Raw genomic sequence first — 1,147,378 nt, 5'->3', positions numbered from 1 at the left:
AATGTGCGTATGTTGAGTTTAATCAAAGTTTAAGATGGGATATAACACAATCACTGTTCAGCAAATGCAAACAACTGTGACAATAATGAGTACTATTCAGATCAGGTAGCACAGCTGGCCTGTGCAAAGATATCTTCCTTTCTCTTTTCTTTTCAGCGTCTCACATTTTCACGACTTTTTGAACTGCCCAAGAGTGTTGAGGTGTTTCCACTGTTCCCAATTTGTTCCACTGTCTACTACAATTGCTTTCTTCAAAAACTTATCCTTTATACCCTTTCTCAGAGATGGACCTGGGGTTATTTGATAGGACTTAATTGTTCTTTGGAACATGAAATGTCCAATGTTGTTTAAACCATGGAGCAAATGTTGGCAGCAAGCAGGAGGAGGGAGTGGGACAGGAGAGGGAAGAGTGAGCAGGAGGAGGGAGTGGGACAGGAGAGGGAAGAGCGAGCAGGAGGAGGGAGTGGGACAGGAGAGGGAAGAGCAAGCAGGAGGAGGGAGTGGGACAGGAGAGGGAAGAGTGAGTAATTAAAGAAAGTGGGATGGGAGAGGGAAGAGTGAGCAGAAGAGAGTGGGACAGAACAGGGAAGAGCGAGCAGGAGGAGGGAGTGATACAGGAGAGGGAAGCTTAGAATGGGAGGCTTCAAGAGGAAAGGTTGGAAAGGAAAATGACAAGGGGAAGAGGGGGAGATGGATGGTGAGAGGAAGGTAAGAAACAGTGAGTGGGAACAGTGAGAGTAAGTAAGAATAATAAGAGGTAATTTTTGAACTAGTTAGGTTAAAGACAGCCAATTGCTTTTTTAAAGTGTGTGAATTACAGGTTAGGAACATCACCCACCCCTATTACCTGCTTTATTAAAGTGGTTTAATTTGGCATGCCATTTTGTATGAATACATTAGCAGGGCTAAATGAAGACAGCTGTATCTGTTCAACTACAGGGACCTCATCTGACCACAACACCTGTCCAGGTCAGAGTCAGTTATAATCACCTCAGAATCCCATGGCTTTATTTCTAGAGAAACAAAACTTGTAGTTTCCAGTAAAACAAAACTTATAGAACTAACCTATTCATCAAAGGACTCAAAACATTAACTCTTTTTCTCTCCTGATAGATACCACCAGGTCTGCTGAGTTCTCCCAGGGTCATCTGTACTTGTTTCAGAGCCCATCATCTGCAATTTTATGCCTGATTTAACAGTTTCTTATACCTGTTTCAAGCATCTTGCTAATTTTCAATACATTGTGCACGAGAGATGATTCATTCAACCTCTCACATAGGGTTTTCTGGTAACCATGCCAGTTCTCGGTTGTTAGTCCGATTGTTCAGTTGCTGTATGGACATGGAAATAATACAACATTGAAGTTAAGACTATCAGAACTGAACACTGAGCAATTACTATTACAATAGTAATTATTACATTTACCATTGTATCTGGAATTAAGAATCTAATAACCACCATGAAACCACTGTCGATTGATGGAAAAACCCATGTGATTCACTAATGTCCTTTAGGGAAGGAATTCTGCCGTTCTTACTGATCTGGCCTATATATGACTCCAGAACCACAGCAATGTGGTTGACTCTCCAAAATAGCCAAGCAAGACACTTAGTTAAAGATCAACCAGGAAAATGGGCAATAAATGCTGGCCAGCCAGCGATGCCTGTGTCCCACAAATGAATAAAAACAAGTTACTATTACAATCTGACTGTGGTTGCCACCCAATGCAAGTTCTAGTCAACATGAATTGTTCTATTCATCCCCAAAGGAAGTGTGTCTGAGATCTCACCATTTAGCCACAGGTACAATCCATGCATGCACGCTTAGCATGTCCAAAAATGGGCAAGTCCAATTTCTAGGGCACTGAATTGGGAAATCATATTTTAGAAAAGCTCTCATTGTGAAAAGAATAGTGCCAGATGTTTATAGCAAGCTTTACATTACAAAAGATTAAAATTACTAAACACAGTTTCTCATTAATCTTTTACATTCATATATAGCACCTGTTCAGGCATTTAGAGTGGTAAGTGCTGAAAATTTTATGGTGGCTGACATGTTAGCGCATGCATTTTGGCATCTGTCCCGCAAAAAGGTTTTTGGCAATATTTTGATCAGTAGAATTTGAATCACATGTTTATCTGATACACATTGATTTAAAAATACTTTTTTCAGGCCTCTCACCAGGAAGCTGCTAATATTGTTATTGTTCCAGGGAGAATATGTCAACTAATTACATTAGCTCATAACACAAAGAAGATTTTAAAATGAACTTTAAACCTTGACTTTATAATCTTTCTATAATCGGAGATGAAGGACAATGATGCTAATCTTATTTTGATTTATGTTAATCACCAAATGCATCATCTTTCTCTTCCTACATATCCAACATTGCATTTGTCAGGATGTTCACCACATGTTCTGTTATAGCTTTTGTATCAGTTATTAAATATTGTGTATAACGATTGATGATTTATTTGAACTATTCAAAATGCTTTCCAAAAGATTCATTTAGCAAGAAGGACAAAGCAATAAATTAACAATAAATGCTGGCTTAGCCAGTGATGTCCACATCGTGTGAAAAACTAAATTTAAAGAAAGACCTTCATTATGCCTGATCAGTTACAGGATTGCTACATACAGCCTGCAATAAGCACATTATTGAGTATCTGAATGTATCAGCCAGAGGCCTAAAACTGATACCTGTGAACATAGCTTAAAGCAATGCATCTCAAATTATCTTCCAACTTGACCCTATTTTAACACTTGAAAATGAACCTGACCCAGATAGCAGCAAAAATAAAACAGCAATAAATACAGCAATACCATAATAACATTAAGTATATGTAATTATTAAGTTCAAGTATTATAGATCAACAAATTATAATAGCTCATACAAATGTGAAAACTTGAGCTTTTACAGTGCTTTGTAAAAATGTTGTTATTTTGTGCACTAACGCATGTTTCAGCTAAGCTCTCCATATTCCCTAATGCCAGGGGACTCAGTGAAGTCCCTCTGCAGTCCTCATACACACAGATACCTCTTCCCAGCTACCCGCCCCCATTCACTCACTCAGTAGCCTCTCTCCTCAACTCCTTTTTACCCAGTCACTCTTCCAGCAATCCCTCTCTCCTTCATTGCCAGTGCCTCCTGGAGGAGAGTTAGCAGCTTGTGGTAAGGCACCTGTGCAACATAAGCAGAACCACAGTAAAATATGAAGCTGTGTTGGGAAATAGAGATAGTCTAAACAATTTATATGTGTTGGGGGTATTAGAAGTGAGGTATAAGTTTACACTTAAGCTGAATTAATGTTTCAGCATTTGTGTGCCAAGAAAGGATTAAAACTTTAGTTTAGCTTCATGTTAAATGCAAGTGCCTGCATGTCTATAGTTTCGTTTCACTTTAAACTTTGCCATTGCAATTGAGGTTCATTATAAGCTTTAAAAAAATAAGCTGTTGTCTTTTTAAAAAAATCATTCATGGGATGTAAGCATTGCTGGCTAGGCCAGCATTTACTGCATACCTCTAGTTGAGCCATTTAATTGAACCCAATTAAAGGCCGCTTCCTACCCTGTGGGCATTTTCCCCCCATACAGATGGCACAATGGCAGCAGGTGGCACAGTGGCACAACGGTTAGCACTGCTGTCTCACAGCACCAGGGACCTGGGTTCAGTTAAGGCCTTGATTGACTGTGTGGTGTTTGTACATTCTCCCAGTGTCTGTGTAGGTCGTGCTCCTATTTCCTCCCACAGTCCACAGATAGGTGCGTCAGGAGGATTAACGAGATAACTATGGGGTTAAGGGGATAGGTAAAATGCTCTGTCGAAGAGCTGGTTCAGAGTCAGTGGGTCGAATGGTCTCCTTCTATCAATTAGTCTCTTGAGAATCCACTGCCATGAGGAAAGATTACCAGGTCTCCTTAACCTACAGAAGGGCCTCCTGGCAGCAATGGCCATCTCTACATGCTGCCACCAGAATAACTGCACTAGCACTCAGGATTCACACCAAACAGCCAGACAGAGCACCTCATCCTCAGACACCTACCAATGATGCCAGCCTCACATTCATCACTCAGTGCCTCCACACACCTTCAGCAATTCAGATACGACAGACACATCACCCAAGCTCAGTACCAACAATTATTGATGTTCTGCCCTCTATCTTGTAAGTCAAGATGGCCCATAACCAGAGTATGAACAGCAAGCTAGCAAGACTCCATCCACTGAGCCCAATGGAGGACATGGTGCTCTGAAGCATGGGGCCGGCTGAGATAGAGTTGGCACCTGGTGTCACAGAAACCTTTGATGCTGCCAAGTTACTGCCTTGTGCTCTGTCTCAGTTGCCACCTCATCCTCCTCCTGCTCCCAGGTATGATATTCAAACTTCAGATGATGTGGCCATGGACTCCCGATTCCCCCCGACCCTCATCTCAACCATCCCCCTCTGATTACTGCTTTCAGATACCCATGCACTCCCACCCAGCCAGCTAAGTTAACCCAGGAAGAAGAAATAGAACAAGTCCTCAGCAGTGATGAGAAAGCACCATCACTTAACCTGACACTTGCCACCCACCATCAGCTCAGATACTGGCACAGCGCACCTTACAGGCTCTCATAGTGCCAAAAACTGCATGTGATAAATCATTGGGCATGAGCGGGCTGCAACTAAACCAGGAAGGAAGGGAAGTTCATGTGCCAACTGACTGGAAGGCAAGATTGCACATTTGCTTTTCTACAGGGATGTCAGATAAGAATTGTGGCAGGGTGGCATATAGAATGGTGATGTACGTGTAGATTGAAATGCTTGGTGCATTGGGATCCTTGCTGGAAAGCCATGTGTCAATATCATGGAGATTGAGGAACCCAGCTCCAATGGGCACAGGGCATCTTGCGGAGGTTGGAGCCTATCCTTTCCAGTATGAAAATGGAAGTCAAAATAACAAGAACCAACAAATCCAACAGAAGCGAGATTGGGGGCTGAGGTCTCACCTTCCGTGCAAAACAGGCTGAACCAAACGACGTCTCAATAGAAGCTACAGTGGAAGCTTAGATGGAGGTCATGAGATCCATGCCTTATCGGTCCAGGCTGCTCCTGGCATGGCTGCAGATATTAATACCCAAGGGGTTCATAGACCCAGTTCCGAAATCAGTCATCCAACTGATGATTGGGATTGTTGAGGCAGCACCCCGATGGAAAGTGGCAATGGTTCTGTGGAGCACTAATCTGCTAACTTCTCTCAGGATTCTCTCTGCATTTGTACCGCCACCAGTGTCTCTGTTGATGCCTCTTAGCCAGCCAGTCAGTCGAGACACAGGAGATGGTGAAAGCAGGCACATTAGCAACCTTTAAGAGGCATCTTGATTGGTAAATGAATAGGGAAGGGAATAGAGGGGTATGGACTGGGTAAGGATAGAAAGTTTTCTTAAGCTTAGTTAGGGTATCATGATCAGCAAGAGCTTGGAGAACCAAAGGGCCTAATTCTCTGCTGTACTTTGTTCTTTGAGACAGTTGCCACGCATGCCAAGATGGTGCAGTCTGAAGCAGGGCCTTCGAGAACCAATGCTGCTTCAGGGAATCCCACAAGGGATTTTGCAGTCTCCTAGAAGGATAGTCAACATTTGCACTGAGCAGGAATACCAGGTCAGGCAAAGACGTCCACAAGACAGACACTAATGCAATTGCTAGTGTGTATACTTCATCCTGTTTGTACAATTGTGCAGTTCAATAAAGATGCACATGAGAATGGTGGCTTTTATTGTTGGATGATGACTGATGGGATGTTGTGATGGGGTGTCTGAGATGGACATGATGATGGGGAATTGGGGGTGTGTGGAGGGGTGGGGAGTAATTTAATTGAAATTGGTGTCTGGTTATGTGCCGTCTGGTAGTTTTTCCAGTCAGAGGACACACATGCAGGGATGTCCACATGGACATTGTTTCCAGCATTGCTACCAGTGTGAGCCATGTCAAAAACAATTGAAAGTGTGGTATACCCCACTGGAAATGTTTCTGGCTTCCTTAGCATTGTTCCCAGAAGTGCTACACACCAGAATTCCATGGCCTTTTAATTGCTTTTGTAAAAATAGAATAATTCAAAATAGATTAAAGAGTTGAGATTACTACAGACAATAAATCTATGAAACTTTATTAAAATTTTACTCAGGGTATGTACTCATTCATAATAAATCAAAATATATTTGAATATTTAACAGATTCTGCAGAGACTGATACTCTTCAATTATTTGAATATAGATTTAGGCCATTCTTTGTAACTTTACTGATCTTTCTAGCTTCTACTGATGAAAAATTCTTTGTGCCTTTGATCAAAACATAAAAACTTTAAAATAGAAAGATGATTTCCGACTCAATGATCAAAGTCCTCCAGTTAGAATAGACATCTTTGTATTAGATATTTGGTGCTTATATCTGAATGGGTTGGAAGCTGGTTCTACAGTTCCTGGGGGGCAGTCTACTGTAGAATTGTAACTTTACAATAAAGACCATCCGAGTCTATATTTCCAGCATGACCAGGCTGACACACCGGATGAAAGGGTGATGTTTCCCCTGGTTGGAGGGTCTAGAACAAGGGATCATGGTCTCAGGATATGGGGTATACCATTCAAGACTGAGATGAGATGAAATTTCTTCACACAGGGGGTGGGGTACCTGTGGAATTCTATGATGTGGAGATGCCATCATGAGACTGGGGTTGGCACAGTTAAAAGTCTCTCACACCGGGTTAAAGTCCAATAGATTTATTTGAAATCACTAGCTTTTGGAGCACTGCTCCTTCATCAGATGAGTCACTCAGAGCACCCAGAGGAAACCCATGCAGACACAGGGAGAATGTGCAGACTCCACACAAACAGTGACCCGAGGCCGGAATTAAACCCGGGTGCCTGGCACTGTGAGGCAGCAGTGCTAACCCCCGCCGTGCCACCGTGCCATCCCAATCTACCTGACAATAGGAGAAATTACCCAAAAACACAAGGCAAATCCAACCTAACCAATTACCGTGTGATCAGCTCACTCCCAAGCATTAGCAAAGTAATGGAAGGGGCTTTAACACTTATGCAGGAATAACCCACTCACTGATGCTCCAATTGTGCTTCTTCATGACCAATCAGTTGCAGAGCTCATGGCAGCCAGGGTCCAACCATGGACATGAGGACTGAATTCCAGAGGTGAGATAAGATTTACTGGTCTTGATAACAAAACTACAAAGATACAAAGGATGCCTAGTGAACCTCAAGTCAATGCAGATCAATTTACGAAAATCTTCACTGGCCAGACCTAGCACAAGTTTTCCTCCGGGTGCTCCAGTTTCCTCCCACAGTCCAAAGATGTACGTGTTAGGATAATTGGCCATGCTAAAAAATTGACCCTTAGTGTCCTGAGATGTGTAGGTTAGAGGGATTAGTGGGTAAAATATGTAGAGATATGGGGGTAGGGCTTGGGTGGGATTGTGGTCGGTACAGACTCGATGGGCCGAATGGCCTCTTTCTGTACTGTAGGGTTTCTATGATTCTATGAATTGAAGATGGTTGTGCTAATTGGAGGCCAATCATCTCAGCCCCAGGACACTGCTGCAGCAGTTCTTTGGGACAGTGTTCTAGGCCCCATCGCTTTCGACTGCTTTACCAATGAATTTCTGTTTATCATGAAGCCGAATTTAGGGAGTTTTGTGGATGGTTTTGGTTCGGTTCCATTTGTTCCTCCTCGAATAGCGATAGCCTTTTCCCACGTGCACTTGGATATTTGCTGCTTTGTAACGTGTAATACCATGCAGGTGTCCAATAAAAGAGAATCTAACCATCTCTCTTTTGGTATTCCATTAATAAATATCCCACTGTCAACATCCATGGAACCCTGTTGGCCAGAATGGCAACTGGATCAACCATGGCAACTTAAGCAGGTCAAAGGCTGGGAATTCTGAAAGACTTTCTACAATCTACTAAGCAAAAGTCAAGAGTGTAATGAAATCTCCTAATTTGCGTGTTACGCTGAAGCTGCGAAAACACTCAGGAAACCTAACCCCATTCAGAACACAACATCTGCATCTTGACCTGCACCTCATTCATGAACATAAGCAGTGTGTAATAATTGCATGATGCTTAGTAGTAACTCTCCAAGACTTCTTCCAACAGAACTTTTCAAACCTGGAATCTCCACTACTCAGAAGAACAAGAGCAGCAGTTTCATAAGAACACTACCATCTCCAACTTCTGCTCCAAGTCACAGCCATCTGATTCAGACATAGATTATCATTCCTTCACCTTTTGCAGAACAAGATTCTGGAACCCCTGAACTAACAGGATTGTGGAGCACCCTCACCCTATGGATATTGTGGTTTAATACTGATTACCTCCCCCTTATCTATTGGTAAGGCCAGCAATTATTGTCCATCTCTAGTTGTCCTGGGATGTTAACTTCACAAGAATGGAAAATAATTACTGTCATCCTGCAAACATTTTCCTTTAATGGTTTAATCATCAGGGTAGAAGAATGAGGGGAGATCTCATTGAGACGTATAAGATGATGAATGGGATGGATAGGATAGAGGTGGAGAGACTCTTCCCGCTCAGAAAGGACAGTAGGACTAGGGGGCACAGCCTCAAGATAAAGGGGGGGTGGTTTAGAATGGAGTTGAGGAAGAACTTCTTCACTCAAAGGGTGGTGAATCTCTGGAATTCTCTGCCCGTTGAAGTGGTGGAGGCTGCCTCACTAAATATTTTTAAGACGCGGGTTGATGGGTTTTTGATAAGAGAGGGGATTAAGGGTTATGGGGAGAGGGCGGGAATGTGGAACTGAGCCACAACAGATCAGCCATGATCTTATTGAATGGCGGGGCAGGCTCGAAGGGCTAGATGGCCTACTCCTGCTCCTATTTCTTATGTTCTTATGTTAATTGAATTTAACTACCTCACAGTATGTTAGTTGAAGTAAATTAACATCATAATTAGATTGCTGCAGTCATCTAATTATTCTTGGCTTAATTAATTTACTTAGCATCTAAGACAAAGGATTTGTGTCCTTATTCACAAAACAAATAAACTATTCTGATTTGCATAAACAGCTGGGCTCCAGTCTCCATTTTCAAATTTGAAATATGAGTATAATGTTATGCTACTGGACTAAGATTCGGAACATGGCAACATAGGATTTAAGAGCAGGAGTTGGTCATTTGGCCCTTCAATCCTGTTCTACCATTTGATAAGGTCGTGTCACATCTGGCTGTAGTTTCAACCCCACTTCCCTTGACCCCTTGCCTACCAAAAAGTCTTTCTAATGCTGTCTGGAATAAATTTGATGACCCAGCCTCTGCTGCTTTTTGAGGAAGAGCATTCCATACACTATCAAAAAACAATTTCCCCTCTTCTCTGTCTTAAAAGTGAGACCCCTTATCTTAAACTGTGTCCCTCAATTTTAATCTCCCCCACAAGAGGAAACACCGTCCCAGCATCCACCTTATCAAATCCCTTCTGCATCTTACATCTTTCAATAAGATCACCCTCTCATTCTTCTAAACTCCAATGGATATAGACCCAATCTGTTCATCCTTTCTTCATAAGATAAGCTCCTCACTGCAGGAATGAGTCAAATAAAACTTCTCTCAATTGCTTTGAATGCAATTATATCTTTTTACAAATAAGGAGATCACAACTGTATACAGTATTCCAGATGTGATCTCACCAAGGCCTTGTAAACTTGCAATACAAGCTCATTACTTTTATGTTTCGATTCCCTTGCAATAAATGCCAACATTCTGTTTGATTTCCTTATCATTTGCTGTACCTGCAAACAAGCTTTATGCAATTCACATACAAGTTCATCCAGCTCCCTCTGTACCACCAAGTTCTGCAATCTCCCCCCATTTAAATTGTACACTGCTTTTCTATTCTTCCTGCCAGAGTGAACAAGTTCTCATTTTCCCACCTTATGCTCTATCTGCCAAACTTCTGTCCACTCGCTTAACCTATCCTATCCTTGTTTTATGAAAGTCAAATTTACCTAAACATCGACAGCAGAGGTCAGGAATTTTAAATGCTGATGGACTTTTAGCAGACTGGGAGTAGTCTCCACATGAGCAGATCAGCATTTTTATCATCTTTGGCCCCTGCACCCCTAAGTAAGAAGGAAAAGATGGCGTGAAAATGCATCAAGTGACCGTGGGCAGTCAAGTGTCCCAGGCAGGGAGCAGGGAGACATTCCAAAAAAAAGTCCTAGATGGAGGACATTTACAAGAAGATGTGTCAATTCAGTTAAAAGAGAGAGGGATAAAGAAACTGCCATCAAACAGGAAAAGAACTGAGGGGAGTAGACTTTAAGTAAGGAACGCAACTGAAGGTTGGCGACTCAGTACTGAGGAACACTGGGGCAAAAGTACCGATGAAACGGAATCCCGGGAGATGTGATTCAAACTCTGCGAGGTGGGTCATCATTGAAATCACCTGAGTGATTTCCAAGGCGAGACCTTCAAATATGAAGACAGAAATACCTTGAGAAAGACAGATTTTCAGTGAGATTTGTTAACTCTGTATTTACTAACATGTGGGTGGGTTGTTGAGAAAGCCATGGACTTTGTCTTGGTGACACCTGCCATTTATTATGCAGTGCGGTATGTTTAACAATAGTTGCCTGTTAAATCACATGTACCCATTACTTACCACAAATGTTCGAGTATAAGCCAGGTATTGTGAGTTGCTTTATCCCCCGGCCTTGCGTAGTGACGTTTTTGTTTGTTCAAAACTTATGCTATCTTTTGGCTTTCTTCAGAGAGCAAGTGTCTTAAATCTCAAACTTGCTGTAATTTAAACAAAACATTATTTGTCCCTAATCAATCTTACCAAAAAAGTGGGGGTCCGGCCTAGGATCATAAATGTTTGTAGCCTCTTTCCCCAGAATTTTACTGGCACCCCTGCCCTGATTTCAGGGGCAGACAAAGTTTGCAGAAGGGCATTCTCCCTGGCCTTGGTTGGGATCATACAAGCCTTAGGCAGAATGTCAGTAAAATTCCACCCTTTATGTCCTCTTGACAATTTACTTTCCCATTTATTTTGATGCCATTGGTAAATTATGTCCTCTTGACAATTTACTTTCCCATTTATTTTGATGCCATTGGTAAATATATTTGGTCTCTCCATCTAAGTCAATGACATAGATTGTAAGTAGTTGAGACCCCAGAACTCATCATTATGGCACTCCACCATTTACAGCTTGCCAGTACAAAAATTACCCATTTATCCTTACTCTGCTTCCTGTTGGCTAACTAATCCTTTTCTATGTTATAACATATAATATGTTATCTCCTACACAATGTGTTCTTATTGCTTGTAATAATTTTTGATGTGGCACCATATCAAATGTCCTTTGGAAATCCAAGTACTCCACATCTACAGGTTCCTTTTTTTCCACTTTTCATTTACTTTCTCAAAGAGCTCTAATAAATTAGCGAAACAGTTTCTGGTTCACAAAAGCATATTGATTCTGCCTGATCTCATTATGATTTTCTCAGTGTCCTGCTATACCTTCCTTAATAATGGAATCTAGCAACTTCACCAATGATGGGTGTTAAGCTAAATAGCTTAATGTTTTCTTGCTGTCTCAATAAAGATGTTGCATTAGCTATTTTCCGATCCACTGAGACCCATCCAGAACCTAAGGAATTTTGAATTTTTATAATCAATGCCTCAATATCTCTGACGCCAATACCCTAAGATGCAGGCCATCTGGTCCTGGAGACTTATTAGCCTCTAGGACAAATATTTTTCCCAGCACCTTTTCCTTGCTGATTGTTTTAAGCCCCTTCCTCCCTTTCACTATTTGATTTTCAATCTCTAGTTTTCTAAGTCTTCTATGGTCATAAAATACCTCTTCAATGTCTCCCTTACTCCTTTGTTTCCCACAATCAATTCCCCAGACCCAGTCTCTTGAGGACCAATATTGACTTTAGTTGCTGTTTTCCTATTTAAATGTGTGTAGAAACTTTTATTACCTGTTTTTATATGACTAGATAACTTTATCTCTGACTCTGCTTTCCCCCTCTACTTGTTTAATCATTCTTTTGCTGGTTCTTAATCTGTCCGATCTTCTCACCCAGCACTAATCTTTATAGATTTGTGTGTGTTTCTTTCAAGCTGATGCTAGCCTTAACTTTTTAATTTAGTCACGGATGCTGCATCCTTCTTAAAAACTCTTTCTTTCTCACTAGGGATAAATCTTTACTGAGTTATTAAAGAGTTCCTTAAAATTCTGCCACTGCACTTCTAAATTCTTGTATTTTAATGTTGTTTCCTTTCGCCGGTTCTGCCTTTATGCCCTTAAAATGACCTTTATTTAAGCTTAAAGTTAGTCTTAGACTTGCACTTCTCCCCTTCAAACTGAATGTGAAATTCTATCATGTTATTGCTATCACCTATTGTCTCTTACAATGGCTAGCACTGCTGCCTCACAGTGCCAGGTATCCGGGTTCAATTCCAGGCTTGGGTTACTGTCTGTGTGAAGTCTGCACATTCTCCTCGTGTCTGCGTGAGTTTCCTCCAGGTGCTGCGGTTTCTTCTCAAAGTCTGAAAGATGTGCTGGTTAGGTGCATTGGCCATGCTAAATTTTTCTTCAGTGTAACTGAACAGGCGCCGGAGTGTGGCGACTCAGGTATTTTCACAGTAACTTGATTGCAGCGTTAATGTAAGCCTATTTGTGACACCAGCAAATGAACTTTATAAACTTTATATTGATTAATTCTGCCTTACTGTCTATTAACAGGTCTAGAATAGTCTACTTCTAGGTTGGCTCTGGAATGTGCTTTTCCAAGAAAAGTCCTGAGTGCACCCTACAAGCTTATTTTCCAGGCTACCATTGTGAGTTTAAATCCCAAATGACTGAAATCTGGTATTTTTGAGCCAGCACCAGAAAATGATCATTATATTTGCTGAATTATATTCACAGTCTGACCTACGCGCGACTCCACATCGCACAGCTGACTCTTCAATGTCCTCAGGCTGATCAAGAATGGCAATAAACAATGTGCTCCCGGTGACAGCCACATCACAAAAAGACAGCTTAAGGAAAGAAATGCCCACACTTATTCTAATTTTATTTTTATTTTTAAAAAACTGTGTGAAATAAAGGTCAGCATTTCCCAACTTGTCATGAGATGACAAATCTGCTTTCATCACCTTTACTTTTTTGTGTAATAATGTGATAAATCATCCTTTGCCTTATCATATTTGTTTTCATCTGTAGGACAAAATAATCCTTTCGGTGTGAAACCCGATTGCGTGGTATGACTCTGAACTCACCAAAATGAAAAGCTGCTCTTCAGATAAAGTAGTTAACACCTTGATGTTATCACATCTCAAAAGATGAGACATGGAACAGACTAAACTGAAGGAGGACATAAATGGTCCGAGAATAAATCGACTTACAGACCAGGAGTGCAAAAAGCTGCTTAACAACAAAGTAAGCACAACTGCTATTCATTTTTTTTTGCGTATTATGGAAAAAGAAGATAGCTACCAAAATTTTTTGTCTTGTACTCATCACAACAGTGACACAAAGTAACACAGCAGTAAAGGGAACAACAATTTAAACTGCATGAGAAGAAGGTGCTGATAGGTTGGCAAGTGGAACCTAATTGGTAGAGACAATGCCATACAGAATGTAGCAGAGGGCAGTTTTTTTTATTTCTTCATTCTTGGGATGTGAGCATCACTGCCAAGACTGGCATTTATTGGCTATTCCTTATTTCATTTGAGAATTTATTAGTCAGCAGTTATCTTGAATTCCTGCACTCCATCTGGTGTAAGTCAGAGAGGGATTTTCAGGATTTTGGCCCTGGGACAACGGAAAAACAATGATATAACACCAAGGCAGGATGATGAGTTACTTGGTGGTAGTGTTCCACTGCATTGGCTACCCCTGTTCTCCTTGGTAACACAGGATATGTGTTTGGAAGGTCTTGTTGTAGCAGCTTGGTGAATTGCTGCAATGCATCTTGTAAATGGTACGCACTGCTGCCACTGTCAGTCAATGATGGAGGGTGTGAATGTTTAAAGTGGTAGTTGGATACAAGATGAGAACCAGGTTGAATATAGGAAGTTCAGAGCAAAAGTGCAAAAATAAGTAAAAGTAGCTAAAAGAGAGTTTGAGATGAGACTCGTAACCAATTATAAGAGATAGTCTAAAAGTCTTCTGCAAACTGAAAAATAGCCAAGGAGAATTAAAAAGATGAATATGGCCATTAGACAACAAATGGGATGGGGGAGGGTTATGCATGGAGGCAAGGGACATATCTGTGGTGCTAAATTAATAATTTGCATGTACCTTTACCAAGAAAAAGTCATAGTGAGAGAGGAGACATGGGTGGCACAATGGGAAGCATGGTGGCACAATAGTTAGCATTGTTGCCTCACAGTACCAGGGACTCGGGTTCAATTCTGGCCTTGGGTGACTGTCTGTTTGCACATTCTCCCCATGTTTGCATGGGTTTCCTCTGGGTGCTCCTGTTTCCTCCCACAATCCAAAGATATATAGGTTAGGTTGATTGGCTATACTGATTTGTCCCTGCGTTTCAGGAGGGATAGTAGGATAAATATGTGGAGTTATGGGGATATAGCCTGGGTGGGATTGTTGATAATGCAGGCTTGATGGGCCAAATGGCCTCTTTCTGCGGTGTAGGGATTCTATAATTCTATGATATTTGGGAAACTGGATGGGTTAAAAATTGAAAAAGAGGAAGTGTTAGAATAGATGGCTGTACTTAAAGTTGATAAGTCACAGGACTGGATCAGATGCATCCCAGGATACTGAGGGAAGTAAAGATGGAAATTGCATTAGTATTAGCCACAATCTTTGAATCCTTCATAGATATGGAGTGGTGCCAGAAGACTGGAGAACTGCAAATGTTACACCCTTGTTCAATAAAAAGACATAAAGGTAAACTCAGCAACTACAGACCAATCAATTTAACCACAATGATAATCCAGCACAAAATTAATCACTTGGACAAATATGAATTAATTATTGAAAGCTAACGCAGATCAGTTAAAGACAAATTATGTTTAACTAATTTAATTAAGTTTTTGATGAGCTCAATGCAAGTGTGATGATGATAATGTGAAACATCCATAGGGACTCCCAGAAAGTGTTGTTGAAGTGTCTGTCATGGTCAGGTGAGAAGTGGGAGGTAGATTGGCTTCCATCATCTCCAAGTCTTCAGGTAGAATCTTCCATTGGTGCCAAGTTCCTGTCTACTGACTGGGGAACTGGTGAAAGGCTGGCACTGACTCTCTTCTGTTGATGGCTTGTCACATCTCACAATTAATTCACAGGACCAGGAGAAAGATAAGTTATGAAGTGGAGGAAGAAGGGATTTTCAGTGAGGGGGCTGTAGGGAGAGTGGAGGATGGGCACCATGCATTCTTTCACCAGTCCTGGGAGCTCACCTGGAGTTAGGTAAATCCCAAAAGCAGCAAGAAGAGGGCCTTAATTGGTAATTATTTGGACACTTAAGGGTTTTAATTGGATACAGCGGGGAATGTGGGGGAGGGAAGGTGAGGATATGGATTACCCGCCCAGAACTTAATTCCAGTGGAGGCAGGAAGGCAGCTGGGCTTAGGTGTGCCATCACCCCACCCACCCCACCCTTCATGCTTCCAAGTTCATTACCTCTGGAAGCGGAAGGCTCCACTCTGTATTGACCACAACAGGGTTTTTGTATTCAAGAGTATACCTGCTAATTCAGTGAGTGTTTATCTGTTTAAGTGCTGTGACTGTAAAAGACGCACACAGGCTAATTTCCCTCTAAGTTTTGAAAAAGAAAAGGAAATTGTGTTTATTGCACTTAACATCCAATCTAGATGAGACTAACAAGAACACTCCAACTGACACACATACACTCAAGAGCTCTCACACACTCAAGTAAGTTACAAAGGGGAGGATAGTTTAAGCAGTTTCAAAGTCCAATCAAAAGTTATGTAAAGATAGAGTAGATTGGTGATTTCAGATTGGTTTCAGTGGCCTTTCCGAATTCTGTGATGACTTAAGGTGGTTATGGATGATTTTTATTTGGTTTCCTAAGGTCAGCAGTTGCTGGGTTGATTTTAGGTGCTCCCCATGATGTATAGCTGACCAAACAACAGGTAGGATAGTAGGATGGATAGAAAGAGAGAGAGCCCAGCTAGAGATGATTGAGGTGATTGTCTCTGCTGGATTCTTCTAGGCAGTCTGGCTTGGTTACAATAGCTTTGTAATTTGCAGGGTACAGCAATGTTAATATTTGGCCATCTTAGAAGCTACTTTTGGAAGACATTGAAATGCTGTTGTTCAATATGCTAAACGTCAAGCATCAATTCCAGCCCAATAAATGTAAAAGTCATTTTTGATATAAATCATATATAACATGCCACAGTACAGGCTTGTCAATTACATTGAACCCCATGGAATAAAGGGGGTATCAGCAGCATGAACATAAATTTGGCTGAATGACAAGAAACAGAGAGTAGTGGTAAATGATATAGAAATAAGAGCATAGAGCACAAAATCAAGGAGGTAACATCGAGCCTTGATTAAACACTGGTTCAACCTCAACTGGAATATTATGTCCAATTCTGGGCACCACCCTTTTTAGCAAAGATGTGAAGGCAATTGGATGTAGTGCTGTATAGATTGACGAAAATAGTTCCAAGGATGAATTTCAGTTATGCGGTTCGACTGGGAAATCTCGCACTGTTCTATTTGGAGCGATGAAAATTGAGAGACAATCTGACAGAGGTGCAAAATCGTAAGGGGTCTGGACAGAGTAAATGGGGAAAATCTTCCTATTTGTGGAAGGATCAAGAAACAGAGGACACCAATTCAAAATGATCGAAAAAGGAACAGAAGATAACAAGAGAAAAAGATTTTTTTCCCAGAAAGTGGCGAGGATACGGAATAGAATGCCGAAAAATTTTGTGGAGGCAGATTCAAACATGGCTTTTAAAAAAGAATTGGATAATTATCTGAAATGATTTGCAGGGCTACAGGGAGAAGGTAAGAAGGTGGATTTAGCTGAGCTGCTGACAGCAGAGAGCTAGTATGAACAAGATGGGCAAACTGTAACCATTGCATATCTCTAATCTACTCTATGAAATTATGCAACAGAAGTTTGCTCTATTTAATATAATTAATGGCATATAACACAAATATAAAGCTAATTTCTAATTGTTTTAAAAGAAATTTGATGGTATTTGTGTTACTAATGGCCCTGGGAAACTGTGCTACATTAATTGATATGGCAGACTAACACATTGTTGGACTTGTGCTTTATAGTCTGTGAAAGGAAATATTTGAATGCCTCTTCTTTGCAAAGTAGATGCAGAAGCCATAAAACATCAGACTGTAACACTGATCATGTAGCCCACTAATTGAATGCAGCCAATTTACCTTCAACCTTTGTCAGATATGAGCTGTGTAATTGTTGTAGTGCAAGATATGCAGGCAAATAATTTTACATTTACCATATAGACAACTAAGACTTATGAAAATCGGGTTTGGTTTTATATGGAGTCTGCAGCATAATTATCAGCAGGAAGATCCTATTAAGTCATTGAAGCCAATGTTGTTAACTCAAGGAATCCTTTCTCACATACTTGAATTGAGCTGTTTAATTAATTTCTCATTCTAACTGATAATTTCAACCTTCATTAAGCTGCTGATGAAATGACATTTGGAGATGGTAACATGGTTTCTAATGTACAATATTCCTAATAGATTCTAATGCAAATTTATGTCTGTATTCAGTCCTGTGGATTGTAGATGTTGTGCTGCATGTTAGTGATGTGGGGAAAGCAAAATCATCATTTATGTTTCTCATGATGATGACATTTGGACAAAAATGAATCTCTCCTGTATCATCACAATGTATTTTTTATAAATGTTTTTTCAAAAGCGAAGTATACTTCAATGACAAACTACTTCAGGGCTGCTTTAGCATTTTTAGGCAGCAACATTGAGCAGAAAGTGTATCTATTGCATTTCTGCCCCCAAAATCAATCCTTTCACAGAAATCTGACTGACAAAAGAGCTCCAACTTTTGGAGTCAACTAGCTTTCTCTATGCCAAAGATACAAAATTACAGCAAAAATCCTGGCCCGGATTTGCCCAAGAAAAAGTTAAATGCCCAATGGGTGGGAAATCAAGAGAATTTCCTGCCCGTTTTTTGGGCATACTTACCTGAATGAATCTCTGACACCGCATTAGAGTGTCTCAGAGGGAATTCACGCTGACATGTAGGGCAAAGAAGAATATCTCATTTTTTTATGTCCTTTCCCACGATAGCTTCACCAACTCAAAGCTTAAGTAAATCATAATGAGGACCATTTGCATTGTGGCCCTGTTTTTATTATAGTAAACGTTTATGCAATCCTTTCTTTATACCAAACTGTTACTAATTAAAACACAATGAGGGTAAAACCTCAAGAGTCATAAAATAAGAAGAACGTTGTCCCTAGTTTTTGTTAATGATGTTCATCTGCATTTCCTTGTAATTTGCAAAATCTCAGATAAGGGCCAGGATTCTCCTAGCCCAATGCGCTGCTCAAGTAGCACAGCGAGTCTGGGGACATCAGCCTTTTGCGGGATTTGCAATTGGCACCTGACCAGTTGCGAATTCCCCAGACCCTTTTATTATAGTCAGCATCGTCAACTCCGCGCTGAAAATTGGCGTGGAGGTCAGCAATCAGAGATAGGGGTCAGGAAGGTCAGCGAGGGGGGAGCGGTGGTGTCAGGAGGCCAGCGATCAGGAGGGGGGGTGTTCAGAGATGAGCAGGAGGCCAGCGATCCAGGTGGGAGTTTGGAGATAAACAGGAGGCAAACAATCGGGAGGCCTTCAATGTGGGGTTGGAAGGGGTGGACAGCAGTGGTCAGAGCGCATGTACTGATCTCCCTCCTGACAGATTGGCACATGGCCCACTCAGCACCATGCTGCTGACCTCTTAGACGAGAATAGGCCCCACCTCCTATTTGTCAGCGTGAATTCCCTCTGAGACACTCTAATGCGGTGTCAGAGATTCATTCAGGTAAGTATGCCCAAAAAACGGGCAGGAAATTCTCTTGATTTCCCACCCATTGGGCATTTAATTTTTTCTTGGGCAAAACCGGGCCAGGATTTTTGCTGTAATTTTGTATCTTTGGCATAGAGAAAGCTAGTTGACTCCAAAAGTTGGAGCTCTTTTGTCAGTCAGAATTCTGTGAAAGTCAAATTTGATCATCTTTAATCTTGAGGCAGAAAATAATTGTATAAATTGCTTGTCATTTAATGTAACATTTTAGCAGTCATATGAAAACAATACTATCAATGGTGCTGGTGTGTTATAAGTCAGTCTAGCAGTCCATGTTGCTGTGGCAACATGTACTTTAACATGCAGTCTGGAATTATTTAGAGGCTCCAACTTTCTTTCCATCAGATGGCTGACCAAGAGCCGCTCCACATCTCTCCTATTACCTGCCACTGTTGTGTGTTGGAAAAATTTGTAGGCTGACTGTCCATCTGTTTGGCCAAGTTACACATACACCTTCTTCGGCCATCAGGTCCAAGGGGAGGGACTCAAACTCAGAGCTTCTGGGACACAACTCACTGTGCCACAAGACCCCTTAATGCTCTTAGTGGTCCAAGTATTGGCTTGTTGATTAAAACCAGTCAGGTCAGAATCACATGGGAGTTCACCTTGGAATAACGAAGATTGAGGAGAGATGAGAGGCATTCAAGATGATGATAGGTTTCGAAAAAAATTGACAAAGAATTTTTCTTTTCATTAACTGATAGTGCAAGGACTTAAGGCTTTAAGAACTTAAGAACCTAAGATTTTAGGAAAGAGATGCAGGGGACTGTGAGGGTGATCTTTGACCTGGAACTCACTGCCTACAAAGATGGTGGAAGTAGTGATGATAAGTGATTTCAAAAGGAAATTGGTTGCACACTTGTGGAAAATCAATGTACAATGCTACGGAGATGGGCTTAAATGACCGAGACAGCATGCATCTGATGGGTTGAATGGCTTCCTTCTGTTCTGTAGTAATTCAATGACTCTAAGTTACTGCTGCAAGCCTAAAAATACTTTGGTGAAACTATAAGGAGGAGAAATTGGCTTGCATTTGTTCACTGAGTGAACTTGAGTTAAAGCACTGACACCCTGTCAGGCTGGGAGGTGGGGGTGGGGAAGCTTATATGACATGATAAATGTGATATGAAGCAGAAGAATGAAGCATCAGAGATTGTGAGAACTGCCCTTGGGGTTGGTTCCTCCAGATCTGAAACTCATCATTATCTTCACCAGAGAACATGTCCCACAGTGCCCATTAGAGGATGAGGACAGGTGAAATAGTTCCAGACATAGCCACCCTGACAAAGATGGAGGATGACATCCTCTCAATCTGACCACTCAGGAGGGAGGCATGTCAGCTGGCTGAGGAGAGATTGGAGTAGCTGCCATTGGTAATGATCATAGGAGGAACCCTCTCTCAAGACAGTGGGGTGTAACAGACTGTAGTTTGGATGGGGGAAGGGATGGGTGTGTATATGTGGGCAACTGCTGGAGATGAATGCTGCTATGACATGTGCCATTAGTGGAACTTCTCTATCCAAGATGCAGCAAAATTTGCAAAATTTTATCTGCCGTGCTGAGTGCAACTCGTGCTTATGATTTCCTCATCAGGCAGTCATTGATCCCAATAGTTCATAAAATCCTATAGTGCAGAAGGGGGCCATTTGGCCCATTGAGTCTGCGCTGATCACAATCCCACCCAGCCCAATCCCCATAACCCCAGGCATTTACCCTAACTAGTCCCCCTGACACTAAAGGGCAATTTAGCATGGGCAATCCACCTAACTTGCACATCTTTGGAGTGCATGACGAAACCCACACAGACATGGGGAGAATGTACAAACTCCACACAAACAGTGACCCAAGCTGTGAATTGAGCCCAAGTCCCTGGCACTGTGAGGCAGCAGTGCTAACCACTGTGCCACCCTACCAGCTACCATTAACATCTGAGGAAGAGGAAAAGTCTTCACTGTCTCACTCTCGCTGTGCACCTTCCAGCAGCTCAGATTCTTACACCTCGATGGGTGTCTGTGTATTGGCTGAAATGGTAACACCAATTGGTTCAATCACCGCACAAGTGCCAGAGCAGTTGTTGGAGGCTGTGATAGTCCATGTCTTTGAGACTTGGAGCAGTGTGGGAGTCCAAAGAAAACCAGAAAATGCTGGAAAATCTCAGCAGGTCTGACAGCATCTGTGTTTCAGATTCCAGCATCTGTAGTATTTTGCCTTTATCAGTGTGGGAGTCCATCTCAATGCTGAGCCTTAGGCAGATCATCATATTGACATTGCTTGATTGAGCTCAGTGTTAATCTCAGTAGGGCAAAAGGTGCCTGGAGCCGCTGTCAGATACTCATCCCTTTCGGGTGAGCAGGGAGGTATAAGTGCACCTCTCGACGGCCGAAGAGCATTGCTGTCTGTATCTGGGAGCTCCTCTCAGAGAGTGCCAGATGGTGATAACCTCTCCTCCATCCCTCTGCCAGTGATAACAGCACCACTGGATGCTTTGGCAGCACATGAGTGTCCTACTTCCAGGCAGGACTGCCTCAAAATTCTGGGACCCTCACGGCTTCAGGTGACCAGAGGACACCTGCCAAGTTCTGCCAGGTCAGTGGGGCATCATGTCAGCATTGCCTCCAGTACAGCTGGCAGTGAACGGGCCGCACCACAGCACAGCACAAATGAAGAAACCACTGCACACAGATATGGGTCATCATGGTTTGATGTGTTAGGACGTGTGTTATGTTGTTTGAATCCATTTTATTAAATGATTATTAACTGTTATGATTATACTATCTTTGTGAAGGGTCTTTTAGCTGAAGGATAGCGATAAGGGCAGCAAGTCCATGGCTACTTCCAAATGTGTTAATGTGGGCCTCAGGGATGCTGGCAGTGTCTTGTTAATCAGAGTTAATAGATGATGGATAGCTGGTGGGGTTAGGCCTCCAGAAGTTTAAGTGAATTGTTTAATTATTGAGGCCACCTGCATAATTCTAGCACTCACTCTGTACTGGCCCTTGTGAGGTGAGGCATGCTGGCCTGGATCCTACTGTTCTTCATGAAAGCCAGTGTTGGATTCTGCATCTGAGGATGCTGGCTGATGAAAGATGTCCTTATCTTCTTCCCCTCTGCAGCACATAACAAACACCAGTGATCAAGGTGACTCAAACTGATGCATACTCCAGGGAGCCAGCGGATCAATCCAGACTTTGCAACCTCATTTTAGAAGGACAAAAGTCCTTTCTATATTTGTGCTAGTGGGTGCACAACTCCTGTTATACTGTTTATCTGCCTCAGAAGGTGAATGCCTGATTGGCATCGTGAGCCACCTCTTCAACGGATGGCTCTTGTCTCCAAGTAATCAGCTACCCAGTTGTGCTGTTCATGCAAGGAACTGTGACCCCTGGGAGTGCCCCAAGTGCCCAAGGATATATGTATATACCCATTGAAGTGGATGGTCAGCCATTGAATGGAGTGGCAAGTTTGATAAGCTGTGTAGAATGTGTATTGATGTATATATTGTCATCGCCTGTACACTGGAAGTGACATGTTGGTAGTGCAGGAGTTCTCACTAGTGTGGCTACAGGCATGGTGTATAAGAGCTGCTGAACATCTTATAGTAAACTGTTTCAGTTGTAGTCCTTTGCCATCATTCCTACACAACGCAGCAACTTTAAAGGCTGAATGACCTACTCCTGCTCCTATGATCCAAAACCCTGTAAATCCTTCCTGTCTGCCTGATCTGTCAATGTCCCTCTTCTCACCTTCAGAAGTCAGCACAAAGTGATCAGAGACCAATTCTCTCACCTCTCAAGCTGTTTTACTTGCAATCTCCAACTTTTCACTGTCCTTTTCTCATTAGCTCTTACAGGACAGCTCAGTGGCACAGTTGTTAGTACTGCTGCCTCGCAGCGCCAGAGATACTGGTTCAATTCCAGCCTCGGGTGACTGTGCGGAGTCTACACATCCTCCTTGTTTCTGTACAGGTTTCTTCCACACTCCAGATGTGCTGATTATTTTAACAGGCTATGCTAAATTACCCCTTAGTGTCAGGGGAGTAGCAGGGTAAATGCGCAGGGTTACAGAGTTAGGTCCTGTTGTCAGTATAGGCTAGATGGGTTGAATGCCTTCGCTCTGCACTGTAGGGATTCTATGATTGAACATCTTGCATTTATATTGTCCTGAGTGTCTTTGCCTCCCATAGAGCCTGTGTAACCAATGCAGACTCGCACGGCAGTGAAGGATCACAGTCCTCCGCAGATCTGATTAACTCAAAAATACTTAAATTGACCTTCACTGGAAGGCAGGCAAGTTTCCAACTTTGGGTCCCTCTCACCTTCCATGTTATGGCAGTTGGGGGAACAACATCGAAAACGCAATATCACGTCATCCGATTTTACAGAGGAGCAGGAGAGACAGCTGTCGGAATGCAATTCTGCCCGATTCTTTCATAACTCGCAACTCTTTGTTGCCATATTAAGCACAGGAAATCTGCTTTCACTCTGCACAATATAAGTGCAAAGTCCTTTAGATGGCAGCAAGGAGTACTTATTTTCATGGCAAATATATATTGGTGCTCAACATATACAATCTAATAATTGTAGTAGGGATATTTTCATGAGCCAAATTTCTCTCTGCAAAGCGCACATTTTAACGATTAGGAGTTATGCAGCGCGTTCATTCTTATTACAGTGTGGCTTTTGTGATTTAATTTTATACAGTAATTCTGTTTCTTTGCAACAGCATCATTATTGTTAGCAACACATCCCATGAGACTGAGTAGTAAAAGGGTGCAATGTTCCGACAGTGAGGAATCTGGCTGGCTTTCAAACCCATTTGAAATCTACGATTCCCATGGTATATGAGAAGTCAGAACTATCGCTGGCTTTCCCAGTAACACCTGCTTTGCAAGGAATTTTAACATCAGGTGTGTGATGAAGTTTTCACCCATTGGGTTTGATCTTAATTTTGTGTATGAATCAATTGAGTGAATCGTTAGCCTATTTGATCTTGTGTTACCAACCCTTTTAAACTATCAAGAGGTATAAGACCTCGAGTTCTAACCCTTTACAGGAAACATGGTGAGGAGACTACCTCAAAATACAGAAGAGACACAAAGTGAACCATGTCACAATTACATGATTTCTGACCTCAGCTCATAGAATCCCTGTAGTGCAGGAGGCCATTCGAATCTGCACTGACCACAATCTCATCCAGGCCCTATTCCGGTAACCCCACATATTTAACTGCTAATCGCCTGGCACAAGAGTCAATTTAGCATGGCAAATCAACCAAATTGGCACATCCTTGGACTGTAGGAGATAATAGAGCAAGCTCATACAGACACAGGGAGGAAGTGCCTGGCACTGTGAGGTAGCAATGCTAATCACTGTGCCACCATGCCACCTGGTAGGATTCCCACAGGCAAAACACTGGTAGTAATAAATAGCAATTTCCTAAATATATACACTTTTTGTGCAAATATAGCAATTTAATACCTGAAGAGAGAAGCAATAAATTCTTATAACACACAGAGATGTCAAACTTATACTTAATACTGTACTGCATTTGTTTATTTTAGAAAAAGCTAGTTAGAGATTATAAGATTGGAGAAGATGGTGTCGTATTGGAGATCACTAATGAAGGATCAATGAAGGAGTTTGAAAGACACCTCCCCAGCATCAGTGCGGTTAGTATTTTTTGATTTCTTCCTGGGCAATAAATAACTGCACATCTCCTCAAACATTTCACCAGGATCCTAATGCAATTCTAGCAAGAGTTTAGCAGAACAATAGGTATCTGGAATGAGCAGGTTGTCTTAGGGGGAAAGATTGAACAGACTGGGCTTGTTTCTACTGCAATTTAGAAGAATGAAGAATGATTGAAGTGTGTAAGGCCCTGAATAGTTTTGACAAGGTGGGCATGAAAAGGATGTTTCCATTTTTGGGTGAGTCCAGAACGAGGGGGCACTGTTTTAAAATTAAGGGTTGTCTTTATAGGACAGAAGTGAGGAGATTTTTTTTTCCTCACAGAGCGACTTGGAACTCTCTGACTCACTAGGCAGTGGAGGTGGGAGTCATTGAATATCTTTAAGGTGGAGGTAGATAGATTCTTGACAGGCAAGGGAATCAAAGATTATCGGGATAGATGGGAATGTGGAAGTCAAAACACAAACAGATTAGCCATGATTTAATGAATGGCGAATGATGCTCAAGGGGCCTCTTGACCTACCCCTGCTCCTATTTCATATATTCATATGAAGGCTTAAAAAGGAAGGTCCCCCCACCATGTATCCCAATGGGAACTAAATTTTGCTGGACCGACTCCTTTTGCGGTTGCTGTTTCCTTGAACATGGGCAAAATGCCTGTGGAGGTTGCAAGAGATTCTTAATTGGCCAACTAAATGACTGAGGGCAGCTGACATGACATCTCAAGTCATGTGAGAAGTTGACGTCAAAAATGAAATTAATAAATCTACACAGCAGTGGCAGAGGGTAAGAAACTCAGTTGAAATTGAGGTTTTTTTTGTTGCTGCTGTTTTCTGTATCTCTTCCCATTCTCACTTCCAATGATTGCACATTGAAGCAGTGAGAAGACATGGGCAGAATTTGAATTTATTGATCTCCTCTGCTCATAGCCAACTCATAAACCCAGAGTCTGTGTGTGCCACACCCCTGGGTTCAGTGTCTCCCAGAACATGCCCAGTCAGAGTAGCAATCTGAGTGATGAAGGTAAATTAAAAATCAAATCAGGTACAGGAAGAGAACTATAGAAGAGAAAGAAACATTAAGAGAGTGAGAAAAGAGAGACAGAAAAGAAAAAATGTTACATTTTGAAAAAAATGTAAAATTTAGAATTTGAACTGTAGAATCCTCAACAATTTCCCTTCTGTAAGACGCAGCATTTCAAATGTTCCCTTTGTTGGCCAAAAAGGTTGATTAGCAGTCATTACCGTGTACACCTACATCATATACCCACAAATGTATTGGAAGGTAGATGGAATATGAACAATTTATGGAGTCCAAAATGGACTCTGGTGATATCAGTGACCTTCTTTTGTATTTTCTGTACAGGCAGAGACTGACCCATGTTGGGGCAGATCTCTGGGAAGTCAGTAAAATGTAAGCCCCCTTCCCAGATGCTGGTGACTGCCTCTCTCCATTTCAATCCAAGTGACTCAGAGTAATGCCACCCAATAGACCTAGCTTCATGGAGATGGAAATGCAAATCAAGATATTCAGAGGCCATTCATAACTGGAATGTGGATGGGGATATCAGCATTCCCTATTATATAACAATTGCTGAGCCCATGGCCATTGGGAACATCAGCACTGTAGTCACAAGAAACTGATTTATGACAGAAAATACCTTATTAATTCAGAAGGATGGCACACAGAGGGAAAGACTCCCACCCAGCTAAGGAAGAACCCTGTATTATTCCACATCTCCCCCATGTCTGTAACAACCAATTATCATATTGTTAAAAGGATACTTACCCCATGAATTAATAGATTTCATTTTCTATGGTGAATTTAATGTGAAAATCCAGCAACTTCTTAAAAAGGAGAGGGATAGATGAAGGGTAAGATACTGTTTATGTGAAGTAAATAGTGATGCAATGTAAATCAATCAACAAATTCTGGAGATTCATGATTTATGCTATCTTAATCTGAATTTGCTGGCCAATTTGTACATAAATAGCAGTGTGTGCATCATTCACAGGCCGTTATCTTTTCAGCAAATATCTTATTACATTTTGAATAGTAGCCAGTGATAAAAATGACCAAATCACCATAGCCTGAATGCAGTATTGTACTTTAATTTGATAATTAGAAGTGAAAATCACAATGTACTGTACTTTTAACAACCAAAATAATTCTATGCAGTCACAATGAACATCAAACAATGATATTGTTGCTTTACACTAATATTAAAACTTCAGAGAACATTCAGACAAGTACACAATTCAGCAAATACCATTTTAGAAAATATATGCAGAGCGTTTGATTGGCACAATACAGAAACATTCACTTACATTTATGTATTAATTTGTAAATTACTTCATTCAAAAAAAACTTCACTCAGCCAAATGCTTTTTGTTTTATCAGATTACTGAATAATTATCTTGATTAAAAACTGAAAAACAGATAAAATCCTGATTTATTTTAGGCAACTTTGGTCTGGGCAGTCTGGCCTGGTTCAAAAGAAAGCTTCCTCTAATGCAAAAAGTCATGTTAAAATAGTTGGACTTAGCAAACAGAAAATAGTGGACCATAATCTGCTTTAGCAGGACACATAATGGCATCTGCCATTAGTTAGCCTTACATGTTAGCTTTTTACAACTTTCAGGTGGCAATTTGCTGAAGGGCATCGTAGACCTGAGTGAACAGGACAACCAACTGTTTACCTCCTTAGGCAAGTAGATTGAAGGAATGCAAAAGTAACATTGTGAGGACTGAGAAAGAAGTATACATTAGAGTGGATGCATTCAATGTTAAATCAGTTAGAGGAAGGAAAATAAAGAGAGGGAGTGAAAGATTAGACTGAGAGACACAAGGGGAAAAAAACACAGACTGAAAGAGAAAGCAAAAATAAATGAGCATTTTTACATATTTAAGATCTGTAACAGTTAAAGACTAAAGAAATGAAACTCAATACTTGTAATAATTTTCAGTGTCAGATTGGATGACTAATAATTAACATTTATCACATCGTTAAGAGGAAACTTAGATTGAAATGGATTTAACGTTCTGTGGTGAGTTTAGCATGTTCTAATACTCAAGTACAGTAACTTCATGCCATTTACTACATTTCAATGGTGAACCAGACATTGAAATACTGCTTTTGTGAAGTTAACAATGGGATAGTACACCTTGGACAGCAACTTCTGCATTTTGAGTTTCTGCCCCTCACCTGAATTTGCTGTACTATTTATACATAAGTAACAGTGAGCACCATCAGCCTCACCATTTTTCTGCCAGCAAATTATGGCCCACTGGGTGCTGGTCATCTAAGAAAAATATTTTGAATGTTGTAATGCTAACATATGGATCATCATGTTTGTATTTTGGAAAATCTGCAACTAATTTCAAGTTCATCAACTGGATTACATTGGCTGGTTAATGGTTTTGATTAAGGATGCTAAAGATTACTTTGAATACATTCACACACTCACTTTGCAATCATTACCACAACACCATAGCACTTTAAACAGACAGGAAGGAATCATAGTTGCTTTGTGCTTTGATAACTACGTCTTACGCCAAAAGATTGAGCATAATACATTAACCGTTTTATACAGATACAGATTCAGTATTTCTACGATTACTATTTCATTCATGTGACAACACAGTGAGACTGCACTGCAGGCAGGCACATAACTTACTGTGCCAAGGAATAACAGGGATAAATAGCTGTGGCAAGTTGTAGAAGCTGGTTGTATTTACGTTCATAAAAAGTTAAACATTTTCCATGGTAAAGACCGTTTCAGTACATCAGGGTTATCCATTGCAGCATTTCACTGCGATAGTAAATTCAAAGGTGTATTACAAAAACACACTTGCATGCTGAAAAAAGTCACATTTACACCTCGACTAATAACATATATAAAGTAAACAAAATATCTTTTACATTTAACAAATAAGGTTTTTTTGTAAAGAAAATGCTTTCTTTTAAAATGAACATAGAAATATAAATTCCATCTGACTGTAATACCTGTAGCTACAGCATAAAAAACATTTTTGTTTCACTAACCATAAGGGTGAGATCTTAGTGCGCTTTGGTAATACCACACTAAGTAGGCCATAGTGTATAAGCAATAACAACATCATGCATAAGCCATTTTTAAGTACACATAATGCAATATTTAGTCATCACAAAAGGGCCACTTGTTTATTCTTTGCCAAGTTCCAAAAAGGTTAATTCAATTCTAATACTATTTGCTCAGACAAAATCTACCACAGGTGGGAGGAACAAACATCATACGAGCAAAACATGTTTTGTGCATTTCAACAATTTTACAGGTTTTACCATTTCAATACAACATAAAAAAACGCTAACCATAGAGGTATTTAATAAAGTGATATTTACTTATGGTAACCATCAATATTTACGTCACCATGCTAATATTTGAACATCTGGACATTATTATTAACAAGTGATTGAAACCACTGCCACTCTCTACTGATATTTCTCATTATCAATAACACAGGAACACTCAATGCCATATTATTGACTCTAACTGAAAGCTTAATGTTTGCAAATCTCAGATAAAAGATACACAAATATTAGATCTAGTACACATTACATTTGATTGGTAAAAGAAGTTGGAGGATTCTGGCCATAGCCACCCTGACTGTATCCTCCGATCTGGCCATAGGAAGCTTGTTGCCCATAACCTGGTTGCTGTCCATAGCCTTGTTGATTGTATCCAGCTGTTTGACCAAAGCTTTCTTGATCACCTGCCCGCTGGTTGTAGGGTTGGTTGAAACCACTTGGTGCTGGCTGCTTTTCCATGGTGCTTTGAGAGTGTCGCTGACCTGAAGTGTGCCAGCCAGTCTCCTTGAACACAAACCAAATATTCCCGGCCCACAGAATAAAGTTAAGGAATCCAAAGACCTAAGGATGTGAAAAAACATATAATTTGTAAATGTTTTATTTTCATTGTGTGTTTATAGCTTCCGTAATCTCAATCTAATCATCATTGTGGCTTTGAGGAAGGCTGATCTGAACAAATTGAACCGGAGAAGCAAAGCTGTTTGGGAGATTTAGAACTGGTAGCTCTATATGAATAGTCAACTCTTGATAGGTATAGGCTGCCACTGTGAATGTAGCACTAACAATATTGACATTGAAACTGCAAACAAGTTGCCTAAGTTGCTCTCAAGTGTCATAAGTATCATTTTTTGACCTGCTCCACCAAATAAAATCCCTAAAATGCCACTGATGTGAATTAGAAGGTGTTGATTTGTATTTTGACCATACTTGGTACTCCTAATTGTTAGTTAATTCAAAAATAAGAAATTCTTTCATGCAAGAATTAAAAAAAAACAGCACTACAGGAAGTTATAGGGCACAGTTCACACAAATCAGCTCTAAGTCCCCATGCCAACAGGAAAACTGGAGTGTTCCCCACTGGTGTTAGGAGTGGCTGTGAGGTGGGATTCACCCACCTTAACCATTTATATTTATGCAGAGCATGAAATGCTCCTGCCAGCTTGGATGTTCAGAGATTGGGGCACCCTTTAGAAGACGTCCCACAATGGAAATTATGATCCCCTCCCTCCATTGACCAGGGGAGCACTCCCAATCTCTCATCAACGAGAGGCATCCTGCTACCCACCGCTAAAATAACAGGTTAGGCAACACAGACAAGTTTCAAAACAGCTGAGTGCTCTCAGGTTTTCCTTTGTACAAACATTGTGGATAAGAAGAATAGGGGCAGGGCGTGTGGGGGTATGCGTAAGATGCTTTCAGCTGTCAAGGGAAAGATCAAGAAACAAAGCTGACTGCATGCTGTCTAAAAACCATTAAGCTATCAATCAAAGGAAAGTTAAAAGGACTAGACTGAAAGGACTAGTGAAAGTGACTGACTTCTTTCAGTCAGAGGATTTGAAAGGGGTCTTCCCACAGCTGCAGCTTCTGAACCAGAGAAAGGGGAATCCTTTCAGCTGAATGGAGTGCTGCTGGGATTTGGAAGCCTACCATAAAATGGGATTAAATAGATGCCTGATAGCCAGTGCAGAGATGATGAGCCAAAGGGCCTCTTGATGTGCTGTAAAACTCTATGACTTATAACTCTAAGACAAGAATGAAAACTTTGATCAGAGAAATGCCTGAAATCACCATGCCAATTGTGATCTTCAGGTTTCCCAGAGCTATAGTAGGGATAGTCCACCCACAAGGCCCCTATTCTGGGCGAGAGTGCCAAAGTCAGCCCCAATCCAAACCTATCCAACCCCCAGGATGCGTGAGGGGTCCTCCCTCTGTAGTCTGACAGTGGCAGAGGGGCATATGAACATTGGACTTATCTCCATGACCACCCCCCTGTGTCCAATGTGCCATGACCATGCTATTAATGACCAGCACTAAAGTCCACCTGTACAGTTCCCACTAGGGAGATGGGTGAAAGACAGGAGTGCTTTAAATCAGGCATCAAGCTCAATAATCACATTTGAAATGGAAGCTTTGAATAACTATCATGTTCCTACCAGCTCTGGAGTGAATTGGAGGGGCGGGCCAGGAGTATTGCAATGGCAATCCTGTTTTATCCCTGATGTCCTATTCAGTGGGTTACTGGGATTCCCGTTAGCAGTAAACGGGGCTGATGAACCCTCTCTGTAGTGGGCAACTGAACTGCTACAGAAAGCCGTGTGTCAATACACATGCATTTTATGAATATATAAAAACTATCTATTTTAGTTTTTTAAAACAGTAGATCTTCTCTCAAACTCCAATCCTAAAATATGTTTCAGAAATTAAAGTCTATAAAATGTAGATAATTATTTGGGAGAAAGAACTAGTTTTTGTTCACAGTGTACATTCATGATTCCAAGTGAGTCTGAGTAGCTCCACCACCTGTAATTGCTATTATTATGCCATCAACAAAATCAGACCTTGCGAGACAGCCAAAAAAATGCAGGACGGCTGGAAAACAGTAATGTCTTTAGAAAATCACTCCCAATATGAACATACTGTAGGTGTTATGCGACCTTTAAAACCATTTATCATACTACTTAACAAGTAGAAATGACAAATACAATTTTAGTTCTCAGAGTAATTATCTTTAGGAATTGAATTAACATATAATTAATCATTTTCATTTCTACCACATCCCTACACCAAATTCCAATTGTTGTGTTATTCAATCAAGAACGTAAGGAGAAATCTGATTAAAATTGATTTCTGGTGTGTAGCTGCAGAAGATATTGGAATTATTGTAAACTATGCTCTCAAGGGGGCCATGGGTTAGGATATTATTCCATTGTTGACGATCTTTATTTCAATGTAAAAGCAACACAATTCATGAAACCCACAGGCCTGAGTCTTACTTTCCCATAACCTGAAAACACCACATCCTGCATTCCTGTCATATTACATAGTATTACATTCTGTGTATATTAGAAGAAGAAAACATTAGAACAAAAATTAGTACATTGAGACTTCCCATAAACGCCATGGCGTGTGTATATAATGTGTAAGAAACAAGTTGTGGTTTGTTTCTATGAAATCATCAGCTATGTGCAAGAGATCATTTTCAGCAGTGTGAGCACTGATTGTACAACAATCCACCAGTCACCCAGTGAAACAAAAGCTCAAACAAAATGGGACTATTTGCTGCTCCAATTCCCTGCCACCATAGACTTAAGTCTTTTTTTTGATAGCAGTTGAGCCAGTTTACTCAGACAGGAACTTAATTGATTTATGCTAATTAGGGTTCATTGCCATATATGTCTGATATCCATACTGGATGAACAGAAATTTACTCCAACTGAGAAGGCCAAAGCCATTGGCTTCCATCCCTGCTACAAACTGTTCTCTGGCCACCAAATCCATCCCTCTCTGTGGTCACTGTCAGAGGTTGGACCAAAGCATCCGATTTGACCATAAAATTAGATCCTAATCCCATATCCACTAGTATTACTAGCATTAGTAATTACCTACTTCAACCTCCCTAACATCACCTATCGCCGCTAATGTGTAAATTCATCTGCTGCTGAGCTCCTCAGCCATGCTTTTGTTACCTCTGGACTTGTCTATTTCAATGCTTTCCTGGCCTGCCTAAATTTCAATGGCCTATAACCTTGCTTTCATCCAAAACTCTGCTATCTGCATCCTAAGTCACACTACCATTACCACAATGTTCGCTGACTTACATTGCCTGGCAAGTCTCAATTTTTAAAAGTTTCATTCTTTTTCAACTTCTTCCATGACCTCACCGCTCCCTGCCTCTGAAAGCTCTGTAAAAAGTCTGACAACACCAGGTTTAAGTCCAACCTATTTATTTGATAGTAAACTCACTAGCTTTTGAGGTTTCCCTCTTCTTCAGGTGAATGGAGAGTTCTGGCCTCAGACAGAGCACATAAAGCACAGACATTTTACAGATTACTGATTAGAATGCGTATCTTTACACCTAACTTGCTGTTCAAGTCCTAAAGTGGCCAACAATGTGAGTGGAAGGAGCACTGATCACAGGTTAAAGAGATGTGTATTGTCTCCAGACAGTACAGTAAGTGAGGTTTTGCAAACCCAGGCAAGTCACGGGGGTTACAGATAGTGCGACATGAACCCAAGATTCCTGTTGAGACCGTCCTCATGTGTGCGGAACTTGGCTATCAGTGCTCCTTCCACTCACATTGCTGGCCACTTTAGGACTTGAACAGCAGGTTAGGTGTAAAGATTCGCATTCTAATCAGTAATCTGTAAACTGTCTGTGTTTTATATGCTCTGTCTGAGGCCAGAACTCGCCAATCACCTGAAGAAGAGGGAAATCTCGAAAGCTAGTGAGTTTACCATCAAATAAATCGGTTGGACTTAAACCTGGTGTTGTCCGATTTTTCACTGTGTTTACCCCAGTCCAACGCTGGCATATCCACATCTGAAAGCTCTCACAGCCTGGCAATCTAAGTCTCTCCATCTTGCTCTCTGCCTTTAAGGTGGCCCTTAAGACTTAACTCTTTGACCAAGCTTTTGACCACTAGTGCTGATATCTCCCAATAAGGCTTAGTTCCACTCCTTTGAAAGACCTTGGAATGTTTTACTACTATAAATGTGCTAAAGAAATGCAAACTGTGTTGATCTAAATGAGACTCCAATGGTTATGGCCATTTCACTTGGTAAAGCCAGTCATGGCAAAATTGTAAAGGTGAAACATAAAAAGTAAGTCTTAAACTTGCCTTTATGGGGCTAAGATAAACAATACTGAGGGTCAGGCCTCTGCTACCCAGGCTTCCAATCCACCCCATCCACAAGACTCTGCTGAGCTCCCTCCCATGATTTCCCTGAATGCTATAGATGGGTAATTGCCTCTTGGTCTTGCATCAGGTGGGTGGTTGGCCAGCAGATGCAAAGGAAATTCACTGTTAATATTGGCTGGCTTCCCACGGACACTCTTGAACAGGCATCCTGTAGGCTTCCTGCCTGTGTGTTTATTCCCCTTGTGCATTTCCATTATTTGCATTTGACTTATCATAACTTGGCACCATAGAAGGTAAAGAAAAGCCACAGAGAGACTGAGAAATGCATAATGTGATTAAAATCTACTTATAACAGTGCATGTTAATGTGGCCTCTGACACTTCAGTCTCTTAAGTCTTCTTCCTCTGAGCTTCTCCCTTTTCCCTCCTGAATATTTCCTCATCAGTTTTTCACTCCATTGCATTCTCTCTCTTTTGTTTATATTTCTTCATTTTTCTCCATTTTCCAGGCTGCCACTTTAAATCACCTATCAAAGCAAACTGCTGGCCTCCTTCATTTCAAGGAAAAACTGTTAGATGACAATGGAAAATTGTACTCAGAAAAAATTGGTTTCAATTAGTGCAGCATACTCTGCTTTTGCTCATTAAAAAAATTTTATGGGTCCATTGTAACATACATTGAGCCTCATCATTTTTTGACTGTAGAGTATTCCATTAGAGTAATAGAGTTTTACAAAACAGAAAGAGGTCCTTTGGCCCATCATGTCCGTGCTGGTCATCAAATACCTATCTAGCCTTGACAACAGTTAAAAGCAATTTTCCCAGTAATTTGCAACCATATACTTTGGGAACTATCTGAAGTTGAATTTGGAATGAAGACAATGCAGCTGCTTTGTGTTGGGTTCTTCCATTATCCTTATTCCACCGGGACTATAGGGCGCGATCTTACTGACTGTTCACGCCATGCACTTGCACTGAGGTTGGAGAATTTGGTGTTCAATCAAATCTCCGCTTGCTGCAGCAGGATGGGGAAATCCTGCCGGCATGAGCGACCGTCACATTCCAGCTACAACTTTTCAAATAATAGCTTTCGTGGAAATATAACCTGAGTTAATTAATACAGCAAGCGATTTCCTCTTCCATATTACTCCATAAGACAATCCAGCACATATAATAGTGTAAAGATTTGAGCTCACTAAATCAGCATTGGTGCTTAATAAGTTCTGTGGCTACACTGCTTTGTGATGGTGTCCTGACTGGTACATAATTTACTGAAGCTGCATTCAAGATTAGCTGCTGTAACCAGACAAGCATATTCTTCTCAAGAAAATGGGTGTTTGACCGAATTGAATGAATAAGGCATCATGCTTTGGATATTTCCATCCCTCTTTTTTCTGAGTGTTGAACAATGAAGTTGAGAGGGTTGGCATATGAAGACAGACTGCATAGACTGTGCCTATATTCACTGGAATTCAGAAGAATGAGGGGAGATCTTATAGAAACATATAAGATAATGAAGGGAATAGATAAGATAGAAGCAGGGAAGTTGTTTCCACTGGCAGGTGAAACTAGAACTGCGGGGCATGGCTGCAAAATAAGACGAAGCAGATTTAGGACTGAGTTGAGGAGGAGCTTCAAAGTGAGCCCAAACCATACTGCATCATTCAGGCCTCATAGTCACCGAAACTCATGGTTTGGCCTCACCTCGATACATGTTTGTTCCCTGACAGAGTCTTGAATCATGAAGCAAGGGTGAGAATATAAAGGCAGGCCCAGTTTTCTCAGGCCTTTGGCCACAGGACTGCTGCTGTCCTTGAGACCCTCTAACTGGTCCAGCTGTTCTTACTGCAGCTAGAAGACGCCCAGGTCCAATGATCTGCTGCAGGTGCAGCCCCAGAGGTAGCAAGCACAATGTAAAGGGTGTGGAGGTCTGATATAACTATCCACCACCCCCTTTCCTTTCTGCAGCACCTGGGATCTGAGTGTATTCAGACATCCAGCTTATTTAAGTAGTTGAACAAAAACTGCCAATCATTAAGAAAATTGGCCCAAACTTTTTTGGGTATTCCACTGATCCTATCCACAGATTGGTCAGTTGAGAGTCTTGGCCCACAGCTCTGTATTAGTAATTTCAGAAATTCAGTTGTGCCATTAGCGAAGGAAAAAACAAAGGGTCACTTTAACTCCAGTGGAAGACCAGCAGAATTTCCACCCATCTCTTACAAGACAAATGATAACCAGGAAATGGAGTCAGGAATGATCTGTGAAAAGCTAAGCATTGGTATGCCTCAATTCCGTTAGATCCCTGCATATAGCGATGGTGAGTATCCTGAGTGAAGGCTCAACAGGGGCACTACTGGTGAAGAATCTGCACCCTGAGAAAACAAAAGGCCAGTTTCAGCCCCAATGTTTAATTGGCCAAGGGGACATAGCGAGATCTGTAGGTCCAGGCACAGCCCATCACCTCGCTTCAATGGGCATGGAGCACGTGTTCCAGAGAAAGTCTCTAAGTGATGCTGTGCCCTCTTAACCCTTGCAAAGGAGATATATTCCCACTAACTCCATAACCATGATGGTGTCCCCCAGTACACAGTCATTGCTGGAGCACTCAACTGGGTACAATCTGGACATAATTGCTGGGAACACAATCTCTAGAGTTAGGGACATATCACTAAATAATCTTAACACTAAAATGATAAATGTTCAACTGAGGCTTATTTTTTCTGATGTTTTGTATTGCCATCTCTCACATTATTTTGATGCTTATTAAATCATCCAACAATCCACTACCCAGTTTATTGTTATTCCCTTTTATCCACACTGACCCACTCACACATACACATGTGATTTCTTGATCGTTATTTCCCAAGACTTTGCCAGTATTTCTCCTTGCACAGTCACTAAGAGTTGTGAACAAATTACTTCTAATTACTCTTAGAATAAGAGTAATCTTTCCTGCTCCAATGATCCAGCTCAGTTTGGGAAGTTACCTTAAAGGTCTGCAGGCATGTACCTGCATCTTACCTCTCTACGTTGGGATACCAAAACATTGCATCTCAGAACCCACCAGCTTTTCAAATATATACAGGTATTAGTTTTCAACTTACAACAGATGTATTTAATCCGGACATTGCAGGGTTTCTGACAGGCAAGCATTTATTGCCCTGCTGTTTGCATGCTGACATTAGCAAAAGCACTTCTTCAGGATCAGTAGCAACCTTGACATCGGAGAGTCCTTTTGCCCAGGCTGATGATCCCACAAGCCACATGAATGAGAAGACCACAGTCACAATGAAATCCTGAAAAAGATTGTTAAAATAAATAATTTTAAACATTAGATAAGGCATGTTTTAAAAACATACAAGAATATGCATATGGTCCAACTTGGTTTCATGGTCCAATTTACATTTTAAATATAGCGATATTAATAACTGTATAAATGTAAGACTTTGAATCCTTGTACATCCATCATCTTCCCATGCTTAAGGGAGAAAAATTAGTCCATAATCTCCTCCAGTTACTTTATCCTCGACTGTTCAGTTTGCTTCTCTCCAGTTGCTATGGTGACTGTGGAAGTTTCAAATTTGACCATTAAAATTGTGATAGCAGTGGAAACAGGGAATCTGAAAAAGCTAAACTTGGAGTGGTGGTTGAACAAGAGAGACGTGGAAAGTGCAACTGGAATTACCAAGCAGTGAATGAAAACCTGGCTAAACAGCATATCACAATTAATGCAATCTAAATATTGGCATCGGTTACTTCTGCTCTATGCTTACGGTAAGTGACACAAGATTTATTTAATTGTATTCTATTCACCCAATCAGTACCTTTTTTTATTGATATATTGGAACACTGCTGGATGATAAACCTAAACATTTGCTCTTGATAGTTGACAGGGTGGCTGTTGGAAATGGAGGAGAAGGGTGGGAGCTTTGATTGGGAAACTGAGATGTCCAAAGTTCCCTCTATGCCATGAAAGCAGCAATTTTTTTTTACAAAAACAGGATCCCCACCTGATTGATAAGTTTGTCTTCCAGGTGGGCAGGAGCACTCTAGAACAGTTAACAGCCATATGGAAGAAGCCTCCAGTTGCTAGTGGGAACTTCGGTGGGTAGTCTGAGCGCTGACACGGAGAATGGGGAGTCTGATCCCAGGGAAGGAGGCAAGCTCGAGGAAGGCCTGGGGAAGCACTCCTGCTCCTATTGGCCCACAAGCAGTGCTGCAAAGGCCTGATCCATTCTTGCCTTCTGTGGAGCTGCCAGGTTTCCTGAAGCCTGGGAACCAGGACGAACATGTAAAGCAAAGAGGCTGGGAGCCTCATATCTAAATATTTAAATAAATAACTCTTTTCTGGAAGTGAATTGGCTACCTTCCTCTCTGTCCAGCCTCTGTTAAATGTGGAAATGAGTGGGTTAGAGTTGAGTTTGTGATTTAAAAAAAAATTAACATTTAACCTGACCCCAACAACACATCTTTTGAGGGTTAAAATTACCACACTACTTTCACACAAATCTTGGAAAGAATTGTAGTTAACTTTGGAAAAAAATCAGTGTGACCCTGAAATTAGGCATTCTGAGTTATCTCTCACAGTAGCCCTGGCAGCAGATCAGCAGAAACTAGAAATGTTAACTGCTAAAAGCGGAAATGAGTGGCCTATCTAAGCAAATAATTCAACTTCAGAACTGTAAGGCTACAGCACACCCATGGCTCAATGATAGTTGTTAGTAATCTTTCAGAAGCTAGGAAACACAGTATGTTATTTCAGTCAGAAACAGAAAGATGACTCCTCAGGCTGTAAAATACCAACAGCAAAGTTGTGCAATGATTGGAAATACTTTAGACTGCTCTGATCTTGCAAACAGTCACCTCCATTTCCAACTTTCATTCAACCATAGAATCCCTATACTGCAGAAAGAGGCCATTCAGCCATCAAGTCTCTGCACTGACTCTCTGAAAGAGCATCCCACCCAGGTCCTTTCCTCTGCCCTATCCTCATAATCCCGAGCATTTACCATGACTAATCCACTTAACCTACACATCTTTGGGCACAATGGGGCAATTAAGCATGGCCAATCCACCTGACCTGCACATCTTTGAACTGTGGGAGGAAACTGGAACACCCGGAGGAAATCCATGCAGACACTGAGAGAATGTGCAAACTCCACACAGTCACCCAAGATCAGAATTGAGCTCAGATCCCTGGAGCTCTGTGGTTGCAGTACTAATCACTATGCCACCCCTATTCAACATTCTTGAACATATTGCCGCTTCTCAACCGTGTCAAACTTTCCAACAACTCCATGTTTGAAATAGACCATTACTATTACAACACTGACATGGCCCTAATCAAAGTCACAAAAGACATCCTATATGATTGTGAGAAAGGTAAACTATTCCTCCTCATTCTTTTCAACCTCTCTGCAGCCTTTGACAGAATTGACCCTATAATCCCCATCCATTGTTCTACTACTTTTGCCTGGTTCCATTCTTACCTGTCCACTTGCAGACAGAGAATCACTGGCAATGACTACTCTTCCACCCCTATAATGTAAATTCTGGTAGTCCCCAAGGATCTATTGCATGGCCTCCTCCTGTTTCATGTCTGCATGCTTCCCCTATTTGACAGCATCCAAAACACACAATGTAAACTTCCACATTCATGTTTCCAGCTCTACCTCATTGCCATTTCTCTCAACAATCCCACTACCTCTACTATGTCACACTGTTTGTATGACATGCCCCCACAAGAGGTCCACAGAAGACACCATTTCCCTGGCCTTGCATTCAACCCTGGAACACCTGGATAACAAGGACACTGATGTTAGACTCCTATTTATTGACTACAGCTCAACATTCAACACTATAATTACCACAAAACTCATCTCCAAACTCCATGGCCTCAGCACCTCCCTCTGCGATTGGATCCTGAACTTCCTAACTCACAGGCCACAATCAGTAAGGATAGGCAACAATACCTCCTCCACAATCATCCTCAACACTGGTGCCCCATAAAGCTGTGTTCTCCGCCCCCTAATATACTCCTTATATACCTATGACTGTGTGGCCAAATTCCCCACCAATTCGATTTTCAAGTTTGCTGACAACACCACCATAGTGAGTCAGATCTCAAACAATGACGAGACAGAGCACAGAAATGAGACAAAGAATCTGGTGGACTGGTGAGGCAAAAATAAGCTCTCCCCCAATGTCAACAAAATGATGGAGATTGTCATTGACTTCAGGAAACGTAAAGGAGAACATGTCCCTGTCTACATCAATGGGGATGAAGTAGAAAGAGTCAAGAGCTTCAGATTTTTAGGGGTCCAGATCACCAGCAACCTGTCCTGGTTCCCCCCAAGCCGACACTATAGTTAAGAAAGCCCATCAATGCCTCTACTTTCTCAGAAGACTAAGCAATTTTGGCATGTCTGCTACAACTCTCACCAACTTCTACACATGCACCATAGAAAGCATTCTTTCTGGTTGTATCACAGCTTGATATGGCTCCTGCTCTGTCCAAGACCGCAATAAACTACAAAATGCAGTGAACATAGCCTAATCCATCATGCAAAGCAGCCTCCCATCCATTGACTCTGTCTATACTTCCTACTACCTCGGCAAAGCAGCCAGCATAATTAAGGACCCCACGCACCCTGGACATTCTCTCTTCCACCTTCTTCCTTTGGGAAAAAGATACAAAAGTCTGAGGTCATGTACCAACCGACTCAAGGACTGCCATCAGACTTTTGAATGGACCTTGCATTAATCTGATCTTTCTCTACACTCTAGCTATGACTGTAACATTACATTCTGCACTCTCTCCTTTCCTTCTCTATGAATGGTATGCTTTGTCTGTCTCGTGCGCAAGAAACAATACTTTTCACTGTACGTTAATATATGTGAGAATAATAAATCAAATCAAATCAAATCAAATGCAGTATTAGGTAAGCAGAAATTGTCTTCAGATAAATATTGGGAATACAGAACCTATTGTCTTTACTGTCAATAATTGATTACCAAGCCACCAACTCCATTCCTTTCCTTGGCACTGCCTGAGCCTGAACCAGATGGTTCTCAACTTTGCTGTTGCATTTGCCATGAGATGAGTTTCTGACATCATCGCTGCTCCATCACCAGGACTACTTCCAACTCCATATCATCTGTCTTTACATATGCTTCAGCTCATCTGCTGTTGAAACCCTCATCAATGCCAATTTTCTATCAACTAGACTATTTTAATGCCTGCCCATCCAGCCTGCCATCTTGCACCCTCTGCAAACTATAACTCATTCAAATTTCTGCTGCCAGTATCCTAATTCACACTTATTTTACCCCTGCACTCGCTGGTATACTTGGCTCTCTGTCTAGAACTATCTCAACTTTAAAATTCTCATCTTTACTTTTAAATCCTTCCATGATCTTATCCCTTTCCTATCTCTGGAACCTCCTTCAGCCCTACAATCCTTCAAGGTCTTATCACTTCACAAGAGCATACGAGGCACCATATGGCCTATTAAGCCTGCTCCGCCATTCAATTGTTGTCAGGCCCATGGAATGAATATGACATCTGGCTGGCTTTATGATCATGCATTGTATGCAGACTCAGCAGGTTAATCCTGGAGCCACAGATCTTTAAGCAAAAAAGACAGTATTTCTCTTGAAGGAGCAACATTCTCAAGCCAGGCTTCTGCTCCCCTCCATTTTGTTGCTTCTCCGCAGCACAGTTTATGTGGTCAGCATTCAACTGCACTGTGACTTGCCAGTTGAGGTACCACCAAGTGGTAATTGTGTCAAGTTCCTCCCATGCCCCAATGTCAATATGCCCCTTTTTCACTGCAGCATTCAGTTATCTTAAAACATTTTCTCCATCCTCCTTGAGATTGGATGCCATCCTTAAGTTGTGAAAAGAGGAGCTGCTTCAGATGCTGATAATTTGGCATATCTCTGCACTCTATCTCTCTCTCTCCCTCTTTAAGGCACTCCTCAACACCTACTTCTTTGACCAAATTTTTGGCCACTTGTCCTACTCTTTCTTTAAATGACTTAGCATCTCATATTGCTTGATAATGTTCCTACAAAGCACCTTGGGACATTTCACTAGGTTACATTTGCTAAATTAGGTGAAAGTTGTTGTCAAAATAGATCAGGTACTGGATGTTGAGGTGGGGAGTAGGGCAACACTGGCTGACAACACTGCCAGTTGTAATTTATGCCACTGTCACTGATGCATAATAATTCAAATTTCCTTAAATCAATATAGAAAATGTGACTGGGTGGTTTGAGAATTGTGACAAATTGGGGCTCAGTTAGAATTCAAACTATAGAAAAGTTTATATGCACACAATATTTATCTATTCTATATAATTGGTCCATTGAAGTTTAGTCACCATTTGCTTCTTCTGACAGATGACAGTACATAACATACATTCTGGAATGCAAATCATAATTTCAGTGGCATTCAACTTATGCAAACACACTTTTATTGCAGAGTGAGACAAACTACTTGGAATAAGCTACTTGCCTTGGGTTGTGAAGCAATCAAATTAAGGTAAAGTGCTTGGTAACAGATGCAGTGAAGTGTTTGGTGTTAGGAAATCATGATACAATGGAAAAGAAATCCAATAATTGGGAATGTGTTGTGGTGGTTGTATGTTTAAAGGAAAACAAACTATTTTGAAATGGAAATGGTAGAAAACACAGATTGGCTGCGATGGTGGAACTAGTGTTTTGGCATGCTGATTAGTTTAGCACCAGTTGAACAAATGTTTACCTAAGGCAAATTGGTAACAATGGAAGAAAGAAGGTTAAAAAGTTAAAGTAAAGATGATAAAAGTTCAAAAGAGATGTGGGTGAATTTGATATTTACGTTCTAAAAGGTGAACTCGGGTAATGAAGGTGATCAAGAGTGACTTCTGATAAGGTTAGTTCAGATAAGGGACAATCAAAATGAAAAAAGTACATCAGAAGCAAGTTCATCTTACGCAAGGGAGCTGTTTTGAGACTGCAGCCCACAGTAGTAAGCTGCATCCACTCCCAACAAGCTGGAGAGAGCCCATTGTCTCTATCCTAAATCAGAAGCAACCCCAAAAAGATACAATGGCCTGGTGTGGTAACTATTGTTGGATGTCACTTATAGTTTTAAAACCCATGTGATGTTGTTTTGGAGGTTTAGCTCTGAGGTTAGGAAAATAGAAGGATTTGGAAGTGCACAACTTTGAAGATATTGTGTACAGCCATTAATGTAGATAAGTGTGTTTCTAGTTTATTTTCTTGTTATGTGTTTTACTGGCCTTCCCACCTTTCCTCACATTATGCCAAGCTGTAAAATACGATTGAGCGCAGGCATTCTAAGTTTCCCTTCTGGAATTTGCAGTACCCTAGTATTCAACATCAGCTGTGCTCTGAACAGTTGCTAATACATGCAAATATCCTAGGCTCTTGGATGAAGTTTCAGAAGCCATTATGTTCAATTAATGAACTTTTTTGAACTATGTGAGATATATTTTGTTCTCTTGTAACCCAGTTTGCAGTTTCAAAGGACACAAAGGGGCAACATGCTCCTACTTGGTACTAAGATATACTTGTTCACAACAAACATTAGATAACTTCAAAACTCTAATTAAAATCAGTAGAAAATAGGCTTTCATACACAAATTAAAAAAGATGTATATGTTAAACACTGACTGTACTTTTATCATATGGTTATTCTCATTGCAAGGAAAGTGAAACAGGTAAATGTGACTCAGTTACCATTTTATTAAAGTATGCAACAAAAAAAAATTCATATAACTGAAGAACAAGTCACTCATAAATACTCTGCACAAAACCAACCAGTGTTATGAACAGATTGTTCTACATGGATTTTAATCACTTGCAATTAGAGAAAATAGCGCAACTTTGACATAACACCATTCACTTACTGATAAATGGTGACTTCTTGCCAATTAGAGGAACTTACATGCACAATATTCGAACCTGATCATATCTCATGAAGCAACTTTTGATGCAGATTATGGTTGACCAGAATCGGTTTCTCATCTATCCTCTAGATTTAAGTGTCAGATTCAATTATGTATAAATGGCTCTTGCCTGAATATTCATTTACATATTTTGCAGTATCCATGACGTCAGATAAGTGCATGCCAGCCTTGGCTCCAAGGTAGCATTCTTGCCTCTCAATCAAAAACATTGCAAGTTCAAGTTTCATTCCAGAAATTTGAGCATATAATCCAGGCTGACAGAGTGCAGTACTGAAGGAGTACTGCACTGCTGGAAATGCCATCTCGGAAAGGAGATGTTAAACCAAAGCGTGGTCTGCCCCCTCAGGTGAACGTAAAACATCCTATAGAACTGAACAGTGACTCACAAGGCAATGCATTAGAGTGGTGATGTTGCGGATTTTGTGAAAATCAGAAAATGAATGAAAAGCAAAAGATTTCAGGCATGAGCTTAGGCTCTGACCTCACTCTGGTCATATTGCCTTCATGCCAGAATCTCTTCATAAGGATTGAGTGGCAGCTTCGGTGGCCCTAAATGATCCTCTTTGCAAGGACTCCATATAATCCTGTATATGCGGCCTTTTATTTTATTTATTAGTATCACAAGTAGGCTTGCATTAACATTGCAATGAAGTTACAGTGAAATTCTTCTAGTCACCACATTTCAGCGCCTGTTCAGGTACACGGAGGCAGAATTTAGCGTGGCCAATGTTTCTACTGCAAGCAACTAAAAGAATATAGTTTGGAAAAAAGATACAAGAGCTTTAAGTACTACACGTGATCTAATTCACTAGTATCTCACTCATCATGTATTGACATACAGCATTCAGAATTCCTTGGGCTGGCAGTGTACTTGGTGCTTTTGCTTGTTTCATTTAATAGCTCATACTGCTATGGCAACATTGCACAGTGAGTAGGAACAACATGACCTTCGCATTTAAAACTTTGTTTGCTTATTTTCTAATATGTCCACAGTGATGGAAGAGATTAAATCTATCTTATTCATATATATTGGTGGTCAGAACACATTCAGGGATGGTGATGGAGAAGTCTGGGATACAGGCTGATATATAAGAGAATATATAGGAGAATATAGGAGAAGTCTGGGATACAGACAGGAAACAATGTGAGTATGGCTATGTCAGGTTGTTGCTTTAGTTGTCTGTGGATCAGCTCTGTGGCATCATTGCCAGATATTAGTGAGGATCGATGGTTGGGTGTGCCTTTGTCATTTCTAATTTCTAAATTGCACTAACGGTAGGCAAGATTCTCCGGCCTCCCAGCCGCATGTTTCTTGCTGGCGGGAGATGGCATGTTGTTTGCTAGTGGAGGGATTCTCTAGTCCCATCGCTGTCAAAGAGAATTCCCATTGACGTCACCCCGCGCTAGAGTGAAACCCACAGGTGGGGATGCACTATTGGCAGGACTGGAGAATCCCGCCAGTTTGAACAGCCAGTGAATTCTGGCCAGTATCTCAATCATGACCCTTCAATTTCTATCTTGGTTTCTCCCAAGCTCATTCGAAGGATTTTTGCAGTGTAATTCAGGTGACCAGAACTGAATCAAGGTGGGGAGTAAGTGCTTTATTCAACAAGACTATTATTTTCAGAACATTCACCATTCGATAGTAGCAGTAAGTGATGGCTACACAACCCTAATGCATTTTGAGGTTTCCATGACTCGAAATGATAATTGAATCCATGCAGCTGCTTAAACTTTTACCCACAATTACTGTGACCTATACAAACCTACAATGTCCAGGTGTGACCACCAGAATAAAATACCTCAATGTTTATTTTAATCCGGGGCAGCTCCGACAATGCATTTATTTACGTTAACCATCTGCACTAGCCTGATTTGAAAAGGAAGGCAGAGAACATGGATGGCTCCTTGAGGGCCATGTCTACATCCTTCAGCCTAGCAAACAGTAGTCATGAACAAAAAAAATGACCACACAATCACCAGGATAATTTCTGAAATGTTTGCAGTAAAGCCTCAACATAATGCCTCCAGGATCAATATAGTATGCTGCAGAGCATTGTTCAGCAGAGCTACCCGGCACTGAAGAGGAGCAGGAGGGTTAAAGATGGTAGGCAACGAAAATGGGGAAGAAGCTAATGAATTCTGGTGATTCAAATGCCAAGTGCTGGATGGTATTCTGTTGACTGTCTTGGTTTCCCTCAAATGTGTAGCTCAAGAGCCTGGCATCTTTAAGATTTTAATGGGATTGACTGGTCAGCCATCCCATATCCAGCCATCAGGTACGGCTAACAGATATGCGATCACCAATCCTATAGAGTCTGTTTCCAATTCTTAGTCCATAAAACTGGCTTTCCTCACTCTTTAACATTCAATACAGTGGCAACTTTGCTGAATAAACACATGCCTTTGCTTAAGGTTGCATTCACATCACAATTGTAGCATCAGAATCAGAATGACAGTGCAGTTACATTGCAGTTGAGGTATGAACACAGAGGTAGGCCCCTGATAACACCAGTGTGAAGCAGAGTTTGGATTCTAATCCCTTTTACATGCAGCAAATTTGGGATCAGTATTATTCCTCTCATAATTGATTCCAAGCATGTAGTGTGATTGCCCTGTTAACACACCTATCTGTAGTTGACATTTTAAGGATTGGGCTTTTCCTTTTACATTGCCTCTCCGAAGATACAGGAAGATACAGCCTACAATTAAGCCCACAGACTGAAAACTACAAAACCTCCAGCAAGTCAACACATTTAAAGATTATTCATATCACAAGTTTATCTTGAATAATACATGAACAGTGGTTTTTCCATTTTAATGACCTTCTCATTTGCTTTCCTTTCTGTTAATTTGTTGAATGTTTGTTTCAACAATAAGTACTGACACCATCGGTATTATTGACTTGGAGATGTTACTTCCTCACAGGGAGCTCAATCAACATACACAGTGGAACTATAAAATCACCATGACCTAATGACTGTATTTACTGACATTACTTTAGCTTCTTTACACTGCAGTTCCAACACCCACTTGTCAAATAAAAGCATTTTAAAAATCCACATACATAAAAAGGAGGTGAAAGGATGTAGGCTTATCTCCTAACGTATTCAGCTGAGCTAGGCTGCACTGGACCTGACAGAAGGAATTGAAATCTTCCAGCATAAAACAGAGGTGCACAAAAGTTAAGAGGAATATATTCAACAGTAAAATCTTTCACAGGCTGAGAAAAGCCAAAACATCTGAAAGAATACAGTTGTTATTCTTTTCTCCCAAAGCCCCATGACATACAGAAACGAATGGAAGACATGGTGGCAGGGGTGTTGGGATGATGGGGGGAGTCCAACCACCAGCTGTCCATTGCTTGCCAGTTATAGGACACCAGTTGCATGCTTAATACAAGAATGGGCATAAGCAAACGCCATACATGCGTTTACTGTACAGGACTGTAAGTAGTGCAACTGGAGGCCACTTAGGAAATGAGATTATATTTATTTAAGAAGACTTTGAGCATGATCTTACCAGCCAGTCACACCATGCTCCTGCTGCAGTGAGGTCAGAGAATTTGATGCATGATCAAATCTGCGTTCACAGCAGCAGGATAGGAAAATCCTGTTACCACTGGAAAGGTGGTAACATTCTGGCCTTTATGGATTCAAGAAGTATGGTCAAAAATCTTCTGGACAACTAATGGCCCATTCTCAATGTCACGCCACCGCTTTCCCCCCCCCACCCCCCTGGACCTCCATCCCATTTGATGCATAAATTAGTCACTTGTCCACTATCCAAAGCTGCTGAAGCAGAATATTCATTTGATGCCTGCAGCTTACCAGCAAAATTCAAATGAAGCCCAAACCTACAAGTTTAAAAAAAATTAATTTACAAGATGAGTATGTCATTGGCTAGGCTAACATTTATTACCCCATTGTTAAATTTCAGGCTTCATCGGGAGCTGCTGACATTGTGCCAACTTTGGGTGAAGATTGAAGATCCCATGGCCTCAAGGTACAGGAAATTATGGATTCCATCCAGATTGGAATACTAATTGAATGGTGCCTATACATAAGGGCAGCATGCTGGCACAGTGGTTAACACTTCTGCCTCATAGCGCCAGGGACCTAGGTTCAATTCCTGGCTTGGGCCACTGTCTGTGTGCAGTTTGCACTTTCTCCCTGTGTCTACGTGGGTTTCCTCCAAATGCTGCAGTTTCCTCCCACAGTCCAAAGATGTGCAGGTTAGATGCATTGGCCATGCTAAACTCTCCCTCAGTGTGCCCAAACAGGAATGTAGCAACTAGGGGATTTCCACAGTAACTTCATTGCAGTGTGAATGTAAGTCTACTTGTGACTAATAAATAAACTTTAACTTTATCACAGTTGGAATTTTCCCCTCCTGGGACGGGAATGGCGGTGAGGAGGGAGAATCCAATTGGAGACCCCAAACAGCTCTTCTGCCATCGGGATTTCCAGTTCCTATTGTCCCAGCACCCGCCAATGATGTAATAAGATTCCTGCCATGAAAGGTCAGGAACCCATTTAGCATACATTTAAATGTCATTAGTGGGCTTCCCTGTTCCATTATCCTCCCACATTTGGATTTCCGTGTCATGTTGGCAGCTTTTGACAAACAGTGAAGTACAGCCCCCAAGGAGGGGGGAGTGGAAGGCCATGGCCAGGCAGGATGGGGGAGGGGTGGGGACTGCGGTAATACCCTGGTGGGGGTTGAGGTGTGTGAGTTGGAGGCATTCCTATGTCCATGGGGGATACCTCTCTAACTTTTATTAAATTTAGGTAAGGTGACCTTTCAAAATAGTGCCCTGATCTCTTGTCGTCCGAGTGTGACATCGTGGGGCCTGCCTCCAGGGTTTCTTTTGACCAAGTTTCAAAAAATATGGCAGAAAAAGCCAGCAGTGGAGCTGATGGGTTTTCCCACATAGTTGACAGTCAGGAAAATTTCACCCCACACCTACAGATGACTAAATGCAGTTAGCCAAACAAATTGGCTGTGCAGAGAATCTACTTATACTGATCATAAATCAATCCCTCTCCTCCACATAACATGGTGATACTGCCAGTCAGAGCTCACTGAGCTACTGTTATGATCAGCATTGTGAAATATTTACAATTGTGGAATGCCATTTCACTCAGACTCTCTGGGGGTGACTTCAAATTAATATAGATAACAATGTCATATTTCTATTAATGGCTGAAGGAAAGAAGATTTGTAAATGTCATGAAAAACAATCAATTGATTTATTCGCTTTTTCCATTAAGAGCCTTAGTTTCTCTTTCTTGATACTAAAAATTCAGTTACAATTTCAGAATTTAAAATAAATACAAACCTTAGGTACTGGAAAGCATCCCTGAATTCAAAGGGCAGGATTTTCCACCTGTGCTTGCCCCAAGACTGGAAATTCCTGTCCGAGGTCAATGGACCTTTGCATGATCCGTGTCCCATCCACCTACGAAGGTGGGCAGGATGGGATAATTCCGCCCTAAGTATTCAGTTTCTGGGGTATTCTGATTACCTTAATTAAAGTAAAAAGCGATTTTATATGTTGGGGCTTTTACTCTCGATATTTTCCTCAGGTTCAGCACTGTAGATCACCCAGATAAATGTTTGCTCCCCGTGACCTGGAGTGGGAGATTGCCTTCTCAGAATCAAAGTCATATACAGAAATCCCGGAGGTGGGACAGAAAGCTTTTGCTAAATCACAGGTTGTCCTGAAAGCAGATCCCAAACCTGTGCCGGCAGATGGTGGGACTCCAGGCAAGGTATTCCCAGTGGCAGCAAATTTAGAGCCTCCACATGGACTGTCACCCAATGGAGAATGGTGGCCTGCCTCTCAGAGTGTCTGACTAATCAGAGGACTGGCAGCACTAATGATTGAGGTGGCCACTGTAGAGGCTGCAGGATGAAGAGAGCACCTCCATGTTGAGATGCCTTCAACGGGCAGGTAGGTCTTTACCATGTCTGGACCTGGTGATTGGAGGGGTGAACACTCCAGTAGCAACACTGGAGCAACGAAGGAGGCCTCTGTCATCAGGGGTCCCTCCATGGGCCATGGAGTGGCCATTAAGGAGGGTTAATTCCCAGGAACATGCTGGAAGATGACAGTAGTTTTCCCAGAAGTCTCACCATGTGGTAGGAGTTCATCCCAAGAAGGTAAAATGGAAACTGGGGTGAGAAGTGGCCTTTAATTGTCCATGTCATTGGTTTAAATGACTGACTGTCTCTCATTGTGTTCTCAGTTGAAAATATTCCGAGACACCGACATTTACTCGGCTTTCTGCCTCCCCGTCCACTTTCAGGGGACTGGTACAATCCATCTGCACGATTGTTCTTTGACTCCAGAAATAGTAGAATAAACACTTTAATAGATCTTGGCTTAGGCTACAAATTGTTAATTTCATCTCTTTAAAAGATAATGGGTAAGTGAACACAATTAGAATGGCTTATTGATTAATAGCACTTGCGGGTTTATAATAATAATCAGAGTGATTCTATCTGTCTAATGTGGTTTCCAGTTCTTCAACACATTTCTCCTTTGCTGTGGAGTGAGTTCCATCTTGCTGATGATGGTCTTGCTGGGTCCCCACACCCCGCAGATGACTACCAAACTAAATTAGGGGATATCTATGCAGAAGTCTTGCTCAGTTTGGAACCTCACCACTGGATGTAGAAATCTTCTTGATTTCTGTAATCATATTAAGTGGGCCCATCTCTGTCAGGAAGAAGTCATAGAGTCATAGAGTCATCATTGCTTTTGAAGCAGAAGCTCTGGGTTTGAGCCCCACAGTAAAAAGTCTGACAACATCTGTGTTTACCCCAGTCCAACGCCGGCATATCCACATCATGACTACTATTTGAGCCCCACTCCAGGACTTGATGGTCAAGGAAGATGCAGCCAAACAGGTTCAGTAACCACCTGCAAAATCCTTCCAAGTAACTGGCAGGCAGTAAGAGTGGTAGAGATTCCTCATTAGCCATGCTTGATGTGGAGTGGCACAACCTTTGGTGACAGGCTAATGACCTGTTCCAAGGAAAAAACAGCTATGGAAACAGATATATAGCTGCCTTGTGCACCACAGGAAGAGGAATGAACTTTCTGAAAATAAATCTTGTTTTTAGCCACATAAGCGCTGTTGACATAAAGAAAGGATCCAATATCATGATACATCATGAACAAAAATGCTTCATTTTGTCACAAGTGGCTTACCTTGTGCCAATTCACACACTAAAGTATTTTGAAGTCAGCATAATGTAATTTATCTAGATCTAATTGTAATCCATTAAATTGAATCTTTAATTCAAAGTAATCAGAATTAATTGATTAGAATTCATGTAATATAAGCAATTACACTTAAATCAGTTGGTAATTTTAGAATATTATGCAATATTTATATAATCTAGAATACATCATAAGTGTATCAAAATGGATAGCTAATCATAACACTGCATAGTTTAAAGCTGATTTACAGTTGTCTGAAAACATAATCAAATATATATCTGAAAAAAGATTGCGTTTCCGAATACAGGTAACACATTTCAAATGAAATTTATAGCCTTGCATGCATGTTAAACAGCTGAAAAAATGCCAACAAAAAATACCAGCCTAGATTCTGCCAGTCAGCTCTGTCCTTGATAATTGGCACTTCAGTTGTTATGTGCTAATCCATTACAGCTGGGTTTAATAGCTTGTAGAAAATGCAGATGTGTGATAATTACTGTCAATGATGTATTGCCATCCATCAGTGGGAGTATATGGTAAATATTCATCTGATAACCTTTGACCCCACAACTGGTCTTGCTTTTGGGGATGTGAACAGCTACTTCTGTGTTTTTGGCTTGTATATAGTTGTTTACAAAGCAGAGTGGTGCAGGTGAATTGTGTTAGAGCTAATAAATCAACACAATTTTTCATGTAGATTTCTTTCAAAGTGACTTCCTGCAAAGCAGGGATTTCATTATACATGTGCATGCTGGCAAGATTATCTGCATTAGAGATTCAATGGGAGAAATTTGTTCACATGCTGCCTCTTTGAGTGGCACTACACAGACAATGTCAATTGAGAAAATGCTGTAAAATTTCAGCAGGTCTGGCAGCAACTGTAAGTCATGATGTGGGTATGCCGGCGTTGGACTGGGGTAAACTAGTAATCAGTAATCTGTAAACTGTCTGTGCTTTATATGCTCTGTCTGAGGCCAGAACTCTCCATTCACCTGACGAAGGGGGTAACCCCGAAAGCTAGTGAGTATATTATCAAATAAATAGGTTGGACTAAAACCTGGTGTTGTCAGACTTTTTACTGTAGCAACTGTAAGGACAGAAAAGAGCTGATGTTTCAAGTCCAGATGACTCTTAGGACAAAGGGTCATCTGGACTTGAAACATCAGCTCTTTTCTCTCCTCACAAGTGCTGCTGGACCTGCTGAGATTTTTCAGCATTTTCTCTTTTGATTTCAGATCCCAGCATCCACAGTAATTTGCTTTTATTTTAGATAATGTCAATTCCCCAGCAGGTTGAGTCCCATGGTGTTGCTTATCTGGGGGAAATCAATCTGAGTTTGCACAATCCTGCCAATCCCATTTAAAGTGGTACTATGCAATTGGATTTCTCCCCCTTAAAATTTTGCCATCTGCATGTTTTCTGAACCAACTTCTAACATTTTCCACTTTCTTGATTTACCTCAATTTTTACAATGCTTTCTTTCCACAATGACCAGTGGTCCTTTAATTAGGTTTCTCAGTAAGAGAGTATTGTGACATGTTTTAATCTTTAGCGTGGCTTTCTTGCTTTTCTTTCTCGAGTGCTTTCATATCCCCATGAGCCGGAAGGCAGGGCCTCTGATTATAAAATGTATCATATCTGATTAAAATCACCCTAGCAACATAGCATTCCTTCAGTGTTCCAGTAAGTATTGCTGAAAAATAGACATGCTGTTGAAACTTTTCATCTTGTGCTCATCAGGACAGACACAAGAAAGGGCACAACAGTTTATACTGTGTGAGATTTATTTTTAGTCATTATTTCTCATAAATCAGCTAAGTTCAAGGAGTTTCATTTTATAAGTAAATTATTTAAGTGGATATTGAGTCAAATTGCATCAAACTCACATACTTCTCAGCTGGTTTAATGTAGCCCTGAGAATAAACACTCTGAGGTAGATTTTCAACCTGCCACCCAAGCATTAAACTAGTGATGTGGGTCAGCTAGCAGGAATCATCCAAAAACCTCCAAGTGGTACATGGTGTGGTGGGCCTTCCTGGAAAGAGATGATGCAGGACTCCCACTGTCTCTTCAGCCAGCAGCCAAGAACCACCCCCACCCCCAACACCCCTTCCCCCCTCCACCCCCTCCATCACGTCTATGCGGTTTTAGCCTAGGAAAGTGTATGAACATGGGTCAGCAACATAAAAAATGGGGGTAAAATTAAATGCAAAAATTGTCAGTTTGATACTGGTAAAAAGCCTTTGTCTGATCATCATAACACAACCAAACCCTCCTGCCATTACTATTTGCTTTTCATCTCCTTCATGGTCAGGTCAACAGTATCAGCAGAATCATCATCGGATGTTTTGGAATCCTCTGGGACATCCGCCCACTGTCTGTTCTTCATTGCAAAGCCATGAAGCACACATGTTCATGAGATCCCGATGATGAGATGCTGCTGGGCTCTTCCAGACTTACCTCAACAATGAAAGCTTTCTTTAAGCAACCCAGTTGCTCAGTCAATTTTGGTTCTCACCTTTACACAAGAATCATTGTAGCATTCCTATGCAGCACTGCTGGTCCTAACAAGAAATGTCATTGCTGATGGGTGTTGGGTGCAGTGGGTGTCCTTCATCAGCAGGCTGTCACTGTTGTGTCTTTTTTCTCTGTTCTTTAAATAAATCTGTGACATTAGACTGCTAAAGTATAAATGCATCATGACAGCTCCCAGCTTATCATAAATTCATGTGCAAGAAGGCGGTGCCTGTCATAACACATGAGCTGCACATACAGTGAATGGGAACCTAATTTAAATGTGTGGGAATACATTCAGGGATTGCTACATGGATTAAATTAAAAGCCTGATAACCCTGAAAATCCAGTAATTTGGAAATATTATGGTTCTCTCAGTCATCTGTGTGGGAACACAGGTGACTTGTATAAATTGAGCTGCACTGGAATCAGGGCATAGTGCCTTGCCTGATACAGGAGCACTCAACAAGCCGGCTTAATTGCTGAATATTCCCTGTGGCTCCCAGGAATGATCCTGCAATATGAAATCTGTTGAGTGTGGTTATTTTTGTTGCCACAGTGAGAATCAATTCTGCTATGAACTTAGGTGGCAGATCAGATTGCACGAGCGAACATAGCTACTCCAAAGTCTCAAGACTGAATATAACCTCCTGAGATAGAGTTGCTGGAAAAATGCACATTCAAAGAACATGATCTGCTGCTGGCGATCACCACCCTGTGTCCCTGCCCCCAGTCACCACCCCCATTCCCCAATTGCCATTACTCGCTTCCATTTGTGAGTATAAAGTAAATCCAAGCAAACATTGCACCTCAGACCAAACTGCCTCTGGTCAAGTCACATCAATCCTATAAGGCAGCACTCAAGCTTGAAGTCGTGAAATATGCAGATGAAAATGGCGGTAACATGGCTGCTCATTGTAAACACAGAGTCAGTGAGAAAATTTTTTAGAATTGGCGCAAGATGGACGGATGTTTGTAGTGGGGAATTCAGTTTCAGTGGCCAGATTACTTTAGGAAGTTCTAAAGAGCAACTTTGATAAGTAAACCCTTGCAAAGGTAAATGAAACTCTGTTTTTAAAGCGTGATCAAATTTTATTTCTAAAACTAGTGTTATTAAAACATAGAAAATACAAAATGAAAACATACAATAGACAGACAAACAAAAACTTTGGCCAAAGTGGGGATCCAAGATTCGCTCAATGACACAACAGTACCACTGAGCTTTCTCTGCAGATCATAGCAATCATAGAAACCCTACAGTGCAGAAAGAGGCCATTTGGCCCATAGAGTCTGCACCAACCACAATCCCACCCAGGCTCTACCCCCATATCGCGACATATTTACTCGCTAAACCATCTAACCTATGCATCTCGGGACACTAAGGGGCAATTTTAGCATGGCCAATCAACCTAACCTGCACATCTTTGGAGGAAACAGGAGTACCCAGAGGAAACCCACGCAGACACAAGGAGAACATGCAAAGTCCACACAGACAGTGACCCAAGCTGGGAATCGAACCCAGGTCCCTGGAGCTGTGAAGTAACTGTGCTACCGTGCCGTCCAAAATAATATTCCCTGACCGGGAATCGAACCCAAGCCACGGCGATGAACGCACCGATTGCTAACCACTAGACTGCCAGGAAGAAAATGATCTCCACTTTTGTGCCGGAAACTTGAGCAATTATACAATTTAGATATCTTAGATACAACCCAGCAATTAACTTAACATGATCTAATTTAATATTCAACTTGTCAATCTATTCATGACAACATTCTTAAATCGAATTACAATCTGACACCTTAAATAGTAGTTTGCCATTTGTTCATTCAACTGTCGGAAGCATACTCCTCAAACAAAATGGTTTCCTGGTTGCTTAGCAATACAAAACTATAATTTTAATTTATTCAGCATTTGTGGGGTGGTCAAACTGACTTTTCTGCTGGATGAGGGCCCAGTTATCTGGCAGAATTCCCAGGTTGGACTCCCTGTTCTCAGAAACAAAATTATATTATTTGTTCCTCTAAACAGTGCATGATTTCATAACTGTACCATATTCAAGTTACATTGTAGCTGAGCGTCATGTTTTTAGCTAATTTACTAACTACAATCAGTCCTTGAGTTCTACAATTTAATATTGGCAGGCTTATTAGTTTTAAATTTATTTTGAAAATATGATTTAAATGCTCATTTTACTCTAAAACCGTATATTGAAATATTAGATGTTAGATATCCTTATGTTGGGTTTTATATGATTAAATGTTTCCTTCATCAATGTGTTTCTGTGCAACAGACCAGAGAAACCCAAGACTCAGCTAAAGGAACACTATGACATGGAGGACAAAAAGAACATCAGTCCTGTCCTCAGCCCAAAGCTAGCGGCAAATTTCCACTTGGACACAGAGGATGAAAATTTCGCAAGCTTCTCTGAGTACACTGTGTTGAAATTGTTCATAGTTACATTTGCTACAAATTTATCATTTTTAGTGAATCTGATTTGCATTTGCTTAAAATGTGTTGTACGATTATTTTCTTCTTCATTGATAGATGTACTAATAAAAGAGATTTGAAATAAACTTGATTTTCAGGTCTGGTCTCATCTCGACTTATATATGAATTTGGAGTTCAGAAAATCAAAAGTTTTTTGTTTAAATGTGGAGACCACAACTGCACATAGTACTACAAATGTAGTCTCACCAATACCCTGTACAACTCCAGCAAGATTTCTTTATGCCTGTACTTCAATCCCCTTGCAATAAAGCCAACATGCCATTTGTCTTCCTAATTGCTTGCTGTAACTGCTTTGCATTCCTTATATAAGCACACCCAGGACTCTTTGAACATCAACACTTACAAGTTTCTACCTTTTAAAAATATTCAGCTTTTCTATTCTTGCAACGAAAATGAATAATGTGACACTTCCCTACTTTATAATCATCCGCCATCTTGTTGTCCACTGACTTAACCTGTCTATATCTCTGCGGCCTCGATGTTCTCCCACAACTTACTTTTCCACCTAGTTGGTGACATTAGCAAACCTAGATATTTTCTCTCTGTCTCAAGTAAAGTTTATTTATTAGTCACAAGTAAGGCTTACATTAACACTGCAATGAAGTCACTGTGAAATTCCCTTAGTCGCCACACTATGGCGCCTGTTCAGGTCAATGCGCCCAACCAGCACGTCTTTCAGACTTTGGGAGAAAGCCACAGTATCTGGAAGAAATCCATGCAGACACAGGGAGAATGTGCAAACGCCACACAAAGTCAGTGACCCAAGCCGGGAATCAAACCCAGGTATCTGGAACTGTGAGGCAGCAGTGCTAAACACTGTGCCACCGTATTGCCCCATCTCTTCATTTAAGTCATTAATATAGATTGTAAATAACTGAGGCCACAGTATGGATCCTTGTGGTACTCCACTATACACTACCTGTGAACTTGAAAATATGTGTATTTATGCTCACTCTCTGCTGTTTGCCTGTTAACCAATCATTTATCCATACAAATATGTTATCTCTAGCTCTATATGCACTTATCTTTCCTGTAAACCTTTTGTGGGGTGCCTTATTGAATGCTCTTTGGAAATCCAGGTATTTTACATCGACTGCCTCCCCTTTATCTACCTTACTTAGTACATCCTGAAAACACTCCTAATAAATGTGTTAAAAAGGACTTTCCTTTAGTAAACCATGTCAACTTATTCTAATCATGCTGTTCTTTTCTAAGTACATTGTTAATACTTCCTTAATAATAGATTCCATCATTTTCCCAACAACTGATGCTAGGCTAACTGGTTGTAGTTCTGTGTTATCTCTCTTCCTTCTTTCTTGAAAAACTGAGCAACATTTATCAACTTCTAATTTGAAGGGACCATTACCAAATCTAATACATTCTGGAAAATCACAACAAGAGTATCTACTATCTCTGCAGCTGTCTCCTTTAGAACCCTAGGGTGTACGCAATTAGGCCCTAGGGATTTGTTGTATTTTAGTCCCTTTGGTTTCTCCAATACTTTTTCTCTATTGATATTCATTTTGCTAATTTCTCCCACAATTATTGCTATTATCTTTGTTATAAGCTCCAATGATTTCTTGTTTAACCCTCTGTTCAACAGTAGAACTACTGTTATGGGGCCTATAAACTACTCCCACCAGTTTTTCTGACTCTTGCTTTTTCTACTTTCTACATTCTACTTATTCTACATTGTGACTTTCTGGGGTCAGATTTTTTTAGTAAGGTCCTTTTTTATCCTTTACTATCAGGGCTGCCTCTCCTCCTTTGCCATTCTCTCTGCCTCTCTGAAATATTGTGGAATATTTATTTCCTGGATCACATGGGTAGGATTTTTCTCCCACTCAGTGGCACGCGCTTACTCGTGGAGGGATCTTATGGTCCTGCTGTTGTCAACAGGATTTCCGATTCAGCGCACCTCTCACTGCTGGGAAACCCATGGCAGGATGTGTCATTGGTGGGACCGTAAGATTCCATTGGCATGAATGGGAGCAAGATTTTGGCCCATGCCTCTGTAATGGTCATTCGATCTAAATCATTTAGCTCTAATTGTGCCACTAGTTCACCTATCTTATTGCAGATGCTTTAATGCATCCAGATAAAGAATATTAATTTCACTTTTTTATTTCTGTTCCCCATAATGACCTTATTCACTAATATCTCTGTTCTTATCTGTCCCACGCTTCTTGTCTTACTCTGCTCCAATGTCTCAAACTTTCTCTTTGGATTTCTAAGTCTGCCTTCACCCTAACAACCACCTCCCCAGTTAGTTTAAAGTCCACAGCCCTAGTTATGCAATTCGCCATGACACTGGTTAAGGTCCAGGTCCCAGTTCAAGTGTAGCCTATCACTTTTCCCTGCGTACTCATGTCAGAGCCCATGAATTGAAATCCTTCTTCCCACACCACTCCTCGAGCTATGCACTTATTTCCCTAATCTGTTTGACCCAATACCATTTGTTACATGATTTAGTTAACAATCCAGAGATTATTACCTTCAATGTTCTGTGTTTTAATTTGGATTCTAACTCTTCAAGTTCCCTTAGCAGACCATTTTTCCTGGTTCTACCTATATCATTCGTTCCCATGTGGATGATCCCTGTCCTCTTAAAATTTCTCTCCAGCTTGCAACGAGGACAATCTTTGGTGCTTCTGATTATGTTTGTAGAGAACTGTATCCATCCCCCTGACTATACTGTTTCTGATCACCACTATATTCCTCTTTACTCCACCCACATGAATGGCATTCTTCACCATGGTGCCATGGCCAGTATGCTCTTCCATCCTGCAGTCCTCCTTCTCATCCTCACTGGTTTCTCATTTGTACCTTTTGGACAAAATCATGGACTGAGGCTCCTCTAACACTACCTGCCGGAGTCACCCTGCCTGACTCAATGTTACACACTCCTGTCCCTGATCAGTGACCAGTTCCAAAGGTCTGTCTAGCCCAAGGAGGTATGGTTGCCCCCTGGATCAATGTGTTCAGATAATCTTCCTCTCTGCATCGTGGTGTCTGGTTCAAAGACTGTGAGCCAAAACTCCTCAAGTTGCTGACGTGCTTGCCCTGAATCACACCAATGCCCAGGAGTTCTCACATTCTGCAGTTGCAACACATCACCCATCCTACCATCTTTATTATGTGTTCATTAATTAATTACCTTTTAATCAATTTATTTTAATGAATGAACCCTACTGCTCCCAATAAGCTTTACTACTGTCACTACAAAACTTTACTACTAATAAAACCTTACAGTTATCAATAAATTGCACCAGTTCTTAAAAGGTAAATTAGCAAAATACTCACTAACCTATCACTTACCTAGTTCCCTGTGACATTGCACTTTAATTTTCTCTAAGTGTGGTTGCTCCACAGGCTAAGCCCCACCACCATTTAGTTCTCTGAAGGTTCTGGATTTTCTATCTCTCTTGTCCTCTCTTGCGCTCTTTGCCTACAGGTCCAAGCCTGTCTTGCCCAGTCTCATTCATTGAAACCTTGGAGTCTGCCTTTGGTCTTGTCTTGCCACACATTCTATACCTCAGAGTCCACTCTCTGACTCAACCCTCTTGCACTCTAAAGCCTCTGGTTTTCTCAGAGTACTGACTGTGATTTGCCTACTAATTCATGTTTAACTGACATGGATTCTGATTTGTGTTCAAGTAAAAGTTACAAAAGAAGGAATTTTATCTGTAATTTCTTGGTAATTGGAAGGTCATTCTGTAAATTTGATTATTTTGGTATATAGAACTCCCACAGGATCTGTAACAAGTCAGCCATTTCTAACTGGCAACTCTGAAGCTGAAAAGAGAACATCTCCTCTTGTTTGACCAGTGATTCTCAGAGCAAAATACAATATATTTTATACACATTACTCATTAATTACATACTTGTATGATCTTTGTTGTATTAGAACATTAAATTTCCTTTCACCACACAGGCTCTGCTTGGAACTGAATATAGAAAAAGACTGTACGGGCACCAGCCTTAGAGGAAATGTGTTAACTGTAATCAAGCAATGAACATTGGTTTATGTTGTATCAATTCTATCGATTGTCCAGGAGTAGGTATTTACCTGTGTGGACTGCATTAATTTCTTCAATGGATGACCTCTTGATCTGATTTATTCTTGCCATCACAATAGTCTTCTGCAATAATTAACTAATAACGCTGTCCCTTTCCAAGTAAGCAAGTTCCAATCTCTTTTCATTTCTAAATTCCGCTTTTTTAAAAAACTTATATTCCCTGGTGTTTGGATTCATTTTCCTATTTGCCAATTTGCTTCAAATAGCTTTGTCAATCCTCATTGTAATTGGAAACTATCAATTACAACATTGTGAGGACATTTTTCCATTGAGAACAAGCAATCTATCATAATCTCTTCTTACAATTTGGATTCTTGATACCCAGAATCATGTTTGCTGTCCCAATCTAATCTGCTTCACGGGATTTACAAATGGTGAGTCTGAATAATGTAAACTTCAATTAGGCTGGAATCAATCCCAAAATCTAATTGTCAAATGTCAAAAAACCATCTCACAATCCCCACCAAAACCACCAGCCACAGCTCTTGTCCTCAATGGCAGCAATTCCTATTCCTTCCCAACAGCAGCAATTCCCATTCCTCCTCATTGCTCATTGGCAGCAATTCCCATTCTTCCCCAATGGCAGCAATTGCAATTCCACCCCCCCTCCAGTGGCAGCAATTCCCATTCTTCCCCAATGGCAGCAATTCCCATTCTTCCCCATTGGCAGCAATTCCCATTCTTCCCCAATGGCAGCAATTGCAATTCCACCCCCCCTCCAGTGGCAGCAATTCCCATTCTTCCCCATTGGCAGCAATTCCCATTCTTCCCCAATGGCAGCAATTGCAATTCCACCCCCCCTCCAGCGGCAGCAATTCCCATTCTTCCCCAATGGCAGCAATTGCAATTCCACCCCCCCTCCAGCGGCAGCAATTCCCATTCTTCCCCAATGGCAGCAATTGCAATTCCACCCCCCCTCCAGTGGCAGCAATTCCCATTCTTCCCCATTGGCAGCAATTCCCATTCTTCCCCAATGGCAGCAATTGCAATTCCACCCCCCCTCCAGCGGCAGCAATTCCCATTCTTCCCCAATGGCAGCAATTGCAATTCCACCCCCCCTCCAGTGGCAGCAATTCCCATTCTTCCCCAATGGCAGCAATTCCCATTCTTCCCCATTGGCAGCAATTCCCATTCTTCCCCAATGGCAGCAATTGCAATTCCACCCCCCCTCCAGTGGCAGCAATTCCCATTCTTCCCCAATGGCAGCAATTGCAATTCCACCCCCCCTCCAGCGGCAGCAATTCCCATTCTTCCCCAATGGCAGCAATTGCAATTCCACCCCCCCTCCAGCGGCAGCAATTCCCATTCTTCCCCAATGGCAGCAATTCCCATTTCCCCCCCAATGGCAGCAATTCCCATCCCGCCCCCCCCTAATGGCAGCAATTCCCATCCCGCCCCCCCTAATGGCAGCAATTCCCATCTCGCCCCCCCTAATGGCAGCAATTCCCATCCCCACCCCCTCTAATGGCAGCAATTCCCATTCCCCCCAATGGCAGCAATTCCCATTCCCCTCCATTGGCAGCAACTTCCATTCCCCCCCAATGGCAGCAATTCCCATTCCTCCTCGGTGGCAGCAAGTCCCAGTTCTTGGATCTCCCTTGCTGGTACTATTATCTTGTCTTTGCTCTCCCTTCCACCTCTCTCTTTGTTCCATTTTCTATTTCAGCTGCACTTTCCTTCACTCTTCTCTCTTCTTCCCTTCCTCCCCCTGTTGTTCCTCTTCCCTTTCTTACTCCATCTTCTTTCTGCACTTCAACCCTTTCCTCCTCTCCTTTCTTCTTCCTCCCCGCTCTTACCATTTTCTCACCTCCTCTTGCCCTCAATTCCTTTCCTCTTCCCCTTCTCTTTTTCTCCTTCCCTTTTTCTCTTAATTGTCACCCTGCTTTCCCCACCTTGGTCTGATTATGCTCTATCCTCTAGTCTAACTCTTCTTGACGTGAATACTATACTTGGTTGATTTCCCAAGTGTAAAGCCAAGATCAGTTGGTGAATAATAGAAAAACTGCTTTAACATTTGCCTATTACAATCGATCTGACCAAATCTGTACTAGATTGGATACTTGACGATGATATATGTTTCTAAGTGGTTCTCTATGTTAGTAACACTATAAAAGTACTCGTTAAGTCGAGCAGTGATGTTGCACAAGGGAAAGAGTATTCCACCTAAATTTATGAACATTAAGACAAGCTAATCCATTCTTCAGTGACACAGCTCAGATATTTCTGCTTTGGAGATTGCAGATTATGCTGAAGCATTTCATTCTCTATTGATTACATTAAGATTCCCCTAACTCATCTGGTTTGTTAGCTTCAAAGGCCACCACTAACAAGCAACCTTCAATATTTATGTTTAAACTGGATTAAAAGCATGCTCTCTGTGGATGTTGCTACCTCAGGCACATTGTCAAACAGTTCTCAAAAATGGTAAAAATGAAAGAAATAAACCCTCAGTAACAGGAAGTAATGTTTAATTAAATTGTTAAATTTATGTAAAAATCAGCTTATCAGCAAACGCTAAACCATGGTTTAGATCTAAATCTGTAACGTACCACCAGTTTTATTTTGATAGCTGGCATGGCAGTCATCTCCATATTAAGATCGTAATATTTATTAAAAAAAATCTTTTTGCATGTCTGATTCAACAAGAAGAATTTATTTTTATAATGCCCCTTAACATAGTAAAGTATTAGAAGGTGTTTGATAGGAGTGTTATAAAACCAAGTATGACAATGTGCCACATAGGGAGATATTAGGTCAGCTGACCAAAGGCGTGGCCAGTGAGATAGGTTTTTAGGAGAAAAGCAAGGTGAGAGGTGCGGGGAGAGAATTCCAGAGTCAAATTAACCTATTCCTACAACTTACTTTTTGCTGCTACGTGATATTGTAAGCAGACTGCATTGTTTCCACCACCCCCCATCACACACACACACACACACACACACACACATTTTTGTCATTATTTTCTCATCCTCAGGGCAATACTGGGAAAGAATTCTCGAAGCTGAGACACCCCTGTGCTACCTCCCTGGATACAGGGGTGATACCAGAGGACTGGAGGATTGCTAATGTTACATTCCTACTTAAAAAAACAGGGACAGCAATGAACCTGGTAGCCACAAGAAAGTGAGAGACAATAACTTGGGACAAACGTAATTGACATCTGGAACAGTATGGAAATAACAAATCTGTATGGACTTCCATTTATTAAGTTCCTTGAATAAAGATTGATATGGATATTGCACTTGATGTTATGCAAGTGGACTTTCAGAAGGTGTAGATAAAGTGCCACATGGTACACTAATTGGCAAGATTAAAGGAACCACGTCAGCATACTGATAAAATTGGATTTGGTATAGGAGGTATAGTGGGAAATGGATCTTTTTTCAAACTCAAGGAAAGTTTACATCCGTGTTTCCCAGGAGTTAGTATTAGGACTATGCTCTTTTTGATATATATGACCTGGACTAAAAAGTTTACAGCATCATAGCAAAGTCAGCAAATAATACAAAACTCAAAAATGTAGCAAACATTGTAGAAGATAATAATAGGCTTTAACAGGGCACAGACAGACTGATGAATTGGGCAGGTACAAGATAGATGGAATTTAATAAAGAGAAGTGTGAAGGAATACATTCTGGCCGGAAAAATGAGAAGAAGTTAAATGGGACAACTTTAAAGTATATGCAATAAGATGGCAGGACAAGTTGACAAACGCTGTTAAGAATGCATATAGTATCCCTGGCTTAATTCATGGACGCATAGAGTATGAAAGCAAGGAAGATATGCTTCATAAACCTTTGGTAGTCTTTAATGTGGAACATTGTATTCAATTTTTGTCATCACACTTTAAAAAGGATGTCATGGCCTTGGGGAGAATGCAGAAGAAATTTGTTAAAATGGTTCTGAGATAATGGACTTCAGTTATGTGGAGAGACTGGAGAAATTGAGTTGTTCTTCTTATGGCATCACAGTTAAGAGGAGACTTCTTAGAGGTGTTCAAATTCATAAACGGTTCAGTGGAATAAGTAAGGATAGTCTGTTTTTAGTGGTAGAAGAGTTTTAAGGTGATTGGCAAAAGAATCAGAAGTGACATAGCTGTGATCTGGAATTCATTGCCTGAAAGAGTGATCGAAATGGATTCAATAGTAATAGTCAAAAGAGAATTGGATAAAAACATGATGGGGAAACAAATAGAAGGCAATGTGGAATTGTAGAGCTCAATAAAGAGTCAGCATGATGAGCTGCATGGTCTCCTATGCAATATTTTATCTTTCTAAATATCTTTCTGCATTTGGGAAGCTAGACAGGATATCTTTTCTTCTTCTTATTGAGTTATCTGCCCAAATCTAGGTCCTTGGCAATTATTTGCCTAACCATGGCAAAATGTCATGCTCCTTTATAATGAGTCTAGCAAAGAGGCAGGCCCCAGCCAGAGTGGGGACCAAACCCCATGCTGTTGCTATTAAGCTGGTCCATGTACAAAAGCTGTCTAGCCATCTGAGCTAAACGCTCCCCAGACAGTGAATATAAGCTTTAATTCTCTTCACCATGAAGAGAATTAAGCTTCAATCTGATCCCAGTCTCATAAAGTGTGCAACGACACACACCCTAAAGCAGGGGTTGGTAGGTACTTACTAGATAAGAGCCAAGAGCCACTGTGGCCAAGTGTGGGCACTCCACCCCCTCCTCGAGGTCAGCCAGCTCTGCACAGGCAGGGCTTGAACTTGGAACCTTTTTGGCTCAATCCTCAATAAGATGAATTATTCCATTGACTAATAAAGACAAATGCACAAAAACAGCTTATGAAATACAGTGATAAATATGTGTTGATTTGCCAAGGCAAATATAGCACAGTCATATGTTGTTTCAGGAAATGTTTCTTGTGCAGATAATGACTGTGCAATATTTCAGTAAAAACAGTCTCTGATTTTATTGAAATCCCTTTGCCATCTTTATAAAGCAACGGATTGCGCTAAACTGTATGATAAAGATTACCAGTGAGGCAAAAGGGATGGGGATTGATGAAAATTAAATGAAAGACAGTAACACTAATAAACAGACATGCTCCATGCAGACACACCTCACAGCCATAAAGTGCTGTTGGGGGGCTATATAAGAAGTGGCTGGGCTATGGTTGATGCCATAAGGAGAACAACTCAATTTTTCCTTGCCTCTCACAGGGAAGGAAGTTGCACCCTCTGGAATTGCTGGCCAATTGTGTTGGCTGCTAGATCCAACAGGCCCACAGCCCCAAAAGCACAACAGTGGTCACTGCCGGGAGTGCAAGAGAAGGAAGGAAAAAAGACCCATGGATCGCCAGAGCAGGTAAGTCCAGGGAGTTGGGCAGGGATGGTTTGGACAAGCCAAGGAATGAGGGGCGGCGGGGGGAGGTGAGGGGATTGCTTTCAGACTGTGTTAAGCTGGAAGGCGAGGGGGTCAAGCTGATGGAAGCCATCCTCTCAATCTGCAAACGGCAGGCCCAAAGATGGAATTCCCCCACCTTTCATTCCTTTGAGGAACTGTGATAAAAATGCAGGTTTCCCACTCCCACGCAACTGTTCACGACAAACGTTTTGTGGCTTGGCAGCATATAATCAGGGTCAACTGGCTCAACAACGAGTCTAATTGACTCTTGATTACTTACTGGAATATGGGGGGGCAGACAGCTGATTTAAGCACCCACCTAACCTCCTGGCTCGAGCTCGGGGGGGACACGAATGTTGTGGAATGAGCACCCACCCCATTTTACACACATCCTTCACCCAAAACAGCAGGGGCACTTAAAATACAGCCCATGGTATCACAATTAAAGCACAAAAGGGTTATTATTATTAAAACACTAACAGGCTGATTTTAACCCTACCTATTTGCAGCAATCTGATAGGTAAGCAGTGAAACATCACCAGGCGATTTAAGTCATTTTTGGATTGAACAATCTTCAGTTTTGACTTGTTCTTAGGAGGAGGTGCAAAAGGCTCAAACCAACATGATCCTTCCTTAAATAAACGGGTTGGGTTCCCATCTTGTGATCATGTTCCAACCATGATTTTAAGTATGTAAAAGTAAAGTTTATTTATTAGTCACAAATAAGACTTACATTAACACTGCAACAAAGTTACGGTGAAATTCCCCTAGTTGCCACACTCCAGCGCCTCCTTGGGTCAATGCACCTAACCAGCATGCCTTTCAAATCTTGTAAGTCTTGACCTGAGTCTGGAATCCTCTACAACCTTTCTGCGAGGCAAAGTAAAGTGCTGAGCATTGGAATCAGAAGAGACCAATTAAGGTAAGATTTTACTTTAAGTCCAGGAAGTTGAGAGGTGAACTAACTGAGATGTTTCAAGTGATGAAAAGTTCAGTGGAATAGATACAGAAAGGCTATTTCCTCCGATGGGAGAATCTACAACAATCTTAAAATGAAGGGTGACATGGCAAGACAGTGATTAGCACTGCTGCCTCAGCGCCAGGTACTTAGGTTTGATTCCTGGCATGGGTTACTGTCTGTGCAGAGTCTGCACGTTCTCCAAATCTGCATGGGTTTCCTCGGATTCCTCCAGTTTCCTCCCACAGTCCAAAAGGCGTGCTGGTTAGGTTCAGTAGACGTCTTAAATTCTCCATCAGTGTGCCTAAACAGGCGTCGGACTAGGGGATTTTCACAGTAACCTCATTGCAGTGTTAATGTAAGGCTACTTGTGGCACCAATAAATAAAGGTAAACTTAATTAGTACTTGGTCAATTAGGAGTGAAATCAGGAAGCACTATTTCACTAAAAGGGTAGTGGAAATCTGGAATTATTCCCTGAAGAATCTGGAAATGTTGAGCCAATGGACATGTTTAAGACTGAGAGCAATAGAATTCATCCAAGTTGCATGGATCAATGACAGGCAAATGGGGTTAAGCTACGGATCAGTAATAACCTGATTAAATGATGGAATAGGTTTGTTGCACGGCCTGAATGTTCCTAATTCTTCAATAAGATTATGGAAAGGTTTTACCCCTTAATGGCCAATCCCATGGAGATTAAGACAATGACAATCAATCAGACACCACTTTCTGTTGTTATATGGCAAATATTCTTGCAGACAACTTAACTTTCTGTAAAGAGTCTCCAAAGTTAATTTGGCAGCCAGCTAATGCTGAGTAATGCTGATATACATTTTTAATGTGGTTGGTAAGCTTTATTCATGCTACAAACAATTTAATGCCTTTGCACAGTGGGGGAAAGACAAAAAAAACTATAAATTCACTAATTAGGAAGAAGTTTGCAAAAATGTGAGTAATTATAGGACAAGAGATGACAGGTGATTGAAATGAGTACTGTACTCCTTTACATTCTGCAATATTATCTTTTACATAATTACAACATTTACTGTAGTTTTAAGGCAGCTGATGGGAGAGAGAATACCACTCAGAGTTACCGCTGACAGAAAGTGTAGGCTTGTTCTGTGTAATTATTTTTAATGTCTGTCATATAATCAAATTATATGTTAATTCTGCACAATTTAGGAACAAGAGTTTCGAAGAGCATTCTGCAGCACTCTTTGCAAAGTCTGATGTTAATGTCTTCTATACTGCCATAAAATGTTGTGGATTTTGAGGTCTTATGGTTGGCAGATGCAGCCAATAATGCACCTGGAAATAATGGAAATAACATGATTCCTCATTCTGTTCATCACTGTGACCCTGTCAATCCTTCCCCCAGGCCTATCACCGTTTACGTGGACAGAAAGCTGAGTTAGCCAATTTAAAATCAAAATATGAAGTCCTACAAAGAACACTGATGGTCATTTTAGGAGAGCACTTTGGGTGGATCATGCACCACACATGTTCTATCCAGTATAAGTTGGTACAGCAGTGGAAGATGATTTCACAGTTAAGTGTGTGGATTTTTGCAAGACAAGGGAAAAAGGATCTGCTGTTCCAGGTTCCACAGAAGCACTGTGGCATGTTGCCAGCCTCCCTCACTTTGTCTCACCACTTCACTACAGCCACTGAGGTCGCAACAACCTAACATTCTTGTGGCCCAAAATCCTGTTTCAGCTCATCCATCAAAACTCACCTACAGATCTCTATTATAGTATCACGCTTGTAAGATCTGCAAACTCCTTGAGAACATTAATGTTTTTTCTCATGCTTTGTGATCAAACTGGACTGGGTATTCGAGATGATGTGGAGATGCCGGCGTTGGACTGGAATAAGCACAGTAAGAAGTCTCACAACACCAGGGTAAAGTCCAATAGGTTTATTTGATAGCACAAGCCACAAGCTTTTGGAGCACCACCCCTTCATCAGGTGAGTGAGAACTCTGTTCACAAACAGGGCATATATAGATACAAACTCAATTTATAAGATAATGGTTGGAATGTGTGTCTTTACAGGTAATCAACTCTTAAAGGTACAGACAATGTGAGTGGAGAGAAGGTTAAGCACAGGTTAAAGAGATGTGTACTGTCTCCAGCCAAAACAGTTACTGAGATTTTGCAAGCCCAGGCAAGTCATGGGGATTATAGATATTGTGACATGATATTTGTGAACAGAACTCCCACTCACCTGATAAAGGGGCAGTGCTCCGAAAGCTGTGGATTGTGCTAACAAATAAACCTGTTGGACTTTAACCTGGTGTTGTGAGACTTCTTGCTGTGCAAGATGAAGCCAACTGATGCGCTCAAAGTCCTCTATTTTCTTTTTTTCCATGTATAATTCATAGATCCCCGTCTAAAAAACTCAAAATAGTGCAATTCAAAATTGAATACAGACCTATGATTCAGGCCACTGATTCAAGGTACCGTTATTTATTTTTATTGTGATAGATTTCAGGATATTTATTATGCTTTTATGATCACATTCTGCAACACAGCATTTTTCTGTGAAAAGTTACAATGGGAGTGCAGTGGGACATTAACTTATCATGACTTAAATTGCAGCAATAACCAATATTCCATTATTATATGTTGGGGAGATATAAAACTTTAGTACTGGTGTATTAACACATTTCTGAAGAGAGGTCAGTTGTCATGGTGACCTAGGAAATTTTGATTTTTGATATGTTTTGCTATGTTTTCCATTATTTTTAAGTGTGTTGTGGTTTAGTATTTGAAGCCAAAGTAATCTATTCTGAATTGGCTTTTATAAATAAAATGTCAAATAGAATGCACTTGTTATGAGTCACAACTGACCATTGACCTTTGCACATCAGAACTGAATGCAACAAAGAGGTCCTACAAATGAACGAGTGTCACAACTGAAGGAGGTGATCATTTAAATAATAATGAAAATGTAAATGATCACAGTCCATAGCCTTATCTACAAAATCATTTAATTATTGAAACAGACATAAGTAATTTTACATTTTAACACAAAAACCATTGATGGAAAGAACACAACAACTTCTATTTCTCAGCACACTTCAATTGTGAGAAGATGTCTCAATGAAATTTAAATGAAGAAAATATAATAACTATTCAATAAATGATTGTACAAGACTTTAAGCAAACTTTTAAATACTCTTATGAATCTGCTCTTCCCTATTCAACCTGCCATTCTTCAGTTTGCAAAGACACTTTGTTGTGACCGTGGAAATATTAATATATAACAAAAGGAACGTAAGCAACATGGCATGGCTGCAGAGAAGTGTAGGGAAGACAAGCAGACCTGGAACTTGATGCAATGGTACCCCTTACCTCAACATTCACACATGTAACATTAACTTGCAATGTTGTCCTTATTCTATCATGGGATGTGAGCATTTATTGTCCAACCCTAACTGCCATTGAAAAAATAGTGGTGAGCCATCTTCCTGCAGCCCGTGCAGTGCTCCAACCCACAGGGTTGTAAGGGAAGAAGCTTCAGAATTTTCACCTAACAACAGTGAAAATACAGTGATATAGTTTCAAGTCAGGATGGTGCTTGAATTGGAGAGGAATTTGCTGATGGTGACATACCCATATGTCTACTATCTTTGATTTTTTAGGTGGTACAGTTCATGGATTTAGAAGGTGCTGTTGTAGGGGCCTTGGCAAGTTGCTCCAGTGCATCCAGTAGCTGATACAGGCTGATGCCATCTTGTCCGAGTGTTTAAGATCATGGACGGGGTGCCGATCAAGCAAGCTGTTTTGTCCTGCATGGTGTCGAGTTTCTTGAATGTTGTTGGAGCTGCACTCATCCAGGCAAGTGGAGAGTATAAAACAAATTATAATAGATGTACATTACAAGTGGAAAATTATTGACTTGTGCCTTGTAGATGGTGGACAGACTTTGGGAATTCAGTAGGTGAATTATGTGCTGCAGAATTGCCAGCCTTTGACCTATTCAGTATTTATATGGCTAGTTAGTTGTGGTCAATGGTTAACCCCCAAGATGTTAATGGTGAAAGATGCAGCAATGGCAATGCCATTGAATGTCAAGGAAAATGTTTAAATTCTCTCTTGTTAGAAATGCTCCTTGTCCTGCATTTGTGTGGTACAAATGTTACTTGCCATTTATCAGCCCAAATGCCAACGTTATCCACATCTTGCTGCATGTGGGTGTGGACTGCTTCAGTATGTGAGGAGTTGCAAATTTTACTGAACACCAAGGGCAACAACTAAGAAAAAAGAAAAGTACAGCACTGGAACAGGCCCTCCAAGCCTGTGCCAATCACGATGCCCTAGCTAAAAAAAATCTTCTGCCCTTACTTAGTCTGTATCCCTCTATTCCTTCCCTATTCATGTAGCCATCCAGATGCCTCTTAAATGTTGCTAATGTACCTGCTTCCACCACCTCCTCTGGCACCGTGTTCCAAACACTCACCATTCTCGGTGTAAAAAACTTCCCCTGCACATCTCACCTTGAACTTATGCTCCCTTGTAATTCACACTTCCACCCTTGGAAAAAGCCTCTGATCATCCACACTGTCTATGTCTCTCATTATTTTATAGACCTCTATCAGGTTACGTAACATCCTGCAATCATCAGCAAACACCTCCAATTCTGACCTTATGTTGAATAGAATTCTATTGTTGAAGCAGCTGAAGATGGTTTGGCTAGCACACTGCCCTCAAGAACTCCTGTGGTGATGTCTTGGTGCTAAAACGATAGGTATCCAACAACCACAACTATCTTCCTTTGTGCTATGTACCAGGCAGTGGACAGTTTTTCCACTGGCTCCCATTGACTTCAGTGTTGCTTGATGCTGCACCAGGCAAAATGCTACCTTGATGTCAAGTGCAGTCACTCTTACCACACCTTTGAAATTCAACACTTTATTTGTTTTTTATGAACAAGGCCATGAATGAGAATGAGAACAGGAGCCCATGGGCGTGGGAGCAAGCAAGTGATTGGGGAGCAAATGTGATTTCATAGCACCATTGCCAACACCTTCCATGACTTGCTGGTGATTCAGAGCAGATTGATGGGGTGGTAAATTTCTCCAGCTTTTTTGTAGACTGAACATACTTGGATTAGTGTATCAAACTGATTTTCCCCAGAACACTGTTTGTATTGTGCTGCAAGTAAAGGAATTTGGTTCAGCTCTTGCAGTGCACCTCCAACAGAATAAAACATTTTTCTCATGATGCAGAGATTCTCTGTTCCTTCAAGGATGAGAATTAAACTGAAAAGGAAAATTTACACTTGCAATCACAGCTGATCTATACACACTGTGTCAGAAATGCACCCAGATGCCTTGAAGTTTCTAATTGGGTAGCACCATAAGCATCAAAGGCCCCTCCAGCTGAAGCCTGTGAGCCGCAGCGGGACTTCCTGAAAGATGTTAATAAAGCAGCAGATAAAGATCTGCAGCACAAAAGCTGTTAAATATAATGTGTCTTAACTATTGAAAATGACGGGTTTTAAAAATACGGGTTTAGCTCTTACTTCATTTCTGTAACCTTCAATGGCTTTTTGGGCCAGTTCTTAGTTTGCTGCTGATTTTTGTTATTCACTTGCTTACACCATTCTAGGGATTTGCTTTGACTTGAATTAACAAAAAAAGTAAATCTCCCATTTTAGAAAACCAAAGTCTAGAATGTAAGCGTGGGAAATGTTTTCTATTATTTTGTGTGATATGGATGACATTGGCAACGCCAGCATTTGTTGACCATTCCTCATTGCCCTCAAACTGAGTAACTTGCTGAGCCATTCCCGATGGCTGTAAAGGTTAAACACTGATGTGGGTTTGGAGTCACATTTAGGCCAGATTGCGTAAGGATGGCAGATTTCCTTCCCTAGGAGACATCAGTGAAGCAGATGGATTTTTATAACAGTAAGGAGTCTCACAACACCAGGTTAAAGTCCAACAGGTTTATTTGGTATCACATGCTTTTGAAGTGCTGCTGTTTCATCAGGTGAGTCACTTGATTCCGTGGCAGGCAAAGTGGTAGATTTCCAACCACAGTGTCCAAAGTGCTGGAAATGCACCCACTGGAACATAGCCCAATTTGGCAAAATTAGTGTGTGATCGAATGGCTAGGATGGACAAGCAACAAAAGAGAAGGAAAAAATGGGAATGCAAATAATAGAGTTAAAAACACAACAAAGTCTCCAGTGTAAATGCAGCAGGGGAGAGGGCGAAGAGAAGCAATTACACAAAGGAGTTGAACAAGGACTTCTCTTAATTTCCTGGTTGCTTCTCATTCATAATACTGTGGATGACTTGTCATCCTAAAGCATATTTCCCAAAGGCAACTTGCCAAGTGAAAGGTCCGAAATCAGTTCCCTCCTGTACATTATGAATCTGCACCAGTTTGAAGTGACTGGAGATGAACATCACCTTGAGATTTTAAATTTAAGTCATCCAAAATTCTGCTGCCAAGCCTTGCATGCCTATCACCCCTGTGCTCACTGATGTACATTGACTCCCGGTCAAGCAATCCCTCAACATTATGATTTTTATCCTTGTCTTCAAATCCCTCTTGGGAACTACCCTTCTCTATCTCTTTAATCATTGCAACATTGACAAAAGCAATCAAAGAAAGAACTACTTACAATCACATAAAGATGTCAATCAAGCAAGTCAACAGTTCTCTCCAGGATTCAAAACAGAATTCCATTGAGATAATCCTTTTATGAATCTGGGCTCTCAGCCAAGCATGCATATTGAGGCTTATCCTTCACCCCATGCCAGCAAAAATTGGGTTGATGGGAAAGGTGGGTGGGAACACTGGAATTAGGTCCTACCCACCATTTTTAAATAGCTCCATGAAAATTGCACCTTCATTTTCAGTTTTACTGTCAAGTCTTTGAGAGGAAATGGGGTAATAGTAAGACAAAGATTGCCCCAAAAATCCATCAAACGATCCTTCATATGCATCCTTATTGAATGCAAGTAAACTAAATATTTGAACACTTTTATCTCAAATACATTGTGAAACAATATGACACAGTCATAGTTAAAATATATTCCCAAAGGCCTAAGAAATTAGCCATCTTTAGAAACAGGAATATATGAATGACTGTCAACTTAATCATTTGGCTCCCTGCATAGTTTCAGTTTGAATAGACGCAACACAAGGATAGCAGAAGGAGAGATTTTTAACAGCAAAGATGTATATTACTTACAATCAAAGGACCCCTGTTGTTTTCACGATATTTATTCTGAAAGAAGATATAAACAACTGTAGCTGCGAGCGAGTAGAGGAATGCAAAGACAGCGATGGTGACAAAGAATTCAGCAGATGAAGAGTAGTCGCCTATCAGGAACAGCCTCTCTTGCTTTTTTCCTTCACAGGTGGGTGCATCAAAGTACACCTGGTGCAACCTGGAAGCACACATAAGTATTATCATTAGGTACAGTATCATTATGTTTCTCAATCTTTACCTGAGGGTATTTTTTAGTTCCCTTATAAAATCTGCTAGCAATTTTTCACAGCATATATAACTCAATCACAGCATTATTTTAGTTAGAATATCTTACTCACATCATTGTGTCAGCCAGAGAATTGGACGCAGGGCAGGATTTGCAGCAAACAGGTGGATTTACAGAAACCAATGCAGCAAAGTCTATTCACATAGCTTATTTAAGAAGAGTCTTGATGAATTGCAGCAAACAGAACTCGTGCATGATCAAAACTGCTATTCTCCCAACAAATTTCTTCAGAAAAATGCAATGAATTGAGGATATGTAGATTTAAATTATGCAGGTAAAATTAATCCCAATTGTTTAGAGTAATGAGATCTCCAGTGTGTAATTAAGTGGGGAAATACACAAGTATCTCCATTCTGGCCAGGGATGGTGGTGTTACTATATTAGCCACTTTACTCCCAAATAATTAATAATTGCTGACTGTTAAATTATAATCTTAAAATTGACTCCAAATGTGAAAATATGAATAAAATTTCAAACTCATATTGTTGTCGCAAATAGACAAATAGAGAGGATAAGGTTGTCTTTGTACAAGCAATCTTGTTTCTCATAAAAGAGAACTGCCCCCACGTATAGGCCCTGGATCTTGGAGGGAAATTGCCATGAGCGAGTTTACGAAAGGTATACAGGATAACTCCGTGGAATTGTATCCATGAAGAAGCTCATTGCTGTGAGCGATTTAGTTTAGGCAAGAAGCTGGTTCATGAGAACTGCCTGGTACTTAATTCTGTCTTTCCTTGAAGATTAGGGGCTGAATTTTACAGAGGGGCAGATTGCGAAATGCAACCTCCTCCTGTAAGGAATGTCAGTGTTGCTCTAGTTAACACTGCAGCAATAACATGCTGTTGGCTCATGAATGTGGTGAGTGGGATTCCATTCCCATTGGCAGCAAATCCCATCTTGAGAACAGCTGGTGAATCGGATTGGCCAGCAGCTCGAGCAGTCCCAGCAGCACCAGAACTCAGCAGTGGGCGCTACTGGGACTGAAAGTAGGTGCTGGGATGAAAACAATATGGGTCCTACAGTGAAGGAAGATGGGCGCAGTGGGCAGGAGGGTCAGGTAACCTAGGCAGTTGGGTGGGTAGCTGGGTGTCTTTTGGAAACCGGGGTTGGGGGGTGCGGTTATATTATGGTGGGGGAGGGGGTACGGTAGATATAGGGCATCCCCAAAGGACACATTTCCACTTCCTCCTCATTTTTTGAGCAGTTTGCTTAAAAAAATGACTTACCCACTTCTGCCAATGCCAAATGTTTTATAGTGTGGGCAATATAATACTCAGATCACAAAAACAGAAAAATGCTGGAAAATCTCGGCAGGTCTGACAGCAACTGCCATCCGCAATATTTTGCATTTATTGTAATACTCAGGTCATTTGGTTTGGTAACAAGCTCAATTGCCTGTAAATAATTTATTAAAAAGGGAAGGTAGGCAGCCTATTTCAGCACTCACTCACCCACTGAATTATAGGGGTGGGCAGGAATAAGATGGGCTAGCCACCTGTCATATTGTACATGCCATCTACTGAATACATGCCTGGCAGAGGGCCGTGGAATCTAGCCCAAGGTGCTAGTTATAACACTAAATTTGACATGCTTTTATCTCTCTTTTTTTAGTCTTTTCAATGGAATAGCTATAATCATTAATTAAATGTTAGAGATTCTGCACTGTGGGATTCTATGGTTCTATGATTAGGAAGACCAGGCTTGGGGAATGACAAAACAGTCCTCAGTTGAAGGCGCTAAGTTCTGATCTGGAGAATGGATGAAGTCGATGTAAGTTGAGAATGACAGTAGGTTATGCATACAATTTGATCTGGCATACAAGACAACACCATTATTCCAGTTCCAAAAACCATGTTTTTGCATGTACATGACGCTTATGTTGAATCCCCTTTTTTAGCCACGCCATGCTATTTTCGCATTCCTAGACAGCCTCGATTTTTTTCAACCAAAAATGTAGGTTTTGCCTACTCTCTAACTGGGTACAAGGAATTGAACTGGCAAGTGTTGCAAAAGTGTGGGAGAGTTTCATATGTACCCACACAGAGTGGAGCCTGTGTGGAAAACAATGAAACAAAATGAGAATTCCAACAAAACGAGTGAAGTTTTAAGCTGATTTCAAGCTTAAAACTCATAACATTTACTAATAATAATTAGTAAATAACCGTGCTGCAGTGAGAAAACTTAGTGTTAGAGAAAACTGATGTGGGAACTGATGAAGAAGGTGCCCAAGATCACGTGACAGGGACCAGTCACTGGCCTGGTCTTGAGAAACACGTGTGGAAATGGGTCCACGTAAATCGCCAGAATGGTTTCAACGTTGCCGGAAATACAATGTGGGTGTAGACATTTAAGTGATGTAGGAGTAGAAGTAGGCCATGTGGCACATTGGGTCTGCTCCACCACTGAATGAGATCATGACTGACCCGATAGGATAATCCTCAACTCCACTTTCATGCTTTATCTTCATAACTCTTGATTCCTTACTGATTAGAAATCTGTTTTTCTCAGCCTTGAACATATTCAATGACTCAGCCTCTACACTCTCTGTGTTAAAGAATTCCACAGATTCGCTACCCTTTGAGAGAAGAAATTCCTCCACATCCCTGTCTTAAATGGGCAACATCATATTTTGAGATTATGCCCACTGATTCTAGATTCTCCCACAAAGGGAATCAACCTGTCAGTATCTACTTGTCAAGCCACTTGAGAAGCCTATATGTCTTCATAAGGCTGTTTTGCATTCTTCTAAACTCCAATGAGTACACACCCAATCTATCTAACTTCTCCACATAAGAAAATCTGTCAATTCCTGGGATTAACCTAGTGAACCATCTCTCTGCTGCCAAAGCTAGTATATCTTTCCTTAGATAAGGGAACCAAAACTGTTCACAGTATTCCAGGTCTGGTCTAGCTAGCATCTTGCATAGTTTTGGAAAGACTTTCTTATTTTTATATTCCATTCTCTTTGAAATAAAGCCCAACATTCCATTTGCCTTCTCTATTACCTGTAGAACTTGCATGCTAGTTTTTTGTGATTTATGCAAAAGGAATCCCCCTCATCCCTCTGTGCTTTCTGCAATTTTTTTCTAATTAAATAATATTCACTCCTTTATTCTTCTTACCAAATTGCATAACTTCACATTTTCCTACATTATATTCCATCTGTCTAGTTTTTGCCCACTCACCTAACCTGTCTGTATCCCTTGTTGGCTCTTTGTGTCATCCTCACCACTTGCCTTCCCACCTATTTTTGTGTCAACCACAAACTTGGCAATAGTACATTCACTTCCCTTGTCCAAGTCATTAATATATATTGTAAAAATCATGGCAGCAGCACTGATCCCATTGGCGCTCCATAGGGAAGTGGGCCAGATCAAACTCTGAGCCCAGCAAAGATTTCAGACCAACAGTTAGTTGATGTGTTCAGTTTATTTAATGAAAATGTCCAGTGTTGTGACAGAAGACCAAAACTAAAATTGCTCAGACCTTTTACTAAGAAAATACAGTTTGCAGCAATTCATTATCAGTAATCCATATGATGATGCTACAGCCAAAAATGACTCAGAATTAATTTGATGAACTCTTTGGCAGGCTAGATTGCTTATTCCTGGCTACAAATATGGCAAAATCTCAAAAAATGGCAGACATGGGCACATCTAGGATTCTGCTAGCCTCCTGGACTTCAGGTAAGAGTTGAACAGATTGCCAGAGGTGGAAACGATTGTGGTATCTGTTTCTGCCTGAGAGCACTGGAGGAACGTCGTTTGATGTCGGTTGGCCAATAAGGGACAGAAAACATAGCCAGCCACATGTTCCACAATGACAACTGGAGTGGGAACTTTGCAGACATCAGGCTGACTGGTGACCCAGAGGGGCAGAATAAAAGGTCAGCCAGCTGCAAGAAGGCTGCCAGGAGGAAAGCACACAGAGCTGTTCAAGGAACCCATGAAAATTAGACGTCATAATGAATGGCCTCAGCACCACATGGGAATGGCAGGAGGGCTGCCAATGTTGGTGGGCACTCAGCATGTGAGTTTTGGCACAAGCGGTAAGTGCCCAGCCTGATGCCCACATGTTCCAAAATGGAAGGAGGAGGAAGTGGAGGGCACCTCCCCAGACAAAGACGGCATGGACAGAAGTGACAGCACTGGTGAGTGGGCATGGTGTGCTGCGAAACACCTGGATGCAGTGCCAGAAATGCTTCAGTGATCTCTTCTCCACAAGGGCGTACCAACATTGTATAGCACCAGTATGGATGGCTTGGAGGGTAGACATCAGTGGTCAGAAATGCATCCAGACAAATGGCACATATCTCTGTGCATGCCTTGGTGGAAGATAGAGCCATGCACCTTGATTATGTGGAAGGTTGAGGAGTCCCAGTGTGGTGGACATTTGAAGTGGGTTCTACAGGTGGGAGGTTCATGAGGCTGGAATGATGTAGCAGAAGAAGACTTGACTAATTGGAACACTTGTTCATGTTCAGGAGAATAGAAGTCATTACATGCAAGAGTGCACACGTACAGGTGGTGGTGTGCCCAACATTCTCATTCTCTCACCATTCAAGATGGATGCCCTGAACCTCGAAGGCAAACGAGGAGCAAGGTCCTTAAGTGTCAGTGAGGCAGGGGTGTCGGAGGACAGTAAGAGTTCAATGGGCAGAAGAGAGACTGGGGGGATGTGCAGGGAAGGCTGGGTACTGCCATCTCCAGTGAGAGGGGCAAAACCAGAGATTAACCACTCTGAAAGCTTAATTGAGGCAAACTGCCATTGAATAAAGGCACTGGTGAACTTGCACTGGCACTTGGTGTCGATGTTCTTAACAGCATAATCTGTTTCTCCAAAGGATCAAGACTCAATACTTCTAAAAGTTAATTTTCAGTGCCAGAGTGGTTGATATCATTTGTTAAAACTTCACTTACACTTGTATGGACAATACATCATCTGGTACAATTAATGTTTATCCATCACATTCGCACTCAAACTTCATACCATTCCATGTGTTTCAATGTGGAGTTTCTTGGCAAGATAACAGTGCAGCACAGATACAGAGATGCTGGACAATTGGGGCAGCAAATTCCCAATTTCTATGTTTAACTGCATGTGTGTAGCCACTGAAAGTTGCTTTCTGATTTACTCCTTAATAGTGCTGAGGGCCTCACTGTTATTTCTACTACAAAATCTAGCCATCATTATTTCTCCCAGCTTTCCATTTTAAATGGAACACCATTGTGAACAGATGTTGCAATAGTTCTATGTACGATGACTAATCTTTTGAGCAGTTAAGTTAATTAGGCACTCTGAGATCCAATTTTATACTGGAATCATTTCTCTGCTCCAGAGAGGAAATTTCATAAAACGGGGGATAATAATTAAATACAATAATCTCATTACATAGTGTGCCTTTATTAACTTGCAAAATATGATGTAAAATATGTTTCATACAAAACCACAACTTGAAACAATTCATTGGTAACAGAATGTGTGAAAAGCTGAAGTGGAAGCCAGAGATTTCTCAGGCCGAGCTTGTATTGGAAAGAGAGAAGCCTGAATTCGGAGTTACTCCTGGAATTGTTACTGGTTCCACCTCCTTGTATCCCATAGATGGCCAAGCACATTATTATGCTGCACAATTGAGAAAAAGCCATTACATAATATACTTGCTCAATTGTGGTTTTAACGTTACACCAGGGGCATCTGCTAAAATTCTCAGCAGAAGGAAATTGAGGGATTTTAAAATGTTGATCTATTTCCAAAACTCCATAAGGCTGTTGTAAAGTGCTGCACTGAACTACATGCCTCCTCCTTGCCTGACTGGAACTGGAAATGAATGGCTACTTGCCAAAAATGCTCAAATGATCTTGCCCCCAGGAACTTGGATATGGTCAGACCCACAGGGACACATGGGCATACATTCTGCTCCATATCCAATATCTGATGACACCAAATATAACTCCAGCCTCAGGTTGCTTTCCCACAGTTCAATTGTGGTGTGGAGCCAGTGCTTCATACTAATTGTATGACAGAAATACATCCAGATGACCATAGAACAGAACAGAATCATAGAGGTCATAGAATCCTACAGTGCAGAAGGAGGTCATTCAGCCCATTGAGTCTGCACTGACAACAAATCCACCCAGGCCCTATCCCCATATATTTACCCTGCCACTCTCCCTAACCTAAGCATCCCAAGACACTAAGGGTTAATTTAGCATGGCCACTCAACCTATCCAGCATATCTTTGGACGGTGGGAGGAAACTGAGCACCCAGAGGAAACACATGCAGACACGGGGATAATGCACAAACTCCACACAGATAGTGACCTGAGCCAGGAGTTGAACTCTGGTCCCTGGCGCTGTGAAGAAGCAGTGCTAACCACTGTAACACCCTGCTGCCCTTATGATGATGATGTCTCTCAGGAGAAATATGGGCAGCAGGGTTGCACAGTGGTTAGCAGTGTTGCCTCACAGTGCGAGGGACATGGGTTCGATTCCAGCCTCAGGTGACTGTGTGGAATTTGCATGCTCTCCCTGTGTCTTTGTGGGTTTCCTCCGGATGGTCTGGTTTCCTCCCACGATCCAAAGATGTGCAGGTTAGGTGGATTGGCCATGCTAAGCTGCCCCTTAGTGTCCAAAGAGGACACTAAGTTAGATGGATTAGCCAAGGTAAATGTGCAAGGTTACAGGATAGGGTCGGGGGGGGGGGGGGTGGGTTAGATATCAGAGTGTCCATGCAGACATGATGTACTGAATATCCTCCCTCTGCCCTGTAGGGATTCTATGATAGCAACATCCTCGTGTCTATCTGCCTGCCACCTCCTTCACTCTTGCACATGTGGCTGTAAGGAGTCGGGTTCAGGCCCATGCGGCAGCAAAGGTTCATTGCACAACATGCCCATCTCAAAGTGGCAATGAGATGAGGGACATCTTAGTCATGCGAGGCTCTTTGAGACACACAGCAGTTAGTCACCTCACTCATTCCTGATCCTCAAGCAGAAGCTCGGAAAAGCGCGAGATTAGGATCAGGTTTCTAATGGCAGCAATAGGATTTAACATGGTGGGAGGCACAAGGCATGCATATTATAAATATTATTACATTAAAAGTGTTCTGCATGTGACTTTGCGTTTGGAAATATCCGGAAGTTACATACATTGGATAGCTCGAGTGGGATCTTTGTGAATCGCTCGAAGCTAACAACATCCTTGTGGAAGGAAGGTGAATAGGTGTAGACAGGATTGTAGGCTGGTTGGGGGGGGTGGGGGGGGTGTGATTCTCCCATCCCACTGCAATAATTTTTTAATCACAACGGACTGGACAATCCCATGGCGGGCAATTCGCGGGGTTCGCGCACACTGTTCACCCCCCATTAGTGTTTCCTCACGCCGGATTTCCGGCAGCATCTGCTCTGTGCCAGGAATTAGTGGGGAGGTGCAAAGACCATTCAAATAGTTATTTGAATATAATTTAAATGAGACTAGGGGCCCAGGATTGAAGTCTCTGGGCTCACGAGCATCTCCCCCGCTCTCTGCCAGGTGGTTCACTCTAGCTCCCCACTAACAGGGAACCAGCGACCTGACCCCACTGAAGTGAAGGTGTGTGTCGGGAGGGGGGGGAGGGGGGAGGGGGGAGCGGTGGTGGTGGTGGTGGTGGCGCAATCAGGGCCACCAGAGGATTGGGAGCCTGGGTCAAAGTGCCAATGCTGGGGGGCACCTTGGCAGTCTACATCAGGCATGGGGTAGTGCCAAGGGTCAGGGAATATGGGGGCAGGGCCTCAGGGGTGGGGCCTGATGAGGGCAATCAGTGAGAGTGGAGCGTCCTGCTACCACTGTGCAGCCAGGATCAGCGGAGGAAGGGGAGAGGAGGCTAGCAATCAGGGTGGGTTGGGGGGCAGGGGGAGGGGGTAAACCGGAGGCAGGGCGTTCAGCTTGCTGGATAGGGATCGACACTACAGGGGTGGGGAGAAATCGGTGGGGGGGGGGGGGTGGTGCTGGAGATCAAGGTGGGCTGGGAGGGGATGTTTGGGGCTGGGCCCGGCGATGGCCAGGGAGCCAGCGAGTGGGCCATGGAGGAGCAGAGAGCTGTCATTGCGGGGGCCCCGAGACTGACCAAGGATCGAGCTGGCCAGCAATCAGGAGGCCAGCAGTGCGGGGCCACTGCGTATGCACCAACCTTGGCACTGACAGATCGGTGCACGTGCAATGGCCTGGCCAGTGCACTGATTTCAGCCTCTCCAGCGGGGATAAGCCCCGACCCCTGAAATTTAATAATATTCACTCTGGTGGTGTCAGCAGTGCACAGAGTGTGGGAGATTCTCCTCTGAACTCCCATTGAAAAAAAAACAGCATGAATTGCTCCAGTTTTCATGCAAATTCGACAGAATTATTTTGGGAGAATTCGGCCCTGTATGGTAATGTGTGCATTGTGATGATCTGTACACTGGAAGTGATGTGTCAGCAGCATTGGAACTCTCCCCAGTGTGGCCAAGCAGGTAAGAGCTGTTAAAGAACTCTTAGTAAACCACTTAAATTATTAGTCCTTTATTATTGTTTCCATACAGCCCAGCAACTTTACATGGTGCCAGGAAGTGGCTGAGTTGGCACAGGGACTTGGGTCGCATCGACCCGCTCTTCTTTGACAAACACATCACTGATAATTGGAAGATATTTGAAAGAGAATGTTGTGTTAACAGTTATACTGGTCTCTCTGACAAATTGAACCTAGCAGGCCAGGAGGCAATCGAAAAATCTGAATCTGTTGTCTTCCAAGGGGATGAAGACTAACTGGATGTTAAGTTACTGTTAAAAAGAGTTAAACACATATGCATGCCAGTAAAAGATGGCATCTTGGACAGGCATGTTTTTAACACCACTAACCATCTGTACTCTCATCAGTATATACCTCTCAGCACATTCACTGACACTGAAACTCATTATGCTCAGATCGCAAAGGGCTCTTTGCATGTCAGAAATTTCATGACTTCATCATTGGCTGCCCTGCCAACATTGAAACTCATCACCAGCCACTCATTGCTATCCTAAAAAAGTCTCTTAATTCTGTATCACCATTTGTGCAGTGCATGATGCTCAAGCTGCAATGCTACAATCTCAGTGTCATTTTATAAGCACGGTAAGGAGCCATACCTTGCTGGTGTCCTCTCCACAGTTTACTTACCTACCAGTAACCAGGCAGGTCCTGAGAAGGACATTGGTATCATGACAATTCAAGAATTGTCGTCCTGCAGAATTCGCTCATTCAAAGCTGCCCTTCAAATGGATCACACATGTTAGCAGCTCCATGTCATTATCATGAAAGGATGGCCCGTGATGTCAAAGGAGCTGCTCCACGAGCTCCACATTTTCTACATCATGAAAAAGGGGTTAATTGTGCAGGACAGACTGATATTTCATGGCTAGAGGTTCATTATCTCCACTTCTCTGAAGAGGTAATGCACCCAGCAACTCCACCAAGGACATCCAGTAGTGGAACAACAAAGTGCAGGGCAAAGGAAACCAGGTACTGGCCCTCAATGTACGCAGACATAGAGGGGGAAGTGTCTAGAGGTACACATAAACATGCAATGCACACAATTCTCATCAAAGCGAAGAGCCACTGCACCTCCAAGTGTTCTAAAGCTTCCATGGTCACTCATGGCAGCAAATATATTACAATGGGATGGGAAACAGTATCTGGTCCTTGTTAACTCATATTTAGTCTGGTATGAAGTTGACTAACTGCCAGACATGAAGAGCAACACAGTAATTGGAAGAGACATTTCACTGCACATAGTGGAGGGTGCTGACAGACAATGTCCAGCAATTTGTCTCCAGGGAGTTCAAGGACTTTGAGTGCACATGGGACTTTGAACACATTACATGCTCTCTATCCACTATGCGCAATGAACTGGTTTGACAGAGTGCGTAATACACTTAGCAAAGCATCTCCTCTAAAAATGCTTCTATGCTGCAATACTCAATCTGTGAAATTTGCCAAAATAGAGCTTGCCTTCATCAGCACACATTGTTCTCCAGATGAACCAGAAAAATGACCGCTACCAAGCTCCTTCTGCGACCTGAAGTGGAAGCAAATGTGGCTGGAACCCTCATGAAATGCCAACAAAGCGGGAAAAGGTAGTGTAACCATAACGCCCGCAGACTCGGCACTCTAGAACCCGGCCAAACAGTCAGAATGCTGACCATATGTGGCCATGACAAAGTGGCAGCTATGCCAACCATGCCCCCCCAACAAACAGCTGTGTGGTTGTCTCAGATGGTTGTCTTTACATTGGGAACGGGTGTCATTTGTACCTGAGTCAGCACCACCAACTGTCACAGAGCGTGAAGGAATGAGCAGACCTAAGAGTCTAAATCATCACACTGCCATACTTTATTGCAAGAGAAGAGGGTCCACAATGCCAGGGAGAGGAGCAGGACTAGTGACCATGTTGACCCTGCTGGAGGAGGTTCCACAGCAAATGACTGGAGCCACTCAATTGGCAGAGGCAGGGTAGTAAGATTATGAGGCATTTTCTACGGTTGAAAGAGAGAAGTGTTAGGGAGGATGAGGGGAGGGTGCAAGATGCCTGGCATGCTCTTATAAATACTCCGCTGGATATTTTGTGTGTGCAAAGGTTTTAATGGGATCAGAGAGAAAAGCATTGGTATTCTAAAATGTGTTCAATGCTGATTAATAATATCTCTTCTGAATATAGTGCTACCATAGTTGAAGGTTGTGTCTTTGCACACACCACAAAGCTAAAGAATGGCCATAACCTCCCCTTTCTTTTCCATCACCTGCACAGATGAGCAATCAACTGGTGGTACTGGCAGTCCTGAGGGAACACACTAGCCTCTGAGGAAGAAGAGAAAGCCTTAGAGAGTGCAGCATCACATCCACTCCCCACACCAAGCAGCACTGCAAAAACTGGTGCCTCGGAATAAGGGAAAGCACATGCTGGTGAAGGCATTTCAAAATCTCACATGCAACTGCCAGACAGTGTGGTGGAGCAGGCAATGGAAGGAGGTGATCCAGAGTCCCAGGCCAGATGATGAGTCTCAGGAGTTTTCTGTAAGGTGGCAAATACCAGGTGTCCAGTGCAAGGTGCATAGAGATTTGGCAGGGAATTTTATATTCTGGCATGGACTCTGGAGGTATCTATCCAGGCCATGTGCACTGCAATAACCAACTCTTTAGAGCACCATGCTTCCTCCATGGACAGACTAGCAATAGTCTTGGAGGGGAAGACCCAGCAGAAGAAATTGTTGCTATCTGCACTACAGGGTGACACAACCTGCTCCTCTGCTCCTAGCCCCTCTCTGGAAGGCAAGGAGGCCTAATTGGTCCTCATGGTGGAAGTTGAGCAATACTTCTCAGGGCACTTCTGATGGGGGGTAGCCTCTCATCCATACCCACCCCTTACCCCCATCAGCAGAGTCACTGAGTGCCATGCAACAGAAGAGCCTGCTGGTACTCTGCAGAAGACTTTGAACATAGCTGGACCCTCAAAGCCTCACCCACAGAGAGAACGCCCCAAAAAAGGCACCCAAAGCAAGAGGGAAAATGGATAATCAGCCTTTCTCCTCTGCAGCTGAATGCAAGGAGGGAACATAATTACACAGCACGCAGAAGAGATTGAGAAAGACATCACTGTCAGCACATATTGTTTCACATGGATGTGTTTAGATTTTATTTCCTTGACAAGGGCCCATTGGCCCAATGTAAATAAACTCTTAGCCATCACACAGACGTCACTTCCAGTTTAAGAAAATGATGGGAGATGTGGTTCATGCAGAATGTTATCGGAAGGGGTATCAAATTGTAACAATGGTCAATGGATGGTTCTGATAATTTGCTGAAGTGACTTTTAGAATGAGTTTTTTGTGGCGGTGGGATGAAAGAAATGCTCCGTGAGTGTAAGCAGTTCAGAGGTTTCAACTGCATGACCTACTGGAATTCTGCATTAAGGCCTCTCATGTGTCATAATTGTCCATATGCTCCTTTGCTTGCATTGTACTTCACCATCTGGTGGTTCCCCATATCCTCATCGAACGCATCATCAGAGGATTGACTGCTTTCTTGTGGCTCCTCTTTCTGGAGGGCATCCATCCCCTCCCTCAGCTGTGAGGTTGTGCAGAGCACAATATGCAACAACTGTCAGTGAGTCCCAGGCCGCATGTAGCTGATCTTCTTCGGTAGTCCCTCCAGGAGTGGGTTCTGTCATGGCTGAATAGTCCAATCCTGGAGCCATAGACACTGCCTCAGATTTGGCAGGTGGTGTTTGATGAGGTGGATGGGTGGGATACTCTGGATTCTGCTCCACTTTCCATAAATCTTGCTGTTTATGCTTGACCATTGCACGCTCTACCCCGTGACGCTCAAGATAATTGGTGCCATTACAATGCTTCTTCTCCAGTTTGTGCCTTCTAAAGCAAACAATTCCCATGCATCAATGGGGATGTTATATTTATTTAGTGAAGTTTTCAGCGTGTCCTTGCTGCATTTCCTCTGCCATCTGGAGCATATTATTCAGCCAAATGAGCGTGGGTTAATGAATGAGTGAAGTGAATGGAGAGGCGGATAGGTAGGTGAATGGGTAGTGCAGGTTGGGTGTAATCGGGTGATGGGGGGGTTGTTTGTCTAATGGTCAGTGTGTGTGGGGGTGTGGGGTGCTGGTGACTCGGTCTGGTTTAATCTTGTCAGGAAGATAGCAGTCAAATGGCTGTGTGGATTGTTGAATCTGGTCGAGGGTTAGTCGAGCAGTCGGGGGGCAGATGGGAGGTTGGTGATGGGATGATTAGTGTGTTGGTTTTGATGCTCAGTTGAGTTACAAGCTGTTAGCACAAGTGCTAAACGGTCTAACATTTCCTGGATGAATATCCAGTTAAGAACCACGTATTTGGCCAAAGTCTCTGCCCTAAGCTGTGGATCAGAGGCATTTGCGCAGGTTTGGAGACATTTGCGGAGGCTCCAAGGCAGCAGGGAATCAGCTCATTGGAAGTTTAGACTTCACAAGCAATTCCCAGGTATGTATTTGGGTCAGGACTTTGCAGGAAATTTTAGGCCACTGGGTTTTGAAAAATAAAACAATTGTATAAAGAATATATGATTCTTTTGAATGATGACTAGATACATTCACTAATTACAAGAGGAGGGCATTAATCTGTTGATTTAAGATTTGTCTAATGGAAAATACATTTAATAAACACAAAATATCACAAGAAACACATTTATTTGGTACCTATTATGTTTAACATTTTTCTGCAATTACATTCCTCACATTGACAAACTGTTCCTTGTCTTCCTTTCTCTCCAAATTTGAGAAAAAATAACATATATTACATCAATTCATATTCTTGTACCCTCTATCTATGCCTAATGTCATACAAAATATTGCCTCAAGGTGTTGTTTATGACTGCATTTCATGAACCTTTGAGGAAAGGATGATTTAAAAAATACAGCAGTAAAAATAAATTGGGAATGGAAGCTGCATTATGAGAAAGATTCTTTTACTTTTGGCATCTTTTGAATATTTTAGAGCAATTCTAACCATTAAAGAATGTTACTTTATTTCAGTTGATTTTATTTTTCTTCCTTTTATTGTTGATGTTTTCTGGATATTTGGGTAGTGATGACAACCGACTACAAGAATTGGCTTGAAGAGATTTTGTAGGTGGGAACTTAGAGGGAATTGAATGTACACTGGTGGAGAAGGTAGTCAAGAAGGCATATGGCATGCTTGCCTTCATCTGCCAGAGCATTGAGTTTAAAAATTGGCAAGTCATGTTGCAGCTTCATAGAACCTTAGTTAGGCCACACTTGGAATATGGTGTTCAATTCTGGTCGCCACACTATGAGAAGGTTGTGGAGGCTTTAAAGAGGCTACAGAAAAGATTTATTAGAATGTTGCCTGATATGGAGGGCTTTAGCTATGAGGAGAGGTTGGAGAAACTTGGAACAACAGAGGTTGAGGGACGATCTGATAGAAGGCTATAAGATTATGAGGGGCGTGGACAGAATGGGTAGTCAGAAGCTTTTTCTTAGGGTGGAAGAGTCAATTACCAGGGGCATAGGTTGAAGGTGCAAGGGGCAAGGTTTAAAGGAGATGTACAAGGCAAGTATTTTTTACACAGAGGGTGGTGGGTGCCTTTAACTCATTGCTGAGGGAGGTGGAGGCAAATACAATATTGATTTTTCAGAGGCATCTTGATAAATACATGAACAGGATGGGAATAGAGGGATATGGTCCCAGGAAGGGTAGGGGGTTTTAGTTCAGTTGGGCAGCATGGTCGGTGCAGGCTTGGAGGGCCGAAGGGTCTGTTCCTGTGCTGTAATTTTCTTTGTTCCTTGTACACCAGCAGATACTATCATTAGCCCTGGTATTCAAGCCTCTGTTCCATCTGTGTTTATAAAGAACATGTTAACATATACAATGTTATTATTATAATGGGATGGGATAAACAGAACAATACGAGGTGAGATTCCCAGTACTGAGTTTGCTGAACGTGAGGATTGTTGCTGCAGTATTAAGTCACCTCCCTGTAATATACATTTCTGTCCAGCGAGGCTGTACATTTTGCCTTTGCCACAACGGCAGTAACCTGGCAGAGCAAATCGCCCAGTAACAAAGACTGCCCAATTTTAAGCTTGTTCTAATCTATGGGATGGAAATCAGATGATTTCAATAATACGCGTGTAATCCATTCCTCCAAATTGTCGTCCATGCAGTGAAGATGAAAAATTACCCCCCAGGAATCCTGCCTTCAAAGCATATTCCTCCATTTTAATTCCTCCCAGTGGGGTTTAGTTGGTTCTCATGTACCAGCTCTACATCCCACTAGCAAGTATCAAAAAAAACTGTGTTGCTGCCAGCAGTTTTTGCTTTTATCTTAAATGTATTTCCTGTTTCTAGTATTTCAGTAACAGTTCCTTATATTAACAACTTAAATATTCATGTTTTATGTGCAACAGTTATCATGGATCACATTAAAGTAAAACAACAACACATTAAATGAAGGCTTCTGCCTTCTGTTAAATAAATAAACACTGTGAATGCACCAGCTGGCTTTTCCATCTAAGTGGCAAATCATAGGCGGTTACAGATCATCTTCTAAATGTGGCATGCCTCATAACAGGATAGATATTTTAGTGGAGCAGTCTGCTTTGGGCACTGATACAGGTTACTATCTTAATGCAAATTCAATTCAGTGATGGTTCTGTGAAACTAAATAATATTCTATCCCTTGGTCAGATTTGAACTGACTTGTGCAGTTTGGTCTTTTAGCTAGAACTGTAAAACTTGATTGTCAGAGTTTGCTAAATCAGCTGCAAAATGAATCTATTTCCAAAAGATTCATCAAATATAAAGAAGCGAATAATATATGGAAACCATGACTTAAGGTTATCTGCACATTATCACTACTAGTCCAATGATATGTCCAACAGATTAATGTGAAGCATATAGTGAAGAAAGTTAGCGTACTTTCTGTTTTTGTCTAATTTCTGGTCCACACGGCAGTAATTAAAAGACAGTCAAATGTCTGTATACTGTCAATGTATAATCAAATGTCTGTCCCTATCTGTATGCGGCCTCTCCATCAGCAACTCCTCAGATGAGCCTCCACGTGGTGACATATGGAAACTGGGGCCCTTGCAGAGAAACTCAAAGGAGGACATGCAGCGTGTAGGCTCACTGACATCTGGACATGTCCTGGCACCCATAAACCAAACTCTCAACTATGCCCATATAACTCTACTGTCTTGTAGATACCATGGAAAGATTGAAGGCTAAGCAAGTAAACACTGACAAAAGAAACCAGGAGTTGACAAAAGAAACCAGGAGTTCTAAAGTTTAAATATGTCACCTCTCCAACAACAAAGCCAGTGCCAAATGTAATGCTTTGCATTCTTTTGGACTCAATCGAGGGGTGAACTCTGACATTTGGACAGCTGAGGATCTCCAGAAATGTTGCCCTGACTCGCCCCCTGGAGGAGACACTGCAGTTTCTCTGCAGAGCATTAACACAGTAAAAAGTCTGACAACACCAGGTTTTAGTCCAACCTATTTATTTCATTCACCTGACGAAGAGGGTGTCCCTCGAAAGCTTGTGAGTATATTATCAAATAAATAGGTTGGACTAAAACCTGGTGTTGTCAGACTTTTTACTGTGTTTACGCCAGTCCAACGCCGGCATACCCACATCATGAGCATTAACACAACAGGGAGATAGCAGGTACGAGTTATAAGCTAACTCAATTGTCAGAGCATGAACTATGGGCTGTCTCGGACGGTGGGAGGGATGATTGTGAAAGCCACCAGCCACCTCAATTGAGGCATCCTCCTGCTAGTAAGAATACAACCTACCACTGTCCATCTGCTTCAGTGGGTGTTTGGAGCTTACAGTGTCTGCTCAACAAGTCAACAGAATCCATCCACCAGGCAAACAAATGATAAAAGCATAAAGGAAGATGGTGGCAACTCTTGGATTGGAACATCAGGACCATGTGCTCAGGACTGACAGATGACTTGCAGCTGGTCGATAACGCATGTAAGACCATGATGGTCAACATGGATCTTGATATGCTGAAGATTGACATAGTCTCCCTATAAGAGAATAGGTCACTGGAAGAAACATTTATCTAATGGGGAAGAGTTCAGAGGAAATATGTGAGCAAAGTAGAGGCTTTGTTTTCAGGAACTTGCTACTCTCTTTAGTCCAATAAATTAACAGAATAGTTATGGTAATAAGTAACGAGATCATGATACGACAGCAACATCAACAGTCAGGTGCAAGACACTCAGCACTGACTGTGATACCTTTCCTTAAGGTAGCTTTTGGCTGCTCTGCCCAGGTAGTCATAGAGGCCTTGTAAGCCTTCCTGGTGTGTTGGTTCCCTGGTCTGTTGCTGGAAGCCTCTTCCAGGCACCTAAACCAGTCTCCACTTCCTGCAGGAGCCCTGGAGGCTATCTGAAAAATTCCAGTAGGCCTCCTTTTAATTGTCCTTGATAATTTTTTAATAAGCCACACTTGCCACCAGGTCAGTAGCTCTGCCACTCACCCACCTCCCACCCCATCTCATCTCCACAAAAATGGCCTGAAGTGGGATGAAGCTGGGAAACCAGCATGTTGGCTATTCTGAGCTTCTGTTTGTTTCCATTTCCAGCCCACCAAGGGCCCAGCTACTGATGTTACAGAGAACATAACAGGGTGTGTGGAAGCTAAGTACTGACATTCCTACATTTGAACTCCTACAAGGAATGTTTACATGACAGTTTTCAATAGATCATGTGACCCATGATGGTATAATGGTCAAGTGAAGAGTAGTTAGATAGAAGGTTATAATTTGACAAAGATGTGCAAATATAACTTCCTCCTCATTTTAGAACCATTTATTCTGTCCATCTTGCCATACCACTATGATTTTTATTTCTTATAACACTTAACCTGTATCATCCTGTTCAGCAAGTGTATGCTAATTCCAGACAACTAATAGGAAAACAGTGATGAGAAAATGCATCAAGGAAAGTTGGGAAAATATAGTTTATTCTGTGATTCTTATTTATATGTATCATTGCCTGTTTGTCTGGCCTAAAATTTCTCTGCAGTCCATCTTCCTGTGCAGCTTTAGCACTTAATCTCAATCCCAGAAACTATTAATGTGATTTGAACTCACATAAGCTTAACAAATCTGGGCAATGAGCCTGGGGAAATTATTTCTAACACTGTTGTCTTGGCTGCAATTTTTCATTGGTATTTGAAGGTCTACACTGATGATTCATTCTTGACGGATCTTGTTCATACAGCAATAGATTATGACAAGCTGTTTGACTTTCTTCAGAATAATAGAACCAAAGGACCTGGCCTATTTTGCGGCAACAGGGAGCAGATAGTCAAGCTATTGAACAGCCTCCCTGAGGAAATGGTGGAAGGAGTTTGCATTGATTAAGTCAGATGGTACTTAGATGGGTTTCTTTCAGAAAAAATAATATTTTGGGATATAGCAGAAGAATAATTTGAGGCATGTTCAAGTTTAGCATGGAAAGACAGGTGATTTTGAATTTAAGATTCCCAAATGTTTCCACCAATGTGTCACTGCCCTATTTTCCTCCAGAGATCTTCCATTCATAGTTTCCAACCTCATAGTCTCTCAACCCAGAACAGACCGCTTCTACCTCCTTCCCAAAATCCACTGCCCCTGTAGGCCCATCGTCAGCTCTCACCCGCTATTCTCTCTCCCAGAACCAGGATAGGATCACTTTTGTCCTCACTTTTTAACTTTATCAGGCTCCACACACAAAGAATAATTTCTTTCAATCTCAGCCATTTCCACCACCTCTAACATGATGCCACTAGCAAACTCACCTTCCCCTCAGTCCCCCTGTCAGCAAGCCACAGGGGCCATCCCCTCTCGGAAACCCACACTCAACATCTCACACCCTTCCCACAGCATCTGCCATGCAATCGCAGAAGGTGCAATACCTGCCCCTTTACCTACTCCCTGCTCATCATTGAAGGACTTTAACACTTATTTCAGGTGAAGCAGTGCTTCACGTGGAGCTCCTTTAATCTGGTCTGTTGCATTCACTGCTTCCAACATCAGACAGACCAAGCACAGATTGGGTGAGCACTTTGCAGAACCCCTTTGGTCTGTCCGCATGTGGGACTCAGACCTTCCCATTGCTTGTCATTTCAACAGACCATCCAGTTTTCTGGTCCACATGCCCATCCTTGGCCTTTTGCAATGTTCCAGTGAAGCCCAGTGTAAACTGGAGGATCAGCATATCATCCTCCAATTAGGCACTTTACAGCCTTCTGGACTGAACACTGAGTTCAACAACTTCTGAGCATTAACTCTCTCCTCCACCTTCATCCCACTTCCATTCATTTTATTTCATTTTATCTTATTTATAGATATATATCTATCTCAGGTTGTCCTTTGACACTCTGCTTACCCTTGCTCTGCCATTTACACATTCAGGTCTGTTAAAGGCCACTATCAGCACCCTTCTTAGCCATGATCACCACGTTTTAGATTCCCTTTGTCTTTTTTATCCATGACATCTTTGTCAATCCTCCTCCATCCCCGACCCCAATTATAAATTTCACCCTATTTTTTATTGTCTTCAGCTCCAACGAAGGATTATCCAGACTCAAAATGTTAGCTCTATTCTCTCTCCACAGATGCTGTTATACCTACGAGACTTCCAACATTTTCTGTTTTTGTTGTAACTAAATACATACTTTGATTCTATCTTCACAAAGAAGGACACAAATAATGTATCAGAAATGTTGGAGAACACAGGATTTTGTGAAAGGGAGGAACTGAAGGAAATCAGTATTGGTAGGGAAATGTTGTTGGGGAAATTGATGGGATTGAAGGCTGATAAATCCCCAGAACTTGATAACTTACCTCCCAGAATACTTAAGGGAGTGGCCATAGAAATAATGAATGCATTGGTGGGCATCTTCCAAGATTCTATAGATCTTTAGCAGTTCCTACAGATTGGAAGGTTGCTCATGTAACCTCACCATTTAAAAAGAGAGGTATAGAGAAGACAGGGAATTATAGACCAGTCAGCTGGATGTCGAAAATGCTAGAGTCCATTATAAATGAGTTAATAAAGTACAAAGAAAGCTGGCAGGATCGGACAGAGTCAGCATGGGTTTATGAAAGGCTTGACACATCCACTGGAATTCTTCAAGGATGCAACTAATGGACTTGATGAGGAGGAGCCAGTGGACATGGTTTAATTGGAGTTTCAGAAGGTTTTCAACAAAGTCCCGCATAAGAGATTAACATGTAAAATGAAAGCTCATTGGATTGGGGATACTGTCTTGAGATGGATAGAAAACTGGTTGGCAGACATGAAACAAACAGGTCTTTTTCCTAACAGCAGACTGAGACTACTGGGGCACCGCAGGGATCAGTGCCAGGATCTCAGCTTTTCACAATGTATATTAATATTTTGGATAAGAAACTAAATGTAATTTCCACAAAGCCGAGCGGAAGGATGAGCTGCGAGGAGGTTGTTGCAATGCTTAAGTGTGACCTGGACAGGTTGAGTGAGTGGGCAAAAGTATGGCAGGTGCAGTATAACATGGATAAATGTGAAGTTATTCACTTTGGTAGCAAAAAACAGGAAGGCAGATTATTATGTGAATGGCTATGGACTGGGAGAGGGGAATGTGCAATGAGACCTGGGTATTCTTGTATATCAGTCGCTGAAGGTCAGCATGGAGGTGCAGCAGATGATGAAAAGGGCAAATGATATGTTGTCCTTCATAGCGAGGGGGTTTGAGTACAGGAGCAGGGATGTCTTGCTCCAGTTGTACAGGACCTTGGTAAGACCACACCTGGAATACTCTGTGTAGTTTTGTTTTCCTCACCTGAGGAAGAATGTTCTTGCTATGGTTGGAGTACAGCAAAGATTTACCAGATTGATGCCTGGGATGGCGGGACTGACATATAAGGAGAGTTTGAGTCATTTAGGATTATATTCGCTGAAATCTGGAAGAATAATGAGGGATCTCATAGAAACCAATAAAATTTTAACAGGACTGGCCAGGATAAAAGGAGAAAGAATGTTCCTGATGGTGGGGGGTTCCAGAACCAGGATACGAGGTAAACCAGTTAGGACAGAAATGAGAAATTCCATCAGACAGATAGCAGTAATCAGTGGAATTCTCCACCACAGAAAGCAGTTGAGGCCAAACGTTTTCAAGAAGGAGTTAGACAAAGCTCTTGGGATTAAAGGGATCAAAGGAAATGGGGGAAAGCAGAACAGGCTCGAAGGATTGGATGGCCTACTCCTATTTTCTACGTTTCCATGTTAACTGGTTTTCTCATATGAATGTATGAGTAGATGTAGGCAGTTAGCCCTTGGGTCTGTACCATTATTCAAAGAGATGATGCAGCCTGATTCCATAAACATTCCTTTACCCCATATTCCTCAGTACCTTTGGTAAACAAAAAGTCCATCAAACTCAGATGTAAATATAAAAATGGATCTAGTATTAATTGCCATCATGGCAGAGAAGATCTTAACATTCTTTCATGGGGTATGGTATTGCTGGCCAGGCCAGTATTTATAGCTCTAATTGTCTTTGAAAAGGTAATGGTGAGCTGTGTTCTTGAATTGCTGGAGTCTATGTGATGTAGGTACACCCACAGTGCTGTTAGGAAGAGCGCTCCAAGATTTTGATCAGTGACAGTGGAGGGGGGTGGTATAGTTCCAAGTCAGGATGATGTGTAACTTGGAGGGAAACTCGAAGGCGGTGGTGTTACTTTGGATCTACAGCCCTTGGGGAATCCTTATCTTTCTTACTGGTAGAGGTCCTGGGTTTGAAAGGTGCTATCGAAGTGAGTTTCATGCTCACACACATGCACGGTCACTCTCTCACACACACACACTCTCATTCACACACACATGCACTCTCTTACTCACACACGTGCACTCTCTTACTCACACACATGTGCACTCTCTTACTCACACGCATATGCACTTTCACACACACTCACACACACGCATGCACTCTCACACACACATGCCTGCACTCACACACACACATGCGTTCTCACACACATACATACATGCGTACTCTCACACACACATGTGCACTCACACACAAGGATATTAGTGAACCAGATGTTTTTTTGATAATGGTTTCATGGTCATCAGATTCTTAATTCCAGATATTATTTTACGGAATTCAGATTCTACCATCTGCCATGATGAGATTCAAATCTGGGCCCCCAGACCATTCGCTGAGTTTCTGGATGTGCAAATCCAGCAATTACCTACTAGGCCATTGCCTCCCCTAAAATATTGGTTCATGTGAGTTTGAGTCCAGAATCAGCATCAATGAGGCATTCCTTCAGTGAGGTCAGTGAGGTCAGCGGGCTTTAAACTGATGCATGCAGAGATGAGTAGCCTTATAGGCAATACTCCATCTTTCCAGCAGAAGCAGATGGGGCCAGGTGTCCAACCTGGGCCAGGGCTCCTGGCCTGAGACTTCCAGTCAGATGATTTTTTAAAAAAAAAGCATTCTGAGAGTTTGCAGTTTAGCAGTGTAATATTACTGGTTCCACAAGCTGCAGACGTATCTCACATAGCTCCCAGCTCCCCACACTGTCTTTGATAAAGAACATGTCTCCCTTGTCTGAGTCCTCAAGATTTTTAAATGTCTCAACCATTTAAGAATTAAAAGGAACGTTTCAGGGCCTTATCAGATTCCTGTTGGCCAATCTGGCTTATGCATTGCAGATTGCCTTTTGAGTTCGTTCAGTGCAACCCTTAGGGCTTATTAATGGCTTTTTAAGGCTAACAATATGTAAGTTTTACCAATGGTGTCAGGTTGCTTCTTTTGTTCGGGAAGGAAATCTGCTGCCCTTTTCTGGTCTGGTCTACATGTGACTCGAGCCACAGCAATGTTTTTGACTCTCAACTGCCCTTGGGCAATGAGAGATGGGCAATAAATGCTGGCCCAGCCAGCGATGCCCAAGTCCTATGGATGAATTAACATAGATTGTCATTTTTGATCTTTGTCCTGTTTGCAATTTTTAGAGGTAGCAATGAGCTTATCAAATATGAGGTCTTAATCCCTCACACAAATCAACTCTCCTTGAAAAATAATCTCTGTTTTCCCCTGGTGCCCTGCTCATCTCGTCACTTTATCCCACTAATGATGGCTGTACCTTCAGTTGCTCAGGCCTCGCACTTTGCAGATTGCTTCTCCTAAACACTGCTACCACCCCCTCCCATTCTTCAGCATAAGTGGATTTATATATATTTTTAGGAAAACCTTTTATAATGTCCCACAAAGGAGACTGAGAAATTTGTAGAAAATGATGAGAAGGATCCAAAACTGGCTTAGTAGTAGGACATAGGGTGGTGGTAGAAGGCTGATTGAGTGATTGGAGACCAGTATCCACAAGCTTAAGTACTGGGTACTTTATTGTTTGTTATCTACATCATTTGTGTATTTAATGTGCGAGGAATGATGAGCAAGTTTTCAGATGATACCAAGATTCAATAAGATCATGGCTGATCTATTCGTGGCCTCAACTCCACTTTCCTGACTGCTGTGGTACTCCAGTCCTCTAGATATAAGTACCCCACGAGTGTTTTTGATTATTTTCTGTACCTGTTCGTGATACTTTAATGATCAGTCTATCTGGTTCCCCAAAATTTCTTTGGACCTCCACTGTTTCTAGCTTTTCCCCAGTTAGAAAGTATTCCATCCTATTTGTTTTAGGTCCAAAGAAGATGGCTTTACATTTGGTTACATGCTTGCCTAGCAGTCGATCAAGCATAACATACTTTAGTAATTTTATGCTTCCATCTACCCTATTGACAATGGCACCTATCTTTGTATCATTGGCAAACTTGGATGTGTGAATTTCTAGTCCTTCAGTTAAGTGTTAAGAATTGAGGAAAATCAAAATCTAAAAATGAAATTGGGATAAAATAAAGAATTGGGACAAAAGGGAATCTGATAAATACAGCTGTTTGAGGGGGTTATTTTGATATGGGAATTAGTGTAGCAGTAAGAAAACAAGTGTTTACTGAAGTGATGGGGGAAAACAATGGTGTATAGAGGAGATGACCTTCAAAGTGGAGAGACAAGGGAATAATTTGCACCTGTATGCTAAAAGCCTGGTCCATGGGTAACATCAAAGGGAAAAATGATATATCCATAGCAAGATAACTGGAGAAATCAGTAGAGAAGCAGCTACCATCACAACCACACCCAGCTGTAGCAAACAGGCTCTCCTGAAACCAAGTTGTTGCTGAAAGGCTGCTGTTGAAAACAAAACTCAAACTGAAATGAATTTCTATGCTGAAATGAAGACAGTTTTCCCAAACCTGGAAAATAACCTGTGGGGTGGTGATTATCTGCTGGATTCAGCTCATGGAGTTATTTAATATTGGACATTGTTTTTAGAAAAGGGTCTTTTCTCAGTTCAGGAAACATAGGTAGTTGGGAAATTATGAGAAACATGAGAAACTGGGTGTATGTAGTTAAGTGAACTGTTACTGTGTATTATAGTTGTGTGTCTTCTAAGTTAATAAATAATCTTTATTAATTGATCACAACAAGAAAGTACTATTCCTCCCTGGTTCGCACCTCTTCTCTCACATTGTACCAAATCGAAAATATAAAAAGCAATGTTCCAAGTTACCCTTCTGGGTTTTGGAATAACCTCACATATGTTCTCAACATAAGTCATCATTAATTAGGATGGACAGTTGAGTTCCCAACACCGATCTTTATGGGACATCATTGTTGTGTGTAGTATTTTAGTGATTCCTTACCAGTAGCATTGCAACTGAACACGGGCACTTTAGGAGAACGTATGTGTGATATCCAAATGACATAATTGACCATTTGCACTGGTAACTGCGCAGTCTTAAGATTGCAGCCTGTAGTGTTAGCATCTCCTAAATCAAGCTATTAGTTTTGTCAAACCTCCATGGCCTCCTAAAGTCATTTCTGCAAATACCACCATCACTAGTCACAACCCAACAATAAGGATACCTTCCCATAATGCCTATTCTCTGTCTCCTATCAGTCAGCCAATTTCTAAACCAGGCCAAGAATTTCCTTCAACTTCACACAACAGTCCTTTATGCAGATTTTATCAAATGACTTTTGGATGTTCAAACAAACAGCATCCACAGATAATCCCCTGATATCTACTTTAATCACCTCTTCAAAAAATTAAATCGGTTCATCTGGCATGACCTACACTTTGCAAATCCACACCGGCTGTCTCTGATCAGCTGAAAATTTTCAAGGTGTTCAGTCACTCTATCCTTAATTATAAATTCTGTTAATTTCTCAACAACAGATGTTCAGCTAACAGGTCTATAATTCCCTGGTTTCCCTTTCTTAGCTTTCTTAAATAGCTGAGTAACAATTATTCAAACCCAAGCCAAAATTTTTAACTCAAGAAAAATTGCACATTTATAGCTATGCTGCCTACAATGTTCTCACCTACTTTCTTTAAATCCTGAGATGGAAACCATCTGGTCCTGGGAATCAGCATTTTGTATTGCCATTATTTTCTTCAAAATTTACCTACACAATGCAATTCACACGGAACAGAGAAGTATCTGGGCAATTTCCTCCTGTCCTTGATCAAACCACATGGAGAGTTAGGTTCCTAACTGGGCTGGTGTGATTGGTAATGCATAGGGTAAGTGAGATGCGGCAAAACAGGCCTGTGAAGCTAAATAACCTACTGCTGCTCCTATGTTTCTATGAAATAGAGAATGCTGATCCTAGCTAAAAAGTACACTTGTTACTACCTGCTTGGATAAGGACAGAGACTGTCAGAAGGGGAAAGTCACCCGGAATGCTGACCATGGTGCCATGGAGCAGGAGTGTGTCCAAAGAAAAGAGAGGAGGACAGTGAGTAAGGGAAGTATATTGTGGTACTTGTAGAGAATTCAATAATTAGGGGGAAATTGGCAATGAAAATAATGATTTGGGGGACATGTTGCATCTTTTTTTTTTGTAATGGATAGTTCCCATCCTAGAAATGTTTCACATGCTAACCTCTTCCATTCCTATAAATACGAATGAAAAATAAATAGGCACTAACTTGCCTATTGTGGTTGTGGTTGGGCACAGGTTGTGATTGGGCATAAGGCCGTAGCAGCAGAGTTAAAATAGGCACTAACTTGCCTATTGTGGTTGTGGTTGGGCACAGGTTGTGATTGGGCATAAGGCCGTAGCAGCAGAGTTAAAATAGGCACTAACTTGCACTAAAACACTAGATCAAAGTTTGAAATACTAACTCAGGCTTACATGAGATAAAAAGTAGGACCACCTCTCCCCCACACCAAACATCTACTTTTACCAAATTCCCAGCTTTTACACTGTTATTCTACACTCTTTTCACAACCATTCCCTCCAATGATGTTGTCTGAGTTTTGGCATATTTCCAGTATTACCTGTTTTTATTTAAGCTTTTTGAGCTTTTGTAGCTTAAACTGCAAATAAATCCAACCTGCATCCATTTGTGGCCATTTAAGGAGAGAATAAAGCTAACATTTCAACTCTGGATAACCCTTTGGACAAAGGCTAACTTTGCTTCAAAATGTTGCTTCTGACCTGTCACTAGAAGCTGCCAGATCTGCTGAGATTTTCCAGCATTTTCTGTCTTTGTTTCAGATTCCAGCATTCACAGTGATTTTCTTTTATGCATTCATTTGTATCGAGAAAACAAGAGTCTGAAGAATAAATTCAAATCCTGAAGGTGATGCACATTGAAGAGAGAGGAAATATTGTTGAATTTTTACATGAACAATGGAAATGGAAATTATATTTGGGCCTTCAAGAATCATTTATCAAAAAGTAATTTCTGATATCACTCACACCCAACTTTCCAAATCTTTGATTTGATGCATTATTGTCACATGTATTGGTATACAGTGAAAAGTATTGTTTCTTGCGCGCTATACAAAGCATCCCATACATAGAGAAGGAAACAAGAGAGCGCAGAATGTAGTTTTACAATTATAGCCACGGTGCAGGGAAAGAGCAACTTAATGCAAGATAGATCCATTCAAAAGTCTGACAGCAGCAGGGAATAAGCTGTTCTTGAGTTGGTTGGTATGTGACCTCAGACTTTTGTCTCTTTTTCCTGATGGAAGAAGATGGAAGAGAGAATGTCCAAGGTGTGTGGGGTCCTTAATTATGCTGGCTGCTTTGCTGAGGCAGTGGGAAGTGTAGACAGAGTCAATGGATCAGAGGTTGGTTTATGTGATTGATTGGGCTACATTCATAACCTTTAGTAGCTCCTTGCGGTATTGGGCAGAGCAGAAGCTATACCAAGCTGTGATATAACCAGAAAGAATGCTTTCTATGGTGCATTTGTTGGTGAGAGTCGAATCTGACATGCCAAATTTCCTATGCCTTCTGAGAAAGAAGACTAATAAAGAAGGCTTACACTGAGAAGACATACTGAGAAAAAAAACTTATAAAGGCACGTTCATTCCAACCCCTGAAACCCCTGAATATTGGCCTCAATACAAGGAGGATGCAAAGGAGGAGTTCTGATGAGGAAACCAGAATTATGAGTTTCCTGGATGTTCATCAGCAAGATGGGGGTGGGGACAGATTGTGGTTGGGCACAAGGCCGTAGCAGCAGAGTTAAAAGGAAAGAAAAAGGGCTCGGAGGTTGGGCCTCGAGGTCAGACAGTAGAGATCATAGTTGGAGGGGAAAATCATGGTCAGTGGGTGGAAACCTTGTCAGGGGGAAAAGAGATCATGGCCAGGATAGAGAGGGATCACGGTGAGAAGAGAGAGATTGTGGTCAGGGAAAGAGGGATTGTGGTTGGGGAGGAAGAGATTGTGGTTGGGGAGCATACAGATGTTAATGAGTTGGAGAGAGCAGGAAGGATTTGGGTGGGAGATTTGGGAGGGAGTCAGAGATCTCAGGATGTAATGGGGAAATGGGGAGGGGCATGGAGGGGTCAGGATTGGCTAGTTGTGGGGAGAGAAGATAAGCATGTCTGATCATGATACACAAGCAGTGCAGTAATAGCTCTTACTTTATAGGTCTGACCCTTCCTGCCTTCTTTAACCTGCTGGATATTAGACTGGGAAAGCCTAGTTGAAATGCAGAAAAAGACAGTCTGCTGTGGAAAAATGGAGGCACACAACCTCCTCAGAAGCTTTTGCAGATTGACCTGTAACCAGAAAGTGGATTGGTCTCCAAGGTCCTGACCTGTTTTCACTAGAACCAGAAGTTTTTTTTAAATTCATTCTTGGGACATTGGCGTCATTGGCTGGCCAGCATTTATTGCCCATCTTAGTTGCCCTTGAGAAGGTGGTGATGAGCTGCCTTCTTGAATCGCCACAGTCCGCGTGCTATAGGTTGACCTACAATGCCATTAAGGAGGGAATTCCAGGATTTTGACACAGCGGTTGCGAAGGAACGGCAATAAATTTCCAAGTCAGAATGGTGAGTGGCTTGGAGGGGAACTTGCAGGTGGTGGTGTTCCCATGTATCTGCTGCCCTCATCCTTCTGGATGGAAGTGGTCATCGGGTTTGGAATGTGCTGTCTAAGGATCTTTGGTGAATTGCTGCAGTGCATCTTGTAGACAGTAAACACTGTTACTACTGAGTGTCAGTGGTGGAGAGAGTGAATTTTGTAGATGTGGTGCCAATCAAGCGGGCTGCTTTGTCCTGGATGGTGTCAAGCTTATTGATTATTGTTGGAGCTGCATCCATCCAGGCAAGTGGGGACTATTCCATCAAACTCCTGACTTATGCATTGTAGATGGTGGACAGGCTTAGGGGGAATCAGAAGGTGAGTTATTAACCACAGTATTCCTAGCCACTGATCTGCTCTTGTAGCCACTGTGTTTATGTCGTGAGTCCAGTTGAGTTTCTGATCAATGGTAACCCGAAGGATATTGATAGTTGAGGATTCAGTAATGGTAACACCACTGAATATCAAGGCGCAGTGGTTAGACCGTTTCTTATTGGTGACATTCATTACCTGGCGGTTGTGTGGTGTGAATATTAGTTGCCACTTGTTGGCCAAGCCAGGATATTGTCCAGATCTTGTTGTATTTGAACATGGACTGCTTCAGTATCTGAGGAGTTGCGAATAGTGCTGAACATTGTGCAATCATCAGCAAACACCCCCACTTTTGACCTTATGATGGAGGGAAGGTCATTGATGAAGCAGTGGAAGATGGTTGGGCTGAGGACAGTATCCTGAGGGACTCTGCAGCGATGTCCTGGAGCTGAGATGAATGACCCTTCACAACCATAACCATCTTCCTATGTGCCTGTCCACTCTAACCAGTGGACAGTTTGCCCCCTGATATCCATTGATTCCAGTTTTGCTAGGGCTCCTTGATGCTACTTGGTCGAATGCAGCCTTGATGTCAAAGGCTGTCACTCTCACCTCATCTTTGGAACTCAGTTCTTTCATCCATGCTTGAACCAAGACAGTAACGAGGTCAAGAGTTGCGTGACCCTGGCCAAAACCCAAGCTGGGCGTCACTGAGCAGGTTATTACTGAGCAGGTGCTGCTTTATAGCACTGTTGATGACCCCTTCCATCACTTTACTGGTGATTAAGAGTAGACTGACTGGGCAGTAATTGGCTGGGTTGGATTTGTCCTTTTTTTTGTGTACAGAACATACCTGGGTAATTTTCCACATTGTCTGGTAGATGCCAGTGTTGTAACTGTACTGGAAGAGCTTGGCTAGGGGAGCGACAAGTTCTGGAGCACACATCTTCAGACCTATTGCTGGAATGTTATCATGGCCCATTACCTTTGCTGTATCCAGTGCCTCCGACCATTTCTTGATATCATGTGGAGTGAACTGAATTGGCTGGAGACTGGCATCTGAGATGCTGGGGACCACTGGGGGAAGGCCAAGATGGATCATCCACTCGGCCCTTCAGACTGAAGATTGCTGTGAATACTTCAGTCTTATCTTTTGCACTGATGTGCTGGGCTTCTCCATCATTGAGGATGGGGAGATCTGTGGAGCTTCCCCCTCCATTCATGATTGGATGTGGCAGGACTGCAGAGTTTAGATCCAATCCATGGGTTGTGGAATTGCTTAGTTCTATCACTTGCTGCTTATGCTGTTTAGCATGCAACTAGTCCTGTTTGGTAGCTTCACTAGATTAGAATCGCAGAATCCCTACAGTGTTGAAGGAGGCCATTCAGTTTATCAAGTCTGCACTGACCACAATCCCACCGAGGCCCTATTCCTGTAACCCCACATATTTACCCTGCTAATCCCCTGACACTAGGGTCAATTCACCATGGCCAATCAACCTAACCAACACATCTTTGCACTGTGGAAGGAAACCGGAGCACCCTGAGGAAACCCACACAGACACGGGGAGAATGTGCAAACTCATCAGAGACAGTGACCCAAGGCTGAAGTTGAACCCAGGTCCCTGGTGCTGTGAGGCAGCAGTGCTAACCACCCTGCCACCCGTACGAGGTTAACACTTCATTTTTAGATATGCTTGGTGCTGCTTCTGGCATGCCCTCCTACACTCTACATTGAACCAGGGTTGATTAGATTACAGTCAGACTGGGGTCAGGTTGTCCTTTTAAAAATATTAACTTCTCATCTGTACCAACCCACCTGATTTTGGAGGTTAAAATTATGTTGCTGATGTCACTAAGCAAGTGTGGAAAGTTCTTGGAGCTTGAGAATCACCAGCAATGCCATCCTCTGGAGGAGTTACATTGCATTTTGGATTGACTAGTACACAGTGACACAACATCCTTTGTATCCTTAAAGGCACTGGTCCTCTGAGAGAGGAAGGAACATACAATCTATCTGATGATTCCGGATCTTATATGTGGTTATATGTAGCCTACTCTGAACGACGTTCTTCTGTTGCTACTTTATTTCTTCTTGAAAAAAGCATTGATGAGAAAGAAAGAGGGGAGGTTTTTCTTGGGAAATCCACTGTGGCATCATTGGCTTTGCACCTCAAGAACATAACAGCTGGTATTTGTATAGCACCTTTAATGTACTAAAATGTCAGAGGTGAATCATAAACAAAATACTTAGGTGACCCAAAGTCAAAAGTTTGATCATGGAGAAGATTTTAAGGAGCACCTTGAAGGGAGAAATCAAGATGGAGAAGCAGAGTGGTGTGGAGGGAATTCCAGAGCTATTTTGCGAGTGGATTTTGGAAACTCTCATATGACAATCATTTGGAGGGATTCAGAGGAGAAATCTGCAAAAAATAACATTGGGCCAGCAGATATGCAGTGACCACTGGAGCTGGCTGGGACTGTAGTTTTCTGCCTCCAAGGTCCCGATTTTCATTTGAAGGGTAAGTATTTTCTTATTTCTTCTTGGGTCCATTATACCTTTCCCCTTGAAAGATAGCAAACTTCACAACAGTGAAGGCTTCCTTAAAATGTCCTTACACCTTCCTTACAAGAATCTGACAGCATAAACTTCTAACAAATGACTGATTACATACGCATTCTATAAATAAACTTCTCATTGCGTTTCACAGTTGCATGTTGTGTCATATTGTGCAATTACAAAGATGTAACCAAAACAAAGTCAACCAATGTAACAAGTAAGATTGACAGAATTTATATATCACAGAATTATTATGGTGCTGAGCCCAAAATAAAATTGGTCATTTGAAATTGAAGAATTGGGCACTCTAAATTAAAGTCAGCACCAGTAAATAGCCTGCGGAAAATTGGACCAAAGTTTGAACATACAGAACTCAGACAGGTTGCTGAGGCATGTCTAAATCAGCCGTATCGATAACCCATCAACAGATCATCGCTCCTATTTGACATGCACCAGCCTATTGTCCACATGTCCACAGCCTAGTTGGGGCCTAGGCACCCAGGGTATGTTCAAGTGTCCTGTCAACAAGTCATCAACTGGACCATTGAGTGCTGAGCCCCCACCCCTGCTTTCCTGAGGCCAATGGCAGATGGGAAAAAGCACGAGGTCACAGGGGGATAAAATAAGCATTCCGGACACTTGGGAGCGAAGTCTCGGGATGGGAGAGAACCAAGGCCAGACCAAACCAAAGAAGGAAGGAAGAAAGAAAGGAAGAAACAGCCAGCGAGAATCACCTTCGCAAAGGCAAATCAGAGGGACTCACAGAGTGGCTCTACAGCTTATCAAGCATCTTTATGGGTAGTATAGCCAAATCCTGGGTGTTCCTTGTATACATTGTGGGTAATTTATGGGTTAACGATATTTAATAAAGTTTGTTAAATTATATATCTCCATCCATACTTTGTTCTTCTTATAAATAAAGGCACCTGGGTAAAACTTTGATTAAGAAGATGATTGAAGTATCTGAATTGGACAGACACAATATTATCATAATGTAACCCGTAAGTTTCTTCTGTCTCTTTTTCACAGTCTGTAACTCAACAAAGGACACTTTATTTAAGTCCACAACTCAATCATGTTTTTTGTTAGCTGTAGGCATAATCCCATCTTCAAGTTCATTTCCCAAACACAATATGTAAATTTTCACTTTGAGATAACAGGGTCATTATGGCATCCCTGTAATTCATTTTTCCTCTGATCAAAATCTCTTTTAGCTATTTCATGAGATGCTTTTTATGTTCACACAAAAGGTTTCATACTTCTGCTTGGTATGATCTTTGAACAAATTTACTTCTACAAGTTTATTATTTAGACATTTCAAGTCTTCAGTCAAGTGTTCTACTTTCTATGACTGATTTTGTCATCAATTCTAGCTTTTCATTAGTAATCTCCTCTTCCGTACATGAAAGTTGGCTCTCTACATTGATCAAATTTTCCTTCAATTGTGTGTTATGAGCAATAAGCATCTCAATTACAGCCACAGTAATTTTTAGAAGTTGGTTAACATCAGCATAATCAAACTGTCTGATGCAATACATCATCACCATGCTGTTGTCTCAGCCAGCCAAATCATTATCAGAATAAAATCTGTCTTTACAATGTCTGGAAAACAAATTGCATCATCAGTCACATCAAGGACTGATCTGTCTCAGAGTTTCTCAACATCATAAGTCATTTTCATATTTTGTTGTAGAATTAAGGGAATACTTCTCCCTTTGTGATAAAACATTCAGAAACTCTCACAGCCTGACCCTTGAAAGAACAATTCTCTGGACTACCCTGAACCATATTGCCCTTTTTTGTAGATTATGAGGGAACACATTTTACCTATACCCCTGCTACAGTTTCAGTGACCATTCCTTCTTCTGATATAACCTTTGCTGAGGATTCCACAGGTATTCCTATCACTGCATTAGGTCTCATATTTAGTTTCCAGCAATTAGTTTTATTACGTCCAGCTTTATTACAATAGAAGCATACTATTTTCTTTACATCACTTTTACGTTCTAGCCTATCTCCTCTATTATTTTGGCATCCTTCTGTTTGCTCTCTACAACTTATTACTTTGTACATCACTAGATTTTTCATTCCTCCAATTTTCCTGTTGACTTTCAAATGACCATTTCCTCCCATGTAACTGTCCATGTGTGATTTCATAGGTATTAGTCAAAAATGTTGGATACAGGAGGGAAAATCTAGCCCATCATGGCTTCCCACATCTTAATTTAGTTTTTAAAAATCCAATAAGTCGAATTTGAGAAACATTCAAATGATCTTCGAGGGAAATAGATGGTGGAGTAAAAGAAAATATGTTGAAGGTAAGTGGACTTCCAGCCTTTGCCCACCTGCCCTTAGTGAAATAGAAGTAGTATGCGTGAGAAAGGAACAGAGGAAGTGAATGAAGAGTGAGTAACAGTAAAGGGAAGAGGTAGGTAAACAATGGGAGTGAGTGGTTAAATGGAAAGCATGTAACAGTGGGAAGGCAAAGGTATAAGATATAAAGGAATAATAATGGTACGAAGAGCTTAAAGGGCTGTGTGAGGGAATTAAGACATCACACCCTTTTTAATAAAATATAATAGATGTTCTCATTACCATTTCTAAAATTTATAAGTTAGACAAAAATTTTTTTCAATGCTGAATCAATATTTGTCCATGATACCTGGCAGTTTCAAAGAAAGTTGAACCTTGTTATCTCTGTTGAGAAACTAACAACCCCCTATAGGCTGTACAAACCAAGTTCAAACAGAACTATATGAAAGTCATCTGCATTTCATGACCTAGGTTGGCCAACTGGAGTATACACTTCTCCCAGGACAAAGGGCCCCGCAAACTTCCTTTCAATTCTTAATGGTTGGGAACTTTAACAATCTTGGGGACCCAGATGAGGAATGCACATCCTTGTCAAAGACAATGTGGAGAGGTGGAAGTCATGTGACATATTTGTGAAATGAGTAATATTGGATTGTGGAACTTGAGCTCAGTCTGCTGTCAAATATCCTATAAGCAGCATCACAGAAAATGGGCTCTGAGGAGGTTTAGACACCAGGTCCCCATCCACTACTGGGAATTTAGTATCGTCATTGACAAGACTGAATCATCTCTCCATGCTCATCACGTTGTGTGAAATAAAGTGAATTATACAGTATAGATTTTCGGCCAGTCCACCTCCATGAAGAGATATCTCATTGGACTGTGATTGTGGCTCTGGAACCCATGTGAAGCTCTATTTCCTTCCTGTCTGGTCGCACTGTAAATTTTTCTTTTCTCTATCCCTCTTTTACAGTACAGATGCAAAGGGGGCAATGTTGTACTACCCCTCCTCCCTCGAGTTTTTGAGGTTTGTGCAAATAAACTAAGTTCATTCTATCTCAAATTTAACAGGAAACTCAATCACATCAAAACCAAGGGGTTGGGAATACACCACTACTTAAACCGAAGCAAATCAAAAACACCTTTCTATTTATGGACAGGTAGCTAGAGAAGAAATTAGTGCAATTTAAATTAACACCACCCCTCCTGTCCAGAACTGGTGTTACCAAAAAAGTAGCCTGCAGCCAGTTCTGGGTCATCTCCCTGCACACCATCCTATACCAAGCCATCCAACATTTCTCATCTGAAAGGGAAGAAGAAAAAAGGACAAGACTGGAAGAAATAAAAGGAAAAAGGGAGGAGTGGGAAGCCAAAGGTGAGGGGTTTGTCGTATGAAGAGAGATTGAACAATTTAGGCCTATACGCTCTGGAATTTAGAAGAATGAGCAGAGATTAAATTGAGGTATATAAGATGGGGTGGCACGGTAGCACAGTGGTTAACACTGCTGCCTCACAGCACCAGGGACCCAGGTTCAATTCCTGGCTTGGGTCACTGTCTGTGTGGAGCTTGCATATTTTCCCTGTGTCTGTGTGGGTTTCCTCTGAGTACTCCAGTTTCCTCCCACATTCTGAAAGACGTGCTAGTTAGGTGCATTGACCCGAACAGGTGCCATAGTGTGGCAGCTAGGGAAATTTCGCAGTACCTTCATTGCCTTACTTGTGATTAATAAATAAACTTTAGTGATAAAAAGTATGGATAAAGTAGATATGGAGTGGAAGCTTCCTCTTATGGGGCATTTCTAGGACAAGACATCACAGTTTTAGGATAAGAAATAGCAAATTTAAAACAGTGTTGAGGAGAAACTACTTCTCCCAAAAGATTGTGAATCTGTGGAATTCACTACCCCAAAGTGTGGTGGATGCTGGGACAGTGAATAAGTTTAAGGAGGAGTTAGATTTTTAATTAAAAATGGGTTGAAGGGTTATGGGAGAAGGCAAGAAAATGGGGATGAGGAACACACCAGCTACAATGGAATCGCAGAGTGGACTCAATGGGCTGAATGGTCTAATTCTGTTCCTGTATCTTATGAATTTATAAGGAGAGAAAGGGTGAGAAATTATTACAGATAGACATTGGGAAGTGGGAAGAGAGAGATTTTCCAACTTACTGGCTGCAACCCGATAGAAGTCCAGTATTATCTGAATAGTTCATAATTTCCAATGCAGTAAGGGAATGATTTCACAGATTAAATAACAGATGTAATTAAATTGTGATGGGTTTGATGTTAATCGCATTCAGGAAATTGTCATACAGTGTGAACTGTTAACTGATAATTAGCTATTGTTAATTCTATTTTTATTATAGTTAATTGTCATGTTTCTTGGCTAAAGAAATCTTAGAAACAGCAACTAAATGAATAGTATTTCTTAGGATTGTTTATTTTAGGTCATACAATTGCTGTCAACTAGCAGTGACCTAATACAGTATAACAGCCTCCTGAATGCAATGATCATTAGAAGTACTTAAGTGTGCAAAAATTACATATGTTTAATATTCTGGTTTTAAAACAATGTGAGCTGACAAATAAACAAGCAGGCATATTTTTCTCTCAAAGAGGACAAATTGTGTTCTTTGTGTACTTTAATGACTATCAATCAAACTGACAGCTGTGGGCAATTTCACAAAACCCTCTCTCATTAGAGACAAATGTAGCACCAGTCACTTATTGGTCTTTTATTTTTCTCTGGCACATCAACACCTCTTTTATTTATTGGTGGCACAATCAACACTGCAATGAAGTTACTGTGAAAATCCCCTACTCACCATACTCTGCCACCTGTTTGGGAACACTGAGCATCGCCAATGTACCTAACCAGCATGCGTTTCGGACTGTGGGAGGAAACCGGAGCACCCGGATGAAACCCGCGTAGACACGGGGACAATGTGCAGACTCCATACAGACAGTGACACAAGCTGGAAATTGAACCCAGGTCCCTGGCGCTGTGAGATAGCACTGCCAACCACTGTGCCACACTGGTGCCCATTTATAAATAATGCACTTTTAACAAATAGGAGCATTTTGTGTGTATAAATGTATATATATTTAAAAATAATCAAAGAGTGATTAGATAAGGAAGATCAGTTGTCAAAATGAAATGGGAGAGCTGGATTTGAAGGAACATTACATTGAAACCTACTGTTAAACCTTCATCCATGCCTTTGTTACTTCCAGATTCAATCACTCCAACAATCTCCTGCCAGCCTCTCATCTTTCACCTTCTGTAAACTTGAGCACACCAAAAATTCTTCTGCCCGAATCCTAACTTGCACCAATAATTCCATAAGTTTTAAGATGTTTGTGGATAAGGACAAAGGTGGTCCTCGGGCAAAGGTGTTAAATTGGGGGAAGGCTAACTACAACAACATTAGGCAGGATCTGGGGGGCATGGATTGGGGGAGGCTGTTTGAGGGTAAATCAATATCTGACAAGTGTTGTAAACCTCTATGATTCTAAGTGTTAGTCTTTCAAATGCCAGTTGATTGGAATTCAAGACCTGCATAAACCTGGGAGGATGAAGGATAAGTGTGGCAAGTATCAGGAACTCTGGATAATGAAGGATATTATGAGCTTTGTCAAAAAGAAAAAGGAAGCATTCATAAGCTCTAAAAGGCTCAGGACAGATGAAGCTCTTGAAGAATATAAAGAACAAGATCCCCCCTCATCCTTCTAAACTCCAACGAGTACAAACCCAGTCTATTCAGCCTCTCTTCATAGTTCAACCCCCTCATCTCCGGTATCAGCCTAGTGAACCTCCTCTGCACTCCTTCCAAGGCCAAAATATCCTTGCACAAGTGCAGCGACCAAAACTGCACACAGTACTCCAGCTGCGTCCTCACCAGTGCCCTGTACAGTTGCAGCAAGACCTCCCTCCTTTTATATTCTATCCCCCTCACTATAAAGGCCAGCATCCCATTTGCCTTCCTGATCACCTGCTGCACCTGCAGACTGGATTTTTGCGACTCATGCACAAGGACCCCCAGGTCCCTTTGCACCATAGCATGCTGCAGCTTTTCGGCCTTTAAATAGTAATCCCTCCTACTATTATTCCTGCCAAAGTGGATAACCTCACAGTTGCTAACATTGTACTCCATCTGCCAGGTCCTCACCCACTCGCTCAGCCTCAGCCTATCTAGATCCCTCTGCAGACTTTCCACACCCTCCGCACAATTTGCTTTTCCACTTATCTTTGTGTCATCAGCAAATTTCGACACCCTACACTCAGCCCCCTCCTCCAGATCATCTATATAAATGGTAAATAGTTGAGGCCCTAGCACCGATCCCTGCGGCACTCCACTAGTCACCAACCGCCAATCAGAATAGCACCCACTGATACCAACTCTCTGCCTCCTATTAGACAACCAATCCTCTATCCACACTAACACCTTACCCCCAACTCCATGCCCCCTAACCTTCTGATACCGGAGATGAGGGGGTTGAACTATGAAGAGAGGCTGAATAGACTGGGTTTGTACTCGTTGGAGTTTAGAAGGATGAGGGGGGATCTTATAGAGATGTATAAGATAATGAAGGGGATGGATAGGGTAGAGGTAGAGAGATTCTTCCCGCTCAGAGAGGACAGCAGGACTAGAGGGCACAACCTCAAGATAAGGGGGGGGGGCAGTTTAGAACAGAGTTGAGGAGGAACTTCTTCACTCAAAGGGGGGTGAATCTCTGGAATTCTCTGCCCATTGAAGTGGTGGAGGCTACCTCGCTAAATATATTTAAGACACGGATAGATAGGTTTTTGGTAGGCAAGGGAATTAAGGGTTATGGGGAGAAAGCGGGAAAGTGGAACTGAGCCACTTCAGATCAGCCATGATCTTATTGAATGGTGGGGCAGGCTCGAAGGGCTAGATGGCCTACTCCTGTTCCTATTTCTTATGTTCTTATGTTCATATTAACGTAGGAAAGAACTTAAGGAAGGAGTTTGGAGGGCTAAAAGTGGTCATGAAAAGTCCTTGGCAAACAGGGTTAAGGAAAATCCTCAGGTATTTTATATGTATGTAAAGAGCCAGAGGGTAGCCAGGGAAATAGTTGGTCCACTTAAGGATAATGAAGGAAATCTATGCATGGAACCAGAGGAAAGGGGTGAGATACTGAATGAAGAGTTTGCCTCAATATTCACCAAAGAGAAGGACTTATGGATGAGGAGCCCAGGGTAGGGTGTATAGATATTCTGGGTCATGTTGATATCAAAAAGGAGGAGGTATTGTGTGTCTTAAAAAGCATTAAAGTAGATAAGTCCCCAGGTCTGATGGGTTCTACCCCAGAATACTGAGGGAGGTAAGAATGGAAATTGCTGAGGGCCTTGACAGAAATCTTTACATTTTCATTGGCTACAGGTGAAGTTCCAGAGGACTGGAGGGTAGCCAATGTTGTTCCATTATTTAAGAAGGGCAGCAGAGATAATCCAGGAAATTATAGGCTGGTGAGCATTACGTCAGTGGTAAGGAAATAATTGGAAAAGACTTTTAGGGACAGGATTTACTCAGATTTGGAAACACATGGATTTATTAGTGATAGACAGCATGGTTTTGTGAAGGGGAGATGTGCCTCACTAACTTGATCGAGTTTTTTGAGGAAGTGAAAAAGATGATAGATGAGGGAAAGGCAGTGGATGTTGCAGACATGAACTGCAGTAAAGCTTCTGACAAAGTACCCCATGGTAAACTGGTATGAAATGTGAAGTCACATGGGATCAGAGGAGAGCTGGCAAGACTGATACAGAACTGGCTTGGCCATAGAAGACATACGGTTGCAGTAGAGGGGTGCTTTTTTGACTGGAAGGCTGTGACTAGGGGTGTTCCACAGGAATCAGTTCTGGGACGTTATAGTATATATAAATGACTTGGAGGAAAATGTAGTTGGTTTGATTAGTAAGTTCGCAGACGACACAAAAATTGGTGGAGTTGCGGATAATGAAGAGGATTGTCAGACGATACAGCAAAATATAGACTGGTTGGAGACTTGGCCGGACAAATGGCAGATGGGGTTTAATCCGGACAAATGTGAGATAATACATTTTGGAAGGTCCAATGCATGCAGGAATTATATAGTAAATGGTAGTACATGTCCACTGCTCGCTGAAAGTGGCAACGCAGGTGGATGAGATTGTCAAGAAAGCATACGGCATGCTTGCCTTCATTGGTTGGGGCATTGAGTATAAAAATTGGCAGGTCATGCTGCAGCTGCACAGAACATTAGTTAGGCCTCATTTAGAATATTGTGCACAATTCTGTTTGCCACACTACCAGAAGGATGTGGAGGATTTGGAGACGGTACAGAAGAGGTTTACCAGGATGTTGCCTGGTTTGGTGAGTATTAGCTATGAGGAAAGGTTGGATAATCTTGGTTTGTTCTCACTGGAACGATGGAGATTGAGGGGTGACCTGATAGAGAGAGGTTTACAAGATTATAACTGGCACGGACAGAGTGGATAGTCAGATTTTCTTTCCTAGGGTCGAAAAATCAAGTACCGGGGGAATAGGTTTAAGGTGTGTGGGGAAAAGTTTAGAGGAGCTGTGTGAGACAAGTTTTTTTTACACAGAGGGTGGTGAATGTCTGGAACATGCTGCCTGTGGAGTGGTGGAAGCAGGTACGATAGTAGCATTTAAGGGGCAACAAATACATGAATAGGACAGGAATGGAAGGATATAGATTCTGTAAGTGCATACAGTTTTAGTTTAGGCAGGCATCATGATCAGTGCAGGTTTGGAAGGCTGAAGGGCCTGTTCCTGTGCTGCACTTTTCTTTGCTCATTAAGTCCCGTTCTCCCATTATCCTGTATTGACCGACCTCCTAATCCAGCAAAGACTCTAATTTAAAGTTCTCACCTCTCTCAATCTCGTCTCATTGTACAATTGCCCAAGAACTCTGTGCTCCACCAATTCTAGCATCTTGTGCATTTGTAATTCTCTTCCACACATCACTGGCAGCCATACAGTCAGCTGCCTAGGCCTGAAGCACCGGAAATGCCTTCCTAAAGCCTCTCGTTCCTCCATTAAGACATTCCTTCAATTTTTTCCATTTGACCAAGCATCTGATAACATGTCTGTAAAGTGCCGAAGGAAATGTACTGTATTAAAGGGTGTTATACATATGCAAGTTTTTGTTATTTTTGCGTTGAGAAAGAAAGTAATAAAAGAAGAAAAATGAAGAAAGAAACGCTAACTGACAAACTAGAATTCAGATTGTCTTAGGCGCAGCACTTGTCAAGTCTCATCTTCCAGTTGGTCTTATTTTTGTCCATTTCCACTCTTTAACCAATAGTTAAACTGAAATATACAGTTGTTCGTGTGCAATGGGGAGCGTTTGCTGCATGGATTGTCTGTGTGGATTATAATCAGCATGCAAATGTCATGTAAAAATGATAAACACAGATAATTAAGGGCAAAGCCTACACTCTGTTGATCTACATGTACAGTGTTGCAAATTCACTCATGGAAAAGCTACAAAACTGTCCTTACATGCAATATTTGGGAAAAGACAATAGCAGTTGTCATAGTAACAGCTGTGACAATCATTTTCTTTTGCAATAGGCAGACTAACATGAATTTCTAATTAAGCTCTGATGTATAATATATATACATAAAATATATCAAAGATTTGGATGTTTTAATTAAGGCAATAATTGGATTATTTTTAAAAGCAGGTTTTGTAACTTGTGCTAAGATTAACCTGACATTTGTAGATCAATATTTCATATGTTTTATATGATGCATTTTTCAATTACACAAGAGGCTTGAAAGCAAACAGCCTTTAACTTTGATGGAATGGAACTGATTTTAACTTCATGCCAAAATCAGTTAGAATTGCTTGGTTAGCACTGGTGAACGGCCCATTGCCACTTTCTCAGGGGTCTATTCTTGGCTGGCTGAAGTGCCTACTTGTTTCAAGTGTTAGATCTCTTTTTAATGTACAAATTTTAAGGCTTAGAATCCCCAGTAGTCAGTTTAGACTAGAACTGTTTGGTGTGTGCAAATAGCTGCGCTGACAAAAGAACTCAAGAGGCAAAACAAAGGTGAATTTAAAATGATTTTTGTAGAAACAGGAGGTGAGTACCACTCTTTCAGTTCGAGAAACAATCTGGGTTCAACCACTCTGCTTCCCCTTCCTCTTTGACTCTGATCCTCCAAGGTTTGAGACTTAGGAGGATCAGTGAGTCTCAGTGAGTCATACAGCGTGTTTGAATCAGGACTATGGATAAACATGGTATATCAGCATAAGCAGGAACTGATGTGTAGAGTTCATTTCACGGAGAATAGGAATCAGCTTAGCTCATAAAGAGAGTCAAGTTGGCCCTATTTTACCATTTTGATTCTAAGTGCTGGGCGGATTTGAATCTGGGAGTGTTTCAGATCTGACTTTTAGACCTGTTCTCCAGTGCCCCCAGACGTATTCTGCCTGAAGAAATATCAGCAAGTCCGAATCATACTGCACAATCCTGTGGGCGGGACTGAACACGCCCGAAACCCTGCAGCTCTGATTGGTGCCTCCAATCATGGCAAAGGGGGTTGCAGAAGGCACTTGCTGCAGCCATTGAGAGCTGGCCCCCTGACTCAAATGGCCATCACAGGGGCTCAACGACCATGAATAGGACGTAGGTGGTCCTCCAGCACTGGCAGTGCCAGAGTTTCTGGAATTCACTGCAGAAGTACCGCCATCCCATGGACTGACCCAGGGGCCCACAGGAACCCCAAGGGAGGAGGAAGGGCTCGAGCCCATGCCAGAGCCTTCCAGCCAGGAGATGTGGCTTGGTTACACCTTCTGACTCCCCGCTTCCTGACACGGTGGCATCTCAGGGGCAGCAGGATGAAGAGGGTGGCATGGAAACATCCCAGACACCTGGAAGTAGGCCAAGGCACTCAAGGTCCAGGGCCTCCAGAGGACATCCACCATGTGCATCACAGGTAAGCAACTGACCCCCTACACCTCTAATGTCCATTCTGGGGAGTCACATAGCGGTAGGCTACGTAAGGTTAGGAAATTGTAATTGCACTGACATGGCATGGGTGAAGGGCTGTCCTAGTTAGAAAGATATTTAAGCACCTTAACATTTTCTGTTCACAAGTTTTTATGTTAGAATATCTTATTTAAACACCTTTATTGCAATTAAATGCTTTTTCATCACTTACCTGTGACTGATTTATCTTGAATTGGAATCCTCTTCCATTGATGATCGCCGGAACCATGTTTCATGTTGTTGTCAGTTGGGGAGGCCCCTCAATCACTGAAAAAAGGAAGCCATTGTTTCCCCAGACCCTCCTATCCCTACCCCACCTACCCCAGAGCCTTGTATGGGGGTTTCAGGTCCCTTACCCACTACACAGTCATCAGCCCAGGGGCCAGCGTGCATGCGGAGCTCTGATTAGAGTCAGGCTAGTTTGCACCAGGGCATCATTATAATGGTGCCTAGCGAGTCGTCATCACCCTCCCGCCTGCCAAAAAGCTCACTAACAGAGTCCCAGGCCCACCACTCTGCTTTGACAATGTGAGAATATAGAAGGAATTTGGGGTGAGAATGATGGAACCCACAGACACAAACCCCTAGTGAGTGAACCGCCTGGTCATCACGGCCTCCCTTGCCACCCTTGCGTGCCTCATTGGGCTGCCAGCCCTCCAGCACCTGGTTATTGTTCCTCGGCATGCACTTCCTCTTCTTCCTCTTCCTGTGGTTATCCTCTCCAGTGACGCCTGGCTGGTCATCCTCCACATCCTCCTCCAATAGGTCACCTCACTGTAGTGCCGGATTGTGCAGGGCACAGCACACGACCACTATGCGGGAAGAGATCACAGGGCTGTATTGGAGGGCCCCACCAGATTGATCCAGGAATCTGAATTGCATTTTGAAGAGCCCAATGCACCTCTCCACCATCACATAGGTGGCTACATGGGCCTCATTATAGCGGGTCTCCGCCTAGACACAGGCCTCCGCACAGGTGTCATCAGGTATGTCCGAAGCAGGTAACCCATATCATCCAGGAGCCACTCCCGCAGCCTGGGGTCCTCCTCAGATGCCTCCAGGATGTCCAAGCTCCTGACAATGAAGCTGTCATGCACCCTGCCTGGGTGTCTTGTGCAGACATGCATAATATTCATGTTGTGGTCACATACTACTTGAACATTCAAGGAATGGAACCCCTTTCTGTTGATGAATCTTTGCGGATTCTGTGGGGGGGCCTCAAGGGCGACATGGGTGCAGTCGATGGCCCCCTGAACTTCAGGCATCCCCACAATGGTTGCAAACCCTGCAGCCTGGTCTCCCTGATGGGCCTGGTCCAATTAAATTTGATGTACTCCCCTGCCCGGGCATACAGGGCTTCTGTGACCTGCTTGACACAGGTGTGCACGGCTGAATGGGAGACGCCACAGACATCTCCGCTCGGGGTCTGGAAGGAGCCAGTCGCATAAAAGTTCAGAGCAGCTGTCAATTTGACAGCCACCAAGAGTGGGTGCCACCGCCGCCGCCGCCCCCCACCACCACCCCACCTACCCCCCCGGCCACTAGGTCTTCCAGCAGGTTGCACAGGTGTTGCACTGTCTGCTTTCGGAGGCAGAGACGTCGACGGCACAGGGTGTCCACTTTTCAAATGACATTCGTGCACGGAACTGCCGGGGTCTCTGCTCCCTCCTTCTCTTTCACCCCACCCCCTCTGGGTGAATGGTGGCCACCGCCTACCTCTCGTGGTCGTCTCCTTCTACTCCTGCAAGTGATAAGGCCTGGGCCTCCTGGGCCCACAGTTTTTCCTCCAGCTCTTCCTCCTCAGCTCCAGCAGCAACCAAAAGAACAGCAAGATCAATTGGTTGCATCACAATCATAGAAATCCCACAGTACACAGGGAGGCCATTCAGCCCATCGAGTCTGCACCGACCACAATCCTACCCAGGTCCTACCCCCATATCCCTACATATTTACCCGCTAATCCCTCTAACCTGTGCATATCAGGACACCAAGGGTAATTTTAGCACGGCCAATCAACTTAACCCGGACATCTTTGGACTGTGGGAGGAAACCGAAGCACCCAGAGGAAACCCACATAGACACGAGGAGAATGTGCAAACTCCACACAGACAATGACCCAAGCCGGGATTCGAACCCAGGTCCCTGGAGCTGTGAAGCAGCAGCGCTAACCACTGTGCTACCATGCCGCCACAAAAACCATCTCGTCACTCTGAAGAGGGGACACGGGGAGGGGAAACTGGAGAGGAACACATGTGGAGATTAAGGAATGCTGTTTGCCCCTCACACATCAACGGTCATTGTCCATACCCCCAATTCCCCCAGCCATATGTTCCCCACAATCACAGCCCCCCCAATTCCCCCAGCCACACGCTCCCTACAATCACAGCCCCCCAATTCCCCCAGCCACATGCTCACCACAATCACAGCCCCCCAATTCCCCCAGCCACATGCTCACCACAATCACAGCCCCCCCAATTCCCCCAGCCACATGCTCACCACAATCACAGCCCCCCAATTCCCCCAGCCACACACTCCCTACAATCACAGCCCCCCAATTCCCCCAGCCACATGTTTCCCACAATCACAGCCCCCCCAATTCCCCCAGCCACATGTTTCCCACAATCCCAGCTCCCCAATTCCCACAGCCACATGTTTCCCACAATCACAGCCCCCCAATTCCCCCAGCCACACGTTCCCACAATCACAGCTCCCCAATTCCCACAGCCACGTGTTCCCTACAATCCCAGCTCCCCCAATTCCCCCAGCCACATGCTCCCCACAATTACAGCTCCTTGAAAAGTTGAGAAGCTGCAACAATGCAATTTTCAAAGGCTTTGTGCACATCCTTCAGCTGGAAGTGAGCTGAGTGCACTAGGACCCAGCAGCACCGCGAGACGCGAGGTCAGTGCTGAGTCCCGGGTTCGTGCTGCAAGTTGGACATCAGAGAGCCTGCTGAGCAACAGCCCCCTACCTCCCACACACTTGCAGAGCTGTCACTGACCTGAGAAAGAAAATGGCTGCAATAAAAGGACATCCATGAGCAGCAGAGAGCTGTCTGAAGCTAAGGACTTACCTCCTCACTAAGCCTCATTGATGGGGCGTCTGAATCGGGTTTTTATGGAGCATGTCTGTTCCGCGTTGATTCCGGATTGGTGAACGCAGTGGTAAAGCGGGTAGTGTCGGCAAAGTTGGGCGTGCAGCCCATTAATTCAGTTTAAATGCACTTAAATGGCCATTGCACCCGTTTTGCGCACAGTCCCAATCATGGCCATTTTCAGGCCTTGGTAAAGGGGGAACTGTTGTAGAGGCGGACGCAGATCATACTACTCGCCTCAGGCACGACTGTACCAAATTATCATGCCCAAAAACGGGCACAACTTGATGGTTAAATCAAGCCCAGAATTTCCTTATATGTTGTTAATAAGTTATAAAATTTACATGTGTAATATCATGAGTTTTACATAAATTCCAGTCATGTATTTGTTGCAATTGTTGGTTATAATTTCATAATTAGTGTGACACATTGATTTAACTAATTGATTTCTGCCATTAAAAAAAAATTTAGAATGCATTAGGCATAAAAAGCTGCATTGAATGACAATGGAGTCATTGCAGCACAGAAGGAGGCTGTTCAGCCCATCAAGCCCATACTGGCTCTCTGTAGAGCAATCCAATAAGTCCTATTCCCTTGCACTTTCCACGTGGCACTGCAGGTATTTCCCTCAAGTATTCATTCAATTTCCTTTCCGCCTCCACCTCTTAAAGTTGTGATACCTGGTCATCACAATTAGCTGCTTAAAAATAGTTGTTCCTCACATATCACCAACCCAAAAATTTTAGTCTGTGCTTTCTATTCCTTGTATGGGCAGTGAACGAGAACAGGTTTTTTTTTAATTGCCTTATCCAAACCTGTCAAACTCTTGTACAGTTCTTTCAAATTTCTCCTCCTTTGTCCATCTCAACTTTCCCAAGCTAAACTTGGAACTAAAATCCCCCATTCCTGGAACCATTTTGGTAACCTCCTCTGCACCCCTTTCAAGGATCCTCACATCCTTCTTCAAATATGGTGACCAGATGCTCTAGTTGTGAACTTACCAGAGCTTTATACAGAGTTTCAGCATAACATTCCTGCTTTTGTGCTCTGTGCCTTTATCTCAATATGTCTTGCCATCTTTAAAGATTTATGTTCACAAATGCCAGGTCCCTTTGCCTCTGCACACTCTTTAGAACAGTGCCACTTACTCAATATTGTCTCTCTCTCCCTATCTCTTCTGCCAAAATGCATCGCCTCACTCATCTTTATTGAGTTCCATCTCCCGCTTTTTGCCAGCGCATTCTGCTAACCTAACTAAGTCCTGTTGCAGTCAATTAGTATCACCTTCACTCTTTGTCATTCATCCAAGTTTAGTATCATCGGCAAATTTTTAGAAGTTCACTCTGTACTCCATTATCTGACTCATTTATTTATATCAAAAAAAGAGTGGTCTTAGCACCGGCACTTGGCAAAACATCATTGCCTACCACTCTCCAGGCTGAAAAGTAACCATTTACCACAAATAAAAAAAGAAAATGTTGGAAAATCTCAGCAGGTCTGACATCATCTGTGGAGAGAGAATAGAGCCAACATTTCGAGTCTGGATGACCCTTCATCAGGGCCCCCTCCCATTCCCCTGATCTCCTGATTCCTCCCCCCCCAAGCCCTCACCAGCAGCCCTGACCCACCCTCCCATCCCCCTGCAGTCCAGTTCATCTCCCACCACCGCAGCCCTGATGCCCCCAGCAGGCTGCCCCACCCTCCACCCCAATGGCCAGCCCTGACACTGGCTTCCCTTCCTCTGTCACTAAGCCCAAAGTGCAGAGAGGCAGCAGGACCCTCCCCCACCCCACCCATCGAACGACCACCACCCCCCCCCCCCCCCCCAACCCCAGTAGCCGTGTCCCACTATCAGGCCCCATCGCCCCATCAGGCCTGTCCCCACTGTCCCCTAAGCTTGGTGGACAGTGCCAAGATGCCCCCTGGGCATTGGCACTTTGCCCCTTTAGCAGTCTCAGGGAGTCCTGACTGGCACGGTCAAGATGGCAATGACCAGAGGGCAACCCCCTGCCGGTGCCTGACACTTTAGGGGGGGCTTCGATTGCCACCCTACTCCCCCCACCCCAACTTCACTCCACCTTGGTCGGACCACCAGCGTTTTGCAAGTGGGGAACTATAGTAAACCTCTGGAGTGAACCACTCCTGGCTGGGAGTGGGGGTGGCGGGAAAGGCTGGCGAACCTGGAGACTTCAGTTCCAGGTGCACTAATGATATTCAAATACATTAAAGTCCCCATTTGAATAATTTATTTGGCACTGGAGATCCAGCTGCCAGAGATGCGGGGATGCTGTGGTGCCCAGTAGGGAGTCTGCAAAACGGCCTCCGTTAATCTCCTGGCCCACACCACTAGAAAAGCAGCGCAGCAGGCTGGGAGGATCACCCTCATAATTGCAATTTATAAAACACACTATAATTATTCATAACATTACTGTTATTGGATATTTGCATTGTTTTGAAACGATGTGGGGAAAATTTTAATTTTCACTGTCATAGCAGTAAATTTAGATTTCAAGGAAATCAGTCCAGTTCTGCAACAAACAGATGATATCCTTTGCCAGCTTAACAAAGAGGTGATGGACCTTTGTGTAATTGCTCCTGGATGGAAGTTGGAGTAGAAAGGCTGAGCTCCCTGGTGAAATGTGAATAATTTATATAAATCTACTGGCAGCATTTTCTGTCCACCTCACCAGCAATCTCTCACGCTGCTGAATGCAGCACACCACCATTACTCACCCCAGCGTCACTGCCTGGCACACAGGACTCACATACTGTGTCCAGATGTTCCACCTTATCTTCACACACTCCCTAGGGAGACAGTCAGCAATACAAAAGCTGCCCGGCCTGATGCTACTAGCAGGTAAAGTGGGTGGCAGCACCAAATTTACATGCTGCCTACATCCACAAGAACTGGTGTGGGCAGGTCACAAATTATAACCCTTGATTAAAGTCAGTTAGCACCAATTTTTCGCCCATGATGTACATTAGTTGAAAAAAATAGTCATGCTCATTTAAATTGTAGTTATGCCATTACAGGTTGGTAAAAGAATGAGATCTATCAATTTTAATTTTTAGAAAACTCATTCACGGGATGTGGGCATCACTAGTAGGTCAGCATTTACCACCCATCTCCAATTGCCCTTGATTGAGTGGAATGCCTTTAAGAGTTAACTATATTGCTGTGGATCTAGAATCACATGTAGGCCAGACCAGGTAAGGATGGCAGATTTCCTTCCCCAAAGGAATTAATGAACCAGATGGTAATCAACAATGGTTTCATGGTCATCATCACTTTTAATTCCAGATTTTTTTTAAATTCAAATTTTATCAAATGTACACTCACCTAACTGCATCAGGACAGAATAATTCATTAACTCACTTGAAGATTATGAAGGAGGTAACCCATAAAAATTCAGAAATATAGTGAATTTACAGTGTAGATCTCTGATAGTTTATGAACTCATAAATGAAGGATTAAAGCTTTCAGCCATAAATCATGGTATACACAGGATGAATTGAAAAGCATACCTGAAAGGATAAGAGAATCCTATCTCAATGTTCAGGTTACTTTCTGACTTGTTCACACAGTCCACACTGACTTTCAGTGCTCCAGAGTAGCCACCACATGTTGCAAATGCAAAGATTGCAAAAATCTGTCAAGAAACAAAATTTAGATATAGACATAGTTTGGTATTTTAAATGTAAATCTCGCACAGTACAATACTCTTTTCTATTGATAAGCTTGAATGGAGAATCTAAGTTGTAAATATTATACTGGCAACATGGTTCATTTGGAAAATTTGTGGACGTTGGTACAGTGATCAGAGTAGTTTGTGTTGTGTACTTATGGAAGTCAGTGATTAGCACGGCTGCCTCACAGCGTCAGGGACCTAGGTTCGATTCCCATTTTGGGTGACTGTGTGGAGTTCACACATTCTCCCTGTGTCTGCGTGGGTTTCGTCCACGTGCTCCGGTTTCCTCCCACACTCCAAAGATGTGCGAGTTAGGTGGATTGGCCACGATAAATTGTCCATTAGTGTCAGGGGGATTAACAGGATAAATATATGGAGTTACAGGCCTGTGGGGTCGCTGTCGGTGCAGGCTCGATGGTTCGAATGGCCTCCTTCTGCACTGCAGGGATTCTACGCTTCTATGAACTGACTGATATTCCTGACCATATTCAAGTGTGAAGTGAAGAAGAAATCACTGTATTAAGCAGCTGGCCCACATATTTCCTGCTCTGAGCAATGTAAATGGAAATCTGCTTAACAAGTCATTTCAAAAATATAGCTTCTTTTTCAGAATGAAATACTTAAGAGTGCACCACAGTTACAATAGACATTAGTCAAAGATTTAGTCTGTGAAAATATTTCTTTCATCCCCACCGAAGTCCTAATGTGAATTACAAAACACATACATTAATTCTCAGGGGTTAGTGTGGAGAACATCAAAAAATCCAAAATTAAATGTGTATTGAGACAAATAATAGAGACAAATAAATCCAAAATACATTCTGATTCCATTGTGTATTCAGAAAGTGATAAAGTACACTTCAATGAAGGGCAATATGACCAACCTCATTTCTTCCTTCACTTTCTCCCATGCCTATTTTCAGAAATAATTTGCCATGTTATGTTCCATTGACCAAGCTATTGATTGCAATAGTTTGCGTGCAGTGTTGACTTCCAAGCTGCATTGGTTCAAAAGACAGGAAGCTGTCAAAGATGTGCAGTGCTGTGGAAAACACAAACTGAAAACTAACTGAAAGTGATGTATTCTGGTATCTTTTGAAGTTTTGACCTTTGTTGATCATTTAAGAAATATTAACCCTGGAGGACTGAATGAATCTGGCAGAATAATAACTAAAGAATAGATGAATATCAGTATAGGCTTTCTTCCCTGTTTATTTGGGCTTGTGACATAAAAGCTGTAGAAAACCAGGATTTCCTATAGTCATAGGTTTTTATGGCATATAGTACAAAACAATTAAGCTTTAACCCTGATAATAAGCGGGTGAGATGCCTATCAGTTCAAATGAAAAACAGAAAAACTTCACATTGTCAGATCAACTAGTTCAAGCCAACGTGAGGAGTCAAATTCATTTTGCAAGAATTCTAATTACAAGCGTTAAGAATGTGACAATACAATTCTTCATTTACATATGTTTTCAACTAAATGGAAAACAAGTAAAAATCTAAAATCTTGGTGAACTTTCCAGAATCTTTTCACTGAGCATCTGATGATGATCTGGGATGGAGTTGATGGACCAAGTGGCCTCCAGTGTTATAAATAACATGGAGGAGGCCACTTCTGAACAGCAATGGAGAACAGAGAAAGTAGGCAGCTTCAACACCCCAAATGAAAACCTTTCCCCACTGGACACACAATCATATTATTAATGAATTCAGGTTGAGTAGGCTCTGGATGTTCTTGTGGGTGTCAGTTGCTTTTGATACCTGATTTGCATGCCAAACAGTTTAACTTTGATAAAAACATCACTGCGTTTGACAGGTGTCTGTAAGATTCACATATATTAAATAGCTCAAAGACATGATGGAATTTCTATTCCAATTACCTTGTGAATATATGGAACCAATTTTCTCTGGGACACCTGCTAGCTTAGATAGAAATGTAGGTATCCTTATGAAGTATTTACATTTTGGCCTAGAAATGTATTAGTGCTGTACTCATTTATCGGGTGCAAAACAGGTGCTCAAGTGTCCAGTCTGGTTGTCAGCATTCTGGAAGGATTATGATGCCAGCCATACTGGATTCGGTTATGCCTGCTCAGAGTGCACACTGGAAGTGTTAAAGGCTGATTACAAGATCTACCTCTAAATATCCTATGCTTGTTGCAGCAGCTTTTTTGACTTCCACCTGTCCCAGGGCCTGACTTACACATGGTATATAAACATGTACAGCAGGCCTTTGACACCAAAAGGCAGGAACACAGGAACCAGAATAGATCAGTCCTTCAAGCTTGTTTGCCAACTAATTAGACCATGGTTAATCTGTACTTTAAGTTTACATGCTTGATTTTGTTTCATATCACTTAAAACACTTGCCAAACAAGAAATGATCAATCTCAGTTTTGACATTTTCAACTGACCTAACCTCAACAGTTGCGAGATTCCAAATGTCCACTACCTTTTGTCTGAATAATTACCTCTTGAGCAGCTCAGTTATGATCTTAAACTAATACTCCTTTGTTCTGGACCTCTTATCACCAGAGAAAATTGTTTTTCCTATCCTATCAATCCAAAATCACTTTAAAACCTAAATTATATCGTGCCTTAATCTATACGTGGTAGGAATACAATTCAACTCTCTAAGCACTGATCTAATTGTGGTAAATCTGTGCTGCATATCCTCCAAGTTTTCCTGAACTGCAGTGCCCAAAACTGAAAGCAATACTCCAGTTGAGGCCTGAATAAATATCTAAATAACTGGGACTAGGGTTTCCAGGCAATTGTAATGTTTCCTGCAGCAGACTTCAGCCAAAATCAGTGCAACAACTGGAAAAGATCACAAAATCTTAACTGCAAATTGGGCTCAGGTCAACTCAAGTTTACACGATCTTCTTTGCTCATTTTGAAAGTACTATGTTAGAATCAGGTCCCTCCCACAAAACAGCAAAATACAAATTAATAATTTCACTGTGAGTTTCTGCTATTTTCTTCATTCTTTCATGGAATCTGAGTGCTATAGTAAAGCCAGCATTTGTCACCCATCCATAATTACTGTTGAGAAAATGGTGGTGATCCACGTTCTTGAAGTGCTGCAGTCCAAGTGGTATAGATACACCCATGGTGCCACTTGGAAGGAAGTTCCAGGTTTTGATCCAGCGACAATAGAGGAACAACAATATAGTTCCAAGTTAGGATGGTGCATGACTTGGAGAGGAACCTACAGGTGGTGTTTTTCCATATATCTGTCACTCTTGTCCTTTTAGGTGGTGGAGGTCATAGGTTTAGACGGTGCTGGTTTATAGATGGCACAACGGACCAATCGTGGAGGGACTGAATGTTTGAAGTTATGAATGTTGATGGTGGGGATAGTGTCATTGATGGTAACGTTGTTGAATGTCAAGGGGAGATGGCTAGATTAACTCTTGTTGGAGATAATCGTTGCCAGGCACTTGCGTGGTGCGTATATTACTGTCACTCGGCAGCCCAAGCCTGAATGCTGTCCTGATCATGCTAAATGCAGCAGATAGCTCCAGTATCAGAGAAGTTGCAACTGATATTGAATACTGTACAATCAAGAGTGAACCTCCCTCCTCTGACAGGAAAGTCATTGATGAACTAGCTGAAGATGGTTGAGCCTAGGAGACTACCGTTAGAAACTTCTGCAGTGATATCCAAGGACTAGGATGATTGGTCTCCAAAAACCACAATCATCCTCCTTTGTGGAGGGATTTCCCCCTGATTCCCACTGTCTTCAATTTTGCTAGGAATCCTTGATGCAACATTCAGACAAATGCAGTCTTGACATGAAGAGCAGTCACTCTCATCTCACCTCTGGAATTCAGCCCTCATGTCCATGTTTGAATGAAAACTATAATGAATTCCAGGGCTGAATGGCCCCAGCAGAATGCGCACACAGCATTTTTTCCTGTCTTCAGTCAGATGCCAGTATTGTAGCTTTAATTGTGTTTGTTTAAAAGTCTTTGAGGAGGCTTTGAAAACTAATATGGTTCTTTTGTGCACCAGACACTACTGGGTGCATTTTAAATGTTTTGAATGCAATTTGTTTCTAAAAATTTATGAAGGAAGCCTCTAATATACCCCAATCGAACCAGAAAATTGTATATTTTTAAGGGTCAGTTCCAGTCATTTAAGATAAGGTTATATATAGCAATGGATTGATGCTGTAATTAAAAATTAATCTTTGGGACAAGACATTCTCAGCTGCAATTGTCAAAGTGCGCTAAATTAATACCCTAAAATATATCAGGAATATTTTTAATGCAATTTTACTTTTTTAAATTACATTTTAATGTATCGACATATTGCCCAGCTGCGTGGCAGATTTTGCATTGCTGCTCTTCAAATGAGTTTAAGCGAAAACCCAATGGAACAAGTACATTTCAAACTGGCACGATTCTGGGCACATTACGAATTGGCAAGACCATTCATGCCCAAAGTGAAAACTCTACCCCAAGGAGCATTATTTTCTCCCCTTAGGATTCAACCCATCTTGAGAAAAAAATAACACTGCCTCAGTCTCTTTAGTCTGGCAGATCACTGACGTTCTATCCTTGGACTAACAGCTACATTCTTTTTCTCATGCATAGAAGGAGAAAACATTGGGTTTTGCTCACATTATACTCCAGCCAACAGAGATTTTGTGCTTATGTTATAACGGGCTAAAGTTCAGCCCAATGATTTTGAGGGCCAAGGGAACTGTGGAAGTGCCAAATGAAGCTCTGAGCAAGAGTTTTCAAAGAATAATTATTCTAGGAGTTTGCATAAAGAAAAAGCTCAGAAATCTCAGAAATGTCTTCCATAAATGTATTACAAAGTGATTATACCTGTCATCTTTGACAACGTAATTTGCCATAATAAGATCCTTTCCTATGCTATTGAATCACTCATGTATAGATACAGTGGGCTACATTTTCTGCCCATTAACTATGAATAGATGACAATTTGTTGCCATCGATCTAAATATAATTGGAAAATCATCTTTCGAAAGGCTTCAATCATTAAATCAAAATGTTCTAATTATCTTACCCATAGAAGAATTCATCAATCTTAATTTGTAATTCCTTAAAAAATATTGTCTGATGTAATGGAATGCCTGATGAAGTGTATCCCAGGACGTTGTGGGAGGCTAGGGAGGAAATTGCCGACGTGCTTGAATCATCGATAGTTACGGGTGAGGTCCCTGAAGATTGGAGAGTGGCAAATGTTGTGCCTTTGTTTAAAAAGGGCTACAGGGAAAAGCCAGGGAACTACAGGCCAATGAGCCTCACATCTATGGTGGGTAAATTGTTGGAAGGTATTTTGAGAGACAGGATCTACAGGCATTTAGAGATGTAAGGACTGATTAAGAACAGTCAGCATGGCTTTGTGAGTGGAAAATCGTGTCTCACAAATTTAACTGAGTTTTTTGAAGAAGTAAGCAAGAAGGTGGATGAGGGCAGTGCAGTCGATGTTGTCTAAATGGACGTTAGCAAGGCCTTTGACAAGGTACCGCATGGAAAGTTGTTGCATAAAATTAAATCTCACAGGAACCAGGGTGAGGTATCTAAATGGATACAAAATTGGCTTCTTGATAGAAGCCAGAGAGTGGTTGTAGAGAGTTGTTTTTCAAACTGGAGGTCTGTGACCAGTGGTATGCCTCAGGGATCAGTGCTAGGCACACTGTTATTTGCCATTTATACTGATGATTTGAATGAGAATATAGGGGGCATGGTTAGTAAGTTTGCAGATGACACCAAGATTGGTGGCATAGTGGACAGTGAAGAAGGTTATCTCCAATTGCAGTAGGATCTTGATCAATTGGACCAGTGGGCTGACAAATGGCAGATGGAGTTTAATTTAGGCAAATGCGAGATGATGCATTTTGATAGATTCAACCAGAGCAGGGCTTAGTTAATGGTAGAGCGTTGGGGGGTTACAGAACAAAGAAATCAAGGGGTACATGTTCATGGCTCCTTGAAAGCGGAATCACAGGTGGACAGAGTGGTGAAGAAGGCATTCGGCATGCTTGATTTCATCGGTCAGAACATTGAATATAGGAGTTGTAATGTCTTGTTGAAGTTATACAATACAGTGGTAAGGCCGCACTTGGAATGCTGTGTGCAATTCTGGTCACCCTATTATAGAAAGGATATTATTATACTCGAAAGAATGCAGAAAAAAATTTACTAGGATGCTACCGGGACTTGATGGATTGAGTTGTAAAGAGAGGCTGGATAGACTGGGCCTTTTTTCTCTGGAGCGTAGGAGGCGCTCTTACAGAGGGGTGATCTTATAGAGGTCTATAAAATAATGAGGGGCATAGATAAGGTCAATATCTTTTCCCAAAGGTAGGGGAGTCTAAAATTAGAGGGGTTAGGTTTAAGGTGAGAGGGGAGAGATTGTCCAGAGAGGAAATTTTTTTCACACAGAGGGTGGTGAGTGTCTGGAACAAGCTGCCAGAGGTAGTAGGAGAGGTGGGTACAATTTTATCTTTTAAAAAGCATTTAGATAGTTACATGGGTACGACGGGTATAGAGGGATATGGGCCAATGCGGGCAATTAGGACTAGCTTAGGGGTTTTAAGAAAAAAGGGCGGTGGCATGGACAAGTTGGGCCGAAGGGCCTGTTTCCATGCTGTAAGCTCTATGACTCTATAATCTCATTTTTTTATGCAATAAAAAATTATTTTGCATTTCTTATGCTACTCATGTTAATTAGTTGCTTTTCATCCCCCAATGCATTATTTGTCTTGTGATGCTTCTTAAAGTCGCTTCCAATGTAGCCTTATTTATTCAGCGCCCAGATTGATTTCTTCCAACGACGTTAATAGCAGCTTTCAGCTTTCATAAAATAGAGTTTCACTGGGGCATTTCACAAACAAATATTATAGACCTGTATATGAAACATCTGAGCTACAAAGGGAGAGATGAGGATTAGAGTCATAGATTCACAGAGGTTTACAGCATGGAAACAGGCCCTTCGGCCCAACTTGTCCATGCCGCCCTTTCTTTTATAAAACCGCTAAACTAATCCCAATTGCCCGCATTTGCCCCATAACTCTCTATACCTATCGTACCCATATAACTACCTAAATGCTTTTTTAAAAGACAAAATTGTACCACTACCTCTGGCAGTTTGTTCCAGAACTCACCACCCTCTGTGTGAAAAAATTGCACTCTGGGCACTTTTGTATCTCTCCCTTCTCACCTTAAACCTATACCCTCAAGTTTTAGACTCCCCTACATTTTGGAAAAGATATTGACTATCTAGCTAATCTGTGTCCCTCATTATTTTACAGACCTCTCTAAGATCACCCCTCAGCCTCCTACGCTCCAGAGAAAAAAGTCCCAGTCTATCCAGCCTTTCCTTATAACTCAATCCATCAAGTCCTGGTAACATCCTAGTAAATTTTTTTGCACTCTTTCTAGTTTAATAATGCCCTTTCTATAATAGGGTGACCAGAATTGCACACAGTATTCCAAGTGTGGCCTTACCAATGTCTTGTACAACTTCAACACGACATTCCAACTCCTGTATTACAGGAGGTGTCTAAATCAATGACTTCTCTGTGCTTGCCATCAATCTCACTTCCATAGCTGAGGGCTGGATCTGTAAGTAGAAAAGCCCTGACTATTTTTTCTGTCTTGAAATGGAGTGATCAATGAGACACTTTCCACTCAGTGATCTTTCTAAATGTCAGCTGAGGCTTGGTCAATGCCACTCATTATTATATGGCCCACTGGATAAACATTTAACTCACTGTGAGGCACCAATCAATCATTTCTATCATCAACTTCTAGGAGTATCCATGAGAGTTGCTATTTTCCCTCACACCCAATGGGAAACTTTTAAGCTTTTGCTTCAAAAGCTCTAAAATTTTGCCTCAAAAATCATCATAAACTTGTAATGTGGGAAATTCAGATGCAACCCCAGAGAAACAAAAATAACTGACACTGGAAACACATTCCTAAAGATACTTGGCACAGATGCTGGCCAAGTTGGTGTGTGTTCCTCATTTGGTTTAGACTGACACATTGCCAGCACTATTCATATTGTTTATTGGTAACTCATCAAATGTGGGATCAAATGTGGGGGAGGCTGAGCAATCAGGTTGCCAATGACACCATTTAAAGGCAACCTGCATCTTTTAGGAGAGGTATAATTTGCCTTCATTTAATTGAATCAGTGTAAACGGCAGGGAGGTCTACTTGATTCCTGGTGCTGCACTGGAGAATGTGGTGGAATTGGTGATTAGGAAGAAGAATGTGATGTTGCCTATGAGAAACAGAAGAACTTCCAGGTAAGTTACCTGGAGCCAGTGGGCAGAGATGACTGAAATATTTCTTATAACCTTGCTACTAACAGCTAATTCTTTGCCCTCTCTGCTCTTCCCTGGTTCATCAGAACCAGAAGAGCCAGATACGTGCACTGTCACAAAACTGTACTCTTCCAGGCACCAACTCTTCCTGCTGTTAAGAAGGCATGTAAAGTCACCACCACCAATGCACCTTGTCCGTTTGTAGCCGAGGTCACCATTGCAGATGTCAGAGCAGCCTTCTCGAACGTCAGTCCACAGAAAGCGACTGGCCCAGACTGGGTACTCAGACGAGCACTCATATCCTGCACGTACCAGCTGGTGGGAGTATTCGCAGACATTGTCAACCCCTCTTTACAACAATCTGAGGTCTCTATCCACTTCAAGAAAATGACCATCATCCATGTACCAAAGAAAAGCCAGGCAGTGTGCCTTAATGAATATCATCTGGAGGCTCTGACATCCATTGTTGTGAAATGCTTTGAATGGTTAGTCATGGCACAAATCAATTCTGGCCTCCCAGATTGCCTAGATCCACTACAGTTCATCTGCTGATACAACAGTCCACAGCAAACACTATCTTCCTGGCCCTGCACTCAACCCTGGAACACCTAGATAACGAAGACACCTAGGTCAGATTCCTATTTATTGACTACAGCTCAGCCTTCAACACCAGTATTCCTACAAACCCATCTCCAAACTCCGTGGCCTGGTCCTCTGCTCCTCCCTCTGTGACCAGGTCCTGAACTTCCTAACCCATAGACTGCAATCAGCAAGGATAGGCAATAACACCTCCTCCATGATCATCCATAACACTGGTACCCCAAAAAGCTGTGTGCTCAGCCCCTTACTATACTCCTTATACACCTGTAACTGTATGGCCAAATTCCCCTCCAATTTGATTTTCAAGTTTGCTGATGACATCACTGTAGTTGGTCAGATCTCAAACAATGACAAGACGGAGTATAAGAAAGAGACAGAGAATCTGGTGAACCGTTGTAACGACAATAATCTCTCCCTCAGTGTCAACAAAATGAAGGAGACAGTCATTGACTTCAGGAAGCATAGTGGAGAACATGCCCCTGTCTACATCAATGGGGACGAAATAGAAATGGTCGAGAGCTTCAAGTTTTTAGGTGTCCTGGTGACCAACAAACTGTCTTGGTCCCTTCATGCCAACACTATCGTTAAGAAAGCCCACCAATGCCTCATAAGTCTAAGGAAATTTGGCATGTCCACTATGACTCCCACCAATTTTTACGGATGCACCATAGAACACATTCTTTCTGGTTGTATCACAGCTTGATACAGCTTCTGCCACCCTAAAAACACTACAAAGGGTCGTGAACAAAGTCCAGTTGACCTCTCAAACCAGCCTTCCACCCACTGATACTGTCTACAGTTCCCATTGCCTCAGAGAAGTAGCCAGCATTATCAAGACTCTCATGCACCCCAGACGTTCTCTCTTCCACCTTCTTCCGTCGGGAAGAAGATACAAAAATCTGAGGGCACACAACAACCCACTCAAGAACAGCTTCTTCCCTGCTGCCATTGATTTTTGAATGGACATACGTTATACGAAATTGATCTTTCTCTACACTCTAACTATGACTGCGACACTACATTCTTCACTCTTTGCTTTTCTTTTCTATGTAAAATATGCCTTGTCTGTCTAGCATACAAGAAACAATACTTTTCATTATATGTTAATACATGTGACAATAATAAATCAAAACAAACGTTAAAGATCCAACTGTCAGCAGGATCAGTGAACCTTCCTCTGCCTTACAGGGCCCCCTGCTGATTTTTTCCTTCCTGTACTTTCATAGAATTACAAGAGTTCCTTACTTCCCAGGGAAAAATGATGAAGCATGCAGCACACCACTATCAACCTGGAAACACATTCAGGCCTATATTGCAAAATGCCTTCAGGCCTATTCAGACAATGGAAATTCTGCTTGCAAATGTCAATTGTTTGCTCAGTTACAGCTCTGGTAGGGGCTTCACTATCAGTACACATGCTCTAAGAGCTGTCATAAACTATGTGCCCAAGGGATACCATTGTCCTCAAACAAAAGGTCCAACATTCAATGGTTTGGGCAAAGCATGATGTGGATATGCCGGCGTTGGACTGGGGTAAACACAGTAAAAAGTCTGACAACACTGGGTTTTAGTCCAACCGATTGGGCAAAGCAAACAGCAGATTTCTGGTGCAGGAGAAATGTATCTTAAGAACTGCCAGAAAACTGGGCCAAAAACAAGAGGGTGAAAGTTTATCAAGGGTAGGCAGGAATGAAGGGCTGAAGTTACAATCAGATCAGTCATAATCTTATTGAATGGCGGAGCAGGCTAGAGGGGCTGAATGGCTTACTCCTGCTCCTAATTCATCCGTTCATATGATGTACCTGCAAGATGTGGCTGGCTGCCTGCCTATCATCACACATCAGCTGCACCTTGAGAGAAAGCCTTCCTATCGATGTATATTATGTTATTGGACCATATGTGTGGGTACTTTCAATAACACCTCTAATTTGTGGGAAGCCTACTATTCTCGTGGAGCCCAGAACATTTTTTTCTTTATTTTTCTGTCTCCATGGGGAACCAGATGAACTTTTGTACTTGCAAGGGCATCCATCATTTGCTCGATGCAGCAATGCACTGCCAATTAAATCTTGTGGCTAATGCCATCCATTGCAATCTGGAATGACTATGAGCAATGTTCCTTCTAAACCATGTATTCCTGCATCAACCTGAAACTTTTTATGCCAATTACACACATTTGTCCCCTTTGAGTTGCTGTACTTATGCAGTTGTGCAAAAATGTTTTAAGGGCCCACACAATTAAACAAATTGTTCATGTGCTACAAAAGCAATCGAGATTATATGACTATAAAGGTGTGGAAATTCAAGGCTACAGTTGCCTTTAGAGTCACGGGCATTGAAATGTGTGAACTCAAGCTGGGCTGCAGTTGCTACTGCAACACATAACATTGTTGAGTATGGCCTTCCTAGTGAAGTGAACGTACCAGGCATGCTGCTTCTCAATTAAATATAAATATGATAATCTGTTTCTGCAGACACACATACTGTAATGTCTCCTTTGTCCTCCCTGCTTCTCAAAGTAGGTGTAAGTCTCTGCGTCCTGACTTGCTGCTCCTGCTCGTTAGTGTCCACCAGCCCTAATAGCAAACAAACTGGCATGGTCATTTTGGCAGATCATTCGTCCTTGAGGAAGCCTCTGCTCAGAAGTTGTCCTACAGCCTCAACAGGCCAGTGTCAACAACATTTTAAACTCAGCTGGAGTAACCAACACAACCGAGAGACTGAATGTAGCCGAGTACTCTTCCAAACAGCACTGAACGGTCTCCTTCCACTGAGTTGGCACTAAAGATTACTGGCTGAGTTTAAAGTATACAGTACATCCTCAGTTCAATTTTGCAAGAGGATCATCCAGCAGCAGCAAAAGTGGCAACAATTCTGAAGGTATTAAATTTAGGATTCTCAGTTTAATACAATCAGAAATTAATTTTGGGTGACCACATTGGATGAGCAAAAACCACCTTATCTGATGTAGCAACTGTGCACTTCTGGGGTAGATAGTACGTGGAGATCACTACTTGTAATTTGCAGGCCCATCAATGACTATACCTCTGCAATCTTATGCAGCCCTGCAACACCTCCACCCCTCAACCCTTCACCAAATCTCCATTCCTTTGAATCTAGCAATTTTTGGGTTCCCTTCTCCTTCCACCCAACCAATAGCATTGCATGCTTTCAGGCCCATGTTCTGGAGATATCTTCTTGATTATTGCTACCTCTTCACATCTCTCTCCTTGTTTCAAATCATTTTGTAAAATTCATCCATGTGACTAAGCTTTTGTTCACAATTCCTAAACTGCTTTTCTTTGGCCTGGCATCTGCTTTCCCTTATGCTTCTACAAAGCACCTGTGGTGATTTTCAATGTTAAAGGCGCTACGTATATTCAAGTTGTTGTTGTTCTTGGTTTACTGTCCATAAACTAAAAGGTGTGTTCAATTGCTTTTAGAACAAAGTGAGACTGGTTGCAACTTCCAAGAAATGGGGTTTAGTAAGTGAAAAATTAATTCTGAGGTGATAGAAGAAAATTTTGATTTACAGAATCTCCATTTTTTTAATCCAGAGGGCTTCCAAACAAAATTATCCCACACATCATACGGCATGAATGAACTAATGATCCAGTAGGTTTTGTTAAATATATAAAATATCATATAAATTTTAAAACATGTTTAACAATATTAAATGCCAATGGTCCAGTAAATGAAACATTTAAGAAACATTTAAAAATGTCGTAACATGTCAGCTATGATTTTGTAACAGGAAATACAAAGGAATCAGCAGCTAGTTCTTTGAGCTATTTTCTTGATGTGCAGTGAGGTGACTATTCCACAGGGGCCAGTCAGAAGTGACAACTCAATTAATGGCCATCTTGTTACAAAACATGATGGGCTTTACAGAATACAATCCAACAGTACAGGCAAATTGAAAAATGAACAGAAACTATGTAAGTCAATCAAGAGGTGCAAGAAAAAGATGGATTGTGCAGTTGGCATAATGCTTCTTTAGTAGCAGTTCTGATTTTTCACTGTTAAATGCTAATCGATCCGCTGAATTTCCAATATTTCATGTTTTATTTCTGATCTCCAGTGATTATGGTTTCTCTTTTTATCTGTAGTGCAGCTCTTCTGCATAATATGTAGGAAATTATACATCAAAATGACTACCAAGTTAAAAGATTTAATTTATAGAGAAAAAACGATTACATTTTATCAAATTAAATTGGAAAATTAATGTTTTATTGAAATTCACAGTATTCCAGTTCCCTACTGAGCTATAACAATATTGGAAAGTATATTATAATCTTCCTATCAATCAATGTCGACCCTAATAAATTAATAATTAACTGTGACTCTGTGGAATCTGTGATAAGCAAAATCAAAAATTGAAGATTTCTCATTTACAGATGTAGAAGTTGAAATCACTTCATTGCAGGATCCACATAGCAACAGAATTGTAAAGGGAGGGAAGGGGGAATAAACTGATGGCAATGAAGGGTAATGGAGAGAGAGGTACAGGCAGTAGATAGCATCTGGTCGTGACACAATGCTTCGGGGTGAGGGGAGGAGAAGACTGGCGATAATAATGATGGGAAGAGAATGCCAGTAGGAACTAAGGAAAAGATAAAAGAATACCAGTTTGAGGGAAGGAGAGTGAAGGGGAGAGCGGCAGATCACATTGCTTCATGTAATCAATCACAGTGGGTCTGGTTTTTGTGTAAGTATTGTGTTTTAGTCAGTATTTTGAATGAATTAAAGTTGGGTCTTGGGTAGGGAGGATTTGGGAAGATTAGGGAAAGGATGGGACTTGGGGGGTATAAGGGAGGGAGTCAGTCGAATGAAAACCAGGGTTAAACCTAAGGCGGGGGCAGGGGGGGGGTGCTCCATTGCATTCAGCTGCTTTAAAGTCACAGGGAAACCAGAGAATTCTGGTGCACATCTCAAAAACTAACGAACAGATTTCAACAAAACTTGGTACACTGATAGGGTATTACCCAAGGAAAAACTAATTACTTTCTGGTGAAGAGCAGATCCAGATCCTGGAATTTTTCAGAGGATTGGGTGATAGGACAAATTTATTATTTGTAAAAAAGAATGTTGTGTGTTGTTTGATTTCTAATTCTACTGTTTTAGAACATTGTGGATTGTCCCAGTTATCATGGTGGAATCACTAACGCTCAGTTTGGCTTCCACCAATGTCTCTTAGCTTCTGACCTCATTACAGCCTTGAGTTCAATCATGGACAAAACAGCTGAACTCCAGAGGTGAGGCCAGGGTGACTACCCTTGGCATCAAGGCAATATTTGATTGTGTGTGGAATCAAGGAGTCCTTGCAAAACTGGAGTCAATGGGAATCAGGGGGAAAACTCTCCACTGGTTGGAGTCACACATGACATAAAGGGAGACGGTTGTGGTGATTGTGGGTCAATCATCTCAGTTCCAGGACATCACTGCAAGAATTCCTCAGGGTAGTGTCCTTCATCTATGACTTTCCTTTCATCATAAGGTCAGAAGTGGGGCTGTTTGCTGACAACTGCACAATGTTCAGTAGCATTAGTGTCTCCTCAAGTTCTGAAGCAGTTCACGTCCAAATGCAGCAAGACATGAGTAATATTGCTGAATCCCTCATTATCACCATCCTGAGGGTTACCATTGACCAGAAATTGAACTGGATTAGCCATATAAATACAGTGTCTACCAGAGCACATGAAAGGCTAGGAATGCTGTGGCGAGTAACTTGCCTCCTGATTCACCAAAGCCTGTCTACCACCTAAAAGGCACAATTCAGTGTTGTGATGGAAAACTCTCCACCACCCGGGATGAGTGTGGCTCCAAAAGCATTCAAGAAGCTTGAACACCGTCCTGAACAAAGCAGCCTAAGAACATAAGAAATAGGAGCAGGAGTAGGCCATCTAGCCCTTCGAGCCTGCCCCGCCATTCAATAAGATCATGGCTGATCTGTCGTGGCTCAGTTCCACTTTCCCGCCTTCTCCCCATAACCCTTAATCCCCTCGCCTATCAAAAACCCATCAACCCGTGTCTTAAAAATATTTAGCGAGGCAGCCTCCACCACTTCAACGGGCAGAGAATTCCAGAGATTCACCACCCTTTGAGTGAAGAAGTTCCTCCTCAACTCCGTACTTTATTGGATACCCCTTCCACAAATATTCAATCCCTCCACCCCTGACAAACAGTGGCAGCAGTGTGTACCATCTACAAGATGCACTGCGGGGACTCACCAAGGTTCCTATGGTAGTACCTTCCAAACCCATGACTGCTACCATCTAGAAGGACAAGAGCAGCAGACACCTGGGAACACCACCACCAGGAGGTTCCCCTCCAAGTCACTCAGAATCCTGACCTGGCAATATTTCACCGTTCTTTCACTGGTACCAGATCAAAATCCTCAAATCCCCTCTTTAACAGCACTATGGATGTACCTACACCTCAGGGATTGCAGCAGCTCAAGAAGGCAGCTCACCACCACCTTCTTAAGATAAACTTGGGATGGATTTAAAAGATAGGTGAATTTTAAAAAAAACTCCTGCCAAAATGTGAGCAATGTTTTCAAAGTGGATTGTTGGACGTGGACTGGCCTGAAGTCTCCCGAGTGAGATGGAAGTTCTTTATAAAAATATTTCATTTTTTAACTTTGTAGCTAAAGGTCATCAAGATGCCAAGGAAAGGTCTCTTGTAAGTAATCGTCATAACATCGAGTTAATGCAGCGTAGTGGAGGTGTGCATTCAATTGAATGCTCTCATCATTTATTTTAGCATGTGCTTTCATCTTATAATCAGCATATTATCATGCTAGTTAGTGAATAATAAGTCATTATGCATTTGAACCCAAGGTACCTGTCCATTGTATGCTGTAATAGACAGTGGGTGCAATTTTCCTAGCCCATCCATTGTGCGAATTGTCACAGGCGGAATGGAAAGTTGCCATAGGATTGGAAAATCCAGCATATGTTATTAGTTCAGGAATGTAAGCTATAATATACCATTCTGGTCATACTAATGTCAATTCTTGCAAGCTTTTAGGGTGCATGCTTTTCATTGATCAAACATCCAAGGGTCAAAATCTTTCCTATTTGAAAAGATGGCAATTTTTTTAATATATCAATGAACTAGTAGCGGATTCACGGAAGTGCAGGAATGAATGTTAACTTGTAGGAGTACATGGAATTTGGTGTGGGTAAGGAGTTAAACTCATGGAAATTGATGTGTTGGGATGCTGACTCTCGTCTGCCAACAACATTCGCATTTAACTGCAGTGGATTAGGTTGCAACCCCATTGAAAGTGAGATGGGTTATCAATTTCAATACCTTAACTGCTGAGTTCAAGTGAATGCTATTGCAAATCCTTGGATTTCCCAGGTTTCCTGGAACACAGCTGTGCAAATAATATTGTTACTGCTACTGAGAGGCCTGAAGTCATGACAGGGAAAGATGCCAACAGTACTGGAAACTTAGCTGATCTTGTGCCTTTTTAAAAATTTGTTAATGGCATGTGGGCATTGCTGGCTGGGCCAGCATTTATTGTCCAGTCCTAATTGTCTTAAACTGTGTGGTTTGCTTGGCCATTTCAGGATACATTTACAAATCACCCACATTGCTGTGGATCTGCAGTCACATGTAGGCTAGACAAGGTAAGGACAGCTGGTTTCTTTCTCTAAAGAAATTTAGTGAACCAGGTGGGTTCTTAGAAAAATGGACAATGGTTTTATGGTCACATCAGATTTTTTAATTCCAGATGTTTTAGTGAATTCAAATTTCACCATCTCCCACAGTGGGATTTGAACCAGGTCCCCAAAGCATTATCCTGGATGTCTGGATTTCAATCCAGTCCAGTTACAATATCACTACATCACCGTGAATGGACAAAAGGTTTTGTTCATGGTACGTATGCGTGTCTGCCCCATTTTGGTAATATGATCTATTAGATCAGCACTGATTCTGTTTCACTTTGGATGTCAGATAAGGACCATAAAAACATTAACAGTGCCAGCCCCAGCAGCAGTGACAGCACCAGCAGAGGGAATAACAGCCTGCTCCTCACTGACCTATTCCTCACTCAGGAAAGAGGGATGAGCAGAGGTACAGTTCACAGGAAGTCACACCCACAACATGGCTTTCTTGACATGTCAGAACACTGGTGCCTAAGGTGGTTCAGATCCTCCTGCAAGGTGGGAGCAGACATTTTTAGCGTGCTGAAGCTCCCACTGTTGTCAAACCTTATGACCTCACTTTAACAGCTGTGATAGTCACCACCACCCTCAACTTCTAATTCTTTGATTCCTTCCAGGATCTAACAGAGGCCTTTGCAAGGTTAAACTGTCAGCAGTCCAAAAATACAATCAAAAGGTAACTGATATCTTATTTGCCAAGGCTGACAATTATATCAGTATTGCCACTGGTGATATCAATCAGAATGCTACAGGTATTTGGGTTAGTGGCTCCAGCTGGCTCCACATCTACCTTCAGCTGCAGTGCAACTGCAAAGATCCATATGTAGGTATCCTCAACATTCCAGAGTAGCTGCCACCATTCGGTGGCAATCCATCCTCTCTGATCTCTTCACATCTGAAAGCAGACTTGCCAGCTGCCTATTTGGGGTCATGAGACACTCACTCAGTTGCCATCCACAAGGAACCCAATAATTGAGGTCCAGGAGTGATTCAATGAAAGCCATATGACAACCATATGTGCCATTAAGCAAACTGTTAGCATGTTGTAGATGTTCATCACGGATGGATTTGGAGATGCCCATCAATTTGAACATTCAGGGCTCTCTAAAAGATGGTTGTGTGCTACACTATTCACAACACTGCACAGCTGCAAGAGTTGGATCTGCAGAGGTCCCAGAGCATCTTCATGTGATTCTGAGAAGGAGGAAGGGAAGGAAGTAATGCAGCTAAGGTACCAGCAGAAGCATCCACTGCAACCCAGAATTGTGAGATTTACGAAGGTTCCACCAATCATCCATCTTATTGGTGATTATACCCATCTCCATGTAGCCCTCCCGTCCCCAAGACAAAACAATCCTGAAACAACCAAGCATCCCTTTCATAGCATCCTCATTGCTCAGCATCAATTATTGTCTTACTATTCATCATGTAGAAACACAGAAAAAGAAATAGGCCATTTGGCCCCTAAAGCCTGTTCAATCATTCAATGAGATTGTGGCTGATCCATGACCTAACTAATATCAACCTTTGCTCCATATTCCTTAACATGTTTGACCAACACAAATCCATCAATTTCAGTTTCAAAATTAACAACTGTCAGCTGTGGAAGAGTTCCACTCTTTGCGCACCCTTTGCATGAAGAAGTCAACCTGTCTGGCTTGAATTTTAAACAAGGGCTTGGCAGTAATCCCACTGCAGTCTCTATCTTCTACCAATCAGAGTCCAATCAACATTATTTTCTCATGCAGTATAAATTGTCCCTCCCCTTATTGTTGAGTTATCTTGTGTATATGTTCAGATAAGTGCAAGATGAAAAACTTTGAAAGCATGAGTCTTTTTCAGCAATACTGAAGAAGTATTTCTTGATTTCAGTCCTGAAAAGTTAAGCTCTAATTTCTAGACCATGCTCCCATGTTCTGAACTTCCCAACTAGCAAAAATAGTTTTTCCCAGTCTACTTCTTAATATCTTGAAAACTTTGACTAAATCTCATTTGATTTGATTTATTATTGTCACCTGTATTAGTATACAGTGAAAAGTATTGTTTCTTGTGCATTATACAGAGAAAACATTCTAGGGAAGGAAAGGAGCGAGTGGAGAATGTAATATTACACGCATAGCTAGGGTGTAGAGAAAATCAACTTAATGCGAGGTAGGTCCATTCAAAAGTCTGATGGCAGCAGGGAAGAATCATCCCTTCTGAATTTCAGGCAATACAACCCCAGTATATGTAATCTTTCCTCTTACCTTAACTCTTGGAGACGGGGTATTATTCCAGTATATGCTACACTCCATCCAAAGCCAAAATATCCTTCTTAAAGTGTGGCGCCCAAAACTGTTCAGTACTTGAGGTGTGTTCCAAACAGGGCTTTTAACATTTATAGAATAACTTCTACCCTTACTTTCTAGCTGTAAGCATCAGCAATCCACTAACCTTTTCGATTTATTCTCTGTACCTGACAGTTATATTTTAATGATCTGTGTCCCTGGATATGCGCCTGTCTGGATTCAAAAAGGATTGAACATCTTTGAAATGTTGGAATTTGAGAAACAATAGAGATCCAAAGGGGCTGACCTCACATTTGCCTACACTGAAGTTTGTTTGGCATAGTATTGCCTATTCACTTTATCAATAACTCTTTTTTAATTGGATATTTTTATTCACACCAATATTGTATATAATTGCGTCATCAGCAAATTTAAATGTGTGGCTTTTTATTGCATTATCAGATCATCTAAGTCAATAATGAATACAGCGAATAGTTAAGGCCCCAAAAGAACCCTTGCAGGACACCAAAAGTTACATCCTGCCAATAAATACCTGTCTATTACCCCTACATTCTGTATCCTTCTATTCAGCTGATTTCCCAGCCAAGTTGATAATGTGCCTTCAATTCTGTGGCTTCACAAGAGACTTTATCAAATGTCTTCTGGAAGACCATATTAATAACATTGGTGTTCCCTTCTCCACTACTTTAGACACCTCTTCAAAAATTCTACCAGCATTGTCAGATATGGCTTCCCATTTGTAAATCCATGCTAGCCCTCTGAAAAATTTCAAGGTATGCCATTATCCTATCAAGGTGTCAGTTAGCCTATCCTTATTTACAGGCTTCAGTGATGCTCCTGGCCACAGGTTATATATGCATCTACATCTGACCATTCACAATACTGTGCTAATGTCTCACAATAATGCCTGGCCTCCAATCAGCTTGCAAACCCCTTGTCATTGGACTATGGCCCTGCTTTGCTGAGATTTTGTGGAATAACCACCCGAAAGACACCTGGGCACTTTCTGCTCAACAAAATGAAGTTTGGAACTGGAATGTTAGGATTCTCATGGAGAACCCCAACAGTGACAGGCCTGAGTGCAGCACTGCCATCATAGGCTCAGGCACCCTGACATCGGCATTGCTGCCCTAAGTGAGACAGAGCATGTAGAGGAAGACCACCTGAAGGACCACAATGGCAGATGTACCTTTTTATGGAGCAGCCTTCCCTGAAGAGGAACAATACCTTCACAGGGTTGACTTTGCCATTAAAATCAAGCTCGTCTAGTACCTCAGCATACCCCAAAGTATCATTGTATCAACTCTATCCTCCATTTTCCTTACTGCAATACTGCACCTCACCTCCAGCAAATTACCCACTGATGTGGGAGATAATCTACAAAACAGACAGGAAACTACACCGCCTTCAATACAAAACCAAAACCATTCCAATCTCAACCACTGAGCTTCAGTATGCAGATGACACATGTGCATGTGCGCATGCGTGTGCATGCATGCATGTGCATACGTATGTATGCACACGTGTGTGTATGTGCCTGCATGCATGTCTCCTTCTTCAAAGTCAATGAGAAAAAGGTCCTCTTCCCCAACTCCATGAAGGTATTGTTCCTCTTCTGGGAAGGCTGCTCCATAAAAAGGTGAATCTGCCATCGTGGTCCTTCAGGTGGCCTTCCTGTGTATGCTGTGTCTCACTTAGGGCAGCAATGCTGATGTCAAGGTGCCTGAGCCCATGAGTTACGATGGCAGTGCTGCACTCAGGCCTGTCACTGTCATTCTCATAATCCAACACTCCCACTAATTACGATTAACAACAAAATCCTGGGAGATAAGGAACATTTTCCATATCTTCAAAGTCTTCTCTTGATGAAGATGGATGTAGATGACAAAATTCATCATCACCTTCCATCTGCTGACTGAGGAAAACAGCATTTGAGGACCGAGATCTTAAGCATGAGAACAAGGTCGTCATTTACCAAGAAGCAGTGATCCCAGCATTCCTATATGCTTCAATGACTTGGAATCTCCAGCAGGCAGCTCAAATTATTGGAGAAGGACCACCGGTGGTACTTTCAGAAGATCCTCCAGAGCCAGTGCCAACAAAGATGGTCCAACAGCAGTGTCCTCTCCCAAGCCAACCTCCCTGGCAGTGATATGTTAATCACTCAAATCCAACTCTGCTGGGCAGGACACAATTTGTAAGCCTGACACCAGACTCCCTCAGTTTGGTTCGTGGTAGGAAACTCCTAGGAGGGCAGCATCCCTTAAGTGGTCAAACATTCCTGCCGAGTCATGGGAGTCCCTGCCTTGTGACAGACTGAAATGGAGAAAGCTCACCTGAGGAGACACCAAACGTGTCAAGAGACATTGTCGGGAACGGGGGTGAAGTCAAGCTATAGATGCAGCCCATAAATCTTCAAACAATCCATCTGCCCAACCCTTCAAACACCACCTGCCCCGCACATAGCAGCCTGCAGATCAGGCATTGGACTTACTAGCCATCTCAGAAGCCCTGACACCAAAGTGGAAGTAAATCATCCTTGATCCAGACAGACTGCTTCAGAAGCATTAAAGATGCCAGCAATTTCACAACAACAGATGTCAGGCTAACGGGTCCATATTTCCCTGGGTTCCCTCTGTCACCTTTCTCAAACAGAATCGTAGAAAATAAGAGCAGGAGTGGGCCATTTGGCCCTTCGAACTTGCTCTACCATTCACTATAATCATGGCTGATCCTTAGCTCAATGCCATGCTCCTATGCTCATCCCATACCCTTTGATGCCTTTAAAGTCTAGAAATCTATCTATTTCTAAATGGAGAGGCAAGGGTAATTTTCTAATTCTACAAGTGAAAAGGTCACTTTCTAAGTACAGCCAAAACTGGGCAACAGGAAACTAATGGAAATGAATACTGTTTAAATGGCTCAAAAAACTGAACAGAAACTTACATTCTAAAACAATGCAGCACATCCATGCACACATCTTTGTGTAACTACATATCTTTACTTACTCTTCCTAGCACTTGAATGCCAGCACTCCAGTGACACTTCAGTAGACACAGAGGCAGGCAACTCAGATTGCTGCCCTGACTGCTAGAATGTTCTTACCCACACAATGTAACTGAAAGGCCTGCACAATGTGGCTGGAAAGCCCGCCAGCACATCATTCATTTTTTGCTCTGTTCCTTAAGTATTCTCTTCATCACCAGCCCCTGAAGTGCAGCATCCAGCTGAGCAGAGCTTGGAGCATCCCATGGCCTCTGCTGGAGACTCTTCATTGACGTTCTTGACTCCACTACCCTGTCTTGTTCACTTGTGTTATGTGAGTTACTCTGAAACACAACTAGCGTCTTTTCTAGTCCCACTCAAGTGTGCGTATGAGTTGGTGCATGGTCTACACAAATCCCATGAATCTGGTGACTCCGACAAAAAGTCATGAAACTTTGTGAAGGTAAGTGTCAGTGGTGGATGGGCATATGGGGACGTGGCGGTGCATGGACAGGGAAGGGATGGTTCACCTGTAATTGATGTGAGCAGTGACGTTTTGGAGTAGACTTAACAAGGGGAAGTTTAAGGTTTATTTATTAGTGTCACATTAACACTGCAATGAAGTCACTGTGAAAATCCCCCAGTCGCCACACTCTGGTACCTGCTCGGGTACACTGAGGGAGAATTTAGCATGGCCAATGCACCTAACCAGCACATCTTTTGGACTATGGGAGGAAACCGGAACACCCAGAGGAAACCCATGCAGCCCCAGAGAGAACGTGTAGACTCCACACAGACAGTGAGCAAAGTCAGGAGTTGAACATGGGTCCCTGGTGCTCTGAGGCAGCAGTGCTAACCACTGTGCCAATGAGGGGGTTGGACCACACATCAGGATGTAGTTGGATGCACCACTGAACTCACTTACCTGCCCTACTTAGATCATTGAACTGCTTTCAGCAATGAAAGCAGGAGCGAGTAGCACACTCTTGCTGTTGAACTGTTGATTTCATTAGCAGATTCTTACTGCTCTCAGTCAAATACAGTACCTTAATGTGTGCCCTTAGAACCTTCAGCATTATGTACAGCGAGGCATCAAACAAACCAAGGCACAACCTTCCAGCTTGTGCAAGGCATTCTGTCACTTCTTTCTGTTCTGCTTCCAACTCCAGAATCTATAAAATTTCATGAATATAATGTCTCTCTAAATAATGGAATTGAAACCACCTTAAAAGGGTTTTTATCATTCCCACTCAAGTTAATTCATTTTGAATCACAGAATTTGTTACTGCAGTAGCCGGATTAAAATGTCACAGGCACAAGGTGCCTTATTTCTGGGTTCCTCAACACTACAGGACCCCTTCAACTCCCAGGGCATCAGGAATTTAAAATCCACTTAAATTCAAAATATTTTTCAGTTCTCAGTTTTTTAGTGGGAACTAAAAGCCAGTAGCTCATAACAATTGTTATTTCTCTTATCACACCGAGCGATGCACAAGGCAGATCTTTATCTATTTCCACAGTGAGCTCAATCTCGAAAAGGTCGCCAGAGACTTATAGCTTGAGGGGCACCACTTCACATCAAGCATGTGTCACAGTTGAGAATGAAAGTGCTGGACTACTTTATAAAGTCTTCTTTTGTAATTTTCAAAATTGACAATTGTCGAGCTGACAAGGTGTCTCCAGCTGGCCATGCTGGCATCCAGCAGTTTCAAAGTGAACAAAAGCTAACACTTCAGACATCTGGAAAAAGCACTCCTGGCCCAGCATAAACATTCCAAACCAGCCAACACAATGGCTCCGCAAACCCTGGACCTGCTCCAGCCAACTTTGAACAAAGGCAAGCCTTCACTGGTCTTAATTTTCAGTTATGTTGCTAATGGCTTAAACATGAACTGTTCTAGCACAAGTTTTGATAAATGGGCTTAATTTAATTAACCCAAAACCAGTGTCTCCAAGAACAAAAGGAATCCTGACCCCAATTAAACACCTCAAGATTTCAGCCATCCTTTGTCCAACATTGAGGAGGAACATCACATGACCTCCCCCAAGCTGCACTGTAATATTGTCCAGAAGAACTGAACTTCAGCAGTTCCAGCAGTTACTGTTTGATCTCCAAAATGGACAGAACTCCAGACAATGGCCTGTGCTGTCTATCATCAAGCCGGTGGCAAGAGAAAGTACTCTGCTGCTATTCCTTTTCTGGCCCTCATTAAATCTAGTAAGAAGCGTCACAATACTAGGTTAAAGTCCAACAGGTTCCAACGCCGGCATCTCCACCTCATTAAACCTGCCAACAGCAGGAACCTAGGAACTTGTGCGTCCAGACTAACTCACTCTACCTGCCTTTCCTATTGTGGAAGTCTCACTCTGGAAAGAGTGATCACTCTACAATTAGTCAACCTCCCCTCCTCTCTGCAGAATGAACATTCCAGTTGACTTCTGATTCCGGACTCTGGACACATGTAAAACCTCAACTTGTATTATATTGAGGTTGTGTCCTGAACCCTCTTCGGTTTATCTTCTCCCCCATTTATTGTGTGAATGAAAAAGGGATGGATGTTGCAAAACTCCTCTCATATGTTTGTGTATGTAAAAATAAACCAACCCCTTTTATTTAATCTTATCTTGAGTTCATAATTATGAATAGAGTATTGGAACATTTCATGTTAAAAAGTAGGGGAAAATATGCCATCATTTATAAAGGGGGAAATCCAAATTTAAAAAAGTACCTTTCTGTTTGCAGACAGGTAGAGAGCAGGAAAATTAGGGCAGTTTGAATAGACCCTACTCCCTGACCATGACACGTGGCTGAAAAGGAGTATCTCCCACTCTTACTGCTTGCCATTGGCATGTTGGAAGAATTCTGCAGGTTTATATTCAACCTGTTGGCCATGTTATGTATGCACTTTCCTTGGCCATCAAATCCTGAGGTGTGACTCAAATTAGGAGCTTCTATCTCAAGGTAGGGAACGCCACCTATTGTGCCACAAGACCTCTCAGCTTATAAGAATGCCCCAGTGATGCTAAACTTTGATTCCTCTCAAGCTGCTAATAACCCAATAACTGATACAAATAAAATGGTGTGCTATTTGGTGAGGACAAATACAATATAAATCAAAGCAAATTATGCTCAAACTGCGTAGTACTCTTATCAAAGTTGATGTAAGTATTGCGTTCAGTTCTGATCAGTAAGATGCAAGGAAGATATTCAAGTGGGGGATGATGAACAACAAAAAGCCATGAGGCTGCTTCATAGTTAGACAGTAGAGGAAAGATAAAGGGGACATGGTTTCTTAGCTTTAAAAGCATATATCTGATGGTATATCAAAAATATCTCCAAGTAAATCCAAAGATGTGCGGGTTAGGTTGTTTGGCCTTGCTAAAAATTGCCGCTTAGAGTCCTGAGACGCATAGGTTAGAGGGATTAGTGGATAAATGTGTAGGGACCCGGACTTGGGTCACTGTCTGTGTGGAGTTTGCACATTCTCCTTGTGTCTGTGTGGGTTTCCTCCGGGTGCTCCGGTTTCCTCCCACAGTCCAAAGATATGCGGGTTAGGTTGATTGGCCATGCTAAAAATTGCCCCTTAGCGTCCTGAGATGTGTAGGTTAGCGGGATTAGCGGGTAAATGTGTAGGGATATGAGAGTAGGGCCTGGGTGGGATCGTGGTTTGTGCAGACTCAATGGGCCAGATGACCTCTTTCTGCATTCTAGGGTTTCTATGATACTGAAAAGGGAACTTAATACTTAATACATTGAGATTTTGTCCTTGGCTGTACAGAGATGAATAAGATATTTGAAGAGATGCAATTTTCAAAGGAGAGCAGATACTTGGTACCTGAAACTCTTTGCCGGGACATATTGTCACAGTTACAACAGGGGCATGTTGGCATGGAGTGGACGAGGCACCTGGCAAAAGAAACTGTGCATTGGTGAGAGATTAGTAACCATATTGAAAAGGTAGTGAGGATATGTGAAGTACGCCAGAGTCACCAACCACACCAACACAAAGAATGTTCCTTACAATGAAGGATCAATAAATGAAACAGACACCCAGGTACAATATCTGGATGGTTCAATGGATGGACATCAAGATATTTTGGACAGATTAATTAAGATAGGCTGAATGATCTTCCTTGACCGTAATTATCTTGTGGTCTTTTGAAATGCAAGAAGTTTGTTCGTCCAATTTGCACTGTGAAATTGCAGCAGAGAATGGTTTATATCATGCAGAGATTAAGTGATGATGTGTTGCACATATCTCATGAAATCAAGTAATGTGGACTGATAGGGTAGGCATATTTTGGAATGGAAGTTGGTATAGCAGCAAGAAACAACTCAGGAGTCATTTGATGCACTGCACACAACAACGAAACACCTGAGCTTGGAGTCCAAATTTGCACTGACATTTCTCACATGAATGATGCCTGGTATAAAATTCACCCATTCACTGAGGTCATTAACTTCTGGTCTGACCTAGATAAAGATATTAATTTTAGGTATAAGTGTACAATTGTGGAATTCTAAAGGCAATCCTTTAAACAACAAACTCGTTACAAGCTCAAACATTGTAGTTCTGGTAAAGTTAATTAAACCATCAGCTGTCTTTTACATTTGGAACATAAAAGATGGGAGCGAGTTTTGAGCTTTCTGTGGCTGTTATGTGGCTTAAAGCAGGAAAAAGGTATCGTTTTCCAAAGGGTGGCAGGAGAAGCCACCCTCTCAATCAAGCAGGTATTAGTCGATGTTCTAAGATGAAGTATGGTGAAGAGGAACGGAGTCTTGTGCCAGAAAAGGTTCAATGGCTTCCTTTGCTCTGGTACATCGAATGCAACCTCAAACCTTAATGACAGGCCTCTTGTTAAATTTCTGACTGCTTTACATAAACACTAATCTTACACACTGGATTGGTGAAACTATAAAGTAGGATATGCTTGCTTAAAGACCAGAACCTATAGGGTTCAACAAACAAGTCTATTTTAGGGGATCAACAAAGACACCTGCAATTATCAAAACTAACAGCAATGATAATCTGCTGGTCACATCCTGGTTTATTGATGACATGTAAATAATTTGAATATTGTCATAAAGTCACATTGCAACATCCCCTTTTTCTCCAAAGAAAGCATTACAATAATCAGTGATAGGAGAAAGTCAGTGCCTTGGACAATGAATAAATCTGTTCCAGTTTTAGATCAAAGATGCAATGGAACATCGGAACATTCTTTGTGTTGGTGTGGTTGGTGACTCTGGCGTACTTCACATATCCTCACTACCTTTTCAATATGGTTACTAATCTCTCACCAATGCACAGTTTCTTTTGCCAGATGCCTCGTCCACTCCATGCCAACATGCCCCTGTTGTAACTGTGACAATATGTCCTGGCAAAGAGTTTCAGGTACCAAGGATCTGCTCTCCTTTGAAAATTGCACCTCTTCAAATATCTTATTCATCTCTGTACAGCCAAAAACATCTTCAGTTGTCTGGTCCTTATTGTATCATAACAGGTCAACCTTCTACAATAACTGTCCTTAACACCTTCAATTCTGGATCCTTCACTGCTTCCTCCTTAAGTTGAGTAACTCATTAAACATTGAATACATCTTTTACTTCAATATCCATGTTGTCTACTTATAGGTCTAGCAGTTTTTTCGGATTTGGTAATCTACTCAGCATTTAAAGTAATCATTGTGTTATCTATCGAGTTTGTTACATACTTCAAGGTAGATCTTTGTATTTTTATAAGAGGTCGCTGCAGTCTGGGTGGTGCACTGATCATTTGCTCATGACAAATAATTGCTAATGGTTTGTGGTCAGTTTCCACATGAACCGCTTTATCAAATTGGTCCATGAGGAGATTGTGATACTGAATATCTGAGTGAGTGACTTGCACTCCATTATTTGAATAATTGGATTGCATGTGAAATACATATTTGGAGCCAAATGCGATTGGTTTCCTGTATTGCATAATACATAAGATGCAGCAGCCTCTAAAATCATCTCCTTTCTTTGGTCAAAGTATTGTAAAACATTTCTCACTTCCCATAATACCTGCTTAAGTGACTTGAATATGTACTAATAGTTCTCCTGCCATATGGAACATCATTTCCTAACATCCACCTAAGTGATGATGCTCTATCAGAGAAGTTGGGTATGTATGGTGCTAAGAAGGTGAATGATCTGGGGCATCTCTGCAACTCCTCTGTACTGTGGACTAGGCATACATTACACATCTTCAAATTTGCCTTGGTCAGGCTGGATCCTGGAACTTGACGGTGTCTGTGTTGGAGCGACTTTTAGAAAAAATTTTAAAGTGAGACCTTCGCACGTGAATACAGTGACAGACGAAAATCAGTGCCTTGAACAATAAATAAATCAGTTGCAATTTTAGATCAAAGATGCAACGGAACATCGGAACATTCTTTGTGTTGGTGTTGTTGGTGACTCTGACATACTTCACATATCCTCACTACCTTTTCAATATGGTTACTGATCTCTCACCAATGCACAGTTTCTCTTGCCAGGTGCCTCGTCTACTCCATGCCGACATGCCCCTGTTGTAACTTGACAATATGTCCTGGCAAAGAGTTTCAGGTACTAAGTTGAGAGAGACAGAGGCCAGGATTTTCCAGTCTCACCATGGCAGGACCCATTGCATCATAGAGTCATAGAGGTTTACAGCATGGAAACAGGCCCTTCAGCCCAACTTGTCCATGCTGCCTTTTTTTTTAATCCGCTAAGCTAATCACAATTGCCCGCATTTGGCCTATATCCCTCTATACCCATCTTACCCATGTAACAGTCTAAACGCTTTTTAAAAGACAAAATTATACTTGCCTCTACTACTACCTCTGGCAGCTTGTTCCAGACACTCACCATCCTGTGTGTGAAAAAATTACCTTTTGTTTCTCTCCCCCCTCACCTTAAAAATCTACTGACTTTTGACAGGACCAAAAGATCCCAGCAACAGGCAGGGCTGGAAAATGTTGGTCAGAGTTTCAATGAAGTTGGTTGAGTTACAGTGTCTACTGACATCTGGATGGGTTACTGAGAAATCCGTGGACTCTGTTATTGTCTCATCTGTCATTTATTGTGCAATATAGTCTGTTTGAACACAGTTTGTTTGTTAATTCACATGTACCTCATAGTATCCCTGAGTATTACTACTAACACCTCATCTGAGGGGAGAAAGTACTATAGGATCACTGGAGTTTGCCTCACAAGTAAACTGTGCACTTCTCTTTTTCAACATAATATATACATTAGCAGATGGTGCCGTATGTGTGAGTTTCCATTTTTTAACAATGAGACACATAAAGAGGGAAGCGCTGGTAAGGGGTAGCAAGGATCCTTAAAGGATTGCCAATGTACATGATAGGAAGATGATAGAAGATGGTTGTGGTGTGGAGAGTCAGTCATCTCAGCTCCAAGGCATCAGGGCAGTGTCCTAGGCCAAACCATCTTCAGTTGCTTCATCAATGAGCTTCCCTCCATCATAAGGTCAAAAGTGGGGACGTTTGTCGATGATTGCACATGTTCAGCACTATTTGCCACTCCTCAGATACCGAAGCAATCCATGTTCAAATGCAATAAGATTGGGACATCATGCAGGCTGGGACTGACAAGTAACAACTGGCACCACACAAATGCCAGGCAATGACCATCACCAGTAAGAGACACTCTAACCACCACCCCTTGGCATTCAATCGTGTTACCATTACTAAATCTCCCATTGTCAATATCCTTGGGGTTACTATTGACCAGAAACTCAAATCACTTACCATCCTAACTTGGGAATATATCAGTGTTCCTTTTCAGTTACTGAGTTAACATCCCAGAATTCCCTCCCTAATGGCACTATGGGTCAACCCACAACACATGGACTGCAGCGTTTCAAAAAGGCAGTTCACCACCACCTTCTCAAGGACTACTAGGGATGGGCAATAAATGCTGCCTAGCCAGCGACGTCCACATCCCATGAATGAATAAAAAAAATTATTGGCAGTCAGAGCGTATCTATTCCAGTCGCATCTTCAATAGAAGTGTTCTCACAGGCAGTTCAAAATGAGTTCACTGCTATTTTCCAGGGTTAGAGGGCTCAGTAGTAAATAATCCCTCATATTGCTGGCATCCTGACAAAATTCTTGAGTCCTTTGCCGGTCTCGACCTCCTCCATTTGTAGCCAGAATATTTGTCTGTTTTCCATCTTCCCTTTCTCCTTCTCTTCCTCCAATGAGCTGTGTTATTCCAGGATCAGACCCTCTCTGGAGGGCCCTGTTCTGGGAGCATAGCGGACTACCACAATGCACAGGAGTGTACTGCACCTGACTAGTCCAGACACCAGGAATGTTTCTTCAGAAGCTTAATGTCCTGTTTGATGATAGTCCTTGTGATGGCTCCAGTGATTGCACCTCTGCAGCTCTGTCTCAGTGTCTCATAAAGGATGAGTAGCTATCTCTTCTAGGGATAGCCCTTGTTTTCTATAATCTATCCCATGGAGGTTGGAGGGTGGAAGAGGAGCTGCTGCACCCTGGACAACTAGAGGATACAATTGTTGTGTTTGCAGGATATATGAATGCTGAGGGAGTGGTAGCCCTTCTTGTTCATGTACCTCACTGGCTGGTCACTGCATATCTGGATGACCACATAGCTGCAGCTGATGACATCCTATGTCTGGGCGAATTCAATTAATGCTGCTGCCCTCTGTGCCTATGAACCTTAGTCTGTCTGGAATTGGATGAACTGTTCAACTCTTGCATAAAGGGCATCAGTGACCTGCGAATTGCACTAGTCTTGCAGTCACTTATGCTACACAATCACTGTTGATCCAGTGAAGGGGCCAGTGACCACAGTGATCTTGACAGGCACTGGCAGGGCATGGCCAGCCATGCTGCAAATACAAAGACTTCCACCACGAGGGCACAGATCTTTGTGACCAACTGCCTGGAGAGCATCAGTCTTGTGTAGCACTGATTGTGACACATCAAGGGTAGTTTCGTTTTTGGGAATAGAATATGCTGTCCCTAACTTAACGCTAATTCCACGTCCACTCCACAATCCCTTTGCCGCCAGTCATTTGAGAGGCAAATATCAGGACTAGAGAATCAGGTGACATAAAAGGATGCCATTTGGGCCATCTAGTTTATGCTGGCTTTTTAAAAGAGCTATCCAATTAGTCCTACTCCCCTCACGCAACATCTCTGATGAACAGTCATCCAAATCTGAAACGTTAGTTCCGTACTCTTTCCATAGATGCTGTCAGAACTGCTGAGATTTTCCACCATTTTTTGTGTTTGTCCTACTGCCCTGCTCTTACCCCATTATCTTGAATTATTTTTCCTTTACAATTCTCTTCTGGAAGTTACAACTGAATCTGTTTCTACTATCCTTCCAGGCAAGATTAGAGTAATGCAATGCACAAAAATATATTCAAAATTCCTCTGGTTCATTTGCCAATCATCTTAACTCTGTACCCTCTGGCCCCCATTGCCTGTGGAAACAGATTCTCCATATCTACTTTATCATTATCTTTCAGTATTCTGAACTCCTCTTTTAAATCTCCCATTACCTTCTTTGTTCTAAAGAGAACAATCTCAGCATTTTGATTCTCTCAGCATAACCGGTGGAGTAAAAGTTAAAGTCCATTGTGATAAAAAAGGATGGAGACATAAATGGTATTGTGTAATCTGGCAAAATCTACAATGTTTCATTCTCTTCTTGTAATTAATACTTTTGGTTGGGATAACCAAAGAAATGTACAACATTGACACTTTAAAGCATTAGTCTGTTTAAAATATAAGTGAATGGAGGGAACACCACAACTCAAGTAGGTATGCAAGCCATTGGGAATCTACAGGATTTTACTGTTCACGAATCTGCTGGGTTGGTCTCTATATGCAATGATATTTTTTCCAGATTTCCCTGTTCTTTGTAGAACCAGCAACTCTTGTTGAGTTGTTCCATGAACTGAACCACTACAGTATGCTGCAGTGAGAGACACAGACTTTTTGGTTATCAGTACGTCACAGCCAAGCCCCATTCTGTCATCAACTCATAATGCATTTATCAGCAAAGGCCACTGGACAACAGGAACCTTGCACTATTTTTCCCCTCCCTTACTCAAAAATTCTTGAGGTCAATTTTTAAACTCCTACTGGCACTTAGCTCAGATAAGTTCCGAGAATATTCCTAGTTACATAAGGCCATTACCAACCAGACCATTTTGATTTTTATCAGCCTTATTATTTGAGTGCTGCAGAGCTACAAGCCAATATTACATAACCACTCAGGATTTACCGCTGCTGAAATGATAAATGCTGTGAAAAGTCATAGGAAAACTTGTTGCATTTTGCAAAAGTTGTTTCACTTATGATAATTATTACAGCAATGCAATTACAATTTTATCATACAGTTGCCAAATTGAGAAGCTTGTGTTGGTTAATCAGATATTCAATAACTCCAGGTTAAATCCATGCACTTAGCGTGAATAGGATGAATGACTATTTCAGCATTATCGTATTAATATTGATAAATTGTATGATAAATACAAACTAGTTAAAGAGCTTGGTAACCCAGAAAGTAGCATCCAAAATTGTTACACACCTACCACTGTTCCTGTAGTGTTGGGTGGCTGGAGGTATATGGGCATAGCATTCAAACACAAATAAAGAATGTAACATTATTTTAATCAAATCCATTCCCAAGGAAAGGTTTTGCAGTTTTTGCCTGTTATCCAACTGCAAATCAAACTATATTCTCAAATATCCATATAACCTTCCACACATTGAACATCTTTTACCATTTGCTTACACTAATATGACTTTCGAAAGACTCAACAGCTCAACAATTGACTAGATCCTCATAGGATTTAATTATATCTAAGATCTCTCCTTAAAAGAGATCTACTTTAAGGTCTCTCAATGCTATTACCAGTTAGGTATTCATATCAATACAGCATAAGCTGAGTTTTCTAACTATCTGTTATGATGACCACAAAGGCTTGGAGGATCATCAATAGATCTACCCATGGGCTTCATGCAGCACGAGCTGACTGACTGAGTGAGTGAAGACCCGCTCAATGAGAAGCCAGCAGAAATTTTAAACCTGTAACTTTACCCAAACCAGAGTTTTAAGCCCCTTGGTGAAGGCTACCTGACTGTTAATCACAGGAGTGGCTTTTTCCTCTGGTGTACAATAATCAGTATTGGTGATGGGAAACTGGCATTTGGTTGAGTTACTATATTGGCGATGAGAAAAAATCCTTTTCTCCTCCATCTTTCTCAGCTGACAACCTTTGAATGTCAAGAATTTCTTCGGTATTGTGCTTTTTTTCAGGAAATTGAAGCCCTATGACACCAATGGGAAGACTAGGTCCAAGATACTGACTGCATACATTCTGTCTTCTGTGCTAACAACACTGAAGGAGATGGAAAGCAAAAAGTGATAGTACAAACAACATGCAGCGCCCAACTTTCTGCATGCTAAAAAGACTGACCTATCCAGATGGCCCTGACTCAAAAACGTTTCATGAACTGATAGACCTGGTGAAAAACCGCTTCAATCTGAAGCCCTTTGTAACTCTCCAGTGATATCACTTCAACATGGCTGAGAGAATCCCTGGGGAACCTGTGTTCTTGGCTAGGTGGTGAAATCTAGCTGAACACTGCGAATATGTGAGGCACCACGGAAATCCAAGGAACACCATGGAGCTAAAGTCCTTCTTGGGGTCAGTCAACTATGGTAAAAAGTCTGACAACACCAGGTTTTAGTGCAACTGATTTATTTGATAGTAAACGCACAAGCTTTCGGGTTAGTCCCTTCGTCAGGTGAATGGAGAGTTCTGGCCTCAGACAGAGCATAGGAAGCACAGACAGTTTACAGAAAGCTTGTGCGTTTACTATCAAATAAATCAGTTGGACTAAAACCTGGTGTTGTCAGACTTTTTACTGTGTTTACCCCAGTCCAACGCCGGCACATCCACATCAGTCAACTATCCCAGAAAATTTATGCCAAAATTAGCTTCCATGTTGGCATCCTTACATGTCCTACTATGAAAATACCACAGATGGTCTTGGGGAGTTCTACAGGTAGCAGCTTTTTTTAAGGTCAAGCTTCACTTACAGTCATCCAGCCTACTCGGCCATTTCAACTCCAAGAAAGAATTTATTTTAACCTGTGACACATCCCTGTAAGGGATTGGTGCAGTGCTATCACATCTCTGGAAATACAGGATGGAGAAACCCATTGCATGTGCCTCCAGGACCTTTTTGGATGCAGAGTGAAGCTATTCTCAAATTGAGAAGGAAGAGTTGGTGGTCATATTTGGTGTGAAGAAGATCCATCAATAACTCTACAGTTTTTTATATTGTTATCAACCATAAACCCTTATTGGGAATTTTCAAAGAGGATGTAGCAATCCTTCCTTTGCCTCCACTCAAATACAGTGCTGGGCCTTGTTATTGGCGGCCTATGAATATATTCTGGAATACCGCCTTGGGACCCGAATAGCCAAGCAGATGTACTGAGTTGCCTCTTATTATGCACAAGCCTGGCTCCTTTACCAGCAGTAGAAGAGGTTGTGGTGACCTTGAACTTTCTGGAGATCTTGCCATTGTCAGCAAGGCAGATTAGAGCCTGGAACCAAAAAGGCCCAACCTTATTCAAAATAAGATACATGATTTTACACAGTGGACTCCAAGGATGACCTTCCAAAGAAATGAGACTCTACCTCATTAAGAGATCTGAACATACTGTTTTAAAGTTTATTTATTAGTGTCACAAGTAGGCTTACATTAACACTGTAATGAAGCTACAGTGAAAATCCCCAAGTTGCCACAGTCTGGTACCTGTTTGCGTACACTGAGAGAAAATTTAACATGCCCAATGCACATTTTCCAGACTGTGGGAAGAAACCGGAGAACCCGGAGAAACCCATGCAGACATGGGGAGAATGTGCAGACTCCATACAGACAGTAACCCAAGTCAGGAATCGAACCCGATTCTCTGACACTGGGAGGCAAAAGTGCTAACCAATGTATCGTTGAAGATAGGATCATTTTTTGGGGATCACAAGTAACTGGTCTTTCCCAAGGACCACATCCAATATTAATGGAATGACATAACATCTACCTATAAATATCAAAATAAAGATGCTGACTGAGTTTTATGTCAGATGCCCAGTGTTGATTCCTACTTACAGACTTGGCAGAGCAATGTGACCTGCACCAGGAAAATCAACAATCCCCACCTTCAGCCTCTGTACACACATGGCAGTGGCCTAGCAGGCCATGGGTCCATATGGACTTTGTAGGTCACGTTATGGGTGCTATGTTTCCAATCATGATCAATGCACAGTGGCTGGAGGTGGGCCCCATGACTACTCAGGTTATGATCAAGAAAAATTGCAACTAAATTTCAGCACATATGGAATGCTAGAAGTTCTGGTTTCTAATAATGGCACATCCTATAGTAATGATGATTTCCAGAACTTGTGCTCTCTAATGATATCTGACACATTTGGACTGCACCTTATCATCCATTGTCAAATGGACTGGAGAACAAGCAAACCTTCAGAAATTGACAGCATCCATGGAAAATAAACTGGCATGGTTTGGTAAGATTAGAGGACCAGACCGCTCACACCAACAGGTGTTGCTCCAGGTGAGCTGTTGATGGGACAACAGTTTCATACCAGATTCAGCCTGCTATTTTCCGAAACTTGTCGGGGAAGGTGGGTCACCAAAAGGAAAATTAAAAGAGAAACTATGATTCTGTAAGGACAAAAGGAACTTTTGCAATGAATGATCTGGTTCATGTAAGGAACTTCAGGGAAGGTCCTACGTGGGTTCCTGGGATCATGATGGAAAAAAACATAACAAGTATTTTACAAGATCAAAGTTCAGGCCAATGGGCTGTAGCGGAGCCTGAAGGGAACCTGCTTTGGTGACCCTGCAATACTCCCTTTGGAAAAAGGTCCCTTGTTCAGTTTACACCGCCTGACCCAGCCCTGTCTTCAACAGACCTCTGCCAAGCGCCAAGTGATGGAAAGGACCTCTTCATACTGGGGGCGCTGGAAAAGACATGTGGGCTTCATGGTGTACAAACTGCCTTATTTAGAGAGTAGAGGCTCACCCAAAGGGAAGAGGCTAGTAGGGGTTTTTAAGCCTGTAACTTTACCTGGACCGGAGTTACAGGTCCTGTGGTGAAGACTACTTGACTGTTAGCTGCAGCAGTGGTCTTTTCCTCTGGTGCACATTAAAGGGTGTTGATGTTGGGAAATTGGCGTTTGGCTGAACTGCTACGCTATCCCATATCACCACTACTTTTGGCAAGTAAAATAATTTCCCCAAATCTTATTCTAAAGCATTTTCATTTTATATTGCGCTCTCAGTTTAAAATAAATTGTTTGTTTCGAGTATTTCTCTATCAGTTTGGTATAACTTGAACAAAGTCTTCTCAACCTTTTCCCATTTAATCAACATATTACATCTAGATATGGCAATCACTTCCTCCTAAAAGTATAAATGTAGCTAAGTCTAATGACAAACAGTGACCATCTGTTTATTGAGTAGCCTGCACAGTGCTAACATGCAATGTGAGTGCAACAGGACTCAACCAATAATTTTCCAATAGCAATACAACTGTCAGGATTCTGTAGTACACCTGAAACCGTTATTGATGCACCTGAGCACAAATTTCTGAATGTGCTGTCTCACGTTTTCCCTTCTGTTACAAGCCAAATGTGGGAGTGTGGAAAATCACCCCTTTAATGTAATTACAAAAGATGTGTGTGGGCAGGTAGTTGTCGGCACTGGTATTAGAGTTGAGAATTGTTGAATCTCTCTACATTCGGTTCTGCACTGGTAATCAAAATAATGGTTGTTTTAACAGGTAGACGGAGTACATGTGGATGTAACTTTAAATGAAACTGCAAACTCGTGCAATGAAAAAGCAGTTCTGGATGCAGCTTGTAGTATAATAATGGAGAGGTTTAAAAATTATTTTTTGTTGTGGAACTCTGAGATAAGCCTGGAAAAAGATTAATGAGAGAAATTACACTTTTTGAAATCGGAGGCAAATCATTGTTTTAGAGAAGACATGCTGAGGAGTCCTGATTGGAGCCGAGCTGCTCTGGCAGAACCCAAACTGAACATTAGTAATCAGGTTATTGCTGAGTAAGTGCCACTTGATAGTGCTTTTGACTATCCCTTCAATCATTTTGCTGATCATTAGGAATATACAGACTGAGGGGCTGTAACTGGCAAAGTTGGATTTGTCCTGCTTTTCCTGGACAGCAAATACCTGGACAATTTTCCAGATTGCTGGGATTGTCAGTGTTGTAGCCTATTGACCCTCAACAGCAGCAAATATTCCTGCATTCATCACTATTGGCACTTGAAGAACCAGGCCAATGATTTCCAATTCAAATTCAGTTTCTTAAGTGGCTCTGCAGTGTCACTTAAGGGGAGGCCTCACTAAATTTACCATTCTGACTAGTCACGCTTACCTTCTGTTTCGCTCCAAACACAAGTTTCTAATTCCATCATGGTTAAAATGTAAAGCTTAGCAATAATTCACCTCCAGTCAGTTTGTTATGCTTGACTGCATCAGCATGGAGGAAGCAGCAAGCCAAGCACAATAAGAAGCATAGAGGTGGAAGAAGTGTTGACAGCATGAGGATACAGAGGCCATCAAAAAGGAACCCATAGAGCATGCCCGAGAGTCACCACCTAGCATACTGCCTCAGGGTCAGCTATCCTGGGCTTTGAGATGATGAATTCCTGAGAAGCTTCAAGCTAAGGAAGGAGACTAGCACTGATATATGCTAACTGATAGACATTGTCAAGTTATGGCAGCATAAATTTCTATCAGAAAACTATCCATCAGGTGATACATTTGGCCTGAAGCAACATGTAGACCACATTGTTATCAGGGATGTGATTGATACCTTATTTTCCTATTCAGCCACCTACATGCAATTCCCTGAGCAGTCGCTGCAGTAAAAAGGCCCAAAATATTTTTTTCTCAATTATAGCTTTTTTCAAGGTGCAAAGTTTGGATCTATGAAAATCAAACTGTGGTAATAATGAACAGAAAAGGATATTTTCCATGAATACTCAAATGGTATGTCATGCTCATTTGACAACCAGTCATATTAATTGTTATTAAGGCAGAAAGTTGGTGTTTGCACATAAATCCAAGGGATGTGTCATTACTGTTTGTCACTCCCAGGAGACTTCAAGGCTGTTGGTGAATGGAGATCTTGCTGTCTAATTGCAACAGAGCTGAGTGGAATTGAGCCTTTGAGCAAGCTGGTCTTTTTCTGTTTTTCTTATTATGTTCATACATTCTCATGTCTTAATCAAGTATACAATCTAGCAGTGCCTTTAATTTACTTGGAACATTGTCACACATGAAATGTGCTCAGCAGCTTTCAATCCCAAATTAAAACAACTATTCAACTTTGCTCGCTACTTGTCACTTAAACTAATCCGCCCCATTTTGAAGAGCATTGTCTGTTCTCAACAAGTCTGATGGAAAGAATGCCACCTGGATGTGAAACGTGCAGGAAAGGAAAATATCATTCTATAACTCATCCTCTCAGATCTGTTTGTGCTGGTTGATCAGGGCATGGATTGAGAGTGAGTCGGAAGAAAAGCATTGCATGCATTGTTTAGTCCTACCACCTGAAGAAGCTGTGTCAAACAACAAACAGAAGGACAACTGTGAGAAAGAACAATGAGCTTTATCCAAAAATCCTTTGAACCAGATAACAAGATTAGAAAGCAAGGAATGGTTGATGCAAAGAGAATTTAAAGCTTGGCTACAATTCTTGTCAAGTTGCTAACTTATCCCATAGACTGTCACCTAGCACAACTAATATGAAGTTGCTCTTAACTAAACATAATTTAGAACTTGTCAATGTCAGTGATTCAATTGTTGAGATATGTGTATTGGATATCCATGGAATAATCACAAAAGAAAAGCTTGGTTTTCACTATGTGAGAAAAATACAGGGGAGGTGGTGACTTTATACAAGATTGAGGAATATTATAAACTTCAATGAATATCATGTAGATTATTTTCATCAATTTTCTTAAGGCTTTTGATACATGAGTCTCATGAAGGAGGACAGAAGCTATTGGAGTACAATTTGTTTATAAATTAATTTATGGGATGTTGGCATCACTAGCTAGGCTGACTACAACCAGTATTTATTACCTTTCCATAATTGCCCTTGAGAAAGTTGTGGTGAGCTGTCCTCTTGAACCACTGGAGTCCTTGTGGTGTAGATACACACACAGTGCTAGTGAATTTGTAGTGGGTTGTAATGGCTTGCTAGGCTATTTCAGAGGGCCACAAAAAGTCAATCATATTGCTGTGGGCCAGTCCACGTAAATCCAGGCAGATTGCCCTCTCTGAAGGACATTAGTGAAACAAATAGGTTTTTACGACAATCAACAGTAGTTTCATGGTCATCATTAGACTTTAATGAATTCTAATTCCACTATTTTTCAACTTGCTCTGAGTCAATCCAGATGGCCAGAACATTACCCTGGGTCTCTGGATTCTTGTCCAGTGACAATACTTCTACACCACCTCTCCATGAGTTGTTGAACCTGTTCCAAGGTCTGTGCAAGGATAGATGGGAGATGTATTTTATCTCTCTCTTAGCTGAGAAGTAGGGAACTACCCCCTCTCTATTTGATGTTCTCACCAATGATATGTTGGAAAATATATGAACATAAGAACATAGGAACTAGGAGCAGGAGTAAGCCATCTGGCCCCTGGAGCCTGCTCCACCATTCAATAAGATTATAAGAACATAAGAACACAAGAACATAAGAAATAGGAGCAGGAGTAGGCCATCTAGCCCTTTGAGCCTGCCCCGTCATTCAATAAGATCATGGCTGATCTGAAGTGGATCAGTTCCACTTTCCCGCTTTCTCCCCATAACCCTTAATTCCCCTGTCTATCAGAAACCTATCCACCACTTCAACGGGCAGAGAATTCCAGAGATTCACCACCCTTTGAGTGAAGAAGCTCCTCCACAACTCCGATCTAAACTGCCCCCCCCCTTATCTTGAGGCTGTGCCCTCTAGTCCTGCTATCCTTTCTAAGCAGGAAGAATCTCTCTACCTCTACCCTATCTATCCCCTTCATTATCTTATACGTCTCTATAAGATCCCCCCTCAGCCTTCTAAATTCCAATGAGTACAGACCCAGTCTATTTAGTCTCTCTTATGCCTGATCTTTCCATGGACTCATCTCCACTTACCTGTCCACTTACCATAACCCTTAATTCCTGTTCAAAAACTATCTTTGCCTTAAAAGCATTCAACAAGGTAGCCTCCCTGCTTCACAGGGCAGGGAATTCCACAGATTCAAAACCCTTTATCAAGATGTTCTGTAAGTCACAAACTATCTTGATTTCTTGTTATCTTTTTGTGCTATCTATATGTAACATAAATCTGGTATATGCACCTCCGTTCCTTGAGGATTTTGATGGGGTTTATTTGCAGCTGAAGTAGTACAAACAATGGAGCAATCTCTAGTCACATCCAGTTGTCTAGGGTACTACACTGCAGAGAGAGACGAAAGCCATTAATCTCTTGCCCTTCATGTTGGTGGGATTTTTCTGGGGGACTGGAAAATTACAGTCCATGGCTCCTGGCCACATGATCGCACCCAGTACCAGGCTCATCTGCATGTTGAGTTTCTCTCTGACAGCGAATGCAAGCTGAAAATCGCCCCAAGGTGTTTTGTTCCCCTCCCCTTTTTGAAGTATGCAGAATAAACATTTTATTTGCACTGATAAGCAAATCTCTGCGCTAACTAGAGAACTGGAAGAATAATGTTATTAGCTCAAACCATGTAAAACATTTATTAATTTCTGGCATTGATATTTGTGATGCCTGATTAATTATAGCCATGAAAAATAACATAAATTCTTCTCATTTATGCTGGGAGGGAGACCTCAAAGGCATGACAAATTATTTGGAATGCCTTCTAATTTCACAGTAAGAAGTCTCACAACATCAGGTTAAAGTCCAACAGGTTTATCTGGAATCATGAGCTTTTGGAGCGCTGCTCCTTCATCAGGTAAGTCACTCAAGCAGCAGTACTCTGAAAGCTTGTGACTGCAGATAAACCTATTGGACTTTTATCTAGTGTTGTGAGACTTCTTACTCTGCTCACCCCAGTCCAATACCAGCATCTCCACATCATTTAATTTCACAGCAATAAAAAAGAAAGGTGGTGTGTTTTAACTTCTAACGTACAAGCTAGCACATTGAGTTGTCCAACCACAATCAAATACATGATGACATTCCCAAATAAAAGTAAATCATCGCACAATTTGCCACCATCTTCAGAATGCATGGCAAAAAAACCAGGAGGAGGCAAAGGCTAGAAAAATAAATGTTAAATAGAGCAGTTTTAAAAGAGATGAATTATCTTTGATAGAGTAAATTTAAAGTTAAAGTAACAAAATGACAGAATAGGAAAAGGAAGGAAGTGTGTACAAGAAGAGATATAGATTCATTTTTCACATCACATTATGTAAGCTAAGGATTTGTCAAAGTAGCTTAGCCATGGATGGGGAGAGATCTCTCAGGTGTTTTGAGAATATACCCAATTGTGAATATACCCAAGGTGAATAAGTTTGAGTCAATGACATTGCATCAACTTGTTTTTTGTTTTGACCTTTTTGATAACAGAAGTAGAGAATCATCATTCAGTTGCCCACTCACATCACTGTTCAATCAGAGAATGCAAAATCCCTAGCATGATACAAAAACAGGAATGACAGATATACTCAGCAGATGTTGGAGCATCTGTAGAGAGAGAACAGAGTTAACATTTCAGGTCGATGTCCTATCATCAGCACTGTTCTGACAGTAGGTCATCAACTCATCAATCTAGAATGCTGAGCAGCATTCTCTGGCCCCACGGAAATTCTTGCCCGAGATCAACTGACCTTTGAATGGTCAGCCGAATTTTCTGTCTTGCTTGCTACAATTCCCACGGCAGATTAGACAGGAAAATTTTGGCCATTATCTTTGATTCTATCTCCATAGATGCAGTATGACCAGCGAAGTATTTCCAGCGTTTTCTGGTTTAATATCTTATTTGCAACACCCACAGTATTTTGCCTTCATAATGCGTAAACTCCTTTGTTAACCTCTGTTTACTGGCCTGTGAAGTTTTGCGGTTTCTAAGGAGTAAAAGGAATTGATGGAATATTTAACCAACTTTAGTTGCGAGGATTTAAAGCTATTGCAAATGATACTGATGCTTGCTGACTAGAAAGGCGAAATATCAGTCAGGTTTTCTGCTGCTGATTGTCTTCATGAACCTGGTATTGCAGTTTGCCTTTGTAGATCTCACCAAAAGTTGCAGTAGGCCAAAAGTCTACTGAATTAGAGTATTATAGAGTATAAAACATTTGTGAATGATCAGAATGTCTTCTGCTGCCTAATCCAGGCAATGGATATTCAGTTGTTTAATACTATATGCCCACGACTTTATCTGTACTTTAGGGTAAACGTTGGCCAATTGGCTTTCCTGTGCCTTGGGAAACCAGGCAGCTAAAAGGAGGCGACGACTGCTAAGGTGGAAGGGGAGTGGTTCTTCCCATTCCTCCAAGCAAACCTTTAAACTTCCCTATCAATTTAAAACCCATTATTCATCCCCATTCCTCCCTATCATCACAACTCTTGTTCACAAGAATGATCCCAGGAATGAAGGGTTTGTTATGTGCAGAGTGGTTGAAGTGTCTGGAACTATACTCACTGGAGTTAAGAAGGATGAGGCAGGATCTAATTGAAACTTACAGAATACTAAGAGGCTTAATAGAGTGGATGTGGTGAGGATGTTTCCACTCATGGGAGAGACTAAAACTTGAGGGCACAACCTCTGAGTGAAGAGATGCTCCTTTAAAATCGAGATGAGGAGGAATTTCTTCAGTGAAAGGGTGGTGAATCTGTGGAACTCATTGACACAGAGGGCTGTGGAAGCCAGATTATTGAGTGTCTTTTAGACAGACATAGATAGGCTCTTGATCAATAAGGGGATCAAGGATTAAGGGTAGAAGGCAGGAGAATAGGGATGAGAATCATATCAGCCATGATTGAATGGCAAAGCAGACCCGATGGGCCAAATGGCCCAATTCTCCTTTGTATCTTATGGTCTTCCCCTGAACGCAATTTTTCTCACTCTTATTTCTCTCTGACACTTCCATTTCTCATCTGGTCCTCCATTTCGCAGTCCAATCTCTACCTCCAATACAGCTATGGCATGCATGACCAAGTAGCCAACTATCATGCCCTCTCTTAGTCTCTATCCTGAGCAATAAGAGACTTAACGCCCTTCTGCAGCATTCCTTACCCAAAAGGGAGTCAAGCCTATCAGTCAGGCTGACTTCTAAGGCAGGGAATCTGCTGAATAAAAAAAACACACATGCATAGATGTTCAAACTCCACAGTGTCTTGGAAACAGATATTCCCTCCTCCCAGTTTAGAAATCCCATTCCCTAAATATCAAGCCCTTTCACGAGCATAAAGCACCTGATTTAGTGGATGAGCAGTTAAAATTGTCAGATGAGGAAAGGAACAGCCCTCTAACTTGGGAGACTTGAAACTTTTAAAAGTAAAGTATATTAATTGCGTTGCTTAGAAACTGAAGAGGTGCGGCTTGAATGATGTATGATTATCTAGTGATTTTAGCATCTTTAATGTGCAGCAGAACAGGGACAGAAGATAGCACATTGTAATAAAGGAACTTATGTGCATCAAAGGCATTGATTATAAAATTGATATTCAAAATTAGTGGGGAAATAGCTACTGATGCATTTTCCTAACAAGCAGACACCCTTAGAAAAAAAGAGCAAGTGGATTCATTTTACCTTCATTTACTGTACTGTCTCTCTGTGGATGGATATTCTGAGGCTTTTGGAAGAGACATTGCACAAATCTGGGTGCCTCATTTCCAATATGACCAGCTGATCTTTGCCTGTCCACCAACTTTGAATGTTTGTAAATGTAGAACTGATGTAAAAAATATCTAAGTCTTGACCGTCATGCTAAATTGTCTGGACAGTTTTCTTATTGCAATAGAAGACCACCAACATGGATGTATGTAAATCTTTAACTTAAATAGCAAAATGGTATATATATATATATAGTACATGTGTGGTGTGAATCTCTCTAAATTAGCCAAATCAAGTTATCTGGATTTGGTTGTTTTATCTTAGTGCACTAATGTCTATTCTCATGCACCTGTTGCACTGATAAAGGAATGGCATTTCCCTCTCACGATGCCTACAGCTGTCCCACAGAACTTTTCAGGGGTTTTGTATTGCAACCTGCCAATGCTGGGCACCTGATCCAGGATGGAATCCTCTGTAAAGGGTATGTGGCATGTGTGAGCAGGCAACCAATCAAACTGAAAAATCCTCATTGAGATAAGAAAAGTCTAAAACCAGGAAGTTCGAATCACAGAGGTTTTGGGTGACTCATCCATCCTCACCCCATCGGACGTGTTGGCCACTTAAGGGCCATTTCCAACCTGTCCTCAATTTTGAGGCTAATAAGAGGAGTCAATCTTCCTGGTAGCTTAATTAATTAAGAAGAATAAGTGTTGATAAAGAGTAATTTCAAGAAACCCCTTCCAAGTTTTTTTGTAGAGCATTTCTAATTAACTATTTCTCAGGTAATGCTTCCAAGATGCAATATTTATGATGGATTATCATTTCCATGGTATATTAAATCTACCACCCAAAACTCTTGCTAAGTGTGATGCAAAACACACAGAGAAGCCTCTGCTAAAGAACTGACACCTTCTGTTAGGCTGGAAAGCATGCATTTCAGTCACAAGCTTCCTTATAAAGTCACTCCTTCCAATAATACAGCCTTAAAAATCAAGTTCAAAATAAAACTGATGGCAAGTGAACATTTTTGTTATTTTTATTTCAAGAGTGTTACTGTGTTTTTTTCCAGCCTTCCTTATTGTCCTCTGGCAAACTAGTTCCAAACGGTGTAGCTTTATGCAAACCACATCAAAGAACAAATTGAAATCAATAAATACTGATTGCAACAGGTTCTAACACTTATTTTTCACTTCTCGTTTGTTTACACAGAGTCTACATCGTCCGCTGCTGAAAGTCAGCGTATAAAGCTAGGCTCTATCTCATAATTGCAAATATCCCTCATTCTGGAGACGGAACGCCATCTAGACACATTTGCCAGCTATGTCATTGTTTCATCCATAAATTAAAATGCACTTAGGAAAAGATTGAGAGCACTTCTAAAATGATTAACTGTTGCGAAACCAATGATTCCGAGGGAAAAACACAATCCCTATATTTTTTCCTTTATAGTTTTTAGATGCTCAACCTGAAGGGATTCTATGTTTCTTTCTGTATCGAAAGAAGCTCTGTATAGCAGTGCTGACTATGGGCAAAGAGACGAAAGAACATTCTAAATGAAACAATACACAGAGCATATTTTAACAAGTCTCAGTTAAGAATTAGCAATCATTAATGTAATAATGAAATATATAGAACAGAAGTAGCTGCCAAGGAGATGTGGGAACAGTTACTGAAGTAAAAAGAAGAGAAAACAACAAAAGTATCATGATAACTACAGTACCAATTACTTGCTTCTATACAAGAATACACAAAGCACTATTTCTCTAACAGATCACAACATATTTCACTAAAGCTACATTACTTACATTCTTTTCAGATGTTAAAAGATTTGATCTTTACTTACCGGAGCAAATATCACCATACACATTTACAGAAAAAAATATAATCCAATTTCACGCCACAAACAAACAGGGTCTGGCACATACTAAAATTAATGGTTTTAAAATCTTTCTGCTGGACAGTAGCTCTTGGATCCAATTTAGGAATGTATGTGGAGCAACAAAAAAAATCAACGTGAGACAAAGAAAGATATTATACCAAATCAGGCAGCTGCCTCAATTGTATTTGTTGAGGGCAGAACAGTCACATTACAGAAGAAATGCTGCAATCTTACTGGAGGAATCTGAGTCTGCAAAAAAATGGGCAGACTTTTCAGAAACCACAAAGCTCATGACAGCTTATAAAGTTGATCAAACGCAGAAAGGTGCTCAATTCAGCTAGGAAGTTTGCTTGTATCGAGGCAAAAATAAATTTGGCATGCAATTGCGTATAAATGAATCTTTATTTAACAGTACAGTATACCATGTTTCAGTTTATTCTGAAGACCCATTGTAATTGAAGGTAATTAATTCGGCATAAAATATTTGTGTTCACATCTGAAAGCCTCTGCACAGCGTTATACTGTCAAATAGGCTTACTGCTGTTTAAAAATGTTACAGAATAGAGGCAAAGGAGAAACAGAATACTTCAAAATAGGCTAGTAACATTGTGCGACACAGAGCCTGTCAGACATGTACATCTGTGCCAAATAGTTTATGTATGTACATTACAGCATGTGTTTAGTGAGAAGATTTAAGGATTTTTTTATTAATTATGGTGAAGTGCACACTAGCTTTCAACAATGGTATACAATTATTTCGTGTCAGTGGTAAGTGAAATTTTGACTGTGATAATTATCTCATAATTATTTAATGTTGAATCTCAGCACAGATGGTAAACATGTGTATATTAAAAATGTTGATGATGCTATCCATCAATGTCACCAGTGAAGAATGAACAACAATAGAACTAAGAGAAAAAGATCAATTAATAAAACCGGCTCTACAAATGCAATAGATCACCCAATTGAAAATTGGCCTGAACTAATCAACTGGAGCCTCCAGCCCCTCTTTCTCTCCATGTAGCTCATCCTTATTTATTATTTTAACCAACACAATAGCCCAGCTGCCCATTGCTCTGTCACTTAATGTACTCAAATTAATATTCTAATTCTTTCTTCTGATTATACATTGCATTCTTATTCAAGGGTTCAGCTGGTGTGCTGCACTACATGAGTGAAAATAGATTAGAAAGATTCATTGGACCAATCTGTAGATCATGGCCACTGGTACATCTACAAATCGTCTGACCAATCGATTTCTACGCAGTAAACATATTAATGAACTATCTTCTAAAATCAATAATAGTTTGACTCAAAACATTATCTACTATTATGGGTGGAAAAAAAATACAGTGTTTCTATTTTCCTGACAAAAAAAATGTTTATATCACATTATGAGGATCCAGACAACCAAACAAACTGTAATCAATAAACAAGTATTTGCATAATTTATTTAACAGTGGGCACTGTGACATTGTATGCTCTCTTGGTTGCCATAGCTACCATGAAAGCAGATCTAGACCTACTTATATTTGAATAGCTTTTCAATGAAACAAATTTCAATTTCTATCCCTGTGACTTTGGAGTTTTTTTTATTCTTTCATGGGATGTGGGCATCAATAGCAAGGCCAGCATTTGTTGCTCATCCCTTATTGCCCTGAACTAAGTGGCTTCTTAGGCCATTTCAGAGGGCAGGTACAAGCCAATCACATTACTGTGGATCTAGGGTCACTTACGAGCCAGACCAGGTAAGGACGGCAGATTTACTTCTCTGAAGGACATTAGTGAACCAGAATGCTTGTTATGAAAATTGATGATAGTTTTATGGTGACCATTCCTGTGACTAGCATTTATTAAGTGAATTCATTTCCATCAGCTGCTTTGGTCGGAATTGAACCCGTGTTCCCAGAGGATCAGCCTAGGTCTCTGGATTACTAGCCCAGCAACAGTATCACTATGCCACTATCTCCCCATTTTACACATATTCTAACTTTATATATAATAATTTTATGTTTTATTTTTGGTGAATGTTTAATTAATAGTCTAATATTTGAATCATTTATTTGTGAATCTAACTTGAATTCACTTCCTGCTTAAGTTTCATGTCCTGGAGCTGTCCCCAAGCTGTCAATTAAAGAACTCACACAGCATGTGTGATGCTATTACTAGCACTCACTTGATAACTCTGTCATTAACATTTACTTAAATTGTAAGGTTGCAGACGTGAGTCAAGAGGTTGTTGAAGAGTAAGCCAGTCCAACTTCAAGGCATTTAATAGCCTGCTACTTTATGTGTTGACTGTCAGTTCATCAACAGCTTCAGATTTCCTGGCCCCTAGCTTTCTCTCCACAAACATTATTCGCTTTAGTCTGCAGGAAGGAACATTGAATATATAGTCAAAATTTCAATTGTGTGATCAGAAAATGTAAATTAGAAGATAGTGCAGGCAGGTTAAAATTAATTCTGAGATTATGGCAGAGTGCTAGATTACTATCTTGCATTAGTCTGTACTCCTGTAGCTGACGTTTATTTTCCATATTCGGAATTCTTTGTATTCAATAGCATTATTAATACTAAAATAGATAACAATGTTAAATAGCAATGTCTTTCCTGCATTACAACTGTAACTATTCTTCAAACATACTTCATTGATTGTAAAGTATATTAGGATATCCTGAGGTCTGAAAGGTGCAATGTCAATTCCACACTTTGTTTCCTCTTGGAATGATTACTGAATCACGGAATCAGCAATGTGTTGTGGCATAGAAAGAGGCCATTTGGCCCATTATGCCCACACTAGCTCTCCAAATGAGCATTATGACTTAATGCCATTCTCCCGCCTTTTCCACACACCCTTGCGTATTGTTAGGAAAGCTCAAAACTAAGAGGGTTCCAGGTCTGGATAATATGCATCCAAACATGATTAAGGAGATAGTAAACAATGAGGCGAATAGTATCAGAGTTCAGGAGGATTAGTAGAAATGTGGCACAGGAAATATAATGCCAAAAAATGTGATGTGTTTTAGTAGGAAGGAGGATATCTGGCAACATAAACTAAATGGTACACCTCAAAAAGGGGTGCAGCAACAGACAGACTTGGGGGTGTCAGAAGTTAAAATTCAAGAAACCTGGAACAAGAACACAAACTGCCTCAAACCTGCCCACTTTTGGTTTTAATGGAGGCAATCTGAGGGCTGGGTGACCATTGATGAGAAATGCGCTGATCATTTAAGTATTCTGGCTATTATAATGTCCTTATTTTAAAATTCAAGCTATTTTTAACACAGTTTAAAGAGGTGAAAGAGAATTAATTCATGAAGAAAGTGCCATGATGTAACTGCTTGTGGGAAGGGGCAGGCAGGATTATCTCCCAGGCCCAAAAAGCAGTGCAGTAAATGACCCATAGCCGTGTAATCTATCCACTTCCTAGCATGAACTTCCCAAATCCCGTCACTGACTAACAACAGCCCTAAACCAGCAATTGCTCTCCCCAAGTGCTCGTCCAGCTACCAATACACTAGCAACCATCAACTGTCTCCCGTGACCACTAATTGTTCCATCTGACCACCAAATGTTCCCCTCAATTATCAAATCCTCCCATGACCAACAAATGTTCCTCGCAACTATTGTGGTCTACATATACCTTTGAGGAAGTCTAGTTTGAAGTGTTGCCCATCACTTCTCACAACAAGACAGGCTGCGCTGTATAATGCCATGACTCTGCAGATAGAACACAGCAGCAGTCCTACAAGTCAGATGTGCCTACTGAGACTCTCTGGTTACCTTTGTATGTATATAGTCATATCTTCAAATAAAGAACCTACATTATTGTTTAATCAATTTTTGTTGTACGATTGGTACCTTAGCAAAGAATGCAATGTGGTGGCAGTGGTGCTAGCAAGCAATATGATTGAGAAATATATAAGTCTCCACCCCCTTACATGCAACAGAAGAATTGATATCAAAGTGAAACAACTGTCAAGCACTCACAACGTTGAAGTGTGTAAGTAATTCTGCACTATTGTAGGAGTTCCACACACAGTCCAGCCCTCCTGAGGCAGTGGCAACTTTCTCCAACCAGCAAGCACCAAGTCCCAGCAAGATCAAAGGCATGGGAAAGAGTGAGTAAATCTACCTACTAATAAGATTTCTGCAAGAGTAGTTGTCAAATAGATGATTCCAGAGGCAGGAGACAGGAAATAGCCTAAGACATAGAACTCTATAGACAGGGGACTCCATTACTGTTGCAGGCCATCTCCTTAGGAAGTATGGGGGAGGGCCATGATTAAACACTTCAGACTGGGCCAAGAAAGAAGAGTCTAGTCAGGAACAGCTCCCAACAGCTTGCAGCAAGCGGTGACACATCTTTCTCACTTTTAAATGTATCTTTTCAAACTTGCAATTAATTTTCTCCCCCAAATTGCAGCTTTATGTTTGGAGCTGCTGTAAAGCTTTGGAAGGTAGCAACTGCAGCAGTGTCATTGTAGTCAAACAATTAACTGTGGCCAGATACTACAATTCAGGGAGACACAATAAAAAGTCTGTGAAAATGCTGAACATTTGTTCATGATCCAGGTAGAATCATAGAATCTCTGCAGAGCAGGAGGAGGCCATTCGGCCCATCAAACCTGCACTGACAACAATCCCAACCAGACCCTATCCTTATTCCTACTAATCCTGCAAAAAGGCCACAGGATGACCACACAACTTTTAACACTCAACTGGAAGACTGCAGTCTCCTTCTCAATCTATCAATTCAATCTCAAGATCTCTATTTCCTAGGCCAAGATATTTCTGAACCAGATAAACAAGCTATAAAGACTAAAATTGCTACAGGAAATGAAGGCTGAACACTGACTGAAAACTTCAGGTCTATCAGACGATGATGTTAAAAATGTTTTTCAAATAGTCAACACTCGAAGGTCAGTTATGAGTGGAGCTCAACTTCCGGATTTCTTTTTATATCTGTTCGCTCACAGGATGTAAGCATTGCTGGATAGGCCAGCATTTATTGTCCATTCTTGATTGCCCCTGAGGAAGGGTGGTGAGCTGCTGCTGTTCATGTGGCGTTGGTGCATCCATAATGTTGTTAAGGGAGTTCCAGGACTTTGACCCAGCAAAAATGAAGGAATGGTGATATATTTCCAAGTCAGAATGGTGTGTAGCTCGGAGGGGAGCTTGCCACTTGTCTTGTCCTCCTAAGTGGCAGAGGTGCTGTTGAAAGATCCTTGGTGAGTTGCTGCACCACATCTGTGGATGGTACACACTGTAACTACTGAGTGATGGTGGCGAGGGGTGCTAATCAAGTGCGCTTCCTTGTCCTGGATGATGCTGAGTTTCTTGAGTGCTGCTGTTGCTGCACACTCATCCAGGCAAGAAGATGATATTCTGTCATACTTGTGCCCTATAAATTGTGGACAGGCTTTAGAGTATCAGGAGCTACATTACTTGCAGCAGAATTCTTGTCTCTGACCTGATCTTGTAGCCACAGTATTTTTATGGTTGATTCAGTTCAGTTTCTGGTCAATGGTAACCCCATGGACTTTGATAGTAAGGGAATCAGTGATGGTAATGCCATTGAATGTCAAGAAAATATAATTGGATGCTGTTTTGTTGGAGAAGGTCATTGCCCACATAAAATTCCCATGCTTGAGGAGCTGAACTCAAAGTTTGTGAATACCAATTTTTTCGCCAAATGTGATACTAAAAATGGCTTCTAAATAGTGTTTTTGGAAAAATCATCCCAGAAGGTAATGATATTCCTTACCCAATATGAGAGATACCATTTCCAAAGGTTACAATTTGGAATTTCCATAAGCCAAGATATTTTTCAACACAATATGTGCAGGATCACCTATAGATCCTAGGGTGCATGTGTCTAGCATACAACATTGCCATTTCTGACACAACGAATCAGGAGCATGATCAGAATTTGCACCTTCTGATGGAATCTGTGCAGAGCAGCGTTGTGTATAACTATCAGAAGTGCATCATTAACCGAACACAGTTCAACCTCTGCTAGAAAATGTGAACGCAATGCCCATTCTGCAAGACAAAACTATCGGCAACATTGCTTTAATTTGATTAAAAAAGATTCTATGTGTTGTCTGGAGTCCTAAAAATGGAGGTTGATCTACTTCCAGCCATTTCTAGCACAACACGCCATTTTGTAAAGGTGCTAGTTTAGGGGTGCCATGTCTGGTCTGGAAGTTACAGAATAGGTGGATCATGGTGTCAGTCAGCACCTAACATTGAATGACGAAGCATCTTCTGGACTGACATCGGGTGGCTGTTGCTTGCACTGCAATAGAAGTTGAGTTATCCCCCACTAGACACTGCAGAACAGCTGAGTAAGTGCTATCATGGATTTGGCCATCCATGTTTAAAAACATGAAACTCTGCATGAAGCCCTGTGCCAAACTGTACAAAACTCTATTGGTACACATGGATACCTGATTCCTTCCCCTTCTCACTGTGTGCCCATAAAGCCTCCCAATCCCCTTCAGTAATCTCTTTCTCCCTTTCCACCTCCTGGACTAAGTCCTTCAATGTCATAGAGAACCCAGATGCCCTCTCTCTGGCCTGCTACTCCATCAGTAGTCATATTCCTTCTCAGAAACATATTTGGAAATAGTTCCACCAGCTGCTGCTACCTGAAAGCATCTCTAGGCAGACTGCCTTTAAGAAGTGTCGGCTAGCCACACGTGCACCTAGGCTACCTGATGAGTGTGCTGTGGGGTCAGTAAATACCACAATCATTCAAATGAATAGAAACATGAAGTTTGCCGGCTGCCTGTATCACCTTGACTGGGTATAGGGTAATCACACAACATGACCCTTTTACCATATATAATGGCCAAATCAAATTTTTATCCCAAATGATTCACTCATGTTTATGCCTGTGGCATAAACAGAATAATTAATACTTAGAGGCATAATTTATTTCACAGATGTCAATGAACATAAGTCACATGACCTACCCAGTCATCAGATGCCTCATTCTCATTTTTGAAGTAATGTTGATATTTCACAATCACAAAATCTTACAGTACAGGAAGTCATTCAGCTCATTGTGTTTGCGACGGCTCTTTAGTTTTTGCTCATTTTGCTTGGTAATGTTATTGATTTAGGTACTTCAAAAAAAATTGAATGGTGCTGTATGACTTGTGACAAGTCATTGTGAAATATGAAGAAAATACAGAGAGTGAAAAAAAATCTGATCAAGTTCATTTGAGTTAAGAATTTATCGAGATGCATACTACAACTTTCTCAAAGTGAGCATTTCCACCTCATTAAGTACAGATTTATTTTCTGATCAGAACTGTTACTGTATCCACATCATTAAATAAAAGATATTGGGTAAGAGGTGAGAAGTTGCAGCAGATAATGGAAGGCAATCTAACTCACAGGAGCATCTTCATGCAATCTTAATGGTGGCACATTCAGGTAGCACCTTACTATGGAAATGCAACTCCCTTCTTTTATGTCAATTGATGTCTATTTTCCATAACTCCTTGTTGAAAACTACATCTCATTAATTGTTAGTTTTATAAATTTTCAAAGTCTTTGGATGTGTTCTTTGTTTTAGTCTCTCACTTCAAATTTCTCCACCGCATACTTCACTACTTAATAAAGGGAACACCAGGCCACCCAATTCCAATTAAAAAGCTCCATTAAGGAGAAAGCAGGAACAATGTGAAAGAGGCCAAGAGATTGATGACAAGGCAGCCAGAGAGAAAGAGATTGCTAAGAATGAGAACTAAACTGTGGAGCAACATGAAGTGGCACATTAACAAGTAGTTGATGACAGATGAGAGACAGAGCAGATCATGCAATTAAAAGAGAGTAGAAATTAGAAACAGCATGAGTCAGTGTGAGAAGTGTTCAAAGATAGTTCCAACAACTGTATTTGAGATTCTGATCCAGCCATTAAAGCTGCAGATGTAGACAGCATCATTTGAGTATCACACTAAGCCTAATACACTGACTTTTCATTAGGTGTAGCATGAAAATCTGAGTAGAACAGCCAAGACAGTTACTTCCTCCAAATAGATCATGTAAGTAGATGGCTCCATGCTAAAATAATGTTGTCCCAGCTGCAATATAATAATTGAAGTCAGCATGATAGAAAGCAGTCTGGCACTTAATCATGTAACTCTAGCCAGTACAAAACTGGTGGAGTCAGGCTCACAAGTAATTCATTCTATGCTGCTGCTTGAAGTGGGCTGCATATACTTATGTATGAACATGTATTCTGCCAATATGCCTGCAAGTATCTCAAATGCTATTGATTACCATTGTTTAATACATAAGTACATTAGACATACTGAAGACATTTTAAATAGCCACTTTGTCCACCACCCCATCTTTTGAGAAACTAGTATAATTGGGTGTAAACCAATTACATTCCATTGAAAATGGGGTGAATAACCAGCATTTCACCTGATCCTGTGGGTTTCTCATCCGGCAATTTAAATTAAAACTAATCCCCATCAAACTTCCAACTGTGCTTCATTAATGAGCTTATTAAAATTCATTGATCCAACTGATTGTGGAGCCTCTAGTCATTCTCATTTCCGTCCTGAATCTTAAGAAAGTGTTTCAATATGAGCAATTAGCATGTACCTTATGCACCATTCACCTTGAATGCTTTTGCAGGGCTCTCTCTACTTCCTATCCCAGTGTAGAAAAAAATCATAATTTGACTGTAATCGCAGTCCCTCAGGAAATTCTGTGGATAAGCATTGAGGAAAGGCCTGAGTTCCATTCGCAAAGTCAAGAATGGTGGTACTGGCTGGTCACTTTGAAGCACTTAGTTAAGGAAAAGTGTTCTCCATTTTATTGTCCTTGAAAGCATCTATTTGCTACAAATCACAATGAAAAAAATTGCCATTCAGTTTAATGCTCAAGATTAAGAATTGTGCATTTAATGTACATTAAAATGCTATTGCATGTTCAAAGAGTTAAGCTAGCACAGGAAACCACGAAAGGGAATAGTGAGCACCAGTAATGTATTTGGAAAGGGTATGTAATATACCTCATGTAACATTCAGGCGACTGGAATCCAATATGACAATTGTTCAAATAGCATTTTATAATGTTTAATTCAAATGATATAGTACACCACTTCAGTTTTAACTAGAAATGCACAAGTGTACTATCAACTAGAAATGCACAAGTGTACTATCCATTGCCACATGTTGGAAAATTTGCCACATGCAAAATCCAATTGCAAAGTGCCATTCCGGTAGCCAGATCTTTCTCTCTTCTGCAACACGTCACTGTGGCTATGATGTGATGTGTGTAGATGTTAATATATATGTAGAGATCTTCCACGATGAGGAAGCTAGCACTAAAAAGGAGTAGAGAGGAGCCCAGCAACTCAGCTCATGTCAAGTACTCCCAAACATCTACTTCTTGACATGTAAATGGAAATAGTCAAGAAGAACCAAGGTTAACCTCTTAACATCAGTAAGCAGGGGTAAGTTCTAGTAGCATCAAAAGAGGAGCAACATGACCAAGAAAGGGTAATGATCAGATAAGTAACTGCTGCGCGACATACAGTTACTGTAGAGGGCCTGTATGCAAAGCTACAGAGTAAACTAGTAGAATGTCTTCCTGTGTGTTCGAAGCAGATTAAAGGGCATGGCAAAGTCATTACTGCAGAGACCTCGCTAAGAGCTTGGCATGATTAGGGACTGAATCTTCCAGGTAAAGGATCTTTAGAAAGGATATCGAAATTAGAAAAGAAGGCAAAATGTTGATAAAAGCCTACATCAGTTCAAGGAAGGAATTTTTTTGGTAGGGTAATTAGGAAATGGAAACACTATGGCATAGAATTTTTGTCCCCTGATGTTACCAAACTGGGCACAGGGACTGATCCATCCACCTGAATGGGTAAACTTTAGATGCACACAAATTGGATCTTAGAATTCATTTAGATTGGACTGATGAGTTGCAGACGCTGTTTCTATAAACTTACTCAATGGAATTGTAGGATGAGCAAACCCAGTATCATTAAGAACATAAGAACATAAGAAATAGGAGCAGGAGTAGGCCATCCAGCCCTTCGAGCCTGCCCCGCCATTCAATAAGATCATGGCTGATCTGTCGTGGCTCAGTTCCACATTCCCGCCCTCTCCCCATAACCCTTAATCCCCTCTCCTATCAAAAACCCATCAACCCGCGTCTTAAAAATATTTAGCGAGGCAGCCTCCACCACTTCAACGGGCAGAGAATTCCAGAGATTCACCACCCTTTGAGTGAAGAAGTTCCTCCTCAACTCCGTTCTAAACCGCCCCCCTTTTATCTTGAGGCTGTGCCCCCTAGTCCTATTGTCTTTTTTGAGCGGGAAGAGTCTTTCCACCTCTATCCTATCCATCCCATTCATCATCTTATACGTCTCAGTGAGATCTCCCCTCATTCTTCTAAACTCTAACGAGTACAAGCCCAGTTTATTCAGCCTCTCCTCATAGCTCAACCCCCTCAACTCCGGTATCAGCCTAGTAAACCTCCTCTGCACTCCCTCCAAGGCCAAAATATCTTTGCGCAGGTGCGGCGCCCAAAAATGCACACAGTACTCCAGTTGCGGCCTCACCAATGCCCTATACAGCCGCAGCAAGACCTCCCTACTTTTATATTCAATCCCCCTCGCTATGAAGGCCAGCATCCCATTCGCCTTCCTGACCACCTGCTGCACCTGCAAGCTGGGATTTTGCGACTCATGCACAAGGACCCCGAGGTCCCTCTGCACCGTCGCCTGCTACAGTTTTTCGCCTCGTAAGTAATAGTCCTTACTACCATTTTTCCTACCAAAGTGGACCACCTCACACTTGCCAACATTAAATTCCATTTGCCATTTCCTGGCCCATTCGCCCAGCCTATCTAGATCCTTCTGCAGACTCTCAACACCCTCCGCACAATTTGCCGTTCCCCCAATCTTGGTGTCATCAGCAAATTTCGACACCCTACACTCGGTTCCCTCCTCCAGATCATCTATATAAATGGTAAAAAGCTGAGGCCCCAGCACCGACCCCTGGGGCACTCCACTAGTCACCATCCGCCAATCCGAATAGCACCCGTTGACCCCCACTCTCTGCCTCCTATTTGACAACCAATCCTTTATCCACGCTAACACCCTACCCCCAACTCCATGTCCCTCGACCTTCTGCAATAACCTCTTGTGAGGCACTTTGTCAAACGCCTTCTGAAAATCTAGAAAGACCACATTAAAGGGACTGCTGGAAGCCACTCCAATAAGAAAAAAGTAATCCTTTTGAATAGTGTTCCATTCTTGCTGGTCTCTTCAGGGGTTCCCCTTGCCACTTTCATCTGACATTCTCTCATTAAAGGAACTTAGTCAACTTAGCATCAGAAAAGCAGGAACATGACTTGCCTTGCTGTGGTTCTGTGCAAACATTTAATTCAGGGACATGGTCAGCTTGGGCCCCTGACTGTTTAATTATATGGGTTGCACTGTCCCTGACTTTGCAGATGATCATAAAAACCCACAGTAACCAGCTGTGCAGAAATGGAGTACATTAGGTTGAGAGTTAGCATGGCTGGACTGGTTGATGTTGACAGTGGCAGGTCAGTTGCATGGGCCAGATAGCTCAGATTTGCTGACTGTCTTGGGGCTCCTGTATGTTCATGGGCAGAACATTTCTAAGGCTGCCCCTATGGGCTACAAACCCATTTTGTTATAACTCAATAAGTGGTCCAATCTGTTGATAAAGAGCTGCCAGCTCATGGATCCAAAGATAAATCTGTTTATATTACTGGTTATTTGATTCCGCTGTACAGGGCAAATATTTCCCGAAAATTGCAGGCTTATAAAATGAGTAAAATGTTCCTCAATTAATTATATTTACGCTTTGGCCAATATTAGAGTAGTCTCAAAAATCCATAGGCTGTAATCCCAGCATCTAGACTGAGAGTGCCCCACTGGAACCCAACAGCACTAACTCTATTTCAATTTGTGGGGTTCAAGAGGAATTTTTGGTGGAGGTTGTGGTATACTTCCATTCCCCCATCAGCATGGTCCGAGGGCGCTTCGCCTCTTCTTTGAGCAGAGACCCAAGCAAATCCCCTCCACCACCATTCTTCTCCAACTGGCTGAATTCATTCTGTAAGTAAATAATTTCTCCTTTAACATGTTTCACTCCCTGCAAATAAAAGGTTTTGCTATGGGTGCAAGCATGGGCCCCAGTTATATCTGCCTATTTGTGGGTTACGTGGAATACTCCTTGTTCCAGTCCTGCTCAGGACTGCTCTCGTAACTCTTTTTCCATTACAGTGATGACTTCATCAGTGCTGCTTATTGCTCTCATTTGGACCTGGAACAATTTATCACTTTTGCTTCCAATTTCCAATCTCTCTCACCTGAATATTGCCAGGAAGTGTTAGCCAGAGAAAATTGCGACCAACTCATGAGTAACTCCACAACTGAAATCCCAATCATTCATATTGAGCCCACAATTCTTTCCTCAACCCATAGAATAACTCCATCTAACTACTCGACTACCCTTCCGGACCCCTTGATCCCTCAAATACCCCCAACATCTCAACTACCGCCCTGAGACAACCAGATCACCTTACCCAACTACACTAATCCTCCCCACCATCTGAGTACCCCTTTGACCAGCCCTGACTAACCGTAACCTGATTGTTCCTCTAGACTTGACCCAGCTATCCCAATCCACTTCCCACTTAGCCACCCTACCAATGTACCACCTTACCTACCTGCCACTTCATCCACCTCCTACCTCAACAACCTACCATCCTACCCACTATTGCCTTACTCACCAGCCACCCTACTCATCTGCCACTTCACCCAGCTACCTTCACTTACCATTTCCACCTCACTACCAACCCACTCACATCCTATATCCTACCTGCTTAACCATTTACCTCAACCACTTACCCACCCTGCCTCCTTACCCATTCACTCAATCATTCAATCACCCACTCACTAGCATTCAAACTTTACTTTTAAACTTACCATATGGCAGCTAGTTCCCTAAAATTTGGGTGTGTCAGATTTTCCCCTCAACTCTGCATTACTGGATAGAATTCGCTGGGAGACACTGTCTTCCACATTTCTGGTAAAGCCAGCTTGGAAAGCTGGCAATGGAGTTGGAGGAGTTGGTTTGGCAATAGTTCGAGAGGAGCAGGCAATCCAGTGATGATTGCTGCTCCTTGCAAGATCTGAGCCCTTGATTACAGAGAAACAGGCATCCAGACTGACAAACAGGGCAAAAACATTCCCACTGCCCACCTCCAGTGACAGAGGTAATAAAGCTCCTTCTACACCTCAAGTAGCTAAAAATCAGCTTAACTGGCATCAATGAATTTTTTTTTAATGGAGAAGTGCAGTGCTATAAATCTTGTACATTAGCACTCAAGAAAATGGGGCAAATTCTAATAAAACTGCTGTAGTCTTTTTCCAAAATACATTTCCCTCCATTCATAGGACACAAGGTAAATTATGAATTAATTTGATAGATTTATGAACTGAGCTTAAATTATAAAAATGCAGCTAAAAATAAAACTAATAATTTGAAAAGAAATTAGTGTAAAATCTGTTCCCTGCCACTTTCCCACCTCTGCCCTCATTAAGTTTGGGGAGTAAAGCTCTTGAGTGCCTTCTCAACTCACCATGATTGGTATTCACCACACAAGAGGGCTTCTTGGGGAAGAGCGGGCATTTGGTGCCTGATTGAGGGATGCAACATTGTGAATGAGGGGTCATGGAAATGCAAATCACTCCTCTGTCCTCCCCCGCCAACACACATCCCACCCTCACTTTTATTCTCAGGTTCATTGGCAATCCAGGACCTTTAATAGGTGCCTTGCCGGCAGCTGCCGCCTCTTCTGGCTTGCTGACAAAGTGGCCCAGATCCTCCATTTCCCAGAAGATCATACCCTGGACGTACCCCAAAAGATGTGCTGGGAGATTGCTTGGAAGTCCCCATGCAATGGGGAAACTACCCAGGAATTTTCCACTTCCATTAGGCAATTACCCTCCAAAATTCTGATTTGAAATCAGAGGCTTTGAATGGTTCTGACTTACTTAGCAGAATAGTTACAAGGAAAAGTTAGAAGGATCAAAATGATTTCTAACTCCTGCGTATCTATACTACTGAAGGAAACTCCCTTCAAACACCCCCCCAACTCCACTGGAACCCTGACTACACCTATTGATCCCCCAACTAGCTCTCCACTCATTGGCCCACCCCCTCATCTTTTAGCTACCCTCCTGACACTCCCTATCCCCGACAATCTGACTTTCCCTCAACCCAACTCCAACCAAACAATGCCCCCGATCACCTGAGCCCATCTCCCACCACCTGACAATGCCGTCCTCCACCCCCCCTCTGCCCCCCACTACCCAACTCATCCTAACCGCTGACTCACTTAGCTTATACACTTATCTTCTCTCCTAGCTTGTCAACGTTGGTTTGAAACATGTAAGCCTATCGGAATAGACTAGCTGGTATCGTAAGGGGTGGTGCTTGGCTTTCCCTCCCTCAGTGTTCTTGTACTCTGAGGGAAGAAGTCCAAAAGCTCCTCATTGCTCAGCAGGCCCAGGTTGAAAATTGGGCAATCAACGTGGAGCTCCAGTCTAACGTAAGAAAACAGGAGCAGAGTTGCAATCCACTCCATGGAGAATTCAGATCAATACTCACAACTGCTTTTAAAGTTGACATTCAGAGGACAGCAGAGCACTGAGGTTTTAGAATACCCAACAATAGAATAGAATCTGGGAAAATGTTGTGCTATCAGCAGTCTTAAAGAAAATGGGGCATCTGCCCAGCAATAAGGACACTGCTTCTCCTGGCAAAGATATGGATTTGGCTTCATCGCTAAGCTGATTTTGTTTTTGTGAAACATTTCAACTTTATGATAAAATTATGCTAAATACCTTATGAAAGCCTTCATAAGTAGGTTATTGTGAGACTAATTTTAAGAGGTTGTGCATTTAAAGAATGGTTGCTTCAAAATATAAAATGCACTGTTACTTTGACAGTAGAGTGGAGAGCTCAAAACGTCATCTTGTCTCCGCTGTAGTGTCTTAGCACCACTACTAAAGCCCCAAACAGAAAGTCATTAACCTATTTCCACAAGTTGGTGATGGAAAATTATTTATGTCCCAATTTTTAACAACAGCAAAAGTCGATTTAACAATGACACCAAAATATCAAGATGAATCTAAAAATTGAGACGGAAGGATATTTACCTTTCGTGGTTGTTCAGTTGCCCCTTTCATGATAAGATCATAATAAACACTGATTCCAATTGTGTGGCATGAGATGTAAATACATCTGTGTCATCATGCACAAAAAAACGGAGTCAATAGGCTATAGGATTTAAAACTCGATCAAAGAGGTAAATTTTAGGCAAAGTTACAGGGGATGAAATACAGGAAAGGTTTAAAGAGGGTATTCCAGAGGTTGGGTCCATGGTGGCTCATCCAACGTGAGATAATAGTTCATGTGAGCGTTGGGATTTTGGGCTTCAGAGCTTTGGATAAACTCAAGTTTATAGGAGAGTCAGATGGCAAGATAGCCATGGGAATACTGTAAGTAATTCAGCTTGCAGGTGACACTGGATTGAATGGGCATTTTGATCACAGGATGACTGAGCTGGACTACTATCCTTCATGGACAGGCAGTCTCAGCTAAAACCATTGCTAAAATCCCCTCTGGGGTCTTGTCATTCACCACATTTGGTGCAGGTGGCTGAACCAATGGCTTGCTGATGGAATTCTAGCCAATGTTCCAGGTTTATGACCTTTCATAGAATCCCTACAGTGCAGAAGGAAGCCATGCGGCTCATTGAGTCGGCACCAGCTCTTCAACAGACCAGAGCATCTTACCCAGGCCTTATCCTTTGCCCTATGAAAATGCAGTTAAATATAAGGGAGGGTTGTTTCCCAGGTTCAGGCACAAAAAAAAGTTGTGTTGGAAAGGAATGGTGAATGTGAGTGTGGGGGATACAAGGAAGTGATCAGGGTTGGCCATGTCTGTGATTAAGGTAGTAGTAGTAAAGAAGCTATGAGCTGTCAAGGTCAATGCAGTAGCCATGACAATGGGTAGTAAAATTTAGATGGAGGGATGGGTTATGAGAGAACAGTGAAATCAGAGAGAGAAAAAGGCAGGATGAGTTGGAATTAGAAATCACCTAGGATGAGGTGATTCAGAGACTGAAAAAAAGAAATGCAGGTAACTCAGCAAAAAAAACTTACAGTGCATCTTGGGGATGAGATAGTGGAGAATGAGGATTTTGAAGGAGCAATGACAGCAGTGAGATGCTTGATGGAGAATTGAGAAACCAACTGTAATTTGGGGGCTATTATTTCTTTCTATGATTGCATTATGTCCTGATCAGAGAGTAATAACCATTTTCATTTCCCCCCACCAGACAGATGCAAACTGAATCTTACAGCTGTCTCTCATTCAAATCCCAATTGCTAAATCATGAACAATTTGTCATTTTTTAAAGCTCTATTATTGGATAAAGCAACATCCAGTCAGGAATATTCTAGCACCGGTCACAGTAACCCCAGAGATAACATGACTCAACTTTCAGGCATACTTTCTGTTGGCCACCACACCGCAGCATTGCTGTCATCAGGAAATTCAACCAGACTTGCTCTTTCTATTTTCTGCATGCACAGTGAAAGCAAGGCACAAGTTTGAAAGCATTGCAATCAAATTGAAGAAGATTGATTTTTTAAATGTCACTTTGTGATAAAACGTATTTTATCTATTCTTTATGAATTTTACATTACTGGCACAAATTCCGAAAGATAAAACCTCTTATCACATCTATGGTTCAAAGCTATACGAATTCCCTATGGCCATTAAAAAGTCATAATCATGATAATTAGTTTTGACATCTAATTATCATTCAGCTGTTCACCCTGTTCCTTTCTGGGCTATGGCATCTGCAGCTGGACAACCCATTTCATGGTGGAAAACATTATGTAATTGCACACTAAAAACAAAACTGCCTCAATGGTAAGCAGCTTCCTGTTACCCTGTGATGATATATACATGTGCACTCAGTTGAAACTTTGTATTCTTCTGTAAAAAAAAACCCAGAGAACCCTGAAAAATACTCAGCAGGTCAAGCAGCATTTGTGGAGACAGAAAACGAGTTGGTGTTGTAGGTCAATGACCTTTCCTCAGTTTCCACTGAGCTTCATCCACACAGTCAAGGAGGCTGTGGAGATGGAGATTTCAATGGGAATTGAAAGGCAAGAAACTGAGAGCTCAGGTCACATTCATAGACTGAGTGGAGATGTTCAAGTAAAGGGATCAATCAATCTGCAACACGTTTCCCCAATGTAAACTCCCATGTGAGTAGCATATACTAGAGTGGAAGAGTAAAGGTAAGTCACTGTTGCACCTGGAAGGAATGTTTGGGGGTCCTGGACAATGCGATTATGCTACTTTCCACACTAGTACCACCTCTATGTTGTCCTTTTTCCATCAAATAAGAATTCCTCTCCAATACGATCAAATGGCTTCTTGATTGTGTCCATTCCATTACTCACATTTCTGCTTTCACTCTGTCCCCTTCTTCCCAGAACCATGATAGGGTATCCTTTGTCTTCACCTTCCACTCCACATTCAACAGATTATTCTCTGCCACATCCTTGGTCAAGACTTGGCTGTTGACCCTCATGGAAAATCGCACAACCGCACAGGAACAATATAACTGCTGCTAATCTCAGCATACGGATCACCATTGTACAGAGCATTAGCCTTTTAAAGATATGGTTCCAATGCTTTGACGTCATATTAAAGTGTATGGATTTAACAAATGCTTCATAACATGTTACCAGGCAAATCACCTTTTGATGTTAATGCTGCTTCTCTGCCTTCTAATGAAATCTCCTGCCTGGTGTTTCCACTGTGGCTAGAGCAGATGTAGAGACAGGCAGCTGGAGAGGATCTCCCGAAGGCCTGGATGCTTGGGATGCCCTTCCTTAGGGTTGCTGTGCAAATAATGGCACCGCAACAGGCTGCTCCAGCTATGCAGGGACAAAATCAGTCTGGGGGGCCATGAGGCTTATTCTGTGTCTGAGGCATGTGTTTTCAAAAAAATGGGGCCTCCTTTGCTGGTGGCATCATTGTCAACATCTCTTCCTGCCTCAGCCCTCTAATGGTCCTGCTACAGATCCACACTTACCAGGTGTATGAGAATACATGATTGACCTCCTCATTTGCCTGTGATCCTATATCAGAGTTGAAGCCTGTAATTGCATTTACTCAGGATTTACATTACCATCCTTCCAACATCCACTACATTCCCTTCTCTTGAATGTGGCTAATAATCTCCCCAGTGTACCTAATCAATGACTGTCTTGAGACCTTCCAAATCAGTGGCGTGCCATTCGCGTAAACTTGGATTTGTGTCACACTAATTTTGCTGGAATGCAGAAGACTGTTCAAGTGCTTCCTGCACTGGATTGGGCTCCTGTTCTCCATGCTGAAGCTGCTGACTTATGTTACGGCTTCCAGCCTGGCTTCTTTTGGTTGCCTGTCAGGCTTCCACCTGTTCATCTCTAGTAATAAAATGTTCCTAGAGGTCTGAACTGGGTTTGTCATGACTGCAAGGAGATGCTGAGGCTGCCCTACCATGACAGATGGCCGTATGGTATTGCTCTGAAAGCCTATTCCCTTAGGCTAAATCTCTCTGGCTGCTTGCAATTTCGAGTCCAGACAGCTGCCATTTAAATGCAGCCTGCTACTTTCATCTTCTGCCTCCTGTTCACAGCCGCCAGCTGAAATTGGATAGGTATTGCAACTTACTAATTGGTTCTTCCCACAAAACTCTGATGATCATCGCTTTCCGACCTCCAGCAGGGTTAGGACACAGAAATGGTCTCAACGTTGGAGTACTGAAGGATGGAGAATTTCCAGCTCATTAATTCTGTTTTTCTCTCCACAGATGCTGCCTGACCAGCTGAATATTTTGTAACATTTTCTGTTATGATTTCAGATTTCCAACATTCACGGTATTTTGCTTTGCAGCCCTGCTTGGTTGGAGGATGAAAAGAATAAGCAAAGCTGTTTGAAATCTTTTTTTTCAGCTTCTCATCACTGAGATAGGCACAGCTAGAACACTTCAGCGATTTTACCAAACAAGAGGTAAAGTGACTCCCACAGGAATGGAGGACAAGTTGAGTTACAGATTTGAGTCACAGAGGTATGTGATCTGTACGTATTTATCAGAATGAGAACACTCCTTGGTTTGAAGCTGCTGCTAGAAATTTTTTTTGATGAAAAGGGAATAATAAATTTGTGAACCCACGCATCTTGATGGTTAGACAGTGAAAAGATATTTGGAGAAGAATTGTAAGAGCCTCAGCATGACAGAATTTAGCATACAAAAGAACATTACAGCATGGCTACTGGTGCCATAGGGTGTGATTTTATACAATAGGCTTATACTCACAGTAAAAGTTGAATCAGTTTTGTTTTTAACTGAGTTCTGTATAATTTCCCTCTCCTTTATGACTCCCCTCAATAGCTCCTAATTTAATTCAGCATCAAATTATTTTTGTCACACTCCTGTGAAGCATATTGGAATCTCTCGCAATGTTAAAGGCATCATATAAAGGCAAGTTGTTGTTGGTATTCTAACGCTAGATTATCAGTCCCATTTTGGTTAATAAAATCCCTTTTTGGCTGAAATATACAATGAGTACTTTGCACCTGTCTTTACCAAGGAAGAAGATGCTGCCAGAATCATAGTAAAAGAAGAGATAGTTGAGGCACTAGATGAGGCTAAAGGTTGACAAAGAGGAGACTGGCATACTTAAAATTAATAAATCACCAGGACCAGATGAGATACATTCAAGGGTACTGAGAGAAATAAGAAATTTCAGTGCACTGGCCATAACCTTCCAATTTGCTTTAGGTCCAGAGGATGGTGTCAGAAGACTGAATAATTGGAAATCACAGAACTGTTCCAACACAGAAAGAGGCCATTTGGCCCAAGTATTCACCTTGTGCCATTCCACTATTTTCTCCTCATCTCCCTGCACATTCTTCTTACTTTTCAGAGAGCAGTCTAATTTTCTTCTGAATGTTTCAATTGAACCTGCCTCCACCACACTCTCAAACAATGCATTCCAGAATTTAACCACTTTCTGCGTGAAATAAGTTTGTCCTCAAGTTGCTTTTGTTTCTCTAATTGCTTTGAATCTGTGCCTTCTCATTCTTGATCCTGTCACAAGTGGGGACAGTTTCTCCCTATCTACGCTGTCCAGACCTCTCATGACTTTGAATACCTCTATGAGATCTCCTCTCAGCCTTCTTGTTTCCAAGGAAAACAGTTCCAACTTCTCCAATCTAACTTCATAACTGAAGTTCCTTATATCTGGGACCTTTCTTGTGAACCTTTTCTGCAGTCTCTCCAAAGCCTTCACATCTTTCCCAAATTGTGGTGCCCAGAACTGGAGGCAACACTCCAGCTGAGGCCAAACAAGTGTCTCATACAAATGCAACATAACCTTCTTGCTCTTGTACTCTATGTCCTATTAAGAAAGCCCAGGGTACTGAATGCTTTATTAATTGCTCTCTCAATTTGCTCTGCCGTGTTCAATGACTTATGCGCATAAACACCTAGCTTTCTCTGTTGCTTTACCTCTTTGGAACTTTATTTTTATTTTACATTGTTTCTCTATGTTTTTCTTACCAAAATGAATCACTTCACATCTCTCCTCATTGAATTTCATCTTCCACTTGTCTGCCTATTACAACAATTTGTCTGTGTCCTTTTGATGTTGTGCACTATCTTCCTTGGAGTTCACAATGTATCCAAGTTTCATATCACCAGCAAATGCTTTGCTCTAAGAAGGATGTAAGGATAAGCCCAGCAACTACAGATGAGTTAGTTTAAACTTAGCAATGGGAAAAGTTTTAGGGATATTATTCCTGAATAAAGTAACAGCCATGGATTGTTCAAGAATATTAGAAATATGAACAGGCATCTGTTCATGTTATTCAATGTGATCATGGCTGATCTTTTATTTCAACTGAAATTTTCGGTCTGTTCCCAAACCCCGTGAATCACTGAGGGATCGAAAATCTATCAATCTAGTCTCAATGATCCAGTATCCACACCCACCGGGGTAGCCAATTCCAAAGATTCAAAATACTCAGAGTGAAGAAATTTCTTCTCATTTCAGTCTGAAATGATCGATCCCTTTGCCTGAAGTTGTGCCTGATGTTTCAGATTCCCCAGCTAGACAAAACAACCTATCACAGTTTAGTCTCTCAAGCCCCTTCAGAATGTTGTATGTTACAATGAGATCACCTGTCATTCTACACTCTTCGAAAATAACCATGTAGACATCTTCTCATAACCCTATCCTATGAAACAACTTACTAATCCTTTGTTGATCCTTTGCTGTACCACTTCCATGGCAAATATATCCTTTCTTAGATATGGAAACTAAAGCTGCACAGTGTTCCAGGTGTGGTCTCATCAAAGCCTTATACAATTGCAGCTAAACTTCCTTATTCTCATTGTCCGATTCCCTTACAATAAAAGCTAATATTAAGGAAAGTCAGAACAGATTTGTTAAGGCAAACCATTTTGAATTAACATGACTAAGTTTTCTAATGATGTAATAGAGATTGTTGATGAGGGCAACGCAGATGATGTGGCTTCTAAAACAGACTTATATAGATTTACGTAGATTTCCAAAATGCATTTGATAGCATGCCACGTAACAGGCTCATCAGTCAAATAAAAGGCAATGGAATAAAAGGACAGTGACAGTGTGGATCAGTATCCTGCTTGAGTGACAGGAACCAGACAGTTGGTTAGTGGTTATTTTTCAGACTGCAGAAGGTAGAAAGTGGCATTTCCCAGCAATCTGTACTAGGACCACTGCTTTTCTTGATCCCTGTTAATGACTCTGCCTTCCAAACCACGAATTTTGTTTTCTGGGTTCTGTGGCTGGAAGTGGCTACCAATTGATGCCAACATTGTTTATGGTGGAACTTCTACCGGATGTTTCCAAACAGTAATATCACCGAGGAGGAAAACCCCCTTCTGTACCTGTCACCAGCTTAGAAAATCAATATGATCATGAAAGACAATTTTTTTTCTCATTGCACTTGAACTGTTTCAGCATGTGTTTTCATTTGCAAATTTGCCAATGCAAGTGATTTTCTTTTACAACAGGCAAGATCTTACCCTCAATAACAAATGAATGGCACTATTCCTGTATTTGCTCATGGATTTTCTATGTGATTTTGCATTAATAATGATTGTAAATGAGTAAAAAAGCATTCCTCAACAGCGGATTTGGAACCTGTGTGAATTGGGAGAGTAAATCTCCTTAGTCAATCACATTGAAGAATCATTGAACAGTGCAGAGTGTCAACCAGGAATGTTTAATTTTCAGTTAGAATGTTTAGTTTTTTTAAAATTCGTTTGTGGGACACAAACGTCGCTGGTTGGCCAGCATTTTATTGTCCATCCCTAGTTGCCCTGGAGAAGGTGGTGGTGAGATGCCTTATTGAATCGCTGCAGTCCATGTGCTGTGGGTTGACTCTCAATATCGTTGGGAAGGGAATTCCAGGAATTTGACCCAGTGACTGCGACGGTGATATATTTCCACGTCAGGATGGTGAGTGGCTTGGAGGGGAACTTGCAGGTGGTGGTGCTCCTATACATCTGCTGCTCTTGTCCTTCTAGATGGAAGAGGCTGTGGGTTTGGAAGGTGCTGTTTAAGGATCTTTGGTGAATTGCTGCAGTGCATTTTGTAGCCAATACACAGTGCTGCTACTAAGCTTCTGAGATGGAGAGATTGGATGCTTGTAGATGTGGTGCCAATTAAGCAGGCTGCTTTTCCTTGGATGGTGTCAAGCTTGTTGAGTGCTGTTGGAGCTGCACCCATCCAGACAAGTGGAGGGGGATTCCATCACATTCCTGACTTGTGCTTTGTAGATGGTGGTCAGGCTTTGGGAAGTCAGGAGGTGAGTTACTCGCCACAGTATTCCTAGCCTCTGACCTGCTCTTGTAGCCATTGTATTTTTGTAGTGAGTCCAGTTGAGTTTCTGGTCAATGGTAACCCACTTTAATGTTAAATCACATACGAAAGGCAAATCAAAGGGAGTGAAATAAAGTTGTGATTAAGAGAGAGATAAAAGAGGAGGAAAAAGGATTTTCTTTATTTTTGTTAATTTTCAGCAATAATTAAAATCAGAAGGAATGAGATTCTACTTATAAAATAATAACCCTTTGGCTAAGGTCTAATTTTTTTCTGACTGGTTTCACTTATGAAATAATCTATTTATAAAGGTCAAATCATTTCACTTAACCCAGTTTTTTCTCCCTTTCTATGTATGTATCAATCTATATGTAGGCCAAGGAAATGGGATTCAGAGAATTCTAATTGAATAGTTAACACCAGTAGTGGACATTCTGCATCTGTGCTGTAATTTCGACATTTCATATGTGTGTGCACATCTTAGTTCCAGAAAACATCTGTGAGTTGGTAGACTGCAAAGAGCTATAGACAGGTTAACTGAGCGGGCAACAGGTGGCAAATGAATAAAATGTGGAGAAATGTGAGGTTATTCATTTTCCGCAAAGCAGAAAACTTTTAAATGGTGTGAAACTTGTAAATTCTGATGTTCAGAAAGACTTGGGTCTACTCAGAAAAGGAACTCAAATACTTAGCAGGCACGTACAGCATTTGGATTTTTTGATTTGATTTATTGTTGTCACATGTATTAGTATACAGTGAAAAGTATTGTTTCTTGCACACAATACAGACATAGCATACCATTTGTACAGTACATAGGGGAGAAGGAAAGGAGAGGGTGTAGAATGTACTGTTACAGTCATAGCGAGAGTGTGGAGAAAGATCACCTCAATAAAGGTGGGTCCTTTCAAAAGTCTAATGGCAGCAGAGAAGAAGCTGTCCTGGAGTCAGATGGTATGTGACCTCAGACTTCAGTGTCTTATTCCTGACAGAAGAAGGTGGAAGAGAATCCGGGGTGCATAGGGTCTTGATTATGCTGGCTGCTTTTCTGAGGCAGTGGGAGGTGTTGACAGAGCAAGCAATTAGGAAAATAAATGGCATGTTAACTTTTACTGCAAGGGGATTGGAGTATATGAATAAAGAAACCTTGCTAAAGGGCTTTCGTGAGACCACACTTGGAATACTGTGTACAATTTTTGTCTCCATATTTAAGGAAGGATACACACGTCATGAAGGCAGTACAATGAAGGTTCACTAGATTGGTCCCTGGGTTGAGAGAGTTTTGTGATGATGAGAAGCTGAGTACATTGGCCCTATATTATCCAGACTTCAGATAATGAGAGTTGGTTTCAGTAAAACACTCAAGATTATTAAGGAGCTTGACAGGGATGGAGACTTGCTTGTTTCCCCTGACTGGAGAACCTAAAAATAGGGGGACATAATTCAGGATAAGAGACTGATCCTTCAGAACTGAGATGAGAAGAAATTGCTTCACTCAAAGGATTTGGAATTTTTGGAATTTTCTATACCTCCCCCAATCCCCCATCTCCCATCACCAACATCAACGTGCACCCCCTCACCCATCAGCACTACCCCCCACCACCCCACCCCTTCCCGCAGAGAGGTGTGGATGTGCCATATTTAAGTCTGAGATAGACGGAACTGTAGTCTCTCAGGAATTACGGAATATGGGGTACAGGCGGGCAAATGGAGTTGAAGCCATGATCATACTGAATGACAGAGTAGGCTTGACAGACTGTTTGGTGTTTTTCTCCTATGTTCTTATAGCGAGACATAGAGGGGATGAAGGCTCAGACACACATAGATAGTATATCTGCTGAAAATCATAAGTAAGACAGAGATGTTTGTAAGTGTTCCCCAGACTGAATTAGGTGCAGCACTCAATGGAAGCAAAAATTGTACAGAAGTGCAACTGCAGTTCATTTATACCTCAGAAATATGGACATAAATGCATCAATAGCCTGGACATTTCAGATTATATTAAATTGAAAATGTATAGATAAATATTGGCTTGTATCTACATTATATATCACAACTCTTCCTCCCTCGAGTAATTTTCTGACAGGAATACTGTGCTTATTCAACTAAGCTGCCAGTGTAGTCTATATTTGAAGATAATATTCACACTTGAAATAATTGAAAATACCTGGCTGGAACAATGATTATTTTGTCTATCGTAAGGTCACATATATGTGTCTCAAATTCAATTACTTTGCTGCTGAATGATACTTTTATTGAACATTTATTCTTTCTGGCAATAGTACCGAAGACTTGTGCTCCAAAACACTTTCTCCCTTAGCCAAGTTGTTCCAGTACAGCTACAGCATTGACAGCTGCCTGGCATTGTGGAAAACTGCACAGGTGTGTCCTGTCCACAAAAAAGCAGAACAGACCTGACCCAGCCAATTGCCGTTGTATCAATCTACTCTCGATCATCAGCAAAGTGATGGAAGCTGTTATTGACAGTGCCAGCAAGCAGTATTTACTCAGCAACCAACTGCTCACTGTCACTTACTCACTGAGAGTAACTGCCTTTGACATCAAGGTAACATTTGACCTAGTGTAGCACCAAGGAGACCTGGAAAAATTAGCATCAATAGGAATCGGGGGAAGCTCTCCACTGCTGGAGTCATACCTATTACAAAGGAAGATGAATGTGGTTGTTGGAGGTCAATCCCCCTTGTCCAGGACCATCACTGCAGGAGATCCTCAGGATAGTTTCCTTTGCGCAGTCACCTTTAGTTACTTCAGCTATAACCTCTCTCCATCATAAGGTCAGAAGTATAGATGTTTGCTGATGATTATGCAATATTTAATATCATTCATGATTCCTCAGGCACTGACGCAGCTTGTGTCCATATGCGCCAAGACCTGGACAATACTGAGGCTTGGACTGATAAGTGGCAAGTAGCATTCACACCACACAAATTCCAGGCAATGCCCATCTCCAGAGAAAACCTAATCATGATCATCACTGGCAACAATCATCCACACCACCATCCCACATTTATCGATGGCATCCCCCTCCAGTAGTACCAACCTGGCAGCGCTTAGCGGTGCTGGAGGGAAGTGCCAAAGTACATTGCAGGGCATTGTTTGGACATATGCCTTTTCCATGAAGCTATACTCACCTTTGCACTCCTAGATGGATCTCCTTGATCGGTTTACATTTGGGTGACATAGTGTCATGTCAGCAAGGTATGAAAATTTATTGAGAGGGGATAATTTGACAAAGGGAGTGGATTAATGCAAATTTATTAAAATCAGTTTCTCACCCATCGTAAGCATGAACCAAGTTATGTCACTGGCAAGGGATGGTAAATTGAAAATTGTGATCTTGCCAGAGAGATTTGTGATTTCCAGGTTTCGCTGGATTTTGAGCCAGCTCTGACGACCTCGCACACAGAGAGTGCAGACTCAAGATCAAACTCTGTAGCTTTAAAAGCAGGTCAGAGTCAGAGAATTCTGTGGTCAATTCCTGACCCCTACCCCCCAAAGCTTGTCCACCATCTGAAGCTCAAGTGTGATGGAATGCTCCCCACTTGCCTGAATGTGGGAAGTTCCAACAACAATCAAGAAGGTTGACACCCTCCAGGAAAACAACACCCAATTAATCAGCACCACATTTGCCACCTTAAAAACACTCACTCCCTCCACCACTGACACTGTAGTAACAGTGTGCACCACCTACAAGGTGCAGTGCAGCAACTTATCAACATTGCGCTGGTAGCACCTTCGAAATCTCCAACCTCTACTACCTTAGAGGGCAAGGGAAGCAGTTTTATGGAACGCTGTAACCTGCAAATTTTCCTTATAGTCACACACATGTCATTCCTTCATTGTCACTAGGTCGAAATTCTGAAACTCCCTCTCAAACAACACTGTGGCTGTACCTACTCCACACGTCCAAAGATGTGTGGTTAGGTGGATTGGCTATGCTAAATTGACCCTTAGTGTTAGGGGGATCAGCTAGGGTAAATGCATGGAGATATGTACATGTATAGGGCTGTATAGGGATAGGGCCTGGGTGGGATTATGGTTGATGCAGACTCGATGGACCAAATGGCCTCCTTCTGCACAGTTGAATTCTATAATATGGCCTTGATTCAAGAAGGAAGCTCTCCACTGTCTTCTCAAGGACAATTGGCAACAATAAACAATAAAACAATAAATAAAAATAGCAAATGCTAGAGAAACTCAGCAGGTCTGACAGCTGAGTTTCGAGTCTTGCTGACCCTACATCAGAAAAACGTTGGCTCTATTCTCTCTCCACAGATGCTGTCAGATCTGCTGTGTTTCTCCAGCATTTTCTGTTTTTGTTTGAGGTTCCAGTATCTGCATTATTTTGCCTTTATTAGAGGAACAATAAATACTGGCCGAACCAGCAATGCTCTTGAAAGAATAAAAATTACCAACAGTGTATCATTAACCACCCTGTGAAATTTTAATATCAGCAGATGCTCACGGTGGTATTTTACAGCCAGACATGAGGGAATATAGTCAGAGTACAGTGCTTTCTCTTTTATTATTTAAAATAAATCATTGCAGTGATTCTGCAAAATACATACATTCTTTTCAGGATACTTATCTTTAAATATAGCTCTTTAAAACGGCATCCATAAGACAGATACATCCTCAGCCCAGATATATCTTGAAGCTTTCGTGGTAATCCTTTAAAATGAACCAGCATATTGTGCAGACTGTGTTTAGGTCTGATATATATGCAATTTAATTGAACTCTGCATTGTGCCTCAAGCAGGATGGAAATATTTTTTCACTGATCATGTGTTCATCAACACTTCATCCAATTTAATGATAGATATGTTTGTTTATACAATGACAATCATGATTTCACTGAAACCAGAGTATTGAAAGTATTTCGATGACAAATCCATAATAATGTTAACATATAAGTACATATATGCCATTACTACTAAATTATATATTATACTATTAATTAAAAACAGATGGTAAGTATTACTACTCAAGTAGAAAATAAGCAATTAAGTCAATAATTAAAGGGTGGAGTAAGGAGCAGGCAATATAATTATCTTTTTCTGAGTTTGAAAACTCTACAGTGAATCAAAAATGCAGATAGTGGCCCAGATTCTCTAGTCCCGTATGCCTCGCCGACGCTACTAGGGGGATTGGAAAATTTGGGGTCCAGCCAAATCTCCATTAACACTCTGAACCAGAGAACCCCAACCACGAAATCCAGCCAGTGTCAGCCAGTTTAAACTCAGAGTCTTCAAAAGTTGTCTTGCAGAGGGCCATCCTTCAGGTTAAACTGCAGCCCTGTCTGTCCTCTTGGGTGGTATAAAAGATCCTTGGCGCCGGACGGGAGTTTTCATAGAAGTCTCGTCAAATATTTATCCCTGAACCCACATCACAAAAAAAAATGTGGTCACTGAATTTTTGTGGGTTCATGCTGTCTGTAAATTGAATGCCATCTTTCCCTACATAAAATAGCAATACAGTGAAAAGTGTCTACATTAGCAATTCAGTAATTTGGGACATACTGAGATTGTGAAAAGCAAAATACAAATGTAAACCTTCCTTCTTTTCTTTCTGCAACATGGAATAATCACTTGAGAACATTTCACTTTCTCTCATCATTGGCTTCTGCCAGCCTCAACATCTGGTTGCTGGAGAAAGACCTTTAGATTATGAAATGGAGTCATGGAGATGAACAATATCTCACCAGTTCTGAAAAAAGTGGAATCAAATTGCCATTTCAGAGCATAACCATTCGGCCCCTTAAGCCTGTTCTGCTGTTCAATCAGATCATAGTTAATCTGTATTTCAATGTCATTTACCATGTAGTGACTCATAGAATGAACTATGAAAGCTTAGAAAATGGATCATGTGTGCCCATTTTACAGGTTTAAGTCAGGCATTTAAGTAAGCAATATGGTGGATGGTGTATGCATTTTCGTTCCACACTGAGTTTAGCCATGAGAGTACAAGATGTATGGGTGATTGCTGTTGTTGCAAGATTGTTTGATGTTTTACAAGGAGGTCTAAGAAGCTTGTAAGACTGCTTGAACTTCCTTATGCGACACCTTCCCCAGATCCTTACCTAAATATATTTACAATATAATCTTCTTGACTTGCTACCACTTGTACACCGTGCTCCCAAATCTATGACTTCACAAATTCAGACAGTCTGGACAAATTTTCCCGATCTTATTCTTGTCACGTTTAGAGGAATGGTAGTTTCAGTTCTTCGGTTGACTTAGTTGGTTTGGTGTTCAAATTGTCATGCTTGGTGTTTCAGTACTTGGTTGTCTCCATCTGATTTGATTTGCGACCTCCTTTGTATCCTTTTTATCAACAACTTCTCTGTTTTTTTCAGACATCCTGGGTTCTTACTGTTCTTTCCAAAGAGAACGTTCACCTCATTCATTCCTAGAGTGGACTCGGCCTTCCTTCTTCTGTGGGATCCACCATATTCTTCCTGGGTGTTGATGTTTAAAGAATGGAAACTTAACTTTCACTTGTTTCACAATTTCAGCCAAATATTTGTTTATTCTCTTCCTTTCCAATCCTTGTTCAAGCTTATGAATCTTTTCATTCAGCCCTGCAACTGCTGCTGCCGGGGGAGGTAGTGGATACAGATACGACTGCGACTTTTCAGGGACATCTGGACAAATATATGAAGAGGATGCAAATAGAAAAGTGTGTTCCCCAAAAGGGTAGGGGGTTTCAGTTCATACGAGCAGCATGGTCAGTGAAGGCCAAAGGGCCTGTTCCTGTGTTGTAATTTTCTTTCTTCTTTGTATTCTGTTTAGTTCACTTACCCTTGTTTCAGAGTAATCTGTGAAACCCTTACAGAAGTTTAAGACCTTCAGCTGGCTATTTAGTTCCTTTTGGGATCCTCTTTCCCTCATCACTGACAGCTCCTTAGATTCACCAGTTCACGACTTAGATCCTCAATCAGTTCCTTGAACTGTTCCCATTCTGCTTTTAAAGTCTGGGTTTCATTTTCATTCTACGCAGTTTATTTGCCATGTTCTTCAGGTGGGATCAAAGTTCAAAAATGTCATCAGTTTTGGTTGTTAATTCTGTATTTAACCAACTGTTCTGATTTACCAGCAATTCCTTTTCCTGTGCCAGGCATTTTTTCACGATACTGAACTGATACTTCTAATGCTGGATGGGAGAAATTCTCCCATCCCGCTGCATTGATTTTTTAGTGCAGGGGCCCGGAAGATTTAAGCAGTCCCCAATCCGTGGGATTCGCGTTGGGCATCTAGCCCTGAGCACGAGTCACAGCGCTGGATTTGTTCTGGCACTGAGCTGTATTAGATATGCACAGGACAATTTGAGTGTAATTTAATAGCCTCCTCCTCCATGCTCCCCCCCCCCACCCCGGGATCTCCCCCCCCCCCCCCCCCCCCCCCCCCCCCGCCACCCAGCTTCCCTCCCACCACCACCAGGAGTATTTCACTCCAGCGGGGTTTACAGTAGTTCCCCACTTGCAGTGAGCTGGTGTCCCAACCCCTTTGGAGAGAATGGGTGTTAATAGAGGCCCCCCATAAGGTCAAGCGCTAGGAGATGCCTCCTGGGCATTGGCACTTTGGCAGTGCCAGCCTGGAAACCCAGCACTGCCTAAGAGGCAAAGTGCCAATGCCCAGGGGCACATTGGCACTGCCCATCATGCATTGGCAGTGTCAAGGGGGCAGGTCTAATGGGGGTGGGGCCTGATGGGGATGGGGGGTGTTTCCACTGCCACTTTGCTGTCAGGATCAATGGGGCTGGGGCGGCCAATGATGTCCGGGTCACTGGGGGATGAGAGGCTAGCGATGCCTGGGCCACTGATAGATGGGAAGGCCAGTAACATCCATGAGGTGCGGGGTTGTGGGAGGCTAGCAATCAGGCCAGCGATGTCCGAGGGAGAGGGTGAAAGGCGAGCAATATGTGTGGGGGGAGTAAGAGGCCAGCAATGTAGACAGCAATGCCCGTGAGGGGTTGAGGCCAGCAATTTCAAGGCTAGGGGGCTTGTTTAGAGATCTCCTAGGAACATGCGCATGTGCAGTAACCTGCTCAGCATGCTGATTTCAGCCTCTGCAGCAAGAAAAGGCCCCGCCACTGGATTTCTGAACCATTTCTAGCCAGTAGATAGAGTGGGTGATGCTTAACTCTCCAGTAAGGATGCTTCAGCAGTAGAGACAGCCATTGCACATGTGCAATGATGTGAAAGATCTGTCAGCTCTGCTGTTGTAGCCAGCCTTATATATTTTATTTATAGGCCTCTCCCCATCTCTGTTGGGGTCCTACGGCCGATAGTCAGTGCCTCCACCCCCGTCACCCAGCACAATTATCCCCTCTCGCTTCCCCACTGATCATTTGCAGAGTGGAAGAGGGCCCTCCTGCCCCCCACCAATTGTCTACAGAATGGTAGCCAGTCCCCCCTCCCTACATGATCAGGCCACCCCTGTATGCCCCATCCGCTGTAGGCCCCAACCCTGTCCTGACCTGCCCCTTCGGGCCCTGCCCCCTGTAGCCCTCACCCCTGGTACTGCCCAGGGTGACCAGTGGGCAATGCCATCGTGTCAGGCTGGGGCAGACACCCACCCTTGCCCTTGATGTCCCAAAGGCCTCAATGGCCTTTGGTTCTACCGACGAGACCAACATGACTGTTCCCCATACATGGGGACCATACTTGATCCTTGCCAGAGAGAACCTCTCCTGGGGAGGCCACAAAGGCAAGTGAACCCAGATGATTGAGGCCCAAGCTCACTAATCATGTTAATACTGTTTTAAATATATTTAAACCATTTATTCAGCTTCTTGCCCATTTCTGGTGAGAGACTGAACGTGCTGGAAATCCGGTGCCAGTAAGATTGCTCATACAATTTTACTGGCTCACCTCGCCCCACCCCAATCACAGCCTTCATGTTTAGGGCTTGGTTGTTTCTGCTTCATTTATGGGTAATAGTCTCCATCATGTGAGTTTAGCAAATCAGGGTTTTATGATTGGCTGTGGCACAGACTAGCCCATCCTTTTCAAATCCTGTCTCTACATGGACAACACACACAGTGAAACAGCCTGAATGGTAGTTGACTGGGAGGTGAACACTGGTCAAGCCAAGAGTTTGTAAAGAATCATGGCTGACATTAAAAACAATGGAATTTGCATTTGTATTGTACATTTATGATCCCAATGTCTAACTGATCTTGACCTTCCAACCCTTCATCCTTTTCATGCAATGACTGCTTACTATCACCTTTGCAGTATCACCCTCCTCCCTGCCTGCTTCAACCCATCTATGCTGGAACACTCATCCATGCCTTAATTGTCACATCTAGACTGAATCATTCCAATGTTCTCCTGCCTGACCTCTCTTCATCTACCCTTAATAAACCTCTTCTCATATAATACTCTGTTGTCTACCTGATCCTATCCTACCCTAAGTCCCACTTACCCATTACTTGTGCCCAATAACCTACATTGGCTCCAGGACCCTTGGCTCCAGGATCCCCAGTGTTTGAAATTTTACCCTTCCCTTCTCCCTAACTCTATAATTGTGTTCAGCCTGCTAGCCATCGAGAGCTCTTCATTCTACCATCTCTGGCTTCTTATTCAACTTGAAGCCAGTGAGGTGATATTTCCAGGTGGTGTAGGGCTCATGATCAGCTTTGGGCCCCCATGATTGCAGGAGGAAGGGGGTTGTGTTCAGGCTACCTGCAGCAGCAGAGGCCTGACACCTGTCTCTCTGTCAGACTCTGCCAATGATTCAGCATATGCATAATTCAAGAGGTCAGCACATGTGCAATTGGTCTGAGCATGTGCAATAGTTCCCACTGCAGGCTGGCTGGTAAATTAAGCCTGTAGCTATTAGAAATGGTCCAGCCCATATTTTCAATGTCTAAGTCTGTAAGATTGGGCATGAAAACCTTACCAAAAAAAATCAGGAATTCTCCCATTTTCATGCTAGCTGGACACTTAGAATCATTCTTGTAAAACTCCATCCACTAAGTCACAGATTACTTGACACACAAGTCTAATCTAAAGATTCCACACACAGACAGCATGCTGGTCACAAACTGTTTTACTTCCCAGTGAACTATACACACATTCTGTTAAAACAATGGCGCAGCAATGTCCTGCAATGAAATTGACTTGCAGTCAAAATCTGCTTGTCTCCTCAGCCTCTTATAGCTGTAATCAGCTGAGGAAAAAAAATTAGAAATATGCCAACTTCACAAACATGTGTCCTCTCTCTCCATAAAAACTGTATCCTGATGTCAAAAAGTATTAAAGAAAAATAGTGGGGAATATACCAATGACATCCCCATAAATGAGGCTTCATACCAAGAATACATGTTAGCAAAATCGGTCCTAATTTTGACAGCAGGTCTTGCAATATTACCGTGAACTTTCATTATCATGCCACAGTTGACATTTACTTTATGACTATTGAGAATTGCACCTTCAGTTCGATAATGTATGACCAGATTTCCCTGCCACCATCATGAATTGACTTACTTGTATTTTTGGCACAAAAAATATAGTGAACAGCTGAAATGAGGTATGCCAATGCCAAGATTGTAAAAATCATATCAAAAATTTGTCCATCTGTCTCCATTGACAACTGATGGCATTCATGCCAAGCGTAGCAAGCAAACATGACTATCAACCAATCCTGAGACTGCAGCTTAGGGCTATTTGCTTGAAAGACAGCAAATTACCACTTATAGAATTACATGCTTATGTTTTCATTGCCATGTTTTTTTTTAGTAGAACAAAATATAATTGAATAAATTTAAATATTTAGCCCAGAGTCAACAGAACGAAAATATTTATATGAAATGGTTTTCAATCAGTTAATAATTCAGCAAGGATATCACTGCCATGGAATTGTTAACAGTGGAAGAAAAATTGGAACTATCACTGACATTTTCTTAATCACATCCTGTCAATTAGAAGCACAGCCTGACAGATGCTAAACGGGTGTTCAAAATACTTTAGTTCTTCATTTAGGAGTACAATGACTAACCAGGGAAATCATAGCTCTTTTGAAAAACAATTTTGAATATGGTTTAACACTAAATTATCATCCTGGTAGTTTGTCAGAAACTGTAATATCCTCCGCTTTGCTACAATCACCAGACACAAGACACACTCGGGCCAACCTATACCAATTTAAGAGATTCCCTTGGAACTGTTCAATACTTGGATAGTACTGTATTATTATGCAAAGCAGAAAGATTTTCACTTTCCTATTGGTCTTTGTTCCATTAATATATTCCCTTTCATCCCTTTTAACGTTTTCCTGGCCCTGCCACATTGCTCTCTGATGTACATAAATTGTATTATGCTTGGCTCTTTCTCCAGCAACAAAACTGTCTCAGATACAGAGAATTTAAATGGTACTATGTGACATTAATAACAAATGTTTCATTCTATTTAGATTTCAAAAGATTACTTTCAATAATGTAACATCTTCATTAAAAAAGCAAGGGGAAATTGATAGAGGTATAACAATAAGGGATAAAGGTATAAAGTTCTATCAAAGAAAATAAAGGACAAGCAATAAAAATCAGGCAAGGAGAGAAAAACATGTCCAAATTATTTTGGTTTATACCACAACATTTAATGGACCTATTGAGGAGCACTGACCTGCCCATGTTTGACAGGTCTTTTGTGTAATCTGAAGTGAAAGAAAGAGCTACATTTGTATGCTATCTTGTCACACTTTGCCAAGTGCATCACATCCAGTGAACTTGTTTGAAATCTAAACGCTGATGTTATGCAAATACAGCAGTTTTACATAAAAGGTTTCACAAATGAGCTGAATACCTAATGGTGTTGTTTCAGGGACAAATATTGGCTAGGCAATTTCCTACTCTTCATTGTACAGTTAAGGCCATTTATATCCACTGCCACCAAGTGGAGCATCTGTTTAACAGCTGAATGAAACAGTAATCCCTCAGTAATGCACTCTGGAGTGAACCTCGATTATGGTCAAGTTGTGGAGAGTGTCTAAATCAGCAGCCATCTGCCTCAGAATAGAGAATACAGCCAATTGAACCAAGCACACATGCCTGCAGACAAGGCTGTCATTGGGTGGATTTCTGGTAGTTTTATCATCCACCCCCAGCTTAGCCAAACGATTTCTTCCGCATTCAAAAAAGAATGAAAATAAAAACATGATTTTTTTTTAAATGCTCCAGGATATTTTTCTTGCACTGCTTGTAAGTTGTTAGTGGCTGGTGATTATTCTTAAATTCTTGGAGACTCCAGGTTAAATCTGGACGTTTGTACATCCAAACTATTATATGGCTGGCAATCCCAGCACCATGCAGTGCCAGCGAACAGTGGCATAAAATCTGACCTCATAAGACTTGTGTTGGAACAATATGCGCAGTTTTTGGATTCAACAACAGAAATGATAAGGGGCATAATCCAGATAAACAGTATTACTGCCTGGTATGAGAAAGTACAATGTGAAGAAACAATTCAAAAATGGGAAATGTTTTCATTGTAACAGGGGATATTACAAAATAATTTGACAAGAGTTTTTAAAATCACAAATAGTTATGATAGAAAAAAACTGTTTACATTGATTAAAGGGTGGAGTTTGAGGGTACAACGATATAAGATTAAATATAAGGGATTTAGGGTGACAAGCAGCAGAAATATTTTTGCATAGAGAGTTGTGAGGCTGTGAAATGCATTGTCAAAGTCAGTGACTGGAGTAAAAACTGGCCTGAATTTTTACTGATGATGCAAGAGCTCTTTAAAAATGGCAGACAAATCCCAATTCCAGGATTCCTGACAACATTTCCAGATTTTCAGAAAAACTTGAAAAAGGGAAGGGCTGGTTCCTGTCAAAAGCCTGATACGCCTAATCTGGCTGGCACCATTGCGGAGACAGGTATGCCCTTCTCCTCTGAAACCTTCATGGAGTTGGGTCAAGTTTTTAAAGAGTTCAGGGTCTCTCAGATGAGTGGTGAACCCTAGTTTGCATAAGGGGATCTTTTAAATGTGAATTCAAAAGGACCCCCTCAAGTCCCTTATGCCAAGCTGTGCCTCCTCACCCACCCCCATCGCCTCTCATGCTCCCTGTGCCAAACTCTGCCCTTTCACCAACAACCAATGTCTCCTCAAGCTCTCTATACAAAGCTTTACCCTTCCATCCATCCCTATGACCCCTCATGCCACATATGCCAAACTCAACATTTCCACTCAGCCTCCATTCATTCCTCACACCCCTTATGCCAAGCTCTGCCATTTCACCCACCCCCTTTTTGCTGCATATGTCCTATAGGCCAAATGCTGCCTATCTCCCAAATCTCCAAGGCCTTTGCCAATAATGGCATGCCCATGTCCATTGACCCACCATAAACTCTCTAGAGCCAATTAACCCTGTATAAAATAGTAGAATGCATAGAAACAACTTTGAAAAAGGTAATAAATTCATAACTTTCTCCTATATTGAAAACTTTCACTACAAACTATTAAAAGTGTCAATCATATAGACCCTTTAGAGTATCAATAACAAGACCCACAAACCCTTGAAACCAATTTGTGCTTGCAAACGTTATAAAATTGGCAACAGAAATCAGATAGCCTGAGCTGTCAATCAAGCAAGGTTTTCTCTGGGGTGCAGTTGTTTCAACAAGAGTAATAGTTGTCTGGGCTCTCAGCCAAGTATACATAATGAGCAATGGGCATGGAAGAACCATAACTTTGCATGGGGGCATGAGGGAACATAGGAGTGGGTGAAGGGCAGAGCTTGGCTTGGGGTCATGGGGACCACAGTGTTGGGTGGAAGGCACGAAGTGGCGTGAATGAGGCGCAGGCAGTGTTTGCATGGTGAGGATTATGGGGAGTGGTGAAGGCTGGAGGGCTTTTGTGTCTTTATTTTAACTAGGGGACAAAGTCCTGCAGCACCAAGTTGAGTCTTTAAAACAGCCCATCTCCTCAGTTGGCAATCATCGTGGCTATCTCAAAACCTCTTTCCAGGTCAGATAACCCAATTCCAGCCTGCATCCTCCCACTGGCAATGAAGATTCCACTTTTGCAAGCACTTTCTCCTAAAGCTGGCATGGTGAGCTGTGAATTTTCCCATATTCTCAAGAATGAAAGTCTAGACTTCCTGGCCCACTTTAAACTCTGTGCAATGGATTAGTTTTTAAAATAAAGTTAAAGTTTATTTATTTATCACAAGAAGGCTTACATTAACTCTGCAGTGAAGTTACTGTGAAAATCCCCTAATCGCCACATTATGGCACCTATTTGGGTACACTGAGGGAGAATTTAGCATGAATGGGTTAAAACAAAATAAAAACAAAACAAAATCCTACACAAACAATTGAAAATAAGTTAAGCCAATCACTGAAGAAATAAGGATAAGAGGTATGAGAGCAGGGTGGACACAGGGTTGGTATAACATTTCACGTGCAGGTTAAACAGCAACACATGCTTTCATAGCGTAATTTCTAAGTGGAATCAAAAAGGTAGGACTGATGTTTTTTAGGCAATACAGGACAAGCAGCAGGACTCTAATCACCATGCAGCAAAAAGAAAAACATTTTTAAAAACATCTCGCCTATGTAGATTGTACTGGATTAGAAGGCAGATAACAAAGATTGACAGGGTATCCCAACCCCAAGAGAAAGCAAAGACAATTTATATTCACTTCACAACATCATCACAACATCCGGACAGTTTAAAACTGCTCTTATAATTGTGTTACTGCTGTGCTAATGCCATCAGCTTTTGATACACTGGTTTTCACACCAGCTGGCAACAGCACCAAAAATAAACCTACCAAACTGATTAAGTTTTAGGTGCAAGACAATGCATGATGTGGAACTAGGTCAAGCCTAAAAATATCACACTCACAATTTGGCAAGTCTGCCAGTTGGATATGAGGCAATGAATCGTAAAGAAGATCCAACAACAGTTTAATTTCTTAAAAGATTACAACCAGAAGTAACAGCTAAAAGTACCCAATTACATTTATTAAAATATGGGCATTGAATCTTCACAGTAAAAGATGAAAAATTTTCAAAATAATAAACTTAGCACTAATCTTTCACTGATATTCTAGAAGGCTTTTAACTCCAGGGCAGGGAGCCAACCATCCGCTGTTAGGATGCCAGACCTGAACCCTAAGGTACATTATGAAGCCAGATGAGACTCCAACAATTTTCTTATTTTGGCATTAATGTGAAGAAAGGATACTTCGCATTCTACTGAGAAATTAGAGATCTTCTCATATAAGTTTCATTCATAACACAGTTTAAGTATAACTCTAACAAATAACAAAATGAAATAGTTGACCTCAACTGTTAAAGGATCTTTAAACATAATCTTTAAACAACAACTCTTAACTTCTAAATTATCACTATTTCAGTCTCAATTAAACCATATTTCTCTTATGGACTTAGCTCCCACTTTAAATATAGTTAGCAAACAGAGATATTCTTGCTCTGAGTTGGGTAACAGCTTTAGAGTTTTCAAAGAGACTTTATGGAGAGAAAGCCTTTTCTTTTTGACAGCCCCAGTCACCAAATACGCTTCTAAAGTTGGAACTATTTTCCTGCTATAAGCCTAACCCCTCCCATTAACCTAATATCACATGACTGTCAACCACTCCAGTCTGAAATCCCAGGGGAACTTAAGCAAACAAAAATGCATTAAGCCTCCTAGCTAAAATGAGTTATTATCCTGCCCTCCTGACAAACTGACTGCTTGTAGAAAAACACAGCATCTTCCAGCATTCTCCCTCAAACATAAAATATATCAGTAACACAGAATCATCACACTGTCAGAAGCTGCCGTAGGAGGACCAGCCAATTTTAATGACCAGGCTCTTTATCATTCCAGCCAGCATTCTGGGACAGGTTTATCGCCCCGGTTGGACAATCTGGAGATCGTCTGGCTACCAGAAAGTTGCAATGGGATAGAAATGTTCAGGGACTGGCTGGCATTGGAAGGGCAGGTGGCAGCTCAGGGTGACAGTGGACCAGACAATTGCTGCTGCTTCACTGGAGTTAAAATAATCGTGGAGCAAAAGTGAATGCCTGAGTTATAACTGCTCAGCTTTCAGTAAGTGCGAAGAATTAAAATTTCCTCTTTAGTGATAGGGGTTGATTATTTTGGGAGGGAAAATAGGCTAGCTTAAATTGTTTCACAGTTTGCAAATCACTGACTTTCTCACTGCTCCCAATGATTTGACTTTGGCAACACAACAAAATATGTTGATGCTCTATTATCAACTGCAAAAGCATTACTGATATTGGAAATCACCATGTTAAATGTTAGCAATGAAAGGAGACTTCAGAGACGGACAACAACAAAAAGTAGACTAAAAACAATGTCAAAAGACAAAGCATGAAACAAGGCAAAAATTTGAAAAGAAACAAAAATGAATAGAATTTAAAGGATTAAGGAAGAAGAAACAACCACAGATTGAGGGAGAATGAAAACTGTTTTCTTGATGATTTCCTTCATTCAGTTTCCTCGATTATTTTCTTTCTGCTTTTCCTCACTGTCTGTTGGTTTGCTAATTATGACTGAAGTCCTAATTAGCAGGAACTCTTTTAGGCTGCATCTGCTTTTTTCACTTGTCAGTTGATACACTAGAAAGTCAGCAGATGCTCTGCCCTGTAGGTGCTGGTATCAAGACATTAAAATACATATATTGCCAATAATTGCTGAATCAGCAAGTTACTTCATGCTTCTCACTGCTATTCAGTATCATCAGGTGGAAAGTATATATGTGGTTCAATGAGTAATGATGTTTCCTAATGTTAAATACCTCAACAACACTCATTCTATAGACATACATATGAAAAGATAACCACTTGGGCGTGGTCCCAGAGAACTGCCACAGTCCAGCAGGAACAAGATCTTGTTGGGATTGTGGGGAGGACAAATGGAACAAAACCAGGGAAATAATAAAATATTTATAAAACATTGGTTATCCATCTTTCATTTTCAACTGTAATCATGCGGGTAAGATTATCAATCTCACACTCCCAGCAAGGAGTCAGATTCAAAGAAAGAACAGGCCAGAGGATCAATGTTACCCTACTGTGGTTCTATTTCCAACCAGTGTTTCCTCTGAGCAAGGCTCCCTATGGGAAGGTGGGATTATTGCACTTGCTGTGGAGTGAATATTTCTTCTGAATTAAACCAAATGCTCTTTTCACCCATTAGGAAAACGAGACATGATGGAAACCATATGAGCTTAACAGCAACTTTAACAGTTTCCCTCTGCCCATGGATATAAGAGAAGCAGTTTCCCTAATCGGAGAAAACACATCTGAAAGCTCAAAGACCTTTCAGCTCAGCTATGAACATTAATGAGGTCTTATTATCAAACACATTTTGGCAGCCAAGTTTTCACTAGCAGAATGAAAGAAAATGCAGTCTGCAAAAGGTAAAAGATGCGAAAAAATTAGAGAAATATTTTATAAAATAATTCAACATTAATGCATTCATGAGATTGATGTGGAAACTTCTGCTCAGGCATGAAATTAGGTTTGGATGTGTTTGTTTATCAAATATAATTGGGCTGTTCTTCTGAGCTCTGTAGCGTTAATGCTATTGAACACACACACAACTGGCAGTCATAGCTGAGTACAGAATTCAGCCTGTAACGTTCTTCCCTTTGACCTAAGTGTGCTAATAATACATAAGGCTCAGTGAAACAGTAATGTGTGCTCTATTTGAAGATAAAACTATATAGATGCTATTCATTGGGACACTGTGAGAAATATGTCTCACCTCAACCATTGCCACTTACTGATCGCCTAAAGATGATACATCATATCCTGTCAAGGTAATAATGATTGACAGCAGTTTGAGATATAACTCCTGAAAGGCACATGCACATCTCACAACATCCCCTTGCTTCCAATCTAAAGGTTCATCTTCAAAAAAATCAAACTATTTACATGACAGCACAACAAAATAACACTGTGTTTAGAGGTATTTTAACACAGTAATAAGTTTATGAATCTCAGAAAATATTGACGGTTTGTTTATTCACAGAGATTTGGTTATGGTGATCTTTTCTACTAGCTGTTGTATGTTTTCAGAATCTTTGTATTGCATCTTAGACTATGTTTCAATTACAGTAGGGTTATTTGCTGTTTCTGCTTGTGGTATTTTTCTGATTTAGCATCCGGTCAATTGCACTGTCATGCCATTTGGTGTCCATGCTTAATGATTTCTTGGTTCTGGGCATTTCTGCTGGATTCTAGGTGCAATCAATTGGGTGTTGTACTCAGACCTTCTGTCAGATCATAGAATCACAGAGTCATAGAATCACCATAATGCATATATTGGCCATCGACAACAATCCCACGCAGGCCCTATCTCCATAACCCCACATATTTACCCTGTCAATAAGGGGCAATTTCGCATGGCCAATCCACCTAACCCACACATCTTTGGACTGTTCAGATAGGGTAATTCATTACTCATATGCCAGTCATGGGCAACTTCTACCTTCCCTTGTTTTTCCAATAGCACGTCAAGGACTCCTGGGCGTATTGATGAGTGATGACAGAAGAATTTTCCACACCTGTCTGCTGAACTGTAATTTCTCTTTGGTTCTTCAGTGCAATATTTGCAGGTTTAGAATGGGTAAATGTATTCAATTCAAAAAGTGTCATGTACCTCGTTGTCTGATGATCTGGGATGCAGATGATGATCCCCCAGTCTAAGCACATAGTTTCTGACGGTGCTTTTTATTTTTCTTCATTCATTTATGGGATCTGGGAATTGCTGGCTAGGCCAGCATTTATTGCCTATCACTAATTGAACTTGAGAAGATGTGGTGAACTGCCTTCTTGAACCACTTCAGCCCCTGTGGTGTAGGTACACCCACTGTGCTATTCTGGAGGCAGCTCCAGGATTTTGACCCAGTGACACTTAAGAAGCAGCAATATATTTCCAAGTCAGGCTGGTGACTAACTTGGAGTGGAACTTCTTGTTGGTGGTCTTTCTACAGGTCTGCTAGCCTTGTGCTTCTGGATAATAGTAGCCATGGGTTTGGGAGGTATTGGCCAAGGAGCCTTGGGATATACCTGCAGTGCATTTTGTAGATGATACACAGTGTTTTTGGTGTTGGAGAAGGAAGTGGATGTTTGTGAATGCATTGTCAATCAAGAAGGCTGTGTTGTCCTGAGTGATGTCTTGAGTGTTGTTGGAATTGCACTCATCCAGGAAAGTGGAGAGTGTTCCATTACACTCCTGATTTATACTTCGTAGATTGTGGACAGGTTTTGGGAAATCAGGTGGTGAGTTACTCACCTTGTTCTGTGATCCATACCATGGTCTTGACAACATATGAAGGGTGACCAAGGACAGATCCTTGCATATTGATATGTCTCTGATCACTGGTCCCATGGTAGTAGTGTGTAGTAATATTGTCTGGCATGTACAGGGTTAATGTGAGACTGAGGACAGTATCACCTACATAGTGATGTAAGAAGGCACGTGGCTCTGTGCCAGGGTCAGTATAGAACAAAGAAAATTACAGGACAGCAACAGGCTCTTCGGCCCTCCAAGCCTGCACTGACCATGCTGCCTGACTTAACTAAAACCCCCTACCCTTCCGAAAACCATATCCCTCTAATCCCATCCTATTCATACACTTGTCAACACACCCCTTAAAAGTTACTATCGTATCTGCTTCCACTTTCTTCCCTGGCAACGAGTTCCAAGCACCCACTACTCTCTGTGTAAAAAATCTGCCTCGTACATTTGTTTTAAACCTTGCCCCTCGCACCTTAAACCTATGCCCCCTAGTATCTTCCACCCTGGGAAAAAGCTTCTGACTATCCACTCTGTCCATGCCTCTCAATCTTGTAGACTTCTATCAGGTCTCCCCTCAACCTCCGTCGCTCCAGTGAGAACAAACCAAGTTTCTCCAACATCTCCTCACAGTTAATGCCCTTTATACCTGGTACCCTCTCCAAAGCCTCCACATCCTTCTGGTAGTGTGGCGATCAGAATTGAACACGAGATTCTAAGTGCAAACTAACTAAAATTCGATAAAGCTGCAATATGACTTGCCAATTTTTTAAACTTAATACCCCAGCCAATGAAGGCAAGCATGCTCTATGCCTTCTTGACTACCTTCTCCATCTGTATTGCCACTTTCAGTGACTTGTGTACTGGTACACCCAGATTCCTTTGTCTATCAATACCCTTAAGGGTTCTACCATTTACTCTATATTTTCTATCTGTGCTAGACCTTCTAAAATGCATTACCTCACATTTATCTGGATTAAACTCCATCTGCCATCTCTCCGCCCAAGCCTCCAACTGATCTATATCCTGATGAATCCTCTGATGGTCCTCATTGCTATCTGCAAATCCAATCTTTGTGTCGTCCACAAACTTATTAATCAATCCAGTTACATTTTCCTCCAAATTATTTATATATATTACAAACAGCAAAGGTCCTAACACTGATCCTTGAGGAACACCACTTGTCACAGCCCTCCATTCAGAAATGCACCCTTCCACTACTACCCTCTGTCTTCTTTGACCAAGCCAGTTTTGTATCCATCTTGCCAGCTCACTTCTGATCCCATGCAACTTCACCTTCTGCACCAGTCTGTCATGAGGGACCTTGTCAAAGGCCCTAGCGAAGTCCATGTAGACAACATCCATTGCTCTACCATCACCAATTATTTTCGTCACTTCCTCGAAAAACTCGATCAAGTTTGTGAGACATTACCTCCCCTTCACAAAACCATGTTGTCTCTCACTAATACGCCCACTTATTTCAAAGCAAGAATAAATCCTGTCTCGAAGAATCCTCTCCAATAATTTCCCTACCAATGATGTAAGGCTCACTGGCCTGAAATTACCTGGATTGTTTTTGCTACCCTTCTTAAACAAAGGAACAATGTTGGCTTCTCCAATCCTCTGGGACCTTCCCTGTAGCCATTGAGAATACAAAGATTTCTCTCAAGGCCCCAGCAGTTTCCTCCCTTGCCTCTCTCAGTATTCTGGGTATATCCCATCAGGCCCTGGGGACTTGTCTACCTTAATGTTTCTCAAGAACCACAATACCTCCTCCTTTTTGATCTCAATTTGACTCAAACTATCTACACATCCTTTCCCAGGCTCATCCACCAAGTCATTCTCTTTGGTGAATACTGATGCAAAGTACTCATTTAATACCTCACCCACTTCCTCTGGCTCCATAGATTCCCTGCCTTGTCCTTGAGTGGGCCAACTCTCTTCCTGGCTACCCTCTTGCTCTTTCAAAAAGCTTTGGGATTTTCCTTAATCAGCTGGCCAATGCTTTTTCATGGCCCCTTTTAGCCCTTCTTACTCCTTGCTTAAGCTTATTTCTATTTTCTTTGTATTCCAAACCTGCTCTGTGGTTCTCAGCCTCTTAGCTTTAACATTTGCTTTCTTTTTCTCTTTGACTAGACTCACAATATTTCTCATTATCCAACATTCCCAAAACTTGCCAAACTTATCCTTCATCCTTATAGGAATGTGTTGATCCTGAATCCCTATCAACTTACGCTTGAAAGCCTCCCACATGCCAGATGTTGATTTGCCCTCAAACATCTGCCCCAAATCTACATTCTTCAGTTCCTGCTTAATATTGTTGTAATTAGTCTTCCCCCAGTTTAGCACCTTAACTTGAGGACTATACTGATCTTTATCGATCAGTACCTCAAAGCTTACTGAATTGTGGTCACTGTTCCCGAACTGCTCCCCTACTGAAACATTGATCACCTGGCCAGGCTTATTCCCCAACACCAGGCCCCTTCCCTAATTGGACTATCTACACACTATTTTAAGAAGCCCTCCTGGATGCTCCTTACAAACTCTGCCCCATCCATGCCCCTGGCACTAAGTGAGTCCCAGTCAATATTGGGGAAGTTAAAATCTCCCACCACAACAAACCGGTTACTTTTACACCTTGCCAAAATCTGCCTGCATATCTGTTCCTCAATCCCCCACTGGCAGTTGGGTGGCCTATAGTAAACCCCCAACATTGTGACTACATCGTTCCTATTCCTGAGCTCTACCCATATTGCTTCACTGTGTGAGCCCTCCAAGGTGTCTTCCCGATGTACAGCTGTGGTATTCTCCTTAACCAATAGTGCAAACTCCCCCACCCCTTTTACATCCCCTTCTATCCCACTGAGATGGATAGAAATATGTAAAGACCTAAGATGGATTCAACTCCGTACCTGTACCCTCTACTGTATGTATGCATACAGTTGAGTTGTTAATAAAGACTTGTGTCATGGCAATGGATCATGGCCCCGAATTACATAGGGGCATATAAATTAGATCTGTGTTTTTAAAAATGAAGGACATGCAGGCCAAAAGTAGCTGAGACTATAAAATAACCACTGCTAGAATTCCTATATGGATCATACTCAGTCATGAGAGACAGAGAATGGAATCTCACATCCCCTTTACAGACAGAGACATTTCAAAGGATGGAAAAAAACAGAAACTGAACTGTAATCTCCTCTGGAGACAATGGAAGCTGATTACCATCTCAGTTGAAACTACTACCATCCTGTAAATTATATCATTGATCTGTTTGTAGCTTTCCCCTTGCAGGAATACACAGGCACCGGGATAAAAAGCCAGCTGCAGATGTGATCAGTGTGTACTGATGCTGAGGTGTCAGAGTAGGTGACACAGAAACAGGGGATAGCAGTCAGCCATCCCTATAAAGGTAGCTTGAATGAAAAGATATTTCTCTCTCTCTCTCTGTTAAGGGATGAGAGCTCAGCAAAAGCCACTAGCAAAAGACATCTATCCAGCAACCCTGCAGAATCCACATCAACTGTAACTCTGGTCTCTAGGTGCTATCCTGGTCTTCTAGTTCCACTGTATTAGTGGGTACTGTGAGGATCACAGCTGTAGAATGTTGGTCCTGCTAAAGGCTGGATACCACTCTGCTGCTTGTAGGTAAAATCTCTTTCTCTCTCTGGTTGCTAGAAGCAAGTCAGGTCAGCAAAGTCACAGTTGAAAAGGAAGCAGGGCAACAATGTACTCACTGCTAGTTATCTGGTTTCTGAATCCACATTTGTATCCTTTCATTAGCTCTGGTGGCTTAGGATTGAAATGTTTCTCTAATTAATGATGATTATCTTGAATGGCACATATTTTACCTTATTGGGAGTAAAGATGCTTGTTGGCATTCCATACACTTCTGATCCAATCAGCAAGTTTGTTCCCTTGCACTCAAGAACTGCCTTATTCTGAGTGGAAGTTTTCACTTTCACTTCTGAGTTTTAAAATAAAGTTTAAAGTTTATTTATTATAAGCGTCATAAGTAGGCTTACATTAACACTGCAGTGAAATTACTGTGAAAATCCCTTAGTTGTCACACTCCAGTGCTTGTTTGGAATACACTGAGGGAGAATTTAGCACGGCCAATGCACCTAACCATCACATCTTTCGGACTTTGGAAGGAAACTGGAGCACCTGGAGGAAACCCAGGCAGCAAGGGAGAACGTGCAAACTCCGCACCAACAGTGACCCAAGCCGGCAATCATAACCCCCCAGTATAAGGGTGCAGCCATCATGTCCCTTTTCAATTGCCACAGTAACACAGTATCCTTCACTGTAACTGTCCATAATGGTGACACAGAGGGTAAGTCAGAATAGATAGACCACAATCATCAATTTCTTCAGTCATTGAACCAGATGGACACCAGGACTCTGTAGCAGCTGCCTACTTAACTCAAAGTGGGGCCACAATGTCAGGGATAGTGAGGCCCCACAGTATCCACCTGGGTAGGTCACCAGGAGCCACATCATCTTGTTCATCAGTCCCTATTGCTGTTTGCTGCCAATGTTTTTGTACTTTGATCCCATCCTCATCATATTTGGGATGCACATGTAAAGAAAGACAGACACCAAGATGGACCGTTCATGTGTTAAATGACATCATTGTGCACTGCTTGTAACATATGAATACATTACACTATCAGTCACCTTGCTGCAAGTGAGGACTTGGGAAACATAGTCTGCAGGACTTCTGCACACCTAATTAATATTTAAACAAAGTTCTGACTTGTTTTAGGTAACAGTTTCCTCTACCATAAGGTTATACATGACTCAAAGTGGGGAGAGGTGTGATTCAACAGATCTCTGCCTGGTTTGCAATTCCATTTTAAATGGATGCCCAGTTTGCAAAAGAGGAGGTGAAGCCATAGGTTGTCAATCAAATTAGACTCTGTTTACATTGCATTCAAGAACAATGGAGTACTTGAGGTGAGTCAACCATGAAGGGAAATCAAAATAAACACAGGTGGCTGAAGGATTATAGAACTCCACTGAACTGGCAGCTGAATCTTTGACAAGGCATTGCAAGTTGAACTTGTTACAAATCAAAGGTTGCAAATGGAATTGAGAGGGTTTCAGCAACATCCACTTGCTGGGAAACCTCAGCAACTTCAATTCAAGAGTGTGTGTGTACACTGAGGCTGAGTGTCCAACCATACCATCCCCCCATGAAACTGACACTCCTCTCTATCAGAGAGGACTTCAAATGGGTCCGTTCACATCTGCAGCTTCTGACAGGTAGAAAGGAAAATCTCTCCTGCAGAATGGAGTGCTGCAATGATTTAAAATCCTGCCAAGTGACCTGGAGGGGCATAGAGATTAAAGTGATCTGGCCACTTCAGGATTTGCATAGCTGACAGGCAGTTCATGACAGGACTGTCTGAAATGACTGTGCCAAGATCTTCAGGTCTGTCAGGACTAGAAAGGGGCAGTCCAGCCATGACACCTCCATCCCATAGAGACTGATAAAGTCAACCCCTTGTGCCCAACCCATGCCCACCCAAATCCCAGGATCCTTGAGGGAGCTTTCCTTTGCAGCCTAGTAGCAACAGAGGGGCAAACGACCACAGGACCCACATTCTCGAGCCTGCTCGGGGCCCATGTCAGCAGGCCAAGGTATCAGTGCCAGAGTGCCAGAGAACAGTGCACAGTTGGCACTGCCAAAGTTGTTGGCCTGAAACAGGGCTAACTGGGGGAAATCTAGAAGGGGGGAGGGCTGACTGGGTGGCCTGAGGGTGAGTGGGCTAGGGGTTCAGGTCAGGTTGCCTGCATGGTGTGTGTGGGGGGTGGGGCACAGTTACCCTTGATTTGAATGGTGGGAATGGGGAGGATGCCCCTCTTTCCTGAGGGATTGGTGGTGCTTCCCAGGACCCTTGAGTTTCAACACACCATGTCCCCCACTTGTGGGTAGCAACTGTAAAGCCCATCCAGTGCTGTTCCTATTGGCGGGCCAGGTGAATGGTGAGAGACTAGTGAATTGGCTGTCAAACCTGCTAACGATAATCTAATTTGCACAATTATCAGATTTGCATAATTATTAGGTTGCCACTCGCTCTGACCGGGAACCTGATCGGGGCCAGTGAGGCAGGCCAAGTGGATCCCGAGAGCCCTCACATCTGGCGGGAATCCAAATTTTCAGCCAATGCCTCATTCAACGGGACATTGGGATTCCCCTCAGCCATCTGAAGGGGTCGGAGAATGGGGCTCATAAGCTAGTAAAAAGTCTGAGAACACCAGGTTTTAGTCCAACCTATTTATTTGATAATATACTCACAAGCTTTCGGGGTTAGTCCCTTCGTCAGGTGAATGGAGAGTTCTCCATTCACCTGACGAAGGGACTAACCCCGAAAGCTTGTGAGTATATTATCAAATAAATAGGTTGGACTAAAACCTGGTGTTGTCAGACTTTTTACTGTGTTTACGCCAGTCCAACGCCGGCATACCCACATCATGGCTCATAAGCTAGGCAGACCTGACTGAAAAATCCAGGTGAATCTGTCTTCAGCTAGCTTGACCTCCCAACTCCAGTGAAGCAGTGAGCCAGGCTACCTGTGCTAGGTGCTGCGGTTCAGCAAAAAAAATTTATACTCCAGAACTGAGCCTCAAAGTGACAGCCATGATTAGAATACCAGATACTGTGCAATGAAATTAAGCATTATTATTCAAAATGGATTGTGTAGGGACAACATGTTTTCTTTCCTAGGAATATTTGAGGGCATAGCTGTTCTCAGGATTTTGCCTATGAAATTCCTTTGAGGAATAAAAAAATTCCGAATGTTTTTACAAATAAACTTCATTTATGATTCAAACCATGCGGCAAAGGCACTGCAGCAAGAAACTGCCACAATGTCGTAGCATGGCAACAAATTCTGTTACCCTGGCAACCAGCAGCAAAAAACATATACCATTTTGCCCAGCTCTTTAATCGATATATACTTCTGTTTTCATTTCAGTTAAAATATGATATGGTTAATCTTAACATGGCAAAACTGGCATTAAGGTGGTGGTGGCAGTTTCAAAATGGCCGACCTACTACCCTGTTATTGGCTGCAATTAACTTCACTTGACTTTCAGAACAGTTTCTCATATAGAAACCTACAAAATACTTACAAGAATAGAAGGGTCGATGCAGGTAAGATGTTTTCCCTAGTCGGGAAGTCTAGAACCAGGGACACAATTTTAAAATAAGGGGGAGTCACTTAGGACCATGATAAGGAGAAATTTCTTGACACAGATGGGTTGTGAATCTTTGGAATTCTCTACCCCAGAGGGCTATGGAAGTTCAGTTGCTGAGTATGTGTAAGGTGCAGATGGATAGATTTCTGATAAACGATAACATAAAGAATTATACGTATAGTGTGTGCAAAAGGAACTGAAGCCATGATCGTACTAAATGGTGCAGCAGGCTGGATGAGCTAAGTGGCCTATTCCTGTACCTATTTTCACTAATGGGTGGCTAAAGTGCCTGTCTATTTAGATGGTGGGCCTCTTATAATATGTAAATTTGAGTTGACATGCACAGTAATTTTAGGATAGAACCGCATGTACTGTGCACACTCCAACGAGTTAAAGCATTAATCGTAGCAAATAAACAAATCAATTCCAGTGTCCCATGTTGCCTATCACCTCAGCAAGCCCACAGTAGACACCATCTCCCTGGCCCTGCATTCAATCCTAGACTTCCTAACCCACAGAACGCAATCAGTAAGAATGGGCAACAATGCTTCCTCCATGATCACCCTCAACATTGGTGCCCCACAAGGCTGTGTCAGCCACTTACTATACTCCTTGTACACTTATAACTGTGTGACCAAATTCCCTCCAACTTGATTTTCAAGTTTGCTGATGACACCGCCAATGTGGGTCAGATCTCAAGCAATGATGAGACCGAGTACAGGAAAGAGATAGAGAATCTGGTAAACTGGTGCGATGACAATAATTTCTCCTCAATGGAAATAAAATGAAGGAGATAATCATCAACTTCAGGAAGTGTGGTGGAGGACATGCCCCTGTCTACCTCAATGGAGGTGAAGTAGAAATGGTTGAGATCCTCACGTTTCTAGGTCACCAACAACCTGTCCTGGTTCCTCCATGCCAACGCCATCATTAAGGAAGCCCACCAATGCCCCTACTTTCTCAGGAGGCGAAGGAAATTTGGCAAGTCTGCTACAACTCTCACTAACTTGACAAATGCATCATAGAAAGCATTCTTTCTGGTTGTATCACAGCTTGGAATAGCTCGTACTCTGTCCAAGACCACAAAAAACTATGAAGGGTCATGAACGAAGCCAGTCCATTCCGCAAACCAGCCTCCCACCTGTTAACACTGTCTACACTTTTCACCGCCTCGGAAAAGCAGCCAGCATAATCAAGGACCCCACGCACCCCAGATATTCTCTCTTCCAACTTCTTCCATTAGGAAAAAAATACAAAAGTTGGAGGAAATGTACCAATCGATTCAGGAATAGCTTCTTCACTGCTGCCACCTGATTTTTGAATGAACCTATCTTGCATTAAGTTGACCTTTCTTTATAGCCTAGCTATGACTGTAAAACTACATTCTGCACTCTCTTCTTTCCTTCTCTATGAACGGTATGCTTTGTCTGTATAGCGTGTAAGTAACAATACTTTTCACTGTCTCCTAATACATGTGATAATAATAAATCAGATCAAATAAACTCTGGAAAACTGAGTTTTGCACTTCTTTGTGGGATGAAGCAAAGCAGGGCAGCTGAAAAGTATTCTGGATTTCTGCCTTTTTATTCCTGATTGGGACCCTCCTTATTAAATGAATATGCTATTTTTGGCCAGGACTCTTCCCCCTCACAATTACCTCCCCTTCTTGGACTCCAGTGAACGCCTGGATATTTTCTTTTGTATCATTTATTTATGACTCTTGTTCTGATCTCTGCAAGTTCCATAAATTCATTCTCAGGATGTGGGCATTACTGGCAAGGCTAATATTTATTGCACATTCCCAGTTGCCCTGAGGAAGATGGTAGTGGGCTGCCAGGTTGAACGACTGGAGGCCGTTCTGTAAAGAAAGAGCCAGAGTGGTGTAGGTTGGGAATTCAAAGGTTTTGACCCAGACCAGCTTATTAATATCAATTTTCCCTTGTGATGTTAAAATCTCATTCCTACACAACCTGTTCTTAGCATAACTTAATCACTTTTACTTCTTCAGAGTCATTCCAGTTTCTCCTGTCTGCTTCCTTTCTGGTTTTCTAGAACATTTAGACATTTTCCATGCAAATTATACGTATATTCTTACTGAAATACTGTGGAAGTGTGTTACTGCATGGCTTGTTGGTACGATGAATTCTAAATTTGTACTTTTCCTCGTACTTGAATTACTTTGCAGGTAAAATTTTAAATATATATTGAAAATACAATACGCATAAATACACTCACATAGAACATTGAAGTTATTTAAATACTCTGCTTTGTACTTTGATTTAATACGTCTTTTCATTCCAGATACAAGAAAATTTTGGCCCAGATTTTGCTGACAAAGACAAAAGAAAGTTGTTAGCCATTGATATGCTCAAAGTTGCCCACAGGAATTCTGTGGTTTTTATATTGTAACTAACAGCCCTCAGACAGTGCAGCACCCTCTACAGGGGACCTTTGAACTATGTGAACATTCTAACAACAGCCTGTCTCTTCACCCAATCAAATTTAAGGGTACTCACAAAGGCACATCGGGCTGAAGATTTGTTCTGAGGGTGGGATCCTGGCTTCAAGGGAATTTTCAGGTTACCACTCCATGTCACATCAGCGCTGGACATCCAACTTGCTTTTTGAAGAATGGGCCTCTTAGTGGCCAGGATGTGCACACTCTATACAATTAAAGATAGTGGGTAGTGGAAGGTTGATTGGTCAATAGGAGGCCCTCCAGGAATGACACTAACATTTAGCACCACCAGCCAAAGTGGAGCCGGCAATGCAGGGTGAAAAACAGGAGGGAGCTTCGAGATAGAGGTGTCCTCTCAAGACGTTTTAAAAACTTTGAATCATTAAACGACCACCGATGCCAGGCCATCATTATGGAGGAGCAACTAACTCCTCCATACAGCCAGCATCTGCAACTGTGACTTGACATCTATGGCAGATGCTGGGGAGGATGTGCCCTGGGTGGAAGGAACCAAGCCACTCACATGTCTCTCACTACACGGCCACCACCATCCCTTCCACATGCCTCAATAAGGGTCTGCAGACTGTTACGATGACAGGAAATTGTGACTGAGTGAGACCTATGTATAACTCCAACAACTAACAAAATTGGATTGTTTAAACAGGATTGTTTTTAGAAAATTGCAAGAAAAGACACTGACCAAGGTGATTAACACCAGTCATCCTATGTCTTGTAAATTGACTTTTTCTGGAAAGCTACTGGATGGATTGCATTACTAACATGATGCTCATGAAACTTCACACCTCGGGATGTCAAGGTCCACTTCACAAAGGGACTCTTCAACGTAAAGCTTTACAAATGCAAAATGCTGGACTTTCATAAACTGGAATTCTGCTGAGAAAATAGGAACTGCTAACCAGCCAGACACCCAACAAATATTCAAGACCCCCTCTGAAGGACAAAATAACCCCATTACCTATTGATTCTTAATTTCTTGAAATTTGTCAAAAGCTTCTGGAGTATAAGATCAAAAATGTGATTCCTTGTGTTATAAAGTGAAGTTTTATCCCCCCTCTGAGAACTAACACCAAAACACCCAAAGTGGAGTACCTCACCTTATAAGTGGCGTGACTTGCTCTTCAGCAACTTCTAGTGGCTAAATACAAAATAAATCTCTGACACTTACTCTAAAATCAACACATAACAATTTATTTATCTAACTAACAGTGAACCAACTAACTAAACTATTAACAAACCAAATAATCCCTTCTAACTATTAACTATTCCTGAATAAAACAAGATTCTAATGGAATGCTGTTCCAATAAATACAATTCCCACTCATTAACAAAAACTCTTTAAATTACAACCAGGTTTTGTGTTTTCTGGAATATTCTGGGCCTTCTCTGCTGATTCTTCTATCTGGAACTTCTTTTCTCTTTAGTACCTTTGCCATCCAGATGATACTTTCTTGAAGACATAGATGAAGCTATGAGAGCCAGCGATTCTGAGAGAGAGAGTTGAGAGCTGCTGCTTGGCCTTTTAATACAAATGTTTCAGTTTGGGCTCCCCATGTACTTGCATTATTTTTAAATCTCTAACTACAGAAAAAGCACTACCTTTTAACTTCCTACTTCTACAATTACTCTACCCAATTTCGCAACAATTGTTCAACAAGACTGCAAAATATGTTAATCAAATTCCTTCTTGTATGCTTTACATTCAAGAGTTCCTTTGTGAAGTGGACTTTGATACCCCGCCAGGAGTGGAATTCCATAAGTAACATGTCAGCCGTGCAATCCATATAATAACTTTCCAGAGAAGGTCAACTTACAATTCTTCTTGTAATATACGGATAAGAGGTGTAAAAGGAGCAGCACATTAACACAGTGGTTAGTACTGCTGCTTCACAGCGCCAGGGACCTGGGTTCAATTCCTGGCTTGAGTCACTGTCTGTGTGGAGTCTGCATGTTCTCCCCATGTCTGAGTGGGTTTCCTTTGGGTGCTCCAGTTACCTCCCACATTCTGAAAGACATGCTAGTTAGTTGTATTGACCCGAACAGGCACCGGATTGTGGTGACTAGGGGAATTTCACAGTAACTTCATTGCGGTGTTAATGTAAATCTTACTTGTGACTAATAAACTTTTAACTTTAATTGGTTGTTGCCAATTGGTTGAAACAGAGAGATGCATCTAGAGAAAAAAACATTAAGAAAAGCTCTCTGATGCTAAAATTTACTCCAGCAAGGTGCAGTTACCTGAACGTCAATTCAACGTCAGGATTTTAAAGAACACCAGCTAACTTCAAACAGCAACAACATTCAACAATCTACACATCAAGGATAAACAAGGAACTTAATCGTTTATTATTTTGTTTTTATTTGGACTCAAACTTTTCTTATTTCTGAGATCCGTGTGTGCATGCTGTCACATGTTTTATTAATATTTCTCTGATTGAGTGATAAATAAACTTTCCTCCTTATTTGACTCAAGAAAACCTGGTTTGATTGTCATCATATTAAAAAAAAACATCTAGATTGAAAAAGTCATTTACGGGAAAATAAATTTTTAAGAACCTTTGTTGTAATCAACCGACAGGAATGAATAAAGGGAAGCAAGTGCACTCCTCATTACCTGGGCGTTACAACATTGACTGGAACATTTCCATTGACTAATGTTGAGTGTCTTCAAAAGCCCATTTAATTGGTTTAATGGCTACTTGCCACTTCAAGGGCTGCCATGCCACCGCCCGCCCTCCCCACCCTCTCTTCAATCACCCCAACACAAATGATGTTCATGCCATAATTGTATGTTGGGAAATAATGAGTCTGAAGCTATCCTTTACCTTATTTGCAAGGCAACAAAGCAAAGTCACAGACTCTCCCTGTTCATCCTAGACATGCAGGCTGGAATTTTTCTGCCCTGCCCTTCATGGGAATCGGAGTGGACAAAGGATGGACAATAGGTAAGGTCCATTGATCTTGGGCACGATTTTATGGTTTCAGGACAAGCACGGCTGTAAAATCCCGTTTCCCCAACACCTCCCCCCCCTCCCCTTCGCTGAGTTAATTGGCTAAGATATGTTTCCAATTAGTCCTTAATCCTGCCCGAACTGGGGAACAGCTGAGCTTAATTTAAAGCATACATTCAATTACAACACAAATCCAACATTAACACCGGAGGGAGACCAGAATGATGCCAAGTGGCAGGAAATTACAGACCTATTCACCTCCAGTTGTGCCTCTGTGGCCAACTGAAAATTCAGTCCACAGAATCTAAACCAAGAAATATAAATTTGAATATCAAATTAAGTGCAAAATCATGCAGATTTCTGTATTTAGTTGTACTTTTGTTGATAATGGAGCCTGCAATCTGATTTACTCCTTAATGCAAATAGCTACACTGTTATTGTTATCTCAAAATCTACACCATTGTATTTATCTATTCTCAAGGTCATAAACCAATTTTCTATCCTAGCATTAGATTTTCTGAAGACATTTGCAAAATAATAATTATACTTCTGACTTATTGAACCTTTCCAATCAATTTTGTGTCACATAGAACCTTGGAAATCTCACTAATTTATTTAAAGTTGTGTAGTCACAATCAGTAAGGATAAGCAATAATACCTCCCCCATGATCATCCTCAACACTGGTGTCCCACAAGGCTGTGTTCTCAGCCCCCCACTATACTCCTTATACACCTATGGCTGTGTGGCCAAATTCCCCTCCAATTCAATTTTCAAGTTTGCTGACGACACCACCGAAGTGGGTCAGATCTTAAACAATGATGAGACAGAATACAGGAATCAGACAGAGAATCTGGTGAACTGGTGCTGTGGCAATAACCTCTCCCTCAACGTCAACAAAATGAAAGAGATTGTCATCGATTTCAGGAAGCATAAAGGAGAACATGCCCCTGTCTACATCAACGGGACAAAGTAGAAAGGGTTGAGAGCTTCAAGTTTTTAGGTGTCCAGATCACTAACAACATGTCTTGGTCTCCCCATGCTGACACACCAATGCCTCTACTTCCTCAGAAGACAAAGGAAATTTGGTATGTCAGCTATGACTCTCGCCAACATTTACAGATGCACCATAGAAAGCATTTTTTGTGGTTGTGTCAGAGCTTGGTATGGTTCTGCCATACAACAAAGGGTCACCAGAACTCTTTTCAACTCTTTTCTCTCCTTACGGATGCTGCCAGACCTGCTGAGATTTTCTAGCATTTTCTCTTTGGGTTCAAGAACAACTTCTTCCCTGCTGCTGTCAGACTTTTGAATGGACTTACCTTGCATTAAGTTGATTTTTCTCTACACCCTAGCTATGACTGTAACAGTATATTCTGCACTCTCTCATTTCCTTCTCAATGAACGGTATGTTTTGTCTGCATAGCGCACAAGAAACAATACTTTTCACTGTATGTTAATGCATGTGACAATAATAAATTAAATGAAATCAAATGATGTTTCTACGCGTGGGCACTGTTTCTCTTTCAACACCATTTCCCCAATATCGTGTAAAAACTTTCAGAAATTTCAAGCACAAATTGATGCAAATTGTGTTTTCACGATCCTTTGCTCTAGTTATGAAATCATTACATTGAAGAAGGTCCTGCCTGGTCTCGAAATGGGCCAAGGCCCCAGGGTGAACTCATCACCATTGGTAGTTTCTGCTAATTGTACTTGTTTACAGTCCTTCGTGCAGTCTTTAAACTTTAAGCTGGAACATTTCAGCACAAAGACACTGTTCAATACATTTTCAAAAATTAAAGATTTTTAAATGTAATTTTAAAAAAATATAAAGGAACTCATTACTGCCCGAAAATAATAAGAAAATAGTTTTGTATGTTTTTAAAAAGTAGTTTCTAATAATATAAAATCAAGTTAGTGGTGGACTGACACTGTCTGAAATTTTTCGTATTTTGGTGATGCACTTTTTTCCACTGCATTAATTAAACTATACAAAACACTGTTAAGTACATCAGGAACATTTGTTGAGGTGTTTTTTTTTACATTGCATTTTAAAACACCTATGCTCATTCCTGGCAGATTTTGCATTCAGGTGATGTTCCAAATTGAGCTTGAGCAGAAACCTGAAAGAAACCACTTTGCAAAATGGGAGAAATTTTGGAAACAAGTTATGCTAGGATAGTTGAATTCCCCCAAAGCAGAAACACTCCCTCATTATCTTTAATGATAACCAGTTAATTATGCAATTGTTTACATTCTCATAAGGCTTTGTGTTGACATAAATATGGAGGTTAATCGAGAGTGGTCTAGTGTTCTACGCAAATATGGCTTAAGTTTTATATTGTAATTCAATATTATGATAATACGAAGTTTTTATTGCTCAGACTCAGAAGAGCTGGTACAACATAGAGGAAGGAGACAGATAGGGATTAAGAGTTTGACCAACCTGTAAATGAGAAGATCTGCTAAAATTGTCACAGAGAAGACTGATTATCTGTCAAATCTAATCAGGCCAGATATAAAAATCCCAGATTCTAATAATAGACAGGAGAAAACTTTGCATGGTTATAATTATAATTAGACTCATCATATTAGATGAGGAAAGGTGCTCACAACACCAGTGTCTTGAACTGACAGACATAAGAACATAAGAAATAGGAGCAGGAGTAGGCCATCCAGCCCTTCGAGCCTGCCCCGCCATTCAATAAGATCATGGCTGATCTGTCGTGGCTCAGTTCCACTTTCCCGCCCTCTCCCCATAACCCTTAATCCCCTCTCTTATCAAAAACCCATCAACCCGCGTCTTAAAAATATTTAGCGAGGCAGCCTCCACCACTTCAATGGGCAGAGAATTCCAGAGATTCACCACCCTTTGAGTGAAGAAGTTCCTCCTCAACTCCATTCTAAACCATCCCCCTTTTATCTTGAGGCTGTGCTCCCTAGTCCTACTGTCTTTTTTGAGCGGGAAGAGTCTCTCCACCTCTATCCTATCCATCCCATTCATCATCTTATACGTCTCAATGAGATCTCCCCTCATTCTTCTAAACTTGAACGAGTACAAGCCTAGTTTATTCAGCCTCTCCTCATAGCTCAACCCCCTCAACTCCGGTATCAGCCTAGTAAACCTCCTCTGCACTCCCTCCAAGGCCAAAATATCTTTGCGCAGGTGCGGCGCCCAAAACTGCACACAGTACTCCAGCTGCGGCCTCACCAATGCCCTATACAGCTGCAGCAAGACCTCCCTACTTTTATATTCAATCCCCCTCGCTATGAAGGCCAGCATCCCATTTGCCTTCCTGACCACCTGCTGCACCTGCAAGCTGGGTTTTTGCGACTCATGCACAAGGACCCCGAGGTCCCTCTGCACCGCCGCCTGCTGCAGTTTTTCACCCCGTAAGTAATAGTCCTTCCTACCATTCTTCCTACCAAAGTGGACCACCTCACACTTGCCAACATTAAATTCCATTTGCCATTTCCTGGCCCATTCGCCCAGCCTATCTAGATCCTTCTGCAGACTCTCCACACCCTCCGCACAATTTGCCGTTCCCCCAATCTTGGTGTCATCAGCAAATTTCGACACCCTACACTCGGTTCCCTCCTCCAGATCATCTATATAAATGGTAAAAAGCTGAGGCCCCAGCACTGACCCCTGGGGCACTCCACTAGTCACCATCCGCCAATCCGAATAGCACCCGTTGACCCCCACTCTCTGCCTCCTATTTGACAACCAATCCTCTATCCACGCTAACACCCTACCCCCAACTCCATGTCCCTCGACCTTCTGCAATAACCTCTTGTGAGGTACTTTGTCAAACGCCTTCTGAAAATCTAGAAAGACCACATCCACCGGCTCTCCTCTATCCACCGCCCTAGACACATCCTCATAGAACTCCAGTAAATTTGTCAGACATGACTTCCCTTTAATGAAACCGTGCTGCGTCTGCTCTATCAAGCAATTCCCTTCAAGATGCCTCGCAATTTCCTCCTTAATGACAGATTCTAACATTTTACCTACCACAAACGTTAAACTAACCGGCCTATAATTCCCCGCCTTTTGCCTGGCACCCTTCTTAAACAACGGCGTAACATTAGCCGTTTTCCAATCATCCGGCACTTCCCCGGAATCCAGCGACGTCTGGAAAATAACCACCAAGGCATCCACTATCACCTCCGCCATTTCTTTCAGAACCCTCGGATGCATTCCATCCGGTCCTGGGGACTTGTCCACAATCAGCCCCTCCAGTCTGTCGAGCATGACCATAATACCACCAACCTTTTCTGCCGAATGGATGAAAAACTTTGGTAACTTTCAAGATTAGCAATGAACACATCGCTACCAATTTTCCAATATTTGATGAGTGAGGCTTCATTTACATTAAAGTATACAAGAATATATCCCAATCCTTGTGGCAAGAGGAGCAACATTATAATAATAATTTATCACTGACTATGGTCAACAAACCACAGTGTTTCGCAAGGTCTTATCCACAAGTTCAAGACAAACACAATGCAGACCATAAGACTCAGCCCATCGAGTCTGCTCCGTCAATAATTAAATAACTAATAACTAAATTGGGTAAGCTTTGCATGTTGGACACAAAGAAACTTAAAAACTTGACTGCGATTTTTAAAACCATCAGGATAATTTCAACTCTTCTCTCATATTGAGAAGTGCAAGATAGTGAGCTGGACTTGTTCTGGAAATCATTTTGTCCAAAGGCACAGCAAATTCAGCAATCTTCGCTACACAAGTGAAGTAATTTACCTGTGATACCAATTGAGCCAACATGTTATCCCCAACCTGCAATTCAATCCAGTACATTGTCACCTTTTTCCAATCCAATTGACTTCAATATCTCCTATTATTTTTACCTGATATCAATCATGCTGACTGTCACAAATAACAAAAGTTGCTGGCCAAATATAATCATCTACTTTTCACACCAATCAGACACTGAGGTGTCTGTCAATGAACAATGTGATCAAAGTTTTAAGAAAAACATAATAGCAAGTCAGTCACTGGAAGAAAAAAGTGATAGATTTTTATTACTCAGGTTATTAAAATGGTTTATCTTGCACATTTCGTTCAGGAATCACATCATATGGCAGTAAAGCCTTGTCATTTCACAATTAGTCACATTTCTGGCTGGCAAAATGCCTATAGCTTGATTCAATTGTATAGTTTTCAAAGTTATAAGGATAACATTGCTAAAGATTGTGAAGATCCCAGAATTAAAGGTGTGCGAGCATGTTTTCCTCTGGCCAATGGATTCAGTAAAGCTTGACGGCGAAACCTGGGTGGGGTTGGGGAGGAAAACAGGATAGGGAGCACCCTGCTAGCAAACATTGCATCAGGGATTTTTCAATGACTCTGATACAAGTATCAAATATGGGCAGGTATAATAATGGGAAGCAAATGACAAGATGGCAAATGATGCATTTTGCATAAAGTGTGCTATGGCCATACTGGGTGCAAAGGATTAAGCAAAGCATGATTCTAAAAAGACCCTGTCGACTATATCTGCTGACCCTGATACACCCGATGCATCTGGCAATGACCTGTCATTTGCATTGCTCTGTCACTTGCGTGCACCAAGAGTTACTTTTCCCTTAATTTTTCCCGTCTCTTTGCAGTCCCTTGTTCTTCAGCTTTGGCAGAGAAAGTGGGTTGAGGTGCCTTTTGACATTTAAAAGCTTTCAGATATTAAGGCACTCCCTTTACTCGTCCCCGTCCTTTTAAAGTCCCTTAATTTTCAATTACATGCAATTTTCCACTCACACCACAATTCTAACATTTGTCTAAAACTGTGCCTGAAGCTACGCTAATAAGTTGACAAGGGTAAATTCTCACACTTCCACTTACAGCTATCTGAAATCCAGCATTATGCCGAAAGCAGGATAGCTAGCTCATAGAATCTAAAGCAATGGAGCAGCAGTCAGTTCTATCTCGACATTAATATGTTTCTTTGTTGGAAGGATTATTAAACAGACATTTTTGATTGTGTCTATCACAAACATATCAGTGACAGGACATAAAAGGAGAGCTAAACGTGACATCTTGTGGAAGTGAGGTAACCAAGTGTAACAGGAAATAGGATTTCTCTGTGCCTTAAAGGAAATGTATAAAGAGGCACATATGTATTGTCCATAGGTAGAGCTAAATACAGTAAAAATCCTATTGTGTCTTGACAAAGCAATAAGATATGAAGCATAAGCAATTACCAAGTGATGCTAAAGGCCATGGTTCCCGACTGGAATTCATGTGGAATAAATAAATTAAATGACACAGAATCAGAACAATAATAACTTGCAGTTATAAATTGCATCTAACATAGCATGATGTCCTAAGATATGTCACAGAAGCATAATCAGTCAAGGATGGATGTCAAGCCAAAGGAACAAATATTAGGAGCAGCAACAGAAGGCTTGGCAAGAGACATGGGTTTTAAGAGAGGTCTTAAAGGGGCAGAGGAAAGTGAAGGAAGTGGCGAGACTGAGGCAAATAGAGACTAAGTAGCTGAAGGCGTGCCATCAAAACTGAAAGAGTGAAGAGATCAGGGAGAGATGAAGCTGATTGCTGGGATGAGGGGATTTGGGGTGGGGTGCAAGACAATGAAGGAATTTAAACTTAAGGATGTAAATTTTGTCATTTGAAATATTTGGGGATCAGGTAATATAAATCAGCAAGAAGGGAGGGTGAGGTGAGGAGGGTTTGATCCTGGGTTGGGGATGCTGGCAGAATTTTGGACGAGCTAAATTTACAGGGGTGAAGGATAGAAAAGTAGCCAGGAGATAGCTGAAATGGTTAAATCTAGAGGTGACAAAGATGTGCATGAGAGTTTCAGTTGCAGGTGAGCTAAAACAGGATGAAGACAAATATATTACAAATGTGATCATTGGTTTAATGTGAAAAACGCAAACACTGAGTATATTAAATACAGTCCATATTGTACTGGGTTATTTAGCAAATAGAAAAGGAAACAGTCTTCTGCACAGTAGCTATGGGTGGGATTCTGTTGGGTGACCGAGCATTTCATTCGCTGGTCAGAGAACAAGTAAGAAAGCCTCATTAATTCCATGGGAGGTGCGTGACAGAATCAAGCGTCCTTCAGGCACTTAAGCAACCACCATTCGACCCTGTTCCAATTGTGGTCCCCAGCAGTGAATGTTCTGCTGGTTGAAAGCTTCTAACCGATCAGAGAGAAGGAGTTCCTTATATCACTAGTGCCAACAGTGGTGGCAGCTGGTGCTATAAGTCCAAGAACATCGTGGACACCGTAAGTCCAAGATCATCGTGGGAGCCCAGAGCAAAGGTGAGTGAAGGCGGGATGGGGATTGGGAGCTGGGATTTGCAGGGGAGCGTGGGGGTGGGACGTTGTAGGGGGCTATCCCACTCCTGCCTTCCCAACTTGAGGGGATTTGCAAGATGGCCCACAGAAGGCACAGGAAAGCTATGCAACCCCCATTTAATCTCTGAGGCACCACTAAACTGCAGTGGACTCAAAGATAATGATAGTCAATTAGCTCAGACATTCCGATGTCAGCAATCAGAATCCTGCGGCAGCACCTTCCACCCTGCAACTTAGTGACGGGAGGTTTTACTGCCATCCTAGACTGACCCAGAGACTCTCCCACCATTAATAAACTATTGTTTGTTATTACAAACGCAGGCCTTTGGGAATCCAGCATATCTAGATTGCTGTGTCCCACTGAGAGGTCTGGTGGTTTGCATTGCTGAACAATAAATACTTATTAACAACTCATATACCTTATATACATCTCCAAGATCTAGCCCTACATGACTGCTGTCTTCATGCTGACTGCTTCCACAATCTTCAACACACAGTCTACTATCATGTGACTCTCCACATCATTCCATGTGTGGTACTGTTTCCCCAGTCTCATATTAACCCTTGCTCTGTCCAAAAACCTATACACTAAAATTAGTGTTTTGGACGGTACTTGCTAGAGCTGCAGAAACTGCTTTTGCCGCACCTACAATCACAGGGTTAGACGGCAGCAGCAAACAGCGATGTTCTTGCGTCTACAAACCATGGAATAATGATCCTCACCTCTACTATTGAAACCTTTCAAAAACTTTCATGTAAATGTAGAATTTCCTTGTTTCTTTTGAAGCGACGATTATGTGTAACATCTGCCTGTAACTGAAATTGGCTACTAAGCAACTGTGGGCCGGTGCAACTTCAAATAATTCCTAAAAGCCATTGTGTAGCCTACATCATCCGTTGGAGACATAAACATAGCACTTTATATAGCCTCCCATCCACTGACTCTGTCTACACTTCCCACTGCCTTGGAAAAGCAGACAACATAATCAAGGATCCCATGCATCCCGGAGATACTCTCTTTCAATTGGAGAAAACATATGAAAGTCTGAGATCACACACCGATAGACTCAAGAACAGCTTCTTCCCTTCTGCCATCAGACTTTTTCATGAAACTAGCATATATTAAGCTGATCTTTCTCTACACCCTAGCCATGACTGTAACACTACATTCTGCATTCTCTCCTTTCATTCTCTCCTATGTACTCAATGAACATTGTCTTTTGTCTGCATAGCGCACAAGAAACAATACTTTCCACTGTATCCCAAGACATGTGACAATAATAAATCAAATCATAATCAAACTATGTTTGTTTTAAACATTTCAGGTATCCTGTAATCTTAGCTGATAGAGATTTATTAAATCAGGAAATGAAGCGGTGCTTTGAGTCAGGATTGCTGTATGAATGAATGCTTTCTAATTGACTGGAAGTTACAAAACATGACGGAAGCTTTTATGGTGCAGTGGGTAACATCCCTGCCTCTTAGCCAGGAGCTCTGGCTTCGAGCCCAGGACTTGATGGTCAAGGATGATGCATTCATAATGGCCAAACAGGTCAAGTGTCAACCTGCAAAGTTCTTCCAACACATGCAGGGGTTAAGAGCGGGAGAGACTCCTGGTCAGCCATGCTTGATGTGGAGTGATGCCCCTCAAGCTATAGGCCCCTGATGAACAGAAAAATGTTCCAAGAAAAATCTTGCTATGGAAACAGATGAAAATCTGCTTTGTGCACCATTAATTGCAGGAAGAGAAACAACAAGAGGCAGCAATTTCGTACTCTGGATTAGACAGCAGGACCTGGTCGGTGGTTGGAGTGTAGTGGCTGGCATTAATTTGAAAGGTGGAATGCCCCACCTAGTGGTTTACCCATGAAATAAACATGAAAAGTATTGCTATTATTAAACTTCCAAAATTCAAAGTCACAATCAGAGAGAAATAGAACGCAAGTGGCATCGATACTACTAAGTCAAAAATCACTAAAATTAAAATCATAGATCATTTTCTCTTTCAGAAAACAGCCCTTTGTATATAGTTAAGTACAAATGCACCCTCTGCTGATCTAAGTTGGAATGACACTACAAGTGCTCTTTACAAAAGGGATCTTGTATACTGTATTAAAAATCTGGGACGAAAGCAGAATGGTTTAGCAAGACAATGCCTGTAATTTCCACTCATTATTTTAGCACAACATTGATAAAGAACTTGGCAGTGTGTTTCTGTAATAATGACATACACAGTCCAGTTTGGTGGAAGGAAAAATTACAAAGGTAGTTTTCTGATTACACATTCTTGGAGTACTTTAGAGATTTTGGGCATTAACAACTTAAGTACTGAGGAAACACGTGCTGCATATACCAAAAATTTCAAGAGCTGCTCCTAGCAGTCAGGGTTGTAGACGCTGCAGTGCACAGCATTTGATAAAGGAATACTTTCTTTTTCATTGTAACTTTTCATTAGGCTGCAGACCACCCCTGCTATGCCCCACCTCCATCCTTTCCACTAACTTTGTGCAGAGTCACAGTCTGAGCTGAGTGTCATATTGAGTGACTCTATTTCTTTTTTACGGCTCTCTCTTGCCCTTACACCACCACCCGTTCAGGTGCCGATGCTCGGGAACATGAAAGGAGAAAGGCACCAAGGTAGGGTTGTGATGAAGGGAAAAGAGGAAAGTCAGAGTTTCCTGCTTACATCAAATGCAGCTTGCCGATATGAAATAATTGTGGGACGAGGAAAAGTGGGATACGGGAAGGAGGGTTAAATGTTAGAATACCGTCACCCTCTATTGGTTTCAACTCCACTACTGGTCTCAGCAATGGCTGCTCCAGTTATGGTGAGCATCATCTTCTCCATGGGGTGATGGACATATAGCCATGTCTGTCCCTCACCTGTGAGAACTGCTACTATTTTGTCTGAAGTATGCCATGTGCATGGCGCAATGTCGTGGTTGAATAGCTGTCAGTGTGCACAAGTTGAGAGATGTGTGTGTTTGTGTGTGTGTGAGAGATTTACAGCAGAGGTAAGTGTGTGAGGGTGAGGTGAAGCAATGAATGTTAGGCATGAAATGTGATTGAGAATGATGGTTACAAGGTGAGTGATGGGTGTGGTGCACTGAGCATTGTGTGAGGCTGGTGGTGCAGTGGGGGAAATATGGCATTTGGATACATTCACTGATCCTGACCACTTATGTCAGAACCTGTTACTGCAGTGGTCCTTGGGGTTTGATTTTTGGCAGTGATTGCCACAGGTCCCATTGCCCTTGCATGTTTGTCTGGAGGGCCTCCTGGCTCACTGAGGATAGATCACACCTCTCCACTCTCCATCCACCTCTGCCCTCTCCATCTCCTGCATCAAAGCCTCCGGTACAACAGTGGGAAATCTTGGAGCCCAGTCTCTGCCATGTTGTACTATTATTTTGTGTTCCCTACAACAAGATCATTTTAGAATAACTTCCAGCACCTTCTCAGGCCAGAATGTTCCTCCCACTTATTACCATCACTAAAGCTATGTCCCCTCATGCTAGCCATCACCATCTGAGGAAAAAGGCTCTCACTGTCCATCCTATCTAATCTTCTGATCATCTTGTATGCCTCTATTAAGTCACCGCTTAATCTTCTCTCTAATGAAGGCAGCCTCAAGTCCCTCACCCTTTCCTCATAAGACCTTCCCACCATACCAGGCAACATCCTGGTAAATCTCCTTTGCACCCTTTCCAATGCTTCCACATCCTTCCTATAATGCGGAACTGTACGCAATACTCTTAAGTGCAGCCACACCAGAGTTTTGTACAGCTGCAATATGACCTCATAGCTCCAAAATGCAATCCCTCTACCAATAAAAGCTAACACACTGTACACCTTCTTAACAACCCTATCAACCTGGGTGCCAACTTTCAGGGATCTATGCACATGAACACCAAGATCTCTCTCTCATCTACACTACCAAGTGTCTTACCATTAGCCCAGTACTCTATATTCCTGTTACTCCTTCCAAAGTGAATCACCTCACACTTTTCCACATTAAACTCAATTTGCCACCTCTCAGTTCACCTCTGTAGCTTAGCTATGTCCCTCTATAACCTACAACATCCGTCCGCACTATCCACAACTCCATCAACTTTAGTGTCATTTGCAAATTTACTTACGCATTCTTCTACGCCCTCATCCAGATCATTTATAAAAATGACAAACAGCAGTGGCCCCAAAACAGATCCTTGCGGTACACCACCAGTAACTGAACTCCAGGATGAACATTTCACCACCACCCTCTGTCTTCTTCCAGCTAGCCAATTTCTGATCCAAACCGTTAAATCACCCTCAATCCCATGCCTCTGTATTTTTTGCAATAGCCGACCGTGGGGAACCTTATCAAATGCTTTACTGAAATCCATATATACCACATCAACTGCTTTACCCTCATCCACCTCTTTGGTCACCTTCTTAAATAACTCAATAAGGTTTGTGAGGCATGACATACCCTCGCAAAACCGTGTTGATTATCCCTCAACAAATTATTCCTTTCTAGATGATTATAAATCCTATCTCTTATAATCCTTTCCAAAACTTTGCCATAACAGAAGTAAGGCTCACTGGCCTATAATTACCAGGGTTGTCTCTACTCCCCTTCTTGAACAAGAGGACAACATTTTCTATCCTCCAGTCTTCTGGCACTATTCCTGTAGATAATGACGACATAAAGATCAAAGCCAAAGCAATTTCCTCCCTAGCTTCCCGAAGAATCCTAGGATGAATCCCATCTGGTCCAGGGGACTTATCTATTTTCACACTTTCCAGAATTGCTAACACCTCCTCCTCGTGAACCTCAATCCTGTCTAATCTAATAGGCTATATCTCAGTATTCTCCCCGAAAACATTGTCTTTTTCCTGTGTGAACACTGACGAAAAATATTCATTTAGTGCCTCGCCTATCCCTTCGGACTCCACGCACAACTTCCCACTACTGTCCTTGACTGGCCCTAATCTTACCCTAGTCATTCTTTTATTCCTGACATACCTATAGAAAGCTTTAGGGTTTTTCTTGAGCCTAATTGCCAAAGACTTCTCATGTCCCCTCCTGGCTCTTCTTAGCTCTCTCTTTAGGTCCTTCCTGGCTAACTTGTAACTCTCAAGCACCTTAACCGAGCCTTCACGTCTCATCTTTACATAAGACTCCTTCTTTCTCTTCACAAGAGATTCAACTTCTTTAGTAAACCATGGTTCCCTCGCTCGATCACTTCCTCCCTGCCTGACAGGTACATACTTATCAAGGACACGCAGTAGCTGTTCCTTGAACAAGCTTCACATTTAAATTGTGCCCAGCCCCTGCAGTTTCCTTCTACATCCTAAATCTCGCCTAATTGCATCATAATTTTCTTTCCCTCAGCTATAATTCTTGCCTTGCGTATATACCTATTTCCTTTCATCGCTAATGTAAACGCAACCGAATTGTGGTCACCATCACCAAAGTGCTCACTTATTCCAAATCTAACACCGGGCCTGGTTCATTACCTAGTACCAAATGCAATGTGGCCTCGCCTCTTGTTGGCCTATGTACATACTGGGTCAGGAAACCCTCTTGCACACTTGGACAAAAACTGACCCATCTAAAGTACTAGTTTCCAGTCAATATTTGTAAAGTTAAAGTCCCCCATAACAACTACCCTGTTACTTTCGCTCCTATTCAGAATCGTCTCTGCAATCCTTCCCTCTACATCCCTGGAACTTTTCGGAGGCCTATAGAAAACTCCCAACAGTGTGACCTCTCCTTTCCTGTTTCTAACCTCAGCCCATACTACCTCAATAGACGAGTCCTCATCAAACGTCCTTTCTGCCACCGTAATACTGTCCTTGACTAACAATGCCACACCTCCCCTTCTTTTACTACCTTCCCTGATTTTACTGAAACATCTAAACTCTGGAACATGCTACAACCATTCCTGTCCCTGCTCTATCCATGACTCCGAAATGGCCACAACATCGAAGTCCCGGTACCAACCCATACTGCAAGTTGACCCACCTTATTCAGGATGCTCCTGGCATTGAAGTAGACACACATCAAAACACCTTCCTGCCTGTCAGTACACTTCTGCGACCTTGAAACCTATTGACCTCACTACTCTCAACCTCCTCTACACTGGAGCTACAAATCAGGTTCCCACCCTCCTGCTGAGTTAGTTTAAACCCTCCCGAAGAGCATTAGCAAATTTCCTCCCCCCCCCAGGATATTGGTACCCCTTTGGTTCAGGTGTAGACCATCCCTTTTGAAGAGGTCACACCTACCCCAGAATGAACCCCAATTATCCAGGCATTTGAATCCCTCCCTCCTGCACCATCCCTATAGCCACATGATCAACTGCTCTCGCTCCCTATTCCTCGCCTCCCTAGCACATGGCACAGGTAACAAACCAGAGATAGCAACTCTGTTTGAAACATATAAGATGATCAGAGATTTGGATAGGGTGGACAGTGATAGCCTTTTTCCTCGGATGGAGAAAGCTAGCACGAGGGGGCATAGCTTTAAATTAAGGGGTGGTAGTTATAGGACGGATATCAGGGGTAGTTTCTTTACCCAGAGGGTGGTGAGGGATTGGAATGCCCTGCCTGCTGCAGTTGTGGATGCGCCTAGTTTGGGGGAGTTTAAGAGATCCGTGGATAGGTTTATGGATGGAAAGGGTTTGGTTTAGGTTAGAGGGTCATTGTTTTTTAACTGGTCGGCGCAACATCGTGGGCCAAAGGGCCTGTTCTGCGCTGTAATGTTCTATGTTCTATGTTTGTTCTAGCTCTAAGCTTCCACCCTAACTCCCTGAATTTCTGCCTTACATCCCCATCCCTTTTCCTACCAATGTCGTTAGTGCCTATGTGGACCACAAATTGGGGCTGGTCCCTCTCCCCCTTAATGACGCTGAAAACACATTAAGAGTGTAAATGAGATAGAGCAGCGAAGGGATGTAAGGTAATGATACGGTAGTGACACATATTAACAAGACCATAAAAAAAAGCAAACAGAGTTCATTTTTGGTGGCATGTAACTGAAAAGGATAGAAGTTTTGTGGAAACTGTCTCAAATGTTGTTTAGGCCACATTTGGAGTACAGCACATATTTCTGACTTTGGAGAAAATACAACAAACCCTCAAGAATGATGCCAAGAACAGACAGGATGCAACTTGTTGGAAAGACCAAGGAGTCTTTTCTTTCAAACAGGCTGAGGATAGATTAGACAGAGAGAAAACATTTTCCCTTCACTAAATCCAAGACTAGGGATCATAAAAACAAGATTGTCACTAATAAGTCTAATAAGGAATTAAGGCAAAATTCATTTACCCAGAGAGAAGGTGGAACATGGAATATGCTACCACAAAGATGGTGGAGGCAAACAGCAGAGAATCTGAGGCAAATTAAAGGGAAAAGAAGGATATGGTGAAAGGGCTAGGCAAAGAAAGGTGGGAGGAGACTCCTATAGAACTTAAATGCTGATATAAACCAAATGGGTCAAATGGCCTGTTTCTGGGTATAGACTCAGTGGAACTTGATGTAAATATTAATAAGTGATGACGGATAGAATGAATAAATATTTATCTGAAATCCAGTGTATGGGACACAAGGGCTATATTCCATTATATGCTTAGGCATCATGTAGAAAAGGGTGAGTGCCATAGTCTCAGGCAAGACAGTAGAAGCTTCCTGGTGTCCTGTAAGCAACATATTTATAGCAATAGAGCTTAATTATCCTTTACCATCTGGTGATCACTGTCTGTTGCGAACAGATAACTCTCTACTGACATGGAGTCAAAATACTGCATGGTTTACTCCATTGCTTTTTCTTCAGCCAATATTATTTTTAATACAGAGAATGCAGCCCAGTGTTCTGTTTATTCATTCATGGATATAGGCATTTCTGACAAGGTTGGCATTTATTGCCCATCACTCCTCAACTACTGCAGTCCACGTGGTATAGGCAAACCTATTGTGCTGTTAAGAAAGGGGTTCAATGGTTTTGAAGGAATGGTGATACATTTCCAATGTCAGGATGAAATGCAACAAGGTGGGGAATGTTCCCATGTGTCTGCTGCCCTGGTTCTTCTTGGTAGAAGGTAGAAGTGATGAGTTTGGAAAGCGCTATTGAAGAGGCCTTTTGCAAGTTATTAAGGCATAGCTTGTGGCTGGTATAGAATCATAGAAACATAGAACATAGAACATAGAACATTACAGCGCAGAACAGGCCCTTCGGCCCACGATGTTGCGCCGACCAGTTACAAAAACAATGACCCACTAGCCTATACCAATCCCTTTTCGTCCATAAACCTATCCAGAGATCTCTTAAACGCCCCCAAACTAGACGCATTTACAACTGCAGCAGGCAGAGCATTCCAATCCCTCACCACCCGCTGGGTAAAGAACCTACCCCTGACATCCGTCCTGTAGCTACCCCCCCTTAATTTAAAGCCATGCCCCCTCGTGCTAGCTTTCTCCATCCGAGGAAAAAGGCTATCACTATCCACCCTATCTAAACCTCTAATCATCTTATATGTTTCAATAAGATCCCCTCTTAGCCGCCTTCTTTCCAACGAAAACAACCCTAAATCCCTCAGTCTCTCCTCATAGGACCTCCCCACCATACCAGGCAACATCCTAGTAAACCTCCTCTGCACCCTCTCCAACGCCTCCACATCCTTCTTGTAATGCGGGGACCAGAACTGCACACAGTACTCCAAGTGCGGCCGCACTAGAGCAGTGTACAGTTGCAACATGACGCTGCGACTCCTAAATTCAATCCCTCTACCAATAAACGCCAAGACACCGTACGCCTTCTTAACAACCTTATCTACTTGATTCCCAACTTTCAGGGATCTATGTACACATACACCTAGATCCCTCTGTTCATCCACACTATTCAAAGTCCTCCCGTTAGCCCTATACTCAACACATCTGTTGCTCCTACCAAAGTGAATTACCTCACACTTCTCCGCATTAAGTTCCATCCGCCACCTCTCGGCCCAGCTCTGCAACCTATCTAAGTCTCCCTGCAGACTATGACACCCTTCCTCACAATCTACCACACCTCCGACTTTGGTGTCATCAGCAAATTTACTAATCCACCCAACTATACCCTCATCCAGATCATTAATAAAAATTACAAACAACAGTGGCCCCAAAACAGATCCCTGAGGCACACCACTCGTAACCGAACTCCATGATGAATATTTACCATCAACCACCACCCTCTGTCTCCTATCTGATAGCCAATTCCTGATCCAACTTCCTAGATTACCCACAATCCCATACATCTGCATTTTGTGCAGAAGCCTACCATGGTGAACCTTATCGAACGCCTTACTAAAATCCATATATACCACGTCAACTGCCTTGCCCCCATCCACCTCTTTGGTCACCTTCTCAAAAAACTCAACAAGGTTAGTAAGGCACGACCTACCCGCTACAAAACCATGCTGACTATTTCTAATCAATTCATTACACTCCAAATAACTATAAATCCTATCCCTAATAATTTTTTCTAAAACCTTGCCCACAACAGAAGTAAGACTCACCGGTCTATAATTCCTGGCAAAGTCTCTGTTCCCCTTCTTAAACAATGAGACAACATTCACTATCCTCCAATCCTCCGGGACTACACCAGAGACCAATGACGACCTGAAGATCAGAGCCAGAGGCTCTGCAATCACCTCTCTAGCCTCCCAGAGAATCCTAGGGTAGATCCCATCCAGACCAGGGGACTTATCTATTTTCAGCCCCTCAAGAATTTCCAGCACATCCCCCTTATCAACCGTAATACTGTCTATACAGTGCAGAAGGAGGCCATTCGGCCCATCAAGTCTTCACCAACTCTCTGACAGAACATCTTACCTAGGTCTTATCCCCGTAATCCCACATATTTAACTCTGACACATATTGGGACACTAAGGGGCAATTTAGCATGGCTGATCTACCTAACCTGCACATCTTTGGACCGTAGGAGGAAATTGGAGCACCTGGAGGAAACCCATGCAGGCATGGAGAGAATATGCAACCTCCACACAAAGAGTCACTCAAGGTCTGAATTGTACCCAGATCCCTGGTGCTGTGAGGCAGCAGTGCTAACCACTGTATCACCGTGCCATCCGGTATACACTTCTGCCACTGCAGTAGAGGAATTCAGATCCAGGTTTATGCCACAACAGAGACTCTTCATCATGCTGAAAATGATGGAAGTGGCCAAAAAATGGAAGTCCCAACTCAAAAAAAAAGCCATTTTCCATTTTCCAGAGGCGGCAGTTCAGGTTTCACACTCATGCAGTTCAGAAAGATGGCTGACAATTTAGAACTGTCTCCATTGAAATCAGGTATTGATAGCTCAGGGGAGTGAAACCAGAAGTGTTCAGAATAAACCTGTTAAGAGCAGCTCTCAAATAGAGTCATAGAGTCACAGAGGTTTACAGCATAGAAACAGGCCCTTCTGCCCAACTTGTCCATGCTGCCCTTTTTTTTAAACGCCTATGCTAATCCCAGTTATGTGTATTTGGCCCATGTCCGTCTATACCCATCCTACCCATGTAGCTGTCTAACTGTTTTTTGAAAGACAAAATTGTACCTGCCTCTACTACTACCTCAGTCAGCTTGTTCCAGACACTCATCATCCTCTGTGTGAAAAAATTGCCCTTCTGGACACTTTTGTATCTCTCCCCTCTCACCTTAAACCTATGCCCTCTAGTTTTAGACTCCCCTACTTTGGGAAAAGATATTGACATCTAGCTGATCTGTGCCCCAAATTTGTGGATTCATTTGGATAGCTGGTTAGGTTTCTGGTCAATGGTAGCCCTCAGAATGTCGATGGCAGGGATTCGGTGAAGGTAATCCAATGTCAGGGGGAGATGATTAACTTCTCATTTTTTGGAGATTGTCATTGCCGAGCACTTGAGTGGCAACAACGATCATTTCCAACAAGAGGTAAATCATAACAAGAACAGAGGATGTTGGAAAAACTCAGCAGCGCGAGCAGCATCTGTTTCGAGTCCTTTTGGCTGTTCATCAGAACTGAAGAGAGAGAAAATGTGTTAGATATTAAAGTGTAGATATGAGAAATCGCAACAAAAAGTAGAACAAAAGATAGTTGGGGCTGGATTTTCCAGCCGTGCTCACCCCAAAACTGGAAAATCCCACCTGAGGTTAACAGACCTTTTCATGGCCCATTCCTTGCCATCTTCAATTCCTGTGGCGGGCGGAAGAGGAAATTTCGCCCCATGGTCTGGCATGAAAGGGGTAAGGCGGGGGTTTACAATGAAGCAATACATGTATGGGATAGTTTTAAAAAGGGGTTTAAGTTGGGGGAGAAAGGTCACAATCTAAACTATTCAAAACTCAATGTCGGGTCTCAAGGGCTGCAACTGCCCAAACAGAAGATGAGACTTTGCTCCTCCAGTTTGCGCTGGGCTTCACTGGAGCATTACAAGAGGCCAAGGACTGACATGTGAGCATGAGAACAAGGTGCTGAGTTAAAATGGCAAAGAACAGGAAGGTGGGAGTCACACTTGCAGACTGAATGAAGGTGTTCTGCAAAGTCGTCATCCAGTCTGTGTTTAGTCTCCTCAATGTAGAGGAGATTGCATTACGAGCAGCAAATATTATAAACTAAATTGAAGGAAGTACAAGTGAAATGTTGTTTAACCTGAAAGGAATGTTTGGGGCCTTGAATGATGAGGAGGGAGGAGGTAAAGGGGCAGGTGTTACACCTTCTGTGATTGCAAGTGAAGGTGTGGTGTGAAGGGGATGGGGAGTTAAGAGTAATGAAGGAGTGGACCAGGGTGTCACAGAAGGAGTGGCTCAAGTGGAACGCTGATTGATGGGGAGTGGGTGTTGTGGGGGCAGTGAGGGAAAAATGTGCTTCGTGGTAGCATCATGCTGGAGTTGGTGGAAATAGCAGAGAATGATCCTTTGAATGCAGGGCTGGTGGGGTGGGAAGTGAGGACAAGGAGAAGCCTATCATGGTTCTGAGAGAGCGGGGAAAGAGTGAGGGCAAAGGCGCAGGAAATGGGTCGAACTTGGTGGGGGGAAGCTTTGGTTAAGGAAATAAACAGACATGTCAGAAGCACCATTTCCAAAGGTGGAACAGGTGTGATGGAGGTGGAGAAGCAGTGAGAAGGGGATGGAGTCCTTACTGGGAGCAGTGTGAGAGCAGCTGTAGGAGTCGGGAGTGATGATCAATCTATCACTGGAAGTAGAGACAGAGGGGTCAAGGAAGGGAACTACTGGAGGTGGACCATGTGAAGGTGAGGTGGGGGAGGGTGGAAACTGTAAGAAAAGTCGATAAATTGGTCCACGTCTGGACAATAGCATGAAGCAGTCATCAATGTAATGGAAAAAGAGTTACGGGAGTAGGCCTAAGTAGGACTGGAACAAGGAATGTTCCCTACAAAAGACAGACTTAACTGGGGCTTATGTGGGTACCTATAGCTATAGATAAATTATAACTTTGCACAGAAATTGGATGGAGGTATTATGCTACCAGAATAGAGATATATTTATCAGGGATGAAAATGTCATTTCACTATACTATGTTTTTCATTGCCCTTCTCCAAATATAAAAATATATAAAATATAAATGTCTAATCAAAAATGACTAAAGATGTAGATAAAGAGCTAATAGGTAGTTAATAAAACATTCAAAATACAGCAGGAGAAGCATTGTAATGTGGGACATCCGTAGGCAACACCTTGTCGATCCTCATCAGAACCCCATCTAAATCATAGGGAGCTGATTAGTTGAATGTAAGAGGAAGGTACCCATGCCAGTGCCCACAGACCCAGCGAGATTTCAGATGGATGAGCGGTTCCGCCAGTGTGGGTGAATACAAGTTAAAGTCCGAACCAGTTTGACGGGAAGAAATTTCTCGAAAGGCATCTCTTCACATATCTCATCAAATCCAAATGGTAACCAATGTCTTTTAGATTGATTGCTATTGGAAAATGGCACATGCAGTCCTGTACAGCAAATACAACTGCTGTATATTAGTTTGTACATACCGTACAATATTAACAAAGCACTCTCATAACCACTGGTTTCATCTTTTTTATTTTAGTTCAACAATGGCCTCTTTCTGCACTGTACGGATCTTAAGATTAACACACAAAGTAATTTCCAATATAAAAATAATTTTCCTGTCATTACAATAAAGTCAATACCTTTTTGAATCACCAGAGGGCACTGTCACCTTTGTTACTGTATGGAAAGGTCAAGTGAATAAACAATCTGGTGGTAATAGAGCCAAGAAATTGTACTGCAGATATATCAAGGGCAAGGATCCAGAACACAGAAATCTACAGCAGCAGAAAAACAACTTACTTCTCTGCAAATCATTTAATTTGATGGTATGTTAAATTCCTTGCTGTTTCTCAGAATTGGAAACAGAGTAAAATGAAGGGGACAGGAGCAACTGGTGACTTGCTTCTCTTCCAGCAACGCTGAAGCTACCTTCTTGTTTCTGTTTCTGCTCTCGGCTCATCATCCTGCCAGAATTTGGATTGTCCCTGGCCTGTGCTAATGTTCCACTATATCAAATGTGGATGATCCTGTAATCTTTAACTGAGGAAGAAAGGCACAGCAGATTGCCTGAGTCAATAGCATGTTCACAAGGGATTGGTTGCAGATACCCTGAGTGATCAGACATTGAGAATTTCCTCAGTGTTCCTCCTATTCATTCACACCATTTCTCCATGCTGCCACTTTTGCTTTATTGACAGCAGACGAATAGGTGAAAACCATTAATGTTCACTCCCATTGTTAACTAATTTGTTGAAATCTTTGTGTTTCTGTATACAGAAGAATCATGTGCACATCCAGCATTGTAATGTTACCAACAGTGAGGAGCGGCTAGCACTCGATTTGAAGGCCTGTTGTTACTGTTCAGTTTTTCTAATTCACAAGTTGGAAAGCATCCTCCTGAAATTAATATCCTTTGTGTCTCTTGCAGGTGCTGAACATTTACAGAAAGAAGCAACGAAAATTCGACTGACATGTTGCAGAGGGTCCCTTCATCGAATGATTCACTTACTCTGAGTCTCGTGTTTTTTTTTCATCCAATTCAATCAAACCAAGTCCAATTCAGAGTCTCAACAAGTGAGTCATTCCTGATCCAAGCTGACAAGACAGGGCTCTCACCCCCTGTCTTGGGCTTGATCTACATGAACCAAGCTGATTGGAGTAGGCATTGCACCTCCTTCAAGGCTTGATCTCATTTGCATCTTAAAAGGCTGAGATTCCGCTTTTAAAAATTGCTTCAAATGAAGCTAAAATGACTTCCATCAAGTACAGCATGTCGATACTACACTTGATCTTAGCCAAAAGGCGAAAAGCGATAGTCTCCTGTGGTGTAAATCTTGAGGGAATCCACAATCCAGATTGAGGGTAAATGTAGCTGGTATAACATAATGTGAGGAACATCTCGGTGACTGTGGCTGTCCAGATCAATGCAGGCTCAAAATGTCAGGAAATGGCTCTGAAGGAGCATTTTTTGTTTCTGGGGTGACTGAATCTACTGTTTCCACACAAAGTCTGAAGAGCCCCTTAGCTTAAGGTATTCAAGGCTTAATTGAGGTGATGCAGCTGATCATATGCAGAGCATTAAACAAAGTGAGCCTGTGCCCAGTACTGGTGGTCACAGGAAGTGAGTGCAGATGTGGCTTCTCCTAACAATGCTAGTAAATTCTGCATCAATACAGAACCCCCGTCCGACACAAACAAATTTATTTGAATGTGCGAGTGTCATGACACCAGCAGATCCTCAAGGGCACCAGCTTCACTGAAACAAGTGCAACTTAGGTCTTTTAAGAGCTCCATTGGTACAATCATACCATAGACTCCAAAATCTGTTGCCACTAATGTGGGGGTGAAAAGGTTAAAATGATTTTGGTTAAATGCTCTTTAGCAAAATAAAGTACCAAGCAGGGAGAAGACAGAAGTGATAGTAGGAGATGTGGACAGGGTAAGAAATGGGACAGAACACAAGATCAGGGTGAGATATGGGATCTACATGGGTGTGAACAATGCCCATTGCATATACTCATGGGAAGTAAGTAATCAGAGACTGAGACATATGTTTTGCACATGACTTTAAGTGACAAGGTTAGAAGTGGATAATGAAAGGTGCATGTGACGAGCTGTGCATAGAGATATGACTTTGTTATAAGCCTTCAAAGTCAGTCTTGGAGGGCCTAACTGTCTCTCCCTTCATATGATTGGAATAAAGCTTTGAAACCTGTTCCTGAGTTTTCTCTAATGGCGATTGAGCTGTCTCAAAACAAGGGGGTTATCGGGCACAACGAAGGGATAAGATGGTAATACACATACTGAATTGGACCTCACAAAAGCAACTCACAAAGATCCAGCTGTCTCTTTCACATGGATTTCCCTGTGTTAGCTTAAATCCAAAGTCAAGCCAAGGGGATCGCAAGCGAGACATCCAGAAACACTGACGACATAAAATGCATTGAAACCCCTCACTTTTAATTAAAATTTACAGAAATCAAAATTAATGACTGAGATACATAGCTGGAATTATGGGGAAAGCTGAAAAAGCACAAACAAACTTTAAGAATGTTTGCTCATAAATTGTGGATGTTTGAATTATAAGAGAAATATAACATTCAAGAAACATAAAATAGTTTTCCAGGAGATGTGAAGATGTTTAGGAGTCATTATGAACTTAGTACACCTTATTCAAAAGATGTAACTTTTAGAAATGTGCTTATACCAAGAGCATAAAAGAACACATCCTCATCAATTTCCTGACTTCTAATTTTTAAAAAATCTTTCATGGGATGTGGGCATTGCTGGCTGGGCCAGCATTTCTTGCCCATCACTAAATGCCCTTGAGAATGTGGTGGTGAGCTGCCTTCTTGAACCTCTGCAATCATGTGGTGTAAGTGCACCCTCAGTTGATTGATTGGTTGATTGTGGTCAGGGTAACTTCAAAAATGTACCCTGAGGATTAACATGGAATTACTAACCACAACTACAAGATTGCCACCTTTAATTGCATACGCGCAGATACCAGAAGGAGAAGCTGATGGTGAAATACTGTGTGATCACACATTCTGCTGGTGGGCAGAACTGAGCGCATTGCTCTCATTGTCCCTGTGGGTGGTGGGCCTCTATTAAGCCCACTGCTGCTAATCGTCTTCTATAAGATACATTGAGTGCCATTGCCAATATATAATGCCTTTCAGTTTGCAGTAACATCTGTGTGCTGTTTATTTTCAGTAAAACATCAATTTAATGTAAAAGATAATTTAAAAGTGTAAATGTAATTGGGGAAAATATTAAAATGCTATGAAAGTAAGTGTAATAAAATACTGAAATACTAGCAGACACCAGCAAAACATTTGTGGTGTAATTAGTATCTTTATTGAACAGTGTCTTAAATTCCATCCTGCCTTTGCCACCATCCCTCTCAAGCTATGCTCATCCCATTATTTTCGTTCTTTTCATCATCCTCATCTCAACCCTTCTTTCTATGGCATTTTCAGCCTCATCCATACCTTCCATGCCATGCTGTCCCCTCCCCTATGCCATTACCCCAACTCCATGCCCTCCTGTCTGGCCACAGCAGCTACGCTGTTGGGATCACCCTATCTTCCACATTTCATTTTAGTTCTTTTTCTCCACCCACACCTTCTAGCCCATCTCTACCTGCACACGCTCCAGTCAGCAACACATAAAACAGCTATGCTTTAAGGGCAGTATGTTGGCACAGTGGTTAGCCTGAGCTGCTTCAAAGTACCAGGGACCCAAGTTCAATTCCAGCCTTGGGTGACTGTCTGTACGGACTTTGCACATTCTCTCCATGTCTGCGTGGGTTTCTTCCAGGAAACCAGGCTCTGGTTTCCACCCACAGTCCAAAGATGTGTAATTAGGTGGATTCATGCTAAATTGTCGCTTCATGTCTCAAGACGTGTAGGTTAGGTGAATTTGTGGGGTAAATACATGGGGTAATGGGGATAGGACCTGGGTAAGATGTTCTGTTGGTGTATCAGTGTAGAATGGCCTCCTTCAGCACTGTAGGAATTCTATGATTTAATGCAGCAATTACTGATGAGAACACACCAAGAAATAAAGCTCCAGGGTGGGGGAGTGTAGCAGGTGTCAAAGAGTATTGGACAAACACATTTACAAGTCCTATTTGTTCTAATTTCTCAGTTTACATTCATCAGACACAGTTGAAATGTCTCCCATGTATTGTTACATTCATTATATACAGTACTTTTGTGTTGCACTAAAATGTTACAATTTCTATTCAGCCAACTTTTACCCCATGAATGTAAAGTTTAATTGGATCAATCTACAACCAATCCATAGAACCATAGAATATTACAGCACAGAAACAGGCCTTTTGGCTCTTCTTGGCTGTGCCGAACCATTTTTCTGCCTAGTCCTACTGACCTGCATCTGGACCATATCCCTCCACACCCCTCTCATCTATGTACCTCTCAAAGTTTTTCTTAAATGTTAAAAGTGTGCCCGCATTTACCACTTCATCTGACAGCTCATTCCACACTCCCACCACTCTCTGTGAACACCCCCCCCAATATTCCCTTTAAACTTTCCCCACTTCACCCTTAACCCATGTCTTCTAGTTTTTTTCTCCCCGAGCCGCAGTGGAAAAAGCCTGCTTGCATTCACTCTATCTATACCCATCACAATTTTATACACCTGTATCAAATCTCCCCTCATTCCTCTACGCTCCAGGGAATAAAGTCCTCAACTATTCAACCTTTCTCTGTAACTCAGTTTCTCAAGTCCCAGCAACATCCTTGTAAACCTTCTCCGCACCCTTTCAACCTTATTAATATCCTTCCTGTAATTAGGTGACCAAAACTGCACACAATACTCTAAATTCAGCCTCACCAATATCTTATACAACCTCACCATAACATTCCAACTCTTATATTCAATACTTTGATAAAGGCCAATGTTCCAAAAGCACTCTTTACGACCCTAACCTAATCACAACTACTAGATTTCCACCTTTAATTATGTATGTGCAGATTCCAGAAGGAGAAATTGATAGTGAATTCCTGTGTGATGGCACATTCTGCTGGTGGGCAAAACTGAGCACATTGCTCTCATTGTCCCTGTGGGTGGTGGGCCTCTATTAAGCCCATTCAGCTGCTGCTAATGGTCTTTTATAAAATACATTGAGTGCCATTGCCAAGATCAGTAGTTGCTGCAGTGACGCCACTGTTAGGGAATTATGTATCTGTATTCCCAGATCCCTCTGTTCTACTACTCTTCAGTGTCTTACATTTACCTTGTATGTTCTACCTCAGTTTGTCCTTCCACGGTGCAATACCTCGCACTTGTCTGCATTAAACTCCATCTGCCATTTTTCAGCCCATTTTTCTAGCTGGTCCAAACCCCTCTGCAAGCTTTGAAAACCTTCCTCACTCTCCACTATACCTCCAATCTTTGTATCATCAGCAAATTTGCTGATCCAATTTACCACATTATCATCCAGATCATTGATATAGATGACAAGCAACAATGGACCCAGCACTGATCCCTAGTCACACACCACTAGTCACAGGCGTCCACTCAGAGAAGCAATCCTGCACTACGACTCTCTGGCTTCTTCCATTGAGCCAATGTCTAATCCAATTTATTACCTCTCCATGTATACTTAGCGACTGAACCTTCCTAACTAACCTCCCATGTGGCACCTTGTCAAAGGCCTTACTGAAGTCCATGTAGACAACATCCACTGCCTTCCCTTCATCCATATTCCTGGTAATTAAAACAGTCCAGATAGCCAAAAAGTGCAAGTTATTAATAGAGATTCTGCAAAAGAGGAAATATCATGTCTTCATAAGCGCAGTAGAGCGATAAACTGGAGAAAAGCAGGACAAACTGGAAGTGAAATTAAACTTTGATGAGTGCACAGGTCTTGTGGGTCAGCCACCCATTATACACTCTTGCCTGCTCTTTTCCCCACCCCAATGTTCTTCCTGGTGTCTTTGCTGTCTTAAGACAACAGCTGCATGTTTTAAAGAGTACAAAAAGGTGGCAGGGAAGAGTGAGAGGATGGGAAGGTTACATTTCAGGTTTTACAGTCGGTGGCAGTGTGTTTTTGGGGAATGGAAGAAACGGACCAGGAGATTCAGTAGATATATAGCGTCAACATGTCAGGGGCAGAAGAAGAGCAGTTGTACTTGGCAACTTAACCGAGAACAACGTGGAGAACACAGTGTGAAGAGAAGGAAATTAAAAGTACATTTGGATAGGAGCCACAATCTTGGCTGTAAGTATATTAATTTAAGATTAAAAAGCTCAATTATCCATAATTCAGACCCAATTCTCCACCCCCTCTAAACCCCTCCCCTGTGAATGGAGCCCACATCACCATCACCAACACTGCAAATGTTCAGCAAACCCAGTCTCAGGAAAGCACAAATACTCCACAGCATTAGATGGTAGTTAGTTACAATATTTTAACTAACTTTAAGAAAAGACAGGCCATACATCTGTACACATGGCACTTGCCATGTGGTACAGCGGGTGGACAAAGCTATGATAGATGTAAAATGGAAAATTTCTGTCACAATTGCACCGCCAGGTATAAGATTCTACAAATATCTGAATGGGTTCCAATAAGGTCGAGCCTTACATGATTTTTGGGGGAAAAAAAGCATTCATCCCACATATCAAATTTAATATATACTCAACAGATATGCAATTTTATCTGAGGATTACATTACTAGGTACATTTACCATTTATTGCTACCAGTGAGTGTTAGGATTGTTTCACAGCCTGGCACAAAGAAAGAAAATCTAATAATACTTTTTAATTTGAAGCACCGCAAAATAATAAACATCCTCTGTTGGAAACAAAATCAGAAAAGCCGATGACCTAAAATCTCTATGTGAGGCACATATATCTGGTTCAATGCTTGCTCAGTGATGCAGACTGATGAAAATTACTATCCATGAAGCTGTCACTTACATCAATGCAATTGTGACATTTAACTGACATTTTAGAAATCATAAAATATAGTTAAAAGTCAAAAATTGCATTCTAACTGTTGATTGTGGCTAGTTAAAGAATGATTTCTGAGACGTATATTTGTCAGAATAATAACTTCTGTTTATTGGATAAACATAACTATACTGATATACTTGACTAAGTGTTACTTAGTCCAAGCCATAAGCATTCTCCCTCTTGGTTACGTGTCTAAACATAGAAAATAGAAGCAGGAGCAAGCCTTTCGATCCCTCTCCACCATTCACTTTGATCATGGCTGATCATTAAATTCAATATCCTGAAACCACCTCCCCCCCCATGTCCCTTGATCCATTTAGCCCAAAGAGCTATATGTAATTTCTTCTTGAAATCACACAACGTTTTGGCCTCAGCTACATTCTGTGGTAGTGAATTCCATACATTCACCACTCTCAGGGTGAAGAAATTTCTCCTCACCTCAGTCCTAAAAGGTTCATCCCCTCATCCTCAAACTATGACCCCTAGTTCTGGGCTCCCCCACCATTGGGAGCATTCTTTCTGAATCCAGCCTGTCTAATCCTGTTAGAATTTTGTAAGTTTCTATGAAATCCTCTCTCACCCTTCTAAACTTCAATATGTACAATCCTAATCAACTCAGACTGTCCTCATATGACAGACCTGCCATCCCAGGAATCAGCCTGGTAAACCTTCGCTGTCTCCCCTCTATAGCAAGGACATCCTTCCTCAGGTAAGGATACCAAAACTGCACACATACTCCAGGTGTGACCTCACCAACGCCCAATACAATTGCAGTAAAACATCCCTATTCCTATACTCAAATTCTCTCGCTATGAAGGCCAACATACTATTTGCCTTCCTTGCTGCCTGCTTGACCTGTTCGCTTACTTTCAGCGACTGAATATTCACCTCTCTTAATTTACATCCATTCAAATAATAATCTGCTTTCCTATTGTTGCTATCAAAGAGGATAACCTCACATTTATCCACATTATACTGGATCTGCCACGCATGCGCCCACACATTTAACCTGTCCAAATCATGTTGAAGCATCTCTGCATCCTCCTTACAGCTCACCCTTTCACCCAACTTTGTATCATTGGCAAATTTGGAGATAATAAATTTAGTTCTCTCTTCCAAATCATTAATGTATAATGTGAACAGTTGGAGTCCTAGCACAGATCCCTGAGGTACCTCACTAGTCACTGCCTGCCAATCATGTCTCTTACATTACCTTGAGGGTGGTCCTCTTTCCACAGTCCTACAGATTAACTGTTCTTCAATCATTGCTAGGTTCTCTGACTCCATCGCTGCATTCAGATTTTTCCCTCACCCTACCACGTGTTGTGGTGCAGATCTTACCGAGTTGAGCAGTTGATCTTCTGACTATACTTGCCTCCACTTTTTCCATGAAGCAGCTTTTGAAGTTCTTCAACCATTTTCAGGTTCCGCTGCAAGCCCCCCAAACTCTACCTTGCGTCTGGCTCCTGGCTCTCCTTTGCTGGATGTAGTTCCAGCAGTTTTGGGCGCCGCACCTGAGCAAAGATATTTTGGCCTTGGAGGGAGTGCAGAGGAGGTTTACTAGGCTGATACCGGAGTTGAGGGGGTTGAGCTATGAGGAGAGGCTGAATAAACTAGGCTTGTATTCGTTAGAGTTTAGAAGAATGAGGGGAGATCTCATTGAGACGTATAAGATGATGAATGGGGTGGATAGGATAGAGGTGGAGAGACTCTTCCCGCTCAGAAAAGACAGTAGGACTAGGGGGCACAGCCTCAAGATAAAAGGGGGGCGGTTTAGAACGGAGTTGAGGAGGAACTTCTTCACTCAAAGGGTGGTGAATCTCTGGAATTCTCTGCCCGTTGAAGTGGTGGAGGCTGCCTCGCTAAATATTTTTAAGACGCGGGTTGATGGGTTTTTGATAAGAGAGGGGATTAAGGGTTATGGGGAGAGGGCGGGAAAGTGGAACTGAGCAGCGACAGATCAGCCGTGATCTTATTGAATGGCGGGGCAGGCTCGAAGGGCTAGATGGCCTACTCCTGCTCCTATTTCTTATGTTCTTATGTCACTCAATTCCAGTGGTGCTGCTCAGACCAGAGAGCCTCTGGCCAATCATATGACCACAGTAAGAAGTCTGACAACACCAGGTTTAAGTCCAACCGATTTATTTGATAGTAAACTTGCAAGCTTTCGGGGTTTGCCCCTTCGTCAGGCGAATGGAGAGTTCATATGTCCAGCAGCTCTCAAAGATGAGCCTTCCCGGCCAGGTAGGGATGGAGACCCCACTTCCAGCTAATCACATTCTTCAGAGTATTGAAGCAGCCATCAGCAGCGTGCAAGAGTTCCTCATTTTTTTCAGCAGGAAGTCCCACAACAACAGTCCTTAGATGCCAGTACCACTCTTCACCCTTCACAAATCTCATCTATTGGCATGTCTTTACCACCCCCTCTGAGCATCTCCTTTCTGACCTGAAACAACTGCCCCTTAGCAATGGCCTCAGCTTCATCCCTGTACACAACCCCCTCAATAAGCAAGGCACACGTTGAACTCTTCCTCTGTTGCCTTCCCCTATACAGTCTGCACCACTGTGCCCACTTCTTTAAGTAGAAAACTTGTTGAAGGGGTTAAAAATCATTGAATATAGCCGAGTTTCCCTGTGAATTAAGTATAGCACAATTCCCCAGGAAGCTGCTGTGAAGATGTTTCAATGCAGTTCCCACACTTGCAGATTGGCAGCAGAAACAAGCTGACCAAGGGACTGAGGGTGAGAACTCTGATAACCACAAGCCATAACAACTGATGTGGATGTTTGGATGGCGTAGCCTTGTAAGTGCACCTCTTTAGTAATTAATCATTATAATTAGACAAGCACGCAGAGGCTGTGTTAATTATATTCACCTGACATAACTCAAGTAATCAAAACTATTAGTTGTGATTGGATACCAAGGACTTCAGAACATGTGATTGGTATTACTTGTAAGATAATTGTTCATGCCATGAATCTCTCAACCAGTCTGTATGCCACCTTCTGGAAGGCAGACTTCCCACTATAGCTTGAATAAAAGACCGATTTAAAACTCTGAAAGCTTTGCCTGGTCTATTGAGCGTGTAACGTATGTGGTCGCCAGACAGCAGAAACATTCCAGTCCACTTGCCCCCCCCATCATCAGAAATCTTATTTCACCTGGATCCACTTCTTTGGGTCCGTCCGTTGGGCACCGCAGGGGCTGGGGTGCATTATTGACCTTAATAATCACATTTTAATTTGACGTTTTTAAGTTTCCTTTGTACTTTGATTTTGTTCGGGATGTTCTGCTTCCTTTTGGGGAGCTGCCCCTTTTACTTTGTCCTAATTTAGTTTGAGTTTGTTTATTTGGTTTGACCTTAAAAGAGGCCACTTCTTTGTGTCTCTTCGCCACTCCAGATTTTGTGATTGGGAACTGCTAGTGTAACATTGGCAGTCTTAATTTTTCTACTCTGCTCATTCACTTTAGCCTATTTCCCTCTGAACTTGCTGCTCTCCATTTCCTCAAGTCCAACCCTAACATTGTCATTAAACTAACTGACAAGGGATTCTGCTGGTGAATGAACCTTCATTTTGCACAGGCCAAATGCCAACTACCTAATACCTCCTTCCACCACCCTCAGACCATGACCCCTCCATAGAATACAGTCATCATTTTCACCTCATCTTCTTTGAAGATCTTCCCTCCATGGCCTTTAACATCAGTTTCCAAATCCTACAAAGCCAAGCTCTTTCCCAAGAATTACAAACAGGACTACTCATTTGACTTAATTCTTCCCACCCCACTTGTCATTCCCATGGATGGGATGGAGAATTTGACGAACAAGCAAAAGGTCTGTTGACATCGGGTGGGAATTTCTGGACCCGGAACAGATGGGACTATAAAATCTCTCCCACAGTTTCAGCTAGATCTTGACCCCATACTTCTTTCTTTCTCAACTCTACTTTTCTCTCCTTGTACAGTCTTTCCATTCACAGCTCTTAAACTTTAAAAATGTCTGGTTTTCTAGCCTTAACCATGTATGTCAAATCACACTATCCCTCCAACCTCTATCAGGATGGAGTAATGTCCTACCTGACTCAGCTACACCCCACCTCTCCAGGGACTGCTAAGGGTCTAGAGCTGACAGCATAGGGAGTCTGCCTGACATCCTGAATAATTTGGAAATGAGGAGGGGATGGAGGCAAACAGCTGACGGTCTTCCCTGTTGTGAATTGGGGGAAAGAATTTTGGTCATTGAGAATGCTCCTCACCTATCTTTTTCCAGTTTCCAACAATATGCAGTCCAACCTATAGTGAGCTACAGCAGCGGAACATCCAGACCATACAATTAAATTACTAAATGAGAAGGTGTCCCTGTCACAGCAACAATAGAGTGCTTTCATTATCTAAAATTGAATCCTGAAAGATGGTCCCTTGCAGTTTAAAATTGCCAGTGTGAGGAGGATCTCTTAAACTGCTCATTAACAAGGATTTGCTCTATAGTTTAATGCTTAATATCCAGCCTTTTATGTATCCTAATAAGCAAAAGACATCAAAAAATGGAAATGAATTATTAAAGAAAAGGCGAGGATACAAGTGGATATCTTCACTAATTAATCTGCATTGACTAATGTCTTATCAAAATAAAGCTGACAGTCCAACCATTACTTTCTTTGATCACTTTAAGTAATTTATGATTAATGAACGTTCAAGCATTTTTAAGATGAATTCCAGTAAAATGGTAATCTTTTGCAAACAGGATTTTTTTTAGCATTAACGTTGAGTTTTGAGGGCATACGATTATCATCAGCTTTGAGATGCTCATTATCACTCATCGGGATATCGGGACAGGTACGGTTGGGACCTGAGAAGTTCTGTCTCGAGTACCTCTGTTCTGACAGATATTCCTGGGTCTGGCAGGGTTATGGGTCAGGAGAAATGACTTAGGTTCAAATATGGCAAACCACACCATTAGACCAACTAGTTTACATAAGTCATTGTTTAGTTAGTATCAGGTTGTACACACGCAAACCTCATTTCAACCCAAAAGAAGCACAAACCTCAGGAGTAGGTGGGCAGGCATATGACAGAACAGTTTCAATACAACAGCAGTAAAATGGACAAAAATATATCAGCTCACCTATAGTCAATCTATAGGTCTACAGCACTGCGGTACTCACTACCCTCCTGTATGCCTGTGAAATGTGGACTGTGTATCGAAGGCATGCAAGACAGCTCAATCACTTCCATATGACTTGTCTTCTCAGAATATTACACATCAGATGGCAAGACAAAGTACCAGACACTGAAATTCTCTCTGGAGCAAGTCTACCATCAGTCCCCACACTGCTGATGAGAGTGCAGACTCAGTGGGCAGATCATGTCATCCGTATGTCAGACGAGCGCATACCCAAGCAGCTCCTTTTTGGTGAACTCGCTGCTGGAAGATGCTCGCATGGAGGACAGAAGAAACGTTTCAAAGACACACTCAAGGCCTCCCTGAAGTTGTCTGACATTGACACGACCACCTGGGAAACACTGGCACAAAACCGCCCTACCTGGCGCTGCTTCAGCCACAAAGGCTGTCAAGCTCACAAAGCAAGGTGTATTGCTGAAGCACAACTTAAGCGCGAGCTGTGCAAGTCCAGAGCCATGAGCGCAAGAACTACAGTGTCTACACAAGTCTGTCCAATATGTGCCAGGACATTCCATGCCCGAATCGGCCTGATCAGTCATCTTTGGACACACCTCAACCAGCCTCAAAATGACTAATGCTGTCGAGGTCCTCATCAATGACGATGGAAGAACAACATAGTCTGCCCTCAAACAGCTACAAATCATCAACCCGGCTTCATTAACAGCTCACACTGATCAGCAGCTAAGGGTTATTGATCTCAGTCTGTTTGATATCCCATCCTAATTTGCAGCCTGCAAAGCAACCTCAGAATTTAATATGCCCAATCTCCTCTAAATAAGCTGAGGTTTTGTTCACTTCTTATTATCTCTATTTTCTTCCTGTTAATGTGGTTTTGTCCATTTCATTGGCACCAGGCTAGTTCGGAGCAGAGATCCCATTATGATGATAACAGCTTTCAGTTTCAAGAAGAAATGGCCCTTAAGAAGAAAGGAGCATTCATTCCCTTGATAACGTTCTAAGAAAATGGTAAAGATAGTGCTTGTGTCCAATGAGTGATCTGAAATACCCTCATCATTCCAACCCATCCGGTGATCACGTGGAGTTTTACAAACCCTGGACTGGTATATATGAAGGTGGGAGAGGGTCAAGTAAAGTGGGTGGCTAGCCCAGCACCTTCCTGCCCACTCCTGACCCACCCTCCATATTATGGTGAGTGGGTAAGATGTCAGCCAGCCAGCATGCCAATTAAAGCCCACTTAAAGGGCCAATCCATCTTAAAAAGTCAGCAAGCTTCCAACTGTCTTTCCTACCAGGAGAATGAGTATTAAGCTCCCCCCCCCCCCCCCGTAAAATTCACCCCATGAATGAAACATCCGTATTTGTAGATTTACACTGTGGGGCAAATGTGCCTTTCTTGATTGGCAGGGAGAAGGAAGCTTGTAGAGTGGGAAAGCATGGAAGCCAGTTCCCTGCATGGTGCTGTGTGTGTGTTACATCACCAAAGGTTCCCTGCCTTAACGCCAGATTGACAGATAGGCTAGGCTTCCAGCCACAATGGTGCAGAGGTGCAGTGAGTGAGGTTGTCCAGTTCAGGGAATCCAATCCCAGGTGTGGAGGTGGATTTGATTCTGGGGTGATGGGGATCAGAGATTAAACTTGGGGGAATCACGGGGTGGTGGTGGGGGAGCTAGTCAGGCAGTTAAGTGGAGAGGCAGTTACTTACTGAAATAATTGTCCCTTGTCTTGGCTCAGCTGACAGGTTTCACCAGGACGTGGAAAACACAGACAGCCAAGGCTACATTTCAGATGGTGAATTAAAAGAAGGCACGCAGCCTCACTATAATGTTTAAAATACAAAACTACTTTCTTGGAGCAATTTGGTCATCTGTCCTCCCACCTTACCCCCTTCCCTAGATATCCTTCCTGCCTCTGTTCAATGCAAAGTTGGCAAGTTGGGTCAGGATTCAAATTTATAATACAGAAACTGCGCCCTCACCCTCCCAACAAAACCCATCATTTTGGAGGTTAAAATTCCACTGCCCCTCCCCCCATTTAAAATGCAGCAATGTATAGAAGCCACTAGTGAAAATGTAAGCGCTTACTGATTACTTAAGTTAACAGAACAAGTTGTGGGATTTACTTTCATGAGTGCTAAGTTCCCAGTATTTCTTGTCCATCCTGCACAATGTGTTCTACAGAATAAGCAAGTTAACTTCTGATCAATCAAGAATCAAGTGCTGACGAAAGGTCATCGATTTGAAACATGAGGCATGAAGTGCAATTATGCCTTTTTGGAGTATAGGGTGATGCTTCAAAATTACTTAGCATTCCAGCCTGTTGAAACAGACAGCATATAAATTTCATGCACCCTCCTCATTCGAATGATTTCAATATTCAGCCATATGTTGTATGAGCTACTGACTGGTTGCAAGCTCATGATGTGGCGATGCCGGCGTTGGACTGGGGTAAACACAGTAAGAAGTCTGACAACACCAGGTTTAAGTCCAACCGATTTATTTGATATTCAACTCACAAGCTTTCGAGGTTCCCCTCTTCGTCAGGTGAAAGAAGAGTTCTGGCCTCAGACACAGCATATAAAGCACAGTTTACAGATTACTGATTAGCATGCGAATCTTTACACCTAACCTGCTATTCAAGTCTTGAAGTGGCTTGCTCAGTGCTCCTTGCACTCACATTGTTAGCCACTTTAAGACTTCAATAGCAGGTTAGGATTCACATTCTAATCAGTAATCTGTAAACTGTCTGTACTTTATATGCTCTGTCTGAGGCCAGAACTCTCCATTCACCTGATGAAGAAGGGAACCTTGAAAGCTTGTGAGCTGAATATCAAATAAATCGGTTGGACTTAAACCTGTTGTCAGACTTCTTACTGTGGTTGCAAGCTCAACAGGGAATGAAACAGCAAACCGGGCTAGCACATGTTTCAGCTCACTTGCAATCTTCAAGGCACCTACACCTCTTAAAGGACAGGTCACACATTCTGCAGAAGATGCTGCTGACTGGCTACGTAGAGTTTGGCTGCAAGGAGAAGCGCAGGAAATAAGGCAACAGGCTCTCAATTTTCTAACTCAATAATGAAGGGGATGGAAAGGAGGAGAGCAGCAATGTTGCTGCAGGGAACCAGAAATCCCTCAAAGTGTACCCAGGAAAGTATGGGAGCAAGTATAAGTCACATAAACAGATTGCAACACAGTTGCTGACTTTCTTCCAAGACAACGTTGCCCAGAACAAGAGGGAACAGAAATAATCTAGAAGAGGACAGACACATCTGCATCACCAGAGTACACTGGAGGAAGGGGGTTCCAACTGTTTGACCCAGTGACAATGAAGGAAAGGTGGCGATCGGTTCCACGTCAGGATGGTGAGTGGACTGGAGTAGATCTTGGCACTGCTGTTGAATAGTGAAAGAATTTAGATAGATTTTCGCCTCTTGAAGATGGTCATTGCCTGGCACTTGTGTGGTGCAAATGTTACTTGCCACATAACAGCCTAAGCCTGGATATTGTGCCAGTCTGGCTGCATATGGATGTAGGCTTCTTCAGTATCTGAGGGGTTACAAATGATGCAGAACATTGTTCACTGATGATTGCACATCACTCTTCTGACCTAATGATGGAGAAAAGGTCACTGATGAAGCAGCTGAAGATGGTTGGGCCTATGACACTGAGGAATGCCTACAGTAATATCCTGGGGCTGAAATGATTGGTCTCCCATACCCATAACCATATTCATTTGTACTAAGTATGACTCGAACCAGTGCAGAGATATTTCCCTGATTCCCATTAACTTCAATGTTGCTAATGCTTCTTCATGCTACAGTTAGTCAAATCCTATCTTGATATCAATGGCAGTCTTCTCGCCTATGGAATTCAGCTCATCTGCCCATGTTTGGATGAAGGCTCAAATGAGACCTGGAACTGAATAGCCCTGTTGGAACACAAATTGTAGTAAGAAGTCTACAAACCAGGTTTAAGTCCAACCAGTTTATTTGGTAGTAATCCCACAAGCTTTCGGAAACGTCAGGTGTGTGGAAGGTCCTGATCAGAGAAAGACATATAAAGACACACACAGTGAGCAGTGGTGCTTAGTTACTTGCTTAGTTAAGTGCCAGATGATTGTATTGTCAATCACAGCTTCCGTCACTTAGCTAATGATTGAGACAGGTTCATGGGTGGTAATTGCCTGAACCGGATTTGTCATGATCTTAGAGGACAAAAATGCTTGAGTAATTTTCCATAGTGCCAGGTGTTGTAGCTGTACAGGAGTATCTTGGCTTGGGGAGGCAACGGCCTAGTGGTATTATCATAGAAACATAGAAAAACTACAGCACAATACAGGCCCTTCAGCCCACAAAGTTGTGCCGAACATATCCCGACCTTAGAGATTACTAGGCTTACCTATAACCTTCTATCTTACTAAGTTCCATGTACTTATCTAAAAATCTCTGAAAAGACCCTATCGAATCCATCTCTACCACCGTTGCTGGCAGCCCATTCCACGCACCCGCCACTCTGAGTAAAAAACTTATCCCTGACATCTCCTCTGTACCTACTCCCCAGCACCTTAAACCTATGTCCTCTTGTGGCAACCATTTCAGCCCTGGGAAAAGACCTCTGACTATCCACTCGATCAATTAGGGATGGGCAATAAATACTGGCCAGCCAGAACGGCCCATATCCCACGAATGAGTAAAATAAAACTAGTTCTGGAGTATAGGCCTTCGATACTGCAGCCCGAATGTTATCAGGGCCCATGGCCTTTGCTGCACAGCCTTCAGCTATTTCTTGATAACACGTGGAGTGAATTGAATTGGCTAAACACTGGTATCTGTGATGTTGAAGACCTCGGGGTGGGGGGATGGGAAGGCTAAGATGGTTCATCCACTTTGCACTTCTGAATGAAGCTGTTTGCAAAAACTTCAGCCTTGTCTTTCGCACTGAGGTGTTGGATTCTGATGATCAACATGTTTGTGAAACATGCTCCTGGTTAATTGCTTAACTGTCCACTATCATTCAAAATTGGATGTGGCAAGACTGCAAAGCTTTGATTTGTTCCATTGGTTGTGGGATTGCTTATCTGTCTATAGCATGTTGCTTCTGCTTGTTACCATTTCTTGTGTTATAGCTTCACCAGGTTAGCATCTTATTTTTATGTATGCCTGGTGCTATCTCTGACAGGCCCTCCTTTAAATCATTGAACCAAGATTGGTCTCTTGGATTGACTGCCATGGTGGAGTGAGGGGTATGGTGGACCATGAGATTACAAATATGTGGCGATAAAATTCTGCTGCTGATGGCCCACATCACCTCATGGATGCCCAGTTTTAAACTGTTTGATCTGTCCTGGATCCATTCAATTCAGCATAGTGCTTAGGCCACCTCTCATGATAGAGTGTGTAAAATAAATTGGAGCTTCACCTCCACAAGAATTATGTGGTTTGTCACTCCTACCAATCATGTCACGTTCATTTCAGATGCATCTGCAACAGGTAAATTGGTGAGGATGAAGTCAGATTTTCCCCTTGTTGGTTCCTCACTACCTGCCACAGGCCCAGTGTGATAGATGTATCCTTCAAGACTTTGTCAGATCAATCCATAGTGGTGCTACAGAGCCATTCTTCATGCTGGATATTAAAGTTCCCATCCAGTGTAACTGCTGTGCCCTTCTATCTCACGGCCATTTCTAGATGGTGTTCAACATGCAGGAACACTGATTCATCAACCGAAGGAAGATGGTAGGTGATAATCAACAGGAGGTTTCCTTGCCCATATTTGACCCAATGTCATAAAATGTCATTGGGGATAGAGTCGATACTGAGGATTCCCAAGGCAACTTATTCCTGGCATTATACCACTGTGCCTCCAACACTGAGGTGGATCTGTCCTAATAGTGTTAGGACAGTGATGGAGAAGACTTGGACTCTGGCTGTAAGTTATGATCTGGTGAGTATAACTATATAAGGCTATTGCTTGACTACTCTGTGGGACAGTTCTCCTAATTTTGGCACAAGTCCCTAGATGTTAGTGAGGAGAACATTGCAAGGTCAACAAGGCAGGATGCAGCTCTAATATCTAAGGATGACATCAGGGTGGTAGTGAGAGATGATATAGGTTCAATGGAGAAAAAGCTTGAATCCATTGGGTGGAAATTAGAAATAATAAGGAGAAAAAGTCACAGATAGGTGTCGTTTATAGGTCACCAAATAATATTACTGTGGGGTGAGCAGTAAGCAAAAAAAACTGTTGCACGTAAAAACGATATGGCAATTACCATGGGGTATTTTAACCAACATGTTGATTTGTCAAATCAGGTTTGCCAAGGCAGCCTTGAGGAGTTCATAGAATGTATCCATGATAGTTTCCTCGAACAACATGTAATGGCTCCTGAAAGGGAGCATACTATTCCTAGATCTGGTCCTGTCTAATGAAATAGGAATAATTAATGATCTCATAGTTAGGGATCCTCTCGGAAGGAGCAAACACAGGTTGAATTTAAAATATAGATGGAGAGTGAGAAGGTAAAATCCAATTCCAGCAACTTGTGCTTAAAGAAAGGAGACTACAAAGGGATGAAGGAGAAGTTAGCTAAGGTAGACTGGGAGCAAAAACTTTGTGGAGGGAAAATTGAGGAACAGTGGAGGACTTTCAAAGCAATTTTTCAGTGCTCAGCGAAAGTATATACCAGTAAAAAGCAAGGACTGTTGGAAAAGGATAATCAGCCATGGATATCTAAGGAAATAAAAGGAGGGTATCAAATTGAAAGAACAAAGAACAAAAACAGCCCAGGAAACGGGCCCTTCGGCCCAACGAGCCCACGCCACCATCTTAACAGCAGTCCCCCCCTCCACCCATGACCCTTATCTAATGTTTTATGGCCATCCAATTGAGGGAAACTAATTTAGGGACAATTTATTACTGCCAATCAGTCGAATAGCACATCTTTGGGGTGTGGGAGGAAACCGGAGCACCCGGAGAAAACCCATGCAAGCACAGGGAGAATGCGCAAACTCCCACAGACACTGGCCCAAATCCATGTGTCTGCACAGCAATCAGTAATAGTCACTGAGCTGTCGTCTTGCCCAGTATCTGGTCCAGTTTAAAGAAAATGCATACAAAGTGGCAAAGATTCATGGGAAACTAGAGGATTGGAAAATCTTTAAAAGTCAACAGAAAGCCATGAGCAAAACTATAAAAAAAAAGATTATGAGATAAATTAACTCAGAATATGAAAATAGATAGCAAAAGTTTCTACAAGTATATAAAACAAAAAAGAATGGCTAAGGTAAACAATGGTCCTTTAAAGGACGAGAAGGAGGACTTAATAATGGGAAATGAGGAAATGGCCAAGGCATTGAACAGATATTTTGTGTCGGTCTTCACAGTGGAAGACATAAAAAACATGCGAAACATTGATGACAAGAAAGTTATGGCAGGTGAGGACTTAGAAAAATCACTAAAGAGATAGTGTTAGGCAAGCTAATGGAGCTAAAGGTAGACAAGTATCCTGGCCCTGATGGAATGCATCCCAGGATACTAAAAGAGATGGTGGGAAATTGCAAATGTACTCATGGTAATTTACCAAAATTTGCTGGACTCTGAAGCGGTTTCAACAGATTGGAAAACAGTAAATATGACTTCACTGTTTAAAAAAGATGGGCAAAAGGTTATAGGCCAGTTAGTTAACTTCTGTAGTGGGAAAAATGCTTGAATCTATCATCAAGGAAGAAATAGCGATACATCTAGATAGAAATTGTCTCATTGGGCAGACGCAGCATGAGTTCATGAAAGGCAGGTCACGTTCAACTAATTTACTGGAATTCTTTGAAGACATTCTCAGCACGGTTGACAACAGGGAGCCGGTGGATATGATGTATCTGGATTTCCAGAAGGCATTTGACAAGGTGTCGTACAAAAGGCTGCTGCACAAGATAAAGATACACGGCATTACAGGTAATACATTAGCAAAGATAACGGATTTGTTAACTAACAGAACTTCCGAATTCCAATGAGTATAGTCCCAGTCTACTCAGTCTCTCCTCATAAAGCAACCCTCTCAACTCCAGAATCAACCTAGTGAATATCCTCTGCATTTGCTCTAGTGCCAGAAAGTGTGACTGTAGCTTAAGAACGCAGAAAAGATTTACTAGGATGCTACCCGGACTTGATGGTTTGAGCTATAAGGAGAGGCTGGATAGGGTGGGATATTTTCCCTGGAGCATAGGAAGCTTGGGGTGAGTTTATAGAGATCTATAAAATAAAGGGCACAGATAAGGTAGATAATTCACATTTGTTCCCAAAGGTAGGAGAGTCTAAAACTGAAGGGCATAGGTTTAAGATGAACGAGGAGCTGCACAAAAGGGTCCAGAGAGGCAACTTTTACACTCAGAGGGTGGTGAGTGTCTAGAACGAGCTGCCAGAAGCAGTAGTGGAGACAGGTATAATTTTGTCTTTTAAAAAGCGTTTAGACAGTTACATGGGTAAAATGGTCATAGAGTGATATGGGCCAAATGCAGGCAATTTGGTCTAGCTTTGTGGTAAAAACTGGGTGGCATGGATAAGTTGGGCTGAAAGGCCTATTTCCATATTGTAAACCTCTATTACTCTCCAACAGAAAGCAGAGTGGTGATAAATGGGTGTTTTTCTGATTGGTGATCACTGACTTGTGGCATGTCTCTGGGATCAGTGTTGGACCTGCAATTGCAAGTGTAGTGTGTCAAAGTTTGCAGATGGCACTAAGATGAGTGGTAGAGCAAAGTGTGCAGAAGGCATTGAAAGTCTACAGCGGGATATAGATAATTTAAGTGAGTGGACATGAGTCTGGCAGATAGAGTTCAATGTTGGTAAATGTGAGATCATCCATTTTGGTAGGAATAACAGTAAAATGGACTATTACTTAAATGGTAAAAGATGGCAGCATGCTGCTGTGCAAAGGGACCTGGGTGTCCTTGTGCCTGAATAAAAAAAAGTTGATTTGCAGATGCAACAAGCAATTAAGAAGGTAAATGGAATTTTGTCCTTCATTGTTAGAAGGATGGAGTTTAAAAACAGAGAGAACATAAGAACATAAGAACATAAGAAATAGGAGCAGGAGTAGGCCATCTAGCCCTTCGAGCCTGCCCCGCCATTCAATAAGATCATGGCTGATCTGTTGTGGCTCAGTTCCACCTTCCCGCCCTCTCCCCATAACCCTTAATCCCCTCTCTTATCAAGAACCCATCAACCCGCTTCTTAAAAATATTTAGCGAGGCAGCCTCCACCACTTCAACGGGCAGAGAATTCCAGAGATTCACCACCCTTTGAGTGAAGAAGTTCCTCCTCAACTCCGTTCTAAACCGCCTCCCCTTTATCTTGAGGCTGTGCCCCCTAGTCCTACTGTCTTTTTTGAGCGGGAAGAGTCTCTCCACCTCTATCCTATCCATCCCATTCATCATCTTATACGTCTCAATGAGATCTCCCCTCATTCTTCTAAACTCTAACGAGTACAAGCCTAGTTTATTCAGCCTCTCCTCATAGCTCAATCCCCTCAACTCCGGTATCAGCCTAGTAAACCTCCTCTGCACTCCCTCCAGGGCCAAAATATCCTTGCGCAGGTGCGGCGCCCAAAACTGCACACAGTACTCCAGCTGCAGCAAGACCTCCCTACTTTTATATTCAATCTGTATAAGATGCTGATGAGGCCACACCTGGAGTACTGTGTACAGTTTTGGTCTCCTTACTGGAGAAAGGATAGACTGGCACTGGAAGGGGTATAGAGGAGATTCATTAGGTCAATTCTGGAGTTGAGAGGGTTGGCTTATGAGGGCAGAGTGACTAGACTGGGACTATATTCATTGCAATTTAGAAGAATGAGGGGAGATGTTATAGAAACATATAAAATTATGAAAGGAATAGATAAGATAGAAGCAGAGAGATTGTTTCTACTGGCAGGTAAAACTAGATCTAAGGGGCATAGCCTCAAAATAAGGGAGAACAGATTTAGGACTGAGCTAAGGAGGAACCTCTTCACCCAAAGGGTTGTGAGTCTGTGGAATTCCCTGCCTAGTGAAGGAGTTGAGGCTACCTCATTGAATATTTTTAAGGTAAAGATAAATAGATTTTTGAACAGTAAAGGAATTAAGGGTTATGGTGAGCAGATGGGTAAGTGGAGCAGAATCCACAAAAACATCAGCCATAATCTTATTGAATGGCGCAGCAGGCTCGAGGGGCCAGATGGCTTACTCCTGCTCCTAGTTCTTATGTTGTTGTTTTTGTTACCTTGGACAATGCCAGATGGTTTGTCCAGTTTTTTTTCTTATTTAACTGTGGCTGTTGGTCAATCCAGAGGGCAGTTAGGAGTCAGTCGTGTCACTGGGGGAAACTGTAGGCCAGACTGGGTCACATCAACAGATTTCCTTCTCTAAAGGACTTAATGTTTTTTGTGACAATCTAGTAATTTACTAATGACTTGCTTTTTATTCTAGATTTATTAATTGATTAAATTTAAATCCCCCCACCCCCGCCCCCCTTGTGGTCTTGGGATTCCAACACATGTACCCACAGCACAGCTACTGTCAATGTAAACAACCAAAATCTGCTCTTAAAACAAATCACCTCAAATTGGACACAGATTGTGATTAACCAGCAATTATGATTATCAGGAATCCCAATGCGCCTGCAACATTTGAAATAATTTTTACAACAAGCACCTTAATGGTCTGTGATGTGCAGCAATGTCTTTCTCATTAAATAATGATCCAGATTATAGCCCAATAAAGCATAGTATATTCAAAATTACTTCTGTTTGCTCTGCCACAACAAAAACAGAAAATGCTGAAAAATCTCAGTAGGTCTGACAGCATCTGTGCAGAGAGGACAGAGCCAGTGTTGAGAGCCTGGATGACCCTTCATCAGAATCTTGTTCTCTCTCCACAGATGCTGTCAGACCTGCTGAGATTTTCCAGCATTTTTATTTCTGTTTCAGATTCCAGCATCCGCAGTAATTTGCCTTTATCAGATCTTTTCATTGCTCATTCATCTTTTCTGACCATCCAATGACAAAAGTGTCAGTTAAATATAGATATGATGCTGCTAGCAACTCATTTGAATTGAAGCTGACAAATATTCTGTAATGACATGTGCTATAATCTTGGTAGCTATTTATATTTCCAAGCAGAGATCCCAATCAATTTACACATTTTCAGCCTATTGCTATTTTTGTGTCAGTATGACTAATTGGTTGCTCGATGAATTGTTTTATCACAAATTCAATGTTAATCTTCCTACAACACGATTTTTCTAGACAGCTCAAATCATCCAAAGACAGGCCTGAAGTACACAGAAAACAATATTTCTATTTTAGTCTTTCATAGGATATGGGCATCATTGGCTGGGCCAGTATTTATGGTCCACCCATATTTGTCCTTGAGAAGGTGATGGTGAGTCACCTTCCCAAACTGCTGCAATCCATGTGGTATAGGTACACCTACAGTGCTGTTAGGGAGGGAGTTTCAGAATTTGTGAAGGAATGGTGATATGGTGCCAAGTCAGGATGGTGAGTGGCTTGGAAGTGAACTTGCAGCTGGCGGTGTTGCCATGCACATGCTGCTTATGGCCCTCGAGGTGGTAGAGGTTGTGGGTTTGGAGGGTCAAAGAAATCTTGTTGAGTTGCTACAGTACATCTTGTAGATAGCACACACTGCAGCCAATGAGTGGTGGCAGTGTAAGAACTGAATGTTTAGAGTGGTGCATGAGAAGCCAATCAAGTGGGTTGCTTTGTTCTGGATGATGTCAAGCTTCTTGAATGTTATAGTGGAGCTGAACTCTTCCAGGTAAGTGGCAAGTATTCCATTACACTCCTGATTTGTGCCATGTAGATGGTGGACAGGCTTTGGGGAGTTAGATGGTGAATTAATCTCCATAGAATTGCCAACTTCTGACCTGCCTGCTCTTGTTATTTAATACGGCTGGTCCAGTTCAGTTTCTGGTCAATGGTAACCCATTGTTACAGGATGTTGATAGTGGGATTCAGTGACAGTAATGCCATTGAATGTCAAGGGGAGGTGGTTGGATTTTCTCTTTTTGGAGATGGTCATTGCCTGCCATTTGTGTGGTAAGAATGTAAATTTTTACTTGTCAGCTCAAGCCTGAATGTTGTCCAGTCTTGATGCATATGGACAAAGACTGTTTCAGTATCAGAGGAGTTGCAAGTGGTACTGAACATTATGCATTCATTAGCGAGCATTTCCACTTCTGACCAAATGTCGAAGGGAAGATCATTAATGAAGCAGCTGAAAATGGTTGGGCCTAGGACACTACCCTGAGGAACTCTTGCAGTGACGTCCTGGGACTGAGATACTTGACCTCCAATAATCACAACCATCTCCCTTTGTGCTAGGTATGACTCCAGCCAATGCAGAGTTTTGCCCCTGATTTCCATGGAGTCCAATTTAGCTAGGGCTCTTTAATGCCATAATTGAACAGATCATGCATTGATATTAAGGGCAATCACTCTCACCTCACCTCTGCATATCAATATTTGGATCAAAGCTGCAAAGAGATCAGGAACTGTGACCCTGGCTGGGCCATGTGACTACACAGAATGTGGTTGAGTACAATTTGCTGCCACTAATGACCCACCACTTCATGGATGCTCAGTTTTGAGTTGCTGCATCTGTTTGAAATGTACTCCATTTAGCAGAATGGTAATGCCCCACAACTCAATGAAGGGTATCCTCAATGTGAAGTCAGGACTTTGTTTCCACAAAGACTGTGCTGTGGTCATTCCTGTCAACACCATCATGGACAGATGCATCTGTAACATGTAGGTCAGTGACAATGAGACCAAATAGTTTCTCCTTCTGTTTGTTCCATCACCACTTGCCATAGACAGAGGCTAGTAGCTATGACTCAATCAATAGTGGCACTACCAAGCCACTCATGGTGAAGGAGCCCCCACTCAGAGTGCATTTTGTGTCCTTGCTGCAAAAAAAATCAGGGATAACACCAAACTGAGAGACTGTACCTACCAGGAAATATTGAATAGAGACAGAGGATAACCTGATAGAAGTCTTTGAGATTCTAAAAATGCATTGATTTGATTGGTTAGATGTAGTGAAGATAGATCCACTTATCGGAGACCACAACTAGGAGCAATAAATATAAAATTGTAACTAATAAATCCAACAGAGAATTCAGAAGAAACTTCTTCACTCTGAATAGTCAGAATGCGGAACTTGCATGTATGCTGGGGTGAATGGAATGGATGTATGTCAGAGGACGTGAGATAAACTCATGAAAGAGAAAGGAGCAGGAGAATATGTTGAGATTGTTAAATGAAGTAAAGCGGAAGGGGATTGAGCAGTTGAACTGATATCCTATGTTACAAGAATAAATAAAATATTAGTGTTAACTTATTAATAAGCCCTGGATAATAGGATATTTATTATCCATGCCAAGTATTCAAAACACTTATTAATGAATAAACTCTTGTAAAGCTATGGCAGTTCACAAGATTATATAGTAAAAATAACAAGTATGATAGATACATTATTCTTGGAGCTTTCTGCACTATCGGTACATTTTGTTTGTATTACTATTGCAATGAATCATAAACATTTTATTCATGTGATATAACATTGAGCTAATAAACTAAAATTACATTCCTAACAGAGGCAATGAAAATATAATCCAATTTTTAAAAATACATTTGATCAAATGGTTATAAGGTATCTTTATTGTAAATCCCTACTTACTTTGAGTGGTTCACTGCTCACTTTCAAAATGTTATGGTATAATTTCCTCAATATAATTTATACCTTTAAAAAGGGTTGTTTCTGCCAGTGGTAGCTTCGGGAAGATAAACATGGGTTTCCTATGCCTGATTATTTGAATAACCAATGGTACAGACTTTTGATGAAAAAATAGTGTAAGCAGCTGAACTATCCTGAAATTTCTGTGCAGCTTTTAAAGAGAAAGCTTAGGTTACATTCCTAACTAATAATGTGGCAAATAAGTGAGAGAGATGTGTGTGTGTGTGTGTGTGTGTGTGTGTGTGTGTGTGTGTGTGTGTGTGTGTGTGTGTGTGTGTGTGTGTGTGTGTTGGGGGGGGGGGGAGGTGGGGGAAGAGAGAGAAAGAGAGAGACGGCAACATTACAGGGAGATGGTGATGCAGAGGTAACATCTCTGAGCTAGTAATCCAGAGGTCCAGATTAATACTCTGGTAGCTGATGGAATTTAAGTTCAATTAATAAGATCTGGAATCAAAACTAGTGTCAGAAGAAGGTGACCATGAAACTATCATTGACTGTTATAATAACCCATCTGGTTCATTAATATCCTTCAGGGAGGAAATCTGCTATTTTAACCTGCACGGATGACTCCAAACCCACACAATGAATTGGGAATTCTCCCAAGCCTCTGCCAGTGGGTTCAATGGTGGGCTTTTGGGATAATTCAGTGGGAGGCCCAAAAATCAGTTTTACGCTGGCCTGAATGTTTTTTAGGATCTTTCGCTAGCAGCCACCATGATGGATCAGGAAACACAGTGGTAGCCAGCATGAAATTGATTTGCACCAGCTAATGGGTTGGGTTTTTATGACAATTGACAATGCTTTCATGGTCATTGTTGTGATAAAACATAAGAACATAAGAACATAAGAAATAGGAGCAGGAGTAGGCCATCCAGCCCTTCGAGCCTGCCCCGCCATTCAGTAAGATCATGGCTGATCTGTCGCTGCTCCGTTCCACTTTCCCGCCCTCTCCCCATAACCCTTAATCCCCTCTCCTATCAAAAACCCATCAACCCACGTCTTAAAAATATTTAGCGAGGCAGCCTCCACCACTTCAATGGGCAGAGAATTCCAGAGATTCACCACCCTTTGAGTGAAGAAGTTCCTCCTCAACTCCGTTCTAAACTGCCCCCCCTTTATCTTGAGGCTGTGCCCCCTAGTCCTACTGTCTTTTTTGAGCGGGAAGAGTCTTTCCACCTCTATCCTATCCATCCCATTCATCATCTTATACGTCTCAATGAGATCTCCCCTCATTCTTCTAAACTCTAACGAGTACAAGCCCAGTTTATTCAGCCTCTCCTCATAGCTCAACCCCCTCAACTCCAGTATCAGCCTAGTAAATGTGATGGCCACAAAGGTCACAGGGGATCATCGACAGACTTCCCCACGGGCTTCGTGGACTACGAGCTTCTTTGTTGAGTGAGTGGAGATTCATCCAATGAGAAACTATTATGGGGATTTTTAAATTTGCTGCTGAATCCAGACTGGTGTTGCAGGTTCCAGGGTGTAGATCGCCAGAGCTCTAAGCTGCGGATGCTGCCCTTCTCTTTGTTGCACACTAAAGGGTGTTTGGTGTTGGAAAACTGGTACTTGGCTAAATTACTACAGTCACCATTCAACTTTTAAATCTAGATGTTTTTTCTATTCAAATTTTACCTAGAGCATTACTTTGGCTCTTTAGATTGCTCACCAAATAAATAGCCTTTGCCCCCCACCCACTCTATCAAGATATTTCCACCTCTGTAACTTTACAGATTTCCACTCTTGCCTCAGTTCATCTGCTGCTAAAACACTCATCCATGCCTTTGGCACAGCCTAACAATTTCTTCCTCTCCTGGTCATCTTCTTATCCTTTGCCTTGCATGAAATTCAACTCATCCAAACTGCTCCTGCCCATATCCTGACTCCAATCATGTGTCGTCATCCATTACCCCACGTTTGTTGATCTATGCTCTCACTCTAGCAACACCCCAATTTCAAAACTCTCGTCTTGTTTTCAAATTGCTCTACGGCCTCACCTTCCACCCGCCCCACATCTCTAACCTTCCCCCACACCCCCTCCCCATCTCTAACCTCCTCCAGTTTTACAATCTTTCGAAATCTAAGTGCTCCCCCGATTCTAGTCTTTTGAGCGTCATTGATTTTAATCCCTCCAATATTGCTTTTTGTGTCTTCAGGTACCTAGGCCCTAAGCTCCAGAAATCCTTCCCAGCACCTCCCTCTCTTCCTTTAAAATGCTCCACGAACCTACCTTTTTTGACATTTTTATATGGTTTGGTATGAATGTTTTAAGATGTTTTGCTACTTCAATTGCACTATATAAAAGTGCAAACATTCTTGTTGTAAAATATATGAATCTGGATCGTTACTGACTGGTTTTAAACCAGGTTGGTGCAAATACTGCATTTTTTCCCATCAGTGCAAACAGAATTTTGATAAAAGGAATGTGTTTGTCAAGAACAGAATGAAAGGAGGAGTTGGGATGTCAAATCCTAACTATTATGCTCGAACTATTAAATTATGGTTTCTAGCAAGACAGACTGCTTGAAATTAGACAGGAAGATAATATCAGAGAATGGGACCCTGAAGATTGTGTCTTATGCTCCCACTGAAATGCAGGAATGAAATAATACATTTTCCGTGTCAGTACTCAAGAGTGTTAAAATACTTACCTTGCTCAGAAGGAATGCACACATTTCAAATGCCCAGAAACTTGTTAGATTTAATAAGTGAATGGAAACTAGCATTAACATTGCAGGTGATGTGGAAGAACCAGAGGTAACCCTCATATATCAATTTAGAAATGTTTTAGGAATCTGAACAACTTCATAATCTATGTGATCAATATCCAAAGATTACAGAAGCAGAGTGTTTGCTTTGGATTTACAGTCTTTTTTACATTTTATAATCATATAAATACGATGTAACAGGATGTAACAATACTAAATTAAAAATTTTGCAATTTCCTTTTAATTTTGAGTTCACAAGCACAAATAAAGACAACTTACATACACATTCTACTTGCAAATTATCTTACTGACTGAGACCTATAATATTAGTGCAAGTTTATTTTAGAGAAGTGCTCTTGTGCAGAGGGTCAGATCTTTTGGCACAATGAGCAGCGTCCGTGCCTCTGAGCCGGAAGCTCCCTGTTCAAGTCCCACTCAGAAAGGTGCATTCATAACGTGGGTACATAGTTTAATTAGTGTCACAAGTAGGCTTACATTAACACTGCATTGAAGTTACTGTGAAAATCCCCTAGTTACCACACTCCGGCACTTGTTTTGGTACACTGAGAGAAAATTTAGCATGACTAGCACACCTTTCAGACTGTGGGCGAAATCCGGAGCACCCAGAGGGAACCCACAAAGACACAAGGAGAACGTGCAGACTCCACACAGTGACCCAAGCTAGGAATTAAACCCAGATGAGGCAGCAATGCTAACCACATTAAAACTATAACAGGGGTAAGCACAATCAATAACAATCCAGATTCATATATTTTATAAGAAGAATATTTGCACTTTTATATAGTGCCATTATAGAAGTAATACATCTGAAAACTCTTCACACTAGTATAATGTTTTGATACCAAACCACAAAAATATATTGGGTCTAAACAGGGAGGTTTATGGAGCATTTTAAAGGAGGAGTGAGAGGTGCTGGGAAGGATTTCTAGAGCTTAGGGCCTAGGTACCTGAAGAGACAACCAGCAATATTGGAGGGATTAAGGTCAGTGATGCACAAGAGACTAGAATTGGGGGAGCATTTAGCTTCCAGGAGATTGTAAAACTGGATGAGGTTCGAGATGGGGAGAGTGCGGGGTGGTGATGGAAGGTTAGAGATGGGGGGCAGGTGGTCAGCCCAGTCACCAGCATGTCAGCCTCAAGCCGTTGGTGACAGGCTGGTAACTAGTTCCACAAAAATCTCACTATGGAAGCAGACAGAAGTACCTGCTTTGCCTGCTTTAATTGCCATTAGGCACAGGAATGCTCTTAATCTAAGTCTTAAACATAATACTAAATTCAAACTACTTACTTTATTCTTAAAACAATTACTCAGGCATTAAAAAAAAGTGGACATCCTACACCCTATCTACATCATTGGTTCCAGCAGTAAATTTGTCAGGACCATATCATGAATGGCCCAATGCCTATTAAATGACTTCTGTCTGATGGTTGATGGAAGTAAGTTTTCATTAATAAAAATTAACCATCTGAGTCAAAAGGCTGGATTTTAAGGTTCAGGAGCACATGGGTTTGGGACTGGTCAAAACTAACAGAGAACTAGTTTCAAACCACTGATTTCCACATTTCATATTTACCTTTCTGAGGATCATCACCTTGCAGTGGTGGAGAGGTTTGAGTGTTCCAAAGAATCCTAGTGATGCCATCCGGAGCACATGGGCTCCCCATGGTTGTCAGTCAAGGGGGAAGTTCCAGACAAAGAATGATCCAAGAAGTCCTCAACAGCACAGCAGACAGAGGACGATAATCCCAATAGCTGCAAAGGCGGTAGAAAGCTGCAATGGGCAGGGGCCCCAGTCACCAAGGTTAGCTATGCTACTGAACCTGGCCAATAACACCAAGGCCTTGTGGAACTCGGAGGTGCATCAGGGTCCCCACACTAAATAATGTCAGGCACAGACCTCTATCCGACAAAAGCTCTGTGGTGAAGGAAAATGAGTGACATAAGCAGGGCGGTGATAGCAGGTGATTCCACACACAGTCAGCTGATGCTTGGTGGTTTTCGGTGGTACCATTTATCCTGGCTGGAAATAAACCCTTAGCAGAATCACCACCCCTGCAGTTGAAACAAGAAGCTAAACTTCAGAATCTGGAATGTGAGAATGCTCATTGACAACCCTGAGTGATTGCTCAGAAAGACAAACTGCCATTGTGGTCAGGAACTTAAGGTATATTGTTGGTACAATGCTGCTCTTACAGGAGGATACACCTTCTTCTGGAAAGGGAAGCCAGACTGTAAACCAAGCATCCATGGAATCAGTTTGCCAGAGTACCATCAACTGAAGTCTGTCATTAAGCATTGCATTTGTGACATGAAGAATAACTAGTGGTTGGAGAAGGCGCATGAGATTCAGGCCACGCCAACCAGCATGACATGCATAACTTCTTCAAGGCAACTAAAATGATCTACAGATCCTGCTCGACTGGACAAAACCCTCTTCAATCATAGGATAGCTCTCAGCTCAAGGACAATGACACCATCCAGCAGCATGGAAACAGCACTTCAAACTGTTCTTCAACTGGGAATCCATTATGTTGGAGGAGACCATTGAAGCCATCTGACATCAGCCTGCGGCGCATTGCCTTGGCAAGCACCAACCATTGTTGAGCTTAAGTAGGCTACCCAACAGATGAAAGTTGACAAAGCTTGGAGCCAGATGTTTACCATGCCAGTGGCAATGAGGTCATGTCACAACTTCACAAGGTCACCCTCCACCTCTTGAATGAAGAGAACTTCTCTCAAGTTCTCAAGAATGCGACCATCATTACTACCCACAGGAAGGGGAATAAATCTAATTGTGAAAACTACAGGACATGGATTTCCCTTCTATCCATCGCAGATAAGATCCTGGCCCACGTCCACCTAAACCACCTTCGTCCTGTTGTTGAAGGATTCCTTCTGGAAACCCAGTGTGACTTCCAATCCTCTTAGTGTATCGCAGACATGGTCTTTCTGGCTAGACAGATCCAGGAAAAATGTCACGGGCAAACCAAGAATTGTTGTTTGCTTTCACCGACCTGATAAAGGCACTTGATTATTTAAATCATGAAGGTCTTTGGATTGTTCTCCAATACTTTGGTTGCGCGGTGAAATTTGTCACCAGCCTGAGACTTCTGCATTACAGTATCAGCGCCACTGTCCTGAGTGGAGGATCTGAAACTGAATCCTTTCACATCCAGACAGGGGTTAAAAGTTTTCCCCCACCTTTATCATAGATATCATAGAACCCTACAGTGCAGAAGGAGGCCATTCGGCCCATCGGGTCTGTACCAACCACAATCCCACCCAGGGCCTACCTCCTTAACCCTACATATTTTATCCACTAATCCCTCTAACTTACACATCTCAAGACCGCAAGGGGCAATTTTATCATGGCCAATCAACCTAACCTGCACATCTTTGGACTGTGGGAGGAAACCGGAGCACCCGGAGGAAACCCATGCAGACACGGGGAGAATGCGCAAACTCCACACAGATAGTGACCCAAGCCAGGAATCGAACCCAGGTCCCTGGAGCTGTGAAGCAGCAGTGCTAACCACTGTGCTACCGTGCCGCCCCCTTGTTTGTTATTTTCCCGACCATCATCGTCCACCTCATCCAAGATGATCTACCAGCCAGTGTTAGCATCCAGTTTCATTTGGACGGGATGCTTTTCAACTACGGTCACTTTCAGACAAAAACTAAATTGGACACCATGGACATCTATGACCTTCAGTTTGTGGATGACAGATACGTGATGGCTCACTCTGTAAGGACATGGAAAGGAAGCTTGACTTCTTCAACACTTCCTATAAGAGATTTGGCCTTTCATTAAACATCGCCAACATGAAGGTTCTTTACAAATCTTCCTCAATCCAGATGAGCATCTCCTGTAGAATGTGGATGAAGTGGCTTTATAAATTCAGCAAGCCTGACACAAATTATCCTCAATTTCAAGTGACTATAACTGATGATGATGTTAGGCTACATGCGAGCAACCCCCTTGGGAGAGGTACGTTCCCAAATGCCATATGTTAATCACAACTGGAGAAATATTAAAATTGGTTTTTAAATTTAGATCCCTGGGTTTCCTTGGATTCCTGGAAGTCAGTGGAAACAGTAAAAAGAGGGCACAATGCTAATTGAGGGGGCTGAAGCCAGGGCTCAGAAAAATGTCAATAAATACTTGTTACTCACAACTTTTCCCTTAATTGCTATTCAGAAAGGATTTGTTCATAGCACTTGTGCTGCGAGGTGATTTAATAATCTTTGGAGGTTTCTTCGGCACTTTGGAGGTGTCATCTACAATTTGGTCTGATCTGCAGTTTGCAATCTAATCTATCAAATCAGCTTTCTTAGACCAGATCTCAGATGAAAAGTAAAACCATCATCATAATCAGCAGCAGAAGCAAGTCTGTGGCTTTAACTCCATAGGAGCGAGGGGAACATCAGAGAGCTACAGCTCACAGGAGACAATACCCAGTAACAGGGTCTTCAGGCAGAGGATAAGCTTTCCTGACATGTCTGAATACAGTGTGTCAGGAAGCTAAAGGCCTTGAATCATTTGGTGTCAATCACTTGAAGCCTTCTGGAACAAGACCCACTGCTAGCTGGGCCTATTGGCCACAACCAGCAGTGTTCATCAGCAAGGGGTTTTCCTTCCATCAATTCGCAGTTAGCGTATAATCACAAAAAGCTACTTATGCAGGTGTGAATAGGACTCAAAGACCGAACCCCTGGGCGCATGTGATGGCGCACCATCAGAGTAAGTTCCTCTAAAAAGTCATTATTGCCATTGGTGACTTGACATCACTTCATGGGTGTGTGAAGGCTGTAGGAGACTGTGTACGTTTAAGTTATCAAAATGTCCATGATTCTATTTTATGTTGCTAACATCAAGTCAATATGATCTTGTGTTGTATGCCAAGTGACTGTCTATTGTTTAATTCTATTACCACGCAGCTACCAAGCCCCACCTTCCCATTTCTGCTGGCTTCGTATGCTGAGATTACATTGAGCTGCAGAGCTAACCCATCTGTAGCTGTTATTTGTGAGATCTGTGAAAAGTAATCTCTGGTTCTATGCCTCTCCCTGGTTCGGTGTTTTTTTCTCATAGAAAGAAAGAAGTGAATGAGTAAGAGTAATAACGTGTGTCCATTCAATGGATAGACAGCATTTGCTGAGGTAACTATGAGGGAAAGGCATGACATAGCAGAAGGATGAAGATAAATGTCAGTGATGGATGGATAGATGGAAATGTGAGTAAGTGCATATATATTTGCAAGGTAAATTGGTATGACGAGAAGGTAGAGTTAAGAGATTGAGGTGATACACACATCAGAATGTGGCCTTATTTTTGACTTAGATAACTTGTCTGAGGTAAAGAAAACACATGCTTACATCTATTTTGTGCAGCTTGTTTTTCCTGGAACAGGTTGCTAGCCCTGAAACTAGAGGCTATAGCTCCACATCAAGCATGACTGATCCAAAAGCCTCTGCCACTCTTATTACATGCCATTGACACTTTGGAAGGACTTTTAGATTGGTAATCAATCTGTTTGGCTGCATTATGAACACACCTTCTGTGGTCATCAGGCCCTGGAGTGGAGCTTAAACCCAGATGTTCTGGCTTAGAGCCAGGGATACTACCCACTGTGGCACAATACCTCCATTGTCACCTTTGCTGCCCTGCTTAATTTATTAAAGTTCTTCCTGCATTAAATCCAGAAGCATAGCACTGTGCTCCTGCTGCTCAGCTACTCCATTCATTCCTACTTTGTCACAGCAACAGACTTCTTCCAGCCATTGTGAGTGAACAGGGTCTTTCTCCAGGTCCTCAAAGTCAGGGAAGCATCATTGAAGCAGAGTCCAGACATTGCTTGCCTTGGCTCCCTTTCACTACTTCTTTATCCAAGACACTACCCACTAGTTCAAATTGCCTGTTTGGGGTTTTCTTTTCAATACTGGAGTTAAGATAGCCTCCTGTGGGTTGTCATCACGTTGGCTGAAGCTAATTGGATGGGAAACCCAAATGTTAATGATGTGGCTACTGACAGGCTGCACAGATTTCCAGGTTTACCATATGCATATCTAAGTTGAGAACTACGTTTGCAATATTCCTCACCAACTAAAATTGTGACTTCTCATACTTTCATAATGGGATTTTTTGTTTGGGAGTCTGCATAATTTCAGCTAGTTTTTTGTAGTTGGATTAAGTTAATGTTCAGCTACAGATGTTAATTTTTTTAAATTAAACTGGATTGTCACCTTACTCATGATTTCAGAGATATGTTCCACACATTTATAAATTTGATTGTTATTGTAAAGTACTGTATTTTTAATCAAGATTTTATTTAAAGAGAATTAATTCTTTAGTATAATTCATCAAAATTATCATCATATAGGATAAACTGATTTTGAGGGTGAAACTGCCCCACATATTAAGTCCCTGGGATCTGATGGCATACATGCTGGAGTGCAGAGATAATGGGTGCATTGGTGAACATCTTCCAAACTTCAATAGAATGCGGAATGGTTCCTGCAGATTAGTAGATAGCAATTGTCATTCCACAATTTTTAAGAAGGGAGGGAGAGAAAAACAGGGAATGACGGACACGATAATCTTACATCAGTTTTAGGGAAGATGCTAGAAGTTATTATAAAGGATGTCATAAATGGACATTTGGATAATAATGAGATGATTGAGCATAATCAACATGGAATTATGAATGGGAACTCATGTTTGATGAACCTACAAAATATTTGAAGGGATAGACAGGGTGGATACAGGTAAGATGTTTCCCCTGGTTGAGGAATCTAAAAACAAGGGACACAATTTCAAATTAGGGGTAAAGGCACTTAGAAACAAGATGAAAGGAAATTTATTTACTCAAAGGGTTGTGAACTTTTGGAATAGTCTACCTTAGAGTGCTTATATGGAAACTTAATCATTAAGTATGTGTAAAGCAGAGATTGACAGATTTCTAAATGTTAATGGCATAAAAGGAAATGGAGATAGTTTGGGAAAAAGACATTGAAATAGATAATCAGCCATGAACAAACTGAATGGCAGGGAAGGCTCGATGGGCTGAATGGCCTACTCCTGCTCTTATATACCTACATTAGAAGAGAATTTGCTGTCAGCAGGAATATTATCAATGAGAATGGAGATTGAGAAATCTTTTGATTGCAAGCCCACTCAGAAGCCACTCTGAAAAAACACAAGCAATTTTCCAACCAATATTTAATGTCAGTTTGTTAATCAGTTAATTCCTCAATCAGGCACTCCCTGGGTGCAGCTGTGCTCTGAGGGTGTGCTGCTCAAGAAATCCTTGTCACACAAGCCACTGATTTTCTGTCCATTAATTTAAATATATATAAAATCAAGTTTGGCTCACAGAGTGTAAAAAAGCAATTTATGCAACCAAAATTGTGCAAATGAAGACATTAATATGCATGTTTGATCTTTCTGAGATTCTGACAAAAGCCTGCACAACACTAATCCTACTCAAAGTGCACATTAAAGACAAACAAAATTTCCATACATGCAGAAGAAGCTTCTCAAGATCATTTACTATTGATGATGGAATTTGCTAATAAAGTGTTAAATGATAGAGCTCAGAAATATGCATCTCACATACATAAGAAATAGGAGCAGGAGTAGGCCATCTAGCCCTTCGAGCCTGCCCCGCCATTCAATAAGATCATGGCTGATCTTTCGTGGCTCAGTTCCACGTTCCCACCCTCTCCCCATAACCCTTAATCCCCTCTCTTATCAAAAACCCATCAACACCCATCTTAAAAATATTTAGCGAGGTAGCCTCCACCACTTCAACAGGCAGAGAATTCCAGAGATTCACCACCCTTTGAGTGAAGAAGTTCTTCCTCAACTCCGTTCTAAACCGCCCTCCCTTTATCTTGAGGCTGTGCCCCCTCGTCCTACTGTCCTTTCTGAGCGGGAAGAGTCTCTCCACCTCTATCCTATCCATCCCATTCATCATCTTATACGTCTCAATGAGGTCTCCCCTCATTCTTCTAAACTCTAACGAATACAAGCCTAGTTTATTCAGCCTCTCCTCATAGCTCAACCCCCTCAACTCCGGCATCAGCCTAGTAAACCTCCTCTGCACTCCCTCCAAGGCCAAAATATCCTTGCGTAAGTACGGCGCCCAAAACTGCACACAGTACTCCAGCTGCGGCCTCACCAATGCCCTGTATAGCCGCAGCAAGACCTCCCTACTTTTATATTCAATCCCCCTCGCTATGAAGGCCAGCATCCCATTTGCCTTCCTGACCACCTGCTGCACCTGCAAGCTGGGTTTTTGCGACTCATGCACAAGGACCCCGAGGTCCCTCTGCACCGTCGCCTGCTGCAGTTTTTCGCCACGTAAGTAATAATCCTTCCTACCATTATTCCTATCTAAGTGGACCACAAATGTGCAAAACTCAGAAAATCTGAAATCTTAAAGAAAAAGTATTATGTTTGGATTTAAAATGTTTTAGGCTGTTCTCTTGAATGTCTCCTGTGGTCCTTTCAATGCATTATATAAGTTAAAAAGTCGAATGTACCATTGATGGGTTTTGACAATTCTATTTGCATCCTCAATAAATCGGTTTTGCCTTTTTTGAAAACATTTTCAGAAAATGATTTTTTAAACATGAGTTACAGCTATTCTAATCTTATCCTTATAATCTACCTTTTTATTCCAAATCCCCAATCCTTGAACAACTTGTCAATGACTACGAGTAGAAATATGTAATGCAGCAGAACATTTCTCAAGCATTTCATGCCCCTTAAGCATGTGAACTGGATTGCAGACATATTCTTGCATCATTACAATTCTTGCTGGCTTTTTGCATATTAGTGAAGAACTCTTTCTGAAAGATTTATTGTCTAACAGAATTGACACAAACACCTTCATGAGGCCCAATTTTACTTCACCCAAGTGTCACATTTTACAATCAGTTTTCTTTGAAATGTAGGAGGAAATTAATATCTATAGCCCTTCCTGCTACCACTATAATAAGAGTATGCCTCCCTATGAATGGAGTAGGATAGCTTTCAATACAATACTCAACCCTTGACGGATTGATATCAGCGTGAGAAATGTTTGTGTGATTGAGAGTTTGAAAATGCTGACTCAAATGGATGTGGTCGGTTAACCTAATGAAATCTAGCAGACTTTTATCTAAGATCTCCTCCAGCAAGGCAAAAATTTAAAATATAAGAACCAAGACGAGTAGGCCATTTAGTATATTGAGCTTGCTATGGCATTCAATGAGATGATGGCTAACCTGATTTAGCCTTAATTCCAGTTTACTGCCTGCCATCAATAAGAATCTCATTGTTCTGAAGTCCAGTCAGCACAGGCCCAACCTGCACAACCTTTCCTCATAATGTAATCCCTTCATCCCAGGAATCAAGTTATCTGAACTATCTCTAATTCAAGTATATCCCTCCTTCATTGAGACCAAAATTACACAGCCCTTGAGTTGCAATTTACCAATGTTCTGCATAATTATAGTAAGACTTCCCTACTTTTAAACCCAATGCCTCTTGCAATTAAAGACAATATTGCAATTGCCTTTCTAACTGCTAAATCTATATGCTAACCCTTTCATGTACGAAGACTCTTGGGACCCCTTTTACTACCCCATTCTGAAGTCTCTCTCCATTTAATTGATATTCTTCTTTTCCATTCTTCCTTCTAAAGTGGACAACCTCACATTTTCTCACATTATATTTCATCTATCAATCTTTTTACCTACTCACTTAATCTATCTATATTCCTTTGCAATCTTTATATTACCAGCAAATTCTCAACATCCAAATAAATAATGTAGATTTTAAACAGTTGAGATCCCAACATTGATCTCTGTGGCCTCCACTACTTACAGTTTGCCAATCTGAAAATGGCCCATTTATCCCAACTCTCTGTTTCCTATTTATTAGCTGATCTTCTGCAAATACAAATATCTTATCTCTAATGCCACAAACTCTGGCGGTATCATATCAAATACTTTTTTGGAAATACAAACACACCATATCAACTGATTCCCATCAATCAATTCTACTTATTTCATCCTCAAAGAACTCTAATAAAATTGTCAAGCACAATTTCCATTTCATAAAACCATGCTGACTCAGTTTGATTGTATAATGATTTTTTAAATAATTATGAAAGTCCTTTATAACCTTCATAGCAAGCTGAAACATTTGAAGCCCTTTCTATTGCTTTGAAAACCTTTGGTCTCTTTCAATTTCATAGTGCAATGCTTTGAAATAGGCTTTCACTCCCAACTTAATGAATTTCTACTCAGTCTCCAGTCAACTATGTTTATTGACCTTTCCCTTCATGCTTGAATGCATCTCAAGTCCCCCACTGTTCCTAACTGAAATGGTTACAAAGACTCTAAACCTGATTGACAGCTGTGGTTTTTCAAAGGGAATAAGCGGTCTGCAAAAGAGGAAGTAAAAAAAACTACTTGGTTTAAAGGTCTCTTTACAATCCTATATTCACAATAGTGAATAAAATAGAATGTTACCACTGCCTTACAATAGAATTGGACAGAAAAAATTAGTTGAGAGAGACTCAGAAAAATGGAACAGAAGAAAGTGGTCAGTATGCAAATCAGACTGAAATGTACCTACCTCTCATTGACAAATGTAGGGCCCGCATACAGTTGAAGGTCAGACTAAGGAACCTTGAAGACGTCCAACAATTTATTTATGGGGTTTATTTACAAAGAGGCTAATAGCTGAATTTTTTGTAGGCAACTGCTTGCCTCGGCATTCAGGTAGCATCTTTCAGACTCTGGATATCAAGCAAGATGTTCTCCTAGTACACTATCATCTGCATAAAGATGAAGTAAACTCCACATACTCCAGTCAGAGGTTGCCAGAAGAATATCCAGATCTCAGCCTAGAGAAATCTCAGGACCGTAATAGTCTATCAAACTGTAGCATAAAGCACAATGAATAATTTGTGGTTATAACATATTTTTTAATAAGAAGCATGCATCTTTGGGACATTTGGAGGAAATTTCAAGGTACTACTTTGTCAGAAGTAAACAGAAAGTCTAAGAAATCTCAATCTATATATGTATTGTTGACACAGTACTCAAACTAAGCAGTTAATCTTCCATGTTTTGGTAGGAAGCAGACTTGAGAGTTTTGGGATGCAAGTCAATGGGTCAAAGAAAGTGCAGTGAAGATATTCGATTTGGAACATAAGTAATTATATTTATTCTATTTTTATAATCTTTAATATAGCTGCCTATTTCAGTTTTTTTTATTCAATCATAGGTTATGGGCATCGCTGGCTGGCTAGCATTTATTACCCATCCCTGTTGCTCTTAAACTGAGTGGCTTGCTAGGCCATTTTAGAGGGCACCTGAGAGTCAACCACATTGCTGTAGCTCTAAAGTCATATGTAGGCCAGACCAGGTAAGGGCAGCAAATTCCCTTCCCTGAAGGACATTAGTGAAACAGGTGGATTTATCTGACAATTGACAATGGTTCCATGGTCATCAGTGGATTCTTAATTCAAGATAGTGCAGTTATTTGTGTTCTTTGATTTTCGTGGTGAAAAATTCTTTTGTTTGAACGGTGAACCTCTTGTTGCTTCATTTTTAACTAAGTACCTGATTCTTCAGATTCTTAAAAACAAAATTAAAAACATGACTGCTGTCTACTGAGATCACAACACTTGCTAAAATGAATCCAAAGCTTCAAGTCACAACAATAACTGAAACTGCAACTAGAGCAATTCAACAGTGGATACATGCAGAAAACAATAATGGAACAAACGCTTCAATTAGTGATTTATTTTTTGGAAATCATCTAAACCCAGAAGGCCTGTTCTTGCTTCCAAGATAACCAACATTTCGGCACCCACTGTAACATACGAACAACAGTATGTGATGCCAAATTTGAAAAGCAGAAAACTATGAATGCTGGAAATATGAAACAAGAACAGGAAATTCTGGGAATACTGGTGCTTGATCTGTTGACTTAATTTGACTTTGTCTTGATTAGTTTTTGATTATGTTCTGAGTACAATGTTGTAACTGGATCACAAAAAGTCCAAAGACTGGCAAAAGTATTTTTAAAGTCAAATTATTTTTGCTGTTAAATATGTGTATGGAAGTTTTCTTTAGGTTTCTATCACGATCCATTGGGAGCACTCTGGCTTTGGAGTCAAAGGTTGGATGTTCGTGAAGCACCTGAGACTTGAACATAACATCTAATTTGCAGTCAGGTGCACCATGGGACTAAATTCAGCAAGCTCTATTAGCGAGCACAGGGATGGGAATGTGGTATTAACCCAAGTTCATTGCTTCCAATGTAGGCAACATGCCAACTTTGTGCTGCATGCTAATTGGTATCACTGCTGCGCACAGCCAATGCTAAACATGCTATTGAATGCTTGCACACCTTATCAGGGTGCAAGTTTGTAAAGGTTAGTATCGCTTAACGCTAGCCCGCACTGCTTAAAGGCAGGATGCAATCTGACTGGAGCAGGTGCTGGAAATGTTTGTGGAATACTATCTGAGCAGGAAGATGATTGAATTATGGGAGACAGCATACTTCAGGGTGCTGATTCTCCTCTTGATGTCCTGGTGCAGGAGACGGAAAGGTAAAGAGAGATCCTGTATTCCCTCCAAACAAACAATGCAAAGACAATAGAACGAGATTGCTGTCATGCATCACATGCTATAAGTTGCTCAACCATGACAAGCACATCACCCAATTAGACACTAACCCTACGTTAATATTCTCAGGATTACCATTGACCAGAAACTTAATGGAAGTAGAAGTTTAAAAACTGTGGCTGCAGGAACAAGTCAGAGGCTGGGAATTATGCAGCGAGTAGCTCAGCTTCTGAATTTCAAAGCCTGGACATCATCTACAAGGCTCAAGTCAGGCGTGTAATGGAATGCTCTCCACTTATCTGTATAAGAGTAGTTCCAGCAACACTCAAGCATCTCAACACCATCCAGGACAAAGCAGACTGATTTATTGGCACCCCATCATTCACTCGCTCCACCCCCGACACATACTGGCAATAGTGTGCAACATATACAAGATGCACTTCAGCAACTCATCAAGCCTCTGTTGAAAGCATCTTCAAGACCTGCAACCTCTATCACCTAGAAGGACAAGGGCAGCAAACACATAGGAACACCACCGTGTGCAAATTTTTTTAATGGCAAGCACCATCCTGACTTGGAATTATATTGTCATTCCTTCACTGCCACTGGATCAAAATCCTGGAATTCTCTTTCTAACAGCACTGCGAGTGTACCTGCACCACACCGACTGCAGCAATTTAAGAACCATAGAATCCCTACATATTCTAGGCTTTCAGCCTATCAAGTCTATACCGACTTTTTGAAAGAGCTTCCCACCCAGGCTCTCCCTTCTGCTATTGTCCCTGTAACCCCACACATTTACCGTGGTTAATCCTACATATTGTTGGACACTAAGGGGCAATTTAGGATGGCTGGTCTACCTTCACATCTTTGGACTGTGGGAGGAAACTGGTACATTGGAAGAAACTCATGCAGATGGAGAGAGAATGTGCAAACTCCAAGGTTAGAATTGAATCTGGGTCCCTGGCGCTATGAGACAGCAGTGCTAACCATTGTGTCACCATGACAAATATTGCCTAGCTGGCGACACTAACATTCTATTAGAATATAAAAATAAACTTTTTCTTGGCAGGGTACGGAGGTGCATAACCTGAGGTAGCAGGAGCTAAGTCACTGAGGATGAGATGGCTGCATATCCTTAACCTGATGGATGGAATACTAGTCTCTATCCTGGAGTGGCCACTACTGAAACCTGAAAGGGGGCTAGTAGCCATTCTGATAATCATACTCATTGAAAGGGTGAAAAGATTCAGTTTAATAGAAAAGTTATACACATTGCTAGCTGTGAGTAAGCACCCAAGGCAAAAATTGCAAACCATTAGTTCTGAGGCAGAAACATCGTACGTGTCAACTCTCACAGACTGTAAAACAATGGGAAATTGCTCTACCATTTTCCCTGACAACCAAATGATCTAAAGATAACATAGGGAGACAATATTATCCACAGCTTGCATGGAAGAGTTTGTTTGTCTATTGAACATCCCCAGCTTGAGAGAATTCATTAAGCACCAGGGGCTTTGGACACAGAGTAATATCCATTGGACAGATACAAGATATGTAAAAAACAAATTGTAGCTGGTGGTAAATCAGACTAGATAACTAATACAATACTTTACGCTGATTGGATATTATAATCAAGTAGACTTGCACATGTTGCGATTGGTTACTTGTATTCATGCCTTATGCATTATGTGAACTTAATCAATAAGTTCAACATAATCAATAGTTGTGAGCGGATATAGATAACTTCTGTGCAAATGTACATCTAATTTTTTTTGCTAATTATTTCTAGTCAAATCTGGAAGTATATCTGTCTGTGTGATGTTAAGTGCTCTCTACTGCACAATTACCTGGCATACCAGATCCCATGAAGCCTGTAGAAAATTCCAAAATTTGGTCTCTTGAATGGGACAAAAATCTGAGAGCAGCTGGATAGCTAATTTTGTCCCACAACAAAGCCAGGCCAGTTGAAGGATTGAAACCATTGAAGATGATATAATCCTCATACTTCCTGCTCATATCCCACTTCTCCTTCATCCTACAATTTCTTCTGATCTATATGTTCCAGATGGTATAAGCATGCACTTTGAGTATGGGTACTGTTGCAGTAATTTGCTTTTTATAAAGGACATGCTTTATAAATCATGTTGTGAATCTGAATCACATTAATTCAGGGGGTGGCACAGTGGTTAGCACTGTTGTCTCACAACACCAAGCCAGGAATCAAACCCGGATCCCTGACACTGTGTGGAGACTGCACGTTCTCCCCTTGTCTGCATGGGTTTCCTCCAGGTGCTCCAGTTTCTTCCCGCACTCCAAAGATGTGCAGGTTAGATGGATTGGCCATACTAAATTGCCCCTAAGCATCAGGGGGATTAGAAGGGTAAATATGTGGGGATAGGGCCTGGGTGGGATTGTTGTCAGTGTTGGCTCGATGGCCTTATTCTACACTTTAGGGCTTCTGTGATTCTATGAATTCCCAGTTGAAGTGAGGTGCAACAAGATGAATGCCAGGCCTAACCTCCTGCTACATAGGTAACTGGAGTGGTTACCTGTAGATGACTAAACAACTCCAGCACAATCAGTGTCTGGATAGGGGGAGGCACAGCCTGTAACACAGTGCAGATCCACGTGGGGCAGGATGCAGTCAGGACTGACATGCAAGTGGTCTGGTTAACCATCAATATTCACCCCCCCCCAAGAGGAAATGTGATTTACCTAAACGTCACAGCCTTACTACCTGCAAATGAATTGTTTAGACTATCCCCATGATGTCACTGTCTATTTCTTCACCTCCATGCACAGTTTTATAATGATATGCCCTTTTCAATCATCATGCTGCTGCTGATAGCTTCCAATCATTCTCCGCTTTCTGGTAACCTCACCGTACCATATGCTCATCGAGGGGCTGTGCTAATTTGAGAATTGTTGTCATCTTATTCTAGGGCAAAAAAAGTATTACCTTTGTCTACACACTATTGGACCACACAAAACCTCCTCACCCAATCTGTAAGTGTGCGGAGCCCCAGTACTTAATTTAGAGGTTAGCATATGGTGGAATAATCTGAGCAAGTCTAGTTTTCAACTAGGACAGGAGGCAAGAATAAACTGGACCAGTCTGCTGGAGGGACAGAAGAGTCAAATAAGGACTTCACTGGGTCAGGCAACAGAAGACGGCTGAGTGATATGCTAAATTAAATGTTTCAAGCATTGGCAAACTCCATCAGAAGGTCTGCATGCAATGACAGGAAGCATGGAAGATTCTGGCATCCATGGCACAGGGCTTTGAATAGAGCTTGGAGCCCATCCTTTCCACAGTGGAACTGATAGCCTGTTCCATTAACACACTTGGAAAATCAATACTATCTGATGGTCAATGTTGCAGTTTCCTTTTTGGCACAAACAGCAACCCTCAAAGTCTGGCTGTTGCAGTGGAAGCCAAACTGAATTCAGCTTGTTACCATCCAAGTTCAGACTGCTCTAAGTGACACACGCTCTGACTGTTGCTAAAAATATTACAGATGCCAGGGTCAAAGGGGCATGCAGGGTTTTAATGTAGTTCAGCAACTTATACTTGAACAGAATACATGGATGACTTGGGTGCTATCCTGGGAGAAAGGCAATAGATCTGTAGATCATGACCCTACTGTCCCCTCTCAGGATGACAAGATTTGTTTCCTCACTCCTGCTCCTTCACCACTGTCCCTATTGATGCCTGTTAGCCAGCCTATTCAGAATGCTGCCACTCATGCCAAGATAGTATATTTCAATGTTAGGCCTAATGGGACTTGGGATAATTGTGGTTCTCCTACAAGGCTATCTGCGTTCTCCCCATTAAAAGACAGCAGCCATGCTGCAGTCACTGTGGTCGTGCTATGTTGGAACATTAAAACAGGCAAAGGCACACAAAAGAAATGCAGAAGGGAACACAGTGATTAGTTGACATCTATATGCCATATGGCAAGGTTTGATTTTTAAACTTCATTTGGAATGTTTATTTTATTTCAGACTTGTAGGCAAGCAAATGGTGTGATGGTCGGTGACAAAGGAAAGGTGAAGTTTGGCATTGTTGGTGAATGGGGAAATAGGGTTTACTCTAAAATCACAGTTGGAAGAGTTAATAATGGACAACTAACCAGAAAGGGGCTTTCTTAATTGTCTTCTTCCTTCACTTTCCTCCTTGCTTCCCCCCATCCTTCTCTTCCTTCTGCTGGTCACTTAATAGCTGGTGGCAAGAGCTGTGCCTCTATAACAAAGTTGTGTAGCATTCAGCAGACCACCTCAAATCTGGCCTCATGCTTTGCTAGGTGCTACATGACACCCCCAGAGCAGTCCAGACATTGTTTCAACATTGCAATGGTCTGCTCTATCATATTTATTGTGGCAGCATGGCTTTCATTGTATGCATGGTAAGATGGTGGTATAAGATTGGTAATGTTGCTAGATTAGTAACCTAGAGAGATGGGTACATGGGTTCAAATCCCACCAGAGCAGATCACGGAATTCAAATTCAATTAAAAAATCTGGACTTTAAAGCATGTCCCAGTAATGCTGATCATGAATCTATCATTGATTGTCATAAAATACACATTTGGTTCACTAATGCCCTTTAGGAAAGGAAATCTGCCATCCTTACCTGGTCTGGCCTACATGTGGCTCCAGATACACAGCAATGTTGTTGACTCTTAACAGCCTTCTGATGTGGCCTAGTAAGCCACTCAGGTCAATGGTCAAGGACAATTAAGGATGAGCAACAAATGCTGATCTTGCCAGCGATGCCTACATCTCACGAAATGATAAAGAAAAAAAGTGCTGTCCATATGGGCACGGACAGGGTGAATACGGAGCAGCTGGTCCTCTTAATTTAAGGATCAGTTACAAGGGGACACAAGTTAAATGTGAGGGGTGGGAGGTTTAGGGGAGATTTGAGGAAAAACCTTTTTTGCACAGAGGATGGTGACCATCTGGAATGCACTGCCTGGGAGGATGGTAGAGGTGGGTGCCTCACATCCTTTAAAAAGCATCTGGATGAGTACTTGGCATGCCATAACTTTCAAGGGTATGGGCCCGTTGCTGGCAAGTGGAATTAGGTGAGCAGATCAGGGCCTTTCATGTGTTGATACAGATTCAATGGGCCAAAGGGCCTCTTCTGCACTGTAGTATTCTGTGATCCTGTGACTCACATATACCAGAGTCATGAGCCAAGTGATGCCTGTGGAGTGAGAAATCAATGAACATCCTGCACCACGGGAAAACCTCCAATCCTCACAAAGCAACATTATGACAAAAGAGAGTGAAATACATTATTTTGGAATGCAGAGCTTCGTGTAATAGAGGATGGCAAAATGGCAAATGCTGCTAATTCCAGCCTAGAAGGAGGCCACCGCATAAAAGTTCATGGCCCTGTTCACCTTCACAGCCACTGACAATGTCATCCTTAGCCTGGTCTATGTTTCAGTTGCGGCTGCAGCAGGTGGCAAATTTCAGTTGGAATGTTCTTACTGAAGCACTGAGTACCCTAGCAAGGATATCCAGTATTTACACTGGGGACCACCAGGATTTTCAGCCTCTTGTTTTCCTTGCTCATTACTAATAGATGTTCAAAGAAACAAGGTTTGTTCTTTGTGAGCCATTTGCATATATCTGTGGTTGATGTCTGGGATTGTTCTCATGAACTGGACAGAGGCCCATGAAGTTGCATTAACCTTCACAGTGCTGAATTATCTTCTAAGCTTTAAAAAGGCAACGGCCATATTTTGATATATGTAATACAAAATAAATATATTTCATTACCACCAGAATATAGATGAAGAGCTAATGATTTTAATTTCTCTCGCTGACGGCCACGATGAAAAATAATGCAATATTGCGACAAGCATTATACAACGATGCATCTCCTGAATCCTGAGGCACGGTGAAAATACTGAAAAGCTGAAATCATTAAATGAACATTGCGGAGAATTAAATCCAGGCCGTTTGACCAGCTTCCCACTGCTGGTGAGTTGAGCTATTTACCACTCCTACAAAACAATATGTGTATAAGTAAACTCTTAACTATTTGCAAATGTTGCTCATTAAAATAATTTATAAAGCATACAGAACAAAATACACGGTGCTCAGTTTACAGCAATAAATAAACTTAACTATTTTAAAATTCTAATGTAAAACATACTGACAGTTCTGATTATGTTCTAAAATGTAAATACTACACTTAAGAATGAGTAGAGAAGGAGAGAGAATAATCATCAAAGTCTGCTAAGTATTGTTACATACAATTTGCATCTAATGTTCTTGCTTGTAGGGCAGAAGGACCAAAATGAAACACTGAAGCTGTCAAAACATCTGAACCCAACGTAGCATTAACATGCTTCCACATTACTATTTATCTCCCACTCTACTAAAGCTCACTTTTGATCACCAGAGACAATGCCCATTATGCATTGACATTTAGCTATTGTTGATAAAGATTAGACATAAATAATTTGCACAAAAACATTAAGCAAAACAGCTCACTTAAATACCATAAAAATTGAACAACTACAACAAAGCTTATGCATGAAAGTAAAAGGCCAAGGAAAAATTAAAATTTTGGTTAAAAATTGTCAGCATTGTCTTTGAAGTTAGGAAGGAAGCCAATCACCTGTGATAATTCAGCCTTGTAAACTAAAGATTAGAAACAAAACATTTTCCTCACTCAAATTAATGGGATACGTTTATGATTCTGAAAGAGACTTGCTTTGAACAAACATGTATATATGTTGTATGTCTCAGGATGAAGCATCAGCAGACAAAGACCTGGCTTCAAGCACAGCACTCAGAGTCATAGAGGTTTACAGCTTGGAACAAGGCCCCTCAGCCCAACTTGTCCATGCTGCCTAGTTTTTACTACTAAGCTAATTCCAATTGCCCACATTTGGCCCATATCCTTTTATATCCATCTTACCCATTTAATCATCTAAGTGCTTTCTAAAGAACAATATTGTACTGGCCTCTACTGCTGCCTTTTGCAGTTCATTCCAGACATTCATCACCCTCTGAGTGAAAAAGTTGCCCCTCTGGATTCTTTTGTATCTCTCCCCTCTTACCTTAAACCTATGCCCTCGAGTTTTAGATTTCCCTACTTTTGAGAAAAGATGTTGCACTTCATTATTTTGTAGACCTCTGTAAGATCACCCTTAAGCCTCCTGCATTGCAGGGAAAAAAGTTTCAGTCCCTCCTTATAGCTCAAACCATCAAGGCCCAGTAGCATCCTAGTTAAATCTTTTATGCACTCTTTCTAGTTTAATAATATCCTTTCTTAGTTAGGATGACAAGAACTGTACACAGTATTCCAAGTGTGGCCTTGTACAATTTCAGCAAAACATCCCAACTCCTATATTCAATGTTCTGACAATGAAACCAAGCATGCCAAATGCCTTCTTCGCCACCCTGTCCACCTGTGACTCCACTTTCAAGGAACTATGATCCTGTACTCCTAGATCTCTTTGTTCTATAACTCTCCCCAATGCCCTACCATTAACTCCTGTTCCGATTCGATCTATCAAATTGCATCTCCCACATTTACCTAAATTAAGCTCTGTCTGTTATTCATGGCCCACTGGCCCAATGGATCAGGATCCCATTGCAAACCTAGATAACCTTCTTCACTGTCCACTATGCCACCAATCTTGGCAAAATCACTCATGGAATGAAATGAAATATATGTTGTAATATTTGTGATATTCAGTGAGGCCACTTTCCATTAAGTTTATAGCTCTATTATAGTAATTTGAATTGCAATGTATTTCAGGGCCATATTTTTGATAAAATTTTAATCTTATGGTGTAGCACCCCAAACCTACATAAGGTCATTGTATCATGGCAAATGGATTGAAATCCAAAATTATCATTATATTTTTAAACCAAAGTAGTTTTTTTAAATAGCTTTTTGTTATTAATTTTAAATGTTCCACACCCTCCATTACTGATCAATGATAAACTTCAGCAGATCCACAGAAGGTACCAATAAAACAGTTCAGCAGATTTGTATAGGAAGATTCTCAAGCAGCTCACATCTGCAAGGGCAGAGAGATAGTAAAAGCAGAAAACAAGAAAATCAACCAATGTCACTACTCCTCACTGTCCGTATACCTCAGAATGAGAACATCATTGGGTCTAACTATAAACCCTTTGAGCCATAGTTCATACATAAAGGATGACCAGTTAATCAAGGCACTAGAAGATTGTCAGAGCTATTGAACCATATGGCATTATTATTCACTACCTTCAGAGCAGAAGGGAAGAAAAATGGCACCAATTGTCATTACCAAAATCATCAATTATAAATGTATGGCTTTAACTGTATCCCTATCCCTTGTCACAAATTCCAAGCCCTTTTTCATAAATCAGGTTCAAAGGTGACACATTACTGATTTTTCTGTTACCAGTGACACAGATGTAAGTAAGGACTTGGCCTGATTGATTTAACATGAGTATAGTTGGAGCTGCTTGTATTCATTCAAATATGCAATAATGACCCACCTCTTCCAATGCCCCCACAAAATGCCTAAAATACCTTATCAGCTTGATAAGCCCCGCATCATTGCAGGGGTGATGCCTTAACTTCTTCTTCTCCATTAGTTCTGGGATTAGCTCAGTCAAAGTTCCGCACACATGAGGACAGCCTCAACCGGGATCTTGGGTTCATGTCACACTATTTGTAACCCCCACGACTTGCCTGGGCTTGCAAAATCTCATTAACTGTCCTGGCTGGAGACAATACTCATCTCTTTAACCTGTGCTTAACTCTGTCTCTGCTCACATTGTCGTACCTTTAAGACTTGAATACCTCTAAAGACTCACATTCCAACCATTATTTTGTAAATTGAGTTGTGTCTTTATATGCCCTGTTCGTGAATAGAATTCCCACTCACCTGATGAAGGAGCAGCACTCCGAAAGCTAGTGGCGTGTGGTACCAAATAAACCTGTTGGACTTTAACCTGGTGTTGTGAGACTTCTTACTGTATTAGCTTGGTCATCAGGATCCTGGTTCCAAAGCTTTTTGCAAGGAGGGGAGCAGTCTTTTGCATCAAAGTGCACTTTTTAAATTTCTTGATTACAGTGCCCATCCAGTACAGCAGTCAAATTGCATCCATACCTGTTATAAGCGATAGGGACTGTATTCTCTTTAACTATATCCAGCTATACTTGAAAATATGGCTACCAAGCTTATGTCTGCAATAGAGATTTGAGGTATATCTTCTTCTTATGTTGTATTTTGAAAATGATAATGTAGCCACCTAAAACCCTATTTTTCATTAAACAGTCATGTGTTTTACTTTTTGGGCCAACGTTAAATTCCCATCTTGAATCACCCTTGTACTTAGCAAGCCACTCAGAAGGCATTTAAGAGTCAACTATGTTGCTGTGGTCAGATAAGATAAAGGCTGGGTAAATTTGGTAGATTTCCTTTCCAAAGAGACATTAGTGAACAAAATGGGTTTTTATGACAATGGTTTTATGGTTGTTATTAGATTTTTAATTCCAGATTTTTTTTAAACTTATATACCCCCACGCATTACCCCTGCTCTCTGGATTACTAGACTAGTGTCAATAACATGAGGCCACAACCTCTCTTTCACTAAAGGTATTTTTGTTTTATTCAGTAATGGAATTTGGGCTTCACTGGCTAGGCCAGCATTTATTGCCCATCCCAATTTACCCCTAAACTGAGTGGCTTGATAGGCCATTTGGCACTTTGGCTGAGGTGGTGAAAGAAGTGAGGTGAAGATGGTGGCATCCTGGAGGCAGGACAGCCTGAGTTATATCCAGCATCCTCGAATCCTTGCACAAGCAGTGAAGGCTATCCTAAAAACCCAGTGCAGAGGCCAAAAAAGCAGCAGATGTAAATGTCAAAGTCAACAAGCTGGAAGGCTAATTTGACCCAAGCAGTTTCCACAGTCCTGAGCTTTTCAATATGAGAACTCCTGAGAGATGGAACTGCAAACCCATTTAAAGGCTGTATCTGCAAAAATGACCAAACACTAATTAAAAATTCAGATCTTATTTGAATAAAAGAGAGATGTTCCTCATGTTGCCTTTGGTTCATTCAGGCATGGAGTTGGGGGTAGGGTGTTAGCGTGGATAGAGGATTGGCTGTCTAATAGGAGGCAGAGAGTGGGGGTCAATGGGTGCTATTCGGATTGGCGGTTGGTGACTAGTGGAGTGCCCCAGGGGTCGGTGCTGGGGCCTCAGCTATTTACCATTTATATAGATGATCTGGAGGAGGGAACCGAGTGTATGGTGTCGAAATTTGCTGATGACACCAAGATTGGTGGAACGGCAAATTGCGCGGAGGGTGTGGAGAGTCTGCAGAAGGATCTAGATAGGCTGGGAGAATGGGCCAGGAAATGGCAAATGGGATTTAATGTTGGCAAGTGTGAGGTGGTCCACTTTGGTAGGAAGGACTATTACTTACGTGGCGAAAAACTGCAGCATGCGACGGTGCAGAGGGACTTCGGGGTCCTTGTGCATGAGTCGCAAAAACCCAGCCTGCAGGTGCAGCAGGTGGTCAGGAAGGCTAATGGGATGCTGGCCTTCATAGCGAGGGGGATTGAATATAAAAGTAGGGAGGTCTTGCTGCAGCTGTATAGGGCACTGGTGAGGCCGCAGCTGGAGTACTGTGTGCAGTTTTGGTCGCCGCACTTACGCAAGGATATTTTGGCCTTGGAGGGAGTGCAGAGGAGGTTTACTAGGCTGATACTGGAGTTGAGGGGGTTGAGCTATGAGGAGAGGCTGAATAAACTAGGCTTGTACTCATTAGAGTTTAGAAGAATGAGGGGAGATCTCATTGAGACATATAAGATGATGAATGGGATGGATAGGATAGAGGTGGAGAGACTCTTCCCGCTCAGAAAGGACAGTAGGACTACGGGGCATAGCCTCAAGATAAAGGGGGGGCGGTTTAGAACGGAGTTGAGGAGGAACTTCTTCACTCAAAGGGTGGTGAATCTCTGGAATTCTCTGCCCGTTGAAGTGGTGGAGGCTGCCTCGCTAAATATTTTTAAGACGCGGGTTGATGGGTTTTTGATAAGCGAGGGGATTAAGGGTTATGGGGAGAGGGCAGGAATGTGGAACTGAGCCACGACAGATCAGCCATGATCTTATTGAATGGCGGGGCAGGCTCGAAGGGCTAGATGGCCTACTCCTGCTCCTATTTCTTATGTTCTTATGTTCAATCACTTTAAATCTGTATGGTCTGATTCTCATCGCTTTCTTCAGTGGCAATTGCTTCACTGGGGGGAATCTTACTAAAAACTGGCAGTGTTGGTTCCAATGAGGAAAACAGCTTACTTCTCGCTGGAGAAACAGGCTAGTTTTCTCTCCAGATTTCCCCACATTCTATGCAAAAAACAAATGAGCGTATTTCACATTGTCATGTAGGGGACAAAGATTCAATACACCTTCAAAACCCAGTTGCACTGAGATTGGGGTGCCATGTTTAAGGGGTGTCATAATCAAAGCAAAAAGTAACCTCCCCTCTCCAATCGCACCACAGGGGCCTGAAGGACAGCTCCCCATCCCTCTCAATTGGACAGGCATTTATCCTACCAACCCCTCAGGTCAAAAGTGTCATTTACCCCCAACACCCACAATCGGAGCCGGCATTTGTCCTCCAGCACCCACTATGCCCTCCAGCAGTGAGTGTCGGGGGTGATGGGTATGGGGGACAAATTCCCCTTCCCCTCCACTTCACTCCTTTCCCTCCATTTCACATCTTTTGCCAACCACATTCTCTAGCCCACACAAATTCTGTTATTTGCTTTGCAGATTCTCCAAAAAGGGACACATACTTTTCCTGGGTCATTGCCCATGAATCAAATGTGTCAGAACATATGCAGTAAAGGATTTCAGCACTTTTTCAATGTTTTCTTAATTCAGGGATTTCTGTGTGTGACAACCAGTGCTTGAGTTAATAAAGAGCTCTTCATCTAGCTAAACATTACAAGGCGCTTAAAGTGTACCTACGCACATGTCACAGGGAGATCTCCCCTTGTGTACTATTAGCAAATGCCAAAAGAGTATTTGAACATCAGCCTCAATCTCAACATTGGCTTTACTTTTACACGTTAAAATTAATTTTTAAAATATGTTAATGTATAATTTCAAAAACATAGAGTTTTTTTTAATTATACAAATATAAAGCAGATATACCGTCCTGCACGGGGGAGTAAGGAACTGTAGTAGGCCGTCCTGGGTTGCTGACACACCGGCCGGCTAATGATTTATCCCATTGTATTGGAAACTGCAGGTTCCTATCACAAGGCCTTTAATTAGCTTCATGGGGGCAGGCAGCCCTGCCAGCCCCAAATCTACCTCGGCCACACTGGGACGGGATCGGGAAACTGGTATGTAAGCCAGTTGCAATACTTTCGAGATCTCTGGGCCTCCAATCCCAACCTGAGAATCCTGCCTCCACTGTCTTCCCATTACATTCCTCCTAGCTAGCCAGTTCTTTAATCTGTTGAACATTCTGGTCTAAACTATCTTTCCTGGCAATTTCTATGTGAATGAATATTTCCCAACTTCTATCCTGACATTTGGCCTTTGCAGAACCAAACCTATGCAGATACGCCTGAGGATGAAAAGTCCAAGTTTGTCAAGCCATTCCACAGAACTCTTCCCTCTAACACCGAAGATTGTTGCTGACTGTAGCATTGCCTGTGGGAATTGGATGCTTCTTTGATGTCACAATGATCAAAACTATACACAATAACCCATTTTGCAGGCTGATCAAGGCACTCCATAGCTTTCACATGATCTGTTAGAATCAGAACACAATTGATATAACCCAGAAACCCGTTTTCTTTGTTGCCTTTCTGGTTCTATGCATAATGCAAAAATGTTCACAAAAAGGCTGTCAGTGAAGAGAAGGAACAATGAGCTCTCTGCATGCTTTTACTTCCTTGCACGTGCTGTTCAGCTAAGGTCAACAGATTAAAGGTGGTGTATTGGTAAATCTGCAATTTCTTTCATCTGATTATTTTACATTTCATTCTGTATTATGCTATAAATGTTATTTTTAGAGGTAGATATTGAATTAGTTAAGAAATTGATATGGCAACTATCGATCAGAGAAACTGTTTTTGTTTTTAATTTTGGGAGAAGAAAATTTGGGACATAGGTTTTATATACATTAAATAAATTAAAAATCATAGAAAACGTGCAATCAGAGGGCTGATGATCACAAATGCTACACAGAAAAAATATAAATTCCCTATCAAAAGAGGTAGAAAATGCACACACGTAACCAGAGAAGAAATTGGCATAGTCATGACAATTTGTGTAAGATGTTCATGATGTTACTGAAGATTAGGGGAATTTTATTATATAGTAAGTATATGTTACTGATCTTTAACTTTGTTTAATTACTAAGTCACTTAATATTAGCAAAATTAATTCATTTTTGTTCCCTATATATATTCTTTTAATAAGTTCTAAAGAAATGGAGTGTATCAAACATGGAATGTAATGAAGGACATTATAAAAATGACATTGTTTTGTGTTCCTTGTTTCAGTGCATGTCTTATTTTTAAATTGAATAGATTCATTCATGCTTCTCATCATCAGGCGCAGCAGCAACCAATATCGCAACCAACTTCACCAATCATCAGATGGCATAAAATTCAATTTATTTTGATATCAGAGATTGTAGCTCCAAGGGTTGTTATGGTTACTTGATCAGGTGACATATCATACAGCTTTCCCTGTCCTGTAGTCATTGTCACTGTGGTGTTTCAGCCAAGTCACCCACTGAGATTTAATTGGGTAAAAACACTGACTATCCTTTACATGCTGCATTATGAGCTCTGTAGCTCTGGAATTGAGAAACTAATTAGAAAATGCCTCAGAAACAGCACTTAAATCTAAAAAAAACGGCAAAAATCTTCAGACGAGTTGAAAACAGTGATGCCAAATTACAATCCTTTATGAGGTGTGTAAAAAAAATCAAAATTCAATGAATTCTATTTTGGTGCTTTATCTGTAACTGATACTGCAAAATAATTCTTCCACAAGTAGATCTTTATCTTGATCATTCAGTAAAGTACTACACTTGAGTACAATGTTGGTGTATAGGCAAGTTAGCTCTCAATGGCTTTCAAAAAACTTCTAGAAAACTTAGTACAGAAATGAGATTACAGCAGAACTTGTGTCATTACACGTGGTAACAGACAAAAAAAATTCCAAGAATGCTTTGTATTCAATTACTTAATAAAAGATTTGGATCTGTAAAACATAATGTGTTAAAAATTTGCAGCTTCTGAACATGCATGGGGCACTATGGGTGAATCTATGCCCATACAAAGTAAAACAGGAAGCAAGAGCGTTTAATATGAATGTGGATTGGAAGCTCAAACCAAGGTCACAGAATCTCAGCTGGGTGCCATGCGGGCTCAGACAGCTACCACCATGGCTACTTAAAGGGGCTTTCAGCGTCTCACAGCTGTTCAACAATCTGTACCCCAACAGATGACTCAGATTGTTGAGACACTGTGCAGGGATAGTGTAAGTGGCTCCTTGAAGCACAAACCTGTTGCCCTCCTTCATTATTTGTTCTACCACATCTGCCACTCCACCACTGTGCTTGATGATGTCTGTAAGTCAGCCAGCACTGATTACAGCTGCCCATGCTCAGGTGCTGTAGTCCAAAGACAAACCTTTTAGGCTCAGGGCTATTCGAGAACATCCTGCAAAGCCATCAGCAATCTCCCTAACTGAAATTCAGCAGTTTTTTAGCAGCCATGCTGGAGTGTAGGGAATGCCTCATAAGTGTATTATGAGTGCATTGGGGCAACTGCAAGATAAGCTCTAAGAAAATGTACATTGATAATTAGTTACGTCTTGTATGGACCCTTGAATGCTTTGTTAGATAACGCTTTTACGGAATGATTGTTTTGTGGTTGTGTTTATGTGTCATTATGACATTTATGGTACAGAAGGGAAGCCATTCAGCCAATCAAGTCCATGTCAATTCCCCATGGAGCAATCTGGACAGCTCCACTCCTCTGCTAGATCCCCTTGGCTCTGCAAATTTATTTCCTTCAAGTGTCCATCTATTTTCTTTTGAAATTATTGTTTCTGTTTTCACCATCCTTACACTCATGGCTGGTAAGGTAACGACAACTCACTGCATAACAATGTTCTTCCTTACATCCCCTCTGCTTCTCTTACCCAAAACTTTAAACCTGTGCCCCCTTAGCCTAGTAGCATCAGCTAATGGTGAGAGCATTTTCATGCTTGCCTTATTTAAGCCTGGTAGACCGCTATCAAATCTGTCCTCAATTTCTGTGTGTCAGAAATTCACCTTCAAAGGGAATCTGACTTTAAGTTTTGGATTTTCCTGGAAGTGAGCCCTTAATGGGACTGAGATGAATTTCCTGTCCAAGGAAGTGAATATAATGGTTGGTGCCTTCCTCCTCCTGATCCTCCTCTTGTTTTACCTCTTCCTCCTCCTGAGGGGGCAGGAATGGAGATAAGTTTCAAAATTCTACAGCAGCCATCATCGAAGCTGTTACTTGTCCTAAGGGAGGGAATTTGTGGAAAAGTCTGCCACTGCACCACAGGGATGGCACAGTAGAATCAGAGACTTAGCATTCATGATGGAGAGAAGGGAGGCCCTTTATTTCAGCACTGTGGCAAAAAGGATGTTATCCATCCATAAGGAATGATTAAAGAGTGGAACTGTTGTATAATAGGGATTTCAGATTTAGTTCACTCAAATCAATATCAAATAAGCCAAATTACACAACCTGATCAGAAAATGGATATTATGGTTGCTGTCTTCCACCTCCTAATCCTCTTCTTGTTCCTCCTCCTTTTCCTTCTCCTCCTTCTCCAGCGGTGCTACCTGGTGGCACAATGGTCAGTTCGTGGAAGATAATGGCCCATCTGCTCCAGTGGGTATTGGCTAGTTCCTTGAGAATTGTTCATGCTACAGAACTGCCGCTTCAGTACCCAAATGGTTTGCTCTGTGGTGTTTGTTGTGGCATTAAAGCTCTCATTACATGCAAGCTGGCCACATGTGGCTAGATTGTGGAGTGAAGTCATGCGTCAGGTATAAAGCCCTTGTTGCCTAGCATTCAACACCTAGTTTAACATACTGGCTGAAAGGTTGGTGGAATAGTTGACTGGCACAGAATGAAAACATCATGACTGCTGCCAAACTAGTGGGCATTCACCAACGAGATGTGCTGAGTAATAGGCACACACCAATTGCTGCACATTTAGTGAATGGTAGCCTTTGTGTTTAGAGTATCTCTGAACCTAAAGATACTGCTGCCAAAATATTTTGGCCATTCACTCCAGCTGAATTCTCTGGTCCTGTTGTAGTGAACCAAGATTTAGCTGAGCGCCAAATTCTCCATCCTTGTAACAGTGATGGTGTGTGAATGGCCAGAAAATTCTAGTCTGTGTCCACACAGCCCAATGTGTGGAGTCAATGTTATCACAACATGGGGAGGCTTACTAATATGACAAAACCACACTCACAATCTATCTGCTTCTCTCTGTTCAGAGGGAATACAGTGACATGTTCTTCCCTGGCCAGAATCTATCATCTTTCTGATTCATCATTGGATGGTAAACTAGGAGTTGCCAGATATGTTGTTGCTCCAGACTGGAAGGATATTGATATGAAACAGGTACATGGTCACCTCCACAGCCACTAACAGCAGCTTCTCTGCCCTGCTCTGTGGTTGCAACTCTTGTTACAGAGGTGGTAGAGTTCATTATACACCTCCTCTGTTTAGTGCACACAACATGCACTGGGTTCCTGGCTTAGGTGTAACGAAGAGACAAGCTCCCAGAAGACCCTATGTGGAAAAGATCTTGTGCTGAAAACTAGTCTTCCCCTCCTTCTCCTTCTCCCTCTGAGTGGTTTGTCCTATATTTTCTTGCCTCTGCTCCATCTCCCTCTCCTGCTTGGAGCGATGGGGAATGAAAATGATAGAACCATGACTGAGAACAAGTGAAATTAAACAAAAAATTCTGGAAATACCCATCGATCAGGCAGCATCTATGAAAAGGGAAAACATGTGGACTGGAAACAGGGAGGTCTGGGAAATATGTGCCGTGTTGTGATTTAGAGTCATATCATGACATCTCCCTGATACATTCCTGCTGTTGGGAAATATTCCCCAGGATGGGCAAGAAAATTCATAGAAATAATATTCATAGAATCCCTGCGATGCAGAAGGAGGCCATTTGGCCCATCTGCACCAACTCTCTGACAGATTATCTTATCCAGGTCCTCTCCTCTGTCCTATCCTCATAACCCCACACATTCACCATAGCTAATCCATCTGACCTACACATCTTTTGGGCACCAAGGAGCAATTTAGCATGGCCAATCCACTTAACTTGCACATCTGTGGTCTGTGGAAGGAAACAGAAGCACCTGGAGAATGTGTAAACTCCACACAGTCACCGAAGACTGAATTGGGCACGAGTCCCTGAAGCTTGAGGCAGAAATGCTAACCACTGTGCCACTGTGCTGCCTACATGGATTACTTCAAAGGCTTGGAGCCAATTAACATTGTTAGCACAGCAATTAGAGGCAATTTTGCAGCTTCATTAGCATTTTATTGCCAGTGGAAAAGCCCATCACCGCATGTGGAGGCTGTCAGCTCAATGGAGGCAACCTCCCTGCAGCAGTCTGAGACCATCAGTCAAGATTCCTACGTTCCAATAATGGAACAACACATCTGTCTGAGGAATTTCCCCACTGCTTCTAGGGCCCTGATCACTTTTATTTGCATCTTTATGCCCAAGAGTGCCTCTGTTTTGAGGCACCCTCATGGTCCCTGACCTGCCTCAGCAGTACCCTCCTCTCCCAATGATGTTGCCAAGGTTCCAGAGCTGCTGGCACTTTGGACCAATTTTGAGCATTTTGAGTCTTAATAGACGAACAAACTCAGAGGTGGCTAATTAGCATATGAGAAATTGTATGTGCAGATTCGCTTCCAGCAAGCAGAGGCTTGGAACAACCCCACCCATTTGGTCCCAATGTCAGGGTCACAAAGCCTACAAGAAAATCAGACTTAGCTTCATTAACATTTACTCTATTTTGCTCTCAACAGATGTTACCTGACCTGTTGGGTATTTCCAGCATTTTCTGTTGTATTTCAGATTTCAAACATCCACACAGTATTTCTCTTTTGTACTGGAGGAAGTGACCTGGTAAGTACAAAAACAGAAAATACTAGAACATTTCAACAGGTCTGACAGCATCTGCGGGGAGAGAATAGAGCCAACATTTCAGGTCTAGATGATTCTTCGTCAAAGCTGAGAGCAAAGAGAATCAGCAGAGATTTATACTCTGAGGGTGTGTGGGTGGGGGAGGTGGATTGGGAGAAAAGGAATGTAAATGAGGATTTTCTGTTTTTGTTTCAGATTCCAGCATCTGCAGTATTTTGCTTTTATGACCAGATAAATATCCTTGCAGTCTGAACCAAGATCTTCTCCACATGCAGCAACACCATTCCCTGTCAACTTTACCAACTTAAACTAACTCCTTAAAACACCCAGCACTTACATAAAGTCAAAACGAGCCAGTGGAGATCCATCAGCAATAACCCAGACATTGTTAATGACCCCTATAAATAACCCCAGAAGGAGGTCCTTCCTGCTGCTGAATGCATTTTCAGCTGTGCATGTTTAAGGAATGGTGTTAACTCAAGCGGCTAAGTCCAAAATTGCAGGATTGACATCAAATCAATTATGTACTGACTGACTGTTTGAGTCTGGTAGAGTTCTTCATTAAATATATTTATTGGGGTCCAATGATATCACCAGACTGTGACGACAATTTTAGCTCTGCCTGGTGAAGAAACAGGAAGAGAGTCTGAGATGAGAACAGGCCACTTAAGCTAAGTTGCTTTGATGTTCTTCATGCATGTGGAGGAGCAGGTATGGTTCTGTGGGCTCCACAAGGAATATTTACTTATACATTCTCTGACTTATTTTTCCATAAAACCCTCTGAAATCCTCTCCCATGACCTACCTTTCTGCTGGCAAATCTCCCTTTGTTGCCAGACATTGGCCTCCTATCATCCAAGTTTCCACTCACATACAACAGTGAACTGTCATTTCAACAAAGTAGTTAACCAGTAACATTCAGTGGGATCTGGGAGTTAAAATCATCTAGCCTTATAATGAGGAGTTTGAAAGTTTTGCCACTTGCCTCCATCCCTGGCCACTTAGATCTCACTTCCAGTCAAAACTCTCCCTAATATTTGTCTTAAAATTTCTGCTTATTTTATTGCAAGAACAGAGAACACAAAATTACAGAAATTGAAAGATACAGTTGTAATGGGCATTCATAATACAAGCCAAAAAAGGCCTTTTACAGATAATTCTCGTAAGCTAAATGAATATATTTACAAGCTACTGAGCATGTAGAAATTTTAAAGATGACATATGAAGATCAACTTTGATTTTATCAGCAGCATTTTCGCCCTTCAACCGTTCTGGAATGTTGCCAGCATATCAATTCGTAAATCGTGTTTGAGTTTGCGTTCAATCTGTTTGTTCACCATTGAGCCTAGTGGCTGGAGAAGATCTGTACACAAAAAGGGAAAGGATATCAGTACTGCACCTCCATTTTTGAGAATCTGGAGAACATTTTTAGTCATGTGTACTGAAATTGGCTCAGAATGAGGGTGGTGCTGTTCACGTGGTTAAGACCTTCTAAATTTAATGTCTAGGATTGCTAGAAGTAAAATGGTGTTAATGTATTACTTCCTACCATCATGGTTGGCTCATGTATGATAGCCCATTCTAGAGGGATCTGAAAGATTGCATGGTACTGCAATGCATTCCCCTCAGAAATGATTTGGGAAGATAAGTGCTCATCTAGCAATGTGCATGATAACATAAACAAGCAAAGGAAACTCCAGATTTTTAATACAGGAGGTAACACTTTAACTCCTCCCTCCTCATTGTACAAAGCCCTAAATACACCTTCCAGGTGAAGCAGCGACATATCTGTACTTCTTTCAACCTTAGTCTATTGTATTTGCTGGTCACAATGCGGTGTCCTATACACTGGGGAGGCCAAATGCAGACTGGGTGACTGCTTTGCAGAACACCTCCATTCAGTGCACAAACATGACCCTGACTTTCTACTCATTTGTTATTTCAATTCACTATCCTGCTGTCATGCTTACACTTCTGCCCTCAGCCTGCTGCAACATTGCAGCAAAGAATAATGTAAGTTTGAGGAACATAAGGACCAGGAGGAGTAGGCCATCTGGCTCCTTGAGCCTGCTCCGCCATTCAATAAAATCATAAAATCCTATAGCACCATTCGGCCCATTGAGACTACACTGACCACAATCCCACACAGGCCCTATTCCCATATCCCATAACCTCATGTATTTACCCTAGCTAGTCCCCCTGACACTAAGCAGCAATTTATCATGGCCACTCCACTTAACCTGCACACCTTTAGATTGTGGGAGGAAACCGAAGCACCCAGAGGAAACCCACGCAGGAAACCCACCCCACTGTGCCAGCGTGCCGCCCTCCAAGATCATGGCTGATCTTTTTGTGAACTCAGCTCTACTTACCCACCCGCTCACCATAAGAACATAAGAAATAGGAGCAGGAGTAGGCCATCTAGCCCTTCGAGCCTACCCCGCCATTCAATAAGATTATGGCTGATCTGAAGTGGCTCAGTTCCACTTTCCCACTTTCTCCCCATAACCCTTAATCCCCTTGCCTACCAAAAACCTATCTACCCGCATCTTAAATATATTTAGCGAGGTAGCCTCCACCACTTCAACGGGCAGAGAATTCCAGAGATTCACCACCCTTTGAGTGAAGAAGTTCTTCCTCAACTCCGTTCTAAACTGCACCCCCCTTATCTTGAGGCTGTGCCCTCTAGTCCTGCTATCCTTTCTGAGAGGGAAGAATCTCTCAACCTCTACCCTATCCATCCCCTTCATCATCTTATACGTCTCAATAAGATCCCCCCTCATCCTTCTAAACTCCAACGAGTACAAGCCTAGTCTATTCAGCCTCTCTTCATAGTTCAACCCCCTCAACTCCGGTATCAGCCTAGTAAACCTCCTCTGCACTCCCTCCAAGGCCAAAATATCCTTGCGTAAGTGCGGCGACCAAAACTGCACACAGTACTCCAGCTGCGGCCTCACCAGTGCCCTGTACAGTTGCAGCAAGACCTCCCTACTTTTATATTCAATCCCCCTCGCAATGAAGGCCAGCATCCCATTTGCCTTCCTGATCACCTGTTGCACCTGTAGGCTGGGTTTATGCGACTCATGCACAAGGACCCCCAGGTCCCTCTGCACTGTAGCATGCTGCAGCTTTTCGCCCTTTAAATAACAGTCCCTCCTGCTATTATTCCTGCCAAAGTGGATAACCTCACACTTGCCAACATTGTATTCTATCTGCCAGGTCCTCGCCCACTCGCTTAGCCTATCTAGATCCCTCTGCAGACTTTCTACACCCTCCACACAATTTGCTTTTCCACTTATCTTTGTGTCATCAGCAAATTTTGACACCTACACTCAGCTCCCTCCTCCAGGTCATCTATATAAATGGTAAAAAGCTGAGGCCCCAGCACCGATTCCTGGGGCACTCCACTAGTCACCAACCGCCAATCCGAATAGCACCCATTGACACCTACTCTCTGCCTCCTATTTGACAGCCAATCCTCTATCCACGTTAACACCTTACCCCCAACTCCATGCCCCCTAACCTTCTGTAACAACCTTTTGTGCGGCACCTTATCAAATGCCTTCTGAAAATCGAGAAACACCACATCCACCGGTTCCCTTCCGTCCACCGCACTACATACATCCTCATAGAATTCCAATAAATTCGTCAGACACGACTTCCCCTTAATGAATCCGTGCTGTGTTTGCTCTATCAAACAATTCTTCTCAAGGTGCCTCGCTATTTCTTCTTTGATGACGGATTCAAGCATTTTTCCTACAACAGACATTAAACTAACCGGCCTATAATTCCCTGCCTTTTGCCTGCTACCCTTTTTAAACAGCGGCGTAACATTAGCCATTTTCCAATCTTCCGGCACTTCCCCAGAATCCAGCAAGGTTTGGAAAATAATCACTAAGGCATCCACTATCACCTCCGCCATTTCCTTCAGAACCCTGGCATGCATTCCATCCGGTCCTGGGGACTTGTCCACCATCAGTCCCGCTAGTCTACCGAGCACTACCTCTCTAGTGACAGTGATCGCATTCAGGCCCACAACTCCTACCATCCTTCTATCTTTAATACCCGGCAAACTATTCGCGTCCTCCTCCGTGAAGACCGAAGCAAAAAACCTATTTAAGGCCTCAGCCATTTCCTCATCCCCACCACTAAATACCCCCTCTCATCCTCTAAGGGTCCAACATTCACCCTAGCCAGCCTCCTCCTCTTTATATATTTATAAAAACTCTTACTATCCTTTTTTATATTTAGCGCTAGTTTAGCTTCATAGTCTATCCTTCCTTTCTTTATCAACTTCTTTGTCATTCTTTGTTGATTTTTAAACCTCTCCCAATCCTCTACTCGCCCACTACTTTTAGCCACTCTAAACGCATCAGCTTTTAATTTAATACTCTCCTTTATTTCCCTCGTTAACCACGGCTGATTATCCCTTCTCCTACAATCCTTCTTTACCATCGGAATAAATTTCTGCTGAGCACCAAGAAAGATCTCCTTAAAGATCCTCCACTGCTCCTCAGCAGTCCTACCGACCAATCTGCGCCCCCAATCTACACCATAACCCTTAATTCATTTACTGTTCAAAAGTTTATCTACCTTTACCTTAAAAACATTCCTATGGATTGGAGTGTACAAATGTAACCTCAATATTTAAAAAGGGAGGTAAAGAGAAAACAGGGAATTATAGACTTGTCAGCCTGATTTCAGCCGTGGGGGAAATGGTGCAGTCCATTATCAATGATTTTATAACAGAGCACTTGTGGCAACTTCAGACAGAGTCAGCATGAATTTACGAAAGGTAAATCATGCTTGACACTTCTACTGACATTCTTTGAGGATGTAACTAGTAAAGTTGATGAGGGGGAGCCAGTGGACATGGTTTACTTGGACTTTCAGACGATTTTCAAAAAGGTACCACATAAGAGATTAGCGTGTAAAATTAACTCACATAGGATTAAAAGTTGTGAATTGAGACAGATAGAAAGCTGGTTGGCAGACAAGAAACAAAGACTGGAATTTTACCGGCACACCGCCCCAATTCCGGGGTCAGGTGAGGCTCGGAGAACGATATTCTCCGTTGGCCTCAGGTGAAATCGTAGAAACCTTAGACGGACGTGCCAGTAAAATTGCACCCAAAGAGTAGGAATAAATGGATCTTTACCCAACTGACAGGAGCGACTGGTGTGGTTTGGCAGGGATCAGTGCTAGGACCCCACTTGATTTAGACAAGTTGAGTGAGTGGGAAAGTTTATGGCAGATGTACTATAATGTGGATAAATGTGAGATTATCCACTTTGGTAGCAAAAACAGGAAGTCAGATTATTATCTGGATGGCTATAAATTGAGGGAGGGGAATGTGCAATGAGACCTGGGTCTCCTTGTACGCCTGTTCTTGAAAGTAAGCATGCGGGCGCAACAGGCAGTGAAGAACGACAATGATATGTTGGCCTTCATAGCAAGAAGTGTTGAGTACAGCAGCAGGAATGTCTTGTTGCGTTATATAGGGCCTTAGTGAGACTATGCCTAGAATAATGTTTGCAATTTTGTTCTCCTTATTTGAGGAAGAATGTTCTTGCTGTGGAGGGAGTGTGGCGAAGGTTTACTAGACTGATTCCTGGAATGGCCGTACTAATGTACGAGGAGAGATTGGTTGAGTTAGGATTATTTTCGCTGGAGTTTAGGAAAATGAGTTGGGGGGGAGAGGGATATCATAAAAACCTATAAAATTCTATCAGGACTAGACAGGGTAGATGCAGGAAGAACGTTCCTGATAGAGGGCAAATCCAGAACCAGGGTTCACAGTCTAAGGACATGGGATAAACCATCTAGAATTTCACCCAGAGTGTGGTGATCCTGTGGAATTCTTTACCACTGAAAGCAGTTGAAGCTCAAACATTGTATGTTACCAATAAGGAATTAGATACAGCTCTTTGGGCTAAATGGATCAAAGGATATAGGGAAAGCGGGAACAGGTTACTGAGTTAGATGATCAGCCATGACCATAATAAATGGTGCAGCAGGCTCGAAGGGTTGATTGGCATACTCCTGCTCCTATTTTCTATGTTTCTGTTGTGTATGTGGTGTCTGTCTCTTTAAGACACTGCAGCAGAAGTGGGCCACCTGACTTGAGTGTAAAATTGGAATTGAGAGTGAGTGATCACCTCAGAGGATGGAGTCCTCCTCAGACAGAATGATCTAGTAGCCATGTAGTTAACATCATAAAGACTGGAGCGCAACTCCAGGGCATTCTCGAGCTGCAAATCTTGTACCTAGTTTCTCTGATTAATAAATACCCCTTTTTGCTGACAAAGTCCAAAATCTCTGGGCAATGATAATGTGCCACAGCAATACAGTTTCAATGCAGCAAGTTAATATAGAGAGAAACCTCCATTATTAATCAATGAGAAACTATTTTGTATAAATTTGCACTTTCTGATAACTCATATGGAGAATATGGTTGATATGAATTTAATAAGATTGATTCAATGATTCTGAGAATCATGGTTGCTGGATGTTGTAAACCAGCACAGTAAATGGACCGGGCATTAATCTCAACAGATTCAACGGAATTAGTTTATTAACTTAATTTTGAGCTCTCCCCATGTTTAGTAACAGGCTCGTGGTGCACATTGGCTACACATAGGTAAGAAACATGAAGATAAACAGCTCTTCAAAGGGGGTTGTTCTTTTGGAATTATGCTGCTTATTGCTTTGGTATCTCAATAGAAGACAGATGTCAGAATAATCCTTTCAATCAGGTGCAAAAAGGATCACTGATCTGAGTGTAAAATTGTAGGCATCTATGAAATGTCAGAATCCTCAGGATTGAGGTTGCCTTTAGCTAACGTTCAACTGAGTCTGTATTTCAATGCTTCTGTCTCTTCTGCTAATAGAAGCAGCAATGCCAAGAAGCCTCCAATGCGAAGGGCACAGCTGTTGCCATGTGCCATGTAGACTGCAAACAACCATCCTTGTATGACAGCACGTATTGAGATGTAGCAATTTTTCACATGACCTAAATCACTTCTCACCATCAAGCTAACATTGTCAAAAAGTGGATTCACCTTCACACCAGGCTTCCCAGGAATCATCCTAGGACCATCAGAAGTGAACACTGTCCGCAAAATTATTAGCTACTTAAATAATAACAAACACACAATATCATTCTTCCATGTTTAAATGCAATGCACATTAAATTTTTGGCCTGCCCTGCACAGATTTGAAATTGGCCAGAGCCAGCATCCCTTAAAGGGATCACTGAAAACAGCTTTGCGAACAACTAACAATAAATGTTATTCATTTGATACTTACAGATTTGTAGGGTAAGCAGCATTGTCATTGCTGCACCTTGCTACAAATCCTCTTCCTGCATCAATAAACTTCTCTAGCTCTCTCTATCCCATTGCCAATCCCTCTTCTTGAATCATATGCTTCGAGCCAGGTGGACCTGCTCATCAAATAACCTGTTGCTAATGTCAGCTGAGCAATATTGTTAATTATAAAATGCTTATTTCCACAAAAGCTACTGAAATCATATCAGATGATAAAAATGGACTCAAAACGGATAAAAATGTTCCTCCCAGTATCTACAGTGGCAAAATATCAATACTTACCTATGTATGTGCCACTAACTTTGGCTGGAATCAAGCTAATTAGACTCTATTGGTTCTCCCATCTCAGAGAGAAGAAAGTTCTTAGCAGCAGGCTATGGGTATCTGTTGAATATTAGCATGGGGAATTGCTGAAATGGTGGAGGAATTGAAAGAGGCGCTGGTGAGGTAGAGCTGGATGTCATCAGTTTACATGCAAAATATAACACTTTCGAATGATGTCACCAAGAAGCTGCATGTAAATGTGAAATAGGAGGAACCAAGAGTAGATTTGCCATGAATACCAGAGGTAACAATGTGGGAACTTAAGAGAAGCCATTTCAAGTGATACTCTGGCTATGGCTACATAGATAAGAATGGAACCAGGTGAGAGTACAAAGAACAAAGAGCAAAGCACATTACAGCAGAGGAACAGGCCCTTCTGCCCTCCAAGCCTGCACCGATCACATGTTCCCAACTAGGCCATCCGTTCGTATTCCTCTCTTCCCAATCTGTTCATGTCTTAAATGATCCTAGTGTGCCTGCCTCAACCACCTTGCTTGGTAATGCATTCCAGGCCCCCACCACCCTCTGTGTAAAATACATCCCCTGCATATCTGTATTGAACCTTGTCCCCCTTACGTTGAACTTGTGACCCCTTGTGTTTGTCATTTCCGACCTGGGAAAAAGCTCCCAACTGTTCACCCTATCTATGCCCTTCATAATTTTATAAACTTCTATTAGGTCACCCCTCAACCGTCGTCTCTCCAGGGAGAACAACCCTAGTTTACTCAATCTCACCTCATAGCTAAGACCCTCCATACCAGGCAACATCCTGCACTCTCTCTAAAGCCTCCATGTCCTTCCAGTAGTGTGGCGACCAGAACTGGATGCAGTATTCCAAATGTGGCCTAACCAATGTTCTATATAACTGCAACATCATATGCCAACTTTTATATTCTATGCCCCATCCAATAAAGACAAGCATGCCATATGCCTTCTTCACCACCTTTTCCACTCGTGTTGCCACCTTTAAGGATCTGTGGACTTGCACACCCAGGTCCCTTTGTGTGTCTATACTCCTGATGGTTCTGCCATTTATTGTATAACTTCCCCTTGCATTAGATCTGCCAATATGCATCACTTCGCATTGATGTAGTTTCATTCAGCCCGACAGCAGTGGAGTATTAGAGGAAGATGGAAAGGTCAGCTATGGCAAAGACAGCAGACAGAACAAGAAGAAAATGAGAAGGGATAGTTTATCTTTTTCATAGTCATATAGGAGGATGGCTGAGATGTGGGGAGGTGGGGAGGGAGGCAGTGGGGAGGGAGGTGGTTGAAGGCTGACTGAAATGATTTAAACATGGAGTTCAGGGAAAGATGACATTTGTCGGTGTTATTTAAGAGGTGACAACATATTAAAGGAATTTGAAGAGAAAGGTAGATTGGAGGTTGGCCAATAGTTTGTATGGACAATGAGAACAAGAGTAGGCCTTTTGAGGAGTGATAACTGCATACTTAAAGGAGAGAAAAACATGGCTTGAAGAGAGAGAGCCATTCATAATTTCAGCTAACATTGGGACCAGCAAAGGAAGTTGGGTACCCAGCAGCTTAGTGGAACAAAATTGAGTGGGGTTTCATGAGCATTAGAAGGCATGAGGGAGAATAGGAGAGAAACTAGAGAAAGATGCAAGGATAAGCCAGGACATGGCAGAGCATTATAAGAGGGTTGGCCAGATGGGCTACTTTAGGGGAGAGGCATGACAGAGACAGTTGATTGGATGGTATCAATCTAATCTTACACAGGTCCATGAACTCCTTGTTCATATTTTTGGAGAGGGGGGTGACCAGAACAGGGGAGAGTGGTTTAAGGTAGTCTGCAGTAGGGCAAAGAAGCCGGGTTATCTTTGCACACTAGAATGCCATTAAGTGTCAGCTGAATAGAAAAGTAACATATTTAAAGTATTTTTTCTGTTTAATGGCATTCAAATTACCCTCACTATCAAAAATCAATGCCAATGGTATCTGCCACAGAAAATAGATCTGGCAAATATTTTCCTGCGTAAGTAAGAAACAGAGGGTCACAAAAAGTATCCAAGACAATCATGCTCTTGGCAACTTTCCACCAAAGGCACACTATGAAAATCAAACTTCCGAGACCTGGTTCCGATTTTAACTCTAGTTGGATGGGGGAAAGGTGAGTTGGAAACATCCCCCCTGTTGTAGAGCCAAGAATATCAAAATATTTTAAATCTAGCTCCACATTAACATGTCCCCAGTTCATTCCCAACATGCCAGCAGTCTATGAAGAATTATATAGGCCATGGATGGACCAGAGGACCCATCGTAGGTGTTGGCAAGGCATGATGTCATTAGACAACATGCAGCAGATTTCAAGAAGTTTGCTTTGGTTAGGCAGCTTGGCTGCTGGTCCAAGAGACTGCATTAAAGTTACAGTTGGCTAAATTTGTGCAGCTCAAGATTTGAGTAAATAATTTGATTTAAATGCCCATCCAATTACTGAGGGGTAGATCAGCATTATTCATACCCCTCACGCATGTATTTTACCTTCAAATATCTTCAATGCAATTGCATAAATGGAAATTTAAGATGAAGCATAGAGCAGCCAATCTATTTTCACCATCAGTATGTTCTGCTAAAATAAATTAAGCTAAATCATTTAAGTATCTTTGAGATTCATGGCGAACAGGAGACAGGAAACACAGTAACGTCCATTTCCACTCACATTATGCACATTAAAATATCCTGCAAATAAACTTTGGAAAACAGGAACATTATTCTAATATTAAATCTAGCTGACTTCAGTTTTTACAATTTAACCTTTGCACAAGTGTGTGCCTAGAATCATTATGATTAAGAACATGTGTTTCCTTGGTGATATGTCTTCCATTTGCTAGGCAACACTTGAAATAGAATGTGCAAAGCTGAATTCTCCCCTGGGATGTAACGGTGCACTTGCTAAATCTCTTGCATTTTGATTCAGTAATTAGTTTTGAAGACATTTTACTTTGTACGGTAGAATGTTTTGTAATCAGTAGAACAGCTTCTTAATGTAGGATGCAACATCTTATAGAATTTGATTCATAACCAGGATAGAAAAAGCTGCATAAACCATAGTCCTTAAACTATATTGAATAAAGAACATGTATACAAATGGTCCCTGTGATATTCCATTATTAACAAATGCAATATAGGATTTAGAAAGTGTATCTAAATCACATAAAATATCTCTCCCAGGTATTTGAAAAGTAACTTTGGAAAATCTGTGTAGTTTGATATTCACATTATGTCACCTGATCTTTACTGATACCACAGTGGAACTTTAAATGGTCAGCACTATAAGTCACAGTCCCACCACTTCTGTGTATTAGCCAGCTGATATCACCTTTTGCCATTCACCTACCATCCTAATGTGACAGAATGCAAAGCTTCACCCATCGCTTTTGCATTATATCTCAATCCATGATGATATGAAAGTTGGATACTGTGTAAAAATTAGGTATTCTCCATGGAGAGGCATGTTTAAAAGCTTACCTTGGAAAAGGTTCTTCCAACACGTGGGTGCCACTACTCGGCCCATGGAGCATGTGTTTACAATGGCAGTCAGTCAATTTGAAGTTTCTCCAAAGAACTGCTCCTCCACAGGCCATCCCCCTCGTATGTTTGCTGTTGCTAGGATCACTATGAGCCAATCAGCAGCAAAGATGGGCGAGAATTCGGTTCTAATTGGAGCAGCTGCTTTCTTCAGCCTGATGCCTTGAAATATCGCGCAATGGCAGCAGTGAGTGTGCTGAGTGTGAGTGAGGAGGGAGAGAGGTTTTTAGGGTGAAGGGAAGAGCAAAAGTGGCTTCTGAGCAGGGAGGAGGATAGTGGCTGCCGAGCAGGGACGGAGTAGCTGCTGGGTGGGGATGGATTGACTACCGAATGGGGTAAGTGGCTGTCGAGCAGGACTTATTAAAGGAAGTCATTACAGAGATAGCGGATGCACTGGTAGTAATCTTCCTGGATTCCTTAGATTCTGGAAAATCCCCAGAGGATTGAAAAACTTCCAATGTAACCCTTATTCAAAAACAAAGGGAGACAAAATATAGGTAACTATGGACCAGTTAGTTTAACATTTGTCATTGGGAAAATGTTACGAGTTCGTTATAAAGAATGTAAAAGCAGAGCACATTCACGTACATAATATAATCCAGCAAAGTCAGTGTGGGATCCTGAAGGAAAAATCACGCCTGTAAAAATTTATTAGTATTATATGAAGTGGTAACGAGCAGGATAAATAAAAGGGAACCAGTAGATGTAATTAAATGGATTTTCAAAAAACATTCAATAAAGTGCCACACAAAAGGCTACTTAATAAAATAAGTGCTCATTGGGTAGCATATTAGTAAAGATAGAGGACTGGCTAATAGAACACAGAGTTGGGATAAGAGGGGCATTTTCAGGATGGCAACCTGTGGAGTGCCAATGACATCAGTGCTGGGGCCACAATTATTTACAACATGTTTTAGTGGTTTGGACGAGGGAAGTGAATATATTCTTGTGAAGTTTGCAGATGACACAAAAATAAGTGGGAAGGCAAGTGGTGAGGATCACACAAAGAACCTACAGAGGAATGCTGACAGGTTAAGTGAGTGGGCAAAAACTTGACAAATGGAATATAGTGTAGGCAAATGTGAAGTTATACACTTTCGTGGGAAGAATGAAAGAGCCCAATAGTATTTGATACAGAAAGTTTCAGCACAGGAGAACTTGGAGGTACTTGTGCATAAATCCCAAAAAACTAGCATGCAAATTCAGCAGGAAATAGGGAAGGCAAATGGAATGTTCAAAGGGAATTGAGCATAAAAATAGGTAAATATTCCTAAAACAACACTAGTTAGACCACACTTGGAATACTGTGAACAGTTTTGGTCCCCTTATCCAAGGAAAGATATACTGGCATTGGAGGCAGTCTAGAGTAGGTTCAGTAGTTGATCCCAGGTATGGAGGATTTTCTTATGAGAAGAGGTTGAGTAGACTGGGCCTGTACTCTTTGGACTTTAGAAGAATGTCAAGCGAGCTTATTGAGACATATAGGATTCTCAGGTGGCTTGAAGGGGTAGATACTAAGTATTGTTTTCTCTTATGAGTCAGGACCAAAGGGCTTAATGTCAGAGTAAGGGGGTCACTCATTTCAGTCAGAGATGAGGAGGATGGTGAATCTGTGGAATTCTTTAACACAGAGATCTATAGAGGATGCGTCATTAAGTATGTTTGGGTGAGATAGATTTTTAATCAGTAAGAGGATCAAGGGTTATGGAGATAAAGCGGGAAAGTGGAGTTGATGATTATATCAGATCAGTCATGATCTCTGAATGGCAGGGCAGATTCGGCGGACTGTATGGCCAACTTCTGTTCTCAGGCCTTATGGTCCATGGAATTAGAACTAGAGTATGCATGAGTAAAATTAGTGTGTGAGCGAGAGACTAGGGACACAATCTTACCCGTCATTCATGCCACACTTCCATTGTCATGATCAGAGAATTTCATGTCAAGCCAAACCTCCATTCACTGCAGTGAGCTGGAAAAATCCAGCTGGCGTGAACGATCAGACAATTCTGGTGTGTGTGTGTGACAGAGTTTGTGTGTGTGTGTAACAACAGAATGTGTGTATTTGAGCAAAAGAGTATGTGTGAGAGAGTCAGGCTCACTTCCAGGTTCAGGGTTCGCACTCACCTTCACCCCTAAGCCAACACACTCACACCAACTTACATCCTGGTAGTGGAATTTTCCTGTTTCACCCACCACGAGAATCATAGTGGGCAGAACCCAGACCATGCAAAGGTCCACTAACCTTGGGTGGGAATTTCCAGCCTTGGGGTGAGCACAGCCAGAAAATCCTGTCTTGGATGTGGATGAGTGTGTAAGTATCTTGAGACTGACAGTGAAAAACACAACTTGACCCTCTCAAACTCTTAATCAGTTAATCATTATTATTGCTTTGACATTGCTTTACTTTCGCTCAGCAAGATTGTTTCTTTTTTGCATACCTGAACATTTTATTGAAATTTTTGTTTAATTTTGCCCAAAACTTTACCTTTTCAAAATTTACTTATAGGCCACTTGAATCAGAAAAAAATTTTCAGGTGGCCTCTCACACAAAAAGGTTGAACACGCCTGCCTTAGGCATTCCCATTCATCTAAAGTTGGCAATTCAAGAAATGCACTTTTGGTTAGGGATTAATGGAGCCTAAAACCTACAAGTGGATATAGTTTTGAAACCAACTCGGAAACTTAGCACATTTTTTTGTTTCATATGAGGTTATTACTGTACATTTGTCCTAAAAGGGATAAAATCGCAGCCGTGACACAGTTTTCCAATAGGAACTGCTCAAATGATGGTTTTAGTTTAGATCTACAAAAGAATGAAATCTATAGGGAAAATTTCCCAAGATACTGCCTGAATTGAACAATATCACAGCAAACTATGATTGATGTTGGCGCCCAGACAAATTTAAAATGCTCATCCTCATGTTTAAATCCCCCAATGATCTTGTGTCTCCCTATCTGGATATCCTCCGAACCTCACCACCCGACTCCAAAGATCTCTATTCCACCATCCTGTTTCTTGTTTTATCTCCTACTTCCTTATGGTATATCATTGGTGGCCATGCTTTTGACCAACCAGACCTTATTCTCATCTCTGCATTCCTGACACCAAATATCCTTGTAAATAATTTACTCATATTTCAATAATTCTACATTTGTTAATTTTAACAAACATCAAGTTATACTCACATTTAACATATAAAATTTTAATTTAAAATGAGAAGCAATAATAAATGCAAAAAGCAGTCATTCAAGCCATGCCTTGTGGACCAGTCACATTAACAGCAAATCTAATCATGAAAGTACTCTCCAAGATCAAAGCTCATCTTCCTTTTACCACTGATTGTCTAATTAATGCTAGTGGGAAAAGTTGCTTGTAGAAAAAGATGCTTTAATCATAAAGCTAACTTGCTTTATGCATGGAGCATCTTTTTTGCAAACAAAAAGGGAAGGAAAGTGTAGTCTAGTCTTTTCAAGCCATACTGATTTGAGCTGTATAACTGCAGCTCATTGATAACTGGTTACATTCCATTTAATAGAAACTTTTACTTCATTTAAAATATTATTAGATTTTTATGATATGACTAAAGATCATGACATGCTGTCTGAGTAATAACGCAGGGATCAGTAGATGGCACATCAGCGTCACTTGACAGTGCAATCATCTATGACATGCATCTAAAACGCGAAATGCACCTTCAGCCTCACCTTCACAAGATTCTGCTCTTTGAGTTATCACATCTAGCTCTTCTCTTTCACACTTTCTCTATTGTGCCCTCTCCTAGTTGTCAGCATCCTTCTCGTTTTGTCATTGCTTGATGTTCTCCTTCACACAGATCTTCATCAAGTCTCCTCCTGTCTGTCTTTGTTACAATGCTTTCTACGACATCCTGCCCTCTGTTAGCCTGCAGCTTATGATGCTCATTGTTATGTTGTCTACAGCTCACATCATTTGGCAGTTATATTATCACTGAGGTTTCAGCTTCAAAAAAGCCTCAAGAGGCCTAAAAGCCAATTTTCCTGCCACCATAATCTCATGCCTTCCCTTTGGAGCAAAGTGTGCTATTTTTTCTGATCCTTACTGGAATGTCCTGACACTTAAAATCCTCGGGAAAATAAGAAACATCTACAAATTTCTCAGGCTGTAGCTGAAAATCAAGGGATGGTGATAAGAACATTTTGTAGATTCGATTTGATTTCAGCGGTGGAGATATTGTGAGCCTAGTCAAAGAAGAAAAGGAAGCATTTGTCAATGGTAGGAGGCTGGGAAAACACGAAGCAAGTGTGGAACATAGAGAAAGTGGAAAGAAACTTAAGCAAGGAGTAAGAAGGCCTAAAAGGGGCCACAAAAAGTCATTGGCCAGCAGGATTAAGGACAATCCCAAGGCTTTTTATACATATATAAAGAGCAAGAGAGTAGCCAGGGAGAGGGTTGGCCTACTCAAGAACAGGGGACAGAATCTATGCGTGGAGCCAGAAGAAATGGGTAAGGTAGTATATGAGTAGTTTGCTTCAGTGTTCACCAAAAAGAAGAACTTAGAACATAAGAACATAAGAAATAGGAGCAGGAGTAGGCCATCTAGCCCTTCGAGCCTGCCCCGCCACTCAATAAGATCATGGCTGATCTGTCGTGGCTCAGTTCCACTTTCCCGCCCTCTCCCCATAACCTTTAATCTCCTTGCCTATCAAAAACCTATCTACCCGCGTCTTAAATATATTTAGCGAGGCAGCCTCCACCACTTCAACGGGCAGAGAATTCCAGAGATTCACCACCCTTTGAGTGAAGGAGTTCCTCCTCAACTCCGTTCTAAACTGTCCCCCCCCTTATCTTGAGGTTGTGCCCTCTAGTCCTACTGTCCTTTCTGAGCGGGAAGAACCTCTCCACCTCTATCCTATCCATCCCATTCATCAACTTGGTGGATGCTGAGTCTGGGGAAGGGTGTGTCGATTGTTTAGATCATGTTGAGATCAAAAAGGAGGAGGTATCTGGTGTCTTGAGAAACATTATGGTTGACAATATCCCCTGATGGAATATACCCCAGAATACTGAGAGAGGCAAGGGAGGAAATTGCTGGCATCTTGAGAGAAATCTTTGTATCCTCACTGGCTACAGGGCTGGTCCCAGAGGATTGGAGAATAGCCAATGTTGTTCCTTTCTTTAAGAAGGGTAGCAAGGATAATCCAGGTAATTACAGGCCGGTGAGTCTTAAGTCAATGGTAGGGAAATTATTGGAAAGGATTCTTTGAGACAGGATTTACTCCCACTTGGAAATAAATGGACATATTAGCAAGAGGCAACATGGTTTTGTGAAGGGGAGTCGTGTCTCACTAACTTGATTGAGTTTTTCGAGGAAGTGACCAGGATGATTGATAAGGGTGAGGCAGTTGGTGTTGTCTACACGGACATCAGTAAGGCCTTTGATAAGGTCCCTTGTGGCAGACTGGTGCAGAAGATGAAGTCACATGGGATCAAGGTGAGCTGGCAAGATGGATACTGAACTGGCTCAGTCATAGAAGACAGAAGGTAGCAGTGGAAGGGTGTGTTTCAGAATGGAAGGCTGTGACTAGTGCGCTCCTCAGGGATCAGTGCTGGGACCTTTGCTGTTTGTAATAAATATATAAATGATTTAGAGGAAAATGTAACTGGTTTGATAAGTAAGTTTGTGGGTGACACAAAGATTGGTGGATTTGTGGATAGTGATGAGGACCATCAAAGGATACAACAGAATATAGATCAGTTGGAGACTTGGGCGGAGAGATGGCAGATGGAGTTTAATCTGGACAACTGTGAGATAATGCATTTTGCAAGGTCTAATAAAGATAGGAAATATGTAGTAAATGGCAGAACCCTTAAGAGTGTTGATAGGCAGAGGGATCTAGATGTACAGGTACACAGGTCACTGAAAGTGGCAACACATGTGGAGAAGGTAGTCAAGAAGGCATACGGCATGTTGTCTTCATTGGCCATAGCACTGAGTTTAAAAATTAGCAAGTCATGTTGCAGCTTTATAGAACCTTAGTTAGACTGCACTTGGAATATAGTGTTCAATTCTGGTCACCACACTACCAGAAGGATGTGGAGGCTTTCCAGAAGGTACAGAAAAGATTTACCAGGACGTTGCCTGGTATCGAGTGAATTAGCTGTGAGGAGAGGTTGGAGAAACTTGGTTTGTTCTCACTGGAATGACAGAGGTCGAGGGGCGACCTGATAGATGTCTACAAGATTATGAAGGGCATTGACAAAGTGGATAGTCAGAAGCTTTTTCCCAGGGTGGAAGAGTCAATTATTTGGGGGCATAGGTTTAAGGTGCGAGGGGCAAGATTTAAAGGAGATGTTCGAGGCAAGTTTTTTTATACAGAGGATGGTGGGTGTCTGGAACTCACTGCTGGGGGTGGTATTGGAAGTGGGTACAATAGTGAGTTTTAAGGGATGTCCCGACAAATAAATGAATAGGATGGGAATAGAGGGATATGATCCCTGGAAGGGGAGGGGGTTTTTGTTCAGTCGGGCAGCATGGTCGGTGTAGCCTTGGAGGGCCAAAGGGCCTGTTCCTGGGCTGTATTTTTTTTATTCTTTGTTTTTTGTTTAACCCTAAACAACAGGTGGGTTTGGAGTTGTGTTGGGAGTTAAAATTTAAAAACATTCATACCTAAATACAACACCAGCTTCCGGTTTTAACTGTGCTGGGATGATTGAGGATCAGGGGTTGGGGAGGCAAATGACCAATGTCCTTTTAGGAAACAGGTTGATCATTGAAAGCTTACTGTCAGCTGGGCTCTCTGGCCTGGCAAAACCTGGCAAGTAAAAGTAGACGAAAACAGATGGATCATATGTGCATTTACAGCATTTTTTGTGGGCCAGGAGGAGGAGGTGTGTTTTTCTCCAGGCCCAACAAGCTTGCCTGTAAAGTCCTTCCCAGTCTGTCCACCACACCCCAACCTCCACAATCTCTTGACCTCTGAACGTCCCTGACCCTGCTACAATTTGTCCACTGTGTTGGTGACCTCTGATCGCTCTCATGACATGTCAAACAATCTGGTTCTCAGATAGCAAATGAAAACAATGCAGGACATTCAGAGAAATCTATTCTTCTGGATTTCCTTTCCATGACACGTACCTCCACTCTGAGCACTGCATGGCGCTAGATTTTGGCAAAAGAGGGTCGGTCAAATGAATTGGCCTGTCCTGGTACCTTTGGGTCACCCAGGATCCTCTATGATCCTTTGGATTGTTAAAATTCAGGACAGGTCATAACACCACACTTAGAGTCAATTCGTGCTGGAGCATCCAGCAAGCTTAAGGCAGTCAGAAATTGAAAGACCTGGCCAGGAAACACCTCTTTTTACTCTTGTAACATGTCTGTCAAGTCAACACCTAGTTGAGGCACAGGTCAAAGTGTGTCTTCTGCTACCCTCTCCTACCTATCATTCTAAAATCCTCCTGATTCCTCATGACCAAAGGAAAGCTTCAGAAATGCAAGTACAGCAATAAAGGGCAAAATCATGGGGATGCAGTTCTTCATCTTTTTTTCAGACGTTTATGCCAGGGCAACACAGTGGCACACTGATGCTGCTGCCTCATAGCACCAGGGACCCAAGTTCAATTCCAACCTTGGGTGACTATCTGTGTGGAGTTTGTATGTTGTCCCCATGCCTGCGTGGGTTTCCTCTGGGTGCTCTGGTTTCCTTCCACAGTCCAAAGACGTGCAGCTTAGGTGGGTTGGCCATGCAAATTGCTCCTTAGTGTCCAACGATGTGAGGTTAGGGCGATTAGCATGAATGAATGGGGTTATGGGGATAGGGAAAGCCTGAGTGGAATGCTCTTTTGGATTCTATGAAATGATTGTTTCCATGGACATCAGAAAAATCAGTCATATTGAGAGCAGCCCATGCAAATAATAACGCCATTGCAGAATCCTTTCACTGAGACTAGCTTATGCAACACTTCTGCAATTTCAAAGCTACCAACAATCCATAGAGCAAAACAAGTTCAACAAATTTGCTTTAAAACATTATTGCGCAAAGCAAAATTTTAAAATCCAAATTGGAATAAATGAGATATACAACAGTTTTGAGTTATATTTTACAAAGTCATTTATCTCCATCATGTAAATATTAATTTGAGTGAAAGAAAGCGACTGAAGCAAGGATTCCCATCATGGTTGAAAATAGGCTGTAATGCCTAAAGCATAACGCTGAGGAAATTACTAAATAGTTGCGATCATTCAGTCAACCAAAACTTTACCTTGGAACCTGGGAATGGAAGTCTGCATTTGTTTCATTATACCCTTAAATTAAGCTGATTTTAAAAATAAGAAACATTTTCACTCTGTAATTTCCAGCAGCTGCTTGGACATCATCTATTATTTTAAAGCAATCACAACTGTAAATTATTAGTGTGAAAATTACCTACTGTAGCTATCTATTAAATTGTAATTGTACAACAGCTGCTTAGACATTAGGTATTACGTTAAGCACCACATTGCATACCATCACAGCTTAGAGCTGTCAATCAGAACTAACATCGATTTTTGGTTTGTTAGTTGGTAGCAGTAAAATTGGAGGATAGAAAATCTTGTTGGGGACAAAATCACACTGTAATCCTAGTGAAACCAACTTGAGGTGAAACCCAAATATGGGTGCAAAGATGCCCATTCACCAGTTTAGGGAAAACACAACTCATTTATTTAAAGGTTAAAACCGTACAGAGGGTTATAACCTCATGACTGCAATCACTTCTGAGATGACAGTACAGAAGCCCATCCTAACCAGGATGATTGCCCCGACACAGCAGCCTGATTGGTTCCCTGGGTCAAGTGACCCTTACTCTCCAGATTAATCTTTAAAGAGACAATCACCACAACCCATCCCCATCTAAGTCCCATTATATAATGCCAATACTCAATTTACACAGTTACAGAAAATTAAATAGCGAAAAACTGCAGCATGTGACGGTGCAGAGGGACCTCGGGGTCCATCTGCATGAGTCGCAAAAACCCAGCCTGCAGGTGCAGCAGGTGGTCAGGAAGGCAAATGGGATGCTGGCCTTCATAGCGAGGGGGATTGAATATAAAAGTAGGGAGGTCTTGCTGCAGCTGTATAGGGCACTGGTGAGGCCGCAGCTGGAGTACTGTGTGCAGCTTTGGTCGCCGCACTTACGCAAGGATATTTTGGTCTTGGAGGGAGTGCAGAGGAGGTTTACTAGGCTGATACCGGAGTTGAGGGGGTTGAGCTATGAGGAGAGGCTGAATAAACTAGGCTTCTACTCGTTAGAGTTTAGAAGAATGAGGGGAGATCTCATTGAGACATATAAGATGATGAATGGGTTGGATAGGATAGAGGTGGAGAGGCTCTTCCTGCTCAAAAAGGACAGTAGGACTAGAGGGCACAGCCTCAAGATAAAGGGGGGCGGTTTAGAACGGAGTTGAGGAGGAACTTTTTCACTGAAAGGGTGGTGAATCTCTGGAATTCTCTGCCCATTGAAGGTGGAGGCTGCCTCGCTAAATATTTTTAAGACGCGGGTTGATAGGTTTTCGATAGGCAAGGGGATTAAGGGTTATGGGGAGAGGGCAGGAATGTGGAACTGAGACACGACAGATCAGCCATGATCTTACTGAATGGCGGGGCAGGCTCGAGGGGCTAGATGGCCTACTCCTGCTCCTATTTCTTATGTTCTTATAATTCAGTTGATTATAAATTAAGAGTGTGATTCTCTGGAAAAAAAATGCTGCGCCAGCAAGAAAATTGATACATTTCCTGTTGGCCCTGGCACTGCTTATGAGGTGCTATTTAAGGGAACTTGGATTTTTTTTTGGAGAGGATCAAGTTTTGCGCTGGCCTTGAGACAGGCAGTGCCTAAACTCATCCTGTGACAGGTCCTGATCCTCAGAGATCGGGTGCCCTTTTTAAAGGGAGCCACAATCTCAAACAGTGACATACCCCCTACTCCAACACTTATCATGGCCCCCACACCTCTTCATCCAGCAGTCAAAGGGAACACCCCCAACCCTTCAACATACAGCAGCAAACTCCCCAGGCAACAACCCCCACACAACACAGGCGACAGGGTGATTTGAACCCAGCCCCAATCCTCGCCGGCCTCATTTACACGCCCCCACTCCCCTCCCCCTCCAATCCACTCCCCCCAAGTATATGACATTCTGCTATGGGGTCACCAAAAGGTCCTACCCCCATTCAGGCCTCTCCTTCAGGTCCTGCCTTGGCAGGGCCAAATTGGTACTTCCCTTTCACACCCTGACATTTCCAACCTAGCAGTGCCAACCTTCCACTGCCAAGTTGGCAATGCCAGCAAGGTGCCAGGGGGCAATGCCTGCAAATTGTACAGCTTTGTTCCAGACCACCCAGGGGACACAAAGGCCCTGAAGTGATTCTATAAACCAACAGAGTTAATGGCTTTGAAATGGACTAGAGCTATCAAACCAAAGGTTTTTAAATGTTCGTGGGCATGAAAGTTTATTTGATTTAAGGACTTCAAAGCAATTCAAAGCAAGAGGGAGATAAGTCTCCAGATCAATCCAAAAGCTGCTTTCAGCTCACATGCAGAGGATTTTCATGGCTACATGGAGATGACTGGCCATGCAAACCCATTCCTGGGAGGAGACCACTGATGTCCAACCCTTCCCCCAGCTCAAGCATTCTGGTCCCCCAGGTCTTTTGAGGGACTCCCTTCTGCAGCCTGGCAATGGCTACATAGCCCATTGGCAGCATGGCTGTATGTTAAAACTGGTATTAACCTCCTGCTCCCCAGAGTCCGTGGCGTCTAGTCCCTGCTTTTCAGGCCTAGTAATGATTAATGCCAGCAGGACTTCCAGCTGGGGAGCTGGAGGGCATCTCAGGAGACTGCAGCATTGCATTTCAATCTTGTTAATGACACTGAAATGGATGCTAATGAGTTCTGAAGCCAAGAAAGAAGCATGAGATTCTGGTCTCGAATTCCTGCTGACTGATTCTTTAGGTCAGATTTAAAAGTTTGGACAGCTCACTCAACTAATTCATTGGGTGACAAAGTACAATTCTAATGTGCTTTATACCACTGAGTGCAGTGAAGTTTTGAAACTCAGCACTTGTGAATACTGTTCCACTGTCAGACACTATTGCTTCAGGTACTCCATGGGTGGAAAAACATTGGTGTAATCTTTCAAGGGTAGAGTGCAATATACTTGACCTCAGAAACATCTATCCATTTAGAGTTTGCATCAACAATGAGCAGATACATTATGCCCATGAATGGACTAACATCATCAAAATAAACTCATACCCAGGGCCAGGTTATTCTCAAGGTGTGGTGGGGGCTGCAACAGGCAACCTTTATTGTAATTGGCACTGTTCACAGTGCTTGACTAGGTTCTTGATGTAGGCATCAATGCCAAGCCATAACATTTGGTGAGCATGTTCACCTTTGAGATGCCTGGATGAACACTGTGTAGAAGCAGTACTCTGCTTAGCACAGCAATGACTACTCTTGCTCCCCAGAGTATAATGCGATCCTAGCAACTCAGTTCATCTTTGTGGGTAAAAAATGGTTTCATTTCTGCAGAATCGTGCTCACTGGCCCAACCTGTAGGTATCTTATGACTCACTTTGGATAGAAATGTATCCTGACTGATGCAGTATTGATTTGCTTCTCCAAGACTGGCAACATATCCAAAAATTCAACAACATGACAATTTCCTGTGGTACTGGAGCAGCTGTAATACTTTCTTGTAAAAGTAAGTGACTAAATATATCTGCATTTGCTATGTGTGTTTTAGGTCAGTGCTTGAATGCATATTCATAAGCGGTCATAATTAACACCCATGTTGAATTCTTGCCAATGCAACTGGCAGAATAGCCTTGTCTTCTTTAAAAAGACCCAAGCACGGTTTGTGGTCAGAAGTGATGGTAATGTGCCAACCATATACGTATTGGTGGAACTTCTTAACACCAAAAACTGTTGATAATTTTTCTTTCTCAATTTGAGAATCCCTTTTCGGCTTTTGAGAGGGTTCTTGAGACAAGGCCTATTCGCCTTTCAGATCTGTCATCTATCCTATGGAAAACATTGCACTTATGCCATATGGAGAGTCTTCATAGGTCAACACCAGTTCCTTGGATGGGTGAAAATATATTTGATTTGATTTATTATTGCCATATGTATTGGTATATAATGAAAAATATTGTTGCTTGCGCACTATACAGACTTGGCATGCCATTCATAAGGGAGAAGGAATGGAGAGCATGCAGAATGTAGTGTTACAGTCATGGCTAGGGTGTAGACAAAGATCAACTTAATCTAGGGTTAGGGGGAATAGCCATAGTAAATGCCCAGGATTTTGGGGATAGGGTCTGGGTAAGACACTCTGTGGAGAGTTGGTGTAGACTCAAATGGCTAAATGGCCTCCTTCTAGGGATTCTATGGTTCTCATCTGGATAATAAAGTTTATCTTTGTGATTATTGCTGCTATTCTTTCACCACCCATCCTAGAGCATCACATTAGATCCCATTTGGCCTACGTGACTCTGAGTCTTAATTGTTGTGTATTTTATATCCCAGATCCATGCAGGGATGACATTAATTTCTGTGTGACAGTTTTGATTCATGGTACTTTTAAAATGTTTATTCTACACTTAGATCTCTGGCTTACAGTTTGTTTAATTTTCCCTGAGTCCACACTCAGGCTTAATCAACCAAGCACAGTGAGCATAGATCAACTACCAGACGTGCAGAATCAAAAATAGTACATTTTTTCCCCCTTATAAAATTAACGGCCTGATTTTAAATTTAACCACTCTAAACAACAAACAATGCACATCTTACTGAAGCAGTCTGTGCTAATATGCAGCAAGACCACAAGGCCTGGATAATATTCAGGTAAGTGACATTCGCTCTACACAAGTGCCAGGCAATCACCATCTGCAGCAAGAGAGAATCCAACCATCTCTCCATACACTCAATGGCATTACCTTTGTAGAATTCCCTACTATCAACATCCTGTTGACCAGAAACTCAATTGGACCAGTCACATAAATACTGTGGCTACAAGAGCTACCTTCCACACATCTGACGAAGGAACAGCATTTCCGAAAGCTTGTGGGATTACTATCAAATAAACTGGTTGGACTTTAAACTGATGTTGTGAGACTTCTTACTGTGTTTACCCCAGTCCAACGCCAGCATCTCCACATCATTGCTACAAGAGCAAGTCAGAGGAATTAGGCAGCAAGTAACTCATCTCCTGACTCTCCAAAGCCTGTCCAGCATCTGTAAAGCTCAAGTCAAGCATGTGATAGAATATTCTTCACTTGTCTGAATGAGTGCAGCTGCAACAATATTCAAAAGCCTCAACACCATCCAGGACAAAGCAGTGTCTTTAATTGGCACCCCATCATTACCTTCAACATCCATTTGCTCCACCACCAATGCACTATAGCAGCAATGTGTAGCCTCCACAAGATGCACTGGAGCAACTCACCATTCAAAACCCACAACATCTTCAGCAGCACCTTCAAAACCCACGACCTCTACCACCAAGAAGGAGAAGGGCAGCAGATGCTTGGTAACACCACAAACCAGTAGGTTCCCCTCCAAGCCACACACTATCCTGACTTGGAACTATACTGTCATTCCTTCATTACTGCTGGTCAAAATCTTGGAACTCCCTCCCTACCAGTACTGTGGTTATATCAACACAAAATAGACTGCAGCAGTTCAAGAAGGGAGCTCACCACTACCTTCTCATGGGCAATTAGAGATAGGCAATAAATGTTGGTCTAGTCAGCGATGCCACATCCCATGAAAGAATGAAAAAAAACACAATTTCTTAAAAGTTCACCTTTCCATTTTCTCTAAGTACAGAAACAACTTTGAAATACAAAAGTTTCAGATGCTATAATCTACAAATTTGATGTTGTAGTTCCTTCTGTGTGATCAACTCAATTGTATAAAATACTCAACCTCAAATTTATACTGATGAAGATAATTTGAACATTTGTAGATACGTAGAGTCATTGACGAGATCCTAACATGGTGAACAATTGTTTGGTGATCAGTGCAGAGAGTGAAATTTTTACCATAGTGATACATGTGCAAATGTTCACAAGCATAGATGCAGGATGGTTCCACCTGCTCTCCAGTAGGTATTTATCTTCAGTTTTGGACAATGCCATCATTCCTAAGCAGGATGATGTGTTACCTCCCCAGTGTCGGGGTCAAGGATATCACAGAATGGCTGGAAGGGGGAGGGTGAACAGCCAGAGGCCGGGGTCCACGTTGGGATCACTGACATAGGGGAAGAAAAAGAAATTAAGTCCTGCAAGCAGACTTTAGGGAGTTAGATAGGAAATTAAAAAGCAGGACCTTGAAGATAGTAATCTTTGGATTACACCTGGTGCAAAGCGCAACAGAAGCATAGAGCAGATGAAGGTGTGTCTGGAGAGTTGCTGCAGCAGAGCTTTAGATTCCTGGGTCATTGGAACCATTTCTTGGGGAGGTAAGACCTGTACAAGTTGGACGGGTCACATCTGAATGGGACCAATATCCTCACAGAAAGGATTGCTAGTGGGATCCTGACAAGTAGTTCAGAGGGGAGAAAAGCTGACATGGAATTAGAAGTTAAAATGCCATTGAGTGAGTATGAAAGGCAGAGGGAACATAAGCTTGATGAGAAAGAAATGAGTCTGGAAAGGCTAAATAGAATATATTTTAACGAAAGGAGCCTGAAGAATAAGGCAGATGAGCTGAGGGCACAGGCAGGCACATGAGAGTATGATATCACCGCTATGACTAATTCTTGGCTGAAAGATGGGCAGGATTCGCAGCTCAACATTCCTGGTTCTAGGAAATTCAGAAGAGATAGGGAGGATGATAGATGGAGGGGTGGCAGGGGTGGGGGGAGAGGGATGGAGTCGCAGTATTGATTAAGGAATCAGACGTCGCTGGATTCCGGGGAAGTGCCAGAAGATTGGAAAACGGCTAATGTTACGCCGTTGTTTAAGAAGGGTGCCAGGCAAAAGGCGGGGAATTATAGGCCTGTTAGTTTAACGTCTGTTGTAGGTAAAATGTCAGAATCCGTCATCAAGGAGGAAATAGCGAGGCATCTTGAGGGGAACTGCTTGATAGAGCAGACGCAGCACAGTTTCATTAAAGGGAAGTCGTGTCTGACAAATTTACTGGAGTTCTATGAGGATGTGTCTAGGGCGGTGGATAGAGGAGAGCCGGTGGATGTGGTCTTCCTTGACTTTCAGAAGGCGTTTGACAAGGTACCTCACAAGAGGTTATTGCAGAAGGTCAGGGGGCATGGAGTTGGGGGTAGGGTGTTAGCGTGGATAGAGGACTGGTTGTCAAATAGGAGGCAGAGAGTGGGGGTCAATGGGTTCTATTCGGATTGGCGGATGGTGACTAGTGGAGTGCCCTAGGGGTCGGTGCTGGGGCCTCAGCTATTTACCATTTATATAGATGATCTGGAGGAGGGAACCGAGTGTAGGGTATCGAAATTTGCTGATGACACCAAAATTGGTGGAAAGGCAAATTGTGCGGAGGGTGGTGAGAGTCTACAGAAGGATCTAGATAGGCTGGGCGAATGGGCCAGGAAATGGCAAATGGAATTTAATGTTGGCAAGTGCGAGGTGGTCCACTTTGGTAGGAATAATGGTAGGAAGGATTATTACTTATGTGGAGAAAAACTGCAGCAGGCGACGGTGCAGAGGGACCTCGGGGTCCTTGTGCATGAGTCGCAAAAACCCAGCTTGCAGGTGCAGCAGGTGGCCAGGAAGGCGAATGGGATGCTGGCCTTCATCGCGAGGGGGATTGAATATAAAAGTAGGGAGGTCTTGCTGCGGCTGTATAGGGCATTGGTGAGGCCGCAGCTGGAGTACTGTGTGCAGTTTTGGGTGCCGTACTTACGCAAGGATATTTTGGCCTTGGAGGGAGTGCAGAGGAGGTTTACTAGGCTGATGCCGGAGTTGAGGGGGTTGAGCTATGAGGAGAGGCTGAATAAATTAGGCTTGTACTCGTTAGAGTCTAGAAGAATGAGGGGAGATCTCATTGAGACGTATAAGATGATGAATGGGATGGATAGGATAGAGGTGGAGAGACTCTTCCCGCTCAGAAAGGATAGTAGGACTAGGGGGCACAGCCTCAAGATAAAGGGGGGGCGGTTTAGAACGGAGTTGAGGAGGAACTTCTTCACTCAAAGGGTGGTGAATCTCTGGAATTCTCTGCCCGTTGAAGTGGTGGAGGCTACCTCGCTAAATATTTTTAAGATGCGGGTTGATGGGTTTTTGATAAGAGAGGGGATTAAGGGTTATGGGGAGAAGACGGGAATGTGGAACTGAGCCAAGACAGATCAGCCATGATCTTATTGACTGGCGGGGCAGGCTCGAAGGGCTAGTTGGCCTACTCCTGCTCCTATTTCTTATGTTCTTATATCCTGGAAGGATAATCAAATGAGGCCATATGGATAGAAATAAAAATTAGTAAAGGGGCAAGCATGCTGTTGGGTCTATACTGTAGGCCCCCAAATAATCAGGGTGAGATAGGGGATCGAATATGTAATCAAATTTCAGAAATGTGTAGGAATAATAAGGCAGTATTGGTAGGGGATTTTAATTACCCAAATATTAACTGGAATAGTTTTAGTGTGAAAGGTAGGAAGGTAGGGAGGGAGCAAAATTCTTAAAATGAGCATGGGCAGGTGGAAGGCACATCAGTAGACGAGCTTATTGGAGATAGTGACCAGAATTCAGCTAGATTTAGGAAAGTTATGCAAAAGGATAAAGATAGACTGGGAATAAAAGTTCCTAAATGGGGAAAGGCTAACTTTACTAAGACAAGATACAATTTGGCCTGGGACTGGACTGGGAGAAGCTACTTTCAGAAAAAATTGTGTCAGGGCAGTGGGAGGCTTTCAAGGAAGAGATAACAAGAGAACAGGGCAAATATGTTCATTTAAAGACAAAGAGTGGAACCAAGACCAAAAAAACCCTGGGTGCCAAGGGACATTAAGGTCAAGATTAAGAAAAAAGGAGAAGCTTATGGCAGATACCAAGGGTTCAATATAGCAGAGAGTACAGTCCCTACAAAAATATAAATAGTGCAGGAAAGATATGAGAGTCCATGACAAAGCTTTGGTGGGTAGAATTTAAAAACCCAGAAGGAATCTATGAAGCAGTTGCTTGTTCAGATTCTCCAATTGCATTTCCTGGCAGATCAGTGGTGACATATGTTTCTGCATGTGGGTTGAAATGTGCAACGACTGGTATTTTCAACTTCAGTATAAATACTATTTACTGTGTGATTGTCCATTGCCATTATGCATCTTTGTGCAGTACCTTCTGAAGAACCTCCACAATCCCTGCATACTTCGAATGAATTTATCATAAAAGTTGGTAGTACTGTTGAATGATGCTAATTCCTTCATTTTTGACAGGAATTTTTCAATGCATTTACCACCATATGAAGCATAGACATGTCTTCCTTAAGCTGCTTGAATATTTGCTGGCTTTCTGATCTAAAATAATGTATGAGTATCACCTTCTTGAGGACTGCTGCTACATTTGGGCTGTCCATCACTTTAGGGAGAAGGCAAGTCCTCAATACCAAAATCCATTCATTCCAGAGCATGAATGGTTCTTCCACTAAAGAAAGCACAGGTGCAGGAGTTGTTAGATCTGTTACCATTTTATTCTATGTTTTTATATCTCAAATCTGTGAAGAGATTGTTAAAATACTCTGCTCATTCACTAAGTAAAAGAAGAATTCTTTAACATACGTGTCTTCACAAAGCTCAGAGAACAGAGAGTTCCTCTTCCTTCCCCAGGTGGAAACCAGTTCTTGAATATACTTAAGAATAATGCACAAGCCTTTCCAAAATTACTAACAGTTATTTCACTTACAATTAGAGCATGCACTTCATTGCATAGAATTCAACATTAGCACAGATTACATTAGTTTCTATGTGTGTGAAAGATTTTATTTGCAATGCTTTTTAAACGTCTACCCCCTGTTTACAGCTCTAGCTTTCAGCTCTTTCCACAGTTTGTTTACTTTTTTCTGAATCCACACACAGGGTTAACCAATTAATCATAGTGAACATAAATCAGATATCATACTCACATGATCAAACACAGAACAATTGAACACTACAATAATCATCTAATAGAATATCAGCATAAAATAAGCACACCTTTTCTGTGTATGACAATAACCTCCATCAGCAACTGAACACAACAGAAGTAATACACAGCAATTTAAAACAATCTCCTCTTTGGTTATATCATTCTTTCTCCTTGGTGGCCAAAGGTACATTACTTCTCCTAGTGCTTCTCCTGTGTGCCAGTTGAGCACCAGTATTGCAAAATATGGCTGGTAACTGTCATACAAAAGGCTCCTGTAACTCATTTCATGGCAAGCTGCACTTGAAACGGAACTGGACTTCCAAAGTTGTTGTTTTGACTGTCTAGTTTTGCCCCTTACATGTCACTTGTGTGGTGCTCTGAGGGGCAAAGTCAAATCATAGAATCCTACAGTACAGAAGGAAGCCATTTGACCCATTGAGTCTGCACTCACTCAGGCTGTATGCCTAGAATGCTATGCATTTACCCTAGTTAGTTGCCCTGACACTAAGGGACAATTTACATGGCCAATCCACCTAACCCGCACATCTTCAGATTGTGGGAGGAAACCAAAGGAAACCTATGTAGACACGGGGAGAATATGCAAATTCCACACAGACAGCGACTCAGACATATGCTGTTTCTATGAGAATTCTGCCCACACTTATTAGCAGGCTAGCTGCTCCAATGATAGCTATTAAAACTTGAGAAACAGCAACCTATCTCCAGGCTCCCAATGCATGAAAGCTGGTATGAAGGTTGTTGTCTACTCTATCACCTACTGATACCAGAGCTGCCACAAGCATTTCCATAGAGGTGGAGGCAGGAGTGATTGGTCTCAGTCCACTGCTGAGGACTCCTTTCCTGCATCACATCTAGCACTGCCTGAAGGTCATGTCCTCCAGTTAAAAATGCTTTACAAGTACCACATATTACACAAGAACCATTCTTCATTGCCTTCTGTCAGTCAGATCACTGTGCCAAACATTCTCCTGTGTTTCCTGAGCCTGTTGCCACAATATTAAGCCATTCTTGTTTTTTAACAGATTATGCTTCCGATTTTCCAAGCCTCTCCCACAGAACTATTCTCTTCACTCAGAGGGTGGTGAGAATCTGAAATGCACTGCCAGGGAGGGTAGAGGAGGCCAGAAATCTTACAACCTTTAAAAAGTATTTGGATGATCATTTGAATTATCACAACATTTAAGGACATGGGACAAGTGCTGTAAAATGGGATTAGCGCGATTTTAGTGGTAGTTATTGTTGGAGCAGACTCTTGGGCCAAAGGGTCTTTACTGTGCTTCAGAACTGACTTTATGTTACACTGAAGTTACATGACTGAAGCACTATTAATAGCAAGGTCAGCACAGATTATGTCAGTAGATGTAAATCCTGGTTTGGGAACAAAACATGGAATAATGGGGTCAATATCTCATTGTTGTCAAATATTAATTCTAATTTTAATCTACAAATTTGAATTGGAAGGTGCAAAGGCGAATAATCAGAATAGTGGTTACTTTTGCTTGTTCTATGATCCAGTTAAAAATCCAGCCATCCTCAGTGTAAATCATACATACTGCCAAACATTTCTGAAAGTGCCTAGTCAATAGCCTAAACACTGACTAAGAATATCAATGTGCTCTTTACATTGAATTACTTTCACAGTGTTGAGCATTTCAACATCTCCAGAATCTATGAGCCAATTTTCAAATGCTTAAAAACTATATTGTGAATAATATTATTATTATACATCAAGCAGTAATTTCAATGGAAAGAAGATCAGGTGAGATGTAAAATGGGCTGTGGATTTGCTATCGCTCATTTTACATTATCACACAAAGTCAATATTACCTCCAGTTTGTTTATAGTGCTCCCTATTCTGTTAATGCCAACATTACCATGGGATCAAAATGGCTAAATGACAGGTGCTAGTTATTTTAGCTTTGGCTTACACTGCTCATTTTCATGTCAAGTATGTCACATGCTAAGAGAAATACTGAGATACCTGGGGAATATAGTTTCTCGCAGTAAAATAACGTCAGCGCTAGTATATTTTTCTGAGATTGTTTTCCTTATGCTATTTTGTTTGCATCGAAGCTTTTTCAATGAGATGCTATCCTAACTCAACCTTAGACTCATTCTAACACATCTCATTGCAATGTCTGTCAAACTGGAGTAGGTTTTTCTATCTGATCAAATAGGCTGGAACTGCCAGAATTCACTAATCTTTCCTGCCATATGGAGATAGATTTACTGTGATCTGTCCGAGGGTGAATTTGTTTGCAGGCAAAACATAACCTTTCCCACCTGTTGGTTGACATTTCCAACAACTAAGAGATAAATCTGTTGGAAACTGTTTTTAAACTGTATCTGTCCCAGATTTTATAAAGAATTGCTATTTTTCACATGCATAAGGAACTTGTAAGAGATGCTGAAAAATATAGACCATGATTTTAACCCAGAGCAGGTTTTGGGCCAGTGGGAGGCATGCTGTGTTTTAGACTCACCAGCTGCACCAGAAACAGGCCAGGGTTATTTTAAATGTCAGGCTCCTGTGAAATCTCACAGGTGAGTTTCCTACCTGATGCGTCAGCACCAGGTGGAATTTTAATTTGGCTGGGTACTGGAAGCAGAGGAGATATTTCTGATGATCCAATGATCATATGAGCCCAGTAATGTGCAGCGAACCTGGAGGTTCCTGCAGCATGTTTATTTAACAAAGTACAATAGCATCTGATTATAGGATTTTCTCACCAACCAGCGCAGATGAGTCTCTCTATCAGCTAAATTTTGTAAAAGGGCAACCATGACAATTGGAGAATTATTCAGATGTTTGAACAGAAGAAGAAATTGTGCCAGTGGATTTCCCATGTGAAAAGGCTGCATTGTCAATTCATAGCTGCCTCCCTAAAGCCGATGTTGCATTCTGCAAGGGCCCACAGGGACAATCTCCTCCCTGCCATCTGAAGTGAGAAGCCTGCCATAAAGAACAAGAAGGCATTGTGGTGGTGGTTAGCAGTAGGAGTGTCGTGCCACTTCTTGGATGCAAAGTTAGAAAAGTTTAACAACCTAATTACGTCAGGAAGTGTGAATGCTAATTGAAGGTTCTGAAAAACATCTAACTCCAACTGCTCCTTACTCTGCCTTCGTAAGCCTAGTCCTGCAAATCTCACACATGACAAGTGAACAAGAGCAGGTGGTGGAGACTGGGACTGAAGTCGAGACTTCCCATTTGAGGGCACAAGATGCTCCAAGCTCTGCTCAGCTGGACACAGATGCTAAGCCTTAGGAGCCATCAATGAAAAGGATAAATCTGGAGCAGCAGCAGAAAATGTGTGAAATGTTGGCAGTCTTTCCAGCTACACTCTTCACACTTGGAGAGAGAGATTAAAGGAGTCTGTCTCAAATGAGAACACCATGATGTTGCAGGCTTTGCTGAATTTGCCTTTGTCCATGGAACAAGTAGCTACCTGAAAGGAGATCAAACACAGCAGTCTAATGAGTGCACACTGGCTTTACAATGAATTATACACTAATTGCTACCTTGATAGAAGAAACAGAAAAAGAGTATTTCTTAAATGGTGAGAGTCACGGAATGCTAGTCTGCAGATGCAAAAATATTTTATGAAGACAAAGGGTATATTGTCCTTCATTGCAAGGGGATTTGACCACATAGGGAGGTGGTGGCGCAGTGTATTGTCACTGGACAAGTAACCATTGGACCCAGGGTAATGCTTTGAATCCCACCATGGCAGATGGTGGAGTTTAAATTCAATAAAAACATCTGGAATTAAAAGTCTACTGATGACCATGAAACCATTGCCAATCGTTGTAAAATCCCATCTGGTTCACTAAGGTCCTTTGAGAGAAGGAGACCTGACTCCATACCCACAGTTATGTGGCTGACTCTTAAATGCCCTCTGAAATGGCCTAGCAAGCCACTTTGCGCTGTTAAATCTCTAAAAAGAAAGCAAAAAGAAATGAAACCAGATGAACCACCCAACATCAATCTAGGCACCAGAAAAGACAATATTGACCCTGTAAAGTCCTTCTGGGGGACTGTGCCAAAATTGGGAGTGTTGTCCCACAAACTTGTCAACAATAACCTGACAGATTCATGCTCACAGAATTATAACTTACAGATAATGTCCTAGACAATACCATCACCATTTCTATCCTGCCAGTGGGACAAGGCAAACCCAGCAGAGGTGGTGGCGGCACAGTTGTATGCAGGTGAGGGGAGCTGCCCTAGGAATCCTGAAAACCCAATGAATTCTCATGGCTCCAGATCAGACATGGGCAAGGAAATCTCCTGCTGTATTCCTCGCAGAAGCACTTGTATCACTTCCCAGAAGCGCTTAGTGTGGCAAAGGCACTCTGAGTGGGGAACTTCAATGCCCATTACAAAGAGTGGCTTGGTAGTACCACCATAGACCAAGCTGGACAGGTTCTAGTGAGGCACTGTGGCCCAGAAAACGATGGACATTGAGCTATGGGTCATTGGACTGAATTCCCAGCGACCATCAGCATTTCGTGTATATTTTTGGTTAGGCATGTGGCAGGTGGTAAGGGAGCCAACAAGAAGGAAAAACCTCACCCTCATCAAACTGCCTGACAGTATTAGTAGGAGTAAACACCACAAGTCCTAGTGGAGACAAAGTTCCATCTCAGCCTCTTTGGGAAGTCCCCAGCATAACAGATGTCAATCTTCACCCAACTCAATTCACACATGATATCAAGAAATGTTTGAAGGCACTGAATACAAGACCCTGACAGTATTCCAGCAATGGTACTGAATGTTTGTGCTCCAGAACTTGCCACACCCTAGCCAAGCTGTTCTAGTACAGCTACAACACTGGCTTCTGCCAGGGAATGTGGCCATATCCTGTACACAAGAAATAAGACAAGTCCAACCTGGCAATTACTGCCTCATAGTCTATTCTTGATCATCGATAAAATGATGGAGGGGGCCATCAACAGTACTCTTAAGTGGCACTTACTCAGCAATAACCTGTTCACTGATGCTCAGTATGGTTTCCAGTTGTGGTGGTTGGAGGTCAATCACTTCAGCTCCAGGACATCACTGCAGGAGTTCTTCAGGGTAATATCCTAAGCCCAGCACATGCAGCAGCTTCATCAATGACCTTCTTTCCATTATACACTTAGCAGTGGGGATGTTTACTGATGACTGCACCATTCATGACTCCTGACATACTGGAAGCAGTCCATGTCCAAATGTAGAGAGAATCTAACTGTTGCCTCTTGACATTACCATTACCGTTGGTCAAATCCCCACTATCAACATCCTGGGGGTTACCATTGCTCAGAAACTGAACTGGACATGCCATATAAATACTATGACTACAAGAGCAGGTAAAAGGACCAGGAATTCTATATCCTGATTCACCAAAGCCTGACAACCAGCTACAAGCACAAGTCAGGTATGTGACAGAATATTCTCCAATTGTATTGATGTGGTTAGTAGCAACCATGGCAATCGTAGCATTTAAATTTCATCTCAGACTGTGAAGTTGGTTGACATGACCTGGATCTTGCTGAAGTCTAGTGGACCCCTCTGCTGGCCTAGGAAAATAACTCTCTTCCAATTTGCAACTATCTCTTTCTGTAATTCCCATAGCTGTTGCCTCATTGCAGGTCTCCCTCCATGTCAGCTTATTGCCTTTACTCAAAAACCTGGCTCGGATTTTATTGTTGTTTAGGCCTCCTATGGACGTGTCTCAAATATATCTGTGTCTAAGTTTGCCCCATACCTATAGTGACAGAGAGAGTTTCTCTAATTCAAGAATGTAATCTCCAACAGTTTCACTTAGCAACAGCTTCCTTTCACATAATACAGCTCTCAGAACAAATCCATTCTTAGTGTTATTAATGCTGGAATTACATGGAGGATGGCATCACAGTAACCTGTTGTTCCAACACACAACAACACTGGCACTAACCATCAACTGGAAAATTGTCTTGACTACAGGACAAATCCAATCTAGCCAATTACTGTCCAATCAGTCTATTCTCCATCATTAGTTAAGGTATCATTGATGTGCTATCAAGCAGCAATTACACATCAATCATCTGTTCTCCAATGGTCAGTCTGGGTTCTGCCAGAGCTACTCAGCTATTGACCTAATTCCAGTCTTGATCCAAACCTGGTCTAAAACAGCTGAAGTCAGTCAGATTCAAGATACCATTTGACTGAGTCTGGAATCAAGGAATCCTGGCAAAATTTAAGCCAATTGGAATTGGGGGGAAACTTGCCACTGGTTAGGAGTCATATCTAACACAAAACAACTTGCTCATGGTTTTTGAATACCTATCACCTCAGTCACCAATACCACTGCAGCAGTTCCTCAGGGCAGTGTCCTAAGCTCAATGTCTTCAGCTACTTCATCAATGAACTCCCGTCCATCATAAAGTCAGAAGTGGGTATGTTTACTGAGAATTGCACAGTGTCCAGTATCATTCACAGCTCATACATACATACACATTAGGAGCAGCAGTAGGCCTCTTAGCCCTCGACTTGCTCTACAATTCACTATGATCATGGTTGATCTGACTGTAATCTCAAAATATTCCCTTTTACTCCTGATAACCTTTCACATTCCCCCTCAATTATCAATAATTTATCTACTCCTGCCTTAAAAAATATTCAAAGACCCTGCTTCCAGCTGTTGAAGAAGTGACTCACAACACTCTACTCATCTTTGTCTTAAATGGATAACTCTTTATTCTTAAACAGTGACACGTAGTTCTAGATTCTCCCACCAGAGAAAATATGCTTTTCACATCCACTCTGTTAGCACCACTCAGGGTCTTATATGCTTGGATCAAGTCACCTTGCACTCTTCTAAACTTTCAGTGGATACAAACCAAGCTTAACCAACCTTTCCTCATAAGACAACTGCCAATTTTGAGTATTTGTCTATTACCAATGCATTTCTCTCCTTCCTTAAATAAGGAAATAAATACTGTACACAGAAAATGCTGGAAAAATTCAGCAGGACTGTGGAAAGAGGAACAGAGTTAATGTGCTCTCACTAATACACCAACTCCGCAGATACTGAAACAGTTCATGTAAAAATGCAGCAAAACCTAGTCAATATCAAGGCTTGGGCTGAAAAATGGCAAGAAATATTTGCACCATCACCATACAAGTGGCAAGAAATGATAAATTTCCAACAAAATATTCTCCATCTCCCTTTGATATTCAATGACATTACCAAAGCTGAATTCCCCCACCATCAACTGGGGTTATCATTGACCAGATATTTAACTTGACCAGCCAGTTGATACTGTGGGTACAAGAGCAGGTCAGAAACTGGGAATTCTGAAGAGAGTAACTCATTTTCTGACTGCATAGAGACTGTTCCCCATCTACAAGGTGCAAGCCAAGACGATGATTGAATACTCTTTATTTGTCTTAATGAGTTCAACAATATTCAAGATGTTTGACACCATCCAGGAGAAAGCAATCTGCTTTATCAGCGTCCCATCCATCAGCTTAAATAATCACTAATAAAGGTCATCTCTGTCTGAAAGCAAAAACATGAAAACAAGACACTCTGCTTTAATGTCAACTTTGGACTAATGCTTTGCTCCTTTACTACCACCACAACAATTTTATTTTTCTTTTGTCTCATGTCATCTTTAGTTACTAATCTCTCCTGCACTCTAACCTATTCCTGACCTGTCTTTTTTTCGACCTGATCCCTTGTGCCAGGGTGCTGTGCAAGTGAGGTAGACTTTCAAAGGGGAGGTCTGGGCGTGGGCAAGATATTGGTGGTAGTGGGACGGTGGTGTGTATGCGTAGTGGCATAGCGGGGTTCACTTTGTCCACTGGGAGGAGTCTTCCCTAGGGGAGAGGGAGAATGCATGTGGTGGGGAAATGTTGGGATGTTCCCCGTGTCCATGGGGGTGAGTGTATCCATGTGCATTGGATGGTGTAAGAGGAAGAACCCTAATAGGTCAGTAAGATTTTTAAACATTAGATGTTTAGGCACAGACAGAACTACCAGCATTATATTAAATGACTTTTAAAAGGCTTATGACCTAACAAGAAAGCAGTTTGCATTCATTAAAGATGCAGTAAGAGATTTAAATAAGTGATTATGATTTTAAAACATATGCTGATATTTTGAACATGTTAATATACTTTTAAGGTATATTGTTTTGGCTGTGAAGTATCATGGTAAATGGCATTAGGGCAAAGCCGTACTCTAAGAAAATGTTAAGGCCTTGAGAATATACAAGATTTATCAGTAGAGTTTTGGATGGAGGAAATTTTTATTCATTCGTGGGACATGGGTGTCTCTGGCTGGCCAGCATTTATTGCTTATCCCTAGTTGCCCTTGAGAAGGTGGTGGTGAACTGCCTTCTCAAATTGCTATAGTCCACGTGTGTGGCTTGACCCGCAATGCCCTTAGGGAGGGAATTCCAGGATTTTGACCCAGTGACTGCAAAGGAATGGCGATATATTTCCAAGTCAGGACAGTGAGTGGCTTGGAGGGGAATTGCAGGTGGTGGTGCTCCCATGCATCTGCTGCGCTTGTTCTTCTAGATGTAAGTGGTTGTGGGTTTGTAAGGTGCTTTCTGATGATCTTTGATGAATTGCTACAGTGCACCTTGTAGATAATACACACTGCTGCTAATGAGCATCAGTGGTGGAGTAGTGGATGTTTGGAGGTGTGATGCCAATCAAGCGGGCTGCTGTGTCCTGGATGATTTAGAACACTTAATTGTATTTCATGAATAGGATTTATTCACTGTCCAGATAAGATGGCTACATGCCCAGACATGGAGTCATGTGTAAATCTGATTTGGCAGTGGCCTATAGGGGAACTATGGAAACGTTCATTGGAACTTTGGGCTAGCCTCTGAGGTTGCTAGGCGACACGAGATGTGGGGTCAGCCAAGACAGGAGTTAGCTTCTGGATTCTATAGACTAATAAAATGCCATTATGGCAGAGGGTAAGATGTGATTGATTAAGGTAGATGACAAGTATTATTGTTGATTTATGTATATTGAAGATGATTGATTTAAAGCTAATGAAAGGCGAGACTAATTAATAGAAAACTTAATAATTAATCTGTTTTGAATTGTAAATGCCAGATTTTCATTAGAGATGTTTAGCTGCTCAATCTCAGAGCTGCCCTGACCCTTTGATAGTTTCTCCTAGCGGCTGATGGTCTAAATAAAAGCTATGTCTTTAAACTGCGACATTAGCTTCGTGAGTGTTGTACTGTATGAAGTTTAAGTCGTACCAGCCACAACGGAAACTCCCCATAGGTGGCTTCCCCATGCCCATGAATGGGTGGGAGGATCCCCTGGAAGTTTCCCATGTCTGTGCAGGAAATCTTTTTCTTATCTTTTATTTTTCTTCAGATCGGGGCACCCTCTTTAAAGGAAGCCCTGATCTTTTGAATCTCAATGTTGCTAGCAGGGCAGGCTCATTCCACCATGATGTTATGGCACCACATGTCAAAAAATATGATGCTGAAAGCAGGCTACACCACTCTTCCTGACTAAGTTGACACTTAATCAAAAAAAAGGAAAATTCCGCCCATTAACTCTGTTTCTTGCTCCGCTGATGCTGTTGGACCTGCTGAGCTTTTCCAGCACTTTCTGGTTTTATTCCATATTTAACAGCCCACTTCAGGTCCATTCCTCTGGTCATTCTACCAGCAGTGGAGCAGTCCCTCACATAGTGGGTGACCACCACCTTCATGGAGGCGGCCTTTCTGTGGCAGCCCAGGAGAACATCAGAGCTGAAGAATCCATGGCCCAAAGAGAGAGCTGCGGGCAAGGCTGCTAATGTGATCCCTTCAATCTTTAATATTTAATCTATCTCTTCATCTTTATGTTCTCCTAACTGCCTCAGTAGTGCCCATCATATTCGGTGAGGGTGCTGAGGTTCTAACGCTGCCAATCCTCTGATTGGGCTGACAGCGTCAACGCCTTAGCTGCCATCCTACAGGCAGCCAATTAGGAAACAACTTCTGGGAAAATAGCTAAATCGGCCTCACTGTGGGCAAGTATAGGATTGGAACCCACATTTTTGCATGAAGTCTATGGTACAATTGTACGTTTTATTATAAGGATTTTGTAAACAGCTTGTTTTGGAAGGATAACATGAAATATACACCACTTCTGTTTTCCTGCTTTTTCCCATTTCCCACACGATTACAATTAACATTTAAAGTGCTGGTGCTCATCATTTCTCACTCTTATGGTTCCATAAAACTCCCTCCATATTTGTTTTTTTTCAGAACTTTAATGAGAAGCTCACAGAAAAGGGAAACATTTTTCTCACAAGCACACTCCTCTGTCAGAAATCCTGAACCAAGACATCACTTGTTAAGAAAATCAAGATTGCATTTCTAGGTAACAATTCACATGGAGAAAAACTGCAGCAGGCGACGGTGCAGAGGGACCTCGGGGTCCTTGTGCATGAGTCGCAAAAACCCAGCTTGCAGGTGCAGCAGGTGGTCAGGAAGGCGAATGGGATGCTGGCCTTCATAGCGAGGGGGATTGAATATAAAAGTAGGGAGGTCTTGCTGCGGCTATATAGGGCATTGGTGAGGCCGCAGCTGGAGTACTGTGTGCAGTTTTGGGTGCCGTACTTACGCAAGGATATTTTGGCCTTGGAGGGAGTGCAGAGGAGGTTTACTAGGCTGATGCCGGAGTTGAGGGGGTTGAGCTATGAGGAGAGGCTGAATAAACTAGGCTTGTACTCGTTAGAGTTTAGAAGAATGAGGGGAGATCTCATTGAGACGTATAAGATGATGAATGGGATGGATAGGATAGAGGTGGAAAGACTCTTCCCGCTCAGAAAGGACAGTAGGACTAGGGGGCACAGCCTCAAAATAAAGGGGGGGGGCGGTTTAGAACGGAGTTGAGGAAGAACTTCTTCACTCAAAGGGTGGTGAATCTCTGGAATTCTCTGCCCGTTGAAGTGGCGGAGGCTACCTCGCTAAATATTTTTAAGAAGCGGGTTGATGGGTTTTTGATAAGAGAGGGGATTAAGGGTTATGGGGAGAGGGCGGGAATATGGAACTGAGCCACGACAGATCAGCCATGTTCTTATTGAATGGCGGGGCAGGCTCGAGGGGCCAGATGGCCTACTCCTGCTCCTATTTCTTATGTTCTTATGTTCACAAACGATCTCAATAATGGGGTTCCACATGAATATAGAATCTGCAGTGAATGAAAGTTATCATTCATGCTATAGAAGCTTAACTAAATGACAGGAATATAAGATAGACTAGAAAACACAATTGTACTTTAAAAGTGATATGAAGCTACTGCTATAATTAGACAACAAAACACGTACCATTGAATATGGAAAAAGTTAATGAACTTGCAGAAAATTTGATCTGAAAATAAATATCCAAAATCTGCTGTCATGAATCCATCAAAGCACAACTGAAACCTCAACATGGCACCAAACAAAAATCAGAAGATAATGCTGATTGGACGATTGCAACTAATACATGACTAAACTTGCTTCAACAATATGAATACATTATAGTATAGAATATGGAAAAGATAAGACTATTTGTCAATCTCAAGATTCATATATGCAGCATGTTTGATCTATAACTTTTTAAATGAACCAGGATTGTAGTGATTATTAGTGTTACCGAACCAATCATAATGCTAATTATAAATGACTGTAGATGTCGTCATTTTTTTCTGCCTCCCCATATACAAAAAGACTAAGGCCAGAATTCTCCAGCCATTCACACCCCACAGCCACTGCCAGTAAGAATGGAGAATTTTACCCAGAGAGTGGTGATGGTCTGGAATGTACTGCTTGGGAAAGTCGTAATGGCAAGTTGCCTCGCTTAAAAAAATACCTGGATAAGCATTTGGCTCTTCATAACATTGAAGACTATGGGCCAAGTGCTGGTAAATGGGATTAGGTGGGAGGTCAGGTGTTTCGCATATGTTGGTGCAGACTCGATAGGGCAAAGGGCGTCTTTTGCAATATATGATTCAATGAGAATTTGGTGTTCCGCCAAATCTCCATTCACTGCAGTGGGACCAGAAATCACAGCTGCAGGCGAGGTCGGAGAATCCAGCTCTAAATATCATCTTCAAAGTGAGCATGTTCATTGTTACTGTAAGAAAATGGGTTTATGAAGGTACTTTGAGGGATTAGATATTGAAGAGTTAAATGACCTAAACTTTTTGGTAGAATAATTAATTGTCTGCAAAGTTTACAGCTTTTGGACTCTCAGGATAATGAAGAATCAGAACTGCCCTTGTTATCGTAAAATCTCATTACTATTGCAAAATCTTTTATTTCTCCTGTCTGCAGGAAAGCTCTGAGACCTTTTGATGTTTGTTGAAATACAATCATTTATAATTCCCTTTTACTAATTATCAACACTATGCTTTAGCAGATTGCAGCTTAATATTAAAGTTGATAGTCTGTTAATTTATTACTTTACTTGTATTTTATATCTGTCAAAGTTAGGGAAAAGAATGTTAAAAGCCAGATTTTATTTACAATAAGAATGCTTGTTATCTCCAAGTTCTTGGGTCGGTGTGGTGATTTGTGATGGTTGTCTTGTTTAAGGGCAACACAGCAGATCATTTAGCTTGGGTAACCAACTGGGGTGGTAATCAACCTTGGAGTGGAGTCATCTCTTAGGCAGAAGATACATAGGGAACCAGGGGTAGCCATATGGCTGCTGTTTTCTTATTAATAAATATTCTGTGTGTCCATAAATGAAGTCTGTGAAAGTGCATCATTACAGTTGAGTCATCTACATAGAAACAAAATACAAAATAGCTTGTGGTAAAGTTTAAAAGGGTGAAATCTGAGCCCTGTGTTTGACTACACAACTTGCTGTGCCTACAATTAGAAAGATTTCATGGCGATTCCCAATTTTGAGTGTTTCACTGAAGGTTTGCATTATTCTCGGTGTAGAAGGGCCACAATGAGCACCAGGCAGGTGTAGACAAATATATGAGCAGAGGGGATTGGGAATGTACCACACCTTTTATCCCAGGGGCAATAACTGGTAATTCTCAATTCCTTTTAGTAATCTGTTGTTGGAATATTGTAGTGTCCGAGTCTCACTAATGCTTAAATAAAATCATAACTGTTACCAATATGAAGTCAGTTTTAAATTGTTGAATAAACAGTGTAAAGAACTTCAAATTTATTGCATTTCATATTTGAAAATGTTCTCCCATATGATTTTAACAAGTTAACTTATGCTACAAAGCCATTGCTCATCTCAGAAACACATACAATAAATAATCTTTTGCAACCAATTAAATATTCAAAAATGGGTAATTTTGTTTTGTTATTTTAATTAGTCTTTTTTCTAATACAGCAAACCGTTTCTTTGACAGTCTTAGACAAAAATTATTAGTCAATTTATTATTTTTAATAAATAGAAATATTGCATTGTTATTGAATGTAATGGTTATCATAAACTGCTAACTGCTTACTGACAACTGAACTGACGAGATATAAGCACAGCATCCAAAAAATAGGCAAATAGGCCGGAATTTTCCCCCCAAAAAATTCTGAGTGTTGAATTTGTGGGGAAATTGGAGTAATTCATGCTGTTTTTTTCAGTGGGAGTTCACACTAGAATTTCCCACATTGTGCACTGCAGAGGCTGACATCATGAATATCATTGGATTTCAGGGGAGCAGGGCCTATTCCCACCCAGGAGGCTGAAACCAGCGGGCCTCTGTGCATGCACAGTGGGTCCAAACTACCATCCTCCTATTTGCTGACCAGCTCAATATCAACAATGTGCTTTGCACATGGTCAGTTCAAAAGTGGATCACACAGGCCCACTTTTCACTTGCTCCACTATGTAGCCAAAACTGTCTCAGCAGCTGAGGATTAATGAAGTTTTAATGTTCATAAAGTGCATCAACTTCAGGCTTTCAATGTGGTGGCTTGGATTTTCCAGTTTTTCCAGCATAGGTCAGGTCGAATATATATTCTTTGGAAACATTCTGCTGGCTCCCTAGTCATCCATCTTACTCCATTATTTTCCATGGTAAGTGTATTATAGAGAGCCTAGATCTGGATGGGTGCACTACAATTAGAGGTAACTGACAAGACTACATAAAATGTTGTGGTTGCAGTTGTTTGTGCCATAAATCATATATGTTCACTGCACAGAAGGAGCCCATTTGGCTCATTGTGCTTGTGCCAATTCCAAAGTATTCCAAATTTTTCCAAATATTTTATTCTAGCTCCTCAGTTTCATGTCCTCCTCTGCTTCAAATGTTTTCCCACTTTCCTAAATAAATGCAATGATCTCTGCTTCAACAGCTCCCAATGACAAAGGCTTCAATTCTACAATACCTCTTTGCATAAAGGAATTTTCTGTAACTTCTTACCTTGCTCTAAGCGACAGTTTTAAATTGATGACCCCCACACCACCAGTTTCCTAACTAGAGGATATAATTTCCCTGGTCAATTCAACAAACTACTTCATAATCTTACAAAACCCTATTAAGTCTTCACTTAGGCTTTTCTTTTCCAAGCGAAATAGTTCTGGTATCTCAATTCTCTCCTGGTGGCATTTTTCACAGCTGAGCAACACAGCTAAAATGTCCACTGAAGCCAACATGTTACTATGACAATAGGCACATCCTGTAGAATCCCATTACTACTGTTACAAGTTGTATATGATCTTTTGTTATTCATCATTGCGTTTTTCAGCATTGTTTTCTGTTTTGTTAAAAAAAAAATGACTATACTGTTTTGCAAAATCTTGCCGCTCTAACTTCCCTAAAGTTCAGTGAGGATTATAAATCAGTGGCAAGTTTTTTCAAATTTCTGAAGTTTCAGTGAGTATCTATTATATTTATATGAAGTAGCTCCATCCTAGAACTCCAATGTGTGGCAATAAAGTTCAATTCCACATAAATTAAAATAATACAGGTTATTTTCCTATATTCTGGTACTGAGGTGATATCAGGGTTAAATAATCTATGTGAAAAGCAGAATGTGAACTCTGTTTAATATATATGGAACTGATGAATTAATTTCCTGTAAGATTGCTATTCCAACCTCATTTGAGACTCATTAACAATCACCACCCACACACTCAAATCCGTTAGCTGGGCGCTAGAAGCTTGCATCGCAAGAGGTAATAACAGCAGCTAGAGAGAGGAGGAGGTGACAATGACACCTGGAAGGAGGGAAAGAAAATGGGTTGGAACAGTTGAGTAATCGGCCTCAACTAGAGAAATTTGTTACTGAGTGAAGATTATGCAATCCGCTAGGAGCCGCCCATGGCTCTGTCAACTCCCCACTCAGGCACAAAAGATGAGGTGAATCAGTGCCTCATTTGACACCTCTGAATCTCTTTTAATAATAGTTTTGCATCCTCAGCATAAGAACATAAGAACATAAGTACTAGGAGTAGGAGTAGGCCATTTGGTCCCTCGAGCCTGCTCTGCCATTCAATAAGATCATGGCTGACCTTTTCATGGACTCTGCTTGCTCACCATAAACCTTAATTCCTTTACTGTTCAAAAACGTATCTACCTTTGCCTTAAAAACATTCAACGAGATAGCCTCAACTGCTCCATGGGCAGGGAATTTCACAGATTAACAACCCTTCCTCCTCAATTCAGTCCTAAATTTGCTTTTGAAGCTATGTCCCCGGTTCTGGTTTCACCTGCCAGTAGAAACAGCCTCCCTGCTTCTATTTTATCTATTCCCTTCATAACTTTATACGTTTCTGTAAGATCCCCCTTCATTCTTCTAAATTCCAATGAATATAGTCCCAATCTACTCAGTCTTCCCTCATAAGCCAACCTTTCAAGTCTGGAATCAATCTAGTGAATCTCCTCTGCCTCCCCCCAACCCCCTCCAGTGCCAGTACATCCTTTCTCAAGTAAGGAGACCAAAACTGCACAGTACTCCATGTGGGGACCCACAAGCACCTAATACAGCTGCAACATAACCACCCTGTTTTTAAACTCCATCCCCCTAGCAATGAAGGATAACATTCCATTTGCCTTTTTAATTACTTGCTGCACCTGCAAACTAATTTTTTGTGATTCATGCACAAGGGGGCCAAAGTCCCTGTGCACAGCAGCACGCTGCAACTTTTTACCATTTAAATAATAGTCCATTTTGCTGTTATTCCTACCAAAATGGATGACCTCACATTTACAGACATTGAATTCCATGTGCCAGACCCTCACCCACTCAGTCTTTTCATTCTATTGTCCTTTAATGTCCTTCCTATAATGGTATAATACTAAAATTGTGGCCCAAATAATGTTTTCTATCAATTCATCAGTACATTGTCACTCTTGTGGTCAATACCCTATTTGTAAAACCCAAAGCCTTTTTCTTGTAGTTGTGTCAACCTGCATTTGGCTTTTCAGTTAATTATGTACATGAACTTCTAAGTCGCTCTATGCCTCAGTGTCTTTTCATTTGTTATATACTCCCATTCTTGTTTTTTTTTCTTTAAAGACACATTCATTCTTCCACATTAAACTATGGCTGTATTTGGTCTGCCCAATCTGCTAATATGCCTTAGTAATGTTAATGCAAAGTTTTTCTCCTTAGTTAGTATGGGCAATGATGGGAAAATTTCAATTACAAATGCTTTTGAAAGGCGTTTGAACTGACCATGCACAATGATTGAACTCCCCCAAAAGATCAGTCTAATATGAAGTTAAATTTAAGTTTCATTCATATTAGTAACTTAATTTACAAACAACCAAAACATATGGACTCCATTGAAAAAAGGGACTTATTTTAGGTCGTCTTTAATATGTACTTGTTCTTAAAATAGTTAAATGATTGAACAAAGTTTTAATAGTAAACTGGATTTGGATTTTTTGAAAATTCTACTTTTCTTCAGCGTCTCCCAAGATCAACACTTATTCTACACTATGACAAGATCCTGCCGCATCCAAGTGCCATATACCAACAAATCTCCCCAAATTATTTAAATAACTTTGAGCCTGCAAGCCTAAAGAGAATTGGGGCACATCTTTGCACTGCCAGAATTTTTACCATGCTGCATTTCTGTTACAAATGAGCAAAAGATCTAGGTTTGTGTATACAAGCCACTAGGTTGATCTATTTCACAGCTTGTGGCCAAACCCAACAACACAAGAATGATGACATTCTATGTGCCACATCTAGTCATTTTACAAGAAAAATATATTTATTATTCTTTGAAAAACCCATTATGTGTTTCTTTGTATCATTACTGTAATGGAATATATATAAGTAATTAGGAAAATAAATGTAAATACATTGTATCATTGTTAGAAATTATTGTTAACATTATAAATGAATGACTGCACTCATCTTTCTTTTCTGTTCACTATTTTGTTGCAGATGTTAACTTGTTTAAGTGGGTTAATATCTCTACTCTCAAGAACAAAAACAATAGGAGCATGAGTAGACAGTACAGCCTATTGAGGTCTTTCATTTAACATGATCATGGCTGACCTTGGGATTCAACTCCACCTCCCCACCCACTCCCCATACCCCCTGAAAGGCATAAGAACATAGGAGCAGGAGTCGGCAATTCAGTCCCTCGGGCCTGTGCCACCATCCAATATAATCATAGCTGATCTCACCTCAGCCCCAAATCCACTTTCCCGCCCATTGTCCATAACCCTTCAATCTATTACTAGTTAAAAATCTAATCTCCTCCTTAAAGTTACTCAATGTCCCAGCATTGGCCACGCTGTGGGGTAATGATTGACAGATTCACAACCTTTTAAGAGAAACAGTTTCTCCTCATCTCTGTTTTAAATCTGCTCCCCCTTATTCTAAAACTGTGACCCACTTGTTCTTGATTGCCACAAGAGGAAGCATCCACTTTACATTTACTTTGTCAATACCTTTTATCATCTCATATACATCAGTTAGAACTCCTCACATGCTTCAACTCTGAAGAAAATAAGGCCAAAACTGCTCAATCTCTCTTCATAAGACAAACCCCTCATCTCTAGAATCAATCTAATGAACCTCTTCTGAACTGCTTCTAATGTCACTTCACCCTGCCTCAAATAAGGGAACCAAAAGTGTATGTAGCGCTCCCAGTGCAATTTCACCAATGCCTTGTATAGCTGCAGCAACATGTCCTTACTTTTACACTCTATTCCTTTAGCTATAAATGCCAAAATTCTATTTCTTTTTCTTATTACTTACTGTACCTGTATTTTGTGATTCATGCACAAAGACACCCAGATTCCTCTGCACCAAAGCACCCCACAGTCTCTCTCTCTATTTAGATAAAAGTTGCCTTTCCATTTTTTTGAGCAAAACGAATAACCTCATACTTATCCACGTTAAACTCCATCTGCCACAATTTGGCCCATTCACCTAACCTATCTATATCCATTTGTAAATGTTGTATTTCCTCTTCGCAACTTACTATCCCATCTATTTTAGCATCATCTGCAAATTTAGCTGAAGTACTTTTTATCCATGTATCCAAGCCATTAATACAGATTGTAATAGTTGAGGCATGAGGACCAAATCCATTAATTACATCTTGCCAATCAAAAAAGACCCATTTATCCTTACTCTCTTGTTTCTGTCAGGTACTCAGTCTTCTTTCCAAGCCAATAATAAATTACCCCTCACCTCATGTGATCTGAACTTGCGTATGAACCTTCTGTGCGGCACCTTATCAAACATCTTCCTGAAGTCCAAATATACTACATCACAGGATCCCCGTTATCCACTTGGCTTGTTACATCTTCAAAGAACTCTAACAAATTAGTCAAACATGACTTGCCCTTCATAAAACTATGCTGACTCTGATGGATTGCGTTTTAGCTTTCTAAATGTCCTGTTATTATTTTCTTAATAATGATTTTAACAATTTCCCAACAACTGATGTTAAAGTAATTGGTCTATAGTTTCCTACTTTCTGCCTCCTTCCCTTTTTGAATAAGGGTGTTACATGAACATCTTTCCAATCCAATAGAACTTTTCCCACATCCCACAACCAATCAATCCACCATCTCAGCTGTCACTTCCTTTAATATCCTTGAATGTAGGCCATTAGGCCTTAGGGACTTGTCTGCCTTCAATCCCAACAGCTTGTTGAGTACTATTTCCCTAGTGATGTTGATTTTTCCTCCCTTTCTATTTCCTCTGCATCACCTGTTATTATTGGGATGGTGCTCGTGTCTTTCACTATAAAAACTGAGGCAAAATATTGATTTAACGTCTCCATCATTTCTGTGTTCCCCACTATTAACTCCCCAGTCTCATCCTCCAAGGGACCAACATTCACTTTAGCTACACTCTCCCCTTTTATATACTTATAGAAACTTTTGCTATCCTTGCTTACATTTTTTGCTAGTTTTCGTTCATGATTTACCTTTGCTCTTTTTATTACATTTTTAGTTACTCTTTGATATTGATCTTTAAAAGTTCCCAATCTTTCGGCCTGCCACTGGCCTTTGCAATATGGTATGCCTTAGTTTTTGTCTTTATGCTATCTTTAATTTCCTTGTTCAGCCATGGATCTTTTCTCTCTCTTGTAGTCTTTCTTGCTCTCTGGTATACATTTTAGTTGGGAGGAATAGAAAGTATTCTTTCTGTTTGCATCACAGCTTGGTATGGCTCCTGCTCTGCCCAAGACAGCAAGGAACTACAAAAGGTCATGAATGTAGCCCAATCCATCACGCAAACCAGCCTCCCATCCATTGACTCTATCTACACTTCCCACTGCCTCGGCAAAGCAGCCAGCATAATTAAGGACCCCGTGCGCCCTGGACATTCTCTCTTCCACCTTCTTCCTTCGGGAAAAAGATACAAAAGTCTGAAGTCACGTGCCAACCAACTCAAGAACAACTTCTTCCCTGCTGCTGTCAGATTTTTAAATAGACTTATCTTGCATTGAGTTAATCTTTCAGAATGCAAATGTTGCACTCCAGTTTCTTGCCCTCATCAAACAGAACTTCGAATTCTACATACGATGATCACTCTTTCCTAGAGGATCCTTAACTATGAGGTAATTAATTAATTCCTGCTCATTACACAATACCAAATCTAGAACAGTCTGCTTTTTGGTTGGTTCCACAACACACTGCTCCAAGGAACAATCTCTTAACAAATCCAATTAACTTTCCCTTGAGGCTACCCTTGCCGGTTTGATTAATCCAGTCTATGTGTATATTAAAATCATCCATGATTATTGCTGTGCCTTTCTTAAAAACCCCTGGTCTATACTGTACCCCACTGCACAGCTACTGTTTGAGGACTTATAGATTACCCCCACCAGATACTTCTTTCTTCTGCTATTTCTTATTCCTACCGATACTGATTCCACATTTTGATGTCCAATGCTTATATCATTTCTTAATTCAGCACTAATCTCTTCCTTCACTGGCAAAGCTATACCACCTCCTTTTTCCTTTCTGTCCATCCTTCTGAAATACTGAGTACCCTTTCATATTCAATTCCCAGACGTAGTCTTCTTGTAACCATGTTTCAATAACCGCCACCAAATCATCCCCCATTTGACTCCAATTGCTATTGACTCATTAATTTTGAGGCCAAAAGCTTCTCCATCCCAACCTAAACTATAATCAACCACAACCCTCTGGGGTCAAAAATTCCAAAGATTCACAACACTTTAAGTGAAGAAATTTCCCCTCAGCTCAGTCCTAAATGGTTGACCTTAATCCTGAGTATGTGCCTGCATTCTAGATTCCTCAGCCAGAGGAAATAACTTTTCAGACACCATCCAGCCAAGGCCATCCAAAATCTTGTATGTTTCAATGAGACCACCTCTCAGGGTGGTAAGTGGCTTAGAGAAGAAAATTGAGGTTAGATGTTCTTGTGTATCTTTCCTGATGATAAAGTTTTTCTTCCAAACTCCAGAGAATATAGGCCCAATTTTCTGTTAAAATGGCAAAGGAAATAAAGTGCATTCCTTTTTAATATCAACAACAGTAAATTTGAAGCTCTTGAGTATATTTTTAAAGCATAATTCACCCAATTGTGGATGATTCATAATCAAGTAACGGCAATGGGTTGCTGTGATAATTTTTTTAGCTATAAAACCACAAATCTCTGAGACCATATCAATCGACTTTTTAAAGCATTTATCTTTGTCAGTTCTTCCACAGTTCTAGTTGGATTGTTTCCTTATGTTCTATTCTTTTATTCTTGAAATATTTGAATATTGGGATTAAAATTGTGCATTTCCATGCAATGCAAGCATTACTAAATAATATGAACAGCAACTAAACAGCAGCAAGTTAAAATCAAAGCTGTTGAAGGAAACTGGGGACAACCTCTAAAGCTCCATATAATTTCCTTGATGTAAAAGCAACAAAACTCAGAAATATAATGCATTACTTAATATTTCAAATCAAATATGCTTAGAAGCTTTTAACATATGGGAAGAACATTATGGTAAGTATGCAGGGTGAGTAGATATGTGAAAATTGCTTACTTGTAACAAGTACAAGGAGTATATAGCCCATTTCAGTACACAACCTGTTAACTATAACTAAATATGAATTTCCCATCTGAACTTAAACCTTACCAATTGTTATGTTTTCACTATGCAATTCTTACACTAATCACCTGCTGATGTCCAGTAAATTAATCAATTTAAAGTTTTACTGCGTGGATGACTCATCTTTGAATATTCACTTGGAAAGGGTATCATTGAGCAGCTTTTTCATAGGTGTCATTGCTAAAAATGTGGCCAATATAATGATATCTGAAGAAGGTAATGCTTTGAAATTTTCTGATTTCTCTTTAACTCAACTTTCCCTTCTCTGTCATTGGCCACCACATATCGCCTCTAGCTGAATGAATAGGATCTGGACTCAATCCTGTTCTGTGAATAGCAACTGGGAGGAATTATTCGGGCAGCGTGAATTCAACATTATCAATTTTTCCTGTCTCAAAGACAGAACAGCTAGCACTGGCGAACATGAAAAGGGTCAGCCAAGTAAAGCAAACAATTTGAGATCCTGATATAAAATCAGAAAATGCTAGAAATACTCAGCAGGCCTGGCAGCATCTGTGGAAAGTAACAAATTTAACACTTCAGGGTTTTTTAATTATCCATCCCTAATTGACCTTGAGCTAGTGGTAATGAGCTGCCTTCTTGAATCGCTGTAATCCACACAGTTGAGGTACACCCAAAGTCCTGTTAAGGAGGGAGATCCAGGATTTTGACATGACAGTGAAGGGACAGCAATATATTTCCAAGTCAGGATGATAACTGGCTTGGAAAAGAAAACCGAAGTATTGTATTCTCATGTATCTGCTGCCTTTGCCCTTCCAGATGATAATAGTTATGGTTTGAAGGAGCTTTGATAAGATCCTGCAATGCATCTTGTGGATGGTACATAGTGCTGTTACTGTGCATTGGTAGGGGAGGGGGTGAATTCTTACAGATGGGATGCCAAACATTTGGGCTGCTTTGTCCTGGTGTTGAGCTTCTTGAATGTTGTTACAGTTACATTCATCCAGGCAAGATTTCCATCACACTCCTGACCTGTACCTTGTAGGTGGACAGGCTTTGGTCAGTTAGGAGATGAGTTACTCACTGCAGGATTCCTAGCTTCTGGCCTGTTTTTATAGCCAGAGTATTTATGTAGCTGGTCCAGTTCAGTCTCTGGTTAATGGTAACTCCCATGATGTTAATAGTGGGGACTTCAGCAATGACAATGCCATTGAATGTCATGGGATAATGGTTAGATTCCCTCTTACTGGAGATGGTCATTGCCTGGCACTTGTTTGACACAAATTTTACTCACCACTTGTCTTCCCAAGCCTGGATATTGACCAGGTCTTGCTACTTTTGGACTTGGATTGATTCAGCATTTGAAGAGACACGAAGGACACTGAATGTTGTCAGTCATCAGTGAACATCCCTACTTCTGATCTTATGATTGAAGGAAGATCATGGATGAAACAGCTGGAGGGGGTTGATTCTAAGGCATTACCCTGAAAGTCAATAACCTTTTATCAGAAAGGTCACTGGATGAAAAGTCAATGACCTGAAAAGTTAATATTACTTCTCACTCAGCAGATGCTGCCAAACCTGCTGAATGTTTCCAGCATTTTATGTTTTTTTATTATTTCAGATGTCTAGCTTCCATCACATTTTGCTTTTGAGTTCCAAATAGATGTGGAGTTAAAACTTCAAAAATTTTAGTTATTAAACAAACAAGCAGTTTTTTCAGGGAGTTTACTTTGTACTTATTTGTGTATCTTTAAAGAATTGTTCCCTTATCAAATTCAGCTGCTGGAATATTTCACTTTCCAGATTAGTTGGTGATGCAGTACAAATATTCACATTTCCATTTTCAAAAACGTATATTGTGTGCTAAGCATAAATCAATAATACGATATTTTATTTTGTTGTCAATCAAGAGATTGTATTGTTATTTGTGTATAAACATGATAAAATACCTTGTAGGATACTTCACAATAATGATGCTGGTCTTGTATCTAAAATTCAATTGTGTATCATTATATGCTTATTTCACAGGATTATGGGCGGAGATTTCACAATTGGATGTAGCTAATGAATCAATTTGCTGACAAAATGTGTGATTCAAAATAACAGGAGGCTAAATAATAAATAAAGAAAAAATATGTACGGTCATTGCCAATTTTAAAACATATATCATATTTATTGCTCTGTTTAGAAAACTGTGATCAGAAATAATTTTTTTTTACAAATCCTTTAAGATGAATAAGAACATTAAATGGCTTTAATATGTTACCCATAATAGTCATAATATACACCTTTAATAGCCATTCTGAAACACCACTTAGAAAGGATTTATCTTAGAAAAAAGACTTAACATATAATTACATTTTATTATTTGTGTCAAGTAAATTAGATTTAGAAGTTAAGTAGTAAATTCAGGTCTTGTCTGAACTGCAGATCCTACCTCAATTACTAGCATTAGTGATACAGCACGACATGACCAGAAGATACCACCACAAATAAACACATACATTATTCACGCACCAATTAAAGAAGCTAAATGAACTTTGTTTTTTTTAAACTTATTCAATTTTTGTCAGAATAATACAATTGCTATTTGTATCGCGTTCTGAAGGTGGCAATTATTCCTCTATATTTTGAGGTCTACAAATGCAGTCAATTTTTTTTCATTACAAAATCCTATCGCACTTTAATAGCATTAGTACATTTTGGTACAAATCATAAAAACTCGAAGGATAGCTAAGTACACTGTAAATACCCTATTGCTCACTGTCTTCTAAACAAACACCATTCCCTCCGGGTTTCTTCTAAGCCAATTATATTTACCATCTGGAAAGGAAACAATTTACGGTAAATTATTTTTTTTTAACTTATCAGTCATAAATGAAATTACCAGGTTTTATAAACAAAGAAATAATCCGCTCTGGTAATATGATTTTAGAAACAACAAAATTAGATTCCAAGTTCCTTTCCATACAATTGCTTTGAACGTTTGTATCTCAGAAATGTAGAGGAAAAGGAAATCGTGAAAGGATAACGCGAGCGTCTCAAAAACGACTGATTCTTCAGTCAGTGTGTGCAACACAAAATGTTAATAAAGTCAAACAAGTCGTAAGATGGGGTAACGCAAGTATATCGATTGGCAAATGATAATGTTTAATGTGTGCCATATGTTTGGATACAAGAACTGCTCTAACGCCATCCTTTTTCCCATCATCGAACTCCAACGTTTCTTGTCATCAGTTACTCGCTGCCAAATATATAACTGGATCTCATTCCTTTTTTGTAAGAAAATATACATGGCTAGAAAACAAAACGTTTCAAACGCACTAGTTTGCACAGCTATTCATGCGAAACAGCCCCTTGCCTGAAGGTATAAACAACTGGTAAGAGGAAAGGGGCGGCATCACGTTCTCTGGAGAAAACCTTTGTATCAGATTTTTGTTGGGAACCAAATAGATGGTGACTTCGAACGAGCAGCATGCACAAACCACCTACTGAAATCAGTAAAATCCATCCAACTGTTCGTTCCTGAGACAAAAACACCATCCAGCATTGTCTTCCACTTCCAAATCCAGCCAATGGTGAATAAGTCTCTCGAGTCAAAAAGCAATATTTTAAAATTCACTCTCCCTTCAGAAATATCACAAGTGGGACATTCTTTATTTCCCGCAAAACTTACCCATTCGAGGAGGCGCACAAACCCCAGAGGCTCCTTGGCGATGCGAAATGTACCAGATGCTACAAGCTGGCGGAATAAAGTGCAGACAGAAAAAAAACATTATTTTGTTTTCTTCGGATGAAATGACTCCGGACAATTTTGCCGTCACTTTATTTCGCCGAATGCCGCTCGAAAACTTGTGTCTCTTTCCTACCTGGTTGATAATGTCCATCGCTGCAGCTGGTGTGAGTGTGGCGGTTGGTGCTGGGCACTCACAAGGAGCCGCTTGTTGACAGCTCCCGGTCCAACTCGCCCAAGGTCGGCACCTGCCGGAAAATGCCGAAGGCTGACGAAGCCCCCAGACGCAAGGCCCCCTCCGATTGGACACGCCGAGCTTTGCTCAGGCGACTCGAGCCGGAAGGGAGCGTTGCTCTCATTGGCTGGTGGCTCCGCCCCTCCCTCCCCCCGCAATTTCTATTGGACAGTCACTGTCAGCGCCCGTGTTGCCTTGGAGACGCTAGGTGCGCGTGAATCAGAGCTAGGCGCGGGACGGCATGGGCGCGCTGAAGTTGTTATCCTACAACAGGTGGTGCTGACGCTTTACCGCTTGATGTGGAGCTGCCTGGACAGAGTAAGAAGTCTCATAACGCCAGGTTAGAGTCCAAAGGGGTTTATTTGGTAGCAAACGCCACTAGCATTCGGAGCGCTGCTCCTTCGTCTGACGAAGGAACAGTCAGTTCCGAAAGGTGATGGCTTTTGCTACCAAATAAACCCGTTGGACTTTAACCTGGTTTTGTGAGACTTCATACTGATTTTACCACTTGACATGAAAAAAAACTTCTTAATGTTTACAAAGTGTGATGTGTTAATTTGAATATTTGTTTTGCTTTATTATTGTATTAGTATACTGTGAAAAGTATTGTTTCTTGCACATTATACAGGTAACGCATACTGTTTATGGAGAAGGAACATGGGGTGGCACAGTAGTTGGCATTGCTGCCTCACAGCTCCAGGGACCTGGGTTCAATTCCTGGCTCAGGATCACTGTCTGTGTGGAGTTTGCACATTTTCCTTGTGTCTGTAAGGGTTTCCTCCGGATGCTCTGGTTTCCTCCCATAGTCCAAAGGTGCGCAGGTTAGGTTGATTTGCCATGTTAAAAATTGTCCTTAGTGTCCTGAGATGCATAGGTTAGAGGGATTAGTGGGTAAATATGGAGGGATATGGGGGTACGGCCTGGGTGGGATTATGGTTGGTGCAGACTTGATGGGCCAAATGGCCTCTTTCTGTACTGCAGGTTTTCTATGAAAGGAGAGAGTGCAGGATGTAGTGTTACATTCAAAGCTAAGGTGTGAAGAAAGATCGACTTAATATGAGGTAGCTGGGGTGTGGAGAAAGATAAACTTAACATGAGACAGGTCCATTCAAAAGTCTGATGGCAGCAGGGAAGAAGCTATTCTTGAGCCAGCTGATGTATGATCTCAAACATTTGTATTTTTTTCCCAACAGAAGAAGGTGGAAGAGAGAATGTTTGGAGTGCGTGGGGTCCTTGATTATGGTGGCTGCAGTTTCAGCACCTGGATTTTGAAAATGGAGGAAGGTTTGTAGTGAAATTCCTCAATTGTTGGTGTTCGCACCCCTGTTCTGTCTGATGTGTAAACAACCCAGACTTTGGTGTAAAAGACACAATTTCAAAATTTGCAGATGGTAGAAAACTTGGAAATATTGTGAACCACGAGAAGAAGTGTATGACTTCAAAAGGACTTACAAGAGTGGTGGAATGGGAGGACAAGTGGTGAATGATATTTAATGCAGATAATTGAGAAGTTATTTTAGTAGAAGCACACAGTGATTATATAAAATACAGGGTACAATTCTAAAGGGGGTGCCATAACAGAGGGACAAGGGTATATTCATGCAGAAATCATTAAAGATAGCCAGACAGGTTGAGAGTGCATTTAATGAAATATGTATTATCCTGAGTTTTAATATTAGTAACATAGAGTTCAAGAGCAAGAAACATTTCCTTGCCCATTTTGACCTGAGCAGTGAGACTTAATGGGGTCTAGAGCCAGTGTTGAGGATTTCTTAGCAACCAACATTGCCCATCTTTCCCATTCCCCCCCATAGCAGTATACCAATGTAGCCTCACTGTGTTTTCCTGCCAATGGGCCAGGACTTATACAGCAATGAGTTTTGGAGAAATCTGGAAGGTTGATTAATAGGGAGTATGAATGACAGTGTCAGGTACTCCTTCACTAGGCTGGCACCAGACCCAAAATGTTAGTACGGAAAACTGCGCAGAGCTGACTGAGCAGAGCATGACTTTGTCACATCCTGATTCAATACTTAGGGTGTAGCTAAGTAGTCAGTCATTTTTTTCTGTTTCTTTCAAATAGTTTGATAGAGCTGATTGGCTTGCTAGGCCAATTCAGAGAACAATTAAGAGTCAACCATGTTGGTGCGGGACTGGAGTCACATTGAAGACAGACCAGGTAAAGTTTAGAGCTTTCCTTCCCTAAAAGGCAGTAGTGAACAAATTCTTGGGGCCAGTGCTGTATATGGAAATCAGTATTAAGAAACGATGAGATTGCAAAATTATCAGATTTATTGCTGAAGTTTCTTTTTTTCCATTGCCACTGAAATGTTTAAAATATTTTTGTGGCAAGTACTTTCCGGTTGTTTGATTTTCTACCGCAGCTGCCTTGGTTCCACAATTGAAACTGCACAACATCTGTGCATTGTTTTGAAAGAAGAATAACAGTGGAATGATAGGTAGGCCAGCTTGCATCCCTACAGTGAAAATACACAGGCAGAACTGTACATACATTCAGTGTACAAGGAATAGTGCCAGTGCAGGTTTCGGTTCACCAGGTAAAATATTACAAAGTTATACTATGTACTGGTCAAGATAGTTGTGTCTAAACCAAGTGTTTATGCACTGGGAATATTTCAGGCTGGGGATGTTATGAATGTTAACCAATCAGCTGTGCGTAGATGTGTGAAGCAGGTCACAGTTGAATTGTTTGCTTGAGCATCACATCTAATTTCCCTCATGGAAAATAGACAGTTACACAATCAGACACTGCAGTGTTACAGACTGGCCAGATTCCTAAAGGTTCAGGGAATTGTGGTTCACAAGGATTCTATTTTTACAACATTCCTCATTTCGACAACCATCAGTACCAGATTGTGGAAGCAAATTTTTGCTTTCTGGACAGCCATCACATTGCCTTTCATTTTAGGTTAATCGTTTCACTGATATTGATCATGAAAAACAAATCTCAGAAATGTTCCTTAGGGATAAGGCTATCCTCCACAACCACAGCCTTTGATATCTCTGTGTCAATTCTGGATTCCAGCTGATTGCAATAATGACAAGATTATCAAGCACAATTGAGCTTTGACCTCCCCGGAGAGACTTACAATGAAACATACAGTGCCTGGGAACAAGACCCCAGCCATTGGGGAGCCCCATGCTAGCCGGTGACTTAGGGGCACCAATCTGAGCTTGAGAGCTCTGAAATTGCTGATAGGCTCATTTGTAGTTCTTGAACCACCAGTGGCAAAGCAACATAGGACTTTGGTGGAGTCCCTTTAGGACAGGAAAACACTGTGCAAGATCATTGACAGACTGGTGAATTTGGAGGAGAAAGGATCTCTGAAAATATTTTTTAAAAAGCAGCAATCCAGATAGCCAGGCAGGTACAAGCTTGCAATGGCCAAGCGAGAACAACAGCACAGGCTGCCAGTCTTTGAGGGGAGCCGTGGGGCGACTTGACCAGACCAGAAGCAAGGCTGAGAGGGCTTGTAGGCAACAAACTGAGGGTGAAGGCAAGATGAGGAGGCCAGCCAGGCAGTCAGTGAGTGATCCAGCACATTTCCCAAGTTCTTTGTTTTTGAGCAGAGGTGAGGTGTGAGGGCCGAGGACGCAACTGTGCTTGTTGAGGGGAGCAACAGGGTGACTTGGCAAGGTTAGAAAGGCTGAGGATGGCTGGTGGGCAATAAAGCAAGAATAAAAGCGAGGTGACTTGAGGCCAGACAGGAGGCGAAGCAGTCTGTGGGTGAGCAAGCACATTTCTCAAAGTTGTTGTTGAGCAGACATGAGGTGCAAGGGCCAAGGAGGTGCCAGAGGTTGTTGAGGAGAGCAGCGGGGTGGCTCAACCAGGCCAATAGGGCTGAGGAGGGCTAGGCAATGAGCCAAGGGCAAGGTGAGAAGGCCAGATAGTCACAGAATTAGCTAGTGAGCAAGCAGAACATCTAAGCCATTGAGTGAGCAGGGGCAACTTGAACCCCAGCCAGGATTGAGGAGGGCTGGGCTACTGAGAGCAAGGCCAAGGCCATACCACAACCAGGCAGCCAGTGGGCCACTCAACAGTGCGGTCATCAAGTGAACAGGAGCAACTTGAACCCCAGGGCTGACAAAGACAAAACAAAGCCTGCTCTTTCAGAAAATGCATTCATTAAAATCAAGAAAGATCAGTCAATATGAAGGGACACTATCAATCTGGCAGTCAAAAGTACAGAAAATTGAAGGAGAGGCAAGAGGATGAAGCTCGGCAAAAACACTAATTTTTCATTTACTTTAGAAATTTTGAAGCATTGAGCAGTGCACATACCGCGCATTCATCCTCATCCACCGAAGGTATGGGTGAATTATCTGATGACTTTGACTTGCCAACATACAGAATTTGAGCTTATTTAGATTTGTTTACTAGAAACGCAAGTAGGCTCACATTAACGCTGCAATGAAGTTACTGTGAAAACCCCCTAATCACCACACTCTGGCAACTGTTCGGGTACATCACATCACCCGAAAAATTTGAACAAGAAGTTCAGGAATAAGAAGAAGTGAACTCTGAAATGGGAATGGAAATATAAGATACTGCTGATTCTTCTGCTGCTAAAGTGAGGGAAGAAACCTACCCTGAAGACATTGTCTGATGGCCAAAATCTGTTTCATTGGGTATGATAGGATATTTTGTAGTAAATAAACCAGAAAATGTAGGTAATAATTGAGAAACAAGTTTGAGGTTGGAGGCTGAGATCAGGTTTATAAATCCCATTTTCTCAGGGTGAAGAGAAATGGGATGACAGTAATTAGAAGTTTTTTTTTAGAAACGTCTGAGGCAGTCTACTGTTCTGTTTGCAAATTATTCCCTGACCCTAGTAAAGGGAAACAAGCATTTCTGTGGTTTATAGTTTGAAAAGGTTATATTCGGTAGTGACAAGGAGCAAGAAAGAAGGGCCCTAGAAGGTTGGATATAATCTAAAACAAAACATCTTTTAAAAGTTTAATTTAAAGGGGTAAAACATGACAGGAGAACTCTAAGCCATAGTTTGCTTCTCTTACTTCATGTGGCAGGCTGGGGACAGTTCCAGTCCCCTGGGTCAGTATATGTGCAGGAAGTGTCTCCAGCTACAGCTGCTGGAAGCTTGAGTTTCAGAGCTGGGGCAGCGGCTGAAGACACTGTGGAGCATCTGTGAGTCAGAGAGTATTGTGGATAGCATGTATAGCGAGGTGGTCACACTGCAGGCTCAGACTTTGCAGGTGGAAGGGAATGGGTGACCACCCAACAGAACAAGGGAGATAAGCAGGTAGTGGAGAATCTCCTGCGGCCGTTCCCCTGCAAAGCAGATATACGGCTTTGGATACTGATGAAGGGAATGACCTCTCTAGGGAAAGCAGCAGCAGCCAAATTCATTGCATTATGGTTGATTCTGCTGCAGAGAGAAGGGGTAAAAAGTGTGCTGGTGCAATAGTTATAGGGGATTCATCTGTAAGGGGAATAGACAGGTGTTTCTGTGGCTGCAAACGAGACTCCAGGATGGTACATTACCTCCCTGATGCTATGGCCAAGAATGTCTGAGAGTGGCTGCAGAACATTCTAAAGGGGGAGAGCGAACAGCCAGAGGTCGTAGTACATGTTGATACAAACGACATAGGTAAAAAAAAGGGATGCGGTCCTGAAAGCAGAATACAGTGAGCTAAGAAGAAAGTTAAGAAATCGGACTTCAAAATTAGCAACGTCAGGATTACTACCAGTGCCACATGCTAGTCAGAGTAGAAATGACAGGACATATCAGATAAATAAATGGCTGAAGAGCTGGTGTAAGGGGAGGGTTTCAGATTCCTGAGGCATTGGGACCAGCTCTAGGGAAGGTGGGATCTGTATAAATTGGACAGGTTATACCTGGGCAGGTCTGGGACTGATTTCCCTGGGGGTAGTGTTTGCTAGTGTGATGGGAACCTATGTAAGGAGTCCGAGAAGGAGGGAGCAAGGACAAAATGTGGGGAGAAGATTCCAACTACATCAAAAATCAGGAAAAAAATTAAAAGGAAGGAGAACTCAGGAGATGTTATTAATGGAAGTGCTAAAATTCAAAAAGGTACAAAAATTAGCATAAGGGCACTTTATCTGAATGCTCGTAGCATTCAAAAGAAGGTAAATGAGTTGAAGGCACAAATCGTTGCGAATGAGTATGATTTGGTGGCCATTACAGAGACATGGCTGCAGGATGGTCATGACTGGGAATTAAATATCCAGGGGTATCAGACTGTTTGGAGGGACCGACAGAAAGGTAAGGGAGGTTGCCCAACTCTGATATTTAAGCTGACTTCAGGGCGGTAGTGAGAGATGATATAGGTTCTATGGAAAAAATAGGTTGAATCCATTTGGGGGAAAATTAGAAATAATAAGGAGAAAAAGTCACTGATAGGCTTGGTCTATAGGCCATCAAATAATAACATCGTATGGAGCGAGAAATAAACAAAAAAAAGCTCATTCATGTAAAAATGGTACAGCAATTATCATGGGGGATTTTAATCTACATAATCAGTTGATCAAACCAAATCAGTTAAGGCAGCCTTGAGGAGGAGTTCATAGACTGTATCCACAATAGCTTCCTTGAACAGTATGTAATGGAACCTATGAAGAAGCAAGCTATCCTAGATCTGGTCCTGTGTAATGAAACAGGAATAATTAATGATCTTACAGTTAGGGATCCTTTCAGAAGAAGCAATCACAGGATGGTTGAATTTAAAATATAGGTGGAGTGTGAGAAGGTAAAATCCAATACCAGTGTCATGTGCTTAAACGAAGGAGACTACAAAAGCATGAGGGAGGCATTGGTTAAGGTAGACTGGGAGCAAAAACTTTATTGTGGGACAATTGAGGAATAGTGGAGGACTTTCAAAGCGATCTTTCACAGTGTTCAGCAAAAGTATATACCAGTGATAAGGAAGGACTGTAGAAAAAGAGAAAATCAGCCACGGATATCTCAGGAAATAAAGGAGGGTATCAAATTGAAAGAAAATGCTTACAAAGTGGCAAAGATTAGTGGGAAACTGGAGGATTGGGAAATCTTTAAAGGTCAACAGAAAGCCACAAGAAAAGCTATTAAAAAAATGATGGAATATGAGAGTAAATTAGCTCAACATATAAAAATAGCAAAAGTTTCTACAAATATATAACATGAAAAAGAGTGACTAAAATAAATATTGGTCCTTTAGAGGATGAGAAGGGGGATATAATAACTGGAAATGAGAAAATGGCTGAGGCATTGAACAGGTATTTTATGTCGATCTTCGCAGTGGAAGACACAAATAACATGCCAAAATTGATGATAGAAAGGCTATGGCAGGTGAGGACCGAGAAACTATCATCACAAAAGAGGTAGTGTTGGGCAAGCTAATGGGGCTAAAGGTAAACAAGTCTCCTGGCCCTAATGGAATGCATCCTAGGATATTAAAAGAGATGGCGGAGGAAATAACAAATGCAACAGTGGTAATTTACCAAAATTCACTGGACTCTGGGGTGGTTCCCGCAGATTGAAAAACAGAAAATGTGACGCCACTGTTTAAAAAAGAAGGTAGACAAAAGGCAGGTAACTATAGGCTGGTTAGCTTAACTTCTGTAGTAGGGAAAATGCTTGAATCAAGGAAGAAATAACGAGACATTTGGATATAAATTGTCCCATTGGTAAGATGCGACATGGGTTCATGAAAGGCAGGTCATGTTTGACTAATTTGGTGGAATTCTTTGAGAATATTACATGTGCAGTAGACAATGGGGAACCTGTGGATGTGGTGTATCCAAATTTCCAGAAGGCATTTGACAAGATACTGCACCAAAGACTGCTGCATAAGATAAAGGTGCATCGTGTTACGGGTAGTAGCATGGATAGATGATTAGTTAACTAACAGAAAGCAAAGAGTGAAGGTAAATGGGTGTTTTTCTGGTTGGCAATCAGTGACTAGTGGTGTGCCTCAGGGATCTGTGTGGGGACCACAATTGTTTTTGATTTACATAGATGATTTGGAGTTGGGGACCAAGTGTACTGCATCAAAATTCATTGATGACAGTAAGATAAGTGGCAGAGCAAAGTGTGCAGAGGACGCTGAAAGTCTGCAAAGGGATATAGATAGTCTAAGTGAGTGGGTGAGGATCTGTCAGATGGACTACAATGTTGGTAATCCATTTTGTTAGGGATAGCAGCAAAATGGACTATTATTTAAATGGTAAAAAATTGCAGCATGCCGCTGTGCAGAGGGACCTGGGTGTCCTTGTATAGGAATCTCAAGGAGTTGGTTTGCAGGTGCAGCAAGTAATTAAGATAGCAAATGGAATTTTATCCGTCATTGCTAGAGGAATGGAGATTAGAAGCAGTGAGGTTATGTTGCAGCTTTATAACGTGCTGGTGAGGCTACACCTGGAGTACTGTGTACAGTTTTGGTCTCCTTACTTGAGAAAGGATATACTGGCACTGGAGGGGGTGCTGAATAGATTCTCTAGGTTGATTCTGGAGTTGAGAGAGTTGGCTTATGAGGAGAGCCTGAGAAGACTGGGACTATACTCACTGGAATTCAGAAGAATGATGGGAGATTTTATAGGAACATATATGACTATGAAGGGAGTAGATAAGATAGAAGCAGGGAAGTTGTTTCCACTGGCAGGTGAAATTAGAATGAGGGGGTATGGCCTCAAAATAAGGGGAAGCAGATTTAAGACTAAGTTGAGGAGGAACTTTTTCACACAAAGCGTTGTGAATCTGTGGAATTTCCTGCCCAGTGAAGCAATTGAGTCAATCTCACTGAATGTTTTTAAGGCAATGATAGATCAATTTTTGAACAGCGAAAGAATTAAGGGTTATGGTGAGCGGGCAGGCAAATGAGCTGAGTCCACAAAAAGATCAGCTGTGATCTTATTGAATGGTGCAGCAGGCTCAAGGGGCCAGATGGTCTACTCCTGCCCCTAGTTCTTGTGTTCTTGTGTTCTTATTTGTCAATGGGTATCTTAACAGGAGAAATGTTGCAAGACATCTTGCTGATCATGAAACTTCTAAAGCTCATGCTAAAACTAATTGTGTTTTCATTCAAAGATGAAATTATCTGGAAGAATTGATTCTGTGTTATTGGCTCAGTTTGAAAAGGAGTCCTCTGACTGGAGGAAAGTGCTGAGATGTGTTGTTGCCACAGTCAAACTGCTGTCTTCTTTGGGACTACCTCTAAGGGGACATGCTGAGTCATCATTGTCAACTTGAAGAAGTCGTTTTTTAGCCTGCCTTGAACATCTCAGTGAATTTGATGAGCTTCTCAAAGAGCAATTGAAACTTTTAACAGACAGAACCTACAATAACTTCATCAGTTTCATGGCAGAGTGGTTCAGAAACCAATTCACTAATGAAGTAAAAGATGCAAGATACTATTCCATAATAATTGATTCAACGCCAGATGTGAGTCATGTGGACAAATTAACATTAATTTTAAGATGTGACCAGAGATGGTGAAATTTGCGAGCAAATTTTCTGTTTTGTTTAGCTACAATCCCATACTTCTGAGTATCTGGGAACAACGATTTTAGAATTCATTGCAAATTTATGTTTGGACATCATGGACAGAGTTTTGATAATGCCACAAATATGGGAGGAAAATATTCAGGTCGACAAGCAAGACTAAACAATGCAAGCCCTTGTGCATTATTCACTCCATATTACAGGCACTCCCTGAATTTAATCCGCAATGCTGCGCTGAATCCTATGTAACCATACATTTTTTTGACTTTGTTCAAGACTTGTATGTCTTCTCTTCAGTTTCCCTGCTTTGGTGAAATATATATATATATGGTCCGTTTGTGCAGATGCTGTTTTGGCTTTGAAACTTTTGACACTCAGATATAGCTGCATCAAATACAGAAAAACCGTATGTGAAATCTGAAGCAAAATCCTTAACAGAGAAGTTTGAAAAGTACGATATTTTTGTTTTTACTGTTTTGTGCAGCTGTTTACTTCAAAGAATTAATGTCATCAGCAAATCATTGCAAAATGCTGATTCAGCTTTATTGATGTTAGCCTTGGTTAAATTTTTTGTCATGGAAGTTTCACTTGACCATAGTTTGATGGAAGCAGAGGCAATAAGATTAACAAACAAAAAAGGTCCCTCTCATGATGAGAAGCATACAAGACTTAGGAAATTTTTTTTTGATAAACTAAAGACAATTAAGTCACTTCAAAAGGGAAAGAGAAGATCATCGTTGAAACTATCAATGTTATTCATGACAATAATGGTGCAATTGTGGAGTAGATGTGAATCTCTAAAGAAAACTGTTGATTTATTTTACTTGCTTTTCAACAAAAGTTTGGATGAGAATGCTAAAAGCCACTACAGTAAAAATTAAGTGCATTTTACCATGAGGAGATAGACATACATCTTTTTGTAGATGAAGTGAAACAATTCGTTCATTTCATTGATTATGATGAGTTCTGTGCTTTGAGATCACCAGCTGATTTGTGCAGACTTGTAGATGATGGTTTGCAGGCCATCTTTCCAAAGGTGGAAAGCATTCTAAAAGTATTTCTAACAAAACTGGTCATAAATGCTTCCAGTGAATGTTATTTCTCTGTATTGAAAAGAGTGAAAATTATTTGTGAAATACGATGAGTCAGGAACATTTGTCAAGTTCAGTAATACTGATGATTAAAAGTACTTATGATGACGTCATTGTTGATTTTGTGAAGAAAAGGTGTAGAAAAGCTATTTAAATTGCCATGCCAACAAGGGCTAAAGCAAGAACATTTTTAAAATATGTCCCTCTTTCAAATTCTTTCGTTTAAATTCTGTTTTTCAAAAGGGACTATTATTTGCTGGTATGATATAAGTCTGCTGATCCCACGCAAACACCTCTAACTATCATCCCAAATTGCTCTCAAGACAAGCCTTCAGAAAGTCTTTTCTGGGACGAAGAACGGATCCTGCCAGAGACAAAGCCACACACTGATCATGGACTTGGACTGACTGGAATCCACTTGATTGGAGTATTTGCTCCCGCACTGGACTGGCTCATTCTGTCCTGCACTGACCTGTGCTGCAGTCATGTCATCGGCTGATTTTTCCATCTCATTGATCATCGAGATGGAAAAATCAGCCTCAAGACATACATTGCAATATTGACCATCTTTACCATGATTCTGAGAACAGGTAGGCTTGGGTTTCAATTCAGCATTTACAGCAGGTTTTTATAAGTTAAAAAGCAATAAAGCAGTGATCAATTTGAACATTTCCATGGCTTGCACCTTTGCATTCTGTGGGGTGAGGGTGGGCAGTCAGGGGGAAGTGACATCATGGGGCAGGGTGTTATGTCATTGGGGCAGGGCATAACATCACTGGGGAACAGGACATGACCTCATTGGGGTCCCAGAAATGAGGACGAGCACTGGGCTCCAAAAATGTAACTCCGCCAGCTGCTGGACCTTCTATGCGGTGAATAGATCAAATGGAACAGGTTTTGCATTGGAGTTTGGACCCTGTCATAGCGAGCTCTCTAGTTACAGACAGCCTGACACATTCCTGTGCAACTGTACAAAGCACACACCATGATACATGTAACCGACAAATGTCTGACCTGTGTTATAGTGGCAGTCTCACTGCCCTACATCAGGCTGATGAGGAAACTACCTACTGGCTGAAGAATTTCAGATTTGATATCTAGCTATTCGTCAGTGCTTACGATAGTAATATCAAGTACAATAATTGCATGCTGAAGCTTGGATCAATCTACTAATGACCTGCAGTAATGCTCAGCAAGAGATTCTAAGATTGTTGCTGCCCACTGCATAGTTTTGCAAACCACAGAAAAAATAAACCTCATTAGCAGCATGGAAACCAGAAGTTTGGAACAAAAGAGAAACATTGGCCACAATTTTATTATTTTATTTCTAAGTGCCGGGCTGGGTGTGGAGAGTTTCAGATCCATTTTTTGGGTGCGTTTTCAGCCCCACTCTCCCCGCAAAGCACTCTGGCTACAAAATTTTGATCAATTCTCTTGCTAGCTGCAGAAGCTTGTGGGCAGGGCTTAATACACTTGAAAGCCTGCAGAGGAAGGTAGTGCGCGTGTGTAGACCTTTGATGCTGCACATGTGCATAGCAGTAGCAGGGGTCTGACAGACAAAGAGAGACCTGTCAGGCCCCTGCTTTTGCGGGCAGCCTGAAGCAGCTACCCCTGTGCAATCACGGGGGCTTGTGGTCTGAGAAACCGATCGCGGTTCCGCAGCCCTCCCCACACCGATCGTGGTCCTGGTGCCCTCTCCCCACCAATCGCTGCAGAGTGGCAGCAAGCCCCCTCTCCCCATTAGCCATGCCCCTATTGGCTCCACCTGGCACTGCCTAATGGGCATTGCCCAGGTGCCAGGCTGGCATTGCCAAGTTACCAGGGTGGCACTGCCCAAGAGCACCCCTTCCTTGCCTTTGGCCTCCCTGGGGGGCCTCAATGGCCTCCGGTTCCACCAGTGAGGTCAAGATGACTGCTCCTTGTTCATGGGGAGCATGTTTATTCCTCACTGAGAATTGCCTCTCCCGGCAAGGCCATAAAAGCAGGTGAGCCTGGACGATGGAGCGCTGGACTCACTAAACACATTCAAAAGGAGATTTGCATGTATTTAAGTAAATTAATCAGCGTCTCATCCATTTCCAGCGAAAGGCTGGCTGCACTGAAAATCCTGCACTTGTCATGAAAACTGGCACCAATTGCATTATTCGCTTTATGTCCCACTTTATGACTGCATCGTGTCCAAAAATGGGCACAATGTGACCATAAAATATCGCACATTATCTTGCATTGGTACACGATTTGTGCATTGCTTCCCCCAACCAGTGAGAGTCCAATTAGGAACATTTCTAATGCTTGTGCTTCATCTAGTATAATGAGATTGACCCCAGACATTGTCAGCCCCAGCATGCTTTGCTGGTACAAATGACAGGTTAGGCTCACAATCGATCAGAAAACCTAAACTCCACTCACAGATGCACCATTCCCAATTTTAATTGCTTCACCATGCCTTTAGTTGCCCAGGCCAAAAGCTCAAAAGTGCTTGCTAAAACTATCCAACTCTCTACTTCTCTTTCTTCCTTTAAGGCTCTCCTTAAAACGTACCCCTATGACCAAACATTTGGCATATTCCCTAATATCTGCTTATGTGGTTCGGTATCATACGCAGTTTCAAAATGCTCCTGCGAAGGACCTAGGGGTTTTTAGTGTGGCAATGTTGCTACATAAATGAAAGTTGTTCATAAATAGTTCAGCAAATATAAATATTCAACCCATCTACACCATGGTATATCAGTTTGCAAGTGTTCATATTCCACTTAAATGGATTTATCCACAACAACATTTTGGAATTAATCGAGTTTTCAACAAGACATAGATAAAAACAAAGTCCATCCAAATAGCCTCTTTCAACATGTTAGATCCAACACTTAGGTGTACTGGTTAACACTGACACAGGAAGAAGTCTTCATCGAGATACATATGGCTGAAGCTTTTTAGCTACCCAAAATTATGAAAGCTAAATTCTGAAGTAACAAAGCTTTACTTGTTAAACAGTAAGTTTTATATTGCACCCTTTATTTTTGATGGCGCCACTAGAAATTAAACTTTCTAGATAATGTTAACCTACTTAAACACTGTTCTAATAAATTTCAGGCTAATTATCTAACTGTTACATCATAATGTTCTTCATGCCAGGTATTTCTTTATAGATTTAAATAATCAACATATATGCAGTCAGTGGACCATTTAATCCATTAAAAAGATGCACAAATATCTTGGCTTTAAACTCTAGAACATACTTGGTAAAATGCTTTGAAGCGTTTTTATTTAAATTTGCTGAGAAGTCACTCATTTTTTTGTTCAGTGCTGCAGTAGGTAGCTATCAGATTTGTTATGGCTCATGGGTCAAATCAGATTTGAGAAAAGACAAAGATGATCAAAATCCATTTGGCCCTGTTACGAGGTGAAATATAATTTTGCAAATATGATTTTATAGCTTCCAACTGACTAGAAATTTTGAAATTTGAATTGAGACAGAGTGAACTGCTTAAAAAAGCAAGGCCACATTCTAAAGTGAAGGTGAGAAACCAACGAATCACCCTTAGGGGAGTATGAGGAGAGAGACATTTTGTATCATCCAGACATCCACTGAAATTCATAACTCTCTCAGGAAGAGGCATTGAAAATGCAAAGTCCTGTACATTGAAACAATGGCTATCACAGACAAGCCTATCAAAAGCTCTTGGAAATACACAATGGGTGAAGTATTTCAAAGGCAAGGCTACTGGCCACTAGAGAGAGATCAAAAGTGACATAGGTCATGTAGAAAGTCTACAGCAGGGGGAAAAGATTGGGAGCTGTTTTCTCTCTCCTTCTCTCTCTCTTTTTGAATAAGTGTTTCACCTGGTTCAAGAAGCTAACTTTCCCAGAAACTCACCAGTGAACTGAGATCTCACAATAAGTGCAACATCTCCGGCACCTGACCACCTCCATGAAATCATCTAAACAAAATTGGCCACAACGTTTAAAGTCCACACCTCAAGAGCAAAGGACACTTAAGCATATATTATTTTATCTTGTTTGTGTGTCTTTGATTTAATGGCTAATAAATTTGCTCTTTCTTTGACTCCAAAAGCTTTGTGTGATTGGCTCCTTGTTAAACAGTTAAATACATTTGGATTTGGAAAATGAATATCCTCATGAAGAATAAAATTAAACCTTTGTAGCTACCAACCAAGGAGATTGAATAGAGAGGAGCCAGTTCACCCCTTTTCACCTGGTCATTACAGGCACATTGATGCTCATTCCTCTATTATCTCAACTTACATCACAACATCTAAGCATATCTTGAACAACCTCAATATTTTTTGCCTCTATTCCAAATATTTGTCACACTTTGCGTAATGACATTCTTCTTTATATTCTTTAAAAATTACTTTTCATTAACTTCCATTTACATTCCCTGGTACTACTTTCTGGGCTTGCTTTGAAGCTAATGCTGTGCCATAGTTTATGTTATTTCCATTATGTCAGAAAAGACCATATCTGATAATTCCTTGTATTGCTCTCCACCGATATTGTTTTTCATCCTCAAAATCACTGTGTCCACTTTTCCACCAAGTCACTACAATGCACCTACAAATTCTCAACCATCTTCTCTTTGCACTTCCATTCATTGCTACATTTCCGCAGCTATTTAGATTTACTAGATTCCCTTTAACGCCTCAGTAAAGATATGGCTATTAGAGCAAGAAATAATGATCCTCCCCTTAACTGGGTCATAGCATCTCATTAACTCTATAGACTCGTACTGACTTGGGATTTAGACTAAATGTTATTTTAATAATTGATGATATCCTATTTAAACATTTTACGAATAATATTTGGATTTAAAAATTGGATTTTCCACCAGAAAATTATTTTCTTAAGAATTGTCAATGTTGCGATTAATGTTCTCACCATGCAACTGTGAAGCATGTTTTTTTTTAATAAATCTCAATCATAAATCTTATCTCCATGCACTCTTTGATGAAGAGATACATTATTACTGAGGAGAGTTCCCTGGACTTTTACAATTTTCAGGATGTTATATTCTGGTTGAAAATTGTTAAAAAGCTGTTTGGAAAATAGTAATATCCTCAGTTTGTTCCTTTCCTTTGGGGAGAGTTAGACCAGACCTTCAAACTTATTCAGTGTCTTTAGTATTTGGCTTCCTTAACTCGAGAGAGAACATCTGAGAAGTACACTTGATCCGGGATAGTCCCAAAGGGACTGGAATTATACTGCACCACAAGACAATCACTTACAGTGGCTTCTCCTACACCTTCAATGCTGGAATCCCCCAAGGATCTACCTATGGCCTCCTTTTATTTTATTTTTCATCTACAGGTTTGGCCCTCTATGACACAATTCAGAAACACTACATCTGTTTCCAGACGTATGCTGATGACATCCAGTTCCACCTCACCACCACCTCTTTCAAGCCATCCATTGTCTTTGATTTGTCACATTACTTTTTGGACATCCAATACTGGATTAGCAAAAACTTCCTTCAATTTACTGTGAGGAAGACCACAATCTTTGCCTATCACACCACATAAAATAAAAAAAAGGAGCTAAAGTAGGCCATTTGGCTCTTCAAGCCTGCTCCTCCAAAAAGATTCCAGTTGATCTTCTATCTCAACTCCATCTTCCCACACTATTCCCATATTCCTTAATTCCCTTAGCACCCAAGCATCTATCGGCTTCTGTTTCGAACACACTCAATGACTGAGCTGCCACAGTTCTCAGGGGTAGAGAATTCCACATGTTTACAGCCTTATTGAATTAAGAAATTTATCCTCATCGTAGCCTTAAATGATGTAGCCTTATTCTGATGTGGTGATCCATGTTCTAGATTTCCTAGCTTGGGGAAATAGTTTCCTGTTGAGGTGTTGGGCTTCTCACCTGCCAGCTAGAGAACTGAGCTGTCTTTTTTTTGAGAAACCCGTCGACCAGAAGCCGATTAGGAAGTTCGAAGGCCAGTGGCAAACCTCCCCATAGAATCCCTATGGAGCACAAGTCCTGCCTACCAAATGCTGATGACCAGTCAGAGGCAGGCAGCTCTTGTGCTCGGCAGCACCACAGGGAGGGTAACGCAGTGGACAAAGATTGTGATCCTCCTGATATTTAGTTGGAGGAAATGTCTGCTTATCCAAGATGTCCAACAACCTTTATTCTTTCATGGAATGTGGGCATCATTTGCAAGAACAGCATTTGTTGCCCATCCCTAATTGCCCTTTAATTGAGTGGCTACCTAGATTATTTCAGGGGAGCAGTTGACAGTCAACCATATCGATGTGGATTTTGAGTCATGTGTAGGCCAGATTGTAGGCCAGAAACTATCATTGATTGTTGTAAAAACCCAACTCATTCACTAATGTTTTTTAGGGACGGAAATCTGCCATCTTTACCCAATGATAGTTTCATGGCCATGATTAGCTTTATATCCCAGACCTTTGAATTTAAATTCCACTAACTGCCATGGTAGGATTTGAACCCATGTTGCCAAAGTGTTAGCTCAGGCCTCTAGCTTACCAATCTGATGACATTCCCACTACACCACCATCTCCCCCCACCACCCCAATAAGTAGCATGACAAATCAGTGACAATGGAAAGAGGAGGTGGTGAGGTAGAGCTGGGTCAGATAGTGGCTGCTGTAGGAGAAAGACCTACTGGAGTCCCAGATTCGTAGAATGACCTAGATTACAGGTAAGTAACATTGGGGAGGCAGGGGTTTTGTGGGGTGAGAGTCACTGGGAAGGGCTGGGTAAGTAGTAAGGGCAAAGGATGACTCTCAGAAGCCTGCCTGCAGTTTATTATGGCTGTGGGGCAGGCTTGCATGCAGCATGTTGGCTTAGAGCTGACTTTCACACCCCCCCACCCCCCACACTCCCACAATACAGTGCAGCCCAACATTTTTAAGTTTTTTTAAGTTTATTTATTAGTCATAAGTAGGCTTACATTAATACTGCAATGAAGTTACTGTGAAAAATGCCTAGTTGCCACATTCTGGCACCTGTTCAGGTACTCTGAGGGAGAATTTAACATGGCCAATTCACCTAGCCAACATGTCTTTTGGATTGTGGAAGGAAACCAGAGCGCCCGGAGGAAACCCATGCAGACATGGGGAGAAAATGCAGACTCCACACAGACAGTGACCCAAGGCTGGAATTGAACCCAAGTCCCTGGCACTGTGTGGCAGCAGTGCTAACCACAATGCCACTATGCCATACCGTGATGTTGGTGAATTTTAATCAGAACCAGAAGGTATCAGAGATAACAGTTTTTAAGTTTATATAGACCTAAGGAATCGGAAGAGGGTAATGAACAAAATGGGATCTGTGTGATAGGAAAGCTGAAGATTCTGATCCAGTGACAATACAAAATATATTCTACTTGCAGCAGCCACTATGGATTGGTGGTAGAGAGATACATTTCAATCCTAGTGAAAGGGGTCTCAATCAAGTATTATGAATGGTGTTGAGTTTCTTGTTTATTGTTGTAACTGCACATATTCTACCTGACTGAATACACTGTCACACTCATGACAAGCCTTGTTGATGGTGAGAGAGATTTGAGAGGTCAACAGGTATTCTATTGATTAAGAATACCCAGGCCTGAATATTCAACACATCAGAATAGCTCAATGCCTCAGTCAAAATGGCCATGGAACCCAGAATCTGGAAATCCTACCCCCATTTTTGCTCCACTTACTGAACAAGTGGAGGCTCACCCAATGAGAAGCAGTTAGCAGGGTTTTTTAGCCTGTTACTTTACCTGGACTGGAGTTATAGGTCCCAAGGTGAAGACTAACTGACTATAAGTCACAGGAGCAGTCTTTCCCTTTTGTGCACATTAGAGTGTTGATTTCAGGAAACCAGTGTTTGGTTGAATTACTACAAAAAGTGAATCTGTCTTCAAACATAAGCAATTTTGTTCATTGAAATTTCATAAAAATGATCTGTGGGCTATAGATACTTGAGGAGAAGGCCTCTGGAGAGGTAGGGTCAGGTGTCTCTTTAGAAGTGGTCTGGATGCCTTTATAAGTAGTCAGGTACCTCTTTCGGATTGTGAAGAGTAGACATGAATGTATAGTTCAAAAAATTCAGTGCTTGCAATCTCACCAGATGTTTGTTGACAAAACCTGGGTGCTATAATTATGTATTATTTTGCTTGCTTGATTCCACTGCCTATCATTAATACAGTGGGGACTCTTTAAATTCATGGTTTGATTGATATTCCCAAAGGATTACAGAGATTGGCTAGTGATATAAATATAAATGTTTGTTTTATAAGGGATTAAGTAGTCGAATAAATGTTGGTTGTTATTAGGGATTAAGTGCTTGATGGGATTTAAATGTACTAAATGGGATTTTATCTATGAAGGTGTTTGTTTTAAATAGAAGTTTGTAATTGGTACTTAGAACTCTATTTTATTTCATCTAACCATTGGTCCTAATATCTGTCCATGGTGGATACTGGGTGAATTGACATGCAGGTTATAAGGGCAATGAATAGTAGGTGGGGTCATGAGTTGGCACAAAGTTGGCATCAGGATTGTAAAAAGACATGGGCTAAGTGGGGGGTCAGGAGTTGGTTTTTGGGCACTAAGTTAGCATGGGGCATGGAAATGGATAGAGGGGCATTGGTTGACATGGAGAATAAGACAGGCCATGGGGAATGGTTGGAGGACATGAGTTGGTATGAGTTTGTATGGGTGGGGCAGAGTGAATGTGTGGGGCTGGGACAGTATAAGAGGTGAAGGCTTTAGATTTTTTGGTTTGACATTTTGTACACAACTGGGACAACATCTCCCAGCACCAAAGTAGGCCTTTTAACAAGCCCACCATGGCACTCAGTACGCCCTGTTGCTGTTTCTGAACTATTTCCCAGGGGCGGTGGGCCCAATTCTAGTTACCACCCATCCTTCTGATCCCCCACCACACCATTCCCCGGAAGGAATATCTAGAATTCAATTCTGCACTTCCGATTCCGGAGCGCAAAAATGGGCCCCAATCTCGAGCTTGATCTTCTAACCATATTTTTATATAGTTTATACAGTTTAGCTTCAGATTGGTAGTAGTTAGCTGCTTGCTCTATTCCCTACCCACACCCCCAACTAAATTCAGGCTGTTAGGTCCTATCCGTAAATTAGTGTTAAATAATTACAGTGCAAAAAAGAACCCACCCTTGCAAGTTAAGGCCTCCATATATCATACATGACTCAGAAAAAAGCAAAGTAAGTGCTAATAACATGGTTTATCATTTCTTTCATCAGTATTTTGTAGGGATTCCAAATTATTAATTTACTTCTGAGTGACACTATTGTGATTTATACTCAGTAAGAAGAATTTACTGAATAAAATGAAAATTCCTGCTAAAGTGTTGGAAATAAATCTTCATTTATCCTTTAGCACACGCTCAGCCTTACATTTCCTGCATGTATTTCCTATATTTACAATAATGCTCTGTAATTTAAAATTGAGCCTGTAATCTAACATCTGTGTTGCTGATTGCCAGGATAATGTTTCAGTTTCAGTCTCCAATGTTGGCTAATTTGAATTAGTGACCGGTAATTCAGAATGGAGACCATTGCTGTAAGATCTTTCATCCAATTCTATATGTATGGTGATCTTACTGATAGTTGGAGAAATATCAATAAACCTAATTTTCATTGGACTGGCTGTAAAATTGCATGTAAAATCCTAAGATTTCATCCATAGCTATAATAAAAATTGACATATAACAACGTAATTATAATGGAATCACCAGATCTATCAAGTGAATGAATTTGAATCAAGAAAATAGTTTAATAATTTATTCGGTGATATCAAATCCTAATTCACATTCACAATAAAAGGATGTTATAAGGATATTTTATACATGTGGAGTAAAAGATGTTATTGGTAGTTCCGTTAGAAAAGATTAATTAAAGTCAGTGCTGTAGCTTGATAGAATCTCTACAGTGCAGAAAGAGACCATTTGGCCCATCAAGTCTGCACTGACTCTTCAACAGAACATCTTGCCCAGACTCTATCCTCATAGTCCCATGTATTCACCCCCCTCCCCATGCCCCTAACCGACATATCTTGGGACACTAAGAGGCAATTTAGCATGGCCAATCAACCTAACCTGCATATCTTTGGACTGTGGGAGGAAACTCGAGCACCTGGAGGAAACGCTGACACAGAGACAAACAATGTGCAAACTCTACACAGATGGTCACACAAGGCTGGAATTGAATCTGGGTCCCTGGTGCTGTGAGGCAGCAGTGCTATCCACTGTGCCATCATGTATGCAAGTCAGTGGCTATTGATCTTTAATTTTGCAACATTTTAATATTATCATATGACATTTGTCCACTTAATATTTATAAATAGGCACTTTACCAATTGCAATTGAGAATGAAGTATGTAACTTTGAAAAGTTGCTTAAATCTGGGATGAATTAAAATGTGAGAGTAACAATTAATGAAAATGATAATCCGTAGTACCTTCTTTATTCATATACATCATGAGGTCATCATGCAGTGTGAAAATTAGTTTTGTAAAACGTGAATTACAGTACACAATACTTAATTTGAAATGCACCGGCTTAATAATGTCACATTCAGAGTAAATGTATATAAGTCATATATGCAAATGAGACATGATTAGTGATCAAGTTTATTCAATAAGAGATCAATTAAAGTAACTCCATAGTTTAAGTAAACCCTCAAGATGGCTCCTGTTTAGAAATGCTGGAACTGAAAACTTGCCCCAAGGAAATTCACATGATGTTCTCTGAAGCATGAAAGATAATTTTCCTTTTGATAATATTTTCTTGCCTCCACGTGATGCATTCACAGCATTACAAAAATAATCGCTGATGGAGCCTCGAGTGTTTCACCCAATAAATAATGAACAAAGAAAATATGCATACAAATGGAGATAAATACCAGAGAAACACTAGAGGGCTTACTCACCCCATTACAGCGAAGACATGCTGCACTATTTTTGAAGCTGGGTCAATAATTCTAATCCAAGTCATTTGTCACAGTGAAGGCCACAGTGTGGTAATGCCTATTAAAATGTGTGAGTTGATATGCTGACAGGTCTAATTTCCAGCTAATTTAAGAATTTTTAGAAACAGTGGTTACTGCAGGATTCTTTGAGAGAATGTTTGGCTCAAACAACTCAGTTAGAATCACAAATATCCTAAAAGTTGCATAAAGTTAATTTACTGCACTTAGATTGATGTAGCATTCATAAATGCATTTCTAATGGTTGCAAAATACCATTTTTTAATTATAAATGAATAAGATATGCATATTTTATAGTCAGTGAACAGTTTGGCTTGTCATCTTGTCTTTTTTGATTCATTTTCTTCAGATTGTGCATGTCACAAGTGAGCCTAACTACCTCTGTTCATTTGCAAACTAAGCAAGTGTCAACTTACATAAATATTTTTGATTCTGAATACCCTGCTTATTCTTTATTGTGTAAGGAATAAAAGCGCAACATATTTATTCAAAACTCTTTGCTAACTTTTGAATCTCTTAGGTGGATTCAGTTTGCTTTCATTTAGCACCAGTGACAGTGCTGCTGGGTGAAGCACATTTTTAGTTAACTTATTAAAATTCTTGTTAATTCTGACAGTCTCAATTTTATGTACTGGAAAATAATCTAATGCATTTGCTGTTTTAACTTGGTAGAAATGAATCCAAGCTGAAAAAATGCACAGTCCGTATGTGTTTGAACAAACATCTTACAAGGTCAAGTTAGAGCTGTGTGTAATTGAGCCATCAGCCTAATTGCAGTAAAGCAAATGTTCATATCCTGAGATTGATTAGGAGGCATTTGTCCCTCAAGATTAGCAGTTCCCCATAGTTAAACAGCCAGAAATGACTGGTCTTTTCATCTCTTTATACTTATAACATGTTCAAGTGTGATGTCTGATTGCATATCAATGCATAAATATATATATTTCATCATATCCTTTTCAGCACAACAGAGAGAGGTCGGTTATCTCAGTTGACAAGATGGCTAGAGTGTCCGGAGTAACGTCAACAACGTAGGGTTTGATTCCCATTTCAGCTAAGGTAAACTTAGGGGTGGCCTCATCATAAGCCTTGGTTTGGTAGTCCTGGAATAATTGGAAATGCTACCTTGAGAAGAAGGATGACTGAGAAGTCAATTTAACAGTTATTATTTATTATTACTGGCTGAAATTTTCCCAAAAACCAACTAAGTGTCATAACAGCGAGAAAGCCAGAGTAATCCATGCCAGTCTGTTCTACGCAGGCCAGACCACTATCATCCCAGATGTGAATTGCGCACAGATCCTGGGGGAAGGGATGGTGTGGCTTATACACACCGATGACCCCAGCTGCAAAGCAGCCAGGCGCCATTTTGAAAGGGTTGCCCAATCTCACAGTGCTCTGCAAGACCCCCTCTCTCCCACCATGGACATCAGAATCCCTCCCACCATTGGCAGCATGTTTCCCCACCCTATCCCTGACATAGATCACTAGCATGGGACATTGGGCCCCAGGTTATCACTGCCAGGGTGCCAGGCTGGCACTGCTAGGGTGCCAGATAGGGCCTGCTGCAGTGCTAAATGGGCACTGCCACAATCCCAGGTGGGCACTGCCAGATGGGCACTGCCAGGTGAGGACTACCAACCATATTTCCAACTACCCAAGGGCTTTGATAGCCCCTGAGCACCCCCTGGTGTGGTCATTGCACCTAGTCTCCATGAGTAGAGACCAGAAGTGATTCTCGCCGGTCTTGCGCCATGCCTGAAGGTTGAAGGTCCTGGGAGCTAGGAGAATCCAGTGTCAAACAAGCTATGTAAATTTAAGTGCTACTTTAAATATGCTAATTTATCTCATGCACATTTTGGGCACGATCCTGTTTGCACCATTAGAAACGGATTGGACACTCAAATCAATTTTTAGCCCTGCACATTATTTTCTGGGATTGGCGCAATCTGTGCCAGGTGCAGTGACACAAGAAAATGGCTCCCCTTAATCCTGTTTCTCTCTCCATCAATGCTGACAGACCTACTCCATTTTTGTAGATTTTCTATTTTAATTTCAGATTTCCAGCACCTGCACTACTTTGCTTTTATTACCTCACATGAGGTAATCAGCAAATAATTTGATTGCTTTTTTAAGTAATTTTGGTCGAGAGATAAATATTGGCCAAAGTTGGAAAAACCATTTCTTCACCTTGGATCAGCGCCAGCTGTGGTTGTCTCCTGCATGTACACACTCAGTTTTGATGGTTGAGCAGCCTTTTCCTGCAGGGACATGCAAGACATTCAGATAATAAAAATTGTCAGAACACCCAGCCAGCCAGCCCTATGGCTAGTAAATATCTCTTCTTGTGTGAGTATAATCAACTGCAGCATGCAAGATAATGGCAAAAGCTCAAAGCTCTAATTTCAGCTTTTGGATGCCACAGTGCACATTGATTCTGCACTGTGCAAACATTGTGAGTCTGCAGCTTTTCTTCTGTTGTTTAAAACAAGGAGAGTTTTCCCCGATTCTCATTGACTGCAATTTTGCTAAGGCCCCTTGATGCCATACTCAGTCAAATGTTGCCTCAATGTCAAGGCCACACTCTCACCTCCTCTTCAATTTTTTGCCTGTGTTTGGACCGGGGTTATATTGAGATAGGGAGCTGAATGAATTTGGCTGACCCCAAATTAAGCATCAGTCAGCAGATTATTACTGAATGAATTTCACTTCATAGCACTTTTGATGAGGACCATACTAGTGATCGACAGTAGATTGAAAGGGCGATAATTGGGTGGGCTGGATTTATCCTGCTATTTATGGTTGGGATCTGAGTTGCCCTATTGTATCTAGTGGCTGATCCTAGAAATACTGCTGTAATAAATATGACTACCCATCCCAAGAGCTGCCAGCCCAATTAGGGGTCCAGCAACTCAGCAGCATTGGCATTCATGGTGGCATTAAGGGTTGCACCTGGAGAATGAGGTTGCACTGATAACTGTGCACTCTCAAAATCAAGTAATTGGATATCTGGAGCATTGACCAGACAAGCAGGTTCTGTTGTCTGAGCATGGGATGGGACCTCTTCATGAAACATGGTGGCACCACAACAACACAAAAAACCCTTAGAGTGAAATAGTAAAGAAACTGCAGTCTGACCTGAAAAAAGTGCACCTAACTTGAAGACCTCAAATACACAGTTGGAGATTGCCTAAGAAGCTCCATTACAGGCATGAAGGCTGAAAAGCAAAAGAAAAATCCACTGCACAGCATAGTAGGACTCCAACGGTGCACATGAAGATTTGTTGCAAGACATAACCAAAAGCAGAGTCAAAGGACCTAACCAGGTCGCCAAATTCCAAAAAAAACTGGTGATTGTCTTAACAAGTGTGGCTTGAAGAACACTGCTGCCCAGATCCAGAGTCAGTGCCAAAACATGCAAATGAAAAGTAAAATTTAAAAATATCAGTGTGAAAAGTCAACTTCAATTCCATTCGTAAAACCTCAGAAAGCAATTAGATGGTCAAAATGATTCACTCAAAAGAACTTCCACAGAATAACTAAAATATAACATGGCTCCATAACCGTGATAGATGCCTGCCAAATCTTGACAAATGCGGGGGAGGTTGGGGGACAATCACTGCATTGCCATTTAATAAGAAATTAAACTATCTCACTCTGTGCTGAAAACAGCCATGGATGGTAAAGTTATCTGACTAAATAAGACAAACATTAGGGCCCGGTCCAAACTAGGAATTCTGGGAAAGAAGAGTTTTAAGATATATAAAAGCATCTGGCTTGACTAAGAAAACAAAGGCTGGGGAGGAGGTGGCACATTGGTTTTGTTGCTTGACTAGTAATCCAGAGACTCAGGGTAATGTTCTGGGGACATGGGTTTGAATCACCAAGGCAGATGGTGGAATTTAAAAAGTATTTCAATAAAGTATCTGGGATTAAAAGTCTAACGATGACCATTAAACCGTTGTTAATTGTTGTAAAAACCTATCTAGTTTATTAATGCCCTTGAGGGGAGGAAATCTACTGTCCTGACCTGGTCTGGCCTACATGTGACTCCAGTCCCACAGCAATGTGGTTGACTCAAATGTCCTCTGAAATGGGCCTTTCATTTGTATACAACAGTAAAAAATGAAACCAAAAGGAATGAAACTGACAGACCACCTGGCATTTACCTAGGCGGCAAAAACAATAATGGCAAATCCATCACTGTTGACCCTGCAAAGTCCTCCTTACTAACGTCTTGAGGATTGTGACAAAATTGGAAGAGCTGTCTCACAGTCTAGTCAGGCAATAGATTGACGTAGTCATACTCATGGAATCATTCCTTACAAATAATGTCCGAGACACTGCCATCATTATTCCTGGGTATGCCCTCTCTCACCAGCAAAAGAGACCCAGCAAAGGTGACAGGTGGCACAGTGGTATACAGTTGGGGAAAGTCCTGAACATTGAATCTGGATCCCATGAGTTCTCATAGCACCAGGTGAAACATGGATAAGGAAACCTCATGTTGATTGCCACATACCATCCACCCTCAGCTGATGAAACAGTATTCCTCCATGTTAAACACCATGTGGAAGCAGCACAGAGAGTGGCAAGGACACAGAATGTACCCTGGATGGAGGACTTTAATGTCCACCACCAAGAGTGACTCAGAAGTACAACCACAGACCAAGATGCTCAAGTCTCAAGATAAAGGAGGGGCGGTTTAGAACGGAGTTGAGGAGGAACTTCTTCACTCAAAGGGTGGTGAATCTCTGGAATTCTCTGCCCGTTGAGGTGGTAGAGGCTGCCTCGCTAAATATTTTTAAGACGCAGGTTGATGGGTTTTTGATAAGCAAGGGGATTAAGGGTTATGGGGAGAGGGCGGGAATGTGGAACTGAGCCACGACAGATCAGCCATGATCTTATTGAATGGCGGGGCAGGCTCGAAGGGCTAGATGGCCTACTCCTGCTCCTATTTCTTATGTTCTTATGTCCCAAAGGACATAACACCTAGACTGGGACTGTGGCAGGTGGTGAGGGAACCAACGAGAGGGAAAAACATACTTGTGCTCATCCTCACCAACTTACCTGCTGCAGATGCATCTGTTCATGACAATATCAGTAGGAGTGACCAACAGTCCTTGTTGAGATGAAATCCCAACTTCATATTGATGATACCTTCCACCATGCTAAATGGGATAGACTTCAAACTGATCCAGCAGCTCAAAAGTGGGCATCCATGAGGTGCTGTGGACCATCAGCAGCAGTAGAATTGTACTCATGTAAACTCATGGCCTAACATATCATACACTCTATCATTTCCACCAAGCCAGGGGATTAATCTTTGTTCAATGTAGGGGAGCCAGGAGCAAAGCCAGGCTTACCTAAAAATCAGGTGTCAACCTGGTGAACATATAAAAAGGACTATTTGCATGCCAAACAGCATTGGCAGCAATTCATAGACAGAGCTAAGTGATCTTACAACCAATGGATTAGATCTAATTTCTGCAGTCCTGCCACATCCAGCCATGAATGGTGGCAGACAATTAAACAATTCACTGGAAGAGGAGGCTTCACAAATATCCCCATCCACAATGATAGAGAAGTCCTGCACACCAATGCAAAAGACTCAATGCATCCGAAACAATCTTCAGCCAGAATTGTCGAGTGGATGATTCATCTTGGCCTATTTTGGAGGTCCCCAGCATCATCAATCTCAGTCTTCAGCCAATTTGATTCACCCCCTATGGTATTAAGAAATTGCTGAAGGCAATGAATACTGCAAAGGCTATGGGTTCTAACAAAATTCCAGCAATAGTACTGTAGTCCAGAACTTGTGGTGCCCCTAGCCAAGCTGTTCCATGCAGCTACAGCACTGGAATCTACCCAGCAATGTGGAATATTGCCCAGGTACATCCTCTGCATAAGAAAAAGAACAAATCCAACCCAGCCAATTACCACCCCATTAGTCTATTCTTGGTCATCAGTAGAGTGATGAAAGTGATCACCAACAGTGCTCTCAAACAGCGCTTACTCAGCAAAAACGTGCTTACAGATGCTCAGTTTGATTTCCGCCAGAGTCATTCAGCTCCTACACTCATTCCAACTTTGGATCGAACATGAACAAAAGTGCGAAATGTCAGAGGTGAGGTGAAAGTGACTGCCCTTGACATCAAGATAGCAGTTGACTGAGTTTGGCATCAAAGAGCACGAGCAAAACTGGAGTCAATGGGAATCAAGGGGAAAACCGTTCGCTGGTTGGCCCAAACAAAGATTGTTGTGGTGGTTGGAGGTCAATCATCTCAGCTCCAGGACATCAATGCAATAGTTCCTCAGGCTGATGTCCTAGCCCAAGCATCTTCAGCTGCTTTATCAATGACCTTCCTTCCATCATAACGTCAAAACTGGGGATGTTAGCAGATAACGACACGATATTCAGTTTTATTCATGGCTGCTCAGAAACTGAAGCAATCCACGTCCAAATTCAGCAGGACCAGGAGAATATTTAGCCTTGGGCTGGCAAATGCCAGGCAATGATCATCTCCAATAACAGAGGATATAAACAATATCCCTTGACATTCAATAGCATCACTGAATCTCACACTATCAACATTCTGGGGATTGCCATTGACCAGAAATTGAACTGGACTAACCATATAAATACTGTGGCTACAAGAGCAGGTCAAAGGCTAGGAATCCTGTGGTGAGAAACTCACTTCCTCACTCTACAAAGCCCGTCCACAAGGCATAAAGTCAGGAGTGTAATGTAATACTCTCCATTTGCCTGGATAAGTGCAGTTCCAACAACATTCAAGAAGTTTAACACCATCCAGGACAAAGAAATGCAATTGATTACTACCCCTTTCACAAACATTCAATCCTTCCACCACCAACAAACAGTGGCAGCTGTGTGCACCACGCACAAGATGCACTGCAGGAATTCAAGGTTCCCCGTCAACATCAAACCCAAAATCACTACCATCTAGAAGAACAAAAGTTTCCCCTCCAAGTCACTCACCATCCTGGCTTGGAAATATATCATCGTTCCTTCATTGTTACTGGGCCAAAATCCTGGAACTCCATCCCTAACAGCATTCTGGGTGTACCTACACCTCACAGACCACCACTTTCTCTAGGGCAACTAGGGATGAGCAATGAAATTAACTTTTAAAAAAGAACAAATAAATATACTATTATATTCTGTAGATTCAATAGCTGATGAGATAATTGCCAGAGCAGGAGTAAATTAACCTTCTGATAACTTTGAAGAGCTCATGAAGTTCCTTGGTTCCTACTTTAAGCTAATAAGCAATAAAATTTTGAAGCAAGCAAAATTTTAAAAACTCCAAAGCCTCGGAACCCATAGACTCTTTCATAAATGAGTGAGACAAATTAGCTGAATGTGGAGATGCCGACGTTGAACGAGGATGGGCACAGTAAGAGGTTTCACAACACCAGGTTAAAGTCCAACAGATTTATTTGGAATCATGACCCATAGCAGCATTGTGTTACCAAAGGACCTGTCAGTTGTGGGCAGTGTAGCAATCACTGTGCATTCTTTCACTATAGTCGCCTGGGTCACTTTAAGGTGGAAGACCAAAATCTCATCATATGCAGAGGAACCTAAACGAGTCCATGAGTTAGATGAGCCATTTCAAGAAGAAGTTCAAAATTGCTGCTTGGGAGAAATTAAGGATACCAGATTCATAGTTTAGAATGCTGATCTGTAAATGGTCACCTCAGGGATTTCGAGTTAGGCACAGGAGTGCGATGGTCCTGTCAGATCGGGAACTGTGGCTAAAAAACTTCTGGCTATGGATGACAGACACAGCACTATATGTCCCTAGAGGAATACAACCACCAATCATAGGTATAATTAAAGAGCTGCTCCAGTGTGGCAACAAGCAAATTAGCAAAATTCTATGGCCATGATTTTACTGGCTCACTCCACCCATCGATTTTTTGGCTCTCGCAATCTTAGCGGCACCAGATATACGGCACGATCAGCCTCTTGGCCGTTTCTGATGAGGGACTGAATAATTTATTCAAATCCATTTAAATTCTAATTTTGCATTGCATTAGCGAGTCCGGGACTCGATCATCCGGGATCACTTGCTTTTGTAGGCTCACTGGGAGAGGTTCTCTCCGGTGAGGAAAACATCTGGTCCCCAGCAGCAGAGACCGGTCACAAGAGTCTCACTGGTAGAACTGAAGGCCATTGAGGTCCCCCCCGGGGAAGTTGAGGGCAAGATGGGGTGCCCCTTGGGCAGTGCTAGTCTGGCACCTTGGCAATGCCGGGGGCAGGACCTGATGGGGTGGTGCATGAAGGGGCAGGGCCAGGTCGGGGTGACTCAGTCAGGGGGCACCACTGAACACCCTGCAGCTGTGATCAGTGGGGGAAGAAGGGGGCTTCCACTGCATGTGATCACACTCTGCATGTAATCAATGGGGGAGAGGGCTCCCGCTATCACTCTGCAAGTGATTGGTTGGGGGGGATGTGATTGGTCAAGGCAGCAGGGGGGACAGCAATTTTTCCAGGCGCTGTGGGGCTTGTGATTGCCTGCGGGCCCCCATGATAGCTCAGGGGAAAGGTTCAATGAAGCTGGCTACAACAGCAGAGACCTGACAGATCTCTCTCCCTCTCTTTCTGTCAGACGTCTGCTGTTGTAATTGTATATCTGTAGCCACAGAGGTCTGCATGTGCGCAATAGCCCCCTCTGCTGCTAGAGCCGGCTGGTGAATTAAGCTCCACCCACTGCCTCTAATGGTTGGAAACAGTCTAGCCCATTTTTTCATGCACTAGATGCATAAGATTGGGAGTAAAGACTTACCCAAAACATGCATCTGAAACTCTCCCATTTTCACACTAGCTGAACACTTACAATTTTTCTTATTATATGTCATCCACATTCAACCATTTTCTTTCCTGAACAGAGGTGCTGTGCTGCCCTCAGCTTCCTCAAAACAGGAGGAGGTGTCAAAACAACCACTGTGTTCAACTATACTGAACTGGAGATTCCTGAGAGATTTACTCATGCTGATGATCTTCACTGGGAGTTCAGTTTTTAATTGCCCTCACTCTTTCCAGAAGTACTTATTCCAGTTCTTTTGCAGACAGCAGAAAATGCTCTTCTTCGGCCAGAGCAGCCAAACTGCCAGATACGTTCCAACCTATTTACAACAGAGGATACGGAGGAGAAGGAACAGCAGCAGAAGGTTGATGCCAAACTTCAGAGTCAAACAGTTGCTATCACTGAACAAGGAAAAACTGCAGCAACAAAGCTTCAAGCCCACATACACAATGTTAGAAATCCACTTGATGTCACTACAGGACAATGAGATTACAAAGCTCATTGTAATGGTGAAGTTATGGTCACTAGGCCATAATTTTAATTTTTTTGAGTTGTGGATGAAAAGAGAGTCACAGGACTGCCGACTAACTTTTAACAAAAGAATAAAAAATTTGTTCAACAAGAAGAGGTTAATTATAATGCACTACTCCTTCACTCACTTTATAGATATATACAGATTTATTAGGATTATACAAGTTACACATGTTTTACATGGTAATGTTCTCAGTAAGTACATAGTCCATGTAAACCAAGAGGCAAAATACGATCATACTTAATACACTCTGAAACCAAGTGACAGATGCCACCCAATCCAACTTCTGTGGATTTTGCATCAAATCCCTCCAAATGGTTGTCACACTGTGAATCAATTGGCCTCATTTGTTCTCTGGCTTCCACACGAGTTTTCCAAACTGCACTCTCGAAGAACACACTTTGAAATCCTCTCCCACACAATGTTTTCTCTCAGATGCCTTTACCAAGAATTCACTTCCAGGATTTTAATCTCTCCACTCAGTATTCCTTTGCCTTGGATAGCCACGTACATCCAAGCTACCAAACAACCTCTCAGGTACCCAGCAATGCCAATAGAGCATTACCACTGCACAGGCTGCAGTAAGGGTGCCAACAACCATAGGATTTCCTCAGACGTATGGCTTCTCACTAGCCAATGTTTTCAGGTCTGCATCTTGCAGCTCTGTCTTCCATTGGGAGCCTCTCTTTTTCCTCCTTTCTTTAACTCTAGTGAATAGTGCCCTGCTCAAATTCCAGTTCTTTGTTCCTTTAACTTAGCTGTCTTTTTGTGACATACTGGCCAGGATTCTCCCCAAAAAAATCCAAGTGCCTAACAGGCAGGAAAATGGGAGATTTTCCCACCCGTTTTTTGGGTATACTTAGTTTCATAAATCTCTGGCATTCTGTGCTCCAGGGGGATTCACACCAGTAAGTGGAAGGTTTGGGGGGCCTCATCCTGCTGGAGAGGCCGGCATCAGCACGCTGAGTGGGCTATTGCGGATGTGCCAATCTATCAGTGGGGAGAGCTGCGCATGTACATTGCCCTGCCCCTCGATCATTGTCACCCCTCCATCATCGTCTCCCCTCCATCGTCAACCTCCTAATTGCTAGCCTGCCCGAAGTGCAACCCACCCCCCAATTGCTAGCCTACCTGACTGCCCCCACCCCCACCCCCAGCTGGGTCAGCCCCAATCAGCAGCCCCAATGGCCAGCCCCGACACCGCCCCCCCCCCCCCCACCCGCCATGGCCAGCCCCAATTGCCCATTCATTCCCAACCCCAATTCCATTGCAGAGTACACATGGGACCCACCCACCATCACTGATCACCTTCCAAATAGGCTCCAACTCAGTAAGCCCCATCCTCTGGTGGGCAGTGCCAGCGTGCTGAGGGACACACCCCCACCCCCGACCTCCTGGAATGGGCATCAAAGGCCTCTGTCCCCACCAGCAGGGTGAGCATATCTAGTCCCCATTGTTGGGGAGCAGTTCTAAACCTCACCAGTGGGAGCCTCTCCCAGAAGATTGCGAGACACTAGTGGGCCTAGAGACCACCATACCAGGCCCACTAATCATCCAGAAATCTAAACTTCCATTTGGTAATCAGCCCCATGCCAATTTCTGGTGCAGAACTGATTACATCAGAAAAAAGAGATTGGGAGACACGTGACCAGCTGACATCTCCTGGCCCTCTGCACTACTTGAGCAGCGCAGCAGGCTGGGAGAATCCTGGCCACTTTTTTTCTCAACTCCCTGGTTTCTGGACTTTCTTTTGTTCCTAAGGGAAGTCTGCCTCCTGCAACTGTCTTGTCCTTTCCAGCTTAAAACTAAACTCAAAGTTATTTCTAGAGTGACTCCTGGTCGCTAAGCAGCAATTCGGTTTTTCCTTTAAACTCTGTTGTTTTCATGTCATAAACCCTTGGATTACAATGTCGGCACAGTTTAAAGCGACCAAAACCCACAGACATGCAGACACTTTTGTTTAACAAGAAGGTAACTGAGGTCTTGGCCCTTTCTAATACAGAACCACAAAATTAAACTTATTGAAAGCTATACCTTGTTTCTAATACCCTCAAACACAAATATAGATTACTTAAAGCTATCTCTGGTTCCCGACAACCACATGAAGTTGATCCTGGAACAGGAGAAAAGCGACCACCAATTCACCAAAACAAAACTCAGGAAGACACAAGTGCACATGAACAAACAAAATGCAGCATTAGAAGCCAAACCCCAGGTTCAGTTCAAGGATGAGGAACATAAGGGAGGTAAACCTTCAGTTTTTATAAAGACTGTTTCCATGACTCTACGAGATGTATTCACTGTGGGTAAGTATCGTTGAAATAGGATGGGATGGTGTTTACTGTGTGAGCAGATGCCATGGAAAGGGAGATGTTCACTAATGGCAGTTCTCATTGAGAGGCATTTTGTACTAAGGGCAGGCTGTGTCCTTTCCACCAGGGCTCCCCTATGGGCCGCTGAGTTCCTAAAAAGGTAGGCCTCCCTATCACCCCTCTCCCGGAGCCCTGCCCTGCACCATTGGAGATAGGAAAAGGTCCTTAATTGGCTACTTAAATGGCTCAAGTGTGCTCCCAGTGGGCCGCTCGTCTGCCACCTTTCCCACCACTGACAAAATGGCACTACCTCCCCCTGCAATATTGGCAGCCTTCCCACTTCCCAGCCCATACTCAAAGGATTGATAAAATTCAGCCTATCAGGTATTAGGGCTTATTTACATTTATACTGTGTAAGTCTTTTGAACTTTAATAATAGTTTTCAGATGATTAACAAAACTTCAAATATTTTATCAACTTTTTATTGGTTGTTTCAAGCCGTCCAGAAACTCTGCTTAGAGAATTTCTTGTAAACATTACTGAGATTGTAATTTCTCCAAAATGAATGCCAGTAATGATATTTATGCTCCAATTGGCATTGTTTATAAGGCACAGACTTTGAGATTTCTACATTGCAACATTGGCTGCACTTAAAAAGTACATCATTGTCTGGAAAGCTCTGTGGACTGTCTAAGGGTTGTGAAAGGCACTATTTAAATGCAAGCCTTTCATTCTTGAATAAAGGCAATGTACTGCGGGTGCTGGAATCTGAAACAATCCGTTGGATTTCACTTACTATTAATGAAATATTAGCTGGCCAATTATTTCCAGGTCTATATCTTTTTAGAGATATATGGGCATAATTTTTGAACATAGGTATAAAGATCTTCTGGATTTTTGCCTAATCTCTTTTAAAAGGATAAATGTGTAGTTGTCCATTTTGGCAGGTCCAGTGGGATGAAGGAGTATAATATCAAGGGTAAGACTCTTAGCAGTGTAGAGGATCAGAAGGACCTTGGAGTCCGGGTCCACAGTATTCTTAAATCGGCCTTGCAGGTGGAGGATGTGATCAAGAAGGCATATGGTGTACTAGCCTTCATTAATCGAGGGATTGAGTTTAGGAGTCGGGAGATGATGCTGCAGCTTTGTAAGACCCTAGTCAGACCCCATTTGGAGTACTGTGTGCAGTTCTGGTCGCCTCATTACAGGAAGGATGTAGAAGCTATTGAAAGGGATTCAGAGGAGATTTACAAAGATGTTGCCTGGATTGGGTGGCATGCCTTATAAGGATAGGTTGAGGGAGCTAGGCCTTTTCTCCCTGGAGAGACAAAGGACGAGAGGTGACCTGATAGAGGTTTTTAAGATGTTGAGAGGTATAGATAGGGTGGATTCTCAGAGGCTGTTTCCCAGGGCTGAAATGGTTGCTATGAGAGGACACAGGTTTAAGGTGCTGGGGAGTAGGTACAGAGGAGATGTCAGGGGTAGGTTTTTCACTCAGAGGATGGTGGGTGAGTGGAATCGGCTGCCTTCGGTGGTGGTAGAGGCGAACACGTTGGGGTCCTTTAAGAGATTTCTGGATGAGTACATGGAATTTAATGGGATTGAGGGTTTTAGATAGGCCTAGTAGGTGGGGATATGATCAGCGCAACTTGTGGGCCGGAGGGCCTGTTTGTGCTGTAGTTTTCTATGTTCTATGTTCTGTGTTCTAAAATTGTCACCAATGTCTTTGCTACCTTCTTTCCAACTTTTCTCAGTACACCTGAATTCTTTCTTACTTCCAATTCTATCATTTTATTCATGCAGATTCCACATCCTCATCAGTATTCGTCCTTTCACTTTCCTCTGAAAGAATGAAGACAAAATACTTGTTAACATCTCTAAATATTTTGAGATGATTCCATCCCTTATTTAACTAATCCATTTACTGCTTTTATGTTTATAAAAAGCCCCTGTTTTTGCCTTTACATTGACTGTTATTTTTCACATTCATAATGTTCCCTTTCAGTTACTTTCTATACTTTTTATATTTTGCACAGTTTTCTTCTCTAGGATCTTCCCTATATTTATCATACATCTCTTATTAGAACATCAGTTTTGCTCTAATTTCTCTTAATTATCCATGGAACCCTAGCCTTTGACACATTTTTTAAATACCAGTCAAATTATATTTAACCAGTATCATAATGATCCTCTATTTAAATATTTCCCATGGCTGGTCTGCTGTTTGAAACGCCATTTGATCCAACCAATTAATCTGCATTGGGCTTCCTTTCATTCAAATTAGCTAATTTATAGTTCAACCCCTTTATCTTTAATTCACACTGTCTTTATCAATTTTCAATGTAAACCTAATTAAATTATAGTCTCTATATCTCTTGTCCTTCCATCAAGTGACTTACATGGCTCGCTTTCTTACCCAGGGCCATATCCAGCACTGCGATCTTCCTTGTTGAACATGTACAGTTCTGCAAAGGAACCTGTCCACTATACCACATTGTATTTAGCAATCTAAATATCAACATAAAAAAAATTAGAGTCATTTACTGACATTCAAATGTCTAACTTTACCTTTAGAAACTAGTAAACAAAAAATCAAACAGCTTGCGAGGTTTAGACTTCTGTTAACTTTGTTTTATTTGGGACATCATACTGTTCATTTGGGAGGACCAAAGATAATCACATTTTTTGAAAGAAACACATTTTTAGAAACATCACCACTCACACAGAAGGATCTCACAATGTATGAATATCCACCCTTGGTGCCACATTAATTATTAATTATCCTTCGATTTGGATGGGGTTTGGGGTTCTTTTTCTTTCATCTTTTTCTACCATCCCGGGATTTTGAACATCAAGTTTGCATAATTACCATGTTTTAGGTTGAATTTCCCCTGTGATCTAATTAGTATGCACAGAAATTGCCATGCACATTTTTCACATATTGCATGTGATGTGTCCTATTTACAGTTTCAAAATCCACATGCACCAAAATCTGTAGATATGGACAGAAAAGGAAATGTTGAAGTTTAACCTCTGGCTTATCAAGTCTGCAACATTAAAAATCTATCTCTGGTGAAAAAGAATCTTAGTTTGCTTCATTACAGCAGTAAAAGTGCAGAATATTATGATAGTTGGATGTCTTTATTGTACAGGTGTATTTCATACTATAAGTTATGAAACAAAAGTTCCAGGTGAGATTGAACGGTGTTGATTAAACTCATATATTGTACTTTAAAATTAATTAAATACTAAAACTACACTGGTTAGTTCATTTCCAAATGGATGCTTTCATGTCTATCTGAATTTTGCTTCTGCAGACGATGGAATGAGAGACCTGGTTTCAATTCCAGCTTCAGCTGTCATTCATACTTAAACTTCCTCCAGATGGCAAGTTGTTGATCTCAGCTGTTACACTGAGAAGAGGCAAGGTAGCTAGCTGACAAAAGAGGGAAAAATCAGCAGGGGTGCAACCTTGGCTTATACTTCAACATCCCCACTGACTAGCCACAGAGTGACACTGGCAGATGTCATGTAAATGATGGTAGTTGCCTGTGATCATCTCAAAGAAATGCATGTGTATGTCCATGGAGATCATGAAGTAAAAGATTCTAGGAACTAAATCATATTCAAGTAGAGGTATATGTTCATTTAGACAAGCTTAACATGACTGAATCACCATATTTATTTTGTACACAACCAGAAATGTGTCACCAACCATGTAAAAGTAATGGGTTATTCATAGTTATTGCATGATATTAAAAAAGGTGAGAACATAAGAGGATAGATTTCGATTCTGCTTGCCCTGAATAAGATGGTGGATAGGCAGTTAAAATAGCCCTTGGGGCTTAGCAATACTGATTCAGTCGCTTCTTAACCTCCTCTGAGCAAATGAGTGCGACACCCATGAATAGTTGCGAGCTTGGCTTTTAAATGCACAGATTGCCTTTCGTTGATATTATCAGAGCCTAACAGCATTGCAAATGCAGGCCTGGTTGGGGAATCTGTTGGATTTTGTTAATATTGTGGGGTCCCGCCTGAAAGTAAGGGGCAACCCTGCTCTGGCAGGCTTGTGATCCAAGGTCCACGTTTTGTCTGTCTCAGTGAGGGGGTGAAGAACATTGATGAGGGCAGGCAGTGCTATTGTGGGCAGCCAATGGCTGCAAGGGTCCCACTCCATAGGATAAAGAGTGTCAGAACAGGTGGATCCCCACCTGCGGAGCTTGCTGGAAGGCCACCACGGTTTACTGAATGGTTTGCAATATCAGGAGGACGCAATGAGCTGTATTTTATGGAGGAGGGGGGATGATGACGAAGGATGGGGCTGAGGGATTGAAATGCCCGTCATCTTTCCACAGCTATGCTATCTTACCAATGGGGTGGGCATGGAGAGGGTGGTAGCAGATCATCCTCCACCCAAAGGCCAATTGAGCCATGTTGGTAGCCAAGTAAGGGCATCTTCCCATCACATATGGCATTTTATCATTGGCAGGGTGAGGCCCTCCTGATGTTGGAAACCACTCAGTAAACCCTTGGTGGCCTCCCAGCAAGCTCTGCAGGAGGGGATCCACCTGTTTTGACACTCTTTATCCCATGGAGTTGGACCCTTGCGGCCATTGGCTGCCCACAACAGCACTGCTTGCCCTCACCAATGTCCTTCATTCCCTCACTGAGACAGACAGACCTTTATGTCCTCAGCGCCCTCCATCTATCCATGGCATTTTCTTCATCCAGTTCCATTCCCAGGTGGCAGTGCTGAGCTGCCACCCTCTGACTAGTTAGCTCTCTTTGTGGGACCAGGCAGAGCAGGAGAGTTCCTTTGGGTCCAACAATAAAACTTTAAGCTTCCAGTACCCTGACCTTTCCCCTCACCAATTTCCTGTCAGCCCTTAGTACCCTGATCTCTCCACTGCACTGATCTCCTGTCAGCCTTTTGCCTCTGGACAACCCACTCCGGCCCAACAGCAAAATGCAATTTCCTGACGGAATACTGACAGGGTCTTTACGGATGTGGCTGAAGAGTTAAATCTCCAAATCCGCTGCACTGGAAAAAGTATGGAGAATTTCCCCTACACCTCTGCTTCCGCCCACATGACATTTGCCCCAAATTTAAATCAGCCTATGATATTCACCTATGTGCTGTTTCAAAGAATCCTTACAGTGCAGAAGGAGGCCATTCAGTCTGCAACGACTAGACTCCCACCCAGGCCCTATTCCCGTAATCCCACATATTTACTCTGCTAATCCCCTGACACTAGATTCAATTTAGCATGGCCAATCAATGTAACCCACACATCTTTGGACTGTGGGAGGAAACCAGAGCACCCAGAGGAAACCCACACAGACACGGGGAGAACATGCAGACTCCCCACAGACAGTGACCAAGGCTGGAATTGAATCCACGTTCCTGGCGCTGTGAGGCAGCAGTGCTAACCATTGTGCCACTGTGCCGCCCCATTCATTGCAGAATTGATTTTATGTCAAATTGCATTTGTTTGAAAACCTTATCCAGAAGGTGGTGCCACAGGCTTTTCACTGACTGGAGGGCTGCATCATTCATGGAAGCTTGCACATCATTTCCAGGCTCTGGACGGAATAAACATCAAGCCTATAAAACAAGAAATACATTTTATATTAAAACAATGTCCCAGCTGATGAATATTTGATTATAATGGATAACTGAAGCCCGAGGGTCTGTAATCTGTCTGTGGTAAATAAGAAGTTATAAATGTGCTGATCTAGTTATGAATGTGATTGGGTATTGTGTTTTCTTGCCAGTGTCCTGCTAACGTAGAAAGGAACACTGATCCCGATTGACTTAGCTATCATTCTGTAATGTATTTTTTGCTGTGTTGAGAGGAATCTATTTTCAGGCTGACTACAGTGTTCACATGAATGGTTTTGTTCTTTCTGAGTTTCATTGTATCGTGACATTTTGGAACCTCGGTTCAAAACATACTTTCACAGCATTGTTGTCTGAAATACTCAGCGCAAGAATTTCATTAATTCAGTTAATTTATTGCAGTGTGGCTGTTCTAAAGGCTCCACCCAATTTCTCTTCCGTCCTTGTCCATAGTCCCTTTTCTGCTGATTAACTGGACAGAGACTGAGCAATTTGTCATTAATTAGCCTGATGAAGCACAAAGAAGTGAGTTGGACGGCAAATTTCTCTTCAGGCAAAAGACAAAAATTGCAAATAAGAACAGCTTCCTGTGCCTGCCAAAGTGATGACACTGTGAATGCAAATTAGCATAAGCTATGCTGACAACTAAGCTATTTCTGTCTCTACACTATGGCTGCTAGGCACACCAGCTTTAGGATGGCTACAGCTGTACTGTGAAGATCTGATATTAATCCTGAAGTAATAAGGGGAAAATAGAGCATGCAGGTAGAAAGTGTTTTAATGACAAAGCAGTAAAAAGAAATATTGATATTTACTAGAGCAAATGTAATATCAATTCCTCAAATAAAAAAGCATTTTAGATCATCACCCTCAATATCACCATATACACTGATTGCTAATTGAATGAATTGTGTGGGCTTTTCACACAAGTAAGAGAACCATCATATCCTCTGACCTTAGTTCAGTTACACAGTTAATTATATAAGCTGAATGCTTTTGTGAACATTCACTCTCTGGTGCTCATTGCATAGCACCTCCTTACCCAGATCAGGCTAGCTTAGGTGCCTGCACACAATTATCCCCATCTGTTCGCAGTTTTCCCTTGTGATGTAGGCTGATAGCATCATCTGTCATTCTCTGAGTTTGGTGCCCTCCAACTAGTCACAAAGCAATACAACTGGCAAACGTACCACTCTCATTGCCAAAGACTATGATCTCCTTGTTGCCAAGTCTTGTCTTTCACACTGTTCTCCAAGTTTTTCCACACATGATCTCAATTATTGAATCACTTTGTCAATTCGTGATTTTTTATAGAGCTTTAAATTTTTGAAAAGAGTTTGATACCAACCTTCTCACCCTTTGAACTTTTTGCTATAGTGGCTTACACAAGTGCAGGCATTCAACATTAAACACTGGCCAGACTCCTATGATTTCTGAAAATCAATAAGGTTTGCACTTGTATCAAAAGTAATTACATCAACTTTTGATTTGCCCTGCTGGATATGATACACATGTCTGGCTCTTTATCAGGTTTCAATGCTTGCCTGATGGGTCACTAAGAGAATATATCACTGCCCTCTTTTGGGAGGAGATACTGCTACAATCTGAATTTGTTCCTAGCATCTTTCTCAATCTCATCCCTATAGGCACCTTCCATAGGTGAATTCATGCTTCCTACAATCAAAAGTTCAGATACTTTGCTGTAAGCATTCAATTTATGAAACAGTATTTTGCATGGAAAATAACTGTACATTTATTTAAAAGCAAAATCCTGCAGATGCTGGAATCTGAGACAAAAACAGAAGATGCTGGAAAATCTCAGCAGGTCTGACAGAATCTGTGGAGAGAGAATAGAGCCAACATTTTGAGTCTGGATGCATTTATTGTTGACTATCTACTGGGATAATAAATACAGAAGAATTTTGTGACTGGAAGTATATTGATAGCTTTTGAAGTGGCAGTTAATAATGTTTCAATATATACTTTGATGTGTATATAGTCTGATGTGAAAGAATGCAGTATACTGTAAGGAATTTGGCAAGATAACACACCTTGTATTAGGTAGCTTGCTCAGGATTGCATATCTCATCAACAGATTACTCAGGTCACGTCCTCACATAGCTTTGCAATACTTTCAGTACATCAAATGTAAGACTTTATTTCAGTAAATATATGTTTATGTGCAACATAGAAACTTGACATACCTACTCCATTAAAAGACATATTGCAATGCAATCAAACTGCATAGGTGTGGTCAATACCTCACAATCAAGTGCTGTTATCATGAACACTGAACTTTGAAATGCTTCCAGTAACACTAGGTAGTACTAACCCTTCCAGGGAGGCAATGGCCTAGTGGTATTATTGCTAGACTATTAATCTAGAAACTCAGCTAATGTTCTAGGGATCTGGGTTTGAATCCCACCATGGCAGATGGTGGAATTTGAATTCAATTTTAAACAATCTGGAATTAAAAATCTAATGATGACCATGAAACCATTGTTGAAAAGACCCATCTGGTTCACTAATGTCCTTTCAGGAAAGAAATCTGCTATCCTTGCCTGGTCTAGCCTACAAGTGACTCCAGAGCCACAACAATGCGGTTGACTCTCAGCTGCCCTCGGGCAACTAGAGATGGACAATAAATGCTGGCCAGCCAGCAACACCCATGTCCCACGAATAAATAACAAAAAAAAGATTTTTCCTATTTGTAGGAAACAACGGGCAAGCAGATATAAAACTCTCAATGGGAAAAAACTGTTTTACCAGCAGGGCGGCACGGTAGCACAGTGCCACAGTGTTTCACAGCACTAGGGACCTGGGTTTGATTCCCGGCTTAGGTCACTGTCTGTGTGGAGTTTGTGCATTCTCCTTGTGTCAGTGTGCATTTCCTCCCGGTGCTCCGGTTTCCTCCCACAGTCCAAAGATGTGTGAGTTAGGTTAATTGGCCATGCTTAGTGTCTGAAAATCAATAAGGTTTGCACTTATGTCCTTAGTGTCCTGAGATGCATAGTTAGAGGGATTAGCAAGTAAATATGTAGGGATATGGAGGTAGGTAGGGCCTGGGTGGGGTTGTGGTTGATGCAGACTCGATGGGCCAAATGGCCTCTTTCTGCACTGTAGGGTTTCTATGATTTCAATGATTCAGAGCTGATTGAAATGTTTTACAGGGTTGGATATTCAAATTTGTGGAATTTTGGATCAATAGGACTGTTGTGACTTGAGGGAAAGGGGAAATCATTGAGATGTGCTTTGCTGGTGATAACCCTATCTGGGAAACCTTGAATTGAGTGGAAAGTTTGTCGAAGAACACTGGAAGTTTCGACTGGCGTGGCTGGGAGAAGTGAACCTCTGCTGGAGAGCTAGGAATGACTTTGTGACTGTCCCTTTATTGCTATATAGTTGTCAAAAGTAGAATAAAGGCATTTTGTAAGGCACCTTTTGGTTGTTAGAAAAAACTTTTTTCTTAAATTTGATGTATCATTTGCTTGTCAATTAATGTTTGATCTCTGTTCATTTTAATTTGCTTGCTATACAAAAAGTCTTGAGAAGTGAAATCTTGTCATTTGGTTATTTCTGCTGACGTTGTGGTGATTCCAATCTTTTTTGAAAATTATCAGTCACTAAGAGGATTGTAACATTGTTTAAGTTACAATATGTGAAAAATACTTCTCTGCGTAATAAAATGTTATATAATGCTAATGGAGCAGAACTCAGAAATCAAAACTCTCAATTTCCCTGAAGGCAGAATGTAACTGCCTGGTGTGTAAAGGCCAGAAAAGGTGGAGAAATTTGAAACAACAGGCTTTTTACAAGCTTAGATAATACCATCCTTACACCTTACATTTCCCTCCTCACTCACTCCCACTCAAAAGTACATACATCTGCAGAAACACGTACAGTTATGTGTCTTACATTGCAAGGTCTATTTGAAGATAGATTTTGGAAGCCGGCCTGTAACATTCTTTCCTTTCCTTTCATTTTAGGCTTATAAATGGCCAGTTATGTAAGAAGAATACAGCAAAGCACATGGCATCATCCTTGCCAAAATTAACAAAGTACACATTTCCCAAAGGCTAAAATTAGTGACTTTAAGGATATCGCAGCAGGTGTATCAGAATGCACAAGGGAAGAGGAACAAACACACTTGAGGCATATCCAAATTTGCCCTCTTCATTAGCTATACCTTTACCAATCAACTATCATGGGACACTACACCCTTGCACTTAACTGCCTGGTGGCTCCTTGAGCACTGTGAAAGTTGACAATGAAAGAAATTATCTTCATGAATCCTAGCTTCTCCTATTCTCTCACTTGGAAATCCAGGAAATGTTTAATTTATTTTCTAACTGTGGGCGGCATGGTAGCACAGTGGTTAGCACTGCTGCTTCACAGCTCAAGGGTTCTGGGTTTGATTCCTGGCTCGGGTCACTGTCTGTGTGGAAATTGCACATTCCCACTCGTGTCTGTGTGGGTTTCCTCCGGGTACTCCGGTTTCCTCCCACAGTCCAAAGATGTGCAGGTTAGGTTGATTGGCCATGCTAAGAAATTGCCCCTTAGTGTCCAGGGATGCTTAGGTTAGAGGGATTAGTGGGTATAATGTGTGGGGATATGGGGGTGGGGCCTGGGTGGGATGGTGTTCGGTGCAGACTCGATGGGCCGAAGGGCCTCTTTCTGCACTGTAGGGTTCTATGTTTCTATAACATTTAGACATGTTCATTCTTATGAATACATAAAATATGGTTGCTCTAAAAACAATCCAAAATTACTTACTTTTAATGATCATAGAAACATTGAAAATTATAGAAAATAACATACACCTAAAAGACATTGTTAAATTGGAACAGAATAAATCCTGTTGACCTTTGAGAGCTCTGTTGTACATGAAGTTCCCATTCTAAATGAAATTTGAAAGCAAACAGTGCAACTCGAGTGTAAAAGCCAGGCAATTGTGGCAGGTATGCATTTTAATGTTTTTAGATGAATTCTGAGAACTTAATGAGTCTTTGACATAAAATATACAATAATACATTGACAAACAAATACAGCTGTCTAAGCTGCTTAGAAAATTGAAGGCTTAAGGAATTAGATGTAAAACGTGCCGAAGACTCATTTGTTCAAATTTACAATCCCTTAATGTCAATTTTGAATCTGCATAACTGCATAATAAATCTATGTTCTTGTGTCTGAGCCAACAAGTTGACATTTAACTAACATACAACTTCCATTCTGAGTGCGGTATGTTTCTTAAAACCACTAAATTAAAAGAGAAAAAGGAAAAAAAAAATCAATTGGTATAATTCTATTTTGGCACAACTTTATCATGCCAACTCGTAGGAAGAAGCAAATCATACAAGAACACTAAGGCATCCGCACATGTCTGAGGAGATTTGTACATGGAGATTATGATTTATCAGGGATGTTGTGACAGTACTATGCAGTTAATGCAACAAGATCTTGAAACCATACTGGGGACAGGGACAGTTCCATCACTGGCTATTAGGGTGACAGTTATAACATATTTTATGCCAAAACGTTATTCCAAGCTTCAACAGAAGATCCGTGATGAGTTTCCAAAGCTACAATGCAAGCGGCATCATCAGATGACAAATGTATTATTTAGTCAGCTAGAGATTTTCTTCGTTTGGACTAAGATTATCCATGGAACAGCTGATTTATTGCTACTTTGGTGTACTCAGATACAAGGAGAGAATAGAGTTGCATGAAGCTATACACAACTATCAAAATCTTGATGCAGCAGACCATTTGATGTTAAAACAAATGTTCAGATGATTCATTGCTGTCAGGGAAATTCTAATGTGCAACTCAAATATTCCCTATTAATATAGTCAGCCTTGCTTTATTAGATCAGGCCCATGAAAGGTTTATTTTGCCATGGACCAATGAGAGAAAGAGGAGTAACCTCAAACCAATGGCAGAAGAGCACCCCAACCAAGAGTCAAAATAGATTGCAGCTGGACCAACAAACTACCCAAAAGGAGTCTTATAGTAGGTTTGACGAGGCAACTTTACTTAAGAGCCAACACTGTCCAATACACAGCAGCAAATTTATACAAATGCATACTACCTTCATACAAGGAAATCCCCCCATTGCTTTTCACTTCATTTCAAGACTGATGGACAGTTCTCTTTTTCTCCACAACAAAACAAAAATTGACTAATTAATGAAATTGGTTAGATCATCCTGCATAGGCCTAAGAAATAAAAACAAATTTGATCCTGAAAAGACCTTCTCACTAACAGACCCTCACTGGGGACCTGTGCCAAAACTTGGAGAGATACAAATGGACACAGACTGCTTCAGTATCTACAAAGTTGTGAATGCTGCTGAGCACTGAACAGCCACTCTTCTGACCTTATGGCAGGAAGATCCTTGGTGAAGTAGTTGAAAATGATTGGACCAGTAAGATAGTTAGAAATAAGAGGTCATTCAATTCATTAAGTCTACTCCACCATCAATAAGATCATAACTGATCTCCACATTCACACCTGTCCCCATAACTTTGACTCTCTTTGTCAATCAAAACTCTGCCCATTACAGCCTTGAATATATTCAATCACCCAGCCTCAACCGCTTTCTGTAAAAGAGAATTCCAAAGGTTCGCGACTCTCTGAGAGAAGAAATTCCTTCTCATCTCTGGCTTAAATGGAAGACCTCTCATTTTTAACATGTACCCCCTAATTCTAGATTTCCCCATGAGGTGAAACATCCACTCAGCATCTACCCTATCAAGCATCCTCAGAGACTTACATGTTTCAATAAGATCACTTCTTATTTTTCTAAACTCCAATGAGTAGAGGCCAAGGGTAAGGAGGGTGCCCCTTGGGCAGTGCCAGCTTGGAAGTGCAACCCTGACACCTTGGCATGGCACCTGGGTAATGCCCACTGGGCACCTTGGCACTGTGCCAGGAGGAGGGGCCTATGGGGGCAGGGCCTGAAGGGATGGTCCTGAAGGGGATGGGGGCTCGCTGCCACTCTGCAATGTGTCTGAATCGGGGTGGGGGAGGAGTGGTTAGCCACTGCCACTCTGCAACACAATTGGACCGGGGGGGAGTGGAGTGCAATCGGTCTGGGCAGTGAGTGGTGGCGAGAGTTGAAACTCGGGCAGCATGGGGCTTGCGGCCGGCCGTGGGCTCCCACGAGTGTGGTGGGGGTGGAGAGTTTGTGATGTTGCCTGCGGCAGCAGGGGCCTGACAATTCTCTCACTGTCTTTCAGACCCTAGGACACGAGTTTACCATGGCATTGCACCCATTTTCAGGCACAAAATCTTGGTAAAGTCGGGCATGAGCGAGTAGTGCAATCCACACCCACCTCTGCACCTGTTCCCCTTTTCCCTGTGACCAAGCCTGAAATGGTCATTACAGCCATTTGCATGCATTTAAATTGACTTAATTGGCTGCATGCCCAACTTTACCAACACTTCCCCCTTTACTACCATGTTCACCCATCCACAATCAGCACAAAACAGACATGCTCCAGGTAGGTGCCTGGTATCCAACGGCTCTCTGCTTGAGATCGATGGAAGCGGAGGAAGAGAGGTCTGCTGTCACTCTGCCTGAGATCAGTGGGGGGCAAGACGGGTCCGCTGCCATTCTGCCTGAGATCACTAGGGGAGGCGGAAGGGGGGGTTCGCTGCCACTCTGCCTAAGATCAGTGGAGGGAAAGGAGGGTCCACTGCCACTGTGCCTGAGATCAGTGGGGGGAGAGGGAGTGAGGGGCCCGTTTTTGGTCTGGGTGGCAGGGGGGTGGGGAGATAAGGGGGTCAGTAATGCTGGGGGGTGGGGCAATGTCTGGGGGGGCCAGGGGGGAGGCATTAGCCAGTCCAGGCGGGATATGTCAGGGGAGCCACAGTCTATCATTTTCTTTCTGCTCAAGCGCAGTTGGAGGTGCCATTCGAAGCTACAAGGTTTCGGGCATGTTAATCCCCACCCACAGGCTTCTGCAGCACAATTCGGAGTTGCTGCTTTTTTTCAAGCAGAGTGCGTATGGGGGCCACCTGAGAACGGGTCTAAAAGTCGGATCTAAAACACTCCCAGGTTCAAGTCTGCTCAGCACTTGAAATCAAAATGGTAAAACAGGGCCTACACTTGCCCAATAGCTCCTCAACCGTTGCTATTGCACATGTGCAGACATAGAGGTCTGAGGACTCGCAATGGTTTCCTCTGCAGACTGGCTGGTAAATTAAGCCTAGCCCACTGCCTGCAACAGTTAGAAACAGTCTAGACCATATTTTCAATGACTAAGTGTATAAGATTTGGCATGAAAACTCACCCAAAAAACAAATTAATACTCTCCCATTTTTATGCTAGCTGAGCATTTACACCAAAATTCTACCGCCCTGTCTGCTATGGCATTGGAACAGGCAAGGGAGGACAATGGAAATGTCCATTCATCTCAGGCAAGATTTCTAGTCTTGCTCGAACAAGGCTAAAAAATCCCGCCCATAGAATCATTCTCATTAAATTCTGCCCGTTAGCTCTGCAGCCAACTCATTTAAGACCATAGGATTCAGGCCTTCAGGTCCACAGGACTAGTCAGCCTTTAGTCCCATTAGTTTTCTAAGTACTTTTTCTCTTGTAATTGTGTTTACTTTAAATTCCTTCCTCCCTTTTGCCTCTTGATTTGTTTTTACCATTCTTGGGATCCTTTTGGTGTCTTCTACTTTGAAGATAGATAAGTACATCTGTCTTGTGTGATAATATTCCTGCAGCAATGCCCTGGGTCTGAGATGCTTGGGCCTCCAACAACCACAATCATTTTCCTTTGCGCTAGGCATGACTGTCTTAGTGAAGGTCCAGGTAGGAGAACTGCTTCCTAAATACCCTGGTTTGATATGGTCACCTGTGGAAAGCATTCCTCTTCCTCTTCCAGCAACCTATCTTTTTTGTGTTGTTTTTGCTCATTTTCCCTGTCATGTGGTGTAAGAGGAATGTAAACTACTGCACCTTTGTGCATAGGCATTGATGGCAGAATAAGACTTTCAACACTTGCTACACATTGTAGAACAGTAGAAACCACCAAACACTGTCTAATCATCACAAGAATCTGTGGTAATCAATCAGCAACTAACCTGTTTAAGTCTTTTTGTTGCACTTATGGGGCAGGGGACTTTACTGCTGCTAAATGCATATTTTGCTGAATGTGTTTAAAAAACAGCATTAGCTGAAACAATGAGCTTTTGAATAGCAGTTAAATGCTGACTGACAGCACTATGGCTACTCTGCATATTTCCAGCAGACACTCCCTGCACCAGCACTAATGGCCTCACCAAATGGTATTGTGACTCACACCAGAAGTGGCTGAGGTGGATGGCACAGTGGCACAGCGGTTAGCATTGCTGCCTCACAGCGCCAGGGACTTGGGTTTGATTCCCAACTTGAGTCAGTGTCTGTATAGAGTTTGCACGTTCTCCCCATGTCTGCGTGGGTTTCCACCGGGTGTTCTGGTTTCTTCCCACAGTCCAATGATTTGCAGGTTAGGTTGATTTGCCATACTAAATTGTCACTTGGTGTCAGGGGGACTAGCAGGGTCAATATGTGGGGTTATGGGGATAAAGGAAATGGCAGAGGTGATAATGGATGCCTTAGTAATTATTTACCAAAATTCACTGGATTCCGGGGAAGTGCCTGAAGATTGGATATCAGCTAATGTTACGCCGCTGTTTAAAAAAGGTAGCAGACAAAAGACAGGGAATTATAGGCTGGTTAGTTTAAAGTCTGTAGTTGGAAAAATGCTTGAATCCATCATCAAAGAAGAAATGGCGAGGCACCTAGAAAAGAATGGTTTGATGGAGCAGTTGCAGCACGGATTCATTAAGGGGAAGTCGTGTTTGACGAATTTATTGGATTTCTATGAGGATGTGACTAGTGTGGTAGACAGAGGGGAACCGGTGGATGTGGTGTTTTTAGATTTTCAAAAGGCGTTTAATAAGGTGCCTCATAAAAGGTTGCAACAGATGGTTAGGGTGCACGGAGTTGGGGGTAAGGTGTTAGCGTGGATAGAGGATTGGTTGTCTAATAGGAAACAGAGAGTTAGTATCAATGGGTGCTATTCTGATTGGCGGTTGGTGACCAGTGGAGTGCTGCAGGGATCGGTGCTGGGGCCTCAGCTATTTACCATTTATATAGATGATCTGGAGGAGGGGGCTGAGTGTAGGGTGACGAAATTTGCTGATGACACGAAAATGAGTGGAAAAGCAAATTGCGTGGAGGGTGTGGAAAGTCTGCAGAGGGATCTGGATAGGCTAAGTGAGTGGGCGAGGACCTGGCAGATGGAGTATAATGATAGCAAGTGTGAGGTTATCCACTTTGGCAGAAATAATAGTAGGAGGGATTACTATTTAAAGGGCGAAAAGCTGCAGCATGCTATGGTGCAGAGGGACCTGGGGGTCCTTGTGCATGAGTCACAAAAACCCAGTCTGCAGGTGCAGCAGGTGATCAAGAAGGCGAATGGAATGCTAGCCTTTATAGCCAGGGGGATAGAATACAAAAGTAGGGAGGTCTTGCTGCAACTGTACAGGGTACTGGTGAGGCCGCAGGTGGAGTACTGTGTGCAGTTTTGGTCGCCGCACTTGCACAAGGATACATTGGCCTTGGAGGGAGTGCAGAGGAGGTTCACCAGGCTGATACCGGAGATGAGGGGGTTGGACTATGAAGAGAGACAAAATAGACTGGGTCTGTGCTCGTTGGAGTTTAGAAGGATGAGGGGGGATCTTATAGAGATGTATAAGATAATGAAAGGGATGGATAGGGTAGAGGTAGAGAGATTCTTCCCGCTTAGAAAGGATAGCAGGACTAGAGGGCACAGCCTCAAGATAAGGGGGGGGTGCAGTTTAGATCAGAGTTGAGGAGGAACTTCTTCACTCAAAGGGTGGTGAATCTCTGGAATTCTCTGCCCGTTGAAGTGGTGGAGGCTACCTCGCTAAATATATTTGAGTCACGGGTAGATAGGTTTTTGATAGACAAGGGAATTAAGGTTTATGGGGAGAAATCAGGAAAGTGGAACTGATCCACTTCAGATCAGCCATGATCTTATTGAATGGCAGGGCAGGCTCGAAGGGCTAGATTGCCGACTCCTGCTCCTATTTCTTATGTTTTTATGTTCTTATAGGGGCTGGGTGGGATTATGGTAGGTGCAGACTCGATGTGCCTATTGGCCTCCTTCTGCACTGAAGGGATTCTATGAATTCTATGAAGTGGCTGTACGAGACATGCATGTCATTCTGCTGCTGAAATGCACTAATTGCATGGAAAAAACAGCACTGAGGAGCGGAATTATGTGATCAGAAAGGGCAAAGTGGACCTTAATTTGAGATCTAATCTGAATGACAACACATTCATCATTATACTCTAAAGTGTCAGCCTGGATCTGGCTTATCTAACATGCAGCCCAAGAGCCAAACGGAAAACTAGCCAGTGCCAGTTTTCAAAATGGCGGACAAACAGCCAAGTTTGAATGGAAGATTCTGCATGAAGCGGTTCCTCCAATCACAGGCCATTTCTTTCCAATGTTTCAAAGGGGAGCCGAGGAGCAAGGCCAGGGAGCCAAGGGTCACGCTCCAAAGAGCAGGACCTGGGGAGCCAAGTGCGGGAAAACTGAGCCTGGGGAGCGATGTCCACAGAGAAGTGTCAGGGAGCACAACCCTAGCATTCAGAATGTTAGCCGCTTGTCCAAAATTGAGGCCAGGAGTTCAGAGCGAGGCCCAGGCAGGCAAAGCAGGGTTCAGACAAGTGGAGCAGTGTTTGTGCATGCTGAATGGGGCTCAGATGTACAGAGCGGGCCCCTGCAGGCTGGTGCAAGACCCAGGCTGTCTGGAGTGGGACCCTGGCGTAAGGGATGGGACAATGACATCCAGAGTCAGACCCAGGCAGACCAAATCAGGGCAAGAGGTAGACAGATCAGGGCATGAGGCAGCAGGAGTGAAGGCCACTGGTGTCTGAGGAAGTGAATCACTCGAGACTAGGGAAGAGAGAGAGTGGGAGGGGGAAGAGAGAGTGGGCGGGGAAGAGAGAGAGAGTGGGAGCGGAAAGAGTGAGAGAGTGGGAGGGGGAAGAGTGAAAGAGTGGGGGGGGGGGAAGAGAGAGAAAGAGTGGGGGGAAGAGAGAGTGGGGGAAGAGAGAGAGAGGGAGAGGAAAGAGAGAATGGGAGGGGAAAGAGAGTGGGGGGAAGAGACAGTGTGAGAGAGAGACAGAGAGAGTGACTGTGATTGTGAGGGAGAAGAACATGGGAAATAGAGTATGAGGAGTATAGCGTGTGAGCAGAAGGTAGAGTGGAATGTGAACAGGATAGAGATTGTGGGGGAAAGTGAGCATGGAGGGGGAGGTTGAGCGCGGAGGGGGGAGAGTGAGCACAAAGTGGGTATGTAAGTGTGACAGGATAACTGTGATAGAGAGAGAGTGAGGAGGGGGGCAAAATCTGTCTTAAATCTGGCTCATTCCCAGTATCATTAACCCTCAGCCACACACACACTCATGTATTTTCATCCACTCTCACAGGGAGTGAAGGTGAATGAGTGAGACTGGGACTGATTCCGAAACACACACTTTCACCCTGTTACACTCATTCATTGTATCATATGCTCCTGGCCCTCCAGCATCACCACTCTTCCCATAGTCCGAACCCTCAACCTCCCTGATGTCCGTACACGACTCCTACCCTCATGTCCCGATCCCTCCCGTCGATGTCTGAATCCCATATCCCATTCACTTCGAGAAGTGACAATAGGATCTTCAAACTCACCTGCTTTATGGCAGCTAGTGTCATAAAAAGGGACACATCATGTTCTGCTTGCTCCTTTTGCACTGGAGCCGGGGATGCGCTTTGACCCTTTAATCTCGCCCGGCCTGAGTCAGGAAAGTCGGGCTGTTTACATTTTAAGTGCCGGTAAATCACTCCTGAGTGGCTATCCACGGCTGATTCCCACTGAGGAAGTTACGGGCAATATTGTTTTTCTCTTGCTAAATTGTTTCTTTCCGTTGTTGTGAAATTCATGTTCAATATTGTGCAAACTTTATCTTTCTGAAATTTGCTCGTCGGCCCCTTGAGTGAGCAAAAGTTTGAAATATGCCCCCTTCCATACTCCCACCCCCATGCGGGAAGGTTCGAAAGTCTGGCTTAGATAATATGCGTCCTAATTCAGATGCAACAGCTACCACTGGGTCAACGCTAATACCTTTCAATTTATGCTTTCTATAATGATAGCATGCCTAAACATCAAAATGTTGTTATTGACTAGTTTCACACTGTTAGACTTGGTATATACTTCAAGCCAGTTTCAGTAAGCATGAGATTTATGCAGATATTGAGGTGGCAGTTTGTTAGTTGCTTGCAAGTTTTACATGAAAACATACGTAGAAAATAGGAGTCAGCCATTTGGCCCTTTGAGTCGGCTCCGCCATTCATTATGATCGAGGTTGATCATCAAATTCAATACCTTGATCTCACCTTCCCCAATATCCCTCAATCCCTTTTAGCCCCAAGAGCTACATCTAACTTGGTTGGTGGTGTTGTAGATAGTTTGGAGGGATGTCAGAGGTTGCAGCGTGACATAGATAGGATGCAAGGCTGGGCGGAGAAGTGGCAGATGGACTTCAACCCGGACAAATGTGTAGTGGTCCATTTTGGCAGGTCCAATGGGATGAAGGAGTATAATATCAATGGTAAGACTTTTGGCAGTGTACAGCATCAGAAGGACCTTGGGGTCCGGGTCCATAGGACTCTTAAATTGGCCTCATAGGTAGAGGATGTGGTTAAGAAGGCGTATGGTGTACTGGCCTTCATCAATCAATGGATTGAGTTAGGAGTCGGGAGATAATGTTGCAGCTTTATAAGACCCTAGTCAGACCTCTTTTGGAATATTGTGCTCAGTTCTGGTCGCCTCATTACAGGAGGGATGTGGAAGCTATTGAAAGGGTGCAGAGGAGATTTACAAGGATGTTGCCTGGATTGGGTGGCATGCCTTATGAGGATAGGTTGAGGGAGCTTGGTCTCCTTGGAGAGACGAAGGATGAGAGGTGACCTGATGGAAGTGTATAAGATGTTGAGAGGTATAGATCGGGTGGATTCTCAGAGGCTTTTTCCCAGGGCTGAAGTGGTTGCTACGAGAGGACACAGGTTTAAGGTGCTGGGGATTAGGTACAGAGGAGATATCAGGTGTACGTTTTTCACTCAGAGGGTAGTGGGGGAGTGGAATCGGCTGCCTTCGGTGGTGGTGGAGGCAAATTCAATAGGGTCTTTCAAGAAACTTCTGGATGAGGACGTGGGACTTAATAGAATTGAGGTAAGCCTAGTAGGTAGGGATATTGTCAGCGCAACTTGTGGGCTGAAGGGCCTGTTTGTGCCGTAGTTTTTCTATATTCTATGTTCTAACTTCTTGAAATTTTGATTAAGTTTTAATCACTTTTTGTAAGCATACATCTAATTCTTTTCAATGTAATTTTCCTGTCTCCTTGACAGTGACCCTGACTGTGAGCATACACATCATGTGTTTCCAGGTCATCACCAAGGTTTCTTGAAGCCTGCTGGAATCAGTATGACAGTTGCTGTCTAATTCTCCTTGGAGAAGTGAATGGCATTTATTTGCCTGGCAACAGACCTGTATTAATGAAGATTGCAGAATGGTAAATCAACGGCACAATCGCATGTCTCATAATTCTGCTGTGATGCCTATTGGAGTTTTATCAGTGTGCCAGCCTGTGCATCATTATTGTTGAGATGGTTAGCTATTCGTAGGGCTGGAGTAAAACATTAGGTCTACCCTGTTTCATATTTTGTTTGACTGTCCCCAAAACACCTTGCTTTTAGCCATGGGCAGTAAACACTGCCATTCATATATTGCTGTCTTCACTGCCAAAGACAGAAACTATATAAACTGATACATATACAATAGTAAGGAAACATATGCCTCAAAATTATACAGGTTGCACTTACAGACGGTGCAAATGGACCCATCTGTCTTGTATAGAAAAAAAACTTACATTTAGGTAAAGCCATTAGAAACTTCAGGACATCCCCAAGACAATTAAATACTTTTGTAGTAGAGTTCCCATTTCCATTGTGATGCAATCACAAGCTAATTTCCCAGAAAGGATTTACTTTATTTGTTTTAGAAGGTGTCCATATCATTGTTTTTGTTTAGTTATGTGATGGGTGATTCTTTCTCTATCTTAGATGTCTCCTTTTTGATTTGATTTTTATTTATTATTGTCACATGTATTTGCATACAGTGAAAAGTATTGTTTCTTGCGCTGTACAGACAAAGCAAATCGTACATAGAGAAGGAAAGGAGAGAGTGCAAAATGTAATGTTACACTCATAGTTAGAGTGTAGAGAAAGATCAATTTAATAAGGGGTAGATCCATTCAAAAGTTGATGGCAGCAGGGAAGAACCTGTCCTTGAATCAGTTGGTGCATGTCCTCAGACTTTTGTATCTTTTCCCTGATGGAAGAAGGTGGAAGAGAGTATGTCCAGTATGAGTGGAGTCCTTAACTATGTTGGCTGCTTTTTCAAGGCAGCGGGAAGTGTAGACAGTGTCAGTGGGTGGGAGGCTGATTTGAGTGATGGACTGACTGGGCTTCGTTCATGACCCTTTGTAGTTTCTTGCGGTCTCAGACAGAGCAGGAGCCATACCAAGCTGTGATATAATCAGAAAAAATGCTTTCTATGGTGCATCTGTAAATATCAGTGAGAGTCATAGTGAACATGTCAAATTTCCTTAGTCTTCTGAGAAAGTCGAGGCATTGGTGGGCTTTCTTAACTGTAGCATCGGCATGGAGGGACCAGGGAAGTTTGTTGGTGATCTGGACACCAAATTCTTGAAGCTTTTGACCATTTCTCCTTCATCCCTAATGATGTAGACAGGGGCATATCCTCCACTATGCTTCCTGAAGTCAATGACTATCTCCTTTGTTTTTGCTGACATTGAAGGAGAGATTATTGTCGTTGCACCAGTTCATCAGATTCTCTATCTCTTTCCTGTGCTCCAACTTGCCATTGTTTGTAATCCGATCCACTACGGTGATGTCAGCAAACTTGAAAGTTGAGTTGGAGGGGAATTTGGCCACACACTCATAGGTGTTCAAGAAATATAGTAAGGGGCTGACAACACAGCCTTGTGGGGCACCGGTCTTGAGGATGGTAATGGGGGAGGTGTTGTTGCCTATCCTTACTGATTGCAATCTGTGGGTTAGGAAGTCCAAGGTCCAGTCACAGAGGGAGGAGGCAAGCCCCAGGCCACAGAGTTTGGAGATGGGTGTCTTAGGAATAATGGGTATTGAATGCTGGGCTGTAGTCAATAAATAGATGTCTAACATATGTTTCTTTGTTATTTAGAAGTTCCAGGGTTGAGTGCAGGGCCAGGAAAATGATGTCAGCTGTGGACCTGTTGCAGTGATAGGCAACTGTAATGGATTCAAGCTATCCGGGAGGCTAGAATTGATTCATGCCATGACTAACCTTTCGAAGCACTTCACAATGATGGATATCAGAGCCACTGGACGATAGTCATTAAGGCATGCTGCCTGGTTTTTTTTTGGTACTGGGATGATGGTCATCTTCTTGAAGCAGATGGGGATCTCAGATTAGTGTAAAAAGACATTGAAGATGTCTGCAAACACCCTGCCAGCTGGTCCATGCAGGAACTGAGTGCTTGTGTGGATACCCCATCCGGGCCAGTCACTTTCCGTGGGTTGACCTTTGAGAAGGTTACTCTGATGTTTGCAATGATGATCCCAGACACAGGTTCATCTGAGGCTTCTGGGGTGGAGGGCATGCTCTCATTGGCCTCTTGCTCAAAGTGGGCATTGAATGCATTGAGCTCATTGGTGCCAGTGATTTTATATGCCTTTATCATGCCCTTTTCTTTTCTGTAGAAGCATTCTGTGTATTCAGTTCATAGTGATGATATACCACTAGTGTAATTAGTAAATCCACTTGGTTTATTCAATTGATATCATGAATATTAATTTTATAATTCAAGGTCTTGCTAAATCAAGATGCTTTTGCAATAAAACTTTAGAAAATATTAAAATGACTGCACCACTAAATGTAGAGTTCTTCAGTATCTTTAGCCGCTATACAGTTCGCCATCCTGTTTTCTATTGCTAGCAAGTGTTGTTTCTAACAGAGCTCCCAGATAGGAAGTGTTATTGTGCTGTAGGTGTTGAAATAAAGCTCAAACTAATCAGTCTGAGGAAGGTAAGTGATAACTTTCCCAACCTGGCACCCATACAAGTGGATAAATTGACAGTAGTTTCTGCAGATAATCTTTCAAAATTCTTCCTCAGGCTGTGGACATACATCACTGGCAAGGTGGCATGCATTGCCCAAGGTTCTGGTGGGTCACCTTCTTCTTGCAGTCTGTGGATGTAATTGTTTCGAAACAACTGACTCGCTCACCAGACCAGTTGTGAGGACAGCTAAGAGTGAACCACTTCATTATGGGATTGGAGTCACATTAAAGCCAGACCAGATAAAGCCAACATTCCCTTCAACTAGTTGGGTTTTGTCAACAACACAACAACTTTTACTGTTTCAGCAGCTTTTTACATTTTCAGATTTTTTAAAAAACTGAAATCAAATTCTCATCTCAGGTGAGATTTTACTCTACTGGATGACTCACTAAAGTTTCCAGATTATAAATCCAGTGAAACAACTACACTATCACACCTTGAATATCAGTCAGCAAGGGGATGGGAGGGAGTGGTGAGACAATGAGAGACCTGTAAATAAATTAAATTATTGTCATGGTGAGACCATGGAGAACACTTTTGTTTCAATTTTATTAACCTCATCTTTTACATAAACATTATAGGAATTATTTTGGCCAAGAAATGAAACAGGTATTAAATGGTGCTGTGCTAATACACAAGCCTGTTTGAAAGTCTGTACCTAGCAGACAATTTTGGGCCCAATTGCTTATTACCATAACTTGAACCTGCCTGGAAGTGCTAACTAAAAACTTGCAGGTTTAGCAGTTTGAATGCGAATGAGATGCATTTTTTCTGAAGCACTAGACCCGGGGTACTCAAACTGATTTCCGCTGAAAGGGGCAATGCTCTCTGGCAGACAGTAGTATGTTGCAGGATTACACAAGGACCAAAGTGGTGTTAAGCTCATAGGTTATTAGATATGGCACTGGAGGCACTGGTGGAGGAGATCCAGGGAAAGAGGAATGCTTTGTACTCTCAATGAAGTAGGACACCTCCTCACTCAGTGTGCCATCCTGTGCCTCTCTCTCGCAGTAGCTGGTACTGCTCTATCTTGCCTCATGTCTTCTTCTCATTCTTCAGCTAGACCAAGGGAACCCCTACCAAGATGCTTGTGACCAAACACTGCCTATAACTCCCATAAGATGTCCAATAAGGTAGTGTGGCACTGTACTTACCCTTTCCAGGCAAAATCTTCAAAGAATTTCTATATCAAATGTTGTTCAGCTCTTCTAAGACTTTGTTATGAATATGATGTTTTATAAATTGGTTATGTTTTGGACTGTCTCTTTTAATTTAAGGTAGAGAAATGATCTAGAAACTCCATTGACCCACTTTTGCTCCTCATCCCTTAATACCCTTGCTCAATGGGTGGCAGTTTGTCAGAGGGTGAGGTTCCACATGGGTTTTGCCACAGAGGGCTCAGAAGAACACTTTGATGGGTTTATAGGTGTGCACAATAAAATGCTTAGTGCATTGGCAGTCTGCCAGAAAGCTGTGGTCAATTAAATGAGTTAAAATGTCTGTACAGCGATGCATAGGGTACCTGTAATGAAATAGGAGTGCTGCACACAATCATGCACTGCGAGAAATCTATCGGTAAAGATTACTGAGACATGGCTTCAGAAGAATCAGGACTGGGAATTAGTTATTGCATGGTGTATTTAGGAAAAAGAAATGCTGTAATTATTAAGGACAACATAATGGCAGTAGGAAAAAAGGGACACAGGTAACAATAAAAGAAAGATAGAATCCATATGGGCAGGGATAAAACATTATAGAGGATCAACCATACCAATAGGTGTAGTCTAACTATCCCCAAATAATGGAAGGGAGTGGAGGAAGAAATATACAGACAGATTAGGAAATTGTGTAGAAACATTGATTAATAACCAAGGGGATTTCAGCGACCCCCAATACTAATTGGAAAGAAGAAGTATGTAAGTGGATAAGCGAAAAAGAGTTCCTACAATAGATGCAGGAATCCTTTCTAACTTGGTACGTAAAAAGCCCAATCAAGCAAAATTCACTTTTGGATCTAGAATGAACCAGAGCAGAGAAGTGAAGTAAAGGTAGGGAAACATCTTGGCAATAATAACCATAATAAACTTGAATATGAAGATAGAGAAGAACATCGATATGATGTAAAACGGTTTAATAGATTGGAGAAAAGCTGAGAGATTGAAAATAGAACTTGGAAAAATAAAATGCAACAATATTGGTAAACATTGCGGAACATTGGAAAGCATTTAAAATGCTCAGGAGAGCTGGAAAAATATATTCCACTAAAAGGAAACAACAAATTAACATTAGTGCAATATGGATAAACTAAGGCATAACAAAATAAGGAGAAAGACATTTATGAGATACGTAGGGAATGACCAGGGAGAATATGAAGAGATTAGGAAAAAAAAACAAACAAATTAGGGAGGCAAAGAGGAACAATAAAATTAAATTATCAATGAACGTAAAATAAAAATAAAGTATTTTACAGGTACAGCAATAAAAAAGGAAGGCAATGATGGAAATGGGATCATTAAGGGGTAGATTGGGTAATGTCACAATGTACAATAGAGAATAGAAGAAATATTAAATAATTCATTTGCTTCAGTGTTAACCAGGGAGATAGGACATATAGACATGACATTGATGAGATGAGCAATGTAATAGTCGCACTTCAAATTAAAAAGGGGAAACATGGGATATACTAATCAAATTCAAGGTCCTGGTTCGGATTGATTGCAACAATGTCTTTTAAGATAATCCAGGGAAGATCTAGCAGAGGCATTACTACACATATTTAATAATTCATTAGAAAAAGGTACAGTGTTAAAAGACCAGAGGATAGCCAATCTAATTCATATATTTAATAAGAACATGTCCAGGAAATTAAAGATCACAAAGCTTAACTTTTTGTGCTAGGAAATATAGTGAAATCCCCACAAAGGGCGAGAATAGAAACAAATCTTAAAACTAAAAATATAAAAATGAAAATTGATCTCACAAAGGGAAAACTTTGCTTGACCACCCTTTTGGTTTCTCTGAGAATATAACAAAGAGAGTAGACATTAGTAATGTAGTGGATGTGTTTTATCTGGATTGTCAAAAGGGCTTCATTAAGAAGCTCTACAAGAGAATAATTAATAAGGTCAGAGACAATGAAGTTAAAGGACAAGTGGCAGATTGGATTGCTAGTATGTTTCAAGGCAAAAAGTAATGGGTGCAATATTCTGGCTGTTCAAGCAGTAGGGCCTTTCTAATTCCACCAACAGCACACCCCTGCCCCATGTTTCCCAGCGGCAAAGGGTGGAATCAATGGGAAATCCCATTGACAGAGGCAGATCCAGAAATCTCACCACCAGCCAACAATGCACTGTTCCCTGCTGCTGAGAAAAATACATCAGGGAGGCCAGAGAATCCCAGCCAATGAGTGAAAATAAAGGGTAGTTATTCAGAGTAGCAGAAGGTGGGAAGTGATTTTCCATAAGATCCATGCTGGGACCACTGCCAGTCACAATTTACATTCATGATTTAGATTATGGAATCAAAAACAACATTTCTAAATTTGTGAATGACATCAAATTGGGCTTGATAGTCCATACTAAGGAGAACTGTAAGAAATAAGAAAAGGACATTAATGAACTTGCAGAATCGGAAAATTATCAGCAAAGGAAGCTCAATGCATGTAAATGTGAGGTACTGAATTTTGATAGGAAGTATAGGGTGGTCACTTATTTCTCTCAAGTTGCAAGGTGGGAATAAAGGGATCGTCTACTCAAAATCTGAGCTCAGACTAATGTCATTAGGGCTGCGGAAGACTTATCAGGTTGTCACACCAGTCCAGTCATCTTTCCTCCAACAGACTGGCAAAGTTAGCCTGAAGAATGAATTCATGGACTGTATTCAGACAGTTTCTTTGAACCAACCAGGGAGCAAGTTATATTAGACCTGGTAATGTGTAATGAGACAGGAATAATGAATGACTTCATAGAAAAAGGTGCTCTGGCAAGAGCAATCACAACAGATTTCACATTCAGCTTGAGAATTGTGAATCTAAAACTCATGTCTTAAACTTAAATAAAGCCAATTACAAAGGTACAAAGACAGATTGGACTGGGAAAATTGGTTGGAAAAATATGAGACCAGAGAAGCAGTGCAAGATATTTAAAGAGATCATTCATAACTGGAAGGGTTAATAATCACATAAGTTTAAAAATCACACAAGCTGCTATGAAAAGGAAAGTCTTCTCATAGGAATCTTCACAGATAAGCACCAAGGTCATTAGTTTGGACAAAGCTCACTTAATCAGACATCTGTAACTAGGAAATAGAGAGTGATCCATAGATACAGGAATGAGCTCTACCATGATAGCTTGTAAAACAAAACAATGATGTATTAAGTCTTCACACTGATTAGATATTATATTGAAGAAAGCTAAAAGTGATTGCGATTGGTATATGGTAATTGCTTGTAATAGAATTTGAAAACTATCATTGCTTATGCATTTTGGAATACACCACTCTGGCTGGCTACAGAATATGAACTGTAGCTTTCCAGAATCCTTGCTATAGCTTGCAATTAAAAAAAACTGTTTAAAAGAACTCCATGACTCAATTTGGTTATTGAAGGGTAAAATTGTGGTCAATTAAAAGGCTGACATCAAAGCCTGCAACAATAACTCTCAAAAAGATATATTCCATTGAGAAATGAAAATGAGAAAACTAGCCTGGGGGTGATGCATCCAAGGAAATTAAGGATGGTACAAAATTGAAAAAAAGGTTTGCAACGCTGCAAAGATTAGCAGTAGACAGAAGGTTGGGAAATATTTAGAAATCAGGAAAGGATGACTAAAATATAATTAAAAATGGAAAAATAACCATGTGGGAGAAAACTAATAAGAAATATTAAAACAGTCAGTAACAGCTTCTGCAATATATTAAAAGAAAAAGCGTCATCAAAGTGAGCATTGGTCCCTGAGAGGATAAAAATGAGGAGTTAATAACAAGAAATAAAGAAATGGCAAAAACTTTGAACCAATATTTTGTATCTGTCTTCACGGTAGAGAACAATAGAAACATCCCAAGAATAATGGAAAAATCAAGATGCAAAAGGGAGGAACTTAAAACAATCACAATTACTAGAGAAAGAGTGCAGGTTGTTTGATATGTTCCCTGGATCTGATGATTTGAATCCTAGGGTCTTATAGGAAGTGCATGCCTGCAAAGATAGTGGAAGTATTTAGTTGTAAACTTCCAAATCTTTTAGATTCTGGAAAGGTCCCAGTGGACTGGAAAACTGAAATTGTAATATCCCTATGTCAGAAAAAAAGAGAGACTGAAAGCAAGAAACTATAGGTCAATTAGCTTAACATCTGTCATTGGGAAAAGTAACTAGGTGCATTTTAGAAACTAATAGAATTAGGACATCATAATTCCATCAGGCAGAATAGCATGGTTTTGTGAAATGGAAATTATTGAAGCTGTTTGAGGATGTGACAAGCAAGGTGGATAAAGGGAAACAAAAACAGAAAACACTAAACAAAGGGTCATCTAGACTCAGAACATTGGCTCTGTTCTCTCTCCACAGATGCTGACAGACCTGCTAAGATTTTCCAACATTTTCTGTTTTTGTTTCAGATTCCAGCATCCACAGTATTTTGCTTTTATCTTGGATAGAGGGAAACCTGTAGATGTAGTTTATTTAGATTTCTAAAGCCATTTGATCAGATATGATGTTGGGGGTAATATGTGAATGGAGGAGTAGTTAACTAACACAAAACAGAGTCAGGATAAATTGGTCATTTTCAACTTGATAAACAGTAACTAGTAGAATGCCACAGGAAATAGTTGGGACCTCAAGTATTTACAATCTATATTAATGAAGGGATCAACCATATTGTGGACAAATTTGCTGATGATATAAAGATAGGTAGAAAAGCAATTTGTGAGGAAGATTCAGTGATACAGATACATTAAGGGAGTGGGCAAAAATTTGTAGTATTGATCAAAAATTGATGCAGTTTAAATGTGGGAAAATGTGAGATTGTCCATTTTGGTGGGAAGATTAGGAAAGCAACTTATTACTTAAAAATGGAGAGAGACTGCAGAATGCTGTGACACAGAGATACCTGAGAACCTTTGCACCTGAATCACAACAAGTTGACATGCGGGCACAGCAAGTAAGTAGGAAGTCAGCTAGAATGTTGGCCTTAATTGCAAGGGGAATGGAGAATAAAAATAGGGAAATCTAGTGACAATTGCATAGGGCATTGGAAAGACCACATTTTTCTCACCAGTTGTGCATTGAGCAATGTGTGCAATGTTCCTTATTTAAGGAGGAATATACTTGCAGTGGAAGCTATTCAGAGAAGGCTCACTAGGCTGATTTATGGAATCAACAGTTTTGTCTTCTGAGGGAAGTCTGAACAGGTGGGGCCTTTACTCATTGGAATTTAGAAGAAAGAGATATAGACAGGATTTTAGGCCCTGTTCATCCCAAAGCCATAAAATCCCATCCTAGGTCAAAGGACCTTTTTTTGCTCCACTCCTCAACCACTTTGATTCCTGTGGTGGATAGGACAGTAGAATTCTGGCCATGGTCTTATTGAAACATGTATAATTCTGAGGGGCCATGATAGGGTTGATGCGAGGAGGTGTGGTCCCAATGGGAAATCAAGAACAAAGGGGGCACAGTTTATAAATAACAGGTCTCCTGTTGAAGATTGACAGGAGGAGAATTCTTCTTCTCTCAGATGGCTGTTAATCTTTGAAATTCTCTTCCACAAAGAGCAATGGAAGCTGGATCATTGAATATATTCAAGGGTGAGATAGAAAGACTCTTTATTAACAAGGGATTTTAGGGTTATGGGGGAGCAGGAAGGAAAGTCGAGTTAAGGTTACAATCAGGCTGGTGGAACAGGCTGAAGGAGCTAAAACGTCCTATGCACTACTGCTCCTATTTTTAGTTACAACACGTAAGCATTCCTCAAATCAAAAACCCATCCTATTCTTTGATTACTGGTGAAAGCTATATGAATTTGTGCAGGCACAAGCAATTTTGACAACAATACACCATTATTTGTTTGCTTTAGGACTTCAAAAATTGAAGTTATGCAGTTTTTACAAAATGCACTCCCTATGTTCCCATTTCATTCCAATCAATTGCCATCTTTGTTCAACAAAACTAGTCACAGCAGCAGTGAACTGCAATAAGATAGAACAGCCAAAGCAAATGTTTTGCCACAGGCACTCATCACTGAAATGAAACAAAGCAGATTAACCTTTTTGAGTACAAAATGTCTTTTGAAGCTTGCATGTTCATCAACTGCTGAAAATGTTTTCCCATTTGCCATTCCTATCATGCAATTCTGGTTACCACACCACAGAGGGATGTAATTGCTCTGGACAGAATGCAAAGGCTTATAAGAATGCTCCCAGGGCTAGAAAGGTGTAGCTATGAGGAGAGATTGGTTAGGTTAGGGTTATTTTCCTCGGAACAAAGAAGGCTGAAGAGTGACTTGGTAGAGATGTACAAAATTATGAGGGGAAGAGACAGATTGTTCTCTTGGTGGAGAATTCTAAAACCAGGGGACATAGATTCAAGACAAGTGGTAGTAGATGCAGAGGGGACATGAGGAAAAACTTCTTTCTGCAAAGAGTAGTAGGTGTCTGCAGTTTGCTGCCTTGGTTAGTGATGGAGGCAGAGACCCTCAACTCTTTCAAAAACTACCTGGATTTGACCTTAGGTACTGTGTGATACAGGGCTATGGGCCGGGTGCAGGAAAGTGGGATTAGAAAGGGCTTCTGAGTATCCTCAGGCTATCATGGACAAGATAGACCAAATGGCCTCTTTCTGTGCTGTAACTTTTTGATGGTTCTATGGCTTCTTTGGTTCTAATGTACACCCGGTCAATCCAAAGGCTGCTTTAGCTTATATTGGCACACTGCTGCCTCACAGTGCCAGGGATTCTAATTCAATTCCCGGCTTGGGTCACTGTCTGGGTGGAGTTTGCACATTCTCCCCACTTCTGCATGGATTTCTTCCAGGTGTTCTGGTTTCCTCCCACAGTCCGAAAGACCTGCTGGTTAGCTGCATTGACTCGAACAGGCGCCGGACTATGGCAACTGGGGAAATTTCACAGTAACTTCATTGTAGTATTAATGTAAGCCTTACTTGTAACAAATAAATAAAATTTTAACTTAAAAAAAAGTTGATCAAAATATGTGGAATTCAGTAACACTGTACATATGGAGCAGCGTGATAAAACTTTTATTCAAGTCTAAAGTGAAAAACTTTCACCATGACAGATATTCTTATTGATAATAAATAAGCAAATATCAGACCACTGGTTTCTTATATCACTCACATTCTTTATGCAGATTAAGAACTTGCCATTTTATTGAGCTTTAACATCACAAAATATATCAGCCTCTTTAATATTTCTCCAACATTCATAAAATTTATGATCCCAATATTAGCTATTGCACTAAAACCCTCCTTTATTAAAAGTTCTTTCTAAAGAATTCAGAGTCCAGAGACTTGTCCTTTTCATCACATACTGAATCTACAAATGTTGAAAGCAAATTCCCTGGTTTCATTTGCTGCAGCTTTTAAATTTATTTAACCAACCAATTCTGTGAGCAGAAGCACATCAATTAGAATATGAAAATCTAATCATACTGCTCTTGGAGAGTTGGCATGATATTAAGGATGATTTTCATTAGTTACATTTTAATATGGAATATAATGTGCAGTTGACTTGGAAAAGGTATTATTTTTAATAGGGAAAGTGGAGTTCTCATGCCTGATGAACAAAAGATAAAATATTAATTAAATTGAACAAGTGAAAAACGCCTTAAAAATTGATGAAGTATTCCTAGATGATTTGAAACCAAAGTTAGCCTGAAGTATCATGTAACTTTGTCCAATCATCAAAGCAAGTATCTGTAGCCCATACAGGAGTAGGAAGCATAGAATCATAGGGCGGGATTTTTTGGCCACGCTCGCCGTAAGGCTGGAAATCCTCAACCGAAGTCAAGGAGCTTTTCATGATCTGCCCTCGCGTACTATGGGAATCATGGGAAAGTTCAGCCCATTGAATTCCTACAGTGCAGAAGGAGGCCATTTGGCCTACTGAGCCTGCACCAAAATCACTTTCACCCAGGCCTTTTCCATATAATCCCACATATTTACCCTACTAATCCCCCTGAGAGAAAGGGGCAATTTAGCATGGCCAATTCTCCTACCTACACATCTTTGGAATATGGGAGGAAACCATAGCACCTGAAGGAAACTCATGCAGACATAGGGAGAACGTGCAAACTCCACACCTGAGGCTGGAATTCGAACCCAGGTCCCTAGCACTGTGAGGCAGCAGTGCTAACCACTATGCTATTGTGTCACCCAAGTATCTGGATCCTATTCCAGGAGAACAAATGGTGGACCCCATTTATGAGCAGAAAATAATAAGAAAGAATTAGCTTGAATTTTTATAAACTGCCTTTCACATCTTCAGGATATTCTTTAAAAATAACTTATTGGCCAGTAAATTTGTTTTTGACTCATCATAAGAAGCATGGCTTGGTTGTACCATTTTGAGTCAGGAGGTTGTGTTCAAGTCTCATTTTGGACACTTGCTGAGACAATGCTGAGGGATTGCTTGACATCATTTGAAAGAGGTGTTAAAATGAAGACTCTTCGCCCTTTCAGGTGGGTGCAAAAGTTGCCACAGCATTATTTCAAAGAAAAGCAGGCCCTCAATCACCATAATTTAAAGACAGGTTATATGGACATTATCTCATTGCTGTCTATGGGAGTTGTTTGTGTACAAATTAGCTGCCTACGTCACAGAAAGTGATTACATTAAAAAAAAGTATATAAATGCCACAAAACATTTGGAACATTGAGAGTTGGTGATCCAACCCTATAAGTGCAAGTTAGTTATTTATTTATGGCAAATGCAATAGCCTAATGGTTTGCAGAAATTTCACAATTACCAAAATAGAAAAGTGACAGCAGAATACTCCTTACTGTTCTTGTGCCCACCAGAACAGGAAGATTTAATACTGGATAAAATTGGACTGCCATTAACACCTCTTAGCCTTTCCCCTTGTTTTTGTGGCCATGACTCATCTTTCATTCTCTCACCCTACAATATAAATATCTCCCATTTTCTATCCTTTTAGCTTTGACAAAGGGTCATCTGGACTCGAAACATTAGCTCTTTTCTCTCTTTATATGTGTGGCCAGACCTTCTGAGATTTTCCAGAATTTTCTCTTTTGGTAGGAAGATTTAATAGTTTATTATCTGATCCTACCACAATCCAGCAACATATTATGTAAATATGTACCTGCAAACCATATACGACTAGTCAATATTTAGATTTGATGCAGGAGTAGCAAGTATAGTCCCTACCACTTATTGTTATAAAAGCAATTTATCTGCTAAGCAGATCAGAGTAAAGCTACTCTCTGATTCAAATTAACAACCAATCACCAGAATTCCATATTTGAGACCAACCAAGCCTGAAATATTAACAGAGTTTCATCTTTCTGCAACCAATTATAGTCAGATCATGGCTTAGAGTTTACACTCTGGTCTACACTCACTAGTTCTCATCTCTTATAACACATGAGGTTCCAATGATTCTTTTAGATATTTTTAATCCCCTAGATCTTTGCTTCTACAACCATGAATTCTAATTTAACTTGAAACAGTTTATCACAGACATTCCCATGCAGTACATACAACTGAATATCATACAGAGGAGCAGGGCCGTGTGAAGCTGACTGTAAATTAGCAACTCAAGGGGAATAACAAGGTACAAAGAACTTATTGAATTGTTCAAAATAGCCAGACCACTTATGACATTCAAAGCGCTACCTGTTTAATTGATTGCTGAGGTAATGGGACATGGTGAAAGGTCCAACATATGTGGTAAGGATGGGTAGTGTTCCTAAATTACACGTAAAAGCAGTAACAATCTCTAATGTTTCAATTAATAATAGTTCTTCTTCCAGTAATGATCTGTTGTTTGGGAGTGCACACAGCTTCAATCTCAATTTCAAATGTTATTGAAAAAGATAGTCACCTTTCGCTCTGCATTGCTGCTGGAACTGTGAAGAGGGTCTCTGAGACATACAGCAGAGTGTCTGGAAATTTCTGAATATTTCACCAATATTTCAGCAACATTTATTCCAGAAAATATCTGTGGACTTTGCCTTAAAGTGCTGTGCCACTCCTTACGATACACAGTCCACAAAGAGAAGTCCACAAGAGAAGCCAAGTGCTTTATCCTGAGCATCTTGCAAAGGGGTTGCTCATGTCTGCACAATAAAAGGGAGGAAGACTTGAGGCAGGTAGTTCACCACCAACAACTGTTGCAGCGGAGAGGGACAGGGATTGAGGCAGACGAGATGTTGTCCCTCCATCCTCAGGGTACAAAAATTCCTCTTCCATCCACTGGGATATACAATGCCAAAAATGAGAACTTTTGCCATCTCTCCCTCGATTTCTGAGCCATCTTGTAATCGGCCAGCCAGAATATCTACATCTTCAGTAGAAATAGTTTGAGATGGCCATGTATACAGTAAGCACTTGAGTGCTAAATCTCCTGGTTTAGTGCCTCCTAGAGGTTTAAATTATGTTAACCAGCAACTAGGATCAAAATTGTCTGCTGCATTAGAACTTTCAAACAGGAATGTTGTATTAGCAAGGAACCTATTTAATTTTGATCACAACTAACCTGTTCTCCATTGTGGAACAAAGAGTACATACAGTGAATCCCTGTTTGGCATTGTTTCACTTTAACATCAGTTAAGGGAGCCTATATTCTCGTTTAGCATCGCAAGTTTTGTTCCAATCTTGTTTTGGGCCGTTCTAATATGGTGCTGTGCCACCCAATTGGCGCTATTTTGCAGCGGCCTCTCCAGTTCTCTGATCCACCCTCTTGCTGTCAACCCTCTCCCAATCTATCATCAACGCTCTTGCCCTCCCTCACCAACCCTCTTCTCTGACTCTCCCACCCGCCACTTGTTTCTCCTGTGTCCTCACTGTGAACAAGAATGTGATCGGCAAGGGGCAGAAAGAGCACGTAGTCTTGCCAAACCTACCTCGGGCAATGAGTTTGGGAACTTGCTGAAGGGAATGAAACCTCTGGTGGATTATAGTTGACAGAAACACCGAAATAAAGAAGGAATAGCATCGACACAGAAGGTTGATAAATTGCTTCTGTAAACAAACTGGCTTCTCCAGAGTTGGAGGCTGGAGTTAGTTGGCTGCTGGCTAATTGTGGCTGTGATGTTCTGGGCTGTAGCTTCCTGAGGGGGTGGGAAGGTATCATTGTTGCCAGCCCTGCTTCACTGGCACTCGACACTGTTGTTATTGGCGGGTCAGTGCCCGCAGCTGCTGCTCCTGGGCTTCTCCCCAGCTCAGCTTCTTTCTTTCTCTCAGAGTCAAAACAGCTCTCAGTTTCCATCCCCTCCTAGCTTTAAAGCAAATGAGTGGCTCCCATGTCCACAGTGTGGCTGGAGTTGGAGTGAGTGAGGCTGCTGTCCTGCTGAATTTACTGTGGCGAAGAGCAGGTGTATTCTGACCTAGTCCAACTCGGCGTACCAACCCAGCATCCATTGATGAGTACATTTTCTTATTGTGGGGAATCAGGGATGTGTTGTCAAGAGATTTTTAATTAAAAGGGGGTGAAACACAAACCTACTTGAAGACAACTTGCTTCAGACAAGTTAAAACCGCTCCTTCTGCCTCTCGCTGCTCACCTACTGAGCCCGCGCTCATAGCCATTGTTTAGGAGAGGGAAGCAGCAAGGGGGAGAATTGGAGAGTAACACATCTGGTGGGAGGAAGGATCAGTGAGAGGGTGGGTCAGTCAGTGGAAGAGGCTGCAAGTCAGAGGGATGGCGAGCGGGAGGGTACACAGTGACCAAGGGGGCCAGAGAGCAGGATGCGCTCCAAAGAGGTAGGCTTTGCAAGGAATCAGTTGCAATCGAGAAAACAGTGGACAAAAGCAGATTACTGTGGATGCTAGCATCTGCAACAAAAACAGAAAATGCTGGGAAATCTCAGCAGGCCTGACAGTATCTGTAGAGAGAGGACAGAGCTAACATTTTGCGTCTGGATGACCCTTTGTTAGACCAGGGATTTGGAACAAAAGAACATCTTAAAATGATTGAAGATAGCATAATAATTCAATGATGAGTAAACAAAGTGTCCTGAGTTAAAGAGACAATTGTAGCAACTAGATTTAAAGTGGGAAAGCAGACTTCGGAGGTAAATCAAAGGTTCAATGCCATTTTAATAGTGTCTGGAAATCAAGAGTTAAAGCAATAGTGAGTGAACAGTTTATACAGCAGTCAAGACAAAGGAATTGTAACGGGTTAGTGTAAAACCTGAATACTGGATCCACTATTAAAAATGAGGTTGAAACTTTGTTTAAATGAGACATTTGGAAAACCTGGAGCAGATTTCTGAATGCGAACTGCCAAGAGAAAACATTATTGTAAAAGATTTTAAAGTGTGCTTTTGGGAGTGGATTTTGGAAACTCTCATGTGACAATCATTTGAGAGGATTCTGAAGAAAGATCCACAGACACTCACTTGGGTTCAGAATGAAGCGAATGTATTTGACCACATCCAATCTGTGTGCTTAAAGGGACTTTGTGTTAATAAAACTATTACAATTTAAGAATGTACTTTGTAATCCATGTTAATCTTAAAATCACAGTAACTGTTACAATGAGGTTGAAGTAAAGGAGCATTGCATCATAATCCAATTGTTTCATGTTTAATAAATTTTTTTTCTTATTGTTAAAACTAATTAACAGACCTCTGACTCTGTTCCTCCACATTTTATAAAAAAAAGGTTACGATGTTTTGAGCCAGCGTTCTATTCTGGAATCTTCCTGTCTAGTTTTAACGTCAACTAGGATCATAACATTTGCAAAGTACAATTTCCCTTTCACCAGACTATGTTGACTCCACCTGAAAGCATTATGATTTTCTAAATGTCTGCCTCCTCCTTTATAATAATGGATTCTAGCATTTGACAATTTTTTGACTAACTGGTCTATAGTTTCTTATTCTCTGTCTCCCTCCTTTCTCAAACATTGATGTTACATTTGTAGTTTTCCCAATCTGTTGAAACCCTTCTAGAATCTAGGGGATTATTGAAGATTACAACCAATGCATTGTCTCTGTAGCCACTTTGTTTAAGAGCCTAGGATGGAGGCCATCACATCCAAGGGACTTGTCAGCCTTAAGTTCCATTAGGCTTCCCATTACTTTTTCTCAAATAATCATGATTGCTTGAAGTTTCTCCCTCCCTTTGTCCCATGCTTTTCTACTATTCTTGGTATTTGTTTGTGTCTTCTACTTCTTCATTTCCTATTATTAATTTCCCAGTCTTACCCTCCAACAGCCATATCGGCTTCTCTTTCTTTAGGATTGTGGAGATATTGATTTTGAAGATTTTGGAGAGAGTATTGAATGACCATGAGAAGAAAGGGTTGAGCAAACATTGTCAGAAAACACAATATCAGTAATGTCCAGAAATTATAAGATCACAGTGAGGAATGAAAAGGTCATTCAGGTAGACAAATTTTGTTACCTGGGAGGTAGGTTAACATCAGATGGAAAGTGTAACCAATAAATAAGATGAAGGATCTGAATGGTGAAAGAGGCATTACAAGAAATGTAAACAATGATTAACTCAAAATTCACCATGAAAGCAAAACAGAGAATCCTGGAATGCTACATCACCCTGTAGTGACATGGTGGCACAGTGGTTAGCAATGCTGCCTCGCAACACCAGGAACCTGGGTTCAATTTTGGCCTTGGGTGACTGTGTCGAGTTTGCATGTGTCAATGTGGGTTTCCTCCCTCAGTCCAAAGATGTGCAGATTAGATTGATTGGCCATATCAAATTGCCCCTTGCAGATGTAAGTTGTAGGGTAAGCTGGGTAATAGACAGTGCAGACTTGATGGGCTGCATGGCTTCCTTCTGCACTGTAGGGATTCTATGATTCAATATTGACATATGGAAATGAATGCTGGATGATTATTAGAGAGGTGTGGCGGTACAGTGGTTAACACTGCTGCCTCACAGCATCAAGAACTTGGGTTCGATTCCCGGCTTAGGTCACTGTCTGTGTGGAGTTTGCATGTTCTCCCTGTTGTCTGCGCGGGTTTCTTCCAGGTGCTCAGGTTTCCTCCCACACTCCAAAGATGTGCAGGTTAGGTGGATTGGCCTTGGTGAGATAGTGGTCAGTGTGGACTTAAGGGGCCAAATGGCACTGTAAGATTCTATGATTCTATGAAGCAATGTGGAGAAGAATGCAATGCTTCAAGATGGCGACTCCTTCTCAAGAATAAGTAGGGATGACTAAGAAAAATGCTGACCTAGCCAGTGATGTCACGTGAAAGGGTCACAAAAAGAATTGAGGCCAAAGAATTCTGAGCTGAATAATAGAGATATCTTGGACAAGTCACACGACAAATGAAAAGTTGCCAATAAAACCTAAGACCAAATAATTAGGAAGATTTGGGCACCTAATTTTTAAAAAAATCATGATTTCGGAAGTCTGATGCTGATGGGAAAGTTCGATGGTAAAAGAGATTGAGGTAGACGAAGAATAAATCATTTAAAAAAGCTTCACAAACATAAGAAGTAGGAGCAGGAGTAGGCCATCTAGCCCTTCGAGCCTGAAAGGGCTCGAAGGACACCAACGAAGATGATCCACACCTCTAGAGCAAGATTAGCATGGAAGTCTGTGGTTGTTAATGTCCTCTCAGGGCGCAGTACCTGAAGAAAGAACAGAGTAGCTTTTACTGTTTGGTTTTATATTTCTTACTCCTTTTCTCTCACTCCAGTTCTTCTCTCTTTATTCATGTTGCCCTAGAATACATTAAAGTGGTATTTGCATGGAGAATGCCAAGTCTTTGTGATAAGCTACCCTTAGCAGCCTGAAAATTCAGCACAGTTCCTTTGAAGGTCACTGTACTCTCATAATCAAAGGACTGTCGTTAATTGTTGTAAGCTTTCAGTTCAAAATGCATTAGACATAAAGAGCATCAATTTTACCTGGTGCAACCCCATTTGTTGTGGGTTAGTCCTTGAGTCATGTATTGGATTTATCAAAAGTTGTTGAATAAAAGCTCTCAGCTGTCTTGTTGATCCAAAATACCCCAGGATTGATTTTAGCACAGTGCATTAATGAGGAGTTTTCTACACCTTACCTGAGAGTGCATCATTCACACAAGGTGCAAATATGTACAGAACTGTGATATGAAGTGCTTAGTGTAAGAACCAACACTGCAGTAATGAAATTTCCATCATTCCCCAGGTACACTTCGTCCAGATGCATAATTTTTCACAAAAAGCTTCACAAACACAGACTCCTGCAAATTTCTCAGTTGCAGAATCAAGTTTATTTTGAAGTCTCTGTATAGCTGAGAACAATTTACTGTTAGAGTTTGCATCATTGGAAGGAAAGCTACTTGCAGAGTTCAACTGTTTTTCTTCAGGAAGTAACTAGCCTGCCTATATTTAAACAAAGTAGAAGTGAAAAGGTCTTCATACCAGCCCATCCTTCTCTTGACAGTATGAATCTTAAAATAAAAATATTGGAGATAAAAGTGCCCGGTATTGAACAGTTGAAGATTAGCTATAACTGCACTGTCTGGTCTAAAACAGGGTGGATGGCGATCCTAACTACATAAGACACTGGAGCAGCAAGTAATTACATTCTATCTTCTATTATCATTCTGGATCTAGATGAGGTTGTCATTAGTCAGGACTTATAGATATTGCTGGAGATAAGGCTGATGGTAAGCATTAACTTTTATTAAACATTCTACTATGTACAGTACAAGGCTTAGCATGAGTCTATACATAGAATCATCTCCGGGAGTGGCCTAGTACTTCGTGTCGGTGTGTGTGCTTGATCCTGGACCGGTAGACGGGCGCCACAACAGCTCGGTGACTAGCACTGCTAGCTGTGCAGATACATGGATTTGGGCCTGCGTCTGTGGGAGTTTGTGCATTCTCCCTGTGGATGCGTGGGTTTCCTCCGGGCGCTCCGGTTTCCTCCCACACCCCAAAGATGTGCTCTTAGGCTGATTGGTTTTATCAAATTGACACTATTCTCCCCTGAATCTGGCTAAGTCAGGGGTTCTATTCGTAGACACGCAGGGTAGAATAGGTGTAGGGTGATGCGGCGGCGCGGGCTTGTTGGGCCGAAGGGCCTGTTTCCCGTGCTGGGTTGTTCTTTGTTCTTTGTTCTTTTTTAAAGCAGAAGCCAGTTAAAAACTTTTACTGTTATGGGTGGTTTCTTTTCAGTTACAGTGTTAACTTTCAGCTAAACTTACTAGACACATGTATGCTATATGTGTGATGATACTGCATCTTTAATGAACATATTTCAATCATGTGCTGAATGTGTTTACTAGTGCCCTCCATTTTTTTGGACATATTCTATCTGGATGCAGCAGCACTCTAATGCTTCTGCAGCAGCATAATTGATCTTAATTTTTGCCATGTTTGTTTTGACCTGAATTAATGCAGGGTTCTGTTGTTTTGTGTTTTCCCCTGGGGTATTGCAGAGTGGGGCTTGATTGGTTTGGATTGACAGGTAGGGTCATGTGACTGGGCACTGATCATGCAGGCCAGTTTGTGTGCGACACCACAGGTCACAAGATTGTTCTGAGTCTGCGGTGTCCCAACATCAGTGTCTGATTGCCCAATCCGCCAAAAAACTCTGTCCCTGACAGGAAGCAAGCTCCAAATGCTGCCTGGCAAGTACTGTTAAGCCCTGGGACAGGTGCTGGCACAAGCAATGCTCTTGCTGCCACTGACCAAACCCCAGCTGCATGTCACCCTTCCCACATATCTTCAGCTGTAACCTCCAACCAATTGACTCAAGCCAATTCCACATAATAACATCGGACATTATCACCATATACTATTTAAACTCTTGCCTTGATCATATATTTTGAAGAAGTTTCTTTCATAATGGTGTAAATGCTCAATGACATCTACTCAACGGGAGACTTAGCTATCTATACTTCATTGCAATGGGACCATGTATTCTACTAATTTCTAAGGATCAATTGGATAATAATTTGATTAATTGTTCTTCCTCAAGTTCTACATTTGCACATGTTGGGTATATATGGTACATGCAACATCAATGCCAAAGGAGTTGTCAATAATTACTCCCTGCAGGAATACAGAAATGTTGACTGAACATAACTTTCGGGGTCCCCAGTGCTAGATCCTTTGTGGGGGGGGTACCTCAACGATGCACCAAGGAATCCCCCTCAAAACTTTACGGGAAAGTGTTTGCACAATAGTTTCCCAGAAGGTCCCTGCATTGAGAACCATCCAAAAGTATGATTTAAATCACGAACTTTGGAATGTTCCGCCAGGCTTATATCAATTGTTATTCTGGCTAAGTATTGTAAACACCCAGACTGATCCCACTATGAGACTCCCCTCACATCTCGATTAACCCCCTTCTCCCCAGAGATCCTTGCCCATGGGCCTGCACTGTCCACCTTGACACATTTCCCTGACCCAAATCCCTACAGATCTCGATACTTCCACCCCCAACCCACCAACCACCCAAATTCCATGCTCTTACCTTAGACACTGACCTTTTCCCTCACCTGTCAATTTCACTGGGCCCTTTAAACTTAGCCGCTTTAAGGCGACTAGTGCAGTAAAAAGGGGGCATCACTGTAGCTGGACTGTGCTGGGGTCGGTGAGGACTCTTTTAATGCAGGCCCCAAGCAGCTCCAGCCATCAGAAGTTTCAGCATACCTTTCAAGAGCTGGTAAGTGTGCACTTAATTCTCCTAATTCCTGTGGGCCATTGATTTCTGACACTAATCAGAAGTCGTGGACCCATGTGACTAAGCTAGTTGTTGGCTGAAACACTTAGAATCACAGAATCCCTACAGTGCAGAAGGAGGCCATTTGGCCCATCAAGTCTGCACTCACCACAATCCCACCCAGCCCCTATTCCCATAACCCCTCATACTTACCCTGCTAATCCCCCTGACACAAGGGTTAATTTAGCATGGTAAAAAGTCTGACAACACCAGGTTTTAGTCCAACCGATTTATTTGATAGTAAACTCACTAGCTTTCGAGGGGATTCCCTCTTCTTCAGGTGAATGGAGAATTACCTGTGAGTCCACTTGCAAGGAGATATGAATCTGTACCCTAAGATCTCTTTATTCTGTAACTCTCCCCAGTGCCCTACCATTAACTCAGCAAGTTCTGCCCTGGTTCAATCTACCAAAATGCATCACCTCGCATTTATCTAAATTAAGCTCCATCTGCCATTCATCAGCCCACTGGCCCAATTGATCAAGATCCTGTTGCAATCCGAGTTAATCTTCTTCACTGTCCACTCTGCTACCAATCTTAGTGTCGTCTGCAAACTTATGAACCATTCCTCCTATATTCTCATCCAAATCATTAATGTAAATAACAAATAACAGTGGATCCAGCACTGATCCTTGAGGCACACCATTGGTCACAGACCTTTAGTTTGAGAAATAACTCTCTACAACCACCCTCTGGCTTCTCTTATCTAGCCAATTTTGTATCATTTAGCTACCTCACCCTAGATCCCATGAGATTTAACCTTATGCAACAATCTACCAAGTAGTATTTTGTCAAAGGCCTTGCTAAAGTCCAGGTAGACAACATCGACTCCACTTTCCTCCTCTGCCTTCTTGGTTACCCCTTCAAAAAACTCAATCAAATTTGAATGCAACTAAGGTTCATCAGATTAATTATTGGGATGAGGGGCTGTCCTTTAAGGAGGGAACAAGTAGAATGGCTATATACTCTGGCATTTAGAAGAATGAGAGATGATATCATTGAAATGTATAAGATTCTGAGAAGGGTTGGCAGAATAGATGCTGGGTGCCTGTTTCCCTTGGTGTGAGAGTTTAGAAGGTATACTCTCAGGATAACCGATTGGCCATTTAGGATAGATGAGGAGAAATTTCTTCACATCGTAAACTGTAAATCTCTACCTGAGAAGGTTATAAGTATGGAATCAATGAATATCTCCAATTTTAGATTAATAGATTTTTGATCGCTATAGGGATTGGAGGATAGATTGGAAAGTAGAATTAATGGAAAAGTTTAGCCATGATTTTACGGAATGACAAATGACAAAGACGTGGTGGGTTATATGGTCTACTACTGCTCCTATTTATTGCCAAGAATTCCCTTTAATTACACCATATATGAATTAGCATTAGTTTTGGTACCATCTTCTTTGGTCAGACTGTTTGGATCATGAGTTCCATGCAGGACAAGAGGAGCATTTGCCTCCTTGGACTACTTATTGAAAATGAAATGAAATCCAAAAATAGGGGAGGCACAGTAAAAACGTAATTACAGTGTCACTCTTTCCACTTCAGTTAAAAACTGGCTGGTAATTTCTTATTGTAGAAAATATTAGCCTGGCATTTTCCAGATATTTCTAACAATGCCTTTGGAGCCCAATATCAGCCAGGTTGATCTGGCATCAGTTTCTGCTGGATCTTCTATCACATAATGAAGAAACCTGCTTCAAAGATATCCCGCAAGAACTCTCATTTATTAAAGTGGATTTACGTTGCTGTAGTTTAAGGAAGTCTCCTACCTCTGGTAGGCACTTTTGGGAGCTGATATAAAATCATGTGGAAAAAAGAATGTTCTCATGCATTGACTGTCAAATCACTTAGGCTATGAGGTCTTTGGCCACTGGCCCGCTTCTTAATCACATTGGTTTGGGGATATTGATGTGAGGGGCTAGATAGAGGCTGCAACTATCAGAAGGTTTCCTTGAGGGATAGGTGAGGAGCACTCCAGCTCCTTCTGGCCCATGTAATCGAAGGCACTTCACTTCTGGGGTCAATGGCTTCCACTACCACATTGCTACTTCCCTTTCCAAGGGGGAAGTCCAGTCAGCAACTGATCAGTTCAAATCAGGCTCACAATTGCACTGTAGGACCCTGATTTAAATTTTAATAATTTGTCCATCTTGGAAAGGCCAGCTGCCCCTTCACCACATAAATGGCAGCAGATAGGTATTATGCATAAATGTTAGAGTTGAATTTCCTTTTATTTAGGATTGACCCGCCTCAGTGGTGGCACGGTGGCACAGTGGTTAGCACTGCTGCCTCACATCACCAGGGACCCAGGTTCAATTCCAGCCTTGGGTCACTGTCTGTGTGGAGTTTGCACATTCTCCCCGTGTTTGCATGGATTTCCTCCAGACACTCCGGTTTCCTCCCACAGTCCAAAGATGTATGGGTTAGGTTGATTGGCCATGCAAAATTGCCCCTTAGTGTCAGGGGGACTAGCAGGGTAAATATTAGGGGAAATGGGGCTAAGGCCTGGGTGCGATTGTTGTCAGTGCAGGCTCAATGGGCTGAGTAGCCTCCTTCTGCACTATTATAATTCTATCTCTGGCCTTTTCCTACCTGTTGTGGCAGAGTTTGAGCCGTTCATTTTTCCCAGTTTTGGTAGTGGGATTTGACTTTTATAACTTCTAACTTCTATAACTTAAATAAAGCACTTCACTATAACTCATTCCCGAATCCTTCCCATTGAAATGTGGCCAAAATGTTTTTAAATCTGATCTGAATATTCACATTTCCTTTTTGGTAAGCATGATAAGTCTGGAATAAACAATATTCCAATTTATTCCGTTCTATCCCATTATTTGTCAATTTTCAAAGTTCACTCTGCTGCTTCTGTTGATAAGATAGAGAGCTCAATAAATGATTGGTCTCTGATACTTCAAAAATAAATCACAGATTAACCCCTGTTTTACAAATAGACTATCTACAATACGACCAAGTTTACTTTTCTGGCATCTTGTAGTGTCGTAGAGCAATACAGCATGGAAACAGGTCCTTCAGCCCAACCGGCCCATATTAACCATGATGCCCTCCCAACTAATCCCAATAGCCTGTGTTTGGCCCATGTCTCTGTAATCCTTTCTCATCCATGTACTTATCCAAACACTTTTTAAATGTTGCTATTGTATCTGCCTCAACCAGTTTCTCTGGCAGCTCAATCCATATACACACCACCCTCTTTGTGAAGAAGTTGCCTCTCAGGTTCCCTTTAAATCTTTCCCTTCTCACCTTAAACCTAAGCCCTTTAGTTCACCCTATTTATGCCCCTCATGATTTTATACATCTCAATAAGGTCTCATTCTCCTACATTCCAAAGCATAAAGTCCCAGCCTGGCCAACCTCTCCCTATAATTCAGGATCGCTAGTCCTGGCAATATTCTCGTAAATCTTCTTGGCACTCTTTCAGTTTATGAATATCTATAATAGGGTGACCAAAACTGTATGTAATACCCCAAAATTGGCCTCACAAACAACTTATACAACTGCAACAGATACAATCTGACAGACTGAAAAACTTGAGTCTTGAAATTCTGATGTATTAATAGGAAAAATTAGGCCCTCTGGGAAGTGTCAGGCAGGGTTTTGGGAGGAGAGAGAATCTGCCTGTTTTATGCCCCATTTGAGTTCTGCCCCAAATTTGGTCAGAGATGAGGTGAGGCAGGCTAGGCGTGTGCTCACTAGCAAGAGAGCTGTCACGCAAAAGATGGGTTTTGGCTAAGATGACATAACCTGTCCTACATTCTGGAATTATTGCTCCAACAACCACTCATCTGTCTATAAAACAGATCGCCTAGAATATAAATGGATGAAGGTTGATGCTGGAATATTAAAAATGAATTTTTGCCATAATTCAAGATGCTGTTGGACAGGTCTTTTGTCAAAAAGATTTTGCCTTTCGTTGCTGAGGTTTTTAGCTTTATTTAAAAGTCTTACTAGAAAATGTTTCCTGTTTGGGGAAATGTCTTAAAATGAAACAGAATGCCCCAGTACGGTTGTTAACAGATTCCACCTTTGCGGCATATATGTTAAAGAAAGCACAACAGGGAAGTCAGGCTCATACAGCAAAACCACAGGAGATTAGACCAAACACAGATATTTCGTTCCAGAGTGTTTAAGCTCTCCCTTCAATATAACACTGCAGTAAAACATAAAGAGGCTGTAGATCAACCTAGAAGACCCAGAAGAGCTTTGCTGCATCCTACAGGGAGATCTTCAAATTTCACCACGAACTAACTCCATGTCAAAATGAAAACTTGGAATAATTTGGAATAAAGTTGAAACACATTTGCACAACCATTCCTCCCTAGATGGACATGTCAGGTTAAATTGCCTGTTTTTGTGTGCTGCAAATTCCATGTAACGCTCAGTTGATGTGGAATCACATCAATTAAAATAATCTTTACTTCTATGTTTAACTGATAAAGGCTTTCAAAGCAGTGCTACAGTTTATTTCGTTTAATCCAGATGGACAGGACAACAAAGATGTGAGCCCTAAATGCTATAGTGTACTTGAGAGTACTGAACAATTTGTTGGGTGGGAACATGGTTTCCAATGAGATGGTGTAACTGTAAGTGGGCTGCACTGAAACAGAGACAGCAGCTAAGTCTTTGCACAGCTATTTTAATGATGCAGCCACCCCACGTTGAGGGGGTAGCGAGGGCTAACGTTCTCCCAAAATGTTTCTATTTCCGTTGGCAAGCGTCATATATAATTGTTACATCTTTTGGCAATTATTCAAAAGTTGTTGCTATTTTTAAAGAAAAATACTGTGGAGGCACCATTAAAAATACAAAGTGACAGAAAACATGCCAAACACCAGGCATCAAGGATATAAAATTAGAATTAAATGCTGCTGTGTGTACGAAAGCGTGTATCTAAGCTTTTTGAGAAACTTAAAACCAACTGTGAAACCAGCAGCAGACTGTATTTCTATAATGTATTTAACATAGAACATAAAACAGTCCAAGATATTTCACTGTAAGCAGAGGACTCCAACCCCTGGGGTGATTACCCACTCTCGGTTCAATTGGTCCTTCAGCCAAGTGACATTCTTTAGCTGTGTTGCTCTTAAAGGGGCAGTAAAGCATACGCAAAGGCAAAGAGAAACAATGTATAAGGTAATCAATAGCTTGATTTTGAGGAAGTTTAGAGGAGAGATGAGTAGGGAGGTTTAGGGAGGGAATTTCAGAGCATTGGGCCTCAGCATCCAAAAGGTGCGGCCACAGATGATAGATTGGTGGGGGAAGTGGTGGGGGGGAGGAAGTAGTGGAATGCACAATCAATTAATAAACATGGTGAGTTTAGTTGAGTACTTCTGCTTCTGAAAGGTTTACTGTCAGTGGGAAACAGGGAAGTCAGCTTTATTCCAGCCTTTGAAATTGCTGAGCAATAGGAAGAACAACAGACAGGCGATGGCCTAGTGGTATTATTGCTTGAATATTAATCCAGAAATTCTACCAATATTCATAGAATCATACAGAGCAAGAAGAGGCAATTCGCCCCATCAAGTCTGCACCAACCACAATCCCACCCAGGCCCTATCCCCATATCCCTAAACATTTACCCACTAATCCCTCCAACCTACGCATCTCAGGACACTAAAGGCAATTCTTAGCATGGCCAATCAACTTAACCTGCGCATCTTTGGACTGTGGGAGGAAACCGGAGCACCCTTAGGAAACTCACGCAGACACGAGGAAAATGTGCAGACTCCACACAGAGACAGTGACCCAAGCCGAAAATTGTACCCAGGTCCCGCTAACCCCTCTAATCCCTTTAACCTATGCATCCTGGGACACTAAGGGGCAATTTAGAATGGCCAATCAACCTAGCCTGCACATCTTTGGACTGTGAGAGGAAACCGGGGCACCCGGAGGAAATCCACGCACACATGAGGAGAGTGTGCAAACTCCACACAGTGACCCGAGCCGGGATTCAAACCCAGGTCCCTGGAGCTGTGAAGCAGCAATATTAACCACTGTGCCACTGTGCCGCCGATTTGGGGACCCTGATTCAAATCCCACCACAGCAGATGGTGGAATTTGAATTGAATGAAAAAATATTTGGAATTAAGAATCTACTGATGACCATGAAACCATTGTCGATTGTCGGGAAAACCTGTCTGGTTCACTCATGTCCTTTAGGGAAGGAAATCAGCCACCCTTAACTGGTCTGGCCTATATGTGACTCCAGATCTACAGCAATGTGGGGCTGACTCTCAACTGCTCTCTTAAATGGCCTGGCAAGCCACTCAGTTCAAGGGCAATGAGGGATGGGTAATAAATGGCCAACCAGCGACACCCATGTCCCACGAACGAATGAAAAAAAGGAATATTTGAAGCCAGGGATGGCGCAGCAGGGTTCCCAGATTCTCAGATGGGTTTTCAGAGGTGTTGCTTGCTGAAATGAGGACCAAATCGTTCCTCATTACAGATTTTGCATTTCTGACCCCACAGACAAGAGAAAGGCCATCTGTTACACTCAAAGTAGTGACAATCTCCGTCAAATGTTTTGTACAAAGATTTTCTTCTGCACAAACAGAGCTAATTAAATCAATCAAGATGTGAATTAATTAATTATTGAAAACCCAATTTTAGAAAACTTAAGTCAAATTCACTTTCAGAAAATGGAATAATATTTGACAATCTGAATTCTTTGATCCAAGAGCAAAGTAAAACTTATTGCATCAATAATTGATCATGCTTTTTCTTTAAAAAAAGGGTAACGTGCTCTATATTTTCTGTTTAAGATAAACTTCTGTGCAAAGTTTTGTAGTTTGGGTAGCACGGTGGCACAGAAGTTAGCACTGCTGCCTCACAGTGCCAAAGACGTAAGTTTGATGGGCCGAATGGCCTCCTTCTCCACTGTAGGATTCTATGATTCTAAAAGCGATTAACATGGAATCAGGAGAACATAGCAACATTACACAATTCACTGGATTAAAGGACCAATAATACTGTTGCAAGCTGAGTCTCACCTCAAACCACAGTAGACTTGGCTTGGAACATCTTCGGTGAACAGATATGGGGAAAATAATAATTTGTTTTTAAACGGGGTTGAGTATTCTTGTTAAAAGAAATATGTTGCATTTATATTTATTGTCTCAGGATGTCTCAAGTGCTTTACAACCAGTGACATACTTTTTTTGATGTATAGTCATTGCTGGAATTATGGCAGTAATTTGTGCACAATTAGGTTCCACAAACAGAAAGAAAAGAAAATGACCAGATTATCAGCTGTAGAGATGTTGGTTGAGGGTTATGTGATGGTCAGCAGTCCTTGAATTTTTTTTAATACATTCCACTGGGTGGGTAGACAAATCCTTGGGTTAATATTTCACCTTAAAGATAGCATCCTTGACAGTGTAGCACATTCCTTTGGTGTTCATATCCCTGGAATAGAGGTTGAAACCACAACTCCTGACTCAATTCCTAGGCAAGAAACCAAGACTAACACTAAAAAATACTCCTGGCAATATGCAATATTCCGTCAATAAAACGTGCAATCACTATTATACTTCAAACCGGAGTGGCACAGTGACACACTGGTTGGTACTGCTGACTCACAGTGCGAGGGACCCTAATTCAATTCTGGCCTCGGGTCACTGAGTGCGTGGAGTTTGCACGTTCTCTCCATGTCTGCGTGGGTTTCCTCCATGTGCTCCAGTTTCCTCCCATACTCCAAAGGTGTGCGGGTTAGGTTGATTGGCCATAGAAACTTGCCCCTTAGTGTCAGGGAGGCTAGCTTGGGTAGATATACAGGGTTATAGGGATAGGATCTGGGTGAGATTATGATCGGTGCAGACTCGATGGACCTCCTTCTGCACTGTATGAATTCTATAATTCTATTTCCAGCCTCCTCCTCCTACCTGTTGTGACAGAGCTTGAGCTGTTCGTTTTCCCAGTTCTAGTAAGTGGGATTTGACATTTTGTAACTTATATAACTTAAATAAAGCCCTTCACTACAACTCATTCTCAAATCCTTCCCATTGAAATGCAGCCAAAATGTTCTTAAATCTGATCTAAATATTCACGTTTCCTTTTTGGTGAGTATGATAAGTCTGGAATCCTAATATTTATGTATCAATTTTTAATGTTAACTCTGCTGCTTCTAAGATAGTTAGCCCAGTAAGTAATGAGTCTCTGGTGTTTCATAAATACATTACAGATTAACCTGATTTATCACACAAGGGGTAACTTTGCAGCATGCAGGTCCAGTTAATGCTCTCTCACATTCACTTCCAGCTGAACGTGCATTTAGCTGCACAGCATTATTTAAAAGGACCGAACATCCAATTTCTCGGGGAGGTGTTTTTGCTTACTTTAGCTGTTGCAGACACAGTTGAAGAATTGTGATGTGCTAGTGAAAGGGTTTTGCTGACATTTTGGATTTTCAAGGGACTGCTGCTAGATTCCGAGACAGAAGTCAGAGGAGATGCTTCGTCTGTTAAGAAGGAAAAGGTGGTTTCAGTAATGGGGACGCTGGTTACAATTCCTCTTGAGCTGCAGCACTGTACAGAAATGGGGCAACAGGAAGAGGAAGCAGTGTGTAGAGGGAAAAGGAGGTCTCTCAATAGAAGGCAGCTCCATCTAGGGTCTTGTTAGAGCACTTCTCCTTCCTCCACCTCAGCCAGAAGCAGAACATGAGGTGCATTTATTTCAGCAAGGAAGTGGTGGTGAACTGTGCCACCCCTGACCAACTGACCTACAGCTGCACAGCACATTGAGATGGCAATGGCAGCCAAGAAATTTAGCACAACATGCCCTTATTTTAACACCAATCAGTTCTTCCAGGCAGGAGCAGGGGACATCACGCCATCTCAGTTTGTTGTCCTTCACTACGTCAAGCAGGTGACAGAGACCCTATAGAAGAGGAGGCTTTAACATCTACTCAGTGACCAGAGTAAAGCAGGGGAAAAGAGCATGTGGGTTTGACAGGCTGACTAGAATCTCAATGGTTCAGGGTGCAATCAACAGTACATAAGTGGCTTTGAAGGCCCCACATCAGCGGGAAGATGCATCATTACTGCATCGTCCAGTTGGTCTGCGACAGTATCCAGTAGATACTCTCAGTGAATGCCTGCGATTCTGGCAGAAGTCACAATGCCATTATTCTGTGGCAGTCAATCATATCCAACATATTGAAGCTACCACAAGGAACCAGAGGATGGCTGTTGGGTGATACGCGATCTCAGCTTTACAAATGGCTAATGACTCCCCTCTGTCACCTGACCATGCAAAAACACCAGATCTACAAAGAGAGCTTTGCAGGAATGTTGAGGAGAAAACTGTGGGTATCCTGAAACAATATTCCTACTGCCTGGACTATTCAGGTGACAACATTAAGTATTCACCAGAGCATGTCATCAAGTTCATGCTGGTTTGTTGAGTCTTCCACAATTTCACTCTCACCAGGATGCAGCTCTTGCTACCAGGCCTTTAGAAGGTACTTGAGGAGGAGAAAGGGGGGCATGAGGACAAGATAGTGAAAACAGACAGGGGACTTTGGGAACCCATAGCTGTAGACTGGCTATCTCAGGTAACTGCAGATATCATTCCAACATTACAGTGGCTTCAAAATTCTCCACCTTTCAATCCATCTGCTACAGGCTACCAGGGTCCTTTTGGCCAGGATCCCGAAACAAAAGCCACACCAATATAACATTGTATAACAAATTTATCCAACAGCAACCACCACCCCCCCAACAACCGAATCCGCTCCGGTAATATGGAGCTTTTGGCTGGCTTAGTGCTCTGAGGCTGCCCTACATTAGTGTCTGTGGAATGGCTCCTCACTTTCACTGGGGGAGACTGCCAGCTGGCCTTGAAGATGACTGAGCAACTCTGAGCCCTGTTGGCTGGGCCTCAAGGCAGAATGTGTGCCAATAGTCGAGCCTGGCTGGCTGCAAGACAACAGCAAGAACATTGGTGCCCTGATGGTGGTGGGTGCAGGACTGCTGACAGCCTGAGCTAGGATGGAGTCACTACTTCTCTCAACCCTCCGTCAGCACACACTACCTCACCCCTAACATCGCCTACAATCAGTGCAGCCTCAGCACTCTCAGTAATTTGCTGCAGTACAAATTGCTGGAATGTTGTGAGAGTCTTTCAATATGGAGATCCAGAACCATGATGAAGGCAGTCTGAGCCTGCACGGCAACCTCAGGCTGAGCGAAATGGCCCGCTGAGAGATTTTGGGCATTTTCTGCCAATGCTGCAATGAAAGCTGAGACATTGGCCAGCAGATGCTGCACCACAGGTGGATCAGCAAGTGCTATCGATGATTGCTTCCATGCTAGAATGAATAGTCTCCAGGCCCTGTATGAAACTCTATGCCCAGTTGGAGACAGATAGCTCAATGATCCGATGTTTGCAGTGTCAGCAAGCTGTCTGGAAGACCAGCCAATGCAGCAAGCACTCTGCAGGTCCAAAATTCTCTTCTACGCCACCCCATTACAGTCCTTGCTTGAGTCCTTTGCTACAGAATTCTATCCTTTCGCCCTGAAGTTCACAGACAGCCAGTGCCTCCCCACATGCTGATCCCACCTCAATACTACCCTCCATCTGAGCTGTTGGCTGTGACTGTCAGATCAAGTGTCGCTGTTTCTTCATTAGAGCTCAGCTGTAGCTGTGACCCTCCACAATGGAGCTACACTGTGGCCAAGTGATAATTCTTGGGTACCTGAAAACATAAATGCAGAAGGGAAGGGATAGAGTGAGGAAGAAGGGTGGGGAGGAAAGCAGAAGGCCCATGGTCATACCACCTGCAGCTTGCATGTCATTCCAGATAGCAGTATGAGGGTGAGCTGGGTATTTATGAGAGTGAAAATACAAGATCAGACCATGTCTTGAGCATTCATTGATGCTGGTGCAATGGCCTTGGTCCCGATAATCAGAATACTAGCTTTTCCAGAGGGCTGAAGTGATGCATGTGTGCCTGTCCCCCATTAGCCACGTGCCAGCCTTGCAGTTATGGCTACCTGGTCCTGGAAAGGGAGGGGGAAGAATGTCAGTGAGTGTGTTACACTGTGCTTGGGTGATGTGCCTATCGTAGTTGAATAGCTGGGAGGTACATGGAAGCCAGGAGAGATGGGTGTGAAGTTGAGAGCTTTGGTAGGTGTGTGAGGATGACGATGAGTACCTAAGCCTTGATAGTGGGAGGCTGATAGGTCAGTGACGGTGGGTTGGGGGGGTCGGGGGGGGGGGGGGGGGGTGGGGGGGGAGCTGGTGGGAGCTGGGGGTGGTGTTGCAGTGAGCAGCTGGTGGAGCCATGGGTAGGCAATGTCTTTCGAATGAGTGATCATTGATCTTGACTATCTATGTAGGGTCACTGTACTTCTACCAGCACCACACCCAACATCTTGGGCCACATTGCTGGAATTGACCTCCCTGGCCACTTGTATCCATCACTTCCTCAGGGTTGTGCCTTGAGGGTCTCCTAGATGCTATTAAACTGTGCCATTGCTCCTTCTTTCTGGCTCTTGAATTAATACCTCCAGTGCCACATCAGAAAATCTGGGACCCCTCTCTTTTGATTGCTACTCCATTTTCTGCACTTTTGTTTCTATCCAAGTCTTCCAGTCTGAAGCAGCTCCTCTACAATGCGTGCAAACTTCTCTTTAAGAAGTACAGGGTAACAGAAGCACGTGCTAGCCACACATGCTACCAGAGCCCCTTTTAAGCATGCACTCTGTCAATGGCACGTTCTGCACTGGGCTGTATACTGAATTCATTTAGATGAGGAGAAATGCAGAGTTTACGTGCTGCCTGCTTCAATGTAATGGGAAGCCAGATAATTGTACATCTCCACCCACACAAAATGGGCCAGGATGAATTTTTTCTCCCCAAGTGATTAATTTCTTTGGAAACTCATAATTTTGGGACATTATTCTCCAGAAAGTACCTGCAGAGAAATCAATTCATTGTCAGGAATATTTAAACATTACAAAGCTGTATTATTGAAATGACATTAAAAACATGTTCCATTTTGATGCTCTTATAGAATATTTTTACTGATGAAGTCTGAGAGCCTTTTTTTCTGACGGATGGATCACAATGGCAAGCTGAAGCCTGATGGTTTCAGCCTGTGTATTTTTGGGTGCTTTAACCAAATCACCTAGCCATGTATTTTGCTCTAATGCTATGAATTTCCTTTTAACAAACTTTCATGCAGCAACTCTACACTTGGCTTGAAGCACTGAGGGTCATCAGCTTGCAGCTTTGCATTTGATCGGACCTCAGCAAGGGTGTATTCTTGGAGAATATTTCCATTCTCAAAAACAGCAACCAGGAGGTCCTAAAGACAAGTAAAAGAATCATGTAAGACTGCAATCACATTTTCTCTACAATTTAAAACGTATATCCTAACTCTAAGACAAATTCTAGCAATTTTAACTTGTCTTATAATCGAAGAACAAAGAACAGTGCAGCACAGGAACAGGCTCTTCGGCCCACCAAGCCCATCGACACATGAAGCCTTTCTAAACTAAAGACCCATTGCTTCTATGCAGTCTGTATCCCTCTATTCCCTGTCTATTCATGTATCTGTCAAGATGCCTCTTAAACGTTGCTATTGTTTCTCCTTCTACCATCTTCTCTGGCAGCACATTCCAGAGACTTATCACCCTGAGTAAAACACTTGCCTCTCACGGCTTGGGATTATTCCATTGCTTTGTAGTTAAAGAGAGTTCAGCTTCCAATGTGGAGTTTAGATGCCACTCAGACACAAGTAACTCATCTGCATTCCAGAAGTACTTAAAGTGAAGCTTTTCAAGGAAGTAAGGAATGTGCCAAATCCAGGAAGTGGATACATCTATCGCCAAGCAATCCTAACGGTGCAGCAAGTGTTTCAATGACACTTACAACTGAATATGCTTAGAGAGCCAAACAGATTAAAGGGATGAATGTATTTCTCTGATAAGAGTTTTTAAAAGTTCAAAGAAGTTTATTTATTAATGTCACAAGTAGGCTTACTTACACAACTGCAATGAAATTGCTGTGAAAATCTCCGAGTCACCACACTCCGGTACCTGTTCGGGTACGCTGAGGGAGAATTTAGCATGACCAATGCACCTAGTCAGCACATCTTTCAGACTGTGGGAGGAAACTGGAGCACCCGGAGAAAACATGGGCAAATTCCACATAGTCAATGACCCAAGCTAGGAATTGAGCCTGGGTTCCTGGCAAAAGCACTGCTTTTTACCAGCTCACCAGTATGTTGTTTCAGTATATTGACTTCTACAGACAAAACACATTTGTTTTCTTTTGGGTGGCTTGATACTATCTTTTAAAACTTAGGGCGGAGGTCTGCTTAAGTCCAAAGTTGAACGGAGCACCCCAAACAGAAAAGTTTGAAAGTCATTCCTACATAAGGTTGAACTTTGTATATATTGTGCTGCACTTGACCCTGAATGTTGACCCTTTTTGTTTTCACGAATGCTTCATTAGATTTCAGCTATCCAGGCAGATAATCAGATTAATCTAAAACGTGCTGCCAAATGTCACTGCCAGAGTTGCAGCTGTTAATCTTGGATATAGTCAGATGAACCTTGTCCTTTCCCTTCACTCAGTCTATCCTTCCCCTCAATGAAAGAAAGGAAACAAGGACTAAAGTCATTGGCTGCCATACCTCCTCTGGGTTCCCCTTCCCTTCTTCTACTGTTTCAATGCTTCCATCCGGACTTCTCCTCAGAGTTAGCATGCCCCTCTTTGAACCTTTGATAGGATCTGTCACGGGCTGTTTATAGACATCCAGCTAATGGTAACACACACAAGTCGTTAAATGCTGACCTAATAGTAGGTGCTGCTGATTGTCACTTTTGCAAAGCGCACATGATCAGTGAATAAGCAAAACATTCAAAATTGCTGCCCTCACAATTGTTCTATAAAAACAGAAAAGTTCACAAATAGCAAATATGGCTCATTAAAATAATATCTGCTAACGGATTATTTACATGTGCAGACATTGTAATTAACATTGGCCTTCTGACCCATGACATCTTTCACTGCCAGAATTCAGGGGACTGGGAAAGGAAAACTGAGCAGAGGTATTTGTGCCTAGATCCTGTTGAACTGGTACTCTATAGCAGTTACATTCTGGCTGTACCCTGTGTAACACAGTGGTTAGCACTGCTGCCTCACAGCACCAGGGACCTGGGTTCAATTCTGGCCTTGCGTGACTGTGTGGAGTATGTACATTCTTCCTGTGTCTGTGTGGTTTTCCTCTGGGTGTTGCAGTTTCCTCCTACAGTCCAAAGATGTGCAGGTTAGATTGATTAGCCATGATAAATTAACCCTTATTGTCAAGGAGATTAGCAGGGCAAGATATGGGATTATGGGGATAGGGCCTGGGTGGGATTGTTGTTGGTGCAGATTCAATGGGTTGAATGGCCTCCTTCTGCACTGTGCTCTCTATGAATAACACTTGAGCACTAGCTTGAAACAGCACTCAGAGCATTCTAAAGGTCGTTTGTGTTTCTTTTTCCCCTGTTTGGACAGACCTCCTTCCCCACAGTACTTTGACTCAGGAAAGGCAGAATTTAAAGGGGGATGTGCAACACCCATTTTAAATAATCTTCCAACATGCCAAGCTACACATTATTCTCTAATGAAAATGCATGCGTGCTAACAAACATATGATCAGCTTTGCCATACTGTGATTTAACACAATTGATGGTAAGATACTGAAAAATGTAGAGGAACAGAGGGATCTCAGAGTGCACATTGACAGATCCCTGAAGGTAGGACATAAGTAGAAAAGGTGGTCAAGAAGGCACATAGGATATTGCTGTTATTAGCTGAGTTACAGAATCAGAGAATCAAAGCATCATAAAATCACATGAAGAACAGGGAGATTATGCTGGAACTGCACAAGATACTGGGCAGGATTTTCCCGTCCCACCACCAGAGGAATTGTAGCGGACAGGAGCTCATGCTCAAGTGTTATTCATAGAGATTGCAGTGCAGAAGGAGGCCATTCAGCAGTTTGCACCAACAACAATCCCACCCAGGCCCTCTCACCATAATCCCACACATTGCCCTGCTAATCTCCTTGACAATAACGATTAATTTAGCATGGCCAATCAATCTAACCTGCACATTGTCCATTGATCTCAGGCAGGATTTTCTGGTCTTGGGATGAGCGCGGCCAGAAAATCCCACCCACTAGCTGGGCCATAGCCAAAGTGCAGTTCTGGACACATGTAGTTCTGGTCACTGCAGTTTCAAAAAGATATGATTGCACAGAGAATGTACAGAGGAGATTTATATTCCCTGGACTGGAGAATTCCAATTATGAGGAAAGAGTAGATAAGCTATGGTTGTTTTCATTGGTGTGGAGATGTCAGCGTTGGACTGGGGTAAACACAGTAAGTAAGTTTAAATTGGTTGGACTTTAACCCAGTGTTGTGAGATTTCTTACTGTGTTTTCATTGGAACAGACGAGGCATAAGGGTGATTTCTGAAGTGTATAAAATTCAGGGATCTGAATAGACTGGATGGGCCCTCTTGGCTGAGAGATCCATCACCAGAAGGCATGGATTTAGAGATAGAGTTAGGAATGTTAGAGGCAATCCAAAAGAAATTTCTTTACAGCCAGGGGATAGTGGTGAACTGGAACTCTCTGCTTGGAAAGGATGGTGGAGGCGTGAACCCTTGTAACAGTTGAAAAGATACTTGGTTATGCACTTGAAGCAATCAACAAGGCTACAGATCAAGAGCCTAAGAGTGGAATTAAGCTAGACAGGGGTTGTGGGTAGAGAGGTGGACTGGTGGTGTTGAGATGGTGGCACGGGCTCGTTGGGCCGAAGGGCCTGTTTCCCAGGCTGGTTTTGTTCTTTGTTCTTTGTTCTTAGTGCGGCCATGGTGTGTCAAATGGTCTCTTTCTATCCTGTTAATTTTGAGTCTATAATTCTAAGTCTATTCCAGGTATTTATAGACGGCTTTGAAATTATTTAAGACAGTCAAAATGCCTTTATAGCAAGTATATGCAAATATAATTTTTCAACTATCTTTGGTTCAGTCAGTTGACACCATCTTAAAACACAGAGGGGTGATTCTCCCAGCCCGCTGCACTGCTCAAACAGCCCCAAGAGGCTGGGAAACATCAGTAGAGGCCATTTAGCAGGCTGCCTGCTGGACCTTAACACATCTCCCAGATGAAGATTTTCACATGATCAGCTCCACGTCAAAAATCAGATCAGAGCTAATTTCCGTATTAAAATTTGAATCTGAATGTGATTATCGGACTGGGGACTGAACTCTCTGGCCACCCCTGCCGCCACGGGGGGTTTACAACAATGGGCCACTAATGAGGAACTGGCAACCTGACCCCGCTGGAGGGAATAGAGGCCTTTGAGGCCCCTAAGGAGGTTGGGGATGGGGGGTGTGTGTGCCCACTGGATACTGCCAGCCTGGCCCCAGGCATCACCCAAGAGGCAAAGTGGCAATGCCCAAGGGGCACCTTTGCACTGCCCACCAGGCATCAGGCAGTACCAAGGGGTTGGGAATGGGGCGAGTGGCCGGGGTGAGGAGGAGTCCCGCTGCCACTCTGCATAGGGATTGCGGATGGAGGGCAGGATGGGGGTGATCAGGGCTAATCATTGAGGTGGGGGTGGGGGGGGGAGGAGTTGGAACTGTGCAAGGGGTAGAGAGCAGTGGGACATTGGGGCTTGTCGGGAGGCCAGCCATCAGGGGGTTTGGAGGTGAGGGGATTTGTCGAGGGTCAGTGATTTGCGGGTTTGCATGGCTGGCCAGCAATTAGGAGGCCAGCAGTGCGGGGTTACTGCACACAAGCCAATCCCAGCACTGACAGGTCAGCACATGCGCAGTGGCCTGCTCAGCAATACGCTGCCGACCTCTCCAGCGGAATTAGGCCCTACCCACTGATTTCAATATGGATCGTGCTAGGGCAATCTGCAGTGCACAGAGTGTGGGAGATACATTTTGAAAATCCCACTAAAAAATAATTGACGGGAATTACTCCAGTTTTCACACAAATTTGGCACTTAGAATTTTTTTGGGAGAATGCCGGCCCCACTCTGTGACAGTGGAATGGTACTGTGGAATCCACCACGGTTTGAAAGTTGTTTATGAGAGGCTGTTGAAAAGGGAACGTGGCCTGCCAGAAGGGAAGCTTTGGCCAGTGGAAATGCAGAATTAAAATTTAAAATACACCTGCATGTTATCCACAACTTTCTGGTCATAAAACCGAATGGTTGGACAGCAGCGCAGGCCCAATTATCCATCTTTATTGTATCGCCTTATAAAATTATATGTGCGAAACCCAATATATTTTAAACATACTAGTGAACTGGGATACATACCCACGCATCTTAGGTGATAAAAACCTGGTGAGATGTTTGAGAGTTATTGAAATGACAGATGTGTGAGACAGCATCATTTGTGGGGGCTGTAAAAAGTGCGGCATAATTTTTTTGTTCCTCTGCGCTGTAAAATCAGAGGTCAGTTGAGATGATATTTTATGTGATACCCATTCACATTCTCAAAGCTTTGGTGTGTCATCAGCCCTAGCCCTTATCTAAGATTTTCTTATTATTTGTAACTCAAGACGGTAAGCATCTTTACCCCTTTTCCATTTCGTTCCACATAACTACATTTGAAAGAGCAATTCAGCGTATCTCTGTTGAGCTTCTGCAGAAGGGCACCGCCACATCCAAAAACAATATTCTCTGCACTCCAGTCTTCATTTTTAAGAGTGTTTAGGATCTGGAAGACAGAATAAAAATCCAGATTTTACAGTATACTTTGCTGGATGAAGTACATTTATGACTCCAATCAAATATCAAAAAGAAAATTCCACGTACTTTTTCTATGGAATGTAGATTTATTGCATCTCCTTGAAAGATGCGGATGAAAGATGGTAGTAACTTATAGCCCTGACAGTTCAAGGTACTCCCAAAGACTCCTTCCAGAATTCTGATGACCTGCAGGTTATGAGAAAATGCTCATTGCTTATTCTTCACTGAACAATATCTTAAGATATCAAACTTTGGCCTTTTAACTCTAATGATCTACATAAAACCTGCGCACCACCTCTGCTACGTGGTCATTGGGGCTCATAAATGTTAATGAAGTTAATAATTTAAGCATGATAACAGCAGCAGCTGGCTCAATAAAAAGCTTGGCATTGTTTGCAGGGTTTTACAAAAGTCTGCGGACAATGATTTATATTAAGCTGTTCATCATACTTAGGTGCATGGACCACACAAGAATAAAATAACCTGCTCTGTCCACATGACTTATAGGATCCCCTAATTAAAGGATCAATTCCTGCATAGATGGAGCATGTTTTGTGGGGATTGATTGATTCTTATGTGCTTGGGTTCAAATTCAGTCCAGAAAAAGGGAAATAGTGTCAGCTTTGGACACCTTGAATTTTTGTGTAAAAAAGAATCATCGAAATATAGACTCTTGGCAAAGCTGACATACGGCAGGATTTTCCATTCCCTCCACAGTGTCTTTTGTGACAGTGAAGGCTGCCCGCTATTGGCCAGCAGCAGGATTTTCCAGTCTCGCCGCTGGCAATGAAATTTCTTGTTGTTTGTACCCTCCACCACCAAGTAACCCGAAGATCCTGCCAGCTTGGACGACCAAAACATTTCATCCATAGGGCGGGGTTTTACGACCTCACTCGTATCAAAACTGATCAATTAAGGAATTAAGGGTTATGGGGAGCAGGTGGATAAGTGGAACTGAACCACAACAAAATCAGTCACGATCTTATTGAATGGCAGGGCAGGCTCGAGGGGCTAGGTGGCCTACTCCTGCTCCTATTTCTTATGTTCTTACAAAACTGTAAAATAACATCTGAGGTCTTTCTATGGTCTGCTCCTCACCCGCTCCAATTCCCGTGGCAAGCAGGATGGTAAAATTCCGGCCATAGTATCTATCCCTAAAGGTACCGGAGAGGTAGCTACATCAGTATGGGACTGGTATACATATAGTCCAGATCAAAACAGAACAAAAGGATTGCTTTTCGCAAGTACATTTATGAGCTGGTTGGATTTTTAGCACAATCCCACCAGTTTCACTGTCCCTGAAACAGAATATTTAAATTTCAGATTTTTTTTGATTGGTAATTTAAATTTTCAAATTACCATGGCAGGGTTTGAACCTTATATTCTGTAGATTATGAGACCAGTCTTCAGGGTTACCAATCCAGTGACATAACCATGATGCTCTATTACCCCCAAAATGAAGGCTGAATAGTCTACACCCAATTCCTGGACAGTATGAGGCTGGATCATAAAAATGCTGCCAATTGGCCATAAACTGCTCACCTAAAGGAATTCAGAGGTCTGGAATAAAAGTCACATTATGGAGTAAACATGCTTCTTCTGTGATTGAATCTGAGATATATTGTTGAGGTAGAGTTGAGGGAACTTTATAGCTTGATGTCCAAGATTGAAAATGTTCTATTCCCCAGCACTAACTCTACCCAGGCAACCATTAACGAGGTGATGAATAGAATAATTCCACTGCAAAAAATTCCATTGCAAAAAAGTATTTAAAATCTCTCTTGCCTTGCAGAGGATCATGTAAAGCTATATCCCAAATCCTGCCTTTCGGGCTGTATAAGTAACAAAGAAGCATGCAGGCTTTAAAGTTAAAGTTTACTTATTAATCACAAGTAAGGCTTACAATAACAATACAATGAAGTTACTGTGAAATTTCCCTAGTCACCTGTTCGGGTCAATGCACCTAACCAGCACATTTTTCAGAATGTGGAGGGAAACCGGAGCACACAGAGGAAACCCACGCAGACAAGGGGAGAACGTGCAGACTCCACACAAACAATGAGCTGGGAATCGAACCCAGGTTCCTGGCACTGTGAAGCAACAGTGCTAACCACTGTGCCACTATGCCACCCAAGATGACACTGATGTAACACTGTAGTGTGACATTATTATCTAGCGTACAGGTGACTCTGTAGTGTGAATATCTCAATAAATGCAACAGTGTTTTGCATCCTTTTTGATCAGGAGCTGCTAACCTAGTAGCAGAGAAGCTGTAACTGTGTTCATACCAACATTACTGAAGGGTTTAGTCAGATAGTATATCTATTTGTTGAAAAAGCACAGCATACAACAATACAATGGAATATATGCAGCTATGAAATGGAGGAGACCTGTTTTAAAAAATCAGCAACACAGCAAGAAGAAAAATGGAATACTTGCATAACAATACAACAAATTTTATTTGTTTAGCCAGTTGCTGAAACACATGGCCCGTAACTTCCCACATGACCTGCAATTATAATAATTTTTAATGATGTAAACAGGGTGGCATAACGGCATAGTGGTTAGAACTGCTGCCTCACAGCACCAGGAACCCATATTCATTTTCCAACCTGGGTCACTGTCTGTGTGGAGTCAGCACATTCTTCTCGTGTCTGCGTGGGTTTCCTCCGGGTGCACCAGTTTCCTCTCAAAGTCCGAAAGACGTGCTGGTTCAGTGCACTGGCCATGTTAAATTCTCCCTCAGTGACCCGAACAGGTGCCAGAGTGTGGCGACTAGAGGACTTTCACAGTAACTGCATTGCAGTGTTAATGTAAGCATACTTGTTACACTAATAAATAAACTTAAATTTAAAATCATAGTGTTGGTTAAATGCCTCTTCATGTTGTACAGAGAGTCACTGTTTTACTAAAAAAACATTTCCCTTCTTTCCCAGCTCCTGCAACATTATTTCCTCAGTCAGCATTACAGAATCTAGAATGTGGACACCTCCACAGACTCTGCCAAATTTTGAGTGACATTCCAGGATAGGATTTGCCAGCCCATCCCGTTGCTGGCATTTTCCAGTCCCTCTGAAGTCAATGGCTTGCTGTGTTTTTACAGACCCTCCCCCCTTCACGACAGGGCTGTAAAATTCCACCCCAAGTCATGTACCAACTGTCTCTCACCCGAACTAGCTTTCTGCCCCTCTATACAGTGTCTGTGTCCTGTCCAGACCAAGGTCAGTAGACATTTGGTGCAGTCCATAAAAATCTGCTATGGTCTCCAAGCTCTTTGAAGTCAATTTAATAAATACAAATCTTTCCAAGAAAAATGTAGTCAAAATGATAAATATATATGTAGTTAGATGTAATAATCTAAATGATTCAAAACAACTTCTAAGTGTACCAAATGGGAAATCTCTTTGTGCTAGACTTTAACATATGTTTTATATCCAGTTCTGCATTTCCCTAATTAGAATAAGTGACACGCTAAATAATGCCATCTAATTGATGCTATCAAGAGGTAATTTCATACTGTAAACATGCAATAATATGTTTACTTGTTATGCAGTCACTGACAACTCAATATAACTGTAGTTCATAGAATCATAGAGTGTCTACAGTGAGGCCATTCAGCCCATTAAGTTTTCAATGACAACAATCCCACCCAGGCCTCATCCCCATAACCCCATGTATTAACCCTACTAATTTTCCTAACACTAAGGGGCAATGTAGCATGGCCAATCAACCTGACCCACATATCTTTGGAACGTGGGAAGAAAGTGGAGCATCCGGAGGAAACCCACGCATACACAGACAGGATGTATAAACTTCACACAGGCGGTCACTCAAGGCCGGATCCCTGGCGCTGTGAGGCAGCAGTGCTCACCAGTGTGTCAAGAGGTTATATCTATCTACAACAGGAGTTTACTGGCATGAAAGGTTGAGCTTGTAACAGGAGGGAGGTAAACAGCATGTTCAATACACATGCTGATCTACACTGGAATCTGGGCTGTAACTTCCAGAATTTGCATGGGAACACTATTCCACATGTAGAAGCATAAATCTGGCCCAAAAGCCACAGTCAGAATACAAACAACTGTACAAAGAACAGTACAGAACAGGATCAGGCCCTTCAGCCTTCCAAGCCTGCGCCAATCACATTGTCCTATCTACACCAACCACTTATATCTCTCTATTCCCCGTCTGTTCATGCGTCTATCCAGATAAGTCTTAAATGTCACTAATAATGGCATAAATTTCTTAATATTAGGCTCTAAAGTACCTCTATAATGGTCTCTACAGGATCCCCTGAATCAGGTCGAATAACCACCATTGAATCCTTGTTCCTCTGCTCAACACAATCTTTAAGATCATCTCCCCAGATTTGCTTACAGGCGTTGAAAATGTCGTAACTGTCACTGACTATTGAAATGGGGGTGGATGGAAACTGCTTGAGCAGATATTCAAATGCATCCTTTTCCTGACTCCTCCCCCAAGAGATGATTGTGCTGCGCAAGTAAAAAATTGAATGTAAATGTTTCAAAAGTACAAAACATAAATTTTAAACACAAACATAAATTATTTAAAGCAGGTAAAGTAAACAAGGTCTGACCTCCCCAAACCAAAATGGTTATCTTAAAAACAGCAGACGTGTGTTTGCTGTTAGGAAATGATTATCTTGGTCAACTGAAAAGCTAACTTTCCCAAAATTATATAACTTCACAGTAACAATCACAGAATTCAAAAATACAAAATCAAAGCCAGTGAAACATTCTTTATGCCCCTGCACAAAGGCACGTGGGAGCCTCATGAATACATGCAAAGTAGGGCCCTCCCACACAATTTTAAACAGAAAATTGTGGAATTCTTAATTCACTATTGAAATGTAACCAAACTGGTCTTTCAGAGCTACTGAAGCAATACTTAAAGGGGCACTTAATGATCAGGGTACGCATGTGCCATTGTGCTCTTTGCATTGCCAGGAAGATTATTAGCTTCTAGAATCCCATAAAGGTCTGAAGGTGGATAAACCACCTGGACCAGATGGACTACACATAGCTGAGGAAATTGTGGAGGCATTGGTGGTGATCTTTCAGGAATCACTCAAGGCAGGAAGGGTCTGAGAGGACTGGAAAGTAGCTAATTTAACACTGCTGTTTAACGGAGGGAGGCAGCAGACAGGAAATTATGGTCCAGTTAGCCTGACTTCAGTCATTGGCAAGATTTTAGAGTCCATTATTAAAGATGAAATCACAGATACTTGGAAGTGCATGATAATAGGACTGAGTCAGCACAACTTCATTCAAGAGAGATCATGTGTGACCAATCTGTTAGAGTTCTTTGAGCAGGTAACAAGGAAGTTAGATAAAGGAGAACCCCCACTGGATGTGATTTATTTAGATTTCCAGAAGGCTTTTGACAAGGTGTTGCATAGGAGACTGTTAAATAAGTTAAGTGCCCATGGTGTTAATGGTAAGATCCTGGCATGGATAGAGGATTGGCTGACTGACAGAAGGCAGAGAATGGGGACAAAGGGGTCTTTTTCAGGATGGCAACTGGTGTGCCTCAGGGGTCAGCGCTGGGACCACAACTTTTCATAATATACATTAATGATTTGGAAGAAGGAACTGAAAGCACTGTTGCTAAGTTTGCAGATGATACAAAGATATGTAGAGGGACAGGTAGTATTGAGAAAACGGCAGGGGGGGCGGATGGTGGTGGCTGCAGAAGGACTTGGACAGTTTAGGAGAGTGGGCAAAGAAGTGACAGATGGAATACAATGTGGAAAAGTGCGAGGTTATGCACTTTGGAAGGAGGAATGGAGGCATAGACTATCTTCTAAATGGGGAAATGCTTAGAAAATCAAAAACACAAAGGGCCTTGGGAGTCTTTATTCAAGATTCTCTTAAGGTTAACATGCAGGTTCAGTCGGTGGTTAGGAAGACAAATGCAGTGTTAGTATTCATGTCGAGAGGTCTAGGATACAAGAGCAGGGATGTACTTTTGAGACTATATAAGGATCTGGTCAGACCCCATTTGGAGTACTGTGAGCAGTTTTGGGTTTCACATTTAAAGAAGGATGTGCTGGCCTTGGAAAGGGTCCAGTGGTGGTTCACAAAAATGATCTCTGGAATGAAGAGCTTGTCATATGAGGAACAGTTGAGGACTCTGCGTCTGAACTGATCGGAGTTTAGAAGGATGAGGGGGGATCTTATTGAAACTTACAAGATATTGCGAGACCTGGATAGAGTGGATGTGGAGATGATGTTCCCACCAGTAGGAAATACCAGAACCAGAGAGCACAACTGAGACGAGGAGGAATTTCTTAAGCCAGAGAGTGGTGAATCTTTGGAACTCTTTGCCACAGAAGGCTGTGGAGGCCAGGTCATTGAGTGTCTTTAAGACAGAGATAGATAGGTTCTTGATTAATAAGGGGATCAGGAGTTATGGAGAAAAGGCAGGAAAATGGAGATGAGAAAAATACCAGCCATGATTGAACGGCAGAGCAGACTCGATGGGCCGAGTGGCTTAATTATGCTCCTATATCTTATGGTCTAGTGATTCTTTCCGATTTGTGTTTTGCCCCATTTCTCATAGGATCTTTAGAGTACAGAGGGAGGCTATTTGGCTCATCCAGTCTGCATCGACTCTTCACAAGAGTATCTTACTTAGAACCACCCATCCCTATGACCCTGTGCATTTACCACGGCTAATCCATCTATTTAAACACCTTTGCATACTAAGGGACAGTTTACCCTCAGTAAGATCCGCCTGCTCATCACGGTTACTATTGTTGCCAGATTGATTTGGAAGATCGAATTGGTTGGACAAGGTGAGCAGCAGGCACCACAGTGACCATGGCCAATAGCAGTTGTGCCCATCACAAGATGACAGGTAAGGACGACTGCACATGGGAGGCCATACTGAGCACACAGGCTGGTTGATCTGAACTGTCACTTCAACTCAGACTTGTTCCCCACGACCTTTGACCCGCCCATAATTCAAGAATCTGTCTATCACAGCATCAAATATATTCAATGGCCAGAATTTTACTGCCCCACCCACCACGAGAATCAAAGCTGGCAAGGGGTAGACAATGGAAAGGTCTGTTGATCTCGGGCGGGATTTTACCCTGCCATATCTAGTGTGAATGGTGGCGGAGAATTACACAAATAATTGGAGGGTGCAGTTCCATGAACATTTCATTCTAAATGATGGTGAAGCCCAGCACATCAGTGCCTAGGCCAAGGTTGATGCATTCACAATTACCTTCAGCCAGGGGTGTTGTGTGAGTAATCCATTTTAGCCTCCTCCTCATACCTCAAACATCACAAGTATCAGTCTTCAGCCAATTTTAATGTGCTTCACTTCAAACCAAGAAACATTGGACATAGAACATAGAAAATCTACAGCATAAACAGGCCCTTTGGCCCATAAGTTGCGCTGATGATATTCATATCTACTTGGTTTACCTATAACTCTCATTTCTATTAAGTTCCATGTACTCATCCAGAAGTCTCTTGAAAGACATTATCGAATTTGCCTCCACCACCATCGCCGGCAGCTGATTCCACTTGCCCACCACCCTCTGAGTGAAAAACTTACCCCTGACATCTCCTCTGTACCTACTCCCCAGCACCTTAAACCTGTGTCCTCTTGTAGCAACCATTCCAGCCCTTGGAAAAAGCCTCTGAGAATCCACCCGATCAAAATCTCTCAACATCTTATAAACTTCTATCAGGTCACCTCTCATCCTTCGGCTCACTAAGGAGAAAAGACTGAGCTCCCGCAACCTATCCTCATAAGGCATGCCACCCAATCTGGGCAACATCCTTGTAAATCTCCTTTGCACCCTTTCAATAGCCTCCACATCCTTCCTGTAATGAGGCAACCAGAACTGAGGACAGTACTCCAAGTGAGGTCTGACTAGGGTCTTATAAAGCTGCAACATAATCTCCTGACTCCTAAACTCAATTCCTCAATTGATGAAGGCCAGTGCACCATCCACCTTCTTAACCGCACCCTCTACCTGCTGAGAATATTTGATACTGCAGAGGCCATGGCCCTGACAACATGTCAGCAGTAGCACTGCTCTAGAACTAGCTGGACCCCTAGCCAAGCTGTTTTGGTACAGCACTGACATCTACCCAACAACGTGGGAAATGTCTCAGGTATATCCTGTCCGCAAAAAGCAGGATAAATCCAATGCAGCCAATTACTGACTCTACTTTCAATCTTCAGCAAAGTAATGGAAGGTGCTGTTGAGTGTGCTGTCATGCACTGTTCATCAATGTTCAGTTTGGGTTCCACCACGTTCACTCTGTTCCTGACCTCATTGCAACCTTCATCCAAAAATGGGCAAAAGAGCTAAATTCAAGAGTTGAGGTGAGAGTGACTGCCATTGATATTAATGCAGCATTTCACTGAGGATTAAGGAGCCCTAGCGAAATTGAAATCAATGGGGATCAAGAATAAAGCTATCCACTGGCTGGAGTCATTCCTAGCACAAAGGAAGACGGTTGCATTTGTTGGGGCTACATTATGTCAGCGAAGAATATCACTGCAGGATCTCCTCAAGGCAGTGGCTAAGATCCAACCATCTTCAACTGCTTGACTAATAACCTTCCACCTTTACACGAGGTTAGAAGCGGGGATGTTCTTTTATAATTGCCCAGTGTTTGGTATCTTTTATAACTTCTCAAACAGTGAAGAATCTGTGCCAGCGTGCGGCAATAGCAGGTGAATATTTAGGTTTGGGCTGATAAGTAGCAAGTATTGCTCACGTCACACAGTGCCAGGCAATGACCATGTCGAACAGGAAAGAATCTAACCACCTCTCTTTGATATTCAACTGCATTACCATCAATATCCTGGAGTTTACCATTCTGCTGGAAATTCTGTACCACCATCACCAACAGGACTGATTCATATCTGTGTGTTTATCTCATCGTGCAAAGCCAATGCCACCAGAAAATTGAATTATCACATCTTGGGTTTTCAGCCCACTGACCTTTAGCAAGGAATGCCTCATTGGACTTTGATTCTGGACTCTTGATCCCACATGAAACAACACGTATGTGGCTTTGTACTATAGAACTTTCTCTCTAAACCATGCTTTATTGTATGAATGTGAGGGGTGACATTGCAACCTCCTTTCTGCATTTTGAGTGTGTGCAAATAAACTAACCCTTTGAGTTTATCCTATCTCAAATTTGCTGTGGGGTTATTAATGGAAGATTGGATCACACCCAAAGCAGCGGGGTTGCGATATCTACTTACAAAGTAGGAAATCAATCAAAAAAATGCTTTCTCTGAGGAGAAAATACTATTGTTTAAATTAACCCTCACCCACTGCTGTCCGTAACAAATTTTAATATTTGTAGGGCTAAGAAGAAGCATGTATCCCTCTTGGACCCACAAAACAATTCTGGCTCAGAGCCACCCCTCTGAGCTAGTAGTTCCCCACATGGAAACCTGACTTGCTGCACAACACAGTGTGGGAATCAGCCAATGTCTCACCAGCAGGCTGCTCCAGGACATTAATTTGCCAGCTGAATCTTGCTGCCGACATTGCTAGGAAGCCCAAACATCAAAATGCAAGTCACCTTTGTGCACAGAAATGACCCACAAAGAGGATCCATTAAATGAATGGGGTGGAAAATGTATCTTTTGCCAGTACTGATTCAGGGAAGAATGTTCATCAGGGCTGCAGGAAAGAACTTCAAATAATATCATGGGACGTTTATTGTACACGGAACCATCAGAACAGGCAACTGGCTATCATCTTATTAACCAGTTAGCAGCACCAACAGTCAGCACCATTAAATTATATACTTAAATCCATGACAAGCTTGAACCTACAATCATTTCGCTCAAAAGCAAGAGTACTACCAACTAAACCAGGCTCAAGACTGCAATAATTTCAAGATTAAACAACTGTTTGCAATAACTGAATTTTCAGCAAATTCCCGCAGTGATAATTTATGGAACGACTTTCACTTTTAAAGACCAATTGATTTTGCACAGCAGTGTTACATTCAGTACAACAGCCAATAGTGCCATGGGTGAGCCAAGCAAAACGCCACAGACATCGGTGAGACGGGAAGATCCCTCTGGCGGTTAATGGCGAGCTGCTTCCACTGCCAGAAGACACGCATGGGGAGTAGGGTTGGGGGGAGGAGGCAATGATTTGGGGGATATGGCAAATAATCTCAATGCAGATGTAAATTCCAATAATATTATAAGAAAATATACTTTAAAAAAGCAAACCAAAGTTATTGGTTTATTGATTAAAATCATGGGCCCTTCCTTAAAACAGAGGGGTGTGAGGTTTGGGGTAAAAAGGTACATATTTCAACTGTTATTGTAATCGGGTTCCTTGGGAAGAGTCACTGGGACAATGTTCGGTTGATACGTACAAACACAAATTACAGATAAATTAAAGACCTAACTAGGCACATCAAATGTCATGCAGTTGAGCTCATTGCCAACGTTTTAATTGCTGTGATTTGTAAGGTATAATAAAATTGCATTAAAAAGATTATCAGTTTTATCTGCAACCTGTAATGAACTGATGAAATTAATTAATGGCTCAAACTCATACTTTATTTACAGTAAAACAATTTGAAAATAGTTTACAGTAACAGAAGTCAGGCATGTCAGGTAATGTTATGTTCCTGCACCAGAACCCCGATTAACTGGCACCACCTAATGAGGAACCAATAGTTTTTTGTTAAAGTAGACAAAGTTTCAGGTCCAAGACACTTGCAAAGAGAATAAAGCCACAAGATTCCACGGATTTTAAACAATAAAATAAACTTTACCATATCAGCTCAGAGAGGTAGTAATGGTAAATTGTTATGTTATAACATTCAGGATTAATATGAGGTACATGTTAATTAACAGGAAAACTGTGGTTGAACACACCACAGTTCACAATAAATAGCAGATGCAACCAAGACCCTGGATTTCTCAGCAACAGATTTCAATAAACAGTTGGTCAGCTTATCCTGTTGAAATTCTATGTTGCTCACGAGGGATTTCAGCTTTTAACTATCAAAAGTCTTGCATTAGAATTTTCCTATCAGAATTCCTCCAACTTCATAGCCTGAATGATAGCTCAGCTTGCGATCTCAATTCTAAAAACTGTTTCCCTCTGGATTCCCAAATCTGCACTCCAGCACCGACTTACAAGCACAACTTCACTTCAATCCTGGGACACTGCTGTAGGAGTTTCTCAGGGGTGATGTCCTAGGCCCAACCATCTTCAGCTATTTCATCAATGACTTTCCCTCCACCAGAAGATCAAAAGTGAAGGCGTTTGTGGATGATTGCACAAGTTCAACAACATTTGTGACTCTCCAAATACTGTCCATATGCAACAAGATCTGGACAATATTCAGGCTTGGACTGATAAGTGACACGTAACATTCAAGTCATACAAGTGCCAGGCATTCTCCAACAACAGGGAATTTAACCATCTTCCCATAGCATTACCATCACTCAGCCCCCTACTATCGACATCCTGGGAGTTACCATTGAACAGAAGCTGAACTGAATGAACCATATAAACACTGTGGCTATAAGAGCAGATCAGAGACAAGAATTCTGCAGAGAGTAAAATACCAGAACCTTCTTTCTAAAGGTACTGCGAGTGATCCTATCACACTTGTACTGCAGTGGTCCAAGAAAACACACCATCACCTTCTGAAGGGAATTATATATGGGCAATAAATTTTGGCCTAGCCAGCGATGTCCAAATCCCATGAATGAATAAAAAAAGAGCTCTTGGACTGAGCCAAGTGAAAAACTACCACTCCAAAGGGGTACCTATGCCCCAACTGCCTACAGCACGGAATCACCAAACTGTGGTGTCTTCTCAGATCTCCAGGACTTCTAGAGAGGTTCCATTAGTTAAACTGTGCCAACTGCAGCCCTTTACCTGATCAGAACCTCTTACTCTGTTTCTCTCTCTTCCTTCTCAATTAAGACTTTGCTCAGTCCCCTGTCTGGAATGCCATTTGGGACCTCATGATGACCCCTCTCCCTGACCTCTTATGGCGCTCTGTTCCCAGTCAATTGACCCTGTTTTCATACCGTTTCTTTTACTTTCCTTCACACCGGCGCACTGCTTTCAGGATGGCTGAGCCCTCTAACTGCTGGAATGTGTGTGCACCGCCTGCTCCCGATCTGTACAGGCTCAGAATCTCCCCAAGCCTGTCGGGGTTGCAGTTCCTGGATGGCAAGTTGAGTTTGATTGTCGTAACAATACACACCCAAGCAGGTGAATGCATAATGCGTGTGAAGGGAATTAATTATTTGCAAGCACTTGATTAGAACATATTTTTCCATCATACGCTTACAGCAGATTCATCGGTTTCATATTGCAAAAGTGCATAAGTAATTTCAATTTCAGATGCTGCCAGACAGGCTGCTCTGTAACGCTCCTTACCTGTGCTCTGCTGCTGGGATTGAAAATCCAGCCATTTGGCAGTCATAGAATTGTTGAGCCATCAAGAGCCCTGCCACTGTGTCAGTGCTTTGGAAATTCACCAGATGAGCTGCACCTCCGAGAGCTGCAGACTGGGAGGAAAGTCAAACAACTAATCAAAAATAATAGTAACAACCAATCCGAACCTGCAGAGTCAGAGACACTCATACAGTCTTTCCAAACCTTTACTCTTCAAATATTTTTCAACTAGAATCCCAGGGTTGAAACTCAGCCTCTTAAAAATCTCAAACCTGGAGGTGGGGTTGGTCATTTAAATATCACAATGTTTAAAAGTTTTTTTTTCAAAGTTTTAAGGTTTATTTATTAGTGCCATAAGGAGGCTTACATTAACACCACAGGGAAGTCACTGTGAAAACCCCCTAGTCGCCACACTCCAGTGCCTGTTCGGGTACACTGAGGGAGAATTTAACATGGCCTATGCACCTAACCAGCACATATTTTGGCCAGTGGGGGGAAACCAGAGCACCTGGAGGAAACCCATGCAGACATGTGGGGAACATGCAGACTCCACACAGACAGTGACCCAAGCCAGGGATCAAACCTGGGTCCCTGGCACTGTGAGGCAGCAGTGCTAACCACTGTGCCACCATGACTGGGAGCTTCACATTCAACTTGTTTATGTGATGTTACAGAATCGAATCATAAAATACATTACAGCACAGAAAAAGGCCATTCAGGCAGTTGTGTCCATGCTGGGCAAATCAGCTCTTCTTAGTCCCCCACTCTTTCCTCATAACCTAACAGTTTTCCCCATTTCAGGTTCTTATCCAATTCCCTTTTGAAAGCTATGACTGAATCTGCCCCCAGCACCCTCTCCAAATGCACCACTCATTGCATAGATATGTTTTTCCTCATGTCTTCATTGTTTCTTTTGCCAACCACCTTAATTCAATCAAGGGGAATAGTTTCTCTCTATCTGCTCCATCGAGACTCATGATTTAGAAAACCTCTATCAAAACTCCTCCCAACTGTTATCACCCCGGCTGATGTTACCTGAATGAAACTCTGGCTCAACAGACTGCAACTTTTATTTTTTTGTTTAAAGACACGGATGAACAGAGTTACAGGACTGCTTATTAATTTTTAACAAAGGAAGAAAACATTTATCAGACAATAAAAGCTTAATGATAATAGAATACTCCTTCACCCCACTTACATTTTCATGAATGCACAGAGATTTCTAAAGATAACACAATTTACAGAATATATCTTATACTATATTGTTCTCAGTAAATATATAGTTCCTATAAATCAACAGACACACACCAGTCTGAAAACAAGTGACAGACACCACTCAATGCAACTCCTACGGATTTCTCATCAAATCTCCCCAGATGCTTATTACACCATGAACCAAGTGATCGCACTAGAACTTTGGCTTCCACACGAGGGTTTCCAAACTCCACTCACAAAAAGACATGCCTTTGATTCTTTTCCCAAATAATGCTTTCTCTCACCAAGTCTTCACCAAGGGTCCACTTCCAGGATTTCAATTTCTCCTTTCAGTATTCCTCTGCCTTGAATTGTCAAAAATTACACACAATCTCTCAGGGACCCAGCCATGCCAAAAGAACACGACTGCTTCAAAGGCAGTGAAGTCACCAGCAATAGGATGACTTTTGATGTCTGGCTTTTCACTAGCCAACTTCACCAGGTCTGCAACTTTCAGGTCCGTCTTAAATTGGGAGTCTCTCTCTGTCCATTTCTTTAACTTTAGTGAAACAGTACCTTATTCAATTTCCAGTTTATTTATCCCTTTGATTCCAGTCTTCCTGAAACTTTTCTTTCATTCCCTTGTTCTAGAACTATCTGTTCTTTAACTTCTGGGATTTGCTTTTTTGGCCGTACTCCAGTGTCCTGCTTCTCTTCTGGCAGTTTCTGAGAGAGCTGCTTCCCTCCAGCTACCTAGTTCCAATTGGTATTGAGTCCAGTTTAAAGCTAAACTCAATAATTATTTCTAACCTAAAGTGGCCCCTAATTTCTAAGCAACAGTCTAGTCTTTCTTTAACACTGTTTGTTTTCATGTCATAAACTCTCTTATTACAATGCAGGCACATTACAAAATGAAACTAAAACCCACAGATGTGCAATCACCTTTGTTTAACATGAACCTAACTAAAGTTTTAACCCTTTCTCAGCACACAATTACAGAAACAAATTTAAATGCACTTAAAGCTATGCCCGCTTTCTAATACCCAAAAATACAAACTACCTGTGTCCTGATACAAATCCTCTCTTCTCTATGGAGAAAAAACCCTGCTTCTCCAATCTACTCCTGTAACTTAAGCCTCTCCATTTTCAGAAATAATTTCTGCATCCTCTTGAATGCCTTCATATCCTTCCTAAACTGTAGTGATGAGAATTGAACACAATGTTCTGGTTGAAGCTGAACCTTTTTTTTAAACAGAAGTTCACGATAACCTTTGTGTTTGTGATGTCGATATCGCACTTTCTTAAGCTCAGGATCCTGTGTGTCTCTTTCACTACTTTCTAAACCTGCCCTTTCACCTTCAATGATTTGTGTGTATATACCCCCAGGTGTGTCTGTCCCTGCACCTCCGTTAGTATTGAACCTTTTAAATTATATTATCTCATCTCTTTCTTCTGACCAAAATACATTACTTCACCCTTTTCTGCATTAAATTTCATTTGCCATGTGTCCTCCCATTCCACCTACCTGTCTATATCTTCTTGAAGTCCATCACTACCCTCCCCACAATTTCCAATGCTTTCAATCTTTGCGCCATCTGCAAATTTTGAAATTGTGCTCTGTACACCCAAGGCTAAATCATTGATACAGATCAAGAAGAACAATGGTTCCAGCCCTGACTCTGGGGACTCCACTGCCTATAGTCTGAAAAAACAAGCCACTACTATTTCATGTCACTCAGCCAACTTCTATTTCATAACTGAATGCTGCTTGGAGAGTGAGATGCACAGAGGGAACTTCAGCATTATTTTCCTGATCTTCTTTGACAGTTATCCATTCCTTCACTGCTTGAATGGGATGGCCACATCTAGATACGTGCTATCTGCATCTATCCACATTATTCAAGTGCAGACACATGCTATCCACATGACTCTCAGTTCCACAGAGGCACCAACATGATACCAGCTGCTGCACAAGATTGAAAATAGCTGAGGACACTCCTGCTTACTGAACTGAGGTCTTGTTAAAATGAAAGTCACACATTTTGGAGTTAAAACTCCACATCATGCAGGGAAACTCAAAGGTTGTGGTTTACTAATCGAAATTTTGCCCCTTGCTCACCAAATCAGCCCGTGTCAATATACGGGCCACAGAATCACTGAATCTTACTGAACAGAAAGGAGTCCATTTGATCAACCTACCATCGTTGCTGGCTCCTGGAAAAAGCTGTCCAATTTAGTGCCACACCTTGATACCTGCCTATAACCCTGCAAATTAAATCTTTTCAAGTACATGCCCAATTGTCTCTTTAAAGTGACTGTGGAATCTTATTCCTCCACACTGTTAGGTGATGTGTTCCAGATCTGAACAACCTTAACACCTTCCACCTCATTCACCCTGCCATTTGTTTTAAATCTATGATATTTGGTTACAGAACCACTTGTTACAAATTAGGGAGAATCTACCTACATTTCTTATAATTTTTAATACCTCCATGAAGTTGTCCCTTAATCCTCTCTGCTTTAAGGAGAACAATCCCAACTTCTCCAATTTTTTCACATAACTGATCTTTGGTTATCAGATTTCATACATTTACAGTTTTTGAGTTTAATCAGATGCAAGATATTTTCATTGTTAAAAAAATATTGTTGGGCATACTGAGCAATAAATGGTTAATGCATTTTCATGGTATTTTTTTCCATCTACAACTTTAGCACAGGTATCAATCCATTAAATTTCCCTCTGTTAAAATAGCAAGGCTTATTCAGTATTCGGCACTTATCATTCATACGTTCAGACTGGTTAAATGGCCCAGCTAATTTGGTTCGCGTATAATGTGGGAAAATGTGAACTTGTTTACTTTGGCAGGAAGAAGAGAAAAGCAGTATATTATTTGAATGGAGAGAGATGGCAGGGTTCTATGATACAGAGGGATCTGCGTGTTCCAGAGCACAATTCACAAAAGGTTGGTATGTAGGGATAGCGTTTGGATGTGATGAGGAAGTCAGATGGAACATTGGTGTTTACTGCAAGGGGAGTCAGTGGCAAGACAGGAAACCCCACCATCCAACTGCCCCTGCCCTCAATGTAACAATTCCATTTAATGCCCCCAACTGCCCTTATGGGACTTAAACTCCTCTCCAGTGCATTATTCCAGGCCTTTGAGTTACTAGTCCAGTAACATTACCACTTTGCTAGGTTTTGTTACCTTGCTGATTTGAGCCTACTTGACCCAAGCTAACACTGTGTTACAGTTTGCTCCAGAATAGAACTTTTGTTGCTGACAAAAGAGTAAACTAAGGTATTGCTTTCAATACTTTAAGCTAAACTTTCAATGGAGCTCATCTTACGATTGTAGTAAACGTTCAGATGCACAATTTCCATTTTCTTTCTTCTCTTTTCCCGCCAGACACCTCCGCTCCCCCACTGTCCCCTCTGATCTATTAAGATCTTGTGCATGCAGCACAGTCTAACCAATGTAACCAGATCATGCTGAGTGACGTGCAGCACCTTTAGTTGATCAATGGATATTGATGTAAAGAGAACTAAGCTGCATCAGCGGTGACCTTTTCATTGACATGCTAAATGACTTGGCCACTTACATTTACCATCCCCACAGGTGCTAATCTGGCTGAAGGACACAGGCATAGCATTATACACCAGGGTAAGTAACAGTTTCTCATCTACTTACTGACAGTTTCATTAATCCTGAATTAAAGTGAAATAACTCCAAGTCGATCAACACCATATTCACACATAACTAATTCCAACAACAGTTACCCTGATACTGGATTATGAGTGGAGCTAAAACAATATGAATCTGCAATTAATAAACTGATCCTTCTCACTCTACTCCATCATCTGGAAAGTTCAGGGTACAGGCCTGGGTACAAGGCTTATTATCCAGGTCTCCACTCTTGGGCGGGGAAGAAACAAACTCCAGCAGAGATTAATCTTCGGACATACACTGAATAGTCTATGCCTTTGCTTGGGCATTGGAAGTCCATATTGCATATTATAGTCAAGGAGGACACACCTCCTTCTGGTCAAAAGAAAGGACTGAGTTTGCTAGGACATGACTGGCTCAGCAAAATTCCATTGAATTGGGGCTAGATCAAGCACGCAAAGGTGACCGAGGATGTTACAAATTATCCGGATATGTTCAAGGAAGAACTGGGTACATTATGTGATACTATTTGTATGAAGATCTGCAAGACACCCCTCCTTTCAAGGCCAGAGCAGTACCCCATGCTATGAAAAGGAAAGCGGAGGGGGAGTTGGAATGGATGCAAAGGCTTGAAATCATTGAGCTTATGCAGTTTTCTCACTAGGCAGCTCCGATCATTCCTATCCTTAAAAATGATGGAATTGTGCGCATATGTGGTGACTACAAGCTCACCATTAACCAGGTTTCCAAACTACATGCTTACCCATTACCTAAGGTGGAAGACTTGTTTTCAATTTGTTTTCAAGATGTTTTCAAAACTGGACATGAGCCAGGCATATCGACAACTCTTGCTAGAGGAAAATCCGAAGCAGTGCGTGACCATCAACACACATAGAGGGTTGTTCAGATACAATCATTGGATTTATGGTCTATCCTCCAGTTTGGTGATTTTTCACAGGATGATGGCCAACCTGTTCAATGCATTCCTTAGGTTGCCATCTACTTGGATGATATCTTAAACACAGGGAAGACTCACAACTCCAGGTTAAAGTCCAACAGGTTTATTTGGAATCACCAGTTTCTGGAGCACTGCTCCTTTATCAGGTGAGCCTGATGAAGGAGCAGCACTCCTGTTGGACTTTAACCTGGTATGGTGAGACTTCTTACTATGCTTACCCCATTTCAACGCTGGTATCTCCACATCACAGGGAAGATGGAAGAGGAGCACTTCAGCAATCTGGATCAAGTTTTAAAAAGGTTTTCAGAGGCAGGACTGCATGTGAAGAGGAGCAAATGCATTTTCCAGATGCATAGTGCAGAGTATCTCAGCCCCAGAATCACTGCACAAGACTCATCTCCTGTGGAGAGGAAAATTCAAGCCATTAAGGAAGCTCCGGAGCCCAGGAATGTGGCTGAGCTCAGGTCATTTTTGGGTTTGATAAACTATCATGGAAAGTTCTTGGCTGACCTGTCGACATTGTTGGCTCTACTACTGCACCTACTTCTGCACAAGGAAACCAAATGGAAGTGTGAGTCCATACAGTAGATTTTTAAAAATTGAAAACTCTATTGGCTAATTTGCTAATCCATTTTCACCAAGACAGGGAACATGTCCTGTCATGCGGTGCTCCATCCTACGCTGTGGGGGCAGTACTCTCTCATCTCATGGAGGACAGATCCGAAAACCCACCCATTTTATATCTTGAACACTGACAAAAGCTGAAAGCGGATATTCACAGTTGGACAAAGAGGATCCAGCCTGAAAGTTGAGGGTGGGAGGGGGGTTGCTGGTTGGGGGGAAGAAGAAATATTGTAGAATGTCATTTTAAAAAGTGTGTTCTTATAAGCCTGCCTTCTATGTGATAGTTTTACTGGTATCCATTGAGGGTTCTGTGTGGGTTGTGGAGGGCTTTTCAGTCTTGTGTTCAGCAAGCAAGACCTGTTTTACTCATGCTTCTGTTTTCATAGTTATTACTGTTCTGCTGAGTTACTGTTAAATTTTGTTATTTATTTACATAAAGGAGATTGCATTGTAATCTCACATTCCCACAATTAATGATAAACTGAAAATTATTAGTGCATGTAATTACATTAAATTGAAAAGCATCTGGGAAGGAGCCAAACACCTAGGATGGAATTTTACCGGCAAGTCCATTTCAGAATCGGGCAGGCGTGGCACGCAGAACGACATTCTCGTTAGCGTCAAGCAGGAATCTTAAAAACCTTGGGTGGGCAAGATGGTAAAATTCCGGTTCTAGGGTTTAATCGCCGAGGGGAAGCTGAAGCCAAATGTCAATAGCGAGAGGAGCACTTGGCAACCCAGGTACCTCATCTACCTACTCCTCCAACCAGCGTCTAGCCCAACCGGGACAGAGACTGTAGGTGGTGCATGGGATTCTTCAATCAGAACTCATTTTTAATGTGGAAATACTCATCCTCGACCCCAAGGAGTTGCCTAAGGAGAAGATGACAAAACTTTCTTTTCTTTAAAAAGATATTTTAATGAAAGTTTTCTGTGTTGTATTTACCACAAGACACAACAAATTCCCAAAATCCAGGACAATATAGATTAATCATTATTCCACATAAACATACAGAAATGACAGCAAATATTCATGCAAATAATTCAAATTATCAACCATTGCAATTGTTATGGTCAGTGTCTCCTTTGATATGGATAGAGAAAGGATACCAGAGAGAGTAAGGGATCTCAGGATAACAGGACACAATCATGGGCACGTGGCCCCATGGTGCACATTGTCCTCCATTGGATAACAGAGAGAGAATTACACAGTATACGGCTTTCTTTTTGGGGAAATATACAACCAGTTGGGGCCTAACTCAGCATCCCAGGATCTCCCAGCAATAAAAGGACAACCCGGGAAAAGGGGGACATCAAGATACTGCCATTGGTATAAGATGTGACATGTCAGAGTATGTGCTCATGTACAGGAACCAGTAAGCAAAGGAGTCATAAACCTCTCTTAGTCTCACGACATTACAGACCTCCCTCCTCTTCAGCCATATCAGAAGCAATAACCAGGCTCCCCATCACTGGAAAAGTTCATCCATTTTCCACCAAGGAAACCCGACTGACAAAGAGAAGAAGAATCGTCAAGAGATCCAGCAACAGAGTATCTCTGGGAGAGATATAGCTCTCCTTCTCCTGACAAGATAAGGCAAACCCTCCAGGATTAACTGTAACAAATCCGAGCCTATATCAACACTCCACCTATCCGGACAGATAAAGAAAGTTCCAGAGAGACAGGAACACCAGGATCATCCAATAGAAGCCAGACATAGTTTTTTCCGAAACCAAAAGAGAAAATGCTGGAAAATCTCAGCAGGTCTGGCAGCACCTGTAAGGAGAGAGAACAGCTGACATTTTGAGTCCAGATGACCCTTTGTCAAAGCTAAAAGGCATAGAAAGTAGGAATATTTATACTGTAGGGTGAGGGGATGAAGTATGAGGTTATAGCTACAAAAGCAAGAGGACAGGCTAAAAGGTGCTAATGACAGCCCACAGAAAGAGTAGAACAGGGTATTAGTTACAGACTTAATGCAGTGACATGCTGCTGACTGTGGGCTGAAGTATACACCAAATAGGTTTCCTAATGATCCCTGGAAGGAGCTTGAGACAAAAGAAAGGAACTGAGAGCAATTACATTAGCGACGCAGAATTCTCTCATTACATACACAGGCACAGCATGCGTGTCGATGGAGTGCGGCACAAGCTTTTCCTGGAATATGTTTGTCACCACCTTACAGCTTAACCGAGGTAACATTCAACACTGATTCTCTGTCAGATTGAGGTATGATGTCCCCAGGTCTGTGCAATCCTTCCCACAGAGTGGTACCTGCTTGGCCTGTTGGTGGATGTATGAGTGTTCAGTAGGGAACCCTACTGTTTTGCAGATACCATGTGGTGCCCCCAGCCTGCTCTTCTTAAAGGCAACCATGCCCTTCAATAAGTGAACTATCCTTTATGCCCCCAGCCTGGTCACAGTCTATTCATGCCCACATATCTTATCAGCTCTATACCACCCTTCAAGCAGAGTAGTAGCAGTATCTGACTGGTGGCTGAGTGTGTCAGATTAAGGAGCAGAACCTCTTCACTCGTGCTATGCTGAACAGCCAGTTATTCTTGTATGTCAAAAGCAACAACTGAAAACGTAGAGGTAAGGGGAAGGTGAGAAGCACAAGGTCATGTTCACACAACCTGTAGCTTTCTCATCCTGCTGGATAGCAGGATGACAGTGAGCTGGGAAGGAGCATAAAGTAGGAACATGCTATCATCCTCAATGTGTCAGCAGATGACATGAGTTCTGTCACTGTGCCTCCATGATGCTGACAATTCCACCAATTCAATTCTGCTATTTTCTACCACGCACCACTTCGTCCTGCAAAAGAGTCAGCAGAATGTCAGTGCTTGTGTAGTGCTGCCATAGCTTAATAGCTGAAGGTGTGTGGAGTCAGTGATACATGAGATTGGCAACACTGACGGGGCGTATGGGGAGAATATCTGAAAGTGAGTCCTGTGTGCCAGTGATTACTGATGGCTGAGTGATGGGGTGCATTGAGCAGTATGAGAGGTTAGTGGTTTGGAGGATATGAGATGTCATGTGAAGATAGATTCACTGACCTTGAACACCCACAGAAAGGTCATTAGACTTCTTGTGGTGCTGCTGTTAGGTATTTGGTTCCAAATGCCTTCCCAGCCACTGCATCCACTCCTTTTACAGGAAGTCACCGGTCTTCCATGGAACTACACTATTTCTCCTTCTGCCCAACTCCTTGACTAATGCCTCCAGCATTGCAAATATCATCGTGAAATCCTCGTCTATGCCCTGGTGTTCCGTTTTTCATCATTTAAATTCTAATGTTATGCTTTTCTTTAAGATGGACAGCCTGCCTTTAAGAAGAGCTCATTGGCTGCATCACATGGTATCTGCAAAACAATGCTTGGCTCCCCTACCGAGCATAGATACATCCACCAACACAAAGGAGGAGAAAACAATGCAGGACCTTCTTGGTTATATGCTTTGATTATGCAGAGGAAGTGAACACATCAAATTTTCCTGCTGTCCATTTCAAACGGAACCAGCATGAGAGGGCCAAAAGCCTAAAATCTGAGGCACACAAATGTCCAGCCAGTTATTTTTATAACCCTCAGGTAGTTGAAAGGAACAACTTGCAAGAACGAGTTAATACTAAAGGACAGTAGGCAGTGTTTATGACAGGCAGGTATCTGATATTACCACTTAACTCCAAATCTCAAATACTGGTATGGGGCACCCAATTTCTACTAGAAAGCCAAATCTCAGTGAATTGTTACAATGCCCTTGCCAAGTGTCACAGTAACATCAATAAAAAGTAAATCTTTGAAATACTAATATGTCAAAACTGACATTTTTGGAAAACAGATCTATAAATTGTTTAAATGAAGGTCTGGATTGCTTCACCCAGTTGTCTTACAGAGATTTGACGCATTTTTTATTGGCTACAAGGTGGAATAGAGTTTAACTTCATCTGACAGCTGTTGACCCACTAACTGCTACAAAAATTCTACTAGCCCAACATTAGCTTGCTGTGAAATAAGTTTGTTCGCCTGCAGTGAATTCAGTATTTGACTTCGAAGGGATAAAACAGCAGATACGTAATCTCAAGGGAGAGGTGAATGTCATAACAAATCAGAAATTTCAGATAGAATGAAGGAATAGACCAAACAAAATATCATAAAAGCAAATGCCGGATCTTCTGCAACAAAAAATTAAGTTAATGTATTTGGTATATTAAAAATAGAGATCATGGTTCTACAGGAGAAAAACAAGGTCACCTTTGAACTATGATTAGCTGAGAATAGCATAAACATATGCAGTAGCTGGGTTATTCCCTCAGTAAATGAAAAACCCTTAGTTGGTTAAAGATATCTGAAGAACACACCTATCAATTGACCTTTTTAAGTGAGGTTCACAAACCAACACCAGCAAATGATTTCCAACTTCCTTACCCACAGAGAGATGGCTATGTTGAAAGTGCTGCCAAATGAGGCTATGAACAAGGATGTAACATTTGCAACCTCCAATCCTCTGCTACCACCCGGCTATCTAAGGAGGGTCAGAGGATTATGGCCAATATCTCAATAATTTCAACCCTTACTTCCCTCACTATCCTTGGATACATCTGAACCAGTCCTGGTGATTTATTCACTTTAAGTACAGCCAGCCTTTCTAATAGCTCCACTGTATCAATGTTTGTCAACGCAATGGTAGTGTCTTGTTCTTTTGTAAAGGCAGATGCAAAGTAGGTATTTAGTACCTCAGCTATGCCCTCTGTCTCCATTCATAAATCTCTCTTTTTGGTCCTATAGAAGACTTCTGGATTCATTTTTACGTTAGCTGCCAGTCTCTTCTCATACTCTCTTTTTGCTTTTTTGATATATTTTCCCACTTGCTCTCTTAACTTTCTACAGCCTAGTTCTCACGTATTTTCAATCTGACTTCTATCAAACTGATCTTTTTTTCAGATATAAATTACTTTCTATGATTTTGGACATCTAAGGAGTTATTCTATATTAGAAAAAGACTTGCATTTATACATCCATTTTCTCAAGCACTAGTTATCTTAAAGCTTTATACCTATTAAATGCTTTTTTGAAGTGTAGTCAATATTGTAGTGTAGGAAATGGATTAGGGTGATTGAGGTTCCCCCATTATAAGTACCCTTTAACTTGCACATCTCTGATTTCCTTGCAAATTTGTTCTGCTGAACCTTTCCTATTGTTGATAGTCTATATACTATACTCAACAGTATAATGGTACCTAAACCAAATAGGTTCAGTCCTTCCGCCCTCTAGAACACGTATTCTCTCCAGCACTGTAATATTCTCCTTAATCAATACTACTACTACTTCTCCTTTCTCTCTTTTCTGAACACTTTATATCCAAAAATGTGTCTGTCTGTGGAAACCTTTTAAGCTTTAACAGAACCAAGTACAGAGCTATTGTCAGCTAGCATATAATTACATTACCCAATAACATTGTTCCATTGTGAACATCCAAGAACATTTTTTCTAACACTTTGATCTGAATAGTATTAATTTATGGATAGACAGTTATGGGGTCTGAATGAACAGTCTACTCAGAAGAACTTTAGCAGGAACTTAGCTCCCTCAAATACAAAAATTAGGATAATCAAAGCTTGTGATAGAGTGATTGTGGAACACTCTGTCTTGTGGAACTAGTGATATTAGAATCATAGAATCCCTACAGTGGAGGAGAAGACCATTCAGTCCATCAAGCCTGTGCCAACAACAATCCCATCCTATCCCTGTATCTCCACACATTTATCCAGCTAGTCCCCTTGATGCTTAGGGACAATTTAGTATGGCTAATCAACCTAACTCACACACCTTTGGAGTTTGGAAGGAAACTGGAGCAGCTGGCGGAAACCTACGTAGACACGGGTAGAACATGCAAACTCCACACAGACAGTCACCCAAGAGCGGAATTGAACCCAAGTCCCTGGTGCTGTGAGGCAGCAGTGCTAACCACTGTGCCATCTATTGCTTTGCTGAACTGCAAAGTTCAGTCTGCTGTTCACCATATTACCATATGAAGGAGTTCTGCCCAGGTTGAACACCTGGCCCCATGTGCCATTGCTTACAAGACTGATCTATCTCTACATGCCTATACCATGCTACCAGAAAAATGAATTTTACAACACTGGTTTTTCAGCCCACAATCCTCCATGAATGAATACTTCACAGATTCTGGAACCCATGTGACCGAATATTTACTTTCTTTATTGTTAGGGGTACGGAGGTGGTATTAGAACCTTTGTCCCACATTTGAGTGTGTGCAAATAAACTAACCCTTTGAGTTCATCCTATCTTGAATTTGCTGCAGGGTTACTAATAGAAAATTAATAGCAAATTGGATTGGGAAATATTTATAAAGAGGGAAACAAATCAAAATGTCTTTCTGTTTACAGATAGGTGGTAAGAGATGAAATTAGCACTGTTTACATTAATCCCCTTCCTCCACCATAATAACACATACATTTCCAAGAAGGATTTCATCAAATTGTTCTTCAGTGACTTTAAAATAGAGGAAAAGTCAGGTTGATTTGCCCCAGAAATCCCATTTTTAAATATTCTGTGCATTTTCTTTCTCCAGGGCATTCAATACAAATCAAGGAATCACCCTTCATGTGTAAGCACAACAGATTCTCAATTTCATTGGAATGTTTTATTTAATAAGCTCAATTTCGACAATGCAGAAGGAAATCCTTTGAATCACGTGAATAGAAGAAGATGTCAAAGTAATTACAGTCTGACGTATTTAGGTAGCAGCATGAATTCCCTTGCATATGGAAACATGGGGCCGAGTTTAACTGGGGAAAGCAGGGCGAGAGTGGAACTCTTCTCCATCCTGCCCCACCCCTCCCTCAGCGGCAGGAAATCCTGCACGCCGTCCCCGCCTTGAGAAGTACCAGTTAATCTGATTGGGCTACTCGCCCTGATACTGCTGGGACTACTAGCCCTAGTAGTCCCAGCAGTATCAGAGCGCAGGGTGCTGCTGGAACTACAGAGAGAAGCAGGAAGCTGCCAGGGATAGGCAAGTCCCAGGCTTTTAGGGTGGGATGGGCCCAAGAACCCCAGGAGGTCGAGGGCAAAGTCTTGGAGGGAAGGTAGAGAGGAGTGAAGGGGTCCCCCTGATGCACATAGGGTACTATCCCTCCCCTCCCCCACACCTCACTCTTCCTTCCTACCCCTTTTTAATTCGGCCACACACAGCCCATTCCCACCTGATATTGTCAACTGTATTATTGTACGGACTGGGTAGTATCTCAGTCAATCAGCTGAAAGCTCAAGTTACCTTTAATTATTTAATTGTGACAGATGGGCTGCCGATATCAGTACCTGTCCATCCTGTGTAATATGGGGACAGCACAGAGGTGGACAAAAATATGCCTGGCGGGAGTTGTAAAATCCAGTCCATGGAAAGAGTGAAACCCAACAAATGTGACGAAGTTATCTGAACAAAACCTACCAAGACTTGTCTCATTGGATGGAAACACCTCCGTAGTTCATGCTTCCTATTTTTATCGCCCAGGTGTGATTTTAAACATGTGCATCAGAATGGTTTATTTATCATCTCAAATCAAAATTACATCATAAAGCACCAAAGATTATCACATCCAATGTTGAAATAAAATGTAAAATAATAGTACCTCTTGAGAAGAAACTCCCCTGTAACCAAAGTCATGTAATCTGAATTCCAGAGTATCCAGACTTCCTGATGTTTTGTGTAAGTACTGAGCGAGAATCTTCTTAAATTCCCTAGATATGGTAGCGACAGTGATAGGATACCAGACCTGTACCAGAATGGTCTGTTGAGAGAAAGCATATAGATTCATTTTTGTCTGATTATTACTGGAGAAAGATTTAATGCCGTCTATATAGCTTATTTTAATTTACAAATTCTCAACAGCAGAGCTTCATTTCTTGTTTCAGGGCCAGTGCTGGCTTTAATTTTCAAAATTCCTGCGATTCTGGGAAGATTCCATTAGATTGGAAAACAGCAGATTTATTCAAAAAGAGTAGGAGACAGAAGAAATTACAGGCCAGTTAGCTTAATATCTGTCACTGGGAAAATGCTAGAAGCCATTATTAAAGACATTATAGCAGGACATGTAGATAAATTCAAGATAATCAGGCAGAGTCAACATGGTATTGTTTGGCCATATTTAACAAATTTATTGGAATTCTTTGAGGAAGTAGCAGGTGCTGGGGATAAAGGGGAAGTGATGGGTATACTGTACTGTATTTAGATTTCCAGAAGGCATTTGATAAGATGCCCCATCAAAGCTTATTATGGAAACATATTGACATGGATAGATGATTGGCTTACTAACAGAAAACATGAGAGTGGAGCTTAAATGGGTAATTTTCTCAGGCCATTGTTTAAAAATAAAGGGTCACTCATTTTTTAGAGAGATGAAGAGGTATTTTTGTAGCTCTTCCTCAAAAGGTGGTCGAAATCAAATCTTCAAATATTTTTAAGGCTTTGGCGTTAACCACTGGACTTCCTCCTACTCTCATCTCTCATGCTCCCAATATACAGCATACCTAAGAGAGCCTGAAATTAGGTCCACAAAAATAACTTAGGTCAATTTTATGACCTGGGATACTGAAGAGAAGCAGATTCTGCCACTTGTGAAACAGATTTCCATTCTTCACTAAAATATCTAACTTATGTGATTGTCTCCAGGAGCTTGTCCACCACCATATTTTATCAAACATCATCCCCACTAAGTTGTGAGGGGTGCACAACAGCTGTACCAATCCTGGTGCTGGCAGCTGCTAATGTTACTCTGCTGACCTAGCCCTTGGAATTCTGATAAGTTCAGGCATCAAGATTTAATGATAAGCAGTGAAAACAAACCTCAATGTAGTTTGTCAACCAAAAACACTTGGGATCCGTATTCTCCACTGTGAAAAGGACATTTCCACGAGGAATGATGTTTCCTTCAGGAATGGCTTTAATACGAATTGGTAAATGTCCATTGTGTTGCTGAAATAAAAAGATTTCAAGGCACTTTCAGATCCCATGTTTCAATTAAAAACAGATCGTACTGTCCAGCTCTGAAGAGACATACAAACTCAAAACATTAACTGTTTCTCTCTCCATAGATGCTGTCAGATCTGCTGAGTTTTTCCAGCATACGCTGTTCCTATTTCAAATTTCCAGTATCCGCAGTATTTTGCTTTTAGTTTTGAGCCATACTTCATTGTATTTTCTTGTAATAAAAAAACGCTAAGGTCCATTTTACTCAATAGGACATTAAAAACCATCTTAACAGACTGTGCTTAAGTGCACTGCGGGAACAAACAGTAGCCTATAATTTCAGATATAGATTAAAGCAAGATTGAAGAAAGACAAGAAGTCAATCTAAATGAATTTTACAAACAATAATGAAAAAAAGTTTCACAGATTTTTGTAAACTTTAGGAATCAAATGGATTTTTCTTTCAAGCACTGAAAATTTCCACCTGACTTTGGCATTTGTGGAGGCCATCAAGCTGCTATGGAACATTAAAGTGTTTCAGTGCATGGGTAAAATATCTTTAAATCAAGTCCCAAAACTACATTGAGCAGTGTAATTGTTAGCTCCCAGGATGCATTTTTAACAGAGTGGAAAAAGTTCAGCACAAGTTCTGCCTTACAGGGAATAAAAGCACCGTGGTTACTGCTGCGAGAGATTATTTAAATCCCAAAACAATAATACCCTATTTAACAGGCGCAACTCAAGTTCAAGGTGTGTGTGTACTGATTGATATTCAAGCATGAAATCACATTACTGAAAGTGGCATAGCTGTATTTACAGTTTAACTGTGAAACTAATACATAATTAAAATGATAACAGAAAACCATTCTGAATTGAATATACTCATGAGATTGATCTAAATAGAACTACTTGTACATTCTAATAATTTAGCAAAGAGATAGTTTTCTACCGTTATAATGTATCGCCATCCTTCCTCGTGAAAAACAGACTGCTTGAAATGAAGCTCATAGATTTGTTTGGCCTGTTGAATCTTTTCCTCTGTCACAACTGAACCTATATAAGGTTTATTAACAAGACAAAATGGTAATGCGTCAAGGCAAGACTCAAATGGTGGAAGGTCTTCCAGGAAGCAGATACCCTCAATACAAAAATTATTTATTTGTCACAAGTAGGCTTACATTAACACTGCAATGAAATTACTGTGAAAATCCCCTAGTTGCCATAGTCTGGCATCAGTTCAGATGCACTGAGGGAGAATTTAGCATAGTCAATGCAACTAACCAGCACATATTTTGGATTGTGCGAGGAAACTGGAGCTCCTGATGGAAACCCACACAGATACAGAGAGAACGTCCAGGATTCTGAACAGACAGTGACCCAAGCTGGGCATCAAACCCGGGCCCCTGGTGTGAGGCAGCAGGCTAATGTCTATGCCCTCATGCCACCCTCAATGCTTGGAGTTGTAAATGTAACATAATGGAAGCATGTGGTTTGGAGAAAAGCTGGTAAAAAGGCATCAGAGAATTGACATCCAAAGAACAGTCTACATTGATTTAAAGAGGTCAGGAGTGGAAGTATGAATACACTCAGCTATGGGTCACCCCTTTCTGGGTTTCTTCCTAGCTTTAAAATGTCTATAGTTGTCTCCCTAACTAAATTATTCATGTGGGTCCCAGAATCAAAGAAAGGTATTAAAGCAGTGGGTAAACAGAGGTCTTAAAGTAATCATATACTTTTCAGATTAAAGGACATGTTTGAAATCAGAGCTATTGGGTTTAAATTTCTATCTAAAACTCAAGATATACCACATTACTGTAAGATTAGATTGCAGGGAAGTACGTTTTCTAATAGAATATGTTAGTCAGCATGGGACAGGCTTTGAAACTGGCATTTTATGCCTGGAGTTAGAACAGCCTGGAAACAGACTCTTGAAGCTTGGGAGCATTTTTGAGAAGCAGAATGAGAGAGAATCAAACAAGCCATCAGAAATCAGGGATATCGTAGTTAAAGTCACTATGCAAAAGAGCGGTGAAGCCTATATTTGAGTTGCTGTGTCCACAATTATGAGGTACTCAAGAAGAATTGGAGGGCCATTAGTTGGATGCTACTGTAAGGACCCCAAGAATTCCATACCTTGCAGAATATCAGGCACACAGAGGAGAATCAAAGTGAATTCCTGAGGGGTATGGCACACCTTGGGTTTGATCCCAGAAGAGGAACCCTCAAGATCCTATAACAAACAGGGATACGCTTATATGGAAATGAAAATAGAACTGGGAATGTCCTGTTGAGATTTACAGACTTAAAGAAAAAGCATTTACCAAATATAGTCTCAAATTAGAAGTCTTTGCTAGAGGGCATAGGTTTAAGGTGAGAGGGGAGAGATACAAAAGTGTCTGGAGGGGCAGTTTTTTCACACAGAGGGTGGTGAGTGTCTGGAACAAACAGTCAGAGGTAGTAGTAGAGGCAAGTACAATTTTATCTTTTTAAAAAGCATTTAGATAGTTATATGGGTATGATGAGTATAGAGGGATATGGGCCAAATGCAGGCAATTGGGATTAGCTTAAGAGTTTTTAAAAGAAAGGGTGGCATGGACAAGTTGGGCTGAAGGGCCTATTTCCGTGCTGTAAACCTCTACCTCTATGCTTCGCTTAACTTGTGTAAGGTAACATGTTTTGTTCAAAACATGAAATCTTTCAGTTAATAATTAAAAAGTTTAAATTTATTTTTAAATTGCTGTCCCTCAAGATTGTAACATCTGAAAAAAAGATGTCCTAGACCCACTGGGAACTGGAGTCGGGGAGCAGGATGAACAAGAGTACAACAAATAAGTAGAAGGAATAAGACTCAGAAAAAAAAATTAAATTCAAAAAATAATCTTACAATGGTAGCAAACATTTTACAAAAGAAAATCCAGAAAACTTGTGATTTTTATCAATGACTTGGAAGGGGTGGGGGAGAGTTGAAGAGTGGGTTAGTAAATTTGCTGCCGACACCAAGATTGGTGGAGTAGTGCATGAGGTGGAGGGCTCTTGCAGGCTGCAAAGCGACATTGATAGGATGCAGAGCTGGGCCGAAAAGTGGCAGATGGAGTTTAATCCTGATAAGTGCGAGGTGATTCACTTTAGTAGGACAAACTTGAATGTGGATTACAGGGTCAATGGCAGGGTTCTGAGGAATGTGGAGGAACAGAGAGATCTTGGGGATCGTATCCACAGTTCTCTGAAGGTTGCCACCCAAGTGGATAGAGCTGTAAAGAAGGCTCCTAGTATGTTAGCGTTTATTAACAGGGGGTTTGAGTTTAAGAGCCGTGGGGTTATTCTGCAACAAAACTGGATGTTGATCAGACCACATTTGGAATATTGTGTTCAGTTCTGGTCACCTCACTATAAGAAGAATGTGGAAGCATTGGAGAGAGTGCAGAGGAGATTTACCAGGATGCTGCCTGGTTTGGAGGATAGGTCTTATGAGGAAAGGTTAAGGGAGCTGGGGCTTTTCTCTTTAGAGCAGAGGAGGATGAGAGGCGACTTAATAAATGTTTATAAGATGATGAGGGGGATAGATAGAATGGACATGCAGAGATTATTTCATCAGGAGGATGTAGCTGTTACTAGGGGGCATAACTATAAGGTTCATGGTGGAAGATATAGGAGGGATGTCCAAGGTAGATTCTTCACTCAGAGTGGTTGGGGTGTGGAATAGACTGCCTGCTGTGATAGTGGAGTTGGATACTTTAGGAACTTTCAAGCAGTCATTGGATAGGCACATGGAACACACCAGAATGATAAGGAGTGGAATAGCTTGATCTTGGGTTTGGACATAGCTCGGCACAACATTGAGGGCCAAAGGGCCTGTACTGTGCTGTACTGTTCCATGTTGCTATGTTTCTAAAATGTTGGAAATATTTAGCAGCATATGTAGAGGAAAAAGTAAGTTAATCAGCAGGATTTAATCCGGCCCATTGTGTTGGGAAACATGGTGGCCAGGCCCACTTAATCATCGCCTAGCAGCAGCAGAAATTCCCGCAATTAAGATGGAAGTGAAACGTGGCCATTGTGGGAAAGTGGGCTGCTGGTGATAGAATGCCGATTAGGTTCATCATTGAGTCAACTGACACCAATTATCCCCAAACACCCACCAGGATTTATTGGTAGCTTCGGGGTGTGGCATGGCCTTCCCATCCCCAACGCTGTCATTCAAAGATTTTGCCTGCAGCTTTCTTGGATGGTTGGGTGTATGGGGAGGGGTGTCTCTTTTTTAAAAAGACTTGGTGCCCAATCGAGTGACCTGGCATTGGAAAGGGCGAAGGCTGCAGAAAGCCACCCCTTATCCTTGCCTCCATCTATGACTGGCTGGCAGCTTGAGAGGTTAAATTTCTGTCGCCAGGGCTCCTGTACTCTGCAGTATGCCAGACACTCTCCAGTTGAGCCTTCCCCACAGTGGCAACATGGTTTCCCCTCAATTTTCCCAACCAGGAACCCGCACCAGGAACATTAAATTCTGCTCAGCATTTCAGATCTGTGACCTTTCATCAGAACTCTCAGATTTAAAATATTAACTCAGTCTCTCTCCCTATAGATGTCAACATTTTCTATTTATATTTCAGATTTCCAACACCAATCGTATTTTGCTTTAGCATGTTGTGGCAGCAAAGAGGTTTGACTAGAGCTCTTGCTGCTATAGCATAGGGCCTTTTAAAAGGAATCTGCAGCATAGCTAAAACTATGGGATGATTTTCATTGAACTCTAGTTAAGGATGTGTTACTGTGCATCCCACCTCCCAGATAGCATATAAAAATACAAATAAAATCAGAAGTTCTATTAAATTGTGATTGATCTGCTCAATGGTGTACAGTACTTTTTTTTTAAATCCCTGGTCAACAAATATTTTACCTGATAGATATTTTTTCAGGATATACTGTAATCCAAAAAACACAGTTTCTTTGAATTCGTCAGATTTTCCTTTACGACATTCAAAATATGAGTAGATTTTGCAGGTGTCCGGTGGATATTGTTTGAAATGAGTAACCTGAGAAAACAAAATAAATCTTTGTAGTTTCAAAGAGTTAATCAATAGTTTTAAATCTCAAAGTAAAATTTTCCCACCTCAGTAGTAAACATTGGAAAGGCAGCATAGTCACATTTACGAGCTTTTAAAAGATCAAACTGTCAAGAGTTAGGACAGCACCATGGCACAGTGGTTAGCACTGCTACCTCATTGCTCCAGGGACTGGGTTCAATTCCAATCTTGGATGAATGGCTGTGTGGAGTTTGCATGTCCTCCCCATGTCTGCATGAGTTTCCTCCATAGTCCAAAGATGTGCAGGTTAGGTGGATTGGATATGTTAAATTGCCCCTTAGTTTCCCAAGGTGTGTAGGTCAAGGGTAAGTATGTGGGGTGACAGAGATAGGACCTGGATAAGGTGCTCTGTCGGAAAGTTGGTGCAGACTCGAAGGGTTGAACGGCCTCCTTCTGCACTGTAGGGATTCTATGAATCAAAGATGGAGAGAAGAGAAAGAGAGGAAAGGAGAAATGGAGCGTGAAAGAGGGCAGAAGAAAAGGCAAGGGAGAGTGTGAGTGGAGCAAGGGAATATAAAAAAAAGTATTTGTGTAGAAGAGCTACACCACACAGTTAGACAGAATTAGGAAAGATCAATATATCAGATCTTGTCAATGATAAAACTACAACCCCCCCACGGTTATCTAGTTCTGACTACAAAGAATCATTTAATAGGCAGACACAATGTCATGGCATTAGTATAATCCAACTGTTAAAATCAAGACTGTGATTCTGTTAGCTACATGACTGAACAATTCCAGTCACTGCCATTCTCAAAGGGAACTTCCACTGACCACGAAACTGACCACTGTTTCAGGCAATAGAGCCTTCTAATATTAATTAAACTTTCAATCACTCAGCTTCCTAACTCATTCTCCCCCATGTATTGTGAGATTTCTGTAGAAATTGACTTGTTCAAACACCTCCTTCATTTCCACCTTTGATGCCCATTTGATATTTTGATTCCTTCATTCTCTTCTATTCTGCTCCTGTCCCCTCTGGTCCCTTCCTCAAGTCTAACGGGTACAGATGAGCAAATCTGGACCACAACTGACTGACCTTGATTGAAATTTTGCTGGACAACCAGGAAAAGTCAGACAAGGCACCAGAAATCATTTCTAAAGATTATTTTTATGTGACCAGGAAAAGCAAGAATGCTTTTCCAGGCTACATAAGATTAATGCAGAGCACACCATTTCTCAGAGCTATTCTGGACAGCAGTTCTCATCCAAGGCAGATATGATCACTACTTGGACAAATATTCCCATTCCTGTAACACTGTTGGTCAAACTCCTGGATCTCCCTATCTCACAGCATTGTGAAAGTGTGTTCATATGGACGAGAGTAGTTTAAGAAGGAAAAAAAAGACACTCCATCACTTTCTCAGGAACAACTAGGGATGGGCAATAAATATCAGTGTTGTCAGAAATACCCATATTCTGAGAATGAATTAAATACTACTGCTATATTTTAAAAATAACATTAAAATACTTCCAGATTAATAAAATGTTGCAGTAAAAAATGCAACTGGGAAAACACAATGGCAGAGTGGTTAGCACTGCTGCCTCACAGCATCAGGGACCTGGGTTCGATTCCCAGCTTGGGTCACTGTGCAGAATTTGCACATCCTGTCGTGTCTGAGTGGGTTTCTTCCAGGTGCTCTGGTTTCTTCCCGAAGTTCTAAAGATGTACTGGTTAGGTGCATTGGCCATGCTAAATTCTCCCTCAGTGTACCCAAGCGCCGCAGTGTAGTGACTAGGGGATTTTCACAGTAACTTCATTGCAGTATTAATGTAAGCCTACTTGTGACACTGAGAAATACACTTCAAAACTTTGAAAAAAAAGATAGAAAATAAAATGTCAAGGTGGTTGTAAATATATTCAAGCAACAATAGTACAAATTTACAACTTTGATTGCTATTGGGTACAATCTCTGCTCTCAGGATTTTAAGTCATAGTTACACTGTTTTCCAAACTAGTCAAGTGTGGCATAGCTTTTTAATAATCACCTGCTTTTCTTTGTCTGATCAAGAGTGAAAATTGACTGTGAGAAGGATGATAACCTTTCATCTAAGATGACCTGCACACTGCAAATGAAGCAATGTGGCAAAGGGATTTTGCTTCACAACACTAAAAAGTGATAGTTAAATTTGACGTTATGGCTCAGCTTGACTCCAGAGAAATAAGGGGGAAGGCTATCTCCTTTATTACACTTTTCTCTAGTCAGGTTGGTGGGCTGACTGTAGATTCCCATTACCACTGCAGTTTTGTTTTGATTTTGGAGTGTGGATTGGCAAAGCCACACTTATTTTGCATGCAAACACAGTTGGAACCTACATGGTGCAGCTTATTTCTCCAGTGAAAATGTAATGAAATGATCCTACATCAGGCATACGTGGGCAGTAAATTTACACTAACAATTAAACAGCTGCTCTCCAGACCATGTCACTCTAAATTATATATTTGAGGAATTTGTTACAAAAGAACAATCACAGTGCGCAGTAATCCTTTTAACTTTGACGCTCAATATATTTCAAACACGGAGGAACCTCAGAACATGGTGCTATTGCTTCAAATAAACAAACAATTTGGCTTCAGAATTTCAATATCAGGTAGTTAAATTTGAAAACAGTATCCATAACTTTTAGAATGGAAAGCAAAATCAGTTCTCAAATGAAATTTTCCAGTAACAAATGTAATTTTCTTTAAACCAATAATTATTTGAATGAAAAGGAAATATTTCTGTAAAGTAAAAGGAAAGCATGTAATTATAAAGAAGAACAAAAAAATTTCCAGCACAGGAACACGCCCTTCAGCCCTCCAAGCCTGCACTGACTGAACTAAAGCCCTTCCGGGGACCATATCCCTCTATTCGCACATCCTGTTCATATTTTTGTCCAGATGCCCCTTAAAACTCACTGTCTTATCTGCTTCCACAACCTCCCTGGCAGCAGGTTCCAGGCACCCACCACTTGCCTCGTACATCTCCTTTAAACCTTGCCCCTTGCACCTTAAACCTATGCGCCCTAGTAATTGACTCTTCCACCTGCGAAAAAGCTTCTGACTATCCACTCTGTCCATGCCCCTCATAATGTTGAAGACTTTTTTGTGTTGTCCTTTAATGTCCCTCGTTCCAGTGAGAACAAACCAAGTTTCTCCAACCTCTCCTCATACTAATGTCCTCCATGCCAGGCAACATCCTGGTAAATCTTTTCTGTACCCTCTCCAAAGCTTCCACATCTTTCTGGTAATGTGGCGACCAGAATTGAACACTATATTCCAAGTGTGGCCTAACTAAGGTTCTATAAAGCTACAACAAGACTTGCCAATTTTTAAACTCAATGCTCTGGTCGATGAAGGCAAACATGTTGTATACCTTCTCCATCTGTGATGCCACTTTCAGTGACCTGTGTACCTGTACACCCAGATCCCTCTGCCTATCAATATTCTTAAGGGTTCTGCCATTTACTGTATATTTCCTATCTGTATTAGACCTTCCAAAATGCATTACCTCACATTTGTCCAGATTAAACTTCATCTGCCATCTCTCCGCCCAAGTCTCCAACCGATCTATATCCTGCAATATCCTCTGATGATCCTTGTCGCTATCCGCAAATCCACCAGTCTTTGTGTCATCCGCAAACTTACTAGTCCAGTTATATTTTCCTCCACATCATTTATATATTAAAATCAGCAAAGATCCCAGCATTGATCCCTGAGGAATGCCACTTGTTACAGCCTTCCATTCAGAAATGCACCCTTCCACTGCTACCCTCTGTTTCCTATGACTGAGCCAGTTCAGTATCCATCTTGCCAGCTCACCTTTGATCCCATGCAACTTCACTTTCTGCACCAGTCTGCCATGAGGGACGTTATCAAAGGCCTTGCTGAAGTCCATGTAGAGAATATCCACTGCCCTACCCTCATCAATCATCTTTGTCACTTTCTCAAAAAATTCAATCAAGTTACTGAGACATGAACTTCCCTTCACAAAACCATGTTGCTGCTTGCTAATACGTCCACTTATTTCCAAGTGGGAGTCAATCCTGTCTTGAAGAATCCTCTCCAATAAAATTATATAATGCTTTACACAAACACCAGGTATCTGAGTACTTTACAACCAATTAAGTAGATAGGACTGCTTTTCTTTCTTCAGCATTAACAAACGCTTTTTAAAAAATCCTTATTATGGAATCACAGAATCCCTACAGTACTGAAGGAGGCCATTTGGCCCATTAAGCCTGCATTGTCATCTATCCCCATAACCTTGCTAATCCCCCTAATACTAAGGGGCAATTTAACATGGCTAATATGCCTAACCCACACATCTTTGGACTGTAGGAGGAAACACAGTAAGAAATCTCACAACACCAGGTTAAAGTCCAACAGGTTTATTTGGTAGCAAACACCACTAGCTTTCGGAGCGCTGCTCCTTCGTCAGGTGAGTGGGGAGTTCTGATCACAAACAGGGCATATAAAGGCACCCACAGTTTACAGAATACTGATTAGAATGCAAGTCTTTACAGCCAATCGAGTCTTAAAGGTGCAGACAAAATGAGTGGAGATAGCATTAAGCATAGGTTAAGGAGATGTATATTGTCTCCAGACAGGTCAATAAGTGAGATGTTGCATGTCATGGGGGTTACAAATAGTGTGACATGAACCCAAGATCCCGGTTGAGGCCGTCCTCATGTGTGCGGAACTTGGCTATCAGTTTCTGTTCAGTGACTCTGCGCTGTTGTGAAGACCGCCTTGGGGAACGTTTACCCGAAGATCAGAGGCTGAATGCCCGTGACTGCTGAAGTGTTCGCCAACAGGAAGAGTTCAGTCTTGCCTGGTGATTGTCGAGTGGTGTTCATTCATCTGTTGTCATAGCGTCTGCATGATCTGCCCAATGTACCATGCCTTGAGACATCCTTTCCTGCAGCGTATCAGGTCGACAACATTGGCCGGGTTGCAAGAGTATGTACCGTGTACCTAGTGGATGGTGTTCTCACATGAGATGAGCGGACAAGCTACGACATCTTGTCCGGAGTCTTCAACATGTCATTGATGAAGGCGGACATCTCGCCAAGGCCATCCCCACATCCCCACTTCTTGCCTCCAAACAACCGCACAACCTCAAACAGACCATTGTCTGCAACAAACTACCCAGCCTTCAGGAGAACAGTGACCATGACACTACACAACACTGCCACAGCAACCTCTGCAAGACACACCGGATCATCAATACGGATGCCATCATCTCACGTGAGAACACCATCCACCAGATACACAGTACATATTCTTGCAATTCGGCCAACGTTGTCTACCTGATGCTGCTGATACACTGCAGGAAAAGATGTCCCAAGGCATGGTACATTGGGGAGGCCATGCAGACGCTATGACAACAGATGAATGAACACTGCTTGACAATCACCAGGTAAGACTGCTCTCTTCCTGTTGGCGAACACTTCAGCAGTCATGGGCATTCGGCCTCTGATCTTTAGGTAAACATTCTCCAAGGTGGCCTTCACGACATACAACAGCGCAGAGTCGCTGAGCAGAAACTGATAGCCAAATTCCGCACACATGAGGATGGCCTCAACCGGGATCTTGGGTTCATGTCACACTATTTGCAACCCCCATGACTTGCCTGGGCTTGCAACATCTCACATTGTCCTGCCTGGAGACAATACACATCTCTTTAACCTATGCTTAATGCTATCTCCACTCACATTGTCTGCACCTTTAAGACTCGATTAGCTGTAAAGACTCACATTCTAATCAGTATTCTGTGAACTGAATATGCCCCTTTATATGCCTTGTTTGTGATCAGAACTCCCCACTCAATTGACGAAGGAGCAGTGCTCCAAAAGCTAGTGGTGTTTGCTACCAAATAAACCTGTTGGACTTTAACCTGATGTTGTGAAACTTCTTACTGTGTTTACCCCATTCCAACACTGGCACCTCCACATCATGATTGTAGGAGGAAACCAGAGCACCCAGAGGAAACCCACACAGACACAGGAAGAATGTGTAAACTCCACACAGTCACCCAAGGTTGGAATTGAACCTGGGTCCCTGGCACTGTAACCACTGTGCCACCATGCCACCCATATATTTATGTATATAAGCAATTAATGCTAAATTGGCTTTCATCAGTACTTACAATGTGCAAACACTTTTAAACAACTGCAAACAGACTTTTTCACTTATCTGAGATTGTTTCAAAAGCCCGCTCGAACGGCAAGAATGGTTATATTCCAAACTGACAAAATGGTACTGACCATACTCTGAACCATCACTCTGAACAATGCTCCAGATAAGAGATGAGCACTGTCCTATTCACTTGTCCATTGGGCCTTGCGTTGGAGCAACAGATGCTTCAAGGCACAAGTGTGTTCCATAGCTATTTTTCACTTTCTCATTCCAGCTCAACAGGAGTGAAACAAGACTGGCTGTGTTTGGGAATTTAAACGTGTGCACTTCAAAACAAATCTTGCATCCCAGTGAAGAAACGTGGGTTTAAAAAGCGTCAGCTAGTGCTGCCAAATAAAGCTGTTGGACTTTAATCTGGTGTTGTGAGACTTCTTACTATGCTTACCCCAGTCCAACGCTGGCATCTCCACATCATAAAAAGTGTCAGTCAGAATTCAAAAGTGTTTGGATCCAGCATTTTGTGCTCCCACTTAAAAGAGTTAGTGGCCATAAAATGTAGAACTTGTATAATAGAAGCTGGAAGCATTCTCCCAGCTGTTCTACTGCAGCTGCAGTCACTGTCAGTGGTGGGTGTCAGTGGGACCATTGCTCATTGCAAGGCTGAAGTTGCTCAGCCAGCCGCTCACAGCCCGGCGGACAGGTAACAAAGAGGATGACAATGAGCAACCTGACGCTTGGCTCCGTACCCAGTGCCTGCTCCCCGGCAGCGGCCCTTAACTTTCACTCTACCTTGTAGGAATCGGTGGCCAACAAGATGTTGAAGTCGAAGGAAGCAACGTCGGGGGCTTTAGCCATGGCCCCGCAGCTCTGAACCCTGCCTCTAAGCATCAGCCCGGAGCCAGAGCAAATCTAACGTCAAGCCTCACACAGCGTCACAGCCCAGGGCGGTGCAACACAGAAATCAGCGTAATCCCAGAGTGATCCTGGAGTAATCCCGGAGTAATGTCAGAGTGATCCTGGAGTAATCCCGGAGTATTCCAGGATTAATCCCAGAGTAATTACGGAGTAATCCAGGGTTAATCCCAGAGTAATTGCAGAGTAAACCCAGAGTGATGGCAAAGTGATCCCAGAGTGATCCACAAATGATCCAGTAGTAATCCCAGTGTGAACCAAGAATAATCCCAGTGTAATTCTGGGGTGATCCCGAAGTAATCCAGAGTAATCCAGGAGTGATCCCAGAGCGATTCCAGACTAATCCTGGCTTTATGCCAGAGTCATCCAAAAATGATCCCGGAATGCTGACTTGCGAGGAAACCGGGAGTAATCCTGGAATAAACCTGTTGTGCTAACTCCCAGGGGAGACCTAGAGTGATCCCGGATTGCCCTCCCCAGAGGAAAACTGGAGTGGTCCCAGAATAAACCCAGCACAATCCAGAAGTGATCCTGGATTGCTCTCTCCCGAGGAAACCTGGAGTGATCCCAGAATAGACCCAGCATTATACAGAAGTGATCTCAGATTGCCCTCTCCTGAGGAAACATGGACAGGTTTATTTGGTAGCACAAGACCCAAACTTTCGAAACATTGCCCCTTCATCAGGTGAGTGGGTGTTGTGTTCACAAAAAAGGCATATAAAGACACAAACTCAATTTACAAGATAATAGTCGGAATGCGAGTCTTTACAGGTAATCAAGTGTTAAAGGTGCAGACAATGTGAGTGGAGAGAGGGTTAAGCATAGGTTAAAGAGATGTGTATTGTCTCCAGCCAGGACAGTTAGTGAGATTTTGCAAGTCCAGGCAAGTCGTGGTGGTTACAGATAGTGTGACATGCCATCACCCAGGTCAGAGATAGTAGAACCTGTCCCAGTTCACTGTATCAAAATGATAGATTCTGCCTTGACAAAGCTGAAATATGTCTCATATTTCAGTGGCACAATGGTTAGCACTGCTGCTTCACCATGCCAGAGACCTAGGTTTGATTCTCAGCTTGGCTCACTGTCTGCGGAGAATCTGTACGTTCTCCCTGTGTCTGCATGAGTTTCCTCCGAGTGCTCCGGTTTCCTCCCACAGTCTGAAAGACATGCTGGTTAGGTGCACTGGCCATGCTAAATTCTCCCTCAGTGCCTAAACAGATGCTGGAATGTAGCGACTAGGGGATTTTCACAGTAAACTTTATTGTAGTGTTAATGTAAGCTTACTTGTGAGAATAATAAATAAACTTTAACTTTAAACTTGTGTTTATAGTTTATGGTCTGCAAAAAGCTAATGAGGCTCTCAACACAAAATGCTGTCACTATCAAGTTGCATCTGTTTACTACTTGGCCGGATTCTCTGGTCCTGCCGCTGTCAATGTGAATTCCCACTGACATTATCCCCCCACTGGTGAGAAACTTGTGGGCAGGGCTGCACTGTCAGCGAAACTGGAGAATCCCAATAGTGTGAACGGCCAGAGGTTCCGAACCAGAGGTCCCAGTGTGCTTCAAAGTGAATTAAACTCCTTGTTCCAATCTTGCTTTCTGCATTGGCACATCCAGTGTCTCCTTGCGCCGCATACTTTGCACACATTGCTAAAAGCTGGCCAATTTCTGGGTGCATGCATGAGGTTGCACTGCCTTTGTTTATTTCTTCGTGGGACAGTACAGCGCAGTACAGGCCCTTCGGCCCTTGATGACATGGGCGTCGCTGGCTGGCCAGCATTTATTGCCCATCCCCAGTTCCCCGAGAGTTGAGAGGCAACCACACATTGCTGTGTCTCTGGAGTCATATGTAGGCCAGACCAGGTATGGATGGCAGATTTCCTTCCCTAAAGGACATTAGTGAACCAGTTGGGTCTTTCTGACAATCGACAATGGTTTCACGGTCATCATTAGATTCTTAATTCCAGATTTTTCTTTATTGAATTCACATTCCACCATCTGCCATGGCAGGATTCGAACCCGTGTCCCCAAAACATTAGCTGAGTTTCTGGATTAATAGTCTAGCGATAATACCACTAGGTCATCGCCTGTATTGTTGACCAGCATTGGCTACTGTGCCAATGGTGAATTAATTACACACAGCCTGTAGACTGTCTATCCAGTGTTTGTATGGTTTTCATGTGTTATCTGCTTTGTAGTGGTGCTTCGACTCAAACATTTGGGCTTGTCTAAAAGTTTGTTTTGGAATACTTCTATGGAAGTAGCTGTTATCATGAATTCAATTCTTCTGTTGGCCAGCCTGGCTGCCGTAAAGTCACAATCATGTCCCTTGTCTCCACGTCAACATAGGGTCAATTTTGATTGTATTTCAAAAGACGTGAATTCCAAATATATATTTTGAGGTTGAGCTTCATTCACAATTGATCTTTGACTGTAATCATATCATATTAGGACGTTTAAGGTTATTATCTGACAGACCTGAAGTGTTAAGTCTGTGAAAGCCTTAAATGCTTTGAGCAAAGCAATGGTAGAACAGCAGGACAAACACAAGGAGACTCTGTTAAATTACAAAACACAAGATGAAGTACTTGAACCTTATAATAAAAAGGAAAAACTGTTAAAGGATCTTCAAATGCCACAAAGATCCCTCAGGCTAGTGTCTGTCCCACTGGAACATTATAAATTTAAGCAAAATGAATTTAATGCCACTCTGAAAGAACCAGCGAACCAGATTTCAGAGAAGTCTCAGGAATGTTCAATATTCCAGGAAGAAGCTGAAAGCTACAAGAAGTGCTTGAAAGAAACTATTGCCTATTTGGAAGGAACTTTGGGAAAACGTTACAGCTGGAATTATACCGCCCTGCCCATCACGGGAATTGGAGTGGGCAAAGGGCGGACAATGGAAAGGTCTATTGACCTCGGATGGGATTTTACAGTTTCTGGATCAGCAAACATGTAAAATCTCACCCTGCATTCTAAAAGATAGAAATCAAGAACATAAAATGGTAAGCAAAGATTGGAGTTCTCACGAAAGAGCGTGAGGCCTTTCAAAAACAATTGGAAGAAGCGCGAATGTGAGCCTGAAAGATAGTACAGAAGAAGTAAAATCTGCCAGGGAAAAATCCATCACTGAAGAGTACAACATGTGGCAATAAACAAATCTTGAGCTGATACATGCTATCCGTAACCAGCCTTTCTCTCACCTGAGCAGCCCTGAATCTCCTCCAGAAGTGAAGGATGTCAAGATTACTATTGTTGTTAGCAGCCAGAGCAGCACAGTCCTGAGTAATCAAACATGAAAGAGTATTCAGGCTCGGATTTCACCTTCGTTCTTTTTTCAGTTTTTCAGAGTGGATTTGTCCATTATCATTCAAAGTCCCAGAAAGTCCCTAGTGGTCAGATCAACCTATCACCCTTGAGATTACCATGATGCATCCAGTGGAAGCGGGACCAGGGAACAATCAGCAGTCTGAGAAGCCTATATTTCCAAAGATGTCAATGGTACAGCTGGTCAACATAGCAACAACTGTGTAAACTCTGGAACCAAGCCAGCATGTCACAGCTACAGGAATGCTGGAACCTGGTACCAGTCTCTTACCATTGACATCAAAACACAGGGGTGACTGTACCACTAAACATTCTTCTCACCAATGGAATATTCTTCCTCCACCTTGGAGGGCATTAAGATGGCCCACTTAATGAAAGAAGAAGGAAAAGCAGTATCAAAAAGGCAAATATCATGTTCATCCACCCCACAAGAAATGATTGAGAATACCAGCAACCAAAAAGGCATGGATCAACATAAAGCAATGGAAGAAATGAGTGAACAGGATTTTCACAGTAACTTCATTGCGGTGTTAATGTAAGCCTACTTGTGACATTAATAAATGAACTTAAAACTTTCAACTTTAAAAACTTTAATCGGATATAAACTAGAAAGAGTGTAGAAAAGATTTACTAGGATGCTACTAGAATGATAGTTTAAGTTATAAGAAGAGGTTGGATAAACTGGGACCTTTTCCCCTGGAGCGATGGAGGCTTAGGGGGTGGTCTTATCGAGGTCTATAAATAATGAGGGGCATAGATAAGATGGTTAGTCAACGTCTTTTGCCAAAGATAGGGGACCCTATAACTAGAGGGCATAGGTTTAAAGTGAGGGAGGTGAGATACAAAAGGATCGAGAGGGACAGTTCTTTCATTCAGGGGGTGGTGAGTGTCTGGACTGAGCTGCCAGAGGCAGCAGTAGAGGCGGGTACAATTTTGTAATTTAAGAAGCAGTTAAACATTTACATGAATAAGGTGGGTATAGAGGGATATGGGTCAAATGCAGTCAATTGGGACTAGCTTAGTGGTAAAAACTGGGCAGCATGGACAAGTTGGGCTGAAAGGCTTGTTTCCATGCTGTAAACCTCTATGACTCTATGACTCTATCCAAATGCCAGTCCAACCTCCTAGCCAACAACAAGAACAAAAACCAACAGAGCCCACCACTCTCAAGACAGAATAGCAAACAAGATGTGGAAGGGTAATAAGACCTCCAGACCTTCGGAATTACTAACTTCCAGGACTTGAAGGGGAGAGATTGGTTAGAGAGAACGTTGTAATAATGCTAATACAGTAATAGCAATGATGTTAGAATAACATTAAAGTTGTAACAATAAGAACAAAGAACAAAGAACAACACAGCACGAGAAACAGGCCCTTCGGCCCAACGAGCCCGCGCCGCCATCCCACTGTCTCAGTGACCTATTCATGATTTTAGTCTACGCCTAATGTGCAAGGATCAGGGAGGTCCAATATAGGGACAATTTAGTACCCAATCAATCAGCCTAAAAGCACATCTTTGGGATGTGGGAGGAAACCGGAGTACCCGGAGGAAACCCACGCAACCACGGGGAGAACGTGCAAACTCCCAATAAGGTGAATGCATTTGACTTATAACAGTGTAAGAGTTGAAGGAATTTAGTTTAACTATATTCATGGAATGTGACTTGGGAGGAGGTGTAGAATAAGACTTTGGAATTACAGGATTAATGTACACAGTCCTATATAGTGATATAAGAAGGCACATGAATCAGACCTGGAGTTGAACAGAGATATGTTACTGCCTGAACCCTTTACTGTATATGTGTATATAGTTACAAGTAGGTAATAAAGACCTGCTGTCAATATATGGAAGACCAAGGAGATTCTCATAAGAGACAGTCCTGTAACCAACATCATTACGGCAATAAAGGCAATCAATTCAATTCCCAGTTTATACTAAATCAGCTGATCCCTGAAGGCTTTGCTATGGGAATGATAAATAGGCCTCAGGTCCCTAAATGTAGAACATAGAATTTGGTGGAATTTCTCTTCCAGCCTTGGTATACATACGTTGCAGTTCCAGAGAGATTCGTTAGCGGAATGAACTGACTGCTTCTATGGCGAGAAGTAAAAGCTTTAAAATTTATTTATTAGTCACAAGTAAGACTTACATTAACACTGCAATAAAGTTACTGTGAAATTCCCCTAGTCACCACAGTTGGGTCAATGCACCTAATTATAAATATCTAATGTGTGATTTTCATATCATGAGAAAACAAAGAGCCAGAGCTAATCGCCTTTTCACAAAACAAACATAATGCAAGTCCCTTTCTTCTATAACACAGTCTGTCTGATAAACTACCTGACAGTGCATCCACACATTTCTCCAAGTTTCCAGAATGAGAAAATGGAGATTTGAGTGATTAGAATAATGGTTACATCCTTTCAGTTTTTAACAATATTTTCCACGTAACAATACTACAATAAGATGAGAGAGGCAAGTAAATCATACACAAGAAGCTGCCTGTTATACTGGTGGGTAATCCAAAATCCGGAAAAATCCGGCATGGGTGGGTACTAGTCTTGGATATTGGACCTGTGTTTGATTATTTTATATTGCCCAGACAGCTGGGAGATAAAGCTTTGTTTAGAATTTACATTTATGTCTGTGGGAGTGACAGTTTGTTTTTTTCACTATAAAATCGTCCACTCCCCTCACGTCTCTCTTGATGGACAGCCATTTTTTCAATTTGCCATGACTGACTTCCCAAAGTTGATATTTCTGGAACAAGTGTTCACGATTGAATGTAAACACTATTTGAATTCACAGTGTTGTGACAAAAGCTCGTTGACCTGAAATGTGGTGCGGAATTCTCCTAACCTGCCCGTGGTGGGTTTGGTGACAGGCGAGAATGGAAAATGTAACGGGAGCCAAAAAGTCATTAACTCACCACCACCACCACCACCACCGCGCCCCCCCCCCCCCCCCCCCCCCCCACCCGCCCCCCCCAGTGTAAAATCACATTGCAATTCTCCCGGTGGTGGCAGATTCCTGGTGAGTCAGTCTTTCTACTGGCAGTTGGCGAGAATGCCATTCGCATTTATTTGCATCTCGTGAATGCTCATTGAAATAGCTGCCCGCTGGTATCCCATCAGGATTTCTAACATTGTGTGATGCCAGCATGACATTATGTCGGTCTAAAATCCAATTGCTAAAGAATGGCATACAAAAGGTAGTTCTCAGTTCACATGACATTTTGAAGTTGGTGTAACAAAATCTTTCTACCGTAGGGCTGCGCTGTTCCTGATGCACTATTCAGGTCTGACCGCTTCCTGCTATCTCCATGCCAAGCTGGTCTTCATGGACAGCAGCATGCTGATGGACCCAGGCACCCTCCTTTGGCACCGTCTCAGTTCAGAACTGTGCTTGCGATTGAGGAGTACAGGGATCTCGTTTCCCCTCCGGTGGACAACACTGTGATGCGGGATTCATGCAGCCACCATAACGAAAATCCAAAGTTCAACTGGGGTTGGAGTGCAAGGAGAGGACGGGGTGGGAGGTCAGCTTGACAAAGTCAAGCAGGGCACTCAATATGGGCAGAGGGACGGGGAGGTGGCTAAAGAAGATGAGTAATAGAAGGCAAAGGGAAGATCAAGAGAAGGAAAGCTGGTTCCCAACACAGCTGTATGAAAAGCTCATAAACAAGGGAGTCAAAAGTGTATCACTATTTATTGAAAAGAGGTGCACAAAGATTCCTGATGCAGCCAGTGAGGCCCAAATGGGGCATGGTCTAAGTGATGGGCTCAGACGGAGGGTGGTCAAATCGAGGAACAGACCTTTTCTTCAAGTTGCTAGCCTTTTCCCTCTGGGTTGCTGACACTCTGCGCAGTCTGGTGAATGCAGGTGGGTCAGAGAGAGTGATTTCAGTGTGCTGAACTAATATTTAAATATGGTGTTGGAACACACAAATCCATCAGCTCAGGGCAGACAGACAAATCAGCTGCTGGTCCACCCAGTGACTCAGAGGGGAACCCGCCTGTGCATAATTAATAAGATTTCAAGTGCAGAATCTGGCACAGGATCCTGCCATTCTAGCCAGCGGGAAAGGCACCTGCACCACCAAAGCCACCCGCTACTGCAATTAGCCTCAAAAATGGGGAATTTACTCTATTTCGCTCTCCACAGATGTTGTCTGGCTTGTTGAGAATTTCCAGTCTTTTCTGTTTTATTCCAGATTTATAGCATTTGCTGTTCTTTGCTTTTGTTTTTCACTATTGAAAATTTATGTACGAAGATAATACACTCGGTCTTACGTCTCACCTTGTTATAATGATTAACTGCTTCCAATCAATATCATCTATCTGCTAATAGGATGACCACCCCTGAAAATATACATTCTAGATGCACCCTCTGTGTGTGATAGATTATGGCCAGAATTTTACAACCTCATTCAGGCAAGGCTCATAAAATCCCACCTGAGGCCAACGGAGAATTCCATTCTGTAACCTCACTGGCGCCAATGCCAGTAAAATTCCAGCCAATCTCCTGCTGTCCCTCAAGTTTAGTTACTTTTAATAGAGTGAATAACTCTAGACAACTTCTGCAAAGATGCAGAGCTCCCATCCAATAAGTGTTAATTCCATACCAAATTGGGTCAACTCCTCCCTTTTAAATGTCTCATATTTTGTATTCCAATTAAAAGTAAAAAGTAGTTAGAATTTCTGTTTAATTGTGCAGAGAGGTTAGTTGAGAAGTAAAATTGTCTTAACTTCTTACCCTTAGGTAACCTGTCAATTTAATTCAGGACAGGAAATCATCATTCTGCCATTTTATCTCAGGCTCCACATCAGGATTTACAGCATGAACTACATTCCATAGATACCTGCTAGGGTTGCATGCCAAATAAAGAAACAGTTTTGCAAATTTTTACAAGCAGTTATTTCCTGTGGAACAAGATCTTAGGTAAACCATTAAGCAATTAAAGGTTAAATAAATAAAACATACTCACCATGGCTACTATCTTACTGGTAAGAAGCTCTTGACCGCACCCTGGGCTTTTCACATTGAGATCAGGTTGCTACGGATGCAGGAATCTGAAATGAAAAACAGAAAATGCTGGAAAATTTCAGCAGGTCTGAGAGTCTCAGCGGAGAGAGAACAGAGCCAACAGTTTGAGTCTGGAAGTTTCTTCGCTAGAGCGGTTCATCAGAACTCTAACCAAGAACCACCCAGACTCAAAACGTTGGCTGTATTCTCTCTCCACAGATGCTGTCAGACCTGCTGAGGCTTTCCATCATATTCAGTTTTTGATTCAAATCAGAATCCATGTGTTCTAATTGTCTGTCATGTGAAGCACTTCTCTAGCCTTAATGGTTTGGGTTTTGTGATTACTAATGAAGGGATAGTGCCTCTCTGTTCATTACAATTTCAGCTGCCCACAGATAATATTTTGTCTTTCATGTAGCATTTCGCAATAATTAGAGAAGCATTTCAGTACAGCACCTTCCACAAAGCATCTGGGACCTATGTTAACAGGACAATCAACAGGATTTCAGTTCAACCATGGAGATTGAAGAATCCTCACAGGCCTATGCAGAGTCTAAACCAGGAACTATAAATAAAGTATTTAATTCAATGCAAAATTATGTGCAGAAAACAAATTAATGAGAGGGAAAGAATGATGGGATTGAGAGGCGGCCCGGTGGCAGGGGTGACACAATGGCACAGTGCTTCGCACTGCTGCCTCACAGCGGCAGGGCTCAAGGTTCAATTCCTGGCTTGGGTGACTGTCTATGTGGAACTTGCATGTTCTCCCTGTGTCTGTGTGGGTTTCCTCTGGGTGCTCCAGTTTCCTTCCACACTCCAAAAATGCACGGGTTGGATTGATTGGCCATGATAAATTGCCCCTTAGTGACCAAAGTTGTGTAGGTTAGGTGGATTAGCCATGATAAATGCACAAGGTTACAGGGATAGGATGGAAGGGAGGGTTTGGATGGGATGAACTTTCAGACAGTCGGCACAGATCTGATGGACCATATGGCCTCTTTCAGCACTGTAGGGATTCTATGGAGAGAAAATTAAAAGAAATAATATTTAATTTTCAAAAATCTCCAACAATAATTGAAATTTGAACAAATGAGAACCAAAGGTTATACACATCAATGTTCAGGGCAAAGAAGGTGATTTGACATAATTAAGACATATTACCAATGTTCTCATCAACTGCATGGCTGATGCACCCTGTAGAAATCTGAAAGTTGCCATAAGGATCATAAATTGCTCATAAATTGGCTCCTTTTCATTACCAGGACTGTACTCTTAAAGAAATTGTACCTGCACTCAAGAGGAAGAATTACAAGGAATGATGCTTATTACACAATTAAAAATTAATTTACACTTGAATGAATGAACCCTAACTTTTATGGCGTGTTATAGAGGTTTACAGCTTTGAAACAGGCCCTTCAGCCCAACTTGTCCATACTGCCCTTATATATTTTTTAAACCCCCTAAGCTAATCTCAATTGCCTGCATTTGGCCCATATCCCTCTATACCCATCATACCCATGTAACTATCTAAATGCTTTTTTAAAGATAGAATTGTACCCGCCTCTACTACTACATCTGGCAGCTTGTTCCAGACTCTCACCCCCTCTGTATGAAAAAGTTGCCCCTCTGGACACTTTCGTATCTCTTCCCCTCACCTTAAACCTATGCCCTCTAGATTTATACTCCCCTACCTTTGGGAAAAGGTATCGACTATCTACTTTGTCTATGCCCCACATTATTTTTTAGACTTCTATAAGGTCACCCCTCAGCCTCCTACGCTCCAGAGAAAAAAGTCCCAGTCTATTCAGCCTGTCCTTTTAACTCAATCCAACAAGTCCTGGTAGCATCCTAGTAAATCTTTTCTACACTCTTTCTAGTTTAATAATATTCTTTCTATAATAGGGTGACCAGAATTGCACACAGTATTCCAAGTGTGGCCTTACCAATGTCTCGTACAACTTCAACAAGATATCCCAACTCCTGTATTCAATGTTCTGACCAATGAAACCAAGCATGCCAAATGCCTTCTTCACCAATCTATCCACCTGTGACCCCACTTTTGAGGAGCTATGAACCTGTACCCCTAGATCTCTTTGTTCTGTAATTCTCCCCAGCATCCTACCATTAACTGAGTAAGTCCTGCCCTGGTTCAATCTACCAAAATGCATTACCTTGCATTTGTCTAAATTAAACTCCATTTGCCATTCGTCAGCCCAGTGACCCAATTGATCAAGATCCCGTTGCAATTGGAGATAACCTTCCTCACTGTCCACCATGCCACCAATATCTTGGTGTCATCTGCAAACATACTAACCATGCCCCCTATATTCTCATCCAAATCATTAATATAAATGACAAATAACAGTGGGCCCAGCACTGATCCCTGAGGCACACCACTGGTCACAGGCCTCCAGTTTGAAAAACAACCCTCTACAACCACCCCCTGGCTTCTGTTAAGAAACAAATTTTGTATCCATTTAGGAATCTCACCTGGATCCTGTGAGATTTAAAGTGTTAGTGGGTCCCTAGTGAGGAAGTATTGCAACTACATGGCCTTTCACATATCCCAATGTTGATGGCCTCAGTGAGATACCAGTGTACAGAAACATGTGAAGGAACATGGAAATTTAGACAGTAATTTCCTGATTTTCGCATTTCGTTGCACATGTGTGGATTCTGGAAGTTGCTATCTGACACATGGCATAGTGATGATAGTGATAGTGGGGACGATTGTCCCAAAAAACTTCCAATTGTCGAATTTGAGTAAAAACTGGAGTAAATCCCACTGTTTCTTTCAGCAGGGTTTTCAAAATGAATCTCCCCCACTCTGTGCACTGCAGAGGACAGGAGCGAGAATCACATGAAAATCAGGTGGAAGGGCCTATTCCCACTGAAGAAGCTGAAATCACCTCACATACATCAATCTCTGAGAGATCGTGACAGAAGTCTTCACAGCATTGAGATCATTAGCCTCTCACCAGTTCCACCATGCCCCCTCCCCTCTCCAAATCACTGGCCTCTCCATCACCCACTGACCCAGACATCACTGGTCTCCCCATCCCCCACTGACCCAGACATTGCTGGCCTCCCCATCCCCCATTGACCCAGTCATCACTGCCCTCCCCATTCCCACTGACCCAGATATCACTGGCTTCCTCATCCCCACTGACCCAGATATCACTGGCTTCCTCATCCCTCACTGACCCAGACACCACTGGCCTCCCCATCACCCACTGACCCAGACATCACTGGCCTCCCCATCACCCACTAACCCAGACATCACTGGCCTCCCCATCCCCCAATGACCCAGACATTGCTGGCCTCCCCATTCCCCACTGACCCAGACATCACTGGCCTCTCCCTCCCTCACTGACCCAGACATTGCTTGCCGCCCTATCCCTCACTAATCCAGACATCGTTAGCTTCCCCATCCCTCACTGACCCAGACATTGCTCGCTTCCTCATCCCACCACCCCCATCTTCATGCACAGAGCCCTCCCTGAGTGAGATCCTTGAGCATTGCACCCCTGAACACAGCAACTTGTTGAGTGCGAGCCTTGACATTGCATCCTGTAACCACCCCCCACTGTTGAATTCACCCAATCAGCACCTTTGGAGATGGCTCACCCTCAATTGAAACCAAGTTGTCTGTGCATTTTTCACAATGAAATTCTAATGGGTCCATGAGTGGCCCAAACTTAACAAGGCAGAGCAGTAGAAAGCTGTAATTATGGGTACGTAGATAGTCACACCAGGCACCCAAGAGAAGTGGCCCCAGATTTTCTGAGGGTGAGTAGGCCTGGCTGCTGAACACAGTGGAGGAGAGGCGCCAGCTGCTGTATCCTACACAGCGCCATCACTCAAGTGGTTGCACAGCAAGAATGTTATGGAAGGCAGTGGCTGCAGTTGTAAGCGCCCAGACACTGACTCCTCAGTCCGGAGATCAGTGCTGGAAGAAGATGAACAACCTTCTTTGGGCAGCAAGGATGAATGTGCATCCCATTCTAAAACCTGTACATGTGCTGTGCTTACAATGTCAAACCATCCCCACACATCTCAAGGGCAGTCACCAACTGCCATCTGCTTCCCACCCCCCCCCACCTCCCCTCTCCCCACCACCAGGACAACTTCCCCCAATCATTACCCACCCCCCCACCAATGGAGACCCACTTCCCCCCACAGAGATGAGTGTGCCCCAATCCCACACATTGAGGCCCAGACTGCTGTGCCGCGTGATATCAGCCCTTGGCCAAAAGCTATAACAACCTACCCCTCAGAGACTACATGGGGACAGCACTTCCAGCTCTCCAGGAACTTGCCCATACCAGGCAGAAAGTTTTCAGCCCCTGCCTCCACCCTACCCTGCACTCCAGGGGCTGCAGCCCCATAACACATATCTCCTTACTGCTGTTCAACGCTGCCACGCCATGTCCTGACTTTTATAGAGCAGTTGTAAACTCTGCCAGCATAATGTCACGCCAGGAGGATGGGGGTATTTAGTTACGGACCTGCTAATGATATCATATGCTATGATAAAGCATGCAAATTGCCGCCATGCTAATTTTCAGCGCGAGTCGGTTGATGCTGAAAAACTTAGGCTGGGAGACACGCAGAGGCCTGGCCACCCTGCAGAAATCCAGCTGCTCGATTAGTACAGCGGGATGACAGAATCGCCCCCCAGTGTCGCCATTCCTCTTGCCACAGAATTCAGGCCATTAAATCTGGTTTCTTCTGAAAACCTGCTTTTTTGGTATATCTCTCTGCTCAATCAGTGCTAAAATACAGTGGCAGGAATGTCTGACCTCCTAAATGTTACTGCTGCTGTGTGTGGAGATTGGAAAATGAAGAGCGACAACATATTAGTTACCATCTTATGATCTTAATTTCTCAGTGCATTCTCCATTCAATGCACTCCCACCTTTCATCCCTGCAGGCTTTGATAAAGGTTTCTATCTAGGATTCAAGGCACATTGTCGAGTAAGATAATGTAGCCATAAGTCAAAGTGAACAGACAGGCACATGGCTTTTATAGAGGACAAACCCGTCAGTCATATGTTAACAATGAGGCCTGTGACATGACATTTTCCATGGTTAGAATATGACTCTTCCATCAAAGGTTCCTGCAGTATGCAGAGAATACTTGCAATCAAAGAATGAACGTACACAACTGTTAAATATGATATGATGGAAGGGAAAAACCCTGTTGTCCAAATAGTTTTCAAAATAAACAGAATAGATCTGGAAGTCCATTAGTATTGGAAATCACTGATTTGGATGGAATTGCACTCAACTGGTTTCATTCTTATCGATCTAATCGGAGCCAGAGGAGGTCTTGTGACACAATGGATTACATCCCTGCCTCTGAACCAGAAGCTCCGGATTTGTGTCCCACCCCAGGACTAGACAGCCATGTGAGGTGCACTCATAACGTGGGCAAACAGATTAATTATCAACCTGCAAATATTTTCAAAACACTGTCAGCAAGCAGTAATAATGGGAGAGACTCCTGGTCAGCCATGTTTGATGTGGAGATGCCAGCATTGGACTGGGGTAAAAACTGAAAGAAGTCTCACAACACCAGGTTAAAGTTCAACAGGTTTATTTGTAGCAAATGTTACTAGCTTTCGGAACAGGCTGTCCCTTCATCAGGTGGGTGGGAGTTCTGTTTGATGCAAAGTAGCATCCCTCAACCTCTATCCTCTTGATTCAGGCTATCAGCTACAAGAAAAAACAAGATAAGAACATAAGAACATAAGAAATAGGAGCAGGAGTAGGCCATCTAGCCCCTCGAGCCTGCCCCGCCATTCAATAAGATCATGGCTGATCTGTCGTGTCTCAGTTCCACATTCCCACCCTCTCCCCATAACCCTTAATCCCCTTGCCTATCAAAAACCTATCAACCCGCGTCTTAAAAATATTTAGCGAGGCAGCCTCCACCACTTCAACGGGCAGAGAATTCCAGAGATTCACCACCATTTGAGTGAAGAAGTTCCTCCTCAACTCTGTTCTAAACCGCCCCCCCCCCTTTATCTTGAGGCTGTGCCCTCTAGTCCTAACTGAGGACACAAAACAAGCTTAAGAATGAACATTTTCTGCCTCATGGGAGGTTTTCCAAATCTAACCTAATTATAGCCAGGAAATTACCTGAAAATGCTTTGCTGACAATATGCTTAACTAGCAGACTGATTTTCAATCATTTAATAAGATCTGATGATGAAAACAATAAGAAATCATACAGGGGAAAAATCCATTTGGTTGCTGGGAATATTTCTACACAGTGTACCCATTTACCAGGGTCATGGCCTCCAACTGACTAAATCCAAACTTCCTGAGAAAGGAACATATACAATTGAATATATAGATATATAGGTTACAGTACAAAAGGAGGCCGTTCAACCCTTCATGTTTGTAACAGCTCTCTTCAAGGGCTAGACCCCCTCCCTTCCCCTTCTCCCATAGCTGTGCAATTTGTTCTTTTCAAATAATAATCCAATTTCGTCTTGAAAGCCACTTTAGAATCTGCCTCGACTCAGACAATGGGCGGAACTTGGAGTCCACATTAGCCATCAGTGTAAACGGCAGCACAGGCCCAAAATCTTATGAGTGTCAGGAAACCCAATTCTTAGCGGTGAGAACTCATTACCTGATTTTCCATGCCCCTTGCCATGGCTTAACAAGTTTCCCACCCAGGAAGGTCAAGAACCTCACTTAATAAATAACAATATCATTAAGCATGCCATCCTGCCAACACTTCTCCCTCATTGAATGTTCAATCCGCGCCGGGGTGATGTGTGTGGTTTATAACAGCTCTATAAAATCCTGATCCTGGTGACCTCACCTCTGAAGGTGATTGGGAAGATTGCCACTATCCACCAGGGACTCCAATGGAGAGGGAGCACTGAGAAGACATGGGGGGACCAGCTAAGGCTTTCTTGAGGACAGGGTTGGCGGGGCAGGGTGGGGTATGGTGGAGGGGAGGGGGGTGTTTGGGTGGAGGTTGCTGCTCGCACGCCTTTTTGCAACTCCAAATTGTACTCAGCCACAATCTGTAATCTTGTGGCATCCAGTTCAGATCAGCCATGATCTTATTGAATGGCGGGGCAGGCTCGAAGGGCTAGATGGCCTACTCCTGCTTCTATTTCTTATGTTCTTATGTAACTGCTGTGTATCTTAGTGCACAGGTTTGGATGTACAACTTGATTTCTTCATTAATGTATATATACCATCATTAATATATATAGTGAAAAGGTGAAGCCCCATTACAGTTTCAAAGAAACCTCATCTTACCAATCAGAGAATTAACCCTTCATCCCTACCCATTGTCTCCTATCTCCCAAATAACCAATAGCCAAGGTTAACCCCAAGTCTATAAGTTTTCAAATGTGCTACTTTAAATGGGATCTTGTTAAATGCCTTCTGTAGGATCCTATGGCCAACATCTATGAACAATCCCTAATTCATTATGCTAGTGACCTCATGTAAAAACTTAACCGGATTATTCCGAAATGGCTTAGCCCTCACAAGTTCATGCTGTTTGCTTTCATCAGTTGACATTTGGAAAGTGATCGATCATTCTGTCTCTAATGATAGATGCTGGTAACCTCCTCATAATTGGTGCTGAACCAAATCTTTTACCACTCATACTGCCATCTTACTTTGCACTTAACCACTTTGTCAATTCACATAGTTTATGGCAAATTTCTCTGCCAATCTTTAAGGAAAATTCACATAAAGGTCAATGCACCTGTCTTCATTATTTTTGAATGCTCATGTTGGGTTAAGATTCACATCATTCACATGCTTTTAACATTTACTTCCTTCCCTCCAATGGAGAAGCTAGTCCATATTAATTAAATGAAACACATAGCCGTGGGCAAGGCGTGCCATTTCCCAAAACTCCTGAGACTACAGGGCTTGAGACAATATCAGCTGGCAGACAATAGGTCTGTGGGAAATGGTGATGTTAGAGATGAAGTGGCAACAAACATTGACGAAAGCTGGGAACTGTTTCTGTAGTTGCAGGTTTTTGAATTTATTCTCTAGATATGGGTAACATTTGTAAGGTTGCCATTTATTCTAATAGCACATTGTCATTAGGTACATAGATACAGCATAAGAATGTTCTGCAATACTACAAAGGAACTGACTTATTTGGGAATAATAAGCAGCCTAGGTTCAGGGACTTCAGGGATTCAGACACTCAAGAGCTCCCTCAATTATTATGCTCTTGGGCTCAATTATTGCTTTCTTTAGAACATGGCAAAATGAGTTATAAAGTCCTTTGATAATACTTTAATAATAAGGCACAAACTTATTTTCAGCTTTTACAATCCTAGTCTTAACCTGGTAAAGAGTCAATTGTATCCAAGTGCTGAGGAAATCCCAAATTAATGTGAAAATTGATTCTATTGGAATGTCATATCAAACTAGAATTAAAAAAAATTAAAACAATGTTGTAAGCTGTATCATGGAATAGATGTCTAATTATGAAATATGCATTTTTTTACAGTCTTCAGATATATGCATCATTGTTTCACTTGAGCTATGGGTACTGATGTGACAATGTAAGGTAGAACATGATTACAAAAGTAAACTTTTTTTCACCATTACTTGGAGCATTCGTCAGAACTGTAAAGTTTGGGATTAACTTTGACATTATACCCTTAATTCACCAATGGCAAGATCTTTCAAAATGGTATTTGACATATTAATACATTTCTCTCTTCTTTTGTTTTCCTGGCTGTCTGCACTATCAGGCGATCTATAACAAAACCAGAAAATGCTGGACAAATCCAGCAAGTCTCACAGCAACTGTGGAGAGAGGAGCAGAGTCAATGGCTGCAATTCTCCCATTCCGACCTGCACCTTTTCTGGCGGGTCAGGGTGGGAGATGCGCATTACTGACCTTGTTCCAGATTTGGACATGCACCGGAAATGCATGCGCACCTCCCAGACCTGGTGAACAGTTGTAGCCACGCTGAAAACCGACAGGAAGGCAGGTAAGTAATTTGAGTCTTTTTTTTTAATATGCTTTAAATGGAGTTTGAATGTATCATCGCGAACTTACCAGTTCCAATTGAACCTCCCACCCTGCCAGGGGTACTTCGTTCCGGCAGGGTTTAGAGTAGCTTCCCACATTCGGGGAACTAGTGGGAGGCCCCGCCAGAATGAAGGGAGAGCAAGCGGGGATCCCCAGGAGGTCAGGCACCGGGGATGGTGCCCCCTGGTCATCCGCACCCTGACAGTGCCGGCCTGTGTCCCTGGCACTGTCCAGGGAGCAAAGTGCCCATGCTCAGGGAGCACCTTGGAACTGCCTATCAGGCATTGGGGTGACAAGGGGTGAGGCCTATTGTGGACGGGGCCTAGGGGTGATCGGTGGAGTTGGGGGGGGGTCCTGCTGCCACTCTGCATTGGGATCAGTCTGGAATGGAGGGAGGGCAGCGATTGGGGTGGGCTGGGGGAGCATAGGGTGGTCTGCTGGTGGGAGGAGGGAGGTGAGCTGGACATCAGGGCGCTCCGGTACGGGAGGTTCAGGGCTGGCCTAGGAATTGTGCAGGCCACGATTGAGCTGGGGGGAAGCTGGATGGGCAGCACTGCAGGGGTCCCGGGCTGGCCAGCAAATGGGGAGACTGACAGAGCAGGGTCACAGCGCATGTGCAGAGTTCCAGAATTATCAGACTCTGGTGCGAATAGGCCATGCCCCCTGGGTTTTTAATGAGATTCATGAAAGGGACCTTCGACAGAGTGGAGAGACTTGAGTGAGAAGTTGAACTGACAAAACAGTTGGGATCTAGGTTTTCCTGCCAATTCAGCACTTTTGGGAGAATCGCGGTCAATGTTCCAAGTCTGTATAACTCTGGAGTTGAAGAGGGATAGAAGCATAATGATTTATGTAGTTGGAGAGGGGGTGGAGTAGAATAGAAGGCCAGAGATAGATTAGAATAAAACGAGATTGTCAAAGATGACATGGACACAAGACAAAGGGAATGTTAATTGTAGCATTAATGCCTAAAGAAGCGCTGATAGTGGCACAAAGTAAGAGAGCAGAATGTGTGAACAGAAGAACAAAGGTCAGTGCTCAGTGAAAGCAAAATGATGCTGAGTTAGGGAGATTAAACTCAAACTGGGTGACTGCTTCATTCAGTCTGCAATCTTCCTGCCCTTTGCCTTTTCAACTCAGCATCTTGCTCTCATGGCCACGTCTGTCCTTGGCCCCTGGTAATGCCCGACAACACCAGGTTTAAGTCCAACCGATTTATTTGATAGTAGTTTACTATCAAATAAATCGGTTGGACTTAAACCTGGTGTTGTCAGACTTGTTACTGTGTTTACCCCAGTCCAACACTGGCATCTCCACGTCATCTCTGGTAATGCATCAGTGAAGCCCAACACAAGCTGGAGAAGCAACTCCTCATCTTCCAATTAGGCACATTACAGCCTGCTGGGCTCAACATTGAGTTCAACAACTTTAGACAGTGAACATTTCCCTCCATCTTTTTTTTTGGAACATTGGTTTGTCCCAGTTCAAACACCGCACCCCCCCCCCCCCCCCCCCCCCCCCCCTTTACAGGGCCATCTGTCACTTGTTCTATCCATGCTATGTTTCTATGCATCACTGCTTTACAAAGATGTTTCATATCTGCCCAATTGATACCTACATCTTTTAGCATTTTGATCTTATAAGTATATACCATAGTATATCTTAGGTCTTAACATGTTGTTATAGACCATGTATAATTACTGTTAGTCATACAGCTAGATCTTCCACTTGGGATCCTTGAATATAATCGCTAATACAGGTCAACGTTGAAGTAATTGAATTTCTCCCATTTTAGCTGTTGACAATGATAAAGTTCATCAGATCATATCATACAGGCAAGAACATAAGAGTGTAAAATCATAATGTCCGGTTTTTGCAAGTGTGCATTGTTGGCAATCAAACTGACAGGCGCAAGAACTTCCTCTCTGAAGCAGGTGGAAGTGTTTAAGTCAAATGAAAATTGCTGCGCTGCCTAAATCCCAAAGGGAAATTTGGACAGGTGATCACAATTGTTTACAATTTGTATTTTATTATGAGAAGGTACGTGCACTGAAGTTAGGAATGAGAATTCTAATACAACTCTTGGAGATCTTAATTATTAAATAAAAACATGTATTAATAAAAAGAAAACTTAAGTACACAAAATATATCTACACAAACATTTCCCAAAATATTTCTGCTTAGTTAAAAGCACAACTAAACTGCCCATTTCAAGCAACTGTCCATATAGATTCTTCATCTATAACAAATCTGACAATATTACCACAAGACATCCACTGTTACTTCGGGGGAGGTATTTCACAAGGCTTCTCCCTCTCTCACTAGATAAAAGAAATTCAAGGCTTGTAAAAAAAATGCTTTCCTTTCTGGGACAGGCACACACTTTTCTGAGTGTGGCTGGAGCTCACTTTGCTTTTTCACAGTTCTGTCTAAACATTCTGCACATTCTTCAGGATATCATATACCCAGTCTCCTCACTCAAGTTTCAACCTTTCTTTAAATGTGTTTTTTTTCTCTCATTTTTAACCCCATTATTCTTAACTTCCTTTCTCAGAATATTAAAATATATCATGTTGTTTTTATGGCTACTACTTTCAGGTAAAAATATATTTAATACTTTGCTTTACGCATTTATGAAATTTGCCAGTTGTACTTTTTCCTTTTGAAACACAACAGCTAAACTTAAGTTTATCCCCTAATGCAAATTTCTATTCCTGTTGTTTATTGGTATTCCAACTTAACTTTGCTCTTTTCTTCAAATGCCTGCCTTGAAACCGAACCTCTTTTAATAACCTGTCAGCAGTACTAATAAAGACAGGTACAATTATTTCTTTTAAAAGGTATTTAGGCAGTTACATAAATAAAATTGGTGTACAGGGATATGGGCCAAATGTGGGCAACTGGGACTAGCTTAATGGTAAAAACTGGGCGGCATGGACAAGTTGGGCCGAAGGGCCTGATTCCATGCTGTAAATTGCTATGGCTCCATAATTTAAACCTTACAATCTAACTAAATTGGTTGCAAAGACACACACACACACACACACACACACACACATTACAATGTGATATTTCTTTACAATGCAAAAAAGACAGAATAACATCTGCTAGATCACTTTTTTACAGTAGGTTGAGCATATTACAATTTTGAAGAGTAACTATAAATTGGCTATACCTTGAAGTGAAAAGATTACAGTTTGATGATGATGCAATGTTAGGAAATGCTGTCTGATACTTGGACGTTTTTGAATCACTTGAGCAACAGTGAATTCTTAGGTTAGCTGTGTGGTTGTAGTTTTCAGCTGCCAGCACACTTATTATTGGGGTTTAGTTCCATATTTTGTTTTGTTAATACCATTTTGAAGACCAACAAATACCAAAATGTCTGACCAAATCATTAATATAATCCATTGCACAGAGCATCAATGAGATTGAAACCTAATAATACAACAGACTCATCAAGTCCTGTAAACATAACGGTTGACTGCTTACACTAATCATGGCAACACGAAGCAAAAAGGGATCCATCAGTGCTATGTCTTTGTACGGTTAACTGCATCTACCTAACCTGACATTACTATACAAACATGTCCCATCTCAGTGCAATTATTACATAAATAAAGTTACCTGATACCATTGTGGCAATGGCATTTCTGCCCCCCTCCTGCATTTGCAAATATGTATTATTAATATCCTTTGTTCATTGTTTTCTCTACATGAATGATCACGGAAGTCAGGCAAGGCCATTACTCATCTATTTATTAGAGAGGGAGAGGTCTATTTATTTCTTACATGTTCTTTTATGTCCAAACCAGTTGACACCATTCCTGCTCATTGATATTCCTTTCCTTACAATTTCCCATATTACAAGAGTTGACTCCTGTCAATCTTTTTGAAACTGACCATGCCCTTATTCATACCAACTACTCAAAGTTAGTTGAATTATATGTGTATTGCCTTTCTAGTTAGTATGTTTACTTTCACCCTGCTTGGCACAGAGGGGACCCACTTTGCAATCTTATTGTAAATTCTATTTGGAGGGAGGAAGACGGTGAGGAAGAATATTTGAACACCAAGGAAAAGAAGTACTGTCTTAGCAGACTATGATGGAGAATGGAGGTTACATTGGAGCATGTTGCATAATTTCTTTTGTTATATATAGTTGAGGAATTGGATCAGCTGAAGGTAGCAGTGTGCCTATCTAGAAAATGGGATGTGAGGGTATCAGTGAGTGAATGCTGTGTGTTTCTGGCACTGCCTGGCTATTCTCCATTCCTGCACTTCAACTGCTTCCAAACGATAATGGGAATTGCTGATGAAGATTCACTGTTGCCATTTTAGAATGGACGGTGAAAACCCCACAGCAGAAGGCATGACAATAGATGGTAAATCAATTTTCTGTGGATAAAAAGCAGCCAGATTTGTGAATTTCTGCAAATTCCTTTAATGTTTCCACAGGGCTTTTAACCAGGGTGCCACAGCGGTTAGCACAGCTTCCTCAGTGCCAAGGACTCAGGTTCGATTCCCAGCTTGGGTCACTGTCTGTGCGGAGTCTGCACATTCTCCCTGTGTCTGTGTGGGTTTCCTCCGGTTTCTTTCCACAGTCCGAAAGACGCGCTGGTTAGGTGCATTGGCCACGCTAAATTCTCCCTCAGTGTACTCAAACAGGTGCTGGAGTGTGGCGACAAGGGGGATTTTCACACTAACTTCATTGCGGTATTCATGTAATGTGACACATAAATGAATAAATAACACTACTTCTGCCGTTTCTGCAATTTCTAGCGATGGAACATGATTAGGACTGATCTAAAATAATAACATTACCAGTAATGCAACACTGATTTCGAAGGAAGCAGTCTCGAAGGCCCTGTGGTATGGATTTCACCTTTCCCAATGTTAGTTTGATTGGTCCAAATTTTGTGATTATAATAACAGTGAAACAGTCCATTCATTATTACTCAGTTTTCACAATTGAGTACATTTACCTATATCTTACCTTTCTCGGCTCTTCAACTGCCTTTAAATGAGAAGACAACATGCTGTACAGAAATTATCTCCAATTATACATTTGGAAGATCAAAACCATTGTCTTTGGTCCAAATAATCTCAATTTCATAGTCACAGACTCCATCACTTTCCCTTGCAACTCTCTAAGGCTGAAGTAGAATATTTACAATCTTGATGTCGTATCTGACCCTGAGATGAGCTTTCAATCACATATTTGTTCATCACTAAGGCCAGCTGTTTCCATCTCCATAACATTGCCTGACTGCACTTTCCCCAGTCATCTGCTGCTAAAACCTTCATTCATGCCTTCGTTACCTAGACGTGACTATTTCAATATGTTTCTGACCTGCTTCCTACAATCTATCTTGCATGAACTTGAAGTCATCAAAATCTGCTGCCTATGTTCATTACTCATGGAAAATCCTGATTACCTATTACCTCTGTGCTCACTGACCTACACTCACCTACCAGCTCTGTGTACATTGATCTACACTCAACTATCATCTCCGTGTACACTGACCTACACTCACCTATCAGCTCTATGCTCACTGACCTACACTCACTTATCAGCTCTGTTCTCACAGACCTACACTCACCTATCATCTCCAAGCTCATTCACTAAACTCATCTACCATCTCTGTGTACACTACCTACACTCACCTATCAGCTCTGTGCTCACTGACCTACACTCACCTACCATCTCTGTGCCCATTGACCTATGTTCACCTATCAACTCTATGTACGCTGACCACACTCACCTATCAGCTCTGTGTACGCTGTCGTACACTCACCTATCAGCCCTGTGCTCACTGACCTGCACTCACCTATCAGCTCTGTGCTCACTGACTTACAATGACTTCCGATCAAGCAACATCTTGACTTTAAAATTCTCATTCAATTGTTTTCACATCCTTGACCCTTTTCATTTTTGTAATTTCCTCCAGCCCCAGAACCATCCAAGATACCTACGCTCCTTTCATTTCAGACTCTTGAACATCCCCGATTTTAATTGTCCTGCCATTGGTGGCTGTGCCTTCAGGTCCCTCATCCCTAAGTGCTTGACTCTATCTCTCTCCACACCTCTCTGCCCCTCTGCTTTTATTTCCTTGGCAACGACACTCCCAAGAACCTACTGCCTTTGCCAAGTCCGTGGCCTGCTATCCCAATATCTCCTTATCTGGCTCAATGTAAAATTCTGCTTCATAACATCCCTGCCTTGGATGTTCTATAACCTTTGAGCTGCTGAATGATACAAATTATTGTTCTTCTTACACGGTGTTACTGACTGCATCTTCTGGATTTTGATGTTTTGTTGGGCTGTTGCTGGGTTTTTTTCTTCATTTGTGGGATGTGGACGTTGCTGGCTGGCCAACATTTATTGCCCCATCCCTAGTTTCCCATGAGAAGCTGGTGGTGAGCTGCCTTCTTGAATTGCTGCAGTCTCTTTTCTATGGGTTGACCCACAATGCCTTTAGGGAGGAAATTCCAGGATTTTGACCCAACAACTGCAAAGGAACGACAATATATTTCCAACACTATAGATAAGACACTCTGGTTAAGAAAGCCCACCAACGCCTCTGCTTTCTCAGAAGACTAAGGAAATTTGGCACGTCAGCTATGACTCTCACCAAATTTTACAGATGCACCATAGAAAGCATTCTTTCTAGTTGTGTCACAGCTTGGTATGGCTCCTGCTCTGTTCAAGATCACAAGGAACTACAAAAGGTTGTGAACGTAGCCCAATCCATCATGCAAACCAGCCTCCCATCCATTGAGTCTGTCTACACTTCTCGCTGCTTTGGCAAAGCAGCCAGCATAATTAAGGACCCATGTATACTGGACATTCTTTCTTCTACCTTCTTCTATGGGGAAAAAGATACAAAAGTCTGAAGACATGTACCAACCGACTCAAGAACTGCTGCCTTCAGACTTTTGAATGGGCCTACCTTGCATTAAGTTGGTCTTTGTCTACACCCTAGCCATGGCTATAGCACTACATTCTGCACTCTCATTTCCATCTCTATGAACGGTATGCTTCATCTGTACAGTGCGCAAGAAACAATACTTTTCACTGTAATTACATGTGAATAATAAATCAAATCAAATCAAAGTCAGAATGGTGAGTGGCTTAGAGGGGGATTTGCAGGTGGGGTTGTTCCCATTTCTCTGCTGCCCTTATCCTTCTAAATGGAAGTGGGTGTGGGTTTGGAAGGTGCTGTATAAGGATCTTCGGTGAACTGCTGCAGTGCATCTTGTAGATAGTACACACTGCAGCTACTGAAGGTAGGTGGTGAAGGGATTGAGTATTTGTAGATGTGGTGCCAATCAAGCAGGCTGCTTTGTCCTGGATGGTGTCAAGCTTCTTGAGAGCCAGATAACTTCTGTAGCTGGTGACCAAATGAAGGGTGCTATGCATACCATAAGCTGGCTAGATCTTTGTGGTTGGCAGTTTTCTTGGAGGGAAGCAGTGAGCCTCTTCACTCCACTGTTGACTGCAAATCCGAGGGCCATTATTTCCTGATGGTAATACTCCCTTATTTCAAGGTACCTGAACGTTTCAAAGTGGGCACTTCCACCGTCCGCAAGGCGGAAAATCGGGCAAGGGCTAATACCAATCGTGATCTGCCATAACTCCCTTGCTCTCCCCTCCTGCCAGAATACAACCTGAAAAGTATGCAGGAAATCAAGTCTGAGGTGTGCAAAGCTGTGAACACTATATTGAAACACACGTTAGGATGGCTGCTCCATATCATAACACGCTATGGAAATTGATTTCACATTTTATGAATGGGTTGGAAAATGCTCTGCACCGCCTGTCGTATTGTTCCTCTGCAGCAGGGGGAGTAGAGAGTAGAACTCCGTTGAGAGCTGCTTTCAGAGTGAGCAAGTGATCCATCCACTCCACTGTTGGGTTCGTTTATGTGAAACCGTTAACAATTGTGTCTCTAAGCACGTAGAGGACGCAGGGGATTTAAACGACATGAAAAAGGGTTTTGTGAAGAGACAGCCCGTGATTTGAATGAAGAATCCAACTGAAAATTTACCTGCGGTGCACATTGACAGAGCCAATCCTATATGAAGTCTAACAAGTGCTGTGCATGTGTGTTGTGGACTGTCATATTGTGTGTTAGATGGAGAGTGGAATGCTCCAAACTTCTTGGACATGGGAATTTTGCTTCTAATGACTGAACACACAATCTAGTTTCACCCTCTGCTTGCCAGATTATAGATTTTAAAAATGAATTATCTTAATTTTCAGGAAATTTTTTTTAAAAAAGTATCGCGTTTATAAATACACCGTTTAAATAAATTGGGGATTGAACTTCAGTTGCACAAATAAATGAACATTTCCGATTAAACCACTCTATCAGTTCAATACTTTTGACAGTAGATATGCCAATGAAACCTCCCTCCTACAATGCGTGTGAAATATTGCTACATATTGCCCAGTCGAATCAGATTCCGAGTGAATTATCTCGGCAGCTAATAGGTGCTCTGTTCTGTGAGCGTCCTCATCATTTTCTTTCCGCTGTTAAGCTGCGCTGCAGACCTAAAGCAGGAAGTGCTGGCCATCGATCACATTTTATTGACAGAATCCGGCAAGCAGAAAGGGATTGTGGATGGATGAAGCCTCGATCCTGAGCTGTGCACGTCCCTCTTAATACCTTGTGTCGGTGAGAGCAGAGTTAAATCACAGAAACGTAAGCAATCGGCTTCCTGCCCTTGCTGACAATCCGTGCAAAGCACAGGAGAAGCTCGGTTCCTCTCTCTCTCTCACTGTCTATATTTACTCGCACAGGGTACCTGCGGCTCCTGTGTTTTCAGAGTGTCAAGAGGTGTGGGAAGAGGGGTGAGCGTGCAGGCAGCGGACCACAATGTTGGACCCGTCGTCAAGCGAGGAGGAATCGGAGGAGATAGTCGAGGAAGAGAGCAAGGAGGTGCAGGCTCCGGCCCCGGGCAGCCGCTTGTCCCCGAGCAGGACGAGCGAGAGCAGCGGGGGTCTGCAGCCCAGCAGCCGGAGCAGCAGCATCCGACCGTCCAGCCCCAGCCCGTCGGTGGTGAGCGAGAAGGAGAAAGAGGAGCTAGAGAGGCTGCAGAAGGAGGAGGAGGAGAGGAAGAGAAAGCTCCAGTTGTACGTTTTCGTGATGAGATGCATCGCCTACCCCTTCAATGCCAAGCAGCCCACAGACATGGCGAGGAGGCAGCAAAAGGTAAGGACGGGGGGTGGCGGGGGGGGGGGGGGGGTGGTGGTAAATCCCTGCCTCCAAAAGCATTTCTACATACACCAGGGCACCACATCATCTGGCAACAGCCTCAACCCCCGTCTCGTGTTAATCAGCTGATGGACCAAAATATATATGATTAAAAATCCCTGCCGCTTTTTGACATTGCTGAGCGATCTGCCTTCTGAGATGTTGGACACGGATCGATCTGGGTGCTTATTTTTTGCTCCTCACTGCGGTACCAGTCCTCATCCAGTTACAGGGCGCCCGGAGGAGCCAGTCTGCAGACCAGCACTTTATTGCACTCGCGTCCTTTAAATAGAACCAATAATTAGCACTTCAAGGTGACTTCTTAATCAGGGCGAGCCAGGCTGAGACAACTTTGCGGCTTGCTCTTGGCTTTGTGGGCCCGCTTTCGGGATTTGCAATCAAGCCAAAAACTCTTGGCCCAGACAATCTACCCCTCCCCTCCACCCCTCTCCAAAAAAAAATAAAACTTGATTTCCAAACGCATCGTTCTGAAAAAGGATGTGTGTGAATTTCTCTTTGTTCTCTGGAGCTGTGCACATTCTAGCATTGCCCCACAGCACACACTGAGCTGTCCACTGTTACGGTGCCATTCAATGAAGCCCAGATCGATTTTCGACGTGGTTTACCTTGCCCTTTTTTTTTAGGGACTCTTATCCTAATAGACAAATAATCCTACCTGCACTCAGAATATGGAACATGGGGCGTCATCATTCTCATGTATCGATCAGTGTCACCGCCAAGTGGCGCTCACAATGGTTATTACTTCACAGCGTCGGTGCTGACACATTTCAACATTGACACAATAGCTTGTATCCAATCTCAAACATTACTTTCAGCTCCAATCTATAGATTAAAGATTAATGCATTTAGCACACTCCTGCCCTGGCCTGTCATCCACACGTAATTTCACCCTACTCTGGCGGGACTATCCTTTTTTTTGTCCTGCAGACAGTATGTGCTGTCCTTGCAGACACAGTTGTCATCTGAAACTGTCTGAATATTTTGGGACACATTTTGCTTGATTCTTTGCAATTTGGGTTAGACCCTTGCCTCAGAAAGCGAATAATTGGAAAAGCTTTTCTCCTGGCTGGATGAATTCCAGCGTTCCATACTATCTTTAGGTATGAGTATTAATTGTAAACAGTTATTTTTAATTTTTTTTAGGGTATGCTTCATTTTTCTGCAGTATGTGGTGAATTATTTTGCAAGAAAATAACTTGCATGTAAAACTTCACTAGCCTAGAAGGCTTGAACAATAATCTGAACATTTAAAGTCACTGTCAATCCCAAACTCTGAGAAAATAATGTGCCAGTTTACTGCTGTTTGGGTTTAAAAAATAATATTGATACACTTGATATTTACCTAAATATTTCTTTAAATTAGATTGCTGTGAATCTGCATGACAAAATAGTTACAGACTTGTTAATGCATCAAACAATGGAATACCACTTGAAGATCAAGGAGAGCTTGGTCTGCTTTGGCAGAGAATTTCATCAATTTAAACATTCCAATAGTTAGAAACCAAGATCATGAATAGTTTTTGCAGACAATCACGATTGCCACTGTAACAATAAGTAATAATTAAAGAATTCTGCAGTTCAATATCTTTAATGGAGGGAGCCAGATTTTTAGTAGGAATCATGGTTAATAATTTAATCTGTGAATTACCTGGCCTTTCCATTTGTAGCAAGGACATGATGATCATTGTGTCCTGCATAATTTGAAATAAAAGACAAATCTTTGGCATAACAGAAGCATTTCATATGCTGCCACATTAAATGCATGTTTGTATTCTAGCAGTTATGTCCAAAATATAACCACGACTTATTCAACTTCACAAATTGCAGTGTGTCACTGAAGAGTTATAGCTTTGCTAGGAAGAACAGAAAAATCAGTCATAAGCATATATTAGGTTATGCACACATAATAGCACCCAAATTCCTTTCAATAAAGGAAAATCCATGGTTATCGGATAAGATGAAGGATGACTGCTACAGAGTTTCTGTCCATCAAACACCTTCATCTCGGCTTGTATTCTGGTGTTCACAAATATATTTTCTTGTTCTTTCTCATTTCCAACAAGCATATTTGTCCACTGTTGCTCAACTCCCCCAGTGCCCATTGTAGCTAAATGTCAACTTCCTCCCATTTTTCAGTCAAATAAATAAAATGACTTCTTCCTTATCTATCCTCAAAGGTTATTTCTGATTTGAAATCAGTGGCAGAAGCTTGAGTTTAATTTGGGAGGGGGAAGTATTAGAAATACCCAATATTAGCAGCTGGTAGCATTGCAGTGGTAAAACATTGCTGCTGGGAGTGTCACCTTTTGCTGGGGGAGAAGTTGGAGAGAGAAAATGACTTTGTATAACACACACCACTGCCTCCGCACCACCCCCCCCCCTCACTCATTTACCCACTTCTCACTCCAAATTGCATCAAAAAGCTTTCAACTTAATCTACAAATACATTTTTGAAATGTATTATTTGATTTGGTAATGAGTGGGGAGAGTTCTGTTCTTTCAAGGCTTGTAGCATAAGTATGAGCCAGTTTGAGTTGAATGATGCAGAAATTCAATTTTAATTCTGCAGGACCCCCAGAATTACTAAGAGCACAGAAACATAGTTTATACCCTTGGTGGTTGAAGCTGTTGGGGCAGTCAGTATGTTTGGTATCAATCTCTAGTTTCGTTTGCTTCCTGGATATCAAATTTATTTTAATAAATTGCTGATTACTTATTGATAGACTATAATGATGACATCAAAGATGTCTTAATCAAAATTATGACGGCGCATTTGACAATTATCATTGATAATAAGGGGTGATTCGGGTCCAAAGTGATATAGCATAGCTTGGATTCTTGCATTATGCAGAAGTAAATGGCCATAACATGTGGAAAATACCTTCTCTAGGTACTAGTTTTTAAAGTTCATTTTTGAGGGTTGTGGGTATCACTGGCGAGTCTAACTGCCCATCCCTGATTGTTCTTGAGAAGATGGAATTGAGTTGCCTTTTTGAACTACTGCAGTCCATGTGGTGTAGGCACATCCATGGTGCTGTGAGAGAGGGAGTTCCAAGATTTTACCCAACAAAAATGAAAGAATGGCAATATATTTTCAAGTCAGGATGTTGCGTGACTTGGAGGGGAATGTATAGACAGTAGTGTTCTCATGTGTCTGCTGCCCTTGTCCTTCGAGATGGTAGCTGTCGTGGGTTTGGAAGGTGATACCTAAGGAGCCTTGGTGAGCCACTGTAGTGCATTTTGTAGATGGTACACACTGTTGCCATGGTTTGTTGGCGCTGGAGGGAGTGAATGTTGGTGGAAGAGGTGCCACTCAAGCAGGATGATTTGTCCTGGATGGTGCTAATACTGGGCAATATTTGAAGACAGATCGATGAAATCACTCACTTTTATTCCATTTTTCTGGTTTTAAAGTGTTATCCCTGGGCCATAATCTGGCATCAGCAAGTTAAAATTAAGATTCTCTTTTGCAGGGTTGGTAAGAGTATGGTAGCGTGTGGTTATGTTGCTGGATTAGCAATCTGGAGCTGGATCTGTAGACAAGAGTTCAAATCTCTCCATAACAGCCTAAGAATTTGTGTTCAGTTATTTTAGAAAGCTAGTGACCAAATTAGAGGTGTCATCCACACCCCTATAAGATTGCTAGATATTTGTAGAGAGCTTAATTTGATGTTAGCAGAGTGAGTTACCATCAGCAATTTTCCCACTAAGCAACACGTGTGTGTTTGAACAACCCGGAAAGTACCACATAGAACATGTTCCTTAGTTAAATACCACGTGCAAATAAAATTAAAGGACCACGCAGTGAAAAAATTGACTGGTTGCTCACAAGAACATTTTAGAGGAAACATTGAGTACCAGTAATGAAACTACTAGATTGTAATTTTTTAAAAAAATTATGATGGCCTTTCAGAAAGAAAATCTGGTATCCATACCCAAGCTACTCTACACACAACTCCAGACTCTCAACAGTTTTACTAGATTTTTATATGTCCTCTGAAATAGCTAGAAAACCACTTAGTTACATAGGGATGTGCAATAGATACAGGCCATGCCAATGACGTAGACACATCCCTGATTGAATTTACAAGAAGTTGTCTCCAATCCTCTACAACAGTAGAAACCACTTCTATTTATATAACATCTTCAACAAACTGAAAGAAAAGTCCCAACGTCCATCACTGGCACAAAAACAAAGTGCGAGTGGGATCCTAGGGAGCTGAACACATGGGCATCAATGATGGGTTAGAATTTGGGGGAAGTTTAAAAGAGGGCAGCATCAGAGGAGCGTGTAGTTTAAGGTGGTGAATTGGAGGGATGGGAAAAGCTGGACGGGAACTTAAATTTTGGACAAAGAGTAAAATTTTAGATGCCAATGGATTGGCAGCCATTGCAGTTTTGTTAGGGACTTGATGAGGGATAAAATACATTCCACAGAATTTTGGATGAGCTGAAGTTTACAGAAGGTGGAGGATGGGAGGCTGGCCATAAGAATATTGGAATAGTCACAAAGAAATAGCTGAGGGTTTCTACAACATATGAACTGATGTGAGTGTGGAGTGTAACAGAAAGGGCTGGAAGTTCAGCTGAATAAGACGCTAAGGTTACAATCTGGTTCAACCAAAGACTGTGGCCAGAAGGAGGGTGAAATTGCAGTTGATGTTGAGGGTTCAGACTGTTGCCAGAATTTACTTTCAATTATTTTAGTCCCTTTGAGCAATCTGGACTTTTCTGAGACTGCAAAGGGAAAAAAAAGATATGATCCTTAGCTTTTCTGAGAGCCACATTTATCTGTGAAATATTTCCTCTATTAAAAGGCATGGCGATAAAGACCACCAAATGTCGCAGTGCAGAATGATGGACAACAAAACTACATGAACATTAAACTGTTTACCACATACTTTTGATGGATTGTAGTTTTCTGTGTTAACTATTTCTAGCAGAAAGGATACTTTTGCTTACAAAATTGCCTACTTTTCCCTTAAAAATAGTAATTTGAAGAAAATATAACTATTTTAAAACTGCAAAAAACATTTAATAGTGAGTAGTTACCTTCTGATATGCCAAGACTAATTATTTTAGTAACTGCCGTAACTGTTATATGTTTAAGTGAAATGGGCACATTTGTACAATTTAGGATATGGATTATTAGCTATATGATCTTTTAACCTGATAAATTTTATTTCAATATTTTCAGTTACCATTATATTTGCTTACAGAATAAGGGTGACTGCATTTTAGCGGTAATCAATTGGTTCTAAAATCCTTAGGACTTCATGAGAAAGTGAAAAGCTGTATATGGTGCTCACACTATCCTTTGTTTGTCAACTTGCATCATATAATTATGTGTTTAAAATCTGTAGATATAACAACAGCAACTTGCATTTTATAGTATCTTTTAACACAATAAAACGTCCAAAGATGCTTCACAGTAGCATTGTAAAATATGACACTAAATCACTTAACACAGGAACACAAGAAATAGAAGAAGGAGGTGTAGACTACCGGGTCCTTCAAGCCTGCCCCAGTATTCAGTATGATCATGGCTGATCTATACTATTTCCCCATAGCCTTTTATTCCTTGATTTATTGAATATTTATCCATCTCCATTTTTAAATGATCCAGCCTTCACTACCCTTTTGGGGTGGTGAATTCCAGTGATTTACCATCCTCTCTGAGAAGAAATCCTTATGCACTTCTGCTTTAAGTAACTGACCCTTTATCTTGTGGCTATGTCCCCTTGTTTGAGACAAAGGGTCTCGGAAATATCTCTCTATCTACCTTGCCAAGCACCCTTACGATCTTCAGTGCTTGAATAAGGTCAACCCTCACTGTTTAAACTACAAGGGATACAGACCCAGACTGTTTAGTCTCTCTTGACGGGACAACCCCCTCATCCCAGTAATTAGCCTGGTGAATCTCCTTTGGACTGGTCCAGTGTTACTATATCCATTTTTGGGTGAGGGGACCATAAGATGTGCAGATTAAGTTGATTAGCCATGCTAAATTGACCTTAGTGTCAGGGGAATTAGCAGGGTAAATGTTTAGGGTTGTGTAAATAGGGCCTGGTTGGAATTGTAGTTGGTACAAACACGATGGGCCGAATGGCCTCCTATAGACTGTAGAGATTCTACGATAACTATATGCAATATTCCAGGTGAAGCCTCAGTCACACCCTATACAATTGCAACAAAACCTCTCTATTTTTAAACTCCAAACTCTTTGCGATAAAGGCCAAAATGCTGTTTGCCTTCTCAACTGCTTGTTGGACCTGCTTGCTTTCTTTTTGTGATTCATGCACTTAGAACACTTAGTTTCCTCTGTACTTCACTCACCTGTAGTCTCTCTCCATTTAACAACCTGCCTTTTGATTCCTCCTACCAATGTGCATGACCTCACAGGTCCCCACATTAAACTCCCTTTGCCAGGTTTTCACCCAGCCACCCAGATTATCTATATCCCATTGTAGAATCACAATATCCTCATCTCAACCTGACCCTCCAACCATCTTTGTATCATTGGCAAATTTGGAAACCGTACATTCTTTTCTTCCTCTAGGTCACTAATGTAAATAATGAACAATTGTGGGCCAAAAATGGATCCCTGCAGTATTCCACTAGTCACACCCTTCCCTTTGAAAGGGCTTATTTATTCCAACACTATAGGGTTTATAACACCAACATAAGGTGTTACAATTCCTGAGATGATCAATATCGTTTAAAAAAGTATTTGGATTTCCAGTGATTAACTTGAGTGATTACATGAAAATATTTCAAGTTTTAAGACTTTTACTGTAATAGACTGAAAGCACCATTTTCTAAACGGTATTCCAGTAAGCAATTTATACTCTAAGCTAAAAAAATGCCCTATTTAATTTTTAAAATGACCAAAACTTGCTCTCCTTCCCTTAAGTGGAAATTTCCTTCTTCCAAGAACCAGCCCAAAGCTATAATCTACTCTTGGTGGCTTGTTTCCTTTTCCCATTTCTAGCCAATGAATTCCACAATGAGGGCTATCATATTAAATGCAAAATAAAGCAAAATTTATAAAATGGCCGGACAAAAATGTGTTAAAAAGTAGACTACGTTGAACTTTAGAAAAACCACAGGAGGTTTTACCAACATTACTGTTGGTGGCACAGTGGTTAGCACTGTTGCCTTACAGCACCAAGAGACCCAGATTCAATTCCTGGCTTGGGTCATTGTGTGTGTGGAATCTGCATGGTCTTCCCATGCCTACATGAATTTTCTCCCATAGTCCAAAAGACATGTTGGTTAGGTGCATTGGCCACGCTAAATTTGCCCTCAGTGTACCCGAACAGGTGCTGGAGTGTGGCGACCAGGGAATGTTCACAATAACTTCATTGCAATGTTCATGTAAACCTACTTATGACAATAATAAATAAACTTTAAACCATGGTTATTGTGAGCACAGCGCTCCCACAAAAGCTCTGAAAAAGAGCAAGAAAAATCCATGCTTCTGGCAAATTGTTTACGATTTACATAGATGATTTGGAGTTGGGGACTAAGTGTAGTGTGTCAAAATTCGCAGATGACACTAAGATGGGTGGAAGAGCCAAGTGTGCAGAGGGCACTGAAAGTCTGCAGAGGGTTTAGATAATTTAAGTGAGTGGGCATGGGTCTGGCATATAGAGTACAATGTTGGTAAATGTGAGGTCATCCATTTTGGTGTGAATAACAGCAAAATGGACTATTATTTAAATGGTAAAAAATTGCAACATGCTGCTGTGCAGAGGGACCTGGGTATCCTTGTGCAGGAATCTCAAGGAGTTGGTTTGCAGGTGTAGCAGGTAATTAAGAAAGCAAATGGCATTTTGTCCTTTATTGCTAGAGGAATGGAGTTTAAAAACAGTGAGATTATGTTGCAGCTTTATAAGGTGCTGGTGAAGCCATACTTGGAGTACTGTGTACAGTTTTGGCCTCCTTACTGGAGAAAGGATATACTGGCTCTGGTGGGGGTGCAGAGGAAATTCACTAGTTTAATTCCTGAGTTCAGAGGGTTGGCTTATGATTAGGCTGGGGCTATACTCATTGGAATTCAGAAGAATGAGGGGATATCTTATAGAAACATAAGATTATGAACGGAATAGTTAACATAGAAGTTGGGAAGTTGTTTCCACTGGTGGGTGAGACTACAACTAGGGGGCATGCTCTCAAAATAAAGGGGAGCAAATTTAGGACTGAGTTGAGGAGGAACTCAAGGTTTGTGAATCTGTGGAATTCCCTGCCCAGTGAAGCAGTTGAGGCTACCTCATTGAATGTTTTTAAGGCAAGGATAGATACATTTTTGAACAGTGGGCGGGTGAGTGGAGCTGAGTCCACAAAAAGATCAGCCATGATCTCATTGAATGGCGGAGCAAGCTCAAGAGGCCAGATGGCCTACTTCTGCTCCTAGTTCTTATGTTCTTTAAACTACAATTTGCATACTCTTTTTTTTGATCCTTAAGACTGTTGTTATTTTACATCTGCCAGTAGCCTAGCTCCCCACCGTTCACAGTTTCTTCCCATCATGCATAGCAATCAAAAATATCAGCTCTACATTTTGTCAACATAGTTTACATAAAACTATTATTAGAAAACCTAAACAGAAAATGCTGGAAAAACTCAGCAGGTCTGACAGCTCGAAACATTGGTTCTATTCTCTCTCCACAGATGCTGTCAGATCTGTAGAGATTTTGAAAACATTTTCTGTTTTAGTTTCAGATTCCTGCATCTGCAGTGTTTTGCTTTTATATAAGAAAACCAACTCGGACAATACTCTTTTCCCAATTCATCTGTTTGTTGTGATTTAAAAATGGAGTTAAAATTAAATTGATTCTTTTTGAAGATTCACTATCATTTTTATTGAAAAGCACAGATGAAAGGCTAAGCCCAGTAGTAGGGTTATACCAAAGTTAAAAAGTGTGAAGTGGAAGAGTTTCTGAACTTATTGAAAATAATTCCTGAGGCAAGCAGAATGAGGCTTTTTATTAAACATTTTTATTTCATTTTTACTTGTTCCCTAGTGCTTAACAATGTTACTATTTTGGTATTGCTTCATAGAATTTCTGCAGTGCCAAAGGAGGCCACCTGGCCCATCGAGCCACCACAGACATCAATCCCACTAGGCCCTATCCCCTTAATTCCACAAATTTACCCTGTCCGTAATACTAAGGGGCAATTTAGCATGGCTAATCAACCTAACCTGCACATCTTTGGACTGTGGGAGGAAACCGGAGCACCTGGAGCAGACCCACTCAGACATGGGGCGAACGTGCAAACTCCACACAGTCACCCAAGTCGGGAATCGAACCTGGGTCCCTGATGCTGTAAGGCAGCAGTGCTAACCATTATGCTGCCATGCTGCCATTCATGCAAAGCATATCAGAAATAAAAGCTGGATTAGAAATAACCATGTTTGTAGTTAGCTTGCTTTATTGACGTGTACATTCTTATGAATCTGATTGAGACTAGTAACTTTAAACCAAATTCCAGTTATTTACTGAAAGAATGAAATCACAAGAAACCACTGTTTAAAACTAAATAATTTTTAATATACAAGATTCAAACAAAGCAAACACTAAATGCTATCTTGGGTAACTACCTATATTCTAAAAACCCCAAATCAACAGAAGTGAAACATGAATTAACTGACAAATTATGGTCAGTTATAAATTACACATTAAATGGCAGATTCAACTGAGACAGATCTTCAGAATTGGCTTGGCAGTCCTTTCAGTTGATATGTCATGAATGTCAGTCACAAAGTCCTTAAAACTCGTGACTTTCTCACCAAGAATCTTACTTTCCTTTTGTAGGATTTAGCCTAATCCCCAGCTGACAATATCACACAACCAATCCAAGTTCCATGGTCTTCACCAAAAATGGTACACCTTCGGCAGATGCCCAACTTGACTTAAGATTGGTGTGTCTACACTGTCATATCTGCAAGTAACAGAAACAGCTGCAGCTACTGTTATTTGCCTATTCAGTTTCTGGACCTAGTCTCTGGCTCCGTCAGCCTGTCTGTGTTGCATCACTGGGAGCATGATTTCAACTTTGATGACTCAATGCCGTTTATATGGTTTCAGCCAGTCTTCGGCTGGAATGTTACAGTGATTCACACCGCTGGGATTTTGCCATCTTGCAGCAGTGAATGGAGATTTGGCTGGGCACCCAATTCTTCAATCTTGCTGCATGGCAAGAATAGCCAGCAAGACCGCACCCTTAGTCTCCCAGGAATTTTGGTTTCCAATCTCAGTTTCAGTTTTAGTTTCCTTCAGAATTGGAAGGCTTTGTTTCTTTTCTCAGTTACACTTTTCGGTTTCTACTTCAAATTCGAAGATTTTTTGAAATATCATTTGAATGTGCCTGGTAGTACTGTCTATCCGTTCAGTTTAACAGTGACTCATTGTGGCTAGGTACCGCGGCGAGAATGGCTTGGTTGATGTCTAAACATCTGTCATCAAGTAGTATTTAATTAATCTTGCACATTGAATAGGTGTGTCACTGATAAATGAATTGTAAACAAGCTATGGGGAGCATGATATTTCTGGTAACTTGACTATTATTGCGTGTAAAAATGTTAACGAAGAGTCAGGAAACAACTGACATCAAAATAAATGTATTGAATTTGTGTAATTACCAAAACTCATGATTTACCTGTCCCCAATCCCCCAATTTGACTATAAAAGAAGTGGCAATTAATTTGTCTCCATAGTTAATTCAGATGGAGTTGCTTTTGAAGGTCTCTTCCTTATAGGTTTTGCCATATGTTTATACCATAGTTTCCAATATGCTTCTAAAATATTCAAAGTGGTACACTTCCTGATGTAAGGCAAATATCCCATAATGCACATATTTGATGCAGTGTTGAGAGAGGGTTGGATTTTGCATAGGGTAGCGAAGCAACTGCACTTGCTGACTTTGGAGAAAGGTATCCACAAACAAAGTCTCCTTTTTATATATGCGCCTCCCAGATGGGATACATCCTAGGATACTTTGGGAGGCAAGGGATGAGATTGTGGAGCCTGTGGCTTTGACCTTTGGGTCCTCACTGTCCATGGGTATTGTGCTGGAGGACTGGGGAGTGGCAAATGTTGTTCCTGTCTTCACGAAAGGAAATAGGAATGACCCTGGTAATTATAAGCCAGTTAGTCTTACTTCAGTAGTTCATGGAAAGGGTCCTGAGAGATAGGATTTATGACCATTTGGAAAGGTGCAGTTTAATCTGGGATAGTCAGCATGGTTTCATGAGGGGTAAGTCCTGCCTCACAAATTTGATTGAATTCTTTGAGGAGGTAACTAAATGTGTGGACGAAGGTAGAGCAGTTGATGTTGTATACATGGATTTTAGTAAGGCATTTGATAAGGTTCCCCATGAAGAAAGTAAGGGGGTATAGGATAGAAGGAGATTTAGCTGATTGGATAAGTAACTGGCTGTCTCATAGAAGACAGAGGGTGGTGGTGGAGGGAAAATTTTCAGACTGGAGGCCAGGTACCAGCGGTGTACCACAGAGATCAGTGCTGGGTCCTCTGCTATTTGTGATTTTTATCAATGACTTGGAAGAGGGAGCTGAAGGGTGGGTTGGTAAATTTGCTGATGACACCAAGATTGGTGGAGTTTGGATGAGGTGGAGGGCTCTTGTCGGCTGCAAAGAGACATTGATAGGATGCAGAGCTCGGCAGAAAAGTGGCAGATGGAGTTTAACCCTGATAAGTGCGAGGTGTTTCATTTTGGTAGGACAAACTTGAAGGCCGTTTACTGAGTCAACAGCAGGGTTCTGAGGAATGTGGAGGAACAGAGAGAACTTGGGGTTCGTATCTACAGATCTCTGAAGGTTGCCACTCAAGTGGACAGAGCCATGAAGAAGGCTTATAGTGTGTTAGTGCTTATTAACAGGGGGTTTGAGTTTAAGAGCCGTGGGATTATGCTGCAGTTATACCAGACGTTGGTGAGACCACATTTGGAATATTGTGTTCAGTTCTGATCACCTCACTATAAGAAGGATGTGGAAGCATTGGAGAGAGTGCAGAGGAGATTTACCAGGGTGCTGTCTGGCTTGGAGGGTAGGACTTATGAGGAAAGGTTGAGGGAACTGCGGTTTTTCTCTTTAGAGTGGAGGAGGACGAGAGGCAACTTAATAGAAGTTTATAAGATGATGAGAGGGACAGATAGAGTGGATGTGCAGAGACTATTTCCTTGGGTGAATATAGCTGTTACTCGGGGGCATAACCATAAGGTTCATGGTGGGAGATATGGGAGGGATGTCCAAGGTAGGTTCTTTACTCAGAGTGGTTGGGGTGTGGAATACACTGCCTGCTGTGATAGTGGAGTCGGACACTTTAGGAACTTTCAAGCAGTTATTGGATAGGCACGTGGAGCACACCAGAATGATAGGGAGTGGGATAGCTTGATCTTGGGTTTGGACGTAGCTCGGCACAACATTGAGGGCTGAACAGCCTGTACTGTGCTGTACTGTTCTATGTTTTTATGGCCCCTTTAATTTTTTCACGTGGTCATGCGCCTATGATACCTTGGAAGCTGATTCATGCATGGCCTACATGAGAGCCTTCGATTTGCTGTGTAACGGCACAGTTTATGGGAAATGTTGCACGCAATGATCTAGCTAACTATGTGGCGGAGACTTCCACTTTCCTGATAGCAGTTAAAACAGTCAAGTCAAGGGGATGTCCAGTGATGATCGGAAGCAGAGTGAATAGCCAGTAACATTGAGGTATTCTCACGGGCAGCAAATTAGGAAGTTAAATATGCTGCATCCCTTCACCTTTGACAAATGGATGAAATTTTCCATCATGGAAAGAACTGACATTCCGTAAACATAAAATCGGATTTTCAGGTGCAGGAGTATTTAGCAGTAATTAGGGAATTAGATGCCACTAAAACTCTATGTAATAAGTCCTCGGAGGCAGAAGACCCTTCACCAAAATTTCTTTATTTACCAGTCTGACAACAGCCTACAGAGTGCTTTCAGCTAGCATTCTACACTAGGAGTCCCAGAGGAACTGACACTTCTTCTGGTTAAATACAAAGCAAGAGGCTTCCTGATTGGCCCATCAATTTGGCCCTTAATCAGGGAGTTCATATTCTAACAGGCCCACCTCAATTGCCTGATTAAAGTCATTACACTCTGTTGCACCTCATTCAGCAATTGCAACATTTTTACAGTGAGACCAGGTGGAATGTTATGGTGCATCCTGCCAGTGGGATTTTCTGGTCCTGGACTTCCGAACAGCTTGCTGCATTTTTCAGACCACCGCCCCCCCCCCCCCCCCCCCCCCCCCCCCGCCACCCCTGCATTGGGGCTATAAAACCCTGCCCACCAAACATATAACGTTGAAATATTTCATCAATTTGCTTTGGGGGCACCTCAGTACGTATTCCCAGATGAAGGGTAGAAACACTGGCAGCAACTTCTTGATTCTCACATTACTCTGTACATGTGGACTCCCATCAATCTCAGTGCAGTAGTGATGGTGAATGCTGACAGTGTCACCACCATGAAATCCAGGCCATAGAATTTACAACATAGAAATGAGTCATGGAAACATAACGATTGACAGTTTGAGGTTTTAATTTCTTACCCTGTAACTAATGCAATATTTAATGTATTACATTATTGTGTCTTCCAAGCTCCTTCTAATATATATTGTTTTCATCGATTTTTGAAAAACAAGAATTAAAACACACTTTTAGCTTTGGGTATAATAAACTGCTGTTATTCTGCAGCGTGCTTTGAGTAATGATACACGGACCATGTTTATTTTGTATTTATTTGTGCAATGTGGGAGTTGCTGGCAAGGCCAATATTTATTGCCCATCCATAATTGCCTTTGAGAAGGTGATGGTGAGCACCGCCCCCCCCCTCCCCGCCCTCTAGAATACAACTGAGTGGCTTGCAGACCATGTAGCTCAAGAGTTAACCACACTGCTATGGTTCTGGAGTCATAAGTAGAATCATAGAAACCCTACAGTGCAGAAAGAGGCCATCTGGTCCATTGAGTCTGCACTGACCACAATCCCACCCAGGCCCCATTCCCATATCCCTACACATTTACCCGCTAATCCCTCTAACCCTCTCAGGGCATTAAGGAGCAATTTTAGCATGGCCAATCAATCTAACCCACACATCTTTGCACTGTGGGAGGAAACCAGAACACCCGGAGGAAACCTATGCAGACATGAGGAGGATGTGCAAACTCCACACAGACAGTGACCCAAGCCGGGAATCGAACCCAGGTCCCTGGAGCTGTAAAACAGCAGTGCTAACCACTGTGCTACCGTGCTGCCCAAAGTAGGCCAGATATATTTCTATAAATATCTGCTAGTTTTTGTTATTTGTAATATATATAAATGATCTGGAGGAAAATGTAGGTGGCCTGATTAGTAAGTTTGCAGATGACACAAAAATTGGAGGAGTTGAAGATAATGACAAGGATCATCAAAAGATACAGAAGGATCTAACTAGATTGCAGACTTGGGCAGAGAAATGGCAGATGGAGTTTAATCCTGTCAAATGCGAGGTGATGCATTTTGGAAGATCACGTTCAGGTGCAAATTATATAGTAAATGGCAGAATCCTTTGGAACATTAACATACAGAGGGCGTACAGATCCTTGAGAGTTGCAACAGAAGTGGATAAGATGGCTATCTTCATTGTCCAAGGCATTGAGTATAAAAGTTGGCAAGTTATGTTAATGCTGTATAAAACTTTAGTCAGGCCACATTTGGAATATTGCATGCGGTTCTGATTGCCACAGTACCAGAAGGACGTGGATGCTTTGGAGAGGGTACTAAGAAACTTTACCAGGATGTTGCTTGGCCTGGAGGGTTTTAGGTACGAGGAGAGTTTGTACAAACTCGGATTGTTTTACTGGAAAGACAGAAGCTTGATAAAAGTCTACAAAATTATAAGAGGCATAAGTAGGGTGGATAGTTAGAGGCTTTTTCTTAGGATGAAAAGGTCAACTACAAGAGAGCACAGGTTAAAGGTGAAAGGGTGTAAATTTAAAAGAGACATGCAGGAAAAGTTTTTCACACAGTGTGGTGGGTGCCTGGAACAAACTGCCAATGGAGGTGGTGAAAGCAGGCACGTTAGCAACATCCAAAACATATCTTGATAGACACATGAATGGGACGCATACCAAAGGATAGAAAATGCAAAACGGTGCAGGCTTGGTGGACCGAAGGGCCTGTTCCTGTGCTGCATTATCCTTAGGCGGCACGGTGGCACAGTGATTGGCACTGCTGCCTAACAGTGCTAGGGACCCGGTTCGATTCCCCACTTGTCTGTGTGGAATTTGCACATTCTCACCGTGTCTGCATGGGTTTCCTTCGGGTACACCCCTTTCCTCCCACAGTCCAAAAGACTTGCTGGTTAGGTGCATTGACCCGAACAGGCGTCGGACTGTGGCAACTAGGGGATTTTCACAGTAACTTCATTGCAGTGTAGTGTAAGTCCTCGTTGTGACTAATAAATAAACTTTACTTTTTTGTTCTTTCTTGGACGCCATTACTGATGCCACCTCCTTATTGCAGATTAATTAATTACCTTGCTGTCATTGTAGGATTTGAACTTGTATTTCCAGATCAGTAGCCTTTGTTTTGGAACTTTTTATCCATTAACATAAGTGGTGTGCTATCGTACTCCATGTGACAGACAGTCTACTTTTTTTATGCATGGGCACAGTCTTACAGGACTGCATATATTAAGTGACAGTATTTTCCACCTTTCTGTAGTGTAGCCAGCAGAGAGTGTATGCCTGTAAGTGTTTTCTTGTGGATTAGTTACAGCTGTTTCCTTTTGTTATCAGACAGCTAATTCAGGCTTGCATTATTCATGACTACAAGGTGTTTGCACTTGATGATAAAAGAAACTGATGTTTAATTTACACAGCTTCGTGCAGGATTTATTGGGCTCCCCATATACACAAATAGCTATGTTAATTGAGAGCTACAGCACCCATGTAACTCCATTGCCACTGTGCCATGACTTTAAGAAGTTGTTTGTCTTTTGAAATATTACAGTCTGTTAGAAATGGAATTTGCATTGAAGTCATGTGTGTCGGTGTTTCTCTCGAGTAGATTGGCCTGAACCTGCAAAGGATGGTTCTGTTACGCAAAAACTGTTCTGTAGAGAAGCAAGCAAGACATGTCTTTTGTTTCTATGTTTGAACATGACAGCTATTTTGTCCGTTAATGAATTGACATGATTGTCCAGGCACGCACAACATATTTGTGTATGACACATATTACTATACAAAGCAGCCTGATTTGACTTGGTGCGCTGAATTTAGGTAACTATTTAAAAATTGAAATTTTCTACTTAGTTCATAGAATCATAGAATCCCTGCAGTGCAGAAGGGGCCATTCGGCCCATTGAGCTCACACTGACAATAATCCCACTCAGGCCCTATCCCTGTGATGCCACGCATTTACCATGATAATCCCCCTAACACTAAGGGACAATCTAGCATGGCCAATCCACCTAACCCTCACATCTTTCAGACTGTGGGAGAAAACTGGAGCACCCGGAGGAAACCCACGCAGACACAGGGAGAGCATTACAACTTCCACACAGGCAGTGACCCGAGGCTGGAATTGAACCTGGGCCCCTGGCACTGTGAGATGACAGTGTGAACTGTGCCACCCACAGTATGCTAAAGTAACAGATGTCTTCCCTGATAACTGTAATCAGGATTTGAGATCCTAGGCCATGCCTGCATTGACATCAATAAAACCTCAACGTCAGTTAAGACATTTTCTAGGTTGTATAGAAAATTTGGTTTGCATAGTTGAGGAGATTAAAAGATTTGAAAGAATTTCCATGATTTTGCATACTGCTTAATATCAGACAGAATTATCACAAAAGTGAAATCTAGCGCAGCTGCATAGTAGACTTCAATGCTGGCTGTGTCAAGTGGCACTGGTGAACTGACTCCAATTCTTTATCTGTATAAAACTAGAATAATAAATGCAGTGGAATTTGTTTTCAAAGGAAGAATGTTTAAATTTGGTGCAACTAAATTGAGAACTCCTATCCGAAATTAGGCCTTCTTGTTTAACATTGGAAATTACATCAAATGTTTTGAAAGGAAATATAGCTAGTGAAACTTGGGGCTAAAGTGGGGATTGCTCTAAAAATTTAGGAGCTGTTTGAGTTTTTAAATGATAATACATTAAAAATGACCAAACTGTTAAAAGCAAGAAAAAGAAATTGTATACAGACTAAATTATAGAAATCTTAAACATAATGGGCTAGATACCTTGTGAATATTCCCAGTGCAGTTATAAATACACCATGCAAGTAATTTCAAAACTCAATCCATCAAAGTAACTTTTGATGTGCTTTGTATCTCCTTGATATCTGGATTGCATACTCAATTTTGTGATTTTCTTGTTTTATTTATCCTTCTCCCAAATGCCTTTCACATTCCTTCCACATCTGTACCCTTTCTTGCTTCTTCTCAGTCCCTTAATCATGCTTCATTCCCTCTGTTCTTTCCTTTTCATTCTCTCTGTACTTGTCTCACTTAGTATTATTGTTTATAAGATGTAGTTTTAGGTGCAGATCCCATAATATGCACCTGAGAAATCATAATCCATCATTTCTTATTACAGATATTGATACATTTTCATCTTTTACTTTTAAAGTTTTGTTTCTGGAAATATGGCATTGAATTTAGGACCCTAACTTCATTAGGATATTGTGCCGTATCTGAAAATGGTATGAAGCCTCCAGCATTAAGCAGTTAGTATATACAGTTACTTCAATTACACTGGTTTCGTGGCCTAGAAATGCAGAAAATCCCAAGGCTGGAAGAGACTGAATTCATATAATCTCTTTTCCTACTGTCTTATGTCATCTTCAACAATGGCCTAGATTCTGCAGTAAAATTAATAGGGAGGCTAATCAGCAACCCCAATTGCTGTAGAGTAAACCAGACGGCAACTTCCAGTGTCCTCACACATCCAATTAAACACAAAAATAGGGAATTTGTTGTGCAAGTGGCCATACTTCTCTCAGAAGCTGTTCAGTAACAATATCTCACTGGGAGACTCAGCATTCAAATACGTGGAATGGCTGAATTTGCAGATCTTGCAGGACAGACATGCACTAAACTATACCAGAAAATGTTAAAAGCTTGCTCACTCAACTGTAAATTCATTTTTACCTGCACAAAAAGTCTCAGTTTCTAACAAGCAACCTCTAGGGCACAGAAAAACAACTTTTTACAAGTGTGAATTCTCTTTCTTCTGATTTGCGAATCATAGAAATGTCACAGCACAGAAAGAGATCACTCAACCCACCATGTCAAAAAAGAGCAAAAAGAGACTAGCTGCTCATTATAATCCCACTTTCCTGGACCAGGCCCATAGCCTTACAGGTTACAACACTTCAGATGCAGATCTAAGTTCCTTTTTTTTTAAAAAGAATTGAGCATTTCAGCCTCAACCAACAATTTGGGCAGTGAATGCCAGATGCCCACCACCCTGTGGGTGAAAAGGATTTTCCTCATGCCCTCTCTAATCCTTCTACCAGTCACCTTAAATCTATGCCCCCAGTAAGTGACCTCAGCTAGGGGGAACAAGCCTTTTCTGTTTACCCAATCTAGGCCCCTCATAATTTTGTGCATCTCAATTCGGTCACCCCTTTCCCTCCTCTGTTCAAAGGAAAACAACTCAAGCCTATCCAATCTCACTTCATTGCTATAATTTTCAAGCCCTGGCAATTTTCTAGTAAAGCTCCTCTACCCTCCTGAGCAATTAAGTCCTTCCTGTAATATGGTGACCAGAAGTGTACACAAAATTCCAGCTGTGGCCTGCTTTTGTATTCAATATTTCACCCAATAAAGGAAAGAATTCCACAAGCTTTCTGGACCTCCTTGTCCACCTGCCCTGCAATTTTCAAGGACCTGGGGACATGCACTCCATGGTCTATCACTTCCTCCACCCCCTGCAATATTTTCCCACTTACTGAGTAATCCTTTGCTTCAGTCTTTGCGATTTCAATAAAAAAAAATGTACTTTGCATTCTGTTTTAATTTATATTTCTCTGATCTGCTTTTTGTACATGATTTAACATTGGATTTGACATTCTAACTTGGACTTTGGTTTAGACTCTGCATGTTGCAGTAAAGGTTCTTCAATCTGGTTGGTAAAGGAGAAACGTGGGATGCATCACCAGTCATTCATGCCACGCTCCCCCTGCAGCGAGCTTGGAGAATTTGGTGGCCAGCCAAATCCCTGTTCACTGTGGCAGGTTGGGATAATCCTGCCAGCATGAACAGTGGTAAGATTCCAGCTGTCGTTACATAACTTGTTCATGTAAGCCTCAGATCTTCTGTTTAGAATGCTATCCTCTTAAGTCCCAGCGCAATAGTCCACAGAAAATCTGTGGACAAGCATAAGTGTAATGAATGATTGGTACCATTGTCTGTAAAATCTGGACCATTATATTTCTCTACGAGCTACCAGTTTGATTTTACTTGGAGATTTGAACTACTTGCTCCTATAACCACCATTGGTAGACTCTAGTAATCACCCTTTCTCTTTTCAAACTTGAGATCATCCAAAATTCTGCAGTCCATATTTTGATCATTCCAAATCCTGTTCACCCACATTGACTCGCAGTTTGGCAGTTCCTTAATTTTAAAATTTGTAACCTGGATTTCAAAACCTCTGTGACCTTGCCCCTCCCTATCTCTGTAAGCTCCTTGAGTCCTACAGCCCACTAGGGTGTCTGCACACCCCCAGTGCTCCATGTGTAATACTGATTATAATCGCTTGACCATTGGTGGCTGTGCCTTCAGTTGCCTAGGCCTAAACTTTGGAAGTTCCTCTCTAAATTTCTCTATCCCTCTCCTTGCCTTTAAGATGTTCCAGAAAATGTTTAATCCCTGACCAAGTTTTTGGATACCTGTCCTAAAACTATCTTATCAAATTGTATTTGATATTGCTCCTGTGAAGTGCATTTGAATGTTTTACTACATTAAAGGCATTATATAAGGGCACGTGATTGTTGTCCTGCCAGAACCGCCCTCTGCCTGCATATTTTCAGCGGTGGAGATGGCGTACCATTGGCCGCCAGCAGAATCTTACGGTCCTGCCTGTGTCATATGGGGTTTGTGTGCTCCACAGCCCCCACTACTGGAGAGCATGTGATGGAGAAGGTGGTGGGAGGGTTTGTCATCAGTGGGACCGGAGGATTCTGCTGGTGGGGAGGCCTGGAAAATTTCAGCTCTGTAATTTTAATTAGTAATTAAAGTAATTACTTAGTAATTTTAAAATCTTGAACTTATCTCTCTTTAATCTTCTGTTTTTCAATATAGGAAATATTGTTATGACCAATGACAGATTTTCTCATTCTGTATTTTTTAACATCAGGAGTAAGTGCATCGCTAGGAGAGCACATCAAACATTGAGTCAAACTTGAGTCATGGAAAAGACACACAAAGGTCACAAGGTACCATTTGCCAGGGCAAATAAAGATTTAACAAGGCACATGCAGCCTTCTTTGGCTTAAAAAAAAGCCGTTTTCATTCAGTGCAAAGCTCTGTGTTAACAAGATGTATCGTGCAAAGTGAACACAGACCTTGTACAATCATACAGCACAGAAAGATGATAGTCAGCCCATTATGTCTGTATCTCTTTGTAAAGCTATCCAATTAGTACTACTCCCCCGCTCTTCACCACAGCCCTGAGAATTTCTTCTTTTCAATTTATCCAATTCCCTTCAGCAAATTCAGAACTGTGCTAAACACAAATGCCTGTGTATCTGAAGGTGAAGCACGTCAAAATCTTCTGGGAACAGAATCACTTTCTAAGTTCAAAATACTTATTATCAATCAGTTTAACTGAGCTATACCTATTCAAAGTTGTTGAGCATTGATCAGAATTAGTGCCTTGGGCATTTCTGTATCCATATTTTGAAATGTTAATTATAAGCCACAGGAAATCAAAAGCAATTTATTGACTATACATCATGGTGGCACACTGGTTCGCACTGCTGCCTCACAGTGCCAGAGACCCAGGTTCAACTCCAGCCTCGAGTGACTATCCAGAGTCTGTATGTTCCCCTGTGTCTGCGTGGGTTTCCTCTGGGTGCTCCGGTTTCCTCCCATAGACCAAAGATGTGCAGTTTAAATGGATCGGCCATGCTAAGTTCTCCCTCAGTGTCCCAAGATGTGTGGGTTGGGGGATTAGCAGGGTGAATACATGGGGGTTATGGGGATTGGGTCTGGGTGCATGCTTGGTCAGGCAGTCGGTGCAGACTCTCTGGGCCGAATGGCCTCCTTCTGCACTGCAGCGACTTTGAGTTTGTGATTCTATGATCAGGAACATACAGAACCGTACTGCTGCCCTGTTCAAAGCCTTTCAAAACTATTATTTGAGCAATAGTTCTCAGTTGCTGAGTGTATCCAGGTTTGAGCTGACAAGTGTCAAGTGACCTTTGTGCTGCAGAAATGCCAGGCAATGAACATCTCCAACAAGGGAGAATCTAATCAATGGCATCCCAATCACCAAATCCTCCACTACCAACCTCCTGGGGGTTACCATTGACCAGGAACTGAACTGGACTAGCCATATACATACTGTGGCAACAAGAGCAGGTCAGAGGTTGGGAAATCAGAGGCAAGTATCTCACCTCCTGAATCTCCAAAGCATGCCTATTATCAGGAATGCAGTGGAATATTCTTTACTTGCCTGAAGCTCCAACAACACTCAAGAAGCTTGATATCATCCAGCATAAAGCAGCCCGCTTGATTGGCAGCCAGTTCACTCCCTGCACCACAATGTCACAGTAGCAGCAGTGTGTACATCTATAAGATGAACTACAGCAATTCACCAAGGCTCCTTGGACAAACACTTTCTAAACCCACAACCTCTATCAACTTGAAGGGCAGCAGATGCTTGGGAACACCATCACCTGCAAATTCCACTCCAAGCCACACACCTTCCTGAGTTGGAAACATATCGCCATTCCTTCACTGCTGCTGAATCAAAATCCTGGAATTCCCTTCCCAACAGCACTGTGGGTGTACCAACATCACCTGGACTACAGGGGTTCAAGAAGGCAGCTCAGTACCACCTTCTCAAAGGCCAATTAGGGACGGGCAATAAATGCTGGCCTAGCCAATGAAGACCACATCCCGTGAAAAAGTAAAAAATCTTTCGAGGTGGAAACCTGATTGTAGGGCTTCAAAATCTGAGTTGGGGAAAGCTGAACACAGGTTTGCAGGGTGTTCAGCGACTTGAGGAAAGGGAGGTTAGACACTTGTTAACAAGGATGGTGAGGATCAAAGGTAGCTTCTTTGAGGAGGAGGTTAACTTTAAAGCGAGAGAGACAACACCTCAAGAAAGAGAACCATTAACCATATCAGCTACTCTGTGAAACAGGAGGGGAGTTGCTGATCAGTTTAGAGGATACAGGGTTGAGGGAGTAGGAGCTGAGTCTCATGGAGGTCGGGGAGGGCGTTAGGAGAAAAACTAGAGACAGATGGAAGTTCAGAGCTAGAGCAAAGGAAGCCTGAAAGAAGTTTGACTGAGTGGTTTCATTGAAGGGAGGGAAGTAGCAGAGTCAGCTGATTGGATGGTCTCAATCATATTGACAAAAAAAAATCCACAAATAATCCATTATAGAATCCATGCATTGCAGGAAGAGGCCATTCAGCCCTTTGAGTCTGCACTGACCCTCTGAAAGTACACTCCGGCCCACACCCCTGCCTTATCTCCGTAATCCTGCACATTGTTCGTGGCCAATCCACCTAACCTGCACACTTTGGATGGTGGGAGGAAACTGGAGTACCCAGAGAAAACCCACACAGACACAGGGAGACACCGCATGGACAGTGAGCCAAGGCTGGAGTCAAAGAGTTTGCACTTATTGTTGGAGTTGAGGTGGAGGAAACAGGATAAGATTTTAAGTGATTAGTTTGAGAACAGAAGCTGGGGCTATCTTTGCTTTCCCAGATGATCCTGGAATAGTGAGCAGTTTTAACAGATGGGAGCAGGACCCGATAGTGCTTTATGTGGCCCAGGCAGATCTGACGTTTAATGGCTAAAACAGGCATCTGCCTTATTCTTTCAAGTCTGTATCCCCTGGACATAAGCGAGCAGTGATGAGGGCTGTACCAGAGAGGATTGGCTGAGTGGTAACCCAAGTATGCATTATTATGAGTGACTGGATGAAATATGCACCATTCATGTTGTATCCAATTGGACTCGGCGATGAAAAGGAAGACATCCTAAAGACATTTGTAAATATTTTTTGAGGCCAGGACAAGTTGGATATATTTACCTGAACAATATCTGTCCATCCTGCACTGGTTGCCCCCCCCGGCCTCCTCCCCGTTGCAAACACCACCCTCGTAACTGCCTGCTATTGCAGTGATTAGCAGCAGCAAATGCCTGATTGAGGTATGAAGATAGCCAGGGAGGTCAGCTCCCAGAATTTGGACCCAAAGACCTGGCAGCAGTGCCACAAGAAGATTAATGACCTCACCCAGATGGTTAAGGTCGGTGAATGCATCTTGATGTGCTGTTTACAATTGGCCAGACCACCAACCTCTCATGCTGCTCAATGCATCACTTAGCCAGCAACGTGCTGCACTAACTGCTAATAATTAGATACTCCATCTCCCCCCGCAAGCATCCATCAATACTGCCAACCTCGCATTCACCTCTTACAGCCTCCATGAATCTCGAGTTATTCAGCACTGGCAGAGACAGCACCCAAACAAAGGGCAATGCAATCACTGACATTCAGCCTTTTATCTTGCAGGACAGGGTGAATGACAATAGAAGGGAGAAGGACTGAGTCTGTGGGAGACAAGAATGTCCTGAGGTCAATGGAGAAGATGGTTCTCTGCATCATGAGGCTGGCTATGACAAAGATTGTGGTATCTGCTGTGGTAGTGTACTAGATAAGAACTCCAAGTTATCTTAGGATACCAGACTAGACCCCAACAACTTTTTATTTTGGCATGAATGTGAGGATAAAATGCTTCACTCCAGGACTAATTCTACTGACAAATTAGGGATCCTTTATGGTAAAACAAACTTTATTTAATAACACAGTTTAAATATAACTCTACCAAATGAAGCTGCTTAACTATTAATAGTTGAGCGATATTTTAAAAACAAAAGAAAGCAACTTTAGTTTCTAGCTCATGGCATCATCACATGACATCACTCTAATCAGAAAGCCCAGGGAATTTGAGGAAACAAAAGTCCATTCACTCAACCACTTGCAAGGCTAAAATTAGTAATTATCCTGCTCTCACAGCATCTGAGTTGCATTCCCTCCGACGTACTGACTGGTTGCAGCATACAGCTAAATTTTTAAACATTCCCCTTAAATATTTATATCAATTGCACTACTGTCATCACAGATGTTCTTGAGAAAGCTGAGGATGACAGTATGTTCCTGCCTTCTGTCCCTTCTCAACTGCCAGCTCACTCTCATGCTGCTTGGCATGATGAGCAAGCTGCAGTTGATATGATCAAGGGAGGTTTTGCTTTCAATTCCAACCACCTCCCTCACCCCAACTCTTCCTTTCTGATTTCCTGATTTCAGCCATCCGAGAATTGCCATATTCCCAGCCACAACAGCCTTGGAGGGAACGAGAGAGCAACAGCAGTGCACTAATGAAGAGACCATGTCACTTTATCTGACACAAGCAGCTCAGATATTGGCACTGTACTTATCCTGGAAGTTAACATTGAATGTAAAGCACCCATGGTGAGTCACTGGGCATATGGACTACAGGCAGGCGAGGATTTAAAGGATGGTTCCTTTGTCAGTTCACCAAAGGGCAAAGTGACAGACAAGTACTAGTGCAAAACACTCAGATGAGGGCTTCAATGGGGCAACTTGCAGGAGAATACTGTAAGGGCACGTGCACTGTGGTGCCAGATACTTTTGCTGGCCCACCATGCCAAGAATGGAGGAGTCTGGACCCAAGCTGGCAGGGGGCATCCTGCCTTTTATGAAACATCTTCATGTTCACCTGGTGACCCAGAGGCACTGCCACTGCTCTGCTGCAACCTCTGGTGTGCATGGGTCAGCAAATGCCCTGTCCACCCTGTGAAGGTACAGCAACGCTCTCTGCCAAATTCAAGTACAGACAATACCTCCAGAAATATTTGAGAATACTTTTAACACTTTGCAGTGGCAGACATTCTTCAAATTCATTTGACTTGCAAGTTGGGTGCCTGGCCCTTACATAGGAACACAGGAATTAGGAGTAGAAGTAGGCTAATTCAGTCCTTCAAGTCTGCTCCGCCATTCAGTCAGATCATGGCTGATGTCTTTCTGGTCTCAAATCTACCTCCCCAATTGTTCCCCATATCTCTCCTTTTTTTTGAATTAGAAATGTATTTATCTCTTTCTTGAAAGCACTAAATGATTCAGATGCCACTGCACTATGGGGTAATGCTTTCCACAAATGCTTTCCTCTGCGAGTAGTTCCTCCTCATCTTAGTTTTAAATCTATTGCCTCTCCACCTATATCTGTGACCTCCTGTTCTAGATTGCCCTATATGAGGAGACATTAGATTGACATTTACTTGATCAATCCCTTCTAAAATTTTACCTCCCCAATCAGATCCCCTCTCATCCTTCTAAACTCTAGCGAGTAGTAGCCCAAATTGTTTAATCTATCTTCATTCCCAGAATCAATCCGGTGAACCTTCTCTGAACAGCCTCCAATGCCACCATATCCTTCCTCAAATAAGAAGACCAAAACTAGACACAGTACTCCAGATGTGGTCTCACCAACCTCTGTACAATTGCAACAACACTTCTCTACTTTTGTACTTCAATCCTTTTGCAATAAATGCCAATATCCCATTTGCCTTTTTTATTTATGGTGCACCTGCATATTGACTATTATATTATTATACATTAGAATGTCTTTGGTGCTGGATCTATCTTCTGCAGTGTAATCATTGACCTTTGGTGAATGATATGCATGTGTTGAATAAATCTGTGGTGTTTGAATTACGACGACATATGTCACATCACCCAGTAAGACTGTGAAAGCAGGATAGCACCAACTCAGCTACTTCCGGTGCATGTGGGGAATGTGTGGGAATGCCCTTCATATAGATGGCTCGCTGAGCAGGCCATGCCCAAAATGGCACACGTCCCCAGGATGGGATGGGCTTTTGTATCGCTGCTGGAGATGACACTATGGAAATGAGTTCCATCCCCTAAAGTAGCCGAGGCAAATATCTTATTAACGTTGATCTGTTTAGCCCATCCGTTAAATTTGGATTTCTTTGTACACAAACACAGTGTACTGACTTGACGTTTCGGTGAACATTCATTCAGGCTGAAATGGACTAACTGGAGGGAAATTGAATTGTTAGGTAAGATTAGTATTCCAATCCAGTAGTGAATACCGTGTAGTCATTTTGGGAAGGTATAGTTTCCTTCTTCCTTTTGTTGGCATGATGGAGGCAGTGGAATTTGTGCTATTGTTATGGATCATTAACTGGTGAATATAACCATGATAAAGTGACAGCTTTAGATACATGTCATCATACTGCAGAATTAACACGCTCTCTGCTTTATAGTTGGCACAGTGGGGGAATCTTGCCACCTATAGTCGATGAAGAGAAAACAAAACATGCGTCAGTGAGAAGATGAGAAACAGCTGGAAATTGGAGACTGAGATTGCTGCTGTCATGACTATGACTACATTGTTAATGACAGCTGTCAAATTTAGCCCCATATGCCTTAACTTGCAGCTGCTTTTGACAAAAGAAAAGCATTTAGTGACCAGCTTAATAATGTTGATAATGCCATTACCACCTAGGCATCAACCCTGGTTCTGTGAAGAGTGCAGGAGGGCATACCAGGAGCAGCATCAGGCGTACCTAAGAATGAGATGTCAACCTGGTGAAGCTACAGCACAAGAGTATTTGTGTTCCAAACATGTAAGCAGCAACTTGTACAGAGAGCTAAGCAATCCCACAACCAACAGATCAGACTTAAATTTGCAGCCCTGCCATATCCAGCATGAATGGTGGTGGATAGTTAAGGAACTCACTGGAGCAAGAGGCTCCACAAATATCTCAATCCTCAATGATGGAGCAGCCCAGCTCATCAGTGCAAAAGGTAAGATTGAAGCATTCGCAACATACCCACGAGTGCCGAGTGCATGATTCATCTTGACTTCCTCCAGAGGTCCCCAGCATCACAGATGCCAGTCTCCAGCCAATTCGATTCATTTCACGTGATCTGTGCTAAAGGCACAGATTACTGCAAAGACTATGGGCCCTGACACTATTTCAGCAATGCTACTGAAGATTGGTCTTGTAGGACTAGTCACATCTCTAGCCAAGCTGTTCAATACAGCTACAACATCAACCCACACTGTGAAAAATTGCCCAGGTATGTCCTGTACACAAGAAACAGGGCACATCCAAACTGGCCAATTACTTCCCCATCAGCCTACTGTCAACTTGTCAAAACGATGGAAGGTGTCATCAGCGATTTTATAATGGGGCACTTACTCAGCAAAAGTCTGCTCACTAATGCTTAGTTTGGGTTCTGCCAGGGTCACTCAGCTCCTGACCTCGTTTCAGCCTTGGTTCAAACATGGACAAAAGAGCTGAACCCTAGAGATGAGGTGATGGTGACATTCACTCCCACTACCACCAATGCACAGCGACAGCAGTGTATACAAGATGCAGAGCATCAGCTCAGCAAGGTTCCTTAGCACCTCACTGCAATGTAGAAGGACAAGAGCAGCAGACACATCGGAATATCACCACCTAGAAGATCCCCTCCAGGCCACTCAACATCTCGACCTGGAAATATTCTGCCATTCCTGCATGTCGCTGGATCAAAATCCTGGAACTCCCTCCGTACCGGCACTGTGGGTGTACCTACACTGCATGGACTGCAGCAGCTCACCACCATCTCAAGGGAAATTAAGGATGGGCGATGAATGCTGGCCTAGCCAGCAAAGGCAAACCCCTTGAATGAATTTTTAAAAAATGTATATGGTGCGGACTTAATGATCTACATTTTATCAGATTCTGAGCTTGATCCATTTGTTTGATAGTCAGAAACTTTTTCCCAGTCAATTGACTCAATTACTCAGGAGCTTTGCTTTAAGGTGCAAGGGACAAGGTTTAAAGGAGATGTATGAGGCAAGTCTTTTACACAGAGGATGGCGAGTGCCTGGAACTTGTGCTGGGGGAGGTAGTGGAAGCGAGCAGATACGATAGTAACTTTAAGGGGTGTCTTGACAAATACATGAATAGGATGGGAATGGAGAGATACAGTCCCCAGAAGAGTAGGGGGGTTTTAGTTCAGTTGGGTAGCATGGTCGGAGGGCCGAAGGGCCTGTTCCTATGCTGTAATTTTCTTTATTCTTTGTTTCACTTTACTTGGAACTCCCCTTTCATTAGGTAGGCAAAATTAATAAAGTTTTATCTACACTATAGTGCATTATAGCTTCTATCATATATTCAGATGTTGAAACTATTTTCATAATTGATAGACTAACATTGGTGTTCACAATGTTTCACAGTTTAGATGTGATATTGTTAATTTTGTGACATACTACCAGGGCGGCATGGTAGCACAGTGGTTAGCACTGCTACCTCACAGCACCAGGGACCCGGGTTTGATTCCTGGCTTGGGTCACTGCCTGTATGAAGCTCACAATTCTCCCCGTGTCTGTGTGGATTTTCTCCGGGTGCTCTGGTTTTCTCCCACAGTCCAAAGATGTGCAGGTTAGGTTGATTGGCAATGCTAAATTGACCCTAGTATGAGGTAGTTAGTAGGGTAAATAAATAGGGTTATGGGGATTGTGGTTGGTGCAGACTCAACGGGCCAAATGGCTTCCTTCTGCACTGTAGGATCCTATGACTACCATTGGCGTGCTTTTGTATAGTGTGGTTTTCTTTGGATAATATCACCTTTTTGTTCTTTAATGAGAGAACTTGGCCATACAAAAGTGGCAAGTTGTATGGCTCTGAAACAAATCTGTTTTGAAAATAAAATGAGTGATATTTGGCAACAGAGTTATAGCAATTTGTCTCGAAGATGGAGTGCCGTGTAATATGTGTGCTAGTTTTATATAATTATAAAATAGGCATATGCATAGTGTTTATTTGAATGTTTATCTTTACGATTCTAATTGTTTCTGAATCCATGCAGCATTGCTGCTTTGTTTGAATTGTTCCATGCAAAACAGTTTTGTTGACTGGGTACTCTTAGATGAATAGACTTGTTCTACCAGAGCTCACAGATCTGAGTAATGAGCTGGTGGAAGACCTCTGCAAAAGCATTACCAAATTAATGTGCGGTGAAAGCTGCTAATGGATGAGGCAGTTTGCCAGTATTTTGTAATTTCGGCCTCTGTCCTTCGTTAAAGCATACATTAACCTTCTCTAAACGCTCCTATTTCTTTTTTCTTGCTGATATGCAAGGTTAGGACAATTCAATAATCACCCTATTGTGAAGTACTGTAGTTTGATCTGTATGGCATAGAATTAACTTCCTATTTGTATGTTTTGATCCTATTTCTAAAAATAGAAATAACTGCAGGCAGTACATTTAATTACCTCAGCACCAGTAATTACAGTAACTGGATCTGTTTCAATACAGTATTAGTTACCTTTTGACAGTCTTCACAAAGATCTAATGGGGCAGCATAATGCATGATGATTTGTAACAGTTCCTGTTCATTTCAAGTGCGTCAGCATGAGTTGTATCTATTCATAGTGTATTGAATTAACAGTATATACCTACCGTGTTACAGTTATGAGGTTTACGAGATAGTTATGTTTTGAGACTGTCTTAAGTAAAACAAAGGGGGTTATTTGACTTGCTTTGAAGTCTGCCTGACAATAAGCCTGGGTTGTTTCTTTATTAGAGATTAAAAGGAATCCAAACTGTTTTACTGGAAAGAAGAGACAAGGTTTTTATGCAGCAACCTGTGCGCTAACAGCAGGATAGACCATGAGCCTCCAAAGCCCCAGAATTGTGTCCAGATGTTGGCTTGCAAACAATTATGTGTTAAACTGTCCATTTAGTTTCGAGATGAAAGGGAGTTGGGCTGTTAAGGTTAGCTAATTGGATACAAGGCCCTTGTGATCCATGTTGCCATGATAGTACATTTTGAGATGGAAATTGTGCAGAGGAAGTCATTGTGATACTGGATTACAGACTTTCCTAAAATACCACTGGACATCACAGACATGATCCAGGTGAGAGAGGGAGATGGACGCCGATAGCCTCAAGTTCACCACATCAAACTGCAGTTGGCAGCTAATGCTTGGATTGAAAAGATCAAAGGAGGACTTAACTGGAAGATTTGCCCAGCTTTAGCTAGAGTAGGACATCATCAGTAGTACACTGAATGAGATTAGAAGTTACCAGGCTGAGAAAGGTGAAAAACAGAAGTAAACTAAGAATCATTTTGGGCTGATTTTGGGATAATTGAATGACTTCCTAAAGGGCAGTAGCTAAAATTCTCCTGTCTCGCTCACCATGGGAATCGTAGCGGGTGAGACAGAACGTTTGGTGTATCATTTAAAGGTCCGTTGAGCTCAGGTAGAAATTTCTGGTCCTGGGGCACACACATTTGGAGAATTCCGCACAGAACGACATATACCTGTGAACAGTGTCTTTTTAATTGCAGTATAAATAGGAAGGGAAGGAGGGGATATATTATATTCGGTGCTTTAAATCCAAGTTTCCTATAAAGATAATATTTGATTGATTGTTTTGTACCATCTTAGATGTCTTAAAATATGAAACAAAAACAGTAAATGCTGGGAAATCTCAGGTCTTGCAACATCTGTGGAATGAGAATAGAGTTAATGTTTCAAGTCTGGATGACCCTTGGCTCAACAAAGGAAAAATGAGAATGTACTGTAAATGGCCTCTTCTGCTTCTGAATTCTTTTAACAAGCTATCACTTGACACGTGCTGCTGAAGCTGGCCACTGAGGCTGGTGTTAGTGTCAATATTGATTCCCCAGTCTGCATATTTAAATAAGGACTCCATTGGTTTTAAGTAACGGATTAGCCATCCATCTAGAAATCCAGGTAAAATTTGACAGCAGCAGGATCCAGATAGGACATAGTCACCCAGTGGATTTTAAGCACTCATCCACCCAGATTTTGTCTGATAGGGATGGTCAAAATCTACCACTGACTCCTCCTGCCCTCCAACACTTCACTACTTTTCCTTTCTCTGAGTTAAACAGCAATAAGGTGGAACTGTTTTCTTCTACATTGAAAACATTCTAATATTTCTGTTGTCCTGTTAAATATTATTTGAATGCAGACTGATCTGATCTTTGAGACATCATTCACCATTAGTAAATGGTCCAAACCCAACAGTCATTCTATATGCTAACCTTTGACTATATTTATATAAGACACTTTGATATAGAGGCTTAATCACCTGAGAGAAGATGTAACTTGGGGAAGGAAAATCAATTACCATTTAATTTTCAAACTAGATGACTTTCCAGCTATCTATTTATCAGCAATGGAGGATGATGTCAAGACCGCTGGTCCATATTTCGGATATTGATGAATTCTGTGTCCAGCCAGAATTGAGAAACATAAGCTGTCTTTTTTTCAGTGCAAGTCCAACAAATTAAAAGTGTCTCCGCCAGATGTTACACAAGAAACGAGAACAGCATAAAAATAATCCAAGATTAAAAGGATTGTAAAAACGACTGGCGAGGTAGCTTTTTGCTACAAACAACTGCATGTTTCAATAAGGTCAATGCTGGACTGTAAGCATGTGAGCATCAATCTTGCATTCTGTGCTTAATTTTTCAATTAGTTAGCTAATGGTTCCCAACACATGTTCATCATATTTAAATAACTGTCAAATGGATATCATTCCAACGCATGTTACAAACACCAGATTCACGGTGGCCAAGTTGGACAGCCTGTCAACATTAAGAAAAAATACCTATGTCAGATGTCAGTGGGATGCTTCTCATCTCTAATGCATCCCTGACAAGTTTTATAGTTTAGTTGCAGTTAGGTTGTAAGCATCATAGATGAGATATTCAGATGTAGCATTGTGGAATTACCACTAGAAATTACTAAAGAAGATCAGTTTATCAAAGCAGCCTCATACACATTCCTATACATAGAAGTTTGTTAACTTGCTATCAAGCAAAACTAGATGTGCCTCATGCAACCAAAGGATTTCACCATCCAATTGTTACGATCCATTTAGGTATCAGTAATTTTTTGTTTAAAGTAGCTAAAGTCTGAAATCCCTGTTATCCACCAAGAGAATAAAGCCACAAGATTGCACGGTATTAAAGAAATAAAACAGACATTTCTAAAGTCAGGAAAGTAAAACAATTTATAATATCTGTCATATTCTGAATTGACATGACTTAAATATGAATTAATGGGCAAATTATGGTGGAACACACCACATTGCACAATGAGTGGAAGATGTGATCAAGAGGATGTCCCAGGAATTTCTCAGGAATCCACCGAAACATCAGTGAACACTATGAGTCACAATACTGTGCTAAAACTCTGCCTCTCTCATAAGGGATTTTAACCATTCACTTTCAAAGATCTAGCCTTCAAATTTCCTCAAAAGTTGCTCCAACCCAGGCTGCTTCAATGACTGCTCAGGCCCTGAAGATTCAATCTCTCCTCTTGGGATTGTGTTACATGGGATTTGCAAAGCCGTACGCATGGTTCTAATTATGTGGGGGTTACAGATAGTGTGACATGAACCCAAGATCCCGGTTAAGGCTGTCCTCGTGTGCAGAACTTGGCTATCAGTTGGCTATCGGGATCTTGGATTCATGTCTCACTATCTGTAACCCCCACGACTTGCCTGGGCTTGTAAAATCTCACTAACTGTCCAGGCTGGAGATAATACATATCTCTTTAACTTGTGCTTAACCCTGTCTCCACTCACATTATCTGTATCTTTAAGACTTGATTACCTATAAAGACTCACATTCCACCCATTATTTTGTAAACTGAGTTTGTGTCTTTATATACCCTGTTTGTGAACTGAAATCCCACTCACCTGACAAAGGAGCAGCAAGTGCTCTGAAAGCTAGTGGCTTTTGCTACCAAATAAACCTGTTGGACTTTAACCTGGTGTTGTGAGACTTCTTACCAAGATTACAAACAGTCTGGTTCAGTCTCAGTCAGTTGCCAGGGAGAGGGATGGGAGATGGTAGCTATGGATTGGAGTTGGAGAGGGTGTCAAAAACAATGAGTTCAATCTTCTGAATCTTTAATTGCAGGAAATGTCTACTCATCTGGTCCTGGATGTCAGACCAGGAGTCTGATAGTTTAGCAATAATGGAGAAGTTGAGAGAGGTGGTGGTGAAGTAGAACTAGGTGTTGCAAGTGTAACCGTGCAACTGATGCTGTGCTTTCTGATGGTGCATTTAAGGTGCAGCCTGGGGACACCGTAGATAATGGTGTCCCTGCAGGAAGCGATACTATTGTCAGTGAGACTCTGGCTCCAATTGGATAAAATTAAAATGTGATTAAATTGAAGGGAGAGCACATTAATTAGTGTTTCGGCTGGAAGGAGAGATTGGAGACCTGTACAGATGAGTGATGTAAAAGAACCATGATCGTATCATCTTACCATGCACCCACAAGGGTTACAGGTAAAAGGGTTATTTACTACTGTCACAAGTAGCAATTTCGTTGTAGTGTTAATGTAAGTCTGTGAAAATCCCCTAGTCACCACACTCCAGTGCCTATTTGGCTACACTGAGGAATAATTTAGCATGGCCGATGCACCTAACCAGTGCATTTTTCAAACTGTAGGAGGAAACTGGTATAGCTGGAGAAAACCCATGCAGACATGGGGAGAATGTGCAAACTCCACACAGACTGTGACCCAAGCCAGGAATCAAACCCGGATCCCTGGCACTGTGAGACAGCAGTGCTAACTACTGTGCCACCGTGCCGCCCCTCAGGGAGGGGATGTTGAGGTGTGGACTGGGATGTCAGGGAAAGAATGGTTCTTTTGGAATGCTGAAAGGGACGGGATGGGGAGATGTGTTTGGAGGTGGCAGAAATGGCAGTGGATGATCCATTGAATACAGAGGCTGGTGGGGAATTCACTTCCATCTGCCATCCATTATTGAGATAGTCTGGTAACTCCATAGTCTATTGTGTTGGCCCATCTTTAAACAAAGGGGTGTATGAATTTCTTGGATGGCTGTGGATTTCCATATTTAATTAGGCATTCAGCTGTAACCTGCTGTGTCTGTAGCTCAAATGCCAAGGTCACATGATTTGTAGCAGCCATTTTAATAGCTTGCTTGTGTCCAGTTTTCAAGAGTAGTCCACTAAAAGGTCACAATGTACTGGGCATGACGCAGTTCAACCAGGCAGCTCACCGCCACCTTCTCAGAGCAGTTTTGGAATGAATGTCATTGCCATGGAACGTTAACTTTGTTTCTCTCAGTACATGGATGCTGCCAAATCTGCTGAGTATTTCTGGCATTCGCTATTTTTCATGTCAGCTTTCCAGCATCCACAGTGTTTTGTTTTGTAAAGCCAGTGATACTGACATTTTGGAAAAACAAAACTCCACACAAAATATTTGCGGGTCCTGGAAATCTGAAACACAGACAGAAAATACTGAAACCACATAGCAAGTGCGTCAGAAACTGAAGAAAGGGAGACCTTATTCTGATGTCTATAACAATCTCCTCTTTCATTGCAGAAACTGTGTGGCTTACTGGGTGTTTTTGATTTGATTTCTATTCAAATTTGAGATTCCTATTGTTGTTCCAGCACATAATGTTTTTTGCAGAGATATTGCTGTCACCTTGTGCATCTTTCCTCTGTTCCACGTGAGTGCGTTTCTCCTGTAGTATTCACATGGTTTCCTGTATGGTGTTGGTGCTGAGACCACTGTTACTTTCCTGTCTGTGGGTGGCACACCTTCAGCGATTTATATCTGCACTCACTATTTCCTCATTTGCTCAAGGTATTGTTTCGTCCAAAGGGGAAAAACACTGGGGTGAAAGGTTTGACAGGAACTAACAGAATAATTGATGCTGGGTCACTTCTGCCTTTTTGCACTGGCTGCCTTTAATGCCATCTGACTCATCCACCAAAAGCAGTACTTTGATGCATCAAAGTGATTGTTGTGTAAGGGCAGATAAATAATGAATAAATCACGTTGCTGTATTACTAACCATGTAGTTGTTTACAGAAATTACTTAGGATTATTAGTAAGTGATGAAAGCTACTTGAGGTTCCTTTTTTTTGGAGGTGCAGGGGGAAGAGCAGTGCGAGTTGAAATTAAGAGAATTCAGTAAAATAAATAACCACAGGAAAATCAATGAGTCCAATTTGTTTTAGAGGAAATGGTACAACTGAATTCTTCTACTTTCAAATAGGGGCATGAACAGGGAATGTTTTCACCTGTGTGTAGAAAAAGTGACAACATAAAGAAAAATGCAGGGAAGGAGTGTCCAGTGGCAGTCCAAGTGGATGTAGAGGAAGAGAAATGTTATTTGGAGCATGATGTGATGGTAGCTCTGAAGAAAGGAGAACCTTCTGATGGTCTGTAACAACATCTTTTTTTTTGCAGATACTGTGTGGCTAACTGATTTTGATTTTTCCTCGTTCCCTGCTGAAATTACCTCCAGTCACTCTTTACAAACCTTGTGACCTGCGAATTTGCAGGATTTATTAGTTCTGATGTGAGTGTTCCCTTTTGAGTTTCTTTGTTCATCCTGTGAGGGATAGAAGTGAAACATTTCTCATTTAGATTAAGCAGCGAATGTGGAGTTTTGTTGTATTTGCCTTTGAAGTAGAGAGGGAAAACCCTGAAGAGTTTTGTGTAAAGAAAATAAAGACTAGAAATTGTGATGGGCAATTAAATGGTAACTTGAAAGAATGGTAACATGAAAGATGTCTCCAGGTATTAAGTGGAAAAATGAATAGAAGAAAGATGACATGTGTGGGATTTGAATGAAAAAGAAATTGATTTTGAGAAAGTAGAAGAGATTTGGCAGTTCAGGAGAGGTGTTTCAAACAGTAGAACCAAGACAATTGATGATTCTCCCTCTAATGATGAAACAAGGAATGAGTGAGATAAAGAAAAGCTCCAAGTTGGAGGACCTTGAAAGGATATAACAGCCAACTGGTTTTGCCATCCACTACCAGATCTGATTGGACCACATAAAGCACTATCAGCTCCCGTTCTCATCTGGTAAGGCTGCTCACTATTCCAGGATCAAATGGTTTGAGACTTTGATGTTCTCTTTTACTCTGAGATGGACTTTTGACCACATTTGCACCATTGTTAAGACTACCTATTTCCACTTTTGTAACATTTCCCCACTTCATCCTTGCCTGAGCTCATCTACTACTGAAATGTTCATTCATGCCTTTATTATCTCAAAACCATTATGCATCCCATTGCAAATGTTTGACATTTTTACCAAATTGGGTGGGTTATTATCTCCTTGAGCAGGGCTAAAGGGATTGGCACTGCAGATGTGTTGTGATTAATACTTTACATTACCATGAACAGTATTTAAATTATGTGCATTGCCCATAATCTTGGAGAAATTTACCAATTTCAACAAAATACAACCATTTAGCCCAAATGTTGAGGAAACATGAGGTTTCATCTTTAAATGTAATAACAATGGGAGAGGGAAATATGAGAAATCTGCCGGAGAGTCAAAGGCTCCTGTAGCCCAAGAATGTAGCAGAAAGATAGATTAACCTGAGGGGCATGAAGCACCTCACTAATTGTATACCTTTAGGGACTTCCCATTCTAAGCTCCAGCCTATACCTCCTCCACTCCCAATAGCTTTGGGCAATTAATCTCCATTATCACCACCTGCCTGAGGGAAAATGGGTGTAGTAGTTAAGATCCAAAGTTGGCAAACTCAATGTTGCTCCCTGAAGGTTGTAAAATGGTGTCTCAAGCAATGAGATGCTGTTCCTTGTGCTTGCATTGAGTTTCAGTAGAGCAGGCTAAGATCATAGAATCATAGAATCCCGACAGTGCAGAGGGAGGCCATTCAGCCCATCGAGCCTGCACTGACAATAGTACCACCCAGGCCCTATCCCCATAGTCTCAAGTATTTATGCTACTAGTCCCCCTGACACCAAGGGGTAACTTTGCATGGCCAATCCGCCTAACCCACACATTGTCAGAGGAGACCAAGAATAATGTGGAATTCGGGTCGAGAATTGAAGAGGCAAGCAACTGAAAGCTCAGGGTCATGTTTGTGGACAGAACAAAGAAGTCCAGCAAAGAAATAATTCAACCTGCATTTGATCTCAACAGTGAACAGTGAAGCATTGTGAGCAATGTATACAGTATGTTAAGTTAAAAGATGTACAAACAAATCACTGTTTCCTCTAGGAGGAGTATTTGGGGTGTGACACTCTGGGAAGGGAGGAAGGAAGTGAAAAGCAGGTTCCTGTACTTGCATGGGCAGGCGGCGGAGGAAGTGGAGCTGGTGTTAGAGGTTGTGGAATCAGGATATCATAAGAGGAAACAGTCCCCCAGATGGGAAGAGGAGAGCAGTGGTATAATTCCATTGTCAGTGGTGGAGGATGGTCTGTTAAAGGCGAAGGCTGGCTAGATGGACGAATAGTGAGAGGGGGATCCTATCAAAGTTCTGGGAGGGAAAGTAGTGAGAGCACAATCCTGGGAAATAGGATGGACGCAGTCAAAGGCCCTGTCAGCCATAATGGAGGGGAAAAAGGAAGACATTTCAGAAACTTGCTGTGTGAAGCAACATTGTTTCTACTCTGACAATGAAAGAATTAGAAAAATGGAAAAGTTCTGTTGGGAAGTGGGATGGGAGGAATTAAATTGAAGTAGCTGTGGGATTGGTTGGGTTGTTAACAACATTGGTAGACAGCCTATTCCCAGAAATTGAGGTAAAGTCTGGGAAGGAATCTCGCCTTGAGTAAAGTAGCAACCATGGCACAAACGGTACCTGCCATTGTACTAAATACAGAATGGATTATAAAGGCGGTGTGGTACCACATTGGGGCCAGAGGTAACAGCCTTATTCTACCATTTCTAATAATTTGTACTATGTCTTAATTTGACTCTTCAGATGTGCACATACCACAAAGTATGATGAAAAGCCTGTGTCATTCGGAGCTTCCAATATCATTCACTTTCCTACCCCCTCCATTAGCCTTCTTAACATTATGCACCAAGAAAGTTACCCTACAGCCATAATATTGTGTTGTTTAGCTATTAGAAGATTTTCATTACTTAATGGCACTGCGCAAGCAAAAGAAAGTGATGGGTGTGCAAATGTGCAAAACCAAATGACCTGACATACGCAGAGTGAGTCGAGCCAAATTGTGTTTCAAATCTAATTTGGAAATTACAATCAATTTGTCAGAATTCATTATACAATTAAAATGTCTGTCACATGCTTAAAGCTTGTACACTCCTCAGTCAAAAGACACTTTATTGGCTTGCTTCTGATTTTCTATACATATTCCTATGTGAACGTTAAAAATAATTCTTTATACCTGTTACTTGTCCTTGTGTGAAGTATTTGATGATTGAAAAGGATATTAAATAGGGAATAATGAATAGCCAGAAGTGATTACAAAACAACAATGTCATTGAAGGACTCAGTTGATGTTGTAAACCCACAGATGAAATTACAGCTTTGAATTCATGCCCACGTCTCCATTATTTTCTAATGCACAGCCAGATCATCCATGACATTGCACGCAATGAGTGAGAGGATGTGATGGTGGATTTTAACTGTCTTATCAGTCAGCTGGGGCCAGCAGAGTAAGTGGGCCAGCTCCCAGGTTTCTTCAGGTGGTAGGTCTGGTATGTTTCAAGGACCACTTTTCATTCAAGTGGTGCTGCGAGCTATGAAGAGGCAACCTGATACAGTTGTGGTGGAGCCCAGTGTAGAGGTGCCCCATGTTGTTCTTGCATCGTTTCTGAGCAGAGCTCAGTGGGTCTTCACATTACATCTAGACGCTATATATATCACAGGATGATGATTTGCATTGTTTAATAAAGCTCTCGCCTAGTCCAGCTGCCCAACCCAAACTGACATTTATGCAACAATCAGGTGATAAATTCATGACTTCCATTTTAATTGCCCAATATCCACTTTTGTTGAGCGAAGGAGAGATGCTAGCCTTCTCTTTTAATATACTGGAAGCATTATATAAGGTGGATACATTTCTCCAACAGCATGTCAGTATATAATCAGATAAATTACTTTATTTTCATAGCAAAATAGGTCAAAAGCTATTTGTTCCCTAAAGTTGGTCTTCCGATATTGGTGCAGCCCATGGTTGAAACCTGGATGAGCTCGTCATGTAGGCTAGTAACACTGTAGTTCCACGTGACCAGCCTTTGTATCCGCAATACACTTGCTGAGGCAAAATAAGAATTATTAATTGCAGGCGTTGCCAGGATTAAATTAGAGAGATGGTATTGAGAAGTTTGTGAGCCTGAAGAATGTGAAAAATTTCAATAATGCATCTGGGACATTACACAGTGATTCTGATATCTGCCTTAATGTAATTGAACTTGCTTTGGAGACTGTAAAACCACTGGGAGATCTTGGTCTTTCAATCACTCATCCTTCTCGGGATCAGGTATACAATATTTTACGGGCATGTATTTGTATGATAACACAGGGTCAGTGCAGGAGTAGAAACTGCACAGAAAAGTAAGGTACTCCACCTGCAAAACAATATATAGACAACACAGGTCATGAGAGAATCTTGATGGGGAGGTAGGTATACAAAGAGTGCACCATCAAAGAGGAAATAGGAATAGGTGGCACAATGGTTAGCACTGCTACCTCACAGTGCCAGGGACCCAGGTTCAAACCCGGCCTCAGATGACAGTCTGTGTGGAGCTTGCATGTTCTCCCCCCTGTCTGCATGGGTTTCCTCCAGATGCTCTGGTTTCATCCCACAATCCAAAGATATGCAGGTTAGGTTGATTACCATGCCAAATAACCCCTTAGTGTGAGGGGGTTGTGTGGAGTTACAGGGATAGGGCCTGGGGGGATTGTTGTCAGTGTAGACTTGATGGGCTGAATGGCCTCCTTCTGCGCTGTAGCGATTCTATGATTTCTGTTGTCTGCAGCATGGAAACCTGAAGCCACAGTCATCTGTAAAGCCCTCTCTCCAGGTTACAAAGGTGATGCTTTATTTTTCAATTTTATGCTGCAGGGACATTTCATGCAAGCACAGTCAGATGACTGATGTATCTCGCAGGAGAGCTTAGGGAATTCATCACCTTTGACATTCTAGCAAAGCAGCAAGACAAGGTCTACAAGTTTCATTGTATTGTTGGTGTTCTTGCTGTTCAGGATGCAACAGTTGGCCCTGACAGAAAGTTCCTTCAATCAGAAGGGTTTCCACTCTCTGTACAGGCTGTGTGCAATAATAGGCAAAGGACCCTGCACATCATCATCAGATGCGTTGGAAGTTATCACAATGTATTCATCCTTTAAAATCATATAATTGGATAGCTTGTGGGTAACTAATCCTGCTGCCTGCTTTTGTGGATAATGACCCAACTAAAAATAGCCTAAGTAACTTCAGGGAAACACCACAACAAGTCATTTACCTTGTGTGACCCATGTGAGTTCAAAGAGGACTTTCATTGACACAGTGGGGTGAGAGGCTCTCTACAATATGCTTCAGCTTGTGTGTCATGCCTAGTTGTAGCCCGTACAGCCCAGTACAACTTTTGCCATACAAAATGTCCTGGACTTAGGTCGCTAGGATGGCAGCCTTGGTTCTTCGGAGGCAGAAGCACATGGAGGAGAGAATATCATCGACCTTCTTAGCAACTGTTACAAGTAGCATCCAAACACATTTCGGCACTGAAAACTTCTCTTCTATTTTTAACTCAGTCTACCATTGAGACCATTACTTTGTCTTCATTCTCCAAATTGAAATAAAAGACCAAACCTTCAATGTATTATCCGCCTTGGACATGGCAACAAATCAACCTTCTTTGTTCCATGTGAGTAACAAATATGCCTTCAAATTTTGCTTTAATATAACAAAGCCTAAAATGAATACAAGCAAACCTATTCTTTCCTGCAAGATGCAAGAGATTGTTGGTTGGTCGTGTTCTACAAAGTGTTATGAAATGGAGGTTAATTTCTCCTCATGGCAGCTTGCTTCTGTTAGCAAGCCATGCTGGGCTGCATCTCCACAGCTTGTTACTGTGCTGCCATTATTCTCGGAGGGTGAAGAGTCAGCTGGTGCTTTGGTCCAGTCATTAAAAATTTTCTCATACTCGTATACTGTGGTTAGCACAAGAATCTGTATCGACACCCAAAACCCAGTCTCTCCTGCGCGCTATTTCATTCTGCACAATTTGCAGTTTTGACACAATGAAATTGTGATTACTTTCCCTTCCATTGTGTCTTCTTTGCCTCCTTCTGCTCTTAGTCAGACAGTCATAAGAAATTTAGTCAACCTTAGTTGATCATCAGCTCTGCAGGATTCCTTATGATTCTGTTGTCACCCCAGCCCCACCGTTGCTGCTACAAACTTCAGCACGAACAGGCTTTTTAAATGTTGCACTCCAATTTCCATCTACACCAAATTAGTACTTCAATTTGACTTTGCACTAATTAATATTCCAAAGTCTGTCCAAGTATACCTAAAGTAAAATAAAAGAAAAATTCATTTGTTAGTCACAAGTAGGCTTACATTAACACTGCAATGAAGTTACTGTGAAAATTCCCTAGTCGCCACACTCCGGCACCTATTTGGGTACATTGAGGAGAATTTAGCATGGCCAATGCACCTAACCTGCACATCTTTGGACTGTGGGAGGAAACTGGAGTACCCGGAGGAAACCCATGCAGACACAGGGAGAATGTGCAAACTCCACACAAACAGTGACCTGAGCCAGAAATCGAACCTGGGTCCCTGGCACTGTGAGGCAGAAGTGCTAACCACTGTGCCACCATGCCGCCCAAAACTTGTTTGGAAAGTTCACCTGCAACCCATGTGGGATTTATTTTCTAATGGCAGTGCAATTCATAGCGTATGTATACACACACACACACACACACACATGCAGATGTGGACTAAAGTTCTTATTTCAGAATCATTGTGATTTTAAGTAACTTCTTCATAGATATTTTCGTTGTTAAACATTGATACGTAAACTCCTTCTAAAGATATTTTCTTAAGCATCAAGTTCTGTTAATGAAGGAATGAAATTACAGGACGTTACTTGTGGATAATCAAATTTGTTTGCAAATGTTTTTCCCAGTCCACATTCAAACGCTAAACATTTTAGTTTCACAATAGTTTATCAAAATGTACTTACTTAAATGTTTGCATCCTTTAATAGCTTCATTAAAATGCATACCTGAAAGAATAGGCTTGTCTCAAAATTTTAGGATATGATTGGATATATTCAATTCAGTCTCTGATATTCCAAAGTCTTGTAACAAAGCATGTGACCTGGATTGTGCAGCTGGTGATGAAGCAAGGACACCCACCACTGACCTTTAAGAAAGCTTGAGAGATTTCTGTGGCTGGGTGAGTTGGTGGTTTTGAGGTAACGCCACTGGACTTGTAATCCAGGTGCCTAGCCTAATGCTCTGGGGACATGGGTTCAAACCTGAACATGGCAGCTGGTGGAATTAAAATTAATTTAAATTAATTCCAGAAATCTTCTGGAATTAAAAAAAAATCTAGTGCCAGTAATAGTAACCGGGAACTGATTGGAATATTATAAAAATCCATCTGGTTCACTAATGTCCTTTCTGAAAGGAAATCTGCCTAGTCTAGCCTATGTCTGACTCCAGACCCACAGCAATATGATTAACTCTTAACCACCCTCTCAAATGGCCTAGCAAGCCAATTTGTTCAAGGGCTATTAGGGATTGGCAACAAATGCTGCTCTTGCCAACGGCACCCATCTGTGAAAGAATACATTTGAAATGGGAGCGGGTCCTATGATGGTGCAGTGGTTAGTATTGCTGCCTCACAGCACCAGGCACCCGGGTTCAATTCCTGCCTTGGGTCACGTGTCTGCGTGAGTTTCCTCCCGAGTGCTCTGGCTTCCTCCCCCAGTCCAAAGATGTGTAGGTTAGATTGATTGGCCATGCTAAATTGACCCCTGGTGTCAGGGGGATTAGCAGGATAAATTTGTGAGATTATGGGGATAGGGCTTGGGTGGGATTGTGGTTGGTACAAACTCGATGGGTCGAATGGTTTCCTTGCAATGTAGGGATTCTATAATTCACTGAAATTTCTCCTTTTGTAAAAGCTATTTAAACTTGCACAAGGTCAAAGGATGTCTTGACATGTAGTTTTAGTGATGGCCATTTACCCTGCTTGGTGATAACATTCTCACAGAGAGCAAACTAGGAAATTAAAAGCGCTCATTCTTCGCTTTTGTCATTTAATTTATCAGATGGCAAAATAAATGTGGAACTATTTAAAGTTAGAAGCTTAAAGAAGAGGTAAATGGACTTTTGGAAAGAAGAAAAATTCTAAAATTGTGATTTATTTTTAAAATATGCTGAAGAGGTTTGACTTTCCATACATATAAAATCAGTTTTTCTGGGTCAGTCAGGGTGTTTAACAGTAATCATGAAGTCAGTAGGTGGAATCTTACCATGTTTATTTGAAGTGTTGGCTCTGGTAAGAAAGCCAGTGTGAATCATGCCGATCGCAGGAAATCTCACAGAGTATTGACCCCCTTTAAGAAATGTTCATTTTACCCACATGAATCACATCGCATTCATTGCAGCCTGCCACTAATTCATTCACTCCGAGACAACTTAATCTCTGCATCAGTGAGACGCTCCACATAAATATCTTTGCAGCATTCCCCAACACTTGTTCTGGATCCAGTTGGGAGGATGGTAATCAGGAAGCCAGTGCCAAGATTCTCCCAGGGAGCAGTGTCCAAACTCTCGGATGGTGTGGGGCAGAGGTGGAATGTCCTGTACTCGCTATCCCACAAATGTCCATCCACCAAGCTCACCACCCCCACCCAGGAGGCAATGGCAGCCTTAGTGAGTGCCAGCCCACTGAGAAGAGGACAGAACAACTGTCCGGAAAGAAGCTGAATGACTTTCTTCATATAGCCAGGCTATGTCTATCTCCTTGAGTCTTCCACTGCACCCCTTCACACAGCCTTCACACCTCTCCATGGTGAACTCTTATCCAGCCATCTCATTCCCAACACCTATCATGCAACCCTCCCCACCCCCTACCCCATTCCCCAAGTTCCCCCCAATAGCTAATGTGCTCTTCACATCCCTACTCAAGACACTCGCATGCCAGACTTCATCACTATCTGAACTGGCAGGACTCCCGCATGCACTCTCCACATATGATTCTCTGCAGGACAATGTTGAGCTCAACCACCATGAGCAGGCATAGCCAGCTGGAGTCATGTGCAAGCTGAGATGCCTTGTATTCTTCAAATAAAGAGCCCTTGAGTTGCCCGCTGAGATGCAGGACTGCACCTGCATAGAGAACAAATTGGTGGCAACAGACAGAAATGAGAACACTCAAGACATTCAATCATAGTTCAAGCTTCGCTGGAGTAATCTTCATCCCATCAGTTATCCTTATGTTGTATTCATTCCATCGCCCTTTCTTGGAGGGCTATCAGTCGACCAACCCAAACCATCCTCGCACCATCTATGGACAATGAACCCAAGCAGCTACGAGGGCAGGAAAATTGATGTGAGAAATGTTGGATCAGCCATGATCCTATTGAAGGCGGAACAGGCTCAATGGACTTCTTCTGTTCCTATTTCTTATCATCTTCTTGGAGACCAGAATAGAAGAGGCTTTACAGTTGTCACCTGCACCCTCTACCAGTACAGATACTCTCACTTCAGTGGGATTAGTTAGAAGGCAAGTTTCTGGGCCCCTCGAAAAATTAAAGATCTACGGTAGTCGGAGGCAGGGACGTACCAGGAACCAGCACTTGGAGCGATGCTGGGGCCCAGGACTCTGCTGAGCCTCTGGCCGACGATGTGCCCCAGTCATCCCGAGCTACTGAAACTACAGATTCAGAGTCGCAACCATCAGGAAGAAGTGAAGGCATTTCTCTTTGCACTGGAAGGCAGACTGGTGGAGTTCCGTTGCCTTCTGTCTGAGAACATGGCGCCGTCATCCCTACGCAGCGAGGCCAACACCCTTGAGGGTGGCATTTGCAGTGGCGACATAGGTGATGGATGACCACTCCATGGCTGGAGATGTCTGCTCCATTGTTCACTGGTGAGCTCCATGATGCAGGGCTTCAAATGCACAGTGCATTTACTGGTGGGAATCCAAGATGTAACTGCCATCGATGCTTCCCAGGAAATGAGTACGCATCGTGTGGTCACAGATAATTTGGACATTGAGGGAGTGGTATCCATTGCTGTTTATGAATGGTACCGTGGAGAGCACAGAGCCATGCGAGGGCAGTTGATTACACCCTGAACCTGGGGATTGCCTGCTAAGTGGACAAAACATGTCATGGACCAGAACCAGGCAAGCCAAGTTATTATACATATGTGCCCTCGAAAATAGCACATCTGTGACCTTCCTTATGCGCTTGTGTGTGGCTGACTGAGAAATGCTGCACAGGTTCCCCCAAGCAACCTTGAAACGAGAGGCTTGGGTAGAAGTTCAGAGTGGTGGTAACTGTAAGGGCCATAGGCAATGATGACTTCCCAGTGCATGTGATGTCAGCTCTTCCATAACCTGGCAAAGGTGGTCCCTTGTCCCCAGGACAGATGGAGTCTTCTCTGGTACTGCAGCTCTGGAGATAGGATGTTTGACAGCAGAAGACCCTTTGCCAGTCGCTCCCCTGCAGGGGTCCACCATCTGTGGTTCTGCTCTGGGTAGAGCAGTGGGTCCAGCCACCCCCTCCTCAGTGGGGCGCTGGGCTTGGCCATTGCAGCAGCCAGTCGGTGTCACTGCTGCTGCTTGATGGCAATCAGAAGAATAGCCAACCTGACTGACTCCATGATCTCAACAGCAAAGAGAACAGCAAAGTGAGCGATGAGAATTCCTGCCCGCACCCTGAGCCTCAGCCTTCTACACTGCTGGGACTTTGCCCAAGCTCTAGCACCTAAGTGAGTGCTTCTGCATTCTGCCGCAGTCCCTCCCCCTTCAGATAGCCACACCCACAACTGACCCCCTTAACTCTACCTGGATGAAGTAAGTTGACCCTCGAGAGTCTGTGGTAAGTAACCGTCCTCTACCTCCCCCCAACAGACAGTTGAATGCCTGCTTCGTACCAGTGTTTTAACCTCACAGGACCTCAATGGTGCCCCCTCCCCCACCCCGTTATGACCTTGAATGAGCTCCAATCAGTGGCACACTCTTATATTGATGTGCTGACTTCATTGGCACAATTGACTTGTCAAGGAAGGGTCAGGGAGCTGATCAGGTGACTGGCTTCCACCTTAGCAGGTGAGGCACACCTAATTTGTGTGAAGACTACAATCAGAATGTGAACCTCATCCTTCGCAGGCACCCACATTCCCCCAGCTCACAAAGGCTGCAGATTAAATGAGCCACCCACCTGTCACAGCCTGCCACCCTGACACTAATCACTGATAGTCAAACCTCAATAACCGGCGGATTATCCCCAATGTCCTCACACTGCTGCCGGAGTGTGGGGCTTAAATCTCATAGCATTCATCCTCCCCACAGTGAGAGACTCTACATGCCTCATGACTCAGGGAAGCACCCCTTTCCTTTCCTGGGTCCCCCACTCTGCCCTTGCAGCCTGGCATCTCATGGAACCCCACCCAAAGGTGTCACAATTGCGCCCAGTGCTGATCCTCTGCATTCACCCGCTCCCCACTTCCCAGTTCCCACTCTGGAAGGACAATTCTACAGCAGTGATATCAACACAAGTCCTGCAAGGAGGACTTGGGAAGCGCAGCCTGTATGCCAGCTGCCAGACCCCTTTAAACCAGGGGCACCCAAATGCGAAGGAAAAGTAAGATCTGTGAGTGCCCCCTTTCCCCCCCCTCCCCAACCCCAACTTGAACATACCTGGGTCCACCCCCACACCTCGGGTCCTTTCCATTGCCTCCACTGTGACTGGCACTAAGAAGGTGAGGATGACCTGAGCACTCACCTATGATATCCCCTTTGGAGGTGAGGTCACCAGGTTTTTATAAAATGGTTGTAAACGGCTGCAGCATAACGTCACACCGGTGCTTGCTGAATATTCAGTGGGGGGGGGGGGAGTTCCAGACTGAGTGCTGGCTAATGACATGTTATTGTATTAAAATGGGTTTCCTGGGTTATCAGGACATGTTTCACGTTACTCTACTGACGAGAGGCAGGGCGGCGGCGGGTGGGGGGGGGGTTGAATTTGGAAATAGTGATCTTACTAATTTGTTGTCCCCATGTCTCATTGTTTTTACACAAAAACTAGCAATGTAGAAGTGAAATTTGTAGCCAAATCATGATTGCAATATGTGGAAGTCCCTACTGTACCTTGTGTGAAAGAACATAGATACACTGACAGCAACATCTGGATTTCTGCATTGTTCTCTGAATGTCCCAAATAAGCTGATGTTAGTTTCAGTGGAGTAATGATGGCAAACCATTGACAATTTTCCCATTATTACTACAACAAAATCTAAACTTGTATGTTGATTAGCGTTACTTACAAGTGTTGTAAGGGAAGTTACAATTCAAAAAATGAAGTTAAAGAACAAAATTTATACTTGTAGCAATAAATTGAGAAACAACCTGTTAACAATACAAGGTTCTGAGGTGATTAAACTTGCAGTGATCTCAGCGTGTCCAGTTCTATTTTTGAGAAATGTTCTCATATTTTATACTTCAGATCCACACTTTGTATATACAAATCACACATTGATTCATGTCAGTTCCTCCAAACCAGTCACCAAACAACTCTCTCATTTCCACTATTAGTAGAAAATGTTAAGTATTGGCTCCAATACTTTGATCCCATAAGCACAGGTTAATTGCAGGAGACAATGGCCAGAATTTTACCACCCCGTCTGCTACAGGAATTGGGGCGGACAACGGAAAGATCCATTGACCTCTGACAGAATTTTACAGTTTCGAGATGAGTGAGGCCATAAAATCCCACCCAATATGTCTGGAAATGTATTAAAATTCACAAACTGATGCAATAACATCTGTGTATCTAAAAGCCCTATTCCAAAGAAAAGCCAGCATAAAATACTAATCACACACACTCGTTAGTTTTCCTCCACGTATGTGCCTTCTGAGTGAGTATACATTTTAAACATATCTGTCAAGTTATAAAATCAGAAGAAGAAAAATCTTTAGTTCAAAATGGGAATTTTGATTGAAAGTTAAATCTGGGAGGGAAATTAAAATGATTGCTGCAGCTGATATCGTAGTGTGTTGCAACACTAGCGCTATTAAACAGGCAAAAACCTTCTCTTGTGATTTTAATTTGTATTATACCCCCTTTCTGGATCCCTTGCCGTGCATACTATCTGGATTCTCTGCTATGCCTCATTGTCTGGTTCCACTGCTGTGCTGCACTCTTTATCTTCCTTTATCCTGGATCTTATATGTTCTATGGAACTTATATGTTCCATACCGTTTTTGCTTCTCAGCTCAATATTTGCTATTATTCCAAGTTGCTTCATCTATGCTACTACTTGCTACTTAGCTCCCCTGGTATAACTATTTCCATCGTTGAATGACATCAAGTTGAACATAACCATCTCTAGAACTCAGGCTATGCATGATATGGGAGATCATCCACTTTGTAAATAAAAATGTAATTTAAGAATTAGATTGTTAACTTCTAAAAACCAACTTCATCATTTTATGTGTTAAGAACACCGTGTCCTCAATGTTCGATTCGATTTGCAAAAGTAAGTGCAGTGAATGTGACATAAATTTATGTTGACAGGACCATCCAAAGCAAAAGTGAGGATCCTTTTAAGAATACACCAAATACCTTTTTTTAAAAGAAATCAAGATGCTGAACCCAGAAAAATAATTAAAATGTCAGTTAAAGATGAGATGGAAAGCACTTGCTCTTGATTGCAGCTGAACGCAGTCTGCAAAGAGGTGGCACTCTGAACTCATCAATTAATGTCAAAACTGGGAAGAAGATTGCCAAAAAAGATTTCCTTTTGAACAATCTCTGCCTCTATAAATTATAAAATGTCTACTGTAAATTCTCATCCACTAAAGCATTATTAATCTCTCACTGGTTGACCTCAATGGCAGTAAAAACCAGGAGAGATGTGAAACGAGTGATTCACTCACTTCCATGTTTCCATGATTGCATAACATCAGTCTTTCCCCCTCTGTTTTTTTGCCCAACCTTGTTTGACGCAAAGTGTTCTTGGCTTTCTCTCATGTGACATCACAGGAGATCAACTAATATCTTAACAATTTATCCAGCTCAATGACATTTTGTCATATAAAGGCAGACCCCAACCCCCAGCCCAGCACTGCTCCCTCTAGGATTAGCTCAGTTGACTAGATGGCTAGCCTGTGGTTAAGTATAATGCCAACAAGTTTGATTCCTATTCTGGTTAAGTGAAAAGCAATGTAAGCTACCGCTGACAAAAACAGTCAAGAAAGACAGCTCAGGATGTAGCATCAGCAGAAAGTGAGACAGGGAGCTGCCCTCAGACAGAACACACATGAATGAATAAATTAAAGTTTTTTTTAAAGCTTATTTATTAGTGTCACAAATAGGCTTACATTAATACTGCAGTGAAGTTACTGTGAAAGTCTTCTAGTCACTAAACTCTGGTGCCTGTTTGGGTGCACTGAGGGAGAATTTAGCATGGCCAATTCACCTAACCAACACATCTTTCGGACTGTGGGAGGAAACCAGAGCACCCAGAGGAAACCCGCGCTGACACAGAGAATGTGCAGACTCCACACAGATAGTGACTCGAGGCCAGAATTGAACCCAGGTCCCTGGCACTGTGAGGCAGCAGTGCTAACCACTTGCCAGCATGCTGCCCTCTGCCTCTCCTGATGGTAATTAGCTGTATGGAGTGGGCTATATTGTTGTAGTGTTGTATTCAACTTCTCCATGATGTACATATTCCCTCCATCATTCTAACATGCATATTCTAATTGATTTTATGGGCAGCACAGTGGTCAGCACTGCTGCCTCACAGCACCAGGGACTCGGGCTCAATTCTGGCCTCATGTCACTGTCTTTGTGGAGTTTGCTCATCCTTCCCTTGTCTGCATGTGTTTCTTCCCACAGTCCAAAGATGTGCAGGTTAGATGGATTGGCCATGATAAATTGCTCCTTAGTATCAGGGAATTAGCAGGATAAGTACGTGGAGTTATGGGGATTGGGCCTGGGTGGGATTGTTGTTGGGCCAAATGGCCTCCTTCTGCACTGTAGGGATTCAATGATGCTGTTCAGGATCTGATCATGTTATTAAGGCTCGGTTTGACATTGTGATGCAGGTGTATCCTTGCCTTGCTGTATATCTGGTGTAGCAAACTGTCATTTATATGGACATAGAAAGTTATACATGTTGAAGAGAATTGGTTCAGTTGCTTCACTAGTGAAGGATCAGGGCAGCGTTTGAAGTCAAAATAAGGAGAAAACCCACCAAAAGCACTGATTCATCAGAACTGTTTCCTCTAATACCTTTGTGCAGGTCTAAAATGTGGTTACAGCTTAAGCAAGACATCAGGAGATTAGCTATGCCTTGTTACAGGAAGCCGCTGAGAATTAAATAGCAGGACTTTAACTGCAACACAAGATGTAACACCGAGAAGTGGACTTAAGAAGATTGATTTTGTCATTGAGCGCATCGCCCATCTCAAAGACAAAATTCCTGGAAAGCAGCAGCTGAGGGTTGGAATTGATCTCAGGATGAGATACCAATCTGCCTGAGGGACAAAAATAGAGAGGCAAGAAGAGGAAAAACAACAGCATGAACCAATAGTGCTCCTAGCTGCCAGAGCTCTTAGACAGAAATTTATACAGGAACACGTCACCTGAATCAGTCCTCTAGTCTTTAATCCATCAAAAGTCCCACAATCCTTATCATCACTGTCCTTAATGCCAGTTCCCTCTTTTCAGTCTAGTTGTTTAGGCCTTTCTTTTACTTTACTGCAAATAATAACACCAAATTCCAGATGTTTCTTAAAATTTAAGGATGTCCTTTTATTTGTGTCAAATATTTAACAGTAGTGGCTAAGAATTGGCCTCTGCAACCCCTAATTACTTGCCTTCTGTGCTCACTTCTATTCCAGTGAACTATTCTGGAATTTCCCCAGTGACTGTAGCTTGGGAGATGGAAAGTTGCTGAGCTTCCATTTTGGGCATTTCAAGGTCCTTATTCGGTGACGCAGACTAGCCTTGAAAGCTTGGCTATAGACTGCAGCATCTCTGCATAGACAAGCCCATTTGTCTTGGCTGGCTCTGTCGCACTACTAAGAGCTCTGACAGAGTGATTTGGTGTAACCCATCCTGAGAGACGGCAGGAGGAAGCTATGGGGACTCTCCTAGGGCTGCAACTCAGCTCTGTGAGAGAGCAGCAGACAGGAGGAATGTGATGCTCTGGAACACCCTGCCAACACAGCCCCCCAAATCCAACATAGCAGCGACCTGAGCTTGCATGCCAGTATTGTGTATCACAGCTCTGACAGCTAAGGAGTGAAGGGTGGAACTAGATCTTAGTCTTTACCCATTTACAAGCTTTCATTTACAAGATACCTCTTATCACTGCATCTTTTATCTAACCATCACTGTTTCAGCCTGCTTCTATGCGCTCAAGTGAATCTCCTGTTAATGACCACAAGTTGAGTATAATTAACCACCCAATAAATATCCAGTTAACAGAGTGAGCTGTTATGAGAGCTGTCAAAGCAGGCTAATGGGTGGGTGCTACTGCCATATTCACAGGGCAGATCACTTCACCCCATGTTGTAGAAAATGATTGCCATGCTAGGTTCAAAGCCCCAACACAAATTGAACTCGCTGACAGGCACCTAGTAATTACTGATGTGTTTCTATCAGCCTTTTTTTAGGAAACTGAGCCCTCAAAGTCAATGTCCTTAGCAGTAGAGCTGATTTCTGATTTCACCCATCCAGGAAAATAGCACCATTTAGAATGCAATCCCCTGTTCTAACTCGTGCGCACTTGCAGCAGCTAATTCACCTCAAACCTATCTTAAAATACTCATGATGCCAGTCTCTTTGCAACTCCCTGTTGGGAGCACAGCATTATTGGACTTACCAACATGTTTAGTATTTATGGTTTGTTCAGTGGTGCCTGGTTCTGGTCAGTATGCCATAATATTTCTTATGTATTGCTTAAAAAAGAGACTCATTGTTGAAGCTTTTCATCTTGCATCCATCAGGCCAGATTCAAGATTACCAATGTTGTTTGTTAAAATATTATTGCAATTATTATATTTTTCCCATCAGTAGACATTAATTGCAGAAAAACATACAAAATGTCGAGTTAAACTGAGTGGCTTGCTAGGTCATTTCAGAGGGCAGTAGAGAGCCAACCCCATTGCTGTGACTCACATTGGTCAGACCAGGTAAGAATGGCAGATTTCCTTCCCTAAAGTACATTGGTGAACCAACTAGCCAGATTTGCATTGTGGCAATACAGGTATGGGATATTTAAGAAAATATCCCATTCAATATTTAAGATGGAGGAGAAAGGTCACAATCTAAAGCTGCCACATTTAATGTTGAGTCTTAAGGGCTGCAACATACCCAACCCAAAGATAAGGTGCTTGTGCTCCAGCTTGTGCCCGTCTTCATTGCAGCAGGCCAAGGATGGACATGAGTATGAGAACAAGGTGCTCAGTTAAAATGGCAAGCAACAGGAAGATTGGGTGATGATTATGGACTCAGCGGACAAAGCAGTTACCCAGTCTGCGTTTAGTCTCCCCATTGTAGAGGAGACCAACTATTTCTATTTATAGTGCGTAGCCTAGTATGAACTGGCATGTGTTTCAAAAACATAACACATTTCAGGATGGAGAAATCATATTTGTGACATCTGTTCAAATCTTTGATGTGTTGACATCTTATCACATCCCACAGCTCCTATCTCCTGTGGCCCATTGTGTTTGAGTATTTTTATTCCTCTATTTGGATTAAAATAGACCAGGACAATCATGCCATATCAGTGGGAAAATGCTCAAGGCACTGTAATGTCTTTTTTTGCTTGTATATGAAAAGATTTTAACATATCAATCGCCTGCCTTGAATCGTTGTAAATGTTGCTATCGAAGTTTACAGCATGGAAACAGGCCCTTTAGCCCAACTTGTCCATGCCACCCAGTTCTTACCATTAAGCTAGTCCAAATTGCTTGCATTTGGCCCATATCCCTCTATACCAATCTTACCCATGGAACTGTCTAAATGTTTTTTAAAAGACAGGATTGTACCTCTACCTCTGGCAGCTTGTTCCAGAGAGTCACCGCCCTCTGTGTGAAAAAATTGTCCTGCTGGACACTTCTGTAACTCTCCCCTCTCACCTTAGACCTATGCCCTCTAGTTTTAGAGTCCCCTACCTTTGGGAAAAGATGTTGACTACCTACTTTATCTATGCCCCTTATTATTTTGTAGACCTCCATAAGATCACCCTAAGCCTTCTATGCTCCAGGAGGAAAAAGTCTCAGTCTATCCATCCTCTCCTTATAATTCAAACCATCAAATCCTGATAGCATCCTAGTGAATCTTTTCTGCACTCTTTCTAGTTTAATAATATTCTTTCTCTCATAGAGTGATCAGAACTGCACACAGTATTCCAAATGTGGCCTTACCAATGTCCTGTATAACTTCAAAAAGACATCCCAATCCTGTACTCAATGTTCTGACCAATGAAACCAAGCATCCGAATGCCGCCTTCATCACCCTGTCCACCTGTACAGCTATGAATCTGTACTTTTAGATCTCTTTGCTCTATAACTCTCTCCAGTGTCCTCCCATTAACTGAATAGCTCCTGCCCTAATTTGATCTACCAAAATGCATCAAATTTTTTCCAAATTAAACTCCAGCTGCCATTCATCAGCCCACTGGCCTAATCGATCAAGATGCCATTGAAATCCTAGGTAACCTTCTCCACTGTCCACTATACCACCAATCTTGATGTCATCTTATTAACTTACTAACCATGCCCCATAAATTCTCATCCAAATCACTAATATAAATAAGTGGACCCAGCACGAATCCTTGCGGCTGGTCACAGGCCTCCAGTTTGAAAATCAGCCCTCAGTAACCACCCTTGGTCTTCTGTTGTTAAGCCAATTTTGTATCCAGTTGGCTACCTCACCCTGGATCCTGTGAGATTTAACCTTATGCAACAACCTGCCGTGCAGTACCTTGTCACAGGCCTTGATAAAATCCATGTGGACAACGCCAACTGCACTGCCCTTTTCTACCTTCTTGGTCACCCCTCCAAAAACACGGTTAAATTCGAGACATTGATTTTCCACTCAAAAAGCCATGTTGACTGTCCCTAATTAATCCTTGCTAAATGCCTGTAGATCCTGTTTCTTAGAATACCTCCTAACAACTTACCAAATACAGACATTAGGCTTATCAGCCTGTAGATTCAGGCTTTTTCCCTGCAGCCCTTTCTAAACAAAGGCACAATATTTGCCACCTTCCAATCTTCAGGGACCTCGCCTGTGGCTGTTGATGATTCAAATATCTCTATTAGAGGACTTGCATTTTCCTCCCTAGCCTCCCTCAACATCTTGGGATACATTTCATCACGTCCCAGGGATTTATCTACCTTGATGCGCTTTAAGACTTGCAGCACCTCCTTCTCTGTAATATGTACACTTCTCAAGATATCACTGTTTATTTCCCCAGCTTCCCTAATGTCCATGCCTTTCTTCAAAGTAAATATCAAAGAGAAATATTCATTTAGGGTCTCACCCATCTCTTGTGGATCCACATATAGATGAGCTATTGATCCATAAGAGGCCCTACTCTCTCCTTAGTTACCCTTTAGCCCTTTATGGATTTGTAGAAGCTCTTGTCCTCTTTTTTACCCTCCTGATTTCTCTCTTAACTCTACTCTGACAACCTCTAAATTCTTAAAGGGATCCACTTGATCCCAGCTGCCTATGCATGTCATATGCCTCTTTCTTCTTTTTGATTAGGACTTCAATATCCTGAGTCATCCAGCGTTCCCTACTTCTACCAGCCTTGCCCTTCATTCTAAAAGGAATGTGCTTACCCTGAACCCTGGTTTACACACTTTTGAAAGCCTTCCAGTTACCAGATGTTTCTTTGCCTTACTGCAAATTCTCCTAATCAACTTTTAAAGTTCCTGTTTAATACCATCAAAATTGGCCTTACCTCGATTTAGAATTGTAACTTTTGGGCCAGACCTGTCATTCTGCGTAGCTATCTTAAAATAAATGAAATTGTGGTCACTGGTCCCAAAGTGAACCCTCACTAACACTTCTGTCACTTGCCTTTCCTTATTTCCCAAGAGGAGTCAAGTTTTGCCTCTTCTCTAGTGAGGCCATCCACATACTGAATGAGAAATTCCTTCTGAATACACTCAACAAATTTCTCTCCATTCAAGCCTCTAATACTATGGCTGTCCCAGTCAATGTGGCAAAAGTTAAAATCCCTGACTATTCACACCCTATTTTTCTTGCAGCCATCTGTAATCTCCTTACACATTTGCTCCTCAATTTCCCGCTATTTGGGGGCCTGTAGTTCAATCCTATCAAAGTGAATCCCCTTTCTTATTTCATAGTTCTACCCATATAGACTTGGTAGACAAAGTCTCAGATATATTTCCTCTCAGTACTGCTGTGATGTTCTCCCTAATCAAGAATACAACTCCACCTCCTCTCTTATCTCCTGGAGGCCTGTGACCATGTAACATTTTTGATGGATTTCCTGTAGCATCTGTACCCTGGAACATTGAGCTGCCAGTCCTGCCCCTCCCTTAGCCATGTTTCAGTAATTGCTATAATATCCCAGTCCCATGTACCCATCTATGCCCAGAGTTCATCTGCCTTGCCTATCAGGCCCTTGTATTGAAATAAATGCAGTTTAATCTAGGCTACAGTATCCATAAACGCCGTACATTGTGATACCCTCAGTAAAATGTATCACTTTGTGCTTATTCAGATTGTCTGTTTCCTTCCATATGTTCCTTTGTTTTATGGAAAATTAACGGATGGATTGACGAAAGGTTTCCTTTGAAGATCTGACTTTTAAAAAAGCCATTCTGGATTTTGTTGCTAATGTTGCCAGCATGTGTTTTGTTTGAGCTAAATTGGTCTGTTTTATAAAGAGATCTGTGAACAATGCATTGGAAATACTGAGCAGGTCTGGTGGCATCTGTGGAGAAACATAATTAGTGGGCCAGATTTTCAGAGTTGGACTGACTCTGGAGTTCTTTGAAATGTCAGACAGGACCCGAATCCAGAAGTCCTGCCCTCATTTCCAGCAGATCTCATTATTGCCAGAAGAGGGAAGGGTATGGGCATGAATCACATGGACAGGAAACCCAAACTCAACAGGGTCATTTGAAACTAGCACAGACTTCAAACCAATGCTACTTCCGTTGTTCCAACGGTCTTCCTTAGACTGTGGAAGTCATGAGTTTATGGAAGAGGCACGAAAGCTATTAAAGGTGGATAAAGTCTATTTAATTGTCATTATGTTGTTATTTAAATCCTCAGCTGTTTAAAAATGAATAAAAGAACAGGCTGCAGTTACACTTGGGAGTAAGAAGAGAAGAACATTTCTGTTTTAGTGCATTTCATGAAAGGCCATCTGGTGTGGCTTAGAAATAAAACATTAGCTATCTCTTACTGCAGTTTCAGTAGATTTCTTTGTTGACATTTCATAGGTTGTTATTATAGCTGTGTCCATTATGCATGTTTGGCTCTGTTTTTTAATAGCACAAAAACCACTTATCTCATCAGGGAAGTTTGTATTTTGCTTAACTGTTTGAAAAGCGTCATTAAAGGGTTAATTGTCTGAAGTGGTTACTGGAGAATTGTTTGTTTTTATACCAGATTGAGTATGTAAGGGCACGTAACATTTTTGAATGGATTTCATGTTTGAGTTTCTAAAATATCAAATATGTATGAGAAGGAACTCTCTTAGATTGTTAAAAGTTTAAATTTTTCATCTTCACATGGCTTCTGAGGTCTTCCCATGGCTGATGCTGTGTAAATATGTAGATGGCATGGGGGCTTGGAAGTGGCATGGAGAATGTGGGGCGGGGAATGGGATGGGTACTTGGAGTTGCATGGGGTGCTGAGATTTGAAGGCCAGATTGGCTTAACACCCTTTAATACAATTGGTCTGATGTCTCAGCGAACCAAGGTGGGTCTTCTTACCATCCCACATTGGCACTTGTCTGCCTAAGTGGCTGCCTCCAAAGTATCTTTGGAGGTGATGGCTGTAATTTGATCATGCCCACCCCACCTAGAGTAAAAACTGTCCGTGTGGGATTTGTTTTCATGGAGGCGGGACTTCCAACTCACCAGATTTCCTGACTTGAGCTTCATTTGTACGTAAAAGAACCTGCGTAATCTGGAAACAGATCTCAAACACAGTCACAAGATGGACTCATTATTCAGTTTCCATGCTACTATGTGACTGAAGCTGTTCTTTGTTAAACTTGCAGCACCTATTCATTAATGGTTGCAACCAGTAACCATGCATGTCAGCTCACAATCTGTTGAATAAATTGTTCAATGGTCAACTGTGTTGGGAATAAATATTTTGCCCACAAAACTGTCAGAATTACAGTAACTTCCTCACTGGCTGTTTCATAATACATGCATCTGGTTATCTGGTGCTTAATTATAGAAATAATTATTTGCTAATTGGCAGCATTAGATTAGATGGTGCAGTATGAAATGTGGTGCAAATGTTCCACCTTTGTGAGAACTTGTACAGGTTGTGAGACAGGGGAAGGAAGGGGTCCGGGTCAGAGATGACTTGATCAGCAACCGAATTTAGTGATAATTGTCACATATTAAGATTTTTTAAATGTTTGGTACTGATCAAGATTGCTAAGTGCATTCAAAAAGTGTTTACCAAGTCGCTGCATGTAGTGACTAGAGTGATTTTTACCCCTTCTGCCCCCTCTATTGTTTTTGTTGCCCTGTGGTATGATAATGGTAAACCATGATAATTCTGTTAAATGGGTTAAACAATCGCAATAGAGATGTTTTAATGCACAGAGAAGACTATTCCTGGAAGAAGATAGGGTTCATGCAATGCGAAAATATTTCACGAATAGCGATGTACGGAAATACTTTTAAACATGATTCCAGTTGTGTGCTAAAATTAAACTGCTGTGTGCCTTTTTCTATTTAATCAAATTTCTCATCAGCTTTCTTGCTGCACTTTATTCTGGGAGGAAGAGAAGGTTTGCACAGTATTATTATATTTTTCTCTTAGATTATTTGACACTTGATAACTGAAGTACGGCTCTCAGCCGGAGTAACTCATTGTGGACTGTCGGGTGTTAGAATGTAACCGGTGATCATGTTGGATCTGTTGTCATGTGACCAATGGTAACAAGTAGTAAAGATCAGCTGACCCAGTAAACCATGTAACCAATGACAGAATGATGTGATGATCAGCTGACTCAGTATAAGTTAGAACATGTTGGGGATTTTGGAATGGCCCAGGGTGAGACCTCAAGTTTGGAGTAATGAAGTTTCTTTATTAAAACTTTTCTTTGATAAAACTTTGGAATGGCCCAGGGTGAGACCTCAAGTTTGGAGTAATGAAGTTTCTTTATTAAAACTTTTCTTTATTAAAACTTTCCTTTGATAAGTTTTTTGTTATATTGTCTGCACCGGAAGAGTTCCTTCCAGATCAACATCAGGAAACCAAATTTATAACACAAGCAGTGAATGGGTATACTTGGTGCTGGTATTCCGATATCACACTTTTATGGTTAGGATAAGGTAGGCATCCATTCGTGGTTCTCACCATTAAAAATCAATATCGCTTCTTTCTTTGGTGCTGAGAAAATAAACAAACTTTTTTTTGGGATTCAATAGCTAACAGGTTTTAACTATAGCCTTTCATCCTTGGTCTCTGCACTGGAGGCTGCTGGGATAAGAATCCTCCTTCCCTGTCACTTGGACCAGTCCTGTGTGAAATCAATTTGGGAACACTCAACACAGTTCCCAAGGAGCACACAAAACTAACTAATAATTAGGGGAATAGACAGGAATTCTGCACTAATTCCAGGTTGGTATGTTACCTCCTTAGTGCCAAGATCAATGACGCCATCAAGTGGCTGCAGAGAAGAGCCAGAGGTCAATATCCATTTTGGTATAAATCACATGGGCAGAAAGAGGGAATGAGATTCTGCAGGCAGATTTAGAGCTAGGAACAAAGCAGGGCCAAAAGAGTGGCAATTTCTGAATTACTCTGGGGGTCACATGTTAGTTAGTAATTAAATATTAGGATAGTGCAGCTAAATGCATGGTTGGAGAGGTGGTAAAGGCAGGAAGGGCTTTAGATCCTGGGTCATTGGAACCAATCCTGAAGGAGGTGCAGTGTGGAGATTAATATCATTGTGGGATGATTGGCTAGAGTTGATAGAGAGAATTCAAATAGCTTAACCGGGGCGGGGGATGGGAATTTTGTTTTTTGCCCCAAACATGAAGAAACTGGAATCACGGGGCAGAAATCTCCCAACCTGAGTTTGATGACAGGCAGGTGCAGAAAATCTGATGGGAGCAAAAATGTCAGATATTCGCTAATGTAAAATCACCTTGGAATGGTGGGTTGGTCTTCCCATTGGCTGGTGGTGTGAATTCTATTTGCATTAATTTGCATCTCATAAATGCTCATTAACACAGCTGCCCGCCGGATTTCCTTCAGGCCTTCCAATCTTGTATCACACTGGCAGGAAAGCACATCATTGTTAATTCTGATAAAATTTCCAGGTGACTGGAGCAAAGCCTTGCTGCTGTAGTGTTGCACTGCTACTAATGCTCTGAATGCCACTCTGCTGGACAGCTATCTCCATGCTGAGGTGCACTCACAGGACCTCCTGTGTTACCATCTTGGATCAATTCTGTACCTGGGGTTGGTGAGTACAGGGGTCTCCATCCCCTGATGCCACACACCTATATGTATCTGGACAGCAGTGTGCTACAGTACTCATGCAGCCACCAATGGAAGACAGAGGGAGAATCAAGGGCAGGGAAGCTTTACCCTGACAAGGCTGTACAAAAAGCAGACAAACAAGGGAGTCAAATGGATAACACTTGTGTTACTGGAAGGGGATGAATGTAGACTCCAGATTATGGGGTGGTGACCTGTTAGTCTGGCACATCAGATAAGGTTCTCACACACATTGAACAGGCCTGGGCTGCGGTCGTTTGTGAAGACTACCCTTGCCCATAACGCTCTTTGCAAATGGGAACTATGTCAAAGCTCCCGTTTAGGTTCAGGTGCTGGCAGACAGCAGTCACAGTGCAGACATTCCTGCTGTGAAATGGAAAGGAGTCACAGATGATCGACATTCACAGTCAGAACTGGGGGAGGACCACTGAGCTCCTAACAGGGTCCAGGTCAATTATACTGGATGCACACCCACTTATCCTGGAAGCAACATCAAGCCAGTTTTCTAAATTTTGATTTTTAAAAAGATAGGCCCAACTGAATAGCCTCACATCAAAACTGGAAAGACGAAGGTGAAAGCTACAGTGAAGGTTGCACAGTTGCATCAATTGTGCTGCCTCATCAGTGAAAGGGAGTTATAGGTTAACAATTAGGGCCATTCATCTGTGGCCATGTAGATTCCATTTGTTCACCATGAGCAAACGAGTTACACTCATAGTTAACGAATGGAAATCTGTGGCACATTAGTTCAATGATATAAGTCACAAGATCTCACTCCCCACAGGACTCCAGATGTCCCATCAGTGGAATGGAATGATGCTAACCTCTGTGTGCTAGAGTCCCAGGGCAAGGTTGCATGGGGAACAATGCAACCTGTGAGGAATAATGCAGCCAAAGCTTAGTGGCCCAACATCTCCCATAGGTCTATCATTCACAGATTTGTACTTAGCAGCCTTTAAGCATTCTGGTCTTCAGTATGTATTTCCAAAGAGGAGGCAAAAGTGAGAATGGATTCAGTGGTCCAGGGAATGTTTATATAAATCCTCAGTTGAGGCAGGAGGGAAAGGTGTCTATGCATGCAATTCTAGTAGGAAGTACTGCGTGTGGGACAAGGCCAGGGGGAGCGTGAGAACAACAGGAGGCTGAGGAGCAGAGACCCAGATAGTGGAGATGACTTGTCACACTGAGTATCAATCATGCACAAGTCTTCTTTCTACAAATAAGTGAGAGCCAATGCAGAGCAAGACTGTGACTACCCAGAGATCTGGGCCACCAAATATGCCATGTGAGAAGACCTGACTCCACGTGGATTTGGGAGCTTCCTTCTGCCAGTGGCTCTGAAGGTGATGTCAACACTCAATTTCTTTGCCTCTGGTCTTTCCAGGGAGCAACTGGGAATCTGTGTGACATTTCACATTGGTGCTTCCAAGAGGTGATAATGCCCTTTACAGGAGGGCCCATCATTTTGTAAATTTCTAAATTGTTCCAGACAAGGATCACCAGGCTCAGAGGTTCACAGGCTTTGCAGCTACGTCAGGGTTCCCTCGGGTGCAGGGGGCAATAGATTGCACCCAGGTGGCTCTACAGGCTCCCTGGCAACAGCCCCTGATGTTCTTCAGCTGCAAGGGCTTCCATTCTGTCAATGTGCAGTTGGTGTGCGGCCATTGAAAATACATCCTGCACATGTATGCATGGTTCCTAGGAGTTGCCATGATTCCTACATCGGTTGCTGCCGGGTGCTGGCAGTCTTCAAGAAACCAGAAATTCTGAAAGGATGGTTGAAGGGGGATAAAGACTCCCCACTCAGACACTGGCTAATGACTCTGGTGCATCACCATCAGACTCCAGCCGAGGAAAGATCCACTACACGCTCCCACATAGAGCAGACCATAGAACTGCTGACAAATGTGATCTAGGTGCCTGGAGCACTCAGATGGCTCTATGCAATACACACCAGAGACAGATTGCTGCATGATTGCAGTTTGCTGTGTCCTTCACAATCTGGCTATTCAGAGAGGTGAAGCCCTGCCAGAGGGTGAACTGGAGGAGGAGGCACCCCCCTCGGAAGATGGTGATGAGGAGTGTAGGAAGCCCAGGGGGATGCTGAGAGACAACATATGCACCATGATGTCATGGAGAAGGGAAGAAGTTGGAAGTGTGCCCATGATTCCCTCATGCTAAGTCCAATCATCAGGAGACATCCCCTTGAGCCCTCTGAGGCATTTCCTGACTTCTGAAGGAATTGTTGTACCATCGCTGAGAGAACAGGGTCCTGCATTCACACTTGGGCCTTAAGAGCTCACCACTCACGGTCAGGTTTTGGCTGTGGTCAACGGTGTGCTGGTAATGTGCTCAGTCTGTCAACCTAAAGCCCAGCAAGGAAGAACAGTGCTGTGAGTTGAGTCTAGATATTTCCTATGCCTTGTAAGAATGTAAATGCTGCTGCGAAGGAAGTTGGGCCTCAAAGGGCACTCATCCTGCAGTGCATGTCTTGGTTTGGGACACTTCAGGCAGGAGGCTCAGATGCATAGAGTGTCACAAACTAGAACTAGGGGGTATGGCCTCAAAATGAGGGAGAGCAGATTTAGGACTGAGTTGAGGAGGAAATTCTTCACACCAAGGGTTGTGAATCTGTGGAATTCCCTGCCCAGTGAAGCAGTTGAGGCTACCTCATTGAATGTTTTTGTCAAAGATAGATAAATTTTAAAACAATAAAGGAATTAAGGGTTATGGTGAGTGGGCGGGTAACTGGAGCTGAATCCACAAAAAGATCAGCCATGATCTTATTGAATGGCGGAGAAGGCTTGAGGAGCCAGATAGCTCACTCCTGCTCCTAGTTCTTATGTTCTTATTTTCAACGAGCTCTCCTCCACCATTGATATCCCTTGAGGACTAATATTGGGAATTCGCCCTTCACACAAATCTCACTGACAATATATGAGGGTCAAGTACCAAATGGCACTGAGATTGGCATCACGTGAATATCTCAAAAGGAGAGACTCTGATTGTGAGAAAAGCTAAACATCAGAATAAGAGGATTGCAAAAATCCAAATCAAAGTGCTTTTATCTGACCATAACATTTACATTCACATACCCGTGGAATCATTTTCAGAAAGTTAATTTTAATCACAGTGATAGGACACCCATGACCCAGAAGTGATTTCCAAACTTTCCTAACCCCAACACCACACTTTGGTGCAGCTCCGACATCCACAGCAGAGATGCAAGTGGCCTGCTGACTACTTCATCCTGATAACTGTGATTAACTTGGCAAACGTCTTTAGGAGGCTGGTGCCTTGGAGTGCCTGAGTGGAGGTCCCCGGGGTGTCTGGCTGATGCTCAAGCTCCCTGTGGGTGCCCTGGCTTGACTCCCCAGAGACAATGGAGTACCTGGAGGGAGATACCTCATCTCCATGAGGCCTAATCCTGATGGTGCTACCAGTGAACTGACAGCCACTTCCAGAGGCTCATCATCTGACTGGGACTGAGCAGATGGCTAGTCTCCAGCAGCTCTCCAAGTGCCGGAGTTCTGGGCTGGCCCTACCTCTGATTGCTGTGGGGATCTGTCTGTGCAGTGTTCTCCGTGAGTCTCACCGTAAACTGCAACTGCTGGGATGTGTGATTCTGTGCTGAAGGATGTGGGTAGCACTGCGATGGTTCTTCTGAAGCCCCCTCATCCTCAGATCCTCAGATCCTCAGGTGCAGCAGGTGGTCAGGAAGGCGAATGGGATGCTGGCCTTCATAGCGAGGGGGATTGAATATAAAAGTAGGGAGGTCTTGCTGCAGCTGTATAGGGCATTGGTGAGGCCGCAGCTGGAGTACTGTGTGCAGTTTTGGTCGCCGCACTTACGCAAGGATATTTTGGCCTTGAAGGGAGTGCAGAGGAGGTTTACTAGGCTGATACCGGAGTTGAGGGGGTTGAGCTATGAGGAGAGGCTGAATAAACTAGGCTTGTACTTGTTAGAGTTTAGAAGAATGAGGGGAGATCTCATTGAGACATGTAAGATGATGAATGGGATGGATAGGATAGAGGTGGAGAGACTCTTCCTGCTCAGAAAGGACAGTAGGTCTAGGGGGCACAGCCTCAAGATAAAGGGGGGAGCGGTTTAGAACGGAGTTGAGGAGGAACTTCTTCACTCAAAGGGTGGTGAATCTCTGGAATTCTCTACCCGTTGAAGTGGTGGAGGCTGCCTCACTAAATATTTTTAAGACGTGGGTTGATGGGTTCTTGATAAGCGAGGGGATTAAGGGTTATGGGGAGAGGGTGGGAATGTGGAACTGAGCCACGACAGATCAGCCATGATCTTATTGAATGACGGGGCAGGCTCGAAGGGCTAGATGGCCTACTCCTGCTCCTATTTCTTATGTTCTTATGTTATGTTCTCGTGTGCTCTGGGGTCCCGGAGAGCCACCAGGCTTTCACTCTGGCATTCACGCTGGATAGCAATGATGGCTGAAGAATGGTCAGAGATGTGTAAATATTACAGCCAATCATAAGTTCAGCCAGTGTCTGACTGGTCAGAGAGTGTGGGGTGGACTGATGCGTGCGGAGTAGGATGTGAATGGATTTTTCAAAATCTTTCATTCCTGATATGCTCATCCTCAGACTGCCCTTGATCACTCTGTTGAGTTATTGGATGCCATCATTCATGGTGTGAATTATGTAGCTTGCTAGAAACCCTGTAAACTGACTGGAAACAGACTGCAGTCCATTGTCCATAGTGATAATTTCCAGCAAACCCGACTTTGTGAACAACTGCTCTAAAATATCAATGATCAAAGTGGCGGTTATTGAATTTATTGTAATCATTTGCTCATCAACAATAGGCAAAGAACCTTGATCACTAGGGACTGTTAGCACTCCTCTGAAAATAGCAACTTGGAGCCATTGTGATGGTTTTGTTGGCCTTAGGTTCAGTTGTAAAGGTGACGGAAAGTGGTTTAACAGGCTTTCCACTGAGTGCACAAAGCTACTCGGCTTCTACAGAACTCTTCTACGTGATGTTCTGTTGCTGGCCACCAGACTGCTTCATGGTATTGTTGTTTTGTCTTAACAACACCCAGATGTCCTTTGTGACCAAGATGCTGCAGCACTTTCAGGATGACCACTTGAATTCTGCATGCAATACAACTGTTATTGCACAATGTGAGTTCAGTGCACACTCTGGAATGTGGGACCAGTCTTTTTTTTATTTTGCAGGGCCTGTCGGTTTTGAAGTGCTGAATAACTTTCTGCACGATGTTATCAGCCAATGGCTCTGCCTTCAATTCCTCTCATCACAAGATTCACAGTCATTTGTGAATTCACCGCCATTACATTAGCTTCAATGTCACAAGTAGCTTGACCACCATTAATACTAACTGTGATAGCTGTGTGGCTATAGTAGTGTGGTTAAGCGTGTCATATACTCCGTTGCATGAACCTGTGAGATACCCAATCTCCAATGTTTAACTAATGAAGATGTGTCAAGGTTGATGACCAGATGCAGGCATGCTAACAGTGTAGTCAGCATTTGGTGAGTGATGCAAAGAGTGAACTTTCTAGTGTATGAATACGTGTGTCAGTGTTCACAAGCATGGGTACAGCTAGTGCTTCCCACTTTTCAGTGGAGTATTTACATTCATTTTCTAACAGGTATGGCACAAATGTGATAAATCATTTGATTCTGTCAATGTAGTGTGAGGCTATAGCTCCTAACATACATTTCTGCACACAGGTTGAAATGTGCCAGGGTTGGCTGGGATTCTATCTTCACTTTTAACATGCTGGTTATAAAATTGTCCATTTACATCACGTATCTTTGCGCAGGAGCTTTTGAAGAGGTTCCACGATCTTCGCGTACTGAGTCACAAATTTTGACAGAAGTTGGTAGTACTGAGAAATGATGCCAACTCTTTCATGTGAGGCAGGGTCAGAAATGCATGAATGGCTTTGACGTTGTCTTGTGTAGTTTTTACTCCAGCTGCTGTCACTTTGAACTCATCAGATTGCATAAATGTGCATTTGTCCTTATTTAGTGACAGACAATGAGTCATTGGAAGTGCTGCTGGTGACCGCCAAATGTGTTCTGCTTTATCCCTGCCATGGCCAATGATATAATCAAGAAGGCTGACGAGACCGAAGTTGATCTTCTGCAACACACTAGATGCTAAATTTAGTCTTTGGGCATTCCGTGATACTGAAATGCACTTTCCTGAGTAACAAAACTGTAAAATATCAGCTGGAGCAGCACAGTAGCACAGTGGTTAGCATGGCTGCCCCATGGCGTCAGGGACCCGAGTTCGATTCCCGGTTTGGGTCACTGTCTGTGTGCAGTTTGCACATTCTCCCCATGTCTGTGTGGGTTTCTTCTGGGTGCTCTGGTTTCTGCCCACTGTGCAAAGATGTGCTGATTGGGTGCAATGACCATTCTAAATTGCTCCTTAGTGTCAGGGGGACTAGCTAGGGTAAAATGCATGGGGTTATGGGGATAGCGCCTGGGTGGGATTGTGGACAGTGCAGACTCGATGGGCTGAATGGGCGCCTCCTGCACTGCAGGGATTCTGTGATTCACTGATACATGAAGGTTGCTTCATCATGTGTTGAGCTTTGTAAAGAGTAGAGTTCTGAAGTGAGGCCAGTAGCCCTTGGATTGTAGGGAGCAGGTATTTGTCCAGAATGGTTGCTTTATTGACCAACTTAATGCACAGTCTCTGTTTGCCATTTTTGCATTGCATGAGGCTTGCTTTGATATCCACTGGGATGAACTGATTGACTCTGCTTCTGCTTCAAGTCGTTTCAGCTCCTGTGATACTTGGGTGTGGACTGCAAAATGGCAGCCAATTCAAACTTTGCAAAACTGGTGGAATTGGTGTATTGATTTAAGAAACATGACATCCCAATCACAATATCACGCCAAATTCGGTGAATAAGGAAGGATACTGTTGTTCTTAGTCCATGCCTTCAAACATATTAATGTGTCTTCCAGTGGAGTCTGCAAGTTTGAACCCAAGATTAACATACACATTTACCCCCATAATGTGAACTTGTGAAGGTTGACATTTTTGTTGTGCACTGGAACTATGATCTTTCCCAAAATTGGAATAATCGAGCCATCATAAGCTTGAAAAGTGTCTATTGCAATAATAAGAGAAAGTTGTCAAAAATAACAGCAGGAACTTTACCTCCCCGCCTGCCACGGGAATCGGAGCATGCGAGGGACAGACAGCAGGAAGGTCCTTTGACCTCGGGCAGGATTTTACGGTTTCGGGACAAGCGAGGCTGTAAAATCCTGTCCAGCAATGGCAGAGTTGATTGCTCAGTCTGGATACTCCTGCACAACATCACTGTGACACTGAAAAGCCCAGAATCCCGACTGTGCAAACTATAAATTGCCTGTGTGAGGACTGGGCAAATCACTGTCTGAAGTAGCAAACACTTAGCACATTCTGCTCTCAGGAATAGATTCCTCCATGGAACAAACTGACAGAGTCATTGGCTTTGATTGCATGCCTTTGTGAAGTGATTCATCTGCTTTTGCCCAGTATTAGATGTGGTGTTGTAAATCCATGGTAGGCTCCATACTTGGGATATATTTTTGAGGGGATTTGACCTTGGGGCACCCGTTAATGAGACTGCTGAGGTATCTTTGTCTATCACGCATATATTTGAGCGAGTTGGGAAAGCTGCGTCTGTGACCCCAACCTTGAGGATTCATTTTTGTGCAACATCTTCAAATCTAACATGATTTTAAATGGATTTTATTTGGATGGCCAAGGTCACAGCCCTTTCCAAAGTCAAACCACTGCCCTCCACGATTGGGTATTCACTCATACATGAGATCGAAATCTTTTTAATTTATTGGTCATGGATTAATTCATTATTTAGGGTGCCAAACTTGCGTGTAGAAGCCAACTGACAAAACGCTGCCATGTATGGTTTAATGGGTTCATCACTTTCTTGGCATAGAGTGAGCATAGAATCCTACAGTGCAGAAGGAGGCCATTTGGCCTATCGAGTCTGCACCAACCACAATCCCACCCAGGCCCTATCCGCGTAACCCAATGCATTTACCCTAGCTAATTCCCCCTGACACTAAGGGGCAATTTAGCATGGCCAATCCATCTAACCTGCACATCTTTGGACTCTGGAAGGAAACCGGAGCACCATGCAAATATGGGGAGAACGTGCAAACTCCACACACATGACTCAAGCTGGGAATTGAACCCAGGTCCCTGGCGCTGTGAGACAGCAGTGCTAATCACTTTGCCATTGCGCTGCATGCCTGGCAAACGTGTATAGCTGAACTATCCCATTTTCTCCAGTCTTACTGTCTTATTGAATAAAAACATGTCATGTGTTAGCTGTTTGAATATACACTAGTCCTCTGCTGTAAGGTAGTGCATGCGCACGTCGCCTCGAGGGCCACTGCTAAATCCACACCCATAGCAATCAAGTAGCTTTCAGTCCCAGAAATCCATCTGTCTCACGAAATGGGGAGATCCCCCAATTCTGACGGTGAAGGCACAGGTAGATTTAAATTACTCGCCATCCTCATTGCCAGATGTTTTGTACCCCAAAAACGTGACAAAGCTACACTTATGATTTCTGTATGTGAAAGTGTTTATTCAAGATGGTAGAACACTGACTGAATATCAGCTCCTTCCTCTTTATATTCTAAGTGCCTGTATCTTCTGGGTTCACTGGCAGCATAGTGGGCCGTCTCACAAACATAATGGTAAGCATCGATTTAGAAGGGACAGTAGCAAAGCTGGAAATTAAAGGCAGAAAATTAGTAAGCCAGTGTAGAAAGCAGACAAGACAAAGGCTTGAAATAGCCAACAAATACATCTGGCAGTGTTTAAAAAGCATCCACTCCAATGCAGTAAGTCTGGTGAGGAAGCCAGATGAGCTGAGGACATTGGCACATTGTTGTAAGTATGATATCATTGCTATTACTGGAACATGACTTTAAAAAGGGAAGGAATGGCAGCTCACTGTCCACCTTACAGGATTTTTAGACAAGGAAATTAAAAATTTTAAATGATAGTGATCAAAATTCAGTTAGATTTGGCGTGGAAAAGAAGGAAGATAGGCCTGGAGTAAGACTTCTCAATTGAAGAAAGACCAATTTTACTAAGCCAGGGTGTGATGTTTCCATAACTACTTTCAATCTAACTGAATTATGATCACATCATTACCAATTTTAATTCCCTTCTCCATCTAAGCAGGAGTGTTGAGCTGAGATAAGATTCAGCGAAAGTGGATTGAAAACTGCTAAGTGAAGGTACATCAGTGTCAAAACAGAGGGAGGCACTCAGACAGGAAGTGGTGAGGATTCAGAACAAATATGTTCCCACGAGGAGTAAGGGTGGCCTCCCAAATCTAGACCCCACCCCAGATGCCAAGGAACACACACAGTAGGATAAGAGGAAAAAGGGGAAGTTTATATCAGGTACTGGAGTCACATGTAGGCCAGATGAGGTAAGGATGGCAGATTTCCTTCCCTAAAGGACATTAATGAACGAGATGGTTTGGTAGATTCTTAATACCAGATTTTTTAAGTCAAATTCAAATTCCATCATCTGCTGTGACAAGATTTGAACACGGGTCTCCAGAACATTAGCTGAGTTTCTGGCTTAATAGTCCAACAATAATACCACGAGGCCATTGCCTCCCCAATGGAATAGAAGAGGCAAGAGGGTTACGCTTGAACCGTATATAATGGATTAGGCAATGTAAGAATACTGATCACAGCTCTAGTCACTGTAATACAGGAAGGATCTGATTGTACTAGAGAGAGCACAGAGCAGATCTATGAGATTTTGTCAAGAAAGGGGAATATTAGCTATGAGAAAAGATTGGATAACTGGGGTTGTTTTCTTTGGAACAGAGAGGAGGCTTGGCAGAGATTTATTTGAGGTGAATGAACTTGAGGGGGCTAGAAAGAGCGAATAAGAAGGACCTACAACCTTTACCTGGCAGATCAACAAGTCAGAGTTACTAATTTATAGAAGGATTAAGGGGTAGTTGAGAAGAATTTTTGTTCAAACAGAGAGTAGTGAACATCTAGAAATCACTGCCTGAAAGGGTGGTGAAAGCAGAAAACCTAATCACATTTAAAACACCTTGGAAATGCGTTGGAAGTGCAGTGACCCACAAGAACTGGAAAGTGGATAGATTAAATTCTTGATGCACCATCCCAATGGGCCAGAAAATATCCTTTTGTGCAATAAATTTCTATGATTGTATAAGATTATGGATAAAGCAACTTCTTACAACAAAGTAGGATAAATCCAACAATTGTTATGATCCCCGTAGAGATTGCTAACTTTTAATTTGAATTCCCACCGAATTTCTCAAAGGATTACATGACAGGATTTCATGTTTTAGGACTTTTACTGTAACAAATACGCTGAAAGCAACATCAATTAAACATTAGCCTATTTGTTGGCTATTGTGTAAATGACAGAAAAGATATCCCCCCTTAACTTCCTAACACCACCAAAACACAGGTTCATACAAAGAACTGTACTCCCCACAGAACTGTAGGGGGCAGGTTTCTGACTTTGCTGCCTCTTTAGCAGCTCATGCCTATCCCAGTCCAATGTTGTGGATAGCTTCCATCAAATATTATAAATGAAGCAAATATAAGCAGAAGCTAGACAACATATGAAGGTGAGGGGGATAGAGGGTTATTATAGATTTGGATGAGGAAACAACAGGAGACTTAAGTGGAGCACAAACAGTAGCATGGATTGAATGGGCTGAGTAGCCTTTTCTGCCATGAACAAATGATATAACTGATTTCATATCAGCTGGGAATTGTCTTATGTCAATACCTTATTGCAAAAATAGTAAATGATATATCCCCAGAATTGACATTCATTTTCTGATGAAAAGAAACCACAAACCAAAGAAAAACAACTTACCAAGATATCTTCCCATTGGCAGCCTGGGATAAACTTTACCAGGGTTGTTTGTTAAGTTAGCCACTAACTACAGGTAACTAATTACAAATCCAGGTTAAAAATATTGCACTACTAATTAGTATATAAAGCGTAATAGATGCCAAATTTGGATGTGTGATCACTACCCATTCACATAATCTGTGCCCATGAAGGAAAAGGACATAATACCTGAGTTAAAAGTGGACCTACAATAAGTTAAGAGAGGAACTTAATGGATTTAATGTAAGTTTAAAAATAGTAATAGAGAAAGCAGTGAGACTGAAGATAGACAAATCTCTGGAACCTGATGGTTTCCACAAATTGATACAAAAAGAAATAGGTGGGGAACCAGCCAGCATGTTGGCCATCAATTTTCAAAACTCCCTAGGTTCAGGAACTGTGCCTGAGGGTTGAAAAAACACTCTTTGTGTTTTACAGAAGGAGGGATAGGGAGGCCGGTAAATAATGGAGCTGCCTGCTTGGCATCAATTATGAGGAAATTGCTAGAATCGAATATGAGGAAGTTACCAGAATCTATCACCAAAAAGCATCAGCTGATCAAAGAAAGTGACATGGACTTGTGCAGGATAGATCATGTCAGACAAATGCAGTTGACTTTTTTGAGAAGGTTACAACGTATTGTGAAAGATTATGGTTGTTGTGCAGATGGACTTCGAGAAGAGATTTGATTAGGCTTCACAAAGGAGAAGCTTTTCCCCAGCACTTATTGCAAGTGTTTTAGTATTAACAAAATTAGTTCAATAAAAGCAGTGGACAGCAAAACCAAAAATGATTGAATAAAAACATTATCAGTAATCACTTTGGTTTCTGACTACCTTGTTCGTGTAGGAGTCATCAACACTCTTAAGACAAAAATCTTGCAGGCCAAGTTATGACTGGCATCCGAATGTGATGCCAGCACTCTGTGGCTATTTCACTACACTACACTTCTGACAGAAACAATGGCACTGCAGAATTCATGCGTTCAGTGCTTTAAGTAAGTAGTTACAGTACAAACTTAAAAGTCTTTTAAGAAATAATTCAATTTGCCTGAAATCAGTGAAGCTTGGTGGATTAAATAATTATGGCAATTATGTTTTAATGAGGTGAGGAAAGTTTATTGAGTTGCCCAAAATAGGCATTGCACTTAACAAGCAGAGCCTTTGCAATTGATTTCAGTGGAAATGGAAAATGGATCACACCATTTTCTCAAAGTTACCTGTAATAAACCTATGTTTGCAGAAATGAGAACTCAGATTTGGAAGTGTAGCATTAATTGCTAATTGGTTATCAACCGAGAGCCACAGGGTTGAATTTTCGCCAGGACGTGGAGACGTGTATGGGTGTGCGAAAGGCCACACTTGAGGTTGTTTTACAGGAAATCTGCGTTTCCTCCACATTCTGAACCCATTGCATTTTCCTTTGCCTCCTATGTGGGTCACAAATGCCGAGTGTGCAAAATGCACACCCACCCTCTACTGAGGGATGGGTTCCCCATTTTAAATGGAGGACAAAAGCCTGATTTCTTCCTGCGCACAATTTTTATTTGTGGTGTGTGGTTTTGGAAGCCCATTAAAATATGTCAGATTTGAGAGTTTCTGAAGAAAATGGAAAGCCTGATGAGGACGCTGGAACATTTTAAAGGTTCAAGTGTTTTCCCATTTTCAAGTGTCACTGTTAGGTGCTTTGTGTGGATGCGTTTTAATGCAATAATTCATTGTAGAGATCTGTCCTTTAAAGGTAAATTGATGTTTACAATGACCAGTTTTTTCTTCACATGCATTACAGTGCTATTCCAATGGAGGAAGCAGCATACTTCAGTGAAAAATGTTATTTAGTGCCCTGTCAGCCTGAGTTTTTAAAAAATTGTTTCACAGAATATGGGCATTGCTAGCTAGGGCAGCATTTATTGCCTATGCTGCCCTTGCTGTCATCTCTTCTACTGTGATTTAAATATCCTGTTTGATTTTTAAAAACCAGGCTCTGACTATTGAAAAAACTCTGCACTTGAAACAAATATAAACACTTGCTCCCTTTCATTGACTGATAGACACACTACTTTGAAACTGAAAGGAACACGTGTTGTATTTTTTTCCCTTCTCAGCGATTAGGCCATTGTTTGGACAGCTGTGGCCATTATCAATGCTTGACTGACTTTCAAGTGCTAATGGATTTCAGCACTGTTAAGTGTTCCATTCATCTGAATGAATACACTTTCAAAAAGTTGTAAGATTGTCCAGTTGATGTGTTTTCTGCTTTGTTGACAGTAGGTAATATAATTACAAATATTATGTTCACGTGGCCGAATGCAATTTTTCTCCATCAATGATATGAAGGCTTTTATTAGTTGGCCAGAAATTTATTTTTTCCCCAAGAAATGTATTTTCCATTGATATTGCATGAAGACTATACATAGTGCTTACTGGGTGAGTGGCAATGGAGATTAATAGGGCTTAGCGGTGGCAGAGAACAGCCTGGATGATTTGAGGGGGCATGGGCTGGCATTATGGTGGATGGGAGAAGGGGGAGGTGCAATGTTTAGGGGGCTTTTAAACAGTGTTGAAGCTAGGAAACTGTGTTAGAGAATGAAGGCGGGCCTTTTAACCGGCTTGTCTCTGGGCCCACGTTCTTCATGGGCTTCAGTCTAGTTCGCAAACCGCACTGCGGTCCCGACCCCTGTATGAGAGGACAAAAATTACATTTGAAGTCAAATAGGTCGGTTATGCAGTTCGTGAGTCGCAAATGTGCGCAGGTCAGGAGTTCCCAAGCCCAGTGGAAGATTTGGCCCATAGTATAGTGATGAAGAGTTACTGCTCTGGTGGGGTGTGACAAGTGGGATCTGTGCTCAGGATCTATACTGGTGTGGGATCTCAGCTTTTCGTTACAAACATGTGGGTGAAGAGATGGTGTGTTGTAAACCCGAGTTTGTAGAATTCCCCCTCCTGGGACATGTATTCCGGTGATGGAATCAACCTGCATTGGTTGCTGTTGGGGTCTTCCAGTGTTGTTAGTGTCTACAGTGTTTTGCGTAGCTCTTACTCTCTGCTGTCAGGGACCTGCCACGTTCAGCCCTAGGTTAGGAGGTACAATAAGTTGCGTGGACGGGAGGAGGAAGTGCGAAGGGGTCAAAGTCAGACTAAATGAACTGGCAGAACTGTGGTAGCTGGGATGCAATGTTGGGGTGTAAGGCATTCACATTGAGTGTGAAAAAGGCACCTAAATATTTTATCAGAGGAGACTGGGAGCAGTGGAGTACCCAAGAAATATAGGTATCCCGTACAAAAATCATTAAAACTCTACGCGCAGAGCGCTTTAAGTAATCAAAAAAGGTTAATGGAATGTTGGCCTTTATCTTGAGAAGATTGGAATTCAAAAGTGTGAAAATCATGCTTCAGTGATATAAAGGCTCACGTGGACCGCATCTAGAGTGCTGAGTTCAGTTTTGGATCTTGAAACTCAGGATGGATAGATTGGTCTTGGAAGCTGTAGACTTAGATTCACCAAAATGTAACCATAAGGGCATAAGCGTTTAAATTACAAGGGCAGATTGCATAAACCCGGCTGCGTTCCTTTGTGAGATTGAGAACTGACCCACTTCAGACATCTAAAACCATCAAATGTACATATTGGGGAAGAAATGCTTTCAAGCAGAACATTTGAAATGATCATGGTTACAAAATCCCTCTAGTCAATAAAGCTGTTTCTCATTTTTAAATACTTTTTGTCTCCCCCTCGTGATGCACAGCTAAATGATGTCATCACAATAGGTCGCAGGGGTCAAATGTGGGTCAGTCTACAATGTTTAACTGGCTGGTGAGGCCAGTGAAGCATGTGCTGACAGAATCTTTCAACTTCACAAGGCTAATTTTCTATCGCAAGATGTTTGTGTCGCTGTTTTGAAATAGTGGGTTCCTCGGTAGTTGAATACTGCTGCATCTATAATTCTTCTGATTAATGTGCAGCATTGTTTATCTGCCTCGACCTCAATTAGAAAATGCAACAATCTGAAGCAACTGGCAGCATCACAAATAACCAAGTACAACAGACATACCGCACCTGTGATGCTTTGACTGTGGTAACAGTGAGAGACTGAATGTAGAAAGTGAGGGAGAAACAGAAGGGCCTGTTTACAAGGCCTGTTTAAGGGAATCACATTTTCGACCAGTTCTGTCCAGTACAGAACTGTGTGGCATAGCGAAATATCAGACAGAGAGAAATAGGGTTTCTATGTATGAGATCCCCATTGAAATATGTCCAGTTGCTGTGGGAGTGATTGTTACTGCAGTGCTGCATCACTCGAGCATGAAGGAGAAACTGAAAACATTACACTATATTTATGCTGATGAACCATGGGGATATTAACACTCCAGTTTAATGTTTAGTTCCAATTATTTAGTTGAGGCAGGCAAACACCCTACCTCGTGGGAAGAGTGACTGAAAACACAAGGCAAGGTTGGGATTTGATTCAGGTAAGATTGATATCAGAGACAACAACCTGCATTTATATTGCATCTTTTTGCGTGTAACATTACTGATGACTTTGAATCCTTAAGTAAAAGGAATACCTGATTTCACCTAAGGAAAAGTTGGAAGCTTCTTCCTTTATTTTGATGGTGGTGATTAGTTAGGGACACTCTGGCCTTCTCAAATATAATTTCATTCCACATGCTGCCTTACATTGAATAGGAAAACCACAGAATAACTATGCTGTAAAAATTGCAGCCATTGACAGAATACATTAGACCTAACAGTGATTTGAGAGGCTTGGAGCATTACAGGTTTGAATGAAAGGGCCCAGTGGATTGCCAACATGATTTCTTTAGAGAGAAGGCCACCAAACTAGATTTAAACTGAAACGTTTTACATAGCAGTATTGATGCAGCTCTTTCCTGTCCTTTCAACCTGAATGGCTCTTAAATATTTCATTGTTTTTATAGTTATTTACTATTCCTCTTTGTCTTTTCTAGATAAATAAGCAGCAGCTGCAGACAGTGAAAGATCGTTTCCAGGCATTCCTGAATGGAGAAACACAGATTGTGGCAGACGAGGCCTTTATCAACGCTGTGCAAAGTTATTTTGAGGTAAGGCCATTTTTTGTGTAATATTTTGAATGCAAGTTAATTGCCTGAATCTTCCAACATGAGAAGAGTTCTCTGACTTATATAGCAAATGCATATCAAAACTCTGAGGAAGCCCTGGTATGTGCACATCCATGGGAAAGCTACCTGCTGACACTGATTCCAACTACAGAGGGATCAGATGGCTGGAACCCTGGGGATTTGGGCTGTTTGTGCTCCACCTTCCCTGTTTTTGATACGGATTTACTCAGAGCTTTTCATAGCAGGCATAACACCAGCAAAATCTTAAGTAAATCAGCTGGAGTGTCAGTGCATTTAAGCCCACAACAATGTTCAGTGTTCAGCTCCAAACATAGAAATTTTCATTCCGCCCTGTGCACACACACACACACCATCCACCCCCATTTCCACCCGAATAATGTTCATCCTGCATCCCCCGGCCTGACAATGATCACCTACCTCCCGGCAATGTGGCCACCACACCATCGCTCATGCTTCCCCCTCCCATCCCTCAGAGGGCACAGGTTTGTTTGAACTGTACATGGTAAGAGGAAGGACTGATTGTGTTTTAAACTCTGTTCACTCTCAGTTAGTGTGCAGAGTGCCTGTGAGCAAGAACTTCACTGGGCACTCACCTGAGAAAGCAGTACCCAGATTGCCTGCAAAAAAAAACCATATGGTTCAAGTCATCTTGTGGTGGTAAGAGGGATCCCACTATCTTTCTATTGATGCATTTGGCATGTTGGGGCATTTGACAGTGTGGGGCGTGAGCCAAAGCAGAGGGGCGAGTATAACTCATATAGGCAGGAAACTGAACTGATTCAGCCATCCGTCTGGATTCTACATTACCCTCCCAACAATGCTGACATCCCCCATCCCCGCCCCCAGTGTTCAGACTCTCCCTCCTGGAAATCTACAGACCCCAAGCCCAGGACACTGTTTGCCTCCCCTCCACTGCCCCCTATCCTGGCACTGCTCACCCACACCTGTGCCCTTTCTCCCAATCCACATTCCACAATTCTTAGCTACTGTCCAGCCAGTGTTAGACGAGGCAGCTTTGTCGGTGAGTGGGCAGGTTTCAGAGGCTGATAAACTTAGGAGGGTGAGGATGGGGACAAATACTATCTGGGTTAGAAAAGCAGTGAGCACTGGGCGGGGGGGGTTGGTGACTAAAGGAGGGGTGAATATGGTCTGAGGCCAAGAGAAAGGCGTATGAACATTGGCATAGATGAGAGGAGTGGGTTAAATGTTTGGTTATAAGAGAGGAGGGAGGGGGTGAACGCTGCTGTGGTGGGGGAGGGGGAGAACGCTGTCGTGGTGGGGGACGGGGTGAATGCTGCCATTTTGGGGGAGGGGGCGAGGGAGGGGATGTGGTGAATGCAGTCGGGGGGAGGGGGTGAACACTGTCAGGGTGGGGGAGGGGGTGAACACTGTCAGGGTGGGGGAGGGGGTGAACACTGTCGAGGTGGGGGAGGGGGTGAACACTGTCAGGGTGGGGGAGGGGGTGAACACTGTCGAGGTGGGGGAGGGAGTGAACACTACCAGGAGAGGGAGGTGCATTGTCGCAGTGAGGCGGGGGAATGAACACTGTGTCGGAGGGAGGGAATGAGTGAGGGAGAGAGTGAACAGTCCTGGGCTGAGGGGGGTACATTGTCGTGGTGATGGAAGGGTGAGCGCTGTTATGGTGGGGAAGGGGAGATGAACATTTTAGAGGGAGGTGAGGAAAGGTTTGGCACTGTCAATGAGTGAGGCTGTGTAGCATTGGGGTTGACATCTCCATTGAAAATAGTGTAAGCCAGTTCATGCAATGAAAAAGGGGCACGGCTTCAGTGGAATTATGTATGCGCTTTGCTTCCAACTGGGATTGGCCCTGCATCCCTGCTGGAGCTGGCATCAGGAGCTGGATAGACCCCAACGTAAAATGGTTCACAGGCAGTTTAGGTTGCAGTCAGCGTTGGATAGACCCTCGCCAATGGTGACTGGAAAATCTAAGCTGATGTTTCTTGCAGCTCAGTTATCACGCACTTGTTTTAAGGAGCAATAATTAGATATTGCTGGGTGCCACAATTTGGACATTTTTCTCAGAAATATAACCTCCAGATATGAAGATCCTTGAGAGGAATCCCTCAATTATTCATTGTTTTGTTAGAATGTCACTGATGCAATTGGGAACACACAGTAAAATCTTTATTATCCAGCACCATGGGAATGGGTGTTGTGAATGAATCAGAAAGTCAGTTAACGGCAAATGGTTTACAGCACAACACTTGGAGCATGAAGTAATATGCAAGTCTTCAGTAAGTAAAGAAACTGTATTATTTCTACTTATAATCTTCAATGATACAATAAAATTTAATAACACAGTATACAGGTATAGGTTATGGATAACTTTGGAATTGCTTCCAGTCAATAAAGTGACGATTCCTGTCAGGGAAACATCAGAAATTCCAGTTAATAGAGAATTCTCGCATATTTCTTGCATATCATTTTAACCGTTGCAATGTTCACTGTTGCATCATTTGCCATAGGGCCACAACAAAGAGAATTTAAATGTGTTGCTGAAATCAGCCTCCCCCTTTATTGAATTCATCAGACACAAGATTTTAAAACAAATAATTTAAATAGTGAATCACTGTCAGTGAGCAAGTGTTTCTAATATGTATCTTATTAATTAAGGAAGAGGAACTTTCTCCAAAGCATAGAACATAGGAGCAGGAGTAAGTCATTCGACCTATCGACCCTACTCTGCCAGTTAGTATCATCATGGCTTATCCTCTCTGTCAGTACCATATGTACACTCGCTCCCCATACTCCACACACTGTCAGAATTTTATACATTTTAATGATGATCCTCTCTTGTTCTTCTAAACTTCCGAGAATACAGACCTAGTCAACCTAGCCTCTCCTCAAATGACAATCCTGCCATCCCAGGAATCAGTTTTGTGAACCTTCCCTGCACTCCCACCACAGCAACTATATCCTTTCCTAGGTAAGGAGGCCAAAACTGCACACAATACTCTAGGTATGGTCTCACCAAGGCCCTGTACAGCTGTAGTAAGACATCTTTGCTCTTGTACTCAAATGTTCTTGCAATGAAGGGCAACTTACCAATTGCCTTTCTAACTGCGTGTTGCAGGCTAAGGGCCGAACAGGGGGAAATGCACAGGCAGCAAGTCAAACAATAAAACTCGCCAAACTGCCAACTAATGAATTCAACTCTCAGTTTCTCTCACTAATTACTGTTTAACAGTTTATCCTTGTAAATTATTCATGTTGCTTCACACTCTCTCTTAGAACATAGCATCCTACAGTGCAGAAGGAGGCCATTTGGTCCATCAAGTCTCTACCAACCACAATTGCACACAGGACCTATCCCCATAATCCCATGCATTTACCCGAGCTAGTCCACCTGATACAAATGGGGCAATTTAGCAAAGCCAATCCACCTAACCCACACATCTTTAGACTGTGGGAAGAAATCTCAACAACCGGAGGAAACCCAACCAGACACAGGGAGAATGTGCAAACTCCACACATACAGTGACCCAAGCCATCGAACCCAGGTCCCTGGCACTGTGAGGTAGCAGTGCTAACCCACTCTGCCACCCGTGCCGCCACTGTGCCTCCCCTTTCTCTGTCTCTCTCTCTCTTTTCCTCTCTCTCTCTGTCTTTCTTTCTTTCTGTCTCTTTTTATTAGTGTCATAAGTAGGCTTACATTAACACTGCAGTGAAGTTGCTGTGAAAGTCCCCTAGTCACCACACTCTGCCACCTCTTCGGGTACACTGAGGGAGAATTTAGTATACCAATGCATCTAATCAGCACGTCTTCCGGACTTTTTCTCCATTCTTCTCCCTGATTTTTCCATTCTTTTCTTTCTTTTTTTGTTTGGAATTATCATTTTCTGCAATAACTTTCTCAAGGATCCTTTTCGCATCCGATTTTATCCTGACGTCCTGTGCCTGCATAACCACGTGTTGAATGATTTTACTCACCCTGTCTGTACAGTGGTGAACTCTCTGTGGATAATCCACATGTCCATTTCTTTTGTATTTCGAAACTTATTTTATCATAGGATCATAGAATCCCTACAGTGCAGAAGGAGGCTACTTAGCCCATTGAGTCTGCACTGACAACAATCCCACCCAGACCCTATCCCCATAACCCCACATATTTACCCTGCTAGTCCCCCTGACATTAATGGGCAATTTAGCATGGCCAATCAACCTAATCTGCACATCTTTGGAGTGTGGGAGGAAACCCACGCAGACACTGGGAGAATTTGCAAGCCCCACACAGACAGTGACCTGCAGCCAGAATTGAACCCAGGTCCCTGGCGCTGTGAGGCAGTAGTGCTAACCACTGTGCCACTGTACCTCCCTCTATTTTAAAGGTTACTTCATTTCATAATGGATTGTACATGTACAGTATTTCAACTTATCTGACCAATAACGTTCAAAAGAACCCAAATCCAGTTTATACATTGGTTCTTAACAGGAAAATCAGATTTGCTAAACGTAGTTTTGTTTAAAGTTGCATTATTCAGGAACTCAACCACGGTAAGTGAGGAAATACTAGAAAAGGTGTCATTAACAATTCTGTTACATTACAATTACTATGCTCTGATTATCTACTTACAGTGTACAATTTTACTATATCCAGGTGTTTCTCCACTATTGGTATCTAAATTTATTGTCAGAAATTTCTAATTGCGCTTTTAACTCATCACTTTTTTTTTCTCTCTCAATGCTTCATAGAGAATACTTTCATTGATGTTTTTATATTTCTTTGTCTCTTGTTCTTACTCTCGTACTCCCTCTTTGAGTCTTTGGTAAATCATCCTATTGTTTTGTTCCTGAAATGCTCTCTTTTTAATTCATTGTTTTCTGCACCTTGTGTCTTTCCTGTGTTTTGTGTCACCCACTTTCCTCTCACAGAGCTCTGGAATTGAAGGATTCAATCCTACGATACTTGTAGAAGTGATCTTGTCTTTACCTGGTACTGTGGGCTACCATGCTTGTTTTGTTGATCTTGCTGATATATTTCAGCCTCGGGCACAGACCTGTGGTTCCAGCTTCCAGAGAGCTGGCTTTCACCCCGTCTTCCCCCTCCATCAGGACAGAATGAACAGGAAGGCTGGAGCTAGGATTAGCCGCTGGGGAGATGGGGCTCACTTGAGCAGAGTCAGGAAGATGTGAAAGGAGACAACGGTCTGCTTGGGGCTGAGAGGGAGCAGTTAGGAATGCAGTGAGCTGGAGTGAGGCTGAATCCTGCTTTGTTCCTGGAAGAAGCAGTTTGCTAGAGCGATTTTAGTGTTAAGACATAGTAACAACGTATAAAGCTGCGTACTACTGAAATGAATACTTCCAATATTAAGTTCCAATGCAGGTGTCATTGAAAAAATGACAGCAGTTGGTTTGTTTTTAATCTGACTGATTCATAAAATCACTGCAGTACAGAAGGAGGCCATTTGGCTTATCAAGTCTGCACTGACCACTATCTCACCTGTAACCCTACATATTTACCCGCTCTAATTTCCCTGACGCTCGGGTCAATTTATCACGAACAATTAACCTAACCATTTTGAATGTGGGAGAAAAGCGGGGCACCCAGACGAAACTCTTGCAGACAAGTGCAAACTCCACAAGGACAGTGACCCGAGGTGAGAATTGAACGTGGGTCCCTGGCGCTGTGAGGCAGCAGTGCTAACCATTGTGCCAACATGTCGCCCACATTCCTCCAGCGTGCATGAAATAGATTTCGTGAAAGTATTTTTCTGTGATATTTGTAACAGATCTCCTATCTGTATTTAAATTAAAGTCCGGTCTTGGGGCTCCAGTACCCAACCCTGTCCTGTCTGCTCACTCCAAGGGTTGCTGCACTGAGAAGTTGGCAGCAAGAAAGTGCGAACAGCAGTGGATAAAGATTGGGAGAGCCCTGAATGTAGAGCTGAGGAATGGCAGCAGTCAGGCAGAGAGTGAGGGAAGAGGACCTGGAGCTGTTAAGAACACAAAGGAACTGGAATCCAGAGCTGCAGGAGTAGAGGCTGCAGCAGTGAGGAACAATGAAAATGGGAACCATATGGTACAGGTTAGCTCAAGAAGGAAAGGAGAACATGACAGCCACTTCAAACAAAGTATCTGGGCATTTATCTCATTGCTGTGTATGAGAACATGTGTGAACAAATGCCTGTTTCATGTGTTGCCATAGAATCATAGAAGAACATAGCACTGAGAAAGGCCATTTATCCCACTCCCATGCTCTTTTCTATACACCCTGATTTTTTTAAATTCTATTTTATCCAATTCCATTTTGAAGGTTCTTATTGAATTTGTGTCCATTGCCCTATCAGACAAAGCATTCCAAATCCTTGCCACTCATTGTATATACATTTTTCCTCACATCATCTCAGGTTCTTATGCCAATCATCTTAAATATGTGGCTTCTGGTTATCAATACTTCAGCTAATGGAAACAATTTATCCACCCCCTCTAATCCCTTCATGACTTTAAACGCCTCAACTAAATCTGCTCAGAGGACAACAATGCCACCTTCTCCAGTCCATCTATATACATGTTCACCACATCCTTGGAACCATTCTAGTCAATCCCTTCTATCCTCTCTTCAAAGCCCTCATACCCTTCCAGAATTTTCATCTTATTTATCTGCTATTCATCCATCAATCAGTACTTTGTTGTGAAACATTTCAGGATTTAATTTGAAGCATTGTTTTTATAAAAGTTTTTTTTTCCTTTTAGTAACATTTAAAAAGATGAATGGTGGTAACTGTTGTTTTATCTACTTCATGTATTCTAGGTGTTTCTGAAAAGTGACCGCGTGTCCAGAATGGTGCAAAGTGGTGGATGCTCCGCCAATGATTCTCGAGAGGTGTTTAAGAAACACATTGAAAAGCGAGTTCGAAGTTTGCCAGAAATTGATGGCCTCAGCAAGGAGACAGTCCTGAGCTCCTGGATGGCAAAGTTTGATGCTATATATCGTGGTGAAGAAGATCCACGCAAGCAACAGGCCAGGATGACAGCGAGTGCAGCGTCAGAGCTGATCCTCAGCAAGGAGCAGCTGTACGAAATGTTCCAGCAAATCCTGGGGATCAAAAAATTCGAGCATCAACTACTATACAATGCATGTCAGGTGAAGAAACTTTCTTTTGCTTTCTGTTGTGGCCCATCTCATTGACTCAGTGCACTGAAGAAAAGCAGGTTGTGTGGAAATTAAGTTGACGACAGTTGTTCTTACTATTAGGTTCAGTTACTTAATGATTTCTGTTGGTGTTTCAACTTGTAGAGCAGCCAGAGGCAACGGTTTTTAAAGACAATGAGCATAAGGTCTCATCTAGTTGCAAACAGGAATAAGGAAGTAAAAAATCAATATCTAAAAGATGCGAGCTGTTGTTATTGGAGTAATGCCACAAGGATGTTCCAATTGTTAAAGACATTGAAGTTCTTGAGGGTCAGTTGTGTTTGTTGCTGAATGTGCTGTCACTTTTTTTTAATCTGGTAGCTAAAACAAAACATTAGTCAGTCACATTACTCATTCCATTTGCTGAAGTAAAAAATTTAAGTTGTGTGGATGGACGAGTATTTCAGAATTGGTGCATGTATGTCAACACATTGTTTGTGTGCATTGGAGTTATAAATTTGGGTGCATGTGTAATGAATGATAGTGAATAGGCAGCTTTTAAGAGTAGTAACGTTTAGGATAATGGTAAGAATTTGCCTTATAATCTGGACATTTGAGGAAGAAGGATAATTATAATGAAGGGATGCACATATTGTATCTTGTCCACAGTGGAGAGTGGCGGTTACTGGCTGAGAATTGTTTGTTCAGGCCACTTAAAGCATCACGTTATTAAAAATATTCATGACCATAAACGTTTGAAATGAAGTAAAAATGTATTTTATATTTCAAGTGATTTCTCCTGACCCAAAGCCCAGTTTTTCAGAGGGTAATTCTAAAGTAAAACAGTACAAGTTTTTCACTTGAACAGGCAGAAGCTAAGAAAAAGATCAGTATTAATTTTATAAGTTGGGCTATTTAAATTTGTCAGGTATGTTATCTTGTATCCTCTATCATATACACAGGCACATTGATAAGTGAGATTCTCTTGTGTGATTTGAGTTTTTAATTCGTGACGAAGTTTTGAAACACATGCAGAAAACCATTGTTATTCTGATTGTACATGTGTGTATACAGATAATATGTTTTTGTCAGAATAATAGTTCTTTAAATACCTGTCAAATACCAGTACAAATTCCTGTCAAAATACTGGGTTCCTCTTAGTGACAGCTGCTCTATTTGGACTGACTCTGCCAATACATTCTTTTAGGATTAGTATCTAACTTCATGTTTTTGATAGTTGAAAATTACTCCAAGCCAGGAAACTTGCATCAAAAAAATTCTGTGTTTAGTGCTTGTCAATTGAAGGAAATTTCCTTTCAAATAAAAGAGAGACTGCAAATCCTGGAAATTCTCAGTAGAATAAAAATTGCTGGGAATATGAAGCAGATCTGTCAGTATTTATGAGACAGTAGGGCAGATTAATGCTTTGCTGTGTACCCTTATCAGTTCTGATGAAGGGCATGCACTTGAAAAATCATAACCTATCTTCTTTCTGCTGACTAACCTGTTCTACATCTCCAATACTTTTTGTTTTTATTTGAAAGTTCCTGTCAACTGCTTTCAACATTTATAAGTTACAAGCCAGTTCCAGTTTTGAGAAGTAATTTTGCCCAGAGATTTATACCCAAGTGTTGCAGTTGCTTATGGATTGCACGGCAATTTTTTTAAAGAGCATTTTGACCTCTTGACACAGACGTTTGCATTGCTGTGATTTACTGGCAAAGTTTGATCAGTGCTTAAAAAGAGGAAATAAGAAAAAAAAGCATGCTTCTTTTCCTGTAATACGTTTTCTTGAAGCCATTGTTTTTAGCGATATTGGTGCAGGAGTAGATAAGGGCCTGGAGAGCTGCCCTGCTTTTTTACGAGAGCCACAGAATCCCCATTTAACATCCCATTCAAAAGGCAGATGCAGGCCAAAGGATCATAATTTAGATTCACGGGTCAGTCATTCTAGACCAGGAGCTCAAAATGTTAAATGGATATTCAGACATTGAAGTTTGCAGGTGTAAATGTGATGCTGCCCTTAACTCACTGATACCTACTTTCACATTGTGGCTGTGTAGAGATTAGGGCCCTGAAATTACATTGTCGGCAACAACATATGAATCCTAGAAATCAATTGGTGTTATGTTCCTCCACAATAGAGGACAAACTTTTTAAGTGTTCATAATATTCTATCTTGTAATTTCAAAGCCCAATGCTTTTGATTCTGAGGAAGCAGCCTGAATGCAATCTTAAAGAATGCAGACGGATTCTGCTCCACCCGTGCAAAAATGTTTGAGTGTATATTAATGATCACTGAAATTTATGATCTGGTAATTCCAAACCTTCTTGTCTTGTACTCCCATGTTCTGACTGCTTGGGAATATTGGGACAGGAGTAGACTTTTCAGTTCCTTGAATCTGTTTCACTACCAGACATGTACCTACCGTACAACTCAATTTTTCTTCCTGTTTGCTGTCTGTTTCAGAAGACAGCAACAGAAGTCTTCCACACTTTTATGGCCAGGGTAACAAAATCTTGCAGCTGTAGCCCTGATTTTAACTTGGGTTGGGTGTCAGGTCATGGCCGAGGGCCACGCCTATCATCAGGAGGGGAAACACTCCTAGAATTGTACCTTGAACAAAAGTGAGCTGATCAGAAATGGCCAGTGTAACATTTTGAATATGTCCTTGGAATATCAGTGAAGGATATGGCAAGACCAGAATTTTCTGTCCATCAGTATTTGCCCTTGAGAAGGTGGTGGAGAGCACCTTCCTGAATGGTGACTGTCCTTGTGGTGAAAGTCAAACTGTGCTGTTAGGGAGGGAGTTCCAGGATTTTGACCCGGTGATAGTGAAGGAACATCAACATAGTCCCAAGTCATGACGTTGTGATAGAAAGAACTTGTAGGTGGTGGTGTTGTTCCCATGCATCTGCTGTTTTTGTCCTCCTAGGTAGTAGGTGTCACAGGTTTGGTAGGAGCTGTCAAAGATGTCTTGATGAGTTGCCATAGTGCACCTTATAGACAGCACACACTGTCACTGGTGGAGAAAAATCAATCTGCAAGGTGGTAGGGTGTTGATCAAGCAAGCTACTTTGTCCTGGATCGTGTCAAGATTCTGGATTGTTGGATGAGCTGCACTCCTCCAGGTATTCCATAACATTCCTGACTTGTGCCTTTTAGATGGTGGCTAGGGTTTGGGGAGTCAAGAAATGAGTTACTTAGTGCAGAATTTCTAGCTTCTGACTTGTTCTTGCAGCCACAGTATTTATATGGCTGGTTCAGTTCATTTTCTGGTCAATGATGACCCCCAGAATGTTGATGGGGAAGGTGGGATTCAGTGATGATGACATGGTTAAGTGTCAAGGGGCAATGGTTGGTTTCTGTCCTACAAATGGTCATTACCTGTTATTTGTGTGGAGCAAATATCACTTGGCGCTTATTAGCTCATGCATATTGTCCAGGGCTTGTTGCATGTGAACACAACTTCTTCAGGATCTGAGGAGTAGCAAATGGTACTGAACACCTGTGCAATTATCAGCTAACATCCCCAATTCTGACCTGATGTAAGAGGGAAGGTCATTGATGAAACAGCTTGAAGTGGTTGGGCCTAGGACAATGAGGAACTCCTGTAGTGATGCTAAAGGTAAGTCATGGCTGATTCACCTAGTTATACTTTTTGAGGAGGTCCTAATAAGACAGACAAGGGCTTGTTATCTATGTAGACTTCCAACAGGCATTCAATAAAGCTCCACTTGAAAGATAATTGGAAAAAATAGAGCACATAGAATCAGAGGTAGCCTTTTGACTTGGGTTAAAAATTTATTGAGAGGTAGGAAACTAAGTGACTTAGAGGATATGTGTCAAAATTAACAAGATGTTCTAAGTGATGTTCCCGAGGAATCTGTTTTGGGCATCAATGATCAGTTGTAGATCCAAGTTTGCAGATCACATTAAGTTAGAAGGGACAAATAGTGCATGTAGGAGTAAGAGGCTAGTGTGAGGCTACAGTCTTTAAGCTGAAAACTAAATCTGAATACTTGGTGGAATGATTGGAAATAAGGAACAGCACAAAGGCAAAGAAATTTGTGAGTCCAAGTATACAAATCATTAACACTAGTAGATAAGTAAACAAAGTTCTGAATTCCATTTGTTTTTATTGGTATGAAGAATTAAACTTTAGTTATATATATTAAACCTCAGTTAGACCCTGCCTGGAATACTATGCTCTGTTTCAGGCATCAGACTTAGGGAGGATACATTTTTATTCTTTTGGCCTCAAAAGCATATTCGGCAGCATATCAAGATGTCAAGGATTAATGGGTTAAATAATGTTTGGTTCATACTCTTTAGAATGTAGAAGGTTACAGGTATTTAAGATGTGAAAAAGCTTTGATTTGGTACATGCAGCAAAACAATCTCCTCTGGCAAGAATCAGGAACAAAGGGACATAATCTTAAAATTAGAGCTTGCCCATTTCCAAGGGAAGTTGAGAAACACTTTTTTTCCACATAAGAGTCAGTAGGGTTTGAAAACCTTTCCCCTAGAAGAGTCAGAATTTTGAAGACTTGATGGACTTTCGTTAGGCGAAAGTTTCATGAGATATTGAGCTGTGGTGGGTAAATGGGACTGAGGTACAGATAAGCGATGATCGAATTGAATGGTTGAGCATTTTCAGAGCTAATCCATCTCGTGCCAGCATGAGATACTGGTAAAGCACAGGCACCTGATCCAGCAGGCAGCAGGTTGCAGGAGCCTGCCCAGAAAAGCGCAGACTCCAAATAAACTTCCCTTTAGATAGAGCCAAGAAAGTGGCTCCTAGCATGTATACACCCACAGTTCTGGTATGGACTCCTCTGAACAGCCCCCTCACCTGCTGTCTTTTGAAGCCCCTGCTGTTGCTCGTGTTAGTTGTACAGTTTGCTACTGATTCTGCTACCCATGCCATTTCCTATTGAAACTGGTGGTAATAGCAAGTAAAGCTTGCTGAGGGAATGATAGAGGGAGAAATGCCAGAAAGAAGCAGCCTACAAGTTGAAAACTCCTCTGGCAATCCTAACAGCACAACAGTATTCAAATTGTATGATCACTTATGGATAAGTCCTAGTTTAGACCAGGGGTCTCCAAACTACAGCCTGTGAGCCACATCTGGCCTGCAGTGGGCCACATCCAGATCGGGGTTTGGAGACCGCTGGTTTAGACCATACGATTTGGAGCAGAATTATGCCATTCGGTCCATCAAGTTTAGTGACTCTGAGAGACCAACCCTGCCACTTTTCACTGCTAATTTTTACTAAAACAAATATCCATTTAGCCCCTAACACAAAACAGGATAAGGTGATACATAGAGGTATTGTTATAAATCTGGAGCAACTGTGGAATAGTTTATCATATTTAATCTTTTTCCTTCAAATTTCTGTTGCTCAAGATGTGTACAAGTCATTGAATGTCTCAGGACAGGTGGAGAGGGCAGTCATTGAAGGGCAGAGTGTACAAGAGTAATGAGGTTTTGCTGAACTTGTATAGGATACCTACTTACAGCACAGCTGGAGTATTGTATACAATTCTGGGAAGGGTACACCATAGGAAAGATGTGAACACATTGGTAAGAGTACAGAAGAGATTTTCAAAATGATTCCAGAGATGAGAAATTTCAGTTATACTTTAGTTATGGGGATAAATAGGAGAGGTTGGGACTGCCCTCCTTAGAGAGGAAAGGGCTAAGAGGAGATTTTATAGAGGTGCTCAAAATCATGAGAGGCTTGGACACAGTAGATAGGGAAAAACTATTACTGATTATAAAAGGATTGAGAACAGGAGGGCACACGTGAAAGTGATTTGAAAAAGAAACAAATGCAATGTGAGAAAAAGAGTGGTTTGAGGCCAGAAACTGCTTGGAAGTGTGGTGGAGGGAGGCACAGTTGATGCATTCAAGACAGCATTAGTTGATTATTTGAATCAGAACAGTCTGCAGGGGAATGACATTAAATCATAATGTTCATTTGGAGAGCTGGTGCAGATGTGATAGGCTAAATGGCCTCCTTCTGCACTGTATCAATTCTGTGATTCCATGAAGAATATATAGTCAAATTAGGCACATCCATATTTGAAATATGACCCAAACAAATGGTAATGCTTCATTGATCAAATGTTTCAGTAGTATTGCCATTGCTGTCCTTTCATTATGAAAACATTTTATGCATTAATATTTTACCCTGTCATCTTGAGAGAGATTGGGAAATTACTGAAGATTCCCTTGAGGTTGCCAGTTCTCTTCATTCCCACTCTGCTTTAATGAAAAACTTCCTAAAACATTTGCTGAGAATTGTTGTAGAATGTATCACGAGAAAGGCATCAATCACCAATATATTTCATAAACTTGACGATTTCAAAAATTGCCATCTGCTGGATAATATTCAATTCATTTTCCAAACTGGCATTGTCTGACACCCATTCTACTCCGTGGGTCACCATCATAGTCACCGTTTAAAAGCCCTGAATTTGTCCCTTGGTTCCTTAAGAACAAGATGAATATTAAAATAGACAGTTCAAGGAAATAGCTGTAACTAATGTAGATCAGTTATTTTGCAATTAAATAACTTCTTGTTCAGAAAAAGCTGTTAGAATGTACATAACTACAACTTTAGTGTTATCTTTTGTGAGGCAAACCTGTGTGAGACAAGATCATATTTTTGTATTTTCTGCAAGACAGATGTTTCTCAAATGTTTATTCCTTTATCACATTTTAGATTGCAATTAATTAATTTCATAGTTTTATCTATATCTAGTCATTAGCTGTTTGTGGCTGTTTGCTGTACTCAGATTGACTATCATTCAAAAATGTTTGATTTGATTTATTATTGTCACATGTATTAACGTAGTGAAAAGTATTGTTTCTTGCACGCTACGCAAAGTATATCTTTCATAGAGAAAGAAAAGGGAGAGCGTGCGGAAGGTAGTGTTATAGTCATAGCTAGGGTGTAAAGAAAGATCAACTTAATGCAAGGTAGGTCTGTTCAAAAGTCTGAAGGCAGCGGGGAAGAAGCTGTTCTTGAGCCGATTGGTACATGACCTCAGACTTTTGTATCTTTTTCCTGACGGAAAAAGGTGGAAGACAGTCTGTCTGGGGTGCATAGGTCCTTAGTAATGCTTGCTGCTATTCCAGTGCAGCGGGAAGTGTAGACTGTGTCAATGGACGGGAGGCTGGTTTGCACTGGACTGGGCTTCGTTCACGATCCTTTGTAGTTCCGTGCGGTGTTGGGCAGAGAAGGAGCTGTGATACAACCAGAAAGGATGCTTTCTATGGTGCATCTCTAAAAGTAGCAGACGTGCCAAATTTCCTTAGTCTGAGAAAGTAGAGGCATTGGTGGACTTTCTTAACTATAGTGTTGGCATGGTGGGGGGCCAGAACAGGTTGTTGGTGATCAGGAAACCTAAAAACTTAAAGCTGTCGACCATTTCTACTTCATTCCCTTTGATATAGACAGGGGCGTGTTCTCCACTACCCTTCTTGAAACCGATGACAATCTCCTCCATTTTGTTGATATTGAGGGAGAAACTATTGTCGTTGCAACAGTTTATCAGATTCTCTATCTCATTCCTATATTCTGTCTCATCATTGTTTGAGATCTATTGTTGAAGGTGAGGCATCTGGTGGTGTCATCAGCAAACTTGAAAATTGAATTGCAGGGGAATTTGGCTACACAGTCATAAGTGTATAAGGAGTATCGTAGGGGGCTGAGAACACAGCCTTGTGGGGCACCAGTGTTGAAGATGATCATGGAGGAAGTGTTATTGCCTATCCTTCCTGATTGTGGTCTGTGAGTGAGGAAGTTCAGGATCTAATCGCAGAGGGAAGAGCCAAGCCCTAGGCCACGGAGTTTGGAGATGTGTTTCATGGGAATAATGGTGTTGAAGGCTGAGCTGTAGTCAATAAATAGGAGTCTGACATAAATGTCTTTATTATCTAGGTGCTCCAGGGTGTAAAGTATTTGGGATGTTCTAATTTCATGAAAGGTACTCAACAAATATAAATTCTTCTTTCTATTCTTTCAATTAACATCACTAAACAGATTATCATGTGATTGTTGCCCCTTTCTGTTTCAAATCTGACTCAAAGCTTGGTGTTAGAATACCTACATGGGCCGAAGGAACTCCTTCTGTTTCATGCCTACAGCATTGTCAAAAGCCACTGACATCATGCTCCTTCATTTTTGTAAACTCATTTTTCAAGTCCACAGAAACAGTTGTTCAGTAGCAGTTGTCACTTATTAAGCTGTTCAAAGCTCACATTGCTGAATGCACTTGCCTTAACTTTCCACCTATCTTTAACGTGGGATTAATGGAGAATTATCCCAAGTCTATGCCACTGCAGTGATTTCAGTGCTGAATCTATCTGCAAAGACTGCAACAGTGGTGCGCCTTATGCAGGAGTGTGGCATTTCTGAGAGCAGCTTCTGGATTTCCATGTTTAACTGCACAGGTAGAGATGCCAGAAGTTGCTGTCTGACATATCCCATAATAACAGATGGAACTGATATCCTCAGCTTTAAGATTCCAGGGAAATCTTAAAGGAACTTCAAATTTGTGCTTTAAAGACACTGGTAGCCAGTGTAATTCAACAAGAACGGGAGTTGGTGTGGAACAGGATATGAGCAGGAGTGTTTTGAATGGGCTACAGTTTATGAATGGTGGAGAACAGAAGGCCAGCAAGGAAAGCATTGAAATATTTGAGTACGCAGAAGATGAGGCATTGATGAGGGTGATAATGGAGGGTGGAAGTGGCCAATAATATTGAATTGGAAGTAGGTAGTAGGTAGTATTGGAGGGTGTAATACGTGTAGCACACTTTGAATGTCGTCAAGAGGTTTCAGACTTTGTCAGGAACAAAAAGTGTTTTTTGATAACTAGAAACTATATACAAGCTGTGGCAGCTGATGGCTGCTTGGAGCAGAGCTCCAACCTTTACATGTTGTCTACGTGACTGCTCGATGTATTCTAATCAGGAGAGGACTTCACCCTCTGGGGTAATCTCTTGCTTCCGGTTCCTGTATATGGCACAGTGGTCAGCACTGCTGGCTCGATGCCAGGGACCTGGGCTCGATTCCCGGCTTGGGTCACTGTCTGTGTGGAGTCTGCATGTTCTCCCCATTTCTTCCGGGTGCTACAGTTTCCTCCCACAATCCAAAAGAAGTGCTGGTTAGGTGAATTGGCCATGCAAAATTCTCCCTCCGTGTACCTGAACAGGTGGCAGAATGTGGCAATTAAGGGATTTTCACAGTAACTTCATTGCAGTGTTAATGTAAGCCTACTTGTGACACTAATAAATAAACTTAAACTATTGGTTCCTCAAGCCAGGTGATGCTCTCCTGCATTGCTGTCTTAAAGAGACAGACACCATAACCACTACGAGAAGAGAAAATGCTGGGAAATCTCAGCAGGTCTAGCAGCATCTGTAAGGAGTGAAAAGAGCTGATATTTCGAGAGCAGATGACCCTTTGTCATCCTCCCTTCTGTAACGACTACAGAAGGGAAGCTGAGCTGAGGATCAGATAGTATTTCTGGGTTATGAATTGTCTCATTCAACCTGAAACAGCGGCATTGGAGGGGAGATTGTTGTTGGGGAGATGATTATGGAGAGGGGTGTGCATGGTGATGGAATCAGTGACAACAAGGCTTTGCAGTTTGCAACAGAGGCCAAAGGTGATGGCTTTAATGTTCACAGTGTATAAATGGAGGAAATTACTGCTTATCCAAGACTATGTATTGAGCAAGCAGTTGGCCAGTACAGCACTTTTTGAGAGATGGAACTGTGAGTCAACAAGTGCAACATGTCGAAATGGTCGTGTAGGTGTGGTATTGGAGGAATTTAAGGACAAATCCTTGGGGCATACTGGGTTTAAGAGCAGAATAGAATGAGAAACCATTGCTCGATATGTTCTAGCTACATTAGAGTAGGGAACCATAAGAAGTCAATTCCACTGAATTGAACAAAGGACAAAAGATGTTAAGTGAACTTTCTAACTAGCGTTACTGCTTAATTATGGCATGGTTTATGATGCAGATCCACAATTACTAAGAACTGAGTTCAGATTAGGCGGCAATTCAGACTCAGCATGGTGGCACAGTGGTTCGCATTGCTGCCTCACAGTGCCAGGGACTCAGATTCGATTCCCGGTTTGGGTCACTGACTGTATGGAGTTTGCACGTTCTCCCTATCTCTGCGTGGATTTCCTCTGGGTTCTCCAGTTTCCTCCCACAGTCCAAAACGTGTGCTGGTTAGATGAATTGGCCATGCTAAATACCCGAACAGGCGACTAGGGTATTTTCACAGTAATTTCATTGTAGTGTGAATGTAAGCCTACTTGTGACTAATAAATAATCTTTAAGAAAATAAACTTTACTACATTACCTCAGTTTCAGAGTTCTTATGGTCACCAAAACAAGGACATGCCGTTCATATTGCCTTGGACTTAGTATTGTATGCAGCGAACTGAGCTGAAAAGATATGTGTTCTGTCCCACTGTCAGCTCAGCATTTCTTCATGAAAATAATAACCTGTAATTTTAAGAAATTAAGTTCATTCTTCTATAAACACTTTATTTAATGGGTGTGCACCATGAAGTTGTCAGTTCGAGTCGAACTGGGAAGCTTCCTGGGCCAAATGCATTGACAGATGGTGCGCTGAGCTAATATGTGGCCACGTGTTCAGACAGAAAGCATGCAGGTACAGTTGATTTGTGCTGGCATGATATCAAGCTAATATGCCTTTATGAATGAACAGGAATTTTCTTTTACTTTTGCTTTAGGGGAGTGGGGAAAATAACCTTTAAAAATAAAATGTTAGGTTTGTGCGGTGCATGGTATAGAAAACAGTTATGATAACCTGAGTTAACACATTAATGGCAATGTTTATTTAAAATGACAATGTACATTTCTGCATGTATTTTAATAGAACGCCAATCGTTGACAGCAACAATGCCAACATATGCAATTTTATTAATGATGTATCAATTTTGCACAATTGCTGTATGTGATTTACTGAGATTGAATCTGCATGGGTTCCATGCATTCAAACAGAATTGCAAAAACCAATGAATCATTATTGAAATTCTAAATATTAGGCAATACTGTGACTGGATTGTGTTCAGTACTTTGTTATGTTTTAAGTCATTGCTTTAAATAATCCATTATTGCGCTGTATTTAAAGCACAGAAGGTCAGTTTGTGCGGAATACAATGTCTTGTGATTTTTGGTAGGAATGATTACATTTAAAATTTACTAATTATTTGTTGTCCTTCACTTGCTAATACATTTTGCTTCATTTATCATACTGAAGGAATGCAACCAAAACAACAAGGAAATTCTGTTATACCTGTCCTTCAAGAGACTTGAGATTAGAATTGCTTACCTTTGTCCAATGTAAGAGTGACTCTTTCTTCACCACTGGCAGCAGATTGCCCTTGCTATTGACAGCCATTGCCAATGCTTCCACTCATTGTCTGTAAGCGACCAAACCGTTAAAAAACTTGGGATTTTAGATGCAGGAGCTTCTGTGATTGTTAACGGTGGTTTAAAAAACATGCTGCTGGAAGCTGGTCCTATCCACCAAACTGGCCACATCCACAAACCAAAATAATTAGCTTGGCAAGTTTCCACTGCTTGTGTCCTATTGCGAGTGTTCTGGAAGGCTTGTCAAATAAAATGTTTTGTTTAGGTGCAAAGGCATGTAGGAAGGCACATTTTAAAAGTTTTAAACATTGAAACGATTTACTAAGAAGCTGACTACCGCGTATGAGTGGAATTAATAAATGGTTACCGTCATCTTCCGTAATTTAAAATCCAGTTACTCACAGCTGGAGGCACTGACTGAAAGTGCTTATTTTTGTGGAATACCCATTTTCAGCTGTATTAGTAAAGCTACACCACTTAAACATATCAATTATTAAATACAAGGAAAACAAAATAAATATGTTCTGATCAACTGAATAATTCGCTCTGCATTTGTGACTGTATAAATAGGTTTCACTGGAAATTTGAACCATTATTCCAAGTACCGTTGGCACCCAGGTTGCTGCATTTACCCAAAGCAGAGACTCTGCCCTCATGTTTATTAATTAACTTTCAGTTTTCTGTTCTCTAATAGGGTGTTTTGCATTGAAATAGTTCATGGGAATAAATTGTGAGTTACTGCATTTAACAAGATATTACGCAATAAATGGTAGCATACTGGAAAACGCAGAGGGACCAAGGAGCACAAGTCCTGGAAGACAGCAGGACAGTGGATAAGGTGGTCAAGAAGGCATACGGGGCACTTTATGGGCAAAGGTATTTCTCTGCATAAATTTGTCCATGAGGGATAGGTGCTATTGCAAGAAGCAACTATTTGGAGTATTCTACAGCAGCATGGCCACATCCATTCTTCACAACACTGGGGACAGGTAGAACCTCAACACATAGTGACAGTGGGCCAGGATTTTCCGGCCACACTTGCCCTAAGACTGGAACATCCTGCCCGCGTTAAATGGACCTTTGCATGGTCCGTCCTGTCAGTTACGATTCCCGTGGCAGGCAGAACAGGAGAATTCGGCCCCTTGTGTTTGTATGCTGAGGATCTATGCACACAGGTGGCCATCTGGATTAGGGCAATGTTGGGCAGATGTTTCCCCCCCCCCTTTACCAGAGATTTGTACATCTCATCCATGTGAATACTGTTCATTTTTGACCTCCAGTTCAAGTGAGAAATGGCTCGGGTGATTGCCACAGCGCAGGGGTGAGGAATGGGGTTCAGACCTGCACCATGTACAGCAACCCCTAGAATGATTCTTAGCTGCAATGGAGAGGGAGCATCGCTCCTACGTGGTCAGTTTTTGTTCCAGTTTTTGTTTCATTATAGCTTCTTGCACCCTTCAGTTTCCTAGTCATGCCCCGATCCCTCCGAATCATCTTCAGTTGCAAATATCTGCTTCCTTTTAAGGTCCCATCCCTCCGGCTCTTGAATTCCGTTTCTCCTGTTTATGGCTAATCAACGCCCTCTTCCTGTTTGTTTTCAGTTGGCAGCATATGGAATAAACACATTAAATTCTATTTGGAGAGCCAGTGATTAAACATCATTCAGTTTTGTTTTAGTCAGAATGTATAACATCCAAATTTATCTGGTGAGATTCTGATTTCACCTCATAAATTATATGAGGTAGCACAGTGGTTAGCACTACTGCCTCACAGCACCAGGGACTCAGTGACTGTCAGTGTGGAGTTTTGCTTGCTCTCCCCATGTCTGCCTGGGTTTCCTCCGGGTGCTCCAGTTTCCTCCTACGAAGATGTGCAGGCTAGAATGATTGGCCATGCAAAATTGCCCCTTAGTATCAGGGGGGCTAGAAGAGTAAATATGTGGGTTATGGGGATTGGGGATTGTTGTCAGTGCAGACTCAATGGGCCAAAGAGCCGCCTCCTCTACTGTAGGGATTCTAGGATTCTACAAACGGAACATATAATTCTGTTACTGAAATAAAAAAGCAATCCTGAACTCAAGTCAGATTGTTAATTGAATCAGTCTTCACAAGGTGAGTATGACAGGGAAGTTCCATTTAAGTCAATGAAACCATCTCAAATTAAATAAATGAGCCAATTGGATCTAATCTTTGAACATCATGGTCTGGATAATACACAGATTTTGTCACACCTACAATGTGTGTTTGTGCATTCTTACTATATGTAAAATAGTACAGAAAGCAAACAAAAGTACAATTTTATATTGGTTTTAAGAATACTCACATATGAATTGGTGATAAAAAAGTGTTTAAGAGTGGGAAAATGTGAATTTAAGGTACTTTGAGTCCCCTGTACAGAAGATAATCACTGATCTACATACACTCTATGCAGATGTCGCACTGATTTTTCATAATTAAATTTAAAGCAAACATGCTGTTCCATTGAACAAACTAAATTAAATTCATCATTGTAATGTATTCTCTAGCGAGAGCTGATACATATCTTCTCAAAGAATTTCAGATAGATTTTGATGGATTACATCTGAGAATGGTCAATTAAATTCAAGAGCAATGTTACAATTTTATTAGGGCTGATTTTACACCACTTTACCTGTTAACTTTAAAATAAAGACAATGTGGTTGGTTTAGATTAATATTCAGTCATTATTTGATACCTTTACTTTTCTTATTTTGGGGATAGATTGCTTATAAAGCCACCCACATAAATATGAAATTAAAAAAAACTGAGACCTGCACAGACCACATACGTTATTCCCTTTCAGCTTGATTATTGCTGAGGGAAAACTCTGCATCTTGCATTGCTTCACAAGATGATGAAACAAAGCATGAGTCTATTGTCACACCTATATTATTGAACCATGATTTTCTACCCTTTGCTGTTATCAGCTGCTCCCTCCTACCCCATTCTGACTAGAATCATTGGTCCCAGTGTCGTTTCACCTTTTCTTAAATTAAGTTAAACTCTGCCAACATCTTCACATGACTGAAATCCCATGTCCAAGAATTCATCACATCCTGTGACATCAAAGGCTATTTGCCTCATTTTGACTATGTCGACTCTTTGAAAGAGCTACACAATTAGTTGCTCTCTCACTTTTTTGCTGCCTTTAGCTCTGCAAACTTCACCTTCTCAAGTAGATATCCAAATCCATAATAAATCAAATAAATATCTATAATAAATCAAATCATTCATTCTTGATGTTCTTTTCTGTATTCTCTCCAATACACATCTGAGCCGCTATGACTCAATTGATGGGAACAGAGCAGGCAAGTGGATCATTATGATGATCAGACATTGCCCTCGCTGGTTCTGGCATGCTCCCACTTGTTGCCATTGTGACTGCCTTACAGCCACCTGCTGCTCCTACAAGCCTCACAAGGAAATCTTGGCCCAGACTTACTGAGCATTTACAACGGTGAGCATTTTATCAGGCACTCGGCAGTCTGACGCCCAAGGTCTTTTTCCTATGTGACAGACAGTTGTAATTCCCATCAGATTTGGCGGGAGAGCCACTTTCCCAGCTGGATTGGAGGCCCAGTAATTAAAAACTCTCCGTGTGGCACAGTCAAAGTCATATACACTTGGCATTTGCTCAAGCTCCTACATACCACACTCATGCTCTGCATCAACATTGGGCTCGCAATGGTATTTGCAACAGAATATCCAGATTTGCATACAACATTCCATACATTGTGGCACACCAGTTCTTTGTAGATGCATTGCTTCTATCAACTTCCAGCTTCTATACTAAATTCTTAACTGACGACCGTATGAGGATTTGTAGTGAAAATAATGAGAGTTGTATGTTTGTAGGCTTGAGCAGAGTCCTGGGATGCCAGCAAAATATTAATATTTTATGTTGACTTAAAGGAATAGTTTAAATATCATGGGATTTTGTAGAGCCTCACAGATTTTGTACTACCGTTGCAAAATGTAGAATACCTATAATTTTAACAACAATATACAGGAGGAGCTATTAGGAATTGTGGTTAATTATGTGCTGTTGCATGTTTACTCTAATCAGCAATGTCTTTAAACTAAAACTAAAAGGCATGGGCTCTAACTTTGGTCATTATTAGATTATTTCATCCTAGTTCCTGGTCTTTAAGTTATGTTTTAAAATGAGTAAATGGGCGGCACAGTAACATAATAGTGATCACTGCTGCCTCACAGCACTAGGGACCCGAGTTCGATAATGGTCTTGGGTCACTGTCTGTTTGGAGTTTTGCACATTCTCCCTGTGTCTGTGTGGGTTTCCTTTGGGTGCTCCAGTTTCCTCCCACACTCTAAAGATGCGTGGGTTAGGTTGATTGGCCATGCTAAGTTGCCCCTTAGTTTCAGGGGGACTAGCAGGGTTACGGGGATAGGGCCTGCATGCGATTGTTATCGGTGCAGGCTCAATGGTCCAAATGGCCCCCTTCTACACTGTAGGGATTCTATGATTCTAAGAAGTGGTTCCTCATAAATGGAACATATTAAAATTGTGCCCTATCTGTGTCAAAATAAGACTATATTATTACAGAAGGGTGACTCACAGGGATCAAGACCATAGGGAGTGCTGTCCATATGTTTATAACTAGCTGACAATCTACTTGTTATTTTATCTTTGAATGCTTTATTGTAGTAGGGAAGCAGTCTGGTCAAGTTAACAACTCTGCATGTGAAATAATAGCAGCATTTATAATTAGTGCTGGATTGAGTCAGAGGCTGAAGTCCACCTTATCAGTAATTAAAACCTCTCCTGGGACAATTAATAAATTACAAGGTCTCCAGTCCTAGTCAGCATCATAGCAGAGTGGCTCTGAGACTTTGCCAGCAGCTCCTCTGAAAGTGTTAGTGAGACTCCACCTTGTGCATGGAACAGATTTTTCTCGGTTTATTCGATAGATTGGAAGAGGACCGGCATTTCCTTTATGTCGGTGCCCAGGACAGAATTCCCAAGGTGAACAATTGCTGTTGAGTGGTCATGTGATAGATGCTGTGCCGAACCAATGTCCGCTATTTGGGTAAAATACTTTTGGAAAGACGGGAAGAGTTAATTTGATCAAATCACACAATAACAGCCTGGGACACAACAACAACTGGCATCTTTCTAGCACCCTTAATGTAATAAAATCTCCAAAGGCACTTCACAGGAGCTTTGTAAAGAGGAATTGCTTGTGGATATCTGTGTAGCACCAGTGCATATGTTTTCATAAGCCTTAACTTAAACAATGTTGCTCAGATTTGATCAAGACTGTGCATTAGATTTTCACCCTGTTTTGCTATCAGTTTTGAGGCAAAAGATGGAGCAAATTGATTCAGAAAGTCTTACTGCCAGGTCCTGGGGAGGTGAAAAAGCAATTGTATCCATTTTTATTCTTTCATGGGCTGTGTGTGTCACTGGCAAGCCCAGCATTTGTTGTCCATCCCTACTTGAGAAGATTGAGATGAGCCACGTTCTTTTTAACCATTGCAGTCCATCTGGTGTACGTACACCTAGAGTGCTGTTCGGGAGTGGGTCCTGGATTTGACTCAAAGATTGTGAAGGAACGACAATATGGTTTCAAGTCAGGATGGTGTGTGGCTTGGAGGGAAACTTGTAGGTGGTGGTGTTCCCATTTATCACATCCTTCCAGGTGGTAGAGATTGTGGGTTTGGGTGGTAATGTTAAAAGGGCCTTGGCAAGTTACTGCAATGCTGCTAACACAGTAGCAGCAGTAAATACTATATACATCAATGGTGGCAGGTAGTGGATGGGGTGCCATTCAAATAAAGTTCTTTCTCCTGGATAGGACCAAGCTTCTTGAGTGTGTTGGAGCTGCACTCATCAAGGCAAGTGGGGAGTATCCCATTACACCCCTGACTTATGCCGTGTAGATGTCTTAATGGAATCGGGAGATGAGTTACTCACGACAGAATTCCTAGCCTCTGACCTAGTCTTGTAACTATAGCATTTATGTGGCTACCCCAGGTACGTTTTTGATCATTGGTAATCCCCAGGATGTTGATGTGAGATTCAGTGATGGTAATGCCATTAAATGTCAAGGGGCAATGGTTAAATTCTCTGTTTTCTTTGTTGTTGGAGAGGGTAATTGCCAATTATGAAATAAAAACAGAAAATGCTGGAAAAACTGAGCATGTCTGGTGGAGAGAAACCAAATTAGCATTTTCAAGTCTGTATAGCTCTTCTTCAGAGCTGAAGATGGCGAAGGTTTTATACTGTTGATGAGGGACGGGGCATGTGGAGCAAAATCAAAGGTCACGGATAGATGCGAGCTCAGAAGAGATGTCATGGACACAACAGAGTGTAGAGTTAAAGACTAGGGAAGGTGCTAATAGTAGCATACAGGTCAGATAACAGAATGTGTTAAGAACAAAACAGGGTTCAAGCGCTCTGTGAAAGCAAAATATAGACTGGCTGTGTAGGGGAGGGGTTTGGGGAAAAATATACATATCAAAATGGAGTACAGAATTCATGGTCTGACATTGTTGAACTCAATGTTAAGTCCGGAAGCCTAGAGAGTGCCTCATCGGAAGATAAGGTGCTGTTCCTCAAGCTTGCATTGGGCTTCACTGGAACATTGTCACATGTTGAGGTCAGAAATTTTATCATGAGGTGGTGAATTGAAATGACAGGAAAGTCGTGATCATGATTGCAGACTGAACGAATGTTTTTCGCAAAGTGAACACTCAATCTATGTTTAATTTCCCCATTGTAGAGGAGATTGCATTGTGAGCAGCAAATGCAATAGACTAAATTGAAAGAAGTGCAAGTGAATCATTGCTGCAGCTGAAAGAAGTGATTGGGGCCTTGGGCACTGTGAAGGGAGGAGATAAAGGGGCAGATGTTACACCTCCTGCAATTGCATGGAAAGGTGTCATGGGAAAGGGATGAAGAATCGGGGATGATGGAGAAGTGGATTACAATGTCACAGAGGGAACAATGCCTAATGGACTGCCGATGAGAGGGTGAGGGAAGATGTGTTTAATGGTGGCATCATGCTGGAGTTGGCAGAAGTGGTGGAGGATGATCCTTTTATAATGGAGGCTGGCGTGGTGAGAAGTGGGGGCATAGGGAACTCTATTGTGGTTCTGGGAGGGGGGAGAAAGATCGAACATGGTTAGGTACCACAATTGGATATAAATTTGTCTTGGGCATTGATAAATTGGCATCCCCTTTCTACACTACCTGATTTGCTTTTCCATTAAGGTTTCCTAATAACAATCATTGATGTACCTGAAAAAGAATTGTGGGAGGGGGCTTGAATAGGACAGGAAGATAGAATGTTCCACACACCCCACAAAAAGACAGGCTTAACTGGGGCCCTGTGGGTATCCATAGCCACAGCATTTATTTGGAGGAAGTGAGACAAGTTAAAGGAGAAATTGTTCAATGAGAGAACAAGTTCAGCCAGGTGGAGATGGTGGACAAGGATTGTTCGGGCCCCCATTCAAAGAAGAAGTGGAGAGGGATGTACATCCATCTTGAAGAGAAGATAGTTAGGGTTGGGAAAGTGGAAATTGTTAAAATGTCATAGGGCATCAGAAAAATCACAAATGTAGGTGGAATGAGACTGAACAAAAGGAGAAAGAATAGGGTCAGTAGAGTCATTTCATGGCATGAATGTTTGGCATGAATGTTACTTTCCACTTATAAGCCCAAGCCTGAATTGTTGTCCAGGTTATGCTGACTATAGGCGTGGACTGTGCCTATTTGGGAGGAGTTGCAAGTGGCAATCATCAGCAAATGTCCACATTTCTGACCTTGTGATAGGGGAAAGGCCATTGTTGAAGTTGCTGAAAATGGCTGGGCCTCAGACACTCCCCTGAGGAACTTCTGTAGCAATGTCTGGGTTGGTAGGCCTCCAACAACCAGGAATATCTTCCTTTTTGCTCAGTAACCAAACAGCAAATTCCAGTTGAATCAGTTTTGCTGGTTTTTGCTGAGTAAGTGCGGTTTGATTATTCTGTCAGCAACATTTTTCATCACTTAGCTGATAATTGAGAGCAGACTGATGGGGCAGTAATTGACCAGATTGGATTTGTTTTGCTTCTTGTGGACAGAATATACTTGGGCAATTTTCCACTTTATATGGCGGATGCCAGTGTTGTGGCTAAGTGGACCAGCTTGACTAGGGGTGCACTTAGTTTAGGAACACATGTCTTCAGTACCACTGCTGGAATTTTGTCAGGGGTCCATAGTCTTTGATATATTAGTCAGTTCTAGATAATTGAATTGGCTGAAGAATGGCACCTATGATACTGGGACCTTGGGAGGAGGCCAAGGTGGATCATCCACTGGGCACTTCTTACTAAATTTTTTCATCACCTTGAGATGTGGACATCTCACAGCATCTGCTATATTGCATGCTTATCGGATGTAAAGTTTGTGCTGCTGCTAACATGGAATGCCATTTCCTTCTGCCTCCAGCCTGCCTCAAAACATCAGCACTTGCATGAAAGAGGCCTTCTTGTTTGCCAAGTGGCATTGGTACTGTTATTGACCATCTTATTGGTTAGTGTACTTGGTGAAATCTTGATGTAAATAACAGCAACAGCTTCTATTCATATAGCACCTTTGACATAATGAAATATCCCAAGGTGCTTCACAGAAGCATTATCAACCAAAGTTTGATGCTGGTGTCTTTGTAGAAGAAAGAGAGTGAGAGGTGAGAGGTTTAGGATGGAGTTCCAGAGGTTAAGAGCCTGGCAATTAAAGGCACTGTACCACCAGTGGTACAGTGAAAAAATGGAGGACATTCAAATGGCCAGGGTTGGTGGACCACAGATACCGCAGAAGGTTATAGACTGAAGAAATGATGGAGATTGGGAGGAAAAAAAACACAGATTTGAAGGCAAGGGTAAGAATTTCAAAATCAAAGAGTTGCTTAACTAGAAGCCAGTGTGGGTCAGTGAGCACTGGGCTGTTGTTTGGACAGGACTTCAATGTGAGTTCGGACACAGGCATCAGAGTTTTCGCTGAGTCAGGTTTAGGGAGGGGTAAACATGGGAGGTCACCCAGGAACACATTGGAATACTCAAGTCTAGAAGTAACAAGGAATATTTTATTATTGTCTTTCAGGGCTGCTTCTCTCTCTGCTTCACTTTACTATGACTTTCAACATTGACTTGATACAGTGGGCGTTCAGCTATGAAAGTATTTCCATTAGGGATTCCTCTCTACCTATGTTACGATGAGCAATGAAAGGATTGTGAAGAAGGGCTGTGTGCTAAGCAGGCAGCTGATGAGCTGTTTCAGGAAGAATTGGCCTCAGAGAATTGATTGCCAGCTTCAATACAGCTGGGCACAGGTCAGAGGGGACATCTTTGCCTGAACAAACTCGATGCTCACTACCCAACTGGCCTTGCTTTATGGTTCCCTTTGGGTGAATATATCAGCCCATTCATTTGCTGATGGATAGCTCATTTTCAAGGCTTTTGCTTGGAAATGATTCTCTTGCACTTTCTCACAGGTAATCCCCTCATCTTGCTCCACATCTTTCTGATTGTATCCCTTTAGATATTAAAAGCATTTAATAAACAGAAACCTACATGTCTTTCTGTTTTTTTTAATGCGTAGAAATTTAGTGTTGGCCTGTATTTCTTAGAGTTGATGATGTGGAGATGTCGGCATTGGACTGGGATAAGCAAAGTAAGAAATTTCTGTGTCGATATGCAATATTTCTTACCTTCTTAGAGTTTGCAAAGGTGAGAGGTGACCTCACTGAACCATATAAAATTCTTAAGTGAGCTCAACAGAATAGATGCTGAGAGAACATTTCTTCTGACTGGGGAATCTATAACGAAGGATCACACTCTCAAAATACGGGGTCAGTCATTAGGGCTGAGATAACCGGCAACAATTGGATGTTAAGCCAATCTGTCCACAACCTTGGTGGCACATTTTATCCCAAGATGAACTTCAGATCTCAAATCATGCCATCACTATGATCGCCTGTTTCCATCTGCATAACATCACCTGACTTCACCCTGTCTCATCCCTTTTACTGCTGAAACTCTCATTCATGCCTTTTTTTACATCTAGGCTTGAATACTCAAGTGTTCCAGTGCATTCCTGGCTGCTCTCCCATATTCCAACCTTCATCAACTTGAAATCATCCAAATCTCTGTCTGTGTCTTAACTTGCCCCTTGGTGGGATTGTTGTTGGTGCAGGCTTGATGGGATGAATAGCCTCCTTCTGCACTGTAGGGATTCTATGATTATCTTGACTTGAACTTTTAAAAAATTTATGACCAAATATGCAAAAAAAGTCATGTTATGAAATGGGAAAATACTAAATGTTGGAGAAGTAGGGGGTCAAACTTCCCAGTTGGCTTTGGTGATGTTTAAGGATATTTATTATATGGTAATATTTAAATGAACATTCATTACGTGGAGAAGAGGTTCGTTTAAAGGCCTACTGCTCCCATTGTGAGCAATTTCATTATCTATTTATAGTTACTAGTTGAGAAATGTGTGAAATGGGTCACCCACGTCGTGTTCATGCTGATTGCAATTACCTGAAAATTAGATTTTTGCACCATTTATAATCGTTGATTAGCATAAAAATTGTAAGTGCGACCTCAGTGCACTGGATTAACATGGTAAAGGAAAGTTACAAGCAGAGGAACTGTCACTTATAATGAACACCAGAAATGTACAGTTCCATCTGATTTTTTTCTTTGCTTGGTTTTAAGTATTAGAAAACATATTCATGATGTTCAAAACCTTTATTTTGGCTCATATTATTGCTCTGACAGTTTGCTTTGCAAAATATCTGAACATGTGGATCTACTGAATTTAACATTGGCCCTTGCAGCAGCACACTCTTGTGTATTCATTTCAAACCAAAAGCCCGAGTTGAAACCTTGTGGCTGATATTAAATTTCCTTCCTGAGGGCTGTTAGATTGTGTGCTCTTGAGTTGATTCATATAAATAGATTGGGCAAAACAGCCACCTTTTAATGTTGCGTATCATGAACAATTGGACATAAATTCGTCGACACCATCTAATTTGCTTTTTCCATTAAAATTCACTGCTCAGACAAATTTATACCACATTGTGCACTTTCATGAGCTTGAAAAGGGCACCTGGTTGAAATGCTAAACAGAAGATGTTTTCTGCTGAGCTGAAACAGTAAGTAATTAATTAGCATAACTGGGCATTGAAAAACACTTCATGTGTTTGGTAACGGAAAACCCTTTGATCTTTGTCTGCCTGTGGAAAAAGAGATAAGGACAGAAAAGCTTTTGGAACATGTAGTCTGTGTGAGCAGTGAAGCATGGCAAAGGGAAAGTTGTGAGGGCCTTCTTTTAGCTAAAAGAGGTAATGTAATGCTAGGAGATAGGAGACATAAGTTAAAAAATGCCATTCACCAACATGGGTAACAATGGCAAATTTTTAATTTGGCGTTATTACACAAAGTGAAGCCTGCAGGTGGGATTTTCCAGTCCCGTCAGTAGCAGATATCATGGTGGATTGAACTGGAAAAATTCAGAATGTGGCCAAAAGTTGGTTTCCTGCTGATGTGAAAATGGTCCACAATTTTCCGCTCCTGCGTTTCATGGCAGGTTGGGCTGCCCGCTGTGCCATGTCAGGCATCGCGTTCACTTGCCTTTGCATCTTATGAATACTGATTGAAAAGCCAGCTTGCCAGAATCCTGTTTGTACTCCCATTCAAATGGTCACGCCCACAGCTAATTGGATCTCCGTGAATCACTAGATATAACAAGATATTGTGAGATGGTCACTCATGATTTGGAGGTTTGTGTGTGTAGTGCTCATGTACCTTTCACTGCGTTGTGTTCATGGCTGCTCTGAATCTGTGCCAAGGCTGTTCAGGCAAGACTAGCGAGGAGGCAAGGAGGGTGTTTGTAAGGCCCAAGTTGACTTGGGCTAGGTGGTTGAGACGACACAGAGACAAGGGAAGGGTGGGCAGAGTAGTGGGGGTGGGAAGGTTATGGTTAACAGAGTCTGGGAAGGAAGGGTGGATAGTGACACATGTCTTGGGGGGGCGGGGGGGGGGGGGCGGCGGTGGGGGGAGCGGAAATGAAGGCAGGGCATAACTCTGCAGCAATCCTGGGGCTGTGCACACTGTATCATTGTGACCAGAAAGCAGAGACAGCGCCAGGGCTGTGTGTGATATGCTACAAGACTGTGCCTGGCATGCATGTCCTTTTCCCAGTCCAAGGAGGGGGAGAGCCTGTCTGTGCTGTGATGCTTGTGCATGGCATGGTGCGCAGAGCGTGGCCAATCTCTCACGCATCTCAAACCTAGGGGTTGGTGGCTTGTTGAAGTTGCAGATGGCATGGTCGCAGTCAGGGTGACATCTGCAGCTTGTAAATGGGGACCTGGTCACTAAGGGGGAGCATTCAATGGTCTCAAGGAGGGAGTGTCTTTGTTCGTCACTTTGTGCAGGGACTCAAGATGGGGGGGGGATCAGGTTGACGTGAGGCATCGGAACAGCAACAGAAAACAGTTTGGGAAGGAGGGAATTGTTGGGCAGGGATTTCCACTATGAGCTGCAGGATTAGACAGGGAGGCAGGAGAGTGATCAGAGGGAGGGAAACTTGCACATAATGATTTTCGAGGATAATAAGAACATAAGAAATAGGAGCTGGAGTAGGCCATCTAGCCCTTCGAGCCTGCTATCTTCAATAAGATCTATCTTCAATAAGATCTTGGCTGATTTGAAGTGGATCAGTTCCACTTTCCAGCTTTCTCCCCATTACCCTTAATTCCCCTGTCTATCAGAAACCTATCTACCTAATGTCAGGGATTTGGATAGTCACGGGAGGGGCAGTGGGAAAGCACTGATAACAGAACTGTAGCAGCACCATTTCCCCAGCTCATGGGATGAAAAAAGTCATCAGGGAGAAAAAGTCACCAGGGGAGGGGCCTGAGGGCTTGGTGGGAGGAGTCACCTACAATCTTGGACCAATTTGTGGGGCACCTCAGTAACTTCCATTTCAGGACATGGAGAGCCAGGTTCCGCTGAGATATGTTAGGAAAACTAAAATTCCAATTGATGCATTTGCATACCTTAACTCATGGCGTGCATTCTTGCGAGAATTGATAGCCCACTTCCAGTGATCAGTAAGATTGTGCGATAGCTGCAAGGGAAGACCTGGGAAAGGGATGCCCAGAATAAGGGCACCAAAAGGGCTTCACAATGACACCTTAGCTTGGTGATGGAAGGTGTCATTGCAGGGTTATATTCAATCATGTATCAGTTCAATTTTCCCACAGAAATGGAGTGGGGGGGTGTTGGTGGGGAATGCACAATGGAGGCAGCAAGCATTGTTGCTTTTTTTCATGTGTTACAGGAAGGTGAATCTCCTCTCATTATCCATTCATAAACAGAAAGGTGCTTTGATTTTGGTTTTCCTCTTCATAAATTGTGTCCCCAACCCTTAGATTTGGAGTATCCCAATCCTCCTCAAGTAACTCAAACAGCAAATCCCAGGTAAGATAAGATGAAAGGAGTTGGTTTGTTTCACAAAATGTGGAGAGGAATTTTGCAATATCTGCCCCTTTTTACACTCCAGTACAAAGGAGGATAAGGGAAAGGAAGGAGGTCCAGTGCCTGACCGTAATAAAGTACAAATTAGGGTTTTATGTGTGGGTTTGGAATTAAAAGTCTAATGGAATATTTCTTCAGAGGGGAGATTGACTATTGCAGGGTGTTCCACCTTTCCAGAAAGATAAAACTGTCTCAGCTGTACCTTGCTCTCCATGTCCTGAAATGGAAACTACTGGGGTGCCCCACAAATTGGCCCAAAACTGCAGGTGACTCCTCCCACAGCCCCCAGGCCCGTCCCCTGGTGACATTTTTTTCCTTGGTTTATTTTTTCATCCCATGAGCTGGGAAAATAGTGCTGCTCCAGTTCTGTTACCAGACCAGCTTTCAAACTCACTGCCCCTCCCGTGACTGTCCAGAAACCAGACTTCCACCAGGAGAGAAGGCATGTAGAGTTGAATTGGTCTTGAAGGCTCAAGATCCAGGAGTTGTGTTTTTGATGAGGGCCAGAGTTCTTTCTGCTACCGTCTGCCTTCTGTTTATGCTGGCAGGACCTCTGTGAGGGCTGAAGATGCAACTTATGCAGAATGTGACAAGCGATGAAGATGTAAAAGTGTGTGTAAGAGAATCTGTGACAATGTCCCTTGTGCTGGAAGCTTGTGAGATCCCTGTGGACTATGCCCCTGCGAATGTCTGATGATCTTGAGAATGTGATCTGACAGAGAGGAGATAGTTGCCTGTTTATTTGTTCATGGGATGTGAGTGTCGCTGACTGGGCCAGCATTTACGGAAACTCTAAATTCTGCTTGTATTTCAGATCTTTTCTTCTCATTCACTCTCCTTCTCCAGTGCTATTTACATTTTTTAACTCTTCAAGCTTTTTCACGTCACTTATCTTTTCTCTTTAATACGGTTCTAAAATAAACTTTATTTTTCTTTAAAAAATCTTTCTGTTGAATCTACCCGCAGACTTTATAGATAAGAATAGCTTTCAAAACACAATTTTAACTTGGACTTATAAAAAAGTTAGAAAGGGTTTTTATTGAACCAAGAGTCTCATGCGCTGCAGGTGTCAAAATCAATGTTTGGCATTTGTTTATTAATTAAAACAGGGGCCACCAACATATAAATAACTTGTGTTTTGACTGAAGGCATTTAATAAACAATAGATTTATGCTACATATGTGATGAGTTAAACACACATGTAACATGGCTAAATATGAATGACAGAGCAAGTACTTTCACATCATTGTGTAACTCCCTGCCCTTGTATCCAAACTCCAAAACCATTGCCGATATTTGCATTTAGCAAAAATGACCAGACCCTTGACATAGCAACGTATACCTTCCATTTCCGAGCAGTATTTCCCATGAAGGTCTCAGATCCAGTATTCATGTTGACCGGTGCCCATTAGTCCAACATTCGAGTAGATCACAGCATCACATGAGTTAATGGGGAAGAACTGCTAAGTGATGACCCCTACTGGATTTTTACATGTTTGGACATTGCGTGAGCACAGAATCCCACTTGGCTGCAGTGTCCCTCTGGCCCTGTAAGACTGACATATAAATAGTGGCCATGTGAGAGTTACTGGCTCATAGAACTAGATCTCAGTCATTGCCTTCACTAGAGAAGGAAATTGGAAGAAAAATCAATATGACAGTCTGTTCCTGCATTTAAGACTGACATTAGCTGCAAAAAGATCTCAAACACAGAGAGAACACAATACATTTTGAGGATATGTATGCGTTTCCATAGTAATATGTGACACAGCTTCCAAAACTGCCCTTCTCCTGCTACAACTACTACTTCATCACAAATACCATAAAAATCCTCAGTGAGAACTCCAATTCTAGAAAAGTCAAGAGGCTTATCTGTTATTTGTTGTAAAATGTTATTTAAATATGTAATAATTAAGTTTTAATGAGGCTCCTGCAGCTCCAATGCATAACAGGAATCTTTCTCAATTGTTATATCACAGATGCAAGACAGTTAAGTTCATAGGTTCATTGCCCTGGGGCATTTTGAAGGATTTTTTTGAACAACATGAAGGAATAACAGTTTAGATGTGATCATGATTATGTTAACAGAACTGTTTTCTTCTGATTAAAAGGAAATTACAGGTTGTAAAATTGTATTTCCACTTGGCCGTCAGGGACCTGACGTGTGTTGCCACTGAAAATGTGGTCCACCCAACAGTTTAAATAGTCTCCATGGCAATTGTAAAGCCCAGCAAGTGAAGAAAATTCCCTAAATTTCTAACAAGTGTTGCAGTGCATTTGCACTGTGTTGGATGATAAATGCCCAGTTCGGATATCATAAGAAATATCAAAGCAGAGACCAAACCTATGAATATATTTATAGAAGAGAAAGATTAAAACTTACTGATAAAATATATTATAGGATACTTTTCCCCTGAAATCATGCTTTTGGAGATCACGATAGTAAACGGGGGCTATCAAGCAACCTAGTAAGTAACAAAGTTATTCGTAAGACCAGAACAGATAATGTGAACTTGTGTATATTGTGCTTTATATCTAGTGGTGGACGTTTTCTCAGAATCCAGTTCATTTCACACTAAGATTGGTTGGTTCACATTTTGGAATGCAGCAAGGTTAACCACCTTCCTCATACCAGTAGAATCCTTCTCATTTTCACCCAAAATGATTGGAATGATCCACGTGACGTTTGGCTTTGATATTTACAAGAAAGCGGGGAGGGGGTGCATGATGCTAGAAATGGCTGCAGAATCTTGTGAGGCCGGGCACATGACAGAACCTCTTTACGGGCAGCACAGTTGCACAGGGATTAGCACTGCTGCCTCACAGCACCTTGGGCCTGGGGTCGATTCTCGGCTTGGGTACTGTCTGCGTGGAGTTTGCACTTTCTCCCTGTGTCTGCATGGGTTTCCTCTGGGTTCATTGGCTATGCTAAATTGCCCCTTAGTGTCAGGGAGTTAGCAGGGTAAGTGAGTGGGGTTATGATGATAGGGATTGTGATCTTTGCAGACATGATGAGCCAAATAGCTTCTTTCTGCAGAGATTCTATGGTTCAAACATTTTATAGATCAATGTCCTGTCCTGCAACTGGTCAAGTGGACACCACTGGCAAGTGGGAGTGCCAATGGCAAGAGGCTACATGGGTGAGCAAGCGGTTTTGGGGGTGCACATTGAGAGGCCAGGGGCTTCCTTGAATAGTCTTGGGGAGCACTCCTGAGTAGCAGGAGGCTACATGGGTGAGGAAGAGGTTTTGGGGTGCAGGTTGAGAACATAGAAAACCATAGCACACATAGGCCCTTCGGCCCACAAGTTGCGCTGATCATATCCTTACCTACTAGGCCTACCTATAATCCTCAATCCCATTAAATCCCATGTACTCATGCAGAAGTCTCTTAAAAGACCCCAATGAGTTCATCTCCACCACCACCGAAGGCAGCCAATTCCACTCACCCACCACCCTCTGAGTGAAAAACTTACCCTTGACATCTCCTCTGTACCTACTCCCCAGCGCCTTAAACCTGCATCCTCTCGTAGCGACCATTTCAGCCCTGGGAAAAAGCGTCTGAGAATCCACCTGATCAAAACCTCTCAACATCTTATAAACCTCTATCAGGTCACCTCTCATCCTTCGTCTCTCCAGGGAGAAAAGACGTACCTCCCTCAACCTATCCTCATTAGGCATGCCACCCAATCCAGGCAACATCCCTGTAAATCTGCACCCTTTCAATAGCTTCCACATCTTTCTTGTAATGAGGCGACCAGAACTGCACACAGTACTCCAAGTGGGGTCTGACAAGGCTGTTATAAAGTTGCAGCATTATCTCCCGACTCCTAAACTCAATCCCTCGATTGATGAAGGCTAGTACACCATACGCCTTCTTGACCACATCCTCCACCTGCATGGCCGATTTAAGAGTCCTTTGGACCCGGACCCCAAGGTCCTTCTGATCCTCTACAGTGCTAAGAGTCTTACCCTTGATGTTATACTCATTCATCCTATTTGACCTGCCAAAATGGGCCACTACACATTTATCCTGTTGAAGTCCATCTGCCACTTCTCCGCCCAGTCTTGCATCCTATCTATGTCATGCTGCAACTTCCTTGTTGGCTCCTTTGAATGGTCTTGGGGAACACTCCTCAAGGGCTTAGCAGAGCAGGAGTGTTCCCCAAGACCATTCAAGAAAGCCCTCAGCCTTTCAGCCTGCACCCCAAAACCCTGTCCTCAGCCATGTCGCCTCCTGACACTCTGGACAGGCAGTTACAGTGAGGAACTGGCAGTCTGTTCTCTTTCGTTGCCAGGTTTCCCAAGCTCTGGGGAGCATGCACAATCAGCAGTAAATTTCAAATTGGGATCCCAATTTAAATTGCTTAATTGTGTCCAATCTGCACTGCCACCACTGCCCCTTCATCCTGTCCCCACTGCTAATATCTGCTATATATATGTTGAGGTTATATAGAGTATTTCACCATTTAACTACCCTTACTGACCCACTGTCACTCATTACGGGCGGAGAAAGGGTTCTGTGTGGTTAATATTGAGGCCTTAGAATCAAGGAGTGAAGTAAGTTTTGAATCTAAAAGAGTGAGGATGAGGCAGCAGGATGTAGGTAGTTGTACTCAGGCTTCAGCAGAGGTAAGGTAGAAAATTCACAGTGATAATAGTATTGATCAAAATAGAGAATAGGTTACAAAAAAAACAGGGGCAAAGCTGGGAAAATTTTCATCCATCAGACAACAAGTGTGTATCCTTTTCAGGAGTACAAATGAGATAAATTTCAGAAAAAGGTTCTCGGATATGGAAGTAGTGTTAAAGTCTTGGATTTCTGTGCTACCATGTGGGGCGGCATGGTAGCACAGTACTTAGCAATGCTGCTTCACAGCGCCAGGGACCTGAGTTCGATTCCTGGCTTGGCTCACTATCTGTCTGGAGTCTGCACATTCTCCCCATGTCTGCTTGGGTTTCCTCCAAGTGCTCCGGTTTCCTCCAACATTCTGAAAACTGTGCTGGTTAGGTGCATTGACTGGAACAGGTGGTTGGAGTATGGTGACTAGGGGAAATTTCACAGTAACTTCATTGCAGTGTTAATGTAAGTCTTACTTGTGACTAATAAATAAACTTTAATTTGTAACGTATAAAAATGAACAGTATAATTTTCTGTAAGTCTAATGATGCAGGCTACAGATTTGTTCAGGAACACAAAGGGTATTTATTAACAAGGGAAAACTGTACAGAAGCCTACAGGCCTTCACCACCCCCGCCCCCCCCAACATCCATCCACCCCCACCCCCCCACGCCTCCTGCTCAGTTGCCCTAGAAGCAACCCATTTGTTGCTCCAGTCCCTGTGGGTCTCCTAAAAGTCTTCTGCTTAAGAGAGAGCTCCCACTCTCATCCTAAGCGGTCCCTCAGCTGAATGACCCTCTGCTGCTATGCTTAAACAGGAATATTGTCCCATTGGAATGTCCTACTATGTTGAGATAGCATTTAATCTCTTTATTTTTATCATTTATCAAATGGTGATAAATATATTTCATTTATAAGGGTGAAATTATTGTGATTATGCCCCCAGTTGAACCCATTTACACTATAATGGTGCTGGATAGCAACCACATACAGTGCATGAGCAGAATGTTCTCCCCAAATAATTTGGAGTTGAAAATTTGCTTGCAAATGGAAAATGTGAGAATTATTAGAGACCAACCAGAAAATGCAAGCGCAGAGATTGAAAATATTCAAGTTTGATGTGGTGAGAATCAACTGTAAATGGCCAGAAAATAGCATGAAATGTATATAGATTGTGTGGCTCAGAAACAGGTCATTCACCCCTGTGAGTGTGTGTTAATGTCTGTGTTGTACACCAGTTTCCTCTCGACCTGCTTCAACCAACTCTATCAGCATAACCTGTCATTTGCTCCCTCCTGATATATAAAGCTTCCCTTTAAATGCATTCCATGCAGTGCATTGCACCTGATTCATGAATAATATATTGTGGTCAGAGCAGTGTATTCCTGAAGTGTATTACTATATTTATGATTAATCCACAAAACAGCATTGCAGCAATGAGTACTTGTAGCTATAATACAATAACCAAGATGTCTGGCATTACTGCTCTCAGGGGTTTGAAATGTGTCCCAATCTGTTTGAACAAAGCAGCAGGGTAATTGTGGCTTATCGCTACTTCAGCTCTTTGATATTTATGATGCTTGTCACTCAGTCAGACCCAGTATTTAGTCTTGTTCATTTTTGCTTCCTGCCTGGGCAGGGGGGGTTTTTGAGTGCTGGGCATTCTAATCTCCCTTGCCTCATGGGTCTTTTCTAATGGCTCACAGCTGGTCTGTGCTTTTCTTTTCATCTATCTGATAATTTTAGATAAGGGTTTTAAGGGAAAGCAAGAGCACACCTTTAGTTGGTTTATTACCTTTGATTGTAAAGGATCATTGCTTGATTTTGATTAACAATAAATCAGTTTGGGCTGGTTATTGAGCAAAAACACCTTTGTAGTTTTCTAACATTCAAAATGATATCAATAGATATCATTAGGGTTATTCAAGTTGAACAAAAATGATTTTCAGCTGACCCACAGTGCAGACTGGCAGCTCAGTGGGTGGATCATGTTCATATGTCACATAGCTTTAAATTAAGGGGTGATAATTATAGGACAGATGTCAGAGGTAGGTTCTTTACTCAGAGGGTAGTAAGGGCGTGGAATGCCCTGTCTGCAGCAGTTGTGGACTCACCAACTTTAAGGGCGTTCAAATGGTCAGTGGACCATATGGATAACATTGGAATAGTTTAGGTTAGAGGGTCATTAGATTGGTTCCACTGGTCGGCGCAACACCAAGGGCCGAAGGGCCTGTACTGCGCTGTAATGTTCTATGTTCTGATTGGCGTTCCTTTCCCTAATTTGAAGAGTCCATTGATGCCATGGGAAACAATTGTTCTGGAAGCTTGGTCTGTAACAAACTGAACAAATTCTGGAATAACAGCAACATTTCAAAGAGCTGTAACGCGACATTAAAGGACAGGGTGTGGTGGTGACGGAAGCATGGATTAATTGCTCACAGTGGCATGTTGGAAATGCCAACAGCAGTACCATTTTTGCAGTGTGAAATTGGGATTTGTTGTTTGGGTGCTATGGATGCTGTTGGGGTCCAAAATAGCATCTGCATTTAGGGCAGTTCAGAATGATGCTAGATTTAAGAGGGTGTTAGCATGCATGTAGTGAACAGCTATTGAAGTATGCAGGGCAAGTGGACCATGATGTCAGTCAACTTGCAGCATTGATTTGAAGCCATCTTGGAGCTCATTTAACCTCCCACAATTGTACCCAGAGCTATTTAAAGAGATCATCCACTGCTTATACCTTCATTTCTCATTTTCTACGGGTTGTTGCTTCACTTCTGTAAGCGTTGGATATGTTTTATCATAGTTTCAAGTTGCAAAGTCTACAGAAAGTGGTGTGGCATGTGCTGTGAAGGGTTTTGTGCTAACTTCATTGCTGCTTTGCAATTCTATTGCCTCCACACCCAGGTGCAATAGTAGGTATGCCCCTTGGGGGAAAGGAAACTTGGGGAAGGAGCAGAAACATACAGAGCAGGACAAGCTCCAAGAAGAGGGAGGAGGAATGGCTCTCACCAGGAGGTCATAACTGGCCAAGTTGTTCAGGGAGATATTCTCTTTGCTGAATCTGGCAAGGAATATTGTGTGAGAATCTTTGCTTCAGCAAGATGTCTTCAGTGAAAGTTGCCATACGCTGCAACCACTACAGCTCCTACAAGATAGGGACTGCACGCCAGTGGCAGAAGGTGAATGCTATGATGGACATGTTGGGGGTGGGGTGGTGGAAATCATCAGAAGATCTCCCCATGGACCTTGTGAGATATGAGCCCCTCTATTAGACAGGGGGAAGCTCGCCCTATAGGGAAGGAGCAGCAGGGAGATTAAAACCAGCTGGTTCCATAAGAACATAAGAAATAGGAGCAGAAGTAGGCCGTCTAGCCCTTTGAGCCTGCCCAGCCATCCAATAAGATCATGGCTGATGTGAAGTGGATCAGTTCCACTTTCCCACTTTCTCCCCATAACCCTTAATTCCCCTGTCTATCAGAAACCTATCTACCCGTGACTTAAATATATTATCGAGGTAGCCTCCACCACTTCAACGGGCAGAGAATTCCAGAGATTCACCACCCTTTGAGTGAAGAAGTTCCTCCTCAACTCTGATCTATACTGCCCCCCCCCCTTACCTTGAGGCTGTGTCTTCTAGTCCTGCTATCCTCTCTAAGTGGGAAGAATCTCTCCACCTCTACCCTATCCATCCCCTTCATTATCTTATACGTCTCTATAAGATAATGAAGTCCACTCGGGACTAACCTGCATCCTGTAGCTTCTGGATGGCACTTTGATCACGTTGTACACTAAGGGTGATTGGTGAAGGAAAATACCATCACCTTCATTAGTTTCAGCCACTCACTAGCCATAGTCTCAGCAAAGGCTCTCCCAGTAATGGTCAGCACTACTTTGCCGATACAGGTCAGGAAATGCAGAAGCACTTGTTTCTCACAGTTAGTTCCTCCGTCTTCAGTTACGTGTTCCCTTCTCCTGCAAGAGAGGGAACTGTGCCACTGCATGGCTTGCAACCTGTTTGTTTGGTGAGGCTGTCATGGTTGAATAGCTGGCCGTGCATTCAAACTAATGGGAAGACAGAATAAGAGCTAGTTACAGCTATTTCACAGCACTGGCATGGAGCTCACAGTTCGCCATGTGGACCTGACCTTAAAATGGCTCCAGCCTCACTAGTAGCAATGGATGGCTACTTCATATTAAAATCAGCTGACTTAATATATGTTTTTCAGTAGATCAATCATGATTCAATCCTATTAGTTGCAAAGCATTTTGATATAATAACATCTGTAGTTCCTCCCATAATCTTCCGCATGTTGTAGAAAAGGTCTTGAAATCGGTCTGTGTTTAGCACTATATTAATTTTTAAATTAGATACTTAATTTCACCAATTAATAGGTTACCTTTATCCTTCAATGTGTGAATCACAGACTGAAATAAGCAGTAAGTGAGCGATACATAAGAAGACTGACTGCAGTCTTTTACTTCTTGCTGTCATGGGATTATTTATTTACACTTCGGATAGTGTGCTGATGAATATTTTACATAAATTACATTTCTGACATATTTACTTACAAGATTTATTGGTAGAATCTATGGACTTCTAGTGCCTAATTTAAAAATGACATTTTTAGGTTTGCAAATATAAATTATTGGTGTTTAAAGGAGGCCATTCGACCCATCGAGCCTGCACCGACAACAATCCCATCCTATCCCTATAACCCCGCATATTAACCCTGCTAATTCCCCTCCGAAATTAGGGTCAATTTTGCATGGCCAATCAACGTAACCTGCACATCTTTAGAGTGTTGGAGAAAACCCACGCAGACACAGAAGAATGTGCAAACTCCACACAGACAGCTGGGAATCGAACCCGGGTCCCTGCCAATGTGAAGCAGCAGTGCTAACCACTGTGCTATCGTGCCACCCTTTCACAATGTAATTTTTATATTAATATTATGACAAACTATATATAGAAACAAAATGAAGTTGTTAATAAATAATGATCTGAAAAATGCTAGGCTTTCCGAAGGTTTCAGATTGGACCAAAAGAGAGAAATTTGCAATGTTTTGGTCATAGCCAAATAATGAAAGGTGGCAGAAAATGATAGCATAGAAATTGTTCTGTCTTAATTATAATTACATTGAAAGTTAAATATTTGGTTATGATTGACCCTAGTTTTGGGGGAACTTGCAGGGTTAATATATGGGGTTATGGGGATAGATCTTTTAAACTAAGTTTCAGCTTTTAGATATCATTCAAAGATGCTTCAATCAATAACTTGTTTGAATATGTAGTTTAAAAAGCCAGGGTATGCTTGAATGTATAACTGGTAAATAATAATGTTTGACCCTTTATACAAAAAGATCATATATAACTATGATTAAGTTTACATAGTGGTTTCATCTTTGCACCCAAGTGAACTGTATAGTGTAGTGCAACCATCATCTTTTCCATAAATGTATATGTTAATCAAGTTCTATCAAACAATTGGAGATGGCTTTTTAACTAGTGCAGCTGGTACAAAACTAAATTGAAAAGGAAAGTTTAAATCTTTCTAATATTAACTGAGGGCTAAAGGACATTGGTTTAAATAGAAATTACCTGGTATTTAGATGCTAGTAATCATGCATTTTGTTCCTTCGTAACAACAAACGTAAAACAAATGTTTTCTAATTAAAGGTAGAAGTGATTATGATGGGGTCTATTACCTTGAGGGCAATGTTTTCAAATAACCTACTTATGATAGAACCACCTAACTGCAATATTACAACACGTTCACTGCATTTTAATTGATGAGTTTTTTTTTCCCAGCCATCTGCACATCTGTTGGGACACAAACTTTTGAGAAAGAAAAACTGAAAATGTCATTGCTTTGCCTCAAAAGTTTCTAACGCAGAATCACAGAGGCTTGATCATGGCTTTCTGGCACTATGATCCATCAAACTCTGCCCAGTTTACAGAGTGAGGAAAAAATAAAGATGTGGAACTTAAAGCCTTCATCTGTTAAGATAAATTAACAACAAATGGAGAGCAGACCAGAGGGAAACCATCCAAGGAAGCTGAGCTTTTGAGTACCATTTCCATCGTGTCAAAAGAAGGTTATTGAATCCCACACCTTACCTGATCATATGTTACCCATAAAAACAATCAAAAGCTTAATATCTTCTCATTGTAAAATGTAATCAATATCCTAATTTGTTAACATTCTATCTAGATTTATATTTGTAATGAGACTGGAAATTTGCCAAAGAATAATTAAAAGATTCAAAGAATTATAGATTTTGTTTACTGCAGAAGCAGATGGCTAGTGCAGTGTCAGGAGGCAAAGAATTAGCAACCATCAGTAATTCACCATCGTCTAGACATCCAATCAGGAGGACCAGTGAACTAAATATGATCAATGGATATATTAATTGCTTTGAAAGGATTATTATTTTTGATAAAATAATATTACAATGTAAACATATCGTTTTGCTTTGTTTCATTTTCTCTAGGGTATAGTTATTTGGTTTCCGTTAGAAACTGTGCACTTTACTCTCTGATTCCTTCATCTCAGGATGAATCCCACAGTGTATAACTTTGGGGGTTCAGTTCGACCTGAGCTAAACTTTAAATCCCACAGCTGAGGCATCTCAATGAAAGCTTATTTTACCCATCCTATACATGCTGCAATTATTTTACTACTTCACCATTTTATTGTGTACTGAACCCTACTCACCTATTCTCCTTGTCTTACAAACCTTCACAAGTTCCCTTTTGCAAAAACAGCAATTTCAAAATCCTGGAACTCTTTTTCTATATTAATCTTTTGCAGATCCTTCCAGCTCTATTGGCAACCTCTGATTTTCTGATACTCTACATCTTCAATCACAGAACCAGCCACCATTACAGTCTCTGCATTTTGAACCCTATTTCCTCAACTTTCTACCTCTAACATATAAACCTATAAGTAAAAACCACCCTGAAACCTCCTGTCCTGCCCACCACAGGAATCATAGGAGGGGGGATGGACCATGCAAATGTCCATTGACCTCTGATGGGATTTTCTGGTTTTGGGGTGAGCGCGGCCGTAAAGTTCCACCCCATAACTTCAGTTGCCTTCCATAATTCTGAACTTCTGCTTGGTATCTGTTTTCTAGACCATGATATTTTACTATTGTTATCCTTGTAGTCACTGCCTTCACCATGGGTGATAGTTACTGTACTAGTAGCAAAGTCCATCACGGTTACAGAGAATAACAACAATAACCCCTTTACACTGTGCTTTTAATAAGAAGTCCCAAGGCTCTTCACTGGAGTCTTGTAAAAGGGGTGGCATGGTGGCACAGGGGTTAGCACTGATGCCTCACAGCACCAGAACCCAGGTTCGATTCCCAGCTTGAGTCACTGTCTGTGTGGAGTTTGCACATTCTCCCTGTGTCTGCGTGGGTTTCCTCCATGTGCTCCTGTTTCCTCTCTCAGTCCAAAGATATGCAGGTTAGGTGGATTGGCCATGCTAAATTGCCCCTTAGTGTCAGAGAGACCAGCTAGGTTAAATGCAGGGGGTTATGCGGATAGGATCTGGGTGGGATTGTAGTCAATACAGATTCAATGGACCGAATGGCCTCTTTCTGCACTGTAGGATTCTATGATTTTATAAAACAAAATTAAATCCAGGCCATACTGAATGACATTGGAGCAAGTGGTCAAAGAGGTATTACAGAAGCAGAGAGTCTGAGATGTTTAAGGATGGAATGGGAAGCTGAGACATGGCCAACAACATTTGGACCATTTAAAATTGGGAAGGCTCAAAGCTCTGGAATTAGAGGAGCACAGATATTGAGGAGAGCTTTGGGCCTGGAGTGGATTACAGCTATTGGAGAGAACAAGGCCAAGGTGGGATATGTTCTTATGTTCTTAAAATCATTGTTTCTTGACTGGAAGCTGGGGTGGATCAGCGACGTCAGGGGAGATGTATGAATGGGACTTGGTGCTTGTAAGGCCACCAGCAGCAGAGTTTTGGATGACCCAAGATTGTGAGGCATAGAATGTGGAAGGCCAGGCAGGAATGAGTTAGAAATAGTCCAGTCATGTAAAGAAGCTAGCAATTGTTTATCTACTAATGACAAACATCAGATTTTAACTAAAAAGAAGTTTAGATGGAATGGTCCCCAAATGAACATTTACAGTTGCATTTGATTTGAAAATATTTTCAGCTAATGCCATTATCACTAATATACTTCACTTTGAAAGTTCAGAAACCCAAAAAAGTTAGACTGGAAATTCCACTATTCTTTGTAATTTTCTTGGTTAATTGATATAATCTATTTGATTCTCTTGGGTGAAGATGTGACATGTGCTGCAAAATAGCCTCCTTAGCTATAAAGCTGTCATGTTGGAAATTTCCATTGCTGCTGTGGACCATTCCTGTTCTGGGATAAGCAGACACTTGCTTTGAAAGGAGTTAAATTTCATATAAAGCAACCTATTATATGTGCAGAATGTTAATATGGATCTTTGAAAATTACAATGGGTTTGGTGCATTAGCCATAAATCAAAGGGACAAAATAACAATAGTATACTAAAATAACAAAGAACAAACAACAAAGAAAATTACAGCACAGGAACAGACCCTTTGGCCCTCCGAGCCGACACAGAACATGCTGCCCAACTGAACTAAAACCCCTACCCTTCCAGGGATCATATCCCCCATTCCCATCCTATTCATGTATTTGTCCAGACGCCCCTTAAAACTAACTATCGTATCTGCTTCCACTACCTCCCCCGGTAGCAAGTTCTAGGCATCCACCACCCTCTATGTGAAATAAACTTGCCTCAACATCTTCTTTAAACCTTGCCCCCTCGCACCCTAAACCTATGCCCCCTAGTAATTGACTCTTCCATCCGGGGAAAAGCTTTTGACTATCCACTCTGTCCATGCCCCTCATAATCTTGTAGATTTCTATCAGATCACCCCTCAACCTCCGTTGTTCCAGTAAGAACAAACCGAGTTTCTCTAACCTCTCCTCATAGCTAATGCCCTCCATACCAGACAACAGACTGGTAAATCTTTTCTGTACCTCTCCAAAGCCTCCACATGCTCCTGATAGTGTGGCAACCAGAATTGAACGCTATGTTCCAAGTATGGCCTAACTAAGGTTTTATAAAGCTGCAACATGACTTGCCAATTTTTAAACTCAGTGCCCCGGTCGATAACATTTAGAATTTGTCCAAACCAAGGATGAAAAGCAGCAGTTTACTCATCAGAAAATGTCACAAAAGTCAAATTCACATACACAAATGCCCTGATTGTAATCCTGCCCCTGCAGGTTTCGGAGTTATCTGAGACAGGTGCCAAAGGCAGGGAGGGTCTTTTTGAATACATGTAAGTTGGCTTCTATGATGTAATTCCGACACCCACATAATTTTAACTACAAAACATACGAGTCTCACTCAGTGCTCAACCCACCAGTAAAGTGTGCTGTGACACAGTATAGAGACACGCACCTATAGCTAATAGGATAACTTGCCATTCTGCTGTTTGGATCGCCAGGAGAATTTTCAGCTTACAGATTACATTGTTTTTAATGCTTTCTTATACTCAGTTAGCTTTATTTATTTATCTTGCCAATTTCATGTCATTGAAGGAATAGAATCCCTACAGTGCAGAAGGAGACCATTCAGTCCATCAAGTCTGCACCAACCTTAATCCCCCCCCCCCCCCCCCCCACCCCCAGGGCCTATCGCCATAACCTACATATCTTTGGGCTGTAGGAGGAAACCGGAACAGCCGGAGGAAACCCATGCAGACACGGGGAGAATGTGCAAACTCCACACAGATAGTGACCCAAGCCGGGAATTGAACAACTGTCCCTGGTGCTGTCAGGCAGCAGTGCTAACCACTGTGTCACGCAGCCGCTCCTACTTATAGGAGGAAGCAGCAAGGTCTACCAAAAGATAGCAGATAAGGGAGGCCGTAGGAGACTGTACCCCACACATATGGTGCACAAACCAAGAGTCACTTTTTTGGATTGATCTAAAGAATAGGGCATCAGGAATCTAATCTCCTCCAGACTAACTGTTGCTGACCTCTGGAGCCCCCTACAATAAGACCTGCTGCCTGCTTGCTGGACCAGGGGGCTCATCCTTTTCCGCAGGCTATCAAAGCCCTTAAATTCCTTGCCATTAGCTCCTTCCAACCCTCTGCACACAGCTGTGTGAAGCAGGTCCCCACATCTGTGCAACAATGGTATATGCAAAGCCAGGTGTCCACAAGGATTATTATTCTGCACCCACCATAAATAAGCTGAAAGTGTGTTTGAGGTATCCCAATAGATCTGGAGTGCCCTATAACATATATCACAAAGTAGTATTGTGGTGGTGTGCTGAACCCGCAACATACTCACATTGTAGAGAGACTTGTGTTTGGAGGAGACTCAGCAGCACTGACTAATTGAGAGGAGATGGTGAAGTAACAAAAGGAGAGGAGCCACCTCAGTGCTTTGTGGCAAGAGGTATAAGGAATAGAGTAAGTTCACACTAATTTATTGTAACCTGCTGATTCCCTTGTCCTCACAGGTTATCCAGAGCCTGTCTGCATTAATAGCCCTTGTTGCATCTTTAACTAAACCTTTAGTCCTTTAATGAACCATTCAGCCAAGTTACCAATAAGCTACTCACAATACTGACTCTCAAAGCTGAAATTTAACCATGCTACCCACCAAAGTGCCAAATTTGATATATCGTGGTTCATTTACTATAATAACTAATATCACATCTATTGTCAGTTCCTTTCTTGAGCCGACAATCTTACTTCGGCTATTTAAAATCAAACACGTAAAACTTCCATCGAGGAAGGAATGGAAATTTCATTTAAAAGTTCAAGTTATCTTTACAATTAATAATAGTACAAATAAGACTATCTTTAGTCTTGTTGTTAGTGGTCCTATTTGGAAACTCCTCCAGAATAACATCTGTAGCTGAAATACCTTTGGAATGCATTACGGAATTCTACCTCCTTCCTTCACACAGACTTCTCTCCTCCAACAAACATGATTCCACTCACAACCAGTTACAACTGTACCAAGCATGAAAATACCCAACCAACAAATCAAATACTGTAATAAACTTGTGCATACATTTTTGTATTCTTCATGCAAGAGAGCACAAAAACATTGAAGAGGTATTATCACATGTTGCCACCATGGGGGAAGTAGCCAGTTCCCTATATTAATGATAAATCCATTACTTTATGATTGATATTGTGTTCATATGCATAGTTGACAGAATGTACCATTATGCCTTTAGATCTCTATCAATAATATTGAAAACCTTTTGTGGTGTATTACAATAGATCCATATTCTAAATCAAAAGAAATTTCCAATTCTACCTTAATTGTTTCAGTTCTTTACTCTCTGTCAATGCTAGCCTTCTGAGCAAACAGCTGGGTGGAAAATCTTCCTCTGCTGATACTGATCTTCTACGTGACTTTGGCAACCCTACAACTGGCACTGGCGAGATCACAAAGTGGTAGCGCTGCTAATATAAGCCTTGCAATCTGTGCAGTGGTATCAGGGTTAGCACATCACCTTACATTTAACACTCGTACATGTTTAGATTTGTTTTGGTTGTGTTGCTCTAATTCTAATGAATTAAAGTTGAGAATGATGAACTGGATTGCGTACGGTCAATTGTCAATGAAATTTGTGGATTTTATTTAACAAATGCACTTTCCCTTGTTGATGAATTCAGGCTACAATTAACCTACAAATGAATTGAGTGCTTTTCGACAGGTTTTAACTATCCCTAAAATGTTCATTATATGTCTTTCTAATACAGATTTTAAAAATTGATTTTTTTATGAAGTTAAAAAAATGAAAATGTGGACCAGTTCTAACAATATCTGAAAAGAAAAAGGACAAATGTCTTAGATGCAAACCCGATGTTTGAACCGACAAGACAAAAGGTCTGGCACCAGAATGTTAATCTGTCTTTCCTCTCTTTGGATGTTGACAGATATGCAGTGTATTCCCAGCATTTTCTATTTCGATTTTAGTTATAGGAGTATAGTTCTCGAAAAGAACTAAAATGAGCACAAAATAAATGCTGGCACTTCATTGTATTCAACTTAAAATTAGAAGGCTAATATTGATTTACATTAATTAATTTCAGATTTACATTTTCCTTTACTGGAGCTATAGGAAATTAAAAACATGGCTATGTTGAAAATGCATTGATTTTAGATTGTAGGTTCAGTGACGTGAGGAGACTACTGAGAATCGCTCAAATAAAACGTCTTATCTATAATCAAATAAAATGCCAAAGTATGTTTCCATTAATCATTCTTTGGTGATTAATCTCTGTTGTGGAAGTTACAATTGATATCCATCTTTCCTGAAGTAATTGTAAATAAGTGATATCTTCTCCATGTACCTTTTGTGGTCAACTCAAATGATTTCTGATTTTGTTAGCAGATAGCAGTTAATATTCTACCTTTCTGACATGGTCAACAGGGAGTTAGAATCATCGATAATAACAGATTTGTGATTTGAGCTTTGATTGTTGTAGCATTGTTACCAACAATTCTTCTCTTTGTGTGCTGGAGGGCCAGATCACAAATTTAACCCATGTATTTATTTCATTGTATATATTATTACTGTCACATGTATCGGCATTGTTGATTGCGCACTCTACAGACAAAACCGTTCATAGACTACATAGGGGAGGTGGAATGGATAGGGTGCAAAATGTTTGATTAAGGTCAAATGCCTATTTTAAATTTACTAAACCTGAAAATTATTTCCTTGCAACCACCAATTGTTCTCTTGGTCCCTTGTGTTAGAAGATTTTTTTTAATTGTGTGGATACTGTTGGAGCTTCCAGAAAAAACTCAAGGAAATGTTAGGGGAAGATGTTTGTGTGCCAGCTCACTGGTGCACAAATTACTTGTGTGTTCTGCTCAGAAGACTTGGCTAAGGACTTTGATAGGGCAGCAAGTAGGAGAATGCTGATGGGCATGCACACTGAGATGTTTGGTGTCATGGAGCCTGGAGGATTCTGTTTCCAACTTGAGCTTCACGCAGAGCTCGGATCCCATCCTTTGCAACACGGAAGATGGCAGCCCCATGACAGCACTTTCGAATCTAGCTATGATGCAGTGTCTGGTGGCTCCATTTCCACTGCAGCACAAGCCGAAGCCACTCAACATCCTAATCCACGAGGATGCTACTGGGACTTGATGCTTTGAGTTATAAGGAGAGGCTGGATAGACTGGGACTTTTTTCCCTAGAGAGTAGGAGACTTAGAGGTGATCATATAAAGGTCTATAAAATAATGAGGGGCATAGATAAGTAAATAGTCAACATCTTTTCCCAAAAGTAGGGGAGTGTAAAGCCATAGGCATAAGTTTAGGATGAGAGGGGAGAGATTCAATAGGGTCCAGAGGGGCATTTTTTTCACAGAGGGTGGGGAGTGTCTGGAACGAGCTGCCGGAGATAGTAATTGAGGCGGGTACAATTTTGTCTTTTAAAAAGTATTTAGACAGTTACGTGGGTAAAACAGTTATAGAGGGATATGGACCAAACCCAGGCATGTGGGATTAGCTTAGTGGTTAAAAACTGGGCTGCGTGCATAGGTTGGGCTGAAGAGTTTGTTTCTATGCTGTAAATATCTTTGACTCTATGGCCGGAATTTTACCAGCACGCCCATCCCAGAATTGGGGCTCGCAGAATGGAATCCTCCATTGACCTCGGGCGGGATTTTACAAGCCTCGCCCGAGTGAAGTCGTAAAATACTGCACTGGAAACTTAGTCTAAGGTCAGAATAAGATTTTTGCTTGTTAACATGCAAGCCCAGCTAGGTGCAGTACAGGCTTAAGATGGTGCCATCATGGTTGTGGACTTCAGGAGCGTGCAGGCTCTTACAATAGTCCAGCAAGCTGTTTTCCAGCAGATTGATAGGATTGCTGAACCTGCAGCCTGGTGAATAGCAGTGGATCTGGGGTGCACAAACCTTCTTCCCTCTTTCAGAATGACAGCATTCGTGCTCCCACCACTACCGCTCCACTAGCCCTTTTCCTGTGGCCCCTCGATACGAGGGACAACAGTGTTAGTCAAAGAATTCTCTAGAATAAACTCCTACAGTGGCCTTATCTGAAAGGACAGCCATATATGTCATCATTTAAAAATACATTTTAAACCATTCATTACTTTCAGTAGAAGAGCAAGAGTATTATAGGATTTAATGCTAAGCCACAAAGCAAAGTTTCAATTCCTGTTTTTGAAATAGGGGCTCTAATCAGGACGGCAGCCAATATCTAAGAATTTGTTTAAAAAATTAATTTTTATCTTGCAAATAATTTTGAATCCCAAGAATAAATCCATTCTAAGGATCAAACCTGGAGTACTTCAAAATTCCTGTCTGTATTGCACAGTATTCTAATTCACAGTAATCTCCTACACATAACTGATAAGGCATTTTTCATTCATTCTTGTGTAATCCTCAGTTTAAAAAAAATGGGGCAACAATCGAGTTAAGCAATTGGAAGGAAATAGATTCCTTTGGATGCCAGTACTCTGCAATATTAAGAGTAGCTTTTTGAAAAGTAGATGACAATGGCAGTATCGATAAGGAGGAGGTTAGTATATGTGGAGAAGAAAGTAAGTTGCAGTGTCAGCTAGTAGAGAAACCACTCAGGGAAGTTAGGCGATCAGCATTTAATGGAAATAGGGAGAAGGAGGTAGGTCGTGTGGTTGGGGAAGGGGAGGCAGTGGCGTAGTGACATTGTCGCTGGACTTGTAATCCAGAGACTCAAGTTAAAGCGGACTTGGGTTTGAATCCCACCAAGGCAGATGGTGGAATTCAAATTCAATTTAAAAAACTGGAATTAAAAAGACTATGAAACCATTGTCGTAAAAACCCATCTGATTCACTAATGTCCTTTACGAAAGGAAATTTACCATCCTTGCCTGATCTGGCCTACATGTGACTCCAGCCTCACAGCAATGTGGTTGACTCTAACTCTCCTCTGAAATGGAGCCACTCAGTTCAAGGGGCAATTAGGGATGGGCAACAAATGCTGGCCAGCCAGTGATACCCACATCCCATGGTAAAAAAAAAAGCTTATGGAAAGATAGAGAAACAAGAAAGAGACATGGATGGGGAGAATGGGGGTAGGTTGCTTGGGTGGGAAAGAGGAAGAGAGAAAGCAGCAGAAACAGCTAAGTGGGTGATGTCAATCTCAGAAGAAGTCTGTAAGCTTGTTGGAAGTGAGACTGGAGTTGGTAGAATTGGGGATTTAACAAGATGATTGATGTTGGGGGGAAAAAAGAAGCTAAGCTTATCTTTCCTGTTCAAAATGACCCTGGAGTAGTGTGTGGTTTTGGGTGAAGTGAGGCACCACACCACTGTTGCGATATGATGTACAGGAATCTTAGCTATCAGTGGCGACCACTGATGCAGAATATATTAACCTCATGACTCTGAACACAGTCTGTAGCAGCAGCTCGGAGAAGTTAGACACGCGTACTCATTCAGCATCCCTCCCGACATTGTATGTCAGTTGTCTTCTCTTTAAATAAAGAACCCACATTATTGTTTTACTAATCTGTACCGTATGACTGATATGTTTTTATTGAATGCAGCAACCACTTAGGCCTGGATTTCGGCCTCTCTGTTGTTGTGAAAATGCAGGAGAGGCCTATATTTGGAGACCCTGTCTCTGAACACAGCACCTCCCATTTGGAGGGGCAACAATGGGCTGGAGTGGGATTCACATCAGTACATTTTGCAGACGCAGCTGCTTATTGAAATTTGCTGTTGTCTCCAGTTATGTGATTCTGGTGTGAGAGATGTCTGACATCCAATGGGTACTGGTTGGACAGGGTAGGACCAGATATGAACTTTGTGGACTTGTTTGGATAGCCGGTGTACACTTGTGGACAGATAAGTATCCCTTTAGATATAGTCCCGGGACACCTTTTGGAGAGGTCATGTGCCCTTTGGGGAGGACCAGATATGAACTTTGTGGATTTGTTTGGATAGCCGGTGTACACTTGTGGACAGATAAGTATCCCTTTAGATATAGTCCCGGGACACCTTTTGGAGAGGTCATGTGCCCTTTGGGGTTACTAAAAGGAGGGATTGTGTGCAAAAGTGCATAAACTTATTGGAACTGTGAAGCTCATTTGAACTGTTAAAAGTGTCAAGATGAAATGCCAAAAAGAATTTGCAGAAACAATTGGCAGAAGCATAAGGATGAACTATTAAAGGGAGCTGACACGATGTCAAGGTATTTTAAACTCCTGCACTTTAAATCTTTGAGATAAATGGTCCTGTGTATTAAATAAATGCTCGTTATTTCACTCTGTTATCATAAGCCTTAGGGTTACTATTACTGGATTAATAGTACATGACTGATTGCTGATCCATTCATTATCAAAGCATGGTTCCTGAGGTCTGCCCATGGTGCATACTGGGTGAGTAAGTGGAAGGGAAAAGAGTGGTGGGTCAAGGGCCTTGGTTGGCATGAGTTGCTACTATGTTGATGTGGGGATATAATGGGCAATGGTGTTGGCAAAGCAGTATAATTCACATGGATGACATGAGAGGCCTTGGGGGAGACAGAAGGACACAGAATGGAATGGAAGTTATGAGAGAGCAGGGGGTGGGAGGCATGAAGTGGCATTGAGTGTCATGGATTTGTGGGGTGTGTAGGAGGAGGTGAAGGTCTGTGAGGGCTGGAAGACTGTTTTATGTTTATCTGCTTTTTACGAACTTTGATACAGTGCCAGTGCACTGAGGCAGACCTTCCACCCAGCCCACTTCCACTTCTGGGATCCTCCACATTCCTATCAGGGCCTCTCACCCGAACCTAGGCCTGACGTCCTCCACAAAATGAAAATCTAACGTTCAGGCAGATGTTTCTAGAAGTTGGTTCATAGAGTTGGGAGTTTTCTTAACTCAGCACACTCATAGAACATAGAACATAACAACGGAATACAGGCCCTTTGGCCCTCGATGTTGCACCGACCAGTGGAACAAATCTAATGACCTCCTAACCTAAACTATTCCAATGTTATCCATATGCCTATCCACTGACCATTTAAATGCCCTTAAAGTTGGCGAGTCCACAACTGCTGCAGGCGGGGCATTCCACACCTTTACTACCCTCTGAGTAAAGAACCTACCTCTGACATCCATCCTATAATTATCACCCCTCAATTTAAAGCTATGTCCCCTCGTGTTAGCCATCACCATCCGAGGAAAAAGGCTCTCACTGTCCACCCTATCTAACCCTCTGATCATCTTGTATGCCTCAATTAGGTCACCTCTTAACTTTCTTCTCTCTAACGAAAATAACCTCAAGTCCCTCAGCCTTTCCTCATAAGACCTTCCCACCATACCAGGCAACATCCTGGTAAACCTCCTCTGCACCCTTTCCAGTGCTTCCACATCTTTCTTATAATGCGGCGACCAGAACTGTAGACAATACTCCAAGTGCGGCTGCACCAGAGTTTTGTACAGTTGCAACGTGATCTCACGGCTCCGAAATTCAATCCCTCTGCCAATAAAAGCTAACACACCGTATGCCTTCTTAACAACCTTTATCAACCTGGGTGCCAACTTTCAGGGATCTATGCACATGTACACCGAGATCTCTCTGCTCGTCGACACTACCAAGAGTCCTTCCGTTAGCCTTATATTCTGTACTCCTGTTACTCTTTCCAGAGTGAATCACCTCACACTTTTCCGCATTAAACTCCATTTGCCACCTCTCAGCCCAGCTCTGCAGCTTATCTATGTCCCTCTGCAAACTGTAACATCCATCCTCACTGTCCACAACTCCTCCGACTTTGGTGTCATCAGCAAATTTACTTACCTATCCTTCTACACCCTCATCCAGGTCATTTATAAAAATGACAAACAGCAGTGGCCCCAAAACAGATCCCTGAGGCACACCACTATTAACTGAACTCCAGGTTGACTATTTCCCATCAACCACCCCTCTCTGTTTTCTATCAGCTAGCCAATTCCTGATCCAAACTGCTAAATCACCCTCAATCCCATGCATCTGCATTTTCTGCAATAGCCTACCATGGGGAACCTTATCAAACGCTTTGCTAAAATCCATATACACCACGTCAACTGCTTTACCCTTATCCACCTCTTTGGAACTCGATAAGGTTTGTGAGGCATGACCTACCCTTCACAAAACCGTGTTGACTATCCCTAATCAATTTATTTCTCTCTAGATGATTATAAATCCTATTTCTTATCATTCTTTCCAAAAACTTTGCCCACAGCAAAAGTAAGGCTCACCGGTCTATAATTCCCAGGATGGTCTCTACTCCCCTTCTTGAACAAGGGAACAACATTTGCTATCCTCCAGTCTTCTGGCACTATACCTGTAGCCAATGATGACATGAAGATCAAAGCCAAAGGCTCTGCAATCTCCTCCCTAGCCTCCCAGAGAATCCTAGGATAAATCCCATCCAGCCCAGGGGACTTATCTATTTTCATACTCTCAAGAATTGCTAACACCTCCTCCTTATGTACCTCAATCCTGTCTAGTCTAAAGCCTGTATCTCAGTATTCTCCTCGACTACATTGACTTGCTCCTGCGTGAATACTGACGAAAAATATTCATTTAGTGCCTCTCCTATCTCTTCAGGCTCCACACACAACTTTCCACTGCTGTCTCTGACTGGCCCTAATCTTGCCCTAACCAATCTTTTATTCTTGACATACCTATAGAAAGCTTTAGGGTCCTTCTTGATCCTACCTGCCAAAGTCTTCTCATGTCCTCTTCTAGCTCTTCTTAACTCTCTCTTTAGCTCCATCCTGGCTAATTTGTAACCCTCCAGCGCCCTAACTGAGCCTTCACGGCTCATCTTTACATAATTCTTCTTCTTCGTCTTTACCAGAGATTCAACTTCCTTAGTACACCAAGGTTCCCTCGCTTGACGACTTCCTCCCTGCCTGACAGGTACATATTTATCAAGGACTCACAGTAGCTTCTCCTTGAACAAGCTCCACATTTCAGTTGTTCCCAGCCCCTGCAGTTTCCTACTCCAACCTATGTATCCTAAATCTCACCTAATCGCCTCATTATTACCTTTCCCCCAGCTATAACTTCTGCCCTTCAGTATATACCTATCCCTTTCCATCACTAAGGTAAATGTAAATGAATTGTGGTCACTATCACCAAAGTGCTCACCTACCTCCAAGTCTAACACCTGGTCTGGTTCATTACACAGTACCAAATCCAATGTGGCCTCACCTCTTGTTGGCCTATCTACATACTGTGTCAGGAAACCTTCCTGCACACATTGGACAAAAACTGACCCCGCTAACGTGCTTGAACTATAGCTTTTCCAATCGTTATTTGTAAAGTTAAAGTCCCCTATAACAACTACCCTGTTACTTTCGCTCCTATCCAGGATCATCTTTGCAGTCCTTTCCTCTACATCTCTGGAACTTTTTGGAGGCCTATAAAAAAACTCGCAGCAGGGTGACCTCCTTTCCTATTTCTAATCTCAGCCCATACTACCTCAATAGACAAGTGCACATCAAACATCCTTTCTGCCACCGTAATACAGTCCTTAACTAACAATGCCATGCCTCCCCCTCTTCTACCACCTTCTCTGCTCTGACTGAAACATCTAAACCCCGGAACCTGCAACAACCATTCCTGTCCCTAATCACTCAAATCACATATAAAAATCTAGGTAGGATCTAGTTAGATCTGGTAGGGGTAATCTAGTTGAACATCAGATTGTGACCCTCAGACTTGAGCAGATGTTTATTAAATACCTTTTTAAAAGTTATTCCAGATTATAGAATCCTTACAGTGCAGGAGGCAGCCATATATCCCATCGAGTCTGCAGTGACCACAATCCCACCCAAACGCTATTCCTGCAACCATACATATTTACCCTTCTAATCGTGCAACATTAGGGTCAATTTAGCATGTCCAATCAACCTAACCCACACAGTTTTGAACTGTGGGAGGAAACATTCGAGGAAGTCTTCTGGCACAGTGGGGAATGTCTCTGCCTCTGAGACAGGAGCTCTGGGTTCAAGTTCCACCTCAGGACTTGATGGCCAAGGAAGGTGTATTTATAATGTGGTCAAATAGGTTGAGTATCGACCTGCAAATCCTTCCAAACACACCAATGGCAGGCGATAAGTGTCGGAGAGACTGGATAAAGAGTAAGGGAGACTCCTGGTCAACCACACTTGATGCAGAGTGGTGCCTCTCAAACTATAAGCCCTTGGTGACTGTCTGCCTTAGTGCATCACTAGGTGTGGGAAGAGAATTGGAAAAATTCCAGGTTCTCCTTCCACTTCTGTTCTTAGGGCTGCATCTATGTCCTAACAAATCTCTACATAAATCCTCTTAGCTTCTCTTTTAGTTGATAGTCTGCTCTAGTTATCAAGTTCATGACAACTTGAATTTTTTTCCTCCTATTTATCTTATCAAAACTCTTAATTTTGAATTTCGATCCTCTTTTTAACTATCTGTTCTAATGAAAAGAAACTTAATTTCTTTATTCTTTCGCCATATTCAGGGTCTCTCATCCCTGATATTAATGAAATTAATTTACCTCCTCTACACCCTCAAATCATAGAACAGAATCATAGAATCCCCACAATGTGGAAGGAGACCATTTGGCTCATTGAGCATGCACTGACAACAGTCCCACCCAGGCCCTATCCCCGTATCCCCATGTATTTACCCCGTTAGTCCCCATGAGACCAAGGGGCAAATTAGCATGGCCAAATCAACCTAACCTGCACATCTTTGGACTGTGGGAGGAAACCGGAGCACCTGGAGGAAACCCACACAGACACCTGCAGAATCCACACAGACAGTGACCCAAAGCTGGAATTGAACCCCGGTCCCTGATCCTCTCTATGATATGATGTTCTTTCCGAAATGCAGACCTGTTCTAACTATGGCCTAACCACTGATTTGTGCCATTGTTTTGTCAATCCTTTGCTTTGTTACCTGATTTTAGAAAAACCCAGGATTCTGTTTTTTCACAAGCCTCTCAATTTGTCTTCCCACCACTTTTTCAAAGGTCTGTGAACCTGACTTCCTGAATGTTTCTGCTCCCTTATTGCTTTTAAAGTTTTCCCATTTGTGTAAATTAACGCTCCTATCCTCTTCAAAAAAAATCACCACACATTTTTGAACAGTAAACTTTACCTACCATTTATATTCAAGCCTTTATCTATATCCTCTTTACATGTACTCATGATGTGGAGATGCTGGTGTTGGACTGGGGTAAACACAGTAAGAAGTCTGACAACATAATGTACACAGTCCTCTTTACAGTTAATCAGATTCTTGGCAGGATGGTGCATGTTTAAAAACCAGTTGGGCTGTGCATCGCTACAGACCCATTAGTCACACCAGCTACCTTTTGTTTAATGTCTGTACTGTACCTTTAATATCTGTCTGTACAAACACTGTGATTTGATTACCAGCAGTTCATATGGTTGTGAGCTTCTTGAGTAATTTATTCAAGAGGCTCTTTCCTGAGGTTAATCTGCAGGTTTGGTAAAGAAGACAGGGAGAGAGCATTAGTTTGGCTTCAACAGATTAAACTAAACTGAAAGTCAATAGACATTCACAAGATTAAATTACAGGTCCCTGTACATCAGTTACAATGGTACATTGTACCCATTTGTTTTTAGACAGTACAATGCATTTATACCTCTGCTGTTTCTATCTCCAATTTATCAATAAAAAGCAAACTTCTACAATCTGTATTTAACCTATACTCTTACTACCCTTTATTGTAACTTATTCACAGAGTAGCTGAGAAAAGTTAATTTCAAAATCAGTAAATTAAAAATCAAGAATAATTATTTAATTACAGCATTCATTAATAATGAGCACATATAATCAACAACTGAATTTATGAAATGGATTATTTAATTACATTCCCTCTGTCAGTAGTAGTTACTGTGGCTTTAATCTAATATTTACACATACAATTGGTCACTCTGATTCAACAGTTCCTGCAGGAAAACTGGCCTCCTTCGTACTCACAGTAACTCTTAATTTAGTGTCAATTGTCCTGTAAACTCTGGTGCCTCATCAAAATTGCAGTTCTTTATGTGTAAACTCAGACGGGGATTGGAGACAAGTAATTCAATCATGTGAGATATTACAGATGAACACAATTCTGATCCCTCGATAATGCACTCACTCAGTTTTCATCCATGGAGGTTGCAATCACAGGTTGGAACTATACAACTCCTCCTTCCCTAGATAGCAGTACTGATTTGAATCATAGAATCCCTACAGTGCCATTGAGTCTGTACCAACCACAATCCCACCCTATTCCTGTAACCCCACATTTACCCTGCTAATCCTCCAACACAAGGGTCAATTTATCATGGCCAATCAACGTAACCCGCACATCTTTGGACTGTGGGAGGAAACTGGAGCACCCAGAGGAAAACCATGCAGACACGGGGTGAATGTGCAAACTCCACACAGACAGTGACTGACCCGAGGCCGGAATTGAACCTGGTCCCTGGCACTGTGAGACAGCAGTGCTAACCACTGTGCCACTATGCTGCCATGATTTGATTTATTAATGTTGCATGTATTGGGATACGGAGAAAAATATTGTTTCTTGTGCGTTATACAGACTAAACATGCCATTCACAGAGTACATGGGGAGAAGGAAAGGATAGGGTGCAGAATCTAATGTTGCAGTTACAGATAGGGTGAAGAGGAAGATCAGTTTGATATACGATAGGACCATTAAAAACAGCATTGTTAGGACTTTAGAAGAGTTGGGGTTCAATTTTAGAGGAATGGGAGTAAAAGATGGAATTAGAGGCTGTACTGGAGACAGCTAGCAAGAAGTTGCCTCACTCTAGCGTCATTTTGTTTTTATACATAGTATCCTCTCAATAACCCCAGCTCAGACCAGCTAGTTTAGAACAAAATAGGGATCAAATCCAAACTTGAATTATGGCATAACAATAGGTGTTTGGTATATGATTTTTGTATATATTGTATATATATTCCCCACTTAGCCATCTGGGGAACAAAAATATTCACAAATTTAACAACTCTACATGCATTTTCTCTTCTAGTTACTGTATATTCTAGAGTAAATTGCAGCTGATGAGGATTGCCCACTTCATAAAATAATGTACAATAGAACACTTTTCCTTCATTTGATAGTCATGGAGCACTCTGAGGTAAAGTGTGGTGGGGGATCACTGTATCATCTGGACGTGGCAGGATACAGTTTGTATTTGCTTGTTTTTTGATATGGAATAGAAGTTATTGCAAAAATGCCAGTTGGATCTTCTGGTGCTTCTCCCTCCCACAAAGTGGCTTGTTAGCTATTTTCATAAAGGCGCACCACATTGCAGCCAATTTTTAACATACGTCACCTCACTTGACTGCCCACTTCTTATGAGAGACCCATTATAAATTATAGCCCAATCTTCAGAGGGACTGCAACATTCCTTTTCTCAGATCTCGCTAATAAGTGCCAACTTACTCTTCATTTATGCCCCAGTGGATCCACTCAGTCTGATCCCTATAGGTATAGATAGGCATAACTACATCCACACTGTGGGACTTAGGTAGTGCATTCTATAAATACTAGTTCAGATTTCTAGCACTCAAATTCAAGAGAATTGAACCCATATACCAGGGACATTAAGAGCCAGAATATTGATAAAACCTAAACCAAAATCCTATTATAAAAGACAACATTTCGCTCCATTAGCCAAATTAATTCTTATATAAGCCACCTACTCCCTGCAGGCCAAACACTTCAGTCTCTTCCGTTTGATGTAACAATGCCTTCTAACACAGTGAAAAGCAGCATTCATACTTCTTTGCAATTTCCTAACATTCAATCTTTCAGCTGATTAAAATCAATTAACACTCATTTTATCTGAATTTGTGGGGCATCAGCTGACCATATTTGCCAAGAATGTCCTCTCAGCAGAATGTAACAGTTTACCCCTGATTTTTCTACCTTTACCAGAATCTGCCCACAATATACTTGATTTATTATTGTCACGTGTATTGGTATACAGTGAAAAATATTATTACATGTGCACTCTATAGACACAACATACTGTTCATAGAGGACATAGAGGATAAAAGAAGGAGCGGGTCCAGAATATAGTGTACAGTCATAGTTAGGGTGTGGAGAAAGATCAACTTTCAAAGGTCCTTGATATAAGGTAGGTCCTTTCAAAAGTTTGATGGCAGCAGGGAAGAAGCTGTTCTCAAGTCAGCTGTAATGTGATCTCAGACTTTTGTATCGTTTTCCTGACAGAAGAAGATGGAAGAGAGTATGTCTGGGGTGTGTGGGGTCTAATTATGCTGGCTGCTTTCCCAAGGCAGGAAATGCAGACAGAGCCAATGGATGAGAGGTCGGTTTGTGTGATGGACGGGGCTACAGTCACAACTGTTTTTAGTTTCTTGCAGTTTTGGGCAGAGCAGGAGCCATACCAAACTGTGATACAACCAGAAAGAATATCTATCCGTAATCTATTTATTTTGTTAGTTTTAATTATTAAACAGTTATTCCATCCGCCAGCCTAAAAATTAAGTTTGCGAATTTTCTAAAATGTGAATCCTTTACTGGAAGTCTCTCAGTTGGTAGATGTGGAAATGAAAAGCTGCCATCTCTGCAGTCTTGTCTGTTCAAATGCAACATCAAGACCCTGGTGGGATTTGCATGGGGAGATCTCAGAATTGGCCCAGTCAGGGCATGAACTTTGAATTGATTTAAATATTCTTGGCTGGCTTAATGCTTCCGGGGGGCGTCAGATCTCGAGGTGACCATGCCAGGAGCACGGATGCCAGTGTAGCCCCCAGATGGTCAGGGATATGGCTGGACATTGCTCTGGTGCTGCCCATTGATACCCTAGCAGTCCCAACCTGGCAATGGTAGTGGGAGAGGGGATTATGTTGCATTGCGGGTGGGAGGGGGAATCTGATGTCTCAATGCCGGCGATGATGGGGAGAGGGAGTTCTTTAATTTGAGATCGCGGCACCCTTTGCAGCCGCTTTGCTGGGTCTTTAGGCCCTGTCTCTCAAGAATGATGGTGCAAAACAGGCCCACTGTGCTTCCTTTTTTGACAATATGTTAGAAGATCTGGAGAAAACCTGTCTGTCTCTCTGGGGAGAAATAGGCCAGATTTCAGTCAGAACTTGACACTTTTGCCATTTTGTAGGAAGCTTTGGCCCTCTGTGAATATTTGGTACTTTCCAGCAAATATATTACAACTTGTTGTCTTTTTTTTCATCAGCCCCCTCACTTCAGTTTTATAGACAGATCCCATGAATCATGTAAGTTTTGTTAGTGAACATCTTGTCTGGAAAAAGCAAAATACTGCTGGCATCTGGAGCAAAAGCAGAGAATGCTGGAAATACCTACAGGTCTGGCAGCACCTGTAGAGAGAGAAAAAAAAGTTAACATTTCAAGTTCATTTGACCCTTCATCAGAATCTCATCCTGAAATCCTTGACTGGAATCACCCAACTTTGAGAGTTTCAACCTTTGAAAATACTTTTTCCAAAATGTGGCATGGTGGCACAGTGGTTAGCACTGCTGCCTCATAGCGCCAGGGACCCGGGTTCAATTCCGGCCTTGGATCACCATGTCGACTACATGGGTTTCTTCTGGGTGCTCTGGTTTCCTCCCACACTCCAAAGATGTGTAGGTTAGGTTGACTGGCCATGATAAATTGCCCCTTAGTGTCAGGGGGATTAGTAGGGTTAATAGGTAGGGTTATGGGGATAGAGCCTCGCTGGGATTGTTGTCAATGCAGACTTGGGCTGATTGGCCTCCTTCTGCACAGTAGGGATTCTATGAAAACTGTTTAAAAAAAAAAGACTTTTTTTGTGAAGAGTTCACTGAAAGCCTAAAATGAAATAATAGTTATTTTCAGTGTGCCTTTGGAAGTTTATGGAGTTTTACTGACCAATACACCATCTGCTTTTGTATTAAAATGAAATATAATTTCAGCTTGCAGTTGTTCTTACCAAAACTGTACAGGTAAAGTGCCCAATTGTGATCATGGTGAGTGCTGTCCTAATGATCATATCTGTGATGCACAGTTATTCAAAAACTGAAACTTTATTTATCTTCCTATGGATCCTGGAGTACTTTGGTCTGAGATGTGTAATTACTGCTACTGAACTTAAATAGGGATTGAGTATGGCACAGTTGAAAAATAAAAAAGAAAGTTGAGTGGCATAGTTAGTATTGAGAAAGTTAGTAATAAAACACAAGACAGCAGTGACAAATGTGCGTGATTGTTGTTTAAATGGCAAATTAATTGCAGTGTAGATAATGAGATGGTGCATTGTGGTTGAAGTAATAAGGAGACCTGTTTTTTCCTGGGAAAATAGAAGTTTAAATGTGGTAGTGACATTTCAGGATCTCGTGTGTAGATTCACAAAAAACAAAGCTTTGGAAGGAAAAACAAGGCAAAGAAGATCATTTCTGGCCAAAGATCGTTCACAGGTAGGGAAATTATAGTGAATGTTCAGAAACCTTGATTAGACCACACTTGGATACCATAACCATACACAGTATTCCATGTTACAAGAAAAAGGGACCAGGATAGTAACAGAATTGAGAGAATGTGTCTTTTATAATTGAGTGAACAAGGTGGGTCTCTTCTCTATAGATAACATAGAATCACAGAATCCCTACAGCACAGAAAGAGGCCATTTGGCCCATCGAGTCTGCACCGCCCACAATCCCACCCAGGCCCTACATATTTACCCACTAATCCCTCTAACCTACACATCCTGGGATACCAACAGCAATTTTAGCATGGCCAATAAAACTAACCTGCACATTTTTGGACTGTGGGAGGAAACCCATGCAGACACGAGGAAAATGTGCAAACTCCACACAAACAGTAAGCCAAGCCAGGAATCGAACCCAGGTCCCTGGAGCTGTGAAGCAGCAGTGCTAACCACTGTGCTACCGTGCCGCACAAGGTATAAATATAACCTGATAGAGATCTTTATAGGATGAAAGAGTTGGATAGGTTAGATGTAGAGAAGATGTCTTTACTTGTGAAAGAGTCCAAAACTAGGGATCATAGATATAAGATAGTCATTAATAAATCCAGTGGTGTTAGCTGTGGCTCAGTTTGTGGCACATTTCCAAATCACAAAAATATAGTTGTTGGAGTAGTGGATGATGAAGTGTCATGTAATTTGCACTCCTGGGCAGCTTGATACTGGTGAAGGTGACTCAATGAAGTAGCTGAGCCAAGATCAGGAAGCATCCCAATTGGTGGTCAAAGGTGAGAGTGAACTTGAATCCCAAAATAGCATGCACTTGAATCTTCGGACGTAAAAAAGGGAAAATAGAGCGAAAGAGATAGGTGCGACGTGAAACGCAACTAATGGCAGCAGCCCAGATTAGCTGTTTCTAGTGCAGAAGGGAAATGCACAATGTGAAAATTGTCCTGCCAAACATGCACAGTACTAATGGTGCAGAAAGACCGAGCATGTTCTGGTAGTGTGTTGCAGTAAGGGAAAAAACAGGCAGAACACGCAAAGAAAGCATTCTTAAATAAAAGAGTCCGTGAAGTTGCAAGTTCACAAAACATGCGGATTCCCTTAATAGAGAATAAAGAAGCAAGTGGGAACTGTTAGGAGAGCAGAAATCCTGACAGGAAGTCACAGGACACTGGAGCAGCAGTTTCAATTCTTTCAGATGTTAAATCTGGTGTGGTAAGTGCCTGCACTGTAATGCAAAGCTACTCCAGTAGAATGGCCATTTCCACTGCATGATGTATAGAGTCACATGGTAAGAGATTCTGAGAACAGTCCAGAACTGTTAAGTTAGCAGCCTATCTACATGGAACAGCACCATACCCAACCATACCTTGGATTGTTAAATAGTTAAAAACCAGAAATAAATGGTTTGTGTTAAAAATACATGTCTCCACAGCAGTGAAACACAATTCTACAGCATGGTGTGCAGTGGAGGAATCAGCAGCGATGACCAAAGGCAGTAAGAACAGTGACAGCTAAATGCTTGAACAAAGAGCAGTATCTTTGGTATGAAGGTATAAAGTATGAAACTGGGCTAGCGATGTGGACCTAAGAAGAAACATTGTAAGACCCCTTATTGAGAGACCAGAAGATGGGTGAGCAAAGCTACAGTAAGATTGCGAGACTAAATGACACGGTCCACAACAACGGTGTGCAAAAGTACAAAGAAAGAGTATGTATTTGTATTATTGAATAGGTGGGGGCCAAGGCAGAGAGGGCCACTGAAAGGGAGCTGTAATTAAAACATAAAGATTTAAAAATAAACTTGCTGCATATAGGATGGCAAGAGTTAAATGCAGAAACCTGCAGTGCACAGGAAGAAACGAGACAAAGCCTACAGAGTTTTAGAAAAATAGAATGATTGATGTCCTGATGATTAACAAAATAGGCACTAAAGTTTAAAAACAAAACTGCAGAGTCTGGAAAAGGAATCCTTTCCAGTTGGGTCCCTGGGCTTCTTGTTAAAGAAAAGGGCTTCTTCAGAGTTGACATCTCATTTAAAATAAAAAACAAAAGACATGAGACCGCCAAGTCTCTGAGTGTGGAAAGGAGAAGGGAAAGCCTGCAGAATTAAAAAGACAAGATTGCTGCAGTGTCATTTTCTAAGGAAGAAAATATTTGAAAATTTTATTGAAAGCTTCAGGAGAAAACAAAGTGGCTCAATTCGCCAAACGTTCTGACAAACACACAGAACACCAACAACAAAGGAACCAACAGCTCACAGCTATAACAAAAAAAATGCGCCTACTGAAGCTCCCAAAAGCGAGACATTCAAACAACAAGGACGCCTGCAGAGGAAAAATGAAAAAGGATCGCCCTGAAAAGAAACGCTGCCATTTTAAAGTTTTAAAAAGAAACACAGCAGCCACTTTTACCAGGGAGTCCACCCAGATCATGAAAAGTGCGGGAAACTTAAAGTGAAAAACTGGCAGCTGCAGTTTTTAAAAATAGGTCACTGTCTTGAAGTGGCAAGACATTTAAAGGGACAAATAAGAAAAAGCAAACATGGACAGAAAATGAGAAAAGCCTGACATATTTGTGATAGGGAAATGGCTACACCTAACACACTCCAGTACAATGCAAAGGGCAACAAGCAAACGAGTGAGGGCAGCTCCGTCCAGGGCGATGCACAACCTGGTAGAGAGGGCAGTCTGCCAAAAGGGGCTAAAAGACCTCAGAGACAGGACAACAAGAAAATAAACAGGTGAAAGAACAGTTGATTCCCCTTCAGCATCAAATGCAAAAGGACAGAGTGATTATTCAGTGAGATTAAGAAATGAACACTGTCTCAAACAGCAGAATGAAAGCACACGGAAGATACTAGAAATGTCACTTCTGAATTACAGGGAAGCTCAACGTGAAGCAAGCGAGCGTTGCAAAGAAAAGGAACATCTGTTGAAAGGCCTTCACATGCTGCAAGAATTTCTTAGGTCAAGGTTTATTCCTGTAGAAGATTATGAAGAGGAGCAAAATGGTTTGACATCACTCTGAACAAACTAATTGAGGAATAAGCACTGATCTGTGGCAATTTTGCTCCCACATTCACTGCAAATGTGAACGGTTACATGGATGCAAAATATTGTGAGAATGGGAAACAAGAATCTCACCGGCAACGTCTAATTTTCTAATTCCCCCTGCCGCTGACATAATGAGGTCCTCACCAGGAAGATCGGGAACCTCATTTAAATACATCTAAATATAATTAGCGGGTTTTGCCACATTAGGAATGTCCGCCTTACTGACCTGACATCACATCGACAAAGTTTAGAACAGGATTTTAAAAATGGCAACTAAGCTAAGGGAACCCGCCAGGGATGAGGTGCATGCCAGTGCAGTACCCAGGCACTTCCCCCTTGCACTGCCTTGGCACCCTGACACTGCCCCCTGGCATTGCTCCCCTGCTGGGGAGTACCATTGTTCTTCTTATCTGTAAGGGAGGAGTTTCCCTTGTGCGGTATAGTGGTCGTCCTGTGTATTCTAAGTCTGTTGAAGTCATTGGAAAAATGATAGTCAGACGTACAATTCACAAACATGAATTAAAAGTACTATTAATGTCATCCTTACGCCGTTGTTTAAGAAGGGTGCCAGGCAAAAGGCGGGGAATTATAGGCCCGTTAGTTTAACGTCTGTTGTAGGTAAAATGTTAGAATCCGTCATCAAGGAGGAAATAGCGAGGCATCTTGAGGGGAACTGCTTGATAGAGCAGACACAGCACGGTTTCGTTAAAGGGAAGTCGTGTCTGACAAATTTACTGGAGTTCTATGAGGATGTGTCTAGGGCGGTGGATAGAGGAGAGCCGGTGGATGTGGTCTTTCTTGATTTTCAGAAGGCCTTTGGCAAGGTACCTCACAAGAGGTTATTGCAGAAGGTCAGGGGGCATGGAGTTGGGGGTAGGGTGTTAGCGTGGATAGAGGACTGGTTGTCAAATAGGAGGCAGAGAGTGGGGGTCAATGGATGCTATTCGGATTGGCGGATGGTGACTAGTGGAGTGCCCCGGGGGTCGGTGCTGGGGCCTCAGCTATTTACCATTTATATAGATGATCTGGAGGAGGGAACCGAATGTAGGGTGTCGAAATTTGCTGATGACACCAAAATTGGTGGAAAGGCAAATTGTGCGGAGGGTGGGGAGAGTCTACAGAAGGATCTAGATAGGCTGGGCAAATGGGCCAGGAAATGGCAAATGGAATTTAATGTTGGCAAGTGCGAGGTGGTCCACTTTGGTAGGAATAATGGTAGGAAGGATTATTACTTACGTGGAGAAAAACTGCAGCAGGCGACGGTGCAGAGGGACCTCGGGGTCCTTGTGCATGAGTCGCAAAAACCCAGCTTGCAGGTGCAGCAGGTGGTCAGGAAGGCGAATGGGATGCTGGCCTTCATCGCGAGGGGGATTGAATATAAAAGTAGGGAGGTCTTGCTGCAGCTGTATAGGGCATTGGTGAGGCCGCAGCTGGAGTACTGTGTGCAGTTTTGGGCGCCGTACTTACGCAAGGATATTTTGGCCTTGGAGGGAGTGCAGAGGAGGTTTACTAGGCTGATGCTGGAGTTGAGGGGGTTGAGCTATGAGGAGAGGCTGAATAAACTAGGCTTGTACTCGTTAGAGTTTAGAAGAATGAGGGGAGATCTCATTGAGACGTATAAGATGATGAATGGGATGGATAGGATAGAGGTGGAAAGACTCTTCCCGCTCAGAAAGGACAGTAGGACTAGGGGGCACAGCCTCAAGATAAAGGGGGGGCGGTTTAGAACAGAGTTGAGGAGGAACTTCTTCACTCAAAGGATGGTGAATCTCTGGAATTCTCTGCCCGTTGAAGTGGTGGAGGCTACCTCGCTAAATATTTTTAAGACGTGGGTTGATGGGTTTTTGATGAGAGAGGGGATTAAGGGTTATGGGGAGAGGGCGGGAATGTGGAACTGAGCCACGACAGATCAGCCATGATCTTATTGAATGGCGGGGCAGGCTCGAAGGGCTAGTTGGCTTACTCCTGCTCCTATTTCTTATGTTCTTATGTTCTTGGGGATGCCATGCCAGATTTGAGCACAAAGATGAAATATTCATAATAATAAATCACTGCTCGAGATGGATTGAAGTGAAAGGTACATGGGCACACACCAGAAGTAGTGATTACATCATGAAAAAACATTTTGCAGTCCATTGGATTTCTGATATTGGGACATCAACTAATGGTCCACAATTCATGAACATAGAGTTTCAGCAGTTTACAGAATTATTTGAATTTGTCACATAAATTCACCAAGGTTATCTCAGGCTAATGGAGAGGCTGAGAGAAGTGTCAGAACGGTAAAGACATTACTGGAAAGCATTGAAAACTAGCAGCCTTGTATTATAGTTCCTCAACCTTGCAGAACAGATTGGCTCCATGAGGGTGATTTGTGGGTAGAAGATTGTGAACACTGATTCCTACCTTTCCACATACATTGATACCACAGGTCAGACTTGAAGAAAATCTGAGTGAGATGAAACACTCTGATAGTCATCACAAGAGCAAGATCACTATCAGATCTTCATCAGGGAGGACGGGTTTGGATCAGAAATCAATTGTAATTTTTCAATACTGCATCCGAGATCTTACATCTTCCAGATAGAACAGAAAGAAGAAATCAAAGAGTCAGAAATGAAGAGCAGGCTGAAGCAGGTGATCCCAAACCAACTACTAGTTCAAATTCTGTTTAACAGCATTTAGGGGACCATTCATAGAAAGAGAATGTCTTATTCCCAACAAATGATACTTGATAGTAAGAAGTCTCACAACACCAGGTTAAAGTCCAACAGGTTTATTTGAAATCACAAGCTTTTGGAGATGAAGGAACAGCAGTCTGAAAGCTCGTGGTTCCAAGTAAACCTGTTGGACTTTAACCTGGTGTTGTAAGACTTCTTACTGTGCCCATCTCAGTCCAATGCCAGCATCTCTACCTCATGGATGTATGATAGACCAGTGAAGGCTTATCAATAAGAGGTGAGAATCTCAAAAAAATGGAAGAAGTTGGAAGGGATAGAAAGAAAGAAATTTATATATACCTTTAGAGAACAAAAAGAGGCCCCATTTCCTACAAGATTTCAAAATATTGTTTGAATGATTAGGAAACTGAAGAATTGGGTTTCCAGGAATGTCAGTGAACAATGAAGTCTGAATAGAGACTTGGGGGAGATGTAGCAAAATAGAATATATTAGCTAAAGTACCATAAAGGGTTAATTGTAACAGGCCGTGATATTGTTGAAGGAAGTGACAGATTGATATGATTTGAGACCCTAGGACAGACTAACATGAAAGTAAAGCAGAAAGCAAGCATGGTCAGAGGCTTGTTAGAGAGTTCTCCATAATCGGTAAATATGTCAAATAAACATTAGTGTTTAGAGCTCACAGTCTTCAGAAATAATGGAAACTACTCCAAACCAACAACACAATATTATAATCAATAGATTGTTAACCATTAAGGAGTATTGGGGGTAGGCAGGAAGGTGGAGTTAAGACCACAAGGGCCACAGTCAGATCGAGTATGATCTTGAACGGTGCAGCAGGCCCGAGGGGCTGAATGGACTACTCCTGCTCCTAATTCATATGTTTGTGTTTAAAGGGAGGTGAATTAATTTGAAGGAGAAACCTTTCCAGTGCATGAGAGGTAAAGGAATACAAAGATGTGTTGATAGGGTGATGTAAAGTAACTTTGGAGCCGGCATTGAGCCTAAACACCAGCATAGGCATGCTAGGCTGCACACTCTGTTTCTGTGCTGTCAGTTCAACATAAAATTAACAAATAGATGGTCTCAGATCCATTAAATCCATAAATGTAACAAACTGCCTATCATCTGAAGGATGCACCTCCACATTGCTAATGTCTGCGGCAAGAACTCTTTTTCTCTCCAGTTTGCAGCTGCAGATTTAAAATCTGTCAACTGTGAAATGGTATTTAAAATATTCACGACAATGAACTCCACCTTAAATTGCTCAGATTATCCTTTTGTTCTAGTTTTTGGTACACAGTAGGAAGAATTTGATAGAAAAGCTAGCTGCTAGTATGACAGAAGTGAACAATAAAGTGTATCGACTAATCTGCTAGCTAGGAGAATCTATTTGCTACTACAGTAACAGGCAAGGTTAATGGTTTAAATTAATCTGCCAGAGTACAATGACATGTCTGTTCACGTCTAGGTAATAACACAGTAAAATTAACTAGTTGGTGGTTACATTGTACTGGAAATTTAAAATGTAAGGAGTGAAAATCTTACATTAACATTTGGACATCCATCAAACAAAGATGTGTGAGAATGGCACAGATTTACAGAACTATGCAACTGTTTTTTTTTAACGACATTTTTCTTGTACCATTTGCAGAGTTTGCCTGTGATTTTCCACTATGCAGTGATAGTGGGTGAAGTTCTTCACTAACTGTATGGACCCTGAGGAATTAAACATGTAGGAACTGGACCTGACACAAAAATCTGGAAGTTTTTTCCTTGGATATCTTTTAAAAGGCACAAGGGAGAGGGTGAGCTTGTGATGCACAAGAACATAAAGAATACTGAATGAGGAAAAGGTCAACCAGCCCATACCATCCATTGGATATTTAAACATTATCCAGTCATGCACTCTGCACTGCCCAATTAATCTCCTGAGAGAAAGTCTCTAACACCGCTGCTTCTTCCAGATAATTAACTAAAACATTAGAACATTTATATCTACATTAATTACCCTGACATGCTGAATGCCACAGATATTCACCGCCCCCCCCCCCAGACCAATGCTTTAGTTCTGAAGCAGACAGTCACTTAATCTTTATAGTATGTCTCATGGGTGGCAAATTGTGGTAAAAGGACCAAGTCCAAAAGACGTGCTGGTTAGGCACATTGGCGCCTAAATTCTCCGTCAGCGTACTTGAACAGGCTCTGGAGTGTGGTGACTCAGGGATTTTCACAGTAACTTCATTGCAGTGCTAATGTAGTGTGACACCTATAAGTAAGCATTAAACTTGAAATAAAAGGACTAATCCTACTCCCAAGAAATGTCTGAAATGTGTCCAAAACCATCGTTGTTTGCCATCACATTCAAGTGTGATCTTTGATCTAAATGTGTTAGGTCCCTTGAATATATTAATGAAGGAACTAATATCTGTTTAAGGACCCTTTTTTGTGAAATTAGTCACGGCTTTGCTTAGTTTTTAATTCCTAAAGCACCCTGAAGGTAAGAAGATTTTAGTGGATTTTTTAGCAGAGGCATTCAAGAGGGCATTAAATGATTACCTGAAAAGAAACAATGTGCAGGGGTATGGGGAAAGACTGGGGAATGTCACTAAGTCAGAATGCTCATTTGGAGAGCCAGTGTAGACACGTGCCAGAACAATTCTGTGATTTAGGGACCGCTCTGTCTAGCTCTCCAGAAATTGATTGCTGGTCCATTCATTACTCCCACTTCGGCTGCCCTGTCTTTTCCTCCAGACAACATTGTCCTTATCAAACCAATAATTTGTCTCTGAATGCCTGACTGGCAGCCACAGTTCACCAGAAATCAGCTGATGGGCTCCAAGGCTCAATGTTGGGTGACCCCAAAAACAGAAGCAACTCAGAGCTCCATTATCTCCCAGGTTTCATCAGTGAATCTATTTCTTTTAATACCTCTCCTTGTGTCTTGTCATAAAAGCCCATCTCTATTATTCGTGGCACTGTTCCCTTGCAGATACATGCCATATTCCCTTTCCTTTTCAGAGGCACATCATATTTACCCTGAGACACCTGTTGTGGTTCAGGTTAGAAACTCCAAAGTGTTTTCTGAAGCCTACCTGAATCATAAGTTTTGAATTTGGCGAGGATAAACATGATATGTTTCACTTCAGATGTCATTTAAAAGACACACTTGGAGCTTTTATCAAATAAAGTTTATTTAAGAGTACAGTTAACATGTGTAGTAAGAAAATTAGTAAGAACATTTATTAACTACAAACAAGAAACAAAACCACTATAATGTATAACCCTAACCAATATATATCAGATGTTCCAATCGAAACCTATATCCAATCAACAAAACCCTTTAAACAGATTTATCACTGCACAGGTTGAAACTCACATCATACTGGAATCCAGTATCCCTGGGTTGAATGCTGATTTCAAATGATCTTGAGAACTCAGCAGTTTTGTAGTCAGATCAGCTTTGCAAAACACCAAACTGCAGGTTCTTTACTTTGGAATGCAAGAAGCCTACCTTTCAGCCAACAGGTAAAAACTGTCAAAGCAAAACAGACAGAGAAAGACATTACTTCCAATTTACTTCAAAGACTGCCTCCAACACTGCAGCCTAAACAAAACTAAATGCTGAAAAACTTCAGTCACCTGACCTACCCACAGCCTTTTTTCCCCTTCTTCCAGCAATGATATCACCCAAGGCTGTGACCATGATTTGTAAAACCTCTTAAAGGTACACTAACATCACACATGCATGTGTGCTGTCCCCGTTCTATTTCTTTTTGACTTGACAACTGAGAAAATAAGGACAAAGTGAAAGGTAAAATACAGGAAAAGTAAGGAAAAAAATGCTTGCAGAGATAATTGAGGAAGAATGCAGTTCTTCATGTGAATCTTGAAGGATAGCCACTGATTTAATGGGAGCAAACTTTTGTGACAAACAGGGAGAGGCTTTGTGATGATGGAGACAACTGAATAACTTGTAAACACAGGAATTCCTGTGCTGTTTTGTTTATTGAGAAGTGTCCCATTGAATTTTATGTAATTCTAAAGTGAAAGTGAAACACCTGTGCATTTAAGGCACATAGATACACCTGTGTATCTATGTGCCTCCCTTCGCACCACATTATGCTCACAACAGCTGGTTAGAGGCTTCAAAATACTTTTGGTTAACTTGTTCCTGATGTGAAATGATGAATATCCTCGGAGGGGTGTGACGTCCACAAATCGCCATTCCAGTTGTCAGTGCAGTTGAAGTTAGCAAGAATTTTCTCCTTCTCACTTGATTAATAGTTTTAAATCATAAAACAAAAGGAAACTTGCTGCTAAGACTTCTTTAAATTAAAATTAAAATTTTAGAACTTCTGCTGGGGTGTGGGACCAGTGAAACCTGGGGATATGTATTCACAAACTTGACAGTACCAGGGCAAATTGTGAAAGCAATTTAGTAAAGGTTTACTGGATCCTGGATTTTATAGGGATATAGAGTGTGAAAGCAAGAGGATATAAAATTACTATAGAACAATACTTTGGCTGCATTAAAGTTTATTTATTAGTGTTCATCAACATTGCAGTGAAGATACTGTGAAAATCCCCTAGTCGCCACATTCCAGTGTCTGTTCGGGTACACTGAGGGAGAATTTAACATGGCCAATGGACCTAACCAGCACGTCTTTCAGGCTGTGGGAGGAAACCAGAACACCTGGGGGAAACCCACGCAGACACGGGGAGAATGTACAAACTCTGACAGACAGTCATCCAAGCCGGGAATCGAACCCGGGTCCCTGGCATTGTGAGGCAGCAATGGGCCATTGCTGCACTTTGCTGTCCCACTCCCATAAGGGGTGTTAAAGTCTTAGAGTCACACAGAGCAGAAAAGGCCTTTGGCCCATCGAGTCTGCACTGACAACTGCCACTAAGGTCATGCTAATCCCATTTTCCTGCACTTATCACAGCATTCAAGGAAATGGGACAGTTCACGTGCCCATTCAGATATATTTTAAAAATGTTCTAAGGTTTTTGGCCTCCACCACCTTCCCAGGCAATGCATTCCAGATTCTGAGTGAAAAGATTTCTTCTCAAATCCCCTCTGAATCTCCTGCCCCTTAACCTAAAACAATGCCCCTTTGGTGATTGACCCCTCAAGAAGGGGAACAGCTGTTCCCTAGTCACCCTGTGCATACCCTCAGGAATTTTTCAGGCCTCAGGACGATAGGCTGGGAGACAGTAAAATAGCAAGGAATGGAATCAGGACAGCTTCCCAAAACAGTCCTGCCACTAGGGAAGTTTCCCAGTGATGGAAATAGATGTGGAGCAGCTGCCTATCAAATGGAGTTGAGCCAATGCAGCTCTTTGGGCCTGCTGGAATTTTCCTGGTGGTGGAGTGGCCTCCTACTGCTTGGGGAGATACCAGCTTTATGGATATAGCCTCCCTGGGGTGGTCTGAAGGCCATTAGAACTGGAAGCACCACTGCAAGGAAGAGGCCAGGGGTAAGCAAGGCTGCTTCTCTGATCCAGTGGGCCATCTGGAGAGGTCTAGCTGCTTGTCTCTCTTTCTAATAGTTTACTTGCCTCTCAGTCCCTGACTAACAGCAGTACACACATACAAACTCTCCCAGTGGAGCTGCCTAGAGTTGCTGGCCGTCTGATTATGCCATCAGCATCAAGAACCCACACATCGACCTTATTCAGATGGTGAAACTCTGATAAAATTACTGCCAGCAAGTATAAGACCCGGTAATCTCATTCCACCCCAACATCGGGATCCAAACCCGATCCTGCCCGTTATGTTCAATTGTGGGTGCCACCTTTTAGAAAGGAAGTGAAGGCCTTGGGAAGGGATTTACAAGAATGGCTCCCGGTAGAAGGGAATTCAATTACATTGATAGATTGAAGAAGTTTGAATTGGTCACCTTCATTAGCTTGAATATCTGCGATTGAGGAATAAGTGACCAAGCTTCCCATTTCTGATCGCTATCAAGAGTCGCCTGCTGGAAAGCTCACATGTTTTAGGATCAATCAGGCTTAGTTATGATGCTGTGAAAACTTGAAAAAAATCATCAGTATTGGTGCAAGGTTACAGTAAGATACATTGGCTAGAATTTTACTGCCTCGCCCACCCCAGAGTCGGGGCGGGCTTGGCTCATAGAATGGAAATCTCCGTTGGCCTCAGGTGGGATATTACAATCTCGCCTGAACGAGGTTGTAATTTCTGCCCATTGTATTTTCAAAGATTTGAAGGAATTTCTAATGGAACAGTGAAGATCAAGTCCCTCATGTACACGTGAATGTGAATTCATTTCCCAAGATCTGATCCAACACTTCAAATCACTTAGAGTAGCAAACGTGCTTTCACTTCAGCCATTAATATCAATTATTAACGAGTGGTTAAAGATAAAATCTTACCTCATTCAACATTACTGTCTTTGCCATTCCGTTTTGCCCTACAGTTGGAAATCTTTGTTTGATACATGACACTCAGTGATTGTTTTTAACAGGCAGCACACAGGCAAGTTATTCAATTCGGCTTCACTTTTTCTGACCATTATGTTGTTTGCTCAGGAAAATGGTTTGTGCCCATACACGAGAGAAGCAAACTAACACACAACAAAGTTCATTTTCAATGCACACCGCTCGCTCGCAGCAAATGCGAAACAGAGTGCCAAATGCGTTAAGTTTCTCCCTGCCAGTGCACAACATCTCTCTTCAGCTGTGCCTCTTCGTGGCATTCATGAAAACTGGGCCCCTCACGGCCCTGAGTTTCAGAGAGTGTCAAAGGAGGTTTGGCCCTCAGACATGCAATGTGCCCATCCACAGACATGTGGACAGGCCCTGGCATCCACATTTTCCAATTTATAGCAATAATTGGGGTGAAGAGAGCAAAGGCGTGATAGCTAAATTTGCAGATGGCACAAAGGTAGGTAGAAAAGAATGTTGTGAAGAGGACATAAGAAGGGTGCAGATGGATGTAGATAAACTGAGTGTACGGACAAAGGTTTGGCAGATGGAATATAATGTGGGAAAACGTGAAGTTGTTTTCTTTGGCAGGAAGAATCAAAAAGCAGAAGATTGCTTAAATGAAGAATGGCTGGAGAATTCTGCCAGAATATCCAGATATATTTTGACATGGGGAACGTTAGGGGCGTGTATGAAGGGATCAAAAAACCAACAGGTCTATTAGCAAAGAAAAAATCTCCATTGAAATCAGGGGCGGGAAGGTTATCCCTGACTGCCATAAACAGTGGGATCACAACTTCCTGGGAATCCATACCTCCGCCACAAGGATACCTGCAAGTAAGATATGAAGATGGCAGATATTGATACTGACAGTTGGGTGACAGTCACTGATACCATGAGCTCCAGAGGCTGTTTGGAAAAGCATTGCAAGCGGTGAGCAGAAACAAAGAAAAGGCTCAGCTGGCCAAGAGAAAACAAATCCCATCCCTTCTTGGTCCACTGTCCTCCTCCACAGCAGATATGGCAGAGACTCCATGCCAGAGTGGGATTAATCACACTCTGATGTTTGATGTTTAACACAGAGAAAGTCTTTGTCCATTAGATTGAAAGCGCATGTCTCAGCATCCTGCTACACAGCCCATGTTTTGGCATCGTTGTGATCAGTTCCATAATCTATGTACCTGAATTAATTAGAAAATAATCTGTCTCCATCTTTATAAATTGAAAACTGATGTATCGTGCTGCTTCATTTTGTTCCAGACGCATGTGGACATAGCTCAGTATAATGTTTGAGAACAGTCTGTGAGAAAATGTGAAAGGTCACAATTGAAATGCATTCCAAGGTGGGCGTGTCACTGAAAACCTCTGAAATGATAGATTTCTGTGATTTTTTTCTCTAACTAAAGTAGCCCAAATGATATAATGTGTAAAGGAAGAAATACAATATTGAATTTGAAATACAATATCAAATTCATTGCTAATTTTTGCAGGTGGAAAGACCAAACAGGAACTTTCTGCTCAAAGCTGGGGTTTTACTATTTGCTTGCTGCAGATTGCTGCAAGCTCTTGACTTCAATTGCTTTGATAATGCTACCCATAGAATCTTGCTTTACTTCTGAGACTTTTGTTCCGATAAATCTACATGTTGTTGTGCGAGAATGCGTATTTATCTTGTTAATCTGCACCTTTATGTATTTTTAATGTTTGCCAGCTCACATCTATTTATCTTGGTTTTTTATTTGTCAAGGTATTGGCTTTGTTGGCAAGGCCAGCATTTAATACTCTTCTTTTGTTGCCCTGAAAAGGTGATAGTGAGTTCACTGTTTGAACCCTTGGGGAAAGCAGATTGATACAAAAGGGTGGCTTTCTATGCAGGTGGCACAAGAACAACCACTTTGGTGTGTGAGCAGAAATATATACAGGCTAGACCTAAGGGTATTGGGTAGATTATAGGACATGAGGCAACAAAACAATGAAGCAACTTATTAAATGAGATGGAATTCTGAATTTGGTGTGAGGTGGATTGGGAGTCAGTGAAGATCTCTGAGCATGAGAGTAAATCGTGAGTGGGGTTTAATGTGGAGCATGATGGAGATTCTGAAGATTTGGCCAGGTTAGAGATTACCGAGGGAGGACATTGAAGAAATTGGATCTGAAGGTTACATAAATGTGAGTATTAGTTCCACTGATACTGAGGACTATAAGATGGTTGAAGTAGAGTTAGAAATAAGCAGGTTTGATGATGAGTAAGATGTGGGCCTGGGTTCACCCTCACCCCTCCCTCCCCAACCTTTTTTGGAGTCCACAAATGAATGGATGGATTTCCTGTTCTGATTGCCCCTGCCAATGACATTTTTGGGGTTCCCACAGTGAAAGGTCAGGAATCCTTAACCACACATTTACATCTAATTAGCAGGTTTCCTCTTGCTCTATTATCCCCCGCATTAGATAATCTCCATGTCAGTGGGGTTTACCACAGATGCTGACAAACAGGGACCTGATGAAGAGAGCCTGCTGGGTGCACACAGGTAAGTACACTCCCTAATTTTCCATTAGGGAGGTCTGTGGAGAGGGTGTTCCCTGTGTCCATGGGGAAGCTCCTCGTGTCTGCGGGGAGGAGTCCCCATATCTGTCAGGGAGGTTCCCTATGTCTGTGGGTGGGGAAGTTTCCATGTCTGCTGGAGGGGGTCCCCAAGTCTGCTGGGGGTGGGGGAGGCATGTGCAGGTTCCCAGTGTCCGTTGGGGGGAGAGCTGGTACCTTCATCCGTATGTTGGGAAAGTGTCCCCATGTCCACAGGGTGAGTTGGGGTGATTTCCCATATCTGTGGAGGGGGGGGGGTCATTTGTTATTTTTAAGTTTTTGTTTAAAGGCTCTTTAAATCTCTTGAAAGCTGAAGATACTGTCAAGGCAGGCTCATAGTGTGATGTCGTGGAACCCGCCTCCTGAATAGTTATGTGGAAGATAGGAGCAAGAGAAGGCCATGTGGCCCTTCTAGCCTGCTCTACCATTCGTTACTATCATAGCTGATTGTCCTAAGCCATAGCCTAATCCTACTTTTTCCCCATAATCTTTGACCTCATTCGCCCTTAGTGCTATGTCCAGTCACCTCTTGAATACATTTAGTTTTTAACTAAATGTCAAAAAATATGGGGGAAAAGCCAGCGATGGAGCTGGTGGCAGCGCACAGCTTTTCCCAACTGTTTTAATACATTGTTAAAATATGATTAAATTCCACCCCTCAGGTTTGAAGTTCAGCTCAAGGTAACCAAGACATTGAAATTGTTCACCATCTGGTTAACCTGAATAAAAAGCTGGTAAGAGGAATAAAGTTGAGATAACAGCCATGGAAGGTTTTGTGGTAAAACAGATGGCTTGGCTTTAATCTGTAACTTGAGGTCTGAAAAAAAATGAGTTATTGTGGAGTGGATGGTGGTAACAAAGAGGTAGAACTAAGTTTCATCAGATTGCAGGCACAGAATTCCATAATGTTGCAAACCCTGTGGGGGAACAGTAAACAAAATGAGCAAACTTACTGAATAAGCACACCCCTCCCCCCCCCGCACCCCGAGTAAAGAAATTATTAGAAATTCCACTGTTGGTAACGTGCGCTTTAATATGAATCAGAACCAACACACATTAAGCACAAATTTACAAAGATAAATTTCACTTTCAATCGTGATATAAAAGATATGTCTTATGCAAACAGTGAGCAAAGTTGGCATTTTGTAGCTATATAGTTTGACAACATGTAATTTACACAGGGTGGGTCAGAAGTCCTATCCAACATCAGCTTTTACCTTTGAGTTTCATAGTTTGATTATCATCATCAACAAGGCACACTTCTATGAACCCACTCTCCCTTTGAGTCACAATCCGGATGGTGTAGCTTTCCAGCGTTCCTTAGCAACCAGAAAATCCATAACACCCCAGCTTATGGTTTGGCAACTTGTGGAAAAACATTCACCTCGTTAGCATCTCCAATCTATTCACACAGCTTTTCAGGTTTTAGACCTTATTAGCTAGCTCACACAGTACTTCCATGAGCTCCTGCCTCAATTTCTGAAAAAAAAACAGAAAAACTGACCTCTCCCTGAGAATAATTTCTTCTTCTCCTCACATGGATTCTCTGTGTTCCTCTTTTTGCCCCTGTCTGCTTTCTTTTTGTGCTATCATCTGTGTGCTGATTGGTGTCTGTATCTTAAATTCATCCTTGTTAATATTGTTTCCAGGTCAAAGCATGTCAAGTTACCTTAAGAAAGGTACAATTTGATTCCTTTACAATTTGACGCAAACTCTGAAAGTCAATTTTCATACATTTTTAAAAACATTTACAAATTCCACAGACATTATGAGATTACTGATTTTCCTTATTGTACTACTTCTGGGTCAAAGGTTGCCACGATAGCTGCTGATGAATTGGCTATTTTGGAATATGTGGCAGTGACCTGTTAAATGGTTCTGGTTGATTTCACTTGAGTGCCTTTCAATTCTTGCTGGCGAGTTTGCATCTCTTCCCCATCACTACTTCAATTCCTAATGCGCACTAGGTTATTCAGATGCTTCTCCTCCTATGTTGCTGTGCCATTGCAGATTTCCTTCCAAGTCATCAGCTGTTTTGCTGGTGGATTGTGATTGATTTTGTTAATTAGGTATTTTTCCAGGTTATATGAGAATTGATCTCTTCATTTTCATTTTAAATGGCGAGTTAAGCCTAGCAGTTTTATTGAAGGCATGTCAGGAGTGGAATAAGACTCAAGATAGTGAGCTAAGGGTGTGTTGGAACAATTTTAACACAGAGCAGCATTCACAGATAAAGAAATATAATGAATCACATGTAATCCTTGATGCACCAAGAAATGCTCTTTGAATTTACTCTAGATGTGGTTAATTTCACATGCATTATAAAAATATTGACTACCACTAACCCAATAACAAAAAAATCTATCCACTCGAGTCACAGAAGTGACTGAATGTCTATTCTAATCGCTGAACCTGAAAATGAAGCACGGTTAAGGGTCATTTCTCTAACCTGAGGGGCAGCAGTTTATTTTATAACACAATGAATATTTTATAATCCCTGTCAACTGAGATTCATTTTGTAAATAGAAACCCTCTTATACATGTACATTTTGTTGCTTTTGACGTTAGTGGTAGTTTTGACGTCATTGTGTTATCATTCACTGTTATCAATCAACAAGCAGCAACTAAATACGTTTTCTGCTTCCAAAGGCAATGGAGTCTCCTGTTGCAGTCTAAGAAAGTAATGACTATGTATTTCAGTTTTATTATTCACTTCTTTTCTGCCTGGACTCCCATTCCTTTTACTTTCCTCAGCTTGAACCATTTGACACATCATTCTGCAAAATCCTTCATAGATTTCCTGCATGCTTTTCCCAGTTAGTCCATGTATACTTGTATTTAAATAGAGCAACAATTGCAAAATGTGTGCATTTATTTCCTAGCTTTAACCTGATAAAACATCCCGAAGCCCTTCACAGTTATAAAGCAAAGCTTGACGCTGAGCCCCTGGTTGGGGGAGATGTGATTTATCTCGACAAATCCGGATGATTCTGAAATTGTGAGCAGTTTTCACAGATGAGAGGAGGACCTTATAGTGCCTGTGTGGTCCAGTGAGATATGGCAGTGAATGGCTAAACCAGTTTACCCTATCCATTCATGTTGCATCTCTTGGGCAGCACAGTGCCACAGTGGTTAGCACTGCTGCCTCACAGCACCAGGGACTGGGTTCGAGAACAAAGAAAATTACAGCACAGGAACAGGCCCTTTGGCCCTCCAAGCCTGCACTGACGATGCTGCCCGACTTAACTAAAACGCCGACATTACCGGGGACCATATCCTTCTACTCCCATCCTATTCATATATTTGTCAAGATGCCCCTTAAAAGTCACTACTGTATAGCTTCCACTGCCTTCCTCGGCAACTTATTCCAGGCACCCACTACTCTCTGTGTAAAAAATCTGCCTCGTGCATCTCTTTTAAACCTTGCCCCTCGCATCTTAAACCTGTGCCCCCTGGTAATTGAGTCTTCCACCCTGGGAAAAAGCTTCTGACTGTCCACTCTGTCCATGCCTCGTAGTCTTGTAGACTTCTATCACGTCGCCCCTCAACCTCCGTCATTCCAGTGAGAACAAACCCAAGTTTCTCCAACCTCCCCTCATAGCTAATGCCCTCCATACCAGGCAACATCCTGGTAAATCTTTTCTGCACCCTCTCCAAAGCCTCCACATCCTTCTGGTAGTGTGGCAACCAGAATTGAACACAATATTCCAATTGCAGCCTAACTAAGGTTCTATAAAGCTGCAACATGACTTGCCAATTTTTAAACTCAAAGCCCCAGCCAATGAAGGCAAGCTTGCCGTATGCCTTCTTGACTACCTTCTCCACCTGCATTTCTACTCTCAGTGACCTGTGTACCTGTACACCCAGATCCTTTTGCCTATCAATACTCTTAAGGGTTCTGCCATTTACTATGTATTTCCTATTTGTATTTGACCTTCCAAAATGGATTATCTCATATTTGTCCAGATTAAACTCCATCTGCCATCTCTCCACCCAATTCTGGGCTCAGGTGACTGTGCGGAGTTTGCACCTTCTCCCTGTATCTGTGTGAGTTTCCTCCCAGAGTCCAAAGATGTGTGGGTTAGGTTGATTGGCCATGTTAAATTACCCCATAGTATCAGGGGGACTAGCACGGTAAATACTTGAGGTTACTGGGATAGGGCCTGGGCCGGATTGTTGTCAGTGGAGACTTGATGGGCCAAATGGCCTCCTTCTACACTGTATGGATTCTATAATATCTTCTCTTTTATAAGGGAGTGGGAATGAGAGCAATGCTAGGGTGAGCAAGACTAATAGTTTTATTGGTGATTAGGGCATTCATGGTGTGGAGGCAAGGGGTACAGCTGAAGAGATCAGTAATCAAGAGGGAAAATGGAGCAGCCAAGCTCATTGGTTGGGATATTGAAAGTGTAAATTGAAAATGATTTGGGGATAATTGCTTTCCAAGGATGGACACAGAAAGAGGTAGGGCCTGGATGCTGATGCAAGATGTTGGTGAAGAATGATGCAAGGAGGTAATCAGACATTGATGTGAAGGGATTCGCAAGACCACATGAGCTAACAAGGTAAAGGGAGCAGCTGTGAAGATGAAATAGAAACAGCAAGTGCTGTAAAACCTCAGCAGGTCTGACAACATCTGTATAGAGAGAAACAAAGGTAATATTTCAAGTCCAATATGAGTCTGTTTGGAACTGAAGAGAGGTAGAAACGTGATGGGCTTTATGCCATTGCAAAAGGGGAGAGCGGGGTAAGCGGACAAAAGGTCAGGAATAGGTTGGAGGGTGGGGAGAATAAATACTGAAGATGTCAGGAAACAAAAGGGAAAGGGAATGGTAGAAGTAAAGAAACGAAGCATTGGTCCAGAGCTGGTGTTAATAGAATAAAACAAATCACATCAGCCTCATAAGAGTTTCTCTTATTCTGGCCATGAAGGTGAGTTAGGGAACTTGCGTGAAGGGAAAGATTAAGGGAGCACAAGAGAGCAACAAACTCGAAGGAGGGAGAACATGAATTGAGGTAAAGTTTGGAATCATCAAGGATGTGAGACTAAAGAAGGAAAGATCACTCAGTGAGAAAGGCACTTGGGTGATTCCACCAGCTAACCTCTCAGCAGAGAGCCCCAAACTAGAAATGGTGAATCATTGTTGAATGTACTGTGCATTATAATGGAAGCTGTATTTGCTTTTAATTGCTCCCAAAACAAAGTGCTCATTCAAAATAATTTTAAAAACTTTTCTTTAAAGACAACACTTTGAAAACAAATGATAATTAAGTGAAATTGCTTTTAATTATGGGCAAAGTGATCGCTCCTGGCTGTATACTGGTTGTAAGTGAAAATATCCACAGAGAAATGAGGACTTGGATTTTGCAATCAGTGGTATAGGGACAACGCTGATCTCAAATCTTTCAACTTCTACACAAAGCTCTGAGGTTTTGATTTCCCTTATTACAGAGTCAAACTCATGCTGACACCATCAATAGGAGATCTCTGGTATCCAGGAACAGCCAAGTCATCAAGCAGGCTGAGCAACCAGACAGATTGGGGGAACTCTCAAAGACAGTAAGCCAGAAAGCACAGATTGTTGTTATTCACTCCTTAACCATTTTACAGAGAGGCAAATAGAGATTGGGACATTCACCTGTGATTAAGGTCGATGCTGAAATCTAATAAAGCTTGAAAAAAATATTTTAAATGCTATTTATTTCAAAAATCTGAGTTTTTCTATCATGGAATGGAAGGAATGGTACTTCTGGCTTAAAAAAAAAGTTCTTCAGGAATAGAGAGGTTATTCAACAGTCATTATGTCTTACTATTAATTTTAAAAACAGTTGTACATGGAGACTTTGAGCAGGATCTTGAACTCACGCTTTGTGTGTGTGGGCTCAAAATCTGGCGAAAACTAGAAATCACAAAACTTGTGATTTCCCATTTTCCTGCCCTTAACCAGCTGCATAAAAAAATATAATTATATATTCCCAAATTATCTCCAGTCACGAAATTTTCACATCTCATCAAATCCCTCTGGTGGCATAAAGGTAATTATGGATTGAGGGATGTGGCCAGATGCTTAACTTATCTGCATTTCTCCAAATGGCTATTCATTTTGTCCTGGATATTCTTTTCTAAAAATTTACCCATTGTCCAAGTTAAGCTGACTGGCCTGCAATTTCTGGCTTTATCTTTACAGTCTTTTTTGAATAAAGTTGTAACGTGAATAATTCTATCGGTCTCGTCTTCCTTATTGGCAGCCAGGGACAGGTTGACTGCAATGACTTAGTTGACCATGCAGTGGCATCTGTACTTTTTTACTGGAGGGTGGATTTTAGCCCCAAATAGGGCTGACCCCCTTTTGACGCACCTAACTCTACAACATCAAAGTGTGTGCCATTGTCCACAGCTCACCCTAACATTGTGAGCAATATTTCTTTGTGAAGCAAATAATTTGCTTTTTAATACTGAGGTATGGCTGTTTAAAAGCTGCTCCCTCATCAGATTTTCCACTCCCAGACAAGTTACAAGTGGCTAATCTCTCCAGCAACTTTTCTCTGCAACAAATTGCAGTGAGGGACTCCCAATACAATGTAAAAGCAAATTACTGCAGATGCTGGAATCTGAAACAAAAACAGAAAGTTCTGGAAAATCACAGTAGGCCTGACAGTGTCTGTGGAGAGAGAATAGAGCCAATGTTTTGAATCTGAATGATTCTTCATCAGAGGTTGGATTAACATTAGCTCTATTTTCCAGAGATTTTCCAGCATTTTCTGCTTTTGCTTTGACTCGTAAATCAAAATTGATGCAAGCTACACCTGAACTGCTGCTTGGAGGTATTTGTATCATCATCAGAAAAATCCATCTTTGTCTGTCTCACAAAACTTGGGCTAATGGGCCAGATTTTGGTGTAGCAGGGTACTGATGCCACCTGCATTAGTTAGACTTTGTTTAGTTAAATGAAGTGTGGTTTCCACGATAAGTTGTTGAAATGAAAGCTGATAGCTTTGCAATGAGGGCAATCAGACATCTGAGGCCTGAGTGAACAGGGCAAGCGATTGTGTTCCTCCTTCACCAATTAGACCGAAGGTTTGTGAAATTAACAGTGCAAAGGCCATGAAGGAAATATAAATTACGTTGGACGGATTCAATGTCCTACCAGGTACAGTAAGGAGTCTTACAACATCAGGTTAAAGTCCAGTGGGTTTATTTGGAATCATGAGCTTTGTGAGAGCTGCTCCTTTGTCAGGTGAGTGGAGAGGTAGATTTCACAAACACGGTATATATAGACAAAGACACAATTGCAAGATAATGGTTGGAATGTGTCTTTGAGGGTAATCATTGTGTCTTTGTATCTGTGAAACCTACCTCTTCACTCACCTGATGAAGGTGCAGTGCTGAAAACTCTTGATTCCAAATGAGCCTGTTGAACTTTAACCTGGTGTTGTGAGACATCTTACTGTGCCACCCCAGTCCAATGCCGGCATCTGCACATCATGGTTATCAGTTACAGAAAGGGAAATCGAGAGGGTAAAAAAATTCAATTAAGACAGAGAAAAATACTGAGACTGAAAGGAAAAGCAAAAAAAAGTTACAATTTTAAAATCTTTAAAATTAAAATTTGAGGGAGTGAGGCACTACCCCAGAAGTAGTTAATGTTCAGTGCTAGAGGTTGATTGGCAATAATTAACACTTCACCACATCTCCAAAGGATGCCATTAGTCTCGCTGTTATTTTGACAGAAAATTAGGGCCTAATGTTCCAAAAATATTGATTGATATATGACGCTGCCTATTTATGTCCAATGTCAATTTTGGTTGTTGCATCAAATGTATACTAATATTTGGTATTTAACTGGGAATCAGTATTTGGAATCATACTTCAGGAAACTCAGAATGAGTTACACAGTCAGTTCTGAAATTAATTTATTTGGTTTCAAATAGGCAGAATTTTGGGTTTTAAGTTTTAAATTTAAACTTTATTTATTTGGAACAAGTAGACTTACATTAACACTGCAATTAAGTTACTCTGAATATCCCCTAGTCTGTGCCTGTTTGGGTAAACTGAGGGAGAATTTAGCATTGCCAATACATCTAACCAGCACATCTTTCAGAATGTGGGAGGAAACCGGAGCACCTGGAGGAAACCCACACAGGCATGGGGAGAACGTGCAGACTCCGCACAGACAGTGACTCAAACTGGGAATTGAACCCAGGTCCCTGACGCTGTCTCCCCCGTCCCACCCCCCACTCTCCCACCCACGGAAACCCCTCTCCCCCACATACACAAGGACCACTGCTGTCCTCCTCCCCCCCCCCCCCCCCCCCGGGAACTCTGCAGAGGGAGCCCTCTGGTCATGTCCCTCTCCCCCTGGGGATTGTACTTACCTGTGCACTCCCAGTGAATTCCCTTCACCTGTTTTCATTTTAAAAATCTATTGTAAACCTTGCTTATATGATGTGACGTCAGTGAGGCGGGGGGAAGATGCCAATATGGGTGGACGTTATGGCAGGATTCCTTATAATTAGATGTTAATCTATTTAAAAGAGGTTCCCGACCTTCCTGGGCAATGGTAGGGACAGGGATGGTCGCGTCATGACATCTTACAGGCAAGATTCTTGTTCCTTGACTCCTGTGGGATTTTGTACCCACGTAGCCATTTTAAATCCTGGCCCACACATTCTGTGGAAATGCTGCACAAAAATTCTCTAATGAACGGTGGGTTGTTAAACCTGCAGCTGTCTGGTTAGCACTTCCAGGCAAGTTCAAATGAAGGTAATCAGCAATTAGGACCAAATGTGCTTGCTAAATCCAGATTTTCAACAGATGCATTTTATTAGTACAGCATCCACTTAGCACTCGTTTTCACCTTTTGGTCAAAATAAGAACATAAGAACATAAGAAATAAGAGCAGGAGTAGGCCTTCGAGCCTGCCCCACCATTCAATAAGATCGTGGCTGATCTGTCGTGGCTCAGTTCCACATTCCCGCCCTCTCCCCATAACCCTTAATCCCCTCTCTTATCAAAAACCCATCAACCCGCGTCTTAAAAATATTTAGCGAGGTAGCCTCCACCACTTCAACAGGCAGAGAATTCCAGAGATTCACCACCCTTTGAGTGAAGAAGTTCCTCCTCAACTCCGTTCTAAACCGCCCCCCCTTTATCTTGAGGCTGTGACCCCTAGTCCTAATATCCTTTCTGAGCGGGAAGAGTCTCTCCACCTCTATCCTATCCATCCCATTCATCATCTTATACGTCTCAATGAGATGTCCCCTCATTCTTCTAAACTCTAACGAGTACAAGCCTAATTTATTCAGCCTCTCCTCATAGCTCAACCCCCTCAACTCTGACATCAGCCTAGTAAACCTCCTCTGCACTCCCTCCAAGGCCAAAATATCCTTGCGTAAGTACGGCGCCCAAAACTGCACACAGTACTCCAGCTGCGGCCTCACCAATGCCCTATACAGCCGCAGCAAGACCTCCCTACTTTTATATTCAATCCCCCTCGCTATGAAGGCCAGCATCCCATTCGCCTTCCTGACCACCTGCTGCACCTGCAAGCTGGGTTTTTGTGACTCATGCACGCTCTGGTAAGCCCAACAGATCAGAGCCATGACTTTGATTGATGTCTTGAAAATAAATTGTTGAGATGTATACAATCTCAATGTCCAAGCTGTGGAGAATAATGCATTCCAAAAATCTCCTGACTGGCTTGGAACCAATTCTCTTATCTCTACTCGTTTCCCAGGTCAACATTACATTTACTCTGAGGTAGTTCTCGATGACTAAACTTAGAAATTTTCTCATTTTTGAACTAAAGACATAACAGCATAATTACATGATTGTGTAACATTTTTAAAAGGAACGCCACAGTAAGCACTCAGCAAAGTGTATTGTCTATAAGATGCATACTAATAAAATTGGTGACTATGAATGTGAAAGCATTCAAAGTAATTTCACCAATATAAACCAAAGGGCAAAATATTAAAATGAAATGGGTGGCTGTAATGTATGGCTGAATAAGTTTGCAAGGAAAGAAGATATCAGAAGTCATTTTCTCAACCAGTATTGCTTTGCTCTTTAGTTCTAGTTATTTTTATTGTCTGTGCCTTTCAGATTTGAATTTGACATGAAAAGAGAAATCACTGATATCCTTTAATTAGAAACACAAGTCTGGAATATCCACAGTAGGAACTGGAGCAACAGAATAATTAGTTGTTTTTTTTAATGAATCTCCAAGGTTTCCACTAATGATCTTCTGCCAACATTAAGGCAAGAGATTAGGAGAACCTTTGGAAATTTGACCTCACTTTGTACACTTAAGAGGCAATGTATGGTGTATGTAGTGGGTTTATTGCCTTTCTTTGCAACACAGAGTCAGCATCTTTGATATCAAGGCTGTTGGGATTTGAATGTTAACAAGGTGATCGAATCACTGAAGCTTCCAATCTTTGATGTAATGACATCAAACATCTCACAATGTGTAATCACTGCAAGAGTTCCTCAGGGTAGTGATTTTTGATTTGATTTATTACTGCCACATGTATTGGTATACAGAGAAAAGCACTGTTTATTGCACGGTATACTGACAAAGCATACCATTTATAGAGTATGTAGGGGAGAAGGGAAAGGAGAGAGTGCAGAATGTAGTGTTACAATCATAGCTAGGGTGTAGAGAAAGATCAACCTACTGCGAGGTAGATCCATTCAAAAGTCTACTGTCCTTGGCCCAGTCATCTTCAGCTGCTTCATCAATGACCTTCCTTCCATCATGAGGTCAGAAATGTTCGCTGATGATTGTACAATATTCAATACCATTTGCAACTCCTGAGATGCTGAAGTGGTCCATGTCCAAATGCAGCAAGACCTGGACAAATCCAGGCATGATAAATGACAAATAACATTTGTGTCATGCAATGACCACCTTTAGTGAGAGAGAATCTAACCATCGTCCCATGACATTCAATGGCATTACCATTGCTGAATCTCCCACTAACAACATCTTGAGATTACTATTAACCAGAAACTGAACTGGGCTAGTCATATAAATACTGTAACCATAAGAGAAGGTCAGAGGCTAGGAAGTCTGCAGTAGAATAACTTGCCTCCTGATTCCCCAAAGCCTGTCCAGCATCTACAAAACTTAAGTCAGGAGTGTAATTGAATGCTTTCCACTTACCTGGATGAGTGCATCTCTTTCATAACTCTAGAAGCTTGACACTGTCCAGGACAAAGCAGCCTGCTTGATTGGCACCCCATCCACAAACATTCACACCCTCTACCATCTACATAGTAGCAGCTGTGTGAACCACCTACAAGCTGCACTGTAGGAATTCACCAAGTCTTCTTCGACAGCACCTTCCAAACTCACGACCACTACTATGTAGAATGTTAAAGGCTACAGATGCATAGGAACACCACCACCTGCAAGTTCCCCTTCAACCCACTCACCATCCAGACTTTGAAGTATGTCATACTCCTTTCACTGTCACTGGATCAAAATCATGGAACTCTCTCCCTAACAGCACTATGGGTGTACTGCGGCCATTCAAAACGGCAGCTCACCATCTTCTCAAAGACAATTGGGGAATGACAGTGATGCTGGCCAAGTCCATGAAGCCCACATCCTTTGACTGATAAAGAAAGATTGTAATTATAACCTAGTGAGATAAATTGCAAAGCAATTATCTGAATTTTAATTCTGGTGGGCTTTAGGCAATTGGATACTGATGCGAGTGCAAACATTGTCCTCTGCAGAAAAATTGAGACTTCAGCAAAGTTGGCTTTTGGGCCTCATTTTAATTTGACTGATGGTTCACTGAAACAGTGGGAAACTTACCCACTATCCAAGTACAATATCCAGGAGGACTGTGGAGCCATAGTTAAAGCACCAGAGGAAGAAAACACAAAGTGGGTTCACAAGCAAGTTTCCAGATTCTTTAAATTGTCCACAAAGAAGAATTCAAGATGAAAAGGGACATTCACTATGAATGATCCCAAAACATGCACCAAACATAGAGAGAAATTGTGGAGGTTGTCAAGCATAGGGGCATCACTGTTTCCCCATAGTCCACCATCATCACCCAGATCTGAATATAGTACAAGAAGTCCTTCAATTAACTTACAAGAATAAGAAAAGTGAGTGCAGATCCTCATTTCACCATACACAGTCCTTTCTGTCCCCTCTGGATTTTGGAACACTTTGAACAATTCTCTCTTCTCTAACACCTCACCATCAATACAAGCATGCACCAAATCTCTCCTCATTCTCACTGCAGACACATACTCACCTCTTCCTTGTTCCGTGCATAGTGGCTACCAACAGTATTCTCTTCTGACTTGGTAACCCTTGAAGAAGCAATGATCTCTGTCATGGTTCAATTCTCCCTTGACGTTCTGAGTTCATGCTTTCTGTTCAATACCTCCTCACTCTGTATGCATCCTGCTGCTTCTGTCTTGCAACATCTACACAACAGTCTGCCCAACCCACACACTGTCCTCTGCAGAAGATAGTCACTAACTCCTTCTCTCCCATTCTGCAGGACAAAATATATACAACACAAGGGAGAGGAGTACGAGCAAGACAGGACCAGCCACCATGATGTATCTCTTTGAACTAAGGATCAGAGATTGTGAGGCCAGGGATTAGCTGAACAGGGCGACTGCATATTTTCTTGTAACCCTCATAAGCCTCAGAGATATTGCTTAACCAGGCCATTTCATTTCATCAAGCAGTATTGTGATGACTACTATCCACTACTGTCCAACTTTATTTCTCCCTTTTTCTTTCCTCAATCTTTCTCTGCAGACATGTTGTACAGGAAGAAATCTCAGAGCAGGAAAATCTTTCTGAGGGTGCGCTGTCATTAAGAACATAAGAACATAAGAAATAGGAGCAGGAGTAGGCCATCTAGCCCTTCGAGCCTGCCCCGCCATTCAATAAGATCATGGCTGATCTGTTGTGGCTCAGTTCCACTTTCCCGCCCTCTCCCCATAACCCTTAATCCCCTCTCTTATCAAAAACCCATCAACCCGCTTCTTAAAAATATTTAGCGAGGCAGCCTCCACCACTTCAACGGGCAGAGAATTCCAGAGATTCACCACCCTTTGAGTGAAGAAGTTCCTCCTCAACTCCGTTCTAAACCGCCTCCCCTTTATCTGGAGGCTGTGCCCCCTAGTCCTACTGTCTTTTTTGAGCGGGAAGAGTCTCTCCACCTCTATCCTATCCATCCCATTCATCATCTTATACGTCTCAATGAGATCTCCCCTCATTCTTCTAAACTCTAACGAGTACAAGCCTAGTTTATTCAGCCTCTCCTCATAGCTCAATCCCCTCAACTCCGGTATCAGCCTAGTAAACCTCCTCTGCACTCCCTCCAGGGCCAAAATATCCTTGCGCAGGTGCGGCGCCCAAAACTGCACACAGTACTCCAGCTGCGGCCTCACCAATGCCCTATACAGCTGCAGCAAGACCTCCCTACTTTTATATTCAATCCCCCTCGCTATGAAGGCCAGCATCCCATTCGCCTTCCTGACCACCTGCTGCACCTGCAAGCTGGGTTTTTGCGACTCATGCACAAGGACCCCGAGGTCCCTCTGCACCGTCGCCTGCTGCAGTTTTTCGCCACGTAAGTAATAGTCCTTCCTACCATTCTTCCTACCAAAGTGGACCACCTCACACTTGCCAACATTAAATTCCATTTGCCATTTCCTGGCCCATTCGCCCAGCCTATCTAGATCCTTCTGCAGACTCTCCACACCCTCCGCACAATTTGCCTTTCCCCCAATCTTGGTGTCATCAGCAAATTTCGACACCCTGCACTCGGTTCCCTCCTCCAGATCATCTATATAAATGGTAAATAGCTGAGGCCCCAGCACCGACCCCTGGGGCACCCCACTAGTCACCAACCGCCAATCCGAATAGCACCCGTTGACCCCCACTCTCTGCCTCCTATTTGACAACCAATCCTCTATCCACGCTAACACCCTACCCCCAACTCCATGTCCCCTGACCTTCTGCAATAACCTCTTGTGAGGCACCTTGTCAAACGCCTTCTGAAAATCCAGAAAGACCACATCCACCGGCTCTCCTCTATCCACTGCCCTAGACACATCCTCATAGAACTCCAGTAAATTTGTCAGACACGACTTCCCTTTAATGAAACCGTGTTGCGTCCGCCCTATCAAGCAATTCCCTTCAAGATGCCTCGCAATTTCCTCCTTAATGACGGATTCTAACATTTTACCTACCACAGACGTTAAACTAACCGGCCTATAATTCCCCGCCTTTTGCCTGGCACCCTTCTTAAACAACGGCGTAACATTAGCCGTTTTCCAATCTTCCGGCACTTCCCCGGAATTACTCAGCACAAGCACAAAGATTAACATTCTGACTGGGTTAGAGAGTGAGTTAGAGGAGTTTTGACACACTAAAGTTCCCCAGACAGAAGTGAGAGCGTCAGCCACCTGACCAAGAGAAGAAAATTGTGTTATTTCCACATTATATCAGTTGCTGGAAAGTCTGACAGAAATTTCAGAGTAAGAAGTCTCAACACCAAGTTAAAGTCCAACAGGTTAATTTACCTGATGGACTTTAACCTGGTGTTGTGAGACTTCTTACTGTGTTTACCCCAGTCCAACGCTGGCATCTCCACATCAGAAATTTCAGAACCAAGGTTGAAACAACAAATGCCTAAAAGTTCCCATAGGAACAATAGGGGCTAGCCATGCAGTATATAGTCACCACCACAGCCACCTTTGTCTTCAATACTCATTCAACCTTTAATAAAATGGGAAGTAGGGAACCTGTTGCTTTGTTCCTACCTGTATCATTCTGTACTAGCTGCTGAGAGGTGTGTACAAGTTTGTTCAGCAAAGCGCTAAAGCTTCTCCACAGCAGTTGCTTTGGCCGTATGGTTGACCCATGTCAAGCATCTTGAATCTCTGGACATTTTTAAAACAATATGCTTTTATTATTTGACATGATTTTACTTTTATTCTTCATCCCCTGCACCTCTCTACAATTTTGCTGCATATCCATGTTTTAGTGTGATATCCCTGGTGAATGAGAAAACTGTAGTAGAAGCACTTGCCAAACTTTCAATATCATCTACTCCCTGACTAAACTCCGGCACTATTATTGAATATAGTGCTGTGAAAGCAAGATTATTTTTCTAATGTTATAACAATAATGCTTCCACGCAGAGTCAAGTTCTATTATAATGCAAGTCTAAAAGTTTGCAACACACTAAAACATTTGGATACCACTGTTTAAGATAACTTACTCTTAATCAAACTCATACCTAGTTTCAAAGGTGTGGATATTGGCTTGGCACATTATTAAAAAATCATGCTGTGATACTAAAGGTTAATGTGCAATAGATATTACAAATATAAACACCAAGAAATACCTGAAACAACTTGAAGAAATAAATGAGCCATTTATCAACATATACAAGATTTCAACCCTGATCATGTTGCTAAGAATGGGTTCATTTATCAAAATTTAAGCAAAGTTGACACACTCATCGCATAAAGAAATATGAATGCATACTGGTATTAAGCCTGGACAAGTTGGATTTATTTTATACAGACTAGGGATTGAAGCAATGGCATTCCTGCTCTGCACTACATAGTACCATATTCTGTACGACACAGCACCAGATCAGGTAATTCACTTATCCACTGAACTGTTAGGGCAGTTCCTTTTTAACAAGACAACCGATGAGTGCATTAATTACAGCAGCTTGGGAATGCAGTTTGGGAAATCAATACAATGCACATTAGGATGTCTGCATTCCTAAAGACTAGAGATTGTGTGGCCCTTTTTCCTTACAGAGGTAAGCTGATACTCATGAGTAAATAACCTTGGCTGCCCTTGGCATTACCTGCCAGTGAACTCACAGTCGCATTTGAAGCGTCAGTCCACCTGACTCGGGCAGTAATGAAAGATCACTTGTGTCAAATGTAAAAGAAGGGAAGCAGCAACTTAAAGTGAATGATGGATTTTTTTTTCTTATAATTAAACAAAATGTTAAGATTTCTACATAGTTTCTTGGAACTGAGCTGAGATATACATTTAGCACCGGCTTTGTGTCAGGTGGGGTTTGAGCTTCACAGTTCTTGTCATTTTTTTTGTCAATAATGAAATGGAATATAAATACATTAGTTATTCATCAAAACAGGATGAACTGGTTATTGGGTTGGCTAATTTAAAACTTATGTTTGAACTTCTCATAGCCAAGCCCCATAATATCTTTGCAACTTCCCTTCTGCCTTACAATTGGCACAGAATTCTCCATTCCGCTGACCTTACTTCTAATATCACCCTCTATCACCTTCCTTTTGGAAGCTGTGTCTCCAGCTACTTATGATCCTAGGTTTTGGAGTGCCCTTCCTCTCCACCTCCTTCCTACCTTTAAAACCTTCCTTAAAACCAATTCCTTCAGATCAAACCTTTGGTTAACCTTTCTAATGTGTTTCTGTAAAGTGCTTTTAAACATTGAAGGGACTATAAACAGGTTGTTATCAATTGCTGAACATTGTTCAAAAAGAACATTTAAAATTTGAGAGATAATTCAGTGTAATTATTCTGGATAAATGAAAAATAATTGTCTTTATACAAGCTTTAAGTGCTTCTTCATCTCTAGGTATACATTTTGGAATCAGTTTTGCAATTAGCCTCCTCCCCATCTCCCAGAACATGGGAACAAGGCTTTAAACTAAATGGGGCAGGTGGAGCGGGGTCACAGGTCATATGAGAGACGATTTGGAAAGGGAAAGACCATAGTACAGGGTAGCAATGTTAGTAATGCTGACCAAAATGTGACAAGAAGTGGGAGAGCGTACAGACATTGCACTAGCAAATGCAAAGATAGGACAAATACAGAATTAAAGACTCTTTATCTGAATGTATGTTGTGTTCCTATCAAGATATATGAATTAGCACAAATAGAAATGAATGAGCATGATATAATCAATGTCACAGAAAATACCCATTCTTGAGACTGAATGTTCAAGGATAGGTGGGGTAACTCTGCTCTAGGAAAGAGATAAATTGACCATGGTTAACCACTGAGGTTAAGGGCAGTATTAAGCTAAAAGAAAAAAACATATAGGTGGGCAGTTTTGAACCCACACTCTCCATCTGCAAGAATGGTGATATGTGCTCAAAATCTGGAAAGTGCCATTCTCGCTGGCAAGTCTGAGTTCTGATCTCCCTGGCCCCTTGCCGAGGAGAGATGAGAAACACTCTTTGGGACCACAGAAAGCTCATTTTAATACATTAGCATATCATTAGTCAGCACTCTCTCCAGGGTTTCCCTCCTCTCACCAGCTATTCAATGGCCACTGCCGTGACCACATACAACAGGTCCACTTAAGTGTGAACCTGGCATCTTCACCTCCGAGAGGGATTTCTGAGGTGAGTGCTCAAGCAGCCAGTACCCTCTGGGGTGTTCACTGCTCAGGGGGTACTGGGGAGGACTCGGGGGACACAAATAAGTTCAACTCGGAGCCAGGGTGGGGGCGTCCCAGAATCGCTATTTTGGGGAGAGGGGTCACTTGCAGGTCTTACTTTCCCTTCATGTCAGTGCTCCTTGCTTCAAAGGGGTTGTATGCAGGCAGTGCTTCCTGTTCCTCCTTCCTGGGTTCCTGACCTTATCACAGCTGAGGGAGTGCCTTCCTCAATGGGAGCTGGCAAGAAGGTGGGAGAGACATAGTACTGCCATTCTGACAATCCACAGGGATGGGGTGTCAGGTGAGCTTGGTGCCATGAACAGACAGGGTGGAGGCTGTGTGGGTGAACAAAGTGAAATTTAATGCCAAACATTCAAAACAAAATGATGACCTATCTACACTAGCGCCTGTATTCACCAGTGCTCACTAAGAACCTATGGTTTCTTAATCTTCCTGATCTTACCACAACATCTAGGCAGATCCCCAGTATCCACAGCTAAGTTTAAATTTAAAATTTACATCTTTAAAATTACACTTAGCACGTCAGATCTATAAATTTTAAGTATCATTTCAACCATTATATATGTTCAAAGATATCCCAATGCAGTCTATTTTTTTATACAGCTGCCTGCTAACTTCCATTTCCTTTTAACGTGATCTTGGCGGGTGTCCGCTGCGGACTGGGACATCGAGGTCGCCTGTTTTCTGATAGCACAGATGTTTGACTGCTTCAGGGATTGGAGGTGTGTCAATCCCAGCTAGTGGGGTGTTAGATGGGTTGGAGATGCCCAGAGTCTCGTGGCTGGAGGGCCCCGGGCTGTACTCCTGTTGATTCTCTTCCCTTGTGCTCCTCCATGGGATGGAAGGGCAGCTGGAGTGAGATCCAGAAGCCCTGCCGTCCTCCAGCATTGACACTCGTGGATTGCCCCAGTACCTGCACCATGCAATTGAAGCCCTGCACCATGGTATGGACGTTTCTTGCCATAGGGTGTATGTCCTGTAGCAAGGTCTCCACTATTGATGCGACCCTCGGTGTCCTGCAGTGACAATACCACCTCCTTGGATAGAGGGCAGTGGGACTCCTTCAATTGGCCTTGCACTCTGAGGATGGCTGCTGTCATCCCTTCCTGATGCTCACAACTCTGCCTTTGCAGCTCCAGCAGCTGTGGGACGATCTGGCCTGTTCTGCTGGTTGGCATGCAACAGGAGGGACATGACATCAGTGTAATATGGGGATACGGAGGAAACATTGATTACTCACTAAGACTTGAGGAATGACAGCATTTGTTTTGAGGATTCTCATGTTTCTCTGCAGCTTCCACTTCACCATTGGCACAGGCATGCTCTTCTCCTCCTCAGCCAGCTCAAGGGCTCGCTCCTCAAAATGCGTGATGGTTCTCAGCTTGGGCATGATTTCAGCTGGTTGCACCTGCTCATGTCTGTTATGGTTGAGTTTGTTCTGTGAAGACATAGAGAAGAAGAGCGTAGGTGGATGATGATGGTGATGAGGTGTGGCAGGCATGGCCTTGTATGGGAGCTAGAGTGTGAGGAGCATGACAGCTACTGGGGGAACATGGTGATTGTGCAGGGAAGGAATCCGGTGGCAAAGGCCAGAGTTCCTGTGTGAGAGAAAGGACTGGGGGCGCAAGGGGTGTGTGAGAGAGTCCAGTGAGAAACTTAGCCTGGCTGAGTGAAAAGTATCATTCATCTTCTGACACTGCTTCTGGAGTGCCCATACACTGACCAGAGCTGCCACTGCATCCCAAATGGGGATGGTGACCCTGCTGGAAGCCATCTCCTGGAGCGGAGGTAGAGTGTATTGAGCGTCTGCTTCATTCCATCCAGGATCATGGTGAGGGTCCCCTCCAAAAGGCGAAGTGCTACCTTCTTTCTGCCGTCCCCTGCAGTTAGTATGGGACAAATGCTGGGAAGGTTATTGTATGGAGCTCCCCACTGCAATCAGTGGTTAAATCATTGTGGGTGGGTGAATAAGAGGGAACTTGCCGTTGGAGCAGCATGATACTCGTGGGCATAAAACTTACTGCATGTGAGACATAAGATTTGCCCGAAAACGCACCGGTTCCATTGGCAGGAATTACTCTGTTTTTCACGGAATGAACATTCTGACATTTTTTGGTAAGACTGGGCCCATAATGTGGAAAAGATTAGTAGTAAGCCAGAGTATTAGGAAAGTTTACAAGCCAACAAAATATAACAAAAAAAAAATAAAAAGGGAGAAGATAAATGGTGAGGGTAAACCAGCAAGTAATGATAAAAAGATAACAAAAGCTTTTTCAAATATATAAAAAGGAAGACAAAGGCCAAAGTAAACATTGGCCCCTTTAGAGAATGAGGCAGGAGGAAAAATAAGAATGGGGAATCAGGAAATAGCAGAGGAGTGAACAAATACTTTGGGGGCGAACTTTTGAAAAAAAATTCAGATGTGAAAACGGGAGAGTTTCGGATCTGTTTTCTCAGTGAGTCCAAATGTAGTATCTTTGGCACTTAGTTTTCAGGATTTTTTATGCATTAATTTCCACCTGTAGGGGGAGTAGTAGAGGCTTAAATTGCCAGTAAGTTTGCTGAGATCAACAAAGAGCACAATTGCGCATGTGCAGGTCTCTCTCCTCTATGTAGCAGAGAGACCTGTCAGTTAGCCTCTGCTGCTTTCAGCTGGCTTCCGAGGCCTAAAGCAGGCCTCCCCCTTCTCCCAGCCACACCCCCCCCCCCCCAAACCAATAGCTGTTAATATACTTGGATTTTAAAAAAGCTCTCAAAAAAGTAGCTCACAAGAGTCTACTTAATAAGGCAAGGGACTATGGTGTTGGGGTAGCATATTAGACAGAAAGCTGGAATAAGAGGTGCATTTTCAGAGTGCTAACCAGTAACTAGTGGAATGCCACACACATTTCTGTTGGTTCAACATTATTTTATAATATAAGACCATAAGACATAGGAGGAGAATTAGGCTACTCGGCCCATCGAGTCTGCTCCGCCATGCAATCATTGCTGATATTTTTCTCACCCCATGACCCCGATACCCTCACTAATCAAGAACCTATTTATCTCTGTCTTAAAGACACTCGATGTTCTGGCCTCCACAGCCTTCTGCAGCAAAGAGTTCCACAGGTTCTCCACTCTCTGGCTGAAGAAATTCCTCCTCATCTTTAAGAAAACTAATTTTTTTTATGTTTTAATGGCTTGGATGAGAGAAGTGCATGTACTATTGTTAAGTTTATAGATGGCACAAAAATAGATGGGAAAGCAAGTGGTAAGGATGACACAAAGAATCTTCAGAGGGATACAGATAAGTTAGCAGAGTGGGCAATTACTTGACAGATGGACTATAATGACGGAAAATGTGATGTTATGCACCCTGGTATAAGAATGAAGGTGCTGAATGTTATTTAAATGGAGAAAGACTGCAGAAAACTGCAGCAGAGGGGGATTTAGTGGTCCTTATGCATTAACCAAGTTCAGCAGGTACATGGGAAGGAAAATGGATTGTTTGCCTTTACTTCAAAGAAAATGGAGTATAAAAATAGGGAAGTCTTGCTAAAATTATAGTTAGACATGGAATGCTGTGAACAGTTTTGGTCCCCTTATCTAAGAAAAGATATATTGCATTAAAAGCAGTCCAGGAAGGTTCACTCGGTTTATCCTAGGCATGGAGGGATTTTCTTATGAGGAAAGATTAGTCTGTCAGGATGTAGTAAATGGAGTTTAGAAGAATGAGAGATAGCCTTATTGAAATAGTAAGTAGTCTCACAACACCAGGTTAGAGTTCAACAGGTTTATCTGACAGCACTTATTGAAACATATAGGGTGAGATTTTATGGTCTCGCTTGTCCTGAAACCATAAAACCCCGCCTGACGTCAGTGGACCTTTCCATGGTTTGCCCCTCACCCACTCAGATTCCCGTGGCTGGGAGAGGGGGGTAAAATTCTGGCTAATTGATTCTCAGGGGACTTGACAAGGTAATGCTAAGAGGATGTTTCCTCTTGTCTCAGACCAGAAGGTATAACCTCAGAATAAAGGGTCACCCATTGAAAACAGTGATGAGGAGGAATTTCTTTACTTGGAGAGTCATTAGTCTTTATAATCCTCTTTTCCATAGAGCAGTGGAAGCTGCGTGATTGAATATATTCAGTGTAGAGTTAGACAGATCTCTGATCGACAAGGGAGTTGTTGGTTAAGGGAGTCAGGCAGGAAAGTGGATTAAAGGCACAATTAACTCAACCATGACCTAATTTAATGGCAGGTCAGGCTCAATGGACCAAATGTCCTATTCCTTCTCCTATTTTTTGATGATTTAATTATCTTATCTAGGTTAAAAAGATCAAGTAACTTACTTCAATTTCGCAGAGGAGCATGATCAACAATCAAAGGGATGGTGAGAGTAAAACAAGTTTGTTACAATCTTCAACAAAAGGCAGAGCAGCATTACTCAGTGGCTCTTGGAAGCTGCTATGGCCGCGTACCAGTGGGTAGGGCAGGCTGGAATATTTAAATATTATTACTTATATAAATATTAAGTATCACTTATTAAATATCACTTATTTAAATGTTCAAACCAATGGGTGAATTGTGCTTGAGAAATAAACACACGATAGGTTTTAAGGTCAATTTGTGGGTAGTTTGATGTGTTTATGGTGAGATCTTAAGTGGGTTATACTTCAACCTTATTAGACACCAGCTTGCCTTTATCTTTCAATATTTTGCTCATAGGTTCACAAGTTTTACTTTAATAAAAATTTGTAAGCTTGACATCATTGCCATTTTGCGTTCTTATATAGGAAACAAAAGTAATTGCTCATCACAGAAGGACAATTTCTGGATGGCGCATTTAATGAATTCCTAATATTATGCAAAGCTTACTGTGTGGGTTGACTGCCCTGTATAGTTTGTCTGAGTCATGTTTGCAGAAATTAATTTCCACAGATTTAGGCAATTATCAGCTTAGAAGTCTTTATTTCTAACTCCAAAAATCTCGTTCCTTGTAAAGGTGAGACTGAGTTAAATCTGATCGAACCATTCATGCATGTTCATGAGTGCCAGGTGTTCTGCATTAGTGCTTTTATTATTAAATTAATAAGCATATTGATTTATTTGGAGTGTTACTGAATGGATGGCCTAATGGCTTCACCAAGTAAATGCAGCTGCATATAAAATGAAGGATGTATTTTCCCTAACCAACCCACACCCTCAGAAGGAGAGGGCACAAGAAGTTGTCTTCTGATGTTACATCCAGAAATTCCTATCCCAAGCCATTAGCATGGTCCAGGAGGATCCCAATACTACCCCAGTGACCAGAAGATTTTGTGCTAACATTTGAGGTAGGTGAGGGTGGAGTGGTTGCATGGAGAGAAATTAGACAGTTGCCTTTTGAGGCATTGTAACCTTTGACCAGTGCAGCTGTCTGTTGAAATGCCATGTAATGGTATAGCCAAGCTGACTAATTTTGTCAAGGAACATTATGCATTCAATAGAACAAATCGTCTATAAGTGACAGGCACATCAGTTGCCCTGGATGCAAATCCCTTTCATCTATTTCCAAAGAAGAAGGCATTGTTGACATCTATAAAACGAAAGGAGCTGCTCTTTGAGATACTTGATAAATATCATTATGTAAAGGAAACACGTGTGTTTAGCGTTTGTGTAGAGAAAACAATTAGCATATTTGTTTGAAATACAACGATTAGACATCAGTGCTTCATCATTATGCATCATTCATGTCATCAGCAGAAAATATTTGATTCACAATGGCCTGTATAGGATGGTGAAGATTGTTTCAAAACCATCTTTTGGACTTTAAGAAGGGAAAATGGCTGATGTAGTTTGATTTCTTCTACAAAAAATTGTAGAAGCTTTTCTCTGGGTATTTCAATGATATCCACTGAAAAATCTTCGCATGGATTTCTGATTAGTTGTGCTAGTTTTTTCAGCACGAATTAGTGTGACTGGCGAAAGATCGGAGCATTTTGCATTCAGGGCAACTTGAGTTTGTGTAACATTTTGCATTAGTTTCAAACTCATCATCCTGGAAGGCGACCCTGCCTAAAAGTTAGCTCCTCTGGGACATGTTCAAATCCCACCTTGTGAACGGCATAGTCCATGATGTGAGACTGACCAACACCGATGTGGCAGTTATTCTCAGGGTTCTTCCGTGTGTTGTTCAGCCCCTAGAGGATTGGCCAGCTTTGTGAGAAGGGACTTCTTCCATCATGATTGACGTTGATTGCAAATGCTTTGGGCACAATCATAATGGCCATTAAACCATGCTCCTGAGAGATGGGAGAATTTGGCCCAGGCAAATCTCCGTTCACTGCAGCGGGATGGAAAAATCCCTGTGGCTTGAATGGCCGTGGCCTTTGTTTTTTTGGTGATAATTCCATTTTAACCAAACTTCATCTAAATATCACTCTCAAATATATGTAGCGAAAGTTTTTATTTAAAAACAAAGGAAAATGAGGAAACATTACACATTAAATGCTGCTGAGTTGCATTGGATTTGAACAGATTTTGCATTCACTAATACTGAAAGAAATTTGAATGGAAATCAAGGATGGGAAGCAGGCAGGATAGCACTTCCTAAAACTGGCCTAATTTGCGCTGATTCGACCCAAAGTGGGAATTCTAGCCCATGATGTTTAATATAATTCCTCTCCTGGCTTAATCACATCATGATTCGGTGAAAGCAGTCCCCACCAAATCTGTCACAGACTTGGAGCAAGCCAGAGCCAACTGTATGCCCCATTTTCTTTCCTTCCTGTGTATTAGCTGAGTCATACTAATTTTCTACATATTAACAGAGGGAAAGCTAAGCCCTTTGCGTTGATAAATAGCTTAATCTCTGGCACAGGAACTTGAGGCAAATAGATCAGGCTGGCCCAAGATTACATTCTTACCCTTTGAAAAACAGTTTTCTGCATTTTAATCTGTCAGGAAATAACTGGGAACATGTAGGAAATAGCCTCTGTAATGAAAAATGTAATAATGTATCATTGTTGCATTATAAATTCATATTTGAAGAAAAATATTTCAATAGCTTTAACCATATTCTGTATAATATCATATTTCACAAGCAGTGAGTCATGAGAGTAATGATTATGGGTCTTGAAATGTTCCAGAGAATTCTTGTTTAACATTTTTGTCTACTCATGTACTGTTGATGTAAGGGCAGCCAGTGTCAGGGTAATCATAGCAAGCAGCATTGCATAGCATACAAAATGTGATTCCACAGTGGCAATTAAGAGTCCTGGAGGGCTACATTCGATCTGTCCCCCAAAACAGATACAGGTATCAAAGTGCATGATTAACTCATGCCTGATGTTTGAAATGCAGGCAGGCAGCCAACTTTGTGCTGCATGATCATTTAATCTCTGCATCCAGCTAGCACTAGTCACTTTGTCCATTGACTCTATCAGCAGGTAACCAATGTCCTGGGTGTACTAACGGTTAGCCAATGGGGTGCATTTTGGCTGAAGCAGATGTGGAAAGTTGTGCTTAAATCTGGCTTGAGAAAGGAGTGAGCAATGGCACAACAGGAGAAAGTAGACTCCAAGGTTTTACACAATGCACTGGAAACCTTCATAGAATCTCTACAGTGCAAAAAGAGGCCATTCAGCCCATTGACTGTGCACCAACACTCTGACAAGAGCATCCCATTCAGGCCCCATCCTTGTAACCCCACTAACCCACACATCGTGGGACACTAAGGATCAATTTAGCATGGCCAATCCACCTAACCTGCACATCTTTGGACTGTGGGAGGAAACCCATGCAGACACAGGGAGAATGTGCAGACTCCACATAGACAGTGACCCAAGGCTGGAATTGAACCTGAATCCCTGGTACTGTGAGGTAGCAGTGCTTTGTATACAAAATGGGAAATGAAGCCCTCCACACAACCTGATCAGGCAATGATAATGATGACACAACACCATCATTTGATTTAATGCACTCAGCCACCAGCTTAGATACTGTCATGAAGCATATCTTAGAGGATGGATTAGCACTGAGATCTACATGTGGTGAGACACTGAGCAAGAGTGGGCCTGCAGCCAGGCAAGGAGCAAGAATAGCAAAGATGCCAGCTCACATAAGCTTTCTTCTTCAGAGGTGAAGGCTTTAATCTGGCAACCCATAAAAGGATGTTGATGAGTCTACACAGCAAAATGCTTAGTATATTAGAGACCCTGTTGGAAGGCCTGTGTACAATGTCAAGGAATATTGGGTGCTTTTCAGAGCTTGGAGCACATCTTTTTCAGCATGGGGATTGTGGCCAATTCTAGCAGATGTGTAGATCCAGCTATGATGTAGTTTCTGATGGCTGTTGTCTTAGCTTCCTTTAAGACATGCCTGCACTAGAAACTTAGACCGATGTCCTGGAAGATCAGACTGCTTTCATCAAGACTGTAGGTTGCGCCATGCACAAGGAGCTGCAAGATTTTGCAGCAACTAAAAACTAGTCCTCCAGCAGATTATTACCACTGGTGAGTATAATGAATGTCTAATTCATGGTTTACGTTAGTATTTTACAGGTTATATTTCTTTCTGGAAGATTGTTAGTCTGAAGGAAAGGTAGCTAATATGCTGAACTTTAAAGGTTGCCAGAACACCTAAAAGAAAATGACAATTCAGAAGGTTACCTGTGCTTGTTTGATAGAATAGAAGAACTGAAGCCATATAAAAACTGGTAGGTATACTTAGCTGGAGAACAGGAGATATGACATCTATACTACTTTAAAGAAGTGCAGTCCAGGGAGGTATTTTGTTTCAGGAGTTAGAAGTAACTTAAAAGCACTCAATGAACTCTGAAAGGCTACATTGCCATGGTGATGAGGTGGAGTTTAAGAAGGTTCTCAGTTTTCAAATTCTCTGTGTGTTTTCTGGAATGGACTGTTGGTTGCAGTTTGGTGATTGTATGGTTGGCAGCACCCAGAACAGCACTGAGAGTTATTAAGAACCTTCATGCAATGTTGGCTCAGAAGTCCTGGGGATCTGAGAAGAAGGTGTATCTAGTTCTGTGCCAGACAGGTAGGGTTCAAAAGAAACCTTGGGAGCCATTTAGTTTGGAATTCAGGGAAACACAGGGGCAATGCAGCTTTGCGAAGTCAGCAGACTACAATTGTTGGAAGTGTATTGGTAATTAGAGTGGGAGTGCTTTGTGAATCTTGTGGGATGCAGTCTCAGAAGCAAATATTGAACCATTGGGAGGTGAACAGTTATTGAGGCAGTCCAAGTTTGGAACAGCTTAGAAGGGGCTTCAGAGGCTTGATCACTGAGAGTGAAGAGTTGAAACCCCTAATGAGGTTGATACAGTTAATAAGATTTTGTGACTCCCAGTGGTCATTGATATCTAGTTGGATCTGCTTTGGTTTTATCTGCATTTAATATGCAGTGTGAATTGTTGATCTCAAGTTATCTGTTAATTCATACTTAGTTCATGCTGATTTGGAATTTGAAAATGTAAGGTAGATATTATAGACTATTTAAATTTTCTGCCCATGTACAGTAAAGTTTATCTTTGTTTAAAATCCTGGAATCTTGTGGCTTTATTCTCCTAATTGATTTCAACTGGGATTTCAAACTTAGTCTACTTTAAACAAAAGGTTAGTGATCTCTACCTGGACTGTAGCGTAAACTGAGGGCTCATCTGGTATCTCAAAATCCACTGACAAATATGGGTGCTGGGACTTCTAAGGCTGATAAAATTTTTACAGTGTATTTCACTATACTCATTGAAAGAAAATAATGCTTTATCTATTGCTGCAAGTTTTTTGGTGAGGGAAGATTTATCCCCAAGTGAGATGCGACAATTAATCAAGGTTAGGTTAATCACATTAGCAGTCAAGTTGACGTTAGTATTTAAAGCAGGGGCATAGAGAGCAGACATAATTGAAACACTAGAATAGCATTTAGTATTAGAGGAAGAAAAACCTGACCTGGATATAACACAGCTTGTATTAGGTATAATTCTGTTGCAGATGAAGCAATGTGAGATAGAGCAAATGAAAAAATTGAACTTGAGAAAGAAATTAAGAAACTTGAATTTGAGAAAAGAGAGGAAAGAAGTGGGAAAGCTTGAACTCAGGAGAGAGAGAGATCTTAGCAAGGAAGGAAAGAGATCAGGAAAGAGACAGAAAGCTTCAAAGAGAGAAGGAAATCAGATAATATTAAATGGCTAAAGAAAAACTTACCTTAGGAAGAGATTTGGTGGGGTGGGGGAGTGGGGAATCCTCCAAAAAGAAGTCATGTGAAAACCTGCTTTTATTTTAGTATGATTTTAAAAATGAATCTTCCAAACTCTGACCACTGCGAAGTGCCTTAGCAGGATTCCCTTGGAAAATCAGGGGGGTCGCTAAGTCCCACCTATGAAGCTGGCAGCAGAGTACTGAATGGACCATTGCGCATGCACCGATCTGTCAGTGCCAAGAATGGCCCACGCATAGTGGCCCTGCACTGCCGGCCTCCCAATCGCTGACCAGTTCTGCCACCCTAGATCGCTGCACCTCCGAAATCCTACCTACCAACGATTGGCCACCTGGACCTCTCTGGGCAAGCCTTGATGTCTTACCCACCGCCCTCTCCAGCGGTCCTGCCCTGCAACCCCAAGTTGCCCCTTGGGTATTGCCACTTTATCATTTAGGCAGTGCCGAGGGCCAGGCTGGCCATTAGTGAAGCTAGTGGTCTGTAAAATAGTTGGGAGTGTGGTAGTAATTAGAGGCGGGGGGCAGCTTTTTGAATCCTATGGGTCACAGTCTCAGGAGGCGAGATTGAATTATTGGGAGGCAGGCAGTCTGAGTTGAAGCAGTTTTTAAGGGAATTCCAAGAGTAGATCTTTATGTGGAGTTGAAATCCCTCATGCTGGAGACAGAGTTAATGGGATTTTGTGACTCACCGCAGTCATTGACGTCTCAATGAATTGCTGAAAAATTGAAGAGATCAGTCTTAGTCACAACTGCCATTTAGTGTGCAATGTGGTGCATTGGACCATAGTTGCCTGTTAATTTGTACGTATTTCATGTTCATTCTGAATGCCATAGTATACGAAGGATATAAAGTTTAGTATCGTAAACAGTGGGACCCTATGGCTTTATGCTCAGACTGGGTAACAAGAATTTTTAATTCTGTCTACTTTATACAATAATGTTACTAGTTCCTAACTGGTAGTGACAGTGGCTCCATGGAAACAGTATTCATCCTTACATTCATGCCACTTTGCCAATGCGCTTGTTGTTGCACGTTAGTCAGCCAGCCACGACCACAGCCACCCATACCAACATGGTACACTCTGCAGCTGGGTTGTGTAGGCCCAGAGCTGCTCGAGTTGTCCTCCAAGGCCATTTGCAGTCACCTCCAGTGAAAGTCAGGAATATTCCATGAAGCAGACACCAACACTCTGTAGGAGTCAATGGGCACTAGGGGAATACAAAGGCAGCATTTGTGTGCAAATGCATGTTTTTTTTATAAAGTTTGGTATGTTTATTTTGTGGCAGTGCTTATTTTTGCATTGTGGACAAACAGGCAGTGTGACAGTCAATTATAGAGGGAGGTTATGTGTGAAATTGATGCTGAATGTAGAATTGGGCTTGCAGGTACAAATATCACTGTCCAGGCAGTTCTTTGTGGCCAACCCAGCCAAAAAGTCGCTGTCTGCGTTCTCTCAGGTTCCCACCTCCAGATCCTCAGTTGTATGGCTAGGGGCAACAGTTGTCCCCTCATGATGACGAGTTTGTGCAGCCTGCAGCAGACTAGCTCAAATTTTGAGTAGCATCTCTGCCAAGTTCTGCAGCACTCCTCCAGAGCAGTAGATGCATTGGAATTGTCGTTTCAGCACATCAAATCCTGCTTGTGTGGTAGCCTGGCTGTCATTGTGTGGTGTGTATGTGGGTGTGTGCACGTGTGTGTGCATTTATGCACCAGAATATTCTTTCAACTGCTGAGTGCCTGTAAAGCTGTGCCAGATTGTCTGGAATTGATCTGATTTATTATTGTCACATGTATTGGGATACAGTGAAAAGTATTGTTTCTTGCACGTTATGCAGACAAAGCATACCATACATAGCGAAAGAAAGGAGAGGGTGCAGCATGTACTGTTATGGTCATAGCTGGGGCATAGAGAAAGACTGGCTTAGTATAAGATAGGTCCATTCAAAAGTCTGATGACAGCAGGGAAGAAGCTGTTCTTGAGTCATTTTGTACATGACCTCAGACTTCTGTATCGTTTTCTGGCTGGAATATTGAACTCCTAAAGGGCCCCACTCCTGTCAGATCATGCATTAAGTGCTGATTGGTAAATGATCTGCCTGCTCTGCCTATTCCTGGTGCATGTTCGTTGCATGCTTACTTACGCCTGTGTCGAAGTGTCAATTGGTGCGATTCACTCACAATTGTGCACATTCAGCATGGATGCCATTTTGGAGTTTTCAGATCAGTCCTCTTGAAGTTTCAAAAGCCACCCAGTTTTTTGGGCCTTGATCCTTAATCTCCTCTTTTGCAGCAGTGACAGTGAATCAATACCAAATTTAAAATGTACAAATGCTATTGTGTTCACAGCTTGATAACCCAGATGAGCAGGCAGCTCAGATCAGACGGGAACTGGATGGACGTCTTCAGATGGCAGATCAAATAGCAAGGGTAAGTAAAAGGGCAGCACAAAACATCAGATTTCCAGTTTAATTTTCATCTCTGTTGATTTTTTTTTGTGAAGTATTATAACTTCAGAGTTTCTGGATCTATTTAAGTAGAGGGAAATTGAATTGCTGATGTCTGTAAAGCACGAAAGTTAAAAACTGTGACTTTCCCGTTGATGATTACCCTGACAAATAATTGACCCTACTGCAAGTTATGTCACTCAGTAGAGCTTACTGACTATACTGTCAAGACTTATTCCTTGAGTGCTTTCTAGTGAACATACTGTAAACCTATCATGGCTTCAGAGACATCCAGAGGAAATAAACACATGCTGTGAGCCATTATATGATCCAGCTGTTCAAATTTAACCTTTAACAGTGAACTATGTTTTCTTTGTCTAGTTATAATACAATTTTAAACCGAGTAAAAATAGCTGGTGCCTAATTTGAAAAAATAGTCAAATATTTACCCGCCAAATTGACATTAGAATTCAGTTGCCAACTGCAGTCTATGAAGGGTCATAAAAAGGTTAAATGAGTTTGTACAAATTTATCAGACACAGCATAATATGGGAAAATACAAACCTGTCTGCTTTGGCAAGAAATATAGAAAGCAGCATGTCATTTAAATGGAGAAGATGGCAGAACTTTGAGATGCAGAGGGATCTGGGTGCCCTGGTATATTAATCAGAGAAAGTTTCTGGCAGGTACAGCAAGTGATTAGGAAGTCAAATGGAATTGTTTATTGCAAGAGGAATGGCTTTACAGGTAGGGATGTCTTGTAACAGTTATGCAGGATTTTGGTGAGACCACATCTCGCATACTGTGTACAGTTCTGGTTTACTTATTTAAGAAAGGATATAAATGCATGAGAAGCAATTCAAAGAGAGTTCACTGAACTGATGGGGAGGGTTTATCGCAAAGGTTGGACAGGCTGGGTCTTAATCCTTTGGAGTTTAGAAGATTGAGAAGTGATCTTACTGAGACATATGATTCTGAGGGACATTGACATAGGGTGGAAGCTGAAAGAATGTTTCTCCTTGTGGGAAATACTAGAACTTGGAGACAACCTAAAAGTAAGGGGTGTCCCATTTAAGAACGAGATGAGAAGAATTTTTTTCTGAGGGTTGTGAATCTGGCACTCAACTTTCCCAGAGAGAAGCAGGGTCAGTAAAATTTTTACAGCAGCTATATATAGATTCTGGACCAACAAGGGAGTCAAAAGGTTATCACGGGTAGGCATAATGTGAAGTTGAAGCCAAAATCCAGTCTTACTGCTTGAGGGGCCGAATGGCCTATTCCTGTTTCCAATTTGTCTGTTTGTATGTAATTTTTTTTTCTGCCATCTAGACACAAAGATAATGGTTGATTTCTGTGGTGCTGTTATCATTTGGTACAAGGGTACATAAAATAATGCACTTTTCTCCATGGCATGTAACTAAAATAAACCTATTAGTGATTTTGTTCAAAACAAGTGGTTCAATTCAGAAAGCTCACCATACACCACTGTGTATAAGGGCATGTGCAGCATTGGAATATATATGGAGGGATTAGATGACAATGATAAGTTGCTCTAACGTCATCTTAAGCCATTATCATGTTACTAAATTGAACCATAATCCACCCTATGCTTTTAGCCTACATGTTTTTACTGTATTGTTCTGATGTTACTGAAGAAGTTCTTGATAACTCAAGTGTGTGATAAAATAATGCTACATGTTAATTATAAACAGCAGTTGGTCAAGTTGTGCCAGGCTATCATAGTTAAGGCATTCATCCAAATGCCCCATCTGCCCAATGTATTAACAGTTCGTTACATGCATGCAGTACAATTTCCAAAAACAACCTTGGCTGGGAACTTGCTCAAAGCTGCTCCCACTTAGCTGATGTAACCTTACTGGAAATGTGGTAGTTATCCTGTTTCCACACATATGTGAGATTCCTGCTGCACTTTGACAAAGTTACGGTGGAAGAGTCGGAGCAGCTTTGCCAAAATCCTGGCCTTTTCCCTCTGCATCGGTGGCATCTGATTGCTTTGCTTTACTTTTAATTTTTGGAACACTGAAATGCTAATCCACTAACATTGCACAGTAAAAGAGAGGGAAGTTCAGCCCTTTGCGCCTTCAAAACAACGACCTTTATGTCACATTGTGGGTGGTATTTAATAACTCCCCCAAGTGTAGGTTTGAAGACAGTGAGGACATTTAATTGGGCAGAATGGTGGCAGGTGAGAACCCCACAACCATCCCACCTCCATCTCAGTTAAGCCCGTGACTGGAAAGCCCATGGATGGCCTTCACGCTCCACCACCTATTGTTTCCCTTATATGGCAGTTGATGTCCAATTAAAGACTTCATCCCGTTGCTGCTGGTATTAAGCCAATGGCGGGGAAGCCTTACACCAGACACACTTCTGCCATGCCATTTGACAAATCATTACAAGCCATTCTCAACCAGCCCATGTTTGCAAAACCCAAAACAAATCATCTACTGTTAAATGTGATTCTGCAATTGAGTTGCACTTGTTGGACAATCCTGAGTGCTACACAAACAACTAGCGTGAGATTATCCATTGAACTTGTATGGTTGCTTATTCATGCTTGCTAAAAGCAGCATACACGTGTAGGAACATGTTCAAGCCTTGCACCTTTTATGAATCGCCTGGAAGCATGGGGAGGCCATTATTCCCCATTGCATTCTTCATGGCAAGGCCTTGGCTAAACCTACCAACCAATGAGGAGCCCTTTTCTCCTGTACCATAATTGTTGTGGTTGTTTGAAATTGTGCATTCTTAGATTTATCATGATGAGTGCAAAATGAAATGCTTTGGCAATATGTCTGTATTTTCAGCAATGAATTACTTTGTATGGTGATTGAAGTTTAATCAGTCTATAATTATTGAAGAGAATTGTGCTCATTGGAATGGATTATCCAAAGTTTAGGGGTGCCAGTAATGCATATCATGAGTAAACATTTTTCTTCTATAATTATCAGCCAATGATTTTTCTGCACTGTTCACGAAAGAATTAATCACTGGCTAGAAACACCAGAGGTCGGATTTGCTGTTGAGTGGGGGATTCAAAAATACAAAGGAGCCTGAGGATTGAATGCTAGTACCTTCTTGGCTGTGGCTTAAATGAAGGTTCTCTGGTAGAATATATCAGTTTACTGTTAAATCTATGCTGTGCTGCACCTATGGTGATATTAAATCCAACTTAATGCCAACTTCATTGCATGCGTAAAAACAGAAAACTCCGAGCTGTAAAAACATTGGCCCTCATGTATTTTGAGTTGAATTGGGAGGCGAATTGCAGGAAGAACCTTGAGCCCAAAAGAATTTGGGTGAGCATCAGTTCTAGGGTTGAAACTTCTATGTTGGTTGTTTCCATGAAACCATAGAACCCTACAGTGCAGAAAGAGGCCCTTCAGCCCATCGAGTCCACACCAACCACAATCCCACCCAGGCCCTACCCCCATATCCCTATATATTTACCCGCTCATCCCTCTAACCTAAGCATCCTAGTATACTAAGGAGCAATTTTAGCATGGCCATTCAACCTAACCCACACATCTTTGGACTGGATCCATTTCACCCATTTTTTTGCCAGAATTGTCACTTTTCCAGATCATGCATCCTGAAATTGCACTAAAAATAAGGGATTTCTAGGAATGTTTTCTTTTTTAAAAAACTATTCTAAATATGAGCAATATGCATTAATGATTTTTTTTTGACATATTCTGGGTTAAGTAGCCAAAGCAATGAAGGTTCATGTTTCTTGACAGTCTGTTTAGTAATTGGCAAAATAATTCTCCCTTTGCCTCATTAGTAAGACAACCATTCTCCTCCCTATTGTCAAACTAGGCTAATCTCCTATAGTCAGCTTTAACACTTGGTCAAATGTGCCCAGGCTATGGCCTCAGTAGCACCATTTAGAACTAAAAATAACTTTTTTGATTTATGTCAAGCCCTGGTTTCTAAATCACCATCAAGTGTAGGATTACACTAAATGATACTTAAGTCTGATTCTTTAATTCCTCCGGTGTATGACTTGTGTCATGTACTTGTTCTGTCAGATTCCATTGGGAGAGCAAATAAAGGCTACAGTTTTTTTTAGGCTTCATTAAAGCTGAATAGTCTTGAAAACTGCAGCAGTTCAGATCAGAAAATACTGTCCAGACCACAAATCACCCTTTTTTTCCATTCCCAGCTGTCCCTCTACAGTGAATAAATAAATTAAACCTCTAAACAAAAGAAGCATTTCCTTCACGTTCAAAATCTTCCCATGCCAGGTATAAATAGCTTTCAGTTGTCAGCACTGAAATGCCATAATTCATAATAAAATGGTTATATGCAATGGTGGCCCCAAAACAGCTTTCCATTGAGGTCCTCCTGATTGTTTGCCTTGCTGGAAGATCTGCAGAAACGCACAGCATTTGTGTCCTTTGGGATATCTGTGGATCTTCTACCAAAGTTGCAGTGGGGGATTGGCAGACTCCCATAGCATTTAATGGTTAGGGCTGTTGCCTCACAGCTCCAGGGACCTGGGTTCGATTCCCAGCTTGGATTACTCTCTGTGTGGAGTCTGCATATTCTCCCTGTGTCTCCCTGGGTTTCCTCCAGGTGCTTCGGTTTCCTCCCACAGTCCAAAAATGTGTGGGTTAGGTGCATTGACCATGCTCAACCAATGGTCATGCCCCTTGGTGTCCCAAGACACATAGGTTAGAGGGATTAGCAGGGTAAATATGTGGGGTTACAAGGATAGGACCTAGGGTAGAATTGTTGTCGGTGCAGACTCAGTGGGCCAAATGGCGTCCTTCTGCACTCCAGGGGTTCTATGATTCCAGGACAACATGTTCACTGATCGCTAACCATTCTAGCGAATGATCAAAGGTGCCATTTGTTGCCCTCTGTTACCAAGCCCAGGTGAGTGGACTATAACCAGAGTCCTGTATTTTGCACCATAAAATACACATTGTCATCATGATAAATTGTGAAACTAAATTCAATAAATCTTGGAATCTGTGGGTTAGCACCAAATTCTTGTAAAAATCCAACTAATGCACGAACATCCTTCAGAGAACGGGGTCTGTCACCTCTGCTCAGTTTGCTGAAGATATGAATCCAGTCCCAAACTGTGGCATTGATTTTTAATGTTGGCTGAAGAAGCCCAGCAAGTTGAAAGGAATCACTATGAATTCACCACTGACACAATGATTGTAGCTGTTCAGTGTGAACGCCCATTGCTACCTTCTCAGGACAATTTTGAGAAGAGGGAGAAAAATTTGCATTTGTGTTGCTATTTTCAGTGGAGTGTATTCTATCACTATCACTTCACCCAGTGAGTAGTGAATCTTTGGAATCCAATACCACAGAATGTAGTTGAGGCCAAAACGTTGTGTGATTTCATGAAGGAATTAGATTTAACTTTTGGGGCAAAAGGGATCAAGGGATATGGGAGGGAAGGCAGGATCAGAATAATGAGTTTGATGATCAGCCATGATCCAAATGAATGACGGATTAAACCTGAAAGGCCGAATGGCCTACTCCTGTTTCTAGTTTTTGTGTTTCTATCACTCTTCCCTTGTGCCTTGTAGATGAAGAACAGGCTTTGGAGAATTAGAAGGTGAGTTGCAGAATTCCCAGTTTCTGACCTGCTCCTGTAACCACAGTGTATATATGGCAGGTCCCATTCAGATTATGGTCAGTGGTAACTCCCAAGATATTGATATGGGGGATTCAGTAACGGTAATGCTTTTGAATGTCAATGAGGAATAGTTGGATTCTGTCTTGTTGGAGATATTCGTTGCCTGGCATTTATGTGATGCACATGCTACTTGCCACTTATCAACCAGGCCTTGCTGCATATTGGCACAGGCTGCCTCAGCGTCTGAGGAGTTGCTCTGCATGCTCCGTTTTCTATGCATCTCACTCACTAACTTGCGACAAAAATATCATCTGAATGGTTTTGCATGTTCTCTCCAGGTCTTTGTGGGTTTCCTCTGGGGGGTCCGCTTTCTTCCCACAGTCCGAAAGACATGTTAGATAGGTGCACTGGCCAAGCCAAATTCTCCCTCAGTGTACACGAACAGGTGCCAGAATACCAGGCAACCAGGGGATTTTCACAGTAACTTCATTGCAGTGTTAATACAAGCCTACTTGTGACTAATAAATAAACCTACTTACTCATGAATGCATTTGCTGTGCTAGCACACTTTCACTTTTAACTTTTTTTAACATTCATGTTTGATAATATTCATTGCCCGTTCTTGCCAATCATATTCAGTTTTTGCGAACAACATCATCTTTAAAATTGTTTGGAAAGGTTAAGTCTCTTGTGTAATGAAAATGGGATCTTGCATCATTACCGATCCAGGTGTTGATTCCTTAACAGGGTAAGGAGAGTTGAAGTTCCTTAACGTGCCAAGATTGGTGTGATTTCCTCACTGTATGGGTGTTTGGCTTATGAGATGTAGGTAACAACCTTTCTGAAGAATGAGGATAACACCATGTAAAGTTAACAGTATGCTTTCTGTTCTAGTGTAATAAATGTGATGATGTTACATAACATAACATTGTTGTCATTGTTTCGTAGGAACGCAAATTTCTAAAGTTTGTATCCAAAGAAATGGAGAACATGTTTATTGAGGAGCTTAAGTCATCTGTAAATCTACTGATGGCAAATCTAGAGAGTATGCCTGTTTCCAAAGGAGGCTCTGAATTCAAACTGCAAAAGCTGAAACGCAGTCATAATACCTCCATCATTGATATGGGGGAGGAAAATGAAAACCAGCTCTCCAAGTCGGATGTTGTACTGTCTTTTACACTCGAGGTGAGTGGGGAACATATATTAGTTTTATAATGTACATTGTAAAGATTCAACAATGTAATTTGTCAAATAAGCTTTCCTTTTCCTTGCCACTTTATGATATTGTTTGTAGCAAAATGAGGTCCACCTAAGACAAACTGATTTGACAATTGATATATTTCAGGCCCCTGACTCTGTGAGTAACATTGTAAGTAATTTGCCTACATCCCCAACTTCTCCTCGGATGAAATGCTTTCCTTTGCTGGGAGCCAAACTTCAGAGGTGCATTGTTTAGTTTCTCCCTGACTGGCTAAGAACAGTAACTTGTGAAGCGGAACCTAGGACCTTCCGTTCCTAAAATGACTCACTATTTCAGAATTACCCTGGGCTATGATGATAAATTTCAGCTTCCCTTCACCAGCACAACTTGCCTTAAATTTCTCTCCTCTACACCCTCCACTCTTTGCCCCAATGTGTGCGAGGGCCACATGGGATTTCATTATGAGAAAGTTCGAGATCTGCCTTTCAGCTACTTCTGCCATTTCTGTCCCTTCCCTATTGCCGCCCACTTCCATACCCGGAATTTATATCTAATTTCTCTCCTATCTTACCTCATGTCCCCTTCAGGCTGATCTTGTGCATGAGACCGGCCATTGCTTCCTCGACCATACGACCATTAAACTGCTGTGTGCCCCATTTTCCTCCCAGAATCCCTTGTGTGTTGATTATTGTTAATTGTCCACTATATTCAGGCATAGACCCCCTCTCAAGTCTGTTAGTATTCTCCCTCTCCTCAAAATCTCACTTTGACCCTTCTGTCCTTGCAAATTACTGACCAAATCAATCTCTCTTTTCTCTCCAGAGTCCTTATTTTTCCAGCACATGTTTGAATCGCTCGACTGTACATAACTTAAGAAGTAGAAGCAGGAGTAGGCCATCTAGCCCTTTGAGCCTGCCCCGCCATTCAATGAGATCATGGCTGATCTGAAGTGGCTCAGTTCCGCTTTCCCGTTTTCTCCCCATAACCCTTAATTCCCTTGTTTACCAAAAACCTATCTACCTGTGTCTTAAATATATTTAGCGAGGTAGCTTCCACCACTTCAACAGGCAGAGAATTCCAGAGATTCACCATCCTTTGAGTGAAGAAGTTCCTCCTCAACTCCGTTCTAAACTGCGCCCCCCCCCCCCCCCCATCTTGAGGCTGTGCCCTCTAGTCCTGCTGTCCTTTCTCTCTACCTCTACCCTATCCATCCCTTTCATTACCTTATACGTCTCTATAAGATCCCCCCTCATCCTTCTAAACTCCAACGAGTACAGACCCAGTCTATTTAGTCTCTCTTCATAGTCTAACCCCCTCATCTCCAGTATCAGCCTAGTGAACCTCCTCTGCACTCCCTCCAAGGCCAAAATATCCTTGTGCAAGTGCGGCAACCAAAACTGCACACAGTACTCCAACTGCGGCCTCACCAATGCCCTATACAGTTGCAGCAAGACCTCCCTGCTTTTATATTCTATCCCCCTCGCTATAAAGGCCAGCATCCCATTCGCCTTCTTGATCACCTGCTGCACCTGCAGACTGGGTTTTTGCAACTCATGCACAAGGACCCCCAGGTCCCTCTGCACCGTAGCATGCTGCAGCTTTTTCACCCTTTAAATAGTAATCCCTCCTGCTATTATTCCTGCCAAACTGGATAACCTCACACTTGCTAACATTATACTCCATCTGCCAGGTCCTCGCCCACTCGCTCAGCCTATCTAGATCCCTCTGCAGACTTTCCACACCCTCCGCACAATTTGCTTTTCCACTCATCTTTGTGTCATCAGCAAATTTCGTCACCCTACACTCAGCCCCCTCCTCTAGATCATCTATATAAATGGTAAATAGCTGAGGCCCCAGCACCGATCCCTGCGGCACTCCACTAGTTACCAACCGCCAATCAGAATAGCACCCATTGATACCAACTCTCTGCCTCCTATTAGACAACCAATCCTCTACCCACGCTAACACCTTACCCCCAACTCCATGCCCCCTAACCTTCTGAAGCAACCTTCTGTGCGGCACCTTATCAAATGCCTTTTGAAAATCGAGAAACACTACATCCACCGTTTCCCCTCTGTCTACCGCACTAGTCACATCCTCATAGAATTCCAATAAATTGTACCTGTGACAGTATTGAAACAATCCCAGTTAAAGTCATAAATTATATCCTATGCGATGATGATCATGGTAAACCATGAATCCTTATTCCTTTCAACCTGTCTATAGCCTTTAACAAGGTTGACCACATCCTCCTCCAGTGCCTGTGTTCCATCCTCTAGCTGAGTAGAACATAGAACATTACAGCGCAGTACAGGCCCTTCGGCCCTCGATGTTGTGACAACCAATGGAAGCAATCTAATGACCTTCTAACCTAAACTATTCCAATGTTATCCATATGCCTATCCACTGACCATCTGAACGCCCTTAAAGTTGGCGAGTCCACAACTGCTACAGGCAGGGCATTTCACGCCCCTACTACCCTCTGAGTAAAGAACCTACCTCTGACATCCGTCCGATAATTACCGCCCCTTAATTTAGAGCTATGTCCCCTCGTGTTAGCCATCACCATCCGAGGAAAAAGGCTCTCACTGTCCACCCTATCTAACCCTCTGATCATCTTATATGCCTCAATTAGGTCACCTCGTAACCTTCTTCTCTCCAACAAAAATAACTTCAAGTCCCTCTGCCTTTCCTCATATGACCTTCCCACCATACCAGGCAACATCCCGGTAAACCTCCTCTGCACCCTTTCCAATGCCTCCACATCTTTCTTATAATGCGGCGACCAGAACTGTACGCAATACTCTCAAGTGCGGCCACACCAGAGTTTTGTACAGTTGCAACATGACCACACGGCTACGAAATTCAATCCCTCTACCAATAAAAGCTAACACACTATACGCCTTCTTATCAACCTTATCAACCTGGGTGCCAACTTTCAGGGATCTACGCACATGTACACCGAGATCTCTCTGCTCGTCGACACTACCAAGAGTCCTTCCATTAGCCCTATATTCTGTACTCCTGTTACTCTTACTAAAGTGAATCACCTCACACTTTTCGGCATTAAACTCCATTTGCCACCTCTCAGCCCAGCTCTGCAGCTTATCAATGAGTAGGACTGCATTTAGCTGATTCCATTCTTATCTATCCAGTTGCAGTGAAAGAATTATCTGGAATGGTTTCTCTTCCTGCCCCACACGGACACCTCAAGAATGGCGTTCCCCAAGAATATATCATTGACCATTGAACTTGTCTTATTTCTCATCTATATGCTGCCCCTTAACAACACCATCTATAAAAATATCAGTTTCCAGATGTACGCTGAAAACATACAGCTCTACCTCATCACCGCTGTTGACCCCTCCACTGTCTGATTTGTCACACTGCTTGGCCAACACCTACTACTTGATGGACAGAAATCTCCTATAGCTAGATAGTGGGAAGACTGAAGCAGTTGTATTTGGGCCCCGCCACAAACGCTGTTGCTTTACAAGATGTTGCATTAAAATAAATGACTGGAAACAAGGAAAGAAATAAGCTGAAGACTGGCATGATGGAAATTTTGCTGCAATTGTTCAGTGAAAGTGAAATTGAGTTTGGGAGACGTCTCTTGACATGTGAGGTAACGTCATTCAAACTGGGATGAAAGAATGTCCTTTCTGACTCTAATGGATCGCTATTAAAACATGTTTCTACAAGTGTGAGCCTGTGAAGCAGCCCCTAAATTGGCTTAACTGTAGTCTCAAGAGATTAAAAGGCTGGGCAGCATAGGAAATGATAGTCATTTTGATGCAACGAATGATGTCCTTATGAGGTTGTGTGTAAGACATGTTGCAGATTCGCTTGAACTTGATCTGCGAGTGCACAACACTCTGTCCGAAGATTGTAGATACATCCTCACCATTGATATATCTCACTTGAACGCTTACAAATAATTTCATCAAAATGAAAATGGGAAATGATTTGAAAGATTGAAGTTGTGGTGTTAAATGATTTTGTTTTCTAGGTAGTGATCATGGAAGTGCAGGGTCTCAAGTCTTTAGCACCAAATCGCATTGTGTACTGTACAATGGAAGTGGAGGGAGGAGAGAAACTGCAAACTGATCAGGCTGAAGCTTCTAAACCAACGTGAGTGGCTTTGCAATTTTGTTTTGCATCTGCTGTGTATTAAGCCTGTCCTTTTTTGCCAGCTAAGTATTATATGCCTTCTCCAGACTGGGATTTAATGCTTCAGGATTGCAAAATTCACAAACATATGGGCACTCTCTGAAAGATTAAGGATTTCTGTCAATCCTGTGAATCTGCAGTACACATTATACAAAACATGTGTGCAATTACTGTTCCTTCATTTGTGAAGACTAATATAAGTGGAGAGGAGATGTTATCTGTGGATGTTATTTATATGAACTTCCAGAAGTCATTTGACAAGCTGGAGCTCTGACAAAGGGTCATCTAGACTCGAAACATTGGCTCTACTCTCTCTCCACTGATGCTGCCAGATCTGCTGAGATTTTCCAGCATTTTTCTGTTTTTGTTGTGGAAGAATGATAAGGATGGTTCCCCTTTTTCCACCTCGCAACTGACTGAAGATGGTGTGTTTTTTTTTGAAAGAGAAAGAAGTTTTTTAACCCTACATGTCAGAATTGACAAGAACAGATAAATGACAGGTTTTCTCGTAATTTTGTTTTTAAAAGGAAGATAATTTTTTATTATTCAATATATGAACAAATATCCAATCAGACCCACTTGCGCACTCTTGGATGCACAAACATACTCGAGAAAAGATTGCGATTACAAATGGTAACTTACACTTGGGTATAAGAAGTTCAGGCGCTCTTTGTCACATTTATTTTCCTCTGGGATGAAGACTGGGGAACGACTCGAGCCTGGAATCCATTTTTAGTCTCCTCCAGACAATTCTGGAGATTTAGAAAGATGTATTTGCTGTTGTCTATTCTTTGAAGTCACACATTTCTCTTGTCCCACTGGAGTTGAAGTGCAATTGAAGACCTTTGGTGAAACCTTGGTCTCAGAGGGAGAGGCCATGGTCAACCTGAATTCTCTGCCTCTGGGTGTTTCCTTGTCAGAACATTGTTCCTTCACTGGTCGAGATGAGTCTCCCATTCTGCCCCAAAATGTTGTGCCTTAGTAAGTCTCCTAAGGCAGAATTTTCCACTCCCGCCAAAGGTAGGCACGTGCAGAATATTCATCGATCCAAACGTCTGAATTCCATCAGCGGAAAAGCAAGTCAGAATTTCTCCCTCAGCACTTTCATGGCAGGCTAATGGTGAGTTGACTTTCCCACTGATCCATGCACGGAACCCTGTTTGCATAGATTACCATTCCATAAATACTTAATAAATATGCGAATCACTGAATCACATTCTCCCTCAAAATTACGTGTCATACTAGCAGGAAATTAGGCTGATCTGAATCACCACCAGATGCAGTCGCATGAAGAAGTCCACCATCACTTCACTCATGCCTTTGAGCTAAGAGCAGCATTTGCAGCCAACCTGCCACAGTGCTACTCTGAGTTGTCAGCGATACCAAAGGTAGTGTTGGGCAGGACTGGTAAAGGTGTGTAGTGGGTGCTGCTCACAGTGGGTGCCGCAGTTGTGCGGTGGGTGCTGCTCACAGTGGGTGCCTCGGGTGTGCGGTGGGTGCTGCTCACAGTGGGTGCCTCGGGTGTGCGGTAGGTGCTGCTCACAGTGGGTGCCTCGGGTGTGCGGTAGGTGCTGCTCACAGTGGGTGCCTCGGGTGTGCGGTGGGTGCTGCTCACAGCGGGTGCCTCGGGTGTGCGGTGGGTGCTGCTCACAGCGGGTGCCTCGGGTATGCGGTGGGTGCTGCTCACAGCGGGTGCCTCGGGTGTGCGGTGGGTGCTGCTCACAGTGGATATGGATTCAGGCAGCTGCCACTTAGGACGTTGATCTTTAGAGTTTAAGTTGGCATGATGCCACCAACCTGCTGATCAGATTGGGATACAATTGTGATACACTTGTGAAGTGGCAATGGTTGGAAGTGACTCTGATTGGGCTACTCAGTGTCCATTAAGGTGCCAGGTATGCTTTCTTCCCTTTTGAGGCCAACACGGTGTGGGCTTATTGGAGGTGACACCAGGCAGAAATACCAGCTCTGCAATCAGCTGAGACTATCCATCAGGGCACATTTAGCTGCCCAGAGAAAGATTAGTTAACCTTAAGTTCACTGGGAAGCTCATTGTATTCTAAGACAACTGCCCTTTTATACTTTGTATAAACCTCCATTCATGGAGGTTAATTATTTTTATGAATTTGAATCTGCTAGCTGCAAAGTTCAATGGCATCAGTGATTCCCATAAGATATCTGAGCATCTTTGTTTCATGATGTTTGACTGACACAGCCCTGTATCTACCTTTAGATTAGCATAACCAGGGATCACAAGAACATACTTCCTTACAAATCTGAATAGGATATGTGTATTTTTCAATCTTCATAGGCAGATCAAATGAATTGGATGAGGCAAAATATGGTTCAAGTCATAAGCTCCCTTACCTCACAGCAAGGTGAAATGTATAGAGCAATAGGTGGGACCAGACATTTAGTTCAAACAATACACTTTACATTACTGTATTGCTCCTACCAATGGCTCGTTCCTGTCGCCACATCATACTTGACATCAGTATGAACTGGACTAATCAAATGTCAGGAATTAAGCAACGTCATCTACTCATTGAGATCAGATTGCAGGCAAACACTTCACGTCTTGTTAGCTGCTCTTTTATAATCATAGTACAGTGTCTATTCCATGTTTATTATTTCCTGTTTGCTAACCATGTTTGTTCCAATGACAGATAACAGCATAGATATATTGTGGCCTTGATGTCTAATGACACTTACTTTCAGAAGGATATTAATGTTTGCAGCATCATTGCTGCTGATTGCCTGATTTTGTTTGATGGCTGAGTAATAGGGACTAACAGTGCAAGTGTGCATTAGGAATGTTTTCATAGTCATCGAGTTATCACAACATTCAAGTGCAAAGTGGGTGGATTAAGTTGCATTAAACAGTGTGAGCTTTCAACTGCACACTGAATTGCCCATTAGAAAATTTCCAGAGGTTAATTTGATCATATTTTTGTCATTGCAGCTATCGGTTTTTGTCCATGTTAAAAGCAGCATGCTACTAATCACTGCATTACATTTCCAAACAAAGGCATCAGCAGACTTGCAATGTTCAGAAAATATTAACAAAGGTTGTTTCTTTGCCAACACATTGGAAGGCAGGGTGAGTCACTTCCAGTGTTAATGGAACAACCTTATTATTAATAGTTCCACTTTTATTTTTGTACAATATGCCCAAAGAACAGTTATCAGCGCTCAAGGCTGTACTCTCAGATGCAACCCACTCTTACCCTCTTTGTTTTCTGTTTGACATTCTAGCAGAAGGATCTTGTTGAAAATGAAAACCAAAATCATCAGCATATATTTCCAATGGACAATGTCCTGTGATCGCCTTCTTTCAGAAGAGTGTAACTAAAGAAATGTTGTATTCCTGGATATGTGTGGTGGTTAAGCTCGCTCCACAGAAGAGGCAATAATTGTGTATTGCTCATATTTAATGCATTTGAATCCCATCTTTATTCAGGCCAGGTTGCGTGACAGTTTAGTTAGAAGCCTACATATTACTGTCAGCAATCTTAGCAGACTTATGTATAATATACATATATTTGCTCATTTATTGAAGGCATTCATCCATTTAATATATAATTCATGCATTTGTTGAAATGACAGACAAAAGAATGCCTCTTGGGCATATGAACTGCTAATAACACTATCATAGATTTCAAACCTTAACCTTGACAAATAATTTGCATTTATAGAACTACCACCTTGTTAAATATAACTGTAATCTAGATAGTTTTTAAAAGAGCGTGTGCAGGGCAGATGAAAAAGAGACTAGATTAAGTCAATCTACTTTAAATATCAGAAATCAGAGTAGCCTATAAGGAAATGATCAAATAAATCTATGAATTAATCAGTATGCAGGTGTTAGACTGCTTGGATTCTTATTTATCATATCCCAATAAAGTATATTTTCTTTTCCAGTGTCTGGTGGGGATTTTCCTCAGCTTTCCCATCACCAAGAGTTCCACTCAGGAACTGACACAGGCACAATGGGCGAAATGTTGACTCCTCTTGTGCTGCATTATTCTGCAATTTTATGAATCAGGCAGGATGATATTCTAAGTAGCAGAGCTAAAGGGTCTGACCTCAGTATTTTTCTCGCTGGTGGCTGGCGGAGGTATGTGCAGAGTAGGATTTCTGGTCCATTTCCTCCCCCTCCACACCCTCGTTTGCCATTTCCCAGCCTCATCCAAGTCACCTCCAACATTGCCATTTCAGAAGGCCCTGGATCTGTGTCCCATCTGATCATCAGGTTGGTTGGCATCGTGCCAATTTAAACCCTCAGACAAAGTCCTCAGCGGCAGCTGCCTGAATCCATATCTACATGAGCAGCACCCATTATGCACCCCAGGCACCCTCTGTGAGCAGCACCCGCTACACACCCAAGGTACCCATTTTGTGCAGCATCCATTGCACACCCAAGACATCCCTTGTGAGCAGCCCCACCATGTCAGCAGGAATGATCACCAGTGTCAGAAATGCTGAGAACTTGTTTGAGCTCTCACCTGCTGCCTTCAATTGTCCTGCTGGCTTATCTTCACTAAACTCTGCAGGAAAAGAATCGATGTAATCTTTGGGGATATGTGGCTCCCTTAAGGTCTTTGTGTCCCTGCCGATGCAGCTGCAGCATGGACCAGAACTTGCCGATGGTCATTGACATACTTCTGTTTCCTGATCAGGGTCATGCTAGAGTTGGAGCAGCAGATAGAGGTCCTGCCCTGATCCTATAGAGACAATGAAAGCAAATCCAGCCTATTTTGGTGCTTATTGACAATGCTGAGAAGTCAAAGCCCTGAAGTTGGTTGGAAATTGGGCCTCGTGCTTAATTGGTGAGGTTCAAACACCAATTGAGAACCTGGAGGCAATTTGACCAGGGTTGATTTGGGCTAATTCATGGGCTGACAATCGTCCATGTGAGTGTTTTGGAGCCAGTAAGAACACTTCTGCTAATAACTGCAAAATCATGAAACCTGCCCAGGCAGTGATCTTTACCCTTCAGGATCAGTGACCACCTGAATATGGGAGTCAGAGTCTACTAGCACCATGGCATTGCACGTAGAGATCTAGGCGGCTATACAGTTTCCTCCAACACTGTGGGGAAACTGCAAAATCAATGAACTGCCATGCCTTTCAAACCTCTGTTGCTTTCCTGTGGGAAAAGTAATGAGACTGTCTGCCCTGGTGAGGAAAGCATCAGAGTATTGACTGATGTTGAAAACATACCTGTAGTTGCTTGGAAGAAGCCAGAAATATCAAGGTTCACAGAGACAGTGATCCCAACCAATACCAGCAATGCTGTCCTGAAGGTGGCAATTGTATGTCAAGTAGCACAACTGCATCCAGGCAAGTTCTATACATAATTGAGTCTCAATTTAAAGAATGGAATTTTCACCTATTCTCATTTCCAAGTGATTTATAATGATTACAGTGATTTCCCAATGCATTCACTTTATGCTGGACAAAAGGATCAGCCGGTGTAAGCCGACTTAGGCCCAAGCAAAACCCTGTTTGATTTCCTGATCTCCATATGCATGAGTCATGTGATCATGGCTTTCGATGTGTTCAGATCCTCCATGTTGGAGCAGGTGGACATCTCTCATGTCTCTCTATTTGTCATCCTCCGCTCTGTAATGCGTGGAATGGGGTGGCTGATGCTCTTTAAGGCAGAAGAGGGGAGTATGTGGTGTTCTCTGGCTAGGGAGAAGCAGGTAGAACATGCACCTGATTTTGCCAAGATACTCGGCTTACCTAAGCTGCAGGGTACCATAAACTATGCACACGTGGCTTTAGTATTGCTGAGAAAATAGATTTTTTTCGTCAAATCTTTTGATTTTGCTCCCATCAGGACATTTCGTAAGAATATAAATGCAAATTTATATGTGTACGTAGAGAATACTGATTGGTTGGCAAGTGGACTGATTGGTAGAGACATTGCCATGGAGAATGCACTAGTTGATAGTGACTGGCAGTTAACTGCCAAGCAAGGTTTGAAATTTAAGTCAGGCAGCTTGACTCTGGTGTAAAGATGTCCTAAGGAATGAACCAATGAAAGTTGTCACCTATATTGTATAGCCAATACAGACACAATGGCTAGAATTTTATGATTCCGCCTGCCTTGGAAATCAGAGCGGATGGGGGGCTGACCATGGAAAAGTCCATTAACAGGATTTTACAGTTTCGGGATGAGCGAGGCCATAAAATCCCACCTGTTGTGTGTACATGTTCTTTCTGTCTGCAAAGAACAGGGTCCTGTGCATTAATTTATGTAGCTTCCAATACATATAAATGAGTCACATTGCAAGCCTGACTGGCAATCTTGGTTATCAGTGTAATTCTTAGCACTCTGAGGATTATTTGGCAAATGTTGTCCAATTTCAGAATCACATCTAATGTCGGACACTTTCATTTTACGAGCACAGTTTGGTTGGGTACGGTCTGTACCTTGCCTGTTACGTTTGATATGATCCACCGCCAGTCTTTGGGACAAATTATCTACATACCAACATCACATTGGCACTAAAATTCATGTACCACGTTACACATTTTTGGCTTGATGGCAGCATCCAGTTAGTGACAAATACTAACCACGTAGCTACTGCATAGTAACAGCGTAAAACAGCTAGCTTCACCTGCTCCTCGTATTTTTTGGCATATTTTGTTTTTCCAGGATTATCTGAGGAGACTGGTCACTTTTCAGGGCTGGAAGTAATGACCTCAGGCCCGTCCATGAGCTTGCATGAAATAGAGCGTGAAATAATTTGATCAGGCTAGCAATTATCCCTCAGGGTGTCTTTGGGCTCTATTCCATCATCAAGCTTGTATGGTGAGCAAATGGCTTGGGCCCTGTTGCAGCCACACCACTGACTTAGTCATGGTCACTTCACTGATAGCTAACACTATCTTCTGTCTGGAACTGAGGACAAGCAGTCATACTTGCTTTGTTTTCAAGAAGCAGTTAGATTTAGCTCTTGAGATTAAGGGGATCAAAGAATATCGGGGACAGGCGGGATCAGGCTGTTGCGTTGGATGGTCAGCCATGACCATAATGAATGGCGAAGCAGGTTCAAAGGACTGAATGGCCTACTTCTGTTCCTATTTGATATGTTTCTATGACTGACCCCTGCTGGCCGGATGTAGCTGTGAGTGCCACAAGAGAGAGGAAAACATTTCAATGAGTGGAATGTGTTTGGGCTATCATCGTTGAATAGCTAGAGTGTGTGTAAGTTAAGAGATATGGGCATGAGGCTTACAGCAGTGTTAAGTGTACTATAATGAACTGAGGCAATGAATGTTAGATATTAGACGTGTTAGATCGAGAATGCTGAGGGTGAGTGAATGGAACAGCATGAGAGACTGGTGCTTTATTTATAAGGATATAACATTTGAAGATGCATTCACTGGCCTTGACCTCTCATGAAGGCATTAAACTACTTGCACTGCACTCAGATTATCAGAGCTAGACTGTTTGCATTAGCAGTGATGGCTCTCTGCCCCACTGCCTTTTCAGTGTCTGTCTGAAGGGGCCTTCCTGTGAGACTTTTTCCCTCTCCGCCTCCTGCAACAAGGCCTCCAAGTGCTGCATCAGTGAAGCTTGCAACACACACTCAGCCCTGTTGTGCCATTTTCACTCTGACTCCTGTTGAGTAGATCTTCCCCAGCCACTTCCAGCAGATGCAGGCTGGCTTTAAATAGTGCAGGTTCACTTTAGTTGGTGCAGCCGCTCAGCAATGTACTTCATGCTGGGCTGCTTGCTACTGCTATTAATTAGCAGTCATCACAACGTTTACGTGCTGCCTCCATTGCAATCACAGATCCTGAGCCCTGTGCCGACTTTTGGACCTTGTCAAATTTTTTTCCCCTCAATGTTTTGAGACCGATTTACCATTTTACTGAACCACTGCGGATTTCCTCGGTATTTTAAATCATTGGTATTGAAACAGTGCTTAAAATGTGAAACTTGCTGCTACATGGAGGAGTGGAGACAAATAATGTGGATGCATCAGAAAGAATGCCAAAATAGGAACATAGGAATAGGAGTAGGCCTTCCAGCCCCTTGAGTCTGTTCCACCATTCAGTAAGATCATGGCTGACCTGTGGTCTAACTCCATAATCCTGCCTTTGGCCCATATCCGCAATACCTTTGCTTAACAAAAATTAATCTATCTCAGATTTAAGGTTAGAATAATACATGAAAGAGAAAGGAGTAGAAAGATCTATTGCTGGGATGAAGTAAAGTGGAAGATGGCTTGGGTGGAATAGAATTACTGCATTGATTGAATGGGCCAATAGTCCCAAGTCTGTGCTACAAATACTCTATGATGTGAGGTAAATACCCCTTTTATTGTCATCTGAGCTTTTATTTTCTGTTTGTGAGGACTCATTTCAAAAGTGTAACAGTTTCACACTGTGAAAGTGGCCTGCCTGATAGTTCACATAAACCATGATTTTAGTCTCTAGGATTTGTTTTTCTGTGTGAGCTGGAAAGGGTTTGAAACTCCCCAGAGCCTGTAATTTCATGAAATTTCTTAATGGGTCTTGCCAGACTCATGCTGTTTTAACCTGTGATTGTCTTCACTTATATTTACTTGCTTCCAAATCAGAAAAGTTATTCCGATTATTCATAACATGCAAGGACATAGCTTGAACTTTGGGTAACATAGCACTTTCAGGCATCATTACATTATGGATTGAGTCTTTGAAGTGGCAAAAGTAGGAAGTGTCCTCTGCTGCAGAGCGCTTGAGGGTCATTGGCACCTTAGTCCCTCATTACTGCAGGCAATTCAGGACTAAACACATTTCATGGAACTTTGTCATTGATAAAGTCATCACTTTTTGTGGGTTGAGTGTACCGTGCAATGCAGATGTGCCTAGCGATCAATTATGTTGCATACTGATATCCTGTGATAATATCCAGAATGAATCTGTTGAATTATATCTCTTCACGTTTTCAGTGAATATTATCTTTGAGTTTTATTAGTCTTTAAACTCAGCAGTCACTACTTCCCCATTGCTTGCAAATGGGGCGACAAAAATAACTCGTGTGTAAACAGTGTCTTCTATCCATAAAAATATTTAAAGTCACTTCACAAGTGTATAATTGGACAATAATTGACTGTGCCACTGCGTGAAATGTTAGGATAGGTAACTAAAGGTTTTGTTAAAGTGGTAGGTTTTAAGAAGGGGCTTAAAGGAGGAGATTTATTGGCTGTGGCATTTCTCCAAGGCAACAGCTTCATTCTGTTCCTTCCTCATTCAGTTGTCCTTGAGCCTGTCCATTGATTTGTATGAAATCAGATCTGTGAGAAGCGGGGAGGTTGTGAAACTTTATGTAATATCTTTGGCAATCCAATCTACCAGCATGTTGGAGCCTGACAAGAGAGCTTGTTGTACACTAAAGCCCAAGGCCATGATAACAGCTGCCTGAACGTTCACGAGGGAAACCCTGACAGGATTCAAAAGTCCAGATTCAATTGCAAATGTCACTGGAAATGGAATAAAGTTTTAAAGTTTTTAATTTCTTATTGTCACAAGTAAGCTTGCATTAACACTGCCATGAAGTTACTGTGAAAATCCCCTAGTCGCCACACGACAGCACGTGTTCGGGTAAGCTGAGGGAGAATTTAGCATGGCTAATGCACCTAACCATCTCTTTTAGAGTGTGGGACAAAACCGGAGCACCCAAGGAAACCCACACAGACATGGGGAGAACATGCAGACTCTGCACAGATGGTAACCCAAGCCGGGAATCAACCCCAGGTCTCTGGTGCTGTGAGGCAGCAGTGCTAACCACTGTACCACAAATTGACTGCCGCCGTGACGATCAGTTTTGCACAGACACGGATAATGGACTTTTCCACAATCAGAACTGGACCTTGTAGGGTACTGTGTCCAATATAAAAGTACTGCAGAAAATAATACATTTTACGTTGCAATCTTTAATATTCTGCTTTAATGAGAGTCTATCACTGTAATTTCCCATTAAGCATATGATATTGGCTTCATTCTAAAAAATTGAAAGGCCGGCTCTGGGTCCACATAGAACTTCACTTGCCGGCCTTTTATTTTGCCTAATTCATCCTTGAAGATGCTCTCTTCATCAATTCGAACAGTCCTCCTTTCTGTACTTGGAAAATCTCAATCCAATTTAACTTCATTTTCTTCAGCCAATTGTGGCTGAGAAGGCTTTGTCCTTCACCTGTCGCTATAATCACTGGGAGTTGGGCAGACTATTGTTCGCAGCTTACAGATACCATTGCAGTGCCCACTAATTTATTGCTTCTTCAGTATAAGTTGTTAACCTGGTCACAATACTCTTCAAATTCAATTGCTGAACTCCTCTCAAGTACCAATATGAATGCTTACCTATCGTAGTAGCTGATGTCCCATATCAACTTTCATCTCAAGAGGCTTCCCATTTACCCAAAGCATGACAGTAATGGGGGCTATCTTGCCCGCTTTTATATTAAGCAGAGTGAATATTTAAGTCGTTGGTGGTAGACTCTTCCACATTGCATACTAGTGACAGATTGTTTAATCGGCTACTCAATATAGACTTGACTTGGATCTGCACCAGTGCCTTAAGTGGCTTCTCCAATGACAAAAAAAAGTCAGCCTACTTATTCTTGCAGGATTGAGGGGAATGGTTACCTACATATCGGTAACATTCCGCTTCAAGCTTTGATTGATAGCCTTGCCTTGTTTGTAGCTGAAATTATTTCCTGCCTCATGGCTACCTCTTCAGTTTTTGCACCATTGCTTTTTAGTTTCCTGCCCTAACTGGTGAACAGTGACATTTTGCACACTCTGAATCTCTGGTGTACCTTTGTTAACACTTTCCACTGCCTGTGCTATCCCCATCACTCACTTAAAATTAATATGGACCTTTGCAAGTAATTTCCATTGAATCGCCTCATTATTCATCCTGCAGACTAACCTGTCTCATAACACATTATTCAAGGTGGCTCCAAAATCACTATACTCCGATATCTGTTTCAGTTTAGTAATATTATCGTTTTGCCTGGGCCTCACCGCATTGAATTAAACTTCAGTCTCTGGAGTATGAGTGGTGGCTTAGGCTGGAAATGTGACTTCACCAATTCCGTGAGCGCAACAAGTGATTTGGAGTTAAGCACATTGGGGCTGTGAGACTGTGAATTAGATTATAAATTTGGGTTCCACATGGACGTGGGAGAATTGCCTTGTTCTTCGCCTCAATCACTTGGAACTAATACCCAAAGTGACCTATGTATTGGGTCCAGTTCTCTGCAGAGATGTCAAATGGATCTACCTGTTCCAAGAGGGGCATCTTGGTTAGTACTCTTTTCTATTTTCAACTTTACTCAGCATCAATATAACACACTCACAGTCTGACAATCTTCCTTTTCATCTTTGTTGCTAAATGTAAAGATGTTCATTCACCAGTTGGGGAAAACACAACTTGTTTATTTACAGGTTAAAAGTATACAGAGTCTTGCAGCCTCATGGCTGCAATCAGCTGTTGAGATGACTGAGAGTACAGAAGCCCACGCTTACCAGGGTGATCCTGCATCCTGCTCACTGATAGGGTCCTCAGGTTATGTGACCCTTACTCTACAGATTTACCATTAAAGAGATAATCGGTACAGAACAAATGTTGCCGAGCATGGTAATGCTGCACCATTGTTTTTCTGAACATATATGTACATATAGTTATTATGGGGAGAAAGAGAATAACAGAAAAAGGGTGATGAACCTAACTCCATCCATTCCCCATTGATCTACAATGATTTCTGCAGTTCCTTCCTGAAAGTTAAGCATGGCAATCAAGTCGAGGGATATAACTCTTCCAGCAGTATCAGTGTGAAAATTTTGGAAATCTCAAGAAAATAAATCATAACTTCCAATTGTCTGTCTGTATCTATCAGAAAATGGGTTGAGATCATGTTTTTGAATTTGAATAACTTCTTCAGGGAACACCTAGTTTGATGAGATTTCCAATGGTATTTGCTGCTGGACATTGTCCTCTGTTAAAACATGTAAAGAAAAGAAGGAACAAAGCAGTTGTTTTGTGTATGGTCCCAGTTAATGTGCAACAACGTCAGGGGAACACTTGGTGACATTAACACTTTGCCCAGCTGCTTGGCACAGGAAATGTTGCACAGAATTTGGGTAGCTGATTTTATGAATTTCTATCTCCGAGTGTTGTAAACATTGGTGGCACAGTGGTTAACATTACTTCCTCACAGCGCCAGGGACTCAGGTTCAATTCCGGCCTCGGTCACTGTCTGTGTGGAGTTTGCACTTTCTCCCCGTGTCTGCAAAGGTTTCCCCCGGGTACTCTGGTTTCCTCCCACATTCCATGGGTGGGTTAGGTGGATTAGCCACCTTAGTGTCCCTTAGTGTCAGGGGTAAATGCATGGGGTTATGGGGATAGGACCTGGCTGGGATTGTGGTTGGTGCAGACTTGAAAGGCCGAATGGCATCCTCCTGTACTGTAGGAGTTCTATGATTCTATGAGTTGGATATCATCTTCTCCTAGACATCATTGATGGGGTAAAGCACTGGAGTACTGAAGAGAGCAACTCTCCTTTTATCACACCTCCAGCAGCATATGCTTCAGTTTGGTATCTGTAAATTATACTGCTCTTCCTTCTCTAAATCTTCACTTTTAAAATTTCAGCCTGTATCCCTTTAAATTTGCAGTAGATGAATGCCTTTTAAATATATGGTGCAGTGTCTTTAGCAACTGCTGTACCAGCGCATAGTTCCCACCTTCCCAGCTGACAGCAGGCTCAAATTGTACTGAGAACTTGGGATGGGATTGGAACTTACAGCATAAAACTTGCAGCTCAATTGGATGTGCTAGATTTGAACAAGTGCAAATTACACATTGCACAACTATGGATGCCTCCACACCAAGCACATGAAAGAAGTCTGCAATCCTCGACCATGCTTATGTCACAAACAGAACTTGTGTGTATTCTTGTTCACTGCCTGTCATCAAAACGTCTTTATGCAAAGGGTATGTTTTCTTACCCTGAGTGCTCACCCGATTAAATAATTTCAGCAGCAGGCTTTTTGGGAGCTTCACAAATGAAGATTGGATACAGATGAAGGTTAAATAAGACGTTTAACACTTATCTCAGTCTTTTTGTGGCTGCCCTGTAGCTTTCGAGATGAAGTTGATGCTTTGGTTAAAGTGAAGGTTTTGTCAGGCAGAGGATTCTCAGTAGCCTGTGGGGCTTCTTGTAGTCAAATTTCCCGGAGGTTGGTTTTCATGTGAGCTTGAGGTTGGAAAAGGTTGAGGGAGTCCTTCTCCCACTTTCATGGTTTGCTGTTTATTACCTAGGTTGCTTCGATGACTTTCAGCTGATTTGATGGCTTTCTCGTGGAACTCTGTCCGCAGAACAGCTTGTTGCTGCTTTTTTTTAAAGCAGGCAACAAAATGGTTTCTTCATTATGTAACTTTCACAAGTTCAAAGTCCTTTCCCAAGTAGGATGTTTAGTTAGGTCAATTCTTCATCCTTTGATATGAATTTCGCACCTTGAGTGACTGACATAGCCAGTATCTTTTTATTTGAAAAACCTATTCAATTTGATAATACACTTCTAAATTAGTTCCAGGAAAGGCAATTAGTCCAGAAGGTTCCTTTTGTTTTCTCTTGATACAGGGGAATAGTTTCAACCCAGAAGAGAAGTCAAGTGATCCTTGGCAACAATCGTTTTGCAGTCTTTTGTGTTTAGTTTTAAAATATAAAACTTACACTACCAAGTTTGTGAATTATTCTGCACTTTTCAGACATGGGAGAAGGTCTGATTTAATATATTACTCTCAAGTATGTTTGTTTTGCCTAATGCCTGAGAAGTTATCATTAGAATCTGGTTGCTTGGCAAAAAGTCACAATCCTTCCTACTACATAGATTTGCACAGAGTTTACAGCACAGAAACAGGCCATTTGGCCCAACTGGTGTTTGCTAGTGACCTTTCTCCCAGCATACTTCATCTAATACCATCCAAACACCCTTCTAATCCTTTCTCCCACGTATGTTAATCCAACATCCTTTTACAGGCAACTGTGATATTCACCTCAAGTACTTCCAAGATCCACTTTCCAACTGAGTGGTGAAGAAGGTGCACCTAAAGGCTTTATCGGATTTATGACTCATCATCATACATTTATAGCCCCTGATTTTGGATGCTCCACTGGGGGCAATATCTTTTCTAAATCTACCCTATCAAACTGAATTATAAAGACCACTGCTAGGTCACCACTGAACCGGCTAACAGAAAAGAGCATCAGCCTGCCAAGTCTTTCCTGATAATTAAAATCTTAGATCTATGTAAATCCCTTTTGCATCTTTCTGTAGCTCTGTATCCTTTTGTAATATGGAAAGCAGATCTGTTCACAGTTTTCTAAGTGCTCCGAGGTTTTGATACAAGGTTAACATAACCTCCAATACAAAAACAAACCAGTGCAGATGCTGGAAATCTGAAATCAGTCAGGATGCTGTACAAACTGACTGGCACGGTGGCACAGTGGTTAGCATTGCTGCCTCACAGCGCCAGGGACCCGAGTTCAATTCCGGTCTCAGGTGACTGTGTAGAGTCTGCATGTTCTCCCCATGTCTGTGTGGGTTTCCTCTGAGTGCTCCGGTTTCCTCCCACACTCCAAAGATGTGCGGGTTAAGTGGATTGGCCATGCTAAATTGCCCCTTAGTGTCAGGAAGATTAGCAGGGTAAATATGCAGGGTTATGAGGATGGGGCCTGGGTAGGATTGTTGTCGGTGCAGGCTCAATAGACCAAACGACCTCCTTCTGCACTATAGGGATTCTATGAAACTCAGCAGAAATGAGGAGAGAAGCAGGTAACATTTCAGGTTGATGACATTTCAGCAGAATTGGAAATTTTTGTTTTAAACTTTATTCCAATCCAATCAAGTCAAATTAAATCCAATTCAGAGTCCCAACAAGTTGGGACATTCCCGACCCAAGCTGACAAGACAGGGCTCTCACCACCTGTCTTGGGCCTGACCTACATGATCCAAACTGATTGGAGTAGGTGTAGCTCTCCTCCAAGGCTTGATCTAATTTGCATTTTAGCCAAAAGGCCGAGATGCCGCTTTTAAAAATTGCTTCAAATGAAGCTAAATTGTAACCTATTGACTTCAACCAAGCACAACATGTTGATACTACACTTGATCTTAGCCAAAAGGCCAAGAAGCAGAATTGGAAATTGCTTCAGATGCTGTTGTTATCTGATGCACCAACCTCTACCTAGCAGAGGCTGAATGCAAAATCTCTGACACTTGCTCCTACCTTCTATGGTCCCACAACTGAACATTCAGTCATCATTCCCAGGAATGTCACTGACTTGATTCCCTCTGAATATCTTCCCTCCTCAAAATCTCCTCATAGACCCCAATCATAAGCAGACCACTTCTACCTCCTTCCCACAAAGAGCTTGATCTGAGTAAACCCATCATTTCTGCCTCCTCCTACCTCATTGAACTGTTTTCTTCTTATTTCAAATCTATCTCTCTCCCTTTGTCCAGTCTCTTCTCACCCGCAACCATGACCGTTCCGATGTCCTCCAATTTAATGGTTTTCAGTTTTCTGGCCCCAGCTGTCTCCATCTCATCATAGATATCCTGGGCGGAATTCTCCAGTCTCACACGCCCCATACAGCGGCCAGTGAGAACGGAAAATTTGGCGCTCAGAAAAATCTCCATTCACAGTAGCACAGTAGATTCCCAACCACGGACAAGGTTGGGGAATCTGGCCCCCATCTCTACATTTTCATCCACCAAGTCAGCATGAGTTTCCTTGAATGAAAGGCCATCAAACCCCCATCTGTTATCATCTTCCTTCATCAGGCTGAATTTGTGCTCATATTGAACAGATTATTTTTCATCTCTTTCATATAAATGTTGTTGATCTGGGTATCCTCAAGGGTCTTAGTTTCACTTGCCTTTTTTTTTGGTTATGTAGAATGCTCTCTGTTCAACCCTAGTCAGGTTACCTCCCTCAACTCTATTCCTGACGTACTGATCTCTGTACTGGTGCCATTTCATGTTCTCGCCCTGGACTGGACAACTTGTTTCTAATTTCCACTATTTCCACACCTTTAAACAGTTTACCTCTGATTCCTTTTCTCCTCAACTTTTTTACCTACATTTCTGGGAATAGACCATCAACAAATGTTCACTGTAAGCCCATTAATCCACCAGCTATCCAACTGACTGCACTTTATCACACCCAATTCCCTTTACAAACCCTATTCCATTTCCTGAATTTCTCCAGCTCCATCACATCTGCACTTCAGGTATGTCCTTTTCCTTAAAGCCAGGATCCCCTGCATTGTGGTTGACTGGTCCCTCAACCTTTGCCATTCTAAGGGTTTACTTCTGCTCCTATTTTCTACTTCCTTCACTTTTGTTCTTCCCCCTTTTGCCCACCCAGGTTAGGGTTCCCTTTGGTCTCACCTTCCACCCCCATTCTCTGTATTCAACAGATCACCTTCCAGCATTTCTGCCACCTCCAGCATGATACCACCACCAAACACATTCTTGTCATACCCTGGTCTATTCTCCACAGTAATCCCAATAGCATCTTTCCGTACAAGCACAATAGATGCTTGTAGTCCAAAGATGCGCAGGTTAGGTTGATTGGCCATGCTAAAATTGCCCCTTAGTGTTCTGAGATGTGTAGGTTAGAGGGATTAGCAGGTAAATATATAGGGGTATGGGGTAGGGAATGGGTGGAACTGTGGTCAGTGCAGACTCGATGAGCCGAAGGGCCTCTTTCTGCGCTGTAGGGTTTCTGTGATTTCTTTCTATGATGCAACACCTTTACCTTCTCTTTTCTCACTGTTCAAGGCAACAAGTGGTCTTTTCTTGTTCTTTCAATTTAGTAAACTATATTCAGATAGCACAGGCATATTGATGTTGGTGAGACAAAGGCAGATTGTTTTTAGTGATTCCTCCTTTCAGTCTGTGAGCATGACCTTGAATTTCTGGTCACATATTGGGCTGAATTTTCCCGTCCCAACCATCACAGGAATCGTAGTGGGCAGGACACGGACCATCTAACCTTGGGCAGGACTTTCCGGCATTGGGGCGAATACGGCCCGAAAATCCCAGCCATCGTGTTATTTCTTCATCTTGCTCCTACTTTGTGTACACAGCCTACCGTGATGCTCCAGTGTAGTTCAGTGAAAGCTGAGGGCCAAAGCATTTCATCTTTTGACTTGGTTGGGCTCAACAATTTTAGATCGTAATCTCATTTTGCCTCATTCTTTACTGGTTTTGTTTTTTCCCCTCTTTGCTTTCTCTTTGTTCCCTTCTTTACTCATCATTTGCTCATCATTCTATCAGTCAGATTTCATTTAGACACATCATTTTCTTTACTTGTTCCATTACCATTCCTTTCTGCCTTGTTCCACCAGCACTTTAGTCATTTAATCTCTACTGTTTATTGCTGACCTTCCCTTTTGTTCTCTGTCCTCCCCTCCGCCTGCTTCCTTTGCTAAAAGCCTCTTACATCTCTCAGTTCTGATGCAAGATCATTGACCTGAAACATTAATTCTGCTTCACTGTCCACAGATGCTACCAGACCTGCTGAGTATTTCCTGTTCTTATTTAGCATAACTTCCCTTTTTTTTTCAGTTATCTTCATCTAGAAATGAACACCAGTATTTTCTTTGCATTTGTTGGCCTTTCAAATTTACATTGCTCTACATAATGATTTGTAAATCTGTATCCCTTAATTCCTTTGCTCCTTTAGCTCATTTAGTCTGTGAGCTTCCAAGCAGACATGGCCCCCTTGGCTCTCCTGCAAAAGTGAACCATCTCACGTTGATCTGTATTGAAGTTAATTTTCCATTTACATTCTCATTCTGCATTTACACCCATGTACTCCACTGTGGTAACTGAATTCCATCCTTGCAGTAATTGGGTCATCCCTGAATTTTTTACATTGGAATTGATGAAACTGTGGCCCCAATTTTAACTAGCCCCACCTGGCAGAGACCAGGATAGGGATTTTCTGCTTCCGATTGCGTCGGATGGGTTCAGTGCCGGGAGGGGAAAATATCGCAAAAAGTGTAAAGACGCGCTTTACACTGGAGATGAACACATGATGTGATTGTCCATTAGACCACAAGATACAGGAGTAGAATTAGGCCATTCAGCCTGTTGAGTCTATTCCGTCATTCAATCATGGCCGAAAAGTTGCTCAAGCCCATTCTCCCGCATTTTCCCTGTAACCTTTGATACCCTTACCAATCAAGAACTACCTACCTCACTGACCTGGCCTCCACAGCCTTCTATGGCTCATGCCTGAGTACCACCTGGATAGTACACTAGCATGTTCTGGCACTGTCCAGGCACTAGTCAAGTGCCTGGACACTGCTGGTGTGTTCCCCAGGGGTTCCAAGTTTAACTGGTTGGGTTGCTGTATGCTGAGGTGGCCTTCAAAAACAATGCCACAAACTCTTAAGTTTCTAAGTTGCTGGAAGGGCAGGTGAATCGGATGCCATCTCACTAGTGATACATATGGGACTCGTCCTTTGAAATTCTTTTTCTAAGTCCAGGATTATATGACAAGAAAGCCAGCAATGGCAAGAAAGCCAGCAATGTTGGTGACTTCAATGCCATTTTTCCCACCCGACATCGGCTTTTGCCGATAAAGCCGATTAAAATTCCTCCCCAGGAACAACTCGCCCCTTTCAATTCCACTGCCTTCCAGACAAATCTGAATGTTAACCTGGAAAATCACAGCAGGTCTAACAGTATCATCAATTCCATTGCCGAGTGGTATTATCGCTAGACTATTAATCCAGAAACTCAGCTAATGTTCTGGAGATCTGGATTTGAATCCTGCCATGGTAAATGGTGGAATTTGAATTCAGTAAAGAAATCTGGAATTAAGAATCCACTGATGACTGTGAAATCATTGTCGATTGTCAGAAAAACCCACCTGATTCACTAATATCCTTTTGGAAAGGAAATCTGCCATCCTTACCTGGTCTGGCCTACATGTGACTCCAGACCCACATCAATGTGATTGACTCTCAACTGCTCTCTGAAATAACCTGATAAGCCACTGAGTTCAAGGGCAGCTAGGGATGGGCAATGAATGCTGGCCAGCCAGTGATGCCCACGTCCCATGAATGAATTAAAAAAATCTGTGCACAGATGTGTCAGACTTGCTGAGATTTTCCAGCACTTTCTGTTTTTGTTTCAGATTCCAACATCCACGGCATTTTGCTTTCATCTGAATATTAATCTGCTGTTTTGAACAGGTGAGCAAGTACACAGGACCCCCAAACTTGCAGAGTCCTATTTTCTCCAAAATAGGAAGTCAGTGGGGTCCAATCTGCAATTTCTAATTGGGGCTTGAGTCGGGCAGCAGCCAGAACTTTCCAGTGAGGTTAAACTTGTCCAGAGGGGCAATAGTGAGCCAGCATAGGCTCAGAGGGTTAGATGGAGAGAAATTTGTTGAATGTATTCAGGAGGAATTTTTCACTCAGTATGTGGATGGCCTGACGAGAGAGGGGGCAAAACTTGACCTCCTCTTGGGAAATAAAGAAGGGCAGGTGACAGAAGTGTTAGTGATGGATCACTTTGGGATCAGCGACCATAATTCTATTAGTTTTAAGATAGCTATGGAGAATGATAGGTTTGTCCCAAAAGATAATATTCTAAATTGGGGCAAGGCCAATTTTGATGGTGTCAGGCAGGAACTTTCAAAAGTTAATTGGGGAAGTCTATGGGAAAGAAAAGGGACGTCTGGTAAGTGGCATGCTTTCAAGAGTGTGTTAACCAGGGTTCAGGGTAAACACGTTCCTCTTGGAGTGAAGGGCAAGGCTGGCAGAAGTCGGGAACCCTGGACAACTTGGGATATTGAGGCCCTAGTCAAGAAAAAGAAAGAGGCACATGACATGAATAAGCAGCTGGGATAAAGTGAATCTCTTGAAGAATATAGGGGGTGTAGGAGTAGAGTTAAAAGAGAAAGTAGGAGGGCAAAAAGGGGACATGAAATTGTTTTGACAGATAAGGCAAAGGAGAATCCAAAGAGCGTCTACAAGTTCATAAAGGGCAATAGGGTAACAAAGGATCAACAAGGTAATCTATGTGCAGATCCACAAGAGATGGGAGAGATCCTAAATGAATATTTCTCATCAGTATTTACTGTTGAGAAAAGCATGGATGTTAGGGAACTTGAGGAATTAAATATTGTTGTCTTGAGGAGTGTACATATTACAGAGAAGGAGGTGCTGGAAGTCTTAAAGCGTATCAAGGTACATAAATCTGCGGGACCTGATTAGGTATATCCCAGGACATTGTGGGAGGCTAGGGAGGAAATTGCAGATTCCCTAGACAAGATATTTGAATCATCGATAGTCACGGGTGAGGTGCCTGAAGACTGGAGAGTAGCAAATGTTGTCCCTTTGTTTAAAAAGCGCTGCAGGGAAAAGCCTAGGAGGTACAGGCCAGTTAGCCTTACATCTGTGGTGGGTAAATTGTTGGAAGGTATTTTGAGAGACAGGATCTACAGGCATTTAGAGATGCAAGGACTGATTAGGGAAAGTCAGCATCGTTTTGTGAGTGAAAAATCATGTCTCACAAATTTAATTGAGTTTTTTGAAGAGGTAACCAAGAATGTAGATGAGGGCAATGCAGTTGATGCAGTCCACATGGATTTTAGCAAGGCTTTTGACAAGGTACTGCATGATAAATTGTTGCATAAAGTTAAATCTCACAGCATCCAGGGTGAGGTATCTAATTGGATACAAAATTGGCTTCTTGACAGAAGCCAGAGGGTGTTTGTAGAGAGTTGCTTTTCAAACTGGAGCCTGTGACCAGCGATGTGCCTCAGGGATCAGTGCTGGGTCCACTGTTATTTATCATTTATATTAATGATTTGGATGTGAATATAGGGGGCATGGTTAGTAAGTTTGTGGATGACACCAATCTTAGTGGCATGGTGGACAGTGAGGAAGTTATCTCCAATCGCAGCGGAATGCTGATCAATTGGACCAGTGGGCTGACAAATGGCAGATGGAGTTTATTTAGACATATGCGAGGTAATGCATTTTGGTAGACTGAACCAGGGCAGGACTTAATCAGTTAATGGTAGGGCGTTGGGGAGAGTTACAGAACAAAGAGATCTAGGGGTACATGTTCATAGCTCCTTGAAAGTGGAGTCACAGGTGGACAGAGTGTTGAAGAAGGCATGGTTTCATTGGTTAGAACATTGAATACAGAAGTTGGGACATCTTGCTGAAGTTGTACAGGACATTGGTAAGGCCACACTTGGAATACTGTGTGCAATTCTGGTCACCCTATTATAGAAAGGATATTATTAAACTAGAAAGAGTACAGAAAAGATTTACTAGGATGCTACCTGGACTTGATGGATTGAGCTAAAAGGAGAGGCTGAATATACTGGGACTTTTCTCTGGCGTGTAGGAGGCTGAGGGGTGATCTTATTGAGGTCTATAAAATAATGAGGGGCATTGACAAGGTAAATAGACAATATCTTTTCCCAAAGGTAGGTGAGCCTAAAACTAAAGGACATAGGTTCAAGGTGAGAGGGAAGAGATACAAATTGTCCAGAAAGGCAATTTTTTCACAGAGGGCGCTGAGTGTCTGGAACAAGCTGCCAGGGGTAGGAGTAGAGGCGGATACAATTTTATCTTTCGAAAAGCATTTAGATAGTTACATGGGTACGATGGGTATCGAGGGATATGAGCCAGATGCGGGCAATTGGGATTAGCTTAGGGGTTTAAAAAAAATAAGGGTGGCATGGACAAGTGGGGCCAAAAGGCCTGTTTCCATGCTGTAAACCTCTATGACTCTATGGCTATGACGCAGTTTCAGGTTTCCTTGTTGGGTCAGAAGTGAAATAAAATTGGGGCATATTTCAACAAAAGTAACAAGAGCTCTAAACATTTTCTTTAAATGGCAAGATCCACACTTTTTAAAGTGACAGAAAAGTAATGACAAACTGCGCTGCCTCACTGCTAGATCTGCTTTTTTGCGACATTGAAAACTCCTCCATAATTTTGGCACCTGCAGAATGACAAGCCTTTGTAATTGGAAACTGTAATGCCATCTAGAGGTGTATTTCATAATGACAAACACAAACATTGTTATCCCTTGTATTGAAATCCACAGAGGAACTTTTAGTATTTCTGCACCAGTGCCTAAAGTCACCTAAATATTCTGGTTGCCCACAGAATATCAATATTAAGATGTACGACATTCTGATAAGAGGTGCATGTTATTTATGCAATTGATGTAATGTCCAGCTGAGCTGGATTTTTACTGAATTGTGGAGAATCCATGAACCTTTAAAAATAGTGGCCCGGACCTAATTCTGGGATTCCTGACCTCACTCCAAGGATCTCAGATTTTTAACAGTGCCTTTTTAGAGCTTTGAGCTGCAATTCTTGACTTGGCCTTGTCCATTGAGAGAATAAATGTATCCTGGTCCTCCACAATTTTTATGGAGTCGAGCCAGTTTTTTTTTAAAGAGTTGTGATTCAGAACACCTCAGAGGTGTAGTGATCCATTGTCTGCAAGAGGAAACCTTTGAAAGGTAAGTTCAAAAGGTCCTCCTCATGCTCTCCAAGGCTTCCCCCAACCATCCCCTGTGGTTTTTCATGCACCCCACATACCAAGCAATTGCACTCACATCCCCATCTAACCCCTGTAACAGTTTATAGAATCAATCAACCCTGAAGTGACAATCAATGTGTAAAAAAAGGTTTAAAAAAACGTGCATTGAAAACTTGCCACTTTCTTAAAGAAAAACTCCTCCTTGCTGCAGATCAACAACTATGTCAATTTTCCAGATGCTTAAAGAATCAATAACAAAAACAGAAAACATTTGAAACCTCTTTACCTTACGTAAATAAACATTGTGCCATTTACTCAAGATAAGCAATGTTTCCCCTGGGGCTCAGGTGTTTCAGAACAGTAAAGGATTTCTGGGTTCTCAGCCAAGCCTCATATATTCTTTTCAGATAGCTTAAAAATCTACAAGGGTACTGAAATATCTGAGCCTGAGGGAAAACATTGCCAGAAAGCTTTATCTCTCTGATCTATACCATAAATTGTACAATGTTTATTTGTAAAAGATAGAGGTTTGTAGAGCTTGCAGTTTCTACTATTGATACTTCAAAGGATTTGGATGATTGACACTTCTATTGGCTTTTAATAAAAAGGAGTTATTACAGAGTTCATGGGTTCTATACAGTGTACAGTGGGTGAACGAGCATGCGTGCCATTTTTAGGTACGGGGGCATGAGGAGATAATGGGCATTGGAGGGCATACCTTGGCAGGGGAGTCTTGAGGCTGGGTGGAGGGGCATAGCTTGGCGTGGAGAGAATAAGGGATCATGAAAGGGTGGATGGAGGGCATGAGGTGGCATGATAGGACATGGAGAATGAGTGGGGGTGAGGAATGAGGGCTGGAGAGCTTTTCTGCTTTAATTATAAATGAGCGGTGAAGCCTTCCATTGTTTGCTGGAGCAGAGAGAGAGAGCTAAGATTTTACCTGTTAAAAACCTGTTTAAAATAAGTTTAAAGCACTTTACTCTTTGTAGAACTGTTTAAAGCATTTATTTATTGTATTTACTGCTTTAAGAATTCTGAGGGAGTGGTTGAAAGGCATTTGTGGACCAGCCTGCTTTAAATCAGCGCCAGGTTTAAAAGGAGGCCTGATGTAGACAGCGGGCAGCGGAGTGAGTGGGAAGCAGAGTGAGTTAATAGGGCTTAATATCAAAAAGGGCTTGAAGGAAAAAGGCCAGGTGAGTTTGTTTAAAAAAACAAGGAAAAAAAAAATTTTTCAAAACTACTACAGCAGGAAACAAGGAAAAAAAATTTTTTCCCCATAAAAAATTACAGTGAATAATGGAGGGGCATGTGATGTGTGGTTTCTGTATGATGTGGGAACTGGTGGACCCCAGGGTCCTTCCCAGTGACCATGTCTATAGTAAGTGCAGGTTGCTGGAAGAGCTCCAGCTCAAGGTAGATGAGCTGGCCTCTGAGCTACAGACACTGAGGCTCATCAGGGGGAGAGAGGGTGCCATTGTCAATGGGGCGCAAGTGACATCCACCCCCCCTAGACTGGCTAAATCTAAGGGTCAGGGACAAAAGGGGGCTGCTGGGAGGAGGAAGGGGGGTGAGGAGCGGAGGCCTCAGCCTCTTAATCTGCATAACAGGTTTGAGGTTCTTGCTTCCAGTCTGGAAGAGGACGAGGCAGGTGAGGTTGGTGAGCAAACTGCACACGGTACAGTGATGCAGCAGGACATAGGCAAAGAGAAGGGGAAAAGGAACGTAGTAGTGATTGGGGATAGTGGGGTGAAGGGTATTGACACTGTCCTTTGTCACAATGACAAAGTGCACAGAAGGGTGTGTTGTCTGCCTGGTGCTCAGGTCCGGGATGTCGCAGCTGGGCTGCAGAGGAACCTGGAGTGGGAGGGTGAGAATCCAGTCGTTGTGGTACATGTGGGTGCCGGCGACGTAAGCAAAATGCAGACTGAGGATCTGGGGAGGGAGTATGAAAAGCTGGGAATGGAATTAAAAAGTAGAACCGACAAGGTGGTCGTCTCTGGGCTACTGCCTGAACTGAGTGCAGACGGGCGTAGGGTTGACAGGATAAAGGAAGTGAATGGGTGGCTCAGGGATTGGTGTGGGAGGAATGGGTTCGAATTTATGGGGCATTGGCACCAGTATTGGGGTAGGTGGGACTTGTTCGGGCGGGATGGGGTTGGTCTGAACCGTGCTGGGACCAGAGTGTTGGCGAATCGAGTAAAGAGGACTGTAGACAGGGCTTTAAACTAATTAGGGGGGGGGGAGGGTGCGAGGGTAGGTGACGCTACGAGGTCTAAAGTTAAGGATAGGGTACAGGTAAGGGAAGAGGCCGAGGATGTCCCAATTGGTGGCGTTACGGCAAATAGGGTCCAGGTGAAGGCTGGGATGAAAGCGCTTTATCTGAATGCACGAAGCATTCGGAATAAAGTGGATGAGTTGGTGGCGCAGATCGACACAAATGGATACGATCTGGTGGCCATTACAGAGACGTGGCTGCAAGGTGACAGGGACTGGGAGATGAATGTACAGGGCTATCAAGTGTTTAGGAAGGATAGGCAGGAGGAAAGAGGGGGTGGCGTAGCTCTGCTGATTAAGGATAGTATCAAGGTGGTAGCAAGGGATGATATCGGAGCCAAAGAGCAGAAAGTGGAATCGTTGTGGGTGGAGATTAGGAACAGCAAAGGGAGGAAGACGCTGGTGGGTGTCGTCTATAGGCCCCCAAATAATGATCTGGAGGTGGGGCGGGCTGTTAACGCGCAAATAAGTGCGGCGTGCAGGAATGGGACGGCAGTAGTTACGGGAGATTTCAATCTGCATATTGATTGGTCGACCCATGTTGGACGAGGTGGGCTTGAGGAGGAGTTCTTGGAATGCTGCCGGGATAATTTCCTTGAACAGTGTGTGTTGGAGCCGACGAGGGAGCGAGCTATCTTGGATCTGGTGCTATGTAATGAGGCGGGTAGAATTAGGGACCTTGCGGTGAAGGATCCTCTTGGAGAGAGTGATCATTGCATGGTGGAGTTTCTGTTGCAGATGGAGGAGGAGAAAGTGGGTTCCCGGACACGCGTCCTTTGTTTGAATAGAGGGGAGTATGGTAGGATGAGAGAAGAATTGGCGAATGTGGACTGGGGGAGCGCGTTGGAAGGTAGGCCTGCTGAGGAGCAGTGGAGGATCTTTAAGGAGATCTTTCTTGGTGCTCAGCAGAAATTTATTCCGATGGTCGAAAAGGACAGTAGGAGGAGAGGTAATAAGCCATGGATAACGAAGGAGGTGAAGGAAAGTGTTAAATTAAAAGCGGAGGAATTTAGAGTAGCTAAGAGCAGTGGGCGAGAAGAGGATTGGGAAAGGTTTAAATGTCAACAAAGATTGACAAAGAAGTTGATAAAGGAGGGTAGGAGAAGCTATGAAGCTGGGCTAGCACTTAATATAAAAAAGGATAGCAAGAGTTTTTATAAATATATAAAAAGGAAGAGGCTGGCTAGGGTGAACGTTGGTCCTTTAGAGGATGAGAAAGGGGAGCTAGTGGTAGGGGATGGGGAAATGGCTAAGGTCTTGAATAACTTTTTTGTTTCTGTCTTCACGGAGGAGGACGTGAATAATTTGCCGGGTGTTAGCGATGGAAAGGTGGTAGGACTGGAGGGTCTTAATGACATTACTGTTACTAGAGAGGTGGTGCTCGACAGACTGGAGGGGCTGATTGTGGACAAGTCGCCAGGACCGGATGGAATGCATCCGAGGGTTCTGAAAGAAATGGCGGAGGTTATAGTGGATGCCTTGGTGGTTATTTTCCAGACGTCGCTGGATTCCGGGGAAGTGCCGGAAGATTGGAAAACGGCTAATGTTACGCCGTTGTTTAAGAAGGGTGCCAGGCAAAAGGCGGGGAATTATAGGCCGGTTAGTTTAACGTCTGTGGTAGGTAAAATGTTAGAATCCGTCATTAAGGAGGAAATTGCGAGGCATCTTGAAGGGAATTGCTTGATAGGGCAGACGCAGCACGGTTTCATTAAAGGGAAGTCGTGTCTGACAAATTTACTGGAGTTCTATGAGGATGTGTCTAGGGCAGTGGATAGAGGAGAGCCGGTGGATGTGGTCTTTCTGGATTTTCAGAAGGCGTTTGACAAGGTACCTCACAAGAGGTTATTGCAGAAGGTCAGGGGACATGGAGTTGGGGGTAGGGTGTTAGCGTGGATAGAGGATTGGTTGTCAAATAGGAGGCAGAGAGTGGGGGTCAACGGGTGCTATTCGGATTGGCGGTTGGTGACTAGTGGGGTGCCCCAGGGGTCGGTGCTGGGGCCTCAGCTATTTACCATTTATATAGATGATCTGGAGGAGGGAATCGAGTGCAGGGTGTCGAAATTTGCTGATGACACCAAGACTGGGGGAACGGCAAATTGTGCGGAGGGTGTGGAGAGTCTGCAGAAGGATCTAGATAGGCTGGGCGAATGGGCCAGGAAATGGCAAATGGAATTTAATGTTGGCAAGTGTGAGGTGGTCCACTTTGGTAGGAAAAATGGTAGGAAGGACTATTACTTACGAGGCGAAAAACTGCAGCAGGCGACGGTGCAGAGGGACCTCGGGGTCCTTGTGCATGAGTCGCAAAAACCCAGCTTGCAGGTGCAGCAGGTGGTCAGGAAGGCGAATGGGATGCTGGCCTTCATAGCGAGGGGGATTGAATATAAAAGTAGGGAGGTCTTGCTGCAGCTGTATAGGGCATTGGTGAGGCCGCAGCTGGAGTACTGTGTGCAGTTTTGGGCGCCGCACCTGCGCAAGGATATTTTGGCCCTGGAGGGAGTGCAGAGGAGGTTTACTAGGCTGATACCGGAGTTGAGGGGATTGAGCTATGAGGAGAGGCTGAATAAACTAGGCTTGTACTCGTTAGAGTTTAGAAGAATGAGGGGAGATCTCATTGAGACGTATAAGATGATGAATGGGATGGATAGGATAGAGGTGGAGAGACTCTTCCCGCTCAAAAAAGACAGTAGGACTAGGGGGCACAGCCTCAAGATAAAGGGGAGGCGGTTTAGAACGGAGTTGAGGAGGAACTTCTTCACTCAAAGGGTGGTGAATCTCTGGAATTCTCTGCCCGTTGAAGTGGTGGAGGCTGCCTCGCTAAATATTTTTAAGAAGCGGGTTGATGGGTTCTTGATAAGAGAGGGGATTAAGGGTTATGGGGAGAGGGCGGGAAAGTGGAACTGAGCCACGACAGATCAGCCATGATCTTATTGAATGGCGGGGCAGGCTCAAAGGGCTAGATGGCCTACTCCTGCTCCTATTTCTTATGAGAGTGAGGTTCCACAGCATTAAGGTGGGCCTTTTAAATAACCACCTCCGCACCCTGCAGGCCCAGTAACTGCCTCTGGACTGTGTTCCAGATCGACCAATTCGACTGAAACCTGCATCCGCCCAGGAATGAAAATCCTGTCTTTGTGGGCACTTTCCCCTGAGGTAGGTAGGCCTAGCCGGGAATTTTCCCAACTCCCAATACCTGCCCTGAGGATGAAAATCCAGCCCGCTATTACATCTGTCAAATATTACAGCTGTGACTCTCAATCTGTTCAAGGCATGTTTCAGACTAAATCAGACAGTTCACAATCTAGTTATTTCATTCAACTCCAGGCAGAACTTCCAACTCAATTACCTTCAGCACAAAGTCCTTCTGGTTCCATAACATTGTCCATTTCTGTCCATTAGACAGTCTTATCTATCTCTGTAACCCCATCCTTACTCTTTTGATCACCAGATTCAATCACAGTAATACTCTTCTGGCTGGCCGGCTGGCCAGCTGACCATCTGTTACTCGGTATGAGCACCAGTTCCCCCAAACCCCTGCTGCTTATATCCTATCTTGCATTAGTTCTACTCAGTGCCAGGGACCCGGGTTCAATTCCCGCCTTGGGCCACCGTCTGTGTGGAGTTTGCATGTTCTCCTTGTGTCTGCATGGGTTTCCTCTGGGTGCTCTGGATTCCTTCCACAGTCCAGAGATGTACAGGTTAGGTGGATTGGCCATGCTAAATTGCCCGTTGGTGTCAGGGGGGTTAGCCGGATAAATACACAGTGTTACGGGAAAGGGTCTGGGTGGGATTGTTGTCAGTGTAGGCTTGATGGAACAAATGGCCTCCTTCTGCACTGTAGTAATTCTATGATTGTACACACCTATGACCCCTGCTCTCGATGACTTACATTGGTTTCCAGTCCCTGACGTCTCCTGTTTAAAGCTGTATCCGTGTATTTAAACCTATTTATATGCTCTCACTCTTCCTCTATCTCTATAACCTCCAGTAGTCCTATAAGTCCTCACTAACTCACCATTCCTCTATGCATTCCATCCTCCCTTTGGCCCATCTTTGTTGGTCAGGTCATTAGCAGTCAAATCTTTGTACTCTAGAATTCACTCCTTAAACTCCTCTGTCTGCACCTCCCCCTTAAAACTCACTTATTTGAGCAACATACTCACCCCAGTCCAAAGCCAGCACATCCACATCATTGCCACTATTTGGCAAGCTTTTGTTCGCTTTTTGCAATATCCCTTTTGTTTTTATTTATTTTATGTCCGGTTGTGCTAACTGCCGTGGGATGTTTTATTGTATTAACAGCACCAGAACAGTGTAAGTAGCTACTGTTTTATATCTCTGTAGCTTCAGAAGAAGTTATTGTTTGAAGCATTTCTAATTTTAATAAATGCACAAAATGTGTAATTAATGAATTAGGAAAACTGAATGCTGTTGGTTATGTACAGTAAGTGTGCTCCTTTGCTCTTGATTTCAAACTGGGAATTTATTAAATATCATACAAAAAACAATAATTGTTTTTTCAGAAGACTTTATGAATTTCAAGTATTTGTTTTTGATAATTTAATGTGTTTTGAAATTAATTTGTTTAATGCAGTTTTAAACATAGCCAACTTCCACATTCTTGCACTCTCTGTAAGATTCTCAGGGAATGCTGAATGTAGGGCAGCACAAAGTTTATTTTTAAAGTTTATTTATTAGTTACAAGTAAGGCTTACATTAACACTGCAATGGAGTTACTGTGAAATTCCTCTAGTCGCCACACTCCAGCACCTGTTTTGGGTCAGTGCTCTTAACCGGCATAACTTTCATACTGTGGGAGGAAACCAGAGCACCGGGAGCAAACGCATACATACATCGGGAGATGTGCAAACTCCCCAGAGACAGTGATTCAAGCCAGGAATTAGACTCACAACTGTGCCACCATACTGTCCCATGGTGGTAAAGTGGTTAGCATTGCTGTCTCACAGCACCAGGGACTCAGGCTCAATTCCAGCTTGGGTCACTATCTGTGCAGAGTCCACATGTTCTCCCCTACTTTCCTCCAGGTGCTCCAGTTTCCTCCCACAGTCCAAAAAATGTGCTGGTTAGGTGAATTAGCCATGCTAGTTTCTCCCTCAGTGTACCCGAGCAGGCGCCTGAGTGTGGCGACTAAGGGATTTTCACAATAACTTCATTGCAATGTTAATATAAGCCTACTTGTGACACTAATAAATAAATGTTAGGTGATTTCGCCTTCTCCCCAGCCTGCCCTCAATGATAAGAGCTGATCGAGACTCATGATACTGTTCCTACCATCATCACAATTAACATCAACTAATTCAACACAGACTGGGAAACTATTTTTTTGAACCAGCATTCTAAGAAGGTCAGCTACTCAATGGATTATCTGCTGAGCCATGTAGGAAGCACACTGCTCACTATTAAAATAAAGGCAAGGATGTTACAGCTGTATAGGACGTTGGTCAGGCCACATTTGGAGTACTGCGTCCAGTTCTGGTCGCCACACTACCAGAAGGACGTGGAGGCTTTGGAGAGAGTACAGAAAAAGTTTACCAGGATGTTGCCTGGTATGGAGGGTCTTAGCTATGAGGAGAGATTGGGTAAACTGGGGTTGTTCTCCCTGGAAAGGCGGAGAATGAGCAGAGACCTAATAGAGATGTATAAAATTATGAAGGGCATAGATAGGGTGAGCAGTGGGAAGCTTTTTCCCAGGTCGAAGGTGATGAACATGAGGGGTCACAGGTTCAAGGTGAGGGGGGCAAGGTTTAACTCAGATATCAGAGGCTCTGTGTAAAATAGAGGGTGATGGGGGCCTGGAATGCACTGCCAAGCAGGGTGGTGGAGGCAGACACGCTGGGATCTTTTAAGACTTATCTGGATAGCCACATGAACAGACTGGGAATGGAGGAATACAAACGAATGGTCTAGTTGGAATGAGTGGCACAGGTTTGGAGGGCCGACGGGCCTGTTTCCTGTGCTGTATTGTTCTTTACTCTTTAATTGCAGATGCTGGAATTCTGAAATAAAAGCAATTAACATTGGAGATACTCAGCAGGTCAGGCAACATCTTTGAAGAGAGGAACTGAGTTAATGGGCTGGATTTTTACAGCCCTTGGTTTGTAAAATCCACACTCTATCTATGGCTGTTGGGTCAATACACAATGTCAAATTGCTTGGTATCCCAACCATGCCATATGACCCTGCCTTTTGCATAAGTAAGCTGTCTATTGGATAACTTCCAAAACTTCAGAGTATAAATGACTTTGGAGTGGAATGGAGTGCATATGGGGAGTTTTTTTATTCATTCGTGCGATATGGATGTCGCTGATTGGCCAGCATTTATTGCCCATCCCTTGTTGCCCTTGAGAAGTTGGTGGTGAGTTGCCTTCTTAATTGCTGCAGTCCAAGTGCTGTGAGTTGACCCACAATGTCACTAGGGAAGGAATTCTAGGATTTTGATCCAGCGACTGTGAAGGAACAGCGATTTTCAAGTCAGGATGGTGAGTGGCTTGGAGGGGAACTTGCAGGTTGTGGTGTTCCATGTATCTGCTGCCCTTGTCCTTCTGGACGGAAGTATTCGTGAGTCTGGAAGGTTCTGTCTAAGGGTCTTTGGTGAGTTGCTGCAGTGCGTCTTGTAGATAGAATCGATGGTGTAGGGAGTGGATGTTTGTAGATGTGGTGCCAATCAAGTGGGCTACTTTATCCTAGATAGTGTTCAGCTTCTTGAGTGTTGTTGGAGCTGCACACATGCAGGCAAGTGGGGAGTATTCCATCACACTCATGACTTGTGCCTTGTAGATAGTGGACAGGCTTTGGGAAGTCCAGAGGTGAGTTACTTGCTGCAGTATTCCTAGCCCCTGACCTGCTCTTGTAGCCACTTTATTTATGTGGTGAGTCCAGTTGAGTTTCTGGTCAATGGTAACCCCCAAGAATGTTGACAGTGGAGGATTCAGTGATGGTAACACTATTGAATATCAAGAGGCAGTGGTTAGAGTATCTCTTAATGGTGATGGTCATTGCTTGGGATTTGTGTGACATGAATGTTATTGCCACTTGTCAGCCCAAGCCTGGATATTGTCCAGATCTTGTTGTATTTGAACATGGACTGCTTCAGTATCTGAGGAGTCACAAATAGTGCAAACATCAGCGAGCATCCCCATTTCTGACCTTATGACAGAGGGAAGATTGTTGATGAAGCAGCTGAAGATGGTTGGGCTGAGGACACTATGCTGAGGGACTCCTGCAGCGATTTCCTGGAGCTGAGGTGACTAACCCTCCACAACCATCTTCCTATGTGCCAGGTATGACTCTCAGTGTACTGTGAGTACACTGCCCCAAATTTAACTCCCAACCCCACCACATTCCCCTTGGATACGCAGGTGTTGGGGTAATTGTCAAAATCAGAACTTTAGAAAGAAAATTCTTGGCAAAGAATGGCCGTTCTCTCAAAAGTAGGATTGTACCACATATCCAATCACAACAAACTGAAGTCTATCCTGGAATTAAAGAATTACACAAGAATGGCTTCAGACCCATTCTTAGAAATTAAGAAATTGGAGCATGGGTCACCTCCTGGGGCCTACTCCAACATTCAGTGAGATCATGGCTGATCTTTGATTTCAGTTCTACTTTCCCACCCGATCCTCATAACCCTCGATTCACTTAAGAGCCCAAAAATCTATTGCTCGCAGTTTTGGACATGTTGAACAAATGAACATATGCAGTCCTCCAAGATAGCAAATTCCAAAGATTCAAAAACGTCTGGGCAAGGAGATTGCTCCTCGTCTCATTTCTATTTGGCTAACCCTTCATCCAAATCCATGCAGCGCAAGTGAAAGTGATTGAGCCTCTTGACATGACCCTGCTGATGCGCAGTCCAAGCTTGGCATCTGTAGAGTAGAATGGGCAGACTATTCCCAGACTTCTGGTATGGACAACAGACTTACTCCTCTACTTTGCCAGAATGATGCTCGAAGACTGCCAAAGACTACATTTACTTTGGCAATTCTAGTATGTGGCTTGCCATCGATCTAAACCAACTCGAGAGAGAGTAAGATGCTGAGGTAAGTGAACTTACCCGCTGCTGAAAGAGTCTGATCATGGACTGAAACCTTGGGCTTGTGATTAAGGGCTTTCCTGAAATAGGCTGGTACACCACTTCAGTTTCTTCATGCTGATCATAAAGCTGAAGTTATCACATGCATTGGAGAACAAGTCTGCACCATGTTGAATGTCCAGCTCTGATCCAGCAGCTAGTGCTCAGTCTTTGGCAAAAAGGAAATCATGAAATGTGACCTTGGAGACCTTGGTCACCTTAGATTCAGCTGCTTCCTGTCCACATGATATCTGATTGTGATGCCAGGACCACTATCATGGAAGGCGTCAGCCTGGCAGAGAAAAACAACATGCTGAAGAGAGTTGGCACTAGCACACAGTTCTGCTTAACTCCATTAGTCACTGGGAATGGCTCAGAAGACACGCCATCATTCAATATATACACAAGCATGCTGTCATAGAACCAAAGGGATAAATTTCTCTTAAAACGAAGGAGATAGACATCAACTTCAGAAAGCATGGTGGACAGCATGCCCCTGTCTACATCAATGGGATGAATGGCCAAGAGTTTCAAATTTTTAAGTGTCCATATCACCAACAACCTGTCCTGGTCCCTTCATGCGGATGCTATAGTTATACAGTTAAAGCCTATCAACGCCTCTACTTTCTCAGGAGACTAAGGAAATTCAGCATTCCACTATAACTTTCACAACTTCTACATATGCAGCATAGAAAGCATTTTTTCTGGTTGTATCAAAGCTTGGTATGGTTCCTGCTCTGACCAAGACTGCAATAAACTAAAAGGGTCGTGAATGATGCCCAGCCCATCACTCCAAATAAGCCTTCCATCCATTGACACTGTCTACATTTCCCACTGCCTTAGAATAGCAGTCAGCATAATCATGGACGCCACCCACCCTGGACAAACTCTCTTCCACCTTCTTCCATCGGGAAAAAGATTCAAAAGTCTGAAGTTACATACCAACCGACTCAAGAGCAGCTTCTTCCCTGCTGCTGTCAGACTTTTGAATGGACCTACCTCACATTAAATTAGTCTTTCTCCAAACTCTAGCCAAGACTGTAACACTACATTCTGCACTCTCTCCTTTCTTTCCCTGTGTACAGTATGTTTTGTTTGTATAGTGCACAAGAAACAATACTTTTCACTATATTAAAAGGTGACAATAATAAATCAAATCATAATGACCCTTCAGAGCCCTGAGGGTTGTCTGTATTGCAAACATTGGTCAAATCCTTCAGAACCCAGCATTCACTCCCGTGAACCTCCATGGCACCCATTCCAAGGCAAATCCTTCCTTAGGTATATAGGCCAAAACAGTACAGTACTCTGGATTTGGTTTCACTGAAACTGTATACAATTGCAGCAAGACTTCCTTATCTGATACTTTTGTATTAAAGGCTGACATGTATTCCTAATTGTGAATTGCACCTGCATGATAACTTGCTGTGTTTTGTGCCTAGGACAATCAAATTCCTCTGCATTTAATAGTTCTTCATATTTTAAAAAGACTTGTCTCTTCTTCTTACTAAAATGAATAATCTTTGCATTTTTCCAAATTGTATGCCACCTGCTACCTTCTTGTCCAGTCACTCAACTTGTCTGTATCCCTTTTTGTGGACCTTTTGGGGAAGAAATGTTTTTCTCTTACGCAAACTTGCATCAATTCCTCAGGGAAAGGCAGCGCTCTGGCTGCCATATGTGTAGCCTGGATACTGATCTTCTTTGTGGCCTCTTTATAGCTACTTTCCCACCGAGCTTTATATCATCATCAAACTTGCAGTACATTCAGCCCCTTCTTCTAAGTCAATCTGAAATATAAACAGCTAAGATCCTGGCACTGACACTTGCAGCACCCCAATAGTTCAGTCTAGCAATCCAAAATTGACTTGCTTATTTCTGTTGCCTGTATTCTTCCCCATAGCTAATTTCCTAGCCATACGAATATAGTATCCCTCAGCAACTTATGCAACAACTGTTATTACAGTTTTCACCATATCGAATGGTGCAGCAGGTGGTCAGGAAGGCTAATGGGATGCTGGCCTTCATAGCGAGGGGGATTGAATATAAAAGTAGGGAGGTCTTGCTGCGGCTGTATAGGGCATTGGTGAGGCCACAGCTGGAGTACTGTGTGCAGTTTTGGTCGCCGCACTTACGCAAGGATATTTTGGCCTTGGAGGGAGTGCAGAGGAGGTTTACTAGGCTGATACCGGAGTTGAGGGGGTTGAGCTATGAGGAGAGGCTGAATAAACTAGGCTTGTACTCGTTAGAGTTTAGAAGAATGAGGGGAGATCTCATTGAGACATATAAGATGATGAATGGGATGGATAGGATAGAGGTGGAGAGACTCTTCCCACTCAGGAAGGACAGTAGGACTAGGGGGCACAGCCTCAAGATAAAGGGGGGGCGGTTTAGAACGGAGTTGAGGAGGAACTTCTTCACTCAAAGGGTGGTGAATCTCTGGAATTCTCTGCCCGTTGAAGTGGTGGAGGCTGCCTCGCTAAATATTTTTAAGACGTGGGTTGATGGGTTTTTGATAAGCAAGGGGATTAAGGGTTATGGGGAGAGGGCGGGATTGTGGAACTGAGCCACGACAGATCAGCCATGATCTTATTGAATGGTGGGGCAGGCTCCAAGGGCTAGATGGCCTACTCCTGCTCCTATTTCTTATGTTCTTATGAATGCCTTTTAAAAATCCCAATATATGACATCTATTGGTTTCCCTTTATCCAGCCTGCTAGTTACGTCCTCAAAAAAGGCTATTTGCCAAAACTAATTTCTCTCTCGTAAAACCAGTGTTAACTCTGCCTAATCATACTGTGGTTTACTGTGCCCTATTATGACATGCTTAGTAACGGTTTCCAGCATTTTCACAACAACTGGCAGACTAATTGGCCTGCAGTTTCCTGTTTTCTCTCTCCCTCCGTTCTTGAATAGCAGTGTCATATTTGCTATCTTTCAATCATTGGGATACGAAATTTTGGAAGATCACAGCCAATATTTCTGCAGGCACCTCTGTTAGAATTCTAGGATGTGAGCCACTAGATCCAGGAGATTTCTCTGTTTATATTCCCATTGTTTACTCCAGTACTTTTTCTTTACTAATGTTCATTAGTCCTAAGTTCCTCACTGTCACTCAACTCTTTGTTCCCCATTATTTGTGCTATGATATAGCTTCTGCATCTTCTATTGTGGAGACAGATATAGGGGGGCGGCCTTACTAGAATTTGTCGAAGTATCAGCACGACATCACTCCAGCACCCTGTGAGTATTCCATGTGGGGTGAAAATTCTGTGAGAGGACCTAAAAATGAGATGCAAATATATTGAAATGAGCTTCTCACCTTTTCTCAGCGTGATCTGCACTACTCGGGCGTTGAAAATCACACAGTTCGAATACGCTGGCATGAATCGCACTTTTCCAATCTCATTGCATTGCGACACCACTAGGGAAAGGAGATGTATAAAGAGTTTGGACTTAAAATTGCTCCATAAAATATTTTTTGAAATCTCTGCCATGTCCACATTCCCTTTCATACTTTCTCCCATCTCTGCCTCTAAGGGATTGTCTTTACTTTTGCTACTGTCTTTTTTTACATACTTGCAGGGCAGGATTTTACAGCCTCGCTCAGGCGAGACAGGAAATTCCCACCCAAAGTCAATGGAGATTTCTGTTGTCAGACCCTCGCCTGTGCCAATTCCAGGGCAGGCAAAGTGGTGAAGTTCCAGCTGTAGAACCATTACAATCCACTTTTTATATTTCTTGCTAGCTTACTGCCATCTTCTGTTTTTTTCCCTCTGTCAGATCTTTTTGTCATCTTTTGCTGGTTTTTAAAGCTCTCCCAATCCTCAGGTTTGCTACCTTTCTTGACAAACTTCTGAACCTCTCCATTTAATCTCTTTAGCCATTGGTAAACCACATGGAGGTTTTATTTCTCATATTCATTTAGAATTACGAAGTATTTCTTTAAATGTTTTCCATTGTACAACTATCATCATATCTTTTAGTCTAATTTTCTAATCTACCTCAACCAACCTACCCCTCATGCCTATGGAATTTAATTTATTTAAGTTTAAGACTCTGGTTTCAGACTTAAGTATGTCACACTCAGTGTGAAATTCATCAAATTGAGATCATTTTTCTCCAGAGGTCCCTTGCTATGTGATTACTAATTAACCCTGTCTCATTATACAAGACAAGATCCCAAAATAGCCTCTTCCCTGCTGGTTCCTTGATGTATTGTTGTAGGAAACTGTCTTGAATGAATCCTATTAAACTATTTTTGTCGATTTGATTTGTCTGGCCAAATGAAGATAAAACTACTCAATGATTATTACATTGTTCCTATTAGGAGCTCCTTTTATTCCTTGGTCCAAAAGTATAGTTCTTGTGAGGGGGGCCTGAAAACTGTCTATCTGTGTTTTCTGCCCCCTGTTATCTATTCAGTCAAGCAGGTTCTACTTCCTGATCTTCTGAGCCAAAACCCTTCCTCACAATTCTCCTTCCTTCACCTTCACAGGGTTACCTCTCCTCCTCTTCTATTTTGTCAATGTTTTGGAAACATCAGGTACCCAAAATATTTGGCCCCCAACCTTGAGGCAGAGTTCTCCCCTCCTTCCTGCAGTAGGTTTGGTGGCAGGAGGGACCACAGAACCTAGTGGGAGCCAAAAACTCAGTGCAAAATCACATTGCTATTCTCCTGATGATAGGTTAATAGTGGGTTGGTCTTCCCATTGCCTGGTGGCATGAACTCTATTTGCATTCATTTGTACCTCATGAATGCTCATTGATGAAACTGCCTGCTGAGGGCCCATCGGACCTTCCAACTTTGCGTCATGCCAGCGGGAAACTAAGTTGGCTTAAAACTTGATCGCTAAAGACTACTGTGCAGAAGTGGGTCCTCAGTTTGCTAAAGATTTTGAGGTGAACGCAATAAAGCCTTTCTGCCATGGCATTGCACTACCCCGATATGCTGTACACCCATTTGCCAGGGCAGATTGGCTTGTGCAGTCCATTGCCATGTGGAGCTGGTTTTCATGGACAGCGCTGTGCTGCTGGATCCATGGACCCTCCTGTATCACTGTCTCAATTTAGTACAGCACCTCGGGTTTGCAAGTACAGGGTCTCCTTCCCCATGGCATGAGAACTAGCGTGCAGGCCTTCCCCTTACCGACCTCTGATCTCCATCCTTAACTAATCACGAGGAATGAAAATCAAGCAAGTTGCTTCATTTACCTTTACCTATTTGATTCCAGCACAAGCACAGTCATGTGAAGATGTCTGAATGCCTCAGAATATTCCAAAGCAATCATAATGTACAATGATTTCTTAACTTACACATGAATATACATTTTTTAGAACTGAATAAAACTGATATAAATGTTTTGAAGCTCTGATTTGAAATAATGCCTGCGTAAGGGGTTAGCATTGCTGCCTCACAGCGCCAGGGACCCGGGTTCAATTCTAGCTTTGGGTCACTGTTTGTACGGAATTTGCATTTTCCCAGTGCCTCCGGGTGCTCCGGTTTCCTCCCACAATCCGAAAGACATACTGGTTAGGTGCATTGGCCATGCTAAATTCTCCTTCAATGTACCCGAACAGGCGCTGGAGGGGATTTTTATAGTAATTTCATTGCCGTGTTAATGCAAGCCTACTTGTGACACTAATAAATAAACTGTAAAGTTTAAAGATTTAAAAATTAGTAATGAATGCATAAAGCAAATGAGTCAGCTTTGTCAAAATTACATACAGAACATTTTATGTTACAGTGTCGTATCAGCTGACATTTGCCCATACAGATATTTGAGTTAAAGGGTTTAGAATTAATTATTAGAATGCTGAAATTATGATTTCCTTCACTGAGTTTATGCTCACAATGTACCACTGATAACTAACCAGTAATAACTGTCTGTGGCAGTGAGGCCAGCAATACATTCTTCCCTCCAACCACAATGCGAAGTTTTGGGAACTAGACCTAATACCTCCAATTTGGAATTCCTTTAATAAAAACAGAAAATGCTGGATAGACTCAGCAGGTTCAGCAGTATCTGTGGAGAGAGAAATAGAGTTAACATTTCAAGTCCATGTAATTTTTCTTCAAAGCTGAATTGGAGTGCTCACCTTTGTTCTTCTATTAATACATTTAATACCTTAATGCTGCTATCAGCATCACCTTTAGTCTTTAATGCTACCATTAACACTCCCTTTATCTTGTGTCCATAACATCCCTGTCAAGCTCTCCTTAGCTCTGATCTATCCCTGACCTTCTATCTCTTCTATCCTGCTCCACCTCCTCCACTCATCTCTCCAGTTATATCATTCTTACATTTTGACCCCTCTTCAGTTCTGAAGAAAAATCAAAAGGACTCAAAGCATTAACACTGTGCCTCTCTCCGCAGATGCTGCCGGACCTGAGTATATCTAGCATTTTCTGTTTTTATTTCAGGTTTCCAACACCCTCAATATTTAGCTTTTATTTTGGCATTCCTCTGTGTGTTATAATAATATATGGGCGAAGCAAAGAAAGGTGTGATTTTACAGGTCGCATGAATCCTAGGTCAACATTAACGAGAGCTCCTTCAGAAGAGTGTATTTCAGAATGAGCTGAGCTAGATACAACATATGGATGATGATCTCCATCCATCATCGTCTGTCAGGCTAGATGTGTTTGGCTGTGGGGATGGACTAACTATGCCAAAAATACCCTCATACTTATCCGCTCCTCCAGCTTGCTGCTGCACAATTTAGCAATTCTTAGCTTTTTAAAGACTACACTACTTTTCAAGTACTCTCAGTAGACTATCCCATTGAAGAAGATTGGAACCACAAATGTATATTGAACAAACTCACCCACAATTTATGGCAGGTTTGATGCTGAAGAGAATAGGCCACCTCCAGCCCTGACTCAAATGTGATCATTGGAATTTAAGAGCCCTGACTTGTTATGGATTATGTAATGAAACACACAGGCCACTACAGCAGACACTTCAGTTCAAAGTTTATTTATTAGTGTCAAAAGTAGGCTTACATTAACACTGCAGTGAAGTTACTGTCAAGATCCTCTGGTTGTCACAGTCTGGCGCCTATTCAGGTACACTGGAGGAGAATTTGGCATGGCTAATGTACCTTTCGGAGTGTGGGTGGAAACCAGAGCACCTGGAGGAAACCCATGCAGACACGAGGAGAATGTGCAAACTCCACATAGAAAGTGACCGAGGCCGGGAATTGAACCTGAGTCCCTGGTGCTATGAGGCAGCAATGCAAATCACTGTGCCACCGTGCCCCCCGACGATTGCACTGTTGTTAGCATTGCTGCCTCACAGCACTTCACTTCAGTTATTCAGCTTCATGACATGTCAGACAATAATCTACAAATGGTAATTTCTTGCCTTTTTTGCTCTTTGTTATTTTGCTTCCCTTCATAATTATTTGTGTGTGTGCGATTTTTTGAGGGAGCTGCTAGCATTATGTTGGAGGATGGATAATGGACTAATTCCCACACTAAGCACTCAGGCCTGGTTGAAAAAGGGAGCAAGAAGCCCCCGGAGAGCCTTGCACAAACCTGCAGCCAAACCAATTTTGCTTGAGAGTGTAGAATGAGTACTTTTGCTCCTTCTGACCACATGAAAATAAAAATAAAAGAATTCTTCAGCAATTTTTTGAGGACCTCCAGTGGTTCTTTTTAAAGACCACTCATTAAGCAGTGAAATGCTCAGAACAAATCGACAAAATATGCCATTGTAGCTGAAAATCAAAGTTGGCATTCTGCAATTCTGATCTGCGTATGTAAGCAACTTCTCATATTTATAGGCCAGCCTGAAAATGCATCAAATGGTTCAAAATGCCCTAAATGGCCGACTTCTGCTTCTAAGTCTTATGCCCCTATGGCTTGGGCATCAATGATGACTGAAAAGGCTAATAGATGCAGTTGGAATTGAAGAAATGAGAAGGTGCTCTTCAGTTGCATAGAACATTGGTTCAGTCACATTTGGAGGACATGTTCTGTTTTGGACAAAGGATGCAATGGTCTTGTGGTATTATCGCTAGACTATTAATCCAGAAACTCAGTTCTGGGGACCTGGGTTCAAAACCCACCATGGCAGATGGTGGAATTTGAATTTAATAAAAAAAAATCTGAAATTAGAATCTGCTGATGACCATGAAGTCTTCTCAGAAGACAAACATGGGACACAGTGGGCAGAGTACCCTTCGTCTTCCAGTACTTCCCTGGAGCAGAGAAGCTATGACATCTTCTCCAAAGCCTTCAACATGTCATTGATGAAGACGAACATCTTGCCAAGACTACCCCCACACCTCCACTTTTTGCCTTCAAACGACCGCATAACCTCAAACAGACCATTGTCTGCAGCGAACTACCCAGCCATCAGGAGAACAGTGACCACAACACCACACAACCCTGCCACAGCAACCTCTGCAAGATGTGCCAGATCATCAACATGGATGCCATCATCTCACGTGAGAACATCACCCACCAGGTACACGGTACATACACTTGCAACTCGGCCAACGTTTCTACCTGATACGCTGCAGGAAAGGATGGCATGGTACATTGGGGAGACCATGCAGATGCTACAACAATGGATGAATAAACACCATTCGACAATCCCCAGGCAAGAGTGTTCTCTTCCTGTTGGGGAACACCTCAACGGTCACGGGCATTCGGCTTCTGATCTTCGGGTAAACGTTCTCCAAGGCAGCCTTCACGACACAGGACAACGCAGAGTCACTGAGCAGAGACTGATAGCCAAGTTCCACACACATGACAATGGCATCAACCGGGATCTTGGGTTCATATCACACTATCTGTAACCCCCCCACATCTTGCCAGGGCTTGCAAAATCTCACTAACTGTCCCGGCTGGAGACAATACACATCTCTTTAACCTGTGCGTAATCCTCTCTCCACTCGCATAGTCTGTATCTTTAAGACTCATAAGAACATAAGAAATAGGAGCAGGAGTAGGCCATCTAGCCCTTCGAGCCTGCCCCGCCATTCAATAAGATCGTGGCTGATCTGTCGTGGCTCAGTTCCACTTTCCCGCCCTCTCCCCGTAACCCTTAATCCCCTCTCTTATCAAAAACCCATCAACCCGCGTCTTAAAAATATTTAGCGAGGCAGCCTCCACCACTTCAACGGGCAGAGAATACTTGATTACCTGTAAAGACTTGCATTCCAACCATTATTTTGTAAATTGAATATGTGTCTTTATATGCCCTGTTTGTGAACTGAAATCCCACTCACTTGATGAAGGAGCAGTGCTCTGAAAGCTAGTGACTTGTGCTACTGAATAAACCTGTTGGACTTTAACCTGGTGTTGTGAGACTTATTACTGTGTTTACCCCAGTCCAACGCCGGCATCTCCACATCATGATGACCATGAAACCATTGTTGATTGTCGGAAAAACCCATCTGGTTCTCTAATGTCTTTTAGGGAAGGAGATCTGCCAGCCTTACCTGGTCTGGCCTACCTATTACTCCAGAGCCACACCAATGTGGTTGACTCTCAACTGCCCACTAAAATGTCCTAGCAAGCTACTCAATTCAAGGGCAACTAGGGATGGGCAATAAATGCTGGCCAGCCAGCGTGCCCATGCTCCCCGAATGAATATAAAAAAAATTGACTGTTAAGGGGACTACCTGTGGGATTATGGGAATAGGGCCTGGGTGGGATTGTGGTCAGTACAGACTTGATGGGCCAAATGGCCTCCTTCTGCACTGCAGTATTCTACGATTCTCAGATGACAGTGTGGAGTTTGCACGTTCTCCAGGGTTTGTGTAGGTTTCCTCCCACACTCCAAAGGTGTGCAGATTAGGTGGATTGGCCATGCTAATTTGCCCCTTAGTGTCCCAAGATGGGGTATTAGCAGGGCAAATATGTGGGGTCAAAGGAAAGGGTCTGGGTGAGATGCTCTTTCAAAGAGTTGGTGGAGCTTCAATGGGCCTCCTTCTTGATTCTATGACAGGGGGAGAAGAGCCCTGTCTATTTCAAGATTAAGGGTTAAATGATGAGGACAGGTTGCATGTTTCTTTGACTTTAAAAAATTGATAGATGAACTTTAGAAAGTTGACAGTCTTCAAAATGATAAAAAAAAATTGATAGGATAGATAAAGAGAACCCAGAACCAACAGGTAAAATCAAAAACTAACAGTTTGGCTGCTTTGGAGTGAAAATAGGAAGCATATTTTCACTCAAAAGGTAGTGAAAATCTGGAAACTGTGCCTTCCAAAAGGATGTGGACACTGGCTGATTTGTAATATTTAAAACTGAGATTGATAGATGTTTCTTGGGTAAAGGTATCGAGGGACATGGATCAAAGAGGGGTAAATGGAGTAGAGATACAGATCAGCTATGATCTAATTGAATGGTTGAATTGAATGGAACAGGTTCAAGGGAATAAATGGCCTTGTTCTGTTCCTATCTCCCTATAATGTCTATTATCATGCTAAATAACACCAATCAATGTATTTTGCTGGTAGTTTACTAGAGCAAGCTGAAATTCCTCATCACTGTCTGTGAGGAATAATTATTATTCATGAATGTATGGTAACAGCAATGTGTTTTTCTTAAGTGCTTTCTAAATTACAGATAATAACGGGTATATATTCTCAGTTCTGCTTTGAAGCTGTTTTTCACGTTGGCCTGCATTTACATGCAGTCACAGATAGGTTGTTCAAAAGAATCATTGTACCTTCGAACAATGAGTAATGAAGCTGATCAAAACGCTGACACTAATCTGTTTTCTTCAGAGGAAGATTCCAAAGAATAGAGGCATTCATTTGTACAAGGAAAATGGTTAATTTGCACAAAGAAGAGTTGTGTTTTAGGGTGTTGCGAACAGTTTAAAAGCTATCCGAAGGGTATCAGTGGGTATTATGTTGATTTTGTTTGGTTTCATTCAAATGTCTGAGCAGTAACTAAAACACCATGGGACTGATTCGGATTAATTGTGAAAAATTTCCAGTCGGACGTTGACTTGATTAAATATACGTTACGCCCGACAAATTTGATTGAGCTCTTTGATGGACTGCCAGGAGGGTCAATGAAGGTAGTGCAGTTGATTTTACATATCTGGACTTTCAAAAGGCCTTTGTTGAAGTGCCTCGTAACTTCACTTTGCCTGAACACAATTCAGTACAAAGCAGCTTGACCAGCACTTTGTCCACTCCCCTCAAAGTCTCCGCCAACTTTTTTTTATTATTTATTAGTGTCACAAGGCTTACATTAACACTGTAATGAAGTTACTGTGAAAATCCCTGGACGCCATACTCTGGCACCTATTCGGGTACACTGAGGGAGAATTTAGCATGGTCAATTCACCTAACCAGCACATCTTTCAGACTGTGGGAAGTCAATTGGAGATGAGCAATAAATGGCAGCCTTGGCAGTGATGCCAATCTCTCAAGAAAATCACTTCAAAAAGAATTCAAACAGGAAACTATTAGGGCTATTAGATTATAAAGGGGTATTAAAGTAAGAGAGGTGGTAATAAATTGGACCGAAATATGGCCAGAAGGGAAGACTTAGAAATTAAGGGCTGGGAATTTGTGCCCATGTTTGCTGTGGGTGAAAATGATGACCTGGGCACAAAATCCTGTGAGAAGAGAAAAGTAACATTGTCACTAACAGGATGTTACAACCCAATCATCCATACAACATTTCCCTCCCCCCACCACGACATAATAAGATTTCCACCCAAGAAGGTTAGGAATTTTATTTAAATATATTTAACTGTCAGAAGAAAACTTCCCCGCTGCATCGATCACCCCACTCCCCTCCCCTCCTATCCAACATTGGGATTTCCGCAACCCCCCTCCCCACCCCTGACATGATATCACAACACCGAGGCTCCTGACAGGTTTATAAAAATGGGAACCAAGCGAAAGGAGCCCACTAGGGGCCGGTGGGGGGGGGGCATTGATTAGTATGACCCTTGGCGGGGAGAAGGACATCCCTGGCCAGTGCCCTGGCACTGGTCCCAGTACCCTGGCCAGGAGCCAATGCCAAGTGGGAGGTTCCTCTGTAGAACTTCTTTAGGGAGGGTGGGATGAGGTTATCATGTCCTGGGTGGAGGGGGGGATCCCCGAGGGCATGTTGGGATATCTTCATGTGCATGGGGAGTGTTCCAACTTTTGCAATTGGAGATCTAAAGGGCGCCCCAATCTCTGAAAATCCAACACTGAGGGCCCCTGAAAACTAATGCGCTGAATGATGCTTTTCTCGTCTGAATCAGTGCTTAGAAAGAAAAGGGAAGTTGCAGCCTGGGAGTTAAAATCAGCTTCTGTTGTAAATGGGTAGCAGAGTGCCACAACGTTTTGTCCTATAACCACTGCTTTTCACTGCATAGATCAGTTGGATATAAGCTGGGCAGAATGGTGTCTAAAGCCTGGTTGATTCCAAAATAGAAGGCATAATATATAATGTTGGCCACCAAATGAAGCTGCAAGAAAATATTTAATAAGACGGTAGAATAGCTACAAAAAAGCAACAACTGGAATCTGATATCAGCTAATGTGTGATGATACATTTTGTTTAAAACAAAAGGGATGAAGGTGGGGTGATGTGTAAAAGCAGAGGAAATTGGAGTTCACATTCACAGGACCTTAAAAGCAACATGTCAAATGGGTATGACCATTTAAAAAAAACTGATGAAATAGTGGATTAAATAGCAAGTGGAATCGAACATAAAATTCAAGTTATGATGGTAATAAGATCATCTGGACCAGAATTTTAAGTATAAGGTTTGGGTACGTACCTGAACCCAGAAATGCGTAAAATTGTGCGACAAGATGTCGGATGCACGTCCTGACATCTTTGCACCCTCAAGCGGCATTTCAGTCAGCGGGCATGCCCACTGACGATCAGGAAGCCAACTTAAATGAATTAAACACTAGTCGACTGGGATTTGACATGGCCTGTCTGCCATTACAGTTAGTAGGCAGACTGACTGGCCAGGCTGCCTTTACGTTTAAATGGCAACCTCGATCCATGAAGGGTCAGAGTTCAAATAAAATTAACAAATGTTTGTGGGGACTGTAGCTTGTGCGTGATTGTGCTGCCTAGATACTCGTCTCATAATTTTAACATCAATATTTGTTTTTCATAGCCGCCGAGACAATTCCACAGTGGCTGAACTCTCTAGCGGAGCACATTAGAAGTGCCAGCCAGTCACCTCCCCTTTTCTTGGCGCCCACTCTCCCCAGCAGCTCTCAGCCTTTTACAGAGCGCATTTCAGGTCGGATGGCCATTAATTGGCCAGGCAGCATGAAATTGTGCTCCAGAGCCAACCGTGACTGGAAATGTGTTTTCTGTCCACTGCCAGGCCACCGAGTACATGGATCCAATGGGCAAAAAATTCAGGCTATGGAGCAGGAGTAGGCCATTTAGCCCATGGAGCCTGTCTGCTGTTCAGTATGATCATAGCTGATCTGATTGTGGCCTTAACTCCATTTTCCTGCCTGCCCTCTATAACTCTTGCTCCCTCGTTGATCAATGATCTGTCTAACTCAGCCTTGGATATATTCAGTGTCCCAGCCTCCTCTGCTCTCTGGCGAAAGAGGATTGCAAAGACTAATGGCCTTCTGAGAGGAAAAATTCCTCCTCATCTCCATCTTAGATGAGAGAACCCTTATTTTTAAACTGTACCCCCTTGTTCTAAATTCTCCCATGAGGGGAAAGATCGCAACACCCAAATGTACTTCTGTGCAAAACCAGAGTACTGTGCAGTTTTGAACTCTACATTATGGAATTTTAAGGCAACTGAGAGGATCCAGCACAGATTTGTGAGGTTATTTAAATTCAAAGAAAACTGTTGTAGAAGTGTGGCTGTTTTCATTAGAAGAGAAGAGAATAAGGGATAAATATTCTAAAACAATGGTACAGAATTGATGGAAATAGAATATCTCTAGTGACTGGGGAGTCTAGGGTGAGGGATCATTGAAATAAAATGAAATTAGAGATTTGGGACAAAGAGCAAAAGAAACATTAGCATATACATAGCCCAGTCCATCACACAGACCAGTCTCCCATCCATTGACTCTGTTTATACTTTCCGCTGCCTTGACAAAGCAGTCAGCATAATCAAGGATTCCACACACGCTGGACGTTCTCTCTTCCATCTCCTTCCATCGGGGAAAAAAATACAGAAGTCTGAGTTCATGTACCAACTGACTGAAGAACAGCTTCTTCCCTGCTGCCATCAGACTTTTGAATGGATCAACCATATATTAAGTTTCTCTACACCCTAGTGATGGCTGTAACACTACATCCTGCATCTCTCCTTTCCTTCTTTATGTTCGGTATGCTTTGTCTGTATAGCGCGCAAGAAATAATACTTTTCACTTATCCCAATACAGGTGACAATAATAAATCAAATCAAATTAGGATTAGATGGTGCTTAAATACCAAGTTTGGAATTTTACCACCTAGCCCTCCTCAGGAATCAGAGTGGACGAGAGGCGGACAATTGGAAAGGTCCATTGACCTTGGGTGGGTTTTTACTGTTTCAGGATGAGCGAGGCTGTAAAATCCCGCCCCAGGGCTCATCAGTAGAGTTGAATGACCAATTTTCATTTAATAATTTCAATGAAACTTGCCTTCTTCTGAGGACCATTCCTGATTTTAATGGGCAGGCAGCCATTTCCTGCCAACTTTCTATCCATTTTGGTCTGGCAAGCGGTCTTGTTAATGAGGCCTGGATATTAAAATCAGCCAAACCAAGACTTAATTGCTGTGTTTCTGAGCTGAAGAGAAAAGTTTCAATTATTTAAAGTCTGAAAACAAAACAGAACATCCCACAAAGACATAGCAGGTTCCTGAAGGAGAAGGAAGGTCACTGTTTCCAATAAGACCCTTAATGCTCTCTCCAAAGCATTTTCCTCTTGGATGTTGACTGGCCTGCTACTGACTAATATCATTCTCTGTTTCTGTTGGGTCAGATCTTGCTGTCTAACTGACCTGAGGCTAATGCCATTCACCAATCTTTATGTATGAATGTTCCAGCATATTCAGGCAAGGGTTAAAGGCAAATATCCAAAAGTTTTTGACCCAGTGGCACAACTTCACCAAACCATTTTACTTTCCATTTCACCACTGACTTGCATTGAATGGCATGAGTTGCTCTATTAGCATTGTAGATATCAACTAAACCTAACACAGATATTTAGGATTAGTAATTAGTAGCACACAGTTCATTTAATGGCAAGATTGCTAATTACTTCCAATAAAGCTGTTATTCTTCTCAATCCAATCTTTCTTCCCTCTATCTTTCACTTTCTAGGTCTGATGAGGCATTGAACTTGGATAGATTTTTCCGGCCATTCCCGCCAGTGGGATTTTTCCAGTCCTGCTGACATTGATCCCCTGCTGCAGGTTCGCTAGCAGGGGAGGGTTCCAACAACAGCAAACCCCATTGACAACGGTGGGGCCAGATGATTCCACCGCCTGCAAATGATGGGCCATCCCTGCCACCACAAGTGGGGGGGGCCTCGTGATGGGATGGATTCTGCTCAGTCCTTGTTTTCCCCCGAGTCTTTGAATCTCATTGGTGAAGGAGATACCCTGTTGCTTGTCACGTATACGCAGGTCCCAAATGCTCTGTTCCCCTTGAGCCATTATCAGCTCACACTCTCAGCACATTTGTAGCCAAATAAATTTGAGCTGAAGGGTGCAGGGATAACTCTAACTAATGCAAGCACAATAGATGTTTGTGTTACAGCAAAGTCTATCCCAATAAGTGTTCCTGCCTGCATTGTTCTTACTGAATGTGTGGTGCAGGTAGATATATGATAAAATCAAAAATGCTTCTTGCATTCTGTCTTTTATCTGTAGCCCACAGCCTGATCGGTGGCCTTTGAAAGTCATGGGTTGGGGGTGGTCTCTGAATATATTTAGTTGCACGTTTCAGTTGTTAGTTTTGCTGTTGCTTTCGTGGTAACACCCAGTAGTTGAGCACATCTGATGATCATCAAATGTATGAAATCAAAAATAGTTACAACTGAGATGGTATGGCTTAATCCATCAATTGGTGATGACGGGAGATTCTTGTTTTGCACTGTAGATATTGACAATGTGATTATGTTAATGAATTTCTAAAGGCAACTAATTGCATTTCTGTTTGATCTTCACCGTGTAGGTTCCTTTTAGCTAGGCATGTATATCTTTGAAAAATGCTTTACAGATCTCCTACCAGTAACCTAGATGTGATTCAAGCTAAATTTAGCAACTACATGGATTTTAAATCCTGTGCACATATGCTGTGTATTCTTCAGGAATACAAATTAGATTTGTTTTCGACAGATTCATGGTCCTGTGCTGGCTGTTGCCACGGCAACTAATGACATCATTCCACGTTCCATTCCGCTTCAGATACAGTCCTTGAAAGGTTTAAATTCTTCACTGACAGAAATTTTATTCTAAACCTGATTTTTTTTTATTGCTGGATGCCCTTGTGTATTTTTTGCCATGTTTACAAAGTTGCGGTGCAGTATTTACTATCATTTACAAAGGCTTATGACCTTGAGATCCAATATTTTCTTTGCAGACGAGATGCTATGAAATTACTGTGGTTCTAGTGCGTTCCTGGACTCGTAGTAATGGCATATGGTCTGGTGAGCTTCAGCCAATAAAAGATGTGTCATTTTTATATGTAAAACTAACAGCAGCCAGATAAATTGTGCCGGGGGTTGGGGGGAGCTGAATTAATTCATCAGCTGTTTTCACGTGTGAAGCAGCTCTCATACGGACTGGAGCACCTCACTGTTCGTTGCTTTTCTTGCAATGAAGACAAATGGCTGAATTTGCCACACTGATTTTGCTTCCATTTTGCATCTCAATGTAAACAAAGTTAAAGAACATAGACTGGGATCGTTCCAACTTCATACTTGGGTCTAAACAAAATTGCCAGATGGTGTTATTAATGCAGCTGAGCAAACCTGATCTGATTGCAGCAAGCGACATCACATGCCAGTATCCTTAGTTACATGAAGTCATGATTTTAGAAACTGATTTGTTCTTTAGCCACCAATTCGTTTGATAATTTCAATTTCACAGCATTGACTTTATTGATCATTTGGTTGACGAAAATTCTGGAAAGAAATTGTCTGTTTTTATATAAAGAGGCAGGAAGCTGTTGTTTCTGAGCTGACAGATCAGGGCCATGAGCAGTCAAACTAATCATGACAAATATCAGTATTGCAGCTGAAAACGATTTGTTTTAGTTAAAGTGTGATCACAGGACTGGAGAACAAGATCGCAAAATTGACAAAGAGTAATAGCTTGTTGGAAAATTATTTTCCATATTACAGGAACGTAAGGGACAGAATCAAAGCAAAAATCCATTTAGTGTTTCATTGACTGACTTGTTCACAAAGGAGATTATTTTGTTAAGCACAAACACCAGGGACGTAGGTTCAATTCTGACCCTGGATGACTGTCTGTGTGGAGTGCACATTCTCCCTGTGTCTGTGTGGGTTCTCTCCGGGTGCTCTGGTTTCTCCCCATAGACCAAAGATGCACAGATTAGGCAGTTGACCATGCTAAATTAATGTCCCAAGATGTGTAGGTCAGGGGGATTAGTGGAGTAATTGCATGGAGTTAAAGGAATGAGGGGGGAGGTAAGATGCTCTGTCAGACAATTGGTGCAGACTTGGTGGGTTGAATGGCCTCCTTCTGCACTGTAGAGATTCTATGACAAGATCATAGGCAAAAGAATAGGGAAGAGAAATGATGAAATAGGTAATGTTTACTGGGCTGCTAAGGCTATAAAAATATTCGTGAAATGCAACCAGTCAGGAATATAAAACCAAACTTTGAAATTTGCACTCAGTTACTTTTAGAATTAAGGAAAACATACATACTTTTTGGTGCCACAAGCTCCACACTCCAATCCTTCTCTGTTTCCTGCTGCTTGATCATAACCTGAATGCAAAGCTGTTTTGCCCAACTGTGAGCTAACTTCTATTTTCATAGCCAGTCCTTCAGCAAGATTGTTTATTTTCACCTTTGAAATGAAGACCATCTCTCCCCTCACTTCCCCTTCCAGCCTGTGATCTCTTCAATACCCCTTCGATGCTTTTGGACTCAATTTTCTGATGGCGTCGGTGTTTATATTTGCCCAGCCTCCTGTGAGGAAAGGCTCAGAAAGCTGAAACAGTGGCTGGAATTTAATTCTTTTTCTCTCAGATGGGAAAAGTGGAGGGCAGTCTGCCTTGCCAGGTTTTCCCACCATGTTTTCAAACACTTTGAAAATAAAAATGAAAGGGACGGGTCCCACGAGACTAACAACCTTGGCTGCTGAGAGATTGGGGTGAGAGAGCTTCCTGATCTCTTGAAGGCCGAGGTTCCTGGAGGGGCAGGTTCATTTGGTGGGCTTTTGTTGCCTGAGATAAAACTTAGTTAAAAGATGATAAAATTCTGCCTGTAGTCACTGTTGTTGTGAGATGGCAGCCAATATGTACACAAGGCCCCATAGACAATAATGTGGTAAGATATGGATACAATTTTAATAATGTTCTTCCAGGAATAAATATTAGCCAAGACACCAGGGGAAACTCCTCTGCTCTTCTTGCTGAAATCTTCTGTGGCCACATGAGTGGGCAGATGGGACCTCAGTTTAACATCTCATTTGGAAGACGGCACCAATGACACTCCCTCAGCACTGCACTGAAGTATGAGATAGTCTGATTTTGTGGATGTAGCTAAATGTTAGAAAGCCCAGGAACTAATCTTCATTTTGAAATATGCTGACGAAAACTCTGGTTTATTGAGTGACTTCATTCATTCCCCTATTTGCAAAATCAATATTAAGAACCACACAGGGAGTGTATAATAGGGATTATAAAAATTCCTGTAATTATGGGGCCATGATGTCTATCAACAAGGCATCATGGTTGATCAGAAATTGTCACTATTATGTATGAGGTCTGATGTAACGATGATGAGGTCAGTTGAAGTAAACTACTAGAACTGTATGTCTCTTCTTTAGCACAATGTGAAGCTTGAATCCTGACCCATTTTCTTAAAGGGGCATGGCCCAACATGCATAATAGTTACAGTGAATGGTTAATTTATCTGGTAGGTCTAAGTCAGAAATGCCAGAACATGGAAAGATTATTGTATGTGTTCCAGAAAGGCTTCCTTTGCTTCAGCATTCATGCTACTGATGTACTAAATTAGAACCTGTATTATGGTTAGTTTAAAAAGTAGTATAAATTATTACAGGTATCCGTCATCTGGTATTCTTCATTCCGAAAACTGTTTATAAAGGTTTCAAAGTGACCTCAGTTTTTAAAAAGTGACAGTAATTCAGCTGTCATGGTGAGACATTAAGCAAGACAGACAGGCTGTGGTCTCTTTATGATGCTTTTTGGAAGCATTTTTGTGGAACAGTTTTGAACTTTGCAGTCATACTTAATGAGGGGATCAGCAGATAACTACCATTGGGAAGTCCAAACCAGTGGTCTGTGTGCATCATATTAAAAATTTAAAAAGTTCCAAAAACATTGTGCCAAGTGCTACACCAACATGAGATTATAAGTTTTTTTTAATGGTTAGCTCAGCTTCTGGATGTTTTATGTGTCTGCAAAATGCAACCTAAAACGCATTCTTTGTAGGACTCTAAAACAACATTGTCGCCTGTTCACCAGGTTTAAAAGGATTGCCTGGTTGTTAACAAAAAGCTAGGGACTGATTGTTATCCGAGGTTCTGCAAAGCCAATTCTGCTATCCCTGATTGGGAATAGGGCAGAAGACATCATGAGTGCTGTCCACTATGGTAAGTTTGATGGTCAGATCTGCTCAAGTAGCTGTACGTATCAACAACACCTCTGATATAGGAAGTCACCTAGAATCCTACCATGCAAAAGGAGGGTATTCGGCCAATCGGGTCCGCACCAACTACAATCCCACCCAGTCCCTTTCCCCATAACCCCATGCATTTACCCGAGCTAGTCCACCTGACACTAAGGGGCAATTTAGCATGGCCAATCCACCTAACCCGCACATCTTTGGATTGTGGGAGGAAACCCATGTAGACATGTGGAGAACATGCAAACTCCACACAGTGATCCAACCTGGGAATTGAACCCAGGTCCCTGGCGCTGTGAGGCAGCATTGCTAACCACTGTGCCAACGTGCCGCTCACTGCCACTGTGCTGCCCATCTGTTGGGGAAAACAAAAACTAGCTTGTTGCAGCATGATTGAAAAACCCTGCTGCAGCCCTTGATATGTTCCATCATTGAAGAGTTACGCAAAGATAATCACTAACAGAATGTATCTGAATAATGCATGATCATTAATCAAGGACTGTGAATGGACTGCAGGGTGGCCTCATGACTGTCTTTCGCGTTCTATACTTAAGAGTTCAATAATCTGTTTATTTCAGATGCCCATATTATGCTCCTGTTGCTATTTGGTGCGAAAGAAAATGAGAGAGTAGGCCACATTGATCAATGCCAACTTTTTGACACAAATAGGGCAACATATTAGCCCTCTTTTACCCTCATTCTATGCTTTTAAAATTCTTTCAAACTCTTTCAAACTCTCTTGGGGAGTCTAAAACTAAAAGGCATAGATTTAAGGTGAGGGGGAGAGATACAAAAGTGTCCAGAGGGGCAATTTTTTTCACACAGAGGGTGGTGAGTGTCTGGAACAAACTGCCACAGGTAGTAGTAGAGGTGGGTACAATTTTATCTTTTAAAAAGCATTTAGATAGTTACATGGGTACGATGGGTATAGAGAGATATGGGCCAAATGCGAGCAATTCGGATTAGCTTAGTAGTTTTAAAAAAAAGGGCAGCATGGACAAGTTGGGCCAAAGGGCCTGTTTCTATGCTGTAAACCTCTATGACTCTATGACTCACTTACAGTGGGAGCCAATCTGGCCTGAAAGCTGGCAAAGGCAGAGGAATTCAGGGGAAACTCACTGCCATGGACTGTGCTGCCCCAACACTGCAGGCCAGCTGCAGATATTCTCCCAACATACAACGCAGACTTCTAACTTGTTCCAGAGCCTGGAAAGCTAGATCCCCATGACCATTGTCAGATTACTATACCAGAGTCTACACGTGTTGGTGCTGCATTATAACAGTGTAGGCAGTCTGGTCCTAGTATCCTCTGACCTTGTTTAAATTCCTCATTTGACCTTGTATCAATTCAGCCATGACTTACAGTATCCGTGTTTCAAACCTTCTTAAGCAGCGGACCGACACGGTGATGTGGAGATGCCGGCGTTGAACTGGGGTAAAACAGAAAGAAATCCCACAACACCGAAAGCTTGCGGCTTTTGCTACAAATAAACCTGTTTGGACTTTAAACCAACATGGTGGCACAGTGGTTAGCACAGCTGTCTCACAGTGCCAGGGACCTGGGTTCAATTCCTGGCTTGGGTCACTGTTTATTTGGAGTTTGCACGTTCTCCCCGTGTCCGCTTGGGCTTGCTCTGGGTGCTCTGATTTCTTCCCATAGTCCGAAAGACGTGCTGGTTAGGTGCATTGGCCATGTTAAATTTTCCCTCAGTGAACCAAACAGTTGCCAGAGTGTGGCGACTAGGAGATTTTCACAGTAATTTCATTGCAGTGTTAATGTAAGCCTACTTGTGACACTACAAGTTAACGAAACTAAACCCCATCATTCACTGTAACTTGCAATGCTGATTATGCTGAGGCAGGTCATATATCTCGCCCTTGCTTTAACTGCCCCTCCCCATCAAAGGTTTCTATTGCGAGAGAGTGACTTACAAATCCACTATTGTTTTCACCAATTTTGTTCTGCTTTGAAGTTTGTGCAACATTATAGTTGCCTTTCCAGCTAATTAACAGAAAATGGTTGATTTTGGATCTGGGCATGCAGGTCCACAGTTCCTGAAAAGTGGCAACACCTGTGGCCAAGGTGATCAAGGAGGCATATGGCATGCTTGCCTTCATCAGCCAGGCATTAAGTACAGGAGTTGGGAAATCATGTTGCAACTATATAAAACCCTGGGTAATCTGCATTTGGAGAATTACGTGCAGTTCTGGTCGCCACATTATCAGAAGGATGTGGAAGCCTTGGAGAGACTGCAAAGAAGGTCACCAGGATGTTGTCTGGTCTTGAGGGTGTTGGCTATGAGGAGAGGTTTAATAAACTAGGATTGTTTTCACTAGAAAGACGGAGGCTGGGGGGAGACCTGATAGAGGTCTACAAAATTATGACAGGCATAGACAGGGTGGACAGTCAGAGGCTTTTTCCAAGAGTAGAAGTGTCAATTACAAGGGGGCACAGGTTTAAAATGAGAGGGGGGAAGTTTAAGGGATATCTGTGGGAGAAGATATCCCACAGAGTGGTAGATGCTTGGAACATGTTTTAGAGGATGTGGTAGAAGCAGGCAACATTTAAGAGGGATCTGGATGGGTACGTGAATAGGGAGGAACTAGAGGGAAATAGACTGAGTAAAGGTAGGTTTTTTTTACTTAGGGCTTCATGATCGGCACAGGCTTGGAGGGCCAAAGGGTCTATTCCTGTGCTGTATTTTTGTTTGTTCTTTGATTATTTAGGACCCACATAGATATTATGCACGGTCAGGATGAAGAGATAACAGCTCCAACATTTTTATTAACAAAGTATATATGGCTCCCCAGCACCTCATCTGCCCCAGTGCTACTAACCTTAGTGACTATAAAATAGATGCCAGCGTATTGTTTTACAAGTCAGTTTATCTGTGTGTGTAACAATTCAGGAACCAGGATGCAATACTCAGAGTTCAGGAGCCTGCTAAGTCATGACATCTCAATGTCTGTGAAATGCTAACTTATTGATTCATAACCAAAAACATCATCCGATGTGACCCTATTTAACAGTGAAGTAATAATCTGACCACCGTCATTTTTCTTATTGTGACAGTCCATTCTTACTAAATGGACCATAAGTGATTTAAAGTGATGATTGTGTGTTGTTTAATTTCAAAGCTAATTAAGTGTTCACATTGGTGCAGTCCAGTCTTTGGTTAGCCTCAAACTGTTAGTTCTGTACTGCAGCTCCAGTATTACTGATTCAAAGCCAGAAAACTTGCTTTTTAAATCTAAATTTGCAATAGTGGCAATGAAATCTGTCACTTGTAGGTAAGGAGTGACAGTGCGGTGCCCAGTGAGACTATAATTGAGGCCAAAACCTCAGGAGTGTGGATAACCCACCCAGAGATGCTGCCATCATATAAATGGTTGTCATTATTTTCCAAGCTGCAGAGGAGAGACCTCTCCTCTCTCCAGATGGAGACGCTGTCAGGCTGCCTTGCCAAAAGACATGCGCTGGTTCACTGTGATAGGGAAAGCAGAGAAAAGTGAGAGAGAATGAGATTGTGGAGGTCAGGGAGTAATCAGAAAGCCTGAGGAAGGTGAAGGGGATGGGAGGATGGTTTGTGGGGGATGTGGGTGGTAGTTGGTCACCAGCATGGCAAGCTTGATGGGATGGGGGAAGCATGCTTTAGCATTTCTTTCTCAAGTCCTGAGAAACCTGGACCACAGGCACAAAAATAAATTTCTGAAAAAATTCAGAATGTTGAGCCTCATTAACAGATTGAAATAACTAGCAGCCCCCGCATGAACAGTTGCCTGTCTGCCCGCTAACCAGCTTTTGTTGAAACCAAAACATTAGAGCATTGGTGACAGGTTGAGTTTAGGTTTCTGAAATTTGAAAAACAAAACAATCCATCTAGACTCCATCTGACCACAATCCCATCCAGGCCCTATCACCATAACCCCATGTAGTTAACCTAGCCAGTTCCCCTGACACCAAGGGGTAATTTATCATGGCCAATCCACCTAACCAGCACATCTTTGGAGTGTGGGAAGAAACCGGAGCACCTGGACGAAACCCACGCAGACATGGGGAGAATGTGTAAACTCCACAGGCAGTGAACTGCTGAGGTCACTTGCTTTTTAATTTCAAATGTAAAAGTTGTGGAGAGGATATCTCACAAAATGGAGAGTGGGCCCACGCACTCAACCCCTAATTGGCCAATTTGGGAAAAATTGGATGATTGTTTCCCACCCACTGCAGGGTTCTGACCCTATTTGACCCCAACTCCTGTGCGTGGTCTCAAAGGTTGACTAGAAGTGAAAGCGGTCTTTAGTGGTCACTCAAAAATCGATTGGAGTGAATTGCAAATCTGTTTTCAGCTCTGTCCCATTTTCTTTCTGTTGATACAAAAGCAAAATACTGTGATGTTGGAAATTTGAAATAGAAACAAAAAGTACTGGGAATACTCAACAGGTCAGGCAACATCTGTGGAGAAAGAAACAGAGTTAGTATTTCACATCAATGATACTTCGTCAGAACCATTTCCATTCTTTCAGCCAGTGTCTGGTGGGGTGTAAAATAAGATTCATCATTGCCTCTTCTCACACTCGTAACAAAGAATAATTACTTCCCCTTAAGTCCAAAGATGTGCGGGTTAGGTGGATTGACCATGCTAAATTGCCCCTTAGTGTCCCAAGATGTGTAGGTTAGATGGATGAGCCATGAGTAGGTTAGCCATGGGAAAGGCCGGCAGCACAGTGGTTAGCACTGCTGCCTCACAGCAACCAAGGGCCCCGGTTCAATTCCCAGCTTGGATCACTGACTGTGTGAAGTTTGCACATTCTCCCTGTGGTTTTCCTCCCACAGTCTAAATGATGTGCTGGTTAGGTGAATTGGCGATGCTAAATTCCCCCTCAACATACCTGAACAGGTGCTGGAGTGTGTCAACTAGGCGATTTTCACAGTAAGTTCATTTCAACGTAAATGTAAACCTACTTGTGGCTAATAAATAAACTTTAACTTTAAATGTGTGGGTTTATGGGGATAGGGCGGGGGAGAGGGCCTGAGTAAGATGCTCTGTCAGAGAGACAATGAGCTGATTCTGTACTTCTAAGTGTCACATAGTTTAAAAATCATGGGAGCAAATAGAACAAAATTATGGATTAGTTGATTTCCTTTGGGGAGTGACTATTCTAACAGTACTGGGTGGATCGATAAGATCTGAGTAATGATAGTGAACGGCAGCCTTCTGCTTGCAGTCTGATTAATCCATTTTTCCACACATTAACACAGTTGAAAATCTCACTTTAAGATTTTGTCCTGCGTCCAAGAATATTTCCCCATGACAGTTGTTAACCTATTTTCAGGAATCTATTCCTTCCCTTCCCCCCTGTCTTTTTAAGATCTCTTTGAGTTTTCTCTGTGGATTTTGTTAATCTTCAAGAAAGCCATGCTCAGTCAAGCCATGTGTCAGTCATTCCATTTGAAACTACTGCAGCACTAGAATGTTCCTCAAAATACTGAAATCTGGTACAGGAGCAAGTCGTGGAACACTATGCATTTTCTCATGCAGAAACTTTGATTTGAAAATCATTGCAAAACACTGTGCAAGCTTCATCCTGCAAGAGTTGTGTTAATCACAGCCTTGACTCTGGGGGGAGGGAATGACCCCTGCATCTGAATGATTAGGTCCAAGGCTCACCTGCTATTAGGCCTTAGACTGAAGCTGCATCTGAACATTCTTGCATCCACCGAGAGCAAAGCTGGCAAGAGGAGAGAGTCAAGAATTGGAACCTGCTTGGAAGATTGAGTTTAAATTACGTTTGGTTGCAATACTCAACTCAGGCAGTGCAATCTGGATTTTGGGCACAAATTTGATTTGAATTTCATGCCAAATTATAAATATACGTCCAAATGGAGAGACATGATCTTTGTGTGCAGAAGCTGTGGAGTAACTCTGTAAGACAAAGGTAAACTACTGCAGATGCTGAAATTTGAAACAAAAACAGAAAATGCTGGAAGAACTCTGCAGATCTGACAGCATCTGTGGAGAGAGAATGCAGCCAACATTTCGAGTCTGAATCGCACCGCCCCACCCACTCGGGGAGCCACAGCTCCCGCCCGCAAAGTGATGTTGGGCGTCTCTTGCAAATATTCCATACCTGGTGCTTGTGATCAATGTTTCCGTACCCTTTGTTTTCAGCTCATGATTCACTGAGGAGGCGTTCCTCTCTATCTTCACCCTTGCTGGGGATTGGGCAATAAATCCACATACCCAGCAAAGGGGTGACATGGTGGCGCAGTGGTTAACACTGCTGCCTCACCGCGCCAGGGATCCAGGTTCAATTCTGGCCTCGGGACACTGTCTGTGCGGAGTCTGCACGTTCTCCCTGTGTCTGCGTGGGTTTCCTCCGGGTGCTCCCGTTTCCTCCCACAATCCAAAGACGTACTGGTTAGACAAATTGGCCATGGTAAATGTCTCCTTCAATGTACCTGAACCGGAGTGTGGTGACTCTCACAGTAACTTCATTGCAGTGTCAATGTAAGCCGACTTGTGACTCATAAATAAATAAAGTGCTGACTTAGATTCTGGTATTTATTCCCAGGCAGTCTGAATGGGTGACCATGCGATACCCACCAGGGTTCAAACTGAAAGGCAGGATAGCAACCAAACTTTGCTCTTCCAGAAGCTATACTTCTCAATTTCCATCGAAAGCAAATTCTTCAGTCTCTTATTCCAGCACCTAACACAATGTAATGGGGCTTGTTGCAGCTTCTCGATATACTGTGCTGTGTTCTGTTTGGTTTTTCACTTTACAAGCTTCTGGTTTAGTGGCGGTGCATTTTCATCCATAGTTCTGTTTGGATTACGGGAGTGTTGTGACTGTATTACTGACCTCATCATCCAAAGGCCCGGACTGATTTGAATCTAATGTCAACTCCTAGCTTGTTCTTAGTTCGAGTTTGAGTCCTCAGTTCAGAAATGGTGTCACCAATGCGACCAGGGTTGGACAATAAACGCCAGCAATTATACAGTCACTCACAACTTAAGAATCAGGTTTGTTTTACATGACCAGCCGGTAATAATGAAATCATGAATTGTGTATCAACTTAAACTTGTTATTGCAAATATTGAATCTTTTAAAATTGTTACATGTAGATTGTAAATTCATGCAGCATGATTCTGCTGGAGATACTTTGTTTTTGTGTTTTCTCAGTAACTGCATATAGTTTTACCTTTTGCCCTTTGTTATTATCCTGTATCCGACTGATTTTTGCGTGCAGGAAAAAGCTCGTTCTGTTTTCACTGTGGGCGTTAATAAAGCCAATCTCTGGGACAAAGGTAAACTTACAGCATTAGTAATCTCAAACAGCAGCAAGCCACCACCTGCCCATGTTCCCACTGAAAGCCTGTGGGCTTGATGATCCAGTGGGCGTCTTACATAAACTTAACCCCACACTTATATTAGACACTAATTGGGGCCAACACAAAGCTCTGTGCATTTAAATGGGATCAGCTCCTGACTGCTGCCGAGGCAGGTGTGAAGTGATGGCTGGAGGCCGGAGCCATTTTGAGGCTCGAGCCTCATTGAGATGCTGCCACTGAGCCCCCTGCAGCTCATCTGTCGTGCAGGGGTGTGTGATGGTGGTAGGCGGGAGATGGGCAGGGTGGGGGTGGGGGTAATGCAGGGCTGGAGGGGTGGTGCAAGGTGGATGTTGACTGGGTCCTGTACACGACAGACCTGGCAGGAGAGACTCTGGGTGGCAGATATAAAAACCATAGAATCTTTACAGTGCAAAAGGAGGCCACTCACCCCCATCGAGCCCACACTGACAACAATCCCGCCCAGGCTCTCTCTCCGTAACCTCACGTGTTTCCCCTACTAATCCCACTGATGCTAAGGGGCAATTTAGCATGGCCAATCTACCTAACCCGCACGTCTTTGGGCAGTGGGAGGAAACTGGAGCACCCAGAGGAAACCCATGCAGACACGGGGAGAATGTGCAACTAATACACAGACAGGTATGGCTGCCTTCAATCGGCTAATGACAGGTTGAAGTTTTCTTGGGAGCCCCAGTGGAACGAAATGAAAGGTCCCCTGGATAGGCTGCTCAATAGGCATTACTTGCATTCAACCCCTACATATCTGAAAATTACAACTGACATACGGAACTAGTTTAAATGTTTACATTGCCACCTGCTTGTTTCATTTCAAATGCACCTGGCAATAAACACGCCTTTGGGGCTGAGATGCAACTCCACTCCCTGTCACAGCCCTCCCCACCCCCACAAACACTTTCTCTCTCACACACAGACATAGCACACTCCACACATAAACCTACACATACACACCATGCACACACACCTCACACTCACAACCACGCACATACCACAAACACACACCACTCACATATGCACCACTCACGTGCAAATGCACACCACACACACACACATATCTGCACAGACACCACCTCACGCACACATACCACTCACCCACACACTCACACACACCAATGTACTCGCACACACCGTGCCATGTGCACATATCCATGCACACCGCACGTGCACTGCACATGCACCACACACACACACCACACACTGCATGCACACCACACACACACTACTCACACACACTGCATGCACACTGCACACATCCCACACACACTGCACAGTGCATGCACACCGCACACTGCATGCACACCGCACACATACTGCTTGCACACATTGTTCACACACACTGTACACTGCACACTACACGCACACTGCACGCAGACTGCAGTCACACTGTTCGCACGCACTGCTTGCACATGCTGCTTGCACACGCTGCTCGTACACTGCACACACACTGCATACAACACTGCACACCACAAATCACACACACCACACAAAATACACACACCGCACACACAAACACCTCCACACACACTGCGCACACACGCACATGACAGACACACACATGCACATGCCACACACACAAATCTATGTACACACACCATACACATCTACAAACATACCTACACACACTCTCACTGCACGCACACGGTACGCACACCGCACTGCACACAAAACACACACACAAACACCTCCTTGCACACAGGCATATACACCACACACCCACACACACCATACACACACCTACATGCACACGTACATACACACACCATGCACACACACATCTACGCACGCAACACTGCACGCACCACACACACCAGCTACACACACACACACACACCCGCGCACATACTCACATACACCAAGCACCCCACACACATCCCTACAGACATACACACCAGCTACACACATACACTCATGCACACCCCACGCACGGAGATATTTGTTCCCAGGCATTCTGAATGGGTGACCACGCGATACCCACCAGGGTTCAAGTTGAAAGGCAGGATAGCAACCAAACTTTGCTCTTCCAGAAGCTACACTTTCCAATTTCCAACGATGCATGGGAAGGCAAACTCTTCAGTCTCTTATTCCAGCACCTAACACGATATCATGGGGCTTGTTGCAGATTCTTGACATACTGTGCTGTGTTACGTTTAGTTTTTCACTTTACTAGCTTCTGGTTTAGTGGCAGTGCATTTTCATCCATAGTTCTGTTCGGAATACAGGAGTGTTGTGACTGCATTACTGACCTGATCATTCAAAGGCCCGGACTGATTAAAATCTAAAGTTAACTCTTGTTCTTAGTTGGAGTTTGAGTCTTCAATTCAGAAATGCCGTCACCAATGCAACCAGGGTTGGATGATAAACGCCAGCAATTGTACAGTCACGCATGCCGCATGCCACGCACACACACACACCGAACATACATGCATGCTACACATACTGTGCACCTACACACACACACACTTGCGTGCGCACACCACGCACGCATACCACGCACACACACACCACACCACACACACACATACTAGACACACCCCTACACACACCCCGACAAACACACCACACACATGCATAGCTACATACACACCTACACACACTCACACATTCAACACACCACACGCACACACACACACACACACACACACACTGCATGCATTCATGCACACACATAAGTGTGCACTATGCATGCATGCACTACGCATGTGCGCACTATGCACGCACGTGCACACCACGCAAGCATGCACACACCACGCACGCACATGTGCACTTGCGCACACCTGCACACACACACACACGTCATGCACACACATGTGCCCACACACCACACACAACACACGCGCGCACTGACACACACATACCTACACACACCACATACCTATACACCACACACACCACGCACATGGTAGCTACACGCCATACACCACATACACATACCTATGCATACCACATGCACACACCTACACACATACATACAGACACACTCACACACCACACACTGCACTCGCACACACCTCACCTCACATATGCACTCGCACATGCACTCACACACGCTGGTGTTCACACAAGCTGGTGCTCATACACGGACATGCATGTATGCTCACACGAACACACGTGTGCACATACACTCGCGCATGCACCACACACGCATGTGCCATCCATGCATGCATCACACATGTGCCACATGCGTGTGCACCGCGCCACATGTGCGCATGCCCCACACCCCACACACGCGTCCCGCACTGCCCACGGGCTGTGCATGCCCCACACCCCGCCCACGGGCCGCATGCGCCCTGCACCCTGCCCACAGGCTGCGTGCGCCCCGCACCATCCACGGGCTATGCGCGTGCACACATGCATGCCACACCACACACACCGCAAACACACAAACGCTGAATTCAATGCAAAGTACATTGGAAACATGAGTTTCTTGTGAATAAAATTTCAGATCTGCCATATCTTTTACTGCTGTTGGGGATAAAAGCTGAAGTGTACAATTTTTTACACATTATTTGATTTTCAGATTACTTTGAGGGGGCCTGCAGAGAGATCAGCAAATAAGCGTTATAGGTGCTGAAAGCACAGGATTTATTTCTTAACGCTTTGGACAATATCTGAAACCTTTGATACTTGATGCTTTATGTGATTCATTTTCTGATATTTTGCCTTTACATAGAATCACGTGCAGCCCAGAAATTGTCCACGCTGGTTTTCATCCTCCACTCCATCCTCCTCTAATCCTTTCTTATCTAACTCTGTCAGACCCAAGTCTCTTCATTTTTCCATGAAATGCATATCTAGCTTCCGCTTAACTACATCTACACCTACACATACCACGCCATGAGTTCCACATTCTTGCCACTCTCTGGGTAACCAGGTTCCTTCTGAATTCCCTGTTTGTTTATTTTTAGTGATCTTATATTGATGGCTTCTAGTTTTGCTCTTTCCCACAAGTGGAAACACACAGGATTGAATTTTCTTGGTTCTGAAGAGACCAGATGAAAGGCGGGGAAGTTTCTTTGGGAGAGATCCCCCTGCTTTCCCACACCTGAGGCACTTATTATGGTTACAGAATGTGGACATCACTGGATAGGCCAGAGTTTATTGCCCATCCCTAGTATAATGATAGTAGTTTCACTGATATGGATATGTCCATATTACATTTATCTATATACATCCAAATCTATATATACATATATGTGTGTATATATATTATCTGTATATACATATTTCTGAGTTTAAGGGGAATGTTTAAAAATTCGACTACAGGCAGTCGGTATTTTTGGAGAGAGTGTGGCGACTAGGGGATTTTCACAGTAACTTAATTGCAATGTTAATGTAAGCCTATTCTAACTATAAAGTTTAACTTTCAAGCTTTATACCTATGTAAAACTGTTGTCATGTGCCTAATCTTAATAAATTAGCTCCCAATCTGTTTACCTAATCCCTAATGAGCAATTGGTACTTTGCATCTTGTACGGTAAATAAAGACCAAGGTATGAGAACATGGCATAGTGATAAGAACATAAGAACATAAGAAATAGGAGCAGGAGTAGGCCATCTAGCCCTTCGAGCCTGCCCCGCCATTCAATAAGATCATGGCTGATCTGTCGTGGCTCAGTTCCACATTCCCGCCCTCTCTCCATAACCCTTAATCCCCTCTCTTATCAAAAACCCATCAACCCGCGTCTTAAAAATATTTAGCGAGGTAGCCTCCACCGCTTCAACGGGCAGAGAATTCCAGAGATTCACCACCCTTTGAGTGAAGAAGTTCCTCCTCAACTCTGTTCTAAACCGCCCCCCCTTTATCTTGAGGCTGAGCCCCCTAGTCCTATTATCCTTTCTGAGCGGGAAGAGTCTCTCCACCTCTATCCTATCCATCCCATTCATCATCTTATACGTCTCAATGAGATCTCCCCTCATTCTTCTAAACTCTAACGAGTACAAGCCTAGTTTATTCAGCCTCTCCTCATAGCTCAACCCCCTCAACTCCAGCATCAGCCTAGTAAACCTCCTCTGCACTCCCTCCAAGGCCAAAATATCCTTGCGTAAGTACGGCGCCCAAAACTGCACACAGTACTCCAGCTGCGGCCTCACCAATGCCCTATACAGGCGCAGCAAGACCTCCCTACTTTTATATTCAATCCCCCTCGCTATGAAGGCCAGCATCCCATTCGCCTTCCTGATCACCTGCTGCACCTGCAAGCTGGGTTTTTGCGACTCATGCACAAGGACCCCAAGGTCCCTCTGCACCGTCGCCTGCTGCAGTTTTTCGCCACGTAAGTGATAATCCTTCCTACCATTATTCCTACCAAAGTGGACCACCTCGCACTTGCCAACATTAAATTCCATTTGCCATTTCCTGGCCCATTCGCCCAGCCTATCTAGATCCTTCTGTAGACTCTCCACACCCTCCACACAATTTGCCTTTTCTCCAATCTTGATGTCATCAGCAAATTTCGACACCCTACACTCGGTTCCCTCCTCCAGATCATCTGTATAAATGGTAAATAGCTGAGGCCCCAGCACCGACCCCTGAGGCACTCCACTAGTCACCATCCGCCAATCCATAAGCAGTAGTAAGACAGATGACTGCAAAATTAAGTATAATACATCATGGTGAACAGCCTTAGATCATGCTGTGTGACATGAGAAGACCCTTGATCTTATGGTCAGACCAGAATAAGTTGTAGTATTGGAGAGCATTGAACGTGCAGTGTGTGGTTACTATAAACAAATGCTCTGGAGACACATAGGATCACAGAATCCCTCCTGTGCAGATGGAGACCATTTAGTCCATCGAGCCTGCAATGACAACAATCCTACCCAGGCCCCATCCCCGTAACCTCACTGTTTACCCTGCTAATTTCCCCAGCAGTAAAGGGCAATTTAGCATGACCATGCCACCTAACTCATGTAGACATGGGGAGAAATTGCAAACTCCATACAGTCAGTTAAGGCTGGAATTGAACCAGGGTCCCTCGCACTGTGAGGCAGCAGTGCGAAAGACTGTGCCATCATGCCACCCTTACCACCGTGCCAACATATTGCTGATCTAGTGCTCAAATAAAGAGCTAGTAAGCAGGCGGATCCATCGAGCCTGCACCAACAAACCCACTTAGGCCCTATCCCTGTAGCCCCATGTATTTATCCTGCTAATTCCCCTGAAACTGAGGGGTAACTTAGCCTGGCCAATCCATCTAACCTGCATGTATTTGGAGTGTGGGAGGAAACCTATATGGATACGGGGAGAACGTGCTGACTCTGCACAGGCAGTGATCCGACAACGAAATTGAACCCACGTACCTGGAACTGTGAGGCAGCAGTGTTAACCATCGTGCCACCATGCCACCCAACTACCATGTAACTACAGCATCCACACATCAAGACAAATTGAAGGTTAAACTCGACAAAATAGAGAAAGAAGAGTACAAGAGCAAACTCGTGCAGTTTAGTCATGTGTCATGAGAAAGGATGGATAATTGCCTCGATCTACAATGTTAAATGCAGCATTGAAGCAATTTCCTTACAAAACACACACATTACAAGAGTTAAATGTGAGATTTCCAGGTGCAAAGATTCTTCTTGAAGCTTGACGCCAAGCATGGTTACTGCTCAGTCTTTCTCGCGGAGAAGTCCCAAAAGTTTACTAAGTTTTGTAACCCATTCAGACGGTACTGTTTTCAGTGAATTCCTTTCAGGCTGCCTATTAGCCAGGGTCTCTTTCGTGCTCAGTTGGATCACATTTCATGCACTTTAGCAGGATGCATCTGTAACACTGATAACATAGCTGTAGTGGGAAGACCAAAGCAAGAACATGGCTGTAACCTTCATTTATTGATGCAAGTAGCACGTGAAGAAGGATTGGTGTTCAATGGGGTGGCACAGTGGTTAGCACTGCTGCCTCACAGCACCAGGGACTCAGGTTTGATTCCAGCCTTGGGTGACTGTATAGAGTTTGCAAATTCTCACACGTAGACAGATCAAACAAGACCTACAGATTGCAATTTTATATCTTGAGAGTGATATCTTTAAGTGCAACTATTCCATCTTTGGCAGAGCTCATGTTTGGCACCAGTGCACACCAATTTAGTTGCTCTTACTTATTCTTCTGTCTCAAAAACTAAAAAACAACTTTTGAAACTACAAGAGAAGATGCCCACCACGCACAATGGAAATGTAGGCACACAATTACCAGCTTTACAGTTGAGATAACAAATTCACAAGAGGGATCACTTAGGAAATTTGTGACTGGGACTTGTTCAGTATCAAGGTCCTGTGAAGTCATTACACACAAAGGCACAATGGTGAAGTGTAGCTGAGGACAGATCAGATCCATTCCAGCTTCTCAACCATCGTATATTCCTATTGCATCCAGGACCAGATCTCAAACGGAACCAGGAACAACATCCAACAGTGGCAATCCCACAGTGAGTGATTAAAGAAATGTCCAGACAAATTCACCATCGCAAGATCTGGGCATCCCAGCAGATTACCTTTCACACTTTAGAGACTCATAGATTCATCAGTTCTATGCACTTATGTAATTGTAACTAAATATGAACATGTATTGTAAATAGTAAGATTTCTTTAGAAGGGGAATATATCTTTAAAAAGGGGGGTGTTGTATGCCTTTAAGGCATGACAGCACAGTACACGAAGTCTGTCATGTGACCTAGTCTTAGTTCCACTTTTGCTTTGAGCAGAGCACACAGCTGTGACACTTTAGGCTTTATGCCCATGTATAGTTGTCTTCCTTTGCCTACTCTTGATAAATGAATCCACAACGTGTTTACCAAATCCATTATGAGAGATTGGTGCCGTCCGTTGTGTACAGTGATAAGCCTAAAGTTTATTACAACAACACGATCGGAATCAACCTCTGGGTGATAACTGAAGACTGACAGAGGTGTCTTGCCAACCTCAGACTGTACTTGAAGAGGCAACTGGATGGTGCCCACGGGTAAATCACCAATCAGCAATGAGTTATGCAGTAGGCAAGTTTGGTTGAGCCGTGGCTTATTCAATTGGACAACACCATGAACAGATCTTTGTGCTTTCTTGTTTGCAACTCTTGATCCAAACAGAATCTCACAAAATCTCAGATTCATTCATAGATTTTTCCACTGAAAATGTCTAATGTTAGAAAAATGTGCAAATAAAAATAAAAGAGGCTTCTAAATGGAGATTGGTCTTGCATAGTAAAGTTAAACGGGATAGAGGACTCTGGGATCTTGCTTGAGTTTTTAAGAAAATGAAGCAAACATGCAATTGAATCAAAGATCTGTGTTTTGTAACTGTGCCTTCAATAATTGGGTGTCTTAATAGGGTTGCCAACTCTGCAGGATATATTCTGTGAGAATTAAGAAATCGCGTCAATAATTTCGTATCTTCAAATGCCTTATTTCCTGACAATATGTGCATCATCGTGGAGCTCCACATGTCCAAAGTTTTTTGAGAGTCCTGGTTTTGACTTACTAAAATCTGGTCACCCAGGCATCATTTCACCTTGGGAAGGACACCAAATTAAATATCAGTCAGGGTCGCACGAACCATCGCTCAGATCAAGGACCCTGGGGGCAGAAGTCCTGCCATCTGAGAGACTCCAGTCAATCAAGACTTCACTGCTCAGCAGCGCCACTGGGGAGGAGGCGACTGCTACCGGTACTACACCCAATGGACACGCAGGTTCGCTACCCGGGCTTAGAGAGTGATGGCAGGAGTGGAGGCAAAGACAAGGGGTTTGGAAATAAGGACTAGGACAGGCTGTCAATGGGCCCTCACTCCACCTTCCCTGCTGGATGCAAGGTCATTCAATCACAGGCACTGTGTGACCTTGAACAAGGGACCGCATCTGGAATCTCACAAGCAGACTCGACAGGGTTTGCTTCACTGGCTTCCAACATGGGGACTCCCCTGAGTGCATACCAGCAGCATCGGGATGAGGCCCTCAAGATCATTCACACCATGGACTTAGCTAGGGTAAAGACAGAAAGACGGAGGGACGTCTCCCCCGCTCGCCAAAATTCCACCCGATTACATTCCCCCGGACACAAAACCAGGGGAGGGTATTAAATTTGCGCTTTGGGTCTGACGGACTATCGGTAAGCTAATGACACTGGAAATTTCGTGTATTATTCCAAAATAACCTGAATACAGATCACAACCTGTTCTCCTTGTGCCGCTGAATAGGAGAAAGACCCATAAAATGTTCATCCTATTTCTGGTAAATTATCTCTTCTCACTTCGCACTAATAACGAGAAAACACTTAGCTTCTTAGAGCTTTGATATGAATAAGCTTAAGAAAACCGTTAATTAAGGGAGACAAATATGAGAACACTCGTCAGTGCAATAGAATATACGTGCAGTAAAATTTGAGAAACCAATATTAACGCTGCACAGGGAATCTCAGCCTCAATGGCAAAAGCCCAAATAAAACAGTGATTAAAAAAAGCTTCTACAGAAGAGAGAAAGAGATATGGATGTATAATGAATGAAGGAAGGAAAATGAAGCCTGGTCAAGATTGTGCATTTAAGCCAGCTTTGCAGTGTCTCAGAGTTTTACTGGCAAACTTTAATGAATGTTGGTATCCAAAGGGAGAGTATATCTCAAGGATTGCCTCTGAATCTGGTTGGCAGAATTTTAACAGGTACCAAAATTACAAAAGGTTTTATGTTGGTTTACAATCATGGAATAGTAAACCACAGAAGGAGGCCATTTGGCCCATCAAATGCTGCAGCGCTTTGAAGAACAGTTCTCATACTTCCGCTTTTTATCCATAATCCTGCAACTTTTTCTCCTTCATGTTTGTCTAATTCATTTTTGAAGGCTACAATTGAATCTGTATCCGTGGCTTAGCAGGCAGACAGAGCATTCAAAATCCTATCCCACTCAATGCACAAATATTTTCCTAATGTTGCCTCTAGTATTCTACCAGTCACTTTTGATCTATGCTCTTACACTATTGATGCTTAAACCAAGGCTTCTCTTTATTAGACTTCAGCATTTAAATGAAATGTTCTTGTCTTCTCTGTGATAACGAGGTCAACTCAACTTGCCCACTCTGTCCATATGACGGTAATCCTCATCCCTGGAGTCATTCCAATAAATTTCTTCTGTACTTCTCCAAATCCTTTGTGTCCTTCTAAATATATGAGGCCCAGACTGGACACTCATAAAATTCTAACGGGGTTAGACAGAACAGATTCAGTAAGAATGAAGGTACCTCACAAGAGGTTATTACAGAAGGTCAGGGGGCATGGAGTTGGGGGTAGGGTGTTAGCGTGGATAGAGGACTGGTTGTCAAATAGGAGGCAGAGAGTGGGGGTCAATGGGTGCTATTCGGATTGGCGGATGGTGACTAGTGGAGTGCCCCAGGGGTCGGTGCTGGGGCCTCAGCTATTTACCATTTATATAGATGATCTGGAGGAGGGAACCGAGTGTAGGGTGTCGAAATTTGCTGATGACACCAAAATTGGTGGAAAGGCAAATTGTGCGGAGGGTGGGGAGAGTCTACAGAAGGATCTAGATAGGCTGGGCGAATGGGCCAGGAAATGGCAAATGGAATTTAATGTTGGTAAGTGTGAGGTGGTCCACTTTGGTAGGAATAATGGTAGGAAGGATTATTACTTACGTGGAGAAAAACTGCAGAGGTGCAGAGGGACCTCGGGGTCCTTGTGCATGAGTCGCAAAAACCCAGCTTGCAGGTGCAGCAGGTGGTCAGGAAGGCGAATGGGATGCTGGCCTTCATCGCGAGGGGGATTGAATATAAAAGTAGGGAGGTCTTGCTGCGGCTGTATAGGGCATTGGTGAGGCCGCAGCTAGAGTACTGTGTGCAGTTTTGGGCGCCGTACTTACGCAAGGATATTTTAGCCTTGGAGGGAGTGCAGAGGAGGTTTACTAGGCTGATACCGGAGTTGAGGGGGTTGAGCTATGAGGAGAGGCTGAATAGATTAGGCTTGTACTCGTTAGAGTTTAGAAGAATGAGGGGAGATCTCATTGAGACATATAAGATGATGAATGGGATGGATAGGATAGAGGTGGAGAGACTCTTCCCGCTCAGAAAGGATAGTAGGACTAGGGGGCATAGCCTCAAGATAAAGGGGGGGCGATTTAGAATAGAGTTGAGGAGGAACTTCTTCACTCAAAGGGTGGTGAATCTCTGGAATTCTCTGCCCGTTGAAGTGGTGGAGGCTGCCTCGCTAAATATTTTTAAGACGCGGGTTGATGGGTTTTTGATGAGAGAGGGGATTAAGGGTTATGGGGAGAGGGCGGGAAAGTGGAATTGAGCCACGACAGATCAGCCATGATCTTATTGAATGGCGGGGCAGGCTCGAAGGGCTAGTTGGCCTACTCCTGCTCCTATTTCTTATTATGTTCCTGATGATGAGGGAGTCCAGAACTAGGGGTCATAGTTTCAGGAAAAGAGATAAATCTTTTAGGACTGAGATGAGGAGAAATTTCTTCACCCAGAGAGTACCGAATCTGTGGAAATCACTGCCACAGAATGTAATTGAGGTTGCAATGTTGTATGATTTCAAGAAGAAAGTAGATATAGCTCTTGGGGCCAAAGGGATCAACGGATATGGGGGGAAAGGCGAGATCAGGATATTGAATTTGCTGAACAGCCATGATCAAAGTGAATGGTGGAACAGGCTTGAAGGGCCAAATGGCCTACTCCTGCTTCAATTTTCTATGTTTCTATGATACAATACATCAGCTGGGACTGAATTAGTATTTCATGTTATTAATCGCACTGCTCAAGAGTTTGAACTGATTTATATTTCAGTTATTGTTGGAAGCAGTGATCTGACCTCTAATAATGCAGTGATTATTCTGGCTCCTCCCCTCTGATTGATTGCAACATACAAAAAGTCACCTCGGCAATCACTGTATGACATATGATTTCTTACATAGGATATACAGCTCAGAAACAGGCTGTTTGGCCCATCCAGTCTACGCTGGTGTTTATGCTCCAATTTAGCCCCTTCAATCTCTCCTCATTTAAACCTATCATTGTAACCAATTCTCTCATATGCTTCTCCTTAAATTATCCTATCCCATTCACTTCAACCACTCCCTGTGGTAACAAGTTCCACATTCTTGCCACCCTTTTGGTAAAGAGATTTCTTCTGAACTCCCTGTTGGAGATCTTGGGAACCTTTTGATAGCTTTACACTCTCCCCCAAAAGAGGAAACTTTTTTTTGTCTCTACTGTATCATTACCTGTCATAATTTTAAAGACCTCTGCAACAACACCCCCTCAGCCTTCTTTTTTTCAAAGGAAACAAGATCCAGCCTGTAAATCATTTGCTCAGGGTTCTTCTTTGTAAATCTTCTCTCCATCTGTAGCGCCTTTACATCTTTCTTATAATATGGCTAAGGGAACTGCATGTAGTACTGAATGTGGTCCAACCCACATTATAATACAGGCTAAGCATAAATTCCTTATTTTTCAATTACATCAGTCTAGAAATAAACTCTGCTGCTTGGTCTGCTGTTTTATGGCCTTACTAACCTGTGGCGTAACTTTCATTTATTTATGTACTTTTACTTCAAGACTCCTTTGTTCCTCTACCCCACTTAGACTTGCACCTTCCAAGTAATAAGTGATCGCCCTACTCCTACCAAAATGTTAGCCCTCGTGTTTATTTGTGCTGAACTTCATTTGCCAATTGCTTGTCATTACTTCCTTGTGGTTGTGTAGAATTTACATGATAAACTCTTTATACAGACTTTAATTCTGACACTAGCGATCTGAAATGAAACAGTTGCAGACTCACAACCTTTTCAACTGCTCAAATAACGTGTGTTTTCAAGTTGTTAATACAATCGGGCGGATCCAAATCTGCCTGAATTTAATGAACTTGCATTTCACAAATAATTACAGTGTAACTGGGGTTTGCGGACAGATGAATGAAAATAAAGGCCAGGAAAACAAAAAAAGTCACCGTCAAAAATGTGGGTGCATTATTATTGATGGAATCATCAAATAAAAATGTTTAGTTAGATTGACATCACGCCTTCTCTCCATCATCTTGCCTCACCTCACCACTGACACTTTACAAGCTTTCTCATGTATCCTACCTCGCAAGCATAGTGACTACATTATGGTAATTAATTCTGTCAGAATGAAGCCAGCATGCTTTAAGGGGTTGTGTGTTTCACCTCCCCTACTTTGCTGTAATTCCGTGCGGACTTTTTCAGGTTTAAATGTTGTGACAGTTACCTGCTGTGCTTAGCGCTTTTCTCTTTTCACGCCGTTCCATGTGACCTTTCCTGATTTAACTCTGTTCATTCTCCAGCTGTGCAGTAAACCTTAGCTTTCAATTCTGAACAATGTAAACATTTTGCAATTAGCATTTTCTGTGACGATGCTTTTTAGTGAAAATAAATCGTGTTTGTGGTTGGGCCCAACACTTTAAGTTATTTCAAAGCCCAACTTTAGATTTTTCCATGGTGGATTGAACTTCACGATGTCAAAGGCTGGCCAGTCGCTTGCTCTGAAATCCTGGTGTTTTAAAATAAATTTTAGGTTTGCCATTTCTAAAATGCTTCCTTCTTTTCAGCTGGGGTACCCAAGGTGACTTCACCAGCACACACCCACTCCCTGCAGTAAAGGTGAAACTCTTCACAGAGAGCACTGGTGTGTTGGCTCTGGAGGACAAAGAACTTGGGCGGGTAAGTGCTTCTTGCTTCCTGCAATTAATGATTTATGCCAGCGAGACAGTGCCAAGTCTGCACTGATTGCATTTTGTGTCTGCAGCCAAAAAAAATGCTTTGCAATACCAATTGCACACTCAGGATATATCATTCCAAATCTCTCTCAGAAAATAACAAACAAGTGCCTTTATTTCCTAAAGTTATTAAAAACATCTTAATAGAAAAGCATGGGTGCATCTTGTACAAGGGACTGATCATCTATTGTTCAGAGATCAGTACAACGCTGAACATTGCAGCTGCCAGTCAGTAAATCTGTCACTTCAATGCATGTCTGTTCACTGCCCCACCCCATGCAGAATATTTTATGAGAGCCTTTAACTCATTACTTTGTGAACCAGACCATTTTAACTGTCTTTAAAATACTCTGACATGCACGCTACCGATATGAGAACAGTCCCTTAACTCCCAGCTTGAAACTACTGATCTGAGTTAAAATCAGTTCAGGGCTTCCTTCTCTGTGTTGTTTAAGGACATTGGAAAATAATGCACAGAATCAATGTTGACGTGTCTTTCACTCACCGCACAATATACACAACTAGAATAACTGTTATGAATTGCAGTATAATAGAATTATGGAACACATTTAGCCACATCTAAAACACTTTATATTGGCTAAGCAAATAGATTGTAAAAATGAAACCACATCTCCAATTTCAATTCAGGATAAGAATGCAGACATCCTCAAATGAGTTTGGAATCGGATCTCTGGTCCAAAGCAACATTGAGTCTTCTGCTCAATCCCAGCAGCAGTCTGTCACTGGCTGATAGTCAAGAGTCAGAGTTTGGATGGCAACAGGCTGTCACAATGAATTCATGGGAGCAGATGTCGACAGTTAGCTAAGTAGTTGCGGAAACTCCAGAGGTGATGAGAGGGAGTGGGGAAAGAATGGCCAGGTCAATGGAGTCCAAGGTTTCTTTGTGGAGAAGTCGGGGGCGGGGGGGGGGGGTGTCGGAGAAGACTTTTGGCGGAGAGAAGCCTTCAAGGGAACATAACGTCTTTTATAAAATTAAAATCTTAACTGCCCTCTGGACATGTACCGTTTAGTGCCAGTTTTCAGTCATGAGGGTGGCACTGCCCATTGAACACACAATTGTATGCTAAAATCATGTTGCCACCTTATTTGTGTTATAGGACCCTGATGTTTGCATATGAGGCTTTTATTGGAAGCACTGAAGGCTTCCTATGCTATCCAAAAGCCATCCATTGGATTGTTCTGGAGTGGAAGTGCACCAGAAATAGGATAGTTTGCGTAATACCCCAATTATGAGCACCCTCCTCTCCCACAGACCCCTTTCTTGTTGGGTGGGAGCTGGTAGAGGAGGTTAAAAGTGGCTTTTGAGTGTTCGATATTCCTATTTATCCCAACTTCTAATATTCCAATCTACATATTATAATTTCATAACATTATTCGAAGAGAAAGAAACCGCAAATAATAATGAAGTGATATTCCAAATATTTAGAATACAATTGTCTGTGAGGATGACTTGCAACATACCCTGAAGATGGTGCGTATCACAGACAAGAATGAAAGAACGTATGTGAGGCATACAAAGAGAACATAACAGTACAGAAAGACAGAAAAAGTAGAAGACAAACAGAAAAAAAGGAGAATTTGGGAAGAGCTAGAGAATATTACATCTGCAAGCAGTGACATTGCTGATCAATCAGTGCTGATCTTGAGAACAAAATGCTTTATGTACATTCAGCTTGTCAGCTATATTGCAGCTATCAATATACCGACTCAGTTAAACAATGGAAATGGTGGAAATGGACAGTACATTCATCAGCATCTCATAGAATCATAAGTCACAGAAGGAGATCATTCAGCCTGTTGTGCCTTTGCTGGCATTCTGACAGAGCTATCCAATTAGGCTCCCTCCCCCTGCTCTTTTCCCATAGCTTAGCACTTTTTTTTGTAGCTAGCGATCCAATTCCCTTTTTAAAAAAAATTGAATCTACTTCCACCATCCTTTCAGGAAGTGAATTCCACTTCACAACAGCTTGCTGAGTAAAATAAATTCGCCTCCTCTTCCCCCTCATTTTTTATTTTTCCAATTATTTCAAATGCTTCTGCCAGTGGAAACGGATCCTCTCTGTCTCTCTCTCTCCTATTACCAAAGGCCCTCAGAATTTTCCACACCTAAACCTTCTGTGCTTCATAAAGAATGATGCTCATTTTCCTAGTCTCTCCTGAAGTTCTGATCCTTGGTATAATTTTTATTAATCTATTCCGCACTCTCTGCAAGGCCTTCCTAAAGTGTGCTGTCCAGAAATGGTCACAATACTCTTGCTGAGGCCTAACCAGTGATTCACATCAGAAGCAGCAACTGTGTTAACTTGTTCATACGTACCATTCCATGTCATAGCTCTTGATCCACCCCTGTGGCCTCTCATACCTTGCATTCCAATTTAGGGCCAACTGATGATTCCTCATGCATCCCCCATAACACTTCATAGCCCCCTGCCAACTTCCGTACCAACTCATGTCAACCCAAACAATCACCTTTGCCCTTACATCCACTATGCCAACTCACCCAGTATATTTCATTCACATTAGAACCCATGTTGCAATTAAAATCAAGAATTTCCAGAATGCTCCAACCAATGATGAGGAATGATCAGAGGACAACATACCTTCCTGTTGTGCATATTTAAAATGTCAATTAAAAAGACCAATCTTGCATACATAATAAAGATTTGCAATCAGAATAGAGTTGTATTATGGTGATTACATAATCATTGATGAGTTGTCTCCACTGCAGATGTTTTGCTGTTTCAGAATCAGTAACTAATTATCCTCGAGCAGAATACAAAGGTAACAGTCTCAGCCATCCAGTCATTGGGAGAGCCACCCGGTAACATACAGAGCCATCAGTCACAGGCATAACCACTGAGAAAGCCACCCAGACACAGTTATCGTCACTAGTCACAGATGGAGCCAACACTGCAGATGCAGAGACAAAAGCAAGAAGCAGAGTACATGTACAATATAGATAATAGCAAAGAGAGAGATTCCTCAAAGCAGATGTAAGGGATAAGTCGCTAAAATACGTCTCACAGAGACATCGAAACAATTTTAACAGAGAAGCCAATAACAGACAGATGCTACTCATAGACATAGACACAACTGAAATCATAGCAGAGACATAGCCATAGACTGAGGCAGCAGGAACAACAACTTGTATTAATATAGTGCCTTTAATATAATAAAACATCCCAAGGCACTTCGCAAATGCATTATAAAACAAATATGATAGCAAGCCATGCATGATATTAGGGCTGGTGATCAACAGATGGTCACAGAGATAGCTTTAAGGAATGTCTTAAAGGAGGAAATTGAGTTAGAGGCAGCAAGGTTTTAGGAAGAATTGCAGACTTTAGGGCTGAGGCAGCTGTAGATACAGACATCAGTGGTGCAATGATAAAAGCTAGGAATACTCAAGAATGCATAATTGAAGGAGCACTGGTAGTCTTAGCATCATAGGGCTGGAAGCGATTAAAAATATAAGGACGTTCCAGCCATGGAGAGATTTGGGAATAAAGATGAGAACGTAAAGTCCAGCTGTTGTTTAGTTAGGGGTCACGTAGGTCAGTAAGCACAGGCATGGTGTGAGTTAAGACACATGAAGCCTCGGACATAGAATGAACAAATATCGAGTTTGAAGGGTACTTTTTGTACTCAGGAACTACCCAAAGTATTTTATAGCCAATTATGCATTTTTTCAAGTATGGTCACTGTTGTAATGTAGAATACCAATAGAGTTATAAATGATCACCAATAACCAGTGGGCAGCTTGGTGGCACAGTAGTTAGCACTGCTGTCTCTCAGTGCTAGGGTCCCAGGTTCAATTCCAGCCTCAGGTTACTGTCCGTGTGGAGTTTGCACTTTTTCTTTGTGTCTGTGTGCCTTCTCTCCATATGCTCTAGTTTCCTCCTACAGTCCAAAGATGTCAGGGTTAGATTGATTAGCCATGCTAAATTGATCCTAGTTCAGGGGGATTAGTTGAGTAAATGTGTGGGGTTACGGGAATAGGGCCTGGGTGGGATGTGGCTGATATAGACTCAATGGGCTGAATAGCCTCCTTCTGTACCGTAGGGATTCTATTAATTTTATAAAACCAGCAGAGATGCCCATAAGAAACGGAGACAAGCAGAAATACATATTGCAGATAAGTTAAATGTTAAATATTTGTTATCTCATAGTGTAATCTCAGAACCCAGTACACTGATAAAATAAATATGCAATATAATGGACACCAGGAATGCAGGTTTCAAAATTTAGGGTCAAATTTTCAATCCTGAGTTTCTCCCAGCTCCCCAGATATGACGCAAATGAAACTTTCCTGAATGGTCTGATTTTCATGGTGAGGGGTTGTTAACTGTAGTTGAGTCCACTGCAGAGTGGACAGCCACAAGGGCTGAGATGCACTGGTTAAAGGTCAGCTTTTGTGCTCTGAGAACTCATCCCAATTATAATAAAACACAGTAAAACAAAAGACAGTCCAACACCACCTCACATCGCATCACCAAACCCCCACACACTTCCATGCCCCATCCATGACAATTCATGCCAGCCAGTGCCTTTTATCCACCTCCATTGCCTCTATCACCCTCTATTCTCAATCCATCCCTGTGGCCCCTCATACCTTGCATTCCAACTTAGGGCCAACTTATGACCCCTTACACATCTCCATAACCCTTTTTGGGCAGCACAGTGGTTCGCACTGCTGCTTCATAGCTCCAGGGACCTGTGTTCAATTCCTGGTTTGGGTCACTGTGTGGAGTTTGCACATTCTCCTCATGTCTGCATAGGTTTCCTCCCACACCCCCTGTGTGGGTTAGGTTGATTGGCCATGCTAAAATTGCCCCTTAGTGTCCTCAGTTTAGAGGGATTAGCGGGTAAATATGTAGGGATAAGGAGATAGGGCCTGGATGGGATTGTGGTTGCTGCAGACTCGATGGGCCAAATAGCCTCTTTTTGCACTATAAGGTTTCTATGATTATAGCCACCCTGCCAACGTCCTTACCAACTCATGTCAACCCAATTACCCTTTGCCCTTGCACCCAATATGCCACCTGAGCCAGTATATTTAATTCACAGACATTAGAAGCCATGCTGCAATGAAATAAAATCAAGTTCTAAGTATTTGTTACAGACTTCATGAGATTAAAAATATGCTCTCATTGAATAAAGCACAATCAATACAATTAATTCCCTATCAATACAATTAATTCCCTTCAAGTAATTAATCTGTTTTATAAACACACATTTTGTCCAAGAACTTCATCCTTTAGCAAAATAATCATTTGTATTCATAGCCCGAAGTCAAAGACAGGTAAAAACTTGGAGTTATTTTTATCAGTGCCTTTGGGTAATAAAACATCTCAAGGCACTTCATATTGTTATAAAACATAATGGGCCATAACCGCTAAGCTCCAAAGCATAATAAATGGGAGTATTCCAAAGATGTAAATACAACACACACACACATACACACACACACACACAAACACTTTTAAGTGGAATGGCAGTCCAACTTAATTGCCATTCCATCAGAAATTATGGCGCAATATGTCACTGATCGAAATGAGGAGATATTGGGGCAGATGACCAAAGCTTGATCAAATAAGTAAGCATTAAGGAATGTATTGAAGAAGAGGAGTAAAGAAGTTTTGGGAAGGAATCCCAGAGTTTTGTGCCTTGGCAGCTGAAGATACAGCCACAAATGAGCAATTAAAACTACAGGATCCCCAGGAGACCGGAACTAGAAAAGAGTAGATATTTCATATGGCACAGAGGCTGAAGAGTGGAGTGAAACCAAGCCAGGGAGGGATTTGGAATCAAAAGAGTTGCTGAAACCAGGAGCGAATGTAACTCAGTGGACACAGGATTGATGAATGAATCAGACTTAGTACAAGTTGGAACATGGGCAGAAGAGATTCAGATGATGACAAATTTACAGAGGGTACAGCTGAGGAGGTTAGCCACGAATGTGTTGGAAAAATCAAATCTAAAGGTAACGAAGACTTGGATGAGAGTGTTCAGGAGCAGATGAGCTGAGGTGGAATAATGAGTATTGTGCACAGTGGTGAATATAGCCATGTGCTGATGTAACTTCATAAATGTATAAAATGTAAGGTCAGTCATAAAGATATCCAATTAAGAAGCGAGTGGGGGTAGCGGGGAGCAGATATCACTGTGAGGAAGAAAAGTTGCCTGAAACTTCTGAAATTGTTTCCAAAAGTGAGATTGGAGTCCTTTCTTTAAGGTAATTGATTTCCTGCTGCTAAGAAACATTTCTAGATCTCTGAAATGACTAGGACATTTTTTCATTCATTTGTGGGATGTGGGTGTCACTGGCTGGGCCAACATTTGTTGCCCATCCCTAATTGCCCTTGAAGGGGCAGTTAAAAATCAGCCACATCGCTGTGGCTCTGGAGTCACATTGCTGTGGCCTGGAGTCACATGTAGACCAGACGAGGTAAGGATGGCAGATTTCCTTCCCTAAAGGCCGTTAGGGAACTGAATGGGTTTTATGACAATCGACAAGAGGTTTCATAGTCTTCATTAGACTTTTAATTCCAGATTTTTATTGGATTCAAATTTCATCATCGATCATGGTGGTATTCGAATCCAGGTGCCCAGAGCATTACCCTTGGTCTCTGGATTGTTAGTCCAGTGACAATACCACACTGCCTCCCCAAAATCACAGAACCACACCTTATGTCAGCAGTCTTATGCTGAGCCAAAGATTTGCATAATGGACAGAATTCTCAGCATAGCCCAAGGAATGACCAAGATGCACACCCAAATTTCTGATAGAGTTAAGGAGAGAACAAGCAAAGATTCATGGCCACCTCTCCTCCATCCCATTTCTCTTCTTCCCCTCCTAATTAGGATTTGAAATAGACTTAAATGGGACAGTTATCTAATGGGTTCAAATGCTGCTCTTAACTCCTGGCCCATCATGGTTCTAGTTTCATTCTATCTCACCTCAGGAATTTTGGCCCCTTATACGCCAATAGTAAGCTGAGATTCAAGAGCAATAGTAACAAATATTCTAGTAACAGACAAACATATACACCAATAACAGGTGGCCTGACACGCCAGTAACGGGTAGATGAACACACTAGTAACAGACAGGCACACCAGTAACAGACAGATAGCCATGCCAGTGACAGACAGGTGGCCAAGCCAATGACGGGCAGACAGACACATCAATGACTGACAGATGAACACACCTGTCATGGGCAGATGGGCACATCAATAACATCAGACAGACAGACTGTCACAGCCCAAGATTGGCTGAGGATAATGTAGGCCTGAATTTGGGCCAATAAATTATATATATGTACTTGATGGCAAAGCACGCAATGACACCTTGGTAGAAAGATGTTTATTTATAGACCGAATCCCAGTGCAAAAAAAGGTGCAAAGATGTATATAATAGGAAAAGAAGATTATTTACAATATACCACAGAAAGATGTTTTGACGGACCAAGATAACAAACAATTAATCAAACACAAAGGCACTTCACCAGTTTGGCTTTAGAGGTATGAGCGACTGTCCCAGTTCCAACTATAAAACACAGACTGCCCCTATCAATCCCAACCAGAACATCTTTCATTCTACTCATGCAAGAGTCCAAAACACACAAAACAAATACTATAATGCTTCAAATAACATACAGCATTATAATCATATGCAAATCACCAATCCAGGTTTTAGATGCACCTAAAACACAGAATAAACCTAAATACAAATATAGTGGCAGTATACGTTAGTAAAACACTTTCAGAAATACCGATGACAATGGAATCTTCCAACCATGGAGATTTGAGCATATGAGATAAGCACGTTATAGCCAGCCTGAGTTTCCTACAGTCAGTTTGGGTCCTTATATAGTAAACAGAGAGATGAGAGACAGCACTACAACAAACCAGACAAACTAAGTTAGCAATGTCAAATGTGGCCTTTTAAGAATGGACCACAATGGAAAGGGAGGGTGACTCAGTGGTTGGCACTGCTGCCAAACAGTGCCAGGGATCTGGGATCAATTCCCGACTTGGGTCACTGTGAGGAGTCTGCATGTTCTCTCCGTGTCTGCCTGGGTTTCCTCTGGATGCTCCAGTTTCCTCCCACAGTTTGAAAGATGTGCTGGTTAGGTGCATTGGTCATGCTAAATTCTCCCTCAATGTACCCAAACAGGTGCCAGAGTGTGGCGACTGGGGAATTTTCACAATAACCTCAGCGTTGACGTAAGCCTACTTGTGACAATAATAAATAAACCTTAAGCTTGAGGCCGGTGATGAAGCTCTCCATCACACAAACAGACAGAAATACTTGAAATGGACGGACACACCAGTAATGTGTAGGCAGACACACCAGAATCTCCAGACGGACACACCAGTAATGGGCAGACAATCGCACCAGGACACAGACAGATATACCAGTAACTGGCAGGTGAATGAGCAGCAAGACAGAAGCACTAGTAATACACAGACAAGACGCCAGCAACACTCTCACAGCATTTTTGTTATTAATAAAGACAGAGGGTGGGATTTTACGACCTTGCTTGAGCGAGACTTGAAATTCCCACCTGAGGTCAACAGACATTTCTGTTGTCCACCCCTCGTCCGCTCCAATTCCATGTCAGACAAGTATCTGTAACAGACTATTACAGCAGTATTAGACAAATGCTCATTTGGAATTATGCAGATAGGTATATCAGTACTAAACAGATGCAGAAATGTAGGTGTAACACAATATCCAGTTAAGATAAAATCACATTTCAAACCACACAGACACACACACACACGATTAGCAAGAGCAAGTACACAAGTTCAGCTGTAACACACAGGTGATTCAGTAATAGATAAACACGCAAACACAGCTGGGACAGGTATGCCAGTAGTAGCTAGTCAAGCAATCTATAATAGACTGATAGCAGAATGATAAATGCACACATACAAACAACAGTGACAAACATAGATACAGGAAGTGTGATGGAAACCTCGCATATATACTTAAAGGGGCAAAGGTAGTGCAGAGGAACAGTTAAAAATTGCAAACAGTTAATTTCACAGCTGAACACAAGCCCAAAAGGATGTAAATAAAATGAATCAGAATTACTTTAATTGACATATTTCCTTTTATTAACGTTCACCATGGTTGATTGTTATTATAATTTATATCATTTTGTTTCTTAATTATTATTGATGATTACTACCTGTGCTGCTGTCATTATTTTCATCAGATTTCTACCGACCTCATCACAGAGCTATAGTATGTATCTTAGGAAGGAATAACATACTGTTCCTCTGTTGTGACACCTTCAGCCAGATCTGAGTATTAATAATTTTCTGCCTCCCAGTTGTTTATTTCCTGGCGAACAAACCTCTGTTTTGTGTTTCCCAGTGTTTGGTAATCTAGTTCACAGTTACACTGCAGCAGTTAGTGAAACACCATTATCATCTTTATGTTGTTTTTCAGGTTGTCTTGCATCCTACACCTAACAGTCCAAAATCTGCCGAATTGCACAAAATGGTTGTTTCAAAAAACAGCACAGATCAGGATCTGAAAATTAAGTTGGCAGTTCGAATGGATAAACCGCAGAATATGAAACACTGTGGGTAAGTATGCAGCCCGTAAATTACTGACATTGGAATGAGGGATGGGGATGTTGGTTTAAAGAGTGGCACGGTGGCACAGTGGTTAGCACGGCTGCCTCACAGCGCCAGGGACCCAGGTTCATTTCCCGGCTTGGGTCATTGTCTTTGCGGAGTCTGCGTGTTTTTCCCGTGTCAGCATGGATTTCCTCTGGGTGCTCTGGTTTCTTCCCACATTCTGAAAGACGTGCTGGTTAGGTATATTGGCCATGCTAAATTCTCCCTCAGTGTCCCCAAACAGGTGCCAGAGTATGGCGACTAGGAGATTTTCACAATAACTTCATTGTGGTGTTACTGTAAGCCTACTTGTGACACTAATAAATAAACTTTAAAGGAATCATATCATTTAAGACTCATGACATTTAGTTGTCTGACGATCATATTTGATCTCTCCAGTCATATCCAAATACTGAAATCAATTCAGACCCTCAGCAGGACTTCCTGCTTTATCGTTCACTATATGTTTCAGTTACAAATGCAATGACAGATATCAGCTTTAGCTCAGCATATGGGATTTTATATGCAATGTTTTTGGCTCTTGCGTTATTGTACATAACTGATTAATCATCATTTTACTACTGTTCATCTGGGCCACAAGGACTGAACAAAACACATAATTGATATTTTACCGGAAACCATTTTATCTCACCATTGCGACAGATAATATAGTCGTCAATGCGACATTATAAGGCAGACTGATAACTTGGTTTTGGGGTTATGTTAGCATAGCATTTGCTGTTGAATCTAATCACAGCATAACTGAATTGAGAAAGTTAATGTTAGCTGAATTCAACTTAACTGAAATAACATTAAGGTTCCAGTGTATGGTTCACAATGTTAATTGTCTGTAGTCTAGCATTTATTCACGTCCAGTTTCTGTCTGTAGCTTGGATTATATTAATGTAAGGAGGTGCAGAGCAAGATTCTCCTCCACAAGTGGTATTAATGGCTCTGAGTTCTCTCTAATTTGGCCTCCACATACTTGTCTTTCAGAACTTGACCTCTGCCAAGGCAAACAGGGTAGTCTTTTAGCAAATAATAACTTTTGTCCCTTTAAGTGGTCAGTTACCTCTTTTGATGCCGTAATGGTGGAATTCTACTACTGCCAGGACTTTGTAGCCAATAACAAGAAACTTATGTCAGTTAACAATTAAACCTGTTTGAACATTTAAGAGCAGAATCTTGTGAACTCTAAAAATGAATGCAGGGTTGGGGCCATTTCTGAGTCATGGTAACAAACAAAATAAATAAACGGGAACAAATAGGTGTAATATACTTGGATTTTCAAAAAGCATCCAATAAAGTCCCGCACAAAAGGTTGCTTAATAAGATAAGGGGCCATGGTGTTGCGTGTAATATATTAACATGGATAGAAGATTGGCTAACTAATAGAAGAGAGAGTTTGGATAAGAAGGTCATTTTCAGGATGACAACCTGTAACTAGTGAAGTGCCATTGGGATCACTGCTGGGACCACAACTGTTTACAATATATGAATGACTTGGGCAAGGGAAGTGAATGTACTATTGCCAAGTTTGTGAATGACACAAAAATAGGTGGAAGGCAAGTGCTGAGGATGACAAAGTCTAGAGAGGGATATAGACAGGTAAGTGAGCAAAACTTGGTTGTTGAGAATATAATGTAGGAAAATGTGCCACAGTAATGGTGAGAGAACAGTGATGCAGTTCCATTTCAGGATGGTGTGTGGCTTGGAGGGGATCATGCAGGTAGTGGTGTTTCTATGCACCTGCTACTCTTGTCCTTCTAGATGGTAGAGATCTTGGCTTTGGATGGTGCTGTCAGAAAGGGCTTGTTAAGTTGCTGCGGTGCATCTTGTAGATGGTACACACTGCTGTCACTGTGTGTCGATGGTGGAAAGAGTGAATCTTTAATGTGGTCAATGGGGTGCCAATCAGCCAGGCTCCTTTTCCTGAATGGTGTCAGGCTCCTTGAGTGTTGTTGGAGCTGCACTCATCGTGGTAAACGGAGAATATTCCTTTACATTCCTGACTGGTGCCTTGTCAATGGTGGACAAGCTTTAGGTGGTCAGAAAGTGAGTTACTTGCCACAAAATTCCTAGTCTCTGATCTGTTCTTGTAACCACAGTATTTATATGGCTAGTCCAGTTCAGTATTTGGTTAATAGTAACCCCCAAGATGTTGATACTGGGGGATCCAGTGATGGTAATGCAATTGACTGTCAAAGGATGATGGTTAGATTCTTTCTCATTGGAGATGGTCATTGCCTGGCACTTGTGAGGCGTGAATGTTACTTGCCACTTATCAGCCCAAGTCTTCTTGTTTATGGACATGAACTGCTTCAGTATCTGAGGAATTGCAAATGGTGCTGAATGTGGTGCAATCATCAGCAAATATCCCCTTATGATGGGGGGAAGATCATTTGACAAAGCAGCTGAAGGTTGTTGGACCTAAGATACAACCCAAGGAACTACTGCAGTGATGTCCTGAGACTGGGATGATTGACTTCCAACAACAAAGCCAACTTTGTGACAGGCATGACTCAAACCAACGGAGAGTTTTGCCCCAATTCTCATTGACTCCAGTCAAATGCTGCCTTGATGTCAAGGGAAAGTACTCTCACCTCATCTCTGGAATTCAGCTTGTTTGACAATGTTTGGACCAGGTTCTAATGAGGTCAGGAGCTGAGTGATCCTGGTAGAACCCAAACTGAATTCCATGAGCAGGTTACTGCTGAGTAAGTGCTGCTGATAGCACTGTTGAAGACCCCTTCCGTCAGTTTACTGATGATCAAGTGTAGACTGATGGGATAGTTGTTGGTGGGTTGGATTTGTCCTGCTTTTTGTGGGCAGGACATACCTGGGCAAATTTCCACATTGCCGGGTAGATGCCAATGTTGTAGCTGCGCTGGAACAACTTGGCAAATTCTGGAGCACAAATTTCCAGTACTGTTACCCGATTTTACCAGGGTCCATTGTCTTTGCAGTATCCAGTACATATCTTAACGTCACATAGAGTGAATATAATTGGCTGAAGACAGGCATCTGTCATGCTGGGGACCTCTGGAAAAGACCAAGATGGATCATTCATTCGACACTTCTGGCTTAAAATTGTTGCAGATGCTTCACTTTACCTTTTGCATTTATGTGCTGGGCTCCTCCATTGTTGATGATTTTGTGGAGCCTCCTCCACCAGTTAGCTGTTCAGTTGTCCACCATTGCTGATGATTAGATGTGACGGAACTGAATGGATGGATCTGATCCATTGGTTGTGGAATCGTTTAGTGCTATCACTTGCTGCTTCCGCTGTTTGACATGCAAATAATCCTGTGTTGTAGCTTCACAAGGTTGCCACCTGATTTTTAGGTATGCCTGGTGTTGCTCCTGGCATGCCCTCCTACACCCTTCATTGAACCAGGTTTCATCCCCCAGTTGATGGCAGTGGTAGAGGACAGGCCAAACCTTGAAGTTACATTGATGGTTTATCACTGACAGTGATGTGTGTGCAAATTGGAAGCTAGTAGAAATTGAAGAATGACTCAGGACTGGAGAGGAGTGAGCACTGAGGTTTAGCTGAGGTGTAACTGGAGAGCAGTAATAAGAAACAATCACCTGAGCAAATTGAACAACTATATGGAGAAAGAATTAGAACTGCTAGGAAATGGTAAGGGAATTGTGTCTGGAAGGTTAAATGACCGTACACATTTTGTCTGCCAAATAGTATTTAAAACTGTGTGATTTTTATTTCCAGGTGGGTCAAACCTTATGTAATCCAAAATAAAGACATGATGTGGAGATACCAGCATTGGACTGGGGTGGATACATTAAGAAGTCTCTTAACACCAGGTTAAAGCCCAACAGGTTTATTTGGTAGCACAAGCTTGTGAATGTTTGTGAACCCACCTCCCCACTCACCTTATGAAGGAGCAGCACTCTGAAAGCTCATGATTCCATATAAGCCTGTTGGACTTTAACCTGGAGTTGTGAGACTTCTTAAAATAAAGACAGCATGTGGAAAGAAACAGAGTTGTGTGATGGAATCTTTTGCTTGGAGGCAGGAAGGACATTAATTGGGGTTGTGTGGTGTTCTGAATCCTGCCGCCATTCTGGTCTGCCAGAATTGGTTAAAAGAAAAGTGCCTGTCCCCTGGTCATAATGGTGTCCCCCGGTCAAATGCACTTAGTGCCTAATCAAGGGAATGGGCACAGGGCAGAGATTTTTCCACTGACGGCCTTCCACAGCCTGAACCCCCCCAGCTTTGCCCCCTAACCCCACAGCCCAGAATCTCTCCCTTCCCCATCTCACGTCTAGGTTCTGTGACTCAGGGAGAGTGCTGTTCTGGCAGCAGCCACTGTCTCTGCTGTGGTGCTGTTGATCACAGGGGCTGCCCACCTTCGATTGGCTGGCAGCTCTGGGTGGCCAAGACTTCAACCTTTAGGACTTGATTCATGGAATAGAATTTCATTGGATGCCTACAGTGCAGAAGGAGACCATTCAGCTCATCGGGTCTGCATTGACCACAATCCCACCCAGACCCTATTCTCATAACCCATGCATTTACCCTAGCTAGTCCCCCTGACACTAAGAGGCAATTTAGCATGGCCAATCCACCTAACCCACATATCTTTAGACTGTGGGAGGAAACCCATGCAGACACGTGGAGAACGTACAAACTCCACAGAGACGGTGATCCAAGCCCGGAATCGAACCCGGGTGCTGTGAAGCAGCAATGCTAACCACTGTGCCAGTATGTCGATTCTGGAGGAAGGCCGCTGGTGTCCCCGGATAAACTTGATTGGCTTAAGATTCAGTTGGCCTTCGAAAGAAGAGCTGAGAAGCTGGCAGCTCCTGTGTTTGAATAATTACAAAGGTTGAGTGTCTGGCACTCCTGCCTTCAAGGCCCATTTTCCGACTTCGGTTGCATTCACACCCTTTGGTCCCTGACCACAAACCAAACTAGAACGCCCTGTCTGAAGGAATGCGACTGCCTCCTGATACAAAGTACCCAGGTAACTTTCACCCTCCTTAATGTATCACACTGTCTGTACCTCAGCCACCAGCTCAGTGACTCAGTCAAAGCTTGTCAGCTGCAGACAATGACTGCAGACATGTTTGCCCTGGATTATGCTGGCTTCCTGGAGCACCCTCAATCAGCTGTTGCATTACATCATCTTCCCAGCTATCTTTAATGTGTTTTAATTAACTAATGATTTACTTAGCTTTTAAATTTATTGATTGCATCCCCTTACCACCACTTATTGTACGAATTTAAACCTAAATGATAGAATACACTTTTACCACAAAAACATATTTCAAGATTCATGCCTATCTAATTTCCAGCTATTTACATTCTGTACCCAAGAAAAGATATTTACTCATCAATCAACAGTCAAATCTGCTGTCATGTCATTGAAACACCCAACACTCCTCCCAAAGTCTGATTGTGTTAACCCTCCATCCCAAAGTCTGATTGTGTTAACACCCCGTCCCAAAGTTGATTGTATTAATCCCCCTGTCCCAAATTCTGATTGTATGAATCTCTGTCCCAAAGTCTGATTGTATTAACCCCTGCCCCAAAGTCTGATTGTATTAACTCCTCCGTCCAAAAAATGGTTGTATTAACCCCATCCCAAAGGCTGATTTTATTAACCCCATCCCAAAGTCTGGTTGTATTAATCCCTCCGTCCCAAAGTCTGATTGTATTAACCCCCCCATCCCATAGTCTGATTGTATTAACCCCCCTGTCCCAAAGTCTGATTTTGTTAATCCCCCCATCCTGAAGTTGATTGTATTAATCCCCCTATCCCAAATTCTGATTGTATGAATCTCTATCCCAAAGTCTGTGTATTAACCCATCGCAAAGTCAGATTGTATTAACCCCATCCCAAAGTTTGATTGTATTAACCCACATCCCAAAATCTGATTGTATTAACCCCTGCCCCAAAGTCTGATTGTATTAACCCCTGCCCCAAAGTCTGATTGTATTAACCTCATTCCAATGTCTGATTGTATTAACCCCATCCCCCGTCCCAAAGTCTGATTGTATAAATCCTCCAGCCCAGAATCCGATTATGTTAACTCCCCCCACCATCCCAAAGTCCAATTTGTGTTAACCACCCCCGTCCCAAAGTCTGATTGTATTAACCACCCACCGCGTCCTAAAGTCTGATTGTATTAACCCCCCATCTCAAAGTCCGATTGTACTACTATATCTCAAAATCTGATTGTATTAACCTCCCCAAAGTCTGATTGTATTAATCCCCATCCCAAAGTCTGATTGTATTAATCCCCCACCGAAGTCTGATTGTATTAACCCACCCTGTCCTAAAGTCTGATTGTATTAACCTCCCCCCCCCATCCCAAGTCTGGTTGTATTAACCCTCCCCTGTCCCAGAGTCTATTAACCTCAGTCCAGAAGCTTCACCATTTTAACCTCTCTCCCTTAGATCATCCCAGTACTTCTGCCCGAGGGATCCCTGCCCCGTCTCAGTATTGGCACAAGATTCTGCCCATAGGGGCCACCCTTTCTTAATATATTCCTGATTCTTTTTTCCCATATGGGATACTTCTCTGTCTCTATACTGTTTTCTGCCATTCTATATTTAATGACGAGAGGTAGGGAGTTGACCTGACTGCGGGTACGGCTTTGGGCTATGTTCCGGTCCTACTCCCTCTGGGTTCTAATACAAGCCTACAGAGTTTACCCTATCCTCCTTGTTAGTAACAATACATGCACAATAAACAATTTCCCGAAAGCAGTTATTTGTCCAATAAGAAGTTTAAACCTGTTAGCTCTGAGTTTTAAATAACCGTTTAATATAGATTCTGCGGGGTTCAATATCGCAGCAACAGAATTACTTTTTATCAAGCCCACCCAGGGATGCCAGTGTTGCCTGCCGTACAGTCTGTTTTAACCCTTATACGGTAGACAAATAACTATGAATAACAACCAATATTTATTTAAACCCACACAATCAATAATCATCCACCAAACCAACAATTAAGTTATCTTACAGGAAAATACAGTTCAAATCCAATATGAGACCTTGACTTAACTTTGTGTGACTGGCAAGTACCCAAGCAGATATTGGCCTTTATCTATGCGCTGGCCTCGGTAGTCGTCTGAGTAGTCTGGTCCTTTGGCCTGGTCTGGCACTCTAGCTCTGGTCTTCCTTCTTTCCTTCTCAGGTATGGTGGCTCTTCTCGTGCTGGTCATCACTGGCGATGTTCACCATTGTTGTAGCTTGTTCATGGGGCCAGAGAGAGAAAAAGATTCTTGGTTGCACAGCATCCTTTATACCCGTTTGGTTTCGTGCCCCTTTTGGCCATTGCCAATCAATCGTTCAGAACTTGATCCCCCTGATCGATAAGAGTCCAATCAGGTGCTGCCACACCGATCTCTGGGTGTGTCCTCAATGGCCACGTTTGTAGGTGCTGGAGGAACATTGGTCACATACCTCCCTCACGGTGCCCTTATGTCTAGTAAACAGCCCTATGTAACCAGAAAGTCTCTTTCAACCTGGAGATGACCTATATCATGTTTATTCACTCATCAGGATTGTAGCCTGTTTGTCTCTGTCTTTAAACTGCAGCCTGTCATTTTAGTTCTTGCCCAATTGTCCCAGAGTGCTTTATAAATTGCCATTTTAGATGGCCCTTGGTCACAACAACCAACAGTAAGTGATTGGCTGGTGACTGAAAAGTAGCTTTTTTCTTTTTTCTCTTGGTATTGTAGTTGCTGTTGTAAGTTAACTTAAGGGTTATGTCATGGCAGAAGATCCTTGACCCATGTTATGCCCCTCTTGTGTGATGTGGGAACTCAGAGACCCTTCCGGTGTCTCTGGCTCTTTCACGTGCAAGAAGTGTGTCCAACTGCAGCTCCTGTTAGACTGTTGGACAGCTTTGGAGCTGTAAATATATTCACTTTGGAGCATCCATGGTTGGCACCCAGGTTGATAAGGTTGTTAAGAAAGCGTACGGTGTGTTAGCTTTTATTGGTAGAGGGATTGAATTTTGGAGCCATGAGGTCATGTTGCAACTGTACAAAACTCTGGTGCGGCCGCACTTGGAGTATTGCGTACAGTTCTGGTTGCTGCATTATAAGAAGGAATTGGAGGCATCGGAAAGGGTGCAGAGGAGGTTTACCAGGATGTTGCCTGGTATGGTGGGAAGATCTTATGAGGAAAGGCTGTGGGACTTGAGGTTGTTTTCATTAGAAAGAAGAAGGTTGAGAGGTGACCTAACTGAGGCGTACTAGATGATCAGAGGGTTAGATAGGGTGGATAGTGAGAGCCTTTTTCCTCAGATGGTGACAGCTAACACGAGGGGACATAGCTTTAAATTAAGGAGTGGTAATTATAGGACGGATGTCAGAGGTAGGTTCGTTACTCAGAGGGTAGTAAGGTTGTGGAATGCCCTGCCTGCAGCAGTTGTGGACTCGCCAACTTTAAGGGTGTTCAAATGGTCAGTGGATAGGCATATGGATAACATTGGAATAGTTTAGGTAAGAGGGTCATTAGATTGGTTCCATTGGTCAGCGCAACATCGAGGGCCGAAGGGCCTGTACTGCGCTGTAATGTTCTATGTTCTATTGATCTCACAGTTTTATCCTCTCGCTGTCCAAAAATCACTGTTTTAACCTCTCTCCACAAGATTCACTGTTTTAACCTCTCTCTCCAAACATTTTATTTTGTAAGCTGTTTCTTCTGAACTCGCTATTTTATCCTCTCTCCTGAAGCCTGGCTGTTAAGTCTCATTTATTTTAATCATTTTCTGAAAAGCCTCTGTTAAATCTGTTCTTGCATTCTGTTTCTGTATTTAAATTGATTACCAGTCTTTTCCGTGCTCCCTGGCAGGTTTCTATCTCTCCTGTGGTGCTTCCCTTCTGTGTATTTACATTACTTTGTGACATTTTTAAACTTCATTTTGCTCTGTTCTGTCCACCCATCCAGTCTTTATTGCTTACCAGAATAAATTTAATCTGTATCTTAGCTACTTTATATTTCAGTATGCCTCACTCTCATTGCTGTTCAAATTCCAATATTTTCGACCAATTAACTTTGGACAGATTTCCTCTTCATTCCAGTAAAATTAGCAAATTTATTGTCCAACACCTTTATCTTGGTCTCTTCTTCCTCTTTACTTCAACTTGAATCCAATTAAATTATAGCATCCATTTGCCATGTGTTCCCTGCTTTCAGGTTGCTTGCTTGCTCTGCATTGTTTTATAATGATATACACCGAGAGCCAGTTCGAGCAGGACCACAAGGAAACAGCCCTGAATGCATTCAAAGGAACCCTTACTCATTTTGACCGCAAATGATTGTTTAATCCGAGTCCACTTTAGGTTAGTTCAGAAATCCATTAGTGTAATTGTATGACTACTGCTCGAAGTTGGCAACAAGAATGCACACTTGTGGAGTACAGAGACATACAATAAATAAAGGGTTTTTTTCTGGTGGCTTCCCTTGAAGTGCCTATTCCAAATAGTGGAAGTTCTGTTTTGGGCCTTTATTAGTCTTACGCAAAATTTTTTAGTTTTCATTGTTATGCACCCCGCATGAATAGCTTAGGCCAATAACCCAGGGTTTCAGCACTTGACCTTTCCATGGCATTATTAGTCCTTCAACACCACAAGGTCATTGCTTTCTTTAGTTGCACTTAGCTTTTGATAGTTCACAGGAAGTTGGTTAATGTTATTGCAGGAAACATAATGGTGGTAAAAGACCAATCAAAAACTGCTCTGGTAATAAAGATACTTAATAACATTTTGGTGATTCCAGTAAGAAGGCACTTGTGACAGGTGCCTGGACGTCAATTAATTTTCTCAACTGGGACTGTTTCAGTTGTTAGAAAGGTTTCTGGATGGGTGACTGGTTAGAATACCAGAGAGGTCTATAATTCAACTGGCTCAAATAAAATAATGGGGCCTGGGGGTGGGGGAAGCAGACTGCAGAGAGAAATTAGAAATTATTCTTGAGAAAGCTAACTTTCAACTTGGAATATTGAAACTATCTGTTCTGGTAGCTCTAGAGTTAACAGACAGGAGTTTTTTTTAATAAAAAGCAGTCTTCTGCTATTCTAATAAACCGCCGACTACAGCGCTCTAACTTCTGTCAGTAGAGATTAATGGCACCTGAAATTGCAAATGCAAATTGTCACCAATACGTGTTCTTCTTACTCAAAATTTTAGCTCAATTGATGGCAGCCGTCTTATTCTGCAGACACAGGCAAGGTCATTTTACCAGGATAAGCACAAAGACAAATTTTCCCAAGCACAGTAAATGATACTTTACTGGCTAAATCTTTGTGGAGAAAGTACAGTATCCTCTAACATCCTTCCATACTAATTGTAACTTGCACATACATGTGTTGTTACATTATTTACAGGTTATGAATTGGTGGCGTCATTTCACAATGGCACCATTAAAAGCACAGTTTAGCACACTAATTCTGTGCATGACTAGCTATTAGGCGGTGGAGACATCACGTCTAGACAAGAATGGGTGATTTATTTGCCTTTCAGTTGCAATTCACTTCAGAGTCTTGTTTCATATCTATTACAGATGAAGTGACCTAAAAAGAACTGATTAATACCCCCATTGAATGGAAGCTTACTGGCAGACCTAACTGTATTGTGCAGACAAGTTTGCAAATAGCTGGCAATTAGCAAGAATAGATGCACTGGAAGTTACACAAAGATTAGACGTGGTATTGGTTTGAAAGTTCAGATTATAGTTATGGCCAATAATTCATCATGTGCTTTTAATAGTGAAATTGAATTCAACAATGATTTTTAGAAACAAAGTTTCGTGCAATCAGCAGTGCAAGCACCAGTGAAGTGTTGATCAAGGCACGGCATGTCACCTTAGTTCAAGTGACGAAGGGAAAGCAATATTGATTCACCGTATTGGGGAACAGTTCAGGGCCGAGAAGTCTTTAAATTACCCATCATTTGCATCAGCAGTATGTTCACCCTTGCGTAATAAATATAATCCAATATGAACAGAGAGTGTTATAGCACATAATTAAAAATTACATTAAAACCTTCTCTTCAGTCCTGATTACAGGAAATAATCAAAACCATTTTTGTATGGAACTTGCACTATAAATCAATACTTCCAATTTATTTTTGTTATAAAAAGATTAATGTAGGATACAATAATGTTTTGGAAGTATTTTGTAAATTGAGCAATCTTAAAAGAGAAGACTATTTTGTCTGCAAACATAGCATGTATATCCTTTAATAATTCATCATGCCATTTAAAAAAGAAATTCTTCCAAAATGCAAATGTATGCCCAAATCAAAATGACCTGAAACTGATTACATTCAGGAAGCAATAGTCATGGATTTGTAGGTCATCTGAGCACACTTCTCTCTTGCTCTGCCTGACCCTGCCATTCCCATAAGTGAATGCAAGTCAGGTGCAACTTTTGATTATGTTTGCAGCAGAGAGCTTCCTTCAGGGAAACAGTTTCTTCTTTAAGCAAAAAAACACTTTGTTGCTCACATTTTGTAGCATTAAATCTACAACAACGTGAGTGATGGCATCATCCTAGTGAAACAGTAGAGATAAAGTTCAAGGTATAATCATAATATTTACTGGTGAATGGGTACTAATATAAGAGACCATCAAAAGCTAGAATGGATTTTCAGGAAGACCTTTTCAGATCAAGACACTGAATATGCTTAAACAAATGAGAAGATACTCAAGTACGTTTTTGAAAGAATGAGATCAAAGGGCTAAAAATATTTTTTGGATTGTTTTGCATTAAGGGTTTCCAAGTGGCAAGCTACAACTTTGTAATCTTTTCAGTTAATGGATGGAATTGATGTTATTGAACCTAAATGTCAAAAATCACTGCATCCATCTAATTCTTCAGCTCCTTAGCTTTCCCAATTTTAATTTCCCCACCATTAGCAACCACGCTATCATCTGCCAAGGCCCAAAGCTCGGAGATTTCCTCCCTAAACCCTTCTTTCTCTCTTTCCTCCTTGAAAACATTGAAGCGAGCTCTTTTTGACCATCTTTTTGGTCAACTGTCTTTATATCACCTTATGTTGCTCGGTGTCAAGTTTGCTTTACGATGCTCCTGTGAAACATCTTGGGAAATGTTGGGATATTGTAGCATCCACTTAATAGGACTTAATGATCATTGGCTCATTGGAAATCTCTAGATGAATTGTCATGTGTTATTTAAAGCATTCCCTGGGAACAAAATTAGTAACACAATGCCAAATATTTATTAAAAATTCACTGATATCAGTTCATACACCATTTCCACTGACCTAAATGGGTTCCCTGTTGTCCGCATCTTTAGATCATTACGTGATCTGCAACCTTTCCTTATTAGTTCTGTGATTTTGATCTTTTGCGCCTCTTCCCTTCCATCTTCACACCACTTTTGAAGAAGCCTCCCCGTTCTCTGAAACTTCCTCCTTGACCCCTTTACCTGTCCATGAGACCTCCAGAAACCTTCTGGAGACCCATTGTTCTGCCCAAGAATTTTGTTTCCTACCTCTCACAACATGGCTCAGCAGTTATTCCTTTATTCTGTGCATCCATTTTGTTTTCTTTTCCCCTATCTGAAGCACTTTGGAATGTTTTCTCCACAGAAATGCTACAAAAAAACAAGTTGTTGTTGGCTCCAGAAAATAATTGCCCGAGTCCCAACTTTGTGAATTGAATGTTTTAGTCCAGCATCACCCCCCACTAGTTAACCATCTGGGTGAAGTTTTTGGCAAAGGCAATATGTAAATTTACAAAGCTATTTATATGCAAATATTTTTGTACTATTGCATTCATAATTTGATTTTAGCCGAACAAGGAATTGTTTGCTGTCGGCTACAACAAAAGAGGACAGAACTTTCCATTCTGGAGACCAAGTGTGTGGTGGGCAGGAAAGTCGCCATGATTCTTGCTGGGTGGCAGTCAAATTTATCTGCCTGATTTTGCATATTTCAGCTTGTTAATTATACATCAACAAGAAGCTCATCAAATGTTGTGGTGTGGATGGACGTGTCTGTCCGCATTCTGTCTGCCGTCATGGCTTTGGCTAGTGAGCATGAAGGGCAGTGACCATCTTGAAACCCAGGTCCAGCAGTTTCTGCCAGATTTGCACTTGGACCTTTGTACCATCACTCTAGTAATGGGCTAGGTGAGAGGAGATAAGGCAGCTCAACTCCCTCTGTGTACCCCTTTTCCTCAAGGAATTAAGGTGTCCTCAGACACCAAAAGGCAAGAGACACACCAGCCAGACACCCTGAGAGCATCCACCCTGTACAGGCCTTGCTGCTTTAAGTGCTCTCTGCCTGTGACTCCATCAACTTCAGCAGGTCAGACTGAAAAGAGTGCATCTGGCCCAGAGCAGCACACTCTTAGCCGGCCAGGGACATCCAAGCCTCATGCCTCCCAAAGATGCTTGTCAAAGTTATCTCACACAACAATGCATGTAGCCTGTACCTATGCTGCAGATATCAAGGCTGCAACTAACCTAGCGGTAAAGTTTTGACTGTCCCATAGTGGCACAGATGTTCATTCACTGCATAAAACCTACGTTAGTATATTTCATATTTCTCCCTCTTAGCCTCAGGCTTTGAATGGCTAACCCATGTGATGCAAGGTCCCACATTCAATCAAGGATTCAAAATAAATTCCCTTCTTCCCCCATCTTGACCCTTAGTTCCATTAAGTCTCACTCAATCTCATCACAGTGTGTCTCCTTTAGTTCACATCAGCACATGAACAAAAACACATCCTTTTGAAAATGATGGCTGGACAATATTCAGGTAACCTTTCAATCGTGGGCAGACATTATTCAACCTCAGGAGTTCATCGAGGTTCGAGAATATCCTGATGTGGTTGTGCTGAAGTCTAGTTTGTGGATGTTAGAAGTATTTATCATGACTAGTGTTATAGTCTTTTCACTTAAGTGCACTTTGCAATGGTCTTTATTTTAAGGCTGTGAATTTTTGGAAAAGTAGCATTCGATATTGATCACTGTAACTTTTCCAGCCTCCCAGAATCAATTTTTCTTTCTGCATTTAAGGCTGAATGTTATTCCTGTGTTAGATCCCACTCTTCCTATGCCTCTTACTGATACTTATCAGGAGAGCTGGTGTTTGGAAAGATGATGCTGTCTGGATGGATGTAGCTTCTTCTTTAGAGGGTCAAGCACTAACCATTGACAAAAGTTTTTTGTGATAAAGTGGCCTTTCTAAGCTGCTGTCACATCGGTGTGAGTGCATTCATTTGTGCATAGCATTTTATCTTATTGAAGGATGTCATGGCCACAGACATGTCGTCTCCATGGTTGAAAGATATGCATTACAGGTAGTTGCTTCAGGATGTGTGCTAGTGCAGTGCTTATCACATTTCCCAGGCTACTCTGCCTTCCAACAATGATCCCATTGTTAGGGGTAAAGGTGACTTATACTTTCTTTGTGATCATTGTGAGATTGATGACCTTTTCTAATATATTGAAGATGACAATTAGGGTATTGTTGTGCCCCCTGAATCAAAACTTGAAGAGAACTTTGATCATGAAAACATGTCTTCACTTTATTTCTCTTGAAATCTGACAGCTGGGAGGTTGCCTTTGGCCTGCCAGGTTGTACCTTGGCAATTGCACCCACGTGTGCCTCATCTGAACCCTTCTCCTCTTCAGCCTCATTCCTTTGCAAGTCCTCCCCACCGGGGGAGATGTCTAGCTCCTCTTATGTCTCCCTATGGCATCATATCCCTCCTTTGCAATGCTAGGTTGTGTAGGGCACAGCAAAAATGATGATGAGGGCACTCTCTGCACCACTTGCTGGAGAGCCCTGCCTCATAGGTGCAAGCATCTAAAATACACCTTTAAGAGGCCAGTGGTCTACTCTGTTGAGGACCTTGTGGCTAAATATACAGACATTGCCCATTGTAGCTGACAAATGAGTATCATTAGCCATGTCTTCTGGGGTATATCTTAACATCAAGGAACCAGTCCTCTGAATGCCAAATCAAATATCTCTGGCATCTGGCAGTGTCTCAGAATGTATGAACATTGTGAGCTAACTAGGTACTGAGCATGGGCAGCATGGTGGCACAGTGGTTAGGACTGCTGCGTCATGGCACCAGGGATCCGGGTTCAATTCCCAGCTTGGGTCACTGTGTGGAGTTTACATGTTCTCTCTGTGTCTGCGTGGGTTTCCTCTGGGTGCTCCAGTTTCCTTCCACAGTACAAAAGACGTGCTGGTTAGGTGCATTGGCCTTGCTAAATTCTCTGTCTGTGTACCCAAACAGGCGCCGTTGTATGACAACTGGGGGATTTTCATAGTAACTTTATTGCAGTGTTAATGTAAGTTTACTTGTGACACTAATAAATTAGTTTTAAAAAGCATGCTGGATCTGCTTCCTGTGATCACAAATAAGTTGAACATTCCAAGAGTGAAATACTTTTCTATTTCACTGAATTTCACTGGCTGCTGCCATGGAGTTCTCAGGCTACATGTGTACAGTTGATGGTGTTCTGCACTTGCAGGAAGCCTGAGATTGCAGCAAATCCCACTGCTGAGACAGCCTCGCTTGCTTCATCCATGTGGAACTGCATAGAAGATGCTAAGATTGTGGAGTTGTGGATAGTGGTGAAAATTGTCAGAGAATACAGCAGGATATAGATAGGCCGAAAAATTGGGTGGAGAAGTGGCAGATGGAATTTAATCCGGACAAATGCGAGGTGATGCATTTTGATAGATCCAATTCAGGTGGGAGCTATAAAATAAATGACAGAACCATCAAGAGCATAACACACAAAGAGACCTGCAAGTCTATGTAGGGATCTGGGGGTAGGGAATGGGCGGGATTGTGGTCGGTGCAGACTCGATGGACCAAAAGGCCTCTTTCTGCACTGTAGGGTTTCTATGATTCTATGAAGTACAGGTCCATAGATCCTTTTGGCAGCACAGGTAGAAAAGGTAATGAAGAAAGCACATGACATGCTTGTCTTCATCGGACAGGGCATTGAGTATAAAAGTTGACAAATGATGTTACAGTTGTATAAAATATTGGTTAGGTCACATTTGGAATACTGTGTCCAATTCTGGTCCCCACACTACCAGAAGAAAGTGGAGGCTTTGGAGAGAGTGCAGAAAAGGTTTACCAGGATGTTGCCTGCTATGGAGGGTATTAGTTATGAGGAGAGATTGAATAAACTTGGATTGTCTTCCCTGGAAAGACAGAGGCTGAGGGGTGACCTCATAGAAGTTTATAAAACTGAGGGGCATAGATAAGGTAAAAAGTTGAAAGCTTTTTCCCAGGGCAGAAATGACAGTTATAAAAGGGGCACAAGTTCAAGGTAAGGGGGGAACTGTTTAGTGAAGATGTGCAGGGGAAGTTTTTTACACAGAGGGTGGTGGGGCCCTGGAATGCACAGCCAAGTGAGGTGGTTGAGGCAGTTACATTAATCACATTTAAGACTTATCTTGTTAGGTATACAAACAAACGGGGAATACAGAGATATAAGTGGTTGGTTAGATAGGTAAACATGATTGGCGCAGGCTTGGAGGGCTGAGGGGCCTGTCCATTGCTGTATTGTTCCTTTTTCTTATAAGCTTTATTGAAAAGGACATCTGTAACCTCCTTATGCATTTATACGTCACCAACTGTGCGATCCTGCAAAGGTCCCCAAGTGGAGCTCTGTAAGGATCTGCAAACAAAAACGTTCAGTGTGACAGTGGCCTTCAAAGCAACCAGCACTGGATGCCCTCCAAGTCTGTGCAGCATCAGTGCCTCATGAGAACGTGACAGATGTGAGCTACCACTAAGCCTCAGGAGTTTCGAGATATAAAATCCTTCTAATTAAAATTTCTTATGTTCCAAATTCCTAATTTCTTACACCAGGAACCTCTGTTGTGCATGACCGAGCAAGGTACGAATAACTAACATTGATTAATCAAATAGAATTTATTAAACAGGATTTTACATATCTTTAACAAAATCATGGGAGATTGTTCTCCCTCATGTTCCTGGGATTTCTTGAGTGTTCTCAGCACAGGTGATGTCTTCCCTTTTGTCTGTGTCTGAAGTGATATTGAATTGTCTCTTAAAAGAATCATGCCACAGAAGCCATGGTAACACTGTGCCAACAAAGGGGGCAGACCCCGCTGGAGAGAATAGAGGCAATGGAGAATCCCCAGGAGGTTGGGTGTAATGTGGGGTGTCCCTCGGGCAGTGCCAGTCTGGCTCCCAGAACCGCCCAAGGGATACCTTCGCACTGCCCACAGGTCATCGGGCAATCAGTGGGGGTGGCCTGTCCCACTGACACACTGCAGAGGGAGGGAAGGGGGTAATTGGGGTTGGCCATCCCGGGGGGTGGGGGGGAGGAATCAGGACTGGCGGGCGGGGCAGCATTGCAGGGTTGTGTGTCTGGCCAGCCATCAAGCTGACCAGTGATCAGGAGGCCAGCAGTGTGGGGCCACTGCACAGATCTCTGCTCTGACAGATTGGCACATCGCAGTGGTATGGTCAGCGCCGTAGCGAATAAGCTCCACCCCTGATTTTCAGAGTGATTCACCGTAGGGCACCCTGCAGTGCTCAGAGTGTGGGAGATTCATTCTGAAAATCACGCTAAGAAAAATCAGCAGGAGTTACTCCAGTTTTCATGCGGATTTAGCAGTTCGAATTTTTTTTGGGAGAATCGCCCCCAAAGATTCCAATTTCTCAACTTCTTTCACCACTTCTCATTATTGCAGAATTCCTTGGAAATAGTCCACATTCACCTCTTCTGTTGGCTTAGGAGGCAGATCATCTGGTGTCATCCACCTCTGTAACTAGAGTCATGTAGACGAAAGGATAATGTCCATTCCTTTTCCCCTGGACCTCTAAAGTTAACATTTCATTGTGAACAAATGCTGCATCCTTTGGATATAGATTATCAAGGTATAAGCAGTGTCACATCCTCTTGCCAATAGTATACCATGGGTATAGCGTGGGTTTTGTGTAAAGATAAGATCATCCTCAGTTGAAGCTACTTTTCAGCCATTTGTTCAAACAAGGAGCTGCTGAATCCAGATCCCCAGGAAACTTCATAACACATCATAAAACCATTAAGTGGAGCTTCTCACAAGCAACAGTCTCCCTGGTCTTCGATTATCTTGGCTGCTCACTGTCTCGCTAACAGAAATTCAAACTGACCTGTTTAAAAAGTGTTAGAAATAAAATCCATAAATCTTACATACCTACAATAAACCTTAAATATTAGTAGCATTATCCAAATCTTACACCACATCCCTAGACAAATGGGATGGTAGGACCCATTGAAAGGTCTCCCTTCACATAAAAGGTAGGAATACAAACCTTGACTTGCCCTCTGTCTGCACATTACAAACAAAGGATACCCCTTAAAGGCTGATATCATAATGAAGGACAACAGGTGGTTGAATTTTCCCTTCAAATGTGATTGGGCATTCATAATGAGGGTTTCAATTCAGGTCAAAAGTCCCAAGATCTAGGATCCACAGTTAGCCTTGTGTTGGTTGTCCTCTAGTGATCTTGACAATACTTATTAATGCCCAATCCTTGCACTTGTATCCTGTTTTGGTGCTTTGAATGTCATGACCAATCCATGAATGCTGGCATTAACAGTGATGTTCATATCCCATTAATAAATGAAACAAATGAAAAGTCCTTGTACTGTAAGTGCTGAGTTTACAAATGTTGATTTTTCTCCAATGGTCTTTTCTCTCGTAAATAAGTTTAAAGCGATAAAAGGAAGGAACTCCTGTTACATTAGCTATAGGGCTATGCCAGATGTTCATCATGTCCACCACAAATGTGCTCAAAAATACTTCGTAACTCAAGTAACTACATCTAGGAGCCTAGAGCCATCCTATCATTGAGAATGCTCTGTCTGTACCCATAGTCAGCAAGGAAGGAAGGGGAGACAATGTATGGAGTTGTATGGTGGTAATGGGGGTCTCAGCCACTGGCTGGAGAGCTAATGAGAGCCTTACACCATCTTCTTTCGGGTAGGCCTGCTGCACCTTATTCCTCTCAGGCACGTTGACAGGTCAGCAGTGGGTATTTGGGGCTGCACCGTGGTTAGCACTCTGCCTCAAAGCTCCAGAGATTTTGGTTCGATTCCTAGCTTTGGTCACTGTCTATGTGGAGTTTGCATGTTCTCCCTGTGCCTGCATGGGATTCCTCCGGGTGCTTTGGTTTTCTCCCACGCTCCAAAGATGTACGGGTTAGGTGCATCGGCCATCGTAAATTGCTCGTTAGTGTCCAAGGATGCTTTGGTTAGAGGGATTAACGGGGTAAATACGTGGGGTTACACGGATAAGGCCTAGGTGGGATTGTTGTCAGTGCAGATTTGATGGGCTGAATGGCCTCATTCTGTGCAGTAGGGTTTCTATGATTTCCCTGGAATCAAGAACCCCAGGGGAGACTGCCAGCTAATCAAAGGCCAGCAATTCCATTCAAAGGCAGTGCCTTAAGCAAGGGGTGCCTGCTACTAGTACGACATCCACCTGAATCCTAGGGTTGTCCCAGGTCAGAATTGAGTAATGTTGGGAGTGGATATGTGGGCCACAGATGTGGGAGTTCAGCAGCAAGGGCAGCCATGGTGCTGTCAGTAGCTAACCCCCCACATCTCCATTTCCTGATGCCAGGTCCCTCAATCATTGAATGAAGGACCCCCTAGGAGACCACAAGCAACCTTGATGCTTAATATCAGTAGTGGTGGGATGAGGTCCTGAAATGGCATTAATTCCCCACTTAAGAGCTTCAGTGAAATAGGGTAGAAAGGCCATCCTCAGGCCTTCACACCATAGATTTAGTGAGTTGGAGATGGAAAGGTGGCAAGCTCCACATCTCTCACCCTTCCACCTGATTAAATGTTCTCCACCACCAAACCCCCAAGAAGGAGGACACAAGATTCTGCCCTACAGTTGTAAGGGTATAAGAATTCCCTTTGGCTGGGCAGTTATCCAGAAGGGTTCGCGATATTGAAGTTTGCTTCTGGAGAAGATTTCTTTCTGAACTATATTAATTTGGGCGGCACGGTAGCACAGTGGGTTAGCACTGCTGCTTCACAGCTCCAGGATCCTGGGTTTGATTCCTGGCTCAGGTCACTGTCTGTGTGGAGTTTGCATGTTCTCCTCATGTCTGCATGGGTTTCCTCCGGGTACTCCGGTTTCCTCCTACAGTCCAAAGATGTGCGGGTTAGGATGATTGGCCATGCGAAGAAAGTGCCCCTTAGAGTCCAGGGATGCATAGGTTAGAGGGATTAGTGGGTATAATATGTTGGGATATGGGAGTAGGGCCTGGGTGGGATTGTATCCGGTGCAGACCCGATGGGCCGAAGGGCCTCTTTCTGTACTGTAGGGTTCTATAATTAGCTCAGCAATCAAATTAGTCAGGTGGATTAGAAGAATGTTTGGTCTCATTTCTCCTTTTAAAATGAGAGGGTGACAGCTTCTGTCTTTCCATTAAGTCACTGATCATGGATCTATGCTTGAAGGTAACCCAGGTAAGAAGCTGTGCTACTTTTGAGTGTGGGTGTTGTAACCTTGTGGAGAGGGGGGGTTTTGTGAGGCCCACAAGTGTGGGAAATGCGGCGGACAGGGTGACTTCATTAGGCAGATGCCAAAACTTTGCTTTCCCGAAAGTGGGTTGAAATTTAGATGTTAAATCAGGCGCATGTACGTGGCAGGCCAGGTCCCCTGCCAGCCCAAGGTGAGTTTGTACTTGTAATGCATGTCATGAATACCGAATTTTTTTTTACAGTTATGTCCTACCTTCAAATTAAGTCAGGAGCGCACCAAACTTTTGTGGGTCCCCTGTTCACATTCATTTAAAGACGGCATGCGACATTCAGTTTTGTGCATCTGTTGAGTTCTGCAGCACAAGAAAGAGTTGCAAGAGAAGGAGCATGGCAACTTGCACAGAGGTTTGGGACTGACAGGGGCAAGTCAAACTTGGTGTGTGGGGGAGCATGGAGAATGGAAGAAGGATCCAAAGATGGTCAAAGGGCAGGGCCAAGGGCTCACTGGATTGAAATGGGAAGGGCCTGGAATCCTGGGTGTGGGGAGGCTGGGGTAGTCAGTCAAGGGAAAGAAATGAGGAACCTAAAAGGCAGGGTCAGTATTGTCCACACATGGGTCCAACTCAGGGTGTTGGCAGGCAGAATCCTTATCAGGCTGTAAGTTCACCTCAACATTTCGGTTATCCCCATTGAGGGTGATCTCAGACAGTCTCCTTTACAATGTATGGAAGGGCCTGCCAGTTCAGCCACGTCCCACAGAGTGATGACAGGAACAGCAAAATTCAGTATAGAGTGAACAAAAAAAATCACAACACTGTCTCTTCCAGAATAAAGGAAATGTCCCAAACTGCCCTGTAATCATCAATGAGTGCCAACCATAGGCATGCTGTTAGATTTAACTCTCTGACAAAGCTCGTTGCAACAAATAACAATACTGTATAAACGAATAATGTGAACCAATGTAATGTGAAATGTTAATACGTAAAACTTAAATTTGGAAGAACACCTGTAGCAGCTTTGTACTCTCAGTAAGTTTTAGTTCATGGCACGGGAGTTGGGGAGGTAAATTAAGGCTTTGATTGTCTAGGAGGCTCTCTTGTAGCTACTCATAGCTCCTGCTTTGTCAAAGGACAACTTCACCATCATAAAGCTTCCCACAACATGTGACTGCCTGTGTCTCCTGTGCATGCTGCTGGCAGGATTTTATATTCTAATCAAAACCCCACGGGATGTTAAAAGTGTTGCCCGGTTCTGATTCTTCTGTTGGGAGCGGCGCTCCGCAGTTAAGATCTCACCCTGCATCTCCCATCCAAGCTTCTTTCAAAAATTCAAATTGAATCCAGTTCATGGTCCTCAAATGAGGGACAAACGAGATCCACGCTGACAGGATGAGGCATTGCACCCCATCCCGGGTTTGATCTTCTTGCGAGCTATCCCCGGCATACCCTCCATTCTATCTTTTACCCTTGTTCTATGCTTTTAAAACTCTTTCAAACTCTCTAGGGGAGTCTAAAACTAAAAGGCATAGATTTAAAGTGAGGGGGAGAGATACAAAAGTGTCCAGAGGGGCAGTTTTTTCACACAGAGGGTGGTGAGTGTCTGGAACAAACTGCCACAAGTAGTAGTAGAGGCTGGTACAATTTAATCTTTTAAAAAGCATTTAGATAGTTACATGGGTACGATGGGTATAAAGAGATATGGGCCAAATGTGAGCAATTGGGATTAGCTTAGGAGTTTAAAAAAAAAGGCAGCATGGACAAGTTGGGCCGAAGGGCCTGTTTCCATGCTGTAAACCTCTATGACTCTAACAGCACCCTATTTCAATTTCTTAACTTATCATACGGTGATCTTTCTCTGCACCCTAGCCATGAATGTAACACTATATTCTGCACCCTCTCCTTTCCATATCCTCTATATACTCTATGAACAATATGCTTTGTCTGTACAACGTGCAAGGAACAATACTTTTTACCTTATCCCAATACAGTTGGCAATAATTGAACAAATGAAAAATCTTGGTCTTTTGGATAGCTAAAAGACCAAGATGGCTTTGAAAAAGTTGCATCAGGTTAAGTCTCTGTTCAAAGTCATTGGCTCCCCTGATCCTTTGCTCTACCCTAGCCTGGACAAACCATCATTGCAGGTATCGGCATACCCCAGTGCAATGCACTGTGTAGCCTTGTCAGCTGCGTGACTGTTGTTTCACCCATGCCAGGTAGGAGGATGAGTTAAATGGACGGAATTGTCTGCATCATGGATACTGAGTGTTGTATAATTAGATGAGAAGTTTAGTGTTATACTGTTTTACAGGCCGAATTGGTGCAGATAGAAGTGAAGGGAGTCGGGGGAAGATGGGAGGAGAGATGGTTCCTTAACCATTAGCACGTCACCCCTTTGAGCAGAAGGACACAATGTTCTTGGGAGGCCATTCAGCTCATGACATGGAGGATAGGAGGTTGACCATCTCTTACTGGTGGCAGTTAAATGAATGAAGCCTTACTGTTATCCTCAGGTCCATGAGAGATGGAACACAGGTACAAGTTACACCTGCTCTCTGTCTCTTTAATGGAGGGTTTGATGGCATCATGGTTATAATGCTGGACTTGTAATCCAGTCACCAGGTCTAAATGAACATGAGTGGAAAATACACCATGGCAGTTTGGGAATTTGAATTAAGCTTTTAAAAACCTGCAAAACTGAAAAAAAAACAGGTGTCAGTGAGAGAAACCAGAAAGTTGTTGGATTGTCACAGAAATCGAACTGGTTCGGTTTAAGGCAGGAAGCTGCCATCCTTACCTGGTCCGCTCAGGGTGTGACTTAAGGCTTGTTAACTCTCAACTTCATTCAAAACTGCTGAGCAAATGTCGAACAGTGAGGATGGAATGAGCGCATAAAACAGGATGGACCACTCTGCTGCAGTGTCAGTGGTAAATCAGGAAACACTGAAGGCATACCCAACAGAGTTTGTCCATAGCCCTAACTAATAATTGTGGATTGGTGTCATTGCTTTGAGAGATGTTACACATACTAGTCAAATAACAGGCGGACATGTCCATATTTATGGAATCATGACTTGATGGGCCGAATGGCCTCTTTCTGCACTGTAGGGATTCTGTGATTTGCAAGAAGACTAATGTATTGTCACATTGTAGGATAGGTGGTGGGTTGAGGGAAAGTTGCTTTCTATGAGAAGGGGGAGGGCGGGGTAAGGTTGTGCTGTCAAAGGCCGGTTTTGTCCTGCAAACAACGTTTCAATGATACTTCTTGTAGTAAATGTTACCTGTGTCTCCATTGCTCCATTCTGTGATATTCTTCCAAGGGGATGTCATCACTGGTCATACTATGGTGAGATGCATTTAAAGTAAGTACTGTAGGCAGAATGGCAAAACTAAAGTCTTCAGACTCCTCTTTTTCCTGGAGAATTGCCTGTTCAAATATAACCAGTCTCTTCTGCCTCACTTCTTCTGGGCGGCACGATGGAACAGTGGTTAGCACTGCTGTTTCACAGCACCAGGGACTCAGGTTCGATTCCCGGTTTGGATCACTAACTGTGCAAAATCTACACATTCTCCCCGTGTCTGCGTAGGTTTCCCCCAGGTACTCTGGTTTTCTGTTAATGCCCGTCATAGAACTCGGTGCAGCTTATGTTGGATTACTGGGAATGCAGAAAGCTCAAAGCACTTTGAAATGTGTAATTGAGACCAATGCTGACATACCAATCAGTTGGCTGAAGGCTCCAAAAATACAAGGATATTTTCCGTAGGATGTTGGGATCCAGAAGTCAGCCCCATATGGGGGTCCCACCCTTTTGGCAGCATGCAGCATGCCCACCAATGCAATATTATGGGAAGCAGTCTCCAAATTGGTTATCCCTGTACACTCGGTATAGAACTGCTCAACTAAAGTGATCTGACACGGGTGGGGTCATTGGGTTGTGGAGAAAACCACTCCACAAGACTGTTAACTGTGGCCCTGTCATTGGGGCATAGGGTCTCTGACTTCAGTGGCCCTCTGGCTTACTGCCAGGTGGTCAGCTTCATTGAGCTGGTGGCCTCAAACACAGTGGCAAATGGTTATGTAATCGGTAAAATAATACTGCCGGTGTAAAATGGCCTTTACGTGTCGCCCTAATGAACAAACTGGCTGCCTGTCTCTGTGGACTGGGCAATTGTTGTGATTTCTGGTCTGCCTGGGAAAGTTCTCTGAGGTGGGAGCCCAATGTGACTCCCCATTATTTTCTATCTTCCTAGCCCCATCCCGCAGCTAGCTCTAACAGGCGATGGGAAAATTCATGCCTTGGTGTCTTTTAATGGCTGATGTACAGCAGAAACTACTGCCACTGAAATTCTGTGCAGAATAATTTGCTGTTCCTGTGTGATGCTTAACATCAGAAAAGATAGGAAATTTACCACTAAACCTTCATAGTAGTGAACTAGAGCCTTAAACCTCTGTTAGAGTATAATTCTATCTTTGAATATTTCATCCATTTGAAGATTTAGAGACATGTCAGCGAGAATAAAGTCAGATGGTGAAAGTAGATTTAGTATTCGGGCAGGTGGCACAGTGGTTAGCACTGCTGCCTCACAGTACCAGGGACCTAGGTTCAATTCATGGCTTGGGTCACTGTCTTTGTGGAGTCTGCACATTCTCCCCATGTCTGCATGGATTTTCTTCGGATTCTCCAGTTTCCTCCCACAATCTGAAAGACATGCTGGTTAGGCGTATTGGTCATGCTAAATTCTCACCCAGTGTACCCGAACAAGTGCCGGACTGTGGCAACTAGGGGATTCTCAGTAACTTCATTGCAGTGTTAATGTACGCCTACATGTGACAGTAATAAATGAACATAAACAATAAACATTGTGTGGTATAATCGGTTCTTGTGCTATGAGGACAATGCTTTGTAATACTGCAGCTGTATAGGGCATTGGTGAGGCCGCAGCTGGAGTACTGTGTGCAGTTTTGGGCGCCGCACCTGCGCAAAGATATTTTGGCCTTGGAGGGAGTGCAGAGGAGGTTTACTAGGCTGATACCAGAGTTGAGGGGGTTGAGCTATGAGGAGAGGCTGAATAAACTGGGCTTGTACTCGTTAGAGTTTAGAAGAATGAGGGGAGATCTCATTGAGACGTATAAGATGATGAATGGGATAGATAGGATAGAGGTGGAGAGACTCTTCCCGCTCAAAAAAGACAGTAGGACTAGGGGGCACAGCCTCAAGATAAAAGGGGGGCGGTTTAGAACGGAGTTGAGGAGGAACTTCTTCACTCAAAGGGTGGTGAATCTCTGGAATTCTCTGCCCGTTGAAGTGGTGGAGGCTGCCTCACTAAATATTTTTAAGACGCGGGTTGATAGGTTTTTGATAAGAGAGGGGATTAAGGGTTATGGGGAGAAAGCGGGAAAGTGGAACTGAGCAGCGACAGATCAGCCATGATCTTATTGAATGGCGGGGCAGGCTCGAAGGGCTAGATGGCCTACTCCTGCTCCTATTTCTTTATGTTCTTATGTTCTTATGTACTGCCTGCACTTATTTTCAAAATGGGGATTCACGAGCACTGAAGTTATTAGTTTTCCATTTATTCATCATCAGATTTCTATACTCTTCTCTATTTATTGATTATTTATTTAATCATTATGCCAGTAAATGAGCTTGAAGAAGGAGCAATAGGGGAGATCACAGTTTCTGCAGAGTTCTTTACCTTCCTCGTCACCATGAGAGATCTCCTCCAGGAATGCATTTCCCTTTCTTACTCCTGAAGGAAGTTAAAAACTTCCCTGTCAGCTTGAAGCTACATTTTTGCACAGTATGGTCAATCTGTTTTGCGTTAACTTCCACGATAGAAGTGGATTAAGAAAGAACTCCTGGAAAATATAGTGGTTGGAGAACCTCTAAAAGCCACTTTGATTTGATTTGATTTATTATTGTCACGTATTGGGATACAGTGGAAAGCATTGTTTCTTGCGTGCTTTACAGACAGAGCATACCATTTGTAGAGTACATAGGGGGAACGGAAAGGAGAAGGTGCAGAATATAGTGTTGCAGTCATAGCTAGGATTTAGAGAAAGATCAACTTAATATAACCTGATAAAGGAGCAGCGTTCTGAAAGCTCGTTGGATCTGAAAACTTGTTGGATTTTAACTTAGTGTTGTGAAACTTCTTACTGAACTTAATATATGGTAGGTCCATTCAACAGCCTGATGGCAGCAGGGAAGAAGCTGTTCTTGAGTCGGTTGGTACATCATCTCAGATATTTGTATCTTTTTCCTGATAGAAGAAGGTGGAAGAGAGAATATCCGGGGTGCGTGGTGTCCTTGAATATGCTGGCTGCTTTTCTGAAGCAGCGGAAATGTAAATAGAGTCAATGGATGGGTTTGTGTAATAGACTGAGTTTCATTCACTTGGAATACAAAAAGAACAAAGAACAATCCAGCACGAAAAACAGGCCCTTTGGCCCAACGAGCCTGCGCTGCCGCATCTTCCTACACCTACCCTGCCCTGTGTGTATGTGAATGGAACCCCTAATGTAGCCAGATTCAGGGGAGAATAGTGTCAATTTGGTAAACCAATCAGCCTAAGAGCACATCTTTGGGGTGTGGGAGGAAACCGGAGCGCCCGGAGGAAACCCACGCAACCACAGGGAGAATGCACAAACTCCCACAGACACAAGCCCAAATCCATGTATCTGCACAGCTAGCAGTGATAGTCACTGAGCTGTTGCGGTGCCCGTCTGCTGGTCCAGGATTAAGCATACACAACGTCACGAAGTACTAGGCCACTCCCGGAACCTCCAAGAGCAGCCCACACACGACCCACCGTGTGCATGCCCCTCGTTTGACAACAAGGTGGACTGACACCTGTGGAATAAGAAGACAAAACATTAACATGTAATACTACATTTCCGGTGTCGTCCCGAGGCTCTGACCCTATTTAATACCCTCTACTATAACCCTCCATCCTTGTTTCGCTCATGTGTCTAAGTAAACCTTAAATAAGTCCAACGTGCCTGCCTCCACCACCCTACTCGGTAGTGCGTTCCATACCCCCACAACCCTCTGCGTGGAAAACCTTCCTCTGGTATCCAAATTATACTTCTCCCCCCCCACCCTTAGATCGTGACCTCTCGTAATTGTCCCCAATGTAGGGAAAAGCCTACCACTGTTGACTCTATCTATTCCCTTCATTATTTTATATACCTCTACCATATCCCCCCTTAATCTCCGTCTTTCTAAGGAGAAGAGCCCCAGTTTCCCCAACCTTTCCTTGTAACTCAGTCCTTCTATGCCAGGCAACATCCTGGTAAACCTCCTCTGCACCCTCCCCAGGGTCTCCACGTCCTTCCGGTAGTAAGGTGACCTTACTACCGGAATAGATGTAATAAATGAGCAGTGTCTGCAGCGAAGATATGCTAGATAAAAGAGCTGTGATAAACATAATAAGGCTTCCTCTCTGCACTATTTAACAGCTGGAAAATATTGACCACAAATCAGGTTAATATGTAATTACCAATAGAGACATATACTTCTTACTCATCCTAAAAATATACTGAGAAATGTGATATTGCTCACTAAATAAGCTGGAATGATTTTACTTTCGATCACATATTTAAATATATTTGGACTTTTGCAAACAGCCGAAAGCTCTGTTCATTCAAGGAAGTTATTTTTCTTTCTTTTCCTTTTACTATCCAGCAGAGGGCAGTCTTGGCTCACTCAGGAGTTGAACAGAAACTGATACAAATCCATTTCCTGAATCAAATTCATTCAATCATTTTTTTAAATTTTTCAATCAAATAGGCATTTGCTACCTCATATCAAAGTCGTTTTGGTGCTGCCTCAGTGCATCGTGTGTGAAGAATGACGTGGGAAATGTCAGTATGATTAGTTTTGCTAAACAGGTCACCAATTTTCTGTCAATTTCTCATCCAGCTATCACTGATGCGTGTTATTAATTCTGGTGAGCTTTATTTATCGAGTTGATCCAGAATTTTCAGCTTCCGTTCCAGGGCTGGGGTATGCTTATAATTCTCAGTCCCAACCATGATGAACTTTGTTAGTTCTGTCATTGTTATAGATGTACTAAAGGACACAACTGATCTTAGGTGAGATAACTGAAATGTCACAGAATTAGTTGTAAAATACTGGACTGAATTCTAAGCTCGTTTATTTAAGTATGCAGCGCTATAAGTTTCAACACAGCTTCAGACTTTTGGTTTTGACCTTGTTTTTCAAATATCCACCACACCCAGAAAAGCATGAGAAAAATAGAACTAATGACCATGCAGATGTTAAAATTTGTTTATTCGTGTCACAAGTAGGCTTAATTAACACTACAATGAAGTTGCTGTGAAAATCCCCTAGTTGCCACACTCCACTGCCTGTTCGGGTACACTGAGGGAGAATTTAGCACAGGCAGTGCACCTAACCGGCACATCTCTCAGACTGGGAGGAAACTGAAGCATCTGGAAGAAACCCATGCAGACATGGGGAGAATGTGCAAACTCTACACAGGCAGTGACACAGGCCAGGAATGGAGTCCTGGCAATGTGAGGCAGCAGTGCTGATCACTGTGCCACCGTGCTACCCAAAAGGAAAAGGTCAGATGCTTTAGCTGACCTCTGAATCTATGTTATTTAGATCCTCACTTGACTTGGTAATAGCCTGTCATCTGTTTAGGACCCATTTGAATCAGGGATTTGACCCTTTTAGTTTCAAATGCTCTGAGCAAATCAATATGCTCTACAGTAAGAGCTGCTAAATCTCTCTAATGCTCAGTTGGTAGCACACTTGCCACTGAGTTTAGAAAGTTGTGGGTTCAAATCCCGGTCCAGAAATGTGAGCAGAAAAGTCTAGGCTGACAGTCCAGTGCAGTACTGAGGGAGTGCTACACGATGGAAAATGTTGCCTTTTGCAGGAGACATCAAACCCAAGGTCCCAGATGCTGCTGCTCTCAGGTGAATATAGGCCCATGGCACTATTGTGAAGCAGAATTACCGGGGGAGGGGGTGTTATTCCTGCTGTCCCAGATTCCTCAATCAGCATTTCAAAAATGAGATTACCTGGTTGTTATCACCTTGCTGTGTGTGGGCAAATTGACTGTCATGTTTCCTACATAACTACACTGACTGCACTTTGTATGTATTGAAAATTACTGGTAAGTGTTCAAGACGTCCTGAAGTCAAGAAAATTGTTATGTAAATGTAAGTCTTTTTTTCATTACTCTTAACTCCAAAGTTGTGGCACCTCAGCCCCAAACATCACTCAGTGAGCCCTACCCCATTGTGCCAGTGCTCCCAGCATCTGAATGCACCAGAATGTTGTGGGCCAGCTCTTTGCCTATCCATTGTGTCACTCAGTAAAAGTCAATCTTGGGACAGCCTGCAACCTAGGAGGTAAGTTTTCCCATTTACTTCCCTGAATCTGAAATCTGTAGGAGTCAGCGCACCTAATCTTAGGAATAAATGTTAAAACGGTGAGCTGCATTCACTGGTGAAGCACATAACACATGCCATCAAGTGCAGGTGGTGGAGGCAGAGGATAAACAAGAATTTACTGGCTCCAGGAACAGCTTGGATACTCTTCAGCCGACAAGTTCAGTGATCCCTCCTTTATGAGCCCTACGTTTAAAGAGATGATGCTGTCTGAAGTACTGACATTTCCTACAGCCAGTACAGAATGCCCTGAGAACCCTGGAAGGCCTGCTGGCTAGAATGCAGCACAATCACTTGTCAGTGTTGAGACTTGGATTCCAACTGGCTCTGTCCAGCATGCAAAGGGATTGAAAAAAGAGACCAATTGGGCAGAATTTTCCAATCCCACTTACGCGGAGGAATCGTAGCGAGTGGGACACAGATCATGCAGGGGTCCGTTAATCCCGGGCAGGATTTTCCAACCTTGGCGCAAGCATGGCTGAAAAATCCCACACTATATATATGCAGCCTCGTTCTCTGCATTCCTACTGCACAGCTCATAGGACATGCTGAGAGAGTGACCAGCTGGAAGAACATGGCTGGAGGAGACACTGCTGTCTCTCAGGGTGCCGTAGCATCAAATTCTCCAACTTCCCCTACAATATTAAGTGTGACAAAGTGAACAGCCCCTGTAGTATTTTGGCTACTTCGTGGTCTATTTCAAGGAAGCAGTGACCCACTTCCCTCCCAGGGTGCCTGCACTAAGACCCAGCAGTGAACATCTTGACACTGCAACTAGGGAAACACCTGGAAGAAACAGGTTCATGAATGCAGACATCACATTCTGTCATCAAGGAATGCATCAGTGTAGCGAGCACTAAATTCATGCATTGCAGAATTAAACTTGGTGACTAGTGGAGTGCCCCAGGGATCGGTGCTGGGGCCTCAGCTATTTACCATTTATATAGATGATCTGGAGGAGGGAACCGAGTGTATGGTGTCGAAATTTGCTGATTACACCAAGATTGGTGGAACGGCAAATTGTGCGGAGGGTGTGGAAAGTCTGCAGAGGGATCTAGATAGGCTGGGCGAACGGGCCAGGAACTGGAAAATGGAATTTAATGTTGGCAAGTGTGAAGTTGTACACTTTGGTAGGAATAATGGTAGGATGGACTACTACTTACATAGCGAAAAACTGCAGCATGCTACGGTGCAGAGGGACCTCAGGGTCCTTGTGCATGAGTCGCAAAATCCCAGCCTGCAGGTGCAGCAGGTGGTCAGGAAGGCGAATGGGATGCTGGCCTTCATAGCAAGGGGGATTGAATATAAAAGTAGGGAGGTCTTGCCGCAACTGTACAGGGCACTGGTGAGGCCGCAGCTGGAGTACTGTGTGCAGTTTTGGTCGCCGCACTTACGCAAGGATATTTTGGCCTTGGAGGGAGTGCAGAGGAGGTTCACTAGGCTGGTACCGGAGTTGAGGGGGTTGAGCTATGAGGAGAGGCTGAATAAACTAGGCTTGTACTCGTTAGGAGTTTAGAAGAATGAGGGGAGATCTCATTGAGAAGTATAAGATGATGAATGAGAAGGATAGGATAGAGGTGGAGAGGCTCTTCCCGCTCAGAAAGGACAGTAGGACTGGAGGGCACAGCCTCAAGATAAAGGGGGGGTGCAGTTTAGAACGGAGTTGAGGAGGAACTCCTTCACTCAAAGGGTGGTGAATCTCTGGAATTCTCTGCCCGTTGAAGTGGTGGAGGCTGCCTCGCTAAATATATTTAAGATGCGGGTAGATAGGTTTTTGATAGGCAAGGGGATTAAGGGTTATAGGGAGAAGGCGGGAAAGTGGAACTGAGCCACGTCAGATCAGCCATGATCTTATTGAATGGCGGGGCAGGCTCCAAGGGCTAGATGACCTACTCCTGCTCCTATTTCTTATGTTCTTATGTTCTTAACTTGGTTGAAATTCTTTCATTCACTGTGCACAGCGTATGGGACGATGATGTAGTGTAGGGTTTTGTCAAGAAATGAGACCCGGTTGTTGAATTAGTACAAATATCATTTTCAGGTGAGATTTTCTATTCACTGCATAATGCAGAGAAAGAAAACACAGGAACATTAATATGCAGGGCAGATGGTACTTGGATGAACTTTGTGTTTGGCTCTGGCTTCCTTCAGAGTCCATCAGTAAGAATCATTTCTGGCTGTTTGCCTTTAACTTGCTGAGGTCCTGGCTCTGTCTGCCTCCTTCAGCAGCTCCATGCTTACAAATATGAATGACAAGTTTGTGCAGCAGGCATAATACAATAATTATCTTTGGAAGCTTGGCAAAATTGTATTGTAGCACAACCCTCACATCTGTCCAGCAATCTAAAACACTGCTTCAAGAGTCCTGGCATGTGTTCAGTGATGATCTTAGTGCATGTTAATTGTCACGTACCTCCAGGAAGGCTCGTCGAATTCAAGTTGGAGATGTGCATGGCTTACGTCCAACTTTGAAAATATTTGGCCCCCAGTTAACCTGGCATACAGGTCTTCAATCCAGGGCATGGGGCATCTGTCAAGTTTAGCAACCCTGTTGACACTAAACTTATAGTCTCCACAAAGTCCGATCGCTTTATCCAGCTTAAGGACAGGAACAACAGGTGTGGTCCACTCTGCAAACTGTACAGGTCCTATTTTGCCCAGCTTTTCCAGGCATTCCAGTTCTGACTCTATTTTTTCCAAAAGGGAGCATGGAATGGTCTTGCTGCAAAATATTTAGGCGTACCATCGGGGTCGACATAGATCTTAGTTCCGGCTCCCCTTGTTTTTCCAAACCCTCCTTGGAAGACTTTGGGACACTTATTGATGACTTCATGCAGTCCCCCCAACACCCAGCCTGCAGATCTCCAGCCAGTTCACTCTGATGTGTTGGAGATAATCTCTCCCCATAAGGTCCTTGTCTCTGTAAAATGAGGAGTGGAGGTCGAGCTGACTGCTGCCTGTCAGTTACTAGGGCCACCATTGGATCTTTTATCTGCAATGGTTCTCCCATGTAGGAGGCCAGATCTGGCCTTTGTGTTTTCTGAGTTCAGGAGCTGCATTTCAGCCTGGAAGCGTTCATATGTCTTATCCCCAGTGAGAGATCACTGCCCCCATATCCACTTACATTTTTAATGGATGGCCATTTACTAACAACTTCACCATTATGGGGGCAACCTTTGTCATGGAGATGTGATTTCATTGCAATGTCCCTGATCCTGGTTGTGGGCCTACCTGCAAACTACAGTCTGGTATTGTTCTTGACCTTTTATCAAAATAGCACATGTTTTGACTGTCCCTATATCTTTGTCTGGGTTGTGTTCTTCTGCAGAACTTCCAGTAGTCTACCATCTGGCATCTACAACCTTCAGGAATATGCTTCCTCGGAGCATGGAAAGCTGTCCCTCCCCTTCCTTAACTGCCTGATGATACAACTTGGGCTCCACCACAGTAAGAGATCATGTGATAATTTACTGATACCATAACTCTTAATTGAGGGATGGACGTTGTATGAGACCCCTCTCCCAATCAATGGACGACACTATCTGATGTCTCCTGTTGTTCCTGAGCTCTTTTCTCTGCATTCTCCAGTGATAGAGCTATCCCAATGTCCTTCTTTAGATCCAAATTGGGCTCTGACAATTTTTTTGGACTGTCACATTGGTAATTCCGCAGACCAGTCTATCTCACAACACGTTGTTCGGAAGTGGCCCGAATTCACAGTGCCAATTTTCGTAACTTGATCAGAAATTTGGTGATAGATTCCCCAGCGGTTCGCCCTGCCATGTTAAAGTCTTATCGCTGGAATATTAATCCCTCAATTCATTCAAGGTTTTGAAGTCAGGGGCGTCCGGGTAGCTCAGGCATTTTATTACACTGAAGGTCGGGACTCTGCATGCTGTCAACTGGATCACTTCCTGCATCTCGTCTCCCTCAATATTCTTGGCCAAAAAAAAGTAATACGTGTGCTCTGCCAGCCTTTGATGTTTGCATCATAGGCTTTAAGTTTACCAAAGAGAGGCATTTTTCTTACCAGAGATTACTTGTCTCGACATTAAAGATGGTCCAGAGGGAAGAAAAGAACTCGCTTTACTGCTCGTCACCAACATAATAATCTTAACAAGGCCAGTTTTCCAACACCATCATCCTTTATGCACACCGTGTTCAAAATGCTGTTCAGCAGCTACAGTGTACAAGGCAGCCCCATAATCTTTTGACTGCCAGTCTGAGTGAAACCAGCTACTTTTCAAATCCCTACTGCTCCTTTCCTATTGGGCAAGCCTCCACTCAGACTATTAGGGGAGTTTGATTTCTATGAGGTCCATGGGAGATCTATTGATGATCGCCCATGGCCATCATAACATCAACCTGTGGCCAGAATGGTGACTCAGTGGTTAGCACTACAGCTTCACAGCACCAGGGACCTGGGTTCAATTCCAGCCTTGGGTGACTGTTTGTGTGGTGTATGCACATTCTCCCTGTGTCTGCGTGGGTTTCATAGAAACACAGAAACTAGAAGCAGGAGTAGGCCATTCGGCCCTTAAAGCCTGCTCTGCCATTCATCTTGATCATGGCTGATCATTGAATTCAATATCCCAATCCCTCCTTTCCCCCGATATCCCTTGATCCCTTTAGCCCCAAAAGTTATATCTAATTTCTTCTTGAAATCAGACAACGTTTTGGTCTCAACTACATTCAACAACCTCTGAGTGAAGAAATTTCTCCTCACCTCAGTTCTAAAAGGTTTACCTCTTATCCTCAAATTATGAGCCCTACTTCTGGACTCCCCCACCATTGGGAACATTCTTTCTGAATCTAACCTGTCTAATCCTGCTAGAATTTTATAAGTTTCTATGAGATCCCCTTTCACTCTTCTAAACTCCAGTGAATATAATCCTAACTGACCTAGTCTCTCCTCATATGAAAGACTTGCCATCCCAGGAATCAGCCTGGTAAACCTTCACTGTACTCCCTCTATGGCAAGGACATCCTTCCTTAGATAAGGACACCAAAACTGCACACAATATCCAGGCGTGGCCTCACAATGCCCTATACAATTGTAGCAAAACACCCTTATCTTTATACTGAAATCTTCTTGCAAGGCCAACATACCATTTGCCTTCACTACTGCCTGTTGTACCTTCGTGCTTACTTTCAGCGACTGATGCACGAGGATACCAAGGTCTCGTTGAGTATTCACCTCTCTCAAATTTCACCCATTCAAGTAATAATCTGTCTTCCTATTATTGCTACCAAAGTGGATACGCACTCACACTGTCCAAATCACGTTGAAACACTTCTGCATCCTCCTCACAGCTCATCCTCCCACCCAATTTTGTATACCTGCAAATTTGGAGATAATACATTCAGTTTCCTCCTCCAAATCATTAATATACAACGTGAACAGTTGGGGTCCTAGCACAGATCCCTGCGGAAGCTCGCTAGTCACTGACTGCCAATCAGAAAAAGACCCATTTATCCCAATTCTTTGTTTCCTATTTGCTAACCAGCTTTTTATCCATCTCAAGACTTTATCTACGATCCCATGTGCTTTAATTTTATATAGTAGTCTGTTATGTGAGACCTTGTCAAAGCCTTCGAAAAGTCTACATAAATTTCATTCTCTGGTTCGCCCTCAGTCAACTCCACTAGTTACATCCTCATAAAATGCCAATAGACTTGCCAAGCGTGATTTACCTTCTGTAAATCCATGCCGAATTTGTTTGATTACACCACTGCTTTCCAAATGCTGAGTTATGAATTCCTTGATAATAGCAACTTCCCCATTATCAGTTTCCTCCGGGTGCTTTGGTTTCCTCCCACAGTCCAAAGAATTGCATGTTAGGCTGATTAGTTATGCTGAATTACCCCTTATTGTCTCAAGATGTGCACGTTAAGGGGAATTAGTGGAGTAAGTATATGGGGTTATGGGGATAGGGTCTGGGTAAGATGCTCTGTTGGAGAGTTGGTGCAGACTCAATGGGCTGAATGGCCTGCTTCTGCACTGTTGGAATTCTATGCCTGTGACACTAATGCACAACACACTGAAAATAGATAAGAGACGCATTACAATATTAAAATCACTTTTAATGATAGGCAGATCACTTATGATGATTTTGATATTCTAATTGGCTCTTCCCTATTTTTAGTGAGCACTTTGCAGTTTCCCAGATCGCCTCAATTGTGTACTCATGTATCCGCAGAGTACGGGTAGATAGTTAGCAATCAAATTCCTTGCTTCTTTTCTGACCAACATGGCTTTCCCACTGTTTGCTGCCATCAACAACCGTGCTGATTGAAAAGTATACCCTAATATTCCCATAGGATGTCCATAATGCACCACTGTACATAAATAAACCTTCTTTGGATATTTTGTCTGTGTATCTCATATATTAAATTTTGACCATTTGAACAGACAGTTTAACATGTGATAATTAGTACTCTGAGCTCCATATCCTGCTCAATAATAATATCCTGGCTTGAGCTGTGCCATCATATTTTATATTTGTAGTGGGTAAATGCTAATTAATAACTGTTCATCTCACCCAATTTCAATGTATCTGTTTCAATGTTAACTATATTTTGCTTTCCTATACAGCTTTATGCCATCTGAAAATGTAGATATTCTATTTGCTTCCAGCAAATGAAAATACCTGCAGTCCAAATACCAGTAGCTTTGTGTGTTAAGAATGTATCTACAATACGTATATGGTTATACTTTGGAATATATGATGAAGCCTGAGTGCTATCCATAAGAGAATGCTGAATAGTTGATCAGGGGTGTGACTTTACTCCAGATAGTCATTGCTATTTATTCATGCTTATCAACATTAATGTAATTCTATGGAGAATTTCCTATTTGATAAAATTCAAACTTACTTGATATCAAATGACTGGTGTCACATAAAAAAGAGTGGGAAACAGGGAGGATTCCATGTAACAGAATGGGCTAAAGGTTGGGGGAAGTGGATGAGTGTCACCAAGTTCAGATCCAGCAATATGCAACGTGTTTAAAAACTCTCAAACTTGCTCCATTGTAATTCATTTCCTTCATAACGCAAACCAGAAAGAACCAGCAGCAAACCAGGGCAGCATGATGGCGCGGTGGTTAACAATGCTGCCTCACAGCGCCAGGGACCTGGGTTCAATTCCAGCCTCATGTTACTGTCAGTTCTCCCAGTGGGTATCCTTCAACTGCTCTAGTTTCCTCCCAGAGTCCAAAAGTGTGCAGGCAAGATTGATTGGCCATTCTCAGTTGCCCCTTCATGTCAGGGTGGATTAGCAGGGTAAATACGTGAGATTACAGGGATAAGGCCTGGGTGGGATTGTTGTCAGTGCAGACTTGATGGGCGGAATGGCTTCCTTCTGCATTTCGGAGTTCTGTGATTTAAAGGGAACTGGACAGAAGGATTCAAGAAGGATTCAGAGCGTGGTGACTTCTTGCGAGCTATCGCCAGCATACCCTCTAATTCTATTTTTTACTCTCGTTCTATGCTTTTAAAACTGTACTCTACACCCTAGCTAAGAATGTGACACTATATTCTGCACTCTCTCCTCTCCTTCTCCCCTATGTACTCTATGAACAGTATGCTTTGTCTGTATAGTACACAAGAAACAATGCTTTTCACTGTATCCAAATACATGTGATGATAATACATCAAATCAAAGATATTTGGAAGCCTCAATACAGAGTGCAATCAAGTGGGCGCTGGCTGTTAGATTCCTTAGACATTAAATGGTCTGAGATGATCCAGAATGAAAATCCAAAACATAATGCAAGGCTGTCTGCACCAGCAGTCTGCCATACCAACAATAAATATTTGAGATGTAACATTGTCCTGTGCTGTCTCACAGTGAAGTATTTGGAATCCAGGATGACTTTCTCTTCTCAAGTTATTCTGAGCCACAGTGTCATTTCTGACACTCATGCTTATGTGTTAGTGCGAAGGTGTGGGCTTGAAAGGGCACAAGTCAATAAATTTGATGTTTTTTTCAAGGCTACCACAAGGCTGCGGAGAATTAATATTCTATAAACCTGCACATGATGGTCACTTGTACATGCAGAAAATGTGTGGCGCCATTTCCTGTTAAGTGTGAAGACCTACCGATGATCTTTCTTTTTTGTGCCAGATCCTGCAGTAGCCTCCTGCTGGGTCTGAATCACAGAGTATCAGCAGGCCATAAGTTTAACATTTGACGTTCAGTATGTCCTCCTCACATTTACACCACAAAAGCATTCAGATTTGCACAATACAAATCAGACTGCCAGTGATGCTTGCTTTGGAGCAGGTGTTGAATGCTGTTAAAAACGTCATCAGGTCCAACTTTAAACCTCTTTTCCAGAAATGAACCACTGAAAAGTGGCATTGTATCACTTATCAGAAGGACTGGATGAAAAGAAAAGGAGATGGGGTAGCTCTGTTAATAAAGGATGATAAGAACAGCAACAAGACATGGGGTAAAACTTTCCGGCTGCGCTCGCCCCAAAATTGGAATAACCCCCTCTCCCCCCGAGGTCAACAGACTATCGTATGGTTCCACCTCTCCCCCACAACCAGGAAAATTCCGATCTTGGTCTTGGTTCAGAGGATTTAAATGTGGAAGTAGTTTGGTAGATGATAAGAAATCACAAAGGAAAACAGTCACTTAACTAGACTGTAGGATAGTGTATCACTTAATAAATATTGGGGGCTTGTAAGAAAAGTACTACAATTATTTTCATACAAGGGAGGCAATGGCCCAATGGTAATCTGACTAGATTATTAATCCAGAAACTCAGCTAATGTTCTGGGGACCCGGGTTCAAATTCCATCATGGCAGATGGTGGAATTTGAACTCAATAAAAAATATTTGGAATTAAGAATCTACTGCTGACCATAAAACCATTGTTGATTGTCAGAAAAATCCATCTGTTTCACTAATGTCCTTTAGGGAAGGACATCTGCCATCTTTGCCTGGTTTGGCCTATATGTGACTCCAAAGCCACAACAAATGTGGTTGACCCTCAACTGCCCTTAGGCAACCAGAGATGGACAATAAATGTTGACTAGCCAGCCACGCCCATGTCCCACAAATGAATAATGAAAATATTGAGTGGATGAATCAACTTGGAAAAAGTAGCCTGGAGGATAAGTTCACAAAGTGTATTCAGAACAGTTTCTTAGAGCAACATATCCTGGAACCAACCAGGAACAAGCTATTTTAGACCTGATAACGTATAATGAGACAAGATTAATTAATGATCTTATAGTAAAGGATCCTCTTGGTAAGAGAGTGATCATCACATGACAGAATTTCACCTTCTGTTTGAGGGTGAGAAATTTGGGTAAACTGATGTCTTATTATTGCTTTGTTTAAGTTTGTGAAGACGGAGTTGGCTAAAGTGAAATTAGAAAACCGGTTAGAAGTTAAAAATGTAGAGAAGCAGTACCTGGCATTTAAGAAGATGTTTCCTAATTCTCAACAAAGATATATTCCATTTAGAAGTACTCTATGAGAAGGATGCATCATCCAAGGACAATTAAGGATATTAAGAATAGTTTCAAATTAAAAGAAATAATATTAAGAAAATTTTAGAAACCAACAGAGCATGGCTAAAAAATAAAGAAGGAGAAATTGGAGTACGAGAGGAAACTAGCACTAAATATAAAAATAGACAGTAAATGGTTCTACAATTATATAAAAGAATGAGAGCAGCAGAAGTGGGCGTTGGTCCCTTTGAGGGTGAGACTGGGGAATTGATAATGGGAAACATGGAAATGACAGAGGCTTTGAGCATGTATTTTGTACCTGCCACCACAGTGGAAGAAACAGAAATCATTTCAAGAATAGCAAAATATCAAGAGGCCGGTGTGCGTGAGGAACATAAAACAACTATGATCACTAGAGAAATGGCACTAGCAAAACTAATGGATCTACACATTCCTTGGACCTGATGTTCAGCGTCCTGGAATCTTAAGGGAAGTAGCTGTACATGCATTGGTTGTAATCTCCCAAAATTCTCCAGATTCTGGAAAGGGCCCAATGTAACACAACTATTTAAAAAAGGAGAGAGACTGAAAGCAGGAAACAATGGACCAGTTAATATAACATATGTCAGTGGGAAAATGATAGAATCCATTATTAAAGAGGTGGTATCAGGACATTTAGAAAATCAGCCAGAATCATTATGGTTTTGTGAAAGGGAAATCATATTTGATCTTATAAATAATAAAAGTTCTTTGAGGATGTGATGAACAATGTTTTAAAGGAGAAAGAGAAACAATAGTGTATTTAGATTTTCAAAAAATATTCAATGAGGTGCCGCATAAAATGTTACTGCACAAGTTAAGGGATTATGTTTGGATGATATATTAGCACGGATTGAGGATTGGCTAACTAACAGGGAACAGAGTCTGGAGATAAATGGATTATTTTTGGGATTGGTAAACTGTAACAGGAATTGGTGCTGGGGCGTCATATCTTTTACAATCTATATTAATGAGTTGGATGAAGGGACTAATTGTATCGTAACCAATATTGCTAATGATACGAAGATAGATAAGAAAGCAAGTTATGAGGGAGATACATAGAGTATCAAAGAAGTATAGATTGGTTAAGTGAGCAACAAATTTGGCAGATAGGGTATAATGTGTGGAAATGTGAGTTTTCACACGAATTGGGGACTTACACCAGAATTCTACTGCCCTGCCCCCACGGGACTCCGAGTGGGCGAGGGGGGACAACAGGAAGGTCCATTGATCTCAGGCAGGATTTTCTGGTCTCGGATTGAGCAAGGCCATAAAATCCAGCTTTTGAATTTTTTAGGAAGAATCCCGGCCCTTCTGTCTTCTTCACAATATACTTTCCTAACCATGTGTTTTCATCTCAAACTTAGCAACCATGCCTTTGCTCCCTTATCTAAGTCATTGAAGTAAATGGCAAAAAATTGAGCCCCCGCACAAACCCTTACTGGACTCCACTTATCACATTCTGCCAATCAGCCAAAAACCCATTTATGCATACTCTGTTTTCTGGCAGCCTATCTTCTGCCAAGCTAATGTGTTAGCCCCTGTACCATAGCTTTTATCTTCTGCAGTAACCTTTGATGTGATACCTTATCAAATGCTTTCAGGACATCCAAGTACAGTACATCTACAGATTCCCCTCTATCCACAGTGCATGTTACTCTTTCAAAGAACTCTAAAAATTTGTTAAACATGATTTCCCTTTCATAAAACCCTGCTGACTCTTTCTGATTACCTTGAGTTTTTCCTAGTGCCCGGCTACAACCTCTTGAATTATTGAAATTAGCATCTTCCCCACAACAGAAATCAAGCCTTTGGTTTCCTGTTTTCTGCCTTTGCTACTTTCCAGTCTAATGGAACATTTCCAAAATCTAGGCAATTTTGGAAAATGAACACGAATGCACCCACATTGTAAGTTTCCTGATGGTGAGGCGAAAGTTCAATGGAAACGCTGTTGACAATGACGGGAGCAAAAGATCCTGCCACTAGCCAATGATGGCTGCCTCCACCGCCACGAAACACATGGCAGGTATCATAGAATCCTATAGTACAGATGGAGGCCATTCGGCCCATCAAGTCTGCACTGAACACAATCCATCCAGGCCTATCCCCATAATCCTATGCGTTTACCCTAGCCAGTCCCCCGACACTAAGGGGCAATGTATCATGGCCAATCCACCTACACTGTGCATCTTTGGACTGTGGGAGGAAACCGGAGCACCTGGAGGAAACCCATGCAGGCACGGGGAGAACGTGCTAACTCCACACAAACAGTGACCCAAGCCAGGAATTGAACCCGGGTCCCTGGCGCTGTGAGGCAGCAATGCTAACCACAGTGCCATCAAGCCACCCCCAGTTGTGTAGAAAATGCTGCCCCCAGTCTTTCATATTCAAAACTATAAATAGAATAATAAAGACAGACAAATGAGTTTCACTTCTAATTTCTGACTTCACTGTCTCCTGTTTAACATTAGATTAGATACAATTTAGCAATTAGATTTTGTGGTCTTAAAGGCATAAGCACTACAGATGAATAATATATCATGTACTACACTCCCATCATAAAACAGTCTATCATTTGACTTACCATGCACAATTCCAGGGAAAGTCTGTAAGTTTGTTCAAAAAAAATTAATCATGAGCTTCCTGTAAATGTGTCTGGATAGTGTTACAATCTTGCTCAGGGGAAGTAGCTATTAAGAAAATGAAGAAATCTAAGATGCCAGTTTTTACTGAAAGAATAAAACCACAAGATGCCATAGTTTAAAACAGAAGAATTTTTGCTTTAAAATAGTCAAAGTCTAAGGTAATCTCCTATACTCTAAAACACAGAATCAATGTAAGTTAAACAAGTTAACTGGCAAATTGCAGTCAGTTATAAACTACATCTTGCACATCAAATGATACAACTGTGATAAGTCTCATAAGTTGCCTTGACAGTCCCCACACAACATACAGGTTGTCAGTCTCTGGCAAAAAGCCCTTCAAAACTCTGTTTTCCTCACAAAGAATTTCAGCTCCTCTCCTTCCAGGCTATGGGCTGATTTCCAGCCAACTTCAGTGCAAATTAAACCTGATTTCAAAGGTAGGTATTCACCAAAAATGGCACACATCTATAGAAATGCTTCAACTCTGCATGCACTGCTTTAGATGATGTAGAACCACCAATGTTATCTTCGAGTAGCAGAAACAGCCACAACAACTGTGTCCCAGTTTCTGGATCTAGCCTCTGTCCTCTTAGTCTGCCTGTACTGCACCATTAGACTCATCATCCATTGAGTTCCTCATTTTCTTTTATATAGTTATAGCCAGGAATTTTGGTTTCCAATCCCAGTATCAGTCTCAGTTTCCTTTCTCAGTATCTCTTTTCAGTTCAGACCTGTGTCAAAAGATATACAAGTTTTGTCCACAAATTCCATCACAGCTATTAAATGTATATTCAGGATTAAAATGAAACATCTGCTAATCATTTCATAACTTTGCTTCATTTCTTAAATCTGTCTCTGAGTGCATTTTTCTGTGGCTTGTTTTTTAGGTACTTGTGGACCATCGGTAAAAATGTTTGGAAAAGATGGAAAAAACGATTCTTTGTTCTAGTGCAGGTAAATGAAAATGAATACTCCAAATGCCTTTGACTTCATTGTTTTCCGGAATTATAAATTGGTGATGCAATTTGCAAAAAATCATACTGTCAAATATGTATTTTCCTTCAGTTGCTTGTGTTAAAAGTGCCACCTGACTGACAGCTATAATAGTATGTAGGAACTCAGCTGTGTTTGACTAAAATTCAAGAATTGTCCACAAGGTGAGCTGCCAGGAACAGTGTGAGGATTGGCAGTGTCTTCCTGTTGCTAAGAGAAAAAAATGAGGAAATGGATCTAATAAGGACAAGAAATACACGGCTGCAAACAAGACAGGGTTAGTAGTTAAATACTGCAAGCTTTAATGTATTTAGAAATGTTAGGGAAGGATGGAGGGAGTGGTGGGGTAGCTGTGTTAATCACAAACAATACCATTGCTGTAGCAAAAATAGATATAACTAACAGAACTATAAATGCAATCCATATGCATTGAGATATTGTGGTCACACTATTAAGAGTATGCTACATGCCACCAAACAGTGAAAATATAGTGGAAGGCATACATCATAAGTAAGTTTTTAAAAAGCACGGAATCATGATTATGGGATAATTTCAGCTATTCCCTTTCAAATTTACAGGGAAAGGAGATGAAAGGTGAGAAGGGACTAAGCGTTTTACAGAATGTAAAACCCCCCTTTCTGCTTCAATATATAAGAAGTCTAACAGAACAGAAGCAATGCTAGACCAAATAATGGGAAGTAAACCAGAGCAGATAGGGGCAGGTAGAAAGAAGTGGTCACAGGATAACAAGGATTAAGATAATGATTGGGAGAGATTGAGAGCACAAAGACTGAAGTAATAGATTGGATAAAAACTAATGTAATGTAATCAATCATATTGAAATCTTTGAAAAACTAACAGAAAGAGTAGACAAGGTTACTTCATGCTGTGTGCATCAACTTTCAAAAAGTCTTTTATCAGGTGGATGACTCATGACATTTTTAGGGTGTGTGGTGTCAGGGGTTCAAATAACAGATTGGATTGAAAGATAGTTAAGGACAGAAGGTAGGAGTTAAGGTTGGTTTCTCTGACTGGTAGAAAGTGGGAAATGGCATCCTGTGGGGATCCATGCTGCGATCACGGTTGTTCACCATGTATATAAATGATTTTAATTCAGTAAACAGAAATATGTTGATGAATATTGTCCATGGGGAGAGGGTGTGTTGCTAATAATAGCTAATGTGAGGGATTGCACCAACACACAGGAAGGCATGAACAGGTTTGTAGAGTGGGTGGATAAATAGCAAAGGAAATTCAGTACAATAAACTGTGACATGCTTCATCTTGGGAGGAAAAGTTCAAGTCATTTATTCCTTAGAAGGTAAGAAATTAAATGGGGTAATAGAGCAATGAGATCTGTGATTACAGATACATGGGACCATAACGTCCTTGGAGTGACAATCAGCGTCGGACTGCCACTCCGTGCCCACTTGGTTACGCCAGGTCTCTTCCGTGCCTATCTCGTTCAACCCTCCGACTCAGGCCAGGTGAGCCAGGCAGTGCAGCTATATCTGAAACCCAGCGGCAAAATGGAGTCGAGGCAAATTGAAGGAGGAAAATGTGCCTTTTTTTATGGGTGGCACAGTGGTTAGCACTGCAGCCTCACAGCACCAGAGACCTGGGTTCGCTTCCTGGCTTGTGTCACTGTCTATCTGGAGTCTACATGTTCCCCCCGTGTCTGCGTGGGTTTCTTCTGGGTGCTCAGTTCCACCTCACAATCTGAAAGACGTGCTGGTTTGGTGCATTGACCTTGCTAAATTCTCCCTCAGTGTACCCGAACAGGCACCAGAGTGTGGCAATTAGGGGATTTTCACAGTAACTTCATGGCAGTGTTAATGTAAGCCTACTTGTGACATTAATTAATAATTTTAAAACTACCTGCTGTCAACCAGTTGAGTTTAAAATCCCATTGAGATTAACAGGCCAGGGAGAACACAAGTGCCAAAGGTAAGTGGAGAGGATTTGAGGAGCGGAGGGTTGAGTAATCAGGCTTTGGGAAGGGTGGGAAGGGAGTGGGGAGTCGGACATTACGGGTTGGAGGGGTTGAACCTCAGAGAGGAGGGTGGGCCTCAGAGGGGTCAGACCTCGGTGATGGGGAGCTGAGGGGTGCGCAGGAGGATATCAAGTCAGGCAGAATGTCAGTTCGTATAGGGCAGAGTTTGGGTTAGGGGTGGCATCCGACCAGGTTTGGGAGTGGGTGGGGTATGGGTTGGACCTTGTGGGGGTGGAAGGGGTACCGGGATCAGAGCTGCTGAGGGGGTGGTGCGTTGATTTGGAGGGGGATCCAGTTGTGTCTGTGTTTGAGAGTTGGCCCTGGGGGGATCTGAGGGTTGGCGTAAGCAGTAAAGTAATACCGTGCAGCGGGGGGGGGGGGACGTTGTTGGGGAATGCAGTAGGGAGGAGGAGTTAGTCAAGGGTCGGGTTGCCCTCTGGGCTTTTGGGATGTGAGGGGCGTCCACTGAAGGTGGGGGAGTGGTTAAGTGTGTGGGAGTAGCTCTGTGAGCCTTTCCCTCACCCCCAGTCTGATGCTGAGGAACTTAAAAGATTTACTAAAGATTCCAATAAAGTGGAATAATATACAAAGGCTGAATGTAATGTTAAATGTAGATAGAACTCTAGTTAGACCACATGTGCCTTGTAGTTCTTAGACTCCTTTCTACAAAAGGATAATTAAGCACTGAAAAAACAGCAGAAGAGATTCATATGGCTGTTACCAGAATTGAGGGGATGTAAATATCAGGGAAGTTTGAATGGGACTTGTCTCCTTTCTCTGGGGAAGGAAAAGCTACAAAGAGACCTGACAGAGGCCTATTAAAAGTATGAACAGGTTCTAGAGGGTGGATATAAAGAAAATGTTGTAGTAATTGCATGTCAAGAAGAAAGACACACAAATATAACACAACCATGAAGAGATCAAACAAAAAATTGGAAGCAATTTCTTTACAGAGAGAGGGGTGAGAATCTGGAACTTGCTGCCACATGGACTGGTTGAAGCTGATATCATCAATGCATTTAAAAAGAGGATTGATGCTATCAGAGTGAGGGGGATACATGAGTAAAGTCTGAACAGGTAATTGGAGTGAGAAAATACTTGTATGGACTATAAACACAAGGATAGACGAATTGGACCAAATGGCCAGTTTCTGTGATGCAGATTTTATGTAATTCTGTTCAGGACAAACACATGAAAACTCTGTAGAAAGCAGATCACGTACTGATTGCCAGAGCACAGATGAATGATGGAGAGGTGATAACATGGAATTAATTTAATGGCATCACTAAGAACAACTAATATAAACTTTAAAAATAGATACCAAATTTAACTATGAATTTATTTAATTCAAGTTCCGCTTCTGTTACAAACTTGTAATATCTCAAAAGAATAATTTATCATTTACATTATATTTTGGCTTGTGTGCAACAAAGAGACAACTTATGTTTATTTCTGATGTGGACATTAAATCCCCAAGTATCACATATTGTGAAGGGGTGATGGTCAAGGAGATGGAGCCAACTAAAATGGATGCTGACTATATTGTTTGCAAACTGGATAGTGCACTGGACACCTCTGGATTGAATATAGCTTAGACTGACAGATTCATCTCTCTGCCAACTGCCTGGGCCCAATATGAGATATGTGTGGGCAGACAACTCTGTTCCGAGTGGGCATGAGCTTTCAGCAACATACTACCCACAATTTGGCACAAGGTAAAATTAAATTGGCAATCTCATTTGGCAAGTATGTAAGAATGTCAAGTAAGGAAAATGTAAACATTTACCCTCAGATAGTAGGGTTTGGATTGTGTGCTTGGGAGTTCAGATACATTACTTGGGAAGAACAAAAGCAGCTGTATCCAGCATCTGACCAATTCTGTTGCCGACCTGGGATACTAACTTCTGATGACAAGGTGCAAAGACTTATGTACCCTGCACTGATATTCCTTATGTTGCTCAGCACGAAGGAATTCTGTACAGAGGTGGCAGCAGACTTTTGTATGACAGTCCTGGCAAGAGAGAAAAGTAAGCCCAATGGAAGCATTTTGAGTCTCATCATAGTAAGACGTTTATATCATTCCAGCAATAATCTGATATTTGGAACACTCAATGATCAAATGTGCCTGAGAATCAACTCCATCACTGAGTGCAACCAATCCAGGTATGTTAAACTGAGGTGAGGTAACCTCAAGGCGGGATTGAGCACCACATGGGTTGATCTTTGTGAGACTGTAATATGTTGGACCGAATGTCTGATGTAAACTATTACCAATTAGGATAGCTCACATTTACACATAACATTCTCTTTGTTGCCTACACCTTATTTCTGAATCCCAAACGCTCCCTTCAGATCAGATAGTTTGAGACTTAATCTTCAAAACAAAACGTCAAGAAAAACTTTTTACAGCCACCACGTCCTAGTCAACCACAAATTGAGCTTTAAATCTCTTATACAAAGATATGACTGACCTACATTGATCCCTGTTTCCCCCCCACAAGCCAGAAATTTAAAATTCCCATCCCTCTGCTTAAATCCCTCCATCACTATGCCCCTTCCTACTTTTTTAGCCTTTACTAATCCTTCTCACCACTCCACCCTACCACCTTTTCATTCTTTTAATTTAGGCCCCCTCTTCATCCTACCGCTTTCTAATCCACCACTGATGTACATCCTTTCAGCCTGCCTAGGATGTGACTCTCTTCTATCTCTCTGTTTTCCTGTCCATTTACAAGATTCTTCTCAAAACCCATATCTCTGATCAATCATCTTTTGGTCACTCAACAGAATTGCTCCATCTTTCGTTCAATGTCATTACATCGCTGTGAGGCACCTTGGAGTGATTTTCTCTCTGAGTTGCAACAGAAATACCATTTGTTGTTATTATTGCCACTGACTCTGATTGTTCCATTGCCAATCGACGTTCACAGTGTAACAAAGCCGACAAGCCACGGTTCCTTTTCCTCCCTTCCCACCAGCCCTGTAGAACCAGGTAAACCTCCGGGTTTCAACAAATGGCTTAATTGTGCATAAGTCAGGACACTGAGTGCAAAGAAAGCACCCATTGAGTATGCTATTATTTGTAACAGTGCATAATGAACAGCAGGTGGTAGCACTGAATTAATCTGGTCAAAACACACTGGCAACCTTGCTTTCTAGTTTGCACCAATCTCTAATACTTTGCGTTGCCATACAATATGCTAATATTAAAGATGTTTCTTTCATCAGCAATCTGTAAAAAAAGAACAGAAACAATTAACCTTCTGGTATCCCTTTGCTAAGAGGTATTCTTTCATACTGGATCTATATTTCCAATGTCTGTAGATTATCTTGGAAATTACTAGTAGTCCACAGTATAAGTGTGTATATTCAACGTGCGCCATTAGTCAAAACATGGTTAGCTGTAGTTGAACAGACACAGTTAATCAATTTTTCGCCATTAAAAAATTATGTCAAATAATGCATTTCCAGTCCAGTTGGGAAAAGTGTAAGCTTATCCTCCATTACAGGACACCCTTGGTGAAATATTTTGTTGATGCACTGATTTAACTGTATCATGTCACCTCTTTATTTCAAACTACATTGTACATTCTAAGGATGTGATTAGCCCATTTCAGAAGTGTAATAACTGGAGGCGAATCATAGAATTCCTACAGTGCAGGAAAAGGCCGTTCGGCCCATCGAGCCTGTACCAATAACAATCCCACCCAGGCCCTATCCACGTAACCCCAAGCAATCCCCCCAACACTAAGGAGCAACTTAGCACAGCCAATCAACCTAACCTGTGCTTCTTTGGAGTGTGGGAGGAATTTGGAGCACCCAGAGGAAACCCATGCAGACTCATGGAGAATGTGCAAACTCCACACAGACAGTCACCCAAGGTCCAAATTGAACCTGGGTCCCTGGCGCTGTGAGGCAGCAGTGCTAACCACTGTGCCACCATGCCGCCCCTCGATGTGGCTCCAACAACAAAAAGGGTTTATTCAATTATGATAACTATTTACACTCTAAGGGTCTAACAGAATTACCACATAGGTGATTCTCTGGTTCTAAATGAACTCTTCCCAGTCACCAGGATATGCACCCTTGCTCCCGATTGGCCCATCTTCATGAACTTCCATTCCATAGTGTCTGGCCTAATCACGTAGCCTGCAAAGGATCGCCCCTTAAAGAGGCAATGTTACGACAAGTAGCATTTGCAATATTTTACCTTGCACTATTGTCTTCAAATGGAGACAGTTGGAAGAGTTCTTCCAACTTTTGATCACCATTTATACTACAGGAGAAAAGGGTGCTTATTGATTGATAGATGGCTTTGATTGGCCCAGGCATCACCACGGAGATTGCCAGGGTGAATAATAGGCTTCCGAGTAATTGAAAAAGGCCAAAGGCTTGAACGTTTTCCTTTTGTATGCAGAAAACGTGTCCCTTTGTGTGAATGCATGTTGCTTCTAGCAAGCACAAATGAGGCATTATTATTGTGACAGATCATCTTAACTTGGTTGTTAGCGTGGCTATGATCAGCTCCCTTGCTAACAATGCTGAGGGAATACCTTCTTTACAAAGAGTACAGCAGTTGAATAAGCTGGTTTTGCAACAGGAAATAAATTCTGCCATTTCCCATAGCCAAATCCCATGAATTCAAAAGAACATGAGGAGGCATGGGTGCCAAAGAGTTCTCTGTCATATTTCAGGACATCAATCACATAATTTTAGATCTTTCCTTAATATAAAAAAATTGTTTGACAACCAAGTGGAAGGACACTAGCTGACCACATGCGGAATTTGCAATTAGTTATTGATAAGGAGGACACCATTGCTGTTTCTTCCATGCCATCCAATAGGTAGCTGGTCATGCAGTTGGCTTCCCTTGGCCCTGGTTCACATTAACGGTTAGAAAGTTACTGTTCTTGGGTCAGGAAAAAAACATTTATCTGTCCTTGATGGTCTCGAATACTTCCAAGTAATTGTTGACTTCCCACGATCTCTGCGACTTCATTGCTACCACTCCTGAGAGAAACTAACTCAGCAAAAGCAAAGGATTGAAAATATGGAGTATTCCCAGTCCACATGACTCTGTACCACACCACTTTTTTTTTTATTAGTGTCACAAATAGGCTTACATTAACACTGTAATGCCTCCACTGTCCTTGAAAAATCCCCTAGTCGCCACACTCCGGTGCCTGTTCGGGTTCACTCAAAATGAGGGATCACTGATCCCGATAATATGTATAATAACAATATGTACTTTAACCATATATGATTAGACCAGGTGTTCAACTGGCCTTATAGAATTCTAGACTGCAATATTTTGATCAGCCATCTGACAGGTACATGACACTTGCTCCCAGTACAACAGGACTGCATTTCATTGTCCTTATTAAACATTAGAAACAAAGTTTCCAAAATTCTGATGCAGTCTATCATTAAAGATGGCTTGTACCCTTTCTGCTAAATATCTAAATGATAGCTTCAGCTGTTCACAGATTATTCAAGGGCTGTGATGTGGAGTGGTTGGCAGTTAACGTGTTGAGACGTTCTTGACACAGTTAGTTGTAGTCAGTGAGGCTGTTGAGCTTAAGATGGCATTCATAAAGAATGAGGTAACCCAAAAACCATGAGGAAATCCCAAGAACCTAATTTGTAGTCAAAGATAATCTCTCCACCTTTGAAATCTTTAAACAGTGGAAAGCTGTGTAAGCACCTAGCCCGAAGCCTGGAGAATCCTATGTTTTCTAACAGCTTTTCCTTTCAGACAATCCAAAACTTCATTGCCAAATGCTGGCTGGGGTCTGATGCAGTCTGATGGTGTCCTGAAGGCGTATTGAGGCTCACGGAGCCTGAAAGAGACCCTGCGGCTCAGTAACTTGCATCAAGAACATGACATTGAATTCATCATGTTATCCAGAAGCAAACTAAGGGGAGTGAGAGCTGCCATTTACAGCAGTTCTGACAACAATTGCTCTGATGACTGAGATTTAAGGATTGCTTAGACATGACTGGCACCACAGCGGTCAACTCACATTGTTTGTGACAGGATGTCACTCCTAACATTTTCTGAACTGAGTGATAGAGTGCACAAATCTCAGCACAAACCATAGCCCAGCACAACATCACAGGTTAGTTCAGAGCCCTAACAAGCGTTATCTTCAAAAAATTCACAAGGTGAGCAGCTCTACATTGTTGACACTTCTGCCACATAATTCTTTTACATAGCATGGATAAACATATAGTTAAATGGCTAGTAGGAGATTCACCATTTATTCGCAATACTGTTTATATTTAGAAGTAGAGCAACACCAATTATTCTGCATTGATTATAATTACACAGTACCTGATTAATATTCAAGGGAATCTTTATCATGTCTGTTATGATAATTTGTCCAAAGATGTTTTTTAATTCTGCTTCCCTAGAAACAACCTTGTTTGACCGACAAGGCCATTCTTTATCCATTTCCTCATTCCCCTTATAAGTTATTTCTTCCAGCAACTTCTGCCTGTTATGCCCATTGCTCTTGAACATGAGTTGTACTTTTCAAAAGGTAAACACAATTAAATAAGTTCTTTTACAAGGTCAGATCATGGCACCAAACAAACCAGCTAAAAATGGCAACATGCATCACATTTGTGGGGTGGTAGAACTAGTACCATGATGTAAATTTGCTACAATAGCAATACAGTTTTACCATTGCTGCTAACCAGAGATGTGAAGGTTAGGTGGACTGACCATGCCAAATTGCCCCTTAGTGTCCCTAGATATGCGGGTAAGGTGGATGGGCCATGCTAAATTGCTCCTTACTGTCCAAAGATGTGTAGTTTAAATGGATTAGCCATGGTAAATTGCCCTGTAGATAGATATCCAAGGATGTGTAGGTTAGTTGGATTAGCCATAGTAAATGTGCTGGGTAATGGGGATAGGACAAGGGAGAGTGCATGGATAAGATGCTCTGTCAGAGGTACAGGCTTTTAATGGGCCAAATGGCCTCTCCTGCATCAAAGGGATTCTATGGTTGCGATACAATATCATAATGGTTCCTGGGTTTTAATAGTTAATTTTAAAAATATTTTGTTGCAGGATACCTGTATTAATTAAAATATATTTTAACCCATCTGTTTTATGTTTGCACTTCATTAACTTTAAGGAAGTAGCTAACTAATTTGTAGGAATTTTTTGAGTACATACCATTAATGGGGAACTTTACCCTGCACCAGAAGATACCCATTGTTTTGAAAATCATGGGCAACATACATCACATTTCCCTACATGTGCTGACAATCGACAAGGTGCCATGGATTCATGTATTGTGAAATTTTCAGCAAATCTGTAGATCTTGTTATGAAGCTTGGTAAGTTTAAAGATTATTTTTCATCCGTTTCTCTTTATTTATTCAGGTCAGCCAGTATACATTTGCAATGTGCAGTTACCGGGAGAAAAAAGCTGAGCCTCAGGAACTGCTGCAACTGGATGGATACACAGTGGATTACACTGACCCACAGCCAGGTGAAAGGCTTCAGTGCACAGCTATTGAATCAATTCAACACTGACATCTAGAGAAGGCAATGTAACATGAAACAGCCGCATAGAAAGTGGATTTTCTTTGGCTTTTACTGACCATTTTGTCATATTTTTACCATAATTTTTTAAAAACAGGCCTATTCATATTTGCAGCCGCAATCATCCAGTATGCCATTACACATGATTTTAAATTTTGTCTGCCTTGACAGTAATCTGCCATCATGGATTATTGCCTTTGGTAAAAACACCTAATAGGAGGCCCCCACTATCAAGCTCACTCTTGGAAACTTCTCTCCCCACTGACTTACCAGCACTCAGCAAGCTAAATTTAAAAATTACAATCCCCTCCACAACGTCACCCTATTTTGCATCTGTTCTCTCTCCAACTGTGTACATCATTCCACAATCTTCATTTTCTGACTTTCATGTCTTTGCTTTTCCTTCCCTTGGCACATTCAGTGACAGAGATTTCAGCCTTCTCAAATTACTACTCAGTCTTATTATTTCTTAATACGACATACAAAGTCCTCTGTAGAGCTTATCTTTTTACTACATCAGGTCTCCTCCACAAAATCATTACTAACTACTGCTTAGAGTCTATTCACACCTTGGGATGTTTTTGCAGCATGCAAATTGTCATTGTAACAGTGTAATGTAAATCAAATTTAATCCATGAAAAGCAAAAGCATTGGAATTTTAGACCAGGTGCATTGACCCCATCAACATATTTGCTGACACAATGTCTGAAAATCTTGTACGGTAACATTTGTTTTCACCTCACACTTTGTTCATCAACAATATATAAAATGCTTACATGTGTATGCCCTTACCTATTTCTAAAACTTTATTTCCTGCTCTCACATATTTATCCAATTTCATGTCAACTTTTTCCAGTATAAATTCTTACATCCACATTTATAACAAAAATTAACTGTGTAAAATTGTGAATACTGTAATTACGTTCTCCCTCCAGTGGCCATGCTACTGTACTTCAATTTTGTTCATTGGTCTGCAATGAAATCGTTAAGCACTCTGCCTCCTAAATTGTAAGCAGCTTTGACATTTAACTACACACAATGTCAAATCAAAGCATATTATAAAAACGAGGAAAGAACATATGACTTTAAAATGCAGATCGAATAATATCCGCACACCCTGTTGTCATTATCTCCTGCCCTTTAATTCCACTTCCATTTCAAGATTACAATTTGATCTTTACTCACATGTGTGCAACATGATGGGGAAAATAAGCTAACAGTATATTAGAGTTCTTACACCTAGCAGATATTTCTTGTTAGCATCAGTTATTTGTCACACTTCAGATATCACCTTTTCACTATATCCATGTACTTATGCAAAGCATCACAGAAGATCTGCTATCTCTGTAAAATATTAATGTTTCAAGGATTATGCCTTTCTAGAGGTGATGAAATGGGTTGTATTGGAAGAAAGTAAGTGTATGGGTTGGCCTATGAAAAAGTGCGGGACTGTTGGATCAGCTTCTGCCTTCTGTAGACTAATCTTTCAGTTGCAATTGTACAAGTATTGATACAATACATTTTAGGTGTTAATAAAACTTGTATAGGTGTGTCCATATAGAAGGGCATTACAGCACCTTGGATCAGTGGTGCTCAGTGCAGGAGAGGCTGGTCCAATGCCTAATCTCATCCATGCAGCTAAGGGAAAATGGAATCAAATGGCAGAAACCAAATTATAAATTGAAAGAAAGAAAGTGACTCAACAAATCTCTATTGATATGCCAGCTAATCGGTAAGAGTAGGTTAGTTGATGGTGCCTGCGAGCATGCTGGCCACCCATTGTCTGATGCAGGACGTAGGAAAGAGCAGAAAATCAGGGCAACAAGAATAAATCAGAATGAGAGGAAACCTGTACTAAATAAAACTGAATAACAAAATATATGTTTATAAAATGTTATTGAGCAATGGTTGTATTCTTTAATATATCTAATATAACTAATTATTCACTTGCTTACATTTCTGTGCCAAGTAATCAAGTTAGGTGCTGCTGATTCTTGGTTCTATTCAGTTCCAACATTGCCTGTAATCTGTGCACTGTTGCATCAAAAAGAACTAATTGCAGATAGTCCATAGTTTTCAAAGAGAAAAAGAAAGATTTGCAATTATAGAATGTCTTTCCTAAAGCACTCTACAGTTAATAAAACACTTTTGAAGTATAGTCACTGTTGTCATGTAGGAAATATAGCAGTCAACATATGCATAGCAAGCTCCTACAAACAGCAATCTAGTAATCATAGAATCCCTACAGCGCAGAAGAAGGCCATTCAGTCCATCGAGCCTGCACCGACAACAATTCCACCTAGGGCTAGTCCTCTTAACCCCACATATTTGCCCTGCTGATCTCCCTGACATTAAGGGACAAGTTAGCATGACCAATCAACCTGACCTGCACATTTTTGGCGTATGGGAGGAAACTGGAACACCCAGAGAAAACCCACAGAGACATGGGGAGAATTAACAAATTCCACACAGACAGTGACCCGAGGCTGGAATTGAACCAGGTCCCTGACGTTATGAGACAGCAGAGCTACCCACTGTGCCACCATGCTGCCCAATAATGACCAGGTAATCTTTTTGAGTAATGTTGATTGAGGGATTAATATTGGCTTGGATGGACTAATGTCGCTGCCCTTGTTCAGTATAGCGCCCTGGGACTTTTCTGTCCAGCTGAGAGAGTAGATGGGATTTTGGTTTAACCCCTTACCCACAAGATAGCATCTTTGACAGCGCAGCACTCCCTAAGTACTGCACTGGCGTGTCTTCCTAGATTTTCAGCTCAAGGCTTGGTCTTGGACTTGACCCCACAATCTTCTGACTCATAGATGAGAGTGCCATCAACTGAGCCACAGCTAACAAAAAGATTTTGCAAGAATGTACGGTAATTTTTATAAAATATCAGAAAGTAATTGCAAAGTTTACAAGTGTAATTAGATAATGGGGAGAATCGAATTACTGCAAACAGCAACATTTATAGTGATTAGAAATCAGAGATGGTAATGTAAAGATTAAAGGGTTGCCAAATTGACATAGATCTCTAGGTCCCTAATATGTTAAGTAAGTGTTTCACTGTTACTGAAGTCTGTTGAACAAGTGATAATATTCATTCTATGTATCACACAAACTTATATAACTTGCTAAATGGAGCGTTGGCCATATATTTCATTGCATCTCAAACAATGGATTCCATTACTAGGTTTTTTAAAGTATTTCCAATTTTTTTTGAAGTGTTATCATGAATGTTTGACTCCTTGTTTATGAGCAAAGATCAGTTTGGGACAAGTGGCTCAAAAGCAACAATAGCTATGTGAATCTAGGCAAAAGCAGTTCCTGAACTGTTTCAAAAATATATTTATTGTAATAATGTCTGCTGATTTCGGAGTGCAAATGTATACTCTTCTCACAGTTGTTAAATAATTTATCGTCTAGGTTTGGAGGGTGGTAGGGCATTCTTTAATGCAGTCAAAGAAGGCGACACTGTGATCTTTGCCAGCGATGATGAACAGGATCGCATCCTTTGGGTTCAGGCAATGTACCGTGCAACTGGTCAGTCCCACAAGCCTATTCCTCCAACTCAAGTCCAAAAACTTAATGCCAAAGGAGGAAATGTACCCCAGTTGGATGCTCCCATCTCCCAGTTTTGTAAGTTATTAACCATATTTTCTGTGAAACTGCATGTTGCATGAATTAGTCTTTACTTCTTTTGATAATAAAACTTAATGGGCACAAAGCTAAGCTATTTGTTTAAATGCTACTGTAGTACAGAATGGGCTTTCCATGTCCCTCAGGTATTTTTTAGAATGTGTGTCTATAATAATATTTAAACTGAAAGTTTAGGGCAAGAAAACTATTTGAAATAGGTATTTGGTGCTTATAGAGAAAGCATATTTTGAGGAAATACCCTATTACCATAAATGTTGTGGAGGTTACCTGAAGCTTTTATTGGTGTCACTTAATTACCAGTTGTTGCTCCATTTTATGCTTTCAAACCTGATTGGCAGCGGATTCTTTGGGTAAAACCCCAACTCATGTGATGTCATCAATTTCTGCTGACCTTTCATTTAGAAATCCTGACAATTTTTCATATACTTTGATGTTCACCTTTAAGCAAAGATTTCAATGTTTCCTATTGCTAACTGGTCTATAGTTCACTAGGTTTGTTTTACCTTTCTTTTTGAAGAAGGGCATTAATTTGCTGTCTTCAGTCCTCGAGAATACTTTGTCCGCTGAGTTTTTATATATCAATACTCATGCTTCTACTATTTTCTCCCTAGTTTATTTGGATAACTTCCAGTGCAATCTGTCTGGACTTGGGAGTTTTAACCTACTTAAGTTCTGATCATGGTTGAATCAATAATTGGAAGCATATTATTACTTGATTATTACTTGAATGCGTATAAGTAGAGAGAGGTGGATACTCAGTGAGATCTTAATGTCTTTGTGAATCAGTTGCTAAAAATAAGCACACAGGTACAGCAGGCAATAAAGAAGGCAGATGGTATTTTGGCCTTCATAGTGAGAGGATTTGAATATAGGAATAGGGATGTTTTGCTGTAATTGTACAGGGCATTGGTGAGGCCATATGCAGTTTTGGTGTCCTTATCTGAGGGAAGATGTCCTTGCTTTAGAGAGAGTGCAGCCAAGGTTTACCAGGCTGATTCCTGGGATGGCAGATCTGTCATATGAGGAGAGACTAAGTCGGTTAAGATTATATTCACTGGAGCTGAGAAGAGTGAGAGGGGATCTCATAGAAACCTATAAAATTCTAACAGGGTTAGACTGGGTAGATCAGAAAGAATGTTCCTAATGGTGGGGGAGTTCAGAACTAGAAGTCATAGTTTGAGGGTAGTTTAGAACTGAGGTGAGGAAAAATTTCTTCATCCAGAGGGGGTAAATGTGTGGAAGAACTTAAATATAGCTCTTGGGGCTAAAGGGAGCAAGGGATATGAGGAGAAGGTGGTATCAGAATATTGAATTTGATCATCCATGATCAAAATGAATGGCAGAGCAGGCTCGGAGGGGCGAATGGTCTACTCCTGCTGCTAGTTCCTATGATTCTGTTTTTCATTATTTTTCGCTTTTTCCACCCAGCATCAAGCAAGGTACTGAGAGGTACTGCAGGCACTACACATGCTCAAATGCAGTGTCAGTTGCTTGTATTAAAGATTTCACAGACCAAGCAACCACAGAGAGAGTTTTGCCGCACCCCCTGCTCCTGTTTCCCTCCCTCCCCTCGCTGCTGATGTTGCAGTATGTGACCATGTCATCACACCATACATGCATATATTGGATTCTGGCAAACAAACAAGCAGGTACATTCCAACCTCCAAGATTGCTTTCTTTGGCCACTGGGGTATTGATGCCGATTCCGATAGACTCCCAACATTCTAGGAGGGTTTGCAGTGCTAGTTGGTGTTAAGTTGGCATATAGGCTATTAGGAGCTATGAGGTTGAGAGGAAGAACATTGGTTGGCTTGAAGGGCATGCGGCCATTGCGAGTGAGAGGCTGCATGGGTTGGCATGGGTGGGGCATGGGGACTGAGTGGGGATGGTGAGGACTAGAAGGCCTAATATTGAGTAACTGAATAAAGCAACTGGGATGCAGTCCAGAGAACTGAGGTCAGCCTTTGAACCAAACTGCCTTGTCACTTAGCAATCCTTGGGTGGAATTTTCCCATCCCGCCAAAGGAATTGTAAAAGGGGGTGGACCACGCAAAGGTCTGTTGTCCTTAGGCGGGATTTTTCAGTCTTAGGGCAAATGTGGCTGGTAAATCCCACCTCCAAGCTGTTCCTGGAGATGGAGGATTCAACTTAATCCCACACTTTATCCTTCTCCCCCCTGCATCCCTGACCCCCCCCATCCCAGAATGAGGATCCCACCATTCAGGGCACCTTTTCCCAGGTTGGGTGTGGAGAGCTCATATATTCCTGACTTTCTGCATCTGCCTTGATAGAATCTGTTAAACATCGCTCCAATTTCAGTGTTAGATCCTGATATTATTCATTAAACTGCAATCCAATGTCAGAGGAAAGGAGTTCAGTGCAAAAAGCCTGAACCATTAATTGTCGAGTAGAAAATGGAGCAATGAAAGGCACCAATAAGTAGATAGGTATCCTCTTGTACACATTTGTGTGTGGAGAAAATCCTTAGAGTAAATTATGTAATCACTGTAAATGGAAAGCTATGCACCTTAATGAAAGAAAGCTGAAGGCCTAGAAATTGGATCACGCTGCACTCATTTTATAAATGTAAATTGGCACCAGAGCTTCAAATATGGCAGGTGACTTGGCTGCGCTCTTTCTGTTCTGAAAGTACATATTGGGCTTATTCTAATAGTTAGATAAGCATTTTACATTGCAGCCACAACTGGAAACTCAAACCAGGACATGGACAGCACTACCTGTAGCTATCATTGACACACTAGCCCTTGTTTTTAACGTAAGTATCGCCCAGTGTACTGAACACCCATTCTATCAGGGAGGTCCCAAAGGCAAATGTGTGAGCTGCCATTGAAACTTTCATCTGTCAGCAGAGACTCCATCCTGTCATGTTCAAACAGTTAACCACTTCTTTCACATCAGACAGAATGGTCTCCATGCACCGTGCAAAGCCTTGACAAGTTGTTGAACCACCATTGGCACCTTTTGCTCTAATTCTTTCAGATTGTGGCCAATTAGTCATTAATTGAAGACTACTCCTCTAATTAGGGAATGCATGGTGCCGGTTTCTCAGCTGGTCCTTGCAAGTGTGAGATGTTGCACCTTTGAGAAGGTTAGCATCTTGTTCCAGAAGTGACACTAGTGTCTCAACTTTTCCAGCACCCGAAAAGGCAAATATTGGCTGCTGGAAGCAGTTGAAAATTTTATCGGAGATTGTTTAGGGTGAAATAGAGATAAGAAAGGGAAAAGTTCATGAGGTATGAAGAAACCTTGTGCGACATTTCCTCTTTTGCCACTTCCCAAAATGAAAATTCACCACGGGAAACATTTTGCAGGCATGTTCAGCCCCTTCCAGTCACCACCGCTTTCCTCGTATTTGACCGTTTCCTGCAAGAGGTAAGGACGTGTATTGGCCTTGTAAGCTGTTTTACAACTTTCCCTGTCACAGTCACATAACTTGTATTTGTTTGCAAGATATGAAGTGTCAACAAGTGAGGGTTGCAATAGTAGTGTTGAGTAGGAGAGCAAGAGCAGAAGGAGATAGATTCTGGAGCAGAGATTGTGGCAGACTGTTTAAAACAGGGGGAGGGAAGTGTTATGGATAGTGAGGCTGCAAGTGATGCACGTGTGATGGGGGAAATAATGATGTGAGGTATAAGATATTTACCTTTTCAGTAGTCTCACCAAAATCGCCCTTTTACCAGCTAAGCTCCTGGCATTGAGCTCCCCAGTGACTGCTTCTCACTGGCTGCAGAGGTGTTTTCTTGAGGGCTTACTGACCCCAGTGGAGACCAGTATCTCCTTCCTCCTGTTCACTGCCTTGGTCAAGGCCCCCAACACTGCATTAGAAAAGCCAGGTGCCCTCCCAGTGCGTCTTGTGTCTTTTTGTGCACATGCATAGTTTCTTTGTTGTCTGCAGCCGGCATGCAGTTTCCCTATAAGAGGTGTTGTCTGCCTTTAAATTGCACTAAACTCTCAATTTCGCCACTTTCTCCCTCACACAAAATTACCATTGTCCTTGCACCCACATGGACAGGCTCAACAGCCCTCGAAGCAATAGTTTGCAGGTGTGATCAAATTTCTATGCCGATGCACCAACAATTTGCGCTGTTGATTTTAAAATCACAGGAAGCCATTATCTACATTACTAAAAGACAATATGAAAATTAATGTTTCAATTCAAAATAAGCTCAACTGCATTGATAGGCAATATCATTAATTTTATATATGATATAAGCTTCAGGTTTAAAAAACATTAAATTATCTGAGATTAAAATAATAGATCCTGCTATTCATGCAACTAACATTACAGGTTTAAATGTGTGTTTTGGGGACGAAAAAATCACTGAGTGTTACTTATTTAACTGATGTTTGTGTAGTTTTTGAGGGAAGTTAAGCAACACAGTTCAAAACCAGTAATATTTTTGCTGAAGCTTTAAAAGACCATTATTTGTACAGTTTTCAGAGAGATATTTTATATGAAAGCTGTTAAATTTAATACATATCGAACATTATGCCACTGTTCAGAATTTAACATTTTTAAAATTGCCTTATGGAGATGATGTTTATGAGCAGGTAAAATGTTTCAGTTAATTAGAGTTTAACAGTTATCCATAAAGATTGGCAATATGATAATATTTTGTCTGTTAATCCTTTGACTCCCATAATGAAAGAAGATGGAGCATCCACAAGATTAGATCCTTATTTACAGAGAATTCACTGACCACTTTCTTGCTCAAAGAATTATTATGTAGTGAGCATTTTTGGTATGAAAGTGTGCAATGATTTCTTTTATTTTTTAACAATGTCTTTCTGATAGAATACCTAAGGGACATGCTTACACAAAAATAGGCGTTAATAAATATATACAGCCAACCATACCCCAGTCAAAGCTTTAAAAAGGAGGCAATTCAACACACAAGCATTTGATAACCTTTGTGGAACAAGGAAAGAATTTGCTGTAAAATATTTTGGAACCTGTACTTGAACTAAGATTGTGCTATAATATATACTGGTCATAGAATTTATTGCTAATCCACTGTTGGATGTTTCCAAACAACCTTACAGTAATAATCCCATCACACATCCTCCAGTGTGAATATTATCATGCAGTGATGACACAGAGTGGTCTGGCGCACGGTGCCAGATTAAAATGAAGCCCAAACTGAATACATTTGTTACAATGGAATTAGTATTGTATATGACAGGAAATATAACTGATAACTCTGAGTGACTGTGAGGCAGTATTCTAATCAAGGCTTTTTGTTTGCTGCCCTGGTTTTCGACATTATCGGAATATTTAAACTCATTCATTTGGTCATTGTCTTGTAATCATTTCTGTTATTCATTATTGTCAATGTAAACCTTACCTTTGCACCATTTACTCTGCTATGCCCCTATTATCAATAGCTTCAACATTAGGCTCTGCCTCAAGCTATTACTTTATAAGGCTGTTGAAGGAGCCAGTTAGATTCTTAATTTAAGTCTGTAATATTTACTAAAGTGATTGATAAAGCAGTTATACTTTGGTGGGAGTGTAAGTTATAAAAGAAAGATGAAGCAAATCATGTGAAATCGAGATATCACATGTATTCAAAGTGCATGCTATTTGTAACTGTGCTGAGAATCTGAATGAATGGAAAATGTTGGTCAGTCAGTATCTATGGAAGGAACAAATATCTTTCCATGTTGGGTGTAAGGCTAAACTTCAGAACTGAAAACTAGGAAGTGGATAGTTTATTAACATAAAGGGGAGGAAGAAAATGTATGTTCATACTTACATATGGACAAGCACAGAGAGGAATCTAGACAAATACATTAAGATATTACAGAAACAGAGGATGTGTAAATACCTGATTATGATCCCATCAGTAAACATTCCTCCTCTGCTTTCTAATGAGCTGATTTTCTCAACACTGCCACATTTCTCTCTTCCACCACATCTATTTGTCTTTACTCTTTGCAAGGCACATGCCTTTGCAAATGTAGGATATCTGCCCATTCGCTTCTTCCCACACAGTTATCCTGAACACGGTTTCCATGTGACACTTATCTGTACTTGCTCTTCTCTAACACATTATATTCAGTGCTCACAATTGGTCTCCTCCGCATTGAGGAAACCAAATGAAAATTAGATGACCTTTGTTCAGTGCCCAAGTGAGCTTGTGCGCTCCCTAGACCTCATCAGGTTAACTGCCCCTCCCCTTCTCACTCTGACCTTTATTATTAATCTTGGACATTCCTCAGAAACTCACAAATTTCAAGTACAACATTGCATCTTTCTACCAAGCATCCTGCAACCCGCTGTTCTGGACATCAGTTGCAATCAATTCACAGAAAAGCTTTACCTGTGTTTGCATGCCTATTTTTGTTTGGTTTAGATTGCCTATTTTCACGTAGTAACATCATCTGACCCTTGCCTCAGCTCATTACTGCTCAAACCCTCATCCATGCCTTTGTTACCTCTAGATTTTACAATTACAATGCACTCCTGATTGGCTTCCCGATTTCTACCCTCTGCAAACTTGACATCATGCAAAACTCCTCTGCCAGTGAATTAATTTGCACCAAGCCCCATTTACCAATCACCCCTATGTTGGATGGCCTATATTGGTTCTCAGTTAAGAAACACATCAGTTTTTTTATTCATTCGTAGGACATGGAGTTGCTGGTTGACCAGCATTTAATTGCCCATCCCTAATTGCCCTTGGAGGGCAGTTGAGAATCAGCCACATTGCTGTGGCTCTGAGGTCACATGTAGGCCAGACCAAGTGAGAATGGCAGATTCCCTTCCCTAAAGAACATTAGTGAACCAGATGGGTTTTTCTGACAATCGATAACGGTTTCGTGGTCATTTTAATTCAATTCTTAATTCCAGATATTTTTATTGAATTCAAATTCAGCCATCTGCCATGGCAGGATTCAAAACCAGGTGCTCAGAGCATTAGTTGAGTTTTTGGATCAAGTCGAGCAATAATACCACTAGTCCATCACCTCCCCCACTTTTAAATTTTAAGTTTTAGAATTGCCATTCTTGTTCTCAAATCCCTCCCCAACCTTGCCCTTTGCAATATATCTGCTTCTTCAATTCTGGCTTTTTAAACGTCCCGGCTTTTAATTACTTTATCATTGGCCACCATGCTTTCAGCTGCCAAGGCACAAGCCTCTGAAATGTGCACCCTAAACATTTTGCGCTCTCGGGGTGGGACTTATTGCACAACCCGCCACGTATTTTGTGGTGGCGGAGGTAGCCCGCCATTGGCTGGTGGCGGGATCTTTGAATGCACCCCTTGTCGTAGTGAAGCCTGCGGCAGGGTGGGCTGTTGGCAGGATTGGAAGATCCCACCGATGTAAATGGCCAGAAAGTTCTGGCCGCTATTTCCCTCCTTTAACGCTGTAACCAAGCTGTAGGTTATTTCCCTGAATATCTCCTTATCTTGCTCACTGTCAAGTTTTTTTGATAACACTATTGTGAAGCACTTCAGGATATCATTATGTTAAAGGCACCACATAAATACAATTTCTCATTGTTGATATTCAATCCCAGGTTTTCTGTTTTTCACATTTCCTGGATTACTCATTTCCTTAGCTATTTACCTTTCTTTATACAAGGGGCAGGATTTTCTGGCCATGCTCACCCTGAAACCGGAAAATCCCACCGAGGTCTGTGGACCTTTGCAGGGTCCGTGTTCCACCTACTATGATTTCTGTGGTGGGCAAGATGGGAAAATTCCACCCAGTGTCTAAAGGCTTCTGTCTCTTACTTAACTGTGATAACTATTCAATCATTCCTCTCTGTGTGTTTTTAGAAAATTTTATATCTATAACAAATATACTTGTATTAATCTTCCGATCTTCTTCTTATTTTTCAGTTCTGAAGAAGCATCTGCACCCAAAAAAATAAACATATCCATTTTCCCCACAGATGCATTATTTTTCCAGCGATTTTTTTGTTGATTTTTCGAAGCAGTGCATGTTGGATTTAAGTATATTTTCTGCGTTATTATCTGCGATATGTAGAATCCTCTGCACAATTTATGTGTTGCCAATTATAACTCTTATCTTACCTGCCTTGTTGGACCATATGGCCCATGGCATGCACTCATATGAGAGTAAATAGTGTTGCTGTGTTTTCATCTTTTGATTTTTCCTGAAATGTGTTTAATGCCCTTTCAATGGAGCACTAAACACATACGTTCGCTTAACATTTTATACATATAAATAAAAGATTTAAAACTGTAACCTAAATGAAAAAGTCATGGTGGAAGTGCATCTCCAAAGATCAACAAGCAATTACTGTACATAACCCTCATCAAAACCGATCATTATGTTTTGTGTTAGACTCTGTGTGACCTTTTTCTAATACATATTCAGCCAGCTGTCTACTTTTCCTGTTTATTTAATGATAATTAAATTCCTGCATGTAGGCATATTTCACCTTAAAGAAATCTGTTTCAAATGACATCTGTTGTGTTACTAACATACAGATATATAGTGCAGTTGAAGGGTTTCATGCTGCCAATTAGTCATATTTAATGAAACAAGAAAAAGTTGCATCATTACAAAAATATTTTACATCGAGTTTTGTTTGCTGCTCTTCATAGTTTATCAAAAGTTTCCGTGTTGATATCTGGCCTCCTTTGCAATGTACTGTCTGAATGTGATAGACAGTCCATACTCCATGACAAATGTACAGTAAATTTTTAAAAATCATAATATTTTACATTATTATTGAATTTGGTTTTGGTCAAATCAATGACAATTCCATGACAGTGGAAATTATGTTGAGCAATTAGTCGTTAACAAACTGGACGTCTTCTATGTTTACGTATTGTGTATGCAAATTTAATCTGTATGATATAAAATTTCTTGGTGATTTTAACCACAAGAGAAGTGTTTTGCTAGATGTTCTGTTGTCTTTTCTTTTTGTTATGTTTTTCTTTGCTTGAACCCTAGTACTTTGAATGACACTACCTGCTGCTAGGTTAGGGCTCCTATCTGCTTTCCTAAGCCTTGTTGCTAGTCTTTATGTTGTTCTGGTTTGTTCCTTCTTACCCTGCTAACTTCTAGCTGGACTAAAGGGTAAGTGCTTCCCTGTAGCTGGCACAGGTCAGATAATCAGCACTGATTATCTGACAAATGCAATGTGTTTTTTCTTCTCAAATCTATCATGTTTAGAATTCTGTAGTTTATTACTCATATTTCCTGAATTTAGGTTTGACATGAAAGCTTCCATACTGCAAATCCAGATGCATGCGGTATTTGCATAATTGCCCTCTCTCTGGCTTTTATATTGTAATCAAAGGCTCCTCTTAGTAAGACTTAGATATTTCTTAACATTTTCTAACCTCCATGCAATGTAAACATGAATTAACATGACAAAAAAGACGTCAGTAATATATTTGTTCAATTATCTCTACAGCTAATTGACTGTGGAATGCTTGAAAACAGATTGCCTTGCACAATGATATCATAATGCCTGTTTCTTCACAGCAATGATTAGCACCACTGTGGTAATTATAGTCTACTGCCAGGATAAGCACAACAAATAAACTCCACATTTATATACCAGCTCCGGTTTACTGTATTCTTTCCATACTTACCATGCAACATGTGTTGTATCACATGAATATTAGTATGTAAAGTGTTACAATGCATGTGGAAACAGTGGTATTATGACATTGCTTAAAAAAAAGCTCTCGCTAAGCATTTTACTGCATCAAAAGTATTTAAATAATACAAATTTTCTCAAATTAGTAGTTGTCTTTCAAAAATATAATATAAATTTCAATTCCTATTGGATCAATTTTATCCAAGTGAAAAGCTTGAAGTATGATCTCCCGTTTTGTTGAAAAGACATCATTTTATTACATTGCTTCATTAATGTCTATCAACAGCTTTTTAAGTAAAGCTATAACATCAAGCCTTAAGAGAATTTAGTTTTGCAAAGATACTGCATGGAGTTTAGTTAATGAAGGTTATACTCATAGGAGACAATAACAAAGGTTGTGGGAGTTGGCAAATATGTATTTGGAGTATTCCGAATGCAAAACCGAGGAGTAGGTGATGCCATCCCTCCTTATCATGAAAAATACTCCTGTTTACTCATAGACTTACCGTTGAATAGCAGGCAGAAAATTCCAGCATTTAAGACAGATCTTATTTGTTTCTGTTTGATGCCTGACAAATATTCTGTATTTTGTTTTCTTTTGCTGTAGTGCATTTTTGGTGGAAATACAAGGTAATTGTGAAACTCTAAACGGTGCATCAGACTCTTTCCCTCCCGTCCCCCTCTCCGCCCCTCCACAATGAAAAATGCAAAGCAGTATCCATGTATTTGCACCAAACTTTGTTGCTATCCTATTAGATTGGTTTGGTAGTTTTGTATGCTTTAAATGCTACATATTTTATCATCAATACACTGCTGTAATATTTTCAATCTTTTCAAATTGCAATTGCTACATTTGAGGAATGCAGTACCACAATCTAGTGAATTTAATCAATTCACTTAACATGCATGTTTTTTTCTTAACTGCAGTACACTATAAACCACTTACTTTCAAGATACCAATCAAATGCATGAGTGACTAATTTAGAATTTTTCAAATTCATATTCAATTTTTATTGATATTTGTGATTAAGGAAGGATCTAAAATAAGTTTTACTCAAAATATAGACCAATATTAAATAACCAGTCAGTGCCCTGTCTGTGTCTTTAACTTTGAAAACTGCTGGCTGTCTGATCTGCATCATATTTTAATAATATTTTTTATTGTTTACTTAAACCAAAGTGTTTGCAGATCCTTAAAGGATCCAACTAAAAAGATATAATTAGCATTTTCTGGGCATTAGGAAATGATGGTGTCCTGCAGTATGCCCGTCATGTTCTTGTTATGTGCCTTTATCAGAATGCTGAGATGTGACAAGGAGAATGTCATCCAGACCAACAAAATAGACACTGTATTTTAATAAGAAAATCAGAAATATGCCATAGCATTTGTGTTTAATTTTTTTATTTGTTTGATGAATTAATAAATCTCTAACTATGATGGTGAAAGTAAAAAGGTACGTATCTTTGATATTTACATTTTAAAATGCTTTTACAATAATGTAGATCAGTTTCTCATTAGAGCATTAGACCCCACAGAACATTCTCGCAGCTAGTATCTGAAAATGGATAGCTGCCATCAATCATTGTCATTTCTTCTTTTCACTTCTCCAGCTGAGGTTGACTAGTGTCATTGTTTGTTATTGTCCAAAACAGATCTTCATTCTTTTAATGTCAAAGAGATATGACATGTGCGCATTTACCAGAGGACTGTGATAGAAAGTCACCTTTTTCATGTTTGACATCTCATTGTGAACTTTCTGCCGGAAATGTTAATAAATTTGTGTGACAATATTAATTGTCTCTGTGTTGATAAGTTAGAAAGCACTGCCAGTTGAGAATTCGCTACACATTATTGTCTTACATGAGGAAGATTCATCTTTTTTCAAATAATTTATTATTTACACCCTTCAAATATTGCCACATCTTCTTTGACAGCCATTAGCTCCCAGGTTGAATTTTTTAAAAACACAATTTTGTATCATCAGAATGTTCTTTCATGAATTTACAAATTTTTAATTCAAAGATCATTTTTTGTTGTCTTTAGGGATAAATAATTATCAGTGTGATATATTAAACAAACAAGTGGAAAGGTTGCTGTCCCACATTGGAGCAATCCAAGTTAATTTATTGCGGATTAAAAGATTCTAATTAATTTAAAGAAATCTTAAAGTGCACAGATTATGATATATAGTGTTATGTAGCATGTGCATATATGCTGTGTGAAGTACATGTGGAATTGTAATACAACTTCGTATGAACTGGTAGTTGACAGTGCTTTATAAATATCATCATTTGTAATCCTTATTATATACATCAATATAATATATAAACACTCATATGTTTCATATAATATAAATAATTATTATTAAATTTAAGTAAGTATTTTGATAATTAAGTTTATACATTGTAACAATGCACAGTGCCATAAAAATAAAATATTATCATTCTAGTCCAGCCAGCACACAGATACAGGCCAGTTAAGTTTGGGGATTATTTCCAGTATTATTCTAGGAACAGAATGAGGATAATTATTGTGAATATATTTACTTATTCACATTCTGGATTTATCTATTAGTTCTAGTACTTTTTTGTTGTAAAATGTATCAAACGATTAATTTTGATTTTTTTTACATTTAAAATGCTGAACATCGTTAGAGATGTTGATGCTGTGATTACGACTGAATGCTAAAAGTTATTTGCTGATTTTTTTTCCTGTTGATGAATATGAAATATCAGCTTTTGCCTCTTTTTATAATTAACTTACCAACCGGAATCAGACCTGCTCCTCAGAACTGAAGTAATATTGCTGCATCAAAACAAAAAACATACAAATATAAATAATGTTTGCAGAAACTTCTGTAAATTAACAAATTATTTACTGTTTCATCCATGTTTTTAAATCCTGTTCACTATAATGTTAGCTGTAGGTTATTTACCAAAAGTAGCTTCAGAAACGTTAGAAATACATTTTCAGATTTGGAGAGCTGTGTAAGAGAATACAGCACTCAAAGGATTCCTCTTTCCCAAGTTATGCTAATAGTACCTATGACTGAGTTAAGTCATTCTCTATACAGTATCAATAGGTTGAAATACCAGCTGTAGAATTTTGTTTGAACCCAACCACATTGCAAAGTTCACTCATGTTCTTCTGTATCTGACGTGGTAATGCATATGATACTGTACCATTCTTGCTCCTACATTGGCACAGAAAGTGTGTGCTTAGCATGCATGAAAGATCCTGCATTGAAAAATGGAAAGAATTTTTTTTTAAAGAGTCTGATTCTCAAACAGTACTAACTGTGGCTTTCTGTGGGACATTGCTCTGTCTGGATCTTTTAACAGTAATGTTTTGGTATATGTATTATTGTCCACATTGAGCTGTAATAATACACCAGTAGAGATTTTTTTGGTAAAAGCAATTGCTTGGAATAAAATTTCCATTTTTGTGATTACTCAACACTTAAGTATTTAAACTCAATTGACTTTATAATATGGTTCCCCTTTCTTATCATTTCATTACAATTATCTTTATTAATATTGTTTTTTGGATATTCTTGGAGTTTTGAGTTGAAACTGTCCACAGAAGTTCATTTTTAAGTCATCCTGAACTGATAAAGGAAATAAATTGTTAATTTTAAATGCTTATTGTACTCAAAAACATCTGAGTGAGAAATAGTTAAGTTACAGTATATATAAGGTGGCATTCAAGGCACTAAAAATTAATTTCATTGAAATGATTGCATGTTACTGATAAGTGTTAGTATTTATTTTCTTGATGAAGTATTTCAACATTTTTGGAATAACACCTTAAAACGTTTTTTTCTTTGCAGTTTTCCATTAACAATTGCTAAATAGGAAACACGCACAAAATGAGAAGAATATGAATGTCTGCTGTAAAATGACTTATATTACATTTATTTAAATTTTCGAGCTTAGTCTATTTCAAACTGCCACTGTTTTATTTTATTTTACCTGTTGCAATGACACGTTGCTTCATTTTTAATTAATTTCCCTAATCAGAATACTAGCCTTGACCATTAATACCAAGTGGCAAATGTCATTTATCTTACCTTTTGCACTACTGCTTTAGAAATGCAAGTGGATAATCTTGTGGCCTGTATGTAAAGTTAAAGTTGGTGATGTACAAGACAGTGGTAAGAAGGAGAAGGATTTAGAACAAAATCTTTAGTTGCACAGGATTTGGATTAAAGCCCTTGTAATGGGAAACTTACTGTATGTAATAGACAGTGAAGTCTGTCTTTAATTTGACTGACAGGTACAAGAAAACACTAGCGACTAGGGTGATTCTGACCACACCCAGAATGGCTTCTGTTTTTGTTTCTTTGGCTGATTATAGTATTTTAGTTATGCATGTTGAGATTAATTAGTTAATCCCTAGGTGTTTGTGTCTACAGGCTTCAGTTTGAACGTTCCTACTTCATTAATTCACAGCAAATAGCAGAATGTAACCTTGCTGCACCAGTCCTTTCTGCCTTTTTGTTTAGCAGTGCAGATATAGTGTCAGACTATTTTCCATCATGAATCCATTTTAATCTGCAGCGAAGCACCCCGAATCATTTCATTGCATATATTAACCATCTTTAATTTTTAGTCATACCCCAACTCATTTGAGTTGTAGAGATTACAATGACCTCTTGCTTTATTGATGCCATTTTTGCAATATAAACAATTAAATTTTGCATTTGCAATGTAATCTGTATGTATTTAAAATGATTCCACTTGATATCACTACTTCCTTTTGTTGATTGTACTGTTATCTCATGTCTGTTTTGTCCCTCCTTCACACAAGTTAGTCCCCATAAACGGTACTAACAAATTTCATCGGGTATATGGAATAGACCAGCACAGATGTTGTTAGTGCAGCTCCTCAGCCAATCCACCAGGAGGTGCACTTCAGCAAAAAAGACTTACATTCAGGTATCTCAGCCTGGACTGGAAGATTTCTCCTATGTACCATCCCCCACCTCTGCAGGATTCTCAAAATCAACATATTAATACATCCATGTCTTGTTAGTTTGAATGAGAATTTCTAAATAATTAATTTTGAAAGTGCAAATAAGAAACTAAAACTGGTTTCAGTACAGTTTCCCAGGACAGGACTGGTCCATATTATGGTTCTAATCTTAGTTTTGCACCAGCATTTCAGATTTAAGAATTATTTCTATTGTAAAACAATTGAGTTCTCATTTTTGTGACATACAGTATGTACACTTTCAAATAAAATATTCTCGCTTAAATTCTCAGTTAAAATTTGACACAAAACTGATGTGACCAAAATGGACCAACATTGGAGACCATATCAGTTCCATTAATGTTTCTGGTGCCAAGTGGCAAAATAATCCTTTAAATACAATCTGAATTAGAATTGCATTCTGTGGAATGGCAGAATCTATTGTGTAAAATATTTTACAGTAGAAATGTTAATTATATATCCATGCACATCATATGAAACTTGACTGGATATAGTTGTTTGTGCAATGTGCAATACATTTTCCATTTATGTTGTACTGGAATTGGAATACAACATTCCAGCCGGATAAAATCTGTTGCATGATAAAGTTTTTAAGAAGGCGAAAAATGAAAAATTGATCAAGCCCAGTTAGTTAGAGGGATAAATAATCCAAAAGAGCTTGTCTGCTCAATTGTCATCTTTGAAGTCTTTCCCTAAGTATACTCTTTTCTGTATATGTGCCTGGAAAACAGATGCAGACAGAGCGCAGAAGCATGGGATGGATGAATTTATCTCTGCCAATCCTTGTATGTTTGATCATGCTACACTCTTTGAAACGCTACAAAGGCTGACTCTGGACCACAGACTTAATGATTCCTATTCTTGTTTGGCAAGTATATTACTCACTTATGAAATTACAATGTGTTTGAATACAATGGGAAAATGATTTCAGCTGGCAGATTTTCATTCTATCTTAAATGCTGTCGACATAGAAGAGCAAAAAGTATACACCGGAGTGAAACAACTAAAATAATATAGATTAAATTATTAGCGACACAGACATGCTTTATTACTCTCTGGCAGATTTCAGTTCTGTTTCATACAGCTGCAGCCATTAACTTTGACTCTAAATGTCTACATTTAAATCGGGCTTCGATTTTCCTTCTTTATCACACCCCAGATTGGGAGGGGTAGTGGTGAAAATAGAGCAAATAAAATCAGGCACCTTAACTCTCTGCTATCTCATCGAAAAACTAATTTAAAGTAGCTAAACATGATTTGTCCTTCACAAATCCACACTAGATTCCCTTAATTAATCCACATTTGCCAACATGAATATTATTTTTGATGACCACAATCAGGTCATTGAGGTTGGTCTATTGGAATATTAAATCCCTAATCAAGGGGTCAATTGATGGGCCATTCAGGGAGTCTTTTCCTTGTATTTAACTGGGCGTGTCAGTTCCTATGACACCTCCTGAAGGAATTGTAAATAAAAGGATCGTGGTGAAGGGACTTTGGCCTCTGAAGACTTATTACATCAGCCCCTCCCCCTCCTCTATAATTAAGGAGAATGGGAAGATTGGAGCCAGTGTCACCACAAATACCACTCTTACTTCCCTTGATGTCCTTGGATGCATCCAATCCTATCCTGATGGCATCAGTTTTAAATGTGGTCAGCCTTTCTAATACTTTAGATCAAACTTTAGCCCATCCAGTGTCTCAACTACTTCATATTTCACTACAACTTCAGCAGCTTTTTCTTCCTTGTTAAAGACAGATACGGGGGAAGTTCTCCAGCCTCCCAGCTGCATGTTTCTTGGTGGCTGGAGGTGACACATTATTCACTGGCAGTGGATTTTCTGCTTCCCCCCGCTGTCAATAAGATTTCTCATTGATTAAACCCACAGTAGAGGTGCACTGCCAGCAAGACTGGAGAATCCCACTGGCATGAACGGCCAGATAATTCCCCCCATGAAGTGCTCATTTAGTGTCACAGCTAAGCTGTTGCTTTCTGAATGAATAGACTCCCTTTTCGGTCTTTAATTGACCATGCTTTTCCTACCATTTATATGACTAAAGAAAACTTATATTTACTACCAGTTTCTTCTCAAAGTCTCTCATTGCTGCTCTTACTTATTCACTTTCTGTCTGAATTTTCAATACTTAACCTGTTTCTCAGATACTATCAACATGACGTCTGCAGTATATCTTTTTCAACCAAGTAGCTCTAACATTATCTATCCTACCTTTCCCTCTTGTGGGAATGTACCCTGATTTTACTCAAACTACCTGCTCATTGCAAGAAGCCCATTGTTCAATTATAGTTCCAGTTACAAATCATTGCTTCTGGTTTGCTTGGGCCAAATCCATTCTCAGCCCACTAATATTGGCCTTCCCCCAATTAATTAATTTTACTCTGCATTTCTTGTACCCCTTTCCATAGTTAACTTAGACCTTATCATACTAGGATCACTGTTCTCCAAAAGTTCCCCTTCTGACCTAATCCACTTGTTTCTCTCTCCCCCACCCCCATTCACCAGAACTAGGTTCAGTAAGACCTCCTTCCTCAATGAACTGGAAAAATACTGACGTAAAACACTTGTGTTTAAAAGTGTAACATTCAAGCCAGCATTCTAAATCAGGCCTTTCCAAACTCTTTTGTCATGAGATAAGATTTTGGGGTCACAAACTCAGAGACAGGAATGGCAGCTGTAGAGCTCAGTCTGATTTCTGTCAGCTGCAAGGCTCCTTTATAGCCTTGCTTTCTGAGGTCTGTATTTGTATTTTTATAGAGGAGCATACATTTTCCTCAGCTTCCCCACACATACAACTCCTGTTCCCTGCTCAACAGCTAACCCCTACCCAACATCTCATTCCTCCCATATTTCACTCAACAGTTGACTCCTCCCACACAGGCCTACCTGACAGCTGACGCCTCCCATCACCTCCACACCCAACTGTTGACTCCTCCCACACCCTCAAATCCAACAGTTAATTGCTCCCACAGGCCTGCCCAACAGCTGACCCCTCCCACACACCCCCGCCTAACTGCTGACTCTTCCCACACACCCCCGCCCAACTGCTGACTCTTCCCACACACCCCTGCCCAACTGCTGACTGTTCCCACACACACCCGCCAACAGCTGACCCCTCCCACACACCCCCGCCCAACTGCTGACTCTTCCCACACTCCCCTGCCCAACAACTGACTCTTCCCACACACCCCCGCCCAACAGCTGACTCTTCCCACACACCCCCGCCCAACAACTGACTCTTCCCACACACCCCCGCCCAACAACTGACTCTTCCCACACACCCCCGCCCAACAGCTGACCCCTCCCACACACCCCCGCCCAACAGCTGACTCTTCCCACACACCCCCGCCCAACTGCTGACTCTTCCCACACACCCCCGCCCAACTGCTGACTGTTCCCACACACACCCGCCAACAGCTGACCCCTCCCACACACCCCTGCCCAACAGCTGTCCCCTCCCACACACCCCTGCCCAACAGCTGACTCTTCCCACACACCCCCGCCCAACAACTGACTTTTCCCACACACCCCTGCCCAACTGCTGACTCTTCCCACACACCCCCGCCCAACAGCTGACTCTTCCCACACACCCCTGCCCAATAGCTGACTCCTCCCACACCCCACATCCAACAGCTGATGCTTCCACCTCTCCCAATCCACTCATCAACACTTACATCCCTAAACTTTTGCTCTGGGGCCAGAAAATGACTGGCATTAAAATGGGATCACACCAGGAAAAGATATTGGGAAGCACTGTTCTAAATAGTTCTCGCTTCTCAGGCACGCTCCTTCCTTTCAGAATGGATTTTATCAGCTCCTTCTCTGAAAAGCAAATCTATCCTTGGACCCTCTGCAAGCTATTGGTTAATTCTGAACTCCCTTTCTTTTCAAAAGACCTGAATCATGTTAGACCTCTAATATTCTCTGCTACTGCTCCTCCTAAAGCAACTAAAAGCTGCGATCCTGACGATGAAGCATTATTCCTCTTTAACCTAAATGAAGCCTCTGAAATGATCAATCATATCACCTGTCTCCAATGCTTCTCCTCTGCTATCCAGCTAGGTGGGACTTTGGTTTATTTTATTATTGATTCACTGCATGTCAATGTTGTTGACAAAACCAGCATTCATTGTCCATACCTCGTCCATTGCTGGTTAGAAAATGGCGGTAAACCTCCGCCTTATGAACTATGTTACTTGCTTGGCTATTAATAGTAAATCACATCAGCCAGAATGGGTAAGGGACTTTAGATCTCCTTAATGAAGGGATCTTTGTGAACAAGATGAATTTTGACAACAATCTCGTTGTTTCATGGTTACCATTACTGATATCGGACAGAATTCTCCGGCCATTCACTACAGCAGGATTCTCTCGTTCCACTGGCGACACACCCCCTGCTGCGAGTTTCCCGGTGGCATGGGGTGCATTCAATGAGAATTCCCATTGACAATGATGGGAGCAGAGGATTGCCATCTGTGTTCAGCACTCCGCTTCCCGCTGCCAAGAAAAACATTGAATGAACACCAGAGAATCTTGCCCTACGTTGTTTTATTCAGGATATATTTAACTAATGGAATTTAAATTCCCTGGCTGATGAGGTGGGATTTGAACTTATGTCTCGAGATCAGTATTCCGCACCTCAGAAGTAATTACAAAGCCATTATGCTACCACCCCCAGTAATAATTAATTATTACTTGATTTGTCATGGCACAAATTAATTCCAGCCTCCCAGACTGCCTGGATCTACTCCAGTTTGCCTATCGCCACAACAGGTCCACAGCAGATGCCATCTCCCTAGCCCAACACTCAATCCTGGAACACCTGGATAACAAAGATTCTTATGTCAGACTCCTATTCATAGACTACAGCTCAGCCTTTAACAGCATTATTCCTACAAGACTTATCTCCAAACTTCATGGCCTGGGGCTCGGCTCCTCTCTCTGCAACTAGATCCTGACCTTCCTAACCCACGGACCACAGTCAGTAAGGATAGGCAACAACACCTCCTCCAAAATCATCCTCAACATCAGTGCTCCGCAAGGCTGTATCCTCAGCCCCTTACTATACTCCTTATACACTTTTGACCAAGTGGCCAAATTGTTCTCCAATTCACTTTTCAAGTTTGCTGATGACACCACCGTAGTGGTCGGATGTCAAACAATCATGGGACAGAATGCAGGAAAGAGATAGAGAATCTGGTGAGCTGGTACAACAACAATAATCTCTCCTTCAATGTCAACAAAATGAAGGAAATAGTCATCGACTTCAGGAAGCGCAGAGGAGGCATGCCCCTGTCTACATCAATGGGGACGAAGTAGAAATGGTCGAGAGCTTTAAGTTTTTAGGTGTTCAAATCAACAACAACCTGTCCTGGTCCCTCCATGTCAATGCTATAGTTAAGAAAGCCCACCAACACGTCTATTTTCTCAAGAGACTAAGGAAATTTGGCGTGCCAGCTACAATTCTCACCAACTTCTACTGATGCACAGTAGAAAGCATTCTTTCTAGTTGTATTATGGCTTGGTATGACTCCTGCTCTGCCCAATAACACAATAAACCACAAAAGATCATGAATGAAGCCCAGTCCATCACTTAAACCAGCCTCCCATCCATTGACAATGTCTACACTTCCCGCTGCCTCAGAAAAACAGCCAGCATAATTAAGGACCCCACGCACCTTGGACATACTCTCTTCCACCTTCTTCCATCGGGAAAAAAATTCAAAAGTCTGAGCACATGTACCAACTGACTCAAAAACAGTTTCTTCTCTGTTCCCATCAGACTTTTGAATGGACCTACCTTGCATTAAGTTGATCTTTCTCTACACCCTAGCTATGACTGTAACACTACATTCTGCACTCTCTCGTTTCCTTCTCTATGAACGGTATGCTTTGCTCGCGTAGCATTGCGAGAAACAGTACTTTTCACTGTATACTGATACATGTGACAATAATAAATCAAATCAAATCAAAAATTAAATTGCTTGGTTCCAGTGATATCATTGGCACAGCATTCTCTCCCAGCACTGCACTCTAATTGCAGGAGCCTTCCAGTGATCCATTCAGTTATCTTCCTTAAATGTTACTCCTTTATAACATTGGACAGGGTTCTCCATAGCCCATCTTTGACTTGTTGGCGATGGCAGCCTTCCATTGGCCAGTGGTGGGATCTTCTGGGTTTCCCATTGAACGCATCATTCACTGCCATGAAAGCTGAAACAGGGGTGTGCCAATGGCGGGACTGGAAGATCCCACTGGTGTGAACAACGGGCTTTGATTTTAGTGACTCTGACTGGTAGAAGTGAGTTGGTGAATGGGATGGGGGCAGAAGTGGAAGGAAACTCAAATACTTCCTTCTTGTCCTAATATGACACCTATACATCTAACACTGCACCCAACCCAAGTCTGCAGGGCCCATGGAGATTAGGCTCCAATCAATTTGGGGCCCAATCTACTATTTTAACCTGAGGCTTGGGCTGGGGAGCAGTGGTGACTTCCTTGCCAGGCCAGACCTGGTAAAAAGAGCCAGGGCCAGAAGAGGCCCATCAAAGTAAGGGTTTTAAGCTTTTTCCTCCCATCTTCCCTGAACTACAATTCCTCTGCCGAACCCCACAAATCCACTTACTAAGTACTGCAAACTGTTTGCCCAAGCTTTCTCCAGAGGCCTCCTTCTACCGTATCTTAAAAGACTGTAGCCACATCTTGCTGACTTTCTGGTCATTAAAATAGGCCAAGCTTACCTGTTGCTGGTCCCAATTGGGCATTTAGCTGTCTTTACTGCATTTCTGCCTGAACCTCAAATCAAGCTTTCCTGTAAGCTTCTACGTGTCCACTAATGATGCCAAGCTATACCTATTCATCACTTTTTTCAATCCCTTCACTGCCTTGATGTTGACAAACAAACAAGACAGAATTTTTTCCAACCAAATATTGGAGACGCCAAAACCCATCATCTTTGATCCCTGCCACAAACTCATACGCCCACCCCAGTGTTTCAGGCTGAACCAGACGGTTTGCAACCTTCACATCTTATTCAACCATGAGCCTGGGCTCCGATCCCATATTCACTTTCTCACTATCCACTTTCAAATCTGTAATATTGGCTTTCTCCAACCTTAGAAAGCCCATCTGTGGCCGAAGCATTCATCCACGCCTTTATTACCCCTGCTTTCCCCGGTCTATGTTAACTCTCAGTCATCCACTGTGTGAATTTTCAAATTATGTTTCACTTTTTACATTCTCTATGACCCCATCACTCTCTATCTCTGTAATCTTCTCTGGCAGTACCCTATCAAACTTTTCATTTCCCTCCACCTCCTTTCCATTATTCCATCTTTGACAGATGTGCAATGAGCTCCTGAAATCTCATGACCTGGAAGCCCTTTCTGAGGCTTCTTAGAGTTCCACCTTCCTCTCTCGCTTTAAGACCTATCCTTAAAATCTATCTCATAGACCAAGCTTTTGGCCACCTCTTCCAATATACTTTTTAAGCTGGCATCCACATTTTTTCTCACATTCCCATAAAGAATTTTGAAATAATTTTCAACATTAATAGACTATATTTAAAACTGTTAAACTTGGTAGCACTCTCACCTCTGAGTCAGAAGGTTATGACTTCCAGAAGAACTTCCAAGACTGTGTACGTAATCTAGCCTGATCCTTCAGTTCAGTTCTGAGGAGTGCTGGTTGTTAGGAGGGCAGCCTCACAGAAGAGATGCTAAATTAAGTCTCACCTTGGCCTTCCAGAACAGGAACAGAGAGTTCTCCCAATGTCCTTATGATGGTGCCGCAGCAGTGCCTGGGAACCCAAACTATTTTCAAGTTTGAGCCTCATTTGAATGTATCTGGAAAGATACGGGCAACAATGGGCAGCATAATAGCACAGTGGTTAGCACTGCTGCTTCAAGCTCCAGGGACCTGGGTTCGATTCCCAGCTTGGGTCACTGTCTATGTGGAGTTTGCACATTCTCCTCGTGTCTGCATGGGTCTCCTCTGGGTGTTCTGGTTTCTTCCACAGTCCAAAGATGTGCAGGTTAGGCTGATTGGTGATGCTAAAATTACACCTTAGTGTCCTGAGATGTGTTGGTTAGAGGGATTAGTGGGTAAAGTATGTAGGGATGTGGGGGCAGGGCTTGGGTGGGATTGTGGTCGGTGCAGACTTGATGGGCCAAATGGCCTCTTTCTGCACTGCAGTGTTTCTATGATTCTATGAAATGAGAACTTTGCTACAGCTCATCATTTGTGGGAAGGTAGGAGGCGACTTGCTCCTGCATTGACTAGGTCAGCAGACCAAGCCAAGAAAGAGTGAGAAGGCTGATTCCAAGGTGAGGTGGGCATAGACTGCAATCCCATCCCATGGCAGCACGGTGGCACAATGGTTAGCACTACTGCCTCACAGTGCCAGGGACCCAGGTTCAATCCCCAGCTTGGATCACTGTCTGTGGGATGTCTGCACATTCTCCCTGTATCTGCATGGGTTTCCTCCAGTGCTCTGGTTTCCATCCACAGTCCGAAAGATGTGCTTGGCCATGCTAAATTCTCCCTCAGTGTACCCGAACAGGCGCTGGAGTGTGGTGACACGGCGATTTTCACTGTTACTTCATTGCAGTGTTAATGTAAGCTACTTGTGACACTAACAAATAAACTTAAAATAACGTAAAATCCCTTCTCTGCAATATGTAACCTTCTGGTTGGAATTGGATTGGATAATTTCAGTCCAGACTCTAGTGGGCACAGGACAAAGTTGCTCACAACTTGTCATGGGTTTGCTCTTGTTTTTTAATCTCAAAGTAGAGTAAAAGGACAATTATGTTACAAATGGCTTTGCCATACTAGAGTTCAGAGATAAAATTTTCCATTCCTTGCAACAAATTCCTCACATCGGTGAACACAAAATTTCCCCGAAAAGATGTTGCATTTTGTTTTCAGAGATTCACTTTTACTGTCAACTTTAATAATTGCTTCTGTTCAGGAAGGGTTCCTGTTTTCTGATGTAGGTTCCCAAACAATATTTCAAATGGTATATTAATTATTATTGATTCACACATCCTCTGTAATATAAATGATGTCCCATCGAGTAGTTAATAACTTCATCTTCTGTTTACAAAAGTTTCCTGAGAGATTTTGATTTTCTATTCCATAGGGCTGGTTTAGCCCTGGCCAGGTATTTGTGCTCGATGAATATTGTGCACGTTATGGGACCAGAGGCTGTCACCGACATCTGTGCTACCTCAGTGATTTGCTTGAAAGGGCAGAAAATGGAGCAATGATTGACCCAACCCTTCTTCACTACAGCTTTGCCTTCTGCGCTTCACATGTTCATGGCAACAGGTAGAGTTCAATTCCAGTGTAACTTACGAGACCGTGGGCATTGCGATGACCAAAACAGTGGGTTTTGAATTAGTTTTATGCAGAGATAAATGTTTATATTCCAATATTTGTCATGATAAGATGAAAAGAAAATGAATTGCTGAGAACACAGGAGGATCTTTTCCATACAATGGTTGTACCCATATTTCCCATTCAAAACTGACATAAAACAAAGCACTAGCACACCAATATCTGTATGTGCCTTTGTTGTATTTCCAAGCAAAACATTTATCAGACATGTGACCCAAGACAAATGGAAAATGATTCGTTTAAAGTATGAAATGGTCATAAGGTGGAGACAATTCCCATAAATACTTCCACACCTAGAAACTGAGTAATACTTATCACCAATAGAGCACATTATCCGCAAGTATGTGGACAACTCTGATGTTGTATTGAAGTGGACAAATACAATAGAAAATGTTCACTTGTATTATAAGAATATGGGGGAGAAGTTCCGCTGCGGGAATCGTAGTGGGGCCATGCAAAGGTCCGGCAACCTTGGGCAGGATTTTCTGGTTTTGGGGCAAGCATAATTGGAAAGTCCCACCCGTGAAGCAGGGATCTCTCACATGCTGCAATTTATAAGAATTACTCCAACATGAAGGATGAACGTTTTAGTGGAATATCCTCAGAGGTCACCATTTTTACATGAGCATAGTTAACTTCTATTTGGATTTACTCAACACGTCACATGAACAAACACTTTGTGGTATGCTGGATGATTCTGCAGAAGATACTTATTTAATTTTAATAGATTTTTTTTCCAGATGTAGCTTATGTTTTAGAAGTAGTTTTGTTTGCTTCTGTTTTTCATTCATTATTTCTTTTCCTTGTTTACTTTACTTTGTTGCACTTTGATTTTTCTTTATTTCTTTCACGCTTCCTTGGTTCTGTTTCTGGCTTTCTACAAACCAACTATCATTTAAAGTGTGAAAGTGGCAGAGTTACTTGTCTCACAGCCGAGTGTAGATGGTGAGGGGGATAAATCACTCAATCCCACAGCAAATGAGCCAGAGATTGACCTAAAAAAGGACAGGAAGGAGTCTAGAAAAGGTTCTAAAAAGGATGCCAAGCTACAACCAAAACCTGAACCAAAAAGGTAAGTGCCACTATGTGCAGTTAAAGGTAGCCATTAAGTGAAAAAAAAACTGCACATTTTATATAACAATGATAGTAGCTAACATGATCAGAAATGGCAACAGGTCTCTGTGTGTGTACATTTTCTTTCCTCTACGCATTGATTCCTTTCATTATTTATATTTTTGATTTCCTCCTCCCCCCTTACGGTAATATATATAATTTCCTGGCCAAGAGATCTTTCCCAAGATCTCTGTTAATCTTGTTCTGTAGCTGGCCTTAAGGAGGTGTGTGATTATTTGCTAATTCACTTGACCTCCAATTCTCTGATTCCCCTTGTGGGTAGATGCCTCATTTTTGCACTGTGCCTAGCTTTGACAGTTGACATCTCAGAATTTCTAAATAAAGAATTTCAAACGCAAAGCATTTCCCAACTTAGCAAATTGGTGTATTAATTCTCTGAGTCTCTAACCACCCGAGCTGGTATTTGACGCCCTCACTATTCACTTTTTCAAGGGTCTAATATCACTAAATGTTTCATATGTTGTGTTATATGAAGGGTGCTTATGAAAGATACCCACAGAGGATAAAGCAAACATCTTGTAACTGAAGGCTGTGACATATTCAAGGCTGGCAAGAAGGATCAGTAAGCCAGATCCACAAGTCACTGTTTCACAAAAGATCATTTGCATAAATGCATCATAAAAAATTAGAAATCCACGTTAGTAAAAATATAGACTTAAGTGAGAAACATGGATGTTAATACTGAGGAACAATTTGTGGGTACTAGAAATCAAACAAAGTTTTATCTAAATATTAGCATTTAGCCAGTATTATTTAACCATATTGCTGATTTACCTGAGTATCCATGGTCAAGAGCACCTCCATACAATTCACAAAGGTAAATGTCAGGAAGCGTTTGGTGGACATACTTAAAACTTAAAAGCAAAAGAAACGCTTTTTTTTATAACGAGATTTATTCAAGTCCTCTGTGATCCTTAGAACACAGCTAAGAAGGCGAATAAAAAGTTGTTCTTTCAGCATTTGGTGGCATCAGTTGAAATAAAGAAGTAGCCATTTATATTAAAATAAACAGGGTCAAATGTAGGTCTAACTGCATGTAGATTTTAATATGTGCTAGAGATAAACATTATCTTTTCATGTGACGGAGTTGCAGTAAGTTGTCTGTTTGTATTGTGTTATTATTGGGTCAGACAGTGAGACAACAGTAGCTTGCAGTCAGTCAGAGAGTACAGAGCGAATGTGATTCAGATGTTACAGGACAGCCTGAAGGTCAAGACTGACAGAATGACAAGCTGTCACCAAGAAGAAACTAACTAGCTGGTGTCCTAGGTTCCAGTACACTGAAATGGTCTTGCTATCTGATCAATGTCAATGTAGAAAGTAACAAAGGTTTCGATGCAAAACATGTATGTTATTATTTGCAAACCTTAAAAGACATAGGAAAATAGTTTTATTTATATGAAGCAAAAATTTCCATGTATACTTTTCAGAAAGGATATTTTAGAAAATGCAAAAGAAATAGGTAATGATAAAATCATCAAACACAGCAACTGTTATGAAAAGAGCTGTCTAATGAAGGAATTAATATTTTAGAGAATAATATTTCATAACTCAATTTAAAGCAACTCTGCAGAGACATTATTGCAGTAAATTCCAGTCATGCAATTGTAAATCTATATTACCCCCTTTCTTTATATGAATAAATATTGACAGTAGCTCCAGTAGTGTATAATATATTATTTTGCTGTTGAGCTACTTAGTCTTTTTTTAAAATTCAGACTTCATTTTTATCATTAAGCCAGATTTTCATAAAATCAAACCAAATGTAACTCTGCACACTCAAAACATTAAAAATTCCCTTTCGTATTTTCTCGTCAATTTGAGAAAAAAGATTCACTGAGCCACAAAAGCTATAAAAAAGTAGCATAGCAGGGGCTTGATTATTTGTAAATTTTGACAAAAAACATTGGAAATTTTATTATTTGTGACATGGCTCGAGATAGGAGACTGTGAGGAGAGTGAAGCTGACAGAACTGGTGCTAACCACTGTGACAAAGACTTGAAAAGCAACCAACATGACATCTTTCCTATCACGCTGCCGAAAATGTCATCTTTGTGAACGACAGTGAGAAAATGGTTTGCCGAAGTTTTGAAAGGTAGAGTCGAAAGACGCACATCATGTCAGATGTAATATAGTCCGCAGCTGTTTGAGAAAGGAAATCCTAGTGGCCATGATGGGTTTCAGTTGGCAGGCCCTCCGAGACATCGAAACCACTCCAAAAATGGCTACAATTGACCTGTGGATTGTACGACTTTCGTGGTCAAATGCTCGGTTTCCATCATGAGTTATGCCACACAACAGCCAGCTGTTTGCATCTGCTTGGAGTAAAGGCTTGGGTTTCTATGATGAACGGAAGCAAATAGAATTTTAAAAAAGGAGCCTAGTTTAATTTTTCAACACGCTTATGTTTTATTTTATCACACTGCATAGTGTCTTTTAAATGTGCTGTGAAAGAGTTACCGTAAATAGGGTTTTAGGGAAGGAAATCCAGCCCGTTTTGCGAACAATATGCTATAAGTGTCATTTTGTGTTACATGTTCAACACGGCTTTTAGCTCAGGTATCAAAACATTCTGCAATTGGGTGTAGCTTCCATCCTGCTGTAATGTTAAAACAAAATATGCACTCGGCACAGTTTATCTTGTCAGCGCACGAATACTGATTCCTTTACTGTGGCATACAGCCCATTTTCATTAATATCTGAGTAATGCTTAAATAATTAGCAATCTATTACCAGGTGCAAATCTTAAATCTCAAACCAAAGGCTTAGCTTAATAATTCAAAGATCTCATCATTCCATATTTGAATTTTTAAAAATTGAACAGCACTTTCAGCGATGAAAGAGGCATATTTTTGAAGTTGTGAAGCCAACATGATTTTTGTATTGGTTTGTTTCCACAAATCTGTACATTATTACAATGTTCTTGAAATTATAAGGCGTTTTTATAATCTGACATCTGCACTGAAATTCTTTTGCTGTAATTTAAGAGGAAGTGCATAACTTCTAATGATAAGTTTCACCAAAATAAACATAAAAAGAATTAGCTTTCCAAGCTCCAGAGTAGGATTTCATGTGTGATGATTTGCCATATTAACAGTTTTCTAGCTTGTTGGTCACTGCAGTATAGATGGTAATTTTTGAGCCTAAGGTCACATTGATGCTTGCAAATAAAGAGAAATAAAGCTGACCAATTAACCCCTGACAGGAGGTTTATTAGAGGTTCTGTAATCCTTTATCGTGCTTTTGTGTTGCCAAACAGGCTGGTGCTGGGGATTTGCACAGCTTAAAGTGTACACTGAAGGAGGCCTATGGAAAAGAACTGTTTATTCTATTCACAGTCTACTCTCACTACAGAAAGGGAGACTGAGCTAGTGTGGACTGGATAGCAAAATACAAATCCCTCCACTTTGCTTTTGACTGAAGAACCTGGTAATGTTGTTTGTCTGGGCTGTTGCTTCCTTTCGTGAAAGGATTAGGTCGGCCTCTTTCCCTCTTATTATGGATTATTGGCTGGTGTAAATATTCAGGAACTATCCATATTGTTTAACCTGAAGTTGTGAAATAAAAAGGAAATGCTTATTTGTGCAGGACTGAATTTGCTCTCTTTTATAAAACACACTTCATCCAAAACTTAAGCCATATGGGAAATAGCCTGGGAAAAGCAACCTTCTTGTCGTTTTAATGATATGTTCCCTGCTTACTAAGTACAAGAGGTCAAAAAGTGGCACTGAGTATTTAACACAAAGATATTTGAATTGTGCGGTGCAATTTTTTTTCAAAAAACATAGTTTGTCATCTTTAAAATCCATAAGATGCAAGGCAATTTTTTAAAAATTTAGCTCTTTTTGATTCAATGAAGATGGAATACACACTTTTAAAAATGTAAATCCTTTATTTCATATTCACAGTTTGCAAGCATGCTTAAGTTTTTGTTTTAAATGAGAATGTCCCAGTATTTTGGCTGCAGGTTAGCCTCTGAAGCAGGGCAAGGTATCAAACTGGGAAGGAATGTCACCATCAGTTACAGATTGTAGGCAATTTCATGTTAGCATGCTTTTCTCATCATAAAATAGAGTCCGCTTACAGGCCTCCCACCCTGCTCAACCAGTGTGTTAGCAATCTGAAAATGCAAGTAGTAGCCTACTGACCATTGCTGTTTTGCAGGGGTCATTTGAGTAGGAGATGGGACAGCCACTTCAAAAGTGTCCAAAGCTAATTGCAATATTTAAATTGAGATCATTTGATGTCACTTGCTGCATGCACTCTTGCAGCTCCAGCCTACATTAGCTGGAGCCTGGGCAAAAGGGGAGACAAAAGGTAAGTTATTCTTTGTGGGGCCAGGAAGAGAGGAGTTTCTTCAAAGACCACAAAAACAGTCTGGGCACTACTGCTAATCCTCCTTCCTTTCCTACCTAACATCTTTCAGCCAGAGATCGGCTGCAGGTGGGCTGTTCCAGGGCACTTGATTCACTGGATACCATCCCAATGTTAACAAGGCCTGGAGTTCAAAGTGGACCAGATCTTGTGTCATGACAACTGGTGGCTTGCTGCTCTCTCCTGCCAGTTGCTCGAAGCCTGCTGGGAGGGAACATAGACACGAAATCAGGTTTTCACCTAAAACTTTGTTTAATAACCCCAAAGTAGCCATGCACCAAACCTTAGTACAACCACAACAAAACAAAATGATGTCTTTGTCTATCAACCAGTAAGCTGCTGAAGAGTGTTTCAGCCTCATAGCACAATTATGTTTAATGGCAAATTAAAACCAATTCATATTTAATTAGAGTTTGTTAATCTGTTGTCAAATAATTCAGTAAGATATTAAAAACAGACTTTCCAAATGAAATTTAAATTGTCTGGATTGCAGGAGAACTTCAGTACAAAAGCACAAAAATGTTTCTTATTTATAACACAGCCTTAAGAGGTTGATACGTTTTAAGAACTAAACTGGCTGCTGCAAAGTAGAAATGAGTGAATATTAGTTCATGAGTTTCTGGTTATGAATTAAATTAAGGAAGGACAGAGCTAAAAGTTATTTTCTCTCTCTCCAGACCTGATGGAATAGGAACTGTAACAGTGGAAGAAAAGGAACGTTTTGAAGAGATCAAGGAAAGACTGCGCATACTACTTGAGAATCAGATTACTCACTTTAGGTGAATACGAACAGATTGAATGTGAAGCCAGTACTTTCTACTTGTGGCAAGTAATAAAAGGTTGTGTCATTTTAGTGCTGAGAACAGCAAAAATTAACTTAGTGGCCCACATCCTCCAATAGAATTAGCCATGAGCTTTCAGACATTTGTTGTTGTTGTATTTCAGGATGCAGAGGAGGTCCTGACCCATGCATGTTTTCAATACTTGCCCAGAGGGCTGAATGCCCTCAATCTGTCCAGAAGCTTACCCCAGGATACCCATACCTGTTAATTACACACAAGAACACAAGAAATAGAAGCAGGACTAGGCCACCAGGCTCTTCAAGCTTGCCCTGCCATTAAATATGATCATGGCTGACCTGTGCCAGCTTCAGCTCTTTTGCTGTGCCATTTCCAATTATAGGCACAATACTTTAGTTGAAAGTGATCAGATCAAAGTTCTGCAGTCCCACCACATCCAATTATGATTGGTGTACAATTAAACAAGAAATTGGCGGAGAATGTTTCACAAACATCCCCTTACTGATGGGGGAGCCTACCACGTTTGTGCAAGAGAGAGAGTTGAACTATTGCAACCATCTTCAGCCAGAAGTGCCGACTGGATGATTAATTTCAGCCTTCCTCTGAGGTCTTCAACATCACAGATGCCAGTCTTCAGCCAACACAGTTCACTCTATCAGATGCCAATAAATGGCTGCTGGCGTAGGACACAGCAAAGGCTATTGGCTCTGACAAAATCCTGGCTGTAGTACTGGGGTGGCATGGTGGCATAGTTGTTAACACTGCTGCCTCACAGCGCCAAGGACCCAAGTTGGGTTCCCAACTTGGGTCATTGTTTGCATGTTCTCCCTGTGTCTGTGTGGGTTTCCTCTGGGTGCTCCAGTTTCCTCCCACAGTCCAAAGATGTACTGATTAGGCAGATCGGCCATGCTAAATTCTCACTTCGTGGACCCAGACAGGTGCTGAAGTGTGGCGCCCAGGGGATTTTTCACAGTAACTTCATTGCAGTGTTAATGTAAGCCTACTTGTAACTAATAAATAAATTTAAATTGTGCTGCAGAACGTGCTGTTCCCATTGCCAAGTTGTTCCAGTACAACTTCAACTCTGGCATCTACAGGCAATGTGGAAAATTGCCCAGACACGTCCTGTCCACAAAAAAAGCAGGACAAATCAGCAAAGTGATGGAAAGTGTTCTGGGTGGTGTTATCATGTAGCACTTACTCAGCAAAAACCAGTTTGCTGCCGCTCTGTTTGGATATCACCGCGGCCATTCAGCTCCAGTCTTCATTATAGCCTTGGCCCAGTCATGGACAGAAGAGCTGAATTCCTGAGGTGAGTTGAGAGCAACTGCCCTTGGCATCAAGCAGCATTTGACTGAATGTGGTGTACAGGAGCCCTAGCAAAACTGGAGTCAATGGGAATCATGGGAGAAACTCCACTGGTTGGAATCATAGCTAGCACATAGAGGGATATTTTTAATTGTTGGAGGTTGCTTATCTCTGAACAACAGCGCAGAAGTTCTTCAGGGTAGTGCCTAGGCTCAAATATCTTCAGTTGCTTCATCATAATGGGGATGTTCACTGATGATTGCACAATGTTCAGCACCATTTGCAACTCCTCAGATTCTGAAGCAGTCTGTGCCTGTATACAACATTCAGGCTTGGGCTGATAAGTGGCAAATGTATGCCGCATAAGTGCTGTACACTAACCATCTCTAACAAGAGTGAATCTAACCATCTCTTCTAAATATTCAACCCTATTACCATCACTGAATCTCCCACCATTAACATCCTTCGAGGTTACCTTTGATCAGGAACTTAACTGACCAGTCAAAGAAATACTGTGGCTTCAAGAGCAGATCAGAGGCTGAAAAATCTGCAGTGAGTAACTCACCTCCTAACTCCTCAAAACCTGTCCGCCGAAGGCATAAGTCAGGGATGTGGTGGAATACTCTTCACCTGCCAGAACATTCCCATCAACATTCTAGAAGCTTGACACCATTCAGAATAAAGCAGCCCACCTGATTGGCACTCCATCCAACATCTTAACCTATCACTCCCCCACAGTAGCAGCATGTGCACCAGCTACAAGATGCACTTCAGAAACTCAGAAAGCTTCCTGCGACAGCACCTTTCAAATCAGTGATCTTTAACACCTAGAAAGACAAGGGTAGCAGAGGCTTGGGGCCACCACCCACAAAGTCCTCTGCAAGCCACACAATATCCTGACTTCAAACTATGGCCGTGAGTTTCCACTCCTGTTCAAGTTGGGCAGCTTTGGGAATGAGAGCCAAAAATATTAAAGACCAAAGTCATGTTTCATGTTGACATAAAAGCAGGAAGCGATCATGCCCTGCCCCTTTCAGTGGTGGGTCCCATTCCTTGCTGTTCAATGTTGGGAATCTCATTGTAATAAATTAGTGTTTCATTATTGGGCCCATATACCAGAATCAGACGCCATGTGAACAATATGTTCATGGTGATGTAATATGAGGACAGCGTGTAGCATGACTGGTCTCAGAAGATACACACCTGGCGTGCAGTACTCCCAGAGGAATTCAGAGGAGAGCACAGTGCTCGGGGAAGAGGGTAATGCCCAGGGGTGCCAGTTCAATGCCAACTCGATGCCAGACATTGTACCTTGGTGAATATTGTTTCCTGATGTGCTTGCTGTTTGCAAGTGGCACACAAGTCATTGATTTGCTAAGTTGATGGCGGGACAAGCAAATCAGAGGCTGCCAGCCAGCGATATGATGTGAAGCCCCTCGCTGCCTATCTTTTTCTTCAAAGTCACGCACTGCATGGTGGAAAAAGCTGCCATTGCCATCAATGGCTTCAAAACCACTTTTCCTGCCTGAGGCCAGCGTTCGCCACCAGTGGTGAAAATCTTACTCTATCTCACTGTTGTTGGGTGAAAAGCCTGGAATTCTCCTCCTAACAGCGGGTGTATATACACCATATGGACTCCAGCAGTTTAAGAAGGTGGTGTTGAGCCAGTTAGGAATGGATAACAAGTGCTGGCTTTGCCAGCGAAACTCTCATCTCATGATTTAATTTTAAAAAGTACTATTCAATGGATGAAAAGATAGAGACAGACTATTTAGCTACCTGTCTTCTTTAGTTCAGCTTGTTTGCATAAGCAGCAGGTGGATATGTAAATATTGTAATGCAGAATAAGTTACTGTTCTTTTAATCTACGCCAATAAGAAGGCTGAGGTTATTCAATGAATAGTGCTTTTCGTGGTCTACCAAATTACACAGGATGCACATTTTAAGACATCGTGTGGGTATTCAATTAATAAAATCTCTCATGCTAACAGGTACTGCTTTCCTTTTGGACGACCTGAGGGTGCATTAAAGGCTACCCTGTCTCTCCTGGAGAGGGTGAGTAGTTCATATTTTACTGTGTGAATTTCACATATCAGGAGTAATTTCTGGTTAATGTGCCGTACATATTCAAAGTACAATTGGCCAATATCTCTTAAGAATTCCTCCTAAATACTGCAGATATTGTCCAGGCCCAGTCTTTGGTGGAGTCATTAGTTGCAGCCCACTCCAACTACGTCACATGCCAAGAAAAGCCACATGGGACAAGTCATAAAGAGCCTTCCATTTCTGTAACTCAGGATGTATATGTAATGTGCTGTCATTTCTGTAATTGCAAAGGTGCTGATGAAGGACATAGTAACTCCTGTTCCTCAAGAAGAAGTTAAAGTTGTCATTCGGAAATGTCTGGAAAAAGCTGCTCTGGTGAACTACACACGACTTTCTGAGTATGCCAAAATTGAAGGTAAGTAGCAGAATGATTTCTGATGAATGCAGTTCAGTGGACAAAGCACGTGGGGACAGATTATTCATAAAACGCATATGTAAATAAGCATTTATTCAGACAAGTAGTATTTTATATATATATAGTCTTAAAAATAAAATTTTAAAAATTTGTAAGCAATTTAAACATTAAGAGATAGTTAGCACTAAAGTATTTATGAGCTGTGCATTGCAGATCTGATCTGGCTATTGTTAATAATCAGTTATCAGAGCAGACTACATTGGAAATACTTTTTTTTGTTAAAAAAACTTGAGAATCAATCATAAATTCTAAGCACAGTGTTTCAACACACAAATGTGTATGCAAACTCAAAGCACAGTCTCTCTAGAATTACTAGAAATAACTGATTTGTCATGATCCACTAGTTTAGATTTGGGAATCTCTAAAGAAAGTGACCTTCATTACCAGATACATTATGCAACAAAAACAGAAATCTCGAATAGATTTTAAGCAACATTTTATTGTGACCAGCATGTATGAAAAGAAGGTAAGCTTTTTCTATACCATCACTGGAATTTGAAAGGGTTCCAATGGGCTGCCAGTTACATTGTGCTGCTGTAGTAAGATAAGGTAGAACATTAACATTACTATTACGCTCATGTCCAAGAATGTCAGAAATATGGAAGATCTTATTATGGTGTTGCACTGTATTGGAGCATTAATGCACAGTGCCACACAGCAAAAAAGCAAAGGCTTGTCTTCCATCACATGCAGAGTTCCTGATTTGAATTATGTTGTCGTCAGGTAAAGAGGAAGGCACAGTCTCAAAAACAGAATAAGATAGAATGGGGAGAGATCGGCAGGGTACAATCAAACATTATGTTCGGGGACACATAAGAGAACATATTGCTGGTGGTCTGGGACAGGATCACCCAACCGCCCATGCATGGTCATGTCAGCAGTTGGGTAGAGTAAAATAAATGAGAAGGGAAGAGAATTAAATACAAAGGGAGTGAATTTCTGTCTGCTCCCACTTTCCTGTCATACCTTCGGTGAAGGAGTCGTGGAACTCCAGAAATACACTACTTGCAATGTTTTTCCAGAATTTTTGTAATTTTCTCGCCGAAGTTCCATCAAATGTGTTGGAGTACTTAATGGAAATTCACATCCAAAGACATAAGACAGAATATTTTTCAAAAAATAGAAAGTTTGATTTGTGTTTTCTAATTCAACTCTGTCTAATAAGTACTGTCTGTACAATAATAATTTAGCATTGTGTCTGTTGAAGTCAAGTTCATATTTGATTTGTTTATGTTTGTTATATTCACAGATGTTTAGCCTCCTATTCAACAGGATTTTGTGAATTTGTATATTGTTGACGTGAAGATGGGGAGGGTCTATTTTAATTTACTTTCAAAGCAGGATATGAAAGTGGCATTTGATCTTGTGGCTATAGTCCTGATATACTGATACATTTTCATTTTGGTTTACAAATGTTCTTAACAACTGACACACTTCAAACTGATTTTGATATTTGACCAGTCTATCCTCACTTCCTTGCTTTCACCATTACAGGTCAACAGTTTGTACAGGTGAATCACTAGTTTCTTGTGGTTGATAAGAGGAAGACATTGCTGCCAGTTAAACAGACCAGAACCTAGATAAGAATGAAACTGTAATATCTTTTAGTGTTAAGATATGTAGAATGATTCATCCAATGCCAATCAGTCATAATTGTGTCTTTATGGAAACTTCTAGTTTTTGAAGAGTAAAAGTGTGTGAAGAGCTGCTGAAAGATGCAAGTTGCTTTGTATATTTTGTAAGCTGACGTTATTCTTTTATCTGGTTGTCGTCACAAAGTTACCTGTGTACTAAAAGGAGAGTTTTCATTGATTAGAAGTACTTAGGCAGTAAATAGTGTAAATGCAATGTAAATGTTAAGAATTGGGCACTAAAGGCATTTTGTAATAACACTTCGAAAGATGGGTGGAGAATTTGATGTTTGGTTTATTTGATATGTTGAGGTTCAAAATTATATTTCTTATAATTTTGTCAGTCACAAAGTTGTGGAATAATGTAAACAAACTAACATTTTTTATTGTTTGGAAATGTTAGATTCTTATTTAGCTGCTGAGGTCTGCAGTTCTCTGCAAGTTTAGACAAAGCTGAGTGCATTTCTAGTAAGCTTGAGCACAAGATCGGTATGTGTAAGTAAAAATGCATTCAATTCCAGTGTAGATCCCATAGTCTTTGATTATTTCCCTTTTGTGCCTCAATTCTTTCTGGTTCCGTTAATGTACCCTCTTTTGCACTGTGACTTTTAGGTCTGGAAATACTATGAAGCAACCAAACACTTTTTTTCCAGCTCTTTGTTCAGAGAAGTAATTCATTCCGCACTACCTGTTCTTTTCTGCTTCTCTCCTTTCCTGTTTATTGACTTTGTCACTTTTTTATATTCCTAAAAAAGTGGCTGTAGAAGTACCTAGTGGCCAGCATGCAGGGATTGTGGTCTCAGCAACCCAGCATTCACCAACTGCATGTATCAGGCTTCCTTACATGGGCATAATCCATTCAGTACTTTATTGAAAATAGCTCAAATACACTGTCTGAAGTTTCAAAGTAGGCCAGCATGTTTTGTTCCCTGTTGTTTCATTATTAACAAGCAAGGATTTTATTCAAAGTTGAATTGGCTATAGTTGGCATCCTTTTGACAATATGGCTTACCATGTAATCGATTGAAATCAAAAAAGCATCTTACTAGTACAATGATGGCCTAACTGTGGAAGTATCAACTAGATGGGAAAGTGCTTACGACTATGCCTATGAAGAAATACCTGAGAGTGGTGTAGATACTAAAAGCATCTGCATTTAGTATCTTGTAGCCTAAATCAACAAAATTCTGTTTTCCTTTATTCATTATGTTTTATCATTAACAGATTACAAAATCTGAAGAGATTTGTCAAAATCATGGTCACAGCTTCTTTTGTGACTCATGAGCATGCTGAATGGTTAAACCTGAATAATTTACAAATTCAAATATCTTTTTCTGCCGTCCAATGAATATCCCAAACAACACCAAAGCTTTTTTATTCTTTCTGACCTAATATAATTTTCCTCTGACCTATGATCTCTTTACTTCTGACCTAAGCTTCTTGCATGCCCAAATCCTCTTTTATAGGGAAAAACAGAGAAATGTATGAGCATCCTGTCTTCTGCTTGGCCTCTCAAGTGATGGATTTAACCATTCGTGAGTACTTATCACATCCTTTCCACGCTGTCTCTCGCTCTTTCTGTTGACATGATTTTAACGCCAATCAAAACCAGCCCCTGACCAATCCCACTCTTGCATTTTTCCTCCCTCAGCCTCCTTGTCTGTTGCTTCTGTTTGTGATCTCGAATGTTTGAAGTCCAGCTTTTGACCTCCACCAGGTTTTTACACATGGCCCATTGTTTGTGGTGAACTCAAAATATCTGTAAATTTTTAAGTTATTGTTATTGTCTGTGACTTGAATGCATTTTTACTTTGCTTCTGTGTATTCCTGAGTTGTAAGCACTTGTCATTGGTACACTATAAAAAGCCAGGACTCGCATATCTAGCCAGTATCACGGAACTGGCCGTGAGAAATGGGCTGTTTATTCACTGTTAATAAAGGCATTCTGTTAGATTTGTGTGGATATTTTAACCTTAGTCTGTCTTGTCTGTGACTAATTAAACAAATACAATCATATACATACATGTTCTTTTGACACACCTTAATCTCTTCTCAATTTCAAGCTGCTGATGGATCATCTGATTTTTTTTCATTTTAGGGTTCAGTGATTCACTTCTATCTTGAGCCCATTGCTTGCCTTCATCTCAGAATCTTAATTGCTGACTGTCCATTTGTGTGGTGCACCAGTATTGCCCTTTGCGTGGAAGGCCTTTATAGTAGATCCATTCTGTTGAGGGGAGTTAGAGGCATTGGGCAAACTCTTTGCAAATCATTGGTGCCACACATCTAGAGTGTAGCTTTTGGTTCACTTGCTCATTAATCGTGCATATTTGTCTTGTTTTTCTCCCTTTCTCTCCTTGTTGCTCTCTCTTTCATATAGACAATCAAAAGGATCCAGGTGAACTATTGTATTCTACATCTTAATGTAGTAGGACAATATCGTTAGATTATTTCTAACATTTGAAAGTAAATTTGAGCGGCCTAGCTTCTTCTGAGGTGCTCTTCAGCAGGCTCAATTAATATTTAATGAGTCTCTGGGGTAGCCACACTTAAGGAGTTAATTTGTGCTGTCTATAGAGATGGAATAGTATTAGTAGACAACAACTTTACAGCTTTAGAAGTAAACAATCAGGATTTCAATTAGTTTGCAAGTTACATTATCTTCACAGCTTTTTATATCGGGAAAAATGAAAGTAAATTAAAAATTAAGGGACATCAAATTGTATTTCAGTTATCAATTGGCAGTAGCAATTTTCTTCAATGTGAAATTTTACTAATCATTCAGTAACTTTTGTTCCCAAATCTTCCAGTTGCCACATGTTAAAACAATCAATTTTATTACTGAGAGCAGTCCAACTATAAATTGGGTATAGAATTCTCACTTACACATGCAAATAATGAACATGATATTTCTGAGAATGAAGAGCACCACGCCTTTGCTACTTGTTTGTAAATGACTTGAACTGTCTTAACTTCCATGATCACTGTGAACAGATATACCCTGAAACATAGCTCTGGAGAGGGTGCAACTTGCAATGTTATTTTTATTGTAGATCTCCATTTAATGCATTTATGTGCACAGATCTCAGGGTAGTCTTCTGTACAGTGTAATGTTTGACCTGTACAAGAAGAGAAGCTTGTTTCAGTTGTGTTTTGTTTTACTGACATTAGTTTTTAAGGTTCTTTGCCTTTTCTCTGAATCATAGTAAAGATGTATGTATCATCTGAGCAAAGGAAATTCTCCTTCCAGTTGTGGGTATAGATTGTTAAAATTCCCAAGTTACTTTTAAAGCAAAACAGTCTGTACATAACCTATATCAGTGCATTATAGATTCATAAAGAACCATTCTGCAATAGCATCATTAACAGTTAGACTAGAAAACTCTGGTAATATTAGATCTACTTTCGGACAGGAATTAAGAAATTCTCTACATGATTAGAGCAATCAGTCAAAAACATTTTGAAAGTATTTTAATATAAAGACTATAATAAGGAACTCAGAGAGCACAATGCTTGTTTTTTCATCTGGGATTAAGTATAGATTGTACCATTTATAGATATTAACCAAAGCCAGACATCACCGAACCGAGTGTAGCTGTGGAGTTTCAGTTGTAAGTTAAGAGGCAAAGAATTTTACAGCACAATAAAAAGGCTTTTTGGCACATTGTGTTGCTGTAAGCACATCAATTCTAATCCCATTTTCAGCAATTGGTCCATAGCCTTGTATGCAACGGCAATTCAAGATAGGAATTAGGAGTAGAAGTAAGCAAATTCAGCCCTTTGAGCCTGCTCCGCCTTTCAATCAGATCATGGCTGAACCCTCCCTAGTCTCAAATCCATCTCCCGAACTGTTCCCCATCTCCCTGTTTCCCTTTTTAAATAGAAATATGTCTGTCTCCCTCTTGAAACTATTCAATGATTCAGATTCTACTGCATTATTTGGCAGCGAGTTCCACAAATTCATCACCGTCTGCGAGAAGTAGTTCCTCCTCATCTCAGTTTTAAATCTACCACCTTGCAACCTATACTTGTGATCTCTTGTTCAAGAGCTCACCTAAGTGCTTCTCAAATGTTGTGAGGGTTCCCATCTCTATCACCCTTTCAGGCAGTGTGTTCCAGATTTCCACCATCTTCTGGGTGAAAAAGACTGCATCAACTGCACTGCCCTCATCTACACACCCAGTCACCTCCTTGAAAAGTTCAATCAAATTTGTTAGACATGATCTCCCCCTAACAAAGCCATGCTGACTATCCCTGATTAATCTTTGTTTCTCCAAGTGGCAATTAATCCTGTCCTTTAGAATTTTTTAAAAATAATTTCCCTCCCTCTGCTGTTCAACTCACTAGTCTGTAATTGCCTGGTTCATCCCTAATTCCCTTCTTGAACACAAAGTCTTTGGTTTCAGCATAAACCAGTCAGAAGTTCAGTAGAAGGAACTCAAGACCAGATGAGCTGAACACAAGTTTGGTCCGTAACTTTTCATTGACGCCTGTTAGTACAGACCATTAGCCTTGGATTCGGCATATAGGTTGGCTTAGTGACATGGAGAGAGCTTCAGTAGTATAAGGAGGGCTCATCCGAGGGTCCAGGCCTTGCTACTTGCAAAAGTATTGCTCTTACCCCTCCTTCTAAGTAGTACATAAGAACATATGAATTAGAAGCAAGAATAGTCACTTGGCCCCTTGAGTCTGCTCCCACATTCAATAAGATCATTGTTGATCTGAGCTTAACCTCAGCTGCCTAACCCCAATAAATTTCACCCCGTGCTTATCATGAATCTATCTACTTCTGCCGTAAAGATATTCACAGAGTCTGGCTCAACAGCCTTTTGAGGAAGAGAATTCCAAAGTCTCACAACCCTCTGAGAGAGAAATGTTTTCCTCATCTGTGTCATAAATGGGCAGGACGCCCCTTAAAATTGTCCAGACACCTCTTAAAAGTCACTATTGTATCTGAATCCACTACCTCCCTTGGCAGTGAATTCCAGCACCCATCACTCTCTGTGTAATTCTTGAAGTTTGATGCTATCTTTAAGTTTTTTAGTTAAAGTTCGTGGGCTCCATGAGAATAGTCAAGTGGTTAGTTACATTAGCAGACTAACAGCAGCTGAGAAAAGCCCCATGCCCCAGCCCCCTCCTTTTGTAGGTGCCCATATTAATCAGACACAGATTAATGGCTGATATTATAAATACAGCAAAATGTAAACTGATAGAGGAAAGATGACTTTAATGTTAAATTCCTGCGAAATATACCTTTGTATAAATATATATATAAAATAAAGGGAGGCGATAGGCTATTAATCTAGAAACTCAGCTAATGTTCTAGGGACCCAGGTTCGAATCCCACCATGGCAGACGGTAGCATTTGAATTCAATTTTTTAAAAATCTGGAATTAAGACTCTGTTGATGACTGTGAAACCATTGTCGATTGTTGGAAAGACCCATCTGGTTCACTAATGTCCTTTAGGGAAGGAAATCTCCCATCCTTATCTGGTCTGGCCTAAATGTGACTCCAGAGCCATAGCAATGTGGTTGACTCTCAACTCCCTTCCAAAGGCAACTAGGGATGGGCACTAAATGTTCGCCAGCCAGTGACACCCATGTCCCACAAATGAATAAAAAAAATACTTTTTATAACATACTGCCATTGTTAATGTGACATCACCATGGTGATTAACATTTTGGCTACTTTGGCAAAAGATAGAAGCAAAATTCTGTCAGAGCCAAGGGGAAAAAGTCCAAGCTGCTGTTACAAGTCTGTACATTTCTCTGTCGAAATCAGAAATAAAGGAGGGACCGAGGAACACAGTTCAAATCAGCAAAATGCTTGCATTTATTTCACGTCTTTAACTCAGTAAACTGTCCCAGGATGCCACACAGAAGCATTATTGTAAAACAGTAGACAAAATATTTTTGTGCTGGTATCAAAACCCAGTGACTACTGCCATACCTGGTTCATTGTGATATTTCATCCTATAAAAACCCAGGCTATATTTCATTGAGATTGCTTAACTATGCAGATTTTAATCAACTTAACCCACAATGAATTAAAGTTAGGATGACCTTCTGGTCTGGATTTATATGATTCATGTTTCAGAATTTATTCTTGCCGTTGGAGTTAATCCCTAAGTTAATCTACCCCAAACTTTGATAAAGATCAGTAGAAATTAGAAGGATATCTAATTTATGATTTTGAAAATGTTGCAGCTATTATGAGAAACTATTTGCAAACATTGGCCATAATTTTCCGGCTGGCAGGTATCTTCTGGCCCTGCCGACAGTGCACTCCGCCACGCAGTTTCCCAGCGGGCATGGGGTACAGTCAGTGGAAAATCCCATTGATGGCAGCGGGATCAGAAAATCCTGGCAAACAGCATGCCACCTCCTGCCGCAAGAAGCATGCAGCAGGGAGGCCAGAAAATCCCCTCCCATTATTCATATTCTGTTTCCTCAGAGGCTCAGATGTTATATTACAATGATAGAGAATAAGGCAAGGAGTTTACCGTGGTCTTTTTTAACAGTGCATGTGAACAGTTCAGTTTATCTCTACAGATGTTAAATCAGGTATTTTGATCAATATATAGTTTAAAATATTTAAGTAATTATTGCACAGGACACTTCATAAAGCAACTTTTGTACTGGGATCTTTTATTTATTGTTACTCAGAAAAAACCTGCTCACCGACAATCAATTTGGGTTCCATCAGGGCCTTCATTCCAGACTGCATTATTGTTTTAGCCCAAACATGGATGGAAGAGTTGCATGCAGCAAGTGACTGCCTTTGGCGTCAGGATAGCTTTTGACCGAGTGTGGCTTCAAGGAGCCTGAGCAAAACTGGGGCTAATGGGAATCGGAGGGAAAGTCTTTGCTGGATGGAGTCATACCCAGCACAAAGGAAGGTGATTGTGGTTGTGAGAGCTCAATAGTCTCAGCTCTAGGACATCACTGCAGGATTTCCTCAGGGTAGTTCCTAGGCCCCACCATCTTCAGCTGCTTCATCAATGGTACTTCCTCCATCATACAGTCAGAAATGGGGATGTTCTCTGTTGATTGCACAATGTTCAATAGCATTCACAATTCCTTGGATTCTAAAGCAGTCTGTGCCCATGTGCAGAAAGACCTGGGCAGCATTCAGTTTTGGACTGCTAGATGGCAAATAACATTCACACCACACAAATGCCAGGCAATGATTATCACTGACAAAAATGAATCCAACCATCTCCCCTTGACATTCAATGCCATTACCGTCATGAATCCCCCACTATCTGTACATGCTGGGGAGTACCACTGACTAGAATCTGAACTGGACTAGCCATATAAATATTGTGGCCAGGTCAGTGGCTTGGAATTCTGCAGAGAGTAACTCACTACTGACTCTCCAATGCCTGCCCACCATCAACAAGGCACAAGTCAGAAGTGTGATGGAATGCTGTTCACTTGCCTAGACAACTGCAGCTCCAACAACACCCAAAAAGCTCAACAGCATCTGCTACAAAGGCATCTGTTGATTGGCACTCCATCACCCTGTAACATCCACTCTCTCCACCACAGTGGCAGCAGTCCCGTATACAAGATGCATTGCAGCAACTCATCAAAGCTTTTTCAACAGCATCTTCCAAACCTGTGACCTCTACCACCTCAGAGGACATGGGAGAAAACTCATCACCATCTGAAAGTTCCCTTCAAAGCTACTTGCCATGCTGATTTGGAAATATATTGCCATTCCTTCAGTGTTGCTGGGTCAAAAGCCTGGAACTCCATCCCAAACAGTACTGTGGGTGTATCTGCACCACTGAAATTGCAATGGTTCAAGAAGGCAGCTCACCACTACCATCTAAAAGAAAATTAAGGATGGGCAATAAATATTGGCCTAGCCAGCAGCACCAACATCCAATGAAAATTTAAAAAGTTACTTAATGCGTAAGGTTGTTCACTTTGCTTGTCATGGGCAGGCTTCTCCTTCCATTGATAGGTAAGCCTTCAGCTGCACATCCTACATTCTGGAATTCCATTCCTAAATCTCTCTTTTTCTCCACCTCTCCCTCCACCTTAGACACTACTTAAAATCTACCTCTTTAACCAAACTTTGTTGCCCTGAAGTAATATCTCCTGTCAATGTTTGTTCCTATACAAAGTAAATTATGCTTCTTCCAAAAATCTACTGCTTCAAGTAACAATTAATACTTTATTTCTTGTTAATTAAACCATTTGGGACTTCCATCATAGGCCCAATATGCTGAGGTCCTGTGTATTGAAATCAATAATAACTTAGCCTTGCAAAATGTAACACATAAAAAAAATCAGATTTTGATCTCTGATACGGGTCTTGATATTCTCCAGTTTGGAGAAATGAGACATTAAGCATGGCTGGAATTCTCCTCTTGTGCCCGCCATGGGAATGTAGTGGGCAGGGTGGTGTGGGGTGTGGGGGCCGGGGGGGGGAACCTCAAGTGAATTCTCTGATTTTGAGGCGAGCGCGGTTGGAAAATTCCGCCCCATGTTGTCCAAACATCTAATGGAATCACAAATGAAATTGACAAGGTGTCACATTGGTTAGAAGAAGTGTAAGATTGCAAATTTATAAAGGCAATGAATAAGCAGAAACCTAAAATGACATATTTGTGCTTTGGAAGCAACAATTGAGCCACTTGTGCATTAGGAGTTTTGAGTAGTCAAAGAAAGTACACATGTGGAATAGAGAATAGTGATAGAAGCTGTTGTTCATGGGGAACATCACAAAGATAATTTCAGCAATGGGCTCCATCAGCCACACTTAGGAAGAAGACAGGATTACATGTCAGCCTTCACAACTCCAGATTCCCTGTGACTTTTGCAATGATTTGTTTTACACCCATAGCAAGGTATAGATTTCATCCATCAGCCACAAATTTGAAAAATCTTGTTCATATTGTCTGTGATTCCTGCCTCTGAGCCAAAAACTTGGAGTTCAAGTCCAGGACTAGACAGCTAAGGAAGGTATGTTCATAATGCAGTCAATGAGTGTGTCAACCTGTAATCCTTCCAAATGTGCCAGCTGCTGGTGATATGAGTGGGAGAGATTCCTGGCCAGTCATGCTTGATGCGGAGTGAATCCCCAAGATATAAGCCCCTGGGGACAACCTTGAAGTGGAGATGCCGGCGTTGGACTGGGGTAAACACAGTAAGAAGTCTCACAACACCAGGTTAAAGTCCAACAGGATTATTTGGTAGTAAATGCCACTAACTTTCAGAACGCTGTTACTTCGTCAGGTGAGTAGAGAGTTCTGATCACAAACAGGGCATATAAAGGCACACACAGTTTACATAATACTGATTAGAATGTGAGTCTTTACTTTAAGTCTTAAAGGTGCAGACAATATGAGTGGAGATAGCATTAAGCACAGGTTAAAGAGATGTGTATTGTCTCCAGACAGGACAGTAAGTGAGATGTTGCAAGTTCAGCCAAGTCATGGGGGTTACAGATAGTATGACATGAACCCAAGATCCCTGTTGAGTCCATCCTCATGTGTGCAGAACTTGGCTATCAGTTTCTGCTCAGTGACTCTGCACTGTCGCATGTCATGAAGGCCGCCTTGGAGAACGTTTACCCGAAGATCAGAGGCCGAATGCCCGTAATCACCAAACAACACTGTTCCCTTCCTGTTGGCGAACACTTCAGCAGTCACGGGCATTCGGCCTCTGATCTTCGGGTAAATGTTCTCCAAGGCCTTCACGACATAAGACAGCACAGTCACTGAGCAGAAACTGATAGCCAAGTTCCACATACATGAGGACAGCCTCAATCGGATCTTGGGTTCATGTCACACTATTTGCAACTCCCATGACTTGCCTGAACTTGCAACATCTCACTTACTGTCCTGTTTGGAGACAATACACATCTCTTTAACCTATGTTTAATGCTATCTCCAGTCACATTGTTTGCACCTTTAAGACTTGAATAGCAGATTAGCTGTAAAGACTCACATTCTAATTAGTATTCCGTAAACTGTGTGTGCCTTTATATGCCCTGTTTGTGATCAGAACTCTCCACTCACCTGATGAAGGAAGAGTGTTCCGAAAGCTAGTGGCATTTATTACCAAATAAACCTGTTGGACTTTAACCTGATGTTGTGAGACTTCTTACTGTGACAACCTTGAAACCAGTCCAGGAATTACTAGTTATGGAAACAGACAAAAGTCTGCCTTACTGCACCACTTGGGGCCAGAAGTGTCACATTTGTGTGAAAACTGGAGTAATTCACGCTGGTTTTTTCAGTGGGAGTTCAGAGAAAAATCTCCCACACTCTGTGCACTGCAAAGGCCACCAGCTGAATATCATTAAAAACTAGGGGGCAGGGCACAGTGGCCCCACATTGAGGCCCCCCCCCCCCCCCCGATTGCTGGCTAGCTCGATTACCGGCCAGCCTCGCAACCCCCACATTGCTGGCCCCAAACCCCTCAGCAGCCCCTCCACCCCCACCCCTTCAGTTTTAAACAAAAAATTATAGATTTTTGAGGTGTAAAACACATCTAATTAAAATTTCAACATTCCGATTTTTGAATTTCTAACACTTGGGTCCTCAGCCCTGCTTAACCTAACAAGGTACAATAACTACTATTTATAAATCAAGCAGAATTTATTTAGCAAGATTTCACCTGTACGTAACACAAAGCAGTGAAGACAACATGAAATTTTCTCATTCCTCAGGTTCCTAGGCTTCCTTGAGCATTGTGAACAACACAGGCAATGTCTTTCTCTTCTCTGACTTTGAAGTGATGTACTTGTCTGGAAAGGTCTGGAAGCAATGTAACATTGTGCTAACAAGGATTCCAATTTTCCAATTTATATCCCTGATTCTCATTATTCCGGGATCCCTAATTTGGAAAAAATCCAAATTCACCTCTTCCATTGGCTGGAGGTACAAGTCATCATGCGTCACCCCACCTCTGTAACTGGAAGCAAATGGAGTAAAAGCAAGTGTTTCCTCGGCCCTCCAGAGTTTACATTCCATTGCAAACAAGTTATACGTTTCCTTTAGGTACAGAACAGTTATAAACAAAGTCAAATCCGCAACACATTTTAACCCAAGCCCTACTAAACTGCTAAAAACAGAAAGAAGAAATGCTAAAAATACTTGCAATCACAATGTCAAAGCAGAAAGAAAATATTCTGTTCAATAAAAATGTTCTGACTTACAAATATAACTAATCAGTTATCTTAATGCACAGGGGGGTGCGACATGGTAGCACTATGGTTAGCACTGCTGCCTCACAGCTTCAGGGACCTGGGTTCGATTCCTGACTTGGGTCACTGTCTGTGTGAAGTTTGCATCTTCTCCCCATGTTTGCGTGGGTTTCCTTTGAGTGTTCCGGTTTCCTCCCACAGTTCAAAGCTATGTGGGTTAGGTTGATTGGACATGCTAAATTAACCCTTAGTGTACCATGATGTGATAGATTAGAGGATTTAGCAGGATAACTAAGTGGGGATAGGGCCTGGGTGGGATTGTTGTCGGTGCAGATTTGAGGGGCCGAATGGCCACCTTCTGCACTATAGGGTTTCTATGATTTCTATGACAAAGGGTGGAATTTTCTCAAAAAAAATTCTATATGTACATTTTTTCATTGAGGTAGGTAGTGATAATTTATGCTACCTGTGCAGTACAGAGGCCATAATTTGAACGTTGCCAGGAGAAGGGGGAAATGGAGTCTCAGCTCTGGGGGTGCCATTATGCAGGCACCCTGATCTCCCAGGTATACCCAGAGATTTGTAACTCCCTGCTACCCCATAACGCCCTCCCCTGATCACCACCTGGCCACACTCCTCCGCCCCAATAGCCGCCATTATCCCTTGATCGCCGCTCCCACCATCTGATTGCTGCCCCCATGAATCAACCTCTCCCCTGCGGAGTCCCCCCTTTCCTCCCCTGATACGGACCTCTCGTTGCCTCACCCTTTGGGGTCTGCCACATTGGCACTGCCAGTGTGCCAGGCTGGCAGTGCCAAGGCGTCCAGTGGGCACTGCCCAGCCCTGCCTCTGACCACCCAGGAGGCAAAACTGACTTCCAGTCCCACCGACAATTGAAGTAAGGTAAATGAGCCCAGACTGCGTCCCGGGCTTATTAATGACATGTTAAACAATGATGATAGCACACAGCTGCTGTAACTCAAGATTCTCAGCAATTTAAAGTTGTAAAATAATGAAGTGTAAAGTACCCCTATTGCCTTAACTGCCCATTACCTCACTAACGGAAATTCAAATGGAACTATTTAATTTAAAATGAGGCAAAAGAAAAGAACTCATAGATATTACAGAGCAACAACAAACTCTAAAGATTAGTAGAATTATCAAAGGCATGATAGTGTAAGCAATATCAGTGAAGTAACCAAAATCCACATGTACTAATGTATTCACTATGCCCCATCTACTCTCCAAAGAAGCAAGCACAAATAACAATCAGAAGCAGCCAAATTTAAATCTCAGCACCAGATGCCTCTTCTGGGGCAGAGGTGACTTGTTTAAGGGTTGCATCTGAACTGGAGCAGGACTGATATCCTTGGGGGCAGATTTGCTAGTGCTATAAGGGACAGTTTAAACTTGATTGGCAGAGGGGTGAGATTCTCAGCAACAGGGAGGTATATGAGGGGCTGAAAGGAGATGCAATACTCAGCAATGACGATATGTAGGAGCATGGCAGGGAATGGGGAAAACCTGTTTAATTAAATTGCATCTATTTCAATGCAAGAGGGCCGACAGTTAAGGCTGATGAACTTAGAGCATGGATAGGTTCGTGGGACTGGGATATTACAGCCATAACTGAGACATGGCTAAGGGAGGGACAGGACTGGCAGCTTAATGTTCCAGGGTACAAGTGCTTCAGAGAGACAGAAGTGGAGGAAAAAGGAGGGGGAATTGCATTTTTGATAAAGGGGAATATCATGACAGTAGTCAGAGATGAAATAACCGAGGGATCATCCAGCAAGACTTTGTGGGTGAAACTAAGAAATAAGAAGGAGATGGTGACCTTATTGGGGTTGTATTATACGCCCCTAAATAGTCAATGAGAATTAGAAGATCAAATATGCAGGGACATTAGGGAGACATGCAGGAGTAATAGAGCTGTCATAGTAGGGATTTTAATTTTGCTAACGTAGACTGGGACACCCATGGCCTTAGATGGGATGGAATTTGTAAAGTGTGTTCAGGAAAGTTTTCCCAAGCAGTGTGTGGAGGGTCCTACTCAGGAAACAACAGGGCAAGTGACTGAGGTGACGGTGCGGGACCACTTTGGGACCAGTGACCATAGTTCTATTAATTTTAATATAGTTATGGAATGGGACATAACTGGTCCACAGGTCCAAGTTCTAAATTGGGGCAAGGCGAATTTTGATGGAATTAGACAGGAACTTGCAAGAATTGATTGCAGTAGCTTGTTTGAGGGCAGAGGGACCTTCGGCAAGAGAGAGGCCTTTAAAATTGAAATAACTACAGTTCAAGATCTATATGTTCATGCTAGGATGAAGGGCAAGGATGGCAGGAGTAGGGAACCATGGATGGCAGGATGGCACAGTAGTTAGCACTGCTGCCTCACAGCACCAGGGATTTGGCTTCGATTCCAGGCTTGGGTCACTGTCTGTGTGGAGTCTGCATGTTCTCCCCATGTCTGCGTGGGTTTCCACTGTGTGCTCCGGTTCTCTCTCTCAGTCTGAAAGATCTGCTGGTTAGGTGCGTCGGCCATGCTAAATTCACTTTCAGTGTACCTAAACAGGTGCCAATGTGTGACAACTAGAGGATTTTCACAGTAGCTTCACTGCAGTGTTAATGTAAGCCTACTTGTGACAATAATAAATAAACTTTAAAACATATTGAGGTTTTGCCAGGAAAAAGAAGGAGGCATGGCTCAAGTACAAGCAGCTGCAATCAAGGAATTCCCTGCAAGTGTTCAGAGGATACAGGAACATAAGGAAATTAGGAGGGCAAAAAGGAGGCATGAGGTCGCTTAGGCTGAGAGGATTAAGGATTTAACTATACTTAAGGGAAAAGAATAACTAGAGACAGAATAGCACCCCTCAAGGACCAAAGTGGACACATATGTGTGGAACTGCAGGAGATGGTCAAGGTTCTCAATGTATATTTCTCCTCTGTGTTTACCGTGGAGAAAGACATGAAGACTTCGGAACCTGGAAAAATTAGTGGCAATATAATAGGGACAGTTCGCATTACAATAGAGGTGATGGACACACTAAAATATATGAAGGTGGATAAATCTCCTGGCCCTGACCAGGTATATTCAAGAACACTGTGAGGTTAGAGAAGAAATTGCAGGAGCCCTGGCTAAGATTTTTGGCCATGATGTGGGTATGCCGGCGTTGGACTGGCGTAAACACAGTAAAAAGTCTGACAACACCAGGTTTTAGTCCAACCTATTTATTTGATAATATTCTCACAAGCTTTCGAGGGGTTACCCTCTTCGTCAGGTGAATTCACCTGACGAAGAGGGTCTTTTAAAAGACTTCTGGATGAGTATATGGGGTTTAATGAGATTGAGGGTTATAGATAGGTCTGTAGGTTGGTAGGTGATGTGATCGGCGCAACTTGTGGGCCGAAGGGCCTGTTTGTGCTGTAGTGTTTTATGTTCTATGTTCTATGTTCTATAAATAGGTTGGACTAAAACCTGGTGTTGTCAGACTTTTTACTAAGATTTTTGGATCATGGTTAGCCACGGGTGAGGTACCAGAAGACAGGAGGTTAGTAAATGTTGTCCCCTTATTTAAGAAGGGCTGCAAAGAACAACCTGGGAATTGTAGATGGGTAACTAACATCTGTGGTGGGTAAGATATATAGGCATTTGGAAAGACGGTTTGATCAGGAGTAGTTAGCACGGTTTCAAGCATGGGAGATCATGCCTTACAAATTTGTCAGATCTTTGATGAAGTGACCAGGAAGGCTGATGAGGGCAGGTCAATGGACATTGTCTATATGGATTTCAGTTGGGCCTTTGGTAGATTCCTTATGGTAGGCTGCTCTGGAAGGTTAGATCACATGGAATCCAGGGAGAGCTGGCAAATTGCATATACAATTGGCTTGATGATAGGAAGCAGGGTGTTATAGAGGAAGGATGCTTATTAGACTGGAGGCCTGTAACTACTGGTGTGCCTCACGGTTCAGTGCTGGGACCATTGCTGTTTGTTATCTATATTAACAATTTGGATGTGAATATACAAGGCATGATCAGTAAATTTGCGGTAGATACTAAAGTAGGTGATATTGTAGACAGTGAAGAAGGTTACCAGAAATTGTGGCAGGATCTTGATCAGCTGGGGAGGTGGCCGAGAAATGGCAAATGGAGTTCAATACAAATAAGTGTGAAGTGTTGAATTTTGGAAAGTCAAATCAAGGTAGGACTTTCACAATGAATGGTGGGACATTAGGGAGTATCGTGGAACAGAAGGACCTTGGTGTTCAGGTGCACTGTTCTCTAAAGATGGAATCACAGACAGACAGGGCAATGAAGAAGGCTTTTGACATGCTAGCCTTCATTGTCAGAACATTGAGTATAGAAGTTGAGAAGTTATGTTGCAGTTGTGAAGGACATTGGTGAGGCCACACCTGGAGTATTGTGTTCAGTTTTGGTCGCCTTGCTACAGGAAAGATGTTATTGAACTGGAGAGAGTGCAGAAGAGATCTACAAGGATGTTGCCAGGACTCAATAGATTGAGTTATAGGGAGAGATTGGACCAGCTGGAACATTTTTCTTTGGAGCATAGGAGACTGAGGGGTGATCTTATGGAGGTGTATAAGATTATGAGAGGCATGGATAGGGTGAATGCACTCAATCTTTTTCCAGAGTTGAGGAGTTGAGAACTAGAGGGCATAGGTTTAAGTTAAGAGGGGAAAGAATTAATGGGAACCTGACGAGCAACTTTTTTACTTTTTTTTATGTGGAATGAGCAGCCGGAGAATGTGGTTCAGGCAGGGACATTGACAACATTTAAAAGACATTTGGATAGATACACGGATAGGAAAGATTTAGAGGGATTTGGGCCAAATGGAGGCAAATGGGGTTAGCTTAGATAGGCATATTGGTCGGCATGGAACCAGTTTGGGCTGAAAAGCCTGTCTCTGTGCCGTAGATTCTATGATACAAGCACAAATGTTCATAGTGATGCAGATCAGAAGGAAGATAAGGAACAAACAGCTGATATGCTCTGCATTACTGAAGAAGTAGTAATTGTGGTTCTGATGCACTCAACTTTTTACAAAACTGAAATTAATACATTCCTACAACTAGCACCAGAAATGACAATCGAGCTTTCGTAGTAAAGACTTTAAGTAATAGTGAAGAAAATGCATCTCCTTTAGAAGGGCCCAGACCCAACATATTTTTGTTCCAGCCAGGCAGGAGACAATTACCTCCAGATGCAAATCTGAAGTGCAATGGCAGTGAGCACATGGCCAGGCAGGCAGGCTGGAAAGCCCGTCTCTGTTTACTAGGACGTTGGCCCAGTTTTAAAGATGAATGTCAGGTCCTCAAACACTTACCGCCACCACTCCATCCCCCCCACCCTCTCCCTTTCTGCCACCAATCAACTGCCATTCTCACCCCCCTTGCCGTAACATGCCCTCAAGCTCCTTCTATTCCCCTCATAATATTCATGCCCCTTATATTGCACATGCCTCCTTATACCCACATGCACCCATGTATCCCCCATAACCACTCACCAAGTATCCAACTTGGCCAGACCTTAGGATGTCTTGAAATAGGCATTCAAAAAATTCTAACAAAGTCTCATTCAAGGAAAGGCAGTGACGTAGTGATATTGTCACTAGACTAGTAATCCAGGGACCCACAACAGAAGGTGAAATTTGAATTCCATAAAATATCTGGAATTAAAAGTGTAACAATGACCATGAAACCATTGTTAATTGTCATAAAAACCCATCTGGTTCACTAATGTTGTTTATGAAAGGAAATCTGCCAACCTTATCTGATCTGGCCTCCTCCAGGCCCACAGCAATGTGGTTAATTCTGAAATGCCCTCAGAAATGGCCTCACAAACCACTTAGTTCAAGGGCAATTAGGGATGGATAACAAATGCTGGCCCAGCCAGCAACCCCCACAATAATGAACAGATTAAAAAATGCACCATACTGACAAAACTCTTAAAAAAAAGCCATTCTGGAAAAAAAAAATCCTTTGAAGTAGTCAGTCTTGCAAAAACTAACAACCATTTATTTCAATAACCACATCAAAGGCAGCTAATCCTTTAGTAACCTCTTAATATTATCAATCAAAATTCTTATACATCCCCCCACTGAGATAATTTCTGCTGCAACTTTTGAAACTCGCCCAAGCATTCATGCTGGGCTCAGCTACAAATCCATAGGAATGTAAACAATGGCGTCCATAGAAACTTAATAAGCAGATGGCCTATTTTTCTAAGCCACAGCAAATGCCTTGTCAAAGTAGACCAACATTTTGTTTCATTTTAAAAGGACTGTTGACATTTAAATCACTTTAAATTATTACACTAGATAACCCATGGGAAAAGTGCATGTAAGCATTCAGAACTGAAGAAAAGACTGCTTGGGATCTCTAGTCTGGTAATTGTCAACTTACATTTTCAGGACAGAGCTCTATAATCAATTACTGCAGTAATAACAGAGGGCAGGGGTACTGCATGTGGGCGGACTACCACATCCTGATCCCATGCCAGTGAAAACTGTCAGAAACAGGCATGAGGAGAAGAAATCCTAGAATCAGGTCTCACCTGCTCTTTTTACAGGACTCACGAGTCATACTGACTCAAAGATAATCCAGACTGCTGAATTTTCTGAATGGAAAACAACTCCATTCTCTTAATGTTCAAATTATACCTAATCAGCAACAAATAATTTCCCCGTGCCAATGCAAAGTTTGTCAGAAATTGTCACAATGGCTTTTTTTTTGCACCTGCTATTGCAGCCTTTCCCAGGTTTTCCTGGAGTAAGACCCAAGGCATTAAATGATGGTAAATATCTGAAGTATATCTCACAGTTGGCAAGCAGACAGCTAATAAGGTAAAAAAACAGAAGTGCTGGAGAAAAACGGTAAATGGGGGATTGATGTAAAGGGTTGCAGATATGTCTTATTAAATTGTATCCTGGGATGTGAGTATCGCTGGCAAGGCCAGCATATGTTGCTCATTCCTACAACGATCCAGGATTTTGACCCAGTGAAGGAATAGCGATATAGTTCCAATCCAGGATAGTAGACAGCTTGGAGAGGAACTTGCAGGTGGTGGTGTTTGCACGCAACTGCTGCCCTTCTAAGTGATAGCAGTCACAGGTTTGGAAGGTGCTGCTGAAAGAGCCTTGACAAGTCATTGTCGAGCATTTTGTAGATAGTACACACTACTGCCACTGTGTTCTGTTGGTGGAGGGAGTGAATGTTTAAGCCAGTCAAGCAAACTGTTTTGTCCAAGATGGTGAAGAACATCTTGACTTGCTGGATTGCACTTATCCAAGTGGAGGGCATTCCATCACCCTGCTGACTTGTGCCTTGCAAATCATTGAAGGCTTTTGGGAGCTGGGCGGAGGTGGGGGGGGTTAATTTCCTCAATGCAGAATTTCCAGCCACATTTGACCTGCTATTTGTAGCCACAGTATAATAGACCCAGATAAGTTTCAGAGAAGATGGTGAGAGAACACAGTTTGAAAGTGAAAGTCGTTGACACAAGCATGCCAGCTTGTCTTTCAATTAAAGAAGTGAGGGTGATGAACTTGGGGTTTCTTTGCTGCCAGAAAGAAGGAAGCAGTGGCAATTCTGTTACATTATCCATCATTATTAGGTCATTAAAATTCTTTTGACGTTGATGCAACTTTTTTTTATTCTTTCTTGGGACATGGGTGTTGCTGGCTGACCAGCATTTATTGCCCATCCCTAAGTTGCCCTTGAGAAGGTGGTGGTGAGCCGCCGCCTTGAAACGCTGCAGTCCACATCCTGTGGGTTGACCCACAATGCCATGGCGGGGGAAATTCCAATACTTTGACCCAGCAACTGCAAAGGAATGGTGATATGTTTCCAAGTCAGTATAGTGAGTGGCTTGGAGGGGCACTTACAGGTGGTGGATTCCCATGTATTTGCTGCCCTTGTCCTTCCAGATGGAGGTGATCATGGGTTTGGAAGGTGAATTGCTGCAGTGCATTTTGTTGATGGTACACACTGCTGCTACTGAGCATTGGTGGTGGAGCGAGTGGATGTTTGTAGATGTGGTGCCAATCATTTACTCTGGGAATTTCAGCAGAACCAGTGGCATTTGCTATTAGTAAGTCAAAGTTCTGCCCTTCATAGCCCTTAATATTTCCAGATTTAACTTTTTTATATCCCTTCCCTTTCTACAATTATTTCTCACTAGCTCCTTCCCTTTCGCCTTGTCTAATGGTTTCTAAGCCTAAGGCTTCTATTGCAATAATTTCCCCTGGAATCTCAAACCTGGACCTTCCCCAGTCTACTGACCTATTCATTTTTGAGAGACAGAAGTGCTGCGAGCAGTGATTCATTAATTGCTGCTTCTTATCTTTATCCCTCCAAACTACTTTATCTTCAAGCTTCATAACAGGGATGTCAGCTAATCTTCCAAGTCAAATCCTGGGCGTTAACCTGATAGAGCAAAATTGCTCAATCATTGTCGAGCCTCCTGAACACCTCATTGTTCTCACCAGTAGATGCTGCAATGTGTGAGAAATGCATTTTGCTAGATTATTGACCATTTGACAGAGTTGAACAGAGTCCCTGGTGATCTTAATTGCAGTCATTGAGAAAATGAACAACAAATATACATCAAAGAAGTAAATGATGAACAAAATACCTGATTTAACAATAGATTTGAAAGCTATTTCCTAGGATAGAATTATTTTTAGAATTTTGATTTTCTGTGCCATTTCATTACTAAATTCAAATAGTTTCTGTAAAGAAAACCGTATAGTTGAGTATTTGAGTAAACCAGAGTATTTAACATAATCAAATTAAAATAATGCCAGCAAAAAAAGGAGAAGTTGGTGGTTTGTGGCATATCCTCAGACTGTAATATTAGACAAATTTCACACCTTGTGTTGTGCTTAAAATATCTGCTATACGGTGCATTGTTGAGATCTTTCGAAACATCTAGTTACAACTGTAATTAGCAGTTAACAAGATTACCTCTTGAATTGTCATAACTATGCAGATATTTCTTTCATTTATATGAGTTTTCCATTACTTGTACCATTGCTCATTCGGTCGCCTGCTTGCTTACTTTATCTATCTCTTTCACTCATGCATGACAGCACGACGATCTTGGCCTAAACCACCGCCTGCACTTCCACCCATAAAAACGTCGCAAAACATTCTTAGTCAGAGAATCAGAGGCATGCCTAAACAAATACCAAGTACTGTCACAGTTTTTATTTCAGTTATTCGATTTTTCTTTTGTAATTTGTTGCTTTCAAACAAGATTTTCTTTTACTTGCCTTGGTTATATTGAGTTTGTTATGGAAAAATACAGTCTGATAGAAACTAATAAAAAACAAACTGCTGTTCCTTTTTTATGATTTGTTGAATTTCAAGTTAGATTCTAGAAAGTAATACTTTTGCCTTCTTTGTTGAGCATTTGGTGCACACAGCATTCACAAATATAATGTCAGCACAAACTAACAGTGTTGCTGCATAACATATTGCATGATAACTTTAAGTTCTTTTAGTAAACGGTGTTGTACAGTAATATCTTCTTGGCAGCTAACAGTGTTCCAATTAGATCTTTCCTTTAGCGTTCTAGCTCTTTGTTGCAACTGGTGCCCTTTTAACCCAAGTTTCTTTTGAAACGGTTGAAGAAGTTTTCATGGAACTCACTCATCAAATTTCCCCCAAAAATAGCACTGGATCCAAGAGCAAATTTTAAGAATTTGCAGGAACGCGAGATTTAACAGAAATTGGATTGCATCCCCCACATCGGTGTCCTCAAGTATACTTACTTAGATTTGTCACAATTTTTAAAATCAGAACTTCAGTTTGAACCTGGATAGAATCCTAGCTGGAGCATTGTACTGGAATAAACAATATAATACATATTACCTATTTGTTTTCAATAAAACAGTTTTGTTAAGTATTTATTAGGTTAAGTACTTAAAAGATAATCGTACCGAAAATTAGAAAGTGCTTTCTTAAAAGAGAGAGAGTGTAAACTTGAGGAAAATATAGTTTGTATTATGTTACTCATTTTTGATACTATTTACCACAGAAAATGTAGGACAGTTAGTCACTCCTGCCAAAAAACTGGAAGATACAATTCGTCTTGCTGAACTGGTTATTGAGGTACTACAGCAAAATGAAGAGCACCATGCAGAGGTGAGTGTTTCAGCAGATAGACCATCACTGTTTCATATGGTTTGATGCCATTTTAAGGGAGTTGGCTCCTAATGCAAATAATTCAAACTAATTCCTTGATGTTACTCACCCCAATCATGTCGTATGCCTTTATTTACCAGGATGATAGATTTCTTCTCGTTGTAGTAGCAACTTTATAAACCTAGCAGGGGTGTGTCCTCTTGAATGGTGGTTCCGGTGAAATCATAAAGCTATTATTTTAGTGTTCTTTTCAATCTTGCCCAAAATAACATTTTTCTACCATATTTGTGTTGCCACAATATAATGACCAGATGAAACCTTCCGTCTTGGAAGCTCTTCAATAATGAGATGGTTTATTTCAAAGTACCTGGATCTAAACTAGGTATGAGCACTGACTGTACAAATTCCATTCCTTCCAGCAGATCTTGTACAATGTGCATATGGATGTTATTCAGCTTATTTAATCGCCCCAGGCAGTTGAATCACAATAGTACAACCTCTGAGAAGATAGAGCTCTGTGAAATTCCTTGGCATCCCTTCTCTACGTGGTCTTCTCAGCATGGCTAGCTTTTAAAATTTTAAGTGCTGGAACATGGATAAAGAAGCTTTGATCAAAAGTACACTATTTAAGTTCTTTAAAAACAGCATGGTGGGCCATAGCAAATAGTCAGCTGCTTTATGTATATCTATTGGTGCTGAATTTTTCTATTCCAAGCTGTTACCTGGCCCCAGACTCCTGACCCTCTCCCAGTGTCCTAGTGTTGCTTTCAAATTTCTCAAGACATTTGGTGTTGTATTATTTTCTTGCAAGTTAAGTACTGAAGTAATTTATGAGTAGGGCATAATTAAATCCCAATCACCTTGGTAGTCCAGCGCAATTGAATGGCAATTACAAGATTGGAGGGCTATAACACTTATCTAAAGGGGTTACAATGTTGGAACTCTTGTTACCAGTACATTTGGCTTCACTGTAGGAAGCACACAATTATTTCTGTATCATTAGATGAATTTGCCTAATGAAAGCAGTGTTATTAAATGCAAAGTAATTGAACAATGGGGTAGCACTCAAAACTGAAATGTATTGCTTGTTTCAGTAAACTCTCCCTCTTTATCAGACTGATGTACATGATAATGGAATATACTGCCTTTTGCTCACAGTGTGTGTGAGTACATGTATGAATTCATAGCTTCTGTACATAACCACTCCAATTGATTTTTACAGAAATAAGCAGACTTAATTACACCACGCTGAAATAATATATTTGCCCACAAGGATTTCTAGTATGTCTGAAATGTTTCCACCTGTTAAAAGTTTTGCTTCACCATGAAATTAATTTGAGTATACTTTCCAAAAAAATTACTGCAATGAGTAAATTCCACAGAATGGCCTTCTTCCTCAGTCATAACATCAAACTTCTGTTATCCCATTGCTAAAAGTGACTTTAGTTTTTAACTATTTCTGAATGTTGCTTCATTTTCCAGTGTGACTGTCTTTGCTGTTAATTTCTACTCTTTTGGATTACGTTTAATTTTATATTGAGAGTGTGTACATGTTAACCTGTAGAAAAAAAGTGTGAAACTGGAGTATTGAATCCATAGTGCCTTTATTATATGGTACAAAGTTAATGCACTAGTCCCAACTAATGCTTGATTTGCATATTCAAATTTCCTCCCTACTGTTCAATCAATATTGGATTACTACAGGGAAAAGAGGTATGTGACTAATCTGAATGAAATGAGTCACCTCCCCATATGTCTCGTGCATGCCCTAAAGATCATTTTTCCTATTGGGATTTTACCTGGGTCTTCCCCGCTCCTCCTCTTTTTCCAAATAATCCACTACCAACTGCCGACACAGTGCTTGTAGAACTGTTATTTGCAATGAGTAACAAAAATAGTTTGCTTGGGCTGGCCAAGCAGCCTCTGCATGTACTAGTGGATGCTATATCAAGCACTGGAGTTGCATCCTAACACCATACTTCACCCTTTGGAAACTTCCCTGAGTCTGCTTTATTTGTCTGTATAGATTTGATGCCTTTAAGTTCCAGTTTTTGGTTTATAATGCAGAACAACACATCAGCTCACGTACAACTGATTATGTTAAATCTCAGTTCTCAAGTCTACTATCATTACAATGAGTCAGCACTCAATTACAAACAAGTTTTAAAAAAATGTTTTTGCTTTTTCTACCAATGTGACTATGGATGATGAGTCATGCATTCCACCATGTTGTTGCAAGATTATGTAGTTTACTGGGGGAGGGGGGAAACTAATTTGGAGATAGATACATGAATTGAAAAACTGCCTCAAAAGTAGGCAGCTTGACTATTAGCAAATGAACAGGTTAGTGCCGCCACTAAAGTATCGCATTGGAATTTCATGTGAGTTCAATAAACTTTGATTTCACGCCATTGTAATATAGCCTGCTATCATTCACTGTGTATGCTTATAATGAAGAAGTGACATTTAGCAATGATTATTGGCCATTTGGGTGAAGTACTGAACCCTGCCAGTAGATGTAGAACTGTACTTCAAAACAAGTTAACACTACAGGGAGAGATTTGGAGGAAAATGGAAGAAAACACTTACTAAGATTTCTAGTAAAAGGATCATAATGCTATGTTAATTATTGCATTAAAACCAAGAAGAAAGAAAATAAATATTCTGATATAATATACATAAGTCACATTAAATAAGCACTCTACAACATACGGCATCAAATCAGAGAAGTATTTTTCTAGTCTGACTATAGCAGGGTGAAGTGCCCACCAGTAGAGTAACTAAGAACCATACTATAGTGACCACTGCTGTGACAACCCATAGCACCAACTGATTTTTCAAACCAAAGTCTGTCCATAATGTTTTCAAAATCAAATATGGTCAATAAGATGTGCCCTTTAATGAAGCATTTTCAGAATCAGGTAATAGTCATTCTAGGGTCCACCAGAGAGAAGGAGATTGTAGTAGGCATGGTCGGTAACAATAGCCGTGCAATAATGTAACTCCCTGAAGAGAGAATGGGCCAGGTAGCAGAATCTTCTTCCTACATTTCATCCCCAATCCTTACCTGTTAATTGGTTGTAGTTATGGATGTAACAGGCAAGAAGGATAAAGGAGAAGTAGTAAATATGGTGGGTATTCTCCCAAAAAAGTTCTAAGAGCCAAATTCGCAGGGAAACTGGTGTAAATCACGATTGTTTTTTCAGTGCACAAACACTTGAATCTCCCACACTCTGCAATGCAGAGGTCACAATCGCGAATATCATTAAAAGCTCAGGGATGGAGCCTAGTCACACCGGAGTCTGACAGTTCCAGGCCTCTGCGCGTGCACAATGGCCTCGAACTGTCAGTCTGCACTTTGCTGGCCAGCACAATCGCTGGCCAGCCCAGGATCCTCACAGTGCTGCCCCTACACACCACCATTGCCCTCACGTGGCCCTCACGTGCATTCCTGGGCCAGCTGCAACCTCCCCACTCCTCCAGGAATGCCCCGATCTTCAGCAACCACCCCCCCCCCCCCCCCCCCCCCCCCCACCAGCAGTGACAATTGCATCCCTCCCCACCCCCCCAGAGGAAGCAGACTCCACCAACCCTGGCAGACACCCCCACAGGAGGCAGACTCGCTCCACAGGATGTAGATCCCATCTGGCAGACAACCCCCTCCCCCTCAGCCCGCTCTGATCACTGGCCTCCCTCCAGCCTTGAACGAATCCAATGTTCACCCTCACGATCACCCCTGGGCCCCGCCCTCTTTTCACTGCCCATGCCCAGTGGACAGTGCCAAGGCGCCTTCAGGGCATGGCCGTTTTACCCTTTGGGCAATGCCAGGGGCATTGCTTGGATGCCTTTGCCCAGGGGGCACCACCCCACAAATCCCCTGGGGGGCCCGCTTGCCACCACCACCCCCCCCCCGCCCCCTCCTTCAGTCTGGTAGGGTTTCCCAATAGTTCCCTGAAAGTTGGGAGCTACTGTAACCCCCACCAGAGTGAAATTGTACTGCTGGGATGGGATTTGCAATCGGGCCCAGAGACTTCAGTCCCGGGTTCGATAATGACATTTAAGTAATATTAAAATAAAATTAAAATGTCTTACCTGCTGGTCCTGCCTGTTCCCAGCATGGTCCCAACCACGCTGGACATCCAACACTGGGAGATTTACATGCAACAGGAACGCATACGTGTACCCCGTGAATTGGCCCACATGCGGTTCTCCCAGCCCGTCACGCTAAACAAATAGCATGTCAAGATGAGAGAATTGCCTGCAATGTGTTTGGATTTCAAAAGACATTTGATGAGGTGGAATATAAAAGGTTACTGCGCAAGTTGAGAGCTCATAATGTTGCGGATGATATATGGATATAGGAAACCGAGTGTTGGGGGAAAAAATGTGTCAAAGAATTGGAGCTGCTATCATCACTAGAGTATTAAATTATGCCACAGAATTCTTCCAAACTCTCCAGGCAAAATATGCAAAGAACAGTTAATTCCTCCTAAGAAATGAGTACCTTTATGCCAAAATGACACACCTTTATTCATTTCCAGGTGAGTCCATACGAATGTACGGAATAGGAGCAGAAATAAGACATTTGCTCCTCAAGCCTGCTCCGCCATTCAGTAAGAACATGGCTGATCGGTTTGTGTTTTGTATTCCACGTTCTTACTTTCCTTGATAACCTTGGATTCTGTTGCCTGACAGGAATCTATCTACCTCTGCCTTAAAAATATTCAATGACCATGCCTCCACCCCGTTCTAAGACAGAGAGCTCCAAAGTTGCACAGCCCTCAGAGAAAAAAATTCTCCTCATCTCTGTCCTAAAAGGGTGAACCTTAATGTTAAAACAGTGCCCTCATAGTTCCAGGCTCACCCACAAGAAGAAACATCACCTTGTCGAGACTATTTAGGATCTTATATACTTCAATCAAGTCACCCCACACCCTTCTAAATTTCAGTGGAAACAAGCTCACTGTCTAACCTTTCGTCATAAGACAACCCATTCATTCCAAGTATCAATCTCGTAAACGTTTTCTGAACTGTCTCTGAAGCCCTTACATCTTTCTTAAATAAGAAGACCAAAACTGAATGCGGTGTTTAGGATGTGGTCTCACAGTGCCCTGTGTAACTGAAGCATAATATTCATGCTTTTATGTTGAATTCACCTTTGATAAAGGATAGCATTCCAATAGCCTTTTAATTACTTGCTGAAGCTGCATATTACCTTTCAGTTATTAATGCTAGAGAACACCTGGATCCCTTTGCACTTCAGGATTCTACAGTCATTCTCCATTTAAGTCATACTCTGCCTTTTTATCCTTCCTGCCAAAGTGAACAACATCACATTTTCCTGCATTATACTCTGTCCCTATCAGAGTTTGGCCCACTCACTCCACCTATTTCTAACCATCTTCAATTTCCTTATCTCCTCTTCAAAACTTTCCTAGATACTTTCCTATCTAGCTTCGTGTCATGTGCAAATTCAGCTACCATGCTTTCCTTCCCCTCATCTGAGTCATTGATATAAAGCAGGGAGGCAGGCTGGGAGACTCGCAGTGGCTTGGACAGCCGTTGAGAATCTTAATTTGGCCCTCTTGTCCAATTCAAAGGGCCAAAGGGATTCCTGGCTGGGGTTAGCGGCCCTGGAGAATGACCGCCTTCCTACCTTACCTGATTCAATAAGTCATTGGGATTCCTGGCAGGGGCTAGAGGCCTCAGAGAATCACCCCCTACGTTTTAAACATTGCAATCATGGTTTTGAAATTCAGAGCTACATGCAGTGTAGAAATAGTGTATACATGTTGAAATAACATGAGATTTGACCTTTTCCTCCTCCCGAGGTACCAATTATATTTGAGTGTCAGGAGCTTCAAGGGCTGTAACTCAAAGATTCTGTTGTAGTTTTGGTATCTTTAGGATTCCTCAGAGCATAAAGCCCTATAGATGATACACAGAACTACTGTTTGGACAGACTGTTACAAAGTAGTAGGATGCAGGTTTGTGACTGCCAATGCCCACCTGCTGAGTTTCTGGTATTGGCTGTGTTGTCAGAGGAAGGCATCAAGCAGAGCTCAGCAGCTCCCCCACAGGGAGGGAGAGAGGGAATGAAGATCAGAGGATAAGTCACTAGATATTATACAAAGTGCATTGGCAAAGGGCTGGGAATATACCACCTGTCCACCCTCACTACAAACCCCTGGGGGGCCTTGGAGAATAGAAGAGGATATATAAAAGGTGCAATAAATGCTTGCTGGTTTCCTATCTGTGTGCCCCTGGTTAGCTGCAGCATTTTAGTTTCCAAGCATCCATCACAGGTCTAATTCTGTTCATGCTTCAAAAATATTTCACTTTTGAAACTTTGACTGTTAAATGTCATGAACAACAGAGATATTAAACAAAAGGAAAACCTTTTTTAAAAGTGCACTGAAGGGTGCGTACCAGATATCCTAAATTTCTGACTGAAATAGAATAAATGAATTTATCTCTGTGCAAAGATAAATAGCTTTCTATTTTCTTGAATCATTTATATTAAAAGAAGGTATTGACATTTTCCTGATTAAATATTCCTCCCCACTCGGCATACTGGAGCTCAGCCTATATATGAAACCCTTTCCCTTGATCCAACAAACTCCCCTTCCTGGCTCCCATGTTAGCTGACAATCTCTCATCTCAGATGCCACTGTCCTTCCTTTCAAATCAATTCCCTCCTCAATAAGTGTGCCTTAACCATGCTTTCCTTGCAAATTACAAGCATATTTCCAATTTCACATTCCTGTTGTCACCTCCCAAAATCTACACCTATCTTTCAAGCGTTTCCATGTTTGAATCCTTTCCACAACATAGAAATAGCTGTTTTTCTAACTCACAAATGCTATCTTTTGTGACAAAGGAAAGGTATCCTTCCTGTTCCTTCTTGCCTTGTTTGCAGCTTTTGATGCAGTCAACGACACCCTCCTCATCCAAAGTCTTCCTCAGTCATCCAACTTGCTCATCCAGTTTGTGAGAGGTTTGCATAAGTTCAAGGCAACCATTGCTACCTTCATCTCTTTAAGGGATGGGATGGTGCATTTTGGCTGGAGTAGGTGTTGAAAGTCATGAGAGAAGTCAGTTTGACCTAAGTAAGGCACAAGAATAAGATATGACATATAGGCCGCTCCAACATTCTTTGTGAAAGACATGGTGCAGGAGATTGACAGGAGGAAAGAGGTCCTTTATTCATAGGGAGCCAGGAGCTCTCCCAAGCAGACTTTGAGATGACATTGGAAACAGATGGCTATGCAGGTGAGTTCCTAGCCTGAAGCCATGAGAACCTGGATACAGGACTAAAAGAAGTTCAATGTCCTCATCACAGGAGTGGTCACGGCGAGTCAATGCATCTTCAAATGCCATCTCCTACCCCTAACTGCACTGCTAGCCTCACACAATGCTCTGTGCATCACACCTCCATCATTCATCTATCTATCAACAGTCCCTATCAATCACAACTCATACCTCATCCTCACACACTGTGCATTGCTGACAGCTAACACATATCTGACAGCTTGCACACACTGCCAGCTTTTCAACTGTGACAGGGGTATCACCCAACCACATTGCAGAAAACTCAGTGATGCACTTTTCTCACTCATGCAAGACAAGGTGGCATACAACTGTAGACAGTAGCAGCTAACTGAGGGGGCAGATATGACCTCATTTCCTCACTGTATTGGAGGGGATTGTGCTTGCCATTATTGAAGCAACCATAATGGAAACTATAGAAGATGGTGGTATGTTCATACTTCATTCTTCTTTTCCTCTCCCAATTCCCCTTCACTTCATAGTCTCTTCCCCTTCACAAGCTGCAGTAGTTTAAGAACACATCTCATGTTTTGCTTCATTCACCTCACTGGAACATTACCTTTGTGCCTTTCTGCTTTCAGAACAACAACCTAGCAAGGCAGTGGTGCAGGAGCATGAGGTGATAGAGAAAGAACAGTGTGACGATAGAAAAAACATTGTGACTCTCCCAGCCACAAGCCCAGATATTGACACGTTGCCCACGTTAGTGGGAACCTGTATGTGGTGAGACAGCAGGCATGAGTGGCCTGCAGCCAGGACAGAGAGAAATGGTAATGCAGGTGCCAGCTTGCAGAGGCCTTAAATGAAGACAAAGTATAGAACAGGATTGAAAGGCAATCACACAGAAATGCTTGTACATTAGCAGGCCTGCCAGAAAGCCTGCGGTCACTGTTACGGTGGATCGAGGAGTCTGGTATTCACCTTGCACAGAGCCTGGACCCCATTTCCTTTCCAGTATGACAGGTATGGCCACATTCATACAAACATTTGTGGATTCAACTGTGATGAAACGTCTGATGGCCAATGCTTCAGCTTTTTATTGCAGAAGCCATACATCTTCTGAGTGCTGCAGGGAAAGCTCAGAATGCAACACACATCCCAGCATCTGCCACTGTGTCTGTGGATACCAGCTCTCAAAGGGGCGAGCAGACTTTCACAGCAACCCAACAATCTGCACTCCAGCATTATTAGGATTGCAGATGTGCTGCTGAAAGGGAGTCGCATTGACCGATGGAGGCCAAGCCTGCTACCCTCTCTCTTAAGATAAGAACATAAGAAATAGGAGCAGGAGTAGGCCATCCAGCCCCCCGAGCCTGCCCCGCCATTCAATAAGATCATGGCTGATCTGTTGTGGCTCAGTTCCACTTTCCCGCCCTCTCCCCATAACCCTTAATCCCCTCTCTTATCAAGAACCCATCAACCCGCTTCTTAAAAATATTTAGCGAGGCAGCCTCCACCACTTCAACGGGCAGAGAATTCCAGAGATTCACCACCCTTTGAGTGAAGAAGTTCCTCCTCAACTCCGTTCTAAACCGCCTCCCCTTTATCTTGAGGCTGTGCCCCCTAGTCCTACTGTCTTTTTTGAGCGGGAAGAGTCTCTCCACCTCTATCCTATCCATCCCATTCATCATCTTATACGTCTCAATGATGATAGCATTTGTGCCACCACACACCAATGCTCCTGCTGCTACTTGTTTTCCAGCCAGGCCCAGATTACTGCCAACCATGTAGAAGTGGTGCTGTACCAAGTCAGGCATTCTAGAGTAAGAAGTCTCACAACACTAGGTTAAATTTTGGAATGCTGCTCCTTCATCAGGTGAGCACCTCATCGTTCACCTGATGAAGGGGCAGTGCTCCGAAAGCTTGTGATTCTAAATAAACCAGTTGGACTTTAACCTGGTGTTGTGAAACTTCTTAACTGTGCCCACCCCAGTCCAACACCTACATCTGCACATCAGGTCTTCTAGAACCACAGCTGCTCAAGGATGTCGTGCAAGGTGATCCACACTCTTCACCCACTGCAAATTAGCAATCTTCACCAGCTCTGCTACAGCCACTGCTGTAACACTGTGTGGAAGCTCAAGGCCAGACATAAGCCCACAGAAGTCACAAACAAAGAGAATGCGCAAGAGCTTTTGGTTGATTTTTGTATTGAATATTGGATGGTTTATTTATTGAAATTGGTTTGGAATGTTGGTGTTGTGTTTAATTTCAGCAAATGTAACTAAGAGGATGCTGGTTACAGGGGCATGGTAAAGTATGTGACTGTTGTTGAATGGGTCATTGAGATTTTATTCACTGCTGCTGAACAAATTACAGATAGCTCAGCCAGAAAACAGATGCATTTGTTGCCTCCTCCTCCTCCGCATCTTCCTCTGCTGCTGACCTTATATCTAGTGACAAGGGTCATGCCCTCATGATAGTGAGGTTATGCCGGATGTAGCAGATCATGATGAATCGTGGCACAGACTCTATAATATTCGGCTCATCCAGAGCAGTCTTGGCAGCAGAAGTGTTACTTAAGCACTTCAGTGGTCTGCTCGATGGCATCTGGCATGGAAATGTGGCTGTCATTATTTGCACGATGCCCACATTTGTGTGCGGTTGTGCACAGAGTCATGAGCCAGTTTGTCAGCGGATAGCCTTTGTTGGCAGTAATCATCCTCCAGTCTCGCTTGGTGGCTGAAATACTGATGGCACTGTGAGCTGGTGCAGAATAAAGGCATTGAGGCTGCTGCCAGCATAGCAGACATTGACCTGCTTGTTTTGCTGAGTATGGTCACATACCAGCTGCTCATTGAGGGACTTTGTGGTTGAGATGTCCCTCTGAATTTAGATGTGGCACCCCCAGAACAGCTTGTAGTGCAGTCATTGGTGACCCCCACCATGTTATCTTGACATGCTCTGCCCTCTTCTCTCTGGAGAGAAGATAGTCTACTACCCTCTCTTCTCACACAGTGTGCTATAGATTCATGTAACACAGAAAAGGCCCTACAGCCCATCGAGTCTGCACTAACCACTACCACTAGAGGCATGCTAATCCCACTTCTCTGCATTTGCCCCATATCTTTGAATGTTATGATATTTCAAGTGCTCATCCAAATATTTTTTAAAAGCTGTAAGTTTCTGGCTTCCACTACTTTCCCAAGCAATGCATTCCAGATTCCCACCACACTCTGAGTGAAAAGGTTTCTTCTCAGATCCCCTCTGAATTTCCTGCCCCTTACCTTAAAACAATGCCCTCTCGTGATTGACCCCTCAATAAAGGGAACAGCTGCTCTCTACTCATCCTATCCATATCTCTCATCATTGTATATACACCTTAATCATGTCCCCCATTAGCCTTCTCCACTCTAAAGAAAACAATCCAAGCCTATCCAATCTCTCCTTATAACTCAAATCCTCCATCCAGGCAACTTCCTGGTGAACCTCCCCTGTATCCTGTCCTGTGCTATCACATCCATCCTTTCATTCAGTGTGCCAGTCAATTCATTTATAGAAGAGTGAGGGTGGAGCCTGCACAAAATATGTTCCGGGTCACGGTCAGCTTCACAGCTATTGACAGTACTGCCAGTGCCTGGCTCTGAGCTGCAGGTTTGCCTGCGACAAGCAGTAGAGTTCAGAGAGAACCTCCGTAGTGAAACAGAATATCTGTTCCTCATTGAGGCTGAGGAAGGAGAGTTGCACCCTGCAGACTCTGAGTGAATATGGTCTCTTGTTGAGTCTTCTTCCCCTATTCCACTTGCTCCCTGATCATGCAGCTTGACCTCCTCTGTGCCACCGCTGCTCGTTCCCCTGTCATACCGCAGGCCAAGGCAAATGGAAACTACAATGCCCATGCCTGGCCTGAACAAAATCCTTGAAGCCAGAACCAAAGCGCTGACTACATGCCACACTGCTCCCTGTAAATGTCAGTACAAATACAAAACACTGAAATTAACTCAGCAATAGCCAGTAGAAAACAATCAGCAGCAAATCTAAGAGTGAGGCCCTAATGGGATCCTTCCTTCCCTGCGTTTGTGTTCAGATTTGTGAGGTTAAGCGAGGACATTAACTAAATTTACAGGTCAAAATTGGCGCTGCTGCCTTCAAATCAGCTTTATAAACTGACTAGCTCATAACCTGCCTACTCTGCATACTTTTGGCATGTGCTCCTTTATCTCACCTGATGAAGGAGCAGTGCTCCGAAAGCTTATGATTCCAAATAAACCTGCTGGACTAAAACCTGGTGTTATGAGACTTCTTACTGCACCCACCCCAGTTCAACACCAGCATCTCCACCTCATGGCTTCTAGCTACAGTTCTAGCTAACACCCCCAAAATAGTATCCAGTCCAGCTTGCACCAAATGTGTGCATACATATTTTAATTGCAAAATGGTGCCTGCAGCTGAAAATATGGTTACAAAATTAATTCATGTGGCTAAAGTACCTAATAGACCCATTGGCGTTTTGCAAATCACTTTAGACACTGCACTGGATTTCCAATCCACTTCCACTGCAGTGTCAAACTGAACTAAAGTGAGACTATTCCCTCCATGAGCTTATTGCTTCTGAACCTCAGCCCAGACTCCAGATTAACACTGCTAATTTCACATCTCTGTAAAGTGGAAATCCCATAACATTGTCACAAAGTTTGCAAAGTAGTTACACTCCCAAGTACGTATGAAAAGATATCTTCAGTAAGAGTCACAGCTGTTTTCTCCTGACTTTCAACAGGGAGAGATAGACTTTAAGTTTAAGTGGACAAAACAAACCGACCCATCTGTGAGCACAGTTGAATTCTGTTGGTCTGTCGGGCAAACAGAAAATTACATCTAACTAAATTTGAATGTATAGGGACTGGCAAAACCACTGCTAACTACATGAAGAGGAGAGATTGATGTGCTAACCATTTTTGTATAGTAGATAGTGTAAAAAAATTGTCTATAACAAGATTGATCTATGGATTTGATTAACATTTACGACAAAATAATGACGAATCTAAAATCGGACTTCTTTATAAATCAAGACTGGGCAAACTTGAAATGTCAAATTCCCTTTTTAAGATATCATTACACTTGATAATGGAGCATCTTAACAATAGCTATTATTAAATGTAGGTGATTTGTGACATTGCCGTCACATCCAAGGAATTCTACTGGCCTAAAATTTGCTGGAAAAGGGTATAATGCTAATGTTAATAATAAAATCTTTCTTTCCTTCAATTTCTCGTTTGATGGCTAATATTGCTTCTGATTCGCCCTATTCTCTTTGCTATCATTCCTATATTTCTTTCTCTATCTTCAAATCTTATTGGTGAAGGAAATATACTCTAGCTCCTGTTTGTTCCAGATGACCCATTGACCATGATCAGCTTGCACTTCCAACAATTTGCGGCACAACATTTTTTCAAACTGAAGGATGAGGAATTATAACAAACAAATGACGCTGCGTGATGTCTCACTCCAGGAAATTCTGGGCCATTTAGTTTATCCCAGTTAGATGGTGGCCCCCACGGTGTCATCTACCAGCTATTGCTCTACCAAACCACAGAATGGGAGCCCTAGATTTGACTCAGTCTTGGCTGACATTTCCACTTGAGTTCTACTGAAACGCTAAGCACAAATCTTAGGTAGGTCTCGGCCAACAGCAGTGAGCAGAGGTGAGCTGACAGGATAGGAAGAGACATGTTTGAGATTTTAATTCGGGCTGCGACTTTGACCCCCTCCACTCCTTGGCCTTAGAGCAACATTACCAGAAACCATTGAAAGGTGCACGGCACTCACTCATCATCCCAGCTGGAATCCAGAATGAGCAACTTCAGAAAACTACAGAATATGAACATTACCTTAATTCCAAAATTCAGCAGAATTTAAAGTGTAGGTCAGTTATTAAAAATTTTATCTTATTGGTCATCATATAAGGCCTTCAGAACATATACAGAAGAATCAATGTCAAATGATACTGGCATTATGCCCTTATTGTATAAAGTTTCACTGCTGGCACTGCTCATGTTGCATGTTACTAGCCAGCGACAGATACACAAAAAAAAAACATGCATGCATTTTTCAACACATTCACATCTCAGTCACCTAGAATGTGAATGTAACTCCTGAAAACTCATTGGAAGCCTGCCTCAAAGGCTGGAAAAGCATGCACAAGTCTTAGCTGCATGAATACCTGGAGTGCAAACTAAAAATAGCCAAAATACCTAAAAAAGCATTGTCTTGTAGTAAGCTGGTAAATGGCATGACTTCAGTGAGTTATTGTTAAGAGAACAACAACAAAAATCAAACCATTACTGTATTTGGATTATTCCACCTGTATATGTTGCTCACACTGCAAATGATTGTAATGTCCTATACTGTGCAAAGATTGGGAATACAGACCCTACTTCTCCATCAGAATGAATTGGATTGAGAAAGAGAAAGAGACTACTGTTATTGAAGCCTCATATCAGGATTCTTGTTTCTTTACAATAACTCCTTTGATTCCCTAATATGAACATCTACCCTATAGAATTAGACTCAATCCAGATTACTACAGAGCTTTATGAAGTGGTTATAAGGTTTTATTTGTATTCATTCTTTTTTTTTCCCTCTGGCTTTGTCCTTCGAAGGCCTTTGCTTGGTGGTCAGACTTGATGGTTGAACATGCAGAGACTTTCCTGTCCCTGTTTGCAGTAGACATGGATGCTGCGTTGGAGACACAGGCCCCGGACACCTGGGACAGCTTCCCATTATTTCAACTGCTCAATGATTTCCTGAGGAGTGATTGTATGTATCACATTTCAATAAAATGTTTCATTATTCATGTTTTACTATTATTTTCCTGATTCATTCTTAACCTTATTAATTCATTTCTATATGATAACAAATCTGGATCTGTTTTTATTTAGCCACAGAAACCGCATGTAATGGGGTTTGAGAATTTGTGGGAAGATTATTAAATTGCATGCTGGAGTAAAGGCCTAGAAATTGGACCTATAGATGTGTAAAGTGGGCAGAATAAGAGCCAATTCTGGAAATTTACGCTGTGCAGTATTGCATCGGGCTATTCTTCTGACAGTCACCCAAAACAGAAATTAGGCACCTAGCAAGCGCTAATGAAGAGACTAACCTTTTTGAAAATTAGGCTAGACTGAGCAAGCACGCATTGAGCCTTCCGTGCTCAGGTTTTCCTCATGCCTAGTTTTGGTCCAGCAATTGGCCAGCACCCAAAAGGTAAGTCCAAATATTTTTCCACTTTCTCCTGGAGCTGCACAGCACCCGTGACCTGCTATTGATCAGCTCTCCTCCCACTGTTCTACACTCCTCCTCCATCCCACCTTGGTACTGGAGACTGCTGCCGGAATTTGTTCCCACAGAAGTGGCGACATAACAGGCACCAGTGGTTCACGTACTTCTCTTAGGCACGACTTGAAGAAAATTTGAGGCCAGTCATGGCTACACAGTTCAGACACGTGTTGCAGTTGTGCTGCTGCCTTTATACTTGAAACCAGGTGCTGATTTTTTAGTTAATTCCACAGTGATTACAATAAGCAGCTGATAATTGTAAACTGTTTTTAAAATCTATCCTGTCTCCTATTCAGGTTCTTCAAAGAATACTCCTAATGTTGTTGGAGAGGATGTGTCACAGATTCACCAGAATGATATGAGTGTTAAATAATGAGGACAGCTAGCATAAATTTGGCTAAAATTCCCTTAAGTCTAAAAGATAAAAATGCTTAAAGTGTTTGCCAGAGTAAATGTGGAACAACTATTTCCTCTGAGGGTGGCATCAAGAACAAGGGGGCACAATCATATAATTAGAATTGAGTCGTTCAGGAACAAAATCAAAGAGCACTTTTTGTTATTAGCGGTGGTGGAAATTTGGAACTCATCGCCAGAGGGCTCTTGGTCCCAGACATTGGAACTGTCAAGATTAAAATAGATTGTTGTTGAGGTAAGGGCTTCAAGGGATATGAAGTAAAGGTAGGAAAATAGAATTGAGGTGTAGATCAGTCGTGATCAGCTCAAAGGTAGAACAGCTATGAAGAGTTGAATAGCACTCTACTGTTCCTTATCTTCTATGTTCCTAATGATGTAACTTAATAAACCTGTATATTAATTCTCAATTTTAGATAATCTATTAAATGGAAAATTCCACAAACACCTTCAAGATGTCTTCGCTCCTCTTGTGGTTAGATATGTCGACTTGATGGAGTCATCAATTGCACAGTCGATTCACAGGGGCTTTGACCGAGAATCATGGGAACCTGTAAAGTAAGGACACATCCTTTGATACATTTTTGTTATGGATGCTGATGGATGAAGATTTACACATGGTAACTAAATTTCCAGCAGTCAGAACCAAGATGTCAACTTTTTATCTGAACGAGCATTGCATCTACAAACTGAACTTCATGATGCAAAATCAAATTAACTATCAGCATTCAACTTAAGGGAAACTTTCAGATTGTTTTCAATTTGCTATAATAATTTTGTTTATTAAGTTTTGGTTGTTTCCACATTGTCCAGAATGTTTATTTGCTTTCTCGGTTTCTTTGAGCAGTCTAAGGTACTGGTGCCCCCAGTGCAGAGATTCTCAATGTCTTAGACTGAAAACTGTTATGCTAAAACTAAAGCAGTCAAAACCTATATTTGTCATGAGTGAGAGCATAATGTGACAATTTATAGAGTTTTACTCATTCATTTGGTTTAATCAGAATACACATTCAGTTGGTTGGAAAGTCTGGGTGCAGATATGCCAATCAAAATTCATGTTAGTTCTGTGAGGAGTAATTTGATGGAAAAGGAGAGGTGAAGGTTCCAGTAAATTTAAATTAAAAAATGAAATGAGAAGAGGGTGTAAAGTACTTAAGTTCTGATCAGAAACCTAATAGTGAAAAAGTCAATTGGAGCCTTTAAATATTTTACATTTAGATTACCTGACCAGATTTTAAGACTACATTTAACAAATATAATTAAGCACAATGTAAAGCCATTGAATGGGCGGCAGGTGGCACAGTGGTTAGCAATGAAGCCTCGCAGTACCAGGGCCTCGGGTTCAGTTTCAGTCTAGAGTGACTGTTATGTGGAGTTTGCATGTTCTCCTCCCACAGTCCAAAGGTGTACAGTTTAGGTGGATTGGCCATGATAAATTGTAGTGTCGGGGGATTAGCAGGGTAAATAAAAGGGGTTACAGGGAAAGGGCCTGGGTGGGATCATTGTCAGTGCAGCTTTGATGAGCCAAATGGCCTCTTTCTGCACTGTCGGGATTCTGTGACTCTGTGAATGTTGTGATCCATAAAGATACATGAATTAGAAACCATGGGGGTCATTTTCACTCCGTATGCAGGTGGTTTTCTCCTAACCTTCCAGTGACATATTGCACTGCTGAGAATTTGTTCTGTACTTGATATCATTCAACGACCTGCATCAATAAGCTGACATATCTTCATCCCAGTAAAAGCGAGAATAAAAGTAAAGTAACTTGCATTGGCAAATTTCTCTCATTTTCCTCTGATGACTCAGTTAGTAAACAAATCCCCAATCTGAAATTGAGCCAATCCGATCAGCAAGGTTCTATTTTTGTACAGACACAGAAGCTTAGTCATTATCTCAATGAATTAGCAACCCAAGGTTCTGAGTTCAATTTGGGAAACTGAATCCATTAAATCTTATCATTAGTGTTGAGACAGAGGACATGGTATTAAAACTGAAAGTTTATTTATTATCACAAGTAGGCTTACATTAACACTGCAATGAAGTTACTGTGAAATCTGGCTTCTGTTCGGGTCAAAGCACTAACCTTTAAGTAAGTACTCTGCATCTAAGGAAATGGACGTTATCGCAGAAAATGTTATGGATAGGACAGTAATAGGCAGAGAAGATGTACCAAAAACATTAACATTACTGAAAGTTAGTAAGGCACATGATCCAGATGGAATGCATTCTAGGTTGCTAATGGAAAGAAATATACAAGTACCAGAAGCATTGGTCACAATATTTCAGTCCTCATTAATACAGGACTAGTGCCAGAGGACTGCAGGGTTTCTAATGTTATGTTATTCAAGAAAGGGGAGAGGGATGAACCAGGAAACCCTAACAGCAGTGGTTGGAAGTTTTGGTACTATTATCAAGGATAAAGTAAACTTCAATTTGAAAATATATGGGTTAGTGGAGAAGCAGCATGAATTGGTTAAATGAATTGGGAGTTTGTGGTGTTTAAGGCTGCAAATGGGTAGGAAGAAAGATAGATTAAAACTTAGGGGGGGATGTGACCCCCAATTGGCAAAAGGCAGTCCCTGAAGACAGAGGTCAACCCCCTTTCCTTCCTGTCTTTTGAAGAATTTATTTTAAAAATCAGGTTGCTCCCTCCCATTCAACTACCCGTGCCAAACACATTTTGATGCGGGTAACCTGTTGTCAGGATCAATTGACCCAAAACCAGAAAATGCTGGAAACTCTCTGTAGGTCTGACAGCATCGGTAGAGGGAGAATAGAGCTAATGTTTCAAATCTGAATGACCCTTCATCAGAGCTGAAGACAAAGATAATAGAATGTGATTTCTCCTGTAAGAGTACGTGGTGCTGGGTGGGGTGCAGTTGTGTTAATGACCAAGATATCATAGACAAAAAAACCATGGGAATTTAAATGGTGGTGATAAGGTCTGAGAATGGTTCTAATAACATCTGTTAAAAGATTGGAATAGGTAAATGGCAGCACAAAGATGCAAAGTGTCAAAAGATAACCTGAGGCATTTGGCCCTAGTGGGGTGGGGGAAGGTGGAAACAAGGTGGAAGGCAAGATTTAGAAGTGGACAAATGAAATAATCTACTCTTGTTTCAGATTCCAGCATCCACAGTATTTTGTTTTAAGCCTGATGGACCCTTGATTATCTGATTAAACATGGCAGACAATTACCAATTTTGGCATCCACTCCCCTCCTTCACACACACACACACACATATCCCCCCCCGCCCAATATTATACGGGTGAGCTCAGGAGTAGGTGGTGAGCTGATGGAGTGGGCACCCATCCTATTTTATGTTACCCCCCTCCCTCCACCGAAATACACCTGGCAGTGCCAGATAAAATGCAGCCCATAGTCTGATTTCCTATGAAACTTAAATAGTTCCCAAAGTTCTTGATATTTTTACCCTTGACACAAATTGTTTACATACATTCTGGTAAAGCTTAATTTGTGTTCTTTTGGTAGTCAACAAGTGTTAATTCACACTTCAGTGTAAAGTGCAGCTTTGTTTGTCTCAAGTATGGACTTGAGACTAAAGGTTTCAATTAACTGAACATTAATTGCATGTTGCCAATGAAAACCATACAAACTGGTCAGTGTCATTAGTATTTATGACATCTATACGAATAAGTATCATTGTAATTTGCTTTTAGGGTATATTTATGATTACATGCTGCGTATTAGATATCCTAGTAGTGCATTGTATTACTACTTTACAACTTGCTATTCCTGTTCAGTTTAGCAGTCTACCCTCATAGGTAAAAGATCCCACGCACAAGTTTAAAGTTTAAAGGCCCTGTATAATTTTTTCTTTGGCAATACTGTCAAACTTACGCAAAAAATATGCCATTTGTGCCTATTCAATGGGCACTTGGATTCTGTCTTCCTCTGTCCTGCTGCTAATAAATTGTAGCAATGTGGAGGTAAATCTGATTCTTCCCTCATTTTGCCTTTAAATGGTACTGCACTCAAGTTTACTCTGATGTCTATCCCTGACTATGCCTAAAGAGGGCACAGTGATGTAAATCTGATGCAAATGAATGTCAGGCAATTGCAGCTAATACAGGCAATTTCACAGGCACTGTGTTCCATTGCATAAGTGATGCTAATGATTCCTGGACTTGTTTAAACCTAATTCACGTTAAGAAAGGAGCTGACCTTGATTTTTAGCTTTATCAACAAACACTAATTTTGCCAGTTTAGGAGCAGTAATGTAAGAGCACTGGGGAACTAGGTTGTTCAAGCTGATCTTTCCCAATCCCAGTTGAATTCCCTTTTTTGATTGACAAGGGAGTCGAGGGTAATGGGAAGAGCTGGCAGGAAAGTGGAGTTTAAGCCACAGTAAGGTCAGTCAGGATCTTATCAAATGGCAGAGCAGGTCCAAGGGGCCCAGTGACCCACTCCTGCTTTTCATTCTTGTGTTTTTGTGTCTTCTTTGCACTCAGTATGACTGAAGGCATCAGTGTTTATCCAGGTGCATAGCATTGACTCCAGCTAGTGAATCTATCACCAAAGTGAGCTCCATTATTTCTTGAAGACATGTAACGAATGAAAGAACAACTTTAGTGTCAGAAGATGAGTTTTCCAGCATGATGTTAATACTACTATGCAACTAATATGGATGGAAAACTCACACTTGGCTGAGTTTCTAGTGGGATAAATTTACAATATCAGAAATGTGCAACTTCTTGACTATAAATGTAATAAATTGAAAAAGTTGCTGACAAAGTTACCAGGCTGCTCTGGTTCCAATGTAATATCCATTTCTCTTATGACATGTACTGTTTGTGTTTTTAGATATTCAATAAGGTTAAAAGAAAGGGTTATTGCTAACATTGCTAGGAATTCTGGATATTTGTATTTCACATTAGTGATTTATTTTTGGCCTCTTCTGACATCATAACAATCCTGATTTTCAGCTATTTCATTACATTTTCAACTTTAGCATTTTGAAAAGGCAGTAGTTATATTGACTCTTAAGTTTTGCATTTAACCTGCGTTTCCATGAACCATACATTGTATCCATAGAAACCTATTAAGATTCAGTAGCCATTACAAATTAACATACAAAAGATCCTCATTGTCCATTTTATCACAATTATTAAATGCATCTCCAGCAAAAGGTATTGATTTGGTGATAGTTCTGGAATGAGAGAGAGTTCTACACTTCTGTACATCTGCACATTTCCTTCCAGGGCTACTGCCCTTGGATGTAAACAAATGTTTTTGGGGTTAAATTTTGTGATGCACGTACATATATATAAACTGAAATTAGAAAAAAAGGTTAATTAACCTGGCAATGGGTGCTTATAAAAGGCAGAAACTGCACACAAATCAGAGTACTCCATGTTCAGGGAACTTGTGAATGTAAAGAAGATGATTTTTATTTAGTGATTATTCAAATGTAATAACATATTTCATGCCACAAGTTTTTTTTGTTTCTGTCAATAATCTGCTTCTAAGCTTCTTGGTGCATTCTTATTTTCTCTAACTTTACTTGTTTCTCGCTGCTGCAGACTCAGAAAATCCACAGCAAGCAGGCATCTCACTTGCACATGCTTAAATAACATGTTTTTTTTGTAATCAGTTTTTTTTATTGCTGTGAATTTTTTGATAGTTTTGCAGATTTATTTGGGGGTCACATGCTTCCACATCTGCATCTACATTGTCACTGTTATGGTATTTTCTTTCTGTCTGTTTCTTCCACAGGAGTTTAACAAGTAATCTTCCCAATGTGAATCTACCAAATGTGAATCTCCCCAAAGTACCAACCCTACCAGTTAACCTCCCACAAATGCCTAGTTTTTCTGCTTCGTCATGGATCGCCAATATATATGACGCTGAGTGTGTATTCAATACACGTTAGGTCTGATTTGTCACTTATAGTAACCTGGCATGAATCTGTCCTTTAGTTTTTTTTGCATTCAAGAAGTTGGGTATGGGAAAATTAAAGCAGAAATGCTATTAACCCTTCAGTGGGGATATGTTTTTTAGATTTCTCAATAAAAGTAGTGAATAATGTGCTTACGTACTTAAAAAGTTTACATTGCCTTTTCCTAATTTTACAAATAATGTTTTTTAAATTAAATTTTGAACAAGCATTTTTCCTGAAGATTTTGGAATTGATATAATTTTGGAAGCCTGTATCTAATAAGAATCTGATTCAGAAATGTTTGCATCTATTGGGAGTGGAAAATTCTCTCAGCAGTGTTTTTCAGTTTCATGTATATGCCAGCCAATATGTAACCCAGGAGGTCTCACACAACACTGACGATGTATTATATCAGACTTTATTAATCATCCACATTGATATAAAAAAATTGCAGTTCCAGCACAGCTCCTGTGTGGTTGCAAGTCACCTCTTTGCCATACTTAACATATAAACATCTTATTACAGTACTCGATGTCTGACAGATCATCAAATGTACCAGCCAAAGCTTTACTATTATTTTTTGCTGAGGCAGAATTCTACACCCCTAAGCCTCAGTGGGTTCAACATGGTGGCCGGTGGTTTAACTGCACCAATGTTTGGCTGCCAATACCACTACTATATAATTAGGAACGAAGCTACTAGATACAAAAACAAAAGCTTTTCTTTTTGGTTCACTAAGATGGTTGATCCCCTTGTAATTTTTGCAATTTTTGTAAATGCCCTGATTTGAATTATTTAAAAGGAAACATTTTAACAAAGTGATGTGTAAAGTTGTTAACATGAATGCACATTTAACAGTTTAAATGTGTTTAAATTGCTTAAAGCACAGGATACAGCACTGCATAGTGGAATCATTCCAAAAACAATAAAAAGCATTTTCATGCCGGGTTGACTATATGGAAGACTAGATTAGGAAACGCGCGAAAATGGAAAGCGTAAGTGCTTTTCCATTTTCTTCTGTTTGCATGCTGTGTGATAGTTTGGAAAGATATGGATCAATCATTAGAGGAAAACTAAGTTAACAACCACTATCAAACCTTACTGGAGTGCACCCCATTCTCATTGCAGTTTTAGCACTATCTCAGATTTTAGACTACTGGATGTTGACTCACAATGTATTTGTGATATATTTTATACTCTGTTATGAGACATTTAATGTAGCATTCAACTCATTATAATGTGGATAATATTTGGCTCCTGAGATCTATTATATTGAGGATGGAGTGTATTTTCTATGGTGCTTCTGAAAAATAAAGCTGCTAACACATACAGCTTGTAATCATTGATTGTGTGGTTGTGTTCTTGGTTCCCCAGAAGTAATGGCTTTCAACTTCACTATGCTCACAGAAAGTGCTTTGTTGTGACATGGATATGTTATGTCAAAATTCAGTAGACTAACATGTTTGATTCTATATCTTTCCAATGGAACTGGACTATTTCCAATCCCTTTCGTGCAATATTTCCAATCCTTACTATGCAGTAGATAAATTACTTTAACTGTAATTGCTGTAGACAACTGATAAGAGTCCCGAAAAACAAATGAACCCTTTTAGGAATATGTTCCTGTCACCACAGAGTTCCCAGAAGGTGAGGGTTACCTTGGCATGCTGGGATATGGTCTCATCCCACGGTAGCTTTCTCCACGCTCTGAAGCATTCATTACTTCAGTGCAGCTGGCATCCATCATATTGGAAACGCACGCTGCCATATGTTGTTTCTGAAGATGATGCCAGCAATAATGGTAATGCATGGTGTGTACAACATCTAAAAAAAAGTACAGTGTTGGCATTAGTGGTTTGCGAGGATGCATTTCATGAGACGAGAAAATGTGTTTCAAATCTCACAGTGAAGCCAAGCTGCTCGAATTTTGAATTACATGGGTACATTTCATCAAAGGGTATTGGTCATTATTTGCCTACATATTCTGACAATGTTCAGGATTTACTGCGGAGAAGCATATTTGAATATTTCAAAATCATTCAGTCATAATGTCCCAAAATACAACAGCTATTGGCTAAGTGGCCTAAATTGTTACAGGTCAAGAGAATAGCAAACCCTCGCCCACCACTAGTTACCACAAAGCCACCTGAACCCCAGCAGCTAGTTGTTCTTGTTTTTGAGAGACATGTTAAGTATGCATGAAATCACAAGACAAAATAACCACACATGCCCTTGTGGTTATAAAGCCAGGCTACTTTTTACCATACACTTTTAATATACATATTTGTTTGCCAGCAATTTCTAAAACTTTTCCTTTGCAGTTGGATGAATTGTTAAGTGTTATATAGCATGAGGCTACAAACCAGACAAGGTGTATGATAAAAAAAATCCAATCTTTGACAATGGAAACCTTCTACCCAACATCTTTCCTTTGCTTAAGACTGCTGTGTACTCCATAATCAGTGGCAGTAGCCTGAGCCTGACTCTTGACAGCTATTTTCCATGTTTTTTGCAGCAATGGCTCAGGAACGTCAGAAGATTTATTCTGGAAGCTGGATGCTCTGCAGACCTTCATTAGAGATCTGCATTGGCCAGAGGAGGAGTTTGCAAAGCACCTGGAACAAAGACTAAAGCTCATGTCCAGTGATATGATTGAGTCATGTGTTAAAAGGTTAGGCTTTATACAGAGGAAATCGAAAGCAAGCCCAACAAGTATTTGTCTGAGCGCGTAATCCCTATTTAGTGGATTATCTGTAAGATTTAATTATAGTTAACGATTGCCAATTTAGAAAGAAAGGAACCCTTGCTATATTATAGTGGCATGCTTGACATAGCACGTCAATCAGTTGCTGTCAACAATTCTTTATTATGTCCATTTCCAAATGTAATCTGATTTAGATATTATATGAGAATATTCATCAGTAACATAGTTAGACCCAAAAATAGGAACAACATAGTTAGAGAGGTGGTGTGAAGTATGATGCTAGAATCTCACAAGCTGCCTCTACCAGTTTCATTGGGGGTAGAAGGAAAAAAAAATTGGAATATTTTAGACAGTACTGAACAGAAAAAATGGAAAGATATCTTTGGGGGGCCATTTGTAATTGACACTTTTTCTATTAGGTTATGATGAATATACAATGAACATAATTAATATTTTTAGTAAAATGTACTATTTGTATGCTTGTAAACATGTCCCTGGCAGATGGCCCCGAACACTCTTTCAGATTTTAAAACAATCCTTTCTTTCATAGAACTAGGATTGCGTTTGAAGCCAAGCTACAGAAGACAAGCAGGTCAACAGATTTCCGTGTCCCACAGTCAATATGCACCATGTTTAATGTGATGGTGGATGCCAAGACACAGTCCACAAAGCTTTGCAGTATGGAGGTGGGCCAGGAAGTAAGTTAACACTTTTCCACAAAAGTAATTATTTCCAATAAGAAGCTTACACTCAGGTTTAATTGTAGCACTCAATGACCAAATTATACCTTTTAATGCAAAATATTTATGCAGGGTATAAAGAAGAATTACATTCTGTAAACATTACAGTATGTTCTAAGGTGGCTACTTTAACCCTTTGAATATTAAAACTGCTAGTTACAAAGCACAAATGTTTACTTATTCAGGAGTATCTCCACAGTACAATCTCTATAATTTCATTGCGGAATAATATAACATAGAATTAAATAAATATCTGCACTTACACAATGTTTCTGATTTGACAGGACTTAACAAACTAACATGTTTCAAATAATAGCAATTCCAGTTCTCCACTCCAGCAAGGTTTGTCACTGGAAATGTAAGATCAGCAAACATAGTTCCAATGACTTCTGTTTTGTTGTTGAGCTTTTATTCAATAACTGAAGTTTAATCCGGTTATCTCTCATTAAGAATTTTCACTGTTTATTTAGCTTTTATTTCTTTGAATGAATTATTTGCAGAAGTTATTTATTGGAAGATTAACCTGTCAAGTCAGTGTCATCCTTGATAAACACAGGTTTCAGTGGAAATGACTCATACTTGAAGCAGAATTCAACAAATATCCAAAGCTGAATTTTTAGAGTTCAAAATGCAATGCACTTTTTAATCAACAATCACAGAATTGTTTAGCACAGAAGGTGCCCATTCAGCCTATTGTGCCTACTTTGGCTCTTTGAAAAAGCTATCCATTTAGTTCCACAACTCAACCTTTTCCAATAACTGTGCAAATTAGTCTAATTCAAATATTTGCCCTTTTAATAAATCCTTTGACATCTGTTTCCACTAACCTTTCCAAGCAGTGCATTCCAGATCTTAACAAATGCCTGTGTGGAAAAAGTAGCATCTTATCCCTTAGTTATTTTACAAATTATTTTAAGTTAATGCTCTCTGGTGACAAGAAGAAACAATTTCTCCCTACTTACTTCATCAAAATTTTAAATATGTCTAGTGGCTTTCCACTAAATCCTTCTCAAAGGAGAACAATTCCAGGTTCTTCTGTCCGTCCACATAACTGAAGACCCTTCCTGGCAACATCAATGTAAACACCCCTGCAACCTTCTCCATTTTTGATATCCTTCCTAAAATGTTATGTCCAGAATTGTAAACATTGCCCTACCTGAGGCCTAACCAGCAACTTATAAAGGTTATAACTTTCCTGATTTGTATTCAATGCCCTATTTACAATGGTATATTTACAAGATAAACAACAGCACTATCAAATATAAGGTCATTGAAATTGCATCAGGGTCCTTATTGGCTTCCTGGTAATGACAAGAAATGGTTGTTTTCAGCCAGTTATACTTTATCTGATGGCACGTCTGCCAGGCTCCAACTCATCCACACTGGGGTCTGAGAAAAGTCCGTGAAACATTAGGACCATAATCTTTGTGAAGATTATATTTTTCTTGCATTAAATGATAGCAGACTTTATCGAACAATGAGCTTTAATCAGATTTGTACATTAATCTTTTTATTATTTCGAACTAATTAAACTAAATTAATAAGGCTAGTTAAAAAATAAGGCTAATTAAATCAGATAAGAATAAATATTGCTTCATTTCAAGATAAAGATATAATAGTGCCATTGTTTCTCTGTTAAATTATAGATTAGTTATTTAGTTGTAAACTGTATGTACTTGGGAAATTGAACTGTTGTTGGCTGTGCTAGTTGCCTATCAGAAACATGCTATATCCTGAAGGAAGTAATTCTCACATTGAAAAGCTCTTTCTGGAAATTAATAGGTAACTCTGCACATGTAACACTGCACTACTGTTATCTCAATTGAAAGTTGATTTGTGAATTATTTAAACATAACTCCAAATGAATTGCAGTGGATGTATTATTGAGGCTGAATTACTGGTTCAGTTTATACAGAGAGGAAGTGTAATTTTAATAAACTAAGATTTATAATTTTAGAACGTATTTTGACTGCTTATTACTGATTTAAGATTTATTTAAAATTAATTTTATAGGCCACGTTATGTTATTGGAGAATAGTATACAAACACTTAAATATGTAATTCTGGAGTACCACAATTTTAAGAGAGACATTACCCATTCAGATTAGATAAGCCCATTCCTTAATTAAGATAACAGAGGGGAGCAGATACGTTAAACATTTGATGCCAACAGTATACATGATAACAACAGGAACATGTTCTTCATGCCTAAGCTTAAAGAGGCATTCTACATTCAGGTCTTTCTTTGTGATTTTCTAGAATGATGGTAAGAGGTGCATGAATGTGCCATGGGACAATTCACCCCAGCTTCTTGCTGTGGGGGTGATTTACTTAAAAGGGTATGCTCATAGCAAATGCGTTACCAAGTCTCGGCTAACATGTTGTTTTAAAAGTGAATATCCCATTTTGCCCATGTGTTTTTCTATTCTTTTCAGCGGCAATACCATTCTAAAATTGATGAGTTAATTGAAGAAACTGTCAAAGAAATGATAACTCTCATGGTTGCAAAGGTACAGTGCAAAATGGCTATTAGGATTGTCTTAGAAATCCAAAATCTTAATAAGACACACTTAATAGTTAAACCAGTAGGAAATTTCACTCAGGCGATATTCAGAATTGGGCATCTTAAATGTCAGACAGAGATAGTAGCTAGTTTTGTGGATATACCAGATTTAAAATGCAATTTTCAAATGTCACTCTCTAATTTCTTGAAATGTTGAATGGAATGATTAGCAAGTAACTGGTTATTATTGTAATCATTGCGAAATGCCACTTAGTTGATGTCAAGCACATATCACCATCACATTGGCCAAAGCTTAGATTCTTCAACTTATGAGGCAATAATTATCTTTATAAAACTAGAGGAAACAGAGCTGTTAAACCCAAATAAGATAATATGCTTCTAATCATTTTCTCTCCTTAGTTTGTCACTATTTTGGAAGGAGTACTGTCCAAACTGTCCAGATACGATGAAGGGACACTCTTCTCATCCTTTCTGTCATTCACTGTAAGAAAAAAAAGTGTTTTAATTAATTTATTGACCTTGGTATTATTTAGACAAAATGACAATCGAGATTTCTTCTTATTTAGAAAAATAATTGGAAATATCCTCAGTTTTCAGTCAATGATGTTGCATTTGCATTGCAGGGTATAAAGTAGAACCTCTGGTGTACGTACTCCCAATTACCCATCTTCCTGGTTATCTGCCAGAATTTTGTGGAATAAATCTATTATGGGATTTCACTTCATTGTACAGCTTGCTAACCTTACAGCACAAGGGGTTAAGTTTAATTTGTGCTATTGGTATTGGATTTCTTTCCATTCATCCCCATGGGTACAGAGGAATTTTCTCATGAGGAGGGGTTGAGTTGGTTAGACCTATAATCATCGAAGTTTAGAAGAGTGAGATTCAATCTTACTGAGACATATGGGATTCTCAGGGAGTTTGACAGGGGAGATGTTGAGAGAATGTTTCTGTTTGTGGGGGAGTCTAGAACCGGAGGATGTATTCTCAGAGAAAGGGATCACTTATTTAAGAGAGTTGAGAAGGAATTTCTTCTCTCAGAAGATAGTGAATCTGTGGAATTCTCTACTGAAGAGAACTGTGGAGGCTGGGTTGTTCGGTATTTACAAGGCTGGGATCGACAGATTTTTAATCCGTAAGGCAGTCTAGGGTTTTGGAGCTAAAGTGGGAAAATGGAGTTGAGGATTATCATGTCAGATCAGTCATGATCTGATTGAATGGTGGAGCAGATTCAATGGACCGAATGGCCTACATCTGCTCCTACGGCTTTTGGTGTTACAGTTTCTTAAATGTCTCAAAAATTGCTCACTAAGTTAATACTGTATTTTTGCTGTATATTTTTGTCATTTTCCTTCTTTCTATTTTATTTTAAAGGTGAAAGCAGCTTCCAAGTATGTGGATGTCCCTGTAAGTGTGGCTATAATTCTATCAGCTTCTATGTTGACATGCAAGTTAAATCCCTGAATTCTGAAACGTGTAGATGCTGGACAAAAAAAAAAGCTCCATTTTTACTTGAGTGAAGTTTGTCAAGCTCAGGCACCAGGGTTGTAGAGAGAACTAATGAGACAAGCTGAGATTTATTCTGTCCTTAAGATTGTTTCAAATTATTGTTTTGCTGCAGCCTTACTGGATTACAACATATAGGGAGGCAACAATTCCTCAGAAATGCAGAAGGATTCAATAACAGTCGAGTTCAGGCAGATTTTGCCCAATGTTTTTAATTTGAGTCCTGAAGGCGTTGGGAATGTATTTCTATGGGGATGTTGCTGATCATAGTAGCTTGGCTAGAAGAGCCATGAAAGCCCCAAAAAGAGCTGTGTGGTTTTCCCTTACCTAAGCTGGGCATTGAGGCAATTTCCCAACGCTCATTCACCACTATTGAACTCTATAAGAAATGTCTTCACTTCCCAAGTTAGCCTCTGGATCAACACTACACTATTTGGGCGGCACAGTGGTTAGTGCTGCTGCCTCACAGAGCCAGGAAGCTGGGTTCAATTTCCGGCTTGGGTCACTATCTGTGCCGAGCCTGCACATTCTCCCCGTGTCCGCAAGGGTTTCCTCCTGGTGCTCCGGTTTCCTCCCACAGTCTGAAAAACATGCCGGTTAGGTGCATTGGCCATCCTCAGTGTACCCAAACAGACACCGGAGTGTGGCGATTAGGGGATTTTCACAGTAACTTCATTGCAGTGTTAATGTAAGCCTTCTTGTGACTAATAAATAAACTTTAACTTTACTTTTAAAACTCCATTTGTTGTGTGGGCGTGAGCATCTGTGCTAATAGCCTAGATTAAACGGGGATTCTGTCTTGATATTGAAGGTGGGCACATCACTTTGCAGTTGTTATCTAGCTGTTATTAATTCCCTAATCGTTGTTCAGCAGCTTAGTTTCCCCTGTAACTGCATACATTTCATTGGATTTTAGAAGAAATGTAGAGTAGTTCAGGGTATTTGTCAGTAAACACAAATTGTTATAGGTGCTACAGGAACGTAGGTGAATGCTATCCATAGTCTGAAAACTAAACTAAATTTTATCTGTGTCCTTACTTTTCTGGAGACTAAATCAAAACAATCATTACTAACTCTGGTACCACAAGACAAACTCGCTTAAGTTTCCAGGAAAACGTTTAGAAAGCTGTGTCATTACTTACAATTTTGTGGAAAGTTATATAAATTTTCCACTTGATAGAGTGATGCATGTGTAATTTAAATTATTTTCTGAATCTGGACTATAGGTGTTAGTGACTCTAGTGTTTATGATGAAACAATATCAGGAAAAGCAGGTTCTTTCTTAAATTTTCTACAAAGGAATATATTTCAATTCTGCCAAGAAGCCCAACTGATGCAAGGTTGGGAAATAGTCCTCTCTTCTGAAAACTCATCATGTTTCAGTGATCGTTTTCCAGCATTCTATAGACTCTGGAAGAATTCCAGTGGGTTGGAGGGCAGCTAATGTAACCCCACTTTTTTAAAGAAGAAGGAGCAAGAAAACCGGGAACTACAGACCGGTTAGCCTGACATCGGTGGTGGGGAAAATGCTGGAGTCAATTATCAAGGTTACAGTAACTGAGCATTTGAAAAGCAGTGATAGGATCGGCCCGAATCAGCATGGATTCACTAAAGGGAAATCATGCTTGACAAATATTCTAGAATTTTTTGAGCATGTCACCAGTAGAATGGACAAGAGTGGACCAGTGGATGTTGTGTATCTGGATTTTTGAAAGGCTTTTGATAAGGTTCCACACAAGAGATTAGTGAGCAAAATTAAAGCTCATAGTATTATGAGTAATGTATTGACGTGGATAGGGAACTGGTTGACAGGAAGCAGAGATTGGGAATAAACGGGTCCTTTTCAGAGTGACAGGCAGTAACTAATGGGGTACTGTTGGTGATCTAAGGTACCAGCAACATTAGTATTATTAGGTACTATTTGGTCGACTTGGATACAAACAGTAGACTCGTAGACATTACGAATACGCAATCTTACAAGCTTTAATTACTTGTGCACAAGAAGAAACAGACTTGCAGCCTCTGCAGGTGTTTTGGAAGTTATATACAATTAACTTGGCAATTATAGTTAATTACAGCAAATGAGAAACAAGTAATTTTTCTAACCCTTCATTTGCATGGCATGTCCCCATATCTTGCCTTTGGTATTCTGTTATGGAAAATTTTGATTCTTCCCATCCTCTGCTGAAGGCCGAAAACAGAATGTATGGAGGTGAAGATTAGCCGTTCATACTAAATACGCAAGCACTGACCCCACTGAAGGCAGATAAGCATGTTTGCAGATAAGCATTTTTCATTGCTTGACAGACATTTATGGAAGCTTATTTTTAACAATTTAACTTCCACAGTACCACAGGGTTCAATGCTGGGACCTCAGAAATTCACAATATACATTAATGATTTGGACGAAGGAATTGAATGCAATAGCTCCAAATCTGCAATTAGCACTAAGCTGGGTGGCAGTGTGCGCTGTGAGGAGGATGCTAAGAGGCTGCAGGGTGACTTGGACAGGCTGGCTGAGTGGGCAAATACTTGGCAAATGCAATATAATGTGGATAAAAATCAGATTATCCATTTTGGTGGCAAAAACAGGAAGGGAGATTATTATCTGAATGATGGCAGTTTAGAAAAAGAGGAAGGGCAACGTGACCTGGGTGTCATGGTGGAACAGTCATTAAAGGATAGCATGCAGGTACAGCAGGTGGTGAGGAAAGCAAATGACAAGATGGCCTTTGTAACAAGAGGATGTGGTATAGGAATAAAGATGTCTTCCTGTATTTATACAGGGCCTTGGTGAGGCCGCACCTTGAGTGTTGTGTGGAGTTTTGTTCTCCTAGTCTGAGGAAGGACATTCTTGCTATTGACGGAATCCAGTGATAGTTTACCAGACTGATTCCTGGAATGGCAGGACTGACATATGAAGGGAGACTAGATCAATTGGGCTTGTACTCACTGGAGTTCAGAAGAATGAGAAGGGATCTCATAGAATCATATAAAATCCTGATTCAACCGGACAGGCTAGATATGGGAAGAATGTTCCTGGTGTTGGGGAAGTCCAGAGCTAGAGGTCATAGTCTAAGAATAAGGGGTAAGCCATTCAGGACTCAGAAGAGGAAGAACTACTTCATTCAGAGAGTTGTGAACCTGTGGAATTATCTTCCACAGAAAGCTTTCATGGCCAGTTTGTTGAAAATGTTCAAGAGAGAGTTAGACCCTTGCGACTAAAGGGGTCGATGGGTATGGAAAGAATTTTGGAGTGGGATACTGAATGTGCATGATCACTCATGATCATATTGAATGGTGGTGCAGACTCAAAGGGCCGAATGGCCTACTCCTGCACCTACTTTCTATGTTTCTAAATACTGCAAAGTAAATCTATTGACTATTTAATAAAGATAACAGTCAGGACTCTCCCATCTTCTCCATAGCCACCCCCTGTCAGCGGGAATGGAGAACTCAGTGCTCAGCAAAAACTCCATTCACTGCAGCTGCATCGGAAAAATCCCAGACGCGGATGAGATTGGAGGTTTTCAGAGAACATGTTTGTTTGGGAAAAACAACAGTGATTTACTAAGATATTCTGCCTATCTACCATTGAGTTGGTAGTTGGGAAGGCAAGTGCAAAGTTAACATTCACTTTGAGAGTACTCAAATACAAATCAGGGATGTACTGCTGAGGCTTTATAAGTTTCTGGTCAGATCACATTTGGAAATTTGTGAGCAATTTTGGGCCCTGTATCTAAGGAAGGATGTGCTGGCGATGAAGAGGATCCAGAGGAGGTTCACGAGAATGATTCCAGGAATGAAAAGCTTGACGTATGAGGAGCATTTGAGGACTGTGGGTCTGTACTCAGTGGAGTTTAGAAGAATGAGGGGGGAATCTCATTGAAACTTACAGAATACTTAGAAGCCTGGATAGAATGGAAGAGGAGAAGATATTTCCATTAGTAGGAGAGACTAGGATCTGAGGACACAGCCTCAGAGTAAAGGGACAACCCTTTTAAACTGAAATGAGGAGGGATTTGTTCAGCCACAGGGTGTGAATCGATGGAATTCATTGCCAGAGAAGGCCATGGAAGGCAGGTCATTGAATGTATTTAAGGTAGATCGATTCTTGATTGGTAAGGAGATCAAAGGTTATGGGGAAAAGGCAGGAGAATGGGGTTGAGGAATTTATCAGCCATGATTGAATGGCGGAGCAAACTCGATGCTGAATAGCCTAATTCTTATCTAATTAGCAGTAAATGGCTTTGCGAGATAGGTTATACAAATAAGACATTTTCATCTGGTGCATTGTTGAATTATTTCCTCAGCGCTGTAGAAGCAGGTGCAAATAATACTGCCATAATCCTGAGAGCCAAATATTATTCCCTTGCTCTGTAATTGTTTGCTTTATGCAAAAATCTTGCAGACTTGCTCCTTCCTAAACCAGGCTCATTTGCACCCTGGAAACTAAACTGAAGTGTGCTAACTAACTGCAATTTATGGTGACTGGCAATCAAATATTCTCCTGAATGGGTACCCTATGGTCTTAAGTATATCTCATTAGCAAAATCAATTCACAGCGCTAGCTTACCAGTATATATTGAGGGTGGAAACTGTAGATATCTGAATGTCATCTCTTGAAAACAGTCTGCTAATGAGTTTATATGATTGGTTTGTGGTGTAAGAAAGCTTTACATCTGCAAGTGAGTTCGAAGATTACATTTTCTGTATTGAGGAAAAAAAAGGTGATAGTTGATTGTCTCTTATTGACAAAGTTGTGTGAATTAACTGCCTTGGTAAAAACACAGGAAAATTGCACTGTCTGATTCAGAGCTAATAAGAATGAAATATAAGTACAAAGCATCTTATTAACCTTCAAAGTCATACACAGTTCTGTCTGTTTAATATTGGTTGACATACATAGTTGACATAGGTTTTTGACAATAGGGTTACTATAATCAGAAAACCTAAACCAGTGAGCCTTATTTCATTGCAATATTGAAGACTAGTGTTTGCCAACATATGCAGGGGACTAATAACAGGGAGAGGTATTGTCACTGGATGAATAATCCAGAGATGCAGGATAATGTGCTCTGGGAACCCAGGTGTAAATCCCACCATGGCAAATGATGGAATTTGAATTCAATAAAAATGTGGACTTAAAAAGATAGTGATGACCATTAAACTATTGCTGATTGTTGTAAAAACCCATCTGCTTCAGATCTGCCATATTTGTCTGACCTATACATGATTCCAAATCCACAGCAATATGATTGACTCTTAAAAATTCCTTCTGAAATGAACAATTAGGGATGGGCCATGAATTCTGGTCCAGCCAATGACACCTACATCCAATGAATTAAAAAAACCTAAATTTAATTGTTTCTTGATATCACTTGGTATGAATCAAATTGATGAGAATTGGTATCTGTGACGCTGGGGACCTTAGGATGAGGCCAAGTTGGATCATTGACTTCTGGCTTAAGATGGCTGCAAATGTATTTTTGATACTGATGTGCTGGGCTGTGCCATAACTTGGGTTGGTGGTGTTTTCCTCCCTCAGTATTCGTAACTAGATGTGCCAGGACTCCAGAGCTTTGATCTGATCCATTGGTTGGGGAAATCACTTGATTGTATCTACAGCGTGCTGCTTCTGCACTTTGGAATGTACACATCTTATTTTTAGGTATATCTGGTCCTGGCTCCTAGCTTGCTCAATCACATCACTCACTGAACCAGGGTTGATCCCCTGTTTGATGATACTGGTAGAGTGAGTGATCAAATAAACTGGTTGGACTTAAACCTGATGTTGTAAGACTTCTTACCGTGTTTACCCCAGTCCAACGCCGGCATCCCTACATCACAGAGTGAGTGATATGCCAGACCATGAGGTTGCAGATTGTACTTTTATATAATTCTGCTGAGCGACCAGAGCACCTCATGGATGCCCCATTTTGACATGTTCTAGATCCATCACTTTTAGCTCGGTGATGGTGCCACACAACATGATGAAGTGTGTCCTCAGTGTGAAAACAGAATATCAGCTCCACAAGGATTGTAAAGTGGTCATTTCTACTGTCATTGACTAGTGCATCTGCAATAGGTAGATTGGTGAGGATTAAGTTCAATTCTTTATCCCTTGTGTTGGATCTTGCACCACCTGCTGCAAACCCAGTCTGGCAATTACATCCTGCAATGTGTCACACGATCCAGTCATAGCTTCACTTTTACCTTTGAACAGAACACATGCACACATACACATCCTCAAAGATGTAGATTTGTCGAACATGATTTCCCTTTCGTAAATTCATGCTGACTTTATTTGATTACATCAGTGCTTTCCAAATGCTTTGCTATGAAATCCTTGCTAATGGATTCTTGCAACTTCCCTACTATTGACATTAGGCTCACTGGTCTATAGTTTTCTCTCTGCTTCCCTGTTTTCTCTCAACCTCCTTTTTTGAATAATGGGCTTACGTTAGCTACCCTCAATCTATAGGAACCAGAGTCTTAAATATTTTGGAAAATGACCACCAATGGATCTGCTATTTCCAGGGCCACATTCTTAAGTACACTGGGATACAGATCATCAGGCCTTGGAGATTTATCTGCCTTTAATCCCATTAATTTCCCTAAAATCATTTGTCTGCTAATGCTGATTTCTTTTGGCTCCTCACTAAAACTTGTGTTTCTCAGAACTTCCGGTACATTATTCGTGTCTTCCTCTGTGAAGACAGAAGCAAAGTAAGAATTTAGTTCCTCAGCCATTTCTTTGTTCCCTGTTATGAATTTCCCCATTTCTAACTGCAAGGAGCCTTCATTGGTTGTTGTCAATCCTTTCTCTCTTTGTATATCTATAGAAACTTTTACAGTCAGTTATTATATTCCCTGCTTGCTTTTAAACTATATTGTCCCCTTCTTAATCAAACCTTTGGTCTATCTTTGTTGAACTTTAAACTGTCCCATCCCTCTAGGCTATTGCTTTTTCTTGCCAATTTGTATTCTTCCTCTTTGAATCTAATACTATCTCTAACTTTCCTTGTATGTCTTGGTTTGGCCACAGTTCTCTTTCCATTCTTGCACCAAATAGGAATAGGAACTTTTGGAGTTCACCTATTTGTTCCTTGAATATCTGCCATTGTCTGTCCACTATCCTTCCTTTCAGTAATGTTTCCCAGTCCATCATGGCCAACCCATGCCTCATACTATCATAGTTACCATTATTAGATTCATGATCCTGGTCTCTCAGAATCAACTGCTTCACTATCCAACTTGATAAAGAATTCCATCATATGGTCACTAATCCCCAAGAGTTCCCTCGTAACTAGATTGCCAATTTACCCTTTCTCATTGCACACTACCCATCCTAAGATGTTGGTTCCTCAATATATTGCTCCAGAAAGCCATTCTGTATACACTCTCAAAATTCTTCCTCTATTGTACCATGACTAATTTAACCTCACCCAATCTATATGCAGATTAAAGTAATCCATAATCCTCTAGATGTTCCTCCAGCACATGCATCTCTGATTTCCTGTCTAATGCTATTCCCAACATTACCACTAGAATTGGTAGTCTTTATTACCACCCCCGGACCTTGAATGTTTGTTGCCCTGGTTGTTTCTTAATTTGACCCATACAGATTCCACATCATCTCAGCTAATATCTTCTTTCAATATTTTGTTAAGATCTTTTTCGTTAACATTGCAACTCTGCCACCTTCTTGTTTCTGTCTGTCCTTCCTAAATGCTGAATAGCCCTCAATATTTAGTTCCCTAACTTGGTCACCTTGGAACCATGCCTCCATAATCCCAATTATATCATATTCCTTTACTTCTATCTATGGAACTAATTCATCCATATTATTTCAAATTCTCCAAGCGTTCAGGTACAAGACCTTAAGGCCAGTTCTTTAAAGTTCCTTGTCCCATTCCAATTTTTTTTAACGTTTAAAAACATTCATCAATATCTGATTCTGGCTGTTAATTTTTCTGTCTACCACCTTTCTTATTCTCCTTTCTCGCTTGATCTTTTAAAGGCGACTTTACTGACTACTTTTACAATTCTCAGGATACAACTACCCTAGAGATAGATGCCTCACCAAAGATCTGGGACTATGCATTCAAGAAAAAGGCAAACCAGTTGCATTTACCTCAAAATTTCTGTCCATAATGCAGTCCAATATTGAGCAGGAAGCTTTAGTGTTTCGAATCATGCATTTCCATGCATATCTATTTGGCAAAAGGTTTGTGGTAGAGACCGATCTTGGGTCTGAGCCTGATTACATTGCCGGCACAGATCTGCGAAAATCAAAAATTGTGATCTTGCCGGAAAGATTCACGATTTCTGTGTTTCGGCGGATTTTGAGCTCCCGCTGCTGATCCTGCAGATGGTGAGAGTGGGCTTGAGATCTTGCCCATTGTCGAGAAGTGTGAGGCATCCCAAGAGCATATGCCAAGTCAACACGAACCACCATTGATTAATCAAGTTCCTATTAAAGAAAAAGTGAAATGTGAAGTCCTGGCCAACGGTATTTAGTAAGCTGGGGTGGGGGGGTGTAAATGTATTAATGTGGGTGGCACAGTGGTTAGCACCCGGGTTTGAATAGCAGCTTGGGTCACAGTCTGTCTAGAGTCTGCACGTTCTCGCCATGTCTGCGTGGGTTTCCTCCGGGTGCGCCGCTTTCCTCCCACGGGCCGAAAGACGTGCTGGTTAAGTGCGTTGGCCCTGCTAAATTCTCTACTAGTGTACCCAAATAGGCACCAGAGGGGGCGTCAAGGGAATTTGCACAGGAACCTCATTGCAGTGTTAATGTAAGCCTACCTGCGACACTAATAAATAAATAAGTTTAAAATAAACATAATGGGCTTGATTTTACCATTGGGTCATGCCCGTTTTGGGCACAAAAACATGGTAAAGTCAGATTTGAGTCCATTAACGTGATCCGTGCCTGCGCAGATGGCCACTTTACTGAGACCCAGGAATGGCTGCGATCCGATTCGCGCCTGAAACGGGCGCAGTGGCGATTTAAATACATTTGCGTGCATTTCAATTGAATTAATGAACTGACCACCCAACTTTATCAGCATTTCCCCCTTCCGCGTTCATCAATCCGGAATTGTGCCAAAATGGACCTGTTGAATAAAAGGTTGTTTCTGACGCTCCAGCTGCTGAAGAGGCGAGTTCAGAGCTTCCAACAGACTGAGATCAGTGGGGTGGGGGGAGGGAGGGAGGTCAGATCATTCCCTTGTGTTGGGAAGAGAGGAGGGAGGCCCGGTCGTTGTCTGGTTGGGGGAATGGGTGGGAGAAGGGCAGATGTACCTTGGGGGGGAGGGGGAGGGAGTGAGGCCAGACCATTCGCTGGGGTGGTGATGGGGGAGTGAGGCCAGATTGTTCTCAGGAGGGGCAGGGGGTGAATGAGGCCAGATCATTCTCTTGGGGGTGGTGGTGGGGGGAGGGGGAATGGGTGGGGGGTGGAGTGGGGGGGGAGTGACGCCAGATCTTCTCTGGAGGGAGGGAGGGGGAGTGAAGCCAGATTGTTCTCTGGGGGCGGGGTGTGATGTCTTTTCATTCTCTGGGTGGGGGTGGGGAAGTGAGGCCAGATCATTCTCTGGGGGTAAGGGGGGGAGGGGGGGGCCGCAGGTGTAAGTAGACAGGTAAGATATATCTCTGGTGGGAGGGGTGGGGGAGGCGAAGGGAGGCCAAATCATTCTCTGGGAGGGTGGAATGGGAGGAGGGGACTGAGGCCAGATCTTCTCTGAAGGGAGGGGGAGTGAAGCCAAATCATTCTCTGGGGTGGGGGGGGTGCAGGAGGAAAGAGACAGATAAGATGAATCTCTGGTCGGGGAGGAAGGGCGACCAGATGGATCACTGGTGGGGGGGGAACGGGGCTTCCGCTGCCACTCTGTGGGCAATCGTTGAGGGGGGGGGGGGAAGGGGTTAGGAGGTCACGATTGGTTTGGATAGTGCGGGCGGGAGGTGGAGATGGATAATAGGCACAGTGATGTCTGTGGGGACCATCACTCCCGCTTTTTGCTCCCGGGCCATTTTCTCTGCTTTCTGCAGCCTGGGAGCAATCTGACATAGACGTGCCTTTTCAAACTTTTTTCTAACTGCGCATGCGCAATTCAGAGAACATAAGAAATAGGAGCAGGAGTAGGCCGTCTAGCCCCTCGAGCCTGCCCCACCATTCAATAAGATCATGGCTGATCTGATAGTGGTTCAGTTCCACTTACCCGCCTGCTCCTCATAATCCTTAATTCCCTTATTAGTCAGAAATTTATCTACCTGTGACTTAAACACATTTAACAAGGTAGCCTCCACTGCTTCAATGGGCAGAAAATTGCAAAGATTCACCACCCTCTGGGAGAAGTTCCTCCTCAATTCTGTTCTAAATTGACTCCCCTTTATTTTGAGGCTGTGCCGTCTTGTTCTTGTTTCCTTTCTAAGTGGAAATAATCGCCCTGCTTCTATCCTGTCTAGCCCCTTCATTATCACATATGTCTCTATAAGATCTCCCCTCAGCCTTCTAAACTCCAACGAGTACAGGCCCAATCTACTTAATCTCTCCTCATAAGCTAACCCCCTCATCTCCTGAATCAACCTGGTGAACTTTCTCTGTACTCCCTCCAAAGCCAATGTATCATTTTGCAAATAGGGGGACTAAAATTGCACACAGTGCTCCAGTTGCGGCCTCACCAGTACCTTGTACAATTTCAGCAAGGCATCCCTGCTTTTATATTCTATCCCCCTCGCAATAAAGGCCAACATTCCATTCACCTTCTTGATCACCTGCTGCACCTGCAAACTGAGTTTTTGCAATTCATGCACAAAGACCCCCAGATCCCTCTGCACAGTAGCATGTTGTAATTTTTCACCGTTTAAATAATAATCCATTTTGCTATTATTCCTTCCAAAGTGGATAACTTCACGCTTGCCAACATTATACTCCATCTGCCAGATCCTTGCCCACTCACTTAGCCTTTCCAAATCTCTCTGCAGGCTTTCCGCATCTCCCATGCAATTTGCTTTCCAATCTCTGAGCTCCGATCATTCCGGGTGCACTAAGCCCTGCCCACAGCATGATTCAGACCCAAAATTTTTTTTAAGGCTATGTGCTAAGGGGGCGCCTGAGAACAGATTTCCAAGTCGGATTTGAATTACACCCAGATTCGGCACTTAGAATGAAAATGGTAAAATCAGGCCCAATGTGTTAAATTTAAATCATTAATTTTTAAATTTCATGATTGCCTCATTTGGATTTTACTTCCTTTCCTCCATTTTTCAGATTATATAATTTTATAGGATAAGTAGTCATCTGGCCTGAGGTCCATGCACACTTAGCTTTGGAGAGGCTGGGCCCTATTACCCATTACTTTTTTTGGGAGTTTTCAAATAGTTTCACCATATTTTTTGTGGCTAAAGGTGTGAGCCAGACATTTAAGAAATCAGAGGCACTTATCAATGTGGCATGTTAAAAAGCTATAACCCTGTGCCATCATATGGCCCAGCTGTTAATGTTGACTCCTGTATTACTGTGAAGCAGATATAATGTAACTGGAACTATATAGCTGTAAGCAGGAAAGAATGTGTCATTTACAAAAATGCTCACTTTATAATGAAAAATGTAGAAACAATAGGAATAGTTATGGCGATATATAGAAAGAATGAGATTGGCCAAAGTTAGATTATCTGAAAACTTCAGTTTTGTATATTAACTTTAGGGAGATTTCTCTTTTTATCTTCAAGATTAAATAGCTGAATGTGCCTTCTATTGTCAAGCTCGGTAATTATAGTGATGAATAGGCTTTGTTCTTTCTCCATGCCAATCACCATCAGAAACCTCATTCACATGTCATTAAACTGCTGTTTGGTTAGTGCAGAAGTATTTATTGGAGAGAATGGCTAACAGTTTTAAAAAGTACAAACCATCTAATGTAATTTTGCCTTTCTTTTTTATCTTACCAGAAACCTGGGATGGATTTGGCAGATGCCTACGTGACCTTTGTGCGCCAGAGTCAGGATATCCTGCGTGACAAGGTCAATGAGGAGATGTATATAGAAAGGTTATTTGATGTAAGTAAATGCCTTCTCCTCCTTGCTGGTCAGGGAGGAGACCATCCAAAATGTGGCAATACTGAAGAAAGAGGGATAAGTCACATTTTGAGACAAATTCAGTGGCTGTTTAGATCTTTTCTGTCCCTCTGACTCAGGCTCTTCTCTGCCTCTCTCTGTCCTGACTCTGCACTGTAATCTACCATGTATGTTGTGTCAGCTCCTGGTCTGTCTGCATGTGACTCCTGTCACAGTGCTTTCTTATGAGGAAATTTCATTAACTCAAGTCTATGAGCAACTTTTTTGAAGAAGCGTAACAGTATTCTCCCCAGTGCACACAGAACGTATGTGATAAAGTAATATAAAAATAAATGCTTGTTTTTATTTTGATGTAATTTAGATACCCATAAGGAAACAAACTTTTGTGTTCTTCAGTGTCGCCAGTATATAGAATACTGATAGTCATGAATTCATGGAGCTAAATGTTCATGCAAGCTCTTAATGTAGAGACCCTTGCGCAGTAAGTGACAAAAAATATATTTTTCACATTTGGAATAGGTAAACTGTGGCTAAGGTTATTATTTACTTTGAAAGATTTAAGACAATTTTGACAGAATTATTTATGAAATTTAGTGCCTTAATGTATTTAGTTAGAATACCTCTAGACTGTTTAGAACTTATTTGTCTATTGTGCCATTTGGTACACCACTGCTTTCTGTTGTTTTGTGATTTGTAACGTGCACATAGATTTAATCATTTTTTATAAACCATTGCTATTGTTCCTTATCTATTTAGTAAGATTATTAGCAATATTCTGCAGCGTTAAAGGGATAAATCTGGCAGTGTAGTTTCCTTCAAAGTGTTACATTACATTTTTAAAGTTATTTGCTGTAATTTTTTTTTAGCTTCTGCTTTAAGTGGCACTGTTATGATTGAAGGCTTTGTATAGTAAGGCAGTTTCATATTATGTTATCTTGCTAATATGTTTTTATAATGGCTGTGTCAAATGTCCAGTTTCTGTTCAAAAGTTCCTTCCTGTCCTTTATTCCTTTCTAATCGCTTTCCATCTCTAACCTTTCTTTCATCCGTTTTCCAATAATTAAAATGAAACTTATCTCTCATATCCAGTGTTTTGTCACATTGTATCAAGCGGCACGATTTTCAGTCAAATAATCTTCCTGTGTACATCTACTATCATGACCCACATCTTACAAGAATGTTTCATACATGCATAAAGCACATTAAGAGCTCCTCAAAGCTCTATGCATGGATGCCTAACAGGGATTTTAAAGGTTGTAAGAAATGGGGAGAAAAAAAAATCACCCATCCAGTAGACATTGGAGACATGGTCAATCCAACTAAATGACTAACTTTCAATTGCCATTCTATCATGGAAATCACCAACTTTGTTATTGGGTAAACACTGACAGTCAAGCACTTCAATGGTGAGTCAGTTGTTATGTTGGTTGATTCTGTCCAATGTCTCATTAGTATGTCATTTTTTCCAATTGTGTTGCAATAAACTGCCCAAATGCATTTTTAAAAATTTTTACTTTATCCCTCCATTCCCCTAACCAATTATGCCCCTACCATTGCCAGCTGCTAGGTGGCTGGATGGTCTGCATATTTACTCATCACCACCATCATCAGTACAGCAACATATCTGGATGACAATAGGTAAGATTTTGTCAGGTGGGGCTAGTCCTTATCAGTTTACGATCATCCCCATTAATGTATAAGAGAATTAGGAAAACTCACCAAAGAAAGGAATCATGTTCCAATAATAGAACTCCTTAGATTTAAATTTATGGTCATCAGTTAAGAGTATCTGCTATCTTTATAATCGACGTTTGTGTGCAGTAAGAACAATGAAGCATATGGCTCTACAAATAACAAACAGTGCTCAATTATTGTCATTTTAAGTAAACAATTAGATTTTAAGATGACAGCACCAGAATTTACATGTCCTTGGGATCATCTATTTTGTTATAGCTGACTTGCTGAAACCCAATCATTCAAAATGTCCATATAATTTTTTGATTGCTGTGACATGAGTGTATTGTTTCTGTATGCAACCGCTTTAATGAAAAGAAATCACCATAATCTAAAATTCAAATTAGACAAAAGAAAAAGGCGGATTTTGAGCAATTTGGAAAAAAAAGGCTTGGATGCATTTGGTGATATTCCTAGCTGTATTCATTGAGCACTTTCTCTTTAAAGGTGGCATCTGAACAATTTTGGAAAATAAATGTATGATTGGCAAGAACGAATTAAAGATTCCCAAGATGTTCCATGCTGGAAGCACAGCTAATGGGAACAGCTTTACTATGTTCTCCCTGTACTGGGATGACAGTTACATTCAGTCAAAATCTTATTTAATAATTTGGGAATTTATGCCAAAGACATTATAAAATTACACAGTGCTTCTGAGACTATAAACTTATGCACTAAGTACTGATTGATGCATTGTAGCGTGTTTGCCTTTTCAGGTTTATACAGCATGTCAGAACATAATGACTGGCATATTTAATTCCAACATATATATTTCGTAAGATTTGAATTTAATGTTAATCAGCTGGCTTCAGATCCAGATTTGGCATGGTCTTATGTAGGTCTGCTTATATTCCTGGTTGATTAAAAAACAGACAGGTCATGTACTCAAGAAATGTGTTATACGTGAAAAATGTGAGAGCAGATACATTACCATGATTTTGAGTTAGGTTTCAAGAAATGTAATTTATCTGGGATCAATCAGTTAAATTGACCTACTTTTGTGAATGGACAGAGCTGTGGGCACAGTAAAAGCTAACACTGAGAACAACTAAACTGTCTCGGATCACCCTGAATCTAAAATAAACCAGTTAGGATTTGTATTACGTATTAATGTAGCTTGTGTAATTACAGTACATCTTTCGCCCTCATTCTTCTTTCTTTCTCCCCTCACTGCCACTTCCAGTGTTTACCTTTTGTGACTTACCATGTTTGTTTTCCACATTTTATAAGAGGATGGATGATGTTAGTTCCATCATATACCTGAAAATATTTGAGGTAATCCTTCAAGGACTTAAATTTGAATTTGCTGTTCATAAATTATTTTAAATCATTCTGCTGTTTTATTTTTGTATTAAAGTACATGTTTAGAAGGGATCTCTAAGCAAGCAGTGATATATTACTGTGCACACATTTGCTGTACAGCACTGTTCAGGTATCTGTGCTTTCAGGAGATTATGTAGCTTCTAATATTACTTTCCATGTTCTTTATTTTAATCTCCTTTGAGAAGGAAATTAGGTGACGAAGGCAACTTTAGCATTCTGTTGTTCCTCATCATTTCATTTCATCACTGTATTCAGGGTCACAGAAATCACTTAAAGACAACATGCTTTGCTTCAGATGTCGGAAAATTATTTAATTGCTTTTAAAAATGAAGGTAATGGTGCCTGGCAGAATTGTTTCAAATATATATTTTTCCTTTTTAAAGTAGATTTTATTTGAAAAGAAGCATGGATGTTAGTAGAGTTTAATTCAGCCCTTTAAACATCTAAGCAGAACTTAGCCTCTGTACTGTTAAGCATAGCCCAGTTTAAAACTGGAGATGTGTTGGGGAGGAGGGGGGCAGGATGGTGGCATAGTTAGTCATGACATTGTCACTGGCTTAGTAATCCAGAGGCCCAGACTAATGCTGTGGGGACATGGGTTCAAATCCCAGCACTGCAACCAGTGGAATTTAAATTGAATGAATAAGCCTGGAATATAAAGCTAGTCCCAGTAACAGTGACCATGACAATTATCATTTGTCGTTGTAAAACTCCATGCAGCTCACTAATGCCCTTTAGGGAAGGAAATCTGCCATCTGGCCTACATGTGACTTCAGATCCACAGCAATATCGTTAACTGTCAACTGTCTTTTGAAATGGCCAAACAGATTACTCAGTTCAAGGGTGATTAGGGATGGGCATTCGATATCCACATCCTATAAAGAATAAAGAAAAAAAGTCCAAGTCAAAGTTTTGGAAAAATAGTAGGCCCATACATTTTATTAGCAAATATCTCTACCCATGTGCTAAAATTGATTGGTACTGCAGAGCAAGACATTTTGTCAAATTTTCAGGCATATGCATGTATGGGGATAGTTTTAACCTCTCCAGGAAAGGGATAGGTTCGGGTTTGCCACCAGCTGTACATCCAACACAATTTTAGTCTCCATTAACTTCAGCATTTGAATACTTCAGTAACAGAAAACGTCCTGATCCAACCCTTGGTCTGCTGATTTAATGTGTATTTTGCATTAAAATGGACTACTAGGGAGGAACTCTGAACAAAAGCTCTTTAAGTCAGTGATTATGACCAGGGTGCACTACTTACATCAAGAGCTAAGGTGGCGCAACTGACAGCAAAATCAGTTGGTTAAAAATTATGGAATATTTCTAAAAATAATTATGATGGTGCATGCTTTGTAGTTGTAGCACCTGTAAGATTTACTATCAGCACATAGTAGATGAGTTAAAAGTGCCTGATTGTATCTTTTTTAAACTGTTCTCAGAATTTGCCTATTCACTTTCTACGCTTTGTAAATCATAACATACAATAACTGCCTAAAAATTACACTTTGAAAGCACTTTATTTGTGGAACTACTTAGAATGCAACAGTTGGAAAAATATGACTTGTTCCTCTGTTTGATAACAGTTTTATGTAGTATTTCAGTTTATTGGGTGCAGTTTATTGGAGGAAAATAACATAAAGTAGGAAGAGACTTGCAGTGAGTGGCTTATTTTCAACTGTAAGGACCGTAAGTACCACAATTTCGTTAAACATATTATTACTTAATGGCAGCAAACTGTGTTTAAGTATTTGAGTTGTTGGCACGTTAGTCTCGTTGGTTTACGCCCCAATTATAATTACAGCCTTAAATATTATTTAATGATTTGTGTTTCAATTGAATAGTAAATTTTCTGTTTAAATTACATTAGAAGTGATTATGATATAGAATTTGTTTTGCTTCAGAAAATCTTTTTAGTGCCCTTTTCATAATATGTGGCAAACTCTTTGAAATCTACTGCTGTGAAATATTAGCAACAATCGCTGCAATAAATTCAATTGTTTGGTTTTGCTGAAGATTATCATAAGTTATTTTTCATTTACCAGTGTGCAGCAAAACTTGGTTCACAAAATTAAACCTGTGACAGCTCAAAATATAAGTTCCTTTACTTTTCATATGTAGAGCTGAGGTGCCTGTCTTTAAAAAGCTTCTGTGAGGTAGTAACTTAATCTGTATCTTTCTGTTATTACGAACCTCATGATGCAAAGATGGGTTATAAGATTGCAAGCAGGCTATTGCAATTTACGTTGTAGTAATTTGTAATGCACTTTAGGATATGACACCTAAGAGGCTGGTACCAAAGAGGAAGTTCCTTGTATTTATGCGTATGTTTGCACATATGCTGCACAATTATATCATGGCTTCCAGTGTTTCATCCTGCGAATAATCTGATATTTATACTGTTCTGTTCACCAGAGCAGCTGGTATGACTTTGGGACTGACATTAGTCATGGGCAGTGATACAAAACAGACAATGGCGCAAGTGCAGCCATTTTCTGTGCTGCAGAATGCCCCTTTCCAAATCCATGGGAGTCCTACTAACATCAAATTTGCATAAGGCCCTACCTGAGTCAAGTAGGCACCTCAGCAATTTAATAAATGGTGTAGTTAAGGTGGTGACGGAGAGGAATAACTTAGTTTTTTGGTGATGATTTTATCTAACTGGCTGCCCCCTTCCTAACAAGTGAGCTACGTTTAAAAAACGTCAGATCGGGTTGGATAGTACAGCAACAAATGGATAGTCATTTTCTAATGTTTATGCTCCTTTCCACTGTTGGCTTCTCTCCAATCAGCTAGGTAGGACAGTGTTCCTCTGGTTCCATTCTTAGTTATCTAATCAGAGCCTGAGAGTCACTTTCAATGTCTCATCTTCCCCACTACCCCATTTCTACCTCTGGTGTCTCCAACATTTCTTGTCTATATACTGTTGGCAGCATCATCTGAAAACACAGCACCAGCTTTCACATATACATTGATTACACATTTTTTCCGTTTAAACAAAATAAAGCCATTGACTTCAGTCACCACGACAACCTCTGTTCTTGAGCTACTGACTCCATTACTCTCCCTAGAATTAGCTGAGGCTGACCGGACTGTTTGCAACCTTGGTAACATACAGGACACCCCAAGGTGAACATCTAAACATAAATCCACACCATCACTAAGGCCACTTTCTGTAACATTGCCTGACTCTGTCTGTGTCTCGGCTCATCAGCTGGGGGGATTTCCCATTGACAGTGGTGGGACCAGAGAATCCCGCCACTAGCAAACAACACGCCACCTCCCACCGGCAGGAAACAAGTGGCTGCAAAGCCAAAGAATTCCTGCCCTTATTCTGTAACGATGCTAAATAACTTTAAGTTGCTGCTTGTTATTGTTTCTGCTTTATACTTTTCGGAAACAGCTGGAAACCAGAGTAGTATCTTCAGAAAGAAACAACAAGAATTCTGAAAAGAAAGTGTTTAAAATGCCTGTATTTTTTAATTGATTTTATTATACATAGAGAGAGAGAGAAAGAGAAATTCAGAGGAATTTGGAAATTCAGAGACCTTTTCATACAATTCCATATGGTGATTAACGCTAAGGCAAGGATTCATTGAATAAAGTATGATCCTTCATACTTAAATCATTTAGAAACATAAAGCATAGAAAGGTCATAAGCCAGAATATTTAAAACTGAAAATGGGTTAAATTTAATGTAACCCACAAGTTTAACTTTGGAATCTTGCTATTTGTAAAATGTATCTGTTTTATATTAGCAGTTTTATGTTTTGTGCACAATCCCTGCGATATTGGGAAGGTTGGGAAGGTCTGCATACAGCTAAAACCCAAGTGTACTTAGGTTATACTTACCTCTCAGCTCTCCAAGTTCTCAGGGTTTGACTCTTAAATGCCCTCTTAAATGGCCTAGCAAGCCACTCAGTTCAAGGTCAATTTGGGCTGGCCTAAGTCAACAATCATGATGTGGGTATGCCGGCGTTGGACCGGCGTAAACACAGTAAAAAGTCTGACAACACCAGGTTTTAGTCCAACCTATTTATTTGATAATATACTCGCAAGCTTTTGGGTTAGCCCCTTCGTCAGGTGAATGAATAATCAGGTCACCTGACGAAGGGGCTAACCCGAAAGCTTGCGAGTATATTATCAAATAAATAGGTTGGACTAAAACCTGGTGTTGTCAGACTTTTTACTAAGTCAGCAACACCTACATTCCCTGAATGAATAAAAAAAGTTCCCAGCACAACGCCAACCCAGCATGAGGTAGAAAAGGCCACCTAAAAGCTAAAGATTAACAAGGTATCTGGACCAGATGGAATCCTCACTGATGCACTAAATTATGGTGAAGAGGCACTATTGGCACAAATACATGACAATATTTCCCTTATCTGGAAGGAAGAGGACATGCCAGGAGATCTCAAAGATGCTGTAACCATTACTATCTTTGAAAAAAATGATGTTCGACAGTAACTGCAGAAGAATTCCCCTGTTCCGGGCCACAGGGAAGCTCATTGCAAGAATCTTCATTAATTGTCTTCTGAAGTGCTCCTCCCAGAGCCCCATTGCTGATTCCGCTCACTAAGCACAATAGTCAGGATCTTCACCGCGCGTCAACTACAAGAGAAATGCAGAGAACAGCACCAAGCCTTGTACATGACCTTCTTTGATCTCACAATGATTTTCAACACTTAATTGCAAGTGATTATGGAACATCCTTCTCCTTTTCAGCTTCCCCCAGAAGTTTGCCTCCATTCTCCAGCTGCTTCACGATGACATGCAAGCCATGATCCTGATCAACTGACTCACCACTGACCCAATTCACGTTCAGTCTGGAATTGAGCAAGGCTGTGTCATCACACCGATGCTCTTCTCAATCTTCCTTGATGCAATACACCATCTCACCCTCAGCAAGCTCACTGCTGGAGTGGAGTTAAACTACAGAACAAACAGGAATCTGTTCAACATCCGCTGCCTGCAAGCCAGATCCAAGGTCACCTCATCCCTGTCATTGAACTATAGAATGCAGCCAATTCTTACATCTGCCCATTCAGAGGTGAGCTCCAAGGCATTGTCAACACCTGCACTGAGGCTATGAGAGCATGGGCCTTACGCTAAACAACTATGAAACAAAGATGCTCTACCAGCCTGCCCCCATTACACAGCACTGCCCAGCCCCATGCCCTTTCACCACTTTCCATACTTTGTCAACAAGGGCAGGCATCGACGGCAAGGTTAAACACTGTTATCAGTGGGTTAGCACAGCCTTTGGTTGTCTGAGGTAGAGAGTGTTTGAAGACCAGGATTTCCGTCCCGGCAGCAAGCTCATGGTGCACTGAGCAGTAATGACACTCACCCTCGTATATGGCTCAGAGACATGGATTATATACAGCAGACACCTCAAAACCTGGAGAAGTACCACTACCGCTGCCTCACAAGGTCCTGCAAACCCAATGGCAGGATAGATGCCCCCACATCAGTGTTCTTGCTCAGGCCAACATCCCCAACATCGAAGTATCAACCACTCTCACCAACTCCTAAACAAGTGCTTTATACAGAGCTCTAACACGGCAAGCAAGTCCCAGGAGGACAGAGGAAATGTTTCAAGGGCACCCTCAAATCCTTTTTGAAAAAGTGCAACATTCCCACCGGCGCCTAGGAAATCCTGGCCCAAAACTGCCTGAAGAGGGGAAAAAGGGAAGGAGCTGTGCGTTTCATTACCAAGAGCAAGCTGGAGCCAAACATCAACAGCATCTCTCCCAGGTCCTGTTCTCACAGCTCCCAAATAACCACCATTCCGAGGAGGACAAGGAACATGGTATGTAGATAGCCTGGAGCTCCCCAAGAAGAATGGCAGCATTGACCTTGATGACTGGGAGAAGTTTGCCACTGATCTTTCACACGGTGGCAGAGCAGTTAGCACTATTGCCTCAGTGCCAGGGACCTGTGTTTGATTCTCTGCATGGGTCACTGTTTGTGCGGAGTTTGCCCATTCTCCCCATATCAGCATGAGTTTCATGGTGCTCCAGTTTCCTCTCTCAGTCCAAAAGACATGCTGCTTAGGTACATTGGCCATGCTAAGTTCTTCCTCAGAGTACCCGAACAAGCGCTGGAGTGCGGTGACTAAGGGATTTTCACAGTTACTTCATTGCAGTGTTAATATAACCCTACTTGTAACAGTAAATAAATTTAAAGAATGACGATAATCTGTTCATCAAGCTGCATTTAATAATGAGGCAGGGCAGCAGTAGAGAAGGGGAATAAAGGAAATCCTGAGACTCCGGATCCTGCGCCAGGACATGCAGGAACTCATCACTAAACTGAGTGAGCACCAGGGCATGCCCACAAGCAGGTTCCAGATGCATTCCAATTTGCTGAAACAGTGGCAACTGCATGTCTAAAGCTGACAGGGTTTCCTTGGATTGAGATTGAGGAGGGGCTGATTGCAGGGTCAGGATTAGATGATCACAGTCAGATGGAGTACAGTCTCTAGCAGGTGGGGTTCGATTTGATTTGATTTATTATTGTCACATGCATTGGGATACAATGAAAAGTATTATTCCTTGCGTGCTCTACAGACAGAACATATTGTTCATAGAGTACATGGGAAAGAAGGAGAGGAGAGGGTGCAGACTATGGTTTATAGTTACAGCTAAGATGAGGAGAAAGATCAGCTTAAAGAGGTCCTTTCAAAGGTCTCTTGGCAGCCAGGAAGAAGCTGTTTTGAGTTGGTTGATATCAGACTTTTGTATCTTTTCCTGACGGAAGAAGGTAGAAGAGAGAATGTCCAGGGTGTGTGGAGGCTTTGATTATGCTGGCTGCTTTTCCAAGGCAGCAGGAAGCGTAGATGGGGGTCAATGGCTGGTTTGCATGATGGACTGGGCTCCGTTCACAACCCTTTGTAATTTCTTGCGGTCTTGGTCAGAGCAGGAGCCATACCTCGCTGTGATACATCCGGGAAGGTATAGCCTACAGTAGTGGATGTGTGCTGTCAGGCATCTGAGACTTCTCTCAATCTGCAGGCTTCCTGGTGGGCATAGCTGCATTCAGGCCTCAGGTGTTGGTCGCCCTTTAAACAAGCAGTGAGCACCTACCTCCTTTTCTGGTGATGATACAGCTGATCCCTCAAATCTAGCCTCCAATCCCCCCTGCTCCATATGCACAGTCACTGGCCTATTCCCCTCCCCCTCCCCCCCAACCCACCTACCCACCAACTTCTGATTGGCCATCACTGTGAGGTAACTGCATGAACAGAGAGAGGTCAAAGGAGGAGTGCACTTTTGATTCCACCTCAGCATCCTGTTCAATATGGCTAAAGCTCTGGCCTGCATAGTCACCCCAAATAAACAATTTAAATGATCCAGCTTTGATAAATCCTTAATCTGTTTTAGCTGGCCACAGATGCAACTTTTAAGGCTGGGAACTCATCCAGGAAGTAGAATGAATATGACTATATATCAATCTGCAATATGACTGACTATAGGATACTAATCTCCACATCAGTTAGACAGTCACATTGACCAGAGCTGTAGCTTTTGTGTCAGTTCCTGCAGATACATCCTTCAATAGTGTAGTCTAAGTTTCCACTTCCATCATTTAGGGCAGGGTAATCAAAAAAATCTTTTTCTTTCCATCTTTATCATCCTGATTGTGCAGTAGACCCTACTGATTCTTCAGTGGACCAAGAGAAGTAAGGCACAATTTTATGGCTCTCATATTAAAGAGGCACATAGTTGCTCAAAGGAAAGATCTTCTTTCAGAAATGGAAGGTAGGTTTGGCACCCAAACGTGCCCAGCTGGAAAAATGCCTGGGTTTATCAAAAAGGGATAATTACTGTGTTGTTGTGATCAGGAGAAGGGCAGTTCTTCAGCTGGGTGCTGAAGTATTGAGGTAGTTTCACAGAATCTGGACTCGGGGCCCAGTTCTGTCAGAGTTGCCCACCACAGCTTCCCAAGAATGTGAAATGCAGCAAGGATTCACCCCATACTGTCAGACATTTTGTGAAATGAACTTGGGCCCCAGCTCCTCACAAGGCCATTGCTCTCTCGAAAAATTAAACACTTTTTCACAATCTTATGTGACGTGATTTTGAACACAGGCTCCGTGACCACGTTTAATCTTCAATTGCAGATTTTTCCTTAAGGATTTGGAGATGCAAGCCAAATTGGCTTTGGTATAAATAACTCACTTAATATTTTGTGGCGATGACACTCAAACATAAAGGAGAAAGATGAGTTGGTTGAATGAAGGTCATGTGTGTAGCTTATCCTCCTCAGCCCTACTAATGTTGCAGTGGGACAGTAAACGCTGTGCAGCTTTCTAGTCTTCAGTAAGAAAGCTATATCATTTCTACAGATCATTTTGTGAATCCACTATGGGAGAATTCCATAAGGAATCCTAAAATCCCTACAGTGCAGAAGGAAGCTGTTCGGCCCATTGACTCTGTACCAACCATAATCCCACCCAGGCCCTATTCCCGTAACCCCACACATTTACTCTGCTAATCCCCTGACACTGAGGTCAATTTAGCATGGCCGATCCATCCAACCCTCTCATCTTGGGTTACAATTGTCCCATTGGAATAAAACTTTTGATTCAGTTTCAGTACATACATTTTTAATATTTGTCAGTGAGGTGGTTGATAAATGAAAGCAACTTTAGAAAATGTTGACCCAAACCAGCCAAACTCGAGGGTGGAACTAAGCCCGGCGTATTAGCAGACATGTTAGGACAGAGTAGTCCTGGCATTAAGTAGGTTATTTACACTGTGGAAAGGGTCATATACAATGTTGTTTGAACAATCACTAGACTCATTGACACTTTTGGGACAGGTGCAATAGTTGGCCTTATCTGAAGCGCTGACTTTAACTCTCAGCTATGTAAAGAAAAAAGTGGGAGATATTCAGTAAGACACATTTTCAGGATGTGTGATTATCTGAATCCATTGAGGCAGACAGTATGTGGACATACAGCTAGCTAACGTGCACTTCATAAATACTTCATAAATGTTTCTCTTAAATGGGAGGAGAACTCAGGATGCAGCTGCTGCTGGAACAGTTTCAGGAAGACATGGATGGAAAGAAGACAGATACTGGAGTAACAGGCCAGAGGAAGAGCTCCCAGTTTCTCAAATGTGATACTGGAGGTCTTAGTGATGGAGGTGAAAGGAGGAGAGAGGTGATGTTTTCATAAGTGCAAGGAGAGCCTGAAGGAATACCTTTGGAAGGGGATGGGAGCGGGTGATGATGAAGATCAATTACCAGAGCCTGACCGCAAAGAGTGCTCCAGGGTTTTAGCCCAGTAGCAGTAGACCCTGGAATGACCTTCCTATCTCAAAACTTACTTCTTTGTGTGTGAAACAGCACAATGGACAGCAAAGTCACACACGAGTTCTGCTACAAAGGACTCAGGTGAGGACTTCACTGGGCTGGCCGATGAAAGAATGCTGACGGGCATACACATCAAGATGCTTAGTGCATTGGCAGGCCAGCCACGGAGTCTCTTGTCATTGTCAAGGAACATGGATAGGCCTGACACAGGGCTTCAGACAGAACCTGGAGCCTATCCTCTCCAGCTCCATGACAGCAGAGCTGTAGTGGAAGGTCAGGCTGAAGTCATGTGAAAGCAGCTTGTTGCCATGCAGGCTCAGACTGCTGTCACCGTGACGCAGATACCAGTGCCCAAAGGGGCTTTCAGGGTCTACCTGCAGATCAGCAATTTGTGCTCCAGGAGATTATTAGGATTTCTGTAGCTCCATGCTGCCCTGTCTCAGGATGATGACGTTCATTCTCCCACCACTGCCACCCCAGCAGTGTCCTTGCCCTCGCTCCTCAGCCAGTTCAGTCACTGTTGTCCAAGCTAAGGGAGTGCAATCCAAAACCAGGACCTCAGGACTCCGAGCTACTTGGGGAGCATCACTCAGAGGGGTAACATTACATTGGAGCATTGGGACAGGCACCTGGCAGGTGCTAAAGGAATGCACAAGCTTTCTTGTATGTATTGTTGGAAGTGTTGTTATGGGATATTATTTTTTGTGATGATCCACAGCAAGGGTGGAGGAGTGTAGAGCAAATCGGAGGGGGAAATGTGATGTTAGGAGTACTGGATAAGTAATTGGTTACAGATAGAAAGAGTCCCGGGTACAATCTCTCGTCCTCTACCTCCTCCAAACACACAGCTTCCTCTCTCAGCTGCCAGGGCTCCATTTCAAGTCATGCTGCAACCAGAGGAAAGGTGTGACCACAGCCCCCATTACTGAAAATAGGCATTTTTTTCTTGACAGGCCTTCTAACTCCTCTGACCTCTTTGTTGAAGTCCCTTGTAAACCCAAAAACTTTTACAGTAACACTTAGCACTGTCCTTGCACTCACTCTGCAGCGACGTTCACTTTGGAAGCAAAAGCAAGAAGGCAGATTACTACCTGAATGGCTGTAAATTGAGAGAGGGGAGTGTGTAGTGGGACCTGGGTGTCCTCGTGCACCATTCACTCAAGGTAAGCATGCAGGTGCAACAGGCAGCAAAGAAGGCAAATGGCATTTTGGCCTTCGTTGTAGAGTTTTGAGTACAGGAGAGGGGTGTGTTGTTGAAGTTATATTGGGCCTTGCTGAGGCCACACCTAGAGCACTGTGTGCAGCTTTGGTCTCCTTTTCTAAGGAAGGATGTTCTTGCTCTCAAGGGAGTGCAGCAAAGATATACCAGGCTGATTCCAGGGATGGCGGGACTGATGTATGAAGAGAGGTTGACTATGCTGGAGTTTGGACAAATGAGGGGGATCTCATAGAGACTTATAAAATTCCCAACAGGACTAGACAGCTTGGATGCAGGGAAGATATTCCCAATGGTGGAAGGGTCCAGAACCAGGACTCACAGTCTGAGGATTCAGGGTAAACCATTTAGGACGGAGATAAGGAGACATTTCTTCACAGGTGAGCCTGTGGAAAACATTACCACAGGAAGTAGTTCATGCCAAAATATTGTATGTATTCAAGAGGCGTCTGGATATAGCACTTGGGGCCAATGGAATCAAAAGTTATGGAGAAAAAGCACGATTAGGCTATTGAGTTGGATGATCAGCCCTGATTGTAACGAATGGTGGAGCAGGTTCGAACGGTCAAATGCCTCCTCCTGCACCTATCTTCTATGTTTCTATGACAGCAAAAACATCCAAAGCACCTCATCTGCAAGTCCAGTGGTAAATCTCTTGAAATAATGGTAATGGGGATTCCATTGCACAGTGAATGCATATTCATCTGGGAATGTTTAAGAGAGGGTAGCAGTGGGACCTGTGAGGTACAAAATGGCAGATTGGGCACCAGTTCAGCATTAGACACTGTCTGACATCAATAGCTGTTCACTCTGCGTGCTTCCAGCACCTGCATTGCACAGCTCCACTCACACCCTGACAGTGCCATGTAGGCTTGTGTGTGCTTTTAATTTCATTTCCAAAAATGGAGTAAGAAAATCTTTCAAAATCAGGTTCATCCATTATCCTTGATTGGGCAAAGAGAAAGAATAATTATGAAAACATAAAAAAGGCATTAAATAACACAAATTAATTAGGGTAAAATATTAGTATTTATATATATACAATCCGTGAAGACAAGCTCTTTTCCTTAATAATGACTCTCATGTACAGGGTAATTATGCAAAACTAAAATATGATAAGTCTGTGAAAAATTGTTCTGTTAGAATCTGTTAAAATCCAGATGGGTCCCAGCGGTCTAGTCTAATCCTGTACATTTCAGTATCCATACACTTTTAACTTAAAACAGAAACAAGTTGCATTAATTTAAAACAAAAGTTATGTAATTGCGTGTGAAATCACTGCACTTTTTTTCAGCCTAACTGAAAATACTTCATTATAGAACATGATAATGAGCACCAAAAATCAGCAGTAATTAGTCATTTTGCTTGTATTTTGTTTGTTTCATATTTCGTTGTCATAAATAACATGTTTTCATAGCATTGGTTTTGTAACCTAGAGAAAAACATGTCAAGCTAAAGGGAACATTAAAGATGTCTGGATCTCCTGTTCATAAGGCTGGATTGTTCAGTGTCCAATATGTAGGGAAACAGGGATTTTTTAATGTACTGTATTTATAGTAAAGCACTACCCAATAGTAATTTGAATGGTCGGATCATACAATAAATCTTTTAAGGTTATCGAGGCAACACAAAAATTAATTTCTTTTTGCTTCATGTAGTCACAGAGGAACAGCCTGTGTAGAGATAAGGATCTAACAACTGTGCTAAGCTATAGCTCATCTGCTTAAATCTAGCAGCCTCCTTGATTACAGATCAAAAGCCATCTCTTCAGCTTTCATCAAATACACTGCTATGATCTGTAAGGTAGTTTTCTTACAGGCAAGGTGCCAGTTTGAAACAGACAGATTCTAAAACTTGACAGGAGATGATACATGGATTAGATAGGTCAATTATATACTTAATCTGCCTTTGGAGGATTAGATGGTCATTGATTTGGTTTCTGCATATGTCTTGACCTTAACAGTTACCAGAAATGGTAGGTTTCCTTGAACCAGTAAGTACTTAATCGTTCAGTGACTGGGCCTACTGCCAAGGTGTCAGGAGTTGAAATGTCATGGTTACACATCCAAAAGATGAAATACAGTTTTACAGCTCCAAGTTATAAAACGCAAATGTTAATGACATGATTTTATTGGACACCTAGTTAAAGGCTTTGATCTTTCCCACTTTGCCCTCTTTTTATTTTCCCCTTCTTATGATATTGTCTGATGCTGGTGAACATTTCCACCTGTGTAATGCCTCGTTCAAGAAGCTTTTGTTTGTGCATAACAGTGAATGTTAACAAGCTACTTGACTAGAGTGTACATCACAGTTAAGCCCAGTCTTGTCCATCATGAAATTGTTTAAAAATTATTTTTAATTTCTGAGAAAGAAACAAAAGGATTGGTTTTTAATTCAGGGTTGTGCACATTCAAGCAACACAATCTTCAAATGTAGATCCTCCATAGAATCCCTACAGTGCAGAAGGAGGACATTAGGCCCATCGAGTCCGTACCAACCACAATCCCACCCAAGCCCTATCCCCATAGCCCCATGCATTTACCCAGCTAGTCCCCCTGAAACTAAGGGGCAATAAAGCGTGATCCATCCACCTAAACGCCATATCTTTGGACTTTGGGAGGGAACCGGCGCACCCAGAGGAAGCCCACACAGATACAGGGAGAATGTGCAAACTCCACACAGAAAGTGACCCAAGCCAGGAATCGAACCCGAGTCCCTGGTGCTCTGAGGCAGCAGTGCTAATTGGACTGGAGCTGAGCTCTGCCAGGAGGTGGGAGTTGGGAGCTGTCCAGTGAGCATGGTCATCAAAGGCAGATAGCCCTCACGACAGGCCTGCCACTATCTTGCAGAAGAGAAAGGACTGGACATCGGAGGACCAGCACCCTCACAGTGTAGAAAAGTGGCCAAGCAGCCAGCAACAAAGTACCATGGCCGAACTCTCACAAAAATCCCTAGTGACAAAGTTTTTCCTCCTAAAACAAATTATGTGATTGTTCCCCACATTGAATCCTGTTAGCTGTGCACTAATATGCACCATACTGTTTGGATTTGGCAAATTGAAAATTGCCATCTGGCCCTCCTTAACCCATTAACAAGCTCCCTGAGGAGCTTAACAGGCCATGGATTGGAGTCGAGGGAGTTCCCGACTCCCCCACCACACCTATCTTCTGTATAAAAATACCTGTGCATCCTGGAGGTATCAGGATACTGACATGCCATCTGGGAGCACTGTCTTGAAAGAGCGCCCACTCCCTTTTTCGCGCCAAGGAGACTGAAAACCCCAGCCAAAATGTCACCTTTCATTATTTCTCACTCCACTAATATCACACACAAAAAAATCATGACTAGCTGGTTGTTCATGTTCATGCCATTTGTGGGATATTGCTGACACAATGACATTCCCAAAGCAATTCAATGTGATAAAAGTGCCAGTATTATTTATTATTTTTGCAACATTTAATTTGCAAACAGCCAGAATTGTATTCTACTTCAAAAAAATGTTGTTAGACAAATAAGATATAACTAGTATTATCCAATAGAAAATAATTCGAAGTTAAGTAGACATTTCAATATGCTACGGTGTATATTCAACTCCTTTAAAACAAGCAATTATTAAGGGTAGTACAGAAGTCAATGAGAACAAATAGTGAAACCCAAAAGGATTGTATTGCAGTAAAGCATGAACAGAAGCACAATACTTAGTCTCCACAGTATTTAATATTGTAATATGATATTGTAATCATCAAAGACTAAATTTTTGAAATATTCTTCTTCTCCTACATTAAGACACAATCACCAGAATCTGTCTAACTCTAACTCTCAAGTTATGTGTTCTACGCATGCAAGCTTAGAAATGAAAGGGTTTATTTCTTCCAATCACCTGCTGTCACAATGGTGCAGGAGTCATATAAAGAATCATCGATCCCTACAGTGCAGAAGGGGGTCCATTGAGCCTGGACTTACAACAACCCCATGTATTTTCTCCGCTAATCCCTCTGACACTAAGGCCGGAATTATACCGGCACACCTGCCTGAGGCTCATAAAATCGCACCTGAGGCCTACAGAGAATGCTGTTCTGCGAGCGCTGGTAAAATCAGGGCCAAAAGGCAATTTAGCATGGCCAATCGATCTAACCCACCCTGTGGGAGGAAACCAGAGCACCCGGAGGACATCCTCACAGACATGGGGAGAACACGCAGACTCCACATAGACTGTCACCCAAGGCCAGGATTGAACCCGGGCCCCTGGAGCTGTGAGGCAGCAGTGCTAACCACTGTGTCACTAGAATGCTGCTTTAAACCCCAAAGTTTTTCCAATGTTTGTCACTATATATCCAAAGTTATGGTGCATGAGTGACAGAACACCAATGAATATTCACCATCAGATTGTTTAAACTTTATTGATTGCACGAGTGGTTTAACTTCCTTTTCTTTAAAAGGATGCTCTTTTAATACTTCCCATGTGCTAAACTTGTTCCCTGCTCGGAAATCTGTATTATGTTTTATTTCACATTTAAATTGCTGGTTCTCTGTTTCTCTCCCTTTTCTCATTCTGGCTTCTCAGCAATCCTCTTCGTTATGCCTTTCACTTGTTTCATTTTTTTTGCAAAGAAGGAATAGCTGTATCTTCTGCCGCTCACTTTTATATTATTCTCATCAAATTCTGTATCCCAATTATATGTCCCCTCTCCTGTTTCACATCTCTTCCTACTTTCCCTCTGCTCAACTTAATGTTCCCACTATTCTCCCTTTGTCCCCATTGCCTTTGTATTCCCACTCTTCTTGTCTCAATCCCCATATGGTTGCCTCCTTGTTCAGCTTTCACTTTCTTCTTGTTTTTCATGTTGCTTTTCTGCATTCTTTCCTTTTTCATTTCTTCCTGGTTTTACCTTAAAACTTAGATTCCCCATGTAATGATCCATCCTTCCTCTTCTTTCCTTTAATCATACTATATTCAGCTGTCCCCAGATGAATTGATATATCCGCTTTCTCCTTTCTTTGACCCATTCGTCAAACCTTAACACTCATTCCTCCCAACCCATCAGAAGTTAATTCCAGTTCAACCAATGTCCTTGTCTCCAACACCTTAGTTCACATCCTATTTCCCCACCAGTTCTTTTCAAAATGTTTCAAAGGGTTACCTATCTGCTCACACACTGATGCCTAAAAGCTTATTTTAGTCTCTTTCACAGCAGCCCATTTGATTGGCACCACATCCAAAAACATCCACACCCTCCACCACTGGTCTTTCTACAAGATGCACTGCAGCAATTCATCAAAGACCTTTAGACAGCACCTTCCAAACCCACTATCATGTCTACCTAAAAGTACATGGGCAGAAGATACATGGGAACATCAGCATCTGCAAGTTCCCCTCCAAGACACTCACTATCCTGATTGGAAATATATCACTGGTTCGTCGTAGTCGTTGGGTCAAAATCCTGGAATTCTCTCCTTAACAGCATTATGGGTCAACCCACAGCACGTGGACTGCAGTGATTCAGCAAGCTACTCACCACCACCTTTTCAAGGGCAACTGGGGATGGACAATAAATGTTGGCCAGCTAGCGACACCCATATGCCAGAAATGAATTAGAAGAACGGCCCCAAGGCCACTTCTTTCTGCCATCATATCAACTTCCTAATCTTCACCAGTTTTGGAAGCGGCCAATGCCTATCACATCCTCCTCCACACACTAATCTTTACCAACTGGCGCATCAATTTTAAAAGCATTAACAGTTGCATTTGCCAAGTTGAAAGATAGAAAAAGCAGATCTGTTCACCCAGGTGGAATTTATTTTGGTTAATTCACATTCTGAATAATTCCCCCGAGGAACAGCTGTCCAAACTTCAGCTCTGCACCAACGTTTAAAAATTGTCCTGGCTTTCCAATTCAGTAAAGTGTCGAGTTGCATTCAGCACAACAATAAAAGCAACCGCACAACACAGCCCGCATGATTCTATCTCAAATGTTTTCATTCTTCACCTCTATTTGCATGGAGAATTCATTTGTACATCATTCTGCAGTGGGAGAATAATGAGTTATTTTGCTATTTAAAAGTTCCTCAGGAAGAATCCAATTAAATACAAGTTGACATCCTCAACATTTCAGCTTCATTAAATACAAAAATCTACAATACATTATTAATAAAGCATACTTTTGAAGCTGCAATCCCATTAATCTTGATTCACAATGAAGTCACCAGGTTTCATTCATTTCTTTGCTACTCTTCGCTTGATGTCACTGATCTCTTGACACCACCATCAGCTCATAACATAGCCTGCTGCTTCCTACTTGAGAGAAACTGCCAGTCCAACGCCAGTCCAGCTCATCAGCATCAGAATTCACACCTTTCTAAGTGGCTGTTTTTCTCCCTGGAAATTCTGATTGCACAGAAAATGATGCTTACCACTCCCTTTGAAAGCTAACAGAGAATAGAGTACCACCGCTGATGTTGAATGGCTAAAGGGCCACACTTCAGCCACAAGAGTCAATATATTCATGTTTTTTGCTGCAATTAACTGTTTTATCATCAGACATCTAAAGCCTCTGTTAAGCTGTATTTAAACTCATGTTAATACTCCTACAAGATCAACTAATGACAAAAACCTAGAGTAGCTTTTAACAATATTAGCATAAAACAAAACAGGCACTTATTTCCTAGAGGGTCACTCAGAATTGTAGTTATTTTTGAAATAGGTTGGAGCTAATACTTTCTATGAATACTGCACAAAAATATTTCAGTTTTTATTATTATTTTCAGAGTACTCTTGACAATTGTCCTTATGCAAAAGGTAAGAACTTTGTTAATAAGTGATTTTTTTCTTTTTTTTATGCCATTTCCTTGAGCTCCTCTGCTGAAAGAATTGATATTCTAGAATGCAGTTCCATGGATGTTGTTCGAGTTAGTGATGTGAGAGAGAGACTTTCTCCCTTTTTTTTCAGACTTGCTCATTATATTAGCTAATTGGCTGATCATCTGGTTCAGCAAGATTTTTGGGACAAATTTCTGACATGCATATGTTAAAGAAGTAGATTCCCAATTATGGAGCATGTGGTAAACGTTTACACATTCCACAGTTGGGATTCTGCTAGACCAATAAGAGTCTTGTCCACTGATCAGAAACACCTTTCATTTCCATTAGGGAGGCCCGATGGAATCAAGAGGTCAAGAAGTCACTGACTGGCCTTCAGAATTGACATCTCCTGTGGCAGATGTTTTGTCTACCCAGAGGTGGTAGCAGTGACAGGCCATCAGCTCTTTATGCCACTAGCAAGAGTGTTGGCAGCTTTCAACTTTGTACCCACCAAAAGCCCAGTCCATTCATGGGATCCCAGACCAAAGGAGATTCAAGGTGGGGTGGTGTCCACTTGGGAGTGTCAGAGATGAGGACTGTTGTGGATTCTTCCCCCCACATCCAATGCCAAGTCCCTCATTTAGGCATAGGTTGCCTGATAGTGAGGGACGTCCCCTAGGAGGCTACTAGCAATCCCAGTAGGGTTTGTTGGGTGTCCTTCCAAGGATACAGGAAAGCCATTTGGCCTCCCAAATTCATTCATTAATTGACATCCCCAATGACAATGGCAGGGAAGCCCACATCAGCCCCCTTCTTCCCTCTGACTTAATCAGACGGAGGTTGTTTTGCCACTGCCGGGAGACAAATGCAGAATCTCACCCACAATCAGGTGTACTGCATTAAAACCAACCCCACATTTTGGTAATGGAAATAAGCAGATGTAGCGCACCGTTTTGCATAGATTGAGCATTTGCTTGTTAAGTGCTTATAAAGCAGCAATTAAAGGAAAACTTACACATTTGCTGAGCAGCAGCTTCATTCGCACAGTGTGCTAAATACCCACATTCAAAGCAGATGTTATAGCAGTAGAGGGAGCTGAAGAGTTTGAGTTGGTAAACATAATTGCTTTGAGCTCAATTTTAGAACAGCAAATCTGACTGAAACTGCAACATGGGCCTTGTGTTTGTATGTCTTTGCTGACTACTTTAGAGAGAAGTGAAGTCAACATAACCCAGGAGCTTCTGGTCTGTATTCATTTCCAGTGTTGTAACATGAGGACTTCAGTTGTGCAATACTGAATCTCTCAGTGGGACAGTGCATGCAGAGACCACGTCAATCTGAGTTGCAGTAAAAACTCCTGCAATCAGTGCTGCAGCAAACAGCAAAGGCTTATGCTCATATAGTACCTTTGAATGTAACTAATAACCCCAGACACTTTACAGGAAAATATGGACGCTGAGTGTTGAATCAGATTTAAGTCACTGGAAGTTGAATTGGCCCAACTCCAGTATATTGTCTGACCAAGGGATGTTTCCTGGGAGTTCAGCACAGTGGTGACTTTGGCTTCAACTGATAGTTAAAGCTAGATGCTGCACTAGTTCACTCCAAGACCCTATCTTCAGTCCACTGTTTCTATTCTTCTACATGCTGCTTCTCAATATCATCCTTAAGCATGGGATTAGCTTTGCGACCTTCTTCACCACAGTATTGCCACTGTCTGATTGCTTGCTGAACATATCTGCCAGATGAGCTTGAACTTTCTCCAGTTCAACACTGGCAAGAAACTTTGAATCTTAGATATTAATTCCACCCTGCCCCCAGATGCCTCTAGCTAAATGCAAGAGTGTGAGATCTTGGCATCTGATTTTACTCCCCATTGAACATTGAGCACCTCATTTGGTTTATCACCAAGACTGCATACTTACTGTCTGTAATTCTATCCAACAATAGAAGGGCTCGTATGTTAAAATGATTTGATATGTTATTGTCACGTATTATTACATGTGAAAATATTGATTCTTGCAAGCTATAAGACAAAGCATACTGTACATAGAGAAGGAAAGGAGAGAGTGCAGAATGTAGTGTCACAGTTATAGCTAGGGTGTAGGGAAAGATCAACTTAGTTCCATTCAAAAGGCTGATGGCAGCAGCAAAAAAGCTGTTCTTATGTCATTGGTGAGTGACCTCAGACTTTTGTATCTTTTTCCTGATGCAAGAAAGTCGAAGAGAGGAAGTCCAGGGTTTGTGGGGTCCATATTTTATGCAAGCTGTTTTGCTGAGGCAGTGGGAAGTGTAGACAGAATCAGCGGATGGGTGGCTAGTTTGCATGATGGATTGGGCTACATTCACGACCTTTTGTAGTTTTTTATGGTCTTGGGCAGAGCAGGAGCCATACCAAACTATGATATAACCAGAAAGAATGCTTTCTATGGTGCATCTGTAAAAATTGGTGAGAATCGAAGCTGACATGCCAAATTTCATAGAATCGTAGAATCTCTACAGTACAGAAGGAGGCCATTTGGCCCGAGGTGTCTGCATTGACCACAATCCCACCTTGGCCCTATTCCCTAGCCCCTCATATTTACCCTGCTAGTCCCCCTGACACTACAGTTAATTTAGCTTGGCCAATCCACAAACCCACGTATTTCTGGACCATGGGAGGAAACCGGAGCACCCGGAGGAAACACAGGCAGAAACGGGGAGAATGTGCAAACTCCACACGGACAGCGACCCGAGTCGGAATTGAACCCAGTTCCTGGCACCACTAGGCAGCAACGCCAACCACCATGCTGCCCAAGTCTTCTAAGAAAGTAGAGGTGTTGGTGGGCTTTCTTAACTATGGTGTCGGCATGGGGGGAACCAGGACAGTTGTTGGTTATCCAGGCACTAAAAATATGAAGCCCTTTCGACTTTGATACTGTTGATGAAGACAGGGGCAAGTTCTTCCCTATACTGCCTGAAGTCAAGGACAATCTCTTTCGTTTTGTTGACATTGAGGGAGAGATTATTTTCACCACACCAGTTCACCAGAGCATCACAGAGCACATGCTCTGGATGGACTCTTCCATTGTCTGTCCATGGTTCCGTAATGCCTCAGGGATTTCCAACATTTGGAGAATCTGATCTGATTTATTGCAAAAATGATTGAAGTGTAAAAGTAGAGAAATGTATAGACGTTGGTGAAACCACAGCAGGAGTATTGTGTCCAGTTTTTGGCCTCCTTATTTGAGGAAGGATGTGATGGCATTGGAGGCAGTTCAGAGAAGGTTCACCAGATTGATTCTGGGGATGGAGGAGTTGGTGTATGTGGAGAGATTAAACAGTTTGAGCTTATACGTGCTGGAGTTTAGAAGGATGAAAGGGGATCTGATCAAGGTGTATAAAATTTCAGAAGGGATTGATAAAGTAAATGTAGACCAAATGTTGCCTCTTATGAGGCAATCTAGAACAAGAGGGCACGGGTATAGCTTGAAAGATGGTAGATTTAAAACCGAGATGGGGAAGAACTGCTTTTCCGCAGAGGGTGATGTATTTGTGGAACTCGCTGCCCCATAGCCCGGTGGAGTCTGAATCATTAAATAGTTTCAAGAAGAGACAGATCCATTTCTAATTTTTAAAAAAAGAGATAAAGGAATATGGGAAACAGGTGGAGAGGTGGATTTGAGATCAGAGAGAGATCAGCCACGATCTGATTGAATGGCAGAGAAGGCTCAAAAGGCTGATTTGCTTACTTCTGATCCTATTTCCTATGTTCCTGTGTCCCACCTTGTTTGTGTACCTGAGCATCTTCATCCATGGCTGTGTGTTGCCTCCGTCCTCCAAGGGATGTGACCTTATCAGACTCAGCCTTAATCTCCTCTTCCTGCTCGCTTGTGATACATCATTCACCCAGTGCTCCCCATTCAAATCTTGACTGAGGTCCAAATGAGTTGTGTCTATCTATGCTGGCAGAAGGTAGAAAGGAATGATATGAAGATGCTGAAACATCTCATGCCATTAAGGAGGCTGGCAATGATTGAGCTGAGCCATTCTGCTGCCCCTCTGCAGCTGGTCCTGTGGGAAACATAAGAATATGACAATGGAATTCTTTGAGGGTTCAGTTAGTAGAGTTGATGAGGGGGAGCCAGCAGATGTGGGGTTTTTTTGAATTTCTGAATCTCACGCAAAAGATTAATGTGTAAAATTAAAGCACATGGGATTGGGAATAGAGTACTGAAATGGATAGAAAACTGGTTATCAGACAGGAAACAAAGAGTAAGAATAAATGGGTATTTTTCCAAATGGCAGGCAGTGACTAGTGGGGTACTGCAGAGATCAGTGCTAGGACCCCAACTATTCACAATATATATTAATGATTTAGATGAGGGAACTCAATATAATATCTCCAGATTTACAGATGACACAAAGTTGGGTGGAAGGGTGAGCTGTGTGGAAAATGCAGAGATGCTTCAGTGTGATTTGGACAGGCTGAGCAAGGAAGCAAATGCATGGCAGATGCAGAATAACATGGATAAGTCTGAGGATCCAATTTGGTAGCAAAAAACAGGAAGGTAGATTATTATCTTAATGGCTATAAATTCAGAGGAATGTGCAATGAAGAACTGGATGTCCTTGTACATCAGTCACTGAAGGTAAGCATGCAGGTGCAGCAGGCAATAATGGTATGTTGGCCTTCATAGCAGGAGGATTAAAGAACAGGGGCAAGGATGTCTTGCTGCCTTTATACAGGACATTGATGAGACCACACCCGGAATGTTGTATGCAGTTTTGATCTCCTTATCTGAGGAAGAATGTTCTTGCTACAGAGGGAGTACAACAAAGACTTACCAGTCTGATTCCTGGGATGGCAGAAATGACGTATGAGCTGACATTGAGTCGGTTATGATTATATTCACTGGAGTTCAGAAGAATGAGGGGGGAACTCTTAGAAACCCATAAAATTCTAACAGGACTACAAAGGGTAGATATAGAAAGGATGTTCCCAATGGTGGGAGAATCCAGAACCAGGGGTTCTAAGGACATGGGGGAAACAGGTTTAGGACAGAGATGAGGAGAAATGTCTTCATCCAGAGAATGGTGAATCTGTGGGCTTCGCTACCACAGAAAGCAGTTGAGGCCAAAAGAAGGAGTTAGATATAGCTCTTAGAGCTAAAGGGATCAAATGATATGGGGATGACAGGAACAGGTTATTGAGTTGGATAATCAGCCTTGATCATATTGAATGATGGAGTAGGTTTGAAAGGCCAAATGGCCTACTCCTGCTTCTATTGTAAATGCTACTGTGTTTTCTGGCAGACTTGGGAGCAAGTTATGTCTCCTATCTGCCATTGCAGATGCCTTCCTGACGTTCAGGTTCTTGCCCCTACATTTAAAATCCAACCTCTATTTGAACATTCATCCAGCATATTTTAGGATGTTGTATGGTATTAGGTTGCAACTGAGGAAGCAGACAAAACTAATGTGTGGCATTTCCTACAAAACATGCTATCCATATTTTCTTAAAATTTTCATTCATGGGATGTGGGAGTCGCTAGTTAGGCCAGCATTTATAGCCCATCCCTCATTGCCCTTTCAACTAAGTGGCTTGCTAGGCCATTTCAAAGGGTATTTAAGGGTCAATCACATTTCAGTGGATCTAGAATTAGATGTAAGGCAGATTCCCTTCCCTAAAGGACTTTAGTGAACCTGGTGGGTTTTTACAACAATTAATAGTGGTTTCATGGTCATGATTAGACTTCTCATTCCCGATGTGTTTTAATTGAATTCAAATTGTACCATCTGCCATGGTGGGATTCAGACCCAGAGCTCTCTGGGTTACTAGTCCAGTGATAACATCACTACACCACCGCCTCCCACTACGTAGTCAATCATGCAGTTTTTATCATTATTATGAGTATACCCAAATAATATGTGATCACTGTTAGAAATTATAGCATTCAATCAAGTGCTCATTTTTTAAGCAATGCTTATGATGGACACATTCCTCCTTGAGTCAAGTATTCCACCAAAGTCAGCGGATTGCAAAGTTGCCTCCTGGAAAGCAAGAACTACTCGATCCAAACATGGTTGACAAAACCTGTGTGAAATTTCAAGTCTTCTCCAATGCGACTTTCAGCTCTTACATATATGTGAGACGGAAATATCAGATGTACCCTTTTCCTTTTAAACCTTTGTGTAGTTGTACCCTATAGTAAGAGTGTGTGAATTATAAAATAGTTGAAGCAACAGCCAGCCTTCTTCAGCCGCACTCTGTTCCTATGCCAGTGATCTGTGTGTGACTCACCCTATCTTCCCTCTGCCAAGTCACTAAGGCGATCTTGAATGTCTCTGCCTGAGCTTTTGTATGTTGCAACTGTTGTAAATGATGCTGAGTTGGACATTGCTGTGCCAAGAAACAGGTTTCATCCTCCTCCTTCTCAGTTTGGGGCTTTTCACTGGAAATAGAAAATCCCACAATATGAGCAGAAGGTGTAAGCATATTGCAGTAGCAAAAGTAGCAAAGTGGTTCTGGAAATTAAGCAGCCGTTTTGGGGCAAAAAGTAGTGTTGTTTCTGGCATAGAAGGCTGGAAGTTGGTGTATATGTTCGAGATGCCAGCGTTGCATCCATTCTAAAATACATGATAAATTCTGGTGGGATTAATTGCTGACAAAAGATGCATCAATCATAGGTGGATTTTTTAATAGGACTGGTGAGTGCAAAGGTGAAATAATGTTCACTCTTTCCATCTCCATCTCCTCATTGGCAACATGTTTTCAGACTTTCTAGATGAAACGAAAAGGAAGAGAAGTTGCAATATTAGGTCAGCACCATGATAGTTTACTCTGGAGCTATTTAAGGCACCCAATCCTGTTTTGTGCCTGTTAGGAGAAAAGAAAATGTGTGAATTACAAGAATTTTTTTTCATATATAAGATTAGGAATATAAAGAGACTGTAGTACAGGTTTAGGGGAGCAGGTTTCCCACCTGGCTGCACTGGTGGGATCAGACATATCTGCAAAGAAGTCTCAGGGGCTCCAGAAGTGGCACTTTCTCTATAGCCACATGCTTAGCAAATCTCCCAATTCTAACTCAAAGCAGCCGAGCCATTCTGCTCCACTTCTCCATTAAGAGGACATTTAGATCATATGCCTTGATGTTCACTAATCACCCCATTGTTCTGGTTGTCATTATTCTTGCCTAGATTGCCTGCTTCCTCTAGTGGTGCCATTGCCCCATAAGCCGCAGCACAGCACTAAGTTTCATTCCTACCCACATCCCTGGCATCTCTGAGCCATTGTAGGCTGGATTTATAGAACTTGCAGCTCTCTCAATGTTTAGATTATCTGATCACGTTGTTTACATTGGGATCAGCACCACAGTAGGTGGCACAGTGGTTAGCACTGCTTGCCTCACAGCATCAGGGATCCAGGTTCAATTCTGACATCGGGTCACTGTCTGTGTGAAGTTTGCCCGTTCTCCTGTGTCTGTGTAAATTTCCTCCAGGTGCACTAGTTTCCTCCCACAGTCCAAAGTTGTGTGGGTTGGTTGATTGGCCATGCTAAATTACCAAATGTCAGGGGATTAGCAGGGTAAATATGTAGGGTTACAGGAATCGGGCCTGGATGGAGTTGTGGTCCATGCAGACACAATGGGCTGAATGGCCTCCTTCTGTAATGTAGGGGTTCTATGAATAGCAGAGCTGATGGAAGTCCTTGCCCATCTCACTTCCAGTGATTTGATAGTGCTGTCAGAATTGGAGACCAGCAATTTGCTGTGTTTAGCAATGGTAAAAAGGCATTGCAGATAAGTCAGTGGTGCAGGCAGCATACGTGCATATTATTTTATACACCAGTGTCTTCTCCACTAACATTGATGTCCTGCAAGTCGATGTTTGCATGCATGCTTTGCTAACACTGGTTAAGTATTTCCACTTAGTGGATGTCACATCCAGCCTCCTGCCGTTGGCTCACCTTGAGTACAGGTTCCTTCTAGAAAGAAAAGATCTGTATGCATTCAATCAAATTCGATTTGCTGGATCATAATAAAACTAAAATCATTTTTATATGCATAATTGAAATGTAAATTACCTCACCAGGCGACCTGAGAAGTGAAATTAATAAATGTGTTCAGTTAGTTCCTAAAATTGGGCAGCACCGTGGTTAGCACTGCTGCCTCATAGCATCAGGGACCTGGGTTCGACTCTGGCCTTGAGTCACTGTCTGTATGGAGTCTGCACGTTTTCCATGTGTCTGCGTGGGTTTCCTTGGGGTGCTCTAGTTTCCTCCCACAGTCCAAAGATGTGCAGGTTAGATGTATTGGCCATGCTAAATTGCCCCTTACTGTCAGGGGGATTAGCAGGATAGATACGTGAGGTTACGGGGATATGACTTAGGTGGGATTGTTGTTGGTGCGGGCTCAATGGGTCGAGTGGCCTCCTTCTGCACTATAGGGTTCCTATGATTCTATGAAAATCGCAGTATGCTACAGTACTGCCTATATTTGCTGTGCTGGCTCTTTGGTAGAGCAATCCAACTAATTCCACTCTAGTTTAGGGGTTTAAAAGAGAAGGGCGGTGTGGACAAGTTGGGCCAAAGCTTTTCCATGCTGTAAACCTCTATGATTCTATGATTCTTGCTTTTTCCTCCTAGCCCTGAAATATTTTCCCCTTCAAATATTTATCCAGTTTCCTTTTGAAAGTTATTATTTAATCTGCTTCCACCATTCTTTCAGACAATGCATTCCAGATCACAACTCATGTTAAAACAAAATCCTCACAATACCTCTGGTTCGTTTGCCAATTGCCTTAAATCTGTGTGTCAAGTTACTGGCCCTTTGCAACTAGAAATGGTTTTTCCATATTTATTCCATGAAAAATAGTCATGATTTTGAATGCTGGTATCAAATTTCTTCTTCACTTTCTCTATGCCCTCTTGTTCTGCTATTTACAAAGGACCAAACATGTAGACGCCCTCAGGTTTCTCTGTTTCCTGCACCCCCTCAAAAACTGTAATATTAACTTACATTTGCCTCTCCTCATTCTTCCTACTAAAATGTACCATTGCACATTTCTCTGTGTTAAATTTCATATGCCATGTGTCTACCTATTTCATTGTACCAAGCTATACCCATATTTTGTTGGGAAATCTCTTCCATTTGTAGCTTTTTTCTCAGGTGCATAATCATCTGAAATCCTTTTCAGATGTCTTCTTCACCTTTTGACTACACTGCATTTGGACTGATATGGAGGAGTTTTGCCATCTTGCCCACCATCGGAATCGTAGCGGGTGGACCATGCAAAAGTCCATTGACCTCGGGCAGGATTTTCCGGTTTTGGGGCACGCGCGGCCTGGGAAATTCCCACTGTAAAATCATAGAATCGTTGCAGCATAGAAGGGCTAGGGCAAAAGGAGACCATTCAGTGCATGATGTCTATGCTAGCACTTCAAAGGAGTAATTTACCTAGTGCTAGTGCCATGACATTTACCCGTCCTTGTAATATTTGCCTTTTCACACAAATTCCTTTCTGAAAGCCGCAAATAACCCTACCTCCACCACACCCTTAAGGAGTGCATTCCAGATCCTAACAAATGCCACATAAAAGGTTTCTCTTCACATTACTATTGCTTCCTTTGCCAGTTACCTTAAATCTTCTGGCCCTCTGGTTCTCAATTCTTGCACCAAAGGGAATAGGTTCTCCCTAGCTGATCAGTCTTGGGCACTCATGATTTTGAATAACTCTGTCACATCTCCTCTCAACCTTCTTTTTTCCAAAGAGGACAATCCCAATTTCTTCAATCTTCTTACATAACTGAAATTCCTCATTGCAGGAACCAATCTGATGAACTTTTTCAGCACGCTCTTTAATGCCTTCACATCCTTCCTAAACTGTGGTGCCCAGAACTGGACACAATGCTCCAGTTGAGGCAGAACTAGTATTTTATGTAAGTTTAATATAACTTCCTTGCTTTAGTACAATTAGCCTCTGTTGATAAAGCACAGGATGCCATATGCTTTATTTAACCACACTCTCAATCTTTGCTGTCATCTTCAATTATTTATACATATATGAACCCAAGCCCCTCTTCTCCTGCATGTTTTTTGGAGTTGTATCCTTGTTTTATATTGTCTCTCTGTGTTATTCCAAAACTACGTCACTTTAAAATCATTAAAATCATCTGCCATTCCTGCACCCATTCATCTACAAGTTTTGAAATTGTGCCTTGTACATTGAGATCTATGTCTTTAATATATACCAAGAAGAACAGGGATCCTAACACTGATCATTGAGGAACTTCACTACCTTCCTTCAGTCCGAAAAGCAACCATTCACCACTATTTTTTTTTCCTGTCGCTCTGCCAATTCCATATCCATGTTGCTCCTGTCCTTTCCATGAACTGTAACTTTGCTCACAAATCTGTTGTGTGGCATTTTTTCAGATTTTTTTGGAAGCCTATGTACACCACCTCATCAACCCCCTTGATAACTCAGCAAAACCTCAAGCAAGTTAGTTAAACTCAATTTTCCCTTAACAAATTCATGCTGGTTTTCCTTAATTAACCTGCATTTGCCCAAGTGATTATTAATTTTGTTTCTAGTTATCGTTTATCAAAATTTCTCAGCACTAAGGTTAAATTGACTGCCCTGTAGTTGCTGGGCTTATCTTCAACCTCGATTCTGAACCTCCAGACACTCTCCAGACATCTGGCACAATCTCTAAATCTAAGGAAGGTTGTAAAATTATTGCCGGTGCCTCTGTAGTTTCCATTCTGACGCCCCTTAATATCCTTGGGTGCATCTTACCTGGTCCTGGTGCCTTATCAACCTTTCCAATTCCTCTGCCTCATCAATTTTAAACCTTTCAAATGTCTGAATCACCTCTTGTTTCACCATGACCTATGCAGCATCTTCTCTCTTGGTAAAGGCAAATCCGAAGTATTAATTTAGTAGTCAGCCATGTCCCCTGCCTCCAAGCTTAAATTTTTTTTTGTCCCTAATCAGCTCTGTTGTTCCACTTGCCCTGTTGTTCCACTTGCTAGCCTTTTACTATTAAATGCCTGGAGAAAACTTTTGAATTATCTTTTATGCTAATCTTTTCTCATATTTCTCTTTTTTAGTTTTTTCAGTTCCGTTCTGAACATTTTCAGCCTAATTCTCAATTATATTATCCATCTGCCATCTGTCATTTTTAGCTTCTGTTTATTCTCCATCTTTTTTGTTACCAAGTGAGGTCTGGCTTTGTTTTCTCTACCTTTCCCCTTTGCAGGAATGTACCTTGCCTGTGCCTGAACTATCTTTAATTGTTTAAAGGCATCCCATTGTTCAGATGCAGTTTTACTTGCTAATCTTTGATTCTAATTTATTTGCCCAGATCCACTCTGATTCCATTGAAGTTGGCTTTTCTCCTGTGAATTATTCTTACTTGGAGTTCTCTTTGTCCTTTTCCATAGCCAGCCTAAACCTAATGATACCATGATCACTGGCACCTAAATGTTTTCCCACTTGGCCTACCTCATTCATCAGAGATTCAGGTCCAGTTATGCCTCCTTTCACTTTGGACTGGAAACATGTTACTGTAGAAAATACTCCTGAACTCGTTCTGGGAATTCTCGTCTTCTATGGCCTACTACTACTGTCTTAGTTTATATTCAGATAATAAAAGATCCCTAATAAAACCACTCTGTAATTTTTGAACATCTCTAATTTCCTTGCAAATTTGTTCCTCTATATCTTTGCCATTAATTTAGTGGCCTATAAGCTGAACTGAGCAGCATAGTTGCCTTTTCTGTTCTTTAGCTGTAACTAAATAGATTTTGTTCTTGATCCCTCTGGAATGTCCTCTCTCACTAGCATTGCAATGTGCTCCTTAATCAATGCTTCACCCTTCTTCTTTTCCTTCCGTTCCTACATTCCCTGAATACCTTGTGTTCAAGAATATTTAATATTCAATTTTGCCCTTTTTTGAGCCAGGGTCTCAGTTATTTACACATCAGATTTTCAAGTGGCTTTCTGCATCTGCAACTCACCAAATTCATCTACCCACACTCTGTGCATTCACATATCTGTAGGGTATTTAAAATTATGACTTCCCTGCTTATATTGAACCCAGCTAATACCTTACTATTACCCACTGTGATACTATCTGTCTCCCTCAATATTTTCTGTGTCCCCCTCTGGTATTTATCGTCTAATCGCCACACCCCTGCTGTTAGTTTAAACCCTCCCCATTAGCAAATAGTCCTGCAAGAAAATTGTTTTTTTTGAGTGCAACCCACCTGGCCTGTACAGGCCTTGTCGCTCCCAGGACTGATTCAAATCTCCTATGAATCTAAGTCCTCCCTCCTGTAACATCTCACCAGCCAAGCATGCTGCTCTATTCTCCTGTTTCTGTACTTGTGCATGGAATCATAGAAACCCTACAGTGCAGAAAGAGGCCATTTCGTCTATCGAGTCTGCACTAACCACAATCCCACCCAGGCCCCACCTTTTTATCTCTACATATTTACCCACTAATCCCTCTACCTACACATCTCAGGACACTAAGGGTCAATTTAGCATGGCCAATCAACCTAACCCGCACATCTGTGGACTGTGGGAGGAAACCGGAGTACCCGAGGAAACCCACGCAGACATGAGGAGAATGTGCAAACTCCACACAGACAGTGACCCAAGCCGGGAATCAAACCCAGGTTCCTGGAGCTGTGAAGCAGCAGTGCTAACCACTGTGCTACCATGCTGCCCTAGTACCAGGAATAATCCGGAGATTATAACTTCTGAGGCCCCACTTGCTAAATTTCCTACCTAACTCCCTAACCTCTGACTATAAGACCACATTCTTCTTTGTACCTATGTTTATACCAATCTGGGCCATGAAAGCTGGCTGTTCACACTCACTCTTTAGGGTGCTCTGCAGCCATTGAGTGACATCCTTTATCCTGAAACCAGGAGGCAATACAGCATTCTGGATTCACATCTGTGGCCAGAGAAACACCAATCCAACCTCCTCTGATCACTATTGCTCTTCCAGTCCTCCTTATTCCTCCTGTATGGTTGAGCCAATCATGATGCCATGGACGTGGGTATCGCTGCAGTCCCTAGATAAACTATCATTTCCTTCAGCCTTCAGAACTAAATACAGGTTGGAAAGTGAGATGCACCTCCTGTACTATCTACCTATTCTAGAATGCCTGGTGATCATGCACTGCCCCTCTCCCTGCATACTCTTAAGCTTCAGGGTGACTACATCTATAAACATGCTATTGTTATGATCCTTGGCCAGTCCCCATGTCATGTGGGGGAAATCTGTTTTGGGACTAATAATGGTTTTGATTAAAGTAGATTAACTTTTTAGATTCAATGCACTTACTAAGTGAATAAAGCCACAAGATTCCATGGGTTTCAAACAAACAAAAATAAACTTTACCATACAAATTCAGAAAGATAAAACAATTTACAATATCAATTTTGCTCTAATATTCTGGGTAAGTATGAGATACATGTAAATTGCGGTACATGTGAATTAACACTGGCAAAAGCTGTGATTGAACTTACCCCACTAGATAATAGATGAGAGATGTGACTAGAATTGATTCCACGAATTTCTCAACAACCCACCTAGACATTTGTCACATTGTGAGCCAATCAATCTCACTGAAACTTCATAATTCTCTCAAGGGTTTCCGATCTCCACGTCTGAAGATCTTACTTCAAAATTCTCGCCAAAGGTTGCCCCTACTTGGGCAGCTTTAACAACAACCCACCTCCTGGGTTTCAATCTCCCCTTCCGAGATTCCTTTTTCCTGGATCTCCGAGTACACTCAAGCTTCACGTTCCAAGGTCAATCTCAGCTCTTTGGCCATGCCAAGCAGAACATCACTTCTCCAAAGGAGTTCCTTGGCTCCAGTAGCCTAAAACATGGAGTTACCAATTTTCATCTGCTTTCTCTTGTGCCCACTTTGCTTAAGGTCTGCTCCTTGCAGCTCTTTATCGAATTTGGAGCCTGTTTCTCAGATCCTTTCTGTGGACATAACTTAATGAATCTATTTCTATTCCCTATCTTTTTCCCTTACCTGGGACTTCCTTTAGGGTTCTCCGGTTGACCACTTCCCTGGTTTGGGATCTCTCCTTTCCCCCTCCCATGTCCTGCTCCCTAGGACATCAACTAGATAATGACCCTCTGTATCAGGTCATCTGACCTGCCTCCCGCCATTCCTTTTCTTCTGTTTAAGCTCACGGTGCCAGCCCTCAGCCTAAAGAACGTAAAAATATTGTGTTGCACGTGTGCAGCCTGTTCTCAACCAATGCAAGCGCGATAGGTCCGAAGATCACGAGGAATCAGAGTTCCCACCCTCAGAACTAAGAAAGGTGAAATTTGATTTCACTATCCACACCATGTTCAATCTCACAGATACGCTGCAGTGACGCCAGCAACTGCTCAAGCTCAGTGAGAGAAAGAAAAGCTTGAAACCCCTGAACACAAGCTGCTATAGCTGCTGACACTTCCTGCACAAATGGGCTGGAATTCTCCGGTCTCATTTGGCCTGCACCACAGCCAGTGAGAATGGAGAATCTGGCACTTAGCCAAGTCCCCATCCACAGCAGCAGGACTGGAGAATCCCAACATCAGGCAAGGTCGCAGAATCCTGCCCATGGCATCTGGGTACAGGAAATGCTCTGGAGTTCCCTAATGGTATGGAGATGCCAGTGTTGGACTGGGGTAAGCACAGTAAAAAATCTCACAGCACCAGGTTAAAGTCCAACAGGTTTATTTGGCAGCACCAGCTTTCGGAGTCTCAAGCTCCTGCTTCAGGTGAGTGAGGACTTATGTTCACAAACAGTACATATAAAGGCACTATCTTCCATAATCTTGTAAATTGAGTTTGTGTCTTTATATGCCCTGTTTGTGAACATAGGTCCTCACTCACCTGATGAAGGAGTTTGAGACTCCAAAAGCTAGTGCTGCCAAATAAACCTGTTGGAATTTAATCTGGTGTTGTGAGACTTCACACTGTTCCCTAATGGAACAGGATGTGCACTCCAGAGGTTAGAGCTGCCCTGCATTCCTCTATGTTAGATAACTATTAAAAGTATTTGGTCTTGCCAGATATTCACTCCCCTTCTGTTGTCAGTTAAATATAGGGAGGCTAATTGAAAAGCTTTACTTAACCTTTATTTGCAAAAAAGAGAACTGGGTAAATTAAACCTAACACTGCACTTTAGTGTATGCACTTAGAGAAGCATGAAATGTGACTCCAAGCAATGTAAATAATTACCCAGTATAATCATATATAGAAATGGAAGTAGTTGGTATTTCATTCATACTACCATGTGAGACAGAGGGTAAATATGGTATTCGTGCTCTGGAAATCTGCTTCTCGTGCCTGGTGAATATTTTGTGGGTGGGGGAGCCTTCAGTTACAGAGAAAATTCCAACACTCCCTTCCAGTCTATGGAACTTGCTTTGTGAAGTGATATTTCTTATTTTGTCTTGCCATTTATATCAGAACACAGACACATGAGTTGAGTGGCCATAGTATTGCTCCTACTGATGGACTTGGCCCTAATCAAGTTGATGATCATGACACAACAGATGCCTTAATTTGACAAAGGTTTCTCTAGTGTGTCTTGCCACTGCTGTAGAAGGAGTTTGGTGAAATCTTGGCCCTCCTTTTCCCAGCGCACGACATGCACTGGTCACATTGATCAGGTGCTGCATGCCAGAGGCACAGAGGGAAACCTCACTGAATCTGGGGGCAGCTTTGCTCCGATAGTGCAGACTTAAGGGTAACATGGTGGCACAGTGGTTAGCACTGCTGCCTCACAGCGCCAGGGACCTGGGTTTGATTCCTGGCTTGAGTCATTGTGTAGAGTTTGCAAGTTTTCCTTGTGCCTCCATGGATTTCCTCCAGATGCTCCGATTTCCTCCCACACTCCAAAGATGTGCTGGTCAGGTACGTTAGCCACGCCAAATTCTCCCTCTCTGTACCCGAACAGGTGCTGGAGTGTGGCAACTTGGGGATTTTCACCGTAACTTCATGGAAGTGTGAATGTAAGCCTACTTATGATTAATAAATAAATAAACTTTAACTTTAATCTGCATAGAAATCTGTAATTAATGTACAACTCAGTGTCAAAATCTGGGAGACTTGCTAATTTTTAAAATCTGCCACCTATGAAGATTAAAATTAGCTAAGATTGAAATTAATTTATCTGGCTAGACCGGAAAATGCACATTTTATTTTATTTAGGTATTTTATTTACTGTCAATATCCATGCTGACAAAGCTACACTCAATGAAACTTTGGGGAGAATTTTTTTCATCATTGTTTGGATGAAAAATTGAATTGAAGGATCAATTTCCCCTCATGACCTGTTGCGTCCAATTTTCCATGTTGGCTGCTAAGTTAGAATTGAGGACTGTCGGGTGCATGCCTGTAAAAGATGTTAAGCACCTTGAGTATAAATCAGAGTCTCAACATTTGTTTTATTAATTCTGAAACTTTTCATCAATTTGGAAGAATATTGGCAACACTTAGTTTTTTTTCAGGCCTGTAAGGACTGAAGGCTGCCCACAAAAAGGTCAAGTTTTCGTACTCTCATTGATGAATGCCTTCTATTGCCTTTCACTCAGAAATGTTGTTCCCCTCCATGTTTTTATTCATTAATTCCCAACTTCTTCACTAGCCCCCGACCCCCAACATTCACACATCTGCTGTTGTAGCCAAATTGAAATGCTCTGAGCTCTGCTTTTGGTGACTCTCTAGGTTTTCAATGTTGCCATTTCCCCTGTATAATTCTCACTTCTACTCCTTCGATTCTGGAGTGCAGCAAACACATGACCTATTACCAGGTCTGGCTAATCCTTCTAATGATGTGGAGATGCCGGCGTTGGACTGCGGTAAACACAGTGAGAAGTCTCACAATACCATATTAAAGTCCAACCATTTTATTTGATAGTAAACTCACAAGCTTTTGGGGTTTGCCCCTTCATCAGGTGAATGGAGAGTTCTGGTCTCAGACAGAGCATTTAGAATCCTTCTAAATCAATACTGGGCTTCCTCTACATGTGATTGAAAATGATTTGATTTGATTTATTATTGTCACATATATTAACATACAGTGAAACGTATTGTTTCTTGTGTGCCATACAGACAAAGCATACCATTCATAAAGAAGGAAGCGAGAGAGTGCAGAATGTAGTATTACAGTCATAGCTAGGGTGTAGAGAAAGATCAACTTAATACAAGGTAGGCCCATTCAAAAGTCTGATGGCAGCAGAGAAGAAGCTGTTCTTGAATCGGTTGGTACGTGACCTCAGACTTTTGTATCTTTTTTCCTGATGGAAGAAGGTGGAAGAGAGAATGTCCGGGGTGCATGGGCTCCTTAATTATGCTGGTTGCTTTGGCAAGGCAGCGGGAAGTATAGACAGAGATAATGGATGGAAGACTGTGATGGATTGGGCTACATTTATGACGTTTTGTAGTTTCTTGCGATCTTGGACAAAGCACAAGCTACACCAAACTGTGATGCAACCAGAAAGAATGCTTTCTATGGTGCATCTGTAAAAGTTGTTGAGAGTCGTAGCTGACATGCCAAATTCCCTTCATCTTCTGAGAAAGTAGAGGCATTGGTGGGCTTTCTTAATTATAGTGTTGGTATGGGGGGACCAGGACAGGTTGTTGTTACATCCAAATCCCCCTGCTGCTAGAATGTTATAAGAGTTCTCACAACACCAGGTTAAAGTCCAACAGGTTCATTTGGTAGCAAAAGCCACTAGCTTTCGGAGCGCTACTCCTTTATCAGGACTTTAACATGAGAGGCTTCTTATTGTATTTACCCCAGTCCAATGCTGGCATCTCCAGAATGTTGTTCCAGAGGATAAGGACAATTTCCAACTCCTCAACAATCAAGCCTCCTTTTAGTCCTCTCCCTACACCCCCCCCCATCTTGATGTCAAATATGGATGGCTCAAGATTTTTATTTTCTCCAATTGCAGAAAATCCATGTAGCTATCATGCCCATCACCTCCTCCTCACTCACCACCAAACCCACAGTTTCTTTTTTCACATATATCTCAACCCCTTTTTACTCTGTAGTTTTTATTTCCCATCCAAATCTCATCAGGTATATCTCTGGGCAGGATTTTCCAGCAACGCTTGCCCAAGACCGGAAAATCCGCCCAAAGTCAATGGACATCTGCATGGTCCGCTCCCCATCCACTACGATTCCCATGGTGGACGGGATGAGAAAATTCCACCCTCAGATCTCCTCCCAATCCAGTAACTCCCTTTATGCTCAACTCCAGCACCACCCCACCCCACACAAAAATAATTTCTCAGACTCATTCAGAGCTGCCATCAGGACCCTTCCTCCAAAAGTTTGCATTGACCCTTAGTTACAGGGCACTGCCTCGAACAAACCCGTTACCTTAACAAAGTTCAATATTGTGCCAGTGTAAGGAATCAAGTGTGAGAGAGTCCCTTTGGAGTTTCACTAAGGTTCAGAGCTGCAGTCTGTATGCAGCAGGAATGAGTGGTAAGTTAAACACTGGATAACTTACTGTGGATGCTGGAATCTGAAACCAAAAGAGAAAGTGCTGGAAAATCACAGCAGATCTGGCAGCACCTGCGGTAAGCACAGTAGGAAGTCTCACAACACCAAAAAATCTCAATTACAAGGGAGGAAGTGTTAGGTTTTTTAGGAAACATTAAGACAGACAAATCCCCAGGGCCTGATGGCATCTATCCTAGACTGCTCAGGGAGACAAGGGATGAAATTGCTGGGCCTCTAACAGAAATCTTTGTCTCTTCACTGGACACAAGTGAGGTCCCAGAGGATTGGAGGATAGCAAATGTGGTCCCATTATTTAAGAAGGGTAGCAAAGATAACCCAGGTAATTATAGGCCGGTAAGCTTGACGTCCATGGTAGGGAAGTTGTTGGAGAAGATTCTTAGAGATGGGATATACGCGCATTTAGAACGGAATAATCTCAAGATAAAGGGGGGGACGGTTTAGAACGGAGTTGAGGAGGAACTTCTTCACTCAAAGGGTGGTGAATCTCTAGAATTCTCTGCCCGTTGAAGTGGTGGAGGCTACCTCGCTAAATATTTTTAAGATGCGGGTTGATGGGTTTTTGATAAGAGAGGGGATTAAGGGTTATGGGGAGAGGGCGGGAAGGTGGAACTGAGCCACGACAGATCAGCCATGATCTTATTGAATGGCGGGGCAGGCTCGAAGGGCTAGTTGGCCTACTCCTGCTCCTATTTCTTATGTTCTTATAGACAGCACGGTTTTGTACGAGGGAGGTCATGCCTCACAAACTTGGTTGAGTTTTTTGAGGAGGTGACAAAAACAATTGATGAGGGAACGGCCATGGATGTTGTCTATCTGGATTTTAGTAAAGCGTTTGACAAAGTCCCTCATGGCAGGCTGTTGCAAAAGGTTAAATCACACGGTATAAAAGGGGAGCTAGCTAGATGGATGGAGAACTGGCTTGGCCATAGAAGACAGAGGGTAGCAGTGGAGGGGTCTTCTTCTGGTTGGAGGTCTGTGACTAGTGGTGTTCCGCAGGGCTCTGTACTGGGACTTCTGCTGTTTGTGATATATATAAATGATTTGGTAGAAGATGTAGCTGATGTGATCAGTAAGTTTGCAGACGATACAAAGATTGCTGGACTTGCGGATAGTGATGAACATTGTCAGAGAATACAGCAGGATATAGATAGGCTGGAAAACTGGGCGGAGAAATGGCAGATGGAACTTAATAAAGTAAAAAGTCTGACAACACCAGGTTTAAGTCGAACTGATTTATTTGATAGTGAGTTTACTATCAAATAAATCAGTTGGACTTAAACCTGGTGTTGTCAGACTTTTTACTGTGTTTACCCCAGTCTAACGCCAGCATATTCACAGATGGAACTTAATCCAGATAAATGCAAAGTGATGCATTTCGGTAGATCTAATGTAGGGAGGAGCTATACGATAAATGGCAGAACCATCAGGAGTATAGACACACAGAGGGACCTGGGTGTGCAAATCCACAGATCCCTAAAGGTGGCAGCACAGGTGGAGAGGGTGGTGAAGAAGGCGTATGGAATGTTTGCCTTTATTGAACAGGGCATAGAGTATAAAAGTTGTCATGTGATGTTGCAGCTATGCGGAACATTAGTTAGGCCATATTTGGAATACTGTGTCCAGTTCCGGTTGCCACACTACTAGAAGGATGTGGAGGCTTTGGAGAGAGTACAGAAAATGTTTACCAGGATGTTGCCTGGTATGGAGGGTCTTAGCTATGAGGAGAGATTAGGGAAACTGGGGTTGTTCTCCCTGGAAGGACGGAGGTTGAGGGGTGACCTAATAGAGGTGTATAAAATTGTGAAGGGCATAGATAGGGTGAACAGCGGGAAGCTTTTTCCCAGGTCGGAGGTGACAAACACAAGGGGTCACAAGTTCAAGGTTAAGGGAGCAAGGTTCAACACAGATGTCAGGGGGACGTATTTTACACAGAGGCTGGTGGGGGCCTGGAATGCACTGTCAAGCAAGGTGGTAGAGGCGGATACGCTGGGATCGTTTAAGACTCATTTAGATAGCCACATGAACAGACTGGGGATAGAGGGATACAAACGAGTGAGCGGTGCAGGCTTGGAGGGCCGAAGGGCCTGTTCCTGTGCTATACTGTTCTTTGTTCTTTGTTTGTTCTTTGTTTTTTTCAAGTTAAAGTCCAACAGGTTTATTTATAGCACAAGCCACAAGCTTTTGGAGCATTGCCCATTCATCAGGTGAGTGGGAGTTGGGTTCGCAAACAGGGCATATAAAGACACAAACTCAATTTACAAGACAATGGTTGGAATGTGACTCTTTAGAAGTAATCAAGTCTTAAAGGTGCAGACAATGTGAGTGGAGAGTGAGTTAAGCACAGGTTAAAGAAATGTGTATTGTCTCCAGCCGGGACAGTTAGTGAGATTTTGCAAGTTCAGGCTAGTCGTGGGGGTTACAGATAGTATGACATGAACACAAGTTCCAGTTGAGGCCCTCCTCGTATGTGTGGAACTTGGCTATCAGTTTCTGCTCAGCGACTCTGCATTGTCGTGTGTCGTGAAGGCTGCTTTGGAGAACACTTACCTGAAGATCTGAGGCTGAAAGCCCATGACTGCTGAAGTGTTCCCCACCAGGAAGAGAACACTCCTGCCTGATGATTGTCGAGTGGTGTTCATTCATCCGTTGTCATAGCGTCTGCATAGTCTCCCCAGTGTACCATGCCTCGGGACATCCTTTCCTGCAGCGTATCAGGCAGACAGTGTTGGCCAAGTTGCAAGAGTACGTACCGTGTACCTGGTGGATGGTGTTCTCAAGTGAGATGATGGCATTCGTGTCGATGATCCAGCTCGACTTGCAGAGGTTGCTGTGGCAGGGTTGTGTGGTATCGTGGTCACTGTTCTCCTGAAGGCTGGGTAGTTTGCTGCAGACAGTGGTCTGTTTGAGGTTGTGCAGTTGTTTGCAGACAAGAAGTGGGGGTGCGAGGATGGCCTTGCCAAGATGTTCATCTTCATCGATGTCATATTGAAGGCTCCGGAGAAGATGTCGTGGCTTCTTCGTTCCGCAGAACTACTGGAAGACGAAGGGCAATCTGTCCGCCATATCCCGTGGTTGTCTTCTGAGGAAGTTGGTACGGTTTTTCGCTGTGGTGCATTGGAACTGTCGATCGGTGAGTCGACAGCCATACCTTGTTCTTATGAGGGCATTTTTCAGCATCTGGAGGTGTCTGTTGCCATCCTCCTCATCTGAGCACATTTTGTGTATACAGAGGGCTTGTCCATAGGAAATGGCTTCTTTAACGTGTTTAGGGTGGAAGCTGGAGAAGTGGAGGATCGTGAAGTTGTCCGTAGGCTTGTGGTACAGTAAAGTACAGAGGTGACCATCCTTGATGGAGATGCATGTGTCCAAGAATGCAACAAATTCTGCAGAGTAGTCCATGGTGAGTCTGATGGTGGGATGGAACTTGTTGATGTTATCATATAGTTGTTTCAGTGATTATTCGCCATGAGCCCAAAGGAAGAAAATGTCATCAACATATCTAGTGTATAGCATCGGCTGAAGGTCCTGTGTGGTGAAGAGGTCTTGTTCAAACCTGTGCATGCAGATGTTGGCATATTGAGGTGCGAATTTAGCCCCCATGAGTCTTCAGGAGAACAGCAACCAGGACACCACACAACCCTGCCACAGCAAGATGTGCCAGATCATCGACACAAATGCCATCATCTCACATGAGAACACCATCCACCAGGTACACGGTACATACTCTTGCAACTCGGCCAACATTTCTACCTGATACGCTGCAGGAAAGGATGCCCTGAGGCATTGTACATTGGGGAGACCGTGCAGACACTACGACAACAGATGACTGAACACAGCTTGACAATCACCTCACAGGAGTGTTTCCTTCCTGTTGGGGAACGCTTCAGCAGTCACAGGCATTCAGCCTCAGATCTTCGGATAAGTGTTCTCCAAGGCAGTCTTCACGACACATGACAATGCAGAGTCGCTGAGCAGAAACTGATAGCCAAGTTCCACACACATGAGTACGGTCTCAACTGGATCTTGGGTTCATGTCACACTGTCTGTAATCCCCATGACTTGCCTGGGCTTGCAAAATCTCACTAACTGTCCTGACTGGAGACAATACACATCTCTTTAACCTGTGCTTATCCCTCTCTTCACTCACATTGTCTATACCTTTAAGCCTTGATTACTTGGAAAGACTCGCATTCCAACCATTATATTGTAAATTGAGTTTGTATCTATATATGCCCTGTTTGTGAACAGAGTTCTCACTCACCTGATGAAGGGGCAGTGCTCCGAAAGCTTGTGGCTTGTGCTACAAATAAACTTGTTGGACTTCAACCTGGTATTATGAGACTTCTTACTGTGCTTACCCCAGTCCAACATGCTCCACAACATAGCATCTGTGGTGCCAGATGCTGCCAGACCTGCTGAGATTTTCCAGTATTTCCTCTTTTGGAAATGAATGAAAAGTATTGTGTTAAAAGACTTTTATGAATATTGCATAATGATTATAATAGTAAGACTTTAATTGATAATAAAGAAGAGAAACATAAATAAAGAGAGAAATGTAGCTTTGTTGAAAAGATAAGCATGTTAGAAGAAGAAATGAAGAAAGACAGATTTTTCTAAAGCACAAATAGCCCCAAATGAATATGTTCCATGACAGCTCTCCAAATTGGTACATCTATTTTCATCTCTTTGGTACATCCATCATTAAGTTACTGTGCAACCTTACAAGTAGTCAGTCACTCACTCCTCTGTCTTCAGTAGTGACTATCCCATTACACCTGCAGAAGCAAGTCCTCAAAACAATATCCCTTTCAATCAAATTTCTGGCTCTATTCCGCTCTTTCGAGGTCTGGTGCAGATGTTTTCAAAACAAGTCTCGGTCCTTACCAGTTCCCTCACAGACATGGCAAGGCCATGCAAACTTCACATTATCCAAGCTGTTCACGAATCTTTTGATGGTGTCTCTTCAACTGCCATCCATCAAGTGTAATGCCCATCAATCAAACTTCATCTCCTGATGTATCAATGATTGATCACCCCAAGAAAGGCCACTCATCAGCGTGGCTTAAGGTTCAAGAGTCAATGTGTTCAAACTAGTAAGAACATTTCCCCCTTCTGGAACAATGGTGGAAGATTTTTTAGGGGGGTGCATCTACAATATTCAGTCAGCAGCGAGGATGATGTGCAAGAGAAACCCTTGGGGAAAGAGTCTGAATCCACCAGTTAAAAATATTACTGATTATAGAATTGATCAGTAGTCGAAGCATGGCACAGCTAAGTTTTTAAATCAATGTCTACAAAATAAGATTCAATATAAAATGACCTTTAGTATTCACTGTAGGTTTAAAATTGAGAATAAAGCAAAAATAAAACACAAAAATGCAACATTGTAAAGATTAGTGGCCTCAGGCCTACACTAGCGTTGATTTTTTTAATATAACATCTATGAACACCAGAGCCCTGGGATCTTCATTCATGATTCCTCAACTGCCAGCACCATTTGCTTCCACTCAGTCATGCTCTGTGGTTTACTAAATGTACTCTCTGGCTCATTTTCCAATTTGTCTGGGGTGGATATGTCTGGCCTGGTGCTTGGGATAGATAGAAGGAGACAGTGGATGCTGCAAAGTGCTGGAGGATCAATGTCTTGCAGAAGCACATCTGGATGAAGAACAGAGGTTAGAATTGTTTCCTGAGGAGTGCAGTTCACATCAGTTTAGTTGATCATGATACATTTCACAGACAATTAATGCAGAACACAATAGGAAGAGAAGGAGAATGGCATGATGAACCTTCAGCTGGTACATGTACCCCTGCTTCCCAATACAAACTCCCTCCCTTCCAAAATATTTTAATGCCTCTTAGAAAGGTCTATAAAATAATGAGGGGCACAGATCAACTAGGTAGTCAATATCTTTTCTCAAAGGTAGGGGAGTCTAAAACGAGAGGGCATATGTTTAAGGTGAGAGGGGAGAGATACAAAAGTGTCCAGAGGGGCAATTTTTTCACATAGAGGGTGATGAGTGGCTGGAACAAGCTGCCAGAGGTAGTAGTAGAGACGGTTACAATTACATGGGTAAGATGGGTATAAAGGAATATGGGCCAAACGCGGGCAATTGGGATTAGCTTAGGGGTTAAAAAAAAGGGCGGCAAGGGCAAGTTGGGCTGAAGGGCCTCCTTCCAAACTGTAAACCTCTATGATTCTTCTTGATCGTAGGTTAAAGGTCTGAGATATGGGACATGGGGGATTGGGGCAGGATGGGGGAAGGGGATGCTCAGTAGGAGTTGGTGTGTTTATAGAATCATACAGATCAGAAGAAGTCCATTTGTTCCATTGAGTCTGTACCAACCACAATCCCACTCAGACCCTACCTCCGTAACCCCATGTATTTACCCTTGCTAGTCCCCCTGACAATTTAGCATGGCCAATCAACCTAACTCGCACATCTTTGGAGAGTGGGAGGAAACCGTAACACCCGGAGGAAACCCATGCAGACACGGGGAGAACATACAAACTCCACACAAACAGTGACCCAAGACCAGAATTGAACCCGGATTCCTGGTGCTGTAAGGCAGAAGTGCTAACCACTGTGCCACCATGCGGCCCATGCTGCAGCTCACTGTTGACTTTTATGAACTGTCCTCTTGTTGTAAAGGAATTTAAAAAGTAAGAATTACTTCTTGGCCTCTGACTGGCAACAAAAAGGGTGTCAGCATGCAGCCCACAACAAATGAGATGATAAGTTTAGGCAGTTATTCGGGTTGATTTTCTGCTACTGGCACAGTTGGCATTTTTGTGTAATTACTGGGCCAAAGCTGGTCAACAGCTCCTCCAAATGACCAATGTGACACTGGTAGATAGGTTTTTGTTAATATGATAGGTAAATAGGTTTTTGACAGACAAGGGGATTAAGGGTTATGGGGAGAAAGCAGGAAAGTGGAACTGATCCACCAGATTAGCCATGATCTTATTGAATGGCGGGGCAGGCTTGAAGGGCTAGATGGCCTACTCCTGCTCCTATTTCTTATGTTCTTATGTGTCCTTGTGCATCAGTCACTGAAAGTAAGGAATAGTAGGCAGTAAAGAAGGCAAATGGTATGTTGGCCTTCATAGCGAGAGAATTTGAGTATATGGACAGGGATGTTTTGCTGCATTGTATAGGGTGTTGGTGAGGCCACACATGGAGTATTATGTGTAGTTTTGGTGTCCTTATCTGAAGAAAGATGTCCTTGCTGTAGAGGGAGAATAGTGAAGATTTACCAGACTGATACCTGGAATGGTAGGCCTGTCACATGATGAGAGACAAAAGTTGGTGAGGATTGTATTCATTGGAGTTTAAGAGTGAGAGAGGATCTCATAGAAACTTATAAAATTCTAACAGGGTTAGACAAGGTTGATTCAAAAAGAATGTTCCCAATGGTGGGGGAGTTCAGAACTAGGGGTCATAGTTTGAGGTTAAAGAATAACCCTTATAGAACTGAGGTAGGGAGAAGTTTCTTCACCCAGAGTGTGGTGAATGTGTGGAATTCATTACCACACAAAGTAGATGAGGCCAAAATGCCTGATTTCAAGAAATTAGATATATCTCTTGGGACTAAAATGATCAAGGGATATGGGGAGATTAGGATATTGAATTTGATGATAAGCCATAATCAAAATGAATGGCGGAGCAGGCTTGATGGGCCGAATAGCCTACTCCTGCTTTGTGTCTCTATAGTTCATTTGAAAAATTATTCATAGTTGCCAAGGAATATTGGTGCAAGACATTTTGATGTAAAAAGCCATGGAAGAATATGTACAAATACTTTGCATCATCTTTGACACACATTAGAGTTTGCAGTAGACAGGTCATTTAACCCAACAGGTGGAAGCTGGTTTTTAGGCTCCTCCCATCCATCTCATCATATTAACTGAACCTTCTATTCTTTTCTCCCTCTTTATCTATTTTTCCTTGAAGTGCAGCTTTGTCCTTTGCCTAATGACTCTGCCATTACACATATGGACCATCATACAAACATACATATATACAAACAAGCAGCACAAATAGGCTATTTGGTCCCACAAGGCCACTGAATATCAGCAATTTTATAAGACCATGGCTGATCTTATAGTCACCTCAGATCTGCATCCTGCCTGACCTGGTAACCTGTCACCTCCTTGCTTAGCAATCAATCTATCCACCTCTGGCAGACATGGGCACAAAGTTTGGCAAGATAGAAAAAGTCAGTATTCTGCCAGCAGGAAATTCATTTGGAAATTGGTTCTTCTGACTTTGATGGCAGATTAAAGGTGGGTTGAGTTTCCCACCAACCTGTGTCAGGAACCATATTTGCATTCATTTGCTTCTCACTGATGCTCATTCAAAGGTCAGCTCACCAAATGACGTGCCTCGCCAGCGAGAATTTGGGCTGTTTTCCAACTATTTATAAGTGGCATGCATGTGCCGAGCTTCAGTTCATCAATAACTTTGAGGTCCGTAAATATTGCTTTCTCCCTCTCGAACACCTTGTGCATCTTCACCTGTATGCCATTAGCAAACAGCTGGACACGGGAGGCAGGTAAAAGGTTGAAAGTGGAGGTAGGAGGGAAGGATGGAGCGAAGGCTGGACTGACAGGGAAGAGTAAGGAAAGTGTTTGAGAGGGGAGGAAAGTGTCCGGAGATGGATGGGGAATGTGTCTGGAGAAGTGGGGTGATATCCAGGGAATGGGGGTGGATGAGTGAGAGTTTCCAGCAAAACATAGAAATAGGAACATGAGTAGACCATTCTGCCCTTCGAGCGTTCATTCATTATAATTATGGCTGATTATCCAATTCAGTAGCCTGATCCCGCCTTCTCTCTGTGATAGCCCCCATGAGGTCTGCGGGGAATCACTGTCCATCTCCCTGTGGGGCTCATTGAGTATGAGTTCCCTTGGCGACAGGCAATGGCTTACCCAGCTGGAACTGATTGCGTGACCCTTTTATAAGGCAGGCCCAGGACTGGACCTGTTGAACTGTAGTCTCAGGCAGAGACCAGGGTGTGTAGGCCACAGCAGTGGTTTTACTTTGTATTCTGTAATGAATTCATGAACTTTCCAGTTGGGCTTCCTGAGTCATTACACCATCCATGCCCTTTGATCCTCTTAGCCCAAGAGCTATATCTAATTCCTTAAAAACATATAGGGGGCAATTCTCCCAGAAAAATTCTAAGTGGTGAAATTGCGTAAAATTGGAGTTAATCCCGTTTTTTTTTCAGCGCGAGTTTCAAAAAGAATTTCCCACACTCTGTGTGCTGCAAAGTGTCCTAGTGTAAATCTCGTGAAAATTCAGGGAGCAGGACCTATCCCCGCTGGAAAGGCAGCATAGTGGTTAGCACTGATGAATCACAACACCAGGGACCTGGGTTCGATTCCCGGCTTGGGTCACTGTCTGTATGAAATTTACACATTCTCCCTATGTATGCATGGGTTTCTTGCGGGTGCTGTGGATTCCTCCCACAGTCCAAAGATGTGCGAGTTAGGTAGATTGGGGCTGCCCAGGGGGCACTCCTCCTGATCCCTGATCCTCTGGGAGGGCCCCACTGGCCTCCTTTCACTCCAACGGGGCCAGGCCACCACCTTCCCATTATTGGGGAGCTATTGTAAACCCCACTGGAGTGAACCATTCTTGGCCGAGGCGAGGGGGAGGGTGGTTGCTGGGGAGGTGGGGAGAGGCCAATGACCTCCGGAGATTTCAGTCTTGGGCCAGCTAAGCAGATTTAAATTATATTAAAATTAACCTTTAAGTAATTAATGCAGCTCCATGACAGAAATCCAGCTGCTGGAGACTTGTGGAGGCCGTGGCACCCAGAGGGGAGCCTGCTAAATGGCCTTGGCTAAAGCAGTGCAGTGGTCTGGGAATAATGTTATGCCTTGACACCTTCTGTAGTATGAAATTCCACAGGCATACACTCTGTAGATGATGAAAATTCTCCTCATTTCAGCCCTAAAAGGTTTACCCCATATCCTTTGACTGTGACCCTGGTTCTGGACACCCCCACCATAAGGAACAACCTTCCTGTGACCACCCTATCTTGGCCTGTTAGAACTGTATAGGTGCCTATCAGATCCTCCCTCGTTCTTCTAAACTCCAGTGAATATAATCCTAACCAACTCAATCTCTCCTCATACATTGGTCCTGCCCTCCTAGAAATCAGTCTGGTATAGCATCTCTGCGCTCCCTCTCTGGCAAGAATATATTCCTCAGACAAGGAGACTAAAACGGCACAAAATATTCCAGGGGTGGCCTCACCAAAGCCATGTATAATTGCAGCTCCTGTACTTGAATCCTCTCACTGTGAAGGCCAACGTTCCATTTGCCTACTTTACCACCTGCTGCACCTGCGTCTTGCGTACGAGGATACCCAGTTCCGATGCACATTCCCATTTGATTTATAGCCATTCAGATGACCTGTCTTCCAGTTTTTGCTACCAGAGTGGATAACCTCACATTTATCCACATTATACTGCATTTGCCATGCATTTGCCCATTCACTCAGCTTGTCCAAATCACATTAAAGCATCTTTGCATCTTCCTCACAGCTCACCCTCCCATCCAGCTTTGTGTTATCTGCAAATTTGAAGATATTCATTTAGTTCCCTATCTCAATCAATATATATTGTGAATAGCTGGGATCCCAGCACAGTACCCCACTAGTCACTGTATGCTATTTGGAAAATTACCTATTTATTTCTACACTTTGTTTTCTGTCTGCTAACCAGTTTTCTATCCACCTCAATATATTACTCCCATTCTCATGCACTTTAATTTTACATGCTAATCTTTTACGTGGATCTTTGTTGAAAACCTTCTGAAAGTCCAAATAAACCACATCCACTGGCTCCCCCTCAACAGCTCTACTAGTTACATCTTCAAAGAATTCCAATAGATTTGTTAAACATGAATTCTCTTTTGTAAATCTATGCTGACTCTATCTAATTCTACCATTTTTTACCAAGTGCCCTGCTGTTAGAATCTTTCATAATGGAGTCTAGAATTTCCCCCACCACCAACATTGGGTAAACTGGTCAATAATTCCCTTTTTTTTTCTCTACCTTCCTTTTTAAATAGTCTGGTTACATTAGGTACCTACCAATCTGTAAGAACTATTCAGACTCTACAGAAACTTGGAAGATGACCAACAATACAGCCACTATTTTTAGGGCCACTTCCTTTAGTAATTTGGGAGGTAAATTATCAGACCCTTGTCAGCCTTCAATTCCATCAATTTCCCCAACACCATTTCTCTACTAATACTGATTTCATTGTGTTCCTCCCTCTCACAAAAATCTTGTTCCCCAATAGCAATGGGGAAGCAATGGTCTAGCAGTATTACCACTAGACTATTAATCCAAAAAGCTCAGCTAGTGTTCTGGGGACCTGGGTTCAAATCCCAACATGACCAATGGTGAAATTTGAATTCAATCAAAATATCTGGAATTAAGAATCTACGCTGACCATGAAACCATTGTAGATTGTTGGAATCTGGTTCACTAATGTCCTTTAGGAAAGGAAATCTGCTGTCCTTACCTGGTCTGGCCTACATGTGACTCCAGAGCGACAGCAATGTGGTTGGCTGTCAGCTGCCCTCTGAAATGGCCTAGCAAGCCATTCAGTTCAAGGACAAAAAGGGATGGGCAATAAATGCAAGCCAGTTAGTGACGCCCATGAATGAATAAAAAGAATTCTGTTATGTTATTTGTGTCTTCCTTTGTGATGACAGAACCAAAACATGTATTTAGTTGGTCAGCCATTTCTTTGTTTCTATTTTGGTCCCCCTGTTTCTTACTGTAAGGGACCTACATTTTTGTTCAAGTACCTATCGAAAGCTTTACAGTCAGTTTTTATATTCTCCGCAAGCTAACTCTCATATTTTATTTTTCCCTTCTTAATTAATCCCTTGGTCCTCCTTTGCTAACTTCTAAACTCCTCCCAATCCTCGGGTCTGTTTTTTCTTCTGGCCAATTTGTATGTCTCTTCCTTGGATCTAATATTGTCTTTAATTGTCTTTGTAAGCCATGATTTGGCCATCTTTTCTATTTTACTTTTGTGCCAGACAGTTCACACGTGTGCTCTTTCAACGTTATTCATTGCCTATCCACCTTTATCCCTTTATGTAACATTTCCCAATCCGTTCAACTTGTGCCTCATACCATTGTAATCTCCTTTGTTTAGATTCTGGACCCTTGTCTCAGAATCAACTGTGTCACCCTTCATCTTGATGAAAAATTCTATCATGTTATGGTCGCTCTTCCACAACTAGATTGACAATTATTCCTCTCTTATTAGATGATACCCAATCTAGAATGGCCTGTTTTCTAGTTAGTTCTTCAATGTATTGGTCCAGAAAACCATCCTTTATGCATTCCAGGAATTCCTCCTCTTCAGTATTGTGACTAATTTGATTTGCTGAGTCTATATGCAGATTAAAGTCATCCATAATTACAGATGTCCTTTTATCTCATGCACCTCGAACTTCCTGTTTCAAGCCATTCCATCAACACTGCAGTTTGGGGTCTTTATGCAACCCCCACAAATGATTTCTGCTCCTTAGTGTTCCTCAGCTCTACCCATACAGATTCCACATCATCAAAGCATATTTCTTTCCTCACCATTGTACTAATTTCCCCTTTAACCAGCAATGCAAACCCACTGCCTTTTCCTTTTTGTCTGGTCTTCCTATATACTGAATAGCCTTGGACGTTAAATTCCTATCCCTGGTCAACCTGCAGCCATGTCTCTGTAATCCTAACCATATCATTCCCATTTACATCTATTTATGCAGTTAATTCATCCACTTTATTGCGAATGTCTTGCACATTAAGGCACAAAACGATAAGGCTTGTCTTTTTAGTATTACTTCTCCCATTCCCACTGTTTTTCATTAAGGCCCTGTTTGATTCTGGCCCTTGATTTCTCTACCCATCACTTTTCTTATTCCCTTTGCTATATTTTATTTGTGTCCTTAATTCCCCCTCCCCCTTGCACAGATGTTTATTCACCCTGTCATTTCAGTTTGAACCATCCCCAACCATCCTAGCAAATTCCTCCTAGGACATCAGTTCCGGCCCTGCCGAAGTGTAACCCACCCAATTTGTACTGGTCCCATCTCCCCCAGATCTAGTCCCAGTGCCCCAGAATCTAAAACCCTCCACCTCACACCACTTCTTCAGCCAGATAATCATCCAATATATCCTGCTATTTCTACTCTGACTAGCACTGATAGTATTACTGAGATCATTGTCTTTGAGGTCCTATTCTTTAATTTACTTCCTAACTCCCTATATTCTGCTTTTAGGACTTCATCCTTTTTTAACTAATGTCGTTTGTACAGATGTGTACCATGACAATTGGCTGTCCACCTGCCTCCTCTAGAACGTCCTGTAACAGCTCCAAGACATCCTTGACCCTTGCACCACGGAGGCAATATACCATCCTGTTGTCTGGTTGGAGCCATAGACATACCTATCTATTCCCCTTAAAACTGAATCTGCTAAAGCTATAGCATTCCCACACTTTTCACTCCTCCCCTATGCAGCAGATCCAACCATAGTACAATGAATTTGGCTATTGTTGCTTTACTCTGAGAGGCCATTCCCCTCAACAGTATCTAAAATGGTACATCTGTTTTGGAGAATAGCCACAAGAGACTCTTGCACTGCCTATCTGCTGGTTACCTATTCCTTTTATAAGACCGTGTGACATAGGAGCAAAATTAGGCCATTCGGCCCATCAAGTCTGCTCCACCATTCAATCATGGCTGATATTTTTTTCATCCCCATCCTCCTTGCTTTTTCCTACATCCCCTGACCTCCTTATTAATCAAGAACCTATCTACAAGTGTCTTAAAGGCACCCAAAGGCCTCCACAGCCTTCTGCAAAGAGTACCACAGATTCACCAGTCTCTGGCTGAAGAAATTCCTCCTCTTGTGTTTTAAAAGATCATCCCTTTAGCCTAAGGCTATGCCCTCTGGTTCTAGTTTTTCCTACTGGTTGAAACAGCCCCTCCACGTCCACTTTATCCAGGCCTCACAGTATGCTGTAAGTTTCAATAAGATCCCCCCTCATCTTTCTAAACTCCAATGAGTACAGATTCATTAATTCTGTTCTCATTTTTGCTCTCTTTTGTTCCTCCAGATTTTCCCACCTTTTGCACCATCTTCAGTCTTTTTCCAAGGTGACCTACTCTCTTTCCATTTGGATTTTTTTAAAGCTTATGTTTCAAATTCCTGCCATTAGTTTGACTCCCTGAAAAGCTAAGAACCAAGTAAAGCCTGCAATTCAACATTGTGGGAAAGATGTCTTCCTTAATATTAAGCTTCTGTTTGTCCATCTTTAAATGTCCTCCTGTCAATATGCTATCCAAAATATTTACTTAACTATTCATATCTGATGTTAGGTTATCTACAGTAATTTACAGTAAACTTAATAAATTGTAATAATGCCACTCCTGCGTTGTTTTATGATGTTGTTTAATGATCATGAAAGCTCATTATTTATCCTGTTAAACATATCATGTTTAAAACATGTTTAAGGGAGACTGTCTTTTAGTTTTATTGCACATGATTTATTCTCCGGGCTTAGTTCCTGAGTTCCAATTCATTAACATGAACTTAAGGTGGTAAAACCTAAATAATTAGCACAGATCACAGTATATTGTATTTTAGTCAATTGTTTTGTTCAGTTGACAAAAAGCATGGCATCAATTTTGTTTAAGAGTTCTTAGTACAATCAGACTGTGGTACAATGACTTTCAGTTTACCAAACACCATTGATCCCAAACAAAAATTGATCAAAGTCCAATAATATAAATAGACTGGGTGCTTTCATAATGTGGATGAGACACTGACAAAGCACATTCTACCACGAGCAGTTGTGAGATACCCATTTAATAAAGGATTTTGTTTGAAGGAAATTAAGTTCTTTTTTAATTAGCAAATCATGTGCCAGTTAACCTCCAAACCTCAATTTGTGGTGTGGAATTAGAATAACTTGAAGTTCGTGTTCAATGAGCCCTATTGTTTCTTTCTCAAACAAATCAGCTAATGTCAGTAAGCACAGTTATCTTCATCACTAAACAGCCTTGCATGGTTAACTGTGTCCAAGGCGACGCAGTGTTTGAAATTCAATAATAATATAGAATGCATTTGTTTTGTAATACCTGCTGGAAGGAAGAAAAGATTCTTGTGGCAATGATTTATTTTAAGAAACAAGGGTTCGTTCAGAAATGAAGTGTTCTCTGTACAGTGTGTATCCCTATAGTGTGGTTCTTGCTTGTACAAAGCAGGATATGGTGGCATTTGTTTGATTAACTTGCTCGACAAAAGTGACAGCTGCTGCGGGTGCATGTAGATGAGCTGCACAGTGCGGTTCCGCCTTTGTACATCTGTCAGTATAAAGGGAAAAATAAAGAGTGAAAAGAGACAAATTGGTCCCAAAAGGCAAGCTATTCAACTTAGGAGGTTTCTTCTATTAAGATGCACAGTGTGAATCTCGAGTACTTGGTCGCTTATTTAATTTCATTTGGTCTAGAGGCTGACACCACACATGTTTCATTGAAGTTCTGCTCCTGAACTGAGTTGGGGAAACTTCTTTTACCTCAAACCTCCATTAGGCAAAGGTCTAACATGATGTTGTCTAACTACTGCTTTTAAGCTGGTACATAATAGATTTGTTTCTCATGCTTGGATTCCATTTTTGTTGTCTCACCAAATTCTTCTGAATTTTAATACAGCTCAGTACAGAATTAATTTTTCTGCTTAACTGAGTGGGTGTATGACAGCAGGAAAATATTTCAACTCATAAATTATGCAACAATTATAGAACAGAATCAGTCAAGGTAAAGCAGATTAACAGTGCATTAGTTTTTACAGTAATAGTTGGGGGCTATGATGTTCTAATTTGTACAGAATAGGGGCAAATTTGATACAGTTTACATTTAACATGAGGCCACGCAATTACATGTACTTACATTTTTCCAATGTTACTAGAACATATTGAGAACTTTAAAATGTTTTCTGTCTGCAAAATTTAGTCTGTACTTCTCAATTGCATTTTTAAAGCTGCATTTGCATCATATATATATACATTACAAAGAAAGGAATGTTGTGCGGATAATGCTGAAGCTGTTTGTTAAAGCTCACGCTGCTACAGCACCATAATCAGCACAGAAACTAATTATTTTACATGTGATACACACTTAAAAATAAATCCAAGTATTTAAAGTGTTTAAAATATTCAAATTTTAAACCTGCAGGCAGATTTTCAAATTCATTTTTATTTGAAGGGAAAGTGAAATAAGAATCTTCTCCTTTCCTGGTTATTTGATGTTTGCACATTCTATGCCTGTAGAAACTATAAAAAAAAACTGAATTAACCTCCATGTGCAGCAAATTACTCTTCACAATGGCACTTACACAGGGAGCCTGATTGGCATCATATAGCTGTGTGTGAAAACACTGAAAATAGCAGCATTTTCACAAAAATTGCAAAGTGCAACTGCAAGAACCCAGTTTTGCAAAAGTGCTCTTGAGAGAAGCATCTTTACCTTTGATAAACTGTAGCAATGAAACCAATCACAAAGAATTGCTGACAGATCAAATTCCATAAAGATAATATTATTTTGCTGATTGCAGTTCCCTGGCAACGTGAACTGTAATATACAAAGTGCACTCCTGAAGGAGTTATACCCATCCTTTTTAGCTGAATACACAGTAGAAAAGGCCTATGTGAGGATGTATGATGTATTTTATTTATTTTAGGCAGGGTATTGTGTATACAATAGCTGCCCGTTAGAAATGATTCAGCAAAAGCTCTACTTTGATATTGTAGAAGAGTTGGCTTCAGTAGGGGCTGATCATCAAACGATTCCCATTTTAGAAGTTTCCATTATGCTGTCCTTCTAACGAATTTTATTTGTAACCCCTTTTTCAAGTTGTGTAGTCTCCCCTGCTGATCACATTGTGTCAATGAGGCAATTACAGCAGTTTGAATCCTTTAACATTTCTCTGACACCTTGGATCCAGAGATTATCTCAAGATGCCCATTCAGCTTTCCCATGCAAATCTATGGCCTGGGTGAGAAGAAACCAGACTGGCCCTGAATTTCCCTAGTGCATTATTTATCACAATTCTAAGTAGATTTGAACTGCTTGGATTGCCTTCAGTTGGATAGAAGGTTCTGAAATGAGGGGTCACTGGTGTGGGTTTCTATGGTAATTGAGTAGTATTGCCAATAGTTTTCCTCTCATGAGCAATAAAGCACATAATAATAGACAAACAACAGTGGTTAAAGCAAGCAGGTAGGATTACTATGTCCTTTTGTCGGAAGTATATAATGTGATGTAGTCAGATTTAAAGACTTCTCAACCCCCCAAATCCACCCTACAGGCACCTGCTGTGTCATTTTCTAAGCCTAATCTCCATCCGCTAACTACAGGCCTCTTGCTAATTTGAGGCAAACGGCCAGATTTGCTGCTGAATAGTGTAGTGAAAAGCCTTAACTCATGAAAATCCTCCCAAAAAAAATAAGCCAAATATAGCACTTTCATGACAAATCCATGAGATTTTCTAACACAGGATATCATTGACTAAGTGCATTTCTTTACCCCCACATTAATAGTTTACAAAAATTGCAGAACTTCCTCACTGCAGCAGCCGCCCCCACAAAACTTGTCACTTCACATTGCTGTCAGTCACCACAATAACAATCATTTCATGCCTCCTGCTAATTGCAAGCACAGCTGGGGCCCAGCAGGGTGCTCTTGCACAGTCCCAGGCCTTTATACCAGTCCCAATCTGTTCTGTAGCACACACACGCACACACACACACACATACACAAGATTACTAGCAAAGGCAGAAAGAGGCAGAGTCACAGGTTGCTTATAATCCACTTGCCCACTAAGAATTCAAGCCTGCTAGAATTCCTGTTTTTGTTTTAGACTATACAAAAGCGGCAGTGACCTTAAGTCACCAGGATTTATCTTCTCGGCAAGAAACACAACTCCTTCAGGTGCATTAAGCTGTGGCACTGCATCTGGCTTGGTGCATTCTGTTTGCAGCACCCCTGGAGTGAGTTGCAGCTTCCTGTAACATGTAAAATATGAGTGTGAACTCAAGGTTCATGGCAGGGTGCAGGGAGACTGAAGCAGGAGGTCAGACAGCCTTTCAAATCTGGCTGGAGAACAAGGTTGCAGATGTTCCTGTGTAAGTGTAATGACACCAGCTCCCCGAGAACACAGGAACCCAGTGCTTCCTTCTCCTCATTTTCACGATTGAATGCCATAATCAGTATGCTGCTTGCAGATTTATTCAAATCAAGTTTTATTTTACATATTCAGAGATCAGTATGGCATCAGTGTAAGTTATGACGTTCAATTTAACAGGGCTTGGCCTCAGTTGAAGTTAAGGTCTTCTGAATTAAAGGAGAACACTTGTTAGATTTCTTTACCACACATTTTTATTACCCCTGACAGTAACTGTGAAGAGTGTTAAATTAAGAAAATATTTCAATAATAGATTACTTCTGATTCAGAAGTTCCATACTTTATGTTGGTTGGTGAGTTATGGTGAGAATTTTCCTTAATGGATTTCTTTATTGGGAGGCTTTACAGAAACCAAGCTGAATATCTTTGAAGTTTGAGCTCACAACATTTCCAAGGTGTTTCAGGTAAAATTAGTTGAGTCTTTCACCAAAAGAACTGGCTCAACCACAAGAAGCACGACCATAGGAACAATTTTAACCCTGCAATAATGGAACAGAAAGATAATTAAAATTCACTTTTGAATATTTACTATTTAATTCTAGCTGTGTTCTTGTTGGCCACCATTTTAACTGAGATAGCTGAAGTGTCCACCAGAAGTAAGCAGGGACTCTATCAGTGGATGCAGTTCAGTGTATTGTATCATAATTAGGATCCTGATGTAATTTTAACAAAAGTACCAGCACCCAATTCCATCAAAACCTAGTTAGATTGGTGTGTCAGAGCTGTGGAAAATATAGTTAAAGCGGCACTCGGCTGTGGGTAGTTGGTTCTTGGGATTTTATACCCTTGTGCTGCTTGGATTGCCAGTTGAGTTTCCAGTTTCCAAAGTGCTTCATCTAGTAATCTTATACCTTAGTTATCCTGATTAAGTTCTCTTTGATTGGAAGGAGAGGTGGAGCAAGGAAACGAGAGAATCAATATCTTTATTTTATAGAAAGTGTGGCCAAGGGTTATCAGACCAAGGATAGCAATAATACATCGAATTAGATAGAAAGTACTGTATAGAAACAGATCAGACAACCCAACCAGTCCACATAGATGTTTATGCTTTTTTAAAAATAAATCATGAGTTATAGGTGTCATTGTTTTGCCTAACATTTATTCCTCTCCTTACTTAACCGTAAGAAGGTGATGGTGAGCCCCTTCTTAAAGCACAGCAGCCCATGTGTGTAGATATACTCACAATGCTGTTAGATAGGGAATTCCAGGATTCTGATGTAATAACAATACATTCAGGGTCATGTGTGACTCGGTGTGGAATGTGCAGGTCATTGTGCATCCATGTGTCTGCTGTCCTAGTTCATCTAGGTCATACACGTCAAAGGTTTGGAAGGTGATACCAAAAGAAAAAATGCTGAAAAATCTCAGCAGGTCTGGCAGCATCTGTAAAGAGATTTTTCTCACCTTACAGATGCTGCCAGACCTGCTGAGATTTTCCAGCATTTTCTCTTTTGATTTCCGATTCCAGCATCCGCAGTAACTTGCTTTTAACTTTTGGAAGGTGATGTTGCACCATTGGCGAGTTGCTGCAATGCATTTGGCAGATGATTCATACTGGTGCCACGGTGCAGGGAGTGAATCCTTCAATTGCTGGATGGGTGGTAAACAAGCAGACTGCTTTGTCTTGGATGGTATCAAGCTTCTTGAACATTGTTGGAGCTGTACCCACCCAGGCCCATGCTCCACATGAGCCTCCACCCACCCCTCTTTTTCTGACCTATTAGCATGCTTGCAATTGTGTTTATCTGGCTTCTTCTTCAATGCATCTATGTTTTCTACCCCAACTGTTGCTTGTCAGAGTAAGTTCTGCATTCTAACCACTCTGGGTAAAGAAGTTGTTTGTGAATTTGCTTTTAGATTTCTGAGTGACTTTCTAGTACTAGAATTCTTTGCAAGTGGAAACATCTTCTCTAAGTCTAGAGTGTCAAACATTTCATATTCTTAAAATTCTCTATCAAATCACGCACAATTTTCTCTTTCCTGGAAAATAAAGTGCCATTGTGACCCCACCTATTATTGACGATCCTTTCAGGATGGTGGACGTAAATATTGTAGACCTAATGCTGGTATTCAGTCAGTCATGGAAACAATGCATTTAACCATAAAAGACTGCACATCTGGGTAACTAGGAATGATTGTGTCATTGGATGCAGATGTTGTGCCCAATGCATTGTTTGAGACATGTAATTCAGTTATGTTTACAGAAGACATTTTTCTGTTCAGGAGGCTAGTTTTATACCTCAGATAGTTGCTCTTTTGTGGTAATGGTGCCAAGTGAAACCATTTTCTTTTGCTCCATATCAATTCAGATGAATGTAATAGAACAATGACTTAGGATGGGATTTTCCAACCGCAGTTTCTCCAAAACCAGAAAGTCTCACCCAAGGTCAGCGGACCTTTACGTGGTCCAATCCTGCCTGCTACAATTCCCATGGCGGGCAGGATGGAAAAATTCCATGTTTAATGTTACGTAGGTGCTGCTGAAGTTAACAGTAGTTTTTTTATTCATTGAGGTCATTACTGGCTAGGCCAGCATCTAATGCCCATCCCTAATTGCCCTGTGAGGCCATTTCAGAGTCAACCACATTGCTCTGGACTTGGAGTTATACGTAGTCCAGGAATTGCATGTAGGCCAGACCAGGTAAGGATGCCAGATTTCCTTCCCTAAAGGACATTAGTGAATCCAATGAGATTTTATAACAATAGTTTCATTATCATCAGTAGACTTTTAATTCTATGGGGGCGATTCTCCCAGCCCACTGCACTGCTTTTGTTGAGTAGCGGGCCAGGAGACTCAAGCGGAGTCCAGGGGTATTTCACTCCAGCGAGGTTTACTATAGCTCCCCACTGCAGGGAGCTGGCATCTGGACCCCAATTGAGTGAAGGAGAGACTGTCGAGGCCTCCAGAGGATTGGTGCCAGTGGGTGTCCCCTGGGCAGTGTCACCTTGGCAGTGCCAACCTGGGCCCCCAGCATTGCCAAGGGGCAGAGTGGCAATGCCCAAAGGGCACATTGCACTGCCCACTGGGCATTGAGGGGGGCCCTAATTGGGGGGGGGGGTGCCTTTTTGGGAGGAGATCAGTGGGGAGTGAGAGGTCCCGCTGCCACTCTGCTTTAGGATCAGTGACAAAGGGAAGGAAGCTAGCGATCAGACCATGGGTGGGTTGTAAGGACATGTTTGGGGGGACAGTGATCAGGCTACATGGAGGGCTGGGGGGGAAGGGAGTGGTTGTTGTATGGATAGCAATGTGGAGGGCGTGGGGCTGGCCAGCAATCAGGAGGCTGGCAGTGTGGTGCTACTGCGCATGTGTCAATCTCGGCGTTGACAGATCGGTGCAAGTGCAGTCGTTAGCTTAGCGCTATCCAGCAGCCTTTTCAGCGGAATACTGATTTTTCACACGATTCACGCAAAGGCACTCTGCGATACACAAAGCGTGGGAGATTCATTTTGAAACTCCCGCTTAACAATCCAGTGGGATTTACTCCAATTTTTACGCAAATTCAGCACTTAGAATTTTTTAGGGAGAATCATCCCCTGTATTTTTAGTGAACTCCAATTTCACTATCTGCTAGGGTGAGATTGTAAACCGGATCCCTAAAGCATTACGATGAGTCTCTGGATTACTAGTCTAGTGAAAATACAACTATGCCATCACCATCCCCCATCCCCCGACCTATCTATTCTGACCACAATCCCTCAGTGTGATTGCATTCAACCCATTGACAAAAATGCATGTCTTTTGCAATGGGCCATCTCTCTTTCCATAACTTTCTTACTCAGAAGACAAAAATGGAAATTCATGGTTAAATTTGAAATGAATGCAGCTAGATCCCCAGGAGCATCTTGTCAGTAGCATCACCAAGCATGACGAGGGGAAGAGATGTGACAGTAATGAAGCATTTTTAATTTGCAATGCATCATAATTTATCATCTTTACTTCTGTCATATGTGTGTAAGTGGAGTCACTGGCAGCAAATGTCTCAACTTGTTTAGGAGCACCAAAACACAGCTCTCACTCTAGCACCACGGAAAGGTACAGCAGCATTCTCACCTATCACACTTTTGTGCCTTGACCCCAGTCCTACCAGAACTAAGGGATATTTGCAGGAATTGCCTAAGACCTCACTGCCATTCATAAAGCAGTTGAAGCTTCTGCCTCACAGGGGATAGAGACTGGCTGCAGAGCTTTGTTGCAGCATTAGGAAACCAAATGTGGAAGGGTGAAAATGTGCAAAAAAAACTCCTTCAAAATTCAGTGTACAAATGATGATGAAGGCAGACCCAATCCAACATGGAATTTGTTAAAGGCTCTGGATAGGTAAAGCAGAATGCTAAACCAGGCCTTCGTGAGATATTAGCAGCAACTTCTTTACTCAACATCAATGTTCGGAGTAATCACAGAATCACTACAGTGCAGAAAGGGACCATTCGGCCCATCAAGCCTGCACCTACAACAATCCCACCCAAGCCCAAATCCCCATAACCCCATTTACCCTGCTAATCTCCTGATACTAAGGGGCAACTTAGCATGGCCAATCAACCTAGCCCACACATCTTTGGAATGTGGGAAGAAACCAGAGCACCCGGAGGAAAACCACGGAGACTCAGGGGGAGCGTGCAGACTCCACACGAACAGTGACCCAAGGCTGCAATTGAACCCCAGTCCCTGGTGCTGTGAGGCAGCAGTGCTAATCACTGTGCCATCACGCTGCCTAGGCAATCATAGAAAAAAAATCACTTGGACATTCAGAATGGAATTCAATCAGCAGGTTAAAGTTCTGAGGAATGCATTTTAATTAATTGCGTGCCCACTTCTTGCCCAGTTTTTCTTATGCTTTCTTTTACACTTCTGCTGATTTTTTTTTATTCATTCAAGAAATATAGACATTCCTGGCTATGCCAGCATTCATTGTCCATCCCTAACTGAGAAGGTGGCATTGAGCTGCCTTCTTGAACTGCTGCAGTCCATGTGATGTAAGTACATCCATAGTGCTGTTAGAAAGGAAGTTCCAGGATTTTGACCCAGTGATAGTAGGAGCAGCAATATATTTCCAAGTCAGGTAGTGATTGAATGGCTTGGCCAAAAATCTCCAGGTGGTGGTGTTCCCAGGCCCTTGTCCTTGTCCTTACAAATGGTACTGATCGTGGGTTAGGAAGGTGCTGGCTAAGATGCCTTCATGAGTTCCTGCAGTGCATCTTGTATATGGTACACACTGCTGTCACTGTACATTGGTGGTGGAAGGAGTGAATGGCACCCAATCCATAAACAATCAAGTGGGTGTTTTGACCTGGATGGTGTCAAGTTTCTTGAATGTTGTTGGAGCTGCGTTCATCCAGGAAATTGGGGGGAATTCCGTCATATTCCTGACTTGTGCCTTGTGGATTGTGGACAGGCTTTGGGGAATAGGGAAGTGCATTACCCACCACGGGATTCCTAGACTCTGACCCGTTCTTGTAGCCACAGTATTTATACAGCTTGTCCAGTTCAATTTCTGGTCAGTGGTAACCCCCAGGGTGTTGATAGTGGGGTAATCGGTGATGGTAATGCCATTGAATGTCAAGGTGTGATGGTTAGATCTTCCCTATTTGGAGATGGTCATAGCCCGGCACTTGTATGGTGCGAATGTTACTTGCCACTTGTCAGCCCAAGCCTGGATATTGTCCAGTCCTGTTGCATTTAGCCATGAATTGCTTCAGTATGTGAAGGTTCACGAATGACATTGTGCAGTCGTCAGCGAACACCCCACTTCTGACCTTATGATGAAATGTAGGTCATTGATGAAGCAACTGAAAATGGTTGTGCCTAAAATACTACCCTGAGGGACTCCTGCAGTTATGTCTTTGGACTGAGATGACTGACCTCCCACAACCATCTTATTTTGTGCTAGATTATGATTCCAACCAATGGAGAGTTTCCCCCATGATTCCCATCAACTCCAGTTTTGCAAGGATGCCACACTCAGTCAAATGCTGCTTTAGTATTAAGGGCAATCACTCTCACTTAATCTTTTGAGGACAGCTCTTGTGTCCATGTTTGGATGAAGATTATAATGAGGTCAGAAGCTGCATGACTGTGGTGGAACCCAAGCACAGTGTCAGTGAGCAGTTTATTCCTAAGCAAGTGCCATTTGATAGCACTGTTGATAGTAATTCCATCACTTATAGATTGTGGTGGGACAATTGAAATGCTATTGCCTATGTACCCATGCATATTTTGACTTCCCATTTTTACTCTATCTTTTAGATTCCAGTACATTATTTACCCACCGGAATTTTACCGCCCACCTGCCATGAGAATCAGAGTGGGCAAGGGGTGGACAGTGGGAAGGTCCATTGACCTCAGGTGGGATATTACGGTTTTGGATGAAGCAAAGCCATAAGATCCCACCCAACATGTCTGAGCATTTCAATATAACTCTACAGCTGGCCACTAGATATAGCACAAAAGCAATTGCAGTGAAGACCCTGCTAATTTTCCTTCTCTACCCCTGAGAAACTGCTTACCCTTCACTCAGTACCTCCTAACATCACAGCCAAAATTCAGAAACGCCCATGTTGAGAATTGTGGTTAAAATTCTAACCACAATAGAACTCTAACGGCAAGATTTAATGCCTTCCTCTGAGGTATGTATGGTCATGTTTAGTTGGACAGAAGGATAGAGGCTGGGGACCTGTGGCCTTTCCACCTCTGCCCTGACAAAGTCCAGGGTGCAAATGACCTTCCTGCCCATTTCATTGAGGCCCTGAAGTGGGCAATTAATGCACACATAATAGCCTCATTATGCCATTGCCTCACATTGATCCAGCGGCAGACAGGGGAGTCGCCATATAGAAAGCTGAAAATGTAAATCTCTGGGAAAGTCCTTCACTCAAAGGATTTCAGTGCCTGATAAATGGACCCAGCAACAAAAGAGGAGAGGCCTGAAAGCCAACACCCTATGACCTTGCTGCTGAGCACATTCCGCCCACCCCCACTGTGACCCCTTGAGCTCCATCCTGCCATCTCTCAGCTTTGGCCTCAGTCCCTCAGCGAGCCTAGGCTTTATGTGGGAACATTGCTGGCAGGAACCACGACACTTGCCAACACTGCCAAGCAATGCACAGCTGCAGATCTCTGGCCAACAGGTCCCTGGGACAGGATTTCTGTTTCTTGTTGGCGGGACAAGGCCAAAGGGAGTGGTAATGCGAAAAGTAAAGAACTAATCCAGCCTAATCCCACCCAAGAGGCCAGAATCAGCGTGTTGAGAAGACCACTGTGCCAATCTGTCAGTGGGGAGAATGGCACATGTACGTTCCCCTCCCCCCCCCACCCTCTTTGGCCTCCTGATGTCATCCCCAAACCCCCTGATCGGTATTTCCTGTGAACCCCCTCTCTGATCGATGGTCTCAGTGACCCCTACCCGTCCCAATCGCAGTCCTGTGTGACCCTCCAACCCCATGTCCAGCCAGACTGCACCCCCTCCCATGGCCAGCCTGACCACTCCTTCCCATGCCCGGCCCCAATGGTCCCCCTCCCTCTCAACCACCCTGATCCCTGATGCAGAGGGAGGAGCAGGTTGCCCCACCACCACTGATCGACCCCACCCCCCAAGTAGGCCTTGCCCCCCTCAGGCCCTGCCCCCTTGATACTGCCCAGTGGACAGTGCCAACGTGCCAGGCTGGCACTGCCAGGCTGGTACTACCCAGCCTCTTGGTGGGGGCCTTCATGGCTTCTGTGCCCATCAGTGGGATGATCACACCTGGTCCCCGTTTATGCAGATCATATATGATCTCCACTGGTGGGAACCGCTCCTAGAGTGGTTGGTGACCCCGATACTGTTCTGGTACTGTCCCGAGTTTGCTAATGATATCATCGTAGAATCCCTACAGTATAGAAGGAGACCATTCGCCCAATCGAGTCTGTACTGACCACAGTCCCCCCCTTAGCCTTAACCCTAACCCAAGCCCTATTCCCGTAACCCCACACATCTCCCTGACACTAAGGGTCAATTTAACACGACCAATCAACCTAACCCACACATCTTTGGAGGGTTGGAGGAAACCAGAACACCAGAGAAAACCTACGCAGACACAGGGAGAATGTGCAAACTCCACACAGACATTGACCCGAGGCTGGAATCACATCTGGGTCCCTGGCACTGTGAGTCAGCAGAGCTAACTACTGTGCCACTGGGTAAGATTTCCATATGATGATCAGCCTAATTTCTGATGCAAGCTGAATATGTTTTAAAAAAGGGCCTGGGAGACACTGGACATGAATTCTGCTACATGCCCCCACTGATATCTACTGGCCCACTGTGCTAACAGCAGGCCAGGAGAATCACGCTACTGAAAGCCAAAAAAAAGAGAAAAATGCGTAAAAATCAAAATTTGCAAAGGCAAAAGGAACAGAATGGGGATATAGTTTATTATTGAACTTAATGTTGAGTTCAGAAGACTAAAAATCAGAAAATGAGGTGCTGTCCCATGAGCTTCATTGAATGCAACAGGAGACTGAGGATAGAGCCTAAGAACTTGAGGGAAAGATGGAGAATTAAAATGACAAGCAAGTGGAAACATGGGCTCACACTTCTGGGCTGCATTTGGCTTCCCCAGTGAAGAGCTGGGGGCCTAGGTAGCTCAACTCCTTAGAGTGTGGTGCACAGCATGTGGGTTCAATCCCTTTATCAACTGAGGCAGTTCTTGCAATCTGCCTCTTCTACTTATCCATTGTGATATCATGCCAGGGAGAACCATGTTTAGCACCCTTGGACAACATCAATTCTAACATTGCCATCAAATCTGCTGATGAGGAGGTGCTGTTGTTGGCTGAAGAACTGACTTCTACCTTGTAGAGATCAAATGCCAAATATCTTGATACTTACACCTGCCTCTGCTTGGATTATGGGATGATTTTTTTTGGAGACTGGTATTTCTTGCCCACCACCACCCCCCCAACCAATGAGTTGGTGGAGAGCACAATCCCACCAATACGGGCTGCCCCAAAGCCATTTAATGGTTGGCGGGCTGGCATTAAGTGGCTAAATGTTGGGCCACGTGTAGATATAGTTATCCTGAATGCCCTCAGCCTGATGCTGATGTTCCACATTTTCAGGGTGGCCCAAATTTGAGGAGTTCCTAAAATTGCCGATGGACTGTATCTTAACATAAGCAAAAGGCCTATCTCCTATTTCGGGAATGAGTCCTTGGTACCTTTACCTGCACGTACAAACCACCCACCATTTTGAATGTTTTGGTGCTCATTTTATATGTGTATTTCTTAAATTTATGGAAGAATTAGCAAAGATTTTCATCTAGAATTATATGATTGAAGTATGCAGCAGAATAATTTAATGAGATAATTTGCCAATTTGTACATTGCTGCAAAGCTTCCAAAATAGGATGGTTTCCTCTGCTCGTTGCTACTGACGTGTACTAGAAGTACAATATTGAGCTCATTGAGATAAATAATCTCACAACATATTTACTTTCTAAAGTTCTTTGGTGGTGCAGAGCACTCAGGAAGTACGAGTTCCTGTGGCAACATACACTATTACATTGTGGCCCAGAACTACAATGTAGGACAGAATGATTGATCCTGACTAAAGCATTTCAAGAGGTTCTCTGGTGCATTAGGTGACACCTCTGCCTCTGTATCAGAAGCTCCAGGCTCAAGTCCCTCTGATGGCCAAAGAAGGTGTGTTTATAACATGGCCAAACAGGCTGATAATCCACCGACAAATCCTGCCAACTCATGCCTATGGCAGGTGGTAAGAGCAGGAGAGGTGTCTGGTTAGTCATGTGAGGGAAAGCAATTTGGAGCCGCTGCCATCACTGTCCATAGCTCTGGGCCACAATGTGCATATTGCCACAGGAACTCAGACTTCCTGAGTGCTCTGTAACACATCAACACCAAAGAACTTTAGAAAGTAAATGTGTTGTGAGATTATTTATCTCAATGAGCAGTTTAGTACTTCCAATGCATTTCAGTAGCAATGAACTGAAAGTAACAAAGCACTGCTAAAGTACTCCTCATGAACTGACAGGCAGCTCTTGGAAGCCAGTATGAATCCTGTATATACTCACACTAACACAGTATTTTCTTTGGAGGCAGATGATACAAGATGATTCCCATTGATGTTCAGAAAATTCACAGTAGTTTCATTACAATGAACAGTAACTTTGATCTGATTGTTCCTAAACTGAAAGCAGCTGCACTCATGCAATGTCACCACAATGAGGCAGCAACCCAATAATGCCAAATATGTTGACGTTATATAGGCTGGGGTTTTACCGCCCCATCCGCCATGGGAATCGGAGTAGGCGAATAGGCGATGGGAATCGGAGTAGGCGAGGGGCGGACTATGGAAAAGTCTGTTGACCTCGGGTGGGATTTTACGGTTTGTGGACAATTGAGGCCATAAAATCCTGCCCTACAAATGTCGTTACAGATCTGAAAAACGTAGGTTTTATTTATTAGTAATTTTCTAAGCATGTTTTGGTTAAATGTTGTAATACCTTGTTGCCAGGAGAAACAAAAGTGGAAGATTTCAATGCTGTTAATTTCAATATTGTGTGTGATTGTAATTTATTATGGGCTGCAAACCCGTGTGGAGAAATACTTCCCTGCATCCAAAAGCTGCAGATTGGAGACAAATGAAAAACTTACTTTGTTTTGTTTGGTGGGCACCCCAACTGGAGCTGCACTCTTCAGTGTTACAACTACAGACTGATCCTCTCAACAAATGAGGGAGTTCATTATGTGAATCAGCAGCCCTCAGAGGAAAATATAAGCAGATCAACTGAAATTGCTCTTCTTCTAATGTCATTCTGTTGCAGTTCCATTTAAGCAGTTTTTTTAAGCACGCTGAAGTGCCCATTCTTCAAGTGTGAAGTCGCAATTTAAATGCCAACAGCATTTGAATTTGGAAGGTAACAACAAACCTGATCCTGTCCTTACCCAATACCCACAGATTTCCAACATTGATGCTGGACAGAAGCCAGGATCAGTAGCTCGAGCAGACTGTTTTCTTTGCCTCCCAATGGATGATTAGGCCAATTGGTATCAGTCCCACCGTCGCCCCAGCTAAGACCTTCTAATTATGCACAGAAAAGGAAATTAAACATAGAACGTTGCTGGTTGATAGGGCTCAGTGCATTGATCCATTGTGGGAAGCTGTTGTGAAACAATATAACAGTATTTGCAACGAAGTGGCCTGAATGTCTGAATCTGGGATACTGAGGTTATGCTACACTATCATTTGTCCCAGTTTTAGGTAGAACACAACCAAAATAGTTTGTGTGATCGTATTCCTGTAATAGTGTTCCTCGAGCAACCAACATTACTTTTTTTAAAAAACAGTTGATTTGGCCATTATCTGGTTGTGGTTTGTAACACTTTGCCATGCACAAGTTGGCCTCCATGTATCTTGCATTATTGTGGTAACCCCACAGCTTCATTGACTGTAAAGCACTTTGAGATGTCCTGGGGTCATAAAAGGTGTTATATTAATAAAATTTCTTTTCCTTCTTTCAAAGTGACTGGAGTAGTTTGCTTGTGTTATTGGGATAGCTGAATACAAATCTTACACAACAATTCATGTAATTGAAGAAACTGCAGAAGTGGCTAGCGTTAATTGCCTTGTTACCTCAGTTCTTTAATTTAAAATGTTTTGTGCCTGGAATACAATTCCTGGAGAGGTCCGTCAATGTATTCATTCACCCATTTGCTGTAATACTGAGACTCCTTAAACACATATCTCGACACTGTAATTCTTATGCTGGAGAATGTTGCTTTTTCTTTCAGCAATGGTATACTAGTTCCATGAATGTGATCTGCACCTGGCTAACGGATCGTATGGACCTACAGCTTCACATCTACCAGCTAAAAATCCTCATCAGGCTTGTCAAGGTGAGAAAGCTCTTTTGATAAATGTAGCAAATAAATGACTTTTGTGATACCGAATATATCTCCACAGCATCATGCCTCAGTTTTACTAATCTGGTAAACCTGTCTTACATTTCAAATGGTAGAGGCTTGGAAGCAACACAGACACAATTCAACCATAAGCCATTAGTTGTTTTCATGTTTTAATTAAAGATGAAAAACAAAAGAGAAACTTGTGCCAGTTTTTGCCGCTTAACTATTTTGTGCCAGCATAACAAATTAATCCTTCAGGATTCTTTAGGGGCTTACTTGCAGTAAATTTAAATATTCTTGACACACAAACTGGAATTCTTATTGCTGACTATAGGCCAGCAGTTTTAATCCTTTTAACTCAACTTAAAGGGATAAGATGCAGTTCCCCACTTTCCAATGGTTCTATGGTGACTGAGCAATAAAAACCAAAAGGTCCAATGTTTGATTTGCCACATGTGCTGACTGAGCTGTCTGATCTTAGTTGGAGTGACAATACAGGGTGTTACAGATAGCTTCAATGTCCACAAGCAGTAATCATAGAGTAGTGCAACTTAAAAGCAGATTATTCAGCCTATCAAACCTTTGTTGGCACTTTGAAGCAGCTTTCCATTTAGGTCCACTCTCCTGCACTCTCCCCATAACCCTACAAGTATTTACTTTTCAAGTATACATATCAATCCCCATCTGAAACTTTCTCTTGACTCTGCTTTCACCGCCATTTTGGTATTCTAGATCATAACAACAGTCTATGTACAAAAAAACCTCATTTCCTCTATGGTTCCTTTGCCAATTATCTTAAATCTCTAAGCCGTATTTTTGCAAAGTCAGGAAAACTCCGCAGACCTTCAAAAATGGTGGGTGGAAGTTGGATGTAGCAATCCACATCCCATTTCAACAAATCCAATGCTTTACTGGGAGGGGCATGTCTTGCGCAGGTGGGACACAAACTCAGCAGGGCCATTTGGACTCTGCTGAGTTCAAACAGACTCCAGTTTAGACAGTCCAAAAGCCTTAACTATCATGTTTCAATCGGGGTATTTTGTTGATATTTCCCCAGTGGCTATCATTATGAATGCTCGGCTGAGTTTAAAAGCCACAGTTACCTCAGCAGGATTGACAGTTTAAAAAGATTGGTAAAAAACTAATTGCCTTTGATGTAGCTATTGAATAAATGTTCATTTATTATAAGTGACTAACCACATGAGTTTTAAAAGTTTTGAATGAATTTGTGAATGTAGTTTTTTCACTATCAAATGTCTTAGAGTTAGGTTGTTAGAGTTTAATTTTTTTCATTTCCACATGGTTCCTGAGGTCACCCAATGGTGGACATTAGGGAAGTGGCTATGGACGGAAGAGGCACAATGGGGTTGGCGGGCATGGGTTAGCAACAATTTGGCATGGAGGGTAGAAAATGCCATGAGGGTGGTTGGGAAATAACAGGTGAGTGCTAGAGGGCCTTATAACTTTTAAAGCAACTGGGATGAAGGCAGTAATTTATCTCTGGATGGATAAACTAAAATGCACCAAAATGCCATCTTCATCCGTAATTATCTTGGGATCTTCAACAAACAAATGAACAAGCTTGAGGGACTAACTGGCCCACTCCAGCTTCTTTTCTAAAAGTTAGTTACAATCCTACTGCTTATGATGCTCATGTAGAAATTCCAGCAATGTTTTGTAGATAGTAGTTTGTACACCCAGCTGGATCTCTGGCATCACTATAGAAACAAAAGCCTGAACCATTGGAAAGAAATGTTCCTGAATAGTGAAAGGAAATTATAAAAATTATATGGTTCAATGAAATGTTAAAGTACATGAAGTGTAGTAAACATCATAAATAAGAACATATACATGTATACACATACAGGAAAATAGTGGCACACGGAAAACAAATGATTGAAGTATGCCAAATAAATTGTTTCAGCCTGTGACAGTGACAAAATATGCAACTCTTGTAACCCTGCATGTGTTCATGGTAGCTTAATAACATGCTTTGTAGTTGTTATTTCTACTAGTTTTGCTTTATCATAAATTTCACAAAAGTATGTAGGCTAAATGACTATATGTGAGTTTGATTCAATGATAGCAGGTTAGGTTTTCATCTGAGAGGAGAATAACTGGAGACAAAAAATTTCCTGGATCCGCACGCCACCCTCGGGGAAAAAAGAGAATCATAGAATCCCTGGAGTGCAGAAGGAGGCCACTCGGCCCATTGAGACTGCGCTAACCACAATCCCACCCAGGCCCTATTCCCATAACCCCATGTATTTATTCTTCTAATCTTCTGACGCTAAGAGGCAATTTAGCATGACCAATCCACCTAACCTGCACATCTTTGGACTGTGGGAGGAAACTGGAGCACCCACACAGGCATGGGGAGAATGTGCAAACTCCATGCAGACAGTTGCCCAAGGCTGGAATTGAACTCCAGTCCCTGGCCCTGTGAGGCAACAATGCTAACCATTGTGCCACTGTGCTGCCTGTGAATGGCTTTTCGCTCCTGACAGCCAAGTGTGTGACAGAGTTTGGCCTGCTGCCCTGGGATGCAGATGGGATGGGGGCAGTCACGTGCTGAGGTGGGCTGATTAAAACACCTGCCTCTGTTTTCTGGGATTTCATCCCAGTTGTCTTATCAAATATTAGTCCTTGTAGCCCTCACTCCTCGCACCCTCTTGAGCACAACAAATTTGCCATGCCTATTCTATGCCCCCCACCCTCAAAGGTTCTTCTTACTATCCATGAAAACCCATGCCCCTCTACCCACCACATGGCTCTTTATTGCCCCTGTGTCAACTTAGTGCCAACTCATGACCACAACTCATCACCGACACTTCCAATAGCCCCTATGCTAACTCATGTCAACTCATGACTCCCCATCTGTCACTCTTAGCTCTTGCACTCTCACTGCCAAATGAACTAGTATCCACAATATATGGAGGCAGGAACATACTAAGATAAAACAACATAACGTTCTAAGTATCTATTATATACTTCACTAAATTAAAAAAAATTCTCATTCATTAAAGCAAGTTCAATACAGTTAAATCATCTGAAGTACTTCATCCCTTATATAAACAAACACTTCTATACAGAACCCCACATCAGTAACCTTGTGCAGCAGTCAGTCAAGCTGAACTTACAGACCCCTATTGTAATAATGTCAGGTTATGGAAGCAGTCAAACAGTAATAAGGCTATAATGATCGTCCTTGGATTTATGTCAACAAACATCTACTGAAACAACTAGAACAGATTTGTTTCACTGTCACAGACCCAGGGAGGTCTTTTCAAAATCTAAGGGCCAGGGGATTTAAATGCCTTGAGGGCTTGACAGTTCTACATAGTGTATATGCCTTCCATGAGAATTTCCATCTCCAACATAGGGTGCAGGAATGCACACTGTGGGTTGAGGCCACTCCTGTAGTGAAAATCAGATCTCCATCTCCTGTGAACTGAGGCTAAATGATCCAATCAATTCATAATTTGTGTCTGTGCACTTCACAACTCACCCGCTTCTGTTACCAGCAAAAATACAATCTGCAAAAAAGTGGAGACAGGGCTTCCAATTCAGGATCCCATCTGCCATTCTTAAAGCTCACTGGAGTCTCCGCAACTCTGCAAAGATCCAATATTTTCTGACTCTATCCCATTGACCGATGAAAGAGTTATCACTGTAGTAAATTCGTATGTGTGTTTCCAGCAGAAATTTCTGAGCTTAAGAACATAAGAAATAGGAGCAGGAGTAGGCCATCTAGCCCTTCGAGCCTGCCCCGCCATTCAATAAGATCATGGCTGATCTGTCGTGGCTCAGTTCCACATTCCTGCCCTCTCCCCATAACCCTTAATCCCCTCTCTTATCAAAAACCCATCGACCTGCGTCTTAAAAATATTTAGCAAGGTAGCCTCCACCACTTCAATGGGCAGAGAATTCCAGAGATTCACCACCCTTTGAGTGAAGAAGTTCCTCCTCAACTCTGTTCTAAACCGCCCCCCCCCCTTAATCTTGAGGCTGTGCCCCCTAGTCCTACTAACCTTTCTGAGCGGGAAGAGTCTCTCCACCTCTATCCTATCCATCCCATTCATCATCTTATACGTCTCAATGAGATCTCCCCTCATTCTTCTAAACTCTAACGAGTACAAGCCTAATCTATTCAGCCTCTCCTCATAGCTCAACCCCCTCAACTCCGGCATCAGCCTAGTAAACCTCCTCTGCACTCCCTCCAAGGCCAAAATATCCTTGGTAAGTACGGCGCCCAAAACTGCACACAGTACTCCAGCTGCGGCCTCACCAATGCCCTATACAGCCGCAGCAAGACCTCCCTACCTCTATATTCAATCCCCCGCGCCATGAAGGATTCAATCCCCTGCGCATTGTATCATGATATGAACATGAAATGTACAATTGTAATGTACATTATGCATACTTGGCAAAGGTCAGGTTACGTTATTTAACCACTGGAAAGTTTAATTTTAAAGTAAGCAGCTCTTTCATTCCCCTTCCATTTCTCTACTTCCTATCACCTCCTACCTGTTACATGTATTTCTTTTTCCTTCTATCTCTCTCTCTCACTTATTTATTGTGCCAAGTCCTTTCCACTGTCCATCCAACTACTCAACTCATGGCCTTCTCTCTACATCTCTAACCTGTCTCATTCTTTCCTTCTGCATCTTCTCTTCTATTTCTCTCTTCCTTTTCCTGTGTGTGATTCTCCACTCTCCAATATGTATCTCTTCTCTTTCTTCCTTTCTCTCTCCTCTCCTTCCCTTATCCTTTCTTCCTTTTTTTCCTGCTTTACTTATTCCTTTTCTGGGGTGAAGCTTTTCTCCTTTTCCATTTGGTTCACCTTTAATGCACACCTCTCTTTTCTTCTCCCTTTCTTGTGCTTCTCTCTTTCTTTTGATTCTTCCTTTCCCTGCTCTGTCTTAACTCTCTCCTTTGGTTTGCTCTGCGTTTCTCTTTTCTGTTTCCTATTCCCTTCTATTTATCATCTTCGCTTTCTGACTTGCTACTTTTCTGTTGACTGCAGTGTGAGGAAACTGTGGGGTTCAAGGAGCGTAGAATTCAGATGGAAGTAGGCAGACTGGCGGTAATTGAATCTATAGTTAATGAAATAGACATCGAGAGTGGACTGTTAAAAGGCATGCTGAATGCTCAGAAGTGAATGACAACACTACAGGACCAATCAGCCTGGAGCAATCAGCCTGGGGTCAGTAAACCCCAATCCATGCATGTGCTGAATGACTTTCCTACAAGGCAAAAAGCCACACTTTATAAATAGAGCTATTCCTAAGCTGTTTTACATTGTAGTCCTTATTCATCACTGTTGATGTCCCTCTCCCTAGTGAACAACAACACAAATTACTTGCTAACCAAACAGCTATTAGATTACAGCCTGACAAATATGCAAAAAGTCATGACTACACATTCTTGAATTCCAATCTGCTGCAGTATGTCCAGTATTCAACCTGAAACCTGTTTATCTCCAGCTTTCAAAACGTACAAATTGAGTAAACCAATATATAATAATCAAAATAATTAATTTATAAGTTCACAGATCGTTGGATAGAATTGCAGAATTTTCTTCTTCAAAACATCCATAAAAGTTGTATAATGCCAGTTAATAAAAATGTAATGCGATCACAAATAAGTTGTCCTCACAATAATGCTTTGTGTTTTAGGGCATGACACTCCAGTTATTGTAAAACCATTTGCTCTCTCATTCACCACTACTATATCATTTCATCATTTTTAATGAATTGAAACAAATGTTTCAAGGTCAGTGTTAACTGACAAATAGGTTAAAATTACTGAGCAATATTAAAAATTATTGTACTCAATTCAATTATAATATTGGGGTTTAGCTTATTTCAAATAAGTATGTATGCCGGGTTCTCCTAGCCCACTGCACTGCTCGAGCAGTAGAATGGGCCGGGAGACAACAGTGGGGTTGGGGGGGGCCTTTCGTGAGATTCGCAACCGACGTCCAACCAGTCGTGAGTCTCCCAGGCACTTTTTTTTTTAGCATAGTCAACTCTACACCAGAAATCAGCATAGAGCTGAATATCAGATGGAAATTTAAATTTTCATATGATTAGTGGGCACGGGATAGTATTCTCCAGGCCCTCTAGGTCTGGTTCCCACCAGTGGCATTTGCAACTGCTGTCCATAACGGGAAACAGACATCTTCACCCCGTTGGTGGGGACAGAGGCCATTGAGGCCCCCCCCCAAAAAGAGGTCAGGCGAAAGGGGGTGCCCCTTGGGCAGTGGCAGCTTGGCATCTTGGTACAGCCGAAGGGGCGCACTGGCACTGTCCACCAGGCATCTTGGCACTATCCACCAGACAGGGCGAGAGGGAGCAGGGCATACTTGGGGGGGGGGGGGGGGTGTGCAATTGGGGCCACTGCCACTTTGCAAGTGGGATCAGTGAGAGAGGGAGGGTGGAGGGCAATCGGGATTGCCCATCGCCGGTGTGTGGGTCAGGCAAGGTCATGGGATTGATACTGTTTCGGCGGTTTAGAATGGAGTTGAGGAGGAACTTCTTCACTCAAAGGGTGGTGAATCTCTGGAATTCTCTGCCCGTTGAAGTGGTGGAGGCTGCCTCGCTAAATATTTTTAAGACGCGGGTTGATGGGTTTTTGATAGGAGAGGGGATTAAGGGTTATGGGGAGAGAGCGGGAAAGTGGAACTGAGCAGCGACAGATCAGCCATGATCTTATTGAATGGCGGGGCAGGCTCGAAGGGCTGGATGGCCTACTCCTGCTCCTATTTCTTATGTTTGGGGCTGCCCATCAGCAGGTGGAGGGCGTCAGGGCTGGCCAGCAGGGGTGGGTGGAGATCAGGGCTGGTCTGTGTGGGAGATTAGGGCTGGCATAGGTGTCGGGGATCCAGTAAGTTGGCAATTGGGGAGCGGGGGGGTGAGGTAGGGAAGGCCGGCAACTGGGGCAGTTCCAGGAGGCCAGCGATCAGAGGCCAATAATTGGGAACCCGGCAATGGGGAGGCCATTCAGGTAAGTAAGCCTAATAAATGGGCAGGAAATTTCTCAATTTTCCCACCCAAAGAGCACTTAGTTTTGTTCTGGGAGAATCCCAGCTGTAATGTCTTCATCAGAGAATTTCATATTAACCCATTAATGGATTAAGTGTTAATATCATATGGTGCAATTTCAAAACAAAAGACTCTGCAAAGGTTATTCCTACTAAATATCTCATTGAAGATTTGTGATGTCCAACCAGAACCAAATTCAGCCTTAACTGATACTCAAGAATCCTTTTCCCCTAGCTTCACCAGTTCTTGGCTAGGCTGCTGGATAATACTACTAGGAAAAGCTGACACAACTGGCTCAGTTTAACTATTGATGGGGGTACAGTGAGACTGATTTAAACTTAAAACTAAAAGGAGAAAATAACAAATACTAGCACAAAATTGCAAGGTCACACACTGCTAAATCTTTCAGAGCCCATGCCTGCTTAAATTCAAACATAATTTGGGTTCAGTATTAGAATATAGAACAGTACAGCACAGTACAGGCCCTTTGGCCCTCGATGTTGTGCCAAGCTATGTCCGAACCCAAGATCAAGCTATCCCACTCCCTATCATGCTGGTGTGTTCCATGTGCCTACCCAGTAATCGCTTGAAAGCTCCTAAAGTGTCCGACTCCACTATCACAGCAGGCAGTGCATTCCACACCTCAACTACTCTCTGAGTAAAGAATCTACCTTGGACATCCCTCCTATATCTCCCACCATGAACTTATAGTTATGCCCCCTAGTAACAGCTACATCTACCCGAGGAAATAGTCTCTGAATGTTCACTCTATCTATCCCCCTCATCATCTTATAAACCTCTAGTAAGTCGCCTCTCATTCTCCTCCGCTCTAATGAGAAAAGCCCCAGCTCCCTCAACCTTTTCTCATAAGACCTACCCTCCAAACCAGGCAGCATCCTGGTAAACCTCCTCTGCACTCTCTCCAATGCTTCCATGTCCTTCTTATAGTGAGGTGACCAGAACTGCACACAATATTCCAAATGTGGTCTCACCAAGGCCCCGTACAGTTGCAGCACAACCCCTCGGCTCTTATACTCAAATCCCCTATTAATAAAAGGTAAAGTATTAAACTCTTTTAAATAAAGGCCAGCAATCCCTAAGTTCTAAAATACAGACCATACTTTGGTGTGGCAGGAACAAGGTATTGAATCAGCCTCAAGGTGAGGTCTTTTCTTCCTAACCTTTACCAGTATATTTACTTTTGTTTTCTCTTCCTAAAAATGTCCCCATAACATGCACTGTTCCCTGGGGAATTAGAGGAGTTGAGGATGAACTGTATTTCTTAGGATACATTAAACAAAGCCACTGAGAAAAATGGGTATTAATTGAAAGATACTCTGGGTATCTATCGCAATTGTTGAATCTTTTCAATATCTGGGGACCTGATGGATGCCAACTGGACAGAGTAATGTTGACCATTCTGAGAAGGCCTAAGGGCACATTAGTCTCTCGATCGTCAATGAGGAAAAGCTATATTTGTGGGTAAAATGTGGCAGGGCAGAGAGTTTCATCCCACTGAAAGGAGAATCATAACTATTTCCCTTTCTACGAAGACCTGAATTAAACAGATGACAGTGAGTAGATTGGGGGTGGTATGACACTTGGATTTCTCAGCCATTCAAGATGGTATATCACAAACTACTCGCATAGATCCTTCAATACTGCTAAATGCAGATATTGATCACTCAGTAGATGAAGAAACTGAGACATTGGATGGAAGTGTTTGATGGCAATACTTGAAAAGTGGATATGAAAAGATGTATTTGTATATCCAGCACTTGGTGTTACCTTAATTAAAATACATAATGACAAGTAACTGCTACTGATATTCCAGAGTCCAGCTGGTGGAAGCACCATTTAATTTCTTATAGTATGTGCCCCCACTGTAGACAAGAATGTGCTCACAGATTTCATGATACATTGTGATTCTCACCTGTTCCTTGTGCAGAATTTGTGGAATCTGCTGACCAGTTGTCAGGGCTGAGAATATACTTGTCAGTTGTCTAATGACTAACTCATGACTGTCGTCTTTGAGCTTGATTTAGAATCAAGACAACTGCAAGATAAAGTCCCAGGCAATGGAATTGCAGTCGGCTATCACAAACTCTACTCAGTACATGAGTGGAGACAAGTCTGTCGTACTGAGTGAAATGTTAATGATTGAACAGCCAATCCTGCTCATTAATGAAACCAAATGGAGTAGGCCTACCATTGGGAGTTAGGGTTCAAAAACTGAAACAGAGAGCTGGAAGCAAGTCGTCCATTTTCCACCCCTGATGCAAACATTTCATAGAAATGTGCTGGAAATCTTGTCATTGGAAGAAGTAATATATTTCATCTATGCTCAAAACTTCTCTGGATAGTTGCATGATGGGCTCAAATATTTCCTTTTCCTATTTCTAATATTACATAGTGAAAAATGTGCCAAGGTAAATTAGATTATCCTTAGAAACACAATGTTTTGCATAATAAGTGTTAATATTTAGATTTGTATCCTGCCTAACTTATAGGTAGGTTGTGGATGTGTACAGGTAGGAACATTAAAACTCTTTCCAACACCCCTGGTAACACAGGAGATAACCTTTCAAATTAGTATGAAGCAGGGGTAAGAAAGGGCACACTTTGTTTAGGTTTAATATTAACTCAGGTATTTAAAATTAATACACTCACATTTTTAACATCCAGTGAGAAACATCTTTAGGACTTATGTTCTGTATTGGAAAATCTATTAGCATGTTTTATAACATTTAAAATATGCAATGCTTAAGATTAAGTTTACTGTGTGAAGATAATTGAAAAGTGAGACTTCAAAATTATTGCACATTGTCCAAAAAAATTATCAGTAAAAAAATCATTCTTAATATATAATGCTTCTGGCAGTTAATAGAAGTCAAGTCTTATATCTTTGGACTCTTGTAGAAAGCTTATCGAGACTTCCGGCTGCAGGGAGTACTGGATTCAACCTTGAACAGTAAGACTTATGAGACAATTCGGAACAGACTGACAGTAGAAGAAGCCACAGCATCAGTTTCTGAAGGTGGTGGTCTCCAAGGGATTACAATGAAGGACAGCGATGAAGAAGATGAGGAGGAAGATTAGATCATAGTTAGACTTAGTGGCTAAATTTTGACATACCCTGGTAACAAATGCATGTACCACTCTGTTATTCAGTTAGCCAAAATAGGATCTTGTTTTTCAACTCCATGTAATTGAAATGAGGGAACTGTTATCAGTCAGACTGAAATTTTAGCTGTGTGAAAAATTTAGCACTTATTTAAACCATTTATTTCTAAATTAATTTCTATATGTTCATAAGCAATATGGAGTAACCATTGTTTGATAATGTTAAGTGAGATATGTAGGAATATTGCTAAGTGTGTCCCTGTTAAATGCAGAACCTATTTGGCGCTTCATCAATGTAATGTATATATATATATCTTGATGGTAAAATGTTGTGGAGATGAGTGAGTCAGGTAATTTTATTTATTTATTTATATTTCTTTACTGGCTGCCAACTGCTTAAAAAAGAAAATGTCCTTGTAATAGTGTGATATATAAGTTTTATTAATAACCCTAATACATTTTTGTTTGGCATTCATTTTTTCGATCTTGTGTATTTCCTTGCTAAAATCCTCCTTGAATGCATTTCTATGTATGCAGAAGAGTCATGCAGAAGAAGGTGTTGCAACAGTCTTATTTTAAAATACTTTCTGAATTGAGTTTTTCCTTTGGGATTTATGGAAGTGGTACATTTCTGCCCAAATTAAAAACACCCAGTTCTATATATACAAGGAGGTATTATGCAATGTATATTGGATAATTCTAATTAATAATCTCCAAAAATCTAAAGTGTAATCAATTTGTTCACTTTTTTTTATTTTAAGCTTCGATCAAAGTTGAATTTCCATGTTCCCGACTACACAACTTTTTTTTCAAGTATGTTATTTGAGTAATGTGAGATATCTTCACGTTGTTTGTCCATTTCTTTCACGCATTTTGTTTCACAGTTGGATTCTTGTATATACAATGCTGTATAATGCATGACAAAGGGATTTCCTTTTCCTCCAAAAGCTATTAGTTTCTGTGTGAAGTAGCTGGTGGTGGAACAATCCATCTTGCTTTGGCCTTATAAAAGCCCACAGCTGTAACATGGAAAACTCTGGATTCTTAGTAAATTAATTGTACAAACACCCATCACTTGTGATTTTTTTTAGCATCTTATAAATATGCTATTCTATACCATCACAATGTCCTTACACAACAGAAGCCATATTTTACCATGCCACCCACCACAGAAATCATCGCAGGTGTACCATGGAAAGTCCATTGACTTCGGGCAAGATATTCCAGTTTCGGGGTGAGTGAGGCCAGAAAATGCTGCCCAACCTTTTTTTGCTGTGTGCACGAAATTAAGAATTAAATTACAACAGACAGTGTTGGAAGAAATACGGAGCTCAAGTCAACTTACCACTATCAGGCTTCAAAGTTATCGTAACTAATGACCCATCAAATCTTATTATGGAATAATGTCAGCTATGGGTAAGAGTTCTGTGTAAACATTTACAAAAAACTACTGCAGCATCTTATTTCAAAGTGATAGTGCACATTTGAGTATACTGGATCTTGGGCAAAGATGATCATGAAATTCACCTTCAAGTTCTGTTTTTCCGATATTAATCATCCAGGAAATTCACTACAAAACAATTAATCAACCCTTACATTGCAAAATGGAACCAAGAGCAACTATTCAAATGTATATCACAAATATTTTTTTTTAGCCTTATCTGCAATGATGTTCAAAAATCTGAATTTTCATGCCCCGCAATCACTGGTTGGTAATAAATTGAAATTTTAAATTTCCATCATGACAACAAGCCCGTCGAAGACCAGCTATTGATATGGTTATTATGCTTCATTGCAATGTGCTGTATTATATGATAACTCTAATATGAGATATACAGGAATATTGCTCGGTGTAACCCTGTGACATGCAGAACTGATAATTTGATAGCAATAGTGTTGAAAGTTCAGGGGCTCTGGCAGATATATTTAAAATGTCAGTATCCATGGATGAAGTGCCGGATGATTGGAGGATAGCTCACATTGTTCCGTTACTCAAAAAGTAATCCGGGAAATTATGGGCCGGTAAGTTTGACGTCAGTAGTAGGTAAATTATTGGAAGGAGTACTAAGAGCTAGGATCTACAAATATTTGGATGGACAGGGCCTTATTAGGGAGAGTCAACATGGCTTTGTGCATAGTAGGTCATATTTTAGAGTTTTTCGAGGAGGTTACCAGGAAAGTGGACCAAGGGAAGGCAGTGGACATTATCTACATGGACTTCAGTAAGGCCTCTGACAAGGTCCCGCATGAGAAGTTAGTTAGAAAGGTCCAGTCGCTAAGTATACATGGAGAGGTAGTAAATTGGATTAGACATTGGCTCAATAGAAGAAGCCAGAGAGCGGTAGTGGAGGATTGCTTCTCTGAGTGGAGGCCTGTGACTAATAGTGTGCCACAGGGGTCAGTGCTGGGCCCATTGTTGTTTGTCATCTATATCAACGCTCTGGATGATAGTGTGGTAAATTGGATCAGCAAATTTGCTGATGATACAAAAATTGGAGGTGTAGCAGACAGTGAGAAAGGTTTTCAAATCTTGCAGAGGGATTTGGACCAGCTAGAAAAATGGGCTGAAAAATGGCAGATGGAGTTTAATGTGGACAAGTGTGAGGTATTGCACTTTGGAAGGACAACCAAGGTAGAACATGCAAGGTAAATGGTAGGACACTGAAGCGTGTAATAGAACAGAGGGATCTGGGATACAGATCCATAATTCCCTAAAAGTGGCATCACAAATAGATAAGGTCATAAAGAGTGCTTTTGGTACATTGGCCTTTATAAATCAAAGTATAGAGTATAAGAGTTGGAATGTTATGGTGAGGTTGTAAAAGACATTGGTGAGGCCGAATTTAAAGTATTGTTTGCAGTTTTGGTCACCTAATTACAGGAAGGTTATTAATAAGGTTGAAAGAGTGCAGAGAAGGTTCACGAGGATGTTGCCGGGACTTGAGAAACTGAGTTACAGGGAGAGATTGATTAGGTTAGGACTTTATTCCCTGGAACGTAGAATAATGAGGGGAGATTTGATAGAGTTGTATAAAATTATGATAGGTATAGATAGAGTGCAAGCAGGCTTTTTCCACAGAGAGAAAAAAAACTAGAGGACATGGGTGAAGGGGGAACAGTTTAACAAAAATATTAGCAGGGGGCTTCACACAGAGTGTGGTGGGAGTGTGGAATGAGCTGCTAGATTAAGTGGTAAATGCAGGCTCACTTTTAACATTTAAGAAAAACTTGGACAGGTACATGGATGAGAGAGGTGTGGAGGGATATGGTCCAGGTGCAGGTCAATGGGCGTAGGCAGAAAAATGGTTTGGCACAGCCTAGAAGGGCCAAAAGGCCTGTTTCTCTGCTGTAATGTTCTATGGTTCTATAGTATAGATTTTTGTGGTGATATTTCTGTGTTGATTCTCCAATTCATCCATGGCACATTAGAAGAAATGCCAGAGGGACTTTGGAAAAATTGACTAATTGTAGTAGGTTTAACAGGGTGCCCATGTCCTCTACTGAGGTAGCAAAGGGGAAATGGGAAAACACTTGTGGGGATTCATTTTCTATATGCAGAATATGTCACCATTACCTGCCACACCTCCTGCCGTTGTTATCATCAGTCCTCGCTCTTAATTATTCTCACAACACCAGGATAAAGTCCTACAGGTTTATTTGGTGTCATGAGCTTTTAGAATGCTGCTCCTTTATCAGGTGATCACCTGATGAAGGAGCAATGCTCCAAAAGCTCGTGATACTGAATAAACCTGTTGGACTTTAACCTGGTATTGCAAGGCGTCTTACTGTACCCACCTCAGTCCAACACCGGCATCTTCACATCTTAATTATTCTCAAATTTATTACAATTAGTTCTAAATTTATTCTCATTTAACTTTATGTGTTATTTGCAGCCATCTACTCATTGTTCTCATATAATGATTGTTCTCTGGACTGCATCTATTATTCACCATCAAGAGGAATTTTCTGTCTTCTTTAAGGTCCTGTCTTTTCCACCCGGTCCTGTTTTCCAACATTTAAACTATTGAGAAATATTTTTATTTGTATTTACATCACCCCTCCGAATACATTGTGGAAATTTTGGAAAGCCCAGTTTGAGAACTCACAACTGCTGTAGCCAATGTATGTCAGCAACTTGCAAACATGCTGTCCATGCTCAAGCCCTTGCAATAGTTGCTCTCCTAAGTATGAGTTCATTGATCCAGTGCAATCCTGCCAACTGCATCTCTGCCAACTGCTCAATCCAGCGTGGCCCCCCCAACCCCAGGGTAACAACTGTGACTTGACAATTCACCACTGCAGTGAAACATGAGACCCTCACAGGAATTAATTAGCTCCTTCCAATAGCCATCCAGCAGAATTGTCCCATCTGGGGATTAAGTCCCTTGGTGGAGGCAAGAGCATGGGGTGCTTCTTGCTGCAGAAGCCAACAGTAAAAAAGACCAATTATTCTGACTCTGACTTCATTATTTATGCCACCCATTTGTTTTGTGCCATATTAACTGGCAGGGCAGGCCTGATGGCAGGGCCAGAGAATCGCAGGTGAGTAGCTCAACAGGATCTGCGTCAGTGCCGAACCTTGTGGGTATCTACCCACCCAACACTCTCTGGTTCCTGCCCAGTAAGTGCCAGGGACAGTGCCAAAAGGGCTGGGGCATGAGAGATGTGGAGCCTGAGGGGGCTGCTGCATGTTTGGGGGGGGGGTTGAGTGGAGGGGGGAGGAAATGAGGTTTGTTGGGGGGGAGGTTTTGAAATGGTGGGTCATAAAGGAGGGTGTTTGCAGGGGAGGGTCATGAAGGGGTTCAAAGAGGGCACAAAGCCAATTTGCATATTAATTTCATGATTCAATTCTGGTCTGGGGTGACTGTGCAGAGGAGTCTGCATGTTCTCTCCATGTCTGCATGGGTTTCTTTCAGGTGCTCCAGTTTCCTCCCACACTCCAAAAATGTGCAGGTTAGGTGGCTTGGTCATGCTAAATTCTCCCTTAGTGCCCCAGGATGTATGGGTGAGGGGATTAGCAAGATGAATACGTGGGGTTACGGACATAGGGCCTAGGTAGGATGCTCCGTTGTCAGTGCAGACTCGATGGACTGAATGGCCTCCTGTTGCACTATAGAGTTTCTATGTTACACTCAAGGATTTAAGATAACCCGTCTTGCATCAACATTTTAACATCATATAGTCTATGCTATTGCATTCAATTCATTTTTTTTGTGTATGATGGAGGTTATTGCTTGAGCTAGAACAATTTCAGATCATATTTAATATCGAGTAAATCTGTGTAATGGATTTGAGCATATTGAAAATTGGATTGCGTGTCTAAATTCATTTTATAAAGCATTCTTACAAACAAAGGATAAGAAGGACTCTCATCCCTTCAGACTAAGATTTGAAACCAGATTCCAAAGTTGTAAAGTCATTTTCCAACCAATTGCAATGGCCTATTTATGCACTATTCAAGTTTTCTTTATATGTGAGCCATTGGCTTTTGCAAGTTCTGTAGTCACGATAGGGGAACAATGTTAACAAGTTCTACAAAATGTTAGAATGGCCAAGGTAAGGCACAGCTTTAAGACATTGTTGCCTTTAAACAGAAATAACTCATGACGACAATTCAGATGAGAGAGGTGTTTAGAGAAGAAGGAACTGAGAGCTAGATGGGGGGTACACAGGAAGGTAATCCCTATTCCTGTCTAAAGACACAGCTGCCATGAGTGAATAAACCTCACTTGTTTTAATCTCTAGTCTGCATGCTAATTAATCACTGGATCCTGGACCTGCTTCAGCATGCTACATTCTCAAGAACAAGAACATTTTGACCTGTATTCTTCTGTGCCACTGGACTATGCATGTCTCCTCACAGAACGATACCACATTACAGCAATCTGTCAGAAAGCATAGCCTTCTGCCATGCAAAGACTCTACTAAACAATACCGTTTTGATTTTCTTCAATATTTAAAACAAAATAATTAAACTCAGAAATTCAAGGATGGACAACTAGCCAATGCCACCTACATTCCTTGAAAGAATATAAATAAATGTATTCAACCAATATATGGAAGATGATTTAAAGGGGGAATTTTTTTTGGGGGGGGTGGTAAATAGGTTGTTGGAATGAACTTGGAAAAGCAGCTCTGTGACACAAAACAAGGTATGTCTTGGAAGTTAATGGTTTTTGGAAAAATAAACTATTAACAAGGCAGATCTCCATCACTAGTAATTGTGAAGCATAATCTTTTCATGTAGCAGACCATTGAATACTGTCATTCATTCTTCACAGAGCAAGTTCAAAAGGAGCACAACTGGGGCATTAATGTCATTGCTCTATTTCTGTCTTTCTGCAGAAGTGCTGGAAGACTAAGTTACCCATATATTTACAAGTTTATACATACCTGCTACCTTGCCACTTGATCAGTGAATTATTTAAGCATTACAATATGAAAATCATATTCTGTTTGATCACTGGGTGTTAATAATAATTTTATTTCTTCCATGTTTGAACAAATGAATCCAAGGACAAACTTGACTATAATTTTGTTTGTTGTGTTTGTGTATATAGCGCAATAAGAATAGATGTTCCTCACTTTATACACATTGACAGCATTGAGCTGTCTCAATTCAAACAAAACAGCACATGTCAGATGTGATGTTCATATTGTGTGAACAGATCTCAGAAGAGAAATCACATAATGATTTTTCTTAAATTACATTTTCAGAAATGTTTAATTTTTTTTAATTGCTGGAAGTTCCTTTTTATTAGACAGTTATTCTGGAAGGAAGTTTCTGAAGTTAGGTCAAGTTAAATTTGGGGACATTGACATTCAGGTTAATTCTGCCAAACTTGTCAGAGTCATGACCTAGCTCTCAGGCAGCAGAGTTTTATTCCATCTGTTCTGGTTGACTTCAAACACATGCCCCAAACATAAGGGACATTTCCTGACATAGTAACATTCTTGTCACAATTATCAATCCAACTTTCCAACTTTAAAAAAATACACCATCTCACTTTAGACCTCATTCTCACACTATTATCCTTAATCACAACGATCTTATTCCTCTCCCCTCTCCTGCTGTATATAGCCTCCCATAATCTGCAGTATAGTCCAGAGTTATTTCCTTTTTTGAAAGGCAAATCGCCAGAAGTTTATTTCAAAAATATTTTTCACAGGGGTCAGGATTTTTCAGCCCCTTTGTGACAGGAATTTCAGCAGCCCAGCCAAGAGTCCATTGACTTTCGGTGGGAGCAGACCAGGAAATCCAGCCTAGGAGGTGGGTGTCACTGACCATGCCAACATTTATTGTGCATCCCTAATTGTCCTTGTGAAGCTGGTTATCAAATTCCATTCTGAACTGCTACCGCCTCTATAGTGTAAGTACACCCACAGTGCTGTTAGAGAGGGATTTCCAGGATTTTAACCCAGTGACAATGAAGGAACAGTGATATAGTTCCAAGTCAGCATGGTGAGTGGCTTGGAATGGAATTTGCAGGAAGTGATGTGTCTGCTGCCCTTGTTCTCTGGGGCAGTAGAGGCCAATATAGTTCCAAGTCAGGATGGTGTGTGGGTTGGAGGGAAACTTCCAAATGGTGTTGTTCCCATGCATGTGCTGCCCTTATCATTTAAGGTGCTGGAGGTCTTCCAAACACTGTTGAAGGAACCTTGGTGAGTTGCTGCAAGGCATCTTATATATACACCGCTGCCACTGTGTGTTAGTGGTCGAGGGAGTGAATGTTTGAGATAGTAGATGAGGTGCCAATCAGGCAGGCTGCATTGTCCTGTATGATGTCAAACTTCATGAGTGTTGGAGCTGCACCCATCCAGATAAGGCGAGAGTATTCCATTGCACTGCTGACTTAAGCCTTGTAGATGATGGACATGTTTTGGGGTGTCAGGAGATGAGTTACTTAGTTTCTAGCATGTGACCTACTTTTGTAGCCAGAGTATATGGCTAGTCCAGTTCAGTTTCTGGTCAATAATTACCCCAGAACATTAATATTATTGGATGTACTTTAAAAGAAAAGTCATAAAGTGCCTTTATGGCAATGTTTGATTCACAAAGAGAAAAGGGGCCTTCAGAGTTTCCATAACATTGGAAAGACATCAAGCCATGCAATTGTTGTGGAAAATCCATTTGAAAAACTGACCTCTAAGCCTGCTGCCTGCTGCTCCTAAGCTTGTAACATAGTATGAAAATGTGTTGACATTTTTCTGCCCCTCATGCCTGCTGGAAGAGACAAGACCTGTGTATGAATGAGATGAGAGTGCCACCCTCCCATCTGGATGACATTTTATCCCATAGGGATTCCCAGGATGCCAGCTAAGACCAAAGGAGAAGCTCTTTCTCAATTAAATGTTGTTGCTCCACAAGTTAGTTTCCAAGAAGGAAAGTAAAGATGGTGACTCCACTGTAAAATGTCAAGCTTTTGGTCTTCTCATCCAAAAAAAAACACTTGTGCCTTACAACCAGTTATCCAGAATAATTTGCATCCGTTGGGCCCTACAGCTCTTTGAAACTCAATCCCTTCAACATGAACTGACACTCAGCCATCAGACAAAGCACCATCTTTGCCAAGAATATTATGTGGCATTTTAGCAAGACAGAAAGCTTGCTAATATTGTGTGGTGGTTAGTTGCAGGATTTCAGCAGGTTGAATCCCACCAGAAGCTTGTTGTATGGCTGGGCTTTGCTAAAGTTTGGCTCTTAACAGCCTGAAGCAAAACCCTCTCAAGTTGGTTAAGTGGGATGTGATAAGGTGCATATTTATCCGGCAAATAGAAAATCAATATTAATTTCTCAAAAGTTTTGTTTGGAGTTTCAAGCATAGTAACAAACAGATGTAAGACTTCTTTTTATCAAGCCTATTTTGCTGTTAAATTGGACCATAGAATAATCAGTACCTGAACACCATTTATTTGCTTTTACACCATATTCCTCGTAACCCTTAAGTGATTAAAAGAAATTGTTTAAAGACTTGAAAATTTTGATTGACTCAGTATGTGCAATCTTTTAGAAGTGAAACATTTAGATTTCCACTACCTTTTGTGTGAAAAAGTGTTCTTCGTTGGGCTTAAGAACAAAGAATAAAAGAACAAAGAAAATTACAGCGCTGCAACAAGTCCTTCGGCCCTGCAAGCCTGCACCGACCAAGCTGCCCAACGGAACTGAAAGCCCTGACCCTTCTGGGGACCATATCCCTCCGTTCCCATCCTATTCATGTACTTGTCAAGTCGCCCATTAAAACTCAGTATCGTATCTGCTTCCACTACTTCCCCCAGCAGTGAGTTCCAAGCACCCACCATCCTTCATATAAAAAAACCTGCCCAATACATCTCCTTTAAACATGGCCCCTCATACCTTAAACCTGTGTCCCCTAGTGATTGATTCTTCCATCCTGGGGAAAAAGCTTCTGACTATCCATTCTGTCCATGCTCCTCATAATCTTGTAGACTTCTATCAGGTCGCCCCCTCAACCTCCGTCATTCCAATGAGAACAAACAAAGTTTCTCCAACATCTCTTCATAGCTAATGCCCTCCATACCAGGAAACATCCTGGTAAATTTTTTCCGTACCCTCTCCAAAGCCTCCACATTCTACTGGTAGTGTGGTGACCAGAATTTAACACCATATTCCAAGTACGGCCTAACTAAGGTTCTATAAAGCTGCAACATGAACTAAGGTTGCATAAAGCTGCAACAGGATTTTCTGGTTGTAAAGACTCACATTCTCATCAGTAATCTGTAAACTGTCTGTGCTGCTATATGCTCTGTCTGAGGCCACAACTCTCCATTCACCTGACGAAGGGCAAACCCCGAAAGCTTGTGAGTTTACTATCAAATAAATCGGTTGGACTTAAACCTGGTGTTGTCAGACTTCTTACTAAGGTTCCCTGATGGCAGGATAGGTGAGCCACGCAAAATGCTGCAGACATTGACAAAATCTTGTTCTTTGATTTCATTTCTGAATAACCTAGCCTGAATTTTAAGATTGTCCTGGGTTCCCTCACCAGAGGAAATAGCTATAGCCTATCAAATCCTTTTATCACTTTAAACACCTCACTTACACCATCTCTTTACACTCTAAATTGAAGGGTTTTTCTTATTTCTTTCATGGGATGTGGCTGGGTCAGCTTTTACTGTCATCCCTTATTGCCCTTGAACTAAGCAGTTTGCTCGTCAATTTCAGCAGGCATTTTTAAGAGTCAACCGCATTACCATGATTTTTACAACCTGTTCTCATAAAAAGTCCTTTAAGCCCTGGCATCATTCTGATGAACTTACACTGCAATCTCTCCCAGGCCAATATACTCTTCCTATGTTATGATGTTCAAAACTGAAGACAGCACCCCAGGTATGGTCTGACCAAGGTTGTATATTACTCAAACACCATTCCCTCCACTTTGTATGCTAGTCCTCACCCGATCCCCTTGAGATCCATACCAATGCTTCATTCCTCTTTATCAATTCAAATTCCAACCCAACAAAACATTGGACACGACAAACAAGTACCTGGTCACAAGTCCAACCCAACAGCTGCCTGGTTTCGACCTGCCAATGTAAAGGGTCCACCCTCAATAGGTTCAGGACTGGCCACAGCCCCTGCTTGGCCAACCTCCACAGAAGGAGGCCATTTGGTCTATCAAACCTGCACTGACAACAATCCCGCACAGGTCCTATCACTGTAACCCCACATATTTACCCTCCTAATCCCCCTGCCACTGAGGGGCAATTTAGCATAGTCAATCAACCTAACCTGCACATCTTTGGACAATGGGAGGAAATTCAAACACCCAGGGTAAACCCACACAGGCATGGGGAGAACATGCAAACTTCACACTGTCACATGAGGCCAGAATTGAACCTGGGTGTCTGATACTGCAGGAGGCAGTGCTAACCATGCTGCCACCATGCCACCCCTTTTGTTTTTCTTTAAACATTATTGTTTAGTCTTTCTCAGTCTCTATGTCTCTCTTTTTTACAGCTAACTTACCAGTGATTGTGATCTTGTCACAAGGAAGATGTGGTCTCTCCAGATGTACCACTTGCTATCTGTTACAGTGTGGACAATGAAACTTTTGAATTTTCCTCTAAGGAGCCAAGGGTATATTCAAACTGTCTAATGAGTCTCCACCAAATATACAAATTTCAACCAATTCTTTCCAATTATGTGTAACAGCCAACATGCAGAATGCATCATGGATTGGGCTTTTGCAAAGGTAATACAGCAAGTCAGGGTTCTTCAAGCACATTCCAAAAGTCGTTTCATGATCAAATAACTTAGAGATATTATGACTTTTAGTTATGTTTTTGCAGTGTAAGCAGCTCAGAATTGATTATACAATAACCTGAGTTCAATTGTTTGTGGATGTTTTGCTGATACATTATGCTACTGTTTAAAATGCTTTAAGTGGTTCATGCAGAATGACAGTTGCCTGCAAATCAGGAACCCAACAGTAAAATAGAACAGTTATGAATTATATACAAATGCTCCCTGATAATGCTGGACTGTTCTTCATGTTGGGCTGTTCACAAGCTTCAGTACACATAATTTGAGACGTATTGAATAAATAAAATGGATCAGAAAGATTTTTTGATGGTCCATTTACTGAGCCAAATTGAAAATTCATGGATGCTAATGCCAGTAACCAAGGCCAGGATACAATATTTGACTCGTTTAAGGGTTACTCGCAGGTTGTAATGGGGAGAGGGTAAGGTTTCTGTTCTGCAGAGATGAAGGGCCTGGAGGGCCTTCTTCATTTAAACTTACAATCTGTGTCACAACAACATCATTCATTGACACTGTGGACAATGTTTATACATACAGGACCAGAAAATAGAATTATTTACAAGTACTGTAATAGAGCAGAACAAATGCTGAAGTGGCAGGGGTATGAATTATCGATATGAATAGAGAGTATCAAGAGATAGTGGGCATGGTCTTCCCTAAATGTAGATCTACTTTTGCTCCATGTCTAGCTGAAGCTTGGTTTTAAGGTTCTTGGTGGACATCATTCCGTTGAATTTAAAGTTGTCATTCTTTCATGGAATGTGGCCAGCATTTGGTGCCCATCTATTTGCCCCTGAATAGCTTGCTTGGCCTTTTTAAGAATCAAAAACAATGCTGTGAGTCGGGAGTCACAGGTAGACCAGAGCAGATAAGGACAGCAGATATCCTTCCCCAAAGGAAATTAGTGTACCAGATACATTTTTACAACAGTAGTTTCATGTACATCATTCGACTCTTTAATTGAATGAAAATTACACTGTCTGCCATGGTGAGATTCAAATCCAGGCCCCCAGAGTGGCTGGATTCCAGTGACAATAGCAGTACGCCACCACCTCCCCGGGACTGAATACCATTCAAGCGGGCTGCTTTATCCTGAATAGTACCATGTTTTTTGAGTGTTGTTGGAGCTGCGCGCATCCAGGCAAGTGGAGAATATTTCATCTAATTCCTGACTTGTGCCTTGTAAATTGCCACAGTCAAGATGTAAAGGAATATATAGATTCATCAGTTGGCCTAGCAAAATCATTTTTATGAGCTTTTCAAAGTGGTTAATTGATGAACTGAAAAGAAGGCTCCAGGGCTACATGCTAGCTTCTGGAAGTTTCTGAGTCATTTCAAAGCAAGCAAATACTGACACCTCAAAGGTCCTGTATACATAACACACCTTTTATCACATAAACTTTCCAACCAAGCTTAAACAGTGGCCAAGATGATCAGCCTTCTATAGCCAACTCAAAGAAAGACATCCCTTTGCATGTCCTAATCTCCAGTAATGTGTTGATGTCATATGTCTTAACTGTTCAAACACAATTGTTTCAACAAAACGGCCTTGTTTAACAACGAAAAATCAGAATCACATGACCAAGACTTGAGCTGTCTGAATTCTCCTCATTGTACAATACTTGGACTTTGTAGTAAGTCACTGCTTAACCTCCATGAGAACAGGAATCCAGGCAACAACCTGTGCTGCCTATCATTATGTAGGTTGCAGCAGAGGATGCCAGTGTTATAGCTGTACCGGAACAGTGGTAAGTTCTGGAGCACAAGGGTTCGGTACTGTTGCCTGAATATTTTCAGGGCCCATAGCCTTTGTAGTGTTCAGTGTCTTCAGCCATTTCTTGATTTTATGTGGAGTGAATCAAATTGGCTGAAAACTGACGTCTGTGATGCTAGGGACCTCCAACAAAGGCAGGGGTAGATCATTCACTTGGCATTTCTGGCTGAAGATTGCACCAGATTGCTGCAAAATTGCCCACGATAGTGCTCTTCGTCAAATATTCTGATGCATTTTTTTTACATTAACATATGAAGAATGCATTTTTCAGTAAGGTACCAGAAGCCTCTCGCAATCTCTGGAAGCAGATCCCAGCAACAATCAGCTCTTTAGGAAAGAAGGAGAAGGGGTTTATAAATAATAAGCAACATTAAGTGATTTAGCTGTTTGAAAGTAGATACGTCACCAGTTCAAAATGAAATGTATCCCAGGGTGCTTAGAGAAGCAAGTGAAGAAATAGAAGAGGTTATGATTATCATTTCCCACTCCTTTGTAGCTACAGACATGGTATCATAGGACTGAAAGACTGCTAATACTGCAAACATTACACACTTGTTTCAGAAGGGCGAAAGAGGTACAGCAAATAATTGCAGGCCTGTCAACCTAACATTGTTGGGAAAAAATCTGAGGGAGTGTATTAATTAACCAAGAACAGTTAGCATGGATTTGTTATGGAAAGGCTGTTTTTGGTTAACTTGATAGACTTTTTTCAGAAAGTAACAAGAAGGGCCAATAAGCCTAACATGTTTCATATAGCATATGTGGGTTTAGAAAGACTTTTGACAAGACTGTACATTACAGACAGATCAGAAAAGTAAAAGCCCATGGGACCCAAGGGAAAGTGACAAGTTGGATCCAAAATTGACTTAGTAGCAGGAAACAAAGGGTAATGGTTCATGGGTGACTGTTTGTGACTGGAAAGCTGAAATCACTGCAGGTTCCACAGGACACAATACTAGGTTACTTGTTTTTCATGGATATCAACTTGGACTTAAATGCAGGTGGCATGATTAACAAATTCACATTTGATGTTGATTGTGTGGCTGATAGTGAGGACAAAAGCTGAAGGAAGTTCAGATGTACAGAAAAGTTCAATCCAGGAAATTGAAAGATAATTTGGGAAGGACAAACAAAGCCAGGTGAATGGACCATAAATGGTATTATCTCAAGAGGGTGAAGGAGAAGAGAGAATTTGAGTGCATGTCTGCAGATTACTAAAAGTAGTTGGACACATAGATAAGATAGTTCAGAAGTCATGTCGGCTACTTTCGTTTATTAGCCAAAGCATAAAATATAAGAACAGGGAGATAATGCCAGAACTGTGTAAAACAGTTAAAATCACGAGAGAAAGAGAGAAGCACATATACAGAGATAGAAATGCTTACTATTGAGACACTTCCAAAATCCAATCACAAACACCAAGTTTTAATGTTTGTAGGTATTTCTTAGGGGTGCTGCAGTGGTTGGGATATCTTACAGTTCTTTCAAGCTCCTGCCTTTCCCTCAGTGCTATCAGAAAGAGGGAATACAGTAATGAACTAAACCTCAAACTTTGATTTTGATTTGATTTATTAATGTCATGTGTATTAGTATACAACGAAAAGTATTGTTTCTTGCGCACTATACAGACAAAGCATGCCGTACATAGAGAAGGAAAGGAGAGGGTGTAGAATGTAGTATTACAGTTATAGCTAGGGTGTAGAGAAAGATCAACTTAATATTAGGTAAGTCCATTCAAAAGTCTGATGGCAGCAGAGAAGAAGCTGTTTTTGAGTCAGTTGGTGTGTGACCTCAGACTTTTGTATCATTTTCCTGATGGAAGAAGGTGGAAGAGAGAATGTCCAGAGTGCGTGGGGTCCTTGATTATGTTGGCTGCTTTTCCGAGGTCATGGGAAAAGTAGACGGAATCAATGGATGGGAGACTGGTTTGCATGGCAGACTGGGCTTTGTCTCCTTTTTAGTTTCTTGCAACCTTGAACAGAGCAGGAGCCAAACCAATCTGTGATACGACCAGAAAGAATGCTTTCTATGGTGTATCTGTAAAAGTTGTGAAAATTGTAGCAGATATGCCAAATTCTCTTAGTCTCCTGAGAAAGTAAAGGCACTTGTGGGCTTTCTTAACTGTAACATCAGCGTGGAGGGTCCAGGACAGAATGTTGGTGATCTGGACACCTAGAAACTTGAAGCTGTCAACTATTTCCACTACATCCCCATTGATGTGGACAGGGGCATGTTCCCCGCTATGCTTCCTGAAGCTGATGACTATCTCCTTCATTTTACTGACATTGAGGAAGAGATTATTGTCGCCGCACCAGTTCACCAGATTCTCCATCTCTTCTGTATTCTGTCTCATTATTGTTTGAGGTCAGACCCACTACGGTGGTGTCATCGGTAAACTCCATCCAAACTCGCCAAGCCTCAGGTTCTGCTCCATTGTTCTGCCAACCATACGTTTCCCCCATCACAGTGATGCCAAACCAAAACAGCCTCAGCACAGTCTTCCAAGCTTCAGAGCCCTCACACCTGTTCTACCAAAAGCAAGTGCATCTCCCACTGTTATCAATGGGCAGGGCCTCCTATACCTGCCCTTTCAGTTCAGCTAAAGCCCAGACCCACCCCCAGTGCTCTACACAATGCAGTAAATATCAGTTGTTGAAAATCTACAGTCGTTCAGTGCACTTTGAACATAGAACAGCTGCACCAAGCGACCTAATGGTAGATCTGAGCCCACGAGAAGTTTAGTTCCTGATTCTGTTCTGGGTCACAAACAGGTAAAGAAAAAGCAAAGCTTTAAAAAACGTACTTAGATGTATTTTTGTTACAAGGTGGGGCGGTGGGTGGGGGGAGGGTTGATGATTTTTGGGATAATCAATTTTCTTTCTGCTGGGGAAAATCCTGCCCGAGACCAACAACAAGTTTTCCAAGATTTGGGACAAGGGGGTGCACACCCTAAACATACCTCAGTGGGTGGATACAACCATTTTCAGTTAAAATAAGAGATCTCCCCCAGCCTTTAAAATTATGGTACAGGCAGAAGCAGAGCAACTAAGCAGTAATGTTCCAACGCTTATCATAGAATCATAGAATCCCTACAGTGAAGAAGGAGGCCAATTGGCCCATCAAGTGTGTACCAACAAAATTCCCACCCAGACCCTATCCCCATAACCCCACATATTAAACCTGTTAATTCCGCCCCCCCCCACCCCGCCACCACCCCTCCCCCGCAATACTAATTGTCAATTTAACATGATCAATCAAGTTAACCTGCTCATCTTTGGACTATGGGAGGAAACCAGAGCACCCAGAGGAAACCTATGCAAACACAAGGAGAAACTCCACACAGATAACGACCCAAGGCCAGAATTGATCCCTGGTCCCTGGCACTATGAGGCAGTAGTGCTAACCACTGTGTCACTGTGCCACCCAATGGAATGTGTACTACAGATCCCAACACTTACACTGGGATGTGTCACTGAAGATCCTAAAACCTACACTGGGATGTGGCACTACAGATCCCAACACTTGCACTGGGGTGTGTCACTGCAGATCCTAAAAGAGTTCTTGGAATGCTGCCGGGAAAGTTTCCTCGAACAGTGTGTGTTGGACCCAACGAGGGAGCGAGCTATCTTGGATCTGGTGCTATGTAATGAGGCGGGTAGAATTAGGGACCTTGTGGTGAAGGATCCTCTTGGGGAGAGTGATCATTGTATGGTGGAGTTTCTGGTGCAGATGGAGGAGGAGAAAGTGGGTTCCTGGACACGCGTCCTTTGTTTGAATAGAGGGGAGTACAGTAGGATGAGAGAAGAATTGGCGAATGTGGACTGGGGGAGCGCGTTGGAGGGAGGGTCTGTTGAGGAGCAGTGGAGGATCTTTAAGGAGATCTTTCTTGGTGCTCAGCGGAAATTTATTCCGATGGTCAAAAAGGATAGTAGGAGGAGAGGTAATAAGCCGCGGATAACGAAGGAGGTGAAGGAAAGTGTTCAACTAAAAGCGGAGGAATTTAGAGTAGCTAAGAGTAGTGGGCGAGAAGAGGATTGGGAGAGGTTTAAATGTCAACAAAGATTGACAAAGAAGTTGATAAAGAAGGGTAGGAGAAACTATGAAGCTGGGCTAGCGCTTAATATAAGAAAGGATAGCAAGAGTTTTTATAAATATATAAAAAGGAAGAGGCTGGCTAGGGTGAATGTTGGTCCTTTAGAGGATGAGAAAGGGGGCCTAGTGGTAGGGGATGGGGATACGGCTAAGGTATTGAATAACTTTTTTGTTTCTGTCTTCACGGAGGAGGACGTGAATAATTTGCCGGGTGTTAGCGATGGAAAGGTGGTAGGACTGGAGGGTCTTAATGACATTACTGTTACTAGAGAGGCGGTGCTCGACAGACTGGAGGGGGCTGATTGTGGACAAGTCCCCAGGACCGGATGGAATGCATCCGAGGGTTCTGAAAGAAATGGCGGAGGTGATAGTGGATGCCTTGGTGGTTATTTTCCAGACGTCGCTGGATTCCGGGGAAGTGCCGGATGATTGGAAAACGGCTAATGTTACGCCGTTGTTTAAGAAGGGTGCCAGGCAAAAGGCGGGGAATTATAGGCCGGTTAGTTTAACGTCTGTGGTAGGTAAAATGTTAGAATCTGTCATTAAGGAGGAAATTGCAAGGCATCTTGAAGGGAATTGCTTGATAGAGCAGACGCAGCACGGTTTCATTAAAGGGAAGTCGTGTCTGACAAATTTACTGGAGTTCTATGAGAATGTGTCTAGGGCGGTGGATAGAGGAGAGCCGGTGGATGTGGTCTTTCTAGATTTTCAGAAGGCGTTTGACAAAGTGCCTCACAAGAGGTTATTGCAGAAGGTCGAGGGACATGGAGATGGGGGTAGGGTGTTAGCGTGGATAGAGGATTGGTTGTCAAATAGGAGGCAGAGAGTTGGGATCAATGGGTGCTATTCGGATTGGCGGATGGTGACTAGTGGAGTGCCCCAGGGGTCGGTGCTGGGGCCTCAGCTTTTTACCATTTATATAGATGATCTGGAGGAGGGAACCGAGTGTAGGGTGTCGAAATTTGCTGATGACACCAAGATTGGGGGAACGGCAAATTGTGTGGAGGGTGTGGAGAGTCTACAGAAGGATCTAGATAGGCTGGGCGAATGGGCCAGGAAATGGCAAATGGAATTTAATGTTGGCAAGTGTGAGGTGGTCCACTTTGGTAGGAAGAATGGTAGGAAGGACTATTACTTACGGGGCGAAAAACTGCAGCAGGCGACGGTGCAGAGGGACCTCGGGGTCCTTGTACATGAGTCGCAAAAACCCAGCTTGCAGGTGCAGCAGGTGGTCAGGAAGGCGAATGGGATGCTGGCCTTCATAGTGAGGGGGATGAATATAAAAGTAGGGAGGTCTTGCTGCAGCTGTATAGGGCATTGGTGAGGCCGCAGCTGGAGTACTGTGTGCAGTTTTGGGCGCCGCACCTGCGCAAAGATATTTTGGCCTTGGAGGGAGTGCAGAGGAGGTTTACTAGGCTGATACCGGAGTTGAGGGGGTTGAGCTATGAGGAGAGGCTGAATAAACTGGGCTTGTACTCGTTAGAGTTTAGAAGAATGAGGGGAGATCTCATTGAGACGTATAAGATGATGAATGGGATGGATAGGATAGAGGTGGAAAGACTCTTCCTGCTCAAAAAAGACAGTAGGACGAGGGGGCACAGCCTCAAGATAAAAGGGGGGCGGTTTAGAACGGAGTTGAGGAGGAACTTCTTCACTCAAAGGGTGGTGAATCTCTGGAATTCTCTGCCCGTTGAAGTGGTGGAGGCTGCCTCGCTAAATATTTTTAAGACGCGGGTTGATGGGTTTTTGATAGGAGAGGGGATTAAGGGTTATGGGGAGAGGGCGGGAAAGTGGAACTGAGTAGCGACAGATCAGCCATGATCTTATTGAATGGCGGGGCAGGCTCGAAGGGCTGGATGGCCTACTCCTGCTCCTATTTCTTATGTTCTTATGTTCTTCTAAAATCCTAAATAGTTTCCTTGAACAATGTGTGACGGAACCAACGAGGGAGCAAGCTACCTTAGATCTGGTGTTGTGTAACGAGGCAGGTAGAATTTAGGGATCTTGTTGTGAGGGATCCTCTTGGGACGAGCGAACATTGTATGGTTGAGTTTTTGATGCAGATGGAGGATGAGAAAGTAGGGTCCCGGACCTGTGTCCTTTGTTTGAACAGAGGGGAGTACAATAGGATGGGAGCGGAATTGGCAAATGTAGATTGGGGGCGCAGATTGGTCAGTAGGACTGCTGAGGAACAGTGGAGGATCTTTAAAGAGATCTTTTGCGATGCTCAGCAGAAATATATTCCGATGGTAAAGAAGGAACGTAGGAGAAGGGATAATCAGCTGTGGTTATCGAAGGAAATAAAGGAGAGTATTAAATTAAAAGCTGATGCGTTTAGAGTGGCTAAAAGTAGTGGGCGAGTAGAAGATTGGGAGAGGTTTAAAAATCAGCAAATAATGACTAAGAAGTTGATAAAGAAAGGAAGGATAGACTATGAAGCTAAATTAGCACTAAATATAAAAAAGGACAGTAAGAGTTTTTACAAATATATAAAGAGGAGGAGGCTGGCTAGAGTGAATGTTGGACCCTTAGAGGATGAGAGGAGGGGGTTTAGTGGTGGGAGATGAGGAAATGGCTGAGGCCTTAAATAAGTTTTTTGCCTCAATCTTCACTGAGGAGGATGCGAACAGTTTGCCGGATATTAAAGATAGAAGGAGGTAGGAGTTGAGGGCCTGAATGTGATTACTGTCACTAGAGAGGTAGTGCTTGATCGACTAGCGGGACTGATGGTGGACAAGTCCTCAGGACCGGATGGAATGCATCCCGGGGTTCTGAAGGAAATGGCAGAGGTGATAGTAGACGCCTTAGTGATTATTTACCAAACTTCACTGGATTCCAGGGAAGTGCCGGAAGATTGGAAAACGGCTAATGTTACTCCGCTGTTTAAAAAAGGTAGCAGGCAAAAGGCAGGGAATTATAGGCCGGCTAGTTTAACGTCTGTTGTTTGAAAAATACTGGAATCCGTCATCAAAGAAGAAATAGCGAGGCACCTAGAGAAGAATTGTTTGATAGAGCAGACGCAGCATGGATTCGTTAAGGGGAAGTCGTGTTTGACGAATTTATTGGATTTCTATGAGGATGTGACTAGTGCAGTAGACAGAGGGGAACCAGTGGATGTGGTGTTTCTCGATTTTCAGAAGGCGTTTGATAAGGTGCCACACAAAAGGTTGCTTCAGAAGGTTAGGGGGCATGGAGTTGGGGGTAAGGTGTTAGCGTGGATAGAGGATTAGCTGTCTAATAGGAGGCAGAGAGTTGGTATCAATGGGTGCTATTCTGATTGGTAACTAGTGGAGTGCCGCAGGGATCGGTGCTGGGGCCTCAGCTATTTACCATTTATATAGATGATCTGAAGGAGGGGGCTGAGTGTAGGGTGTCGAAATTTGCTGATGACACAAAGATGGGTGGAAAAGCAAATTGTGCGGAGGGTGTGGAAAGTTTGCAGAGGGATGTAGATAGGCTGAGCGAATGGGCGAGGACCTGGCAGATGGAGTACAATGTTAGCAAGTGTGAGGTTATCCACTTTGGCAGAAATAATAGTAGGAGGAATTACTATTTAAAGGGCGAAAAGCTGCAGCATGCAACGGTGCAGTGGGACCTGGGGGTTCTTGTGCATGAATCACAAAGACCCAGTCTGCAGGTGCAGCAGGTGATCAAGAAGGCAAATGGGATGCTGGCCTTTATAGCGACAGGGATAGAATATAAAAGCAAGGAGGTCTTGCTGCAACTGTACAGGGTACTGGTGAGGCCGCAGCTGGAGTACTGTGTGCAGTTTTGGTCGCCGCACTTGCACAAAGATATTTTGGCCATGGAGGGAGAGCAGAGGAGGTTCACTAGGCTGATACTGGAGATGAGGGGGTTGGACTATGAAGTGAGACTAAATAGACTGGGTCTGTACTCATTGGAGTTTAGAAGGATGAGGGGGGATCTTATAGAGACGTATAAGATAATGAAGGGGATGGGTAGGGTAGAGGTAGAGAGATCCTTCCCGGTCAGAAAGGACAGCAGGACTCGAGGGCACAGCCTCAAGATAAGTGGGGGGCAGTTTAGAATGGAGATGCGGAGGAACTTCTTCACTCAAAAGGTGGTGAATCTCTGGAATTCTCTGCCCATTGAAGTGGTGGAGGCTACCTCGCTAAATATATTTAAGTCACGGGTAGATAGGTTTTTGGTAGGCAAGGGGATTAAGGGTTATGGGGAGAAAGCGGGAAAGTGGAACTGAGCCACTTCAGATCAGCCATGATCTTATTGAATGGTGGGGCAGGCTCGAAGCGCTAGATGGCCTACTCCTGCTCCTATTTCTTATGTTCTTATGTTCTTATCTACACTGGGATGTGTCACTACAGGTCCCAACACTTCCACTGGGATGTGTCACTGCAGGTCCTAAACCTTACACTGGGATGTGTCGCTACAGGTTGCACCACTTAAACTGAGATGTCTCAGAATAGCTATTTGACCCCCAGATATCTAACTTTGACAACAATGAATAAATGGTGATAGATGTCCAAGTCAGGGTGATGTATGACTTGGAGCTGAACCTCCAGTTAATGCACATACCACCCTTATCCTATTAAGTGGTGATATCGCAGGTTTGCTAGCTGCCTCTGATAAAAACTTGTGGAGTTAATGCAGTCATCCTGTAGCTACAGTGTGCTTTGTCTTAGCTTTAAGAAATGAAAAAGCAGCTAATTTTCTGCTTTCATAGAACCGTGAACAATTTCATGACAGTCAATTCACAAAACATCATTTAAAAAAAAATTATCTAATAAAGAGAGAAATAGACTCATTCAGTCTCTGTGAGTCATTAGCAATGCTCTGTGCTTTGGCACTTCTGTTATTATATAACTAATAAATGATATAAATATCATAATAGACTTAGAAAAATGGGACAAGGTGAGAATACTTAATGAGTGCAGTAGTTAATATTGATATTTACTATGGAAAAGGATGCTGACAAAATATATTTGGAAACAAAGACTGTGGAGGTATTGAATGAGATGATGTACTGTGAAGATTGGCTGTGCTGAGAGTGGATAAGTCACCTGCTTCAAATGGCTTGCATCTCAGATTGCTCAGGGAAAGTAGGGTGAAGAAAGTGGAAGGATTCACAATAATGTTTCAATGTTTCCTAGATATAGGTGAGGTGCCGGAGAATTGGAAAGTGACAAATGTGACACACTATTATTCAAAAATAAGTGTAAGAATATTCCTATTAATAGGTTGATCAGAATAACATGAGCAACAGATAAGGTTTTAGAAGCAATAATCAAAGAAAAAATTAACAAGTGCATCGGAGAGTTTGACTATGAGCCAATGCAGATTTGTAAAAGGCTGATAGTGTTTGCCAATTTTAATTGAATGTTTTGATGACGTAACAATGAGATTGACAAAGTGAATGAGGTAAATGTTACCTATCACAAAAAATGAATGCTCATGAAACAGGAGGACAAAAGACACTGCATCATGGTAAATGTTGTTTTTCAGGCTGGCAAATGATAGGGAGTGGGGTTCCCCAAGATCCAATGCTAGGGTCACTATTTTTTTTAATAGATGTAAATGGCTTCAATAATGGATTACAAAGCAAAATTTCAAAATTTGCAGATGATACCAAATTTGTGGCAAGTAATGAAAATTATATCAATTGATCATAGTAGGACATTATATATATGTTAGCAGAAGTGGCAGATAGGATTTAGTACAGAAAAATGAGATGTGATGCATTTTGGGAGATAGACAATATAAACTTCTTGACATGGCTCTAAACTGTGCAGAGACAGAGGGACCTAGGGTTTATATGCATTGGTTTTTGAAGGTGGAAAATATGTTGAGTGAGTGGTTAGCAAAGCATATGGAATTCTGGGCTTCTGAATAGAGGTGTTAAGTACAAAAGCAGAGAAGTTATGCTGAGTGTTTATAAAATTCTGGTTAAGCCAAAATAAGAGTATTGCATCCAGTTCTGGTCACCACACTTCAGGGAAGATGTGAAAATCCTTGAGAGGGTGCAAAGGAGATTTACCAGAAATGGTTCCAGGGATGAGGGAATTTAGCATCAAGGTTAAGTTGGAGAAGATCATGTTATTCTCTATGTAGCAAAAGAGGGTGAGGGGACACTAGATAGGGGTGCACACGAAAGAAAAGATGCTCACATTTGCTGATGCTGCAAGGACTAGGGGGAAATACAGATTTGAGATTTTGCGCAAGAGATAGATAGTTGATATGAGGAAGACTTTCTTAATGTATGTTTTTATCTGGAACTCTCTCTACATGGGTCATGTAAGCAGAGATGATCAATGATTAGGAAATCGGATAAGCACTTGAGGAAAAGAAATTTGCAGTTCCATGGGTGTAGACAGGGAATGAAATTGTCTGGTCTTCACTGCAGAGGGCCAGCATGGACTCAATTAACAAAATGGCCTCCTGCTGTGCGAAAATGACTCCAAGGCTAGAATTTTACCTGACCTTTGGGAATGAAGAGTTGGAAAGACTGACAAAATGGTGAGGGAAGACATTGGGTGCGGGCGCCAATAACTTCCCACTGCTGTGCCATTGTGTCAGTGGCAAACAACTTAGCAGATTAGCTGACTGTCCAGCAATGAATTAAGCCATTAAGGGGCCGATGGAGGGGCATTTTGCACCTTTGCAACTGTATTACCCATATTGAGAGGGCTAGCTGCCAAGTATGGACACCACTCAGTGTAACCTGATGGCCTCCCACACCTCCAAGAGGTGTGCCACCCCCTCCCCCTTTTAGGCATTCCATGGCTACAGAGCTGGTTCCCCGATGACAATGGCCACCCAGTGGCAACGGAACAACCTGTGTACAGTGAACCTTTTGAGGATGCGCAGCCTTCTCTCTGCGGCTGCATTCCTGCAGCGAATGGCTACCACTTACTGCTGAGGCTGTCGGCCCTCTGAATGAGAATACAGCTCCGTGGGTCAAAGCAGGGCCACCCCGCATTTTGTGCTCCAGCAGCACATTCCTGCTGGCTCCACAAAATTCAGCTAAGTTTTATGATTTTAATATTGCTCCATGACACTGCGACAAACTGTCAATTCGATATTGCCTATTTTATACATTGCACCAAGTCAAACTGACCCCAATAAGCAAAATGTTGCCCTATGAAGAATTAAAATTCTGTCAGTGTTAGATCAGAACATTTCAAAATTGATCCTAGCAAGAAAATCATCAGAAATGTTTTCACGGAGCCAACTGTGAAAGAAATTAACAGTTCAATTAATATTAATGTTAAGCTTCACTTGACAGGTCAGTGAGAATTTGTTATTGATCTTTGTGTTATGCATATGGTTTGTTAAGTTTGGAACACTGACAAAATTGCTGTTGTTCAGTTTAGTCAGTACCATTAATTAGAGTATTTCACTGCTCACTGGTGATAATAACCAAACATGACCTGAGTCTGATTGAAGCTAGAGCTTTAAGAGGTTCTTGATTAACCACGTTATTTGAAATTGATGTCTTGTCAACAATGGGCTGTATCCATTTGCACATAATTTATCATTCCTTACTATGTAAAATGACCTTATGTTGCTGAACGGCCCAAAAAGAAAAGTGTCATTCATTGCACTTTAATTGAGACTAGCTGAATTGGCCGACTGAGCCTGTGTTGCAATGGGTCAGTGCCAGGTTCTTCGGCTGTAAATGGAATTGTGCTGAAAGAATCATAATAGTACATAAAATATTTAGTAACGTCCTGTTTGATATCAAAACATATGGATTGGCGCAGAATAATTTTCAATCTTCAAGATAAAAAACAGTTTCTACTTAGAGAAACTCACCACAAATTATGCAATTATGATATTGTCCTCTTGCATACAGTGAAATGAATCTTAATATCACTCATATTTTCAGTGTAAGACTCAATTAGAGGATTCACCGACACTTGTTAACTGACATAGCTGAGTGGAAAAATACATGGTCTCTTCATCATGGAGCGTCCCACCTCCCCCACACTTCCGATGACCTGATCATTATCAAGTGCTCACTATGTAGGAACTAACAATGGCGTACCCATGTCCTACCATTCTGCAGCACAAAGTGCTTATACATCAGCACACTGCGTGATTTTTTTTTGAACTGACATTGTTTCCCTACATTGCAAAACAAGGAGCTGAAAGGAAGGCATGTTAATTTCAATAGAACATTGTCATTTTCCGAGATTTGTTTGGAAGAAGTGTAATAAAAGTTGCCCTGTTTGGGATCCAAAGGTCACCTACTTAAGGAAAGACATATAGCTTTGCATGCATAGTTAGATACAGTAAATGATCCAATTGTCAATGTACAGATGAGAAATAAGATTACTAGCCTTCAGAAATCTTTCAAAATGAACACATTAGTATCTCATTATATCAAGCAGATAGCAAGTCATACCTACTATTGCATGAAAATGACCCCAATAAGAAGAAAGTTGCCCTGTGAAGAACTAAAGTTGTCTCAGTGTTAAGGTTGGAACACGTTAAAATTGATCCTAGCAAGAAAATTTATCAGAAATGTTTTCACAAAACCAATTGTGAAATAAACTAACAGTTCAATTAATATTAATGATAAGCTTCACCTAACAATGAGGATTTGTTATTAGTTCTTGTTATGTGCATTTTTTTTACATTTGGGAAACTAACAAAGTTACTGTAGTTCAGTTTAGTCAAATTCCATTGCCAGTCATGACATCATTGGTAACACATTCAACTCTGAATTACAGTATTCCAGATACATAGGCCCACTACAGTGCTTGAACACAAAACCTCAGCACTGAGGGGGACTGTTTTTCTGATGAGACTTTAAACCAAAGACCCATCTCGTAGAGCCATAGAGTCTTAGAGGTTTACAGCATGGAAATAGGCCCTTCAGCCCAACTTGTCCATGTCACCCTTTTTTTTAAACCCCGAAGCTAGTCCTAATTGCCTGCATTTGGCCCATATCCCTCCATACCCATCTTACCTATGTAACTGTCTAAATGCTTTTTAAAAGATAAAATTGTAGCCACCTCTACTGCTACCTCTGGCAGCTTGTTCCAGACACTCACCACCCTCTGTCTGAAAAAATTGCCCCTCTCGACACTGTTGTATCTCTTCCCTTGCACCTTAAACCTACGCCCTCTATTTTTAAACTTCCCTACCTTTGGGAAAAGATATTGACTGTCTAGCTGATCTACACCCCTCATTATTTTATAGACCTCTATAAAATCACCCCTCATCCTTCTACACTTCAGAGAAAAAAGTCCCAGTTTATCCAGCCTCTCCTTATGACTCAAACCATCAAGTCCTAGTAACATCCTCGTAATCTTTTCTGCACTCTTTGTAGTTTAATAATATCCTTTCTATAATAGGGTGACCTATTGATTGGAAAACGGCTAATGTTACGCCGTTGTTTAAGAAGGGTGCCAGGCAAAAGGCAGGGAATTATAGGCCTGTTAGTTTAACGTCTGTTGTAGGTAAAATGTTAGAATCCGTAATCAAGGAGGAAATAGCGAGGCATCTTGAGGGGAACTGCTTGATAGAGCAGACGCAGCACAGTTTCCTTAAAGGGAAGTCGTGTCTGAAAAATTTACTGGAGTTTTATGAGGATGTGTCTAGGGCGGTGGATAGAGGAGAGCCGGTGGATGTGGTCTTTCTGGATTTTCAGAAGGCGTTTGACAAGGTACCTCACAAGAGGTTATTACAGAAGGTCAGGGGGCATGGAGTTGGGGGTAGGGTGTTAGCATGGATAGAGGACTGGTTGTCAAATAGGAGGCAGAGAGTGGGGGTCAATGGGTGCTATTCGGATTGGCGGTTGGTGACTAGTGGAGTGCCCCAGGGGTCGGTGCTGGGGCCTCAGCTATTTACCATTTATATAGATGATCTGGAGGAGGGAACCGAGTGTAGGGTGTCGAAATTTGCTGATGACACCAAAATTGGTGGAAAGGCAAATTGTGCGGAGGGTGGGGAGAGTCTACAGAAGGATCTAGATAGGCTGGGCGAATGGGCCAGGAAATGGCAAATGGAATTTAATGTTGGCAAGTGCGAGGTGGTCCACTTTGGTAGGAATAATGGTAGGAAGGATTATTACTTACGTGGAGAAAAACTGCAGCAGGCGACGGTGCAGAGGGACCTCGGGGTCCTTGTGCATGAGTCGCAAAAACCCAGCCTGCAGGTGCAGCAGGTGGTCAGGAAGGCGAATGGGATGCTGGCCTTCATCGCGAGGGGGATTGAATATAAAAGTAGGGAGGTCTTGCTGCAGCTGTATAGGGCATTGGTGAGGCCGCAGCTGGAGTACTGTGTGCAGTTTTGGGTGCCGTACTTACGCAAGGATATTTTGGCTTTGGAGGGAGTGCAGAGGAGGTTTACTAGGCTGATGCCGGAGTTGAGGCGGTTGAGCTATGAGGAGAGGCTGAATAGATTAGGCTTGTACTCGTTAGAGTTTAGAAGAATGAGGGGAGATCTCATTGAGACATATAAGATGATGAATGGGATGGATAGGATAGAGGTGGAGAGACTCTTCCCGCTCAGAAAGGATAGTAGGACTAGGGGGCATAGCCTCAAGATAAAGGGGGGGCGGTTTAGAACGGAGTTGAGGAGGAACTTCTTCACTCAAAGGGTGGTGAATCTCTGGAATTCTCTGCCCGTTGAAGTGGTGGAGGCTGCCTCACTAAATATTTTTAAGAAGCGGGTTGATGGGTTTTTGATGAGAGAGGGGATTAAGGGTTATGGGGAGAGGGCGGGAATGTGGAACTGAGCCACGACAGATCAGCCATGATCTTATTGAATGGCGGGGCAGGCTCGAAGGGCTAGTTGGCCTACTCCTGCTCCTATTTCTTATGTTCTTATGTTCTTATGACCAGAACTGTGCACAGTATTCCAAGTGCGCCCTTACCAACGTCTTGTACAACTTCAACTAGACATCCCAACTCCTGTATTCAATGTTCTGACCAATGAAACCAAGCATGCTGAATAACTTCTTCATCATACCTGTGACTACTTTCAAGGGGCTTTGAACATGTACCCCTAGATCTTTTCATTCTGTAACTCTCCCCAACACCCCACCATTAACTGAATAAGTCCTGCCCTGGTTTGAACAACTAAAATGTATCACCTCGCATTTATTTAAACTCCTTTTGCCATTTGTCAGCCCACTGACCCAATTGATCAAGATCCCATTGCAATCTGAGATAACCTTCTTCACTGTCCACTACGCTACCAATCTTGGTGTTATCTGCAAACTTATTGACCATGCCTCCTTTATTCTCATACAAATCATTAATATAAATGATAGTGGACCTAGCACCGATCCCTGAGGCACACTGCTGGTCACAGGCCTCCAGTTTGAAAAATAACCCTTTACAACCACTCACTAGCTTCTGTCATCAAGCCAATTTTGTATCCATTTAGCTACCTCACCCTCAATCCTATGAGATTTAACCTTATGCAACAACCTACCATGTGCTACCTTGTCAAAGGCCTTCTAAAGTCCATGTAGACAACATCAACTGCACTACCCTCATCTACCTTCTTGGTCACACCTTTAAAAAATTCAATCAAATTTGTGAGATATGATGTTCCACTTACAAAGCCACGCTGACTGTCACTAGTCAGTCTGTGCATCTCTGAATGCCTGTAGATCATGTCTCTCAAAATATCTTCCAACAACTTACCCACCACAGGTGTAAGACTCACTGGCTTACAGTTCCTAAGCTTTTCCCTGAAACCCTTTTTAAACAAAGGCACAACATTTTCCACCTTCCAATCTTCAGGCACCTCAACTGTACTATCAATGATTTAACCAACTCTGCTAAGGGCCCACAATTTCCTCCCTAGCTTTCACAATGTCCTGGAATACACTTCATCAGGTCCCGGGGATTTATCTACCTTGATGCACTTTAAAACTTCCAGCACCCCCTTCTCTGTAATATGTACACTCCTCAAGACATCACTATTTATTTCCCAAGTTCCCTAACATCCATGCTTTCCTCAATGGTAAACACTGATGAGAAATATTCATTTAGGATCTCACCCATCTCTTGTGGATCCACACATAGATGACCTTGTTAATCCTTAAGAGGCCCTACTCTCCCCCTTGTTACTCTGTCTGCTTTGGTAGATGTTAAAGATCCCATGGCACTATTTTGAAGAAGAACAGGGGCGTCATCCCCTGGTGTCCTGGCCAATGCTTATTCCTTAAGTGACATCACAGAAACAGGTTATCTGGATATTTTCACAGTGCTGTTTGTGGGAGGTTGTTGAGTGCAAATTGATTACCACGTTTCATACACTACAATTCAGAAAGCACTGTCTTGTCATAAAATGCTTTGAGATGGCTGGAAGTTTATGAAAATTGCAATATAAATGCAAGACATTTTCCTTTTGATCATGCAGCACAATGGTTAGCACTGCTGCCTCACAGCACCAGGGACCCAGTTTTAAATCTGGCCTTGGGTCGCTGTCAGTGCGTAGTTTGCACATTCTCCCCATGAATGTGTAGGTTTCCTCCAGGTGCCCTGGTTTCCTCCCACAGTCCAAAGATGTGTGGGTTGATTTGATTGGCCATGATAAATTGACCCTAGTGTCAGGGGGATGAGCAGGTAAATATGTGGGATTATGGGAATAGGGCCTGTTTGGAATTGTGCTGGGTGCAGACTTGATGGGCCAAATGGCTTCCTTCTGTACTATAGAGATTTTATGTTTTTATGATACTGTGTGCTCTGACACTATTGATCCATGACTGCAGTTGTATGCTTGCCCTCAGTAATACTGTTTTTTTCAAGTTGCATGTGCATGTCCATACTGTAACATCTTGTTATCGCCAGTTTGAACTGAAACTGTTATTGCATCACCATTTAAGAAGAAATACCCACAAATCAGCCTTACACAATAAACAAACCTCACAATGCATATATGTTTCCTTAACAAGCTAGGGTGCAGGGTTAGATTCCTGAATATGTATTAATGCAACTATTGCTTAATATGGTCATGAAAGTTCTGGCCAACATTTAGCTGGGCACAGCTCACTCTCCAGCTCCTCCTGAAGTCCATCTCCCTAACTTAGAGACTTATAAGAACATAAGAACATAAGAAATAGGAGCAGGAGTAGGCCATCTAGCCCTTCGAGCCTGCCCCGCCATTCAATAAGATCATGGCTGATCTGTTGTGGCTCAGTTCCACTTTCCCGCCCTCTCCCCATAACCCTTAATCCCATCTCTTATCAAGAACCCATCAACCCGCTTCTTAAAAATATTTAGCGAGGCAGCCTCCACCACTTCAACGGGCAGAGAATTCCAGAGATTCACCACCCTTTGAGTGAAGAAGTTCCTCCTCAACTCCGTTCTAAACCGCCTCCCCTTTATCTTGAGGCTGTGCCCCCTAGTCCTACTGTCTTTTTTGAGCGGGAAGAGTCTCTCCACCTCTATCCTATCCATCCCATTCATCATCTTATAAGTCTCAATGAGATCTCCCCTCATTCTTCTAAACTCTAACGAGTACAAGCCTAGTTTATTCAGCCTCTCCTCATAGCTCAATCCCCTCAACTCCGGTATCAGCCTAGTAAACCTCCTCTGCACTCCCTCCAGGGCCAAAATATCCTTGCGCAGGTGCGGCGCCCAAAACTGCACACAGTACTCCAGCTGCGGCCTCACCAATGCCCTATACAGCTGCAGCAAGACCTCCCTACTTTTATATTCAATCCCCCTCGCTATGAAGGCCAGCATCCCATTCGCCTTCCTGACCACCTGCTGCACCTGCAAGCTGGGTTTTTGCGACTCATGCACAAGGACCCTGAGGTCCCTCTGCACCGTCGCCTGCTGCAGTTTTTCGCCACGTAAGTAATAGTCCTTCCTACCATTCTTCCTACCAAAGTGGACCACCTCACACTTGCCAACATTAAATTCCATTTGCCATTTCCTGGCCCATTCGCCCAGCCTATCTAGATCCTTCTGCAGACTCTCCACACCCTCCGCACAATTTGCCTTTCCCCCAATCTTGGTGTTATCTTCCTAACACCTTCCCAAGTGGTAGTCCCAGTACTGTATAAAGTAAGGCGGAAAAACTGTTGCAAATGCAAAAAAAAAGTAAAAGAAGAAAGGAAAACAGATGAAAGCGAGAAGGATTTTGATAATTTTAGGTAATTCTAACTGAACCCATCAGTCTGGAAACCAACAGGATAGGGTTGGTTTTATACCTGGCCTGATTTTACTCCCAAATGAATACGACTATTGAGTGGGATGTAAAACCAGCATTTTGCCTAACCGTGCAGGCTTCCATCCTATGAGCTAAATTATATTTACTTTCATGCATTTCTGAATATTTTGCAAGAAATACCATCAAAGACAAAGCACATATACACAATAATTCTCTTTCGCTGGTCTGAGTGACATAGGGGTCATATTTCGCTGTCACAAACTCCAACCACTATCTCATTAAACTTTCTCAACTCCAAACAAAGATGGTGCTGACATCTTGGTGGAAGGATACAGTGCCTCTTCTGGGTGCGATATTCCATGCTTATCCAACAGGATTCTATTGGTGAGGTGAGTATTGTCATGCTTTCCTGATACTTCAACCAGGCCAAGTAGTTGAAGATTACTGCGGTCGCTGTTTTCTCTGTAACTCTGAAGACCTTACGTTCTATAATGCACCGCTCTTGTGATTTTCCATTACCTTTGATCCAGTTGAGCTGGTAACATCTTAAGATACTTAACGTCAGAATGTACTGAAGAGACAGCAGCTGTAACGTTACTTAAGGCACAAAACTTCTGGTCGGAAGCCTCATTGTGAACAAGGAGACAACTTCAGAACGCTAACAGACAATGACATGCATAGTACCACATATGTAACAGAGGATGAATTAACACTGAAGAGTTACATTTCTTAAGGCTACTTTTTTCTTGGTAAATCTTAAGAATTATTTTAGCTTCAGATTATGGATATTGCACAGAATAAAAACGCAATGAATTGAAAAACTTTAGAGAATTTAACTTGAAGATGTTGTTGAATTGGAGTTAATTTAGCCAGATTTTGCTTGAAGCACTGCCATGCACGGCTACATTTTAAAGAACATCAATAATGAATAATGATAAGGTAATTCAAGGACAAGAGTCATATGTTGTATCAGTCAGGGTAGCTTCCCTTGAAACATCTAACAACTGAGTGAGGGAGGTGGTGGGAGGGAGATCACAGAGAAAAAGCTCAAAGTAAATATAATTAGGGATTAAAGATTTGTCTCCATTGTATTTTTGTTTTTGTCAGAGAAACACAACTGGAATTATACAACGCCATAAGTCTGCAGCCAGTAACTGTGGAGTGTGAAGTGTGACACCAGCAAGATCATAAATATATTACAAACATTTTGAGAACATCTGTCTATCAGGAAAGAGCTTTACATGTATGTGCTTGCATGAATTCATGAAGCTTTGCTTCCTAGTCCAATTTTATAGCATCTGTTTCTTTTATAGTATTAAGGAGTGAATGCCATTTTTATAAAGAGATCCCATAGGGCATCTGAGCACTTTTAAAACCTGGCTTGACACCACACCAGAATTATATCCCACTCAATATGAAACTCAGATGAAATGAGACAGCCATGTGGAAGAGGTCTAATGCCCTTTGGCTTTGGTGCACTCAGGAGTCAGATCAAGATCTGAATTTCAGTTGTATATTAGAATAACATTGCATTGCAGTGATTCCTTATAACATGAATAACTTTAAGACATTTCTGAAGCACTATATAAATTGAAGTATTTGTACTGCCAACTTTGTGTTGATGTGAAACAAAAACCTTCATATCAATATAAAAATGAAACCATAATTTCAACCTGCATCATTGCATCAAAAATAAGTTACTCCCCTACTTAGTTATGTTGATTGAACTAGCCAGTTGAGTAAGATTGAGGCCTGCAGACTTCATGCAACGCTGCAACATTACTTAGTTTTAAAATATGCATGGATTTATCTAACTACAAACAAAAATATATAGATACACTTTACAACAGTGAAATCACAAAGACCAATTGTGTCATTTCACTGGGATTTCTTTATGATTACCGCTTTGCATTTCTAAACACTATTTTTCCTACGTATCAATGATCTGCAAATCAAGCAGAGACTTTAATAATCCATTAATTGAAATAAATAGGTCAATGTCATAATTCAGCTTCTGTTTTTGTTTTGTTCACTCATTGGTGCAAATGTAAACTTTGATTTAATTTGACTTCTAGATCTTTATTTAAGTAATAACATTTGCAGAAGTAATACTCTATAACAAAAAGTTATTTTAAAATCAATTTCTAGGAAATTCTATACTCAATGTTCATCAGTTGGAATGCTTGGTTTGTTGTGAAGTTGTTGGAACTAAGGCGGCAATGCTCTCTGAGAGCCAATTATCCAAGATGAAAAATACTCAAATGTGTAAATGTCCTCCTAGAGCACTCTGGCCTTTTTGATACTCATCTAACATTTAACTTCTATTGTTCTATGTATCTTCCCCTCTTCTTGCCCTAAGTCTGGGGTTGTAGAAGGAATAGGTTTGGATTAAATTAATTCCATGGATTAAAGATATTGCAATTTGGGTATTTTTGACCAGACAGAGATTGCAAAAATGAATTTAAAGATGAAATACAATCTGGTGGTGGATTTCCTTAGTCTGATTAAAATCATTTGAGGTCAAATGAAGAAACATCTTGAACAGAAGTTAGTCCAAGATTAAAATATAAAGTGTGCAGATCAAAAGATTAACCATGCCATAATAAAGCTGAGTCAAATGCATAGATGGAAGGGGGAGAAACACTTGGCAAAGTGGTTCTTAGTGATTTACTTATAGATCCTAATCACTAAAGACTAGACACTGGGGTACTGTAGTGTGAGGCTACGACATTTTTCTAACAACAACATGTGATAATAATCACAACATATATTTCAAGTACATACAGGCAAACTTTTCAGATATCACTACTTTGTATTGATTTCAGTCATTGGATGAAATGTAAATCAATAGTGATGAAATAAACATTAAAATGTTACATACATGTGTCTCTGTGTACGCTAAAATGATTCTTAATGTTAATATCATTGTAATGTCATTTTTTTTAACAATATGCAACTTTTGGGTTATAAAGTATTAATGGAGTTAATTGTCACTAACAGGCCAATAAGCCAGCACTGGTCACATAAAAATATGGAAGTACTAACTGAGCAGTGGATTTTGCCCTTAGTGGGTGAAGGAATGGCAGTATGATTTCAGTGGCAATACAAATGGCGTTGTGTGAGATGCAAAGAGAAAATTGGAATTGGTACTAGTATGTCAGACACACTTTGTATTTTACAGGTAGATACTAATTTTAAGTAGTTTACAGTGCCTTTATTACAACTGATTTATTCTTAATCAAGATTCCTGACATTTCCTTCTCTGAAACTTGAGCTGTAGTAGAAATGTTATATCTTTAATTTCCCACATCATGCACGCCTGAGCGAAATAGTGCCTGAGGAGCACGTATCACGTCAGATTAATAGGAGAGGAGATTAGATGATCACGATCTGAGCTGGTTCATCTTTTAAATCGCTTTCTCCCGACCTTCGGGTGGGGGTTGTGTTCATATTGAATACTGGGTTCAGACACTGAAATAAGCATCATTTAAAATGTTCCACATTTCCGACTGTATGTCTGAAAACAAAATCTGATATCCAATTCATTCCTACATTGTTGTCCCCTGGTGAATCTCCTCGCTGTAGTTGTGAAACAAATAGATGCTAATGGACATCTTAGCTTCTCCATGTATGCGTATCCATTTTACTGGTGCGTACATGATCGTGTACCAGCCTTGTTTTCAACTCTTCCATCAATAATCCGGAAATTGATATCCTATATCATTTCAGCTAGTATGTAAAGGAATAATAAAGGACAGGCGACTTCGAGAAATGTTCAGCAAACTGATCTTTTATTCGCAATTCCACTTTAGTCTTCCCTTTCTGTTAAAACACAAACTGGTAACTGTTTGGTGACTTTTTACAAAATCAAACAATCGGTTAACAACAAGCACCTCAAGAAACTGTTCGATGTTATGGTAAACAGAAACTTCACAAAACGCCATCTGTAGCGCCTCTCTTGTAATGGTAATTGATTGTAAGTAATTAATTCATACATCCAGGAAAACGTGTCCCATTAAAACAAGCTTCGAACACACTTTTTACTCGATTGCATTAAAACAAATGGTTCATGATTCAATTTACACAAATCACCACTTAATTGCAGATGTTATTAAACACATGAACACATCAACTTCTTCACACAGAATCCAATTCCAAATAGGCACATCAGATCTTCCCTCCCATCAGCGCTGTTTTTGCTTTCAGAACACAAATGGTGCAGTAGGGTTAGAGATGGATATCCGATAAGCTGGCAGTACACTGATCTAACACAGATGGAGAAAGGTACCAGATAGTGGACTTAGCTCCACTAACTGATTTCAAAACTTTCCAATTAAAGTTGTGTGTTTGGAAACTGCAATTTGCCGGGTTAGATAATTGACACAAGTGCCTTCCTTTATATTTCTAATGCAGAATTAGTATTACAATAACTGTCAGCAGGTAGATTTTTGCAATTTGTTGATGATCTTTTACATCAGTATAGCATTACAAAACTTTGGAAATCTAGTTACCTTGTTGGCTCCAATTTGTATACCGAACTTGGTTGGCGCTCTTGCGTGTGCGGGCGTTATCATATCTTATGATTATTTTACCGTCAGTTCTTACCTTCTAGGCACAATATCTATAATATATTTCGGCTATGTTTAACAATAGAAAGATGGTTGATACAAGTGGATAATGCAGGAAGTTCACACGATTAGAAATTGAGTTACAGCTATATACTTTGTTTCAAATTGCTATTCATAACGGATTGATGTCGGTATTTAATTTCAATAGTTTAAAATAACCCCAACCAATTAGAGTAATGGTCTGGAAACTCTCAGGTTCTTCACTGGTATATTGTAGACAAGATAAATACACAGTGCGTTAGTTATAATTAAACTTGATTTTTTAAATCAAATTGGTTAAGTTTCATCTGCAAATTAATCAATGTTCAATTCCCACTTTCAAATTAGGTTCGCAATTTTGTTCTCCCCAACTAGAATAGGTTACTCGAAAAGAACAGTGAATTGTGTTATTCTGCTCTAGTTAATACTTGGCAAGGAGTCCTGTTATTACTGTTGTTGCCTCTAATAGCCGTGGTACTGAACGTTTTCCATTGCAACACGTCAAGATTTTATCTAACCAGAGGTGGATCTTAGATCGGAGCTTTGCGAAGTTTTAGTTCCTTTCAATATGTAGAGAAAAACAAATAATTCAATATATTACACAGAATGCATAAGCAGAAGAAAAGGGATTTGCATTTATATTGCGCTTTGCACGACCACAAGATCCCCAAAACTCTTTACTGCCAATGAAGCACTTGTTTGAAGTGTCTTCACTGTTATAATGTGGAAAATTACAACTGCATACTGACACAACAAACTCCCATAAACAGCAATTCGACGATGGGCAGATTAGTTTTGTGACTTTGAGGGATAGGGACAGGCGCTGTAGATGGCCATGATACTGGGGATAAATTCCCTGGCTTCTTTGAAATAGTGTTCCGGAGCCATTCACACCCATTGGAGCAAGCAGGTGAAGTTGGCTTTAACGTCTCACCTGAAAGTTGTACCTCCAACAGTGCAGCGCTCCTTCGGAGCTGCACTGCGCTCACGTCCTGGAGTGAAACATAAACCCAGAACTTTGTGACCCTTCAAGTGTGCTACCAATTAACTTGGGTCAGTTCAAGAAAGATTCAATGACGGAAGCATTTGTTGTGGTTTGTAACAGAATGCCTCTAGAGATTGCTCTTCCACATCTCTCATCGGCTGGTCGCACCATTGGCGCAAGTTTTCAACATCTTCTGAACTGAGGGAAATTTGGTTTTAACTGATTCTCCCCGTGGGTTTCTTTCAGGTACTCCGGTTTCCTCCCACAGTCCAAAGATATGTATGTTAGGTTGATTGGCTATGCTGAAGTGTTCCAAGATACATAGGCTAGGGGAATTGGCAGGGAAATATATGGGGTTACGGGGACAGAGTCTGTCGGAAAGTGGATGCAGACTCGATGGGCCGAACTGTAGGGATTCTATAATATTGAGAAATAAGCCAAATAGATATCCCTTTTCAAATAATGTTAAATATTCCTAAATTGAGATCCCAAGTTATTGAAAATATGTTTCATTTATTAAATGATCATTATTGGTCACAAAACAGGATACTAGTGAGCTCGGAATCAATCCACTATGCATATTAAATATGCCAATCAAATAATTACAAATAACTAGTTTACATTACTTTAAATGTATGAGATAAAAAGTTATTATTAAGGCAATTGGGACATGATGTTCCATACTTGACCTTGTCAGTATTCATTCGGAATTTTTTATTGATAGATATCACGTCAAGCCACTCACACGACATAAACTATATCCTGAGATGTAACACGATACAATCAACATTGATCACTTAAAGATCTTCCTGCATGTTGTCATTAATAACACACAATGCAACATCATTGGCTGGTTGCAAAATATATCTTACCCCCGTTCCCCCCCCCCCCCCCCGTCAATCAATCCAATTTCCGACCCTAACTACATAACATCGATCTACTTTGAAATTATTTATACAGCGTATTGTATCGGGGATTGTATGAACGACTCAGTGACAGATCCATATGTTCAATCAGATGTTTGTTCATTAAACATGTTCGGAGCTATCAGAAGCAAATCTCTAACAATTGCATGATGTTTTTATGCACTTGTTATGGTCCCACAAGTTAACTCAGATGGGATCACACACAACACATGAGATTTCTCATACTTTGTTAGGACATGGAGCACGAGCTGTAGATGATTTAATTCAAACCTGTCCAGAATCACACCTCCTTCTCACTACAATCCCAGACTGTCTCTATCTGCAGCTTGCCGCCACTTTATGGAACAACTTAAGGACGAGCAGTCTAGAATTTGCTTTCAATCCTGCTGTTAAAGCTCAATTAACTCGGGTTGAGAATTCTCCAAACCTATGGATTGAGAGCGAAATGTGCATCAGGCCAGCGCCGCAGAGTTAACACCCAAACAGGCTGTTCCTTACACGTGTCTGTTAACAGGCTCCATGGAGTGAGATTAAGCTGCCAATTTCCAAATCATTAGACCAAAAAGATGAATCTTGGAAATATCTCTTGTAACACGGGGAAGCCTGCGAACTGGATTCGGTGCAGCTTTTGCTGAATTAACTAGTACTTAAACACAGTTTTCGAGGTAAACATGCTTATTTTTTCAACATATACATTTAGTAATAAAATGACTTTGACTCATAAAACGCGCAATAATGGTTCATGTGTGTATAGACTGTAAATGTATGACTGCCCGATCCGTCATACTTTAGCTAGAGTTTTGGAAAGTTTTGAATATTTCGAAAGACAACTAAAATATTCCATTAATTTCATTTTCTCCGTATTGTAGACAAGGAGCAGCATTAATCCCTTTAAAAAGCTGTAAACAGGTTGGCGAGGGGCCTCAAGATCACCCAATAGATCAATTATATTTGTGAAGACATTGTTTACATTTAATTTTATATATGTTTTATTCTGTTCCTGTACCGAGCTAACGGGCTGCAATGCTCAGTGCGACACTTTACTGACAATCCTTTATTGAAAAAAGCGCGGCCTCTTTTTCAACAAATCACAAAGAAGCTATTCAATCTCAGAGCCGATAACTCAATGGCGAAGATACTTGTTCTCCATGTCCAATTTCCAACGCTTTGCAGTCATTAAGTATCAGACCAGATAGTTGAAGAAATCCTAATGGGAGAGGTGATCATTAATTCTACAACTTTTAAAAATATTCAAAGAGGAACGCAGGCACGAAATCTTTGTGTAACTCCTGAAGTAGTTACAAGTGCTATTTGTCCAATAAACTAAGGCACTGCTGTCTAGTTTACACCCATCTTAAGACGCATTGACTTGCCATCCCCACGTTTTGGTTTAGGTAATGTAATTATATCAGTAGATGGTCTTGCGTCATTGTATTGAGATTTCATTATACAAAAAGTAAATATTGAATTAGCAATGAACAACAACAACCTCCACCGCATTTAAGGAAGGAAGGTCCGGTTCCGGACCACGAAGCCTCAGTTTCGTCCATCTGTTCTCGATTCCTTGCAGCGGTTTTCTTTCTGACTTTTATACCATCTATCATTCAATGGCGGGACATTGGCCCCTAGGATCAGAAGTAGTTGAATGAACAGGCTGTTGAAGATATCCTGCGTTGTCAGTATTCCAGATGTACCAGGAGTAGACCATCCAACCTTTTCCATTTCTCAAGCCCATGTCAGCAATTCCAGCAGTTGAACTACACCATCAGCATTCAATTAAGTGTAAAAGAGAAACATTTTGTTTACTCTCGGATTTGTTTACTCCATCCTTGATGAATTCGTCAGGTTTTGTTTCTGAATGCTTGACGTATTGGGGGGCGGGGTGGGGGTTAAATAATTGATCACGGGGTAGGTCCAGCGACCACAGCATCAAAGCGGTAAAAGAGCGGTGCAAGGTGACAAAAATACTGCTGTGTTACTGAGAGCTGGTGCTAGTTAGCAGGATGCTGTGGAAAGGGTACATTGGAACAGCACCTGCTGCTCCTCCGATGGTAACAGACTGCTCTCAATGAACTCACCTTCATGCAGTAGAATAACATAGAAGCTCGCACTCTTAGATCTAAACTGTAAGCTACACACTAATAAAGAGCCAGAAACGTTTCTCCAAGGCACAAAAGAAAAGATTTTAAGCCTAACAAACGGTGCACACTGAAAGTTTAACAAACAGAATCGGATCAAAACATGCTATTAACATACTTGAAACACGTAAAGAGAGAGACAATATACTGAGAAATGTTCAAATGAGAGGGATGTAAGATCACACGGAGTAGTTAAATGGACCATCCTACGAGGCTAAGAAATTTAAGGCAATGGAAAATGGCAGCCTAAAAAGTGTAAACGTATTTGATGGATAAAACAGAATAACCGTTTTACTTTCCAACTGTTCTGAGTCACATAAAATTGATTTCATACCACAATGTTGTATTACGTGAGCTCCGCCTTCCAACGATAGCCAGCGCGGAGACAGAAAATATTGACAAATAATAGCTACGCTATTGAATGTAAAGGTCGCCAATTCCTGCTGTCTCGCTGAACTCAGCTTCGTCAACATTGATTGCATATTTCCATCTGTCTTAATTATAATTTTGCATGCAGTAATAATAGACAAGATAAATTTCGCGACCGGTGTACGCTCCATTCCCTAAAAAAGTAAATACCATCGAAGCAAAAAGAAGTTATGTTTACCATGTGAGTATTTTGTTAACATATTATTAACATATACCTCACATCTCACAAATTCATAAGAATTTACCCGATTATCCTAAACTTGTCTTTTGGCATAATCCGCATTGAAACAGCTTTGTATCCACTTATTAAAAGTGCACTAACGGTGTGCACTGAAGTTGCCTAATTAATCGACGTGGTGAAAGTACACGATCCGTGTAGCCCAACACCGGTCTTGAACACACTGTAATTGAAGTAGAGAGATGAATTAACATAAATTGACATTAGGTGGAATAGAGTTTCGAATCCTCTCACGAATGCGATGCAGGTGTGGTTTTTTGTACACAGTGATTGCTGTTTCTTTCTACGACCCTATCAAACATACCCCTGGACCGAAACTGCAGTTTCAACACCAGCTTCTAAGTAGTTCCACCCAATCTGTTTACAAGCATGTTTTCCCCATGTGCAGCCTCCAGTGTGACACCTTATAGGTGTCAACTTAGTTTAAGTAATAGCACCCTCACCACTGAGTCCGTAGGCCCTAAATTCAAGTCCCACTCTGATACTTGAGAATATGGTCCAGGCTGATGCCTCAATAAAGAGCTAAGGCCCCATCTTCTGATCATCTTCTCAAGCAAGGCTCTGCCCTTTTAAATGGAGAGTTTTTTTTACAATACTGGTCCACAGACATCTTTCCCTCAGCCAACACCTAAAACATGCGGTCTGGTAATTTATCTCGCTTTGAACTGCTCTTGTACACATTACAACAGTGACCATACTTATTTGACGCTTTGGGGTATCCTGAACGGCGCTATGTAAATGGAAGTTATTGCTTTGTACAATGAACTATTTCCAACCCTATAAATGATGTAACCACTGCAGCAGTTGTATGATACAAAGAACTGGACTTGTATCATACAAGGCAAAACTTGGACTTGTCAATAAACCTGTTTCCCCAATTATTTCAAATGTCGCACGGTCATAGTAAGACGTCGGTTCAGACTAACTTTTGCTTAAATTAGTTGCGCACTTTCCCCTCACGACCAAGTTGAACATTTGGTTTTAAATAACGGAGCTGCGAGACTCGTGGGTTTAAGCTCACAAGTGCCGCCCCCCCACCCCCTCTCCCCGGCCGCCTTAAACGCCATTTAATGTAAACTCCGAAAGTGTAATAAAGTTTAACTGGACAATATGGAAGGAATCGACAGGAAATAGACCAGGGCTGTTGCACTTTCATTTACTCTTGGGATTTAAATAGACCCATACAAAACAATTTTAAAAAATCAGGAATAGGATTGCATCAACTACCAGGTTGTCCGTGTTTGTTGGAAGATTCCTGTGGTCCTTTTTTGGCCCTTTTGCTGCTCTTTGCCAGGACCAGTCTAATGCTCTGCAGGAATTTACAATTCTAATACAGAACAAACATCCCGCCCCTTAAATTAGTGCAGTAGAAAGAGAAAAGGGTCAGACAGCTTCGCTGATTAAACATTAACCCTTCGAGTGCTACTACAACATTCCTGCAATCACATTCCACAAGTAGTGTCGCTTTATTGCGCTTAAATACAACACGGCAGCCAATCCTCTCCCTTCCTTGAGCACTCAGTTTGGGAAGGCCCTTCAGAAATGAATTACCTCGAAAGTTCAGAAATGGGGATCCACTGTTAGACAGAGACTGCGTCGTATCGCATAATACTGTCAAACGTATTTAATGAAGCATCGTCTTCTATCAAAGCACATTCCAATTACACACAACCAGAGCTAAAGTTAGCAGGAAATGCACCACATCACAGCATAAGCAATGACAATGTTTGAAAGCCTGTTTATCTGATGTTCTCAAGAAGAGATCTACAATCTGAGAAATGTTTCCAACCTGGCGCTTTTTTGGATCCTTATCTGTGTCTGAAGTATTTGCCCTGCAATTATCTTCAAAGGAACATGTCCTATGTTCACTGCACTTCAGCCCGCCCTCCCCCCCCCCCCGCCCAACCCCATTCCAACCCGCTTTATTCACTTTCTGCTATATCTTAAATCGCCTCTAGTCAATAATATGAATTAAGGCATAACACAGGGCGGAATGAATCTCGGAATGAATGTCCCCGTTTTGATTTCGAAGCAAAGAAATATTAAAACGACCAAAAAAGCATGTACGATCGCAATGGTCCGAAGATCATTTGTGAGGCTTCCTTTTCATGATCACTTTTGATGCTGTCTCGCTCTTCTGCACCCCCTCCCCCGCCTCCACCCCATTTTTTTTGAGGGGGGGAGGGTATCGTCTCAATCAATTCTGCAATAATAATTTGTTGTGCTTCTCAGGTGAAATCGTCAGCAAACAGAAGATTTAAACCGGCCTCAAATGAACAGACACTTGGCCATTGTCGGGAGAACACAGAAGTTTTGGGAGTAAATTCCAGAAACTTTCTAAAAAGGCTTGTTAAAAAAAAGAGCCTTTTCATTGCCCGCTTTTACCTCTGGCCTGGCGCAGTCCTTTTTTTCTCTTCGGCTCCTAATCCGCATCGTAACGCGTTTTTTTCTCTCTCTCAAAAAGAACACAAAACCGGGTTCCACGCGGTGCTTTAGTGACTAAGATTGAAAGAACCGCTTTACAAGGGGTACAACAATATGAATCGCTTTGGAAAATTGGCTGCTCTGAATAGGTGAAGGAGGAAAACGTTTAATCGGGTCCTGGGGAGATTCTGAAATTGCAATCTGCTATTGCCACAGGTGGAATCTAGCCCCCTCCCCCCCCCCAACATAACTATACAAATAGTAAGTACTGGATCAAAAATAAATGCATTTATTTTAACCTGTTAAAAAAGGGACAAGTTTTAGTTGCATGCTGCATAACCACATAGTGAGAAGTAAACGGGGTGGGGGGGGGGGGCTACTTAGGAAACCGCCTTTAAAATCTACGCATTACGGAGCAGAGTGTGCACTTTAATGCACAAGAATAATCCACAACGTTATCTTTGCGGTCGAATTCTTCCAACTTTCACTGGGAACGGGGCTGGGGGTAGATGTTCCGAATGAATAAAAGTCAATTGTTTCCGCAGCGTTCAGAGAGATCTGTCTGTTGTGTGCATTATATTAGGAACGCTTCATTTATTATTCACTAAAGATTTTTTCTCTCTCTCAAGTCCTACCCGGAGCTTGAGTGCCGAGACTGAGTTCAAATGAACGTCTCCTTGTTTAAAATAATAAAAAAATTGGAAAATTATCCTTTCTATAGAGTGCTAATAACAATTGAAGCTGCGCTATTCAATCTGCTTATTTTCCTAATCATTTAAAAGGTAGCCCATGAGCAATGTAAACAGACCTTGCGATACATTAAAGCATATTAAATGCACAATTATTTTTTCATACCCTCACAGCCACTTCGCCCACGAGCATTGTGGGTGCTGGTGGGAGATTGGAATGGGCTGATGCTATTTGGATGTCACCTTGCTAAGTGACTTCATGTGATGTCAGCTAAATGCAACAGACAGTGATCTCACACTGATGAGGATGTGTGCTATCAAAATGTGACAGTATAGCCACACGCAGTCCTTGGATAATCTTCTCCGCTCTCTAGTAAATGTAGAACCCGTTAGATATAGACGGTGGCGTCTGGCACATCACTCCTCAGTAAGTTAGTACTCGGAATTTCCAGTATCAAACTGGTGGCTTGTGCTTACAGTATAGCTTTTAAAATCTATCAGCAAAGATTTTCGCTGTCCTTGTAATTCGTTCTTTTGTGCTGCTTAATGAGCATTAATCTGGTGCCCCTCGGTGCCATTGTTCATGGGGATGTTGATTTGAATGTTAATGGGTGACATGCCAAACGCAAGGTGCTTATTAAATTGATGTGTGTCTTGGCTTTCCTGGAATGCAGGGGAGATCAGAGCGGCTCTAGTCAGCGGCTGCTCACACCAAGTCCTGGGATGGCAAGCTCTGGTCATTTGGAGACAGTTGTGTCCTGTCCCAGGCAAACGGCAAGGAATGGAGCCTCCGCCACTACCTGCAATGGAGCTACCCCAAAGGCACTGGCCTTTTCTATCGAAAGAATCATGGCCAAAACCTCAGAACCAAGGAGCCACGCTGAACAAAGACAAAGCTTGGAAAAAGCAGAAAACAAAAAGGTTGGGAAACTGTGCTCTCCCGTCCCGTGTATGCTTCCTATCCAACCCTTTCCTTATGACTTGCAAGCTAAAGCTCTCTTGAACTATTCTGAGGTATGGAAGACTAACCTGAGGGGGTCACTTTGTACTTCCGCGGCAATGTGCAAATCAAACTGTGGGATGTGCTGCAAAACGGACTTAACTTTAGGCCCTTCCATGATGACCACTAACAGACTGATCAAGCCCCAAGTCATAAACCAAACGGTCGCAATGCCTGCCAACGGTTCCCTTTATTACTTCAACTATCTGGACACTACCTACCACCCTTCAGAGTTGCTTCATGGACATCACATCTTCCCGTCCCACATCCTGGGCTCCCAGCCCCCAGCCTCGCTTTCTGCTCACCAGAAACTCCTTTTGTTGGAAAATGCTAAATTTGCCAGCTTGGCTGCAGAGAAATATCCAACGCCGCAGTTTCCTCATAAGGAGCGTATCCCAGGACAGCTGGACCAAGTGATCAAAGAAAACAGCAGTTTTCCAGTCGAAAAGAATGTCATTAAAAACCATCAAAAACTGAACAACACCTCAAATGATGGCAAACCCAAAAACTTTACCTGCGAAGTTTGTGGCAAGGTAAGGTGCAGATTTAAGCAGCAAATTTACCACCATGTATTTTTTTTCACCGATCATGAATACCGTTCTCGTGAGAGATAAACGGGGAAAAAAATAAATCGACATCAACTGTGCGGTTCCAAGACAAATTACAAGATCGTGTTTATTTTTTCCCCTTCTCCAGGTTTTTAATGCCCATTATAACTTAACACGTCACATGCCAGTTCACACTGGAGCCAGGCCGTTTGTGTGTAAGGTCTGTGGAAAAGGTTTTCGACAAGCTAGTACCCTGTGCAGACATAAAATAATCCACACACAGGTACGTCCTCGCGTCTTCCCTCACTATCCAGCAACATTTAACAACAAACAATTTACTAATGAGTTTATGTGAGCCGCTTCCTTATCTACTTTCAGTATAATTGGGTAATAGCATTTGCACTGTGTACAGACAATGCCAGCATTCCTATTTAAACAGTATCAGTTCTCATTTCAGTTTTTTAAATTATTTTTTGAAATCTCCGTTTAAATGGTTTAAATACAATAGTTTTTTAAAAAATGTACTGCCTTGGAATTAAAATTCGCGCACGCCCCTTGTCTTTGCTGAACAATTGCCTCCGTTCAGTTTATTTCTGATTAATTATGTTTATCCGATCGCCGGTGTTCAAATGATCCCTGCCATTCCTTTTCAGGAGAAACCTCATAAATGCAATCAGTGCGGAAAAGCTTTTAACCGAAGTTCCACTCTCAACACTCACATTCGGATCCACGCTGGCTACAAACCTTTTGTTTGCGAGTTCTGTGGGAAAGGATTTCACCAAAAAGGTACTTTTCAAAGTAGCGTCTACTTTAATTTGAATTAGTCTTCACACGAGTAGGTATCCATATGGCTCCGTGCGTCCATCATATTTAACCCTTAGGTTGATGGTCTTGTCTTGCTGGTGCCTACTATGAATGCGTGTCATTTTCACGGAAACGTATTTCTCGACTAATATAACATCCATGATTCAATCTTGCCTCTGCATTTTAGTTCAACTGACTTTCTTTAATAATTTAATAACATTTATTAATTTAGCCCGACTGCTTCCATTGGTAAACATAGTCCCATTACACAATAACACAGAACTACAGTAGAACTAGGATTGCAGAACTCAGGACTACAGAAATTGTTCGCGGGGTTGTGCACACGTTATCAAAGTCTAGAGTTCTTAATTCACATGAAATTAACAGTGCTATTAAGAAATGTTTTTTTTTCTACAGCATATCCACTGTATGGCTGCAATGCCGAATTCAACCTACTTCCAATCGGTCGTGTCATTTTGAACTAACCCTCTTCTAATATGGCTCCTTAATTTGGGTTGTGGGTCAGAAGCTTGACCTCTATCCAATTCCTAATCTGACAGTTTTATGCAGTCCTTACTTGATTGAGACAAAGTTTGACAACTTCTTGACTCCCATACGCGCACACTAACACAAGACTGCTTAATGAAGCTTTACTTCTTCTTAACATAGACATTCCCTCATCTGAAATTAACTTAATTGTGAACTCCTGACCCTGGTGGTGGAGGAAAAAAAAACTTTCACTAACTTCAATTTTCTTCTTCTTTCCCGCTAGGAAACTACAAGAACCACAAACTAACTCACAGCGGAGAAAAACAGTTCAAATGTAATATTTGCAACAAAGCATTCCATCAGGTCTATAATTTAACGTTTCATATGCACACTCACAACGATAAAAAGCCCTTCACTTGCGGCACTTGTGGGAAAGGATTTTGCAGGAACTTTGACTTGAAGAAACATATAAGGAAATTACACGATGGTAACTCCGCCACAGCCCCGGCAAACGAACGTTCAAGGGTGGGGCAAAGTTAGTTTTATAGACTTCGATTTAGGGGTTTTTTTTTGGCGGACAATCATTTTGGCGTACATGCATTTTTAAGTATGACCTATTTGAGATTTTTCGATGCACTGCAATGCTCTTTACTTCGCACACAGTTATGCAACAGTGGACAATTCATAAGATAACTTTTCACACTTGAATTTGTATGTTTAAATGGGTCGAATTAACAAAGAAAAAAAATATCGAGAAGCGACAGCATGTCTTGCTCCTACAATATTCCAAAAGTGTTGTGAATGAATCGTAATGTAAATATCCATGTTAAAATGCTAATTAAATGTCTTATATCATATTATTTTTTTCTGTATTGTAGTATTTTATATATGAAACTTACCGTGGATTGGTAAATCTGAAATTTTAAAGTATTTGTTAGGACGTCGGTTCGTTTGCATTTCTGTAAATTTAAACCCCGTTGTAAAAATTGAACGTGTCTAACTGGAAAATAAAAAATAAAGTTTCCAATGATGCGTTTATTTGAATTGCACAGATTCGCCAATAAATGGAACGGGGCGAAAGCTGATCTGCTTATTATTATGGGCAACGGTACAAACTGATACGAAGGCATACCATTTGCTGAAATTTAATAATAACGTATTTCACACATTCCTGTTTAAATGCTACATTTATTCCGAACTTTTAAAAATTACACAAAGCAGTAGAGTTTAGGAAACATCCAGGCTCGGTTGCACTAAGTGCAGCACAGGACAGTTCCAAAGAAATCTTTTATTTCGTTACTTTTGCTGACAACCCAACAGTGACACCGGGTCCTGTCTGTACCGAGGGAGAAATTGAACTGTTATCACGTTCCACCACGCAGCGCAGATGGGCGAATTCTACGGTTTTGACCTGAAGACTGGTCAGTGGATTTCTTTCCAGTATTTGGCTTCCCCAAAACACTCCACTGTCCAAATAAACCATCACCAACTGATTGCGTCTCGATCCTTCAGCATTTCACAACGCCCTGTGATTTGCAAACATCCACTGGATTTGAAGAAAATATACTCGATCTTTAAAACAGATAAAATAAACGGGATACAACGCAAAGAAAAAAATACACAGGCATCCGAAGAACAGTTTTAGCAATGTGTACTAAAGTATATTTCAAAGGTCTAATGAGGCAGGCAAAACAGACATTTAAAAAATCACCTGACTGATTCAAAGTGAAAACACTTCGAATCCGCACTTTTCCTAAAGTTTTAATGGGTCTGTTCTGGTGAAGTATCTGGATGGCGCTTTCAACAACTTCGTCACCTTTTAGGGGAAAATGTGTACTTTTAAAAATACGTTTACTGCGAGACAACGGGTGAGCCGAGTTTATTATTATTAATTGGCAAGGTTCTCACAGTATTATATTTGAAATAAGTATCCAGTGATGTGAGAAGTTAGATTTTATTGAAGTGGAAAAGTCTCTTCCAGTGTCCACTGTATAACCTCACGCACTACACTTGCAATCGGAGGCTATTAGTGCGGCGGGATATTTTCTGGGCGATTGATTACGAAATTACCCAGTTTGGGCAATTGAACGTTTTACTCATGCAGATTAAGTGTCTCTTCTCGACCTGCTGTCGGCAACAAATTGCTGTTTTATTTTTAGGATGAAATGATCCCACACTTGATCCACAGAATATGAGCAAACTCAAAGCAGAGGCAGTTCGCTTTCAACAGTGTTAGTGGTAATCAGGCAAGCTCTCTCAGGAGAAGGCATTTCCATATTAGCCAATTTGATGTAACAGTGGATAATAAAGTACTTACGGTTTTCAAAAAACTCCTTTCCCCATGTCTCGCTCCTTTTAATGCGGGATAATTTATTCTCCCCACGTCTAGACGAACAATATTATTACAGTGTATCAACAAAATTCTGATTTCAGCTCAGCTGCGTGCTGCTCACTCTCTGTTTCTCAATGAAATTTAAATTAACCGTTAACAGTAAACGATGAAACTATCCAGGGACTGATTAAAAGGCCAATAATTTGAAGAGAATTGCGTGTACACCTTTTTACAGTTAATTGAGTGGGCTAATCTTAGTGGGCTTCTAGACTGGGCTACAGAGATACCGTCATGTGCTTTTGGGGGGGAAATGTGTTATTTTAATTAAAAACGAAACAAAAGCGGCTTGCTAATTATATTAAGGAACCATGTTAGACACAAAAGTCTCCACTTACAGCTCGATCTATTACTGCTTGCTGCACGCTGCTGATGGAAGTTGCAATTGTTTTCAGTAGAAATGAGTCCTCACTGGGGCTTTCGAGGTGCCTTCTTGGCCACAGTGCCCCTCACAACATTCCCACTACTTCTTACAGAATTAAAAGTTACTCTCTCGCATTCTTGATTTTTTCACCAATCCACCCATCTACACACACTGATACTTATTTCCCAAATACGCGAACAAAAAGTGAAATTCTAAATGCCGCGGACTCTGCAAAGCGCCAGGTTCCAGTGGGAAAACCACTGACAGTTGTCTCTCCCAAAACAAACAAGTGGTTGACCGTCCCCGCACCACCGAAACCAATGTGTTAGCTTGCAAAAACCAAACTTAACAGGTTCTACTGCTCTTGTCAACATGTTCTAACTTTGTTTTGTACTTTCCTCACTGGCGGTGAATAGACACTCAATTCTACTTCCTACTCCAACTATTAATAATACAGGCTCCGAAAGGTGTAACCTCTTAGCGGCTTGTAATGCTAACCCACAAATTGTTTTTTTCCAATTCATTGCAGTTGTCCCGTGATGTTTTATAAATTCTCGAAAGTTATTTTAATCCTGGATCTTTTAGACGCGGCAACTTCATGCCGGCTATAAATAAATATGGTTCTCCGTTCCGGGATACATTTCCATGTCTTAACCATTTCCAACAGGGCTGTTTTAAAAAGTTATACACGTAAATATATTAAACATTTCCACGTTGAATGCACAATAAAGGTGTAATTTCTATGGACAATTCATGGATGCTGCGTTTCATCGTGAGACGGGTGCAAAACTAAGTGACGCTGTAACACTTCCAACTGACCAGAGATGATGCTTCATTCAACTGTTGTTCGTGAACCGCAGTATGCTATGTGGTTAGTTACAATATCGTAAGTGTTTTGGAAGTGTAACTTTCAGAAAGACCGGCCCTTAGCAACATGAATAAAACTTAACTACTCTCCAGTTGTACTGTAAAGTTTGAGCATTTGAACGGAAGGACTGCTGCGAGTTTAAATTTACCTCAGCCAAGCATACTTACATCATAAGATTCGTTAAAACATGCAAGCGCAAATTGGGAAACTTGTCGCAGCAGGTCAGGGTGGATAGAAGGAATAAACATGCCCAGATTTATTTACAGGCCCTAGTTACACCATATTCATAAATACAGCTGACTGACACCTCATGTTTTAATTAGCAATTGGGAGATACTTTTGCTTCCTGGGGAGACAAAGCCAAGAGGAAACCTGGAGACAGTACAACCTGCAAAAGACAAAACAAAATGCTGCATCCACCCGCATCCCAAACAAGCAACCTTAGCACATATGCACAATTGCTGCATATATAAGCTGAATGTGTACATCCGCATTTGCTTTGTATATCCATACAGCGCATATGCCATCCAACACATAGGTGTCCATACATTTCTGTCGATCTATATATAAATACAGTGACACTCCTACCAGGTTATATTACCCAATATTTATTTCGGCTTTTTGCAGATATCGACTGTTTGTCAATTTGCTCCTTCGTGATCGCCAAGGACAGTTTAGTCTGCTAAGTTCCGTCCAATTTCCATGTCAAATCCCGATTTATTTTCTTCCAGGATTCATTTGCTACTCGTTAGTTTTGATATTAAATGTAGCATCGATCAGTAGGATTGTTTCTTCAAATTCTCAGAAGATACAACTAAGTTGTATATTTAGGGGAACTAAATCCTCATTTTCATTTTGTTTGCAGATAGTTTCATTTTCATTGACACTTACAAAAAAGTCAAACGGTTTGCAGATGCCAACTAGAAAATACTTAAATGGCTTTAGCAGACGCTAGCACATACAAGGGTATCATAATGATGTATCTATTACAACTCATATACTATAATGATCATTCCCCAGAAAGAATGTTACTGGTTCCGCAGTGAAAAACCATCAGATAAGACTTAACGTTGTGGCGAAGAATTGACTTTTGATACAATATATCGTGTTCACTATTTTCACTGGGATGAATGAATGGATTCTTCAGAATTATTTTCCCTTACTGATTCTTGATAACAGGTTGGTCTGTACTTACACCCCGCACTCGGGCAAACAGAATGAAACCTGCTTGATTTCGAATTGATGTTTGATTGAGCTTGCTTCTTTAAGAACATCCGCATTCACTTTTGATTGATTATTTATTTATAACCCCAATTCCGTTTTGAAGGAAACGGGTGTGTTATTGAATTTACTCGCAAAATGTGTGTAAACAAAAATGACTCGAATCGGATTCATATCTTTTTTAAGATGCCAGAGGGTTCAGGGTGATCATGTTATGGGGTTTCTTGTACATAAAAACTACACAAATTTACAGCAATAATTAACAATGGCAATATTTTTCACCTATTTGTGACCAGTTTAAAATACACTATTTCACAGGCTGACTTTAGAGATCAGGTATGCAATAATGTCGCATTTGGGTAGTTAGTTAGAGGCTCATCAAATATTTCTAACGAAGGAAGAATGTAGCAACAATATCTCCTTCATACAATAACTCTTCTTAGTCAAAATATAGGACTTATGGGATTGTACTGATAGGCTGTTTGTTGCCGCTATTAACATTCCTTGTCATGTTATGGTTATCGAAGCGTTGTGATACTAGTCCTTGCCGAGTACTAACCTGGGCAAACTGTCAGTACGTTCGTAACTGAAAATAAAAGTATAACAGATAGCCCTCATTACATATCAGCAGCTTAACATTTCACTATTAGTGAACATTGCAAAAGTATTAAAAATTGAAAGTAGAGATAATTAAATAAGCATAAGTACTGATCCAATAATCATAAATCTAGATTCCTCCTACTCTAAGGATTGCACCTTTATATTATGTGCCCAACTGATGTGCTGAAAATATATGCTCCATTTAGTTGGACATGCTGGCTTCAGGTGACAAATATCTGAGTGCAGGAAGTTTCCGGCGAAGGTGCCACCCACATTACACTGAAATCCAGTTGCAAGTTTTCACCCCACCCCTTTTAAAATCAACTTTATATGAGATCATGAAGGTGTTTGTGATCGCCCAATATCAATAGAAGTAATTGTAGCTAGGGTCATTTCGTCATTTTATTTAATGATGCAAGTTACAATAGAGTCCAAGTCTCCAACTGTTTATTATAGGCAACAAACGCAATGCCTCGAGAAACCCGTCCAAATGCTGTACCTTAAGGAGCTGGTAAAATTAAATAATCTTGACTCTATGTAATAGATAACAGTCTTAATATCAAAATGACGATTATTTCGAAAAAGTTCGCTTGCGCTGTAACTTCAACAAGATCAGTGGAAAGAGTTTTTCCCAGCTGCCGAAATTCCATCGAAATAGTTACATTCTCAAATGTAACAACAGAAACGTCATTCCAAATATCCAAACAATGGGTTTATAATTGAATACCTGTAAGAGTTGGGGATTTAAAGATTTGCGAATATTTTGATTTGGACCAAAGACATCAAATTGCAAACAACAGCCCTTTAAAAAAGACCAGATTTTGTTTTTGCATCTAGTGTGCCTCCGATATCAAATCATTTCCCCCCCATTTGCTCCTCGGTTGAGATGAGTCGATCCTGCACTAGGACCGCGCGGAAGACCCGGGTCAGTGTGAGGACTGGCAGTAACCTGGTGCATTGAGAAAGTGCTGGGAAGTAAACAACCTCAAGACAGTGCGTTGCCCTTTTCTCTGCGCTTCTTGTTAAAACATCTGAGCAACCAGTTTTGCTCCTAGAAACATGTTAATTGACAACGGAGCTCATTATTGTATGCACATGCAAAACACAGAGAGAATGATTAAATGGACAAAAGCGCAATAATGAACTGTCAACAATCGAGTACATCTATACTACCAGGATCACTTAATAATAGGGCATTTAAACTCAACAAAGGATTGTCTGGAACAGGAAGAAAGAACGACCTATACTTTTGTTTAGTCAACACAATTGATTACAAATGAGGGATTAGTAGAGCAGCTTCAGATTTTAAAGGGGTAAAAGAAAAGTCCAATTAAGTCCACCAAATGTTAACTACAGGGCCTTCCAGCTCGGTACAAATGAAATTCTCATCAAAACATCCCTCGCGATCTTTTGGAAAGTAATTTGTTTCCCCGAACGAGCAGAAAAAGCGTCGCATTAGTGAAGAAAAACGCCAGAGCTTGGCACAATGGGCTCAGCAGACACATTGCGAGAGCCAAGGGGAAGTTAATGAGTTTCAGCATCTGACAAATCGTTTGGACTTATTCCTAAAAACAAAAAAAAGCTGGATAAAAAGGGTATATTGCCCAACCTTTCTCTGTAAAATACAAAACCCCAGGGATCCTCGGCACCACTGAACATTAAATATTTTTGCTTTTTCAAAAAAAAATGACACAAGCCGCCGTCGAACTTTTTGTTTTGAGACCCAGTTCCAATTTCTAAGGATTTAGTAAGTGGTTGATTTCAGATCCGTTTCAGAATCCGGCAAGCCAACGAACCGATGCTCCCCGGCTGAAAGGTTGCGAAATAATTGCAGCAATTACACACACAAAAAATAACACATTAAAGAAAACCAACTGGTTAAACAGCTCGAATTCCAAATCGCGAGGTTATTTCATTGTAAATTTGATACACTCTGGACCAGGAGGGCCCGGAAGAGGAGGTCCAATTTACATAAAAGCTTGACAAAAGAACCGTTTACAAAAAAACCCCTGAAAAGTTGTGTTAAGCACTATCCAACTATATTTGCAGAATCTACTGAAAAGTTTGCATGCTTTACGCCTTATTCTTTCTAAATGCACCTTTTTATAATGATTGCAATATGATTATTCACCAGTTAAATTTACGGACAAAAAAAATGTTTTCCAGTTCCGGGGACTGTGCCACACTCCAATCTGCAAGCCCTAGGACCACAGCAACATAGGGAAAGAAATAGGCCATTCAGCCCTTCAACCCTGTTGTTTCTCTTCCCGCACCTAGTGGTGCACAAGGCAGAAACTCATCAGTTCCCATAATAAGGTTTTTCCTGGAACAGGTTTATAGCAGGACTGTCATATGAAGAGAGGCTAAGTCAGTTAGGATTATAAATATGCATTGGAGTTTAAAAGAGTGAGAGGGGATCTCTTAGAAACTTATAAAATTCAAACAGAATTAGACAGAAAGATTCAGAAAGAATGTTCCTGATGGTGTGGGATTACAGAACCAGAAGTCATAGTTTGAGGATTAGGGCTAAACCTTTTAGGACAGAGGTGAGGAGAAATTTCTTCACTCGGAGAGTGATGAATGTATGGAATTCACTACCACAGAAAGTAGTTGGGGCCAAAATGTTGTGTGATTTCAAGAAGGAATTAGATAAAGCTCTTGGGGCTAAAGGGATCAAGGGATACGGAGGGAAGTTGGGATAATGTTATTGAATTTAATTATCAGCCATGATCATAATGAATGGTGGAGAAAGCTCAAAGGGCTGAATGGCATACTCCTGCTTCTGTTTTCTATGTATCAATGCATGTTGGCCACATTATGGACGGACCTTCCTTGGCCATAAAGCCCTGAGATGGGGCTCGAACTCAGAACTACTGGTTCAGAGGCAGAGGCATGGAGGCTACTGTGCCACAAGATCTTCTCTTAACCTTGTTCCATCAATCAATTAGATGATGGTCAATCAGAATCTCCTTTCTCTACCTTTACCTGTTTTTGTGTCCCTTCTAGTTTCTGATTTTATACCTTTTAGAATTGAGGCAAGGAGAAATTTCTTCACCAGAGGATAGCGAATGTGTGGAATTCGCTGCCACTGAATGTAGTTGAGGTCAAAACGTTGCCTGATTTCAAGAAAAAAATAAGATATGGCTCTAGAGTCTAAAGGTTTGGAAGGGAGGGGTGGGGGGGGGTTCAGGATATTGAATTTGATGATCAGCCATGATCAAAATGAATGGCAGAGCAGGATTGAAGGGCTGAATGGCCTACTCCTACTTCTAGTTGCTATGTTTTTTAATAGCCTTATCTTACAAATATCTATTGTCAGTTTTTCAGGACAAGAACTTCACATTTTCAGTGGCCTTTGTGAGTAGAACTTTGTGTTGATCTCGTTCAAATTTTAAGGTTTTGCCCTTTTTAAATTATAGTAAACTATCACTCTGAGTCTCCAGTTATTCTGTGGACTGGGAATTACATTTTTGCTCTGGGCAACCTGCACAGCTCCTGTTTCTAAGCAGATCTTCTTTATTGTTCGGAAATTTCAAATTCAAGCTTCAGGTTTTTCATATCATTCAATACCTTTATTGAAGTTTGGGCCATTGGTCCAAGGAATTACTCCCCATTTTCACATTGTTTTGGAATTATATGCCATGCAAACTGACCCACATCAGGGTATTTTGTATTATCTGGCTTCAGTGAATTCTGGGGTCACTTTGGGACCTAATGAAGTTATGCTGCTATTTTCACATTGATGCATACTGGAAGCCACTTAGCATGAAAATGGTGTTAACAGCCAGCTCAGTGCTAGCTTTAAAATAAAGTCTGTGAATAACATGGTTACTATGGCACTTCTTCGTGAGGGAATCAATGATTAAGATAAAAGATGCTGGGGAGAAAACATGAATTCTGGCTACCTGAATAAGAACAGGAATAGGCCATTCAGTCCCTCTATACAGCTTTGTCATTTAATCAGTTCATAGCTGATCCGGATTTCAATTCTATTTATTTGCCTTTGTTCTTTATCCCTTGACAACCTTACCCAACAAAATGTATGAACTCTTGAGATTTTCAATTGATCTTGCATTCATGAGTTCTTGCAGGTAGAGAGTTCCAGATTTTTGTTATCATTTGAGTGAAGTAATGCTTGTTAACTTCACTCTTAAATGGTCTAGCTCTAACGTTAAGAGTGTGTCCTCTTGTTTCGGACTCCCTGCACCAGAAAAAATAGTTTTCCTGTATCTACTCCATCAAACCCCTTCATAATGTTAAACATCTTGATTGGGGGATGGGGGTTTGTATCACACCTTTTGCAATGTGTCTGGGTCCTGATGGAACTGTTAGCTTTGTTTGTAGCAGTATTGATTATATTTCGGGAGCTGGAAATAAGACATTGTTGGAAAGGTATAATCTTGCCTTTGTTGAAGACCTGGCTTGCTGATGCCTTTCTCATGCCAGATTCAACTATGGTGAATGCATCTGGCAGTTCTGCATTGTATAATATTGGGGAAAGAGAATGCTAGGTCTGACCAAGACTCTGTGCATCTTTAACTTCATTTTCTCCCCTTTATATTCTAGCCCATTTGACATAGAGATCAACGTCCTATATACTTTTTAAACTATTTTTTGTGTACTAACATTATGAAAAAGGCTGGAGCCGTTGAATCAAAATGTTGATGAAGATACTCACAGGTACAAAATACAGACTAGATCTAAGTTGAATAATGTTATCGTAAAATACACAATTTTTAATACTTTATCCTAGAAACATTAGCTGAAATTTCTCATTCCAAAAATATTGAGACAAATTATAAATGGAAGGATTTGGACCATTTCTTTGCATGATTCATTAGGTTCAGTTTTTATTCACTTTGATAGATTTTGAAAAATAATAGAAGTCCCTGGTGCAATTCTGCATAAAACAAATGGCTAGCACTTCCTTTGTCAGGTTGAGGACCATTATACCTTTCTTAGCAGAAGAGACACCAACGGTCAGGCTTCTCAAAGACAACATGAACAGTTACTAGGTTCATTTGGATTTCCATGGAAAGACAGGAAGGTGGAGGTAGAAAATACGCCGACTTGACAGATCTGAGACTTTTAGAAAGGCACAAACCCTGTATTTCATTCCAAGGAGGCAGGGCAGAATGGAGTCAGGCCCATCTTCTCTGGAAGCAGACCCATTATTGAAATGGGGCAGACAAATGGTGAAGTTGGTTGGCTGGAACGCCCACCTCCAATTACTGGGATATTAGACTAATTGTAATGCTGAATAACAGGCCCTTAAACCCTCAGCTACCATCCACCCCACATACCCACTATTTCCCTTCATGTCGTCTATGCTCCCTCCATACTCTCGAACCCCTTCCATTCCTCTCACACCCCTGTGCTTCTTCCTAGCCCCTTATGCTCCCCAAGCCGCCTACTAGCTCCCTTCCATTCCATTCCCCTCATACCCCACATGTCCATTCCATGCACTCATTTATCATCCATAGCCACTCACCCACTATTCATTATGGACAGACTTCAGGATGTCTTTGAAATAGATATTTAAAACAAATATGATTGGGTTGTTGTGCAAACATACTTCATAGTGAAAATAATCTCATTCTTATTAGCCATTTGAAAAAAATTCATGTCAAGAGGTCCATTTGGTGAAAAAGCAAATACTTATTCACTTATCACATTGGTTGTAGATAATCCTTTAATAACATATTTTAAAGCTGTCAGATGTGGACATCATCCCCTGCTAAGTGGTATCAGCTATTGAAACTCAGCCAGGCATTCACAATGGACATGACTACCAAAATAAACCCTGCGAAATCCAAACGATAGAATCCATTTAATCTAAAAAAAAATTTGAAGCTATGCCACGTGACCTGTCAATCAAAGCTGTCTGGGAGGAGGTGGGGGCAGTTCTTCCCATAAGTGAGAGCTGCTGATATTGCTTTTCAACTTAAAAGCACTCTCAGCATTCAAATCACCTCAGATGATTACATCAAAGATCCCTTCAGTTTTCTTAAGTTTTGAAAACATAAAAACATTTTTCCCTTTGGAAAAAAGTACTCTCATACATTTCAACACTTAAGCAATTCTTATCAATGTAATGGTCAACTTACCTTTGCAGAACAGAGCCTCATCATCAATCATTGCAATAAAAAGTTAATTCAGTATCAGTGATGAGAGACAATACTTCATCACTAAAACTAAATGAATTTTTTTCCTATATTTCAAAGTCTACCAATTAAAGGAGTTCCAGGAACACGTGGCTTTTTTTTTGGTTCCCCACTTGAGACTGGTGTTCCTCCATGATTCATGACTATTCAGGGAGGCCATGAACTGCACTCATTTTCAGACAGGGCCCATACCACTAATATGGTGGAGGACAGAGCACTGGAGCCACAAAGGAATTGGCAAGGATGGGAGTGTGCACCCATATCTTACACCGATGAAAATTGCCCGAAATGGGAATGGGAGCTGGAACCCACCAGCTGCCCACCATTCTTAAAGAGCTTCCAAGTCAGCCTGATTGGGTGAAAATCAAAGGTATTAAGTCTAATACATAAATCAACAGAATGGGCTTACACGCCAGAAATATTTTTGTGATTTATGACTACATTTAGCAACATTATATATTTATATATTAGCTTTATTATAAGAAAATGTCCCAAGGTACTTCTCACACCAAAAGTAGATTAATGCCAAATTAATGCCAAATATCCAGGGAGCTGTCTTGCCACCTTTTTTCTGCAGCATTTAATGTTCTGGAAGGAATTAACAAATAGCTCTTTTCTAAGACCAGGATCATTTTTGCAGTCATTGCTCAGGATCCTAATTAGAATCCTTCACATAGTGACAGAGTGAGGATACAATGAGGTCTTTCTGTCAAGCACATCACTAAAGCAGCAATTCCAGTGTTTGGACACCTGAGACATGGTGTAGCTTCAAAATCATCACCATCTGCTGCATGCTGCATAATTTTCCATCTAAGGAGGTGTGAGCATGTAGCAGGAAGAGGAGCAAGCCTACAGAAGATCACAAGGAACTAGAGGGTGGCAACGTGCTCAAAGATGATATGCAGTAAGGGCTGCTGGTGAGAACGACTTCCAGAAAGCGACCATTTTTGCCACTGAACAACCTTTTGTTCCCAAAGAACTCACACATATCATTGTCACTGTGAGAATGTTCAATACCAGTCACAGCATTCATGACACAACACTGATCAACACTTCCTCCCTCACTAATTGTTGTTGTTGTAAATACAAGTTGTTGCTTTTGCTGTCATTAATTTTCCCATTCCTCCACAGATAGCCAGGAAGATGCACTCATGTCATGGATTTCTGCATTTCTGTGAAGCCCTTCCACAAAACAGATGTCAGAGACACATCTGTACATCTGAACATTCTTCACCAGTGCCTGCATTCTTTTAAAGAGAGGCTTCAATGGATATGGTAAACTTTACTCCTAAATCAGTTCTGTCTAAAGGCAGACTATTTCATATAGCATAAGGCAACAGCTGAGCGCAATGAACAGAGAAAAGGATGTATATTCTCCCTGCAGTAGGCATCTGGCCATGTACAATTACAACACTGTGTTCCTACCGGACAATAGAAATTTGGTCAGATATGTCCAGAGATTGTATCCACTGGCCAGTGAAACAGTATAGGAAAACATAAATTTAAGGTAATTACTAATAGGATTAAAAGGAAAGTTAGAAAACATTTCCTTGCAGGGTGGATGTAATCTGGAATTTTTCTGAGCTGTCAGGCATGATGGGCAGCAGTAGGGTTGAAAGCATGCAGAGTGTTAGGGATGGGGGAATCTTCGGGTCATTTAGGGGGGAGATCTAGATGAGATAAAACACTCACCCTTGCTGCTCAGATTAGGTCATTCAGTTTTTTGCGGCGCTGCTTCCCGGTTCTCCTGGCCAGTGCCCTGGCACTAACATATGCTGCCGCCACCTCCCAGGCTGCGTTTCCATCCCTTCCATTGGGACAGCGTCCTGCTGGGGGGAAGAGGGTGTCCTCCCTTGTCTCCACTGCCTCCAGAAACCTGGCCAGGTCAGCATCTGAAAAACAAGGAGCTGTCTTCTTGGAGGCCATTTCTTCCTGCACTGTCTGCCTGTCTGCCCATCATTGGGGGTGTTTATGGAGTTCTCCCTTATTAGGGCAGATCAGCTGCAGGCAGTTTGGGTGAGTCACGCACCCATTAGAGCATTCCAGCGAGTTTAATGCAGTTTGCCTTTTTACCATGAAGGGGAAGCCAAGCCAGCACTTGCAGGTGTGCTGATGGGAGGGGGATTTGTTTCTCTGTAATGATCGGGGGAGGATAGAGAGAGGATCATGCTAGTCAGCCATCGAGGCCGGGGGGATTGGGGGGTGATGACGGGACCATGCGCCAGGGGTGTCCAGGGGGCAGTGGGGTGGTCTCCAATGTCCGTGAAGGGTGGGGAGGGAGGCTGTATTTAACAGCAGAATTATTTTTTTCCCAGATTTCCTGCATTGCGCAGTTTGTGGCTCCGATCTAAGCTGCTGGCTGAATGGTGATCAAGGCTCCGCCCACTGCCTCTAGCGGCTAGAAATATCCTAGCCCTTATTTTCAAAGACTAAGTGCATAAAATTGGGAGTGAAAACTCACCTGAAGAACGGATTAGCAACTCCCCCATTTTGACATTAGCTGGACATTTAGAAAAAATTTTATAAAATTCAACCCAATATTCAAAGTACAAGTGGCTCTGTTGAATATTTAGTCCATATTACTTTTTGTTGCTGCAAATAACCTCTAATTGGAAATAAATCAAAGCTGTTGTTTAACCTATACAAAGCTCTAGCATTCTGTCATCCCACAGAAAAAGCAGTCAGCATTCAATGTGTTCTCCATCAATCACATTGTAACACTTGGGGTTAAGGGTTAAATGTGGGCAGTACCAACATCATACAGCACAGAGTAAAATACAAAGGTTTCAATTCATGAGACCTACTAACACAGCCTTTACACAATAAAGAAATGTTGGAAAAAGCCTGAATTTAACACATTAGGGTACAGCTCCCAGCCTTCATTTACATCTCTATGCATGTGATTCTGACGAACAACTCCCGGAAGGCTGTATCATAAACGTAGTACCTTCTATTCTGTCTAATACAGTATCGAGTATGGAGGGTGGAGCTTATAAATAAGAAGTTAAAGTGCACTTTTTTATTCCAGAAAGCCAGTTGCTGAAGGATAGAACTGAAGCCAATCTCTGCGCATGTTTATATTTACTTACAGAACTGTATATTACAAATCTACACCTCCTAACATAACAACCAAGGTTTCATAAGTAAAAACAGAAAACATTGGAAATATTCATCAAGTCATGCGGCATCTCATAGAGTCATAGAGGTTTACAGCATGGAAATAGGCCCTTCGGCCCAAATTGTTCATGCCTCCCTTTGTTTTTAAATCCCTAAACTAATCTTAATTGCCTACATTCGGGCCATATCCCTCTAAACCCATCTTACCCTTGTAACTGTCAAAATGCTTTTTAAAAGACAAAATTGTACCTGTCTCTACTACTACCTCTGGCAGCTTATTCCAGACACTTATCATCCTCTGTGTGAAAAAATTGCCCCTCTGGACACTTCTTAATCTCTCCTAATCTCACCTTAAATCTATGCCATCTAGTTTTAGATTAGTTTTAGTCATGCAACATCTGTGAAAAGAAAAACAGAATTCATGTTTTATTAATTTTGTGGCCGGGATTCTCCCAAATCAATTCTAAGTTGAATTCACGGGAAAACTGGAGTAATTCACGTTGGCTTTTTTCAATGGGAGTTTAGATTAGAATCTCTCACACTCTGTGAAATGCAGGGGTCACCAGCGTGAATCTCATTAGATTTCAGGGTGCAGGGCCTATTCCCATGCTCAGTGGCCCTGAATGGTCAGCCTCCATCACTGGCCAGCCCAGGACCCTCTCAGTTCTGTCCCCCCCCATGGTCTTGGCCTGATCCTCCCATGGCCTGATCACAGCCCCCGCGACCATTCCCGGGCCAGCCCCAACACCCCCTCCCCCAGCCTGCCCTGACCTCCAGCGCCCCCCCCCCCCCCGCCCCCATCACCTCACCGCACGGCAGTGCCGAGCTCCCCCAGCAGGCAGACCTGCCCATCCCTGGCTGACCCCCCCCTCCCCTCACAGACTTCCCATGCCAGGATGATTCTGCCACCCGCCCCCCCACCCCCGGCCTGCCCGATCAGTGGCTTCCCTCCTGCCCCCAATTATTCCAATGATAGAGTGGTAGAGGGACACCCCACATCCCCAACCCCTAGATCCCAACCCAGGCCCCACCCCATCAGACCCCACCCCAAGGCCAGCCTGTGCCCCCTGGACATGGGCACTTTTTTCCTTGGGCAGTGCCAGGAGGCACAGGCTGGTACTGTTAAGGTGCCCTTGCCCAGGGAGAAGCACCCCACCAGCGCCTGATCCCCTGGGTGGCCCCAATTTTCCCCTTCACTCCAGCAGGGTCAGGCTGATAGTTCCCCAAAAGTGGGGAGCCATTGTAAACCCTACTGGAAAGAAACACTCTGGCAGGATGGCAGATGTTTTTGGGCCTGGAGAATTCAGTCCCGGACCCGCCAATTACATTGAAATTACATTTAAATAAAAATTCAAATGACTTATTTGTCTTCCGCCAGTTTCTAGTGCGAATCCGACAGCGCTTTGGGAGATATGGCGGGAATGCAAGTGTGGATCCTGTCCATGCCCGGCCCTTTTCCACCGCGCCTGCACTAGAAAACTACTGCAGTGGGATGACAGAATTGCCCCTGTATCTCTCTCCACAGATGCTGCCTGATTTGAGTGTTCCCAGCATTTATATTTCAGATTTCCAGCATTTGCAATATTCTGCTTTCCAATCACATTTCAGTCTGTGTTTATTTATAAGAATTTAAGTGATTCCTCAGTCAATGCCTATCTCCTGCATCAAGTTAAATACAGTTAATATACAATTAACATGTTCAATCCATGGATAGTGTTACTGGCAATCATCAAACTAATTCACATTCTTAATGTGTGATTGGACAAATATTTGTTTCCCCAGGCACCTCCATGATTGAACATATGGACATACAAAATTAGGAGCAGCAGTAGGCCCCTCAGCCCTTCATGCCTGCTCTGCTATTCAAATAAGATCTGGCTGATATGAATGTAACCTCAACTCCACACTCCCTACATCCAATAACCATTGACTCCCTAGCTTGCTAAAGATCTATCTAACTCCACCTTAAAAATATTCAAAGGTCTACTTTCATCACCATTGTTAGGGACCAGATCAGAAACCCCAAGGTTTATTATGAAGTTAGACTAGACCCCAACTATTTTTTATTTTGGCACTAGTGTGAGGAAAAGGTATGTCACTCCAAGTGTAATTCTATTGACACACTTAGAAGCATTTATCAAAACAAACTTTATTTAATAATACAGCTTAACTATAACAAAATGAATTAGTTTAGCTTTTACCAAATTGAAATATTTAAACATGACAAGATTCAATTCTTAACTGCTAATCTGTCTCTATTAGTTCCAATTTAAGAAATATTACTCATAGACTTTAACTCCTCTTCAGAATCAGTTTGCAAAAAAAGCACAAGCTTATGTGGGCTGTCAGTCCTCAAGCTTCTAGAACATCCCTGGAGAGACAGATCTATTTTCTAGCAGGTCCCAAACTGCTGACTCCAGGGAGAGAGTGAGAAATGCTTCTTACTTCTTGCCAACCACAGCAGAATCTACCTGCTTGTCCCTATAAGCCTAGCTCCTCCCATTAGCACACGATTCTTTCTCTTGTCAATCAACCTAATTAAGTCCTACTCTGAAGCCCCAGGGAAAATCAAAAGTAAACAAAACTGCATTAGGTCAGATTAAAACGATCACCCTGATATTTGGGACCAATTATTCTCTTGCATCCTCAGCATGTGGCTGGTGGGTTTATGGCAGATCGGCACCAGGTAAACCAGAGTTGAATTTTAAACACACTTCACAAGAAACATTTTGAAAAATTCTTAAAGGCACAGCATTGTCTCATATTTGAGAAAGGGAATTCCAAAGACTCACAATGCCCTGAGAGGAAAAGAAATCTTCACCTCTGCCCTAAACGCTTTATCTTTAAACGGTGGTTCCTATTATAGATTTTCCCACAAGAGGAAACATTCTCTCCACATTGATCTTGACAAGACACATCAGGATCTTGTATGTTTTAGTCTTTGTTACTCTGCTAAACTCCAGTGGATATAAGCCAAGCCTATCCAACCATTCCTCATAAGACACTATGCCTAAAGCAGGTGTTAGTTTAGCAAGCCTTCTCTGAACTTCTTCCTAAGCATTTACATCCTTCCTTTAAAAAGGAGGCAAATACTTGCACAACACTGCAGATGTGGTCTCACTAATGCTGAGCATAACTGAAGCATAACCTCCTTACTTCTGTTTTAAGTTCCTTTCACAATAAATTATAGTATTCTATTAGCTTTCCTAATTACTAGCTGTGATATTGCAACTCATGCCCTAGGATCCCTATATCCCGCTGCATCTCAAGGGGCTGCAATCTCTCACTATTTAGATAATATGCTTCTTTTTTATGTTTCCTGACAAAATGGGCAATTTCCCACTTTACCACATTATATTTCATTTGTCAGATCTTTGCTTACTTATTATGTCCTTTTATGTCCTTATGTCAATTTTCTTATGGCCTCTTCACATCTTACTATCCTTTCTATTTTCCTGTCATCAGCAAATTTAGCAATATAACTTTAGCCCCCTCATCCAATTCATTTACACAGATTGTAAAACGTTGAGATCCTGACACTGATCGCAATGGCACATGGTTCATTACATCTTGCCAATGAGAAAAAGACCCATTTATTTTTACTCTCTGTTCCCTGTTGGCTAGCCAATCTTCTATCCATGCCAATATGTTGCCCCTTACATCTTGAGCTTTTATTTTTCACAATAATCTTTGCTGTAGCATCGTATCAAGTGTGTTCTGGAAATCTAAATACATACATCCACTTGTTTCCTTATGTCCACAGCTGGGATCAATGTCCTTGCAGGGGCTTTTGCTGACAGATCTGATGCTATTCCTGGGATGCTATTCTGCAAGAATGTTGCCAGGGCTAAAAAACATAGCTATGAGGAGATTGGTTGGTTGGGGTTACTTTCCTTGAAATATAGAAGGCTAAGGGCTGACTTGATAGAGGTGTTCAAAATTATGAGGGAAAGAAATATAGTGGGCAGGAAACAAATACTTCCTTAGGTAGAGAAATCTTGAACCAGGGCACATAGATTCAAGATAAGTGTTAGTAGGTGTAAAGGGGACATGAGGAAGAATTTTTTTAAGCAAAAGATGGCGAATGTTTAGAATTCACTGCCTGAGTTCGTGGAGGAGGCAGAGACCCAAAACTCCTTTAATAAGTACCTGGATCTTCACTTTAACTGCTGTAAACTACAGGGTAATGGCCTGGGTGGGATTAGAAAGGGCACCAGGGTGTCTTCAGGCTAGCATGGGCAAGATGGGCCAAATTGCCTTCTTCTGTGCTCTAACTTTTCTGTGGTTCTATATGTTACTTCTTCAAAGAACTCCAATAAATTGGTTAAACACAATTTCTCTTTCACAAAATCATATTGATTCTGCCTGATTACCTTGAATGTTTCCAAGTGCCCTGCTATAACACTTTTAATAAAGCTGCTAACATTTTACCTGTGACAAGTGTTAGGCTACCTGACCTGTATTTTCCTGCTTTCTCTCTCCTTTTTTGAATAAAGGAGTTATATTCACTATTTTCCAATCAAATGGATCCTTTCCCAAATGTAGGGAATTTTGGAAAATTAAAACCAAGGCACCAACTATCTCACTAACCACTTCTTTTAAGACCCTAGGATGAAGTCCACCAGGACCTGAAGATTTGTTAGCCTCCAGCTCCAACAGTTTTCTCAGTACCACTTCCCTGGTGGACTGTACATGTTCCAGATTCCTTCTTCCCATCCATTTCCTGATTTACAGCTATGTGAGGAATGTTACTTGTATCCTCTAAAGTATAAACTGATACAAAATACCACTTCAATTCATTTGCCCTCTCCTTATTTTCCATTATTAATTCCCCAGACTCACTTTCTATAGGACCATAGCTCATTTTGCTAACTCTTTTTTTCAAATAGGTGTATAAACTCTTACTATCTACCTTTATAATTCTGGCCAAATATCAAGGCGAAACTCCAAACATTAAATTACCTATGAGCAATACAATAGGTGATCAGTTAACATAACTTAATTTCAACAAATGTGAGATAAAATTATTTTAAGTGTCTAATGTCAATCTATATTCAGTTAGCATTATATATATGTAAAGAATAAGTATTCCAGAATCTACTATTAATTGTGTTAATTTTGCCTTAAATGGAAGTTTGTTTAGATGTATTCATTCTATCAAAGAACAAAGAACAACATAGCAAGGGAAACAGGCCCTTTGGCCCAACAAGCCCGCGCCGCCATTTTAACATTGTGAGTTCCCTCTTCCACCCGTGACCCTTGTCTATGCTTATGGCACTCCACATTGGAAACCAGATTGAGGGGAGACTAATTTAGGGACAATTTGTTACACCAATCAGCCTAAGAGCACATCTTTGGGGTGTGGGAGGAAACCGGAGCACCCGGAGAAAACCCATGCAAGCACGGGGAGAATGCGCAAACTCCCACAGACACTGGCCCAAATCCATGTATCTGCACAGCAAACAGTGATAGTCACTGAGCTGTCGTGTTGCCCTATCATATGTATCCTAAACATAAGTCCAAAATGTCACATATCTAATGTTAAACAAGACGAATATTTTGGAGTTTAGAATTACCTTATTATCTAATGTTAATATATTTCTATACATCTTACTGCAACTGAAGTTAACTAATAATATACAATGAATCATAATCCAGGATATCAGTTGCACTATTATAACATACAAATACAATGTAAATTTCTGAAGTTCAGATTAATTTGCTCCCATTTTACTGAAAGGTTTGACTATAAGCACAGATTTTGTCATCTCATAGTGACCTCTAGTGAGGGAAAGGAATAGAAACATAAGGTTACAGTACTTACATTACAAAAGTTCTGAATTCCACAGTATGAAGTTGCAATGGCAAAGAAATTATAAAATTAACAATTAGCACTATTTAAGCTATCAATTATAATTTCACTAATACTCCTAAAAACAGGATGCAGTCATAAATGTTAATATAATGCTTGTAATGTAAATTTTGACAGGAGTTCTATCCTTTCTCAGCCAGGGAATTTCTGTACATTGATTCATATAAATAGGAAAATGATTTTCAAAAACTGACTATGGGGAGCTGATGGGAAGAGAAAACAATAGACCACTTTGTTTAAACATTTTGGCTGAGGATTTGCTGCAAAAATAACACAATGCATTTGATGGAAATCATTGAATTAATAATCCTATTTTAAAAGACCATCTGGGAAAAAGTGATGAGATAATTGAATTCCATATTGTTTGAAGGTGACATACTCCAGTTCCAAATAAAAATCTCAAACTTAAATGAAGCTATTTGCATAGGAGAGTTGGCTAAGGTTAATTGGACAAATAGACTGAAAGGTCAGGTGGCAAATGAGCAGTGGGAAATATTAAAATAAATTATTCAAACTGTTCAACAAAAATATATTCCGTTAAAAACAGAAACTTAGCAAGAAAGATCTGCCCATGGCTTACCAGCAAAATTTCAGATTAAAAAAGGGAGCCTTTGATGTTACTAAGATGAGTAAATGTGGTCATTGGGAGAGTTTTAAAAACCAGAAAAAGTATGACAAAAAAGGGGAAAAAGTAGAATATGAGAATAAACTAACTTGGAGTATAATAACAGATTGTAAGAGTTTTTACTGGTGTACAGAAAAGAGGGCAGTTAAATAAATGTTGATCGGTTAGATAGGAGAAGTTATCATGGGAAATGAGAGATTGGCAGAGATATTAAACAAAAGTTTTCTGTCTGTCTTCACAGTAGAAGACTCAGGTTAATTACTAGAAGTTGAGAGTAACCAAGAGGCTAATAACAGTGAGGAACTTAAAGTAATTAAGATCAGCAAAGAGAAAGTATTGGAGAAATTTAAGAGACTAAAAACTCACAAATCCTCAACAACTGATGGCTACAGAGATAGTAGATACTCGGACTATAATTGTCCAAAATTTTCTAGCATCTAGAAAGGTCTCAGTGGATTTGAAGTTAGCAAATGTGACACGCATATCCAAGAAGAAAACAGGACGCTACTGGTCAATGAGCCTGAAATTAGTCATCAGGAAAATGCAGAGATCTATTACGAAGTACTGTTTAAGAATGTCAGTGTTGACAGAGGTTTTACAAAAGGGAAATTATCTTGACAAGGAGATTTTGAAGTTGTAACTAGTTGGACAGTTAATGGAAGCCATTAGATGTAGTATACTAAAAGTGGATAGCTTAATTTGATAAATTAAACAAATCATTACCAAGATTAAAAACTATGAAGAGATATAGCGTAAATATATAGATGATATAGTAACACCTAAAAATCTAGATTTTTAAAAATGTTTATTTATTAGTGTCACAAGTAGGCTTACATTAACACTGCAATGAAGTTACTGTGAAAATTCCCTAGTTGCCACACTCCAGTGCCTGTTTGGCACACTGAGGGAGAATATAGCATGGCCAATGCACTTAACCAGCATGTCTTTGGTCTGTCTTGGGAAACTGAAGCCCTGGAGGCAACGCACGCAGACATGGAGAGAACATGAAGACTCAGCACAGACAGTCATCCAAGCTGGGAATTGAACCGAGGTCCCTGGTGCAGTGAAGTAGCAATGCTAACCACTATACTACCATGCCACTCTAGGGCTGGTGGAGCAGGTGATGTGTTGCAGTTGCAGCATGTGGGTCTTGGTGGACACTAGAATGATGCATACCAACCACATCTGCAGTGTCTGCTGCTTGAGAAACTTCTACTCAAACTTGATGAGCTGGATTCCCAACTTCAGTCATTGCAATGCCTAGGTAAGGGGAAGTTACCCTGACACTGGGTTTCAGGAGCCAATAACACCCCTTAGATTAAATACTTCTGATCTGATGCATGGTGAAGGACAGGAGGGTCTGGCAATGAATGGGAATCCTGAAAGTAGCACTTTTAATGCCTGAGCCCTTGCATTTGTCCAACAGGTATGAATGAGGTTTTTGCATCTTGTGTGGATAAGATCAGGAACTACAGTGAGAAAAAGCAAACTGACATTATCACCATCATTTGGGGGTATTCAGGTTGTGGGAGTAAAAAGGAATGTAGTCATGGTAGGCAATAATATGGTTAGGGAGATCAATATTGTTTTTTGCAGTTGGGAGCTTGTGTCCTGAAGGGTGTGTGGTCTGCCCACTGCCAGGGTTAAAGACATCTGCTTGGAGCTGGATGGGAGGGGAATGGTCCAGTCATTGTGATCCATACAAAGTACTAAATGTATAGTTAATACTTAGGAAATGGTCCAGCTGAAGGGAATATGAGCAGTTAGGGGCAATTAAAAAGCAGAGCCACAACAATAATAATCTCTAGTTGGTACCTGAGCTATGAACAAATTGGTATCAGGTCAATAAGATCAGAGTTAAATAAGTGGCTCAAAGGTTGATATGGCAGAACTGGGTTTCAATTCATTGGACAGTGGGAACTGTCATGGTATTGGGGAAAGATAGCAATTCCATTCAGATGGGCTTTGCTTGAATCTTGCTGGTAAATCAGATAATTAAAGTTTTACTTATTAGTTGCAAGAAGGCTTAAATTAACACTGCAATGAAGTTACTGTGAAAATCCCTAGTCGCCACACTCCGGCACTTATTCAGGTATACTTCAGGGAGAATTTGGCATGGCCAACACACTTAACTAGCACATCTTTCAGGTTGTGGGAGGAAACTGGAGCACCCAGAGAAAACCCACACAGACACAGGGAGAATGTGCAAACTCCACACAGACAGTGACTGAAGCTGGGAATTGAACCCAGGTCCCTCATGCTGTGAGGCAGCAATGCTAACCACTGTGCAACTGCACCATGACAAAATCAATGCCTGGAGTGGGATAGGGTTATAGATTGAGCTATAGGCTAAATGGGAGAAGGAGGCTTCAACTAAGGGAAAATTTATGATATTAAAGAGAACTCAAATGGCATTAATGTTAGTTAGTTATATGAGTACTGATAACCAGAGGGTGACAGGAAAGGATGGAGCGTACAGAGGGATTAATGATGTAGTGGTAATGTTACTAAACCAGTAATCCAGAGGCCTGAGTTAATGCTTTAGGGACATGGATTCAAATCCCACCCTGGCAGCTGGTGGAATTTTAATTGAATGAATATAAACAATCTAAAATTAAAAAAAAACTAGTGTTAGGGGCCAGATCAGAAATTCCAAGGTATGTTATGAAGTTAGCCTGGATCCTTACCTTTCCTTTTGATTTTGGCATTAGGGTGAGCATAAGGTGTTTCTCTGCAAATATGATTCAATTGAACCACTAGGAAGCTTTTACCAAAATAAACATTATTTAAGAACACAGTTAGAATATAACAAAAAGAATTAGAATAGAATCATAAAACCACTACAGTGCAGAAGGAGGCCATTCAGTCCATTGAGTATTCACCGCCTCTCCAATCGAGCATTTTACCCAGTCCCACCCCTATCCCCATAACTCATGTATTTACCCCCCTGATCTGCACATCTGGGACACTAAAGGACAATTTAGCGTGGCTAATCCACCTAACTTGCAAATCTTTGGACTATGTGAAGAAATCGGAGCACCCAGAGGAAACCCACAGAGACACAAGGAGAATGTGCAAACTCCACGCAGACAGTGACCCAAAGGTGAAATTGAACCCGGGTCCCTGGCACTGTGAGGCATTGTGCCACCATGCCAAATAAATGTAAGCAATTGAAGTACTTAAACATAACAAAACATACTTCTTAACTGTTATCCATCTCTATTGTTTCAATTTAGCAATATCACATAGACTTAAATCCCTTCTTCAGACTCAGTTATCATCAAAAGCAGATATGCTTACACAGGTGCTGGATTTCCAGCCTTTTAATACCTTTGGACAGAGATTCAGACAGACACCTTTCTTCTGACTGTCATACAACAGACTCTCAGAGGAAGATATATCCTCAAGCAGCAGAACTTCAGAGAAATAAACTGAGGGCCTGATTTTACCATTAAGTTGTGCCCAATTTTGGGCACGAAAACTTGACAAAATCAGGCCTGAGGCGAACAGTATGATCTGTGTCCACCTCCACATCGATTCATCCTTTACTAAGGCCTGAAAATGGTTGTGATTGGGACCGCACCCGAAACGGGTGCGACAGATATTTAAATGCATTTGTATGCATTTAAATTGACTTAATGGGCTGCATTAAATTGCTCAATGGGCCCAAACTTACCGCACTTCCCTCTTTACCACTGCGTTTGCCCATCCAGAATCGGCATGAAACAGACATACTTCACAAAAGTCCAATTCCGGTGCTTCTGTTAATGAGGAAGTGCCGAGCGTCTGACAGCTCTCTGCTTGAGAACAGTGGGGGGGCACGGGGGAATGGTGGGTCTGATGGCTCTGCTTGAGATCAGTGGGGGTGGGGGGGGGTGCAAAGGGGGGTCTGTCTCCATTCTGCCTGAAATCAGTGGAGGGGAGGTGGGGTCCACTTCCACTCTGCCTGAGATCAGCGGAGGGAAAGGGGAGTCCATTGCCATCTGCTTGAGATTGGTGGTGGGGGAGGGGGAGGGGCCCATGATCGGTCTGGGTGGTGGGGGGGGTGATGTTGTTGGGATGGGGCAATGTCTGAGGCGAGGGGGAGGCATTATCAGGCCTGGGAGGAATGTGACAGGGGAGCCGCATTCTATCATTTTTTTCTGCGCGTGCACAGTTGGAGGTGCCTATCAGAGCTGCAGGATTTTGGGCACGTTAAACCCTGCCTATGGGCTTCTGTAGCTTGATTCCGAATTGCTGATATTTTTTCAGGCAGAGTGTGTATGGAGGTGCCTGAGAACAGGTCTCAAAGTCAGACCTGAAACACTCCCAGTTTCAAGACCGCATAGCGCTTAGAATCAAAATGGTAAAAGAGGGCCCTGAGTCTCTGGCTGATCCCAGGCTTCAGACGTCAGAGAGAGAGAGGGCTATTTCTCTCTGCTGCTTCCAAACATCAACTGACTAGATTATCAACTCCATGCAGCCACATGATTTATGCCCTGCCAATCATTTTAATCAAGCCCTACACTGCAAAATCTCAGGGGAGCACGAAAAAAAAGGAACAGCATTGGTCCAGATTAAAACAAACATTCTAGTAATTAACTGCAGTAACATTAAAGGGTGCCTGTTATAGACCCAATGGCACCAGTTAGAACAGGCTGTAAAAAAGACAATCCTGCAGAACATACATGACTTACATACACTTTTTAAAGGCACAGTATCATTACACTAGTACCAGTAATGGTAACCAAGCAATTATTGAATTATTGTTAAAAACTCATTAATATCTTTGAGGAAAAAGATATGCTGTCCTCACCTAGCATGTGACTCTATATCCATGCTACATAGTTGATTATTAACTACCCTCTAAAATGATTAACAAGTGATTTTTCCAAACCACTGTTAAAAAGGAATAAACACTGACATCAAAGTCCTCTTTACGAACACTTGGAGGGCTTATGCCAAAATTGGTAAAGCTGGCCCAAAAATTAGTCAATCAATAGCCTGAGATGGTGGTGTAGCATCAAATCACATCTTACAGCCAAAGTCCCAGACATTTCAACCATTCATTGGTATGTCCTGTCCCACTGACAGGTGATGATGGCACAGTGGTATACAGCTGGGAGGGAGTTGAACTGGCAGTCTTCAACAGTGACACTGGACTCCTTGATGTCTCATGGTATCAGTTAAAATATGGCCAAGGAAACATTCTGCTGATTGATACCTCCTCCACACCATCCCCCCACCCCCCTCCATAAGCTGATGAATCAGTACTCCTTCTTATTAACACCAATTAAAAGAAGCACTGAGAGTATAAAGGAAGCAGAATGTACTCTGGGTTGGGGGTCTTCAGTGCTTATCATCAAGAGTGGCTCAGTAGCAACACAACAATCAGAGCTGGCTGAGACTTGAAGGACATAACAGCCAGATGAGGGCCTGCAGCAGGTGATGAGAGAAACAACAAGAGGGAGAAACCTACTTGACCTCAGTGTCAACAACCTACCTGTTATAGATATATCTGTCTATGATAATATTGGTATGAGTGGCAATTGCACAGTCCTTGTGTTCCATCTTCCCTTTGAGGGAATAAATTCATAACAGATCATGCAGCTCAATGCTGCTGATGGGTCACAATGCCCTAAGGCATTGTGACCCATCAGCAGCAGAGTTATATTCAACCACAATCTGCAATCCTATGCCCTGGCATATCCCTCACCCTAATATCAAGCTAGGGGATCAACCTTGGTTCAATAAATTCTGGAAAAAAGTATGCCAAGAACAGCACCTAAATAAGGCACTAAACTCATGAAGTTAGAACACAGGACAACATGCACAGAAAACTGTGGATGCAGCATGTTATAGACAGAGCCAAGTGGTCCTACAACCAGTGGACCAGATCAAAGCTCTGCAGTCCTGCCACATCCTACTGCGAACTGTGGTGGAAAATTAAACAACCAACTGGAGGAAGAGGGTCTTCAGCTATCTCCATCCTTATTGTGATAATAGTAATACAATTGATATGGATTTTTTTGTGTGTTTAAGGGGAATGTTTAAAAATTCAGCTCAAGCTTTAGGCAGTCAGTATGTATGGAGGAAATGTAACTCATATGCTGGGATAATTACTCATTTTAGCCTTGCAAGTTGTTATGTTAAGTAAAGTTAATGGATTTTTGTTTACTTAAGTTCCCTTGGGATTTCTGATTAGAGTGATTAACAGGATCATGTGATGATGTGGTTTATGTGTAGTTCTCGGTCTATAAGCGGAGAAAAAGGTTTTTGCAGAAAGCAGTTTACAGCTGAAGCCTGGTTGAAGTTAGAAGGATTTTACATGCTTCTGGAACTCTATCTCTCTCCGACCATTCCAAGAAAAATGTTAAGTCAAGTGTTCCTGGGTTTACTAACTAAGTGCATTTGATTTATGCATGAGTGGGCTTATTTGGAACTGGAACAGTCATAAACCAGATAATAAAGTTCCACCTTTCATTTTTAAATATTATTCAATTGTTGATGGTTAAGCTGCTTCATTTGTTAGTTATATTTAAACTGTGTTATTAAATAATTCGTTCACTATAAAAAAAAATTCCTACTTTATCAGTGGAATCATTCCAGGAAGGAAGTACCCTTTCCTCACATTTATGTCAAAATAGAAAAATTATTGAGGTCTAGTCTGGCTTCCTGATGTAACTTGGGATTCCAGTCCAAGACCTAACATTATCCATGGTGGGGGAGCCCAGCCCATCAGCGCAGAAGACATGGATGATGCCTTTGAAACCAATTTCCGTGAGACCTGTTGATTGGATGATTCACCTAGGCCTCCTCCTGAGGTCCCCTGCATTAGATGCCAGTGAGTTTTCAGCAAATTCAATTCATTCCACTTGATATCAAGAAACATCTGAAGGTACTGGATATAACAAAGGTTTTGGACCCTGACGACTACCTAGCAGTAAAATTGAAGACCTATGCTCCAGAACTAGACAGGCCCTGAGTCAGGCTACTCCAGTGCAGCTACCTGACAGTATGGAAAATTGTGCAGGTACTTCCTGACCACAAACAACAGTCAAAACCTATCGAGAATTACCATCTTATCTGTCTACTCATGATCATCAACAAAGTGATGGAATGTTATCAAGTGCCACTTACACAGACTAACTTGTTCACCATTGCTCAGAGTGGTTTCTGCCAGGGCCACTTGGCTCCTGGCCTCGTTACAGCCTTGGTCCAAACATGGATAAAAGAGTTGAACACCAAAGATGAGATGAGAGTGACTGCTGTTGATGTCAAGGCAGCTTTTGACTGAATACAGTATCAAAGAGCCCTAGCAAAATTGAAGTCAGTGGGAATCAGTGGAAAATTTCTCCACCTGTTGGATCCATATCTTGCCTTAAAGAAAGATGGTTGTGGTCACTGGAGTCGCAAAGGGAATTGAAACAGGAATAGAAAAGCAGCATATCGTGTTGTAATATAAAGAGATATACATGTTCTTGCACATGGATTATAAAAAATGCAGGTAGAGCAAATAATTTGGAAGGCAAACGGAATGTTGGTTTTTATTGCAAAGAGGATGGAATATAAAAATAGTCCTGCTACAAATATACACGATGTTGGCAAAACCACATCCGGAGTATTACGTACAGTTTTTGTCTCCTTATTTAAAGGGAGATATACTTGCATTGGAGACATTTCAGAGAAGGTTCACTAGGTTAATTACTGAGAAGTAAGAGTGTCTTATGAGGAAAGGTTAACCAGACTGGGCCAATACTCATTAGAGTGCTGATCTTCTTGAAAGATTCTGATGGGGTTTTACAAGTAGATGCTGAGAAGATATTTCCCTTTGTGGAAGGAATCTAGGACTAGGTTGCAGAGCTTCAGTATAAGGTGTTAGCCATTTAAGACAAATGAGCAGGAATTCCGTCCCTCAGTGAGTCATGAATTTTTGAAATTCTCCACCCGGTGGAGCTGTGAAAGCTGATATATTAAAGGTGTGATACACTGTTTTTTGTACCACTGGGAGTTAAAGGTTATGGGAAACCAGCAGGGCAGACAGTTGAGGCCAATATCAGATCAGCAATAATCTTATTTAATGGTGGAGAAGACTCAAGATGCTGTAGTTTAATTATTAGTGTCACAAAAGGCTTACATTAATACTGCAATGAAGTTACTGTGAAAATCCCCTAGTCTCCACACTCTGGCACCTGTTCAGGTACACCGAGGGAGAATTTAGCATGGTCAATGCACCTGACCAGCGTATCTTTTGGACTGTTGCAGGAAACAGGAGCACCTAGAAGAAACTCACGTAGACACGGGGACAACGTGCAAACTTCGCACAGTGACCCAACTTGGTAATCCAGGTCCTTGGTGCTGTGAGGCACCAAGTGCTGACCACTGTAGGGTCTATTCTTGCTTCTATTTCTTATTTTCTTTTTTTTGGATTTCCAAAAGGCACTCAATAAGTTGCCACACAAAAGATTAAGAGGCAAGATCAGGGCTCATGGGATTGGGGATAACATAATAGCATAAATGGAGGATTGGTTAATAGATTAAAAGTTGAGATAAAGAGGGCATTTTCAAGTTGTTAAGACTGGAATAACAGGGCTAAAAAGATCAGTGCTTGTGCCTCAGTTGTTTACAATATGTTTAACAACCTAGATTAAGAGGTCAGGAATAACACATTCAAGTAAGTTTGCTGTGAACGTAAACTATGATGTTGTAAAGTGAAAGGTGGGTAAATGTACCTTGAATAACCTTGACCGGTTTGCAGTAACACTTTTTAACTCAGGTGCATTATGTGGTGAGATGGACAAAGGGGACAAGAGTCAGCTGAAGGTCCAACACAACTTTATTGAATATTTTACAAAGGAAAGCAATATTCAATCTCTTCACAGGACTCTTCAGTAAACAGTCTTAAATCTCTGTAAACAGATTCAAATCCACATTAGCTTTCTACTTCTGACATGCACTTCTGAGGATTTGCTACGTCCTATCATTATATTTAAACTCTCTGAAAAGACTTCAATACTTGTTCAATACAGTTGTGACAGACTGTTCTTCAATCCTTGAGTGTTCGTTGATGTTTTGGGATCTGCAGTCATTGATTTGGGCTTTCCCTCATGTCTGGGGCTGGTCCTGATCATCGGGTCAACTCACCAGGTTGGTCTTCTTGGTCTAGTCAGCTTGATGATGCTTACCACAAGATATAAGGAGCTGAAGATTGTGCTGTTCAACTGCCAGTCGAAGGTGTTCTCTGGAGACACCATTGAAGGTGCAAAAGGCATAGAGAGCTGGGGCTCCAGCTTACTCCTTTAATTCCTTCCTTCATAACCTTTTCAAAGATCCTGTGGCAAATACCAGCATTAGGTGGGGCAGGAAGATCCAATGAGGTGAGAACTTGAAAGTGGCAGAACATGGTTTTGAACCTTCAAGTGACAAGTGTTGTCCTCATCACGTTATGCCTCTGGCCTCCAACTGAGCTGGGTGCCTCTAACTCTACGTAGCATTAGACCATAAGATCATAAGACATAGGAGCAGAATCAGGTCACTCAGCCGATCGAGTCTGCTCTGCCATTCAATCGGGACTGATATTTTTCTCATCCCCATTCTCCTGCCTTTTCCCCAAAACCCCTGATCCCTTTATTAATCAGGAACCTATCTATCTCTGTCTCAAATTCACTCAATGACCTGGCCTCCACAGCCTTCTGCTGCAAAGACTTCCACAAATTCACCACTCCCTGGCTGAAAAAATTCCTTCTCATCTCTGTTTTAAAGGATCATCTCTTTAGCCTGAACTTGTACCCTACTGGTGGAAACATCCTCTCCATTTCTACTTTATTCGGGTCTTGCAGTATCCTGTAAATTTCAAAAAGATCTCCCCTCATCCTTCTAAACTCCAAGACCCGGAGTCCTCAACTGTTCCTCATACAACAAGCTCTTCCATTCCAGGGATCATTCTTGTGAACCTCTTCTGGACCTTTTCCAAGGCCAGCACCTCCTTCCTTAGATATGGGGCCCAAAACTGCTCACAGTACTCCAGATGGGGTCTAACCAGAGCCTTATGCAGCCTCAGAAATACATCCATGCTTTTGTATTCTAGCCCTCTCGACATCAATGCCAACATTGCATTTGCCATCCTAACTTCCAATTAAACCTGTACATTAACCTCAAGAGAATCTTGATCAATAACTCCCAAGTCCCTTTGTGTTTCTGATTTCCTATGCATTTTCCCATTTAGAAAATAGTCTGTGCCTCCAATCCTCCTCCAAAGTGCATAACCTCACACTTTTCCACATTGTATTCCATCTGCCACTTCTTTGCCCACTCTCCTAACCTGTCCAAGTCCTTCTGCAGCCCCCTGCTTCCTCAATACTACCTGTCCCTCTACATATCTTTGTATCATCTGCAAACTTAGCAACAGTGCCTTCAGTTCCTTCCTCCAAATCGTGAATGTATACTATGAAAAGTTGTGGTCCCAGCACTGACCCTGAGGAACATCACTAGTTGCTGGCTGCCATCCTGAAAAAGGCCCCTTTATCCCCACTCTTTGCCTTCTGCCAGTCAGCCAATCCTCTATCCAAGCCAGGATTTTACCCTTAACACTATGGGCACTTACTTAACAGTCTCCTGTGCTACACTTGTCAAATGCCCTCTGAAAATCTAAATAAACCACATTCACTCGTTCTTCTTTATCTGACTTCCCTGTTACCTCCTCAACTCTAACAGATTTGTCAGACATGACCTCCCCTTGACGAAGCCATACTGACTCAGTCCTATGTTACGCACTTTCAAGTACTCTGTGATCTCATCTTTAATAATGGACTCTAAAATCTTGTTAATGACCAAAGTTGAGATTACTGGCCTATAATTTCCTGTCTGCTGCCTCCCTTCCTTCTTAAACCGTGGTGTTACATTAGCTACTTTCCAGTCCTCTGGGACCCTTCCTGCCTCCAGTGATTCCTGAAAGATCACCACCAATGCCTCCACAATATCCTCAGCTATCTCTTTTAGAACCCTAGGATGTAGTCCATCTGGTCCACATGGACTACATCCATGGCCAGAGTTGATTGGGAAGGGAGCCTAGTAGGGAAGACAGTGGAACAGCAATGACAGGAGTTTTTGAGAGTTATTTAGGAAGCACAACAGAAATTCATCCCAAGGAGGAGGAAACATGCTAAGGGAAGGACATGGCATTCATTGCTGACAAAGGAAGTCAAGGGCAGCATAAAAGCACCTTCAGACCTTTCAGTTTCCCCAGAATCTTCTCCTTAGTGATGGCCACTACACTCACCTGTGCCCCCTGATTCTCCTGGAGCTCTGGCATCCCACTGGTGTCTTCCACTGTGAAGACTGATCAAAACTAACTATTCAGTTCCTCTGCTATTGCTTTGTTTTCTATTATTAATTCTCCAGCCTCATTTTCCAGTGGTCCAATTGCAATTTTTCTTCTCTCTTACCTTTTATATATTGAAAAAACTCTTCCTATCTTTTTTGATATTACTAGCTAGCTTACAGTCATATTTCATCTTCTCCACCCTTATTGCTTTTTAAATTGTCCTCTGCTCACTTTTAAAGGCTTGTCAATCCCCTGGCTTTCCACTAATCCTTGCCCCTTTGTATGCTTTTTCTTTTGCTTTTGTGCTGTCCTTGACTTCCTTTGTCAGCCATGGATGCCATGTCCTTGACTTTCTTCGTCAGCAATGAATGCCATGTCCTTCCCTTAGCATGTTTCCTCCTCCTTGGGATGAATTTCTGTTGTGCCTCCTAAATAACTCTCAAAAACTCCTGTCATTGCTGTTCCACTGTCTTCCCTATTAGGCTCCCTTTCCAATCAACTCTGGCCAACTCTTCCCTCATGTCTTTGTAGTTAACTTTATTTAATTGTGATACCGTTACATTTCATTCCAGCTTCTCCCCCTCAAACTGCAAACTGTTCTTCTACCAAAGCAGGTTTACACTGAAAATATAAACAGTGGTGCATTTTGAAACAATGTGGTTGTTAGCACATGGCCAGGCAGCTCCAGGCCTGCCTGGTTTGGATGGGAAGTTGATTGTCCAAGGCCTGGCTGCATGAAACCTGTATTCCAGCTCTGCAGTTTGCAGAGTCTGGCTCAGTTTAAACTGAGCTTCCTCATTTCGAGTTTTTATCCATACTCATGAAAAAATATCAATATTTCTGTAACAATCCTGGTGGTCATGGGTCACTTGACCTGCAAAGAGAAATTAGCTGGGGTTTTGCAGCATGGCAAGACTCACCACGCAAAATGTGGCAGACCAGGCAGAAGCCCATTGACCTTTGGCAGAACTGGAAGGTCCCAACTACAGGCAGGTTTGATGATTGGGCAACAAGGTTGCAAATGGAAAATAACACGAATAGTGTGAGGTTATTCACTTTGACAATGGGGATGGGAAAACAGAATATTATTGAAAGGAGGCTATTGGGTTGGACTCTTAGCTATGATCATGATGAATGGCAGATCAGGCTTGCAGGACCAAAGGGTTCCTGCTCCTATTTTCTACATTTCTATGAAATGGCGTGAAATTTCTCCATGTTGACATTCAGAGAGACCTGGCTATATCATACAACGGCACGAAGTTAGCATGCAAGCAATTAGGAAGGCAAGTGGCATATTGGCCTCTATTGCAAAGGAATTGGAATACAAGAGTAAAAAAATCTTGCTGCGATTGTTCAGAACTTTAATGAGACCACATTTAGGATACTGTCTGTAGTTTTGGTCTTTAGATCGCAGGAAGATTATACTTTGCATTGGAGGTATGGTAACATTGATTCAAATAAATTGATTCCAATAAATTGATTCCTGTGATGTGCCCTATGGTGAGCGGCTGAGTAAATTGAACATATACTCTTTGGAGTTCACAAGAATGAAAGGAGATCTCATTGAACCATACAAGATTTTGAAGGGGCTCTACAGAGTAGACACTGAGTGGTTGCATTTCCTGCTGGAAAACTAGAACTCAGGAGTACAGTCTCAGGGTAAGGGGTTGGTTATTCAGGGCCAAAATAAAGAGAAATGTCTTCACTGAAAAGGTTGTGAATCTTTGAAATTGTCTCCCATGAGGATCGCAGATGGGTCCAGGGATGAAATAAGATTTTTTTTTGATGTCTCACAGAATCAAGGGGTATGGGGAACAGGCAAGAAAGTGGAGTTGATGCAGATCAGCCATGATTATATTGCATGGCAGAGCAGGCTCCAGGGGCTTATGATCTGCTCTTTTCTTATGCTCTCATTTATACAGCTTAGACATGTTACCATTTAAAGCAGTGAACTTGGGGGAAAAGAGACAGCATTCACAGCGCCTGTGGGTGCTGGGAAGTGGGAGGGAAAAGGGGAGTCAGACACTGACACAGGTCAATCTGCAATGTAAGCAACGGATTGGGGGGTCTCACATCTTTCAAAGGTTTAAGTATGACAGTGGGACGGGAATCTACACTTACAGAATTCAGACTTTTAACTAGTTACAGCAGAACAGGTCCAAGCAGGAAATCTGGGGCTTATGCCCTAAGTATGCAAACAGCACCGAAGGACACTGCGGAGATGTCCCAGAAGAGACACCTCAGGCCAGAGATTTATCAGTAAAGTCCCTGATCTATGATTCAAACTTCAGCAACAGTTCAGAAAGCAAACCCATTCTCAGCTTCATAATCACCAGCAAAATTACTTAAGTAATTCTCAACCTCTTCATTGAGGTTTTGGAATAACTTTAAGTGTCAAATTGGGAAGGTGAGACATATTTTCAGAATTGTTTTCATGTTACAATTTTATCTTTTGTTTAAAGAACTTTCATGTTTGAATGACTACTTTAAAAAATTGATTGACGCAAAATCCCTACGGATTGAAACCAATCAGCATATTTTACAAATTTTACATATCTTACAATACTTTCACTTGGAGATAAACTGAAATAATAACATAAGAATCTAAATACAGCACCATACCCTGAGGATCTTACATGAGATTCTTAAGCAAATATATTGATAAATTAACAACATATTTTAATCAAGTACGATTTTACTACATGAGCCCAGAATTTATTTTGGTGGCTTGTAAGGATCATAAATCATTCCATTAACCAAGTTCTTGCATCATGAAATTGTGGCCCTGACTTTCGAAGGTGAGTTTCATTTATACTTATGATGTAAATCTTATTTCTTGACATACAGGGGAGGGTGACAGCAAGCCTCCATTTTTGTTTGGCAGAAAGACATTTGTCACACTTTGTAACATGGCCCCTTTCTTCCTGGCTTTCTGCTTTCTATGCATTTATAACACAAATTGCTGTGAATTAGCCATCTGTATTCTATGCATTTGTAACTGCAATTGCTGTGAATTAGCCATTACTCTTCCAGCAAATTCTGGACCATGATATCTGATAAAGCAATTATAAAATGCAAATAAAATAATAACACAAGTCAAAAAGTATGACGTAAAACTTTCCTTTAAGCCAACCAAAATAATTATGTTTCTTTAAATACCTGGATATAAATTTTCTATGACTGACATTCCTCCTCAACATGGTTTAATCCATTTTGCTTAACAACTTTCTTACTTTTGCAGGAATGCAGATATTATTGTGTTACCACTGTGGAGTGGTATGATTGTAATCCTGAATATCTGACTTACTTTATTCTCCTCTAGACAATCAATTTTCTCGCTTCCCCTCCAATTTGCAATGTCATCCACATTAAATAGTTAAGCGAGTTGACAGCAAATTCTTTCAAACAAGGCAAACACTATTACAAATAAAATTTATCACCCAACCTTCAACTCCCTAGATCTCTTTGGAGCTATGCCTTTTTTATCTCTCAACTCATTTTTCTCCTTGAAGATACAACCTAAATCTAACCTTTTTGACCAAGCTTTTGTTCATCTGACCTAATATTACCATATATGGTTTCATATCCTATTTTGTTCTATATTCCTTTTGTGAAGCAGTTTGGAATGTTTTAGCATGTAAAAAGTATTATTCAACCATGTTGCTGTCAATACATGAAGATATGTGATTTGTCCTGGATTAGGCTTCTGCTATATTATTCAATAGCTCATTCTTTAACAATGAGCCTAGATTTTAAACTATTTGACAGCATCATAGAGACCAATTTTAACCAAACCTAAAATTCATTCATGTCCTTTTTAGCATGCATCATTGGCCACTGAAACGGTAAGAGCATTGGCTTATTTTTTCTATTACCCAGAGGTAAATAATAATACTCCAGTAATGACTAACTCAATCAACATAGTCTGGGAATTTCCCATGCTATGGTCCATGCCAGCTGGTTCATTTACTAATGACCATTTCAGTTCTCATTTATAGTCATACAATTATAGAAATACCCTATAAATTGATAACATCTGCTATCTCTTGGTGTAAATATTGCCTTTATCGCGACTCATTATTCAATAAAGAAATCTGAAATTAGAAGTCCAATGATGATGATGAATCCATTGTCGATTGTAATATCTGGTTCATTAATCCTCTTAAGAGATGGAAATCTAACTCCAGATCCACAGCAATGTGGTTACTATTAAATGCATTCTGAAATGGCCTCACAAGCCACTTAGCTCAAGCGCAATTAGGGATGGGCAATAAATGCTGACCCAGTTAGCGATTCCCACACCCCATGAATGAATTAAAAAATGGTATTGTTATTCTCTTAACTATCTCATCTGAAATTGTGTTAAATATACCGAGTTTACAAGTTATAAATAGGTTCTGGAATGATACTGTGCTATTTTGATATATTTTAAGTTTAAAGTGAGACTGCTTTAAGAGGCAGTGTTTTGTTGCAAGAGTTGATTTGTCTGGTAAACACGCAGCAGATGCTAAAAATACACACTAATAACTGATTTTAGTAGGAACATGTTACTTTGTGGAGTTAATGGACTTTGGTTTATTCATGTTCTCCTGAAATTTTTAGATCAGGTATGCAGGGTGCTGCAAGTTTTGATTAGGTTGTTGGACAGGGACAGAGTCACAGACCACAAGGAACTACAAAAGGTCGTGAATGTAGCCCATCCATCATGCAAACTAGCCTCCCATCCATTGACTCTGTCTACACTTCTTGCTGCCTTAGCAAAGCAGCCAGCATAATTAAGGGTCACACGCATCCTGGGCATTCTCTCTTCTACTTCTATCAGGAAAAAAATACAAAAGTCTGACGTCACGTACCAACTGACTCAAGAACAGCTTCTTCCCTTCTGCTGTCAGACTTTTGAATGGATTTACTTTGCATTAATTTGATCTTTCTCTACACTCCAGCTATGACTGTAACACTACATTCTGTGCTGTCTCATTTCCTTCTCTATGAACAGTATGTTTTGTCTGTATACTGTGCAAGAAACAATACTTTTCACTGTATGTTAATATACGTGACAATAATAAATCAAATCAAAAATAATTAATGGTAGGAGCCAAGCTTGCAGGAAAGAAATAGTTTCAGTTTCATTTTAAGATACAAGCAGTTGCTGCCAGGGCTGGCTGAATAGAGCAACGTCTTTCTCTTTTACCCTCCAAATGCCTTCTGTGAGCTCCAATGCTTGGTTACCTAAGTAAAAACAAGTATGCCTCTATTTTGTTAACTAATTATAAAAAGAGGTTTCAGTCTACAAGAGGAATTTTGCTTGATTGGAACTCATGGTGATAAGTTAGGGGAGTTTCGGTCTTCACGGAAGAGGATGTGAATAATTTGCCGGGTGTTAGCGATGGAAAGGTGGTAGGACTGGAGGGTCTCGATGACATTATTGTTACTAGAGAGGCAGTGCTCGACAGACTGGAGGGACTGAATGTGGACAAGTCCCCAGGACCGGATGGAATGCATCCGAGGGTTCAGAAAGAAATGGTGGAGGTGATAGTGGATGCCTTGGTGGTTATTTTCCAAACGTCGCTGGATTCCGGGGAAGTGCCGGAAGATTGGAAAACGGCTAATGTTACGCCGTTGTTTAAGAAGGGTGCCAGGCAAAAGGCAGGGAATTATAGGCCGGTTAGTTTAATGTCTGTTGTAGGTAAAATGTTAGAATCCGTCATCAAGGAGGAAATAGCGAGGCATCTTGAGGGGAATTGCTTGATAGAGCAGATGCAGCACGGTTTCGTTAAGGGGAAGTCGTGTCTGACAAATTTACTGGAGTCCTATGAGGATGTGTCTAGGGCGGTGGATAGAGGAGAGCTGGTGGATGTGGTCTTTCTTGATTTTCAGAAGGCGTCTGACAAGATACCTCACAAGAGGTTATTGCAGAAGGTCAGGGGACATGGAGTTGGGGGTAGGGTGTTAGCATGGATAGAGGATTGGTTGTCAAATAGAGTGGGGGTCAATGGGTGCTACTCGGATTGGCGGTTGGTGACTAGTGGAGTGCCCCAGGGGTCGGTGCTGGGGCCTCAGCTATTTACCATTTATATAGATGATCGGGAGGAGGGAACCGAGTGTATGGTGTTGAAATTTGCTGATGACACCAAGATTGGTGGAACGGCAAATTGCGTAGAGGGTGTGGAGAGTCTGCAGAAGGATCTAGATAGGCTGGGCGAATGGGCCAGGAACTGGCAAATGGAATTTAATGTTGGCAAGTGCGAGGTGGTCCACTTTGGTAGGAATAATGGTAGGAAGGATTATTACTTACGTGGCGAAAAACTGCAGCAGGCGACGGTGCAGAGGGACCTCGGGGTCCTCGTGCATGAGTCGCAAAAACCCAGCCTGCAGGTGCAGCAGGTGGTCAGGAAGGCTAATGGAATGCTGGCCTTCATAGCGAGGGGGATTGAATATAAAAGTAAGGAGGTCTTGCTGCGGCTGTATAGGGCATTGGTGAGGCCGCAGCTGGAGTACTGTGTGCAGTTTTGGGCGCCGTACTTACGCAAGGATATTTTGGCCTTGGAGGGAGTGCAGAGGAGGTTTACTAGGCTGATGCCGGAGTTGAAGGGGTTGAGCTATGAGGACAGGCTGAATAAACTAGGCTTGTACTCATTAGAGTTTAGAAGAATGAGGGGAGATCTCATTGAGACGTATAAGATGATGAATGGGATGGATAGGATAGAGGTGGAAAGACTCTTCCCGCTCAGAAAGGACAGTAGGACTAGGGGGCACAGCCTCAAGATAAAGGGGGGGCGGTTTAGAACGGAGTTGAGGAAGAACTTCTTCACTCAAAGGGTGGTGAATCTCTGGAATTCTCTGCGCGTTGAAGTGGTGGAGGCTACCTCGCTAAATATTTTTAAGATGCGGGTTGATGGGTTTTTGATAAGAGAGGGGATTAAGGGTTATGGGGAGAGGGCGGGAATGCGGAACTGAGCCACGACAGATCAGCCATGGTCTTATTGAATGGCAGGGCAGGCTCGAAGGGCTAGACGACCTACTCCTGCTCCTATTTCTTATGTTCTTATGTTTCAGTATTGTTCAATTGTTAAACATTAAGCTAATTCATTTGTTACAGCTAAACTGTGCTGCTGAATAAAATTTGTTTTGATAAAAGTTTCCCTGGTGTGTCAGTACTACTGAGCTTGGACTGAAACACCCTATCCTCACATTCATGCCAAAATGGAAAATTATTGGGGTCTAGTCTGGCTTCATAATATACCTTGGGTTTCTTATCTGGTATCCTAATTGTTTATTCAACTATCAAGATCCAAATAAGCAGGTATATTTGACAAAAAAAAATTCAAAAAATCCATCATGGGAATTTTATTTTTGTCCACCACAGGTATTTAAACATCCCAGGAGTCTAGCATTGTTCAGTTCTAAACATACACAAAATTATGGCTCGTATTGTTGGTACTCACTGTATTTTCACTGCCTTTGGGAGTGCGAGTGCAAATTCAAATATTCAGAACAATAGACCATCCACAAAATGTGCAGATATTTACAGTGTTTTGCTGTATGTCACTTTATGTTAGATCTATTGGCCTGACTGCAATTTCATTACTAAAAACAAAAAATGCTGGAAAATCTCAGCACATCTGGTGGCTCTTCCAGCATTTTCTAATATTTCAGATTTCTCGTATCTGCAGTATTTTGTTTTTGTTTTATCATTTCAGTATTTGTTTATTTAGATGAGGGGTAGAGTTTCTACTTTGGGGTGTAATTGAGAAACCAGGTGAAAACTCTATCATTGTTCCAAAGTGAAGTTATGGTTTAGATTTCTACCCCATGTATTTGCACATTCACAAAGTTAAAATATTGCATTAGACAGCACAATCAAACATAATTGTTCATTTTCTAAGTATTGACTTTGTACAACTTTCTTCATATAGCATTAAAAAGTATGCATTTTTAACGGGCATTGTGTGCCCTCTGCCTGAATGACCCAATTTTAAATCACTGAAAATGTGAACGTGGAAAAATATATGCTGAACCACTTACTAGTTTCATCACGATGGTGTCCACTAGACAGTATATTAAATAGAATGTAAAAACTTCTAAAACGCCTAAATAAAAAAGTTTAGTGTGAAGTGTCTCCTCCAATCAGTGGAAACTCACCTACTGATTATTTTGCTCTGGAGGTGTGACCAGTTTTGAGAGTGGATTGGTCTCAAGCAAAATGACTTTTAAACCACTGTGCAAGATTGCAGAAACTCATTTTCCATTTGATGTAATTTACACTTAAAATTCCCCAATCTCTTGCGCTGATTTGGTCGATTACACTTACTTTACGTGATATAGATTTCTCTGAATTGATTTTATATCAGTCCATAGTAGAAGTTTACAGAGAAGATAAACCATTTGTTGCTGCAAATTACAAAAGCAGTAAAGCATTCAGCAGTGAAAGGATTAAATTATACTGTCATGCAAAAATCACACGATCTGTTCAGTTAACAGTAATGTCGTCTAACAAATCTTCCCAAAGTTTAATTGTAATGGAAGCACTTCCTACATAATACTTTTTTTATAAGCTTTTGTTCTGTTTTGTTTTTCTGAGTGTGGAGATTGAGTTGGCGTCTTTGAAATCGATGCTGAAGAAGGTAAAATACTGCTTTTAATGGTAACTTGTTCTTGAGGTTCTTCCTTCTGTGACTTTTTGTGCCTTGGATTTGTCACTTCAACAGGACTCTTTGTTTGCCCAAGTAAAAACTGTTCCCATTTAGGCAGATGTTCTTCAACAGATGCCCAGTATTTTGTCTAGGTAGGACAAACAAAATTTTCACAAATAGCAACTGCAATCATAACGTCGATTACATTTTCCCAAATTTGACAAATGCATTTGCAGCCAAAGCAAAACTATTTTTGGAACAAAATAAAAACTCGGTACTTTTATTTCTGCATTGTGCATTTCTTCTCATTATTATTTTCTCCTTTTCAATTTCAGGTTTTTAAACACATAATTTACTATTTCTAAGCTAAGGATAGAGTAGCCAATCTGCTTCTAAGGTTCTACAGTAACGACAGGTAAAGGAGGCAATAGGTTTTTTTCCAAAAGACTCTTCTTGAGACATATGGCAAGGCTTCTATTATTCATCATTCTTATGTGCCTGGAGAAGGTGCACGTAGTTTTCCTTGTGGCCCACAGTAATCCCCACAGTGATGTTGCCCCACAAATGGTAGGTAAGGAATTCCAGAGTGGTTTCTTGCCTCAACTTCCCTCCTAGGTTTTTAATGGTACAAACCCCAAAATTGATTCAGTATTGCAAATGTGGCTTGACCCATACATTCTAATGTATCAGTACCATTCTTCTAAATTTGTACTCTACTGGTGTGTTCATATGTTGCGGCATCCTATTAGCTTCGAAAATTGGTGAGGCACTGTGACATGAACGCTATATCATTCAAACCATTCTCCTTTTGTAACGTAAATTATAGATTACGATTTTTTAGAAGTCCACAAAACTTCGAAGCACATGAAGTTAAAAGACCAGATTTGGATATTTTGAGAAGCGTGTTGGGTTGTTATCTTCTCGAGTTCACGTTGTTCTGCTTCGCATACCATCAAAAGGCAAGAAGCCTTGCAGGCAATCTGCTCCCTTGCATCTCTCCTTGTCATTTCACAGATGGCTGTGAGAAGGTACAAGTGCTGATTTGCAGAAGAAAATTGCAAAGCATGTGCTAATTCAACGCAAATCAAAATGTAATACTTTTTCTCACATTTTGTACTAGGCAGAGTACAGGCACAGCAAGCTTGGTCTTTATCTTGAATTCTAATACGTATCAGAATATCGAGTCTATGCTTCTGATATTGCTTTCTAAGCCAAAACATGCCCTTTTATCTTGCCCTCACTCAAAAAAGTTACTTTTTTTAGTTTCTCCTGTTAGCTTTATTCTTCCTCACATACACCAGGGGGCACTGTACAACAGCTCAAGAAAAATCACTACACAGTCCTCTGTAATAATCATTTGATTATTCATATTTTCAAAATTAGTACGCTAAATTAAAATGCTATTGCAATACCAATATTCGTCAGCGTAGGAAGTGAGCATGTACCTCAAGAGTAAGAATATTAGGATGCAGATGTGTGCGTGCTCCAGCTCTTAATTTTTCTTCAGCTATTTCCAAATCCTACAAAATAATTTGATCTTTAATAAACCAAAAAATCAGTAAAACATTTAATCATTATGTTTCATCACATTGAAAATTCTGATTTTAATAATCAAGATTAAAATGCTCATTTAAATGTTTGTCAAAAAATTAAATCTTCAAACATACAAATGATTATTGTGACACAGAATGCAGATCGCAGATCCTACTCCATACAAATTTGGCTCCTTGAATTAGACTGAACCACAGCGAAGCTATATTTCATAAGGTCAGAATGAGTTGTTGGGGTCACTCCCAGCCTAGAGAAAATGCTTTATACCACACAACTTGGTCATATAGTTTAAGACTGCGCCAAAGCAGGAATATTTATTTGTAGGACATCAGTTTCCTCCAATTCCTCACAAGCAAGGTAGGAACAGTTTGTTTTACAGTTAAACAAAAATGAAAATGTAAGCCAGATTAAATATCCAAAGGTTTACAGTTCGAATGGGTTTCTTTAATGGCTCACTAAGTTTATCAATGGCACCAATATTAAATCTGTGCAGGTGAGTTACAAAGCAAGTTACATACTCAGCCATTGCATCAAAAAAACAGATCAAAGAGTCATAGAATCCCTATAGTACAGAAGGAGGCCATTTGGCCCATCGAGTCTGCACCGACACCAATCGCACCCAGGCCCTATCCCTGCTTAGTTATCCTGCTAATCCCTCTAACCTATCACATCTCGGGACACTAAGGGTTAATTTAGCATGTCCAATCAACCTAACCTACACATCTTTGGACTGTGGGAAGAAACAGGAGCACCCAGAGGAAACCCACACAAACATGGGGAGAATGTGCAAACTCCACACAGCCAATGACCCAAGCGAGGAATCGAACCTGGGTCCCTGGAGCTGTGAGGCAGCAGTGCTAACTACTGTGCCACCACACCGGTCAGATACTTTAACTTCCAGGCCTCATCAACATGAATTGGTGGCTGGCATCCTCCAGAAAAATCATTCTGCCCAAGTCCCCAAAGCATAAAGAAGCATGGGAATCACTGCTGCACAGTAAACCGACCTTAGTCTTGGATTGAGATTCTGGCCCTCAGTACTTTTTTACTCATTTGGCTGAAAGCTGAGCTGGCATATTGGAGGTGCTGAATATTCTGGACTAGAATAGATTGAAGCTGAAGAACTAGTCAAAACAATAGCCAGACACAGGCTCAGCGGTAAGTTGAAGTGTCAACTGCTGGAGTAAGGGACTATCTGTAACTATCTGTAACCCCCGTGACTTGCCTGGGTTTGCAAAACCTCACTTACTGTACTGTCTGGAGACAATACACATCTCTTTAAACTGTGATCAGTGCTCCTTCCACTCACATTATCAGCCACTTCAGGTCTTGAACAGCAGGTTAGGTGTAAAGATTCGCATTCTAATCAGTAATTTCTAAACTGTCTGTGCTTTATATGCTCTGTCTGAGGCCAGAACTCTCCATTCACCTGACGAAGAGGGTGTCCCTCGAAAGCTTGTGAGTATATTATCAAATAAATAGGTTGGACTAAAACCTGGTGTTGTCAGACTTTTTACGGAGTAAGGGAAGGACAGCAGACTGAATCAAGATACTTCAAGTGTTCCCAGAGAAGGAATGCAATGGATATAAAAGGATTTAAAAAAAAAATCCACTGAGTTCTTAAAGATGAAAAAAGGTAACATGATAAGTTAATTGTGATTAAAAATGAGATAGTTGCATGAGAAATGTTAGATTATAGGAGCTAGAGAAACTCAACTGATTTGAGCTTGTGGATAGACTTGGTTAAGAGCATTATGAGGATTATTTTATGTATTATAGAATTTTGTTTGCACAGGAGACTACTCAGTTCATTGAACCTGTGCCAGTTCTCTTTTTGTTCCTTTGATAATAAAATTAGATTTATGGTAGCACCTACTGACATTGTATTCACCAATTTTTTACAGATGCAACATAGAAAGCATCTTTTATGGATATATCACAGCTTGCTATGGCTCCTGCTCTGTCCAAGAGCACAAGGAACTACAAAGAGTTGTGAACATAGCCCAGTCCATCACGCAAACCAGCCTCCCATCCATTGATTCTGTCTACACTTCCCACTGCCTTGAAAAAGCAGCCAGCATAACCAAGGACCCCACGCATCCCAGACATACTCTCTTCCACCTTCTTTCGTCGGGAAAAAGATACATAAGAGATAATGTACCAGCCAACTCAAGAATAGTTTCTCTCCTGTTGTATCAGACTTTTAAAGTAAAGCCAATTAAAGGTCTATTTATTAGTCACAAGTAGGCTTACATTAACACTGCAAAGTAACTGTGAAAATCCCCTCGTTGCCACACTCTGGCGTCTGTTCAGGTACACTGAGGGAGAACTTAGCATGGCCAATCCACCAAAACAGCACATGTTTCAGACTGTGGGAGGAAACCGGAGTACCCGAACGGAACCCATGCAGACACGGGGAGAAAGTGCAGATTCCACACGTACAGTGATCCAAACCGGGAATCAAACCCAGGTCTCTGGTGCTGAGAGGCAGCAGTGTTAACCACTATGCCACCATGCTGCCCTTCTGAATGGTCTCATATTAAGCTGATCTTTCTCTTCATCCAATTTGTAACTGCAATACTATATTCTGCACATTATCCTTTCCTTCTCTCCAATACACTCTTGTCTGTACAGCATGCAAGAAACAATATTTTTCACTGTATCCCAATACATGTGACAATAACATATTAAATCAAATCAACTGCAGGAATAAACTTCTCACCCACATGTATTTTATACCCTCCAATCTTTAGTTCACTGACCAATGAATTTTTTTTCCAACCAGCAAAATTTCTGAATTTTCAATGTCTTTATTAGATCTCTTCTTAATCTGCTTTCTTTTGAAAAAAGACAAGTTTCTCCAGTTTTTTCTCATGTCTCAACTCTATCTTCTCAATGAATTTCTTCTGCATCTACTCCATGGACTCAATAGTCTCTCTAAAGTAAATTCTCATATTTTCACCTCAGACAAATAAGAGAGGAAAATTCCAAACAGCTATGGGCAAATGTTAACAACTCTGTACAGCACTGAATGGAGAGATTTTATGACATACAAACACCTAAAATGTTTATTCAATGACAGTGATCTCTCATCATATGGAAGAAACATGATTTCTGTTACTGTGTTAAACAGCTTAAACACAAATAAAATCCAATGCAATAGCTATGGCAGTGCAAATGAATGACAAATGATTTGAAGTTATGAATTATGTTAATTCTTCCAAAAGTTCAATGAGGCTGATTAACAAAAAGGTGTGCAATAGAAACAAGCAGATTCAGAGTTTTGTCCATATTTTAAAACAGGTAAAAATAAACAACTTAAAGGCTTGGGCAACAATGACTTACTTTTAAAAGCGACATGTTTCTTTCATTAGCTGACTCAAACTCAACAGCTTGCAGTTTTTTCTCATTGGTCTGACTTTCAAGCTGGTTTTCCATTTGCTGAAGCAGTGTAGTTCTGAGGCCTAGTCTACAGGCAGCAAAAACAGAACACATTATTGTACTGTCCCTGACAAATGTACAATTTCAAACAAAAGTTTATTAAGAAAAGTGAGAAATCAATGGCAAAAAAGGCTAATACTCAACCTACTAGTACTCAAGTCATAATGGCAAACTTAAATAATTTATATATATACTTCATACTGATTATACATTCACTCAAGGAACAAAGATTTCAGGTTAGGTTAATTGGCCATGCCAAATTGCCCCTTAATGCCCCAAGATATATAAGTTAGTGGGGTAAATATGTGGGGTTATGGGGTAAGCCTGGGTAAGAATCAGTGCACACTCGATGGGCCTTCTTCTGCACAGTAGGGATTCTATATGTAAAAACCCCAATCTTGGTTAACAAGAGCAATTAAACATAGTACTTGATTAAAGAAAGAGGTTTACAACATCACCAAAATGAGTAGTAAGCCTAAGGATTGGGAGGATTTTAAAATTCATTAGATAGCTGGGAATTGCTGTCAGATTCCTATGCAAATACTGATGAGTTCTGTTAGGCTCACTGTTATTTCTACAGCAAAATTTGACTTGAAGAAATAGAAATGTGTTAAGCTTTCATGTGGTTTTAGGAGGTACAATATATAGTGTGGATTATAGAAGAAGTTATGAGGGGACACAGCAAATTATAAAAGGCACACAGCAAAGTAAATGAGCAAAACTACAGCAGATTTGAATTCAACATGGGGAATTGTAAAATCATTCATTCTGAGTCAGAGAAACACAAATCAGTACGATTTCTGTGGAGGAATAAGGGGATTTAGTTCTCCATGTGCAGATTACTGGAGGATAGGCCACAGGTACAAGAGTTGATCATTGTTACAAGGCTACATATGCTTATAATCATAAGACTAACTTCTGTGACAAGTTTAATGAGCATTTAATGAGAAAATACAGCAAGTTCCTAAAAGGGGAGGCTAAAGGCAAGATTCTGGTTTCAGAAAGCTAGCAGTGGATCAGTGCAACTCAGATAACAATCTGCTCTCCACCATAAGTTGTTGCACCTTTTACCCATAAATAATAGTGCGTACCATTATCTTGATTGCAAATTCTGACTGTTTCTGTCACTCCTATTAAGCTGATGTTGACAAAAGTCATTGGTAATGGAGTAGCACAGCTTTATTTCAGTTTTTAAATCTGGGATCACATTCCCCTGATACATCACAACCATAATGCCACCATACATGGATGATTCTTGTCGTGAATACAACTATGACAGTATTGATCAGTGGTTTAACATCTATCCAACTGTCCGACTATATTTAACTTCTTTAAATTGAGGGGTAGGAGAGCATTTTTGTATTCCCAACATGTCCAGAGGCAATTATATATCTGATCCATAATGATGGTTGAATACATTTAGCCTCTAGGGTTATATATTTGAATAATTTATATTGTCTTGCTATTAATTCTTCAGAAGCTCCTGAAGAACAACTCATGCACGACTTGTATAACCATTTCAAAGTAAAATAAATTCACACTTAACTTGGTTTGTTCAGTATAAGCAATTGCCAATATAACTGAATTTGTAAGCTCTGGTGATGAAAAATTAATTAAACAAATACTGTGAGATTCACTGGGGTGGCAGATGATACAAGACAGTCAGAGAAAAACATGGGATAATTCACAGCAAATTCTCAATGAGGAAAATGTCCATACCCCTAAAAAGATAAGAAAATTTGACAAACTGGTTTGCTCAACTGCATCATTACTGGTTAGGTGCATTTGCCAAGCTAAATTCTCCCTCAGTGTACCGAAAGACGCAGCAGAGTGTAGTGACTAGGTGTTTTTCACAGTAACTTCATTGCAGTGTTAATATAACCCTACTTGTGACATTAATAAATAAACTTAAACTGCAAAAACAAGCATTATGGCTGCTGGAATTCTGATATAAAAACAGAAATGTTGGAAATACTCAGCAGGTTAGGCAGCATCTGCAGAGTCAGAAAGAATTAATGACAATTCACAGAAATCATAGAAACCCTACAGTACAGAGAGGCGCCATTCGGCCCATCAAGTCTGCACCAACCACAATCCCACCCAGGCCTTACCCCCATATCCCTACATATTTTACCCACTAATCCCTCTAACCTACACATCTCAGGACACGAAGGCACGGCCAATCGACCTAACCATCTTTGGACTGTGGGAGGAAACCGGAGCACCTGAAGAAAACCCATGCACACACAAGGAGAATGTGCAAACTGCACACAGTGACCCAAGCTGGGAATCGAACCCAGATCCCTGGAGCTGTAAAGCAGCAGTGCTAACCATGTGCTACCATGCCACCCAATTCAGGTTGATGACTTTTGATATGGTAGTGCAAAAAATTCAAATTGGAATTACAACAGCTGCTTATTCTTTAGCCAAAGTTTACCAAGACTTAGACTTATTGAACAACGCTCAAGATACAAGTTAATCTAATTAACTAGGGGCAGCATGGTGGCACATTGGTTAGCAGTGCTGCCTCACAGCGCCAGGGACCTGGGTCTGAATTCCCAGCTTGGGTCATTGTCATGTGTGGAGTCTGCACATTCTCCCATGTTAATATAACCCTACTTGTGACACTAATAAATAAACACAAGCATTGTGGCTGCTCGAATTCTGATACAAAAAGTGTCAGCATGCGTTTCCTCCAGATGCTCCACTCTCCTCCTACAGTCCAAAACGCATGCTGGTTAGGTGCACTGGTCACACTAAAATCTCCCTCGGTGTACCCAAACAGGCGAGTGTGGCGAAAGGGGATATTCACTGCAGTGTTAATGTAATCCAACTTGTGATTAATAAACTTTAAACTTAAGTTTATCTCAACTCATTTCTGTTCACGTTCACTTACATTTCTTCGTGACGTTTGCTCAGTTCAACTTCATGGGCTAAATAAGCCATTTTAATTGACTGAAGGTTGTGTTTTCTTGTGTTGCAGGTGAGCCAGCTATTTATTGATGTATCTCAACACATTGAAATGCGAGTATCTACTGGTGGAAACAAAACACACACACAGTTAACACCAGGTTTTGTTTTTAACACCAGTTTCTTGCCCCAGCTGATGGATCTGTAAACATTTCCACCCCCACCATGCCCACAGACCTAGGCCGGACACTCCCTGTGTTTATAACCCATTAACCCCATAAGGGAGTCTAACCGGGAAGGCCGAGGGAGCCGCTGATTCGTCGCCATGCCGCTACCCGCTCACTGAGAGCTCCAGGTCGGCGGGCCCAGGAGCCCCGGCCTCGTCTCCCCCGGGAACCGGGCCCGGCAGCAGCCAGGCCCGGGCTTCACCCACCCCGGCACCGAGCCCCCAGCCTCACCCGCCAGGTTAGGGCCCAGCCCCGCGCTCTGCCCCCCCGCCCCTCTCCCCGGGACCGGCCTCACCTGCCGGCTTACTGCCCAGAAGCCCCGCCCCCTCTCCCCGGGACCGGCCTCACCTGCCGGCTTACTGCCCAGGAGCCCCGCCCCCTCTCCCCGGGACCGGGCTGAGGAGCCCGCGCACTGTCCTGGGGCAGCGGCACCGCGAGGGGAGGGTCTGTCACCATGACAACCAGGTGGCAGCTGTACAAATAGCTCCAGCCTCACTCTTTGTCTCCGACTTTAATTCTGTGTCATTCTGCCTCCATCCTTCCCCTTCCCACTGACCTGCCTTGTTAACGTAGGGTGATCTTTCTTTACACCCTAACTATGACTGCAACACTACATCCTGCACTCTCTTCCTTTCTTTCACTATGATGTAGCGATGCCAGCATTGGATTGAGGTGGGCACTGTAAGAAGTCTCACAATGTCAGGTTAAAGTCCAACAGGGTTATTTGGTATCACGAGCTTTTGGAGCACTGCTCCTTCATCAGGTGAATGGAAGATCCTGGGCCGATTCTGCAGGGGAGGGGGAGGTGAGGCAGGAGCTCCACTCACCTGATGAAGGAGCAGCACTCCGAAAGCTCGTGATACCAAATAACCCTTTTGGACTTTAGTCTGGTGTTGTGAGACTTCTTACTGTTCCAGATAAATGTGTAGTGGCCCATTTTGGCAGGTCAAATGGGATGAAGAAGTAAAATGTCAAGGGTAAGACTCTTAGCAGTGTAGAGGATCAGAAGGACCTTGGAGTCCAGGTCCATGGACTTTTAAATCGGCCTCACAGGTAGAGGATGTGGTTAAGAAGGCCTAAGATGGTGTACTGGCCTTCATCAATCGAGGGATTGAGTTTAGGAGTCGGGAGATAATGCTACAGCTTTATAAGACCCTAGTCAGACCCCACTTGGAGTACTGTGCTCAGTTCTGGTCACCTCATTACAGGAGGGATGTGGAAGCTATTGAAAGGGTGCAGAGGAGATTTACAAGGATGTTGCCTGGATTGGGTGGCATGCCATATGAGGATAGGTTGAGGGAGCTCAGTCTTTTCTCCTTGGAGAGACGAAGGATGAGAGGTGACAGAGGTGTAGAAGATGTTGAGAGGTATAGATCGGGTGTATTCTCAGAGGCTTTTTCCTAGGGCTGAAATGGTTGCTATGAGAGGACACAGGTTTAAGGTGCTGGGGAGGATGTACAGAGGAGATGTCAAGGGTAAGTTTTTCACTTAGAGGGTGGTGGGTGAGTGGAATTGGCTGCCGTCGGTGGTGGGGTCTTTAAGAGACTTCTGGATGAGTACATGGGACTTAACAGGATTGAGGATTATAGGTAAATCTAGTAGGTAGCGATGTGATCGGCGCAAATTGTGGGCCAAAGGGCCTGTTTGTGCTGTAGTTTTTATACGTTCTATGTTCTCTATGTACGGTATGCTTTGTCTGTATAACGCACAAGAAACAATACTTTTTACTGTATCCCAATCCATGTGACAATAATAAATCAAATCAAATGCAAGGTGCTGCTTCTGAATTCTATTCTACTCACCCAGTCTGTACCAACATGAGGAGGAAGATCACAATTAAGATTGCACCTTTCCTCAGTGGTAAGTTGCTGTATTTGACAGAGAGTTTTAGTATTTAAACACCAAATCCAGCAGATTTGAAATATATGACTTGCTGCTCAGCTCCCTTGACCAACCACAATTGCTCAGTTTAACTACACAGCAAACTTTGCAAAATTATAAAATCATTTCTGAAGTTGACAAACCTTAATTCATCAGCCAAGAGTTGGGTTGTCTGATTTGTAGTTGGAGGCATTCCTGGAGGTTTTATCACGGGATATTCTGATTATATATAAGATATGATAATGCCATCTCTAATCATTTGACACCTGCACAAGTTATTGTAATTACCTTATTACAGTTAGGCAGTTTGTAATGGAATATCTTTGCTTAGGGTTTTGCACACATAGGCATTGTATGAAAATTTCCATAAGCCAGGAGGGCACCTGTGAGCAGCAAAGAAGGGAATCCAAAGATGGAAGAAAGATTTGCTGAACAGAAACCAGAAAAACATTAATTATATCCTTATGTAACTGTAACTCACTGAAATTGTCTCAATAACCAAGGCCTTCAGTGCAGTATCAGAAAACATTGGGTCCGTTGTCTCCCATATTGTGCCATTCTTCATTGCTTCACAGGTAAGTTGCTTCCTGTACGATTACCAATTCCTGTTCCAGCTACGATGCACTTGCCTGTTCAAAGGTGCAGGTCACCTTATAACAGTGGAAGCTACCTTTATGTGGTTCTTGCCGCCTATAACATTGGCCTCCTGTGACCTATTCATCCAATAAACAGCGTCTAGCACCGGCTGCCTTCTGAAGTCATTAAATTAACAGGCAGCATGAAGTTGGTACATTGCCTGCTTTGCACTCAGGCCTGGTTTAATTGTACATTTTGATTCCAATTTCAGGGGATATTAAATTTAAGGTCTGGCATATTATATGTGCTAGGTGAAAAGAAAGAATACATTCATCCGTTTTACACTGAGCTATTTACCAAGCCATGCATGAGGGATTCCTGCTTCTTGCAAATATGACAAGGGCTGAACTGCACTGGTTGCCTACTGCCCAACTAGTATTTAACTGCCTTTGGGGCAGATGTGAACAGGGTTTCATCAGGGTCAAATGGCCCCTGGATGGCCAGTTTGGGGATGTGATATTGGAACCAAGACAGCCTTCTGTGTAAATTCAGAAATTTGAAACATATGGCCAAGCCAGTCTACAGTATTTTAGGACAGTATTATTGCGAGGTAGTCTGGCTCATTTGTGATTTTGAGTGATCAACTTAGGATTCCTCTGAGCTCCAGACAACCCTGCATGCCCTGATCATCATTGATTATTTTAGTGCTGGTTAAAAATGTTGACATCAATTTCAATTTGATGCAAATCTCATGCACCATGGCAAATAACAGACTTGTCCTTATTTGTCTGAAGAGCTCCATTGCACTAAAATAATCCATGTTTTTTTATGGATTATTAACTAAAAAGGAAACAAGGAAATGTATGAGCTTTTGAAGCAAGACCTCACACTGGATATTGTTGTCATATATCTATCTTCATGGATAATTTCTAAGATCTTAAAAGCTGGATAATCACATTTAAAATGGCTGAAGCTATGTCTCTCCATGGCCCAGAACAAAATTAACTACTATTTCAGGATGACAGCTCCCACCACGTTTTCTCTGAAGAGACATTAATGACTTCAATGGGCTGCAAAGATCAAATTCTAAAAGAATTATAGAAAAACCATATGCATTTCATAAGCCAGGCTTGGCCAACCAGAACCAATTTGTCTGCGATGACAAAGGACCCCACAACCTTCCTATCAAGACTTAATAGTTGGAAAAATCTCAGTTGATCCAGACCACAGGATGCATACCCTTTGTCAAAGACACTGTGAAGAGGCAGGAATCATGCAACATGAATCTCTAGCTGGTCTATCCACTAGTCATCTCTGCCATGCCTTCACATGAAGCAGACAAAGCACATACTAATGTCCATTCTCATAGCTAGAATTCTCTGGGATAGGTTGGTAGTGTGTTGCCATTCAACCTCTCAGGCCATATTATGAATATATGTCTCTTGGCCATCAAACCCCAGGACTTGAATCTGGAACCACTGGTGCAGAAGCAGAGACATGACCGGTATGCCACTGGACTCCTCTAGCTGATGGACCAGTTATAATACCTTGCTGTACTGCATCTTAGCATTTACAAGTAGTAGCACAGAAAAAGGGCTCTGCTCAGATTGAATAACTGACCCCATCAACATTGTTTCTGCTGGAACATCTGTACCATTGCCTACAAGACTGATTCATCTCTGCATGCCCATCACCTCATGTAGAATACATATTGGACTTTGATTCTCACTCACATGAACTAATAGTTCTTTCCTCTGTGCCCCTTGCCCTGTAAATCTTTTTTCTTTCCCTTTTTACTGTTTCAGTGAAAAGGCGGCAACATTGCTTTCCTCCTCCCGCACTTGAATATGTGCAAATAATAATTTGATTGACAAATGGGACTCAGGAAGGAGACACCCACCGCATTTTTTATCAATCAGCAAAGTGTTAAACCTTCTGGGCTACACATTGGATGTAGGTTTCTCTGGTGTAGTAGCAGGATGAGGTCTTTAAGTGAATATTAATTACCGACTTAAGAGACTCACTTATGCCATGGTTGAGCATCCCATCCAACTCCTCCCAGCCGCTTGTAAAATCATGAGGGGACAAGAGCTGGTGAACCAGCAGCCAGTGTAGCACCAATAGCATTGCACTGTAATTACAGCCCTGTCATGTGTAGCCCATAAAATTCAGCCCTATACCTTTTCACATCTCATATCTATTTATGTTTAAGCATTCTTCCTTTTCAATGCACTTTCCCACCTTCTCATGTGTCAATCTAATGTTTCCACTAACTGCAATCTTCTAGCAATATGATGCATCTGTTTGAAAGTCACATTTACTAAGAACACTGCACCAGTTGGTGAACATGTGACCTCCAGTCATTCTCAGGACTGTTCTTTTGTTCTTTGTAGATGAAAGTGTGCAAAATGTAAGGGAGAGTGGAGTAGATGTAGTCCACTGCAACACACATGCAGAGGATGTGGATTGGGGTAAGTGGCCCATCTGCATCACTGTCAGTCGGAACTGGAAAGACTGGGGGCTCTCACATGCCTGATGAAAAAAATAGAAATATCTTTGTTGCACAAGACAATGGCCATGATTTTACCAGCTTGCCCATGCATCAATGGGCGGAGCGAGCCAGTAACATTACGCGAGAGCCAAGAAATCAGAGTCATGCTCAACCTCTCAGCTCTCGTGATCTTACCAGCACCAGATTTCCGGTGCAGACCACCTCTTGTCCATTTCAGATGAGCGGCTGAATACAATATGTAAATGTATTTTTCAGGTGTTTTGCATGTGTTTAGCGAGCCCAGTGTTCAATCATTCAGGCTCAGCTGACTTATGGCCTTACCAGGAGAGGTTTTTTCCGGCGAGGAAAACACCTGCTCTCCATGAATGGGGAACAGTCATGTAGACCTTGCTGGTAGAACTGGAGGCCATTGAGGCCCCTCCTGGGGATGTCAAAGAAAATGGGGTTGCCCTTTAGGCAATGCCAGCATGGCAGTGCCAGCCTGACATTTGGTACTGCCCACTGGGAGGGAACCTGTAGGGGTGGGGTCTATGGGCCAAGTCTATGAGGTGTAGCCTGTGTGGGTTGGGGCCTGGCAGGGCAGAGCCAGGCCAGGGTGGTCGCTTGGGAGGAGGGGGTGGGGAGGGCGCATGGGGACTGCTGCACACTCTGCAGCCTCGGTCTGTTGGGTGGGAGGGAGGGAGCCTTCTATTGCTTTGCATGCAATTGGTGGGAGGGGCGTGATTGGTCAGGGCAGTGTAGCCTAAAGGTTTGGGCAGTGTGAGGCTCACAGTCATCTGCGGGCCCCCGTGATTGCAAGGGGGAGGTGTATTGAGGCCAGCTCCTACAGCAGAGACCTGGCAGATCTGTCTCTTGCTCTGTCAGCCGTCTGCTGTGGAATTGAGTATGTGTAACCACAGAGGTCTGCTCCTTCTGTTGCCTGATCAGATTGGCTGGTGAATAAAGCTCCGCCCACTGCCTCTTATAGCTAGAAACAGTCCACTTTTTCATGCACTATGTTCATATGATTGTGAGTAAAAACTCATCCAAAAACAGATCTTCAACTCTCCCATTTTCACGCTTGTTGCTCACTTAGAATTTTTCTTGTAAAATTCTGCCCTATATTTCATCAGTGACCAAACTATGAGATGCCTGAATATGGTGATTGTCAAGACTGTTACTATGTGTTGTGGAAAATTCTTCTAGGTGGCCTGATTAATTTAAAAACTAAATCTTTTCATTAAACATTTCCTTTCACAAAGGCAAAAAAAAGCTTATTCAGGTCAATGAAATTCTTCAGTTCAACTAGTTTTTATTAAAACATTGAAATGTTAGAACCGAAAACATTACAAATTAACAATACTCAGACAAATATACAATTAGGACAAGACAAATCTCATTTTCGCCAAAGTGGGAGATCAATAGTTCTGCCTACACAGCTAATGACCTAGCAGGCTTTCACAAAAAAATCTCCAATTTCATTCAAAAAAAATAGAATAATTATAGTTTTTAAAAATTAGATTTATCTGCCCAGCACTTAATTAACAGGAATTTTATTCATTCACTGATCTGTCAATCTACTGATGGCATGTCTTTCAATCAATAATTCTCTGATACCTTCAAATATAACTCTGTTGTTAGTCTGTCTGTTTTATGGAACTTCTCTCCCAAAAAAATGGCTTCTTATGATTCAGCATTTTCTCTAATCAATTTAAACCTGTTCTATTGAAGGCACCTCTATCTATTGGACTTACTTTCCCCGGCTTACTTTGTTACATTATTTGTGCCTGGCTTGTGCTGACATCCTTCACTTTAATGGCATGTTAAAAACATTTCTTAGAGGCATTAAGATGTTACTTACATATTTGTATTATTCTCAAACCACATATTAAAACATTAGCTGCTAATTATCCTCATGTTGGATATTTAGAATTAATCAGAATTCTCAATGACACTATGTCAGGGCAAATTCATATCTGTTTATTTTGTCTTCCATGTATGGACAGTTTGTGAGCATCTCCTCAGGGGTACCCATTCCTCCTGAGAGTGCTTTGCCGAAGGATGTATAGTTATGTATACTTCGGTGTTTTCATCTGGTGATTCACAATTCAGGAGTGTTATGAACAGACTGTGATGATAGAAAAATCCGTGCAGAGTCTACATTGGAGGACGCAGTTCTCTCTTAACTCTGTTCAGCCCTGCGGACTGCTGGTCACAATAAGAACCCTCAGAACCATTACTGAGAAAGATAATGATAAGCAATGACTTTACAAGGTACCGATAGGTGTGCTTTTCTTATTCTCCACAGTTGGAGAGAGGATGCAGAAGTCAAACTCCAAGTGTCTTAGATTGGTGTCACAGGTAACTACGAGAATACCTGTTATGTCTGATCACCTATCTGGAACTAGAAGTATGGCTTTCAAATTAATCAATGCAGGCCCTGATCGTGTTCATGAAGGTGATGTCTACAGCCTTAAGCAGCATGATAGATACTGTATTCATAGCTTTAAAACATGCTGTTGATTTTCAGTGGTATTTGTGATGTAGTTCTGGCCAGGAGTGGATGGGGGCAAATGGGGACATGGAATTGGGAACACAACTCAAATTGTTCCCGCTGCTCACTCGTTGCCCACCCCCATATCCAAAGATGTGCGGGTTAGGTTGATTGGCCGTGTTAAAATTGCCCCTTAGTGTCCTGAGATGCATAGGTTAAAGGGATTAGCGGGTAAATATGTAGGGATATGGGAGTAGGGCCTAGGTGGGATTGTGCAGGGCTAAAAGCCCTCTTTCTGCACGGTAGGGTTTCTATGATTCTATGATATCCAGGGCAGACATTTAATGATGCCCAAGTCTGACATGCAGGTGGAACATTCTTTGGCTTCTGGAAGTCTGAAACCAAGGAACAATAGGCCAAGCATTCAGGACAGGTTTTAAGCAACTTGCTGAAAGCCAAAGGGATTCACCATGTAAGATTTAATGATTAGCACCACTTCTCTGTTCTGCCCACTATTATGTCAGGAGTGTCAACTCTCCCTTTCACTGTTAATGCACAATGAGACTCATTGTGCAATGAGTGTATGCTTGACTAAAGCAATACTGGTGCAGGATAGAGTGTGGTCATGCTGGGAAGTGTAAGCTGAAGAATTTCATGTTTTACTTATGTCAGTCATTTACTGAATCTTTGAGTATCCTGTACATCAATGTACGTGGATGGTTTGGCAATAGGTGCCCCAGTTTCAGATTGCCTCGTGTCCCTGACTTTCTCCTCTTCTGCCCTGAGAATTACTCTGTTATATCGTTTTTAAAACCTCAAAAGAAGTTACACCTTGTTAATGGGGTGTGACAGGGATTTAGAGGATGTACTATTTCATAATTAGTGCTGAAGGTCTTCCTTGATCCTTATTTTATGTTTGTCCAGTGTAATTTTTTTCCATTCTGATAAAAATATTAAATATTCTTAAGATACTCTTCTTAAAAGTTTCTTTCTGAAATCTCAGTTTCTAATGTTTATGGTTCAATCATTTATTTCACACTCTAAATGCTTTTTGTTTATTTGTTCAAGGCTAGAATTCATTGTCCATCCTTAATTGCTCTTGAGAAGGTGGTGGTGAACTGCCACCTTGAACCGCTGCATCCATGTGATATAGGTACTTCCAGAATGCCTATTAAGAAAGAGTTCCAAGTTTTTGATGCAGCAACAACAGAAGAAGTGATTATAGTTCAAGTCAGGACAGAAGGGGAACTTGAGCTGGTGGTATTCCCATGCATCTGCTGCACTTGACCTCTTGGAGGCAGAGTTCACAGGTATAGAAGGTGCTGCCAAAGGAGGCTTAGGAAGTTGCTGCAGTGCATCTTGCACACACTGCTGTCACTATGTGTCATTGGCAGAGGGAGTGAATATTTAAGGTGGTGGATAGGGTGCCAATCAAACAGATTATCTTGTCTAGGATGGTGTTGAGCTTCTTGAGGGAATTGGAGTTGCACTCATCCAAGCAAGTGAATTGTACCATTTAGATGATGGACAGACTTTGGAAAGACAGGAGGTGAGTTATTTGCTGCAGAATTCCCAGTCTCTGATCTGCTGTTGTAGCCACAGTATTTATAGGGCTGGTCCAGTTAAGTTTCTGGTCAATTATGACCTCTCAGGATGTTAATAGTGGCGTGATTAGCAATGGTAATGCTGCTGAATGAGAAAGAAAGGTGGATAGATTTTCTTTCATTGAGGATTGCCGTTGCCTGACACTTGTGTGGCATGAATGTTACTTGCCACTTATTAGCCCAAGCCCAACTGTTGGCTAGGTCTTGCTGCATGCGGGCATCACCTGCTTCAGCATTTGCAGAAAATGGCGGGGCAGGCTCGAAGGGCTAGATGGCCTACTCCTGCTCCTATTTCTTATGTAATCATAAATGATACTCAGCATTGTGCAAACTTGCCCACTTCTGACTTTATGGTGGAAGAAGATCATTGGTAAAGCAGCTGAAGATGGTTTGGCCAAGGACAGTACCCAGAGGAACTTTGCAGTGGTGTCTTGGGGCTGAGATATTTGGCTTCCACCAATCACAATCATATTCCTTTATCTTAGGAATAACTGCAGCCCCCATCCTCCGATTCTCATTGAATTTAATAAAACTTTATAATTTGCTGTCTTTGAGAATACTTCAGTTCGATTGGGCGCTGACCCCACTTGATTCCACTGTTGCTGGACACCTGGAGATCTCTTTGTCCTGGCACCAGATTCAAACTAATGCTGAGAACACACACAGATAATCTTTGTGAACAGCTTTCTCTGAGGTCAGAACCGCAAAATCTGTGCCTTTATTTCTTTCATTGTCACAAACCCTCCATCAGATGGCACTGTAGGAATACTTGCACCTACAACTGATCGGGTTATTGCTGGTACAAAGTAAACAATATCTATAAGATTGGACATGAAGTTTATAATCTATAGAATGACTTAAGTAGACAAAGTTTATGTTTTCAGATGTTCTTCTAAGTAATAATTTATTGATTTAAAATATTAAACATCCTTTCGTGACTCTCCTGTTTTCTCCTAGAATCCTGCTCCCAACTCTCCCCTCGTCTCCCTCTCCCTTGTTGCCTTTCCCTTTCACCTTCCTCCTCTTGCTGCCTCTCCCTCTGACTTTCTTCTTATTGCTGCTTCTCCGTCCCACCTCCCTCCCACTTGCTGCCTCTCACTCTCATCTCCCTTCCACTTGCCTCAGTCTCTCTCAGTTACTTCCCTCTCAATTGACCCTGCCTCCACCCCCCTCTGCTGTCTCGCTCTTGCTATTCCCTTGCTCACCGCTTCTCCTGCAAGCTCCTTGCCTTCCTGAACCTCCAGCTTGTCACTTCCTTCCCCAATCTGTCCTCTTCTCACCTCCTTTCTTGCTTATGTCTCATTCCCTCGCTCACTTCCTCCCTTTTGCAGTCCCAGTCCTGACCCCTCGCTCACAGCAACGGTTTGGGAGAGGGAAGCTAGGAGCAGGATGGAGGTGGTGAGCAGGAGGGTTGGGAACGGTAGTGGTGAGTTGGGAAGGGCAGTAAGCTGGAAATAAGTTGAAAGAGTTGGTAATTTATTAAGAGTTGGAGGAGTCCTGGGCCAGTTAACAACATTGATTGCTCATGCTTTGATCAGCTGATTTTGTAAAATTATGAAAGGAAGATTGATTTTGAAGATGTTCAATAAATTGGATTGGGTTGTATGGGACTGTATGGCCTCACCCTACTCACCCCAGCTAAAAGTCAGAGGGGAGTCCGCCCATGGCAGGAACAGCTATTGTCAAGGACCTTGCTGTTGTCCTAAATATGCAGTAAACACTGCTGGCAGTCTGCAGTGGAGATTGTCACTGGTATCGGCACCAAGGCAATCTTTAACAAAAAAGTGGAATAAATGCCACTTCTTCCACAAAAAAAAGTTCAGCCATTCTCCCTTCTGGGATAATTTGTCTTTGTATTTTTCTTACCCAAAATAAATAACCTCACACTTACCCATGTTAAACTCCACATGTCAATTTTGCCCCATTCACTTAACCTATCCATATCCATTTGTAAATTTCTTAATTTCATTATCACAACCTACTACCCCACCTATGTTAGTGTCATCTGCAAATTTAGCTATGGTACTATCGATTCTAAATAGTTGGGGCCCAAAGATCAAACCTTGTGGCACTCCAGTAGTTCCATCTTGCCAACCTGAAAAAGGCCAATTTATCGTGATTCTCCGCCTTCTGTTAGTCGACCAATCCTCTATCCAAGATAATAAATTACCCCAAATCCCATGTGAACTATCCTTGTGTATTAACCTTTTGTGTAGCGCCTTATCAAATGTCCTCTGGAAGTCCAAATATACTACATCCCCAATGTTGCCATTATCCACTTTGCTTGTTACATCCTCGAAGAACTCAAGCGAATTAGGCAAACATGATTTTTCCTCCATAAAACCATACTGACTGATGGATTGTATTTTCACTTTCTAAATGTCCTGTTATAATGGATTCTAACAATTTACCAACAACAGATGTTAAACTAATTGAATTATAGCTGCCTACATTTTGCCTCCTTTGCCTTTTGAATAAGGGTGTTATATTAGCCTTTTCCAATTCAGTGGAACCATTCCCACATCCAGGGAATTTTGGTATGTTGTAACCAATGAATCCATTGGGTGGAATTTTACAAGAATGATTCTAAGTGTTCAGCTAACATGAAAATGGGAGAGTTCCTGATCCATTTTTTAGGTGAGTTTTCATGCCCAATCTTATGGATTTAGACATTGCAAATAGAAATCGACCATTTCTAGTTGCTGCAGGCAGTGGCCTGAGCTTAATTCGCCAGCCAGCCAGCCTGGTGAGGGCGTTATTGTGCATGCTCAGACGTCTGTGTCTGCACATGTGCAAATCCAATAGCAGGGGTCTAGCATACAGAGAGCTGTCAGGCCCCTGCAATTGTAGGCAGCCTCAATACAGCCACCTTCCCCTGACAATTGCAGGGGCCTACAACTGATCATGAGCCCCACACCACCCAGAAATTTTGCCTCTGCTGCACCCCCTCCACTACCCAACTTAATTTGCACCCCCCCCACCCTGATACAATTGCAGGCAGAGTGTGCAGCACCCCTTCTCTCCGATTGGACCACTACTTCAGACCCTGCCCCTCATAGGCCCTGCATCTTGGCACTGCCCACCGGCTTGCTAAACACAGGCAAATAAAGATTGAAATATATTAACATAATTTATTCAGCCTCTCACCTATTTCTGATGAGAGGCTGACTTTGCTGGAAATCCAGATCTTGTAAGATTTCAAGAGCTAAGAAATCAGTGTACTCCTGATTTCTCAGCTTTCATGCGATTTTCACCAGCTTGCTGCACTCATCGATGAGGAGGTCGAGCCAGTAAAAGTCCGTCCACTATCTCCAACATTACTTCCTTTAAGGTCCTAGCAAATAGGCCATCATGCCCTGGACATTTGTCTGCCTTCAATTCCAATAGTTTGCTCAGTACTTTTTCTCTAATGATGATTATAAGAACATAATAAAAACATAAGAAATAGGAACAGGAGTAGGCCATCTAGCCCTTCCAGCCTGCCCCACCATTCAATAAGATCATGGCTGATCTGAAGTGGATCAGTTCCACTTTCCCGCTTTCTCCCCATAACCCTTAATTCCCTTGTCTGTCAAAAACCTATCTACCCGCGTCTTAAATATATTCAACGAGGTAGCCTCCACCACTTCAATGGGCAGAGAATTCCAGAGATTCACCACCCTTTGAGTGAAGAAGTTCCTCCTCAACTCAGTTCTAAACTGCCCCCCCCCCTTATTTTGAGGCTGTGCCCTCTAGTTCTGCTATCCTTTCTAAGTGGGAAGAATCTCTCTACCTCTACCCTACCTAGCCCCTTCATTATCTTGTAAGTCTCTATAAGATCCCCCCTCAGCCTTCTAAACTCTAACAAGTACAGACCCAGTCTATATAGTTAGAGTTCAAAGTTCCTCCCTTTCTATCACCTCTGTATTTACCATTAGTTTTGGGACAGCACTCATGTCCCCTACCACGAAAACTGAAACAAAATATTGACTTAGTGTCTTAGCCATTTCTGCATTCCCCACTATTAGCTCCCCATCCTCATCTTCCAAGAGACCAACATTGACTTTAGCTACTCTCTTCCTCTTTATATATTTATATAGAAGACTTTGCTGTCTGATTTATATTTTGGGCTACTTCTCTTTCATTATTTACCTTTGCTCTTTTTGTTAGTTTTTTAGTGACTCTTTGTTGATCTTTAAAATCTTCCCAGTTTTTCAGTGTGCCTCAGGCCTTAGCATTATGCAGTATTATTACAATATGCCTTAGTTTTTGTCTTTATATTATCCTTAACTTCCTTGCTTAGCAATGGATGTCTTTTACCTCCCCTTGCCACCTTTACTCCTCTCTGGAATATATTTTAGTTGGAAGGACTTGAACATCTCCTTAAATAGCTGCCACTGTTCATCAGCTGTCCTATGTTTTAGTTTTCTGCCCAGTCCACTAGGACCAAATTCGTCCTCATGCCTATGTAATTTACTTTGTTTATCTCCAGAATGTTAGTGTGGGACTCCAGTTTCTCACCTCAAATTCTAGCATGTTATGATTGCTCTTCCCTAGAGGATTCTTAACAATATATTAGCATAAATACTAAATCTAGAATAGCCCGCTCCCTGGTTGATTCTGCAACATTTTGCTTCAAAAATAATCTCTAATACATTCACTGAACTCTCCCTCGAGTCTACCCTTGCCAATTTGATTATTCTAATCAATATGTGTGTTAAACTCATGCATGATTATTGTTGTACTTTTCTTCCAAACCCTCAGTATTCCTTGGTTTATACCTTGTCCCACTGCAGAACTACTGTTTGAGGACCTATAGATTACTCGCATAAAGGGTCTCTTACAAAGGAATATAGTTAGGTTAAGTGAGTGGGCAAAGCTTTAGTAGATGGAGCATAATGTGGGGAAAATGTGAGGTGATCCACCTTGGTAGGAAGTGTGGAAAAGCTGAATGTTAATTAAATGGAGTGAGACGACAGAATGTCGCAGGACTATGGAATCTGAGTGTCCTTGTACATAAATAACTGAAAGTTACCGTGTAGGTACAGCTCATAATTAAGAAGGCAAATGGAATGTTGACCCTTATTACAAGAGGGATGAAGTACAAAAACAGGAAAATCTTGCTACAACTGCACAGGGTGTTGGTGAGGCAACATATAGAGGACTGTGTACAGCTTTGTCTCCTTAATGAGGAGAACTCACTAGGTTGATTCCTGGGATGAGAGGTTTATATTAAGAGGAATTATTGAGCTGCTCAGGCCATTGAAGTCCAGAAAAATAGGAGGTGATCTTACCAAAATACACAATATTCTGAGAGGGATTGACAGTAGATGCTGAAAGATGTTTCTCCTCATGAGGATATTTTGAACCAGGAGACATAGGGTCCAATTTTACCCTTTTAATTCTAAGTGCTGGGCGGACTTGAAACTGGGAGCGTTTCAGATCCGACTTTTAGACACGTTCTCAGGCGACGCCCCCCCCATACACACTTTGCCTGAAAATATAGCAGCAATTCCGAATCGCGCTGCACAAGCCTGTGGGTGGGGCTTATCGTGCCCAGAACGCTGCAGCTCTGATTGGAGCCTTCAACTGCACATGTGCAGTTAAAAAAAGAAAAATGGTCTCCTGTCACATCACTCCTGGGCCGGATAGTGCCTCCCCCTGGCCTCCACAGACATTGCCTCACCCCCACAACATTACTGTCCCCCTTATCCACCCATCCCCTGCTATCCAGACCGATCATGGTCCCCTGCCCCCTTTCCCCCACTGATTGCACGCAGAGTGGCAAAAGACAACACCTGCACCCCCAACATCCCCCAGCGGAAAGTGATCTGACCTCTCTCCCTTCCCCTGACCTGCCTCTTCCCCCACCACCCCCCCCATCATGAATCTGAGTCAGAGAGCCACTGGAAGCTCTGAACTTACCTCCTCAGAAGCTGTAGCGCCCGAATAGGGGCTTTTCAGACCATGTCTGTTTCACATTGAATATGGACGAGTGAACATGGTGGTAAAGGGGGGAATTGCTGGTAAATTTAAATTGATGTCGCACCTGTTTTAGGCATGGTCACGACAGTGACCATTTTCAGCCCTTGGTAAAGGGCAAACGGCCGCGGAGGCAGTCGCGGATTGCTAAAATGGGTGAAACGTGACAGGAAAATTGGGCTCACAGTTTCAGAATTCTAAGACTAAGATGAGGAGGAATTTCTTCCCTCAGAAATTGTTAATCTTTGGAATTTGCTGCCCCAAGAACCATTGAAGCTGGGTCATTGAATATATTCAAGACTGAATTAGACAGTTTATGGATCTACAGGAGAATCAAAGGTTATGGGGGTTAGATAAGAAAGTGGAGTTGAGGCCATAATCAGGTGACCTTATTGAATGGTGGAGCAGGCTTAAGGGCTGAATGACCCACTCCTGTTCCCACATTTTACATTCTCATGCCTCTTTGCAAGGAAGGACTGTGCAGCATGAAGCATTCAGCAAGTCCTCAAAACGTTATGTGATGATACTGTGTTATTTTGATATATTTTATGTTTAAAGTGGAGTTGCTTTAAGAGTTGATTGGTCTGGTAAACACGCAGCAGATGATAAGAATGCAGGCTAATAACTGATTTTAGCTAGGAATGGTGTTTTTTTAATAGCGTTAATGGACCTTTTGTTTATTTAGATTCTCTTGGAATTTAAACTCATTATACAGAATCATGTGGTTAATGGAAGGAGCTAAGCTTGTAAGGAAGAAATAATGTTTCAGTTTCATTTTAAAAACAAAAGAAGTTGCTGCCTGGACTGCCAGAAGAAAGCAACGTTTTTCTCACACTTTCTCTCTGAAAAGACCTCTCTGAGAGCTTTGGGTCTGGTAGCCTAACAACAAGTATATCTGTGTTTTGCTAACTAATTTTAAAGAGGGACTTTACGTCTATAAAAAGAATATTGCTTGAATTGGAACTTATAGTGATAGCTTAGCAATTAATACTTGTATCATGTCATGCTTAAGTATTGTTCTATTATTAAAGGTTAAGCTAATTTTATTTATTATAGTTAAACAGTGTTGTTAAATAAAGTTTGTTTTAATAAAAGCTTCTCAGTTTGTTAGTGAATTCATGCCTGGAATGAAACATTTTATCCTCACATTAATGTCAAGATAGAAAATTGTTGGTTCTTCTGGCTTCATAATTTACTTTTAGGTTTCCGATCTGGTACTCTAATACTTAGCTGAACTGTAGAGCAATACACCTTGAAAAAAAAACACTTTAAAAGATCAGGGTACTTAAAGCACTCCTTCAATATATCAATATTGTGTTCAATGATGACTCTGAGTAGAAGCACCTTAGTAGATGTGTGCACAGCTGTTTTCAAGAGATATCAAATATCATGATGTTGAGTGCAGTACACCGATACTGAAGACTTAGCTGCCTGGCATCTATCCATTGGTCCTGCTCTTCTTCAAAAACAGGATAAGAAGATTCCTATCAGAAACATACTGTAGCACTGGTCACTGCGAGGACTCTGCACGTTCTTCCCATGTCTGTGGGTTTCCTCTGGGTGCTCCAGTTTCCTCCCACATTCTGAAAGACATGCTGGTTAGGTGCATTGACCTGAACGGGTGCTGTCTGTGGTGAATAGGGGAATTTCACAGTAACTTTATTACTTATGACTAATAAATAAACTTTAACTTTTAAAAAAAGACTGCATCACGCCAATTGTCACAAATGCTGTTCTACATTTAGAAGTGAATGTTGATCGAAATGATCATTGAAGAAAATGCCTGAATTTTACCTACTTAAAAGGGCTTCAGGTTAGGATGCTTTGAGATATTTGACTTTAATGTTAAAAAATCAAAGTGCTGCAAGGCATTTTGACCATATGTGGTGGTTATTCCAGCTGAGGAGTCTGCAGTATTCAAACACGTTTTCTCTTCCCTTCTTTAATGAAACATCAGTCAGCAGCAAAAAGCACACAAATGAAACAGGAAACAGGAAATGGCTTGAAAATGTTCAAAGAATCTTCTGCAGTGTTCTTTAACTATGCTTCAATAACCACTCCAGTCTCCTGCAAACCTGAACAGCCATTTTGTATGGGTGGGCACATGATTTATTCAAATGTATGCATGAAAATTCAGGAAAATTGTTCAAATGTCAAAACAAACATCATCTGAGAATTTTAGATGCTCTTTTCCTGCATTAAATTACTCCCTGCCCAAAAATGCATGTAATTCATATCATTAAGTCCAAATATACCAACTTTCTTCCCAAAGAAATTGGCATTACCAATTGTAGACTTAATGCTAAAAGAACTTCTTCAAATGACAGAAATTTCACTGTATATATGTTCCAAATACAGTCCATTGTTGACGTTGTTACTTCATATCGAATTAAACTGTTGATCACCTTGACAAGAAACCGATACAGACTGAAATCCTCATTAAATAAAACCTGACCATCCATTACATATTTAAAATGCATTTCAGTTTGATGTTTATCATTTTTGCTTTTTATCAAAGTGGATCAAAGTACTTCCTGGCATTTTGATCATTCTGAGGCAGTGATTCCAGCTGAGACAGTACCTGCTGTTATGCACAAACTTAGAATGAAAGGATTTTTTTTTCTGTTCTTAATGCTGTAATAAGGACATCAAAGGTTGATATTGAGTGACCTGTTTTGCCTGTCTGCATAGTGACAAGTGAGTAGTGCACTGATGGGATGCAAATTGCCGCTACTGACTATTATTTTCTATGCTGTGATGCAACCTCTCCAATTTACCTACCTTGAACTCTTTTATCAGTTTATGAAAATAAAATCAGTAACTCTTGTGGTTATTCCCTCACACTTGTACATTCTGCATGGGAATACATTGTGGTCATCATAAATCTATCCATGATTACTCTGATCTGCTTTTCAGTGACTCAATGCACTGCCATTTAAAACAAAAACAAAATATTTCCAATTGTATTATAACTAGGCTTTTGGACCCGGGTTTTCCAAGTATGAGTAGATTTTGAACTTGGTGTAAAAATGGCATTGCTGATTGGCTGCCATAACAAAATGAAAATCAGGCTGTTCTATAAATAGATGAACACAATGCCAGTTTTACATGTGAACGGCAAGTTGAAAATCTGCCCCCAAGTGTCTTAAATAAAATATTCCTGCTTCAATGCTCTATTTATCTTTTGCCCTAAGACATGATGATGAGGGAATTTTCCAGAAGTGACTCATTGGGCCCAATTTTGCCATTTTCATTCTAAGTGCCGGTTCTGGGCATAGTACAGATCCGACTTAGAAGTCCGTTTTCAGGGGCCCCCATACGCTCTCAGCCATCTCCAGTCCAATTTGTACCGTGGGCAGGGCTTAGCACTGCTGAAACAACTGGAGCTCTGAACTGCGCACGTACAGTCCTGCTCCTGAATACTGCAGCAGGCCAAGGATGGACATGTGGGCTTAAGACCAGGATGCTCTTAAGGGCGGCACAGTGGTTAGCACAGCTTCTTCACAGCACCAGGTTCGATTCCCAAGTTAGGTCACTGTCTGTGTGGAGTTTGTACATTCTCCCCGTGTCTGCATGGGTTTCCTCCGGGTGCTCCGGTTTCCTCCCACACTCCAAAGATATGCAGGTCAGGTTGATTGGCCATGCTAAATTGCCACTTAATGTCAGGGTTAGGGGCTGGGTGGGATTGTGGTCGGCACAGACATGATGGGCTGAATGGTCTCCTTTTAGACTGCAGGGATTCTATGATATATATATATATTAGACCAAATATATTAGACCAAACTGAAGAAGGTGCAAATGAAGTGTTGCTTCACCTGAAAGGAGTGTGTGGGGCCTAGGTTGTTGGAGAGTGAGGAGATAAATGGGCAGGTGTTGCAATTATAAGGGACGGTGCCATGGAAAGGGGATGAGGAGTTGGGAGTGATGGGATGGACCAGGGTGTCACATAGGGAGTGGTCCCTTAAAGAGTCACTGATAGGCATAGTCTATAGCCCATCAAATAATGACATCATGATGGGGCGAGAAATAAACAAAGAAATAACTGATGCATGTAACAATGGTACAACAATTATCATGGGGGATTTTAATCTACACATCAATTGGTCAAACCAAGTCAGTCAATGCAGCCTTGAGGAGAAATTCATAGAATGTATCCGTGATAACTTCCTTGAACAGTATGTAATGGAATCTACAAGGAATCAAGCTATCCTAGATCTAGTCCTGTGTAATAAGACAGGAATAATTAATGATCTTGCAGTTAAGAATCCTCTTGAAAGAAGCAATCACAGTATGGTTGAATTTAAAATACAGATGGAGCGTGAGAAGGTAAAATCCAATTGCAGTGTCTTGTGCTTAAACAATGGAGACTACAAAGGGATGAGGGAGGTGTTGGCTAAGGTAGACTGGGAGCAAAAACTTTATGATGGGACAATTGAGGAACAGTGGAGGACTTTCAAAGCTATCTTTCACAGTGCTCAGCAAAAGTACATACCAGTGATAAGGAAGGACTGTAGAAATGGGAGATAATCAGCCATGGATATCTAAGGAAATAAAGGAGGGTATCAAATTGAAAGAAAATGCATACAAAGTGGCAAAGATTAGTGGGAATCTAGAGGATTGGGAAATCTTTAAAGGTCAGCAGAAAGCCATGAGAAAAGCTATAAAGAAAAGTAAGAAGGATTATGAGAACGAGCTCATAATATAAAAACAAGATAGCAAAAATTTCTACAAATATATAAAATGAAAAAGAGTGGCTAAAATGAACATTGGTCCTTTAAAGGATGAGAAGGAGAATGTAATAACTGGAAATGCGAAAATGGCTGAGGCATTGAACAGGTATTTTGTGCCAGTCTTCACATACATAAATAACTTGCCAAAAATTGATGACAAGAAGGCTATGGCAGATGAGGCCCTAAAAACTATCATTATCACGAAAGAGGTAGTGTTGGGCAAATTAATGAGGCTAAAGATAAACAAGTCTCCTGATCCTGATGGAATGCATCCCAGGGTACATAAGAACATAAGAACATAAGAAATAGGAGCAGGAGTAGGCCATTTAGTCCTTCGAGCCTGCCCCCCCATTCAATAAGATCATGGCTGATCTGTCGTGGCTCAGTTCCACATTCCCGCCCTCTCCCCATAACCCTTAATCCCCTCTCTTATCAAGAACCCATCAACCCGCTTCTTAAAAATATTTAGCGAGGCAGCCTCCACCACTTCAACGGGCAGAGAATTCCAGAGATTCACCACCCTTTGAGTGAAGAAGTTCCTCCTCAACTCCGTTCTAAACCGCCCCCCCTTTATCTTGAGGCTGTGCCCCCTAGTCCTACTGTCTTTTTTGAGCGGGAAGAGTCTCTCCACCTCTATCCTATCCATCCCATTCATCATCTTATACGTCTCAATGAGATGTCCCCTCATTCTTCTAAACTCTAACGAGTACAAGCCTAGTTTATTCAGCCGCTCCTCATAGCTCAACCCCCTCAACTCCGGTATCAGCCTAGTAAACCTCCTCTGCACTCCCTCCAGGGCCAAAATATCCTTGCGCAGGTGCGGCGCCCAAAACTGCACACAGTACTCCAGCTGCGGCCTCACCAATGCCCTATACAGCTGCAGCAAGACCTCCCTACTTTTATATTCAATCCCCCTCGCTATGAAGGCCAGCATCCCATTCGCCTTCCTGACCACCTGCTGCACCTGCAAGTAACGGGGAACGTTACTCTGTGGGGAATGTTACTCTGTGGGGAATGTTACTCTGCGGGGAAGGTTACTCTGCGGGGAAGGTTACTCTGCGGGGAATGTTACTCTGCGGGGAAGGTTACTCTGCGTTGTAAGTTGAAACAAGCTGTGTTCCCTCCCACAAAAGCTAGGCCACGAAAGAAAAGTTTATATATACAGTGTAGAAGGAGGCCATTTGGCCCATCAAATCCATACTGACAACAATCCCACTGAGGTCCTATCCCCATAACCCCACACACTTACTCCCGTCCCCCTAAAAGAGATGGTGGGAGAAATAGCAAATGCATTAGTGGCAATTTACCAAAATTCGCAGGACTCTGGGGTGGTTTCTGCAGATTGGAAAACAGCAAATGTGACTGTTTAAAAAAGGAGTTAAACAAAAGGCAGGTAACTAGAGGCTGGTTAGCTTAACTTCTGTAGCAGGGAAAATGCTTGAATCTATCATCAAGGAAGAAATAGGGAGACATCTGGATATAAATTGCCTTTTTGGTAAGATGCAGCATGGGTTCATGAAGGGAAGGTCATGTTTGACTAATTTTGTGGAATTCTTTGAGAACATACACGTGCAGTGAACAATGGGAGACCTGTGGATGTGGTGTATCTGGATTTCCAGAAGGCATTTAATAAGGTGCTGCACAAAAGACTGCTACATAAGATAAAGGTGCGCAGTGTTATGCGAAATGTATTAGCATGGATAGAGGATTGGTTAACTAACAGAAAGCAAAGAGTGGGGGTAAATGGGTGTTTTTCTGGTTGGTGATCAGTGACTAGTGATGTATCAGTGTTGGGACCTCAATTATTTACGACTTACATAGATGATTTGGAGTTGGGGACCAAGTGTAGTGTGTCAAAATTCGCAGATAACACTAAGATGGGTGGCAGAGCAAAGTGTGCAGAGGACGCTGAAAGTCTGCAAAGGGATATAGTTAATCTAAGTGAGTGGGCGAGGA

General features: G+C 41.9%; 5 protein-coding genes, 1 long non-coding RNA gene and 1 other non-coding gene across 24 annotated transcripts; 3 read left to right on the top strand and 4 right to left on the bottom strand.

Annotated features, from left to right (window-relative positions):
• Window positions 1–26,884: 26,884 nt before the first annotated feature.
• On the bottom strand, window positions 26,885–358,427 carry synpra (synaptoporin a). 2 transcript variants are annotated; one of them, XM_080183135.1, is made up of 6 exons: window positions 358,322–358,427; window positions 358,129–358,194; window positions 122,973–123,097; window positions 73,839–74,037; window positions 37,097–37,288; window positions 26,885–29,692 (listed from the first exon to the last, which is right to left on the bottom strand). In XM_080183135.1, the coding sequence occupies exons 1-6, from the start codon at window positions 358,337–358,339 to the stop codon at window positions 29,378–29,380; spliced, it is 915 nt and encodes a 304-aa protein (XP_080039261.1). In that variant the 5' UTR covers window positions 358,340–358,427; the 3' UTR covers window positions 26,885–29,377. The 2 variants fall into 2 exon arrangements, with proteins under 2 accessions (XP_080039261.1, XP_080039269.1); XM_080183143.1 differs by lacking the exons at window positions 358,129–358,194; window positions 358,322–358,427 and adding an exon at window positions 168,772–168,956.
• Window positions 358,428–358,651: 224 nt separating this feature from the next.
• On the top strand, window positions 358,652–369,187 carry LOC145341371 (uncharacterized). The gene is made up of 4 exons (XR_013886363.1): window positions 358,652–358,693; window positions 359,614–359,704; window positions 360,504–360,599; window positions 367,486–369,187. It is a non-coding gene; the product is annotated as an uncharacterized LOC145341371 (long non-coding RNA).
• Window positions 369,188–445,411: 76,224 nt separating this feature from the next.
• On the bottom strand, window positions 445,412–491,182 carry nampt2 (nicotinamide phosphoribosyltransferase 2). Of its 2 annotated transcripts, none has more exons than XM_080186309.1 (11): window positions 491,086–491,182; window positions 483,989–484,124; window positions 480,044–480,147; window positions 478,972–479,100; window positions 477,758–477,916; window positions 463,647–463,777; window positions 455,478–455,703; window positions 451,277–451,396; window positions 451,038–451,178; window positions 447,061–447,207; window positions 445,412–445,749 (listed from the first exon to the last, which is right to left on the bottom strand). In XM_080186309.1, the coding sequence occupies exons 1-11, from the start codon at window positions 491,149–491,151 to the stop codon at window positions 445,594–445,596; spliced, it is 1,515 nt and encodes a 504-aa protein (XP_080042435.1). In that variant the 5' UTR covers window positions 491,152–491,182; the 3' UTR covers window positions 445,412–445,593. The 2 variants fall into 2 exon arrangements, with proteins under 2 accessions (XP_080042435.1, XP_080042436.1); XM_080186310.1 differs by having other exon boundaries at window positions 447,082–447,207.
• A 25,946-nt stretch (window positions 491,183–517,128) lies between these two features.
• Window positions 517,129–1,030,912, top strand: cadpsa (Ca2+-dependent activator protein for secretion a). 10 transcript variants are annotated; one of them, XM_080183073.1, is made up of 31 exons: window positions 517,130–517,822; window positions 593,904–594,017; window positions 600,829–601,161; window positions 702,068–702,148; window positions 708,737–708,973; window positions 712,999–713,120; window positions 786,863–786,974; window positions 796,512–796,651; window positions 839,648–839,714; window positions 849,139–849,247; window positions 852,727–852,939; window positions 868,292–868,428; window positions 876,720–876,907; window positions 877,878–878,048; window positions 883,163–883,264; window positions 886,585–886,648; window positions 886,931–887,054; window positions 891,126–891,143; window positions 909,031–909,132; window positions 909,981–910,087; window positions 924,016–924,172; window positions 925,519–925,660; window positions 930,843–930,977; window positions 933,521–933,676; window positions 934,260–934,407; window positions 936,885–936,959; window positions 937,373–937,456; window positions 938,348–938,380; window positions 950,432–950,539; window positions 1,019,574–1,019,678; window positions 1,029,653–1,030,912. In XM_080183073.1, exons 1-31 carry the CDS (start codon window positions 517,487–517,489, stop codon window positions 1,029,830–1,029,832), a joined length of 4,200 nt encoding a protein of 1,399 aa, XP_080039199.1. In that variant the 5' UTR covers window positions 517,130–517,486; the 3' UTR covers window positions 1,029,833–1,030,912. The 10 variants fall into 10 exon arrangements, with proteins under 10 accessions (XP_080039224.1, XP_080039238.1, XP_080039199.1 ...); XM_080183098.1 differs by lacking the exon at window positions 930,843–930,977 and having other exon boundaries at window positions 517,129–517,822; XM_080183082.1 differs by lacking the exon at window positions 909,031–909,132.
• LOC145341617 (U2 spliceosomal RNA) lies at window positions 728,173–728,363 on the bottom strand. The gene has a single exon (XR_013886389.1). It is a non-coding gene; the product is annotated as a U2 spliceosomal RNA (small nuclear RNA).
• Window positions 1,030,913–1,073,862: 42,950 nt separating the features above from the next.
• fezf2 (FEZ family zinc finger 2) lies at window positions 1,073,863–1,077,394 on the top strand. 2 transcript variants are annotated; one of them, XM_080186308.1, is made up of 5 exons: window positions 1,073,863–1,073,987; window positions 1,074,235–1,075,093; window positions 1,075,257–1,075,391; window positions 1,075,762–1,075,894; window positions 1,076,685–1,077,394. In XM_080186308.1, exons 2-5 carry the CDS (start codon window positions 1,074,284–1,074,286, stop codon window positions 1,076,939–1,076,941), a joined length of 1,335 nt encoding a protein of 444 aa, XP_080042434.1. In that variant the 5' UTR covers window positions 1,073,863–1,073,987; window positions 1,074,235–1,074,283; the 3' UTR covers window positions 1,076,942–1,077,394. The 2 variants fall into 2 exon arrangements, with proteins under 2 accessions (XP_080042434.1, XP_080042433.1); XM_080186307.1 differs by having other exon boundaries at window positions 1,073,863–1,075,093.
• A 38,852-nt stretch (window positions 1,077,395–1,116,246) lies between these two features.
• cep15 (centrosomal protein 15) lies at window positions 1,116,247–1,126,200 on the bottom strand. Of its 6 annotated transcripts, none has more exons than XM_080183056.1 (5): window positions 1,126,182–1,126,200; window positions 1,125,445–1,125,583; window positions 1,122,453–1,122,576; window positions 1,119,002–1,119,076; window positions 1,116,247–1,117,704 (listed from the first exon to the last, which is right to left on the bottom strand). In XM_080183056.1, the coding sequence occupies exons 2-5, from the start codon at window positions 1,125,492–1,125,494 to the stop codon at window positions 1,117,456–1,117,458; spliced, it is 498 nt and encodes a 165-aa protein (XP_080039182.1). In that variant the 5' UTR covers window positions 1,125,495–1,125,583; window positions 1,126,182–1,126,200; the 3' UTR covers window positions 1,116,247–1,117,455. The 6 variants fall into 6 exon arrangements, with proteins under 6 accessions (XP_080039182.1, XP_080039154.1, XP_080039171.1 ...); XM_080183028.1 differs by lacking the exon at window positions 1,126,182–1,126,200 and adding an exon at window positions 1,126,034–1,126,141; XM_080183045.1 differs by lacking the exon at window positions 1,126,182–1,126,200 and adding an exon at window positions 1,126,034–1,126,128 and having other exon boundaries at window positions 1,125,445–1,125,580.
• Window positions 1,126,201–1,147,378: the final 21,178 nt, after the last annotated feature.

This window comes from Carcharhinus amblyrhynchos, chromosome 3 (genome assembly GCF_965287045.1).
Source record: "Carcharhinus amblyrhynchos chromosome 3, sCarAmb.v2.hapA, whole genome shotgun sequence".
In the NCBI taxonomy this organism is placed as follows: Eukaryota; Metazoa; Chordata; class Chondrichthyes; order Carcharhiniformes; family Carcharhinidae; genus Carcharhinus; species Carcharhinus amblyrhynchos.
This window is presented reverse-complemented; position numbering and strand designations above follow the sequence as displayed.

Excerpts from the sequence above, each read along its gene's own strand:
- synpra (XM_080183135.1), bottom strand. Across the intron at positions 123,098-358,128 it reads TTGTGCGCCTCCTCGAATGG|ATTTTTGCAATCTTTGCATT; the intron begins GTAAGTTTTGCG and ends GTTTCTTGACAG. Across the intron at positions 37,289-73,838 it reads ACAACAGGGGTCCTTTGATT|GATTTCATTGTGACTGTGGT; the intron begins GTAAGTAATATA and ends AATCTTTTTCAG.
- nampt2 (XM_080186309.1), bottom strand. The coding sequence starts at position 491,151 with ATGGCTAAAGCCCCCGACGTTGCTTCCTTCGACTTCAACATCTTGTTG. Across the intron at positions 479,101-480,043 it reads GATGGCGATACATTATAACG|CAACACAATGGACATTTACC; the intron begins GTAGAAAACTAT and ends TTTTTATTTCAG. Across the intron at positions 451,179-451,276 it reads ATCTACATTCCATAGAAAAA|ATCCTAAACACTCTTAAAAA; the intron begins GTACGTGGAATT and ends TCTGTCTTCCAG.
- cadpsa (XM_080183073.1), top strand. The coding sequence starts at position 517,487 with ATGTTGGACCCGTCGTCAAGCGAGGAGGAATCGGAGGAGATAGTCGAG. Across the intron at positions 852,940-868,291 it reads TGCTCCCATCTCCCAGTTTT|ATGCAGACAGAGCGCAGAAG; the intron begins GTAAGTTATTAA and ends CCTGGAAAACAG. Across the intron at positions 936,960-937,372 it reads TAACTCTCATGGTTGCAAAG|TTTGTCACTATTTTGGAAGG; the intron begins GTACAGTGCAAA and ends TTCTCTCCTTAG.
- fezf2 (XM_080186307.1), top strand. The coding sequence starts at position 1,074,206 with ATGTGTGTCTTGGCTTTCCTGGAATGCAGGGGAGATCAGAGCGGCTCT. Across the intron at positions 1,075,094-1,075,256 it reads CCTGCGAAGTTTGTGGCAAG|GTTTTTAATGCCCATTATAA; the intron begins GTAAGGTGCAGA and ends CCCCTTCTCCAG. Across the intron at positions 1,075,392-1,075,761 it reads ATAAAATAATCCACACACAG|GAGAAACCTCATAAATGCAA; the intron begins GTACGTCCTCGC and ends ATTCCTTTTCAG.
- cep15 (XM_080183056.1), bottom strand. The coding sequence starts at position 1,125,494 with ATGGCTTATTTAGCCCATGAAGTTGAACTGAGCAAACGTCACGAAGAA. Across the intron at positions 1,122,577-1,125,444 it reads AGCAAACGTCACGAAGAAAT|ACTAGGCCTCAGAACTACAC; the intron begins GTAAGTGAACGT and ends TGCTGCCTGTAG. Across the intron at positions 1,119,077-1,122,452 it reads GAAACATGTCGCTTTTAAAA|GATTTGGAAATAGCTGAAGA; the intron begins GTAAGTCATTGT and ends ATTATTTTGTAG.